Source organism: Rhinolophus hipposideros (assembly GCF_964194185.1).
Source record: "Rhinolophus hipposideros genome assembly, chromosome: 12".
In the NCBI taxonomy this organism is placed as follows: domain Eukaryota; kingdom Metazoa; phylum Chordata; class Mammalia; order Chiroptera; family Rhinolophidae; genus Rhinolophus; species Rhinolophus hipposideros.
Genome location: NC_138058.1, coordinates 25,009,682 through 26,064,783, shown reverse-complemented (window position 1 = coordinate 26,064,783; position 1,055,102 = coordinate 25,009,682). Strand labels below are relative to the sequence as shown.

Sequence of the window (1,055,102 nt, the reverse complement as noted above, 5' to 3'; positions counted from 1 at the left end):
TTCATGAGTGGTGGTACCATTCATGAAATCAGTTTTGGACAAGAAGTTTCAGACACGTTTAGGGCACAGTAAAAATACCCTTTCTACTCTCCATTTCTCCCTGCAGTTATGACCTGTCCCTTCCCAAAGTTCTAGAGAGCATTGTCTACACCTGCTGTCTCCATGTCTCCTCACCTCACAACCCTCCACCCACTGTGGTCTGACTTTATTCCTGTGGCAGACTCTGTGGGTCTCCTTCTCCAACAGCCATCCCCTCTCTGTTCCTCTTTGCTAAAAGAACCCTGATACTCTTCAGCTCTCTCTGTTGCGATTTTCTGAGAAGGGAGTCCAACCTCAGTCCTAGAGAGACGTGTCTTGTTAGATCAAACCAATCGCAGTGAAGTCATTACCCTTGCCAGTGATTGGTTTAGGAAGAGGCATGTGACTCATTGATGATCAATGAGATGTGAGGGGAAGGTGGTGGTGGTTATGGGGGCTGAGGGCCAGCTGGGAAAGTTTTCTTCAAAGGTTTTTATTAAAAATGTAGCTAACATACAATATTATATTAGTTTCAGGGATGCACCACAGTTATTCAATATTTATGTACCTAAAGATGTGATCATCGTAAGTTCAGCAACCCCCTGACACTAACCATGCTATCACAATATTCTTGACTATGTTCCCCATGCTGTACATTACATCCCCATGACTTATTTATTTTATACCTGGAAATTTGGACCTCTTATTCACCTTCATCTTTTCCCCCCTTTATAAATTTATCAATTACAGTTGACATTCAATATTATTTTATATTAATTTCAGGTGTACAGCATAGTGGTTAGACATATAATTTAAGAAATGATCCCCCTGAGTAGTCTAAGACCCACCCGACACTATACATAGTTATTACCATATCATTCACTATATTCCCTATGCTTTACATGCCCATGACTGTTTTATAACTACCAATTTGTACTGTTCAATCCCTTCACCTTATTCACCCTGCCCCCAACCCACTCCCATCTATCACCCTCAACAAATCTAGTACCCATCTGACACCATAGTTATTACAATATTATTGACTATATCCCTTATGCTATGCCCTATATCCCTATAACTGCTTTGCAACAATCAATCTGTATTTATTAATCCCTTCCCCTTCCTTTACCCATACCCCTAAAGCCCCTCCCATCTGGCAATCATTAAAATGCTTTCTGTATCTATGAGTTTGTTTCTGTTTTGTGTGTTACTTTTATTCTTAGATTCCACATATAAGCAAAATGACATTGCATCTGTCTTTGTCTGATATTATACTCCACTCAGCACAATACCCTCCAGGTCCATCCATGCTGTCACAGATGGCAAGAACCCAATGCCCTGCATGTACGAGCAATATTCCACTGTATATATGTGCCACCTCTTCTTTACCCAGTCATCCATCGATGGACACCCAGGCAGCGTCCATATCTTGGCTATTGTAAACAATGCTGCAATGAACATATAGATGTACACGTTCCCTCAAAGCAGCATTTTGGGTTCTTCAGATAAATACCCTGAAGTGGGATTACTGGGTCCTTCTTTGTCTCTTGTTATAGCCTTTGTTTTAAAGTCTGGTTTGTCTGGTATAAGTATTGCTACCCCAGATTTTTTTTTCCATTTTAATTTTCATGAAATATCTTTTTCAAATCCCTTTTTCTGTTTGAGTGTGTCTTTCAATCTGAGGTGAATCTCTTGTAGGCAGCATATGTAAGGGTTTTGTTTTCTTATCCATTCAGCCCTGTTACGTCTTTTGATTGGAGCATTTAATTCGTTTTCATTGAAAGTAATTGTTGATAAATACGTAGCTATTACTATTTCATTATTCATAATTTTGATTTTTTTTGTCTTAAAGAAGTCTTTCTAACATTCCTTATAATACTGGTTTGGCGGTGTTGAACTCCTTTAGCTTTTTCTTGTCTTGGAAGCTCTTTATCTGTCCTTCGATTTTAAATTATAACCTTGCTGAGTAGAGTAGTCTGGGTTGTAGGTCCTTGCTTTTCATCATGTTTAATATTTTGTGCCAATCCCTTCTGGCCTGCAAAGTTTCTGTTGAGAAATTAGCTGACAATCTTATGAGAGCTCCCTGATAATTTACTAGTTGCCTATCTCTTGCTGCTTTTAGGATTCTCTCTTTATCTTTAACCTTTGCCATTTTAATTATCATGTGTCTAGGTGTGGGCCTGTTTGGGTTCATCCTGTTTGGGACTCTCTGCACTTCCTGGACTTTTATGTCTATTTCCTTCACCAGGTTATGAAAGTTTTCTGTCATTATTTTTTCAAATAGGTTCTCAATCCTTTGCTTTCTCTCTTGTCCTTCTGGTACCACTGTGATGCAAATGTTGTTATGCTTGATGTTGCCCCCAGAGGTCTCTTAAACTATCCTCATTTTTTTGGATTCTTTTTTCTTTTTGCTCTTCTGATGGGGTGTTTTCTGCTACCTTGTTTTCCAAATCACTGACTTGATCCTCTTCCTTCTTCTAGTCTGCTGGTGATTCCTTTTAGTGTATTCTTTCTTTCAGTTATTTTATTCTTCACTTCTGACTGGTTCTTTTTTCAATTGTTTCTATGTCCTTTTTTATGTTTGTAATCTTTTTGTTGAAATTCTCACTAAGTTCCTTATAGCAATTGTTTTGAACTCTGTCTCTGGTTGGTTGCTTGCCTCCATTTCATTTAGTTCTTTTTCTGGATCTTTCTCCTGTTCTTTCATTTGGGAGGCATTTCTTTGTTTCCTCATTTTGGCTGCCTCTCTGTGTTTGTATCTGTGTATTAGGTAGATCTGCTATGTTTCTCAGTGTTGCCAAGTAGCCTAATGTAATAGGTGTCCTGTGGCGCCCAGTGGCACAGTCCTCCTGGTCACCTGTGCTGGGCGCTCCCGGAGTGTCCCTTGTATAGGTTGTGTGTGCTCTCCTGTTATAGTTGAGCCTTGATTGCTATTGGCGTGTTAGTGGGTGGGATTGACCCTTAGACTGACTGGATGTGGGGTTTGGCCACATCCACACTTTTTGGGCTGCTGTGCAGGAGGCTTACCCCACTGAATGGGATTCTCAGTTGAGAATCCTGTTGAGACCACCCTTTGTGTGTGCCACTTGTGGGGCTAATTGGGCAGTGCTCTGCTGTGGTCTGAAGCTAACCTCCAAGTGTGTTGGTTCTGGGGCCTCTTGGGAAGGGCTGTGGTAGAAGCCCAGGTTAGCCACTGCCTGTGACTGGCTGGGGGCTACCTGGTAGGAGCTACAAAGTGATCTGCAGTTGTTTGCTGCCTATGCTAAACCTGGAGGCATGTGGGAGAGTCCACGCTGTGAACTGAGGATGGCTGCCACTAGTACTGGGCCTGGGGTAACTTTGCAAAAAGCCAGGACACCTGGAGGCCTGCTGCTACCTGCCATCTCCCTTAAGGTTCAGCCACTGATAAAGCTTCATGAGGTATGAGAGTTGGTGAGGCAGGATCTCAGGGAGTCACTAGAGTGGGAAGAGTTGTGGTCACCAGGTAAATGTAATTTCTGGCTTGATGCCAGTGCTGAGCCTGGAGCTACTCAGCAAAAGCCTCAGAGCACACTGAGGCCAGTTGCCACCTGCTGGGGGCCTGCCAGAATGCAATAGTTTTGCAAGAAAGAGTGCAGGGTGGGTGGGGCTGGCTGCTTGCCGAGAAAGTGCCTTTGGCGGTAAGTGAGTTGGGTTGGGCGGGGTCCCAGTGAGTTAGCAGAATGGAACAGCAGAACTCACCAGACCAATCAGATTCAGATTTGGCCTGTGGGGGCGGGCTCAACACAGGAAAGATGGCGCCCACCTGCTCGTTGCACAGGAGAAGGACCCCTCACAGGGAAAATGCTGACTATCCTCCAGTCCTCCTTCTGAAGCCACACACCTCAGTCTGCCCCTGTATGTCTCCGAGGCCCTCTGAGTCACCATCCCTTAGCTGGAGCTCAAGGTGAGTGCCTGCAATAGAATAAGTCTGTGCGCGAGTCGTTTAAGTGGATGTCTGGGTTTCCCGCAGCCTTCCATCACACCCGAATGGTTGGAATCCCCACTGTTTTTCACAGCCAGATGTTGTGGGGACTCCTCTTCCTGGCACCAGTACTCTGGGCTGGGGAGCCTGGTGTGGGAGCTTGGGGTCCCTTGCTCCTCCAGGGGCAACGTTCACAGCCAAGATATCCATCCTGATTCTGAACTGCCACAGGGAAGTTTGGGGCCCGTTTAGAGTCTCTGGCCCTCCTACCAGTCTTGACATGACTTTTCTTTTTTACATTTTTCATTACAGAACTTCTGTTTGGCTAGACTTCAGTTGGTTCTCCAGATTGATTGTTCTATAATTTAGTTGTAATTTTAATGTGTTCATGGAAGGACATAGGCACAATGTTTATGTACTTTGCCATCTTGGATCTCTCCTGTAAAGCTTCTCAGCAAGTTTTATCCCTAGTGACAAAGGACACACAAGGGAACACATCTTCATCTTTGCCTTTTAATCTTGTTGTGGAAAAATGTAATGACTGGAGCCATGGCTGCCATCTTGTGATCCTGAGGGGTCAAGCCTGAGGGAAAATGCAAACACCCAGAGGATGCCAAAGACCTGGTTTTCTGGGAAGCTATTGGGAAAGCACCAACTCTGGAACTGCACTACCTCCAGATGTTTCGTTATGGAGGACCATAAATTCCTTATTGTTTAAGCCATCTTTGGTTGGGTAGTGTGCTACCCACAACTCAAAGCATCTTTTCTGGTAAAGTTTGTTCTGCTCCCCTGAAGGTTGATTTTACTGCAGTCACCAATAACCAGGGCTGCCGTATACAGGCACCACATCTAAGACATCATGCATTTATTATTTATTATAACAATTTTCCCACAGATGGCAGTAAAGTATTTTGTTCTAATAAAATCAGCGTGTTACAGTAGTTTCTGATAGAAGTAAACTAACTTGAGGAGAGAACACCTTTTTCTAATTCACACCAGGGCCCCATCTAGCCCTCTGGTTGTTAAATCTATGGACGCTTACCCCTCCTGACTCTTGCAGCAGCTGGCAGTGCTGAACGGTCTTTGCTTCTTGATACACTTTCAGTCACAAAAAAGTCACCCAATTTTCCACTTTTTCCCCTGGTGGCATCCTTCTCTATTCTCTTTCCCCTGCCCTCTGTTCTTCAGACACTGCTTACCTCCTCAGCAGCCTAACCCACTCCTATGGTTTCCATTCCTCTCCAGAGGCTACTGACCCCAGAATACCTACCTCTAGCCCCGTTTCTGCTCTGTGCTACATCCCTGTGATCCAACTACTTCCCTAGTGGGTATCTTCCCCAGGGTGACTAATGGGTACCACAAACTCAAGACCTCCCACTCAACCTCTCCACCCTCCAGCCCATGAAAACAGTTTCTGCTCTGTTGTTCCCTCTATACACCTAGTCACTGAAGCTGGGCATGGGGGAGGCATCTTTGAGTCCTACCTCCTCCTAACCCCATATCCAAAACATCACTAGATCCCATAGATTCTGGCTCTCGAATCTCTCTGGGTCAAGTTACTTCTCTTCCTATTACCATCACTTTTACTTACAATCAGGCCCCCAGCAGGCCAGCATAATTGAAACCCAAGTGTCACTTCTTCAGCCTTCTTCTTCTCTTCTCCCCTATTCATTGTTCACAAACAGTCAAATCTGGACCTGTCCCTGGTTCCCCATTATCCTCAGGAGGGAGGTGAACCATACCGGCACATGGCCCTTCCAGAAGCCACTGCTTGCTTACCTTTCTTACTTCATCTGTTGCCTTTCCTTCTGCTCTGCAGAGGTGAACCATTTGCAGGCCTGACATTTGCTTCTCGCTCAGGTCTCTGCTTGGCCCCTTCCTCTGGGGTGTTTCCTCTGACCCGCCCTGGTGCCCATCCACCATTGAAACCCGGCAGGCTTGACTATCCCCTCCTTTTCCAGCCCTTAGTCTGCGCCTCTGAGGCTTGAATCACATCCCTATCCTTAATGAGATGTCTGCTTTCTTCACTGAAGGGACTTTACTAAGTGTTTCATTGCAAGTTCTCTTTACATATCCAGGTCCTCAGAGCCATTTCAAATAGGATTTTTATATTCCGAAATTCAGTTAGTTCTCAACATTTGAGATTCATTCTTGCGGCAACATGGAAATCACTCTCATCTGTTAAAAAATAGTTCAGTAAAACTTGATAAGACTTTTATATCCAGAAGATTCAATCCCCTGCCTTTATTTTCTCTACTGGGGTTTTGGAGAAAGATATTCTTTGCTCTCACACACATAATACCCCATTTTATTTTCCTTTTCCAGAGATATGTGGACAGCCCAGGATGGGGTGACAGGAGGTTGACAGACAGAAAGAGCTATAAGCACAGCCCTGGCCTGCCCCTGGGCCCACCCCTCCTCCCTGTTTCACTTCCATCCCCAGGGAACACAAATTTGCCTCAATCCTCTCTCCATGTGTTTCATAAATGTAGGATTATGGGATTTCCAGAGGAGCCAGGTGGGCATCCCCTGATTGAGACATGGGAACAGCTTTGGAAACGTTTCCTTCTTGTGGAAAAGAACAGGGTAAGCATTGAGCCTGACACACTCACGGTCTTTAAATGGCGGCTGAGATACTGACATGACAAGTGGGAACTTTTCTCTCCCTCCTCTCCCCATTTGCTATTGTTCCTTCTTCTGGGACAACTAGCTGCAGCTCCTTTTCCAGGTAGGTTGGCTTCATGTGGGTTTCGTACTGTTTCTCTGCCTTTGTTTTGGTCTCAGTTTTTCACGGTGTATTTAAAATACCTGCTGGTGTATTTTATTTCTTTGTACGTAGTCTATTTTCCCCTCTACTTTTCCTGGAGCACTTTTACCATCCAGGCTTACCACCAGGAGAGGAGGAGGATAGCGAAAGGATTAGGAAGACAGAAGGATAATACTGTCTGAGGCCCCAGGAAAGCACCCCTCTGGGATCTCCCTGGAAGTGGAAATGCAGAGAGTTTAGCTCTGTGAACACTCTTATTTGGAGTCCCAAACCCACCAGAACACAGTATGGGAGCAGACCTTCGAGCCCCAATGGCTCCTTCAATCTATAAAAGGGTTCCCAGCTGGGCAGACTCCTGGTCAACAGAAAGATTTTACTAGAGTGCAGCTTTTAGAATCAGATACACAGTGGCTGAAGCCCTGCCTTTGCCCCTTAGCTGTGTGACCTTGTGTGACCTTGTGGGCAAGTCACTTTCCTTATCTGAAACACGGGATGATGGTGGTCTTTTCCTCACAGGGTGTTGTGGGGGCTACACGAGATCGTGCTCGTGCCTGACACAGCGCGAGTGCTTGATTTATTTTGAAAAGGAGCTCTTTGCTGGCCTGGGTACTAGGGAGTAGGGAGAATGCTAAAAAGAAGACAGGGCAGGTGGGAAGTGGACCCCCTTTCTGGTGGGCTCCTCCAGTGTGGGGGAAGACTGCCCAGGAAGGACTGGGCTTGCTGCTCTCTGCATGTGGAAACGGAGTGAAAGGAACCGTGCAGCCGCCCTGACACCCTGGCAGGGCCCGCCACACCACCCTGTCTCGGCCACCACGTCCAGTCTTTCCTTTCCTAGCAAGCAGCATGACCTCAGTTATTCCACATTTCACTTTCAGGTGGGCTGGGTGAGAGTTGCCTGCAAATGTGCATGCTAGAGACTCCCTCCCTCGCCCCCACATACAGACCACGCAGATTGTCACATCCCATCATGCTCAGACGCATCCAGGAAACACCGTGCTCTCTCCGACACAGTCACAAATGCAGGCACAGGCACACGTGCACTCCCAGTGTACACTCAGGACACACATACTTTCTCTCTCTCTCTCTCTCTCTCTCTCTCTCGCTCTCGCTCTCGCTCTCGCTCTCGCTCTCTTTTTCACAATGTCGGCCAGAATATGCTCTGGAAACCTAAGCAGAAAGGAGCGTGTGAATGTGGGCATCATCAGGGACAAATTAATCCCAGACATGTAAAAGCTTTTCTTTTTTCATTCTCAGCCCTACTGCAAATTCAATTATGACTCTCTGCCAGCTACTGAAATGAGGGGACAAGTCAGTACGTGGCTGAGCCTGGAAAAAGGGGCAGGGCAGAGGACCCTTCTTGATCCACACCCTCTTTCCCCTTTCCTGCTGTCCAGTGTCCAGGAAAGAGTTGCCGTCATTCCTGGATTCCCCATAACCATTGAACCTTGGTGCAGCAGCAAGGTGCCATCCAAGAACGTGAAACTGGCGGAAATAGAGCTGCCCTCTGAGAGCTGAACTAGGAAATGACCACATGTGGATCAGAGAGTAGGCTGGCAAAGGCTCCCCTGAGGCAACTGGGCTCAGGGACTGACAAGGCTTAATGGTGCACGCGTCCACCCATGTCTGGAGAGAAGCATGAGTCTCGACACCCACCTTGACCATGCCCAGGGAAGAGAGGCATGGCTAGTGGACCCTTTGGCGAGTCTTTCTATGCCCCACGACTCTTGGGGCCTGTGGCCGTGAAATGTTGTCTTTATCCTTCTTGCTTCACACTCACGGGCAACCTTCTGATAGTGTTTTGGCTTCTGGCACAGGTCTGCCTACCGTGAGTGTGTGTGTAAGTTGTGCTGATACAAGCTATGCTCCCCCGGACACACACTGGCGTTTTGGTTGACAGGCCTCTCTCTGAGGTCTGCTCAGGAGGGTCTGCCCATTGCAGCTGGACCCACTTCCGTCAGTCAGGGGCCTTAGCCTGGAGCATGCCTGGATGGGCGAACTCTCTGGGTCAAGAATGCTCCTGGAGAAGCCTGCTGGGAGAAACGTGGCCAGCCTTGCCTTGGTCAGACCCTTTCCTTGGGCCTTCCTGTCTGCCCCTGGGTGGGAATGAAGACCATCCCCTCCGACTGAGCCATGGGCCTCCGTGACAGCTGCCTTCTCCTCTGCTTCTTCCAGATGAAAGCAGCAGGGAGGGGATTCCATTGCTTTAAGGGGACAGCAGAGATGGAGGGAATTGGGCATGATTGATTCCATAAGAATTCCGAAGATCAGGTGAGGCTGGGTTTGAAAGAGGACGGATGAATGGGTGGAGATTAGATTTTGAGTGGGGGCGATGTGAGTAGGCAGGACGTATGAGGCTGGAAGGGGTAGGAATGGCCCTGGTGACTGGGAACAGAGAGACTTGGAGGGGGCAGCTGAGAGGCTCCAGGCAGGAAGAGGCCTCAGGCTGGAGGTAGGGGTTCTGTCTGCCCTTCCCCCAGGGCTCTGGGGCCTCTTACATAACCTAGGCCTGGCCAGGGAGAGCTGGGTTTTCACAGTCAGGCTCAGGCTGCCAGAAGAATGAGAAAAATGGGCCTGAGGGAAACCTTCACCACGGAGACTAGCAGGGAGGAGGCCAGAGAGGGAGGGATGGTGTGTGCATGTGTGTGTGTGTGTGTGTGTGTGTGTGTGTGTGTGTGTGTGAGAGAGAGAGAGAGAGAGAGATAGAGAGAGAGAGAGAGAGAGAGAGAGAGAGAGACAGAGAGAGAGAGAAGGAGAGAGTGTGCCTCTGGCCAGCCAGTGCCAGCCCTGGAGAAGCCCCAGTGCCCACCTTCACCAAGGGCCTTGGGGGGTGGGGAGGCCCCATTCCACATTCAGTCAGGCTGTCTCAGACGCCTGAGACTCATGTCCCACCAGCCCAGCTTCTTGGGTGAGCACCCAGGATGAACCCATCCCCACCCAAAGCTCTCCTCTCCTGTTCCCAGTGAGGGAGGGAATCTCTGGGAGAGGGTAAGGCGAGCCCCAGGCCTTCCTCAGCCTCCAGAGTTGGCTCAGGTCAGGGGTGAGGATGAAGTTTGAGGTTGGTCCAGCCTCCAGGCTAGTCAGAAAAGGAGTTCTTGTCTCCTGAGTGCCAGTGCTGTGTCAGACATCGTGCTAGGCACATTGTAACCTTTATTCCTCTGTGGGGAGATGTTGTTATTTTGAGCCCCATTTTAGAGATGAGAAAACTGAGACTTAGGGGAAGCCACTCAGCTATCAATGAAAGGTAAACCCAGCTGTATTGACTCAGAGTGCTTGCTTTTCCTACAACTCCCCCAATCAGCCCCACAGACCCAGGCACCCCCTGTCTCTCCCCTAGTTTCACAATTGGTGACTTCCAGGCTGGAACCAGAACCCTTGCCTGGTAGGTGTGGGAGTCAGCAGGCGGGACAAGGGGGATTGTGGGTAGAGGTAATATTGGAACTGTGAAGTTTTCGATTTGTTCCTTCACTCAACAAATATTTATTGAGCACCTTTCACGCCCAGGCTCTGTTTTAAGCACAGAAGCTTGCTCTTGTAAAAGCTCCAAGTCGAGAAGCCAGACAATCAACAATTTTAGGTAGTAATACGTGAGTTCAAAGAGAAAAAATAAAGTGGGGCAGGGGAGATAAAATGACTGTGAGTGGGGAACAGCTTTATTCCATAGGGTTTGGAGAGAAGCCCTCTGAAATGATGCCATAGAGCAAACCTGAATTGAACCACGCAAAACCTGGGGGAGAGTATTCCAGGCTGAGGGCACAGCCAGCGTAAAGGCCCTGAGGCAGGAATGAGCTCGGCTTGCTGCTCTGGTCACACTGGTCACTGCCTGGGAGTTGGCCATCATCCCCTATGTGGCTCATCTTAAACTCCTTCTAGGCAGGGAAGGCATCTCAGCAAGTGTCATCACAGTTCATTCCTATTGCTCTTTGCGTTGCCCTTGCCAGGACTGAGGGGGGCGCTCTCACCCACTCTAGGCTAGGCTAGGCCTGGCACAGAGAACCCCAGCTGTCTTCTTTTCCATGATTGCCCTTTGGGGAAATGCTTTCAGTGTTCACACTCCTCACTGCCCACTGTAACCCTTGGCATGATTCAGTACACATGCCATTTCCAGATGGGCAAGGGTGACTATTTTATCTTTTAAAATAGCTTTATTGGCTTTGTCTTATTATGAAAGTAATATATGTTCATTATAGAAATTTGAGAAAATGGCTTGCAAAAGGAAGCACATAAAAGAGCCACTAATCCAATTACCCAGAAAGAACCACTGTTGGCCCTTGGGTATCTCCAGAATTTTCCATGTGAGTATGAAATATACATTAGTATTTTTAAAGAATATGATCTCACTGTACACAGTGGTTTGCAACCAACATACTGTGACTATCCATCCGCATCACTGAATGTCTGAATGAGGGTTTTATGGCTCCATAATAGTTTGTCATTTGGCTAAGCCATGGTTTATGATGGACTTTTAGGTAGTTTCTATCTCGCTCTTTCTCTCCCTCCCTTGCTCCCTCCCTAAATTCTTCCTTCCTTCCTTCCTTCCTCCCTTCCTCTTTGAGCATCTCGTCCAGGGCTTTTCCCCAGTCGCTCTGGGAGGCTGTTTTGAAGTGTCTAGGCAGTCCTTGAAATATTGGGGCAGGGTGGTATTGGTGGTGAGGGAGGTATCAGGTGAGGACTCCCAGAAAAGCATAGGTGCGGTATGGATGAGAGAGGCTGTCTGACTGAGTATCACCGATTGTGAAAAAGCTCCGTTGCCTCCGTCATGCAGCCACCTCTGATTTCTCCACCAGGGCAGGCTCAGAGCGCTGACTTTTATGGTTTCTCTCTCCCTTGGAGCCCTCACCACCCCACAGCTAATTATCACAGCAGTTATTTGGGTCAGTCTGAACTTGACTCCCAGCTCTCAGGCCTTTCTCCCCACCGTCAGTGAGGCCTGGCGCAACTCTGCCCCACCCACTCCCCCATCAAATGTGACATCATCATATTTCCTCTAGAGAGTTGCTGTGAGGTCCAGAGGTCAGGAATGTAGAATGTGGCACATGGTACATGCTCAGTTTTAAAAATATTTCTTTTGTATTTTCTTCTCCCATCTTAGGTTAAATTTTTGAGGGATATAAAATTTCTTCTCCATCTCTCTCTTTTCCAGATACCTCCTGAGGTGCACTACACTTCCCTGGGGTATGGGAAGAAAATACAAAATCAAAACTCTTATTCTTCCCTGATAGGTAATATTTGGATTGATCCTGGACTCCCCTTACTCCATGGGACAGATTTGCATGGGTTTATGCCATGTAAATAGGTGTCCTGAGGGAAGGAGTATTAGTAGCACCACGCTGGTTCACCAGCTTTTGGTTTATTAGCTTTTGGTGTAAGCCTGGTTAAAAGGCTTTACAGAGTACATTTTCTGGATTTAATAAGGTACCCGTCACAAAAATGAACACGTAGCTTAGAAAGATTCCTGCCACGAAACACTCTGATTGAGGAGAAGTTAACAATGCAAACAGAAGAGAATAGCAGATAGAAGAGAAATTGACAAGGCAGAGGAGAAATACTGGGCAAAGATGACATACACATCTCCTTCCCCAGCAAGGGCTCAACTAACAAGTTGCATTAGGAAGCAAAAAACAAAAACAAACAACAACAAGGATTTAATCAGATCTGACAAGAAGTCAGTGACACAAACTGAAATGTGAAGAACACTAGTTGAAATTTGGACTTACATCCATTACCTGCAGCAGTGAACCTTGTCTTAAACATAGAGTGTGCCTTGAGATATTAAGTCACGGCAATCATACATAGATATAATTTATGGAGAGATAAGTAGACATATGTTGGGAGTGCATGCTCAGACTTTCCACTGATGGGGGTTTGCTCTCCAAGGGTTTGGAGACCGCTGCCTCCAGCATCAGGCCTGGCACTCAGCGGGGCTCAGGAAGCTTGTGTGGGGCTGACCTGTTCTTTGTGTGAGTGTGTGTTTGTAAGAGGTTTTTATGACTGCATAAGTGTTCCGCTCACCTCCCTCATTTGGAGCACTCTCCCCTCCTCCTCCTCCTGCCCTCCCTTCCTCTCATTTATCCCCTCCTGCCAGTGGGTGCCCCTGCCTGACCCTCATTAACTCAAAGTGTAAAACCCATTTGTCTACAGCCCCCGTGCCCCCCTCCTTCCCCAGCTGGGGGCTGGGGCCAGGCCCTTCTTTCCTCCCATCGGCTGTCTACGCTCAGAGCTCTGTGGTTTATGAGCTAGATCTGAATCTACGAGGCCCCATAGAACAAGCAGGATTTGCCAGGGGATGGCCTCGGGGCTGCTCAGAAGACCTACGGAGAGTGAGCAGTGCCCCTCGGGGAGCCCTGCTCTGACCCTCTTTCCTCAGAAGCTGGCAGGGCTGCGTAAGAAGGCTGTACATGTGCGCTGCACACTTGTAAGGGTCCTGTCCCTTACAGGGTAACGATGTACATGGCACTTCCTTGCCATGCAGCATGCAAGCAGGGCAGCCATGTGTGAACATGCTCTTCAGCTCTCTCTTCTTCACCCCTGTCCCAGCCTCCAGGGCACCTTCTGCCCCAAGGACCTCTGCTCCCAACCTTCCCACCTGCGAGGGGTGACAGGGAGGAAGGAGGGGAAATTGGGTTTGGGATTAAACCAGTTAATAAATGTCAAGTGCTTAGAACTTTATGGAAGTGTTTGCTGTGATGCCAAGGAGGTGATGGATCAGGAAAGGCAGCTGAGATTTAGGGCCGGTAGTGTTTGGGAGGCAGCAGTGAAGGTCCAGAGGTTTGGGGACTCAAGTTAAAAGAAGACGGAGGCAGCCCAGTGGGGAGTGTGTGGTTCCTGGGGGCTATGCATGGCCTCCCCAAACCCCGTTGGGGTCATCCTTGGGCAGAGGACCTGAATCCTCTGCTGGCTCAGTCTCCCCAGGGCAGCCCAGCAGGGCAGGCAGAGGTGAGCCGGGCGGGGGTGTCCCCTCTCCACCTCCATGCTGGCAGTGGCCCAGAGGAATCCAGGAGTCAGAAGTGGATCCAGGGTTTGTGGCCGGAAGCCCAGCCTGGCCCTGCGTAAGAAGGCGTTTGAGTTTTCATTACTCAGGGGGAGCCACAAATTGTCCTGACGAGCGTGGTTGGGTTTATGTAATGTAAACACCTCAGCACATGGCCTCCACCTTGCGGGTAGGACAGGTGGGGGCCTCATATGCTGGCTGCTGGAGGCAAGCGGTGGGACTAGCCAGCCTCACCCAGGAGCTGGGTAGGCGCCACCCAAGCAGTATGCCAGGCTGGTGCATAGTCTGAAATCAGTGCTTCACTCACTGGCTTCGGCAACCACCTCTCTTGGCTCCTTATTTAAAGGCCCACCCACCTCCATTCTCAAACGGGGATAACTGAGCAGTTCTCCCCATTCAGACAAGTTAGCAGAGACCCTTCCTTTCTCCTTCAATCCTCTCCAACTTTGGTGGCCCAGAGCATCCTCAAGGACCTGCGGGGAGGCAGATGGTGGTCCTTAATTAGGAGTGGGTAAGGGGGTGGGGACTGGGCTCTGTTCTAGGTTGACCTTGTCCCACAGCAAGCACTGGAGTGAATGTCCGAGCGCAGAACCGGGGATAGACATGGTGCCCTCCCGGGCCTCTTGCAGGGAGGCTCTCTTGCTGCTGGGCCCTGGGCAGGCCTGACCTGGCAGTGCTTGGTGGGCTGCCTGGGTGGCCCTCTGCTGCCTGGCGCTGCCCCCCTGTCCTCTGCTTCCTCATGGCTGTCCCAGCTCAGGCCCTCACTGGCCCCTGTGGTGGCTGCTCTGGGACTCACTCAAAGCCACCGCTGATCTGCCTCCTGCCCGCCGGGGTAAAAATAGATGTTTCCACCGCGGCCACCTCCGCAGCCTCAACTTTCTCCCACTTGAGTCCCTGCCAGTGCTTGCTCAGTGAGTGAAGCACGAAACACAGGGCTGAGCCTCATGTCGGGGCCCCGCTGAGGAGTCTGGCTGCTCGTGAATGTCCCATTGTTCCCAGAGGTGACCCTGTGTGTCCCTCCACCAGGTCCGGACCCCACCCTGCTCACCTCCAGGCCTCTCCCCATTCCTTTTGGCTTTGTGTGCACCTGGCCTCTCAGCATCTTGCCCCCCATCTTGTCAGATGAGGAAGAACAACAGTCCCTCCCCCAGCTCTGTGGTCATGTGACCTGTGCGCAGGGCCCTGCACTGAGAAGAGACCTTGAGCTTGGTTCAGTGTTCTGCTGTCACTGCCTTGAAATTCTTAAAAACTTTTGATCAAGGGGCCCTGCCTTTTAATTTGGTACTGGGCCCAGGAAATTACATAGCTGAGCCTGCTCCATTAAGAACGACTAATCTGATGGGGGAGATGCAGGTCTGATGGGAGAGGCCCATCTTTTCCCTTAGGGAGCCCATAGATTGGAGGAAGAGTCATGGCAGCTTCTAGAACACAAACTGTCCAAGTGGCAGACATGGTCTTTGCGCCTTGTGATCCCCCAGGCCGATGTGGGTGACAATCCTTGCTCTCAGGGAGGCTCTGGTCTCCAGTGTCTGAGCCTCGAGAGCTCAAAGATGAATGGAGAAGGCACAGCCACTGCCCTTACTGAGAACATATTCTGATGGGAGACAGGGAGCCTGCTCTCAGAGACCCTTAGAACTGATGGCAAAGACCAGAAACCACATGGGTAGCAGGGTTGGTCCCATCCGAGACTCAAAAGCATTCAGCTGGGCATGGAGGAGTCTGACCAAGAGCAGGAAATGGGACAACTGGGAAGGCACTGATTACTATGGGAGCTGCCGAGGGGGAAGAGCTTGGGCCTGGCTGGGTCCTGGCAGGAGAAGAGGGGAGATGAAGGCAGCGCTGCTGATCTCATGGGAGAATAGGCTGGCTTGTGAGGGACTTGAAAGGACTCTTCTGAGGACTGCAGGGAGCACGGCAGAGTTCGGATGTTCCTTAGGGTGGCAGCTGTAGAACAGCATGCACACTGGGGTTCTCCCTGCAGAGCGGCCCGGGGCCCGGGGCCCTGCATGCCAGGAGCTGAGTGCAGAGCACAGTGGAGGCCAGGAGCATGGCAAGCCCCAGAGAGCTAGAACCTCTGTTTGATCCCCTGGAACCCACTGAACTTCCTGGGGGTGAATGGGAGTGAGGGGTGCTCACCGGCGCCTTGTGGGAAGAGGATTAGACTAAGTGCCCTGGGAGTGAGCGGTGCTGCTGTCTCCCCAGCAGTATAGGATCTGAGGGCCTATGGACGAAAGACACAGGCAGGAACTGCTTTACCAGGGCATAGAGGGCAAACACAGCTGTGGGGGCCACAGAAGTTGGGGGGTTTCTGGGAGGGGGGTTAAGGTGAGCCCTGTAGGTGGCAACCTGGGTAGTTGGAGAAGGGAAAGGGCTACTCCTGCCCCCAAAGAGGCTGGCACTTGATGCACCCAGCTACAGATGTTGACCGAGGAGTTAGTCCTCGGCCTGGAATTTTAGGAGGGAGAAACTCCCCAGGTGCCTGGCTTATTGGAGCAGGAAGTTTCAGCGCCTGAGATTATCCAGAAGTTCTGTTTGGTATCTGATGGCATTCCCTCCTCCTGCCTGACGTGCCATGGGTGCAAATTCAAAGGGTCAGACAAGGACAGAGCGTGGGAACACTCCCCTGCTGCTCTTCTCTGTTCTCCTCCTGCTTCCTAACAGCCCCTACCCACTCCCACCACCCAGCCAGCGTGGCCATGTAGAGACTCGTGAGAACGAGGCATTTTGGCGCTTACTCTGATATAACTGAAAATATATGTCGGTCTCTGCCCTGGCTCCTAGCACAGAGCTCCCGAAACCCTTGTAAATTCCTAATTGATAAGAGCACTAGGAGCATCTTTTGTTCTATGGAGGTGACTCTGCGTGCGCTCCTGGTTGACTCCTGGGTGGGGGCCGGTCACCAGAAAGACCAAGCCATGATTAGAAGCTTGGACTTTTCAGCCTCATCCCCCATCTTCCAGAGGGGCTAGAAATGGAGTTAATAATTGATCATACCTATCTGTGTGAGGAAGGCTCCCTAAAATTTCCCATGTATTGGGAGGGTGACACAGCCCCAACTGCACACGACCCTCCCAGACCCTGCTTTATGTATCTCTTCATCTGGCTGTTCATCTGTATTCTTTATTATCTTTTAATCAACTGGTAAATATAAGGGTTTCCCCGAGTTCTGCAAGCCACTCTAGCAAATGAGTTGAACCTGAGGAGGGGGCGTTGGGAACCTCTGATTTGTAGCCAAATTGGATGAAACTTGTGGGTAACCTGGATAGCTACTGCTTGCCATAGACAACAAGAAAGCTGCCTCAGCCCGCACAGCCAAGTAGGGAGAGCAGAACACAGAGCTCCAGGCTGTCTTCTAGGTGGCTGGTTTGTAGTGTCATCATTCGTTTATTCAGTCAACAAGAATGGACTGAGTGTGTGCTGAGCACAGGAGCCTGTAGAAGGAGGGCAGACAGGTGAGACTGCTGCGGCTCTTGGGAAAGCCGACGGATAGATCTGGACAAGCAAGTGTCCCTGTGCCCTGCAGGGCTGTCTCTTGGTGGGGGGTAGCGGGGTGGGGCAGTTCTACTGGAGGGTGGGGGCTCCCTCGGAGGCTTCTGGGGGAGAGACTCCTGTCCGAGGGCACGTGGGACAGGGAAGATGGGGTGAGGCAGGAATTGAGACTGAGGGCTGAAGAGGCTTGGGTTGGTGGTTGGGGGGACCACAGCATCCAGCTCTCTCCTAGGACTACCCCACCAAGGACTGTGGGCCTGGCCTCTGTTTGACCTCCCCTCTCACCTCTACACTGTGGCCTCTCAGCCACCTCATTCACTTCCCCAGGAAATGTCTCTCTCTCTTCACCAGGCTCCCACCTTCTCCTCGCCTCCCTGTCACCTCCACTCCAGAAAGAGCCTTCACTTTCCCCACCTGCCTCTCTCCTCTCAGCCCCCAGCATCTGTTGGGGAAATTGGGCCATTTGAAGAATAAAGGAGAAGGCAGGAGGGAGGAAACTCCCGTCTCAGGGCCCAGTGCACAGCTGGGGTGAAAACCTGTTCCTCGTTAACACCCTGAGTCAGGGAGCAGAATGGGGGGTGTCGTGCCTCCTCAGTTCTCCCGCAGGGACTAGGAGTGAAATGCATGCTGGGAGATGTTAGCTGGAGTTATTGGGAGCAGATGGGAAGGGATGGTGGGAGGGGCAGGGATGTGGGGGAGGAAGAGGGTCAGCCTAGAGGTGGAAGAGTGGTCAGATTATGTGTGGGAGGGGACTAGACAGACCCTCACCCAGATCACTGGGGTCCTGAGCCCATTACCTGGAAATATCACTTTCAGGGGAAGTCCCCTGGTCCAGACTACAGGGAAATCCAGATTTGGGGCACACAGAGGCCTTCAGGAAGGGCAGAGCCAAGAGTTAAGACAGGTGTGTGTCTTGATAGGTGTGTGTCCTATCAAAAGTCCCAGTGTGTAGACACTGGGGATTCACACCATCCTGTCCCTCTTTTGAACCCCTCTGAGGTCTGAGGTTCCCTGTCCAACGCATTAACAGGAGCGGGGTGAGGGGTGGGAGAATGTGTTAAGTCTGGACTGTGTACCAGGAAGCTGGGGTCTGCAAGACTGGAAATGGGCCCCAGAGGAAGGAATGAAGCAGGTATTCAAGAGAGGAGGAGTTCTCCCGGGCACTGTGGGCCAGCGACCAGCATTCAGCAAGTTCTTGGTGATGGTGACGCTGGAGATGCCGGTGGTGGTGACGGTGCTGGCAGTGAGTGTTAGGGCAGTGATGGGGCAATAGTAGTGGAGACTGATGTCCTCAGCTTGCCTCTACTCTGATGCCCAATTTTATGAGGTATCAGGTTGACAAGGCTTTGTCTTCAGCAGGATCGCACCTCCTCATCTGCAGGCCTTGGAAACACCTTGGACTTAGCTGGGCCGGGTCCTGGTCTTTGTCCCTAACCAGTCCTTGGTCCTCAGCCCTCAGCCCAGAGCTGAATCTCCCTGCAAAGAGCAGTGGAATGGTGTTGAAGCCCCCAGCCACTTTAGAATCCAAGTGACTTGGGTCCCTGAGGAAGAGGCAGGGCTGGGAAGGGTGGGGTCAGGGCTCTAGCTGTGGACTCCCCTGGTCCCTGCTCCTCAGGCGATCGTCCCTCTTAACCTAGGCCCAGACAGGCCCCTGGCCCGCACTTCCTGCTCCACATGGCTTGGGCCCAGATTCCTCCTCCAATGTTTTAATTAGATCCCGAGCTCATTAGCTGCCCAAATGCCTTCCAGACACCCTGCAGCTGCTCTGGCCCTCCCCACACCTGCCTGTCCAGCTGGGCCTCCCCCACACCTGGAAGACATCAAGGCCTCCAGCCAGGGCCCCGAACTCCAGCCCCTCCCTGTGGCCTTGAACAGAACAGCCAGCCCAACAGCCGGGACCAAGAGAGGAGAAGCAGACCCTTCAGCTGGGGAAGGCTGAGAGACCACAGGAGGGTCCCTGCAGGGAAGGCTGGGACATGAATTGTGGCCACAGCAGAGGAAAGGGGTCTGATGGCCCTGTCTGCCATGGCCAGCAGAACCGTGTTTCTGATTCTGCCACCTCTCCATGCCAAAGCCATAGTCCCAGGGCCCCCTTGAGCGAACTGCTCAGGGCTCCGTATTTGCCTTTTATATGTGCAGAGTAGCCTAGAAGGGTATGAGAGGGAGACAGATACTCAGAAAGGGGGCTGCAGGAAGTGGAGCTTTGTTCTCAGCAGGCTTTCCTGCAGATTTTGCCAACCCAAATCATTCAGTGAGCGGCAGAAAGAGGTCCAAGGTCATAGAAAATGGACCAGGCCTGAATGCAGATTTGCCCCTAGCAGCAATCCTCCTTCCTGGTTCGCTGATTTGCACCAAACTCCAGGGGGCACTAGCCACATAGAATCAAATGCATTTATTTAATATTCACTTATATACACTTATGAAGAGATAGGCACTGTTTTGAGAGCTTTGCAAATATTAACTCATTTAATCTCACAGTAACCTTACGAAATAGCTACCATTATTTATCCCCATTTAACAGAGCAGTTCAACAGCTTGCTCAAGTTTACACAGATTTTAAGAGGCTGGTGGTGACAGGATTCTAGTCTCTGTGGTCTGTGCTCTCAGTCCTCATGCCCTGATGCCTCTCTAGAATAAACCCCACACAAGTGGTGAGCCCTGGAGTGGCTCAGTGGTGTCCTTATTTAAATCTTCCTCCCAGGAACCAAATGGTGCTAGAATTGCTGCCACTCCAGGGGAGATGGGAGATTCTTGTTGTGTGGCGAGGGACAAGCAAGTTAGTTCATGTCTCCCTGACTCATTTTGCATAGGATAAAATGGGAAAACCATCCTTAGCTCGTAGAACCGCCTTGAACATTAAATAGAGAATGGTAGAGCTCCCCATGCTTCCCCCTCCCAATTCTGATCCCTGCCTGGAGGGACAAGAACATCAGCTGCTGCTCAGCACCTCTGTTCCTGAACCCCCACGTCAACTCTTAGGATGATGGTTTTTTAAAACGTAGATCCCCTTCAATAAATGAATGGATGAGGACCCCAAGTTAATAAAGCAGGTGAAAGCAGAGCTGAGCTGGTTAAAGTTGGATTTGGATGGGCGTGATTGTGAGAAGGCTTGGGCTGTTTACCCAGTCCCCAGGCACGCCACCATCCCCTAAGGCATCTTGAAGAAACTTAGGACTCCCCAGACCTTGGAGTCGTTGTCCTGAAGGGGCCAGATGACAATGTTTTGGGGGGTCAGTTGGTGCCCTGGTTGATGTCTCTGCTAGTCTCTCTGAAGCCTGACTTAGGGCTCTCTACCTCCCCTCATGTAATGACAATTCTGGGCTGAATGAGTTGGTCTGGGAGGATACGTGCAAGTGAGAGCATTGAGCTAGGATTCATTTATATGTGGAGAGTGAAGAAGGGAAGCAGAGAGAGCCACCGTGTCCAATGGTCATCCGAGTTGTGTGTGTGTATGTGTGTGAGTGTAGATGTGTGTCTGTGTGTGTGTATTAGTACCGTAAACAGTTTTTCCATCCATCCTCCACCCCTGGTTGTCAGTTTCCCCAACAGGAGTCTGGGAGGGGCTGGCGGCCAGGACCAGCGCTAAAGGTCAAGGCCTGGAAAATCCGACCAGCCCCCAAACCCCTATATCCCCACCCCAGGCAGCAAGACAGTGGAAGCATGCATGGGGGCAGAATGACAAAGTTAGCTCTCACCTTACCCTTTCCACGTTCCACCTCTGAAGAATCATCCTGCTGTTGGCCTAGACCGCAGGCCTCCCGGGTCCAGGCTCCTCCCCTAGCCACCCCACACACCTAGATCATTCAGATCGTGTCATGCCTCGAGTGCTCAAAAACTCTATTGCCCAACTGGGTCAGTATTGGTCCTAAGGCCACTGCTTAAGTCCCTGCCATCAACTGATCTCTCCAGTTTCATCCCTGGTTACTTCCAACATGACCAATTTGTGCCTTCTTCTAGACTCAATCTTCTCTGGGAAACCTTCTTGGATCAATGTCAATTTTTCTCACTACATAGTCTGGTGTGTAGGGAGAGAGCCTCCTATTCATCATGAGTGAGAATATCACACCAGGCACAATAGACTTCAGCCTCTGGGTAGTAAGACCTGGTCTTCTGATTCAATTAGAGCTGAGTTTCAATTCCGTGTGCCCAGTTCTTCCCAGCTGTGCCATCTCGGGCCACTCACTTTATGCTCCAGACTTTAGTTTCCTAACCTCTAAAGTGGGAATCACAATCCCTTTTCTATCTATATGAAAATTATATGTCTCTTAGAAGATCAAGGGTACGAAAAGCACAACTCTAATCCTGCATTCTTAAAGCAAGTTCCATGGGGAAGTATAGATAGAGATATTAGTCTGCTTGGGCTGCTATATAGAATACCAGACTGGGTGGCTTAAAAAACTGAAATTTATTTTCTCACAGTTCTGGAGGCTAGAAGTCCAATATCAAGGTGCTGTCAAGGTGGGCTTCTGGTGAGGCCTCTCTTCCTGGCTTGTAGACCGCCACCTTCTCACTGTGTCCTTACACGGCCTTTCCTCTGTACAAACACTTGGAGAGAAAGATAGAGCTCTGATGTCTCCTCCTCTTCCTAAGACAATGTCCACCCTTTTGGAATAGGGCCCCACCCTTTTGACCTCATTTGACCTTAGTTGTCTGCTTAAGGTCCTGTCTCCAAATACAGCAACACTGAGGAGTAGAGCTTCAGCATATGAATTTTAGAGGGACACAATGTAGTCCATCACCGCAGGTTAAAGAAAAACTTCCATGGTTGAATGAGTTTGGGAAAAAAATGAGTTAAAACAAGCTGTTTCATTAAAAAAAAAATTGAAAGGGTCTGGATTGTAGGTCTTCTCCTAGCCTTTCACTGTAAACAAGGGTGATCCAAGGTGTGACTGGAGGAGATAACATGCTGTGTTTCCCAAACACATTTGACCTTGGAATCATTTTTGGTTGACCTTGCTGAGCTAGTGCTTTCTGGTGCTCTACATGGGAGCTACTGCCCTAATCCATTGCTGCATAGTTTTTTCTAACTCGAGTACCTATGGGCAAGGTCAGCACTACTGTTCCACCCGGAGAATGGAACAGTAACCAGGCAGCTATTTCTGGTTAATGCTACATCTCCAATGAGTAATCCTAGTTTGTGACATTGTCCACCTTGCCTGTTAGAATGCTGAGTGGGGTCCCCAAACCTACAAGTTTCTTTTTCTTTCTTTTTTTCCTGCGAGGCCCAGCTAATGCTGACTGGCAGATGTACCCTCGCTTGGCTTCCAGATCACAGCAGTTCAGCCTGGGGCTTTGTCATCATGCCTTTGCTACATTTCAGTTGCAGCCTTGTCTGGAGGCTGAGTAATGGACAACTCTCAGTGGGATAACCCTTCATCTTCTTCCTTTACTTGGCATGCATGATCCCCAAGCCCCGTTGCTGAAATTGGTGCTGCTGTGGAAGTTGTGGTCTGGAACCTTGAACTCCAAGATCTGAAGACCAGCAGCATTGCATCCCCTGGGAGCTTGTTAGAAATGCAGAGTCTCGGGTCCCATTGCAGACCTATTGGACTAGAATTTGCAGTTAGCAAGTTCCCAGGTGATTTATAGGCAGGCTCATTAAGGTTTTAAAAGTACTAGTCTGGAGCAGTGAGTTTTCAGAACCACAGGTTATAACCCATAGTGGATTATAAAACAATGCTATGTGTTGCAATCTACGTTTAAAAAAAAAAAGAGTAGTATTTAAAATATAGGACACACTGACTTAATAAGGGAAAGTTTTTTTTGTTGGAAACTGTGTGTGTTCTGGGTTGTGGCTTAAAATGTGTCACTATCAAAAAAAGTTTCAAGACACCAGTAGGGGCATGGCACTGAAAGGATGGTGAGACCAGGGACTGGCTGTGGTGGCCTCTGCCTGGCGCCACCTGCCCCCTCCAAACTTGGCCTCCCCCCAGCTGCTTTGGATGCCTAAGGGTTTCCCGTCAATGACCACGCACACCTTGTCACCACACCCTGTGGCCCAGTGCCTGGGTTTTGGGGTGTGGTAGGGGAGAGCTGGAACCAAAAAGAGTGACTTTTAAAATAGGTTCTTTTCCAGGTTTATTTTTCCCCAGTTTCTTCTCCCTCTTCCTTTTCCAGCTCCTTGTCCTGGTTCCTCCTCCCTCTCCTGTTCCAAGCAAAACCAAATCCAGCTCATCAGAGAGAGAATCTTTCTCCCTCCACACTGTATATTTCTCCTTCCCTAGGCCCCTCACCCCATGCTGAGGAGTCAAACTAACCCAGTTGACCCCGTGGCCTGCAGGGCCTATCCCACCTCTGGCAGTCAGCCACCAGCCTCATATCTGCCAGAAAATTTATCTGATCTTTGAACCTAGCACTTGCCTGGAGATAAACCTGGGTGGCTGCTCAAGGCATCAGAGCCGCTGTGGAGTCAGTCGGGCATGTGGAGGTGAGCAGTGTGGGGAGAGGGCAGGAGGCCCTGGGGCAGAGGAACTGGGAGGCTGAGGGATGGTCTGCACTGCTTTTCTCTCTCCTTTCACCCCCAGACCCTGGCCCAAGACCAAATGAGATGCCTGAAGAGCTACCAGAGGCTCTTCCCTTTGGAAGTCCATCATCATCACCATCATCATCATCACCATCACTATTGTAGATTATATGGGGCGATCACACATCCCTATTTGCCTGGAATGTTGGGGTTCATCCCTGTCGTCTGGGTATAATTATTAATAAGGCCCTGTTTTATTCTTAAGAGTGTTCCAATTTGGATTTTAAATTATCTTATAATCCTATATAAGAAAACTGAACTAAAGAAAACTTTGCCAAAGGTCATAAAGCTAATAAGCAGTTCAGTTGGGACTTGACCCAAATTATACACTCCTCCCAGGATGCCTCATGCCATTGCCAGGATGCCTTATTTTCTGCTCTCCCTCTGCCTGGTGTGAAGGGTAATGTGCATTGGTGTGTGAGCCTGTGTACTGGGGTCCTACACTCCTTACAGGCCTTGAGAACCAGTTAGAAGGACTTAGTTCACCATCTAACAATCTCTCCCTGCTGCAGGGTACAGCACAACCCGAAGAAGTTTCTGAAGCCTCAAATTTCACTTCATGGGCGGGCAGGGCTGAGATGAAAGTTGAAGTGTTACTCAGAGGTGCGAGATCTTTTCTTAGAGACTTATTTGGTTTCCTCCTCAGGCTTGCTTAGAATCCTGGTTGTGGCCAAAATGAACTTCCTGAGAGTAGAAGACACACAGGCTTCCTCTTCCTGTTCTCTGAAACGGTGTGTGTGGAGGGTGGAGTGGGGCAGGTGGAGCTGAGAATTAGGGTGGGGTGGGGAGGCAGGGGCTAGTGCTTTGCATGCTGAGGGGCCTAGGACCTGGGGGCAGGATTTGGGGTAGAAGGATGGCATTAGTTGCAGATGGTATGTGCTGACACTAGCCACAAAACTGACCCGGTGCAAAGATTAATCGTGACTCTGGCTACAAAACCAATCCTGCCCGTGACCACAGATGGACTTGAACTTGACTGCTCCATGAACTTGGACTTGGTGTTGGGGTAACAACTTAGAGGCAGAAGGCCACCCCAAAGGCTCCTGGTATCCTTCTTCCTCCAGGTCACCCATGGGCACTAAACTGCTGACAGGTTTCTGGCTCTGTCTAGGCTGCTGGCCACAGACTCAGGAGACCTGGGATCTTGTCCCACTGGGTCCAAGCCCTAAAGCTTTGTTGGGAATCTGCCACATTCAGTCCAAGGACTATGCAGAAAACACACGTGAGGGGGCCCCACAGGGTGCCTCCCCCAAAGGTCACACTGCTGGTCGGGATGGAAGGCAATATATTCTCACAAACATACACACATTCGAAAGCACACATGTAGACACACCCAATTTGTAACACATTCACAATAACCGCATAACCCATGCACACCCACACCCATACCAAATATATACACACTCACTCCTAGATACCTCACACTCACGCATCCATATTTACGTACATGTGCACACATACATGTGGACACGCACACATATATGTGTGTACACATATATATATAGCCACACATTCATACACATATGCAGGTATATCCACACGAGTATGCACTACACACCCTGAACAGCAGGTCCTGACATATGCAGTATCCCCTGGCCAGCCATGCAGGAAGAGGGACTGGCCCCTTGCCAGGACAGAGGGGAGGTCCAGAGCTCTGAGAATAGGGGCTGTGTATATGGAGAGCAACCTGGTTCTGAGGGACTCGAGGCTCAAGAATACTGGAGAGGGAAGAGTGGGTGGTACTTGGAACACAGGTGCAGCCGATGGGGTGGGGAGATAGCATAACCAAGGTACCTAAAACCAGGCCCCCACTCCATTGTCCACACTGTGTCCCAGGGAGTGAACTTCTCCTTGCCTCTTCTGCCCAATTCCCCTCTCGTCTTGACTCATTGGAAGAGAAAGAACAGATTACCCACAAAAAGAAACCCAAATCTGATCAATCCTAGACTTCTCCCCAGCAACGATGTATGTATGAAGACAGCAAACTCTTATTTAAACAATTCCAGACTGCTCTCCACTGAATTTTGTTGGGGGAAGTCAGGGACAGATCCTGTGTCTACTCTTGGATTGGAAGGTTAGGGAGAGAAGCTCCCCAGAGACTCTCTTAGAGGATAGTTCCTGAGAGGATCACGTGGGTCAAAGATCTTTGAAAACCTACGTGGAGCAGTTGGACAGGCCTCTGTGGGAAGGTGGGACTTGGACATGGCAGGTTTAGAGTAAGCAGAAGTAAGAGGAAGGCCTGCCTGGTGAGAAACTCCAGGGCAATGGTCCTGTGGGGACAGAGTCCTAGCGAGCAGTTTCCAGGCTCTCGACCTCACGTGGAAAGGTGCTGGCTTGGGTAGTAGATGGCCGTCAGCTGTGACTGGTTGGCCATCAGTTGTTACCGGTTAGCCATTAGCCACTAATATAACTGCTGCGACTCCTCTGGCAAGGGTTGTTGTGGGTTGGTTGGCAGAGAAGCGGACAGCAGATTGAGGTTAGCAGGCGGATTGTGGATTGTGGATCGTGTAGATCCTACTTCCTGTGTCTCCAACCCAGCTGCCAGTGAGATTATAGTGGTATGAACCCCATATCCATGGCTCCATGGGTGTTCTTTTCAGCCTCACCATATTCTGTGTCCACTTGCCGAGAATGGGACCAGAGACCCTGCATTACAGGTCCAGAGGCCAAGCAAGCTGGTGTGCTTGGCAACTGCTTGGTTCTTTCAGGTGTTCTGGAACGTGCTTCTGAGCTGTCTTGCCTGGGAGCAGTCACTCAGGACCTGCTTGCTGCAGGAGGCCCTCGGTTTGCCCAGGACAGACCCTCGTCCTCTTGGCACACATGGTGTCAGTCAAAGTGTAGCTCGACTGGAGTACCTGTGGTCTCCTGAGGCTGTGCTATGGTTTGGTGCCTTCCACGAAGCTGTCCAGAAGCTGGAGGTCCGTCTGTGGCCAGGGGCAGGATCGGGTTTGTAGCCAGAGTCAGGGTGAATCTTTGCACAGGGTCAGTTTTGTGGCCAGTGTCAGAGGTTGGTCTTGGCCAGGGTTGGAATCAGTCTGAGTCAGTGTCAGGGTCAGTCTGTGGCCATGGTTGTGGTCAGTCTGAGGTCACATTGATGTGACCAGAATTAGGGCTGAATGGGACTGGGAAGCGGTTTATCCTCAGGGTAACTGATGTGGGCTTGCAGTGAGGTCTGTGACCTCAGGAAGCCTCAGCTGATGAGAGGTTGCTTGGCCCCTCCTCTAATGGAGAAACATGCAATGTCTCCACATTGGTAGATCTTAGTTCCCAACTCCTGGGGGAGGCCTGGGGTGGGTGGCAGATCGGCCAGTCCATGTGCTCCACAACTGGCAGGCCCAGCTCCCCACTGAGGGGACTCCTGCACGTGGCTGCAGCCTGCAGGTTCTTATGGGGACCACGGCAGATGGCAGCCCTGACTCTGGAGCTTGGCATCTGGGAGCCAGGCTTTGACATGGAATGTGGCCCATGGCCAGGGATCTGCAGATGGGACACGGCTGGTCATGGGCTGTGTGTGGGCCTTCAGCAAGGTTGGGTGACAACCTTCATCTCATCCAGACTCATTCTTCATCCCTAAAACAACCTGTGACTCCACTCAGTGCTGCTCCCCTGCCCAAGGAAAGGGGTAACCAAACAGTTAACTTGCCCTGAGCTCATGCTTCTTTCAATATTTTGTCCTGGAAACTGCCCATTGCAGAAGGAGAGGCAGGGAAAAGAAGGGACTGCAAAGGCTGGCAAAAGGCCAGCCACCTCTGCTCTGGATCAGCCCAGTGTCAGAACAAGATTGCAGGGAAAGGGGTGGCCCGACTGCAGGGCTGGAATCCTGAGATGCTCAGAGGCAGGTCACCCCATTGGTCTCCCTGGAGACCCGATACGCTCTAGGCCCTGGCTTGGGCTGTGCAGGAAATTGAGAGGTGAACCAGATTCTCGTCCTCAAGTCTGTACACAGAGAGCTAGAGAAATGGATCCATCTACTGGATATGGGCTGACAGCAAATGCTATAATTGCCCTCATGCTCAATGGTTCTCAACCCAGGCTGCACATGAGAATCACCTGAGGAGCTTCTGAAAAATAGGAGTGTCTGCACTCTACTTCAGATCAGTTGTCATGCGAATCTCTGTGAGTCAATACCTAGGGAGGAGACAAGATGTCTCTTTGGCCTCCATGAGCAAAGACTTCCTTAAAGCGTAATCAGAAATGGTGGTGATGCTGATGTTGATTAGCAGTAATAATATCAGCTACTTATTGAGTCCCTGCTATGTGCCCCCAAATCTCACAACAACTGTGGTGGGTTTAAAACGTGGCCATTAAATTCTTTGACACTCTTTTCAATGAGAGGTGGGGTCTATGTATACTCGCCTTGAATCCGGACTATGTGACAGCTTGACCAACAGAATATGGTAGAAGTGACCCTCTGCCAGTTTCTGGGACCAGTTCTTTAGAACCTGACAACTTTTACTTTCTGTCTTTTGGGACTTTTGCTTTTAGGATGCAGCCACCATGCTGTGAGGAAGCCTAGTAGTTGCACCGAGAGGTCACTCGTAGGTGATCTGACCAACAGTTCCCGCTGAAGTCCCATGCGACAGCCCCTACCAGCTGCCTAACAGGTGAGTGAGCAGGACTTCTGACAGTTCCTACTGCCAGCCTCAAGCCACTCCACATGATACTGGGAGGACAGAGATACCCTGTCCCCACTGAGTGCTGCTCAAATTGCAGATTGGTGAGCAAAGTAATTAACAATTGATGTTTTAAACCACGGGTTGGCAAACTTCTCTGTAAAGAACATGATAGTAAATATTTTACACTCTGTGGGCCATTAGGTTCCTTGCAACTATGCTACTGTATGCTGCAAAAACAGCCACAGGCAATGCATAAATGAATGGGTGTGGCTGTGTTCCAACAAAACTCCATGTATACTAATATTTGAATTTCATATAATTTTCACCTGCTATGACATAGTGTTATTCTTTTGATATCTTTCCAACTTGTTAAAAACATAAGAAACCACTCTAAGCTTGTGGGCTGTACAAAACATGAAGTGGGCCAGTGCACTGACCTCTGTTTTAAGCCATTAGGATTGAGGGGGTCTGCTATGCAGCAATAGATAAATGGAACAACCCAGCTATATGGATAATTTTGTGAAATTTATGTGAAATTGAGGTATGGGGGCATTCAATTCCTTTGAGTTCATAGCTACAGAAACTGAGCTTACCTCATTGATGTGTAGTTCATTTACAAGACGGCAGATGGGTTGGAATGGTGAGATTAGAATTAAAAAGATCAGAGAAACAAGAGCTGTTTGTTGCTTTCTAGCTTTTTTCCTGGAAGTGAGGTTCAGGAAATGGGGGAGGAGTCTCCCTTGTAAAGTGAAATATTTTATGAGGCTTCCCCAGAGCAAAGAAGAATTTCTCTCCAAACCATTCCACACCTATTTTCTAGTTCCACATCCACTAAGCAATCTTCTGAGTAAGAATTTGTCTTCTTAGGTAGTAGCAGTTGTTATTGTTAACATTTATTGGGTGCTTGGTGTATTCCAGTCACTGTTCTAAGATCTTTATGTGTAATAACTCACTTCATCTTTACAATAATCTGTTATTACCCCAAATTTGTAAATGAGGAAACTGAAACTCAGGGAGCTTAAGTTAAAAGGTAGCGCTAAGATCTGAACCCAGGCAGCCTAGCTCCTGATCCCCTGTACCTAACTCTGCTATTCTTTTCCCCACCATCTCCTGGGAAAAGGTGCCTTGGAGTAGAAGGTGCATTCTAGGCCTGAGGAAGGGAGAGTCCTTGCTACAGAAGACCAAACTGGCATCTGATTTATCCTCTGGCTTTTGTGAACTGAGATAATGCAAGTCTGTGTCCGAGACACACAGAGACTCTGCGGCCCTTGAGCTAGGACTCGAAAGGCAAAAAGGCCTCTACCTGGAAAGTCGGAGGCCCTGAAGCCTCGCCTGGCACTGGGAGGATATCTGGCAGGGAGGGCAGACGGTTAGATGGTTGGCATCATGGTTAGTGCCCCCAGGGGTCATTTTACTTCTCACTTTACCTGACCTCTCAGTAGCAGACAACTTTATTCACATAAAAGTTTTTTTCATACCATTCTCTTATCTTCTACATCTTTATAGCATCTGCAGAGATGGCGACTTCCTAGTCCTGATATTGATTTTTCATGTCTTCTCTCATTCCTTCTCTCTGTTTTCCTTGATCATTCCTACTAGTGGTTTGTTAATTTTATTAGTCCTTTCAAAGACTCAATTTTTGGCTTTGTTGAACCCCTATGTTATATGTATGTTTTCTACATATTTCTACATTTTCTAATAGCAGAAAATGTTCTGCTATTAGTTTTAGTATTTCCTTTTATTATCTTTGGGTTTATTTTGGTGTTCTTCTAACATTGAAATTGATGATTAGCTCATTATTTTTCAGCCTCTTTCCCTTTGTAGTACACCGAGCAGTAAATTTCCCTCTTTCTGCTTTGGTTGCATCACAAATTTTCATATATAATATTTTTATTATTGTACTATTAAAAATACTTTCTAGTTTCCATGTGATTTATTCTTGGACACTTAGATTATTTATAAGTGTGTTTCTTTTCTTCCAAGCATGAGGGGATCTTTCTGTTATCTTTTTCATTACAAATTTCTTATTTAATTGCTTTGGGGTTAGAGAGCACATTCTTTATGATTTCATTCTTTTTAAAAAAGATTTGTATTAAAAATATAGCTAACATACAATATTATATTAGTTTCAGGAGTACACCATAGTTATTCAACATTTATATACCTACTATCTGACAGCATACCACGCTATCATAATAGTATGGACTATATTCCCCATGCGGTACATTACATCTCCATGACTTATTTCTTTTATACCTGGAAATTTAGACCTCTTATTCCCCTTACTCTTTCTCCCCCTTTTTAAATTTATCAATTACACTTGCCATTCAGTATTATTTTATATGAATTTCAGGTGTACAGCATAGTGGTTAGACACTTATGTAATTTAAGAAGCGATCCCCCTGACTAGTCTAGTACTCACCTGGCATTATGCATAGTTATTACCATATTATTGACTCTATTCCTTATGCTTTACTTTACATCCCCATGACTATTTTGTAACTACCAGTTTGTACTTTTATATCCCTTCACCTCTTTCACCCTGTCCTCCAACCCCCTCCCATCTATCACCCCGACAAATCTGACACCATCCTTAGTTATTACAATATTGTTGACAACATTCCTTATGCTATACCCTACATCCCCATAACCTCTTTGAAACAACCATTTGTACTTGTTAATTCCTTCCCCTTCTTTCACTCACACCCCCAAACCCCTTCCATCTGGCAACTGGCAAAATATCCCCTGTATCTACAAGGTTTTGTTTGTTTATTTATTTTGTTCTTTAGATTCCACATATAAGCGAAATGACATTACATCTTTCTTTTGCTGTCTGACATTCTCCATTCAGCACAATTCCCTCCAGGTCCATCCATGCCTCTGCAGATGGCAAGAACCCATTCCCTTCCATGGCTGAGCAATATTCCATTGTATATATGTACCACCTCCTCTTTATCCATTCATTCATCCATTGATGAACACCCAGGCTGCCTCCACATCTTGGCCATTATAAACAACGCTTCAATGAACATATGGATGCCCATGTCCCCTGAAGTAGCATTTTGGACTTCTATGGATAAATACCCTGAAATTGTATTACTGGGTCCGTCATTTTCTCTTGTGATAGCCTTTGTTTTAAAGTCAATTTGTTTTTTCTGGTATAAGTTTAGCTACCCCAGTTTTTTTTGTTTGTTTATTTGTTTGTTTTCACTTTCATAAAATACATTTTCCTATATCTTTACTTTCCGTCTATGTATGTCTTTCAATCTGAAGTGAGTCTCTTGTAGGCAGCATATGTAAGGGTTTTGTTTTCTTATCCATTCAGCCCTCCTACGTCTTTTGATTGGAGCATTTAATCCATTTTCATTGAAAGCAATTGTTGATAGATATGTAGCTATTGCCAATTTATTATTCATAATTTTGATTTTTTTTTCCTGTCTTAATGAAGTCCCTTAATGAAGTCCCTTCCTTGTAATACTGGTTTGGTGGTGATGAACTCCTTTAGCTTTTTCTTGTCTGGAAAACTCTTTATCTGTCCTTCAATTTTAAATGATAGCTGCTGGGTAGAGTAGTCTTGGTTGTAGGTCCTCATTTTTCACCACATTGAGTATTTTGTGCCAATCCCTTCTGGCCTGCCAAGTTTCTGTTGAGAAATCAGCTGACATTCTTATGGGGGCTCCCTTATAAGTTACTACTTGCCTTTCTCTTGCTGGGATTCTCTGTTTGTCTTTAACTTTTGCCATTTTAATTATAATGTGTCTAGGTGTGGACCTGTTTTGGTTCATCCTGTTTGGGACTCTCATTGCTTCCTGGGCTTATACGTCTATTTCCTGCACAAGGTTAGGAAAGTTTTCAGTCATTGTTTTTTCAAACAGGTTCTCAATCCTTTGCTTTCTCTCTTGTCCTTCCGGTACCCCTATGATGCAAATGTTGTTATGCTTGATGTTGCCCCCAGAGGTCTCTTAAACTATCCTCATTTTTTTGGATTCTTTTTTCTTTTTGCTCTTCTGATGGGGTGTTTTCTGCTACTTTGTCTTCCGAATCACTGATTTGATCCTCTGCTTTATCTAGTCTGCTGGTGATTCCTTCTAGTGCATTTTTTATTTCAATTATTGTATTCTTCACTTCTGACTGGTTCTTTTTTATGGTTTCTATGTCTTTTTTTTTTTATGCTTGAAATCTCTGTAGAAGCTCTCACTAAGTTTCTTGAGCATCCTTATAACCATTGTTTTGAACTCTGTCTCTGATAGGTTGTATGCCCCCATTTCATTTTGTTCTTTTTCTGGATTTTTCTCCTGTTCTTTCATTTGGGATAGATTTCTTTGTTTCCTCATTGTGGCTGCCTCTCTGTGTTTGTTTCTATGTATTAGGTAGATCTGCTATGTCTCCCAGTCTTGGCTGGGTGGTCTTAAGTAATTGGTGCCTGTGGGGCTCAGTTGCACAGCCTCCCTGGTCACCTCCTTCTGGTGCTCCAGGAGTGTCCTTGTGGGGGTGGTGTGTGTCCTCTTGTTGTAGTTGAGCCTTGATTGTTATTGGTATATCAATGGGTAGGATTGACCCTGAGGCTTACTGGTTGTGGGCTTTGGCCACGTCCATGGCTTCTAGGCTGCAGTGCAGGTCCTTACCCCACTGAGTGGTACTTGCTCCAGGGGCTCTGATGCCTGTTGAGACCACCCTTTTTGTGTGTCACTTGTGGGGCCATTCTGCTGTGGTCTGAAGCTAACCTCCAAATATGTTTGTTCAGAGGCAACCTGGGAGGGGCTCCAGTGCAGACCCAGGTCACCCCCTGCCTATATCTCTTCAGGGATTACCTGGTAGGAGCTACAAAGTGATCTGCTTTGTTTGTTGCCTGTGTCAAACCTGGAGGCACATGGGAGAGGCCACACTCTCTGAGCAAACTGAGGATGGCTGCCACAAGTACGGGGCCTGGGGTAGCTCCGCAAAAAGCCAGGACACCTTGATCCCTGCTGCCACATGTCAGCTCCCTTCAAGTTCAGCCACTGATAGAGCCTCATGTGGTATGCAAGTTGAGTGAGGCAGGATCTCGGAGAGTCACTAGAATGGGAAAGGTGTGGTCACCAGGTAAATGTAAATCCTGGTTTGATGCCAGTGCTGAGCCTGGAGCAACTCAGCAAAAGTTTCAGAGCACACCGAGGCCAGTTGCCGCCCACTGGGCGCCTGCCAGACTTCAATAGTTTTCCGAGAAAGAGTGAAATGCGGGCAGAGCTGGCTGCTCTCGGAGAAAATGCCTCCTGTGTTCGGGGAGTTATTGGGGCAGGGTCCCAGTGAGTCATCAGGTGGAGCAGTGGAACTCACCAGGCCAATCTGATTCAGATTTGGCCTGTGGCGGTGGGCTCAACAGAGGAAAGATGGTGCCCTCCTGGCAGCTGCACAAGAATAGAACCTCACATAGGGAAATTGCTGACTCTCCCACAGTCCTCCCCATGAAGCCACAAACCTCTGTCTGCCCTTCCATATATCTCTGACATCTCCCAAGTCACCATCTCTCTACTGGAGCCCAAGGTGAGTGCCAGTGAGCAAGTGAGTCTGTGTTCGGCCTTTGAAGAGAAAGTCTGGGTTTCCCACAGCCTTCTGTCCTTCCCAGATGGTCGGAATCCCCACTGTGTTTTACAGCCAGATGTTATGGGGGCTCCTCTTCTTGGCACCAGTACTCCAGGCTGGGGAGCCTTGTGTAGGGCTGGGGTCCCTCGCTCCTCCAGGGGCAATCTTCACAGCCAAGATATCCCTCCTGATTCTCAACCACGGCAGGGAGGTTTGGGGTCCCTTACATGTCTCTGCCCCTCCTAGCAGTCTTGACGTGGCTTCTTCTTTATATTTGCAGTCATAGGACTTCTGTACGGCTAGACTCCAGATTGGTTGTTCTATAATTTAGTTCTAATTTTAATGTGTTCATGGAAGGATGAAGGCACAGTGTTTATCTGTTCTGCCATCTTGGATTTCTCTGATTTCATTCTTTTACATTTGTTGAGATTTGCTTTGGAATCCAGCATATGGTCAATTTATATAAATTTTCCAAGTGTGTTTGAAGAAAAGCAATGTATCTTCTGTTGGAGTTGAGTGCTGTTTTCTATGTGTATCCATTAGGTAAAGTTTGTTAATCCTATTTTCAAAAAGTTCTCTACTAATTTTTTTTTTCTTTTTGCTGTATCAATTATTAACATGTGTTCAAATCTCCCACTGTGATTGTGGATTTGTCATTTTTTTGAAGTTCTGATAATTTTTACTTTATCTACTTTTGAGGCTAAGTTATTATGAGCATATAGTTTAAGTTTGTATACTTTTCTGATGAGCCAAATCTTTTATGATTATGAATGGATTGCCTTATTTTAGTAATGCCTTTTCCTTAAAGTCTATTTTGTCTAAAATTAACACAGCTACTTCAGCTTTTCTTTGTATTTGGTTAGTATATACATGACATATATCCTTAGGTTTTTTGATATCTTATGTAAACAATAAGACTAAAAATGTTATCTTTTAAATCATATAATAGTGAATAAAACTGACTAAAAGTATGATTCCGATTACATTAAATTTCACAGCTTGAGATTCCTTGAACTCCTCCAGAGATACAAACTTGGTCAGTGATTCCAGTGGAGACCTGTATTTGTTTCATAAACTCTCAGTGATGGGTTTTCTTGTCCTCTCTTTCTTCTCTCATCTTACTTCTCTCCCTCCTTCTTCTCTTCCTTTTTCTTCTCCCCAGATCTGTTCTGCATCAAGCCATTCTCTGCATAATCCTAGGGGGCACGTGTGCATGCAAGCATTTGTGCACACATGCCCACATGCCCATCGGAGGGCATGGGGGAGAAAAGGTGAGTGGCCATTTTACTTTCAGTGCACCCATACTCTGAAGAAGGTGCAGTTCTTCAGAATCCCAGCTTAGTGTGTGAGTGGTCTGTCAGAACTTGGGAAAACCTTGGGTTTTCTCTTCTGTTCCGCTCTTCATGAGAGGTGTGAAAAATCACAGCTTGGCTTTGAAGATGTTTTTCTACAGATTAGCAAATTCCTTCAGGGTTGGGGTGCTCCCTTACCTTTCTGAGCAATCTCCTTCTAGATTTGGCCTGGTAATTCCCTTTTTCTTGTGAGCTCTTCTATGTTCTTAAGGTTATGTTTTTAAAAGTAATCCCTCGTCAATTTCAATTGTCCTCAGTAGGAGGATTAATCCAAATAACTTAGTTCACCTGTATCACAAGTAGAAGTCAATTGGCTCCTTTTTGAAACTCTGCCATACCCTGGCTTACAAGGCATCACTTTCCCTATTTTCCACCTGTCTCTCCTGGCCCTTCTCAGTCTACTTTGAAGTGCCCTTGGCCCAGGCCTTAAAAATCAGTGTTCCTTAGGGCACAGCTCCTATGTGTTGGTTTTCTTTTCTCTCTACTTGTTTCCCAATGACCAATGACCTCACCTATTTTCTTGTGTTTAATTGCTATTTAGGATGCTCATGACTCCCAAATCAACATCCTCAGCCCCAACTCCTCTCCCGTACTCTACAACATATGTCCTGTTGCCTACTGGCTATTCCTCTTGAATGGTCTGCAGACATCTCAAAATCATCATATTCAAAGCTGAACTCATCATGTTCTCCCACACTGGATCCTCCTCGGTATTACTACCTCAGTAAAGACCATCATCACCCCCTAGTTCCTCGACGGTGTAACTACCTAAGATCTCTAGTACCAAGTTATGCTTACCAATCATAGGAGTGAAAGCAATCGTAATGGTTTGGATTATGTCCCCCTCTGATATTATATGTCGTAGTCCTAGCCTCAGTACCTCAGAATGTGACCTTATTTGGAAGTAGGGTCCTTGCAGATGTAACTAATTAGGTTAAGATGAGGTCATTATGTTGGACCCTAAACTAATATGACTGGTGTCCTTATAAAAAGGGGAAATTTGGACAAGGACACACACACACACACACACACACACACACACAATGCCGTGTGAATATGAAGGCAGAGAATGGGGTGATGCTTCTGTAAGCCGAGGAAAGCCAAAGATTTTCAGCAACCTCCAGAATCTAGGGGAGAGGCATGGAACAGATTCTTCCTCACAGCCCTCAGCAGGAACCTATCTGCTGACACTTGCATCTTGGACTTCTAGCCAATATAATTGTGAGTCAATACATTTCTGTTCTTTGAGCCTCTTAGTTTGTGGTACTCAGCCCTAGCAAACGAATATAGCCATGGTCCCTTTTTCATAAAGCAGCTAAAAATCTTTTAAAAAGCATAAATCAGATCATGTCGCTCCCCTGCTTAAAAGCCCTCTAGTGACTCCCCATTTCATTTAAAACAACATTGAAATGACTCACTGTGGCCTATAAAATCTGGCTGCAGCCTAAACCTCCAACCTCACGTTCCCCAAGCGTCTTCTCACTCACTACACCCCAGTTACACTGGTCTTCCTTGTGTTCTTTAAGACTGCTAGTTCTTCCCCCTCTGAACCTTTCCATTTTGATTCTCTCCTCTGGAAATGGCTTCCAAGAGCACCCTATCTAAGGTAGGCCCTTTCCCTAAACGTCTCTATTATTTACCTATTTTATTACCTTCATAGCATTTATCACCACCTAAAATGTTCTTGTATTTGTTTCTGTCTTTATGTTACACCTCCCCTATGCCACTAGTAGAATGTAACCCCCGAGAGCAGGCCTCGTTGTCTTGCTCACTACTGTACCCCCAGTGCGTGGCAAAGAGCTTCTCGTGTGTTAGACATTCATTGTATAGCTGATAAATGAATGTATGAATGAACGAATGAGTGAATGTTTTACTTCTTTCTGTCTCTCCTTCCAACATCCAAGTATTTACCTTGTCTTATGGATTCTGTTTCCTAACTATGTCTCAGGACTGCCCACCTCTCTCTACCCCCTCCTTCCAACACCAGAGTTCAGGTTACCACCATTGCTCAGCTGGACATCAGCAAGTGCCTCCTAACTGGTCTGCCCACAGCCCATCTGGGCCCCCTCCCCTCCATTCTCCATAATGTGGCTGAAGGACCCTTCTGTCATATAAGTATATCAGGTTGCTCTGATTAATACCCTTCAGTAATTCCCTATTGGCCTCAGTAGGAGTCGCCTTAAGCAGGATCTGGTCTTTAGTCACTCCCTCCTCTAACCTCACCCTGCATCTCCTGTTTGACTCCCCTCTCATTCGGAGCACCAGTCACACTGCTCTTCTTCCACATCCTCTAACAGCTTCCTTTCCTCTTCCTATGAGCCTTTTACACACAGGGTCTGGAATCCCTCAGCCCCTCTGCCTCCCTGGCCTCCAGAGGCCTTCCTGATCCTTATCCCCCATTGGCGGGGCTTCCCGCTGGCCTCCATCGTCACTCTCAGCACACCTGATTGTGAGCAGCTGCTGGAGCAGCTCCTGGGTCTCCTTCCTTCTGGTACTCACAGTAATAGCATGCAGTGTGGCGGAGGGGGGGCTCTTGGACATCTTTGTGAAATGAAGGGCCCAGAGTTGGCTGTGCCAGTTCTGCACGGCCCACCCCGCCTCCCACACGGTTGCAGAACGCCTGACAACTGCAGCCTGGGGAGGCTGAGGAGTTCCTCTTGGCATGCCCCTTGCTGAGTTACAGAGTATTTGGCCTTGGCTGTCAGGGACAGTGAGGGGAGGATTTGGCACTCTCACCTTCTGAAGTGGGGAGTGGATATTGCTTATTGCAAGACCACACCCAAGGGGGAGTCCCCTCAATTGGAAGGATGCTGAAGGGAGGGCAAGCAGTGTGCTGAGTGCGGATCATACCCTTGATAGAGAAAAGCTGCTGGACTTTGTGGGATTTGGGGCTCAGGTGGTGATGCTTCAGGACCCAAAGAGCAGTGATGGGGACAGGGATGTTCTCATTTCCCCATGGGACCCTGCTGACTCAAGCCCAGGTAGGACTGGAAGGAGTGTAGTATAGTTCAGTGTTCTGCAGTCTTGGTGACCTTGGGAGCCTGGGGACACCTGGGACGGGAGGAGGTTCTCAGGGGGCAGTGGCAGCAGGGGCTCTCTTATGGTTAGGTGCAGCCATTAAGACTAAGTTCTGGCCAAAGGGGTTATGAGTGGAAGTGATGTAGGTCATTCCTAGCTGTGTTCTTAGTGGGAAATGGGTGTGTGGGGACAGAGCCAGGAGTGCAGTTTCCAGGCTCTCAAACTCATGTGGAAAGGTCCTGGCTCAGGTAGTAGATGGCCATCAACTGTAACCAGTGAGCCATTAGCCACTGATATAACTGCCGTGGCTATGCTAGGGGGTTGGTTGGTTGGCAGAGAAGTGGACGGTGGGTTGCAGATGACACAGTTAGCAAGCATGGTTAGCAAGTACAGATTGCGGTTAGCAACTGCAGTTAGCAAGCCCGGATTTGAGGATTGCGGATCGTGTGGATCCCACTTCCTGTGTTTCGCCCAGCCGCCAATGAGAATATAGTGGTATGTCTTTGGGTCTGTTGGTTCTCGTTTTTGGCCTCATCATATCCTGCATTCCTTGCAGGGAATGGGAGCGGAGATCCTGCATGACAGTGTGTGCATGACAGATGCTTTTTCTCTGCCCTTTCTGACTGATTGGTATACAAGACTCCTTCAGGTGGTTTACAGTGAGTGAGCAGACTGGAGAGGAAGCTCTTCCCCAGCTATGAATGGGACCCTGTCTGGGACCTCCTGGAAATGTAGGAGATGCTTCCACTGAGGCAGGAGGGCCTGAGACCCTGTTTACTATTGTCTAGAAACTCCTGAAGGGGAGGGGCACACTGACTCTCCCAAATCCAGAGCTTAGAACCAAGCTTCTGCCCATTGGGGCATCTCAAGGGTCCTCAGAGGGAACCATTCAGAGGGAACCATTCAGAGCGAAGTTTGCCAAGAGTGTCAGCCCCAGCTGCACCTTGGCCTCATTCTGGGGCTTGCTGGGTCAGGATCCTGCTCTAGGGGGCCCCTGAAGGAAGGAGGGGCCATGGCTGCTTTCTCTGAGGCCCCCACCTGGGCTTGCCACCCCCTTGCTTCAGAGATCCCTTAGGACTCTGCACTCTAGAACTGTCCATGTCTCTCACTTCCATTTCTGCCCTGGCCTGAGCTTTCTTGGAGAAGAGGTCTCAGTGTCAGTCCTGCTGGGGTCTTGACCAGCTGGTTTGGGGAATGAGGTACCCTCTGTCATCTGCCTCAAGGCATGGCCACGCACCCCTCATCAGACTGCCACTTCCAGAAGATGCCAGCAGTGCCTCTGTTTTTGGTCCTCAGTTTGTTTGCAGACTTCTCCAGAGCCTCAGGCTCCATCGTCATCAAGGTCCCTTTAGCACCTCCCCTTCAAGCCTCTGGCTCTCACTTCCTTTGGGAAAAAGAGATCCAAGCTGATTTGGGAAATGCTTTCTGCAGAGGAAGCTGGCACCACGTTCAGGTTGGCAAGGTTATATTTAACTGGCTATATTTGCAGTTTCACTCACTTGTCCCGAGCCCGGCCCCGCCTGCCATCCCTCTCCCCCGTCAGCAGCCTGTCCTGCATCATTGGGCCTGTGTCGCCCCTGCTCACCCTGCTCCAGCTGTGCAATTGTGGTCTGGGCCACAGGCTATTTTTTGCTTGGTGCCAAAGATTATTCAGTTATCAGGAATGTGTGTTTAAGTGGCTGTCTCCGGAACAAAGATTATAAATAGGAGCTTGGGGTCAAGGCCGGGGCCCCAGTGTCTTCCTCCTCTTTGTCCCAGTTCCTGTCCCAGCTCCTGGGTTTTACTTGGGGTGAACACCAGGAGGCCATGGCAAGGTTGTCTGGGGGACAGGACCCCAGGCTGGGAGGCCAAAGGTCCAGGAATGAGTACATCCTGACGGGCAAGTCACCAAACGTCTCTGGGACTTGCTTTGTCCAGCAGGGAAATGGGGAGACTCAGACCTGTTCATCAAGTGGCAAACACATGGTGGATCTCTGTCGGTCTATGGAGGAAAATCCAATTTAGACAGATGGGTATGTGGGAGGAGAACGTAGCAACCATTGAATGCCAGCTTTTTGGGGGGTGGCATGGGGAGGAGACAGCAGGGTAATAAAAAGAAAAGAAAAAGCAAGAAACTGTCTTTGGAGTAAACATGTAAAAGTGGAAGGGAGAGAGATCTAGAATTTGCCTTTAGGGAGCTCGCAATCTGATGGAGCAGGCTGGGCCCAGGTTTGATTCCAGCATGCAGTGGCCTAAGCAGAAGGGAGTGGGCAGGTTTGGGTGCAGGTCAAGGGGCCATGGCTGCTTTCTCTGAGGCTAATCTTTCTCTGAGGCTAATCTTTCTCTGAGGCTAATCTTTCTCTGATGGTGAGGGCTGGTTCCCAAGCTGCCAGTTCTCTTGGACCACAGATCCATGTCAGAGGCTCTGGCCTAGGAAGTTTGGCTGGTGACTGGATGAGGGCACCCAGCCAAGGGGGTCGGGCTACTTCCTGGTGACTAGTGTCCCCTCCTCCTGTCCTGTTGAGAGCCATCTTCTATGACCTGGCTAGGTCAGCACTGGCTTCCTTTTACCCCACTCAGGGGATAAGGAGCAAGGATAGGGCCGCACCAAAATGCAGGCTGGGAGCATCTCCTGGAGGGCCATGTTACTTCCCCCCACTCCTCCTCAGGCTCCTACTATGAGAAGGGTGTCAACAAGGAAAAAGACACAAATGTCATCACTTCACTTCAGCTTTTCCATGTGTAAAAGGGCAGAAATTATGCACAACCTGCCTCCCTGGAGTTATGAGTTATGAGACTGAGCAAAAGGATATTGTTACAATAAATGAAAATGATATTCTGGTCAGAAAGGCATTGGTTGACCCTGGTGTCACCACACTGGGCCAAGGCCCACTCGTCCCTGTGGCCATAATTCCCATACTTTGAGCCTCAGTCTTCCCCTCAAGTGTAGTTTATTCATTTGTCCCGCTTTCTTAGTGATCTTTACCACCCTTACCCCCATTTTGGCAAATGTCAGGTCTGATGACATCTGGGACAAATTATGAGACCCCTTCTCCCCTCATTTCAGATCTCTGGATCAGCAAACCCTTAACTTTTTCTCCTCTTCAGATGGGGTCAGTACCTGTCCCACATTTTATCACCAGGATGGGACTGCATTGCCAGGTATGGTATTGCACCTGTCGCTTCGGCCCTAAGTCTGGGGTCATCGATGCACATGAGTCTCTTCTTTTAGATAATGTTGGTATAGTAAATGTGTACCATCATTAAATGGAATTGATTTTTTATGTGTTGGTATGATTTTTCATTTAAATTTGAAAGCAAGGAAAAAAAATCCTTGTACAGACCGCATTTTGGTTTAAAGAATGTAGCCATGGATGGAAACGTGACGTGCTCCCAAAGGGAGGTGAACGGTTGGGCAGGGGGCTGCCTCCCAGGCTGATTCACAGGGCTCTGCAGTGTGAGGATAGTGGGCAATGGCCAAGCTAGCCATCTGGCAGGATAGAATTCTAGGGACGGCAATGTCCTAGTGTGTCTTCGCGAAGGGCTCTTGGGGGTTCCTTGCTGGGTCATTGCCAATGGCTTCCTTTGCCTTTGCCTCTGGGAGTTCTAGCTTGGTTGGACTCTGCTGAGGGTGATAAGGAATCTCAGTCAATTGCCACAGGCAAGAGCAGGTACCATCAGGGAAATTTTCCAAGAGCCCCCTAAGTGTAGTATTGGGGGTAGATAATCAGGAGAGAAAGAGGGAGTCAGAGAGAGAGAGGCCACGTTTAGCTTATTCAAGTCCTAATCCCCACTCCCCATCTGGCCCCCAGACCCTGGCTGCTCCCCAGCCAGCTCACGGGGCAGCTGCGGGAAGAAGAGTGTGGACTTGTACTAGGTAGCTACCCAGATTCAGTTACACACAGGACTGAATCAACAGGGAGGCTTGGATATTTTTCTCGGAAGGCTCAGCTGCCGCCTCCTTTTCCTTCAAGAAGGCCAGGATAACTCTCAGCACTGTGGTGACTGAGACTGTGGTGAGCCCCACCTGTGAACCCCAGAGGGGAGAATCCGTTTTCTTGCCTTATCCAGAATGAATGCCGTCCTCATTCTTAGGCTCATGGCTGTATCACTCCAATATTTGCTTTCATTGTCGTACTGCCTTCTCTTATTTCATCCTCTTTGTCTCCTTCAGTCCAAGCTGGTAGTGTTTTTTGCTGGTATAACATCCTTAAGAATCTCAGGTGGGTAACACGGCCTGGGCCTTCATCCCCCTTCACTCAGGCCTGCAGCTTGAACCCTGCTGGCCTTGGCTACCTTTGCTTTTTTTGAGAAGAGGGCCTTTACTTTGACCGTTTACCCTTCCCCACAGGTCCTGGTCTGGTGACCTCTCTTAAGAAAAACAGAGCTCTGGCCCCAGGACTGGCACTGGGGACAAAGAAGAGTAGTATTGGCCAGCTAAACCTTACCCTGGACACTCTGGAATTCAGGGCCAAGGTTGCAGACCATGGGTGAGGCCATCCACTGTAGGTAGAGGCAGGACTAGAACCAGGAACTGGGCTGTGACTTTTCACAACAGCTCTCGTTGGTTTATGGATGAGCCTGAGGCCCAGAGAACAACAGAGGGCAGTTGGAGGTCACATCGCCAGTAAAAGAGCCAGGACTAAGACACCCCAGTTAGTTGCTGCCTGATCCTTCGCACCCCACTATGGAGGTTTGAGGTGCCTTGCTGAGAGGTCACTGCCTCCAGTCTTAGTACCATCATTAGACCTGGACAAGCCTTACAGTTCTTTCTGTGAAAAATGCTGTGTCCCTTTCTGTGGCTAGGACTGACCAGGGCTGACAGTGTCATCTGGGTGGGACACACTGAGCTTGGACTGGGACCTGTGTGAGCTCCAGTCCCTCTGTCTTCTAAGTAACTTTCAACCCTTTACCTGATGTGTGGGCTTCACCAGATGCCCCAACAGCAGCGAGATCCATGCCTATGCAGTCACCCTGGGGCCACATAGCCACGCTCAGTTCCAGGTAGGCAGTCTGGCGAGTTGATTGCTCCCTTGGCTGGTAATGTATTTTTTATATGGGGTCACTTGAGAACTGGGCTTTCAGAAAGCTGCTGACATGCGGATTTTAAATGACTCGAATCGTTTATATAGACAGAAGCCTGGCAAAAAAAATGTTTTCCTGGGGGTCCCACACACCCCAGGGATCGCTCTGCCATTTTTCTGCCATCAACCCATCTTGTTCTATTGTTGCTTCTTGTATTAATTGATTTTTCCCTTTGTTGTCTCTTGAAAAAGTCCTACACCAAGGGAGATTTCCCAAATTCCCTTTATTACCCCCTTCCCCACCATGTTTCACAATCCCAAGATTTTAAAATTGGATCCAGCTCTGACTTCCAGGCCCTAGTTCTTCAGCTCAAACAATCTCCCTTTGTCACGGTCTCTGTGGACAGTGCTCAGCCCCACCCGACCCTTAACCTTGCAAAAAGCTGGAGGCCCGTTCACACCCTGGGATTTCCAAAGATGTAATAAAACCCGCCAGAGATCATATGGTTGTCCGGGAGATATGGGATTGTCACAACTTATACTTCTACCCTGAAATGGGGCACTCTGGGTTTTCATTAGAGGCCATAGCCAAAGGGACCCCATGAGTCAGTCATCCTTTGTGCTTGGCACCTACTTCTCTCTCCTCCCTTTTTAGCCTGCTCGCCCAGCTCCTGACCCCCTAGGTCTCCTTCTAATGCATGCTCTGGGCTGCACACCCCAGTGAAGTTGGGATGAGAGCTTGAAATGGAATAGCGATTGTCCTTTGGCAGATAGAGGTGAATGGACCATCCCTCACCCCAGAGGTCAATGCTATGAAACACATTTCCTTCCCAGCAGCATCTGCCCCTGGGCCTCTCTCTGAGCCTCTTTGTCTCTCTCTTCTCAGTGGGGCTGTCAAAAGCTGAGCCTCACAGGTTGTGACTAATCACTAGCAGATTTTTTTTCCATCTAAGAAGAAGAAAAAGCTGAAGGAGATGAAGAAAAACCCCAACAGTGAATAACTCAGAAGAGTTTCCAACATGTGGGTGTTTTTCTGGGACCAAAGATCAGGAAGACTCCAAATGTAAACAATCCCAAAATAACTCAGCTCTCCCAACCCCAGGCATTCCCAGGACTGAACGTCCACACTCCCTCCCTCTCCCTCTGGGAACCCAAGGTCAGGGAGAGGTGGCAGGGCTTGGGCACTGTGAAGAGTTGCTTGAGTGAGGCCTTCAGACAGACCATAGGCTCTGTGAGCCTGGGACTAAAACTTCTTCATCACATAATAGTCTTTTGGGGAGAGGGGCTTCTTCCTGCCCCATCAGATCAGATCTCCCTGGGTTCAGGGACAATGACTATGGCTTTCTTTGCTCAGAATCATAACCCATTGTGCTTAAACCAAGCTTCTGAGATTTCTTGCCAGCATAGTGTAATGGAAAGAATATGGACTTTGAAGTCACACAGGGTTGGAATCTTGGCTCCACCACTTATTAATTGTGTGGCCTTGAGTATGTTATTTAGCATCTGGGAATCTCAGTTTCCTCCTTATAAAACTGGGGCAATGATTCTCACCAGAGAAAATACTCTAACTAATGTGCCTAGTATAATGCCTATTACCTAGAAAGTGCTCAATGAATGTCCCTTTTCCCCTTCTCTCTTCCCATGAATGTGATTGAGCTGGAGAAACCAGTAAGTTCTTTTCTACTTCTCTCTTTTCAAAAAGAAGAATGCTGTGTGTTCAAAAATAGACATCACTCCTTCTCCATGTTACTTAAAATCACTATGGCAATTCATATAGAAGAGGAATATATTCAATATTTAGGTAAAACAAACTTTCCGGAGGTGATAATGCTGGAGGAGATGGTGGAAGGCTTGGTGAAAATTATGGAAGTGGTGTTGATGGTATTCGTGATGAAATGATGATGGAGGAAAGATGGTGATGTCAGAAATGATAATGGAGATAGACACTATGGAGTAGATAATGGAGAAGGTGGTTAAGGTGATGGTTGGGACAGTGATGGATATGGTAATAGAGGCTACCATGAAGTTAGGGTACGGGTAGTAGTGGTGATAATAGAGACTATATTAGAGTTAATGATGTTTGTGTTGTTGGAATTATTGTGTTACACTTGATTTGGGATCATGGTGAGATATGCTGATTTGTGATCAGGACTACCTCCAACTAGTTATCCACTTCAGGAGATAAAGGCACAGAAGACACAGGCAAAGCAAAGTGGAAGAATGCTTTATAACTGTTACTTTGGCCCTAAATTCCAATAGAGAACATTAGACTTCTTAATCATAGCTGATTAAACATACATGTTTATCTTGGCTACTTCCAGAAGACCCACTAAAATGTCATTAATGGAATTCTTAAAAAGGCATAAACCCACGAAGAAAAAGAGAATTGGAGAGAAAAAACAGGAGACAAGAAAAGTCAAAAATTTGTAAATTAGAAAGTGGATGGATGAGTGGTACCTGACTTAGCAGACCACAGAAAATTGAAAACAAAGCCTGCAAGGTTATGTGGTAGATGGCAGGAACCAATAGGTAGCCAAATATTTCTAGCCATGGAATCCCAGAAAAGCCTGGAAATCAGAGGTACCAGTTACTTCTGAAGGCAGGGGATCCAAAGAAGGGTGAAAACTGGGATGACTGGTTACAAGTTCATTAAAAAAAGCAGTAAGAACCTCCCTATCCTGATTTATTCCTCTACTCTGCATCCAGGTAATCACCCCCTCCCATGCTGGCAGAAGACAAAAGGTTTATGCTCTGAGATGTGGAACCTGCAAGGTTCTGGACATAGAATCATCAGGTATAACTGGGGGAGGGGTAAGGAACTAATCAGAAAATGGGAGATTAAAAATAAGCCTGTTTCCTGACAGATGAGGCTCTCAGCAGTCTTCCTCATCAATCTCCAAAGTACCACACAGAAAATAAATTGGAGAAGACTTTCCTGGGGAAACTCACTTTCCTAAGAGAAAAGATCTACAAGTTTTAATATTTTGTCTCCCAGTGAAACTGTGAGTCCCACTCAATTACCCTACTGTGAAGCCCAGGTGTCCACAACTTTCTCTCTTCTCCTTCCACCACTTTCAGTCAGAATTTTAGTACCTTGCACTTCAATATAAATGGACAGCTAAGAATTACTTGATATTTCAGGAGGTCCTTCAACGTGAAAGGCAGAGATAAAAAAAAAAAAAGAAACAAACTAAGAGGAAAAAGAAATATAAAGGAAGCAATGAAGAACAAATTAGGATTAAAATTTTCAGAATGATGAAAGAAGGTGATGCCTCCCTTTACATGAAAACTGGAGGTGATTTTTAAAAAACTGAGCACAAAAAAGAAAATTCTTGGAAATGCAAATGTAACATACATATTTAATTAATACTCAAAAGAAGGATTGGAAGATAAAGTCAGAACAAATTTCCCAGAAGTAGAAGAAAAATACCAAAGAAATAGAAATGAACAGAAAAAGTTAGATGATCAGTCTAGGAGAAGCATCTAAAAATAGAAGTCCTAGAGAGAAATAAAATAAAGGAAGAAGATGAAATTACTAAAGAAACAATACAAAAAAATTTCCTAGAACTGCAGAGCATGAATTTACAGATTCAAATTTTTTCCTATGTGTACATGACAAACTGAATTTAAAAAGAAGAAAATCAACTCACTCCAAGGCACATTGCAGTGAAATCCCAAAATACTGAAAATGCAAACCTTAAAAGTTTCTAAAATGGGGGGAATGTTCATTTATAAATTATTGGGAATCTGAATTGTATTAAATATCTCAACATCTACCATATAAAGTAGAAGAAAATGAACAATGTTTCTACATTATGAGAGAAATAATTTCCACACTAGAGTTCTATACCCAGCCAAACTAGCAATTGAGTATTACAATAAAAATAAAGATATTTTTGGACATAAATGGTCTTTAGAAATTACTTCTCAAGCACTGTTTTTCCAGGAAGATATTGGGGAATGTTATCCACCTTAATTAGGAAGTCAACCAAGGAAGAGAAAGAAGACAAAGGAACTGGCATTCAGCATAGAGACAAAGGGAAACCTGAGAATAATGGTGAAGGAGTGTTAGGATGACAGTCATACAAAACATGTATAAAATAGTTAGTCCATATTGGCCATAAGGATGGAGGATTCCAGGAAGGAGTTCTCCAAGAAGAATATGAAACCTACAGTAATGTATATTCAAAGGAAATTTTCAGTTCCATTGGAAAGTTTGGGATAAATTAGTAAATGATACTTGGAAAATTAAGCAAATGGCAAAATAAGGTAATTGTTAATTCCAAGAGAACCAAAAAGTTGTACAATAAAGGAAATATGGCTCAACTGTGAATGATAGTAATAGTAATTCAAAGCCTGAATATGGCTATGATTAATATCGTGTGTGTGTGTGTGTGTGTGTGTGTGTGTGTGTGTGTGTGTGTAAGGGGGGGGGGAGAAAGGGGTGTAAGAGAGCTGAGTTCTCATCTTCTATAGTAGAAGGTCAATAGATAAAACCTAAATCTGAAAAAATGCCAGAAATATTAGTATTATAATGTCATTTAGAAGTATGGACATAACTAGAAGAAAGAGTTAAAATAATTCAAAGTGCCTGCCTCTGGAAAGGAGGACTCAGAAGTGAGCAGGATTGGGGTAGAAGTCTTATGGTTTTCATTATAAACCTTGTAGAACATTTTATTTAAAAAAATATGTACATGTATTACTTTGATAAAAAAATAAAGATTTAAATAGAATATAAAAATGAGAACTCTAGTGAGCTGTGCTAGATTATGTGGAGAACTTCTTGACCAAATAAGTCAGTCCAAATGGCTCAGAACCAAAATCAGCTGAAAGACCTGCTCCATCTACCGCCTCTAGGTCCAAACCCAAGTTTTGGATGTGTCCACACTCACCAGAAAGCCACAAAAGGGAGCTCAAGAAACACAGAAACATTTTGCATTTGCTCCATTGCTCATTCCTTTCCAGGACCATGTGGCTGCCACATGGGAAAGAGAAGAGTGGGGAGAAGAGGTTCAAGCCAAAAAGAAGGGGAGATGACTGGGCCTTCTCCCTGGGGGAGAAGACCCTAGAGCTCCTACTTCACCCATGTAGGCTAGACATTCAGTCTGGCACACTATCTCCTTAATGAGCACAACGCACCATAAACTATTCTTAGACTTGAGTAACACTCCTCCTTGAGGATAGACCAAGGAGGCAGGAGAGTGCTGTAAGTAATTCCTATAATTCAAGTGGTGGTGACCGTGCAGCTGGAGGTGACAGTGTGACGATGGAGCTGATAGAGGTAGAGAAGAGCAATGACAGTAAGAGTTTAATAATGAGCATAACAGAGAAAGTGAAGGAATAAGTGATAGAGGCAGTGAGGGTGGTAGTACTTAATAGAGAAAGTGATAGTGATGATGATATTAGAAGTCATGGTGAAAAGAACCATCTTGGGATGATGACAGTGATTGCATTAATGATGATAGAGGTGACAGTAGCAGTGAAGTTGGAGATGTTAAAGGAAGGGATATTAGCAAAGATAGTGGAGGAGATGTGGTGGTGATGGTGGTATGGTGAGAGACATGGTACTAGTGGAATTGGTGGCAGTGATGGGAGTGATACAAGGGGAGGGGATAGGCACGTGGATGCCATTGAGAATCATGGTAGAGAAGGTGTAAGTGATAGTGGTGATAGCAGTGGAGTGAAAGTGACATTGAGGTTGAAGGTGGTCGTGGTAGGAATTTTGACAGTGATGATGGATTTCATAATGGTGGCGATGTTGGAGTGATTATGGCCAACTGGCAGATTTCATAATGGTGAAGATTGTGGGGTTGGTAATGGAGAAAATGATGCTAGACGTAGCAATGACAGATACAATGTTATCAATATGGATATATTAATCACGATCATAAGACAGATACATATACAGGGCATCTAAAGACGACAGTCTGGATAGACTGGGTTATGCTGTGGCAACAAACAGCCTTCACATCTTAGGGAGTTTACGTAGCAAAGATTAATTCTAATACCATATGTTAGAAGGTGGTTCTGCTCTCATAGTCACCCAAGGACTGTGCTGATGGAGTATCCAATTATTTGCACAGTAAGAAAAGAATGTAATGTATACATTGTTTCTGTACTGGTCAGCTAAAGCTAGGTAATGGGGTGGTAATGAAAGACTCCAAAATTTCTATGGCTTTCAACAACAAAATTTCTCACTCACATCATTTTCGCTCTGGGATCCAGGTTGATGGAGCAGCCTTGAGGCATCTGTAACTTTGCCAGTTCTTGTGGCAGAGGGAAAACAGAATATGCTTGTGGCAGAGGGAAAACAGAATATGGTGAAGCATATTCTGGGTTTCAAGCTTCCGCTCAGAGGTGACACATATGTTCTTGCCTACATTTTATTGGCTAAAGCAAGACTAATTTCAAAAAAGGCAGAGAAGTGCAATCTTCTCAGGTGCCTAGAAAGAGGAGAACTGAAATATTTGAGAACTCTTTAATGATTGTGATAGGCACTGTTTGCTCATAGAGTACAGGAGGTAGTAAGGGCAGTGGAGATATCGTGGAAGGCTGGTGTGGTCATGGAGGAAGGACTTGTCAAAGTGGAGGGGCTCAGGGATGAGGGGAAAACAATTTAGAGGGAGAAAACACCAGGAGCGAGAGGCAGGGAGCATCATGGCAAAGTCCCCAAACCTGCTTGCCATTGCTCCTTAGTTTTCCTGGTATTTCTGGCTTCCCAGAAATCCAACAGATGCTGGGAAAGTTTGTTCGGAGTGCAAGATTCATAGAGAAGAGCAGCAGAAGATAAGGATGGAAAGGTTGGCTAGAGCAAGAGCATGGCGGGCTTTGAATGCCATGCTGAGATATTTTGCAAAATAACCACAGATAAAATGCTACATAGCTAAATAAGCTTGGGGAATGCTACCTGCTCTATCACCCTCTTGTATGTTAACTCTCTTCATATCAGGAAACCCACTCATGAAAACTCTGCCATCGTCAACACATGGCTTCCGGTCATCTGGGTGTCAACATCCTGGTCAGAAGGATGGGCACGTACAAGGAGAAGGGCATGGGGGGCTTTTATGAGCCAGGCCAGGAAGTAGTGTACATCGCTTCTGCTCAAGTGTCATTGGACATGACTTAGTCATGTGATTGCACATAATTGCAAAGAGGCTGGGAAGTGTAGTTTAGATGTTTTCCCAAATCAGGAGAGATGCAGTTTTAGAGGACAGCTAATGTTCTCTTCATGACAGTTCTCCTCAAATCTTTAAAAGACTTGACTGTAAATGAAGGCCAAAACTTTACTGCTGCTTCAGAGGAAGGAAGAGATAGGGAGGCAGATGCTGGCTCAAGAATTGAAGGATTGTTTGACTTTTTTAACAGATTCATGGACTATCAGGATTGGGAGGGACCTGGGGTTCCAACCTCCTTTGAGGCTTGAATCCCACTTCTAAGAAGTCTGTTAAAAAACCTCTAAGGATGAATGGAGCACTCTCCATGTAGGAGGCAGTCTGCTGCTCCATTTCTGGAGTTCTGGTTGGCTAGAAGTATTAACCACTGAACTCACACACAACTGTGACTAGGACAGTCGCAAAAGTATGTATTTTTATCCCTTGTGTTAATCCCTATCTCCATACCTTTCTCAACGACTTGTTGGTCTTTAGGTTTATTTGATGGATACTTCAGTCTCACAAATTCTTTCATATCCCTAAGGACCAGGGCAATATATGTGGCAGCTTTTACTTGTGCTCTGGGGATAATGATTTAGAGGTTGGATCCCTGCAACTGCTGCCCAGGTGGTAGCTTAAAGAGTGATCTCTAGAACTTACCTATTATCGTTATGAAAAGTCTATCCATTGCCTGTGCTGCTCATTCTCGTTGGTTGTATTTTTCTGCACGCCTAGCACTGCGACCATACTGTCCAGCTCCAACCCTCTCCCCAATTCCCAGGCCCCTTTACCTGCATCCTTGTGTTCTTTTCTGAACCTGCAAATTTTTGTTTTCCTGTGTTGAGCAAATTATTTCCCTTTGCCTCTTATCTCTCTTCCCTGATACCTGCTTTGCAAACCACATGGCTCTTCAAGGTACTTTGTTTCACACTAAGGTATCTACTTAGAAGAGGCATTATATCACTCCCTTAGGAGGTAGAAATCACCGTAGTTAGTCAGCGTGTTAGATAATTTTGTTTCCCCCCATTGTCCGTCCATCCATCCATCCATCCATCCATCCATCCATCCATCCATCCCCTTATTTATTGAGTGCCTACTATATGTTGGACACATAGCAGGTAAAATGCCTAGCACAGATCAAAAACTCAACTGGTAGCTCGTTTCCTCCCTCCTTTCTCATGGCCAATTCTCCCTGTAGGTGAAATGACGCTGACCGCCATAAGGCCTCTAGTTCTGGATGTTGGGAAGAGCTGTCCAGCCGCAGGACTGGCTGCCCCTGAGCATAGGATCCCCTATTCCTCAGGCTCCCAGAGTGGAGATAATTACCTGGAGAGGGTTAAGGACTGAGTATTCAACCTCCAAGGCCATTTCTGGCCTATGGCATCTGTGACTGATAATGGCCATAACCCTAGCAGCTGATGTCCTTGGTGCAGATAGGAAATCCAGCAGAGTGCTTTAGGAATGTCTGATCCAGTCTCCCAGGTGCCACCTGGCCGAGGTGTCCCTGTCTCTTTGGCAGTCTTATGAACTGTCTCATTAAATGCAGTCTATCTGTTCTTGCCCTCCTACAGAACCACCCAATTCTCAGGTGACCAGAGCAGCCCCATTTCCCCATGAAGGTAAACTTCTGGACAACCATTTTCCCAGCCATAGGGTTGGGTCTGCAGGGTGAAGGAGAACACTTCTGGCCCCCCACATTTTACCTTGGGTCTGTCTCCCAGTTCCATCTTGTCCTCTGCTCTTGTATGTCACATGCTCCTGACATCCAGAAATCTGAGATGCCTGGAAAAGAGAGGAAGAGTCAGTAAGCGGCTATGAGCTCATCCTTGCCGGCGGCGCCGGACGCCCCTACGGGACCCTTTTTCCATGGCGGGGTCCAGGCTCCTCGGGTGGCAATGACTTCAGGGCTGGAGATTCCCCACTGGCTGCCCCAGGGGATGGACGCTGGCTTATGGTGCATTCCAGCTATGCCCCCCCCCCAGCCCTGGCGACGTGAGAACCGGAGCCTGTGACCTTCTGTCTCCCAGCTACTCTCCAGGGGAGCCTCAGGCCCAGCGTGTCCCCAGCATCTACTGGGCACCTCCTCCTGACCTAAACCTTTCCAGTCCCTGCTCTTCCTGTCCCAGTGATGGAAAGCCCGACATCGAGAGACGGGTCCCTCCTTCTTTTTTCTCTTGGCCTGTCTTCCCCTTCTGCCTTCCTCCCTTCTCCATTCAGCTCCTGATCTGCCCCAGAGCCCTTGGTCCTGTTTGCCCAGCAAACATTACCTCAGACAGGGCTAGTGTCCCTAACACTGGGCACTGATGGCTCCATGAAAGTGTTGACTTGCGAAAAGCAGCATGGGTGACCTCAGATCAGCCCATGTGTGCTGATGATGGCACACTGTGGGGACTTTGTCTGCCCTCCTCCTTCCCAAACCTGTCATGAAATGCTCTACTCCAGCCCTCATCCACATGTCCTTCCAGTCTAGCCCAAGGAGCCACTGATTCTGCCACTCCACCTTGCCTTGACAGTTCTGTCCTTTCTCCTGATCTCCTTCATGATTTTAGGGTGTTCTGGGGGGCCCTAAGGACTGGGGTGTTCCCAGCCATTGACAACTCCTCTCACATGCCTCCCTGCCTCCATACCCAGCTCCCATGCTCTCACCTAGGACTCATGTATTCTCAAGATCATTCCCCTGGCTGTGGGTCTTCCTTACACCCCTTCCCTCACTGAACCTCATCGACTAACACTGCATCCCCTCCCCTTGCCTCCACACTGCTGTAATCTGGCCACAGCCCATCTCCTGGCTCGCCCCTCAGCCTGCCTTCGTGACGTTGTCTGCACTCATGTCTCTCCTCAGATTGCTGTTCACAACTCAACCCACTTCACTTAGACTCAGGCCCTCCACCCCATTGAGTCTGTGCTCACTGTGGTCACCAGTGGCCTCCTTGCCAAGTCCCTCCCTGACTTCTCTCCTTTGAACTCCATGGTAGCTGATTACACTGACCACTGTCTTCCTTGGCCACTCTGCTACCCTCTGAGGAAAAAGATGTCAAAATGCAATGGCTTAAGCAAGAGGAAACCTTATTTCTCTCTCAAGGAAAAGGCTGAGTGTATGGTGGGTGTGGTGGTTTGATGCTCCTTCTATTTGTTCTGCCATCTTCTATGTGCCACTTTCGTTTCTTGGTCCTGGATGGCTACTCTGGATCCTGTCGTGAATGGGAAAGGGGAGCTGAGGACAGGAAAGCTGTGCAGCTGCCCCTTAGAGACAGGACTCAGAAGCTGCAACGTCATTCAGCTCACGTCCTACTGGCCAGAACCTCGCACATGGCCGCACCTAGCTGGGGACCGTGATCTCTAGCCAGGCAGAAATTCAGCTGCCATGTGAGGAGGGGAGAACAGACTTTGGGAGACAACTTTCTCTAATGAGTCTTTGTGTTTTGCACAGGCAGTTTTCCTCAGTGTGCCCCTTAAATGTTGTGTTCCCTTTTCAGTACTACTCTCTTCTCTCTCTGTCTTCTCCCCAGGGACTTAAAGCACCCTGTGGGTTTCAACCCCACCTGCCTGAACTAAGGGCTCCCGATCTATATTGTCAGCACAGAAGTACCTCCTGACTCTACTTACACCCCCATTTCCAACTTGCAACTGGGTAATTCTGTTTGGAGTTCCCCTAGCATCTCGAAATCAATCTGCTCCCCAACCTAACTCATTATTTTCTTCCCAAACCTCCTTTTCCTTACAGGGCCTCTGCTCCTGCATATGGCACCACTCTTCCTCCCCCAGGTTCTCTCCATCGGCCTCCGTGTAATCATCTCTCAAGCTCCCTCAAAGCTCTCCCTTCCTCTCCACGCCCCTGCTTCAGACCAGGCCTCTTCACTTCTCTCTGGTCCTTACCACCCCGGGCTAGCTGTCCCCCAGGTCTGCAGTGCAGCCAGACTCTTTCTAAAATGTGCACGCCCTGCTTATATAACTCCCATGGCTCCCCAGTGCCTGTAGTGAACACCCCAGGTGCCTGCTGCTTCTCCTGGCCATGCTCTGCTCCTTCCCACCCCTGCTTTGTCATCCCAAACGGCTTAGTGAGCTCTGAAAACTATGCAGCCTGTTCCTCAGCCTGGGCGTGCCACCCATCCCATTCTCTCCATTTCCCCAACCTCGTGGCAGGCACCTGATCTCAGCCCCCAGGACTTGGCCTAAGTGTCCACCCCTCTGGGAAGACTCTTCTCACTTCTTCCCATGCTTTTTGTGGAATTGTGTCTGAGACATAACTCTAGCTTTTGGCCTCTGTGGCATCGCCTCTATCTGTCCCAGAACCAAAACTGTAACAATCCTTTTATGTGTCTCTCACTTGCCCAGGAGCTCTCTGAGGGCAGGAACATGCACTTGCCTTCTCCTTGTCCTCAGCACTGGGCACAAAGCCTGGGAAATAACACGCATCTAGGAAGTGTTTGTTGAATGAGTGAATGACCATGTCGCCCTGGCTCAGGAAACGTCAGTGGCTCCTCATTGACTATATAATACAGTCCAAACCCTTTTCCAAGACATTCAAGGCCCTGCATGGTGGGATGACCAGGTTTCTCAGGCTCGTCTCCTGCTCTATCACCCAGGCATCACACATCTTCTCATGCTCACATGCTCTTATGTTCCTGTATCTTTTGTCATTTGCTTCTGTCAGCCTGGAGTGCCCTTTCCCTTTCTTTACCTGCTGAATACCTAGTTATCCTTTAAAACACACTTTCATGCCACCTTCGTTGATCCTCCTAACTCAGTCATGTGTTTTTTGCTCTGCACCCCTGCTCTCATGCTGCCACTATAATTCTTATTGTTACTGTTAGCAGAGTGCAATGTCCAGCTGTGATATTACCAACCAGTGTTCTTCCTTCCATCTGGAGTCCTTTCCCTTCTCTGCTATCCTCACCACCCACATGGCTGGACAGATGGGACTGCCCTGGCAGTCACAGCTCCTTATTCTTCTGGTTCTAGTTCATTGGTTCAAGATCAACTACCTTACTCAACCCAGGCCACTCAGAGTCATTCCCTCGTATGTTTTTTTAAAACAGAAACTGAGAACGAGGATGATGTAGAGGTGGTTTGATGTAAAACTTGAAAGCTGTTGGAGGCTATGTTTCCTTTGTGTGAAGGAAGCCACTGTTCAGTAAGAGAATCCTTGCTCTTGCCATGACTTGGTTTGATCCATCTTTTTTCCTAATGTGGTTCAAGTTGCAACCAAGAGTCCAGACGAATCCATATGCCTTTTGGTTCTGCATAGTGCTGTAGTGATCTGAGTGCAAATTTGAGCCCTCCCCCATCTGTCTCAGAGTCTATAGAGGGTGTAGCACCCAGTGAGTCTCCACCCAGGCTCCCAACCCTACCTTTGCTAATTCAATGACTAAGTGCTCCCACACAGGGCCATTGGTCTCCTGCCTAACCATGGCTTTCTTCCCATTTTAGGCTCTGTATACCCATCAACAATTAGCAGATTAAGAGTCTGTGTGTCAAGGTCACTTGTGGTTTGTTTATTGCAGCCGCTGTCCCCCTGGGCTGAGAAGTCCTTTCCACAGGTGTTTCTTCAGCCTGGGCCTGATTTAATCTCGTTCCCCTCCCTTCCTCGCCAAGGCTAATTATTGCTTTTGTTTATAACTGACTTAAGTAAACTGACCTCCGTCTTCCACAGCAGAAGCCTCCATGCCTACACGGTTCATTAATGCCGTCGTGGTGTGGCTGGACATCAGCCAGGCTGGGGGACACCAAATATCTGGATGCTGAGGAGACTTCAAGGGCTGCTGCTGGAGGGCAAGTGTCAGGGCTTGGGGACAGGGACTTGACAGCAGGCTCTCATTGCCAGTGACCCAAAACTGCCTGGCGCTCAAACCAAATTGTTCCTGAAGCAGAGTGGTGAGGTCAGGCTGGGTTTCCTTTCTGAGCCACGGGCCAGGCCTGGGGGGGGAGTAAGATGTCTCGCTGGGAGGGGACCATGGAGCAGATCCATAGAAAGGGAGGGCCAAGTGGCTGTGGGCTGAACAGAGGGGGCTTTGATGGGGGAGAGGGAGGCTTCATTCTCTGCTCAGCTGGAAGCCACTGGGATGGGCCGGCACTGGGGGCCTTTCTGGTAGAGCTGCCTGCACTGGAATGGAGCTACAGGGATTGAGTCCAACACTCTCCAAGGGCCCCCTCCAACCAGGGACCCATAAATACTGGGCTGTTTTTGCTGTACAAAGACCAGTCCCAGGCCCATCAGCAGGGTGTTCTCAGCAGGAAGGAATAAGCACTCTCACTCTGGCGCCCGTGTGGCCCAGCACGTCTGGGTGGGGGCTACTACTAACCAGAGCTTGGCTGGCCCCCAGCCCCTTGCCCTATGCCCTGACGTCACTGGCCCAGACATCTGGCTGTCAGGTCTGATTGAGCTCATGCTTGGAGGGAGCTGGCAGGCCAGGAAGCCTAACTCCACACATATCCATGCCTACCCAGCCAGTATCACTCACAGACACTGCCTCCCTCCTGGAGGCAGAGCGCTAACCCCACTGTGCCTTGATGTCCACATACGTTAAATGGGGACAATAATAGCACCTCCCTCAAGGGCTGTCAGGAGGATTGACAAAGATCATGAGCTAAATGTGCTCAGTGTATAGGTCCTGGCAGACTGTAAACATCCAACTAGAGGTATCTATTACTGGTATTATAGCCCAAGATGCTCCTCTTACTCTCTCTGACACGAATGTGCTTCGTGACCTTGGACAAGCCACTTTCTCTGACCTACAGTTTCTTCATCTGTAAAATGAGAGTATTTCTGTTGTTTCCTTTTCTAAGCCAAAGTTTCATTATCTGTAAAATGAGGACAATATTATTTTCTTAATTATCTTATGGAAGGAGGAAAAGGATGAAGCTCAAATGACATATAATCAACATGATAAAGCTTGAAAAGCATAAAAAGCGGTTCTAATTCAAAAGGTAATAATGATAAGTGTTGATTAATGCTAGTGTTACTGGAGTACAAGGGTTGTTGAGTCATTGCAGGAAGCCATTCCAGGACGTACAAATAAGCCACGTGAACAAAGCCAAGCAAGCAGTGGATTTATTAAAAGAAAGGAAGTAATACTGTACACTCTCAAGATGGCGTGAGAGTGGGCAGGCCCAGAAAAAGAGCAACTGCCTGGAACAACAAAGAAACTTAGGATTATATTCAAATGAGGGCACAAAATATTTAGGGGTGGCATCACAGGCATTCCGAGGGCAGGTCTTTGCTGACCACTTTTTCCCGTCAGGGAGGAGGGATTCTGTGCCCTTATTTGGCCCTTGTTGGAACTGTCATGGCGACATAGGAGGGGTGGATATTTTTCTTGGCTGCCATGCTAACAATATTATAATCTATTATAATTAGCTAAAGTTCACCTTGAGGGGCAAGATGGTGTCCTGGATCTGCTCTTGGCCACTGGAATCCAGTTCTGGCCAGTCTGGTAGCTGCACCTTTTCCTAAGGATGACTTCGTTCCATTGTCATCTCACCCCCTCCTTCCTTTCCTCCCCACTCTCTCCCCACAGCCCTGTTCTTTCTGCCTATGGTAACACTGGGAGTTGCCTAATATGCTTCCATGTGCTTGTTAAAGTGTGAGAGGGGAGAATTTCTAGTGTATGTGCCGAGGAAGAAGCCTGGCGGAGTGGTACGAGGCAGAATGTAAATTATGCAGGAATGTAGCTGAACTGGAGACATCCAGCCCGCTCTTGGGATGTCTCCAAATCATTAGGTGTGTGGTTTGGACAAGCTCCCCAAGTAGTTCTGATGCTCTCGGCTACCACTCCATTCCCTCGCTTTAGCTCAAGGCTTTGAGGTTTGTTGCAGTCAGTGTCCCAGGGATCACATTCATAGCTATTCCCAGATATTCATGCCTGTGTGTGATTGAGATTCCTTTAAGGAAAGAGTCTGGGCTAAGAAGGAGTAGACCTGGAGTTGGATCATAAGGAGAGGGCACCACAGAAGGGAAGACTGTCGACGAATGCCCCCTGGCAGTGGTCCTCCTGTGTCTCCTTTTTGTGTTGGCCAAGAGAGTCTCAGTTGCTATGCTCTCAGGAGACAGCACAGGGTCTAAATTAGGGCCTCTTGTCCTCTTTAACATAAATTTCCCCTTCCTTGCCTCCATTGACCTGCCGTCTCTTGGAAGGAATCAGTGCTATCTTTTGCATATCTCTAGGAGTCAAGCTGAGTGTTGTAAGCTTTACACTCTATGCCTTGTATTGTGAAGACAACACGTTTCATTTTTCAGACATAGGGTATTACAATGTTAATTAAGTGTCTTAGGGTAGGATCCTAGCAGTGGTCCTGAGGCAAAAATTTGAGTGCAAGTTAGGAAGTGATCCCAGAAATTATTGGGGGAGTGCTGAAATGAGAAAGGGAGGCAGGAAGCCAATAAAACAGAGTGCTATGAAGTAGCTATCAGTGTGGGCAACTGGGGCTCAATCTCATGGGGAAGTTGGGAGACACAGGTGACCCAAGCAAGGGGAAGGAAGCTGGGTTATCTAGCCACCATCTCCCCATCTTTCTTTGTCTGAGGACTGCCTCCAGAGCACTGAGCCTCTGGCACATTTGGCCTGTCTTTTGTACAGGCAGGGTGTCCAGAGCAGGCAGGCTTCAGTTTGTAGAGGTGACTGCTGAGGACTATGGCAGGGCACCGAGACAACCTGTGAAATATGCTTTAATCAATGAGGTACACCCTCTATTCTTGCTCTCAACCAAGACTCTGATATGCAATTCAGAGTTTGGGATTCTGGGCTAGTGCACTATGACAGGGTTTTGGATGATGTCAGTTAGTCATTATGAGATGAATAAATAAAAAAAAAAACACACGATTGAGCTCTCTGTTGGAACACAATACTCCCTGGGTTTCTCGTGTTTCTGCATACCTTCCCAACTCAGATACAGGCTCCCTTTGTTCCTAACTACCTTTTTAAGGTTAAGAGTCTAGGAAGACAGAGAAGGTGTCTCCATCTGGAGTAGAGGGCAGCTTTGTACTGCCTAGTACAATAGGAGAATGTCTTCCTCAGGGTCAAAGTTTAGGCATGCTTACTGCCTATTATAAAAGATCAGGCTCCCTAAACTCACAGATCCTCTCCTGTAATACAACCAATGGTGTGTGCAGGCATCAATGGGCCCTCTTTGCCTTATCCTACATAAATTAGGGTTCCTGGAACTGAAGAAAGTGCTGATGCTCGGATACTGCTTTGCCATGAGTAGTCAGAGTTTGTCTCTGACAAAGGAGTCTCCTGTCTCCAGCCGGTATTCATGAAATAGTGGCAGGCTCACTTGCTAGCTTGTAAGTAAGGTAAAAATCTTAGCTCCTTCTACAGCCATTGACACCTCTCCCACCTGCCTCTCAAATCAAATCAAATGTCTGATCATCACGTAAGTGATGAAAAGTGACATGAGACCTCTTGCTCAGGAGCTCAAAATTTATTTGAATAAAGAAAACAAATGAGTAGGAAGTAAGAAATAATCCACAACACTGTCTGGTCACTGATCACATAGTGCACGGGTAAGTGGCTCTGATGGTGGTGGTGGTGGGGGTGGGGTGGGTTGCAGGGAAGGAGAAGAGCTGGAGCAAAGCAGGGAGGCTGGGAGTGAAGGCAGGGTGTCCACGGCAGTGCTGAGATAAGTGAGGGTCAGTCCCAGCAGAATCAGAAGTGCCCAGCTGAGGACTGTAGACTGGGCTCTGGGGTCATGGAGTGACCCAGAAGCTGCTACATCCTGTTGTCCATTTCTTCCATGTTTCACCTTTATCTTCTCTGGATTCACTGCCCTGACCCCTCATCTCCTTCAGCTCACTGTGCCCCAATGTACTTTGGAGAAATCTCCACAGCATTCTGTGCAGTTTAGTGGGGTACGTAGTTGTTTGTATGCGCTGGGGGCTGGGGTGGGGACTGACTCCAGAGTCTATAAGAAGCCCCACACCCACTCTCCCCAGCAGTAACCAGAGACCACCAGGAACGTGCAACAGGGAGATTTATGGCCGAGCCAGGAAGAGCATCACTGTGAAGATACCTACACAGTTGTTTCAACAGGAAAATTTACAAGCGTCCTCCTTCGCTTGCTACTGAGTGGAAAAATACACTGGGCCCAGAGCCTCAAGCTCCTTGCCAAGGCCTGTGACTCATCCCCGAGTCATAAATAACGGGTCCCTCATGACAAAGCAGAGAAGGGAGCCGGGCCCAGGGCCACGTATTCATTAGAAAAGAGAGTGAAACCATTAGTTGGGGGGCTTGGTTTCCAGAAAGCTCAAACCACATCACGTTAGAGAAGGTCAGGAGGCACTTACATAGGAATTCAGACCTGACATTTTTTCTCATATTTTCGGCCTTTCATCTGAAGTGCATCTACCAGAGACATTCCGTTGCCACCCAGTTCCATGGACCAAGATGAGGCCTTGCTGAAACCTAGGCCCTGCTTGCTCCCCGCCCCCCAACCCCATGCTTCTGATGGCCAAGAGAGGAGGCAGGGCAGCATGCCTTAGTGGCTACCTTGCTGTGAGCACCAGGAAACATTTAATACCTGGAAGTGTGACCTCTAGCGAGTTGCAAACCCTCCTGGGTCTCCATTTTGCAAACCTTCTAGGGCTGCTGTCAGCATGCATTGGGAAAGTGGAGGCAGGTGCTGTGCAGGCAGCCGGAACCGGCTCACGCTGGTGACAGGCATGGTCCATGAACAACCAGATGAAGAAAGATCCACTTCTCCCTGGTCACTTTCTCTTGGTCTCTGGGATTGTCAATGAGATCTTTTGCTTGAAGAAAATAGCCGTGCAAGATTCAGGGAAAGCAGAACTTGTCATCTTCCCCTAAACCCACTGCTGTGTGTTTAATACCACCTCTCTAGTTGCTCAGACCAGAAAACTGAGAGTCTAGGATGATACCCCTTTTGTCTTCCTCCCTACATCAGTGATCAAAGCCTGTGCACGTCCCCTCTAACATCTCTTTCCTCCTCCCTACACCTGCTAATGGCACCGCCGCAGTCCCTCACCTGACGGCACGGGCCTGAGCAAGTTGCATTTCCAACCCTATCATGTCCTCCCACTGTCTTCTGGCTAAAGTAGCTCCCAGGCCCCTGGGATGCAGGCCTGGTGGTGCTGTACCACCGTGGCTTCCTGATTTTTCTCTTATTCACCTGCCCAACACCTGCTCACTCAGCAAGGCCCAGGGCCAACTCCTCCTTCTGCACGCGCTTCGTCTGAGCCACCTTGGCTGGCCAGACACCAACTTCGCCCTGCTAAAGCCTTGGTGGCCTTTAACTGCTGCTACCCATTCATGTCCCCAGCCTGGCTATGCACTTCTCTGGGCAGGGACTGTCTTACTCACCTAGTACTTCCTAGCAGCACAGACCCTGGCGTACAACCACAGCCAGGGAGAGCTCAAGGAGTGAATGATGAATGGCTGAAAGGATGAATGGAGTGATGAATCAATCCTGCCTTTATGACAGCCCTTGGCACACACAGGAATGCGTGCTGAGTCTGCTTCCCCACTCTGAACTGTGCCCTATTTTAACTGCCTTCTGGTCTGCAAAGCAGATGGCCTGAACTAGCAACTGGCCTTGAGCACAGATGACTAACAGAAGCTCCACGCGTGGGTTGGCTATGTGATCTTTGCTACCTTAGCTATTAGGGACTTAGAGACTTCACTCTTCTTCCCTGAGCTCTACTGGGCATTTCAGACACTTCATAAGGGTCCTGAGTATTTATTGATATGGGCTCTCAGGGCTCTGGATTTGAGGTGCTGAGGTGAGAAATGCATTCTCCTGTTGTGTTGCCCTGTGCATAGCAATCACAGAGCATGAGTATTAAAACAAAGCAGAATTCCAGCGGTCAGACCTGGGAAGACCTGCAGGAATGTTGTGGACCAGCTAATGCCTTCACCATGCAGCAAAGGAGGCCCTGGGAGACAAGGGCAGGTTCCACAGTCCCCAGTGCTGATGCGAGAGGCAGCCCCGGAAGCCCAGGGCTCACTGGTGAGCCCTCTGCTCTGAGCACCTGCCTCAGCACTCACCTCTTGCCATTGTCCTCTTCCTTGTGTCCAGAGATCCCTGGGCCAGTCCAGCTTCCTCTGCCCCAGCCGATGCCTTCGCGCAGTTTCCAGTTCTGTCTCCTTCTCTTCTGCCTCCCATTAAGCACTTGGCGCTTAGGGTCTATTGGGGGGACAATGAAGCCTCAGCTTTGTGGATAAACAGATTTGGGTCTCAGAACCCCAGGACTTAGAATTCTTGGGATTGATTCAAGGTGCTTCCCTGATTCTGTCCCCATTTCTGGCAGGAACAGAAAGGGCTGAGAAGAGCCTGGCATGGAGATACTATATAGGCCCATCCATCTCAGCAGGGCCAATAGAGAGTATGCAGGGTACACCCAGCCACAGGCTACTAATGAGAAACCAATGTGACTAAACACAAGGCAACCCTGGGCTTGAGTCTGGGGACCTCACCATGTAAGTGTTCTCAGAATGGGGTTAGGGGTGCTTCGGGAGGGCTCTCTGGAGGGAGATAAATTCTGGGAAGGTTCAGGGCAGAGATGGCCTTGGGAGATAAGAAGGGACAGAGGCTGGAGGGTGCTCTCTCCTTTAGGGACCCCAATTAGCACTGGGCTGGAGTAGTACCATGCTGGCCTCAGGGAGTAGAGCACCTCCCCTGGAACTATTAGGTGGTAGGAGAGGGAGGGGAAGTTAGATTCGGCCTAGAGGGGCCATTCGGGCTGGCGGCCTGGGTTGGAGCCCTTAGCCTCTCCTGCCTTAGGTTCTGGAGAGACATTACCTCCCTACAAGCAGGCTTTCAGCCATGGCTTTCATGAGCCAGCTCTCATTCCAAGCTGCTGCCTCCACCCATCAAACCTGTTCTTTAGAGAGGGACACAGTCTCCTGCAGAGCAGACAGAACTGTGTTGCCATCTTCCCTACCCCAGTCAGGATGAACTGCATTGGTGGGGAAATTGGAGTCTGAGAGATGCTGTTCTAATGGTGGCGTTAAAGGCAGCAGGGATGAGGCTGAGCGTTATTTGTAAGAATAAAGTGATAAAGATGAACTGGAACTTTAAGCAAACATAATCAGCTGGGGGGTGTGTCTATGGGAGGAACTAGGGCTTATGGAAGTTCTTGCTCTCTACGTAATAGCGAGAACCCTATATGTGAGAACCCTACAATAAGAATTTTATGTTTCTAATAAAGCTCTGTGGTTCCAGCTTTCCCTTCCATTAACTTTCTTTTCCCTTCTATAAATACCCCCTCCAGCCTGGCATGCAGGCCAGAGTGTGTAAACGTAGCCTGCCACGTCTGTATGCCCTGGGTTGCAACCCTTTCTTATTCTTTAATAAATCTTTTTTGGTGATTGACACCTAGTTGATATTATTTCTCAGTTGACAAAAGGCAGTGTGGTCACACTGCTTGGGCCAAGGGAACCTCTTGGGGAGCTCTCTGATGTGGACAGAAGTCAGCACTGCTGATAGCTTTAGCCTTGGCCCACCCCTGCCCTGCGTTCCACAGCTCTAGAATCACCTGCATATTCCAGATTCTTGCCCAAGCTGTTTTTTCTTGTCAGTGCATCTTTCCTACTAATTTCCTAACCCCACCTCAGCTGTCATCTCCTGGATAACTCCTATTCAATCTTCCATGGCCCACTCACATCAGGGGCATGTGACAAGTGTTTGCTGAACAAAACACCACGCCCTGACCGAGGACTATAGGGTCTCAGAGATCTAAACTCAGGGTCAGTTCTCTGCAGAAAATCTTCTGCATTGAATTTGCTTGTGATCTTGGCCAACTCTTTCTCCATCTCTGGCCTCAACTTCTCTATCTGTCAATGAGGCGGCTGAGCTGGCTGAACTGAGAGCCTTCCAGCTCTGACACACACCCTGGGTGGCAGTGAGGCCAAGGTCCCAGCCCTGTGCTCTCCCCACTGGCTTGCTTCACCCTCCCCAGCCGGGAGGAACATCCTGAACAGCGTGAAGAATAATAAACATGGGCTGATAAACATCAATAGGCTCTCCCGGTGCCAAAAGGAAAAGAGGGAAGACTGTGTTTTACTGGCTGGAGCCTCCCTGGACCATGGAGCTGCTGCCAGCTCCTTAATCATCTGGAGACAGCCGGCCGGCTCCCCTGGCCCCGCCCTGGGTCCCGGGCAGGCAGAGGCCAAGCCAGGCCCTAGGGGGAACCGGCCACTAGGTCCTCAACCACAGACTGGCCACAGATGGTCCCCCACCCCCTGTGCCAGGCCCTCTAGCTGGATGGAGTGTTTTGTCACCATCCTGCTGGAAACCTTCAGGTGGCTCCCCACTGCCCACAAGACAGAACCCACATGCCCCAGCATGGCATGGAAGTCCCCTCAGACTCTGGCCTCAGGCTGCCTCTCCAACCTCATGCTCACCTGTTTGTAGACTACAGCCACGGAATGTGTCTTGCCATTTTCCGGAAATGCCAACTTCTTATTACTCTGAGATTTTTTACAGATTGCTCCTTTTTGGGGAAGGCCCTGCTTTCCTGGCAAAATCCTACTTTGACACCCAATTCTGGCACCAAGGCCCTGTAGAGTTAGCATTTTTAGCTCAGGGGGCTCAGTTGTCTAAATTTTTTGGTTCCTTGGCAGCTCTCTCAAAGACTGAGCTCTTGAGAGAGGAGACCTGTTAGTGGAAGAATAAGTTAGGCTGCTACCCAGAGCCAGACCTCTAGAATCAGGTGGTCTGGGTTTAAAACCTGTTCTCTCACTTTGCTATGTGGCCTTGGGCAAATTACTTAACTTCTCTGTGACTCAGTTTCCAGTAAAATAAGGATGATATGAGAGGCTGATGTCAGGCTTCCATAGCTGACACATATGAAGTACCTGGAACACAGCAATGTTCTTCAAGTGGTATCTCTTATTAGTTACCTTTGCATACCATGCACTACCAGTGCCTGGCACATAGTAGGTGTCAACTGTGTGTGTTGAATGACTACATAACTATTTGACTTGTAGCTAGGGAAAGAACCACAGGCCTGGCTCCTCTATAGAGTCCTAGTCTACTGTGGTTATACAATGAATATCTGTTGAGTGCCTGGCTGTGGTGGCCAACAGTGTGGCCAAAGAACAGGGGCTGCATTTTCTTCACCGAGACAGGGGCATTGTTTCACATGAAACCTATGGGTGTTGGTGAACTTGGGGACTTCTTGTTGCCTAGGCCTCTCCAGGGGTGCCGATGAAGTCAGTGTTGGTGGCTCTGAGTGCTGAGTCATGTAATGCTTGGAGTCATGGTGGCTGGGGGACAGAGAGTGACCAAGGCAGGAAGTGGGCTGCTGTGGCCAGCACAGTCTGCCCCTACGACCTACAGGGCCTCAGGGGCTCTTCCCAGAGCAGGCAACCTGGCTCATTCATTAAACCACAAGTCTAAGGGCACCACCATTCCCAGGGAGGCTCCGCTCTCCGACTTCCAGCCTTCCTGCCTCCCCGGGGAAGTTGTGTCTCCCTGCTTCAGTCCAATTTTCCATGTGGGATTTCTGGAGACACCAGATGGGTCATGTGATAGGAGACACGGTTTGGGAACTTCATACATTTCTAAAATTCCTAACCCTATTTTCAGATGCCTGCTCCCTTGTGCATACCCTTCCCCAAACATATTCTTTTATTACGAGCAATATTCTCTTTTCCAGTGGAGAAGAATCATTAGTAGATTCATGAATCATCCTTGATTTGAGAAGTTCTTCCTACTAGATCATGGTTTAGGCTTGTGTAAGGGGTCCTGATAGGAAATGTACTGTGTTTGGAATGCAAATAAACGGGAGGACACTCTAACATTCTGCTGGTTACTCAGCAAAGGACTGCTCTGACCTGTCCATCAGGGGACATTGAAATGACCCTGCCTCAGGGAAAGTCACATGGCAGTTCTGTGCATCTATAGACTGCAGCAATGCATAGGCATGTGTCGGCTATGGGCTCCCCATTTCTAAAGCGTAGAGATGGGGAATGTTGGGCAGATAGCTCCTGGAAATGGTGGGGCAGGACCTCAGCCTATGGGAAAACAGCTGGGGAGACTGGGGTTCTTGGAGAAGGCAGGACCAGTATTGTGAACTAGGGATCGTGCAGCTAGGAGGGAAGTGAGAGCCCAGGTGTATGCCTAGCACCAAAGCTGTGAGCAAAGCTACTTTTGAACAAATCAGGAAATGGTGCCAGAGCACAGTCCTGAGCTGTGTCAATGGCTGGGCTGGATTTCATCCCCATGCATGCCCGTCCTGCTGGGGCCTTTGTGTAGTGTAATGCACTAGCTCTCACTGTGGACTGAGACTCGGAAGCAGAAGTGCCTGTGCATGTGGACATGCTGGAGCTTCTTGGATCAAGGACTGTGTCTCCTCTCTCCTCTATGTCCTTCTGTGCTCCTTTCTGGTCTTTCCTCTACAGGGGCCATGATGTGGGGGCTGTGAGGCTAGCAGGGGGGAGTCAGCTGCTGTACCCTGGGCCTTATTAATGGGGTACCGAATGTGGCTAGGGTGCCCTGCTTTCCTCTGCTGAGGTGCCCTGGGGACAGCTGATTAAGCAGCCTGGCACAGTGTCTGCAATGATTTACAGGCTACCCAGCATCTTCTGCCTGGAGAGCTGGGCTCCTGCATTATTCATGGTGGTGAGCTGTAAATCTGCTTTTAGAGCTGGCTTCAGCTCTGCCTGGAGGATGAGGACGGAGGGGGGCGGGTTGTGGGGGAAGAGGGGCAAGGTGCTCAGACATGGGGGCAGTTCGGAACAGGAATCTGGCCCCTGTTCACTTGTTCGTTAGGTCTGGCATGTAATGACCCCCTGAAGTCACCTTGTCCACTCCCTTGCATTTCAGAGATGTTATTCTTTGTCTTCCTTTGGTTACTCTGGTCCTGCAACCTTCTTCTTGTCTAACCTGGATACATTGTACTGTAGCTGAAGCTCAGGGTTCCTACCTGAGGTGATTCTTAACAGGAATGTAAATATCAGATCACATTTCATTAGAACAAATTATCTGCCTAAAGTCCTGCCATCAGGCATGGGGGTGGGGGGCTCCACACCTACTGCCACCTGTCGGCTCCCTTAAGGTTCAGCCACTGATAGAACCTTGTGCTGTATGCAAGTTGGGTGAGGCAGGGTCTCAGGGAGCCACTAGAGTGGGAAGAGTTGTGGTCACCAGGTGAATGTAGATTATGGTCACCTAGAGCAACTCAGCAAAAGCCTCAAGGCACACTGAGGCCAGTCGTTACCTTCTGAGAGCGTCCAGACTGCAATAGTTTTCCAGGAAACAATTCCATTCAGGTGGGGCTGGCTGCCCTTGAGAAAGTGCCTCAGGCTGTGCACAAGTTGGGTGGGGTGGGGTCCCAGTGAGTCAGCAGGGCAGAGCTGCAAAGCTCACCAGGCCAATCAGATACAGATTTGGCCGAACTGTAGGGGGCGGGCTCAACACAGGAAAGATGGCGCCTGCCTGCTGGCTGCATGGGAGGAGGACGCTACACAGGAAAAAAGATGATTGTCCGCCAGTCTTTCCCACAAAGCCATACACCTCAGTCTGGCCCTCCTCCCCTGTATGTCTCCGAGGCTCCCCAAGTCACCATCCCTTCGCTGGAGCCCAAGGTAAGTGCCTGCGAACAAGTGACTCTGTCTGTGCCATTTAGGAGGCCATCTGCATTTCCCACAGCCTTCCATCCCATCCTGTTGATTGAATCTCCACTGGTTTTCACAGCAGGGTGTTGTGGGGGCTTCTCTTCATGACCCAAATACTCTGGGCTGGGGAACCTGGTGTGAGGGGCTGGGGTCCTTCGCTGCTCCTGGGGAAACCTCTGCAGTCGAGATATCCCTGCTGATTCTCATCTGCCACATGCAGGTGTGGGGCCCATTCTGCATCTCTGCCCCTCCTACTAGTCTCAGTGGCTTCTTCCTTATATCCTTAGTTGTAAAACTTCTGTTCAGCCAGACTTCAGATGGTTCTCCAAGTTGATTGTTCTGTAATTTAGTTGTAATTTTAATGTGTTCATGGAAGGAAGCAGGCACAATGTTTATCCATCATCTTGGATCTCTGACCCTAAGAATTTTCATTTCTAACAAGTTCCCAGGTGATGCTGATGCTGCTGGCCTAGGGATCACACCTTGGGAAGCACTACCTTATTGTAATTTAACCCAGCTTTGCTGTGTTCCCATCATCGAATGAGAGCAGGAACCATCAGTAAAATATGCAATTATTGGATTCATTCACTCATTCAATAAACACTTACTGACCCCTACTAAAAACACAGATATAAAGAGCCAGTCACTGGCCTCTGCACTAGCTCATGGTTCAGCTGGGAACAGAAGGACACATGAGCAGACTCCAAGCATTTTCTGAGAGTTGAATCAAGCAATTCAACTGATTCATCCCCTGGCAGGGGCCTATAAATATCTTCACTGCTCAGTGCTATGATCTAAATAAATGGTCAAGGCATAGTCGCATTGTGCTTTCTCTTCTAAAGTTGACTGTCTAGAAAAATACCCAGAGACTTGGGCTGGGAATTAGTCAAGTCTGAAGTTACTGTTCTCCTGAAAAGGAGAGGGCCCTTCAGGTTAGGAGGGTAGCAGGATTTCATGGAGGAGTAAGACTTGAAGGATGGATTTGAGAAGGAGGGAGAACTGGTAAACATGACCATCCATGCTAGATGAACAGTCTTTTCAAAACTTAAAAAAAAAAATGTGAACTGTCCACTTGCTTTCTGAACTTTAGGCTGAAAAACCTTTCCCCTGACCTAACTGGTCCCATATCTTTAGTTTTTTAAAATAGTTTCTCATTTGTATTTTCTTCTGGGTCTTGCAGACAACAAACATGCTTGTTTCAAAGACTTAATACCAAGTGCAAACACAGTAAAGAATAAGATTGCCTGGGCAGTGTTTGACCCTTTGAGGGTGGGGAAGGGGAGGATTAGTATGGAAGAGGATTTGTGACAGAGTGGAAATGGGTTGTAAGAAGCTATAACCCATTTTCACTCTGTACAGGTTAGCGGGTATGGGGGGAGGAGCAGGTTATTTGGATTCTATAGTAGGAAGTCCTTTTGAGTCAAGACGGCACCTGTCAATACCTTCCCATCCGACTTTCCAGAAAGGAAAGTTTTTAATGTTGCTTTTGGTATTTATATCCGTATTTCCAACTAAAATGAATACATTGCTTTCTCTTTATCCATTAACTTCAGGTATTATTAACTTTCTATTTATTTAAATTAAAGTTTATTGAGGTGACAATTGTTAATAAAGTTACATTGGTTTCAGGTGTACAATTCTATAATACATCATCTGTATATTACATTGTGTATTCGCCACCCAGAGTCAGTTCTCTTTCCATCACCATATATATGTTTACCCTATTCTAGAGCCCCTCTCCCCTTTACCCTCTGGTAACCCCTAAACAATTGTCTATGTATATGCGTTTTTGTTCCTTCATTTGTTTGTCTTGTTCTTTTGTTGTTTTCAGTTTTATATACCACATATCAGTGAAATCATAGGGTTCTCTGCTTTTTCTGTCTGACTTATTTTGCTTAGCGTTATACTCTCAAGATCCATCCATGTTGTCACAAATGGTCCTATTTCATCTTTTCTAACTGCCGAATAGTATTCCATTGTGTATATATACCACAACTTCTTTATCCATTCATCTATTGAAGGACATTTTGGTTGTTTCCATGTCTTGGCCACCATAAACAAAGCTGCAATGAACATTGGAGCACATGTGTCTTTATGTATAAATGTTTTTAGATTTTTTGGGTAGATACCCAGGAAAGGGATTGCTGGGTCATATGGTAATTCTATTCGTAATTTTTTGAGGAACCTCCACACTGCCTTCCATAGCGGCTGCACCAGTCTGCATTCCCACCAACAGTGTATGAGGGTTCCTTTTTCTCCACAGCCTCTCCAACACTTGTTACTATTTGTCTTGTTGATGACGACAGCCATTCTGACTGGGGTGAGGTGATATCTCATTGGGGTTTTTATTTGCATTTCTCTGATGATTAGTGATGTTGAGCATTTTTTTCATTAAGTCTATTTGTCATTTGTATGTCCTCTTTGGAGAAATGTCTCTTCAGGTCGTCTGCCCATTTTTCAATCGGGTTGTTTTTTTGTTGTTGAGTTGTATGAGTTCCTTGTATATTTTGGTATTAGCCCCTTATCGGAGGCACTGTTTGCAAAAATCTTCTCCCATTCAGTTGGTTGCCTCTTTATTTTGTCGATGGTTTCTTTTGCTGTGCAGAAGTTTTAAGTTTGATATAGTCCCATTCATTTATTTTAGCTTTTACTTCCCTCGCCTTTGGAGTCAAATTCATAAAATGCCCTTTGAACCCAAGGTCCATAAGTTTAGTACCTATGTTTTCTTCTATGCAGTTTATTGTTTCAGGTGTTATGTTTAGGTCTTTGATCCATTTTGAATTAATTTTGGTACATGGTGACAGATAGCCGTCCAGTTTCATTCTTTTGCACATGGCTTTTCAATTCTCCCAGCACCATTTATTGAAGAGGATGTTTTTTCTCCATTGTATGTTTTATGCTTCTTTGTAAAAAATTATTTGTCCATATTGATGTGGTTTTATTTCTGGGTTTTCAATTCTATTTCATTGGTCTGTGTGTCTGTTTTTCTGCCAATACCATGTTGTTTTGATTACTGTAGCCCTGTAGTACAAGCTAAAGTCAGGGAGTGTGATACCTCCAGCATTGTTCTTTTTTCTTAAGATTGCTTTGGCAATTCAGGGTCTTTTGTGGTTTCATACAAATCTATTGATTTTTTTATTCTATTTCTTTAAAAAATGCCATTGGGATTTTGATGGGGATTGCATTAAATCTGTATATTGCTTTGGGTAATATGGCCATTTTAACTATGTTGATTCTTCCAATTCATGAGCACGGACTGTCTTTCCATTTCTTTGTGTCTTCTTCAATTTCTTTTAAAAATGTCTTATAGTTCTCAGCATATAGATCTTTCACATCCTTGGTTAAGTTTATTCCTGGGTATGTTATTCTTTTTATTGCAGTTTCAAAAGGCATTGTTTTTTTAATTTCTTTTTCTGAGATTTCATTGTTAGTATATAGGAATGCAATGGACTTTTGTACGTTGATTTTGTAGCCGGCCACTTTACTGTACTTGTTTATTGTTTCTAACAGCTTTTTGGTGGAGTCTTTAGGGTTTTCTATATATAGCATCATGTCATCTGCAAAGAGTGATAATTTAACTTCTTCATTCCCAATTTGGATGCCTTTTATTTCTTTCTCTTGCCTGATGCTCTGGCAAGGACTTCCAACACTATGTTGAAAAGCAGAGGTGATAGGGGACAGCCCTGTCGTGTTCCTGAACGTAGAGCAAAGGGCTTCAGTTTTTCACCATTAATTTTGAGATTAGTTGAGGGCGTGTCATAGATGGCCTTTATTATGTTAAGGTATTTTCCTTCTATACCTATTTTATTAAGTGTTTTAATCATACATGGATGTTGTATCTTGTCAAATGCTTTTTCTGTATCAATTGATATAATCGTATGATTTTTGTCCTTTATTTTGTTTATGTGATGTATCACATTGATGGATTTGCGGATGTTGAACCATCCTTGTGCCCCGGGGATGAACCCTATTTGGTTGTGATGAAGAATCTTTTTAATCCGTTGTTGCATTCTATTTGCTAGAATTTTGTTTTGGATTTTTGCATCAGTATTCATCAGAGATATTGGTCTGTAGTTTTCTTTTTTTGTGTTATCCTTACCAGGTTTTGATATCAGGGTAATGTTGACCTCATAAAATGAGTTAGGGAGTATTGTCTCTTCTTCAGTTTTTTGGAAGAGTTTGAGCAGGATTGGTATTAGCTCCTCTGTGAAGGTTTGGTAGAATTCACTAGTGAAACCATCTGGTCCTGGACTTCTGCTTTTGGGAAGGTTTTGGATGACTGATTCAATTTTGTTACTGGTGATCGGTCTGTTTAGATTTTACAGTTATTCATGGTTCAGCCTTGGAAGGTTATATGTTTCTAAGAACTTGTCCATTTCTTCTAGGTTATTGAATTTGGTGGCATATCGTCCTTCATAGTATTCTTGGATGATCCTTTGTATTTCTGTGGTGTCCGAGATAACTTCCCTTCTTTCATTTCTGATTTTGTTTATTAGTGTCTTTTGTCTGTTTATTTTAGTGAGTCTAGCCAAGGGTTTGTCAATTTTATTAATATTTTCAAAGAACCAGCTCTTTGTCACATTATTTTTTTCTATTGTCTTTTTGTTCTCTATTTCATTTAGTTCTGCTCTGATTTTTATTATTTCCTTTCTTCTGCTGACCTTGGGTTTCATTTGTTCTTCTTTTTCTATTTCTTTAAGGTGTAATATGAGGTTGTTTATCTGGAATTTTTCTTGTTTCTTGAGATAGGCCTGTAATGATATAAATCTCCCTCTTAAAACTGCTTTCGCTGCTTCCCAAAAATTTTGGTAAGATGTATTTTCATTGTCATTTGTTTCTATGTATCTTTTGATCTCTCCTCTTATTTCTTCTTTGATCCAGTCATTCTTTAAAAGTATGCTGTTTAATCTCCATGTATTTGTGTGTGTGTGTGTGTTTTTTTTTCCTGCTTTCTTTTTGCAGTTGATATCCAATTTCAAAGCTTTGTGATCAGAGAATATGCTTGGTATGATTTCAATCTTCTTAAAATTGCTGAGGCTGATTTTATGTCCCAATATATGGTCTATCCTTGAGAATGTTCCATGTACACTAGAAAAAAATGTATAGTCTGATGTTCTAGGATGAAGTGCTCTATAAATGTCAATTATATCCTTTTCGTCTAACGTGCCATTTAGGCTGCTATTTCTTTATTTTCTGTTTGGGTGACCTATCCATAGCTGTCAATGATGTATTTAAGTCCCCTAGTATAATTGTGTTTTGGTCAATTTCTCCCTTTAGTTCTGTTAGTAGTTGTTTGGTATATTTCGGTGCTCCCTGATTGGGGGCATAAATATTGATGACTGTTATGTCTTCTTGTTGTACAGTCCCCTTTACCATTATGAAATGTCCATCTTTGTCTCTTGTTACCTTTTTTATCCTGAAATCTGTTTCATCTGATATCAGTTTGAATACACCTGATTTTCTCTGGATACCAGTTACTTGGAGTGTCAATTTCCACCCTTTCACTTTGAGTTTATGTTTGTCCTTGTAGCTGAGATATATCTCTTGGAGGCAGCATATGGCTGGGTTTACTTTTTTGATCCAATCTGCTACTCTATGTCTTTTTATTGGTGAGTTCAGTCCATTTACATTTAGGGTGATTATTGATATGTGAGGATTTCCTGTCATTCTATCTTTGGTTTTCTGGTAAGACTGTGTCTCCATTGTTTCTTTGCCTTTTTATTGTTGTCTATTATTTTTGTGTGGTGGTATTCTATGCTTTATCCCTCTGTTTCTTCTTTTATTATGCTATATATTTCAGTTCTGGAGTTTTTTTGAGCAGTTACCATTAAGTTTCTGTAAAAGAAAATTTCATATTTAGAGTATTCCATTTTCTTCAGCATGTTTACTTTATCCATTCCCATATTCCAGTTGTGTCCTTTACTCCCCCTCCCCCCCCCCGCTTTTTATGTTTTGGTTGTTACAAATTATCCCTATTTATGCTGGTCGAAAAGCCTCCTTCAGTGTTTCTTATAGGGCAGGTTGTGTGTTAGAATACACCGTCAGCTTCTGTATGTGTGGAAAAGTCTTTATTCCTCCTTCATATCTAAAAGATATCTTTGCTGGGTATATTATTCTTGGCTCATAATTTCTGTCTTTCGATCATTTGAATATTTGATTCCACTCCCTCCTGGCTTGTAGAGTTTCTGCTGAAAAATCTGACAATAATCTAATGGGCTTTCCTTTGTAGGTTACTGTTTTCTTTTCCCTGGTTGCCTTGAGGATTCTTTCTTTGTCGTTAATTTTTGACAGCTTCAATGTGCCTTGGAGAAGGCCTGTTGGGGTTGAGGTAATTAGGTGTTCTGTTTACTTCTTGGATTCGAGGATCCAGTTCTTTCCTCAAGTTTGGGAAGTTCTCATCAACTATTTGTTTGAATATGCTTTTTGTTCCCTTCTCTCTTTTTTCTCTTTCTGGTATGCCCATTATTCTTAGATTGCTCTTTCTGATGGAATTAGAAAGTTCTTGTAGAGTTCTTTCATTTCTTTTAAGTCTCAAGTCTCTTTCTTCTTCCATCCAGGTCATTTCCAGATTTCTGTCTTCGATGTCACTGATCCTTTCCTCCATCTGGTCAACTCTACTACCTAAGCTGACTATTTCATTCTTCATTTATTTTATTGAGTTCTTAATCTCCAGATATTCTATTTGGTTCTTTTTAAAAATTTCAATCTTTTTGGTAAAATGTTCATTTTGTTTTTGATTGTGTTTCTGAGTTCATTAAACTGCCTGTCTGTGTTTTCTTGCATCTCATTGAGTTTTTAAAGAACTGCAATCTTGAATTCTCTGTCATTTAACTCACATATTTCCATGTATTTAAGTTCATTTTCTGGAGATTTTTCCTTTCCTTCTGAGCTGTCTTGTTACCTTGGTTATTCATGGCAATTAATGATTTATTATTTCTCTTCCTAGACATCTACAGGAGTGGTTTCTGCAACAGGTTGATAGGAAGAGGTCTTTCTTTTGTTTTCCAGTATGTTTTGGTAGAATGTTTTATTTTCTCTCCATCTGCAGCATTTTATTCAATGTCACACTGTAGTGTTACTTTTTCTCTGCATTACTCTGGCTTCTCCCACAATGGGGGGATTCCCTGGAAGGCAGGATTTTCCTGTGAACAGTTCGCCTGGGTCATAGGGTGCTGCCTCCGTGGGGGGATGTGGAGAGCTTCTGAATTTCCAAAGCTCTTCCTGCACCATATTCAGAGCCCATGTATTTCAGCAGCTCTGTTTACTCCTTCAGGTATCCACCCAGATAGGTGGTGACATGGGAGGGGTGGGTTGTGAGAGGTGGCCCAGAGCAATGGTGGTGACCACCACCACAGCCAGTCCAGCTTCCTTGACTCCCTCTCCTTTGCCGGAACTAGTTGGACTGTGAGTCCATATCTGCAGACCACAGTTTTCAGAACTGCAAATATTTTGTTCTTTTGATCTGACACTGCTACTCTTCTGCTTCTAGCACTAGGCAGGTGGGGGTGGGGCGAGCTCTGGGAGGGTAGGGAGGGGGCGGCTAGTCTCAGTGCCTAAGGCTTCCGTTCTCCGCTCGACAGTGACAGCTTAAACCACCGTTTTCAGCCTTCTTCCCTCAGTCTTTGCTCCGAGGTCTCTGCTGTGAGCATTGGTTCAGCCGTGTTATATGCTGCCCCCTCAGCCCTGTGGGCCATAAGCGGAGCCCTAGTAGTCCTAGTTCTTCTCTCTCCAGCAGCTGTGGTAGTTCCAGGATGCAGTGAGCTTGGAGCACTGAACTAGGTCTGTGTCCTGCGCCCGCGCGGCCCCATCTCCGCACTTCTTCCTTCTTTCCTCCCCCAGCTCGCTCAATTTGCCCACCTTTAGATGATTTCAGTAGTGGGCCTCTTTGTCTTGCCTGTCTGCTGTGCAGGGAGTCCTTTGTGGAGTTATAGTTGTTCAAGTTGTTGTAAATTCTAGGGGAGATTTGAAGAGGTTCACCTCATGCTGCCATTTTTATGACGTCAAAATTTTCTATTATGATTGGTGAAAATATACTCACACACTCTTTTACATCCTTTATTCCCCAATATCATTATATCTCAATTCTTAGTTAAAATCATTTTTAAAGTTTTCATTATTATGGTTATAAATTTTAATCACTGTTGACACAGTTGGTGTAGTCTGATTACCTCTCCATTCTTTCACAACTTTTAGTTTTTCCTGGACTTAATAATTGCCTCAGTTTTTATTTCCTTTGAACATCTTAGTAAATTTGCACCCTCCCATAGCTCTGTAAAATATCTCTCAATACAATTTTCTGATCGGTCAAGCCTACTAGATAATTTATCACTTTCTTTTTTTCCCCTCTGGAGTCATGTCTTCTTGAACTCTGAGATCTACTGTTCCATCTGGACTCACTTCTCTCTATGGCTGCTGCACAACCACATCCTGCTCCTTCCCCTCACTAACATCCTGGCATTCCCTTTGCACCTTGCTTGTTTATTTGATGTTGCTTTGATCCCATGCCATGTCTTTCTCTTTCTTGCTTAACTTCCTTGGTTTGATGGTTATTTTCCGTCTCTTTAAATCTGGGTTGGCTTTGTGATTGCTTTAACCAATAGAATATGGTAGAAGTGATGCTGTGGCAATTCTGTGACTAAGCCTCAACAACACTTGGAAGCTTCTACTTTTGTACTTTTAGAAGCCTTGGACACCATGTAAGAATTCTAGCTACCTTGCTGGAGAGGTCATGCAGAGACTACATGGAAAGACCAAGTAGAAAGGTCAAGTATAGAGGAGGCAGCCTTGAGACTGTATGGAGAGAGAGATGAGACACTGTTTGGGAAATTCATATATTTCTTCCTACATGCCCAGGACCCCTGCTGAGCCCAGGCTTCCAATGTGACCAACCAAGTCATCAGACGTGAGAGTTGGCAATCTTGAATGTTCCAGCCCAGTTGAACACTCAGATGACTATAGCACCCAACCAACATCTTAAAGTGTGGAAGAACTATCTAGCAGTGTTCAGCAGCCTACAGAATTTTAAGCAATAAGATGTTTATTGCCTTAAGCACCAAATTGCTTCAATCTGTAGATTTTTACTCAGTGCCCTATGTTAGCTGGCTCCTTATCTCTGCTCTCTCTGCATTTAGGTATAGTTTAGAAATTTATTGGTACAAGTTTAACTATTCATATTTACCTCAACATTCCAATTATAGCATTTAAGATCTCTACCCTGATATAGTTCAAGCTTAAAATTTGGCACTATTAAGATACATTAATTTCTTGATCCGATATCCTGACTGCAGCTGAAAACCCTCTTTAATCAAGCCCACTCCTTTCCCTAACCAAGGACATTGTCCTTCCAATTCTTTTCTCCATAGCCCACCTGCATCTTTTGAGAAAAATGGAATTTAAAGTACCTCCACAAAATGTCTTCCTAAAATTATTCCCACTCGTGTAATTCCTCCAGCAGATGTGGTACAGACCTCTATCAGACACTCACTGTTGACTGCTAATAATTTTAGGAGTCAGGATTTGCAGTCCCTGATGTGGCCTCTATGACTTTCCCTGTAAAAATCCATGAGGACTTAGACAATGAAAATATGTAACATCGTGGAAAAACAAGGCCGACAAACAACATACCAGATTATAAGAAGAATTCTTACTAAATGCAATACTGATAAAGCTGGATCACAAAACCAGAAATAAGTGGCACATTTATATTCTGCTAATATAAAGCAGAATAGTTACTTCTTTTCTCCTCCTCTGGTTGCCCTAAGATACTCTGTGACCAAACTAATTAAAAAACTAGGAAGCTGTTCCATTACTGTGTGGGGGCTGCTTGTGAGTATTCTGCCTTCCTCCTAATGTTTCTACATTCACTTGGAGTCTGAAACTGCTGCAAAACAACGGGGAAATAGAGGGTGACCTCAATGGTGGCATTTTGCATTCAAGGACATGTACTACTTCCATGTGTAGTCCCATATCTTTGGGTGCCACAGAGACTTATCAGATCTGGTAGAAAGACATACTGGGAATCAGAGGTTCCAAGTTCCAGGAAGCCACATGATAGGGGTGGAATAAAACTGCACCATAGCTCAGCAGCACCATATTAAAAGAAAGCCAGACCATGGGAGTTGGGCTGAGATCTCCATAGTACATAGAACCCTCAAAAGCCCTGTTGCAATAGGTATGAGAAAGGGATTCAAATGGTTCCAAATGAATGGTGGGGGAACCAAGGGAATATTTTGTTTATTGCTAAGACAGAATCTTGATATATCTCTTTTAGTTTGAAAATGAACAAAAATGGAAAACACTCAACTTGATCTATTAAAAAAAGGTGAACTGCAGAACGTGAGAAAGGAAACTTCATCTTGATGACTCAGAAGTGCAAACAGTAACTAGAATGAAATTTTAGCAAATAGTTGGGACCCTCACTAAGCTGCAAAAAAGTGTGGCCTCTATGACCAGCTAAAGAAAATCACAGGGGAGAGAAGACCAAGATGAAATAAGATGAGATGAAAAGATGACCCAGTGAGGATAGGAAACTGGGTAAGATGTGGGAGCATGTAAAGTTAGTTACCTATTGCTACAAAATGAACTACCCTAAAAGTGAATGGCTTCAATCACATATTTTATTTGCTCACAATTCTATGGGAAGGAATTAGGGCAGGGTCAGTTGGGCAATTCTTCTGCTCCACGTGGTGTGAGGTCTGCTCCATGAGGTAGTGACATTCAGCTGGGAAGTGGCTGCAGTTGGAATATTCAAGATGGCTTTACTTCGCACACCTGGTACCTGGTGGCTAGAGAATTGTGCAATTCCTCCCTGTCTCTCACGTGAGTTTCTTTATATAGTAGCTGGATCCCCAAAGTGAGAAGTTGAAGCTTCCAACCCTCTTAAGACTGAGGATGGGAAGTTCTATCATATCACTTCTGCTGCAGTCTATTGGTTAAATCAAGTCACAAGACCAGCCTAGATTGAAGGGCAAGGAAATAGTCTCCACTTCTTGATGAGAGGAGATGAATGTGCGTACAGGTTCAGAAGGAATTGTTGACAGCCATCTTTCTAGTCAACCTACCCAGGAACTGTAGCTTCAAAGAAAGAATGGAAAAGAAACTTCAAAGAGATTAATATCCATATCAAAGAAGGTGAGGAGCAGAATTGACAGTATGGAAAATTGGAATAGTGTCGTGGAACACAAACTTGAGTAGTTCTCCCAGAAAGTATGAATAGATGTAAAGATGAAAATAATGAGTGAGAAGACAGAGAACAGAGAAACAAGGTCCTAGTGGAACTCCCTTTCTATGCTTGTGGAAGTCCCCATGTTAGGTGTCTTAGTGGCAGAACTGCCTCACACATAGGGAATTCTGAAAAGGCAGAATCCCATTTTCTCAGACTGATTGCTAGGGAACCAGCATGTGACATGCCAGCCAGTCAAGCACACGCATCTGGGATTTTGAAAGGAAGTTTGTAGCACGAAGATGAAGGGACTGAGGAGAAATCATTTTGAGGGTGGCATCACTGGGTCCAGGAGAACAGAAGCCGCAGTACAAGCTTCAGTGTCCAGGGTCTTGTGCTAGAGCAGTAATGCTGTAAGCAGCCCCAGGGTTCAGTCACAGCATCGTGGAGTCCTCACTGGATGTGTTCTCTTGTGTAACTTCATTGTTATTCTGGCTGCTGCTGAGGCTCCGTCAGTGCTGCCCATTTTTGAGCCTGGGTCTTGGTCTTCTTGATATTTTTAAAAGATTCCCAACATCCACTTAATGCATTCTTTCTCTACTAAAGCATCCAGAGTTAATTTGGGTTGCTTGGAATTAAGATCCCTGATTTGTAAAAGGACATGAACAAAGACTAATAGGTATTGCTGTGGGAGGAAAACCAGGATAACTGGAAGAGGCAATGATCAGCCAAAACAAAAAAAAAATTTTTGGCTTCTTAGAAGCCAAACAGAAACTCAAATATGTGTCCAGAAGTGTTTTACTATATTTTAGGTAAGATAATAAAAAGATCTCATCTAGACATATCATGGAAATAATTATATAAGAAATAAATTATCTGCAAGTTAGGATGACTTCAAACTTCCCATCTGCAACACTAGCTGCCAAAAGAAAGCCTAGCAGTGATTCCATTTTTCAGTTTTGTGGGTCAGAGTCTGTGATTCACATTCTTTCTTTAAAAAGAATTACTTGAAGATGTTTAACCCAAAACTGAGTGTGTGATTCTCACGCTTCACTCTTCTTTCTCAAACGATTTTAACTATTCTAGGACTTGTGCCTTCCACACAAATTTTAGAATAAGCTTGTCTATGTCTACAAAACTTTTGCTGGGATTTTGATAGGAATTGCATTAAATCTATAAATCAATTTGAATAGAACTGACATCTTTATTATGTTGAGTCATCTAATTCAGTAACACAGTGTGTCTTTACATTTATTTAGATTTTCTTTCATCAGCATTAGGATTTCTTCCATCAGCATTTTGTAATTTTTAGCATACAGACCTTGTACATGTTTTGATAAATGTATACCTAAGTATTTCATTTTCTTTGGAGTGATTGTAAATGGTATAATGTTTTTAATTTCAGTTTGCATGTTGTTTCCTGTTAGTATACAGACATGCAATTGATTTCTGTGCATTGAATTTGTATCCTGTAATCTTACTAAACTCACATATTATAGTTCTTCACAGCAATACCTATTAGTCTTTGTTCATGTCCTTTTACAAGTCAGGGATCTTAATTCCAAGCAACCCAAATTAACTCTGGATGCCTTAGTAGAGAAAGAATGCATTAAGTGGATATAGATTCCACGTGATTTTCCATATACAATCATATCATCTGCAGATAAAAATAGTTTTATTTCTAAACTATATGTTTTATTTCCTTTTTCTTGTCTTATTGCGGGGTCTGACTTTTAGTACTACACTGAACAGAAGTAGTGAGCCCAGATGTCCTTGCTTTGCTCCTGATCCTAGGAAAGAGCATTTAGTTTTTCATTAAGTATGATATTAACTGTAGGATTTTTTTATATGAGTAGATACTCTGTATTACTCCTCTATTCCTAATCTGCTGAGGGTTTTCATCACGAGTGGGTGTTAGATTTTTGTCAAATGCTATATGTAATGACTTAAATGTAAAACAAAATTATAAAACTTTTTGGAAAAAAAATAGAAGAAAATCTTGGGATCTGGAGCTAGGCAAAAAATAGATAAATTGGACCTCAGCAAGTGTTTTTTTTTTTTTTTCTTTTTTCTGAGGGCCCATATGAAGGGGATAAGCCAAATCACAGACTTGGAGAAAATATTTGCAAATCACATATTTGATAATGAATAGTATCTAGAAACTAGTCATTGTCAAATATGTAAATAATTCTCAAAACTCAACAGTAAAAAAATGTCTGGAAAAATGGGGAAAATTCATGATTGGACATTTCACATATAGAGAGTACACAGATGGCAAATAGTCACATGAAAAGATGTTCAATATTATTAGCTTCTTTATTTATAATAGGCCCAAACTGGAAAAAACTCAGATGTGCTTCAATGGGTGAATAGTTAAACCAACTGTGGTATATCCTTGCTATGAAATACTACTCAGCAATAAAGAGGAACCGCTATTGATACACAACAACTTGGATATATTGCTAGAGAATCGTGGTGGAATTAAAGTGAAAAAAGCAAATCTTAAAAGGTTATATATCATATGATTCCCTTTATTTAAGTTTATTGAAACAACGAAATTATAGGAATGCAGAACAGATGAGTTGCCAGAGGTCAGGGATGGGTATGAAGGTTAGGGTTGGGAGGCAGGTATGGCTACAAAAAACTAACACAAGGGATCTTTGTGATGGTGGAACAGTCCTGTATCTTTAATATGGTAGCAAGTGCAAGAACTTACACGAATGATAAAATTCCACAGTATTGAAAAAAACACATCCACATATACATAAATATAAGTAGAATTGGGAAAATCTGCATATGATGGGTAAATTGGATCAATGTTAGTATTCTGGTTGTGACTGTAGTTTTGCTAGATATAACTTTGTGGGAAACTGGGTAAAGGATACATGAGGTCTCTTTGTGACTTATAACTGCACGTGAATCTACAATTAGCTCAAAATAAAAAGTGTACTTAAAAATGAAATATTAGAGACATTTACATTAAAGTCAGAAGTAGGACAAAGACGCCCACCATAACCATTATTAGTTGATGTTGTTCTAGAAGTTTTAGCTAATTTAATTATTTAAGAAACTGAAAGAGGAAACTAAGAAATAAGAAATGAATAATTTGTATTTAATAAATTTTTCTGCTTTGGAAATCCTAGGGAAACTGTAGAAGAGACTTTATAAGGTAACCAGTTACAAAATAAATTTAGTTAGCAAAGGTCAAGCACTTTCTTATAAAATAGCAATAGCTAATTAAGACCAAAAAAAAAAAAAACTTCTCTGGCATGAACTATTGGAAACTGCAGGACCTAGATTTGGGGTTTTGATCCAAATTGAGTTGATTTTTGCATATAGTGTGTGATAAGGGTTCAACGTCATTGTTTTGCATGTGGATGTCTGGACTTTCCAGCACCATTTGTTGAAAGACCTATTCTTTTCCCATTGAATCATGTTGACACTCTTAAAAAAAAAAAAAAAAAAGAAAAAGAAAACTGCAGGACCCATAGGAATGAAACATAATTGAAAGACATAAAGGAGGACTTGAATAAATGGGGGGACATGCTTCTTGATGTGAATATTCAATATGTAAAAATGTCATTTCACCACAAATTAATTTATACCTTTAATAAAATGCTGATAAACATCCCCATAAAAGTTTTTCAGAATTTAAAGAGACTACAAAGTTCATTTGGAAAAATAAGTGTTCAAGAAGTGCCTCATTGTTAAATTTAAAAATTAAGCACGCAAGTCAAGAAACTTAAAAAAGAACAAAATACACCAAAGAAAACAAAGAGGAAAAAGTAATAGAGAAAACAATGAATTACAAAAAGAAAAATAGTAGAACTGATACATTCAATAACTTTTTCTTTGAAAAAAGTAACAAGATAAACAAATTCTCCTTACACTGTTTGTCATGATAAATTATCGAAGAAATAAAGTGTAAGAAAAAAATAAATCTGTAATCCTATTCTTAGGAACAAGATGAGTATACATACTTTTTCTATTTGTTTGACTACCAGGTGTTTTAATTTCTCTAGTTTTGTAATGTATTTAATTAGCATAGCAGTTAAAGCTCTGAAATAATGAGTCCAGGGTTCAGACACAGACTTCGGATATTTAGTATTTCTGTAACAATGGCAATTTGTTTTTAACATCTCTAAGGTACAGGTAATTCTACTTCAATGAATTTTCAGGAGAAGTAAATAGAATTCATAAGACATGTGAAACATTTAACTTAATGCTAAGTATAGTGTAAGCACTCAATGGAGGTTGTTTTTTAGTATCTAGGAGACATCTCAAACTTTTCCTTGCTTCCATTATGTCTTTCATCTCAATTTTAGAATTGTATTGTCAAATTTGGAAAACTATTTCATTGGGATTGCACTGAATTTATAGATTTATCTAAGGCAGATGGACATTTTTACAATATGCATCTTCATATCCAGGAACAGTGCCTGCCTCTCCTCTTACTCATCTCCTTTTTATGTTCTCGTGTAAAAATACTCTACATTTCTTCAATAGATACCCATCAGTAGCATTAATCCTCTAGGTACTTGTAGACTTTTGTTGATATTAAAAACAGAATTTTTCCCCACTGTTTTTTCAAGCTAATTATTATTGATTTATGGGAAAGTTACTGACTTTAGAGTATTTATTCTCAATGGGCAGATGTAAAAAACAGTTTTGCTTTTTTCCTTCCAACTCTTATTCTGTTTTTTTTTTTTTTTAGTTCTGGTTTATTGACTTCCATGAGATAGCCCTATATGCATTATCTTGACTTGGATTCTGTTACTTGTAGCCAAAAGAGTCCTAAACTTATATGTTTGGAAAAGTCTGAATTTTAAAAAATCCACTGATGTCAACTGCTGTCTCCATATCTCCTTTTATCTATTAATTTAAAGTGAAGAGATGTCCTAACATTAACCCACTCCTGCATTCCTGAAATTAAATCTACTTGGCCATGCATTACACTTGAAATGTATTGCTAAACTCAGTTTGTTATTATTTATGTGAAGTATTGGTTTTGTAGTCCGGTTTTGATATCAGAGTTATGCTGGATTCTTCAAATGATTTGACTTATTACTTAGTTTTCTTTCTGGTCCTGGAACGGTGTATATAGTGCAGGAACGATCTATTCCTTGAGAGTCTGAAATACTTCTGGCCCTAATACCTTTTGGTGGGTAAGTCTCTAATGGTTTCTCAATCTCTCTTGAGCTTATTTCTCTATTCTTTTTCTATATTATAAAATCAATTTTGATATTCTCTATTGCCTTCTTCCAAGCCTCCTTACCTCTTTTTCTTCCTGCTTTCTTGAATATTTCTTCCAGAAGCCTTTGGGTGAGACTGGACAAGGCAGGGGTCCACATAGGATAGGTGGTGTCCATGGCTCTAAACTGGGGTGTCAGGGTCAGAGCAGGGTGTAGAGGAAGCCTGCACGGGGTGATGGTGGCAGTGAGAGGAAATTGGTTATAAATGGGGGGTGGGGAGACTGACCCCATAAGTAAGTATATTAAGAATAATGAGTCAGGTGCTTGCTGTTTGAGGAGGGGTTACAATTATAGAAAGGAAAAAAAAATAGAATTAATCCTGTGGACTTGAACTGGAATTGGAGGTATGTGTGTGAACTTGTGGTTTGCAATATAGAATAGGTATAGAAATAAATGTATGCACTGTGTGTGTCTTTGTATTGTGTGTATTTAGTTTTTTATTGTCATGCAATAATTTATTTTAAACCTTAGTGGCTTAAAACAATAGAATATATTTATCAAATGGTTACGGTTATCAGGAATCCAGGAGTGACTTAGATGAGTGCCTCTGCCTCAAGGTCTCACAAGGCTGCCATCAAATTGTCAGCCAAGATTATAGTCTCATCTCAAGGCTCTATTAGAGGAAGACCTGCACAATCTCACTCATGTGATTGTTGACAGTATTAACTTCCTCCTGCTTTTTGGCACCATCAGTCCCTGGCGGTGTGGGTCTCTCCATTGGGTAGTTCACTGCATGGCAGCTGGCTTCCCTCGGAGTGAGTGAGTGAGAGAGCAAGGCAGAATTCTCCAAATGGAAGACACGGTCTTTTTGTAACTTGCACTTGAATGGGACATTCCATCACTTTTCCCATATCCTTTTTGTTAGGAGTGAGTCACTAGGTCCAATCCACACTCTAAGGGAGGGATTACATAAAGATTTGAAGACCAAGAGGTGGGGATCATTGGGGGCCATCCTGGGGCTGCCTACCATAGACAGACAGACAGACAGACAGACAGACAGACAGAGATGGATTTCTCAACTCTATGCCCTGATACACTCTAATAGAAATGAACACACCTAGTACCCAGGTCTTTGTTTTAAAGTATCTTTCTCCCCTAAAAGAAACGAGGATGGTGGATTCTAGGACTGAGGCAGAAGTGCAAGATGAACCTGGAACATCCTGTTGTGCCAGAAAGTAAAGTAGTACTCAAAGAACAACGGGTACGGGTCAGAAGTACATAGAAGCCAGATTGAAGGAACTGCCACTAGCCAAATCTGGGATAATTTGACCAAAATACAAGAGAATAGTAACAGATTTTATCATTGAATAAAACAGGAATCCAGGAGTCCACACTGATATACATAAATAAATGACTGAACATATAAATGGAGAAGAGGGAAAAATCTTAAGAGTAGAATGTCACTGACGTAGAAGGGATGATGGAATTAGAAAATCACCATTTGACAACCATCATAGTAATAAGAGATTCAGCCAAGAAATGCCAGTGGTGTTATGGTGGGTGACAAATAGGATAGTTACATAGTCTCAAAGTACTTTCCCACAAAGTACTTATTGACTCAAAAGGGAAGAAGAGTCACTTGCCAGTGGAACATACTCCCTTAATTCAGTGATCAAGGTCAAATTGGAATCATGTGACCTCTGATAGGATGCGAGGAGTAGCCACAGCATGTGATGTTTTTGTTCAAAATACGGAACTTGTATCTAATCACGAGAAAACACCAGACAAACTCAACTGTAGAACATTCAACAAAATAGCTGGCCTGTAACTTCAAAAGTGTCAAGGTCAAGAGAGCCAAGGAAAGACTGAGGAATTGTTCCAGAATGAAGGAGACTAAAGCAAAATTACAACTAAAGGCAGCACGTGATCCTGGATTGGGTCCTCTTGCTTATGGATATTATGAAGGCAGTTGGCAAAACTTGAATGGGGTCTGTGGATTGAATGGTAGTAATGTAATGGTATTGTTTTTCTGATTCTGGTGCTTGTATTGTTATTATTTGGGGGGATGTCCTTATTTTAAGGAAATGCAAACTCAACTATTCGGGGGTAAGGGAGCATCCTATTGGCAAATTATTCTCAAATGGTTTAGGAGAAACAATTCTTTGTACTGTTCTTGCAAACTTTCTTTAAGTTTGAAATTATTTCTATATAAAAAGAGAAAAAGAAAGGATACCAACTGGATGAAGTGTCTGATCACAAATATGTGAAATTAAACAAACTTGTCAATAATAATAATGAAAAAAAGAGTAAAGAGAAAAAACAGTTGTCCTAGTCATCATGTAGTATGTAGTATTTGCTCCCAATTTTTAATTCCTCTCTATAGGTGTTGCATGCCTTTCTCCTCCACTGTGTTGTGTGTCTGTGACCATTTCTTCTCTCCTTGATTTGCCCTAGTAGAGGCAGCTGTATAAATGACTAAGAGCATGGGTTTTGGAGATGAACAGACCTGGGACAAAAGTCTTAACTCCCAGCATCTCAGGTTTCCTGTCTGTGAAATGGGGGTATTTTTACTTTCCTACCTCATGGGGTAATTGTGAAATGAATGTGCAGATATTAAAATGTTTATCATGGTACTTGATTGTAAGCTGAATGTCCAATAAATGGTCACTATTATTATACTAATTACAGTCCTTTCAAAGATCCAGCTCTTGAATTTCTCAGATCTATAGATCTTATTATTTTTGATTTATCGTCTTCTAATATTATCTTCAAATTCTTCCTCTCGCTTTTCATAGATTCACTTCTTTTTGCTCTTTTGCCTTTAGAGTTGAATACTTGGTCCATTTAATTTCTTTCTTCTGTTTAATGAGAAAAACATAAAACTATATGTATTCTGTTCTTTAGAGCTTTGTGTTTTCTCTCTGCTGTAGCTCCCCATTGTTTTCTAAACAATCATTAATTGTAGTTTTGATTTCCCCTTTGACTCTAAGGCTATTAAGACAAGTTTTCCCCCTCTCCAGAGTGGCTTCATTTTATTTGTTTCTTTGTTTTTCCTTTTGCTATTAACTTCTAGTTTTGTTGTATTGTGATTTAAGTTTGTGTATTTATTATTTCTGCTTTTGAGATTTTAATGAGATTTTCCTTGTGGCCTAAGATACGATCAAATTTGTAACTATTCCTTGGCCACTTGACGTGAATATGTATTTTCTGTTTCTAGGGAACACAGTTTGATATAGATTTAATAAGTCAAATTTTTAATAATAATTTTTAACGGTTCTATATTCTTATTAAATTTCTGTCTACTTGATCTCTCAGAAATGGTGAGGCATATTAAAACTTTTATTATGACTGTGTTTTTGTTAAATGTCTCCCTAATTTCTAATCTTTCTGGCCTTGTATATTCGATGTTGTCTTCACTGCATGCAGATTCATGGTTCTTATATTCTCATTTAGTTTTTAAAATTTACCAATATAGGATAATACTCCCTCCCCCAAGCCTTTAGTGCTTTTTTTTGCTATGAATTCTACATTCTCTGCTATGAATATTGCTTTTTTTGTTTGTTTGTCCCTGGGTAGTGGGCACCTAGTAGATAGACTGTCAATCCTTTTCCAGGAAGGTCGTTCACTTTACAAGGAGTTCTATAAGATCCTGCCCTTGGGCACACTTGTTTGCTCCAGAGGAGGGCATCTGATGCACTCTGGGCCAGTCAGAACCCTCTGTCATGTTGGGAACGAGGACTAAGGATTTTCACTCAGCTTTGTGACTCTTTGGATCTAAGGGGATACACCCTGGGTTGCTACCTGTGCCATAGCCATCTTCCTACAGATAGACTGGGAAACAGAGGGCGTGGATTACTGCAAATGGGGAACATAAAATAGACCCAGCGGTGAGAGTCAGGGAGAGTCCCTAGCATGGAGTTTCCAGTGTCATTTTAGTTTGGGGGCTCTGGAGTCAAGATATTTAATCATTTATCTCACATGACAATAATGCTTTCTGCTCTTCATATTTCATCTCCCTTTTTCATTTTCCCATTTGCTCAAGTTTGCTTTGCAAGTTTCTTTATATTTAGAAATGAGGAAGTCACACTTTTCATTTTTAGTCTACTCCTGGTTCCTTTAATTACACACACACACACACACACACACACACACACACACACTACATATATATATATACTATTTCTTTACCAACCTCAAAAAGAACATAGTATGCATTTATTTCCCTTGTGTAAGATTTCATGTTGTTAAAATTTCCTCCCTACTTCTACCTACCATTTTTCTTGATGTAATAACATTTTAGATTGATTTTTTTTATGAATTTCTTACATTTATTTATATTCCTTCTCTTTCAGTAATTATTTTGGACACTTCTATTACGTTTTTCAGTCATGTTAATAACAATTCTAAAAATAAATTAACCCTGAGTTTTACTAATTTTCTTATTTGTTTCTTGCTCAGCTGGAGCATTACTTTCAACAGCTTTTTCTGTATGATTGAATGTGTGGTATACATATGAATGCTTAAGTACTTGAAAAATGTCTTTTAATTGACCTCACAAATGACTCATAGCTCTCTTGTCTTGAATGCAGTCTTTTACCCTGGGAATTTTGTAGATATTATTATATTTATCATATTTCTTTTTGTATTTAGGTTTGTAGAGGAGACGTTTTATTCTGATTCAATTCTTTTCACCCTGACATGCAAGTTTTTTCCCTTCAAATACTTAAAGGATTTTAAGCTTTATCCCTGACATCCTAACATTTCACCAGAAGATATTTAAATATGCTATGGTTCCTCTTTCATTAATAATGGTATGTCCTTTATGAGACCTTTTGTTTCTAAGACTAAAGATATTGTTCATCTCTCACATTTCTCACTTGATCCATTTTCTCTTTTCTCCTTCTGAAATAGTGATAAGGAAGTTGTTTTAACATGTAGGTTTTATTTTATTCAGGTATGGTGAGGCCAACAGAGCAGACGATGATTGTCCTTGAATGGTCAGTTTGTTACTCACAATTCCCAAGAGGAGGGGACATGCCTTACAATGCAGGGCCACACAGGGTAGCACCAGAGTCAGTTAGGAGGCAGAGGGGCGAGAGGAAAGCATGGGCAAGAGCATTTATTTGGTTTCTGTAGGAAGGAATGTGCAAGGCAGGGTAAACAGCCTTAGTATTGGCAAGTGAATAATTTCAGTGGGCTCTGGAGCATGAGAGCTGTCCCTAGATATCTGGTACCCAGATCTGGGGTGATTAGGGTGAGTGGGTAAAGGAGGTGATTGGGGTATGAATGTGATCGAGATTGGTTGGTTTGCATATGAAAGGTGCTTACAGGTAAATCCTTTACTACCTCTTTGGAATTGGCTTGCCCTGGAAGGAGCAGTCTCTCCAGGTCAGCAAAGACCCCGATACCACAGCATCAGGAAATATAGACAAGAGAAAGGCATGATTAATACAGAAGTAGCTTCCAGAAGCCCCCAAAATAACTCTACTGTTTTGCTGGATTATTTATTCAGTTGGTGCAAAAGCAATCGCTGTTTTTGCAATTATTTTTAACCTTTCAAACTGCAATTACTTTTGCACCAACCTAATACAATAATAATACTGTAGTCATTATAACATAATATTTTTACCAACCCTACTAGAGTTATTTTTTTGTTGTTTTTTTAAACAACCACATTTTATTTCATTATTCCTTTCTATTTTTGATATTTATTTTTATTGTATTATTTATGGCTTTCATTTTTATTCCCTTTTTTTCTACTTTCTTTCCTTTCGATTTGCTGCATTATCCTGTTTTCAACTTCTTGAAGTGAATTCTCAGTTTGTTTATTTTAAATCTTTCTCGATTTCTTTCTTTTTCTCTTTTTAATTAAAGTTCATTGGGGTGACAATAGTTAGTAAAGTTACATAGGTTTTTATTGTACAATTCTGTAATACATCATCTATATAGCACATTGTGTGTTCACCACCCAGAGTCAGTTCTTCTATCACCATATATTTGATCCCATTTACCCTCATCTACCATCCCCCTCCCCTCTTACCCTCTGGTAACCACTAAATTATTGTCTATGTCTATGAAATTAGAAATCTTTCTTGATTTCTAATAAATGGATTTAGATTTATATGTTTCTTTTTAGGGCTAGCCTCACAATTTTTGAGATGCCATGCTCTCACTAATGTTCAGGCCTAAAATGTTTATAACTTTTTTATTATGATTTCCTCTTTAACCGTAAATTATTTGGCAGTGCGATTGTTTTGCTTGTTTATTTCCAAGCATATGGGATTTTGGTGTGCTCTCTTTTAATGGTTTATTTTGAGTTTTATTGTGAGGCAGTCAGAACATGCGGTCTGCATCATATTGAGTCTGGAATTTGATGTGACTTTCTTTGACATGTAACTCAGATCAAATATCACAAATGACCCATGTGTACTTGAAAGATATGTATATTTTTTATTTATTGGGTGCAAAGTACCAGATAGCTCTATTGTATCAAATCGTCTATAATTTTGTTATTCAAATAGCTTTATTCAAATCCTTGATAATCTTATCAATTTTTGACTGCATGATCTATTCATTTCTGAGAGACTGACGTGTTCTAACTGGATTTGTCAATTTCCCCTTTCAGTACTGTCAATAACATATTTTGAGTCTGTGTTGTATACAAGGCATTATTGTTATATCATCTTAATGACTGATTCTTTTTAAGACCAGGAAATGTTCTTTCTCATTTCCATACAGTCAATATTTTCTTCTGTTAATTAACATGTCACCCTTTTGGATAGCATTTTACTGGTGTGTGTGTGTGTGTGTGTGTGTGTGTGTGTGTGAGAGAGAGAGAGAGAGAAAGAGGGGGGGATTTGCATATCTATATCTTCTATCTCAGTTTTAGAGGTTTCTTTCATAAGTAACATACATGCATGAATTAAATAGAGAAGCATTCTGAATTTTTTGTCTTTTTGAAAGGTTTAGCTCATTTAGATTCATTTATTATATTAATATATTTGAAATTACATCTGTAATACGATTTTTTATTCTACTGACCATGCTTTGTCTTTGCTTCTTTATTTCCCCTCCATTCCTATTTTCTATTGAATTTACTTCTTGTTCACTTTTTTCTCTATGTGTTTGGAAGTTATACAGCCCGCCTCTATTTTTGGTGGAAGTCCTGCTTGAGAGTCCATCTTTCATGGGAGGGTTTTCCCAGATGCCCTCCCCTACAGGGCGGTTTTGTGATTACCTTATCCCCAGCTCTGTGGGGCCCAGAGTTGTGAATGAGGTATTACGTGAACAACTTTGTCTAGAGGTCCTCTCCATGTGGATGGAGGAGTTCTGAACTTCATACCATCATAGGAAACAGGGTGGGGACTCAGTGTCTTTCTTGTCTTTCTGCATCTGTGTTTCCTGTGTTGGATAAACAGCGTGATTCCAGACACCTGGCCTGGGGGTGAGCAGAGTTAATCCGGCCTCCCCTGGTGGGTGGGCTGTCTGTTCACCGCTCCTGGCTTCATGTGGGAGCCCAGTGCTGGTGTAGCAACCCTATCCCCAATGATTGTCTCTGTCCTTAGCTGCCCTTCAGCTCCTGCTTAGCACGTTGGTTTCCTTCTCCATTATTCACCTGTGAAGACCTTCCTTACTTTATCCTCTTTAACACAGTTATATACATATATTCTAAGAAACATGTCATTCCTGTACATTGAGATGGAAGGGGGAGGCTTAACACCTCAACCTGAAAGCCCCATATTAATTATTCACATATAAATTAGACTGGTGCTAAACGACTGACACATGTTGGAACACTTTAGGCTAAACTTCCCCTCTGGCAGCTATCTTCCAGAAAGAAGGGGCCCTGTCCTCTTCAAGCAGCCCCAAAGGCCACATCTTCTTGGTTTGTCCTGCGCCTTCCCTGGTCTCTCTGGGCTCTTGATTGGGACCTGGCCATTCTTACTGTTTCTACTCCCATCCTCACTGGCCTGGAGAGGGAAGCTTGACAATTTCTCCCCAAATACCCACAAGCAACTTGAAGGTCAGAAGACGCAACATGACAATGCGACAGCTCAAACAAAAGGGTGATGACAGAGATGGATGGGGATAAAGCTAAGGAAGCGCCTTTTCCCAGGGCTGTTTTCTGAATTGTTCTGGACACTGAACAAATGTGCTCAGACGTTCGCCCGAGGTAGTGTTGGGCTGGCTCCAAGAGCTGCTGGCTGGGAGGACGCCAGCCCAGAGCCTCCTCCCTGTCTGTGAGTTCTGGCATCAGGGTGCGCAGTACTTGGGTGCTGCAGCTCACCAGGCTTCCAGGGTACTGCCTAGGCCCCTTGTACAGTTCCCCAGCCCTCTTCCTGCCTTTTTGAGTCAAGCAAATTCACGGCCTGTTTGTTCAGGCTCACAGGAGCCTCTCTGCTTCTCACCCATTCAGTATAACACTCTAACACACTAAATATCATTTATTAAGCACTTGCATGTGCCTCGTGTCAGACAGACCCTGTGCTAAGGGCTATGTCTTCTTTCACCTTTTTGTACTTGTACATGAGTGCTATCATCGTGTAAAGACTAACATTATCATCATTTTACACATGAGGAAACTGAGGCTTACAAAACGTAAGCTCGCTGTCCAAGTTCACACAGCTGGCACATAGCAGAGTTGGGAATGAAACCTAGGTTCATCTAATCTCAAAGGCTGTGCTGTTCCTCCTACATTCTTCTGCTGACAGATACAATGGGAATAAGATGTTATGTCAATGTTTGCTTCCAAGGTAACTTCCAAGGCAGCTTCCAAATTGCCAGTCTTGGCTGGGGGAAAGGGCTAGAGGGGATCCACAACTCACTGCTTCTCCAGGAAACGGCACAGCCCTTCCAGGATTTTCTGGAAGGGACTCCATGCATTGCATATGAAGGATGGTGAGATATTTCATTCAGCTTTGGGGGTGTAGTAGTTCTGGGGAACTGAGAGGACGAGAGATGTCAGGTGCAGAGAAAGTAAAGGCTAGCCCTGACTGGAAGGAAAGGGGAAAGTGGTGGGAAAATGTTTGGGGTTCACTTATGCCTTGAGGCATTCCTCCGCTCACATCAATCAGGCAGCTTGTCACTTATGAAAAACTCTTCCCCCACCCCCGTCTGGCCCCCTTCTACAGGAACCCCTATGAGCACCAGGTTCCAGGATCTCTCCCAGTTCAACTCCACCTTGAGCACCACCTTATTCCAGAAGGGGCTGGTTTATAGTTTAACCGCTTACCCTCTCGCTGCCTTTCAGAAGTGTGGGTTGGGGGAACCCTTTTCATGCTGGAGAAGATAATCCAGGAGAAGGGCCAATGCCCATACTCTTGCACAGGGCTCCCACCCACTTCCAGGAGACTTCTAGCAGTGAGCTCTAGCCCTGTCACTGCTACTGAAGTGGGGTTCCAGGGCTCCTGGCCACTAAGGACCCTGATCCCTGTCCACAGGGTCTGCCTTAGGAGGGGAGTCTGCATTCAGGTGACTGGGGCACCAGTGCCCGGGGCCTGTCTGCCAAGTGCCCATCGGCACCGATGCACATCTGTGCTTTAAGGCCCTGCTTATGCTTGGCCTGGAGGAGGGGGTGTGATCTCGTCCCTCCCAAGGCCAAGTTCTGACTCCTCTTGCATGGGGTCTGGACAACTCCAAGCTTCAGCCTGGATGTGGGCTGTGTGAAATGAGACTTCCCTGACCCAGCCCTCCTGGCTTCGATGGGCCAGATGACCCTCCTGCAGTCTGACAGCTCTCGGGCTCATGGCTCTTGTAATCCTTGTCTTCCCTCAGGCCCATTTCTCCCTACCCTACTTGGCTTCTCTGAAACATGACAGTGAGGAAAATGGGCTCCTTGTCCTTTCCCTTTGCTGAACACGACTGCGTACATCTAGAAGAATTCACCTGCTTCTTCCTGCCAGAAAGGGCAGCGTATTAGTCAGGATGGGATAAGCGATACCCACAGTAACAAACCTCAAATCTCAGTGGTTTTGGTTTAAAACAATGAAGATTTATTTCTCACTCATGCTTCATTGTCCGTGTCGTCCTGATACAGGATCCAGGCGGATGGAGCAGACTCTTTGGAACAGCATTGGTTTGGAACAGTTGGTTTTGGAAAAGCAATGGAGGGAGGGCTTCATACTGACAGTGAAATGCTCCAGCCTGGAAGTGACACATATCATATGGTCCACCAACCACAAGGGGACTGGGAAATGTGTTCAGAAAGTAGAAGGGTGGAAATATAAACCACAAAATTTGCAGTGTGGCTAAGCAAGGACACATTTCTGGAAGGGTGAGGAGGTGGGATATCAGGTGGGTAGTCAGAAGTCAACAGGTACCTGGGGAGATGTATTTCTTCAATCGCTGCTTCATTCAACACTATTGTCTTTGGAACTAGACTGTCCTAGTTTTAGTTTGAAAGCTGCCACGAGCTGACGTGTGATTTTGGGCAAATTGCTTAGTGACTCCAAGCCTTTGTTTCCTCATCTATAGAATGAGGGCAACGCCGTTCAAGATGCCACAGCCAGTAAGTGTTAGGGCCGAGGTTCCCAGCCATCTGGGTCTGGCTCCACAGCCAATTCTTCTTTCAAAATTTCACGTCTTCACTGGTAGAAACAAGAACAAAAAAACAAAACAAAACACCCCAGGCAGCTTAATAATACCCACGTGGCACAAGATGACAGCATAACCTCTCCCTTTTTCTACTTGCCCGTTATTCTTCCCCTCCTATCGCAGGCCCCCAAATTCTCCCCAATAGTTCTAGGTGCTCTGGAGCCTCCTTTCAACCCCAGTTTCAGATTGACTGCAGGGTAGAGCTTCTTCTCGGGTCCTCTACAGTCATTTGCTAAGGACTTGCCGCTGATCCGCTTCAGATCCATTCAGCCCAAGTTCCCACCCATCCCTGCCTCTCACTGCACATGGGGTGACCCTGGCACACACTGGAGGTCCTGAATCCCACATTTCCTTAGCCCCAGGCTGCACTTGGGAAGGTTCTGGGGAGTCCCCTCTGCAGAAAGGAGGAAAGGATTACAGAGTCACTCTAAATAAGACAAAACAAAGCCATTTATCTTGGGGCATTAGTCACTGAGCTGCTGACGCAGGAAAACATGCTGTACTCTTGGCAATCACCATTTACATTAAAACAGGATGATTTGTGGAGTTGGAGGCCCGAGACCCTTCCAGACTTCCCCACCCACCTCAGTCTGTTCCTGCCAAGTGCCAGAGCCTGGGGCAGTAGCTTTTCCTTGTGGAGAAGAGCTGGCCTTGGCCTGGGCATAACAGGTGCCCAGAGTTCCAGCTCCATTCCCTCCCAGGTTCCAAATCCACTGGCTCCAGCACTGCAGGCAGCGCCTCAGTCTCCCAGAGCTGTGCTCACTGGCTTCAGTGTCAGAATTACATTTTACGTGTGGTCTTTTTTTCTTGGCTATGACTGTTTAGTGTTTGGAAGGAAGCTCATTCAATCCCCAGATTTCCCTCTACTGTATTCCGAATTGGGATGACACCACCAATGAAGACTGTTACATGCAGTTCCTCTCTCTCTCTCACACACACACAACACACGACTCCATATAGGGATAAACGTTGCACAGTTGAGAGCTAATGCACTTTCTCTCCAGCTTACATAATATTAACTAAACCAAGAGAAAAGAAACTTGGGAGAAGTTGGGGACCCCCCTTTTCACCCCCACGCCAGTCTTCCTGTTCAAGGTGACTTGTTATTTGGGTTGAAGCCAATCCCAGGTAACCCTCTCACCCACATTCATGTACAGGACAGGTGTCTTCTTCATCCCTGGCCCCAGGTGCACCCTGCTCCATGTGTAGGAGAGGTACTCCTGATTCGTGTCCTTCATGCCCATTTTCCACCTATGTGCTCGAGGGTGGAGCACATGACCTAGCCTGTACCAATGAGAGGCTCGTATTCTCCTGGTCTCAGTGATTGGTTCAGAGGGGCGTATTTCACCCAGTCACAGCCCATGAGCTTCAAGGAAACTTTTGTTGTGTTAATGAGACAGTGCAGCTCCAGTAAGAAAAGGAGGGGACATGAAGGTGGGCTTGCTAGTGTCAGTATGTTTTCTTTTCCTGGGCAGTGTGGTGTCCGGATGTCTGGCACTGCTGCCTGGAGAGCAGAGCTGGAAGGTGCTGGGGGGATGCCTTGTGAAGCTGAGGATAAAGAAAAGACATAAAGAGAAACTGAGTCTCTGGAGACGTCCTTTAAGCAACTTGGTTAATCTCTGTTTCAACCTGACAAGTTTGGGTTGAAATAACACTTTCCCTTTGTTGTTTAAGTCAGTCTGAAATGGACTTTGTGTCACATACAGTCACATAAGCCTTGACCAGTACAATGAGTAAGTGTGACCAGGGCACAGAGACCTTGAAATCGGGCCTCTGAGTCTTTGCATTGGCTATCCCACTACGGACAACACCATTGTTGCTTAGAACTCTATTCCTCTTCCTGTACCCAGTTAATGTACCACTTCCCCCCTTAGAAGTATTCTCTGACTCTGGGACCCAGGCTTCACCTTGGGCATGCTCTGGGCTAGAGGACAACTCTGCTGCACTAACTGGGTCACATTCATCTTCTCCACCAACGACAAATCTGCTCTTGCCTCCAGTTCCCATGGCCCCAGACAGAGTAGGTGGACATCCAATAAATGTTCTCCTGAGCAGCTGCTCTGGTGGGGAGGGAGGACTGGGGCGTGGAGAGAGGCAGGCAGACCTCAGAGGAGGGCTGTAAGAGTCCAGAACCGAAGTTGTGAAGGCCTGAACTGGGCAGAGGAGAATAGGGATAAGGAGAGAAACTGCCTCTAAAAACAAGTGGTTTTTAGAAAATCCTATAAAAATCTTACAAGCTGATGCTAAGAAGGGTCTATCTTTCATATGAGAGGTGTGACGAGGACATGGAAATCCTACAACAGAAGAACAGAGAATAGCTTCAAGTTATCGTGGGGGTGGGGGAGCAGGGCAATCTCCCAGCCACACAAGGAGTCCTGCTCCTCTGAGCTTTCTTACCCCTGCCCACACTCCGTGCTGATCGGTCCCCAAAGCCATGGGTGGTAAAAGGAAACAATCCCTCTTGACGTTGGAATGCATTTTTATCCTTCAAGCGACAGAGGGATGCCTGCAGTCCTGAAAGGAGCTCCAAATGGATAATGAACTGTCGGTTATGAGTGGGAATCAGCGTGTCTTCCCACTTCCCCACTGAGCTCATTTTGGGGGCTAGTGCCATTTGGAGGATGCATGCAACTAGCCCAGTGGCACTGTCTTTTCTCTTTGGCCTATGAATGGCCTGGCTTTCCACCTAGCCTGCTGCCAAGGGGGGATAAAAAGCAGCCAGGGTGGAGTCCTGGAAGTGAAGGCAGGGGCTGGAGTAGCAATCTGGAGCAGAGGCTTGAGGATTCCATCCCAGCAGGGAGTGAAAATGAATGAAGTAGGGAACCAGAGGCGTGGGCAGAAGGCAGTGGGGTGAGGAGAGGGCCACCTCCAGAGGTTCTTGAGGGTACTTCATCTCTGCCCACCTCCAGCTGCCAGACCAGGACCTGCAGACTCTGGTCGCCAGTAGGGGAAGGGGCTCCCAGTGCCACCCTAGGCCAGTCTTCTGGTCTGAGGCTCACAGGCTACTACATCTGCCCATGACCCACGCAGAGGCAGAAGTTGGGGTGGTGGGGTGTGATGTAGCTGGAAGGGAGTCAGGTCCTAGCAGTGGTTCCCTAGAACTTTTTTTTTATTAAAGTTTATTGGGATGAGAAGCATTTTTTATGAGTCAATCGGAAACACATGAAGCCCACACTGTAGGGGTGAGGCACAGGAGAGAGGGCACAGAGGAGAGGGCAGACAGGCAGAACCAGAGGCAATTTCCCCGGACCCCAGCACCCTGACCTGGTCTCCAGACAGCCCGGGGCCCAGCTGGGGGCACTGAGTCCCATCCATGGGGCTTCTTCTTGGAAGAATAGGGCATAGGATCAAGGGAAGCAAAACTCGCTGGCCCTGCCATGGCCCTGTTACATAGGCTTCAGGTGTATAATTCTGTAATACATCATCTATATATCATACTACCCTGAAGGTGCCAGGTCTCATCTCACCTCTTACTTTCAATTGTATTTATTCAGTGTGCTTTTTGTTGAGAATTTGAGGACCAAATAGGATGATTGTAAACAGTTGTGCAGTGTGTGTGCTGCCCAAGCCTTAGAAGTCTAGGGAGTTTCTAGACAAGAAGTCTAGGAAACAATGGCATCAAGATGCAGCTCCCAGAACCCTGGCCCAGGGCTGTATCACCCCAGAAAAATGGGCACCTTTACCAATTCACACAAAGACACCGTGTAGACTCACAGTAGCACTGATGCCAAACATAGGAAATTATGTTTATAGTCATTACCTCATTTCATCGCAACAGAAAATCGATGTGATGTCCCCATTTCACAGGCAAGAAAATGCAACCATGGCAAGGTCAGGTACCTGCCCAAGGTCACATGGCTGATAACCAGTGGAGGTGAGAGTCAAACAACATGGTGCATTCCCAAACCCAATCTCTTTCTTCTTGGTGTACTTTCTACCTGTACCCTCAACTCCAACTCTGTCCCTTTGCTCTTATTGTTATGACCCACATGACCTCAGCCTTAAGCTAAGAAGATTAACAATACCAAGTGCTGGCAAGTATGTGGAACAACTGCGCTGTTTCCCTGAAAATAAGACCTAAGCGGACCATCAGCTCTAATGCGTCTTTTGGAGCAAAAATTCATATAAGAGCCAGCATTATCCTATCCTATTCTATTCTGTTCTGTTCTGTTCTGTTCTGTTCGGTTCTGTTCTGTTCTGTTCTATTCTATTCGATTGTTAATTATAAATATTATAGTAAAATAAGACCAGGTCCCATATTATTTTTTGCACCAAAAGACACTTTAGAGCTAATGGTCCGGCTAGATCTTATTTTCGGGGAGACACGGTGGTCCTCTCTCACCGCTGGAGGGATGTGTCATGGAACAACTACTTTGGAAACTATCTGTGAATTTGTTCCACAGTTAAACACATACCTACTATATGATTCAGCCATTCAACTCCTAGATGTACAAGCAAGAGGAATGAAATAATACATCCACATATAGAGTTGTGCGTGAATGTGGCTGGGCAGAGAGGAAGGGAGGGGTGAACACTGGCAGGAGGGGACTGGGGAGATGGGCCCCCCCTGGGCTGTCTCACTTCAATCCATTCCTCCTGGATCCAAGTCAGAAGTTCTTGGGGTCTCCAGTTCAAAACTGTGGGAGCCAACCTAGGGGAAAAGGGAGCCTCTAGGGGTCTGGCCAGTGCTCAGAGGGCCTGCTGGTGACTGTGCCCCAACTCTGGCCTTTTCACTGGGTGCAAAATAGGGTTCCTGCTGGTGAGAAAGGCTAGGCTGAAGTGGGGGGTAAGAATGGGGAAGAGGGAGGAGGGGTCCAGGCCCAGTTGAGGAGTAGCAGAGCCAAAAGTTGGGCAGACATGGAACACAGGCCAGCTGAGAACAGAGGTTAGGAGCCCACAAAGTGGGTATAGCCAGAAAGTTGCAGCATGGCAGCTCTGAGGGTGCCCAAAGGTTCAGTGCTGCACCTAAGATGCTTATTGAGGGCTCCAGGTGGACAGTGATATCACCTGGGTAGTGATATCAAGTTTCTAGGTTGAAAGTTTTAGGAAACCACTGCTAGGGCCTGACTCCCTTCCAGCTACATCACACCCCACCACCCCAACTTCTGCCTCTGCGTGGGTCATGGGCAGATGTAGTAGCCTGTGAGCCTCAGACCAGGAGACTGGCCTAAGGTGGCACTGGGAGCCCCTTCCCCTACTGGCGACCAGAGTCTGTAGGTCCTGGTCTGGCAGCTGGAGGTGGGCAGAGATGAAGTACCCTCAAGAACCTCTGGAGGTGGCCCTCTCCTCACCCCACTGCCTTCTGCCCACGCCTCTGGTTCCCTACTTCATTTTCACTCCCTGCTGGGATGGAATCCTCAAGCCTCTGCTCCAGATTGCTACTCCAGCCCCTGCCTTCACTTCCAGGACTCAGTTTGGCTATGGTAAGGACTGGCCAGGCTCCAGGAAGAATCCACCTCGATCTTGTCAGAACTGCGGGTCTCAGAAGGAGCAGCAGGTTTCACCCAAAGCCTGCTGCCCCTGCCCAGACTGTTGCAACACAGGCCTCGGATGAGGTGAATGTTTTTGCTAGTAGGGTCCTGCGTATGTTCCCCTCTGCCCTGCAGTCATCTCACTTGCTCTGGTGACTTTCCAACCCCCAACCACTTGCTCCCCCGAGTCTCTGAGGCCTTGTGCACCAATCTGTAGGTCAAATCCCACCAGGGGAAAGGTCTGTGGAATTTGGTATCTGTATTCTTGGAAATAATTCAGTATCACAGACATGTGCTTGAGACAGCCACATTTATGGCAACAGGCTTCGGTCTTTGTTTGGGAGGAGACAGAGGCGCAAAGCATTTGGGGGCCCCAGGAAATACAGCCTGAGATAATGTTTGCTGCAGGGAGATGCAGAGGAACCAGGGACAAAATCGTAGGAGTCTTTTTCACTTTTAAAACGTGGTAGGTTTCTGAGGTGAGGCCTTTGGTCAGGAAAGCATCTCTTCAGAAGGCAGAAGTCCCTACCACTCTCTCTGGCCCAAACATACAGAAGGCTGGGACACATTTCCCTAAAATGGACTCAAGGAAGGCAACTTCAGCTCCAAACGCACAGCTCCGTAGATGAACAACTCAACTGAACCAGGTCTTTTGATTTGTGTGTTTACATCCTCAAAAGGAGCCTTTCTTTACCTGAGGGACTTTGGGCTTGACTCCTTTAATTATGAGAAGAGGACATGTAAACTTTGTTTATGGAGAAGCTGGGGTGGATGAGGAGGTAGGGGCCTTCAGAGCTGGGGCTTGGGCAGCCCTGATAACTACCCAGTGGAGAATTTTGCCTCTGAGCATTCTGTCCTCCATGCCTCAGTCCAAGAACGCGGCAGGGCTCCCTGGTTGAGTGACACATGAGTCATTTCTGAGACACTCCAGTGAGTTACTGGGGAAGCAGTGTTACCTTTCCAAAATTGAATTTATTAGTGACCTCAGGAATTCAGCAGTGTGTGGAGGGAGGGGTACCCCTCACCTCAGGGTATTCACCTGCTGGACTGGTAGGGGGGTTGGAAAGGAGAGGACACAGCAAGCAACTTTCAGCCAGGTAACGATGAGGAAAATCAACTTTTTTTTTTTTTTTTTTTTGCCACCAACAATACATCAAAATATGCTACTCTTTCTCTGTCTAGCATAAGAGTGAGCTTGGACTTCAGGAAAGAGCTGATCAGTGAAGGAGACTTGGTAAAACCCACTTCCCTCCAGTCTTTCAGGGTTGAACCTTGCCAGGCCCAGAAGAGTTAGCCAGACACAGCAAGGGCTCCACGGGAGAAGGTGACAGCCCAGGGCAGGAGGATGTAGTGAAGGGGGCAGCGTTAGTACAGAAAAGCCTCCTGGAAGAGACCACTGTGGCGAAGGGCTACATAAGGGTCAGGCTGGGACACCCCTTGCACCTGCCCTCTTCTCCCATCCTGGGTAGAAACGCAGACGGCTCTGTCAGCGTGGTGTTGTCTCTGAAGGTGAAAGTCACCTTCCACGGTTCTCCCCGCTCTCCCGCTCTCCTGCCCGCTGCTGGGGTGGGGAAGCAGGCGACATAAATCCTTCCTTGTCCCTGTCCCGTGGTGCTTGCCTGCGCGGCCGCGGGGAAGAAGCTCCTGAGGCTGTAAATCACCTTCCTCTCCCGCTGGCCGCCTGCCCTTCATCACAGTGCTTTACGGGCGCTGACACCGGCCAGGATTTAGTGGGCCCAGCCTGGCTAAAGCCGCCTCATTGAAATGCCCCCTCTATCGGTCCCACTTCCTCCCCTTGGAATTAAGGCCACCCATAAATCCCAGAGATGCCCATTTGCATATCTATCTGCATACATTTGCCCCTCAAATTGCCTGCGTTGGAACTCACAACCATCCAGCCAGCTGGAACTAGGAGTTTCTGCTGTCTAAACTCTTGTTAGAGAATGGGAAACTGAGGCCCTGGTGGGACATTAGAAGGCAGCGGTAGAGCGGAGGTTCAGCTCAGGAAGGATTTATCTAGGAATAGGCTGAGGAGTCGGAAGTTGAATGAGGGACAGTGAGCAGATTTGTTTCTGGCTCTGGCTGGGCTGAGAGGCCAGGAGCACAGCAAGAGAGAGGATAGTGGGAGAGTGCTCGGGAGGCGCTGGCACCAGGAGGCCCGAGGACACCTCTCCGGAAGGTTCCACAGACATGGGAGCAGCAGAGAGAGCAAAAGGTGGCCCTTGAGGAAAGAGCCAACTGGTGTGGGCTCATGGGGAGGCCTCTGTAGAGAAGAGAGGAGGCTGAGGGAGCAGGTGCTGCCTGGAGCCATGGCCCAGGGGAGCCCCACAAAGCAGTTGGAAGGCAGAGGCTGAGAACACATGAATCCAGGCCCTAGTTGTCTCCTTCTCCCTCAAGCTGGTATCAGCTATGACTAGACCCCTACCTGGACATGAATAACCTGCTGGGGGACCAAGGCCTGTTGGAGGCTTATGGTGCAGTCAGAGTCTCCCACTCCGCATGAGGCCCCTGCCCCACACCAATTCAGCCACTACTGTGCCCGAAAGTAACACTCATTGATTCAGGGATGGCTTCTCTGGGCTCCTTTTGATGGGCCCTCTCCAAGAGTGAGTGCTCACTGCGCGTCTCCCTCATGCTCTCTTCCACTCATGGAAGGTCTGTAGAGCCAGGGCTGAGATAGTTCTGGGCGGTCAGAGACAGACAGGGCCGTGGCAGGGCCAGCAAGGTTTGCTTCCCTTGATCCTATGCCCTATTCTTCCAAGAAGCCCCATGGATGGGACTCAGTGCCCCCAACTGGGCCCCGGGCTGTCTGGAGACCAGGTCAGGGTGCTAGGGTCCAGGGAAATTGCCTCTGGTTCTGCCTGCCTGCCCTCTCCTCTGTGCCCTCTCCCCTGTGCCTCACTCTTACCATGTGGGCTTCATGTGTTTCTGATTGACTCATAAAAAATGCTTCTCATCCGAGGCCTGTGTTGCAACAGTCTGGGCAGGGGCAGCAGGCTTTGGGTGAAACCTGCTGCTCCTTCTGAGACCCGCGGTTCTGACAAGAGCGAGGTGGGTTCCTCCTGGAGCCTGGCCAGCCCTTACCGCAGCCAGGCCTGGAGGCTCCCTTCCCCCTTCCCCCAGGCTGGGATCTAGCCGGTGAGGTATGCTTGGCCCCAGGTGTGGAGCCCTTCTCTCAAAGCCTCCTTTCCCTGCCCTAGTCCTCCTCTCCAGCCCACTCTGAAGACCGCCAGAAGGCTGATGAACAAATCGCAAGCAGCACAGAGATGGGGAGGGACTCCTGTGGCTGCTGAGCACTGGCATTGATGTTTCTGTCCCAAGCCTTCTCTGCTCCCGCCATGACTGTCCTGGGCAGCCCGGGGTGGGGCTATACATCCACAATACCCCAGATTAGAAAGTGGGTGCTGGTCAGGATGGACCAGGACCAAAGATTGGAGCTGGATGGTCAGAGGGGAAAGAGGCAGGAAGGGGGCATGTCCCTGAGTCTAGGGAGTCGCCTTCCCTGAGAAAGAACCCCCAGGAACGAGAGGAGGAGAGTGGGAGCCACCCACAGCAAGCCCTGGCTGTGCGCAGGGATTCAGCCAACCTGAATCCTCCTTCCTTTCTGAAATTCCTCTCCTAGTCCCTGCCCCTGCCCCCTGTCCACAGAGGTCCCAGCTTGTTCTGTTTTCTCTTCTCTCTTGAACTTCCAGTGGCCTCCCCTGGTTTGGGGAGAGGCAGGTTTTTCCCTTCAACCTCTTCTTTCGGGGCAAACCAGCCCAGATGAAGTAGATAGAGGGGATGCTGGGACAGCAAGCCACTGAAAGCATCTCAGGGGAAGGAAGAGGGCGACTACGGAGATGAGACAAAGCTCTGTATCGGCAACCTTTGAATAAGAAAGAGTAACAGTCAAGGATGAGATATGGTCTCCTATTAGCTCCAGGATAGTGAGGATCATAGAGGCAGGGGAATGGCTCAGAAAACCTCCCCAGAGCCACCCTGGCAAACATTTGCTGGGATTCTTAGAAAGTGCTGCGCAGACTTTGTGGCGGCACGGCAGCAGGCCTGGGCAGAAGGGCCCCCCATCTGGAAGCCTTTAAGGTCTCCCTCCCCCTCTTCTCCAAATAGCTTGTTCCCAGAAAACAGGAGGAGAAGTTACCCAACAACAAGCTGGGGCTTCCTGTGGGGCTGGAGGCCCCCTCCCCTGCTTCTGTCGTAGCACACCAGGCCCTCACCCACTCCCCAGGCTCTCTGCAGTTGAGCCCCTGCCAGTGACACATTGCAGAGTTGGTTCCTGTTACCTCCTCCAATATCTGGGTGCACTGCTCACCTCCCCCAGGAAGCCCTCCAGAGCCCCTCTCTGCATTCTCATGGCTACTTCACCTCCTTTGTGAACACAAAGGCCTAGCCTTTGTGGGTTGCCTCAATTCTGTCCCAGGTCTGTTGGTCATTTGCAGTTCTCTCTTTTCATCCAGTCTGGGCTGGAAGAGTATTTCAGAGTTGGTGTGCCCCTCTTCTATTTTACATAAAGGAAAATTGAGGCGGAGAGAGGCCAAGCGACTTGCCCTAATGCAGAGCTAGGCGTAGACCCCAGCACTCCTTCTCCAGTCTAGGACTGTGTCACCCTCCCACCATATCCATCTGGTTGTGCCCATCTCCCCAGACGGACATCACAGGCCCAAAGAGAGCCCCAAGTTCTGGTTTGCTGACTTGATGTGGGGTTTGACACAACTGAGGTGTTTGGCTGGGTGCAGATGCAGGCCGAAACCGAGGGGCAGAGACCCCGGGGGCGAGGACAGGACTGGCCACTGCAGGGAAGATGTGGTCTGCAGAGAACAGAGTGGAGGCCCACTGATGCGAACCCCTCCTCAGGGTTCGGGGTCCAGGGAAATGCCGCGGCTGCCTTTCCTGCGCAAAGACCCGCTGAGCTGGCTCCTGCTGTCTCACCTGGTATCTGATTTGGGGCACCTTGGAATGAAAAATCTCTAACAACGAGAGGTTTTGGACTTTTAGATGACCAGAGAGTTCCATTTTAGATGGCACTCTAGTCCCTGTGAAATCCCACAAACACAGTGACTGCTGGGTCTCAACTTCCTCATCTTTAAAATGGGGATAAAAGCACCTAGGCTTCATGAGGAAGATCGAAAGGGCTTTGAAGGATGGGAAGGAAGAGAAGGAGAGCTTTTCAGAGCAAAGCATTAGCAAAGACTCAGAGGGGCGAATGGATACAGACTGTTGGCGAGTACAGAGAAGGCCAGGTTCTGCCCCTCTTACCAGCCGTGTGACCTGAGACAAGTTCCTCACCAGCATAAAGAGGATCATAATAGCACCTACCAAGATAGGTGAGGCCATATTTGTAAAAGTGAGGTAATATTTGTCAAATTCTTACAATAGTGCCTGACATATAGTAAGTGCCCCATGAGAGGCTCATTTATTTATTCATATATTTAACAACACATTTATTTTTATTTTTATTTTTTTGGGTACTATCCATTTTAATTCCTATAAGAAACACAAGATGGCGTTTATTCAAGCATATGACTCTGGGATACGAGCCCTGGGACTTGTACACACGGGCCTCCTCATACAAGATGCTGGTGGTGTCTGGAAGGCTTTCCCTGACACTCTGAATTCTTCCCCACGCCGTGGAGGAGTTCTTCTGTGCCTCTCGGGCCAAGAGGGGCATGGGGCGGGGTGGGAGTGGGGGTTCGGCTTGGAGTGTTGGTGGCGGCATTGGGGGGGGTGTGGCGGTAAGTCTGGAGGTTTCAGAGTTCAGCCTGGGTCTCAGCTTCCAGCTCCACTATGTCCACGACTACAACGTGGTCATTCAGGGGTCTGAAGAGGTGGCCACTTTCTCAGGCCACATCAACCTGCACTAGAGACCAGAGACCCCACAAGTCCCTGTCTCTGAGGGCAGCCTGAGTAGAAGGAGGAGTATGGGGAGGGGGCCTGTGTGACCAAGGATTGCAGCTCTAAGTGAGAAATAAGCAGGAGCAGATGGAGCCCAGAGCACAAAGTTCCTGTTTTCACGCAAATGTCTGGGACAATAAAAGTCAGGGGGGCAGCTGGGTGGGGGGTAGGGGTGGGGTTGGAGGAGAACATAGACAGAAACAGGGTGGCAGTGCAAAAGGAAGATGCCGTGTCAGCAGAATTAGCTCATAGTCTAAGTGTTGCCGTTGAACTGGTTGGGGTTCGGGGTGGCCTTTGCAGGCCCCTGCCTGGGGCTCTTGGCCAACCTGCCAGGGCCAGGCTAGTCCTTAGAGAGCAGGGAGGGTTCTGGGTCTGTGCCTGCAGGGGACATCCAGACAGCAAGTGCTCCTTAGAGCTGATTCCATTTCCTGGCCTTTGATGCCCGAGATCAAAGCAGGGCCAGGCCCTCCCAGCCTCCTGGCAGATACTGTCTTCCCACAGGGTCCAGGCTGTGTGGTCGCGGTGACTGGAAAGGGCAGCTCATCCTGGCATCCAAGGAAGGCCCCCAGTGAACTAGAGGGGCTGAGATGTGGACTCTGTCCTACTCTGGAGCTGCCAGGAGATACAACTGTGGGTATGGGCCACGTGTGCTGCCCGTGCTTGTCATGCTGCCTCCGTGTCCTCGGACACCCAGGGGTTGGACCAGGGGGTCACTATCATCAGGCTCACACGGTCCAGATCAATTGCAAGGGCCAAGGCTCAGAGCCCAGAGGCTGTGGACATGGCAGAGGGTCTGTCTTGCTATAGCAAGAAAGAGCTATCACATTGGCTGTACAAAAGGATCTTTCATGGAATTTCAGCTAGGAAGGATTCAGAGTTGGTTTAGAGGAGGGTCCTACTACATAGGCCTTCCTCTGAAGGACCCCCTGTCTTCCTAACTGATCACCAGGGCTGCGTCCTGGGGGATCCTCACTGCTCTGCACTTGCTTCCACCTGACTTGAGCCTCTTCAGGGGACTAGGTCAGGGGTTACTCACTGATAAGAGGGGGACCAACGGGGGTCCTGCTCTGAATATTCAGGGATGTGGGTGAGCCCTTCTTGATGTGCTACTCAGATCTATGAGGGTCCCACGATCCCCCTGGAAGCATCGCCTATAATGCCCTTGGGAGGTTTCAAGTTCAGGTGGCTGCCTCCGCTCAGGACAAACCAATTCTTGTTTGGCTCCTTCCACCCAAGTGTCTATCAGCAGACACAGCCATAGTTTCCCTTTGGCAGAAGTATGTCAGAGATGCCAGGAAGAGAGCAGGCTGAGGGTAGGGGGTGGGCAGTAAGGAAGGCAGGGGAGGCAGCAGCTTCTGCAGTCACATACCTGCAGATCCCCGGGGAGGGAGCCCTGCTCAGAGTCATGGCCATGCTCCTGCCGCCTGCGTGCCTGCAGTAGAGCCCTGGCTCTTCGTGGTGCCCGCCCATGTGGAGAGGATTAGGGTCCGGAAAGACATGTTTTTCCCCTTTCTTCTTGGAAGGAGGATCAATGGGACCTGGTGACAGCCCAGAGATTCTGGCTGGGCGTGTGGACAGCCCCACTTCCCTTCCTGTCCATCTCCCAGGCAGTCTGGGAGATGCACACCATCTGCTGGCAGCCCCAAGCCTCCTCAAGCCCCCAGCCAGCCTGGAAAAGCAGCCGCTGGCGGGGCTTGCCTTTCTATTCCTGGAGCCCCTGCATGAGAGGGCGACCAGGGTGAGCATTGGAGCTTCAGGGAAATCAGGCAGCAGGTATTACGCAAAGTGGTTATTGGGCTTAATGAACCTCAGGAAAACTGATCAGGAGCCACAAAGAGGTAGGGACCCCTCCCACTGTGATTTCCCTGTGCTCCATTAGATCCAGGAGCCAACACTGGCTCAGAGGAAGGAGTTACAAGACTTGCTGGACCTAGAAGTTGGGGTTGGGATTGAGGCTGGAACTGAGGGTGGCCCTGGGATCCTACTTTTGTCTGTATTTGTGTGAGTAGGGTGTGTGTGGGGGTAATTCCTAAATCCAGAGGCATGCACACACATACACACACTTCTATGAAGAGAGTATCTAGCAGATAAATGCTTGCATGTAGTAGGTACTCAATAAATATTTGACAAATGGATGGCTGAATTAGTGAATGAACATGCCCCGTAGTTTCAGTCCTCAGGGCTTTTCTTCTTCTGTACTCAGAGCCTTATTTTTAGGCTCTTCCATTCCTAGTTCCCAGCTGGTGGTAGATACTGGGTTATCTGGGGGTGGTTTCTTCTCACTCACTGGTTGTTCGCTAAGTCTTAGCATGGAATTAAATTGTGGCTTCCCTGGGGTAGGAGCTCTGATCTCACCTGCATAAAGTTCCTATATCCTGGGCTTGGCCTTCAGCCAGTTTCTGCCACTGGTTTCTTGGCACATCTGTTGGGCCTTGCAGAGTTTGGGGTTGGGCACAGAGATGCAATTACTGTTCTAGTCTGAGCCATGTCCCTGAGCAGTGAGGTGGTTCGGGAAAGGTCTGGGGCTCAGGCACCAAGCAGAATGACTGGAAGACGATTTCTAACCTGGGAATATGTGTGAGGCCAGGCAACCCCCAGCCCCTAAGACCTTGCTCTCCTCTGCTCCATGTGATATGTGTGTGAGTATGCTCAGGAGCATGACATTCAAGAATGAAATAAAAATATGTAACTTGGATTCCCACAGGGATAGAGCAGTTAGAATGAACACCAGGCGGACGCAGTTGCAGGTCAGCCCTGTCGTGCCCTTTTGCCCCTGCCCTCCCACGCCCTCCCCTGTCTTCCCCTCCCTTCTCCTCCCTCTCGGGTACTGCAGATAGTGGTGCTAGTGCTCTATTGTAGTTGCCTTTCTACTGCCCTGCCTATCACTGCGGGGCTAGAAACTTCCAGGCTGGCCCTGTTCGAACTTGTGGGATGGGCTGTGTCTCCTCCCTCTCCTCTGAGGCCTCAGCAAAGGTGAACATGGCAGGACTGGGCACGTGTACGAGGAGGGGATGAAGCCCGTGGCCACTGGCCAACGGTGGCTTTCAGAGGGCTCGGAACTTGGTTTTCATGCTGTTTCTCCAATAGGAACCCCCCTGGAAGTGACTCGGTGTGACCAAAGCCACTCTGCCACACACCAACAGGCTTCTGAAGGATCCCTATTCCCCAGCCCCGTGCCCCGGGGTGGCTGAGCAGCAGGATGGGCAGGGAAGTGGCTGGGACCTGAACATGACAGGGTCTTGTGCCCGGTACCTTCGGCTGAGCCTCGCTGACACTGTGTACCTGAGTGTGTACACACGTGTGTGTTTTCCCGTATGCACACAAGTCAGCCTGCGTGGGCAAGCGTACGTATGTCCATACGCGTGCCCATGAGTGCTTATGGGGATAAAGCAGTGCATGTGCAGCTGTGCATGTGTACATGTATGTACGTGAGTCTGTGCAGGGATTACATGCCTGGGTATGCGTGCTCACGGAGACGTGGCTGGGAAACCCAAATCTCCCCCTCCCAGGCCTCAACCCCGGCTCCCTGGGGAGCTGATGGAGGAGAACAGAGAGTCCCCAAATCTGAGATCTGGGACGGCGGCTTCTGTCAGAGTTCTGCCCCCCCTTCTTTCTTGACACAAATAGCCTGTGGAACAAAGGGAGCTGGGAACTTGGATTATTTATATAGTCAACATTAAGCAACTTGTGGTCTATTTAAATTCTTCTTTATTAGGCCGGGAAATTCCATGGCAAACACTCAGGCAGTAAGGAAACCTCCAACACAGCAGCTCCCAGCTCCTACCACTGCATTGTGGTTCCTCATCTCCTTTCCGCTCTGACCCTCTGACCTCTGCTTCCTCCATGTGATCTCCCTGAGGCCCTGCGCAGTCAATCCCTCTTCCTCAGGCATGCCTTCCGGATTCTCCCTCCATCCCTCTCTTTCCTTCTACCTCCATTTCTCAGACCTCTACCCCACACCCCTGCCTCACTCCTTCTATGCATTCTTTGACTTGGGAAGGGTGGTGGACACCGAGTCTTATACTTCAGAGTCTGCAGGCATAGCATGAGGCCACCAGGAAGGAAAACAGGGGGTGAAAGACTGGGGAGGACCAAGTTGTGGCCAGCCTGGTATATTTTACCAATGTGCCAAGGGGGCCAAGGACTTCTGCTCCCTGAGGGTGCCTCTCTTAGACAGTAGAGAAAGAAAAGGTTCTACCAACACAAGGAGCCACTAGAAAACTCAACTCAGTGACACCCTGAGACAAGCTGAAGGACCTGGTGCTTATCCTGAAGATGGGGGACTCGGCTGTCACCTGGTGACACTCCGAGGACACTTGAGGGACCCATGACCTGGGTCTGCAGCAGAGGATTTGTCTGGCTTAGAATGAGGGAGCTGTGAAGTATTAGGTCAAGGGCAGTGAGGAGCCCTGGGGATCAGGGGTAGGAACGAGGGGCAGGCAGCGTAGGGGAGGTCCCTGAGGCAGCAGGCTGGGAGATGGGCAAGCCTCCTGGGAAGGTGTCTGTGGGGAGCCTCGTCCCCAGGTAGTTGGAGTCACATTAACTGTGCTCTTCAAGAGTTTTTCTATGGGGCTCCTGAGGGGAGAACTGGAACCCAAGGCTGGAAGAATCAAGGAAGAGGATTCTAGCCATGCAAGGCAGGAAAGCTCTTTTGCTCCATCAGAGCTGTCAAAAGTAGCTTCTGGATGCCTTTAGCAGTGGGTGTTTACACCCCCTAGAAGTGCTCCACCGGGAGCTGGTAATGCCCAGAGGGGTTCCTGGCAAATCGTTCTCATCCTCTGGCTTTGGTGATTGTATATGGAGCCAGGCAGGAACTGAGGAAGAGAAGAGGTGGGAGGGGGAGGTGGGGGCGCTCAGGGACAGCAAGGTCCCTTTGGAGGCACAGCAAGGTCCCTTTGGAGGTGACAGCCTCTGGGCTAAGGGTTTGCAGGGTGTGGCCTCTTCTGCCCTGCAGTGGGCTCTCCGTCCTCCATCTCTGTAGTCCGAAGGGTTCAACCACAGGCAGACGTAGCTGAAGGCAGAAGGAAAGCTTGGAAAAGAGGAGGGGAAGGCAGGCCATGAGAACAAGTAGACCGCCCTGGGCAGCTCCTGCTTCCCATTCCCAGTGCGCACCCCTTCCCTAGCCCTCCGCTCCCTGAGACTCGCCTGTTACTGCACTTACCTCTATTTAAATCCCCTCTTTCCTTGTTTCTCTCTCCAACTAGACTGTGAGCCTCCTGAGGACAGAGAGTGCTAACGTTCACCTTGTAACCCGGTGCTGGGCATGCAGATAACAGTAGGAGCTTAATGAATGCTTGATGAGCTCAGTGTCATGGTCCTTGCAGGGGTTCTAGCCCAGACCAATCCCTTATCTTTCTCCGTATAGTCTCAGCTCCAAATCCTTTCCCTTTCATGCTTTTTCCAGGGGACAGAGGCAGTGCCAGGTGGAGTGGGAACCCACTGAGGACTGAAAGGCTCTTGGCAGAACCTCTCCTGAGGGCAGGCTGTGCTGGGGGAAAGGAGCTGTCACCTGGGAAGGCCATCATCTGAAGACTGGGCCAAGTCTTCAGCTATTGTTTAATCTGATGTTGGTGTGACGGATGAGCAGTGCATCCCCCTCCAGGCAGGCAGGGCAGAGGCGGAGAAGCTGTCCCTTCCAGATTGCAGTGTGACAACCTCGGCCTCCAAACAGCAGCCGGAGAGGGTGGGGAGACAGACCTAGACCTTGCTGCCAATTATCACCTCTCTGTCTGCCCTGCCCTCTGGGCCTGTCCCTGCTGCCACCTCTGGGCCTGTGTTTCTGATTAGCAGGCCCCAGCTGTGTAGCATTAGTTGCATTTTTCCAGGATGAATCTTGGTTGGGACTTCCTGCCACAGGTCTGAACCAGCTGCCTGCCTTTGCCACGTGCTTCTTATTCCAGTCCCCTGGCCTGTCCCAAATGCCCTCACTCCCAGGGTCTCCGTCTCAAGGGGACAGTAAGCCCACCCCAGTCTCAGAGGTTTGTCTCCTGGAGTGGGGGATGTCCCTCAGCCTGCCTGGGACAGCTCAGGGCACAGCCATTGCTCACCAAGCAGAATCCATTCAGCTTCTCAGATGTGTGCCCTTTGGAGTGGGTGATAATAGGGCCCCAAACCTTAGTATCCATGCAGATGCCACTGGGCAAGACCAGAGCAGGTCAAAGGCAGGGAAGAGTTTGGGCAGGGCTGAGGGAGTTGCTCAGGGAAGGCTCCATAGACAGAGAGGCTTACTGGGGTCTGTCCTCTGCCCAGTCACGGTACTGATTTTGGAGCCACAGTCTCCAACTGAAGCCTTGAGTTGTATCAGCCTCCTTCCCCTCCGCCCTCCCCTCTCCCCCCCCCCCCCCAGTTTTCCAGTGCACTTCTGGTGAGCTTGTCAGTGAAAATTCCAACTCAATAGACTCATCATCTACCTGAGAGGTAGTGAGATCCCTGTCCTGCAGGTATGTAAGTGTGAGCTAGAGAATACAATCTTTTACATTCATAATGGCCTTCAGAGAGAATGTGATCCTCACCATATTCATGTAAGAGGGCAGGGCCAGAGTGATCCTTACAGTTTTCAGAGGAGGAAACGGAGGCAGGGGAGTGAGTGATGGCGTCTGGCCTAAAACCCATATGTGAAGCCCACTTAGTTCAGTGTGAGTTTGATCAGTATGCCTGCTCTCTGAACCTAACCAGACTCTGAGAGACTCTGAGTCCAGAGCCCAGGCTTGCAGCTGATGCTTCCTCTTTCCTCTCTTTCTGCCACCCAGCTTCCTGGCCAGCACCCCCAAGCAGTCTGATCCCCCGCCCCCATCCCAAACAGGCTGATTCTGACTGTCCCTCCTTGCCCCAACTGCCTGCCCTCAGCTGTGGCCTTTGGTGTCTAATAGAGTCCATGACCTGGAACAGGTCTCTGGAAAATAGAGCCCTCAGAAAACTCACGAGGCTGTAAGCATCCTGAATAGAAAGTCCGGGGAAGGCAGTTCGCTTCCACCTCCGCAGTGCCTAGGGTGGGCCTGGCACACAGAGCAACTCAGGCTGGAGAGTGACCCGAGCAGCTGGAAGAAATCCAACAGAGAGTGGCATGAGTTGGCTTTTGGGTCCCCAGAGAATCAGAGGCATTTATTTGCTCTGGGAAGGAGGCAGAGGCTAGAGATGGATGGTTGGAGCTCTCCCTAGGGAGAGGAGGCCTATGTCCCGGGAACATCTGGCTCTTCAAAATGTTGCCAGGAGAAGTGCTGGCGGCATTGCTGGGGTCCAGACACGCAGGGTGAGATAATGTTGGGTTGTGGCTCTGGGGTCAGGGCTGCTGAGAGGGGACCAGATGCTTCTGAGGGCTGGAGGCTGCCATGGGCTGCCTTTTTCCTGGGCCACTGCAGGGGTGCAGTGTCTCCAACCCATAACCCATTCCAGGAGCCCCAGCCAGCAGCTGGGCTCCTGAGAGATGAACACATCAGCTCTTTCAAATACCTTCAGAGGGTTTCTTGGCCCAATGCAGAGGGTAGGATCAGGCAGGGGACAGAGACCCCCACCCTGGGGAAGCCTCTGTCCCAACCAGCGCGATGCTGCTTCTGCTCTTAGGTCCCTTTTCTGTTTATGGCGCATGGACAAGTCATAACCCCCAGGTCTCCTTTCCCCTGGAGCTAATGGTTTTCCTTCAATTCCTTAGTTATTTTAGGCAAATGTGTGAGCTGTCTCTTTAATTATCGGCAAGGAACTGCCAACCGTTTGTCTAGATTGAGATTATGAATGAAACTTGTGTTCGTCTCTCACTGTCTTGGTTGATTTTAGACTTCAACCCCTGGCTGGCTGGTGGCTGAGTGCTGTGTGAGGATCAGCTAATGGGGACACGGTGTTGGTGGCCTGGGCCGTGTCAATAGGATCTGGGGGCGGGTGGACCCATGTTAACCTTTCACTCGTCCTGCCTTTATCACATACCTGAGGAGACAGGGAGCTCACTATCTGCCAGTTGACTTTAGGTTCTGTCATCTGCTCTAGGTCTATAGGCTAGGCCAGGGGTCACTGAAGGCTCTCCTCCAGAGACAGCTCCTACAGGGCCCCCGGAGCCCCCTGGTGGTCACTGTGAAGGTGTGCTGCTCTCCCCAGGTGTTCTCTCGCAGCCCTCATGTGGACAAAGGGAACTTCTTCCCTTGGCAGGGGCTGCCTGTGACTGGCAAAGGCCCTTGAATGAGATTCCTTTGCCACCCACCAGGCATAAGGCCGAGGCTACGTCCCATCACCCCCTCTCTGCAGCAAACCACCTTGGGCAACTCTTCTTGAGCATCTTCATGCCTCCCTGCCAAGTCTTGCCTCACACAGAACCAGCCTGCATAGAGCCCAGGGCAGACCTGAGAGTCCCTGCACTGAAAGGCTACACCTTCCAACAGAAGCCCAGCCTTCACTGCAGGGAAGGAGAAGGGACCATAGACAGGAGAAAGACAGAGGAAAGGCGGGAAGCAAGGCAAAGTCATTTGCCCCTGCCATCAGGCTCGGGCCCTTTCCACCATCTTACCAGGTAGGTCAGCCTAGAAGCAAACTTGCTCTGGGCTGAAGTGTCCCAGTCATTGTCGGTCTAAAGGAGAGGAGGCCTTTATCACACCTGAGAGACCAGGGGAAGGAGTATAACTCCCCTAGTGTCTTGGCGTGGAACATGGCCGCCTACCTGCAGCCCCAGTAATGGGGGACCTTCCATCTTCCCCATTCCCAGCATGGCTACATCTACCATCCTTACAACTGAAGCCTTTTAAAGTCATGTCTTGGTAGGAGGAGCAGGAGGCAGCTCTACCACACAGTGGAGTCTATGCTATGATTTTAAATTAGAATCATGGAATAGTTAGGGATAATGGAAAGGAAGTGAGGGGCCGGTGTGTCTCTAGTCAGCCATTGGGCCAATTCCAGGAGACCTGGAGCTGTCCCCCACTCTCAGGCCTGGGAGTACAAGAATGGCCTTGAGACCTTTTTCACATCCTATGTTCTGTCGCACCGTAGACAGGCAAGCAGTGTGGGCTTGTCTCGTGGACTTTGCATGGAATAACTCCACGTCGATTCATTTTGGGCTTTCCACCCTTTAATGGCACAACTGTAGGGAGTCTGAGGGCCTGTCCAGTTACTTTATACAGCCTCCCCCAGCCTGCACTGAAACCCTGCCTACAAATCTTTCCTGTAGCCCTTGGGGTTTCCTCTTCAGCCTTCCAGCAAAAAAAAAGTTCCAACAAAAACCTCCATAGCTACCCGAAGAACTTGCCGTACGTAATTTATAGGCAGCCCAAATCCATGCAGAGAAAAGTAACATTCCTCCCCAAGAAGCAACTCAGCCAGCTGAGACAGAGGGAGAGACATTGACTCTGCTAAAAGATACACCTATTTTCAAAATGAGCTGGGGAAAGACAATGGGAAAAGCAGGAAGTGAGCCAATGTCATCCTCACTGTTATTCAGTCTAAGGCTGACCAGTTGTCTCCAAGGACAGAGGCTGTCTTAGGACAAAGAATGACTACTAGTTTTCATTTGCCCAAATGCTGGTTTTCCCAGAACAAAGGGACACTTTTTTCTCAAAGGTAAATTCAAGCCACTTCCTTTAGAGAAGCCCCCCCAAATTTGCAACTTTCCAGTGAGTTTTCCCAGCATTTATGCTATTGTAAAATTTAACTTTTACAATAAACCAGGAGATTAGATGTTATCATTCCCATTTTATGAATGAAGAAACTAAGGTTTGGGAAGGTTACGAGTGGCTTCTACCCTAATGAGGTGACAAAAGCACTCAGAGGTACAGCTAAGTCGGCAGCCTTTAGAGCCTACACTGGTGGGTGGGAGGGAGGAAGAAGGTGACCCCAAAACTTAGAGGACACCAAGTCAAGAGAAAATGCCAAGTAGAACTGTATCGGGATGGGAGGGGTTAAATGCCATACTGTGAAGGCAGTCATTTCATTACCACCCCACCCCCTTTTTTCTCTTCCTTTTCCACTGAGTTGACCTTTAAATTATGGCATCAGCTGCCGTGCCAGACACGCTGAGATTTCCCCTTACTCCATCTGCCTAGCCTTCCTACTGGCGCAGTTTCTCCACTTGCTCCTTTCCCTCCCTCCTTCCTGCTCACTCCATCTCTCTCCTCTGCCTCCCTCGGGGTCCCATTCACAAAAATCCCAGCCTCGCAGGAGGCCTTCCTGCAGGTGGGCATTGTTGGCAACCTGTGGCCTGTCCCTGGCGCTGGGATTGTGCAGTCAGGAAAATCACCTCTGCCCAGTCCTGCTCCAGCCTCCCCTGCTCTAGCTGTAAAGCTTCACACCAGCCCCTCCCATGCTGCCCCATCCAGCAGCTTTCTGCTCCCCCATCTGCCCCAGCCTCACCCCTCCCAAAAGCCTCATGCAGGGATGTACCCTCTGCTTAACGTTCATTTGCATTTGGCCCAATGCCTAAAGGATATTTTTTGCCACGACTGTAGAATATAGCAGACATTAAATCTTATCGGTTTAATATTCTTCCAGATAATAGTACAGCCTTTGATTTTTTTTTTTTAACTATGGAAAAAGTGTCAAAGAAAAGTGGAACATTAATCAAGGGACTTTGATGAAAGGAATGAAAGTGTTTTCCTAAGAGCCCAACATGTGGTGCAGCTGCTGGTGGATATTTAAATGACATTTTTCATATGTTGCTGTAAAAAAAAAAATCTCTTTGAGTCGATTCTGGAAATATATTCCAATTTGCTACAATGCCAGTGGTTTTAAAATTATTTAGAAATAAAATGTGTTTATGATTTCTGCTCTACTTTGTATATTTGTCTGCTGCAGGCCCCTTTCCTTTGAGGAGGGCCTACCCTGTCTCTCCCAGAAGCTGCGGGGCTTTTTAGGACAGAAACATTCAGATCGGGGTCGAAGGGGGTAGGGGGGCCCTCAAAAATGGGAACCATGTTTTCTTCCTCTGTGGCCTTTGGTCCAGCACATCACTCTGTCCCTGACGTTTAAACTATAACTGGAGGGATTTAGGCGAGGAAGGAAAAGGTGATGGGGGACCATCTTTGTGATTAGAAAGGTGTGGGGAAACCTTTATAAAAGACATCACTTGTCCTGGAAATGAGAAAGGAATGAATTCATTCAATTCCTAGGGTCCCTCACCAGCTTGGATACCTGAGTGAGGCAAATCCAAAGGCCAGAAAAATGTGGCCTCCAGTGAGCAGCTCCTGTGTGGGGCTCCTCAGAGCAGTGAAGGGAGCCCCGTCCCGCTGGGGCTGGGGGAGACCCGAGTGTTAGCCTCATTTTTGGAACCAGCTGGACTGAGAAATCCTCTGGATGATGCTCCCCTCCCATCCTGCTGGGATTCCTTTTCCAGAAGATGCTTTAGCTCTTTCCAAGTGCCTGCCTTCTAAAGGACCAACTTCTTCCCTCTTAACCCTGCCATTCTTGGGAACTTTGCCAATCCTAATGTCAGGGGAGGGAGGGAGGGAGGGAGAGAGGGAGCCTTCTGAGAGGCCTTTTGAGTGTGTACACGGAGGAGGCCGTTCTGTCCAAGCTCTCTGACCACAGGGGCAAGGCCCGGGGCCGCGGCACTGGGAGCACAGGGTGGATTAGATTCCAGAGAGGGAGAAGCCCCGCAGACCCTCACCAGGGCTGGGATAGCAAATGGCCTGGAGGTTTGACATTCTGTCCTAAAGTCAGAAGCCCCTACAGGAAGGGGTGGGGGAGCTGAACTAAGGTCAGAAGGCCTCTCCCATCTGGCCCTGGGCCCTGCACCTGCACTTGGTCCTGTCCTCACTGACCAGTGGGGGGCACACTCTCCCTAGTTTTCCTTTCTCCGCCACAGTGGTCCTTTGGACCTGAGGGAATATGTAAGAGGGCTGGTGCTTCTCCCCAGCTCCGGGCTTCCTGGGGTGGGGGGCGACTGTGGGGGATGAGTGGAAGATCTCTCTTTCACAGTCCAGGATCCTCTGCAGACTCCCAGCTGCTCACTTCGCTTGTACTGGCCTTTGGCTTTTCTTCTTGTCCTCAGAGGATCTTACCCACAAAAAACCTATGGGGTACCTGTGTTTTGGGGGGAGGTAAAAACACCTGCCCAGACACAGGGCTGAGATGAATGCTGCTGAATTTCTTTGAGTATGAGCTCAACTGCCAACTCAAACCCTTTCCTTGTTTTCAGATCTTCCTCCCCTTCTCCTTGTATTCTCATGTCCCCTTCTTCCTACCCCATCCTGCTCAGTTCTCCACTACCCCCCACATGTCCAGCCCAGTCCTGCTCCTACATCTTGGCCCCCCGGGAAATGCCTTCTTATAAGCCCAGCTGAGGCCCCACCTTCTCCCTAGGTCCTTCCTTCACTGTCCAACTCGAGAACTTACCCACTGAAGCCGGGGAAGGAACACGTCAGGACTTTGCACAGCAGGTTACCCATCTATGTTGTTTTTGTCTTACATCCTTGTTAGACCATGAGCTCCTGAGGCAAGATGGTTGGGACCCTTCCTTTGGTTGCTTTCCCATAACACTGCTCAGGGCAGGGTGGGGCTTGGAGAAGATGCTCCTGGTGTTTTCGGAGGAGCCTCTTGGAGAAGGCCTGCAGTGCTCATGAGCCTGAATCTTCGCTGCTTGCTCTAACTTAGCTAATCATCATAATCCCACTCTCTTGCCTGTGACGGATGTAGGAATGCGATATGAGGGATATCTGTTGGAGGCTTCTAGGAAAAGATTCCTCACTCTTAAGACAGAGACACAGGAAAACATGTCTTTTGCTGTCCTCCGGGCATATTCATACCTAGAGGGGAAGCCAAGAATTCCCACAGCATGGTGGGGTGTCTGTGAAGCTGAGACACAGAGGAGGAAAGAACAAGAGCATCTTAGAAACATGGAGGAGACCTCCATGATGAACCTGTTAGAATGAGAGAGAATTAATTCCTCTCATTGTTTAGTCTGCTTGGAGATGAGATGTCATGTTATTTACAGCTATAAAGCAATCTACGAGGCAGGGTGAGATTTGTGGTGATACCCAGAGAAACCCCCACTGCTGCTACTGAACAGGACTGCCTAACACCAGAGACTGGCTGTCCCTCCCTCCTCCTTTCCAGGAGAGAAGAGATCTGAGATTTGTCTAAGAACACCTCTGAGACTAACTGGGATGTTAGGCCTGCCTCATTAGGCCCTTCTGAGTCCTCTCTAGGATAACACACATACTAAAGGCTCATTGGATGGTCCTTCCCTCCCGTCTCCACTTCCATCCATGTCTTCTTTGATTCGTGCTGAAGGTAGCCATTAGCCTGGAAAGGGAACTGAGGCCTTCAGTGGAAGAATCAAGGTGTCTGCCTTCAATCCCAAACCAATCAGATCCAAGGGCCTTTCAACAGGGAAGGAGAGGTGCAGAGCCTCACTGTGACCTGAGCACTGTATTTTATGATTTAATATCCTTGGGAGATGGACTGCACCCCACAATAGACCCAAGAACATGAGGGTTGCTCCTCTAGAGGTGCTACACGATCTTAGCGATGGTCTAGCAGTCCATGCCATGGACTGCTAGCAATGGGGCTCAGTGCCCATGCCACACCCCAGCAGTTGCCCTTGAGAATACTGGTGAGAACATGGCAAGCATGATAAGTGCAGGACCCAGCCTCACTTGTCCACCATTAGGTAGGACTCAATATTAGCCAGAACTCCAAAGAGTCAGCTAAACCCTGTGCTCCTGCAAAACCAGAACCAATGAGGCATCAGGACTCCAAGTTTCACTACAAATTGGCAGGTAGAAACAGGCTTCAATTACAGCCAGCAGGGTTTGGATGAGCTGCAAGGAGATTTCCTAAAAAGTACTTGGGCCACTGTTAGAAACGGGCAACCAGTAACATTTTCTAGGCTTCTGTTTTAGACTCAGGTGCCTCTAAAGGCAGGATAGCTGCTCAGGAGACAGGTTTGGAATTGATGCTGTCCTGAGTTAGAGCCCAGGGGTAGGTGACCGCCTGCCCCTCTCCAGGCCTGGAGAGGACTGTGTGTACTCAGTCTCAGTTCTGCAACAGGAGGACTGAAGACATGCATGGCCTATCTTTGTTTTGCTGGGTCTTTTGGGGAGCCCAAATGCAAAGTAATTGGAGAGAGGTGCTTTAAATTTCTCCAAATGAAAATACTTTCCCACTGTATAAATAAACAGCTTTGTGGGGTTATTTGTTAGCATTTTATTTTACCTCATAACCATGTTGAAAATTCAGCCATCTAGTTTCATGAACACACACAGAAGGATAAAAGGGGCTACAATTCCATGTACATGACTCAGTCTCTGACAGGGAAGGCTGAGGGCAAGATGGTGGTGAGCTCTTTGGTGAAAGCTGGACCCTGTGAAGAAGGAGTAAGGAGAGGGGAAGCCGGATAATATCTACCTCAGCCTCATGGCTGGGCTCTGTTCTCATGTCCAAACTGAATTATCTGGGCTGGCTTTTGTGGGGATCCACATGTTTTCTGCCCTCGGGAAACCCTAGCCTGATGAGGGAGTCAAAGTTCTGGTCACTGCAGATCTGCCAGGTGATGTCTGGACTTGAGAAGTTTAAATGGCCATTGGCTCAGATATAAAGCAGAGACACAGATGTCAGAAAATAGTTCTAATACTCAGCACAACTAAGAATCTCTGGACCTGCGTCTGAGCACGGGTGGCATGGCAAAGAAAAAAAAAAAAGAGGTGCTGTTCCCAGGGAGCTGGGTCATCAGGGACTTGAATCCCTGGACTCTCATCCTCAGGTTTTGGCCCCCTAGAAATGGGATGCTAGTTTTTTTGGGGGGGAGTGGGGAGTGGGGAGGGGAAGGGGTGTGGAAGGGATGTCCCACCACTCTTATTTTCAGTAGCACCACACACACACACACACACACACACAATCTCTGTCCATTGTAGAGCCTTTTTCTGCTAAAAGGCATAACCACTTAGCACCCTGTTGTCCTTGGCTTCTTCATGAGACATTCTGGCTGTGAACTCCTTTAAGATGATGTCTTGGTTTGGGTTCCCTAGGAAATAGAGCCTAAGGCATGGCTGAAGTGCTAATGCTTTATTTGGGAGCTGCAAATCCAGGGCAGCAAGAGTGAGTCAAAGTGGACATGAAATAGTAAAGGGAACAATGCAAGATGACGTGTTATCACACTGGCCATGGCTTCCTGACAAGCTGCTGAGAGAGACACAGCTGGCCAAGATGTCAGTGCATCCCCTCAGCCAGGCAGGACATCTCTGGACAGTCCGTACAGAAAAAGTGTGCATTAGAGCAGCCTATTAGAGGAGAGGAGAGAGAATTTTATTTCAAGTTCGCTTCCATCTCCTGTCTTTCAAAATCCATCTCCTAGGGAGCTGACGACCCTGAACTTCTTGATTGGATGACTCAGTTTCTTCAGCTGCTTAGCAAGGCCATACTCTACTATGGATGCTTCTTCCAAATCTGAAAGTGCAGGAGATGTAAGGCAAACCTCAGATGGCAGAACTGTGCAGGCATGTAAGGAGTCAGTTGAATGTGGTAGAAGCTGAGGGGGAGTAAGTGACTGACGTTCTGAGAGAATCGGAGAAGTTTCAGAAGCTGTGTTCAGTAGAAATGGATAGAGTCTCTGGAAGAGTATGGGGAGGAGTTCCTGCAGAGAGTCAGGGAAAGTCAGAGAGGACGCGAATCGGGGAGACAAAGACTGAAAGTGGCAAGTTGAGGATTTCAGGGAAGTTGAAGTTGGCAGAGTGGAAGGACAGTTATTCTGGGAAGGAAGTTAGTCCAATTCTGGAAGCTACTCCAAGGGCATTTTGCTAAATTAAAAAGTACATTATATTTGAGCTCTTAGCTAATTCATGCTCTTGGATGTAAAGAACAGGTCTTCTATTTTTTTCCATGGCCACCTGTGTGGTAAATTTTCAAGTGGCAATAAATTTGTGAAGTAACATTGTAGATTCTCCCACCTCTTGAATCTGTGCTGACCTTGTAACTTATTCTAGACAATGAGATAGATGTTAGTAAACATGTAGGTAAGGCTTGGAAAGCACCCTTGTGCCCTAGAGCTCGCCCTTTTGCTAAGCTTAGAACACTGAGGCTCCTGTGAAGGAGCCTGAGCTAGCCTGCTGGAGGACGACAGCCACATGAAGGAGAACTGAGGTGCCCTGCCAGACGTGAGTGAGGCCACCGTTGTTCACCCCGTTGCTACCTGATCTATTAGCCGACTATAGACACATGAGAAAGCCTAGTGGAGACCAGCGGAGCCAACCTAGACCAGAACTTCCCAGCTGACCCAAGAATCGTATGCTAAATAATTAAATATTTGTTGTTTTAAGCTACTAATTTTTTTTTTTTTTTGCAGCAAAAGCCAACTCATTCAACCGGAATAACCCACTGTGTGTTGAATTCACAGATTGTGTTTAGAATAGATTTTCAGAATAGAGCTGAATTTCATAGAAGCCATGACAGAGAAAGTCAACTGAATAAAGAGGGCAAATGATGGGGATAACGATGCTGGGTGGTGGTAATGGGATTTTACTAGTAATGGTATTGGTGGTTGTGAGGTTGTTGGTGACCGTAGTGGTGGTGGGGATGATGGTATAATGATGTGTGGAAGGGTGTTGGTGAGGAGATCCTAGTGATGCTTGATGACCGTAGTGGTGATGATATTCGTGAAGGAGACGGTGAGCATGTAATGTTAGGGTGTTGATGATAAAAATGGTGAGGGTGAGGACATAGGAGTTGATGATGTTCGTGAAAGCGATGTTGATGGTGGCGGTGATTGTGGTGGAAATGTTAATAATGGCAATAATGATAATAGGATGGTTGTGGTGATGCTAGTGGTGGCGGTGGGAGTGATTGGAGATGGTGGTGATGATAATCGTGGTGAAAACAATGGAGAAGGTGATAAAGATGGGGGTGATGACGAGAGTGACGGTGTTCATTAGATGGCAGCAATGGTGGTAATGGTTGCCTTGACCGTAGTGCTTATGGTAATAATTGTGGTGATGAAGATGATGGTTTTGATGGCAGTAAGTTCATGTTGCTAGCTACAAATGTACCCAGATCTTTATGATGAGCAAGCCTCTTAGCCTGGACTTCTCATTCCCTGTATAACCCAACACCAAATTTAGTTTCCAAGAGGAGGGGCTTTTGGAGCAAATTATTCTGTAAGCTGGCAATATTAGAACTCCTACTTTCTATTCCTTTTCTGAGAAGAATTGATGAACTAGAACCAGGATATATGTGGAAGAAGAATAAGGGGCCTCGGCTGTCAGCATCAGCTGCCTCTTTGAAGGCCGAATGAGAGATAAGTCTGAAGGGGCACACAAGAGACTGGCCAGCTGTGGGGGGAAGAGAGGCCAATCTCACACCGCCTCAAGCCAGAAGGTACAGATGTGGCTCTCCAGGAGTTCCAAGAGCGTATTCCCTCTGCCCTGGGGAGAGACCGGCAGCTAGGGAGAGAGACACTAGGGAGTGGACAGCAAGGATGTCCACAGCTATATGGCCAGACTTGGTCACTATGGCAATGTGTGGGGAAGGCCTCAAGGAGTCAAAGACACATCTTGATGGAGCTTGGCGTGCTTATCATCTGCCATCTGAGTTGGGAGGAGCCCACTGAGACTTTGCTGGGAGAATGAGCTGTGGAACGCACTGTGAGCCAGAGAATGGGGAGAGAGTGAAAGAAGATGCTGACGACAGGCTACTGGCTTGGGGGGCAGTGTGATCCATGAGGCCATGTGGAGGTCAGATGTGGGAAGGACAAGGCAGGTCAGCGCCGCCCAGCTGCAGTCCAGCTGCTCACTGGCCGGTCATCCAGGCCTTGCTGCGGACTAGGAAAGCTACAGTGGTTTTATCACTCAGCACAGGCCCTCCTGCTGGTCGATTGGATGCATTCCTGGCTTCTCTGTTGGGCCCCAAGACCCTGTTTTGGGAATACACACCTATGTTCCCCCTTGGCTGAATAGGACCCCCCTCACTACTGCTGTCACTAAGCACAGCAGCCTAGCTGGGAGCCCTAGCTGGGTAGGAATGGCTGGGGGTGCCTTGTCTACATGGGAAAGCCCCCTCCTCAAATATGATTCGCTGTAAGGCCCATGACAGGTGTCAGTAGAAGTGGGGAGAGAGTCCAGGAGGACAAATCATTGATTTGGAAAGAGCTAAGGAAGTGGGAAGCTGCCAGGGTTTTTGGAAGGCCCTGAGACGACTACAGAACCAGACTAGGAAATAAAACTCTGAGAAAGGTTTCAAAGGCCCTGAGGGGGAAGAGGAAATGTAACTTCTTGAGCCCCACTGGGCCTTGAGAAAGCTGCAGAGCTTCAGAATATGGGTTAGTGTCTTTAGCTAGTTGGAAAATTAGATCACTTCTGTACCTGGGTCTTAATCAAGGTCTGTCCTGTAAAAAGGCACCTGCCCAAAGTGTGAGCTGGAGCTGAAATGTAACCAGGCCAGACTCCATTCATCAAGGCCTGTGCTCTGCTATCAGGTTGCACCCTCCCAGAAGAAGGAACAGCTTTTCCTCATCTCACAAAGGTGCTGTACAGGCTAGTGGGAGCTCTGATCTAAATGTACTTGAAGTATTATCTCCACCCAGGTTGGTTTCATCCTGTTACTCTAATACTGCGTGCAGGCTTTAGCCAGTCAGTGAGAAAGGCGAATATGATAGTGTCCTTCGAGCTCTTTCCCACAGAAGCCTGGACTTACATGAGCCAGCCCAATATCTGTAGCCAACACAGACAGGACTTCTTTCCCATGGTGCTCAGAGGGAAAGAAACATGATTACATAAATGATGACTGAAGTATCATGACGTTAAGGGTAAGGACGAGAGCATACCACAGGACATTTACTTTACCTGAAGGTCAAGATGTTCCTTTCTGAAGTGATGTTTATATTGAAATGTCAATGATGTGCAAAAGTTGGCAAAAGGAAGAGTGTGGGGATGGGGAAGTGTTGTGGGCAAAGGGATAGTATGTGTGTAAGTTGTGAGGAGGGCACATGGAAGATGGCACCTGGCAGGTCCTGAAGAAAGCCAATGTGGCTGTAGTAAGTGAGAGGACACAAGACTGGAGACGAGACGGGACGGTGGTCAGGGGCCAGAGTGTGTGGAAATCTATATATCATGAAGGATGTTGAACTGACTTGTGTTCTGAAAAGTCTCCCTAGCTGCTGAGTGGAAGTGAGTTGGGGGTGAGGAGGTGGGAGCTGGTTAATGGTGGTGTCATTCGTGAGGCTGTGGCCGTGGACAGGCAAGTGGCTGCTAGAATTCCAACTTAAAGAGGGCTCTTGGAATTTCGTCTCCGTTCTGCACACCACGTTTCGTGCCTCATCCAGATATGACACGGACCAGATTTCTCCTTGCTCAGACATCATCTTAGGCTAGGATCCCTGATTCAACTTTATAACCATCTTTTAAAATGAGAAAAAGGAGAAGACAGAAAGCGCCCAGCACTTTGTGCTTTGCAGGATCTCCACCTATTTGTCAAATGAAGGAAAATAGAGAAATACGAGGTGGAGGTGGTGAAAACAGAAATAGCATCTCTATTCTAGTCATCTCTAGTCATCACCCATCTTTGTGCAGTTTAATAAAGTTCTGTCAAAGTCAAGGGAATAGAGATATAAGGTCAACATAAAGAAGGGAAAAAGAGAAAGAGAAGGAAAAAAAGTTAAGTAACAATTAGCCCTGGGCAAAGTTTTCACAAAGGCCATTGTCTTTGACCTGCCCCTACTGCCCTTTTGGGAGGGCTCCTTTTTGTGGGCCAGGAGCAGCTCATCCCCACTGCAGACTCCCAAAGGTTCCCTGCTTCTCTCCCTGCCATCCCTCCCAAACTCCCAAGTGCCCTCAAGGTCCTGGTCTCAACCAGGAATGCATGAGAGTGAGGCCTAGCCTTTGTAGGGGATGAGATAAGAATGGAGCAGTGCCTTTCACACATAAGACAGACTTGGAGTGCTGGTGGAGATCCAGGTGCAGATCAAGGGACAGACCCACAGAGACCTCAGGAGAGCCGAATGGTAGCAGCGTCCTACAAGAGGAGCACAGCTGTAGAAAGTCTAGTGTTTGAATAAACCCACTGGAAGGACACGGTGAATAATTGAGGACATGGTAAATACTACATCACCCTTTACAACTTTGGCACCAATGGGGCTGCCATGTTGGGCCTTGGAGCTGTCAATTAGAATGTACACAGATTTTAGTGAGGGAAGAAGTTGAACTGTCCCCAAGGGCATCTGCTACCACCAGCCTTGTCTATAAGCTTCATATAAGGCAAGGGTTAAGAGCAATGGGCCTGGGATAAGAGCAGGGTTCTAACAGCTCAGGACAAGAGAATCTTTTCTGATGGCAGAGGAGTTTCTATGAGGCAGTGAACTGTGAAAGTCTAGCCCCTTCCCACCCAATGTGGGCTCTGAGTGGGGTTTCCAGAAGCCTCAGAATCTGGTCTCTCAAGGGCCTCACATCCCACACTTGAGACTTGATTGAAGGGATTTGGGGTCATTGTGAGGAGACAGTTGAAGTCAAATGAGGACAAGGGTTAGGGATCAATCTGTGTCCAGGGCAGGGCCTTCTGAGGCTTAGGGGACGGCCTGATGGACAGTCAGTCTCTGACTAGGATGTGGTCTCTATACTGGTTTACAGGTCTGTCTGTGCTGGGATGAAGGGAATGATACAGACATGATATCCCTTACATGAAGACGGCCACGATTTTAGGGTTTCAACTTGATTAGAACTTTTCTAAAATCTCTGAGGCAGCAGGATACTTTTCAGGGCTAAGGAAAGGGAGTTATGGAAACATGAAAAACCTTCGGGTGAGTGGAGGTACTCGGGGCCCTGACCGGGAGGGAGAAGATGAGGTGGCCTTGGGAGGAGGTAGAAGAAGGGGTTGTGCAGACTTCGGGCCAAGGTTCCTACAGATAACTTAGAGCCAGAAAGCTTGAAAGGTGATGGGAGGTCAGAGTGGGGTGGGTGGGAAAGGAGCCAGGATGTTTCTGGGAGCCCAGACCACCTTGGTGGCCTTCCTGTGACTGCCCCTAGAGCTCTGTCTGGAATGCAGCATGGGAACACAAAGTGCTGGCCTTTCCTGGGGTCTGGAGTCCAGGGATAAGAGATAACAGCCTCCTATGCTCTTGGTGCTGGCAGCAGGAAATAGCCTTGGTCTGGACCCCCTGAGAAGCCAGCGGAAAGAGTCCTAAGGATGTGGAGAGAGATGCAAGGTAGTGAAACTGGGGATGCACTTATGAGGAAGGCTGGAGAAACCCACTCCCTGGCAACAGTCATTAGGTTTTAGGAGCTGCGTCCAAGCAGGCCGCCCCACTGCTGAAAACCTCCAGGTCAGGAGTGAACCCTGAGCACCCACATCCCAGGCTGGGAGGACGGACCCACCAGATAGAGCCTGGTGGGCTCCATATGGCTGGTGAGCCTGGAGCCTGAAGAATCGGGGGACCATCCCCAAGGCTGTGGTGACAGTGGGAATGTAGGAAGAGAGCAGGAGGCCTGAGGAGTCACCAGACAGTGGAGAGCTACAGGACTGAGACTGGTAGAGGAAGGTGGTCAGAAAGTGTGATGGATTGATTCATTTTGGAGAGGCAGCAAACTATGGCGAGGGGCAAGGGAGGTGAGACACAAGTGTCCACCACACAATGTCTTCTCTTGTTTATTTCCCATCAATTCACGAGCTCCATTTTCTCACCAATCATTTTATAGTGGGTTCAGGCATCTGTACATTCATTCAACAAACAATGGGTATCTCAAGCTGCTTGAGGGGCTTGTGGGGCTTGGAGATACATCAGTGAATAAGAGACACCCAGATCCCTGCCTGCACAGGCTCTAGTGAGAGCTCAGGTGGTTGGGAGGAACAGCAGGTGGGAGGTGTTGGGAGTCTGGGAGCAGGGAGGGGGCTTTGGTCTTTGGCTTGAAGACTTAAGAGGAACTGGGCCTCTACGAGGAGAAGCAAGAGCAAGGCTCAGGCCTGGGCTTCAAAATGGTGCTAAGAGGATCTCAAGGCAGAGCTTCAGACTCAGGGAATGGGTCTCAGGTACAATCTGAGAGGTACAAACCCATTTATCAGACTGTAGGCACAGTCAGGCTTGTCAGAGGATGGGACCAACTGCCCCAATGCTTCTTTTTCCTCTGGCCCACCTGAGGGGCGGGAACAGACAGGTGTGTCTGAGCTGCCTGGCTTTGCCCAGAGTGCAGACTGCCCTTTTATCCAGGTAGACCTCAGTTCTCCCACCCACATATGGAGAAGTTGGTCTGACAGCCTGATCACTGTCTGGAGACAGATTCACCATTTTTAGCAGACTATCCCTCAAAGAGGGGTCTTTTTCCTGGAACACTTCAGATGTTTTAGTTTGTTTCCTGGGTGCTCTGGCAACTATGATTTCATGTTAACCACCCACTGCAAGAGGTGGGAGAACTGCAAGTGAGGGGGAGGGGTGGTCAGGGTTTGTCTGTGTTTTGCAAATAGACATAATGAGTCCCTGACCATTCATGGTGAGCCCAGTGTTAGTTACAGTGAGAGCTGCTAGGATAATGGGGGTGGCTGCTTTCCTCACTCGCCTGGGACCCAGAGCAGGGGCCCAGAGGGGAGCATACCTTAGACCCTCTCAGACACAGAAGGGAAAGAAGAGTAGGTGGGGCCCAAGCCCTGTGGTCTCAAGGTCGTGGTAGTATTTGGGAGATCCTAAAAGCACAGTTTGGAGGAGGGAGGAGAAGGGGTAGAAAATCCCACATCTTGTCCTAGTCTCCTCTTCCCTGTTTCTAGGGGCTGCGATGGGTTGAGAGCCAAGTTTGGGCCCAGGGATGCCTGATGTCCCTCCACCATAGTAGAGATGTAAAGGTGGGACACTCCACGGTATTCCTCGTGAAGGTTGAAAGAGCAGTAATGTGGCACATGTGGCCAGCTCTGGCTCGTCAGAGGCCTCCTGGTGTGGCAGAGCGCTGGGCAAGCCCAGCGTAACATTGACTCTTCACTTGGTCTCTGTCGGCTCTGCTTCTCAGCCTGAGACTAGCTGCCCTCCCTCGCATTTGTCTCCTCCCTGTGACCCCTTTTGCTCTCTGTGTATCTATTCTGACCCTCTTTTTCTTCCTGATCAAGCTTTCCCTGCCAATCAGTGGCCAGATGTGATTACTGAAACACCTATGCCACAAAACTGGCCCCCAGAGCACATCGTCAGGATCCTGGATCAGACTCTAAGTGGCCCCACTAAGATGCACAGTGTTGAGGGGCCCTTCTAGCTTTGGGGTACAGCTCTCTCTAGTGGCTCTTTGCCCTTCCCCAGGGACGCAGAGGCAACGGACCTCCAGCTCTGGCCCCTTCCCTAGCTCTGTGCCTCTGATTCTCAGCCTGGGCTGCCCACATCCCTCCCTCTGCAGGCAGCCTCCTGGCTGACTTCACTCCCTGTCACATTCCTGGCTGTGAAAGGGACCTCTTCCAGGGCCCTAGGGAGATGACATGAGTTTGTTTGTTTTTCTCCTGTCTCCACTTCAAGGGCTCCACTGGCAAAAACAACACCCTGATGACTTCCAGCTCTTTTCTTCCTTTGCCCTGAACATGGGAAAGACGGCCTCCATTCTCAGATGTGTCAGCTGAGAAAAGAGGAGGACAGGGGTCACTTGCTCCCCACTGCTTTTTTGAGGAGCACACACAGAATCACCTGGCATCCACAAAGCTTCCCCCTGGATCCAGCCCCAGGAGCCCTGAATTCAGGGAAGGTAGGAACACCATTTGTCTAAAAAGAAGGGACTTGGGAGCGCAAGTCTCAACCCAAAGTAATGAATCGAATGGGGAAACATTGAGCCAGATTTGAGGATCAGAAAGCTTTCCTGACACCTCTCACACAAAACAATGCGTGAACAAGCCTCCTCATAGCAACAGGTGTGTTTCTATACAGATGAGCTGGGCTGAGCCTTCAAAATCATGACTATAGCAAACTTTCCTTTAGTGGAAGAGACATCACACAGAACCAGCGAGAAGGGACTGTGCATGAGGCACAGTGCACATCTACCCTCCAGGTTCCAAAGGCGAGCTGCTGAGGACCAGACTTTTTTCAAGGGAAAAAGAGAAAGCTGCAGTTCCCCTTAAGGGATAGTCCTTGGGCCAAAGAGACTGATGTGGAGAGTCCAGTGGAAGGACAAGGTAAATAAGACGTTCTAAATACTACATCACCCTGTACCACCTTCGCATCAGTGGGGCTGCCATGTTGAGAATGCCCTAGGTCCTAGTGGGGGAACAAGTTGAATTGTCTCCAAGGGCAGAGCAGAACCTTACTATCATTAGCCTTGTGCATAAATTCCAGACTCGGGGGGCCACACAGAAATGGGCCCACAGAGAGGTCAGGACTCTAAGATCAGAGCGCTTTCTGATGGCAGGAGTGGGTCTATGAAGCAGTGCATGCAGGGATACCTCTAGGGTCAATTAGGAGCCCTTAGAAAGCCAAGCCAGCGGACTGCTGTGTCCATCTCTCGTGGATTCTCAGAGAGCAATGGAAGCTGATGGGGCTCAAGGTGCTGAATTAGGAACTGATACAGGAAAACAGGAACAGGCAATGGAGGAGGGGAGATTCAGCTTCTTCAAATCGTCAAGGTTCATGCCTGTGCCTCTCACTTTACCCAGGGCCCAGATACTTGCCCTGAGCAAAAACGGTTGTATAAAATTCACTTGAAGTGGTAGAGGAGAAACAGCATCATCTTAAGCTCCCTCAAGCACCTGCTCTGTGTCTGCCATGGTGGACAAAACCCTGGATGAATTGTTCCCACAAGATCAGATCTCATGATTCTTCCCTTATAAGTCCTTTTCCTGACGAGAAAATAAGCTTTGGGGATCCCCTACCTATCCTGATTGGTAAAATACATTTCTTGCCCCTGGACAGCCCAGGTCTTCTGGAGCCCAGGTCTTATGGACCTCGGGGATCCACTGGTCAGCCCGAGGGAGAGAGCAGAGTCATGGACATGAAACGTATGCACTGGAACACAAAATAGACGGTGACCACAGCTGCTAAATGGAGTACCTCACAACTGTGCTGGGGGTGTGGTGTGGTAGGGGGATGCTGGGCAGAGTATGAAGAGTCTGACCTACTAGGGTTTGTCAGGAGAGCCTTCTCAGGGGTTCGCAATCAGGAGGCATAGATTGGCAGAGATGAAGAGGTATCATGGTGGAGAGGGTAGTATGAACGAGCAGTTCTGTGTGGCTACGCACCAACATAATGGTGTCATTGAAGGGCACCGGCCACCACATTCTAGTGTCTCAGGACACAGAAAGGTCACCTTGCCCACACTAAGTTGTCCTCTCTGTCTTTCCCCTACATTATATTTTCTCTTGGTCCCTGTCTTTGAAACACGCTTCTTACAGGCCATCTGTATTCCTCTTTGCATTTGGTGTCCAGAGCTTCTCTCATCCACTCATTCAATTCATATATATTTAGTATCTTCTATGTTCTAGATACTACATTGGGTGCCAGGGGTACAAAGGTGAATAACACCCAGTTAGGTCTTCAGGGAGCCCTTAGTTGAATGCAGCACTGTTTTGTACATCTTTCTGTGATGATGGAAATGCTCTACACCTGTGATGTCTAATATGGTCACACGTGACAGTTGAGCATCTAAAATGTGGCTAAGGCACCAAAGGCACTGAAGTTTCATTTTAGTGAACTTTAATTAATTTAAATTTCAATAGTCTCATGTGACTAGTGGGAACTGTATTAGACAGCAAAGATATAATGAAAGAGAGAGACAAGTAGCTGGGCCACTATAGCATCAGGACGGCACAATCAAGGCTGCCATTGTGGTCTGGTCAAGGAAATAGAGGAGAGGGAGGGACAGTATCTGCCTGAGGATTAGGAAGTCTTCCCAGATGTGGTGACCTTTGAATTAAGTCTGGCATAAGGAGCAGGACATGCATGATGATGGGGAAGGGGTGTGTGTAGGCAGAGGGCTCAAACCAGCGATTCCTGTGTTTTTGTGTATCTCCCAGCCGGGCTTCTTCATGGATTAACCGGCAGAACTGGGCTTACACAAGGAAATACAGATGTGTTCTGCCCGCTGGCTTGGCTCTCTGCCCCCCTCAGTTTCTAGGGAGGTGAGTGATGACAGATGGACTCATGACTCTCCCTAGATTGAGGGATCCAAAGGGCTGAACTGACCCTAGGAATGATGATTGCACCCAGGGGAGAGGGTGCGGGGTATCTGGAGACCATATGGGAAGCTGGGAAGCATTTAGGGGAAGAGAATTGACGCAGGGGGAGGAGGTTACTGGGAGCCAGTTTCCCAGTAGAGGCCAAGAGTCACTCCCAGGGTCAATCCCGTCCTCCTGTCCAGATGGAGAAATGGGGGAGAGATACGTGGCCCCATGTGGCTGTTGGAGGCAGTCATTGTGGGGATAAGGCAAAGAATGGGTGATAAGACCTTCCAGGGCCCTCCTGTGCTTGAGTCCTTGGTGTTGGCTGGTAGGACCCATTCCAGTCCCAGCAGACTGAATGGTGAAATGGGTCTCCCAGAGGAAAGGCCCAGTCAGTGTGTGGCCCTGAGAAAAGCGAGTTTGAAAAGCGGGTACTTCATTTCTACATTCCTGGAATAAAACTCTTGATTTCCTCTTTCAAGACTTACCCCTCCCAGGATTTCCCATCTCAACTTGGCATCACCACCCAACAAGTTGCTGCATCCAGAAAACTGGGAGAATTTATGGATTCTGCCTTCTTTCTTACTTCCCACATCATCTTCATCAGCCAGTCCTGTTCATTTTCTCTCCAACATACATCTCTAGTCCATTGACTTCATTTCTACTGCCATCATTCCGGCGCAAGCTTCTAGAATTCCTCAGCTGGGAATTTGCCTTTAACTAGTATCCCGATTTCCTATGCTGTCCTTTCCTCTCTATTTTACACGTAGACGTAGAACAATTTAAAAAGAAAGAAATGAGATTACTCTTTTCACCTGTCTAAACGTCTTCAATGGCTTCAAGTTTTACTCGGAATAAAATCTGTACCCTTTAACATGGCCAAAGAGGAGCTGCCTGAGATGGCTGTGATGTTTCTTCAATGTCATACCACGGACATGAATGTCCCCCAGTCCGTGACGCTCCTCCTACACAGGTCTTGCAGTTCCTTAAACAAGCGCAGGCCTTTTCGACGGCCAAGCCCTTGCCCATCTTGTGGCCTCCCTGGCTCTTAGCTGAGATGGCTTCTTCTCACCCTCGACACCTCCAGGTGTGTACCCCCTCTCCTCCTCTTTCACAATACACACTTCTTTTCCCCCATAGCAGAATTTGAAATTTGTTTGTTTGTTTGTTTTGCTGGCTTTTTTCTACATTAGACTCAAAGCTCTGTCAAATCAAGGGCTACTTTTACTTTGTTCACCACTGTATACTTGGCAGCTGACGGGCTGCCTTGCACATAGAAGAAACTAGACAAGTATTCATCAAAAACATGAATGAATGGTATTTCTCCTTATTCGGTCCTATGAAATCAACACTGTTCGCTGTCAGGAAGAGCTGACTAACCCCAAGGGCTTCCAACATTGTCTTCAGCTATTACTGAGGTTTGTCCTACATGTTCCCACTCTCCTGTCATCATATGGAAGACAAGTCAGAGTTTTCAGGGATTGCCAAAGCCCTATGGACTTCCAAGGAACCTTGATTCTGTTTATTTTAATGTCCATTCTAGTATTTCCGAACACAAGAGCTTTCAGTTGCAAGAATATTGTGATGCATACATATCGGAAACGAAGAGGCAAGAACTTCATTATTTTCAGATGATTTCGTTGTCTCCATATTGAATAACTATTGCCTCTCCAGGATGTATTGCCTCTTCTTCCTGAAATAGCTTCTAAAATTTACTTGAGGATTTACACCCTCATACACTCTTGGTCCCTGTGATCTGGTGGAGCTCCTCCCTCAGCAATAGGAGTCAAACATGTGACCCAGGTCTAGCCAATCAAAACACTCCATGCCACTGGGTTATTTGATGATGGTCATGTGACCAACCACAAGAAACCTGAGAATGAATTTTATACATCTAAAGGCCAAGGAGAGAGATGGGAAAAAACCAAGTCCTCCTGATGTCAGTTTATCCTGGACTTTACATTATCAGAGCAAATGTATTTCCTTTTCACTTAAAACAGATTAAAAACATAGCTTTATTGAGATATAATTCATATACCATACAATTCATTCATTTAAAGTATACAATTCAATGGCTTTTAATATATTACCAAAGTTAGACAATCATCATCACCACAACTCCTCTCCAGTCCTAGGCAACCACTAATCTACTTTGTCTCTATATACCTGCCTATTCTGGACATCTCATATAAATGGAATTATATAAAATGTGGTCTTTTGTGATTAGCTTCTTTCATGTAGCCTCATGTTTTTCAGGTTCATCCATATTGTAGCATATGTCAGGATTCCATTCCTTTCTATTGTCAAATAATATCTCATTGTATGGATATGCAATTCATTCATTCACAAGTTGATGGATATTTGGGTTTTCCCCCCCTTTTTTGATTATTAAGGATAATCTGTTATAAACATTTGTGTGTAAGTTTTGGCATGGACATTTGTTTTCATTTCTCCTGGATATTTCCTAGGCGTGGAATTACTGGATCATAGGGTCACTCTACATTTCATTGTTTGAGGAACTTCCAGACCGTTTTCCAAAGTGGCTGCACCATTTTGTATTGATACCAGCAGTACATTAGGGTTCCAATTTCCCCCCCATTTGTTATTATCTGTCATTTGTATTGTAGCCACTTTAGTGCATATGGTGTAGCGTCTCATTGTGGTTCTGATTGGCATTTCCCTGATGGTTAAGGACGTTGAGTGTCTTTTCATGTGTTTTTTGGCCATTTGCATATCTGCTCAGAGAAATACTTATTTAGATCCTTTTGAGTTATTATTCTTATTCTAATTGTAAGGTGGAGAAGACCTCCCTAGGCAATGTACAAAACTCAGAAATTTTAAGGAAAATATTGAAAGATATCCAACCACATGAAAATTTTAAACATCTGTGTTTTCAAAGGTAAACATGGCTACATGAAAATCATCTTTTTTCTACTTTAGGAGAAAATATTTGAAACACGTATAATAAGGGTTAATGTTAATACGATATAAAGAAATTCTACAAATCAATAAGAAAAAAATCAAATAACTCAAAAGCAAACTGAGCAAAAGGTAATGAGCACTCACAGAGGTGCCAATGGCAAATTAACATAGGAAGGGATGCCCAACCATTCTGCAGATCTGGGACTACAAATTTCATCAACAATGAAGTACTTTTATTTCACCATCAGTTTGGCAAACCTTTATAAGATCAATATTGAGCAGCATTAATAATAGTTCTCAGGAAATAGGAGTCTCAAACACCCAGTTGGCATGAACATCATTACAACCTTCTTGGAGGTCATGGCAGGATCTATCTGTGTTGACCTATTAGCAGGAGAAATCTTAGGGTAGTAAGATTGCAGATGCCTTTAGCTTTGTGCTTTTGTGTGCTTTCCAAGCATTCTGCATTAGGTCTGTGTTAGTTTTTTAGATGGGTAAGGGGGAATGTTATTTAAAAATAACAAAAGGCAATGTTGTACAGCAAAATCTCTAGAACTTATCCTGCATAACTGAAGTTTTATACCCACTGAACAGCAACGCCCCTCCCTGAAGCCTCTGGCAACTACTATTCTACTTTCTGTTTCTATGTAAGTGGAATCATGTAGTATTTGTCTTTCTGTGACTGGTTCATTTCACCTAAGATAATGTCCTCAAGGTTCATTCATGTTGTCAAATATGACAAGATTTCTGTCTTTTTAATAGGTAAATAATATTCCATTATATGTACACACCACATTTTCTTTCCTCATTTGTCACTCAATGGGATACTTAGGTTGTGTCCAAATCTTGGCTCTTTTGAATGATGCCGTGATAACACGGGAATGCGAATATTTCGTCAAGATCCCAATTTCCGTTTTTTTGGATCCAAGGTAGAACTGTTGGATCATGTGGTAGTTCTATTTTTAATTCTTTGAGGAACCTCTACACTATTTTTCACAGTGGTTGCACCATTTACATTTCCATCAACAGTGCACAAGGGTTCCAATTTCCCCACATCCTTATGAACACTCATTGACCATCCTAATAGGTATGAGGTGATATCTTGTGATATACTGTGATTTTGATTTACATTTCCCTGATGATTAGTGATATTAAGCATCTTTTCATATGTCTATTGGCCATTTGTATATCTTCTTTGGAGAAATGTCTATTCAAGGTTTTTTGTTCATTTGTTTTTTGTGTGAGTGAGTTCCTTTTATAGTTTGGATATTAACCTCTTATGAGATATATGATTTGAAAATATTTTCTCTCATTTTGTAGGGTGTCTTTTCACTCTGCTGATTCTTTCCCTTGCTGTGAAGAAACTTTTTAATTTGATGTAGTGTCGCTTGTCTATTTCAGTTACGCAAGATGAGAAAGTTCTAGAGCTCTTCTATACAACGTTGTCCTTATAGTTAACACTGTATACACTGTAGTGTATACTTAAAATTTTGTTAAGAAGGTAGATCTCAAATATTCTTACCACAATTTTATATAGACATGAAAAGTTAAGGAATACAAAGGATGGGAGTAGAAATGCTAATATCCAGATAATAGGAATCCCAGAAGAAGATAAAAATATGTAGGAAGAAGAGTATATTTGATGAATAACACAGATATATTTTACAGAATTCGAAAATAAATAATCTCAGATTGAAAGGATTGATAATGTGCAAAAAATGAGAAAGAAGGAAAACCTCACCCTTAGACACACTATGCCAAATTTTGAAGAATCTCAAAGACAAAGAGAACATTTTAAAAGCTTCCACAGAGAAAGAAGTGAATCACTACAAAGGAAAATGAGTCACTCTGACATATCAGACTTCTGAACATCAACAACAACAGAGGCAAAAAAAACAATGGGATAATATGTTTTAAATATTGAGGGAAAAGCTTAAAACTGAAAATTGTATATCTAACCAAATTATCATTTGAATGACAGTGCACAATTAAAATATTCTTAGTAATACATAGATGACCAGCCACAGAAGACCCACACTGAAGACCCTTTTTGAAATGTCTTTTAAGAAAAGAACTAAATTCAAGTGATAATACAAGATACATCAGATGTAAAGGTGATCAAAAATCTTGGCAAAGTTATTTGTTTGTTCTTCTTGATAGGATCAAAGGGAAAAATAGAAAGTACCACAACATGGATGAATCTTGGTAGCAAATTTAGAATGAAAAAAAAAAATCTCAGAAGGTTCTGGTGCTCAGCTACAATCCCCCAAGTTAGGAAACAAGCAAAATTAAAAAAAAAAAAAAATCCCCTCATATTTAAATGTGTACATATATCTGATAAAACTACATTTTTTAAAAAGTAAGAAAATGGTAAACATGATATTCAGCATAGTTATGCTGAGGGATTGGGGTCAGGGGACTGAGAGAGCGAGAAACATAAGTAGTTGAAAGTTACCTGTAATGCTGGGTGGTGGTTGGTAGGTGTTCAGTTTCTTAGAAATGAACAAATTGCTCATAAATAATAAATAAAAGAAGGTCACATGTGAACCAGTGATGATATATGCAGTGAGCTAAGATGGGTATTATTGTAAGATTGGTATTACTATAACTTTGTGCAGTTGAAGTCTATACGAAAAAGAAGTTCAAGAAATGCCTTAATTTGTCTCCTTGAACTTGAAAACTGTTTCATAGCCAGAGACAGGAGCCTCTGCAAAAAGTTGGCCTAGGCCAGAAATGGGCCCCAAGGTTTACGGGTGCCCCCTGGCTGCCGTCCCAGCTCCCAGCCCCACCTTAGATGCCTTGTATTACAAGGAAGAGTGTGGACACACGGCCAAAGAAAGGCAGGTAGAGAGTGATCAACAACCAGGTTTTAGGGTCAGAGAGCCTGATTTCAGCTCTCCCCCCTGCCACAGAGGAGCGACTGTGGGCAAATTATTCAACCCCTCTGAGCCTGATAAAATGCTATATGTACACATTGATTGAACCTGATAAAATGGTACACGATCATATTACAAAGCACTTGGTACGTGACATAAGTTGGACAGTTAAGTTTGAGAAATAATCCTAGAAAAAGTGCTACATACCTCACTGCTGAATATCACTATGGTCACCTGTGAAGTACTCCCCTTGGGAAGCTATGCACTGATGCCAGCACCTAGTCCACCCTTCAAAGCAATTTTGGAACTCTGTTTCTGGAATGGGCATCAGAGCTGTTGTCGTATTACTCTTGATGTCCTGAATGTCATCAAAATGTCTTCCTTTCAATATTTCCTTTATCTTTGGGTAAAGAAAGAAGTCATTGGGGGCCAGATCAGGTGAGTAGGGAGGGTGTTCCAATACAGTGATTTGTTTACTGGCTGAAAACTCCCTCACAGACAGTGCCCTGTGAGCTGGTCGTGATGTAAGAGCCATGAATTGTTGGCAAAAAGTTCAGGTTGTCTTTTTCATGCAGCCTTTTCAGCACTTCCAAATAGTAAACTTGGTTAACTGTTTGTCCAGTTGGTACAAATTTATAATAAATAATCCCTCTGGTATCAAAAAAGGTTAGCAACATTGTTGCAACACGTTCACGAACTTAATTGTCAGACCTCATACGCTCAAAAATATTAGTAGAAAATAATAGTGAGAATGGGGATTAGAATAATAAACTAAGAATAGGAAATAAGATCCACTTCTAAGTAAATAAAAAAATAAAAGGATCTTGGGGGATTTGGGTTGGGTTCTTTGATCTAAGATTGCTGATAAATTCTGGAATTCTGTAATAGTTCCTAACCTCCGTCACTTGCCTTCAGTTTTACTTTGTTTGTTTCTTAGTTTCCTAGTAAACAGTTTGCAAAAGTCCAACCTTATTTTGGCTGAGTGCAGAGGGAAAGGGACTTGGCTGGAAGAACAAGGAGGACGCTATTGCATTCCTGGTGAAGGCTGCTACCCAGGCCTGATTGGAATACAGGGTTGGGATGGGAGTAAGAAATGGACCTCGTATTTGTTGAACCTCTACTCAGAGATAGGCACCATGTTCAGTGTTCTCACAAAGGTCAGAACAAGGCTGGGTAAAGTTGCATTCAGTCCTAAAATGCCAAGATGCTATACACTAGGTGAGTAGCCAAGGTTTTCCAGGTCTGAGTGAGTGAAGGGCACTCAGAAAGCCTGATACTAGCAGTTAGCAAGTTTATTCTCTAAACTTGTTCAAAGAGAGTTTGAATGGTCTTCCCAAGTCACCCCAGCCGGAGTCCACCTGCCCAGCCTAGCTTCTGAATGCTTTCAGTTATCCGCCTTCTCCACGACCCCTGGAAGTCTGATCTGAACTCCCTGCCCCTGTCCCAATGCCTCCCCTTTAGTTGCCAGTAAGGACACAGAGGTGCAGAGATGTGTGCCATCAACTTCCCCAGCTTTTGGAAGCCAGCGGCTTCTGGGCCTTCGTGAGGTCATACGGGCCTCTGTAGATCAACCAGGCTCTCTCCGCGGTTTGTGCTGGGGTTTCTGGGAGTTTCCCGGATTGTCTCCTGTTTGCCTGTAATGCAGCCTCTTCCTCTCCACCCTGTTGCCCCTCCAGCTTTCTTCCGGCAAACCCTTGGGAAGGTGCCAGGGTTCCCTCTCCCAGCGTGCGAAAGCTCTGCTTGCTGAGGACCCTGGGTCCTGACTGGCAGCTGGCACTGGACCGTCCAAGGTGGGGTTGGTCATGGGGTCAGTGGCAGCCCCAAGAGGTAGCTGCTGATAGATGGCCGTCCTGGCCTTATGTTGACTCATTGGTGACATCTGTGTCTTCGTTGAGTTCGACGCTTCGCTTCATCTTTTGTCTTGTTGCTTTCCTGAAATAAGAAATGACAAACAATCCCAGAACCCGAGCCACATGTCCCCAAATGCGTGTGGCTCAGCATTGGTCATGTTTTTCCAATTATTCCTTGTTCTGAATGCCACAGTTAATACGCGCGTGCACACTCACACACATACTGAGGACAATTTTTAGCCAGACATTCAGTCTCCTCTTTTCCCAGAACCCCATGGCCCTTCAAGGCCATGCCCCACCCAGCCCCTCCATCCCTGTTCCACGCCCCCCGAAAGCCCCCTGGCCTCCAGGTTCACCCTTGCTCTGTGAAGGCCACTGTCTCAAGACAGGATGTACTTATTTTGGTGTTGCCTGGAACACCCCTCCTACCCGCCTCGGGATTTCTAAATCCCACCCATCCTTAAGACCCAGCACAAGGGGGTCCACCATGACAACTTCTCAAGGCCTGGTACTGTCTGAATTCATTTAGTAATAGAGGGTTCAAAGGAGGACCTCCCAGCCTTTTTGAACCTAAGAATATTGTAAAGTTTTGAAAAATAACATTTGGGTTGTTAACAAAAGGACAACATGTTCATTGGAAACATAGATAAACAAATATAAAATAAAAATTGCTTTATTCCTTCTACCGAAAGGTAACCATCATTCATCTCTTCATGAGGGTCTGAAAGGAAGGCCTTTTTCTAGACACACACACACTTACACTCACTTTTTTAAAGAAAAAAGATTGAAATCATACTTACGTATGGCTTCATAACTGCTTTTTTTTTCACTCAACAATGTATTGTGAACAGCTTTCCACAAAGAACTCCCTTTTTAATGTCAAAAGATTCCATGAATGACCACATAAGAGCATTTATACTTTTTAAAAAACGTTTTATTATGGAAAATTTCAAACATTCAAAAGTAGAGACAACAGTATAATAGCCCCCATGTACTCATCATCCAGCTTCAATAATTATTAACATTCTCTCCTTCTAGTTTCATCCACCCCCTGCCTTTTTTCCCTTGAGTATTTTAAAAAAGAGCCCAGATAACATTTGATTTCTCTGTAAACAGCAGTTGTCTTTATAAGGCCTGCTGTTTGAGAAAATGCACAGTAACCCAAAGGCAGTCTGCGTGCAGGATCACTTTTGAGAGAATCTGTGTTTCATTCGTGATAGCAGCATTGATGATTTGAAAAATAGTCACACATATACGTGCAAGTTGTATTATTTATTCAGCCTTCGGTCGATGCTTGTAGGGCATATGGATGTACAGCTCTCTTGCAAGAGTTCCAGCCCACAAGCCAGGCACTGCCGGTCTGATCCACTCACTCAGGCATTCAATCAAACTCTGCCCAGCGTTTGCCTGCAGTTGGCTCGCACATGTGAGTCCTCGCTTCTAACTCCTCCATTAAATTCCTTCAGCTTCTGTCCTGCACACAAGCTATAGACATCAAACCAAGGCAGTGGAGGAGAAAGGACTGCCTCGGGGGCAGAGCTGGGATGAAATCTCAAGTCTCCTAACTCCCAGCCTGTTCCTTACTCCTTGTCTCTTGGCCTTGTGCACAGAACTTTATGGAAGGGGCAGGACAGGGAAAGTGGGACCTTGAGAATGGCATCTTTAACATCTTTGGGAAGTTACTGCTGTCTGGCTCCTTGTTCGTGCTTCCAGGGAGGTTTCGGACCTGAATCCCACTGCTCACTTCCCTTCCTCCCAGCTTTCCTGCCAAGGGATTGATTCTTGAACATAAGGATAAAATCCAAAAGGGAAACAAAGTAGTAGCTTCCGAATCTCTGGAGGAGTGCCAGCATCTCCCCAAAGTGGAGCTGCTCTGATAAGCTGGGCTAGTCAGGAGGCTCTGCCTGAAAGCCTAAGGGAAGCTTCCTACTCCCAAGTGTCTCCTGTCTCGGCAGGCCCGTCCTGTCCCCTCTATAGGTGCTGGGAACACCTCGTGCACCCAGACACAGGTGAGGTGTGAAGGACGCGGCTGCCTTGGCCTCTGGGAGCTAGATTACAGTGCAGGAAATGAGAGCAGGCAGGAGGCTGGCTGGGATGCCCTGGGAAGGCTGAGTCCCTGGAAGTGAAAGAGAGAAGAAGGTGGCACCTGAATAAGTTCACCCACTGTAAAGCCCGGGCAGGGGAGTGCCCAGTTCTGACCAGGTCGGCAACTCATCTAGCGAGGGGCAAACAGGAAGGAGATGAGGAGAAGGTCCAAGACGGTTCCCCCTGACCTTCCCTAGATTGGCGAGAAGCTGGGGTGGGTGTCCACCCTTTGTGAATCAAGCTGAATTATGGGGTACAGAATCTCATGCACTTCCCCACTGTATCAAAAGGTTTATTTTGACTGTTTTGACTATAATCCGTAGTCACTTTGTTAAAACTGAGATCAGCCAATATCTTTGTGAGCCACTGTGCTGATTGTGTTACACCAAATTGTGCTACAGAAAGTTGACATATTTTATTCCTTACTTTTTCCTTTACTGCCCTTGTGCCTGGAGTTTGAGATCTGGAAACTAGATTTCTTTTCCCATCCTTTCTCCTCGTCTCCCTTTCTTTCTTTCATCCACCAGTAACTTTGGGGTACCTACTGGCGATCAGATTTCATGCTAGACTCAGGGCTTCTACAGTTCAGATTAGGAGTGAAGCAGTTGAACAAAGGCAGCAGGAGGGAGAGGGTCCTGGGAGAAGAGCAAAGGTACAGGCGTAAACAAATGGTCACCCATTATATACACCCTCGACGCCAAGGGTCCCTGTCCCCACCAATGAAGAACAGAAATCAGTCACCATAGCAGCACCCAAACCAAAGTCTCTGCTGTGGAGTCTCCCTAGCTGAGCTCCCTGATCTCCAGCCAAAGTGAGTAGGCTCAGGGTGAGACCCAGGCATTTGTGGCACAAAGGATGGGGACGCTGGCTCCTCCTTGTGTCCAAGGCCATCTTGAGAACCCCAGAAATTACTCAGGAATCCCAAACGTTCTAGCTCTTTCTTTTGGTTTAATAGAGTCTCCCAGGCACCTCATACACAAGGGCATGCACGCACGCACACACACGGTGGGATAAGGCTCTGCTGCTCCCCTATTATACGACATAGTTTCCTTGTTCCCGCTCCACCCTGTCACTAAGAGGCTGAGTATATTCAAATGACCAAAGCGATTCTATTTATTCAACTGATCACAAATATTTATGAAGTACCCACTATGTACCTAATTTTAGACTGGGTGCTTTTGAGATAAAAAAAAAAAGGAAAAAAATACAGGAGTCCTCCTCCTTACCCCCAATAAGAAGATTCTATTATGGCTATAAGAGATCAGCCTAATTTTCAGACATTAAGGGAAATACAGGCCATTGGATGGTCAGTTGTGTGATTCAGGTTTGTGGTCCAGGGGAATGAGTAGTGAGATTAGTCCCAGCATTGGTGTCTTGGGAGGTTCCCAGGAGGAGGTTTGAGGGGATCTGTGAGATGAGTCCTGGACAAGTTGGGGATAAGCCAGGGGGGGGAGAGAGGTACATTAGGTGAAGAAGAGAACGTAGGCAAAGGCAGGAGGAAGGAATGAGACCAGCCTGCCCTGGGGATGGAGAGGAGCCAGGCCTGGGTGGAGGGCAGGTAAGCGAGCCAGGATGGAGCGTGATGAAAAGGCTGGTGAGGGAACAGTCGATTGCAAGGGCCTGCGTCAAACACATTTGTAGGACACTCTGCCTGGAACTTTTCTGGAGAGGTAGGGAATTTGGGTCTGCATGTATTTTTAGCCTCGTCTTTTCCGCCCTCTTCTGAGCAACGATTCTAAGAGCTTTCAGCCTGAGGTCATCTGTTTTCCTACTCCCTGTTCCAGGGAAGCAGATGCCAGCACCACCACCTCACACAGAGGCTGCTGCCGCCCCAGCGCTGACCCCAGGAGAGCGACGTGTCCACTGGACCACAGGAGCAGCCTGTGGGAGGCCGCCCCTGTGGCAGGCTCTGCAGTCCTGAGCTCTGCCAGAATGTCACCCCTCTGTTCTGGCAGGACCCTAGAGGAGGGTTTCTCTGAGGTTTTGAGAAACCCCCAGATGCCTGTCTCTACTCTGCTCAGGGCCAACAAGGGCATGCCCCAGGCTGGAAGGCTGAGGAGGGATATGGGCTATCAGAGCCAGTCTTCAGGACACCCCTGGTTACAAGGACTCTGTCCTTCTTATCTTCCTTCTTCCCTGCTCACTCCCTCTCTATCACCAGCTCCGCTCCATCGTTCCATGCTACCACTGTGGGTATTTCCCAGGATCTCTTTTCTCCACTGCAGCGTCTGTAGCAGCACACTCTTGGAGAAGAGCTTATTTCCTCTTGTGCCTTTGAAGACCACATCCTGGTTCAAAGCCTCTTTTCTGAGATCTAGGCCACATTTTCAAGGCCCTGGTGGACATGACTACTTGAAAAACCATGACCAAAAACAATTCATAATTTTTCCTCCTGAACATCACTCCCTTAAACCATCTTGTTTCTATCAGTTGTACCACCAGTCTACTCTCCAGACTGGAACCCCCCTGAGGCCCGTCAATTCCTATTTAATGCTCACGTCCAGTGAGATGCCAAGATGGAGTGCTCTTTCTCAACCTGTTTTTTGTGTTGATGCCTCATCCACCACAAGATGTCACTGATGCTTGGTTGGGTGATCCCAGGAGCCTCAGACGATCTCCTCCCTTGCAAGCCCTCTTCACCCTGCCACTCTATAATGCCACTTCCCACCCAATCAACAGTCTTCTGAGTCACCTCTTTTCTTTCGCCATCAAATCTTAGGTCCTCTCCTGGGCTTCTCAGTCCTTACCTTGTCCCCTCCTTCTGTTCAGCTTTCGCTTGTCCTCTCCATTCAAGTCATTTGGGGTTGCTTTCCATTCCTTGAACATATCAAGCTTATTCCTGTCTCAAGGTCTTTGCCCTCTGGTCCCTTAGGCTTCCTTTCTTTCCTCTACTCTAGCAAAGATTTAATCCTCCAAAGGCAAACGTTACTTCATTTCTCAAAGCATACAGCATACAGCATACATTCCAGCGTGGAATTGTCCTCAGATATAGTTTGTAAATCAGAATAACATGTGACTCATTTATAAAGTGTTTTATCTATTATTTGTATTTACACCACAATGGTATTACCCAGCTTGATCACTCAAGTTTATCAATTTGGGTCTTCTTAAAGTACCGAATAAGACATGAGTAGATGTGAAGATTTACTGGGGGAAATGCCTGTGAAGAATAAAGGGGAGGGAGCTAGAGAAAGCAAGGAGAGCCTTCAGATCGCAGTGCAGATGTGTCCCCTGTGAAGGACAGAGGGAAGGAAGGAGTACTGGAGAGGAAGAGTCTGAGACTGCAGTGCAGTTCCAAGAAAGTCTCAACCACGAAGAGAAGTCTGACGAGGAATTCTTGAGCCAAAGTCTCCTGGCTGAAGAGTCCCGCATCTCCAGAAATGGGCAAGCATTAGTACCCCTGCCGTGCTCCATCATTGGCTAGAGTATCTCCTGGGAAGCATGGCCTCAGCGCAAATGCTGTAGTGGATGTAGAAGGGCGGCAGCTGAAGCCATCTTTCTATATGCTCATCAAAGCAGAGGTTCTGAACAGTGAATATTCACGGTTGCCTCACAAGGCTTAATTTCTGCCGCTGAAGGAAGATTCGAGTAAGGATTCAAATGCTGAATCCAAAGTTGAATCCATTCCAAAGTTGAAGATTAGAGCTGAAATTATTGAAATGAGCCATGTATTCCTAAAGAGACTTTCTTAAGATAAGGGGGATTTGTCTTCATTATCACATCAAGGCATTATCACCGTCATTACCAGAATTCCCACCATCATCAACATCATCACTACTGTAATCGCCTTAACCGTCATCATCACCATCTTCATCATCATGACTTCACCTTTACTGCCATCATCACCACCTTAACCGCATTATCACCGCCATCACTGCCCTCGTGACTGTCATCACTGCAACCACCATCATGCCCATCACCATCACCACCATCACCATCATGCCCACCACCATCTCTACCACCTTCATCACCATCATTCTCGCCTTCTCAATTACGAAATCAGAGAGTATAGTGTGGGGGAGAGGAATCTGCTTCCAAGGCCCAACACCTGGGCTTTAATGCTGCGTCTGCATTGGTTTGCTGTATGACTTCAGGCAACTCTTTTTGTCTCTGTGAATCTTCATTCCATTCTCCCATTTGACAGATAACTACAGTGTATCTGCTCTGAGCCACGACGTCCTTTATGAAGCAGAAAGTAGGCTGAGATTATTGTAAGTCTGATGTACTGCCAATTCTGAAGCCAAAGGCTCAATGACATTGCCTAATGACTGACCACATCCAAGGCTTCATGAAAACAATGGTCATGGTAGCTGCAGAAGGAGATGTGACCTTGCCCTGGTTAGAATGCCCAAGAGCAATTAAAGAGGTTTTACATTTTATCCAGTTCCTGTGGGGAGCCAATAATAAATGAATCACTAAACTTGAGGGCCTCAGGAAGGAGGGGGAAATTCTGTAGAGAACTAAGAGCTCAAGCTTTAGCACATATCTACTGAAATTCAGAGAGGGTAAGGCCTCCCCCACTGGTGGCACAGCGTAGTATGGCTGAGCTGGGTCTGTGATTCTAAATTTCCAAGTGTTCTCTGGAGAAGGATGGTGGCTGGGGTGGGGCCTGTCTGGGATGGGGACAGGAATGTTGCTAGAATACAGCTCTAGGGTGAAATGAAGGCCATAGGCCCTGGGTGATGACAGAGGCAGCTGCCGCAAGCCAGAGTCCCAGCCACATCTGGGCTGCTGATTGCACAATCCAGCTGTCGGCTGGGCCTTCTGACTCCCCAGTGGGATGGGCTGGCTGGGGGACTGGAGGAGGGTGGGCTGGAGGCCTTGGGAAAACTCAGCACCTGCAGATGGGTCTGGTGAGTCTCTCCTCCTTTTAAAAGATGCCCTGGCTGAACATGAAAGTGGAGGTCAGAAAACCAAGGGGTCCTTCTCAATTTTCAGTATTCCCTTTGTTTCCATCACCCCTGTCCTCTAGGTCACCCCCTTGTTCCTGAAAAGGGAATTTCCACAGTTCCCTTCCCACCCATCTGGGGGACTGGGCAGGGGTGGAGGGTGAACTAAGGGGCAAAGAGGAGATGGAAATTCCCTTAATGTTGGCGATAGTGGAGGATGCCATGTGCAGGACTGAAACTACTAATCTGTGGCTTCAAATCCATTCCTGGAAGGATGTGTTCTCTGCTCCACCCCCTACCCTTCATCCCCGCCTGGAACCCCGCTGTACCCAAGGGCCCTTTGTTCCCTGGAACCTGAAATAGGTCCTGATCCTGCTTGGCCCGTCCACCCTTCCATCACTCAGTACCCCTCATCTGACCTCTCCCCATGCAGATGTCAAGGCTGGGACCCAGCAAGAGGAAGGCAGAGCCCTGAACCATCCCTGAGGTCAAGAGCTGTGTCTCACTTTGGGAAAGGAGTACCCCCATGCCTCCCCCACAGGACTGGGGTTCCTGAGGGAATGGGTGCAGAGTACTCCAGGGAGGGAGGAGCTGGGAAGTGGCTTCCTTCCTCTTTGTCATCAGGAAGAACTAGGCTCTATGATGAATCACTGTTGCTCATTTTGGCGCTCCATTTTATTTTTTTTTTGAGAACTGGCACAAGAGCTCAGAAAATACTACATTTCCTCAATTTTAAGACTTCATTGATTGTATGAAGCGCTATTCATGTAACTGCAGGTCTTTGTTTTGTTGTGGTGTTGTTTTTTGGTGAAGGGGAGCCTTGAGGCAGAAGTGGGAGATGAATTGCTGGCATGGACTCAAGGTCCTCTCCTTTATTAGCAGAATCTTGGGTTTTTCCAAGTTGGAGGCAGAATTCTAACTGTCCAGGTTTCTTTTTGCAGTTGTGGCTTGCATGGAGGTGAGAAGCCTGGGTGAGAAAGTAGAGTCATCCCTCTTCTTTCCATGACCCCATACTTAACTCACTTCCCATTTAAAGAAAATCTCTGAGAGCCAGAAAAGACCTTACAACACATGTCCAGGCTATGTTCAGATACGTCTAGGGGCAGGAACCCCAGAATACTCCCAAAGAAATTTGTTCTATCTCAGGGTAAAAGATTTCCTTTTTGTGTAAAATTGAAATAGATCCCCTTGGAGCCCTGTAGGTTGAGTTCTACCTTTAGGGACCACGAAGAATAAGTCCCATCTTTTAAGGAAATGGCCTATCTTCTTAGATCTTCTCTTCTTTTGATGAAAATTTTATACTCAGTTCCTTCCTTTGTAAACATGCTTCCTGTGCCTCCCCATCCAGGTGTCCCTTTGTGAGGTATTGAACCCACAGCAGAACACTGTGCATCAGCGAGGGTATGGAGCCTGCAGGACCCTTTTCAGTGATGACATGGCTTTTCTATTTCTCTCGTCCAAGCCCACACATTGTGTGTGTGTGTGTGTGTGTGTATGTGTGCGCACGCGCGCGCGCTTCTCTGTTCATTTCCTACTGAGCTTGTAGTCAATTACAATTCTTAGGCCTTTTACACATTAAAAGTTATCTCCTATATCCTAACAATCTGGATTTCGTTGTTTTCTTTGACATCAATGTAGGATTTTGCATTAAATCTATATTTTTTAAATACTTTATTTTGTTAGACCATCTTATCATTTCAGCCAATATATTAGTTTCCTATTGCTTCTGTAACAAATTGTCACAAGTTTGGTGGCTTCAAATAACACAAGTTTATTGTCTTATGGTCCTGGAGGCCAGAAGTCCAAAAAGGGTTTCACTGGGCTAAAGTCAAGGTGTGGCCAGGGCCAGATACCTCTGGAGGCTCTAGGAGAAAATCTGTTTTCTTGCTTATTCATTTCTACACATTTCTCACATTCCTTGGCTCAGGGTTTCATCCTACATCTTTAAAGCCAGCAGCATATTATCTTTAAACCTCTCTCTGACTCTGCTTCCATCATCACATCTCCTTTTCTGACTCTTCAAGGGATTCTTATGCTTATATTGTATGCACACAGGTAATACAGGATAATTTCCCCTTCTCAAGGTGCTTAATGAAATCACATCAAATCACAAAAAGTCCCTTTTGCCATCTAAGATAACATATTAACAAGTTACAAGGAATAGATCCTGGAACATTGTTTTAGAGGGTAAGGCTTCATTCTTCCTACCATAACCAGTCAAGATTTTTTTTGGTCCTAATTCTATCACCTAATATATTAGTTATTTCTGTTAATAGTTACAGCATCTGTCCAATTGATTAACATTTGGTCATTATTCTCATCCAAATTCAAAAAAATATTAAGGAAGACAGGGATCAGTATAGATTAAATATAAAGTTCTTCAGGCTGACACTAATTCATTAATGAACATTTTTTGATTATGATGATTCCCATAGTTAACAGCATATAGATAAACTTTCTTTTCCTCTTCCGTTCTTTCTTCCTTCCTTTCCTTCTACCTTCAGTTCTTTCTTTACATGAATAGTTTGTACAAGCACTACATCAAGTTCCAAAATATAGGAGAGGACAAGATAGAATTTGTCCCTTCCAAACCTCATTTTATGGTATATTGATGGAGAAATATTATTAAATAATTAAATCAGTTAACATTAGATTTGGCAGTGACTACTAGAGATACAACTCCAATGCCTTAAACAAAAAAGCGTTTACTTTCCTCCATGAAAGAAACCTAAAGGTAGACATATCAGGGTTTGTACACACACATTTATTTCCATTTTTATGAGACTTCTTTTTGCATTACTATGTAACAAAGTTCAAAGTTATTCAACCCATCTACTCTCTTACTAAACAATGCAAGGATCAAGCAATTCAAGGACCAAGCACTCTCTAACTTTTATTAACATGTTATTTTTCATTCCTACTTATGTAATGCCCCAAAGTTAATCATCACAATAATTTTTCTTTTTATATAATCAATATTTGTTTAGGTTTACCTACATGTTAATCAATTTCTTTGCTCATTATAATTTCACACATCCCATTACTACCTTCTGGATTCAGTTTCTTTCCTACAGAAAAGCATCTTTCTGTATTTTTTTTTAGTGAGAGCCTGTGGGTAGTATACACCCTTTGTCTTTATGAAAATATTATTTCATTCTCACTTTTGAATTATATGTTAGCTAGGTATGGAATCATAACTGACAATTACCCTTTTGGCTTTGATGATGGTCCAATTGTCAACTGACCTCTGCTGTTGCTGATGAAAAACCTGCTGTCAGTTTAAGTGTTATTTCTTTGTGAGTAATCTGTCTTTTTCCTCTGGCTACTTTTAACATCTCCTCATTAGCTTTTGGGTTTTACAATTTCACTATGATGTGTCTATGTATGGACTTAGTGTTCCATATCCTGTTTGAGGTTGTTATTTCTTGAATATGAGTCATGTCTTTCATCAAGAACATGGAAAGTTCTTAGCTATTATCTTCAACTATTGCCTCTCTCCCATTCTCTGTTCTCTCATTTAAAAACCTCTGTTAGAAACATGTTATATTTTCTCCTCCACCCTCCACATTTATTAAACTCTCATTTATATTTTCCATTTGTGTTTCTTTCTGTCCTGCAATTTAAGTAATTTTCTGAAAACTGTCTTCCAGTTAACCTAATCTCTCTTCAGTTCTGTTTAACATGACCATCCATTGAGTTTTTAATTTTCATGATTCTATTTTATATTTCCAAAAGTTCTACTTGGTTATTTTTCAAATTCATCTGACCTTTTTAAAAGAACACTTTTATTTTGTTTGCATATATTTATTTTTTGTCTTTGACAATTAAAATATTTATTTTACAGTATCTATCTGACCGTTCTACTATCTGAATTATTAGACGTCTAATCCAACTACTTGTTTTGTTTGATAATTCTTATTCATGACTGAATTTTTTCCTTCTGAGATTCATCTTCAGAGGATCTATATTTATGGGAATACAGTGCTGTCTGGGTTAAGTATTTGTTCTTCAAGGATTTTGTGTTTGTTTCTGCCACGCATCCTAGGAATATCACTTGGATGAAACTGTTTTTTAATGAGGATACCTTAAAAGGTGTAAACATGAAACCCAAATTTGCATGAGGGAAAGTTAATGGTTAAACATTCTCAGAGGTTAATTTTATTCCACTTCTAGATCATAGAGAAGATAGGTAATTGAATATTATTTTATTCCACTCTTGGCATTATGAAGAATGATATATTCCAATTCCCTAGCCTTCATGGGCCCATATCTACTCTCCTGTTTCCATGTGAGTAGTAAAACTCAAGCTTCCTAACTTCTGAATTTTAGAAACTCATATATATTATGAATCGTTCACAACATAACCTCTTACTTTGGTGAAAACCCAATGAACCCCTTTCACATGATAGAAAAATAGACAAATAGAAAAAAAATTGTTACTTTAAGATAACTTAGGCTCTCTGCTGAATACTGCACAGGCATTATCCCATTTAATTCTGAGATCAACCCTAAAGACAAATATTATTATCCTCATTTTTACAGATGAGGAAACAAAACTCAGAGAGGTTCAGTAATTTTCTCAAAGTCACACAGCTAAGTGTGTAAGTTTCAGAGACAGGGTTTAATCCTAAATTTGATAGATGCCACAGCTCAGGTATGAATATATAAAAATGTACATATTTTCTAAGAAAGGAAAACTGTATAAAAATTGTAGTACTCAATATATACTGATAACAAAAGATGAACACAAGTCATGTTTAACATTTGCAATTACAAGAGGTGCTCAAAGTGGTTACCATCAGCATCCAGACATTTCTGATTATGGCAAACTACTGCTTGAGCAATGCTGGCCAAAGTGTTCACTTGTATACATTTTTGGCACCCCCTGTATGTGTATGTATATATATACATATATACGTATATATATGTATATATATACATATATACATATATATACATATATGTGTGTATATATGTGTGTATATATATATATATATATATATATATATATATCTCCCCTCCTTCCATTAAAAAAATGCCTTCCATCGTCTTTTCCTCAGTTGATAGCCTATTTCTCAACTTAATCACAAAATAGAGGTTCTTGAAAGATTGATAGACCATGACTCCTATTCAGGCTTCTTTACTATCAGACTTCCCCTCCTACTGTATCTCAAGACCATTTCTGCTTTGGTCTCCAATGAACCTCCTACTGTTATTAGGTTGGTGCAAAAGTAATTGTGGTTTTTGCCACAATTGCCATTATTTTTAACCTTTTAAACCACAATTACTTTTGCACCAACCTAATACATCTATGGCCCTTCCCCAACTTGACTTTGTCAAAATTTTGTATTGCTCCTCAACTCCTTGTTAGAACATCCTTTGGCTTCTTGAGTTCTGCTGGTTCTTTATCTGTTTATTTGCTTTACACCTCTTGCCCTCTTTCATTTCCTACTTTCATATTCTTCTTGCGTCTTCTTTTACTCCCTTCACTTCCTGATGGTCTCACTAATCTCAAGTCCTTGACCTCCACCTCTAAGCTGGTGACTCACAAATTTCCATGTCCAGCTCAGGCCTTTGACCCCAGCTTCAGACCCTGTGTGCAATCAATAACCAGACATCTCCACCTGGATGACCCCCAGAGACCTCAAATTCAAAGTGCTCACATCTCTGCTCATTGTCTTCCTCCTAAAACCTGACTCATCATTTGGACCATCATTTCCCGTTCATGCATAGAGCTCTAGTCTTCCCATATCTTCCATGGCTCGTACATCACCTAACAAAATTTCTCAGCCCATGACTCATTCTAAGATTCCACTGTTCCTGTGGTCTTGTTCCCATGACTTTGCTCTTGCTGCTCTCCTATCCTTGAGTGCCTCACTTCTTGTTTCTGGTTTTCAATATCTTACCAAACCTTCAAATTTAACTCCTATAGAGCTATTCTTCTCTCTGTTTTCTTTAAATAAACTCCTTAGTACATTGTAACAGACGTTGTCAGGGCCCATATGCTCTTGCCCTTTCCATGTTAGTGTACTCTGACTTAACTTCCAACCAACAGCACTCACACTTATTTTCCCGCAGGGTTCCTCTGGTTACCAGTAGCTTTGTCCTCTGTGTAGCAGGCTAGAGGTACGGGGGTACTAACACTTTCTGAAAACAGCTCTCAACGAGTAAATATCCAGCTCCCTCACTCTTGTGTAAAATAACCAAGTAAGTATCTTGTGTTGGCCTTCAGAGAATCCACAGTAGAATTAAACTCTAGTTGACCACAGTGGTAGCTGAACTGGTAGGGCACCTGTTGACTGCCCTCCATTCCCTGTCTCATGTACCATCCAGTGGTGTTTCCTGAAAACATCTCTCAAATAAAGCACTTCACTCAAATCCTTGTGTCAGGGTCTACTTCTGGGAGACCCTAATGGGGATGCATGTGGTCTGTACCTCTTCCAACACACTCAATTCCTGTGGGGCAGGGCAGGGCTGGGCTTTATTTCAGTCTCCCACCCTAGTTAAGCCCCTGCTCTCTGAGGATGAGGAATGATAGTTTAATGAAGAGGGTCTGGAGACTACAGAGAAGTGAGCTAGAACCTGCTTGTGGTGAGTCCTCTATGTCAGAAGGATGGTGCTGGACTCTTATCACAGGCTTGGGGGAGAGGGAGTGCTATTAAAGCCTATAAGGAGGAGAACTCCCAGAAGAGAGGCAGGACGAAGTGGTGTCCTAGTTGGTATGGAGGCCAGCCTGGGGAGATGCTCGTGGAAGTTAGTGCCAAGAAAATGGTTCCAGAAAACCAAACTACGACAGGTGAAGCTGAGCGTTAAGGGTGGAGAGGAAGGGGGAAGATTTACCCTTAAAAAAGCAAACAATGACCCTTGGAGATTACTGCTACAACCTGAGCACATCAATTCCACCTTTTGTCCCAGGTAGGCCCCACTTTACTACTGCAGCTTCACAAGGTTTTTCCAGACCAGTAGCATCCAGAAACTCATGCCCTGGGCACCTGCCTGCCCATTGGCACCTATTCTTAGTGAACTATTACCTCTCCTGGGAGCCTAGGGTCCCCCCAGGGCCCACACAAGAGAGCCCAGCCTCCTTAGTGTCCCGATCCCTACATCGGGCACTTCCTAATTGCTCTGCTGTTACCCTAGTCTTCAACTCTGAGTTGTCCCTGACTCACTGTGGTCCTTTCCTCTTTGTCCCTCAAGGATAGGCCTGGGAGCCCAGTAAGGCTGGGAACCATTCTGAGTGGAGAGAATGTTTCAGGTCCTCAACACTGCCCTCCATCCTCTTGCAGACTGGGATTACATGAGCAGCACACTCCTTCCAACAATTACCCCAAACTCACCCGCATGCATCTAGAGCAGAACTGGGATCTGTCAGAATTTAACAAGTGGATGACAGCATGGGAAGAAGGACCTGGTAAGCAGGGCCTTGAAACCAGCATTTGGTTGGGGTACCTTCCTATCTGCCTTAGAGACCAGGACCTCAGGAAGCTCTTGCCTCACCTTTCTGGGAGAGGATGTGGGAATTCTGCAGAAAGGATGAAGTTCCGTAGTGATAAGCAGTGTTAGAAGGAAGCAGACCAGGAGCAGTGTGGAAGAAAGAAGGCTGTCAGGCTTTCAAAGAATTTTTCCTGGCAACTTTGCTCCCTTTTTAAACTGGCTGGTTGCTGCATGGGTTCAAACTAGGCACCAAGAAAGGACATTATTGAAAAATCAATGAAAGAGGCACTATTGACCACCTGCTCTAGGTTCCTTGTGACAGAAACAAGAGAAGAAAACATCCTTACCCACAGGAAGGAGACATGTTTACTGTCTTCTCCCATCCCCTTGGAACTTCCCCCACTAGAGCCCTCCCCCCATTCTCGCATCCATGGGGTCAGAGGTAGAGGATACCCTTCTCCTGGAAAAGGTTCATTTCTCCTTCTAATTCCCTCACCCAAGCTACTGTGGTTCCCTACTATGTCCGTAGACTCTGCTTGGGTTCCACCTCTTCACTGGAGCCCTAGGTCTATATAACGTCCTCCACAACACCACTATGTCCCCTTGTCACCCCCAGAAATGATATTATTTATTTACTTGTTTCCCCACTGGAATTTAATTTCCATAACGGTAAAGATATTGTCTTGTTCCCTGCGATATCCCAAGCATCCAGACAGTGCCAGGAACACAGCCGGCATCACCCCAGGAGACACCAGGGGCCAGCCCTCATCCTTGGAAATGCATAGTCCCTAGGGGAGGGAGAGATCTACATCGTGAAGGGCCCAGAGAACAGTTTAGCCCTGGAGAGTGTTCTGGACCTTGGCAGCTGAAGAAGGCTTCTGGGAGAGGGAGAGCCTTGCACCAAATCTGGGATAATAGAAAAGGTTGGGGTTATGAAGAGGGAGCAGCATTCCAAGTAGGGAACCCTTCCGACAAAGTCCCATTGGTCATGGTGGGGGTGGATGTGAGGTGTAGGAAGGAGCCTAGAAAGGCTGGGGCAGAAAGGAAGCCATGGTGGCTTTGTAGGGTGGCAGACTTCTCTCTGTGGCCTCTTCCCCACCAATGCCTTCATCATCCTAGGAAACCAGTCCCTTCCTGGTGTTGACAGCAGTGGTGGGAAAAATGATATGGTGGTAGTATTGTGGGGAGAGTATAGCAGACGTTGGGAGAACTGAGTTCTAGTCTCAGCATTGTCATTCACACACTATTCGGGTCATCTGGCCAATCTGATCCTCATTTTGTCCATCTGTATTGCCAATGATTCATTTATTTACTCACCAAATATTTATTGGGCACTTACCATGTTCCAAGCAACGTCCAAGGCCCTGGGTTTACAGTTATGACTTAACTGGACATGGTCTCTTCCTGTTGGAGTTTGCAATATAGTGGAAAAGCCAAGCAGTAAATCACCAACACATTTATCATTTCATATTTTAGGAATGTTATGAAGGAAAGGTGCCAGGTGTATGTGTGATAATAGTAATAGGTCTCAATTTAGATTGAGAATCAGAGAAAGCCTTTTGAGGAAGTGACATTTCATCTGAAATCTGAAGAATGAGTAGACATTAACCAGGGGACAAATGGAGGAAAAAGCATTCTAGACAAGAGAATAGACTTTAGATAAGAAAGATCTTGTCATGTTCAAAAACATGAAGGTTGGCTGACATGGCTGGAGTGAGACTGAAGAGGAGGGTAGGTGGGCCAGACTATGCAAAGCCTTGAGGTCCATGTTCAGGAGGTTGAACTTTATCCTGAGCACAGATGGAAACCTACTGAAAATTTCAAAGCAAGGTGGTAGCATAACCAAAACTATACCTTAAAAATATCATCCTGGCTGCTCTGTGGAGAGTGGGTTAGGATTGCTGAACAGGCAAGAGGTGATGGAGGCTTAGACTAGGGCAGTGGAGATGGAGACAAGCGCAATGCATTCTGGATACTTTTGGGAGGTAGAATCAGTAGGACTTGGCGATGGAGTGGATGTAGCAGGTGAGGGTGGGGGGAACCAAGGATGACTTGCAGGTTTTGGGTATGAAGTGGACGTGCCTGTGACAGGGATGGGGAACATTTAAGGGAGGGGCAGATGTAAGTGCAAGACCAAGAACTCAGTTTTTTTGATGGTGAGATAGAAGTATCTGTGGTACACCCAAGTAGAGACAGCTAGAAGACTGGAGCACAGGAGTGAACGTGAGTGCACACTTGAGGGTCTGAACTTATGGTGTGCAAAGCCAAGAGGTAAAACTTCCATTCCTGGCACCCCAGTACAAGTAAAGAGATCATGGATTTATGGGTCACAGAGGAGCTTCACCAGACTCCATGTCATTGGCGAGAGTGACGATGAAGGGCTGTAGCAGCTGGTTTGAGAAGTGGGATCTCCAATCTCCCTGTTTTATCTGAGGTATTATGCTCATGGATGCAAAGTGAGTTTGTCCTTGGGAGTGGGGGGTCTTAGTGCCTGAGGAGTGGCTGGCAGGAGCCCACTGGGGACCCTAAGAGAAAGACTAGGGGCAGCAGAGAAGTTTGAGCTGGGAGTACTGATGAAGATGGAATCAAGGGACTGCTGGATCAAAGAATCAGGCAGGTAATCCTTAAGGGACGCTGGAGCGAATGCCATATGCAGAGTTTAAGCCACCTTGCCCTAATCAGAAAGCTGTAGCCCTCTGTCCTCATCCCTTCCTCCTTTTCTTCCCCTCCCCCTTCTTCTTCTTCAACCACAGACCACACCTGCTTTCCCTGGCTTTGCCTGCACCCCAGGAACTCAGACCATAAGGTCTGGCCAAGAAAGCCACGGGAGAAGGAGCACCAATAGGTGAAGGATGGTAGGCATGGTGGTGAAGACAGAGAGAAGGCAGAGGCTTGGAAGGGCTGCAACAAGGGTGGAGCTGTGGTAGGTAACCTGTCCTAGCAAACCATCTCCTTCCAGGCCCTCTTCCTGGAGCATCCCCTTAGCAGGTTTGGATAAGAGGTCCCAGGGGAAGAAGCGCAGGCTCCAGGTCCCAGGCCCCAGTCCCACAGACCTGGATTGAAAACCACTGGCCTGAGAAGTTTGACAAAGTTTTCCCTGGTTCTTACTGTGAAGCTGCGATTACTCAGGGCTCCTGGCAGAGTTCCTGGCAGAAATCGTAGGAAATGACTGGTATGGTAATTAGAGTGACTGAGAAGTCCAAGTCCCAGTTCAGACCTCGGGTGGGGCTATTCACATTGTTCTGTTTCTCATCTCCTCTCCACAGCCACAGACTGAACCTCTAACACCCTCAGCAGACCAGGGTTTGACCCTAGTTCTGGTGTAGCAAGGATCATTACTGTTCCCCAATATCTGATCTCCTCTCCTCCTAGGTACGTGAGAAATTGTAGTTCCCCACCCGTGGAAATTAAGAGTGGTCTTATGACTTGCTTTGGCCAATGAAATGTGAGCAGAAGGGAGGTGCACCCCCTTCTGGTGGAAAAATTTAATTGGCCCTGCTCAACTCTCCACCCTTCTCCCTTCTCTTGTTCAGGCAGCTGTGGAAGCCCCCGTTGACATGGGGGTATAACATTAGGACGTTACATGGAAGGAAGACCCTGCCCTGGAGAGTCACCCAGACCTTTGCTATTTAAGTCACTGATATTTGAGGGCTATTTGTAATTGTATCATGACCTAGCCTATCCTGACTTGTACCAAGTTAAGCCCAGTGTGCCTTCTGTGTGTGAGTGTGTGTGTGGGGGGTGGATGTAAAGTGGAGAGAGGATAGAAAAGTCATCTTCTAGAAGGTCAATAAAGCAACTGATGGAAATAGAATACTCCTTTGGACTTAATTCTGATCAACAAGAAGAAGTTATTATAATTAGAAAAGTGAAAATGAGAGGAATCCTGATGAATATTAACCATTATGTAGCCAAAAGCTCTAAGAAAAAAATGTTAATTCATTAATTCAGGAATTCAGCCAGACCTTCAATTTATTCATCACCAGTTATGTATTGAATGCCAGGTATGATGTTACAAGGTCTGACAGTTAAATTTGTGAACTTGTTGCAATGACGTTGCTAACCTTTTTTTGATATCAGAGGGATTATTCACTATGAATTTGCGCCAACTGGACAGTTAACCAAGTTTACTATTTGGAAATACTGAAAAGTCTGCATGAAAAAGTTAGACGACCTGAACTTTTCATCAACAATTCATGGCTCTCGCATCACGACAATGCACCAGCTCACACGGCACTCTCTTTGAAGGAGTTTTTAGCCAGTAAACAAATAACTGTATTAGAACACCCTCCCTACTCACCTGATCTGGCCCCCAATACCTTCTTTCTTTACCTGAAGATAAATGAAATATTGAAAGAAAAACATTTTGATGACATTCAGGACATCAAGGGTAATACGGCAATAGCTCTGATGGCCATTCCAGAGAAAGAATTCCAAAATTGTGTTGAAGGGTGAACTAGGTGCTGGCGTTGGTGCATAGATTCCCAAGGGGAGTACTTCGAAGGTGACCGTAGTGATATTCAGCAATGAGGTATGTAGCACTTTTTCTAGGGTGAGTTTGTGAACTTAATTGTCAAACCTTTCATTTGACGGGGGACACCAAAATAAAAATATAAGGCCACTGTCCTTGTGAAGCTCACAGAGAGCAGAAGCTCTTATAACCCAGAATCCTAAGAGGAATGCTGCCAGGGAAATCTTGAATGATCATGACGAGGAAAGGAAAGAGAAAGAACTTAAGCTTAGATACGAGAGGCACAGATGGACGTAAAAGGTAGAATGAGGATCACAGCCCAGGTTGAAAAAGCTCAGTTATACCACAGTCACCAATTTCACAGACAGGTACCTACTATGTGCCAGGCATTGTTCTAAATGTTAGGGTGTTGCGAACTTAAACAGGCCAGGAGAGAATCAATATGCAATATTAGTTTAAACAGTAATGCAGTACTGGACATCGACGTGATAAGTGTATAATACGAATCATGAAGAAGGCGTTAATAGGAGTGAGGTTCTCTGCCTAGGCATTTAGGAAAGGCCTTGGTGCATGAAGACTAAATAGTCTTCATGAATCAGTCATTCATTTGTACGTTCATTCAACTTCTCTTTGGGGCTCTGGTAAACCTGGAAGGGGGCTGTCTGGGAGGGGCAGTGCCCAGATACAAGAGCCTAGAGTCAGGCTGAATCAGGGTAGGTGTGTCCCCAGGGCAGGGTCAGCACTGTGACCACGGGAATCATGCATCCTGGTTACAGGGAGAAGCTACCAGCCCAAGCTGAGCCACAGATTGAGGGGGTGAGATGAGGGCTTTGGAAGGAGAAAAGTCACAATATCCAAAACCTGAAAAGACTCGGGTCAGGTCAGAATGAGGAGCAAAGGGAGCTTGGGAAGGCTCTCAGAGAGAAGCTGAACCATATCCAGAGCCTTGATGTAGCTGGTGCTGGCTGCATAAAGCGGTGGGGGAGTTGCTGACCACAATGTGCTGGACTGATTGGAAAATGAAAATTTTGTCAAATTTTTAAAATCACAAAAATAGACCTGTTATTACGAAAAAAAAAAAAAAAAAAAGGAAGATCTACCTGAGAGAAAGTCCAGCTACTTCTCCAGAATGGGCTTTGTTTAGTATCAGGGAGCATCAACCCTCATCACCCTGACAATGGGGAGTGGGAGGCTGTGTCCCAAGGAGGGAGTTCTGGGTCCCAACCACTGGGTCTGGATGTTTACTGAGTTTGAGCTGCCCTAAGGGGAGCCAGCAGCCTGCCCGGCTTATGCCTTAGGAAGGGCTGAGAGCCCCCAGGACCGCTGAAACTGCTGCAGACAAGGTCGGCCTCACTGGCCCAGCTTATGGGGGCCCCGGAACCCTGTGCCCAGACATCACTGCTCTTAGGCTAGGACTCTAGGGCCGTCACGGCACTTTTCACATGTGTGTGTGATTTCTTGGTTTATGTTGGTCTTTTTCTGTCTTTAATTAAATTCCTTTTTGGAAAAGATCCATCTCCACAGAACCAAGGGATTAAAAGTTTTCAGTTTTGCTTTTGATTTTCGTTTTCACCCCATCTGTGCCATAGCTTGGGGCCTTTAGTGACTGATTTTCACATTGGGGATAGCAGGCACCTGATTGAACTGTGTGGGAGGGTGTTGAGTGAAGTGACGATGGGAGGCCAGACAGGTGGCAAAGCAAAAAAAAATGTCTTCCTCTTAAGTTCCCATGCACCTACCCTAAATGCCCACCCTCAGGGAGCTTCCCAAAGGACCAGAGCCCCTCTAGCTTGGCTTCCTCCCTCCTAGGCCCTCTCCTCTCCTCCTGTGTGGCCAAGTCCCAGCCTGGACACTCCATCATCAAAGGGAGAAGACAAAGCCTGCTTGTTGTTCCATATTTGTCTTGGGAGCCCTTATTCCTAGGAGAGCCTCCTGGCCTCTCAGGCCAGGAATAGCACTGAGCCTACACGGCCAGCCTGCGTGCCCCGCCAGACCTTCTGAATTGCTTGTTTTTATTAAAATTCTTCTGCACGCGCAATCCCGGATGGTGTGTGGATCTTGGATGAGGCGGTGTGGGGGACCTGGGGTGAGGAAGGCCTCAGTCTTATTCAGCCTGGTGTTTATTTGGCCTGTCTCTCCAGGGTAGTAGAGAATGGAAGTCCATAGAAGTGACCCGAGATTGATGCCCCAGAGCATGGCGGGCGTGACACAAGGTCCACGGCAGGCCTTGGCCTGGCGTTGGGCTGCCAGCCTCCAGACGGCATAGGAAACACTCTGGAGAATCATAGGAGTGGAAAAAAGACAGGGCCCAGCCCTGTGAGCAAAGTGTATAAGAACTGTTCTCTCTCACCTCTTACCTGCAGGCCTACAGGGTGACTGTCAGCTTGGCTGTGTTCTCCTAGCCACGAGCAGGATTCTGAAGCAGGCAGGGGCCTCCTGCGACAACTTCAGCAATATAAACCTTCCTGGAGCAAGGTTGGGCTCCTGGCTTCCAGTTTTTCCCAAGTTTTTCCTGTGGCCTGGTCACAGGTTCTGAATGTGATTCTCTGCAAGGCTATGTGTGTCACCTTCCTGGACCCAGATATCCTTTGGCATTCCTCCAGCTGGTCTCGGAGGGTAGCACTCACCCCAAACTTCAGAGGAAATCTATTCTGTGTAGTTGGAGTTGCACATAGAAATTCTGTTCCCATCACTCAATCTCATTTACCTGGAGACTGATTTCCTTCTCGTCCCACTGATCCCTACCCTATTCTCCTGGGCCATTAAGCCAGTCATTCTCTCGGGAGACTGTTGGTGAGACAGGCAGATGATTGCAGACAGTGGCATGGGAGCGTCCAGCCAAAGAGTGCACTTTTCAATGTCACGGTTGAAGACCTAGGCTTGTGGTCCCAACCGGCTGGGCTCTAAGCCTCCCTGCTGAGCTGACCACCCCACAAGACCTGTGGGACGTGGTGGAGGGTGTAGGGTGGGGGAGCAGTCTTTAAGTCAGGAAATTGCAAAAGTTCCAGTGTCTGCAGCCAAAGGCTCAGTGTGGAAAATTTCAGGCTCCAAGCAAGGTTCCAGAGGAGGGGGAAAGGGGCTCTGGGGCCAAGATGCTTGTCCTGGGCTTCCCAGACCTGGGCCCTCCCTCCGTAGACGGGAAGTGTGGTGAGGGTACAAGGCAGTGTTCTCTGGTGGTAGAAAATCAGGGTCTAGGGCTCACACACCTTCCCTGCCCATGAGGGGTTTACACTAATCAGAGGGAATAAATACAAAGGGTCCTAGTTCTCAGGGGAGTGCAGTAGAGGAACTCCAGTTCTCAGTGTTCAGAGCAAAACTGAGGCACAATGAGAAGGGATTTGCTCTAGATAAGACCAGAATTTCAGTGTAGGGATTGTCTCCCCCATATAAGGGCCGTGCATCCTAGTGGGACTTAGGAAGGAGGTGCAATCATAGGGAAGAGTTAGGGTGGGAGTTGATGGTCTGGGCTTGGGGGGTACCTTCCCTTCTTCTTGGAGTCATTGTAGGGGCTGCCTCTAGGAAGTGCTGAGGTTCAGCATAGCCAGAACGATGAAGGGATGGAATAAAATGGGTTGGGGGTGCCAGGCATAGCGGCCAAGAGTGGCTGCACCCCTGGCCAAACTGCCAGCCAAGACTTCCTCCCTGCCTGGTCCAGCCACTGCTGCAGTGTTCCCTGCAAGGGTCCCCGCTCTGCTCAGCAACCAGGCTCCAAGTGGCAGGGCTCCCACCTGTCATCAGGAATAACCAGGGCCCCACAGGCACCCCGCTGACCCCGCATCCGGGACCATTTGACCGGGCCTGGGGGGAGCCGACAGTCTCTGCCACCAGCATCTCCGCCGCCTGCCTGCTCTGGCCTCCTCAGGGCTCCTGGAGCTGGGCCGAGAGCGTGCAGCCTGCCGGCTTGCGGCTGGGGATTTCACTCGGAGCCGCTACATTTGGAACCCATTATTTAATCATTAATTTCCTCCTCTCGTCGACCCCTTCCACCCCGCCTCAGCTCGGCGCCCCCGCCCCAGATTAGATCTCCACGTGGTGCTTTTCAGTGATCCCTGACGGGGCTTCTGTGCTGGGGATGGGGAGGGGAGCGAGGAGGGGCTGGGGCTGTCCCAGGCCCGCTCAGTCTTTGGCTTCAGAGGAAAGATGTGTCCGCCTAGGAAACTGGATTTGGGAGCATGGAGGGTGCAAAGTGTCCAGAACCTCACCTCAGCAACTCAGGGTACAAGCTGTGCTTGCCTGGGGGAGTCAGAGCAAAGGGACTTTGCCAGAATATCATGGCCAGAGGGGGATGTCGTCCTGCCAGCCCAGCACTGGCACTTATAGGGGACAGGGGCTCCTGAAGCTCCTCTAAGCCTCTTCAGTGGGATGAAACAAAGTGCGTCCTGTCCTAACCCCTTCTCTCTTGGGGGTTCATGAAAGGGGAGAAGAGGCAGTGGAGAGTGACACCCAGGCTTGATAAGGCTGTGGTCAGTGCCCTCCACGGTCCTGAGAATCATCTCCACCTCTAGCTCTGGGCCCAGCCAGGCCACAGGCATGGCCTCCCATGTGGGAACTCTCAGACTGTGTGAGGAACAGACTCAGCAGGAGGGGTGAGGCCTCAGTGGGCATACAGAGCACTGACCCAGTCCCAAGGGAGGCCTGTGAGCTGCATGTGGGAAGAGGAGCCTCTCTTGGGCTTTGCAGGATGGAAGGGCAGGGAAAGCCAGGGCATGTATCCTTCCTCTGCCCTCTGCCCTCCCCGCATACCCTTAATTACATCAGAAACCTGAAGGGTGCTTATGACCACAGCAAATCCCATTCCCAGGGAGGGGCAGCCTTGAGGACACTGTACACGTACGGAGGTAGAGAGGGCGCTGAAATCAGGAAAAGAGGGAAGAACAAGCACTACTGAGTGCCTGCTATGGACTTTGTCAGCTTGTTAGTGTTTTTATTGCCTCCTCCTCCTCCTTCCCAGCATGGCTGACCTTCAGAGAGGGCTTTCGTGTGTTGACAATGTTCTCAGTACTTTACATCTGGTATCACACTGCAATCCTCTCAGGGAGCCTCTGAGGGACGCACTGCTATTACGCTTACTTTAAAGACGGGGACATTGAGGCTCAGAGATGTGAAGTAACGTGCTCTAAGAGAGAAGAGACAGGATCTGAAGTCCATGCTCTTTCCAGCAGGTAGAGACAGGGCTTCCATCTATGAATTTCATCGAAGCTGGGCTCGGGCCTGAACAGGCCACCACTATTCTCCTTTGCTCCCTGACCCCGGAGAAAGCTGGCTGGTCCAGGGATCACTGGCATGTCTCAGTGGGAGACGGGGGAAGGGACAAGGAACTCCTCTTGTCTAGGCCCCACTCCCAGAAAAATGCCTTCCCTCATCTCCCCATCCTGAAACACCCTCCTCCTTCCAAGCCCCAGCTCAGTGCCAAGCCCTCCCTGACATTCCCAATCCCTTCTCCAGCATCTTAATAGCACTAACAGGCTGCGACATGCCTTGTGCTGTTGTCCAGAAGTTCCCTGTGGGCGAGACTTTTCTCTCCCCAGCCTGGAAGCCCTGGAGAGCAGAAAGAACAGCAGTCTCCTAATGAGTACCCCTCCCCCCGGAACAGGGGTGAGGACCGGAGGTCAGGATGCTCTGTGCCTCTCTGTCTCTCTACCACGCAACCCCCCAGAAGTGTATGAACTGGGCTGGAAACCCAGGGGCCAGGCCTCCCTTTCCTTCTCACACTCACTGACCACACTAGCTGCTGATTGCTGGCTGAGTCTATGGAGGGACATTTATCTTTATTTTTTAATTTCTTGGCTTCCTAGTCTCTGAACCCCCTTCCTGTGCTTGGAGGACTTGCTAACTGAATGAGTCCTAGTGTAAGACAGATCTCATCTACAGATGCTGAAGCCAGTTACATTCTGTGCGGTTGGGACACGAGCAGCTGACCTGGGCTGGGCAATTGGACTTTAAACCCAGGACAGGGAAGAATTATTCTGGTGGTGGCTGCAGCAGCAATCTCCAGTTTGGAGGGACAGCAGCAGCAGTGGCAATTGTGGTGCCCAGCATGCAGGGCCAACAGGTGGCAGGATCCCTTCTGTAGCATTCTTTCGGCTGTACTTCCACCTGTCTTTTGAGCCTGACTTTCTACTTCCTGGGCAATTCTGGGAAACTATGAATAGCCTTTCTCTGCTTAAATCAGCCAGACTCAGTTTTTGTTGCTTGTAACTGACACTGTCTGGATTCTTAGAGCATTCCTTTGCCCACCTTTTCCCCATACCTTGGAGCCTACTTGGCCTGCAGTCAGATATGCAGTGACAAAATGCCAAGCTGACATTCTTTCCAGTGCTGGTTTTCCAAGTCAGATACCTGTGCTTTCCCAGAAGACGCCAGGAAAAAAGTAAGGACACATGGGTGAGGATAAGTTTTGGAGCGGCCAGAACCTGGTTTGAGACCCTGCCCTCCTCTTTGACAAGGGATACAATACTTAACCTTTCTGAGCAATAGCTTTCTTTTTTGAATCTGCAAAGTATGTGTAAATGTAATAAAACCTGTTTCATATCAGTTGTTGAAAAGGTTAAATGAGATGATTAATGAACACAAAGCTCTACGATGTTGCCTGACATACAATGAGCACTTAACATTTATGTATTCAGCAGGTATTTTCTAATTATTGGCTCCAGATCTTCACCACTCTCTAGCTCTATGCCCTTTGCCTGGTGAATTTGTTGTTTCTCCCATGAGAGGCAGAGTATACTTTGTGACCCCTCAACTGTGGGCTCATCTACATGACTTGCTTTGGCTAATGGGATGTTGGCAGATGTGACATAAACAGAGGCTTGAAATGTGCCTGCACATTTGAGCTTGTGCTGTTGTGATTTTGCTGTCATTATGGGAAGAACATGCTTCTGAGTAGATGCTGGTACTAGGAGGATGAGAAAAAAAAAAGAAAAAAAAGAAATGCATGGAGCTGACACAACCTGCATCTTAGAGATGAGACCAGCTGATCCTCAGAAGCTTAAGTGAGAATAAATGATTGTTGTTTTAAACCACTGACTTTTGGGATGATTTGTTATGTGGCACTGTTGAGGTAGTTGCTAACTGACACACTCACTACCGACAAGTCCATAGACAGGCAATCCAGGGATGGCAGAGGCTGGCCTTTGCCATGCTAATGGAGACCCATGCTTTCTCTATCATTCTGCTTTGCTAGCCTAACATATGAATTTGTCATCATCACTGCAAGCTAGGTCCTGCACCTCTGACCATCATGCCCACATTGTTCCAGGCAGGAAGAGAGAAGAAAGGTGAAGGATGAAGGATAAAGGACAAAAGCAGAAAGAAACATACCAGTTGAGTCAGCCTCTTTAACAAGCTTTCCCAGAAGCCCTACCCACCATATAGTTTACATTTTTATTTTATTGTTCCACTTATGTTTCATTATCCAGAACAGTCTTAATGCTACTCTAGCTGCAAGGGATTCTAGGAAGCTGAATGCTTTTAAGGAACCACAGTGTTCCCCTGAACAACTTTGAAGTTCAGTTAGTAAGGGAGGGAGAGACTATCTGCCTCAGATTTATTGAGACTATACAATGTGCCAGGTGTATGCTAAGAGCTGGGGATGCAGCTGGCCCAAGGATCTTGGCCTAGTGTGGAAGAGAGATGAAGATAACAGCACTATGCATTGTTAGCTGCTGTCCTACATGGAGGAACATTTTCAGCGGGCTCTTTTCTGTCAAGTATGAAATGGGTATGGGAAGCTTTTCCTTCCCCAGCATCCTATCCTCACCTTCGCCTTGAAAGCTCCACATCCCTGAGATATAGCAGTGTCGGTGGCAGGGAGCGGGTGGGGGTGGGGGGGAGTCTGCCCTAGATGAGTTGGATGGGAATTGAGTGGACACAAAGCTCAGAAAGAGGCTTCCCTTTTCCTGGATGGTCAACATGCAGCATTCTGGCTGCTGCCCCGTAGCAGGCGCTATCCAGATATCGGAGGAAATCCTAGGGGGTTCACTCAAGGGGAGATCAGGGAGTTCAGGGATGTACCAATTTCAGTCCCACATGATTGCCTGTTGTTGGTAATGAGTGATGCCTACCAAAGAGGGGCCAGGTATTTCTGGATGCTGATTACTCCCCTGAATACATGGTTTCCTCTGGGAGTAGTGCCTTCCTTCCTGTCCAGGCCCCACTCCTCTCCTCACATCTCCCTTTTTCTCCCATTGCCTTAACCTGGGGCATTCTATCTAGTCTCATCGTTTATTCCATCCTCTCAGGGTCTATGCTTTGAACTCTCCAGAATCTATTTCTGCCTTTCTACTGCAATAGCTCTTCCTGGGGTCATGGATGCCTAACAGTCTAGCTTGAATAGGAGAAAGCCATGGGATGAAAATCAATCCTGGGATGAAAAAATACATCAGCGATGATGCTAAAAATCCTATCATCTTCATACGTGGTCAGGCTATTTCAACATAATATGATAAAATCTAGGGAAGCCTAATTTGGCTAGAAGTGCATCACCCAGCCCAAGGGAAGACTCATTCGTTTATCATTATTTGTTGGCACCTGCTCTGTGCCAGGCGCTGTCCTTGGTGCTGGGATAAAAGGCGCTAACCAGGTGCATGGCAGAGGGTACTGTCCTGGCAGAGGGGGCAGCCAGGGTGCGGGCAAGGAGAGTGCAAAACACTCAGAGAAATACTAGTGGTGAGAAGTGTGTGCAAGAACTTGGGAAGGTGGGGTGTCAGTAGTTTCACGGTGTCAGAGCAGTAAGAGCGGCCCGGTCATGCAGGACACACTGGGGAAATTGGACTTGATCCTGAGAGCTGCGGCAAAACAGGTTTTAATGTTGGGCAGGGGTTAGTGTCTCAAGGAAGGAAGATGACTGTGGCTGCAATGTAGGGAATGAGGCTGAGGGAGTCTGGAGTACATACAACAGGACTGGTCAGGAGGTTTTGCCCTTGTGGATTCCAGGGCTCCCACCCAAGCCAGAAGCAGCAGGCATGAGAGAAGGGGGCTGATCAGGAAAATGGCTAAAGGCTGAGAAGCTGTGGGTGTGTGTCTTGTGTCTTCTTCTCCTTTTCATAAAAAGTCGATAGGGCAGAGTCACCGCTCCTTCCCTCCACCCTGCCACCATATTTTCCTTCTTGAGACCCAGGCCTAATGTTCCTCAGGGGAAGACTTGTTTAATCATGAGGAGATGGGAATGAGGGGAAGTAAAAGAAAGTAAAAGAAAGGAGCTGTGGGCCAAAGTGTGCTGTAGGTGAGAATGAGCAGGGACTCCAGACTGAGGAGCGGGTTCAAGCTCTTAGTGACTCCTCCTCCCACTGAGCCAGCGCACCTCCTTCTCCCTCTTGCCCTCCACCAAATGGAGAAACCTCCCTGCTCTCTGGGGCCCCTCGAGAGCCTTCAGAATCTCTATCCAGGAAGGGTTACCCATGTTCTGGCTGCCTGTGTTCTGGTTCTAACCTACTCCCAGTAGCCCGCTGTGGGGAGACCTACCCCCAAGTGCCTTCCCCCCTCTGCTCTGAGGCCAGACAGACCCCTTCCTTGTCCCCCCGTCCAGGGCCTCCTGCAGATCCCTGCCCATGGCTTCCATCTGGCCTCCAAGGCATCACTTCATTTTCTTTGGCTGTTGCTTTTTCCTCTTTCCACGTACCTGGTTGGCTTCCAGGATCAGCCGAGGCGCAGACTTGGCTACATGGAAGTAGAGATAGACACAGTCCCTCTATTATTTAATTTAGTGAAAGAAAGGAAAAAAAAGAAGAATTCTTGGCTAGGGTGGCACCTTCCAAGCCAGGAGACCCCACTAAAGACCCTGGGAGCTTGGACAGGAAGTGGCCAGCAAGGATCTCTCTTCCAAACTCAAATGGCCTCCCCACCCCCACCTCAGGTCATCTCCGCTGGCAGGCTCCAGGCCTCCTGACTACCCTCTGCCTCCCACCTTCCAGGCCTCCCTTGCTCCCAACCCCCCAGGGCTGCAACCCCTGCCAAGCCCTGGCAGTGACTCTTTGCTCAGCCCCTGCCTGAGGCTCTCCCAGCTCCAGCGACCTCTGGATGCCCCCCCAGGCCCACCACATACTATGGACTGTTCCAGCCGAAATTCCCTTGCTCTGTGGAAAGAGGAAATGAGAGCAGGGGTGGGGGGAAGGGATAGCAGAAAAAAAGTAAAATGAGATGGAACCAGGTCCTGGGAGGAGAGAGAGAACTGAAGGAAGAAGAGGGTGAGAATTAGCTGGTTTGGCTGGGGACGACTCTGGGGCTATGGCAATGGGTCTTGTCAGGTCATACTCAAAGGGGATGGCCCACACCTCCCTTGTGACAATGTGCAGAGGCAGATCTTGTCTTGGCCTGGGTTTGAGTGAACTCTTCTCCAGCCTTCTCTTGAGTAGGCATTGCTGTCCATCAGAGCTGGCCGTAGTACCGGAGTCACTGAGGCCCCCGACGAAGCAAGGGAATGGCTGGCCCCACAGGAGGAGCTCTGAGACCGCAGCCCCACCACAATGTCCCTGTGGGTTTGGTTTCCCCATCAGTCTTCCTGGCCCCTCTTCCTCACTCTCTGACGCCTGACTCCCAGCACCCCATTCTGGAGGACTTTCACACACTCCACTGCCCCCTCCCCATCCTGAAAGAGCATTCCACCCCCTAAATTTCATAGCACCCTGTCATTCTGCACCTTCATTAACCCACTGAATGCTTTCCAAAATGCATTGTGGTGATTGTGTAACTACTGTTCTGTCTCTACAAAACTTCGGCTCTTTGGGAATGGACTCTGGAGACCTATCCTTGTTCCAAATGTGGGATTGTGGAGTGGGGCTGCCTCAGGGAACAGAGCAGGACCTGAGTCAAGACAGAACCACTGGAGCACGACCAGGGGACATCACGCTCTCATCAGCCTTGCCCGTTGTAGAAATAGTACTAAATAATTGCTTAATGAATTAAATGAATTTATAAAAGCAATGCATTAAATTAATCCACACTAAGGTATCCTCATATATGACTAAGAACGTCATTACTCTCCCTGACCAAAATGCTCCCATTTGTGATAAAAAGCTCGATAAAAAGGGAAGAGAGGGAAACTTCCCCAACTTGAGAAACTTTATGGGATGATGGGGATCTTCTAAAACTGGGTTGTGGTGAGGATTGCACAACTCTATGTATTTATTAAAATCATTGGTGACATTGCATTACAAGTGAATTTTTTGGCATGTGAATTATACCTCAATAAAACTATAAAAAAACAAAACACCCAAAAAAATTATGTGTGTAAATCTGACTGTGTCCTCCCCGGAGGAGTTTCTTCCAGCATTGTTGAGACATGGGGAGCCGATGAGGGGCACTGAGATGAGAGCACGATGTCTCCTGGGCCCTCAACCAGGGTCAGGTCACTGCAGGTAAGAGGTAGAACATCCTACTCTATTCCTGATCCAGTCACACCTAGGAATGCTGCGCTGGGAATTATTGGAACTCTGGCCCTGTGCTTTGATCCCCATTGACTCAAAATTGATTAGAAATGGAGGGTATATACATGCGTATGAGTGTATAAGTGTGTGTATTTGCATGTAAGCATGTTTGTATGTGAGTGTGTATGAGGGTATATAGCTGTGTGTGCATGAATGAGGGTGTGTGGACAAGTGTGTGAATACGTGAGTGTGTGTTCATGTTTGTGATCTGCACTCACGCCTCCGACCGTGTCTATCCACCCTGGCTGGTTGGGGCGATAGCAGATGAAACAAGTGAGTGGGGGACTGAATGGCAAGGCAGGATGATTAAGGGTTGACAGCAGCCTGAAGACTGCGTGGGGAAAAGGATGGCCTGAGGTTCTCCTCATGCCTCCATAAGCCTTGCTATCTGTGTACACACACACACACACACACACACACACACACACACATGAGCACACACACAGTTCTGCATAGGGAGACCACAGTTATCAAGAGGGCACACTCACTTCTGGATCAAGATGTTAAGAAGTGGATCGTTGGCCTTCCTGCTGCCATCAAACCCTCTTAAAAAGGACAAAGAGGAAAGAATAACAAGCATGTGATCCTCAAACCTTTTGGCTCTGCCGCAGAATACACCTTTCAACTAGCATGAAGTAGAGAAAAAGGGGCAGACACACCATCCTAAGTGGGTCTTAGTCAGACACTCTTGCTCCCACCCCCATCCCATTGGAGCATAAATAGCAAGATCCAGACCCCTTTTTAGCCCTCTATCTGTCCACCTCTCCATCCATCTACCCACCCACTCATTTGCTCAGTGAACATTTAGCAGGTACCGTGCCAGGTCCTGAGAACACAGTGACGGGGAAGCCCAGCTTGCCGTCCTCAAGGATGTCATGGTCGGCTGAGGAAGACAGAAGCTAGACCTACGTAGTCACAGAGGCTGCGTGTGTCTGGTGTGTGTGTGAGTGTGTGTGTAGTGAGAGGGGCGGGTAGTGTAGTAGGCGTTCACAGGACAGAGTCCCCAAACTGAGCCTCAGAGAAAGGAGGCTGGTCAAGAGAAGATTCTCACCAGAGATAACGCCACAGAATAGGAGTTTGCCCAACAGACAAGGGGAAAGGATATGTCAGGCAGAGGGAACAGCTTGTGCACACCCTGCAGGTGAGGCAAACCTTGACTGACCCTGGGTGCTACAGGCAGAGACTCCTTGACATGCTGGAAGAGGAGACCATCTTTGGGCTCAGCAGTGAGGCAACAATGCCACACAAGTGCCCCAGCCCCATGGGAGTCCCACTCAGAAGCCCTGCTATGTCTGCTCAGACATGCTTCAGTTGATAAGGTTTAGGAGGGAAGAAGTGCGGGGGAGGAAAAATTGTGCAGACCAGTAAAAATCTGACCTGGCCTGGTGCCTGTCCGTGGACTGGTGGTTGGGAAACACTCGGCTAGAGAATCACTAACATTCCATGAAGCTAATGTTCCAGCCTTCCTGGTCGGCGAGCTGCAATGCAAAGTCCTTTTCTCCAAAATGTCAGGAGCAGTCGGTAAAACCATGTCAAAGAGTGTAGGAGAATACAGACCACATGCCTCCTCAGGTGCCCTAGATGCTGGGCTCATAGTCCTTGCGCTTTGGGCTCCACCATCTGATGGGGAAATCAGAGGCCTCTCTTAGTCTCTCAAAAGCAGCCAAGAAGATAGGAAGGGCGGGGGAGATTCCACCTCTGAGGTTCAGGCTGCACAGTGACCCTACTGAGCTGGACTCTGGGCCAAAGGCACCTACACAGCTCCACCCTCAGCAACCCACACAGTCTGAAGATGTTTCAAATCTTTTAATCCCAGCAAGTGTGTCACCAAACTTTTTTCCTCAAAGGTGTGCCTGGAACACTAACAATATCTGCAGCACTCTGTGATGTGAAGGGTGGTGAAGGCGCACCTGAGAGAAGAGGAGAATGTGGGGATGTTAGAGACACCCCATTTTTCGCAGGTGTCTTTGAGAAGGTGAGCAAGAGGTGAGCTGAGATCTCTGTGATGGTGAGAGCATGACCTTACCCCGAAACAAGACAATCCAGACATCTGACCTTCCCGGTGCGGTGAAAACCCAACCAACCTCAACTCTACTCAGGATTATAACGTCAGTGTCGTGTTCATTTCAGTTCTCAAGACTTGGTCCATGTCACTTGACTAGCTGGCACACTTCCCCTTCTCTGTACCCATCCACCCTTCAAAAGCCACCTTTTGTCCTCTTTCCTCCAGCCCTCAGAGACTCCACATGGCTCTGGCCACAGTGTGTCTTGCATTTTACTAAATTACTGGGAAGCTCTGCCAGTTTCTGTCTAAGAGCTCTCAGAGGGCAGATGGCCACTTGCTTTCTATATTCCTGACATCCACCTGTCACATGTCCAGTGCCAGTACATGAAATTTGTGCCCAATAAATGTTTGTCTTATAGGATTAGCTGGAGGCTTTCATACCCAGCCCATGTGATTCATGTGCCCCTCCACGTGCACCAGTTGCTGCAGTCTCGCAGGTTGCACACCTTATCGTACCCACTGGAATGGAAGACAACTGAGGACTAGCTTGCTTACTGTCTTGTTTCTTAGAGTGCCAGAAGAGCTGAGCTGAAAGGGCCCCCAGAAACCATCTATGGCCTCTCAATTTTACTTGGAGAAAAGTAGGCCCCGGTGCAGGGAAGTGTGGTAAAGGGAAGAGTACTTAGTGTGCCGTGTCAGACCTAGTCTTAACCCTTCATTAAGTATGTGATGTTTCCCAAAGAATTACACACTCCAGCCTCATTTTTCTCATCTGTGAAAGGGGGCATTAATTCTTATCTCCCAGGTGTTGAGAATATAAAATGAGGAAATAGTGTATTGTCCCCAGCTCCCAACAGGCATTCAGTTTTACCCTGAAATAAACATGGTTCATACTTTGATGCATTTTATTTCCATTCTTAGCCATGGTATTTTTCAACATAATGGTGCTATGTATGCTATATATGAAGTTGGATATATTGACTTTCTCATTGTCATTATTTCCCTAAAAACCTGTAATTACAGAATTGATTTTCTCTTTATCCCAAAAGTTATTCAAAAGGCTGAATGTAAATTCCTAAGTAGTTGCAATTTTTTGTTTCAACTTTTGTTATTAATACCTAGTGTTATTGCGCTGTGGTTAGAGAATATGGTCTGTACAGTTTCTGCTTTGAGGAGTCACATACTTTGGGGCATTCTTTGTGGCCTAAGATATAATCATTTTTAATGTATTATGAATACTTGAAAGCGAGGTGTATTCCATTTGTAGGAGGTAAGTCTTATAAGTACATTAATCCTACTTTATTAACTGTATCCTCCAGACACTCTATACTCTTGCTTTGTGGTTATTTCATTAGTTAAATGGGGACATGGCATGCTAAATCTCCCATAATGCCACACTCCTATCAATCTCTCCTTGCATGTTCAGCAGATTTTGCTCTTTAAAGTTCAACAAGTTTGTAAATCGGTGCAAAAATTTGTGAGTACTGAAGCAGATGTGTGACCCTTATCGAGAGACCCTTTGTCCATTTGAATTGTTTTGTTTGATATTCTTGTGACTTCTGTTATCTTTTCTTTTCTCCTCATTTGTTTGGCATATTTTTACTCATCCTTTTAATTCTAAATTTCTGTGCCACGTGGGTATAAGTGTCTTTCACGATTGGCATATAATTATATTTATTATATTTTTCTCATGCTTCATGTTGTTTTTGGTTCCATTTGGGGCTCTGTTTCACATTCCTTATAGTTTTCATTTGTTATATGTGCTATATTTTCTTGCTTCCACCCCCCCCACCACCACAGTTGGCTTCAAGTTGGTGTGGAAAGAGAAAAGAGGCTACCTGGGGAAGACAGCTCATTTCTGGGGCACACTGTGGAGGTTTGCCAGATATTTTAACACTCAGGGCAGTACCCAGACATGGAACAAATTAAATAATCATCCAGGAGTGTGTCCTTAGTACAAAAGCCAAACTCTCAGACACTTGGTACATGGAGGAGGGACCAGCCCATGTGAACTGCTGGGGCCCTAGAATCCACCTCAAAGTTGGAGGGAAGCCGGGAGCCTCTCTGAGTTTGATTTACAACCTGTGGGGGTGGCTCTCTCTGATACTGAATGCCTCAGACGAGAAACAAGGTCATGCAGGGTTATGTCAACTCAGTAAAGTTAAATCTAACAGGTTCCCTGGTGAAAACAGCAGGCCTCAATAGATAAACAATTTTTTTAAAAGTTAGAGTCTTTCCTGGAGGGGGAGGGAGGTACCTGACAGATTTCCTTTAGCTTCCACTACCCCGAATCACCTGCCGACATGCTTCCCTGACCCTGGAGCTATGGTGGAGGGAGTGTGCTCCCAGAAATCTAGCACCCTATTGTGAGTTCCATGAACCTTAGGCACTGTTGTCTTCATGGGCCTCTTCATGCATAAAAACTATATACCTGGCATGCTAAACAAATGTGTACAAGTGGACACTTTGGTCAATGTTGTTCAAGCAGTAGTTCACCGTAATCAGAAGTGTCTGGACACTGATGGTAACTTCTTTGAGCACCTCTTGTAATTGCAGAAGTCAAACGTGACTTGTATTCATCTTTTGTTACCAGTATATATTGAGTACTACAATTTTAAAAGTATTTTCCTTTCTTAAAATGTGTATACATTTTTTTTGGCACTTCCTGTGTGTATATATATATATATATATGTATATGTATATGTATATATATATATATATATATATATATATATATATCCTTATATATATATATATATATATATATATATATATATATATATATATCTTTACAACTGTGTTGGTGCAAAGATTAATTCAATTATTATATGTCATCATTATTAGTATATTCTTTTCTTCTTCTGATTTTAAAAGTTGGTGAAATTAAAACATTTTGTGAGCCCCTACAATTATTTCAAGCTCTTGGCACTGTCTCTCCTAATGGGTAAATAAGCCCTGCCGAAACCAGGGCCATGTGTGGGGATTGGCTGACTGGGAGGGATGAGGGGAAAGACTTCGGGTTGTGGTTTTCACTTTGGGGTGCTTGCTTCAGAGCCAGAGAGCTGAGACTGAGAGGAAGTGTGATAGGTCAGTCAGACAGTGGGATCGTACATGGTCCCAAAGCCACAAACGCCTCTCCATCTGCGGCAGGAACAAGGCCTGCCAGCCCTCGAATGGGCATGTGGTGATGTGGGAAGGTGCTGGAATGCCCTTAAGGTTTCTGACCACAACCAACAAGAAAGAGAAAAGGCCTCCACACATATGTTGGGACATGAGAGATTTTGTTTGGCGCCACACAGTCAGGTGCTGAGGGGGAGAGAGCGCACAATGAGACCCACCTGGAACAAGTTGCTGCCAGAGGGAGTCAAGGGGAAGCCTTGGTGCTGGTTCTCATTGGAAGTGACCATGCTGAGTTAGGCGTAATTCTGGCTCTTTTAAACCAGTCTCTTAACCTCAACATTACTGACATCTGGGCTGGATAATTCCCAGGTTGGGAGGTAAGGGGGGCTGTCCTAATGTCGGACATCTAGCAGAATCCCCTGCCTCTACTCACTAGATGCTAGTAGCAACACCTCTCCCTCGTTGTGAGGAAAAAAAAAATGTCTCCGGAACTTGCCAATGTTCTCTGAAGACAAAATTGTCCCCAGGTGAGAACCACTATTTTAATGAAAGAAATAAGGAGGAAATTTCAGGACTCTAAGAGCCTCGGTGGCCCCAAATATTTCTTACTACTTCATTATTACCACAGCCACCTGCTGGCAAGCTTTCCTTCCTCCCTTCCTTCCCCACTTCCCCTCTTTCAAACAAAGTCTCAGTAGATCTTTCCAATGCTGCCGCTTTTGTGGGACCAGATCCACGCATCTGATTTGGCACACAACTAACCGTTTGCTTCAAAGTGGGGAGGTGCTCTGACCCTTTTCCAAACTTCTCTTGGGGCTCAAATGACTGGTCATGGTGATTGTTAATTATAACTCTACTATTTCCTTAGAGAGTAATGGTCGAATCTCCCTGTGTTCTGTAATAGCGACACCTCACAGACTAGCACCATTTGGGGCTGAGTAATTCTTGGAAAAATTTTGTCAGTCTTATGGCGTTTTATTTGTTACAATTTGTGACATTCCCCTTTAGGGGAAAACTCACAGAAATTCTAGTGTCACTGACCTCTTTAGAGCTGAAAGCCGTTAAAACTTGCCAATCTCACTTATTCCTTGAGAAAACTTAATTAATTAATTCTATGATAAGAATAATGGGGCTTTAGACCTGTCAAGGGAAATGAACACTATAAAATCCTACAACTCATGAGAATAACAGTGGCCTCAAATTCTTGTAGTTAATATCATTGATTCAGAGAGAGAAAGAAAAAGTGGAGACACTGGCTGCCCTTAAGGGACAGACAAACAATAAGGTGGGGACAGGTGGCATCAAGGCAGACCTGGGGAACAGGGGACTACATTCCCATTCTTGGTCAGCAGGCTTCTCAAACAAGCCCAGGGGTCCTGGGTAAACTATACCCATTCATTTGCTTCCTACGTTAAGGTGCTTGGTCACAAACAGGACAGGGTAACCAACTATAGGCCCTACCTGCCACAGACCCCATACACCCCATCAGTGTATGTGGGGTTGATTTAAGAAAGACACAGAATTTCTGAGCAGTTAAGAAGGTGATGGCCATCCACTTATTTCTGGCCACTTGTAGCAAGAAATTTTATGCCAAACTTATGGAGAACCTAATGGCAAACTTCCCTTGTGCAGAGAAATCAACCATATTATTCCAGAAATTAAGTTTGGGAGTAAAGAATGTGCCAGTGTTGACAAACTCTGCCAACCAGGCAAGGGACTAGCCCAGTAGCAGTTGACTCCCATGTTAGATGGAGGCAGAGCCTGTGGGGTAAGGGGTTAAGGCAGGCAGGACAGCCAAGGCTCACCAATAATTTTGGGCCGGTTGTGTATTGCACAAGTGCATCATAGTTAAGGGATATTATTTAATAATAGTCGTCAAAGGCATGCATATTTATTATTATAATTTTTTAAAAGATGGAAGTAAAGGATCTTGAGAAAGGGGACGCCATTTTCTAACTCCCACAGAGATGTCATGTGGACAGCTAAAGGGCACCCATTTATGGTATTTCTTCCATTGCAGTTGGAGTTCCCATGCTTTTGACATAAGCAGATTTTTGTTTTGTCTTTCCATTTTGTTTATTTATTTTTAATGGAGGTATAATTAATATGCAGTAATATACACAAGTACTAAGTATACAACTGAATGAATTTTTACATATGGATATACCTATGTAAACACCACTTACATCAAGGTAGTACATTAGTAGTTTAGGGACTTCTTTACAGTCAAAGAATTAATGAATTTAGAATAGAAACTGTACATAGAAATGGCCATCTAGGCCCCAGATATTGCCTCTCCAATTTTAGACACAGGCAGTCATTTCTCTTTAACCCATATTAACCACAATTAGTTAGATTCAAGTCCATATTTAACAGCACTTACTGTCAGTCTGACACTACACTTTTCCTTTTCTTGAATTCTTTATTGGCTGAATTATGTCTTCAAGTGGATTATATTTTATATGTACTTGAAATAAGTATATTTCTTCTAGGAAGGGTACATAGATGCAATATTCTGAACTCTTTCACATCTGACAATGGCCTTCACTTATAGATGGTGACTTGGCTCGTTTGTGTTTCCAATCATAGACTTTCTTTCTCGAAGTTCCTGAGACCTCACTCCCTTATTTTTTGCATTAAACAGGAAAGAAGTCCAAAGTTGACGTTTTTTTCTTTTGTAAGTAACCTATTTTCTTTTTCATCATTATGTTCTTCATTTTTGAATTTTGGAAATTTCATTGGGGGTATATCTGATGTGTTTATTCCTTTTCAGGTCTTTCTTCAACTCAGAGAAGTTTTATTTCTATTGTTGTGGGATGGGTTTCCTTGGTCCTGATTTCTTCCTCAGGAATATCAATTATCGGAACATTGAATCCCTGTTCTTCCATGATACCATGTTCTCTTCTTTCTCTCCCTTTTAAATAGACTTTCTTTTACAGAGCACTTTTAGGTTCACAGAAAAATCGAGCAGAAAGTACAGAGTTCCCACATACTTGCTACCCCCAGTCGCCCCCAATATTAACATCCACACCAAAGCGCTACATTTGTGACGATAGTTGAACATACCTTGACAGCTCATTATCACCCAAGATCTATATCTTACATTACATTACACTTCTTGGTGTTGCACATTCTATGGGTTTTGACTATGTATAATGACACGTATTCACCGCTATATAATAGTATAGTATTATACTATTATATAGTGTCATAGAACAATTTCATGCCCTACAAATCCTCTGTGCTCTGCCCACTCAGCCCTTCCTGTAGCGTAAGCTCAGCAACCACTCATCTTTCTACTGTCGCCATGGTTTTGCCTTTTCCAAAATGTCACATCGTTGGAATGATATAATCGACAGCCTTTCCAGATGGACTTCTTTTACTTAGTAATATACACCTAAGGTTCCTTCATGTCTTTTCATGGCTTGAGAGCTTAATTCTTTTTAGCACTGTATAATATTTCATTTTCAGCGTGTACCACAGTTTGCTCATCCATTCACCTACTGAAGGACATCTTGGTGGCTTCCAAGGTGTGGCAATTATGAATGAAGCTTCTCTGAACATTTAAATGCAGGTGTTTGTGTGGACATGTTTTCAGCTCATTTGGGTAAATACCAAGGATTGCAATTGCTGGGTCGTACGGTGAGACGAATGTTGATTTTTGTAAAAAACTGCTAAGCTGTCTTCCAAAGTGGCTGTACCATTTTGCATTCTGACCAGCAATAAATTAGAGTTCCTGTTGCTCCACATCGTTGGCAGCATTGGGGGTAGTCAGTATTCTGAATTTTGGCCATTCTATTAGATGTATACTGGTATCTCATTGTTGTTTTAATTGGCATTTCCCGATGACATATGATGTGCACCATCTTTTTATATGCTTATTTGTCATCTGTATATGTTCTTGGTTGAGGTGTCTGTTCAGGTCTTTTGCCCACTTTTAAATCAAGTTGTTCATTTTATTATTTTTGAGTTTTGAGATTCTCTGTATACTTTGGATAGCAGTCCTTTATCAAACATGACTTTTGCAAATATTTGCTCCAAGTCTGTGGCTTGTCTTTTCATTCTCTTCACAGTGTCTGTCACAGAGAAGAAGTTTTTAACTTAACTGAAGTCCAGCCTATCAATTATAGTTTTCATGGATCATGCCTTTGGTGTGTAGCTAAAAAGTCATCCCCAAACTCGTCATCTAGGTTTTCTCCTATGTTATCTTCCAGGAGTTTTATAGTTTTGCATTTTACATGTAGGTCTATGATCCATTTTGAGTTCACATTTGTGAAAGTTGAAGATCAGTGTCTAGATTAATTTTTTTTGGCATATGTATGCCCAATAGTTCAATATCATTTGTTAAAAACACTATCTTTACTACATTGTATTGTCTGCCTCTTTGTCTAAGAACAGTTGACTATATTGATGGGTTTCTACTTCTGAGGCAGTATTAGTCTTCCAACTTTATTCTTCTCCTTCAATATGGTGTTTGTTATTCTGGGTCTTTTGCCTCTCCAGATAAATTTTAGAATCAGTTTGTCAATATCCACAAACAACTTGTTGGGACTTTGATTGGGACTGCACTGACTCTTTAGATTTTGTTGGAAAGAACTGACATCTTGACAATATTGAGTCTTCCTATCCACAAAGATTCTTTTTTTTTTTAAACCATTCTATCTTCTTCTTGTTTTCCTCAGCATTCTGAGAAAACTTCTCAAATATCCTTCACATCATCACTTCTATTTTCTTCAGTGTCAAATCTCCCTTTCCATTTTTAATGAAGATTTTAATTCTGCTATGGCATTTCTAATTTCCTTACGCTCTTTCCCCTTCATCCAACTCCTGTTTTCTCTTAAACTCTTTCTTATCCCTTTTCACCTCAGTCTAATATTTCAACATCTCATCTGTTATCTCTTTTTTCACAGAGTCCACATTTTCTTAAATTATTTGAGAACACAAAGCAACTATTTCGTAACATTTCCTGTACTGAATACTTGACAAAAGCATATTTATAATCTGCATCTTGATTGTGGTGCTTTATTTTGCAGAATCTCTTCGGTCCATGCTAAGTTCTTTAGCTTCCTCCTGAGGACAAATGAAAAAGAACAGCCAGTACAACCAATGAGTGAATTGTTCTTAGCTCCTATCGCATTTTTTTGGTTGCTGCACAATTCCTGCTGCCAGATCTTAAGCTGTAGAGGTGGCTGATAATAATTTACACAATCCATTCATTCAGCGTGAGAAGGGAGGCAGAGCTGTGAGCAGTCTTAGCAGAGGACTGTGTGTCTGGGACTCTGGCTCCGTGTTTGGGAAAGCTATTTTCTACTTCCGTTTTCCTGTTAGGTCTGGCCTTCATAACAGGTATAAACCACAACTGAACCCAGCCTCCTTCCATGGATTATTGCCCGTTTTACCAGGGCAAATTCTACTTCCCTCAGGCTTTCTGTGGGAGGTTGCTGTCACTCAAAACCTGGAGGCTTCCGGTGCCTGTTGCACAGGCTGCTGCTCTGCAGCACGAAGGGAGTACACACGGTGTGTTCGTCGTCTGCTCTCAGTCCGCCCTTTCCGCTAGCCCTCATCCCTCAAATTAGGGAGAGTGGTAGTGTCTGTAGGCTCTCTTCTCCTCACTTCCTTGGTAGAGTGCTGCTCCTTAGGCAGAGCCACTGCACATTGGCTTTGCTGCTGTCCATCAATCTGCACTCATACAAGGGTCCCTTGATTTTCTGGAGGTGACGGGTACTCTTCCATATTATCAGTGATGCTGCACACTTCCTATTTTCACATTTCTAATAGTTTAGTCATTTCTATGAGAATCTCAAGAAATGTGAATGGGTGGTGAGGCATACACACATCATTGTTTTACTCAGAACTTCGTCCGTCCATCCATCCATCCATTCGTCCATCCAGTTAATTGTTTAACAGGGTCAAATGTTGTAAATTAGGACCAAGTCTCATCATCCTGCTATTTTGTTCTGACTCAACTCCCTTGGTCTCATCCTCCTTTTTTCCACATTGGGAAGCTGACCCCGCAGTTATAGGTATGTTTCCATGTGTCTTAGGATTATCTGTATTATATTCCTATATCATTGGCCAGATCAGAGGAACTAAGTCAAATTCAGATGAAACCAATGGGTATGGATGGACCAGAGACATTTCTTAGAGAGGAAAAGGCTCAGTCTTGATGGGAATAAAGTACTGGTCAAGCTTGTAGCTCCATTATTAATAGGCTGAGCTTCCAGGGACATATCCTTCCTTTTATGGGGTCTCAACTTTCCCCCTTTGTTAAATGAGAGCATTGAATTTCCAAGGCCTCCCTCACTCCGGTATTTTTGGATTTTGCAGTGAGCCAAACTCTGCTCTGAAAGAAACAAGAGAAAGTGCAGCTCAGATTTGTGGTTAAAGAGGCAAGACTTATACTTGCTTCAGCTTGTGAAGCCCTATAATGTCAGGTGAAGGTAAACTGCAAACAAATATTGGATACTTAGTATTTTGTTGAGAAAAGAAAAAGGAAGGGATAAAGAGTGACACAGAGAAATTGGATGAGAATGATAGATGATGTGAAAAAAGTAGAGAAAGGCTGAAAATAAGAGAGAGAAGAAGAATGAGAGGGAGAGAGACCGAGTGTGTGAGATGTGGAATGAGAGGGAAGCAGGAGAAGTACCAAGGATAGGACAGATAGCTGCGGAAATGAGGGGCTGGACTGGTGGGGGTGGGGGAGATGAAATGAGGAGTTTCATTCCTTTTGGTCACTGTCTGAGATGACAAACAGAAGCTCTGAAGTTCTAAGAGGTCCTAGTGGTTGCCTCCCACTCACATTATCTGTCAAATTCCCAGCTCATCCCTGAGTGGGGAGGAGGGAAGAAGCAGCTGATGCAGTGACATCCGGGCCCCACTAGGCGGCCGCGGGCCTTCTTTGAACTCCAGGCTTAGCAGAGAATTCTTCCCCATGAAACCTGAGATCCATTTCCTACTTTCTCTGTTCCCTGGAGAAGATGGGTGGAATTGTGATGAAAGGAGATTCTAAATAGAGTAAAGGACATACACACACACACACACACACACACACATACACACACACACACACGTACTTCTTCATTGAAGCAGTTGTGTGTGAAAAACTATAACCACTGCAGAAGGCTGAGGCTGGCTGCCATAATTTCTTACCTAGTTTTCCTTAGCAACCAATGGCTTTTTTTCTGAAAGCCAGAAGATAGAGTTGCAAGTTGAATTTCCAGGATTAAGGTCTACCTTTGGTTAGGGTTAGATTCAGTTCATAGTCAATGTTTGGGTCAATATAAGGTTAAGATCAAGGCTCTGACTGAGCTCAGAGTGGGAGTTATTTTGTAGCTGGGAAACAGAATGACTATACGCTCACATAAGATATAAACCCACAACATTTTCAGCTCTGTTCTCTAAGGGAAAAAACCAGGGATGATTTCCTATAGGGAATAAGCTTCCAGTGAGACTTTGAAGAAGAAACCTGTTAAGGCAAAATGAAACCTTGAGGGACTAGAAAGAATGGTTGGACATAACTGAATGTAATGGTAACGAAAGTCCTCGAATGATGGTGTCTTCTGATCAGGGTCTTGCTCATCAGCAGGCATATGAACTTCCAAGTCACCTTCCCTTGTCCTGTGTGGGAAGAGGACTCTTGCTGGCTTTGGCCTGGGGCACTTCTCCACGCATTTCTAGCCCTGAGTGTCACTGGGTCCTGAGTCTACACTTGGGGCTGCCTGGGCAGGGGCTGGCGCCAGGCTGGGTGGAGACAACCTGGAAACAGGGAGTGGCTGTGGAAACAATGCAAGTCTGGCACAAACCCTCCAGCCACTCCCAGGCTGGAGATGGGTTGGGTCATCACCGGAGAAGCCAGAGCCTTGGGATAGGGAGCTGCAAGGGGCTCACTCAGCCCAGAGGCCTTCTACAACAGGCCTTACCATTGTGCCCCCCCACCCCAAATCTAGCAGCTGCGTGAGGCCCGAGGTCTATTCCATTGTGTTACCTGACACTTTTAAGTATGGTTTTGGTATGTGTCTTAGCTCTGTTTTCTCAAATGGTAGCCTCAGTAAAGCATCTCCCTTCTCTCCTCTCTCTCTTCCTCAGCGTACTCCTGCACCTGTCAGCAGTCTCCAACTTCTATGAGGGGATGGCCTTCACCAGTTAGTCAAAAGCTTCTCTAAAGGGAGTCTACTTTAGTTTGAATATGGCTCCTTGAAGAGTCTCTCCCATCAATTTGGGAAGGGGACTTCCAAAGGAAATGCCTCCCCCAGAAATCTGGGAATCCCTGAGGAAATTCTTCCACATCAATCTGGAAACCCCTTTCCCATTAGTCTAGAGGTTCCCTACGAGGCTATCTCCCTCAGGGGTCTCCATCACTGTGGTTAATCAGTGAAGGATTTTTCTCTAGTATGGCGTCCTTGAGAGTGTGTCTCTCCCAGTAGTCCGGGGCCTCAGAGTTCCTGGACCAGAGCAGCATAGCAAGGTGGCGGCATCACCCAAGAATCCAAGTCAGGCTCAAGTGGAGGTCAGGATGGAATGTTAGTCCATGCCCATGCAGATTTTATAAAGGAAACAATGGCAGGCATAATACTGCTTATGGTGTTGGTAATTAATGGAGCAGTGATACCTGGGGGTGGTAGTAGTGATCATGTGAAGGGGGTGAGGGCACTGATAACCTTGGTGGTGGTGGTCCTGGTGATGGCAGTGCTGATGTTAGCAGTAGTAGTGTTGGTGCCCAAATCACCGTGATGGTGGAAACGATGATGATGCTGATGAAAACAAGGGAGATAGCATGGATGACGGTTGTGGCAGCAAGGATGACCACAGTGATGGGCGGGTTGGGGAGGTATTAGTTATGGAGATGGTAGAAAATGCAAACTTATCACCACTGTCCTAAGAGGGAAGGGTCCTGAGGCAAGGGGAGTAGAGGGTTGGAGGATATTGACTTCGAATAGCTGGAAGGAGAATCTTAACCATAATTAAAAAGGATAACAAAAACTGTGCTCAAGAGTGGTTCGAGTGAGACCTGAAACAGGAACACCAATTACAGAGTCTGAAAACTAAGGGTTTTATAAACATTTTGAGATGGGACTGAGAAACAAACAGAGGCAAAGCCCGCAGTCCAAGACTGTGAAGCTGAGAGGGGAGAATGCCCGCTGTGATGGAGACCCTTGCCAAGGTGGGTCTGATGCCCCTGAAGTGAGGAACGTAAAATCCAGATGTCTCCATGCCTCTGGATGGTCCAGAGAAGACTGGAGTGTTTAGAGCTGCTCCTGGGCTGACTGGATGGGGAAAGACTGATGACCAGATCTGGGAGCCTCTGTTGTCCCTCAACTTCTTTGTTTTCAACTCAGGGAGAAGGCGGGGCTGTGGGAAGAACGTCAAAATCAGCTGGTAAATGTTAAAAATATAAACATGCCTCCTCACATCATGTCCTGGATGTTCTGACTTAGTTTCCAGGGTGGGGCCAGGCATACATATTTTTAAGAAGCTTCCAAGGTGATAGTGGGATATACACACAGGTCAAAATCCAGGACCAGATACTATATTCAGCAACCCTCACCTCTGCCATGAATTTGGGGGTAATTATAACCAGAGGCAATGATTTTTCCATAGCGTCACATCTTCACCTGCCCTGCCCAGAAAGTCTTGGAAGCTGCAGGTGATTGGATGATATGGAGGTCATGAGGCCTGGTGCAGGACTGCTGCAGGGCCACGGGATGGTCATTTCCCAATAAAGATCTTCCACTGGCCTCAAAGAGGAAAAGGGAAGTGTCGGTGCCCACACATGAGTCCATACGGACCCCCTAGATTTCCTAGAGAAGCGACCTGGGTTGGGGCTGTTGGAGGTTGGGGAAACTGTGGGAAGCCCTCAGAGTATCAAAGCTGAAGGAAGAGAGAAGGCAGACGCCCAGGTGATGTGAGAGAGAGCTAGACAGGGTGGGCTCAGGCCCAGCCTGCCATCCCTTTGAGGGAGCTCTGCTGTTTGCAGTGCCCTCCATACCATCCTGCCGGCTCTTCTAGACAAACTCCCACTGAGCCTCATCCATGAAGCCCTCCCAGGCCCCTAGAGACTGCAGGGCCCTCTTCTTTTGTTTGGGCTGTCAGAACTGCGTGTCTGGAATTAGACACCCAGTTCTTATATTTTACCTATTCTGCCAGTTGTTGTTTTTTTGTGGTGCCTGCACAACTGGCTTTCCCTCCACCCCCACCTCCAATTGATTTTTCTTTCTCTGGCCCTCAGCCACCAATGCCCCATGGTAAGCACAGGAGAGCATTTATTAAAATGTGCAGACTTGATTTGAGGGTGAGATGGGCACCGAAGGGGATGTCAGGGCCCTTGGGTTCCACTCCCAACTCTGCCCCTTTCTTGGTTTCCAGAGACCCACTCTGATGGGAAAGACACAGAATAACTTATTCCGGCATCTTCTCTCTCTTCAGCAAGCCCTGGTGATTTTGTGTCTTGTGTTCTAAGGGAACAGAACTATAGCAACAGAACTATGCTGGGTCCCAAGTGACTTCCTCCAGTTCAGACTGCCAGCATAGAGGGGAAACTGAGGCAGCCTCTGAGATCCTGACAATCTTGGTTTGCTCTCCTTGAGGCTCTTTAAGGGGGTCACCTTAGGTCACAGCCCTTGTGAAAAGGGTATAAGGTTGGCGAATCAGATTAGGGAGTAACTTGAGCTGATCAAAGGAAACTTCTTGAAGGAGGAGAAAGTGAGAAAGGCCTTGGGAGTGGGGCCCAAGGACAAAAATGGCTCATTTCAAAGATGGAGAGGCCCTGAGGTGAAGGAATGGGGTAACCTGTGGCAAGGTGAGCTAAGGGGACAAAGGAGTTTGAAGGCTGACTTATCCGCGAGGTGACCCCAAATGGGGGGGGATGCAGGAGGGCCCGTGTGGGAGGTTTAGGGACTAAAGGATGGCTGGGCCTGAGGTCCAGAGAAAGGGGATGGGGCTGCGGGATTGAAAGCAGCTCAGATAGCCATGGAGTTTTTCCCAAATCCTCAATATCTGAGCTGCCTCTTCAGTGACCTCACAGCCACCTAAAGTCAGGCCAGAGCAGCTCCAACGTGAGGGCATCAGATCTCAGGGCAACTCCACCCTCCCTGCCAGGAAGCCTAACTGTGGAGTCCGAGGGATTTCTCACCTCCTAGCCCTCTGCTTCCCCATGAGCTAGAGGTTTCTCTCTGTCTCTCTCTCTGTCTCTGTCTCTCTCTCTGTCTCTCTCTCTCTCTTTCTCTCTCTCTCTCTGTCTCTCTCTCTCTCTCTCTCTCTCTCTCTCTCTCTCTCTCTCTCTCTCCACTTAGTGTCAATGTGTGGAGGGAAGGAGATTTCCTACTCTCTGCCCCAGTAGGAATAGAATGTTCCGGTGGATACTTCATTCTAAACAGGGCATGAATGAAGATGTATATAATCAGCTATGTGGCAACAGAGAGCCTGGTACCAGCCAGTCAGGAGTCTCTAAATGAGATGTGTGGGTTGTATAAAGCTGGCATCTTCCTGGCAGCTGGACCACTCCTCTCCCTTCCCCAGGGGCCTGTGACAAGGCCTTAGCTAGTCAGGCTTATGTTCCCTCCTCCTCGTTCCTCTCCTCCATCCCTCTCAGGATGTCCTCCTAAACAGACACCCACCCCCACACAAGAGGAGCTCGTGCATGAAGGTGATGACAAGAAAAATGACAGCATCCGTCCACACAAAGGCTTGCGCAAAGCCTCGCACACAGATGTTGGACAGCTTTATCTGGAGTAGCCCCAAACTGGAAACAACTCAAATCCCCCTCAACAGGTGCCTGGATAAACAAACCCTGGTACATCCATCCGATGGAACACTAGTCAGCAATAAAAAGGAATGAGCTACAAATTCATGCAACAACTTGGACAATTCTCAAGGTAATTTTGTTGAGTGAAAGAAGCCAGGCCAAAAAAAGAGAATGTGCTGTATGATTCCATTTATATAAAACTCTAGAAAATGCAAACTAATCTATAGTGACAGAAAGCAAAGCAGGGGTTGCCTGGGGACAGGGAATGAGCTGGGAGGGACAGGAGGAGGGGTTGCAAGGGTCAGGAAAAAACTTTTGGAGAATGTGGAAATGTTCATTATCTTGGTTGTGGTGATGATTTCACAAGTCAGAAATGAACCAACTGCATACCTCAAATAGGTCTGTTTATTATACATCAGTTATACCTCAAGAAAGCTTTCTTTCTTTCTTTTTTTTAAAGTGATGGTCATCATGATAGTGATAAAGCTGGAGCAAAAGTTGCTGAAAGTCACCCTCAAGTGTGAATGAGGCCTGTGTTCTGTCAATGGTTTGGATACTTGCCTCCCCTACAAACTGTGGGGACTAATCGTATGGTGCCTTCTTCATCGCTCTTCCCAGCACCCTGCATAGGATTTATGCAACAAATAGTCAGTTTGTTCATTTGGTGATAGTAACCCAGCACGATAAATGCTACAATTGAGAAACTGTGGGAGTACAAGGGACTGTTGCCATCACACAGTCCATGAGGGCTTCCTGGAAGAAGTCATGTCTGAGCCGAGACTGGATGGGCAAGTATGGGCTTGCCAGGCAAACAGGGCTTGGGTAGTGGAGGAGTGTCCCAAGTGTAGGAAACAGCTTGTGTCAAGGTCTAGAAGCTTCACAGAACAGAAGGTATATGAAGGAAGTTCAGGATGGTGGGAGCCAGAGTAGGAAGAGGGAGACAGACACATAATGTCAGATGAATTTATTAATGGATGGATGGATGGATGGATGCGTTCGTCGTGTCTTCAAAGCCATAGGAAGCCCCTATCATGGAGTGGCTGTAGAGATCGGCATTATAACGTGACAGTGATGTCCCAGAGGTTTCCTTCAGAGGTGAGAGGCCTCTGCCATCTCAGTCGTCCCTCTGGTCCCATGCGTCCACCTGGCACTAGGCCATCAAAAGAGGAGACAGGATGGATGGGTTTGTAGAAACCACCCCCCAACCCTCACCTGCTGTCCCCCTCACTGGAGGAGAAAGAGTCTGTGACTCTGGGAGGAAGGTTGGGGGCAGGGCTATGAGGCCCCCCTCCAACCTCTCGCAGGCATTCTGCCATATTCAGGTCTGGAGTGCAGGCGGGGGTATAAACAAGGCTGGCGGGTGAGGGAGGGGCCCTCATTTGCTGAGCGCTGGAATGATATGGGCTGGCCCCCCTGGTCCCTGGGGGTAACAAAAATGAAGTGAGAAGGATGCCGATTGTGCTGGGCTCTTCCAGGCAGGCCAGCTGTGTTCCCCACACTCCGGGTGGCCTTGAGCGGCACAGCCAGACATGTTCTGCGGGCCTGGGGTGACCCAGAGAGGCAACCTCTGCCCTGGCTCGAGCCCACCCTGTGTGTGGCTGCAGCTTCTCCAGCACATGGCCTGCTGTGCACCTCAGCTCAGTCTGGCTTTTGTAGGGTGCAACCACCCACTAGGCTGCACCCTGACACCCATTCTGAGGATCAGTGTTCTCAGCACTTAGTGACTGGGGCTACAGAGACCATCTGTCCGTGCGCGAGATCCCAGTGGAGTGAATGTGTCCTGACACACTGCAGTGCTTTGCCTTTCCTTCTGGATGCAGCGTTCCCATATCATCCTTCCACACGACACCCTTGACACTCCCTACCCCCATGGAGTGACATAATTCCTTGTCATCTCCAAGCTCAAGCCCAAGCAGTGGCCACTATACGACTGAGACCTGGACACAACTGGAGCATCTCTTCACATCCTTTGTTGATTTTGATAACTGTCATCTGCTGTGCCAGTTAGGATTGCAGCATTCTAAGGGGGTGCTTCCTACTTTTGCTCCAGTGCTCGTTGTTTTGTTTAAGTAACCGTTGGGCTATAGTGCAGGCTGTCCCAGGGACTCTGCAGATGCAGAGACAGCCCTCAGCTCTCGTGGGCCTTTCTTGCTCTAGCTTTGTCCAGTGCCGGGCAAGGGGCAGGGGCAGGGACTCATCCTCCCTGCCCAGGGTACCTCGAGTCTCCCCTCGTTCCCTGGCCTCACTGGAGGCACTGTTTTCAAAAGGCCTGCTCCTCCTGGCCCTGGGGACTTCTCTAGTCCTGGCAGGGGGTGTCATTCCTTTTGCATGGTGGCTCCACCAAGGCCCACAAGGGGTGTATTCCAAGCTCGAGTCCTTCCAATTATTACATTCACAATTTCCAGCTCCACGGGGCCACATCTCCACCATGTTCTTTAAAAAGAAGAGGAAAGAAGGAAAAGGGAATGTCATGCTTACCACCACATCCCCTATTCGAGGAACTCTGAAGCCTTTGGGGAAAGAGCCAACCTGAATCAAAGTCAGTGGGCAGCAGGGGGCAGGCAAGGGATCAGCTCTGATGGTTGCTGGCAGAAATCACAGGGCTTCATGGGGAAATCAGCTTCTCCCTTCCTCCTGCTTCTTATCTCCTGCCCTCTGGAGAGGTCAGTGTTGACGGGGGATGTCAGTGGCCTTTGCTGCTCCTTCACAGATGCCTCTAGGATAAAAATCGGGAAGGTAGATTAGGAATAGGATAAATATCTCTTTCAGATCCAAGCCAAGGTTGTGTTTACAAAGAGCAAGTGGGATCCAGAAGGCAATGCATTTGAAAAGTAACAGGCTCTGGAAAAGCTGGAAGGCAGGTTGAGATAGTAACAGGACAATCGGGTCCAAACGCCCATCTTACAGATGGGGACAATGAGTTCTGCCAGCTCTAATCTAGGATTTCTGAAGGCAGGGCCCTGGGATCACTATAGGATATGCAGGCCTGCAGTTTGTTCACCTTCTCCGTGCTCCCTCTACACATACATGTGCGTGCACACCCAAATGTGCTCATCTGCATGTATACACACACACAAACATACACACACACACACACACTGTCGTGTGGGTAACCCTGCTCGCTGCGCCATTTGTTGTGCGGGGCGTCCGGCGGGGTGGCCTGCGGGTTCTCTGCTCCGGCTCCCCACATAAGAACGCAGGACACAGTAAGGCCAAAAAGGAACACCCACGAAGCCATAGATAGAGGAGTCAAACCAATATATTCTCGCTGGCGGCTGGGCTGGAGACACAGGAAGCAGGATCTACATAATCTGCCTAACAGCAGTCCGAGCTTACCAGCCACCATCTTCTTGCTAGCCCCCATTTCTTTTGCTAGCGTAGCCACAGCCGTTATATTAGTGGCCAATGGCTTACGGGTTACAGCTGATGGCCAACTAGCCACAGCTGATGGCCATCCAATCACAGTTGATGGCCATTTACTACCCGAGCCAGCACCTTTCTATGTGAGGCCAAAAGCCTAGAAACTGTTTTTTTGGGCTTTGTCCCCCCGCCCCCCCCCCCACACACACGGCTAATTCATGTGGTACGACACCTCTGTGGCTTTAAGACTGTGACAGTGACATGAAATATATCCCTTACACTTACACTGAAGCCATCACAGCTCAAAAAGATCAGTGAGCTGGCTGCAGCAGGGGTTCCCCCCCCACCCCCGTGAAGCAGAGAAGTTAGGCCTTAAGCCCTTTCATTGGGGAGACCTGGGAGGATGGATAAAATGAGAGAATGATAGGGAGCATCAGAGTGGGTCCCAGAGAAGGGAATCCCCAAACCCCAACCATCTTCTGAGGTCACTGTTGGTAGCCCAGGCTCTGAGCCTAAGAAACGGGAAGGCACTGTCCCCATTCTACCAAGCCCAATGGGTTAGAAACAGAGGGAGGAAGCTGGCAGCCAGGGAAAGGCCTTGGACCACTTTTTTTTTTTTTCCACTGGTGAATCAGAGGAGAGCAGTAATGAGAGCCAGGCTGACCTGACCCTGGTCATCTCTGAGTCATAGCTGAGGTCCCTGTGCTAATCTTAACCCCTCGGAGAGGACTTGTTGGGACTTGCCACCAAATCTTGACCACCAAAATACTCTTGGAGCTGATGTCACCCTGGGAAGGCCCAGCAGGGTCAGAGAATTGTGCCAGGATGCAGAGGGGCTGGTGTGGGTGTCAGGTTTGCTCCCAGCTCACTTGTGACCTTGAGCAATTTAGAGTGATGAGTGCAGCAAGATGAGCTCCCAATTCCTCCTAGCTCAGACTTCTCCCACAGGGCTGAGCTGGGGTCCATGAGGGAAGGGACCAAGGCCAAGGCCAGCAGGAAACCACCAGGCCAGGCCTGGCCTGCTCTCGTAACACCTCCTGTTCACCAAGGACCTGACCCCTAAGGATGGACAGCAAGTGGTGGCAACCTGTGTTCTGGGGCCAGTTCTACCGCAGAAATTTTGTGTAAATTTGGACAAATTGCTTCCCAAATCCCTTTTCTGCACTGGGGGCAGTATAGCTAGTGGTTTAAAGTATTGGACGTTGAAGTCAGATTGACTTGGGTTGGAATCTTTGTTCTAACATTTAGTAGCTGGGTATTCTGAGGCAAGTCATTTAACCTCAACAAGTCTGTTTTCTGGTTTATAAAATGGGAATGATGATCATCCTTTTCTTAGGGGATTGTTATGAGGATTGAACATATGAAATGCTCAGCTCAAGATCTGTCACATAGAAAATATTCAGAAAATCCTAGCTGCTGCCATTACCAGCTACTTCCTCTGGGCTTCAATTGTATCCCTTTATAAAAAAGAGAGAAAGGCAAAAATGATTTCTAAGTCCTTTTCTCTGATCAGCTCCTCAGCCCTGAGCAATCAATCCAGGTACTGGGACTTGTGGGGAGTGAGAAAACAGTGAGTTGTGGAAAGATCTCTGGGGCTCTAGAGAAGGGATTTGAGAGACAACAAAGGGATTGCAGCTAATCAAAGGTGAGCTGTGGAAAGGCATGAGGTGGGGCAGAAGCCCAGCCTCATTCTGAACCTCAGGGGCAGGGAGCCCAGGTGTGGGCCCCTGATGTCTGCGAGGAAGCCTTCTCCTTCATGCTCAGGCTGACACTCCGAGCTCAGGTTGCCACTGAATTCCAGCAAAAGGATCTTTCTTTTTCACACTGTTTCTGCAGGTGGTCTTTTCATCATGATCTTAGCCGCGTTGTGTCACATGTATGTTGAAAATGCTTCTGTTGGAGGAGGTGGGGTGTGACACTTTTCCTCCTTTTCTCCTAGGCATGCTGGTGTGTGTGTGTGTGTGTGTGTGTGTGTGTGTGTGTGTGTGTGTGTGTGAGAGAGAGAGAGAGAGAGAGAGAGAGAGAGAGAGAGAGAGAGAGAACAAGAGAGGTTGTATCTGTGATGAGAACAGACAGACAGGTATGGGCATCTTTGCTGTCCATCAGGAAAGCTGGGCAGTCATGGAGCTGTGGCCTAATGGTAAGGTGAGGATGTGGAGATCCAGAAGGGCGGGACCAAAATCTACAAACTACTACCAAGGCCAGAAAGAGTCTCTGTTTCTTTCCTACCCAACACCAGGACCTGCTCCCCAGGAGCCCTGGAGGTCAGGAAAGAACAGAAGTCCCCTTCTCCCCGGGGAACAATGGTGGGGACCTTGGATGGGGGCAGGGCCAGGGCCAGGGCAGGAAAAATGGAGGTTACCCCCCTTGGAAGATAAAACTATGTGGAGACCCTGAAAAGGAATATGGTGCCTGGAAGGGGTGAGGTGCTGAGTCTAGAGCACCTCCTATGGGTGGGCTTATTAGATTGTCTTCTAGTCAGGAGGATTCTGGAGCACATGGAGGCTGGGCGCCTGGTGGGGTAGATGAAACTAGGAAGCAGGGTGCCGGGGGCACAGTGAAGACCCATGAGCATCTGTTACATTGTTGCCAAATACTGAGGTGCACAGAGGCTGCTAAGGAGCTGGGCTGAGAGAGGAAACTGCAATAAAAAGGCAGCCCTGGGACACACTCAGTTCCTGCTCTGATAGGAAGGGAGAAGGCCTAATATGGAGGGGTGGGAGGGCCAGGGGCAATCCCTTGACACAGAGAGCTTTGACTCAGGGGTCAAGGGAACAGCTGTGAAAGCCACGAGCACATCTGGCCAGGGCTGGGTTGGAGGAGGGTGGGCCTGTGGTCGGCAGGGAGCCAGGGACGTGGTGGAGACAGATAGGGTCCATGTTTACTGCCCAGCTGAGGTGTTGCAACAGGAAGGCGGCTGGGGGAGGAGAAGGCAGCGCAGGCGGAAACAATTTATCTGGAGCACGAGAAACAGCTGGGGAGGGAGGCCAACTCTGCCACTTTCCAAGGCCAAGTGGGATGTGAGGAAGGGATGCCCAGTGCCAAAGCGGCCAGCAGTCCCTGTCTCCTGCCTCCCACCTCGGAATTCAGTCCCACCGTCCTTGCCCAGAGCAGAACCGGTTGGCCAGCCATTCCCACGGCTAGTCCTCTGCTTGGGGCCATCCTTCCCAGTGGGAAGCCCCACCTAATTGTAAGATTATCTACTGCTGAGTATATGGTGACCACCCACCATGTGCCAGGGATTGCACAGTCCCTTCATCTGATGGCCATGTGAGACAGGGGTGTTCTCCATTTTTCAGAGGTGAAAACAGAGCAGCCATAAGTGACTTGTTCAGGGCCACACAAAAAGTCAGGGTTGTGGAGGGAACTGGAGCCCATGTCTGTCTTAATTCCAGAATCACTCAGATGCCCCTGGGCACGGGGAGGCAGGCTGTTGTCCTGCCCTTGGCCCTGTGGGGCAGCTTCTCCCTCCTCAGCCTCGCCCCAGGACCCCTTACCTCCACCCAGCTCACGGCCCACCTGAGAGGTCAACAGGCCCCACAAGTACCCTCTCCTGCCAGGGTCTGATCAGGCAGTCTTGCCTGTTACCTGCCTCTCCTAAGTCTCTGCACCCACAACTGCACACAGAGCAGCTCTGCAGCAAAGATTTCCAGAGCATAGTCAGGGAAGAGGAACCAGGGCTGGCAGAGTTCTCCTGGACCTATCCCTCATCTCTCAGAACTGGCTCCCTCCCTGAGGGAGACCTGGAGAGATGGGAGAGCAAAGGAGCACAGTGGACACCACTTAGGAAGACCTCTTGAGTTACACCTATTTCTGAGATGGGGAAGGAGAGACTTGGAGAGCCCTGCCAAAGCCGGAAGGGCAGACCTTAACATAGCTCCACTTTTAAAATCCGCCAGCCAAAAGACTAGAATGGAGCCTCCAGCCCCAGGATGAGCTGATTTTCAGAGAATGTCATTTCCCTCCTGGAGGGCTGTCATATATCCTGTCTCACTTTGTGCCCTGAATAGAGACTAGGACCTCCTCCAGGGTAGGGTCTTTGCCTCCTATCTGTGTCTCACTGATGGAAGAGGATGTGTGAAATGAACTAGATTTGTATATGTCCCATAATAAGCCAAGCATTGTCACATTCACTCCTTGCAACAATCCTACAAAACAAGGGTAAACTTCCCCATTTTTCAGATGAAGAAACTGAGGCCCTGAGAGGAAGAGACTGGCCTAAGGCCATATAACCAGAGAGTAGCTACAATTTAAATGGATGGGTATTGAGCAAATACTGTGTTTTGGAAAAAAATAAGTTAAGCTACTGTAACAAACAGCCCCCAAATATTTTTTAAAAAATTTAAATTTATTTTTCAGTTATAGTTGACATACGATATTATATTAGTTTCGGGTATACAACATAGTGATTAGACATTTACTTGTGAAGTGATTCCCCCAATAAGTGTAGTGCCCATTTGCCACCATGCAGAGTTATTACAATATTATTGACTGAATTCCCCCCAAATGTTAATATAACAAAGGCTTATTTTTCTCTTACACAAAGTCTGCAGAGCAACTATCTTCCTCTTTTTTTTTAGGGTGCTTTGATTTGGAGCTCTATCATCTCACCAGATGACTTGTCTTTCACGGGGCAGGTGCTGAAACAATTCACTAATGCCTTGGTCAAAATTAGCCTTATAGTTCTGCTTTCCTCAAAGGCAAGTAGTTGCAGGGCAGGTGGAATGTTGGTGAGCACCACGTCTCTCCACAGTCACACATAACGCTGGACTCAGGTCCACGAGTCAGGGCTGAACCTTACACAATATACGGAGCCCCCTGGGCAATGTTCTCGCCATGAACGCCCTCCAAAGTCCTTAGGCCCGACCCTGGCTGAGCTCCTTCCCCTGGCAAGAACTTATGGCTCAGCCTCAGGTGAACTTGGAAGAAGAACCCCATGATATAATTCCAACTTGTCCAACTCAATTTTAAAGTGCTACTTTCTTAGAGGCTGTTTCTCCAGGTAGCATTCCATGGGCACCATCCACAGCACATGGTGAAAGATCTTCCTCTTTACTGTGTCCTCTCGTCCCTTCCCTACAACAGCCTGGGAAGCAGTTTCCTTGTCATGAGCAACTGCAGTGCAGAGATACCTCAGAGAAATGAGATATCCAGCCCCCTGCCTCTACTCAGCCTGTCCGCAGGCACAAGGGGAGCTCCGCTCCGACTCCCCTGGTTCAACCTTTGCTTTCTCCCTTGGTCCAGCACCATAGCTATTTCTCTGACTCTCAGATCCCTGAGGAAGCATAGTTCTGTGCATCTGGGCTCCAGGTCTCCCCACGTGTCTAAGGCGGAGCTGTTCCCTCGAGCACCCCACTTGGACTCAAAGGCTTCTCTTTTTCTGCCTCCAGAATTTCACGAAATCAGACTCTGCTTTCCCATATGAACATAGGCACAAACAGGCTATTCATACTCACCCATCCAGAGAAGGCGGGGGAAAGCCCTGCAGGAGCACTGGGCGCCTCCGGGGGCTTTTCTATCCACTCCACACAGGAACAAAACCAAACCATGTGGTTTCAAAGAGCCTCCAATTGCCTGGATTCAAGTCCTCCTCAGGAATTAGGAAGTTTAATGAATAATTATATAAAGTGCCTTGCATCGCATTCAACAAATATTAGAAAAACATATTTAGCAACATTGCCCATAAAAATCTCTGGCCTGGAATGTTCTCCTGAGCGTCAGACCTGCATATGTGACCACTTGGCATCTCTACCTGAGTGCTCCACAGGTAGACTTGGTTAAAGCCTCCTCAACAGCCAATCTTCCCTCACTGCCCTTTTCTCTCCGTCAAAGAGCACCTCCTATACATGGGCTGTAAAGGCCACATGGTTGTTTTCCCAGTGTCCCCTGCAGCTAGGACACGGGCATATAACCTTGTCCTACTCAATGGACGTAGGGGCTTCTGGGAAAGTTTTCTTCTGTATTAAACTAGGCTCATGAATGGATACTTGGCTTTTCTTTGGCCAGAAGTTAGTATCTAAAGGTGGTGCCTAGACCTCCAGCAGCCATTTTGTGACCCTGCGGGGACAAACCCAATGTGTTGAGTTTAGCAGACCAAAATTATGGATGAATTTGGCTTCACTGGTTATGTGATTGGACCAGTGAACTAACCTAGGGCCTTTGGACTTATTGCTACGTAAGGTAACACATGTCTTTATTCTAAGCCACTTGCAGGTGGGTATTCTGTTACCTGTAGCTGAAATCACTCTAATGGATATACAATCAACAAATCCGTAAACAAACTCATCTATTGTTTCCCAAATCACTCTTCCTCCAGAGTTCCTCATCTCAGCAAAGACAGTTTCTTTTGCCAGAAATTCTACAGTTGTCTCTGCTTTCTTCTCCCTCACGTCTCTTGTACAAACTGTTACCAAACACCTTGACTCTGCTTCCAAAGTCTCTTCTGTCATTTGTCCCTGCCAGGATGATGGTGACCACCTTCTGCTGGTTTTCCCTGACTCTAATTTCTTCTCCTTTCTGCCATTTTCTGCAGTACACTGAGCATCTCTCTCTCTCTCCCCTGGGCACGCCAGGCTCGTCACACCTCCATGGCTTTGCATTTGCTGCTCTCTCCACTGCAATGTTCTCCTCACTCTTTTCACAGAACTCCTGTTCAGCCTACGAGACCACGTGAGGTGTTATTTTATCTATGGGAACCCAATCAGAGCTAGTTGAACTTGCATTTTTGTTCCTCCCGTAGCTCTGGTTTTAGCAATCATAGTGACCTCATGACCCATATAGCTCCCCTACAAGAAAGACTGCAAGCCATGTGAGGTAATGGATCGTGTCCCTTAGTCACCTTTGTACTTCCCGGACCCAACAATGCCAGACACCAGCTACTTAGAAATTCTTTTTTATTTTTTTTATTTTATTAGTTTCAGGTGCACAAGACAAGGTACTACTTAGACGTTCATCATTTATATCCCTCACACTGTGAACCCCCTCCCCCCATCAGAAATTCTTAACCCAGGGAATGAAAAGCTCTGTAGAATAAACCGACTTCCTCTTAAACGTGGGCACCTATCCTAGCTATCTAATTGCTATGTAACAAAACTTAGTGACTTAAACAAAAATGATATTTCTTTTGCTCAAAATTTGAAATTTTGCAAGGACTCAGTGGGGAGAGGTCATATCTGTTCTACCTGGCATTAGTTGGGTTGGGTCAAAGGCTGGAGGCTGGAATCATCCCAAGGCTGATTTATTCGCATATCTGATGGTTGATGCTGGCTGTTGGCTGGGACCTCATCTGAGGCTGTCAGCTAGATAACTTACATGTGGCCTCTCCATGTGCTGGGCTTCCCCACAAGATGGTGGCTAGATTCTAAGGATGAGCATATTGAGAGAGCCAGACAGAAGCTGTATCAACTTTTATGACCTAGCCTCATTACGGCTTCCTTGTCAGCCTGAGTCCCCAAGTGGGAGAAATGGATCAGTACCCCCAGCCACCCAGGAGATGTGGGGATTCTTTGTTACTGGGCATAGTGTAGGCCATCTGACTGGTATCATTGGACACTGGAACATTGCTGGCCTTGACTATGCTTGCCCAAAACAAGAGCTGCTGTGTGGACAGTCCCAGAGAGCAGTTTCCAGGCTCTCGACCTGGAAAGGTGCTGGCTCGGGTAGTAGATGGCCATCAGCTGTAACGAATTAGCCAATTAGCCACTGATATAACTGCTGTGGCTAAGCTAGTAAGTGTGGATTGCAGTTAGCAAGGGGTTGGTTTGTTGGTCGACAAAGAAGCGAACGGCAGGTTGAGCATTGTGTGGCTCCTGCTTCCTGTGTCTCCAACCCAGCCGCCAGCGAGATTATAGTGGTGTGACTCCCCTATCCATGGGGGAGTCTGTTGGTGTTCCTTTTTGGCCTCACCGTATCCTGCATTCTTGTGCAGGGAGGAGGAGCTGAGACCCTGTATTACAGCTGCAGTAGTGGAAAAATGGTCCTTGCTGTAATTCCACCTGCCAAATCCCACATCCAGTTAGAAAAACCTAATTTGTATCTAGCATCATAGCTTTAGAAGAATCTAAGAAATGTAGTTTTTGCTTTTCCAGCCTCTACAATGCAGGAAGGCATTCTCAAAAACAGTGTTTCTGAGGGTCAATTTAGCACACCCACTATAACAAACAGATACTGAAATTCTAAGGGTGCTTCAGCTCAAAGCTAGGGTGAGAATAATCTATAACCTGATAGTTGGGTCAAACAAGACTAGATGAAGGGGACCGAAGTAAAAAAAAAAAGTCACATGAGATGGGCTTGGGAGAGCAGGCAGAGGAGAGGGAGTCTGTACTAACTTACCACCGCAAATGTGAGCCATTATTATATATAGTGTGTGTGATATCTATGGGATTTTGAAGACCATTTAAAGGATCCTAAGCAAATTGACAGAATATATTTTTGTTTTATAAGTATTTCTTATAATTTATTAAACGTTCTGTGGAATACTGGACACCACTGGATATCACTAGACTGTGAGCTCTGTATGTGCAGGGAACACGTCTCATTTATCTGTGAATTCTTTGCATCTAGCAGTGTTGGGCATGTAGTAGGTGTTCAGTGAATGCTTCATGAAGAAACGAATTTGTCAATGTTCCACTGAGAAACTGACTGAGAGAATTTGACTCGGTGTTCCCAGTGTGGTCTGATTAGTCAGAGCCTGGTGGGAACGCCCCCTCCCCTGGTCTTAATATTATACTTCTCTTAACATGGCCCAAGATTATATTAGTCTCCTTGGAGCCACACCACACAGATGATTCATATTGAGCTTGAGGTCAGCTGTAGTCTCTGGGTCTGTTTCACATGAACGGCTATTAAGTAAGGCAGGGCTTCTCCATCCTGTCCATATGTAGTTGATTTTTTGAACTGAATGCCTTATGTAACATTTCATTCTGCTGAGTTATAATCCATCTTTCTAAATTCTCAAGATCTGTGCACATCTTAAGTCTTTTAACTCAATGCATTCTTATTCATCCCTCTGAGAGTTGTTTCATCCACAATTGTGACACAAAGGCAAGCTGCATCTTTATGCATGTTCACAACAAAAGTGCTAAACAAGACAGGCCACCCAAGACCTCCCTGAATGTGGATATCAACTTTTCAATCCTTGTAGCTGTGGGATAATAATTTAGCCATCTCTGATCCCCTCTGTATTCTCACCCATTGTGTCCACCAAATGTAACCAGAGACGGTTGCAAGCTGAAACAACGAAGTATACAGAATTCTCCTGCTCTCTGGTACCCATGCCAGAGGGAGAATGAGGTCAGCCAGGTATTGCTTGTTCTTTTCAAAGTGATCCTAGGCATCTTCACATTCTCTTCTAGGCTGTCAAAGACATTTCTTTATTTCATCAATATGTATCAAGAACCATGAAGATGGTCAAATTCTTAGATCATGTGAACTGCTGCGATCTAGGAATCCAGATGAAGGTAAATGGCAAAGTCGATGTGCTACATCCTCTCCATGGAGCAGCATGGGCACCATTGGAACAATCATTATTTTTAAAAATACATATATGGTAACACAGGGGGAAGAAAACTTAGATATAATGTGAACTCAAGAAAGCAAGCTACAAAAAATTGCATGCTCTCAGTAAGGATATACATGTAAAATACCATGCATGCCTGAGGGCATCCAAATATTGTAGACGTTGGATTAGGGAGACAGGACTATGAGTGCTTTGTCCTCTCTATTTTCAAGCTTCCAATAATGCTGCAGAAAGCAGCTTCTGAGACAAAGAGTACGTGAATATGCCCAAGGAGCTGGAGGCAAGGACAGGGAATGAAATGGGGAGGGATGGAGGGACGGAGCTGGCCTCTACTGCAGGTGGTCGCTGGATTCCATGAGGCTCCCCAAGAAACCATATGAAATCACCTTCAGGGCTGCCTATGTGCGGGGGGGGGGGGGGGCGGGAAGTGGGAACTCTTATCAGTGCCAGCTCCACCCCATGGGGTGTTAACTCTTCTGCACTTCTGGTTCTACATGTGAGAGTGCCTAGAAAGTTCATGGGGAGCCCCTGCTGCCACCTACACAGAGCAGTTCTGCGGGCAATGGGAGGACATGGAAACAGCGGTCAGGTGGTACCCACATGAGCATGGCTGCTGGTGCAGCACTCATCCAGCAGCAGCGCCTGGCAGGGGAGCCAGGTGGGGCTGAGGGAATCCGATGGACTGCATGGGATGAGTCTGATCCAGCTGTAATGGTTTATAATTACAAAAACCTGCTCCCTTCTATTGCTGGAGATTGGCTTCACTGTCTCTAACTTCCAAAATTCCATCCTGAAGATCAGGAGAATCTTTATTCATCTGTGGTTTCCATCTTTCCTTCTTTCATCCAGGGTTTGTCATTGGCAACTTCTCCCAGAGTTTGAAACCCAACTCACCTCACCTGTTAGAGACACCTGTGCCCTCCTGACCTCTCCAAATCTCCCAGGAGTCAGGTTGTTACCCACCCCCCAACACACACACACTTGAAGATAGTTCCCAGTTCTCACCCTCCAAGGAAAATGGAAGTGTTTTTAGGAGACCAGGCTTCAGCCATCTCTTTCATCAAAGGTTCTTTTAAGCTTTGACACATTCTGGCTAGGGTAGCCCTGACACATTTTGTACCATCTGATCTGAGAAATATATTTTTTTTGGTGGGGTGTGGCGGGATTGGTTTTATTCTTGGCTATATGCTAACTCCCACACCTCGCATCACCTTATTCCTTGTTTCTTGTTGGTGGTGATAGTTTTCTTTTTTTTTGTTTTGAGTTTTTCATGGGGCCACATTGATCTTTTGAATCATCTTGTCAGGGCCACTATATTTTCTCTATTTGAAAACTATCTACTTTCTCAAGGTCCACCCTACACAACTGGTTGTGCCCACCACTCCCTTCCTGTGATATTATGAATGCCCAGATGATAAAGGCCTTTTCTTCCCAGGTCCCTATCACCTTCATTTTACTACCGCACGCCTCTTAGTTGATTAGAATTTGCTGTCTCCTGCCAGTTCCGCTTGTTGCTTTTTCAGAGATTAAATTATCAGCCCAGCAAGAATGTAGCAGGAATCCTAGCCTCAGCAGATGTCCTTGTAACTGGAGTCCCATCACTCCAGCCAGGACCTGGCTTCTGCCAATTTGGGAGCTCTGATCTCAGACTGAGAGAGGTACTTCCCCTTCACCCTCCACGGAGGACCAAGGAGGGCTGTGGGAGAGGAAAGTTGGTAAACATGGCTGGTCTCCTAGAGCAAGTCTTGTAATCTGCTGAAAGTGGACAGGAGGGGAATGCCAGGCTTCACACCTCAGCTCCACGACTCATTGGGTGTGTGATTTTGGGAAAATTAATAAACCTCTCTGGGTATTAGTTTCCAAATCTATAGATGCTGGAACTCTCTTGATCTTTCCAGAAAGTGTCAGAGCAAGGTTTTCTTCACACAGTCACCATGCCTCCTGCTTAACCGATAGTGATTGAAAGATGCCATTTCAGAGAGTCTAAAGGGTGAAAAAAAATGTGCATCTTGGAACCAATGAAATAGAATATATCTACACATGAGGTTGTTAGAATTACACAATTTAAAATAGGCAGAGCACCGAGAGCAATGACGAGAACATAGCATGTGTGCGTGTACCCAGCTATCTGGGTAATGAGGTGGAAGGAAGATGGCAACGATGAAGACGTCTGAGGAGTGCAGGGTGAGATGGCTCATTCTCCACTGTCGCTCTCTGTAGAACAGAGACCTTTTTCTTCTAGGAATCAACTACCCCATGAGGTACTGTCCCCACTCGCCCCCTTTCATCCAGGTGTACTATGTGCCATGTGACCAATTCTAACCAATGGTATGTGGGAATGGTCACTTCTCAGCTAAGGGGTTTCTGAAGAGGATGTGCCTTCTCCACACACTGGTCATGTACTGGGCATGTGGAGAGGCCTTGAGACCCTGTGGGATAACAGAGCCACAAGATGGAAGAAGCCAGGGTCCCTGAATCACTGCCTGGAGAAAAGTCATAGGTGAACTAGAAACACCCACACAGGCCTGCCACCTAAGTGAGCACAAACCACAGTTGCGTGAAGCCACTGAAACTGAGGGGTTAATTTTTGATGACCTAGGATTATCTAGACTAAATATATAGTCCGCGCTAGAGGCGTGAGGAGGATGGGCACCTGCGGAGGGAGCTTGGAGAAATGGAAGAACGTTTCAGAGAAATTCAAAAGACTGCAACCTCAGGGCATCACTCATCTTATTCTAGTGCTTCAGAAAACAGTTGAGAACATCCAGCCTTCTGCTCACCTCCCCCCCACAGTGCTGACTTTTATCAAAGTTTTCATCAACGGACCATTCATTCAACGTGTAATGCTTCTCTACCCTGTGTTAGCACAAGGTCCCTGCATGACGGGGCCTGCTGGGTGTGGTCCCGACATGGCCCCCCATCCTGTGGTCAGGCCCACTCCCGCAGCCCATTCATCATCCTGACGTCCAGAAGAGACCCCATCAATCACAACACCTCATTTGCTAATGTGACTTCCCTGTGCCGCACTCCACCAAGGAGGGAGCCCCAGCTGTCCTGCGGTGGGTGGGTGGATGTCAAGGACAGCAGCCTGCACCTCACAAACCCACAGCAAGTCTTCAGGCCCCAGGGATAGGACCCCGAGTGCTTCTGTCTGTGGAGGGGTCACTGCAGCTGAGCTGCAAGGTTTCAGTCAGGAAGCCGTCGGGGTCAGGGAGCAGGCCAACTCCTCCTGAAGGCTGCAAAATCCCAGGGCCATTACCTGTAGTGAGCTCTGAGTTTTATTTCTTTTTTGTTTAAAAAAATAAAAAACCCAAACCCAAATGGATTGTCTGCATTTCCATTCAGTATGTTAGTATCAAGCTTAAATAGTCTGTGGCTGCTCCCCAGTTCACCTCTCAGATCATAAAACCTCTGTAGTGACTGAAAGCAGGAGTCTATCAAGTGGCTTTCTGTTCCCCTCCCCTGTCCCCCCAGGGCTAGTTACAAGGAATCCAAGTTACAAAGTGCAGGCGCCCCACGGCCTGACCCCTAGTGGCCCCCAAAATCCTCTTGCCTGGGATGAGGTTCTCATAACCCCAGGCCCAAAATTGGGTGTGACAGGTTGACCCGGGTTGACCTAGGTTTTTGAAGGGTCGGTCCTCTCCCATACTCCAGGGCAGGGGTCCCTTCCCCCAGCCCTGGCCCTTGCTGGGTCCAGTGGGTGGGCTCTGGCCTAACAGGCAGGGCAGCTGGAAAAAGGGCTGTCCAAAACAGCGTGTCCCAGACTACAGGTGAGACAAACTTCCTGCATGGGAGCTCAGTGTCCTCTCACCCCTCCTAGGACTGTTTTACTGTAAACCTTTCACAGGAAAGTGAACCCTACAGAGTAAAGTATTTGGGACTCATGAGTTCTACCCGTTAAACCATTGCAACCTGGAGAAAATACAAAATACAAAACAGCAAAATTGGAAATAATAAATTTTTAATGGATTCATTCAAACATCATTAATTGTTCAATTTGGTACTCATGAAAATTGCCTTCCATTCGAAAACAATTTGTACCTTCACCTTTCTTGCCTTGTACAGATTCCTGAGTGTACGTGATGATGGCTGGGAATCAGAGTCAATGGTAAACTAAATGAGTAAACTTCAGCCAAATAATTTCAAAAGCAAAATTATAAAAATTCTTTCCAAGTATTTTATAGCAAAATAATTCTATTTAATGTGGGATGTGGGTGCATTTTAATTTTTTATATATTGTATTGTGGGACCTACAATAGTAAGACTGTCTAGTACCCAGGAAGGTCCTGCATCTCTCCCCTCCCTCTCCTTCCTTTTCCCTCCCTCTCCTTTCCTCCTTTTCTCTCTTCTTCTCAAACTCCTCCTCTGAAGTTTCAAGGATGTGTCAACAGATCTCCTGCCAAAACTACTAATTTTTATAAAGATACTGATTCTTAAAGTTTCTGAGGCCTCTCCTGGAAGGCGGTAAAGGCTGCTACTCAAAGGGATTGCTATTTTTGTCTTTCTCTAGTCCCTTAGCTATTCCTAAGGAAAACATACTCTGCTGAAATAGATGCTTTCTTACAGCAAACTAACTGAAAAACACTTCCCCTGGCTGCTCCACGCATGATGGGTCCTCTCGCTCCAGCTGGCTGAGTGATAGGCTGCCATTGGGATCCATGGATTCTGTGATGAGCCTGAAGTTCCAGCCAGCCAGAAATAGATGCTGCAACCTGTGGTTTAGCTGAAATGTCCTTTTTCAAACAGACACAGGAGAGTCACCCAGAAGCCTGGCAACTTCTTGTCAAAATGCTCAGCACCCTCAGGATTCACAGGTAGCCTTCCTGTCTCCTGGGAAAAACACCTGAGCACCTGAGTGACTCAGGCCGTGGAGGTGAGGTCCACAGCACGGATGGCCATTTGCAGAACTTAGCGGGCTGCTGAGGTAGCTCCTAGGCCAGGAGAGAGGCTCTAAGGACACCGCGTGAAGCCCACCTGGGACCCTCTCAGACAACACTGGGGAGGGCCAATTGTCCCAGCCTTGGAGAGTATGTTACTGAATGTCCTCCAGGGCCCTCCTAGTAGCTGAGCCACACCGAGCTCTGCAGCTTCCCTCCTCCACTCCCCCCACACCCTGCTCTCCAAATGGCAACTCTAGAGTAGCCCCTGCTCTGCTGCCCCAGCCAAGTCTCTGTCCATGCAGCCCCCTGCTGCATTGCCCATGGCCCTGGACCCGCTGCTGGCTAACTCCCCTATCACCTTCAAAACTGAGCTGCGGTACCCCCTCTCCCAGGAAGCTTTGCCCAACCAACTCTTCCTTCCCAGATGCTCTGCTGTGTTTGCTGTGTCGGATGATAGCTACCTAGCTAGCTATACACATACGTATATGATAGATACATAGGTAAGTAGGTACATTTGTATACATGTACAGATACATAGGTACATAGATGATAGAGATATAGATAGATGATAGATGATAGATAGATAGATAGATAGATAGATAGATAGATAGATAGATAGATAGATAGATTCACTTAATTGTTGTCCCACTGTGAGGGCACAAACAGAGCCTCATCAATCACTGTGCCTCTACTATTCCTAGCAAAGAGCCGGGCACATAGCAATGCTTAATAAATGAATGGATGGGCAAGAGCAAGGCTTGGGTGAGCAGGAAATTGGGACAGATATCTATGGGTCTAGAATGAACCATCAACAGCTGTTGTCTCCGATGCTCCCAGGACAGTGTGTCCAGTTTCACCCTGCCCCTTGTCTGTCATCTCTTGGACAACACGTGTGGGTGTGCTATCCTCTAGCCACCTGTCAGGCCAGCAGGAGGACTGCCTTTCCCTACCTCCCCAGTGCCAGGGTCAGGCCCACCAATGCGGATGAGCATCAGCCTCTGGTGCTAGACCCGAACACATGCCCCAGCTCTGCGGCCTGCTCACTGTGGAATCGACGCAAATTTTTCCATCTCACAATGCCTCCACGACAGCAGTGCTTGCTTTGCTGAGTTGTGTGGATATAAATAAATGAATCCATAGAAAATGCTTAGACTAGCACCCAGCCTGTCGAAAGGGATGTGTAAGTACTTGATACTTACTACATCAAGCCCGCTGCTCCCCACCCCTACCCCCACCAACCATCCCGAAGTCAGGGTCAGGGGTCAATCTGAGGTCTGTTAGGGTCAGTCTGAACTCAGGGTGAGGATGTGGCTTGTGGGTCCACTTCATGGAGTTCTGGGACTCCTGCGAAAGCACAGCACATTCACATTAAGCCACTAACACCCCCACAATTCTCCTCAGGAGGAAGGAAGTCATGCTGAGGGAAGCCTGACCTGGCACTGCTCTCAGGGAGGGCAGGGGAGAGGCGTGGTCTCTCACCTCATCCCCGGGCCTCCTCCATCCTGCTCCATTACAGAGTCACCCTCACATCCAGCTCCCTGCAGCCAGGAACACGGCATTGTCAAGCGCAGGCCAGGCCTGGCATACAGTGCTTGAGAAACACTGTGCCTATTGTCATGCTCCCTGCCTGGGCACAGAGGCCAAAACCAACAGAGTACCACCCCAAGTACAGTGCCTGCTGCCCTCCTGCCAGGAGGAAGCCTTGCACAGGGTGAACGGGGAGGAAGAGAATCACGTCTGCTCTGGAAACGTCAGCTTCCTTCCTGTCCCCTGGGCTCTGCACGGCGCAGCGGCTTCTCTAGAGACCTAGCAGCCCTGTCCCCAGACACCCGTCTCCACAGTCCTAAAAACAAGTCCAAGGCCTGATCAGAACCACAGCCTCCTCTGACTTCCTTTCCATTCAACCATAGCTAGGACTTCTGAGGAACTAGGACACATTTACACAATGAGGGGTGACTTTTACGTCTTGCTTTTTAGGAATTGGAAAAGAAATGAGAGGTTCCATCCGTACATCAAATCTGGCTAGTACTTCAAGGCCCAGTTCGGTGCCCTCCTCCAGAAAGCCTTCCCTGACTGCACCAGCCCACAGCCACTTCTTTTTCTGTTCTTTCTACAGCTATTCTACACTGCCCTCATACACATGCATGCTTGACGAGGCTGGTGGCCAGGCTGAGGATGGGCCTGGGGCTGCTGTCTGATGGTTCCAGGGCTATCTCTGGGCCTCCCCTTCATCTATTATCTTGCCCATAATGTGATCCGGGGAAGGACTAAAAGTAGCTGGCTGCCCAGCACTGCTGGGGTGACACGTCTACAACCACTTGTTAGCATCAAAGTCTCCCCAAACACAGAACTCAGGCTTGTGCCAAGGGCCTTCTGGGCCTCAGATGATCTGCAAGCACTCCAGAGTCTGCAGCTGGTCTTGTTTTGCTTACACGGACAGGAACCTAGAGCCCTGTGCTTGGAGGGGCTTGGCGAGTTCCCTCCTTTGCTCCCTGGCTCCTGAGAGCAAAACTCTAATCCGTGAAGGACCAGTGGGAGTTGGCCCATCTCTTCTGGAAGCTGCCCAAGTGTTCATCCATTACGTGCTTTATATTCAGAAATGTTCTCTTATGTGGGGTTCATTTCCGCGGGTCCCGTTCTCCAGGGAGGTGGAGAACTATGTCTCCCTTATCCCTGATTCAGTCTCCTTTTGTTCACTCCCATCCTGAACTGCCTCTCCCAGGTCTACCTTCCCCCTTGTCTGTAGCCACCCCTGGTCAGCCAGGGGCCACCCAAAGAACTCCATCGGCACCTGAAAACCTTCCCGCCTCTGTGGGCAGAAGTGAGGGGCTGCTCATATAGGGGGAGGCAGCCTTACTCCCCTCTTTGCTGGGCTTCAGCAACCTCTCAGGGCGTCCTTGTTCCCTCTGGAGACCCTGCGGGCCCCTGGTCTTGGGCATGCTTCGGAGGGGCCCATGACCTTCTTCACCCCCTTTCTCTCTTTGCTCCTTTCACGGCTCTGCCCACTCCTTCCTCCTCGCCCCACCAGTCACTCCAAGAAATAAGGGTTCCGTCAAATTGTCTGACTCATGTCATTCATGAGGTGAAGAATGGGGTACACTGTGACCCCATTCTGGGAGGGCTTGTTGTTGTAGCAGATTCCCTGGCACCCTGGGAAGAAAGAATGGACTCCAAGAAAGGTTGGAACTAAATGTTTCAAATATCGCGATAAGCTCTCGATTCTGAGTTCTAATGCCATTTCTCTTTCTTAGTCCTTAGTCAGGGTTAGAGTACAGATGACGGCAGGTCTGGGAAGAGGAGAGTGGCCAGGTTTGGACCTGGGCCCCGGCAGGCTGTCCCACAGCCCCCGGCCACACTTACCTTGGCACTGAGACCAAATGTGAGACTTTCCTGGCCAGGACAGCTGATCACCGACCATATAAGTATCTTGCAGACCTGCACTCAGGGTTTAAGTCTCTCAGCTGCCCATCTCCCTGCCCCGGCACCTGGCTCAGGGCCTGGCCTTGGCCCCCTACCCCCTCCCTCCGCATTTCATGCTCACTGTGGTTATGCCTTTGGCTGTGTCAAGAATCTGCTCCCCTACACATGCTCAGTGAGTAGTGATGGAAGCCAGTGTTGCATGTGGGGGGTGGGGTGGGGTGGAAGAACGGAGGGAGAGACAATGAGGATTTACCCAAGACCCCCAGGAGAGGGAGCTCTGGTCTGAGAGACCCAAGGCCTTGACTCTGCTTGTGGCTCTGTTGTGTGGTCTTGGGCTGGCCATTTTCCTCTGTGGGCCTCAGATTTTTTTTGTTTTTTCCCCTGTAAAATGAAGGGGTTGAAATAGCTCGTCCTGCTCCAGAACGCTGTCTGGGGGAAGCCTTACAAAGAGAACATTAAAGAGATATTAAAGCAAGACCAGACATTGTGAGGTCAGCAGCATTTTGGGGACTGGCTTGTACTAGACACAGAAGGAAAGAGTTTTGTTTCTGAAATTGAGGCCATAGCCCAGAGAGTCTTGAAGAGAGGAGAGACTGATAATGTTTACTGAAAACTTGGTGAGGGCCTAGGAACAGGTATTGTGCAGCAAGCTTTGACTAATAATGCATTGTCATAGCTCAGAACAGTTTGGGGGTATAGGCGTTAACTTCAATGTAAGGAAACAAACTTGGGGAGTGTGATTCACATGCCCAAGGTCAAAACAGCTATTAAGTGACAGAAGTGTGATTCACCCCAGGTTGGTCCAGGCAGGATGGAATAACCAACTCAGGATGTTTGGAGACCACTGGAAGAACTGCATTGTGTGGATCTTCCTTGAAACCTTTGCTCTCCTCGGGGGCAAAGCTGGCTCAGAGCCCACCCCTCTCTAGGAGCTCCACCGAGAGCTGCCTCTGGACCTAACCCTGCTCTAGGGGAGCCAGCCTCCTCACCCCACATTCCCAGCCATGGAGCAGGTCGTGTGGATTTGGAAGGGGAGCTGAACTCCATAAACAGAGGCTCCACCAATAACCCAGGCCAAACAAGTCACTGACTAAACCACAGCTGGGGTGTTTCAGATTAAATTGGCCTCTTCTTTGAGAAAAGGGAATGACAGGAGGGAAGCCTGGATGGCTAAACATGGTTCAGCTTCTCAACTGACATCTGAGCTATGGAAAAGAACCAGTGGGGACAGGATTGATGCTTTGTGTTTTTCAGACATAGCTTTTAGTGATGTTGAGAATATTTTCATATGTCTTTTGGCCATCTGTATGTCCAAAAATATCTTTTAAATGAGTGAAGCGTAAAATGGGTTTCAAATATTAATTAACATTTTTGGATATTTAGTATCTGCCAGGAACTGTTTTAAATGCTTTATAGGAATTAGCCCATTGAATCCTCATGATAGTTCGATGAGATAAGTATTACGATTATCAGCCTACTTTACCAATGTAGAAACTGAGGCACAGAAAGGAAAGTGACTTGTCTAAGACCACACAGCTGGTAAGTGGCAGGAAAAATATTCAAGCAGAGGAGGCAATACTCACCTGACTGGGACCTCGTAGGGCAGGTATGGGCTTGGCCCCCTGACAGCTCTTAGTGTCATATCCTCTGTGGGTTTCTGTAGACCCACTCTGGTCCCTAAGGGGGGGATAAGGCTCTATGGCCTTTCATTGGGGAGAAGGGGCAGCTGGGGTTTCCCATAGCACACTCAGAAGTTCTGTCCCTCATTTCAAGGACTTCCTCCTTCCAAATGGTCTTCAACATGGACCCTTGACAGCTCTCAGCTCAAAACACAGAAAGGCTGGCTCATCATTCGTTCCTCGTGAAGACTTCTCTAACACTTGAAAGTTTTTCTTGAATTCCTCCTACTTGCTGCTGCTTTATTCTCAAAGAACATACGTGCCATTTGTATATTTTTCTTTTGTAAATTGCCTGTTTGTACTTTTTGCTTATTTTTTCTATTGAAGTATTTCATCTTTTCTTATTGATTGGTTAACGTACGCTCACATCTGCATATTTGGTCTCTCTTTCATTGTTGTTGCCTTTTTCTGCAAGATTCTCATTCTTGCAGCTCAGATATAATTCCCAGCAGTAAACATACTTAGGGGATTATATTGTACAGTGATTAAGAGAATGTACTCTGCAGCTACCCTGCTTGGGTTTAAATTCTGCCTCCAGCGTTCCTTAGTGGTGTAACCTTGGATGAGTTATTTTACCTCTCTGTGCCTCGGTTTCCTCATACATAAAATGGGGATAATAGTAATACTTCTTTCATAGGGTTGTTGAAAGGCTTAAACGACAAAATCTATGTAAAGTGTTTAGAATCATGTCTGGCATATAGTAAATGTTTAAGTGAGAGCTATTATTTTAATATTAAAGATATTGGCCCTTTGGCTGCCATGTGTTGCAAATGTAATAGAAATCAACTGTGACCTAAGATGGCAGGCTCTCAGTTTCACTGAGCTTCTAAAAGGATTGGGATATGTTTGTTTATGGGCTAAGATAGAGCACAAAAGAGCTGAACTTTTCTGAATGACAGAGGGCAAAGGATTTGGAGTTGGAGAGATTTGGATATGAAGGGAGATGGGAATGAGGGAAGACGAGGTATGGGTAAAAGAAAAATGTGGTGTGTTCCAGAATATGACCCCTTCTCATGACCCTGAAGCCTGCAGTGAAGTCCAGAGGGGCAGTGCTAGATGTGAATGTGGTTCCTTTGATCTCAACCCTGGTGGATATGAAATGACTATCTCAGGCCATGAAGTCTGAGGACATCAGAGCCAGTCACCCCCTTGATCCCTGAACAGGCAAACCCAAACCATCACGACGCCCAGGAGCACCAGGAGTTGATATGTGGATTACACAGATCTTTTTAAACCCAGGCAACCATTGGGCGGTGTGTTTTCTGTATGGTTGGAGTGGGTACTGAGATGGACCCACCAGGTCTCCCTGTACCTGTACCAGGGCTTAATCTTCCACTTGCAGAGAACATTGCCGGCAAAAGCCATGAGCTGTCAGCCCTCAAAAGCTACCTTGCCCCAAATCACAGGTATAATAGTTATCCAACGTTATATAATAAATTACTTTAAAACATGAGGACTTGAAACATTTATTATCTTGCAAATTCGGTGGGTTCGGAACTTAGAAGCCATTTATTGGAGTGGTTCTGGCTTAGGGTTTCTGTTGAGGTTGCAGTCAAGATGTTGCCCGGGCTGCGGCCCACTGAAGTCCTGACTACTGGCTAGGGGAACAGCTTTTAAAGGTGATGCCTTAAAACCGCTGTGGCCAGAAGGCCTTGGTTTCTCACCACGTGGGCCTCTTCATAGGGCTGCCTGGGTGTCCTCACAACATGGCAGCCTTTCTTCCTTCAAGAGAGAAGCGCAAGAAGAGGACCCGATGCCTGTTACGACCTAGTCTTGCCATCACTTCTGCCATATTCATTTTGTAGAAGGGACTCACTAAGTCCAGCCCTCATTCAGGGAGGGGAAGTAGCCTTTTGAAGGGACAGATGTTAAATAATTTATGGACATATTTTGAAAGCACCATAGTGCTCCATTCCTGGAGGAGCCCGTATCTAATTTATGGTTGCCCAAGGATGTCAAGGCTAGGCACCTCCCCCCAACTTGAGACAACACTGAAGGGCCACCCCAGCTTCAGGGCTCCCTTTGGGGTTAGCCCAGCCTTCACTGAGATGAAACACAGCTCAGCCTCTCACTGCTTGCACGTGTGGTATTCCCAAGAACACCTCCAATACACCTCCTATGGGCTTCATCTCAGAGTCAGCTTCTCAGGGAACCCACCTGTGAAAACGGTGTTTTCTGTTAATGTGCTATGTGTTAAATCTCTCTAATTCTTTCTTTGTGCATTCTGCTCTTGTGAGCATTTTTAGAAAGGCCTTCTAATCCTGAGATGAGATAAATATCTAGATTTTGTTCTAGGTTGTCTATGGTTTCGAATTCTACTCTTAATTATTTAATATAATTGGAGTTTATTTTAATATACCTTGTGAGATAGGGATCCAACTTCACTTTTCTCCAAAGTCTCATCAATTATCCTAACACCAGTTTAAAAAACAAATCATTTTTCTACTGATTTGAAATGGCACTTTTACATATGTATTAAATTCTAACATTTACCAGAGGGTAAGGGGGAAGGAGGGTGGTAGGTGAGGGTAGGGGGAATCAAATACATGGTGATGGAAGGAGAACTGACTCTGGGTGGTGAACACACAATGGGATTTATAGATGATGTAATACAGAATTGTACATCTGAAATCTATGTGATTTTACTAACAATTGTCACCCCAATAAATTAAAAAAAAAATTCTAACATTTAATCGGGTTGGTTTCTGAGCTTTCTATTCTGTTCTGGATTCCAGCCACATTATTTTGATTATTATATTTCTGAACTAGATTCTAATACCTGAGAGTACAAGTCACTTGTCCTTTTCTGCCTTTTCTATACTGTCATGAGTTTATTCCTTTAGAATAATTTTACAGTAAATTTGATAATTGCTCCACCTCCCATAATCACACTGAGTTTTGATAGGAATGTGTTAAATGTATTGCCGTCAGTTCTTTCAAAGTATATATTTATTAAAATCTCATTTTAAGTTCTTTCTGGATGTTAGCTATGTGTGTAGAGAGCATATGTGGGGAAGTGTGTGTATATGTATGATGGGGGTGTGTGTGTGTGTTCACTAGGTCCCACTGTTCCTGTTAAGATTATTCCTAGATATATTATGGCTTTTGTTGCTATTGGTGATATATTTTTCTCCACTATGTTTCCTAGTTGTTTATTTTTGGTATCTAGCAAAACTATTGGGATCAGTATATCTAGTTTTTGACACTGTTCACTCTTACTACTTCTAATACTTTCCTAATTGGATTGCTTTGGTTTTCTTAGTCAAAACAATGATAATTTGTTCCTCTCCAATATTTAGACCGACAAGGAGAAGGATATGACCCTCCAGATTCAGAGAAAGAGCACATTCTTGCCTTATACTAGTTTTGTTTCCTTTTTTACACAAGTAATATATAAGCATAGTACAAATGTTAGAAATTTTTTTTAATTGAACACCTGAAATGCAAGCACCTATTTAACACTTCAATGTATTTTCTTTTTGGACTGTTTTCTATGGAAATATATGTGTCTGTGCATGTATGTGTACATATATAAATATGTGTATGTGTATAGTTTTATGTGTGTATAAAACTATATGTGAACTTAAAGATATAAAATAGACACTATTTGTGATGTGAATTTTTTAAAGTTATTTATTTGTTTTCAGTTACAGTTGACATTCAGTATTATTTTATATTAGTTTCAGGTGTACAGCATAGTGGTTAGACAGTTGTATAATTTATGCAGTGGTCCCCTGATTAGTCTAATACCCATCTTGCCCTATACAAAGTTGTTGCAACATTACTGACTATATTCCTTATGCTGTACTTTACATCCCTGTGACGTTTTGTGACTACCAATTGTATTTCTTAATCTCTTTACCTTTTTCACACAGCTTCTCAACTCCACTCCCTTCTGGCAACCATCAGTTTGCTCTCTGTATCTATCAATCTGTTTCTGTTTTGTTTGTTTTATTCTTTAGAGTCCACATATAAGTGAGATCCTACTGTATTTGTCTTTCTCTGTCTGACTTACTCCACTCAGCATAATACCCTCTAGTCCATTCCTGTTGTTGCAAATGGTAAGATTTCATTCTTTTTATGGCAGAGTAATACTCCAGTGTATGTACGAGTATGTACGACTTCTTTATCCAACCTTCCATTGATATGGGCACTTTGGTTGCTTCCATAACTTGGCTATTGTAAATAGTGCTGCAATGAACATAGGGGTGCATATATCTTTTTGAATTAGTATTTTGGATTCCTTTAGATAAATACCCAGAAGTAGAATTTCTGGGTCATAAGGTAGTTCTATTTTTAATTTTTTGAGGAACGCTCAAACTGCCTTCCATAACGGCTGCACCAGTTGCAATCCCACCAACAATGTACAAGGGTTCCCTTTTCTCTGCATCCTCATCAACACTTGTTACTATCTGTCTTGTTGATGATAGCCATTCTGACTGGGGTGAGGTTATATCTTATTGTGGTTTTTATTCGAATTTCTCTGATGATTAGTAACATTGAGGATCTTTTCATATGTTACTGGCCATGTGTATGTCCTCTTTGGAGAAATGTCTATTCATTTTTTAATATGATTTTTTTTTTGGTGTTGAGTTATATCAGTTTTTGTGTTTTGGATATTAACCTGTTATCAGATGTATGATTGGCAAATATCCTCCCATTCAGTAGGCTGTCCTTTTGTTTGGTTGATAGTTTCCTTTGCTGTGAAAATTTTTTTAGTTTGATGTAGTCCAATTTGTCTATTTTTTCAGTTTACCTTATTCAAGGAGATAGATCGGAAAAAATGCTACTTAGAGCAATGTCAGAGAATTTATATTCTACCTATATTTTCTTCTAGGAGTTTTTTGATTTGGGGTCTTACAAATCTTACTTTAGTCTTTAATCCATTTTGAGTTTATTCTTGTATGTAGTGTAAAAAGGTAGTCCAGTTTCATTTTTTTCCTGTATCTATTCAGTTTTCCCAACATTATTTATTGAATAGACTATCTTTACCTCACTGTGTATTTTTGCCTCCTTTGTTATAGGTTTAATGAACTTATAGACATGGGTTTATTTCTGGGCTCTCTATTTTTTTCCATTGATCTATGTGTCTGTTGTGATGCCAGTACCATGCTATTTTGATTACTATAGACTTGTAGTATAGTTTGTTATCAGGTAGAGTGATACTTCCAAGTTTGTTCTTCTTTCTCAAGATTGCTATGGCTATTTGGGAATCCCTTCCCCAAATCCCCCACCCTTGTAGTCTCAGACCTTGTTTTCATCCTTGATGTTGCTGAGTAGTCCAAGAATCATTGAACAGATTCTTGGCCAAATTCCTTTGCCAATCTATAGAGAGGGAGGGGTCTATGACACATTCACTTTGGTGTCCTGAGCCAAGAAGAGTTCCATTCTAATATTTTGTTACATGATCACAAATAATGGTGCAATTAATATTCTTGTCCAAGGAATTTATTTGTGTACATGGAGCAGTATATCTACACGAATTGCCAGATGAATTAACAGAGGAGAAATTGTGGGGCCAAAGTATATGACTATCTTTTTATTTTAATAAATATTGCCAAATTGTCCTCCAAAGAGTTATACAAATTACTCTTCACCAAAAATATATGGGAGTGCTGGTTTCCCATCCCCTTGGTAAGCTTCATATTTTACATTTAAGCCTTTAATCTACCTGGATTTATTCTGACATAAATTATGTTTTAACTCCTCACATATCCCCTGCCCCCAAATATATTAGACAGTAAATTCAAATTTGTTTATTGAATAAATTCATCCATTTCCCACTGATTTAAAATGTCACTTTTATCTTGCAATGCATTGTTGAATATTCTTGGACTTTCTCTGGTTTTGTGTTTTGTTCCACTGATCTATTTTGACTATTCCTACACTAGTTCCATCCAATGTGATTATTGTAATTTTATAATACATTTTAATATCTGATAAGAAAAACTTTCATTTTATTACTCTCCTTTCTCAAAAATTCCCTGGATATCCTCAAACTTTATTCATTCAGTAATTTTTAGAATCATTTTGCCTAGTCCTAAAAAAGTCCCACATGGAATTTAATAAAGATTACAAATAATTTATACTTTAATTTGTGGCAAATGGACAACTTTCCAGTATTAAATGTTCCCAAAGCAGAACAAAATATTCTCACTAGTTCTTTTTAAAAATTTAAGTGAGCTTTGTAATTTTCTTCATACAATTTATTTCTGTGTATTTCCATAAACCTAATTACATGTATATGTAGACTGCATTTCCCCAGCTGGAGTTGTACCACATATATATGTAAGATTGCTTACTATCTGTTGCTATTGTAATCAAGATCCTTTCCTCATTATATTTTCTAATTAGTTAATATTGGCATATAAAATCTTCTTTCTGAAAAATATTACTATCTCCAGTCAGCTTTAGTTTATTTTCTTTCAGTTCCTAAATTGGTCGTCATATTATTTGTAAATAAGAACTTTACTAATTCCATTTCAAGATTTATACTACTCATTTTTATTTTGTTTATTTGTTTAATTACCAAGGCTTCACCACCCACTACAAAGTTAAAGCTACAAACCCATATCTATGAGTGTCAGCAACTATAGACAAAATTGTGAGGATACGTGACAAAATATTAATCATGGTTATCTTATTTGTTATAAATTCTGTATTTTGGTAATATTTGAAGTAAACAGGAAAATCACAACAGCTAATTTCTGCATAATATTTAAGTCTATAATTATCCAAGTCAAGAAGAAAAAGAGTACCTATTTTACATACTTCCAGTGATGATAAATTAACAGGAACAGGGTTACCTCCCACCGTAAACAACTAGAAACTAGAAAATTATATGAAACAACTGCTATCAGGTATTGGACAACAGGCAGCTAAAAACTGTTGTCCCAAAGGGGGAAAAATGAGGAGATCGCTACGAATACATTGGCTTCTGCCTAGAGAAACATTCTGAACCACACAAAAGGGAGGGGAATTCCAAGCTATAAATGGCACTATCACTGGAGAGAGAATTCAGGGAGTCTGTTGCAGCTGAATGTTTTGGCAAAGAATTTGCAAATGGAGTAAGATATTTAGAAAAAATCTTGAGAAATCTGCATAGGGGTCCTCTTGAGTCTTTTATGAAAATCAAGATGGTTACGGATAGAGCGAACTCCATGAGAGTGGGAAAGAATAATCAGGAAGTCATAAGCTGAACAATTCTACGCTATCAAACAGGGTTGGAAGAATCCCTGTTGAACATGTACAGCATTCAGTAGAGATCCAAAGAAGAATCACACATTAATAGGTGGACTAAACCCTAGATTAAAAGCCCTCCATACAAAATGCTTTAAAAACAAGCCTTGACAGGATGAACTAAACCACTAGTAACTTTGTTGCCTACTACAACAAAGCCCAATGCTTTATAAAGAAAGACAACCGAATCCCAACTCTCAAGAATGTGTTATTGACAATGTCCAGCTGCCAATCTAAAATTTCCAAAGATGACAAGAAGCAGAAAAATTTGACCCCTAACAAGGAAAAAAAATCACTCAGTAGAAAGAGACTCAGATGGTACGACGATGACTGCTTAAACAGCTATTATGAATTTAATAATTTAAAGGAAATGGGAGCTATATTTATATAACTCAAGTGAAACATCTGAAATGAAAAATTTACTAAATGGGATTAATGGTGTCAACCTGAGACAGAAAATACCTGTTAATAAGGGCTCCTGGTGGCTGATTAGGCTCAAATTTATAAACAGAGCTTAGCAGCCCTTGCTACAGAGGAACCTCTCACTCAAGCCTGCACTAAACTGCCTGCCACCTACACTGACCTACTGTTTGCCTGCACTGTGTTCCTGCCATCTGAGCCAACCCTTAAGGAGTTCCTGGAATTGAATTTCAGCTAATAGGACTGAAACTTTCCCCGTCTACTCTGTAAAGCTGTAAAGCTATATCTGCATTATCATCTTCACTGGCCAATCATAGCAGCGCCGTTCCAACCAGTCAGGACAGTGCTTTTTGGATCAATCAAACTATGAGAATTTGGAGTCCTCATTTGCATAAGAATGGACCAATCAGGGTGAGGACTTTTCTCTATATAAGTCAGCTCCCCTCTGGCTTGGAGAGCACACTTCGGGATTGCACCAAAGATGTCCTTGCTGGAGCTGTACCACTTAAGCTGTCTTGTGGGACCAGACCAGAATTGAGAGGAACTGTCTCACCAGAGAGGGGCCAAGCTACAACCCCAGGGTCATCTCACCCCAGGGCCACCTTGCCCTAGAGCTACTGCATAGCCATGCTGTTCCATAGCCATACTCTATCATAACTGAGCTGTCTCATTCACCTATTTCATCTCATCATGTAAACATTTTATCATTTCACATCATCACAAGAAGGTCTAAGTATAGTACAATAAGATATTTTGAGAGAGAGAGACCACATTCACATAACATTTATTATAGTATATTGTTATAATTGTTCTATTTTATTATTGTTGTTGTTAACCTTTTACTATACCTAATTTATAGACTTCATCATAGGTAAGTATGTATAGAGAAGAACATAGTATATTTAGGGTTTGGTACTATTCTCAGTTTCAGGTATCGTCTAGGGGTCTTGGAACATATTCCCCATGGGTAAGAGGGAATACAGTAAATTGCAAAGACAACCTACAAAACGGAAGAAATATTTGCAAACCATATATCTGATAAAGGGTTAATATCTAAGATAAAGAACTCAATAGCAAAAATGTAAATAATCCAATTTAAAAATAAATAAAAGTCCTGAACAGACATTTTCCAAGAAGACACACAAATGACCAATAGGTATACCTAAAGGTGCTCAACATTCACTAATCATGAGGGAAAGGCAAATCAAAACCATAATGAGATATCACCTTACACCTGTTAGGATGACTATTATTAAAAGACAAGAAATAACAAATGTTGAAAATGTAAAGAAAAGGAGACACTTAGAAACGGTTGATAGGAATGCACATTGGTATAGCCATTATGAAAAACAGTATGGAAGTTCCTCAAAATATTAAAAGTTTAACTACCACATAATCTAGAAATCCCACTCTTAGGTATGTATATCCAAAGGAATTGAAATCAGTATCTTGAAGAGGTATCTGCACACTCATATTCACCACAGAATGATTCACAATAGCAAAGACATGGAAACAATCTAAATATCCTTCAACAGATGAATAGGTAAATAAAATGTGAAAGAGAGAGAGAGAGAGAGAGAGAGAGAGAGAGAGAGAGGGAGAGAGAGAGAGATTTTCAAAAAAATGTATACACATTTTAAGAAATGTTAACACTTTGGTCAGCTTGCTCAAGCAGTAGTTCGCCATAATCAGAAATGTTTGGATGCTGATGGTAACCACTCTGAGCACCTCTTGTAATTGTAGAAGTCAATCTTGGCTTATATTCATCTTTTGTTATCAGTATATATTACAGTTTTTTCCTTTCTTGAAATGTGTATACATTTGTTTTGGCACCGTGTGTGTGTGTGTGTGTGTGTGTGTGTGTGTGTGTGTGTGTACGATAGAATATTATTCAACCACATAAAGAAGGAAATCCTGCCATTTGTGACAACATGGAGGGTATTATTTTAAGTGAAATTAGTCAGACAGAGAAAGATAAATATAGCCATTTTATAAAAACAGAATAGAAGAGTGGTTGCTAGGGGCTGGGAGGAGGGGGAAATCATCATATTGTATACTTTAAATATAGATAATTATACTTCTCAATTATTTTTAATTATCCCATGAAAAAGAAAGAACAACTATTCAGAAAACCAGAAGTATAGAGAGAAATTGAATGACATTATCAAGCAACATGATCTAATTGAAATTTATAATAGCAACATACACACTCATAGCAGAATAAACATTCTTTTCAAGATCATATGGAACAATCACCAAGACAGACCACATTCTGGGCCATAGGACACAACATATTTAAAAGAATAGAAATCACACCACACTGGAATTAAACTAGAAATCAATCAATTCCTTGACAGACAAAATTTGCCAAAACTCACACAAGGAGAAATAGACAATCTCAATAGTCCTTTATATACCAAAGACATTGAATTAATAATGAATACTCATAAACTTCTAAAACAGAAAGCACCTGGTCTAGATGGATTCACTGGTGACTTCTACAAAACATTTAAGGAAGAACTTATACTGATTCTTTACAATTTCTTTCAGAGGATAGAAGCAGAAGAAATACTTTGGAACTCATTTTATGAGACCAGCATTACCCTAATACTAAAACCAGACAAAGACATTACAAAAAAAAACTACAGGCCAGTATAAACACAGATGCAAAAATTCTCAACAAAATCTTAGCAAACAAACAAACAACAACAACAAAAAAAATATATATATATATACATATATATAAAAAGTATATATGTATATACTTTGATTACATATATATAATGATTAAGTGGGATTTATCCCAGGTATGCAAGACTGGTTCAACATTCAAAAATCAATGAATGTAATACATCATATCAACAGACTAAAACAGAAAAATCACATGATCATATCAATAGATGCAGAAAAAGCATTTGACAAAATTCAACACCCATTTGTGATAAAAACTCTCATTAAACCAGGAATAGAAACATCCTCAACCTAATAAAGAATGGCTACAAAAAATCTGCAGCCAACGTCATACTTACTGGGGAGAAACTAGCATCTTTCCCATTAAGCTCAGAAACAAGACAAAGATGCCCGGTCACCACTCCTTTACAGCATCATACTAGAAGTACTAGCTAATGCACTAAGACAAAAAAGGTGGGGGTGGTGGGAAGCATACAGATTGAGAAGAAACAAAACTCTCTTTGTTCATAGACAACATGTTATTTTATGTAGAAAATACAAAGGAATCAACAACAACAAAAACTCCTGAAACTAATAAGCAATTATAGCTAGCTTGTAGGATACGAGGTTAACATACAAGTCTATCACTGTCCTATGTGCCGGCATTGAATAAGTGGAATTGGAAATTAAAACTGCAATACCATTTATATTAGCAGTCCAAAAAATTAAATGCTTAGGTATAAATCTAACAAAATATGTAAAAGATCTACGAGTATGTGAGGAAAATTACAAAAGCCAATGAAAGAAATCAAAGAACTAAATAAATAGAGAAGTATTTCATATTCATAGATAGAAAGACTCAATATTGTCAAGATGTCAGTTCTTTTCAATTTGATCTAAGATTTAATGCAATCCCAATAAAAATTCCAGCAACTTATTTTGTGGATATTAACAAACTGAGGAGAGGTAAAAGACCCAGAATAGCCAACAAAATATTGAAGGGGAAGAACAAAGCTGAAGGATGGACGCTGCCCACATCAAGACTTACTACAAAGCTAAAGAAATCAAAGCTTGTGGTATTGATAAAACTATAGACAAATATAGAAATGTACACTTGAAACCTATATAATTTTACTGACCATTATTAGTCCCATAAATTTAATTCAAAAAATATTCAGTGTTTAAAAAGTATAGACACATGGATCACTGGAACAGAATAGAGAGCCAAGAAATAGACCCTCATCAATATAGTCAACTGATATTTGACAAAAAAGAACAAGCAATACAATGGAGCAAAGATTGTCTTCTCAACAAATGGTGCTGAAACAACTGGACATCTACGTAAAGAAAATGAATCTAGACACAGACCTTATACCCTTCACGAAAATTGACTCAAAATGGATCACAGACCTAAATCTAAAACGAAAACAAAACTCTTAGAAGGTAACACAGGAGAAAACCTGCATGACCTTGGATAAGGTGATGACTTTTTACATACAACACCAAAGACATGATCCATGAAATAAATAATTGATAAGCTGGATTTTATTAAAATTAAAAACATATTCTCTGCAAAAGACACTGGCAAGAAAATGAAAAGACAGGCCACAACTTGGAGAAAATATTTGTAAAAGACACATTTGATAAAGGCTATCATCCAAAATATACAAAGAACTCTTCAAACTCAAAAATAAGAAATGAACAATCAGTTAAAAAATGGGCAGAAGACCTGAACAGACACCTCACCAAAAAGATATAGAGATAACAGATATATGAAATATGCTCTACATCATATGTATATGCTCTATGAAATATATGAAGTATATGAAATATATATGAAGTATATGAAATATGTTCTACATCTTATGTCATCAGGGAAATGTAAATACAAACAACAAGACATTGTCAGTGCAAATGCTGATGAGGACGTGGAGCAACAAGAAATCTCATTTACTGCTGGTTGGAATGCAAAATGGTACAGGCACTTGGGAAGACAGTTTAGTAGTTTCTTTACAAAACTAAACATATTCTTACCATACAACCCAGTAATAGCACTCCTTGGTATTTACCCAAATGAGCTGACAACTTATGTCCACACAAAAACCTGCTCATAAACATTCAGAGAAACTATTCATAATTGCCACAACTTAGAAGCCACCAAGATGTCCTTTAAGTGAATGGACAAACTGTGGTACATCCAGACAATGGAATATTATACAGTGATAAAAAGACATGAGCTATGAAGCCACGAAAAGACATGGAAGAGCCTTAAACGAGTATTAGTAAGTGAAGGAAGCCATCTAAAAAGAGTACATAGTGTATGACTGCAACTATATGACATTCTAGAAAAGGCAAAAAAAAGACTATGGAGACAGTAAAAAAATTAGTGGTTGCCAGAGGTTGGCGTGAGGAATGAATGAATAAGCAGAGCACAGAGGATTTTTTAGGGCAGTGAAAATATTCTGTATGATAGTGTAATGATGGATATATGTTCTTACACATTTGTCCAAACCTAAAAATGTATACCACCAAGAGTGAACCCTAGTGTAAACTATGGATTTTGGGTAATTATGAGGTGTCAACAATATAGGTTTACAATTGTAACGACACCCCACTCTGGTGGGGATGTTGATAATGTGTAGGCAGTTGGAGGTATATTACTTTCCTCTTAAGTTTGCTGTGAACCTAAAACTGCTTTAGAAAATAAAGTCTTTATTTTAGAACTTAAAGGGAAAAAAACTATACCTTACATAATTCTTAATAATAACAAAACAAAATTTTCCCTCTAAAGTGGGAAACAAAGTATTCACTCTTACCTCTTCTATTCAACATTTTACTGGAGATCCTAGCAAGTACCATAAGGCAAGAAAAACAAACAAAAGGAATACAGTTTTGATAAGTATTAATACAACTCTCTTTATTTACAGATTAGGTGACTAAGTCCATAAAATATTATAAGGAATCAATCTACAAAAAAAAACAACAAAAAAAAAACTCCCACCCTGCTAGAATGAATAAATGAATTTAGAAAGTTACAGAATAAAATGTCAATAAATAAATATACATTGTATTTTTATTCACTAGCATTGAACAACTAAAAATTAAGCTTTTAAAAAATATCATTTACAATGCCATAAAAATATGGAACATTTAGGGATAAAAATAAAATAGATAAAACACTGCTGAGGAAAATTTAAGTGAATGGAGAGAGAGAGGTCATATTCATGTATTGGAAGACTCACAACTATTAAGATGCATATTCTACCCAAATCAATTTATAGATTCAATGGGAAACTCAATCAAAATGCCAGTAAGTTTTTAATAGAAGTTGACAAGGTGATTCTTAAATTTATATGAAAATCAAAGGCACTAGGACAGCCAAAATGATTTTGAAAAGGTGACCAAAATTGAAAGGCATACTTGATTTCAAGGCTTACTATATTATATTGAAGAAAAGAGGCCAAGCACAAATAGTACTTACTATGTGATTCCAGTTATAATAAACTCTAGGAAAACTAATCTAGAGAGATCAAAAGTTAATGGTTTCCTGAGATCTGGGTGGGGGGCACAGGGAAAAGATTAACTGGGAAGGGCCACAAGTGAACCTTCTAAAGCAATTAAAATGCTCTATATATTTTTTCTGTGGTGGTAGTTGCACTGTGGTGTATGTTTGTCAAAGCTCATTGATTTATACACCAAAAATGTGTGCATTTTTATCATGGGAAATTGTACCCCAATAAAATGTATCTTTTAAAAGAATATCTATTAAGATATCCCTATGAAAGATTTAAAAAAACCTAGTACGTGTTTACTGCATACTTACGCTAAATTCCTCCTTCTAATTTTCATCAAAATGATTTGATATTTTTACCTCAGTTTTATAATAGTAAAATCATTATTGATTTTAAATTTTTTTTAGTTAAAAATACAACTAAGAAAGCAGTCTGCTTCAAACCAATAATGACAATAATTTAGACTCAGTTCTGTATCCATATTACTTCAACAATCACCATAGTTTCTTTTATACCAGGACCTCCCAGTTGTGAACTGTTTTGTTTTATCTCCTTGTTAGCTGGATTATAGGTTTAAATAAGATTTTTTTTTCCAGAAAAATGTGTGTGATATTTTTTCTGAATATGTACATAACTAATCATGTCCTTCTCTTGCCTTAAAACACAAATGGCACCTTACCTTGCCTATAGATTTCTTGAATCTCAACTTTCCCTTTCAATCTTCTGGATAGATTTGTAGTTTCTTCAGCTTTCTAACAAGGCAAAGAAATATGAGCCTAGCTTGATTACTTTCAATCTTGAAAAATCTCTCTTCCTTTGTTTCCAGGCTCTTATGGGCTCCTGATTCTCTGTTTCTTGGGGTACTTCTTCTCACACTCCTTTGTAATACTTCCTCCTCTGCGCTTGAGTATTGGTGCTCCTAGATGCTCTATTTAGGCTCTCTTTCCTTCTCATGCTAAGCCAAGATTTACAAACTCAGTCAAGTTTATTCTTTTGAGCACTCAATAAGACAAATTACTTTCTTGGGAAACACAAATTGACATAGGAATTCCAGAAATATAAAGCCTTAAAAGATCAATAATTAAGTAACAAATTAAGAAGGTTGATACAGAATTCCCCCCCCCAATTCTGCAATGACCTGAGTATTTTATCACTCTAATGTTCATGGAATTGAGGACTTTCATGTTACATAAACTTACACAGAGAATAGAAAAAGATATAAAAGATCACAGTTGATTGTATAATCCTAGATTATACATGATATAAAAACATGAGAACTATAGTAACAAAACAAAACTACTTACTAATCTAGAAAATTCCAATCCAGCACTATAGTAAAAGAATAATATAACATGAGACAATGGGCATTATTAAAATAATGTAAATATAGTTTAAGAGGAAATCCATTAATACAATTCACTGCATCTTTAGGTCATAGGAGAAAAACCTAAAATCATCTAGATAGGTGTGAAAAGGCAAGAAAAATCTACCTTCTCTTAGAATATAGAAAAATCACAGGGGATGTTTCTTCCTTCTATAAAAATGGTTTTTAAAAAATCTCGATAATCTACAAAGTTATGAGTTTACCTGAAACTATCAGAGAGCTGATGTCGCAAGGTTACCAGATGAACTGGATTTCAAAGAGTGAAAAGCCCATTTGAAGAGAGATGGAACACACAATTTCCCTTTGGCAGAGCACAGAAAAAAGGGTTGGAATTTGCAAGATGTGATATTGTTAAGATAAAAATAGCAACAATAATATTCAAACCTGTTTCAAATATTGACTTGTTTATTTCAATGACCCCTCCCCTCTTTTATTACACACACACACACACACACACACACACACACACACACACACATTTATGGTCTCACAGAAAGAGTCATGCCCTCTCAGGGCAAAAGTACCATGTATCTCAGTCTCTGCTATTTTTTCTGTATGCCTTGTCCAACATTCAACAAAAAAGTACAAGATACCCCAAAAAAGCAATTAAAAATTGTCAAGAGATAAGGTGGTCAACAGAACCAGACCCAGAGATGACCCAAATGTTAGAATGATCAAACAGGAACCTTAAAACAACTATGATTAAGACGTTTAAAAAATATAGTGGAAAAAGTGGACAACATGCTTTAACAGACAGGGAAGTTTATATAGAAAGGAAAACTATTAAAAAAGTCAAATAGAAATACTAAAGAGGAGAGAAACATGATATCAGAGATAGTGAAGAATTCCTTTGACAGGTTAATCAGCAGACTAGATGCAGAAGAGAAAAGAATTATTTAACTTAAAGTTAGGTCAATTGACATTTTCCAAACAGAAGCACAAAGAGAAAAAAAGATTAAAAATGAAGAAGCCCCAAAAGCTGTAGGACAATATCATATTGGAAAAGCAAAGGAATTAAAATAGCCAAAATAATTTTGAAAAAGAAAGTTGAAAGACTCCTACTATCTGATTTTAAGATTTACTATAGAGTTAGAATAATCAAGATGGTTGTATTGGAAAAATGAAAGACACTTAGATCAATGGAACAGAATAGAGTTAATGGAACAGAAATAGACCCTCAGATACATGGATAATTGATTTTTGACAAAAGATCAAAGATAGTTATACGATAGTCCTGTCAACAAATGGCACTGAAATAATTAGATACCCACATGCAGAAAGAGATTCATTTTTAATACATGCCTCACTCCATATAAAAGTTAACTCAAAATGTATCATAGACCTATATGTAAATTCTAGAACCATAAAACTTCTAGGAAAAACATTTTGGAGGAAATCTTTGTGACTTTGGATTGGGAAAAGTTTCTTTTTTAGCTATGACCTAAAAAACACAATCCATAAAGGAAAAAAAATTGATAAATTAGACTTCCTCAAATTTTTAAAATCTGCTCTTCAAAAGATACAATTAAGAAAATGAGAAGACAAGACACAGATTGAAAGAGTATATTTACAAAACACATATACAATAAAGAATTTGTATCCAGAATATATAAGGAATTCTTACAACTTAATAATAGGAAGACAACCCAATTTAAAAATGTACAACTGATTTAAACACTTAACCAAAAAGAATACATGGATAGCAAATAAGTACATGAAAAGAGGCTCAACATCATTAACAATTAGAAAAATGTAAATGAAAAGCACAGTGTGACACCACTACACTCCATTAGGATGGCTAAAAATTTTAAAACTGTAATACCAATTAGTGCTGAGGGATGTGATTAATCCAAACTCTCAAACATTGCTGGTGGAAATGCAAAATAGGACAGCCTCTTAGGAGAACAGTTTGGCACGTTCTTATAAAGTTAAACATATACTACTATATACACATGACTCAGTAATTCTATTCCTAGGAATTTACCCAAGAAAAATGAAAACACATGTCCACCAAAGACTGGTATGCAAATTTTTAGGAGCCTTATTGGAATATAGGCCCAAATTGGAAATAATCCAAAAGTTTATCAACTAGTAATGGATAAGAAAATTATGTTATGTCCATATAATGGAATACTGCACAGCAATAAAAAGGAATGCAGTACTGATACATGCAATGTGAATGAATCTCAAAAGCATTATGCAAAGGGAAGGAAGCCAGACGCAAAACACTACATACTATATGACTCCATTTATTTGATATTCTGGAAAAGCCAGAACTATAAGGATAGCAATCCCCTATTTCTCCCCAAGCTTATAAGCATAAATATTCTCCAAATTAATTCTCTTCACACAAATCAACTTATGCGAAAAGAAACTTACATCCTCAGACACAAGCTTTTGCCCTCTTAGAACTCAGAAGGATGTTCGCCACTATGTTGTTGATAATAGGCATTTAAAAGAAATTGCTGGATGAATAACCTATGACAAAAATTCAATCATATTAGAGAATATTAATGACATGGGAGGTGATGTCATATATATAAGAGAAAAAGACAGGAGACAAAATAGAAACACTAATAGCTAACAGCTTTTCAGTGGCTACTATGCACTGGCACTTTTCTAAGTGCTGCTATGTGTTATCTCATTCAACCCTGGCAAATACATCATTGCTGCTGTTATTGTTATAAAGTTGAGATGTGAAACCTGAAGTTTAGGAAAACTGATGTAATGTGGAGCTGGGATTTGAACCCCGGTAGTCTACTTTACTCTAGACTCAAAATTGTAACCACTATACTTTACTGTCTCTATCCTGCATGACTCTGTAGCTTAATACACACACACACACACACACACACACACACACACACACACACACACACACACCATGAGTCTGGAAGCAGTTGTACCAAAATGTTAATAAAGCCACCTCTGGATTGGGGTTATAGGTAGCTTTTTATTTCCTTATTTTTCTTTTCTGTGATTTTAAGATTTGTACCCCAAAAAGTGTGATCATAATAAAGTAAAATAATGCATGTGATTAGAATAGATGAAGACACAGTCTTATCTGAAAAGTTGCCTCCTCAATGAAACATGACATTCTACTCCCTGTAAGTCGAAATGTGCCACACTGATGAAGGCCCTGCATACCTCCTGGTTCTGCCATTCATCCTAGGACACCTCACCTCAAAAGTCTAGGATGAGCAGCAAGGCACTGTCTCCAGAGAAAGCCTTCCAATTGCTTCTGCCAGGCATCCTGGATGACAGCCGGAGGGAGGCTGGGAGCGTCCAGCTTCCCCTAAGTCTGACGCCGGCAGAGCTGGCCCTGGGTCTTCAGCAAGGTACAGGCAGCAAAGACCCAGGTAGGTCTTCCACCCCTGGTTGAGAAGGGGAGATGGTAGAGACAGGGAGCCTTGAGGCAGTGGTGACAAAAGTTAACAGAAATAAGAAATGACCTGTTGGATTAAGCCATGTCTCTTCCTCAGAGCCCCCGCCCCCCCACCTCCAATTACCACCCGTCCTCCCTAAGCTGTATTCAAACCCCATTGAATTTGGAGGGATTTCCAACCCATGTGTTTCTGATTCATTTACACTTAACTCATCAAAACCCTGTTTTGAAAGAGGCCACTGGATGGTCTACAAAGTCTGAACAAAGCTCCCCACTGCTGCAGGCTGATAGTGGACTCACCAAATACCCCCTCTAATCCACCAGCTCTGTGGGCAGGCTCTGCACCATGGTGAAGGCTGTCTGAATGTCTGAACATCTGCTCCCTGGCCTCGACCCCCTGGGAGCCCGTCCCCACTGCCTTCTGCCTCTTTGGGAGCTCTCAGGCTGCTTGCAAGGGTCTGTGAATCTCACACAGCCTAAGGGAGAGGCACAAAATGTGCTGCCCTTCCAGGGGGAAGGCTGGGTTTGAGATGAGCCTGTAGAGGAGAACCAAAAGGACGCAAACTTAGAGTGAGGTCTCCAACATAAGGAGTACATTTTAGGGCAAAGTGGCCTGCACAAGTCCTCCAACCCAGGGGAGATAGATGATGAGAGGAACAAGCAGAGTGCCTTGTTGCCCAGACCTATCTCTCTAACCCAAGGTCTGAACCTGCATTATTTCTCAACCTCAGACCTTCTTGGGTTGGATTTGAATGGAGAGTTGGCCCTCCATAAAGAGATGAAGAACCTAGTTACCATCTTCAGGGCCCACCAGGTTTTCTTATGTCAGTGTGGGGTGGTGCTCAGGGTCAAATACTGGTGCAAAGGCGAGTTCTCCCAAGCACACATTTGGAAGTCATTAAGTCAGAAAAGGTTGACTCACACAAAACACGCCAGCGCTAGAAAAGACCTTAGAGAACTTTGTGGTCCAGCTCCCACATTAACACATCAATCTCCTTGAGATCTCCTCCAGGAGGATTTGGATAAGCCAAGCTCCTCCAGCTTGCTGTTTTGGGGGGATAAGGGGTGTGTACAACAGACACAAGAAAGGCTGGGTTCCCTCCAAGCAAGGCTACAATGAAAAACATGGGGAGCAAGAATAGAACCAAGAGTGTGGGGACCTGGGCACTTGTGTGTGACCATTACAATGGACTTTAACCCTTGGATAACTCCCTTCCTTGGATTCGAGTTGATGCCTTTCCCTGTGGTTACCAGCAGGGAAATTCTTTAGATCCTGCTACATGCAGTTGGGAACCAAAAGGCAAGCCGTTACCTAATAAAGCTGAAGGGACATCAGGAGCTGAATGAGACAAGGAGGCAGAAGATGAAAAATGACAGTAGTGACTGTTTATTGGGCGGGGGGGGGGGGTCCTTCAATCATGAAGCTCAGAAAGGTTCAGTAATTTCCTCCATGTCAGCAACACTAAGTGTTGACAGCAGGGTCTAAATCCGTATCTGCCTGGTTCTAAAATCCACGCAACCAAAGAAATAGAAAATGGGAAGACAGAAATGCTCTATGCTCCCTGGTGTGCAGGGTTGATAATCAAAGAAGCTCCCAGAAGGAGGTGCTGTTGTGTAGAGTCTAGAAAGAGGGGAGGAGCATGGCTTATTGTAAAGAGGAAGAGGATATTCCAAATGAAGGATTGAAGGAGGGTGTCAGTTGGGGTGCTCAGCCGCTCTGGGCACCAATGGTATGTGGTAGCTGCAACTGGAATCTACCAGCAGGTGGCAGTATTTCAGAACAAGAAGGTGACTCACGTAGGTGAGGACTGATAAAAAGGAGTTACAGAGCTCTTACTACACGCCAGGCATTGTCATAAACGTTTTACATAGAGCATCTCATTGAACCTTCACAACAACTCAATGAGTTAAGTACTATTATTACTCTCATTTTATACATGAGAAGGGTTTAGTAACTTGTTCAAGGTCACAGAGCCAGGAAGCCCCAGAGATGAGATTCTTACTCAAACAATCTACCTTCAATCCAGACCTAAACTCTGTGCAGACATAGTATCACACCTCCATTCACAAGCATATACGGAATTTCCAGCATGCATTAAGCATCGTGCTGGGTGCTAGAAACTCTAAAGTGATCTGGATACCATCCCCGCTCCGGAAGCTCCACCAGCTAATGGTTCTAAAGGAGATAGGTTTGCACAAGCAGCAGGTAAGGGCCAAGGGGTTGGGTATTGACCAGGTCCTCAGAGCGGGGTCGAGTCTGGCTCTTCTACTCACTACTGGATCACAGAGCCTCAGTTTTTCTCATCCATCTGTAATTTGGTATAATAGCTACCTCATAAGGATTAAATGGGAGAGGGACTCAGGACTGGAGTAGATCGTGCGCTTTGCTGAAATAACAAAAGGCGTCAGGAGTCCAGAGGAGGGCCACTGAAATGAGTTTCCAAAGCTGAGCCCTTGGCTGACCGGAGGGTGAGGATTCCAGTCCAGGAGAGCAATGTTGAGAAGGCATGGAGACTTGACAGCCTGAGATGCTTGAGAAAGCATGAGGGAGAAGGGGGAGGAAAGGGACTCAATGAGTGCCCCTCCATTCCCTGGAACCAGAGTGCTGGATATGTTAGAGGACTGGGAAATACCATCTTCGGAGAGTTTCAAAATAAGCTAGACTTAAACATGGAAGCAGAGGACGTGGAGCACGCAAATCATCATGCTGTCATCCAAGAAGCATCTCCAGGGCTCACGAAAGGCCAAGCACCAGCCTTAAGTTGGCTCGGCCTGGGCCTCTCTGCCTGTGGATGGGCTCCTGGAGCGGCTCACAGCACTGGCTTGCCCACGATTGGATCAAGCCCACTCAAGACCCACCCCAGGCTCACCGCCCAGCTCTGCCCAATACATCTGTGAGCAATTTGAGTCTGTCAGAAGTTCCCTACATGCTCTGCATAATCCACTCCACCCATGAACCCACCAGTCACACCCCCAGCAGAAAAAGGGGGCACCCCTCCAGGAAAAGAGACAGCAAGAGAGTATCCACTCTTTGGAGTGGTTGAATCATTCAGAGGATGCATCCCCTGGGCATTGTGGGAAATGAAGGAGAGATACATAGTTAAGCCCCATAGACCTGCAAGCTCAGTGCCACCTGAGGGCACTTAGGGAACTTAGGTGAAAGAAGTGAGATGTGCTCAGGCAGCAGGGCCCACCACCCTTCTCTCCGCCTCCATTTCTGACTTTCAAATCTTCAGAAGCAGCTGTGAGATCATCCTCCCTGCTCCGCTCCAATAACACCATGTCTCCTCCCCACCTTCACCCCCATGCTTCTAGACTTCCTTCTTAAGATATGGCAGGAACAAAGGCTAGTGGCTCTTCAGGGTGGGCGGGGATGATGGGAGTGTGTGTCTGGTGGCTCTGGCGTTATCTGCACACAGGAGCATTCCTTCTCTGGACTGCCCCCCACCCAGAAACATCATCATTCATTCCATCACACACACAGCTGGGGCTGGGGGAGGCAATGACAGGTGGCCCAGGCCGGGAGGTGGGGATGGGGCACTGCGGTCTTCTCCCCATCCCCCAAACAAGACAGATATGTCCCCTCTGAACATGCTGGGGGAGATTATTTTAACAAGCACTTTTGTACCAGGAAATCAGTGTGTTTAACCTAACAAGCAAAGAACAGCCCAGTGGGGCCCATAAATCTCGTTCCCACCTATTAATTTTACGGCCTACATAAAGCAGTGTTGAAGTCCAAAGTATATGTGACCTAAAAAGGCATTGCTCATTCTGACACATATACGACGTGGCCAGGACTCGAACCCTGACCCTGACCCTCACTCCAGGAAGCCAGCTCCCAAGCTTCACAGGGTGCAGGGGCTCATACTGCAGAAACCTACCCAGCCTCCTCTCGGAGGAACAGGATGTCTGGAGGAGACGACTGAGAAGGGGGCTGAAGGATGCTGGGTCAGTGGGGACCCACTGCTCAGAGACCCCAACCAAACCCAGGGCTGCTCTGGGGAGTCGTGCAGGTGGGTCATTGCCCAAAGGCACCCAGACGACAGGACAGGTGAAGGATGAAATCCAGCCTGCACTCTGGAGGTTCGCCATGCCTGTCTCCTGGGGCAGGGCTGCATTTGCCCAGAGTGGGGCACTTTTTGAATACACACAAAGGTGCTATATGGATTGGCAGCAGTGCTCACGTCCCCTTTGGGATGTGATCCCTACTCTGACTACTTCAAAAAGTGACCCCCAAATTTAATGACTCACTGTACCCCAAAACCAATTACACCGCCCTCCCACCAGGGAAATCCATGGCAATTGTCGACTTCTAACATCAGTTCCAAGCTGATCCCCCCCAATCCTCAGCATGCTTTAATTGTTCACTCACCACATAAGGACCAAAACCTGGCCACTCTGGCCACTCGATAGCAACTGCATATTGATGTCCACAAAGTCATCAGGACACAGACCACCCAATGCAACTGAACCCTAAGCCAAGCCACCTCAATCCCCCACTGACTCTACAATAGAATAGAAGAAACAGCTCGAGGAACCCAAGTCACAACAGCACACTTGCTGTACCCTGGCCACATGTCGAGGCCCCAAACTCAAGTGCACAGCTGTGCTCAGTAGTTTCCATTTGCCACCCCCCACCAGAGTCACACTCCAACCTCTGTGCCATTTGTGCCTAGAAGGCTGACCCTTAGGACTGCATCCTGCCTCCCTTGCCCTCTTGTTTCCAGCCAGTTTCCCGAATTAGACCCTTATTAGTGACGTAAGGGAGGTGACCCCCACTCCCAAAGGCACGCACTCTCTATCATGGTTTTTGCTTTATCTTGAAAAGTCATGTGGAATTCGTGCTCCATAATATATCTTTGTTAGCTTTATTATAAAAATGTTTCTCTTAGGTCGGGTTCCACAGAAGCAAACTGAGACCGGGATGTGAGGGTAAGTCGTTTACTTGGGCCGTGATCCCAGGAAGCACCATAGGGGAGTGGGGACCTGAGCCAGGAAGGGAAGGAAGCCCACACAGGGTGTATTGAAGTGAGGGACTACTGTAGGAATGGGACTTGGTCCGGCTGTGGCCCCGAAGCCCGAGCACTTACCAATTTCCGCCCATCATGCGTGTTAGGCTCTCACTGAGGTCAGTAACTCCAGACCTTTCTGACTTGCCTGGTGAAGACAGAACCTGCTCCTACAGCCAGACAACATCCCCAAGCAGAGGAGCGAATGGGGCAGCAATAAGCTACCGGCATACTCGTATAAGGAACAGTGAGTACCAGGGAGAACCGGCAGGACAACAGTAAGAACTGCTAGTGTTTTTGCCCAAATAGTCAAGTCAATTTGACCCCTAAATCTCCCTTGGTTTCTATGTTCTCTAAGAAGCTCAGATTGAGAAGTCCACACCCAGACTCTCCACCCCAAACAAGGCACTGACTCCCCATATTACCTCTTGCCACCAACTCTTTCTCACCCTCATCATCGCACACCGACCTGCTGACCTTTAACCCCACCACATGTGGAACCCATGACCCAATGCACCAGCCGATTCCAGCTCAGCCTTCAAGTCTCTGCTTGTATAGCTTCCTTCCTCTGGGAGTCTTCTCCAGGAGACCACTCATTCATCCCCATACCCAACTTCATTCACAACCTAACCCCTCTAGCTCCACCTCGAGATAATCAGCGGATCCCCAAGCACCCAATGACTACCCAAACCTGCCTGCACCTTGACCCTCCAACCTAATAACATGACTTGTAAAGACCCACACACGGCAAGTCCAACCATATTTTGGTTGGATAATTCAGCCATGAATAATTCCAAATCACATTGACCCCACCCTAATGCCAACCACACACAGACGCCTCAGTCCCATCCATAGCCACACACTGCCCCACAGACTCAACCACACTGCAATCAGTAGCCCAGCCACACACTTACCTCTGATCTCAGTCACACATACTGATGCCCAACCCCTAATACACACCAAGCTCCTCAGAACCCAACAGCACAGCACACACATTAACCCTCCCAAGTCAACCAGATACCAATATACCAAAGCCTGAAGGGTGCTGGCTGTCAGTTTCCCAACCACATGCTGACCCCGCCCCCCATCCCAGTCACTGTCTGTCATTTCCATCACCAGCCTCACCTGGATGCCCACCACCCAATGAGAGCCACTGGCATAGACACACTAAGCTGAACACTCACTGACCTCATGAACTCAACTAAACAAGGACCTCAGTCCCAGCTACCCCTTGGACCCCCAAACAAAGCCACACCCTAAATCCAGAACTTCACCTGAGCTTCAACAAAATTGGTCCACCAAACTTAACCTGACAGTGACCTGTCTCAAGTATACACTGACCCTCAAACAGGCCAAGACTACCCAACAGATATGTTGACCCCAAAGCCAAACAGCACACAACCCACACATCCCGCCTACAAGCTGAACACCCTGTGCCAAACCTCACTGTCCCTGGCGTAGAGAGAGGGCACTCTGACGGCAGCCCCAAGCCCACCCACTGTTCACTGCTCCCCTCGCCACAGTGAACCCTGGCTACACTGGGGCCTTCAAATCCTGTACACCCACCAAGCCACACAACACATTTCCAACCCAGGCTCCCTCTGTCCCCTTCAGCCTCACCCACACCTGAAGGAGCCTATAATTCCATCCTCACAGAGACCACCCAAGTTCAACTGCTCCATTATTCTCTAACACAACCTGACTCCACAGATGCTGTGACCCGATACAAGCCAGCACAAACAGGGATGGTATTCAAAGAGGGACATCCCCAGAGTCCTGTGGGCAGCAGCACCTAGACCAGGTCCTTGATGCTCTCCTTTATGTCCTGTCTCCACAACTCAGGGAAGGTACCAGAAGCTCTTGCCCAGCAACATTGGGATGACCAGCTATATTTTTTCTTTTTCTTTGTATGTCTAACTTGACTAAGTCTCAAGTTCCTCTCCAACTCTGAGCATACTCACCTCTTCCCTGGGGTAGAATTCCCTTGGGCCAATTTCAGGTCTCCAGGGAACCACCTCAGTCAGCTACACTGAGTTGGATCACACCTGTCTATGCAGTCTGCTGGGCAGAGGGGTTAGGAGCCTTGACAATTGTCCTGCTTACCTGCCCATAGGATGCATGATCTCTGGGGGACTCATTTGATCCTATATATCAGGGGTCAGCAAACCACTAAGGATGGATTGAATCCCACCATGACCACTCCTTTTTGTACTGTCTATAGCTGCCTTCACGCAACAATGGTGGAGGTGAGCAGTTGCGACAGAAACTGTAGGGGGCTCAGAGAGGAAAATATTTACCATCTGACCCTTCCAGAAAAAGTTTGCCACCTCTTCTGTGCATGCTCTTTCTCCCAGAGGGCCTAATCTCCCTGGGAGATTCTCTGTGTGAAGGTTTGAATACAGGATACCTCCCCTCCTGCTTTGGGCTTCTCCAGAAAGATGTTCCCTACTGATACGTGGATTGTTCATGATGGTGATAATAAAACTGTGATTGCCTGCCCCCCAACCTGTGGAGGAGGGGCATAACAAAGATCACAGGGACAGAGAAAAGGCCTTGGGGCTTGGGTAGCCATGTTGGGATGCCCCAGTCCCTCTGTTTATTGTGGAGGTTCTTCCAACATTATTGCTTTTGTTTATTGAAACCCAAACCCCCTGGCGCTCATCACCCTTGGCAGTGGGCCCAGACCTGCCCAGGCCCCAGCCTGCCAGTCCTGGCCAAGAGGACTGGGAGTAGAGGGAGCACTGACCGGCCCCATTCCAGGAGCCCTGCTTGCTTACAGCCTAAGGCACTAACCCCCACTTCTTTACGTCTTGCTTACAAGACAGCATTTGGAGACAATTTCTCATCAGACCTTCTTATAAACATCCTCCTGGATAAAGCAAGCCTGAAGGAGCTCTTATTAGAAACACCTGCACCAGACGGCAGGCCTGGTGAATGACAGCTTGCAGAGCAGGCCCCTGCCAATCCTGGGGCTGGTAAAATGGATGGGATGGGAAATGGAGTGAGGGTTTGGTTGGGTGCAGTCTCTTGCCTCCCTCTCCCCTCATCCATAAGCCCCCAAAGGGCCAGCATTGCTGAGGCAGCACCCTTCTCATTGCAGTGTGGGAGACTCAGGGGGGTTAGGAAGGCTCAGTGAAGGGGACTCTCTCATCAGCTGGTTCTTGTGGTGCCCAGAACTCCCCCCCCCCCATTAGTTACCTCTCTGCATTAATCATTGTCCTTTTCAGGTTGTCTAAATAAGATGGCGGCCACACTTCTTTGGCATACGTACATCTCAGGAACGTCAGCATACTGAGCTTCTCGCCACTTGAAATGAATGAGGATATTCAAGACTTCCATCAGTTTTCAATTTCAAGGGGAGATCCCTGAGGAGAGTCAGATAGAAGTCTCCCTAAATGGAATCCCCAGGCAGGGAGTAACCCTGACATGCCTGCAAAGGTACAAAAAAGCAAAGTCACAGAGTCCAGTGGCTACAACTTCCACTACAAGGTAGCGTCAAGCCTGCTCCAACTGAACATTTTAGTGAATCCCCATTTTGCTAAGAGAAAGCAGTAGGAAAAGGGAAGGAAGAAGAGGGACTATGAGCCCAGAACTCGTAAGAAATCAATTCTCGTGCCGTGAGCATTTTGCCACGGGTCTTTAATGGGACATGCGAACATACCCTGCACCCGCCTCACCCCACCTCCCCTGGGACTTCTGGCCAAGTACACCTGCACCTCTTCCTGCAGTCCTGTTCACAGAATCTCTCTGCCACTTACTTGCAGACCCATCCTGGGACCAGACCCTGCTCTGGGTCATCCTTTGGCCCTCCTGGTGGCCTGGAAAGGGACCTTCTTCTGCTTCTGGGGCTGGACATCCAGTTCCTAAGGGTGACTGGACAGTTCTAGAGGGAGCAGAGACATGAGGGTCTCTCAGGGTCCAAGGAGACAGCCTGTACTCCAGCCCACCCCTCACCTACACCTCCCAGCAGGCCACGGAGCCCTGAAAGGGACAGAGGTAGGGGAGGCTCAAGAAGGGTCACTGGAAGGGAACTTGTCTTTAATGAGTTGGACAGAAAGAGGAAGCACGAGGCTCCATGAAATAAATTAGTGAAATCTCAATTTCGATAAATCCAGTTCCTTAAAAAAATGAGGGGGAAAAAAAACCAACAACAACAACCAGCAACTGGTAGGAAAAGAAAATGTAATTTATGCCCATTGAAAGGAGGCCAGGTTTAAATTGATGAAGTCTCCTGTTTATGTAATAAATCCATTCCCATTCGTGTCACCAATATGTTTATCCACACATCCTGGTCCAAGTCAAATCTTCATTATTTTATTATTCAACGGGGGCAGAGGGGAGGGCAGGGGAACAGAGTTCTGTGTCGAATTAATAAAGTCTCACTCTCTCCCCCAGATCCCTCCTTGCACAGGGACAATTTATTCATTCCTAAGGAGGAGGCAGAAGAACTGGATGCAATTTATGTGCTTTGAAAGAGACCCAAACGTAATTAGGCAAAGTCTCAAGTTCACCGAGAAATAAATCCCAGAGAAAGTAGCCGGGGGTAAAATTTACGTTCCCTGAAAGTCTGAAAGCCTCTCTCCCACCGGCCTCCTGCCCCTCCCCCAGGCCACCATGCTTGGTTCAGAAGTCTGCCAGGCCCCAGGGGTTCTATTCAGCGCCCCCACTTCCCAGGTGCCCCCCATGTTTCTATATGGCACTCCCCTCAGCCTGCAGGTTCCCCAGGGGACACTCATTCTGCCTCTCCATCACTCCCTTTGACACACACCCTCCCCTCAGGCCACTGTCCCTTTACTCTGTGGGGACTAGTCATGGCAGTTGGCCCTCCTCGGGCCAAATGGGGGACTTCTAATTTTGTAGGGGCATCTGCCACAGAGAAATGAAGAACTACAGGGAATGCCTCTGCCTCCATACCATGTCAGAGGGTTTTGTCTGAGCAAGGCAGTTTTCCTGAGATAAACTACCATGGGCAGCCGGCTCAGGTCCAGGAGAATCTCACTTCACTCCTGAGCCTCCCCTCCCTGCCTCTCCTCATTCAAGAGTGAAGGAACAGCAAAAGGTGTGCCCTTTTCCCAGGAAGTTGGACATTTGGTAGTTGGATGCAGGTGGTTCAAGATTTGTATAACCATCAGTTTGCAGAATCCAGGGTGGCTGGGTCAGGGACACGATCGTGAGGGGATTATGCTCCTGAAGGGGAAACCTGTGAATAAGGTGGGCAGAGCACAGCTTTCCACCCCATGGGCTGCTTGGAGCTCGGTGTAGGGAGTGCACACCCATATGAGGTTTACAGTTGGGAAACCTCCATTCCGCTCCTCCTTCCACCTGACATGCATGTCCCTAAGAGTGTAGCTTTGTGTGGCGATGGCAGCAAAGATGCCCACAGAACTATGTCTGCTTAGATGGGGAGCTTCTGGACGCACAGCCAACAAGTGAAGGCCCATTGCTCCAGACAGACTGTGGGGCCTTCACCTAGGTCCAGCCTTACTCCAGGTCCCCCGGCGAGAAGTTGGGCTTGTGGCAGTCAGGGGCAAAGCCCCCTCTGGGAGGAGCTGGAAGGTGAGGGTGGTCTGAAGGGATCCCAGGTTCTGGCCACAGGGAGGACACATGTGACAAGGAAGGTATAGAAAAAATCCACAGGACTCAGTGCAGGGTGAAGGCTTGAAAGGGGAAGGAGTGGGGCCAGCTCCCAGGTTTCTGGTGTGAACACCTTTCTGACCAGTGATGCCGTGTGCTGTGATGGGGAGTGCCGGGCAGAAGGAGCCAGGGGGGCTAAAAGATGATGTGTTTATCTGACAAGGAGCCGGTTTTGGGGGGAAAACAGGGATGAGGTGGTTCATTTTGGTGTAAGTGAGTTGGCCAAGATTGCCACATTCCTGGGGAGATGTCCAGTAGGGACATAATCGGGTGTTCAGGAGGAATCATAGAGATGGTCACTAATGCCCGCCACAGCCCAGCTGTGCTTGTCTGGGGAGAGTGGGGGAAGTGAGGAGAGAGGGGCTAAGGCCAAGGGCGGAGGAAGAGGGGCCTGCAAAGCACTACGGAAGGCTCAGCCAGAGGGAGTGGGGGACATGGAAGGCAATGTCAGGAAGGGGTAGATGTCCCACAGCATCCAAAGCCATGAGAGTACAACGCACTAAAGACTGAGATGTCTCCATTGCTGGCGGCAGAGAAGGACTCTGATGGCCTTGGTGAGAGCCCTTTCGGTGGAGTGAGGCCAGACCTCAGCAAGTAGAGATGGGGGCACGGGACTGTATGTTGCAGGGAGGATGGGATTAACCCCGCAGGCTGAACACTGACTAACACGGATCACAAAACCAAGTGCTGGGACAGGGTCTTGGAGAGAGAAGGTACCAGGCAGCTGTTTCTCAGAGGCTGCCACTGCAGCCTGCACAGCATGCGGGGCACTTTTTCCTCTGAGATGAGAGGGAAGGTGGCTCTGGACATGAGATGGAGGGCTGTGCCCAGCTGGGGGAAGGGCAGGGGAGGAGCAGTGCTGGAATGTGGTGAGAGTTGCATGGATAGCCCTGGGCCTGACTCCTGGCCAAGCTGATGCTCTTTGTAAGAACCTTGGATTTTTGGTTTCTGCTGGCCACTGCCTAAGAAGGTGACCTGCAGGAGGCTACCCACCCTGCCCCTGATGGAACCCGACAGGACCAGTTTCAGTATCTACTATCCTTTGTTTCAGCCCAGGGGAGGCTCCTCGGGTTCAGGGTCCCAGCTTCCCCACCCAGCACACCTCATTTGCCATTCTAATTGGAAGTGACCTGGCTGCTGGGAATGCTCTGCCTTTCTCAAAAAGGCCCGGGCTGGCCCCATCTGTGGGCGAGCTGCCTTAGAAGATTGTTCCCCCAAGGGCCGCACCTCTGGGAAAGTTGTCATGACTGAAGGGGGCCATTTGATTCAACTGACGCATTATTGCTCAACAGCAGCTCATGGCATACATTGATGGGAAATGGGCTCACAGTTCAGCCAAAGGGCTGGTGTCTTTGATGATGCAGCAATTACTGTATCTGTGACATGAACCTTCTCAGGGTTCATGGAGCCCTCTCACCTTCAAGTCCCCTCTGCCCATAGGCAGCCTCAGGTCAATTCTAGGTCACCTGGGCAGGTCTAGGCAGGTGGTTGTGAAGACATTGGAGGAGGTTGGGATCATCCTAAGGCCTGGATGAGGGGTGGAGGTAGACAAATTGTCACTTCTGCACCTCTCCGCTGGTGATTTTCCTGTGGCCACACACCACCGACGGGGACAACTTGACCTCAGTCTGACTTCCTCGATCCGGCCTGCAGGGACTCTGGCTACAAAATTCTTGTTTTACGAGGCTCTCTGGGAACTCCCCTGGCAAGCCTACCAGGACAGCGTCAGAGGAGCACAGAGAGGAAGCCCTAATGCCAGATGCATGGCAGTCCCTCTATGAGCAACTCATTTCTGAAGAGCCCAAACACCTAGCCAGTTGTCAACAGAGCTCGGAGGAGGTCCCTAGCTTCCTCACAAAGGGCTGACAATGAATGAAGACCCCAGGATCCTGCTGCCCTTGACCCAAGCATAGTGAGAGGAATGGGGTGTGGGGAGGAAAGTCAGTGCAAGCCCAAGTCTCCTGCTCCGTTCTGAATCAGTCCCCAGAAATCCCCCTTAGTGGACCTGCTACCTCCTCTTAGAAGTAGATCCTGAGAAGGGGATTCATGTGCAAGCAATTTATCAAGAAAATGCTCCCAGGAGAAACCAGTGAGGGGAGTGGGACAAGCAGGACAGGGACAGAGAGAAGCTAAGTAATGGTGTGGTTTCAGGTGTAGTCCCAGCCTGTCTGATCCTGCAGGGAGCCCTGGAGTATAAATTATACCACAGGGTTTATCTCCTGGCCCTAGCCCCCCATCCCCAAGACATGGAAACTGAGCTGCCATACGCCTCCACCAATCAGGCAGTAGCTTCAGTCTGCCCCAGGGGGACAGAAGTTCTCAGCATTTCCAGATCTCTGGGAGTCTGGGTGAAGTGGATCCAGTGACCCAAGTCATAGGTGCAAAATCTTAATGGAGAAGCTACAAGAGCTGGGGGATGGGCATGCAGGACTGGCAATGGGCATTCGGGCACAGCCCAACAGTATTCTTTTCACCTGGTGATGTCATTGATTAGAGATTGCCTCCTAGAGCTCAAGAAAGGCACTGAAGGTCTTTTTTGCTCCCAGAGCTCTTAAACTTTTGCCTTAAGCACTAGGTCCAAGTTCCTGCAAATTGTCTGTTCTGTTTCTTGGCTGGGTACCCATTGGCTGGACCCGAAGCAAAGTCTCTGGTCCCCCCTAAAGGGGCAACTTCTCTGCTCCAAGTATCAGACCTACCAGGCTGTTGCTTTCAAATTTAACAAGAGGTAGTGCTTTCTCTTTTGTAAGGTTCAAATTTGGGATGGCGATGATCCCAGCCCACCCCATTGATCTCTGTCATACCATTCCAAGCAACAGAGACAGTTGAAAACCATCTACCCTCTTCCCAATATGGGTCCCACTCTGCTGGCCTTTGACTCCCAGGCAGGAACCACTTTGGGACTCATTGTGTGGATTTAGTATGGCTCATGTGTGTCCTGAGAACCTTAATTACCATATCACCACACTGGGAGTAACCATCTGACAGAGTCCTTTTTTGAAATGGGATAAAGGAGGACCAATTTCTAGGCCCCTCCTTACTCTCTGGGACTGGAAGCATTGAGTTCAGCTGGGCAGCTCTGGCCATGACAACCAGAAAGACTGGTCTGAGACGTGGCAAGTACTCCCTCCTCTAGGGACTCCAAGCTTTACTTACAAAGCCCCAGAGCTGTGCACTTGGGCCATGACCTGGACCTTTCAGAACTACAGTCCATAAGCTCCCACAGAGAAACAATATGAGTGAGAGCACCATGGGGTGATCGTCTATTTTCCTTTTGACTGCAAGGAAGCTCCTATCAAAATTTTGTTTTTAAGAACCAACGGTAGCTTGCGTTTATGTGTATGTCTTGATATAATTTTCCCTTATTTTCCTAGACTCCCTCCACACACCTCTGGATTAGGGAGGCGTCTATCTAGACACTGCTCCTGGTGAGAATTTCTTCACTCATAAAATGATAGCAATCTTCTTGCCTCTGTCATCAGCAAAGTTCATGGCCATGCCTTAAATCAACAACAGAGGATGTTTTTACTCTGGTAGCTTGCCTGAGATTGTAACCTGAACTCTCTGCTACGCTGCCTATTCAAAAGCTTGGTTTGGAGAAATAGTTATCATGGCGGTTACGGGGAGGGTTCCTGGTGATATTAAAAATCTCATTCCTGAATCAAGCCAGGCGATCCTAAGTCACTGGAGAGCACATACTTGGACCACATGGCTTTGAACTCTCCTATAATTGCTGTTACTAAATTGCCTTTTGCTCTTCAGCTTGGATTTCATCTCTATAATCAATAGTAAGTTTCACATAACTGTATATGTGCTTTGAAACTTAGTAAGTTGTATGTAATTTACTATTTATTATGGGGATGTTGCCTAAGACCTTGTCTAGTAAAATACACATTGCTCCCAGGAGCAATCCACAGGAGAAAAATTTCTCTGACCTCACAGCCAAAAAGCCAGAGCCACTGGTCTCTTTATTATTATTATTATTATTATTATTATTATTATTATTATTATTGTTATTATATAGGCATTGTGAATTGTAAATAGTACTCTGCTTCTCTTTGCTTTGGTTGCTAGGAAGCTCAGATCCAAATCAACATCCTATCTCTCTCAGTCGTGCATAAGTGTGAGAGGTTCTGTAGAATAGCTGTGTGGAGGGAAAGCTCATCTTCAGCTTTACTAGATATTATCAAATTATTGTCCAAAGCGGTAGTAGCTATTTACACTCCCATCAAGTGACCCACAGAGCTCCTGTTTCTCCCTCTCCCCATCCACATAGGGTTTCATCACACACTATGCTTAGTTTTTGCCCCGCCAACGACTTTGAAGTGGTGCATTTATGCAGTGGTGTCTCATTGTTTCTTCAATTTGTATTTCCCTAATTACTCGGGGGCATCTTTTTCATATACATATTGGCCTTGGGTTAACTCCCTTGCAAGTTGCCTGTTCAGAGCCTTTGTCCCTTTTTTTATCTATTGAAATATCAGGATTTTTTTCTTATTGACTTTTGTAAGATTTGCAAGACCTGTCAACTTCCTTTTATGCCTGACTTCATCTTACCTTCTTCATCTGTTTTGCCTCCAACTTGATTTCTTTAGCTATTTATTTTTATATTCTTGCTATATACAGTTGACCCTTGAACAACACACGGGTTTGTACTGTGTGGGTCCACTTATACGTGGATTTTTTACAATAAATACCTGGACTGTTTTTGATTCCTGGCTGGGAGTCCCCAGAGGTGGAGGGCCAGCTGTATGCATTGATCTACGCCATTTTATATAGGGGACTTAAGCATCTGCAGGTTTGGGTATTTGCCAGGGGCCCTGGAACCAATCCCCCACAGATACTAAGGGACAACTTAAGTTTTGGGAGAGTCAAACGTTATGTGTGGATTTTCAATTGCATGAGGTTCAACTTCCCTCACCCCCTTGTTTTCAAGGGTCAACTGTGTATCTTTGTAAGCTGCATAAATACTCGGCGGTACATTAATCAGAGCAGGGTAACTGGTAATAAACAACCCCCAATTTAAAATGGCTTAGAAATGACTCTCCACCATATCAATCCAATGCAAGCATTGCTGATGGGTGACTCTCCTCCTGGCATGGTTCCGGGAATCTGGAATCTGCCCCCTCCCTGAGTTCCAGAGTTCTCTGCTGGGCTCTCCACAATCAGCCAGGATAGAAGATTATGGGGGAGGTTCTCAGGGCCAGGCCTGGAGTGCCCTCCATCACTTCTGCTCTAACCCATTGGCCAGAACTTAGTCCCTGCAAGAGAGGCAGGAAATACCTTGCCCAGGAGGCAGAGGAAGTGAAGTTTGGAGAACACACCACCATCTCTGCCATTCTATGGATATAAACACACATTGACTTTGTTTTTCACTCCATGCTGATGGCTCAGTATGATGGTGTTTGCTTTCGTGCCATCTCAAATCTGTATTTGGAAGCAGCAAAGTGGAAGTACATGCAAACCTGGTGGAAGAACAGCCACGTGGTAGGCCCACACAGGGGTATCTTTCTCAGAACTGCCTTGAGTTGGAATCACCTTGAAGTGTTAGGAATATCTAACTTTGCTAGGAAGGATAGAGAAAGAGCATGGCCAGAAAAAGAAAAAGGCCCGGGAAAATGGCGACACAAAGAGAGAAATTCATTTCTAGAAAAAGGGAGTGATTCGCATGATCAAGTGGAGAGAGAGAGAGTCAACAAAATAAAGAGTAGCAATCGGGGTCACAGGTGGCCTATCTGATACGCAAAGAAGCAGGCCATGGGACCGGGGAGAGATGAGGCCTTGAGGAAGTGCAGCTTTGAGAGTAGAGGCCTTTCCTTTGAGAAGAGGAGGAAGCCAGATGGGCATGGCCAGAGGGCATGTGTCTGGGGACATTGAGAGCTGTCCCAACAACTGTCCCCTCCTGAGCCAGGGAGGAACAAATAAACGAGGTGAGCACGGTCCTTGCTCTCATAGGCTCACTGGAAGGACAGGCATATCCTCAACTGATTAGAGCCAGACCACAATAAATCATGCAATAAAACTGTTACCAAGCTCCAGCAGGACAGAGATCAGGGAAATGGCTTCTGCCAAGAGGGATGACAAGGCATTTACACTGGGCTTTAAAAGATGAGTGGAATGTACAACAGGTGGACAAGGGGAAATGGGGAGAAAGGACTCTGCAGATCCTGCTCCCTGGAATGAAGCAGTCCACTTATGATATGCACTGAGCAAATATTTTTTCATTTACTCTCTCACGACTACACTGTTATTAGCCCCACATTGCTGATTAGGAAATGGAGAAGTGAAAATATGCAAAGAGACTTGCCCAGAGCCTCAGCCAGAAAAATGGCAGAACTGGCAGAAAAACAAGAGTTTGAGGAAGGCCGTGAAGAGCAGAAAGCAAGGGCTGTTTAGGGCAGAGTGATATCCGGCCTTCCTCCATCACCCAGATGTTGAAACTCAGGAGTGGTGTTCCACCAGGACCAGATCTGCCTCCTCCTCTGATAACGCCCAGCTTCTAGGGCTGGAGTCCGGAACCAGACCTTCTGCCCAGCACGTGCCCACACCCTCCCTGAGAGCTTGATCCCCATGCCATCCCTGGGCCTGGAGATGGGGGGCCATTTCAGGCATCGGGGATGATGGAAAGAGCAGAGGCTCTGAAGTCAGACAGGCGGGTGTCCAAAACCTGCCTCAGACCCTGCCCAGCAGGTGACAGCCAGTTTCATTGCTAGTTCTTCTCGTCTTGGCTTCCTCACTCAGGCGGTGAGGATACTAACAGCAATGTTGAATCTCTGAGGATTCAATAAGAAACTCGAGGTAGATGTGTTGTGTAGTCCCCTAAACCCTATAGGAACTCTGGCTGGGATTGTTTAATCTCAATTACCTGGGATATTTCTGGGCAGAGAGATCTCTCCAGGGCCCCTCTTGTTGCACCCAGCTAGCAATTCTAAACTTTAGAGGGATTTCCAGCTCTGGTCTCCTACCCTTCCTTGCAGTCCTTTGGGGGCTGAAGCACTAATGTCAGCCTTCCCAGGTCTCCCCCAAGAGACGTTGCCAGCTCCAGCCCATCTCATTTGATTGGCTGCAGACTAGGGCACAGGACCTTAATCACAGCCCCCCCTTACTCATAGCCTTCAATGACTCCCTCTTACCAGTTAAGACTGAGCCCCTCTCCCTGGAATTGAAAGCCTTCACAGTCTGTCCCTCTACCATATCTCCAAACTGCCACTACTCCCCTCTCTCGAGCAGGGACCTGGGCTCATGCATTTGCCTGCACCTGGAAAGCTCATCAGATGCCAAATCGACTTACCCTTTAAGACCAAATCCCTCAGCAAGTCTCATCTACTGCCTGTGACCTTCCCAAAGGTAGCCCCTCCCCTCACATTCCTGGGTGCCCAACTCCCCCTCTCTACCATCCCTGCTTTGCTTTACCTCACTAGTGACATTCTTCCTGGTTGTGCACACAGCTAAGGGCCATCTGGAAGCTCCTGCAGCCCCAATCTTCTGTGGGACAGGGAGTGCTCAGCTCAGGGTGGGCAGGACACACGAGTAGACTCCATGTCCCTTGCTGAGAGAGCACCCTTGAGAGAATAAGCAAGCCGGCAGGCTCCTCTCTAGGTGTCCTCCTCAGGCCATACCCATTATTCAGCATTCAGGAATTGTCCTCTCAGTTGGGGGCAGGGCTATAGGAAGGTCCCATGCCTTCCTTTTCCAAGAGATGTTGGACATTGAGACCTAACCCCCAGGGAACATCTTAATGTCTTCCAGGGTACGCAAGGTGCCAGGCTCCGTCCACCCTTGTAACTAACAGACCATGCTACTGCCCTGGATTGGGGCCTGGACAAATTTGGACAGGATGCCAGCTAAGCCTCGAGGGGGGGAAGGACGAATGGAAGCAGAGCAGAGAGGAGGCGGTAAGAAAAATGAGGAGTGGGAGGAGAAGGGGGCTACACAGGGAGCCATGGATGGGGAAGCCATCTAAGCCCGGGCCCCTAGAGAGTTCCGCAGTTGTTCACTGTATGCAGGTGTCCTGCTGAGAGGTAAGAACTGAAATTTACCCATTCGCCTTCACCAAGGCACATTTCCTGCCCAGGATACGGCCCCAGATGAAGGGGTATCCAGAGGAAGAGCCAACCCTTCCTTCAGGACCACCTCAGGATTCTATGCCTTTGCACTTTCTCTACACCCTGTTGCCCTAACTCAGGATGGGGAGAAGGTATGCTTCCTGGAAAGAGGAACCCAGAGGCCACTCTCCCAGAAGGGTGAGGTGGCCTAGTCTTGCCTTCTGCAGAGTCCATAGCTTGCTCCTGAGGGCCCCGTCTGTGGAAACTGGATGACCTCTCTGCCCACTTAGTCTCTGCCCCCTCTTTTCTCCTATTGGCAAGGCCCAACTGGACACCCCTTGTGGCTGAGGCCAGCCCCAAGGATCTGAGGCCAGGAGGGGTAGACAGAACAATCTGGGCCAACTCTGCCTCCAGCCTTTGGAACCCCCATCTCCTCTCAGCCAGTGCACCGGTCAGGAGGAGGCAGCGGCCCGCAGAGGGGCCATCCTGGTGTTACACTGCTACAGGCCTGAGGTAGTCCTCAGCCAAGAACCAGGAGAGCCCAACATGGCAGCCACTTACCTTGAGGTTCATTTGGCTCAACCCCCTCAATTTTGGGAGGCAACTGTGGCCCAGGAAGGGCCAGCGGCTGCTCAGGGTGCCCCACAGCCAGCAGCTCTCTGCCAGGCCCTAGGGCTCACCCTGACTGTTGTTGAGGGAGCACATGTCCCCTCCTCCCGCGGCGATGAGGTCGAGTTGGTTGCATGCTCTTTGTCACCAAGTCTGTGAAAGACGGTGAATGGATCTGAGTTGTTTGGGAGGAGTCAGCAATGGTCTAGTCTTAACAAAATACAATTTTATGTTCCTTAAATACATGAAGTCACCCTTAACAGCCATTAACAAAGTATGGTCAAGGCAAGGTGCTGGCTGCTTCTGAGATGAGGTCAGAGTTTGCTTGTGATTGGCCCACGAACTGCTCCCATAAAACTGGGTGTTGCCAAAGGGTACAGCACTCCCTCTGCCATCTGGAACACAACCCATGCTCAGAGGAGCTCCTGTTATTATTATCTTGTTCCCACTAGGAGTTTGTTCAGCACATGTTCCCATCAGCAGGGTCCAATTCTTCTCTGGCCTTGTGAAAGCATCACAAATTCTAAATTAGAGGTGTCTGAGCTAACAAGGGCCTCTCTCTACTCTTCTTAAGTTTCTTCCATTGTGTTTTTCTCATCTCTACCACCATCCCCCAGCTCGACCTTCAATTCCATGGAGACAGGGACCATGTCTTCTATTTCATCCATTCAATGAGTATTGATTGACCACCTGTCCTGGTTTGTACCAGGTGCTTTGGGGAATACGAAACATGGGGAAGCTGCAGTCTCTGCCTTCTAGGAAGAGGCCTTATTGTGACTGCATTGCCTTGCTTTATGGAGCTGTCAATATTTTCAAGACTAATTTTCAGCTACCAGCTCATTTGGATCTCCACAATGGTCCTGGGGGAGAGGGAGAGCTAGCATTATTCCCATTGTTCAGACAAGTAAACTGAGACTCAAAGAGACTAACTGACTCCTTTGGAGCCACACCGTCTGTTGGTAATGGAACTTGGGCCAGAAACCCCTGTTCTCTGTTCTTGCCAACAGTGGGCAGTGAGACCTGCACATGCTCACACACACAGTCCTCTGCCCGCACATCTTAGAGGGTTGGATTTTGGCCCCTCCTCTCTGGCCTTGCCCAGTATAGCAGCAAACACTCCACCGCAATCTAGCATGTACACTTTAAGCAAACACAGTTTCACAACTCATTGAGACTAAAGCAAAAAAAATGATAAAAAGCAATGAAAAAATTGATGTGAAAAAATTTCATATTTGGCCAAATGCTCACAAGAGAGGAGGGGGCCTACCTGGCAGGAAGCAAACAACTCCCTACTCTACTCGGTGCCACCCACAGCGCTCTGCCAAGTGCCCCAGGAAGAAGCAGGAGCTCCGTGAAGGAGTATCTGTTTAGTGGATAGTCCTTGCTTGTTGTGTGAAAGGAAGCAAGGGCCCTGGGTTCGATATAACATTGTCATCTGAGCTCCCGGGGGGACAAAGAAGCTCTCCAATCGCAGGAGTCAGCCAGCTGACAACTGATTTTGTCTGCAGTGCACACCAGCCTTTCATCTGTAACCTAAAGGAGCCAAGTGTAAAGCTGACAGCGTGGCACTGCTCCTCCCCACTGCTAGGGACAGGGTTCTGGGGCAGAGAGGGAAGCCAGGGGAACTGAACTGGAATGTGGCGCTGGGGTCCCACCCTTACCTCATCACAAGCCAACTCATTTATTCCACTGCCTGGAGTGTTCTCCATGGATGACGCTCGCTTCTCTGCGAGGGTGCAAAGATGTGGCAGGCCTGGCTGGGGGCAGGGAGGGAGGATGAGAAGGCAGCAGACGCAGCCACCTGGCCCTCACTCCCACAGTCCCGTGTGCGGTGGGAGTGGGCAATAAATTTGAAGAGCTAAAGAGTCCATATGGGAGGAAACAACTTCTGAGGAGGAGGCAGGGTTAGGCTCTGGAGGGGCCGCTGGAGCCTCCTCTCAGGGAAAGCAACAGAAGAGAAGTGTCTCTCTTTTCTGGGGCGGTTTTGTTTCAGGACAGCTGACGTTCTCAAACTGGAGTGTGCCTCTGAGTCCCCTGGGGGCTCATGAAAACCCAGATTCGGAGGCCCCCGCTGCAGAGTTCCTGAGTCAGCAGGTCCGGGGTGGGGCCTGAGAATGAGCATTCTATCCGTTCCTGGGTGATGGTAATGCTGCTATTCTGGAGGCCACACCTGGAGAACCACCCAAGCTTTCTAGAGGATAAGGTGACCTGCTCTGCGGGGAAGTTCGGAACAGAGGGTTAGCAAACGGCTGTTTTCATAGACATGTTTGCTGGCTCTCTGGTCACAGTCTGGGAGGGGAAGGCAGGGGGTGGACAAATGATGTCTCAGTCTTCCTCCTTCTTTCCATCTCATCAAGGAAGACGAGACATAAAGGCTGAGGGTAGAGTTCAGGAGTGGCCTCCTGGAAGTATGCGTGTGTGTGTGTGTGTGTGTGTGTGTGTGTGTGTGTGTGTGTGTTAGGGAGATGGAGCTGGCTTTTTCCAGCTTCAGGAGTTCATCAGAACTGCTGACTCTGTGTCTAGTTCCCACTGTTTGACCTCAAACAAGTGTCCACAGCTTTCTAGGACTTTCTCAGCCATGAAAGTCATTCATGGGAATTGCCCTCCCAGTCACTTCACCATCCAGCTCATACCCCTCCTTCATGCCAAGTCAAACCCACCTCCTCGAGGAACGCTTCCTGGCTGCTCTGGCCATGCTCTGCCTGTGTCTCTGGCTCTCTCCACACCTCGAAGGATCCTTCTCCTGTTTAGCCCACAGTGGCCTTCACGTGACTGGGCCACAGCAGGTTCTCAGTAAATAATACTGAGCTGAATTTGATTTAGAGCACAGTTAAGAGAACCAGGAGTGGGAGGCAAGGAATGGCAAGGCCATGGGCTCCCAACTGCTGAGCTAAAAGTGGAAAGTACAATCACAGCCCTGGAGGCTTGGCCTTCTTCCTTCTCTTACCATCTGCTTTGCAAGGAAGGGAGCAGAGAGAGGCCACAGCACATGTTACTCACTTACTGAAGTCATGGGTTGAGACAGTCAGGGATGAGGGTTAGGGAAGGAAGCCAACCTTTCTGTCTCAGTGAACAGCCCCTCCAGCTACCTTGCTTATTCAGGCCCCAAACTTAGGACACTCCCCTTCTCTCACCCCATATCCAATCCGGCAGGAAGTCCAGGCGAGTCTTCCTCTAACACATACTCCAATTCATCCATTTCTCTCCATCTAAGAGACTGCCCTTGTCCAGGCCACCTCCTTCACTCACCTGGACCCCTGAAATTGTCTCTTCTCTTAATGCTCTGTTCCACTTCTGTTCCCTCTAATCCACTCCAGCACGAGTGGGATTTCAAAAGTGTCAATTAGTCATATCATTTCCCTGCTTAAAGCCTTTCAAAGGTGTCCCCACCACTCTTCAAATGATGTCCAGACTCCTGGCCATGGCCTTCCAGATCCTTCCTGAGCTCGTTCCTGCTCCAACCTCACGTCTCCCAATTCTCCTGCTGCCCTCCGCCTCACTCCTGTACCATGGCCATGTCACGCACTCCAGCCCTTTCCCACTCCTGCTTTTCTGCACTGGTTCTTCCTCTGTCTGGATGCCATCCCTGTGACTCTACACATAGCAGCTCATTCAGCGACAGTTCAAGCGCACACTGCAAGGTGTTGGCCACCATTGGTTGGATGGTAGAGTCACTGGTTGTTAGCGACAATAATAAACCTAGGAGGGATAGAAAGGAAGGATTTCCAGTCCCGTGGAAACCCAAAGGGGACAGATGTCAAAGAAAGTGGATGCCCAATTTTTAACCCCCTCCTAGTAGGAGAAACAGATATATCTGCGGCCCAGAGGAGCAGGGATCCCTCCATGTGCCCTGGGGCCCCACCTCCTGCCGGAGTCGGCATACGAAAAACCCAGAAGGGGAGGCCCAGGCTGTCATTTACACCACAGTCCCTGTGAATGGTGCCCTCAGAGCTGTTTAGGTTACCAGGCCACAGGCCACGCCCCCCGGAAGTGACCACTAGAATCTTTTTCTCAAGGGAACTGGTAAAGACACTAGTAGTGATGTCTTTTTTTTTCTGGGAGGAGAGGTCAGTGAGAAAATGGGAAGCACTTCCATACTCACAGTTTCACACAGCAGTTTCCACAGTGCTGGTGATGAGCCCTGCTGGGAAAAGTGGGGGCCTCTTGGATTTCAAGATCTCAAGAGATCTCCCTGACCCCCTAAAGACCATCTTTAGCTCACGCTTTTGTTGCCACAGGGGTCTCTGGCTGGGATACTAAATCCTAAGTGGTCAGTAAGAAGCAAAATGACAGCTAGTCATCCCCATCTCCCCAGCTTCACCTCTGATCCTACATCCCATCCTATGGGATACTGAACTGGTATCCTGACACCTCCCTTGTGGGCATTGGGACAATTCCATAAGCAAACAGCCATAAAGCACCTAGTACAGTGCCCACTGCAGGTACGGCAGTGTGTTCTCCTGATGGGCTGGGGGCCGGGACAGGAATTTCGGAACAAGGAGGACTTCCTGGCATCTTTAAAAATATACTGCAAAGAGAAAAATTAGAAGAAAGAAAGAACAGAAAAGTGGGGGAAGGACGGTGCTGCTTCTCGATATGCTTCTAATTTGGAAATTCTGGCAACGGGCTGGGAGACAACGTGGCAGGGTGAGAGGATCACTGACCCGGAGCCAGGAGCCTGGGGTCTTAGAAGCTGGCTCTGTCACAGCCTCAGAGCCTGCCACTCCCCACCCCCACCCCCATGTCCCCTCTGCATACGGAGGGGCCAAGGGGAGAGCACCCCCAGCCCAGCTCCCGCCCAGCGCTGCAAGTCTGGGATTCCATTTAAGAGCACACAGCCCATCTGGTTCCCATTGAGGAGGCTGCGTTTTCTCAAGTGCCGCACCCCCCCCCCACTGCAATCCAGATTCCCACCATGTGACCCCATCTTCTCCCAATGGTGTTCCGTTTTATGGCTTGTTGTTCTGTGTGCGTGATTTGAGTTTGGGGACTTTTTTTTATCCCCCACACACAGATTTCCCTCCCTCTTCCAGAAAACGTGGAGCCTGAACTTTTGACTGCCTATAACCCTCAGGGGGACGCGATGAGGACAGAGGGCAGGAGGAGATGGATGTCTCCGCCCGTCTCCTACTGCTGATTTCTCTGTTTCTTCATTTGTTTCTTCTCTGTTTGAAGCGCTGCTCCTGATGGCTCCTCAAATGAATCAGTCGAGAGCTGAGGCCAGAGAGGAGGCCGGAGAGAAGGAATGGGTTCAGTTCAACAGTTCAACCAACGTTTATTGAGCTACCCAGGCCTGTGCGTGCTGGGGCTGCAGAGGAAAGAGGACAGGCTCCGGGCTAGAGGAGGCCACAGGCTGGTGAGAGAGGCAGGAGGCATGCAAAGAACCCAGTTCATGGCCGAGTGCCTCCCAGGAGCTGTTCACAGGGCCGGGGAGAGAACAGGGGAAGATGTGAACTCCACGTGGCAGGGAGAGGCCCAGAGAGGTCTTTCTGGGAGATGTGATACCCAGTCATTGGCGCGTTCAGTCTTTCCACAGTTATTTATTAATCCCCTGGTAGGTGCCAGGCCCTGCGCTGTATATACTGCGTATAGAGGGTGAATAAAACATAGTTCCTGTACTCATGGGAGTTTCCAATCTCCAGGAAGAGAAAAACATCAAACAGATAATAGCAAACATATATATATATATTTATACAGAGTGAAAATGCTAACAGCAGTTATAGGGGTCTCATTTAAATCAGCTGATCCTTAAGGAAGTGACACTTCAGCAAGACTGAATGAAAGAGTAGGAATTAGTAGAGAAAGCGTGCTCCTAGCAGGGCGCAAGTGTCCCTGAAGAATCTCACACCCAAAAGAGCTTTATGTCTTCAAGCAACTGGAAGAAGGGCAGTGTGGTGGGAAGATGAGGCTGGGTTGGGGGAGAGTGAAAAATGATCTAAGAGAGGTAAGCCAGACCATCCCAGACACAGTGAGGCCAGGACTCAGCCCGAGGTCAGGGTCAGGGGTCATTCTGAGGTCAACTTTAGGGGTCAGTCTGAAGCTAGGGCCAGGGTTGGACCTTTGATGCCAGAATCAGGGGTTAGTCTGTGGCCAGGGTTAGAGTCAGTCTGAAACCAGGGCCAGAGTCATCCTGAAGTCAAGTTTAAGGGTCAATCTGAGGACAGCGTAGGATCAGTCATTCATTAAATATTCACTGAGCATCTTCCTGGCCTGACTCCCTAGGAGTATAGTGATGGGCCTGACAGCACCCCTGGCCTTCCTGGAACTTACAGTTGAATGGGAAGGACAGTCATTAAAGAGGGAATTGCCTCAATAGTTCATTAATTACCACTGTGACGAGTGCTGTGGAGGAGAATGCTAGGTGCTATGAGCCCTCAGAGGAGGGTATTGTTCCAGTTACTACGGCCGTGACCCCACAACTTCACAGCTTAAAACAACCATTTGTCATACGCACAGAAATTGTGGGTCAGGAATTGAAAAGTGCATGGTAGGGATGGCTTGTCTCTCTCCTCGACGCTGTTTGGGGCTTCAGGGGGTAGACCTAGAGGCTGGGAGTGGCTGCATAGCCAGGGACTAGAATCATCTGAAGCCTCCTCATGCACATGTCTGGCACCTGGGCCAAGACTGACGCCCAGAGACCTGTGTTTGTCCTTTCCATGTGGCTTGGGTTCCTCACAGCAAGGCAACTTCAAGGTGTTTGGACTTCTTACATAAGCACAGCTGGTATAGGAGACAGGCAGAAGCTGTGTCACTTTCTATGACCCAACCTCCGAAGTCACACAGTGTCACTTCCTCCATGCTCTATTGTTCAAGTAATCAATGCCCACCACGAAACAAGGGAAGTGGAACTGGACTCTATCCCCCAACTGGGGAGTGGCGTGATCACACCATAGAATGCATGGATCGGAGCTATTTGGAAGTCTCTGGAAGATGCCATCTACCACAGATACCAGCAGAGGGCAGGTCAGCTTGGGCTGTGGTAACGGGTCTATCCCTAAGCAGCCTTAGAAAGAGGATAAGAGAGTTTGCTTCTGGAAGGCACACTGGCCTCCAGCACAGAGGGAGCTAATGACTTAGGCAGCCCCAAGCCCGCAGGACACACTGGGGTATGTGGGCAGATTCAGGATTGAAGAAGCTCTGCAAACACTTCCTCCCCTGCTCAGGAGAGAGGGCTGACGGTTTCCCAATTCTTGGCTCCAGTTCCTTATTGCAGCCTCAGTTGTCCCTTTATAAAATGGGAAATTCTCCCAGCCTGGGCAGATTGGAAGCTGGCATAGTCCATATTGATTCTGAAGCAGGGCCCAGTTGGGACCTCGATAATGGAGGCCTTGCAATGTCCCCAGCCTCACCTTTCCTTGATGTGTATACCTTAAGGATAGATCACCCCCCTGCAGCTTGAGCTCGAAATATCCCCTCTTCTACCCAGTTCCCTGTTTTAGAAAATTACCCTGAAACTTATGATTAATACCCTTAGGCTTATTGATCACAATCTCTATGGTCTAGCATTCCTTCCAGGCTACTCCCATCATTTTTCCTGGGTTGCTGATGCCACCAGAGAATCACATGGCCAGAGGGATGTTTCCATGCAGACCCCTGGAACCGTCACCATCATGTAGCCTCTAGAGGGATGCCTAGATTTTCCCTTAAATGTCCCAAGCTGGTCTGAGAATGTGAAGGCAGTCTTTGGAGGTGTTAACCCGCTGCCTTCTCAGACCACTGGTTCTCTGATAATAAACGCTTATTCTATGACCCAACTCCTGTGTCAGTCTATTGGCTGAGCGGCGCAGGCAGCATGAGCCCAGACTCAGTTGGCCTCCACTTTCAATTCTGGGGTCCCTGAAACTTGAGGAACCTACAGGAACCTAACTCGGACTGGATGCCATATTTTAAAAACCTTTGATGCCTTATAGGTGGCAATTGTTAATAACATTTTGCTCATGAAATTATTAATAAAAGTTTTGTGAATCAAATCCTATATGAAATACACCTTACCTTAATGGAATCCTATAGTAAAGTCCTCTCTAAAATGAAGAGTAGTTTCTAAAATTAGGAATTTCTCCCACTCTAGTATTTTGGAAAATACAGATTTATGTCAACCTGGTTGGAGGAAGCAGGGGCTCCCTTCCCAGGATACAGAGTCAGAGAAAACATTTCCTTTACTCACATTGGTCTTTCTCTGCCATCTGGAGAGCTGTTGTCTGTTCTGAGGAAAGAGAGGAAAAGAAATGGATCCAGCAGAAGCAGGATTTAAATCAGAGGTGGACAGAACTGAAGTTCTGTGGGTCTCTAGGAAAAATAGAAACATCTGGAGCAGGCACTAACCTGGAGACTAACCTGGATGAAATTGGGGCAAAGCTGTCTTGGGCAATCCTTCAAGTAGGAGAGCAAAGGGCCTTGTGCATGAGCCCTAGGTGCTGGTCATGGTTCAGCTGCTAACTCTGAATGGTCTTGGGGCCTCTCTCTGGATCTCAGTTTCCTCCTCTGGTTGAGTGACTTCTGAGTCCATTCCACAGCTCTTGGGCCCAGACCCCAATAGCACCCATTCCCCCATGTCCCCCCAAGCCACCCCCTTCGCAGTGGCTGGAGCTCTGCAACAGTCAGGGCATGACCCCCTTCCTCACTGGCCTTGGGAAATTCCCTGAACTTAGCCCCAGGGCTGGGGTCAAGCCAGAAGTATGGCTCAGTGGCCTCATGCTGGGTTCCTGCCCTACCATTTATCCCTCCATGACTCACCTCAGGGTGGGAGAGTCAAGTCCATTTGAAAATCAAAAGCACTGTGGGGCCCTTCCTTTCCCAGGGCTCTGAGAACAGGCCTTTGGTAGGTCTTAGTTCGTCCCATCTCAGGGACCCACGATGAAAGGCTAGATGTGTCCCAGCCAGGGTTGTTGTTCCCCCAGAGCAGGTAGAGCATCCCACCTTCCCACTTCTCTTGTCTCTGAATCAGAACCTCAGGACTCTAGGCCCAACCTGGCTGTGTAATAGTGATTGCACTACTTGCCTTCTCTGGGCCTGTGTCTGCATCTCTAAACTACAATCCCTCTGCTCTAGTTCAGTCCATCCTTGCTTTTCTTCTCCACACTAACTCAATCTGCCCGCCTTCTCCCAAATCCCATCTTAGCCTCAGGAAGCTTTGTACTTAGAAGAGTTCTGTGGCAAAGCTGTGTCTTGCTCTCTGAATATTCATGGGCTCCCCCACATTCTCCAGCCACCTTGCAGTTAGCTGGGGCCTGGTGACCATCTCAACGAATGGTTACTACTTGGCTGAGCATGGAAAAGCAGGAGAGATTCTCCACACACACTGTCTTCTCCTGCCACCTGGGAGATGAACACAGAGACCTCACATTACATATCTGTACTGCCAAACATAGCAGCAAACTAGCTATGTGCGGCAATTTGTGTTGAAAAAGGAACCCTCATACACTGCTGGCGGGAATGTAAATTGGTGCAGCCACCATGGAAAACAGTATGGCGGTTCCTCAAAAAATTAAGAATAGAATTATCATATAAACCAGCAATCTCTCTTCTAGGTATCTACCCAAAACACTGAAAACATTTATCTGTAAAGATATATTAGGTTGGTGCAAAAGTAATTGCAGTTTTTGCAATTATTTTTAACCTTTTAAGCTGCAATTACCTTTGCACCAACCTAATATGTCCCACTATGTTCACTGCAGCATTATTCACCAAGACATGGAAACAACCAAAGTGTCCTTCGATAGACGGAGAAAGATGCAATGGAGTATATACAATGGAGTATTACTCGGTCATAAGAAAAGATGAAATATTGCCATTTGTGACATGGATGGATCTTGAGATTACTATGCTAAGCGAAATAAGTCAGACAGAAAAAGTCAAGAACTATGCCTTCACTCAGAAGTGGCATATACAACTGAAAGCAACAAAGGAACAAGACAAACAAAAACTCATAGACGCAGACAACAGTTCAGCGGTTACCAGAGGGCACCCTCATTGCTGCCTGTGCCCCTTACTCGCATCGGATTCTTCCTGTCCCGTGAAGCTCTTTCTTCTTGATGATTCTCTTGTCCTGGCATCTCACCTCTCTCTTACTGCCACTGTGGAGAGGTTCAGAGGGGCACACATTCCATCTGAGGGCTAGAGCCTGCTTCTCCACTCATTGGTTGTATGATCTTAGGCAAGTCACTTAACCTCACTGAACCTCATCACCAGAGTGAAGATAGTCCATGCTTCACAGAATACCTAATGTCTGGGAAATCATTTTGTGAACCTTAAAGTATACTCAGATGGGAGGGATCGCATTACACTTCTGAGCCTCTTTTCATGCACACATCTTGCCCACTTCTTTTCCTTCCTGTAGTATCTAGTTCACAGTGAAGGCTCGCCAAAAGTGGCAGGTGGGAGGCATTGTAGGCCTTGGGGTAAAGCATTTCTGGCATCTAGAATGTCATGTGGGAGCTACGAAGTTCACTCCTCCATCCCACCTTAGTCTGCACATCCCTAAAATAAGGGGGTTCTCTGAGGAGTCCTTTGAGGGCCCTTCCACATGCTGTTTTCTCGGCCTCAACTCCTGCACAACCTTGGCTAATGCCCGCCTATGATTCAGGTCCCAGTTCCAAGGTGGCTTCTCCAGAGCCAACCACTGCACCCCTCCATGTTTCAGGCTCCCTGTTAGATGCTCTCATGTCTCACAGTCCTTTCTCTCCATAGCTCTTTCACAGTTTGTAATTATATGTTGACATACGTATTTGTTTAATGTCTGTCTCCCCTATCAGAATGTCAACTTCATAGGGCTGGGAGCAGGCCTATTTCACTCACTATTTAATCCCCAGCAATAAGCCTGGCGTCTATTAGGTCCTCAATAAAGATTTGAGGAGTGAATGAATGAGTGAATGGATGACAGAATGAGAAAGATAAGACAGTTTTTCAATCATGCACTGCATGGCCAAACGCCCTCTGGGCCCATCTCCTCATAAGCACCTCTACACTCCTGCCCTCAGCCCTCATTACCCTCTGCCCACACCCTGCTCATCCTAACTGGACTCAAGGGAAGAGGCCTCTCCACATGGCTTCCACTGGTCTGGATCTCACACTGAGCCTGGCTGGGCCTGGGCTTGGGCAGAATAAACAGTTCTAATCCAGACGGGCCTCGCTTTGCCCAGGAACTGGGCTTAGATGTGTAGAATTCTGTGAATCTGATTTCCCCAGCCCCCAGGCCCCTCCCCGAGCAACAGCCTCTGCTCCCCTGGTGGGGCCTCTGGACTGGAGCCAGGACTCTGCCACCCTCGGGTCTTTCACCTCCCACAGCTCTTGGGCCCCCCAGCTCATAATCTCTCCTCCAAGATGTAAAAATATGTTTCAAGGCACTAACTAGGGAGGTCATTACTTCAAAGACCCTCTTGGCAAATTCTTTTATTGGCCCCAGTTTGAAAAGCCAGAGTCTTCTTATAATGGGGTTCCTTCGAACAGAGCCCACCTGTGAAAATACTGCCCTCTTCAGGGATTGAGCCGGGCAGGGAAGGGCAGGCGCCAGGCCCCTCAGCTGCTCCCAGAGGAAGGGTGGGGAGTAGGTTCAGAAGAGCTCAAGAAATGGGCTTTTCCTAAAGGGAGGGAAACTCCTCTTGGCCAAAGACTCCAGATGGGAATTAACGCTTTCAGGGCCTAGTCGAGGCGACCAGCAGAGTTCTGGCCTCAGGCAGTGCTCTCCTGAGTAGAAATTCCATGAACTAAAGGGACTGACATTGGTCAAGTCACATATCCCTCCACTCTCCAGCCCTCTGAGCGGGCGGTCTTGTTCCTGCCTCCCCTTTAGTGGGATAGAGGTCGCTGGATCTCCTGTCCCGACATACAGGGATTTCTGACATTAGTCCATCCCTCTGAGTAACATGGGAGAGCCATCCGTCTGCTCCAAGCTCTCACCACCCTGTGCGCTCCATCCCTAGTGAGAATCAGACTTCTCCTTCCTTCTCAGGGACAGCCCTCTTGCTATTTGCACTCCTGCCCTCCCCCCATTCCCATGACTTCATCTCTTACTCTCTGTTTGCCCCTCCCATCAGCATTTATGATGCTCAATTGTCTGCCATGTTAAACCTGCACAGCTCCAGCTGCTGCCCTCGCTCCCTTCTCTCATTCACAGCCAACTTCTGGGGAGTACCCACACTTGCTGTCTTTCCTTCCTCACCCTTACTTTCTCCTCAATCCACAGGAGTGTGGCTTCTCACCACTTTCCTGAAACTGCTCTAAGTACCCTAAAGTTCTTGTTGCTAAATCCAAATTCAGCAGCATATGGCCCTGTCTCTCCATCTTGAAAGTTCTTTTTGCTTGCCTTTCTCAGCATAATACACCTGAGTTGGCTCTTACCCTCAGGCTACAGCTTCTCATTCTCCATCGTGGACCCTCTTCGGAATTCTGGTTGGACTCTCCTCCTTTTTAATTCTCACTCCACACTCTCCGCAGGTGATCTCGTCTACTTCCATGGTTTCAGTGATTAAAGTCTTTACCTGCAGCCCAGATCTCTCTCCTGAGCTTTGGACCTACATTTTCCTTCCTTCCTTCCTTCCTTCCTTCCTTCCTTCCTTCCTTCCTTCCTTCCTTCCTTCCTTCCTTCCTTCCTTCCTTCTTTCCTTCCTTCCTTCCTTCATTCATGTACTCACACACTCAACAGATTGAGCACCTACTATGTGCCAAACACCGTTTTCAGGAACAAAATAGATCAAGCCCCTGTTCTTGGGGGGCTTAACAATGTAGTAGAGACAAACACTCTCGAAGAAAACAGGTCATTCCCTGCAGGATAAGTGCAAACACAGTAAAGGGCCAGTGTGACTGGGGGCCGAGGGGGGGGGTGCTGCATCTGTTCGGGTTACGTCAGGAAGCAGAGACACGGTGAGTATTAAGAAATGGGGGATATGTTATAGGAATAAGACATTACAAAACTGTGGAGAAAGTCAGGGGAGCAGAAGTACTAAAGGGGGAGATGGACTATTGAAAGCAAGCCACGAACCAGGCCCCTGGAGCCTGGCTTGTCCCGCCAAGAGTGAGAAGAGTCAGTGGAGAAGTCTGTGGAGGCTGTTTCCTCTACACTTGGTGGTGAGCAGGGCTGGGAGTAGAGAAGAATATTCAGGAATCCATCAGCTCTCACCTGGATTACTGCCGAGTTTCCTAATCATTCTCCCTGACACCACTCTTATCTCATTCCAATGTGTCCTTTACAGTACAGCTTGCACAGTCTTTCTGACGCACAGCCCTAACCTGTCAGGTTCTTTCTTAAAACGCTTCCTGCTCCGCATTACCTTCCAGACAGCGTTTTAGACTCCTGGGCAGGCTGCCACAGCCCATCACGATCCTGCCTACCACACCGGCCTCCCTGTCTTGCGTCTCCCTCTTATAGAGCCTGCCCCCATCCCAGGCTCACCCCAGCTCTCCAGATCCCCACCAGACAAAACTTCCTTCAGTTCTCCATGCTCTCACTGTCTTCTAGATCTCAGGACATTCCCGCACATCCTTTTCCTGGCTAATTCTTACTCACCCTGCAGGACTCAGTGTCGATACCTCTTCCTCCAGGAAGTTTCTCTGACAGCCAGCCCACAGACATCTGGGCCCTACCGACGTATCCCCCCAACTCCTACATCAGATCCTCTCTCGGCCCCTGTGTCACACTCAGGCACCTGAAGGCTTGCCTCGCCCTGTGCCTCACTTGCTTGTGAATGCCATGAGGCAAGAGGCCTTGCCATGGTCAGCCTGAGCCTGGGCGTTGCAGGTGTCTGATAAGGATATGTTGAATTGACAAAGGTTTATAAGAGCTGTGCAATAAAACAGAAATATGATTATTTTGTAATGTTCTTATAAAAACAGAACACAAGCTTTTGTGTTGATTAAGATTGCAATTTGTAAAATAAATAGAATAAAAATGTATGCACAGTTAAAATAAAAGGGGAATGGAAGGAATGAGATATAATTGTTAATAAAGGTTTATCTCTGTCTGGTGGGCCTATGAGTGACTTTTATTCTACATTTTAGTCTCAAACTGTTCTTTAAAGTTTAAAAAATTGCCATTAAATATTTTTCAAGAGCAATAAATTGCTCTCTTACCACCTACTTCTATTTTTATATTCACATTCCTCCCTAACCACATTTGTTCTATACTTCCAAGAATGGAGATCTCTGTCTCGGACAGAGAAAGCCAAATCTTTTCTTTCAGTAGGAGTTGACTGACCTGTCTTCTCTCTGTCATCTGTTCCCAAATACCATCTGCCAGAAAACATGTTCCCATCCCTTCCTTATTCTTCCTGCTTTGTATGACAAAAAGTAATCATGGAGGTTTTGAGCTACATCAGAACAGCACACAGATGGATATTTATAGAGACATAAATGGCCCAGGTGTGGCTCCCAGATCTGGCTTTCAACAATAAGCTTCCCTCAGAATCCCAGAAAGAGAATATATGCACAAAAGACAAAATAAGGCAAAGGAGCCCTTTGTTCCCAATGAGGACTTTACCCCAAGCCCCAGTGGAGAGCAGAGCCAGGTCTCCACTGGCCATGCTGGGTGACCTTCTCCTCTCCCGGTGAGCTCAACTTCATATCCTGCAGCTCTCACTGTGTGAGGAAGGGCAATCCTAATCAGGAAAGAAGAGGAGGGTGCAATCCGCAATGAAGAGCATGTTGGCCCTAGGACGCAGAGCAGCAGGGATCTAGGAAGCCCACCCAAGCTTAACCAACCTGCCAGCACAGTAAAAGTAAGTAAACACTGAATCCAGGAGAGAAAGCCGACACTGTGGCACTGTGGACTGATCTCTGACCCTAAGTGTCCTCATTGTAGGAAGGAGAAAGGAGGAGGAAGGCAGATAGGGGCCAATACTAAGTTGCCCCAGTATGGACCAATCCTCAAGTTGACTTTTTCGCATTGTTTCTAGCCTGAGTTTATTCTGAAATCTGGCCTTTAAATGCACCACTCTCTAAGATATGTTTATGTCTTATTTTAGCTGCGTTCATGAGAGAATTCCCTTGGGAGCTTTATATGAAACCATTTGCAATAATTTTCCCTTAGGACACCTTTTTTTATTATTATTATTTTTGTCATTTCAGACCTCTGGATTTGATCTGGTAGGAAAAGGATGAGCCTTGAAAGTTGTGAAGCAGTGGATGGACTCGGTAGTTTTAATGGCCTGATAGGCTCTGTCGCATCAGTGTGAAGCATGGGTAGGGTGGGCAGAGAATTGGGACCGGGGTGTTGTTAAGAGACCACTGCAGTAGTTCAGTGAGAGATAACAGAAGCCTGAACGACGGCAATTTGAGGAGCTGGGAACAAGGGAGTAGGGGAAGGCTTGAGAGACATACTGGGGTACAGCTGATGGAATTAGAAGAGGAGGTAAGGTTATGTCCAAGGTTATAGCTTGAGAAATCAAGTGCCTAGTGACAACACTACTGAAGACATGTAACACAGAAGATCTCGACATTTGAGGACAGGATAATGAGTTTGAGATGCCTGAGAGATACCTTGGTAAAATTTTTCACTGTGTATTGGAAGATAGGGGTCTGGAACTTGGGATAGAAATTAAGGCGATAGATACGGGTCTAGATAAAGATGTAGCTGTAGCTACAAGTACAGATACAGATATAACGTAGATATATGTGAGAGATACAGAGACTGAGATGAATGTAGACATAGATTAACAAATGGCAATAAAAATCCAAACCTGGGTGACTTCAAGAATTTTTCAATGAAGAACTAAGGGTAGTGACCACTTAAGCATATGTGACAAAAGTATGTAAGCAGTTAAAAGCGATTCCCAACATCACTTGGAATCTTGGTATCTGGAAGAACAGTGGTCCCATTGGTGGAAACAAAGAAGACCAGCCTCTGGGGAGAAATGACAACTGGGATCAGAGTTGTTGAATGTGAGGTGATGGTAGGACGAGCAACTGGAAATGCTAAGCAAGCAGATTTAGGACCAGAGCTCTGGCAGCGTCAACCTGGAGATACAGAACTTGGAACCATAAAAATTTATAAACTAATAGAGTCTAGAAGCTAGACTCCATCTAATCCATTACCTCCCTTATAGAGATGAGGAAATAGAGACCCCGATGTTTTAAAGGTTATCCTCAAGCCCACGCAGCTTTAGATAGCAGAACCTGAAGTAGAACCCTAGGCTCTCTCATCCCATCCGCAGCTTCTGTCACCTGCAGGGAGATATGTGTTGACAGTATGACAATGGGTAAAACACCTTCCATGGGAAGAGTGGAAAGGGCTATTGCAGTGTGAAATCGTGGTGACTCTGAAAGGTTTGAAATGATTGCATTAGACCACTTGGAAGTGACAGAAATTCATTTCAAACTAACTCACAGCATTACAGGGGAAATGCATGTAGCCATGGTGAAATAGGAACGGAACTGGCCTTCAGTGACAATTTGATCAAGGGACCAAATATCATCTGGACTGTTTCTTTCATACATCTCTCTTCTCTGTACATGAGATTTATTCTCTCAGTCTGGCTTTCACGTATGATGAAGGACATGGTCACAGGGTATTCCAGACTCTTCTTGTAACTTTGGCCTGAGAGGAAAAAGGGCTTGCCCAAGGAGGGGCTTTGATTGGCCAGCCGGCATCACATCCCCATACCTGACCAAAACGTTGTAGCCCAAAAGATATCACATGACTATGCCCAGGAAATTGTTTCTTATTGGAAGAGTGGGTGGGGTGGGGGCGGATGAAGAATGTTAGAAAGAAAGAATCAACAGCCCCTCAACAAGTTTGGAACACAGACCAGAAACCTGAGCATCAAGGGACAAGCAACATGAGAGAGATGAACAAGGGAAGGCTCAGGGCACAAATTAGATGATTTGTAAGTTGAGAGTCTGGGAACCAAAGGAGAGATCTGTCTGCAAGGGATGATATACAAGGAAAGGAAAATAGTTTTATATCCTGCTATGATACATTAATATTATTTTGAAAATATTGTCCTATTTCATTTACTTTTTGAAATCCCTGTTTAATGTCCATGTATTTTTCCATAGATATACCATAATCTAACCATCAACTATTGTCAATTATCTAGACTATTCCCATTTTGCTCTTATAAATAATGTGTGCTATGCGTCCTTAAATACATCTGTAATATATTTTTTTATCTCTTTATAATAAATTCCTAGAAGTGGAATTACTGGTTGAAAGAATATAAATCTTTATAAGGCTCTTGATGATTCCAAATACTTGAGTCTTGGTGTCTGGAAAGAACAAATTTCTTTCCAGAAAATTTTTTACCAGTTCATGCTCCCACCAGCTGTGAATTAACAGTGTCATCTCACACGCTTGCAAGAAGTATATTTTTCAGTCTTTGTTAATTTGAGAGTCTAAAAAAGACATCTTATTTCAATTTGCATATTTTGATGATCAGCCATGTTTAAAATTTTTTAATGCGTTTATTAACCTTTCATAACTTTGTTTCAAAGCTCTTTGTATTTTAAGAACAGTATCTTTTGCCATATTGATATTGGAGATACTGTTTGATGTCCAAAATTGTCCATGGGCATTGTACATAGTACGCTATTCTTTTAATCTAGGATGCAAATTTTACCTTATTGCTTAAACTATTTAGATGGGCAATGGTTGGTTAAAAGCAGTTCAAGAAAGTTTGCTTTTATAAATCTTTTTCTACAATTCTAATAGGAGTTCCTTTGTGTCTTTTGATGCTATAGTGTTTGAAGCATTAAGCATTGATAGGGTTCTGAAAAGAAACAGATTGCCCACTTTAGGTGCGGTTCCGGGATAGTGAAACCACAGTGGTCATACAGCACCCTAGGGCTAGAAACAGCAGGGGACCATCATTTTCCTTAGGCTGTAAGGGGCAAGGGTGAGAGTAGATATGGAACCTGTAAACAGGGAGGGCCTCAGGGGAGGGACAGAGCCAATCTGTGGGACCCTTGCAGAAGGCTGCTAAGGAACGAAGCACCCAAGCCTCACTCTGCAACTTGCCCTCAATCCCCTGCTGGTGCTCTCCACTTGCCAAACCCAAGTGCAAGCAGAAGGAAAAGAAACTGTCAATGTGGCCCTTCCAGGTCAGCCTGCTGGGGCCGAGAGCAGTGAGGAGATGAAGGAAGAGTGGGTCTGGAGGAGAACAGAGACGGTGTCCAGAACAGAGATTCCTTACTGTTGAAATTCCCTATGCATTTGAATGCTAATGAATAGAAACGAACTTGTGTGATCCTCTTTCTGATTTCTCCTTTTTCTGATTTTTTGTTTATATGTTTCTCCATATAATTTAGTCTACACATTTTCTAGTGGTATAAGATTAATTTGATTTTATTTATTATCTACATAGCTTGCACTGATGCTTGAAAATTTCAACTGTGAGCTAAGAGTAAAAGGGAAAATACATGGATACTGGACAGGAACTGCAAGCTGTCCCCTAGTATTCATTTCCCTCTCTGTAGTAATAGAACCCTCATTTCTCACTTAGGCACATGGCTGTCCAAAATAAAGATTACATTCACCAACCTTTCTTATAGCTGGGATGGCCATGGGATTGAGATCTGGCCAACAGGATGGGCAGGAATGTGATGTAGTCAATATGATGTGGTCATTTCCCTGAAGGAAGGAGCATGCGCCTTCTTTCCCATTCCCCAGCCCTGCTACGTGGGCATGGATGTGGGAGAGAATCACGTGCACCACAGAAATGCTGGGACAATGGACCACCCTGGACCACCTAGATTGTTTATTCCAGACACTAGATAAGAAAGATATAAACTTCTTTTAAACTTTAATCGCTGTTGTTTTGGGTGTTACACCCAGCCTAATTCCTAGCTATGTAGTACAGATATCAAGGAGCAGAATTTCAGTCATCCATTCAAAGAGGAAAAGAGAATAGAGATTAACATTTTCTGAGCACCTACTGTATGTTTTCACCCATATTATTGTATTTAATCCTCCTAATAATCCTGAAAAATGAGTGCTATTATCCCCATTGTTACTCATGAGGAGAATGAGGCTGAGTTCGCTTAAGACACTTGGCTTACAGTCACACAGCTAAAACCCTGACGAGATTGAGATTTGAACCAGGGCGTATTTATCTGGCTCCAAAGTCAAGGTTCCCTGTATGTCAGTCTCCTGAAGATGAGTGAACACAAAAGAGACTCCAAACAGGGTCAAGAGCAAACTTATGTACAGGCATTAATCGTCTCGTATCTTCTAGAACCAGTGTGCTTTTGGGAAACAAATAGATGAACCCTAACACCTTGTCATCATAGCAACTGCTGTTTACAACTGGGATTCATTCTTTAGCTCTGAGGAATGGCCAGCAGCCCTCAGCTCTGGGGATTTGTGAGTAACAGGAAATGCGAGAACTCAGCCCTTGCTGTCAAAGACAGAGGTATTGGAAGACTAAGACACACTATGCACAAAGTCAGACATTCATGAGTCTCACGCTGTTATCAGCACCATCTTAACAACTGTCTTGATTCAGAGACAATGACATTTCCCATTTCTCTTCTTTGCATACCAATGACAGGCAATAGGAGAAAAGAATTATAGAAGCTTTTGATCAATTTTAAACTTCTCAAGGAGAGTAAGAAAATGAATTGGGTTAGGGAATGTGTCCAGTTCCTGGATATCATTGGCTTGTCATTATTGAGCTCTACAGTGGTACTTTCTTGGGCTTTCTCTCAGATGGCTACTTTGGGGGACACTGTGAAGTGAACCCATGTTGAGAAATAGTCAAGTTGTCACTGCTATTGTCTAGCACGAGTCCCCATTATCTATGTAAAGGTCCATATTCTGGGTGCTGCTGAAGGATCCAGTCCTTTGGGGTAACAAAGCTTTGTAGGTTCTATGTAAAAAAAAAAGAAAGAGAATGACCCCTTCTCTATCGACTTGTTATTTGACCCCAAAACAACTCCGGAGACTGGTGTTCTCTCCAAGTTTCTCTTTAAACTAAGTTATGAATTTCTCTCTTCTAAGGTACAGGTATAAGGTGTAAGTCAAGGTTCATTTCTTGGCTATGAATGCACAATTGTTACAAGACCATTAGTTGAAAAGATTATCCTTTCTTCATTGCACTTTTGTCAAAAATCAATTTACCAACTTCACACCATATACAAAAATTAACTCAAAATGGACAAAAGACCTAAACTTAAATATAAGATCTAAAACTATAGAAGTCTTAGAAGATGGGTATAAGTCTCCATGACCTTGGTTTTGTAGATATAACAACAAAAATATGAACAATAAGAAAAATAGATAAATTGGACCATAATAAAATTCAAAATTTTGTGCATGCAAGGACACTCTCAAGAAAGTGAAAAGACACACATAGAATGGGAAAAGAAATTGCAAATCATATACCTGATAAGTGTATAGAACCTAGAATGCATAAACAGAAAAAACTTTCACAGCTCAATAATAAAAATAAAACCCAACTTAAGAGTGGGCAAAGGAGCTGAATAGACATTCTTCTAAGAAAGATATACAAATGGTCCAAACACATGAAAAGATGCTCAACATCACTTGTCATTTGGAAAAAGCAAATCAAAACCACAATAAGATACTACTTCAAACCCACTAGGATGCCTATAATAAAACAAAACAAAAATGGAAAATAAAAAGTGTTAGTGAGGATGGAGAGAAGTTAAACCCTCATACATTGCTAGTAGAAATGTAAAATGGTATAGCAGCTATATAAAACAGTTTGGCTGGTCCTCAATAAGTTAAACAGTGACCACGTGACACAGCAATTCCATTTCTAGGTATATATCCAAAAGACTTGAAAACAAATGTTTAAACAAAAACTTGTACACAATGGTTCATGACAGCAATACTCACAATTGCCCAAAGGTGGAAACAACCCAAATGTCCATAACTGAATGAATACACAAAATGTGGCATGTCCATACAATGCTATACTATTAAGGCATAAAATGGAATGAAGTACTGATATTTGCTCCAACATAGATAAACCTTGGAAATATTATGCTAAGTAAAACAAACCAGACACAAAAAGCTATGTATTGTATGATTCCATTTATGGGAAATATTCAGAATAGGCAAATCCTTAGAGACAGAAATCAGATTAGAGATGGCCAGGGGCTGGGGACCGACGGGAATGGGTAGAGGACTGCTTCATAGGGATAGTGATTCCTTTTGAGGTGATAAAATTTTTCCAGAGCTAGATAGTGGCAATATTTATCCATGTTTATCCATGTTTATCCATGGTTGCACAGCATGGTGAATATATAAAACATCAGTGAATTGTACCCTTTAAAATGATTAAAATGATCATGTTATGTGTATTTTACCAAACCCCAAAAAATAGCAACTGGCCACATTTGTGTGAGTCTCTTTGTGGACTCTTACGTAACATTGATTTATGTGTCCATCCCTTCATATATATCACACTTTTGATTACTGTAGCTTTATAGTAAAGTTTTAAACTAGGTAGTGTGATTCCTCTAATTTTATTCTTCTTTTTCAAATTATTTTGGCTATTCTAGTTCCTCTGCTTTTCATACAAGTTTTTAACAGCTTTACTGAAATATAATTCCCTTATCACTTACATTCACCAATGTAAAGTACACAATTCAATGGGCTTTAGTATTTTCACATATACGTGCAACCATTACCACGGTCAATTTCAGAACATTTTTATAACCTCAGAAAGAAATCCCTTAGTTTTAGCTATCATCTCCATACTCCCAGCGCTGCGCAACCACTTATCTACTTTCTGTCTCTATAGACTTCCTTGTTCTGACCTTTCCTATGAATGGAATCATATAATATGTTGTCTTTTGTGACTGACTGTTTTCACTTAGCATTCATGTTCCATCCTGTTGGAGCACCCATCAGAACTTCATTCTTTTTGATGGCTGAATAATATACCATTGTGTACATATACCACATGTTTATCCATTCATCTGTTGATAACCATTTAGGTTGTTTCCACTTTTTTGGCTATTATAAATAATAATTTATAAACATTTTCCTACAAGTTTCTGTGGACATTTGTTTTCATTTCTCTTGGGTATATTCATAGGAGCGGAATTATGGGATCACATGGTAGCTCTATGTTTAACTTATTGAGTAACTGTCAAATTGTTTTCCAAAGTGGCTGTCAATGATTTGATTGATTTTCAAATATTGAACCAATCAGCATTCCTTGGGACAAACCCAATCTAGTCATGGTATATTATTCTTTTTATATATTTCTGGTTTCAATTTCTAATACTTTGTTAAAATTTTTGCTTCTACGTTCATGAGCAATATTAATCTATATATTAATCTATAGTTTACTTTTTTTTTTGGTACTTTGGTTTTTGTATCATGGCAATGCCAATCTACAAAATAAGTTAGAAAGTGTTCCCTCCTCTTCTATTTTCTGTAACTGATTGTTTAAAATTGCTATTATTTCTTCTTTAAATTGTTAGTAGAGTTTACTAGTAAAATTATTTGGGTCTGGAGATTTCCTTTTCAGAAGGCATTTAGCTAAAATGCAATTTATTTAATAGTTATAGAACTCTTTAGATTATTTAATCTTGATTGAATTCTGATAGTTTTGGGTTTTCAAGGATTTTATTTCATTAAAGTTGGATGTATGTGTTTAGAGTTGTTCATTTCCTTATTATTCTCTTAATGACTGCAAGTTCTGTACCCTTTTTATCACTGATATCAGTAATTTGTGTCATCTCTTTTTCTTCATCAGTCTTGCTGATAGTTATATTAATTTTATCAATTTTATTGATCTTTTAAAAAACCAGTTTTTGGTTTGATTGATTTTATCAGTTCTAAATTTCATTGATATCTTCTCTTTTCTTTATTATGTCTTTATTTCTGCTTTCATATGCTTATTTTGCTGTATTTTTTCTAGTTTCTCAAATGTGTAAGATTAGGTTATTGATTTGAGAACTTTTTCTTTCATAATACAAACATATAATGCAATGAATTTATCCCTAAACACTGGCTTTAGCTGCATTCTACAAATTCTTAGGGTATGTTTTCATTTCAAAATATTTTCTAATATCCTTTAAGACATTTTTGGCCCATGTATTACTTAGAAGTATAATGTTTAATTCTCATGTATTTAGAGATTTTCCTGTTATCTTTCTATTATTGATTTCTAGTAAATTCCATTTTTGCCAGTCAACATACTTTGTGTAATCTCAATTCTTTTAAATTTTAAAAGTCTCATTACATGATCCATGAATGTTTGATAAGCACTTGAAAAAACTGTGAACTTTGCTGTTACTGGGTGAAGTGTTCTACAAATTTTAGTTAAATAGATTTGATGGTGTTCAGTTCTATGCTGATTTTCTGCCTCCCTGTTCTATTGGTTACTCAGAGTGTTGAAGTCTCTAGCTATAATTTTGAATTTGTCTATGTCTCCTTTTAGCTCCATTAGGTTTTTTCCCCATTAGTTTTTTCTTTTTCTTTTCTTCTGTATTTTGCAGCTTTGTTATTAAGTACAAATGTATTTAGGATTGGCATGACTTTTTTGATGAAATGATCCTTTTATCATTATATAATGTTGCTCCTTATCTCTGGTAATTTTTTGGTTCTGAAACTTACTTATTATTATTTTCTTTTGATTGGTATTTTCATGGATTATCTTTTCCATCCTTTTACTTTTAGCCTACATTATTACACTTTTTAGTTATTCATTATTTATCATATACATATATTTATATATTACGTTTTAATTTATCATTATACTATATTATTTACTCTTTTATATTATTATATTTGAAGTGAATAATTTGTACACAGCACTTGTTTTTTAATCAATTTTTATCATTTCTGTTTTAATTAGTGTATTTAAGCCATTTACACTTCATGTAATTATTGATATGTTGGGATTTAACATTTATATTTCATTTTCTGTTTATTCCCTCACTTTTCCTTCTTCTTTGTCCTTTCCTGACTTGTTTTGAATTATTTGAACATTTTTCCTTACTCTATTTTAATGCACTTACCATGTTTCCCTGAAAATAAGACCTAGCTGGACCATCAGCTCTAATGTGTCTTTTAGAGCAAAAATTAATATAAGATCCATTCTTATATAACGTAATATAAGACTGGGTATAATATAATATAATAAATATAATATAATACAATATAATACCGGGTCTTATATTAATTTTTGCTCCAAAAGACGCATTAGAGCTGATGGTCCAGCTAGGTCTTACTTTTGGGAAAACAAAGTATTGTGCTTTGAATATATTTTTTGTGCTGTTTTTTAGTTCCTATAAGGTTACAAAAAGGATACTTCATTTTTCACAGTTTTCTTAGAATCAGTATTTTACTATTTCCAATGAAATATAGAAACATGACCATGAGATAGGTCCCTTTATCTTTCCCCCTTTAAGTTTTAACTTATCTTATTATTGTATCTACATACCTTAAAACCCTGCTCAAAATGGAAAAACATAATAACCAAAATTAAATTCAATAGATATGTTTACAAGTAGGTTGAGCCAAGCTGAAGAGAGGATTAACACACTGAAAGATATATGAGTACAAAAGTCTGAATTAAATCATGGAGAAGAAGACAGTATAGAAAATGCTGAAAAGAGGATAAGGGACATACAGAACCTAGTGAAAAGATAGAATACGCTAGTAATTAGAGACCCAGACGGAGAAGAGAAAGAGAATGGAGCAGAAGCACTATTTGAAAAAAACTGATGAAAAAAATCAAGTATCAATATGAACTCCAAGAATGATAACTACAAAGAAAAAAGCACACCTATACACATCATAGTAAAATTGATAAGAATAAAAATCAAAGAAAAAAATCTTTAAAGTTTCCAAGAACAGACACATTACCTTCAAAGGAATAAATATGTGGATTAATCTAAATAAAATTTGACTCTACAGAGCAGTAATGATAAAGTCTCCTGGGGTTTCAAACATAGGTAGAATTAAAACACAATAGAGCAATAAGACAAAAGTCTGAAGTGGATGTCTATAGGATTTTTACATTGCCTAAGATAGATCAATAATATATATAGTAATCTCTAGAGGTGGTATATGTGGTAATCTTCTATATCCTTGCTGATTTCATATCTGCTAAAAAAAATTAAAGAATGCATATCCATAAGCTAATAAAGAGAAAATAGAATTTTTAAAATCTTGCTTAATGCAAAAGAAGACAATAAAGTTGTATAAACAAGAGCAGAACAGTGGGTATGACGATAAAACATATAATAACATGGTAGACATATACTCCAATATATCAGTACTTAGATTAAATGCAAATGAACTAAAAACTCTAATCAACAGTCAAAGATTATAAGACCAAATTAAAACAACAGCAGCAGCAATGACAACAACATGTTTTTTTGTTTGTTTGTTTTTTATAAGAAACAGAACTTAAGTGTAAGGGCAAAGGAATACTGAAATTACATTTTCTATGATATAACTTGTATGGGATAGCACAGAAAATGAAAGTTGGTATAGCTATATGAATAACAACAACAAAATAAATGGTAAGGCCAAAACCACTACCAGATAAACATTTCATAATGATGAAAGCATCAATAGGGCAGCAAGATACAACAATTCTAAATTTGTAAACAATCAATTATGAGCCTCAGAATATACAAGGCAGAAATTGATAAATCAGAATGAGAAATAAACAATGCTAACCATGAGTTGGAAATTTTAACACATTTCTTTCAGTAACTGATGAAATAAGCAGATAAAATTTAATACAAATTTATAAAATTTGAATAACATGATTAACTAACATGACTTAATCGACGTATGGAGTTTACTATACCAATGAATTTCAGAATTTACGTTTTCTAAAGATAATATGGAATATTTTCTTAAGATGCCGGGCCATAAAGCAGTCCTCAACAAATTTCAAAAAAAAAAAAAAAAAAAGGAATGAACTGAGTATGTTCTTGACAATACTGGAGTTAAGTTAAAAATCAATAACAAAAAGATAAGTAGAAAACCCTCTAAATGTTAGGAAATTCAGTAATATGCATGTTAATATCTCATAGATCAATAAAGAAGTAGCAATGAAAATTAGAAAAAAAATTAACTATAATGAAGATATAACACATTTGTGAGACGCAGGTAAGATTATGCTTCAATGGAAATTGATAGTTTTAATGCATATGTTATAAAAGAAGAAAGGCTGAAAATTAACTGGCCAAGTATCCATCTCAAGCATTTAGATAAAGAAAAAATAAAAAAATACAAAAAGTAAAAGAAAATAAATATAAAGATGACAGAAGAAATCAATGAAAGAGAAAGCAAACATACAATAGTTCATGCTTTGAAAAGTCTAATAAAAATTGATAAATCCTTAGCAAAACTTATTTATAAAAAAGTGAGGAACACAAATTACTAATTCCATAACTAAAATGGTATTTTATTACAGCTTCTATAGGCGTTAAAAAAACCTGAAGTATACGGACAAAGGCATTATGAACAACTTCATGAAAAAAAATTAATTTCAATTAAGCAAACAACTTGCTAGAAAAAATTAACTTCCCAAAATGGACAAAAAAAAGAACATCTGAAAAATACTACCTATATTTTAAACATTGAATCTGTAATTTGAAACCTTCCCACAAAGAAATCTCTAGTCCAGAAGTTTTCATCAAACATTTAAGGAAGAAATAACCCCAATGTTAAACAAACTGTTCCAAAGAATGAAAAAAGAATAAGCACTTCCCCATTTGTTTTATGAAGATAGATGCAAAAATAAACAAATTATGATCAAAGTGAAACCAGTTATGTATATAAGAAAACCAATTGGGTTTATTCCAAGAATGCAAGGTGAAAGGTTAGTTTAACATTCAAAAACTCAATCAACAAAATTCACTGCATTAATTACAATCAAGAAGAAAAATCAAACAATTATCTCAATAGAGGCAGAAAAATTTTTATAAAACATAATATATATTCATGAGAAAATAAAAAAAAAACTGTCAGCAACTAGAAGGGAACTTCCTTAAATAATAAATAGTATCTACAAAAAAACCCAGCAAACATCATACTTAATGGTGAAAGGTTAAAAACTTATTCCTGAGATCAGGAAATAAGACAAAGTTATCAGCTATTACTTCTAGTCAATGTTTATTAAAGATTTCCATCAATGTGTTAAGGCAAGAAGATAAAAATAAAATCTATGAAAATTAGAAAAGAAGAAATAAAATGTCATTATTCACAGGTGACATGATTGTGTTCATAGGACATCTAGAACAAAATGCAGGTTAATTATTACAATTAATAATAGATTTAACAAAGTCACTGGAAACACAACAAAGTCACAATATACATTATTATAATGGAAGGAGGGGAGAGGACCAGGTTAAAGAGAAGCCAAACAAAGAAATGGAAACAAAAGCAACACATTCATGCCTTTATGTAAAATTACCCATGTAGGTGCATAAAGAAATTCAATAACTTTAAAAGACAAAAACCAAATCATAACTTTGTAGTCATTTCCTGAAACGTTCACTAAATTATTTATTTTGCATCTTTCTAGTCATTTCAGACATTTAAAATTTTAATCCAGTGTTATGAACCCTATTATTTGCTTCTAAAATATAATTGAGCTGTTTTTCTTCCTTTAGTATTTTCATTTAATATTCACAACATTTTTCCTTAAAATTTTTTGCCTTAAAAATACCTTTCAAATGCTCAGTTCCATAATTATGGCTTATGTTACCTTTCCTTGCCTTATTTTCTTCATAACACACGTTGCCAACTGAGAGCATGCCATCTGCTCATTTACCTCCTCTCCTCCCCACTGGAATGTGCATGTGCTGAGGTGGGGCCTGGTTCTATTGTTTGTCACTCTCTGGTGCAGGGAGAGGTGTCTAGCAGGCAGTAGGTTCTCAATGAATGAATTTGTGAATGAATACCTTTTCTATTGTGACTTCTCTATTCTTGAGTCCATTGCACTTACTCATGAATTTCTTTAGCACACAGTGAAAGAATGCTTACTATGCTAGAAATAGGAATATACACTGAGTTAGAAATAGGAACTAACAAAAGAAGACAACATGGCCATTCCCCCCAAAACAGCATACGTTCCAGGGGGAGAAAAGACTGGGAAGTCAGTGATTATACAGAACACTATGAAAGAGGTAAGCATGATATACTAATAGAGTTGAGGACAGCCATTTCACTTATAACTTAGCCTATTTGGGGGTGCAGGTATGGGGAAGCTTCCAGAAAGCAGTAACCCCAAGAAGATAGACCCCGAGGCTGGGGAAGGAATAGCTCTTGGGGCAGTGAGAAGGTCCCATGGCAGCAGCCAGGGTGCCCAAGGGAATACCACAGGAAGCCTTGCTGGAAGGAGCTGGAGGGGCAGGCAAGAAACATCTGGAAGGGCTTCCAGGTAACATGAGGTTTGCTATCAAGTTGCCCCAGTACAGGCATGACTGTCTACTGAGGAATCCAAATAGAATTATCATAAAATTTTTGTCCTGTTGCTTCTGCCAAAATCCAGCTTGAGGAGAATGGGTAGAAGCAGATTGGCACTAAGTCCTCAAGGTCCATTTCTAGAGGAGTTTGCTGAGTTAGCACTCTCCTATGAAACATCTCTAGGTTTCTGCAAGTGGATTTCTGCCAACGTGAGTCTGCTTAGGGAAGATGAGATTCAAGGCCTTGAGACGCTGGTGCTGGACCCAGGTCTGTGGATTTGCAGAAGAAGAGGCAGCCTGAGAGCTTCCAGGGGCCCTTTGGTACATCAGATTCCCAGGTCAGGATTGTTTCTCATCTCTAAGTCAGTAAGGAGCTAACAACTCCTCTTCTTTATGCAACCGTTGTATTTATGCTCCTTGTGTGAATTCTCCTGGTCATTAGTTGTAATGGTTTTCTGTTTACTGCATTTATTCCTCTTTCCCAGCACTCCTGAGGTTAATAATGATGATATCAACAGGTAGTGTGAATTGGATTATTGCCATGGCTCATTTAATCTTCACAAGAATCCTATGAGGTAATCACTATTATTATCATCCCTATTTCCCAGATGGGGAAACTGAGACTTGGAAGAATAAATAACTTGCACAAAGCCACGCAGCCAGAAGGTGACATAGTTACATACCCTGACATCCCAAGTTTTACCAATTTAGGAAGCCACAATTCCCCGCTTTGTCCCTGATTCATAGAAATCTGAGCTCCTATCCCTTCCCAGCTCTATCTGGACTTCCTGAGGAATATTGGTGTGTTCACCAAATGCCTCCTGTGTTCTTTCCACCTCAGGGCATCATCTGGCTCTGGAACATTGCTTGCTTTTCGGAATGTTGCCTTCATAGGCTCAAGGTCAGCTTCCCTTGAGACGTTCCTGCTCTCCTTAAATCAACTCTTCCCCAAGTATGGAAATAGCATCGGCCTGCCACTTGTCCCCTGATGTAGAACTTCACACATACTGGTTATGAAAGGAAAGATTAGCACACAAAGTGTTTGCACTGAATATTATCAGTGACTGCCTTTAGGCTACAGGCCCAGCCCCCTTCACAGAGACCCACTACTGCTGTCCTCTTTCTCTTGATTCTGGCCCCCTCACTGGATTAGAGGCTGGCCTGCCTCCCTGCCTGTGCTACCTGTTACAAGGTCTACACCCCAAGTAAGTGTCCTTGAGCATGACAGCCCAACTCAAGACCCAGTTGAGTCATATCCCAAGATTTACAGACAGTAGGCAGTTTTTCCTCACTAAATTCTAGGGCCTACCTTCAAGTTCTTATTTTCCAGTCCTGTGAATAACCTTTTGCAAGCATAAGAGACAATGAGAAATTAGCTCCCTTAAAGAAAACAACCCCACCCACAGGAATACAAGCATGTCCTTCGGTCCTTAAAATATATCCGAACCCAAAGTTACAAATCAAAAGAATTCCCAGACTCTAGCTTATTTGGTCTCAAAAATACCATCTGTGAGATATCAATAGTCCAAGCCAAGCCCAAACCATTCCTTTTTCCTCTTTCCTCCAACAACAGTGTTGACCAGACCTACACAGGCTTCCTGTCATCTTCAGGAGCTCCTCCAAGATCTGTGGCCAAATGCTCGAAGAGTAAGTAACATAGAAACACGTCTGAGAACAAGCAATATCATACCAAGAAAGACAGCCTAATCCAGTAGTTGTGAAAGAGGCATTTCTTTAAAGGAAGGAAGTGTTTCTGCAGAGGTGAGACTCTGTCCACCCCTCCCCATCTTCATAACTCTCATTCAAGATAACCTGTTAACATTGTTATGCAGAGACACTTAGCTCTTTGGAAATCCATTGCCTTTGCTTTGCTTACTCAGAAGGGCCATTGCCCAAGCATGAATCTGAGAACCCACCTTGAGTAAAAAAGAAAATCACTTGAACTTTTTGCTTTAGCTTCAACCCTCCTTAGAGGCACTCTGTAAACCCAGGACCAATTCTTGGTTTGAGGATCAAGCTCAGTGTGTCTTGGCCTTCTCTTCTCAATAGTCTCTGCAAGGAGGACGTTTCCAAAGTGGATGGTGTCAAGGTGATAGTAGCTCACATCTCTGTGCGCTGTGTGCCAGGTACCACGCCAAGCACACTCTCTCATTTTCCAAGAAGGAGAATGAAACTCAAGGAGGTTAAGTGGTTTGCCCAAGGTTCCATAGCTGACAACTGGGAGACCCATTCTTTGAACACAGTCTGGCTCCAGCCCTCTTAACTGTGACCTACAGGTGGAAAATGAGAGCCCAGCCCAGAGAGGAAAGCCCCTGCAGAGCCGTTATTCCTCCACAGCAGGCGCTGGGGACCACGGTTGACTGAAAAGTCAGTGTCATTCCATGCTGCACATGTCCAGTTCTGTGATGCGACCTCCCTTTCCTCATGGTCAAGGAGAACCACTGTGTGTGGTCCCTTTGGTCCTCTTCTTGACATTGTTATTCCTGCTGGGGCTTGCTCACCCCCCAGAGCTGGCGTCTGCTGCAATGCTCATTCCTGACAACGAAGTGGGCCCTGTGGTCACTGTGGTTCCCGATCAACAAGGTCTCTCTGACTGGAGGCTGCAGGAGCAAGTTGAGGGAAGGCACTGATCAGGGGAAGGGAGAAAGGAACTGAATGCAACTCAGTAGAAGTTGACAGCATAACTCATTTCTCTCTATTTTCCTTTCTCAGCAGAGTCCCTCATATCCATGGGACTCTTCATGGGTTCTCTTTCCCCCTTAGTTTACCAAACATCCTAGCTATTTGTTTTGGATGCAGAGGTGGAGTCTGACAATGCTTCAGGGTGTTTCTTCATCAGGCCCATCAGCACTTTGTTTAGTAGACACTCCTTTGATCTGTGGTATTTAGTTGAGTAAGTGTACAGGCTCCTTCATTTAATGTCTTTGACACAAGAGGTAACTTTAAATGAATTCATGTTTTGGATGAATTAAGTCTCAGAGCACCGAATATCATTGCCAATGTGATTACTGAATCACTGTCCGTAATGTTTGAGAGTTCATGGAGAACTAGAGATGGAACACAAAATAGGAGCCTGACAGGTGTTGAATATTTTTCATGTAGACAAGATGGATGGCATGTGGGAATTGCAGACTGATAAGTGTGACACCTCTTACCAGCAAAACACTTGAATGGACAAATAAGCAGTTTCTGCACCCTAAATCACTGTTCATAAACATGGGTTCTCAAGGAATGAGTAGCTCACACTCAATAACCTACTCTACTTCCATTTGGTTATTTGACTTATGAGTCAGGGACCACTCTGGGTATAGCTCTTCTGACTACAGTGAGCCACTTGACAAAACTCTGGAAAGCTTAGTAAATGAGATAAAGAAACGTGAGTCGGCGGCTATATTTGTAACTGGCTAAACAAATATACTTAAAGGATTTGATAAAATATTTTTAATCAGCAGCTCGGACAAGAGTTCTTATGATATGCTTATCAGATCTGCAAACAATGCCAATCTGGGAGGGATAACTAATAAATTGGATGACAAAATTGGGATTCCAAAGTGTCTTGATAGACAGGAACTTGGGCCAACGCTAGCAATAACAAAGTGAATGAAGGTAGTAAAAAGTTTTTCATTTAGGTACCCAAAAAAGCAATAATATAAGCACAGAAAGAGCAGACGTGAGTTAGCAGTAGTTCTTTGTATTCGATGGGGATGCTTTGGGCTGCAAGTAAAAAAAATAGCTGATTCAAGATGGATAAGGAAGTTTATCATCTCCTGTAACAAATAAATAGAGGAAATAAAATAAATAGCTGCAGGTGTGAAAGCTTTGCTTCTCTGAGACACTCTGGCTAGTGGTTCTCAACCGTGGTGCTGTAATGTGCCCCCAGGGGATATTTGGCAATGTCTGGAGGCATTTTTTTGTTGTCACACTTGGGAAAGGGGATGTACTACTGGCATTTAGTGGGTAAAGAGAGGCCAGAGAGCTGTTAAACATCTTACAAAGTACAGGGCAGCCTCCACAACGAAGAATTGTCTGGCCCAAATGTCAATAATACTAAGAAACCCTGATTGAGAGTAATTCAGATCTAATCTAGGGGGTTAAAAGATTACCTTCCCCAACGTCACATGGGGGAGGTATGGATATTTGAACAAAACTGGGATTTGTTACAAAGGAAGAAGGGAAGAGATGAATGTTGGAGAATCCGCCATAAAAACAGTATACTCATCTTAAAAGTATCTATTGCTTTGGTTGACTATAGCCAAGGTCATTGCTAGCCTATAGAAGGTCTTTGTCTGAATTAGAAAAGGCATCCTCTTCCTCAGACACTTTACTGCCACCTGCTGGAAAATTATTATAAGAAATACGTAAATCTACAATATGTTGTAAACAGAGCCCCCTAGAGTTGTGCAGTATGTAACCTCACAATAGTTTAGAGCGTCCCTTCGGTGAGTCTAATATGATCCAGCTAATGGAAAGTGGCAACCAAAGAAGTAGCTTAGGGCTGTACCAACGGGAATTGTATGTCCCAAGTACGGAAAGTAAAAAATCTCATTATGTTCTTTGTTAGTCAGACAATACATAATATTGAAATTCTTGGTTAAATTCTTAGTTCCATAGTTTAAGATAAAAAAAAATCGATCACAGGAAGTTGGACAGGAGAAGGAAGAGTCAAGAAGACATAATATAACCATGTGAGTGGTTAAAAAAAAGAGGAACTAGAGATATGGAGCATGAAGAAGAAAACACTAGAAGTAAACGAGAGAATTCTCTACAAATATCTGAAGGCTCTTAAGGGGTGAGAGATCAGGCTAATCTGTGTTCTCCAAAGGACAAAATTAGAGTCCAATGAGTGAAACCATAGAATCACAAGATCTCAAGGAAGGACGTGACCTTGATCGTCAATTAATCAACTCTCACAAATAACATCTACTTTCTCTCTACAGCGCTTCTCAGCAATCATTCTGCCAGGGCCCCTTTAGTCAATCCTAAAGGTTTTTTTCATTATACTGAACCCTGTCTCCTTTGACTCCCATCCATCATTCCCAGTTTCCTCAGCTGCTGTCTAATGACAAGTAGGTTTCAGACAGTCAGATTTGCTTTATAAGGAAGGTTTTACCAGGGTTTCTACTCAAGGGCTTCAAATAGAAGATGGGCAAACATTTGTCAGGAATTCTCATCTCTGAAAAGAAAGAGTTAAGTCTAGATCTCCAAATTCTTGCTTAGTATCCAAGAGAGGCCTCTGGGCTACGGAAGTAGGAGTGTGATGTCCAAACAGAACCAACTATATGGTGTGCCAGGTTTTTCCTTCCAATTCCTCACTCTCTTTGTTCACATTTTACAATTTGGTGCTGAAATTTACCATAATTAATTTAATCAGTCCTCAACTGATGAACCTTCAGGTTGTTTCCAATTTTCCGTTATTATAAAGCATACAGCAATAAACACCCTTATATATAATTTGGGGGCACTTATGTAAATATTTTTATAAGTTAAGTTACGAGAAATGGTATTGCTGAGTAAAGAGACGGACACTGCAAACTTACTCCCCTGAACAATTTGCATCAATTTATATTTGTACCCACACCAATGCTAGTTGCACTCTTAATTATTTCTATCAAACTGATAAACTTGCATTTCAATTTGAATTTACTTGATTTTCTAGTAAAGTTGAAAATCTTTTCTTATGTTTATTGATTTCTATGAATTGTTCTTTATAATCCTTGGCCATTTTTCTGAGTTATCAACATCTTGTAAAAGTTCTTTGTATACTGTGGATATTAATAATTTTTAATATATATGTACATTAAAATATGATTTCCAGTTTTGCATTTGTCTTCTTAAGTCTATTTAAGTCTTTTGCTAGACAGAAATTATTAATAAAATCAGGCTTGACAAAATCTGACATTGTTTTATTTTAGTATAACTTTTAGATTTTAAGTTATGCTTAGAAAGATGTTTCAAATGGAAAGATTATAAGATGTTTTACATTTCATTACTTAATTAGTCTGAAATTTATTTCTGTATTTGGTGTCAAGGAACTATAGACAATTTTTTTTTCAAATGGATATCCACCTATTCTAATCCCATTTATTTAAAAAAAATCATTCCTCTGTTAAATACGATTGCACACTTTTTGCATACTTTACATACTTAGTTCTTTTTTATATTTGTAAACATTCATCTATTTTTGTACTCTTTATTCTCTTTTATTAATCATTTTTTCCTGTATTCCATTATACAATTTTCTTACTGTATCTTTATAGTACTTTTTGATAGCTCATAAAACAAATTCTTTTTATTATTCTCCTTTTACAAAATTATAATTGATTTGTCATGTTCAAAAGTTAAAATCTCATTGAATTCCAAAGCATACCCTTAACCACAACCCCACAATAATGCTGCTGGGAAAATTGGAAAGTCACGTGCAAAAGAATGAAACTAGGCTGCTATCTGTCACCATGTACCAAAATTAACTCAAAATGGATCAAAGACCTAAACATACGCCCTGAAACAATAAATTGCAAAGAAGAAAGCATAGGTACTAAACTTATGGACCTTGGGTTCAGAGAGGGTTTTATGAATTTGACTCCAAAGGCAAGGGAAGTAAAAGCAAAAATAAATGAATGGGACTATATCAAACTAAAAAGCTTCTGCACAGCAAAAGAAACCATCAACAAAACAAAGAGGCAACAAACCAAGTGGGAGAAGATATTTGCAAACAACACCTCTGATAAGAGGCTAATATCTAAAATGCATAAAGAACTCATAGAACTCAAAAAAAATCCAATTAAAAAATGGGCAGAAGACCTGAACAGAAACTTCTCCTAAGAAGATGTACAACCAACAGATAATATGAAAAAATGCTCAAGTTTAGTAGCTATTAGGGAAATGCAAATCAAAACCACAAGGAGATATCACCTCACACCAGTTATAAGGACTATCATCAAGAAGACAAGTAATAACAAGTATTGGAGAGGCTGTGGAGAAAAAGGAACCCTCATACTTCGCTGGTGGGAATGTAAATTAGTACAGCCACTATGGAAAACAGTGTGGAAGTTCCTAAAAAAAAAAAAAAAAAAAAAAAATTCTTGCCAATCTTGAAAGAGGTTTGTCTATCTTTTAAAATCCTTTCAAAGAAACTCCACAAGGACAGCAATGACATTGGCTGTGATGTCAGGATCCCCAGTGTTTTTGTGTAGCACCTGGCATAGATTCACCATTGTAATAAACATTTCCTGACAGGGTAAATCAATAGAGGTTTGTTTTGACTTCTTGTATCAATTTTTTTCCCTTATTATGCATATATTTCTTTCTCCTGCTTTCTTTTGATATTTTGTTTATTTTCTAGATTCTGAAACAAAACTCTCAGCCAGCCCTTTCAATCTTTTATTTTTAGTAAAATAATTAAAACAATGAACTCTACTCTTAAAGCAACTTTGGCGTTACCTCCTAAATTTTGATATATCCTGTTTTCTTTATTATTAATTTTTAAATCGAAAAAAAATTTTTAATTGTTTCTAACTGATTCCATTTTTAGAAAACTTTTTAAAGAAATTATTCCTAGTTTTATTGCACTGTAGGCAGCTTAGGGAATTTATTGAAAATTTGTTTATGTATGTGTACACGGTCAATTTTTGTAAATGAGTCACAGGTATCTGAAAAGATGTTTTTGTATGTATTAGGTATAAAGTTCTATTGCATAGATTACAACAAACTTAGTAATCGTGTTACCTAAATCCTTTTGAGTGTCTGCCCGATTCTGACAGAGGTATGCTAGAACCTCTCGTGTGATGGTGGTTTCATTAAGACCTTACACTTCTAGCAGTTTCAACCTTTCTAAACTTACCTTTCCATGCATAAACTTTTATTAATATTGTGTATTTTCATTGATTTTAGCTTTTATAAATATAAATTATTCCATTTTTTTCAATCTAATCTTTCGCCTTAAATTCTCCTTACTCTGATATTGATATTTCCATCCTTGCTTCTATTACTTTCCCTAATAATTTCTCTCTCTTGTGCATATGCATTTCACAATGTATTTTTGTTTATATCAGTATTTTCTACATTTTGTATCAGTTTGGTTTACATGTTTCTCTTAAAGATAGCACAACGCTGGATTTGGCTTTTATAACCACTCTGAGATGTTTTTTTTTCCTTTAAATAGAGAATTTAACTTAGTCACACTTGTTGTCACTTTTATGTTTGATTTCATCCCGGACATTTTATCTTCTGATTTGTATTTATTAATATTTCCTATTTTCCTTTCCTAAGTTTTACTGGATAAATTTTTGGTTCTTCTTATTCTCCAGTAGTTTCGAAGTCTTATATCTTATTTCTGTCCTACTATTGGTTATCTCTAAATTTTAACCGATCTGAATAAAATGTGCACATCAATAAACACTATCCCAAAAAACAAAATGAAAGTTTTAATTTGTTTTTTTGATTGTTTTCTTCCTGTGTCTATTTCCCAGATTTTTACATTTGTTTTTCTTCTTTTTATAATCCTTCCACAATACTTGCATTAAATTTCCAAATCCCATTACTAGCACATTTATTTGGATTCAACTGTTTCTTGGATCCTGTATCTTCTATCCCTTTATCTGGATTTATTTTTCTCTGATTCATTTTCTGTTTTGTTTCATTTTCTGTTTGTTTCACCCTTTCAGAAATTTTGACTTCTGTGTTCTAGAAATGCCTTTCTCTGTCTCTCACATATGAACATCCATTGGGCAGGTGTAGATTTCCAGGTCACCATCATTTCCGCGAGAAAAGGTAGGTGAGTGACGTCTGCCAGGCTCCGGGGGTGGGGTCTGCCTGGGGTGGGGACTGAGTTGGAACACACTGATGGGGGCTTTTTTTCAGGGTGGATGGACTGAGAACAGAGCAGCAGCACAGAGTTCTCAGCAAAAGTCTTCTGGCTGTAAGGACTCCTGGCCTCATCCTCCAGTGGTGTGCAGCCTGGTCCTAGTGGCAGCCCGAGGGCTGGAGAGCATCTTGGACAGAAGCTGGGGTGAGGAGCTCCAAGCAAGCCCCGGAGGAACATTAGACGGCTCCTTGCTGATGGCTCCCTGCCCTCTTACTTGGAGACCTTTGGTGCACGTATGTCTCCAGCAAAGCCATTGATGTCAAAACAACCATGTCAACAGAAAGAAGGAAAGGAGTCACCACTGTGGGTGTCGAGGGCCCTGAAGGGACTTCACCACCCTTCAGATTTCTTTCAATCCTCCATATTTTTGTTACTGGTCAGAGTTAGCTGGGCCCTGCCACATCCCACTTCATTTTTCAGTCCCCACTGAGACTTAAGGAGCTCACACAAAGTGAACCCACCACTCTCACCGCGGGGAAATGACCCAGTTTCCAGTTTATATCTTTTCAATTTGCCAACCGAAACTGTCCCACCACCCATCCCTGTGCGCTGTCACTGTTTCTACAAGCTTTGAGTCCCTTGAAGTTTTGCAGGCAAGGCGCCGGCCCTCGCTTTCAGGGGCGCCCTCTGCACCCACAATGTGTGCTCACTCGTGTCTTCATCAGCTGTCCTTCCAACCTGACCCTCTCTGCTTCATTTCTTCCAGAAATTCCTACAAATGCCTTCTCTTCTCAGGGCAACCTCCTCTGTTTGTCAGTGCTGCTATGGACTTTTTCTAACTCTTGTGCTCATTGGTTATTCCCTCGTATCTTTGGGAGGTAGAAGACTCAACTCTCTAGCCTGCATCACGGATGTCCAGAAGGAGCGTAGTTATCACGGGGAGCTAGGGAGTGGGCACCAGGCTGGGAGAAGAGGATACGCAGAGGTAAGCAGCAGGAAGGTGCAGGGCCTGTCAGGGGAGGCAAGGACAGTTGGCCATGGGCATCATTGGCAGGTTGGAGGGGTGTGGCCTGGGTCAGGGTCAGGAGACGCCGGTAGGCAGGACCCAGTTCATGGAGAGCTGGCATACAATGCCACAGAGTGTGAACTTTGTTCTGCAGACTCTGGGAGTTGTAGACATGGGATTAGGTAATTGGATTTTGAGGTAATTGGATTTTGTGTTTTAGAAACATCTCTATGGTGACAGAGTAAAGGAGGGTGGATGTGTTCTAAGAAACAAGAGGCGGGAGAAGGAGACAACTGCACCAGAGGACGCAGGAGCTGTTGAGCATGTAGACTACGGCCGTGGCCCAAGACCCTGAGAGGAGGAGATGGATCCCACAGATAATAGGGAACTATAATCACTTGCACCTGAAGACCTATTGAACATGGGGGGTAAGGCAGAGGGTAGAGTCAGGGATGACTCAGAGGTTTCTGGTTTGGGCAACTCAGAGGATTAAGTCGCTATTCATCAAGATAGAGAATACAGGAGGAGGAGCAGGTTTGGGGGGAAGATAATGAGTTCAGCCTTGAACTTATTGCTTTTAAGTTGCCTATAAAATGATAAAGTATGGATGTCGATAGGTTGGGCCAACAGTTGGGTCTGGGGCTCAAGAAAGAAGATGCATCTGGGAGTCATTAGAGTGGGTGGTAGTTCGTGCCAGCGTGGATGACATTGTCCTGGGAATATGCACGGGGAGCAAGGCTGGCTTCATGGATGCAGGGCCACACAGGGCCCTGTGCTCAGAAAAGCCCCATGCTAGGCTGAAGGCTCTCCTGTCTCCATCTTCAATTTCTTAATTGTTTTTAGAAAAGGTGCCCCACATTTTCATTTTGCACTGGGCTCTGCAAATTATGTAACAGTTGTTGAGGGCAAAAAGGACAAAGACAAAATGCTCTGAAGCACCAAGCTGAAAGGAGAGGTGGTGCAAGAGAACTCTAGTAAGGCTGTGATGGAGCCCTGGGCCAGGTGCGAGGAGATGCAGGAGAGGTGGGTCATGGAGGTGAAAGAAGCAAGAGTCCCAGGAGCTCCATGTCATTCAGAGGAGTTTTTGACAATCTGTGATGGGATGGCAGTAGCAGCCAGGTTGTACTGTTTGAGGCATGAAAAGGACAGGGATGAGTGGACAACAAAAGTAGACAAAACAGACTTCTATTTTGGTGATACTGTATAGAGAAAGACCCAGAATCTTCCCCACTCTTAGCTCTCCTATTACAGTTCAACCCCCATCATCTCTCATCTGAATAGCTGTAATATCCTCCTAACTCATCTCCCTGCTTCCTCCTTCCCATGATGGTCACAGTTATTATGCTGAAACTTAAGTCAGATCATGCCATGCCTCTGCCCAGACCCATCAAAGTCTTCTTCTCATCTCAGAAGAGCATCAATTCTTTTCTGTGGCGTACGAGGCCCTGCAGAAACAAGTCCCTGGTCCCCGTCTCCTACCACTCTCCTCCAGCTGCACTGCTCCACTTGAGTTCCTCTAGCATTCTCAGCTTGCTCCGAATCTTTGTGCCAACCAATCCCCCTACCTGGAATGCTCTTAACATTGAAGCCCTGACTCCGTCCTTCTTTTCCGTGGGCTCTGCTCAAATGTCCCCTCTCACTAAGACTGGCCCTGGCCAGGCTGTCTCTGCCTTATTCCCCCTACCCTGCTTTATCTTCTTCATAGCCTTAACACCACCTGAAGTTTTGTGTAGTTATTTATTTGCTTCTGTTGCCTCTCTACTCCTTAGAGAGTAGATGCTTAGCTTTGTTCACAGTCTATCTGCTTGGTGGGTCTTGTAGATAAATGGCGGCCCCTTTTTTTGAGCTACACAGACCTCATTTCCAGTGCCCAAAATTATGCTATGTTGTCTAGTGATGAGACAGAATATGCATTTGTTTACTTGTGTGTTTGGGTATACACCTATTTGTTTCACCATAGGATTTAAGGCATCTTACAAGATGCATAAAATTCAGCAAAATGACATAAATTAGAAGCAGGTGAGAAAGAAAAAAATGTAAAAGCAAGGGTAAAGCCATAAAATGGAGCCAAGGATGGGACTAATACAAAATAAACATACTATAAACTTTGATCCATTTGCGAGGGGTGGGCCACAAATTTGGCTCTAAAACGTCTAACAGGCAGTGCCAAGATGAAACATGATCAGCTGCACAGTTCCCAGGATCCTCCAGATGAAAGCAAACCACTTGCCTAAGAGAAACACCAGCATTCCTGATGTCCCAGAGAACAGAAAAAATGTCTCCTCGCCCCTCCCCTAGAGGACAAGACAATGAGCAAAGCACTCTGAGGTATCTTTGCAGCAGGACCAGCCATGACTTTGCTCCTCACATTCAACAGACTGTCTAATGTGACATGCAGTTAGTTGGGGGGCTCGAGGTATGAGGCTCAGTGCAGCTACCTGAATACCTGAGGATCTGACTTTGTCCAGGGGTAGATGCTAGAGCAAATGGTGAAGGGTGTCATCTGCAGATCCTTCAAGTGATGCTTTGGAAAGAGTGTCCATAGGCCACGTTCACGCAGACGGTAGGGGACTGTAGAATCTAGTGAATGGCGCCTTGAGGGACGCTCTTCTTGGTTCTAAAGGTTTGCATGAGACCCAATGAGCTACCAGATGTCAAGCTGGGGAAAAGTTGGACATCCTTTTTGAAAATCAAAGAAGCCTAACACGGACCAAGATTCTTCCCAGGAAGTAATGATGGACCCACTGAAATATACTGCCAATGATTTGAGCCTGGGAACACTTTAAAACAGAGCCAGCTAAACATCAACTCACTTTTTTTTTTTTTTAAGTGTCAGTAAAGTCTCGTGGGATGCCTAACTTTGAGCAGTCTCCTTCCTGCTGTACCTTCCAAGATAAACCACTTGTGAAATGAAACCCAAGGTAGCTGCGCGGAGACCTGTGCGATGATTCACTGCCGTTAAAAGCCGAGGGACAGCTACCAAAAATAATGACTTTGCTGACAAGAGTATTTGATCTGAAGTCTTTCTTTCTGGCAATAATTAGATAGCAGGGCCAACTGTCTCCTGGGCCCAAATGCTAAAATCAAGCTGCCCCAGAAAATCGAGACGAGGGGCTGACAGGCTGATGGGAGGCAGAGCAGAGATGGGGTGGCCCCTCCCCAGCCCCATGCCGCACCCCTGATAAGGATCCCAGTCCCCTCCCTGCTTCCCCTGGGTGTTGAAAGGCTCTGAGATAACAAAGTGCCCCTCCTCTGCATTCCTGGGAAGGAAGGCGCTAGGCAAATAAGAACCAAGGCCTGGGCGAAGGGCACCGGGAATACCTGAATTGCAACACAGGCTCCAGGCCTGCCAGACCCTCCACACCCCGCAGAGCCCCAGCTCCTGAAAACTAGGCTCTCTGATCTGTGACCAGGTCAAAGAAGTGTGTTGGTGGTCCTGGGTATCTTCTCTAAATTTTTCTTGACACAGATGAAAACATCCTGTCAAATTCACAGTCAACGATTGAAGTCTAGTACATGTAGAGCCCTAAGAAGTCCCTGGCCTCACTCATGGTCACCAGCTTCCTGGCTGTGCCAGAGCTGCCTCCTAACCTCCAAGCCTCCTCCCCAGCTCCTCTGCCTGTTTCTTCTCCAGGCTGGCTCTATAGAATCAGCTCTTTTGGAGACTCAGTCCTGTTCCCTCTCACTACACGCTCCAGCCTCCTCCAGCCTCTAGGCTTTGACCAGGCTGCAATCTTTGCACCCTTCTCACCTTCTTGCTAGCTCTTTTGGGCTAGTCCTATTAACCCCTCACATTAGCAGGGCAGGAGATTTCCTTAGATCTGTCCCACAACCACAAGGAGGTGGGGGGTTGGAAGCTAATTATGATCTCAGTTTTATAAATAATCTGGCTCAGAATCACCGCATGGTTTTCCCACGGGCAGAGCACAGTGAATGTCCAGGTGGGGAGAAGCACAACTCCAGAATCCCTGACTGGACTCTCACCACACCCACCCCATCTCCAAAACCAGCCACCTATCAGGACAGGTCAACCTCCCTGAAGGGACAGCCCGAGCACACAGGTGTTTGTGTGAGGAAGATACGTGTGATGGAGGTGAGAGGCCAGGGGTAGGGGCTTCCCTGAAATACTGTTACCGCTACATCTCCTGATTCACTTCTTAACACCAGGGAATGACTCAGCCACAGGCAACGCAAGAGTTTCCCCATTGCAATCCTTCACTTCACAGATGGGGAAACTGAGGCTCAGAGAGGGAAGAGACAAGTTTAGAGTTCCTGTGAAGGGAGCTCACTCCATGATCAGAGCTGGGCAAACTGCAGGACTCAGTCAGGGTTAGGGATGGTTGAGCACCCTTTGGCAAGAGCTGAGGGGTCAGATTCTCACGTACCCACCCACACACGTGTGCAGGTCTCTTAGACATCACCTGTATGTCTAAGCCACGCTCTACGAGTCCTGGCCACTAAGTCCTCCAGAAAGAGCAGGAGCTGGGCAGGAGCAGCGCCTCCGTGTAGCCCCAGTTGACAGCTGACCATCTGGGTGACCTTGGGCCTGTTCTTTAACAGTTGAGAGCCTGTTCTCAGCTTACACCATAAAGGAGTTGACCTGAATGAGTCCTGGGTCTTTCTGGTCTCAGAGCTCATTCTAGGATTCCAGGACTTCCTTCAAGAAAGTAAGGGAGACACACGTCCTTGGAGAGAGGAGATGTGGCTAAATGAGACGGGACACCATAGAGCATCAGAACAGACAGGGCTAAGTGTTGGGTGTGGTGGGAGTTGAGGGCAGGATGCTGCCTTGAAAAAGGCAGGAGGAGGCCACGCACTGAGAAGGAAAACCAGCAGAAACCCAGGGCCCAGGAGAAGATGGGGAGCAGAGCAAAGCCCACTTGGGACTCCGTGAGGCTGCAGCCCAGCCCAAGGCCCTAGAGTCCTAGACTGTCCAGTCCCTTTTCCCTCCAGATACAAAAGCTGAGGCCCACGTTTAAAATGAATAAAGCTGGAATGGCTCTTACTGGACGTTTTCACATACAAGGTCTCATCGCCGCTTCACAATCTCCTGTGCAATTGGGGTTGAGATCTCCAAAGTGCAGACAAGAAAACTGAGGCCAGACAAGTGAGGCCAGGGCCGAATTTTGATGGAATCAAGGCCCGGTGCTCTCCCCACTGTGTGGCCGTGGGCCCCACCACACCCACTTCATGACCAGATCCCCACATCCTGTCTACACTGAGGAATACAAACGCTTCGCTCAGAAAGAGCGGCTCGGAATCCGAGACCCCTTCCAGTCAGAAAATCAGGAGTGTCCTGCCCCGAACATTAATTCTTTGTGTTCAATACTAAACTCTCCCATACACCAATCTTTGTGTTCATTTCACTCATCAGTCATTTGTAGAGTCCCTATTGTGTGCCAGGCACTGTGCTACACTATAGTTTTACAGTTTGTTTAGGGCACAGGCTTTAACACGATCTTGCATGTTCCTATTATGGTGCACTTGAGCACCACTGGAATGTCTGGGGGGAGTGCTCCGCCCGCACCCCAAAGCCCTGCGGAAAAGCTGCGCCCTCAGTCGTCTCTGTCAGGGTGAGGAGTGGAGACTGTGGGAGCCGAGGAGGAGGAGGAAGAGAGAAAGAGCCTGAGAGAGCTGTAAAAGTAAGGAGGTAATCGCTGGAGAAGTTCCTCTCCATCATTAAAGAGGATCTTAATTAAGGTCCCCGAAATAGATACTGAGAACAAGCAGCAGCTGTGGGAACCAGATCTGGCGGGATAGCGAGGAGGCCGCCCAGAGGTGCTGGGTGTTAGCTGGCCTGCTCCTCACCTGTCATTAGGGAGTGGGAAATCGCCCCACATCAAAGCCAGCTAGGAAAGAATGTGACAAATGCCATTCAGCCTAAAAACACTGATGAAAATAAATGCCCACGTCTGCCAACCATTGTGTGCGAAAACTCCTCAGGCAGAAGGACAATCCCCAGAGAGAGGTAAGGTGTGTCCAGCCAAGAAACAAAGAAGGGATGCCTGGATCTGGGAACAAGTCGTCCCTCAGCTGGGGCAGTCCTATCCTGCCCACACCCCTCCTAACCTTTGACCTTCAGGTTAGAGGGGGCTGAGGCCCCAGAAGATGCTGAGAAAGAGAAAAGCAGTTGAGTCGCCCCTTTCTGCCCACTATCCCACCACCCTGTCCGATTACCTAATTTGGTTCCTTCACTCCCAGCAGCTGCCTGCCCACTCAGCCTTGGTGGGAGAAGCAGGGGTCAGAGCATACCCTGGCTGGGCTCAGCCACCCCCAGGGCTGAGGCTGGGGCACAGTCACTTCCTGTCTTGGACCCCCTGATTTCCCTCTTCTGGGAGGCGGTTATTTTCTATCTTTTTAATTTATGATTAGGTAATCCCAGACAAAAAAATAAATAAATAACCTGTGCGCCAAGGTGCCTTCATTGTAGCATACGAGTGCTCCAGAATGTGGGGGGAGGGTGGCAAGTTGGCATGTCAAGGTCAGGCTATGGCTGACAATGGTAGGACCTTGCCAGTGCCAGCCTGGAAAACAGATACCTGGGAGTCAGCTGGCCAATCGCTTGCCCTGGCGGTGTGCTGATGCAGTATTAGGATCTGGTGGCACGGAGGTGGCAGAACACTCCTTGTGCCAAGGCTGGGTCTACACACGCATCTGGTTGATGTGGGAGAATTGTCCATCCACGTACCTTTGTGAGCCTGTCTTAAGTGGAAAGCAGAGAAAAAGTGGCACAGAGATCAAGAGACAGGAGCAGGGCAAAGAGAGATCCAAAGAGAACTGCGGAGATAGGGTGGGCATATTATCAGCCGCAGAGCAGTTTTTACTGAGAGACTGGTGTTTCTCAAACAGCTTTCTCTTCACACTTAACCGCCAAAAGCAATGCTAAGAGAGGTCTGCCTGTCCTCTCCCGTCCCGGCCTTTAACTGAGTCCTGTAAGCATCCCATGGCAAGTTCAAAGCGCGGTCCAGTGCCTCTTCCCATCCCTCCAGAAGCAGGTGTGGCCAGACCGCCATCACAGCCCCATGCAGGGGAGGCTCCAGCTCCCAAAAGGCAGAAAAGCAGGTCTGTACCTCAGCTTCTAAAATGACTTCATCACGCTCTGGCACCTTACCTTGGCCACAAATTTTAGCTGTCCTGGAGAAATAGGATGGGAGGGTGGGATAGACCCTAATAAACCTTTGGCCTACTTCATATTAATGCCAAGGGCCAGAGGAATTCAGAGAGGGAGAGTGTGGAGTGGGCCGAAGGCTTCCTGGGGGAGGTGACGTGTGAGCTGAACCAGGAAAGATGGATAGGAGTCAGCACAGGTCAAAGAGGACACCCTTGGCAGTGGCGCCTGCATGTGCGGTAAATTAACAGTTGGGAGAATATATACTCCTTGAGCCACAGGTGAGAGGATGAAAGCCATGGCAGAGGAACATCAGCATGGCCCTTGCAGTGAGAGGCTGCTCTGGGATGGGGTGGATATGGGGAGAATTTGTAAGCCTTGATGGCCATTCCATTTGGCTGGGCCCAAGGAACCAGAAGCACAGGTATCAGGCTGTGCATGCCCAGGACGACGCTGGCACCCTCCCATGTTCTGGGCTCTGGTCCCTGTGATGTCTGATAGCCTGGGAAACCAGGCCATCCCCTTTCTCTGCACTGAGCACAGGGGGAGAAACAGAGATGTGATTTGGCTGTAGCATGCAGACTAGAAGTCTGACCTTAGGGGCAACTTCCTGACAGAGATAGTTTGAAGCTCCTGTCTTAGAACGCTTTGTCCTGAAGGGTTTTGACAAGATCCTGTCTGCTAGCTGCCAATAGCCCACTCCACTCCACACCTGTGATTGATGGCTCCCAGGTTCTGGGGAACAGGACTTGGAAAGGTGAGTTTAGCCCCTCCTCTACTTTCACAATAATAAAAATAATAATTATTGCTACAGCAGCTGGCATTCAATGTTGCAGGCACTGTTGTAAATGTTCTTTATGCATTAACACATTTCATCTTTGCATAATCCTATGGGTACATTGTTAACACATTCTTCAGTTGAAGAAACTAAGCAGCAGAGGCAAATAACTTGCCCCCAAATGCATGCAACAGTTTGGAACTTGAAACCATATTCCTAAGCTCTCTACAAACCTGCCCATCTTCAAATATCTTCCACTTGGGTCTCAGCAGCATTTCCTAGGAGCCCATTCTGTGCCAAGGTCTGTGCAGTAAGAAAACAAAACTTAATGTGAAAAAATCAAATCTGCGTGCATGAAAAAGTTTGACATGGAGTAAAATCAAGGGATCTTTTTTTCAAATTTTAAAGGTGGACCAAACTTGGACAAAGGCTTGAATATTGAACCAAGATTTATAGTAAACCAGGGGTGTGTGGTTTCCACTAGGCTCAGAAGAAGGGCCATGGCTGCTCAGCAAGGCTAGTGACGCTGGGACTGAAGACCCCAAAGGGCCTTAGTGGAGGGCTGAGGAGGGGGCTCGGCCAGACCCTTGGGTTGGGAAGATACTACTAGGTGTAGGGCTGGAAGCTTTGAACCAGGGCAGAGGCAAGAGCAAAAGAAAGAGGAATATCATTAGCTTTCAAATCAGGTGACCCTGAACATGGCCACCTCCTCTGCAGGAGAATGAGCGGGACAAATAGGGGAGAGGGAACCACGGTACCAGGGTCTTGGTTGGCACACAGTTTCTGGGATTTTGCCATCTCAGACCAATGTAAAAGAAAGCAGATAAGCAAAGAACAAAGAGCCTTAAGTAAATGCATAATCTAAATGATACTCACAAGGTCTGTTATGGGTGCTCTGACTGCCAGCCGCCCTGAAGAGATGCCCTGAACCCGACAAAGAGATAAGTCAGAGTTGTGTTAACTCTTCCATCCTCAGGACACCACTGTCAACTTTTCAAGTGTTAAGAGACTTGAGAAGAGGGACGTAAATCACTCATGGATCTTTAGTCACTCATACAGCAAACAAAGCGTTAACTACATTACATACTACACGTGTGTGTGTGAGACAGTGAGAGGAAACTAGGCCAATATAATGGAACAGTCTTCCTGGCAGAGGACTCGAGAACCTACTTGACAAGTGGAATTTCCATTCCCATCCTGGGAGAATGGCGCACACAGGACTGATTAGCTCACCTTGTTTGAACAATCCTGAAGTTTCTCCAGCTCAGAAATAACAGCTGGGCCAATCCCCAGCTGGGTGAGTGGGGGCGAGAGGGTGTTTGCGGTGGGTGGAGGCCCTGTCCTTTCTCCGGTGGAGAAAGCCATTTATGACCTCACAGGATGAAAGGAACCAACCCAGGCCCGCTGAGCTGTTATTATAACAATTATCAAGACCTATCACCTCCCTTTGGGAAATGTTCCCTTTCAAGTTGCAGTGCCCTCCTGTACCCTGGCTCACAGCCGCTTACAATCATTACCGGGTGCCCAGGGCAGCTTATTAATAATGCTTTCTTTCCTTTTTTCTGACGTAGATGGACGTGATCTGTTTAAAGGTCCATAGTTTTGCAAGGGGCTCATTAAAGCCACTGCAAGCTGGTGGGGAGGGAGCATGTGTGTGTGCTTTCATTGTTATGTCCCACAACAGCACCCCCCCACCCCCCGAGCTTGCCCAGGTGACTAAACATGCCAACATCTCATCTCGGGAAGTGTATATGGCTTTGATCTTGCTCATGAGCACCAGGACAGGGAAAGGAGGAGAACAGGGGGATGTTTTCCCAATATTTTTCCTCACTGGGTGACTCACCACTACCTCACCCCAGTGCAGAAGCCTCCAAATATTTGGGTTTGGGCTCCAGGGCATGTACAGACCCTATTTCCTTCTAGAAGTTGACTCAAGACCAAAGTTCTCCTAGTGGTGTTTCTCTTCCCTGGACCCAGGCTCTCTGGAGAAGGAGGCCTTCTCCCCACCACCCAGCTCCCACTCTACTGTCCCCACTGCCATGGGCCAGCAACAGAAAACAATGAGACTGGATTCTTGAAAAAATAATGTCAAACCTGCAGGAACTTTAGAAATATCAGTTATAGCCTCCTCATCTCACGGATGGGACCACCAGCAGGCCAGTGGCAGAGACAAAGCAGGATCCAGTGTTTGCATTCTAGGATGCCAAAGGATGGTTGGATTCCTATGTAATTAATTGGCTGTTTGTGCTTCACTTAAAAATATTTTTGAAATGGGACACTTTTTTAGAAATGCCCTTTTTTAAAAATCAAGTTGTATTGCGCTCTTTGGGATTCAGCCAGGAAGCCTCACACAAACACTAAAATTGGAACGAACATTATTCCCATTTTAAAGATGAGAAAGCCAAGTCCCAGATAGTCACATGTTCAAGGTTACACAGCTAGAAAGTGGGGGAGCTAGAACTCAAACCCTGCACTTTGCACTGTGCCTCTCAGTTCTTCACGTCCCAGGGGTAAACGTCACTTTCAAGAAGATTTTCCACATCTCAATCGTCCTTCCGTCTGGTGGAAATTGAATATTTTCCCTCATGTCCAGAAGCACTTTGGAGGTTCACTGAACACGAGCTCTGGAGGACAAGCAGGGCTGGCTGTGGCTCTGACTGTCCCAGAGCCTGGAAAGGCCTTTTGTATGTGCGGAGGCTCATGGAGCAGAACTGAACTGACAAGGGACACAAAAGTATAGGTCTCTTTGAAAGGTCTGTTCTCAGAAAGGGGCAGATTTCCCTTAGGAACACATGCCAAAGAAAATACCACATGCTCCCATGGGTTTCGGAGCAACGTGTGTCTCCTCTGCTGGGCTCACCTGGCTCCTCTGACAAGCACCTACTAACTAATCCATCTGCTTCCTCCCATGTGAAGTCCAGAAGCTTCTGGCGCCTGTCTCATGCCTAGAGGTGGAGACGCAGTGGGGGTCCAGGACAAGGCGAAGGGCCAGGGGAGGAAGGGAAGGGAGGTGGCAGAAGATAGGATTGTGAGATGGGGGAGCGCGCAGATGGGGGTGGGTGGTGTGCACAAGCAGAAGAAGAAAGGAAGGGAAGGCAGAGGCAGAGAGACAAGGGAAGAACAGTGGATGGAGAGGGCCGTAGGATCCCAGCAAAGGGGCAGGGGTAGGACTGGTTTCCTGGACCCTTCCGCTGCCAGGGCTGTCCTTGGGAACAGCACCCATGGCAGGGCTGCCCCTGAGTGAGGCCTGGGAAACGCAGGTTAGAGAGTGGGTGAGGTGCGACCAAGGTGGGGAGACAGCCCCCACAGGGAGCCATGACATAGGAGAAGAAGGAAGAGGAGGGAAGAAGGGACCAGCAGAGGAGGCTCAGGAAAGGTGGGCTCTTTCTTTCTCCAGGCTCAGGCTTTCCCCGTGGCCAGCATGGGAGACCCTGGCAGAACAGCTCCTCCTTACATCACAGTCCAAAAGGAAGAGAGGGTGTTTCCACAGTACCAAGAAATGTGAGTGCAAAGCCCTTTGTGGCAGCACCTCTCCCTAATCCCACCAGGCACACTTCTCCAACACAGATTCTTCTACCCATTCTATAGATAAGGAGACTGAGAGTCAAAGAGGCACATCTTCCTGCCTGTCAGTGGCAAAGTGCTTGAAACAGGGCCTGGGCACACAGTCGAGGCTCAATCAATGTCACCTACAGTTGTTGCTATTAAAAAGCCTGGATTTCTCTGCCTTGTTTGGAGACTTCCCAGGGTGTTCTATCTCTAGAGTTCCCTGCCCTAGGGGACCAGGCCCAGCCCTGGCTCTTGTTCCAGGGGGATGGGTATCCAGGAAAACCTACCTGGGCACCGGCCGGAGAGGTAGGAGGGCAGATGGTGGGCTCCCACTGCCCTAAGCATAGCCTGCCTGAGGTCTCAGCCCAGGCTTCAGGGTGTCTGGGAATCTAGGTCCCAGGAGAGGAGGAAGGGTGGATGCTCTTTTGACCAGATCCCAAAAGGCACATATCAAGAGACTCTTTGGAATTCACGTGCCTCCTGGGGCCAGGCCAGGACCTAGGAAATCACAGGGGAAAATCACAGGGTGGTGGAGGAAGGCTGAGACCCACCTTCATCAAGGTTACAATGTACTTAAGTCCCATTCCTCCCCGATGGGGGCAAGTGAAACCTGCAGGTGGAGCCCAGCGAGGCAGCACTAGGAAGTGCCTGGCTCAGGGCCCTGTTTCCCCATCTCCTGTCAGAAGTGGCACAGGCTCGTGGTCCAGACCCTGTACGGACCCTCTTCCTGGCCCTGTGAACTTGGGTAAGTCGCTTAACTTCTCTGAATCTCAGTTTTATCATCTGTAAAATGGAGATGCTGATATGTTCCTGGAGGAATTAAAGAAGGAACCACAGTGCCAGCACCTGGCAGCTGTGGGTACTCAACAAACACTAGTTCCTTCCTTTCCCTGAAGGGGAACCCTGGGAGCCTCCCTCTTCCCAGGTAATGGTGGGTGTGTAAATCAGTGACGCCCTTGAGAGGCTGTGCTGAGGGCCGTCCCATGTGAAGACTCTCAGTTAGGCAACCGGGCACCAGAGGTACTTGAGACGGGCTGTGCGGCTGGCCTTGGCCGTGCCCACAGTCAGCCACCAAGACAGGGACCATCCAGGACACCAGAGGCAGCAAAGCGAGGGCCGTAGGCAAAGGACGACCAGGTCTGTCTTGCTCCCCACTGTCCCTCAACACCCAGCAAGGAACCCAGGCCGAGGAGGTCAGAGAAGAGAGATACCTGTGAGCTGGGTGGACGAGCCTGAGGTTGAGCACAGGCCTCCCTGGAAATGCAAGTTGTGAAATGCTAACATAATTATGAAAATGCAAACACAGGAACATTTGACTATGGGAACTAATGGTTTTTAATGAAGGTAATCAGCTTAGTTAAATCAAATCAAATTATCAGCTTTGACAATAGATGTGTAAACAGGAACTTAATGAATTTGTTGCTTGCTCTTGCCTGCTAAAAAGACATTACAGTAGTCAAGGTCTAGCTTGGACCCACACATCTGGGCTCCTCTCCCCTGCTTGGGCAGCTCCCCACCACACACACACACACACACACTCACACACACACACACCCCAGTATCAGCCAAGCAGGTGTCTCTCACAGTGCTGGGGGCAGGGGTGCTGGTCTTACGGTTCTATGAATAATGCGATGAGCTCAGGCAGGGGCTGGGGTGGGGGCCAGCAGGGGGCTGAGGCAAACAGGCAGACACTCCCAAGAGACAGCTCACCCAAACCACCTTCCAAGATACCATCAGGCAGCTACACCACAAACACAGCCGCTCATTGGGGCAGCCGCAGGAGACGCTGCAGTCTCTCACCTGGGCTTGCAAATGGGAACATTAGTCAGACAGACGGAGGGAGGGAGAGTGTGCTGAAACCACCTCAGGCCCTGGCCATGTTCTCCCCATAAAAAGGCCGGTCTGCAAGGCAATGCGGGCTCGATCCTGTTCTGGAGCTGGGGAGAGACAGAGGGCAAGGCCACAGGCCTGGTCCTAAGCTGATGGAGCAGACACAACCCCTGGTATCTGACCTCAGGCCAGTGGCAAAGACAGCCCCGTCATGCAGCAGGCTTGCGGAACCCAGTTTTATTTAGGGAATCACATTTTTCCTGTACTTGGACACTTTGAGCCTGCAGTCAGTCAGAGGCAACATAGTCCCCACAACCCCAAATTGGGGATGACAGTACCCATGTTCTTGACCCTCCAGTGGGTGCAGGTAACCTAGTCACACTGTGTCCACATCTCCCCGAGGGAGTCTTCATGAGGAAGAGAGACTATCTCCAGAGAACTTGGCTGTGATCTTAAGGTGCCTACCCAGGCGTGGTGGAGCAATTTGGTAACTCCAGAACTCCTTCCCAGAAGGAACAGATCTCTTCTGAAGTTGAACCCAGTGATTTAGAACCAGGAAACTGAAGAATTAGCCTGTCACTAGACCCAGGCCTAGGACAGGGGTTGGCACCGGGGCGGAAGAGTCAGACCCAAGGAAAGAAGGAGAAGCCTCTTTTCTAGCCTCTGGCCCCTGTCGTATATGGCTCCACCCTCTCCAGAACTCTGTTCACATATTGTACATTCCTCTAGTAGCACAGTGTGTAGTCATTAAGTGTGTACCTCCTTCACGAGACAATGAGCTGCTTGAGTGCAGGGACAGTGTGCCTGAGTCAGAGCGGCTGCCCAGTATTTATTATGGTGAAAGATGAATGAATAGACAAACAAGCACATGGAGGGAGGGTGGGTGGGTGAGTGGATGCTTAGATGAATACTACACCGTGTCCACCAGCACCCCTAGTGGCCACTATATGGTTTGCCTTATTCTTGGGTTGAAATTGTATCAGCCCTTCTCCATTCTAGCTCCAAGTCGCTGATCCAAATGTCCACACAGGTGTCCTCACTCTGCAAACTGCCCTTCTCAGAAATGAGTTAGACCCCAAGGCCTATCCCCCGACCCTTCTAACACCCCACCCAGAATTGTGGTTGTATCAGAACTTCCAGAGCCCTGTTGGCACGTGGGCAAGGAAAGAGAAGGGTCGGAGTCAGAACTGGTTAAGGAATGGGAAGGCTTCTAAAGAAAAGTGAGACAGAACCACATGCCCTCATTCAATCCTGACCTGGTCTCCAGAGGGGAAACAAGGGAAGGCCATCCCAAGGGAAGTGTGATCCCAGCACTCCCACCCCCAAACTTCTCTGACCAGGAGGTGCAACCTCCAGTAATGGGTGGAATCATGAACTAGAGTCATCTGCACGCTGCACCTAACATAGCCCCAACCCCCAGTCTAACCCCAAAAGCAATGAATAGCAACCACGGACATACCTAGCAATCCCCATGTGCCAGGCACCAGTCCAAGAGCTTTACATGTACAGGGGTGCCAAAAAAATGTATATGCATGACTTATAGTCATCTTTTGTTATCAGTGTATAGTGAGCATTACAATTCTAATACAGTTTTTTCCTTTCTTAAAATGTGTATACATTTTTTTGGCACCCTCTGTATTAACTGATTAAAACCCCAGAACAACCTTATGAGGCAAGAATTCTTATTATCCTCATTTTAGAAATGAGGAAACTAAGACACAAAAAGGTTATATGACTTGTTCAAGGTCAACAGGTGATAAGCGATAGAACCATAATATGAACCCAGAAATCCTGGACCCTGAGTCTTTGCTCTTAACCACCAGCTCATCCTACCAAATGCAGCTCTGCCCTGATTTCAAACTCCAACCCAACCTAACCCTAATGTCACCCTTAGATGTAGGGTTGCCCAAAAATGCAGGTGATAAAGAAACAAAGTAAATGATATCAGAAGGAGGCAAACAGACAAAATCCAGAATGTGGGACATTTCACAAGGCAACCGACCTAGTTTCTACAATAAGTCAATGGTATCAAAAAAAAATAAATAAATAAAAGGAGTGGGAGAAATGCTCTAGATTTAGAAACTGAATAAAGTTTATCTAACACAGGTATTTTCTCTGTAAGGCCCATCACAAGCTTTTTGAACAGAGGAACACTTCAGCACTACCAGCATTATCTTTGGAGGCCATGTTAAACAGAAAAATCTCCAATAACAAGCACAAAAACGTGGGGGGGCGGGAAACGTGGCACTAGGTAGACAGCGAAAAGGATTCTTGTGATGGTAGGAGCACTGAAACAAAAAGGCAGAACAAAATTGTTAAAAGAGTAGATCTTAAACGTTCTCCCCACACAAAAGAAATGGTAACTATGTGGTACATGATGGAGTTGTTAGCTGATGTTACACTGGTAATTATTTTGCAATATATAAGTGTGTCAAATTACCATGTTGTCCACCTTAAACTTACACAATGGCACATGTCAATTACATCTCAATAAAGTTGGAAAAAACAAAAAGGCAGAACATTGACTTGTTTGACCTCAGCTGAGAACCTGCTTATCCAGCGACTCAAATTTTTCACTGCTCTATGCATGGCCCTCAGTGTCCACAAAAGCACCACACGTGTTGTCTTGGGCATACAAATGTATTTCAGCAGTAGGCGAATTCGCAAATACAGAACCCGTGAATAATGAAGATCAACTAACTGCTTTAAGAGTGAAGGGGCATGATGTCTAGGAGTTGTTTTACATCGCTTCGGTGGCAGGGGGAGTGGAGGGAAGGATGAGGGAAGGACAGATGAAGCAAATGTGGGCAGATATTGATGACGGTTGCCTGGAAGATGGGTGTATGGGATGTGGAGTTTGTTAGTCCAGGTTCTCCAAGAAGCAGACCTCAACATGGGATTCAAGGTTGTTTTTTTTTATTGGAGGAAATGCCTATGAGAGAGGAAATAGAGTGGGAGCCAGAAAGGCTGGGAGAACATCGTTCTATTATAAATGCAAGTCCAACCCTCAGTGAAAGAGGGACCCAGGGAGGGCTGGGCAGGCACATCTGAGACCGCAGTGCTGTCTTGAAGTCTAAGGACGTAGTCCTTGAGTGAAAATCACCAGGCAGTCTTGCCTTAATACCGCTGCCACGCCGGCAAGGTCCAGCCCTGGGGAGCTGCAGCCCTCAGCACAGTCAGAGCCGGGCAGCTGGGCCCCGGGTCCATTACGTTCGCTGCAGTCGGAGGTCTGCAAAGCATGCTCTCTTGGCTGCCACGTTAACAGTTCATTAAACTATTCTCTACTTTTGAGAGTGTTTGAAATTGTTCTCAATGACTGTTCAAAGCAAAAAAAGACTGGAGAGAGCAGAAAGTGCTAGAGAAAAGCCTAACCAAATTACCGTATGCAGTAGCGTTTGGAATGCTGTCCTTGCAAACAAGCCTTCTCATTTTAATACTACAGGCTTGTATCAGAGTGCTGTACAGTTTCCAAATCACTTCCACTCCTCCCCATTGAACCTTCGCACCTACTTTAAGAAATGGCAAGGGTATTATTATACGTGGATGAGTAAATCTCGCTGAGTACCCAAACCTCACTTTGATTAAGACAGTTGCCCAGGGTCATCCAGCTGAGTGGGAGCCAGAGGGGAAAGAAAGGTCCAAGTGGCCTTCATGGCCCTTCTGTGGCTCACTCTCCAGGGACTTAGACTCAGGCTGTGATCTCGGTCCCTCTGGACCCACCTGGAGCTGCCCAGGGACACTCCTGGGACACTGCTATGCCCAGTCTCCCTTGGAAAGAAAAATGCTTAATTTGTAAGATAATGGGTAGGAATCCAAGATCAGCTTGTGGGAAGGAGGCTTAAAGCTCTGTCTAAGCCCAAGGCTAGAACAGGGTCACTCTGAGTTCAGCTTCAAGGGACTGGCTTGCAAGTAGGGCTGACACTCCCTTAGCCTAGTGCTGGCTGCTGTGCCCCTATCTGGCCGGCCACAGCCTTCTAACTCCGGACCTGTGGACGGGGGCTGACTACACCCACAACACAGATGCACTGCGTTTGTCCCTCAGACCCATTTGCATCTGGCACACCTTGGGCTCACCCAGGACGATTTCTCAGGAGCGTTTCGTAAGCCTCCTGCCTGCATTTAAGCCCATTGACAGCAAGAACAGCTTTGAGACAAGACCTGTCCGATTCCCCCGCCCATTGCTACAGACTTAATTACAGAGCCCCACAAGTGGCTCTGCAAGTGGCCACCTCCCGCCCCCACATGGGGCAGAGGAGGGGACAGGTTTCTTTTCCACTACGAGATATCAGGGAGAGCAATCAAGGAGCCTTACTCAATAAAGTGATCAGCCTCCATTGAAACTGGCCACAGTGGTGACATTTTCTCAGTCTGCCTCCATCCCTATCTGTGTTCCTTCCCAAATTTCAGCAAGATTCTTCCCATTCCCCATGTAGGCTCTCCCTTCATTCCTCCTGAAAGGGAAGGTTTGGATGTCCTGCCACCCTGTGAAAGAACAACCTGAAGAGGCAGCGCTTAAGCCCAAGAGAGGACATCTGCTGGTGGGATCGCTGGCCCTGAGGCCAGCAAATGTGGACACAATTTCTGGCCACAGGGTCTTCCTGGTGTTTGGTAGAAGCAAGACCCCACCAAACTACGGCAGGAACAACGTCCTTTCCTTCTTTAGTGATTTGTCCCCTAGCCAAGTCTTCTGTAGGCTCCCCGTGAGCTGCCTGAGAGACGGCAGGAGCTCAGGGCGCTGCTGACTCGGTGGACAGAACCATGCTTCTGTGTGCCAGCTCATGCTGTGTGGGAGGCCCGCTCCTTCTCCCTACACCTGATCATCAGCCTGGGAGCCCACCTCAGAAGTCTAGCAAATCCCTGCCTCTACCTCCATCCTGCCCTGGCCTGAGATGGCCTCATCTCTCCCTGGATTTGGACGGCAGTTTTCTAACACTTTCCCAGTCAGCGCACAGCTCCTCACAGGCACCATTCCTCAAGGCAGCTCTGTTCAGCAGCAACAGGTCTACACCGGGGTGGGCAGACACTGTGGCCGCAGGCCACCACCAACCCCCCCAGGCCTGCGCACCTGAGGCCCCACAGAGGAGAGTAGTTTTCACAGGTGAACATCCATCCTCAGGCACATGATAGGGACCACTAACTGTAAACCCCAACTAAGCAAAATGTTATATCCTTCCAAAAAATTCTCTTCCTCATATTAGTAAACTTATACTATATATATATGTATACATATATATAAAATATTATATTATGTTAGTAGACATATACTAAAAATATATATTATATTAGTAGACCTATACTATATATAATATATATATTATATTAGACCTATATTATATATAATAAATATATTATATTAGTAGACCTATACTATTAATATATATATATTCTCTTATTATTATTACATTTTAAATTTCATCATTAAAAATTTGTGGAAAATTATTTTCTCTCTGGTTATATTAGTAACTATGAAATCTTCCATTTTCCTTCCTGGCCTGTGAAGTCTAAACTATTTATTCTTTAGCACTTTACATGAAGAAAAATTTGCCAACTGCTGGTCTAAATTCCTCCTTTGAACATTCAAGTTTCCTAGCCATCAATACCCCTATTTCCCACCAACCCAGCCAGACTTCTTGAGTTCAAATCTTGGCCTTTGCATGTACCATCCTGGGTAAGTTATTTATAGTATTTGGGTGTCAGTTTCCTAATCTGTAAAATGGGAATAGTAATTCAGGAAGTTATTATGAAGATTGAATCAGTTAATATTTATAAACCACTAAAGTAATGAGCCTTTGTACATGTTTGAGAAGTAAATAAAGCCTCTCCCAGCCCCCTGCAACCTTGAGCAGCAGAAAGTCCCACCTCCTCCATGCGGCTTCCTTCTCCTTTCATTGAGCCCCTATCTGCATGTTTTATCTCTAGCACAATGAGAGTCATCACAACACAGGTACTGTACTCTCTGCTCTGTTCCCTGTAAGTTCCTTGAGGGCAGGGATAATGTCTTTTCTTTCTTATTTTGCAGATGACTACAGAGCTGACTGAAAATGAAGCCACACACACACACACACACACACACACACACACAAAGAAAAAGAAAGAAAAAGAAAAAAATCAGAAATAATACTTAACATCTAGAATAGGAAAGAGTATTCTTAACCTAAAAGTAAATGAGGAAAAAAGTGAATGGAGCAGTTTAGAGGAAAACATTTTAAACCTGATTGCTTAAAATGTAAGCCTCTCTCATAAGCAAAATATAAAATCAAGTGGGAAGCATGGAAGCAATATTTAAAACCAATACAATCAGTAAAGGGAGAGTTAATGTCTTTAATATACACAGAGTTCTTTCAAATCAATATTTTTAAAAAGCTAGAACCCAAATAGATAAGTGGTAAAGGATTTAATAGACAAAGAAGTGGAAATGTAGATGGCTAACAATCATGTAAAAATGTTTGCAATCACTACTAATCCACAAATGCAAACTAAAAGAATGACAAAAATTTTTGCACATGAAATGAATAGTTTTTAAAGTAAGAGTATCTAGGCTTGGCAAGGGAACTGCTGGTGAGCATGTAAATTAATCATCTCAGTAAATTTGGCAATATGTATCAAAGGCCTTTAAAAAAGTCTTACCCTTTTATATGTCAATTGTATCTCAATATAAATGGGGGGTGGGGAGTCTTACCTTTTGACAGTATTGTGACTTCTGGGAATTCAGCCCAAGGAAATCCTCTGCTAGGTGGATAAAGATTTATGCATAGTTTTGTGAAAAACTGAAAAAAACTTACATGCTCAATAATAGGGGATTGGTTTAATAAATTAGGGTCCACCCATATGACAGTAGATTATGCAATGATTTAAAATGATGTTTACAAAAGGTATTTCATGACATGAGATACAAAATTGTACAAACAGCTCAACTGCAAATATGTTTTTCAGGTGCATAGGAGACAGAATGGAAGGAAATCTATACGACTACCAACCTTCCCAGGCAGGACTGGGGCGCTGAGCCTGCACATGGAGAATACTCCGTGTCTGAAGTGTGTGCAACTACCTTTGCTTGGAAGTCTCTGTACATCGGAGTCTAGGAGCCCAGTGTCTGCGATCATGCTAGAGAAAGTCTTCATTTGTGGACATGGGTGGGAAAGCATATGCCAGGGTGCTCTGAGTACGTGCACGTGTGTCTTATGTACAAGTCCTTACGTTTAAGCAAATCAATTCGCAAATGATATGGACATTCCTCCGCCTGCACACCCTTATCATCAAGGGCCAGTAGCCACAGCCCCCATAAAAGAGTATCCAAAGCTCTCAGCCCCAAGCTGGCCCAGGCCAAGGACACTGTCCTAGCCAAGTTGGGGGCTTAGCAGTCTTCAGGGGACCATGACTGGAGCTGGTCCAGGCCCGCCAGGTCTGATTAGAGGTGGTATTAGAGATCCCATGGGCCTAGAAAAAGGCTGCCATTGCTTTCCAAGACCCTGGAAGGCCACGATCTATGCAGCCCAGGACTGACCTTCAGCTCACTCAGACCCAGTCTAAGCACTGCCCACGAGCAGGGCCTGCGGAGAGGATGCCCACCTGCCACCCGGTTGAGGGTTGCCTAGGTACCTTCCACAGACCCAGACACTTGGTGGCAGCCCTCTGGCCCCATGTCTCCCAGGCTGTTTCTGTTCCCTTTCCCAGGAAGGGGCAGTGTGATGAGTGATTTTCCATTGAGGAATGTCTGCGTGATTGCCATCTCCCCAGAGCCAGGCCAGCTCCTCCCACTGGCCTGGTTGGCGATAAATGGGCCCCACCTGCGGCCCCCGCCCCAGAAGCAGGTGGGGGCAGGCTGCTGGGGGTGTGCCAGGATCCTATCTGGAGCACCCAACCCAGATCACGGGGTGTGGAACTCCCTGGACTCCCTAGCACCTACTCCTGAACCTGGGCCCCACCACCTAACCCAAAATTGAACCCTGACCTTGGGTACCTGGCCTGTCTGTTCCCTTCTCTAAGGGCCCACCCTCCTCCAACGAGGCCATCCTGTCCACTCCCTGCCTCCAAACTTGGATGACACTCAACTTAGCACACATTGTTGAACACCTACTCAGTCTCCGGGGAGTTCCCTCTGCACTAAGCCCAGCCACAGCAGGTGTCAGTCACAGGCAGCCCTCCTGCAAACCTTAGCTGGTGAGTGGGGAAAGGTCCACTAAAGTCCATCTGAGGGTGTGCAGATTCTCAAGAGGCCAGGGGAGATGAGGAGAGGGGACACAGGCTCTTCCTGAGAGAACTCTCACATTCCGTTAAGAGCAACTGCTGAACTCCGACTGTGCCAGGCGCATGCGAGGTACTGGGCACTGGTACCATCTGTGCTTCCTCAGAACTTATAGTCTAAGTCAGAAGAGCAAAGGAAAGTACAATTGCCTCCACGTTAGGGACGTTGTCACAAAAGCTCATAGGACCAGGAGAGCCTGCCCAGGCAGAGCCCGCACAGGAGGACAGTCTGCTTTGGCCATACGGCGCAGGCCGACGGGGTCCCAGCACTGCATTGGCTCCTAACATCAGCACAAACCTCCAGCCAGAGCTCTCCCAGGGCGGCTCAGGCCTCCCACGGGGCAGGATGCTCACGGTGCCCCCCTTTGTCTCGTGAAGGCCCTCCACCTATCCCCAGTGTGAGAGGTGAAATGCACGTTATAATAAACGGGCACTGAGCGGAGCAACGAGTGTGGAACAAGGGCACTGCGGAGAGCAGGAAAGGTTCCTGGAGAAAGTCATGTCTGAGTGACAGCTGAGGGCTTCACTGGTACTGAGCTGAGAAAGAAGCGCCCCAGGCAGAGGGAACAACTCCTGCCAAGGCTGGGCGGAGGGGCACATGGCACGAGCCGGGAAGTGAAAGGTGGCCAGGGAGGGTACAGAGGAGCCAGTGGGAGGTAACATTGCTAGTGCTGGGGAGGGCGGGGGGGACAGTGGGGCCAAACCTGGGGGATGGGGGGGGGGCCTGCCTCTTGTTCTTATTCTAAGTGTACTCAGAAGCCCTGAAGGACTTTAAGGAGAAGGTGACATAAGGAACTTTGTCTCTTTCCTGGCTGCCCTGTGGAGAACCTGAGGAGAGGCCAACAGAGAGAGGCAGGGAGCCAGCCAGGAGGCTCTGGCAGCAGGCCAGTCCTGAGGCCCCGACTCAGAGGGGGGGGGGGCATGAGTAGTAGCCACCGGGGGGAAGTGTGGGGAGGCAGGACATAGGTGTAGACAAGGTACTAGCACTGAGGACCCTGGCAGTTTAAACCCGTGTTGTTCAAGGGGCAACAATATTTTCGATCCAGAGTTAGGAATGTACAGGGGTGGAGGGCCAGCTATAGATATATGATGATTTTTGACGGTAACAAGGGTCAGCACCCTGTAACCCCATGTTGTTAAAGGGTCACCTGTTCACAAAAGTACCTGTGACTCAGTCACCAATAGAAATCAGATATTTTCACCTCACATTACAATTGGGAAGATACCCTGAAATACCAGAAACGCTCATCACTATACTGGAACCATAATACATATTAGATCTGCTGTTAGAGCTTGTTAAAGCACCAATAAGAAGCACATCTATTATATCACAAATCTGGAGCTGCATCATTCCCAGCTGGTGGCTTTCCAGTTTCCCATAGGCGGCCTCTATGCCCCCAGCCATTCTCATCAGGAAGAACAAAACACCCACTCAGTCCAAGAAAGCTAATAATTTAGTGTCCCAGTAAACTATTAAAAATTTTTGTGTGTTCAGCTTTTATTTAGTGGAAATGGAGAAACAGATTTTCCATTAATATGTTATATCCATTTTTCTTTATGTTCAAATTAAGAAATCGACTGCTTGTAGTAAACGTAGTATATTTTAATTTACTTGGAATTGTCTTGATTTCACAATCTTCCCATTATTATAACGGCCGCTATTAGCCACCCCATATATATAGCCTTACGATATATTTAAAGGGTTTTTTTTCATTCTGGCTCATGTTCAACTGGCCACTTTCCTCAAGTTCTCAGTCTTCCTTTTCCTAAAATGGACTTGTTTTTGAGGGTCATGTCAAACACTTTAAGCCTTATATAATAAAAACCAACTCTTCCTCCCCAGTAAATCATGCTGTATGAACCACACATTATTTAGTTGCAGGATTTCGGTTGATTACAGCCTTGACTGGGTCCCAGGTGAGGGGCGTGGCATGTAACTGTGTCACGAACCAGGTACATGCTTATTGCAGAAATACAAAGTCAAGATAGGTTGGTAATATGTTTTCTTGATTCTACTCAAGAGCACTATTTCCAGTGGGAGTGAAGCTAATTTGCACTTGGTCAGTTATGGACAGGGTCACAGGTGGAAACCCAAGTTATTAGATGGCACTATTTTCCAGCTGGATCTTTGGTACAGACTATTCACCTGACAGGTGCACAGGCTTGCGTTCCCTCAGTTAGTTTCTTCCTGCTAAGGGGAGCTGGGTCCCAGGCCCCCCTTCACAATTCCCCTAGATGAGCTCCTCCACCCCCTCTACAAGGAAGCCCAAGACCCGCCAGGAGTCTTACAGAAAGGGCATTGGTGAATCGTGGGGCTGGATCACTGTGACGCCTTAGACACACAGCACAGGTGTAAAGTGGTCCAAGGTGCCCCTGCTACCAGCCCCCCTTTGGGGTTCTCAGGCCTCCCTGCTCCTCCCTGCTTCCCCATCTCACCCCCCACCTACCCAGGGAGGAAAGTGTCAGATTATGGCATTGATAGTGATGATACCCTTCCCAAGGAAATCTGCTTATAATAAGGGGATGTGCCTTAGTCCAAATGGGTGAATCTCTCCCGCTCAAATTCCAGGCACTATAACAGTTGGTTGAGATACTTGGAGAGAAAACTTCTGGAAACACCTTGAGTAAAATACAGTTCGCCTGTCTATCGGGTCAGCCTTTCTGCTGAACTTTGATCTTTCTTGGGAAAGTCTCTGGGCTTCCTGACATCGCATAGTTTCTATCAGTAGCGTAGGTACCCTGTGCCTTATCCCTGGGAGAGAGGGCATGACCCAGGAAGTCTCGTGCCTTCCTTCTGAAATACAGGCTATACCAGGGAAGGAAGCAGAGCCGGCTAGGGCTGAGGAACCAGCAGAGTTAGCACTGGAAGGCTTCCTGGGAGAAGAGGCACCTCGGCCCCTCACCAGTACTACCCAGAACATTCCACAGGCATTTAGAAACTTTTGCAATCTAACCCTCCTCCACCTTATATCCACACCCTCTGATCTGGCCCCTGAATATAAGTTCATCCCTTTCCTCTGGCTATTTCTCTGCCCGGAATGCCTTCTACCCTGCTTGCTTCTTCTCTGCTATTCTGATTGCTTCCATGGAGTTGTTGCTAAGCACCCACCCACTGAGACTTCTCCCACAGCTACTGTCCAGCCCCTGTTGCAGAGTCATCCATGAGAAGGCTCACCATTAGCCCACGTCTCCTCCTTCTCCCATCACCCAAAGTACAAGGCTAATCAACAGATTTCCCAAAAGTCACAGCTTGCTTCCCTAGAGCAGAGAGTCACAGCCAAGAGTTGGAAAATGACAGCCAGGCTTGGGGACAGCAGAGATTGTATATGGAAGAGCTCTTGGAGTCAGACAGGATAGGTCTGTACCCTAGCTCTCGTATTTACTAGCTGGGCACTCCCATTTATTTCTGAACCAGCCTTTTCCATTTGTTTTCTGAGTCTCAGTGTTCTCACCTGCAAAATAGGACTATTTGAAAGTGGTTTGTAAATGACACAATACTGAGCACATGAATGGAGATGGTTAGTCAGAAATTGCTGGCAAGCTGGATAGATAGACAAGTGAGTAAATTCCAAGCCAAGGTAGGGATCTGGGGCAGGTGTGGGTGGTTGCCTGCCTCACCTATGCAGAGGACCAACCCTGGGCTCAAGTTCCCATTCCTTCCTCCAGAATCCAGGGATTTACCAAGCAGGCAGCTCTCGCCTGGAAAGAAAGTGACTCAGGTCTCCAGGAGAGCTAAAATGAATCAGGGAGGCAGGGACTGAGTATGGGGCCCCCACCCACAGGCCTGGGCCTCTCCCAGCAGGAAGAGCATGAGCTGGTCCCCAGAGCTCACTGGGTGAGAGGGCAATCCTGCCAAAATATGCCCCTAGCCAGCCAATGCGGCCCAATAACAACCATCACCACACTCACTCCCACATTCCAGACCTGTCGGGGCACTTCCACGAGTGCTATCTTGTCATGCACAAATCTCTGAACCCCACTTTGGGGGGCCTGGGTTCTAGCTCTGTCGCTTATGCTCACTGGCCCAGGCAAGTCACATGGGCCTCAGTTCTCTTCTCTGTTAGATATGCTGGACCCCACCAGCCTCATCTCCTTCCTGTCCTGGCTGTCCCTGGGAGGTAGAGGACACAGGAGCTTCTCTCCTGAGAAAAAGCAGGAGATGTGAGTCCCAGCCTTGCCGCTTACCTACTACAAGGCCTTTTCCTTTCAGCTGCTTCTTTTTCTCACCCACCTCTAAGGGTGCATTGCACTGTGACACAGGGAAACCCAGAGCCGAGACCTCAGACTGCACTTTCCGTGCACTGCAGACCCGCAGGTCCAGCTGCTAGCTTGACTGCTCTGCCTAGGATGCACAAGAAGCAGCTCAAACTTAACACGCCCAAGACTGAGCTCTGATCATCCCCCAAATGCCAAAAAAGAGCCTTCTCCACCCTGTATCTCAGTAAATGGTAACTCATCCTTCCGGTTGTTCAGGCCACAAATTTTGACTCCTCTCATTCTCTCCTACCTAACATCTAATCCAGCAGCAAATCCTTTGATTCCACCTTCAAAATCGATCCTGAACCCCAGTCTTTCTCACCATACCTCTCCTCCCCCTATCCAGGCCCCCTGGTCTCCCCTGGACCATTGTGGGAGCCCCACCCTTGGCCCCCTACCGTCAGCTCTCCCCACTTCAGTCGGAGGATCCTTTGTAAACATCAAGTCAGATCAAGCCCCCCCCCCCCCCAGTGCTGAGGACTCTGCAAAAATTGACAACTGTGCTCAAAGTAGAAGCCAAAGCCTTGATGATGTAGCCACCCTCCTTTTCATACAATGAAACCAACTCCGTGTTGTGGCGGGAAGGCCATACAATGGCCTCCAGGGCCCCACCTGCTCTGTGCCCTCTTCCCGCTCCATCGTCTTCATGCCTTGAGCCGCCCTCCAGCCACACTTACCCCCTTGCTGTCTTTATATGTGTCAGGTGAGCTCACCTGTGGGGCCCATGTGTGTCTTTCTTCCAGGTAGCTGCATGGCCCCTCCCTTGTCTCTTTCAAGTCCTTCTCAGAAAGGCGGCCTTCTTTGGCCATCCTACTTACACTGCAGCCTTCTCCTCTCCAGCATGCCCAGTCCACTGTACGCCCCTTTATTTCCCCGCCATACCACTTACTATCTTCTGGCATACTGTATGATTTACTTGTCTCCTGTGTGTACTGTTTATGGTCTTTCTTCTCCCTCTGGAATGTCAGTTCCAGGTGGGCAGAACTTTCAGTGTGTTTCATTCACTAATGGATCCTTAACACTTGGCATGCGGTACCCACTCGATAAACACTTCTGGAATGGACGAATGAATGAGAGTCCATAGATTGTAATGGCTAAGAGAACTTTGCTAATCCACCATTTCCTAACTGTGCGACGCAACCCGTTTGTGCCTCAGTTCCCCTGTTGGTAAAAGCAAGCTAGTAATGGTCCCTGACTCATGAGGTTGTTGTGCGGATTACGTAAGGTGTTCAGTTCAGTGGGTGGCACATGACATATGCTCAGTAAGTATTGCCTGTGCCCATGATGCCATCTTCACCGCATCACGGGGAGACAGGTGTGTCAGGGCCCACTGAGCCCATTTCCAGGTCAGGAGACACTCCTGGAAGCTCCCTGTGGCTCGCTCAGTAGGCTCTTCTTGCCCACGGCCTAGGGAGGGCTCCCCCATATTGACAAGCAGGCTCCTGTTCCAAGGGAGTCAGGTCAGCTCTCATACATGTACTCGACATGTATGACAGTGCTACATGGAGGGACCTGGGCCAGCGGGAGAGGCAGTGCCAGAAGCCACGGGCCCTCAGGTCAGGAGTAGTTCTCTCTGGGCCAAGGAGCAGCCATTCTTATAACACATGAATTCCTCTTCTAGGAGCTGGGTGTAGGGGGCCTTCCCAGGCCTGGAGTCTGAGAAAACCCACCCAGTTTCTTCTTTGAGCAACAAGAGCAGTGTGCAATTCAGCCCTGACTATTAAAACCTACCCATTGGCTCAGGGGAGCCTCAGGGGGCCCCCAGGAAAGCCAAGATCAGGCCCCTCATTGTACCCATTTAACTCCCAGATAAACAAAGTCCTAGTGGGGCAAGAGGATCTGCTCAGGGTCCCACTGTAAAAAAGAGGTGGAGCTGGGGCCAAAAGTCAGGGCTTGTGGCCCTAAACCCAGGCCACTTGCCCACCACAGAGCCAAAGCCCTGCTTCTCCTTCTCACCCCATCAGAGGCTGCAGCTGTAATTTGTTTCTGGGTCTTCAGGCTCCCCAAATTTCACTTTTTCTACCCCCTATTCAATGAAGAGGGTAAGATGTGGGATACTCCTGCAAGTCCCCCTAAATGATCTGTGAGCTCCTCTGGACCCTATTATTCGATTTTTTAAGTGAGTATACTCTACTCACTTCCAGAGAACACATGAGGTAGCTTACAATAAAATACACGCATGTAATGCTGCCACTAACAAAAAAATAATAATAATTCAAGAAGAGGAAGATACAAATATGCCAAACATAGAGAGTAACATTGACCATTGTGATTAAGGATTAAATTCATCTCTGAGCTCCCCAACAACCAAGGTAAAAAGGGAGTCTCCAGAAGTCATGAATTCATCTCTTCATCCGCCCCAAAACCTGGCATCTAGGAGAACCCTGAAGAAAGCTGGTAGCTGGTTGAAAAAAATTCCCCAGTCTCCTGGGCAGCCTACGTTCACAACTTGCTTTGTCCAAAAGACTCCACGGGGCAACATAGCCTGATTCTCTAGGTCTGTCCCCTGGAGGTCAGTTCTAGGGCATGTATGTGGGTGGCTGTCTTGCTCTTCTCTCTCTCCTAATACCGTGTTTCCCGGAAAATAAGACCAGGTCTTATATTAATTAGGGGATTAATTATATTACATTAGGGGAGGCGTCTTATGTTCAGGAGATGTCATCCTGAAAAATCATGCTAGGGTTTATTTTCCAGTTAGGTCTTATTTTTGGGGAAACATGGTTGTCTGTGGACAGGACCCGTAGCCCACCCACAGGAAGTGTGTCCCTGGCTCATGAAATCATGGCTGACCTTGGCACCTGTCCTGTTTTCTTAATGAATCAGACCTCACTAAGGAGAAAGCTCCAAGTGGCCAACTAGAGTGATTAGAAATGACTTAATTCATCTGTTTAAGTGAAAAGAGATAAAGAAATCAGACCCTGCAGTTTGGGTACCTGTTTGGGTCACAAGTGCTGTGGAGATTCCCTAGTACAGTGGCTCTGGTTCAGAGGACGTACCCCACGCCTACCCCAGTCCCATCCTAGGGTCCACGGTGGGAAAGGCAGGCTGGGTCCCATGGGCTCACTGTATCTGGAAAACCAGGCAGCCAGGGATCACAACAAGGCCATCAACTGTGGAGGATCACACCTGGCTTTTGTGACTTAGCCTTAGAGAGCCAGGTCCTGGCAGACATCAATCCAGGAGGATTCGTGGAAGGGGTTGGCTAGGTCAGGCAACTCAGGAAGGATGGGCCTATGTAGGGAGGTGAGGCCTTCTTAGGGTGAAGGGCAGAGAGGAGCTCTGTGGAGAGGCTGGACCAAGCCCTGCAGGCCCAGAGTCTCCGAGAAGCTACAAGGAGTGAGGGGAACAGGGGAGTCATCTGAGACACCACCATCTGATCCATCTCCAGTGAGAAAAACCTGGTTGGGGTGGGGGCAAAGATCTCAGCCTCACTGAGTCTCCCTGCCCCTGTGGAACCCCTAACGTGATGATGGTACCCCTAACATAGGTGATATCTATGACCTCTGACGTCTGCCGAGCACTTGCAAGTGGCAGGGGCTACGCCCAGTTTCCTGAAGCTCCTCCCATTTAATCCTCACAACTCTATGAGCTAAGTAATGTTATTGACCCCATTTGGCAGGTGAGGAGACTGAACTTAGAGAGGTTAAGAGGCCAAACAGCTAATACATGATAAAGCCGGTATTTGAAGCCACATTTACAACTGTAGTGCCCAAGCTGCTCTTATCCCCTCCTTGGGAACTCCCCCTTGAGTGATTGAGACAAAATTCCCCCTCTCCGGGATCTTCCAGTCTGATGGAAGAGATGTGGTTCTATCTTTAAGAAACGTGGTCCAATTGGGGAGCTCTGTCACTGCTCTTAGGGAGCCCCTGGGCTAAAGGGGAAGGGTTGGTCCCTTCTGTCTGGGAGCTGCAGTCAGAAGGGGAAGGAGGAAAGGTGTTCCCCAATGGGCATCACTCAGACGTCGACTGAAGGGACAAAGTCAGTGACTTCTCCAGAAAAGACAGGAGGTAGCTTACAATAAAATACATGCACATAACGCTGCTCTTAACAAAAAAATAATAATAATAATTGAAGAGCAAGACACAAATATGCCAAACATAGAGGATGACATAGGTCATGGTGGTTAAGGATTACATTCCTATCTGAACTCAAGCTGAAGCCCCCTCTCCGGGTGACCACTCTCAGCAAGGGGGGCCAAGCAGGCACACCCCACTTTCAGGGAGCCAGACTGCAAGGTAGATTCCCTCTGGACCCGCCTGATTCCCTCTGGAATTCCACATCAGCCCAGACCCTGGGGATCAGAAGGAAGGGACAAGTGGTGCAGAGAGCGCCTTCATCCCAGAAACCCCCTGAGTGTCTTCCATGTCTGGGAGATGGGCCAGTCTGCAGCCAGGGACAGAGCTCAGCCAGAGACCAGAACTGGAGCCCTATGTGAGCCCAGGAGTCAGTCTGTGGCCAGGGTCAGAGGTCAGTCAAAGGACAGGGTCACACGTCAGTCACAGGCCAGCTTGAGGTCTCAGCTAGAGGCCAGGGTCAGTGGTGTATGTGGTGTATATGAGGCTGGGGTTGCAGAAGGAGGGACTGGGGGAGTCCCATGCACTAGTTCTGGATCAAGAGGCGACAGTGAGTCACCGGGGTCACCCTTGAATCCTACTGCTTGTGGGTCAGCTGCGAGGGAGCAGATACAAGGTGGGGCAGGGAGGGCCCCAGGGGTAGGCAGGAGCCTACACCCTGCCTGTAGACTCCGCGCCCCTCATTCCTCCTGGTTGAGGTCATTCCATAGGCCCAGCCACCCCAGGCCTGGGAGGGAAAGCAGAGGTTCTGAGGCGGATCCCCCAGAATACCTGTGAGTCATGATCCCTAGGACAACAGCTATTGGGCCCAGCAAAGGATGGGGGTACCCCAGCAGCGTGCAGCTTCCAACCCCGGAACCTCATGCGTCAGCAACGAAGAGTCAGTTGTGGTTAAATCATATTGTGCCAGGCACAATTCTAAAGCTTTCTATACGTTGTTTCTTTTAATCCCGTGATGTACTATTATCCATTTACAGATGAGGAAACTGAGGAACAGAGTGATAATATGTGGCTCTGGCACTTAAAACCAAGCACTGGTTTTAAACCCAGGGGATCGACCTTGCTCTTAACCACTCTGTGATTTAAGAGCACAATCAAGACTAACACCACCCCTACCCCACTCAATCAAGATGTGGCATTGCCAGAACTCTCCTCCCTCCCCCACCACCCCACTTCCTCCTGGAAGGCGCTTAAGCCAGAGTCTTAATCTCTAGGAGTGGAATTCCAGAGGGAATCAGGCAGGTCTTTGGAGTTAGGCAGAATTTGCATTATTTCTACTTTTCTTGATATCTGGAAATCTACCATGTTCATTTTTTTTCTTTTCTATTGAACGCAGGGCCTACCAGCAGGCAACTTATCCTGGAGGAGCCACGCAATAAGATGTGCTGGCCTCCTGGGAAAGTGGGCTAAGAAGTACCATGCTTTGGTGCAGTTGCACTAACTGCATTTCTATTCGATGTTAATGGCATTAATGATTCTGGAGCTAAAATACAGGGTTGTGAGGACATGGGTTTTTGAGGGCACGAACAAGGATCAATGAGGATGGCTCAAAAAGGTATGCAGGACCCCAGGGGCACAGCGGTGCCCTGCGCATTGCATTTGGTCAGCAACTGACCCCTCTCCGGGTACTTTCATAGATCCCTGCCTTACAGTGTCACAAGGGGTGAAGTGGCCAGAGATGAAACTGTCCACCTATTTCAGAGATGAGCAACTTGAGGGCCCCATAGGATAAGTGTAGCGGGTGTGTTGGTGGCTTCCCAACTGACATTCTACTGCAGCCCTTTCTCATTGCTGGGAGCTCCCAATGTTGTCCTGAAGTCCAGCATCCTAGGTGATCAAGGAGAATGCCCCCTCACAGCCCCGGGGACGAACTCTATTAGTATAAGCCAGTGGCTCACCGCCCTCTCAAACTCAATGCCCTCTTTTGATAGCAAACATTTTGAGCGACCCTGTCCTGAAGTGAAATCTATAGATGATAGAGTTTTAAAGGAAAAAAAAAAAATCAGCAGAATGCCATAACTAACATAAAAAAAGGAATGCGAGAAAAGCAATTTCTGATAAGATAATTGTGTTCCGATCTGCACATGGTCAAGCAAGACCACCCAGAGGACGCAATGTGACAGCAGCAAACGCAGAGTGACCTGAGGCAATGTGGTCCCTTGGGCCCGGTGAAGCTGCACCACCCAGGCTTGGGGACCTTCAGAAGTGGTGGGTGGCTCTAAACCACAGAGAATTTTCCCTCAATTTACCAGGTAAGCCTTGGGCAAGAACACGTCTATAAAATGGAGTTAGGTCGTAGGCTTGGATAATAAAAAGCAGGTTTTTCACCTCCGCGAATGGCTGGCATGACGTTCAAAAGTCATGGAAGGTGCAAACCATGTCAAGCATTGCAGGACCTCCAGCCCCCACCTCCGAATGCCACAGGTCCCCCATTGCCAGGACAATCACAACGTGCCCGTGGTTTTCTTTTGAGAGCCGGCAATGAAAGCCGATGACAGGGCCTCACAAGCCTGTTGTGTGCATGTCGCCCAGTCTCAGCCACTGGGACCTGCGAGGCCTAAGGGAACGTTTCCTCACTAGTCAAAGGCGAGGGGCCTTCCATGCTTGTTCACCAGATGGCATGTCGCCATTTACCACCCCGCCGTGGTAGGTAGAGGTGGGATGACAGGTCCCCAGGTCCTAGAGGGTCAGAGGCAGCCTGAATCACCCTCCATCGGGACTCTCTGCTACGTGAGAAGACAAACCCTCTCGTCAAGCTGCTTTGGGCCTCCAGTTATTAATACTCGTCATTGTGGGCGCTCAGACGTAAGACGTGAACTTTCCAGAACTCACAGACGTTTTGGAAATTGGACCCAGGTCTCTCGCCCCTCCACTCGGTCCTCTCTCCACCTTGTCCTGGGGGACAGAAGCAACAGGAATGGGGCACTGCTCAAAGGGTGCTTCTTGGAAACGGGGTCCCCTGGGGCACACCCGGAAGGGGCAGAGGATGTGAGGGAGACCAGTCAGGAGCTTCTTGGGGCTGTCTCCCCCCCATCCACCCCCAGCTCCTTCTCTGACTCAAGACACACTGGGATTAGCAGCTGCATACCTCACTGGTGTCGTCCTTTATGCTTTCAAGTGCTTTACAGGCGCCAATTAGCAGCCAAGTGCCCCACCCGAGGGTGCCTACCGAGAAGCCAGGGCTCCCTGAGTGTGACACATGGGGAGGACCAAACCTCATCTGCAGTGGGCAACCCAGGCAATCCTGGGCAAGCCTCCGGGTGTGGCCCCCAGAGGTAGGAAGGAGTAGGCTGAGTGTGTGGGGTGACAAAGGGCACTGAGAAGACCCTGCCGTAGGGAGACACAAGTTCCAGGTCGTGCAGGGCCTGCAGACCTCAGCACAGCATCTAAGCTTTATCCCAGGCACATGAGAAGCCATGGTGGGGTTTAAGCACAGGGTGACACAGCCATCACAAGTCTTTTCCTTGACCCGCCTGGGCACAGGCCCAGGGGTCCTCATCCCTGCAGGCCTCCCACTATAGACAGAAGCTGTGGCCTTGACTTTGCTCCTCAGTGGGGGCCAGGATCTGCACAGCCAGCTGTCTTTGTGGACATGGGCAATGTCCCTGGTCCAAGCCCTCTGGTGCTTGGGTGTTGAGGGAGGAATCAGGATGCTCGCTGCAGCCTGCCATTGTTTCCTAATGCACTGCTCGCAGCCCATCATCCCCATGTTCGAGAAACTGCCTTATCTCCCTACTGGCCAATGGGTCAAGGCCAAGGCCACTCTCTGGGCTCAAGTGACTTCTCACCCTTTACCCATTTGTTCACAAACACCAACACTGAGTTCCCAGCAAGCTCACCTCCAAGGACCCTGGCTCTGTGCACGTTCCCATCTCTGCACTATTACTCTCATTTCTCCAGTCTGGAGTGGCCGCCTTGTTCCCCACACGCACTCATAAATCCCACCCAGCTTTTAGCAACTGAGTCTCCTCTCACTAACCCCATAAGGATTTGCACAGCTCCCTCAGCCCACAATGACTCCTTAGCCCTTAAAGCAGTTGGGGAGATTTGGCTGCATGTTCCATTAAAGCCTCCAATTATTGCCTTAAACAGTTACTTTCATCTTATATTGTTATTCTTCCTTTCAGCATTTGTGTTCTTATCCCCACCACCACTTCCACTCTATTGTAGACTCTTAAAGGATGGAGACCTTACACATTCTTATACATCCCACCCCCCAGCACAGGTTGGGTACCTGCTTGGTAGGAACTCAGAAAATGTTCTGTGTCTTTGAAGTGACTCGGTGATGAAGGTTCCTATGCAGGAGTCATTGGGTGGAGGGAGGTTGAGGGGAGGGTCCCTCACTTAAACTATCATCATCAACAAGTGTTTGTTGTATGTCTCTGTTCTCACCTAACTGGGGATGAGACTTGCCCCTCCAATCTATGATGATGGAGCAAGAAATATGCAAGCAAGAGGTGCAGAGAGAAAAAGGAAGAAGCAGCAGACGTGGGCAGGGATGAAGGCAGAGATATGGAACCGGAGAGAGACAACGTCGGGACAGAGAGAAACAGGGTCAAGGAAAGAAGAGCGGGGAATAAGAGGCAGGAAGATGCCAGGGGCTGGGTGGGGCCACGACCCAGAGAGAGCAAACAAAAAAGGCAGAGAGGGAGAAGGAGGCCAAAAAAGCTGAGAGACGTAGAAGGGCAGCAGAAGAACAGGCTCCTCCCTCCTTGGCTGCCTCAGTGCCAGGCTGGGCTCTGCATCCCCAAAGCCGCTCCTGAAACTCCTGCATGTTATGGCACGAAGGCCAGGAGGAAGGCAGCCAAGCTGGAAGGCAGCCGAGGACCAGATGCTGGGGAGGCATGCACCCAGGAGAGTGGCAATGGGACGAGGAGACATTGCCCTGTCTCATGGCCCCCATCATCACACACCCCACCCTGACCTAGCCAAGGGATGGCTGCCACACCCAACCAGGCTAAGCCGGGCTGGAAGGGGTGTCCCTCTCCAAGGCTTGACTCAGGTATCTGCTGGGGACAGAGAAAAGGAGTGGCTCAATTGAGACCATGGTGGTTGGGGGTGGGGGTGGGTGGGTGTCAGGAATGAAAAGGAAAGCTGGGATTAAAGTTTCAGTAACCTGTCTCAAAAGTACCCAGGCATGGTGCGGGCCAGAATCCTGGACACTGAATAAGGCAGCCATCTAGCATGGATGAGGGGAGAAGAGGCATCGGCCTCTGGTTGGGGTGAGGTGGGCAGGGGGACAGAGAGCCCAGCTGCCCCTTCCAGGAGCCAGAGCCCTCCGCCCACCTCCTTCCACATGCGGTTCCTTCCTACAGTACAGGTCAGGCAGTACAGTACCGCCTGAGGGCTCAGACCCCAGCTAAGGAGAATTAGCTGGTGGGTTGAGACTGAAGGAAGCCTGGGCCTGGGGAGGTCTGGGAAAGATGCCCGTATGTGTGGTATGTTAAGAGGGAGAGAGAAAGCCAAGAGACAAGGGACCAAAAGAGGCAGAAGCTCAAGGGCTTTGAGAAGAATAGCTGGCTAATATTTGCAATTCATCCATGCATTTAAGCAACATTTATTGACATAGAAAAAAAAAGGATCCAATCAGAAACCAGAATCCACAGACAAACCTTAACCCTGATCGCAGACTGAACCCTAACATGGCCTCAGACCGAACTTTAACCCTGGCCACAGCCTCTCCACTAAACCTGTCCTCAGATTTACCCCAATCCTAACTTCTCCAGCTTCACTGAGTCTAACCTTGGCTGCTGGCCACCACAAAACTGTGTGTTTCGATCACAAAGGTACAGGAAAAGAGCATGTAGATGTTTCTGGAAAAACACCACAAAGCACACAGCTGTAGGGCTTGGCAGGAATGACATTAGGCTGCATGTTATAAATGACTACACTGGCCATTCAAAGCCCTGTTCTACAGCAGAGCCCTAACCTCCTCCACAACCAGATCTCCTCCTGCCCACTGTCCTCTCTTCCTGCCTGCCAGGCAGTGTGTCCACTCTCCCCTGACCTTGAGCTCCTGCCCCACTTGGGGCCCTTCTGAACCCCATGCCCCAGCTTCAGAGGCCTTGAGCCCCATTTTACCAGTCAAGCACAGCCTTCATCTTCTTCCCAAACTAGTAATCCCAGCCAGAAGTCCCTCTCCCTGCTCTGAACTCCTGCAGCAATGTGACTTAATAATCCTTCTGGCCACTCATCACAAACATTCCTTCTTTTGTCTTCTTAAACTGTTCTTTTCCTTGGCAGAATGATCGTGTGTAACATGTACACTCAGATTACTTCCCCAAGTAGATGGTAATTGTCCCACTATCATAAACAATGCTGAAATGAACATCCTTACAATACATCTTTATGCGCTTGTATACTTTTTAAACATCTCTTCAGCCAGAGGAAAACCTTGAACATAATTTTAAAAGTCAAAAAAGTTCATGATGAAAACGAGTAATGCCCTGTCTCACGCCTCCCTCTGTCCCCTGAGACACTCACAATTCCTTTAGTGATTTTTCAGGCACTTAATTACATACATCTAAATAATTTGTTTATATTCTGCTTTCTTGATTAACCAGATTTAAACATCATCTATTTACTTCCTACTATGGAAAATGGAAAGAGAGTGCTCTTATACAGCCACTCACAAGCATTTCTCCTCTCCCTGGTCTTCTAATAAAGTTAAATTACATTTCCAAATCTGAGCCATGTAGTATACTATGCTTTCATGTCCTTTTCTGTAAAATTTTCAGTTCTTCCTGGAGTTAAAAACTGCCTCGTTTTTTATTTACTTCAATTTCCTCATACTTAATGCCCTTCTTTTAAAACTTTCTGATAGACCCATAAAACATCTCTAAATAAGGTCAACACCTCATGTCACCTTCCTTTTTTTTTTTTTTTTCTTAAATGTCCTCATGTAGCTCTCTACCCTGCTGTTCCCATCTGGTCTGGCTCTCTACCACTCCGCACAACTGCTCTTCTAGTACATCTGTCATCATCATCTTCAGAATCCACTTTGCTTCTCTCCTGTTTTGGCGTCCTTGTTCCTGGCTCCCCTGTTTTCATTTTGTTAGTTTATTTCTTTATTTTGGTGGAACACAGTTTCTTGAGAAAGTGTGGCAGATACAATTTTTGAGAAATTAGGTGTCCTTATTTCTCTTTGATTACTGTAGTAAGTTTTTAAACCAGAAAATATGATATTGCCAACTTTATTATTTTTCAAGATTGTTTGAATGCTTGGAGTCCCTTAAAATTCCATATGAATTTTAGAATGGATCTTTCTAGTTCTACAAAAAAAAAAAATCATTGGAATTTTGGTAGGGATTAGATTCAATCTGTAGATCTTTTTTGATAGTATGACATCTTAACAATATTAAGTCTTCCAATCCAGGCAGACATTTTTTTTTTCATAATTCATATTAAATAGACTAGGGAAGAAGAAAAGAGCCCATGTTTTTTAACTTGTCTTTGAATTTATGTCTTCCAAGCCATTCACCTGAAAACCTCAAAGCATCTTTATTAGTTGCTTCACAAGCTAATCAATGGGAACTATAATCACTTTTCCTTATATTATTTATTAACAAAGAATCTACACTTCCTCCAGATTGGTGGCTTCTCATTGGAATTATACATCAGAGTCAGCTGAGAGATTTTGTTTTGTCTTGTATTAATACAGAATTCTATTCTCTCCATCCCTAAAACATACTGAATTATAATTTCAGGTATTTAAAAATAAAACAAATTCTACCACAAAATTAAAAAAAAAAATCCAAGAGCAAGCAAAAAGAAACATCCCCCCCCAAAAAAGGGAGTAGACAAGAAAATGAAAAAGAAACTGGGAGAGGTAGAAATGTGCAAGAAGGAATGACACTGAGGGCAAATGCCAATGTTAGCGCTATAATAGAAAAACAAGCAAATCAACTGCAAAGCTTAGCTAAAAAGAAGAAGGAAAAAAGAGGGGGAAAATCGTAGGGAAAACAGAAAGCACAAAGTTTAAAATTTTCAGTAATCACCATAGAGTTAAATAGACTAAAATCACCAGTTAAAAGATGGATATAGTCAGATTAGACTTTTTAAAAGATTATGTAAGTGCTTTTAAAAATCACAGACATCAAACATGAAGACAGAGAGGTTGAAAGCAAAAGAATAAAAAAAGTATTATAGGCAAATACAAAGAAAAAATAGGTAGGCAGCCATATCGTAAAAGACAAAAGTTAAAATGAGAAACATTATCAAGGATAAAAAGTCACTACAGAATGAGAAAAAGTTTAATGTACTAGAAAGATGTAATAATTACAAACTTGTTTATACTTATAATAAGTGATTGATCCAAGTAGAGTAAACCAAGTCATCATTATAATGAGCAATTTCAGCACAATTCATTCATTTACTTATCCTTCAGCCATAAAGGTATATAGGATTTGAACAACACACTGAAAAATCTTGATTTAATGGATATTTCTAGAAGTCATCATCCCACAATCAAAAAATACACATACTTCTTAAGCACACATGAATAATTGACAATAATTGACAAAAAAATTGTCGATTTTTTTGTCAATTATTTGATATTATTTCAAACTACAATCTCTCAGCACAATCCAATAAAATATAATTAAATAACAAAAATATATTTATTTTAGAAACAGATTTCCAAATAATGGTTCCAAAAACAAATCTTAATAGAAAATTTAAGATGGTCAGAACAGTGGCGTTCAGCCAACATGGAATAATAATGAAAAGATTTACTCTCTCATCTTACAGAACAGGAAACCAGACAAATATATACAAAAATGATTCTCACACATTGGACAATAAGTAACACAGTTTAATAACTGAGAGAAGAGAAACAAACAAAATTAACCCTATGATTTCATCAGCTTACTGCCTTCTTGTCAGAATTATGCAAGACAGATAACAAAGAAGAGATATCATTAAAAAACTGAAACCTCAAAAATCTATCAAGTTACAATTTTTACCCAGGAAAATATTTTTTCATTTTTATGTTATTTTTTGTCTGTTTTATTTTTTTAAATTAAATTTATCGGGTTGACTTTGATTAGTAAAATCATATAGGTTTCAAGTACACAAATCTATAATACATCATCTGTGTATTGTATTGTGTGTTCACCACCCAGAATCAGTTCTCCTTCTGTCACCATATATTTGACCCCCTTTACCCTCTGGTAAGCACTAAACTGTTGTATGTGTCCATGAGTTTTTGTTTGTTTGCCTTGTTTGTTGTTGCTTACAATCTTATATCCCACATATGAGTGAAATCATATAATTCTCAACTTTTTTTCAAAATTGAAAAGAAAATAAAGAATTTTTTTCAGACAAAGACTGAGAGAGTTCATTGCCATCAGACCTGCACTGTAATAAAAGTTAAAGGAAGATCATAAGGCAGAAGAAAAATTATACCAGACAGAAAAATGGATTCACAAAAAGAGTAAAAATAGAAATAGTAAAATTCATATCTGAATCTCTTTTGAAGATAATAGACTTCTTAAAATAAAAGTAATAAGAATATATAGTGTAGTTTATGCATATATATAAGGTAAAGTATAAAAAATAGCACAAAGGATGAAGAGGGAAGTGGACGTATACTATTTTAAGGTTCTTACAACTACATATGAGGTTATATATTATTTTAAATTAGACTACAAGCTAAAGATGTTTATAGTAAAGCATAAAGCAACAACTAATAAAATAAAATAAAGACGTATAACTAACAAAACAATAATAGAGATAAAATGAAAACTTTTAAAATTAATTCCAAAGAAGGAAAGAAATAGGAAAAAATGGAACAAAAATCAGATAGAAAGAAAAGAAAACAAATAACAATATGATATAATAGATATAAACTGGAAAATACTGAAATGCACATTAAATATAAACAGTCTAAGTATACAATTTAAAAGGCAGAGACTGTGAGATTAGATTTTTTTTTAAGGCAAGACCTAACTACAATTCTCTACAAGAAACTCACTTTAAATATAAAGACATAGATTGGTTAAAAAGCAAAATAATGAAAAAATATAGCTTGCAAACAATATTCAGAAGAAAGCCGAAGAGGCTATCTTACTATCACATACAGTAGACTTCTGAAAAGAGACTATTACCAGGGATAAAGACAAAATAAAATGATACATTCATCAAGAGGACATAACAATCCTACATGTGTATTTACCTAATAGTAGAAATTCAAAATAGATGAAATAAATACAGAACTGAAAAAGAAATATATTTATTAGTATAGTTTTTCCAACACTTCTCTTCTAGTAATTGATATAACAAGTAAACAGAAAATCAGTAAGAATACAGAAGACTTGAAAAACACTCCACCAACTCAATTTAATTTACATTTATAAATCACACCATTCAAGTACAGCAAAATATAAATTCTTTTTAAGTGCATGTGGAACATTTGCCAAGATATACTATATTCTGGGCCATATAACAAAGTCTCAATAAAATTAAGAGTATTGAAATCATGCAAAGAAAATTTCTCCTACTACTCAGAACTAAACTAAAAATTGATGACAGAAAATTGTTAGAAAAATCTCTAAATACTTGAAAATTAAAAATCTCCAAATACTTTCAAATAACCTATGCTTCAAATTTATTTCAAATTGAAATAAAAAATATTTTGAATTAAATGAAAGTGAAAACACAATCAATCAAAATGAATGAATTACAAAGCAGTGCTTTGAGAAAAACTTGTAGAATTAATTCTTATATATTGGGCATGAGGGTGGGTCTACAAACTAATGGTTTTAAGCTTCCAGGTAAAGAAACTGGAAAAAAAAAAAGAAGAAGAAGGAATGGAGCAAATTAAACCCAAAGTGAGAAAGGGAAGGAAATAATAACAGAAAATAGTTTCTAAAAAGGAAAAAGAAAAATAAAGAAACCTCAATGAAACCATAAACTGTTCTTCAAAATACGTGATGTAAAAACTGACATCACAACCATGGTATCTAACAGAATATGAAAAGTTTAAGACCAATGTCATTCATGACATTTAACCTACAAAAACATCTTTTAAAACTTGTAGTAAATTGAATCCAGCAATGTATTTTCAAAAAGGGCAATATGGCACAACCAAATAGGATTTATCCCAGAAATGTAAGGTTGGTTTAGCATTCTAAAATCAGTCATTTCATTTAGCATATTTGGCAAGCTGAAAAATGGTCCCACAAAAGATATTCACATCTTATTTACTGGAACATATAAATGTTACCTTATTTGAAAAACAGTCCCTGTACATGAGAGTAAATCAAGGATTTTGAGAATAGGTGATAATCTTCACCTCAACTAGATTATTCCAGTGAGTCCTAAATGCCATCATAAGTGTCTTATAAGGGAGACCCAGAGGGAGATTGACACAGAGGAGGAAGCAATGTGACCACAGAGGCAGAGATTGGCACGATATGGCCCCAAGTCAAGGAATGCCAACAACCCTCTCCAGAGAATAAACCTCTAGTCATCTGCTGGGGTAGGGGAGAGGCAGGCACTCATTGACAGAGTTGAAGAGGGGGCCTAGGGATCCAATTACCCCTTAAGCAGCTTTTCAAACAATCCTCCCTAGTTAGCCACACACATTCCTTCCCCCATTCCCTTCCAGAGGTAACTGGGGCCTACAATTCTCGGATCTTTTCAAGATTCTGTGGTATATATGTAAACCAGGTGAGTTCTCAGCTTTCTCAGGTTCACCAAGTAAATTATGACTCATCCATAGACTTTCTCACTTACAAAATTGTGTTCCTCCTTTCTCCTCTCCCACTCTCTCCACCCTTGTAGGTTCAAGCCTTTTTAAGCAATTCCTTTGCTGTAGCTTCAGTGGGATTTTGGAAGAGAGCAAAATTAAATGCATGTGTTCAATTTGCCATTCTCTGCTCATCCATTCATTTTCAACTTCCAAAGCTATGTTGACAACTCTATTCCACTGTCATCTCCTTGTTATTTTACGCTTTTTTTTTTAACTTGGTGTCAGTCTAGTGGGGTTCAGGAGAGTGCAGAAATAAACCCATACATTCAATCCACCATGTTTTACTTGAAGCTCTCCAATTATTAGCTTTGGATAAATTCCTTCCTGGAAGTGGAATTACTGTGTCAAATGGCTTGCTTGCATTTTAAGGTTTTTGGTAGAGATGGTCAAATTTCCCTCTAGGAAAGTACTAATTTATACTTGAACCAATGGTGTATGAAAGTGCCAGTTTCTCTATAGTCTGAAAAGGAGCAGTACTGCTCCTTTTAATCTTTGCCAATCTGTTAAGGGGAAAAAAGATATCGCATTTTGCATTTATTTTCACTACTTCATATCAATGTTTTTTCATATATTTATTGGTTTTTACTTTTGTGAATTATCTGCTTGTATAATTTGTCAATTTTTACAATTAGGCTATTGTCTTGCTGATTTTAAGAGTTTTCATAAAGTAAAAATATTACTGAATTTTATTTGCAAAATAAAATACATAAGTGTCCTTATAAAGAAGAGGCAGAGGAAGATTGCGACAGAAGAGGAGAAGGGTTATTTTGATTTTTATTACATTTTTATTGCAAAAAAAATTTCCCACTTTGACAGTTTTATATTTTCACTTTTTCATAAAGGAGATTATCTTAATGTGGTCTTCTGTATCCCTAATTCATGCCCCCAGGTAGATCCAGTCTGCTACTTATCCATTATTCTCTTCTTTATTTTAACTACTATATTTTTCCTACTTAATATTTCTGCTTGATCTTTGTTATGTTTTCTTGTTCTAAGATGTTAGATATTGCTAATATCTTCCCTTATCACTTTTAATTTATTACTCTAATTTTAAATCATTGATCTGTCTGTTCTATTAGTTCTCCTTCTGAAGGATTCTGTACTCCAGTTGTGTTTTATTTTTTGTTTGAAATAGCTATGATTCTAAACTGTCTTCTTTTGGCCTGAGCTCATTTCTGCTGGGGAGAAATGTTAGTCAGTGCAACTGAGAGAAGGCCAGACCCCTAGAATCCAAGGAGCTGAGGGGTTGAGAGTGGAAGAGTCCCAGGGTAAAGAGACAAGGCACTGGAAATCTCAATCACTACTCACCTCACAAAACAAGTCTTTGGGACTGGGTTTCATTCACCCTTTGCAACCCAGAAAGAAACAGCACTGTGGGGAGACCAACACCCCCGCCCCCACTGCCCCCAAATAACTCACCTGCTCTGGAGACTTGGAGAGGGAGGAGTGGAGAAGCAAAAGTCCAAAGTTAATTAATTTCTACCTGGTTTTTTTTTTAGTTCCTCAAACTTACCCTGCATTTCTGGAATGAGCCCTATTTTAGCAGAGTGTGTTTATTCTTTTCACGTAGGAATGTGCTTGATTTGCTAATATTTTATTGATGTTTTATTCATGGGCATATTATTCAGTAGATTTCTGTTTTGTGCTATTCTATAAAGTTTTTGTATTAGAGTTAAATAAATTTTCGTTAAATAAATTGAAAAGTTTTTCTTCTTTATCTATTCACTAGAGCAATTTAAGTTGCATAGAAATTCTGTTTTAAAATAAAGCACCTACAAGCAGATTTACATTCTGTGTCTGTGGTACAGTTTGGAGGAGAGGGAAGAGGACAGAATTCTTCACAGACTTCTTGATTTATTCCTGTTTACTGCGCTAGTCAGACTTTCCTTTTCTTGACTCTATTTTAGTTATATTTCCTGAAAACTCAACCAATTAATCTAGATTTTCAAATTTCTCAGCTTTACAGTCTTTTCCTTCTTAAGATAAGCTATACTGGAGTCTACGTTACATTCAAAATTCCCTCATTTTATGTGAACAGTTCTAAAGGTTTTAACAAATTAATGCATTCTTGTAACTTCCACCAAAAATATAAAGTTTTTCTGTCATGCCAGAAATTTCCCTGATGCCCATTTATGGTCAATACCCAGTTCCCACCCCTGCCCCAGGCAACCACTGGGCTGCTTTCACCATAACTGATTTTCCTAGCATTTCATAGGAATGGAATCAGGCAGAATTTGTGTTTTATATCTGACTTCTTTTGCTCAGCATAGTGTTTTTGAGATTTACCCATGCATGTATCCATAGTTTGTCTTTTTTTATGATTGAATAGGATTCTATTGTACAGATATACCAGAATTTATTTATTCATTCATCAGTTGATGAAAATTTGGATTATGTCCAGTTGGGGCTATGGTAGGCGGACAAAAAAAATGCTCCCCGAAAGATATTATCATACTAATCCCCAGAACCTGTAAATGTTACTTTATAAGCAAAAAGCATCTTTGTAGATGTGATTTAATTAATGGTTTTGAGATGAGCAGATTATCATGGATTAGCAGGGTGGGCCTTGAATGCAATCCCACATATAAGAGGGAGGTGGAGGGAGAGTTGACACACACAGTGGACAAGATATGAAGAATGAGCAGAGAGAAATTTGAAGATGCTGGAGTAATGCAGCCATACGCCAAAGAATTCCAAGACGCTGGAAGAGGCAAGAAATAGGTTCTCCCCTAGAGCCTCCAGACGGAGAATGGCCCTGCCTCCACTTTGATTTCATACCAGTGAAACTGTTTGGACATCTGGCCTCCAGAACTGTGAGAGAATAAATTTATGGTTTTTCAAGCCACTAAGTTTGTAATAATTTGTTACAGCAGCCTCAGGAAATGAATTCAGGGGCCATTACAAATAAAGCTGCCATATAAACCTCTGTGTACAAGTCTATGAGTAGACACACTGTTCATTTCTCTTGGATAAATAGAAGTGATATATGTTTCAATTTATAAGAAATTGGCTGTTTCCAAAGTGGCAGTACCATTTTGCATTCCCATCAGTAATGTATGAGAGTTCTTATTGTTCCCACATCCTTGCCAGCACTTGGTATGACCAGTCTTTTTAACTTTAGCCATTCTAGTATGAGCCATAGTGACAGCTCATTGTGGTTTTAATTTATCTATCCCTGATGACTCGTGATGCTGAGCACCTTTTCAAATATTTTTTGGCTATTCATATATCTTCTTTGATAAAGTGTTTATTCAAATCTTTTATCCACTTCTTACTCAGGGTTTGCCTTCCTATGAAGGCATAAGAATTTTTTATGGTATGTTTGCAAATATTTTTCCCCCAATCTGTAGCACATATTTTCAATTTCTTGTCTTTCAAATAGCAATTTTTTTTATGTTAATGAAGTTCAATTTAATTATTTTTCTTTTATACTTTGTGCTTCTTGTGTCCTAAGAAATCTGCCTAACCTAACATCACAAGGATTTTCTTCTCTGTTTTCTTTTAGAAGCTTTAGCATTTTAGCTTTTATATCTAGGTCTATGATCTATTTGATGTTAATTTTTTGTGTGTGGTGTGAGGTAAGGATCAGGTTTACATTTTTACACGTAAATATGCAATTGTTTCAGTTCCATGTGTTGAAAAAAGTATTGAATTACCTTGGCATCCTTATTGAAAATCAATGAACCATATGTGTTTCGTTGATCTGTGCGTCTATCCTCACACCAATACCACACTGTCTTGATTACTATAGCTTTATACTCATGAAACCAAATAGTCTAAGTCCTATAACTTTGTTCTATCTACAAATTGTCGGGGGTAGTTTAGATCTTTTGCATTTCCATATAAATTTTATAGCCAGCTTGTCAATTTCTATCCCTCCATTCCCCCCTTACCCTCTAACCCCCCCCCCCAAAAAAAAGAATGCTGGCTTGTTTTGAATCTATAGATAATTTGGAGGACAATTGAAATCTTAATAGTAAGTCCTCCACTTCATGAACATTGTATATCTTATTATTTCAGTTCTATTTAATTTCTCAGCAAGGTTTTGTAAATTTTCAGTGTACATGTCTTGCACATAATTTGCGATACTTACCCTTATTTTAAGGTTTTAATGCTCTTGCAATTGGTATTTTTAATTTTGATTTTGATTTCCAATTGTTTATTGCTATCTTTTTTTTTTTTAGAAATCATTCTTTCTAGGGTTTTGTGCTGTCTCTCATTTACAACATTTGGTGAACTCTTTCCTGTTTAATTTGCACTGCTAAAGATTTTCTTATTTTATTTGCCTTTACACAAATAAACACTTTAGTTTTTCAATAAGACTATTGAGTCTGCATTTCCTAATTCATTGTTTTGCTTTTGTCTTTATTAATTTTTTCCTTTCGCTTTCATTAGATTTGTCTTATTATTCTTCTCTAATTTTTTTTAGTTAAGTGTTAAAGGCATTTGCTTTCATTCTCTCTTATTTTATTATTGTTATAGCTTTGTGCTGTGACCACTTAGCTAAGCTGGAAGAACTACATTTCAGAGAATTCCCTTCCTTATGTGGTTGTGGGTTAGAGAGAAATTTACATGCTATTTAGGAGGCAGGAGTAAAGGAGCAGTAATTTTTATTGTTTTTTAATCAAAGGTCAGTGTAAGGCCAAGTACTATTGCGGTTTACAAATGTGCTGGCTGATGTTGGTGTGACAGCAGCCAGGCCCTCTGTTCTACTAGTTCTCCTCCTGTTTCTGAGAATTCTGGTCCTGCTGTACAGTTGGTGCTGCTTACTGAAGTAGTGGGAAACAGACACGTTTCCTGTTTGTCGTGGTAGGTTCTGGTTTGCTCTTACTCTTTCCTACTTCACATCTTGATTTAACCTAACCTGAGGATTTTCATTGGAATCACCAGAGGTTTGGGGTCTAGGTTAATACTATAAATTTCTTTTCACTCTGGTTAGTGCTCTAAAGAGTGTTTTTCTCATTTTATTAAATTTCTAACTACGTCACTAGCAATCATTTATACATTAATTCTAAGTTTTACAGTTTTATTGCTTGCCACCATTTTTGTATAGCATACTTTCCAGGCTGGAGATATTTTGATCCATTTTTCAGTTATATTTCTTCTAGCAATTTTTTAGAAGGAGCAATGGAGGATATCCTTTCTGAATCCTGGCATATCTAATAACGTCTCTGTGTTGCCCTCCACCTGAATAACAATTATGGTGGGTAACTGAACAGCTGTTTTTCCTGGCCCAGTACATGTCTCTTTCTTTTAGCAATCACATCTACCTCATTCTCTATTCATATAGTCTACATGGAGAAGACTCCATCCCCGGATCCAAGGGGTAAACACATATATGACAATGAAACTATGGCAATCCCTTGGCCATATGATTGATACAGTAATGGACATTGACCAATGTCAGGCCAATGAAACTGAACTTTAACCAGACCTATTATTAAAGCTAAGTCTTGGACCTACCAAGGGCCAATTGGGCCACCATGTAGATGAGAAAGAAGCCAACCCAAAGTAACTGCAGAGGTGAGGGATGACAGGAAATGAATTCTTGAATACCTGTATCCTGCCAGAAAATGAAAGGAATTGATTGACCACTAAAAATCCAAAAGATAGATTCAATTCCTTCTGGATTCTGGTTTCAGCTTTCTCCTTCCTTTAGTTGGGAATATAAATGTAGAATATTTCTTTTTTTTTAAATCATGTTAATGGAGTAAATTTGTTGCATAGGGGGTATACATTTTGTTATTTTCACAGGGGGAGTGGATCCCTTGTTTAGAGCTTTTGAATTGTTTGCATGTGTCTGGTGACTTTTGTTTGCTCACACAGAGGGTGTATACATGCTGTCCCAGGACTAGGATTTATGAGAGAGTCTGTCAGCAGTTGTTGACATGTTCAGTCATAGATAAAATAGCTCTTTTCTGTGATCTTATTCTGTTAGATTTAGTTTGAGGGTGGCTTCCAGTTGCCCAGGAAGATGGGGTAGGTGAGGGCCAAGTGAACCATGCGAGAGAATTTGGTTCTTATGGTTTTTGTGGCACCTTAAGGTTGGCTGGGTCATTGCATCCCTCATCTCCCTGTGATAATGACATCAAAGATGTCCCTACCAAGTGCCAGCTGGAACCTCAGGTCTTCACCTGTTTCTCCCTACACTGGTTCATGCTTCACCATCCGAAATCATTCATGGGGTTGAAATTCCTGCCTCCTCTCCATCTTCCACCATGCTGCTCTTCAGTCACCCCAATGTTTCATAGTTAGCCCGCAACTCTGTGTCAGTCTGCTCTAATCTTGGGCTTTCTAGAGGTAACTTGTAGGTAACCTGTCCTATAGCTGAAATCAGAAGCTGCAATCAGAAATCTTCTCCTAGGTAACCTGTCCACTTACTTCCCATGCAAGATGTAAACTTGTATACTTCCTTCAAACCCTATGGTTCTCAAACCCCAAGAAGCAACTAAGCAACAATAATGAGTAATATTAAACCCAGAGAAAACAAAAAGTTGCACAAGAAAGGAAATGTGATCATAGTATATACTACATGGCTCAGTGACGAAGAATGGATTTATAAGGTCACAACGTCAAGTCTAAATATTAACCAACCAAAAAGATATTTAAAAAGATATAATTCTGTTAGAAGGCTGGAAAAAGAGCAAGTATATCTGTATATTGGGGAGGGAGTTGTAGCTAAAATCTCATTTTCCATAGTATGAAACCAATAGATAGTATCTAAATCTACAACAAATAAAAAGCTGTATAAGTATGATATTTTAAAATATGGAGATCAAAGTCACTGAAAGAGTTAAAAGTGGCTACCTCTGGGAAGTGGGACCAGAGCAAGGGAGAAGTAAAACTACTAAAGTTTTTAAACTGTGTACCTATGTAACTTTATCAAAATAAGACACCTATTTAAACAGGTGAAGTATATGAAGGTGTTCTGTCCATTAGCTCGTACTGCAGCCACATAAATTGTCATCATTTATTTTCTATTTCTGTGTTTTAATTAAGGTGTTTCTCTCTGTAATTATTAGTTTTCCTGAAGTTTTTCTTTTTCCTCTTCTTTCCCTCTCCTCCTACTTGGGGCCTAATGATTGAGGACAATCCTGACAGTAATGACAGCTGTTTACCTTCATTATCTTATTAAATCATTGCAACAGCACAATGAGATAGGTGCTACTTCCTGTTATACCTTAAAGAAAAGGAACCTGAGGTTCAGGGAGGTGCAGCAATTTCGTCCAAGTTGCATAACAGCAAGTGGTGGACCAGGGGCTTGAACACAGCTGTGGTGACCCCAGAGCCTACGCACTGACACTTACTGTCCTACCACACCCTATTGCTGAAGAAGGTAGAAATCACAAATTTTAGGCTGACTTCAGTCTGCCAACTTCAAACCTGTGGCAGCCAAATGCCATCATCAAGCCCCAGGTGAGGACCCTGCCCACTTATACCAGGTTGCTGTTGCCTCATCTGCCTGGGGTCCCCCATCACTGTTCCCTAAAACAAGGGCTTTGAGATGGGATTTCATAGTTCTAGGCTTGTGCCTGGTGCTCAGAGAACAACTCATGATCATCAGCAGGAGTTTTGACCTACATGACTCCCACTCCAGCCTCTGGGGGCCCTCCCTGCTGTCTTTGTTAAACACCTGCTGGGTACAGCCTCTGCCTGCAGGCCTGGCCAAGACCTCTCTTACCTCCCTCCCCAGGAGAATGCAAAGCCTTACTGGGAAAGCCAAGGTTATCAAAGACCTAGAAAGGAGTTACAAAGTAACAGCTCATCTGCAAGGACAAAGTGAGGGGCTTCAGCTCAAGGCCTTGAAAGATGGTGTGGAAGAACGAAAGACGGCTTGCAAGTCTTTGCTTGGCGGTCCATTGGGAATAGAGTCTAATTCCCTCCTCCTAAATGTGGGCTGGCTCAGCTGGGGCTGTCAACCAGAATGCCTCCTCGTGAGGCTGTCACACTGGAGAGGTCACCTATAAAATCTGTGGTGGGAAGCCCCAGCTGAGCTTGGCCTAGCAGCTTCTCTCCAGGGCTCTGGGAACACTCTGGGGAAGGTCCACTGGGAGGTAGCAGATGTATGGGTGAAGCATCTTAGACCCTTCAGACCAGCCCTTTCACCAGCTGAGGACCACTGAGTGGCTTTAATCAACATGAGGAGCAGCAGGACGGTCCAGCTGAACCCTGTCCAAATTCCTGACCCACAACATTGTGAGATCTTATAAATAATATCGTTGTTTTAAACCTCTAAATTTGGGGCATAGTTTGTTACACAGCAATAGATAACTGGGGCAGACCCCTTAGGGCCAAGGTAAGTGCAAAAAGATTTCATTGATGAGAGAGAATGGAGATATGGTCTGTGAGATATATCGATGGCATGGAGAATTTGCATGACAGGAGGCAGAGAAAATGTTTCTGATCTTGAGGGGAAGAAAGTTGGGTAAGGAAGGAATGCTGAGGTGGAGAAAATGAGCCCTGAAATTGATGAAAAAGAGATGAGGAGGGCCGGCCCGGTGGCTCAGGCGGTTGCAGCTCCATGCTCCTAACTCCGAAGGCTGCCGGTTCGATTCCCACATGGGCCAGTGGGCTCTCAACCACAAGGTTCCCAGTTCAACTCCTCGAGTCCCGCAAGGGATGTTGGGCAGTGCCTCCTGCAACTAAGATTGAACACGGCACCTCGAGCTGAGCTGCCGCTGAGCTCCCAGATGGTTCAGTTGGTTGGAGCACGTCCTCTCAACCACAAGGTTGCCGGTTCGACTCCTGCAAGGGATGGTGGGCTGCACCCCCTGCAACTAGCAACGGCAACTGAACCTGGAGCTGAGCTGTGCCCTCCACAACTAAGATTGAAAGGACAGCAACTTGACTTGGGGAGAAAAAAAAAGTCCTGGAAGTACACACTGTTCCCCAATAAAGTCCTCTTCCCCTTCTCCAATCAAAAAAAAAGAGAGAGAGATGAGGAGGAAGCAGTTGGTGGAAGAGTCTGGAAGGTGTAGCAGTAAATCAAACATCCTTGAATGAGGGGATGAAGGGGCAGGGCCTCAGGGGAGGAGAGCAAGAAGGGGGCTCTTGCCTCTTGAGTTCTCATGGGGTCCTGGGCACCCAGCCTGCTGTGCCCCTGCCTGAGTCAGTAAGGGAGGAGAGGTGCCATCTTCATTTGCCAAGAAACCCTCCTCTGGCCACCAGCCACACCAGTGGCGCCTTCTGAGCCCTTCTGCCTTCTGAGGTCTTGGAGGAGGAAAGGAAGGGCAGGCAAGACTCCCGCTTCCAGGAAAACCAAAACCCAGAGTGAACAAGAAACTGCCCAAGGTCATACAACCAGTACAAGGGTGGAGCTGGATGCCAGGGCTCATGGATTCCCACCCCCATTTTCTCCCCCAGACTGCACCTGAATACCACCACCTCAGAGGAAGTAAGGGGAGGAAAGGTGAGAGGAGGTGAGCTGGTTCACGTCCCTGCTCAAAGCTAATTTCCAGGCAGGACCATGGTTATTCACAGTCCAGGGAGGGAGTTTAATGTGCCAGAGTACACACACACACACACAAGTTTCAGGGGAAACTTGGGGTCTGAAGAACCTTCCAGAAATGTGAGCCCCAAGACACAGGCAGTCGGACTCCACACCCAGCCCTCTGCCCACCCTTCATGATGAACACTGATGCCTGAGAGCCCAGGAAGGACAGGCCTGGATGGATTTCTGGCAGTGATGACCACCCCCCCCACAGTGTGTGCCCTCACCCCTGGAGTGGAGCAGTTGTGGGTCCCTCTGTGGATGTGGGGAGGGTGAGCCAGGGGCCATGGAGCCATTCTTCACCCCTCACTCCAGCCACTGTGTGGGTGAACCACAGGCACACTGGCTCTCACTCGCCAGCTCACGAGCCCACTGTCTCTCTGAGATTTGTGGAACTTTTCACTTGCCTGAGAACCCAAGTGACTCAGAGCCTTGGCGTTTCCAGATCGCCCTCTCTAACTCAAATGCATAGCTGAGTAATCAGAGGGGTTGCAGGGTCAGAGCCACCAGATTCCCTACCCTCAAGCTACTCTCTGGAGGGCAGCAGAGACCCCTGTATAAGAATTATCTTTCATCAGAGCCCTGAGGCCTGACCCAGTCATCATTCCCATCCAAGCCCCTAGAGAAAGCGCCTCAGTGCTACCTCTCACACTGCCCCCCTACCCCTTCTAGGTCTCCATCTTGGCAAGATGGCCTGCCCCCACCCATAACAATTCTGGGAAAGACACAGAGAGGAATGGAACAATAGCCTAAAATTAGAACCCACAACAGGATCGTGGAACCCTGAGTCATGCATTGTTCTTTTTCTGCCACTCAGTGCTGCCGGTAACCACGGTGGTTCTGGCCCTGATGCCGTGCTGCCAACAGGGTTAGAGGGAGCCAGGCCTGAGGGGAGAGGGGTCGCGGGGAGTGGTGGCCCCATGGGGCATGGGCTACTGGATGTCAGAGGACAGAAGGTCAGCGTTGCCCTCATGTAGGCCCTGATGTGAGCAGAGATGGGAGGCATATACCAAGCAACTTTCTACTCGCCTGGGCCGGAGCCGATTGGTCCAGCCTCCTTTCTTCTTTGTGCCGTGTGCAATGTGGATGTGCAATTTCACCTCCTCACACGAAATGATGGTTGGCTCAGAGGATGAATCAGCCATGATTATGATCACCCCCGGAATCCCTGTGTGGCTGGTCCCTCCCTCCTGAGGCCACACTCTCTCACCTTCTCAGGAAAAGCTGATTCATAGATGTGTTCTCCAGTTTGTACCCCAGGACGGAGGCTGTGCCCTTTACCCATGACGCTGGGGACCTCACAAGGGTGGGGTACCCAGCAGGGAGCCTCGCCCCAGAGACCTCTTGTCCATCTTCTCGCCTTCCTTTAATGAAGGAGATTGGTGTTTTGAGGTTCCCTCCCATGTGTGGCGTCATTGTCACTGTTGAAGTGAGTGTCCCCACTTGTAGGCAGGCCTACCGTGTGGCAGGTCGGTCCTCGTATGGAACATGGTTTTCCTCCAGGTGTTTGCACTTGGTTTTATGGGAGAGGTAAAGACAAAAGAGACAGCCTCCCACCATTGTTTAGTGACCCCCAGTGACCCACAAGCTCCTCAAAAGTTAGTAAGAGCCAGAACCACCCCTAGGACAGCCGGCTTAGGAGCTGCCTCCCATTCCCTGAGGGTCTGAGGCTCTGAGACTAGGCGAGCCTCACAGTCTGCCTTCCTCCCAACTCTCTCAGGAGAACCCATGGCCAGTGGTGAGAGACCACACTTTGAGAAATGTGAGCTGAGGTCTGGGCATACGTGACTAGAGTCTGAAGCACAAATGCACAGTCCTACTGCCTGTCACCTACTGTCCCTCAGGGGTGCTAGGGGAACTTGAAGGTTGGAACTGGGAAGGTGGGTAGCATGTGGGGAGGCAGGAATTAGAAGTTAAAATTAGAAAGATTGTAAAGAGCCTTAAATGCCTGCCAAGGACCGTGATTTTCACTTTTTGGAAAAGAGGAGCAGGGTGGGGACAGGCTGTCAGTCAGCTGTTTGGGGAAGGGGCTAGCAGAATGGGGAAAGATCCTGGGAGGGAGGCAAGGAGAAGGGACCTTGACTTTCCTGGGGACCATGCCTGGCCCTTAGCGGCAGCCCATAAATTATGTGGGTCCAGTGAAGGCTCCTGCAAGCGTGTGATGCAAGAGGACAGGCCCATGAACAAGGAAGGGCAGGGCACAAGTGGCACAGGTTGTGAAGGTGGGAGACAGGCCAGCCTTGGAAGGCTTGGAGTGGGCAGGGGTGGAGCTGGGGGATGGGCAGAGATAACTTGTGTGCTGTGAGGAGGGTGGGAGGAAAGTGGAGCAAGACAGACAGAGAGAATTCAGGAGCCTGCACTGAGTAAGCAGAAGCAAGTGATAACACTGTTCTTCAAAGATGACCTGTGCCTCCAAGATGGTGTAGTCAAGGGGAAGGTAGGCCATGGGAACCTTCATCTTCACTGTAAAGCTTCACACACGTCCCGGGTTGTGGGCTGGGGCACCTGACCGCTAACCTCAGTCCCTGCCATGGGGCAAGGACCACATTATCTCCCCAAAGCGAGTTGGCACTGTAAGAGAAGACGCTGGCAGCTGAGGGAATTTCCCACAGCTGGAGAATCCCGGCACGTGGCGGGGCTGCTGGAGAGGGAGGTGCAGGCAGCCACCCGAATCCAGGCCTGGAGGAAATGGAGGAAAGTCAGGTCTTGCAGAAGAGAATGAGGGTGGGGGTGGGGGGGTAGAGTTTCTGTTTAGATGGAAAATTGTCAGAAAACCCAGAGCTCCCATTCCAGTTCAGACTGCCTTATTGGTTTGTTCTCTTTTTAAGACGCTGTCTTTGTTTATAAAGAGCATTTGTATTTGTTTCCATTTGGTATTCGGCAGATGAGTGGAGCAAATTCCAGGGTCTGCTTCACGGATCAGTTCCACTTGAATACACGCACATTCCACCCTCAGATTGTGCTGTCTCCTGTCTGTCTGCTCCCCGGCAGCCCCAGGATGGAGGGTGCACTGAGCAGGCAGGAGACAGGGGTTGCCCCCACAGGAACATCACGGCATAAAATACCACAGCCCACCATTATGGCAACTTCCAACGCAGCCAGCTCATGGATCACTATTTAAATCCTACCATAATACCATGCTATAGGTACAATTATTTGCCCTGTTTTACCAATGCAAACAGAAGCTCAGAGAGGTGAAAAACGTGCCCACAGTTGCTCTGCTGGCACATGCGGAGCAAGGATTCGAACACAGGAACCCCAGCAGTTTGGCTGCAGGGCTTATCCCAGACCATCAGGTAATATTCTTTCTGCACAAAGCCCTGCTGCCTGCAGAGAGATGTGGCCCCAAGGGTCTTGATCCCCCTTAAAAGTGGATGTGGACTGAGGGGCAGGAGGTGCCAGCACCCACAGAGCTAGGGGACCTGCTATGCACTGCTCAGAAGGGGGCTTGTGTAGGGCTGCCCCCCAATGAAGACTTCTCCCAGGCAGGTGCCTGAGAGGCTAGAGCAGCCAGGCCCTGGGGAAGGCATCTTCTCCTTGCATCCCCTAAGCCAGGATGGCTACAAGGGCATGGAGTTAGCCTGACCCCAGGCTGCAGAGGCAAAGGGTGCGACTCAGGACCCCCGCAGCCCTGGGAGGGCATCTCACCTGCCTACAGTCCCCTCTCAACACCTCCTCATGAGGACTCTGCTCTGGAGCTCCAGAAAACCCCTGGGGACTTCCCAGTCTGTTGTTCCCCAAGCCCACCCCCCACCCAGTGTATGCCCTGGGGAAGAAGGAGGACCCAGCCTGGAGGAAGGATGTCATGGTCACAGACACTTGCCTGCTCCAGAAATGCCAAGGTCAGAGCAAATATCAATAAAGTGATGGCGTGAAGCAGCCAGGCCAAGTACTGAGAAATGAGGCTATTCAACAAGCGGTAATCTGTGCTGGAACACACCAGCTCCCTGCCAACCCAGGAAAGCTGCCTGGAAGAAGCCGCCTACTGAGTGCTGCTGATCATTCCAGCAGCTCTGGGATCTATTCCAAGACACCTCCAGCTCCCAATATATGGTGGGCTGTCTGGCTTCCTCAAACCCCTGCAGCCCACACTGGGACAGGGACAGGAAGAGGAAAAGAGATGAGAAGGTACTCAGCTGGGGAGAAAATGAGAAGAGGGGTCAACCCCAGGAACTGCGCCTCCTCTAAACCTTCAATTCTGCAGTCCCCTCCCTGATCACAACCTCACTCCTACCCTACTCTTCACCCAGCAGCTGACCCTGCCTAAGGCAAAGAGAAATGAGGCGTAGGGCCAGACACCCGGCTCCCTGCCTCCCTGGGGACAGCAGCACATATGGCCTCCACCTGTGCTTCGGGCCACCTGTCACAGCTTGGCTTCCCCCGTTAGCCTTTTCTCTTCCTTCTACCTAGCTTCTCGCTCCTACCTCACCACCTGTAAACATACTCAAAGCTCCTTCTGGAAGATTTTCCCTCCTCCCAAGCCCCTTCCTTCTACCCTAAATCCCTCTGGTTCCTTTCAAACATTTTGAAAGAAAGATCCACATTAAGGACCAGCTGGCCCTTGCCGCCCAGCTACCCCTCTGCCCTCAGACCTCAGCTCTCTCATTCTCTCATCTCTGCCCCACCCTCACTGGGAAAGCAACCATGGCCTCATAGTTACCTGTGCCTGTCTGTCCTGACGCCTTTCCCTCCATCAGAGCTTTCCCTTCTGGCCCTCTGCCCTGATTCTTGGCCCCTCCTCAGTTCTCTGTTCCTCTTGAATTTTGCCTGTTCCCCAGAGTCCCCTTGTCGGTCCCCTTTTCTCCTCCTCACCAGGCCCTGGGGCACCTCATCGAATTGCACAGCGTTAGCTCCCTGTCCCTGTCAACAGTTCCCAGCCCTGGAGCTCCCTTCTTTCTCCCACACATGAGTTTCCAAGGGAGGGCCTGCTAGAACCCCAGATCCACTTGACAACTCCAAAGGGGCACCCACTCAACTGTCCCAACCAGACTCGCCTTTGTCCTGAGATCTGCCGCTTCCCGATTGCCCCCACAGCTCCACCACACACTCAGCAGTTGTCCTTTACTCCTTCCTCTCCGTCACCTCTCGCCTCCAACAGGGCACCAAGGCTGACTGAGTCTACCTCCGAAAGGTCTCTCTAATCCAGGGGTGTCCAAACTGCAGCCCATGGGCCAACTGCGGCCCATGATCCATTTTTTTACTGGCCTGCAGCAAATTCCAAAAATATATTTAGTTTACTTAAATAAAGCAGGTGAGGTAATACGTACTTCACCTCAAGTGAGTGGCCCAGCTATTTGTGTATTTTACCACATATGGCCCTTGATGAAAACCGTCGAAAAAGTTTGGACTCCCCTGCTCTAATCCATCTCCTCTTCCCATTCCAGGGCCAATCATCAGGGCGAATCATCTTTTTCCTAGGCCCTAAGAGTAGCCCCTTCCATTAGTCAACATTCTCCCAGCCGGTAGTTACAGCATGCCCAATAGGGGCTTCACCAAGGAAGATGTTGAATACTGGTTCTTTTATCTACTAGGTATGTGGACAGTCTCTGCCCAATTCACTTCAACGCTTTGTGCACCCATTTCCTCATCAGCAAAGTATAGATAATAACCTACATGTATTACGTGGATAGATAATAATATAGATATTCTTTCCTTTCTTTATAAGATTATGAGAAATTTAAGAATCTGTACACGTAAACTTGTAGGGACAGCACTCAGCAAATGTGAGCTATCTGCAGTAGGCAGCCTCAGGATCAGGGTCAGCCCCACCCTGATTCTTGTGCCTTGCTCCTAAAGCATGTAAGACAGTTGCCATGGATCCCAACATCACAAGGCAAGTCTAAAAGCAAATAAGAAAACATTTTCCTCCTCAACTTCCTCTTTTTATCAGGGAGGATTTTCCTCCCTTGGAAACCACTTTCCCCAGGGGGATTCCCTTGGGTTCCATTGGCCAATTCAGGTCACATGGCCATATCTAGCTGCAAAAGAGGCTGGAAAAGCCAGTGTCTGACATTTTTAGCCTTTTACCCAGAGGGAGGTTTCTGTCAGCAAGGAGACAGAAAATTACTATTCTAGTTAACTGGATTACCTGCCCTTGACCTTTCTCCTCTCCAGTCCATGCTCTATCTTCATATGAGAGTGATCTATCTAACCTGAGATTTGGTTGGTTCCTGCTTAAGAACTTTTAATAATCTGCCTCAGGAGAAAGGCCACAGTCCTTTGTATGACATATAAAGCCTTCCACTGTGTGAGCACAGCTTCTCTTTCAGCCAAACCCCAATCTCCAGGCAGTTCAAACTTCTCACCATCCTCTCAAACTGAGATGTCCTTCCTCCTACTCTTTCGCCTCCTAAATCTGCCAGACAAAACTAAACTACCCATTCCTCTCAAGACACAAGCTTCTCTGTGAAACCTCTTTGGCCTCCTTGTTAGGTTAGGCCAAATGCCTACCATAGTGTTCAGACCAGAGGTGTTCAATCAGGAAGGAAGGAAGGAAGGAAGGAAGGAAGGAAGGAAGGAAGGAAGGAAGGAAGGAAGGAAGGAAGGATTAGAATGATGCCACATGCATCATGAGCCCCTTTACCCCTCCCATGGAAATCTTCATCTACTACTAAAGTAGCCCCATGGGCTGCCTGGGCATGGCATTTTGTCCCAGGCCATTGGTGGAGACTAAATTAGAGACCACACCTTTATTATTATAGGGTTCAAGCATTTTGGAGTTTTCCCTTTGGGGCAACCCCCTCACCCTGTGGGCTGTTTTCCTGTAGCCAACGAGGCATGCCAAGTATTTTTCAGAAAAGCTGTAGAGCTGCCACCTGGGTGGAGGGAGCATTTCCCATTTGTCCTTTGAGTATCATCACATTGGATTTGACCTCTCTCCAGTCAGACACCCACTCACTCACTATTCCTCTCAGTCCTGGTCACACCCTCATGTGATAAGCATGTCGTCTATGCCTTCATCTCCTTAGTTACCAAGACATTCTGCTGAAACTTCCCTTCGTCTGACCTCAATCTTTTCCTCAATCAACATGCTTTGGTTGTGACTGTTCACCCCTGGAGAGACTGAGTAGGAACAAAATCTGGCTCAAGGTAACCTTGGAGAAATGGGGGAAGTGAGAAAAACCTGTCCCAACAAAGGTTCAGCCAGGCCTGGGGAAGGGGAGGGGAACCAGACTGATATTCAATACCCTGAAAGGCTTAACCTGGCTACAGAGTTATGTCTTCCCATCATCTCAGAAGCAGACATCCCTTCTTTCACTTCTTTTGCCTTTGTTTCTCATTTTCACAGCCTGACTTCTATGGATTATCTCACTTTTGACATTCGCTAGAGAATATCTTATTGGGCCAGCTAGTCACTGTCCAATATGGAACACTCTTGTGGGCAAAATCTTACCACTAGTGTGACTCCTGGGCAGCTCATCTCCCCTGTGTCTAGCCAATAGATGACTTCCTTGGATCAGTCCTGATTCTGGGACCAACCTGTTGTGACCAGAGAGGAGCAGGGTTCTACACCATACACCCAGCATTCACTTGCAAGGAGCTGCCCAAGGCCATTTTCCACAGAAGAGGAAATAGAGATAGCAGGAACTTGGAGTTCCATAGACTAGCGTGTCTGGCCCCAACCTGTGAGAACAGGAAATCAAGGCTTGTAGGCTGTGGGGGAGCTGGAATATGGGACTAGATGTGACCAGAGTAGCCATTTGCTAGGGACATACCAGCCATCATCTGGGGCAGGAAGTGTAATTGAGCCAGTAGAAAGAGAGTAGTTTGGCTGAGAACACTGCTGTTGATGTAAGACACGTCCAAACCTATAGAGAATTTTTATGAGTTTTTTGAGCCAAAACTGACAACAATGCCAGGAAGCAAGATCTTAAATTCTTCTGAGAATGAGTTTTGCAGTTTCTTTTATACATTTGGAATTAAGGAGGGAACTTAAGGAAGATTGCATGAATGTGGGAAAGAGCAAGGTGGGATCAGATGACAGGATAGTTAACAAGATCATTTGCTGTTTTGAGGGTGGTTAAGCTTCAGAGGGGTCTGATAAAAGAGGCATTTCAAAGGTGTGTTAACCTAGATGCACAGAAACAATGGACAGGGCTTGCTTACGGCAAATATAAAAATTTTACTAAAGAAGTTGTATACCTGGGGTATGACGACACACCATGACCTGCTCAGTTAAGAATTTGTAATCAGATCACCCCATGAGGTTACAGTGCCCCTTTTCTTCCACAGTGCCCAGGCAGGGTCAGCCTTCAAGGGGCCAGAGGGGAGAATAAGCAGGGACATCTGTGGGTGTCTTGGCAGGCCAGGCTGTGCAGCATGGGCTTCACTGGGAAGGAGGTGGTCAGCCAACTGGTAAGGACAAGAAACAGACCCGACACTTGGATGGACTGGAGTTCCCGATGACCTGGCCCTTCTCTGACTCTGCCTTCTTCCTCCCCGTACAGCTGAGACCAGGGGTAAGTACAGCTACCTGGGATGTTGATTCAGGAATAAATCCCAAACAGGGTTGGACTGGAGGATGGACTGGAGGCCCTATATTAGACTGAATTCAAGGCAAGCCCTAGTCTCTGGATCTGGTGCTTTAGGTCAGAGCAAGGATGAAAACAAGAGATGACAGTGCTGCCTTATCCAATTCCAGACCGAGCTCCGTTTTCGAAAACCCTGTTTGGGATTTATTCCTGAATCAACATCCCAGGTAGTTGTACATACCCCTGGTCTCAGCTGTACGGGGAGGAAGAAGGCAGAGTCAGAGAAGGGCCAGGTCATCCTAGCCCCCAGGTCTCCATCTGACGCCACTGCAGTGACTTAAGAGACTTTGGGTGAAACCGACACACCTGCCCCTGCCCCTCCTAATTCATTACCCATTAAAAATGAACATGAAAGAACTTCACAGGTCTTTTGAGTAGAGCCAGGGTGGTTCCTGCTGGTGACCACTTTCTTTTCTACAGATTCACGAGCCACATTTTCACCCAGTCAGAAACCTACTTGGGCATGGTACCTTCTTCCATGATCCATCTCTTCTCCAGTTTTCCAGTTTAAATCACATTTGCCCAGATTTCCTGATCCTCTCCCAGCTCCCACGATGACTTGCAATTGTGCAATTTTTGCACAGTTGTCTCCAGGCCTGCCAGCCATGACCCACAACTTACCAACAGGACATCAGCACTTCCATTGATTCCCCTGGGGCAATGGCTGGGTATTGTCTGAGTAACTAGATTCGAAAGGGCAGGGATGGAATTGAACATGGAATTAGTTCTGCATCATTCTCCTAAGGGAAGGGGAAATGCAGGCCAGAAGCAACAGGAGGAGGCCTGCTTACACCTGGGGGGTGGTTTGCATAGGAGTCAATTTCTCACTCATTTATCAAGTCCAAACTTCTCTCAGCCGCATATGAGGAAATGACTGTGCTACAGGCCATGGTTTTCCAATGTATTGCTACTTCACGTTTTGAAACATGAATGTAAAACAGTGGTGATAAGATTCCAGAAAAAATGGTTTCACTTGAAAGGTGAGAGGGAGGTCTTGGAAATGAGGGAAGGCTGGTGACTCCAGCTGGCAAGGGCTTGCTCATACTTTGGCCTTACTCAACTCTTCCTAAAAATGTGTAGGAAATTAGAGAGGTCCCTAGGCTGAAAGCAGGAGACTTCAAGTTCCTAACAGAACCATGAACTTGGAACAAGGCATCTCATTCTCTCCTGGTCAAGCTTCTCCCCTCCAGTAACACCCTCAGCATAAAACAGTTCCAACTGTCTTAATAAACAAAACAAAAATAATTTCACCAATGGAGAAATAGTTAAATTATAAAACGATTTAATGTATATTAAATGTATATGTATTTAGTATATCCATAAATTATATTCAATGTAAAATGTCATTTCATTCTGCTATTAAAATTAAAATTAGAGTTTTAAGTAACATGTTACTTTTAGAATAAAAAAAGTATCAGATTACTAAATCAAAACTAAAAATATTGGTTTAAAAGCATTGAGGGTTTTTTTAAGTCTATATTAAGATTCACTTTTTTTCACTCAGTGGAAGTCCTTTATTAATGTAATTGCCTAGCTCACTGTTTGTTAACTTTTGAGATTATTTGGTTTTTAAATGTAATAGAAGCTTTCAGAGTTTTCTGAATCTGCTATCTGCCTGATTTTCCCTTCCTCCTGCAACCATCTCCTTTTGCTCCCTTTCCAGTCAAGTTTCTCCATAGAAGGGTCTGATCTCACTGTCTCCATCTCCTCACCTCCCATCCTCTCCCCAGTGCTTTACAATCTGACTTCCGACCTCTATCTCTGCAGGAAAACTGTGCCCCAAGGTCACCAGCAGCCTCCAGAGCTAAATACAATAGACACTTTCAGGCCTTATCACACGCAATTTCTCAGTAGTGTCTGATAACTGGCAACTCCCTGCTCCTCCCAAGTTTCTCCCTTTCTGCATTTCCTCTTAGCCCTCCTTCAGGCTCTCTTCCTAGCCTGTCCTTAGATGTTGGCACTCCCCAACTTTCTCTTCTGAGTGCCTTTCTTTTCACTTTACAAACATGTAGATCCTTTCCCACCAATTTTGTTCTATTGATCAGATGATGACCCTCCTGAACTCAAGCTACAAATCCCACAAGCCCCTCAAACCCAACAGATTCAAAACCCACCCTATTATCTTCTCCCCCAACACTACCACCCACTCCCCTGTGGTCCATCTCTGTTGGTGGTTGCACCATCCAGTCAGTAGTTGGGGTCAGAAATGTGAAAAATATTCTTGACTCCTCCCTTTCCATTACCTCCCTCACTCAACCCATCTTCAAATCCTGTAACTGCCTCCTCCTTAGTAGCTCTCAAACCTACTTCCTTCTCTCTACCTCCTTCTTAGTTCTAGGTGTCATCTCACCTCACCCAGGACACTGCTGTAGTCTCCTAACTGGTCTTCTTGCTGAGTATCCCACCCCCTGCCTAACTTCCTCTCCACCCTTCACTTCAATTGACCCTCCACATAAGGAGTGATTTTATAAAATACAATCTGATGATGTCATTCCCCTTTCTGACACCTCTCAAGGGATCTTTATCACCTTTGGGAAGAGATGACCATCCATAGCCCAAACAGCAGCTCTCACGTTCTGAAGCTGCTCACCTCTAAGCTCCTGCCCTGCATCAGATCTCATCCCTAGTCCATCCTCCCCAACTCAAGCAGATAAAGGTACCCAAGCAACCGGATCTTATTCCAAAATCCTACAATTGTATACGCTGGGTTGGCCAAAGCCTCACTAGCCTCTGGGAACAAATAAAGTCACCCTACTGATAATAACCCCAATTTCTGTGGCCCATGTCATGCAAGAATATTTCATCTAACAATCTCCACTCCAAGTATTTCTAGGAGTCTCCAAGAGAGTCTCACCTATGTCAACACAAGTCCTGTTGCCACCTAGTTGTCTGCTGGGCATTTGTGGACGGTTTCATGTTGCCTTCTCAGTACCCATTTCTCCTTTCCTACGTGTATAGCAGCCAAGCAGTTTGAATGGTCCTGACCTCATCTCAACTCAAGGGGATCCTGATTGGTCCAAGTCAGGATTTCTCAACCTCAGAACTACTCACAGTTTGGACGGGATAATACTATGTTGGGAGTGGGGGAGGGGCTGTCCTGGGCATTGTGGGATGTTTAACAGCAACTCTAGCCTTTAGCCACTAAATGCCAGTCACTCATTCACACTCACTCACACACACACACACACACGTACACACACCCCTCTTATGACAAAATGTCTTCAGGCGTTGCCAAATGTCCCCTGGGAAGCAAGGTTGTCCCTGGTTGAGAACTGCTGGTTTAAGCTAATGACATAATGTCATGCCCTTCCACAGTTATTGATTTGGGTATATGACCTAAATTGGTCCAATCAAAATGAAATTCAAGAATTGGGTTCGGTGGTTATGTTTTCTCTCACCTGCTTGATGTCAATCTAGGAATTGTGGGCAGCCATCTTGCCATTACAAGGGGAGCCAGCTATAAAATGAAGTTGATCTCTTGGAAATGAGGTAGAAAGATGAAAAGAAATTAAATTCTGAGCAACATCCTTGGACCTCTACATCAAAATGCCTGAAGCTCACTGCATTGCTGGACATTTCCATATACTAAGCCTACAAATTCCCTTTATTGTTTACATGGTTTATAATTCTGTCACTTGCAACAGAAACCATCACTGCTAGCTTACCTGTTCAGGCCAAATCCACAGTCTAACACAGGACTCTGCACAGTCACTGGTTACTACTGCCATTCCCCACTGGGCTCCAGTTTCCACCCCAAGCATGGCTCCTGGAGGCAGCTCTTCCCAATGTCTTGAAGCCCTCGAGATAGAAAGCCATTAGAACGTCCAGGGCAAAGAGAGATAGAATACTTCTCTCCCCTTCATGTTACACTTTAGGAGAGGATCTCAAAGCTCATTTCTCTGCACACAATATTGTTCAGAGCTTTAGTGAAATGGATATTTTGATTGTACTGGCATTGGAGCTATCTTACTTGTCTTCCAAGGACAAGGTATGAGTTCATGTGACATGGCAAGGGCATATTTAAGTAATGGACACTGCCTTATATTAAACACCCTTAGCCTTTCCAAGGCCAACCAGGATCTTTCTAATCTTAGAACACATTCTTTCCAAGAAGGTCCTCTCCATCCATCTCAGATAGATTCTCATTTATTAGACTAATATTGGTGTATCAATTAGCTGGTGCTAGTTTAGCTTTCAGGAACAAGCAATCCCAAAATCTCAGTGTTTTGCAACAAGAGTTTTAACAGTTTTAATATTATATTAATGGTTCTGTATATAAATGTATGCAAGATTCACCGCCAGTCCTTTAAAATAAGGTTACTCCATTCCAGAGTTCTTTATTAAGATTCATCTCTTGATTAACTGGATTCCATCACCAGGTAGTTTCTCAAGAAACACTTACTATGAGTGCAACAGTCCTTGCATATTTTCATGTTTGTGAGTGACTATTGCCTTTAGACTTGAGTGACAATTTGGCTGAGTGAAAACTTGTTGGCTCATATTTCTCTCAAAACTCTGTAGCCAATACTCCACTACTTTTTGCTACTGCATGTTACTGAGGATAAGCCTCAGGCCAATTGATACTGTTTTTCACCTTGGGAGTGACTTGCTTTGTCTGCCTGGCTGCCCATATGATTATTTCTTTAGCTTTAATACTTAATTACTTCACTAGGATATGTCTTTGTGTTTTTTTTCTGGAACATAACGTGCCCTTTCAAACTGTACATTCAGGTCTTCCTTCATAAGAGTTTATTTTTTATTTTTTTCTCCTCCATTTATTCTGTCTACTTCTACTGGAACAACAACTGCATATTTTTTCTATCTGTTCTCCATTTTGTTTTACGAGATTTTTCTTATCCTTATCTATTGTGCATCTTAATCTGCTTTCAAAAATCTGCTCCATTCTTGTGACTGTCAACAAGGTTTATAGCTTTCTAAAACATTTATTATATTACTTTTTAAAAAAAATCTTCATGAGCTCACTTTTTAATCTCTCTCCATTGTCATAATGGTACTTCTTCAATCTTTTAGCTTTTCTCTGAGCTCTTCCATTTCCCTGTTAAGAGTTCAGCTTCTCATTAATTTCCTTGGGCTCATGGACAGAGTCTTCTTCTGAAATATTCCTGTTTCCTGGAGTAATTCTTTTTCTGATATGCATTCTTCATCAGCTTTTCACTTGTTATGCATCTTTTCTTCTTTATCTGTTGTAACAGTTTTCTTGATGATTATTTTCTGCTCATTAATCATCTTTAAATGGGGAAATTTCTGTCTAGGCCAGCCTTTTTCTTAAATTTATGGTTGGGAAGTAAGGGGCAGTGGGCCAGGGCAGGTGACAGCTTCAATTCAGGCCTTAATTTTAGACCACTTCCTTACCAAAAGCACTGTGTTCTCTGTCTAAGGACGCAATATCCCTCAGGTTCTGGTGATTCTCTCCTACCTTGAAGATGAGTCAGAAATCGTTTTGCAGTTCCCTCTTCTTTGAATGTCCTTATTATTATTTTTCTACTTTTATCTGTCATTTCAAAAATCAGCTTTATTGGGGTATAATTTATACACATTGACATTCATTTTAAGAGTACAGCTTTATGAGTTTGGGAAATTGTAAACAGCCATATACCCGCTATCACAATCATGATATAAAGGATTTTCATCTCCCTAAAAAGCTTCCCTGTGTCTCGTATCAATCCCCTTCTCTAGCCCCACAGGCCAAGGCAGCCACTGATCTACTTTCTGTCACTATATGAGTAATTTTGCCTTTTCTAGAACTTCATGTAAATGGAATCACATAATCATGTAATATGTAGTCTTTTATGCTTTGATTCTTTCCCTTAGCATAATGCTTTTGACATGATTTGTGTTGTTTTCTGTATCAATATTTTGTTCTTTTTCTTGCTAAATAGTATTACATGGAAATTCTACAATCCGTTTACCCATTTACCAGTTGATGAAGATTGGGCCATTTCTGAACAAAGCTGCAATGAACCTCTACCTACAAGTATGTCAGTGGACATATGTTTTCTTTTTCTTGGTTAACTATCCAGGACTGCAATTGCTGCGTTGCATGATAAGCGTGAACCATATTGCTTTCCAAACTGGGTGTACCATCTTACATTCCCAAGTAGTATATCAGGTTTCTAGCTGAGTGTCCTCAACGATGCTTTGTCTTGTTGATCTTTTTTAATGTAATTCTGGTGGGCACATCGCGGTATCTCATTGTGGGTTCAATTTGCATTTCGCTGAAGACTAGTGATGTCAAGCATCTTTCTGTGTGCGTATTGGCCATTCACTTGTCTTTTTTGGTGAAGTTGCCTGGGTGGTGGGCATAATTTGTGTTGGTGGCTGTCCACTGCAACATTTTTGGAAGGAGGAGTGTCCATCTGGAGGAGTAGGGGGTGGCAGCAGGAGGTGCAGCTGCAAGGGTCCGTCTCACTCTCTGCCCCAGTGACAACCATAACCCATAACTTTGCTCTTCCAGGAGAGCCTGGCCATCTCAACTAGAGAAGCTGGTTGGGGAGGAGGCCACTTGCTGTGTCACTATCTCCTGAACCAAAGTTAAGAAACCAATGGTCTTGGGTGGTTATGAGGACTAGAGCTGCTTCTCCAAAAGGTATGGAAGCTGTAGGGATCAGATTTCAGAATAATGTGAAGGAATAATGTCATCTGGTGAACTGGCATCTCTGTTGAGAATAGTTTATAATGGGTCCAGAGCAGAAGCAGGGAGTGCAGTTAGGAGGCTGGACAAGGATCCAACTGAGATGGCCTAGAGTGGTTGACAATGGACTTGATAAAAAGTGATCAAATTCTGGATATATTTTGAATGTAAAGCTGACAGAATTCGCTATGGATTAATTGTGGAAAGTTAGAAAAAGAACATGTTCAAGAGTGACCACAAAATTATTGGCCTGAGCAACTGGAAGGATGGAGTTGCCATGAATTGATATGGAGAAGACAGGAAAGAGTCAGCTGGGAAGGGAGAGAGACATTTGGGAGGCATAGTGGACATCTAAGTGGAGATGTTGAATGACCAGTTGAGTAGACAAGTTTGGGGTCAGAATAGAAGTCCGGGAGATATAAATTTGCTAATGATCAGAACATAGATAGTCCTAATAGCCATAATATTGAATGAGATCACCAAGAGAGGGGGTGTAGATAAAGAAGAGAAGAAATGCAAGCAATGAGCCTTGGGACCTCTCAACATTTTGTTTCTGATTATTTCCTAGAGGTGTTCCTAAATTTGTATGTTTTTAAATCTATGGGTTTTGCCTTTAATATTATATTAAAAAATTCTGTCTCATCCAAAGAGTACATAACTATTCATCTATGGTTCTTTCATGATTTAACTTTTTACATTTAATTATGCCCAAATCTTTATTTCTTAATGCCATTTCCCAATCAAAGGAACCAGAGTTCCTTAGAGAAATGGATGATTCCAAGTCTGGGACAGAGAAAGTACAAAATGAGCCTGGAACATCTTGTTGTGCCAGAAAGTAAAGAAGTGCTCAAAAATATTATGGGAACATGTCAAAAAGACACAAGACCCACTGGCCAAATCTAGGATAATTTGAGCATCACAATGAATAATGACAGTAATGGCTGATGATGGCCCATTGAATAACATAGGAATCCATGAGTCCATACTGACAGGAAAGAAAAAGAGAGAGGAAGGAAAAGGGAAGAGAGAAGAAAGGGAGGAAGGAAAGGAGGGAGAGAAAGCTCTTCCTTACAATAAAATGCCAGCTAATAAATACAGAAGGAATGATAGAGCTAGAAATCACCACCTTCCAACAATTCTAGTAACAACTCATTTAGGTAAAAATGAGTAACAGATATTTACACAGCTTCAAAGTTTCCCCCCACAGATTTTAGTATTAATCACAAAAGAAAATAGAGTAACTTCACAGTGGAGAAATCCATTAAACACTACTTAGCCAAGTGATGAATCAAAGTTGACATCACCAATAACAGAACAAATCTACATCATGTACCTCCTAAAGCAATGCGCTGAGAAGGACACAGCATGTCTTAGGCAGTAGTCCTACAAAAATGCATAACCTGATTCTAATTATGAAGAAATATGAGATACAAATGGAGGGAGGTTCTTCAAAACTACTGTTCTGTATATTTCAAAAAATATCAGTTACATGAAAGACAAAGAAAAGCTGAGGAATTACTCCAGATTAAAAGGAGCTAAAGAATGACAACTAAATGCAATAAGTAATCCTAGATTGGATCCTAGATGGAGGAGGGGGAATACTATAAAGGATAATTATTGGAATACTTGGCAAAATTTGAATATGAACTAACCATTAGATTAGTAACAGCATTGTATCAATGTTAAATATTTTGAATTTGATCATTGTATTGTGCCTGCATAAGAGACTGCCATTGTTCTATGAAGACTCTCACTGAGGTATTTGAAGACAAATACTTCATTCATATACGTATGTATATATATGACAAACCAATTGTAAAATGTTACCAATTGGTGAATCTTTGCAAAGGATATGATGGAATTTATTATACTATTCTTACATCTATTATGAACATTTTAAATCTTTTCAACACAGAAGCTCAAAAATAAAACTATACATAATTAAAAGCTGAGATTTGTTTTTATGTGCATTTTGAGGAAGGAATCTAACTTAGCGATTGTTTACTGAGTGAGTGGTCATTTCCCCACTCTATGAAATACCTTCATAATCAATAATAAGTTCTCATACACACTCCTGCCTCCCTAGTCTGTCCCATGAATCCATCTGTCTGTTTTTATGCACCAGTGAATGTTTTAATTGTTGGATCCTTTAATTATACTTAATATCTGGTTGGGCAAGTCCATCCACCTTACTCTTCTTCAACATTTTCCTCTAGACACTTCTAGTCTTCCAGAGAAATTTACAGTAACTTTGTTAAGATTTGCTTAAGAAAAAATTCTCATTGAGATTTTGATTAGAATTTGTTCACTTATAGATTAATTGGAACAACTGAAAACCTACATTGTTTATTTTTCTCGCAAAAGAATATCTCCCTGTGTTTTCAAGTCTCATTTTGAGTTTTTCTGTAAAGTCTTTTTGTTTTCTTTACATAAATCTAGCCCATTTCTCGTTAAGTTAATTCCCATGGATTTTGTTGCTGCTATAAATGCCATATATTTCCATGATGTGTTCTAATGGCTTATTCATTACAATAGGAAAGGTATTGGTTTTCATATCTATATTTCTATATTTTGGGACTGCTACCCTCCGTTAGCTCCCTGACTTCTTCAATTGATTTTTCTAAGTTGTTCAAATTACAAAAAACCATGTCCCCTGAAAATGACAATGATACTATTTCTTCCTTGGGAATATTTATAATTCTTATTTTATCTTCTTGTTTAATTCCATCTTGAGATTATCATGCTAAGTGAAATAAGTCAGACAGAAAAAGTCGAGAACCATATGAGTTCACTGATATGTGGGATATCAAACTGAAAGCCACAAAGGAACAAGACAAACAAACAAGCAAAAACTCATAGACACAGACAACAGTTTAGTGGTTACCAGAGGGTAAGGGGTGAGGGGTGGTGGAAGAGGATAAAGGGGGTCGAATATATGGTGACGGAAGGAGATTCGACTTTGCGTGGTGAACATACAATGCAATATATAGAAGATGCATTATAGAATTGTGCACTTGAAACCTATATAATTGTACTAATCAATGTAACCCCAATAAATTCAAGAAAATAAAAAACAAACCACATTCCCTGAAAATGACAATGATACTATTTCCTCCTTGGGACTATATATATATTTTCTATTTTATCTTATTTAATTCCATTGCTAGAACTCTAAGAACATTAGTAAGTTGTAGTGAAGAGGCAGAGGCATGCTTATCTTATTCCTGAACTTAACTGGGGTGTCGCTAATGTTTTCACAGTTAATTATGATGCTGATTTGGTTAGAGAGAGTTTATGTTTGCAATATTTAATTCTTGTTTTATTTACAAAAATATCACCAGGAATGGAGAGCAACGTCTTGGGATTTCTAAAAAAACTATTATTTACTGAACTCTGATTACATGCTCAGCTCTATGCCAAGAGTTTTATATTCATTATTTCATTTAATGTGCACATGACCCTGACTTTAGACAGATTTTCCAAATTTGAAGATAAGGAAACTATCCAGGAGTCCATAGTTAGGAAGTGAAAAAGGGCAGAATTTGTACTCAGGTCTTTCTGACTTCAAAACCTGAGCTCTTAAGACGGTGATAATGTGGGTCTTCACCTTGATCTATTAACATAATTGGTTGCATATGGCTGCATTCAATTTTCTAAATTTTGTCTGTATTTGCCCATCTAGCCGGTTGATTTTTGTGTCAAGGCAATGTTAGCTTAGTAAAAGGATTTGGGAAACTGCCCATCTTTTTCTGCGTGCTAACCTTATGTAAACAGCACAGATGATCTGTTAGAAGGTTTGAAAGAATTCCCCTCTGAAACAGTCTGAGTTTAATAGTTCCTTTTGACAACTTTTTCAGCTTCGTCTAGGATTGTTAATCTATTCAGGTTTTCTACTACTTCGTCAGTCAAATTTGGTCATTTATATTTTCCTAGAAAACTATCCACTTCATTGAGATTTTCAAGTTTATTAGCATAAAGTTATAAAACCAATTCTTCAATATTTTTCATTTATTCCATATCATTTCTCATTTCTGCACTCTCATATTTTCTCTTTCTTGATTAATTAGGCTTGCCAATGGTTTCTCTAAGTCAATGGTCTTTTTAAAGAGACAGACTCTGGATTTATTCATCAATTTACGTTTCCCATTTTCTAATCCATTAATTTCTAGGGGTTTTCGTTATTAGCTTCTCCTTTTTGTTTCCTTGGGTTGTGGTGGTGGTGGTGATTGTTTGCTTTTCTCTTTTTTCTGGCATCTGGAAATAATCGTTTGGCTCATTTATTTTTCTCTGTTGTCATTATTATCATTATGTTCTATACAGCTTGTTACTGACATTTGTATTCCGTTTTAGACCAGAGAATTACTTAGAAAAGTAATTTTTTAAATTTCCCAAGTGAGTCAGTGTTTTAGTTTTTTGCTCATCCTTTGGATTTTAATTTCTAGTTTTCTTGAATTCTGGTCAGAGAACGTGACCTACACAATTTGTACAGATTAGAGGTTATTGATAATGTCTTCGTGACCTGGTTTAAGAATAATTTTAGAAAATGTTCTCAACAATGATTGAAGAGAATGTGTATCCTCTGTTGGTAGAGTTCTCTCAGATGGCCCTTGAGCAAGCTGGAAGGATGGAAGATAATGTGACTTAAACCATCCCTGTGGATCAAACTCAGAGAGAGGAAAAGAGGTGGGGTGAAGGGTGAGGCAAAGGCACAAGAAGAAATGGCAAGACTACCCTATCCCATCCTTCTGCCCAGCTTGAGGCAGGACCTGAGGGTGGCTTAGAAGCTGTCCCTCAGGACACTTGTGGCAGGCACTGGGTTGGGGTCCAGGGACCCCTCTAGGAGCATTTTTTGACTGCTTGGTATCCCAATATTGTCTGCTTATTGAACAGTAAAAGGCAAAGAGGCCAAGTGGAGCCTCAGAGTGTCATCTGAACCAGCCAGACTCGCTAAGAACAGGCTTCTCCTCACTGGTGCTTCTCTCCTGTGTGACATTAGAATGGGGCAGGGCTGGGGTGGGGGTGGGGGAAAGAGTCATTTAATCCTGACACAAACTCAGAGAAAAGGGAACCTAATGATCCTTGGCTTGACTGTTTTGTCTTGCTTAGAAAAAGACAAAGTGCAGTAACACAGTTCTAGAAATCAAACTGTGCATATGTATGATCCATACAGAATTCTTTCATTAATTTCAGAGCAGCACATCCCAGCCTATTCCAAACCATGGCTCCCTTGCTGCCACAGGCCCCCTAGTCCAGATGCCCTGGGACCTTCTTTTGCCTTACACTCTGAGTCCCTTCTCTCCATTCTCTCTCTTTCTCTGCCCGTCATCCCAGACACCCCTCCTCTCTCTTCTTCAGTATTCAATTACGATTACATGGAAGTATATAGCTCTCTTAGATGAAGCACCCACTGCCCCTTTCCAGACTGAGCCCTGAGCCTTTCTTCCGTAGCCCATGCATTGAGCCTGGCTCATGGGATGGCATCGGAAGGCTCCTTTACTTCTGTCTCCCACAATCATCACTTTAAACTTCATTCAGTGAGAGACATTCTTTAGTCCCCAACCTTGCAGTTGCAAATTGAAACATTGCTTTTTTTCTCTCTCTCACTTTCAGAGAATAAAAATTGCTTAAAGTCCCAAATACTAACTCAATTCAATGATTGAAAGTGTTTACCCCCGCGACCCTCATATGATAATTAAATCCTCAAACCTTGATATTCTCCCCTACCTCAGCAAGGCTGCCAACTTACATGGTGTGGGGAGCGGGTAGGTCTGTAGGGCGCAACTGGGTGGCATGGCAGTATTCAGCATAAGTCTTTTTCTCTTTTTTACTGCCTGACATTTCTCTACCCCTCTCAGCTCAATAATTGTGGCATCTGCCCCCTCCAGAGCTGGGGGTCTTATGAGGAAGAGAGAGAGAAGAAATAATGGGATAGGCAAGTTCCCACCTGACAAGTACTGTTATAAGATGGCTCTATGCTCTGTGATTTAAAGATGACTTTCTTAGGGTGCATTTTCATGGAAACTTCAAAGGCCACACAGGAAACATCTGGCTGCACTTGATTTGAAGATGGAGACACATTTTCTCCCATGGCCCCTTCCCATTTTCACTGTTGCTGGCAGAGTCCCATGGCTTTTTCAGGAAGTCCTCTCTGGCAAGATTTTTAACAACTCTAGGCCAGTTGAGCCTCATTCCACCAGGCTCACTCTTGCCCATGAGAAACGGTGCCCCAAGGCCAGCCCTCAGTGAAAATGACTCAGCTCCCATGCAGCCTGTCTCCCTCTGTCCTGCCATCTCAGCCTGAAAACCTCAGCCTCTTCTTGGGCAGGTGTTGGACCCCAGTTTTCTGTGTCCCCAAATCCATGCCACACAAACCAAGCTTTCCTTGAGCTTGCTCAGTGGCCGTGAGGTGGAGACCGAGGCCCACTCACGCTTACTCTCCAAAGACCCCCTCCCTTGCAAGCCCTCTCTAATCCTAGTAACAACCTGGCTCAATCACAGTGATTTATGCCCTGGATGTGAGTAAAGGACCCAAAATTCACAAAACCAGGTTCTCTAGTAACCCTTTTGTAACTTCCACATATGGTCTCAAACAGTGATTCACATCTTAGGTGCCCCTTGAAATCACCTGAAATGATTTTAAAAATACTAATTTCTGGGTTCAGCCCCCAGATTCTCATTTAATTGACCTGGGGTGTGGCCTGAACATTAGGATTTAAAAAAAAAACCCTCCAGGTGATTCTAGTGAGCAGCCAAGAATGAGAATCTGTGTCCTAGCCCAGTGCTTTTCAAACTTAAATGTGTTTATGAAGCATCCAGGATGTTATTAAAGGGCAGATTCTAGTTCAACAGGTCTGGCATGGGGTCAAGAGTTGGCATTTCTAACAAGCTCCCAGGTACATCTGATGTTGGCACATGTGATCCAAGGACCAGACTTGGAGCATCAAAGAGCTAGAATATCTATGTGCCTTGGTAAGTCTCCTTTTTTAAAAATAAATAGGCTTTATTTTTTTAAGAGCAGTTTTAGGTTTCATAGCAAAATTGAGGGGAAGGTACAGAGATTTCCAATGTATATGTCCCCCTGCCCAACACATGAACAGCCTGCCCCATCATCAGTATCCACACAATCAGGGAACCTACACTGAGGCATTATTGTCACCCGCAGTCCGTGGTTTACATTAGGGTTCACTGTTAGTGTTGCACATTCTATGGGTTTGGACAAATGTATAACGACATGTGTCCACTACTATAGTATCATACAGAATAGTTTCACTGCCCTAAATATTCTTTGTGCTCAACCCATTCATCCCTCCCTACCCCTAACCTCTCACGACCACTTAAAACTTTGATTTTAACACCTTATTATATATTTATACTTTTTTAAATCCTAAGAAGTTCTCTTCCTAAGCAAAGAAAGCAGTAGTAGGTCTACAGCAGAGCTTCCCCGCCTTGGCACTATTATTCAGGGCCAGCTAATCCTTTGTTGAGGGGGCTTTCCTGTGCATTGTAAGATGTTTAGTGGCATCCCTAGTTTCTACCACTAGCTGCCGGTAACTATCCCTCCACCACGTTGTGACAACCAAAAAATCTATCCAGAGATTACCAAATGTTCCCAGGAGGAAAAAACCACCTCAAGTCTAGAACCACTGATTTATCCTGAGATCCAGGATGGTGGAGTAGATAAACACTATGCCTGAATCCTTCCATGAACACATTAAAATTACAACTAAATTATAGATCAACCTGGAGAACCATCTGAAGTCTACCGGAACAGAAGTCCTATAACTAAAACTACAAAGAAGCCACGTCGAGACTGGTATGAAGGGTGGAGACGTGGAACCGGCCCCAAACTTCCCTGTGGCAACTTAGAATCTGGAGTGATAGCCACAGAGGTTCCGCTCTGTGAGGGGTTCCTCACAGATAGCCAGAGGAGTGAGGAACCCCCACACAAGGCTCCCAGCCCTGAGTATTTTTGCCGCAAGGAAGAGCCCCCCACAACATCTGACTGTGAAAAACAGAGGGGATTCTGACCATTCAGGTCGGATAGGAGGCTTCAGGAAACCCAAATGTCCACTCAAATGGCCCACGCACAGACTCACTTGGTTGCAGACACTCACCTTGGGCTCCAGAGAAGGCACGGTGACTGGGGGGGGGGGGGAGGTTCAAAGACATACGGGGGACAGAATGAGGTGTGTGGCTTCAGGGGAAGGAATGGAAGACAGTCAGCATTTTCCCGGTGAGGAGTCCTCTTCCTGTGCAGCCTGCAGGTGGGCTCCGTCTTTCCTCCATGGCAAAATCCTCCCCTCCATGGCAAAATCTGAATCTGATTGGCCTGGTGAGCTCTGCTGTTCTACCCTGCTGACTCAACTAGGACCCCACCCCACACAACTCACGCACCTCCAGATGCACTTTCTTCATGAGCAGTCAGCTCCACCCACTCTTTCTTTCTTGGAAAACAATCTGAGTCCACAGGCTCCAGGTAGGTGGTGACTGGCCTTGGTATGCTCTGAGACTTTTGCTGAGTCGCTCCAGGCTCAGCACTGTCACCAAACCACCGTCTACCTTAACTTGGTGACCACAACTCTTCCCACTCTAGTGACTCCCTGAGACCCTGTCTCACCCAATTCACATATTGCAGAAGCTTTATCAGTGGCTGAACTTTAAGGAGCCGGTAGGTGGCAGCAGGCCTCCAGGTGTCCTGGCTTTTCGCAGAGTTACCACAAGTCTGGTATTGGTGCCAGCAGTCCTCAGTTCCCAGCATAATCTCTACTACATGCCTCCAGGTTCACCACAGGCAGAAAACAACTGCAGATTGCTCTGTAGCTCCTACAAGGTAGCCCCGAGCCAGTCATAAGCTGTAGCAGATCTGGGCCTGCACTAGGGCCCCTCCCAAGAGGCCTCGGAACCAACAAACTTGGAGTTTGGCTTCGGACCATAGCAGAGCACCACCCAATTAGCCCCACAAGTGGCACACACAAAGGGTGGTCTCAATAGGCACCAGAGCCAGCTGGGGCAAATCCCATTCAGTGAGGTAAGCTTTCCACACAGCAGCCCATAAGCTGTGGATGTGGCCAAACCCCACAGCCAGTCAGCCTGAGGGTCAATACCAACCACTGACATGCAAATAACAATCAAAGCTCAACTATAACAGGAGAGCACACACAGCCCACACAAGGGACACTCCTGGAGCACTGGGCTCAGGTGACCAGGGAGACTGTGCCAGGGCCCCACAGGACACCTACTACATAAGGCCACCCAGAAAGATACATCTACCTAACACATAGAAACAGAGAGGCAGACAAAACGAAGAAACAAAGAAATATGTCCCAAATGAAAGAATAGGAGAAAACTCCAGAAAAGTAACAAAACAAAATGGAGGCAAGCAACCTACCAGATAGAGAGTTCAAAACAATGGTTATAAGGATGCTCAAGGAACTTAGTAAGAAGTTCAACAAAGAGATTGCAAGCGTAAAAAAGGACATAGAAACCATAAAAAAGAACCAGAGTAAAGAATACAATAACTGAAATGAAAAATGCACTAGAAGGAGTAACCAGCAGACTAGATAAAGCAGCAGATTGAATCAGCAATTTGGAAGACAAGGTAGCAGAAAACACCCAATTGGAACAGCAAAAAGGAAAAAGAATTCCCCCAAAATGAGGACAGTTGAAGAGACCTCTGGGACAACATCAAGTGTAACAACATTCGCATCATAGTGGTACCAGAAGAAGAAGAGAAAAAGCAAGGGATTGAGAACCTATTTGAAGAAACAATAACTGAAAACTTTCCTAACCTGGCAAAGGAAATAGACGTACAAGTCCAGGAAGTGCAGAGAGTCCCAAACAAGAGGAACCCAAACAGGCCCACACCTAGACACATTATAATTACAATGGCAAAGTTTCAAGACAAAGAGAGAATCCTAAAAGCAGCAAGAGAGAGGCAACTAGTAACTTATAGGAAAGCTCCCATAAGACTGTTAGATGGCCTGGTTCCTCAACAGAAACTTTGCAGGCCAGAAGGGATTGGCACAAAATATTCAACATGATTAAAAGCAAGGATCTACAACCAAGACTACTCTACCCAGCAAGGCTATCATTTAAAATCGAAGGACAGATAAAGAGCTTCCCAGACCAAAAACAAACAAACAAACATAAAAAGCTAAAGGAGTTCATCACCACCAAACCAGTACTACAAGAAATGTTAGAAGGACTTCTTTAAGACCGGAAAAAAAATTAATAATAAAAATGTCCATAGCTACATATCTATCAAAAATTACTTTGAATGTAAATGGATTAAAAGCTCCAATCAAAAAACATAGGAGGGCTGAATGGATAAGAAAACAAAACCCTTACGTATGCTGCCAACAAGAGACTCACTTCAGATTGAAAGACACACACAAATAGAAAGTAAAGGGATGGAATAAGATATTTCATGAAAATGGAAAAGAAAAAAAAAGGAAAAAAAGCTGGGGTAGCAATACTTACACCAGACAAAATAGACTTTCAAATAAAAGCTATCAGAAGAGACAATGAAGAACCCAGTAATCCCACTTCTGGGTATTTATCCAAAGAGAAACAAAATGCTACTTCGAGGGGACATGGGCATCATATGTTCATTGCAGCATTGTTTACAATGCCCAAGGTGTGGAGGCAGCCTGGGTGTCCATCGATGTATGAATGGATAAAGAGGAGGCATTCATGTCTTCTCTTCGTTTTCCCAGTGAGGTAGGAAAAGTATCCATGTGAGGGCCTGTGGCTTAGAGAAAGGTGGTTTGAAGGCCAAGGTTGCATGAAATTGTGGTGGGGCTATTACAGAGGACTAGATGCTAGGTAAACCCCTACACCAGTGTATATCCAACCATGTCCTGTTTCCAGCAATATTCCATGAAAGAAATAGGTGCTATTATTTACAATAGCCAAGTTATGGAAGCAACCTAAGTGCCCATCAATAGACAAATGGATGAAGAAGATCTGGGACATATATACAATGAAATATTACTCACCTATAAAAAAAGAATGAAAGCTTGCCATCTGCAACAACATGGATGGACTAGAGGCTATTATTCTAAGTGAAATAAGTCAGACAGAGAAAGACAAATACTATATGATTTCACTTACTTGTGCAATGTAAAAAGTAAAATAAACTAATAAAACAAACAAACTCACAGACACAGAGAACAAACTAAAGGTTGTCAGATAGGAGGGGGGTTAAAAAGTTTAAGAGATTAAGAAGTACAACTGGCAGTTGAAAAATAATAATGGGGATGGAAAGTACATCATAGAAAATATTGTCAATAATATTGTAATAATTATATATGGTGTCAGATGAGTACTAGACTTATTGAAGGGATCACTTCATAATCAGGTATATAAAGGCCTAATCACTATGTTGTATGCCTAAAACTTACAACATTATATGTCAACTGTAGTTGAAAAATTTTTTAAAATTTTAAAAATAAAAAATAAAAAAGTGATTCCTACAAAAAAAACCACTGATTTATAACAACACAAAGAACTTGCAGACGTTTACACATTTTTATATTTAAAATTTCATTCATTTGTGAATTATGCTATTGAGCCAATACTATTTTGTGCCAAACAGAGTTTTAGTACTGGAGATAAAAAGGTAAACAAACAAAAATGTTTATATAACATCAAGTACTGATTAATTATGTGCAAATAAACAAATAAACAAAGCAGGATAAGGAAATAGTGATGGCCTGGAGCAGGGCCAAGCCAACAGAGAATATCCCATTATGAATAAGCAAGGAAGGCCTCTTTGAGGAGGTGACTTTTGAGCTTCAAGGAAAATGAAATGAGGATGAGTCAGGTAAACATAGGTGAGGGCAGAGGCCAGGTTGTTCAAAACTAAGGGAAAGCTGGTGCAAAGGCCCTGAGGTGAGAGTGTAATTTAATCCCAGAATGAAATCTCAGGCTGGGCTGAGGATGAAATGTTTACATTTCTTTCTCCCCCAAGACTATGAGCAACGCAGCCTCCATAGCAAGATAGAAGATTATTCAAACGAATAACCTGTTCAAACGAAACCTCAAGGATCTCCACTTTTCCCCTTTATTGTTAAATCCATGTTATTCAATTTCTCTACAGCTTTTCAAAATTTCCTCAATTTGTCAAATACAGGAATTAGTGTTTTTAAATCCCCACTAATATGTAAATTTGTAAATTTCTTCTTTTGTTTATAATAGTTTTTGCTTTCTGTTTTTCTAATGGGCTGCTATTTTGTTCATAAAAGTTTATAATCCATTTTATTGTGGATTTACATTTGATCAATATAAAATAACACTCTCTTATTTGCATTTTCCCTTGAATTCCACTTTATATACTTCTGATATCCCTACTTCTGTTTTCTTTTTGTTTGCATTTTCTCAGAATAATATTTTCCCATTTGCTTATTTTTCACTTTTCCATAACATTGTATGTTTCTGATACACAGAATGCTTTGACTTCTTTTTACATGATCTAAAGGTTTTCACCTATTAAGTAGAAGTTCATACATTTATATTTGAATGGAACTATGTTTGGCATTGTTTTTGTAATATTATTTTGTCCATACTACCTAAGGCAATATATAAATTCAACACAATCCCTATCAAATTACCAATGACATTTTTCACATAACTAGAACAAATAATCCTAAAATTTATATGGAACCATGAAAAACCCCGAATAGCCACAACAATCTTGAGAAATAAGAACAAAGTTGGAGGTATCACACTACCTGACATCAAATCATACTACAAGTTTATAGTAATCAAAACAGTATGGTATTGGCATAAAAACCGACACGTAGATCAATGGAACAGAATAGAGAACCCAGACATAAATCTATGCCTATATCGTCATTTAATATATGACAATGGAAGCAAGAATTTACATTGGGGTAAAGACAGTCTATTTAATAAATGACGCTGGGAAAACTGGACAGATATGTGCAAGAAAATGAAACTGGACCACCTTCTTACACCATATACAAGAATAAATTAAACATGGATTAAAGACTTAAACGTAAGACCCAAAACCATAAAACCCCTAGAAGAAAATATAGGAAGTAAATTTGCAGACACTATCCTTAGTAATATTTTTACTGATATATCCCATTGGGAAAGGGAAGCAAAAGAAAAAAATAAACATGTGGGACTAGATCAAACTAAAATGTTTTTTTCACAACAAAAGAAACCATCAATAAAACAAAAAGGCATCCTACTAAGTGGGAGAAGATATTCAACAATGATAAGGGGTTAATATCCAAAATTTATTTAAAAAACTCATACAACTCAATATGAAAAAAAAAAAACCCAATTTAAAAATGGGCAGAGGATATGAAGAGACATTTCTCTGAAGAGGACATACAGATGGCCAACAGACATATTAAAAAATGCTCGATGTCACTAATCATTAGAGAAATGTAAATAAAACCACAATGAGGTACAACTTCACTCCTGCCAGAATGGCCATCATCAATAAATCAACAAACAACAAATGATGGCGAGGGTGTGGAGAAAAGGGAACCCTTGTGCACTGTTGGTAGGATTGTAAGTTGGTGCAGCTACTATAGAAAACAGTGTGGAAGTACTTCAAAAAAATTGAAAATGGAACTACCTCATGAGTCAGCAATTCCACTCCTGAGTATCTTTCCAAAGAAATCCAAAACACTAATTTGAAAAAATATATGCACCCCTATGTTTATTGCAGCACTATTCACAATAGCCAAGATATGGAAACAATCAAAGTGCCCATAAATAGACTACTGAATAAAGAAACTGTGGTACATATACACAATGGAGTATAACTTGGCCATAAAAAAGAATGAAATCTTACCATTTGCAACAACATGGATGGACCTTGAGAATATTATGCTAAGTGAAATAAGTCAGACTGAGAAAGACAAATACTATATGATCTCACTTATATGTAGAATCTAAAAAAAATGCAGAATAAATGAGCAAACAAAACAGAAATAGACTCAGAGATATGGGGAAAAAAAAACTGTTGGTTGCTAGATGGGAGGGGTGAGGGGATGGGGAGAAAGTGAAGGGATTAGAAAGAGCAAATTAATAGTCACAATATAGTCATGGGGATATGAAATGCAGTGTGGGGAATATAATCAACACTGTTGTCAAGATCATGTAAGGTGTCAGATGGGCACTGGACTTCTCAAGGGGATCACTTCACAGACGGTGTCGATGCCTGACCACTGTGCTGTACACCTGAAGCTGAAGTAGAATAATACTGAATGTGGGTGGGGGTGGAGGGAGGGAGAGGAAGAGAGAGAGAGAGAGAGAGAGAGAAATGTTTTTCCCCTTGTGATGAGAACTTTTAAAATCTACTGTCTTTATAACTTTCAAGTACACATTACATCCCCAGGACTTATTTATCTTATGGCAGGAAGATTGTACCTTGCGACGGCCTTCATCCAATTCCCCCACTCCTCCCCCCCACCTCTGATAACCACAAATCTGATCTCTTTTCTATAAGTTTTATTTTAGATTCCACATAAAAGTGTGATCATACAGTATTTATTTTTCTCTGTCTTAACTAGAAACTTTAAATGAGTATATAAAATCTCCATTAGCGGTTGGCTTATAGTAGGCTTAATAAATATATGTAGAATGAGTAACAAACGAATGAATGAACCTTTTTTTCTCCTTCTTTGTTCTCTTCAACTTCCTGTTATACAAATGTTGTATCACCTGGATTCTCTAAGTCTGTTATGTTTTCCCTCATCTCTTAAGTCTTTTACTCTGATATCTAATAGAAAATTTCAAGCTAGTTTTCTAATATAATTTGGTTTTATGCTATTTACGGCTTATACTTTCTAAATGTCTCAATAGTGATTTTTTCATATAAAAGGAATTTTTATCGTCAAAATTATTCTTTTCTCATAGGTGCAATAAAAACTATAGAAACTACAAAGGGAGATATAATATGTTGTTTAATTTCTTTTTCTTTTCTTTCTCTTATTTCCTGCAGTAACTCTTTTCCATGACGGAACATTCAGTTTCCTTGGGCACTGGACTTCTCAGTAGCCAACCTCGTAACTGTCCCCCAAAGAGCCCCACCTCCTGCTATTCTTGCCCCTCTGTGTTCCCCTCCCTCAGTGAACCAGGGCTGACCTGTGAGACCAATGGAGTCATGCCACTACAAAGACATGATGGTGTATGTGTGTGACTTTTGAGGCTAGGTCATTGTGGTATGGGATATCTCCCTCGGGGGAAACCCATTGTCATGTTCTAAGGACTCTCAAGCAACTCTGTGGACAGGTCCATTTAGGGAGGAAATAAGAGGCCATGCCAACAATCAGTGCCAACTTTCCATTCGTGTGACTGAGCCAACTTGGAAGTGGATTGTCCCAACCCATTTCACCCTCAGATGACACAGCCAGACAAACATATTGGAAGACCACCTGCCTGAGAGTTCCCAGACCAGAATCACCCTTCCATGCCTCTCCCAAATTCCTGACCCACAGAAATTGTGACAGATCAGAAGTATTTATTATTCTTTTAGGACACTAGGTTTGGGGGTAATTTGTTAGGCAACAATAGACAACTGATACAGTCTCCTTCTTTTAACTACTTGGTCATTTTAATAAATATTACTTTCTCCCTGTTTACCTAGTATTGGGATTTGAGATAGGTTCTGCCAGAGAGCATGTGGGTCTCTGTTCAAGTCTTTCATTCTTGGGGAGTGAAAAGAGAAAGGCTGAGCTGTGCTGTAGCTGTACTTTTCCTGTCCAAGGTCCTATTTGTTCATGATGAGAACAGAGGTTCCGATGCTTAGTAAGCCTGGTGCCATGTGTTTCCTTGCTGTGCGGGAGCATTTTCTATTGGGGTATATTTGAGTGCTAGGTGTAGCCTCTCCGTGCACCCTACCATTAGTGTCTGCAAAGTCCCCATTTCTCCATTTCTGCCAGCCCTGGGGCCAGTGTTGGTCTTTCTTGATTGCGTAGGTCGCTCTGCCACCTACATCAAGTCTCCCAGGGACTGCTGCAGGCCCCAACAAATTCACACTGCAGGGCATTCAGGAGCTAAATGTCCCCTTTCCTGTCATGAAACACACAAATTTCCATCAAATTAACTCTCCAGACCACAGAGTGTAGACTATTTTCTCGAATGAAGCATTAGGACAGTATCAGGAGTGATAACCACACAGGAAGAACAAACTTTGGGAAAACAGTCTGGCATCATCTTGTAAAGTTGAATATTCACACTGAACATGGTGTACAACCTACTTCTGAAGAAACTCTGGAGTGTATTCATTGGGACACAAAAGTATTCATAGCAGCACTGCTCACAGTGGAAAAAAATCTAAAAACGATCAAATGTTCATCCACTGTATAATAAATTAATATATAAGGGGCTATTATATGGTAGTGAAAAATGAACCACAACTCTGCACAACACAATTTTGTAGCATCTCAAAATTCATAATGAGCAAAAGAAGCAAGTGAAAAAATGGTTCCATTTACAAAATGGCAGGCAATACAAAACATTATTTTGCTTAGGGCTACATTCCAAGGTGGGAAACAGAATAATAAATTCAGAATTGAAAAGGATGGGGAGAAAGGAAGGTGCAATTGAGGTGAGTTTGACTGGGTTGGTGCCAGGCCTGCAGAGTTCATTTTCTTATCCTGAGTGCTAGTTCCACAGTATTTGCTTTATTGTTAAACTTTAACCTGTACACACACACTTACATGCTCTTCAATATGTAAGAAATACTTCACATTGTAACAAATTGAAAAGAAAATTGTTCTCTAACAGCTCCATGACTCAGGTCTTTACAATGGGTTTCTCCTTTTAAACTGGGCATTCACTCCCCTCCTCCCACCTCTTACCTCTTACAGTCTCGCAGGCAATACCCACTCTCTGTGCTGGAAACCCCACCTTCTCCCCAGGATCCTCAATCTAAAGATACCCCTCTGTATGTCCCTATTGGCATCAGATTGCCACCCCTTGGGCCTGTGGTCAGCTCCTCCCTAGACTGCCTTGAACATTAGGCAATAAATTCCTTCTTGTGGGTAAGCTAGTCTGAGTGCGGATTCCATCACTTGCAATTAAAACAGTTCTGAACAATAATATATAAAGTTTTGCTTATTGAACATTTCTCAAAAGGTGCAGGGCCCATTATGACATATGTGAAAAGGTTTGAGAATGTTTTTCTAGATCCTTTGAGTAGCTGGTTTCAGAGCAGGGACTCCTTCCCTGACTCAGTACTCAGGACAGCCTGGGCAGGTGGGCAGACGCTGGCTTGAGAGCCAAGCCAGGTCTCAAAAATAATTCTGACCTTAACAATGTGGCTAGTTCTAGGCAAATCACGGTTCCTCCCTGGGCCTTAGTTGCTTCACCTGTTAAGTGGAAAGTATGGAGCAAATGAAGCTCACACTCACTTTCATGGGATGGTCCTTACTTGTTAAGCATGAAAAGAATGAGAGGATCACTGATCAGGACACTTTAGTGACAAGGTAACTTTAGTGATGAGGGTCCTAAAGAGGCTTTGTTCTCCTTGAGAAAACAGGACAGTACGCAACACACAGAGAGAAGAACCAGAGGAGGCTGATTCCAGGGCCAAATTCTCCAGCACAGACACACACAGACAGGCACTGAGAGAAACTGTCCAAGGAGTGGGTGGGAGCAAGGAGTGTGCCCTGGAGCCAGGTGTCCCATGAGTTCAGAGAGAGCTGAGAAGGTTCTCCCTGCTCGTCCTAGAAGGCTCGGCTAGAACCGAGGTCAGCTGGGAGAGAGGTGAGATGAACGAGTTCAGATCTGGAAGACCATGGCAGGCTGAGTGTAGAATCAATCCAGTGGGGTAGGGGAAATATGTGGAGCTATGGGGTGGAGGAGTTTGTGAAGCCTGCCAGCTTTCTGAAGGAGGTACTGTGTCCATTCCTTGGGCATGAGGCCCTCTTGCTGGATGCAGGAGTAAGTGCCACCATCAGATACTCCCCAATGCTGAATATTTGGTCTGTAGAAAAACTTAGCACTGCCCTTACAATAGGTCTCCAGCAGCTATGCTGGGTTTGACCCCAGCTGGTGGCCGATAGAGCCCAGGGTAGGAAACACAGTTGGCTCTGCGCCACCTGCCCCACTCCATCTGACAACAGGAGGGTGTTTGGAAGATGGTCGTGCAGGATCTGGTAGTTTGTCGCTGGGCCAAGGAAGGGAGATGAGAGATAGAGTTAACTTGTTCAAAACAAAGTCCCTGCAGCCTGGCCTCCCAGAGAGGAAGCTGGCCTCCTACAGCCCTCTCCCCCAGCCAAAACTAGCCTTAGCCCAACACACAGGGCAACCAGTCTCATAGAAGGTGGAGGGGGCTGCATCATCTGGTGGGGATGAGTGGGTGCTATCCTGACCATGCAGCCTAGGAGCCCCCGAACTTTGGTCCTTCTCCCAAATGTCACGTCTGGTCCTGCTGGATTCCTAAGTGCTGCCTCCAAATGTGATGGATAACTAGGACCTGAACACCTCACCTGGCCCCGTGGCTGGAAATTATGCACAATCAACTGTCCCAAGAGGCCCAGCAAGTGTGTGCAGCCTGGTCACCCGTCTGTTTGCTGAGCATAAGGGGGAAAGAAGTTGCCCTGCAGGAGGTTGCCTGGATTGGACTGAAATCCTCTTTTTATTGAGACACAAGTTCTGCTACAGTCATCCACCTAAATCCCCTCGGTCTGTTATCTCCCTGAAGTGTTAGCCTCAGAGCGGGTCAGGACTCACTCAGTCACACATCTAGAAAGGATCAGAGCTGCAAATGCTCACATGTACAGCAGGCTAAGCATCCAGAAGGGGGCTGAGAAGCATGTTTTCCCACCGTCCTCCTAGTCATTTGGGGAGCTCCTTTCTCAGCCCAGGTACTCGTGGTGGGGCTGACATCACAGGTCTCCACCATCACCCCATGGGAGCAGGCACTGCCCGTTGGCCAACCAATTCCCTGCCTGCAACCAATCAGAGCCTGCCCTGGGATTGTGTGAACAATGGGAGAGAGTTCCCTTTCCAGTGGGGCTGCATGAAGTGGGAGAAGCCATAGCCAATCTGCCTCCTACTCACTTAGAATGAAGCCAGACACAACCAAGGACCAGGAGATAAAGCCAGAGAGAGCACCCAGGAGGATCCCATTTGACCCCCAAGAACCAGCAGGGCCTGAACCAGTGGCCCTGACAGACTTGGCAGCTCTGCAAACCAGTGGGTCCTGTTTCATGTTGTTTATGCACAAAAGAGTCTTTCCTGACCCGAGCCTTACACACATAATGCCGTGTGCCGCCTGGATATTCATTCCTCACGGCTGTCTCCGCAGCCTGCCAGCCCCTCGCCCTTACCCGCCTCCGTCCGCCACCAGCACCCGTGGCCCTGCAGCTCAAACTTCATCATCGTGACCTTGGTCCTAGACTGGCCACTCTGTAGCACCTGTCACCCAAGGTGCTGGGGTGGCATTTGAGTTTGGCTGCCTGGCCTCAGCCCATAGCCCTATGTCTCCATCTCAGGAATACAGACTTCTCTGAAGAGTTGCTCCAGAGCACATAGACTCACCCTCTGCCCAAACCCTTCATTTGATGACATTATCAAGCTCCGTTCTCGTCACTCAGCATTTTGTCTCCTTAGCTTGAAAGTCTGTGAGTTATTTCTCATTCAAATAAAATGTGAAATCAGAGCTAATGCTTTAGTGGGACAAAATGGGGTGTTAGGCAAATGCTTCTGTGAACTGCACCACAAAAATTAGCATGGCATTGCCAATCTTGTGGAATTGAGGGAGCTGGGGGTCTGCGTGGTCCTGCCAGGGGTTGGGCGGGCCACAGTGTCATTTTCAGCCAGCAGTGAGGAAGGAATTACTCATTCATTCACCACTGTATACTCAGCACATACATGATTCGTGTCTGGCTCCTGAGCGAGGAGAAGCCCACATGGGCAGGCCTTGATGGCAATTTGGAGCCCCAGTAGCAAGGGGTCATCCTGTCCAGGACAGAAGCCCAGGTGCCCCTTGCTGTGAGAGTAGCTTCTCAAGAGAGAGATGCCCAGGTGTGTCCCCAACCCTCACTCCCTCGGCGTGTTGTGACAGGGAGGGACAGAGGCTGGGAAACCAGTCAGCCATTCTCAATGAGTCAGGCCTTTGGCAGGCAGCCCCCAGCCCCAGGCATCTCTGACTCAGCCTGCTGACTGACAGACAGAGGACCGACAGACAGGAGGCAGTGAAAGTGCCGGGAAAGGGCAGCACTGAGGGCAGACTATTCTCAGCTTCCCCAGAAACCTGTATTAGGCACCTTCCAAGACCCAGCCTTGGGGGTGGGGGGCTCTTCTGGGTCCTCCCTCACCTCATTCCCTCTCCTCACGTCCCTCCTCAGTCTGAGGCTGAAGGTCTGGGGGAGTCCAGAGAGACAGAGAGGAGCACCCCTTCCCAGACAGAGGCAAGTGAGCGGCCCAATGATTCCCCCAAACTCCGGGGCAGACATCAGTCTACCCTCCAGAGGTCATGTCACTTTTGTTAAGGGTGGAGTTGATTCTGAGGGCTGAGGAAAGATCACTTCCTGGCTCTCAACCATTTTACATCCTGTCCTGAGCCCCACCCTACAGCCAGCTCTTTCTAAGTACTGCTCACTGCTGGCTTGGGGGTCAGCCCTGACCCCCAGGCTGTTTTCTTAACCGTGCCCCTCATTGGCTGCCCCCACCCTATATTAATGCTGTCGGTTTGGCCCCCCAGGACACACCTTATGCTCATTTCTCCAGTTTGAGCCCACACATGCCCTGACGCTTCTCTATGATCACGTCACTCTTCTCAGCTTCCCAGGCACAGAGCCCAGCCTGCCACTGCTGAGGAGCCCTCAGGGTCACCCCCAGCCCCGGGACCACTTACACGCCAGAAAAGGGGCTGCGTGGAGTCGTTCTTCCTCCGGCTACCTCAGAGCCCTAGGACGGGCCTACTTGTCCTTTTGGTCAGCCCCTGTTCTGCCACCCTACCCAAGAGAAGGGAGGAAGCCACACCTGACAGCTCTGCACCAGCACTCCAGGCCCATCCAGCGGCCATCCCTCCACCCCACACTCTGCTGTCTGTGCGCTGAGCCATGAGAGGCCCAGACATTCCTGCGAGCTGCACACTGGGGCCCTCTCTGCTCCTCCCCTTGCCAGGAGAAAACCCCAAGAAAAAGCTCTCGTTTGAGAACTCCAACTTTCAAGCCGTGGGAACCTGGACAAGTTACTTAGCACTCTGAGCCCATTTCCTCATTAGTTAAAAGAGATAATGGGGCCTGGGGCATAGAAGAAGATGAATAGAGATGATCTCTTCTTGTTTTACTGTTATTGACTTAAATGGAGAGAACCAATTCTTAACCTTTCTATAGATCCCTATACTCTTTGAAAAGCTCTGGAAGCTATGAACTCTCACCTCCAGGAAGGACATCATACAAACATTGTAAATACAGTACTAAAGGTGGAAAGAGCAGACATGCATGGACCCCAGGTTAGAAATCTGCTCCACAAATGCAGTCTGGGCTCAGGCTCAGGGCTGTCTGAGCCCAGTATTCGTGGTCACTCTGGATGTGCAACAAAGTGCTTTTTCTGCTCTACTGTTTGCCCATCCAGGAGCAGCACTCTCAGGTATGTGCAGGGCTGAAAAGAGTTCCCTGCGGCTTTGGTCTCCATTCCAACCAGGGTTGAAGATGGTAGCACCTTCCCTGGCAAGAGGCTGTGAGGTATGCAGCTTCCCATCATCCCCACCCACCTACAGGCTGGAGTCTCCCACAGGCTGCCTGCACCCCACAGTATCTTGGCCCAGGCACCCCCAGGTGTGTGAGTGTCCTCAGAGGGACTTGGTCCCAAGCAATGCTCTTTGCTTCCCTTGCATTTCTTGCCTGGGACAAATCTCATGGCTTTTTTTCTTAAGTTTTGTGTGTGTGAAATAAAACAGACCTATGGAAACGGTACATAGAAATATAGACATGCATAGTACAGAAAACACACATAAATCAAACACTAGTATAACTACCACCCACACCCTCAAGCACACAGCACAGCAAAAGGCTAGGGGAGGTCACCCCAGAACACACGCCCGGTTCTCTCACTGTGCAGTGTCTGCAGTTCAGACCTTAGGGCACGGCCCCGACAGGTAAGTTAGACTTGGCTTTTAGCCCTGGTTCCTGGATGGTGAGAGGGCCCTGTGCAGCTGCCCAGATCAGGGACAGCAGGGGTTGCACAGGGAGCTAGCGAAGAAGCAACCTGGATGATGAGTCCAGGTTTGACCACCAGGGGACTTTGGCCTCGGATTCTCCATAGGCAAAGGGGACAGGAGGGAGCACATGTGTCATGCAGGGTCTCAGCTGCAGCTCCCCACACAAGAATGCAGGATATAGAGAGGCCAAAAAGGAACACCAACGGAGCCATGGATGGGGTTTTCATACCACTATACTCTCACTGGCAGCTGGTCGAGACACAGGAAGTAAGATCCACACTATCCTCAATCCGCCGTCTTCACTTGCTAACCTCACTTGCTAGCCGCAATCAGCCATCCACTTCTCTGCCAACCAACCCCCTAGCGTAGCCACAGCAGTTATATTAGTGCCTAATGGCTAACCAGTAACAGCTGATGACCACCCAGCCACAGAGGATGGCCATCTGATTACAGCTGATGTTCATCTAATAACCGAGCCAGCACCTTTCCACGTGAGGCCGAGAGCCTAGAAACTGCTCTCCGGGACTCTGTCCCCACTGGTGTATGAGGAACCCTTGACATTTTCTGCATGAGGACATCAGAGAGCCTCTCCTCAGCAGCAGTTGGGTTTTAACCATCCTCCCACCTGGATGACCTCGGCACATCCCAGCACTGAAGTTCTGGGGGTGGAGAGCCTGGGAGGTGGAAACAGGAACAGCTGTGAGGCTGTGGAAGACGGCACCTGGCCTCACGTGTCCTCTGACAGGTGGGCAGGATATGCCTGCCTCAGCAAGTGATGGGAAGTTGGGTTACAATGGGTACAGACTGGGTGTGGATTCCTCAGACAAGTGTCCCAGGTGGGGCTGCTCTGATCCCTGCCTTAGAAGGTGGCTGATTGGGAGGCATTCTCCATCACACTTGATACCTCTCCATCCTCCTGGGATCCTCTAAGCTGGCTTCAGCAACCTGTGCACACCCCGCAAGTGGGTTATAACTGACTTTCATGGCCACTCACAGAAATCTGGTGATGAACTGTCCCCATTTGCCTGGGATTGAGCGGTTTCCTGGGACACAGAACTATCAAAGCTAAACCCAGGAATGTTCTGGTCAAACGGGTGATTTGTCACCCTACACAGCAGCCAGGAGGACTGGGGAGTGGAGGTCCTGCCAGAGAGCTGGGCCTTCTCAGCATGCCTAGGCAGCTTTGCTACACCTCCTTAGTCCAAGGATAGCAGGAGCAACCCCTCTTGTGGCACTGATTCCTTTTGGAATGCAGAGGAGGGGGTGTCCTGGTGTCAGATGCTCTAGGAAGCCAGGAAGTATCATGCAGGCTGGTCACTGTCACTGAGTGCCCTATCTTCAGGGTTCCCCTGACTGATTATCTCTGCTTCTGGGTCTTTCTGTGCTGGGCAAAGTTTGGTTTGGAATTCTCCCCAGCTTGCCCTGATTCTCCCAGGATTGCTGGCTTAGAATCAGAGTGCCTAGGGTACCCTCAGGTAGGGCCACGCTCCTGCAGATCCCCCCACTTCTCACAGGCGCACCTGCTCTGGACCTGCCCTGAGGGTTGGCAAGGGGTGGGAGAAAGCAAGGAAGGGGCTCTGGGGAGTGTTGTCGGGACCCTTCTCTTCCCTGAGCCAGCACCGTTCCCACCTGCAGACCCTGGAGTCATCCTGGCTGGCCACAGAGTACATATTTGCACTGAAAAATTAATAGTGTTTTTCTAGCAATAAAAAGGAATGAAATCTTGCCATTTTTGACAACATAGGTGTACCTAGAGGGTACTATGCTAAGTGAAATAAGTCAGACAGAGAGACAAATACTGTATGATCTCACTTACAAGTGGAATTTAAAAACAAAATAACAAAACAAAATAAATGAATAAACAAAACAAAGACACAGATATAGATAATAAACTTATGGTTGCCAAAGGGGATGAGGTACGGAATGGGAATGAAAAGAAAAAAAAAAGAAAATATTGGGATTTAAAAAAATCAGTTATGGGTGGGATTTAGGGCAGAAATTGATGGTTTCCACTTTTCCGATATATAATAAATAAATAAATAGTAAAGACTTCCTTGGGCAAAGAGCATTAACAAAAAGAAAGTCATTTGTCATGCTTTTTATAACCAATCCCTGCCCTAACTGGAGTGTTAAGTTATTCACAGGTAGGGAACTTCAGACTTGAATTATGAAATTAATAAAGAAGAAGCATTTTGCTCACAACAGAAGAACGTGTGTGGATTGTGTCTTGAGTCCACATAGCGAATTCAGAGTTCAGCGTCTATTGGTGTGAACGACACCTTAGGAGGTGTCATCAGGTGACAGCCCTCACCGAGGGGGGCTGATGCATCTTCCAACCCTCTAGCAAGGTGGCAACAACATTGACAGATTAGAACTTGAGGATGACTTTTCAGTCTTGCTACCAGCTCCAGAAGAGATCCCAGTTTCTTTATGAAACTGGAATTTGGCTTCGTGGAGCTGTGCTTGCGATGCTGGTGCCTTTGGGCAGGATCTAGTGGCCTGGAAGTTTAGCTGGGAATGGTGGTAGTGACGGGATACAGCTGGTTTAAGAGCTCCCTCTTAGTTCTCTAATCTCATCCACTCAAAGGCATGGAAAACCAGTTCTAAATCCTGGAGTGGAGAATGAAGCAGTGAGTGTGGTAATGAGAAAATATCTGTGGAGGTGACTTGTAAGGTAAACTTCCCTGTAGGAAGGGTTGACATTACCTCCCTGAGAAGGGGTGAGCAGACCAGGGCTTCTGCACAATCCATACCCATCCATGGGTCTTTTCTGTCCCTAATAGAAGTCACTCTGCCACATCTGACTTAATTTCTCCCTCTTTTCCCCCCACCCACTCTTCAGTCTGGTAGCGGACTATTGGGGGAATTTCCAACTCTAATTGTTTTTACAGCAGAATGGGAGCAAACCAGTGAGGTCAGCTAGGTTGCTCTGCCCTTGGTGAGCTAGGTGAAAAAGAGTCAACATCTCCTATTCCCACTGCTTGTACAAGTGACAAGCCCTGAGGTCCCCAGGGCTTCTGCCTATCCTTTGACCCTGGCACCTGACCCCTGGTCCTTGGACTCCTGTTTCTATGCACTTTAACACCTCTGTATTCAGGGACCCCAACGTGAAACTCAGCCCTGCTTTGATTTTTTTTAAAACACACACACACACACCATCACACAAAGCCCTGGCACATAGTAGACTTAATTTTAATGGAGAGTATTTGGCATCATAATAATTTAAACAACTTCACATGACCATCAGCAGCTTCACCTTAGAACTTCTCTACTCTTTAAATGTCATTTCTCACCACCCCCAGCCCACTCACAGCCTTGCTAGCTCCTTCCCCTTCCCCTGGGACAACATTAGTTTCCATCTGTGCCCTCCCCATTCCTCCCCATCTCAACCTTGGGCTGCCAAGATGTCAATTATCTCCAAATTGATACACAAATATACTGTAATTTCTATCAAAATCTCAGGAAGAGTTTTTGTAGATATAGACAATATTATTCTAAAATTTATATCAAATGGCAAAAGAACTAGAATAGCTAAAACAATGTTGGAAAAGAATAATGTGGAAGGAATAATTCTACCCAATTTTAAGACTTATATAGCTATAATAATCAAGACAAGCACCCAGGTTGGGAAATACCCTCCTCCTGTAGGCCTGATACTCCCCACCACCACCCACAGAGACACCAGGAATCCAAATGGCACCAGCTAGGGTGATCTTGCCACAGCTGGCACCCAGCCTGGGAAATGCTCTCCTTTGCTCAAGGCAGGGACTATCCTGCCACAACAAGTGCCCAGCCCGACAATTGCTTTTTATCCCTGCAGGCCAGAGACTTCCTTCTCCCACCTAGAAGCAGCAGGCAACCCTGGCTAGGGAAGCTCCTTCTACCCTCTCAAGCAGCACCAGAAGGCCCAGTGGAAGCCTCAGTTGCTAAATAAACTACGTAGACCAACATAACATTGAAAGCACTCTGAAAATTAAATTTTCACTGGAACTACAGCTCATAAAAATTAAGCCAGGACCTTTGTGCTAAACCTAAACAAGATGACTGACTACTGAAATGAAAAACTTATGTAGGACCTAGAGTGTCCTAACATAATAGCCAAAACATACGAGATACAATAAAGAAATCACTCATAATACCAAGAATCAGGAAAATTACAGATTGAATGAGAAAAGACAATCAGCTGATGCCCACACAAGATGAAAGTACCTGGCAAAGATTTTAAAGTATTCATTATAAAAATGCTTCAACAAACAATTCTAAATTCTCCTGAATTTAGAATGAATGAAACAAAACTGAAATTTACAGCAAAGAAATAAGGAATAAAAGGAGGCTACAAAACGGCGAGTGATCCAAGATGGCAGAGTAGATACATGCTGTACTTGCCTCATCCCGTAAACACATCAAAATTACAACTAAATTATAGAACAATCAAGCTGGAGAACCATTTGAAGTCAGGCTGAACAGTTTTATAACTAAGGATATAAAGAAGCAGTCTCATTGAGACTACCGGCAGGAGCGGCGAAGATGCCAAACGGGACGGCCGCAAACCTCTGGGTGGCAGATAAAAAATTGGGAGGGATGTCTCAGCCATGGAGGTTCCCCACAGAGAAGCAAGGGACCCCAGCCTCACGCCGGGCTTCACATCCAAGAGTACTGGTGCTGGGGAAAGGAATCCCACAACATCTGGCTGTGAAAAACAGTGGGCATTCCTACCATCCTAGTGGGTTGGAAACCCAGGCATCTTCTTAAAAGGGCCGGTACACAGACTCGCTCACGGGCACTCACCTTGGGTTCCAGCAGAAGGACTGTGACTCAGGGAGCGTCAGAGGCATACAGAGGGGCAGACTGAGGTGTGTGGCTTCGAAGGGCACCCTGGAGGACGGTTGGCCATTTCCCAGTTTGGTTCCTCCTCTTGCGCAGCCTGTAGCAGGCGCCATCTTTCCTGTGTTGAGCCCACCCCCTACGCTTCTGGCCAAATCTGAATCTGATTGGCCTGGTGAGCTCCGCATCTCCCTGCTGAATCACTGAGACCTTGCTGCACTGAACTCCTTACCACAGGAGGCTTTATCTGCAGCTGAACCTTGTCAGAGCCGGCAATCAGCCGCAGGCAGCAGCAGGCCTCTGTGTGTCCTGACTTTTTGTGAAGCTGCCCCAGACTTGATACTGGTGGCAGCCATGCTCAGTTCGAAGTGTGGCCTCTCCCACACACCTCCTGATACAGAACAGGCAGCGACCAACCGTGGAACACTTTGTAGCTCCTACCAGGTATTCCCCAACTGGTCACAAGCAATGGCTGACCTGGGCCGCAGCAGAGCCCCTCCCAAGAGGCCCCAGAACTAACATACTTAGAGGTTGGCTTCAGATGACAGCAGAGCACCGCTCAATTAGCCCACAGGTAGCATACCCAAAGGGCGGTCTCAACAGGCACCAGAGCCCACTGGGGTGAATCCTGCCTCATGTGGTAAGCCCCCCAGCGTGGCGTCTTATAAGCAGGGGATGTGGCCAAACCCCACAGCCAGTCAGCCTGAGGGTCAATATCAACCACTGACATGCAAATAACAATCAAAGCTCAACTATAACAGGAGAGCACACACAGCCCACACAAGGGACACTCCTGGAGCACTGGGCTCAGGTGACCAGGGAGACTGTGCCAGGGCCCCACAGGACACGTACTACACAAGACCACCCGGAAAGAGACATCTACCTAACACATAGAAACAGAGAGGCAGACAAAATGAAGAAACAAAGCAATATGTCCCAAATGAAAGAATAGGAGAAAACTCCAGAAAAATAACTAAACAAAATGGAGGCAAGCAACCTACCAGATAGAGAGTTCAAAACAATGGTTATAAGGATGCTCAAAGAACTTAACGAGAACTTCAACAAAGAGATAGCAAGCATTAAAAACAAACAAACAAAACACATAGAAACCATTAAAAAGAACCAGTGGACCCAGTAATCCCATTTCTGAAGAAACCCAAAATACTACTTTGAGGGGACGTGCACATCCATATGTTCATTGCAACATTATTTACAATGGCCAAGATGTGGAGACAGCCTGGGTGTCTGTCAATGGAAGAATGGATAAAGAGGAGGCGGTCCATGTATATAATGGAATATAGCTCAGCCATGGCTTGGAATGGATTCCTGCCATCTGTGGCAGCATGAATGGACCTGGAGGGTATTGTGCTGAGTGGAGTACATATGTGTCAGACAGACAAATTGTGATTTCACTTATATGTGATGTGAAATCTAAAGAACAAAATAAACAAACAAACAAAACAGAAACACACTCATAGATACAAAGAACATTTTGAGGGTTGCCAAACGAGAGGGGATTTGAGGGAGTGGGTGAGAAATGGGAAAGGATTAAGAAGTACAAATTGGTTGTTACAAAGTAGTCATGGGGATGTAGGGTACAGCAGAAGAAATATAATCAATAATAAAGAAATGTAATCAGAAATATAGCAGAAGAAATATAATCAACTATGGTGTCAGACGGTTACTAGATTTATCAGGGTGATAGATGGGAGGGGCGTTGTGTCACAGGGTGAACAAGGTGAAGGGATTAAGAAGTACAAATTTGTCGTTACAAAATAGTTATAGGGATGCAATGTAAAGCATAGAGAATACAGTCATAATATGGTAATAGCTATGTATATTGCCAGGTAGGTACTAGATTAATGATACTAATTTAATTCTTAAATTATACAAATGTCTAACCACTATGCTATACACCTGAAATTAACATAAAATAATATTGAGTGTTAACTGTAATTGAAAAATTAAAAAAGGGGGGGAAGTGAAGGGGAATAAGAGGTCCAAATTTCTATATATAAAACAAATAAATCACGGGCATGTAATGTACAGCATGGGGACTATAGTCAAGAATATTGTGATAGCATGGTACAGTGTCGGGTGGTTGCTGGATTTATGGTGATCACCTCTTTAGGTATATAAATGTTGAACAACTATGGTGCACACCTGCAACTGATATAATATTGTTACGTTAGCTCTATTTTTTAATTAAAATCTTAAAAAGTGGGGGTATTACCAAGTAGCCCCCAACTGGAAACAACCCAAATGTCCTTCAATGAATTTATAGTTAAACAAACTGTGGCACATGCATACCACAGAATACTACTCAGCAACAAAAACAAACCAATAACAAAATAATGTAGGTGGCTCTTCAGGACATTATGCTATGTGGGAAAAAAAAAGCCTATCTCAAAAGATCACATGCTGAATGATTCCATTTATACAATCTTCTTGAAATGACAAAATTGTAGAGATGGAGAACAGATTAGTGGTTGCCAGAGGTTGGAGGAGTGGAGGGGTGGGGAAAGTTGGTGAGTGACTATAAAGAGGGAGTGAGATCTTTGTGGTGATGGGATAATTTTGTATCTTGATTGCAGTGGTGATTACACAAATGCGGGGGTATGATAGAACGGCATCAAACTATAGATATACTTTGTACCTATGTCAATTTCTTGGTTTTGATGTTAGAAGTCATTAGGGGAAACTGGGTGAAGGGTACACAGGACCCTCCTACAGTTGACCCTTAAACAACCTGGGGGTTAGGGGCACTTACCCCTGTGCAGTTGAAATTTTGTGTATTAACTTTTGACTCCCCCAAAATTTAATTGCAGTGGTCCCTTGGTATTCATGGGGGATTGGGTCTAGGATCCCCTTGAATACCAAAATCCTTAGATGCTCAAGTCCCTTGTGTAAAATGGTGGAGAACCATGCATACAGTCGGCCCTCCTCATCTGCAGATTTCCAACTGTGGATTAAAAATACAGTTTTTAACCTGCAGTGGGTTGTCCCTCCAGATACAAACCTGAGGATAGAGGTCTGACTAAATATTTATTGAAGAAAAGTCCACATATAAGTGTACATTACGCAGTTCAAATCCGTATTGTTCAAGGGTCAACTGTACTACTATCATTGCAACTTCCTATGAATTTTATACTTATTTCAAAATAAAACACACACAGAGTCACACAAGGCCCTTGGGAGCATAGGAGACTGTTTTGATGGAGGAGGAGTTGACATAATAATAATGTGAAAAAACCTCATGTGAAGCAGCCAAGGCTTCCACTTAAGAGCTTCTCCACTCTTGAAATGTCATTCATCACCCGCCCTCCTTTCACACTCCTGGCACGTCACTTCAGCCACCTTGGTCTTCCCCCACCTTGCTAGCTCCTTCCCCTCCCTCCTGGCTGTGTTCTGGTTAACTTTCACTTCCATCTGTCCCCTCCCACACTTCCTTCCCACCTCTACCTTGGGCTGCCAATCAAATGCCACTTTTCTGCCCCACCCCAGGGCGGCTAATCAGAAGCAGCCAGGAAGGAGTTCCTAGGAAATGGGCATGTGACTCAAATTGTGCCAGTCGGAGACTTGCAGAGAGTTGTTGTGTGACCACTGCAATTATGGGTGCAAGTGGGGCTACATGCTGCACACCTCCAGGGGGCACCACTCATAATGTGTTCTATATAACTTTGGGCTCAGAGGGGCTCTAAACTGGAGTGCCAGAGGAAGAAACTATGAGACAGAAGGACTTGCCAAAATCTCAAATCTATACCAGGCAAAGCAAGAAGGGCTTCTGTAGGAGTAGACGTGCTAGGAAGGAGCGGGCCATAGCCAAGCAAGTGGGCACTGCCCCAGCACACCTGCCTCCCAGACCACCCACATTCCCTCCCAGGGAGGCTGTTACCCTCAGGTGTGCTACTGACAGCCAATGTGTCTGTTACCCTCAGGTGTGCTACTGACAGCCTATGTGCCTCAGATAGCCAGTAGGGCAGGCCCAGGTCCTTCCATGAGTAGCATCACAGCACCACACTTCTGTGGAAGTCTTTGTGGGCTCACCTGTTGCTCACCTGTCACTCACCTGTGGTGCAGAGTGGGTGATCAGTTGGAGGAGACGAGTCCTAGAGCACAGGGCTTGCAGAGTAGAGAGGAGGGGTTCTCATTACAGAGAGTATGCCAAGTATGGAATAAGTGTCTCCTGGGAGGCCAGAATCCCTGGTGGTGGATGAGGCCAGCAGACGCCGAAACTTGGGCCTGACCAGTCTTTTCTGGTGAAAGGGAAGTCAGGTGAGAGATGAGGCGCTGATTGCAAGCCCCAGCCCGCTGTCTCACCGTCAGCCCCCCTATGCCATGCTCAGCACTCCAGAGCTTCTGTGAGGAATGGAGGCTGACTGGCTCAGCCTGAAAACCCAGGCAAGTCAAGTTTGTTTTTCCTTTAGCCCCCAACACAGACGCACAGTCATTCTCCCTCTCCCTTTCCCCTCCAAAGCACGTCAAAGCTGAACGGGCTGGCTCTGGCGAGTGCTGCTCTGCCCTCACCTGGTCACCTCTTCCTGCTGGCCCCAAGGCCCTGCTTCCCCCTGCCCTGTTCCTGGCTCCCAGCCCCCAGCCATCCCTGGCAGCCAGGCCCAGCCAAGGCCAGGCTGTTTTGGAAAAGTGCTGGGAGGTGGCAGAATGTGCGGTCTGCAAGTTCCCACCAAACTGGCGCCCCAATCCCTGGACAAACAGCAGCCGTGTTTGCCTGTCCACAACAGCCTGTGTTCTCCTTCCAGGCCAGGAGATCCCGGGGGCTGTGAGCTGTGTGGGGGGCGGGCAGGCGGGCAGGCAGACGTCACCGACTCTTGGGCCCACAGGAGAGAAGCACGGACAGACTGGGTGATGACAGGCCTGCCACCCTCCCAGCTGGGTCGTCCCACCCCGTGGCAGGGCGGTCAGACTGAGGGCAGCCCAAGGACCATGCTTCCTTCACCTCTGCTGCCACACAGGACATTCCACCAGGAGAGATGGAATTCACATTCTGAATAACTACTACCTCCTGCTGGCACATTTCCTCCGTAGAAGCTGGGGGTGTTCACTGCTGCCTCTTACCAACCCTGGAGGCCTCTGTCTGAGGGAACTGCTCAGAGTGGGCATGTGCTGGGTGGGGTAGGTGGTCTGGTTCTGGCAGAGGGACTAACTACCCTTTGATTCTGTGAGGCTGTGGGAAAGTCCCTGTCACTCTGAGACTCTGCTTTATGTTATGGAAAACAGGGGACCTGATGCTTGCTGTCCTCCCCACCCTGGGGAGGGCTGAGGTTAGGGTTAAGACTCCGGGGAGCAGGCCTGGGCATGGTGGGGAGGAGGCAGATGAGGCAGAAAGATGGCACGGGGCAAAAGACGGGGATGGCCAGGGCATGCTGCTTGTCCTGCCCTGGTGGCGTTGTTTGGAAGATGTTGGTGTTTCTCTTCTGGGTGGCCAGGCTCTGTGACCCATGTAGGGAGAGGCACAAGGCATGTCTGCACCCTGGAATTCTGAGCCAAGATTGGGTCTGACTGACTGAATAGAAAAGAAATGCTGCAGCCACAAAAAGGCCTTTCTCAGACCTGCTCAGGGGAGGCTTTCCCTCCCTGGGCTGTGGGGAGAGGACCAGGCATGGCAGAGGCTCCGAGCAGCCTGGGCACTGTGAGGCCTTTCTCTGCTTGATTCCTGTATAGCTCTGGGGACCACGACTCTGTCTCTCATTGCCTTCCCTCCCTACCCACAGCCCCTCGGTCCTGGGAGCAGCCCTTGGCATTCTCTCAGCACTGGAGGTCAGGCCCTTTGCTGGCCTTACCTCCGACCTCTGCGACAGTCAGGGTACAGAGCAGCTTTTCACAATTGATAACTGGCAAAGAGCACACTGTTTGTCATCAAATGGGCTTGGGGAGCTCTGCAACCCGTGTCCACTCTACCCCATATTGCCCTTCAGTGTGTTCATCCTCAGGCACAAAGTCCTGAGAAGTCCTGCAGTGAAGGAATTTGCCTTCCTCGGATTAACCCCTTCCCCAAACTTATTTGATTAGAGAATTGATTTGCTCCTGCAACACCCATGAAACAGCCTTTGAGAAGTGCCGCATGGGGCATGAAGCTGGGAGTCAAAAGAATTGAATTCTTGCTTCTCAATTCGCCATGTAGCCGTGGACATCAGTGTACACAAGACGGGCTCTAAGGACAGGTCCTGAGCACTGAGACACCTCGCCCAACCAGTCACGGCCATACTGGGCCAAGAGAGCTGGCTCCCAGCTGCCCCATCCTCCAGGTGTAGTCCAGTTACACCCTTTCCTCCCTTGTTCCTCGAAAGACACTGCCACGGACTTCTCTGTGTTTATGCACAAGGAATGGCAGGCTGGCCTCATAGGACAAGTGTTTCCGGGAAGAACTTCCTGCCTAGCAGGTGGGACTGAGCATTGCTGAAGGGAACATGGGTGTGTATGGTGTGTGTGGGGGCGGGGGGGGACCCTTTCAGTGAGGCTGAGAAGGCAGAGACCAGAGAGCCAAACAAGCGTGAGTCCCCACGGTTTATTATGGAAGCCTATAAAAGAGCCACAATGAGTACTTTCAAAATCACAAAATGCACAACATTCATTTTTTAATATGCAACATGGAATATTATATACAGATTAAGACCACATGACAGCAAAAACGCTCACACGGCAAAGTTTCACATCACAACAAAACACACAAGTGCTTTTTCAATATTAAAACAACTGTGATAAAAACATATTAATATTTTGAACCATGTTTACAATAGAGAAAAATTCATATTTTACTAAATAACAAATATTTAACAGCAAAAACTTTATACTAAATATCTATTTTGAATTATAACAAAAATAGTACTTATAATAGTTTATAAAGACAGACACAAAATTATAACATTTATGAAAAAAAAAGTTTTGTGTATAAAATATTATAGCCATCTGGGCAGGGTCAGGATGGTGCCCAGAATACAAACGCCAGCGCCCAACATCGAAAGTGCTTCAATCTGCAAGCCCGTGGCAGGAAGAGTTTTGTGGGGTTTTGTCTTTTTAATGTCAAGTTACAATAGTTAGGAATGGTTAAGTGAGAAAACATCACCCATCTAATGCTATAAAACCTACACACACACACACACACACACACACGCACACGCACACGCACACACACACACACACACACACACACGGATGGACAGAGGAGAGACAGATGAATTTTGACATTGGAACCCTCCTGTCAGCCAGTCAAGAGCTTTCTTCAGTTCTCCACTTGTTGCCTTTGAGACCCAGCGGGACAAATGATCCTTCTTTCCTGCCTCACAGGTATCCCCCTCAGCCTTGTCTCTGCCTCTCCCAGGCTGTCACTCCAACAGAAGGCCACTGAAGCTTTCCAGAGCCTTCCAGTCCTCTGCCCCTCTCCAGGGTCAGGCCCGGTGGGCTTCCTGTCTGAAGCTGCACTTACTGCATTCCTAGATACTCAGTCAAGACCCGCTGGTTTGGGGCAAGCTGGATCACCTTGAAGGCACATGAACCTTCCAGACATTGGGATTTTTTGTGGGTGACCAATTCTGGTGCACCATGCAGCTATTTTACAAGCTTTGATGAGTCTTTACTCAGTTTTGCCTGTTTTTCAGAATGTGGAGAAATGGAGAGATGTTACTACGTTTTTCAAAATGTCTCTTTTTGCCAATAATGTTAGGAATACAGTTTTTTTAACAGTGAAAAAGTAGGAACCAAATGAAACACTTGAGAACAGGGGTTTATAGGACAGTCGGGGGGCTAGAGTTGGGGGTGTTTGAGCCCTTTCCTGTAAAGTCTCGCACCAGGTCGGTGTGAGTGGGGGCGAGAGTTGGGTGGGGGCGCCATCTGATCCACCCATTCAACACCATCAGAGGAGGCCACTGAGCAGTAACAGTGGTCACTGCTTGGAGAGGCAATTAGGGGGATTAACATCCTACATCTTCTTCTGTGTTTCTGATTTTCTTATAAAGAGGATTCACTGCTCTTATAACATCAAAAGCCAACACAGAAACACTAGAAAGTGAAGAAAAATCCGAAAACAGACACAATCACTGAAGACTCACCAAAGGTCCCAAACCAGCCCTGGGAGGCATTCTAAATTGCCAACACTCAAAATGCCAGTGGCAGAAACTACTCCTCTTTCCCCTGACCAGCCAGTTTTCAAGCAAATCTCTTCTGACAAATCACACATACCCTGCAGCCTCCCCCGCAGCTGCCTCGAGACCAGGGCAGAGGCCTGAATCAGCTTGGAGGAAGCGCTGCCTTCCAGACTCACCTCCCCTTGCTTTCATCTCGTCCCCACACCCCTTAGCTGGGCTAAGCAGACAGTGGCATAGAGGTGGGAAGGGACTTCAAGGACATCTTTCCAAGGACAAAGGGTGAGGGTTAAGGAAGGGACAATAGAGGCCCTTGCTCCCCATCAGAAGAAAGAACCCGTATCCTTCCCCATACTCACTAGCTGAGTGGGGGGCAGCGGGAGAACAGTGACTAGGCAGGAGATGGTGGCAGCCTCCAATCCTCACGTTTTTGCCAGAGCAGGGAAGGAGGCGTTGGGTCATCTCCCCATCTCCACCAGGGCAGAGGCAGAGGCGCTGGATTTTACCCCAGGAGTGCAGCTCTGAAGTTGAACCCACAGAAAATCTAGAGCCCGGGGGAGCTACTCAACCCTCAGCCAGGGAGGGCTGGGTCACTCACAGAAGTCCTTCCCCAGGATGGCTGGGATGGAGGCTAGGGGACAGAGGAGATGCTACTCCAGTCCCCAGTAACACCAAGATTCGGTTTTATCAGTGAATAAATATAAGCCAAGGACCGTGGGTGTGTGGAACAGGGGAGCAGGGTGGGCTCAAGGCTGCCTGGTGGGAAGGTGTGGATGTCAGTGCTGTGTGCATGCCCAGGGCCACCAGGGAGGTGCTGGCAGGACAGAGCCTGGGGCTCCTTTGCCCCAAGGTCAGAGGAGAGAAAAAGTAGCAGCAATAGGTAATTTCAAATGTCCAAACTGGCAAAGGGGTGGGATCCCTCCAGGCTGGCGGTAGCCCCTGCCCCCGCCAAGAGTGACTATGTTCTATACCATGACGCTGTTCCTTGGCGCACACCCAGGGGGGCACGTGCCCCAGTCTGAGTAGAAGCAAGAGGGAGAGCGGGGTGCTGAAGAGGACACCTCTTTTCCTCCCCCACCCCATGTCAACCACTTGACCTCAAACTAAAAGGGTCCAAATGAGATGGGAGGGGAGGGATCAGTTGGGAACATCACAGGCAAACACTGCAGTGTGAGCTGACTGACGTGTAACACTGTAGTGGGCATGCAGAGCCCCCAGCCATGCCCTGTCCCAGGAACTCAGCTGGTGGGAACTGGAGAGAGACTGGGAAAAGCAGGGGCCAGGAGGAGAGCCCCATCCCCCAGAAGAATGAGGCCCTTTTGGCTTTGGGTAGGGTTTGCCCGGGTTAGGGGACAGAGGAGGGCAAGGTATGAGGGCTGCTCCCCCTTCCCCGGGTTCCAGCTCCCTCCCACACACAGGTTTCTACCCTTCCATCTCCTCCCACCCCCTGGCCTGGCTGGGCTGAGGTGGGGGCATGGGCCAGGTCTTGTTAGACTGTGGCACTCAGCATGGCCTCCGTCTCTGGCAGGATCTTGTTCTGGTTGGAGTCCAGGCCAAAGAACTTGACACTGAGGCCATCCACGGGGTGCAGAACAGGGACCAAGGTGATGCGGGGGAAGGTCCGGGAAGCCAGCTCAAAGCGGCTCGTGCTGGCCAGCTCCACCGCCAGCACCTTCAGGAACAGCTTGGCCAGGTGCTTGCCCAGGCAGGTCCGGACCCCACCACCGAAAGGGAGGTAATGGAAGCGGCCGTCCTTGTCTTCACTCCGAGCCTGGCCGAAGCGGTCGGGGTCAAATACGTTCACGTCTTTGAACACGGGTGCCGTGTCATGGGTATCCCGGATGCTGTACATGACACTCCATCCTTTGGGGATCTGGAAACCCTGGAGGCAAGATGGGGTGGGATGGTGTGATGAGAGTCAAGGCAGGTCTGAGAGGGCCCAGGACTTCTGGCCTGCCAGTCTCCCACCCAGGTTTTCCTAGACACACCCCCATTGTGCCCCCCCACCTGGCCAGCACCCCTCAGCATACTAGTCCAGTCTCTTATCTACAGAGTGTCCACATGCAACTTCACATATGACACCCAGGCTGGCTTCATTGACCAGCCTTTGGGGTGGGGTCTCTTCCATCAGACTGAGGTACTCTGAGGGGAAGTCTGGTCTTTCCCATCGGCCAGCCCCCACCCCAACCCCAAGGCAGTGCTCCCACGGGCCCCTGAGGCCCAGTCCCGAGGGCCCAGCCTCACGTCAAGCTCGAAGGTCTGCAGCACGGTGCGGTAGCCACCAGAAATGGGCGTGAAAAGGCGCATGACCTCCTTGATGACGCAGTCCAGGTAATGCAGCCCGCTGAGCGTGTCAAGGCGCAGTGTGCCCTCGCAGGGGCAGCCGCCACTGTGCAGGATGCCCTGGGCCCGCAGCTCCTCCCGCAGCTTCTCCAACACAGCTGGGTGCTTCAGCAGCTGCATGATGAGCGACGTGCTGGCACTGGCCGTGGTGGCATAGGCCGCGAAGATCAACTCCAGGGTCCCGTCCTGCAACGCAGAGAACAGGCACCATTAGCCATCTGGATTCAGCTGTGCAGGCCCAGCCTAGGGGCAGCCCCACTCTGCCAGCGGCCCCTGTGCCCCAGAGTCATCTAGCTGGATCCTGCCCACTTCCTCTGAGCCTTATGTTGCTGGGCATCTGGGCCATGACGGACACAAGTCAGAGGGCCAGTCCCCTGACTCGGCTGGAGATACAAATGCTGTAACTCAGGGCACAGGTGCTAGCCTGGAAGTCCCATGGGGTAGGGCCACTTCGAACTCACTGCTGGAATCTGGGGCAGTGAACCCCAGCAGCCTAATCAGTGTGGTGAGCTCACAGAAAAAAGGGAAAACTCCCAAGGAGCTAGGCACTGTGTGGGTGAGAGGGCGCGGGGTGCAAGGTCAAACGCCAAGCTTCCAACTTGCAGCCCCAATTCCTTCCTCTAGTCCTAGGAGGACAACGGGGTGTGGGAGGCAGTCAGGGGCCACCCTCAGAGGCCCTGGGACAAGACTACAGTGAGAAGGCTCAGGGGAGGTGGCCCACAGAGGACTTAAAAGACTCCTCCAGGGTTCCCTGGGGAGCAAGGAACCTGGGCCGTGTGTGCCCCATGGAAAGGCTCCAGCAAGTGATCTCATTCCTAACCCTACATTTCGCAGATGTGGACACCGGGCCCAGAGAGGGGAATGAAGGACCTGGGTTCCTTACTTGCCATGGCACCACCTACAAGAAAAACTTCTTGTGAAATAGTGAAGTCATTCAGACTCACCAGGAAGAAAGCTCAAGCTAAAGAGGGGGAAGCAAAGACAGGACAGATAGAGAAGTCTGCGGGAAGTCTCCGCAGGCACCTAGCAAGCTGTGGGTGGCCACGTCTAAACAAGGATGAACTAATGGGTCCCTTCTCAGGCGGAACATCCACCCTACAAAAGTGGGGGAAGGAAGCCCTTCTCGGAGCCCAGTGTAGACAGTCTTGGTGCTGGCAGCCTAACTGGGCTTCACCAGTGCCAGGCAGGGTGGGAGTGTGTCCAATGCCACCAACTCGAAAAGGCTGATGAGAAGGGAAGAGACCCAAGTTAGGTCCAAACCTCCCCAGCTCTTCCCCAATGGCTGGGCTGCCCTCAAGCAGGTGGCTTCCCCTTCTGGACCTGAGTTTCCCTAGGTGACCTCCCAGGGCTACTGAGACCATGAATATGCAAAGAAATAGCGAAGACTGGAGGGAGGGGGAGAGGGGTCAACAAACACCACTGACACCACTGACATTGAGTCCCTTCAGAGGTTTCTAAGGGCCAATTTCTCACATCTTTTCCATCTTTTCCAAAATGGCAGGTAGAACGGTGAGCAGAATAGAGAGAGTGGGGCTCAGTGTCACAGAGACCCTCTCACCACGAGGACTGGGTGCACAGCAAGTTGTGGGGAGCGCAGGGGCAGCCCCACCCATTGTGCACACTGCAGGCAGGGATATGGTCCCTCTTCTGGTTTAGCCCCCAGACTCATGCAGTGACGGCCACCACAGCTGCTCAGAAACAGTCCCTGTGGAACGGGACTAGAAAAGGTAGAAGTGGCCAGTGCCGTCCCACCCTGGGGCGCTCGCTCGTGCTGCCTGGTGGGGAGGGCCCCCACCTTCAGCTCCTGCATGGTCATCTCCTTCCCGTGCTCCTTGCTGCTCTCAATGAGGATGTCCAATGCATCTGCGTAGTCCTTGCCCTGCGTGCACTGCAGCTTCTCCCGGATGGCCTTTTCCAAGCCCTTCTGCAGGGTCTGCCGTGCCTGAATGCCCTGAGGGGAGAAGGGGGCCATCCTGTCACCCAAGGGGAAGTGCAGGGCCACCGTGGGCCTCCTCCCAAAGTGGGGCGGGGTAGGGGACGCCTATGAGAACTTCCCTCTCCTTCACAGAGACCACCCCGCCCTCCCACTGACACTCCCCTGTCTCTGTGACCAGTTACTATGTTAGCACCTAGTCCCTCAAGGTGGGCTCATGGATGCCCATCTCCTCTCCTCCCTGGCCCTGGGTGTGCTCACCCGCCGGTAGCCACTGAAGGGCAAGTCGACAGGCAGGGAGAAGACGTTCTCCACAAATTGCTGATAGACCTCGAAGAGATGGCCAAGGTCCTCTTCAGGAATGCTGAAGCCCAGGAGCACGCGGATGGCCATGCGGAAGGTGAGCTTCTGTGCCTCCTGGTACACATTGATGGCCTCGGGGCGGCTGCTCCAGGCACGCAGCGTGTCCTGGATCACCAGCTGGATCTTGGGCAGGTAGCTCTCCAGGGCCTCGTGGCTGAAGATCTTGGAGAAGACCTAGAGGGCAGAGAGGCGGGCAAGCTAGTCAGATAGGCTCCCGCTGCCCATGAAGCTCCTGGAAGCTGGCGGAAGCACAGGTCCCACGGCTTTGATTGGGGAAAACAAGGTCCTCACCCAACCAAGCTCCCCCCTCAGCCTCCCACACCGTCCCCTTACTGGGACCCGTTCTGAACCCCTCGTACTGCCTGTGTCTTGGTGGGGGGTGGCAGGGGAAGGGCAGGATTAAAACATAGTTCTATGTATTTTTATTCAAAGTCAAGATGTTCCTCATCACTCACAGGATGACCTGAGCCATCGTCTCCTGTTTTGACCCTCAGAAAAGCCCGTACTCCAAACAATGGCAAAGCCCTGGGGACTGGGCAATCCACTTGCTAATAGGTCTATGGGTGACATGGCTGTACTAGCCATGGGGGCAACACAGAGGGGGGCTGGGCAGGACTGGAGGGAAAGCTGCCTTCCATTGCAGGGTCCCATTCTTAAATTCCCAGGCCACAGGACAGAAATACCCAGGAGGACTGTAACACAGGTGAGCAGAGGTGGAAAGCAATAGGCTCTTCTATTCCACTGACAGGAGAGCAAGGGAGTCTGGGGCTAGACTGCCAGAAGGGCTTCCCGAGAGCCAAATGTGCTCGCTCTCTCTGGAAACACCTACTGGGTAGAGATCCTAGGGAGTTTGCTAACAGCTGTGCCGTCAAAATGTCTTCAGTGTGGGCAAGCCTGCAGGCAGGAAGATGGGGGCAAGGCTGTCTACCCCAAAAGATCACAAAGGCAAACAGAAGCCCTTTTAATTCCTAGCGTCTTCCTGGTCCATTTCAAGTAGCCAATGAGTGTCTGTTGTTACCTCCCCTGCTCTCAGTCCTTCTGATTCCTCAGCAACCCTCTCCTTCCCCCTCCTCACCGAGATGCCCCTGCACGCGTCTGTCATTCTGCTGTCTGTCATGCTGTTATAGTGTATGGGAGAGGGGAGAATGTTAGTTTATTTACAGATGGCCTGTGGGTCTCACTTGTAACCAACCTCCATTCCCCCACCCCGTCACGTTCCCTCTGAGTCCAGAGTCCAAAGCAGAAGGCAGTGCCCCCCCCCACACCAGCACCAAGGGGAAGGTCATGGGAGGGGGAGGGGCAGTGCAGGGGAAGGAGACAAATGTTCCTCCAGCCCCCTTACCCTGCTCCAAGCAAACCACACACACGCGCCCACCCTCCCCTTCTGCCCCCCAAACACAACCACCGCACAAACTGTAAATGTGAGAATTTCCCCTGCAGTCAGCTCGAGGAGGAAAAGGTAACATTTTCCTGGCCTCAGCCCTGCATGGCTAATGGGAGGGCTGGTTTGCAGAAATAACAGTGCTGGCCCTTCAGTGGCCCAGCCAGGCATTCACAATAGCACTTTCATTCCGAAATTCCCCTTGGGCAGAGGGAGGGGGGAGGGAAGGAGGCCGCCAGTGAGGGGCAGAGAAGCCAGCACTGTTTGAGGCTGCTCCTGCTACTAAGGGACAGCTGAAAGGTAGAAGGAGGATGGGAGATGGCCAAGGGCAGCCCAGGCCTGTATGGGTCACTCACACCTTGCTCAGTGCAGGGTCCTGGGAATTTGCAGGGGGGACTTCAGCTTCCACCCCCCTTCACAGGGTTATGGATAAAGGCAGTGCTGTCTGCCTCAGACCCCTGCCCTGGTGTCCTTAGGATTCCAGGTTCAGCTCTTGGTCAAAGAGTCTTATGGGGTGAGAGTGGAGGCCTTGTCCCCAGAGCCCAACACCAGCTAACTAAGGGCCCTTACAGAACAGCAAAGAGCCCACAGGGTGAGCAGAAAGTGGCATGTGGGAGCCGAGCAGGCTTATCAAGGAAGCAGAAAGGTAACTGTGGCTACCAGGCCTCAGTGGGAAGGCTTGAGGTGGGGGCAAGCAGGGACAGGGAGGCCATACCTGGTCCACAGCCAGCCAGCCCAGGGCAGACTGAGAAGTACTGTCATGGAGGGGACAGGGGCAGGGTCTGGCCAGGACCCCCAACACAAGGAAGATCTGGGTTCAAAGGTTGGGTTGAGGGGGCCATACGGCAGAGGCCACACTGACCCAAACCAGCCAAGACCAAAGCCAGCGAGGCTCTAAGATGCAGTGGGGTGGTGGCTAAAGGAAGGCTGGGTGCTCAGAAACCTGAGTTCTAACGCCGATCATCCACCAGCTTACTGTGTGATCAGGGCCAAGTTCTTCCCTAGCCTCAGCTTCCTCATCTGTAAAATAATGAGATGGAGCCTGGGTGACCTCTTTTTCCTTCAAATGTACAGCGCATATAAATGCCAGTATCCACGTGTCCCTAAGTAGAGGCTATCCCCTCAAAGCAGCCCGGAACCTGGCACTGCATGATTCACCTGGTAAGTGCCTGCCAGGCCCCCACTCATACACCCTCCATGGGAGACAGTGGCCTAGGAGGGGCCATCCCAGGGTTACCAAAAGGCCCCCAGTACCTCCCCAAGTGACCAGATGGAACCCACTGACAAACTCTGCCCTGCCCCAAAGGTTACATTCCCTGCGCCCTCTAGTGATGGCCACCTGAATAGGTCCTTCTCAAGCTTTGGGGCCAAGGAGGACAGGGGGGGACCAGAGGGGACCTGGGACTGAGCAGAGGGACTCCAAGGGCAGGCAGTCCTGACCTCACCTCTAGGTGGGAAGGGGTCCTGAGCAAGGTCAGGAGCTGGAATGAGGCCAGGAAGCCCACCTACACTCTGTACCTGCAGGCTCCCCAGGCTGGGGCTTCTGAAAAGACAATTGCGGCCAGGAGCAAGGCTCTTATCTTGACCTATCAAGAAGTCTAAGTGGATGTTCTGGGGTCCCTTCTTACCTGGCTGTCCCATGATTCTCCTCAGAGCCTCCCTGAGGTGGAGAAACTACCCAAATGAGTGGCCAAGCAAAGGCAGATTGCAGGCACACTGGGACCAAAGGGCTTCACTCCGAGGTCACCAAGTCTGCACCCTTGCCTCTAGCCCAGCTATTCCACAGGCACCGGGCCTCCCAGGCGCCGGGAAAACTCCAGGGCCTCATCCCTGGGTCTGTGCCCAGGGTTCACAACGTGGGCACTTCCCAAAGTCAGGGCAGCCCAGAAACCACCGCCCACCACAAAGGCCAAGAGGAGGCGGAGGTGCTGGCCAGGGCAGAAAGGCTGACGAGCGGGTGGGGTCAGGACTCGGGCAGATGGGAAGTTGCCCGGTAGAGCCACTCAGTGTGAAGAGGGGAAGGGTTCCCAGCCCCCGGAGCTGCCTGCCCTGACCACAGTAGTAACAGGAGCCAGGGCTGCTTTGTCTCCCTCTGGGGCTTCCCTCGGAATTCCCAAAAGTGAGCCAAGAATGTTGGACAAAGGTCATCGGAAACCAGCCCTGGCCCAGGCAAAAACCCTGCATAGGGAGCAGCAGGTACGGACTTTCCACCAGGGTTAGTTCTGGGGAGAGCGAGGGCAGAGGGTCAGGGAGACGTGGGAACTCCCAGGCATAGACCCGGGCAGGGTGTGCTCCTGCCTTGCAGCATGTACTTGGAAGCCTTCCCCCCACCCATGTTGGTTTCCCCAATGACACCACTGGCTTGGTTCTCCCTCTCCCCTGAATGGGAGTCGATTCCACAATGAGGTGGGGTGGCGGGACCACCAAGGAGCTTGTCAAGGCTCCAATTCCTTATAATTGTTTCTACAAATCCTTCTACCTCCTCTCTCCTGACTCCCTGGAAGGGGAGTCACTTATTGAACCCCAACGGCCCTGGCCCTGCATGCTGACCTGCCCAGCCAGATAATCTCCCCCTTCTCTGTTGGCGGCTATGGATGGTCAGACCAATGGACAGGCAGCCTTGGGAGTGGGAAGAGCCCAAGAGGGAACCCACTCCCTGGGCCAGTGACTCAGACGGGGTGGAATGGAAGCGGCTGCCCGAGAGGGTGGGAGTCTGGGTAGGTCACCCCGCCAAGCCACCAGAGCCGTGGCCTGCCGAGTGGAAAGAATAACAGAGGGCAGGCAGGCAGCTGCCGCGGCAGCTGTCCGCACAGCACAGGGGTGACGCCAAGGTGTGTACTTTATACTCAAGAGGGAGGACAAGAGAGGACGTCATCTTCCCAGATGCCTGGCATTTCCATTGGGCCTCGACTTCACCCTGGCTGCCTCCTGAGCCAGTCCCTACCCTGCTCCTCTGGCTTGGAAGGGCTGGCCCAGACACCCCCCTCTAGCCCCATCCACCCCACAAGCCTGTGCCTGCCCCTCTGGGCTCCCAGCATCTGTAGAAACAGAGTATCTGTCCCCCATTTGCCTCCAGCTCTAATCGACTCCCCTAATCGTTCCACACACAACGAAGGCATTCGGTAAGGGTGGGAGGGAAGCATTTGGAAGATACTTGCTGAGCCACAGAATGTGAAAAGGTTTGCCCACTCATTCTTCTTCCAGCCATAGTAAAACCCCCTCGAAAAGCTGAAGTCCAAGGGGAAAGGGGCCTCCCAAGGTCACAGTCTGGGGCACGACTGGCCACATCACCAACATCCCTGAACCCCTTGGCTCTCCCATCACTCCTAGTCCCATCAATCTGCCCTCTACCATCCTGGGGGCTCTGAATTTATCTAAGAGCCCCAACAGGGAACCTTCTATCTGGCCCAAGTTTATTCTAAGGGCAAGGCCAGCTGTTTTGGCTACTGGTTTGCTCTCAGCATTTCTCAGCCCCGGCCCTTCTGCCTGCGAACCTAGAATGGACACAATGGTGGCATAGGAGCGTCAGGGCCACAGCACACCCCGGTCAGGCCCCCTCACCCACTCCTAACCAAGACCACAACTGTCTCCCAAGGCTAGAAGCTTGAGCAAACATATCAGCATCATAGTCTTGGAGCCCTCCCTGCCCTGGGAGGACACAGAAAGGAGGGAAAAGAGAGGGGGTGACCCCCACTCCCACCGGACCTACCCTCCCACTGCCTGGTACAAGGGCATGCCGAGGGAGGCACCCTCTCCCAGATGCCCTGGTGGCTGTCTGTGGGCTCCCTCCCCCACTGACCTTCAGAGAGATCTGCTCCTGCCACCCGCCCCCTCAACAGCTCCTGTGCCCACCAGCTGGTGCTGCAGTAACAGCGGAAGGACTTCAGCCCGCAGAAAAAAGGCCTGTGATAGGGGGTCCTTCCAGTAGTAGGGCTGCCTGGCCCATGCCACCGGCCTTCCCATTCAATGCAGGTGGGAACTTCTGCCCTGAGCTTGGTGGACAGGATTCTGAGGTCAGAGGCAGTGCGCTGGTCCAAAGGCCACCTAGAGCTAGACCAGGCTGGCTTCCCCCAGGCCCCTGCAACCATTGGTCCTCCTAGCTCTGCCTGCCTAGAGGCACCTCCTGGCCTCACCATCCCAACACTAACCCCAGGATGCAGCAACCCTGAGCCTGAGCTCCACCCCTAACCAGGAGAGGGCCCAAAGGCCAGGTCAGCGAGGAGCAGTGGGTGGGCATCCTAATCCCTGCCTCCAAACGCTGGGGAGTCTTGCCCCACCTCAGCCTCTGGCAGAGAAAGCTTTGTAGGAAGGGGTCTGGTTAGCAGGGGCAAGAAGACCACTCCTGGGTCTCCACAATCCAGGGCTCCAAGGCCAAGGTTTGTCCCCTCGGATGCTCTCCAAGTTCTGGGAAGGCCACTGTCTCAGGTGCCCTAAAGTTGCTGGCTCCTTGGTGCAGAGGCCCACCCTGTCTCTAAAGGAAGAGGAAATGCCTGATCATGGTGTTCAGGGCTGGGCACTGGAGGCTTTCAGAACTGTCCCTGACTCCTTATCTGAGTCAATGTCTGACAACCCCCCAATCATCCCTACCAGACTCCATGCTCCCTTCCAGAACAATACTCCAGCCTCTCTGCACAGAAAAACAAAAGGGAAGGGGGCCCTCTCCCATCAATTAGAGATACCCCAGGCCCGAGGGTGAGGGAGGGGTAACAAAGGAGGAGGGACAGAGTTTGGTGGTGGCTATAGGGACACAGGCCTGGCTTCCGAAGAGGACTGTTAAACTGGGCAAAACTTTCTGGACTTTCTCCCTGGCAAACCCACCCCTCTTGAAACTAGACGACCAGGATTACCCAGAGCCAACACCTGGAGTGCAGCGATGGCTGTGAGGAGCCCCTTCTCAGCACATCTGGTCAGACCTCCCAGAACAGGGGTGGGCTACCAGCCCCAATGGAAACAGTGACGCTCCTCCTTCCCTGCCAGCCGGGCTCCTGCGCACCTGGGCCCCACTTCCTGCGAGTGCATCCTAACCAGGCCTAGCTCTGGCCCAGCAGACTGCTCTCCAGCCAGCACCCTGACTGCAGCATGGGCTGGATAAGGTAGTGTGAGTGGCATCCAGCAGCCCCCACCCTGGCCAGAGTGGGTTCACTGGGCATTGGGTCCAGCAGGCTGGCCATTCTCTCTAGGACCAACACGTGCCTCTGAGTATTCTCCTCTCGTGCCCCTGGCTAGACTCCACTGCTTGAGGGAAAGGACCAAGTTTCCTGCTTTTATGTTTATACCTAACCCAAAGCCTTCTATTTAGTTCAGTAAACTTAAGTTCATAGAACACCAATTAGAGATTTGAGGGAAGGACCTTTCTGTGTACCCACTTACCGTAAGAATACGTCACACAGCAAGTACCACAAACTAGTACACACAAAGGGAGGGCCCCTGTATTACTTCCCAAGCCTGTGTCAGAATGAACTGCATTCTGGCTGCTCCCCATACCCAAGGAGCTAGAGGGCCAGTGTGCCCCATCTATGCCTCACTGGGGTCCTTAGTTTCTGCCCCCACTCCTGCCCTACCCCTTCCTTCCCTGTGTATTTCTCTGATATTGGTCATCTATGCCATCTCCTTCCTCCTCCCCTCTTCCCTTCTCTCCAAATGGACAACGTAGGCTTTGGGGCTTTCCAGGTAGGCCCTCCCCATATGGAGGCCCATAGTCTAGTCAGGCAGGGGGTGGGTGGAACCACTAGGCAATAGCCTTGCCCAGAAGCCCTCTGCACCCCAGGGTCTCACACTCAGGTCCTGACCAAGCCTTCTCCTTCCCCCCAGCACTCCATCCCCGTTTCTGGCAGCCCCTGGTGGGCAGGACTAAGTAGGACTGCTTGGCGGCCAGTCCAGTAACACCTCCTCCCATCAACATGGTGTTGTCGGCCCCACCTGCCTTTGCTTTGCCTTTCTCAACCTGAGTCTCAGTGTCCCCTTCTGTGAGAAGGGACAATAACTGCTTTCTTGTCAAAGCCTCTATAATGATAAAATGAAAAGAAAATCACGTTCTTTGGAGCTAGGTTTGTGAGTCTCAGGCTCTTTCCTCAACCTTTGGAATGAGCTTCTGGTAGAGTTTCAAAGACTAAGAAAAAAAAAGTGTCCAACACATTTTAAAAGTCCCCATTCCTGAGCCTACAGCTCCCTCCCAGCGACTCCCCAGAACCGCTCCCCCCTCCCCCCATTTGACCCTGGGCAGTGTTAGCTGCTTCCTGCTTTAGTGAGGCAGATGGAGGAGACGACTGTAGAAGCCCCTTTCCAGTCCCTGAAATACAAGTTTTATGGGGGGAGGGGCGTTGCTGGTACCGCACACCAGTCCCCTCCATGTGATTTTTCCTCCTTTTGTCTGCTACGGAGAACTACTCTTCACCGGCAGTTCCGAAGCCATCAAACACTGTTAAGATGAATTCCTACGTTCCCGAGACCACCTCACATGCAGACTTCCGGCGGAGGGGGTTACCCCCAGTTGCCCCCTCCCCTCTCCTGGGTTCTTCCACTCCTCCCAGAGATTAGAAACTGCCTCTCCCTTTCCTTTAGGTTTCAAACCTGGGTGAGTCCTCTGACCCAACGGAAAAAAATGGAAGGAGGAGAGGTCGTGCAGTCTCCCCCACCCCCTTCTGGCCGCTTTAAGCCCGCAGGCCGGCGCCCCGCCTGCTGGCGGCTCAGCTTTCGGGTTACTGCAGTTCAAACAGCACGTGCCGCCCGCGCTCTCAGCCGCGGCAGCCGAGGCGGCTGCAGCAGCCGCGGCTGCAGCAGCTCAGCACTGGGAGGGGGTGGGGAGGCTCGCTCCTTGAGCGCTGGCTTGCCTCCTCCGCTCCTCTTCAAGGCGCTCGGGAAATCCACAGGATAAACACCCACTTTCTCTTCCTCTTATGCGAGGGGGTAGGTGCGCTTTGATTCCCCCGCCGCGCCTCGGCTGCTCTCATACCTCTCCACCCTCCCCCCACAGTCTAGTCTGATACACATAGTGGTCCAAATTTCACCTGGCCCATCCCAGACTCCCAGACGCGGCCCTGCAACCACTGCCCACAAGGTGGCCGTAGCCCCACCTCCCACCCCCTCCCCTTAAAGCAACCTGTGGCAGGAAAGTTAGGTTTGATTTTAGAATGATACGTTGGAATTCCAAGAGGAAACATGGAGCTCGAGCAAACGACTTGCCCTCTTGGTTTTCCAGTTTTGGGGAGCACGGTGAGAACAGATGATATGACTCCTCAATCCCCCGCACGTTCAAGCTCTGTCCAAACCACTCCCCAAACAGCCACCCATTGGGCCTGGTATCGTGCCAGGCGCAGTGGGCCAGCTCGAAGGGCTCACCTGGAGGAGGCCCGTGCAAGCCCTTGATCTGGGATCGCAGCTGTCTACGCAGGGAACCTACAGCATGGTTTGCAAATGGGAGTTCAGATTCGGGTGGAGACGTTCCCAGTGCTTCCAGACCTCCATAACCCAAGGTGGGTGCACGGAAAAAGAGGGTCAAAGCACGTCTGGCGGGGCTTGGCCCAGAGCCCTTACCTTGCGCTTGTTGCGGTGGATGTCGCCGATGGAGTTAGCCACCGTGTTGGGGCCCAGGAGCATGCGTGTGCTGCGCGGCCACTCGGTGCTGACCAGGTGGTGCTCGCCCATGAGGATCTTGCGCACGTTCTCCGCTCCGGTCACGCGGATCAGCGGCCGCCCCAGCAAGTGCGTCTTGAACACGTTGCCGTACTTCTCCCTCCGCGAGGACTGGAAGCCGGAGCCCTGCGGGAGCCACACAAGAGACCTTTCTCAGAGTGCACATCACCAGATGGGAGGTCCCGGAGGCCCAGCCTCAAGGCCCAGTGGGGGAGGGTCAGAGACACCACCCGGGGCACCAGTCCCCTGCAGCCCCCGCCCCCACAAACATGCACATACGTTTTATTTTTCATAGCATGCCCAAGAACTGGGAAGTAGGGCCTAGAGGATAGTAAATAATACAAGGAGGCGGGAGGCCCAGGAGCACCCCGCGGGAAGCTAGTTTTTAGTATCGACTTGCGGGAAGGAAAAGGTATCCAGGACTGCGGGATCCGAAGCTAGAGCCTCTGCCCCCCAGGCCCCCCCAAACACATATACACACACACTCCCACTCCTACCCCCACCTCCGCCTCGCACTCCGGAGCCTCTCGAAATAAATATTTCCAGGCTCTCGGCCATGGGCTGGCGAGACCCCGCGGGGTGGCCGCAGGCCAAAGATTATTTATAGCGGTGAGCGGTCGGTGCCCGGAGTCAGTCACTACAGATGGAGGTGGGGGTTTCCTACGTTCTCGGGTGTGGGCCGCGAAGGGACGGGTGGCTCTCTGAGGGCTCTGCAGGGTCGGGTCACGAGCCGAGAGCCGCGATTTTCCTAATGCATTTTGCCCTGGAAATAACTGAAAAAGACTTTCGTCGCCGCCCTGGAGTTTGGAACAGGAGCGCGGAGGATGGCGCTTCCCACAGGGCGGGGCAGGGATGGGCGGCATGGCCGTCACAGGTAACTGGATCCCCGGCGGTGGCAGCACGGGCGCTAGCCGAGAAAGGCTAGGCCCCGGCTCTGGCCCGGCGCTCCGAGGAGCTGGCTGGGCTGGTCCCGCGTGTACCGGAAACCGAGGGGACCTCCGACAGGTGGGGGCAGGGGCATCCCGCTCACCTTTGACGTAGGCGCTTGCCACCCGACCCCATATTAACCCTCTCCTTCCGGGACAGCACCAGGTGAGAAGGGGAGGGGCGCCACCTGTCCGGTTGTCCTGCCTGCCAGCCAACAAAAGTACGGATTCGGGCTCCAGACCCCAGGGGTTTTGCACCCCCGAAGGGACTGCTCGGCTTCTCTGTTCCGGGGTTGCTTCCCCTTTCTCACTTTCCTTTCTTCCACGGAAAAGTATTCTCCAGCTAGATGTGTACACACCCTAGCACTGCCGAAAAGTGACTCTGCAGAACCCCGAGTACTAATCACTTTTCCACATGCGCCTCCGGTCAGGAGCGCTACAGGGCGCGAGCCGGGAGCGCCCGCGCCTCCAGGAGGGGGGCTGGGCTGCGGGGAAACTGCCGCCCCATTCCCAGGTTGGCGGGTCCGAGAGAACAACCCCCACCCTGCAGCCGAGCTAGACGGCGTCTACCCCTTTAAGAGAAATCTAGCAGAGGGTGGAGGTGCGACAAAGAGGGGGTGAGGAGCGGGGTTCCCTCCCTCCGTCTGCTATACCCGTCTCCCTCGCTCCGTCTAACTCTCCGTCTCTCCTCTCCCTCTTTTCCTCTGTTTTTCTTTTCTTTCGACACAAAAGTTGAGCTGTGAATTTTCCGAGGTCGCCGCCGCCTCTCTCCCGCCCCCCCCCCCCGCCTCTGATCTGCCTAACTATAATTAAAGTGCGTTTTTTGTGGCATTAATAAAGAGTTATTTGTCCGCCGTTTCCACGGTCTTCACAAAGAGGACTTTCATAGGGGCGGCCGCTTGGGCCGTGAGTCCAATTTATACAAAAATGTTGTATTTTTAGCCCTGGGCTCTGTTTAGATGGCGCACGGTGGAAACGGAGAGCCCTTGGAGGTCCCCCCGTAAAATCTGATAAATGACTCCGAAAAAATAAAGCTGGGATTCAGAAGGCTCCCATTAACCCCTTCTGCGCTCCTCTACACGCATCCCCCCATTTCCCTCCCACCGCGGAGTCTAGGGCCCCAGGGGTAGATTGATGGGGAGGCGTAGGCCTGCTTCCTCCTCCCCATCTTCTGCTCTGGTTGGACGCTGAGCCCCAGGGGCCCTTGTGGGATTTGGAGAAAAGGTCAGGGGGACATTAGGGGGAGCAGAGAAAGGTCAGGAAAAGGGGGGGCGGTGACAGACCGCGGATTCCGCAGATTGGCTCTAACGAGGCAGAAGCCGATGCCCATGTGAGTTATTTTATTTCCTAAAATCTCGGCCAAAAGCCTAGACCACCGCTGCAGTTAACCCTTTAAGTGTGGTGGCACAGGATAGGCTCTGGGGAATTCTTCATTGGGGGGCTAGTACTACTGGATAAAGGGAACCCCACCCTGTTGCACGGACAACCCCAAAAAGAGATGGGCTGATTCCCGGACTTGGGATGACCACAGTGCAGAGGAACCTTGCGTCCCCCTCCCCGCCCTCACTCTGCTGTCACTTGACGCGGGGCGGGGTCCCTGTGTGTGCGAGCGGATTGCACGCGTCTGTTAATTTCAAGCCAAGCTTTCGCACTTCTACACCCACAGGTCTCTGCGTTCACTTCCCGCCTCACCTCTCTTGTGCCGGCGTTGTCCGTTTCAGTATGTCCATCCTTCCAATTCTCATCAGCTTCCACCTGACAAACACTCGTGCACACGCACACACAACACACCTCCCGCGGTTAACCCAGAGGCGACTCCCCCCCAAGAAAAATACCTGGTGTGTATCAAATTGCAAAAGCGATTGTCTAACACTTGACGAGTTTAATTCTGGGTTAATGTCCCCATTACATACCTGGGTCCTGTTGCGGACGTGCCCACCCCGATTATCACCAGCTGTATGGGGTTGTGCAGTGTCCAACAAACACACACATACTCTATGGATCTCACACACACCTCTCCCAAGTTTCTCTCCCTTGCTACACTGTCCCCACCCAATAAGTAAATAGACCCTTTTCCCCGAAAGCAGACAACCCTCAGGTCTCAGGCTTCTCATTTTCCTTGGGTTACCTCCTTCCTACACACCACAAAACACACACAATTTCTCTGACCGTGGCACAGGGCAGTTGTACCTGGCGCAGCCGGCGATGCGGCAGGAACACAGCCCCGGTCTCAAATAGGCAGTTTTGGCTGCCACTGGTCCCCTCCTCCTCTCCCCTACTCAGTTTTCGGGTCTCAGTGACACCAACAAAGCTCAGGAAGCCAACGGCTACCGGGGCCTGGAGGGCGAAGGGGAGGCTAAAGCTGACGCCCCACACACCCCTGCTGAGTCGTCTGTGATTGCAGAAAGTCTGTCTTGGGATCCCTCTCAGGACCGGGGGTCTCTCTTATCAGCCCGCTGAACCTGCGCACCCGGCGCCAGTGGGCTCAGAACTACGCCGCAGGCGGGCAGGGGAAGCCCGGGAGGCGCAGGCAAAGAGGAGGGAAGGGGCGGGGCGGGGACCAGTGCCTTCAGGTTCCCGGCGCCCCCTGGCCGGCCCGCGGCTCCACCGGCCCTGCGCTCGCCGCTAGCGGACCCTGGAGAGCAGCGGAGCGAGTGCGCCCTTACCTGTAGCAGCCAGTGGCCGGTCTCTCCGATGAGCGGGAAGCCCATGGAGCCCTTGGGGATGGGCAGCTTGCAGCTCTTGTCGCGGGTGGCAGCCCAGCGTAGCTGCCACAGCTGCTGCGACACAGCCAGCAGCAGCGTCACCGACACCAGGCACGCGGCGAGGGTGGCCAGAGCCGACACCAGCTCCAAGCCCTCAAAGAGCATGTTGGAGGCCGCTGGGGGGATTGGCTGTGCGGGCAGCGGCGGGGGAGGGGAGGGCCGGACGAGAAGGTACGGGAGCGGCGGGGGAGGGGAGGCTGTGGCCGGGGGTCCTGGCACCTCCAGCCGAAACAGAGAAGGAGGAAGGGGCCAAGGGAAGGGGAGTGGAGGCTGCGAGGGGAGCGGAGAAAGGGAGAAAAAAAAATTGCCTAGAAGAAGAGAGAGGAGACACGAGGCAACTCGGAGTGTAACTTTGTTTGTTTGTTTGTTTGTTTGTTCCCTTATAGCGGACTTAGGGGCTGCTCGAGGGGCGGTGAGATGAAGCCGTGAGTCAAGCTGGTGGATTAGCTCTCCCCGCAACCATCACACTCGGAAAACTTTGGAAAACTTTGTCCAGCGGGAGCCTCTCTCGTAAGCCCCTTCCCCTGCTCGAAAAAAAAAAAGAAGGGAGACAGAGAGGTAGCACAGAGAAAGTGCGATCGATTGGTCAATAGGTCCCCCCTCAAATTCCTAGCTAGAAAAAAAAAAGGAAAAAATTCTGAATCCAAAAATTCCAACGAACCCAGTAACTTTGGGGGCGAGGGGAAAGGCTCCCCAGCGGAGGCGAGTGGAGAGGCCCAAGCCCAGCGTCCCTGGGCTGCCCCGGGTGGCGCGCCCGAGCCCCAGAGCCGCCGCTGCACCCCCTAGGCAGGCGCGGCAGGCGAGGCGGCGCGGTGGCTGGAGCGCGGGTGCGGAGCCGGCGGACCGAGGCCGGGACGGGAAGCAGCCGGCGACAGAGCCCAGGGCGGGCGCTGGGGCGGCGGCGGCGGGCGGGAGGGGTGAGGCGGGGTGGGGTTGGGGGAGGAGGTGAAAACCAGAGCTGGGCTATTGTATCAATTAAGAAAAGGCAGTCCGTCCCGGGACGCAGGCTTTCAGCTCAGGAGTTGCTGCTGGGGGAAGAAAAGGGGGAAAAAGAAAAGGAAGGCAAAAGGAATGAAAGGAGGAAAAGCAGGAGGCAAGATTTCAGGGCTGGTGGTTTTAAAAGCTTCTCTCAATGTGAATTTGAGTCCAAAGCCAGGCGATGCGTGTGTTTATATAGAGGCGGGAGGCTGCGCCGTGGGCGCTCCGCCAGCCCCCCCTCCCGCGCGCTCACAAAGCCGGAGGCGTGGTGAGAGGCCGGCGGCCTGAGCGTGTGAGCGCCCGCCGCCGCCCGCCCCGCCCCGGCCGCCCGCCGCCCGCGCCCGCCGCCCGGGACCCACTTGTAGCCGCCGCAGGATCAAACTCAGTTCACCTCTTGCCTCCTCTTCCTTCTCTCCGGCGTCTCACTGAGCCGGGCACCTACAGACGGACGAGATGACACACACACACACATACACACACACACACACACACACACGGTGCGCACTCGCACGATGCCCGCTTGGCTGCTAGGCTACTTCCCTTCCTCTTTTCCTCGCTCCCAGTTCCCCGGCCCCCTCCTCCCTCCACGGGCAGTCCCGCGTGGGCTGTCGCCCCAGCGGCTGAAGGCTTGGCGGGACCGTGGCTTGACTAAGGGGCACCAAAACCCCTGAACCTGTGCTCAGGGTCCCCAACTTCTATCCCGCGGAACCCTACTGGCTCCTATCTCCAGGGACCCCTCCTTCCTCATATTTACCACTCCCAGTCTCTCCATCCAGGGTCCGTATACCCACAAACCTCCGATGCCAAGGTCTCCCCCCACCCCCATATGTCTCTTACCCTACAAGACCCCGATGTTGCCCTCTCCCCGTCCGCTTCCCAGGCCGCCAACGCTGCAGTCCCTCCTCTCAGACACCTCGAGACCCCCTAACTTTGTAGCCCACCTCTGCCCCCCCGCAGCGCTGGAGGAACCCCGATGCAGGTCTGGTTGCATGTCCCACGACAGGGACAAATGCAGCGGCCCCAGCCTCTGGAGGCGGGAGGAATCGGGTACAAACGTTCATTGATACAAATGAGTAAATAAACATGCCGGGTGAGCTCGGCCACCTTCTCCCAGTCAGCCGCAGAGGGCCCGGCGCGCGTGCCTGTGCAAGATGTGCGTGTGGCCCGGGGCCGCACCTGTGTGTGCGCGCGTGTGTCCCTGGGTTGGCCCGACGTCTGGGGAGCTGTGTGGTGTGTCTGAGGATTTCCGTGTTCTCTGCTGTGTGTCTGTTCATCCGTCTGTCATCTGGCCTCTCATCTGGAGTGTCTGTGCTACATGGAGCTGTGCGTGCCAAACTCGCTGTAGTCTGGCTTAGTCCCCGGCTTGCCCTCTCCGGTGTGTCCTGTTTCCCCAGCCCCCAAGTCTCTGTCGTTCACTCTCGCAATCCAAGAGCGGACGATTTGCTAGTCCACGTTCAGTTTAGGATGGTATGTGTGTAAACGAAACTAGACCTTCCTCTGAACACTCCCCTGTCTCCAGTATGAATTCTATTTTAGAGTTCACTAGAAGAGAACGTGTGTGAGTCTCTAAGGTGCGAGCATATGTGCTGTCCCTCCCTGTGTGAGCGCTTCCGAGGCTGATGTGGTGAGCGGAGATTCGAAAGCTGGTCTCTGGCTTCTAGCACTGGGTCATCTCGACTCTCACTCTCTGCCCTGGAACCCCACCTGGTGGACAGTTGTAGTACTACAGATTCCAGGGGAAGCCATGCCTGCTACCCCTTCCCTCAATCTCCTTTCCTGGTGGGGATCCCCCCTAGAGAACTTGCTTGTAAGGGCTTCGACTTCCACCCCAGGAGGCTTGGGGCTCAGACACTCATAAAGGCCCTGTCAGGCCACTGTGGACCCAGAAACACAGAGCTGGGGCACACTCTCACAATGGGAAGTTTCACTGGGGGGACAGTCAATCAACTCTGGACTGGGCACCCAAGAGTGGTGAGGCCAACACCACTCATCTCCCCATCTATGGATGAAGCTGGGCAAGGATGGGGCTTGGAGAGATTGTTGAGGCCCTACTGTTTAGGAGAGCCCCAAGAATCCAGCCTCTCCCCCTGTCCCCCATTGCCCCTGCCCTAGACACTGGCCCTGGCCCTGAGGTGGTAAAACGGACAAGATGACCCTGGGGAACCCCCCCATGGAGACATCCATCTCTGAAAGGATGGACACACAGCCTTATAGAGATGCAAATAAGTGCACAGGCAAATACTGAGCACACACACACATACACAGGGAGGCACATACACTTAGAGAATCATTGTCAACAAGTTCAAGTAACACCTGCCTCCCAGCCACAACTTCCAGAGTCCACAAGAGGTATGTGCTATGTGGGATCACAGTCCCAGAAGTCTCCGTAAACCCACTGTCTCCCCTTCCCCCACCCCTACGTCTGGGGGATGGCTTTTGTACACTTTCATACTCTCCTCCTGTTCAGGTGTAGAGTGGGGTTTGGGAGGGGGCATGAAGAAGTCATTCTGAGTCCTTATTGCCCAGCCACCAAGTGGGCTCCTGGGGAATGTCCATGGACAGCATGGCCCCACAGCAACAGCTGCTGGATTTCCTAATTGGAACCATCTCTCTGCTCAAGTCCCAAAGAGTACTTAGGAAAAAAAGAGAGGGAAAGCCATGGTATTCTAACTCTTTCAGACTTGCCAGAGATGCTGGGAAGAGGAGAAGCAGGCATGTTAGGAGGGGGCTAGTACAGAGAAGGGTCAGCAACCATCTTTGCCAGTCAGTCTATCAGAGGACATTCTTTCATCCTACGCATAAGATGGACTTCTGACCCTGGCCCCAGATTGGGCCTTTATCTAGTTCTCAGTCTCACTCGTAACCATGACTCCTAAGCCTACTCCCAGACTGACCCTTAATCCTGGTCACATATTGACCCTAACCCTAACTCCTGACAGACCCCTAGTCCCATGAAGCATCCTTTGGTCAAAAGAGTGAGGCTTGCCCCTTGTAGACTGGTGCAAAGGTGGCTCTGGGAGTAGGAGTGGGCTGCAGTTCAGAATATTTTTCTCACTCTGGCCTGAGAATCATCTGCCCGTTTCCCCATGAGCATCCCTCTTCCCCCCAGGCTGGCTGTAACTAATATCCCAGGAGCTCCTGGATACCCTCTGCCTACAACCCTCTTCCAGAGGGGCCCAGGGCACACCCCAGGGCTTCAACTCTTTCCTACAGCACTCTGAAGCCTTGGCTCACAGCTTGCCTTCCATGTCCCTATAGCCCTTCAGTTACCAGAAATCAGACAGAACAGACTGGGGATTAGTCGTGGGCATGCTGGTTCAAAGGGAGCTCTGCATGGATGAACTTTGCAAAGCTTGGTGGAAGTGGCTGGGAGAATATGGAGGACAGGCCTCAGGCACTCTAGGAATATGCAGACAATGAGTAAGGCACAAGCTCTGCAAACTCTTCCTGGGCTCAGAAAACACCCATCCACATGGCCAAATCTGCTTAAAGTCCTGCTCCTCACTCAGGCACAAAGCTCTCCAGGAGTATCCTGGACTTTCTATGCCCAAAGGCATGAAGACATTGCACATTCCAAATTCCTTGCATGTGTGCAGTCCTATGGAGCCAACAAATCTCTTCTACAGCGACTATTTTATTTCATCTCCACAACAGCCCCAACTACACAATAGTGTGAGGTTAACACTATTTTTAGATTCCAGATTTGCATACTACTTTTTGTACTGATGAGAAAACTGAGACCCAGAGTCCCCGCTCTCCCCACGGTATTGTCCTAGTCCAGCTCCCCCAAAGCAAGCCCGTGTGAGACATGAGACCCTGTCTGACATGGCAGCTGCCCCTTTGTTCAATGTCCATGCTTTTGACTGTTCAAGTTGACAACAGAGGGAATTGTTAATTTTACACTCAATTTTGCATAGTTTGGGCCCTGAATTTTAAAAATTGATGCTGATTTACTTTCTTTTCCCTAAAATTACCTCTGCTTCCTCCAGCCAGAGCCCAATGCAAAAGGGAAAAAGGCCCAGGATAACAGTGGGATGGCCCCTTGATTCTACTGGCCAATGACCAGAGAGCAGAGACCAGGAGGCAGTGGGCAAGAAGCAGGGCTGGTATTCGGGGTTTTACAGAGTTTGTGCAGGGTCTTCCCAACCTCCTGTCTGGATCTATGGACCTGGTAGTCCAGGCTGAAAGACAAAATTCAGAATTCCACCTCAGGGCATCTTCTCTGCCCTTAGCCCTGTCTTGCCTTGCTGGCACCAAGGACACCCTGGAAATCAGCTTTCAGCTCCTCATCCTCCCCAGGACCTCAGGATGGCCTCATTTCATTCTAAGGACTCTCAGTACAGTGACAGGACCTCTTGCCTAAGAAATTCCAAGTCCAATGGGGAAGTGACAGTCTGTTTCCTTCTGAGGAGGTATGGAGGAGGGGGCCCAGCCTGGGACACCAGCTCCTGTTCAGACATGTCCCCCTACCTCTGCTGCAGAACTGCCATTCCAGCAGCCTAGCAGCAGCCCCTAAGCCCTGGATCCCAGCCTGTGGCCCCAGATAGCCATCCCGAGGCCTGTTTGCCTACCTTCTCGCACTTTTGCCCTCCCTCCAGAGCGAGCACCATTCTGGCCGGCAGGACCGCTCTGGCACCCAATCGTCAAGGACAGCTTAGAGGACACTCCCTGACTGTGTCCAGGCAATTGTGAGAGAGGAAGAAACCCCTGCTGTCCAGTCTAGTTGGGGGTGGGGATTTAACCCAGCTTGGTTTGGAAATCGCCACAGTGCCACAGAGGCTGCCTTTCTAGAGCCCCCAGGGGCTAAACTCTCCTTCAGCTCTCCCCCTCCTTGCAGCTTCAAGGGCTCTGAGACTGTTGGTTAGAACATTTACTGATCCCTTCAAAACCACGGCCTGCCAGAATCCCACCCGGCCCACCAACCTCTTTGGAGCCACCATCCTGCTCTTTGTGATGCTGCCGAAGCAAAGCTGAATTCCAGATTCTAGTTATTTATTTCATAAAGGTTTCCTTCTTCTTTGTCTCTGAATGTGACTTGCTCCCACCCCACTCCCAGATATCCTCTTGTTACTGGCTCTTTAGATTTTTTTTTTTTAACTTTTGTTTTACAGATGACAATCCTTGTCCAAGTGTCTCTACCTGGCAGCACCAGATGCAGGCACAGCCTGACTTGTCACTTCCAGTCACTAGGATGGCTAGGATAGAGCCCCTCACCCACCTTTCTGCAGCCCTGGGAAGGGGATGGCCCTCGGAAGAGAACTTCGCTGCTTTCTCCTTTGCCTGAACATGGAACAAGCCTTACCCCATACCTCATATCAGAAATATCAGTTTAAGAGACTTACCCAAGAAAGAATTTCTTGAAAGTAATGGAAATAGCCCCATCCTCCTCGTCCAAGCCCCCACATCTAGTCCTTTTCCTCCCACCCCACACCCAACCCAGACGAAATCAACCCAAAAAGGGACTTGCCAATGGAGCGAACAGGGTAGGTACGAGGAACGCAGCTGACAGCTGTGTCCAAATCGGCACTGCCTGGAAAAGAGTAGTCTGCTCGGTGGCGATGGGATACCAGCAGTGCCCCAAGCTGACTGTGGCTGGCAGGGACACTGCCGCAGCGATGGCGTTCCCTCAGACCCGGGGAGCCAACAGCCCTTTATAGCCTGAAACCTGCCCTGGCACCGCCCACTGGGCGGTTGTAACAGGCCTGCAACTAGGGGAGTCGCTAGGAGCTGGGAGGGCATCCGCCCGGGGACCCCAGGGACAGGCCCCCACACACCAGAATCTGGGATTCAACCTCCTCCCATCCAGGCAACTCAATGTCCTGGTATGTGTATGAGACTGTGTGTGTGTGTGTGTGTGTGTGTGTGCGTGTGTGTGTGTGTGTGTGTGTGTGCGCTCGTGCTTAAACGTCCATTTAAAGACCTCAGATCTCTTTCCCTCATCCTCTTTCTCTGGCAGTAACAGTTTTTGAAAGGATGGGGAGAGCAGTGTGTTTCTGCTCAGTTTATCAAATTACACTCAGTGACAAAGGACTGAAGTGCATTTTCTTGAAGGCCTGACAATTGGGATCCAGGCAGAAAAAAGAAAGGCATGACAGAGAACCCAGAGCTTTTGTCAAAGGTAAAACACCGATATGAAAGGCGGGGATGTGGTTGGGTGGCTCTAAGTGAATTTGCCTTCATGTTGTTGGTTGTTAAAAACTGCTTCCCCCACTTTCAACTTTAGCTGCAAAAATCCCACCAATCCCAGAAATTGCAAGAGTGTTGATTTTTAAAAGGAGCACTGTTCATTTTCACATGGCTGAGTTACACAAGCTGGGGCACAGCTTCCTCTCTCTCTAGGGCTCCCTTCCCCAGCCCTCCATGCCAGGGAAGCTTTCTCAGAGAGGTGCTCACAGAGGTCCAGTGCCCTCTGTACCCCTACCCCCATCTTGGGCTGTGCAGCCAGCTTCTTAGGGGTCTGGTTGGGATAGGGATGGGTGGGCTTTTTTCTGCCAATCAAAGTTCCCTCTGCACCTGTACTCTGAGGATTGTTAGATGGAGAAGGATGGACCATCAGGGCACCTTGGGGCCCAAGGCAGAGGACATGAGGGCACTGGACTGCTTGTCCCAAAGTTTTCCCCTCTTTGGGGAGGGAGGAGAGGGCAGCAACCCAAGTCACCAGCTTCAAATACCTGGGAAGAAAAATATCCCCTTATCCAGAACTTGAAGCCAGTGCCTGAAACAAGCCCACCCCTTGACCTGCCTTCCCATTCCCAGCTGGTTTTATTCAGATGCCATCAGCAGGCAGATTAGCTCACTGACCAGCAGCCTTGCCCAGAGAGCTCAGAGAGCAGAGCTAACATGAGAACCTGGTTAGCACGACTCCCCGCCTGAGTCCAAATCACTTGCTTTTGCATGAGGTCATGGCTTCTGCTCACTCCCTCAAAAGAAGGAGGTGAGACAGAGCAGGGAGGCTGTGTTGTCTCCCACCTGACTGTCCACCCACTTCCTTTCCACACCTATACCACCGCCGCCCCACCCCAGCTCCAAGCTAACCTGGGTCCCAGATGCTACAGCTTTAATTAGTTTCCTCCCTAGACAGTGACTTGGTGGCCAAACATATGAGGAACAATTCCCAGTCAGACACCCCCTGGTTAGGACGGTTCTGATGGCCAAGGCTATTCTAGCACACCAGTGCCTCCAGGATGTCACTTTGGTCCCCACTGCCAGGGCTTGACTACTCTGGCGGCACCAAGAGGTTCTTGAGAGAACTTTAGCCCCTCTGACATATTTTGCCCATCGGCATCCTCACCAAAACTCTACACTTCCTCTTCAAATCAAGCTTCAATACAAGCCCGTAGTCTCCTACTCCTTGCAAGTAAATTGCCACCCATTGGAAAATCTGGAGTGCCTCTGATTCTCTTTTCTTTTTCTCTTCATTGGTTTTATCCATTTCTCATTGTCCTGCTGTTCCAAATCCATTCATTCTTCACTCTTGCAAATGGACAGAGTGGCTTAATAGCTAAGAACAAGGGCCGTGGAGTCCGTTAGACTGAGGCTCCAAGCTGTTCTGTCACTTCCAAACTTGAGCACCAAATTCCCCGTCCAAGCCTCAGGGGCTTTCCTAGTGTGGCCAGTGGATTCGAAGGGAATGAGAGTTGAGGCAGGCAGACTTATTAGGAGACTGGTGTTAACTCAGGTAATAATAATAATAATGATAATAATAATAATAGTGGCAACAATAGTGATAACAAACACAACAATAATAGCTAACGCTCATTTAGCACTTCCTATGTACCAGGTACACTTTAAAGCACTTCACATGTGTTGTTTCATTTAGTTCTCACAGAGACCCCAGGAGGTAGATACTATTACCTCACGTTATAAAAGGAAGAATCTAGAGGTACCAAGTGGTCTGACAACTTGTTCAAGTGAATCCTGCTGCACTTTTATTTAATCTCTTCTAGAATTCAAACCCAGGGAATCTAGATGAGAGTCTGAGTGTTAGCCAGCATACTCAGGACTACACTTAGCGGATAGCAGTGAGGATGGAGAAAAGTGGACAGATTTTAGAAGTCTTTAGAGTTCTAATTTAAAAAATGAACAGATTGGGCACTGACAAGGTGTGGAGGGATAAGGGAGATGGGGGTCAGGATTTCAGTTTGGGTTCCTGGATGCGTGGTGGTTTTATCAACTGAGCTGGGGGTTCAGGAGAAGAGTGAGGCGTGGGGGACAAGATGATGAGTTTGGTTTTGCTCTGGAAGGTTCCAGGCAATTAAGGGATATTCATGTGCAGCTGTTGGATATAGAAGTCTGGAGCACAAAAGAAAGATCTGGGCTGGAAAGAGATTTGAACATCAGAAGCATCGAGATGCTGAGGGAAGCCATGGCAGCAGAGAGCCTACATGGAAGGAGACGTGCGCCTAGGGTGGAGCCCCAGGGAATGCCGACATTTAAGGTACAAGTGGAGGAAAAGGAGTCTGGGAAAGAGGAACCTCTTTTCTTTGCCCAAAACACATATCCTAGTTAACCCTACTTGAGATTGATTATGCTATTTGTTTGTTTCCCCTCGGCACTTAGAATCTCAGGGTTGTCAAGGAACTCAGGTTAGCAATGTCACCCTATCGAACCCAGGGACACACACACCTTCCTGGCCTATGGACTATAAACAGTAGGATTCTTCATCCAGCAGCCTTTTTAGGAGTCAATTTTGGCATCTTATAATTATATATAAAACGATCTATTTCACTAAGGCATCTCACCACATCAATACAGTGGCATAAACACTTTTAGGGCCACCTCCTACGAGGTATGGGTCTGCCTGCCCCCCAGACTGAGACTCTGTCCAGGCTGCATGCCTTTCATTGGATAGAGTACCCCCATTGCACTATGTCCCCCATCAGACTGTGGGATCCTGGATAACACAACCTGGGTCGTAGCCCTTTGCTCAGGGCTGAAACAGGAAGGAGACCTCTGTAGGAGGTGGCATTGTGAGGATTCAGTGAGGTCAGCAGAAGGACCAAAACCTAACAGATGGAGTGGTCACACATAAACCTCGTGTGGGAATGGGGAATGGACAAAGCATGGGAAGAAAATCAGGCAAAGAATAGTGAGGGGTGGAATCCCTTCCCATATACTCTCTTGACCCACTGTGGGAGAGCCCATGTGCTGGAAGAACAAGCAGGGGGCAGAGCTGGCCTGGAGGGGCCTGGAGGAAGGCAGGAAAGAGGGGTGAGAGATAGGGAAGGAAGGGAGGAGGACGGAGGTGCTCAGGGAAGGTTCTGTACATGAATTTGATAGTTATTAATGCACGAGTTGGTTCAGAGGCTGTTTCATGGTCTTGGAGCCTCTTGCCTGGCAAAAGGGCCACCCATCATTCTTAGCACCTGAGCACCCAGGTGAGCAGTGATCGGCTTGGCCTGCAGTGTGAGGCACACCTCACAAAAGCCTGGTGGAATGAGGAAGGCCAGCTGAGGATGAGGATGGAGGTCGGGGTGGAACAGGCCTCTCAGAGAGAAGCCTACACTAACATTAAAAGGACCCTGCACTGCCCTGTGCCTGGTCCCCAGACATGGGCTTCTAGTTCTGCCCAGCCCCTGAGCTCCCTCCACCAGGACCCAGCTCAGATGGGGCCCTGGTCAGTCTGGGGGACCCACGATTAACTATTGTGCAGGAGAAGCCCAAGCTCAGAGCCCCCACCCCTGATCCCTCAGGGCTCTATGTTACCAGGATTTCTTCTACCTTCCTGTCCCTGTGACTCTGCCTTGTCCTCCCAGGGCAGCTGCAACTCTTGGGTATAAAACAACTGCAGAGAGGGGGGACACTCTGTCCACAGTTTGAGGGTTGTCTGGAAAGGAGACATTTGGGCCGGAGGCCCCTCCCAGCCCACCACATAACCAGCCAACTCCACTGAGGCCCAGGGGCGTCGCAATGGGCACAAGCCAGGGGGTCAGTTCTGCCATTCACCAGCTGCGTAGCCTTCCTCAGGTCACTTCACCTCACTGAGGCTCAATTTTCTTATAAAAGTGGGGAAAATAAGTCTTGCCTTACCAGGCAATTGGCAGTTGTGAGGATTCTTAAAAAAGGTAATCCATATAAAACACTTGACACAATGGCGGGTTCATAGCAGGGACAGATTCAAGGTGAAGCTGAGGAAGATGGAGCTTGGGCGTCTCTCACAGGTACAGACTCTTTCCCCAGCCCTGGGGGTGGCCCCTTTTAGTGCATTATTTTCTTTTTTAAAAGTTGTTTCATACTATCCTCTTTGGCGGTGTGTGTGTGTGTGGGGGGGGGGTTCCATTTTCACCCCTCAATAGATTTTATGTCTTTCTCATATACTTCTTCATTCATTAGTTCATCTGTTTCTGAAGGGTTACTCAGTGTCATTTTGACTAGCCAACCGTCTTTATGACTAAATTTATTGACACGTCCTGGATTTTCTGCAAGAGCTTCCTTAATTTCAGGTACATCTCCTGCGCCAAGCTGCTGATTCCCGCTGTTCCAATGTCATTTTCTGTTGTTGTCCATTTATGTTTCTCTGTGCGTTTAACGCGCACCGAGAGCAGATTAGGGCCAATGCACACAGCGTCGGGAGGGCGCCTGCTCTCAGGCCTCAGGGCAGCAGCCGGAGCGTGCAGGCCGCCGCCAAAAGCCTGTGGCTAAAGAGGGTCCCCCAAACCATACAAGCTTCAGGTCTCACATGTCCTGGGACCTGGAAGGCAGTTTTCTCCTTCTCATCTCACCTCATTCTCAACGCTCTCTCTCAGTCTCTTCCATGCACAGAAGAAGAATTATCCAGTTCAGCCCTGCAAAGCTATAATGAGCCTGGGCAAGGCCTCATCCCAGATGGAAGGCCTCAGTGAAATCCCCTTCCCTGAGAAGATTGCCCTAGCACTGGTCTCGTCCCTGAACTGGGCTTGGTGCCTGCTCCTGCCTATCCTGTGCTCACAGCAGTAGGCCCAACCCAGAGACCCCGTTAAATAAATTCTCTGGATTCTCAGAAGTTGTGGCTGGGCCCCGTGTCCCAGTCCTGCCAGAGGCTTTGCTCCAAAAATTATGAACTCTCAGAGAAGCCAGTTACAGGGCTGTGCTAGGCAACGCAGGGGCTCAGGAATGGGCCTTCAGGAAAACAAAAGCAACTTGGCTGGCTTCTCCATTAGCACCCGTTTCCCTAAGGAGCCTGAGAGGGAGTGGGGACACAGGGTTCCCTCCTCAGTGTCTGGGAGATGGATGGGGCTGATTTTTTCCACGATTCCTCCCCATAAATCTGATTTGGCCCCTCATCTGTCTAGGACAGTCTCCATGGAGGTGTGTGGTCGTGATGAATGGGCTGCCTGGCTAATATGACTGGGGTGGCAGGGACTTAGGGAGGGGCTCCGCTCTGATGGATGGTCCTCATGAGGGCATATTGCATTAGACACCCATAATGGAATCAGAGGGGCCATTATGATACCAATTTGTTGCCCCTCCTCACCAGGGTGGGGCAGTGGAGCCAGAAGATTAAGGAGGATGTCAGGACTTTGGAGACACCTGGGGGGATTTCAGGAGGGGGCAAGATTTCCCTGTTGGGGGCTATTATGGGAAATACTATGGAACCAAAGAAAGTGCAAACTGGAGAGGGAAGAGAGAGGTAGTAAGGCCCAGAGAGAAGGTGTGACCCATCCAAGGTCACTTCGGGAACCAGAGAGAAGAGCTGGAATTAGCACTTGAGTCTCCTGCCATCTGTGCCAGGGTAACCAGGGATGGAGGAAGGAGTGGGATCAGGAGAGGAAAGACAGCATCACTCTGGCCTCTATGCTGCTGGATGGAAGCCTTCACTTCTAGAAACCTACTGAAATGGGTGAAGTCAATGGCTGCTTGTATTAAAAAAGTAGGTGGTTCACTGGGGGTCCTACCATGGCCCTGGCGGGCACCCACTCCAGACCACCCACAGTTTTGCTCTCCCTCCCAGCCACATTCATTCTGTTCTCTGTGTCTTCCTCGTGTAATTTTAAAGTAGTCTCCTAAACACTACACTGTCTCTAGTCTTTCCTTATCCTCTAGATCACCAGAAGGGATTTTTTAAAAAAACAAAATGTTCTTTTCTGCTTAAAAGCTGTCAGCAGTTCCCTGGTGCCCTCAGGATGGGGGCCCAGGCTGACACTCTGACTCCAGCCTCTCTGCCAGCCACAGCTCTGGGGCTCCCTCCAACTCACCCAGCCTCTTCTGCCATGAAAGCTTACCACACATTTTTATACCGCCAGGTCCGTTATGTGGATGGCAGGGGCAGGAAGCTGGTCATGGTATGCTCCAGTTCCTGGAGAGTCCATCAGTGCAGGCTTCACTCTTATTTCCTTTCCCATTTTGATCCCCTCTCCATCCCCCACTACGACCCCTGGCTCACACTCCATTGTGCTACCCCAGGTGATGAATATAGCTTTGAAAATAGTGCTATCTTATGTATGTATGTATTTTTAATTTACGTAAATGATCTTGCACCATAGATCTTGTTTGTTGTGGATTTTTTTTAAAAGGTAACATTGTGCTTGAGATCTATTCATGTTGCTTTGTGTACTTCTAGTTAGTTACTTCGGACTGCTGCAAAATATTCTAAAATATGTACTGTATTTACCACATTGTACCCTAGTAACAGACACCTAGGTTTCCTCCAACTCCCTATTGTTACAAATGTTGTGCAGTGAATGTCCTTTTCTCTGGGTGTTGAGCCAGAAGGTGCCTACAGGGTCTGAGAGGATGTGACTACTTGTAAGTTCTATGGGACTCGAGAGAGGCTACATCAGTCCACACTCAGCATCAGGGCACAAAGGTGCCTGGTTCCCCTCATTGTCGTCAACAACACTTGAATTATTCCACTTTCTAAGTTTGCCAGTCTGACAGGTGCAAAGTGATCTAAGCCTTTATACAGTTTACCACTACTTTGAATATCCTTCCTTTTTATATTCCCTTTACTATCTTTCTGCTTTAAATATCCTCCTTTCATTCATTGGCTGGTAAACTCCTACTTATCTTTCAAAACCTAATTCACATATCATATTTTTTATGGAGTTTTCTAGTTTGTCACCCATTCTTTGGTGCTCCAGAACATTCTGTACATTCCATCCTAGCACTTCCATACCACTCTAACCCTTTCTCTCTTTCTCATTCACTCACCACCCACTACCTTGGTGATTAAGGCAGATATGGTTCCTGCCTTTGGGAACCATTGGAGACAGAGAGGAAGGAGAAGAATGGAGTGAGGTGGGAACTGGGGAATCAGGCAATCCGTTCTATGCTCTTTTCTCTTGATGAATTAAATTATATCAAGTCCAGAAATTGCATTCTTCCTCTTCCAAGTCCCACTGTCCACGCTCTCAATAAGTGGTTTTCTGAATAAATCCTCACTTATGTACGCCAGGATCTCACTCACTCACTTCTATCCCAAGCAATTTTATTCTAGCCATTTCTAAATGTTTCTTATCATCTGCCTATAACCAAGCCAATATCTCTGTTAGCCTGAAGACTTCCCTGAATGCCAATGAACTCTGGGCTGACACTTCATAAAGGATGCAATGGGAAGAGCATAAGTGTTAGAATTAAAAGACCTTGGAGATCGCAACCTTTCTGGGCTTCCGGTTTACTGATCTATGCATTGGAGATAGGTTAGTTGTGAGGATTACATTCACCATTTGACCACACTCTGGGCCCAATATTTTTCCTTTACCAAGCTTGTAAAAGATAACTTTTACACACATCCAAAACTGAATTCCTCATCTTCTTTCAAACCAACCCTGCTCCTGAATCTAGCAATTCAGTTTCTAGCAGCCTGTCATTTTACCAGTAAACCAAGGGGACATTAGCTTGACATCTCCCTCCTCTCTGGAGGTTTAGTTAACCAAAAGTCAATCGATTCTCTTTCCATGTTGATTCTGAATCTATCCCTCATCTCCATCCCATTTCCACTGTCCTCAGAATAGAGGAAATTTCAGGTTGGGTAAGAGATTGTTTAGAGACAATATATACAATTAAGTCAGCCCCTATAACCTATTCCCTCATGCTGCTTCTTACCTTAAGTGTTTTTGCCCCATCTGCACTCATCTGAGGGTTTATAAGAATCACAAGCCATCAATAATCAGCACTCTAACTACCTCCTCTGCCCCAGATGAAGTTACTTTTACAAGTTATGTCAAGGAACAGATAACCCTTGATACACCAAAGTAAAGAGAAGAAAGATAAGATTTCTAAAAAAAAAAAATTTCCCTGTATACCAAAACAAAATCTTATGAAGGCAGCCCAAAGTGTTAGTATAGACAAGTCTTTTTGATGAATATTTATGCAAAAATCCTAAATCAAATGCTATTATACTAAATAAAGCACAAAAGTCCACCAAAATAATAAGACATTATAACCAAGTGGTATTGAACCCATAAATCAACCAAAAGGCTTTATTAATAGGTAAAAGAAAAAAATGATCATTCTAATTTATGCTGAAAAAAAGCATTCGATAATATTCAACAGCAATTTTTTATAAAAGCTTAAAATAAGCTAGGAATAGAAGAAAACTCCCTTAACTTCATAATTAACTAAATTCATAATTAACAACTAAATAATGTAAGCACTTCTATTAAAGCAAGAAAAGAGACAAATTCTTACAATTACCACTATTATTCAATACTGTCTAGTGGTCTTAGCTAATTAAATAAGAAAAAAATCAGAAATGCAAAGAAAAAATCAAAAGTATAACATACAAATATTAGAGATAGCTCTTCGACAAGTTTCTTAATTTTAGTTTATCTTATGATTGTTGATCTTTTGGGGCTTTCTCTTCCTTCCTGTGTCAATTTTGGAAATACATATTTTTCTAGAAGTATTAGCCATCTTTCTTTAGGTTTATGGTTTTACTTCCACAAAATTGCATAAAGGATTGTCAATATTACTTCTTTAAATTATTACTTTTCCTCAAGTATGTGGTTATTTCCATTTTCTGATTCTTAATTTTGTCGAGGAATCAGGAAAGTATCTGTACTTTTTTACATTGTTTTTCCTTGATTAGATTTGCTAGTGATTTGTCTATTCATCCCCCCTCCAACACCACCAATAAACAGCTCTTTGATTTAGAAAAGAATAAGAAGTTTTCATTATCTACAGATATAGGACTGCCTACAATAGAATATCCCAAGGAATGAGCTGAAAAAATACCAGATCTGATAAAGCCATACAGCAACTTGATCAAATACATGACAAACATATAATCAACAGCTTTCTTGTATGTTAGCATTAATAAATCTAAAAATGTAATTTAAAATGTATAATGAATAATGTGAATATTCATGTGAATTTATGTGAGTAATGTGAATAATGTGAATTCATGAATAATGCAAGACTTATGGGAAGAAAACATAAAACTTTATGAAAGACATAAAAGAAGACCTAAATAGATTTAGCATGCTGAGATGTGACTTCCTCCAAAACTGAATAAATTTAATGTAATCCCAATCAAAATCCCCATGGGATTTTAAAAATAAAACTTCAAAAATTAATTCTAAAGCTCATCTGAGAGAATAAACACACAAGAGCCATGAAATTTTTGAAAAAGATCAATAAGAGACTTTCCCTACTAGATATCAAAACATATATTTTTAAATCTATTTTTTTTAGTTTCAGGTATACAAAACAATGCAATAGTTAGACATTCACCCCTCACAAAGTGGTAATCCCCCCAATCTATTGCCCCTCTGACATTGTATATATCTATTACAATCCCATTGACTCTATTCCCTATTCCATATCCCATGACTATATATATATATATATATATATATATATAATTATAGTTGACGTACAATATTATTCAGCTTCAGCTTTTAAGGTAACAAAAGTTAAAATAGTGTCATATTGGCATAGAAATAGACAAATAGACCAGTATAATACCAAGTCTAGAAACAGACCCATACATTGCAAATCAGTGAGGAAAGGATTAACTAATAATAATAGTTCTTTAGGACCTTCAGATACCCATTTGCAGAAGAATTAAAAGTTTAGAGCTGCATCTTATATAACTCCCTAATAAAATCCAGATATGTTGAATATCTAAATGTAAAACAAAACTAAAATATGTTTATAATCTGGGGGTGGGTGGTGAGTGGAAAAGTTTTTGAACCACGATATGAAACTCAGGAACTTGAAGGAAAACATTGACAATTAAACTACAGTAAATTTCAAAATTCTGTGTGATAAAAGTTAGTATAAACAACAATTAAAAAATAGGTGAAAGTGAGAGCATGGGTTAACAATTCTGAAACTGTATACTAGGCTGGAATAAATAAGTAAATCGCTGGTGGATGATGGGAGCCAGGTAGGTTTTCATCATTGGAGAGAGGTAAGAAATAAGGAAAGGCTAGAATTATCCCTCCTGTGGTGCTGGATTAGAGTTTGAGACATCTGTATGAATTTATATATGACTCATACCACACATACACACACAGATGTATGAATACAGAAACAATTACAGATATGTGTGTATACATGTCTTATCACGCATAATAGAGAATCTAGCTCTGTCTGCTGAGAGCTCCCCAAAATGACACTCCAGTAGCAATGAGCACACCAAGCACCCAGATCTTGGTTTCTAAATATCATTCTCCCATAAAAAGAATCAGCTATGGCTGGAGCAGCTTGTAGTCCCATAAATCAAGGAAATGTTTTTGAGCTCCAAATTGTCAAACCTGAATAATCTGAGCAATAAAATATATAACATGGCATTGGATTATTACCCAAAGTATAAAATAAATACATACATTCAAGGAGTAGATGTATAGATCAATGGAATAGAACTGAGAGTCCATAAATAAACCCATACATCTATAGTCAATTGATTTCTACAAGGTGGCAAGATCCTTCAACGGAGAAAAAAATAATAGTCTTTCTAACAAGTGGTGTTGGGACAACTGGATCTCCACAGATAAAAGAATGAATTTGAACCCCTAACTTATACCACATACAAAACTCAACTCAAAATGCATCAAAGACCTAAATGTAAGAGCTAAAACTATAATTATCTCAGAAGGAAATAACAGTACAGATCCTCATGACTTTGGATTAAGTAACAGTTTCTTAGACCCTTGGCTATCACACCAAAAACACAAGCAACAACAGCAAAAAGATATATTTGGACTTCATCAAAATTTTAAACCTTTGTGCATCAAAGGGCACTGGCAAAAAATGAAATGATTCATAGAATGGGAGAAAATATTTGCAAATCATATATCTGATAAGGGTCTATCTAATATCCAGAATATATAAAGAACTCTCACAACTCAACAATAAAAAGCCAATCCAATTTTCAAAAGAGCAAAGGATTTGGGTTGCTATTTCTCCAAAGATGACACACAAATAACCAATAAGTAAATGGAAAGATTCTCAGTATGATTAATTAGGGAAATGCACATCAAAACTGTAATATCACTGCACACCCTCTAGGATGTTAATTATTAAAACAAAACAAAACAAAAAAACCAAACCCCAAACAAGAAAATAGCAAGTGTTGGCAATGATGTGACATACTCTCATACATTGCTGATGGGAATGTAAAATGATGTAGACACTTTAGAATGCAATTCAGTAGTTCCTCAAAAAGTTAAACACAGAATTACCATGTGACCTAGAAATTCCACTTCTAGGTAGGTACCTAAGAGAATTGAAAACACATGTTCAAACAAAAGTCGCACACAAATATTCATAGCAACATTATTCATAATAACTAAAAAGTGGAAGCAACACAAAGGTTCATCAACAGCTGAATGGATAAACAAAATGTGGTATATCCATACAAGGGAATATTATTCAGCCATAAAAGGAATGAAGTACTGATACATGTTACAACATGGATAAACCTTGAAAACATTATACTAAGTGAAAAAAGCCAGACACAAAATAACGCATATTATATGACCCCATTCATATGAAATGACCAGGGTGTGCAAATTAAGAGAGACAAAAAGTAGATTTGGGGGATTGAGGAAGAGGGGAATTGGGAGTGATTGTTAATAAGTACAAAGTTTCTTTTACGGTGATGGAAATATTTTGAAATTAGATAGTGATGGTTGTACAACATTGTGAATATACAAAATCCACTGAATCATACACTTTGAAAAGATGGATTTTATGGTGTCTGAGTTATATTGCAATAAAAAATTATAAAAAAAGAAAATAGCCTAAAATAGGTGCAAAAACATACACATGAGTTTATACTGATGTAAACAAATGATTTAAATGATAGATGATAAAGAGACAAAACTTCCTTGTAGAAGAATTTCAAATAATTTATTTAGGTACCCTTTCTAGGAGGTAAAGCTAAACTCCCCACCTCTCCCTGTCACCAACTTAAGTGTAGGCTGCGATTAGTGACTTGCTTCTAATAAATAAAATATGGGAAAGAATAAACAGGAGAAACCTGGCAGACACTGCCATATGAAGGTTCACATCACTAGTGATGTCGTGTGAACATAATGTAACCTCTGATAAATAATGAGGACAACATGTCACCTCTATGGCATTCTTTCAAAAAAAGAAAACCCATAACCCCAGTCTAATAAGAGAAAACATCAGACAAATACAAATTGAAGTCCATTCTATAAAATACCTGACCAGGACTCCTCAAAACTGGATGTAAAAAACAAAGAAATACTGAGAAATTGTCACAGACCAGAGAAGACTAAGGAGCAAACAACTAAAGGCAAAGAGGGATCATAGATTGGATCCTGGAACCGAAATAGAACATCAATGGAAAAGCTGGTGAAATCCTAATGAAGTCTGAGTTTAATTAATATTATTGTGCAGATGTTGGTTTTTAAATTTTCATAAATGTACATGGTAAGATATTAAAAGTAGAGGAAACTGTGTGAGGGGTATACAAGAACTCTGTACCACTTTGCAACTTTTCTGTAAACCTAAAATTCTTCCAAAATAAGAAATTTATTGAAAGTAAGGGAGAGAGGAGATCCAAGATGGTGGAGTAGATAAACATTGGGCCTGCTCCCTTCCATGGAGAAATTAAAATTACAACTAAATTATAGAACAACCAACCTGGAGAACCATCTCAAGTCTGGCTGAACAGAAGTTTTATAACTAAGGAAGAAAAAAGAAGCCACGTCGAGACTGGTAGGAGGGGTGGAGACTCGAAACTGGCTAACACCAAACCTCTGTGTGGCAGTTGAGAAACAGGAGGGATATCTCAGCTGGGGAGGTTTCCCCCAGAGGAGCAAGAAAACCCAGCCCACGCCAGCCTCCCCAGCCCAGAGTACTGGTGCCAGGAAGAGGAGCCCCCACATTTGTCTCTGAAAAACTGGGGATTCTGACTATCCAGATGGAAGGTGGCAGGAAACCCAGATGTCCTCTCAATGGGCCTGTGCACAGACTCACTCGCTCACAGGCACTCACCTTGGGCTCCAGCAGAGGGACAGTGACTCAGGGGGTGTTGGAGACATACCGGGGTAGACTGAGTTATGTTGCTTCAGGTTGAAGGCTGGAGGACAGTCACTAGTTCCCTGTGAGGAGGTCCTCCTCCCGTGCAACCGGCGGGCAGGCGCCATCTTTCCTGTGTTGAGCCTGCCCCCACACAGCCAAATCTGAATCTGATTGCTCTGGTGAGCTCCACAGCTGACTCACTGGGATCCTGCTCCACCCAACCTCCCAAACCTGTAGGCACTTTCTCCAAGAGCAACCAGCCCTGCTTACATTGCACTCTTTCTTGGAAAACTATCAGAGTCCCACAGACCCCAGGTGGGCAGTGACTGGCCTCAGTGTGCTCTGAGACTTTTGCTGAGTAGCTTCAGGCTCAGCACTGGCACCAAACCAGAGTCTACATTAATTTGATGATCACAACTCTTCCCACTCTAGTGACTTCCTGAGACCCTGCCTCACCCAACTTGTGTACCACACGAGGCTTTATTTCTGTATTATTATTATTTTTAATTTTTATTGGGGAATGTTGGGGAACAGTGTGTTTTTCCAGGGCCCATGAGCTCCAAGTCAAGTTGTTGTCCTTCAGTGTAGTTGTGGAGGTCACAGCTCCAAGTCCAGTCACCTTTTTCAATCTTTAGTTGCAGGGTCATAGCCCACTATCTCATGCAGGAATTGAACTGGCGACTTTGTTGTTAAGAGCTTGTGCTCTAACTAACTGAGCCATCCGGCCATCCCACACGAGGCTTTATTAATGACTGAACATTAAGGGAGCTGGCAGGTGGCAGCAGGCCTGAGGGTTTCCTGACTTTTTGAGGAGCTACCCCAGGCCTGGTACTTGTGGCAGACATCCTGGTTCACAGCATGGCCTCTCCCATGCACCTCCAGGGTTAGCATAGGCAGCGGACAACCATGGATTGCTTTGTAGCTCTTACCAGGTAGTCCCCAGCCAGACACAGGCAATGAGTGACCTGGGCCTGCCCCAGAGTCCTTTGCAAGAGGCCCCAGAACAAACATGCTTAGAGGTTGGCTTCAAACCACAGCAGAGGACCACCCAATTAGCCCCACAAGCAGCACACCCTAAAATCAGTCTCAATAGGCACCAGAGCTCACTGGGGCAAATACCAGTAAGCCCCCCGCACAGCAGCCTGTAAGATGTGGATGTAGCCAAATCCCGCAGGCACTCAGCCTGAGGGACAATCCCACCCACTGACATGCCAATAGCAACCAAGACTCAACTATAACAGGAGAGCACACACAACCACACAAGGGACACTCCTGGAGCACCCAGGGTAGGTGACCAGTGAGACTGTGCCACTGGACCCCACAGGACACCTACTGCATAAGGTCACCCGGCCAAGACTGGGGGATGTAGCAGATCTGCCTAATAGATAGAAACAAACGGAGAGGCTGCCAAAATGAGGAAACGAAGGAATACATCTGAAATGAAAGAACAGGAGAAAACGCCATAAAAATAACTAAACGCAAGCAACCTGCCAGAGACAGAACCCAAAATAATTATTATAAGGATGCTCAAGGGACTTAGTGAGAACTTCAACAAAGAGATAGCAAGCATAAAAAGGGACATAGAAACCATAAAAAGAAAAGACAGACAGAAGTGAAAAATACAATAACTGAAATGAAGAAGGAATCACTAGCAGCAGAATAGATAAAGCAGACGATTGAACCAGTGATTTGGAAGACAAGGTAGCAGAGAATACCCAAGTAGAACAGCAAAAAGAGAAAAAGAATCCAAAAAAATCAGGATAGTTTAAGAGCCCTCTGGGACAACATTAAGTGTAACAATATTTGCACCATAGGGGTACCAGAAGAAGACGAGAAAGCAAGGGATTGAGAACCTATTTAAAGAAATAATGACTGAAAACTTTCCTAACCTGGCAAAGGAAATAGACATACAAGCCCAGGAAGTACAGAGAGTCCCAAACAAGATGAACCCAAAGAGGCCCACACCAAGACACATTATAATTAAAATGGCAAAGGTTAAAGACAAAGGGAGAATCCTAAAAGCAGCAAGAGAAAGGCAAGTAGTAACTTCTAAGGGCGCTCTCATAAGATTGTTAGCTGATTTCTCAACAGAAACTTTGCAGGCCAGAAGGGATTGGCATAAAACATTCAATGTGATGAAAAGCAAAGATCTACAACCAAGACTAATTTACCCAGCAAAGCTATCATTTAGAATCAAAGGACAGATAAAGAGCTTCCCAGACAAGAAAAAGCTAAAGGAATTCATCATCACTAAACCAGTATTACAAGGAATGTTAGAGGGACTTCTTTAAGATGAAATAAAAAAAGATCAAAATTGTGAATGGCAATAGTTACATATCTATCAACAATTACTTTCAATGTAAATGGATTAAATGCTCCACTCAAAAGATATAGGAGGACTGAATGGCTAAGAAAACAAGATCATTACATATGCTGCCTACGAGAGACTTACTTCAGACTGAAAGACACACACAGACAGAAAGTAAAGGGATAGAAAAAGACATTTTATGAAAATGGAAATGAAAAACAAAACAAAAAAAGCTGGGGCAGCAATATTTATGCCAAACAAAATAGACTTTAAAACAAAGGCTATAACAAGAGACAAAGAAGGACCCAATAATCCCACTTTAGGGTATTTATCTGAAGAAACCCAAATGCTACTTCAAGGGGACATGGGCAGCCATATGTTCAACATAACATTACTTACAATGGCCAAGCCTGGGTGTCTGTCGATGGAAGAATGGATAAAGAGGAGGTGGTACATATATACAATGGAATATTGCTTGGCCATAGAAGGGAATGTGTTCTTGCCATCTGCCATGGCATGGGTGGACCTGGAGGGTATTGTGCGGTGGAGTGTAAGACAGAAAAAGACATGCAATGTGATTTCACTTATATGTGGAATCTAAAGAACAAAATAAACAAACAAAACAGAAACAAACTCATAGATACAGAAAACATATTGATAGTTGCCAGATGGGAGAGGGATTGGAGGTGAGTAAAAAGGGAAAGGGATTAAGAAGTACAAATTGGTTGTTACTTAGTAGTCATGGGTATGTAGGGCATAGCATACAAAATATAGTCAATAATATTATAATATTACAATAATATTGTAATGTATGGTGTCAGTTGGGCACTAGATTTGTTGGGGTGATAGATGGGAAGGGATTGGGAGGCAGGGTGATAAAGGTGAAGGGATTGAGAAATACAAACTGATAGTGACAAAATAGTCATGAGGATGTAAAGTAAAGCACAGGGAATGTAGTCAATAATATGGCAATAACTACGTACAGTGCCAGGTGAGTAGTAGACTAGTCAGCGGGATCACTTCTTAAAAACGTCTAACCACTATGCTGTTCACCTGAAATTAATATAATATTGAATGTCAGCTGTAATTGAAAAATTTTAAAAGGCCAGAAAAAGTGAAGGGGAATAAGTGGTCCAAATTTCCAGATATAAAACAAACAAATCATGGGATGTAATGTACAGCATGGGGAACATAGTCAATAATATTGTGATAATGTGGCACAGTGTCGGGTGGTTGCTGGACTTCTAGTGACCACTTCATTAACTATATAAATGATGACTAACTATGGTGTACACCTGAAACTAATAGAGTATTGTATGTTAGCTATATTTTAATTTAAAAAATCTAAAAAAAAATAAATTTTAAAAATGGAAAAAATAAAGAGTAAGGGAAAGATTAGGATAAAATATTTGCTCATATATAATGAACACATATGTATTTAGCATCGGTTGGATCAATGAGTCAAGGATATTGTGACAGACCATTCTTGACAATATTCATTTTCCCTGACTTCCCTGCTAACAGGCCTCAGGTTGGCTCAAACGGTGGTGTAGACCCCTTGATCACCTGCCGCTATCCCAGCTCCATTTATTTTTTCTTTCATACATGCAGTCAGTTCATTCAACAAAATTTATTGAGCATATTTTTTGTGGCAGAAACTCTTCTAGGCACTGAAGATAAAGATGTAAACAAAACACTCTGCTTTCATGGAGCTTACAGGGAATGAACCATAATTGGTGTAAACCAGACATGATAATCTTCCTTCTTGGCCTCTATTTGTTTGGAAGTAGCCATGCGATTCAGTTCTGGCCAATAATATGTAAGAGGACGTAATATAAAGAAATAATTTTATATAGTAATTTATACAACTTTGAGACTATTTCACATAATTTTAGGGAAATAAATCTGTAAACATAAAGAAAGATGGAAATCATGAGCTTCTAAGAAAGGGTCAGATTTGGCCTGCACAGGCCTTTATCTCTTTGCCTTTCCCTCTTCCTCCTGCCTGGAAGGTGGATGTGATGTCTGGAGGTGAAGCAGCTGTTCTATGCCTATGAAATGACAAGCATGCCAAGGAAGACAGAACGGAAAGAGAGCAAGTGCCTGGGTCTCTGCTGCTCACCTGCTCTAGTCCTGTATTTCTGATGCGTAAGCCTCCAGAATTCTTATGTCCGAATACCCCCAAAAAACCAAATCAAAAATACCCCCCAAAACCCTACTCTATTCTTTACTGTACTTATAGTCCATTTTCAATTACTTGCAGTTGAACATACTTCTAACTGATGAATATATCACAATGGCTAATGAGATAGGAAACGATGATTCAGCCTAACAGAAACTGGCAATTGCAAATTAATATATCATTTCTCCCCATTCCAGTTTGACAGTCTCACTGAGGGTGTGGGGAAATATTGTTGGTATGGATATAAACGAACACAGCCTTTTTGCATTATCTAGAAAATGTAGACTATATACTCTTAGTAATTCTGCTTCTAAGAATTACTAGAAATCTTATAGAAATATTTGTACATGCACAAAAATATCAAAGATGATTGCTTCAGTAGTTTTTCTAAAAATTAGCAAGTGAAAACAAGTTAAAGAATGAAGAAATGGCTAAATTAAGGTAAAATCACCCTATGCAATACTAAGTAGCCATTACAAAGATTGAGAACACTATGTAGAATACAAATCTATTTGTAAAAACATTTCTCCCATTCTCCATATTCATTTTAGATTTTTAAAAAAGAAGTTAGACTTTATAAAGTAAAAAATCAACTGTGTGCCACAAGGGACTTCTTTTTTGTTCTCCCTCTGCAGTGACACCTAGTACTATCCTAAATTTGGTGTTTATCCTTCTCATGCGTGTTTTCAAGTTTTCAATTGTGCTGTCATAATTCTGCAACTGCTTCTTTTATGCAACAACTTTCTGAAGATTTATTCGTGTTGACACAAGTAGATACAGTTTATTTTTACTGCTGTATAGTATTCTATTGGATGAGTAGATCACAATTTATCTACTATTTTCCCACTGGTGGGCATTTAGGTTGTTTCTAACTTTTTATAATTATAAACAGTGCTAGAATGAACAACCTTATGCATGCCTCTTTGTGCACGTGTGGATAGATTTCTCTAGGGAATATTCTTAGATGTAGAGTGCTGAGTCTTAGGATACACACATCTTTAGCTTTACCAGATACAGGCCCACAATATGTTGTCCAAAACCCTTGGGGCCAGATGTGTTTCAGAATAAGTATATTTGGATTTTAGAAAGGCAGAGCAGTGTGTTCACCATATATAACACCCTCAGCAGGGTTTGGGGAGTATTCCAGAATCAAATTATTACTTTTTTGTGTGTTGAAAAGTATAAATATTCCTGTTAAGTGAGATAAAGAAAAACAACAAATAGCTTCCCATCAGGTCAGGTTTTGCCACCAAAGGTGTTAAGAAAGAATTTTTGGTTCTCAGAGCTTTTTGGATTTCTGAATTGCAGATAAGGGATTTGGATCTCCACCACCAAACTGCTTTCTAAAGTAGTTGTATTAATTTATCTTCTTACCACCATTTCTCCATATCCTCACCAACATTTGGTAATATAGACTTCAGGATTTTTGCCAATCTGTTTGGTTTTTACACATTACTTCTGTAATTAAAACAAAAAGAAAATATAGAACATGGAAGGAGAGATCTCATTTATAACAGTAATGAAAACATAAAACATTCATGATTGTACTGAATAAAAAATGTGAAAATTCAAATGCAGAAAATGTTAAAACTATCAGAGGAATACAAATGTGATAAAAGGACATTTTTCATGATTGCCTAAACACGTTGTGTTACAAAGGTATCATTTATCTGTAAGTTATTTTTGTAAATTCAGTGCAATTCCAATCAAAATCAAGAGAACTTTTAAAACTTAAAAGAAAATAATAATAAAATTACCCTGGAAGAATAAATATCCAAATATTCAGGAATATTCTGAAAAAAGGTATGATGTAGGAAGGGACTACTAGATATCAAAACAGGTTACAAAGATATGGTACTTAAAACAATATGGTAATGCCTCAGAAATAGAATGATCATGGAACAGTAAAGAAAATCCAGAAATAGACCCAAGGATCTATGTGAATTTAATTTATGATGAAGATGACATTAAAAATGAATCATTGATGTTGTAGGACGACGGGTTAGCCATTTGGAAAAGGAAAAAACTGGGTACTTGCCATATTCTTTACCTCAAAGTAAATTTAAAATTGATAAATGATTAATATATTAAACATGAAATAGTGGGAAAAAATATGGGTCAACATTTTTATAATTTTGAAGAGGGGAAAATCTATGTATGACTTGAAATCTAAACATCATGAAGGAAAAGTCTGATAAATTGACATTTCAAAATTGAAAACCCTTCTATATGACAAAAGCACCATGTAGTCAGTTTTATGGTTGGTCTCTTCCATATCCCTTTCACCATTTCCCCATTATGCAGCTGCCACGTAGTTTGTTTGGGGGTAAGTATTAAGACCTCTTTACTCCAAATTCCAGGGGTGAGAACTGATTGTTTTAACCTACCAGGGTAATCCTGTTACCTTTGCCACAGTATTTGGTTCAGGTAACCCTGGTCTAAGTAGTAAAGTCATGGCATGGTCCCAATCAAACAGAATGTGATCTAATTTAGGCCTCTAAATATTGGAGGCTTATCGGACAGAAGAGTCCTCAGTCTTCTAAGAAGGCCACTGAAAGTCAGTTTCTGCACAGTGTAGTGTGGAGATGTGAAGCCTGGAAAAACGAGAGCTGGTTAGCTACCAGGAGGGAAGTGACATTTAGGATAGCCTTGCTACTATAAAAGGCAGAGCAGAGAGAACCAAAGAAATAGGACCTTGATACTTTTTAGTCAATTGAATCAAACCAACCCTGAACTACCTTTGGACTTTCAGTGGAAAAGTCACTTTTTCTGAGTTGGGTTTTTTGTTACCTGTAAAATAGAGTTCTAAATGATACGAACCACGAACAAACTTAAAAGACAAATGGAACATATTTGCAAAGCAAAAGACAAATAATTAAAACTGCTCACATACAGATAAATATGAAAAAGGAAACAACCTATTTTTTTTAACAAGCAAAAATAACCAAATATAATTACATACATATGTATGGGAACCCCACACACAAGAGAGTCAGAGACCGCACATACATGAGATGTTCAGTGACATAAAGGGAAAATGAGGTATGTATGACATTCTGAGCTAACGGTGAGGATGAGGCACCTCGGAGCTTCAAAGGGGTGGAAAGTCATTGCAGGATGACAAGAAGAGCAGATGTTCAGTAATTAGTAGTTTGCCCTGCCATATAGATGGGTCAAAAAGGTTATCGCTGTTAATTTCTTCTTATGGGCAAATCCCCTAATTTAAATTTTTATAGGGAGTTAATGGGGGCAGAAGTTTCTCTTGAGTTTACAGGGTCTTGGTTGCCTTTAGCTCAAAATAATCCACATACTACAGAGGCCCATCTTGGGGTAAAGTGTTCTGAACCCCTACATAACTAAAATGTCCAAATTATGGCAATTGCTGAATAAATTATGAGATATTTATTCAGAACAATAACTTGCAGCTATTAAAAATAATGTTTGAAGAATATTAATATGGAAAATATAAGGCTATAAAATAATATTACAGTAGCATATATTTATAAAAATAAAATGATTGAACTATATACATTGCAAAACAACTGAAAGGATTATATCAAAATGTTGATCCTGGAGTGGTGGAATTATGATGTTTCTCTAAAAAAAGCTTTTTTGGCTCACCTGTATTTTCTATATTTTCTCCATAAACATGTAATGTTTTGTGAGAAGGAAAAACCCAGTTTGTTTTTAAAAACACAAAACAAAAGAACTCCAATATCAGAGGGAGTTAGAGCTTGGTGGAGTCAAGAAACATATAGTTAACTTTTTAGCATTTCCATGAAAGAAAAAAAATCTTATAAAAGATCCTGTCTGATTTTTCATTTTGTTTACACTTGTTTTTAAAAGGATCTAAAAAGGAATGCATTTATATCAATGTTTTTATGTGGGTTACATTTTCCCTATCAGTGAAGACATGATTGGTGGCAGTGAACACATGAAGTACACACTGACGATCCAAAAAACATAGAGTAGAGTAGCAGGAGGTTGGCATATGTTTGAGGGAGAGCAGATTTCCAATCATTGAAGAAGCAACTTCCCAGTTGTTTCTGTCAGCTGGGCTACCACCCTGGATGCCTCAAGGCAGCCATCTCCGCCATTCTGGACTTGGGGATGTGAACAACTATCATCGCCCCATTGGCTATTTGGGTTGAGGGAGCAAGTGTCCTTTGGAGGTAGAGAGAGTTCAGTCTCTCATTTAACCAGCAAAGGTTTTGTTCAGACTCTCAGTAAGCAACCCAATTAAAAAGCCAAAATTAAAAGCAGCAACCCATTTTGTTTTTCCTTTCACTGGATTATTTCAACTCTTGTCCACCTTGAGGATTTTCTAAGAACAGCTCAAATAAAGTCATGACCTGCTACTTAATCCAAGGAGACCCAGATTTCCAAAAGAAACTCATCCCAGTTCACCCGATGAGAAGCGGGGAGCCGGTGGGACACAATGGGCCATCATGTGTACCTAGCACCGGTCCAGGTCCTCAGGGTGGTCCTGGATGAGCTTCTCTGGAATCCTGCCAACTTTGCCAAGTAAATGTTGATGTAAGAATGTCCAAACCTATAGAGAATTTTTATAGGAGTTTATTTGGGCCCAACTGATGACATATGCCAGGGAGTAAGATTTCAAATGCTTCCCTTAATTTTTTTAAAAGGCAGAATATATGGGTAGCTACATCATACAAAAGAAAATACAAATGACCAACAAATAATAGAAATAGATGCTTACTTAACTATAAAAGAAATGTAAATAAAACAAAGGGAAATCATTTTTTACTTATAAGATTGGCAAGAATAAAAAATATTGATATTCCTTAGGGTTGAGGACATACAGAGAAACAAACTCATATACTATTGTAGGGAGTGTAAGTTGGTGATTTTCAAAATAGTAATACAAAATTTCTATGAACATTTATAATATTTATAGCTTTTCATCAATCATTCCACTCTTGAAATTTCATGCTATAGAAATATCTAAGCAAGAAAGCAAAGATGCATATAAATGTCTTTCAATATTGTTTATAATTGTGAAATACTGGAAACATCCCAAATATTTATCAATTCAGAATTAATTAAATAAACTCATGAAAATTAATACTAATGGGCTTCATAAAGGATGAAGAAATCCTATATAATGCCATGAAAGATGTTTAGGATGTATTAAGTGGGGGAAAAAATCTGTAATATAATATACTAAAGTTATATATTTTGTCAAAGAAGTCAGTGTATACATATTAAATGATCTGAAAGAACATCATCGTACTGTTACCAGTGATTACATGTGGGAAATGGGATTAGGGCTTAGTGGGGGAAGCCCCCCATTCTGTCACATACCCCTCCACACACACGCTCATACACACATTCACCACCATCACTATGTCTTGCCCATCACAAACTAAACTGCTACTTTCATTTCTCACCTGACTCAATCTGTTTTCAACCTGTTCCTTACTCCATGGCATACCAAGAGTGGGGTGGTACATATTTGCAGAGAATTTTAAAACCATAATAAAACGGACTTAAAGTTGGTGTGCTTTGTATGGTCACCATATGCTTTCTAAATGATGTCAGTGACAAAGGACTTCCCCCATCAGGGAGGGTTGCTCACACAGCCCCCTCCCTTGGTGGTGAGTGTGCCTACTACAAATGTGATTCATTTGGTGTGAATGCCCATGTACCACTTGCTGGATGAGGAGCTGCAGTGGATTCAGACAGGCTATGATGTCATCCCTGCCTTTCAAGAGCTCATTATGGAGCAGAAGCATCCAACGAGTACACAGATACCAGAAATCGTCAGTCTCTTTGGGGCTCAACTTATGGCCTGCACCCGCCTCCCCAAAGCTGCCTCTTCACCAGCTGCACTGGTTGGGCCCCATCCCAAGCCCTCTTACCTCGACGCCCTCCTGCTGTCCTGCACCTGAGGACTTAGGGTTTTCTCACCTTGCAGGGGGAGAAAAGCTCTTGGATCCTCTTGTCTTTCTCCCATGCTCATCTTTGCCTTCCTTTGTCTCCGGTATCCAAATCACCACTTAACCCTCCACTTTGCTCTTGAGTGTCTGTCACCTGAAAACGCCTTCCCTGGCATCTTCCCTAAATCCTTGGAAACATACCCATGAAAAAGTGAAATGGTGGTTCGGAACTGGCTCTCTGAAAGCCTTCAGTTGGGCAATCCGAGGCCCCTTTTTTGTGCCCACAGATGTGGTGTTTCCCCAGCAGGCTTCTCTGGAGAAGGGGTTCACTGGGGAGGGCAGGGCCTTACTCCATCAGCTTTAAAAATAAGCACTCCATGGAACAGAAAGAAAGAAAAGCCATCCACCCAGCTGAACTTGAGCCTTGTAACAGAGAGGAGAGTGTGTGGGGAGAACAAGAGGGAGATCCAATTAATTACCCTTAGAAGCAAAGGTAAAAGTTGAAGATTACGAGACCTATTTACAGGAGGAAATAGACCCATCATTGAGCCTAGAGAATGGAAGGATTGTTTAGGGCCAGAAAAAAGTCTCAATGTTCAGATTCCATTGCTTTTCTGGAGCTTTGGAGAGAGGAAGGTCATAGCTTGGGCTTGGAAGGTACTTAGCAGTGGTTTCAGACTGGGAGGGGGCTGTTTGTTGTCTTGGGTCCAGTTCTGGGCCCACATCCTGCCCCCACCCTGAGGGAACAGAAGCTCCACTTCTCTCTGGGAACTGATGTGGGCTGGCCAGTGAAGGGTGCCCCCTGTGAGAGAGGGCCCTCCATTACCATTACAACAGCTAATGTCACAGACCCCACAAAGCAACTGGGGCCCCAAATGCAGGGTAACCCTAACCCCACCAGTGATTGAAACAGATAGAGGGGTAGCTCTCCCACACAATGCGCAGTCCTCACTTCTCTCCTCCTCCTCCTTCCACTTCCTCAAGAGCCTTTGTCTTCTGGTCCCTTGGGCTTGGAGCCTCTCTCATTCCCGGCAAACACTGCCCATTAAATTCAAAACTGAGGCCTCTGGGGAAAGGGTCTGGCGCTTTCGTTCCCTCCCTCCTCTTACGTTCCACAAGCTATCCCGCATCCTCATCTGCCTGGGGAGCAGATAAGAAGCCCAGCTTTGAGAAAAGGGGCAAGCTGGTGACTGCTTCACATCCGTCCCTGGTTTTGTTTTGTCCACCCCCGCCCCTGGCATCCCACAAGTCCCTCTCTGGATAAGGCCTTGGGTGAGACATTGCACCAGGCAGTATTCAGAAGCTTTGGGAAATGTCCTGAGGTGAGCAGGGTTTAGCTTGGTTTTGACAGCTCAAGCCTCTGTCCTGGGCCTTCTTAGTTGCAATCTCAGTAACAGCTGGAAATGCCTGTGTGCTCAGAAGTGCAGGGTCCCATGCCCCCCTCAGTACCCTAACTTGTCTTGGGGAAAGAAAGCTAGGAAGGATCTTTTGGGTTCCTGTAGGAGCTCCTGAAAAAGGTGGGTGGCAGAGCTCCAGGTCTTGAAAAATTTCCTGCCACAACTAGATGAGGCAGGGAGAGGAAGTAACTACTCAAAACTTCTGTTTTTCCCTCACTGGGAGATTTACATTTCCAGAGATTCGATTAGTGTTCAGTACTTCAGTCTTGAATCTTTCTTAGACATTGATAAAAGCCATGCATCTTCTATGCAGAAAAGTGGGTGGATGTAAACCTGAGCATACACTCACATTCTAAGGGTTCGGGACCCCTGGTTAAGAATTGCTGAATTCTAGATGGAGGTATAAGTTTTGGAACCAAAATGATAGCAGAGAAGTTTCCACTTAGAGTGGAGGAACAGATTCCACCTGAAGGATTGGCTCTGAGCCCGGCAGTCGGCTGGCTGACTTGAAGGGCCTGTACCTCCGTTTCAGGTACAGGAGCCCCCCCCCCACCCCCACCCCATTAACCCTGTGCTGGGTTTGGGAGGGAAAGCCGGGAGGCAGAGAAGTTCTGACACTTCTGCCCAACATTCGGCCATGAGGTATGTTATGGAATGGAGGTGAGGAAGGGAAAGGCCTGAACGCATGTGCTCTGTCTAGGTACTGGCTAAGCATTCTGACCACCCACAGCTCATTTCCACATCACGACAACTGTGCTGTAAATGAGGGGTTACTACTCTGCTTTCATTGATGAGGATGGTGAGATTTAGGGAGTTAACTGTTCAAGGTCATCCAGCTAGTCAGTGGGGGATTGAAGCCCGGGTCTTTAGCATCAAAGCCCAGCTGCAGTAGTCAGTTTTGTTACTGCAGAAATTCTTTCCATCCTATTCCCATGGCTTCTGTAGCAGCCCAGGGGCAAGCAAGCTGGGTGCTGTTACTTTCTGGCCTCACTCACCATGGTGCCAGATGTGCATACCAGGTTCTACATTGTCCTCCCAGCACGTACCAGACTCATGCCAACTTTTCACTCTAATGTGGTCTGTGCCTCAACTACTCCCATAGCTTAACAGAGTTTGAATTTAATTTCTTTAAGGCCCAGCGAACTAACATCCTGCTTTCTCTTTGCTATTTTCCCCGACCAGATCCACTCCTATCCCTCTCCCCTACTGAGCTCTGAAATAGGCTCTTTCCCCCTTCCCTCAGCCTGGCTCTGTTCTAGACATTTCTACATCATGCTGTCTTGACTGGGAACCTTTCCATGGCAGGGCCGGTGTTCTAAATACACTGGGTCCCAAGTTGCCTAGCCTGGTAGTGCACATATATCAGGCATTTCAAAAGTTCTTCCTCTCGATGACTCCAGTGTTAATTGTGTAGACAGGAAAACCTAACCCAGTAGTTCGAGATGTTTCCAAGGGCTCCCTCCCTGCCTTGTCTGGCAGGCAGGTGTTCTCCTCCCTGGCAGGCTTTGCCTGCTGCAGTCCTCAGTCCAGTTGAGGGGGGTGCAATGTCTGTCATCCAGTTCACCAACCATAGCCACACTGTGCAAAAGAGGCGGGAGAACAAAAGACCATGAGACAACACCGTGGCTTTTGAAACAGGTACATAGGTTCTCGTTTAATAGCAGTTAAAAGAGGAAAATGTACAGGAGGAATAAACATGCTCTTTCCACACAGGAGGGTTTCCACTTACCATGAGGCCCGTCTGCATCAGTAGCTTTACTAGTGAGTTTTAAAGAAAAAAATTCCCTTTAGAGTTAAAAATGGACTCTCCTAAATTTCCTCCATAAATGTGCAAAATAAAAAGGCCATTTCCAATACATTAGTGAAAAGTAATTGCAAACACAGGCAAATAAAAAAAAAGATACAAAGACAAAAATAAAAAAAGAGGCAATTGAAGCAGCCAGGAGCAGAGCCCTGGAGGAAGGGAGCCTAAGGTAGGGGGATTTCTGCAGCAGGCCCCAGGAAGTGTGCTCAGGGGCCTTATGAGGAAGGTCACGGCCAATGCCAATCTTGGGGATAAAAGGCCCTGGGTCTGGGACTTGTTGAGCAAGCACGTCAAGTGTGCAGGGAAGCTAGGCTGGCTTTGAGGCCTGGGAGGCTGTTAGGCCCGGCATGCAACGCAAACACCGGGGGCTGCTCCACGGAAGCTTTATATTCCCTTTGCCAGGGGACTCTGCTGGTTCCAGTTTCTAGGTCCTGTTCTTTCCCACCAACCAACAGCTTCATTTACAGTCCCCTCAAAGAGACTTTCCTGTGACTGTTGAAAGTATGCAAGCTGACTAGATTACTACCTAAACGCACTAGGGTCCCAGAGCAGACTGTCACTTCAGGAACACAGACCCGGTTTCCCCAAAACCTTGGCCAAGACGGGAAGCTTCTACATCTCTGGGTATTTGAGGCCAGATCTTAGGAGTCTGAGGGGCAGGGCACACAAGCAATGCACAGGTCTTCTCAAGGGCTGGCCCAGCTACAGGTCTACAAACAAAACTGAAAAGTCCTACTTCACCGATTCAAACAGCTTGGACATTGCTGGTCCCTGTTTTTGACCTTTTCCTGCCCACCAAGAGTGTCTGTACAGACAGCTCGGTAGCAGCATGTTGGTTTTGCTGGGGAAGACGGCAGGCAGACTGAGAGGGAAGGAGAGAACTACCACAAGCCCTATCCTTATGAGTCTTGAGCTTGAATAGGCTTTTTCTTTAGAGGGACTTGTGTGAGCAAGGTGCAGAGTGACTTTCATTCCTCTGCCCTCTTCACTTTTTCGTCTCTAGCACAGTTTTCTTCCAGGGTACAAATGCAAGACCAGACCAGCAATGATGACAAAAAGATAACAATTGTGACATACTTAAGGTTCACTCCAGCCCCACTTCAAAGTCTCAGCGCTCAAAGCTGAAGGGATCTTGCTGCAAACTGGGGACTAGTGAGGGAGTGTGTTTGGGGCCCCCTTTAAGCAGTAGGACTTCAGATTAGTGTAATCATTTCTTTCTCCTTTTCAATAAAATCCAGGGCTTGGGAGACAGCATTGGGGTCTTATTCCCATCGGCCCTTGCCTTCTCTTGGTTTTTGAAGTTCTGGGTAGCAGCATTTATCTCTGACCCTCATCTTAAGACCCTGGGCCAACCACGGAGCCCCCAGTATGAGACTCAGAAGGCGTGTACAGAGCTCACAGGCAGCCCAGTCTTCAGCTCTGAGGAAGGCTGTATATCTCAGTGCATATTCTCTTTCCTGTGGTTTCCAAGTTGTGATGGGATAAGGGGGGTAAGGGGTGGGGAATGGAAAAGGAAGCACTGCCCTCCCCAGAAGCAACTCAGTAGCTGACAAAGGCAGTGAAGAATTCTGTTTGACGACTGTCTCCGCCCACTAATCCAAGCTGGAAATGCTTGTGTGGCTTATTTGTCATTGTTGGGTGACGCACAATTATACTCTTGCCAGTAGTCATCACAGCATCTTCCTGAAGTGTCTTCAAGTGCAGATTCCTCTGACTGACCTCACAGCAAAGTCCTTGCAATAAGTCTCTGGGACAGGGACGCAGTCCCCCAGCTACACCAACTCCAGAGTTGGGGGAATAGGATCATAGACAGTTTTTCTCAGGCAGGGCCAATTGATGGCTGTGGGGATCTCAGGAGAGGAGAGAAGCCTTGGGCTTGTGCAAGAGCTTCACATCCAGGCTATGACTCCGTGAGGGGCGGCTGGGCCCGAGGCAACACGCCACCAGCCCTGGCTGGCCTGTCTACTTCAGGGTGACAGTGGCTCTACCGCTCCAGGCATCCAGTCCAATTGTGGCTGCCCCCACAGTGCAGAATTGGTGACATTTCCTTTAAAGATGAAGATGGTAGCCAGAAAGCTGGTTTTAAAACGCAAAGGAATAATCTCAAGTAATCTTCAGGTTTTACCTCAGGGTAAAGGAAGGGCCATTTTTAGGTTTCTGGAATCTGACTTATGCCAATGACGCTGCTCGAGGGGGCCAAGTCTGAGGCTGTCTGTGAGGACCCATGGAATTAACTGTTGACCTATGACTTGAACCAACTGCCCTGACACTGAAAGAATGAAACGAGCTGAATGGGGAGGAGCTGAGGCTCCGAGTGCATCCACACGGGCCTTCTGCTGTGGGGCCACCTCCGTTAGTCATGGGGCCCAATTCTTACCACTGCATACTCAGCTCTGTCCCGCTCCAGGAAAACTAGCAGTAAAAGCATTGGGTGAGATCGAAGCTAAAGAAACTGCCATCCCTGGGGTACTGGAGTGAAGCTGTCATCTTGCCGCATGCCTGTTCACCAGCTACTGAGAGTCAGTGGACTGAGGAGATGGCGCGCCAGAACTATGTACAGGTCTTTCGCGCAGGAAGTAGTAGTGTTTTGCAGGCCCTTTCCTTGTGTCAGGAAGAATCAGCCTCACCTGTGTGGTGAATGGGGCACCCAGGAGAGGATGGCATATACCGTGTGGCCCTTCTGCCTGCTCACCTTACCTCCCAGTGCCAAGTACCCATGTTGGCCCTGTAGTTCCTGAGCCCCAGACCGCAGCTCTAGAGCCATGGATGAAAGGTGGTCCATCGCACTGGGACTCGTGACACCACCATTTCCAGGATAACACAGAGAGTATAGTAATAACTTGCCCTGAGTCCCAGCCTAGCAATATCTCATATGCTTGCTGATTCTTGTGCCTCTTTTACTATCAGGAAAGGTTATGCGAATACTGTACAGAGGTTATTAAAAAAATACATTTTCTCTCTTTGCAGAAGAATGCACAAGTGCAGGGCCAGCCCGGGCGGGTGCGGCCCGCGGGCCTTCATGAGTGGTGAGTGCTGATGAGCGCCCGGAGCTGCTTGGCCACAGTGTCGATCAGTTTCTGCTTGTCTCGCTCATTTTTCCGAAATTGTGCAAACATGTTGTTCTTGCGGCTGGTGTCCTTCATCCTGAACAGAGAGAGAAGGAAAGAGAGCCAAGTGTGTGGAAGGGGAAGGAGGGAGGATGGCATGGTGCACCTTAGCTGCCCCCCAGGGCCGAGAATGCAGAATCCGCCCATTGTCCTGCCAGCCCCCACTGCCCTCTCACATTCAGTCACTGGAAACAGTCGAGAGCCAGCTATGGAGGGGCCAACCCCTTTATCGCACATACCCACCCTACCTACCTCACTCCCTTCTATCTCCAGGTATGCACCTGTTACAGGTATCTGGGACATGCTATGGCAATGATGGTCAACGGGCTCTTACAGAATGTCTAGGATCTACTTACCACCTCCTAAGCCTGCTTAACCCTGCTGGGACCCTAGACCTGGTAATTGAAAAGTAAAGCAGAAAAAGCCTCTTAACCAGCAATCCCAAGGGGACATGAATACCAAAGCCCCTGTATAATTCTAAACCTCATTGTAAGTGGCTATGATATCCCATCCCTAATAAAACTGAGTGCTTGACTGATCTCTTTACTTTTGTCTCAGAGTAAGGACCCAGAGGCAGTGAGGGAGCAGAGGGCATGGTGTCGAGGAAAGCAGAGGACAAAGGTTGGGCCATCCGCTCACTTCATAAACCAGGGCTTTTGACAAGAGAAACCCCTGACTTCTCCAAGGCTTCTACATCCTCAGACCTTTGCAAAACGTTCTATTACTAAGTCACTCTAAAGTCCCAGAGATGGCATATTCCTAGAGCACAAACCATGGGCAGTTCTGCCAGATGGAGAGACAACTGGGAGCATGGATCAAGAAAGTTAAGGCCAGGCTGAGACTGTCACAGAAACCCGGGTCTGACTAAGCCGTGGAGACAGAACCCAGGAATCTTACTCCCTGCAGAGGGCCCATGAGCCCTGACATCTGCTGGTAACTGTTAACTTTGGCACCAGCCTCTGTGCACCAGACCTCCAGCCCACAGCTAGTTCTAGTGTTAGAGAACTGAGAACACTGCCCAGACCAATGTCTCCCTGCGGTAGGGATAGGCTGCTTGTCACCATCATTCGCCAGAAGCTGGCCATCTCTCTGACCTCACAACTCCCTGGGCTGCACAGAGACCACCTAGAAGAGTGGAGGGAAGGAACCTGCCCCTGAGGAGTAAACCACTCCCAGGCAGACTTCCCGGGGCCTCCCGCCAATCCTGGCCGTTGTTTTCTGTGGGGTGGCCCTGTGCAGAGGGGCAGATTAGAGGCCAATAGGTCACAAGGCCAGAGACCCCACAAGGGCATTTCTATCCATGTAGGAAGAAGGCTCTGATGAGTACCGGAGCTGCATGGCTCTGGCTGACAGTGACAGCCACAAACGAACTGAGGCTTCTCTCTCTGAGCTAAGCTTAAGGACCTTCAGGCTGGAATTACTACACATAAGGTACAACCGCCCACAGGAGGAGGCCTGTGCTGGGAGGGGAGGATGAAGGAGAGGAACTGAGGTTTCGAGGTTTAAGTTGAAAAGAAAGCACAAGGGTCCTCAAGGCTGTGATGATTATGGCGTTTGGTCATTTCCACATGAATCACATAGTTGTGCTTGTGGGACTCGCCTGGGTTTAGATTATTGACCCTAGAGAAGGACTCTCTTTCTTTCCTTAGATATGCTATAAATCTAAACAAAAACAATGCAAAATGAAACAAAAAGACAGACAGAAGAAAGCCACTTCCTACATTTATAGAACACTTAATTTAATGCCCTGTGTGATCATTAGTTTCGGGATCCCTCACATCAGCCCAGAGACAGGCAGCTTGAGCTGGCTTTCAGCTCCCATAGGGAAGCTGCTCCAGGAAGGTAGGGTAAAGGGCAGAGGGTAGTCTCTGAGTCTCAGAGGCTAGAGTATCTTAGCCATTAAGCCTAGAGTTGGGATTATTTGAAAGATAAACTCAAGTGTCCCGAGGGCTGACCATCGCATGCTGGTTTGTGCTCTAGAATGCTCTCCAAACAAAGGAGAACCCTCCCCACCTCCCATCCCATTCTGTAAGCCCAGGATCCTCATCTGCTTTGGCTATGGCACCTCTCAATGACCCAAGGGCCTCTTCTCTTTCCTGAATGTCCTCATCAGGTCTCTGGGTCTTTCCATGACTGACTCTGTTAAGGAATGCCAGGCTGTAAAGGAGAGAGTGCCAGGCTGTGGGGAAAGCAGGAATGGGGCAGGAATGATTCCTATGAGGCTGGGAAATACAGATTTTAGTGATCTGGGTGGCCTTTGGCTCAACTATGTTTGGAATGCAGCTTTTAAACCCTGCTGATTGCTAAGGGTAAGGACATGGCTTTGTTACTGGCTCCGTCTCCAGCGTGCTTCAGAGACGCTGATTATTTTACCCTGTTGTTGATCCACAGGAAGTCAATAAGCCAGTACTTCTCGGATCTAGAGATTCTCAGCAACCGATGAGTAAGGGACTGTTGAGAGAAGTAACTGGCTGAAAGGGAATCCCAGAGCCCATTTGGACACATAATGAATATGATATCTAAGCACCAACTCAAAAGCCAAAATGTTCCCCATTTCAGCTGGGTATTGAGAACTCTGGGATTAGGTCTTGCCTGTAATAATAAAAAGGTTTTCACGGGAGACATAGGTTCCAGAACTTAAAGCCATGGGCCTCACTGCCAGGAGGTAGGGGAGACTAATGAGGAGCTGCCTTCTGTCAGGGCTGAATTTCAGGCCCTGCACTAGCGAGACTTCTGCCTGTGTGAGGAAGCTGAGTGAGAAACCCTTTACCTGGCACTGCTGGGGGAAAATCGCTGCCACCACTCCCAGCCCCAAAGGAATTGGTGAGCCAAGGGTCACTCCAAGGACCAAGGACAGAGGGAGGCAGCCAGCCACTTGGCACCAGGCTGGTTTAGTAGATTAGTATGTCAGGGTGGGGACAACTCACGTGGTAGGGATTTTAGTGTAATCATTAGTGTCAATGAGGAAACCAGAAGGACTTGCCTCAAAGTATGGAAAAGGCCCAACTGGATAAAATACTTACTCTCTAGATATCCTAGGGAGGAAGGTCATTGAAAGAGAGAACCATGGGAAACAAAGTTAAAATGGAAACGTCAGTCTCTGTCCTGTTTTGGATAAAGTTGCACTCTGGGATCTTATTTTCTTGGCTCCAAACACATACCTCTGCATTCTGCTCTTGCCCATTTTCCATCCCTTCCTCTTCTATCCCTCTACCATATGCATAGTAGGAGGGGTACACCTTAGCCTCTCCTTCTGCTTCAGGCTCCATTCTGACCTAGACTCTGATCTTTGCCTTCCTAGGATTTGAGGCCTGCTTGACTGGCCATAGGTAGACTTGCTACATTACCTAGATGCAGGATACTCATCTAAGAGGCTTCTAAGAAACTGGGAATGAACTAGTTTGAAGACAAGAAAAAGCTTCCCTTCCTGGGTTCTGGCCTGCCAGCTCTCCACTAGGTTAGCAAAAGCCAGAGCCACTCTGTAGTACACAGCAAATGGCAGCATGTAGGTGACGTACTGGTAAGCTGCGAGATTGTGGAGCTGGCTAACCCAATCTCAGTGGTGGCAGCTTTTGCCAAGTAGTGACAACCTATGGCAAGAATCAGACATCTTCTCCAACATAGCTTTCTTGGGCCAGTCAGCACAATAAAGCTCAATCTGGCGGGGCGGGGGGGTGACGGGGGTGGGGGGCGGCTGGGGACGGTTTCAGGAAGTCCGGGAACTTCTCTGCTAGGAACGGAGACGCCATCTGTTCTGGGAGGCTGTTCTATCCATCATCACACCCCAGATGGTCGGGGCCAGACTCACTTTGCTCACCAGGCTGGCCTGAGCCCCCAACTAAGACATCTTCTTTCCTTGTCATCTCTCGTTAAAGATATGTTGCCCATTCAGCTCCAAAGTAACGTCAGAGTCCAACTGACCCGTACTTGGCCTAGCTCGTGGGTTCATGACGTAAGAGGCTACCAGAAGACTGGACTGCTGAATGTATGATGGAGACTGCTGATAGTACCCATGGCAACCTCGAGAGCAGGGCCTCTCTGCTGTCTTTTGGAGGTGCTGGCACAGATACAACTACCCTCCATATCCCACCCCCATCGCCAATCCCATTTCTCCACTTCGTGACACAGACCATGGGACTGGGTACTCACTTCTCAAGCAGGGTCAGAGCTGTTACTGGGTTTACGCGGAGGTACTTGCAGTTGGGCTGGCCATAGTCGGCAAGGTAGGTTGACCAATCCCACTGGATGAAGAGATCCAAGAGCTGTAAAATATTCAAATCCACACCCCAGGGATTAGCAGACAGACAAGGCAAACCCCTCAGAAACCTCTAGCATCCTTCATTATCAGCTAAGAGTAGTGCTGAAAAATAGAAACACAAATGTAATAAGAGCAAGAATGGTTACAGACTGTAATGCAACTAAGAAAATACACGAGTCATCATTAGAGGTCAGCCATCTCTGCCATAAGCCCTGTGTGTCGCTAAGACTACAAGCTAGCAGTTAGCTCTGAGGTCTGAAAAGAAACTAACACGGGACTGAAGCATAACACAAGACTATCATAATAATCACTCATTTAATAAATACTTATTGAATGCCTGCCATGTGTCAAGTACCATTCTAGCAGCTCAGAATTCAACAATGAACACATAAAGGTGGACGTGGTCCTGTGCCACATACGCAATCGTATGAGCTCTGAGGTCAAAAGGTCAAGTACCTTTTTCAAGTACTATGTCCATAACTTGCTGCATGAACTTTGCCCAAGCTACCCAGCTGACACGTACACATATCCAGCCCACACACCAACACCACACAGACAACACAAAAACACTGAACCAAGGCACACATGGGTCATGGAGTACGAGCATGAGGAAAGGCGTGCTGGACACTGGCTGAGCAGATGGAAACCAGGGCCGTGGAGGGCAGGACTGAAAAATGGCCCATGACTAAGGACGCGGAGTCTGGAACTGGGGTTATGAGTGCTAGAGAGGAGTGCCAAAAACTAGATGTGTATTTATAAGAAGATAAGGAGAGTTTTCTGAGGGTCAACTGAGTTCTCAGACTGGGGGAAATTTTGACTTAGAGAAACTAAATGTTGTCAAAGGCTTTCCTTCCCAGCCAGTTTTAGCCTCAGGTATCACTCTAACAAATATTTTTAAAATTTTAGCTAAAAAAGTAAATAAATAAATAAAGTCAGTGCATTTCAAAGGTCAGGGTGATGAAATGGAAACTGTTCGCTCCCCTGCATAAGCTTCTAGAAGGGCCACCGTCCCAGACTCACGTCACTGCATAGAAGGAGGGACCCTCTAAAAAATCTCCAGTAATGAGACATATACACGTTTTTGGACTCCAGACATTTCCCTACTTCTCCTTTTCTAAGAGATAAGGACATAAGTAGATGGCTGTCTCTCTGTGCAGAACAAAGGCACAGAAGCCTGGATTCCAATCCAGTGCCAGAGCCTGGGCTCCAGGCACGTCTTCCCCCGTCTGTCTTCACTGTGCAGCTGGGCAAACAGGCAGTGTGGGCCCTGCCCTGCTTGGCCAAGCCCCCACTTCCATCCATTCTCTTAGAATAGCTGTTATGAACTTCCTCAGGCAGGATGGGAATTGGCTGCAGTCCCAAGCCTAAAACTGAGAAAAGCCCCTACACCCTCAGCCAAGGAAGGGATGCTGAAGATGAGAGGCGAGGGGAGCGAGGCAAACAGACACGTCGGTTGGTCTGGACCAGCATGGCCCCAAAGGGCCCTCTCAGGCCTCTTGAAGTCTTGCCTGTTTGAGTTGGCAAGTAAAAGGGCTTCTACCGCTTCCTTCTGCTGCCCCGAGGCCTCACAGAGCTCTCCTTCAGAGGAGAATTTCCTGACTTCCTCTTCTCACCTTGGGATCTCTGTCCATCGTGTCCAAAGACCACTGGAGCTAGTGCCTCTTTACTCACTCCTAGGGAGTGCCGTCGGCACTCAGAGTGTTCCTTGTTCAGAAGTTCTTCTAGTCCTGAGCTTTACACATAAGGTTATGCTCCCCATCCCCCTTCTCCCCCACCCCCCACCCCCACATAAATCCCAGGGCAAAATTATGGAAAAGGAGATAGCATTTTCTTAATGGAAGTTCTTTCTCAGAAAATGTTGGAGAACCTTGGGGAGCCTTTTACTGTTTGCACCCTAAGGAACTAACAGAAGAAAACTGAATGAATAACAAATAAGTTTAATTAGAAAAATTTGAAAACCTGACTTCTTAAAACGATGTTAGGCACCACTTTTCAGATGTGGACATATACATGGCATTGAATGAAACTACCTTCTCTATTAATGAATTCCTAATTTTTGTGACGGAATGAATAGTGTCAGTATTTCCTGAGTTATTGCAAAGAACACCACGTCTTCCTGGCTGATGCAACGTGGGCAAATCACCAATGGGGTGCGGAAGACAATTCATGACTTAGCTCGAAGGTTTTCTGTTTTTATCTTGCTGCCAAAGTCTCTTAATGCCAGTACTGAGCCTAAGAGCTCTGGGGTGACAAGCTACCTAATTTATCCCACTTGGAGGCATGGAAGCTACACACCTCCATTAAGCTCAACCAGTATGAGCCTGGCGATCACACTGGGTCTGTATTCTTTCCACACTGGCCGATACCTAGATCTCGGGGTCTCCTCTGAGACAGATGGAAATAGACTGGAGTCTGGGGGGGATCTAACTAAGTTAGCTGCCTGGGGGCACAGTTCTTTTGGATTCCACAGAACAGTGTTAGAATAAAGAGGCCAAGTCAACCAGTAGAACTATTTACCAGCACAGCACTTTGATTTCTGGACTATGAATTCCACAGGGGAATCATGCCCCGCCCCTCCATCCCCCACCCCCCAGCCTGGTTCTCCACTGACAATGGCCTTGTCAGGTCTTAATAAAATGTCTCCCGGGATGCAGAGCCTCTGTCATCACTAACAGTCGCATGCTTTTTCATTAAACATTTTTTTCCATTTGGAAATAATTTCAAGCTTATCAGAAAGTTGAAAGAATAAGCATTGTGTAGAGAATACTATATACCCTCCACCTAAATCCGTTGTCCACATTTTACTCACACACTCCATCATTTGTATTCTCTCTTTCTCTCTTTTCACATACATGCACACGTGATATTTCTTTTTTGAGTTTTCTTGAGAGTAAAGTGCACATATTATGGCCCTTTATCCCCAAATACTTAAGTGTTCCTAAGAATTAGGGACGTTCTCTTACATAACCACAGTATAGTTTTCAACTTTAGTAAATTTAATATTAATAACTGTCTATATTCTAATTTTATGAATTGACCCAATACTGTCCTATATAGTCTTTTTTTGGGGGGGAATCTACTATAACATATAGTTTAGGATTAGGTATTTCATTTAGTCTCCTTTAATCTAGACTATTTCCACAGATTTCTCTTTCTTATACGATATTGACATTTTTGAAGAATATAGTTTGCTGCCTCTTTTTTTTTTCACCCTACTTTTGTTTTTTTCCACGCTTTTTCATAACAACATTTAAGACATGCTTTTCTGGACAGAATACCACATAAGTGAGTCTGTGTCCTTAGGGTATCACATTGGGAGGTATACAATATTCATTTGTCTCATTGGTGATACTAATTTTGGTCACCCAGTCAAGATGTTGTCTGATTTTTCCACGTCTAGGTGGTATGTTTTCCTTTGCAACTAGTAAACAACTGAGGAGAGAACTTAAGACCATGCACACATAATTCTCCCAATTAAAATTTCCCCTTAGATTTAGCATCCGTCGAGGACTCTTGTCTGATTCAGTCTTTACTACAATGGCTGAAAACTGATTATATTCCAACTTCCTCCTTCTCTCCACGTTTATCAGTTGTGACTTAGCATTCCACCACAGGCAAGTGCTCTCCCTTCTTCCCCATTCATTTATCTACTTATTATTGGTATGGACTCATGGTTTTCCGTTTTTTCAATACCTTATATTCATTACTATACCTAATTATTTGGATATTCAAATTGTCCCAGATTTGGCAAATGGGAGCCCCTTCAAACTGGATCCCATTACCTTGTAACATGCCCCCATCATTTTTTTGAGCACTTCCTTACTTTCTGGAATAATGAGGTGTTGCAGGCTCATCTTGCATATACTGTGCCCCAGCCTTGCAACCAGCGATCTCTCTGATGAGCTCTGGTTTCTTTCAGTGGAAATGTTACTAGAGATCAAGATTTGGGTGCTAGATGTGCTCATTGCTACTGGAGAGTCTTTTTAAATTGCTACTGGGGGGCAATCTGTAGGGAATTAAGCCCCTTCGGCAGAAAGAGCTAGGAAATGTACGAGTTATGACAATTAAGTTGGTGAACTTGCCACCATGCACTTATATTGGCAGAACTGTACAAACAGCTCGGTAAGATTTCATAACCTTGCTATATTAGTGTCTCACAGTCACACATGTCGACATGTGGCAGTATCTTGCTGAGTGGCATTCATTATTGCTGTTGCGTGTTTCTGTGTGCCGTCACAAGAATGTCTGAGCTTGAATTAGAGCAACGAACAAACATTAAATTTCTTGTTAAACTTGGCAAGAGTGGAAGTGAAATCAGGGACATGTTAGTCCAAGTTTACGGGGATAATGCCATGAAGATGTTGGCAGTGTACAAACAGATTAAACGTTTTTCTGAGGGGAGAGAATGCGTCACTGATGAAGAGAGGCCAGGGCAGCCAGTAATGAGCAGAACTGACAAAAACATTGCAAAAATTCATCGAATTGTGCGTCAAAATCATCGGCTGACTGTGAGAAGCATAGCAGACCAAGTAAACATCAATAGAGAAACGGTTATGAAAATCTTAACTGACAATCTTGGCAGAGAAAGGTGTGTGCAAAAATGGTCTCGAAGGAGCTCACTGATGAAAAGCAAGGAGAGTCGAAGTTTGCCAAGACCTTTTGGAGAGGCAAGGCGATGTTTTGGGCCATGTTATCACTGGTGATGAAACATGGGTGTACCAATACGATCCTGAAACAAAGTGTCAAAGTGTACAATGGAAGTCAGCCAATTCTCCACAACCAAAAAAGTTCCGTCAGTCCAAATCAAGAGTCAAAACGATGTTGCTAACCTTTTTTGATATCAGAGGGATTATTCAATATGAATTTGTACCAACTGGACAAACAATTAACCAAATTTACTATTTGGAAGTGCTGAGAAGGCTGCATTGAAAAGTTAGATGACAATGACCTGAACTGTTTGCCAACAATTAATTCATGGCTCTTGCATCACGACAATGCACCAGCTCACAAGGCACTGTCTGTGAGGGAGTTTTCAGCCAGTAAACAAATAACTGTATTGGAGGACCTTCTCTACTCACCTGATCTGGCCCCCAATGACTTCTCTCTTTACCCAAAGATAAAAGAAATATTGACAGGAAGACATTTTGATGACATCCAGGACATCAAGGGTAATACGATGACAGCTCTGATGGCAATTCCAGAAAATTAGTTCCAAAATTGCTTTGAAGGGTGGACTAGATGCTAGTGTTGGTGCACAGCTTCCCAACGGGAGTACTTTGAAGGAGACCATAGTGATATTCAGTAATGAGGTATGTAGCAATTTTTCTAGGATGAGTTCGCGAACTTAATTGTCCGACCTCGTATTTACTTAACATTTTTCTTTGTATTGATTCATGTTTTGATCCTAAGAAAAATGTAAAAGAACATTTTACATCACTATTATAAATGGGAAACTACTCTTGCTTGCCATAAATAGAAGATAAATACTAGCTCCATAATGAGATGTTCTCTTTGTCATCACAAAGACTAAAAAGAACTAGCTTTTTTATAATCTGATTTAGTGTTTAATGGTGCACCTGGGTACTACCCACACCCTTACCTTGATTAGCACTTTCTACAGTCTTCTGTACCTCTAGTATTCCATCTACCCTATGTGTTGGCATTAGTTTGCGACTGCAGCCAAGTGCTGAGTGATGACTGTGTGCCTGGAATAGAGTTAAATGGTCTATGTGTACAAAGAAGCACTTGTAATAGAAGTTTCAGCTGAGCATTAGTCTCATTATGAGAGAAGATCAGTGTGCACATGGGCTGGGTAGGAGGGTCCACAGCCAACGGCTTGGTCTGGCTGGTGAGGCCTGGATGGGCTGGACAACCTGCTAACACAACCACAAGGAGAGATCATTGTTTCCCATGACCAGGTATCCTTATTAGTTGTGGGTTTCCTTGTTGTTGGCTCTTGATGAGGACTTTCTTCTGCATCAGCACATTGTTAAAATTCTTGATTCTGCATGTGATCACTTCTGATAGAATTGACAGAACCACACTTTGTGCCTGTATTATGTTCACTGTATTTGTTTCTTAAGAATTGCATACAATTATAACCTTTGTAAGTTTAAAAAGTTCAAGTAAAGTAACCTCTTCTAATATTTACTCACAGAATTTGAAATATGAATAATGAAACATATTTGCTTGTCTCAGGTTTTCGTAGTGTAGATATAAACCCACTGAATTAAGCAAATGTTTTTAAAGTATCTAATTATACAAGGAACAGGGCTGGCCCTTTCAAGTGATATTAAAAGAAATGGTTTCCCCTCATATAGAATAAAAGAAAAACATGAATAACTGTAATCCAAGCCAAATGAGTTAAATGCTATTAAATGACCAACTGACTGCTCCTCCTTTTGAACTATCAACTGAATATTTTTCAAAGTTTTCCACTTATAAGAAAATTTAAGTAGCAAATATAAATTGTGGTATAAACTACACACACACACACACACGTATGCACAGTGTACTCTAAGTTTATTCTGGTTATTAGAGGATGACTTAAAGATGATGGGAATAATCTCAGAAATATCAAATGCCAGTTATGCTTATATCTATGTCATAGAGTTCAATATGGAAATCTGCCTGCATTTTATTAACAGCAGTGGCAGATTTAAAATTTTAATTTGAAGTAATTTTAGATTTACATAAACGTTGTAAAAATAGTTTACAGTCCTCTATACCCTTCACCCAGCTTTTCTAATATTCACATATTACATTATCATAGTACAATGATCATAACCAAGAAACTAACATTGGTATAATACTATTAACTAAATTATGACTTTATTCCAATTTTACCATATTTTCCACTAATGTCCTTTTTCTGATCCAATCCAGACTCCCACATTGCAATTTAGCATGTTCCTTAGTCTCTTCCAATCTGTTGCAGTTCCTCATTTTTATCTTTCAAGACCTTGATACTTATGAATAGTCTACTTTTGATCATTTATTTTGTAGAATGTCCCTCAACTTTGGTCTGCTCAATATTTTCCCATGGTTAGATGGAGGCAGTAACTCTGAACCAGCGGAGATCTTGCCTCCCAGGGGACATTTGGCAATGTCCGGAGACATTTTTGGCTGTAACAAGGCTGGGGGTAGTTGTGGTGGTGATTCTATGGGCATCTCGTGGGTAGAAACCAAGGATGTGTTAAACACCCTACAATACTCGGGACAGTCCCCCACAATTACCTGACCCAAAATGTCCATAGTGTCGAGGTTAAGAAACTCTGAATTGAAGGTATGTATTTTTTTGTAAAAATACTACCAAAGTGATATTGTGTCCTTCTTAGCGCAACCTATCAGGTGTACATTATGTCCATATATCTCATTATGGGTAATATTAACCTAGATCACTCAGTTAAGGTGGGGGCTGATGAGTTTCTCCACTGCAAAGTTACTATTTTACCTTTGTAGTTAATATATTTCTTTGGGGAGCTATACTTGGAGACTATGTAAATATGCTGTTTCTCCTTAAACTTTCTCCCCTAACTTTTAACACCTATCAGTGGACCATGCCTGAAAGAATATTTACTGTGGTGTTTGACTATTTCCCTCATTCTTTCTGTAGTTATTAATTGGAATCCTTCTGTAAGGAAAAGGGCTGTCCCTTCTCTTCCATTTATTTATTTGTCCAATTATTTATATCAGTATGATCTCATGGATATTTATTTTATTTCATGGGTTATAATCTAATACAATCATTATTCATTTTGTTGTTCAAAGTGTTCCAGCTTGGTCATTAGGGACTCCTTCAGATTGGCTCTTTTGTGTATTTTCAGGACCTCCCCCTTATCCTTTTTAGAATACTCCCTTACTTTCTGGCACTAGAAGATGTTCCAAGCTCATCTTGTAGCTTTCCTGACCCTGCTCTGGAATCAGTCACTTCTCCAAGTTCTTTTAAGTGGAGAATGGTTTTTAGAAACCGAGCATGTTCAATGTTCATTTCTGCTGAGGCATAATTGCTTCTAGGCCCTCTCAGTCGACAGAGCTAAGAAATATATGTATGTTCACTGACTTGCACATACAAACACATCTATATTTACTTCTGTATCTATTTTTATGTATATATTAAAGCCATGAGTTCACATTTGATGTCTCCATTTCCAGTCCAACACCACAGGTTCTTAGCCTTCCCTCTTTCCTAATTTATCACTTCTTTCTCTGACAGTGAGAAACCTGGCTCTCATTATCTATAATATATTTTACCTACAGTTGACCTTGAACAACATGGGTTTGAACTGCATGGGTCAACTTACACACAGATTTTTTCCCCATAAATACCTGTACTGTTTTCTATCTGCAGTTGGGAGTGCGTGGATGTGGAGAGCTGACTGTATGCATTGATCTATGGCATTTTATATATGGCACTTGAGCCTCGTGGATTCTGGTATCCACAGGGGTCCTGGAACCAATCCCCTGCAGATACCAAGGGACAACTAAGTTTTTGGGTAATCAAAAGTTAAATGTGGATTTTTGATTGAGTGGAGGGTCGGCCCCCCTCACCCCCACGTTGTTCAAGGGTCAATTGTATTTGTTCAATCCTAGTATAAAGCAGTTTCAGAATTGTTAATCTATACCCCTGTGAGAAACAAATTCAGTAACTAGAGTATAGTATTTGTATGTTTTGTCTTTAGGCTTTCCAGTCAAAATACTGGTTTTTAAATTATTTGGGTTAGTTCTTTTCTTACTCATTCCTTTCAGTGTGGTTATATTTTTCTTTCATAATTCAGTTAGATTTGTTTTTTTCAGTGGTCGTGTTGCATTTTGGATCCCCCCGTACATTCTAGTTGATTTTAATTATTAATTTATTTTAGGGAATGCATCAGAGCTATGTCAAAAGTATCGCTCCCTCCCCATCCCAACTAACCTGTGCTCTTCTCCCCTCTTCTTTCCACATCTTTCCTATTCACCTCTTGCAGGTAACTAATCTAGTTTCTGGTTTATCCTTCTTTTATTTCTTTTGTACAATGGGAAGATACATGTGCGTTTTCTTATGTACTCTTCTTTCTCACATGAAGGGGAACATACTATAAATACACTTGCATTTTGCCTAACAGCATATCCTAGAACTCACTCCCTAGATGCGAACTGCTTATTAATGATCATATTCTTGATCTATTCATACACATGATCTTTTTGTAAACTAGATAATCATTTTCAAGAGACAGACAAGACATTACGTTTGGGGGCATTTTATTGTTAAACTGGTAGAACAGGAGAGTGTTAGATATTTATAGAATAGGGTACACTGATAAATGTTAGGGTGACATCAATTAAAAGAAAACTCAACCAGTCATTAATGATGCTTTGATCTCAAACACAGAGCTATTTGTTTATGGTATTCATCACACTAGAAGAACTAAACTAATGTGGTAGTTGACACGACCGCTTACAAGCTACATAGGTTAACAAACATAGTAAATTTTGTGATTATTGGTTATTACACAGAAATTTGGACAAGTAGGAAAGGATAGGACTCAAATTATAATTCTGATTCCATGGGGGTGGGGGAGTATGGAGGACCAAGACCCAGACAGGAAAAGCAACTTGCTGAAAAGCACAAGGTAGACAAGAGGTAGAGGTGGTTTGATGGCTGGCACTTTCCAGGATGCCATGGCTGTTTATTTTGGAAAATCCTCATTGATTTGGTCTCTGGGTTAGGTATTTGCCTGAGGCTAGGTCAAATTTCTGACTAGTCTTTCTTTATTGCAATGGTAGCTGAGAAAGACTAGAAAAATCCAAATGGGTCAAAGTGAAAACTAGTCCAAGGCCACAGAGTGAGTTAATTGGACAGAGTACAGATAACATTATAATAGCAGAATGAATGCAGACTTTCAGGAAAGGCCTTCAGACTGAGAGTTATTAAGATAAAGTAGGACTCTGTTTACCCTTGTTAATGCATACCAACATACCCACTTCTCTAGCAGCAAACATAGAAGTAATTCAAGTGGATGAGTTGTTCATGGGAAGGGAATCTTCAAGTAAGAATTATAAGCTAACATTCAATCAAATGATCCTGAGGTGGCCATTATATTCTTTAGGCAGAAAGGATTACCCCCAAACTCTCAAAGACAGTAAAAATGAAGAGCCTGGTGAAGAATGAATGCCCCACTTGTTCCCTGTACGGGAGTAGTGTCATTAGCAAACCAATTCATATCATGCCTATTCTTGGTGAGATTTGTTTTATATATTCTTGCCTTTCTCACTAATTCCTGTGACATGAGCCTCATCTCCCATGTAGATGGGGGGCTCCCCAAGGATGGGGATCATGTTTTCTCCTCTGACTACTCCACAGCGTGGGCTAGCATAAGCTAGATTTCCAGCAGTTAGTCAGCAAAGACATGTTACATGGAATTAAAATAGGTGAACTGACTTTTATAGGAATGATATTGGCTAGATGGTGGGACCGACTTATAATTTGTTTCTCACAACAAACTTGCTGAATGGACCAGACCTAGGGTCCTCCTGACAAGTACTAGAAGGAAGGTTGTGTGAGAAAGAAGAAAACTTCAAACAGGAGAGATAATACCCAAGATACGTGAGTGGAAACCCAGCCCTGAATATTCCGATTCCAAGGTTCCAGGGGACGATACCTACGACTAGTGAAGGGGAATTCAGCAACCACTTGGCTTCAAGGTGACCTCTCGGCTAGCTCCTGGTGTGCAGCATGGGGCCTACCTCATGTTGGGAAGACTTCCTCTTCCCCAAATGCCTACAAAGATTCCATGGGGAGCAAAGGATTGTGGGAGCTAAGATAACACACAAAGACACACTGACAACAGTTTCCCCTTTCTCCCCTAGAGGTGATTTTCTGACATGATTTTTTTTCTTGAACAGGCACACTGAGTCCTGTAGAGAACTGCACCCCCAGAGCTGGTGTGTCCTTTTGTTACACTTGATGTAACAAAAACCTGAATTTGGATTCTGTATACATCCCAGAAAAATTTTCATGTTGAAGAGGATAGACTACAATATGATTTTAAATAACATGCTCCTCTGGTACACTTAACATAGAATCTAACTGCCCAAATGCTAACTATGCTACCTCTTCAGCACACGGCTACTATATAAAGCACAGTATCCTTACTCAAGAGAACAATAATATACAGAACACGAAACCAGGAGAAGTTTCTTTTGTCTACTCCCTGCCTTTGACAGAATGAACCCAATCGCATCTTTATAAACTATTTTTCATAAAAACTGATGTGCAGGTGCCTTTCAGGAGACACAGCGAAAAGAGCCTCAGGCTGGTGGTCTCCGGACTGCCAGTGTGACGCCAGATAAGCCACCAAATCTATTTTTCTTCCTCAGGTATGGAATCATAATAGCTCCTATCAACAGCTGAGGGCAGATCAAATGATTGCGAAAAGTCCACTAAAAACATATAATTGACTGATGACTCATTTGTGTTTATTGCCCAAGATCTCCCCCAACTCTTTGTCCCTGGGGGTGCTGGGCCACACATTCCAAAGAGAGATCAGCCTGCCTCCCACATATCCCAGGAGCACTTGCTGACACAGAAACCTGGGCAAACGCAGGAAATAGAGAACAGGAACTATTTTAACACACTGAAATTGAGAACCGACAATGTATGAGGCATTCTTCTAGGCACACGAAAGGATGGATAAGACATCTCTAGTCTTGAAGAACTCAGTCTGGTAAATAACAGACACAGAATGAAGTGAGCACTCTAAAAGGTACACTAGTGGGGTGCAAAGAAAGTTCAAAAGAAGGACATTTACGCCTGAGCCAGGTAGGTGGGGACTGCTCTAGGAATAAGCAAGACAAATGAGGCAAGTAATAAATGGCCATATATACTAAGCTAAGGAGACTGCATTTTAGCCTGGAGCCTTCTCCACTTGTTTTCCTCAAGGTGGCTATCTGCTTTCTTTGTGATTATGGGATGGAAAATTACAGTCACCACTTGTTTTTGTAAATAAAGTTTTATTGGAACACAGCCATGCTCACTGGTTAACTGATGATTTATGATTGCTTATGTGTTATAACAGCTGAGTTAAGAAGTGACGAAGACCATATGGCTTGAAAAACATAAAATATTCACTATCCAGTTCATTACAGAAAAAGTTTGCCTCTAGATCCAGGCCAGAGAGGAAGGACAGTGTGCTCTGAAATTCTCTCAGATGTAAGATGTCTAATATCTTCTAAATTAAAAGAAGGAAAGAAAATGGCTTCAGGGAGACCCTTCTAATTGTAATGAGGTGGCAAAACGTCATTATCTTAACATCTGGCATCAGAATTCTTTTAGGGCAGAGAAATGTGTTTGGGGAAAATCTTGCTTTGTAAAATCCCCAGGGTGACAAAACATATAGTAGAAAAGGGAGAGGAATATGTTACTCTAGTTCTTGAGAGGCAGAGAGCTAATCTAAAGAGAGGAGACTTAACTAGTATGTGTGAGAGGACTAAGGAGGAAAGTCCCATCAGTATTGTGGCTCTAAACCTCTTTGGAGACCTGCGATGTCTGTTGAGTGACCTTTTCAAAGCTATTTGCCGTGTAGTAGGTGATTTCCCCTAAAAAGACACCCCCTCAATCACAATTTTTAGACACATCTATTCGGCTCTCAATTAGCTGTGTGAACGATTATTATGTTTTTATTTAATTAATGAATTTATTTTTGTGAACTCAAAGAGGCTGAGTTTCACACTAGCCAGCTACAAACCTGCATGTGGGAATGGGAGCCCAGGAAACAAGAAGGTTGGCCGTATCTAGGGATTCACAGAAATCTGAAGGCGGCCTTTGGATTTGCTACAGGCTATGGAACTCGAGTGGGGAGAAGTTCCAAGTTTCTCTGGATTTCTGTAAGTTAAAGGAAGCTGGCTTTTACATGAGTTTTGCAACCATGGCCTGTCAATAAGCTAGCTCCTGGGCCTCCCAGAAAGGTCTAACCTCCTCTTCTATTTTCCCCCTGTTGAGAGAGGGCAGGGCAAGGGGCGGGTAGTGGCTGTACTTTCCCTCCAGCCCAGCTGCCAGGTGGGTGGAAGCTTCATGGAGCTCTTTATCAGAGACCAACTGCACATCAGCAATTCCCTGAAAGGGGACATCACTCTGAGAACTCTTTATTTGCCTCATAAATGTGGTTTATAGGTTCTGCTATCTAAACTCTTCACTGCTGAAGACTACCTTGGTAAAGAGAAAGAAAGGGAGGCTTAAGGCTCTCCTATTGTCATCAGCTGGTGCCTGAGGGGAAACTGCCAAATAAAAATGCCAACACCAAGCAGTCCTTTGTGTCAGAGACTTCTATAAGGCCATTTCACCTGGATGACAGCATCTAGCCTGGTGCAGGAGGCAGAAGGAAAACCTATTATCACACTGGGTAGTAATAACCGTACTGTACACACCTGCTCAAGGGGAGGATGGGAGGCCTGTGCTACGGGCGGACCGAGCTGGGATGGGGGAGGGCAGGCAGATGTGGCTTCTGGATGGAGGTGCTGCCACAGACATGGTCAAAGGAGGCAGGAGCCGTGGGCCATTGTTCATTTTCTTCAGCACACGGTGATTTGGTAAAGGTTCCTAGGTAAGTGGATTAGGGACTGTGTTGTTGAATTTTTAACTAATCTACCCTCCCGCTCCTGCCAAAATGAATAAGTGGTCTACAAACACCTCTGCAAAGATAACTATGGATTGATGATAATATTAACAACATAAGTATAAGCAAATATCAAGAAAATGGCAGAGCTTACATGTCTCTGTACCCATGTGCAAGCTTTTTATCACCCACATTACAAAGTAAAAACAATGATGAATTAATCAATATGATAAAGCCATCTTCCAAATTGGAAATTATCAATGTCTATTTAAAATATCTTGTATCCACTATTGTGAATAATGAACCTTACTTCGCCTGCGTACATATTGTGCTGTGAAATATTAATGACAGCAATATGCGTGTGTATACTCCTATGGGCGTACACACAAGCAGACATTCAAAGATAACGAGAATGTTGTGTCTCTTAAAATGCAGTGAGGAAGAGGGGGTGTGTGGGATTATCCTTCGGGAGTTACTCAGTATCTAATCCTGATCTGTTATAAATTGTTAAACATACAAGTACATTAGGAGTGAGTTCTCTAGATTTTTTTGGCCAATGATGGTTCATCAAAACAGTTTGGAGACGCTGGTTAGATAACCTGCAGGAAAAACTTATCACACATTCATAATGAAAATGATTTGGGGTCTCTTGTCCGTGTGGATAAATTAAGAAACATCAGTTGTAGAAAGTTACTTCTTGCCTTATATGAGTCATTACAAATGACAATCCAGGATCTTTATGATAGATGTAAGAAAAATATCTAACAAAGGATAGTGAAGCAGGGAATGTCCTTATATTACGTATAAGTTTAAAATAAGCTAGAATCTCTGTGGCCTGGGAAATATGCTTGGGTCTGGACAAAAGGCTTAGTATGAGACAGCTAACTTCTTAAGACCCTTAGCCCAGTCAGATATATATTTGAAATCTATTTTGTTCTCAGAGGGGCTGGAGAAGGAATAAAATTGCAACTGAGATTCCAATGCCAAATTTTGGAGCCAATCATAGATCAATTAAAGAGGTATTTGATGATAAGTGTTGTCAACCACCAAAGGATCCTTTTTGTTTTCCCTCCATGAACTCCAAATTTCAAAAAGTATTCTGCCTCCCAAAGATTTGTGTTAAGTAAATGCTAGAGCCTCGGAAGGCCTATGGGGTTGGGGTATTTGCTATTTCCCTTTTCATTAATTTTTTTTTCCTTCCTTTCAATTCTGTTTTCCTAATATTCTATGTGTCACTTTAATGAGCCACCTCAAGGCCATTTTGGAAATAGGTGGCATTAAATACATGTGATAAAAAAAAGTGCTAATGAGCATGACCCCTGCCCTGGAGAGCCAAATGAAGGGCCCAGCCAGTGAGCATGACATGCATTAAGAACAAGGAAAGATGGGAGAGGCCCCGAAGATTTAAAGTTCTAGGCTTTCAAGAAGATGGGCACAATTTGGATTAAACAGAGAAGAGAATGGAGGGAATTTCAAACAGAGAGTAGGGGAAGCCAAGGAGCTTCCCCATAGGAGTCGCTGAGATATGTTCAAGGGAAGAAGAAATTGTACATTTCTTGAACACCTACCATGAGACAGATACTGAGCTAGGTATCTTTCTCATCAATTTCATTTAATCCCCAGGAAAATCAATAGCCTAAGAGGTAAGAATCTCCACTTTGGAGATGAAGACGTGAAGGCTCAAAAAGGTGAAAAGAATGGACCAAAAGGAACATAAATTTAAGTGCTAGAGTCAGGGCTTAGACCGAGGACAGTCTGACTCCCAAGACTGGGCGCTCCACTCAGTGCCCTTTCGGGCCTCTCTCAAGGGCCAATGTGGTGTACAACTTGGATGGGCAGTGGTGGCATTAAATGAACAGTAGTGGGGAGACTGAAGAGGTGGTAGTTGAGTTAGACTGTGAAGAGCCTGACTGCCGGTCTAAGGGTTCCCAAAAGGTATATGCCATGGAGAATGGTAACATTTCAATAGTGACTCATTAGGAAGATAGATTTTACAGTGGCACAAAGATGGACTTGAGGAGAAAATTTTCAGGCAGGACGATCTGAGGTAATGAGGACCTGGACTAGAATGGCAGCAACAGGATGAGAGAGGAAAGAAAGGGTGGCCACTGTCTCAGGTCGAAATGAAGGACTGCGGGCTGACTCAGTGCTGGACGGGGGACAAGGCAGAGTTTTAAAAAATCAGTTTCTTCCAGGGACCAGGCAAGTAGTACAAATGGATGAATCAGGCAGGTGCTTCCCATAACCGTTCTGAAAAGCAGATGAATCAGTACATCTCCGAGTTCTCACACCTGCCTTTTGCTTAAGCTACGCAGGAGCTTAAGCTACGTCTTGCTTTATTCTTCGACGTTACTCACTGAGTTTCCCAGGCAGAGGGTAAAGCGGGCCAGGGGCTGGTGGCAGGTTTCAATGCGGCCTGAGTCAGTTAAGGCTCAAAGAAACAGCAACGTCTTAGAAATTAAATGAATCCTCAGAGCCTCTTCTCCACCTGTGTTTCTACCCCCCCCTCCCATCACCACGAATACCTTTTTGCCCATCAGATTCTCCTTCTAAAATGATCCTCATGTCAGAAACTGTCACAGTATTATTTCTCAGAATTCTCTTTGGAGGAAGGAACAATTTTTGCTTGAATTTTGCCTGGTATTTCATAAACACTCTGGATCCCAAACCTTTTCAGTTTGTTCCATGTTATCTGGCTCTTGGTGAGCAAACTCATCTTTAGTTGTCCTGCTTTCCTTTGTTAGCTTCAGATATATTCCTTTGGCTTTTGAAGGGTTTTCAGGTTCCCAGAATAGGAGACAGAAGCCCAGTACTGTAGCCCTGGGTGTGGCACTAGCCTTCAGTGCTCTGCTAAGTAGGGCTCCTCCAAAAATCACTGTCACGGATGGCCAATGACATCCATGTCCCTTCCAGCTCTAAGATTTTAAATCTAGACTATTCCTCTTTAGCAAATAAACAGCTATGGCACAGAGAGAGTGGTTCTCATAGCTTCGCAGAAATGAGGCTGATAAAATGTCAGACCATGAGGGATCGCAGAGAACAGCACCATTCCTTTATCTTACAGAGGAGGAAACTGAGGTCCAGGAAGACTGATCATGGTCATTTGCAAAGCTACCATGCACGGGGCTGGGGATCAAAATAAGCCCCTGACTTCTGGTGCATTTTCCTTTCTACTACGTGGTACAGCTGGTGGAGAACTGACATCTATGAGGACCGAACACAGGTCTGATGCCTAAACAAGTGATGAAGGAAACGGTAGTTTTTATTTTTACTTTTTTAATTAAAAAATAAAAAAAACATAAAATCTACCTTACCCCTAGGGAACAAATGTTAACGATTTGTCTAATTTACTTTTTAAAAGATCCTCCCTTTGTTTTAGAGGAATAAAACATAAATAAAGGTATCCCCTCCCTTCCTCCGTCCCTTTTGCCTTCCTGGAGGAAACTATCATGATTTTGTTACGTGTCCCCTACATGTTTTTGTGCATTTAATACAGAAACAATCTATGGCAATATTTTATGCTTTAGTTTACATATATAATATCGTATAGAATGGAAACTTGCTTTTTCCATTCAATATTATGTTAACCATGTGAGCTCAGTCCCTTGATTTTAACTGCTAAATAATGTTCCCCTACTGTATAAGCATACTTAAATATACTACAATGCATGTACCAATTAATTCAACAATGGGAATTTATCCAGTTGTGTTTCTGGCTGAAAGGGGAATCTCCGGGATGCTGGCCTATACCCACCCAGGGAGTAGGCAGCATGGTAGGTAGGTATGGTGACAAAGGAGTATCAGTCAATCTTTACCACCATATATATCAGAAGTGATGTAAAAATGTCGGTCACCTAGTTGGCCAACTTAAACGCCTCCTGAATTTGATACCACAGCAGGTGACACAGAGAAAACTCAGATGGCCAGTCCAGGTCAAGACTCTTACCGAGATAGCTGAAAGGAAATCCATCTCTTCTTGGGAAAGAACATCCACAGGAATAAAGAAAAAAAAAGCATAGTAATGCTGAGGTCATGAAGGACACTCTGACCAGAAAGAACTAAGATAAACACAAAAATATTTCTTCTCTGAATGTAACGTCAAGAAGTTACATCCCCATTGCTGAGCCTCTGGGAATGGATCGAGAAGTTTCTACAGAATTTTCAAAGGTATCTGAGGTTGACCTGGGATGGTAGAGAAAGGCAAGCTGTGCTTCCATAGCTATTATCCTCTATTTCTTTGAATTTGAGTAGATTGTCTGAGATTTCCAAGAAGCATCTAAGTACCCATGAGCTAGTGTTTGAGTTGGGTGGGAAGGAGAAATTAGGAGAAGCCTCCTTGCGAGAGAGTTTGGTATCGTTCTCAGAGATCCTAGGATGGAAAGATTTCTTCTCTTATTTTGCACACGAGCTCAATGTTCTAATTTCTTGTATGGCCAGAGCAATAGGGTCTTTGATGGCATGGGGACTTTTATTCGACACTAAGTCTTTGTGTTTCTGAGCTCTGGGTCATAGCATGGCTTGTGGTGAGGTCTCAGAGAAATCATTAGTTTTCTGACTCAGTTTCTCAATCAATTATGTGAATTTATTAAAAATCTGCTCCAATTTATTGCATAAGGGTATGAAAAGAGATATAGTCAGTGAAAGCACTGGAAAACTTCACATCGTCACTATAGTTAATAACACTATTATCACAGGGTATCATTATTATTCAAAGATATTTTTAAAAAGCAACTAAACATGACCCTTGGTGAACTTTAAAGCAACAAAAATTGTTTGACTTTTCTTTCAACGTAATGTAGACCGGAGCCCTTGGCTCTCATCCAAGCTACAACTCCCTTCTCCCGACCCCAGAGCCATCATGTCCATATCCTCTGTAAGCCAGGGGCAGATGGACATTCTCCAGATTAGATTTATCCACGTGGCTTGTTCCCTGGGAGGAGTTCCTTCAAGGACCTTAACGAGGGCCAGATCCTAAGCCTTGGTGGTAGTGTTTAGAGGGGACCACCCACAGTTTGAATATTATGAGCAAGCTGTGGGAAAAACAACCTATTCTTTTCTATTCTTTTACCTGAGATCTCTCCCATGTCTGAAAGAAAATCACCCAAAAGTAGATACCACGGAGCATTGGCAAATCACCATCATCTTGTTTTATCCAGTTCCTTTGACTAGTTCTCGTCTGGTGACATTCCTGAATTGAAGGTGTCCTCTTTAGCAGCTAAATCTTCCCAACACCTTCCCCTGTCCCCTTTATGGATCTCAAAACAAACATTTTACAACACTGGGCTGGGGGCAGAGGGTGGGGAGCTTAGGAGATCCGTAATTTAGGAGAGTCACAAAGAGGCAAATCCAAGTCATGCTGCTTAGGAGTCGTCGTCTGTTTAGATTTTCATTGTTTCTTACTTATGTGCCCCTGGACAAGATACTAACTTCTCCTTAAAGTGGACAAAATAATGCCTCACTTGGTAAAGCACTCAGCATAATGCCTGGCACATAGTAAATACTCAGCAAATATTAGTGGTGATGATGTTGAGAATAAAGAAGAAAATGACAATGGAGCTGACCAACTCATTTCTGCCTTCACTTCACTCGTGCTGTTCTCTGATTTGGAAAACCTCCCCCTTTCTCTTTCACTTATCCAGTCCTTCCCCTTCTAAAGACCCTAAAGAAACCTTCAATCAGCTCCAGGCTCAATATCTCATTTGGTAGTACCATAGCTTATCTTACCCTAATTATTTCTTTTATCTTGCCTCCCCCAGGGAGATGATACGCTCCTTGAGGGCAGAATTTTTCTCTGTTTCTACCTGGCATAGGCCCATGTTAGCTATGCAATACTTAGTATCGAGCATAGTCAAGGAGGTTTCTATTTCCTGGTCACGGAACGTACCAAGCACAGCACAAAGGGAATGTCACAGTTGAAGGTGCATCATATTGGCTGCTCAATAGCTCTGGACTTTCTTTACCACTTCATGCTACTCAAATGGTCCTGTGTTGGCCAGAGGGGTAAAAATGAGTAAGGGGTTCTAGAAACTGGTTTGAGATTTAACATTCGCCCAACAGGGCCCCTGGGATGAAGCAGAGCTATGTTCCCAGAGCCGTGGCCCCGAGGCTCTGGACTGCCATGGAACTGGGTGGCAAGCAAGAGCTGGTCAAATATCCAGGGGCCACTGCCCCTCTGTAAGCTGCTGATGCTCAGGCTATGGGCTGCCCTTCTGCCCGTACCTACTGGCCCTATAAGCTTCTGGAATTCTCTGGCCTGCAGGCATCCCCACAACGGGGCTAGGAACCATAGCACAGGCCTACAAAGGAGGGGGAACTTCAACCAGGTTCCATCCAGAAGCTGCCTTTGGCTTTCTCCGGACACCAGCACAGTCCTCCTTCCTCCTCCTCCCTCCAGGGCCTGATTATAGGTGCTCTGGCCTTTCAGCCCATCAGCACCTGAAGGGCCTGGCCCTGCTTGTCTTCTTCCTGTTTCTGTCCAGCGCAGTCACGGATGTTTCTGTTGCCTGGGGCAGAAAGGGAGCTCAATAAATGCCAGCTGACTGAGAAAGAATTGCAGCTGTCCGGGTCCTGGAAGGCCCTGAACATATCGGAGCAAACACCTCTGTCTCAGGTCTTCGCTGGGGCCTCCCCAAGGGCTCCGTGCTAATCTAGGGGGCACCAGGGCCTAGCTCCCAAGGTGCTAGTCTCTGCTTTCTGCTGGTGTTTCTTCATGCTCTCCAAAAGGCGGAGAATGGGTGGAAAGGCTCAGCCACAGGATATTGGACTGTTTACAGTTGGCCAGGCCAAGATTAGCGTGAGCACAACATATGCCAAGTTCATTGGAAGTTACATTTTCCCTTTGTTTACACATTAAAGGGGAGAAGACCAGAAGAAAAAAAAAGCAGGTGACCTTCTGTTAACCTCACCCGTCTGCAAGAGGCTGCTGCCCTCACCTCTGAATGAACTTGCAGATTATCTCAGACAAGATTCACCTTGCGTTGAACTTGTACGCCTGCTCTGAAGCCCCCAGTCACGTAGCTGTGATTAAACATTACAGAGTGGCCATAAATTTACAGAAGTATTATTGTGGCTTGCTTTCCTCTTTCTTCTTTGGGAGAGGAAGAGAGCAATGGGTTCAGGGTGGGGGGAGTTGAAAAAAGGGAAACTCAGAGTCAAACAAACAGTTCCTTTTCACAGTTCTGAACAAAAGAGAAAACATTGCATAGGTGTCCCAGAAAGAAACGGGAAGAAATTGGGCCATGGGAGAGAAATGGAAGCTCTAGAAGACTTCAGAAGCCCCACACTCAACAGAAGAGCCGAGATACCTCTGGTACCACGTCCATGCCATCTGCAAGTTCACAGGTGAAACACAAACCTGCTCTGCTGTGCTCCTGGCCAGTCCTGAAGGGCATCCCTGAAGTAATAGTTCTGCCCGAGAGAGTAATAGTTCTGCCCTTGGGTTTGCTACACCGTAGGGGGCTCACTGACAGGGCAGCAGGCAGAGGAAAGGAGGCTGCAAGAAAACAATTCATGTGATCCTTTTGAGCTGTTCTGAAAGATGAGGACGCCCTCACATCTGGGACATTTAACAGGAGACTGGACAAAGACTAGACCATATTCTAAAGGAAACACCCTGAAGCTGTACCCAGGAGACTGACCAGATGACCTAAGAACATTTATTTCGATGATTCACCGTTTTATGCTTAAAGTAGGAAAAAAATGGATATTCCACTGAAGTCAAGTTTGCTAAACCCTCTAGGATTCCAAAGCCAAGAGACGCTTGCAAAAGGCCTGTGCTGACCATTAAACAATGAGACCTCTATAACCAGAAAAGGCCACGGAGTGCTCTACTTGATCCAAAAGAATTGTAAAAAGTGGTCAGGAAGCCCAGACTGAGGTGATAGGCTCTGGCCAGCAAAGTCACCTTTGGAAAGGAGTCATTCTGTCTCTGGTTACCCTATGGCAGTGACGGGGGTGCTAAAGAGGCTCATTGTTTCTGCAGTTGGCAAGGCCTCATCCATAAAAGCAGCAAAGCCCAGGGCCCATCACACAAGGAAAGCAGCCGATGGCTTAGCTCAGGCCCTGCTCTCGGCAAGATCTCTCGCTGCGTGTAAGAATCTGCCAGGAGTCAGAAGCAGGCCTTTGGAAGTGCTCAGGCATTGCCTCTGACACACAGAGCTGAGCAGGGGAGTGCAATGGCCCTGGAGCCAGAACTGTATTGGGGAGATTTAAGATTGGCATGGGAATTCTGAAGTCACCCTCTGGTTCCAGGGGGCAACTTGTGTTCAAAGCTCTAGTGTGGACTTGGAGAAGAAAGAGAATGGGTTCCTGACTCTCCCGGCCAGTTCTGTGTTTGGTGGTGAGTTCAGGAGTCTGAATATATGGAGGCTGGGATATGAGCATCATGGGAAAGCTGAGAGAGCAAGCAAGGGACTGCACTGAAGCTGACAGTCAATCAGGCAAACGGTCACACAACACATAGGTACCAGCTAAGGACAATGAGACATACTCGACAGGGCAGCGAGGAACCAGGAAGACATACGCAAGAGGAAGAAAGACAAATATGTACCGAGAGCTAGAAAATATGAGATTAGACTACTGGGTGGAAACTCAGGGGCTGGGGAAAGCATAATGAAAGTTACAATTATTGAGAGCTGAAAGTGGGCCAGGCACTATATTAAATGCTTTATAGGCATTGTCTCATTTGATGTTATTCTAAGAGGAAGATATTATTACCATGCCCATTTTAAAGACAAGAAAATTGAGGCACCAAACAACCAAGCAACTGCTCAAAACCACACTGCTAATAAGCAAGGAAGTCAGAATTTGAACCCAGGCCTATCAGATTCAGTGCATTTTTAAATATGAGAGTACAATCTTAAAACTATAGGATTAAGGAAATCTATAAAAGTTCATGCTGGCCAGATTGAATAAAATGTCCTCTTCCTTTTCCTACCACCCTTCAAACCCTGCTCTAGGAAACCTTGAATACGACTATCAGCTTCTTAGATTTATCTCTTCTCTGAACTGCATTTGTACTTATTGTTTATGCTGCACAGGAAGCACTGTATCACATATTTTTCTATTCTTCCAACTGTTTGTCCCTCATAACTGAACAATTGATTAGGTCAGTAAACCAGATGTTGATACAGAAAAAAAACCCAAGTGTTTTATATGTGTTATCTCCCAGAATAAAAAGTCAATTCTTTGAGCTCTGAGAGCCACAATACCTAATACAGTAAGTGGTACACAGTGGGACCTCAATACACTTGTGAGAAACCAACAAAAAGCTCTTGACGTATACACTGAGGAAACATTTTATAATGAAGAGACCTGTCCATTAGCAGAATGTTCAGGAGTGGAGGGTGTAAGTAATATGTATGAGAGAATACTTCTTCTGTGTATAATTTTCCCCCCAATGATGCAGCTTCATTACATTACTTCTTTATAAAAACAACATATGCTCTTTGCAAAACAAAAATTTCCAAAACGGACAAACAAACAAAGCCCCCCCCAAAACTTCTTTAACTCAAAAAAGCATAATGGGAAAACTATCGTCCATAACCTCATCTCCTACGGATAATAACGGTCAATGATTTGGTATCCAGCCTTCATGACCTTTTTCTCACCAAAATTAGAGCAAATTACTTTCAAAAGCTGATTTGTTTTTCACTAATACAGCACAGAATCTTTTACACATAAATAAAAACATATAGATGAACGTAATTATTTTTAAAGATGCCATAGTATCTATTTTTAATAGCTATATACCATACTAAGTTGAACAGATCCCTTACTGCTGGTTTTTTCCCCCTCCAATCCTTTGCTATATTACTCAATGTCTTGATGAAATACTTAAATATACATCTTCGTGCGTTTCTTCAATTGTTTCCTTAGTAAACAAGACAAGTTACAATATAGTACAGTGGTTAGAAATATTGACTCTGGGTCTAGACAGCCTAAGTTAGATTCCTGGCTCTTGCACTTACCACCTCTGTGACCTTGGGCAAATTATCTAACTTCTCTACAACCCAGTTTCATCATCTATATAATGGGGATAATAATCGTAGCTATATAACAAAGTTGCTGTGCGGATTGAATGAGTTAATGCGTGCCAAGCAATTAGAAGAGTTCCTTTCACACAGTACATGCATGATGACAAATGTTAGCTATGATGATGGTGATGACTGATAAATTCCTGGAAGCAGAACTCTTAGTCACAGCTTTTGATATCCATTGATAAACTGCCCTCCAGAATGGTGTATACATTTACTCTCCCATTAGAAATTATCAGAGTGTTTTTGAATGGAACAGAGGCTACATGGGTGTCTTTCAGAAGTATTAGCAGGGCTGTCTCACTAAGCCAAAAACTTTAGGGATCTTCATGGTCTCTTCCGACCATAAAATACCATACTTCCTTGCTCTATTCCTAAATCATATAGATGTAACGGAAACCAGGAGAACATGTTGAAAAACTTGGAACATTTTGGAAGGAGAGTCTAACTTACATTTGGATAGAGCTTTGCAATTTGCAAAATGTTTTCAAATATATTCTCATTCTTGTGGCGCAGACACATCTAATTTATTGGTTATGAAACTCAGACTTCCCAACTGGGACAATTAAGGGATGATTAGTTTACAAAATAATGAAAGGGGTGCCAGGTCTCATCTTAACCCTTTCAGGTCCTAAGACCTAGCCTTGCACCTTGTAATGAAATAGACCCAGGGTGCCTGCACCTTTCACCTCACCAGCCCCAGATTAAAAGCTCTCTAAGGTCCTCTTCCACTGTCACTCTCAAGCATTCAGAAGCTTCTTGTCTTTGCATTTTAACTTGCAACCACAACTATTTCTCTACTCTCTAGTAACTCTTGTATCAAATGAACACACAGGAAAGGAATTAAAGATACAATCTTGTTACCTGAACTAGCTTGAAATAGTTTCATTTACTTAGTCGTCTCTCATTTCATCAATGGTGAGCATTTACTCCAATTTAACAAGTGAAAGTTCCTTAGCTGTTTCTATCTTGCTGCTCCCTTCTCCAAAAAGCCCTGAAAAACCTTCCTTTCTTAAATTTTTAGGTTTCTAAAGAAGCAAAGTTCGGACTGGTATCTTCATGACCTCCCTAAGATACTCCATCTTAGCACCCTCTCCTGCTAATAGGAAGTTTGAGTATTTCACTCTACTGGAAGCTTGTATGTGTTTCAGTCAAAGACCCAATGCAGAGACATGCTCATAGCAGAAAAGAACAAATGGCTCATTTAAAAACTGTGCTCTAGTTACATTTCTGATCATTATAGCATCTGCTGAACTAAAGGCTTACTTACGTATGTCTACATCGGAGAATGAATGTTCTAACCTGTGTCCCAAGTGTAAAGTCGAGACAAGTGCACTGAAAATACAATTTGAATACACTGTAACTTATCAAGGACCATAATCAAGGCAGGCACTCTTCCTTAAAATATATGGTATATACCATGTTTTATATTGTTACTTTTTACATTCAAATACGCTAACACCTAATAAACCTGCTATGCACAGATTATACAGGCATACATTTTTTAAAACTAGTCAATGAATAGTAAGGCTTCCTTTCGGTGGGTATCTGTAGCTCCTACCTCCAGGTATATTGTTCTTTTGGGTCCTAAACCTTTACTTGCCACCAGCCTCCTCCCTAGTTCTCTCTGGTTTGTTTCAAGATACTATTGTGTGTTTTTTAGGCATGACATCAATCACCCTTTTTTGAGTATTTTCTCTATGTGTACCATATGAAATGCTAGGATGACTACAAAGGAAGAAGACACTGCTTCTGCTCTCAAGAAGTCAACAATTTAGTTGGAATCCAGACCAACACGTTTGAGTCCATAAAAGTATTATTTTTATGGATGACATTTTGTTAACTTTGCATTCGTGCTAAACAAAATGAGCTTATTGGTGTGCAGCATGGTATGGGTCACCACAGGTTTTGAAGAAAGAGCAGTGGACAATGATACTATTTTGTTCATACTGGATACCCATTTCCTAGAATAGTGCCTAACACATAATAGACACCCAATAAATATTTATAGAATGAATTCCTCCTTCTCCCGACCTGCCATCTATGTCAAAGCTAAGGGACCAGGTGTTTTCCAGGCCATTTCCTTCCCCCAAGGGCCCCCAAGTCATTACAATTTCCATAAGGTTGTGCAGTTTTCTGGCAGCCATCCCAGAGGGGCCTACGCCTCATCTAACAAGTCAGTATATGCTACTTCTCTGGGGACAGTGCCTGTGGGAGCTTGGTTTGCGCTTCTAATGAGGCTGGGTTTTTTGGTGGGTGGTGGGAAGCAGCAGTGGTGCTACAGGTCTGCAGTGGGGCACTTGTTTCCTCAGCAAAGCATGCGTATGTCCCCGATGGACCGCATGCCCACTCTCCCCGCTCTCCCTGCTCTCAGCAGTCTGCGGCCCAGCAAAGGCATTCGTCATGAAATCTTTGCCATTATGCCTGACTTACTAGAGAGCGAGACTCGTTTACAAAGGCCTTTCCTCAAAATGTTTTCACTTAGCACTTATTGGAGGGTGCAGATTAGGAAAGAGTCACAGGCTGGGTCAAATGGTATCTGTGGAAGGCGAAAATACCACCTGTGTGCCCTCTCCAGGCAGCCACAGCTTCCTTTGCCAGAGGTGAACCAGGAAAAGTGTGAGCAGTTGTACTCCCCTCCCTCTCTGCCTCAAATGTGTCCTGTCTGCGCCAATTGCCGGGGCACCTGCAAACCCTAAGACTCATTCCTCAATGGACCAGTTTACAGGCCTGCCTTGCGGAGATTCAGTTACAGATATACTGACAAGTGATGCTGGAAAAACCCATAATAGTCCTGGACTCAATTTCCCCATCTATAAAATGAAAATTTGGGGCTAATTGATTTCTTAGGGCCCTTTTCTAGCTCCGAAACTTAGTCTTTAAATGTGCTGTGTTCTCCAATGAGAGGCTGAGGTGGGAAAATGAGCCTTCCTCTTCTGCTAGAGCTGTACTGTCAGGGAAAGAGAAGCTTTTGAAGTCCTCCAAGGTCAGGACTAGGGTTGGCACAGTTATTTCTGCATATGCATTCATTTTCTCACCTATTGGTAATGAAGACCCATCCTAAATATCCACCATGGACCCGAAGAGTGCAAAGCCATTAACAGAAACAAAAACTTTGTCCCTGCTTAAGATGGAACATTCTCTCGCACTCACCACAGGCCACATTTTATGGAGATTTTAATGAGGTATGGTGAGACAACCAGAGGTGATGTGCAGACTTATGAGTGATTTTTAATCACACAACTCCCCCCCCCTCAATGTAAATTTAGTATGTGGTCAGGCAGCATAATCTGGGGTTACTATGCAACCAGTGTGATTTTGGATAAAAGTTATGTTTTGTTTTGTTAACCTCAGAGGCTGTCTGAGGGATTTAGGAGACTGGACATCAGTGTGGTTTATCTGTTCCTTTGGTTTGCCTTTCTCTGATAACTGGTGATACTTCACACTGTGTAAAGTTATATCCCAGTGATTCTCAATGGTGGCCTTTTCCCAAACCAGAGCCCTTCACCGCCCTAATGAGTGTCTGCACTGATGGGAAGGTATAGAATCCCTTAGGTGTGTTGAGGTGGAAGAAAAAAAAGGCTCAAGGCTCCATGCGTTGGAGTATACTGAGGGCATGCCTCTCCTTGGCACAAGAATGCCAAAATGAGTGCTGTCTCAAAGGTGGTTGTCTGGCCTTGGTGGGTGCCAATCTTTGTGGAAAGGTGGCATGTTTGCTTTGACCTCGGGGGAATGGAAGCATATCTAGATGTAGGGACCAAAAACAGTGTTTCAAAGGGTGTAATGGTGGCTATCAGCTACCAATACAGCTTTTTATCTTTGTCTGATTCAGCTTTTAGTCCTCTCCAGAGTTCTAGTTTCTTAGGGTAGAGCAGGCTTTTTACGTGTTGTAGAGATTTGCTTTAATTACTAACATATCATAGAGATAAACCCACGTTTCTAACACACACAGGAATAGAGTAGCCCTAGAAAATAATAACCCTATAAAAGAGGACTTGGAGTTGCTGGTACTGAGAAGGGATAAAAGAATAGAGTAATAAAAAAAAATTAAATGTCAGTATCAAGCATATTAACTGAACTGAAAATCCCTGTGTGGATAATAAAACACCTTCAACTTAATAATAATAAAAATGCATTTGACTTAAGATAGTAATAGGGGAAATGAACCAAGAATTTGCATCTTGTTTCCTTACAGGTTTTTCTTTACTTCAATCTTACTTAAGAGAAGCAGAGTTCAAACTTATTGGATAATTAGCCTTTTAGGGAATGTATGGAGGGTGATGATTCCCACAGTCTCCATTTGCACTTCAGGTGAACAAAAAGACATGAATGCCAATTGTAGTACAAAATGCTTGGGTTAAATACAACACAGCTGTGTTCTCACCAGAACACAAGCGAGCCTTAGGTGGTGTAGTAGATTGTGTTTCCAAAGATGGCTACAACCATGGCTCCTGTCCCATGAGCTCTCTTGCAAAGTAAACTTCCCACTCGCCCATAAAGAAGTGGAGTCTATTTCCCCCTCCTTTGAATCTGGAGTAGCCCCAGGACTTGTTTTCATCCAAAGAATCTTATGAGTGATGTTCTATACCTTCTGAGGCCAGGCCTTAAGGGGTCATAGCTTCTGATGTGCCACTTGGATTATTCATTCTTGAAATCCAGTTGCCATGTAAAGAAGGCCAAGCTAGCCATGTACAGAGGTAGAGAGAGGTCCCAGCCTACTAGCCAACCCTGCCGAGGTGCCATATCTGTGAGTGATGCCGTCCTGGTACTCCAACCGCAGCCACCATCTGACTGTACCTTCATGAAAGATGCCATGTAAAGTAGAATGGTCCAGCTGAGCCCTGGCCAAATGCTAACCCTCAGAATTCTGAACAAATAAAATGGTTGTGGATTAAAGTCACTAAGTTTTGGGGTAGCTTTTTAATGTAGCAAAAGATAATCAAAACAGGTAAAAACCTCCTTTCTAGATAAACTCTAGGAACAGGTTGGATAGTAATTTGTTTCGGGAACTCAGGCAGAGAGAGTTTGAGACCTCAAACCCACCTTTTTGGGTTTCACAATCCATGAACATGGATAAAGAGGAGGAAAGAATTCTCTCAGAGTCTTGTGGTGAATCTTGTTAGGACTTCTGTATGGGACTTCCTGATAGGAGGCTTTCAAGGGGAAACTGGTTTTTTTCTGTAGGCTGGTAGCTCTTGAATGAATGAATAAAGAGAAACTCTTTATTGTCACTCAAGAAGGGGCTCCAATGATGCTCTTTTGCCCACTACTCTCTAGAGCTTCTTCCTACATTAGAAAACTAAAGTCAAGAATCTGCCATTTCCATTTATATTGTCATTTGATATTATTGAGAATTATTGGTGCCTGGGGCACCAATCACACACCACTGTGGTAGCCTAAGCCCCTTTTTAGTGTCTGCTTCTGGCTAGCATTCCCTAGCCAATCAATCCCGCTTCCATGAAATCTTCTCCTTCTCCTCTTCCTTTTCTTTCTTCCTCTTCTTTTCTTTACTTCTCCTTCTCCTTCTTCTTCTTTTTTTAAACAAATTAAGGATTTTATTTTGAGACTCTACTACTGCGATATTATCTTAAGACCAATCATTTGGTTACCATTGTAAATCTTGATGTATTTGAACATATGCATGTGGAAAGCCATCTACTTATGTAATACTGAATTCGATGGGAAACTGAAGCATTCTGTGCAGTGGCAGGTGTTAGAGGGAGGCAGCAAATGAAAAAAACCAGTAAGCCTCATGGGAACTAACGCAGTACTTAAGTCCCTCTCACCATACTTCCATGGAATCTTCTATTTCCTTTGTGCTAGCCACACTTTCTACTCATCAGCTGATGTGCAGTTAGAATGCAGCTGGCATGTGGGGATGGGGCCACTTGAAGGATTCTTCCTGTAAGACCATATCAATGCCACCTACCATACAGGATTTATTTGATTTAATGAACAGAAGCACAGGCTGAGGACTCCAGGAGAAGCTTTCCCAAAAGGTTTTGTTGATGCTATGCTTTTATATGTGAAAATTTTGTTTTGGGGTTGTGAACTCTTTAAAACAAACAGTTGAGGTCATTGTTGATGGGAGACAGGATGACTAGCATAGCTTCTGTCAAGACTGACTGCTTTTAGGGAGGAAATGCAGCAAACAGGGTTGGGCCTTTTCACAATGATCCATCTTTCAAAAGCACGAGTGAATGCCCTATCTCATTAATCATAAGAGTCTAGCTTACATTGAAAATGGGGAACAAGAGCTACTCATTAGGCAGTCACATCTCTCCTTTTGCTGAACAGTGAGAGAGGGCCAAATAATCTCATCTTCCTACTTGCCTATTAAACAACACCTCTCTGGGCAAGCTGGGTAGGGAAAGAAGGGATGGACATTCAAATTAGTAAGTGCTATTGTTTCATGTCTCTCCTCTGAGGTAAGATATTAGGGAGGAGAAATCTTGTTTCATTCTTGGATTTCCCTGGGCTAGGCACAATTTCTATCACGTCCCTTCGATTTGCCATCCTACCATCACCCAGTAACCAAGCAGGTCAAAGCAAATGCTTCTTTTGCCTGACATTACCTCTCCAACAATGTCTCACTCCCCTACCTAACGCAGTGCTTATTACCTAAACTTAATTTCCAAGAAAGACACTAATATATTACACAAAAGTGACCAAGGATATAAGAGCAGAGTAAAAACTTCTCAGGAAGGAACAGCTCTTGAACCTATCAGATAACTGGGGTTGCAGAACAAACCAGCCTGAAACTTAAAGAAAGACAGGAAACTTCAAGCAGACATGGGATATGACCGCTTGATTGCCAGGGGCAGATGCTGAGTGCCAGGCGAGCTGGTAAGAAGTCAGCTAAAATTGTTAACAAATTCCTAAAGGCTGAGCGTGGACTAGCACAAGAGCATTGAACGTCTGGGAACTGCATACACAAGAGGAATCAGCCCCTATTAGGAGACTCTTCCTTGTAAATCTACTACTCAAGAGAGATTAGGAGTAGAACAGAGACGAGAGAAGGTTTCCTTCATGGTGGAGGCCTGTGGAAAATGTACAGGAACCACTTCAGAAAAGGAACAAAGCCCTGTCCTAGATGCTTCTACCATTTCTCCACTACAAAACAAAAGCCTTAAGCTGCTTAGGAAAGAAAGGGCAGTGTTCCTGCCACAGGGGAAGATCTCGTACAGTTGAGGAAAGGGAACAGAAAAAAAACCAACAACCCTGTATCCATGCGGGAGAGACACAAAAAGCAGTGGGTCCAGATCATAGAGATCCCTTACTGCTTAGAGAGGACGAGGATCACTGAGAATAGAAAATGTCAACACTTTCACCCCTCATCACCAAGCTAGCAAGCAATGAATAACCAATGTTGGCAATAAACTGCTAGAGGAGAGATACTCTGAGATAAAGCACAAAAGAAAGACCTGAAACAAGAATGTCCACTCTTCCACCCATTTTCTTCAACTTAGTGGAGTTTTCAGGCAATGCAATAAGGCCATAAAAATAAATAAATACATGAATAAATATACACATAAATAAATGGCTCACATATTGGAAAGGGAGAAATAGCACTGTTCACATATACAATTGTCTCCATAGAAAACCCCCCAAAAATCTACAAAAAAAATCTACTAGTACTAATAGGTAAGTTTAGAAACATCACAGGATACAGGGTCACTATACAAAAAATCCATCCTAGTGCTGTCTACTGGCAATAAACAATTGGAAATTGAAGTAGTGTTTTAAAAAGCACCATCTATAATAGTATTAAAACCCACAAAATACTTAGGTGCCAGATCTGTATGCTGAAAACTACAACATGATGAAAGAAATCAAAGACTTAAACAATAGAGAGATATACTATGTTCATGGATTGCAGGACTCAAGGTTGGTGTGATGTCAGATTTCCCAAAATGATGTACAGATTAAACACAATTCCAATTAAAGTTCCAGCAGGATGTTTTTCGTAGAAATTGACAAGCTGATTCTAAAATTTATATAGATAAGCAAAGAAACTAGAAAAGCCAAACAATTTGAAAAAAAACAAGTTGGAAGATTTACACTACCTATTTTCAAAACTTACCATAAAGCTTCAATAATCATGACAAAGAGTATTAGTAAAATTACAGACATATAGATAGATCAATGGAGCAGAACTGAAAGTCCAGAAATACATCCAACACATATATGTGGTCATTAATTTTTGAAAAATGTGCAAAGGCAATTCAATAGCAAAAGGAGAGCTTTCTCAACAGATGGTCCTAGAATAATTCAATAGTCATCGTATTAGTTTCCTATGACTACTGTAACAAATTATCACAAACTGGGTGGCTTAGAACAACAGATAGAAATTCCCTCTCAGTTCTGTAGACCCGAAGTTCAAAATCAAGGTGTTGGCAGGGCTGCATTCCCTCTGAAGGTTCTGGAGAGAATCTGTTCCTTGCCTCTTCCAGCTCTAAGCATTCATTGGCTTGTGGGTACATCACTCCAATCTCTGCTGCTGTGGTCACATTGCCTCCTCCTCTTCTGTGTGTTTCAAAATTCCCTCTGCCTCTATCTTACAAGGATACATGTGATTGCACATAGGGACCATCAGGATAACGCAGGATAAATGCTTCCTCTCAAGATTCTTAATGTAATCGTGTGTATGTATATATATATTGCCTCATAAAGTAATATTCACAGGTTCTGAGGATTAGAACATGGACATATTTTTTGGGGCCACTACTCAGCCCACCACAGCTACATACAGAAAAACAAACAAACAAACAAACAAACAACAATCTATGCATTATACCATTTACAAAAATTAACTCAAAATGAATCATATACCTAAATGTAAAGTCTATAACTATAAAACTTCTAGAAGAAAACATAAGAATACAAGAAAATCTCTGTGACCTTGGCTTAGGCAAAGATTCCTTAGATATAACACAAAGTACATAATTCATAAGATTAAAAAATTGATAGAATTAGATTCCATCAAAATTAAGAACCCCTGCTCTTTAAAAGAGAATGAAAAACTGCCACCGACTGGGAGAAAAATATTTTCAAATCACTCATCTGATAAAGGACTGATATCCAGAATATAAAATTAATGTCCAAAGCTCAATAAGAAAAACAACCCAATTTTAAAACATGGGGAACAGTTTAGATAGACATTTCACCGAAGAAGATATATAGATGACAAATAAGCACGTGAAAAGATGCTCAGCATCATTAGTTATAAGGGAACTGCAAATGAAAGTCACAATAAGATCACTACACACCTGTTAGAATTGTTCATATCAAAAGTGAAATTGAAAATCCAGGTTGAAAACAAAATGGATTGGCAGTTTCTCAGCCAGGCTTAACTCAGCAATCTCTCTCCTAATTATTTATAAAAGTTAAATGAAAACAGATGTTCATAGCAAAACCTGTATACAAATGCTTAAAATGGCTTTATTCATAATTGCAAAAAACTGGAAACGCAGATGCCCTTTAACTGGTAAATGAATAAACAAACAGGGGTGCAGCCATACAATGGAATATTACCCAGCAATAAAAAGGCATAAACTACAGATGCATGCTATAATATGGATAAATCTCAAATGCATATGCAAAGTGAAAGAACCAGACTGAGAAAGCTCCATACTGTATGGTTTCATTTACATAACATTCTGGAAAAGGCACAAATATATGGACAGAAAACAGATCAGTGATTTTCAGAAGCTAGAGTAGGGGGGAGAGGAGGAAAGGATTGACTACAAAGGGGATGAAGGAATGCTTTAATGTGATAGAACTGGTCTATCTCTTGATTATGATGGTGGCTACATAATTGTAGGCCAGGATTGTACTTGCCCGGACTGTACAGTATAAAGAATCAATTTTGATGTATGTAAATTATACTCAGTAGTAATAAACAACAACAACAGAAAAACAGAAACAGAAAAAGTTGTGCCAATTTACATTCCAAGAAATAGTGAATGTGAAAGCCAGTTTCTGTACCTTTTCTGGTATTGCAAATTATTTGTCTTTAAAAAAAGTTTGTTAACTTTATAGAGAGGAATGTTACCTTATTACTGCTTTTATTTTTATTTTCTTGATTATGAGAGACCTCATATATTTATTGGCTTTTTATATTTCTTATTTTGTGAATTTCCTGTTCACGTCTGTTGCCTACATTTTTGAGGGCTTTTTCCTATTGATTAGTGAGAACTCTTCATATATTCCGAATATTAATTTTCTGTCAATTACAGATAGTAACATATTTTCTTCTAGTCTGTTACTTGTATTTTAACTCTGCTTAATAAACTCTAATCTAATTTCAATTTGTTTTCAATTTATTCTTATGTTTTCTTTGCATTTATTTATAACCAGTGACAATTTTTTTCTTTTCCTTGCCTCTTATTTCTGCTTGCTTTATTCATTAACCAGAATATATAGTCCCATACTACCAGTGACAGTGGGCATTCTCATTTAGTGAGTTTTCTATTTCCATCTACTGATAATGTAAAATATCCTTGCATTTCTCACATAAATCTTACTTGGTCAAAATAGATTATTCTTTTAATATACTTTGAATTCATTTACTGGTATTTTATTTGAGATTTAAAAATCCATATTCTAATTCAAAATGATCTATAGTTTGCTTTTTTGTGATTTTGGAAATGCAACTTTTAGAATTATGCTAATTTCATTAAGTGAACTGGAAATTTTTCCATTTTTTCTTAAGTTGTGATACAACTGAAATAGCACTGTATTGGAACAAATTAAATAGGATTGTTGATTAAATATATGGGGGGAAACAGAAGTTCATCAGAGTTCTGTTCAGCTCTCAAGCCTCTTTTACTTATTTTAAATTTTAAATTAGTTCTCTCTTTTAGTAAAAATCTTTGTTCCTAATAACATTAATATATTTAGTTGTTTACTTTACCTGTAATATACATAAAATTGATTTAAAAGTTTAACACCAATACTACCAACTATAATAAACCTATGAGTAAAATTTAAAAAAAATTCAGTTATTTTGTGGAGAGAACAGAACTGTTTTCAAAGGGAAGTTGAAATTATTATTTGTTCTGTATGATCATGTTGTCAATTCAATATACTTGTATAATTCAGTGAATTTATTACTGTTTTCATGCAATTTTTGTGTCTGCTACATTTTTTTCCCTATTTAAGTAAAAATTTTAAATTTTGGAATAATCAGAAACTTACAGAAAAGTTGGAAATACAATACAAAGAGTTGGGAAAAAAATTTTCCTGAACCATTTGAGAGTAAATTGCCAATCCAATTCTCTATCTCTAGCAAATACTTCAGTGTATATTTCCCATAAACAAGGGCAGTATTCTACATAAGCATAATACAACTATCAAAGTCAGAAAATTAACTTGATGATATATTACTACCATCTAATCCTCAAATCCCACCCAAATTTCACCAACTGTCTCACTGTCTTTTAGAACAAAAGGACCCAGCTGAGAACTGTGAGTTGCATTTAGTTGTCATTTCCTAGGCTCCTTGAATCTGGAACAGTTCCTTGACTTTCCTGGACTTTCATGACCTTGATACTTTGAAGACTACAGATCAGTTATTTTATAATATGTCTCTCAATTTGGATTTAGCTGATGTTCTCCTATGATTAAATTCAGGTGGCTCATTTTTGACATGAACGTGGAAGTGACACTGCTATTTATCCTCACTGTATCCTATCAAGTGGCACATGATTTCACACTGCTCTGTTACTGATGACGTTCACTTTGATCACCTGGTTAAGGTGGTATCTGTCAGGCTTCTCCACTGTACAGGTATTCTTCTTATGAAGCATTTTGTAGGGAGCTACTTTGAAACGATACCAACATCCCATTCCTCATCAAACTTTTAATGTATTCAACTATTTATATCTGTATGGACTTGTGATTTCTTGCTTTTTCAATATCATTTGTTACTATAATAATTTACTTTGGTGCTTGAATTATCCCCAATTTAGCCAGTGGTGGTGTGTGTGGGGGTTCTCTTTAAGCTAGCTTCTGTATCCTTTGACACACCCCTATCATTCTTGGTTTCTGGTATAAAAAGAGGTTCCATGCTCATCTTGTATTCTCCCTGGAAACAGTCATTTGTCCAAAGTACCCTGGTTCCTTTCGGGGGAAAATTTATATCGAGAAGCCAAGATATAGCAGTAGACATGCGTGCTCATTGCCACTGGGGTGTTATACCGCTTCCAAATAAATTTAGAAAATGAACATAACATATATGTTCCTATGAATGTGTAGATGACACATACATATTAACATACACATGTTTACCTTTACATCTATTTCTATTTTTATGTGTAATAAAAACCATGAGTTCACACCATAGGGTTCATTTGACTTCTCTCCCTTTCCATAGCTGTGTACCCCATCTCTGACAGTTAGAACCTGGCTTCCATTCCCCTTAATCTATTCACTTATCCTCCTTTATATAATGAGTCTCCTATCTCTGTTGCTACTTTTCCCTCCTTGTCCTGTGTGGTGGCTCTGCCTCCCCTTTCTGGACAGCTGTCCCGTGTGTAAGCCCTCCTCATGCTACCCCCGGGGCTTTGATTCCCCTGCCAGACTGCCGCTCTGAGTATGCACGCTCCTGGACCTCCATGGGCTCTGACGCCTGGCGTGGGACTGCCCATGCATGCCTTCCCCTGTGTGGGCTCTGACAGCCTATGCCAGGCTGCCGCTCTGTGGGGACGCCTTCCTCACCCTGCTAGGCTCTGGGTCCTCACGCCAGGCCACATCCTCCTCTCACAGACACCTACCTCATCCTGCTCAGACTCGGACATCTCATGCCAGAGACACCTCCTCACCCTTAATTTTATTTTTAAATATATAAATGCTTAAGGACTACTGGAAAATAAGCAGAATGATGGAAGCTTAGTGTTGACCAAATGCTGTCTCATTTTTCATAAAAGAAAATGGATCCTGAAAACTCAATTAAAAGACACATCTCATAAACTGTCACTAATATTCTTTGACATGGTAATTTTATTCCTGATAATTTATATGGAATCATGTGACATGCTGAAAGACAGCCTTATATACCAAAGTGATCACAACAGATTTATTTGTAATTTAAAATTGGCAACATCCAACAATAGGGGAATGCTAATGTAATTTATGTGCAGCCATGACAATTTTAATGTCTGCAAAAATACAGGAGAAATGTTCTTAAACCTACATATAAAATCAGCATATAAAATTGAATATATGGTATAAGCCCAATTATAAAATAAATACGTATTAGTGAGGAAAGGACATACCAAGATACTTACAGTCATTGTCTCTGGGTTGTATGACAATGGGTAATTTTTTCTTTAGGAATTAATACTTTTTATATTTTCTAAACTCATTTAATACGCATGTATTAGTTTTGAAATGGGAAAAGTAAACTTTAAGATGTTAATTAGCATGTATTTCCATAGTACTGTAAAGAATACAAAGTTAAGTAAGGATAGATCCTGCTTTTAATGAGCCAGTACTGTAGCAGCTATTCATATCCACGACCAAAGAATGACTCTCTTCTTATGGGAAGGTCGTCACCTCAGAAGCAAGCATAAAATCTTAGGATCCATGAGAAAGGGCATTGTCATGTGACTAACAATAGTGGTGGTAGCAGCAGCAGCTAACATTTACCGAGTACTAACTATATGCCAAGCATTGTTTATGCATCTCCTTATTTAATCCTCAGGAGTTCTATGAGAGCCTATTATTTTCTTCTTTTTACAAATCAGGACACTGAGGCACCGAAAGGTTAACTTACTCACCATCAGACAGCTAGTATGTCGCAGAGGCAGGATTTGAATACAAGCAATATAAGCAAGTGATTCCATAGACCAGTATGGACCGGGCACCTCATAAAAGAATGAACCCTGATAATCAAAGCGGGAAACGTACTGCAGCACAGTGACCTCACAGCCTTCGAATCTGGCAAAGACAGAGTATGCACATACAGTTCTATATCCAAGGTAGAAGCAGTAACTGTCATAAAAGAGAGGTATGGTTACGGGATTTTCAGAAGGAAGAGATGACTTCCATCTGACACAACATGCAGGGTAATTCATCAGACAATAAGACACGCAGCGGAGAGAACAATTTAAAAAGTTGTAGTGATTGAGATAAGAGAAGGTGGCCAGAGCTAAGGTGTCTCTGTCTTCTCGTATAGAACTAACTTCGTGAATTAAAGATTTACATTGGGTGCTTCTCAGAGAACCCCACTATTATGCCTTATTTTCCCATTCCAGACCCACCCTGGATAATACCAGTATTTGCAGGTGATGAGAAGTTGAGGACTAAAAAACGTTATGCAATTCTGGCACCTAAGCCTCACAAGCCCTCCCTCTTGGCTACTTTCCCTCCCTTTACTCAAATGAGGATAAGGAACAAACACACAGCAAACATGGAGGAGCATCGAGGAGCAGGATTTCCTGGGTTGGTACAGCATGGATACCCAACTTGGGCTCTAAGCTTGGTGGCACAGAACGAATGAGGCTCTGACCACTTCTGCTATGTATGTTCCCTGAGCTACAAAAAGGAGCTGATGTAAAAGGAAAGGGTGCATTCAGAGAACTCACTGTGTGCAAGACTCACTATGCACCAAGTGCCGCCAGCAAAGGAAGGAAAGGCCCCCCGACGGGAAAGATTCTAGTCCAGTGGCCAAGACACAGTCTTCCGCCACAGGGGCATTCCTTGTTCAAGGGGGAGAGGGAACTTGCATTCACGGGGCCAGAGAGAAGTGCACGTCAGAGAACCAGACATTAGATAATCAAGGTGTGCCTATGGATGCCTCAGAGCTTGGCATATGTGGGTCTCCTTCGGGGACGCATACCTGGCCTTTTTAGCTAGGAACTTCCAGAAACTCACGAGAGGATGAGCACCTTGAAAGCCCCTTGATTATGCTTCCTTTTCTTGGTGCATCAACTGCCTTAACAGGACCTAATACATAACAAGTATTCAATAAGTACTAAGTGCTAATATGGTTACTATGTGCGAGACACGGTGCTTAGCGTTTTTATATGTCACTTTAATTATCCTCAAAACAACCTTATGAGGCAGAGTTTATTAATAAGCCCACTTTACAGATGAAGAGAATGAGACCAGAGAGGCCAGTGACTTGTTCCAAATCACTGAAGGACTTGGAAAAAGGAGCATGCCTGCTATTAGGAGCAATGATGGGAAAACATTTTTGTCCAGTTTACAAGTCGCACTCAGAGGAAAAACACGACCTACCTTTTGTCAACCAAGAGAATACCTCATAAATGTGCACAGTAAGGCCTGTAAAGTGGCTACTTAGTGCTCAGGGGAGTTTTTCAAGTTGCTTCCTGCCCTAGTAGCTAGCTAGAAAGCTTTAATCCTAGGCATAAAGACATGTTATAGTTCAGCATTTATGGATAGCATGAATTCTTTGATCCTGCCTTAATTTCTAGGGACTCAACCTAGCATCAGGTGGCCACCCAACAAGGGTCTCAGAGCACAGTGAGTGTGTATGTGTGTGTGTGTGTGTATGTGTGTGTGTATGAGTGCACACATGTGCACATATATATGTATGTATTCATGTAAATGTTTATATCTATTAACAGTTAATCACCACATTAATTAACCAAATTAACATGATTAATAATGAGTTTACTTGTCCACTGTCCTCCAGCACTGTTCCTCTCTTTGCTGAGTTTTTACTCGTTCCCAGTACCTCTTCTTTGGCATTTATCCCACACTACTTATTCCAGTTTTGATATTTCCTTAAACCTTCAATTCTACTCTTATAGGCTCAAATTAAAAAACAAACAAATGAAAAAACAGGAATGAATTAAAAAAAAAAAACACTGGAGAAAATGCATGGAAGGCCCAGTGTTTTGGCAACTTGATTGCAGCTGCAGTCGCCGTATCTGGATGCCTTGCTTTCTAGAGGCAACAAGAGGCACTGGCCTTCAGCAGTGACAATCCTACCAGAAAGGACTGTTCTGGAGTTCCTGAGGCTAGAGAAGAGAAAGCTGACGGGAACGTCAGCTGCAGTCGTCAGGTGGTCAGCCAGCGTGTGGATCCTGACAACTAAGTTACTGTCTCATCTTCTCAAGTGTGGCTTAGGCAGTGGCAGGAGGCAGCAAGACAGGGAGGGAAAGAGCACAGGACTAGATGATCCTGAAAAGTCATTACCAGATCCGGGACGCAGAGCAGTGGTTTGGAAAGCAGAATCCAGCTACCAAAGCATCCTCTGCTCTCAAATTGTAAGCTTCTCCCTCCACGCTGCAGTACTGCTTGAGTTCAGACAATGATTTTTATGCCAAGATTAGCAGTTTATAGCACTGTTATATTTTACTGAAGACTCACAATTTTACCTCTTTCATTTTTCTCCTACTAGTTACTCACTCTTTTAATCTTTAGCTTACTGCTCTTTGTTTTCCTTCTCTTCTCTACTCGAAGCTGAGTCAAATGAGGGAGAGAACTTAGTTTTGTCAGAGGGTCAGCCACTGGTTGTCTCTCTGTTCATTTTATTTCTGCTCTGGCCCCAAACAAGAAGCACTCCCTAAATACTAAATAATGAGGTTGCTGATTCCTTCTGCCTTAATCCATGACCTAATTATAACTAGCATTATAGCACTTTGCTTGCCTCATTTTATTTTCACAATCACTCTTTGGAATAGGTAGGGCAGCGATCATTAGTATCTCATACATATAGGGAAAAACAGGCTCAGAGAGGTTACGTGATTTGTACTGGTGGAGCCACAGTTCAGTGCTGGTTCATGTACTGTGGAGTTACTGGGGACCTGACTCATGGTGCAGCCTCAGGTAAGTCACTTAACATATTTGTGTCTAATCTCTAAAAATGGGGATGAAAGTACCAACTCACTTCTTAGGGAAGCTGCAGGGATTAATCAGTCAATAAACAAATGTAAAGGGATCTGGACATTCCAATTGTTACATAAATGTTTTAATAACGTTTTAATGTTAAGGCTCCATTGGGGACTCATGGGTGGAAATGAGATGCATTTATCTGTGTTTGTATTTTCCAGGGTTTGCAACGTACCTAAACTGGATTAGGCTGGTTTTGGGGACAGGCCTGGCATTTTCCAGACTGCTCCTGGGTACTGGCCTTGTTACTTGCACGTCCTGTCTCTGTTGCCCCCCCTCCACTGGAACCTCACCCAATTTCCTCACTCCTCCATCCTAAACTGTCAGCTCCACAAAGTCAGGAATCTTGCTCTGTTTTCCTCATTGATGCTGGGTAGTTGCTTGGCACACAGCAGAGGCGCAGCAAATGTTTACTGAATAGATGAATGAATGAACCTCTAAAAGAACAATTTATTTTTACATTACTTGAGGGCAGGGGCTAACTTCTTTTGAGTTGTCACTATACTCAACTCGGGCTTTGGGCCCAGAAGACATTTAGAAACACATCCTATTTGACTGATATATCTGAACGGTATCTGAAAACCATTACTACTCTGTGATTTCCTTCTCCTTGGTTTTGGAAAGCCCTGACAAATTAGCCAGCCAGGTAAGAGGGTCAAGCTAAGGGGGGTGGGGGCAGGTAAAGGCAAGGGACACAGAGGGAAAGGTAAGGGATGACTGAGCAGATATCCAGCATCCCTGAGAAACAGCCAGTGCACTCACAACGATAAGACGAGTCATTAAGAGCTTCACTAATGGATCAGCCACAGAAGATGGAAATGGAACTCTCTTAAACATTTACAACTTCGGTCCCTTTGTTGGCTAGACCCCACTACCTGGTGCATTCTAAGCACTTAAGGAACGAGTCCTATAAGATATATGGAATACTATCATTGTCGCTGAAAAACAGAATCAAATCTCAGAAAAGAGGCAAGTGCTACACCAAGCTGATGAACACCTACTCACTGCCGTAAGCAAACACTATGTGTGAGAGAAGTTCACAGGCCATTGTTGTGCCCAGCATGTATCAGAGAAACCTTTCTACAGGAAAGGTAGGTTTTAAAGTGTGAAAGGAAACATTTTTGTGTAGACATAAGGACAAGCACGTAATAATTATATTTTTATAGGCAGAGCTGAAGGCATAGGATGATTCATTCAAGAAGCTGCTTAATCATTTTTTTCCTTAATCATTTTTTAATATAAAAACTTTATTGTATATTTGAGTGTCACGATACCTAGTTATGGAAACTCAAAAATAAATAAACAAGCAAACAACAAACAGTCCTGGGCTAAAAGCTAAGCCGATGATCAGTTAGGGGGAGCACACAGCCTTTATTTTGGGGATACAGTGTTTCACACCTGGGTCCTTACGGGGGCACTGGTACCTTTCTCAGGAAATATCTGGTACTGTCCCATGTTGGCGACAGGTCATACGGCTGGCTGGGCTACGCGAGTAATTCGGGAAAATGCTATTGTTGCACAGTGAGCTGTGCATATCACTTTAACATATCCCCAATACTTCAAATAACTCATCACAAGCTACTCTCAACTCTAACTGGGCAGAGGGAACTTTCACGCTAGGAGTCCCCTCTTGTATTTATCATTCCTCAGTAGCTGAACCCATAACGTGAGGCCGATGGCTAAGACACACGGAGAAGAGGAGACACTTTCATGTGAGGGCTTGCAGCACACTCACCCGCTGTTCTGAGTCTAGCTGCTTTAGATGTGAGTCACCAGCACTTAAAATGTGGCGGCAACACCATCTGTGTTCAGTATGTCCGAACACATCCCCTCCGTTCTGCAGCCCTTCCCCACGAATCTCACCCAAAGAACACTGCTGTCTCTTCCTCGGTCACCATACTCTACTCTCATTTGGTTAAAAGGTAGAAAGAGCCCCAAAGGCAGATAAAATTATGACAGTTAACTGATTTCAACAGCTACTAGTCATTGCAAGACCACCGTTCAGAAAATGCAATGGGGAGAAAACCCATAAAGATTCCTCCAACTTGTTTTAAAAAAATTGGATGAAACTCATTTAAACTTTTGGAAAGTGAGTAAAGCACCAAGTTATGAGTGCAGTTTATAAAAGATAAAGATCTGAGTCATCCCTTTGTGGTTACAGATTATGAAACCATTTCAGGCTTTCTCTAGACAGTATTCTCTGTGAAAGTTAGGTTGCAAACAGAGCGAGCAGAAGGGATAGCATCTCTGATTACAACCCGTTAAGGTTTTCTCCTAAGTATCCGTGTAGTTTACAATTTAATTTTTTTTTGCCTTTGTAATCTTTAGCCCTGTGTATATATCATCTAATGAAAAGGCCTTTTTTGAATTAACATGGAATTTGCAAAAAGAACATGTGTTTCTGTTTTATTATTAAATACATTTATAAAGAGAGAAAATGTTCTCAGACCTAGTCGATGCCTGGATTTTTTTTTTTTTTTTTAAAGCAAGAATTCTGCAACACTTCAGGAAAACAGAACCTTTAACATAAACACTTCGATGGTGTGGGCCATGATAAATTTTTGGGTAGAGAGTAACTGTGGAGCTTAGGAATTCAGATTTGCCTCATCTGACCACCTTGGGGGTAAACACACTGTTCTGCCTTTCCCCAGCTATTTGGTGAACTTGGCATCTATTAGGCAGGACATTCTGGGATACAGACCATTCCAATTACCACAATGATCTTGTGTTTCAAGACTGCTTGTTTATAAACACAGCCACTTTCCAGTTTAATTTCTCTCCTTTTTCAGTTTGTTTAAGCTCTAAATCTTTTCAGAGTGCAAAAGCCTAAATAAGGATTTTTTGATTAATGCCTGGCAATATGCAATAAACTAAGAAAAGATACCAGAAATGTTATGTTACATGAATATTTAGTTTACATTCACTAGTAATCAAGGAAATGGACATTAAAGCAATGAGAAGTTGCCATCTTACACCTAAGAATTAAGAAACGTATTAAAAATATTAACTTTTGATGTTTGTAAGGTTTTGGTAAAAGTATTACACTCATGCATTACAAATAGCACTATAATATGGCAAACCGTTTAGGAAGAAATACTACCTTATGTTTTGAGAATCACAAAAATATTTCTACCATTTGACACAATAATTTCACTCCTAGAAATTTACTTGAAGGAAATAGTTTACTAGATTAAAAATGTTCTTTGTATAAATGTGCATGTTACAGAATTCTCAGGGGGAAAAAAAACTACATAAAATTGGAAACATGTTAAATCAATGGATCTCAACTAGGGTGCAAGCATCTTTTATGGGGGATGGAAATATATCAGAATTTTCCCTGGGAAAAAGAGGAAAAATATATGTGTAGCTTGAAAAGTATACTGAGAATTATCATTGCTTTTATTTTCTTTTAGATATAAAATTGCTTTCTTTTCTAATTTTAAATAATACCAAAAGGATATGATATTTTCATGTTTATTAAAAAGAGGTACGAGTAAAGAAAGCTGGATAAATTGAAAGATGGGCAGAGGACCTGAAGAGACATTTCTCCAAAGAGGACATACAAATGGCAATTAGACATAAGAAAAAATGCTCAACATCACTAATCATCAGAGAAATGCAAATAAAAACCACAATGAGATATCACCTCACCCCAGTTAGAATGGCTATCGTCAACAAGACAAATAGTAACAAGTGTTGGAGAGGCTGTGGAGAAAAAGGAACCCTCACACACTGTTAGGAATGCAGATTGGTGCAGCCGCTATGGAAGGCAGTGTGGAGGTTCCTCAAAAATTACGTATTCCTCAAAAATTATGAATAGAATTACCGTATGACCCAGCAATCCCTCTCCTGGGTATCTACCCAAAAAATCTGAAAACATTTATCCATCAAGACACGAATGCTCCAATGTTCACTGCAGCTTTATTTACGGTGGCCAAGACATGGAAACAACCAAAATGCCCTTCAATAGATGAATGGATAAAGAAGTTGTGGTATATATACAATGGAATACTATTCGGCGGTAAGAAAAGATGAAATAGGACCATTTGTGACAATATGGATGGATCTTGAGATTATAATGCTAAGCGAAATAAGTCAGACAGAAAAAGCAGAGAACTATATGATGTCACTGATATATGGTATATAAACCAAAAACAACAAAAGAAGAAGACAAACAAATGAGAAACAAAAACTCATAGACACAAACAAAAGTTTAGTGGTCACCAGAGGGTAAGAGGGGAGAGAGATGGTAGATGAGGGTAAATGGGATCCAATATATGGTGATGGAAGGAGAACTGACTCTGGGTGGTGAACACACAATGGAATTTATAGATGATGTAATACAGAATTGTACACCTGAAATCTATGTAACTTTACTAATAACTGTCACCCCAATAAACTTTAATTTTAAAAAAGTGCTATAATAAACATAGGGGTGCATTAAAAAAAAGTAAGCTGGATAAATAGACATCTACATATCAATAACAAGTCTAACAACAAATTAGAAAAGCAACTCAACAACAATAACAACAGTTAAGGCTTATTGAGTATTTTATGTGCCAGGTATGAGCTAAGTTCTTTGCACGCATTATTCTTTATTTAATTTTCATACCCCTAGGTAGTAGAGCAGTTGAAACATTTTACATTTATGTAAAAGAATCATTATTGGAACCAGGTAGTACAAGAAAAATTCATTTGGACACCTCGGAAGGTGTCTGAGCTTGGGTTTTCAAGCCCACATGGGGTCTGGGGATGATGACTTGGACCTGTCTATGCAGCTGGGTTGGAATTGAAATTGCTACGTAAGGGCAAGATTGTTCCAGGGCTGAACCTTTAGTGATAGGCCAGATATGAAAACAAATCTACCCTTTGGCACAGCAGGAATAAGGAAAAGTGTTTATCATAGCATTTTAAATACACTGTTCCTAATTTTGCTTCCCCTCATCCCCATTGAACAAGTATTGGGCATCACTTCATATCAGTGTATAAAACTCCTTCATTAGTATCCTATGAAACAATTATAAATAATGATTCGGTGAATAACCTAGTACATGTGTACAAGTATACAAACCTGTAGGACTGAGTCTTTGGAAGGGGAACTGCTGGATCAAAAGATAGGCACATTATACTCCCTCCTTACAAGTTGTAGCAATTTACACTACGCCACAGCAACGAATGTGATAATATTTCCATATCCTAGGAAACAGTGAATTGACAACTTCTAAAAGAATAGAAATAGCATGTAAAACCACCAAACCAAAGGGAGAAAGGGGACAGGAGATAAAAAGAATCAATGAAATACAAGGCAAAGAGACCAAGGAGATACAATGCCTAAATGCAACATCATATCCTGGATTGTATCCCAGATTAGCAAAAAGACATTAGTGGAAAAATTGGTGAAATATGAATAAAGTCTATAGCTTAGTTAATATTAATGTACTGATATTAATTTCTTAGTTGTGACAAATATTCCATGGTGATATCAAAGATGTCGACATTAGGGGAAATGGAGTGACGGGCATATAGGAACTTTCTGTATTATCTTTGCAACTTTTCTGTAAATCTAAAATTATACCATCCTCCCCCAATTTTATTTTTAAAAAAGGAGAAAGGAAAGACCATCCCAGCAGGGAAGAAAGGTAGTATAAGCAAATATGGAGGGGGAAAATGGTACCATCCATACAAGGAATTGCAGACAGTTTGGTGCTGCATCTCTGAACGTGAGTTGCTTAATTATTCCCTTTTTTCCAACACCCCTTTAAAAAATCTTGATCTAGGTTTACTTGGGTTGTCATGTTTTAAACAGTATGAATTTAGGGTTTACCTTGACTTTGATTAGATCATAATAACATCACGAAAGCACTGTCATTCATCCTGGTAGTAACTACGAAAACAACTTGGTGGGGCAAAAAACTAAGGCAGTGATACTTACTTTTTAGCACTACATAACTAACGTTGCTCACTAATGCTATTCATCAGGCCAAGAAGAAGAGTATTGCTGGTGGAGGAATAGTGTTTGCAAAGGTAAAAAGATAGGAAAGAGCAAGGAATTCAGGGGAGAAGTATAGTTAGAGCATAGGATCAGAAGGAAAAAGTAGAAAAGAGACTGTTAAGGTAGATTGGAGTCAGCAAGATTGGATTTCATCCAGGAGAAGTTTGAATTTTATCATTTAGGCAAAGGCGAGTGTTCAAAGATGCCCAAGTGTGGAGTTGATGAATTTGATCATTTCACGCCACTGTGGAGGATGGACTACACTGAAGAAACAATGGAGGGAGTGATAAATTGAAAGAGCTTCAATTGGGATAGAAGCAGGGGAGACAGAGAGTAACAAAGTGGTTTAAGATGGAGTAAGGTCATGGAGTTGACACCACTTGATAATTTACCCTATATCCAGGGAAATGAGTAAATGGCAGGAAAAGGGGAATCAAAGATAAATCTAAGATTTCTTAGTGAGAGTGACTGATTGGGAGATGAGGCCACTAATGGGGAAAGAAATTGATAAAAAAAGGAAAAACAGGGAAGAGAGGAGAAAAACAATAAAGCACTGAATTCAGGACATATTGCATTTGAAGTATTGATGGGACATTCTTAAGATCTAACTCTGACAGTGATGGGAGAGTTTAGAGAAAGCATTAAGAAGCAAAGGGGAAATGGGTGAAGATGAGCGGCAAGAAAGATTCCAGTTGGCAGAAATTGAGCAACCAGTATGAGTCCGCCATTTGCTATAAAACCACGATCTTTATGGCAACAGAACAACTTTAGACCAATAATTTATGGTCTATAACAATAAGCAAGACATCTCTCAAACAGTATTTACCAGAGGGAGACAAGGCAGGGAGTTCCCGAATGGTGGCTGCATAGCATCCCACAAAAGGAAGAAATTAGGAGGAAAGATACAAAGCACAAATTCAAATATCTGTTCCACTCTCACTCTTCTCTAATTAACACTGCCTGAAAATGTGTATTATAGAGTCATCTGCAATTGCAAAAACGAGAAACCATCTAAATTCCCAACAAAGATTCGAATAAGTCAATTATGACACAGTAACTCAAAATATTTCTTTTAGAAAAGCTGCCTGTGTTCAGAAAAACAGATACTACATGCCATCTAATAACATTTCTTAAAATCTACACTGTTGGTGAAGCTTTGGCTATTTTCGTAGTACTGGATGTAATTACATCAAGACAAGGAATTCTGATAGGAATCCCCATTTCAAAGCTACCTTACTGTACAATGGAAGGATCATCTTACTGCACAACGTACCTTAGACAGAAAACCAAAAAAGAATATAAGACACAGGAAAGAAAAGGGGTGAGTGAAGAATAGAATAGCACTATTTCCCAAAGTGTGTTCAAAGATTGTCTGTATGAAAAAAAGAAAGAGTTCTGCAGGCAATAAATTTGATTCACTTATGCTACGTGGGTCCCACATGAACGGTTCTGAGCAGTTCTGTTAAGAAATCCACTGAAGGCTGTTTAAGCATGTCCCAAATTTACTTATTATGGAACTCTTTCACTGAAAGACACTTATCAGCATGGTATGATTCCTTGGTTCTGTTGAACATACTATAAGAAATCTGAGCTAGATTTAAGAAAGTTTATTTGTGAACAAAGTAGCTTTGGAAAGGGAAGAACTATTAAAAGCAGAGAGACAAAAAGACTGAATTTGGGAAGTCTGACTTGAGTGATATCGTTAAGTAATTGAAAACAAATCATTTTATCTTTTGCATTACAATTTATTCTTGTGTCAAATGGGGATAAGAATTTATTTCCCCTATATCTTACAGAGTCCCTGATATTAGCTGCATGAGATTCTGGCAGAGAGAGTGGTAAATACTTAATAATGGATTCTGTGCATTCTAACATTTTAACGAATGAGATTTAAAAAAAAATTCTTAGTGCTAGATAATAAGAAAGGGATGAAATAGTTTCTTTAAAAAGCTTACAATATTTGGTAAAATAAGATTTACACATGGGATAAAATGAATTTAAGTGCTCAATTGTTATGATTATCAGTGCTACTAGAATTCCGAAGACCAAAAAAAGCTAGCTGGAAGAATTAGGATTTGATCTGGGTATTGAAGTACTACTGGGAGATGGCTAGAAAGAGGGCATTTTAGGCAAAAACCAGTGTAAATGAAAGCAAGAACAGAAATGGCACATTCCTAAAAGTGGAAAAACAGGCCTAATAGGTATATGTTGGAAAATAGTGGTTAAATAAAAAAGAGTCAATAAAGAAATAGTAGTTAAAACGCTTCCTTATTCATGAGAACAGCTGGAGATAAAGAATAGTTAACATTGATTGGATAAAATCAAATTTACTGAGAATGTTTGATTTAAAAGTTCCCATTGAAAACAGAATCTAGTTCTGGTTTAATATGGTGGAAGATTTTCCCAACTTCCTATTTCCCATAAAAGACCTCCCCCCCCAGAACAGCACTGTAAAATTCAAAGACATGATTGCCAAATCTGGGAAAATTGATTAATCAACAATAGTGCTGGAAAGATTACCTGCATGAGACAAAAATAAATTAACTCTTCATTTCAGACTATTCTCCAAAATAAATTCTAGATGCACTTGCAATCTAAAAATTTCTAAATGGAGTAATAAAGAAGAAATGAAGGTATTATTCTTATTTCTGATTATGGAAGGACTTTTGAAGAATAACAGCAATAAGAGAAATTACAAAGGAAAGTTAGAGACTTGACTATATGCGAATGTAAAGCTTCAGTATATTAAAACAACACAAAAACACAAAAATAAAGGGGAAATAAACCAGGAAAAATGTCTTCAGTAAACATGACAAAGGAGTAATTACTATATGAAAAGCTCCAACTGATAAGAATGAAATGCTCCTATGAAACATGGGCAAAGACAACAGACATTATTAGATACTTCCCATAAATGGCTAATGAGCAGTAAAGAATGTTTCGCTTCAAAAACAAAGAAATGCTAATTAAAATAATGAGATACATTTTGCTTATGAAATTAGCAAAAACTTTTTAAACCTGAGAATATTTAATACTGGTCATAGGAGATTAAAATGGACCCTCGCATGTAATACACATGGGAGTACATTGGTAAAACTATTCTAGAAATCAATTTGTTAATCCACATTAAGAGCCATAAATATTTACAACATTTAACCTAGTAACTCTGCTTCTGGAAATGAATCCTAAGGAACTAATCAGAAAATCTAGACAAAGATATATGTACAGGATATTCATCACAGTGTTATTTATACTGGGCAAAAAACTAGAAACAATTTAAGTGTCTAACCACATAAAAGTAGTTAAAAATTATATCCCCTAAGGTGGAATATAAAATATGGTGTTTATGTAGTTTTTAATAATATGAGAACATGCTTGTAAGATAACATTAAGTGAAAGAAATGCAAGACACAAACCTATATAAATATCTCAATATTATTTTAAATTTATAATTTTCCATATTTTTCAAAATTTCTATAATGAACATGTACTACTTTTACAACCAAGGAAAGAGGCCCTACTAAATATGACACCCTTCAAAAAGCTATCACGGGACCAAGAATCTAAACAGATCACATGACTGTAGAATCATATTTTCCTTATTACACAAAAGGGAGTAGGAAATTCAGGCAGAATTGGTAAATACTACAGCTTCTAAAGGGTGTTGTCTAGAAACTGAATGAAACCTAAGAATGATCCCACTTCACAGGCGTAGGGACTTGTGGTTTATAACTGTCTTCCTGTCGCCTCTTCCCTGGCCCAGCTCTCTGGACAGGCCGCTCTCCTTCTGAGGTGAAGCCCTTGTCTTCCTGCATGCTGCGTGGTGAAGGACCTTCTCTCTACAGGTTTGACCATCACCGCTTCTTACCACTGCTTATTTGGCATTAGCATACACCACTGTGTATCGTGGCTTATCTTTTTATAGCTATATTCTGCCTCTCCTTCAAGAGGGCTGTAAACCCTTCCAGGCTAACAGAGCTGTACCAAAATGCTTAACGGATGTCAGTTGATGGCGGAGCTTAAAGCATCGAACAAATGCTATATTAATCATTCTGACTATTTTTGAGAAGAAAGGATTCCTACTCATTTTATAGAAATGAAAAATGACGTCTAGAAGAGTTAATTTACTTCCCTTAGATTCTCGAGCTGAACGAAAATGGACTGAGAATGCTCCTCTCCTGACAAGAGCAGGCAGCCTCTTGGCAAATGAGTACATAATCCCTTCAGTAACACTGGTGGCTGACGGGTATTGCTGGTACTGATTTATGCTTGCAGACTCACCGCACTTGGAAATCAGGGCTGTAAAACAGGCCACTGCCTACACAAGAGGAGATTAAATGGTTTGAAACATTTGGAATCCTAGTTTTCTCTGAGCTTGGAAAATAACCTGGATGCACTATTGTGAGGGCAAAGGCAAGGAAAACACACCCTTGTACTGGCTTGTCAGTATCGTCTTGAAGTCAGACTTTCCAAATCACTAAACATTTCATTTCCAAATACAATGTACCTTTCAACACACATGCCTGTAAGATAGCTACCAATAAATTCAAGTATTCTTAGATTCTGCACACCCCCCCTGGAGACTTCGTAGAGCACTATCCCTGTCTCCGCATTGTTTTGACATGTTTGGCCCATGATGACTCATTCCATGAGCAGTGCTATTCCACAGGCAAAGTGGCTGGGATTCTGTGACTCAGCAGAAGAGTCTTGAAAGAAGTGGTTATTTTCTTGGCAACTTTTGACCTAACTGTCATTTGGCCAGATCTCTTGCAAATAGATAAATAGTAGAACCGCAAGCAAAGAGGGACATCAAAATTCTGGGACCACAGGCAGTCTCGGTTTCTCGTGCACAATTTCAAGAGCTCTATGGCCAAGTTCATGTTGCCTCTGATCACTATCAACAGCAGAGTACTACTCCCATATTTAAACACAGCGCAGTCGCAGTCATATTTTTCTAGAAAGATTTCCTACTTGCTGGGTAGAAAGATGACATAGTTAGAGAGTCAATACTTCCTGAGACTTCAGGGTAGAAAGAAAGGCTTGGGAAAAAAAAGGCACCGTGGCCCATGGTGAACAGAAGACAGGAGAAGCTCCCATGTTAGGTAGAGGATATCCAGATAGTTCATTCATTGATTCATTCATTCATGGAGCACCTATGAAGGGGCAGGCATTACATCAGGCAGTGGGAAAGCAAAATGATAAACTCTTAGAGGTCAATATATCTTAGTTCAACTGAGATGGTTGTTTTTCCAAGCTACAAAAGTATGTGTGCTGTGTGACAGGTATCCGGTAACCAGAACACCATCTCCTTTACCTTCTGATCAATGATTTTTATCAATTGGCCAAATACTGTGACAGATTAATAAATCCACAATTGTGTGATTCTCCTGCTGAAAAACTGTATCTACATGATCAGTGACTATTCTTTGCTACTTTGAGTCTATTCTCATCAAGTGAGCTTCACAGCCTTGTCATCTTTGGGTTATGTACAAAAAGGAAACTGCAGGGCTAATCAACGTCTCCTTTCAAATAAAGCTTTTTAAATTTGTAAAAAATAAAAAGAGTATACTCATATACTGTTTGAGTATATGTTCAGGAAGTTGAAAACGTACATGTGCAAATTTCAAATAAAATATGTTGAAGAAATAAAGAGGGCAAACACTATAGTGGAAGAGTCAATAGTTATGCATAATAAAAATATGGCCAGAACCCAATACATCGATTATGAACAAAACACATAGAAAACTGGAAAACTGGCTATAAAGGAAGTAAAGCCTGTAACTGACAACATAAAGCAAGCTACATGGCAAAAAGAATTTAAACATGTTCCAGAGTCAACTTTGTCCTTCTCCTTACCCTCGCCCCCTGTCTGACCTCTGAATCTCTGTGTAATTGCCAGTTTCTGTCGGACTTCACATACTATGACTTTTTGATTTCTGCTCTGTATAACATATTTCGACAGAGTTTTACATTGTGGCAGCAGAGGCTGTAAACTGAGTGCTCCTTGGAGGCTACTGACTTGAAGTGTGGGTGGAGAAGAGGCAGGAGAGAGCCAAGGCCAAAGAAAGAAGGAAACAAAAACTTCTCTCACTTTTGGACACAGGGAAGCATTCGTTTGTTTTTTTTTAAAAAAACAGATTAGCTAAGATACAATTCACATGTCATATAATTCACCTATTTAAATTATACAACTCAGTAGTCTTTAGGATATTCACAGAATTGTGCAACCAGTGCCACAACCACATTTAGGACATTTTCATCACTCCAAAAGGAAATCCATACCTATTTTCAGTAGTCATTTTGAAATATGCCCAAAGCATTATGTTCTTAGCAAGGCTTGTTCTCAACAAAAACTACTTTACAAAAACCTAAATGGGTTTTCCTAGAGCCTAACAAACCTGAGCAATGGTAATGCTCTGCCTCAGCCTGCTCCAATCCTCCATGCTGGAAAAGGCAACTATTGCCTTCTCTAGCTTTCCCGTCTTGTCAATGTGGGTGAGGAGAGCTGAGCTGCACTTGTGAAGGTCATATCCCAGGGAGAAAGGTTCACTAAAAGACTGAGACCAAGTAATAGGACTACACTGGGGGTGCCAAAAAACCGTATACAAGTGGATACTTTGATCAAGGTTGCTCAAGCAGTAGTTCGTCGTAATCAGAAGTGTCTGGACGCTGATGGTAACTACTTTGAGCACCTCTTTTAATTACAGGAGTCAAACGTCACCTGTATTCATCTTTTGTTATTGGTATATATTCAGTATTACAATTTTAATAGTTTTCCTTTCTTCAAAGGTGTATACATTTTTTTGGCACCCTCTCCAAGAGAGTAGAACACTTTCCCTCTCCCCACACTTTGCGACCACATCAATAGAGCTCCTGCATAATAAAGGGGGAATAAAAGAGAAAGAACAACACACCTCAGATATTATTTAAAAAAATAAAAAGTGTCTAGGGAAATCCAGAGACAAGAGGGAGTAAAAAACAAGGACAACAGAGGAATTTTTAGCCTCTGACACACCTACAGCAAACAGTAGATCCTATCTAGATAATCATAAAACCTCACACTAAAGGCATATTTACCTCAGTTTTTTAACCCAGTACATCATGTCTGGCTTTCAACACAAAATTACAAGGCACACTGGAAGTCAAAACACACAGTTTGAAGAGACAGAACAAGCATCAGAACTGGATTCATTCGTGACAGAGATGTTGTAATTATCAGACTGGGAATTTTAAATTACTATGATTAGTATGCTAAGAGCTCTAATGGAAAAAATGGACATGCAATACCAGATGGGTAGTGTAAGAAGAGATGAAGACTGTAAGAAAGAATAAAAAAGAAATGCTAGAAATCAAAAATACACTATAACAGGAATGAATAATGCTTTTGATGGGCTCATTAATAGGCTGGACATGGCTGAGGAAAAAAACATCAGTGAGCTTGAAGAAATGTCAGTAGAAACTTCCAAAATGGAAATGCAAAGAGAAAAAAAAATTAAAAAGAACACTAGGAGAAGAAAAGAACAGAAGAAATATTTGAAGTAATGTTGACTGAGAAATTCCAAAATTAAAGACAAACATCAAACCACAGATCCAGGAAGCTCAGAGAACACCTACAGAATAAATACCAAAAAATCTACACCTAAATGTATTATATTCAAACAGCAGAAAATCAAAGACAAAAAGAAAATCTTGAAAGAAACCAGAGGGAAAAAACAACTTAACTATAAAAGAGCATGGATAAGAACTACACTAAATTTCTCTTTAAAAACCATGCAAACAATAAGAAAGTACAATGAAATATTTAAGCACTAAAAGAAAAAAACACCAGTATACCCAGTGAAAGTGTCCTTCAAAAGTGAAGGAGAAATAAAGACTTTCTCAGAAAGATAAAAATTAAAAGAACTTGTTGCTAGTAGAGCTGCCTTGCAAGAAATTCTAAAAGACATTCTTCAGAAAGAAAGAAAATAATATACATCAGAAAAGTAGATCTAAATAAAGAGCATTAGCAAAGGAATAAATGAAAGCAGTATGAAATCAATTTTCTGATTCTTAATTTATCTAACAGGTAACAGTTTTTTCAAAACAATAATAGCAACAATGTAGTTGGCAATAATATATAGATTATGGATAAGTGAAATGAATTGATAATAATGTTATAAAGAACAGGAGGGATGAACTGACAATATTCTGTTATGATGTTCTTGCACTACTCATGAAGTGGTATAGTGTTATTTGAAAATGGACTAGAATTTTTTGTAAACTTATATTGCAAATTCTAGGGCAACCACTAAAAAAATCATTGGTAAGTAGCATTGATATGCTAAAAGAAGAGAAAAAATGGAATCTTTAACATGTTCAATTAAAACCATAAAAGTCAGAAATGGAAGACCACACAAACAAACAACACAAAACAAGAGAAATGAGTAGAAAACACTAACAAATAGATATTAATCTAACTATGTCAATACTCACTTCAAATGTAAATTGTCTGACTACCAGTTAAAAGATAGAGACTATTAGAGTGGACAAATTTAAAAAGGCCAATTGTACATTTTTTACAGGAAACCCACGTTAATTATAATGACACGGATAGACTAAAAGTAAAGGGATAGACAAAAATATAATATGCTAACACTAATCAAAAGAAAGCCAGAGTAGATATACTAATTTGAGACTAAGTAGACTTCAGAGCAAGGAAAATTATCAGGGATAAAGAGGAACATTACATAATGATAAAGGGGTCAATTCTCCAATCCTTAATATGTATGTGTCTAATAATAATAATAATATGTTTGGCAAAAACTGATAAAATTACAAGGAGAAATTGATGAATCTATATTATAGTTGGAGACTTCAACATACCTCTATCAATAACTGACAGATCCAGAGGCCAGAAAATCAATAAAGAAATATTTGAACTAAACAGCACCATAGTCCCTTGCAGGACACTTAGTCCTGTCTAAAACGTCCATAGAGACATTTGATCTATGCCAAAAGGTCCTTGATTGTTGGTCCTGTCCAAAATGTCAATCCTTAAGAAAATGTCTCTGGGTTCAAATAGCCCATACATTTATTTGTACTTTTGGCTTACAGATAAAATACATTAAAATACTATAAAGTTTTATTGGTTCAATAATTGTGTTGTGGCTGCATAATAACCCTACCGCCTTGGTAGCCTAGCTAGTCATGACACATGGGGTTAGGTAGATGGGTTGACGTGGACCCAATATCTCCATGGACATTTTGATACAGGACCAAATATCAAGGATTTTTTGGTGTGGACCAAATGTCTCCACGGATGTTTTGGACAGGACCAAATATCCACTAATTCCATCAATTGTGTGGATCTAGTTGATATTTACAGAACAAGTTATCCAACAAGAGAGGAATACCCATCTTCCCAATATCATACAGAATATTCACTAATATTGACCACACTCTGGTCAATAAAACATATCTTAACAAAGTTAAAAGAATAGAAATCATACAAAGTGTGCTCTAAGACTATACTAGATATCAAAAGCTAAATACCAAAACCAGAAAGATGATTGAAAAATCCCAAAATACCTGGAGATTAAAAACACACTTCTAAATAACACACGAGTCAAAGAAAAACTCTCAAGAGGAATTAAATAATATTTTAAATTAAAGAAAAATACAACTGATAAAAATTTGTAGGATGCAGCAAAAGCAGTTCTCAGAGGGAAATTTATAGCGCTGAATAAACATATTACAAAAGAAGAAAGATCTAAAATCAATAATCAAAACTTTCACCAAAGGAAACTGTAGAAACCAAGAATAAATTCAATATACAGTGAGCAGAGAAAAAGAAATAATAAAAATTAGGAAATAAACCAATGACATTGAAAACAGAAAATCAATAAAGAAAATCAACTTGGTTCTTTGAAAAGGTCAGTAAAGTTGATAAACCTCTAGCCAGTATAATAATAAAACAATTGAAGACATAAATCACTAATATCAGAAACAAAAGAGAGGATATCATTTTTGATACCATTGATATTAAAAGAATAATAAAAGGTAAGAAAAATGGCAGAACAAGTGGTCCCTGACTTCAGTTCTTACAGAAAAGACCAACTGGCAACTATCCATAGACAAGACATCTTTGTGAACATCCCAGAAGGTGAAGGTGAGGCTGAAGGCACCCCCTTGGATACATAGACCAAAAAGGACCATATTAGAAGGGTAAAAAGGGTGGTTTCACTTTGACTGCATCATCCCTCCCCCAGGCCAGAGCAGCATTACACCAAGAGGGCCTGTCTGGAACTTTGGATTCTTCTGTGAGAAAAAGAGAGCCCAAAGTAGACATCCAGCTTCCCCAGCATTGATGGACGATTCCCAGGAGGCCAACTTGGGTCTTGCCTCATGGGGATCACTTGGGGAATCAGTGGGGTCGGACCATGGGAGATCAGATAGAAATGAAGAAAGGGGTAGGGCTTATAGCAGCCAATGGATAGATCTTGGCAGATTATGTTCCTGATGGCAGTGGCAGCACTCAAGAGAGATCCCAACCAGTGGCTATGCCCATTTGTATATCTGTACTAGTGGCGCCATTGGTCCAGGAAGCTTGATTGGCAATTCTGCCTGGTTTCAGTTACCAGTAAATGGGCCACACTGGCTATGCTCAGACAGGGAAGCAAGATAACAACCTCAACTAGCTTCTAAGCATAGCCTCAGCCCTGTCTGACCAAAAAGCTTGGACAGAGACCCAGTCAGTCGCAGAACAAATCCTATAGCCCTCCTTAGACAAAAAGCCAACCCAGCAACCCCACCCAACTGCAGAACAAAATCTCTGGTCCCACTTTACCAGGGAGCCTGAACCAGAGATCTTGGGAGGCCCTGGAGCACAGCCTATGGCCCCACCCAATTACTGAGCACAGCCTATAATCTGTGACCTTACTTAGACAGGGAGACCAGCCAATCACAGCTAGCCTGAAGCCCAGCCCCACCTGATCAGGGAGCCTGGAGAGAGACATTGCCTGATCGTGGAGCACAGCCCCCATCCATACTCAACAGCATAGTACAGCTGGAGACCTTGCCTGACGAGAAGGTATAATCTGCAAACTTGTCCAATAGTGGAGCACACCTAGTGGTCTCTCCAATGGTGAAACCCAGTCTGTGGACCTGCCCAATTTCAGGGCACAGCCTGCAGCCCCACCTCATTACAAACTATAGCCTGAAGCATTACCCTATGGTGAGGACCTGTCTGCAGCCCTGCCTAAACATGGAGTCCAACCAGTGGCAACATCTGTATGGAGCACAGCCTGAGGTGCTGCCTGATCAGGAGTGATCGCAGAGCATAGCCTGCAGCTCCATCCATATCGTGGAGTTCAGCTAGTGGTGCTGCCCAGCCAGGGAACACAGCCTGTTCAACTACAGGTAATTGCAGAGTCCTGCTACAGGCCCTGCCTGACCACAAAGCACACCTCCACCTAACCAGATAGGATAGCTGGTGGCTCTGATTGAACATGGAGAACAGGTAGCAGGCCCACTCAGTGAAAGAGCCCAGACAGTGCCCACCACCACAAATCTGAAATCAGAGAGCATGGACAGCAGCCTTACCCAACTAGAGACTCCAACATCAAGCTCAGGCTGCTTACAGATGCTATCAAATGACCTGCCTAGAACACCAAGCTCAGCTGACTGGTAAAAGTCTTTCCACGCAAAAGCAAACCTATAAAGTCTGGAAGAGGACACCACTTCCTCCAATACAGAGATACCAACACCAGGATATACGAATCACCAAGAATCAGGTAAATATGACATGACTAAAATAATAATAATAATAATAATAATAATAATACTCCAATAACTGACTCTAAAGATACGGAGATCTATGAACTGTCTAACAAAGAATTCTGAATAATCGTCTTCAAGTTCAGGGAACTACAGGAACACACAGATAAGACAACTAAACAAAATTAGGAAAACAATGCATGAACAAAGTGAGAAGTTCACCAAATAAGTAGAAACCATAAAACAACAACAAGAACAACAAAACCACCTAGAGATCCTAGAACTGAAAAATACTATGACTGAACTGAAGAGTTCAGTAGAGCTTCACTAGCACACTAGCACACTCAACCAAGCAGAAGATAAAAATCAATGAATTCAAAGCCAGAACATTTGAAAGTGGGACTCCAGAGAGTGAGGGGGTGGAGTGGGTGTGGGAGGGGGAGAGGGAGAAGGAGGGAGAGAGAGAGAGAGAGAGAGAGAGAGAGAATTTAAATAAATAATGGCTGACAACTTTCCAAACTTGGGGAGAGAAATGGACATCTAGATTCATGAGGCCCAAAGATACCCAGATAAGTCGAACCCAAAAGGCTACATACAATAAGATACATAATTAAATTGTCGAAGGTCAAGACAAAGAATATTAAAAGCAGCAAGAGAAAAGTGACTTGACACAACAAGGGAGTCCCCATAAGACTATAAGTGGATTTCTAAGTGGACCTGGCAGGCCAGGAGAGAGTGAAATAATATATTCAAAATATTGAAAGAAAAAACTGTCAAGCAACAACACTATCCCCAACAAAACTGTACTTCAGAAATGAAGAAGAGATAAAGACTTTTCCAACAACAAAAGCAGAGAGAGTTCATTACCATTAGACTAGTCTTAGAAAAATCCTACGGGAAATCCTCAAGCAGAAATGAAAAAAGTGCTAATTAACACCACCAGGAAATACACATACTTAAAACTCACCAGTAAAGGTAAATGTATAGTCAAAGTCAGATTCTCTAATTTTGTAATGGTGGTGCATAAATTACTTTCAATTATAGTTTAAAAGTTAAAATAAAGTTACTAATATAATTATTACTATAATAATTTGTTATGGGATAAACAATAAATAAATTAGGTAAATTGTTACTTTAATAACCTGAAATATAATGGGTGGAGAAAGTATAGTTTCTGAATGCTATCAAAGATAAGTTGTTACCAGCTTAAAATGGGACATTATAACTATAAGATAAGATTATATAAGATAAGATAAGATAATCTTATAAGATTATATAAGCTTAATGTTGTAACCAAAGAACAAACCTATAGTAGATACACAAAAAAATTAAGATAAACGAATCAAAGAATAACATCACAAAAAGTCATCAAATCACAAAAGAAGAACCTTTGTGTACCGTTAGTAAAAATGTAAATTGGTACAGCCACTATGGAAAACAGCATGGGGATTCCTCAAAAAGTTACAAAGAGAACGACCATATGATCTATCCCACTCTGGGTATATATCTGAATGAAATGAAATCACTATCTCAAAGAGATATCTGCACCCCAATGTTCATTGCAGCATTATTCACTATAGCCAAGACATGGAAATAACGTGTCTGTTGATGGATGAACGAATAAAGAAAATGTGGCAAATATAAACACAATGGAATAATATTCAGCCATAAAAACGAAGGAAATCTTGTCATTTGTTACAACATGGATGGACCTTGAGGTCATTATGCTAAGTGAAGTAAGTTAGGCAGAGAGAGACAAGTAAAGTATAATCTCACTTATATGTGGAATCTAAAAGTCAAACTCATAGAAACAGAGTAGAATGGTGGTTACCAGGGTTGGGGGTGGGGGGAAAGTGGAGATGCTGGTCAATGAGCACAAACTTCCAGTTATAACATGATTGAGTTTCGGGATCTAATGTACAGCATGTTGACTATAGTTAACAATACTGAGAGTTACTCATAGATCTTAAATGTTTTCAAACCACACACAGACACACACACACACACACTATTCGAGGTGGGTGATGTATAAACTAACATTATTTTGATAATCATTTCACAATATATACAAATATACAATCACCATGCTGCACACCTTAAACTTGCATAATGTCAGGTATATATCAATAAAACTGGGGGGAGGGGAAGCCGTAATAAAGAAATATCATAGGAACTAGTAAGCTATTATAGCAAGGTTACAGAACGCTGAATTAATATACAAAAAGCCCATTTCTTTCCTACATACCAGAAATGAAGACCTAGAATTTGAAATTGAAAATACAATACCATTTACATCGGCACTCCAAAAAGGAAATACAAACATAACAAAACATGTACAGTTTACATAACGAAAACAATAAAACTCTGATGAAAGAAACTAAAGATGTAGAGAAATGAAGAGATAGTCTATATTCATAGATAGGAAGACTCACTATTGCCAAGACATCACGTCTTTCCAACTTGATCCATAGATTTAATGCAATTCAAGTTATTTTGTGGATGTCAAAAAATGGATTCGAAAGTGTATATGGAGTAGTGAAAGACCCACAACAGCCAACATAATAGTAAACTACCCAACTTTAAAACTTACTGTAACAGTAAACAGTACAGTGTCGTACCAGTAAAAGAATACCTAAATACATCAATGGAACAAAATAGAGAACCCAGAAATAACCCCACACAAGTGCAGTCATCTGATCTTTGAGAAAGAGCAAAGGCAATTTAACAAAAAAAGGACAGTCTTTTTAAACAAATGTAGCTAGAATAAGTAGATATCCACATGCAAAAAGTTAATGTAGACACAGACCTTACACAAAAATTACCTCAAATAGATTATAGACCTAAACGTAAAATGCAAAACAATAAAACTCCTAGAATATAACATAGGAGAAAATCTAGGTGACGTGGGGTTTGGCAATGGCTTTTTAGATACAACACCAAAAGCATGATTGACAAGTTGCACTTCATTAAAATTAAAAGCTTCTGCTCTGCAAAAGACACTGTTGAGACAATGAAAATAAACCAGAGTGGAAGAAAATATTTGCAAAACACATATCTGATAAATGACTTGTATCTAAACTATACGGAGAACTCTGAAAACACAACAGAAAGAAAAAAGCCTATCTGATTTAAAAATAGACAAAAGATATGAATAGTCACCTGACTAAAAAGATATGGAAAATCTTTATGGCAAATATGTGAAATCATAATGGCAAATTATGTGAAAAGATGTTGTACATCATATATCATCAGAGAACTGCAAATTAAAACAATAATGAGATACCAATATACACCCATTACAACGGCTGAAATCCAAAACTCTGACATCAAATGCTTGTAAGAATGCGAAGCAACAAGAACTCTCACTCATGGCTGGTGGGAATGCAAACTCGTACAGCCACTTTAGAAGACTTTGTCAGTTTCTTACAAAACTAAACATACCGTTGGCATACAATCCAGCAATTGCACTCCTTGGTGGTTACTCAAATGAGTTAAAAACTTATGTCCACAGAAAAACATGCACATGAGTGTTTATAGCAGCTTTACTCATAATTGCCAAAATTTGGAAGCAACCAAGATGTCCTTCAGTAGGTGAATGGATAAACAAATGGTGGAACATCCACACAGTGGAAAATTATTCAGTGATAAAAATAAATGAGCTATCAAGCTACCAAAAAACATGAATCAACCTTAAAAGCATATTGCTAAGGAAAGAAAGCCAATCTGAAAAGTCTACATGCTGTAAGATTCCAACTGTATGACATTTTGGAAAAGGCAAAATTATGGAGACAGTAAATATATCAGTGGTTCCAGGGTTCAGGTGGAAGTCGGAAGGGAAAATAGGTGGTGCACAGGGGATTTTTCAGGTCAGTGAAACTATTCTGTATGATACACAATGATGCATGCATGTCAGTATACATTTGTCAAAACGCATAGAATGTAGAATAGAGAGAACTCGCATGTAAACTATGGACTTTAGTTAACAGTGATCTACCAATATTTGTTCAATTTTAACAAATGTACCACATAAATACAAGACGTAAATAACAGGGGAAGCTATGGCAAGGGAAGGAGGGAAGGGGGTATCTCAGAACTATCTGTATTTACTGATCCATTTTTGTATAAACCTAAAACTTATTTGTTAATGTCTGTTATTTTTTTTTTAGAACCTGTAGTACTTCTGCTGTCTATCTACCATAGCTCTCTTTAACAATTAGACGCGAATAATCAAGGAACTGAACTCAGATTCCCCTTAAATATTTTTCTCTTTTTTTGTGTTCCGTATCTAAATAAATAGCATCATTTGCAATCCAATTGCTCAAGCTAGAAATCTGGATGTATGATAATGTGTCCATTTATTCATTCAAAAATTATTTACTTCATACGTGCTATATACTAAGGATACAACAAAAACTAAATATACCTTAAAACAGAGCCTTCTCAGAACTCATGGCGTACATACTATATATCATTCTTGTATCAAACACATATTTCTAGAAGAGGATAACATACCCTGCTACCTAGACATGCAGAAGGTAGGACTCTCTGTTGTAAGGCAAACATCAAGAAGATTCTATCAAGAAGATGAAGAAAATTTTTCGGATAAATGTTTTTTTATGTAATGAATCATAGAGTCTCTCTGTGAGGTAGTTATTTGGGCAAGCTTATCCTTGTCTCGAGTATGAAGAGGTAGAAAGGGAAGACACAGGCAAGGCTAGGAGTCGTACTGCTGATACCACAATGTGTACAAAATAAGGAATTAGAAGCCTCTTGTGAGGAGCCAGGTACAGCAGTAGGATGTCTGAAGTAGCCGGGGGAAAAATTTCAACAAAGACTACTGCCTGAGAGAAAAAGGACCCTGTGGCTGCTGACATGATCACACAGATGCTATTGTTAGCTTAGTGCCTTTTACAAGTTTCTAATCTTCCTTGAGCTCTTCTTTCAGGGTTTCCCAAGGATGTGCTGTGCTGACCTGATGGTGTGCCTCTGGCCTTTCCAGCTCCATCCAGATGTCAAAAGTCCTCCCTCTCAGATTTGCTATGAAATTAAGACACTTTTTGGCAGGCTGAAGTTTGTGACTGTAACTACTCATGTAAACTCCCAGCTCCTTTCTACAGCTGCCTTGGAAGGCAAACATGGGAAATTTGCAAATTTATCAGAACAGGATGACTGGCTCATAGATGAGATTCTTTTTGGGGGGAGAGGGAAAGGATGGTCGGTTGTTTTTTCAAAATTGAAACTTTTGGTCTTTTAATGATTTGTTTTGATTCATCTTATGATAACATTTAGAAGGCATATAAAGAAGCTCTGAATCTGAACTTGGATCTCTTTCTTAAGAATCTTGGGGAGTTAGAAAGTCGGTCATCTATCTTTTCACGGTATAGGTGGAGGACGCCTGGAGAATGGGAGATAGACTAGCTGTCCCCGAAGTGCCTTTCAACAAAGGTTCTATAATAACAGACGACCAAATCTCAGTGATTCTTTCTGTTGGTGGCTGTGCTTGCCAGTGGCCCTGGGATACTGGCCTGTTCTCCAGTCCTCTTGGAAACATTCCTCCACATTATCCTACTCCCTTGGCCAGAACCTGAACTACTTGGATAACACAAAAACAGTGGTAACAACAACAACTAAAAATGTGTTAGAACTTTCTCATTATTACAATTCCATGCCCCATGGCAGGTATAAGTATATACTTTAGTTCCTTCACTCTTAGATTTCTGTTCTTACTTACCAAGCAGATTGATAGTCTTTGGAGGTAGGATCTAGGTTTGATAAATCATCATTTTATTATAAACAGAAGTTAGAGACACTTAAGAAATAATAATTACATCTGGATTTGTTGAACTTTTAACTCTTTGTAGGCAGAGGCATCTTAGCTTAAATTGGGCCCAATTTTCACCATACACTCTATGCAGTGCAGGTTCATTCAAAGAGTGTTACCTGAAGGTGACTCAGCTTCCTAAATGTCCGGAGTCTTCCACCAAAACATCCAGCTCTAATTATTCATTTCTTTGGGAACACCAAACGACTGTCTTCACCTGTAATTTCCTTCTACAGACCTGTCTATCTTGTTCATTGCTGCCTCTCATATGCCCAGAACAGTAGAAGTGTTGTGTTCTAACAGTTAATTATTATTCATACCCTACATACTACTAAAAAGGACAACGGATGCCTGCAATATTAAAACATATACACAATAAGATAAACAGAAAAAAGTTACATTAAAAACCCAATAGAAAATAAAAAAAGATAGAAATAAGAAAATAAGAAATACATAACAGAAATAATACAAATACATACTATAAACATATAAATGTATTATAAATAATAAAATGGAATAAAAGAAATAATAAAATTTAAAAAGAGACATAAGATAAACAGAAAAAAGTTAGATTAAAAGAACAAACAAAAAAATAGGAAGGAAAGAAAAAAAGATGAACGGGAAATCTAGGCAAATTCATCACTGTAATGGAGCATTAAACAGTTTTACTGTCTTCCTGGCTGCCAAACAAAAAGAGAAACACACTAAATTTCTAGTTTCAATACAGTTCATCTGAAGAGGCAAACATTTTCCTGGCACTGAATTCTAGGAGAGAAATTTTTTTTGCAAGGATCCTTTAATGATGGATGGTAGATTAAAAAAAAGTCCACAGGGTTTTCATCTTTAATTTTATAAAAGATATGTAAAATTTCTTGCAAATGGATATTTCTTATATCAGCATCTACAAAAGTCAAATGTATATAGTTTATTTTCCCCATAAAACTTCTTACTACCTGATAATTTATTTGTTTATATGGTCATTTGTTAATTGTCTGCCTCCATCAGCTTGTAAACAAACTGAGGACCTTGTCTGCCTTGTTTGAATTGTACCCCCAACTCAGAAAAGAATGTCTGGCACATAGGAGGTGTTTAATAAACGCTTGCTGAATAAACGAGTACATTTCAGAGAGCGAACTATTACCCACCAAGGCTTTACATGCTTCTTATAGTCATTGCTGGTTTACAGAAATAAAGCTATTTAAATAAATAAAGCTTAAATCATTTTAAATAAATAAAGTTTAATTCAATAAAGTTATGTCATTGGCACGGAAGAAACACTTATCTTCCTAGTGTGGTAGGTAAGTGCTGAAATCTAATTCATAGCTGGTTGAACTGCATGAAATTGCTGTGTTTTGGTTAAATATTGGTAGTTTTATATGATTTAACCTCATAGAATAGCTTTATTAAGTTATGTAAGTTAAACACCAAGAGTGAGAAAGACTAATCTTGATTGATATTATTTACAGTAGAACTGTCCATGAAAATGTAAGCTTTCTAAAAGTAGATTTGGCGTTGCTTGCTCACTGCCGAATGCTTGGTGCCTGGCACACAGCAGGTGGTCAATAGAGCCTTGTTGAATTAATGGATATTCTACTCCTTGAGTTATTTCAAGGAAATCTTTCATCCAGAAAGTAACATAAAGCTTGAATGACATAGTAGAGGGATCCATGAACAAGTTTCAATCATTTTTATCATTTTGGGGGTGAAATTCTTGTGTAAAACATGGCAATCAAATGTGTTGCCTCTCTACAGTCTCTATCACGTTGGACCAAAATGATCCATACATTTACGATCCTGACAACCCTGTCTAGATATGAGCATACTTTGCAAAAGTCAGATTTTTCTAAACTAATACATTTATTTGGTTTGAAATCTATTATGATATTTTGGAAAAATGTATGGTTCTTTTTCCTCCCATCGCTCATTAAAAACTCAATTTCAGTTTATTTCCTGAAGATGAATGAGACATAGGTCTTCATTATTTCACTTGCTTACTTTCTGTCTGATATGGACGGTGTCTCCATAGTTGTTCCCCCTACCCCCTGTACTTTACCCCTTAGCATGCTTGTTCCCGATCTTATTTTTTGATGAACTTTTCCTACTTGGATTGCAAGACTTTCATCATAAACCAACCTCTTAGAATAGGTTTTCTAGGCACATAGACTGGTTGAAAGTGTACATAGGAATTTCTGTTTAAGTAACACAATTCATTTTTCATCAGAATCTAATAATCTAAAGAAGTAATTAATTTAAATGCCTTATCTGAAAGGAATGGGTATGATGATGACACACCTGCTGTCAAATGTCGACTAGGTTATTTCTCCAGTGGTAGGAATAGATACGAACCAAATCCATCCTCACTGTTATTCATTTGAAACTAAAGGTATGCATTTGCAAGCTGGTTAGAAGCACTAAGAGGATAATGAGATACACGTGTGAATTTGAGGATGGCACTTTTATCTTTCTAAGTAGGGCAAATGACATGGATGAGGTTTGAAACCATCACTTTAATAGCACTTGAGACAACTGGGTCCCAGGTAAGTATACATTTACCCATACCGTGATACTTCCCACAGGGAAAAACAGAAAGGTAGTATTTTCTCATAAATGTGGCTTATCCATTTAGCATAATCATAAATAGCATAGCCATAAATGAAATAAAAGTTAAGAGGCATTTCATTTATATTTAGAAAATGTAAAGCTTAAATAACTTCACACATGATTGATATCAGCATTAGATAACATTGCTGTTTACACAATTTTATCACCACCAAATCTATTAGCAACCTAGCTTCTGTACCCGTATCTTCTGCTTCTTCTGTTACAATAAATGAAATATTCCTCCTCCTTTTGTGAACTAATCCCACTCTTTTTTGTCTACTCAAGGGCTTTGTTCCTGCAATTATCCCTTCTTTCTCTCTAGAATAAACTTTTCACTCTTTATCGATGCCATCATCACATGAACATTTTGCATTATCTTCCAACCTGATAATTCCTGAGTAATATAAGGATAGGGAAGGGAAGAGGGTACTGGAGCCACAGAAGGGGTTATACCTATTTTTGGAAGTTATACAATTTTACTTAATTGCATTTATACAAACAAGGGTGAAATGTGTACCACTATTGTCTTATGTAGACATTCTTGCTTCTTGCTCAATGGTGTGTGTGTGTGCACGTGTGCGCGCTGATTGGGGGTCTGGTGGAATATACATCCCTACAGTTATTGTAGGAGTGATATACTGCTCTTTATAAACTAAAGTCTTGGGGAAAAAAAAGACAGAATGAAACAACCCTCCCCCCCCCAAAAAAAGAAACAACACTGGGAAGCAATATAACACAAAGTGTAAAACCTTCAGTTTATCATCTGACTGATTTGGGTTCAAATCCAGGTTGTGCCATATACTTTGTGATCCTGACCAAGTCACTTCACACTTCTGAGCCTCATTTTCTCAACTGTACAATAGAAAGAATAATACCTCTTTACAAATTGTTTTGAGGATTGAATGAATAATACACATAAAGCATATTAGCACAGAATTAATAACGCTATAAATAGTGTCATTAATGAAAAGATTTAAAGTCACAGATCACAGTTTTAGAAGGAAGCTTTAGAAATAATGTGTTTCTCTTATATCTGGCAACTGTAGAGGCTGAATGCTGACCCTCATAGAAAGGGTCCTATCCTTCGGTACCTATGAAGGTGACCTGATTTGGAAAAAGGGTCTTTGTAGATGCTACTAAGTCAAGGATCTCAAGATGAGATATTATCTAGGATTAATTAGCGAAACCCTAAACCCAAAAATCCAATGACAAATAATGTTGTAAGAGACAGACGAGGAGAAGACACAGGAAAAGCGGAGGTATAGCCTGGAATTAGGTAAGCCCACAAGCCAAGGATGTTTGGAGCTACCAGAAGCTGGAAGAGGCAAGGAAGAATTTTCCCGTAGAACCTTCTGAGGGAGCACAGCAAGGCTAACACCCTGATTTCAGATTTCTAGCCTCCAGAACTGTGAGAGAATAAATTTCTGTTGCTTTAAGCCACCAAGTTTATAATTTTGTTACAATAGCTCTAGGAAACTAGTCAAGGTTTTTGTACATGGAAGTGGAGAGGTGTTGTAACAACTATCTAAAAATGTAGAAATGGCTGTAGAATTGGGTAATGGGTAGGGGTGGAAACATTTTGAGGCAAATGATACAAAAAGTCTAGATTGCCTTGAAGAGACTGTTGGTAGAAATATTAACATTAAAGACAATTCTGGTGAGAGCTGAGAAAGAAGTGAGGAGCATGGTAGAGAAAGCTAATTCCTTAGAGAGTGCATGCATCATCACAAACAGAATGGGTGGGAGAAACAAAAACACTAAAGGGGCTTCTGGGGAGGTCTCAGAAGGAAATGAGGAACATGGTATTGGAAACTGGAGGCAAGGTGATCCTTGTTACATACAGTGGCAGAAGACTTGGCCAAATTGTGTTCTATAGTTGGGTGCGAAGTAGAATCTGCAAGTGACGAATCTGGATATTTAGTTGAGCAGATTTACAGAGTGTTGAAGATGCAGCCTGATTTCTCCTTGCAGCTTATTGTAAAATGTAAGAGAAAAAAAGATAAAGAAAAACTGAAAATTAGAAAGAGAAAGAAACTATTAAGTAGAAAGGAACGAGTACTTGATGATTTGGGAGGTTCTTGGCCTATTCAGATTGCAAAGGATGCCAAAATCAGGAAATTTACTGTTAGGAAAGTGTGCTCTGGTGAAAAAGCCAAGGGTGTGCCTGGACAACCTTTTGCTGAAGAGAGACTGTGTATGACTCATTGATCCACTCAACCATCTCAGCAGACGCCAGAAATAGACATGGGTTATTCAGGAAAGATCTATGGAGGGCCCTCTTACCTAATGACATGGACCTCTGTGACATACACAGGAGACCCACGAAGTTTTTAGGGATGCTGTATCAGCAGAAACACCGCCAGCTTTCAGGGGAGGGGAAAAGCACAGGATGAAGTGAAGGAAGGCTTTTGGAGTTCTGCAATCCTACAAGCAGGGACTGCACTGATGGAGCTACTCAGCTGCACAGGTACTACCACTTAAGAAAAGGAAAGATAGACTTGTGCGACACAGACTCGGGTGCAGAAGCAGAGGATGATAGAGACGCCATAGGTCTGGAGGGCAGAGCCACAGGCCCAAAGGGCAGAGCTGAGAGCCACAGAGGATTGGTTTTGGGCCTTGAAACCTAACCAAATGTGCCTTGCTGGATTTCAAAGTTGCTTGAAATTGGCGACCCTTTTATTCCCTCAACTTACTCTTTTTGGAACCGAAATGTCTATCCTGTGACTGAATTTTGAAACAGATAACGTATGTTCTAGATTCGCAGATCCACAGATACAAAGGAATTTTATCCCCAAATGAATAATACCCAGAGTCTCATCCACATCTGACCTAGATGATTTGGATGATGAGATTTGGGGCTTTGGAGCTGATGACATTTAGGTAAGACTTTAGACTTACAGTAAATACTATAATGGTTGAACTTTTGGTGGTGTTGAGATAGGGTGAATGTGTTTTGCATGTGAGATGGATGTGACTTTTTGAGGGCCAGGAGGTGAAGCATAGTGGGTGGAATGATGACCTTCAAAAAGATATGTCCAGGTCCTAACCTCCAGCACCTGTGAATGTCACCTTACTTGGAAAAAAGGAACTTTGCAGTAACTTAGTTAAGGATCTTAAGATGCGATCATTCCTGGATTAAACAGGTAAGCCTTAAACCCAGTGGCAATTATGCTGATAAAAGACAGAAGAGGAGAAGCCATAGGGAGAAGAGGAGAAGGCCATGTTAATATAGAGACAAAGATTGCAACTGTGCAGTCAGGGGCCCAGTAATCTATGGAGCTATCAGAAGCAGGAAGAAGCAGGGAAGGATTCTCCCCTCTGAGCGGACTCTCAAAGGGCTTTGGAGGGAGCATGGCCCTGCTGACATTTTGATTTTGGAATTCTGGCCTCCAGAAATGTTACAAAATAAATTTCTGTTGTTTTAAGTCACCAAATTTGTGGTAATTTGCTACAGCAGCCACAGAAAACTAATACAGCAACTAAGATACTATCAAATCATTTTGCAGAAAAGGTAACTAAAGTTTAAAGAACTTAAGCAATTTCAATTCAGAGAAAAAGCATGAAACAGATGGTCTTTGCATCTGTTGCTTCAAGGCAGATTGAAAAGGCACTGGAACGAAAATGAGGAGACCAGAGTTCTAGCTCTGGCTTTCGCTGTGTGACTGGGCAAGTCACAACTTTTCTGGGCATTAGTTCCTTATTTGTAAAACCGAGAGTGAGTATAATTCAAAATACCGGTGAGTATAATTCAAAAATGGCTGATCAACTGAATCACATGGGAAGCTTACCTAAAACTATAGACTCCCAGGCCTGATGACACCTCACTCTGTCCAACTTGCTAACTCAGAATCACTGCAGCCCTGAAATCTATCTATTTTTTTTAAAAAACTCTCAGGTAAATCAAGGTCAACTGAGTTTGGGAATCACAGGGATAGAGGCTCATCGAATTCCTTCTACTGCTAAATTTTATATTGGGTTAGAGAACAATCCCCATCGTTTTCAGTATTTAAGTATTTGCATGGCCTGGACTGTGTCTATCCGTGAATATGAAGAGGCTGAATGTAAAAGCAAGTATCTGGAACCTATTTATTCCAGGTTCCAGGAGCACGGAATCTGGGCCTAAAGTACCTTAAATATCCTTTGTTCTGCATAACCAGTCCCTGTCCCTAGGCTGACTCCCACCTGTGTCACCTCATCATGTTCTGGGAACAAAATGACTGTGCAAAGTGTTTTCTCGCCACAAAGGGAAGGCATATATGTGAAACGACACAGGCCAAGTGAAACAGGGATTGTTCAAAGTGTCTGCATATAAGCTAGTTCTGCCAACATGGATTTGTCACATCTGAGAATAATATTCACAAAATCTTTACCATCTTTCAGAAGTCACACAGCTTTAAAAAAACAAAATAAAACACATCTTCCTTTTTAGAAAAGGCCCAGTTTGACTAAATAAGGTATTTTTGTTTGTTTTTAAACCCAGGCTTGGCTTATCTTGGCTCTCCAGTTTAACTTTTTTTTTTTTCTCCTGAATTTAATCTCTAACTGCAATATCAGAGTTGGAAAAATCACATTTGTATTACAGCCTAAATTTGGTCATTAAAATTCACTGATCCTGAGTAAACCCAATCTTAGCAGAATGACAAATCACTATCAATCTCTGGTCATTAAATCAATACTGAAGGGGATATAGTATTCTGTTTATTATTAGCTGAATACAGTGTGTTAACAAGGCCTGTTAACACACAGAGCCTGAATTACATGTCTGTCAGCCACCAGGAGATCCTTGGGGAGACAGGATTTGTGAATTCTGCAGAATTAGGAAGACCTAGAAAGGTCAACGAAACACTGATGCCTCCTTATCGTGAGGAAGATCAAAGCAGGAGTTATTTTTTCTGTTCACTCCAAAGCACCCCGTTTCCCAGGGCTGAGCTCGTCACCACAACCTCCACAAGCAGAGGACAGCAGCAGGCTGATGGGGAGGGATCGCGTGGTCCCAGGCAGCACTCTGTTTCCTCCAACTCCAGACTCTTTGAAGAGTTGAAGTTAAGTGGGCATAGAAATGTCTTAATTGGGCAGTTGGGACTCTTCCCACGGTTCTGCGTTGTCTTACAAAATGGACACCTCTGGGAACCTCCATCCTGAGACTTTGAGGAGGCAGCTGGCACACTCACTCGATCTCACATTTAGAGTCTTTAAGTAGTTTAAAGCTAAAAGCGTACGTGTGACTGGATTCTTATGCATCCTTTAAGCCTAAAGAGTCTAACATTCTTTCAAACATTTCTTTTCAAAATTCTCAGACTACTGTGACCAGGACAGCAACGAAACGAAACAGAGCTTTTCGTCTTTCTTTATGCAAAGTCAAGTATGAACAGCGTGGAAGCACCTCTTACTTCCCCGATTAGACTGTGAGCTCCTTAAAGGCAGGGTTTATGTTTCTCTTATCCTGGTGTTCCCAGCACTTAAGACCATGGCTGATGCAGTGTATGTACTCTGGGAGTGCCTGTTGAATTAATGAATGCGTGAATGATGATGATGATGGTGATAGAAAGCCCGAACATATACAGACTGAGATAGTAATTATTCCACTGAAAATTTTAAGCTTGGCTTTTCTTGTCATTGTGGATATAACTGCTTCTCAACCACCCCCAACCAACATTTTTTATGAAAATTTTCAAACATACAGAAAAGTTGAAACAACATTGAACACCCATATACAGCCCCCTAAATTGTACAATTTACATTTTATTGTATTTGTTTGATCAGACACAAATATGTATCAACTATTCTTTTTTTGATGCATTTCAAAATAAATTGTAGATAATTTATCATGCATGTCATTAAACAAAGTTCAATACTTGTTTATAGTTCTACTCTTTCTTGTGAGGTAAAATTTACATATAACGAAATGTACAAATCTTAAGTGTACAGTTTAGATGAGTTCTGACAAAAGCATCTCCCTGTGTAACCCAAACCCCTATTAAGAAGGAATATTTCTATCACTCAGTCCCCACCCCTCAGAGGCTACCATGGTTTTGATTTTTTTCCACTTTAGATTAGTTTTGCTTGATTTATGAATATTGCAAAGTAAATAGTCACCTCTTCTAAAATTTCACATAAATAACAGCATACAATATGTTCTATTTTGCATAAGATTTCTTTCAGGCAATATAATGTTTTGGAGACACATCTATCTATGTTGTTGTATGTATCAGCAGGTGTGCCTTTTTATTGAAGAAGAATATTCCATCGTATGACTACACAACAGTTTATCCATTCTCCTATTGGTGGACCCTGGGATGTTTCAGCTTTTTTACAGTTATGGATACAGTTGTTATGAACATTCTTTTCAAAGTCCTTCTGTGGACATATGCTTTCATCTTGGACAAATATCGAGGATTAGAATTGCTGGGTTGTAAGGCAAATACATGTTTACTTTCATAAGAACTCCCCAAACCATTTTCCAAACCATTTTACACTTCCATCAACAATGTATGAGAGTTCCAGTTGTTCTAATCAGCGCATTTGTGACTGAACAGTTTAGCTCCAGCTAGCGTCGCCCCAAGCATGCCATTCTGGATTTCTTTGCCATGGAAGAGTAGCAGTGGTTGAGCTCCCCACTCAAGTTCATAGATATTAAAGTTTGTATATAATAATAAAGCAGTATCTTTAGAGATGTAGACAAATGAAGGAAAATCAAACTGTGTGTTCGTATCTAACGGGAAGGCTGTGGCCTGTGGAGACTGGTGGGCTTTCATCTACCTCATGGGGTGAGGTGAGGCTGATAGGGCATTAGGAGAAAACGGCATTCTACTTTTAAAAATTCACGCTTTGGAGCTAGCCTGTGGGATAACAGAAGTCATATCCAGTTTTGATTATGTGAGGCAACAATTATGAACTGACAGTCACTAGCACAATCTCTGTCAAGTTTGGAAGAGAATGTTTTAAAATATGTTGTCACACAGGTGAAGTTCAAAGATTCCCTTTCCTTGCCCCATGGCCAATAATCTAGACAGGGTTTCAAACACCCTGAAAGTGTAGTGGAAAAGAATCTCATATAAAACGTGGGCCCCGGCAGATTTCAGAAAGGGGAGTGGGGGAAGTAAAAAAAAAAAAAAAAAAAAAACCCCAGCCATCCAGATAATTTGATAAGAGAACAGAGAAGATCTTGGCAATTTCCTTGTAATAGCTGCAATTCTCGGTAACTTAATCCTTGGGGGGATGGTGAGGTGAAGATATTCCCACATGCAAGAGCATATTCCAAAGAATTTCCTATTAGCGACACTATCCACCAAAACTGAGGTCTGATTTTTTATCTGGTGATAATCTACAGAATTTTTTTCCCTAAACCATTGACTTAGAAATAGAAATGGCTGAAGTTTATTCAGTTTAGAGACTACTACAATTCTGCTTGAGTCTGTACGTGTCTGCTGCATGACATCTGTGATATCATGAACCTCTTCTGTCTGTTCTTCAGAGAGATGGGGAGATGAAGAAGGAGTTTATGTTGACAAGGACTATAAACTAAGCAGCTCCAAACACACTCCCCCAGGCTCCCAGAATACAAAGAAAAACGTAATCACTCCAAATGACCTCCAACTATTTAGAATTTCATACCATCCAGTCAGATGAACCAAAATTGCTACCACCTGTAAAGATTCAAAGAAATAAAAAAAATCACTGCGAAGAGGAAGAAAAAAAGTGGCAGATGTGTTTAGAGGGAGGGAGAACATGCCTGGAGCACCCCCTCCAGGGAACTTGTGATCATATCAGAGACTGAGGAGTTCTGCCAGGTCGGAAAGTAAGAAAACAACATGCTTTATCGATTCTTCTCATACTTGGGATTTTAAGAAAAGTTTGTTAACACTTGTAGATCTTTTAGGGTCATAGAGCTGAAGGTGGGAAGGAGTCTGAGTTTGTCTGCTCATAAAAATCATAGACTTTTCGCTTTGGAAGGGACCTTGAGAATCATTTAGCATAATGTGCTACCCAATGTAAAACATCCCTTATAAAATGTGAATCTGTTTTCTGCTTGCATGCTTCATGTTATAGGAAATGTAGTCTGCTCCAATTTTCGAGCTCTCTAGCTGTTGACAAGTTTTTCCCCCCCCCTCTAATATGGAGGCAATCTGCTTTCCTTTAACTTCCAACCATAGGCCAAAGTTAGCAGAACAGAAGTAAGTCCACTCACAGTTCTCTACAAGTTAGGTCTTCAATGTATTTAAAACTGGATCTCCCAAGTCTTCTCTTTTCCAGGCTGAAAGACTCACAGTTCTTTAAACAGGGTTTTCAGATTTCTTGATAGCCTCGTCAACTTTTTTTCTAAATGCACTCCTTCAGGGTCCTGCTTAAAATGTGGTGCTCCAAATCAAAAGCAATGCTTTAGGTACGGGCTTATTATCATAGCTAACCACCTCTAATTACAGATGACAGAAAAGGTTAAATTACGTGTTTACATTTATTCAAGCAGGTAGTAGCAGAGATAGAAATAGGAAATAGATCTCCTGCTTCTCAGGTCAGTATACTTTCCCTACATAACACTGAAAATAACCCGTTGGATAGAAAAAAATATGTTTCTTTAATATGGATAACAGCTTTTGTGATGGTAAAAGGAATGAATGAAAAACAATGAGTCTTAGTATCAAGACCTTCCTTCTCCTAGGCCAACTTAATTCCCTTACTTGGGTCTTCGCTCTTGTCCACAAAAGAAAACAAGATGTGCTCTTAGGTAACTTCTCTGGGTAAAGGTCTTATAGAATCTAGTAGCAGAGGATCAAAGCATCTGAGTAACTTCTGGTCTTTGTTTAAGAGGTCCAATGCAGTCCAGGCTGTTTCCCCGTATCTCCCAACTGAAATCCCAACACTTACTTGGTCATGCAATAGTATCCTTGATATTAAAGGCAGCCTACTAATCACAAAGAAGCTCAAAACAACTAAATATTGGCCTGGTGATGGTGGTGGTAGTGTGGTGGGCGAAGACTTGGCATATAAGCTATACCCAGGATTTTGAATATAAAATATATATAGCAAAGGGGCAGAATAAAGTGATATATATTACCTCTGGAGCAGTAGTTAAAATTAAGTTTGAGAACACTGGGCAAAATAGCATTCTGGTACATGCAGGTTGGTACTTGGCTTACGTGCTCTCTTTGTATCATTCCCAACCTCCTACAAGTCCTGAATTCATCCTTCAAAATACATATGGAATTAATTCAATATATACTTACTGCAAATCAACAAGACAAAAGCATTGAGGATAGAAATTTCCTCCAATAAAGAATAAGGTCTGCCTTAAAGAATTCAGCAACTAATGTTGAAAAGAAAACATGCAGACAATAAACAAGCTACACTGATATGAAAAAAAATAGATGCACAAAACATAAGAATACCAAGACTGAAGCTTTTCTTCTGAAAGCAAGACCCAAAGTTGGGGGAAAATTTGGAACTGAGACTAATTTTCATTTGACATCAGATTGAAAATTCCACGAAAATCTCACAACACAAAAGACTCAGGAACTCCTCTCCTTCTTCCGTCAATGGAATAAACTTGTCCTATGAAATTAACTGGCCCCCAGGAGGAGGAGATCTGTAGAACAGGCTGCCAGAGCAGGTTAACAGGAGGACAGCAGCCAGTGCCAGTCCTGGCCTGCACAGTATGTTCAGCTGCGTAACTCTTTTGACTCTGATATACCTGAACTTTCCATGACGGAAGATGGGCTGCTGGGAAGAGACTATGCTCCAGGATCAAAAGAGATACTCAATCCTTGCTTGTTTGGGAGTGGGGTACTGCTATGTTTGGACTAGAATATGAAAAGAACAGCTATCAAATATATGGTGATGGAAGGAGAACTGACTCTGGGTGGTGAACACGCAATGGGATTTATAGACGATGTAATACAGAATTGTACACCTGAAATCAATGTAAATTTACTAACAATTGTCACCCCAATAAAATTAATTAAAAAAAAAAAAAAAAAGAAAGAAAAGAACAGCTGAGACAGGGCTGGGGCAAGACACGTTGTCTTCTCCCTCCCGTTACTGGGTAGACTAGTAAGCAAAAAACTATTATGTTGGATGCAAGCCATTCTTATCCCCAAAGCAATGGATTGTACAAGCCAAATAACAAATAGAAACCAAATCTAGGAATGCTGAATTCACTGAGAAATCCAAAAGAAAAATATCAATTGTCAATTCTTTCCCAAAGGGGTTAGAAGGAGAGGCTGAATAAAGCAATTCAATAAAATGCAATCCAAAAGGCCTCATTGTTTACTGCATGGTAAATCATAATGGCAGGAGTGGTCTTATCCTGTTACACTGGAAAATGAGCTACAAGAAGATAAAGTCACAGCCATGGCCACTAAATAAAGTAAATAAATACTTTATACATATAGCAGAATGCCCAGACAATGCAGAGTCTCCCTGTTCTCAGCCACTCCTACAAAGGGAAATTCCCTCGTGCAGGTTCTGCTGCAGGCACCACAATAAACATTCTGACAGAGTCAAAATGTTGTGATGATCCTGAAAACAGTTGCTCAGGACACCACAGAACTGGCTGATGTCTGAATTCTGAGCATAAGACATTTTATTTCCTTTTTCTGAATTAAGGAATGGGCCTACCCGAGTGTGTGTGTGTGTGTGTGTGTGTGTGTGTGTGTGTATTATACATGTAACACACACACGCACACACGTACTGTACCTATAAAGAGCAGATGCCACATATAACCAACTAAATCATGCTGAGCTCTCCTGTCTGTGGAGCTGAAGACGGACAATCTGTCTGTTGAGTGGCAGCAAGGTTACAGACTGTCATGGGACCCAGGATTCTCATTTGTAGCCTCTATGTTGGCACTATCCCCACCCTTCTTCTCTTACTGTAAACATACACCTATAGTTTTACTTGAGGTCATCTTACCAAATAAACATCTCATGTGCATCAAGACAAGATGAGTCAATGAGCCAGTCATTCTAATTCTAGGTATACGTTCAGGTAAAAACTCAAGAAACACGTACATTTGCACAATAAAACAAGCATAAGAATGCTCCATGAAATGCTATTTGGAACGACACCAACAAAAACAGAAACAACTTTAGTATTCATCGATAGGAGAAAGGATAATAAAATGTAGCATATTAATATAATGGACTATGACACAACAGATAAAATGAAAAATTAGATCTCATTATTGGCATGGAGGAATTTTGAAAATACTATTGAATGAAACAAATGTTACTGAATTTATGGCAGAATGGGCCTGTCCAGGCGTAGGGATCAAACAGGATGTTATCTCTGCTACAATGTTTTGCTTCTTTTATATGTTCATTTAACTATTTTGCCTTCCCTTTATGTTTCGTCTGATTGATTGCATAGATTTTTAAATAAAAATAAAAATGAAATCAACAAAAATGTTAATTTTCAAGTCTGGGTAGTAGGAATGCAGTATTTATTATATTTAAATTTCTGAAAAAATTAGATCTCAAAAGGGCCATTCAGTTGACTCTATTTACTTTGAGGTATAGAAAAATGCATCTATTGGATGATAGGGATTCTAAACACAACTGAAGACTTAGCACTGTTTGTTTCCTCTAAAACTTAAAAGCAGAGTTCATGGTTTTTTGAATGAACAGTTGCTACCCTTCAGCCATACTGATTCTAGGCAAGGTCATTGGAGAGAAGAGGCAGAGGGCATAATAATTCGGTAGCTGTGGCATCAGACAAATCTGGGTTCAACTCCTGGTTCAGCCACTTAGTGTGACTGTGGCTAAGCAGCTTAACCCCTTTGAGCTTCAGTTTCCTCACCTATAAAATGGAAATTCTTATCTCACACAGTCTTTGGAAAGTTATCTGAGATAATGTATGAATACACTGCTTAGTTTTTGCATAGCACATAGGAAATACTCAAAGAATGGTTGGGGAAAATTAAAGGGATGAGAAAGCATTTATTGTTGTATATGGGCTTTTAAAAGTTAACCATTTTTTAATCAATTCTACATACACGATGAATATGGGGTATCTCCATCATAATAGTGAGGGAGACAAAGGGGTAAACAGGTACCAGATATGAGGTGGTAGAGGTCTTCTAGATGTGCCCCAACCCTCCCCCGCCATGCCTTCCCATCATCACTGAGAATTACTATTCGATTCTAGTAGAAACCACGTCCTGGGAATTTTAGGTTCCTAGAACTGCACAGGTGTAGCTGGTGGCAACTTTGGGTCACTGTTCCCTCTCGAAACCTGGGATCACAGAGATCATAGATATGGGAGACTTCCTGTTGGCTGCAACTGAAACCCCTGGGCGGAGAAAATTCTGGAGCACTGGGAGGTGATGGTGGCGGGTCCTCAGTCTAAGCAGCCCAGAAGGAGTATGAGTGGTCTCCGGGGACTCCACTCTGAAACAAAGGGCAGGAATCCCAAATGAAGGCCAAGAAGTTGTCTTAAGATATCTGTCTACTTCAAGTCTCAAAGTGCTAAGTATGTCTCTTTCCTCTGAATATCACTAAGGGTTCAGAATAAAAGCCTAAAAATTTTGACATATTAAATCACAAACTTTGAAGAAACCTCAAGGTGAGTCGTCTGCCCATCCATCCTCCTCTTCCCACCTTCCCAGACACCCTGTCCAGAACATAAGTTGCTGTTAGAAACCATCATAAAATTCTTTTCTTAGCTGTTTGTTTCTCAACATTTTCTGTCAACCAGTCCCACTCTACCCAAAAAGTATCAGTAGCAGACACCTATTTTCCTGTGGTTATTTTTTCCTCTAGTTTTTAATCTTCAAAAATCACAATAATCGGAAAATGAATAAAACTGATTTTCCTTTGTATGAAGCCTCACCTAAATGGTTCCCACCCTAGACAAGTAGGTGGCAGGGCGTTTCTAGGCTAATCTCAGTGTGTCTTGCTGAAATTGAAACCTCTGCTCTCTTCATTTTCTTTGTGTGTGCAGAATGGTTTGGGAGGAAGAAATCAGCACCCCAAGTAATGCTTTGTAGCAGTTCTCAAGTACAAAATTGCTCCACCAATACTCCCCAGATTTTCCTCTCAGGCTAGAGACAGTGCCTATCATTTTAGCAGCCAGGTGCTTTGACATGTTTCCTATTACGTTTGGAAAATGAGGAAACAGATGGTGGGAGGGATTAAATGACATGATTGAGGCCAAGAGTAAGGGTTTTAAAGCTCTCCCCCTTTCATTTGGTGGGATACGTTCTTTCTGCATACTGGTCTGCATTCTATCAAGAGTTTACATTAAGTAGACAAAGATCATGGTGAATGCTCTGGCTACATGGGAGTAGCAGTCAAAATCCCAGCCTCTTGAATATCTTGCCTGTCACTGAATTCTTGAGTGAGTCTGCCTATATCAACCAGTATCTGCTGAGGAGGTGTCACGCAGGGAACCCTGCTCGCTGCGCCATTTGTCGTGCAGGGTCTCAGCTCCCACTCCCCGCCCAAGAACGCAGGACACGGTAAGGCCAAAAAGGAACACCCACGGAGCCATAGATAGGGGAGTCAAACCAATATATTCTCGCTGGCGGCTGGGCTGGAGACACAGGAAGCAGGATCTACATAATCTGCCTAACAGCAGTCTGCACTTGCCAGCCACCATCTTCTTGCTAGCCCCCATTCCCCTCTCTGCTAGCATAGCCACAGCTGTTATATTAGTGGTCAATGGCTTACGGGTTACAGCTGATGGCCAACTAGCCACAGCTGCTGGCATCTGATCACAGTTGATGGCCATTTACTACCCGAGCCAGCACCTTTCTATGTGAGGCCGAGAGCCTGGAAACTGTTTTTTGGGGTTTTGTCCCCACACTCCACCCCTACAGGGTCTCGCCTCACAATCTACGCGACAAGCGTCTTCTGCGAGGGGCCCTATGCAAGGGGCCTGGAGGTGAATGCAATATCCTGAACACAGCCAGGCTCTCTGGGCACAGCCAGGGTTTCTCAGGGCACCACCAGTACTTCTGGGCACAGCCAGACTTCCTGGGCTTCTTAGGGTACCACCGGTCTCCCCGGGCACAGCCAGGGTTTCTCAGGGCACCACCACAGTACTTCTGGGCACAGCCAGACATCCTGGGCTTCTTAGGGTACCACCTGTTTCCCCGGGCACAGCCAGCTTTTCTCAGGGCACCACCACAGTACTTCTGGTCACAGCCAGACTTCCTGGGCTTCTTAGGGTACCACCTGTCTCCCCGGGCACAGCCAGAGTTTCTCAGGGCACTGCCACTCTCTCTGGACACAGCCAGACTTCCTGGACTCAGCCAGGGCCTCTCAGGGCATTGCCACTCTCTCTGGGCACAGCCAGACTTCCTGGACACAGCCAGGGCCTCAGGGCACTGCCACTCTCTCTGGGCCTCTCGGGGTGCTGGAACAACAGCGGCTCACATCAAGGTGCTTACATATTATCAATGGCGGCCAGTCAAGACACAAAAGCAAACATCTGCCAGTCCCACTACATGGTGGTATGTTCCCAAACAGTCAAGCTGTCCATTAAATTAGGGATGGAAGGCAATTCCCCATAGTCCATAGTCATTCGCCAGGGCTGTCCTGGGGGTGAGGGATAACCTTGACCTCACCCTCATCTCCCACGGAGGACTCAGCAAGCGTTTCCTCCTGGGACTAAAAGTCCTGCATCCGGGCTGCCTCAGCAAGCAGTTCCCAGCCCACAGGGCGGCAACAACCTTCGCTTTCTCCGCTTTCTCCGGCCTCTGCTGGTTGGGGAACCATCCACATCTTTCCACCCCTCCACGGGAATCGAGCTCTCCGGCAGCTGCTCCTCCTGGTCTTCCTCAGACTGAGCTTTCATACGCACAAACTGCTCCACTGCCCTTCGGAAAGCTTTGGCCGGCACCATATCCTGCCGACTACGCCAAGTGTCACGCAGCGGGGGACCCTGCTCACTGCGCCATTTGTCGTGCAGGGTCTCAGCTCCCACTCCCCGCCCAAGAACGCAGGACACGGTAAGGCCAAAAAGGAACACCCACGGAGCCATAGATAGGGGAGTCAAACCAATATATTCTCGCTGGCGGCTGGGCTGGAGACACAGGAAGCAGGATCTACATAATCTGCCTAACAGCAGTCTGCACTTGCCAGCCACCATCTTCTTGCTAGCCCCCATTCCCCTCTCTGCTAGCATAGCCACAGCTGTTATATTAGTGGTCAATGGCTTACGGGTTACAGCTGATGGCCAACTAGCCACAGCTGCTGGCATCTGATCACAGTTGATGGCCATTTACTACCCGAGCCAGCACCTTTCTATGTGAGGCCGAGAGCCTGGAAACTGTTTTTTGGGGTTTTGTCCCCACAGGAGGGTTCCTTAAAGAGTCAGAGGTAGTTTGTCAAATGAGCTTTTTCACAGCAGAGAAGTACGGTCTATGGAAGCAAGGGGTAGACAAAGGAGGGAGTGAGAAAAGGAGAGAAAGAGAGAGGTTGAGAGAGAGGTTGAGAGAGAGGTTATGGGAGAAACAGGGTAAGTGGAAGGAGGGAGAGAACTCCACTCTCTCCTTCCATTTTTTGAGGAAAAAAACTTACAATGTTGGTGCTAGTATGACGTAAAGTGGTCTATGTACCTATGAGAAGCTTCATTTTCATCTTGATAAATATTTCTGGGTTTGCATATATACAAAAGATTATAGTTCAAGACCCAAACTGCACCTGCAGTTCACAATGACCTATTTTTTGCCCCAGTCCCTTAAAGTTGCTCTGTAGCAAAGCCAAGTCAAAACAATGCTTAAAAAAAAAAAAAAAAAGGGTTGCAAGTTCCTGGCAATTTCCCTTCTACTCCACATGCTGCCAAGGTCACCTAGAGGTGAAGCCGAACTCTCCATTTGGCCTTTTTTGCTTTTCCCTCCCCTTTCCCTGTCCCTCCACTTACGTACATACTGATATGGTTTATAGCCTTTACCTCAATAGCATTATCACCCTGGATTTTTATCAGACCTCAGTCAGCGGAAGCAGGAAAGGAGATTGGATGTGAGTCTGGGTGGGGCAAGGTCCTGTTGCCCTTATCAGGGAGGTAAGAAAGTGAATCCACCTGGTATGCTTCTGGCTGTGAAGTGCAGTGAGGTGAGCCAAGGTGCCAGGGGGTCAGTAGAAGTTCACTTTGGGTCAGTGCCCAGTGTTTGCAGGACTTAGCTCATCAACTTTTCTAATTTGCAAAGATGTATTTCCTGTTGGATTTCTTCCTCCCTGTCATCTAGGCAAAAGAATCCAGTATGCAGCCTGTTTGGTGTGTACAGGAAACATCCCCTTCCTGAATTCAATCCAATTATGGTAATTCATTCAGAAAATCCTTGGGATCACTGGCACAAGTTAAACTGCCCAGGGTGGAGAAGTTGGGTGTTTGGCCAGGGGACTATCTTTCAAGGATACCTGGGTGCTTTCCTCCCTGCTGCACTGACCTGTACCTGAACCTACCCAACCAACATCATCTCACAAACGACCTAACCTTGGCGTGCCTTGCTGTGCTCTCCTATATAATGGCAGTCCTCACTGTTTATTCCTGAACTGCTTATATTAACCTGCTTAGTGAGCTCTGGAGAGTAGAACAACTAAGCCTCCGCAACAGAAAAAGAAACACAAGATCAAATTGCAAGGGTTTGTGCTTCTGGAATTTGGGGCTCAGGGCTGGCTGACAGGGAAGCCCTGTGGCTGGCCTTGAATATGATGTTAGTGACATTGTTCTTTAATGGTAAATTTTGGATAGAACTGGCCATTGCTTGGATCCTACTAGAGAATAATTACATAGCAGGTGGGAATACTAATTCCCTCCTATTAAGGTCCTGGCTGAAAATACTGCAAAACACTAAGGAAAAGTGTTTGTTTTCTGAAACACACTTTGCATTGAAGAGCAGGGAAAAGATGTGACTGAAGTCGCTACCTTTCTAGTTACAGTCAAATTGTCCTCACACCTCTCTGACCTACTGGGAATCTAGCTGTGATCCACACCAACGGCAATAATCATGTCTACTCAAACTAGAAGACTTTCACAGATCAAAACATCCACGGTCAGGACACATTTCAAGGGACTGTATTCTCTGCCGAAATACTCAGAGGATGTGAACCCAGGGCCCTTAGCAAGCAGCTCATATTTACATCTAGAGACGTAAAATACTCTATCTAATTGCTAGGCATCTGTCTCGTTGGAAATTATTTCGCTTTCTTTTAATTTCATTAAAAAAAGATGTTCATATGTTCCTTCGTTCATTCATTCATGCATTTATTCATGCATTCAACATTTATTGAACAACTGCTGTGTGCCAGGAACTAAGATAAGGATATAAGAGTAAGACGACAGTCTCTGTCTTCAATAGTTCATCGCTAGTACAGGGGACACACAGGAAAGGAAACGCAGTACAGGCTGATCTGCTGTCGCAGAGCTTTGTGGAAGGTGTGAGGGAGGTGCAGAGGGAGGGCCGGTCTCTGCCTGAGAGAGTCAGGGAAAGTTTCCCAGGGGAGGAAACATCTGACCTGAGTCTTAAAGCTGAGTAAATGTTTGCCAGGGGAATAAATGCTTAGCTAAAGGGAAGAAACTGCTATGTCACGTTTGGGGAACAGCAGCAAATTCTGTGTGGGTGCACCAAGGGAATGGTAGGGGCTGGCCTGAGAAGGCACTGTTACATGTGAAGGCTTTTTTCCTTCTTCCCTGACGGTGACGGGCAGATACTGAAGAGTTTTAAGCAGAAGAACCATCAATCAAATTTGTATCTTAGAAAAGTCACTTTGGCAGCACGAGGATGGGGGAGGGGGATTCTACCACACAAATGCAAAAGGGACATTTTGAGACAATACGTAAAAAACTATGATAAAGTTTATGATAAATGCTGACATCAATGGAGATACTTGTGTAAGTTTTGTCATTTATCTCCCACTATTATGAGTACTATAGACAATCAATATCGTACAAGTTCAGAGATTGGAATGGAATGATAAGGGAAGTCTTCTGGAGGAGGAAAGTAGGAAGTGAGAAATCACTGAAATAGGGTAGGATGAGCGCCATCCCGGATTGCAGAAATAGCACAAATAACGTGTGATGCTCCTGGCTGTAGGGTAGAAACATCACATGTCTATGAACTGGAGAACACCTATCAGACTGATGGACAAAGCAAAAGAAATAAAATGGTCTGAGGCCCGACACATTTAGGCAGGTATTCCGAGTTACACAGAAGGCCACCAAAATCTAAATGTCGCCCCAAAGTGGGATTAGGCAGTCAATGTGGACACTGAGCTGACATGGTCATGCCTGTGACTGCTGTCGAGGGTTTAGCTGTCTACATTTGTGCATTTGATTGGTCAAGTATGCTGGGCACATAGAACACGTTTTCTTTCCATGATCTCCAAGGGAAATGACATTGTCCTGAGATGAGCCTCGCTTATTGGCTAGTACTTTGCGAAGTTACCTTCTTCACTGAAAAATAGTTTTACAAGGAATACAAGAGTATATAATACAGACTGCTACTGAAAGAGGAGTTGGGTAGGCCAAGAGTATTTGTACCTGTGGCCTCACTGAAACTTCTTTTGAAACAGGACAACCTCAGTGTTACTTATACATTTCATCCTTAAAGGAGGCTGAGCTGTGAACCATTAGACCATTCCAAACCTATGCATGGAGTAATTCCACCCAGTAATAAAACCCATTCTGGATTCTTGTTCTTTGTTTATTAAACCAACACAACAGCATTCACTCTAGCCACCCTGTCAAAAGCGCAAAGTGAACTAAAGAATTTGTTGAGTCTAATGCTAGATGTTCTCAGCCAAAATGAGGATCCCCAAATTTTGCCTTTATGAAATGTGACTTTACCATGGAATGATATTACATAATTAGAGGGAAGGGATGTGAAGTTGGAGGCAACAGAATCATGTAGTTCTTTTTTATTTGAGGTGTCAGGGATGAAATGGATTTCTTCCCAGTTGAAAGCATAGGGTGTGACAAGGTGTAGTTCATGACTGACTCTGGCAATAAATCCATTATTTCTGGTATTCCCTTAACCTAGTACACACTTGATAACGGCAGCACCATTTTTCAGTTTTGTTGGTTATATAAGGCAGTAAGCCACACATTTACTTTAAAATATTATTTCACAGACAGGAGAGAGTTAAAGTTTATCTGGGACCCATTCATTCTACACCATAAATGACCTCACTACCCCTGCTTGTCATTGACAATGCTAAGTTATTGCTGTATGATTTTTACCTACCTCATTTTGAATAGTTCCATAAAGTTGTCCAACCCATGTGTCAACAGACCTCTTGGAGTTCAAGCAACACTTCATAGCTCTCAGATGGTAATTACAATGTTTTCCTAAACATGGAGATGATATATGGTTTCCAAACTGCAATAATCTGCCTAGGCCACTATCAGGCCTGGCAACCCCTCAGCACTTCAGGAATCAATTCACAAAGTGGGCAAGTAAAGTCATTCTCCTCAGCAGTTTTAACAAATTTTATGCTTCACAAAGACGTGGATGGTCAAAACTCATTTTTATTTTCTGATTAGTGCTGCTCAATTAATCCTCAACTCTCTTACAATAGGCACTAAAAGAGACATAATCTTCTTTCTAAAAGTACAATTGGCCCTGGACATATCCTGATTTCACCTGTTCAGGTCTCTGGGTATTCAATAAAGCAAGTTCAGCCGCTGTGCCAAGAGGCCACACAGAGTTCAAGGTAACACCTCACAGCCATCAGCAGGTTAATTATAATTTCATTTTCAAACACACCGACTGCATGCTTGTTTCAACTCCAAATGACCTTACCTGCTTAATTTTTTTTTTTTGGGGGGGTCGACATGGAGTAAATTTCTGTCAGCAGAGCTGAAAGGCCACTCAGAGTTCATGGTAACAATTCATATTTTTAAAAGGTTGCCCAGACCTAAATCCTCACCTTCAAACATTCCAGAGAGAGCACTTAGTAGCTATGAAGGAAGTAGGAAGTGGGGGATGGGGAAGGGAGAGGTGGGAAAGGGAAGAGGAGCTATGGAGGTTTGAGAGGTTCATGGCCAACGGCCATCTTAGTGAGCTGATTCTGGCTCAGGAGGGAAGGCCCTGCACTTTTAGGGTGGAGCCTTACAGGAGTTTCTAGATACTTACTGATGACTGCATCACTGCCAGAAGCAAAACTGGCTCAAAAGCAGCCTTGTGTTACTTTCTGAAGTGATCACAATAGTGGAAGCTTGAGTCTGCATTGAAGGCAACTGGGACAAACGCTGATTTCCTTCTGCTTTCTCAGTGAATAGGAACAGAAAAGGAAGTTCTCAGAGAGGTGAATGTTTTCTGCAAACAAGGGCTCTTTCTCTAATCAATTAGGCTGAAAGAGCCCAGGTAACATCAATGAGAGGAGTCATTTCAGATGGGATTTTTCTCATCCTCTGCTGCCTACATAGTATCACATGTTAGAATGACAAGTCTGTGGGAATGTTCTGTAGGACCACCTAAAGCATTTTCCTACTTAAAAACCAAACCCAAAAGAGTGGCCCCAAAGCTTTTGCTCAGGAATGCTGTCTGCATAACTTACCACTCATCCTGTATGGAAATCCCATTTTCCAATTCACAGAGCCTAGTTGTTTGTTTTGTTTTAATTCTTTAATTTCCGCCTCAAAGTACCTCAATGCTCATGATATGGTTCACTGTTGTGAGCTGAATTGAAGAAGATCAAACATAAGTATAGACCCCATGAGCACACTTCACTCTTGGCCATTTATTCCCCTTGAAACAATGATCAGTTACCTGGGCCTTTGCCTAAAGAGACGTCTTTCCTGGCACTCAGATCACTGTCTGGCTTGGGCTGCATCTGCTTTCTTCCAGCCTGATCTGCCTTGTCAGTCCTCTTTGACAAAATGAAAAGACAATTTCTATAATGTTCACTCATTTCCTCTTCAGAGATTCCTTTTTTTGGCAAACAAGTGGGTGGTGTAACAAGCTTTTTCACTCTCAAAACTTAACCACAGATTATCTCAACACAGCCTTTCAAATGAGGGAGGTAATTTCTGGTTGCTGCAGGACCACAAAGCATTTAGTTGAGTGCCCCACCACAAAGCCTGAATGTTTGTTATTGTTGCATAATCCAGTGATTTACATTTTTTAGTTGCAGAGCCTGTTTTCCTCCTCCAAATAAATCCTATGAAGAAGCCCAATATATAACATATAATACCAAAGCTGCTTAGGCAAATTTAGGATAAACCACCCAGGGACCTATCAGCTCTGCCATTCTGCCTCCCCCATTCCCCCAACTTCTATTGCCACAACACAGAATCACACTTGAGGGAGCACAACAGAACCACTAGCTGCCATGCAACATAGCTTAAAAGCCACAAAGCTATGGATGTTGGTAGTCATTAGAAAGTAGGTATTTGTAAGTGGCAAATCATTTCCCCTAACTTAATTAACTCAGAACTATATGATCATGTTAAAACATTTTCCCCCCATTTACTTACTGTCTCTTGAAGGCAGAATCTTTGGCTTGTTTATATTATACTCCCTACAATACCTAGTTCATAAATGTTATATGACACTACCTTGCTCAATAAATGTTCAATAAATGTTATATTATACTACCTTGTCTCATTTGGAAAAAATTGCTTTCTGTGCAGAGCATGTCATTTTAAGGGGGTAGGAATGATACATCCCTCCTCCCTCACTCCACCTTCACCCAGAAATCCCTCATCATCACGGGAATCATAAGAGACTAGTCATCACCTGAGACTCTATTCATCACAGAAACACTCCATTTGACCTTCAAACAAGGTGACAACCACCATGCATCTCAACTTTCCTTAATGAGAAATGTAGAATGACAATTGAAAGTTGAGGCCTTCAGTAAAGCTTGTTTGGTCTCAACTTTCCCCCTTATAAACTGATAAGTTCCCTCATCTGGCATTCAAAAGGATAGTGAGGAAAGACCATCCAGCCTAAGAACAAGTCTTAAAAGAGTTTATTTGAGCCAAACATGACAATCGTCGGGGAAGCAAAATCTCAATGGACGGAGAAAATGCTCCAGAGAATGGCAGTTTTGCAGCTTATTTTATCCATTAGAATCAAAGGAGGAGACACAAGGAGGGTTACATGAAAGCCACTGGGGGTAGGTTTTGGGAAGCGGGAGAAAGCAAAGTGGGGAAATCTCTGAGATTTCATAAAAAGTAAAACGGAGAGAGGCGTACTCCTTTTACATCGGTGGGTACAGGAGAGTTAATATTTACAGCACATAGACATGGTACATGGGCAACAAGATAACACGGTAGTCTCATGCTCTGGTCCTGAGGGTTGTACCTTCTAGGGGTCTGGAAAAAATTACTCTGACATTTCAGAGGTGTGTTATCTTAGATGCACAAGGACAAGAGACAATTTCAAAGTTCAAGACCGACCTTTGTCAAGGAAGCTATAGGTCTAAAACGTGACTACCCACCATGACCTGCTTTTAGTTAGGAATTTTTACTTCAGACCTCCCTGTGTGGTTACTCTGGCCACCGGGTTTGTAAGGCGGGGCCTCTCCTGAGCTTGTCAGGTTTAGTACATGGCCACTTTTTCATCTACAAGGAGGTGGTGACTGTTAAACCAAGGCAAGAAGTCGTTTGAAGTCTGCCTTTCATTTTAGGGGGAATTTTCCTTCTCAGTCAATAATCATCCAAGCATTTATTGACATCCTTTGGCATATTAAAAAAAAGGCATTGAACTTGAAACCTAAATTTAGTATTGTTACTTCATAGCACTATGAGATTGCTCAAGAACACCTAAGTGACTGTTTCCTGTTTCACCAAAAGTGGAAAAATAATCACTACCTCACAAGAGAATTTTGAAGATAAAAAAGGATATTTATGAAAATATCTAGCACTGTACCTGGTACATATTTGATTCAGAATCCCGTGTGGGATCCCAAGTATGCAACAGATCAAAGGAGAGACACAAAAGAAATGTATTATGACTTCGTAAACCAACTGCCATGAGGTAAATACGCAGATACGTTGTATTTTAATGCCCTCAGGGCTCAAGCTTTGCTCTAGGGGATTCAGGTTGTGAGATGGGAGTGGGAGGGTCCCAGGGCTCTTCCTACTGGGTTTGTAACAAAGTAAGCCTCAGGATATACCAAATTGAACTGGATTCAGAACACGACTAAAGGCAGACCAGGGCCACATTGAATTTTTAAGGCAATCATACTGATAGTTGCTCCGTGATACAAAAAAGACTTCCATTTCAATCACCACATCTTTCCCATCACCGTCTTTTCCTTGTCACTCCTCTTTCTCTCTCCCCTCTTATATTCCTGAATCAGGCCTTAACCTGAGCCAGAACAGAAATTAGATAGTCTCAGAAGTGAAGAATCCTATGGTCGTAGGCCTATTGACTAGTGTTAAGATCTGTTCCTTTAGGTAATTATTCTTCTGCCAAGCTTTCTGGAGTTATAAAGTCACATGTTAGATTGCCCTCAGGGATAATCTGACCCAGTCCTTCAGATTAGAATCAAAATGACTATGGTAAGGGACCAGGTGACTTAGAAAATTTGGACCTTGGTCCACACAAAAATTGTATAAGGGTCCAAATGCTAAAGAATCGTTTTTCATACACGATAAAATATAATTGAGCAGGAGGCCATTTTTCATTCCTCTCAAAGTTAACACGACAAAGGAACTTTTGATAAACCCACCTTTCCCTTTTGGATTAACATTAGTGAACGAGCAGAATAAGTATAGAAAATTTTCTAAAGGTACTGAGTCATTTAGAAACAGATGGCTGAGGCACAACATCATTGTCAGTAACAAAGACAACAACAAAAACCTGCTTTTCTGAACCAAGTAATGCTTCCTAAGAATACAGTTTTTATTTGTCTCACAGCAAACATGTTATTGAGTACTCAATCTGTGGAGGGTCTTAGTCATTACAACTTCTGGTCTTCATTAATCTCTTCCTATCATTCTAGTCCTATTTTGCCATTTTCTCCTGTCTGTATTTTTTTTTTAAATGTCATTATAACAAAGCATTTTATTTATGAAGTAGATTCAAATAACATGTCCTGACATCTCTTCGGTCTTTTGTTTCCCTGTTTTATTCTCATATTCTGTTTTGGGAGTCTCTCTATTGCCTGCATTGCCTATGACTGCTTCACAAATTAACTCAGGTATGTTTCAACCATGGTAACTTACTATTTTTTCTCCTTTTCACGTTTCTTGTGCTCATAAACCTTTCTCTAGTAAAGTACTGTGAGATAAAATAGACATTAGAATTAGGCAAAAAGAATGACCATTTCTCATGCACCAATTATATTAAAAGTCCATGATATTAACCTGAAAGAATCAGTGGGAATTTAAATTAAACATACCTTCAGATATCATTTAGTTTAGGGACATGGTTGAGAACCCCGAGGCTTCAAACCATTAATGGTTGTAATGGCATCAGTAAGTACTTCTATTTGAAATCAAGAAACAGGTTTTTGGGTATGAAAGAGTAACTTGTAGCAGACCAACACTTTTGCCAAGAAAAATTAGAAAAGACAGAAACAAAATTTTTTTAAAAAATAAAAGGCTGCTTGAAAGCATCAGAGAGCTGCAGGGGAATCCAGGACATAAGAAGATAGGCTATGTAAAAAAAAGAGAAGTTCTTTGAGATGAATGAAAAATTCTGCATATCAGAGTCTTGGTGTTAGGAGAGAAGAAGAGAAACCAGGAGAACTTTTGGCAAACTAACAGGGCTGGAGAGATAAAAATTGGAGTTTGGTATAACCAAGGAAGAAAACATTTAAGTAATGAAGATCGCAGAGAGAAGAGAGGGACAGAAACGTGAGTCTAGTGGCCTGTGCTGATACTAAGCTATGGAAGGCAGGGGACTGAAAAGCCACACAGGAAATAGCCGAACAGTAGAGCAGAGTTTTCTGCAGACTCTTGGTGCCGAGGAAACAAAAATTAGAGTTCAGATCCCACCTAGGAGGGTCTTACTAAAATGATCTAGTCTATTGGGACACATGGAGGGTGACCTATAACAGTGAATATAAACAAAGTGTAGACTGAACCTTCAAAAAACTGCATCCCAGCCACAAGCCTACAAAGTTCCTAACTGGATTGCAGTGATATCCCTCTTACTCCAGATAACTGCCAAAAGACAAGGTGAATCTCTGGAGGAGAATATCATCCAGGGCCACTAAAATTGTTCATACACAATGGCTGGAACTCAATAAAAATACAGACTTGCCAAGAACAAGAGTAAGACAGAAACAGACAATAGAAACAGTCCTACAGGTGAACAAGATCAGAAATGGACTTTAAAATAATAACTGTAATTAACATGTACAATAGAGGACAAAACACAGAGTTTCACCAAATAACTGATATTTGAAAAAACAAGAAATTTAGCACTGAAAAATATAATAGCAGGGCTGGCCCAGTGGCTCAGGTGGTTGGAACGCCATGCTCCTAGTGCCAGGTTGCCGGTGAGATTCCCACGTGGGCCAGTGAGCTGCACCCTCTACACCTAAGATTGTGAACAACGGCTCTCCCTGGAGGTGGGCTGCTGTGAGCAGCTGGAGGTTGGCATGAGCTGTCATGGGCTGCTGTGTGCTGCTGTGGGATACCACGTGCTGCCATGAGCGGCCGGTGGCCAGCGTGAGCTGCCATGAGTGGATGACTGACGACCGGCGACCGACTGCCTCAGCCCATGGGGGGGTAGGGGAGGTAGCACAAGGCTCATGTCGTGCAGGGCAGCCTGTGGGGTCTCTGCTCCCGCTCCCCACATAAGAACTCAGGATATGTGAGGCCAAAAAGGAACACCCACGGAGCCATAGGTAGGGGAGCCATACCACTATACTCTTGCTGACGGCTTGGTTGGAGACACAGGAAGCAGGAGCCACACTGTCCGCAACCCGCTGTCCACTTGTCTCTGGCAACCAACCTCACTTGCTAGCTGCAATCCGCTCTTGCTAGCTCAGCCACCATATTCTTGCTAGCCCCCATTTTCTGCTAGCGTAGCCACGGCAGTTATATTAGTGGCCAATGGCTCACTGGTTACAGCTGACAGCCAACTAGCCACAACTGATGGCCATCCAATCACAGTTGATGGCCATTTACTACCTGAGCCAGCACCTTTCTATGTGAGGTCGAGAGCCTGGAAACTGCTCTCGGGGGCTCTGTCCCCACAGCTCATAATACCAGCATGGGCCAGAGAGTTGTGTCCTACACAACTAGACTGAGAAACAGCAGCTTGAACCAGAGTGGCGGGGGGGGAGTGAAAGAAAGGGAAGAAAATATAATAGCTAAAGTTAAGAATATAGTGGGTTTAAGAACAGCTGAAAAGAGAGGATTATTAAATAGGAATATTGGTGAGTACAAAACATCTAGACTGAAGCAAATAACTAGATTAAAGTAAAAAGATAAAACATATGGGACATAGAGAAAAGAGCCAAAATATGTGTATTCGGAGTCCACAAATGGGGGAAGGAAAACAATGGAAGAGACAGCAGCTGCAAATTCTGTAAACTGATGAAAGATATCAAGTCACAGATTCAAAAGAAATTTTAAACTTCATAGAGGGAAAACACAAAGAAAAGCACACCAAGATACACTAGAGTAAAATTGCCAAAAGCAAAGACAATCCTTCAAAGGAGCAGGAAGACTGACACCTGACTTCATCAAGAAAAATTATGGAAATCAGAAAACAATGTAACTACACATTGACATGCTAAAAGAAAATAACTGGCAACTTAGAATTCAATACTCGGTGAAAATATCCTTTAGTAATAAAGGGGGGAAAAAAGACATTTCAAGACAAAAGCTGAGGTAATCAGGAGACCTACACTAAAAGAAATATTAAAAAGAATGTGGAAACAAAAGGGTAAATATGTAGACACATATAAACATATTATCAGTAATAATACTAGTATTACTTTGGATTTAAAATATTTTTGAAGTTAAAATATATGTTAGCAATAATAAAAAAGGTAGGAATGGAGTAAACTGAATTAAAGTAGTCTAAAGTTTTAACATTTTGTAGGACTTGTTAAGTTATATTAAACTCTAATAAGTTAAGCATGCTTGTTGTAGTGTTAGGGAAATCATTAAAAGACTGAATAACAAATAAGCTACTAGAGAAAAAAGGGAGAATAATAAAATACAATTAATTTTTAAAGGGCAAGGAAGATGGAAAAAGTGCAAAAAAAAAAGCAAGGGCAAGCAGAATTTTTTAGAACAAAGAAACACTTTACATGCCACTTATAAAAGCATACCGTAAATATAACAATCTTGAAAAGTTGAAAATAATATACCATGCAAATATTAATACTAGCCAAAAAAAAAGCTGATGTGTCTGTACTAATATCAGACAAAGTAGACTTTAAGGCAAAAAGCCTTATTAGAGACACAGGGAGTCATATCAGAAAGCTAAAGAATCAATCTACCAAGAAGATGCAACAATTCTAAATTTATATGCACCTAGAAGTATACACTGGAATATATATATATGGAAAAAATGGACAAGACTAAAAGGAGAAATGAGCAAATCCACAATCATAATTGGAGTGTTTCACTCCTATCTCCATAACTGACAGAACAATTAGAACAACCAAAAAATCAGTAGACATACAGATTTACAAACTTGATCTAACTGATGTCTACAGAACACCACAGCCCGTAACTGCAGAAAACACACATTTTTAAAGGGCATATAGAATATTTACCAAAATTGACCACATGCTGAGCCATCTGACAAGTCTCAACAAGTTTCAAAGGACTAGATATCATTCTATTATATTGTCTGACCACAGTGGAATCAAGCTAGAAATCAATAATAAAAAGATAGCTAAGGCTTTCCGGACATGGTGGAGCAGGAAGCACCATCATGGGAGATGATGTCCGTCACAACAAAGACTGAAAGTTTCCACGCAAGGAGCCCAAGAGACGGGACATCTACCTACAGCTGTTGGTCAAGCTATACTGGTTTCTGGCCAGACGAGCCAACTTCACCTTCAGCCAGGTGGTGCTGAAGAGACTGTTCATGAGTTGTACCAACTGGCCTTTTCCCGGATGATTGAGATGAAGCTTCCTGGCCAGGAGGGCAAAGCTGCTGTGGTTGTAGGGATTGTAACCAATGATGTGCGTGTACAGAAGATCTCCAAACTGAAGATGCATACACTTGAGCAGCCGTGCCTGGAGCCGCAACCTCAAAACCAGGGGCAAGATCCTCACCTTCAACCAGTGGGCCCTGGACTCCCCTAAGGGCTGTGGCCCTGTCCTGCTCTCTGGTCCTTGCAAGGGCCAAGAGGTATCCAGGATTTCGGCAAGGCCCCTGGAACCCTGCACAGCCACACCAAATCCTACGTGCGCTCCACAGGCCAGAAGTTTGAGTGTGCCAGAGGCCGAAGGGCTAGCAGTGGCTACAAATACTAATCCCAGATCCGACCTTGTTATTAAAAAGCTTTTGGATGCTGACCAAAAAAAAAAATCTAAGAAATACAAAAATGGAAATTAATGCCCTACCAAATAACTCATTTGTCAAAAAAGAAATAAAAATGAAAATTAAAAAATATTTTGAGCTGAATGTTAATAAAAATATGATATATAAAGAACGCTGGGATGAAGGTGTAACTGCCTCAAAGGACCTTTATTGCCCTACATACATTAAATGCATACATTAAAATGAAGAAAGACTGAAGAAGAAAGATGGATCTAGGTATTCATCTCAAGAAGTTAAAGAATAGCAAACTGCTATTGCTGCTGCTTCTGCTGCTATCGCTCCTAGCAGGATCAGAGAAGTAGAATACAAATGTAAAGTGAACTCAAAGTTAAAAATGGTTCTTGGAAAAGGCTAGTAAAAATGATAAACTTCTATCAACAATGATTGAGCAAAAAAAAGAAGGCAGCATAAATTACCAATATTAGGAATGGAAAAGGGCGCATAACTACAGATCCTACACATAATTAAGAATATGAGAATATTATAAATAACTTTATGTCAACAGATTGGAAAATTTAGATGCAACTGACAAATTTCTAGAAAAACACAATTTACCCAGACCGACACAAGAATAAATAGAAGATCTGACCAGTTACTTGTATATTAAAGAAACTCAGTCTATATTAAACTTCCCAGAAATAATTTCACTGGTGAAATCTTCTGAATATTGAAGTAAGAAATAACACTATTCATTCACAAATTCTTCCTGAGAAAGAAAATGAGGGAATAGTTCCCAATTGATTTTATTACACTGGCATAACCTTGATACCAAAAACCAAAAAGGCCATTATAAAAAAGGAAATCCAATAGAAAATTGGGCAAAATGCCTGAACTAGCACTTCACCAAATAAGATATCATAGTGGCCAATTAACAAATGAGGTTACTCAATATTATTAGTATTAGGGAAATAAAATCAATTACAGACATCCCTCATTTTAATGCACTTCACTTTATTGCACTTCATAGATGTGTTTTTTTACAAGTTGAAGGCAAGATCCTCCACCAGAAAAAAGATAACTTGCTTTATTGTGATACTTGCTTTATTGAAGTGGTCTGAAACCAAACCCACAGTTACTCTGAGGTATGCCTATATTAATTATTATATTGTACAATATATTATTATTATTATACAAAATAAACTCACAATGAGATACCTGTACACACCAATCGGAATGGCTAAAATAAAAAAAAATACAATACCATGTGTTGTTGAGGATGTGGGAGCAAGCTGAATTATCACCATTCTTGATATAACCTGATTTCAATCACTTTGAAAAACTGGTAGTAACTGCTAAAGTTGACATACAAATATTCTATCCTATGACCCTATGTATATATCCATTCCAACCCTATGTATTCCAACCCTATGTATATATCGAATAGAAAGGGGTACATCAAAAAACATATCTAAGGCTGTTCAAGGCAGCACTATTTGTAAAAACCCCAACCAAAAAAAATGTCCCAAATGTCCATCAAACAGTCAAACAGAAATTAATACATCGTGGCATATTCATATTATGGAATACTTGACAGCAATGAGAAAGAACAAACTTACTGCTTCATGCAACAATTTAAATGAATCCAATACATATAATATTTAATGAAAGAAGCTAGACATAAAGGAGTACATACTATATGATCCCATTCATATAAAGTTCAAAACAGGCCAAACTAATCAATACTGATAGAAAAAAGCATGCTAATTACTATTTGGTGGAAGGCATCCGGGTTCTCGTAGCAGGTATAAGGGGAACTTTGGGGATTCTTGGAAATATTTATTTTTTATCTGGTTTTTCTGGGTCCATTCATTTTTTGAAAACACATCAAGCTCCATAACTGTTACACGCACACACACATGCACATAGAGGGTGCCAAAAAAATGTATACATTTTAAGAAAGGAAAAAAACTATATAAAAATTATGCTGATGGTAACCACTTTGAGCACCGCTTGTAATTGTAGAAGTCAAAGGTGACTTGTATTCATCTTTTGTTATTGGTATATATTGAGTATTACAATTCTAACACAGTTTCTTTGCTTTCTTAAAATGTGTGCACATTTTTTGGCATCTGTGTATGTTTGTGTGTGTACTTATCTACATATTCATGTACACACACATCTTATCAGTTCTGTTTCTCTGGAGAACTCTGACTAATACACTCTTGTATTCCTTAATTTTTAGCCCATAATAGATTGTTAATGGACACAAACATAAGGAACACTGAAAAAATAAAAATAAACAAAGACCATAAAAATGATTATAATTTTACAAATAAATCTCAGAGATGATCTTAAACAAACTTGTAATTAAATTCATTGATCAGACTCCTTACAATGTACATAAAAATATCCTTGGGCTTTTTAAAGCAGATATTTAAAAGGAGGAAGTATATTTATATTCAATTTGACTTTTTATTCATTAGAATTTAAGATTAGTCATATTGACACTTACTTTTAAAGAAATACTTGTACTTACTACCGTATTTCCCGGAAAATAAGACCTAGTCAGACAATCAGCTTTAATGCGTCTTTTGGAGCAAAAAAAAATATAAGACCCAGTCTTACTTTACTATAATATAAGACCAGGTATAATAATATAATATAATATAATATAATATAATATAGCATAGCATAGTTTAATATAATAAATATAATACCGGTATTATATTGTTTTTTGCTCCAAAAGACGCATTAGAGTTGATTGTCCAGCTAGGTCTTATTTTGGGAGAAACAGGATAGCATAAAACACCTTTTCTTATTTTATTTAGAAACACAACTTGAAAATTATAAAAACAAACTATTTTTAGTATTCAAAATTTAAAAATTCAATAGGTTGTATAATTAGATTTGGCTCTTTGGATCTGTATTTTAATAACTGGAACTTCATATATTTGATCACCAAGATGAAAAAATATTACAATTAAATTACTCAATAAATTATGCTTTCTCTTATTAATTAGTTTGAAATAACTAAATATTCTGCATAATTTTAATATGGGAAAAGGTGACATGTATTTAATTGTTATAAATATTACATTGAAATTAATTTTAGAATCTTTGGTAATATGCAAAATCTGAATTTTTAATTTGCTTCTTTATCATATGTTATAAAAAAACATTATTTTTTTATTTTTTTTTTAAATTTTTTATTAGTTTCAGGTAAAAAACATTATTTTTAAATTCTGAAGGGGAGTAATCATGAGATTATGTTTACTGTAAATTCCACAAGTCATAAATGTGTGAAACCGTTAGTCTAATGTCTACTCCCTGACATTCCTGATCTAATTTTACAGATCAGGAAACTGAGACACAGAGCAAGTAAGCAATTTGACCAAGGATACATTTTCGGTTAGTGGCAGAGTCAGGGTAGACACTCAAATTCAACTTGCTTATTGGCCCAGAGTTCTTTGTGCCACAGCATAAAATACCTGTCCCTTCTAGCACTATGGTCATATTAACTCCTCAATTCATTTTTCATCAGCACAAAAAGAATCTGGCCAACTCTAGCTTTTAAAAGATTGCCATGTCTGACTGAGAAATTCACAAATCTAATGGCTCTTTACATTTGCCTACACCTTCAATAAATTTGTCTTTCACCAGCTAATGTCTGAAAACATCTTTGGATAATTTTCAGCAGAGAAACAATAAATCAGGGATGTCAGTGGCTGAGAGGGGAGAGCTTTTCCAATTTTCATAAACAAAAACTTCAGTGACAGCAGCTTTCAGGTTTTGGATGTAATTTTCCTAACTGATGTCTTCACTGTGGTGTCCCTTGGCTGTCTTCCACTCACTAGCCAATCTTGGGGGAAACGTGATTTATGTTGACGCCACATCAATGTGAAAATCTGATCAAGCAAAGTAGAACTCTGCAGGCTGGCTGGGGAAAGCTGGAAGCAAGTCACCATTCATATGTGGAAAAGGCCAAGACGAGGTCCATCTAGAAAAGTATGACTGCCCTGCTTCTGGTTTAAACTGGCAACTGATTATTAGCTAAGGACACAGCCTCCAGAAATTTCCCACTGAAATAGCTATAAAAACTCTGAATAAAGTAAAAAACAAAAACTCTTAACAATGTAAAATCTAAAACAAATGGTTAACTTATTGTCAGAATTCAGAAGGATTTTCACTGTAATGAGATGGGAGCAGAACTGAAAAATCACCATACGGAGTGCATACAGAACAGACCCACTGGTCTTCTCCACTCCTACCCCAGGCTCAGAAACCAGGCTCTGTAGATGTGTTTCCCAATCTCCGGCAGTTTTCTGCAAATATAGACTCCTTGGCTCTATTTCCAGAGATCATGATTCAGTAGGTCTGGCGTGTGTCTGTGTGGGGTAGGGGATGTCCAGAGGGAATATTTTTTTTATAAAGCTCTTTAAGTGAATCTGATGATCTCCCAGGTTTCTAAACTACTGGTCTATACCAATCAAAAATATTGGGTGGCCATTCCTCTGCTGCATAGTTGCTTTCAAAAAAAACAACATACGTGTATATACAGAGGGTGCCAAAAAATGTATTTTAAGACAGGAAAAATTGTATTAAAATTGTAATAATATATACCGATAACAAAAGATGAATACAAGTCATGTGTATACATTTTTTTGGCACCCCGGTATATATATTTTTTACTTTGAAACAGACTCATGAGAAGTTGCAAAAATACTACAGTTTCCATAAACCCTTCAACCAGCTGTCCCCAATGATAATATATTATATAACCAGAGTACATTGTCAAAACCAGGAAACTGACGTTGTTACAATACTGATTTCAGGTGTTGACCTTATTTGGATTTCACTGGGTTTTACTCACATTCATGTGTATGTATGTTTTATATGCACTTTTGTGTGTGTGTATACAGTTGTATAAAATTTTATCTCGTGTAGATTTGTGTAACTATCACTACAATCAGAATGCAGAACTGTTCCATTACCATAAAGAAACTCCTTTGTTTTACTTCCTACTAGTCACACCTTCCCCTGTCTCCACTGATAACCACTGATTTGTTCTCCATCACTATAATTTTGTCACTTAGAGAATGTTATATATATATAGGATCATACAGTATTTGAGGTCTGACAGTTAAGTTTGTGAACTTGCAATGATGTTGCTAACCTTTTTTTGGTATCAGAGAGATTATTCATTATGAATTGGTACCAACTGGACAAACAGTTAACCAAGCTTACTATTTGGAAGTGCTGAAAAGACCGTGTGAAAAAATTAGATGACTTGAACTTTTTGCCAATTCATGGCTCTTGCATCACGACAATGCACCAGCTCACATGGCACTGTCTATGAGGGGAGTTTTTAGTCAGTAAACAAATAACTGTATTGCAACACCCTCCCTACTCACCTGATCTGGCTCCCAATGACTTCTTTCTTTACCCGAAGATAAAGCAAATATTGAAAGGAAGACCTTTTGATGATACTCTGATGGCCATTCCAGAAAAAGAGCTCTAAAATTGCTTTGAAGGGTGGACTAGGCACTGGCTTGGGTGCATAGCTTCCCAAGGGGAACACTTCGAAGGTGACCATACTGATATTCAGCAATGAGGTATGTAGCACTTTTTCTAGGATGGGTTCATGAACTTAATTGTATGACCTCATATAACCCTTTGAGTTTAGCTTTTATTTTTCATTCAGCATAATCTCCTTGAGAGACATCCATATTTTGTATATATCAATAGCTCAATCCTTTTTACTCGTAGATATACCAGAGATGTTTATCCATTAATCCTTTTACATGTAGTACGTGTAGATGGTACATTGGAAATACATTTCCAGTTTTTGGTTATTACAAATAAAGATGTTACGAACATTCTTGTACATGTTTTGTGTAAACATGTTTTCATTTCTCTAGGATAAATGCCCAGGAGCATGAAAGCTGGTCTATATGGTAAGTATACATTTAATTTTATAAGAAACTGCTAAATTGTTTTCCCACCAGTAATGTATTTCCCACCAGTAATGTATTCCCACCAGTAATGTAATTGTTTTCCCACCAGTAATGAGAGATCCAATTGTTCTGCATTTTCACTAGCAGTTGCTTTATCAGTTGCTGCTTTCTGAGGTGCACAAAGCTGGACATTTTTTTTTCTCAGCTCCTACTTAGTACTTATGCTTTCATAATATGGCAGAAGACAAGAAGACTTGAAGTGATTCAAAGCATTATGAAGTCACAATGTGTGCACAGATTAGAGGATCCCAAGAAGAAGACATGTTGGGGCAACAGTGTTTCCATTCATCCTACTGGTCAATGTCAGAGAAGAAGACAATCGGGATAGGCCAATGATAAACAGTAAGTCCTTAATGTTGCATTAGATGAATAATTGCCAAAGGTGGGATACTTGGATAGGAACTATGCATACCAATGTGCTCTCTAGCTGAGGATCTGAGATGAAGTTAACCACACTCTAGAATGGGATTAACAGACGTGTACTTTTTAAAGCTGAAAATCTGGTATTTGAGCTATTGGCATAGAAAGAAATACACACTGTAATGTGGCTTATAAGCCAACATTCTTATAATACATAGTACTGTGCTGCCTCCTAACTTGGATATAAGAGCAGGAACTTTCTTTTCTGATACTTCTGGGGACACTAAATGGTAAACAAACCCGAGTAAATAAACCACAGTGAACCACATATCCTACCTGTTGAAATACGCAATGCATCTACATATTTTTTCTAAGATTAGAAATCAGAAAAAAAAACCCACAACTATGGAAAACTACTTTAGGATCATTGCAAAGGATTAGCATCCTTAAAGTTTAAGAAGAAAAACATATTTCTGAAAAAGATTTAATATGGAACCCAAAAGAAAATTTAAAAATAAAAATTGATTTGCATTCCCAATTCTGCAAGGAAGCAGAAGTCCACAATGAAAGAGATCATAATAAGGGAGATGGTGGAAACGATGCAAAACAATACCAGCGCAGAATTTCCATAAATACTAAAGGTAGTAATGATCATGACTTCAGCAACTTGAACAACAGATATAAATGACAAGTCTAAATAAATTTCGTCAGAGTGCTAAGATAAAAAAAAAAACAACAACAAAAAACACCCCAGATAAATAAAAAGAGAAGATGATTTGTATGGGGAGACAAGAACAAACTTGTTAGAATGGCTGTTATCCACAAGACAAGTGATAACAAATGTTGGTGAGGTTGTAGAAAAAAAAAGGAACCTGCATACACTGCTGGTGGGAATGTAAATTGGTACAGCCACTATGGAAAACTGTATGGAGTTTCCCCAAAAAATTAAGAAGAAGAAAAAAACGAATAGAATTACCATATGACCCAGCAATTCCTCTTCGGGGTATCTACCCCAAAAATCTGAAAAAAATTTATCCATGAAGATATATGTACCCCTATGTTTATTGCAGCATCATTCACGGTGGCCAAGACATGGAAACAACAAAAGTGTCCTTTGATAGATGATTGGATAAAGAAGATGTGGTACATATATACAGTGGAATATTACTCAGCCATTAGAAAAGATGAAATACTGCCATTTGAAACAACATGGATGGATCTTGAGATTATCATGCTTAGCGAGATAAGTCAGACAGGAACAGTTGAGAACCATATGATTTCACTCATATGTGGGATATAAGACTGAAGGCAACAAATGAACAAGACAAACAAACAAGCAAAAACTCATAGATACAGACAACAATTTAGTGATTACCAGAGGGTAAGTGGGGAAGGAGGTGGTAGAAGAGGGTAAATGGGATAAAATATATGGTGACAGAAGGAGATTTGACTCTGGATGGTGAACCTACAATAATATATGCAGATGATGTATCAGAGAAATGTACATTTGAAACCTATGTAATTTTATTAACCAACGTCACCCCAATAAACCTAATAAAAAAAGAAAAAATAGAATTAAATCAACAATTATTCATTGTTCACTCTCCAAAAGCATTCTTTTCCTGTTCTCAATTTGACTCTTCACAACAGGAACAGACCACAGAGAACCGGATTCAATTGCTTAGCTCTAGAATTGTGACCAATGTGGCTCTACTTTCAAGGCCTTCAGAATCAGGAAGGCACACGTTGAAGACAGGCAACAATCACCTTTATCTGTCTTTTTTCTTCAGAAACTTGGATATATTCTGCTGCTCTTAACCAGATTTTCTTCTTCTTTAACACATATATGCACTAATCCAAAGGCTAAGAAGACTATAACCTCCACAGAGGTTACACGTGTTCTGTAATGATAGGCCTGAACGACTGCTCCATCACTAACTCAACAGCATAATGTTCAATGAAATTAAATGCAGTTGCATCTCAACTTCTTCAACTAACAATCAATATATTAACTGCTAACCATGCTCGCCAATTTTAACACTACAGCCTCTACTTCCCTTTAGATTGTATTTGCTTAAATTTTTCTGCCTTTTATTTAACATCTCAGAGTCACTTTTTATTGTCCGGACTTTTTTTTTTTTTTTTTTAAGCCAATCTGAGCCTTTTAGTAGGGACACTTAACCTATTTACATTTATTAGCATAATGAGTATGGTTGGTCTTGTATTATCTGGTTTTATGCTTTCTGCTTTGTTTTCCTCTTTGTTGTTTCCTTTGCTACACAGAAATTTTCTCTGATTTAGTTTTTGCTAATGATTTAGAATGTATACATTCTTGATTCAATTTTCTAAACATGAACTTATATAATTACCAGTGTCAAGAATAAAAGAACATCTATTTACACTTCTCGTGTTTCAATATCACTGACATTAGGACCCCACTTCCTTATTTTTAAGTTTTTAAAAAGTATATATAAAAATATCTTGACTATTAAAAATGTCTCTCATAAATTATTCAGACTTCAACATGTTTAAAAAATTTTTAGTGTTCCTTACCAGTCCTTTTATACAATCACATGCTTTTATTTAAAAAACAAGCAAACCATATTTCTATTGATTAAAAACATGAACAACTGGTTATATTAAAGAGACCTTTAAAAGTTTGTAAATGTTTTTACTTTCTTGCATTTAATACTGCACAGTAGGGGGTGGCAAACTTTAAAAATAAATTTATAAAGAGCCAGATAGTAAATGTTTTAGGCTTTGTGGGCCATATATTTATTCTTTGTATCAAGTACTCAACTCTGCTATTGTAGTACGAAAACAGCCATAGTCAATAAGCAAATGAGTGGGCATGGCTGTGTACCCATAAAACTTTATTTATAAAAACAGGCAGTGGGCCATAGTTTGCTAACTCTTGCTGTAGAGAAAAGGTCTATGGCTAACATAATTTTGTTACATCCTTCTCCAATAATACTATATGAAATGAGAGGCACAGTTCTATGTTCTCTAACTCTCATATTCCTCTTATAAGAGACTGACTGGACCATAAATTGAACAGATATTCAGCCATTATTTACTATGATTTAAGAAAAAATAAAACTAGAGCTTCAATGAGCATTTTAAAACCAGAATGACACAAATATGCTCTCTTTAAAGAGCACAATCTCTGAGTCTGCTTAATTTATTTTTTTCAATTAAAAAAATTTTTCAGTTACAGTTGACATTCAATATTATATCAGTTTCAGGTGTACAGACATTTATATACCTCAATAAATCAATAAATACCTCAAAAAATGAGGTATTTATATACCTCATGAAGTGATCCCCTCAATAAATCTAGTACCACATGACACATAGTTATTACAATATTATTGTCTATATTTCCTATGCTGTACTTTACATTCCCATGACTATTTTGTAACTAGTGCCTTCAGTTTGTACTTAGTCCCTTTACCTTTTCACCCAGCCACCTAACCTCCTTCCCATCTGGCAACCATCAGTTTGTTCTTTGCGTCTATGAGTTTGTTTCCATTTTGTCATTTATTTTGTTTTTTAGATTCCACATATAAGTGAGATCATGTGGTATTTGTCTTTCTTTGTCTGGCTTATAGCACTTAGCATAATACCCTCTAGGTTCATCCATGCTGTCGCAAATGATAAGATTTCATTTCTTTGTATGGCCAAGTATTCCAATGTATATATGTACCACATCTTCTTTATCTAATCTTCTATCAATTGACACTTAGTTTGCTTCTATATCTTGTCTATTGTAAATAATGCTACAATAAACATACAGATGCATATATCTTTTTGAATTAGTGTTTTGGATTTCTTCGGATAAATACCCAGAAGTGAGATTTGCTGGGTCATATGGTAGTTCTATTTTTAATTGTTTGAGGAACAACCATATTGTTTTCCATAGGGGCTGCAACAATTTACAATCCCACCAACAGTGCACAAGAATTCTCTTTTCTCCACATTCTCCCACCTCTAGTTGTTTGTTGATTTATTGATCATAGGTATTCAGACAGGTGTGAGGTAGTATTTCATTGTGGTTTTAATTTGCATTTCTCTGATGATTAGTGATGTGAAGCATCTTTTTATAAGTCTATTGGCCATCTGTATGTCCTCTTTGGAGAAATATCTATTCAGACATTTTCTATATTTGATTGATGTTAATTGTACGGTTCTTTACATATTTTGGATATTAACCCCTTATTGCATATATCATCAGCAAATCTCTTCTTCCATTCTGTAGGCCGTCTTTTAATTTTGTTGATGGTTTCCTCTGCTATGTAAAAACTTTTTAGTTTGATGTAGTGCCTTATGTTTATTTTTTCATTTGTTTCCCTTGTCTGAGGAAATATATTCAAAATAAATATTACTGGGAGCAATGTTAAGTAGTTTACTGCCTATGTTTTCTTCTAGAAGTTTTGTGGTTTTAGGTCTTACTTTTAAGTCTTTAATCCATTTTGAGTTTATTCTTGTATTTGGTGTAAGACAGTGGTCTATTTTAAATTATTTTGCATGTGTCTGTCCAGTTTTCCCAGCATCATTTGTTGAAGCAACTGTCTTAACCCTATTGTATATTTTTGTCTCCTTTGTCATAGATTAATTGACCATATCGGTATGGGTTTATTTCTGGGCTCTCTATTCTGTTCCATTGATCTATATGTCTGTTTTATGCCAGTACCATACTGTTTTGATTACTATAGCCTTATAATATAGTTTGATATCAGGTAGCATGATACCTCCAACTTTGTTCTTCTTTCTCTCTCAAGACTGCTTTGGTTCCATTTAAATTTTAGGATTATTTGTCCTAGTTCTATGAAAAATGCCATTGGTATTTTGATAGGGAGTGCATTGAATCTATAGATTGCTTTGGGTAGTATGAACATTTTAATGATGTTAATTCTTTCTATTCAAGAGCACAGTATATACTTCCATTTATTTGTATCTTCTTCAATTTCTTTCTTCAGTGTCTTACAATTTTCTGAGTACAGGTCTTTTACCTCAGTTAAATTTATTCCTGCACACTCTATTTAGTTTTTTTGATAAACTTGTAAATGTGACTATTTTCTTAATTCTGTGTCTGAGAGTTCATTATTAGTGTGTAAAAGTGCAACTGATTTCTGAATATTAATTTTGTATCCTCTACTTTATTATGAGTTCTAATGTTTTTTTGATAGAATCTTTAGGGTTCTCTCTATCATGTCACCGTTACTTAATTTCTTTTGACATGCTTAGTATATCAAGTAGGAAACTTGGTTTTTGTGTAATATAAAAGCAAGCCTAGGAGTTTGTCCCATGTTACACAGGGCTCTGATGAATGTAGCAACTACAGAGCCTTCCTTTAGGGTGAATCCTAAAGGGTCTGTGGGCATCTTATATAGTATAACGCAGGGGTGTCCAAACTGTGGGCTGCGGGCCAACTGCAGCCCGCAATCCATTTTTTATTGGCCCGCAGCAAATTCCAAAAATATATTTAGTTTACTTAAGTAAACCAGGTGAGGCAATACGTACTTCACCTTGAGTGAGTGGCCCGGCTGTTTGTGTATTTTACCGCATATGGCCCTTGGTGAAAAACGTTGAAAAAAGTTTGGACACCCCTGGTATAATGGTATGAATGAAGCCTTCAAAAATTCTGATGGGCAGGGCTCTCATTTTCACCAAATTGTAATTGGAAGAGAAGATATGTGTGTCTCTTCCCCAAGTGGGAGGAGTAGAAAAGGGGAGAGAAAGAGAGTCAGTTACCAGAAAAATAGAGCTATGGTAGTCCTAATAAATCCAGACAAAGACGCAGCACAGTCTAGAGCAGGGGTGTCCAAACGTTTTTCAATGGTTTTCACCAAGGGCCATATGCAGTAAAATACACAACCAGCCGGGCCACTCACTCGAGGTGAAGTACGTATTGCCTCACCTGGTTTATTTAACCAGGGCCAATTAACAATAAATTGCAGGCCGCAGTTCACCCGTGGGCCGCAGTTTGGACACCCCTGGGCTAGTGGGACCAATGTTCCCTGTAACTCTAGATACAGCCGGGACCAATCCATGTAATTCTGAGCTTCAAGTTACATTTTAAAAATAGGAACAAGTAAATTTTCTCAGTTTTCAGAGCATACATCCTTGGTTTGCCTCTTTTTAAATCTCTCCTTAATTTACTGCAGATTTACCAGAATAAACACCCTTATTAGTTATTCATGGCCTTTTTCTTTCATTTTAATCATAAGGAACTAAAAAAAAGATATTTGCTAGACAGCGGTAGTTAGATTTCTTGAGGAAATATATATATATATGTACATATATATTTAATGTATGTATTTTACATTAATATATTTTACGTAAATTATTGTATATATTTTAAATTGTATATATTTTACATAAATTAAAATATATTTTTTAATTTATATATATTTAATGTGTATATATATATATATATATATATATATATTAGGGGATCTCTAGGACCTATTTATAAAAACATAATCTTCTAATCCCTACTCGTGAAAAAAATAAAAGAAAGAAAAGAAAATCTCAAAGAGAAAATTAGAGTGAGGGACTAGATAAAAAGGCTTGCAAACAAATACCTGAACTCACTTTTACATGAAATATCTATAAAAATACCTGAAATTACGGCTATCAGAACCACGGGAATAGGAAAAATCCACCAAAACTTCAAAGAATGCCGTAAGCCACAGGTTTAAGAGATGAAACACAGGTTCTAGAAGAGGCTATTAAAATTGGGGTGATGAACCTTGAGAAGAAGAAAATTCCCTGAGTGTATGTGCCTGTTTATGTATATACAGTAGCATGTGTGTTGATTTCCAATTTTGATAGAAAATTAATGCACTAATAGTTGTGAATGGCTTGTGAGCTCAATCAAGGCCAGAATAATAAGAAACAAGTTTCAAGTGAAGGGTTGAAACACTGGAATGAAGTTATTAGGAGATTGAAGAACCTCTCTTATTAAAGACAGAGAAGACCACTTCTCCCCTAGTAAATTGGCACCCTAATTTCCTAAGATGGGTAAGCTTTAGGATCACCTAGAGAGAAAGTGATTTCCTTGCTTTTTTACCTCAAGAAGGCCCTTTCTTACCCAAACTAATTGCTGCTTTGTTTCCTATGTACATCTTCCAATGGTCATGGTGTTCCAAGGGTAACTGCCTGATTAATCATTACAGGTGATAACTTCTGAAGGAGAGAAATAAGCCTAGTTTTAAACATGTAATAATCTAGTCTCCATGAAGACGTTACATCATCTGTGTAAGCCAGAACTTCTCAGACATGTGTACCGCAAGTTACGGTTTATTCCAACCTTTTGGGCATCCAGAGGAAAGAGGAAGATGAAGAATATTTGGATTCAAGATTTTTGTTAGGTGACTTGCTGAATCAATCCATAGTTTGAATCCTGGGCCTACGTATGAATCTAGCTGACTACAAATTGGCATAGATCTTAAATCTCTACAGTTACCTATAAGTGACATTTTTTATTTTGATAAGAAACAACTGGATATTTGCTACCATGTGCCTGGACATGTCTGTCTAGTACTCCTTTAAACCAGACTAGAAGGAAAGATTAGAATACAGTGCAAGTGATGAGATGTCTTCGTCTCACGTCTGTGATTAGAACACAGTCTTCTGTCTTACATTCTGTTACCCGCTCCCTTGCTAGCTCTGAAGAGGGAAGTTGCCATGTTGTGAGATGCCCTCTGGAGAGGCACTTGTGGCAAGGAACCAAAGGAGGTCTGTGGCTGACAGCTCTTGAAGAACTGAGGCCTCAATCCAACAACCTGTAAGGAACTTCATCCTCCAACAATAGCTGAGCAAGGAAGGAATTGAATCCTTCCCAACAGAGCTTTGAAATGATTGCCGTTTGTGGGAGACCCTGAGCCAGAGAACCCAGCTGAGACACACTCACTCTTGATCCTCATAAGATAATAAATATCTTATGCCACCAAGTTTTGGAGCAATCTGTTATGCAGCCGCAGATAACTAATACACATAATTAACGGGTAAGTTTAAATTGTCCATTACGTCTAAGGATTGTTCATAGGAGTAGATACTGAGCTCTTCACTATGGTTAAGAAGCACCAGTTAGTATTTATTAAGACAGTATGAACTGGAGCAAGGCTTAAAGAACTACTTCCTGAATATCAGGGGTCTCATGCTGAATGACTGAAGAAGAAGATGTGATGTTTGCATTTTCCTAGGTTTTTCAGGCAGAGTGGAGATGATTCTGTCCTGAGTTCTTGAAGCATCTGCTTGCCTAAGGATGATTATTAGACCAGATGACATTTTGAAGTCCCTTCTAATGTATGAGTATTTATTTTAAACAGATTAGATGATTGTACATTAAATATTAAGAAGAGAAAAGTAGACTTTTAGTATGTACTTTTTTCCAAATATACTGAAAGAGATTGTACAAAAGAGGTGGAAGTTAAATACAAGGAGCCTTTCCAATAAGAATTATATTTCATAATTTCTCTGTAAAATAAATACAAAGACATCTCCTTAAAGATTAAGAAGTAAAGGATAAGAGTGGTTATTTGTCCAAGGGTATACATAAAGAGAATTATAACAGAAACCTGAATATGTATGTTGCATTTTTAAATGATACTAAATAATAATATATTAAAAACAATAGATTTGCTTCCGAATAAATTATATACGTCATCCTGAATTACTAAACATAAGATTATATTTATTCCAGTATTTTCTATTATAAAACAGGAGGTTTCTCATGTAACATAACTTGAGCTGTCTGAAATGATACCTTGATAGGCTGGGGAGAAGAAACCTGGGTTTTTCAGATTCTTCTAGTGGAAAGCTTTCTGAGTTGCCCCAAACCAGGGTCAGATTTCCTTGGCCTTTCTAAAGACAATGCCACTGTTCTCTTGAGCCTATATGCACAGGGAAGAAGAGGAGTTCTAATGTATCCCCTAAATATTTAGATAAAGATAATTCATTCAGTATTTATTGGTGGCCTCTTATATGTATAGCATAATTTAAATGACAGACGAGAGCAGAGCAGATAGATGAAAATATCATGATTTATTATGATTATTTTCTTATTTGGCCTGCTCCCCAAAAGTTTTTAGGTGTCTCATGATAAAAGATATGTGTAAATAATGTTTTTAAGATGGAAATGGGAAAGACACAATGATGATTCTTCAGATTTTTAAAGAACGTGACTATCAATGAAGAGGGAAGAATGAAACATCTCAAGAGACTTTAACTAAGCTTGGGCAAAGGAAAACGAGTGATAAACAATGTTTTCCTGATTTTTCCTAAGTTTCTACCTGTGACCTAAATTCCCCAAGGAATTTAGTTTGCAGTCATGCGAAAAACTGTTCTTTTTGTACTATTTCACATATTTGCAGTCATGCGAAAAACTGTTCTTTTTGTACTATTCTACAGAAGATAAACCTGCAGAAAGTAGAAAGAGATGAACAAAATTATCTAACAGGGACTTTCTACCTCTAAATTTATTCTCTATAATTAACTGTATTTTGAAAAACTAGGTAAGACATGAACACACTTTCAAAAATTTAAAGATGGTAATTAAATAGAAGCTGAAATTCTCCCTTTCGCCTAGTATAAATCCCTTTTCTTCCTCAAGATTTAAGGATAATTTAATTGTTAACAAACATAAATACGCACAATATGGACAGATTCTTAGGTGATGATGGGATTTTACTTTAAGTATTGTTTGGTGACCCATCTTTTAAAAACTTAGTATGTCTTTGGAGATCTTTTCATGCCAGTATGTCTGACTGCCCCAACCTTTTTAAGGGATGTATAATATTCCAAGTATGAATGGTCCACACTTTTAGCCATTCTTCTACTAATAGATATTTAGATTTGTTCTGATTGCTCACTCTTATACATAAATACTATAATGAATATTTTATACTTACATTCTTGTACACATGTGAGAGATAAAATTACTAGAGATCAAATGGAAGATATAATTTAAAATATTCATAGTTAATGCCAAAACTATCCTCAAATATGCTGTTGCAATTTATAATCTAATTAATAGCTTCATATATTATCAGTCTCTTAACTCCTTTTCCCAACACTAGATACAGTAAATTAAATATTTTTTACTAACCTAGTAGTTGAAAAATGATACCTCATTATTATTTTAATTTCCATTAATAATGAAGGTATTTTTTCATTTTGGAGGGTCACACTTTCAGTTTTTATTTTATGAACTGCCTGTTGATATCCTTTGAGAATTTTTCTACTGGATTAACTTTTCACTTATTGAGTCCTTAGTCTCTTTTTTTTAATCTATATGTCTGGATATTAATCATTGTTCCATTATAGATACTGCCATTATTCTCTCAGACTATGATTTAACTTTGTTTATGCTGTCCTTTATTATATTAAAGCCCTAAATCTTGTCAATCTTTATTTTATGGCTTCAGATTTTGCCTTTGAGTTAGAAAGTCTTTTCCCACCCTGAGAGTATAAAAATATTCTGTTTTTCTTTTAACACTTTTTAGGTCTTTAATATATTTGGAATTTATTTATGGTCATGGTATGAAGCAAGGATATAATTTAAATTTATCCTCAAAGAGACAGTGAATTGTCTCAGCACCATTTACTAACATTTTACTGACTGATTTGAAATTGCCCATTTATCATAAATAAACTAAATTCCCATACATTTACTTTTTTTGTATTGTGTTAGTTTATTCTTGTGCCCAAATCAGAATTTTTAATCTATAGCTTTAGATGATGTTTTGATACAAAGTAGAAAATATTCCCTCACTATATGGACAATAGTGTAATTATTCAGAATAGGGGATGGAATCAGACTATGTTAGAATCCCAGCTCTCTCGTTTACTAGTTGGGTGACCTTGGGCAAGTTAACCTCTCTGTACTTTCCTAGTAGACATGATCTGAAAAAAGGTGATACTAACAGTTCCTACATTTTATTACTAGCAGGATTAAATGAGTACATACATGTAATCTACTTAAACCAGTACTCAATACATATAGTAAGAATTCAAATATGGTAAATATTGTTCAAAATTTTCTGGCCTATTCTCACACATCATAACTTCCAGATAAATTTGAGAATCAGCCTATCAACTTGCATTTTAAAAAATTCCACAGGGTCTTTGATTGATATTCCACTGAATGCACTGATTAGATTTAAGGAGAAGAAAATACTGACAAAAGTATTGATAAAATTCCTAGATCATCCAATCCAGGAACATGGTGTGTCTCTAGGTTTATTCTTTTCTTATGTCCTTCAACTAAAATTTTATACTTTTTTCCCCTCTATAGATACTGTACATTTCTAATTAGCTTTGTTCCTCAGGAGTTTTATTGATTCTGTTCTTATTATAATTGGGATATTTTTTTCTCTATTGGTATTTGCTGTTACATAGAAAAGTTATTTGTTTTAATATTTGAATTTATGTCTGACCATCTTTCTGACCATCTTTTACTAGTACGTTGTTTTCCAGTCAATTTACTTAAAATGTTTAGGCTGACAATGATATAATCGATTATGAGGACAGCTTTTTATTCTCCTTTGCAATAGTTTTTGATATTTAGTCAAAAACACTGAGGAAAAAAAGATCATTCTCTGTCTTTTTTTTGAGTGACAGTAGTTATAGGATGATAGATACTTCACTAGAACTTTTGCTCCATTTAAACACTGCATTGCTCAAACAAAAACACAAAAATAACAATAAGAAACATATATAGTACTTACTATATGTTAGATATTCTTCTAAGTGCTTTACACATATTAACTCATGTAGTCCTTTCAAAAACCCCATTAGGGATAACTAGAATTATTCTCCCCAAATAGTATTTTCGTAGAAAAGAGATTCTGACAGTTTCCCCTTTAAATAACTTTGTAATCTGTTAGTTATATCTAAACACCCCCACCTACGGTAAATTAAGCAAATTGCCACTTGTTCTTTAACCCCAAAACTTCTTAATTTCCAAGGAAGCAGTCCTAATCAGTTTGAGCTCTAGAATATCACTTGTACACAAGCAGAATAAAAACAAGGCCCATAACAAGCTACTTGGATTTTCACAGCCACTTGGACCACCAAGAGGAGCTGCGGGCAAATCCTTGAAAATCCTCATCATTAAATAAATCTCTCAAGGTCATAAAAACCCAATTTTGACTTATTGCCAGGGAAGTCAGCTGTTAGAAAATCAGTTTGCATTTCTGGCTCTGTACACTTAAAAAAACTTTAATTTGAAGAAGATTTGTAATATATCCTTCCAGAACTTTTTTGGTGATATCATAATGAGTTATGAACTATTTACTGTCTTAATAATTTATTGCATCCAATTTTAATGTAAAAAAGTATAGATTTGGATTATCCTTTTGAACAAGTGCATCATATTCTGTGGTTTGAATATGCCATTGAAAGAAAGCATAGTGATATAAAATTAAAAAATTAAAAATAAATCATTAAAAAGCACAGTGATGACTATGTACTAGGCACTGTTCTAAACTGTTCTAAATATCAACTTACTTAATCCTTATTATATCTGAGGTATATACCATACACCATATCATAACACACGATACCATACAGTATGCATGTACCATAATTTACTTACTTAAAAATTAAAATTAAAAAATCAGTTTTTATTAAATAATTTAATCCAAATTTTGATTAAATAAATCCAATTTTAGTTTAACTTAATTAAAACTTTAATCAAATTGCTCCAAATTTTTGTTATTATGAACAATGCTATGACAAACTTCTTGGTATGTACAGCTTTGTATAGTTATATGATTATTTCATTCATCTACATTAAACAGATGCCTTTTTAGTAGACTGAGATTAGTGGCAAAGAGAGCAGAGAGAGTAGAGACATAAAACAAGGCAAGCATAAAGCGTGCCTGGGACACCATAACTGGGGAAAAAGGCAGAAAACAAACAGTTAATGAGCATTTGTTATTTACCAGACACTATGCTAGATGCTTTGACATACATTGACATGTTCAATTCGCACAAGAATTAACTGCAGTAAGGTATAATAATGTCCTGTTTATCAATGCAGAAACTGGAACACAAATTGTTTAGTTACTTGGAAGTTTACACAACCAGTAAGTAATTGAGGTTCTGCAATTATCAGCTGAATTATGTTAAACAAGTTACTTACTCTCTTTGGTCAAGTGCAAAATGTGAATCAAAAGACTAAATTCATGGGGATATAAATTAAGGTACTGTGTGTACATCATAAATGAAATACCAAGAAAGATTTAACATTTTAAATTATTTTAAAAAGACTGAGACCAATCTTTCTAAGAAAGTCACAATAGTAGAGTAAACCTGTATTTACAGCTAAACACTCTGCAAGATGTATGCTTTTATAAACCTTCACTTGATTCCATGGTAGGGAGAAATATATAAACTAGACCACATACAACAAAAGTTCCACTGAGTCATAATATGTTTGGGTATGAGGCTACCTCAAAGTCATCCATGTAATCTTCCATTCTATGAGGAATTCTTCATATAGTTCTCAAAAATGGCCATCTGACTCCTGCAATTTTACAGTCAGGAATTCCCCAGTAATAATGGGACAGTGAACAATGCCCAATTTGCTCTTCCCCACTTTCCCATTACAATTCTCATGAAAATATGGTAATTAATGACAAGTTTCAACCTTACTGGAAACTAAGAAACTTATCTGTCAGAATTCAGGAAGAATTCACAGTATTAAAAGCATGGATAAGAAGATTTCAGTACTATGATTCCCAATAAAGAGGATCAAAATATGCCACCGTAAAAATACGCCACTTTGCCATTAAGCCTGTTTTGAGCTAAAGATACACAAGAAACAGCAGACACAGGAAGAGCTCTCTCCTCTCTCCCTTTCTGCCTTAGAGCAAGGCATAAATTTCCTTTGTAAAGGTGATACAAATACAGGCATACCTCAGAAATATTCAGGTTCAGATCCAGACCACCACATGAAGAGAAGATTGCAATAAAGCAAGTCACATGAATTTTTTGGTTTCCCAGCGCCTGTAAAAGTTATGTTTACACTATACAGTACTCTATTAAGTGTACAATAATAGCATTGTGTTTAATCTTAATTAAAACATACTTTATTGCTAAAAAATGCTAACCATTATCTGAGCCTTTAATGTGTCGTAACCTTTTTTGCTGGTGGAGGGTCTTGCCTTGATGTTGACGGCTGCTGACTGATCAGGGTTGTGGTTGCCCAAGGCTGGAGTGGCTGTGGCAACTTCTTTATATATATATATGTAGATATATAAATTTTATTGGGGAATATTGGGGAACACTGTATTTCTCCAGGGCCCATCAGCTCCAAGTTGTCGTTCTTCAATCTAGTTGTGGAGAGCGCAACTCAGCTCCAAGTCCAGTTGCCGTTTTCAATCTTTAGTTGCAGAGGGCACAGCCCACCATCCCATGTGGAATTAAACCTGCAACCTTGCTGTTAAGAACTCGTGCTCTAACCAACTGAGCCATCCGGTCACCCCTCTGGAAGCTCAGCGGCAGCTTGTTGTCTTCCATCTAGTCATGGAGGGTGCAGCTCACAGGCCCATGTGGGAATCAAACTGGCAACCCTGTTTTTCAGAGCTCGCGCTCTAACCAACTGAGCCATCTGGCCGCCCCGGTAACTTTTTAAAATAAGACAATAATGAAGTTTTCTGCATCGACTGACTCTTCCTTTCACAAGCAATTTCTCTGTAGCATGTGATGATGCTCGATAGCATTTTACACACAGTAGAACTTCTTTCAAAATTGGAGTCACTACTCTCAAATCCTGCTCCTGCTTTATCAACTGAGTTTATATAATATTCTAAATCCTTTGTTGTCATTTCAACGATCTTCACAGCATCATCACCAGGAGTAGATTCCATCTCAGGAAATCACTATTTTTGCTCAACCATAAGAAACAACTTCTCATCCATTAAAGTTTTATCATGAGATTGAGGCAATTCAGCCACGTCTTCAGGTTCACTTCTAATTCTGGTTCTCTTGCTATTTCCACCACATCTGTAGTTACTTCCTTGACTAAAGTTTTGAACCCCTCAAACTCATCCATGAAGTTGGAATCAATTTCCTCCAAATTCCTGTTAATGTTGCTATTTTGACCTCTTCCCACGAATCATAAATGCTCTTCTTTTTTTTCCTCATAAATGTTCTTAAAGGTATCTAGAATGGTGACTCCTTTCCAGAAGTTCATTGTCTTACATGGGTGCTCTTCATGGCTCTCCAAAACAATTACAATCGTAATATTAAAGATTACTGATCACATATCACCATAACACATATAATAATAAAAAGGTTGAAATATTGCAAGAATTATCAAAATGTGACATAGAGACATGAAGTGAGCAGATACTGTTGGAAAAACTGGTACCGACAGACTTGCTTGATGCAGGTCTTCAATTTATAAAAAACGCAATATCTGTGGAGTGTATAAAATGAAGTGCAATAAAATGAGGTATGCCTGTATCCATTTGCAAAGACGTTCCTTTCTACCATACTTTGAAGACCTGAGATGGCACCAGATGAGACTACATAACAAACCTTACCAATTAACCCTTACCTACCATACATTTCTCACTCACCTTCCCACAGTTTACAACCCCTAAGCCCAAATCCTCTTCTCTTTATCTAGTCATTTCACAATTTATCGCCCGTTGTTAAAATAATACCTAAGCTCTGGAGTCCAACTGCTTTTTTTAATTTTCTCTTTTTTTGTGTGAAGTTCGTACATGTAAAAATATTAAAAATGTATATGCATTTTAATCTATCTCTCCTGTTAATCTATCGTTTGCCAGACAAGTTTCCAGGCCCAAAGAATAGAATCTAACGGTAGAAGGAAAATTTTTCCTCACCTACACCAGAAATAAAATATGGCTTGAGGTTAAAATAGTGAACAGGTGGGATTGACCTCTCAGACTGAAAACCTGTCAATAGGAAGATGATGAGCCTGGAAAATCCATGGGAGTTTTGTACTCTGTGGGTTATTGATTTCCCCTCCTTGCCCATTTTTTATGGCAAAAAAAGAACTGCACATTGGTTCCTTATAGAAAGATAATCAAGTCGTTAGTCACATTGGTCTAGGAGATGCTTCCTTAGATAGCAAGACTAAATACTACAAATTGGGGAACAGCTTTTATCAATCATCCCTCAAATTTTAAACTGCAATAAGTTTTCTATCAGCATTAATGTAGATTAGTGCTTTTTAAACTTTAATGTGTTTTTCAATCACCTGAGTATCTTGTTAAAGTGCAGATTCTGATTCATTAACCAAAGAGGGTCATGAGATTTTTGTATTCCTGGATGAGAAGTGTGGAGACCATACTTTGATTGGCAATAATGTGACAACCTATTCAAAGATAAATAATAGGTCCGAGTAGACCTTCATTTTCAGGACTAGGTCCAGTTTTAAAGAACAAAAAAGAAAAGAAACCTGGAAGGCATGGAAAAATTTTAAAAATATGTGATTTAAAAAAATATGTACATAGAGTTTATAATAAAAATAGTAAACTATAGAAAAAAAACTACAGAACAGAGGAAATGTTAATGTTTTCAATAAATTTCAAGGAATAATAATAGACTGTCTAGGAAAAACGGTGAAAAATAAAAATAGGAAACAGTGTTTAGTTGCATAGAATTTAAAATGAGATAGACGATACAAGAGATGGTAAAGAAGTAAAAATATAAAACAAAAAATTTAAATGGCCCTATAAAGAATCAATATGGAAAAAGAACTCCTAAAACTCAACAGACCTAGCCATTTGGTTTGACATACTTCCTCTGAAAGTAGAGCAAAGAAAGGAAGAACATAACAGTGAATATAAAATTGCTATGACATAAAGATTATTCAAATGTGTGAAGAAGAAAAGAGCAAAGAAAAGGAATAAATAAAATAGAAAATAATTTTAAGCAATGGAAAGAATTAAGTATACAGATTGGAAAGATTCACCATATAACCAGCAAACTTAATTGAAAAAGAATAATTTCTGGGGAATTGGATATGTATCTCAGTGAACTTCAATGATAAAGAAGTAAGCTTACAAATATGTAGGCAGCAAAAGAAGTAAATTACCAAGGAACTAAAATCAGGATGGTCACAAAGCAAAGTCTAAGAGGAAAAATAGATATTACCCAAGAATTTCATAATTTTCAGGTTGTCATTTCCATGTGACACTAAAAGAAAGACATTTTCAGGTATATAAAGATTTACAAAATTTACTTCAAAGTACTCCTGGAAATATTACTAAAATATTTATGAGTAAGGCAGCCCTACCAGTCGATCAAGATTTCATGAATGAAAACATCATGTCGTCAAAGACTGATAATAAACACAGAAATCAAACATACTAAATATAAAAATTGTTATAAATATGATTACAAAACAGGACACAAGTGACAAAACTATTTCCTGAGAAGATGACCACCCCAAATTCAGGTTCGGTATTCTTATGTATCCTGTAATTTCCTTTTATAGCATTTATCATACTGTATTGTCATTGCTCATTTAACTTTTTAGTCCTCCATCTAAGCTGCTGGCACTTCCCCTTCTCTCCTCTAGGTTTCTGTGCATATATAGATATTACTATAGTGTATACACAAGAATCAATACTGAAAAAAAGGTAAGCTTGAGGGGAAAGATGAAAAGGAAATAAAACACCCATGCAATCATGCCTATTTTCTCATACATAGATGGGAGAGGAATGAGGATTAACAGATAACGTTTCATACATGAAAGAAAAAAATGAAATTTAAGTATAATACTTAAACACTAGTAGAAATAAATATATAGCATACATCTTCTGTTTACTAGAGAAAATCAAAAACAAAACATAGTAGGCCAAATAGCAAAAGAGAGAGGTGCTTCACAGGACAGCTGCTACAATAATCTCAGGGAGAACTTAAACTAAGGGCTAGGAAACATAAAAATGGAGATAGAAAACATAAAAAAGAACCAGTCAGAAATAAAGACTAAAATAACTGAAATGAAGAATACATTAGAGGGAATCAACAGATTAGGTGAAGCAGAGGATTGAATCAGTGATTTAGAAGATAAGGCAGCAGTAAAACACCCAATCAGAGCAGTAAAAAGAAGAAAGAATCCAGAAAAAAAAATGAAGATAATTTAAGGAGACTCTGGGACAACATCAAGCATACCAACATCTTAGGAAATGAAAACCTATTTGAAGAAATAATGACGAAAACCTCCCAAACCTGGTGAAAGAAATAGACATACAAGCCCAGGAAGCTCAGAGAATCCCAGGCAGTATGAACCCAAAGAGGCCCACACGAAGACACATCATAATTAAAATGCCAAAAGTTAATGACAAAGAGAGAATCTTAAAAGCAGCAAGAGAAAAGCAGTTAGTTACTTACAAGGGAGCTCCCGTAAGATTTTCATCTGATTTCTCAACAGAAACTTTGAAAGCCAGAAGAGATTGGCAGGAAATTTCAAAGTGATGAAAAGCAAGGACCTACAACCAAGATTGCTGTACCCAGCAAAGCTATCATTTAGAATGGTAGAGAGATAAAGAGCTTCCCAGAGAAGAAAAAGCTAAAGGAGTTCATCACCACCAAACTAGTATTACAAGGAATGTTAGAGGGACTTCTTTAAGATGGAAAAAAAAAGATTAAAAATATGAATAATAAAATGCCAATAACTTCATTATCTATCAACAATTACTTTTAATGTAAATGAATTGAATAATCTAATCAAAAGACATAGGGTGGTTGAATGGATGAGAAAACAAGACCCAAATATATGCTGCCTCCAAGAGACTCACTTCAGATTGAAAGACACACACAGACGAAAGGGACAGAAAAAAAAATTCATGAAAAAAATACAAAAGCTAGGGTAGCAATACTTATACCAGACAAAATAGATTTTAAAACAAAAGCTTTATAAAACAAGAGACAAAGTAGGACCTAGTAATCCCACTTCTGGGTATTTATCCGAAGAAACCCAAAATGCTACTTCGAGGGGATGTGGGCATCCATACATTCATTGCAGCCTTACCTACAATAGCCAAGATATGAAGACGGCCTGGGTGTCCATCAATGGATGAATGGATAAAGAAGAGGTGGCACATATATACAATGGAATATTACTCAGTCATTAAAAAAAGAATGAAATCTTACCCTCTGAAACAACATGGAAGGACATAGAGGGTATTGTGCTGAGTGTAGTCAGTCAGACAGAGAAAGACAAATGTCACATGATTTCACTTATAGTAGAATCTAAAGAACAAAATAGACAAACAAATGAAACAAACTAATAGATACAGAGAACATTTTGATGGTTGCAAGATGGGAGTGGGGGTTGAGAGTGGGTGAGAAAGGGGAAGGGATTAAGAAGTACAAATTGGTTGTTACACAGTAGTTTTGGGGATATAGAGTACAGCATAAGAAATATAGTCAATAATATTATAATAACTATGCGTGGTGTCAGATGAGTACTAGATTTATCAGGGTGATAGATGGGAGAGGGGTTGGGGGACATGGTGAAAAGGTAAAGTGATTAAGAAATAAAAACTGGTAGATACAAATAGTCATGGGGATAGAAAGTAAAGCATAGAGAATATAGTCAATGATACGGTAATAACTATGTATAGTGCCAGGTGGGTATTAGACTAGTCAGGGGATCACTTCTTAAATTATATAAGTGTCTAGCTACTATGCTGTACAGCTGAAATTAATATAAAATAATATTGAATGTAAAAAAAAAAAGCACTAAGAATTTTGTAACCAAAAAAAAAAGTCGTGCTACACTAAATTGACTTTGGAGTAAATAGAGTGAACTTTACACAGCACAAAGTCAACTTGAAGCTCAACCCTCTCATATATAATAGCCTTTATGATATGAAAAGGTTCGTCAGACCAAAGGTTTTTGGTCATATCGATTCTATTATTAATCTTCTTTACCAAAAATGGGAAACTGCTGCTTGAAAACTTGACAGCTTTGAAGTTGCAAAGGCCCCTGGACAATAAGGAATAAATTCAGTTAGACTGCGGTTAGGTAATTTGGGTCAATGTTGGAGACTGAGACAAGGTTTCTTGAGAAACCTAAAAGTCCAAAGGCAGGGGGTAGAGGGATTGAGAGCAGATGCATCATACATTTTTGTTCAATACATTTGAAGTGAGCATATATCTGAAAGATGAAAGAGTTTCTGAGAGGTACAGTAAATCAGAACAACTACAAGCCATAAACATGTATTGGAAGCTTATCATATGACAAGTAGTATACTAGGCACTCGGCATGGATTAGCTTAATCATGTCAACAAGCATATGAGGTAGCTACTATAATTATCTGTATTTTATAAGTGAAGAAATTGAGGCACAGAAAGGTTATGACCTTGTTCAGGGTTATACTGCTAAGTTTATGTAGGTAAATGCTTTGGCTCTGAGGCTAGTAAGAAAACGATTTCATGGGAATGCCTAAGACAACTAGGTTGAAAAATATACAAGTATAGTGTAAGAATGAGACTCTGTGTGTGTGTGTGTGTGTGTGTGTGTGTGTGTGTGTGTGTGTGACAGAGAGAGAGAGAGAGAGAGAGAGAGAGAGAGAGACAGAGAGACAGAGAGACAGAGAGACAGAGAGAGACACAGAGAGAGACAGACAGAGACAGAGAGATGTTTTTTGTTCCTGTCCAACGTTTGATCAAGTATATGCTTATTCAGTTGTCCCTTCTGAACCCTGTGAAAGAAGGTAAGAAGGTTAGGGCTTTTGCTTCATGGAAAGTTAACAGGTACATGTGAATACTAAAATTATACAGTTAAATTACCTACCTCAGACTGCATCGTAGATTATAATGACAAAATATATACTGTGTTCAACATAAAGGATGTATAAGAAGACACTTCCAGCATATAGGTACACAAAGTTTCCCTCTAGTGTATTCCACCAAATTCGTGTCTGCTCTAAAAAGCAGCAAATTTCAATGAATTATTAAGCTCCAAGATTTTAAGAACCTAATCTCTACTAATATTCAGATTAATTTATGTTAAAACTTTGAACACTAGCTGATTAGATTCAAGATATCCCAAGAGGCCAGTGAAATAAAAGCACTGTAATTCTAAGTCTCAGAAATTCTGTTCTTGTTTATACGACACATGACTGGGGCCTCCTCTCTTGTTCTCCTATTCCAAAAGGGGGAGCAAGCAGCATGGTCAGAGTCCCCAAAATCCTGAACACATTTTTCCCTCTTGGGAAGAGCAGGCCTGGTTGAAGGAAAGGAGGAGTGCTTCCTACCCTGAATAGGCTGACACAGATTAAGGTATCTCTCAAAATATATTCATATATATTGCCCATTTAAACATATTTACAAAAAAGGGGTAAATAATTCATAGATCAGAACTGAACACAAAAATGTATACATTTATAATCCAATATCCTCATTTCACAGTTGATAAAACTGAGTCCAAGCGACGTAAGTGACTTAAATAACTCTCCAAACTCTACAAGTGTCTCCCATCCTTACCATTACAAAAATAGAGTTTGATATAATTGTGTCATTATGTGTATGGCATTTTCTCATCTTCTAAAAAAATATTACTTTGTTGTACATTTTGTACACATTGTGCTCCTTATTTACATTAATCTGATCCACAAATTTGTGATTTTAATTACAATATTCAATTAGGATTAACACACAACAGTTTAACTCTCCTCAACGGTTAGATATTTGTATTGTTTCTCATTTTTCTTTATAAAAAATAGTGACAGTGCAGGCTTAAATATGTTATGTAGTATTTCTCCTTGGGTACTTTTATAAAGATAAAGTGTATTTTGAGGTCAAAAATAGAGGTCAGGTTTATGAGCTTCATTGTATGTTGCTAAACTCTTTTCCAAAAAGACTCTGGCTATTGACTCGATTAAGTCTGAGCTCACTGTAATAAACATTTCAGGATCAGGGCCATCTTTAACTTATTTCACAGAATAAACTACGGAATCTCCTAGTTTGTTTTCCGTAGTCTGTCATAGCCATCCCTCAATACCTCCAGTGTACAATCAAAATAACCTTTTAAAAACTCAAGTCTCATCATATCCCTTTCTTAATCTTCAAGATTAAGAATGGCTTTCTATTCCTTTTAAAACATAGTTCAACGTCCTAGGTTGGTCTATGAGGCTCTGGAACATCTGGAACGTGCCTCACCCTCTCTTGCCTTGGGGTCTTCAAATGCACTCACCACAAGACTTCCACCCACTCTCCCAGCTAAATTTTACTGAGCTACTCTTAAATGTCACTGACACCTACCACTAGGTTAAAGCTCCCTCAATACCCAGCTCTCCTTATTCAAAATTACTTATTCGATGTCTGATCTCTCTGGTAAACTGCAGAAAACTCTGTGAAAGAGCAGACCCTATTTTCACACCAGTTGTAAGTAGGCATTCTTGACATTGGGAATTTAAGGACTTGATATTCTGTATATTGTCTTCCTACAACAGTATAAACCAAGGATAAGTACCAGTTCTACTGCACCCAAAGGTTAGCACAGTGCCTTGCACTCAATTAAAAGTTCAAAGGATTTATATCACTAGGTACTCTAGAGTAATACAAGGAGCAAACTTAATTAAGTCTGTGTCTGGCAGATACTCCTTAATGCTTTAACATAAAACATTATGTAAAATATTATAAATATGTTTACAAAAAATATATAAAATCAAAGAGACAATCAGCCATTACAAAGACATAGCCGTACTCATTTCCAGAGTCCACTGTTGAAGTCATTAGAAGTGCTGAGTTAAAACAGTTGACTCATATGAAAGCCTTAAACAATGGAATGGGTAATGTCTTTTAAATCTCTGCAGAGACCTTGAAGAAAAACTCAGCAAAGACCACAGCACCTAAATATGTTCTGCTTTTTCTATTACTTTGTTAAGTGGAAATGATCCTAAAATCTATCAGAAATGCCCATGTGTCCACTGCATATGCCCAACCAGCACTATCAACCTCCTTTTCCACAAGAGTGAATCATCTCTGTAGACACTTCAGCCCTAGATTCTTACATTTTATGGCATTATTAACTTTCACAATTAAGTCTCATTTAATGTAGCTATATTGAAAGCCTAAACTAAGAGACCTAAGAAAAGTGAAAGATGAACATCTATGGAACAAATAAATAACGGAATGGCTATGGAATGGATAAGTAGGAAGGAACACTTTAAATTAAAATAAAACAACCTTTCTAACTGATTGACTTCTGCTACTGAGAGAACGTCTGTAAAATGAGAATAACAGTAGTATCTACTTCACAGACATGTTATAAGGATTAAATGAGTTAATGCATACTATTATCATTTCTTTTTCTTATTTCCCATTAGGCAGCTGGAGCTTAAGGCATTAAGTAAATAAAAACAATGGGCCATAATTCTGGGCCAAGAAGAGACTTATTCATGACTGATGACACTGTCTCCATACATGTACATTTCTAGGAAAGTTCCTGATATCCCAACATTACAACTTTTCCCATTGTAATAGACTTGCAATTCTTCATAATATCTAAAACTATTTTAGCTAAATTTTTTATCTATTTCTTTTATTTTTTATTAGTAGGAAAAGAATGATGTTTTCTATAATTTATGAGAAATCAAAGGATAACTTTACATTAATCATTGAACATTTGTATCTGTCCCTCCCCCACTCTCTCAAATTCATATATTGAAAACCTAATCCCCAATGTGATGATATTTGGAAATGGCCCCTTTGGGAAGTGATTAGGCCGTGAGGATGGGATTAATGCCCGTAGAAAGGAGACCAGAGAGCTCTCTCACCTCTACTGCCATGTGAAAACTGCCAGTGAGAAGACAACTGTCTATGAACCATAATTGGCTTTCACCAGACACCAAATCTGCTGGTCCCTTGTTCTTGGACTTTTCAGCATCCAGAATCCTGAGAAATAAATGTTTGTTGTTTAAGCTATCCAGCTCTAATAGACTAAGACTCCCTCTGACCAACGGGTGTTGGTCAGCAACACAAGACTGCCCTGAAGTTTTCCTGTTTCATTTTTCTTTGTGTCTCTGATTGATCCTAAATGGCTACCTAATGATTTTCATAGGAGGAAAGACAGAAGAAATAAGTAGATGGGATATAGAACTTGGAAGGAGGAGAGAATGATTTGGTTATATGGGGGATTCATTTGGCTCCCAGTATTTGGAGCCAACTTAATGATAAATACTTCTAATCTCTTCTGAAACTTTGCCTTCAAGTGAATCTCTGGTTATATACTCCTCACTAATTTGTGGGGTTATTGAAAATTAGTCTGAATATACATCCGTACATTTTGGTCCCTGCCTAGTTTACTCCCTAAATCAGACCTTCTAAATAAAACAACTGGACACTATGTCATAATAGTATCCAAGTTAATTTCCATCCCTGGAGTATTTCCCTACATGGTGAAAAGTCTATACCCACCTTTATTCCAATCTCTTTGACAAGTTCACCTATTTGAAGACTCACAATTCTTCCACTCGTTGTCCTAGTTCTGTTACACTCATGTGCATGCATGCAAGCATATGTATACACACACACACACACACACACACACACAAACTCATACACACAAATGAGTTGACCACTCCCTAACACTTCTGGATTATCAAAAGTGAAGCTTCATTTACTATTTAAACTATTTATAAGTATACAATTAAGTGGTATCAAGTACATTCACAGTGTTGCACAACCACTGCTACTATCTAGTTCTAGAACTTTTCATCACCTCATAGGAAAACTGATTAAGTAGTCACTCCTCATTCCCCTGTATCTGACAACCACTAATATGCTTCCTGTCTCTCTGAATTTGCCTATTTAGGATATTTCATATAAAAGGCATCATACGCTATGTGGCCTATTGTGTCTGACTTCTTTCACTTAGCATAAGATTTTCCAAGTCCATCCATTGTTGTACTACCATGTTTCCCTGAAAGTAAGACCTAGCTGGACCATCAGCTTTAATGAATCTTTTTGAACAACAATCAATATAAGACCCGGTATTGTATTTTATTACATTACATTACATTACATTATATTATATATTATATTATACCCAGTCTTATATAAGACTGGGTCTTATATTAATTTTTGCTCCAAAAGACACACTAGAGCTCATGGTCCACCTAGATCTTATTTTCGGGGAAACATGGTTGATATCAGTACTTCATTCTTTTCTATGGTTGAATAATATCCCATTGTATGCATATACCACATTTTGTTTATCTATTCATCAGTTGGTGGGCATTTGAGTTGTTTCCCCTTTTAGCTAATGTGAATATTGCTACTATGAATATTCAAGTACAATTTTTTGTTTGAACACCTGTTTTCAGTTATTTGGGATATGTACCTAGGAAGAGAATTTCTGGGTCATATGGTAATTCTGTTTAACTTCTTGAGGAACCACAAAACTGTTTTCCATAGAGGCTACACCAATTTTAATTCCACCAGCAATGTACTAGGGTTCTATTTCTCTCCATCCTCGCCAGGATTTGCAATTTTCCATTTTATTGATAACAGCCATCCTATTGAATATAGAGTGGTATGTCATTGTGGTTTTAATTTGCATTTCCCTAATGACTAATGATACTGAGCATCTTATTTTGTGCTTATTGGCAATTTGTATTATATATCTTCTTTGGGAAAATGTCTATTTAAATCCTTTGCCCATTTTTAAATTGGGTTATTTGTCTTTTTATTGTTGAGTCATAAATTATTCTGTATATTCTGTATATTCTGGATACTAGTCCCTTATCAGATATGTGATTTGCAAATATTATCTCCCACTGTATGGGTTGCCTTTCACTTTCTTGATAGTATCTTTTGAAATAAAAAAGTTTTAATTTTGGTGAAGTCCAATTTATGTATTTATTTTGTTGTTTTTTTGATGTATTTAAGTATGGTGCTACTTTTGAAGGTAAAATATGCCAATGTTGGTTTTAATTTTTATTATATTAATCACTATCATTTATTGAAACACATTACCATATGTCAGATAATTTACATGAGCTATTTCATTTCTCTTGCATTTCCCCTTCCTCCCTTCCTTCTTTCCTCTCTCGTAGTATTATAACCATTTTCTAAAGTAAAAAGGTTATTTTTTCAGTTACTCAGTAGGATCTGATAGAGACACAGTTCAAATCCAGCTTTGTCTAATTGTCTAAAAAAGATCACACTCTTTTTTCTTTACTGCATTGCATTTCATTATTGAATAGCATAATGTAAAGTGACTTTGGCAACAAAAGAGGAATTCATGTTGTATTACTTTTCTATTGCTTCCATAACAGATTACCACAAATTTAGTGGTTTAAGCAATATACATTTATTATCTTAAATTTCTGTAGGTCAGAAGTATAACATGGCTCTCCCCCCAGCTAAAATCAAGGTGTCGTCAGGAGGCTCTAGGGCAGGATTTGTTTTCTCGCTCATTCAGGCTGTTGACAGAATTCAGTTCCTTGTGGAAATAGGACTGAGCACCTCATTTCCATGTTGGCTGTCAGAGGGCCCTTCCAAGCCTCTAGAGGCCACCTGTACTCTTTGGCTTATGGCCTTTTTCTCCATCTTCAAAACCAGCAAGGTGGGTCAAATTCCTTTCACATTTTGAATCTCGCTTTCGTTCTTCTATCTTATCTCTCCCACTCACTCATCTGACTCCCTCTTCTGCTTTTAAGGATTCACGGGATTAGACCAGATCCACCCAGATAATCCAGGGTAATCTCCCATCTCAAAGTCCTTGAAGTCTCTTTTGTCCTAAAGGTAGCATAGTCACAGGTCCTAGGGATTAAGATGTGGACATCTTTGAGGGAGTGGGGCATTATTCTGACAGACAGAGAGGCAGACACACACACACACACACTTTCACACACACAATGTTTTTTCTCAGCTAGATAGAATATAGAGGGTAAGAAGAACAGAGGACTGACAGAACAGACAAAACTGATAGAACAGAGGACTGATAGAACCCTTAAGTACGATACTAAGGGATGGGCAGAGGGAAAGAAGCCTCCTAAAGGAGCCCAAGAAGGAGCAATCAAAGAGGTAGATGGAAAGGGACATTGGCCTTAAAGATTCTTGTGCGAAGTTTGGCCTGTTCATGACTTACTGATTTCCTCATTTAACTTGAAAATAATTCTCTCAAAGCTCTTTTGCCCAGTCTTTTACCTCTGAATCCTGTCATTTTTAATGGTGCTGATTCTTGGGCAGTGACTACACGAATTTCAATCTTGCACATAATATCCTGAAATATCTCAGAACACTCAGCCAATGAACTGCTAAATTGGCTGAACATTCAGAGACCTCTTTTCCAGGAACATTTTGCTCCAGGCCATAAAATAATAGATCACTGCTAGAACTCCCTAAAGCAAGGTAGCTTTGGAAAGCTGTAATACCTAGATGGCAGGTTCCACCGCTGGCAAGCAAGAGCCTTACCTCAAGTTTTCAAAAGCAGAAACCCAGCAGGGAATCTCCTGGTGTCAATAATACTCTTTTTCCAACTGACCCGAGTAAGTTCTGAGACATAGACGTGTGGATTGATAAGTATTAACTTGACGAAAGGATTCGGTTGGATCCTGTGTTAAAAGCTGAGGATCATCAGTGATAGGAAAGTTAAAATGCTTCCTAGGAAATAAGTACTATGTTCTAAAACTGAAATATAGGAATTCTAAGCAAGTACATATAAGAAGTTAAGGAAGAAGCCAGCTTGGAAGAGGCCAAGTCTTAAGCTAGTAAGGATGACCCAGAAACAGAGAACATAGCGGATCAAAGGGAACACAGAGATTATCTAACCTAATCTTTTCATTTTATATTGAGGAAAACTAAATAAAATACAAGGGACTTCCCCAATGTAACCTAGCTGATGACAACGCCACAGGTGTCCTGACTTCCCCTGCAATGTTCTATGAATACATCCTGGGGTGGTCCACAGGAATAGCTCTACTATTAGTTGCTAAATGGATTCTAACATCTCAGCTACTTTATTCTATAGCCTCGATGCAGAGGACAAAACTGTGAATGAAACAATGCCAGTCTTTACCTCTGTAAGCAGTTCCAGCCTCAGCCTACTAGAAACTCAGTACTACGATCTCTGAACCTAAAGAACATCTTTTCAAAAGTAATAGGGAATAGTTTATGAAAAGCCATGAGCCGTAGTTCTCTCCCAGGGGGTAGCATGCCTTGAAGACCATAAGAAAGTACACAATTCAAGACTCAATAGCTACATAAGAGATTTTGGAGAAGTATGCGTGTACATAAAATTACCACTGGATTCTGGGGAAAGAAAATGGGAAAGCGAAAGTAGGAAAAAAGGTTAATGGTTTTACCTCTGCCACATCTGACTTTTTGCCAAGATTTCTTTTCCTTTTTCTTTTTCTTTTTTTTAGTTCTATTACCTCATAAAAAGCAGGAGCCACAATAAAGAAATCTCTAAAACCTATGCTCCCAAACACATTACAGGATACAACTCACACAAAACCACAGCTATTTTATTCTGTTCCAGACTGGTAAATTAAAAAAAAAAAAAAATCCACATTTCAAGGAGTCAGTTAGCCTATCTAGGCCACCCAACCCTAGAATCTATGCAATTAGCCTTAGCCAGTCACAGACATAGCAATTAAATCCTATGATCCCTGTCCAGGCAATTTGCTACTTAAGGAGAGTGAGCTGTTGCCAGTTTCCCTCTGCAAAAGCAGTGGAGGCTTTTAGCCGGCTAAAGCATCCATAGATCATCCTCCATTCTCGGGTTTCTGTGGGCCTAAAGTCCTCCAGAACGCTGACAACCATATCAAGAAAGGGGATGAAGAAAAGAAATCAATAGAAGGTGCCTAATTAGTCCTGGATATCTTATTTCAGATTTTTCTGCCACTCCTCAGGATGATGAATTTGTAGATTTTAACTTTAGGTTTCACAGTTTCCATATATATATTTTTTAATTTTCCACATATATGGGGAATATATATATATTATCCAAAATACTGTACTTGGACTATCACAGTTGCAGGGCAAACTTGTCCTGCCTCTCCTTCTTTGGTATATTGACACTCATTATCCCTGGTTGTCACATTTACCTGGTATGGTATGATTTCCCAAACTCTCCATATCTCATCATACTCTACTGTACTCTGCTGGAAAAGAGGTTAGTCTGTCCCTACACATTAAAAGTCCTCTATAAAAGTAGCAACACACATTTCCAATCAGAAGTCCATTTTCCATTTACAAAAACATGACTCCCCAATTACTTTGACCATTTTCGAAGGACTTCTGCATGTCCTGATAAGCTGGGTTGCCTTAAGTCTCACTGCCAACTTGTGATCAAAGACTTTGGCACCTGGCTCAGTTTTTTCTCTCCACACTTAATGTCATTATCATCATCATCATCATCATCCCGGGTGATATGTTATTAGGGAGGAACATTTATCAGCAGGTACCTATCAATTTATATTGTGAAGCAAAGACATCCACAACCAAGAACATTTTTAGGAAATATCCTTTCTCTATGACATTGAAAGGTACAGAGTTTATATCCAATATGTACAGCACACTTTAAAACCACTAATCAAAAACTTTGTGAAATCCCTACTTTTAATAGTGGATCAGATTGCTTTGTAGAAAAAAAATCATGTTTAAAAGGCTATTAATCTCTCTATACTTAAAACTAAGGCAAACACGCAGAGATTACACTTTTTCCTTCAACAAATACTTACTGAAGGCCTACCTTGTGCTAGGAATTATTCTAGGCATTAAGAATAAAGTTGTTCATAACATGGGCAAAATCTCTACCTTCTTCTCTTATAGATCATTTTCTAGTGGGGGGAAACAATTAAGACATGTAAAATATATAATATACTAGAAGATGATAAATTCTTCAAAAAAATAAAGCAGAAAAGAGGATGGAGAGTTTCACTTTAGTTTTGGTTTGGTGGTGGTGTGGTAGCCATAGTGAGAGAGGAAATTTACAGTCAAATAGGGAAGGCCTCAATGAGAAGGTGGACTATAAATGACTTGAATAAAGACCTGAGGAAAATAAAAGAGCAAGCAATAGAGGTATATCTGGAAAAGAGCCTTCTAGGAAGAGTCAATGTCAAGTGCAAAGGTCTTGAGATGAAAGTATACCTGGCATGTCTGAGAAACAACAAGAAGTTTCTCAGTGAGAACAGGATGAGGAGAAAAGCAGTAGGAGATGAGGTCAGAAAGTTAAGGGGTATATGTGTGCGTGAAGATTCTATAAGTCATTAAAAGGACTTGGGCTTTTACTTAGAGTAAAATGGGAAGCCATTGTAAGGTTATAGACATAGGAGTGTTTCACACTGGCTTCCAGGTTGAGAATGGACCGCAGAGGGCCAAAGTCACCATCATGAAGACACTTAAGAAGCTACTGCAAGAATACAGTGAGAAATAATTATTGCTTGAATCAGGAGAAGCAAAATGATAGTTATAGTTATAAGTGGCTGGTTTCTGAATATATTTTGAAGGGAGAGAAAACAGGACTTACTGACAGACTGGATGTGGGATGTGAGAGAAAGGAGTCAAGGATGACGGCAAGGTTTCTATTCCTAGAAGGTAGATCAGGATTGCCATTAACTGAGATGAGTATGACTGTAAAAGGAACAGATTTTTATGGGGAAAATGGGGAAATCAGAAACTTAGTTTTAGAATATCGAAAACTATAATAGAACACATTATTGTCATATGTGATGAAGATAGGTATACTTCTGGCATAGAGAATAAGGCCATGTTACATTTTCAATACATTAATCACTTTCATTAAAAATTCCTCATTGCCTCAGCAGGAATTATTTGTAAATTATGTTCGAAGTCATTCTTAGAAAGATTTCAATATCTTGAATTGGTTTCAGAGTTTGGATTGATATTCTGGCCTAATTTTGGAGTTCAGTTAGTTGGCTCCATACATCAAAGAGGGATATAACAAGGATGAAATTCTGGATGAACTCCAAGGGTGCATTTGCATTAAGAAAAATGCCCCCCATTTGGGGACAGAAATAGAAAAGCATTGCCTGACACGTGAATCCAGATGCTCACCTAGGTTGGAAGACTATCACCAAGTGTTTCATCTGAGAAGTCATCTCCTGTTGAAGCAGTAAGAGTACTTTATCAGGTGAGGAGCTATTTTCTTTTCCAGTATGAACCATCTGGTTGCACGGCGCTCTTCCTAGGTACCATCCCTCAAGAAGAACAAGTCCTCATATGCTAGGTCCCAGGGACTACTAGCTAGGTTCCCTTTCCCCATTTTTGGCACTGCCTTCCCCAGGGCTCTGACCTCTGCACTTCATTTAACAAGAAGAAAATGAAAATGAAGAACATGGAGTGGAAGAAAAATGAGGAATATGATTTATTTAAGGGAGTATGAGTACAAATATTATTCAGAAATTCAATCTAATTCCACTTATTTCTGAAATGCCTCAAAACAGTATTAAGTCAAAGCATTCTGCAAACAATTATGAAAGCATAAGATTTAACAGAAACTATGTTACTCATTGGGGTAGGAGGAATTCGAGGACAAATAAAACAGGGTTCTTGCCCTTAGTGAACTCAGAATCTAATGGAGAAGACAGATGATTAAACAAGTAATTACAAGAGAATTAGTAATGAAGGGACAACAAAATGTCAGAGACCCAAATGGGGAACAATTAAATCTGCCTGAGGAGGTTGGGAAGGATTAATAAAGGAGATGACATTTGAGCCAAGCTGTGAAGGAAAAGGGGAGGAGTTTGTCACTCTATGGAAAGGGCACTCTATGATTGGCAGCGGGTGCCTGAAGCTTACCCAGTTTTGGGATCAGAAGATGGGACCACTCTTTGAGATGTGAAGAGTGTTCCTGGGTAGAGGTTACAGGGGGGAAGAGTGACAGAAAAAGGAGACTAGAAAGACAGGCTAGGACTAGACTTGCTTTGCTAGGAGTTTGTCCTTTGTTCTCTGGGCAACAGAGAGCTCTAAGGCTTTGCAAACAGGCAAATATGTGATTATAAGTGTGTGTTTTTTTTAAAAAAATAGTATAATTGTGTTTTTTAAAAAGTAGCAGAATGGAAGAAAAGAAATATAAGATCCTCAAATGGCAGCAGCATAAAACAGTTCAACAGAAGAAGAATAGAGCTTCATACTTAGCAGAAAGAACCACGAACATACCCACTTCCATTCTCCTTCCCCATCTCCAATACCTTCCATTACCTCCCACCAAATGAAATTAACAGTCTCCTTTCACTATCATATCATCAAGCAGGCAGTGAAAGAAAAGATGTCTGCACAGAGAGATAGATGGAGAAAGTTGGTATCTCAGAGAAAACACATGGAAAACCACCTTTTCCCTTTTAATGATTTCCATCAGAGGTTATAAGGAAAAATTAAGAGCATCACGTGGATCTCTAACCACATTTGGATTTAGAACGGAGAAGCATATGTAAACACCCTTCCCCCATACATAAAAGCTGTATTGACAAATGATAGGTGGTATACACTCTAAAATAATACTTATTTCTCCTCTTACCTCATAACATACATTCACTTTGCCAATTTACTATTGTCTAAGATAATTCCTCTTAATATAGCCTTGGTGTATCAGTAGCTTCAGGGAACCTCTTTCTCATTGTCTCCCAAGTCTCTTGTGGTTCCAAGTCACTGAATACTAGAGACAATACCAGTAATCACTTTTAAGTAGACCATAACATCAGGCTCAAAGTATCAGAGCTCTGGGAAGAATTTGGGAGGCCTCTCTCTGATCAATGTGTGACTTAGATGAACATTTCAATCTTCAGGTAAGTCTTTAGAACGTATTTTTAAGTACAGTCTAGAAAATAGAGAAGCTATACCTTAACTTTGCTAGCCAATTTACTCTTTTCTGTAGTAACAATGGAGCCAAGCAATGGTTTGAACATTTTTTAATTACTAGCATGAAATTACATTTCCCCAAAGGACCACAATTTTCAGAGACACCGTGCATAATGACTCTCAAATGTTTTGGTCACAGATGCTTTTATAATACTAAATAACCAAAATAAAACTAAGACACAAAATTAGCTCTTATTGACCAATTAAACAAAAAGGCAAGAATCATCACTTCAAATGGCACAGCACCATCTCTGCCCCTCAAACTCTTACAAAGCTATGTGTGCTACTTAATTTGGCTTTAATCATATGCTGCTTTTTATTAGCAGTTACTTTTTTAGAAGTATTAGTCTTGCCTTCCTTATTAGATTTTAATAAGCTAAAGTTTAATGAGAGATACATCAAATCAGATTGCAAAAAACCTATGACAGGACAAGGCAGTGAGAATTGAAAATTGGACATTGGTAAATTCACATCTTTACTGAGGTTCATGGGCCACTCAATTGTTCACATGTAGTAAAAAATGTGGAACAAAAAAATAAGGGTACCCTCTTATGTCTGTCAAGTCAACCAAAATCTTAAAATTTATAATGTATAGACTCAATGTTTGTTGAGGGTGCTGTGAAGAAGCATGAAGAGCATGAATATACTGCTAGGTGTGCTTTAAGTTGGTATGACCCTTTGACATAAGAACTACCGATACATTTAGAAACCACAAAAATGGTTTTATAATTCTTGTATAAAGAAATTACCTTGAGAAGAAATTCAGATTTTAAAAAGACTTTAAATATGAATACACATATTATAATTTAAATATGAAAATAAAATATTAGAAATAACTTATAGTTTCAAAAATAACAGCTAATTAAATGACAAGATATAAAACTGAGGCACCATTCATATAGGAACTCTAAGTAAATTAGGAATTAAGAGAAAATTCCTCAATGATGAAGGAAATAACAAACTTACACCTATCATGATATTTAATGGTGAAAAATTGAATAGTATCCCAACAAGAACAGAAACAAGGCAAGGACATTTGCTCTCAGCACTTCCATTTAACTTTGTACTAGAGATCCTGGTGGAACAAGGCAAGAAACAAAAGGCATCTAGATTGGAAAGCAAGAAGTAAAACTGTCTTTATTCGTAGCTGCCATAATTGTGCATCTAGATAATCCCGAAGACTGTATAAAATACTACTAGATCTAATAAGTGAGTTTAGAAAGTTTGAGATTCAAGGTCAACATACAAAACCCAATTGTGTTTCTATACACTAGCAATGAACAAGTAAAAATTGACATTAAAAGAACAATGCCATTTACAATGAACATGAATTACTTTGAAATGCACCTAACAAAATATGTGCAAGTTGCTAAAAACTACAAAACACTGATGAGACAAACGAAAGACATAAATAAATGGAGAGACAGACTGTGTACGTGAATTAGAAGACTCAATATTGTCAGAATGTCAATTTTGCTCAGATGGACCTACGAATTTGCCAAAATCTTAGTCAAAATTCCAGCAAACTATTTTTGTAGGAATTGACAAGCTGATTCAAAAATATATATGTAAAGGACCTAGAATAAATAAAACAATTTTGAAAACAAACAAACAAAAAACAGAGGACTCACAGCATACTATCTGATTTCAATACTTAATATAAAAGTAAGATCAAGACATAGAAAAAGGATAGACACACAGACCAATGGAACAGAATGTAGAGTCCAGAAATAGAAGTATACATGTAGGTCAACTGATTTTTGATAAAGGTGTCAAAGCAAATCAACGGAGAAAGCATAGTCTTTTTAACAGATGGTGCTGAAACAACTGTACATTCTATATAAAAATATGAACCTTGATCATATCTTACATCATATTGAAAAAGTAACTCAAAACGTGTCACCAGAAACCTAAATGTAAAACCTAACACTATAAAACTTCTATAAGAAAACATAGGAAATAATCTTTTCGACTTTGAGTTAGGCAAGAACTTCTTAAGAGAGCATGAGCTATAAAAGAAAAAAAAAATGATGTCATGAAATATATGTTATTGAAATAAAAACTCTCAAGCTTTTTGAAAGAGACCATTAAGAGAATTAAAAGCCACAAACTAAGAAAAGAAAATTGCTGGCCACCTATCTCATAATGGACTGTTAACTAGAATAAATAAAAATCTATTACAACTCAATAATAAGAATTATTGTAAAAACTGGACAGAAGGTTTGAACAAACACTTCACAAAAGAAGACATATGGATGCCAAAAAAGCACACAAAATAATGTTCAGCAACAAGAGTCACTACAGGAATGCAAATTAAAACCACCAGAAGATACTACTACATCCTTAGTAAAATGGTGCAAATTTTTAAAAATTGACAATATCAAATATTAACAAGGGTGCAGAGCAAATGCAACTTTCATATCTTGGTGGTGGAAATGCAAAATGGTAAAGCCACTTTGGAAAACCACTTTGATAGTTTCTTATACAGTTAAATGTACACTTAATATATGATTCAGTAATCCCACTCCTAAGTATGTATTCTAGAGAAATGAAAACACATGTCCACATAAAAACCTTTACACAAATGTTTATTGTGGCTTTATTCTTGATATCCCCAAACTGGGAGCAATTCAAATATTCATCAACTGGAAATATTCATTCCTATAAATGAATACCATTCTGCAATAACAATGAACAGACTACTAATATATGCAACACTATGGATGAGTCTCAAAGGTATCTTGCTAAGTAAAAGAACCTAAAATTAAAAGTATGGTTCCATTTACATGACAAAACTGTAGCATCATCGATCAGAGCAGTCATTGCCAGGAGCTGGGAGTGGGAAGAGACAACTCAATGCAAGGAGGAATAAAGAAATTTTTGAGTAATAGAAATATTCTGTATCTTGATTTTAGTGGCAGTTAAAGAACTGAGTAACTTTATAAAAATTTACAGAGCTGTGTATCTAAGAAGGATGAATTTTATTATACGTAAATTATGCCTCAATAAACTAACAAATACAAAACTGTCGTATCAAGTGTTGAAGAGGATATGGAACAAATGGAACTCTCATTCACTTCGGGTGGGTATGAGAATAGAACCACTTTCGAAAATAGTTTAACATTTAAAAAAATAAAATTCAATATACATTTACCATAGATCCAACCATTCCACTCCTAGAGAAATAAAAACATATGTCCACACAAGCACTTGTATACGAATGTTAATGGCAGTCTTATTCATAATAGTGCAAAACTGGAAATAACAAAAATGTTCATAAACATAGCAGGTGAATGACTAAATAAATTATGATATATCCATAGAAAGAAATATCACTCATTAATAAAAAGGAATGAACTACTGATACACTCAACTACATAGATGAATATTAAAACATTATATTGAATGAAAGAAACCAGATATAAAGGGTATAAAAAGAATACAAATTCTAGAATTTTATATGACATTCTAGAATTATATATATATATAAAATTTTATATGCATTTTTTAGACTACTTCTTTTGAAATAATTTTTGTTCCTATATAATTTTATGTACAATAAAATGAACTTATTTTACATGTAGAATTTCATGAGTTTTGTCAAATACAGATATTTGACAAATATCTAACCATAACCACCACCAAGAACATTTCTATCATTTCGAGAAACTCCTTTGTGCTTTTTTGTAGTCATGTCCCACTGCCGCACGTAACCACTGATCTCTCTGTCAGTATTGACTAGTTTGCATTTTCTAGAATTTTACAGAAATTCTAGAGTTGGGCATATCAACAGTTTATTCCTTTTTATTGAGGAGAGATATTTCTTTATATGGGTATATCATAATTCAGTCATGCATCTGTTTATATTTATGAACTAACCTGTTCGAAAAAGATCCTAAGATATAAAAATGAAAATTTTATAGTAACTTATATAGTGGATAATGCTAAGTAAGCATTAAATAAGATAATGTAATTATGTTACTTAATATTTGGTAAGCATATGATCAAAGATAGTAGGAAAGTAATCTTAGAGAGGTCAATAATTTGGAAAATGTCACAGGTAGTAACTCAGGTCTACCCAATTCTGAACTTCTTAACCACCATGCTGTTCTAACACCCAATACAGGACTCCTGGAATTTGCAGGTACAGGAGTCCCATTTTCCTGATGGTTATAGTGTTGAGAAAAACAAAGAACATACTAGAAGTTTAATAGGTCAAGAAAGAGTTTTATATCTCCAGATTGAAGGGGTTTGGAAAACTGCTAAGAGCTCAGCATTTAGAAAAAACTTCAAACAGTTCTCTGCAAACCTAGTGGGAACAGATCCTAAGTCCTTGGATTGACTGAGATCTTGCTTATATAACTAGTCACCAGAGCCAGTTTTTCTTTTCCACTGGATATTCTTAGCAAATGTTACAGTATAAAATACAAAAAGAGAACATCAGAAGCTATTCTAGGAAGTGAGATGTCCTTTCACACGGATGCTATCCAGAAGGACTTCATGCCCAAGTTCAATTTCATTTCATGTATAAGAATCCCTTAGTCGCATCATCTCTCTCCACATTCTCAACAAGTTATTTTGCTCTTGAAATCAAGAAAGACCAAGGAAGAAATGATCCTGGCTAACCAAGGAGAAGGCACTTTAGGGACAAGAATACCCTAGATATGGCTGTGTGGTTGTGTCTGAAATTCGTCCCTTTGCAATTCCCTGCTTGCTGATATGCACCCTACAAAAAGCTCCTTCCTGGGTTTGGGTATGGGTGCCGCAGAGAATCAGTCTTTCCTGATTGTACCTTTGCTCCTCAACTTACTCCCTCTGGCTTGCCTCTGATTGTAGCTTTTTCTCTCGTTTGGTTCCTGTTCCGTCTTTGCTGCAACCCTTGGGACTGGACACTTCAGAATGCCCTTTTCGTTCCCTCCCTGTCCTTATGCTGTCTACTTCCCTTTTCACATTCAGTGCTACTTCAATTCTTTACCCATTCCTGGTTCCTGGACTTGCCTAGATGGAGGGTTTTAACCTTCAGATGAGGGTTCTGGATGCTCCTTTTGGTCCTTGTTCCTCAGGGGACTATGCTTGCAACTGTGGCTCCCAGGTAGCTAATTCCCTTGCAGCTAAGGGGGCTTCTATCTTGGCAAACTGAAATATGCCCCAATTCCCTAAATCTAGTCCTTTGTTGTCACTCTCTGCTGCCCTCCAGCGGCTATCAGGAGGATGCACCAGTGAGAAATTAGCTCCCAGGCCTGACTTTGCTGCCCTTTCCTTGGCCTGTGAGTGTCCTCTAGTAGAACACTAGATAGTTAACAGATATGAGATTTGTGTTCATAACCTATTAGGCTTTAATTCAGCCAGCATTACCAAAACGATCTCTAACATCACTGCTACTCTCAGGAAAACTCCCTGGTGATGACTTTCCTGTTCATTTTCCTAAAGACGTGACTGTCTCAGAAATTCAGGTTCCAGGCTTGTGGGTAGGCATATTCACGCTGCGTGTTGGAGGTAAGGGAGAAACCTCCTGAAGCTTGGCTCTTTAGGAGAAGCTGCGAGTGGTCCAGTGCCTCAGGCTAGCCCAGCAGCGAGCCTCACAGATTCCCTAGGTCTATGAGCTCAAGTAGAAACTGATAGGTGGCTTACTATGCTACGCTTATTAGCTCTTCACACAAGAGCTTTTGAACTGACACGTCACTATGAGACTATCTAAAGTGATGCTGGCACCACAATCAAAGATACAGCTAGTAGGAGGGTTGTTACAGACTAGACTCACACTTCCGGAAAAGTCCTTTTAGCGTCTACTGGACAGTCTGTTCTATTCTCTGGTGGAAACTCTAAGTGGCAGACTTCTGGCCCCTGTTAGAGAAGGAAGTGCTAGACAACTCTGTTAACCAAGCTTTAGGTTACGCTTCCTTCTAACCTAAGACTGTGCCAAATGGGCTGACAGTAACAAGGGCTGATGTTAGCCTGCGAGGCCCATGAGTCAAAGGCCAAACCCAGTGTACTCTTCATGGGAGAACATCAAAAGCTTGGTGTTTTGTCTCTTGCTACCCCCAAAATGTCCACAACTGCTCCTAACTGAAGGGTCCTTCATCCACAGCCCACAGTGCCTGACAGTCCTGAGCCAGCATTTTGAGACACACAACTGTTTAAAGGGGAAGACGCTAAAGTGCCTCGGAAGCTACCTCTCTGTCAAACAAGCAGAACTGTGTAAGGAACCAAGTGTCTGTCGCCTATATTCCTACTAAGGGGCGTGCTTCCTCTCTGAGGAAGAGTGACGCCCCAAGAAAACACACAGTGGCGTTCATCAGACCTTCCACCTTCCCTTCAAGGAACCCAACTGTTCTCCATTTTAAAAACATCATTGAGAAGTCTGCCTCTGGTAAGATGACCACAGTTTCAGGGTGGTTGGCATCTATTACTAATACTTGTTCACTGTCTTCTCATCCCCAACCTCCTGAAACAACTCCATGACACTTGAAATTAGACCTTTGAGTTGCCAAAATGATTTCCATAGTGAGGAGATAATGAATAAAAAATGGCCTTCCTAACCTACAGTGATGCCATTTGGCTCATTAAATATTTGGATCTTTTCCTAACATTTAAATGACACCTTACTTGGCTTCTATACCAAAGAGTTGTACTCTGCTTGGATATTATTTCAGGGGATCCTGGTGTGGAAAAAAATAGATTCTGTGTTAAATTTTAAAAAAGCCCTGAGCAGAATTTTTGAGCTTACCTCCTTCCTGGTTAAGAGGCTGGTATGAGGTGAGACAAAGTCTCAGCAGTCCTAGAACAGACTGTCCTCCAATCAGCCAAGGACATTCAGTAAATCCCAGTTACTTATTACTGGCAAAATTCCTTCTATAAAATGTCCATGGTGGCTCTGGATACTAATGTCCCAAGCAAGGTAAGGAGATGTATCTGGTTTGCAGAAGCTGCAGCCGTCTCAGTAGCTGAAGACCTGCACCTGGGCCCTGCACCTGGGCCCATCCCAGTGTTTGCTTATATGAGGTCAAAGGTCTAGCTCAGCAGAGTCTATTCTCAAAAATGTTCCTATTTATAGTTTTAGCAGAACTAGACCCAAAGGTGTTAGCTCCTGCTTGGGAATAGGAATTATTTGCTGTTGGAGCTTCCTTTGAGGTTAGAGGTATCACTCTGAAGGTTATGGGTGTCTGTCAAAACAACCTGAGCAAAACAATTTTTTCAATACAACCAGAAAACACTGCTTTCAAAAACCAAAGGACTTTTTGAAGTATTTCAAATTGACCATATCATTTTAGCAGAACTAGACCTGCTATGGTTTAGCAGGCTGCCAAACCATTGCTGAAAGTTGTTCTTTCATGAAAGGCTGTGTTTCAGTGTACAGCACGCTTGTCCTTGTCCTGGGGATCTTTCCAGAAAACTCTGCATCTGTCCCTAAAAACTGGCCAATACAATAGCATCAATCCAAAAAATCAAAATCTAGACAAAGGGGCATTCCCTCAAAGCACCAGGGCCACCTGAAGAGGGATTTTCAGAAGAGTAGAATGATCAAAAGGCCTGTTTGGTTTTTTTTCACAAGCATGGGCAAACTTCACAAAAATGTACACGGTCGGACAATCAAATTCACAAAAAGTGCTACCTACCTCATTGCTCAATATCACTATGGTCACCTTCTAAGTACTTCCCTTGGGAAGCTATGCACTGACGCCAGCACCTAGTCCACCCTTCAAAGCAATTTTAGAATTCTTTTTCTGGAACGGCCATCAGAGCTGTCGTCGTATTATACTTGATGCCCTGATGTCATCAAAATATCTTCCTTTCAATATTTCCTTTAGCTTTGGGTAAAGAAAGAAGTCATTGGGGGCCAGATCAGTGAGTAGGGAGGGTGTTCCAATACAGTTATTTGTTTACTGGCTAGAAACTCCCTCACAGACAATGTCATGTGAGCTGGTGCATTGTCGTGATGCAAGAGCCATGATTTGTTGGCAAAAAGTTCAGTTCGCCTAACTTTTTCGCACACTTCCAAATAGTAAACTTGGTTAACTGTCCAGTTGGTACAAATTCATAATGAATAGACCCTCTGACATCAAAAAAGGCTAGCAACATTGTTGAAACAAGTTCACGAATTTAATTATCAGACTTCATAAGCTTCTCGAGGGCAGGGAACATGTTTTATTTACTGCAGTATGACCATTATACCACTAAACCCATTATAACAGTGCTAGGGAGAGTGTTGAATGAATGAATGAATGAATGAATAAATGAATGAACAAATGAGTGAATATTTTCTGATCAGATGTCTATATCTATATTCAGATGCTTGCTGTGCCTATGTCAAGACATGGACTGTGGTCTGCAGGAACTTTTGGTGGCTCCGCATCAGCAAAGAGATGTGTGCAGGTGGTCTGATATATTAATTACTGCGTTCTCTTCTAATCACCAATTGCCGTTGGGACATCATGACTGGATTTCATTTCTGAAATGACATCTACCCACACAGATATGCTGCCATGGTGGTGTAGATAATCTTTTCCAAGATAATGTGCTTTGTGCCTGAAACCATTCCCTCCAACTCCACATCCGTATCAGTCAGAGGAATGACATCATCCAATTTCATGAGTTATCCAATTATTTGATGTCTGATTCTGGTGCAGATGACTCCCAGTTTTACAGGCTGTTATTCAAGGTCATACACAATCTGAAGGTCAACAAAATATTCCAGTGGAGCACTTGGAGAGTATTTTTTACTGATAGCATTACTGATCCATACACTTCACTACTAGACGGTTTGCATACCACTCTACCTTCCTCCACCAAGAATATCGTTTCATAAAAACTTTTCCATATTACCTTCCCCCACAACTTGTCTTCTCCATGTCTCAATTGATAACTGTTCAGTAACTACTGGGGAAAACTACAGGCCGCACGAAGCCCACCCCCACCCCCAGCCCCCCAAAAAAACACACGAAAAACCACACACGCACACAAACAGGCAAGTTACATTCCAGCAGATTAAGGACCAGTATTAGGAAGTATAGGTAGAAGATGGCTTTCTTCCTGCGAAATACAGCTTAGCGGTTGTGAGAAAGACTGACACCTGACGCCTTTTAAGATGTGGGCCTGCCCTACTCCGATCTCGGCCTCCTAGTTAGGGGTTGTTTAGATTGCTCAGGATGAAACATGAAAAAAGAAATTCTATTGACTACATGTCATTTCGGTATATGGTGTATCAGACAAAATCAGTTTTTGATATAAATGGGTGTTCCACTGAGGCTAAATTATAAGTGATTATTAAGCAAAGTTAAGATTTTTCCACAAGAGCCAACAGCAGTCAAGCAAAGAGGGAATTTCCTCTCAATAAACTTAGGACAGAGCAAAAGAGAAGGGCAGGCAATTTGTTTCAAAAACCAAAATTGTATTGAATAGGATCAAGATATAATGGGAAATAGGAGGGGTGGTTCTATATAGTTAGTTCTTTTTTTATTTTCCCTTGAGTTATTCTCAGGTTTCCCTACCTGATGTTGACTAACCAAAGGTATTGATTTTACATCACAATTTGTTGAATATCTCCAAAAAAACATACAATTATTTCTCTTAGGCCCTAAAGTTGTTTTTAAGGCAGGTTAAGTTTCTGCAATGGAAATGCACTGTGTTTACTTTAGACTGAAGGTTTAGAAATTGGGGAATAACTGGCCTAGAGGGAATGTAACCAGCTCAATCTAAAAAAAAGCTGTAGATATCTTGGGATGGCTTTGCTACATAAGAGTCGTTGCCAACAAGCTCCATTCAAGAGATCTGATGCAATGTCACAACCTGGTTCATTCAGCTTTATAGAAACTTAAGAATATCGGAAGTGAATCACAGCTGTGGCCAAGGAACAGAAAATAATGGGACGTTACTAAAGAAAAGAACACACTCCAATCTTTTCCTGTTGGTCAAACACGTAAGGTGAATAGCCATAAATTAAATAAATAATATCAATAATTATCTGGGGAAGTTGAGAGTCCCTCACAATGAATGTCAATAACAGAAATGTGACATGTTTCAGGGTAGCCCACAAAGAGCAGCATTTGATGAAAAGTGTAGGACATAAAAAAAAAATGACTGTGAGGTAACTGAACAGTAAAATTAAGGAATCAAGAAGAAAATTAAGAAATGGAGGTTTTAAAAAATTAGCCTGATACTTAAAAAAGGAAAGACAGTCTAGATCCTAATTCTATCAATACACACACACACACACACACACTTACTTTTAAACAAAACTTTTTTTAAAACATTTTTATTAAAAAATATAAGTAACATACAACATTATATGAGTTTCAGGGGTACACTACAGTTATTCAACATTTACATACCTAACGAAGTGATCACCATGATAAGTCCAGCAACCATCTGACACCGTACTGTGCTATCACAATATTATTGACTCTGTTCCCTATGCTGTACATTACATCCTCATGACTTATCGGTTTTATACCTGGAAATGTGGACCTTTTATTCCCCTTAACCTCCCTCTCCCTTTTAAATTTTTCAATTACAGTTGACATTCAGTATTATTTTATATTAATTTCAGGTGTACAGCATAATAGTTAGGCATTTATATAATTTAAGAAGTGATCCCCCTGACTAGTCTAGTACCCACCTGACACTATACATAGTTATGACCATATTATTGACTATATTCCCTATACTGTACTTTACATCCCTGTGACTATTTTGTAACTACCAACTTGTACTTCTTAATCCCTTTACCTTTTTCACCTGTCTCCCAACTCCTCTCCTATCAATCACCCAGATAAATTTAGTACTCATCTGACACCACGCATAGTAACTATGTGTTATAACACATAATAACTATGTGTTATTACAATATTATATTACAATATTATTGATTATATTCCTTCTGCTATAACCTATATCCCTATGACTACTTTGTATCAACAAATTTGTACTTTTTAATCCCTTCACCTTTTTTCACTCAATGCCCCCCTCAATCTGGCAACTATCAAAATATTCTCAGTATCTATGAGCTTGTTTCTGTTTTGATCGTTTATTTATTGTGTTCTTTAGATTCCACATATAAGCGAAATTACATTGCATCTGTCTTTCTCTGTCTGATATTATACTCCACTCAGCACAAAACCCTCCAGGTCCCTCCATGCTGTCATAGATATTAAGAACCCATTCCCTTCCCTGGCCGAGCAATATTCCATTGTATATATGTACTGCCTCTTCTTTATCCATTCATCCACCCACGGACACCCAGGCTGCCTCCACATCTTGGCCACTGTAAACAATGCTGCAATGAACATACGGTTCCACATGTCTCCTTGAAGTAGCGTTTGGATTTCTTCAGATAAACATGCAGAAGTGGGATTACTGGGTCCTTCTTTGTCTCTTGTTATAGCCTTTGTTTTAAAGTCTATATTGTCTGGCATAAGTATTGTTACTCCAGCTTTTTTTCTTTTTCTTTCATGTCCATTTTCATGAAATATCTTTTTCCATCCCTTCATTTTTAGTCTTTGTGTGCCTTTTGATCTGCAGTGAGTCTCCTGTAGGCAGCATATGTGAGGGTCTTGTTTTCTTATCCATTCAGCCATCCTATCTTTTGATTGGAGCATTTAATCCATTTACATTTAAAATAAACGTTGATAGGTATTTAGTTATTACCATTTTATTCATATTATTTATTTATTTATTTATTTATTTATTTATTTATTTATTTATTTATTTATTTGTCTTAAAGAAGTCCCTCTAAGATTCTTTGTAATTCTGGTTTGGCGGTGATGAACTCCTTTAGCTTTTGCTTGTCTGGGAAGCTCTTTATCTGTCCTTCAATTCTAAATGATAACCTAGGTGGGTACAGTATTCTTGGTTGTAGGTCCTTGCTTTTCTTCACTTTGACTATTTTGTGCCAACACCTTCTGGCTTGCAAAGTTTATGTTGAGAAACCAGCTGACAGACTTATGGAAGCTCCCTTGTAGGTAACTAACTGCTTTTTTCTTGCTGCTTTCAAAATTCTCTTTGCCTTCAACCATTGGCATTTTAATTATGATGTGTCTTGGTGTTGGCCTCTTTGGGTTTATCTTGTTTGGAACTCTGCGCTTTCTGGGCTTGTATATGTATTTCCTTCACTAGGTTATGGAAGTTTTCCATCATTATTTCTTCAAATAGGTTCTCAATCCCTTGCTTTCTCCTTCTGGTCATGCAGATGTTAGGATGCTTGATGTTATACGAGAGGTCTCTTACACTACATCTCTTTCTCTCTCTCTCTCTCTCTCTCTCTCTCTCTCTCTCTCTCTGTCTCTCTCTCTATATATATAGAGAGAGATCTATATATAAATATATATAAATCTATATCTATATAGATAGATAGATAGATAGATAGATAGATAGATAGATAGATAGATATCTTTTTGCTCTTCTGATTGGGTGTTTTCTGCTACCTTGTCTTCCAAATCAATGATTCAATATTGTGCTTCATCTAGTCTGCTCATGATTCCTTCTAGTGCATTCTTCATTTCAAATACTATATTCCTCATTTCTGACTGGTTCTTTTTTTATGCTTGCTATCTCTTTGTTCAAGTTCTCACTAAGTTCCTTGACTATCCTTATAAGCACTGTTTTTGTTTTTGTTTTACTTGGGGAATATTGGGGAACAGTACATTTCTCCAGGGCCCATCAGCTCCAATTCACTGTCCCTTCAATCTAGTTGTGGAGGGCACAGCTCAGCTCCAAGTCCAGTCACCATATTCAATCTTTATTTGCAGGGGGCGCAGCCCACCATCCCATGAGGGAATTGAACCAACAACCTTGTTCTTGAGAGCTTGCGCTCTAACCAACTGAGCCATTTGGCTGCCCCCAAACCACTGTTTTGAACTCTGCCTCTGGTAGATTACTTGCCTTAATTTCGTTTAGGTCTTTTTCTGGAGTTTTCTCCTGTTCTTTCATCTGGGAGGGTTGTTTCCTCATTTTGGCTACCTCTCTGTGTTTATTTCCATGTATTAGGTACATCTGCTACGTCTCCCAGTCTTGCCATGTGCCCTTATATAGTAGGTGCCCTATGAGACCTAGTGGCGCAGTCTCCCTGGTCACCTGAGACAGGGGTTCTAGGAGTGTCCCTTGTGTGAGTTGTGTGTGCCCTCCTCTTGGTAGTTGAGCCTTGATTGCGGTTGGCATGTCAGTGGGTGGGATTGACCCTCAGGCTGACGGTGTGGGGTTTGGCCACACATCCACAGCTTATGGGCTGCAGTGCAGGAGTGCTTACCGCATGGAGCGGGATTTGCCCCTGCAGGCTTTGGTGCCTGTTGTGACACCCTTTATGTGTGTCACTTGTGGAGCTAATCGGGTAGTACTCTGCTGTGATCTGCAGCAAACCTCCAAGTATGTTGGTTCTGGGGTCTCTTGGGAGGGGCTCCAGTGCAGGCCCAGGTCACCCACTGCTTGTGACAGGCCAGGGATTACCTGGCAGGAGCTACAAAGCAATCTACAGTTGGTCGCTGCCTCTGTTGGTCCTGGAGGCACATGGGAGAGGACACTCTACAAACCTAGGATGGCTGCCACCAGTACCAGGTCTGGGGTAGCCCCGCAAAAAGCCAGGACCAGATCCTCTAAAGTTCAGTTACTGATAAAGCCTCCTGTGGTAGGGAGTTGGGTATGGCAGGGTCTCAGTGAGTCACCAGGGTGGAACAAATGGAGCTCACCAAGCCAATCAGATTCAGATTTGGCCATGGGTGTGGGGGAGGGCTTCGACACAGAAAAGATGGTACCCACCTGCCAGCTGCATGGGAAAAAGACCCCACACAGGGAAAATGGCAACTGTCTCTCCAGTTTTCACTTAGAAGCCACACAACTCATTCTTTCCCTGTATGTCTCTGATGTCCCCAGAGTCACTGTCCCTCTACCAGAGCCCAGGGTGAGTGTTTGGGAGCAAGTGAGTCTGAGCGGGCCCTTTAAGAGGATGTCTGGGTTTCCCTCAGCCTTCTCTCCCACCAGGACGGTCAGAATCCTCAGTTTTTCACAGCTAGATGTTGTAGGGGCTCCTTTTCCCAGCACCAGTACTCCAGGATGGGGAGATTCTCTGAGAGGAACCTCTGTGGCCAAGGTATTCCTCTTGATTCTCAACCACCACATGGAGGTTTGGGGACACTGTGTTCCATATCTCCACCCCTCCTACCAGTTTTGATGTGGCTTCTTCTTTATATCCTTAGTTATAAAATTTCTGTTCAGCTAGACTTCAGATGGTTCTCCATGTTGATTGTTCTATATTGTAGTTGTGATTTTAATGTGCTCATGGGATGAGGCAAGCACTACGTCGATCTACTCCACCATCTTGGATCTCCCTCTAAGCAAAACTTAAAACTAGCTATCTTCCATGCCTGAAATACCTTCTGCCCATCAACACCTAACTTTCTTTCAGTTTAACTCTCCACCTTTTCCATGAAATACTTTATAACTATTCAGGTCTACAAAGACCTTTCCATGTCACGGATTCTTTTTGTACTTATAGATATAATTTTGCTCCTGACTTGAATTGTTAATTTTGCATCATTAATATAAAAGTCTTATATCCCAACTAGAGTGTAAATTTGAATTTATTTCCCCATTCCTTGACTTTTGGCTAGCCTTGTGACTAGCTCTAGCCATTAGAATAGGTTTGCTAGTTCCAAGTGTAGGCCTGAAGGTGTTGCAGATTTCCTCTTGCTCTCTTGGAACCCTGCCAAGATACCATGTGACTAAGCCTGGGTTAGGCTGCTCATGGATGAGAGATCACATGGAGTGGAGAAGAGTCAGCCTAGCTAAAGCATATCTGACCAGGCAGTCCTCAGCCAATCTAGCAAACCAACCTCAAAGCCTGAGAGAGCTCACTTGAATCTATTGAAAAATTGCCAATCTGTAGAAACTTGAGATAAATAAATGGTTCTTGGTTTAAGCCAATACATTTTGGAGTGCTGTTATATAGCAAAAGCTGCAGAAATAATTGAAATATACACTATGGTTTCCTCATACTAATGTAATACTAATCAGTGTGCCTTATGTTAGAATCGAGTATTTGCTGATCACCTCTTTGCTTCTGGAGGGAAGAGACTGTGTTATATTCATTTGTGTATTCTCGTAGCACCTAAGTTGTGCTCTGTTCATAGTAGGCGCGCAGAGTTTGATAAACTGAAACAAAAATCAACTAAAGTTCAAATTCTGGTTGGTGTTCATCAGCCTTATCTACTGAATGTTTAACAACACAAGAAAAATACAAACCATAGTACTGTTAAAGAATCAAATAACTACTGAAAATCTACTGCTGGCCTTGTAATACAATTCCCAATTGTGAACGCTTTTAGGCCAGCAAGTATTAGTAGTTGGAGTGTACGTGTCACTTCAAGACAGTTAATAATTGGGCCCTGAAGTTGTACTTCTCAAGATTTAGCATTAACCCAAATTAGGATTTTGATAGAAATATGCACAGACATGTAACATGTGATTGTGAAGTTGTACTCCAATTCTACTTTTATGAACTTGGAAATATAGAACGTATGAAGTGGCAAAGAAGGAGATTTTGATTTGTACTGTCTAATTCACATTATTATCAACAGCAAGTTTTCTAAACCCAGAAATCTGACAAATGAGATATGTATGTAAATTTACTGTAACTTTGAAGTGCTATACAAATGTAAATAAAAAGCTTGTATATTCAAAATGTCATTTTACTTTTTTCCTTAAGAAGCAGGAAAATTAAAATAGACAGGACAGGTGAGAAAAGATGAACAGTTTTGCTATCCACATCTAATTTGCTTCTTAATAAAATTTTATAGCTTTTAAATGACACTCTGCTATTACACTCTACAGAGAAATGATTTCATCATATATTCCATGTTTTGAATATTTTTAATATTATCATCCAGTTGATAGTGTCTGAAACACTCTAAAGCAAATGAACATGAAAGCATGATCAGAATGAATGTATTCAAACCAATGAGGCAAATATACTCCATGACAGTAAAAGAGTATCATTGCTTCACTGAACTGGGGACAAATCCTCTTCCTGCATAGGCTGTCTATAACCTGCCTTAACTTTAACTCCTTCCTTCAACTTCTGCCATTCCTTTTTATTGTTAGCTTTCACTTACAAAGGGCATAATGGTTAAATCAGTAAATAAGGTAAACAACTGAATCAGAACCTAAGAGGTTTCATTCAGGTAGACTAACTAAATAAGAATAATAAAAATCTGTGTTGTTAATAATATGCCTAAAAGAAAAGCACAGACCAAAGGGAGTACAGTCTCCAATTTTGGTCCATAAAATCAACCATATAAGAACTAGATGAGGAATGGTTCACAATGCTACATTTGAAAAAGACTCAATTACTAGCAGATAGGAAGGCAATAAATCAGATAAAAAAAAGTCTGTCCCCCAAATTGGGGTTTGTTAATAAAAACATAAAGAGTCAAATGGTCAAAGTTAAGTGAGAGATTTTAGCCAACCTAAGAAATATCTTTGTCGTAATCAGCTTGTGCTAAGGTGGACCTCGCTGCTTTGGACCAGAGAGATCTCTTCAACGAGGATGTTGGCACAATCTGGGGTGCTGTACAGGGATTCAAGGATCAAGCCAAAGGTTATATGACATGATTTTTAAGATTAGCCCCAAGCACCAAAATTCCTTAACTCTATTTGAGGATTCTGAAGAGTACATGCAAAGGACACATATTCAAGGACATTGAATCATGCCTCATTTAAGGTCAAGATACCTCCTTTGCATGCATACTCCCAGACTTTTTATTTATAGTTTGAACATCTCTATAGTTCAGAAGTTTCCTTTTAAAAAGACGCTCGCTTTAAATAAGTTATGAGAATGACTAAGATGAACTGCAAAGAGATGCATATTTTCAGCACGGGGTGTGGAACGATAATTTTTCTCACAATAATTCAACTTACCCGACACCTATTAATAATGAGCTACAGCCTGAGAGCTAGGAAAGTATTTCAAATGACCTAAGTTTAAAAAATTTAAGCTACTTTAATAGAGACAGACATAAATAGAAATTAGGTGATAGATTCAATAGGAAAAGCCATACTCTTTCATTATTAGTAGAATTTTCAAGGTCTGGGTTCTGCTGCTAAAACATCACAAAAGGATCTGGAGAACAGATATGCAATAGAAAATAGGAATTTAAGCATAAACAACAGTGCTCGCTGACAACTCACAAGTACTTGAGCATTCATCCCGGCTCAGAGTCATCTTACTTTGGCTGTGCTTTCTAACTTATTCCCTTCGTTAACATTTTCTGTGAACACTACCATGTTTCCCCGAAAATAAGACCTAACCAGAAAAGAAGCCCCAACATAATTTTTCAGAATGACATGCCCTGAACATAAGCCCTAATGCGTCTTTTGGAGCAAAAATTAATATAAGACCTGGTCTTATTGTCAGAGAAACATGGTAGTTACTTTCCATAGGGACCAAAAGCACCAACTAGAGAGCATGATCACACTTCCTTCTCATGAATACTAAGAAGGAAACATTTTTTCCTTGGATGTGTACTTCCAATGAAATTCAATTTCTGCTTTCCAAGAAAAGCCAATTGGCTCAGAAGTTTCTGAGAAGAAACAGGGGAGAATGTCCAACAGATCCACTCCACAAAACCCTAAAACAAAATCCCAGTCTTTCAGCCTTACATCAGCAAAGGAGTTAAAACCTGAATGTCTCAGTTGAGTTGCTGAATCCACAGGTAGAAGGGCTTAAGTGTAGAAAGAGATACTCAGCTCCATTTCTGAACATGCTGGGAAAGCCTGTATGTGTAAGAGAACCCCCACCTCGGCCCCCAAATATTAAGTTGACACACGTTTCTGGGACGCGGCCTGAATCCTCAAACTTCGGCGGATCTATAGAGACACAATTTTCTGTTTTCTGCTTAACAGGGCTTTCCAGAATTGTCATCAGATGACAGATTACACCACCCATCCACAAGGATTCAGGGGTAGCTCAGGCCATCCATTATGGGTTAAAAGCTGTTCCAGCATGAATCGAGTCACAGTGGTAAGGAGACTACCGATACAAGGGGTCCTACAGCTTTAAGAAATACCCTGGGCATCTAAAAGTTTTCAGAATGCAAACTATGTCAGCTCTGAAAACAAGAGGCACTGCATCATTATGGCAGGAGAAACAAAGCCAGCCCCCTTTTTAAAACAGACCAAAAAAAAGATTGTTTTAATAGGAGAGAAGCATCAGTCATTGATTCTTACTTCATTCACACTTTCTATCCAACCCCATCCATCTTCAGAGTGAAGAGATGACAGAGCCCAGTTAACTTTCTCCCTCTTTAGGCCCCCGCCCATCCTGCTCCTCTATACCCAAACCACCAAGGCCTACCAACCCACCATTTCAGTCTGCCGGCAAGAGCCCCACAGAACGACTCTTTCTATCTGATGGGCCTGCAAAGTTCAGCTATACCTCGGGACAGGCTTTCGCCATATTACTTTAATAGGGTTGCCTATCAGGTTAGCATGACTGGTCCAGGCCTTTGCTCATCATCTTCAAAAATGACCACTCAGTCACTCATGGCTGACCGCATTCTACAAAGGAGGGGATGGGAAGACTTAAGGTAACAGAGAAAACTCAACAAGCCAAACCAACAACCCAGGATGTGAAATATTTCATTTTTCTTAAAAGCTGCTGCCCTCATTATCGGCAAACAAAAGTTCTCCAGGCAGGCAGTCTCTGCATCAGTGCACCTGCTTAGCATTGGTTTGCTCAGTTATCTTTTTTGCTGTGTCTGCAGAAGGCAACTATAGTACAATGGGTCACATCACTTGAGGGTCACTTGAGTCCCTCTACGATCTGGGTCCCTCCTCCCACCTCCTGCCTTCCCTTCTACCCACAAAACCTTTAATGCCACCATAGCTAAGGATCCCAGATAGCTAAATAAAAGAGGTGGCCTCAAACACAGAGAAAAACCCTTAGGTCTCCAGTGTGAATCGCCAACGCCAATCCCCCTCCCCTCCCCTTTTCCTTAAGACCTGATGGTCTTCAGTCACACATCTTAAAAGAAAAACAAAAAACAAAAACACAAAGACTTACTTGTCTCAAGTCGATGAAGGCCAACTGCAGCGTGTCCTCCTGGAACCCAGGCACCGGGCCGGATCTGGCAAACTCTGTGGGAAAGAAAAGAGGATAAAAAGCGCCTTTAACTAACCATGGACAGGGAGATTGGCAGACGGATGACAGGGAAGACAAGAGAGGCTGGGGGAGAGGAGGACCAAGCTTCTAAGGAGTCATGTCTCTCTCCCTTCAGCTTCTTTGTCTGCCCTTCAAAATTCGTGTCATCAAAACACCATTAATTCCAGCATCCTGACAGCAAGGAAACTGTACTAATTCGACCTGAAATTTATTCCCATGAGCCGCGCTGGGCTTCAGAGTATTTGTTTTGTGAATGGACAAACAACTTGCAAAGGAGGAGGGAGTGGGGGAGAGAAAAAAGTTTTTCCTCTCAACACAATAAAATCTTCAGCTGTGAAACTCTTTTCAGTTCCAAAGCTATTTATATTTTAGATCGCTGAAGGAATTTTCTAATTTCACGCCTGTCACCTCATTCCGCAAGCATTTATCAAAAAATATTCCCTGCCACATCATTAATTATTCCCTCACTGATTATTTGTATTATCTCATGAGTGCATTATTGCCAACGCGCGAGCACGCACACACACGCACAAACCAGCACCAGCAGCAGAGGCTGCCCCAATGCAGTGCTTGGCTCTTGAGCAAAGGAGTATTTGCAAATATGAAAAGGCCTATCTACATAAATCTGTCTACAGAAACGTAGGAACATTTGCCTGTCTCTCCTCCTAGTGTATTCTTTCTTCTTAACTTCTGCTTCTGTTCCACTTTTGAAAATTCTTCTTCTCTTCCCTCTACCCCAATTTAGTCTTCTGTCAAAGAGGCCATAGGAATGCTAATTACCATTCACAGTAGCACCTTGGGTATATGCTCAGTTTATGACTCTGGCTTCTACATCATTAACAAGATGATAACTGCACAGGGCTACAGGGACAAATACTAGTAACAGTTAAGAATGTCAAGTTTTATTGTCCCTAAGTCCTGCTTATTATGAAATCAAAATGTCTTGTGTAAGCCCCCCTACACACACACACACACACACACACACACACACACACACACACTCAGCAAATTCAAAAGTTGGACCGTTACTATGTCTTGAATTCTGTGAAGCCAAAGTGTGATGGACACGTACCGCCAATTCACTATTTACCTCAAAAACAACTCGAGTAACTGCTCAAAGCAAATATGAAAAGGAATGTTTTCTTTCAAATATATTTTCTCGTAGGAATGAATTTAAGAAATTATAGAGTTGGTATCATAAATTTCTTTTGAAATTACATAAAAGCCATTAATATAGTTGCATATTTGTCTAGAAATTATTTCAAACAACTGGTAGCTGAATAGATTCAAATGATGATTTGTGAACAATGATAGGAATTTCTTTTTCAAAAAAATATTTTCCACCTAGGGGCTTCTTACACATAATAAGTTTTCATAAAAACCTGACCCCACTTTTAAAAACGGTAACAAGTTAAGTGCAGGATTGTGGAAACTGTGTGTGAAATGCAATTTAAACCAATTTGTTAAACTAACTAAAATATAGCATAAATGTACCATACAACTGTACACTAAAGATTCTTATCTTAGACATTTCAAATCAAAATGACTCATAAATGAAGGACATAAACTATATGGCACGATGAGCATCGCTAAGCTTCTATTTGCTTTGAAAAGAAAATTCAACTGCCATTTATAAATTAATTCTATCGTATGGACAGCCCAAGTGATTAAAGTTTTAAAAGAGTAAAATCCTAAAACTGTGCAAATACTTGAGGAGGGCCTGTTAACAGGAAGCCTGACGTAATCCATCCTTCATATTCTACAACAGCCATTATCTCTTATAACCTTGTACTATACAGTGGCTGTTTAAGCCAGATGCACAACTTTCCCATACTATGCTCTGTAGAAAGCAGTTCTTTGACTCATTGCCACAGCCTCTCTCTGCCAGCCGTGACTGTCAGGTGGGCAGCTTAAATCAGCTTCCCAGGCCCCATGGTTTCATCCCAGGTTGGTAGATGATCGCGACTTCTCCTGCATGACCTAAGGCTATGCTGACCCATGTGAAATACTGCAGTCCTGCCTGTAGGAAGCCTACGTGCATCACAGTGCCTCAACTAGCCAGGTGTTCTGCAGCCTACACACATCCAACTCAACAGAATTGCCCTGCAATACATGGCTTGAGATCTGGCTATGCATTCTTGAATCTCCTCATTGGGCATGCTCCCTGGGGCTGACAGAGGATGGTGATGAAACCACTTAGGAATCTGGATATGATACATATTTGGGTCTCAGTCTCACTTTATAGACCTCATTCTTATGACACACTGAATCTTCTAGGTTCCCAGAGGACGTTGGTGGCCTTTTAGACTTGATTTTCCTTTTATAAATCAGAGAATCAAAGAATGACAACTGCATCAAGGGATGACAAAGTGAAGAGATTCATTTTGATGTATAGCTTACGGAAATGTGTAATTATGATATATTCAGCTTCATATTTGTATTTTTTCTCATTGTTTTATGTAGGTAATTCTTGTCTTCCCATGTAGATAGTAAACTCCTTAAGGATAAGGACCCTATCACAGATCCTTCCAAGTATTCAAAATAGTAAATGTTCAGCAAATAAGTACATATTAAGTAAACAAGTTACAAAAATAGCAAGATTCATGAATCACACACACTCCTCACTGGCAATGAAAATCTCTGGATTGCACTAGGTAAGGTGTCCTCAACAAGAATACCAATAAGCAGGCTTTAGAAATTTATAAGCTGCCTAAAATTAGGAGCAGAATGAGCGAGGGGATAGGCTTCAAGAGCATAAAAATCAGAGTTTGAGCCCCAGTTACTCGATCTATAGGCATGGGTAATTAATTACTTAATTGCCTTAAAGCTTCAATGCCTTTATCTCAAAAATGGGGAAAACAATGTAATCCTTACAGTGCTGCTATGAGGATTATATGAAATAACACATATAAAGCAGTTGGCAGAGTGCCTAGCATGTCATAATCGGTTATCATTACAATTAGTTTTTGCTGTGAAAATGATTTCTCTGGAAAGAAGGCTGATAGCTTTCACTGAACTTTCAGAGGGTTGATGACCAAACAAAGGTGAAGAAACAGTTTTACATCGGGACAAAACATCAGAAAAAGTTCAGCTACCACTTAGCGATGTTGGTATTGCAAATTTATTTATAAGTAAATATTTAAGTGTTTCACTTAAAGGAAGTTGATATGACTAATTACTAGTGTATTGGCCACCGCACAGCAATTTTCATTGGTAGCATTTTAAAAATTCAATAAATGTATAAAATAGACATGTAATTTGTGACTCTGTATACCTTTAAAAACACACTTGTTCTCCTAGAGTCAATTTTTCAGGTATGTGAAACATATGAATAGCATAAGAAAGTGAGTATTTTAAAAAATAAAATGAAAATTTGTATAGAGCCTGAAACCAACTACATAAAATATAATATGCATAGAAAACACAACAGTAAGCACTCATTTCATAATGTTAACTGAGCCTGTTACTGAGAGAAAGATTACAAGAGGGCTTTGGTCTCTTTTATATTTTACAAACATTTAAAATGAGTACAGATGACTTTTATAATCAGATAATCAGAGAAAAGGAAAAAGAACATACACACACACACACACACACACACACACACACCCCCCCCAAATTATTTAGTGGTGCTGATTTAGTAGTACTTTCTATAGTGACAAGAGATATAACCTGTTCAAGATTTAGCATTATAGGCATCTGGGACTGATTTACACACCCAAATTTCCAGATGCTACTTGATAGAAAGGAGGTAAACAACACATGGGAGGGGGGTAAGAAGCCCCCAGTCTGCTGTAATGCATTTATGCATACACAAATTGATTATATGTACGTACAAGAAGCCTCTCTTCTGAATCACGAATGTAAACTTTCCTTCTTTTGACATCACAGAAAGGGGAACATGTATGCAAGTGTGATCAATGGAACCAGTGGATATCTAGTGCTTGTCTCTGGATTCCGAGATCTGTAGGAGGTTTTTAGTCTCTTAGTGGCCTAAGCCAACAACATGTTTCCATAGCCTGGAGTTCTTCAGAGTGACCTCAGCACTGCAAGAATATCAGGGTGCTTGCTCTACTTAACACAGTAACAAACCTTATCTTTGACCATCTCGTGTTACTTGGGGACTGAACCAGGGTTCCAGTGAGGCTGGCAAGAAAGCTTTCTCTTAAAAAACGTGTTCAGGTTAGTAAACCCCTCACCAGCACCGAACCATCCTACAGAGCTTGGCTCTCCCCAGCAGCTTTTCCTTGCCCTTGTCCAATCATGCCACGGACTCTTAGAGTCGAAGCTGGTATCAGGGCCTGACTCCAAGATCCAAATTGCAAATGTGAAAAACCGTTTAATGAGGAAACTGCCAACTCATTGAAGTTAATGAAGGAAATAATTTCATTTAAAAAGAGGTGTGAAAGTTACAGAAAAGAGGGCATCCTGTTAAGTGAAGATATAAGTGAGGAAAGAAAATCACACACAAAATATTTTACTCACCAAATATCCAACATTCCCTCACATTCTCATATACACTTAAATCTATGAGGTGTGACAATCATTTTTTTTAAAAAAACCATGTTAATTTCTCAAAAATACCCTGTAGGTTTACATTTCTAACTATTTTCACATTATAATAAAACGAAACTACCAAAGGAAAAAAAGGAGAGATTCCACTAATTTTTAAAAATGCTTTCTAGACTTCTTGAAGGTTGATCTTAAAATTACTAACTCTGTCACTTAGAGGGGGAAGGAAAAAAATTTTAAATAAATTTTAAAATTATCTGGCAAATTCTCATTTGACTGGAGAAAACAAAAGATACATTTTACAAAGAGCATAGAACCCTAATTAGAATAAAATGATTAAGGCAGAGTAAGAAGGGGCTTTGAGAAGCCAAAATGGCTGCTTTACTCTGTAGTCCTCAGTCTAAGGACATTTGGGAGTTTATCAAAATCAGGTTGCGAAAAACAAAATATAAAACTAATTCTTCTGAATCTTTGCAAGTTGCCCATAGAACAAGAATAATGTTCAAAGGAAGATGAGCAACAAGGTAAAATTTCTTTGAGGAAAGCAAAACTAGTACAATACCTGGCAAATAGGTAAAATGAAATTGTTGGAAGAAAACATAATTTGGTCAAATAGGAGGAAGTTGAAAAGACAGTAGACAAAATTTTAACCAGAGGTCCCTGTATATCATATGTGATTTCTCCCAGTGAACTTCTAGGTCAGACAATGGACAAGAAAGCATCACCAGCCCTCATTGAATGGATTAGGGTTTGCTTCTGGCCAAAATGCCAGGTGAGAATGCCGGGAACAAACTGAGAAAACTCAGTACCTGGGAGCCCAAAGTATGTTGGGTACTTGTTTATATCTTAAGATCATGTCAGGTCACATGTGGGTTTTGTGGGACTGAAAAAATAAGAGCTGCTGTTGCTGTATTAACATAATGGTTTCCTGGTATCTGGCTCCCTGGAGCAACGGATAAGGAGTGTGCTAGACAAAGAAGTGTGGCTCTAGGGAAGCTAAAGCCTTCTTGCATCACTTCACAGAGGCTCCACTAAGCTAATTACAGAGAGGAGTTGATGGATTCCACAGGGAATCCACTCGAGGCCCTGCTGGTCAGAGAAAGGTCGGTCAGAACATAAGGAAGTAAGAATTAAGGGGAGAGATATCAAAGAAACAGAAAAGGGATGGGGTAGGGGGGCAGGAGGAAAAGCTCCTTGGGGATTCAACTGACTATATTTGTATAAGTGTGCTTTTATGGACATGCGATCATGAAAAAATAGCTACCTTTAATTAACTGGGCTATGACTCTGTGATGTAAATTATTCTTTGCTTTTACGTATTTTAAATATGTAACTCTCTAGATCTCCCACCTCAAGAAGACCAGAGGAAAGTACAGGCTAACTTGAACTTATTCTCCACGTTTCTGTGAGAGAAATCTGATTTAAACTGATAATAATAAAGTCTGATAGCAAATACCAAACCAGCACCCCAGATTTATAAATAATTTTTAAAGTTTAATTCTCCAAGCTCCTTTTTCTCTGAAAGGCAATTGAAAATTAGCACAGAAAGACATGACTTTTTAATTAATAAGGAATTAATAATCTATATGTTAGGAAATGACCACAGGCATGAAGGAACTTTCCTGCTGCTGCTAAGTAAACAGGCCAATCAATTGCCATCTGCGTGTACCTCTAGAGGTACCACTGAGAGGAAATGAGGGTTCAGGCACTTGCAGTGACTGGTGTCAATGACAGCACACATTCACCTAGAGACAGAATCTAGCTGATGAGGAATAAACCTAGAAAATGAGAGAAGCTGATTTCTATGCTTTGCCTAAATATAAGAAGAATCGGCAAACAGTTCAATGAGATTAGTAGGATGAATCTAGTAAAGGAAACTAGAAAACAATTCTGTTCAAGATCAAAAGAAGGAGATGATACAAGTTCCCACCATTTCATGATGTCTGGGAGGCATTGGAAGCCTTTATAGAAATAAAGTGCTGCTATTTGCCTAAAGAAATAATATTCGAAATGATGAAAAAGAATATTTTCACAGTGTTCACTAAATTAAACAGAGTGACTTTAGCCTTGTGTGATTCCTTGCAGAGGAAGAAGAGTTAAAGAAAGTCAAGACCATAACAAGTGGTAGTGCAATGACATGCCACAAGGCATTGGACGTGCCCTTAATATTCCACAGAAAAATAATAGTCAAAAAAAGAAAAACAACAAGCAAAGTATGCCCTTGGACTTGAGTCTACAACCTTGAATCCTAAAGCTGAAAGGAGTATTTGTAATTACTAAACTTTTACAGATGAAAAAATTAAGGTGGAAAAGTCTGTCAAACAGTTAGAATCTAATCCCTCCTAATAGGCATCCCCCGCCTAGAATATCTAAAAACAAATATTCGCTTTACGTGTTATTTTATATACATGTTAAATATTCTTTTCCATTTAGTTAGGGAACAATAAAATCATAACAATAGATAGATCTGTGTAAAGTCATCAGTTTCCTCTGAAGTTCCCAAATGCTGTACAATTTTGCAAAATAAGGGCCAATTTCATAATAGGTCTTTTAAGACGATGGTGAAAAGAAGCCTCTCCAATTAGCAATCAGCAGGGCTTCTGTGCACCATCTCTAGGAAAGCTGCGGATCTGCCATGAAAGGGGTGGGCTTCCTGAGAGATGAGAAAGACTAGTGCTCTGAAGGAGTAACTTTATATCCTTGATATTTTTACTATGCTTTTAAGGACTTAATTTTATCCATGTGTTTGTTCAGCAGTGATTATTCTGTTGTATGAATATATACACAAAACTATGGCTATCTGAAATTTTACATCGAGAAAGGATTCTGCAGGGCATTTACCATAACAGTGAAAATCAATTCTCTCAGAAAAGCACTGTCAAAATAGAAATGTGAACCACGTGTAATTTTAGAATTTCTAGTAGACATATTAAAAAAAGACACAAGAAAAATTAATTTTAAAATTAATATCGTATTTAACCCAATATATCTAAAATATTTTACTTTCAACATGAATTAATATTTTTAAAAGCACTCATGAGGTTTCTTTTTTCCCCCAAAATCCAATATGTATTTTACACTTACAATACATCTCATTTCTGACTAGCTGCATTTCAAATGCTCATAGCCACTTGTGACTGGTAGCTATAGATTTGGACAGCATAGCTTTAGATGATGTTGATTGTAATGAAAATAAACCAAAATGAAATGTGCAAAGAATGACTTCAGATTTTGAAAGGACAAAGAAAGAGCACTCCCAAAATTCATAACAATCTGAATTCTGTTTACTTTGGTTATGAAATTTGGATTAAAGCTCATGTCCATGATACTATGCAATGGCTCTATTCAGCTCATATTGTAAAAATATGGCATCCTCTGAGAGACCTATATGCTTTGTATATTCTTCACTATGTTTGTCAGTAAATTTTTATATCACCTCTCTATTAAACCTTATGCTAGTATTCTTACCTTTCTTCTCTTCATCCCATTTTCTCTTTCTTATATCTAGTTTATTAATTTTTCAATTTATCCTGTTGACAGTGGTCTCAGATCATTTTTGGAAAGCAGTAGAGTACAATTTTTTTATTTTTTTAAATGATGATAGTTGATCAGCATTTAAGTTTCTGGACACAGCTCTTTGCTTCAGTTTCCCCAGCCACTAATGACAGTAATAATCTTGACCTCTAACTACAAAATGTTTTGTAAGTGTACAATACAAAGTAAATGCTGAACCATTAAAAGGAAAAGTTATCAAGACACTATCAGGACTCTTGAACAAAGTAGAGGTATGTCATACTATACTATGAAAAAAGCTGAAAGTCAGAGAAATAATTAAGGTAGGTTCCACAGGGTACCTTTCCCAAGTTAAAAGAGCTAGATTTTTTTAAAAAGTCAATACAACTCTTTCCAAACTGACAGTAGATAATGTTTCTTTGGTATACATTTCATGACTAGTCTCAGAATTTGCTAGAAAAACTGAGTCTCATAGTCTAAGCTTATGTCCACAGAAAATGGTAACTGGGATTGCAGTCCCTTCTGGAATTTACTTATGTGATTTTTGGGTCAATCATATAAGCTCTTAGTACCAGATGTCTCTGCTGTAAAATGAAGGTAATAATATTTCACTTGCTTAAAGCTATGGACCTGAATCAAATATACTCTTGAGGTTTGTGATATAATAAAGAATATACATCTGGTCATTGTCCCCAGCTCCTGGCATAGAGTTTCAAATATCCTTGGAAGTTTCTAAGCAATAAGAGTGTCTTTTGTTATTTATAATGAGCTCCTTTGGACCATATAAGTTTATGCTAACATGGTGGCTGGAGGGAGACACTTAGACAGCATTTTTTGTTTTTTTATTTTTTTCACTTAGTTTTAAAGGAGGAGCTCCACAAGTGAGAAAGACCAAGCCCTTGATTAGGGAGTTGAAATATTCAACCCCATCCCCAATCTCCAGGGAGGGAAGAAGGGCTGGAGATTGACTGCAATCATGTGGTCAATTATTTATCCAATCATACCTAGGTATGTAGTGAAATCCCACATAAAAACTCTGGACACTGAAGCTCAGTGGCTCCAGGAAGAGCCACTGATTGGTGAACACACTGACACGCTGGGAGGGTGACACACCCAGATTCCATGAGGAGAGGCCATGGAAACTGTGCTGCCCACCTCCTCCTCAGGACCCAGCTCTATGCATTTCTTCCATTTGGCTGTTCCGAGTTATATCTTTTATAATAAAACTAATCTTTTAGTGGTTTAGCACTTTTAGTGGTTTCTGTGAGTTTTCCTAGTCAATTATTGAACCTAAAGAGGGTGTGGGGAGCCCTGAGTCTATAGTCAGGTAGGAAGAAGTACCAGTGGCTTAAGGACACCTGAGATTCGTGGCTAATATCTGATGAGGGGCAGTCTTGTGAGACTGACTGGCCCTTACCTTGTGGAGTCTGCACAAACTCTGGGTAGTTAGTGTTAGAATTGGATTGAATTGTAGGACCGCCAATTGGTGTCTGAAAACTGCTTTTAGAACGCAAGGTCCAATTCAGATGAAGTGCAACATAATTTGACATTGGGTCCATTTTAATATCTACGCTATAGCCATACATGTCCGAGCATAAGTAATGTGAAAACTGGAATTGGATACATTAAAATAATAGTATGCATTTTCCCCTATATGACCACTTCTTCAATGAATAAAAAATGTAAAGATACTAAATTAAAACAAGTCTTTGTTATTAGAGATCATTTTTGACATGGCCAAGTACAAAATTCTGCTTATCTTGCCTGGAGAAAGCTAACATGTTCTAGCTTTGCTTCTTGTCTTCATGGAATTGTTCTAGTATTAGCTGGGAATCCCCACCTCCCAAATGAAATTTTAATATAAAGTATTAAAACAATGATCCAACATCCAATGTTAAATGATTGCATTAGATCAATATCAACATAAATACTGGTCTGCCATTCTGGTTACACAGGCTAATGAATTTATTTTCAGAGGTCAAGATCTAAACTTTGGATCCATCTTATTAGAAAACACAAACGTTGCCACTAAGAGCTCAGTTTGAGGTGTGTTTCCTCTTTTCTCTCCAACTCACCCCACCCCACCCCAAAACAGACAAACAAAACCAAAAGGAGAAGAGAATCCCTGTCAGTGAAACCTGAGACCTTAAGCCGGTAGTTAATAGGTAAGGGGTCAAGGAATGGGCTTTAGACACACAGGAGCTCTGGAGGAAGTCTTCTGCATTTTAACTCATTCGCACTGCTAAGAGGAGGAGATTAGTGTTTAAGGAGAATTTAGGTTCCCTGGAAAAGAAGGAAATGAAAATAATTGTTTCTTAAGGTATATAAGCATCTTTCCATGTTAAACTAGTGCTTTTAAAGGAATATCTTAAGTGTGAGGGAGGAGGTATAGGGGATAAACGAGCATCTCAAGCATTAAAAGCACTTCTGTCTTTAAAACGGTCCTGGTTGAAAAGCCCTCAAAAATGCTTTTCTAAGGGAGAGGAGAGAATCTCACTCTTTTCCTTGGTTAATTGCTGGGGCAGGGACTTAAGCTACCCCTTGTTTCCATCTATTGACAGGCAGGCAGCTGACAGAGATTCCAGTAAGTCAGAAGGGAAGGGCAGGCCTCAAGCACTGGATTTGGTGAAAAACTGAGGAGACTTAAATTTCTCCAGGAAGGCACATCATTCAGAAAGAAAGGGCAGAGACAGACAGAAAGAAGAGAAACATTACTGGGCAAATTTTAATGATGCCTACAAAGAAAATAGTGTAAGAATTATTTTTCTTTTATTCTTAGTTACACTATATAAAATGTTTGGTGTTATTTGCAATTAAACAGTCCCAAATCATGAGGCTTAACAATGGCAACATAAAGAAAAATAACCACTGACATTCTCAGAGACAATGAAATAAACAACCTTTCTTCCCTTTTTTCCAAAGTCAGTTTCTGAAAGAGTTGTTTATAAGTACAGATTCAATTTCATTTTCTTCCATTCATTCCTCATCCCTCTGCAATTTGGTTTCCACCACCCTCCTTCCACTAAAAGTACTGTCTTCAAAATCTGCTTTGGCTTCCTTCTTACTAAAGCAACACTTTCTGGTCCTCATTTTACCTGACATTTGCCTGTACCATCCAGTATATGGGACATGTTTATACTAGAGAATTATTCATTTGTCTGAAATTCATTTTTTCCCCTTGAAATTCAAATTTAACTGGACATCTTATTTTTTATCTGGCAACCCTACTCCTAACTAGTTCTAACTAGTTTCTATATCTAGTCTCACCTCTCCCTATGCATTTTTCACTTTTGTCACAGTGATTTTTCTAAAGCAGAAAACGATCATGTCACTGTCATGCTTAAAACATATAAACAGCTCCCTGTGTACTTAGAATAAAGTACAGTTGATCCTTGTACAACACAGGGGTTAGGGGCACTGACCTACAGTTGAAAACCTGCATGTAACTTTTGACTCCCCAAAAACTCAGTTGGCCCTCGGTATCCATGGGGATTTAGTTCCAGGACCCCCACAGACACCGAAATCAAGTCCCCTATATAAAATAGCCTAGATCCATATATATGGTCGGCCCTCCACATCTGTGGACTCCCAACTGTGGCTCAAACACAGTACAGGTATTTATTGAAAAACATTTGCATATAAGTGCACCTGTGCAGTCCAAACTTTTGTTGTTCAAGGGCTAATCATACATACTTCTTAATAAGTATTGCGTCATTTCCTTTTGGTCAACCCCACTTCACTTCACCCTATTCTCCAATTACACTGAACTAGTTTTAGTTCCCTAATATGCCACGCTCTTTATTTCCTCCTAGAATTTATACAATACCTGCCTTTGTCAGAACATCTTTCACAACCTACGTCATCCCACTTGAATGCCTAACTCCTAGCCACGTAGTCCAATTGGATATCCCAGTCCAATCCACTCATATACAACAAATGAGTAAAAAGATTTTGAAAGACGAAATGTGTTGTCCAAATTCACAGCTACTTAATGATTAAACAAAGACAACGACACAAGCCTTAATATACCCACCCAAGTATACATTATCCCACCAGTGACCCTACTGTACCAACTTCTCCCAGGAAAACAGTGGAAAATAGAAGTAAAATATAGAAAGAACATTATAGGCGAGACTTTCAAAATTCTATACATTGATTCACTAGTGTCTGGAAACCAGCTTTTCTAAATGGAAGTGCTGGCAATGATATTTTCCAAATTTGAATCTTAGAAATAAGAAATTAGGAATACTAAGGTAACTTTTGGGTCTCTCTCTCTCTCTCTCTCTCTCTCTCTCTCTCTCTCTCTCACACACACACACATAAAATGGAGGAAAAGAAAAAGAAGATATATGTTTAAAATGTGTAATACTACACATTTAGATAGGTAATTTAACTAAAACGGCAGAACTCAAATCAGAATCTGTTAAATGCTGAAATGCTAGAGCAGGTTATGATGGACAGGCATTAATTTTTTTTAACGTCTTATACAAATTAGGACTTTCATCAATTTTTTTGAGATGTATAAAGTACTGTTCCACCTAAAGGCAGTAGATGGATTAGAAAGCTATGGGAACTTCCTATAGACCTGAGAAATCTGCAAACTTTCAACAATTAAAATAATTTTAAAATAAACATGGTATTTAATATGATTTCCTGGTTTACACCCTATAAAATGGCCCAATTAAAATAAATAGTTTACTGGCCACAGCCTCAAAGACATGAAATGAGGGCCAAAGAAAATATGAAATGTGTATAATGCCCCAGTGTAAACACTGGGAGACCAGCAAGAGCAGTGAATGCGTCCGATATTGTTAGGAGACCGGGGTTTATTGCAAACATTCGGCTTTTGAATTCACTCCTACGGGAGTGAAAGGGAGTTGCAGACGGCCTGATGGAACGCTTCAGCAGTGCTAAAGCAATACGTAATTATCAGTTGAGGTGATGGTTGTGGCTAGGGGATATGGCAGAAAGAGATGGCCGCACATTGCTCCGGAGCTAATGCTGAGGTCTCTGGTTTACAATGACAAGATGAACTATTGTTTCCACTGGCTCATTTCTCCAGGAAAATGCTTCTGGGTGTTTTCAAGCAAATCATGAGATTTAAAGAAAATTTTTAAATAATTGTTTTTTAAAGTTTCCTATAAAGAAACAGTAAAATCACTTTGGAGATTAAAAAATTGCTATGATACGCTCCTTGAACTGTACAAAAATCTGTAACCAGAATCAAGTGACAGGCAAAGACTGATAACCCCAATATATTTTCGATTTTTTTCTTCTTTGAAATGGCATTTCTTAATCTTTCTGGTCCCTGAAACTTCCAAAGTGTATAAAATTGAGGAAAAAAACAAGGAATGAAACCTGAAACAGTCAAAATGGAAAATGTAGAGAAAGAAGGAAGGAGCACCAAGTCTGGAATATCACTTAAAAACCATAGCTGGTCCTCTTCCTTTCAAAACCAGGCAGCAATAAATGGCCTTTTGGAAACTACCAGCTGTTTAAGTTAAATCTGCTGCCGCCACCCTCACCTCCCCAAAGTATCCCTTGGAATAAAACCAGGAAGAAAAATCTAAACAATTTCAAAGAGGAATCAGTCGCTATCCTTATTCAGAGATGGCCTAAGTACAACATAAGTACCAAATAGCCAGACAGAATTTAGGGGATTGGAAGAGTTTGCCACAGAAAAAGAAGCTTAATTGGGAATTATGATCCTTCACGTAGGCGGTCCTTTGTACTCCTTCATCACTAATACGCCCCATAAACAATCCAAGGTAACATTTGCTACCAGAAAAAGTACTTTGTCTGTGTTGGCCAGTCTCTGGAAGCCAATAGCAGGGCTTGACAGTGATGTATAACAAGGTTAGGGCAGCACGATCCATCTCCATTTGCTTGACAAGGATGGCATCTTAGGCCATGGTGAGGAGGAGCAGGTTGCCTGCCCTCACTGCTCAGGTTGGCAGCATCCCCTATCAAATGACCGGGTGTCTGGCAACGGGCTCAGAGAGACAATGATGCCTTATCTTCTGGAATTCAAGGAACTTCAGCCTATGAACTCAAATAACTGCTAAGTGGGCACTGACCCATGTCTGAGAAAAGCCCTTCCAGAGGGTACAGGGTCCATCATCAATAGTCAAAGAGACGTGACATGGCCATTTTAATGGCAGGGAAGCTTTCTATCCGGGTTCTTCATAGCTAAGAAAGACACATCATAATAGCATAGCACCTAGCATAAAAAACCTTGTAGGCATGGGAAGACAACAGCAAACAAAGTAGGGCTTTTGTACTGCCTATTTTTTGATTAAAGGAAGACATTTGCAGTTTGCGCTTTTCCCACACCATTTAAGATCCAAGTTCAATCGTGCTTTTAAAAGGAACTGGTAAAGGCCTGGGAAGTCGGGGAGAGAGAAAGCCATACAATCCATAAGTTTCCAAAGAAGCTTTTGCATAGGTCAATTGAGAGCTATATGCCTGAGAAAATGATACCAGACTAATTTTCATCCTACGAATTCCCACTGCACCTGAGTTTTAAATCTCATTTCTTGTACAGAATATCTACAGTATTCCAGGTCTTACAGAGAAAACAAGAACGCAGAGAATGAATGAACTGTTGATAACCGTGTGTGTGTATATAGATACAATCACCAACTTAATGATTTTCCCTTGCAAATCCGTAATTTTCACTGCAATATTGAAACAAAATGAGTATCACAAAGAAGAATACAGAACAAAACTGAGAAATGGGGAAAACAAATGATAAAAATGAATAAAGAAGGATGTGCTCTAATAAAGACTCGCTACCCAAGTCCCTACACATTCCCTGTAGAGAATGAAAGCATTATTGTAAAGAAGAGACATAAAATAATTTTCTGATTCCATTAAGTAGTCAATCAACCCAAAGACAAAATTCATTAGCCATGGAGCACGTCTCATGGAACAAGTTGTCTTTATCATATTAAAGCAATAACAACTAGTTATCCTTAGATTTTCACACGTGCAGAACATTGCAAATTATAGGATACAAGTTTATTTTTCTGCATACAAGCTTGAAGTCTATCATCAATCTTCTCACTTTAATGTTTCTCAGATGGAAGAGGGCAGAAAGGGAAAGCTTGTTTTAAAATTATAATTCAGAAAGATGAGGCTGAGGACAGGAGCTAAGAGATCTGAAATTAATGATACTGAAACACACAAAATGTCCTTCAGTAGTCTACCCATTTTTAAGCAACATATATATATATATATATATATATATATATATATATATATATATATATATATATATATATTCTCTAACAAAAGAGACACCTGTTATTTTCATATAACCTATCGGGTTTAAAATTTTACTAAGTTCAAACTTCCTCCATTTGTCTCTCTTCAAATCTTACATTCTTAAGGTGACTCTCTTTTTAAGACTTGAAGAGGTACCGAATGCTTATGATACAATTTGAAAAGTGTCCTTTGGATAAAGAACAAAAAATATACTTTAATTGGAAAGGAAGTAAATACCAAAGTTTTCACAAGAATCCTTTAACATGAAATGGTGCCATTTGCTACAATGATTTAACATTTCTGAGATTTATTTAATTTTACAAGAGAGCCAACTTCTCCTCTTGAAATCTACTTCTACCAGTATTCATGTCCTGATACCTAAGTTTCCAAAAAAAATATATTCATACTCTTTATTCTCCTCTGAAATTCAGGACTGCTTAGCAAGTAGACTTCATCAAGGCAACTCTGATTTCATCCCCAACCACACTGACATCTCTACAGGAAACGAGAGTGTTTCCGGTCTTGACTAGACAGCCTGACTTTCTTCCTAAATCAGTGTTATTCAAAAGTAAAACGTATAAAGCAGATGCTGAGACAATCCTACCTGAAAGATTATAGAGAAAGTTAATTTAAGAAGAAAATGATTGGCCTTTATGAAAATTAATAAACAGAAACCTCATTTAAAATGGATTTGGGAGGCTAGAAGAGAGAACTCTCATGCACATGTCATTCAATGCACACTACTGACCCCAAGAGGAAGAGACTATCTTGCATTTCCCAACGTAAGTGATACCACTTTCTTACCTCAGCAGGAGAGGGAAAAGATTCCTCTTTGCCCAGTAACAGATCACACAATGGGAGGGAGACTGCCATGACTTAGCCAATAAAAAGCACTACACTTTGAACTTTTAGTTTCCTCCAGTGGACCCTTTGATTACAACAGCCTTTCCCAAGTCCTTAAAAGAGCATTCCTCGCCTTTGTTTTCCTGGATTTGTATGTGGTTCACCATTAGACTGCATGTCCTGAATTGCAATTCTTTGTTGTTCCTGATTAACCCATTTTGCTGGAGAACTATCTGGCCATCTATTTGTTTAAGGTCAATACCTTATTCCAACTGTCAATGAATTTACAAGAGCCCCTGATAGCTATCACTCACAGCCTGCTTTCTGCTTCCATATACTCTAAGTCCCCTGAGAATATGGCATCATACATAACTACAATAAAAACAACGATAAACATGTAATATTTACTAATTCTTACAAATATTTATGTATGTACTAGGGTCTATAAAGCATTTCATACGCATTATCCCATTTAATTCTTATAACAACTCCCCCAAAACATAAAAATGTCCACACAATCTTCCATCTTAAAACAAATCTTAGTATCTTGGAACTAAATAAAAATTCAGAAATAATCTAGCCAAATGTTCTCATTGAAGAAATGAGGAGCCCAACGCACAAATAGGTTTAATGAATTCCTAAGACCATACAGCCAGTTGGTGGAAAACTGAGGTTATAATACAAGTTTCCTGACTTCCAGCCCAACACTCTTGCTGATTATGATGACAATGACAGGACAGTGCAGACGGCAGCTAATCGTTATTGAGTACTTACTACCGTATTTCCCCGAAAAATAAGACTGGGTCTTATATTAATGTTTGCTCCAAAAGACGCATTAGAGCTTATTTTCAGGGGATGTCTTATTTTTTCATGTACAACAATCTACATTTTTTCACATACAAAAATCTACATGTATTCAAATACAGTCATATCATCTTCTGGAACATCATCATAACTCTCCAAACCCTGAATTCCAGCTCAAATTTCTTGCGACTCCATTTCCTGTAGAACCATTGGCCCCTATCTCTCATGTCCAGCAATAGAGCTCTCCTTAAATGAGCACTTCTTGTCCATGTAGCCTGCTCATAGGGCATTGGCAACACAGCTGTCAGTGATTTTATCCCATGAATTCTTTACCCAAGTCACGACCTCTTGCAGGCGAGGCTTCACAAAGTTTCCACGCTGATTTCTCTCCATTCTATTTTCAATGTAGTCATCGATTTCCATGCACAAATGGTCCTCAAATGGCTTGTTTGTTGTAATATCAAGAGTCTGGAGATAGGCAGTCATTCCTGCGGGAATCATTATTTGATATATTCTTCTCTCTGCAAGGAACTTCTTCATGTGATTAGCACTGTGAGTGCTGGCGGAATCCCAGACTAGCAGACCTCTTTGGCTACCTCGCAAAACAAGTGGTAGCATTAAATCGACCCATTTCCTTATAACTGCTTGTGTGCACCAGACTTTTTTGGTTTCAAGAACATAAATGCCTGAAACACATTCAACCTTATCTTTCTTGCCCTTAGTAATGATTAGAGGTGGGGCTTTCTTTCCATCCAGATGAATTGCCAAAATATAGGTAACATGTGCACTTTCATAACTAGTGGAGGGAATGTAGATTGACGAGGCACCCCTCTGATCAATTGTCGTTTGAGATCCTTGGCCCATAAACACTGTGGTTTCATCCATAGCAATCATGTTGGAGAGTAGGTAGTTAGAAAAGTCGATGCTATCAACAAAGGATTTGAATGCAAGTGCTCATTTAATAGTTTCAGTATCTTCCAGCTTGAACGGTGTTGTCAATCTTACAGATAGGTCATATGGTTGAAGGAAGCCATCTAGCCAGTGTTGTGATGCTTTGAATTCTTCTGGGGATATTTCTAACTGTGATGCCATTGTAAGGGCAAATGCTTGAATATTGGCCCTGTGCACAACCAAAACTTTTGCTCTCCTGTCAGCAATCCATTGACAGATGATGTCTTCCAGCTCAGGAAATAAAGGTTGCCAACCTGATCCACACTTGCGCTTCTTAGCATTTCCCTCGTCCATCTGTTGACTGAGGTTATCGAACTCTGCTCATCATTTTCAGACCATTCGGAGATCCAACTTCTCTTTGCAGAAAGCCGTGAGATTCTTACCCTGGGAGTCCTCCACAATTCCTTTCTTGTAACCAATGAAATAGCTCTTTCTTTTTGCACTCATCTGTCTGGGGGTCAGTCAAAATATTATTCCCTTTAAATCTACCATTAAATCAAGTGTTAATTGAAGACTTATGAGACAGAGTGGCAACAAAAATGATGACAGTTAAGAATGATGGTCCACACAAAAGCAGTGAAAAATTGCAGGCACCACAATTCAGGAAATGTTTCTTTATTTCACACGAGTACATTAAATACGTCCATTACAACACACGATGTATTGTATTCTGAAGATTCATATTAGACACAACCATATCCGTTCGTTATCAAGTGTGCACGTTATTCATATGTTGTGTCTGTACTCAATTGGTCATTTGGCAATAAGCCTCGAGTTCATCTGTTTACATAGGCATTGACCTCTCATCCAAAGGTGCCTTCTGGGTATTTGCAAATAATTATAATTTATATTATCGTTTATTTTAAGTATTAAAATAATATTATTTATTTATATTTAATTATATATTAATATTATTATTTTATAGTTCAATACATCCATCATGAGTTGCAATGGATGTACTAAATGTGTCTGTCTGGCTGACGGTCTTAACTGGGGCTTATTTTGGGGGTAGGGCTTATATTACAAGCATCCTGAAAAATCAAGCTAGGGCTTCTTTTCCAGTTAGGTCTTATTTTCGGGGAAATATGGTATATGTAATTACTCACTTAGTCACAAGTGAGTAAGAGAGGTACAACTGTAACTTCACTTAATAAAGAAACCTAGTTTTAGAGGAGGAGTTGCGTCTGCACAAATTATTAAAATGAAGATGCAGGTTTCAAGGGCCGATCTATCTGTTTCTATCACCCACGATATTAATGATGTACTATACAGCTGATATATTGAGAATTGACAGTTGAGAGCAAAGATGGCCTTCTAATCCATAGAAGAGAATCTATGAACTAACGTTGTCAATCTGGCTTGCTAATTGTACATCCTCTTAAGGGAATAATCCTTAGGATTCCAACTACATCCCAGGTTGTCTTTCTATTCATATCACATGACATCCATGCCAAGCTACTTACTTCTATTGCATCTCATCCTCAGAGCTGACAGAAGAGACCCAGAAACCAAGGTAATTGCGAACTGAGTAATTTTTATTCATTTAATAAATATTTATTAATAAATCAGGTACTGTGCTAGGTGCTAAGGAGACAGGAATTGAGCAGAACAGATATAACTGATCTAATTAGTCTCCTTAATCTATTGTTTGCCCTTTTCTTGGATTCTATGAAATCCAGGTATTTAAAATAAGCCCTCCTTTATCTTTGGACTGGTTTGAATAGATTTCTGTTCCTTGTAAGTAAACATTCTCTAATTAAGAGAAGATTATTAGGGATCAAGCTGGCAAACAAAACACTTAAAAGTAGAATGTTTGGAATTGGTTAGCAGGTGATGGCAGGGAAAAGGGCATTGAGACTTCCCAGGATGAGAAGTCAACAGTCTGTGGAATGTGGTAGCCAAGTTCATAATTAAAGAATTATCTTAAGTAACCTGGGAACAAGTTCGCACTGAGGGTGAAGCTTTGGAGGACTAAGTTCTGCTGCCATTGATCAATTTTTAAAAATGGAAGACTATGAGTCATGTGAAAGCTTTTAACAACACTGGGCAACTTATTATGAAGATGGGGCAAACTCTGGTCCTTGCCAGAATGTGCTGCTCAAGAAACCAAGAAAATAGAACCAGTGTGAGGCTCTATGGCAGGAATCCCCCTCTGTCTATAGCTGGATAGCTGAGTGAACTACAAATCAAGTTCATAAAATGATCTTTCAAATTGTGAACTGATACATCAGCTATCTTCATGATCTCACCATAGTCCTTGATAAATTCAAGGGTACTGAGAGAAACTGTGGGGCTTTGATCCCTCAGCCTTCTGCAGAACGCTCCTCCCCGTGCCCCCACCAGAGAAGAGCAGCACTCTGCTGTGCTATCTTCTGTCCCTATTGAATCCTGTCCTGTGACTAGGATCTAAACAACATGGGCTCAAGGGTGATATAACAAATAAGAGTAGAGAAGAAAAGAATTATATCCAGAAGGAAATGTAAGACTTTTCTAGAGAATCTCAGCAAAAACAGGGGAAATTGTGTGGATATGCATTTTGCACTTCTTATTTAAGGACGACTAAACATAATCTTGATTGACAAATTAATTACTACAGGGTATCTCGCTGGAGAGGCTTGATTTAATGTACTAGCTGGTAGTCACTTTAGCAGTTTGCTTGGTTGGCTGATGCAGACTTGGGGTTAGTGTTGGCTTAGCTGTTATTTAAGAACCAGAACCCCCTTTGCATAATATAAACTTCAAAGGCTGCAAGGGAAGAATGATAGTATGGATCTGTCACATATGCTTTCCGTATGTTTCTCACCAGGGTCCTGAGGACTCTCTTCTCTCCCTCACATCAGGAAGAGATTGATGAAGGAATGCCTAAAGGCCTAAGAGAGACTCTCGTGGGGAGTAACCAAAGGTGGATTATTAGCTATATGAAATTGGAGAGTCAAGGAGAGCTGAGCTCAAGTAATGTAGACAATCGAAATAAGTGAGTACAGTTACCCCAATTGGCAGTTGCTTGGGCCTGGTACTTCAGGGTCAGAGAGATCACTTTGTAAAGATCCAGTGGCAAAATCATAAGTAAACCTATGAAAGTTTGCCTGATTAACATTCACTAAAACACCTCACACCTGAGTCAAAAGGAGCCTGCTATATGAACAAGGGGATTTGCAGCCATTTATTTTAGTGATTACAAAGAGATGGAAATGCTCAAACTTTTCAGGAACTACTGGGTCCTGACTTTGAGCTAAAACTAATTCTTCAGGGATGCAAAACCTATCGCATCTTTAGAGTGGGGACTTACGGAGGTTAAGTAATAATGGTGTTCTGCCACTATCTGATATCACAGTGGGCTCAGTGAGATCACACATTTACTCTGAAGTTCTTTCCCTAAATCCTGAGCTTAGGCAGATTCTCCACATTGGTTTCCTGACCTATACTGTCGGAGCTGTTATGCTGAGAATGGTGAAATGCAGAGCTCTGGAGCCCTTTTTCCTTTCCAAAATAGTAAACGTAGAGCAGATTAACTGGACCATCAAAAAACTGAGAGAATTTGGCAAGATGCATTCTATTGTCTTCGTGTTCAAGGACCCAGTTTATTCTGCACAAAAGACTAATGGGTCCTGGGAAAGGATGGATTACATTAAATATAAAAAGATACAATTGCTGTTGCATTTCCTTGCAACCACATGAGCCCTGGATTTGGCTTGATTATGTCATATTTGTAATATACCAATCTTTTGAATAATTTAGAGATTTGAGCCGATATCTAAAAACTGTAAACATTTAACATTAGGTAACAGTGGAAGTGGGAAAGAAAATAAGAAAACACATAATAGCATTTGAATAAAGAAATGATAATTGTAATAAATAAAATTTCCATGGCTGTTTACAAATGAATATGTACTACGGTGTTATCAGCAAATATGGTGAATGTATAAATTTTTAAAAATGTATTACAGTAAAAGGCACATTGCCATTAATCCGCCTCAAAATACTTCCTTTCGCTTTGAACACACTTATCCCACTGTTCTTGCCACTTTCTGAAGCAGTTCTGGAAATCCTCTTTCATAAGTGTCTTTAGTTGCACTATCCTGGCTACCTCGATGTCCTGAATCGATTCAAAACGTTTACCTTTCATGGTCATTTTGACCTTGGGGAAGAGCGAGAAGTTGCACGGTACCAGATCCAGTGAAAAAGGTGAATGAGGACACACCGTAATGTTTTTATTTGACAGAAATTGCAGTACTAGAAGTGATGTGTGACATGGAGCCTTTCCAATGTAATCAACAAATACAGTGAATGCTGCTGCCAAGTGCCATCCAACGGAAAGGCAGGGATCTTCAACATGGATGGAAGTGGCACGTCCAACCTTAGTAACTGTGTGACAAGTTTCAACTTGTTTAGTGCACTCAGTCGGGTGTGAGCTACAGTAAGAGAAATTGTGTTTTAAAGTGTGCTGTAAATCATCCTCCATCATGGCAATGCTCTGTATCACACATCCCTTCTGGTATATGGCAATTTCTGTCAAATAAAAACATTATGGTGTGTCCTCATCCACCTTATTCACCTGACTTGGCGCTGTGCGACTTCTAGTTCTTCCCCAAAGTCAAAATGGTTCAGGACATCGAGGCAGCCATGACAGCACAACTAAAGACACTCATGAAAGAAGACTTCCAGACTGCTTCAGAAAGTGGCAAGAACGATGGGATACGTGTGTTTGAAGCAAGGGGGAGTAAGTATGTTAAGGGGGTTTAACGTCAATGTGTTTTTTATGGTAACAAATTTTTTTATTTAAACATTCACCATATTCTTTGGTCACACCTTGTATATACAGAAGGTGCCAAAAAAATGTATACACATTTTAAGAAAGGAAAAAAACTGTATTAAAATTGGAATATTCAATATATAATGGTAACAAAAGATGAATACTCGTACAAGTCACATTTGACTTCTGCAATTACAAGAGGTGCTCAAAATGGTTAACATCACTGTATTTTTAATACGGTTTTTTCCTTTCTTAAAATGTGTATACATTTTTGGCACCTTCTGTATATTATGTACATATATACATCTCTATACATCTATATGTAAATATACGATTGCATTCATAACAATCGTGAGAGACAAATATAGCAGGGATTAGTATTTCTAATTTATTGATGGATGAAATGAATTGAGTCATCCACTCCCATGGCTTAAATTATCATGCAGAAATACGCTGAAGCTCCCAAATCTTCCCTACCATGGATTACTGCAATAGCCTTGTAACTGGTCTCTGAGGCTCCTGATAAATAGCAGAGTTCCTTCTAAAACCACAAATCTAATCAAGTCACTCTCCTATTTAAAATTCATGGTTTCCTATTTTATCTCCAGCCTCCAGCATGGTACTTTGTACAGAGTGGGGCCTCCACACATATTTGTTGAATAAATAAACAGATTACTGAATTAATGCTGTGAACAAGAAGTTGAGCTGGAATATGAACCTAGACCCTCTTAATTAGAAAATACAGAGAGAAAGCTTGGGAGATGACAAATCCAGACACAGACGGAACATCTTGCTGCATGAATGAAGAGTAGTCCAAGTGAGACCAAGGAGATAAGTGTTAGGCTATCTAGGCCTGCTAGTATTTAAAATACAGTTTCTCTGCTAGGATCCAGGGCTCCACTATCCCAAACCAAATATAAGACATACAAACAAATGGAGATATGAGAAGAAATCCATGTAAAGCAGAAATAACCAGAGGTCATTGTCAATTCTTAAGGGAAAGAAATATTTTCTCAATCTCCTAAATTCCTGATAACCTCCACCTTAAAGCTTTGGTAGCCTGTCCCTAAGAATTTCCCAACCATGCTCCTGTTAGATAATGGTACCCTAAATAGTCGTTACCATCTCTAGAGTAAACAGTGGCACTAACTGATTGATTTCTTCCAAATGCATCGAGCTAAGAAGTAGAAAAATCATCAGTTCTGTGTCATACCTTTCAGAGCAACCACAGAGGTTTGACAGACAACTATCAAGAAGCAAATTTAATTTCTTATACCAAATAAAAGGGCACCTCCAAAATCTAAGTGACTCACAAGCTATAGACAAAGGTTTGTGGCCTGCAAAAGACCTTCAGAGAATTGCTAAATATTTATAATTGTTGTTGGTGGTGCCGCTGCTGCTAACAGGAGGAGAAGCTACCACTTATTGCATATTCAATGTTTTGTCAAGTCGTGAAATAAACCCTTTGATGTATTATCTCATTTAATTCTGATGCTATCCCTGTAATATTAAGTACTATTATTTACTATTCCTGTTTCATAAATGGAGTCGGCTGTGAGAAGTTAAGTAACATACATATGGTCACACTAAAAGTAATGGTGATTTGAATCTATCTGGTCGAGCTGACTCTAAAATATATGTTCTTAGCAACTACACTATATTAGCTGAATATCTCAGGCTCATGGCAAAGCATATAATTCCTCTATGTATTTGGGCTCTAAGCAAGTGACAGCCCAGGACTCAGACACTGAAGGTACATTGACATTCTATCTTGTCCAGAGTTTGATTTCTTTCAGGACCTATACAGTTCTCCCAAGGACTCACAGACAATAGGGAAAATACCTCATGCACACACCACTGGGTAGAAAGATGGAAGTGTTAATTATCTTGTCATTTGGGCTGCTTTTATACGCCTCTGTATAGTCACTTGAGTCTTATGTATCATTTCTTTAAGATTTTTTATAGACCACTGAGCATCTAAAGGGGGAAAAAAAATGAGGGGGATGGTATAGCAAAAGACAGAAAAGAATTCTTTCTTTTAAAGTACAATAAATGTCCATGTAAAGATTCTTGACAGACAAATTACTGCCAATCAGAAATGAAACATTGTATTCTAAATCAATGAAACTTAGTGGCTCCACAATATATTAGAAAAAATTTCAGTGGTAATATGTTTATTGGAGGTGTTACAAACGTTAGCTTCAAGCTGATCTAAGTCTGAAAGGCTATTACAAATATTGAATGGCTTTTCAGATAAGATACTGGCTCTCTGGAACCCCTTTTTGCAAGGTTAACAAATGTTTCTACCTTTTCATTAAATGATCTCTCCACCCTACTCTTAACTGAAAGTTGGCTCTCTGCTAAAGATACGAATTCACTTCTCTCAAGTAAAAACTACTCATCCTTCTACATAAAATGTACTTCAAAATCAGGCCATAAGATGGGCATTTTCCTTACTCATCAGTGATTCTCCCAGACCGTCACTCAAGGATCATATATTTAGCTTTATTACCCTCCATTTCTCTTTATCGTTTAGCTCTATCAAAAGTGCAATCATAGAGTCATTCCCAAACATTCATCAGACTTTGTTGTTTAACCAATGGTATTTGTTGGTTGCCTACTCCAAAGTTCTTTACTTCCTTTTCTTTATATCAGAATGAAGTTCTACTCTTTCATCAAAACTCAGAAAAGAATGGCTTTAAAATCAACATCAACATTGGTCTAGCCAATCATTATGTTTTCATTCTTCTGGTAAATAACTGGTTAAGACAGAAGCATGTAAAACAATTTTGGCGAACTAGAAGCAAGGAATCTGGCAGATGACTTCTTGAAACAACTTTGTGGCTGCTGTATATTATCATGTCTGGGTATAATCCCTGGAATTGTACTTATTTCTGAATGATGACGTTATGGTGATTTTTATCTCCTTTTTGTCCTTTTTTTCCCCTCCAAAAAAAATTCCACAAAGAGCAGATATATAAAATAAATAAATAAATAAACCTTGAAAAGATATTCACTTTATTCTGTTACTGGTCATGATGGAGTAAGGGAGGAAGGACTCATTTTCTCACCATAAAAAACAAACAAACAAATTAACTGGAAAACTGACAAAGCATCTGAAAGAATGGTTTTTGATATTAGACAACAGTCAATGCAGGATGGTGATCCTTGAAAGAAGGGAAACAAACCAGGTGAGCATGCCTAGAAGCAGTTGCCAGGTTGTGATGCAAAAGGGGCAAAGGGAAGGAACCCAAACAAAACACACTTTGGGTTGAAAAGTCAGAGACTGCAGTCCAGAATGCCAAGGCATCTAGTATTTGAAGGGCCAAGTACCAGAGAGGATGAGGCTACAAAAGAGAGCACTCAGGGAAACTATAGAAGGGTGCTACTGAATATTTGGCAGAGTACTACTCTGTGCATGTATGGGAAGAAACTACCCATGGCTGTGGAAAGAACCACCAGAAATGAATAGGTAGAATAACTTGTGGAGCCTTTATACAGCTGGCATACTTTGTGTTCTCACCAGGCAGTGTTGAAAGATCTCCAGATACTTGGGCATGGGGGTAGAGAATCTTTCAAAGTGCATTGCTTTAAATTTTGGTTTCAGTAAGACCTAGACAAAAGGCTGCTCTGGACCCACTATAAACTTAAAAGCAAGTCTCAAAAGGATTCAACCAATTCCAAGTAATGTAAATGGAGGTCAGAACAAAATCTAACACTATTTTAAAGAATACAAAAAAATACAGCACCAACAACATAAACTTTAAAATGTCAGGCATCAAGACTTCTCTGTGTGGTTTCTCCACATGAGCAGCTAAGGAGATGGAGGCTGCATTGTCTTTTATGACCTAGCAGCAGAAGTCACAAAGGCCACTTCTGCCACATTCTGTTGGTTGCAAGCAAGTCACAACCTTGCCCAGATTCAAAGGAAGGGAATTAGATGTCACTTTTTAATAAGGTAGTGTCAAGGTTCTAGAAAAGACGTGGGAAAGGGGCTGCTGCTGTAGACAGCTTTGAACAATGTAGTCACACTGAGATCTGAGCTGACCTCTAGTACCATTTCTCTTCATTTTGAAAAACTACCTTTTATATTTGTTGTAGTGACAAATTTTCTAATCTTCTGTTTATTTACAAATGTCTTTACCTTTAGTTTTGAAGGATATTTTTCACAAGATACAGAGTTTTAGATTGATAGGCCTTTTTTTTCCAGTTAGTTTAAATATATTCTACTGGTTTCTGGATGGCACTGTTTTTGATTAAGAAGTTAGCAGTAATTCTTATCATTGTTCTCCATTATGTAATGTCTTTTCTTTATTGGCTGCTTAAAAGTTTTTCTTGTTTATCATTGTTTAGTTTTACCAATCTGACCATAATGTGCCAGGGTGTGACTTTGTGTTTTTCCCGCTAAAGATGTGTTGAGCTTTTTGAGTCAGTAGATCAATACTTTTTAATCAAACTTAGAAAAAAATTTCAGCTCCAGTCATGCATTATGGCCATCTTTTCTTTTAAATTATTGAGGATATGTACTTGTATATTTAGATTCCTAAAGGACCTGTCTGCTATTTTCAACATTGCTGTTATCAGTGGGTCTATTTTCTATTACCTGTTTTTTCTTTTGTGATGGATCACATTTTCCTGCTTCTTTTCATGTCAAATTATAGCTTTTTGCTATGAAATTGTGGGTACCATGTGGTTGAGAGCCTGAAATTTTTTTTAATTTATTGGGGTGACAATTGTTAGTAAAATTACATAGATTTCAGGTGTACAATTCTGTATTACATGATCTATAAATCCCATTGTGTGTTCACCACCCAGAGTCAGTTCTCCGTCCATCACCATATACCCTCCCTTACCCTCATCCCCCTTACCTTCATCTCCCACTCAGAGCCTGAAATTTTTGTATATGTGTTCCTCTTCAAAGACTGTTGAGTTTTGTTTTGGTAGGCAGTTATTTTACTGGCTGATTACCTCTCTCTTGTTAAGTCTTGTTATTAGGTTTCGTTAGGGTGGATCAAGATTAGCTCTTACTCTAGAGCTCGAGTAGCACTGTTAAGGCCAAATATTTTGGGCTCTTAATGAATGCACAAGATATTTAGCTGGTCTCTCCACTGTGGTTGGTCAGAATTCCAACGTCTCCTAGCACTCTGTAATCTCTGTCATTCCTATTAAGCTCACAGATCCCCAGTGGCTGTTCTCTGCCAAAGTTTCACCCTGCACATTGCAACCTAGTTTTTGACCAGACTCAAGGGCTTTCCAATGCAGATTTCTAGATCTATTTCTCTAAACAACTCCCTGTTCTCTAGTATCTTGCCCCACAAATCTCAGCTGCCTCACCAGCCCTATATACCAATCTCTGTCTTTCTGTGTGAAAGACACTTTTTTACTTGGGATCTGCTTTACTGCTATTTGGCTAGTGCCCCCAGACAGAAAATGAGAGTGACTGCCTTACCTGGTACCTCTCCTCTCTAAAGGATCACATCCCTGCACTGTCTGTTGTCCAATAGACAAAAGAGTTGCTTCATCCAGTTAACCCAGTTTTAGCATTGTTAATGGAAGAAGGGTAACTTTGATACCTGTTATTCTGTAATGGCTGGAACTGGAAGGCTTCATTCATTCATTCATTCATTCATTCATTCATTCATTCATTCAAAACAGCATAGCCAATAAAACCCCAATTTCTAGCCATCCAAAGTCAACCAAAGGAAACCAATAAGTAGTAAAAATAGAAAGGTGGGGCAGAAGTGTTAGCAGACTCTCAGAAATTTCCACTATTTTAATTTTCTTAGAATCAGAAAAAAAATCCCACAGTCATATCATTTTGGTTCATTTTCATTTTTCACTGACAGCACAATGAACATACATTACACTCTTCATTCCTTCTTTTCTCATTCCTAACTGACGCTTAATTTTGTGTTCAACTCCAAATGAATGATTCACGATGAATCAACTCTGCCAATAATCATACCCCTCTGTCACTTTGCCAGATAATCTCCCAGCCTCCCTTCGAGTTGGAGGTGACCACACAACAGTTTCTGACCAATGAGACATACAGGAAAACTTTGTTAGGGGTCTCCTGAAAGATTTTTATTTTCTTAATCAAAAGAGTAGGTGAAGCTGGCCCCTTTTCCCTGTCTTGAATGTGAGTCTCTTCTGACTACAAAACAGAGAGGAGGAAAAGTTCACACTCCAAGTATGGCGGAAAAGAGGGAACAAAACGCGTCTGGGTCCTTGATGACATCACTGAGCAACCAAACCAATCCAGTAATCCACTGCCTCTGAGGAGAAGAAAACCTATGTGTTTAAACTACTGTCTAAGGTTTTCTGTTTCTACCTGTAATAGAAAATATATCCAACTGATAAATGCTTTCTGAGAACACACCATTTGTCCTTTAGAGTAAGAAGCATTTGCAAATAAGATGTACAAGGAGTTTTAAAATGTAACATAAAAAAGCAATGCATTCTTTCGAAGTCTTTGGACTAATCAGGTTTTCTTTGGGATCTATTAAATGTATGTCTGCCTTAATTTCCCTCTAGATTGCCAACTTCCTGTGGCCAGGGATCTTCTCTGTTCTACATATGGGCCTAGGCACTTTTGCATGTTCAAATTAGCTTGCTGATAGATTCTACTTCTAGATGTCCTATCATCTACTATCATCTACTTCTAGATGTCCTCTAGGTATTTGAATTCATCAAGAACAAAGACCCCACAGACTTAAAACTTTTTTTTCCCACAGAAGTGAGTATGCAGGTAAAACAAACAAAGGGATAGTTCACTGTCTTACGTTCACATTCTCTGACATCCAAGTTGAACTGCTGTAATGCTCCCAAGGTGAGCTGCCTTACTTCAGCTTCCAGCAAAAGTTGCATCAAGGATGTGGCTAAATGCTTGCAAGCTGACATACACGCTGTTTGAGCCACCTTTCCCTGAAATACATGAGTGTACATCATAACATTAATGGATTAAAATGAAATTCCAAAAATTAAAATCATTTCTTTTTCAATTAGGAGTGTCTGTAAGATTTTCTTCATCATAATACTGTTAATATTATTTCCTCCAAATAATAATTGGAATTAATAGCATTCAAATAATATTGGAATTAATAGCACTGATGGCAATCATCCTAAATATTAGCTTCATCGCGATCAGTCATGTAGCTGTAACATGAAGATAAAACTCATACAGCCCAGATATTTATTTAAGAAGCACTTTTTTAAATCAACAACAGATAAACAATATTCAAAATCCTAAACCAAGAAGAAATTTTTCCACAGAGAACTAATTTCAAACAGTCCTTTCTAAAACAATCACAAAATTAAAAAAAAAAAACAAATGTAAACAATAATCCCTAACTTATCTAGAAACCAGTCTTCACTGCTTTATGCTTTAATATATAGAAAATGAAAAGAATGCAAAAGTTTTCCTGAAAAAATAATTACAAGGATGAATTGTTTTCTTACAAAATGAATAATGAATTTTATTAACATAAATTCTAAGCTAATTTTTATTGATATTAAAATTAATACCTTACTGCCTTCTCTAAAGTATTCAAACACTTTATATTGAGTGAATCGCATCTTAGGCTCAGGTCAAAGTCATATTTAATACAAGATATATTCACATTTTTCCAGCTACACATCCATTTTATTTCTGTTATTCATCATCACTATTCTGAAAAACAGGGTGACGTGTCTTAAGAAGTCTGAGTTCTCGAATTAGACAGTGGATCCTTCTTTTTTGAAATTGTGAAATATTTCAACCATACAGAAAGATATATAGAATTACACAATAAACACTTAAGTATTGACTAAGCATTACAAATATAGTTTAAGCCCCTGGCTGACCTCATTAATCATTTTCCTACCTCTCCCCACAGGTGACCATTATTGGTGTTACTTATACCATTTGTATTTGTTTTAAATTTGTTTTAACTATTATGATATTTGTCTCTCTCTGTCTGCCTTATTTAACTTAGCATAATACCCTCTAGATCCATCCATGTTGTTGCAGATGGTAAGGTGTCACTCTTTTCTGTGGCTGAGTAATAGTGTATTGTGTATGTGTACCACATCTTCTTTATCCAATATGATCGCACTTATATGTGGAATCTAAGGAACAAAATAAACAAACAAACAAAACAGACTCACAGATGCAGAGAACAAAGCAATGGTTGCCAGATGGGAGATGATATTGGGGGGCTGGATGAAAAAGGTCAAGGGATGAAGAAGTACAATTGGTAGTTACAAAATAGTCACAGGGATGTAAAGTACAGCATAGGAAATATAGTAACTAATATTGTAATAACTATGCATGGTGCCAGGTGGGTACTAGACATATTGGGAAGATAACTTTGTAAATTATGTAAATGTCTAAGCACTATGCTGTATACCTGAAACTAATATAAAGTATATTGAATGTCAACTGAAATTTTTAAAAAATTGTTATAAAACTTAAAAAATACTACTATGATAAGAATATATATGACAAGAAATATATTACTTTATGTATGTTGAAACTTTTACAATATCATATGGTATGTTGTTTTGCAACTTGCTTTTTTGGTTCAATATTATGTGAAGCTTTTTTAATGTAATGCATGTGGAGGTAGTTTATTCCTTTAATTATTCTATAGTATTCCATTTTAGTATACCACAATTTATTTGTCCATTCTTCTGTTGTTGGAGATGTAGGTTGCTCCTATTTTTTATTTTTATTTTTGGACTATTATAAGTAAAGTAGACCATAGAATAATGTAGGTCTAGTAAGAATTCATGAAAATTCCAGATTCTTACTACAGTGTCCTTTTGTATCTTCCCCCACCCCTCCGATATGTTTCACCAGGCCAGCGAGTATCTGTTCCTCTTCTACAAAAAAGGAGATAGTATCATCCATTGCTTCTTATACAAAGATACAATTAAACACAATTAAGACAAATGTGTAGAAATCTTACAAACTCCTTGAAAGAAACATGTTCTGTAAAGAATGCTGTCCTTTCACACCAACTTTCTCTTTTGCTTTTGGCTGCCTGAGTAACAATACTTCCTGGCTTAGGTTTTGGTGTGTCAAATTTTACGTCTCTAACTAAAGTTATTTCATGAGTTATTTCACTTTGAAATAGAGAAAGTTCAGACACAGAAACTGATCTAGCAAGGCAAGTAATTGCAAAACTGCCCAGAGAGAACAGAAAGCCACCCTATAAGTTGCTCCCTCTCTCAGTGTTCCTGGGCCTCTGCTGCCTGACCTCTAGCCTGACCTCTACTGTAGGCATCTCCTTTATTATAGATCTTGTACTTCTGCCTGTTCTCTGGAACTTGAGTTTTTGGATTGATGAAAACTATAAATCCACATTTCCAAGAAGCTCAATGAACACAAAGTAGGACACCACACACACATCAATGAACATTATAATCAAATTGCTAAAAAAATCAATTGCCAGAGAAAGGCCTAGGTGGAGTATATTACATAAATGTACCTGTTATTGATTTCAAATTTATTTCTGTTGTAGATGGCAAACATAGTTGATGTAATTTTACTTCTTCTGAATTTATTGAGAGTTGTTTTATGGCCCAGAACATGCTCTAGCTTAATGAATGCTCCATGTTCATTGGGAAAATAATGCAGCTGTTGGTGGTGGAATATCCTAGAAATGTCAATTAAGTTGTTTGCCATTGTTCTATATCCTTACTAATATTCCATCTACTAGTTTTATCAGTTACTGAAAGGAATGTTAAAATAACCAACTATAATTGTAAATTTGTCTATTTATTCTTTCAGCTCTGTCAACTTTATTCATGCATTTTGAAGATATGTTATGGAGTGCAGACACATTTAGACTGAAATGTCTTGATGAATTGGCCCTTTTATCATTATGAAACGTCAGTCTTTATCCTGAGAATATTCCTTCTTCTCAGGTCTACTTTACCTGATATTAATATAGAAACTCAACTTTCTTATGATTAGCGTTTGTATTATATATCTTAGTCCTTCCTATTACTTTTAGCCTCTCTGTGTCTTTATAAAGTGAGTTTCTTATAGGCAGAATATAGTTGGATAATTCTATTTTATCCAGAATAATAAATCTGTCATTTATTCAGAGTGCTTATATCATGTAATTATATTTAATATAATTAACAATATGGTTGGATTTAAATCTATGACCTGGATCTTCGTCTTTGTCCAATCTGCTCTATATTTTTCCTGCCTTCTCTTGAATTAAATTAATATTTTTATGATTCTATTTTATCTCCACTTTTGCTACATTAGCTATATATTACTAGCTATATCTCCTTGTTTTACACATTCAGTGGTTGCTCTAGGCTTTACAATATGTGTTAACCTATCAGTCCACCTTCAAATAATACTGTACGATTTCATATATGAGAAGAATATCCTTCCATTCACTCATTCCATGTGACTTTTTTCATATATTTTACTTCTTAACTTTATATGTCAACTTGACTGGGTCATGGGATGACCAGATACCTGATTAAACATTATTTCTGGGTATCACTGTGAGGTGTTTTCGAAAAGAGACTGGCATTTGAATTGCTGGACTGAGTAAAGCAGATGGCCCTTCCCAATGAGGGTGGACATCATCAAATCCATTAGGGCCATGAATAGGACAAAAGGCAGTCCTAGAAGGTTGAATTCACCCTCTGACTGACTGCTTGAGCTGGGACATCAATCTTCTCCTGCTATGGGTGCTCCTGGTTCTCAAGCTTTCAGACTCAGACTGAAAAGACCATACCATCAGCTCTCTGGCTCTCATGCCTTCAAACTGTACCACTGGCTTTCCTGGGTTTCCAGCTAGCAGATGGCAGATTGAGGGACTTCCCAGCCTTCATAATTGAGTGAGCCAGTACCTTATCAGTAAGTCAATCAATATCTATCTATCTATCTATCTATCTATCTATCTATCTATCTATCTATCTATCTATCTATCATCTATCATCTGTCTTCTAGTAGTTCTGTTTCTCTGGAGCACCCTAATAGAGACTAATTAGCTATATCTCCTTGTTTTATACATTTAGTGATTGCTCTAGGCTTTACAATATGCATCTTTAACTTATTACAGTCTACCCCTCAAATAATATTATACTATTTCATACATTTGAATAGTATCTTTCCATTCACCCCTTCTATGTGATTGTTTTCATATATTTTATTTCTTTATAAGTAATGAATATCAATAGCATCATTATATCATTATTTTTGGTATCAAATTTCCATTATCTAATATATTTTAAAATGAGAAAAAATTCTTTCATATTTCCCACATTTTTAATTTTTGGAGTCTTTATTCCTCTATGTACATCTAAATTTCCATTTCTGCCTGTAAAATTTGTTTTAACACTTCTTGAAAATTAGGTCTTCTAGCAACAAATTCTCTCAGCTTTTGATTATCTGAGAAAGTATTTCATCTTTATTGCTTGCTAGGTATAAGACTCCATTGTGACAGTTGTTTGCTATTCTTGTATCATATTTAAAAAGTTGTTTCTTCTGGCCTGAACGTTTTCTGGTAAAAAAGAAGTATGCAGTCATTTCATCACTGTTTCTCTGTATGTAATGTGTCTTTTGGTCCCTCTGGTTGCTTCTAACATTTTTTCTTTATTATTGTTTTTCAGCAATTTGATTATGATGTACATTGGGGTGTGTGTGTGTGTGTGTGTGTGTGTGTGTGTGTCTTGCCCTGCTTGGTGTTCATTGAGCTTCTTGGAAATGTGGGTTTAAAGTTTTTATCAAATTTAAAATATTTGCAGTCATTATTTCTTCAAACACTTTTCCTCTTCTTTTTTCTCCTCTCTTAGGAAGCCAATTAGACATATGTGACACTTCTTGATATTGCCCCAGATATAACTGATGTTCTCTAAAATTTTCCCCCATTTGGATAGTTTCCATTGCTCAGTCTTTTAAATCTTCTAATCTTATCTTCTAAAGTTGCTAATTTTTGCTACTAATCCAATTCAGTATATTTATCATTTCTGATATATTTTTATCTTTAGACTTTCCATTTGATTCATTTTTATAACATCTATTTCTCTCTTTATATTTACATTTATCTATAAATCTTGAACTCATTGAACATGTGTGTGGGGGGGCAGTTTTAAAGCATTTATCTGCTAATTCTGCCACCTCTGCCATTTCTGCAACTTTTTCTATGGACTAATTATTTTCCTTGCTATGGATCACATTGTTCTGTTTCTTGTGACATCTAGTAAATTTTTATTGAACACTAGATATTATGAATGTTAGGTTGTTGAGTGTCTCTATTTTGTTGAATTTCTTTAAAGAGTGTTGACTTTTGTTATGGCAAGTGGTTCAGTTTCTTTTGAAAATTTGTGGTTTTTTAGTATGTGCTTTTATCTAGGGATGAAAATCATCTTTTCTCTATGGTTACTTTAGGCCTAGTACTAACGTAACTTTAGACCCACTACTAAACCATTCTTTTGGTGGCTTTACTGAATGAATGCTTCAAGAATTGAGTGGAGTCTTTCCCTTCTTACAGGCTGAAATTTTAACATCTCCCTTCCTTGTGTGAGTTCTGGCAATTGTACTCAGCTTCTGTACCCTGGCGTTGTTTTTACTCTGACCTCACAGATTTTTCCTACACATGAACAGCTTAGTATTCAGCCAAACCTTCAAAGGGATCCCAGTGCAGATTTCTGGTGCTATTCTTCAAACTACCTTCACATCTCAAAACTGCTTCCTTATAAGTGTCGGCAACCTCCTCTCCAAGTTCCAATCTTTGTCTTCTTAACAATACTACCATGCTGTGCTTGGGTTACCTTGGGTACCCTACCTCTACCACAATTTGCAAAGCACTTGTAGAGGCAGATTGCTAGGGCTAAATTTCATTTGTTTTCCTTCTTTCAGAGACCTCAGCCCTGCACTGCCTGCTGTCCAATATCTGAACACAGTTGTATCATTTACTTTGTCTGGTATTCCAAATGTTTGTGATTGAGAGTAAATCTGGTACCAATTATTTCAACATAGCCAGCAGTAAGCATCTTACCTAGACTTTTGGAAGACATGTTTTGCTGGGTACTGAATTGTATATTGACAGTTTTCTTTTACTTTTGGAATTTTAGAAGTTTCATTCTATTGGCTTCCATTGTTAGTCTGAGAAGTCATCCATCATTTTTATTATTTTTCTCTTGAACATGTTTTAGCTCCGTAGCTGTTTTAAGCTTTTTCTTTATATTTTAATATTTATATGCATATGTATACTCATAGTTTTCTTTGCATTTCTCCTGCATGGGCTTGCTAAGCTTCCAGAATCTGTGAATTGATGCCTTTCCTCAGATATTGAAAATTCTCAAGCAATATTTCTTTAAGTAGTGTTTCTATACCATTCTTAATCACTCTTCTTCTGGGACTCCAGGTACATATATGGTTACTACTTCCAATTGTGTTCCATCTTTCTTTTGTGCTCCATTCCATCTTTTAAATTGAAAATAAAATTTTTATTGTTTTTGTCTTGATATGTGTTTAAATTAGGTGTTTTCTATAGACCTGTCTTTGAGTTCACTAATCTTGACTTCTGCTTAAAATTTCACCTAATGAGCTTTTCATTACAGATTTTGCATTTTGCTTTTCTAGACTACACATTTCATTCTTAATGTCTATTCAAATAATTCATCTTTGCTTTTGTATTTTGTCCATTCTTTCCTGTTTTCTTTAACACATTAATCACAGTTATTTTGAAATCTTTGTTTGCTGGCATAAATACCTGGATTACCTGATGATCTAGTTCTATGATTATTTTAACTTTTGATTATAGGTCAGTTTTTTCTGCTTATTAGCATGTTAAGAAACTGTTTTATATGTTTTTCATTGCAGATAAGATGCTATGGAGGCTCTCGATTATCTTATCTTCCTCAATAGAGTTTGAGTTTTATTCAGGCAGGCCATTAAATTATTAGTGGAGCACGTTGATTTTGTCGCGCTTGTTTTTAAAGTTACAGTGGGTCCATTTTAGTTTTGTCATACTCTTAGGAACTTGTCCTTAATCCCTGAAAATGGCTTTACTGATATTTAAACTGAAAGGCCATGGTATTCATCAGGGCTCTCTATGGGTCCAATTCTGAAATGTCTCTGACTATGCAACTTCTAGAGTATTTGCTCATATTCCAGCAGCTGTTGTCTTCTAAAGCCCCAAAGTGTGCCCTATTCATTTGTAGCCTAGAAATCAGCCAAGGACTGAAGAAGAATTTTATAAACACAGTTTTTTGGGTTCTTTCTCTGTCTTTCTTTCTACGTATTTTGGTATCCTATTCCTCTAAAATCTATTCTTATTGATACTCAAGCATTGATCTCTTCGTTTTTTTATTTTTTTTCTATTTTTGGATAATACACTCATTTTATATTTTCTCTAGTTTTTACAGTTTATACTAGAGGATAAGTCTGATAGAATGCCATCACAACTAGAACCCTAAAAGAATCTGTTGAATTCACTAATTTATATTATACCAGAAAGAAAACTATAATAACCATTTAAATAATTTCTCCCTGGTCAATAATCTTATATGCCCTAGTCTTGATTTCCATTATTAGCTTTGCAAACATTTTTGCATTATAAAGAAAATGCAGACGTATATGTGTCTTTTGAACTCAAATTTACAATAAAGAATAAAGGGTATAGCCAATTAATCAGTACTTTAAAAACAACAATAACACCACTAGCAAATACTTAACTTGCATGTTTTACTGCCATAGACCAAAACAGTGTCAGAAAAACAAATGAAAAAAATATAAAAGTAAACAGAGAAATCACGTATGTGGTCTAATAAAAACCGACATACATACCAAGTACCATTCCCTAGACACTGACTTTAATCTTTGTCTTGGTTTCATCATCTGCAAAATAGATTATTATTATTATGGTTAAATAAAAATAATTCCTATGTAGCATTGACCGCAGTACCTGGCTTATATTAAATAGTCAGTAAATGTCTTATTTGTATATTTTTTATTCCTATGACCCTAATATGGAAAACAGTTAAAAATCACTGGATTTAGTCACTTAAAATGTAAGTATTTTATGAGTACATAATATTTTACTAACCATTTGTCCCTTTTATAGAGTCATGCAATTTTCTTCTTTTAAACCGAAAAATTCTGTCATGCAAAAAAGTGGAAAGTGTACTTCCTGTTCTGAAGCAAATCAAGTATAACATGCAATTAAGTGCTAAATTGAGCAGAATAAACTCTAGGTGGAATATGATTTTAGAAGAAAAGGTTATGAGGCCAAAATAGTCAGGGAAGGCTTCACAAAAATGGTAGGACTTGATGCGTAACCTTCATTACATCCCAAAAACAACACCATAAAAATAATTGCAAGTGCCTTACAATTCGAAATAAGGTAATATAAAGCACTCTACAAACAACAACAATCACAACTACAGAAACCTACATAGAATGAGTCCTCATAATGAGAAATAAAAACTCTTCCTTTCCCTTTCCTCAGCTCCCGTTCAGGTTAAAGGTCAACTTCATCAAGTCATCTCATTAACACAGAAATGTCTTTGAAGGTATGCCGTCTTTGCCATGCTTGACATTTCACCAGAGTACAACCAAGATGCCAAAGAATCAGATTCAAATATTAATGAGCAAAAGGTCATGATGAGGTAATCTCCAAAGTTCTATTAGTTCCTGTGTTTTTGACCCTATCCAATTCCCTCTCCCTTTCTCCAGTCCTCTCTTACTGCATAAGTTTACAGTCACTGGCTTAGTTTCAAGATATACCCTCTAGACTGTAATTCCACTTGAAGTACAATTTAAGTGGAGGTCTCCTGGATGCCAGATCCCCCATCCACCGGTGATCTGTAGAGGTATAAAGTTCAAATAAAAAGAAGAGAAAGAATCAGCTAAAAACCACAACTAATATTGATTTCTAATTCTTACAACAAATAAAAGGAAAAAAGAAAAATAGGAAAAATAAAAAAGAAACCATCTCTCTCTTTCAAACTTTCCAATAAGCTATTTAATAATGTGACAAAGCAGAGCATATTAAAATATTAACCAAAGCTTCCAGGAAAACCTCTATAATCTCAATTGTTTATTCAAGACCTTCACAAACCTCATAAAAAATTAAGTGGGCTTGGAAAAAACACACCACAGCCATAGGAGAGAGTTTACAAAACACAATGGTACAGACGCCTGACTGTCTGCCAGCCAGTCGCTTTTAACTTCCACATACAACATATTACTCAGTTCCTAACTGGTCAATACCCTAAATAAGAGCATTTCTCCTCCCAAACACCTCATTAGCCTGAGTTTCTTTTTTACTTTTTTGAGCTAACATATCCTGTAGGTGTTTCGGTTCATTATTTTCTGCCAATAACTAATGCTTCATTTCAGAATATCTAAAACCTTAGGTTCTCTGAGACAAATCATTTAAGATCTTCTTTACAATAAATTAATTAGCTCTCCAATGAGTCTCACTATGGGAGAACAGTGCATGGGAAGTAGTAGTGAAAACAAGATACAACTAGAGTGGAAGTGAAACAGAGACAAGAGCAAGGACTTTAGTTCACATTAACTTAGGTTCAAATTCTGGCCCTATCACTTATGTGACCTTTAGGTCCCTTGGGTATTCTTGGTTAGACTCAGCTTCCTTATCAGTAAAATGAAGATGTCAGCAACCTTGCAGAAATTGTATGCAATAAATGAGATAACATAAGAAAGAGCCCTGTACAGTGTCTGGCACATAGTAGGGGCCCAATGAGGGGTAGGTACTTTATTATAAAATGTTCCTGTCATTTTGAGGAGCACTGCCTATAGCTTAAGAATATTTTTAATGAAAATTTATTGTGTCCCAGGCAGAATCAAATATTCCACATTTCTTAAAAAGTGGCTAGAGAGAAATTCAACATACAAATTTTAATGTGAGCTGAACTCAGTCAACTTTCACAAACCTAGAAATCTACTCTGAGTTAATCACATTGTAGGAAATTGAACATAAAATATGGTTAGACAAATGCTCTTAAACCATCTAGATCCCAAGGAAACATGCTGCATACTCTCCCCATCCCCATCTTTTCCTCTTTTGAATGTCCTACAGGAGCTGTAAAAGAGGAAACTTTTCATCATAGTATCTGTGTGAAAGCACCAAAATATGTTAACAATTAGAGAAGAGGAAACCTGAAAGACGGCCTTGTTAATTAAGGAACTTGCTATCAAAGAACTCATTAAAAGGTAATGAAACCAAATGGCTATTAAAATAAATACCCAATGAATAAAGGTTGTCTGGCTAACGGCCCCTCAATACAGCTTTTTACAAACACTCCTAATAGTAAAAACCCAGAAAAAGATGAAAAGCCACAACAATGCTAAAACCAAGATTGATGAAACCAGAAATGAAATTATCCTAAATAGAAGGCAGAAGCTGGATTAAGAAAAACCTTCCTAGAATTCAGAATATGGGACATCAAACATTCTTGAAAAGTCCTCTACCATATACCCGCTGTTCTCAGACCCTGGGAATTGCGTACCATAGAGGAAAGCGGTGGTTCCTTTCTATACTTTGCTACTCCTAACCATTCGGTTAGAATACAGTTCTCCCTTTTTCCTAGCAAATCTCTCACCTATTCTCTGCCACCTGGCTTCTTTCTTACCTAAATAGAACCTGCAAATATTACAGAGATGGCATAAAGTTATGGTTGAAAGGAAACTGATGGAACATATTGGAATCTCAGAGGTATAGTCCCTGGAGAAAAGGAAGAAAAAAATCTGAAGGATCTCTGTAACAGGCCATGCTAGAAATTGACCATTTACATTGTACTACGCCAAGTTCAGAACATTTTCAGAACACCAGACTGTTAATAGGAGGAAGATACCACATACACTGAAATATATATTTGCAGAATATATTAGTTGTCTACTCATTACCCAGGCTCCCTTCTACCTTAACAAAACAATCCTTGGCAATATAAACAGAATATTTACATTCCTCAACCGCTTGTCATATACGGAAGGCAAATTATCTGAAAGTAGAAATGTCTGCAGAAGCCCTTTTGCCTGGTCTTTCCTTCTTTCTGCTGCCAAAATACGTATGTGATGGCTAGAATTCTAGCAGCTACCTTGGAATCGTGAGGAAAAGGTCAAGACAATGACAGAGACGTCAGCCCTGACTTTCTTGAGCCTCTGAGCTAGTATCGTTTCGAGAGTTGTTATTACATGAGAAAATACACCCTTCCATAGGGATGGAAGCTACTGAAGCTGGTTACCTGTTATTGTTGACAAGAGATAAGCACATGAAAGCCAACAGACTCAGGAAGTCAGCAGAGAGATGTACACATCATTAGGCACAGATAGTCTGGGTAAATGATACGACTGCCATAAAATGGGGCAGAGAAAAGGATGCAAGACTGGCTACCGACCTTGTTTTTGACAAGTATGCAGTCTGTATACATCCTCTATGTCTGCAGTCAAGTAAGGGGGGAGTAAAATACCAGCACATGACCTGAGTAAAAATACTGCCGAACAGAGGAAAAAGCACAGCATCTGTGATAATTCATTTTATGTGTCAATTTGACTGGGTCATGGGGTGCTCAGATATTCAGTCAAACATTATACAGAGTATGTCTGTGAGAGAAGTTTTCGATGAATCAGTAAACTGAGCAAAGAGATTCTCCTCCCTAATGTAGGTGGGCCCCATACAATCAGTTGAAGGCAGGACTGGAACAAAAACGTCGACCCTCCTGTAAGTAAGAAGGAATTCTTCCTCACCTGAAACTAATATAAAATAATACTGAATGTCAACTGTAATTGAAAAAATAAAATAATTATTTATTAGTTTAAATAAAATACTTATAGTAAGTACACCTCAAAATGTTTGTGCTTTCTAAAAGCTTTCTTCTTTTTAAAAAGAAGAAAGAACTCTTACTGCTTAACTGCCTTGAGCCAGACATCAGTCTTTTCCAGCCTTCAGACTTAAACTGAAATATGGCTCTTACTTAGTCTTGAGCTTTCACACTCGAACTTAACACCAACTTCCTTGGTGTCCAGCTTGCTGACTCCTTGAGACTCCTAGGTCTATTAATGTATATTATAAAGGGCTCACGCAATTATACACACATGTAATTATACACACACACACACACACACACACACCACTTATTGATTCTGTTTCTCTGGAGAATCCTGACTAATAATAGCATTCAAAAAACTCAAAAGATTATCAAGCCTCAGAAAATTGTGTATTAATGGATTAAAAGAAAATTGTGTATTAATGGATTAAAAGGAAATTTTAAAGTAACTTTGTTTTTTTAATTAGTTTCAGGTATACAAAACAACGTAATAGACATTTACACCCCTCACAAAGTGATAACCCCCTCCCCCAATCTAATACCCCCCTGACATCGTATATAGCTGTTACAGGTCCACTGACTCTATTCCCTATACTGTACTCCACATCCTGTGACTATATATATATTAAATTATATAATAGTTGACATACAGTATTATTCAGTTTCAGTTTCTTTGGTGTCACCATCTAAAGTATAAAATAAACTATTCTCAGTGAAGGAGAGGCATAAAACAACAAGGAGAAAATAATGAAGTGAAATGATAGCATGATAAATAACAAAACTCAACAGGAATGGAAATGGAATGGATGCGATAAAAAGGGTTGTAAGAAAACCAAGAGTATAGTAACTAAATTAAAATCCATGTGAGAGGGAATTGCAGTTAAACTACAGAAAATTACCCAAGTTATGTGGATAATAAACATGAGACATTCTCCCAGAACTTAGAACACTAGTATGAAGCTGAAAATTGTAACAGAGAAAGTGATCAGTTTGAATACAGAAGATCAAGTTAACATCAGGTCAACTGATGTTTGCAAAGAAGAGCCAAGAAAAAAAGTAAACAATATATTAGAAGAAAAATTTCCAAAAAGGTACAAGAATTCAGGCAAAAGAATTAGTTCAGTAACCAAACAACAAAATCAGACTTCTCTGCCACAACACTAAAAACCAGACGACAATGGAACAACATGTACAGAGTACATTACAGATTGGGGGAAAATGTGCAAAGCTTTTAAAATCAAGCTAAAATGTAAGAAGAAAACATTCAATATTTAACATATAAGGAAGGCCTGTTAAAATATGTAACCAATCTTTACTTGAAGATACACTGTGAAAGCCATGCTCTAAAGCATGAAAACTAATTGAAAGTGACATAAGCTTCATATTGTCTTAAACTAAATGTAGATGATCAGTATTTACTATTGAAAAAAGACATATAACGTAGAAAATAATGCTGTAACAATACTCTTAATCTAAAACACAGGAATATATCTAAAAATATAGGAGATGAACAGGGAGAATAAAAATGTATGGTGACAAAATAGTGATATTAAGTACATCTCAAAATGTTTGTGCTTTCTAAAAGCTTAGAGAATTATACATTGAAGAACATTTTTTTTTAAATGAAAGGACTTATGTTCAAAACTCTGAAGATGTGTAAACTGAAAAAAAAGGACGTGCCAAAACAAAGGAAACAGAAGAAATTTAAAAAGAGAAATAATGAAACAAAATAACACAGTTATAACCAGTCAACAACACAATTGGTATATTGTTTAAATTATTGTATTAAAAGACAAAGACAAGACTAAAAGTTTATGAGACTGACAAAATAATAGGTAACATCATGCAAGGAAAAACAAATGTAAAGGAAGAGGTAATAACGTTAATTAGCAGATAAGTTCAAATTCAAGGAAAAAATTATTTAAAAAGAGTCATTTCCCATTAGCATTCTAAAATACACAAGCCCTAATACAACATATCAAAATACATAATGAAAAAATTACAGAAATGGGAAAATACCAAACAACACAGACAACAAAATGATAGTAAGAGATCTTAACAGAATACACTGAGACTTTGACAAATCAAGCACAAAAATTATAAGTGAAATCTAAATAATAATGCAATAATATGAATTTTTAAAATATATATATGTATATAGAACTTTCTACATCATGGTCAGGAAATACATCTTCTTATCAGTAAATGGGCAATATCCAATGAAATCCTAAAGGATTTCTCAACATTAGTGCTTGAACATAGAGCGAAACATAAACCTCAACTGTTTTGTCACTATTATGCAAAAGAAAATGTCTAATAAAACCCCAAAATGTTAGTTATAAATGTAGCAAAAAACATAGAAGAATAATTTCTAGATCTTGGAGTAGATGATTTCTTAATTAGGACACAGTGAAAAGGCAAGGACTCACCAGATATATACCTGAAATAAAACCAGTATCCAGAATATATTAAGCAATATAAAACTTAATAATTAGAAAATTAACCCAATTGAAAATATGGGGGAAAGATTTGAATAGGTACTTGACAAAAGAAGATATATAAACAGCCAATGAGCACGTGCAAAGTGCAAAGTGCTCAGCATCATTAAGTATCGAAGAAATGATGAACAAAACCCACAAGGAAATGCCAGTACATACTCATTAGAGTAACGAAACTTAAAAAAATGACAATGCTAAATGTTGACAAGAATTTTGAGTAACTGCAACTCTCATACATTGGTTTTAGGAATATGAAATGGGAAAACTACTTTCAAAAAGCACTTGTGAATTTCTCAAAAAGTTAAAAACATACATTTACCATTTGACACAAATGCAAATTAAGATAAAATTGAATCCATGATTTAATTTTTACATCGCAAAAAATGGTAAACCAAACATTATGAGCCTCCCAATTCACTGCAATTAGAAATACATACAAATATCTATGAAGCATATTTGTCAAAATTACATCTGCTAACCACCTGTTTAAAGGAAATACAGAGCACAAAGGAACACGTTAAGTAAACATCACAGGGATGTACCATGGGAAATCCTATAAAGCAAATAACTGAGTTTCTTTAACTAATAGTGGGGAGAGCATTATAAAAAAAATAAGTAGAGTACCTACAAATGAAAAGAGACTTAAAGAGTCTTCTACTTCTGCCAATGACGATGTAGCTTATATAAAACAAATCCTCCCACCAAGACCTTCTATAAAACTGGATAAAATAACAGAAACAAAACAAAACAAAAACAGCTGTTTGAAGGCATCAAACGACAATCAAGGACAGAAGGATTTAAAGGAAAAAAGAGAGAAGTTAAACATTGAAGTGACCTGGAATATCTCCAATGTTTCTTCCCTTTGGAGAATTGCTTATTCCCAACACAGGGCATGGATGCTGAGATGAAAACAGGAGCCTCTCAATCATGTGAAGTCCAAGAATAATGGAGTTTGGCACTCTCATTCCCAACACTGTCAGCCCCGTACCAAAAACAAGCAGTCGAATTAGGACATCAGATGATGCTGGAGTAAAATATTTTGTAGAAAAGTGAGACTGACATTCTTTATATTGTTTGCCTTTACTGAATCCTAAACTGTGTAGGGGGGCATGAAACAGAAACAGCAATCAGGAACAACCTGCTAGGAGGTGAGAAAGCTAAGCAGAGTTTAAGCAGTCTCACAGAGTAGGGCAGAAAATTAGAGATTAGGATTCATTAAGGAGGAGGATCCTGGTAAAAAGTCCACAATTCAAACTGAAATATATACCTTTGATTAAGTGTAAACCAGAAATAGATCTATCCTTACAAAGCCTTAAGGATAGCCAACTTGGCAGAGAGATCACATGACCCAGAACTTAAAATTATCTGTTTATCTATCTATCTATCTATCTATCTATCTATCTATCTATCTATCTATCTATCTATCTGTCTGTGGATAGATAGATATATAGAGATGTATAGACAACGTTTGCATTCAATTGAAAAATTATCAGAAGTGACAGGTGACAGAAATATGTACATCATGGGGAGTGAGGCAAAACAAGATGAAAAAGTATAAAACAAAACCCCCAAGAAGTCCTTAGGTGATTCAGATACTGCAATTATACAAAATAATTTAATATGCTTAGAAAAAGATAACAAAATACAGAATTTCACTAGAGATTGGAGATCTATAAATAGAAAATCAATAAAATTTCTGGAACTGAAAAACACAATTTCTGAAAAAAGGAACCAAAAGGTGTTTTAAGGCTATATTAGACATAACAGAAGAAAGAATTAGTACACTGGAAAATAGGTCCAAAGAAAATATTCAGACTCAAGCAAAGAAAAAAAACAGAGGTAAATGACAGAAAATATTACCAGAAACATATGAAGTACAGTAAAGTATCTAATATTTAACCCCCAATGATATATTTCCTCCTTTTGTCACCTCTGATAATTTTTCTATTGAATATGATGCTTATCTAATATTATCTGTAAATTTATTTAAAAGTTCTAGATCATGTAATCTCCCTGCCAAATTGGCTACCCTTAAGGCTTTGTAAGGATTGATCTATTTTTGGTTTACACTTAATCAAAGGTATAATTCTGTTGGTATTTCAACATGAATTGTTTAAACTAGGGTCCTAGAAGGAAACTAAAGGGAGAGAGAAAATGGGGCAGAAATAGTTGATGAGATAATGGCTGGGAATTCTCCAAAGCTAATGAAGGACATCAAATCTCCAACCCAAGAAGCTCTATTAATGCCAAATAAAATAAATAAGAAGAATCCCACATCTAGAAACATTTTAGTACAAGTACAGAAAATTAAAGCTTAAAAGAAAAATATAAAAGTAAAAAGAGGAAAAATTATAACAACAATAATATTGACAGCTGACTTTTGAATAGAAATGATAGATGCAAGAAGATAAATAGATTACAACTTTAAATTGCTGGGGTGAGGGTGGGATACTTGGCAATCTAAACTCAAAAAAAAATCCTTCAAAAATAAAGAAATAATGAAAATGTTTCTAGACATAGAATTAAAAGAATTTGCTACCAGTAAACCTAAACACTATATAGAGATGATAGATTAGATAGATAGATAGATAGATAGATAGATAGATAGATAGATAGATAGATAGATATGTATATAGATAGATACATAAATAGATAAAGAAATTCCCTAGGCAGAATAAAAATAATACTTAGACAGCAGCAAGGTAATGCAAAAAGAAATGAAAAATGAATGTGTTGCACAGATTGTAAACAATAGTAATAATAAAGTTTAAAAGGTTTGAAATAAATGTAAAATGAATATATGTGACAGCAGTAGCACAATAGGCAGAAGGAAAGTAATAGAGTTACAGTATTACAAAATGTTTGCACTATTAAGGTACAAGTGAAATTACTCATTTGTAGTATATGTAAACAATTTTAAAATGCATGCTCTGATCTCTTGAGGAACAACTAAAAATGATACACTAATGAGACAAGTTAATATAGGAGGACAATGAAATATGAAGTAATTGAATCAAAAGAAGGCAAAAAAGAGAATATAGAAACAAAATATAGAACAAAAACAAAAACAAAAAACAGAAGGTAAAAAGTAAGATGGTAGATTTAAACAGAAATGTTACAGTAATTTCATTACATGTGAGTAGAATGAATAGTATAGTTGAAGAGAAAATTTTCAAACCAGTTTTAAAAAATACATAATTATACGCTATTATGGTAAAGAGATGCACCTTCAAAGAAAGACTGAAAGATGGAAAAAGACAAACTATTTAATAGTCAAAAGGAAGTTTGTGTGTATCTTAGCAAACATCAAAAAAGATTTTAAGGAAAAATATGTCTTAGCAGTACAAGGATTAATACAATGGAAAGATATAATAAATCTAAGTTTGCATATACAACAAGTTTCAAAAATATTAAACAAAAATAACACAACTAAAAGAAGAAATAAACTCATCCAAATAAATCAGAATATCAAATATTTACTAAATGTCACAATGAAAAAACTTAACCTAATTGATATAGGTAAAATAATAAAGCACCTAACAACTGCAGAACATAGATGTTTTAAAAGTGCTCATATAATTAATGGGTCATAGGGTAAGTCCCTACAAACTTGATAGTATTAAAATTCAATGCAGATTTTGGTCTTTGGCCATAGTGGAATTAAGCTAGTAATGAATTTTGAAAAAAGACACCAGAAAACTCCCCCAAAACAAAAAAAAAAAAGAGTTTCAAAATGAAACAATGTACTTCTAAATAATCTATTGGCCAAGAAATAAGTCATGATGTAGATTTTATAAATAGGAAATAATGTCACCATGTACCAAAATTAACTCAAAATGAATCAAAGACCTAAGTATAAGACCTGAAACAATAAACTGCATAGAAGAAAATATAGGTACGAAACTTAGAGATCGTGGGTTCAAAGAGCATTTTATGAATTTGACCTCAAAGGCAATGGAAGTAAAAGCTAAAATAAATGACTGCGACTATATCAAACTAAAAAGCTTCTGCACAGCAAAAGAAACCATTGACAAAATAAAGAGGCAACCAACCAAATGGGGAAGATTTTTGCAAACAACACTTCCAATAAGGGGCTAATATCCAAAATATATAGGGAACTCATACAGCTCAACAATAAAAAAACAAACAATTCAATTAAAAAATGGGCAGAGGACCTGAAGATACATTTCTCCAAAGAGGACATACAAATGGCCAATAGACATATGAAAAAAATGTTCAACATCCCTAATTATCAGACAAATGCAAATAAAAACCACAATGAGATATCACCTCACACCAGTTAGAATGGCTATCATCAACAAGACAAATAGTAACAAGTGTTGGAGAGGCTGTGGAGAAAAAGGAACCCTCATACACTGTTGGTGGGAATGCAGACTGGTGCAGCTGCTATGGAAGGCAGTGTGGAGGTTCCTCAAAAAATTACGAATAGAATTACCATATGACCCAGCAATCCCTCTCTTGGGTATCTACAAAAAAAATCTGAAAACATTTATCCATAAAGATAGATGTGCTCCAATGTTCACTGCAGCTTTATTTATGGTGGCCAAGACATGGAAACAACCAAAGTGTCCTTCGATAGATGAATGAATAAAGAAGTTGTGGCATACATACACAATGGAATACTATTCTGCCATATGGAAATATGAAATTGTACCATTTGCAACAACGTGGATGGATCTTGAGATCATTATGCTGAGTGGAATAAGTCAGACAGAAAAAGTAGAGAACCATATGATTTCACTGGTATGTGGTACATAAAACTGAAAACAACAAAAAAAAACCAAGACAAACAAATGAAGAAACAAAACTTCATAGACACAGACAACAGTTGGTCACCAGAGGGTAAGGGGGTTGGAGGGATAGATGAGGATAAATATATGGTGATTGAAAGAGAACTGACTGGGTGGTGAATACACAATGTGATATATAGATGATGTATTACAGAATTGTACATGTGAAATCTATGTAACTTTACTAATATTTGTCACCCTGATAAACTTCAATTAACACAAATAAATAAAATTAAAAGAGTAAATAATGAAAACAAGAGCAAAATTCAATGAAATGGAAAAAATATACAAGAAAACTGATAAAACCACAAGTTGGTTTTTGAAAGCATAAAGTTATAAACAACTAATAAATAATTTTAAAAATTTTTTAGAGGAGGAAATGTATAAACAATATCAGGAGGATTGAAAATCAAGACATCATTATAATCACTATTGCTATTAAAAAGAAAAGAGTGTATTATTAACAAATATATACTAATAAAATTAACAAAGTAGATTAAATGGACAAAAAACTCAACTTAGCAAAAGTGACACAAGAAGAAACAGAAAAATCTGAACATCCCTAAAGTATAAAATACAATGATGCTGCAATTAAAAACATCCCCCAAATCAACTTTCCCCAAAAGCAAAGCAAAGGCCCAGATGGCTTCACTGAATCATTTAAGTGAATCAACATTTAAGATACACATAAGAGCCATCTTACATAAATGCTCCCCAAAGTAAAACATTTCCCAATTTATTATATAAGGTAGAGTAAATCTAATACCAAAATCTGGTAATGACATTACAAGAAGGAAACACAGATCAGCCCCTCACATAAAAATATAAACAAAATTCTATACAAAATATTAGCAAATGGAATCCAATTTTATATAAAAATGCATCACAATCAGGTTTATTCCAGTAATGCAAGAGTCATTCATTGTAATTCAACATATTAACAGAACAAAGGGGGTGAAATCATATATGTATTTATATATTTTTCAATAAATGTAAGAATGTGAGGAATTCAGACAATAGTTTAGTGGTTACCAGAGGGCAAGGGGGTGGAGGGTGGGAAATGAGGGTAAGGGGGATCAAATATATGGTGATGGAAAGAGGACTGATTCTGGGTGTTGAACACACAATGGGATTTATAGATGATGTAATACAGAATTGTACACCTGAAATCTATGTAATTTCACTAACAATTGTCACGCCAATAAATTAAAAAAATAAAGAATGTGAAGAATTCAATAAAAACTCAGGATAAAACTATTCATTATCTAAGAATCCTGGGGCAATTTCTTAATTTGATAAGGGTATCTACCAAAACCAACTAATCAACAACAGCAAAATCATAAGAAATATCATCCTAAGTGTGAAGTATTTAAAAACACTATTATAAATGAAATAGTTTTCTTTCCATTTTGGATTGTTCATTGTGGGCATATAGAAACAAAACTGGATTTTGTGAGTTCCCTGAAATTTTGCTGAATTTTTTTATTAGGTATAGTAGCTTTCTTGTGAATTCTTTGGGATTTTCTATATACAGGATCATGTCATCTGCTAATAAAATACTTTAACTTCTTCCTCTGCAATTTGGATGCCTTCTGTTCCTTTTTCTTGTCTAGCTGATCTGGCTAGAACTTCCAATACAATGTTGAACAGCAATAGTGAAAGTAGGGATCCTTTTCTTGAATCTGATTTTAGGGAAAAAGCTTTCAGTCATTCACTGTTGAGTGTGATGTTAACTGTGGAATTTTCATAAATGCCTTTTATCATATTGAGGATATTCCCTTTTATTCCTAGTTTTCTGAGTGTTGGATTTTGTCAAATCCCTTTCCTGCAGAAATTGAGATGATCATGTGGTATTTTCTTATTTAATTAACATAGTGTATTACATTGATTGATTCACTTATATTGAACCACTATCCTAGGTAAGATCCCAGTTGGTCAGGGTGCTTGTTAGATTGCTGTTGCTAGCATTTTTTTTTTCTGAAGGATTATGCTTTTATATTCATGTGGAATATGGGTTTTAGTTTTCTCTTTTTGTAATCTATTTATCTGGCTTTGGTATCAGGGTAATGCTAGGTTCATAGAATGAGTTAGGAAATGTTCCCTACTTTTCTATTTTTTGAAAGTGTTTAAGAAGAATTGGTAGTAATTCTTTTTAAATATTTGGAAGAATTCACTAGTAAAACCTTCTGGTCTTTGGCTTTGGTTGGGATGTTTTTGATTACTGATTAAGTCTCTTTATTTATTAGAAGTCTGTTATGATTTTCTATTTCTTCCTGAGTAAGTTTAGGTAATATGTGTTTCTAGACCTTTGTCCATTTCACCTAGGTTACCTTTATGTTGTTGTCATAAATTACATTTTTTATACATTGTATGCCCAATAATATAATTTTTATGCATATGTCTTTTAAATCAAGTAGGAATACAAAATAGAGGTACAAGCAAAAATATGATAGTCCTAGTTTTTATATTTGCACTTGTATTTATCTTTACCAGAGATCTTTATTTCCTCATACAGTTTCAAGGTACTGTCTAGTGTCCTTTCATTTCAATTTAAAGGAATCCCTTTCACATTTCTTGTACAGATGGTTTAATGGTAATGGACTCCTTCAGCATTTGTTTTATCTAGATATGTCTTAATTTCTATCTCATTTTTAAAGGACAGTTTTGTCAACTATAGAATTCTTGGTTGACAGTTTTTCTTTCTTTCAAGCACTTCAAATATATCGCTCTACTACTTTCTGTTCTCCAAGGTTTCTGATGAGAAAACTGGAATAATTTTATTGAGGATCCCTTGTATATGACAAGTTGTTCCTCACTTGTGGCTTTCGAGATTCCCTCGTTCTCTGCATATCAGTAGTTTCATTATAATGTGTCTCAGTGTGGGTTTCTCAGTTTATCATACTTGGAGTTCATTGAACTTCTTGGATTTGTAGATACATGTATTTCATCAAATTTGGCAAATTTTCAGCCACAATGTCTTCAAATATTCTTTCTGCACCTTTCTCTCTTCTACATCTGGAACACAATAATGCATATGTTGGTCTACCTGATGATGACTCACAAGCCTTTCAGGCTCTTTTCACTTTTCTTCATTCACTTCTTTTTTCTGCTCTTAAGATCCAGTAATTTCATTTGTTCTATCTTCAAGTCTCTGCTTCTTTTATCTGCCTTATCAAATCTGTTGTTCAATCCCTCTAGTGAATGTTTCATTTCAGATACTGTAATTTTCAGTTCCAGAATTTCTGTTTGGTTCCTTTTTATAATTTCTATCTCATTATTGACATTCTCATTTTGTTCATATATTCTTTTCCTGATGTCATTTAGTTATTTGTCCATATTTTCCTTTAGCTTTCTGAACATATTTAAGACAGTTGTTTTAAAGTTTTTGTCTGGACTGTCTCAGAGATGGTTTCTGTCAATGTATTTTTGTCCCTTTGAATAGGCCATACTTTCCAGTTTCCTTGTATGGATTGTGATTTTTGTTTTTGTTGTTACTGAAAACAAGATATTTGAATACTATAATGTCAAGATTCTGGAAATCAGATTCTGCCCCATCCACAGGATCTGCTATTTTTTATTGTTGCATCTTATAGTAGTCTATTTTTTTAGTGACTTTTCAAAATCATTTTTTTGCAAAGCCTGTATTCCTTGTCATGTGTGGTCATGAACTCTGTTCCTTGACCTGATGTTGAGCTAAACTTTGGACAGAGATATCCTTGAATGTTGGGGCAAAACCCAAATCTAACCAAAACAACAAACACACCCCTGCCCCAAGAAAAAGTATAACAAAAACAAAAATGACCAAACATTTCTCCCAGGTTTTACATATTGGCTCTTGCAGGATCACTTCAACACTGATCCAGGCTTGCAGTGAGCCTAAGTATCTGTACAAAGTGAAAACTTAGGGTCTCCTTAAGTCTTTTCTGAGTATATTTCCCTGGGTACACACATGGATTTCTACAACCTCCTCCCACCCCCATTTAAACAGGTGCTTTTAAGTGTCCTAATTTCCCAAAGAGTCTCCCCTAGCTTTTCCTCTTGGGCCTCAGGTGATCTATTATTTTTTAATCTAGTTACCTGTTTATTGTTACTTTATCTTACATTATTTTTTTAAAATGTGCACCACTTTTCTAGCCTGAGTTTTACATTTGACAAAACAAAGATGAGTACCTGGCATGAGGTAGCCATAAGACAGGTTAGAAGACACATACACAATAATTTTTTGTATGAAATATTCTCTGATTCCTCTGGAATCAGTGAACAGGTTACCATACTGGGAACACAAGCTACTACTGGTTCAAGCCTTCCAATTTGCTAGGGGTGGAGTGGAGCAAGGTAAGTAAAAACACCACACAGATTTCCTACATTTTTAGATTGCCTTTTTCTTGATTCAGCATTCATTTGATCCATATTTTTGTGGGAGGGTGAGAATCTGGAGCTATCTACTCCATCATTCTGCTGCCATCACTCTCAGAGACTCCTTTTCTTAATTCAAGCAGCCATGTCACAAACATATGTCACAGATCAGGATTTCCTAAATTGATTTCCATATACAGGTTTCATTGTTCTTGATGGGACATTTTTTTGAAATTGTGTTTTCCATTTTGTGATTGTCTAAAACATAAATTAAGTGTGGTCTATTTAATCTGAATGCTTACTTTTATAACTGAAAATCACTATGTGATTTTAGTGTTTGCAATTGCATTTGTGTTTACAATATTAGGTTGGTATCAAGTAAGGGGACATTTTTCCATGAGAAAAAGGCTAGATGTAAACTTTTATGCATTTGTATCAAGTGAACGTCAAAATAATTTATCACACAGTTTCACAATAGGTTAACCAGACAAAAGTGGTAGAAAATTTGCAAAATTATCATACACTACATATGAACTTTGAAAATTCTTCATTGGTAGTTAGTACGATGAATGTTGGATGTAGCAATTAACTTTAGCAAAATAACAACACTGATCTTATTAAGTTGTTAATTTCATTCATTGTAAATTTTTATATTAAGTTATAAATGTATTTTAGAATTTTTATAGAATAAAAATACTATAAAAATAGTATAAATGTAGTTTAGAATTTTTATATATATAATTTATGTTTACACACTTATAGGAAATACTACCAAAAAAATAGGGGAAATTTAAGAGACCAAGGAATTTTAGCTCTGGCAATATGGCAGACTGAGCTAACATAACCACAGAAATTATAGACTGAAATATCACAGTATTTTTTAGTTACAATTCTGAGCTTGAAAGAAAAGGAAAGACCTAGGTACTAGAAATGAAAAAGAAACTAAAAGCCAAAGGTGTATGCTCCTGAGCTGATTTTGCTCAGATCTCAAAACGACATGAGGCCAGAATCATCTAACGGCTACATATTGGATTTTAATATTAACACAGGGATAGGTCTCGGGTTTTGCAAAATGAGTGAGGATATAAACTAGACTCCTGCTGTATTAGTCAGCGCAGGCTGTTACAACAAAGTACCACAGAATGGGTGGCTTATAAACATCAGAAATTTATGCCAGTATGATTGCGTTCTGTTGAGAGCCATCTTTCAGGTTGCAGACTCTCAACTTCTTCCTGTATCTTCATATGGTGGGAAGACAGAAAGCTAACCCTGTGGTCTGTTCTTATAAGGGCACCAATCCCATTCATGACGGCTCCACCTTCATGGCCAACATACCTCTCAAAGGCCCCACCTCCACATACCATCACATTGGAGATTAGATTTCAATGTATGAATTTTAAGGGGTCACAAATATTCATTCATAGCACCTGTATACTTCTGAGACCTCGGAAGGTTTGGTGAAAAGGGATCAGATTGAAGTGAAAAGGGATCAGATTAAAGTGATATGGAAGCTTTGTTTTATTAGTGCACTTAGTGTTGGGGGGAAAAAATAGTCTTCCATGAGAAATCAAAGTCCCAGTGTTGATGTCCTGTCAGAATTTGCAATATCCATGTAGTACAGGAATCCCTAAGCTAAAATATGAATGGAAAAGTGGTCCTGGATCAGTGAAATCTGAGACAACTAGGAAAAAACAAATGCAAAAAAGTTCAAGAGGGACACTTTTATAATCTAAGAAACAGGATTGCCCATGGAATAAACAATTTTTGTTGAAAATAATCTCACAGTCCAAAATTTGAAACTACAGAAAGAACTGGTTTTTCATGAGGTAGAGTCTAAAGATCAATAAAAAGCATAGACAGATCTGAGATAAAAAAAAAAAAAACTTTTTGAAAATTCAAATAAATGTTTAAAATGATAAACAAGATAAGGAATTTAAATCATTACAAAATAACAGAACATCATGAAACAGACAAATATGAAAAAGATCCAAATAGGGCTTTTAGAAAAATCCTGTCACTGAAATTTAAAATTCAATAGATTATATAAACAATAGATGGACTAGAAGACAGATTTGAGGAATTACCCAGAATATAAATCAGAGATATAAAAAGATAAAAATCTTATAAGAAAAAAGAAAAGACAAATTGTTTACAAAGGAACAATAAATAAGATTGACAGTAACAAGAAGAAGCTAGAAGACAATGTAATAATATCTTCAACAAGGAGAAGGAAGATAAGGTTTAATTCAAATGCTAACTAACCCTAACTAGAGATTGAACAGAGGTGAAATAATACCATTTTCAGGTAAGACGGGTTCATACATCATTTAAATCTGAGAATATCACTCTAGAAGCTCCCTGAGAGTATGGTGACTTAGGGCAAGTCATAGATATTCACTCTCCAAGTCTAGAACAGATCTTAGTTACTGGCCATCTGATTCAGCCCTCTACATGAATGACGAACGAAGCCCTTAAGACAGTGACTAGAACTTACACAAATGCCTCCATAGAGGCAAAGCTCACTAAATCACAGAGACAACATGTAACACGTTTGCCAGATTTTTTTCTGCTTGGTCCTATCTACTGGAGGTAAGGTAACTCTTTCGCTAACAAAGTCAACAATCATATGCTTTAAGATACCTTTTTGCTAGGCTGAATAAACCAAATTTCTTTAAAATATCCCAACAGGATTTAGTTTCTTTCTATACCATAGCATTTTCTATTAGAAGCATCCTAGCTGCTCGGTATCTTTTCTAGATTACAAAAGTAAAACAAAATAATTAATTGATCCAGACATGTTCTGATGAGCATCAATTAGAAGACGAATTTCTTCTAGATAAGTAGTTCTTAAAATTTACCATTCATCAGAATACCCTGGAGAATTTATTAAAACACAGATTGCTCAGCCAAAAGCTGAGTTTCTGATTCAGTGCATCTGGTATAGGGCCTGGGATTTTACATTATGAACAAGTTCTGTGGTGATATTGCTGTTGCAGGAACCACACTTTGAAAAGTATTAGATAATATTTTGTAAACTCAGATCAATTTAGCTTTTTAGTAGACCTATTATCTTGCTTACTTAACCTGAACTTGTAGTCAACTCAAATTGTCAAATTTGTTTTACAGACACAATTGATTTGAGTAACTTACTTAACATTCCCATTCCTTTTGTTTCTCTCTATTGAGAAAAATAAACAAAAAGCATGTTACATGGAATACTATTCAGTGATAAGAAAAGATGAAATAGTACCATTTGTGAGAACATGGATGGATCTTGAGATTATAATGCTAAGTAAAATAAGTCAGACAGAAAAAGTAAACAACCCTATGATTTCACTGATATGTGGTATATAAACTGAAAACAATAAAAGAACAAGACAAGCAAATGAGAAACTAAAACTCATAGACACAGACAATAGTTTAGTGGTTACCAGAGGGTAAGGGGTAAGGGCAGTGGTAGATGAGGGTAAAAGGGATCAAATATATGGTGATGGAAGGAGAACTGTGTCTGGGTGGTGAACACACAATGTGATTTATAGAGGATGTAATACAGAAGTGTATACCTGAAATTTATGTAACTTTACTAACAATTGTCACCCCAATAAACTTTAATTAAAAAAAATAAACCCTAAAACAAAAATTTTAATGGTGACGTGCAGCAGGTGGCTACTATATTGGATTGCACAGTTCCAGAGTTCTGTGCATATGAAAGTATTTCATTTTTTTTAATAAAAGTTTACTCCTTCAAAAAAAAGCATGTTACAGATGGTAGACCATTAATGACATATTCATATATGAAAGAGTATATTATTCTTTATATTTTAGCTTTAGTTCATCAAGCTAAAAGGAGTCCCAGACCTCTGTCATCTCTAATTTGCAAGCAAGCCAGTTTTAGAGATCTCTTGGTATTCTTTCTCTGACATTAAGAGAACTCAAAGACTCTGCACTGAGTAATCTATAAATTATTTTTCTAAAATCCCATAACAACAATTGCTAAGGATGTCAAAAAAAAAACACAATGAATCAACTACACAATGCTTTCCAAAAACGCTTAAAGACTAACTGTTGGCTCCTTCTTAACTATATGAATAGTTTATCTAACTGTCCAATTACTAGTTGTCCAAAAAAAGTTTCATAAATACTTATCCAAAACTGAAAAAAAAAGTTACTTTCAAGTTTGCTTGACTCCAGTTAGCTAATGTGACAAGCAGACAAAGAACCCTGCCATTTCCACATAGCATGGACAGAGGCCCTCTGTGCAAGGATATTAATATGCCAGGAGAACAGCCTTTCAAGGAACAGATGCGTTCAGTGTCAATCAGTTAAACTTTAGAAATTAATGACCTTCACTAGCCTGGTTTAGTTATTTTTTGTGCCAACTTCTTGAGCACCAAAGTTCAATTCAAGTCAGTTTGACAGACTTAAGATAAATCCCAAAAATACAATCTTGAAGTCTTATAAAAATTTACCAGCTCAGTGAAACTGCCCAGCTCTGCTCGTACTTACCTCAATTCAAGATGCTTTGGTTAGCAGAGAATCAATAGACAATTACTGGATTACGATATAACTTTTACGATAATCCTTATTTTCCATGCCTATTTTAAGACTCTATGTCCACAGCTTTGGCTGAATTAACCTGATAATAAGTACTCTCCTGTCACTGAATTGGTGAAAATGTTTTTGTACAGGATATGAATGTGCTGTTGTTTTTATATCTTCCTTTTATGAAACATAATCAATTACTATGGTAACCCAGACGGATCCTTAAGACTCAGGTACTCATTCGCATTTTCAACTCTGAAAAGATAATGAACTAAATTAAAGAAACCAAATTTCCTGATTGACGTTTTTGCCCCCATCTCCCAAAGTTAACCTTGGAGTTCTGAAGCCTCACAAATGAAAGAACAAACTTAATAAAGGAAAATATGATGGGCCTGAGATCCTCCAAAGAATACATTGATGAAAGGCCAAATCATTGTGGTTGTTGCAAAAAAGCAGCGGGGGGAAGAGGCAAGTTCTTCTCACATTAAAATAAAAACCTATATTTGAAAAGCATCCTGAAAACTCTTACAAATGTACTGACACTGTAACTTGAAATGTATGGAAGTCTTTACATATGTTTTTTGATGGTATTCAATCACAGACAGACGCTACAACTCACTGTCTCTGAGTGTCCAAAGTGTGATAAACAAAATTTAGACCACAGCTTCTAGAATTACCATGCCAATGAAAAATCCATTTGAATAAAACTGCTTCATGCCACGAATGAGGACTACGTAACGTAAAGTGAAATTTCTGGCTATTGGCTCTGACTTTATGAGACAGCAGTTAAGATCTTGGCACTGTGCTAAATAACAAAAGTATTTATGGCATTTATAGAATAGGGCCAAATAGTAACAATAGTTTTTACTCTGTACCTTTCATCAGTAAAGTTCAGAGAAACAGTACTTTCTGGGAGATTTTGTAGGCTTACTATCTTCAGGATTCTAAAGGTGAACACAAAAACTCTGACCAACATCGATTTGTCAATCAATTTACATTGGTTATGCTGCAATGACAAATAATTCTCAGATCTTCATGGCCTACAACTAAAAAGATTTATTTCTTACTCATGTTACATATCAGATAGGAGTTATGCTGAAGAAGCAGCGCCTTTCTGGAACACGCTACATTCATGGAAGCGGGAAGGCAGCCATGGCAGAACAATGTAATGTTTCTTAAGGATTCTGCTTGGAGGTGACATCCATCCCTTCTGTTCACGTTTCATTGGTAATGGTAAGTCATACGGACAAGCTTGATGTCATTGGTAGAGAATTATAATTTTCTCACAGGGAGAATCAGGAAATAATTGGGGAAAATGGTTATACCACAATCTGCCAACTGGTCATAAATATTTGCCTTTTCCTTCTGTACACAAAATATACATACCCTACTCCCCAGGATGGGTAACCGCCACATCCTATCCAATCATGACAATAGACTCACAAAGTCCAGAATCTTGTGATAGACTCTAATTAAAATGCAAAACATATTAAAGAACTCATACAACTCAACAACAACAAAAAACAAATAATCCAATTAAAAAGTGGACAAAGGACCTGAACAGACACTTCTCCCAAGAAGATATACAAACAGCCAATAGATATATGAAAAGATGCTCAACTTAGCTAGCTATTAGGGAAATGCAAATCAAAAACACAATGAGATAATACTTCACACCTGTTAGAATGGCTATCATAAACAAGACAAATACTAACAAGTGTTGGAGAGGCTGTGGAGAAAAAAGAAACAGTTTTCATACACTGCTGGTGGGAATGTAAATTGGTACAGCCACTATGGAAAACAGCATGGAGGTTCCTCAAAAAATTAAGAATAGAATTAACATACGACGCAGCAATCTCTCTTCTGGGTATCTACATTTATCTATAAAGATATATGTACCTCTATGTTCACTGCAGCATTATTCACAGTGGCCAAGACATGGGAACAACTGAAGTATCCTTCAATAGATGATTGGATAAAGAAGATGTGGTCCGTATATACAATGGAATATTACTCAGCCATTAGAAAGGATGAAATACTGCCGTTTGCAACAACATAAATGGATCTTGAGACTATCATGCTTAGCAAAATAAGTCAGACAGAAAAAGTTGAGAACCATATGATTTCACTCCTAAGTGGGATACAAAATTGAAAGCAACAAATGAACAAGATAAACAAACGAGCAAAAACTCATTGACACAGACAACAGTTTAGTGGTTACCAGAGGGTAAGGGAAGAGAGGAGGAGGCAAAAGAGGGTAAAGGGAGTCAAATATATGGTGACAGAAGGGGATTTGACTTTGGATGGTAAACACACAATGCAAGATACAGATGATAAATTATAGAATTGTACACTTGAAACCTATATAATTTTATTAACCAATGTCACCCCCATAAATTTAATTTTAAAGAATACATTAAATGTAAAAAAAATAAAATTCAGATGTGGCACCTTTTACTCTGGAGCCCAATGAATTATAAAGACAAGTTAGCTGCCCCTCAAACATCCAACATATAACTGTAGAATGGGATTAATGCAACTGGAATAAATCTCCAATTTGAAAAGGGGAAGAATGGAGAACACTCATTATCCATGTGAATTTTGAAAAGGGGAAGAATGAAGAACACTCATTGTCCATGTGAATTTTGAAACTTGGCTGGACAGAAGTTGTAAGGGCCACTGCCCTGGGAGGGGGGAATATTCCTTAATTGGGTCCTGGTTCTGCTCTCTTGGTGTAGCTTCCCAGTTCACTGTTCTGAGTCTGCTGGTGCCAGTCATTCATTTTCCTTGATCTTCCTTGGATCTATAAGTAAGTTATTGAAGAATATGCCCCACTACCACCACCTTGGTGGTTGAGCAGTTTTTCAGTCTGCTTCCTGTTCATAGAAGGCAGGAAGCACACAAGTCATGAAAAATCGCAGTCTCTTTGAATTGAACCTACTAGCTCATTGGTTAATATAACTCTCTCAAAAATGACACCTGAAACTAATAAATTAAAAAAAATAATAAAAAAATTAAAAAAGTAAAAAAAAGTAAAAAAAAAAAGAAAGTCAATTATGTTACGAGGGTAGAGAGTTTCACAATGATTATTTGGGTTTTAAGCTTTTGTGAGGAAACCAAAAGATGCCTCTTGATTTTAATTTTTATAATCAGCCTTCCCAAATTTGTTATGAAAAATCATTTTAAGCATTTGTATATCCCACCACTTCTCTACATGATCTATAAAATAAAATGACTTCAGGTGACAAAAAAAAAATGTAGTTGTCTTTTTATTTAACTACAGTCATCTTGTTATGCCAATATCTGTAACCACAAATCTTTCTGAGATATGCCCCTTACAAGTTCCTTGAGGTGAACAAGTTTTTGTTGGAATGGCACATTCTTAATCTTTGTTTCCCCCTCCTGAGCCATTTCATCCAAATAGAGGGACTTACTGGGTACCCACTTTAATTGGTACACTGGACCCGAGCAATTTCCTATTTAGCCTTTAGAAGATGGTTTACTCCAGTGTTCTTTCCCCAAATAATCATATACTTATATATTTCTTTTTCATATTTCAAAAATTCCTTAATATCTAGTATGCCAATTACATTCTTACTTGTTTCCTTTCACTGCTGTTAATTCATTTCCATTTAAAAAATATATCTGCTCTATTATTTTATGGGATTGGAAAGTTAAAGAATATTTGGACATGTGTGCCTAGCTTATTTTGATATTGTATGCTTTTTGTTGGTAATAACTTAAACATACATAAGAGCATCTTGTTTACTAAGAAATTAGCCCTGTCTTACCCTTAGACTTTTGATTGTTTATAGTGATTTTGATGGAGAAGTATTAAGAGATTTCATAATCAAATTTAAAAGATTTCTCTTTTATAACCACTGAGTTTTGTACCATGCTGAGAAAATCTCCACGCCATTTTCTTCCAATACTATTGTGACTTTTTAAAAACATATATTTCAATCTTTGGTGTAAGGGCAGTAAAAAGAATTCACTTTTCTCCAACTTAACTCTGTTGTTACAACAGTTATTTCACAATCCATCCTTGTTACCAGTTATTAGAAATACCTTTACCATAAATTAAATTCCCAAGTACACTTTGCTATATTCCTGGATTACCTACTCTCCTCCATGGAATTGTATATTTATATCCTTGCAAGTACCAATTGTTTACACAACTCTAACTTCCAAATTAAGTTTAAAAAGTATATTCTCTCTAATTTTCTTTCTTAGAATTTTATGAATCATTCCTTTTCTCACATTCTTTCTTAGATAAATTTTACATAAGTTCCAATGCAAATCCCACTGGAATTTTTATTGACCTGCATTGGATTAAGGGACAATTGACATTTTTACAATTTCTCACCACATATGAAGAGATTATTTTGCTACACTCAACACTTTTTAAAATTGCTTAATATAGTATTCACATATTTCATGTTTATTCCTAAATGTTCTAACCTTTCAGTTGCTATTATGAATACAATCTTTACATCCAAAACACTATGTCGGTTTTGGTTTATGTATAGGAAAACTAAAAATTAATGTATTTATTTAATTACATAATTTTTTTTCTTTTAAATCAATTGTTCTTTAATTAAGTCTCATGGTACTCCAGATATTGCACCATGTAATAAAAACAAAAGTAGTAACAATTCTAACTCTTCTTTTCCCAATATTTATAATTTGTTTCTCTTTCATAATTGCTTTAGCTAGAACCTCCAGAAGAAAAACATTAAATAACGGTGCCACAAAACCATATTTGGATATAATGGAGATGACGTCATAAAAATGGCAGCATGAGGTGAGCCTCTCGAAATCTCCCCTGGAATTTACAACAAATTGAACAACTATAACTCCACAAAGGACTCCCTGTGCAGCAGACTGGCAAAACTAAGAGACGCACTACTGAAATCATCTCAAGGTGGGCAAATTGCGCAACTGGGGAAAAAGTGAAGGGAGAAGTGAGACAAGGCCGCACAGCATAGGACACATACCTAGCTCAGTGCTCCGAGTTCACTGCATTCAGGAACTACCCCAGCTGCGGGAGAGGAAAAAAATTGGACTGCTAGGGCTCCGCTTATAACCCACAGGGCTGAGGGACAGCATATAACATGTCTGAACTCAATGCTCATGGCAGAGGCCTCGGAGGAAAGACTGAGGGAAGAAGGCTGAAAACAGTGGTTTAAGCCCTCACTGCTCAGCAGAGAACAGAAGCCTTAGGCACTGAGACTAGCTGCCCCCTCCTTACCCTCCCAGAGCTCACCGCATCCTCACCTGCCCCCTCCTTACCCTCCCAGAGCTCACCGCATCCCCACCTGCCCAATGCTAGAAGCGGAACAGTAGCAGTAAGACAAAAGAACAAAATATTTGCAGTTCTGTGAACCATAGTCCACAGACACAGACTCGCAGCCAAATTAGTTCCAGCAAAGGGGAGGGAGCTGTGGAAACATCACTGGCTGTGGTGGTGGTCATCACCATTGCTCTGGGCCACCTCTCACAACTCACCCCAGCCCTGTCCCCACATCTGGCAGATCCCTGCAGTAGTAAACAGAGTTGCTGAAACACACGGGCTCTGAATCTGGGTGCAGGAAGAGCTTCAAAACTTCAGAAGCTCTCCGCATCCTCCCACAGAGGCGGTGCCCCAAGCAAACTGTCTACAGAGGAGAAACCTGCCTTCCAGGGAATCCCCGCATTCTGTGAAAAGCCGGATAACGCAGACAAAATATAACACTACAGTGTGAGAGAGAATAAGAGGCTACAGTCAGAGAAAAGAAAAAATTCCACCAACACCTACTGCAAAACAAAAGTCCTCTTTCTATCAACCTGTTGCTGAACCTATTCCTGTAGATGTCTAGGAAGAGAAATAATAAATCATTAATTGCCATGAATAACTAAAGTAACAAGACAGCTTAGGAAGACAATGAAAAGTCACCAGAAAACGAACTTAAAGACATGGAAATATGTGACTTAAATGACAGAATTCAAGATTGCAGTTCTGAAAAAATTCAATGAGATGCAACAAAACAGACAAGCAGTTTAATGAACTTAGAAACATAATAAAATAACAAAATGAACATTTTACCAAAGAGATTGAAATTTTTAAAAAGAACCAAATAGAATTTCTGCAGATTAAGAACTCAATAAAAGAAATGAAGAATGATATAGCCAGCTTAAGAAGTAGAGTTGACCAGATGGAGGAAAGAATCAGTGACATCGAAGATAGAAATCTGGAAATTACACAGATGGAAGAGGAAAGAGACCTGAGACTTAAAAGAAATGAAAGAACTCTACAAGAACTTTCTGACTCTATCAGAAAGAGCAATATAAGAATAGTGGGCATACCAGAAGGAGAAGAAAGAGAGAAGGGAACAGAGAATATTTTCAAACAAATTGTTGATGAGAAATTCCCAAACTTGTGGACAGAACTGGATCCTCGAATCCAAGAAGCAAATAGAACACCTAATTACCTCAATCCCAACAGGCCTTCTCCAAGGCACATTGTATTGAAGCTGTCTAAAATCAACGACAACGAAAGAATTCTCAAGGCAGCCAGGGAAAAGAAGACGGTAACCTACAAAGGAAAGCCCATTAGATTATCATCAGATTTTTCAGCAGAAACTCAACAAGTCAGGAGGGAGTGGAACCAAATATTCAAACTATTGAAATAGAGAAATTATGAGCCAAGAATAATATATCCAGCAAAGATCTCCTTTAGATATGAAGAAGGAATAAAGACCTTTCCAGACATACAGAAGCTGAGAGAATTTTCTAACATACGACCTGCACTACAAGAGCACTAAAGGAGGCTCTTTGACCAGCATAAATAGGGATAATTTGTGACAAACAAACATTAAAGGGGGGAAAGTAAAGGCTACCACTGTAGTATGGGAATGGAGATAGTAAGCATGCTGAAGAAAATGGAATACTCTAATGGTAACTTAATGGTAACCACTCAAAAAAAAAAAAAAAACAATCCAGAACTGAAATACATACTGTAATAAAAAAACAGAGGGAAAAAATCATAGAATCCCACCACACAGAAATAACAGACAACAACAAAAAGGCAAAGAAACAATGGAGACACAGTCTTACCAGAAAACCAAAGATAGAATGATAGGAAATCCTCACATATCAATAATCACCCTTAATGTAAATGGACTGAACTCACCAATAAAGAGACACAGAGTAGCAGATTGGATCAAAAAATTAAACCCAACCAGATGCTGCCTCCAAGAGACACATCTCAGCTACAAGGACAAACATAGACTCAAAGTGAAAGGACAAAAATTGACACTCCAAGCAAATGGTACCCAGAGAAAATCAAGTGTATCCATACTGATATCAGATGAAACAGACTTCAAGATAAAAAAGGTAACAAGAGACAAAGATGGACATTTCATGATGATGAAGGGGACTCTACAACAAGAAGACATAACAGTCATCAATATTTATGGCAAAAGAATGAAACTGGACTGCTATCTGTCACCATGTACCAAAATTAATTCAAAATGAATCAAAGACTTAAGCATAAGACCTGAAACAATAAACTGCATAGAAGAAAACATAGGTACTAAACTTATGGGCCTTGGGTTCAAAGAGCGTTTTATGAATTTGACTCCAAATGCAAGGGAAGTACAAACTAAAATAAATGAATGGGACTATATTAAATTTAAATGCTTCTGCACAGCAAAAGAAACCATCGACAAAATAAAGAGGCAACCAACTGAATGGGAGAAGATTTTTGCAAACAGTGCCTCTGATAAGGGGCTAATATCCAAACTATACAAGGAACTCATGCAACTCAATAACAAAAAAAAACAGCCTAATTGAAAAATGGGCAGAGGACCTGAAGAGACGTTTCTCCAAAGAGGACATACAAATAGCAAATGGACATATGAAAAAATGCTCAACATCACTAATCGTCAGAGAAATGCCAATAAAACTACAATGAGATATCACCTCACCCCAGTCAGAATGACTATCATCAACAAGACAAATAGTAACAAGTGTTGGAGAGGCTGTGGAGAAAAAGGAACCCTCATACACTGTTGGTGGGAATGCAGACTGGTGCAGCCGCTATGGAAGGCAGTGTGGAGGTTCCTCAAAAAATTACGGAAAGAATTACCAGATGACCCAGCAATCCCTCTCCTGGGTATCTACCCAAAAATCTGAAAACATTTATGCATAGACATATGTGCTCCAATGTTCATTGCAGCTTTGTTTACGGTGGCCAAGACATGGAAACAACCAAAATGTCTTTCGATAGATGAATGGATAAAGAAGTTGTGGTATATATACACAATGGAATACTATTCAACAGTAAAAGAAAAGAAGAAATAGTACCATTTGTGACAACATGGATGGATCTTGAGATTATAATGCTAAGCGAAATAAGTCAGAGAGAAAAAGTAGAGAACCATATGAGTTCACTGATATGTGGTATATATGTCTGAAAACAACAAAAGAATAAGACAAACAAATGAAGGAACAAAAACTCATAGACATACACAATAGTTTAGGGGTAACCAGAGGGTAAGAGAGGATGGGGACTCTAGAAGAGGGTAAATGGGGTGTAATATATGGTGATGGAAAGAGAACTGACTCTCGGTCGTGAACACACAATGTGAGATATAGATAATGTATTACAGAATTGTACATCTGAAATCTATGTAACTTTACAAACAATTGTCACCCCAATAAACTTTAATTTAAAAAAAACACCCACCTTTGTCTTGTTTTACACACACACACACACACACACACACACACACACATATACACTCACACACACACACACATTTATTTTAAGAAATTGTTTACCCACTCATGGTTATCTAAGGATTTTATACAGGAATGGCTATTCAATTATATCAAATGTTTTACTCAATTATATTCAATTACATGAATTTTTTTTAAGTATCCAACAATTTAATCATGTTTTATAATATAATCTGAAAATTTTATTAAACTAACCTTGCATTCCTAGAATGAATCTCATCTGACCCTGACACATATTCTTTTCATACACTGCTATACTGCATTTGCTAAGTTTTTAAAGATGATTTTCATTAATATTGTGCAAGACTGACTTGCCGATTATTTTTTTACTATTCAATGTCATGCTCTGTATCAATATTATGAATGTAATTGTCAATTAGCCCTTCTATCTCTATGATCAGGGACAGTTTTAATAGCTTTAATATTACCTGTTCTTTGATAGTGAAACCTAGAGTCCTTATGACTTTGATTAAATTTAGCTTTGAATCCTAGCTCTAGAAATCCTATTCCTCTCCCTCTCCCTCTTTTCTGCATGCCCCAAGAGCCTTATCCCTTCACTTCCGAATTAGTAACCCTTGAGGATGCAGAAGAAAACAGCCTGGAGCTGACTAATGGTCACAAGCTCTGTACCTCTGGCAGGCTAAAAACACCTTGACCTAAGTTATGATTTAGCTCCTAAGCCCTAAGATGGAACCACCCCTGGCAACTTTGCCATGAAACCAGACAGTTGGACACCCGAGCACACCTCACAGCCTGAAAACCTGAAAGACCTGAAAAAATGATTTATTACCCTTCTGACATGAATCCGAGCCTCTACCCTATGGTAGATTGCCCAAACAATCAGCTTCTAACATGAATCCGAACCCCTACCGTATGGTGTCTTGTAATTTTGCCCTATATAATTTGTAACCTACAAGACCATCAGAGATTCAGGTCTTTTAGATTATGAGCTGGCCCAAACTCCAGATTGGCCTTTTGTATAACCTACTTTCTTTCTACACTGCAAACCCCTACTAGTGCATTTCTTTCAGTCTGTGTGCGCAAGTAGACAGACTCTAATATTGGGGTTTAGTAACAACAGGTAAGCAGAATACACCCACGAAGCCACCTAGAAGGCATTTTAATTAAAAGATAGGGATAGAAAAGCTCTTTGACAGTTTTATTCCTTCCAGTATGTTTTTTCTTTCAGTTTAGATTTTCTATCACTTTTGCAATCTGCTTAAAATTTCCTAGAAAATCAACTTTTTCATCCAAATTTTCAAATTTGTAGCATAGATTTGTACAAAGTTGCAGCATTGAATTTTCTTTGTATCTTAAGTCATCTCCCAATTTTTATCCTTAATTTCGTATTTTTGACTTTCATTTCCCCAAATTTAGACAAATGACTCTTACATTTTCAAAGAAAAAGCTCATAAGCTTATCAATTCAATTGATGTTTAATTGATTAATGGTTTTATCATTAATTAGTTCCTATTGTTTTCCTTTTGTTGCTGATTTCTAAAACGTATTGGTTTTTCATTATTGCTAGATTAACATTAGAATCATTCAGGTTATGAATTTCCTGCAAGTATGATTGTAATTGTAGCTCACAGACTATAAGAGATGTTTTTGCTATTGTTATCATTATTTTAAAAATATTCTGAAGCTAACAGTTTTGACTTGTATTATCAAAACACTGTTTAAGAAAAAATTTTCTAATTGTCTTTGTTATTGTTACACAGATAATTTGACTGAATATCTCTACATTTTCTGACATTGCAATTTTAAACCCAAGTCAGTATGCCTCCAAAGTTTGAGCTCTGAACTATTATCATCTTCTATTGCCTCTTTTCTTAGCATTTTTAAAATTTTCATTCTTTTGCTTTATGGTCTGTGTTTTATGAATTTTTTTTCATTCTTCCCTTCAATCATTAATTTAAAAAATATATAAGATTGACAGTTTTAGTTCTAGTAGTGATGACTTTATATGTTTAAAATCCATATTTAATGCACTCTAAAATGTCATTAACTATAAGATGCATTGTTATTTTTAAATGATAATGAAAGAAAATATGGTGTCAATTATAACTACATTACTATTGATTAGCAAACATATTCCAATTTCAGAGATGTTAAAATGTGAAAATGTTCTTTACAACTGATGAAATGCACTAGCATGCTGAAGCCACATTTTTCCATTTATACTTCAAAACTAAACTCCCCTAGGAAAAATGAAGCAATTAGCATATTAATATGACCTTCTCTCCAAACCCAACCCCCGCAAAAGACTCCATTTCGCTGGCTCTTTCTGAACATTTTATTCCAGTTAACTATCATCAAATTATGATTTCTAAATTATATATCTTCTATCAAAGAATTTGAACATTACATTCCTTTTTTTCTATTCTGCTTGATTCTGTGTTTAATAAGTCCATCACCAATCGTTCTGTAGGGTAATTTTACCACTTATGGATTTCTTCTTTTGATTCATCTTCTAAGTAAGTTTGTAAGAAGGGTTCATAAAGGCTATAATTTCTTACTTTTGAAATTAAGTCACCTTTTTTTTTCCTTCAACATTCTATAGACATTATTACAGTGTCATTTAGGATTTCAGAAAATTATGAGGCCAACTTTGTTTTTTAAAACTTTGTAGTGACTTTTTCCTTAGTCTAGTAATACTTAGGAAATTTTTTAAATCTCAAAAGTCACCAGGAGTGGTCTATATCTTTATTAGGTTTTCCTGGTATTTAGTAAACCTTTAAATCTGTAGATTGAGCTTTTTTTATTTCAGGGATGGTTTTTTTCCCCTTCTGTATCAATAAATTTCCACTGGTAGATTTTAATCTCTCTTTCTCACTGCATTCTGTGTGATTTTTTCTTTAACATTTTCTCTTAAGTCAGGAAGTCCATCTGCGGCATCATTCACTCTGTGTCTTCCTGTATCTAATGTGGTTTTAATTATTTTGATAGTTTTACTCATCGTTCTCTGCCAGATCTTACTTTGGTGTCCTTTTATCTATATCTTCATCTCTTGAATATCTTCTTTGATCTTTTATCATAAAGTCTATGGTCACTTTTATCTCCTTGAGAGTGTTGAGAATTATTTTTTCTTAAAGTGGTCTTCAGTTTCCTAGAGTAATTCTTCTTACAATATATGTTCCTCATTTGGCTTTTATGTTCCCATTTATTTTGGTAGCACTCATTATACAGGTTCTAAGTTGTACTTGTCATTTAGCTAAGAGGAGGGGCAATTTGGGTCGGCTATTTACTATGATTCATGTGGTTGGATTCTTCTGCTTCTCAGTCACTTTTTAAAACATACTTTATAATCTGAGCTGGAAATCTAGAACTTGATTGGATATAACATCTGTTTATTCCTTCTGATGCTTTGGAAAAGGGGGAGAAGTAAGTAGACAACAGTGAATCCAGCTGAGATGACCTAAACTCAAATAGACAGGATGCCCAAAAAACATATACGTACTTTAAGAAAGGAAGAAAACTGTGTTAAATTTGTAATACTCAATATATACCATAACAAAAGATGATGTATCTTTTGTATCTTTTCTCATGTGTATCCATTTTTTTGGCACCCCTGATATATTGTCTCCAAACAATTTCCCATTGAATTGGATGGCTCTTTTGTCCCGAGTCATTGCCAAGTTCCATGAGGGGAGTTCTCATATAGATTTTAGCCATTATTTATTTCAGGGTCAGAAGAACAAATGGAAGGTTTTTCCACGATAGGAAATCAGGTTGAGAAAAATATAGCAAGCATAACATGACCCTCTATAAGCTTCACCTCCACTGTCATTCTGTATTGTGAAGTATGAAAATTAGCCTCAATGTGGTATTTGCCATTCTTATTCTTAGTGCTCTGATCACCAGGTTATTGATAGTTCTTTCTGAACTTTCTCACTTTCTTTGCAAAACCTAGAACCTGCTTGAAATTGAGTGTATATATGTATCAGCTTTTGATATCCAATTTTGATTTTATACAAATTTTATTAATATCTAGAAAATAGTCTTTGCAATAAATGGAATGGGACTAAGGTCACTCCTACAATTTGATTTATGGCTGAAGCTTACATCTCTATTTTTGCTTCTTTGTGTTCATTTCAGAGCGTTTCATGTAGAACAATCAGCCATCTTGCTTAGAACTCTACAATTTCAATTTTCACATAAATTTCAGATGATTTCACATTAAAGTTGATGAAACCAAATTTAAGGATATCAAATAATGTTTGTAATTAGTAGTAATTATATTTAATTTTATTTGAACTTAAGAGTGTTCTATGATAATTACATTAATTTCGTCCCTTTGAGAGACAAGCTGAAAAAAAAAAAGAGTTACATTTATCTTTATTTGGTTCCAGTGACACTATCCATATTCGAATAACTTTCTGAAAATCATTATAGGAGGCACATATCCTGATGTTTGCATTTGATGCTTAGAAATACTGTGGTACTTTGTGTCAACTGAGCACCCCAATTGTTTTCAATGGACTATTGCTGATGTTACCCAAAATGGAAAAGGCAGATAAAAAGATGAAAATATTAGAAGATAACTGAACATTGTTAAGTTGAAAATTATTTTAGATGATTTAACAACTCTGACGAAAATCAAACAGGCCATGTGAGGAGAAATTTAAAAAGCACCAAAGACAAGTAATGATATATGATATAAGCATAAAGAGGTTTAATATTTTAATAAACATTTCAGACCTTAGATAACCAAAGGAGGTTACGCAATAATGCTAATCATTTTCTGAATATTCTTGAAACTCCTCTTTAAAAATAGCTTTTATGGCCAGTATTTTTATTATCTTCAGTGGTAGCAACTATTCACTGTCTGATTTTTATTTTTTTAATTTTTAATTCAGACATTACAGCAGTGAGTCTCAACTGGGAATGATTTTGCTCTCCAGGGGACATTTGGCAATGTCTAGAAATACTTTTGGTTGTCACAATTTTAGCAGGGGGGAGGGATCTGGGAGAGGACTATTGGCATCAAATGGGTAGGGGCCAGGGATGCTTTTAAACGTCCTACAGTGTACAGACCCCACAACAAAGAATTATCCATCCCAAAATGTCAACAGTGCCATGAGCCAAGACTAAGGAAAAAGATGGGAGATTGCTTAAGCTTGGTTTCTTTTGCATTCTATAGGCATTTAACCAATATTTCTTGAATGAAGACATAATTAAATTGAAACACACTCTTTGGGATAATAAATAATAACTGCAGAATAACATGATCCACAAGATGGCTCTAAATATATTTTTTTGGAAAAATTGTATAGCTTCCCAAGAAGACTATTTTGAAAGATAAAATTTATTTGGAAGTATGTTATGATATGATTGCTTTTTAAAAAACCACACAAACATACACAGACACACGCACGTAAAAACACATAATTGAGGTTACATTTCTTCGTCTTATTACCCATCTTGTTATATAGTTTTATAAGAAAGCAAAAATAAGCTGTTGATGTAACCAACATCTTCTGCGCATCTATCAAGTTGGTCTTTGATTCCAAGTATAAGGATATAATTGATGCTTCTCCCTATAAGTCTTGAAGACTCTTTATGATCAAGTCTGAGAAAAAAAGATGTAAATAGAAAATAAAACCTAAAAAAAAACCCTTTGTATCCTAAAAAAATCACACCATAGAGAAAATTTAACTTTATAACTCATTTAAGATATCGTTTCACTAGCGAAAAAGGTCCACGGAAAAAAATTAATAACCTTAATGAAAGGGAAATAAAAAGGCAGAAGAAATACTGAATTTCTCTCTTTTGGTTGCACTATTCAAAGAAATTGATCTCTCCACACTGCCAATCCTGCCAGCGGCAAATAAAACACATCGTGCATTAAAGAGAACGAACTTTAGAGCCAGAGATTTGAGACTGATTTGTGGGCCAACCAATTCATGGCTATGGAAACACAGACAAGCTACTTAAGGCTCCTAAGTTCCCCGCCTCTGAAATGAGGACATGAAAGTCTATCTTCTCTGGTGTTATGTGCTATTATTATCAGCATAAATTGCAATAGAGACTAAAAGATCATCTAGTTCAGTCTGCCTGATGAAATTTCTGAGAGCACTGAAAAGACCACAGCATTACTTTAACGATATTACAGTCTGCTTCTTACCTAGGACATAACCTCTCGCTTTGTGCATACTTTTCCAGAATTGATGTCTTGACATCAAATAAGATTCACCAAAAACTTCATAATGAATTTTATGCAATTATTTCGATCACTAGCTTATTTATTTAACTTTTGCTGCGTATTACCCCAGCTAATATTGTGCACTGAATTAAAGATTTTCTCTTTGCTGATGTGGTTATAAGATCAGAAATGGGATCGCATTGTGCTCTTCCTTAGATCTTTAGTAAGGGAAAGAATTAAACCTGGAGTAAATTTCTTTATTTACTGATAGCGGCTTATTCTCGTGATGAATTATCCATAGAGGGCATCTTTAGGCCAGCTGGATTCCAAATGCATCCCGTGTACTTTAATCAGAAATACTCCTTCCTAATCGTTACACTAGATTGTTCCTCAGAAAGGAGATTTCATTTTTATAATCTTACCAAGCACCATAGCATATCACTGAGTACATATTAGGTGTTCAAGAAACATTTGCTGAACTAAATTGAAAGCAGCGAACCTCAAATTCTAGGGGCTCATGTTATTCTAAAGTTATGCACACAATAATAAAACAGACTAAACAATGCAAAGGAAACATTATAGAATTAGAACTGCATTATTACCAATTTATCTAAGGCATTAGACTATAAAGATATATTAAAACTTGATCGGAAAAACATCGGAGAGAAAACTATGGTTATTCTGAAATCAGTCTTTGTAAAGAAACACTCTTAACAGACCAATCTATATGGTTTTCTTACTCTTTTAGAAATCACCTTTGAATCAAATGTAATGCATTCTCTTTTCATTAACATTTCAGACCCTAGTATAGAGTCTTGCTACATGAAAGTCTGAAGCAAAATACACAAATATTGAGGCAATGGGCCAGAATTTTCTTTTGAAATGTTTTCTAAAGCCTAATTTTATTTAACTTCCACTATGTTGTCTAGAGAAACACTGGCTATTAACAAACACTAGGCTGATTCTATAAAAGGTTAATGGTGCCTTTACTCAGGAAGCAGAGGCAACAAAATTCTACCTCTGCCACTTACTAGCTGTGTGCCCTTGGGCAACTTATTAAGTTCTCTGTGCTTGAGTATCATCAGCTATACGAGGTCTGACAATTAAGTTCACGAACTCATCCTAGAAAAAGTACTACATACCTTCTTGCTGAATATCACTATGGTCACCTTCGAAGTACGCCCCTTGGGAAGCTATGCACCGATGCCAGTGCCTAGTCCACCCTTCAAAGCAATTATGGAACTTTTTCTGGAATGGCCATCAGAGCTGTCATATTACCCTTGATGTCCTGAATGTCATCAAAATATCTTCCTTTCAATATTTCCTTTATCTTTGGTAAAGAAAGAAGTCATTGGGGGCCAGATCAGATGAGTAGGGAGGGTGTTCCAATATAGATTTTTTTTACTGGCTAAAAACTCCCTCACAGACAGTGCCGTGTGAGCTGGTATATTGTCATGATGCAAGAACCATGAATTGTTGGAGAAAAGTTCAGGCTGTCTAACTTTTTCACTCAGCCTTTTCAGCACTTCCAAATAGTAAACTTGGTTAACTGTTTGTCTAGCTGGTACAAATTCATAATGAATAATCCCTCTGATATCAAAAAATTAGCAACATTGTTTTGACTCTTGATTTGGACTGATGGAACTTTTTGGTGGTGGAGAGTTGGCTGACTTCCATTGTGTACTTTGACGCTTTGTTTCAGGGTCGTATTGGTACACCCATGTTTCATCACCAGTGGTAACATGGCCAAAAACATCGTCTTGCCTCTCCAAAAGGTCTTGGCAAACTTCGACTCTCCTTTGCTTTTGTTCACTGGTGAGATCCTTTGGGACCATTTTTGTACACACCTTTCTCATGCCAAGATTTTCAGTTAAGATTTTCCTAACTGTTTCTCTGTCGATGTTTACTTGGTTCTATGCTTCTCACAGTCAGCCGATGATTTTGAGGCACAATTCAATTAATTTTTGCAATGTTTTCATCAGTTCTGCTTGTTACTATCTTCCCTGACCTTCCTTCATCAGCGACGTGTTCTCTCCCCTCAGAAAAACGTTTAATCCTCTTGTACACTGCCCTTTTCTTCATGATGTTATCCCCATAAACTTGGACTAACATGTCCCTGATTTCACTTCCACTCTTGCAAAGTTTAACAAGAAATTTAATGTTTGTTGCTCTAATTCAAGTCAGACATTCTCACGAGGGCACACAAAAACACACAACAGCAATAATGAACACCACTCAGCAACACACTACAACATGTCAACACGAACACAGCTGTGAGACACTGATATACCTTAGCGAGCTTTTTGTACAGTGCTGCCAATGTAAGCGCACGGTGGCAAGTTTGCGAATTTAACTGTCAGACCTCGTAAAACACTACCAATCTCACAGGGTTCTTAAGCAATATTTGTAAAGTAAGTTAGAACAGTTGCTTTTTATACAGTATACAGTAGTATATACTGTATATAACTGTATACAGTTGTTGGTGTATACATTTTTGCTAAATAAATGAGAGTTATTTTGGGAGAAACAAACTGAAAAGGCTTATTTACCAGATGGATAAATATGAAGATTATTATAAACCTATAACTTAAGATATTTTAACTTAACACTTCCTGATTTTACATTTGGCTGCATAGAAGACATTTGTTTTTCTAATATAAAAATGAGAGCCATAAGTGCTATTCTGATCTGAGATCCAATTCTGTCTCTTGTAGTGGAAAAAAAAAATACCCAGAATCACAATAACAAAAGTAGCATTTCTTGCTACTATGAACGATACATAAAATACAGAAGCTATGCGCATCCCACAGTTAACAAATTTGAGTAATTTCAATATCAGAAATATGCTGTTGTTAAGCACAGAGCAACAACCTCTCCAGTAACTTTTCTGTAAAAGGACAAAGTTGAAAGATACAGAATCATATCAGTAAAAGGAACCATTTACGTCCATCTATTACAAAAATTTACACAATGTCATAGGCATAGCACTCCAAAAATTTATACAATGTCATAAGTACATATTAAATGACCTCACAGTTATGTCCAAATGTAAATTCATCACCTCTTCCTAAAAATACTCTTCTTTATAGGCTATCTATTTTATTGATACTCTTCATCCATCCTGACTCAAAGCTTCTGGTCATCTATAACTCTCCCTTTGCTCTACACATCCACTCATGGTCCACTTATATTGATTCTGCTTCCATAATATCTCTTTGACTAATTCTTTTTTCATTTCTATTCTACCAATTCAAACATTCTTTAATCCAAACTAGATGTACTAGTAGGAATTTCTGCAACTAACTCCTAGTTTTCCTATCCATAATTTGTTCCATCTCCAATCCAATTTCCTGCTGTCAAATTAATTTTCCAGAAACAAAGCTACAATTTTAACACTTTCTTGAACAAAACCAATCAATGATTTTCTGTTTTCCCTTCACTTGCTACGTAGTTGAGGTCTTCCACATCTGACCCCAAACATTGCCTTTTCCGATTTATTTTTCCTGGATGTTTTTCTTTATATATTCTCAGCTCAGGAAATATCAAACTACTCATTCTTGCCTATACCCACCCCAAACTTCCAGCCTTTACAGCGTTCTTTACGGGGTTACTTTTGTCTTAAAAGACTTTTCCAAAATGTTCTTCAAATCCCACACTACACACAGTGTTTTCTTTATAAAATCATTTCCAATCTTCTCTCTCAGTATGCCCCCTTGGACATCTACTGTGCTTTATTTATATCACTCTCAGTGCACTAATTACACCTTTACATTGTCCCACTGTTAGTAAAATACCTGTCTAGTGCCTTTCACGGAGTAGGGGTTCAAAAACTCATTTGAATGATTGTTGAATATAACAACTATTTTTCTATGAGGAAATGGAGGTAAAAGGCTTTTGAAGTTACCACTCCAAGATCACACTGAGCGTTGACTTGCAAGTGAATCACCATACCAGTTATTCTCCTTTCACTTAGATTGTATCTATACACCTATATGTATATATACAAATACACACATACATACACACATATAAATACATATTATATACATACACACATATGTGTGGTACACATACATATTACAACTGAAAGGAATCGTAAAAGCAATATGGTATCTAAAAAGAATATTGGACTGGGAATCAGGAGATCTGGGTTTTATTTGATTTCATTTTTTGTTTTGCCATTAAGTAATTGTAATAGGCTTGGATAAGTCACTTCAGGTCTTTGAAATTCATTTTCCTAATCTGTGTGGAATGAAATCTGTTAGGCATTAGGCTAGATATGACAGTAATATAAAATCACAGAGGCTGCTCCTTGGCCAAGGCTCGTACTGTTTTGCTGTCTTCTCAAGGCCTCGCATTTAGTTAAGGTTGTCTTTTCCTTTCTCTTCTACCAGATTACACAGTAGGTGAACCTGTTATATAACTTTCTGAATCCTCATCTTTTTGGAAAAACATAGTTTACGTTTGTCTATTTTTTGCTACAGAAGAACAGACCCCATTCTCTATTAATTTAAGTAACCGGGATTCAAATTACGTGATTAGGCAATTGTTCACAAAATCAACTGAATGTGATGTAACTTAACAGCTTACACTGAGGCAAATAATATATTTGGAATAAGGGTTCATTTCATGCACTCTCCTTTGAGGTACACGTAAAACAATAACCTGAGAAAGAAAAGTTAAGCTATCTTTTACCGTTGCCTCACAATCGACAAAAGGATTTTATTGCGGGAACAGAAAATAAATGAACTAAATGTTAAACCAAAGATACCATCTCGACAACTAAAATAATGGGCTATATTTAACATGAAAGTAGAATATAAAAATTAGCAAAAATGACTAAATGATGTGCTATAAGAACAATATTCTTGGTTTGAAGCATCTGGTTAAATCAGTAATATGTTCAAACCTAAATTGCTTAAATTTCAGTCTTTTATAAATACTGGCTGCAGTACTCTCTTCGAACATCTGGACAGAATGCTAACCATGGATCAGTTCACTTCAGATTAAACTTCCCAGTTTTGGACAGGACAGTAATTGTCACAGTTGCATCTGGGAAGATAGCTAAGGGTTTTGGGGAGAGATGGAGTGTGATCAGCATTCTTTTATATATTCATAACTTAAAAAGAGTCATCTGAGATTCTGTGGTGCCAGACAGTGAAATAGCAAATAATTCTAAGTCTATTGTTTCACTTATACTTAAGCCCATAAGGAAAATATACCTCAGCTCATATTATAGACATTTTAGAAGTATTACACCAGAGCAGTAAACTATAAATGATATTCTAAATCCGCTACCTTTGGTATTTATGTTCCCCATTTCACTTTCCAATTTATCTTAGAGCATTATCTTTTCATTTTCAGTTGCAGTTATTAGAGGATATTGTTATAATATCCTCTAATATAACTATATATATATATATAATATCCTCTATTAATATCCTCTAATATAACAGTCTTAGAAGTAATTCCTCCCAATGAGGTTCTATAACTGTATTGGACCAAACATAAGTATTTAATAACCGAATAACAGTAATACAAAAGACATAAGGTGAAAATTACTCCACATTCAGGCCTTGATCTAAAATTATCTTCACTATTAATTTAATTTCAAATATGCTTTTACAGTTACTGGGTTGGATGACCTTTGAACATCATACAGACGTGGTGTCAGATTATACACCAAGTTATTCCTCATATGTGCTTCCAGCCCATGGAGGTGGAAGCATGGGAATCTCAGGGTTGTTGAGACTCAGAGCCCTAGTCTAACACTGTAATATGCAAGGATTGCTTTTATAACATCTCATAAAAAAAAATCACCCATCCTCTGTTCCAATGCTGCTCATGAATTAACTCGTTCATGCTCTATTTAATTTTCTCTAACTTCGACTTGTAAAGTCCATTCAAGACAACCATCGTCCAGACAACCACTTTTTCCAGCTTTTGGCTTTCCTATTTCTAGAAGAGTAAACAGAGGGTCATTGGGTATTCCAATTTTAGTCTAAATAAAAGGCAGCAAATTAATAGTAAGAGTCAGAAACAATAATTTACAGCAGCTAGCTATAAATTGTTTTGTTTCCATAACAATTTGAAAGTCTATCCTTTGGAAAAAATAATAAATAGACAAAATCAGCACACCAGAAAATTGTGGCAGACTCCACAGTATTCGGATATCCTGTTAATGTAGAGAGAGTAAAATGGACTGCAAAGAGATCTGAAGGAAAGAAGAAAAAGAAGCTAAACTCTAGTATTTAGACAAAATCACTTTCTCACAGTGTTTCCTAGGCTTCTGGACTACCAGCACTTAAGCCAAATATCTGCTCAGCATCCATGAAATCAGAGCCAGCCTAGCAAGTTTACCAGAGGGCATGAAAGGCAGAGGTCTTACTGTAGAGGATACGGACACACTGAAAATTAATCATATGACTGAAAAATAAAGGAATTAACAGTGAGAGAAGTTACTTGTTAACTCAGGGCAAAACAGAATCAAGGTGAGTCATAAGACAAATACATATTTGTGAGCTCCCCGTAATGACATTGTGGTTTGGTAGTTTGGAGTAGTGGTGGTTTTTAATCAAAAGCAGATCAAATGCTATATAACTTAGAGGGATTCACTGAATCATACAGAAGGTCACTAGACGTTCCTCGTGACTTTTTACAGTTAGCATCAGTGATACAATTGTGCCAGGTCTAGCAGTCTTCCCTCAAGAGCACAGAATAGGACGATTAGGGCTAATCATGGCCGTATTGTTTGCAGTAGACTGACATCGAACTAACATCAGAGCTGAACAAGGACTGGAGTTGTAAGTATTACTGTTGAAACTTTGACATGTCATAAAGCTTATGCTCATTAGACTCAGTCCTTTCCCTGCCCTTGGGAACCAGTTTCCACCAGGAAGGTAAAGAGATAAACAAAAAACACTGGAAGGATCCCCATGGGCCACTGTAAAAGGAAAGGGAAACCTTAAAGAAAGATCACAATTAAATGTCCCCTCAGGAACTGACTTATTTCCTTTACCACTTAAAGGCAGAATATCAACACTATTCCTTTAATAATCTCAAAATAACCAATGTCTCTCACATATATTTCAGAAGGATGTTTTTAAGTTTTAAATAATATCTATTATATCTATTAAATAAGATTTAATGTTTTCTATTACAAACATTATAGCTAATATTTACTAAACACTTGCTATACGTGATAGGCAGTGTTATTTTTTACTACATATAAAGTTTTCATGGTTTTAGGATAATCTTGAATACTCCTTTCCTGAAATAGAACTCTTCTAGGCCTACAATGGTTCATGAAAACATATCTGTGATCTAGAAGAATCTAACTTCATGTAAATATCTGAGATTTACTTTTATAATCTTTTCCTTACCCTCTCCTACCTACCAGTCAATATCAGGAATGCTTCAAGTTACCTGCAATGTTTGAACCAAAAACAAAGCATACTGACTATATATAACTAAAGAATGCAGGAGTGTAAGAAGGAGAGGTTATACATACTAACATTATAAAATGGACATCTCCATTTACTGGCGGAAAACAGAGGGATGGAGGGACAGACACGGAAAGCTTTGGCCCAGAGAAGTAGAATAGGAAAATGATAATGTGACTAATTTGCTGTGACCAATATTTCAATTCCTTAGGGAGAAAACAAGAAAATTTAATTTTGAAAATTATATTTGAAAATAAATTTATATTTTTCAAAGGATAATATATATAATCAAAAGACACCATTAAGAGAATGAAAAGGTAAGCTGCAAACTGAAATAAAATATTTGCAATAAATACATATATCCTATAAAGGACTCATAGCTCTAATAGTAATTCTCAAAAGTATAGTCTGCAGATGCCTGAGGGTCCTTCATGCCCTCTCAAGGGGTCCAAGAGGACAGTTTTCATAATAACACTGAGATGTTATTTGCCTTTTTCACTGTGCTGACATTTGCACTAATGACATTTCACTTGTGCTGGAATTTGCAAAAGGAATGATAAGCAAAACCACTGGTGCCACAGCTTGACTTAAGCCTATGGCACCAAACTATACTGGTAATCCTTGTATACTTGACTGCCCGCACTCACAACAAAACAAATGCCAATTTCTTATAAGAACTTCCTTGATAAAGCAGTAAAAAACTATTAATTTTATTAAATGTCTCCTCAGGAACTAACATATCATGTTTCCTTTACCACCTACAAGGTAGCATATAAACACAATTCCTTTAATACTCTCAAATTAACTAATAAATATTGAGTATATCCTTGAGTATGTTTTTTTTTCTATTCTGTGTGACATATAGGGTATAAAGCATTTCTGTTGCATGCTGAAGTATGGTAATTGTCTCAGAAAAGTATTTGTGCGATTGTTTGAGTTACAAACTGAACCAGAACCTTTTTTTCAGGGAATACCCTTTTTAAATGAAAAAATATCTGGTACATTGTGTTCTTCAAACTTGAGTTTTTGATGGGCATTTTCTTAAACATGATAGAAATAGGACTGCATCTTTAAAGAAAACAACTGACATTGTTAGTTACCAGTGACACAACTCAAGCTTACAAGCAAAATTTTGAATTTTAAAAAATTCGTATCTGCAACCATCATGTAGTTTCTCTATACTTAAAAACTTTTTAAAGAGACTGGTGGTAATGTTACGGAGGGTGCCTTTTTTTAAAATAATTTTTTGTAAAAAAATATATATTTTTTATTATATAATAAAATATGTCAACATTTAGATCTGCCTAACTCAGTGAAGCGATATTTTGTTTATTTTTATTTTATTTATTTTTAATTTTTAAAAAATATTTTCTAAATGATTGATGCACGATGCTACAAAATCATGCATGGGTAAAGATCTATTCAAAGTACAAAACGGATCAATGAACTTTAAGGTAACAGCATATGAAAAATTCATTGATAAGATTTCAAATTCCACATTGCAACTAATCTTTAAGAAACTATCATGTGTTGAATTTTCAAATATCAAAGAATATCAACAATTATCTGAAAAGGCTATTAAAGTATTCCTCCTTTATCAAGTGTATCCATGAGACCAGCTTTTCTCATATACTTCAACCAGAATAACATACGACAACAGACTGGTGCAGAAGCAGATTTGAGATATGTAACTGTCTTATATTCGGCCAGACATTAAAGTTATTTACAAAAGAATAAAACAATACCATTCTCCTCACTAAATGTTTTTCGTTTTGTAAAATACAGTTATTTTTCTTGAAAAATGTATTTCATGTTAGCAAATAAGGGGTGTATTATTTTAAAATAAATACCTAAATATTTTACAAATCTTTTGGTATTAATTTCAAATATGATCAATGCTGGTGGATATGAGCAGCAGTAACAAAAGCTCTTTGGAGTCCTCAAGACCTTTTAATCGTGTAAAGGAGTCTCAACACCAAAACGTTTGAGAACAGTTGTATTAGCCTCCTATTGCTCCTGTAGCAAATTACCACCAATTTAGTGGCTTAAAACAATACAAATTTATTATCTTACAGTTCTGGAGTCCAAAATAGGTTTTATGGGGCTAAAATTAAAGGCAACATTCCTTCTAGAAGCTAGGGGAAAATCTGTTCCTTGCTTTTTTCCACTTTTAGAAGCTGCCCACATTCCTCGGCTTCTGGCTGTATCACTCTGACCTTTGCTTCTATCATTACATCTCCCTTTCCGATTCTCACACTCCTACCTCCCTCTTATAAGGACCTTTGAGATTATATTGGGTCCACCAGATAATACAAAATAATCTCCCTATCTCAAGACCCTTAACTTAATCATATCTGCAAAGTTCCTTATGCTACCATGTTTCCCCAAAAATAAGACCTAACCGGAAAATAAGCCCTAGCATGATTTTTCAGGATGCCATCCCCTGAACATAAACCCTAATACATCTTTTGGAGCAAAAATTAATATAAGACCCCGTGTTATTTTCAGGGAAACACGGTATTTACATGCTCATAGGTTTTGGGGATTAAGATGTGGACATCTTTGGGATACCATTTTTCTGTCTACCATAACTGCTGAACTAAATATATACAACTGTTTAAAATCATCAAGAAAAAGGGCAGATAACTTACAAAATGGGCGACAGACTTCGAAAGATCTTCACAACAAGAGTATATACAAAAGGCCAATAAGCATGTGAAATGCTGCTCAATTTCATTAGTCCTCAGAAAATGGCAATTGGAACATCAATGTAACATATATATTATCCAATAAATATATATATATCCAATAAATATATATATATATATCCAATAAATATATATATATATCCAATAATATATATATATATATCATTGGATATATATATATATATATATATATCCAAAAATATATATCCAATAAAAGGATTAAAAATGATAAAGACAGATAAACCCAAATTTTGGCAAAGATGTGAATTAACCAGAACTCTTTTATACTACTGGTAAAAAATATAGATTGGTATAATCTTTTGGAAAATTATTTGGGAGGATATTGACCATTTTTATGCCCTGTGACACAGCTACTCCATCACTAAGATGTACTCAAAAGAGACATGTTCACCAAAATACATACAGAAATTTCAAAAGAACAGTATTTCTAATAACCAAGAACTGGAAACAAATATCCAACCACTTTACGTAGAATAGATAAGAAATTGTTATATATTCATGTAATCGAGTATTATATAGAAATAAGAACAAACAAACTACTTCTACATGCAATGATGAATTTCACAGATGTAATGGTGTGCCTAAGAAATGACACAAAGAAAGAGTACATATTGTGCCATTCCACAAACAGGCAAAACCAAGCTACAGTATTAGAAGTACAGATAATGATTAACCTCAGGAAGAAAGGTAAAGATTTGATGGGGGAACAGGTAGAAGGGTCTTCTGGGAAACTGGTAATATTCTTTCTTGATCTTGCTGCTGATCCCATGGGTATGTCCACTTTGTGAAAATTCATCAAACTATATAGTATTTATAATTTATTCACTTTTCTACATGTATGCTATTCTTTAATTTAAAAATACAGGAAATGAAGTTATTTCTTTTTCTAAAGAATGGACTGTTTAAAAAATATTTTTTCAGGGGCTTTATGAAAACAACGAGCTACAGGGGTCACTGTGTCTGTTTTACAACAGGAGAAATATAGATATGGTCAACATGGCACCAAAAATACCATTCTAGACCACTGTGAAAAATGCTGCAATGAACTTAGGAGTACATCTATCTTTATGAATAAATGTTTTCAAATTTTTCAGGTAGAGACCCAAAAGAGGGACTGCTGGGTCTCACAGTAACACTATTCTTAATTTTTTAAGGAACATCCACACAGTTTTCCACAGAGGCTGTACCAACTTACATTCCCACCACCGGTGTAGGAGGGTTCCTTTTTCTCCACAGCCTCTCCAACACTTGTTATTACTTGTTTTGTTGATGATAGCCATTCTACCAGGTGTGAGGTGGTACCTCATTGTGGTTTTGACTTGCATTTCCCCAGTAGCTAGTGAGGTTGCGCATCTTTTCATGTATCTTTTGGCCAAGACATGGAAACAACCAAAGTGTCCTTCAATAGATGACTGGATAAAGAAAATGCAGTACATGTATACAGTGGAATATTACTCGGCCATAAGAAAATATGAAATACTGCCATTTGGGACAACATGGATGGATCTTGAGGATATCATGCTAAGTGAAATAAATCAGATGGAAAAAGTCAGGAACCATATGATTTCACTCATATGTGGTATATAAAACTGAAAGCAACAAACAAAACAAAACAAAAAAGACTCACAGACACAGAAAACAGTTTAGTGGTTACCAGGGGATGAGAAGGGAGGGGGGTGGTAGAAGAGGGTAAAGGGAGTTAAATATATGGTGACGGAAGGAGAACTGACTGTGGGTGGTGAACATGCAATGTAATATACAGATGATGTGTTACAGAACTGCACACATAAAACCTATATAATTTTATTAACTAATGTCACCCCAATAAATTTAATAAAATTAAAAAAGAATGTGATAGCAGTTATTTAAGAATAAAACCAAAAAAAATCATTCTAGAGAACAATACTTATATTTTACACAGTTCCCATTGTAATCTATGTTCACGTGTAGGAAAAATAGACACAGCAGAATACTACCTTTACAAAGGTTCGTGTTAGACTTCTTGAGACTGCAGCTAGGGCCTATTTGTCTACTGAAAAACAGCTTCTCATTTATTTACAGGTCCCTGTCATCTCTTGATCCTAAGACTATCTTCCAAAGGAGTTACCAAGATACACAATGATTAAAAGAAACTTAAAAACAAACAAAGAAACAGCAATCCACCAACACAGAACAAAACATATATGCCAGCACACAACATAAAACTTCCTCACTTTGTTAGTTTGACAGTCACTGCTCAGCGTTAACAAAAGTCTCCATCTTGGAACAGTAAAGGTAGTAAATCATTCATTTGCAGGAATAATGTAAAGGCAATCAAACTATCTGACATGAAATAAAAATAACAAATAGATGTTCTTAACAAAAATCCTTTTAAAAGTATAACATACAGCATTTCAGGGTAGAAAATCCATTTTTTTGGCTCTGTACACGTGTGTTACTCTAATAATTTTTTAAGATGCTAGTTTTTCCTTAAGAAGAGCCCGGACCTCATCCACAGCCAGGGAGTTAAAGAGCAACAAGACCTCAGTTGCTAATTCAAAGTAGGAGGAGTCCCCAGGGGCAAGTATGCACTGTGTCTGATTTCCAATAATGTGTGTTATTTGTTTGGAGAAGTTCAGGCACTTACTAAGCCATATTAACACTGTGGCTATAAACCACCATGAAAGTATCACAGAACAGTGGCATGTACCAGATCCCTGTTCATTTAACTGTGAACTCCTCACCCCACAACATGCGCGTTAGATGTGCTGGAGTATCTTGGCACCATGTGGCAGGCTCAAATTTGCCATCTTGTCAAGAAGGAAAAATGCAGTTTAGAATGACCTAACTGAAGTGTTCCCAAGCAGCAGTATTTTCCTCCTTGGGAACTTGGAAAAATACCTTTTCAGCTATAAAGATCTAATTGTTTTTAATAAAGCAAATGCTTAAATATCTTAAAATGCCAGTAACAAAAAACTATAAAATACCGACAATTTTGAAAAAGAATAGAAAAATCACACCACCAAAACAATTATTTACATTTAACATATTTCCTGCTGAACTTTTTCCCTACTAACATGTTTTTAGAATTTTTACAGACTTATAACCATGTTTATAAAATTTTCATTCTGCTTCTATCATTTAACATTATATTATAAATACTTTGCAATGTTATTATTTAATATTCATAAAATTAGTTTTAACAAATGCATAATAGTTCATTGAATTATGTTATAGTTTATATAACCATTTACCTGTTATTACACCGTTAAACTTTTTTATAATTATTTGCTCTCATAAGCAATGTTGAAGTAATAATTTTGTCCTCAGAAAATACTTCAGCTTCCTACCTCACCAGCACCAATGAGAGAGAATCAGAGCAGTCTCCTGTCCATTTTATAAATGGATCTGAAATATTAAGTTGACCAGACATAGCAGTACCCAAAATATTCTCACTGGAATCTCTGACTCATAAACAGCATATCCAATATGGAGTTTGAGTTGAAGGATTTCACAGTCCTTTAAGCTCCAGATTTTCCTTCTTTTCTACCTTATCTCATCACCAAAAAACAGGATTAGAATGGCTCTTAGTATTTGGAATCAAACAGTCTTAACCTTTTACTTAATAATTAGAAGAAGCAGGCGATAATCCAAAGATCAGTATCATTAAAGAGGCAAGGGAATACTGACTCAGTACTACCAGAACTGCTAACAGTAAAAACTGGTAACAGTTTTATGGGGGGAAAGTGCTAACTAATAGCTCAACACACAAAGATATCTCTGAAAAAAATATAAAACTAAAGGATTTAAGTGATAAACTACACTCACATCCCAATACCACACTAATAATGCTGATTTCTTTATGTAGCTACATTTTTTTATGTATTACTTTATGTAGTACTTTATGTAGCTCAAATAACCAAAATCTTAAAAGCATGTAAATAGGACACATAATAAATTTCTCAGTAGACAGAGAAATAATCAGCAAATCTCTAATTTCTGCTCTGTCAGAGGAGAAAAAGAAAAAAGAAAAAAATCATTGATACAGGCTTTGTCTATATAATTAATTTGAAGACAAATTTAGTTGATATCCTGAAGGCTCTGATGCCTCTGGTCCCTTGAGGACACCTGAAATTTCCTTAATTTGTTCCAGAGAAAACCGTAGGGATTGGGCTGACTTACAGAATCGTTATTACAGTAGATGAGAGAATTTCCACATGAGGTGTCAGCTAAGGGAACTAAGTTAGGTTATTAACAGGCAACTCACTTACTGGTATCCTTCCCATTTCCAAATCGAGGCTCCACTTTCTGGGCACATTACCACCGTTTACCTCTCCTACTAGGAATTGTATTGGTCACAATGACTAAACTTTATACACTAACATAAAATACTGAGTAAGAATCTCATCGAGGAAGTGGCATTTAAATGATGGCACCATGAAATAAATCCTAGTGCTCCTCATGCATAGCTTAGTGGTAACATAACTTAGTGGGAAGAGAACACGGGCTTTGGGGGCAGTTCACACCCCACATCCACTACCACCAGATGATTAATTTTAACACTTTAGCAAACCTCTCTATGCTTTAGTTTCCTTATCTGTAAAATGGGATAATAACACTTGTTTGCAAATTTGTTACAAGGAATAAATGAGAATATGTATATATATGTATATGAGAATATATGCACACACATAGATATACCTATATACAGATTATCATTGGTTTCTTCCAAAAAATCCATATATATACACAAATTTACAGACACACACATATATATACACATATATGTATGTAGATGTATATACGTATATATGGAGAGAGGCAGAGAGAGAGAGTGAGAGAGAGAATATGCATATGCTTAACATAGTACTTTCTACATGATATGTACTCAAAAGATAGTAGCTACTATTAAATATAGAAAGACAGTTTTATATAGTGGAGAAAGCATGATCCAGTGTAAAAAAGACTCAGAATCTACCCACAGTCTTGATTCATTTTCTAAGCTTGGGCAAGACCTTTTTAGGTTCACTGTTGACATCTGTCAAATAAGGAAAATAATAACTATGCATATATCATAGAGGTTATTCTACAAACCAAATGAGATCATGAGAAGAGATAAGAGAAGTCCGAATATGATAAAGTGACACACAAATGTAAGGCATATTTATCATTACAATTCTGTCACTTGGAAGTGTTCTTTTTTATTCAGGTAAACTTGAGAGAATATGACAGGAGAAAGACTAATTTAGAATTTTAACCCAAACACATTTTGGGGCCTAGTCTCAGAATAAGACTAGTTTGTGACTTTTCAACAATTAAATGGTTACTTTTAATGATATATATGATCCCAAAATGGTTTTCAATGCCCAGGTAGGAATTCAAAACAAGTAAACTCCAAAAAACTTATTGTGCACTGTTTCAGTCAAGGTGCCCCACTGGATTACAGAGAGAGACAACTAAAACGAGGTCTCCATCCAGAGACACCATCCTACAGCGGGCGATCAAATTGGTGGGCATGATGGTCTAATGGAACAGTCTGAAAGTCAAAGAAATCTCTTTAAATCCTGACCCTGCTACCTATTTGCTGTATCTCCTGCAAAGTACATAACTTCCCTGTGTTCATGTTCTCATTACTAAAATGTAATAATAATTCTTACCTGATTGAGGTAGTTTTAGACTTTATTAATTAGGATGACATGTAACTCATGTAAAATATCTGGAACACAGTACGTACGTCTTAATTAGCACGCTCCCCTTTCCTGAAGTGAGCACACAAATGAATGACACATCCCACCCAATGTAGGATAGTGCCATAAAAGAAGGGTCCCAAAAAAGAATGATGTCACATCTGGTCAGAACAACTGGAGAAGGTTTCACACAAAGTGTATGCTTTGAAATGAGCCTTGAAAAAATGGGTAAGATTTCAATACATGTAGTTAAAGGGCAGAGGCAATTAAAGAAGATATAAAAGCACAACTGAACATCAAGGGTAGAAAACAGCTGGGTGTACTTGACAAAGAGTCAGTTTTGGGAGGGCAAAGAGAAAACTGAGAGAGAGAGAAAGACAAAAAGTGTGGGGATCACAACATGGAAAGACTAGATGGTCACAGAGAAAGTTTCATAGTTAACGAGAGGTGCTGTCCGTTTCTAAATAGCAGAATCGTTTGGTGAGTGCTGAGATGGCAGCAGTTCAGAAAATTAACTCAAGTGCTAAGAGCAATGTCCATTTTAGGAGGGTTTGTCTAAAACCTGTCTAAGGAAGAATTTGAGGAACTTCTATGTAGAAAATAACTTACCCTTAAAGATGGCCCATCAATTAACTGCCCAGGAAGGAAGGCCAAAGAGAGGTATCACTGCATTTTTAGACAAACTAAGTTAAGGCAAACCAAGGTGGTTTAAGAGAGATCTTGCCCTGGGTCATGTAAATTAACATCAACAGCAGACAGAAAACACATTCAGGATTCCCTCCTTTGCTTCTGTTACTTGAGACAGCATTTCCTTTCTCTCAAGCATTTCTGAAAGATAATGACCAGGATAAAAAGGATAAAAAAACTATGCTCTTATGCTGAGCATGCAAAATGGGTATTGTGCATGCAATTGTAAATCATACAACTGGAGCCTGAAAACATGCTTGTGAACTTACTTCATCTGTTAACTCAAAGTACACAGCAAAGTTTTAGAACTCTAACTGGAAAATCTTATTATGACAATGATTTCTGGTTGCCTCATGAAAATAGGTAGGCCACCTTAGTCACCAAACTTCAAGGGACCATCCACTATCAAATGCAGCATAATCTAGAACACACACGCGCACACAAACACACACACACACACACACACACACACACACACACACACTGACCTATCCCTTTTGCTATGTTGCTACTGTGGTAACAAAACATCCCTGAGAACTACAGAAAACTGAGGATTTCAAAATGTAAAAAAACAAGGGTCTTTGCCATTTTCTTTGCAGTTCTTTCCATGTTATATAAATATTTCCTATCATTCAATATCCCTCTCCTTCCCCTCTCATCTTTCACTAATAATGCACAAGAGCAAATCTTAGACACAGCTCTGTTTGGCTAATACGTGTTCTTTAAGTTAGACAAACATGAGTTTGATCCATGTTACTATTTCTAAATGGCCTGGACGTTAAAGTAAGTATGGTGTTGACATAATAGCTATTGTATATATAGGACCCACTGTATTATATGACATATATAAACAGTGACACTTATTAGGGACTCGTTTTTATTTTGTAAGAAAAGAAAAATAAAAAATAAAAATTAAACAAGGAAGGTGGATGTAGGGAAAACTTATCCAGGTGGCTTTGACTTGGAACAATTGCATTTTTTCTTATGATACTTCAAAATCTTACTCAAATAATTGTACAATGCTAGGGGAGACATTATGGCCAAAATACTATTGGCCATCTTCCTTCTGAAAAATGAAACAAATTTTAAAACACTCTTTCTTCAATAAAAGTGTTTTTCAATATAAATTAATTATTGAAGACAGAATAATCTTGAGATAGAGAATAATGATTCCAAATATCACCTTCCCCTACCCCTAGGATTATAAAAGCAGCAAATGTTGCAGGACAGAAACACATTTTTTTAAACAAATAAACGAAAAGGAAAATTTAAAAGCTACACAGAGATAAGTACAGGTAACCAGTGAAATCATATTGTATATACTATTTTGCAATCTGCTTTTCCAAGTAAGATATAATTAACATTTTAAATGAATATCAATCTACATTAATTTAATGAACGATTGATATTACATTATGTGAATATTGAATAATTTAGCTAACACATTTGTTGCAGAACGTTGGGAATAAATTAAATGGTCTGCAACAGATGTGTTAGCTACTGTGATGAACATACTTATATCTGAATTTTATAATACACCCATGATTATTTCATTAAGTTAGATTTCTAAAAGTGAGATTGCAGTGTAAAAGGTAAACAAATTTTAAGAGATTTCTAAATCATATTGAAAACCTGACCACCAAGAAGACTTTTGGCAAATTCATAGGCAATAATATCACACAATGTTAATATGTCGTATTATTAGAGTTATACATTTTGTTCATATTATTATTAGTCTATTATTTTTCTTCTTTTCTGACTGCCTAAATGTAATTTTTGCAAAATTTTCCATCAAGTTCTGTGTCTTCTTATTAAATCTGAAACAATGTGTTATGTTATATACTACAGATATTGACCTTTGGGAATATTTATTGTAATTATTTTTCTGAATAAGCTTACATTCTATTTTCTATATTAATTCTTTTTAGGTACTTTAAAAACATTCTATGCAGTCAAATTATTAACATTGTCCTTAATGACTTCAATTTTTGGTATCATCATTATGATGATGACTCACTTTCAGATTATAGAAACATTTGCTAATATTTTTATTGGTTTCCCCATAATTTAATTCTTTTTAAAAGTTTAAACATGTATTTCATCTAGAATTCATTTTGATATGTGAGATAGTGGCTTAACATTCTTTTTATCCATTAAGAATAAAGTAGTGGCAATAGCAGCTGCCGAATGCCACCTTTACTACATACTAAATTCTTACATATACTTCGAACGACTTATAGATTTTATACTCTATCCCTTTAATCTATTAGTTTATTACAGTGTGAGAATGATATTAATTAAACTATTTTTGGTTTATAATAGTATTTCTATATTTGACAAGAAAAGACCACACTCATTATTTTTGTTTTTCATATTTGGGAAATATTGTCCATTTTTGTCTCGCAAAGCTACCCCATCACCACCAAATTCACTTGATATTCATTGTAATTAGATTAATTTTAGAAAAACTCTCTACAATATGAAATATTCCCATCCTAGAACACTGTATGTACTTGTACATAATGAAGTCTGTTTTAAATGACTCTGTGACATATTCTTCACATTGATTTTACATATTACTTGTTAATTGTTCTCATAGAAATCTTATGTCTTATGCCCCCAAAATGAATAGGCATTTTTTTGCAATGTATTTTCTATGACAATATTACTAATATAAGAGAAGCTGATTTGTTTTCTTTGTGGATCATCTAACCACCTAACCAACTAAGGTCTCACTGGTCTTAATTATTTTTCAGTTGATTCTCTTGGATTATCCAATTATACAGTAATAACTTATGAATAATGATAATATTGTGGCTCATTACAATATTTATAAATTATTTCTTTTTTACCTTATTTATTTGATAGAACTTGCAAAGTAGTTGTGAGAAGCATCTTTACTTCTGATGTTAATGCAAACAAATATTTTTAGTGTTCCACTGTTACATCTATAGTAGTTGCTGAATTTTGTATAGATGCTCTTTATCATGTTATTGAAATGTTATATTGCTAATATTTTAGTAAGTTTTTAAAAAAAATATCAGGAATGCAGACTGGAAGTTATACAACACCTTTCAAGAATATATAAAGATCATATACTTTATTTCCTTCACCTATTCATGTGATAAATTATATTAACAGATTTTTAAATATCAAACCATCCTTGCATTTCTAGAATAAATCCTGCATCGTAGTGCTAAATTACCTTCTTAAAACACTGGAATGACTTGCTGAAACTTTATTTATTTATTTATCCATAACTGTGAGATTAGCTTGTTGTTTGCTCTTTTGTGCTACTTTGGTCTGACTTTGGCACCAAGATAAAGCAGGATGAAATGACCTAATTTCCTGCAGGCTAATGCTCCCAGGAAGCACTAGGAAAGGCAGTAAAGAAAAACTTACAGAAAACACATTTAAAGATACCAGAAGATGTGACACAATGAGGACTAAAGGGAATGAAACTACAAAGAAGGCAGACCTTTTCAAGGTGAGCTGAGGAACTGCAGCTCTCCCTGGCAGCATTTGCCAAAGCTAGGCATTGGAACAGACTGCAAATCTGTTAAGATCTGGGAGGGGAAAAAAACAATCACTGAATTTTTGTTGCTTCCATACAGCCGAAGTGCCAAAACTGGAGATTGGAGGGCCAGTTTTCTCCACAAGACCCTTTCTGAAATCTAAGGCTACACAGCTGAGAAAACTAAGGGTCTAAGACCAAACCTTTGAAAAGCAAAGTACGATTTCCCACAGTCTTACAGTGTTTCAGAGAGACAGACTCACTCTTGGGTGGATTCATGAAAATCACAAGTAGGAGCTGAAAGCTCTTGAGAGAGTAGTAAATTGACATTTACAGTCTCCAACCACGCTTTTTTTTCCTGTTGGCAACTGTTGATCAGGGTAAGACTCCTTCTCATGACATTTGCCAAATTCTAAAATTGAAAAAGGCAGGAGGAGGCTTAAATGATATGATTTCTCTGAGAAGTGGCAATTTCTATAGTCCTTTTGGTGCTGAAGAGACAATGACGTGCCGGGTTCTCACTAAAAGCTCTGAAGAACTGCATCCCACCCTGTTTCCCTGAAAATAAGACCTAGATGGACAATCAGCTCTAATGCGTCTTTTGGAGCAAAAATTAATATAATATCCAGTATTATATTATATTATATTATATCATATTATATTAATCTGGTCTTATAGTAAAATAAGACCTGGTATTATTATGTTATGTTCTGTTATGTTACATTATGTTATGTTATCCCCAGTCTTACATTATAGTAAAATAAGACCGGGTCTTATATTAATTTTGCTCCAAAAGACGCATCACAACTGATTGTCCAACTAGGTCTTATTTTTGAGGAAACACAGTAACAGGGGCAAACCAAAGGTACACTACAACTGCAACCCAAGCTTGACCCAGATCAGTCCATCGATTTTATTAAGGGGATGAGGCTCAAACCACAACCTATCCACCCATTCTACCTACTTAGTAAGGGAAAGAGTGAACCAATTCTGGTTTCCACAGTATCACCTGAACCTCTGTACATATTTTAAACACAATGTCTATTTGGTTGGTGCAAAAGTAATTGAGATTTAAAAGGATAAAAATAATTGCAAAAACCACAATTACTTTTGCACCAACCTAATATCAACCAAAAAAACAGTAAGAAGAGATAGGACCACATTAGTTGACAACCAAGAAAAAAGAAATCAGAAACAAATCCAGCAATATGTAGGTGAACTACACATTAGCATTAGTAAGCAATGACCTTAAAATGACTGTAATTAATATGCTCAAGAAAATAGAGAAAAGATAGAGAAAATAGAAAAAAAAAATTTAGATGAAAAGATGGAGAATTTTACCAGAGAATTTGAGGTTATAAAAAAAATGAAATGGACATTCTAGAACTAAAAGATACATGTCTGAAATTCTAACTCCTAAGTTTCTCTTCTATTTCTACCATGGTATTCAATAGGTGTTTGCACAAATTATTCCGAAGTTAGAAGGGATATAAGTACATATACTATTAGGAGCCATTTTCAAAATAAACACAATGCAAAAGTCAATGAAAAAGTAAGAGAAGATGTCTCCAAATCTTTGTTAAGGGAGAATAATTAGAGTGTGAACTTTTATATCCTGGAAAGCTTCCTGGCTGAAGCAGAAACAAACAACTTTCACCAATTTAAGAGAACTCTTTTCTGTATGATGGGCAAAGTGAAAGCAATTGTCACTTACAGGAAGATGTGTGAAGACAGCAAAGGTGCTACGTAGAAAGGCAATGAGGTCTACTAGGTAGTCACTGGCTTTGTTACCCAACTCTCCTGTCATCCAGTCGTAGTCAGCCAGCTGGAGAAACTGGTCAATCTTCTGATTTAAGTTGGTATAAATCTCTTCTTCAGCGGCATGTCTGGCATCCTGTAAAATAATGAAATTTTTAAAATCATTCAGACTTCCAACATAAGCAAAACAGAAATTTCTGCTTGGAGACATCTCACACATATCAACTAAGTAACAGAATTGGGAACATTAAGAAATATCGTCTCCAGGAATTTTCCTTTTTTCAAAAGCACAGTAGAGTCTTTTTTATTTTGTGTCTGCAAGACAAGCTATTATTTTGCTTCACAAAATAGAGAAACTGGCACTGTCCTCAGCTTTCTGCATCCTTTTTGACTTTCTTATCTCTGTTCAAAACTATACTCACTCTCAGGATTCTATGCCCTTTCATCTCTTCTGGGACTCCAAGAAACTCCCTTCCTGTAGTACCACCCTCTCTATATCCCCTAGTCTCTTCACTTCGATTACTGTAAGTATCCTGATGATCCAACTTAAGGCTTATTTCCACAGTTACCATCCTACCTCTCTAGTTTCTTTGTCATTAAGCTTTTTCAAAGATTGTTAGGTACATCCCTAATATGTGCTCTAAGTAACATCAGTCCTGAAAAATGCTAAAACAACAGCAAAAGAGTTCCGAGATCAAAGAAGTCTGAGAAACTCCATTTAAGAGACTCTGGAAGTACACTAGCATATAAAAGACTCTAAGAAGTGCTATGTGACTAATGTTCTAAGAAAAATATTTTCAGAACAAAAGAATCTACACTGCACCAGGACAATCAGGATTCCAGTGCTAACAATCCATCAACATGGATTGGTCCACGGTAACCCAGGACCTCCATGCTACCACATCCAATACTCATTTTTCAGTCTGAGCTTACTTGATCTCTGTTAAACATCCTCTGCTAGAACTGTGTTCTCCTTCAGCTTTCATGACATGGTTTTCTTCGGGTTTTAATTTCCTGGCTTCTAATTCTCTCACTTTTGCTGGGTCATTTCAACTCTTATGGCTCCCACTATGTCTGTCCAAACTCACTCTTGTTGAAAACTATCTTGTTGAAGAATATCTGATTGCTTCCTGGGCATTATGACCCACAGAAACTTTGAACACAGTTAGGTCCAGAATTAGATTGATCATAATCCCCACTCTTCACCTGCTCAGTTCAGTCCCAGGCTGAGATCTAAGGAACATATTGGATTCCATTCATTCTTTCCATCACTGTGTCCTGTAAATCCTAAGTCCTAAATTTCTCTCTAATTCCTACCCTTCTCTCCATTTTCACCTTTTTAATGGCTACAAATTTTGTAATGTGCTTACAAACAATAATGTAGGCATTGGCTATGTTTACTTATATGAATAAGGTTTCAATGGACACTTCTGTGCGTAGATCTTTAAATATTTGTATAATACGCTATCTACAAATATGGTAATCGACTTGTATGACAATCAACTCTCCTTGAACTCCCGTTTTACTAAGAGTTTTCTTTTAAGTATTAAACATTGTATTTTAGAAATTTAGGCTTAATGAAAAATTGAGCAGAAAATACGGACCATTTGCATATACTGGCCACCATTCTCCTCCCACTGTTTTCCCTATTAAAATATCTTGCACTAGTGCAGCACATTTATTACAATTGATGAACTAATATTGATAATTTATTATTAACTACAGTCCATAGTTTGATTAGGGTTTACTCTGTATTGTACAGTTCTATAGGTACCCAAAAAAAAGTGTAATGTCATGTATTCACCATGTAGTATCATACGGAATCGCTTCCCTGCCCTAAAACTCCACTTTGCTCTATCTCGTCATCCCTCCCTCATTCATCCCCCCAATCTTTTTATTTTCTGCATAACTTCGCGTTTAACAGTGTCATATGTTGGAGTCATACAGTATATAGCTCTTCAGAATGGCTTCTTTTACTTAGTAATATACATTAAAGCTTCCTCTGTCGTTCCTTGGCTTGATAGTTCATTCCTTCTCATCACTGAATAATATGCCATTGTCTGGATGTATCACAGTTGACCCATTCACCTATTGAAGAATATCTTCATAGCTTCCAAGTTTGGGAAATCATAAATAAAGCTACCCTAAACTTTTATGTGTAAGTTGTTGTGCGGCATAAGTTTTTAACGCATTTGGGTAATACCAAAGAGCATAACTGGTGGATTGCATGGTAACACTGTTTTGCCTTGTAAGACACTGACAAACTGCTTTTCCAAATAGCACTACCATTTTGCATTAGCACGAGCAATGAATGAGTTGCAATTGCTATAGCATTTGGTGTTGTCAATTGCTGCAATAGTTGTGGTGATATCTCGTTATTTCAATTTAAAATTCCCTCTCCACTCTATGATGAGGTGTCGATTCAGATCTGCCCATTTTTAAGTTGAGTCGTTTACATGCTTTTGAGTTTTAATAGTTCTTTGTATATTTTAGATATGTTCTTTATTAGATATGCATTTTTACAAATATTTTCTCCCAATCTGTGGTTTATCTTTTCATTCTCTTAACAGGTCTCTTCCAGAGCAGAAGTTTTTCATTTTAATGAAATCCAACTTTATATTGTCTTTGATGGATCATGTTTTTGGTGTTTTAACTAAAACATCATAGCCAAATGAAAGGTCCCTAAGAGTCTCCCTTATGCTACTTAGGAGTTTATAGTTTGGGGTTTACATGTAAGTCAATGGCATATTTTGGGTTAATTTTTGTGAAAAGTGTAAGATCTGTGTCTAGATCTATTTTTTTTTTCTTTTGCATGTGGATGTCCAGTTGTTCCAAAGTAATTCACTTTACTCCTTGTCAACAATCAGTTTACCATATTTGTGTGGGTCTATTTCAGGGAGCTCTATTCTGTTCCCTTGATCTATTCATCTATTCTTTGGTCAATACCGTACTCTCTTGATTACATAAGCTTTCGAGTAAGTCTTAAAGTCAGGTAAATCCTCCAGTATTCTTTTCCTTCAATACTGCACTGGCTATTCTGGCTGTTTTTCCTCTCCATGCAAACTTTAGACTCAATTTGTCAATAGATGCAAAATGACTTGCTGAGATTTGGATTGAGATTATGTTAAATCTATAGAACAAATTGGGAAGAACTGATATCTTGATAAAATATTGAGTGTTCCTATCCATAAATATGGACTATATCTCCATTTATTTAGATCTTTCTTCTTTGCCTTCTGTTCATCAGTTTTATATGTTCCCTCACGCAGACATCTTTTATGTTGTTAGTTATATCTATTTCTCTCTTTTTATGTTAATGTAAATGATATTGCATTTTTCATTGCAAATTCCAGTTGTTCATTATTGGTATAATAAGAAAGCAAATGACTCATACCAATCTTGTGTCCCAAACCTTGCTACATTTACTTATTACTTCTCGTAGGTTTTTGTTTGTTTTGTTGTTAATACTTTCATATTTTCTACTTAGGCAATCATGTCATCTGCAAACAAAATCAGTTTTATTTCTACCTTTACAATCTGTAAGTCTTTTATTCCCTGTCTTATTAGATGTTGGCTAGAAGTAGTAGATGGGATATGTTTTCCTTTTTTCTTGATTTTAGCAGGAAAGCTTCTAGTTTCTCACCATCGAGTGACATTAGTTGTAAAACTTTTGTAGATGTTCTTTATCAAGTTTAGGAAGTTCCCTCTCTATTCTAGTTTGCTGAGAGGTTTTACCATGAATAGGTATTGGACTCTTGTCAAATGCTTTTCTGCATCTATTGGTATAATTGTACGATTTTCCTTCTTTAGCCCATTGATGTGATGGATTGATTATGTTAACAGATTTTTGAATACTGAGTGAGCTTTGCAGACCTGGAATAAATCCCATTTGGTCACGGTATACAATTGACACTTGAACTGCGCGGGTCCACTTATATCCACATTTTTTTTTGATAAATACTAGAAATATATTTTCTCTTATGATTGTAATAATATTTTCTATTTTCTAGCTTACTTTATTGTAAGACCACAGTATATAATACATATAACATGCAAAATATGTGTTAATTGTCTGTTTATGTTTTCAGTAAGATTTCTGGTCAACTGCAGGCTGTTAAAAGTTATACATGGATTTTCAACCATGCAGGATCTCAACACCCATAATCCCCTAAATTGTTCAAGGATCAACTGCACAATCTTCTGATACATGTTGGATTCGATTTGCTAATATTTTGTTGAGAATGTTTGCATCTATGTTCATGAGAGAACATGAAGAAATTCCTAAAAATGTCCCTTACTCTCTCCTCATCCTTTATCCATCTGGACATCTCCTGCTGGTCCCAAGACCCATTTCAACTTGTGCCTTTTCTGGGAAGTCCTCCTGGAAGGTCTCAAAGCTGAGATAAGTACTACTGATTCTCTGTGGAATTCCCCTCTTCTTCTGGACCTGTCAGTGTTGATTTCCCTTGGAGCTCAATCCTCATACCTTTTCTCTATCTATATTCAATTCTCCCAAAAAATCTAGCCCATAGCATTAAATACAAACTTGATACTGATGAATTCTAAATTTTAATCTCCAGCTAGAACTTTGTCCTGTCTATTTAATATCTCTATGCAGATAACTATTACATACCTCAAGCTTAATATGTCAGAAATGGAACTCTTGATTCTATGGCCACTCCCCAAATGTGTATTCACTCACTGTTCCTCATCTTAGTAAATAGCACCACTATTCATCCAGTTTGCTTAGTTCAAAATCTTGGAATCATCTTTGACTCTACTCTTTCTCTTATAACCCCATACCAAATCCAGAGGTAAAACTTGCCATCTCTTCCTTCAGAAATATTTCGTATCACTTCCACCCGTACCACTGTAGCCCGAGCAATCATTATCTCTTACCTACACTACTGCAATAACTTCCAAATTGGACTCTCTTCTTCCACTCTTACTGACTTATAATCCATTTATTTTCCACATGGCAACCAGTGTTACCCATTAATATATAAATCAGTTTATCACCATTACTCCCAATCTTCTAATGGCCTCACATTTCATTTCAGAATAAAATCCAAAGTATTTAAAGGCCAGAAATTATCTGACTCCTATCTCGTCTCTTACCACTCCTACCACCACTGACAGATACATCACTGCCAGACTGACTCCCTTGTTATTCCTTGAACACACCAATACTTACTATTGTAATGTTCCCTGTGACCAAAATGCTTATCCATCAGAAATGCAAATGATTCCACTTGTCATTTCATTCAGGTCATTTATATTTCTTCCTAATTCTTAGCACTACCTGACATTAAATTACATTTTTGTTTGTTTCTCATCGATCAGTAGCACTAGACTATAAGCTCCGTAAGGTCAGGAGACTTGTGTTTTCAGTTCATACCTATAAATTGCCTGGCATGTAGCAGATGCTTTATAAAAACGTAGAATCAATGAGGGATTTAATATATGTATTGTATTATTCTAGTACTTTTCACATAGCTCTTTATAGAACTTACAGTGTCTGTCATTCCTGTAGATTCTAAACTGTAAATCCAAAGACCAAGTATTTTTTCTCTCTCTAAACAAGAATACCATATTGTTGCATAGTAGGTACACAAACATTAGTAAATATTTACTAAATATTTACTAATAACATTTAATAATAATACTTAGAAAATTAGTAAATACCTTCATGCTATTTTGTAAGAATGAAGAAATTCCTATGAACCAAGAAAGCAAAGAATGCCTGCTGGATTATGACACACATGGCAACAGAAGGAACTCTGTAAGAAAAATACCTTGAAGACCTTCTGATTCTTTTTGCCCCTTTTTCAGCATAAAGGTTTCCATCTGTGAGGGAAAGTTTTCTGGAAACAGTAGCTTAGGAAAATACACAACTTGTAGCTATTATAATTGCCATGTTTATACTGAGTTCCGCGTTAGCTGGTCTGAAACAGTCCTGGTAAAAATAAACTCTCAATGTGTTTTAAGTAATCAGTGTTTCCAATAAGCACTGTGGACATGACCTTTAGTGGTCTCCAGAACTTCTCCTCTACTAAGTATTTAACTGGCTGCTCAACCCCTTTGGCTTCCTGTCTGCCTTTAATTTTCCCTCAGCAACTTTAAAGCTAAAGCAACAACAAAATACACAAGCCATCCTCTGGGAGGATATCTGACCATAATTTGAAAAGCCCTTGAAATAAGAAAATTGAGATGAGGTAGGGAAAGAGTAGCAGAACATGTTACATATTCTCCATGTGATACACAACTATAAATGAATTTCGAGTTCTAACTTCTTAAATCCTTATTCTCTGCTGAACACTCAACTATAGTCCCACCCACATTTTCTTTCCTGGAGAAATTCTGGCTTCCACAGTAAATCAAGTGGAAATATTTTTTTGACAGAAATATTACCCAGGCTCCATAATAATGCTAATATATAAGAGTAATTAAAATTCTAATAAAACTGCCTCAGGTCATCCTGAAGTTCTTAAAGCTCTTGTTATATTTACATACTCATTCTTGGGGCCGCTTTATTAAATAAGTCTCTTCCTCACTAAAACAGTATCAATAGTAATATAGTAAGACATTATTCAAAAGTTTATAAGTAATGATACACGTATAATATGATGGATAATAAATTTGAAGTAATTTTATAGGTAATTTGAAACAAATAATTCATGGTCACACCTTGAACGTGTAACTCATCCAGCAGCTGACCTAACCATATAAATACATAAAGAATCTTTTGTGGCTGATCATTTAATGCTTTTCAGCTTTAATGAGGTAATACTGAAAATAAAATGATAAATTTTTAAAAAGGTACACTGTGGCAATTTGACATACGTATGTATTATGAAAAAATTCCCACCATCTAATTATTAAACACATCTATCACCTCACATATTTATCTTATTTTTTTAAGTGCAACATTTACGTCCTATTCTCTTAGCAAATTTCAATTATACAATACAGTATTATTAACTATAGTCACCTTGTTTTACATTAGATACCCAGACTTTATTCATCTTATAGTTGAAAGTTTGTGCCTTTACCAACATCTATTTATCTCACGCCCCACCACTGGCAACAGCTTTTCTACTCTCTGTTTCTACGAGTTTGACTTTTATTAAAGATTCCACATATAAGTGCTAATATGCAATGTTTGTCATTCTCTGTCTGCCTTATTTTACTTAGCATAATGCCCTCAGGGTTCATCTATGTTGTCACAAATGGCAGTATGTCCTTATTTTTCATGGCTAAATAATATTCCATTTTATATATATGTGTGTGTGTGTTTGTGTGTGTATATTACATTTTCTTTATCCATTCATCTGTTGATGGATACTTAGGTTATTTCCATACCTTGGATCTTGTAAATAATGCTGCAGTGAACCTGTCAGCACATAGATATCGCTCCAAGATAATTTTATTCCAATTGGGTATACATCCACATGTGAAATTGTGGAATCATATGGTAGTTCTAGTTTTAATTTCTTGAAGAATTGCCATACTGTTTTCCGCAGTGGCTGTACCTGTTTACATTCCGACCAACAGTATGCAAAAGTTTTCTTCACATCTTTGCCAGCGCTTCTCTTGTCTTTTTGATCATGGCCATTCTAACAGGTATGAGGTGATAACTCATTGTGGTTTTCATTTGCATTTTGATAATTAGTGATGTTGAACATCTTCTTTATTTACCTGTTAGCCATTTCTATGACTTCTTTGGGAAAATATATATTCAGTTCCTCTGCCCATTTTTCAATCAGATTACTTGGTTTTTATGCTATTAAGTTTCAGGAGTTCTTTATTTTGGATATTACAAATCAGATCTACGATTTGTAAATATTTTATCCCATTCCATCAGTTGCTTTTTCATTTTGTTAACGGTTTCCTTTGCTGTGCAGAAGCTTTTTAGCATGATAAAATCCCACTTGTTTATTTTTCCTATTGTTGCTTTTGCGTTCAGTGTCAAATCCAAAATACCACTGTCAAGGCCAATGTCAAGGAGCTTACTCCCTATGTGTTCTTCTAGGAGTTTAATGTTTCAGTCTTACATTCAAGTCTTGAACCCATTTTGAGTTGATTTTCGTGTGTGTTATTAGATAGGGGTCCAGTTTTATTGTTTTGCACGTAGCTGTTTTGTTTTCCCAACACCTTTTATTAAAAAAAAAACTATCCCTTCCCCAATTTATATTCTTGGCTCCTTTTTTGTAACTTAACTGACCAATTATGCATGGGTTTATTTCTGGGCTCTCTATTTTGTTCCACTGATCTACGTGTCTGTTTTTATGTCAGTACCATAATGTTTAGATTACTATAGCTTTATAATGTATTTGAAATCAGGAAGCAGGATGCCTCCAGCTTTGTTCTTCTTTTCAAGATTGCTTCGGCTATTCAGGGTCTTTCTCATTCTTTTTCTTATAACAGAAAAAGAGCAGATAATTCGAACAATTTTTCTCTCTCATAAAATGTAATAAGCAACATGAATCAAATTTGATTTCCTCTCTTAAATCTACTCTCAAGAGGAGGTACCAATAATAGAGAAATGGGATAAAAGGATAGGAAAAAGTAGACACCAGTGGACATAAATCATGATTTCAACTCTACAACTTTATACCTAATTAATGTAAACAAGTGAATTTCAAAAAGGCGACATAGACTTGTTTCAAGACTAAAATAATCAAATAATAACAACAGTAACAAAAACCCAAAGCATATGTGTTTGGCTTTATGTCAGAATGTACCATTTCAGTGTTTAAGAAGTTGCCCTGTTACTTTTTTGGCTATCACTTTGTGAGGGATATAAATGATAAATGTCTAACTGTTACATTGCTTTGTGCAGCTGAAACTAATTTTAAAAAATGTTAAAAAAGAAAAAAAGACTTATTGAAGGCTCATATGGCAAAATAAAGGAGTTTCTTAAGGCTCTTTGAAATTAAGGCATTTACTCTCCAAAAACTCATCTACCATCGAGCCTTCTTGTGATCCACAATGGTGTCATTTTTCCCATTTGATTCAACCATGGGTCAAAACTAATGCTGTGGCCTTGTGAAATAATTATAAAGTTGCTAACTACAATAGCAAGGGGCAGAAATTTCTCACTTAAAAGTGAGGTGAAACAAAAAAAAGTTCGACACAGGACACAGAAAAGAGAGAACAGCGAACTTAAAACATTTCATTCATGATTTCTGTTATAACCATTATCATCCAGACCATACTTAAGAACTCTTAACTCTGATGGGGGCCAACTGAGGAAATAGCCATTTTCACGTACAAAATACAAAGAAGATTGAATGGACACGGTGGTAGACTTTTTTTAAACTCCCCAAAATTAGCATTAGTATTTGTTTTTCTAAGGAGTTCATAAACACCTATTCTCAAGAGCATTTATGAATCGTACTGCTATGCGACCTGGAGGAAAGAACGCCATGTTAGGTAGAACACCCCAGACTATGGATACCAGAGCAGTTCTGCAATCCTGTAGGGTCTTCTCACCTTAAAAGTTGTGGTGCCATAGAGCTTGGTGGTATGGACTGTCTCTGGAAGCACATTAGTGATATTGGTGATGAATTCTTCCAAGTACTTACAGGATTTCTCCAAGTGTGTTGTATTGATAATAATCTGGACAAGCTGGAAAATGGCAAACACATGTAAAAGTCATTTGCCTATTTACCCCAGGACAAATAGCTCAATATGAATCTGTTGGTATAAGACAAACAAAAGGCATGATGGCAGAGATCATCTGTGTATTTGAAAGCATGGGCTGAGGTATTACTTCATCTAAGAAGCCTTCCCGGACTTCCCCAAACATCTTGTATTTCCCCCCATTATAGGAGCTCTTATCATCCTATTTTCAACATGTTTTTTTCTGTTTAAAAAAGACGAGACTAAGAACAAAAACTGCTAGTGTTTAGCATAGTGCCTGGCATTAAATCATTGCCAAATAAATTAAATAAATAAACTGACACTAAAAGAATAATAATAATTGAAATGGCAAGAAGTTTAAAACTAGGCATAATGAACGGAGAGATATTGGAAAAGACTGCAGTATATTAACAAACTGCATTAGTCTATGAAATAAAAAATATGGGCAATGAAGTCAGAGAAACCAGTGGATTAACTATTTACAAATTATTGATCCTGAGAACATTTCTTAACTTCTCTAAGCCTGTTTATTTATCTGTAAAATGTTAATGATGTCTAACTCACGGAGTTATTGTGAGGATTAAATATTCTTTTGTTAATACTATTTCTCTTTTCTTACAGAAAAAATCCTTAAAGAAGATAGTGCTGGTAAGATAAAAGTCATCTATAAATTACTTTGAGGGGAGAATGAGGAATAATAAACCATTCTTATCTGTATAGAATTAAAGTTTGTAAAGCATTTCACAATTTATTTTCTTACAATGTCTTCCCAGCACCCTGGAGAAGTCAATTAAGTGGGAATAATTGTTACTTCCATTTACTATAACAGAAACAAAAATAAAATGATTTTCTCTAGATCACATAACCTAAATGGGACTAGGACTCAAATCCAGGTATCTACTGTCAATTATGAACTCATTTAAATGGCTTCTCTCCGTGTCTTTTATCATAGCAAAAGATGGTAGCCCTGGAGAGCTACATGTTTAAGTACAGTAGGCTGAAACAGATTCTGGGTTTGCCATCTAATAGACCCCGTCCAAGCTTTGATTCTACTCTATGCGAAAAACAAAATTAAAAAACAAGTGGTACCTACTACTTATTTCAACTACGAAAACTATTCATATTCCCCAGAATCTAAAAGAAATACAAAGAGTACATGGAATGAAACCTGTTTTTGTCTCTCTTCTCTACATCTTTAACTTTTCATTTTCACAAGAATATGTTCTGGTGGTAGGGTTGTGGCAGGTGGTGTATAAGGAAGGCTATGGATGATATAGGGTCTTCTTTTAGTTTAGTGAAATAGCGAGCCAGGGGAGAGTGGAGAGATGACACAAAGGGGAAATTGGAACTAAAGATGAAGGGAGGTTTTATACATTTTTACAGTCAAATAATATTTCAAAACAATGCTTAAAAGTTGGAATTATACTTCAATAAAAGTCAAGTATTATACTGTGGAATATTACACAAAAATATTAACAGGACGACAATCAGAAAGTTCATTCTTGCTTCCTCAACAGCACCCAGCACAGGGCTAAAGCACACAATTCTTTCTCAAAATACAAGTAGACATGTCAATTCATAATGACAGTGCTTTAGTAATAGAGAGGACTAAAGGAAGAGGTAACTTTTACTCCCCTAAGGATCAGTCAGAACATCTGAGGAAAACAGCTAATTTTGAAACATGATGACAAACAACAAAGATGAAAAGTCGGGGTAACATTGGGACTAGATCTCTGTATTATTCCCCACAAGTCATCAGACAATTTCATATTCATCATCAGGCCCTTTCCACCTTCAGTGTGAATCTGGAGACCTTGACTTTTGGACACAGATACCATCTCCTATAAAATTACCCCAAACATCAGCCTTTTCGCTTTAGCGTGCTCTAGGAAAAAACACCCACCGAAAACAAGCAATTCATCACACACTTCCTTTCGACATGTTTCTCCCTCAGAGGACGAATAAAATCATTAAAATAATTTTTAATTGGCTAAATTAAATTACTCTTCTTCCTGAGCAGGATGGTAGCTATTGGCAAGGTTGTCTTGATGTGGAAGTCAGAAAAGTAAGAGAGTTAATTTGGAGAACTGAAGAATTTCTATTTTAAAACCAGCATTACCTATAGGGAACACATTCCATCTATCAAAAGAAATCCTAATAATAAGGAGGAATCGTGTCATGCTATCGAAATAAAAAAACAGTGGCAGTCAAAGAGAAAATTGTCCTGTTTTGCAGGATATTGGCAGTTAAAAAAAAAAAGGAGGCGGCTTCACTGGGTACAGTAGTAATTTCCCATGACTTTTTAAAGATCTGTCAACACAAAAGATCACGATGAATTACATCAATTGGCTGTCAGTCACTTTTGAAATGTTTCATTGCTGAGCATAGAATAGACTATTAAAACACTCTAGGATTACAGTAGATACCATGTCATTTTCAAAGGGAATATTGTCTGTTAATGAGGTCTAAGTGATCTCTACTTCTGAATGACAGCTAACCAACAGCCTTATAAGCACATTTACAAATGTGAAGCCAGATGCTTTGGGGGTAATTTTGAAGCAAGGATGAAATGAAGCAATTTTAGATATCAACTTCCATCTGAGTTTGAGCTCCTTTGATATTTTTAACCCCTACTTCCCACTCTCTTATAAAAATATATCATTGCAGCAACCTAAACTGTCCTTAACATTGTTTCAAAAACATGGAACTAACAACAGATTAGATATTGGTTGTCTTATATACAGTTCTTTGAGAATTGGGCCAAAAAAAAAAAGAAACTACTATAAGGCAAACAATCAACTCTCAAAACTAAATGACAGAAGTCACTTAGCTTAAAAACCAGGAAGAAGCAGAATATTTTTCTGTCTCTCCGTCCTAGTATCACGGAGAATCTAATGAGTAGTAAGGCAGAGTAGACTGCGGAAGTCATTCCTCTAACCTGCTGAAACACCCCAGCGGAGCCTGAACCATGATGACAGACAAATGTTCACATTCTTGACAAACTCCAGAAAAGAAAAATGTCTTCATCATCTTTAATAGTTCAAAATTAAGCCCTAAATTCCAAGAAGAAGATTCCATTCCCAACTATAAACTATTTCTGGGGTACACATATTTACTTACATTAGAATTGATATTATCCTGCTTCCCAAAGCTGAGAGTTTAGAACACTGAATCTCCAAAGAACTAACCCAAAGCCAGTAAATGACAAGTCACATTCCTCCCCACACCACCAATGTGCTTCTCAACTGCTAGATTTGCAAGAAGATAAAGAACTAAATAGCAGCAGTGGTTCTTATTTACAAAAATAAGGTATCCCTAGGATTTCAAGGAATTTTTAATCTGTATTTCGCCCCAGCAAGGATACAAAAAGGTGCGTCAACTATTGATTTTATACTATCTCCAAGGCCAATACCTAAAATACTTGGAACTACAGGTTACAAATTCAAAGGTCTAGTACAGAGCTTATATCTGACAAAACTTAAGTATAAAATGTTTTAACATAGTATTAGCAATATCATTGCTGTCGACAACTGCTGATAGATACAAATGGTATGTGGGAGATAAATAACACAGGATATAACCCTATGGTGATCAATCTAATATATTAAAAACAAAGGGTAAATGCAAAGCATTGGTAATTTATTCAGGTCTCCGGGGACACTGCTATAATCATAAAAATATAAATATTCAATATGATATCACTAATAGGAACTCTGAACTTCTCTAACTTTACCTTAAAGAACCTACTTACCTACTTTCTTTTTTTTTCTTCTCTCTTTCATCAATTAAGAAGTCCTACATGCCAAGGAATTGGGATACGGCTATACAAATTATACATAAAACAAAGTCCCTAACCTCATGAACATTAACATAAACATGTACACATATAAACACACAGTATAATGTCAGGTGGTAATAAGCACTGGGAATAGGAGTGAGAGTAAGGAGTGACATAGTAATGAGCTATTTCGAGATGGTCAAGGAACGCTTCCTTAAGGAAATGACATTTGAATAGTAACTTAAATAAAGTGAAGGTATAATATGTCTATCATTTGTAATAAATAAGTTCTTTTAATCCAATTTATATCTTAAAACTTTCTATCAATACATTTTTCACAAATAAGTAGGGTGCCCTTTGATTCATCTTAAAACTTTCTTTCAAACTTAAATAATTCTCTAAGATTAATAAACTAGTAGTTTACTTCCTTTCTCTCCATGATATTGGTGTTTTAAAAATTAGTGTGGTGAAAAAGCAAAGGCTCAGAACAAAAGAAATAATATTTTAAAACTTATTTCAAATCTGATTTTTAAAAGAAAATGTATTTCAAAACTTATCTCAAATCTTATTTCCAAACTACTTACTGGTTGTGTGGGCTTAGGCAAAGATATTATCTTTCATCATCTTAAAATTGAGATAATAACATCAATGTCATACCAAAGAAATAATAAATCTATTATAATTAAATGTAGATAGCAATATAAATAATAAAGTATCAGGAATAATATATACCAAATTCTTGAGAGCTATTAGTGATATGGACTTAGTCATTATAGCTCCAACTAAATGTGGTTTAAGAAAATATACAACTATGCTGGCCAGTCTCACTTTAATTCACATCCACTAGCCAAAGTGGACACTCAATGCTGCAAAATCATCACAAAATCAGGCACAAACCAAGTCTCTTTTCCATACACCCAGAAGTTCCTTCTCTCTCCTTCAATGCCAACATTTGCTCTTGATCTCTACATCCAGCTGAAGACCTTTCTTTCACTGGGAAAACTAAGCATTTGGATCCTGCCACCAACACATTTACCCAACACATTTACCCACATTTACCCAGCTGCATCCCTATACTGATTTTCATCTGTTACCGGAGGTGACTTCACACTACCTAAAGCCAATCCCTTTAATTGTGCACTAGATTCTACTTAGGCACATTACTCTAGAGGATTCCCCATTTCTCAACATCATCAACTTTTTGCTTTCTGTTGCATCATTCTCATCAGAAACAGCATTCTGTTACTTCTCCTATTAAAAAATAAAACATAGCATTTGCTTAACCCACTTCCCCTGCTGGCTACCACCTCATTCCTTGCTTACCTCTTTACCACAATTCTCTGAAAGAGTCGTCTTATACTTGCTGTCTCCAATTCCTTTCTTCCATTCTTTAAATATTTTAATTTAAATAAATACTTCATTTTAGGATAGTTTTATATTCACAAAATAGTTGCAAAGAGTTCCCAAATACTCCACACCCAGTTCCCCCTGTTGTTACATCTTACATTACTGTGGTACATTTGCCACAACTAAGGAACCAACATTGGTACATTGCAATTAACTGAACAACACACTTGATTCAGCTTTCACTCATTTTTCCCTAATGCTCTTTACCTTTTTCAGGATCCCATCTAAGAACCCACATTATAAGTAGTTGTCATGTCACCTTAGCTCCTCTGGTCTGTAACAGTTTCTCAGACTTTCCTGTTTTTGATGACCCTGACAGTCTTGAGTGCTGGTCAGGTATTTTGTAGAATGTCCTTCAGTTTAGGGTTTAAAGTTTTTCTCATGGTTAGAATGAGTTCATGGGTTTTGGAAGGAAGACCACAGAGGTGAAGTGCTTTCTCATCACATCATTGCATCACACTATCAACACAACTTATCACTGACAATGTTAACCTTGATCACCTGGCTGAGGAGGTAGTGTTTATCATGTTTTTTCATTGTAAAGTAACTCTCCCCCTCCTTCCATACTCTACTTTTAGGAAGCAAGTAACTAGGCACAGCCTACACACAAGGGGTGGAAAGCCAAGCACCACCTCCTTGAGGGGGTAATATCTACATAAATGATTTGAAATTTTTCTATACAGGACCCATTCTCTTTTACAAACTCCATCGGAGTTTCCTTACCATAATTCTATTAAAAATGCTTTTATCGAAGTTTACTTATTCCAAGTTGCCAAGTCCAATGGTAATTCTTAACCTTCATCCTACCTGATCTATCAGTAGTATTTGTCCTAGTTGACCCCCGCACTCCTTCTTGCTATACTTTCTTCACTTGGCTTCCAGGACACCATATTCTCCTGTTTCTGTTTTTGTTTTGGTTTGGTTTTTTTCCTACTTTCCTACTGGCTCCTTCCCAATCTCTTTTGGGGGTTCCTCTCTTCTCCTGACTTCTTAATATTGGAGTGCCCAAAGGTTCAGCCCTTCATCCTCTTCTCTTATCCATCTTTACAAACTCCCTCAGTAATATTATCCAGTCATGTGGCTATAAATATTATATTTATGCTCCCAAATTTTTATCTCCAGTCCAAACCTCCTTCTTAAACTCCAAACTCATATATACAGCTGTTTCCTCAATATCTCAAACTGTAGTCTAATAAACAGTACAAATTTAATCTGCCCAAAACCAAATTCCTAATCTTCCCCCACCCCAAATTTAGCTCTACCTGAAGTTTTTGTCACCCTAGTTCATGGTATACGCAGGCTTCTAGTTGCTCAAATTAAAAAATATTTGGGAGTTATCTTCAACTCCTCACTTCTCACTTCCTTTACAACCAGTCATCAGGAAAGCAAGCTGTCTCCACTTTCCAAATCTGATAACTTGTCTTCATCTCCATGACTACAACAAAACCTTCCATCAAATCTCACTGGATTATTGTCATAGCCCTCCTAACTGGTCTAGTTTACACCCTACAGTTTATTTTCAATACCAAGTCAATTCAATCCTTTTGAATTGACCATCAAGATATTGCTCTTTTTAATAAGATCAATTTCAAATCCCCACAGACTCCTGATTTCCTTAAATCAGCTTCTTTCTCTTCCTCCCTAGTATTCACCATCTTTTATCATACTAGATGATTAATTGATTGATCGATTTTCTGGGTTTTTTTGCCAATAGAATGTCTGCAAGATCTCTTTTCTTGTTGTCCTTATTGTTGCCCAGTGATTTATCCTTAGGGATCAGTGCCTGTCACATAATAGATGCTGAATAAATATTTATCATGACAGGGTATCTTGTTCCAATCGCTGACTTCTCTTAGCTGAAAAACTACATCTCTGTACTAGACCTGACAATCATTACTTGCCCAGAATTCTTTCTTAAGAACAGGCAATATGCGTTGAGTATTTACTACATATCAGGCACAGTTTTAAGCACTTTATATATTAATTTAATTCTAACAACAGTCCTGTGAAATACATGCTATTATTGTCCATATTTTATACATTAAGCCAAGTAATTTGCTCCAGAACACATTTGTTAAGAGGAAAGCCAGAACTGGAACCCAGGCACTCTGTTTTAGAATACATACTCTTAACCACTGCTCAACTGCCCTTCTTCCCACAGACCCGGAAGAAGCAGCCCTAGGACAACAGCTGTACCTGCTAATTGCACTAAGGATAATTGCACTTGCTCTGAGAGAGCAAGGCATTCATGTTACAGTAAGTGCTAGAACTGAAAGGTAATTTTGAGTTGGTTCAACATGAGGAAGCAAAGAAACCATGAGAAAAGCAAGAAATACAGTGTGTACAGACAGAAAAAGATAAAAGGATAGAATATGTAGACAGAAAAAGGACAGATGAGATACCATAGAGCCTGAAAAAGGGAAAGACAGACAGACAGACATTAGCTTATTGGAACTTTTAAGTCTTAAAAGAATTGTCTGAGAACCTGAAATAGGATTCTTGAGTTTTGTGTACTTATAATACTTCTATTGTTTTAGTGGATGTCTGTTCCCTGTCACAAAACCAACTCTAATAATAATTTCCATGCTACTATGGACCTCCTGTAAAAAATCTCTATCTTAGGCATGGTGAAATAATTAAATCAATATGGAAGGCAATAACATATAGTGAAAGTGAATAAGTTTGGGGGAAAAAAAACAACCCGGACTTAGGTCTCATTTCTATAATTTTGCTAGCTCTATTTCATATGCAAAGATATTGATAATGAAAATATATTTGCCTAAAGAGATCCAGAGACTAAGGAATAACGTTTAGCAATCATTTAAACACTGCAAAGAATGATGACACACTTTGATAAGCTCCTACTGCTCCTTCCTATCATTACCTGATCTGTACAGTGCCCTTGAAAAGGACAGTGGAATCAGGATCAACCAAATAAATAAGAAGTCAGGTCTTTCTCATAAGATGTCACAGTAAATCAATGGTACAACTACAGCTAAACTCAAGAGTCTTCTGAGGCCAAAGCTGTTTTTCTATCATACCATGTTCTTGCCATGCTACTTATTTAAAATAGCTTTTTAAGAGACTGACTGCTAAATTCAATGGCATAGAAGTCTTATATCAAGAGTTACAATGCAGAGATAGTTTACAAAATAAATAACAAACTTCCTGTCCTACTTGCGATTCAAAAAAGTAGAACAGTACAATCTAATAAAAGCAAGACTTCCTAATATTCACTCCAACTTTCCTTTTTTGTAGCCTCCCTGATTATGAAGTTAACCTATTCTCAGACACACAAAAGCAACACTTAATATTTCTACATATGACAATAAAAAGGAAGATCTGCAAAATGAAGAAACTGTGCTAACAATAGCCAAGATATGGAAACAACCAAAATGCCCATCGGTAGATGACTGGATTAAGAAACTGGTACATTTACACAATGGAGTATTACGCAGCCATAAAGAAGAAAGAAATCTTATCATTTGCAGCAACATGGATGGATCTAGAGAACATTATGTTAAGTGAAATAAGTCAGAAAGAGAAAGACAAGTACCATATGATCTCACTTATATATGGAATCTAAAGAAAAGACTATGTGAATGAACTAATCAGAAACAGTTTTGGGGACACAAAGAAAAAACCGAGAGTTGTTAGATGGGTGTGGGGGGGGGGGGTTGGGGATAAGGGGAAAGGTGAAGGGATTTGGAAGCAGCTGGTAACCACAAGATGGCCTCAGGGTTTTTTTTGAAAATTAATTTGGGGAAGGTATTCAATAATGTTGTAAAGATTTTGTTGGGTATCCGATGGACATGCGTCCTATTTGGGAGACCACCTCAGGGATACTGTGGATACCTGATCATGGCATTGTACACCAGAAGCTAAACATTAATGAATGCCAACTATAATTTTATATATAATGTGATGGTTCAGTGTGAGGTCGGAGGGATAGTGGTTGGGGGGAGGGGGGTTCACAGTGTGAGGGATATAAATGATGAACGTCTAAGTATTACCTTGTCTTGTACACCTGAAACTAATAAATAAATAAATAAATAAATAAATAAATAAATAAAATTACAAGTAGGAAAAAAAAAGAATATTAGCAGAAAGAATAGCCTTAAAATCCTTATTTTATCCTTTAAACTTACTTATCTTTGATATATTTTCCTTTTAATAAAAGTAGTTATTCTAACATATCTTTGTATATAAAATAGTTTGAAAGAGATAAAGTCCTTGACAATGTTACCAAGTTGAATATATTTTAAAGTTGATTTACACTGTTACCAGAACTCTGAAGGATGTTCAAGATTTTAAAATAAGTCACATTAATATCCCACTTGGAACTCATTTCCAGAATGAAGTGAGGTGTTCTGGATAATCAGCAGTATAACTGGGACTGTCAAGATGATGCTAACACAGACTCCAAGTGAAATTATTTCTTTATGTTTTGTTTCCCTCGTTATCAAATAAACAACAGATGTGGATCCTTTAATTTTTAAGCAATTGATAGAAAAAATACCTTAGGACATTGTTATGATCCGAATGTTTGTGCCATGCCCCCCAAATTCATATACGGAAATCCTAACCCCTAAAGATAATGTTATTAGGAGGTAGGGCCTTTGGAAGGTGCTTCAATAATGAGGATGGAACCCTCATGATGTAGATTAGTGCCTTATAAAAGAAGCTCCAGAGAAACACTCCAGTCCCTTCCACTCTGTGAAGACACAGCAAGAAGGTACAAGCTAAGTACCAAGAAGAGAGCTTTCACCAGAATGTGACAATGTTAGCAGTTTTATCTTGGGCTTCTTAGCCTCCAGAATCACAAAAATATAAAGTTCTCTGGTTTGCAAGGGGCACCGTTGAAGATATTTTGTCACAGCAGACCAAATGAGCTAAGACAGATGTTAATTAATGGCAGGCAAATAAAATTGTTTACTTTCAAAAAAAAAAAAAAAGAAAGAAACTGTGCTAAATAATGTCAAATGTGACATTCAATTGTAAAAAACAAAAAAATTGTTTTAAGTAGAATTCAGTCACTGCCAATGTCCATGCTATAATATTTTTAAATATTAACACAGAGGAAAAAGCAATCTTTCCAGAATCAGAAGTAAATGTTCACCTGGCCTCCAGCTGTCTGTACCTCTGGGTCACTATCGTTAACCATTTCCTGACTTTCACTATAATACTTGACAGTGTATATCTGAAAACGTCAATTTTTCCTAGAGCAACTGCCTTTCAAACAACTCTGCCTCCACAGGTAAAACAGATGGCCAACAGCCTTTCACTTTTCCTGTGAAAAAAAACTCCTCCAAGCTCTCACTTTTGGCACTGTAATTTCCATAAAATGGCAGGTTGGGGCTCCCATGAAATCCTGGGTTCCAAGAGAAAGGAAACTTCACATCTTTTGAAATGTTAGGACTCCATGCCAATGCGCCAAATCTTCATTTTGCCAAGATACTGTTCTCAAAATCTTCATTTTGCCAAGATACTGTTCTTAATATGTACAAGATCCCTCCTCCCTTTGTGAGACAGCATAAGCTGCCACAGAAATGTGACAACTGCCTTTCTCTCACGTTTCCTCAATCCCAAAACCCCAGACTGACATGCTGATAAAGAGTAATTTTCCATTCCTACACATGAGGTATCTCAAAAACAAAAATCTAAATCTAACATTAACCAAGGACTCTGAGGGCCAATATCCGTGGCATCAGTGAGTTTTGCCGGCAAAATATGATCTCATATTGCACGCTGTATTTGAACTGCCACTCATTTGGATAGGAACCTGATGTTGAATACATTCTCCAACCAACCATTTTTTAAATATAATCAATGGAAAATAATACAAATTTAACCCAATATCTTCAGAAAGGAAAACCGGTTAAGCTAGTGAAAACAATGGGAGAGGGGGGGAAAAGTGACTTTCAAAAAATAATAATGGATTTCTCCAAGGTGGCCAAAGAAAATCACAAGGCATTTATTTTTCACTTTCACCATTAGAAAGAACATGAAGGAAGAACATGATGAACCATACAGAAAGTTGTAATTAATTCACAAGCAACCCCCAGAGCTGCCTCCATCGAGAGCAGCTTTACCTCAGTAAGGCCAATGTTCTTCCTTTTAATGACATTCTGCAGAGAGTTGCTCAGAGTCCTGGTTAGCACCAAGTTTGTCGATTTACGAATCATGTCATCAACTTCAGTTGAACTGAAAGAGAAATGTCAAGAGTCAGTCTTACCAGATAGCAGAATTATTTTGCCAACAAACAAGATGCCAGTGGTACTGGAAATAGCAGTAGTAATAGTAGTAGTAGTACCACCGTGTTTCCCCAAAAGTAAGACCTAACTGGACAATCAGCTCTAGTGCATCTTTTAGACCAAAAATTAATATAAGACCCAGTCTTATGTTACCATAATATAAGACTGGGTCTTACATAACATCATATCATATCATATATCATATAATACTGGGTCTTATATTAATTTTGCTCCAAAAGACGCATTAGAGCTGATTGTCCAGGTAGGTCTTATTTTGGGGGGAAAAGGGTAGTAATAGTAGTAGTAGTAGTAGTAGTAGTAGTAGTAGTAGTAGTAGTAATAACAACAACAACAACAACAACGGCAGCAGCAAATAACATTTATTGTTTACCAGAAATTATTCTAAGTACTTTAATGAATTAAAATTCATTGAACCTTCACAATAACCATATGAAGTAGTTTTATTATTATCTCAATAGATGAGGAAATGAAGGCACAGAGAAATTAAGTAATTTGCTCAAGGTCACACAGTGAGTAGAATACAGCAAAAAAAAAAAAAAAAAAAGATTTTCACACAAGCAGTCTAGCTCTAAAACCCACAGTATTTAAACACTATGTTGTCCTGTCTCATGGTAGATAAAGAGTTCCCCTGCATGATTCCTCATTAAAACCACTGCTTCTCCCATACTTCCACATTCCTTAATAGATTAATATTTAAAATTTCCCAACCTGGTCTCTCTGTAGACTTCCTACACAATTAGTTGATAAAGATCCCAAAAAAAGGGTATCTCTGGTCCTATATTATTATCTTTCATATAATGCTATTTAGCTCTCATTCCAAGATAAATGTTTCAAGCCAGTAGTTTAATTCTGAATGCATGTTTTACAATCCCACTTACTACCCCAAAGTGATCAATAAAGACATTTTCTTTTTATCAAAGGAAACTAAACATAAAGCTATTTTTCCAAAGCTATTTTTATCCCAAAACTATTTTTATATGCAAAGTTTTTAAAAAGAAAACAATCTTGCAACCAAAAGACTAAATTTGAGACCTTCGTGAGCACCCGAAAACATCACCCAAGATGGCTTTCTGTAAAAAATATCCTCATGAGACAAAGATTCCTTCAATTATAAGGTTATTATTGTAATGATATTTGTTTATACATATCCAGAAAAAACTTAAAGATTGTGTGAGCAGTTCTTTGTCAATAATTTATTGCTTGTGGACAACGGTCATAAATTTTATCTCACTGACTTCTTTTTCTACAGAAGAAAATCAGAGGCTTAGTACAATCAAATTAAAAATCTTAAAATTCTAAACATATAAGCAAGCTACATTATCATGCTTTGTGGAAAATAGAAAATATTAGAAATAAATAAGACTACAAAATGTAAAGCCACAATCAGCTAGGAGGAAAAAATACACAAAAATATTTTTACAAGGTCCACATAAGGATATATTTAATTGATGGATATCTTCTGGCCCACTGTCACCCTTTCCAAAATTATTATTGAATTGAAATACTTCATTCCATAAATATTTGTTAGTAGAATAATGAGATCACAATGTTGTACAAAATAGTCTTGGTTCCTGCCTCCATGTATTAAACTCATAATTACATCGTATCAGTTATAATATGAGCTATGAATACGTAGAGGTTGCTATAATAATGATTAGCACAGGTGTCCAAAATAATCTGGTAACCCTCATGTTATTCACTGTCATGGCATCCTGTGCTTATTACATAGCTCTATTATGCTTTAAGAAGACCTAGCAGAAGTTCCACTTTTAGATACTATGCAAAAGATCAAAAAAGACTGCTATTAGGTTGAGGCAAAAATAATTGTGGTTTAAAAGGTTAAAAACAATTGCAAAAACCTCAATTACTTTTGCACCAACCTAATATTACCTTCATAACAATAAGAAAGCTAGGTCTCAGCTAAAAGTTGTATTTTCCTTAAACATCATTGAAGTGTAATGTGTAATTGAACTACACTGCACACTGGAACAAGCCCTTGAGAGGTGAGCAAAGAGTACCAGGCACTTTCATATCTGAGGACAACTGCCTGATCTGGATACACATGGATGAGAGAATAAAAGAATCATAGGCTGAGAGGCTTTAGTGGGATGAGGAGAAATCAGCCAAACCTTTAACAGTGTGGGCTGATATTACAAATTGGATCTTGGAAGAGTTCACAAACAAAAATAAATACAGTGACCCAACAATGCCCCTGATAAAAATTCTGCTCAATAAGAAATAGTGGGGGCAGTGCTAGAAATCAAAGAAATCTTGCAAATTTTGAAAGAGGTTTAGGTTCCAGGGCTCTACTGAAATTCAATCCGAAGAAGAACAAAACTAACTAAAGCTGAAACCCAGCTCAGCTCAAATCTTGTTAGAAGTATAGATAAGCTCCTAGTCAGAAGTTTTGGAATTTCAGAGTTGGTCTTGCAAACAAAAAGACTTCTGCAGTAGCATTTGAAATCAGAAGTAATTTAAAACTAATTAAAACTGAGACTCATCTTCAGTTCATTCAAGTAATGATGTAATCTGAATGATCTACCAAACAGCTAGGAGTCACAGAAGAAGAAGGAAAACTGAGAAAGGAGACATACCAGCAAAATCATCTTCAAATCTGATAAATGATTTCAGCCTACAGATCAAATAAGTTCAGCACACACCAAGCAGAAGTCATGCAAATAAAAAAACACATAGGAACATCACAGTCAAACTGGAAATTGCAAAGATAAAGAGAAAATCTTAAAGGCAACCAGAGACAAAAGACCATACATTCAGAGAAACAACAATCAGAATGATAACTTATTTTCTTCAGAATCAATGGAAGCAGATAATGGAATGACATCTTTAAAACTTTAAAGTATGGGAAAAAGGAAGACTGTCAACCTAGAATTCTACATCTTGAAAAATATAGTTTTGAAAACAAAGGTGAAAAAAATATTTTTAGACAAACAAAAGCTAAGGAAAATCTTACACAAGCAGATATACTCATACATTAAAAGAAATGCTACGAGAAATTCTTCACACTGCAGGAAAGTAACATCAAAGGGTAACTTAGATTGACAGAAAAGAACAAGAAAGCCTGAAAATGGCAAATATCTGGGTAAATATAAAGAACTACATTTTTCTTTGAATTTTAAAATACTATTAAATGTTCAAAGCACAAACAATAATATGTTTTAGGGTTGAAAAACAGGTGTATACGTGAAGCACATGCCAACAATATCAAAAAAGGGAGAAGAGACATTACAATATACTGTTGTAAGATTCTTAAATTATATGTAAAGTGACATATTATTCAAGTTAAATAAGTTAAGGATGCACATTGTTATCCCCATAGAAATCACACAAATAGACAATAAATAAATAAAACAGAATTTCAGAATTTTTTATGTAACATAAAAGAGAAAATCCTTGCAGGAAAATAATGAAAGCTTTATTTAAAAGATTAATTATCCTTAAAGGGTCACAAAAATTTCAATACAGCTGTTTTCCTTGTTTTGAAAGCCTTACGTTTACGAGAACTAATTTTCTTATACACATTAGGTCTCACATCCCATATTGTTACTTCCCCACCATGACAGCTGTAATTGTCAAAGTGGTCTCTGTCACTCCAGGTTGTAAGGTAAATGTAGTTCAGGAAATAAGGTAAAAGGAAACCAAAGAGAAAATGGCAGAAAAGCCCCCCAAATTGAATACATATTTTAAATTGTCAATGTTAAAGATATCAAAGGGAGTTTTCAGGCAAAGAAGTAATATATTCAAGAAAGAAAAAGACTTCTGAACAATTTACTCACATTATCCCTTTACCTTATTATCTTTCCTCCAAAAGATGATAGAAAAAGTCATTCTGCAATGTACTTGTAATAATTTATATACAGTAACATACCTAACAGTACCCAGAGACCATTCTCTGATATTAGGTCATTTGAGGGAGAAGGGGGATTGTCCTGGGAAGTATAAACTAAAAAAAGTTTTAGTTTATAACATCCAAAGATAATCTCACTCCAGGAGAATATTTCTATAAGATCAATCTCATTTTTAGAGAGAAAAAACGAATTAATTGTAAAAACCCATATTTCACCTTTTATTTAGTAAGAATAGCTACCAAACAAGTTACTCAAACTATTTTCCAATTGTGTTTATTTTCAGTTGCCTGGCTTACCATACATTCCATTCACTCATTCATTATTTTCTTTTCTTTTTTTTTTTAAATTTACTGAACTAAGTGCAGAATATATGGTATTGAGCAAAACATAAAATGTTTCTACCCTTCAAGAAACCTTTTCTACCATCCTCCATTTGTCTCAGAGTTGGTTCCTGAGATGTTCCTATATATCTCCATCACTTTGCACCAATTGTTCAGCTCCTCAATGAGATTAGGTACTCCTTGAAGACAGGGACCAGATTTTTAGTATCTTAATGTCCTTGCTACCAAGCATTATCTGACAAACAATCGATTACTCATATAATGTATGGTGAATAAGCCAATAAACAAAGGAGCCTACAATCTGGCACACAGAAACAGAGATGCAAGTAAAGCAATACGATTTAAGATAAGCTGTGATAATAGTATTCATAGGAGTCATTAGATCAATTCCAAAAGGAATGGAAGTAGTCAAAAAGGCTTCATTCAGCACGTGACGTTTAAACAGTATCTTGATGGATGGTTAGAAGCTAGTCAAGAGCACTAATAGCAAAAAGTGATTTGAAATAGAGAGAAAGCCATGAGCAAAGTCAGAGGTATAAAAGAGCATGTCATGATCAGAAAACAGCAAGTAGGTTGGTCTGACTGAAGCGTGGGGTGACAGGGATAACACCCTGGGATATAAATCTAGAACGGGTATGTGAGGGAATAGGTCAAGGGGTGGGAGAAGGGGCAGATGGATAAATATGGCAATCTAGGGGAAACTGTATCCTGTGAGTCATGAGGAATCCCTGAAAAGGGGAGAAGAATAAAGTTAAATGATAAGATTTGCTTTTAGGAAAATTATTGTAGGGGACACAGAACAAAAGGAGGAGAAAGAAATGATATATGGCTGGGAAAGTAAAGTTAGAGCTAGAAGAAAAACTAGGGGACTATTTAAATAGTCCAATTCAAATATGTCTACAGGAATCAAAGCCGTCACACTGGGAAGAGAGAACTTCAAAGAATCCATATAATTTGGCCATCAATTAGATTTAGGGAAGCTCATTTACAAATAAGCACTGCCCTCATTTGTTAGTGCTTCTTTCAGAGAAATTATTATGACAACTACCTGAGATAATGCAGGTAAAATACTCATACAAGGACTGCCAAAGAGTAACCATTCTCAACATGGCAGTGACTGTTTCATTCATGCTGGTGCTGATCAGATTTGAATACAGCTCAAACACTCCCTCTGTGACTGTGACAAAGTTACTTAACTCTCTTCCCCACTTCCTCCTCAGTAAAAATGGACTATGCATTGTAGTACCCCACAGATAAGTACTTCTTTGAGTTTTACAGATGTAATAACATATTTGTGAAGAGTTTACAAGAATTTAGACCAATGCCTGAAACTTTGTTTTTAAGAAAAAGTTATTAATAGAAAATAGGAGTTGAGAATGATTCTCGGGTTTCTGATTAGGATGAATGGCAGTATCATTCACTGAGAGGAGGATCCTTTAGAAAGCCAATCATCATGACTGTTCTCCCTCAAATTCTTTAGGATGAACGAAGTGTTGGTTCTAGGAGTTTTGAAAGTACACTAGCCATATTACAATACCCACCCTGCTATATTTTAACTGTCTATTTTCATGTTTATTAGCCTGAGAAGATACTGACAATATCTAAGGGCAAAGAACTGGGTCTTTTTATTTTGGCATTCCTGAAAAGTAAGATGTGTGTCGTATATAAACATGCTCAATTTATGTTAGTTAAATAATTAAACATAAATTAAAGGAGACACAGATACCTTAAACAAATCCAGAAAATATTTAAAGGGAATATTTCCAAAGGATTTTACCTGTTACTCCCCTACTGGCCTTAAAATTTCATCAAGTGGAATGTAAAAACTAGTATGTTATACTGCTCTTTTCCTGTGAATTCTCACTAATAGAAAGTGTTCGATTGCAAATCTATAAAGCGAATAGAGAATAAACTAAGTAATATAAACAAAAACAAATTATCCGAAAGTCTCCAACTTTCCATTTCACCATGACTCTATAAATATAGCAGTGCCATGCTGTGAAGAGCTAATACTGACTTTCAAACTCAGAGCTGAAAGGAATATCAATCGTTTTTCAGAATATTTATGAGTACAGTCACAATCTCAGTATTTGCTGCATTGCCACTGTTTCTTACGATACCTGAGGTGAAGATCTTCTGAAAACTTCAGACAGGCGTAGATAAATTCTTTAATTTGGTTGTAAACTTTTGGCACAAATTCAGAGAAGGGAAACTTTTTTGGAAATGGTTGCTGTAAATGCAAGAATTAATGAAAGCAAGTCACAAAGAAATATACACTGAAGATACTTGTAAATTAGCTAAAATGCAAAAAGAATTTTCTTCCACATTGTGAACTGTCAGCTTAATAACCTCAATTTATGAAAGTATTTCCGTGAGTTTCCTGATACCAAAAACAATTAGACACTAATTTAAATAAATAATTCAAATGTTCTCCAAAACATGAAGGGATGAATAAACCGTGGTACATATTTAGCAGTGAAAAAGGAATGAACTATTGATAACATGCAACAATCTGGATGATTCTCAAAAGCATTACAATGCTGAGTGAAAGAAGTCAATCTCAAAAAAGTTACATACTGTATGATTGCATTTATGTGGCATGCTAGAAAAGGCAAAGGTAGATGGACAGCAACCAGATTGGTGGTTGCCAAAGGTTGGGGCCAAGGGGAGGGATTGGTTAAATGGGAGAGCATGAAGGAACTTTTGGGGATGATGAACTATTCTGGGGTATTACTGTGGTAGTACATACATGACATACATGAATCAATGCATTTTTTCAAAACCAATGGAATTACAGCACATAGGGAAATATTTACTATATATTTTGGGGAGAAAAATGTCCTAAATATATAATAAAAGCAAGTAAACCAAATTGGAACACTCCCAGCAATCCCCCAAATACTTCACCAGTGACAGGACCCCAAAGCCATCTACTGATTCCTAAAACAGGAACTTGCATTCTTCAAAGCCCGAAAAGCATCCTGAAGGTGTTCGAGATTTCTAACCCACTGAGTTAAAGGGAATGCCTTGAATGAGACTGATAAAATGAAAGCTTGTAGAAGATGCCAAACCAGAGAAGTTTATGTTAAAGTATTCCTTACCTTTTCCAGCTCTGTATCTTGGAAGGGGAATTGTCCTACCACCTTTTTATACATCTCTTCACTTGTTACTGGTATAGGACTATAGTTGTCAGAATCAAGTATGTTTCTATAAAGAAAATAAAGAAGGGAGAGAGGGTGAATCATTAATGATCAAGAGTAATTTTTAGTTGAACTCCAATGGTTATACATATATCACAACCCAAAATAACTGTTTTCCAGTTCCTAGTCTATTCCTTTTACAAAATAGATATTTGGCTTCAGGTAAGGATGGCTTTAAAAGAAGACAGAAACAAAGCTACATTCCGAAACAAATGGAACACAATTATAAACATGATCTCACAGTATTTGATGATACAGAAAATTTTAAGGCAACATGTTGAAGCCCTAAGGCAAGTAAGAAGTGAATTATAAAAGAATGTGTGCTTTGGAAAAGGCAGAGGTTATATTTGTCTGTTTGTTTTTAAATAAGATATATTTATGTTCTTTAACCTCATACTAGATCTTCTAGTTTAACTTTCAAAATAGGCAGATGAGGAAAAGCAACTTCTATTATATAATGAATCCAAACATGTTTACTTCATATACGGCTCTATATTAGGGATGAAATTTTTTTCATCCATCAATTCTGACTCAACCAGGCTGGGGGTTCTATAATAGCAGAGACTATACTACCAAAATCAAAACAGAAATGTACTGAAGATACCAAGTCAGATGCTCTTAAGACCATGAATAGATCATGTTATTAATTTTTAAGGTTCTTATATGGAGATACTACTCCATTAAATACAATTGCACCATTAGATAAATGTGGTTTTTAGAAATACAGATGTTTATATTAATTTACAAATGAGTTTCACTATGTGATTATCAGAGATATCTTCATAAACTATGAAGTGTAAGATTTAAGGGGCAATGTAATATCTTAAAGCTGTGAGAATTTGAAAACAGGGTGAGCGGACCTGGGGAAGGGGTCTCGCAGTGAGCAGGAAGATCACTTTAAGTAAAGGAGTAAAGGTTCAATGGAGAAGAAACTTAAGTGAATTGACATGGGGTATATGCCAGGAAAACAGCTTAAGGAGGAGTAACAGGATAACTTTCTTATTGTTGTATGCATGTTACAATAAATATTTAAATAATATACTTCAAATATTGGATTGCAATAGGCCTCTTTGTGTGTGGAGAAGGAAGAAGATGAGGAATCACATGAGTGAGTCTTTCAAAACGTTCCAAAGAAGTTAAATAATTCAAAAGGGCTCAAAAGACATAAACTAGACATGGTCCTCAAAGAGAAAACAAAATATTGAATAAGAATACACAAGATGACACGGATGATGTGAACCAAGGTATTTGACAGTAATTCAAAGAAACAGAAAAGTCGCAATGGATTTGGGGACTGCCTACATGGTAGACACTAACGCACTGAGACTGGAATTTTATTTCGGATATGACTGCAATTTACCCGAATTATCAATCATAACCTAGATCATAGCTAGAAAATATGAGCCAAAGATACTTGTTGCTCATTACACCTGAAAAACCATATGCGTAAACACATGTTGAACAAATACATACACACACACACACACACACACACACACACACACACACACGACTATAGATAATTTCTCACCTGAAAATACCTGCCCACTTCTTTAGCAGAGTTTCACTATACTGATCTCTGATTTCCAATAGCATATCAAAAAGCTGATTTACAGGAAAGCCATAAACCTGATACAAAATAAGAAAATAGCTTTGTATTAAAAGGTGATTATTTTTTTAAAGCAACATCACAGAGATTAGGCACTGAAAGATTTTTGTTCTTTAGCCAACAATTTAAATGAAACCATGATAGGCAAATCTCTCATTCCCACCTAATATCGAATGTTTATCTCTCAGGAGTAAAAAAGATACATGCCAAAATATGTAAGCCAGTCAGAAAAAAAATAAAAAGATGAAAATTAAAATTAATATATACAGGGTATACTGTCACTAAGCTCTTCCAGAACTCCGCCTTAACGCTTAGCAACCATCAGCAGTAGGGAGAGAAATTGAAAATGCTACCCATCCCACCCACTGTTCTAATGTTATTCTACTGATATAATATGTGGTTTGAATCAATAATTACTCAAGATGGGAGTTAAGAAACTCTAAAGTCACTCAGGCACTATATCTGAATTAAGGACATTTTGAAAAACTAAAGTAGTAACTGGTTCAACCAACTGATTTACTCTAAGGAGAAAAAGGGGGCATGGGAACTATTTATGAGAATAGTCAAGGTGATGATCAGGAAATGCTATAAAGAGATAAAAAGATCTAGCTCTAGGAAATGAAAAAACACAACTAAAAATCAAAAGGTACTGATTCAAGCTTAGGCAGACAAGGAAAAGATCTGGAGCAGATGAAATACTCATCTGGATCCGTATATGTAAACAGAAGTCACAAACCTGCAGTGTATCAGCAAAAAGCACGATGAGGTTCTTCAAATCTAACACGAGGTTTGGATCGGAGCAGTAAGACTAAAGGAAATGAAAAGCAATTAGGAAAACATCTTAATTATTAGAAACAAAACTAAATGTTGATTTATTTAACTGTTTAATGCTTCACCAGGTGGAGGCTCTCTAGAAAAGGTCCAACCCTTTCTTGGTTTAAGGTAAGGCCAGATTCCACCAGGAAAGAGCTGAGTAGAGACTGCAGGAATTCATGATCTATATTTTGAACACTTAAAAATTTAAAAACACACTTCGAAATAACTCTTCGGTTAAAGAACAAATCAAACTGATATTGCAGATTATTTTCAAATGAACAAAAATGAAATATTCCAGATTAAAACCTACAAAATGTGGCTAACTCCATTTTCAAAGTAAATTTATTTCTTTACATGCAAACATTAGAAAACACAAAAGATTGAAAATAAACTAAGCACTCAACTCACATCAGTAAGCCAAAAAAAGCCAAAATAAATCATAAGTAAGAGTACAAAATCGATCAAATTAAAAGCAGAAATTAATGAAAGAGAAGACATGAAAGATTCAATCAATGAAACCAAAAGCTCAAGTTAAAAATAAAATTAATAAAATAGACAAATCTTAAGTAAGTCTGATTAAACAACAAAGAGAAAACAAAACCAACTAATACAAAGACTACAAAAGAGAAACTAAATACAGAAGAAAATTAAAATTAGAAATGAAGTCCACATACACTTTCTTATCAACAAATTTGAAAATTGAAATGACATGGAAGATATCTTCTGTGGGCAGGATTCAAGGATGTATATGTCACATTTTAAAAGTTCAGTGATTTTGATATTCAAATTCTCTTAATTATAGGTTGGTTGCTTACTCTCTACTTGATATCTCAGTTCCTGAAGAGATCTGTTAAATTCTCCTACAATGGTATTGTTCATCAATTTCTCTCCTTATTACTAACAGTTTCTGTTTTGATGTGCATTGATGTATAAGTCTGCTATAAATGGGCTATTGTCTTTTTGGTGGGTTAAAACTAGTATCAATACAGAATGTTCCTCTCTTACCCCATTTAACTGTCTTCAACTTCAATTCTACTTGCATTGTTGAATATTGCTGTTTTGGCTCCTCTTTCCTGTCAATCTTTTCAGGTAATCTTAATGTATGAATACCTCTTAGTAGTCAAGCTATAAAACTTCCTAAGTGCGGTATATTTGTAATCTTAATGTATGAATACCTCTTAGTAGTCAAGCTATAAAACTTCCTAATTGACATTTCCCATGATTACAGACATACTTGGACCTATTACAGCCATTTGAAGTGTTCTAGTTACGATTCTTTTATTTGTTTCATGTTTTTCATAGGAGCAATACTTTTAAATTATCTTATAGTGGTTATTTATAAGTTTTATACTTTCTGTCTATTATTTACTTGAAGTAATCTGTAGTTTACATTTTAAAACCTTTTTAAACATTAAGCCTCACCTTTTATAGATATTCTTAATAGCATTAATCTTTACACATAATCAGTTATGTAGATTTATCTGAGTTTTTACTCTCTTCTTTTAATACATTTTACTTCATCCTATCCCATCTTGTACTTTGGATTTCTTTTTCACTTTTTGTAGAATACCAATAAGATAGGACAGATGAAGCATAAACTGTGAATCTTGATATGTGTGAAAATGCCTCCCTTTTGCCCACAAACTAAAATAAAAAAATTTTAGACGTGAGAAAATTGTTGGTTGTCATTCACTTTGCTTGACACAAAATGCATCCTTTCAATTTTAATAATCTAGGCTTTCTTCACCACAAGGAAATTTCCTTCTTTTATTTGTTTATTAAAGTTCCCACCTTTGTGACTTTCTAAGTCTCTATTATATACAATCAAAACTCTCCATCATTAGTCATGTTTCTTAACTTCCCTTTAATATTTTCAATCTCTTTTTGCCTTTGCTCTTTATTTTGGGACATATATTTGACTTTATCTTCTTGATAACAGAATGATATGCAGTTTTATCTATTTAATCTTTGAATTAAATTTCTCCATTATGGAATCAAATTTCTATAAGATAAATGTTTATCTTTGATTTCTACCCATCTTTGGCTTGTTTCCTTCCTTTCCCTCCTTCCTACATTTTTTACATTGTGAATACAGTATATAAACAGGAAAAAAGAAATAAAACCTGTATGTAAAATTTTACCAGGCAAACAAAACTGAACAGCACCAGCGTGCCAGAGACGCCCGACTGAAATAATCACAGCTGTTTTTCTCCCCACTCATGGAAACAATATCAGGACTTTTATTTTCATCAGTACCATGTCTTTCCTTAGTTTTTGTTTCTTTGTATTTTTTAACTTAACAGATTTTTTTTAGAGCAGTCTTGCATTTACAGATAAATTGAGCAGAAAGTGCAGAGAGTTTCCATGTGTTCTTTCACAAATACATTCAAGCATACTTTTCCCTACTACAATGTTTTATATTAGTAGTGCGGTATATTTGTTATAATTGAGGCACCAACGGTGACACATTGTTATTAACTAAATCCCATACTTTACATTAGGGTTCACTCTTTGTGTTTTATAGTCTATGGATTTCAACATATATAATGTATATGTATATAGAGAATTGATTTTGTATAGTAATTTTGTGTCACGAAACTTGCTAAGCTTTTCTATTAGAGTAATTTTCTGTAAATTCCTCTTTATTTTCAATGTATTTTCAATGTAAAGAGGAATGTAAATTCCTCTTTATTTTCAATGTATTTTCAATGTATTTTCAATGTTTCTTTAAAACATCATCTGCAAAAACGACAATTTGCTTCTTCCTTTCAAAGGTTTATTTTATTTATCTTTCTGCCTTTACAACACCAGATACAACTTCAAGTACAATACAAAATAGGAGCAATGTCTTTTAATCTCTTAATGAATTAAATTATATTAATAAACTTTGTAATGTTGAAATAAGCTTGCATTTGCTACTATCAACTCAATATATTAATGTTGTTTGTAAATTGTTGGGTTCAGTTTTCTAGCATTTTTTTTCAGGATTTCTAATCTATATGTATAAATGAGCCTGATCTATATTTATGAGTTTATAAGTTTTTGTACCATCCTCATCTGGTTTCATTATCAAGACGACACATACTACATAAAATGAGTTGGTTAGTGTTTCCTCTTTTCTATTCTCTGAGAGTTTATGTAAGATAGGAATTGAGGATAAAACTCCCTAGAGCTGGAGATTTTTTTTGAGGGAAGAATTTTGACTGCTTTTTTTTTTTTGTAACTTCTGGTTCAACCCTTAACCTGAAAGGAATAATCCTTTCCAGCTTAATGTGGGGAGGGCACCATATTAGACTCTCCATTTTGGGTAGCCCCAATAGGCTGTCAAGATCTAAGTTCAAATTGTCTGAACTAACAACTGACCTCAAGACAAAGGCAGCTTAAGTGTTTAGCCTATCTCTTTGGATTCTCAATTTTCCCTGGATTTGGTCTGGAAATTCCTTAATAACCTTACTAAGCGTTTTGAGACTTAAAGATTATCTCACATTTTATTACATATATATATAATAATAGTTGACATTCATTATTGTTCAGCTTCAGCTTCACGTGTACAGTGTAGTGGTCAGACATCTACACAGCCCATGAAGTGGTCTCCCTGATAACACATGTGTCCATCGGATACCTTACAAAATCTTTACAACATTATTAATTATATTCCCCAAACTGCCTTTCAGTTTGTGGCTACTTTTTGACTACAATATTGCCACGAGGATGCTGTTATCTTCTATTTGATGTAATTGGTTTTCCTCAAATATTTTATGACTCTTGGCTGCCTGTTCATGTTTTAGAATGAATGCTTAGTATGGATAACCGGTATGGGTTTCATCCTCTGCAGTTGTAAATCTGTTTCCCAAGAAACTGACTACAGGCTCTTTGTATGTGGGTGGGACAGATGAATTACTTTGTTCAAAAACCAGCACTAGAGAACTTCGCTTATCATGCTATTGTCTCTCCTGTGTAGATGGTAAGATTGGCCAAAGGAATTGGCCAAGCAGCAGGTTGGCCAAGGATTTTGGAAAGCAGACCTTGAAATAATTTGCCTTATGATTTCTCCTAGGCCCATTCCTGCTCGCTGTATTTGTTGACTCTAAATTTTGATTGTTCCTATATTCCACTTGGAAGAATGTCTCCTACTTTGACAAGAACCACCGCTAACATATTTAATGTAATTTTTTCTTTGGTGCAGTCATTATTCAGATTCCATCTGTTTTCTAAGTTCAGAAAATTTTTCAAAACTTCAAGCCTACAGCCTGGTACTTTGTAGAGTTTCTCATTTTAGTTTGTTTGTCTTCCCATGTTATTTCAACGAGAATTTTATTAGATCTGGAAGACACACATGCTTAGTATACCCTCTGGCTCCAAATAACTTGAAAATATGTATGTGAAGGGGCATGAGTTTGTATGTGGGTATGGGTGTGTATAAAACTACTATCACAGTACACGCTCTTATCTACCTAATTCGAAAAAATGTGCAATATTTAATATCTACCCTATTTCCCCGAAAATAAGACCTAGCCGGAAAATCAGCTCTAATGTGCAAAAATTAGTAAGACTCGGTATCATATCATATCATACCATATCATATCATATCATATCATATCATATCATATCATATCAGACCGGGTCTTATATTATAGTAAAATAAGACTGGGTCTTACGTTAATTTTTGCTCCAAAAGACACATTAGAGCTAATTGTATGGCTAGGTCTTATTTTCGGGGAAACACAGTATAAAACATAAGTTATTGTGGTCACACGGGATTGCATTATTCCATAATTCTGAATCTTAAAACACCTTTTCAGTATTATCTGATGATACTGCAATTATATTAGCAGATCTAATATTGAACCAATCCAGATATAAATTCTCCTTTGTATTAGCATATTATTCTTTTACTATATTGCTAAGTTTGAATTCTAAGTGAGATGGATTATGTAAGATCTTTATTGTGTTTTGAAATCGGCATGAGGCTATTACACACATTAGTACCTGAAATAGTGTATATTTCAAAATGTTTTCAATTTATGCAATGACTAGTAATTCAATCAGAAAATAAAGAGTAGTTTTAGTCATATAGAAAGTTAGAAAAATATATAGATTGTGATAAACAAAAACATAATCACTCAGATATAGAGTTTGTGTTTGAAATTTGTTTTGATGTTTGGGTTGTTCTTATTTTGCTTTCCTTGCTGGGTAATATAACACAATGAACAGTGTCATGAAATGGAATTAATATCTATGGCATCAAGTACTCTGTCTCATAATGGATAAAATGGTTCACTGAGTAAATGTGGGTGATGCGAAGTTATGTTTTAATAGCTTTCTTGAGATACAATTCCCATACCATACAAGTCACCCATTTAAAGCACATAATTTATTGGTTTTTAGTTTTTTTGTATATTTGCAGATATGTGCAAACATAACCAAGTCAATTTTAGAATATTTTCTTCACCTCGAAAAGAAACCCCATGCCTTTTAACCCATCATCTCCTTACTCCTCCTCCCCACTCCCAGCCCTACTTTCTCCCTCTGTATACTGATGCTGAACTATTGGGGATGGGGATGGGGGCTGGGGCGACAGGGAAGCCAGGGTGGAGAAGGCATTTGTCAGTCAATTTTCAATTCAAAAGAATACACAATCAATCTATAAGAAAAACTCCATTAAGATTAATTTTCTCCATACATATACACTTTAATCAGCACACTTGGAAAGTGTCCTGCTCTTAATGACATCAAATGCAATTGCATGATGAAGAAAGTATATTTTCCTGCTGAGAGAATCCTACAGATTTGTCACATTCTCAAATGTATCAGTCATATACAAAAAGTTAAGAACCACTGCTTTACATAGAAAAAATTGCTTGGAAGAAATCTAAGTTTTCTAGAAGAAAAACAGCTTCTCCCAGGGGAAAAAAAATTGTTAACACAGTGAAATGGCCAGATATAAAATAAACAAACAAAATCAAGGACTTCTACAGAATAACAGCAATACTAGTTCATAAATATGATTGGGGTAAAAAAAAAACCTTCCTCAAAATATTCCCTGAAAAAAAACATAAAACACCAAAAACAGGACTTAGATGGGGAACATATAAAATATTTTACCAAAATTCATGAAAGCAAATAAATGAGAAAAATACATTTCTGGTGAAAAATACCAGTGAAAAAAATACTTCCAGTGCAAATTACCAGATATTGTAATATGTCAATTACCTCCAATTAAATCTACAGATTTACTGCATAGTTTAGACTGTAGTTCAATTTTCATCTCTATGGAGGGATAAGAGATGAAAGGGACGTGACAAAGTGATTCTCAAATTAACCTGGGAGAATAGTACGAAGATAAATAGTCAGCATATTTTTAAGAGAAGATTTTAGAGAATATACATGTCCTATAAGAAATTAAACCATACTATGTCAGATGTAATAATCAAAGCAATGTTGTATTGATTCAAGACATGCAGACAGAAGAAGGGCGGGCGGTGGGGGGGGAAGGTGGGGATCATAGAGCATAGAAATAGACCTTAGTCTGTTTACGCATATATAACACATATTATTTATATAGCATATTATTATATGATAAAGGAAGCCTTTCAAACATGTTGGGGAAGGACAGATGTTATGGACTGAATATTGTATCCCCCAAAATCCATGTTGAAGCCCTAACCCCCAGTGTGGCCATAATTGGAGATGGGGCCTTAGACAGATAGCTAAGAGCAAATAAGGTCAAAAGGGTAGAGCCCTAGTCCAAGGAGACTAGTGTCCTTACAAAAGGATGAGGACATAGAATAACCCTGAGGAACAACCGCGGAGGGACGTGATAAGAATGCAGCCATCTGCAAACCAGGAGAGAGTACTCACCAGAAACCCACCATGCTGGCGCCCTGATCTCAGACTACCAACCTCCAGAACAGTTGAGAAAATAAATTTCTGTTGTTTAAACTACTCAGTCTATGGTATTTTGTGATGGCAACCCAAAATGAATAAAACAATAAATTATCACAATAATGTTACTACTGCAAGTGATGAGTTACTGTAAAAATAATTAAAAGATAGAGTCCAAACTCATACCCCGTACTAAAATAAACTTTCTATGTCTATAATTTATATGTAAAAAAAGAAACTATAGAAATTCTAAAATCAAATATAAAAAATTAATTACATATTCTTTAGAATACAGAATATATAAATTATAAAGTTAAACATCAATAAATTTAATTACACAAAAAAGTTTTAAACTTCTGTAAAACCATGAAAAAGAAAAACAAGGTTAGAGACACATGAAACTAAGAAAAAATATTTACAACCTATAAATCAGACTAGGGATTAACATTTAATTAAAGACTAACATTCACTAATAAATAATGAAATATAAAAAACATATTAAAATATAAAATAAAGGAAATGCATATGAATAGAAAATTCTAAGAAGATATACAAATAACTAAAAACCATGAGGAAATTTTCAATGTCAGTACCAATCAAAGAAACACATTAAAATAAGATATAATTTCTGACATTAGACTGGGAATGATTTTTTCTTTTCAAACATGACCCTGTAGTAAAAGGAATGGGGAAATGGGCATTCTAACAGATGATACTTAGAGGGATATTGCAAATTAGCAATATGCATGCAGCACCTAAGAAATATACAGATCCTTTAACTCACTAATTTTACCTCTAAGAATTTACCCTAAGTGTAAGCACTTGTGCACAGACGTTTTTATATAAATATTCACTGCAAATTTTATAACAGCTAAAAGACAAAAACTTTTTTTAAAAGCTTATCAAATACATTATTTTTTTCTTATTTTTTTATTAGATTCAGGTGCACAAGACAAAGTAATACTTAGATGTTTATCATTTATATCCCTCACACTGTGTGAACTCCCCTCCCCTCATCCACTATCCCTCTACATTATTTTTTTTAATGGTACATTCCTACAATTGACCCTACCCCCACCCCAAAACCATAAACAAAAATAAAAGGAGAAAAATATTTGCAACACATTTAATAATGACATATTCTCTTTGGTTTCAAAATTACATATTAACAAATCTCACATATATATATAAACAAATCTCATATATGAATAAATCATCCTTGCTATGTGGATGGAACAAAGGCAACTCCTGACCTCCCTACTACAATGCATCAAAACCAACACTATCAATCATTCAAGGAAGGAAAGCATAAACTAGACATTACCGTGATACTACTTCTTTTACCCTCACTTCTTATGTCTAATCCATCAGAAAGTACAACTAATCGTATTTTGTAAAAAATCTCTCTAATTCATCCACATCTCTCCGCAACTACTATCACCCCTGGGTCCAGCTATCATCTCCTGCATGGAATACTAGACTAGCCTACTAATTGTTCTGCCCACATCCATTCTCACCACTCATCCATTACTGACCCAGAATAATCTTTTCAAAACAGAAATCTGATAAAATATATCAGTAGATCACAGGAACTCATAATGAGGTAACTCACTGATCTGTTGTAAACATTCTGTACAATAAGAACAAAATTGTGAACTCCAAATAATTATTGCTAGGCATTATAAAAGGTGGTATGCAGCAGTGGCTGCAAACATGGTCTCTGGAGTCACAAGATCTGGGTTTGAATCCAAGCTCCACCACTTATTGGGTGACATTAGGCACGTTACTTAACCTCTCTGAGGTTCAGTTCCCCGGACTATAAGGTAAATATACTAATAACACATACTTCATAGGGATGCAGTGAAGAGGAAATATATATATGAAATACACATAACAGCGTTTGAGACCATAGCAAGCAATCAATAAATGTTAGCTGCTGTTTTCCTTTGCAAAGGACACCCACAAAAGTAAGCTGTTAGAGAACATGACAATCTGAAGTAGCCACTTCCACATGTCTTTAAAAGAGATAGCTCCAAACGGATGATTTCAAATGATATCCATGTGATTATTTTAAAGCAGTGAAACACTGAATAGTAGAAAGATAATAAGCTGGAAGTAAGAACTTCTCTTGGGCATCTTACTTACCGAATGGGTTCGGAGTGCAGCGATGGTTTTTGAAAGTGCCATTTCCCAAAGTTCATCAATGTAGGCTCTATTTACTAGGCCCTGGGTTGTATGTAAAATATGATCTTCAACCACAAAAAAGCTAAGATTGAGGAAAAAAGTAAGCACAGTTGTCAGAAATTACAGTTTGAATACTATCTCCAAGGTTTGACAAACATTAAGAGCTGCCATCAAATTCTAAGTTAACAGTCATTTTTTTCTTAAAGAAAGCTGTTTGGTATCACAAATGAAATCAGATTTCTTAGACTTAGAATTATGCTCTCGATCATCAATGTACTCTTAACCACTTTTACAGAAATTAGAGTTACATTTCTGTTAAATGTTAATCGTGTTATCCAGCAATTTAAAAGGGAGGAAAGTGTTTATAGGTAAAGGAGTCTAATTTCACTATATTAAAAAATCAGGCCATTAACAAATTTTTAAAAAATCAATAGATTTTCAAGAGGCAATGAAAGCTAAAATATATATTTTTAAGACCCCAACACAAAAAATATCAAAATAATCTCCCTTATTCTTACATGGACTTTCTTATCAAAGTATTGAAAAGGTTATCTTATAAAGGTATTAAAAAAATGCACATTTATTTTTTTAACATTTTGCTGTGGCTTTTTTATTTTTATTCATTTAAAATATATCTTCAGCAATCTTGCCTAAATCTTCATACTAAATAAACAATTCTTTGAATATGGAATATTTATGTCATATTATTCTGAATCTGTAGAAAAGAAATATCATAAAGCAATCCAATTTATTTCCCTTTAACTGCAGTCATTATTTTGCAATTAAAATAAGATGGTTTTATAAATATTGTTTCATTGGAACAGAGCCATGCTCACTCATTTGTACTGTCTATAGCTGCTCTCACACTGCAACAACAGAGCTGGATAGTAGTGACAAAAACCTTATGACCCGCTAAGCCTAAAATACTTTATTATCTGGCCTTTTAGAAAAACTTTGCTGATTATTTGGTTCTCTTTCACCAAGAATGGAGAAATAGAACATCAAATGTAATAAGATTACAACTCAATGTTTTTCTCCCTTTATCCACAAAAAGTACTCTTCAACAATATAATATTGAAACCAATAGAACATTCCTTCAAAATCATCAGAAAGTCAAAACTAAAGAAAAAAACAAAAAAAGGAATTTCCCAATGAAAACTTGATTTATTTTCTCAAGTCTCACAAATCTATATATTGAAAATATATAAATTTAAATACACACACACACACCCACACACACACGTACCTACCCTACAATTTGATTAAAATACTTCCTGTAGCCATCTAAAGTTTCATGCTGCAACAAAACAAATAAGAAGAAAGTTATTGCTTTTCTTCTGATACATTAATACAGAGTTAATATCAGTTATTTAATTTCTTAAGACTCAGTTCCCAGGTCTATAAGGTACATATAATAATAGTACCAACCTCATAAGGTTACACTGAGGACGAAATGAGATAATACCTGCCTAGTATTTAGAACAATTTCTGACACATAGCAAATGAATAGATGTTGGAGTTGCTATTTTCTTACTCCAAGTCACATTCATCAAAAGTGGTCTCAGACTGACCACACAAAAAAATTTTTTAAGCACATATGCAAAATAAATAAAAAATACCAGAGAAGAAACGTGAAAAAAGTGAAGGTGGTGATCCTACCATATTAGATGGAGGCTGGAGCACCAAACGGGCCTGTTTTCGCCTCTGTTTTCGGTAGTAATTCTCAAATGTTTCCCGGGCACCCTGTAAAATAAATGAAAGAAAAAGTTCTAACCCAAATGGACCAATTATTCTAACATTTTACGGGAAAAGAGAAGCACCCGGGTCTGGAACTGAGGCAGCCCCACATTTCTCAAAATCTGCTATTGTAACAATGATAGTCATAGAAAAAATAAAAATAACTATTACCATTTATTGACCCTTACTTAGAAATCCCGAAGGGATGGATACAAAAGATTCTCAAGAGGAAACTACCAGAACTCAACCTCCAACACACCAAAGCTCTGAATCAACTATCACAAATTCACAAGAATGAAGACAAACCAACGTTCTCATAGGTTATAACAACAGAAGAGAAAATGATCCTTAAAAAACCTCACAGATCATTCCAGAAGAAAAAATGTCCAGAATGAAAATGAATCATGAACAAAGGGCAAAATGAAGCAAAAAAGAAGGTAGGAACTAAAAACAATAAATCAGTCTTTCCAGATAGAATATAATTAGTACAGGATTAACACCAAAAGAATAACCAAAGCCCTGGAAATTCTCAGTGCACAGCTTCCACTTTTCACTTTGGGTTTCTGGGCTTAAATTGAAGGGTTTAAACTCTAGGGAATAAGAGCTGCCTCATGAGCTCTGTAGCCAGGTCTAATAGTGTCTTTTCAAAATTTACCTCCTTCCCGTGATCTCTCACTGTGACCTTATTTAGAAATTGGGTCATTGAAGATGTAATTAGTTAAATTAAGATGCAGTCATACTAGAGTAGGGTGGCCCTCAATCCAATATAACTGGTGTCCTCAAAAGAAGAGGAGAAGATACAAACAACACCTTGTGGTGACACAAGCAGAGATTAGAGGCATGCAGCTGCAAGCCCAGGAACACCAAGGAGTAACGGCACCATCAGAAGCTGGAAAGACACAAGGAAGAATTCTTGAGGGAGGATGGCCAGAGTCTGAGAGGGAGGATGGCCTTCTAACACCTTGATTTTGGATTTCTAGCCTCCAAAATTGTGACAGAACAAATTTATGTTGTTTTCAGCTACCCAGTTTGTGGTACTTCACGTAACAGCCCAAGAAAACTAATATAAGCTCAAACAAAGCTTTTAAAACATGATTCTCCCTTATTACTAAATTCTACTCTTAATCCAAGACTTCTGTAAATAAATAAGAGTGGGAAGGGAGAGACAGCACTGCACAGTGGTTACGAGCACTGATTTTGGAACCAGATGATCTCATTCAAATCGTGCCACTGCTTCTTACTAGCCCTATAATTCATATGACTAGCTAAATAACTTCCCTTTCTCAAATTTAACTTCTACTACTTAACTTTTTAACTTTCACTAGTAGGTACGCTGTGGTTCTCTCATTTGTAGAGATGCCAACCACACAAACTTGTTATGAAAATTTCTAAATCAAAGCTTTACAAGCAGAGTTATGACAAAGCTTTTAGAACCGTGTATGATAATAATCACCATGCAAGTGCTTATTTAAAAACTGAATAAGATAAAATCCTTGTGAGAAAGTATAAACCCCTGCAAAACCTAGTTTAGTTTCCTTCACCTTCCCAAAAGTCTGAAGAATTTTAGCCAATGTGATTTCTTTGAACTGGGAGAGTTGATTTAGGTACTAAATCAGGCAAACTCAGTACTGTAGCTCAGAGGTTGCCAACGGTTTTCTGTAAAGGGGGGGATAGTAAATGCTCTTAGGCTTGGTTAGCCATACAGTCTTTGCTGCAACTACTTAACTCTGCCCTCCTCGTGCAAATGCAGCCATACTCGTAGACAATTTATAAAAGGGGGTGGCTGGCTCCCGTAGACCCTATTTGTGGAAACTGAAATTAGAATTGCATATAAATTTCACCTGTCATGAAATATTATTCTTCTTTTGTTTTTCTACCATTTAAAAATATAAACTGTTTTTAATTCACAGGTCAGACAGAAACAGGCAGCAGGCTGGATCTAGCCCATGGGTCATGGTTTGTTGACCCCTGGTGTAACTTAAAAACAAAGGTTTTAAAATGCTGAAGTGATTATAATTGTATACACCTGATATTATCTGCCTATAAAATGAAATCAAACATTAAGACAGCTCTTTCAAGGCTTTCTTCGTCCATAAGTTAATGAGGTAGCAAATGATTCTATTTGAAAAAATAAGATGTGGAAACTGCCTGTTGGTTTGTTAAAGTTATTCCCCACTTGTCACCATTTCACGGCCTAGTGTTGTTATTAAATGTCAATTACATTCCATACACACTGAAGGGCTTTTCATTTTAAGGTTAACAGTCCTAAAGGTCTTTTATTATTCTGGTGTGACATTACATGTTCAACATGCTTTGGAGCCAAGGTATACTTAGCTGAGAATTTAGGGAAAGTCTTCTCTCTAATTAGACCATGGTATACTAATTTAATTATTTGCTATAAATGAGAGAAAATATATAAGATGAAATTCTATATAAATACCAAATCATGAACCTCAACTTAATTCTAAACTACATACAGTTTTGCATTTCAAATATTCATTCAATAAATGAAAACATAAGACAAGACCAATTTATCTAATAGGTCTGGCTTCCCCATTTACAAAAATGAGTTAGATTTTTCCCTGCAGGCTGCTAAATAAATTCACCTCTGATTATTCTGTTTCCTCTGCCAATTTTGTCAACTCAGTGCTTACAGGTGGAATTTGAGAAGCAGATGTCTGACCAGTCGGGCTGAGTCATTGATTAAGTGCCTGCCTATTCACAAATAGGTCAATAGATGAACTATAGAGGTTTGCCACTTCCGCTTTAAACTCCTTTAATCACTAATATTAAAGAAAAACAAAAACCCACAAACACTATGGAAGGTATAAGCAAATAGATATAAAACAATATGCAGGCAAATGAAACATTTTGGGGTTTTTTGCATTTTATGTCTTAGTATTACAGTGCTCCAAACTTTGTAATAATTAATATACACAATATCACAGAAAAGCAAGTCACTTAATATACAGAGGGTGCCAAAAAATGTATACACATTTTAAGAAAGTAAAAACTGTATTAAAATTGTAATAATATATACCGATAGCAAAAGATGAATACAAGTCACGTGTATACTTTTTTTGGCACCCCGGTATGTAAAGTGTGTATGAGCTAGACACTGAGAATGGACCCTGTCCTCACTGAATTTACAGTTAGAGTCTATGGTGGAATATAAGCAATTATATTAACATAAACTACTAAATTTCATGGATTGGAGTGTGTGTGTGTGTGTGTGTGTGTGTGTGTGTAGTAGTAGTAGTAGTAGATGGGAGATATGGCAGAGAAAGCTTCCTAGTTAAAAAATGGCCTTTATAATCATAAGTGAAGAATGAGTCAGAATAAGAAGTCAGGTAAAGAGATAGGGAAAAAACGTTCCTTGTAGAGACCAGAGGTTCAAAGAAAAAAGGCATCACACCTCCCGTGAATTGAAAGAAGCTTTTCATGGCTGGAACTTTGGAGTGTAAGGGAGAGGAATGACAAGAGATACAGCTGGAGGGCTTGGTAAATTATGTTAAGATACTTGGACTTCAATTCTAAAGACAGTAAGAGTTTCAGACACTTGGAAATTGTAATGTAGTGAGTAGAATGAAAAAAGGGAAAATTAGATACAAAAAGATTAGTCAGAATCTGACATATATTTAGGAGATGTCAGTGGATGACTGAGTGGATATGATGTGAGGTTTCTAACCTAGGTAACTTGCTTTGATGGTGGTGTCATTTAATGAGAGAGGAAACATAAGAGAAGAAATATACAATCCAACATTATGCATGGATTCTGCATTTGCAAATTTGTCCACTTGCTAAAATTTACTTGTAACCTGAAAATCAACACCCATGGCTCTTTCATGGTCATTTACAGACGTGTACAAAGTGGTGAAAATTTTGAGTTGCCTCATGCACATCCTTCTGGATGAGGTTGAACAAGGTTGAACTCTACTTTCTTATTTCAGTTCACTATAAACAATTATCCTTTTCACAGTCTATCTAGTGCCACATTTTTTTGTATTTTTCTGCTTTTTTAAAAAATTGAGACATAATTGACATATAACATTATATTAGTTTCAAGTACACAACATAATTATTCAATATTTGTATATATTGTAAAATGATCACAATCCATCACCACACAGTCACAAATATTTTTTTCTGTGATGAGAACTTTTAAGATCTACTTCTTTAGTGACTTTCAAATATACATACAGTATTATTAATTATAGTCACCATGCTGTACATTACATTCACAAGGGCTGATTTTTCATAATTGGAAGTTTGTATCTTTTGACCATCTTCATCCAACTTCCCTACACCCAACTCTGTTTCTGGCAACCACCAATCTGTTCTTTTATCTATGAGTTTGGTTTTGTTTGTTTGTGTTTTTTAGATTCCACATGTAAGTGGGATCATACAATATTTGTCTTTCTCTGTCTGAGTCATTCATTTCAGTTAACATAATGCTCTCAAGGTCCATCCATGTTGCTGCAAATGCCAAGGTTTCCTTCTTTTATTCCATTGTGTATGTATACCAAATTTTCTTCATCCATTCATCCATCAATGGATTCTTAGGTTGTTTCCCTATTTGGGCTATTGTAAATAATGCTACAATAAACATGAGGTGCATTTATCTTTTCAAGTTAGTGTTTTCATTTTCTTCGGTAAATACCCAGAAGTGGAATTGGATCATATGGTAGTTCTATTTTTAATCTCTTGAGGAAGCTCCACTCTGTTTTCCACAGTGGCTCCACCAATTTCCATTACCAACTGTGCATGAGGGTTCCCTTTTCTTCACATCCTCGCCAACACATGTTGTTTCTTGTCTTTTGGATAATGGCTATTCTAACAGGTGTCAGGAGATACCTCATTGTGGCTTTGATTTACCTTTCCCTGATGATTAGTGACATTGAGAACCTTTTCAAGTACCTGATGGCCACCTGTATGTCTTGCATTTTTGTGCTTCTTGTTGGTTATTTTACTATTTATAATGGCCCCAAACACAGTACTGAAGCGCTGTCTAGTTTTCCTAAGTTCAAGAAGGCAAGATGTTATGGAGAAAACATGTTTTAGATAAGCTTCGTTCAGGCAGGAATTATACTGCTGGTGGCCATGAATGCAATATTAATGAATAAACAATATATATATTAAATAATGTGTCTTTAAAGAAAAACACACTTAAAACAAGGTTAGGAATTAATTTATTGACGAAAATGTTGTGATCAGAAGCTCACAGGAACATAACCTGTATTTCCCCTAGGAGCAATGGCTCAGTTTTCATTAACTCTGTGTTTATAGTGACTTTATAGAACACCACTATCATAAAAAACAAGAATTTACTGTATCTGGGGAGATTGATGATAATGGACCCCTGTATTAGACATGTTTAGTTTGTGAGTTGCAAGGGCTAAGTGTTCGGAGCAGCCATATTTGGGTCTACAGCTCAGGAGAAAAGGCCAGCCTAATGATAATAGATTTCAGAACCATCACCAGATAGATGGTAATTGAAGCCTAGGAGAAAATGAGATAATCTAAGGAGTATCTATAGAATCAAAGCAAAGTACAAAAGGATCTAACACAAAAAACCCAAGTGACACCAACAATCAGGAAATGCCTGCCTCTTTCTTGTAATTAAAATATAACTAAATTGTCAACTATTTAGAGAAGATTTTTCTACGACTCAATTTAAAATGGAAAGTACCACCTAATACATTCTCTTTTAATTCTCTGCATAACACATATCTCCATCTGATATTATGTTGGTTTTTCATTTATCTGTCGTCTCCTTTCATTTGGATGCAAGCTCCATGAGAACAAGTTTCTTGTTTGACTTGTTTATGGTTGTGTCCCCAGTCCCTAGAACAATGCCTGGCACATAAATGGCATTCGATATACATTTGTTTGAATAAATGATTAAAAGTGTGAATAAAATATTAATCAATATTTTCTTCTAAAACTTCATTTTTACTCTATCTGCTATTGAAATAATTTCTTTGTCATTATTCCTATTCATCTCATCTTACGGTTTTTCTATCTCCATTTATTCTTTTAAAGAATTTTGTTCCTGTTTCACAGAGATTATGCTTTCTTCATGCCAAACAATTTTCTAAAATTTCCTTTTGGTTCTTGTAGCAAATTCTTTTTAGAATTAAGTTTCCTCTGAATTTTTAGAATGATGTTCCTTGTCCCATTTTATTCAATGTGTTTTTTCAAATCTCACATTTTGTTTTTTATTGTTTCATTTTCCCAATTGTTCTATTTTGAACAACAAGAGCTCTTTGTGGACCAGTACTTTTTTCCACGCTTGGTTTGTGGTTTGCCTTTGGCCCATTCACCATTCATCTGGCTATAGATCTAATATCCTTATGGAAAAAGCAATTCATAGTAGGTTGATGTGCCCAGGTCCAAAACTGTCTCAAAGATAATCCACAAACTGATCCCAGTGTCTAGCAAACAACAGGCCTACGAGAGTCACATGAAATACAGCCAAACATTCTCCAACCACACAGTCCTCAGTGTTTAACACTCCGAATTTCTTAAAAAGAATGAAAACCATAATAATATGGGATTTTCCTATCTGTGCTCCTGTATAGCACTATTGAGTATTCTCCAGCACAGGATGAATTATTCTGCCACCAAAAGTCCTTTTTTCCCCCTTACCCCCACTCTGGCAGCTAAAAAGGAGAATCTATGCGGTACAGGGTTGGACAAACCAAAGTACGCATCGATTCAGGGTTGTATTCTTTTTTTTTTAATTAAAGTTTATTGAGGTGACAATTGTTAGTAAAGTTACATAGATTTCAGTTGTACAATTCTGTGTTACATCATCTATAAATCCCATTGTGTGTTCACTACCCAGAGTCAGTTCCCCTTCCATCACCATATATTTGATCCCCTTACCCTCATTTCCCACCCCCCACCCCCTCACCCTCTGGTAACCACTAAACTATTGTCTGTGTCTATGAGTTTTTGTTTCTCATTTGTTTGTTCTTTGGTTGTTTTTGGTTTATATACCACATATCAGTGAAATCATATGGTTCTCTGCTTTTTCTATCAGACTTATTTCGCTTAGCATTATAATCTCAAGATCCATCCATGTTGTCACAAATGGTCCTATTTCATCTTTTCTTACCACCGAATAGTATTCTTTATCCATTTATCTATCGAAGGACATTTTGGTTGTTTCCATGTCTTGGCCACCGTAAATAAAGCTGCAATGAACATTGGAGCACATGTGTCTCTATGGACGTTTTCAGATTTTTTAGGTAGATACCCACGAGAGGGATTGCTGGGTTCAGGGCTGTATTTTCAAGCCGGAAGGCGTACAGTGGAAAATGGATAAAGTGTCTCCTGACTTAAGATTTGCTCTGTTTAGGGTAGCAAAATACACATCACTCAACGATGGGGCTTCTCAATCCAATCAATCAGCTTTAACGTTAGAGAAAATTTTATTCTAATGCCGACAACATAATGTTAATCATCCTCTTTATTTAGGGATGGCTGGTTAGCTCAGTTGGTTAGAGCGTGGTGCTGATAACACCAAGGTTGCCGGTTCAATCCCCACATGGGCCACTGTGAGCTGCGCCCTCTTAAAAAAATTAAATAAATAAATAGTAAATAAATAAATAATAATAATTGTTTCTATCAATGCTGTTGTAAGTTTTCAGACTTTTATGCATCTAAAGTATTTTAATAAAAGTTAAGAAAGATTTAGAAGACAAGCAAGGATTTCTTTAATATTTTCTATGTTAAGTGTATATATCCCATCTGAAATTTAACCTTAATACTACAGTTTATATTATAAAGAAATGTCCAACAAATTTTTTATCACTCATTTATAGAACAACTACATAAGAAAAGTTAAATGATCACAGGATATATTCTATTTTTACTTAATGCAAAAACAAGAGAAAGAAATAGTCTCCAGGCTCTGTTAACCTCATCTTCAATTTACTGGGCACTTTATTTTCTAAATTCATATTTAATTTAAATATTATATATGTTGTATGATAAACCTGGAGAAGGGTGCTAATGGTCAAATGCTCTGAAAGCCATTGCCAGTTCCCTAAGTCTAATCATCAATCCTAGCGCTAGATTTTACCAGGAAATAACCCACTTACCCTCAGGCTATGCCAGAAATTGTTTGGTTGTTTTTTTAATCTTTTGCTTTTAGCTGTGTTTTCTGTTTTGCCTATCACTTTTTAAATCATTACTATTTACAAAATTAAAATATGTGACTTAGAAAAACCAGACAATAAAGATCAGGCAGAGAGACAATAAAAGTTATTTATAATCCCATCACCTGGAAATAACTACTGTTTGCTTTTTGGTATACTCCCTTAGAGACGTTTTTCCATCCTTAATAGATATTTCACACGCACACATATGTACAGTATATAAACATACATATAAATAGGATCATATTGTAATCTTTTCACTGACCTTTCCATGCAAAAATCTTTTCTCAAACAAAGTAATTTAGTATGATCCACCTTTACTGCACAACACTGTTCCAGCTCCCTCCTTTAAATATCCTATAAACTGCTAGGACAACCATTTGAATAAGTGTTTAAAAATAAAAATAAAAACACAGTGACAACTTTAATTCCCCATGTGTCTAGACACTTGTCTGGATATAAACATAGGAAAAACACACAGTACTGCTACTCAGTGTGGTCAAATGAGTGAGGCTTTTGGGGTTTTTTTTTCTGTAAAAGTAGTAAAATTTATTGCTAACAAACCTCAAAAGTCAAATTTTAGCTATTGCAGGTTACAAATGTACACCAGTAATCAAATAAATCACGATCCTGTGATCTTTGCTTTTGGTTGGGGAGGGGAGAGAAGGCCAGGTGGAAGACATTTCCATAGATATGTCTTCATAAAAGGTAACAATATATAAGGTAACAATATGCACAGGGACACCCTACACATTTCATCAGTTACTGAGCCCCATACCTGCAAATATTGGTGGTATCTACATGCCTAGTTTTGTAGCAGGAAAACCATGTGTGCTGGGAACAATACTACTTCATACGGGCCCTGTGTCTACACATCAGGCCAAGAGGCACAGAGTGATCCTCTTCATTAAATATTTACTGTGCCATTATTTGGCTAAACAGCACTCCATCTTGTGGGTTTTCCTGGTAGAGATGGACATGAGGTCTGCTGGACAGTGGGCTGAGAGCTTCTTATCCATCACAATAACAGAAAATTAACCCTTGGTCTGAGAAGCAGCCAAAGACAAGTACACAAAGAACAAGGGAGGGAAATGGAAGGAGGGAGGGAGGCCCACACCACTGTTCTTCCGCCTTCTCAACAGGAAGCAGTATTTCCATTTGGTCTTGGGCAAAGCCTGTAATTTCACCACCCTGACTGCAGCTGGAGAACTCCCTTTCAACTGTCCGGGCTTCCAAGTGAAGACAGGTTTATTCAGAGTTTTTTTAAAAAGAAAAAAAAAAACTGAAAGGGCCATTTTAATTTGCTTCCATGTGAAAGGGGAGCACTTTTCATAGGATCCCATAATGACATTCAGCGGGATATTACACTTCACCATATGGCTAATTTGCACAGCAGGCCCAAAGCAGGATTTTCTTTCATTAGAACTGCCCTAAAGATCAGACTACAGAAACATGTGTAAAGAACAAACCCAAGATGCCCCCTATTGCTTAAACCTAGAAACATTCGATTCCCAGATGTAAAAGTCCATTCAGAGAGTTCCCACAGCAAGGTCATTCACTAGTTGTGACGGTGGTATGTGTGACAGCTTCAGCTACCTATATTCAGGCTTTGAAAAATGTCTAAAATTCAAGAACCACAACACTGTCAAAACACCTCAAACATAAAAAAAAAAAAATTGGTATGGGGAAAGAATAATAGCTCTGGTAGATAATTTATTATTTAAAAAAATTGCTTTCCAAATGGCCCAATTCTTGATATCACTCAATTAACCTACAAAATAAATCTACATAAACTTCTGACCCTTTTTGAAGACAGCAACGCAGTCTGATGTTCTAACAGAGTCCTGTTTATTTTTAAGATGGCCCTTATAACTTATGTTTGTCTTGGCATTTCCTCCTTCCGCCATATCCCAAGCCTGAGCCATAGAAAAGAACATCCCCTCCGGGAATGACAGAGTCTGCAGGGATTAAAAAAAGAAAAAGAAAGAAATCTGATGTCTAATGATTATGGAGTAGTAGAGTCTGTGCTTTTGAAGAAAGTAAACATTATGATTAACAATCTTGGCCTTTGTAATTAGCTTCCCCCTTCCAAGAGAGAGTGTTAATTTATTAAATATTTTAACAAAGAGTCTTTTATTATCAGATTCAGTATGGCTGGCTCCTTTCATAGCATTACCAATTACAACCAATAAAGCTTTAATTGATGACTACTTTTTATAACCTTTGACCCAAGATGACAAACAGTTGTACCTTAGAAGCGAAAGGGTAAACCTCAAAGGGAATGATGTCTTAATCATGCTTAGTAAACCCAACTGCTTAAAATTACAACCTACCTACCTGGCTAGAACAAAAACACAGACTTCCTCTATGATTAAGGTAATTGATCAGATAAAAATTTGGATTTCACTTTTAAGATAAGTGTCCCTTTTGTTAGGGAAACCCTACCTTGAATAATCTGCATATAACTGTGAGCTTAATGTGCCAATTGTATATCATCATATGATTTAATCAATTTGTGGACAATTAGCAAGAGAAGTTTTTCTTTCACGTTTTTGCCATTTTTTATGGAGGAATAATTGTCATTTATCTCTGTATAAGCTTAAGGAGTACAGACAGCATGATGGTTTTATTTACATATATTATGACATGATTACCACTAATAGGTTCAGCTAACATCCATCTTCACAAGAGAATTTTAATATGTGATACAGCGTTTACTATAAAACGACTGAAAGCCATGTTATTTCACTAGTAAGGAAAAAGGCACTGTGGTTTAGGGACGTCCCCCCCAAGTCTACCATTGTATTGAGTGGTCCATTACAACACCAGGAACTCTTAAGAATATGTGAGCAAACAAGTACATCCAAAGAATAGCCCAACAAGGGGACAACAAACATTCTTAGGGAATTGTGTGTCTATGGATGACAAGCAAGGAAAGTCATTCCTTTAATTAGAGTGAAGTAATGAGGTTTTCGGCATTTTCTCCAAAGAATTACTCCCAAAGTTGGTAGTCTTCCAAAGTTACTCTTCAACTGCCCAGTTTCACACTTGCCAATTTTTAAGGAAAGTCTCTTCTAACTCATACCTGTCAATCTTTTAAAGTGCTAAAGCATTTCACAATTTGGAAGTTTAACATTTCCCAAATCTCTTCCTCTGTTTCATGCTGCCACAATGAATAGGGCCTCTGAACAGTTACTAAAGAGCTAGCAGGAAAATGTGGCATCTAAAAATGTAAATAAAAATAATACCAGCATGTCATAGTTGTTACACACAATCACTTCATGGAGATGAAGGCGGTGAGACATGATTAGTAGTCTTCACAATGGGAATTCCTGCCTAACAGAAGGTACAGTATAAGATTTTACATGAAAAGAAGGAGGCATATATTTTTTAAGTGACTTCCCATGTATAGAGGGGAAGCCAAGCCAAAGGCACAAAATCTAAGGCTCAGTCAAACTACTTTATAAACTGAAAGAGTTATACATGTTATTTTTATGATATATAAATGTATGTAATGGCTGTTTTATTAAAGACACATGACTGCTCCTGTATTTCAAAATCAAATTTGCCACACACACCCCAAAAAATAGCCTTTTATATAGTTAAGTGAGGATTGGGCAAATTTTATATAAATAAATCTACGCTCTACCCGTCCCCTGTTAACAGATGCTTTACAGAAACAGACAAATTTAGAATCTAAAAATAAAGAAATCTATATACTGAACTTCAGGTGTTCAGTGAAATAGGCAGAATAGCTAAAAACAGACAAAGTGGACAAATATTAGACCAACAGTTGGTTAAAAATATTAATAATCCAGGTTAAGAGAGGAAAACACTGAAAGAATAAAATTTGCTTCAATGCCAACTTTTTTAAATTAAACTTTTTATTATGAGAGAATTGCAGATTGACATGTAGTTATAAGAAATAACAGAGACAGCTCCCATGTGCCTTCAGCCAGGTTTTCCAATAGTAAACACCTCAGAAGAGAGTACAGTTCAGTGTCACAACTGGAATAATGACATGAAGATAGTCAAGGGGCACATTTCCAAAACTGTAAGAATCCCTCAAGTTCCCTTTGCATAGCCATACCCACTCCCCCCATTCCCTAACCCCTACTTAACTATTGGCAAGCACTAATCTGTTCTCCATTACTATAATTTTGTCATTTTCAAAATGTTACATAAATGGAATTTTACAGTATGCAACTTTTTGAGATTGGCTTATTTCACTCAGCATAAACCTCCAAGGATCCGTGCAGGTTGTTGCATATTATCAATAGTGCTTTCCTTTATACTGCTGAACAATATTTCATGGTATGGTATAAATGTACCACAGTCTGTTCAGCCATTCACCTGCCAAACAACATCAGGGTTGTTTCCAGTTTGCGGCTATTATGAATAAAACCACTATCAATATTCGTATATAGAAAATATCTGAACTAAATTTTCATTTCTCTGGAATAAATGCCCAGGAGTGTAATTGCTGGGTCACGTAGTAGGTGCATGGTTAGTTTTCTAAGAAACTGCCAAACTGTTTTCCAGAGTGACTGCAGCCTTTCCATGGCCACCAGCATCCTCCCTGGCTTTTGGTGTTGTCACTATTCTGATAGGAGTGTAGTGATAGCTCACTGTGGCTTTAATTTGAATTCCTGTGGTAACTAATGATGCTGAGCAAAAGATGTTTCCATGTGCTTATTTGCCATCTAGCTATCTGCCTCAGTGAATTGTTTCTTCCTGTCTTTTGCCCATATCCTAACTGAATAGATTGGGTTCTGTTTTTTTGTTTGTTTGTTTGTATTTTAATTTTGAAAAGCCTTTATATGTTCTAGATACTATTCCTTTGTTGGGTATATGGTTTGCAGATATTTTCTTCCACTCTGTAGCTTGTCTTTTCATCTTCTTAACAGGGTCTTTTGCAGAGCAAAAGTGTTTAATTTTGATGAGTTCCAATTTATCAATTTTTTTCTTTTATGGTGAATGTTTTGGGGTAAAGTCTAAGAACTCTTTACCTATCCCTAGAACCTGATGATGTTTTTCCTACAAGATCTATATTTTTAAAATTTACATTAAAGTCATGATCCGTTTTGAGATAATTTTATTCTATGGATGTCCAATTATTCCAGGACCATTTGTTGAATTGCTTTTGCAATTCTGTCAAATATTTTTATGGGTCTTTATCTGGGTTCCCTACTCTTTCCCACCTATCCCTCAGCCAGTGCCACACGGTCTTGATTATCGTAGCTATAAAGTCTTGAAATTGGGTACATTGATTCTTCCACTTTAGTCTTCTTTTTCAAAATTGTTTTAGTTATTCTAGTTCCTTTGCCTTTCAAGACAAATTTTAGAATTATCCTGTCCACAACTACAAAAATTTGCTTTGGATTCTGATAGAAATTTCATTAAATCTGTATATCAGCTTGGAAAAAACTGGTATCTTTACTGTGTTGATTCATGAACACAGCATGACTTTCCAAGTACTCGTACATATTTGTTGATTTCATCCATCAGCATTTTGTAATTTTCAGCATACCAATTCTGTACTTTTTTTTAGATTTATATACATGCATATCTTTTTTAAGTGATCATACATAGTACTGTATTTTTAATTTTGGTATCTATACGTTCATTGCGAGTTTATAGGAATACAACTGATTTCTGGATATCTTGTATCCTGCCACCTTGCTATATTAACTTACTATTAATATTATCAGGCAGTTTTATCTTGATCCTTTGGAATTTTCTACATAAACAACCATGTTATTTACAAATAGGGACAGTCACATTTCCTCCTTTCTAATCTATATGCCTTTTATCTCCTTTCCTTATCTTACTGCACTGGCTAGACCTTTCAGCACTACGTTGAATAAGAGTGGTGAAAACAGATATTCTTGATTTGTTTCTGATCTTAGAGGGAAAACATTCAATCTTTCACCTTTAAGTATATAGTTAGCTGTAGATTTTTACATATGCTCTTTATCCTTCTGAGGAAGGTTTTGTTTTTGTTTTGTTTTTAAATCAAGAACGGGTTTGCATTTTGTCAAGTGCATTTTTTCTGCATCAATTGATATGATTACATGATTTTTCTTCTTTAGCCTGTTAATGTGATAGATTACATTAATTGATTTTTAAGTATTAAACAGCCTTACATCCCTGAAATAAACTTTCCTTAGCCATATATTCTCTTTATTTATTACTAAATTATGCTCAATACTATCTTGTTAAATTCTACATCTATATTCATGAGGGACATTGGTCTATAGTGTTCTATTTTGTAATCTGTCTGCTTTGGGTATCAGGATATTATTAGCTTCACAAAATAAACTGGAAGGGACTCCCTCTGCTTCTATATTATGGAAGAGACTAGGATCGTGTTAATTCCTCTATAAATGTTTGGTAGAATTCTCCAATGAAACCACCTGGGTCTAAAGATTTATGAAAGGAGTTTTTAGATTATGAACACAATTTTCTTCATCATCACAGGCCTATTCAAATTATCAGTTTCATATTAGGTAAACTATGGCAGGTAGCATTTTTGAAGGAATTGGTCAATATTTTATAAGTTGTCAAATTTATGTGTGCAGAGCTGTTCATAGCATTCCCTTATTATCCTTTTGTTATCTGTAGTGTCTGTGGTGATATCCCAGATATCTTGTTTTATTCCTTATATTGATAATTTGTTTCTTTTCTTTCTTTTATCAGTCTTGCTAGAATTTTGTGTATTTTATCAATCTTTTTAAAAGCAACCTCTTTCATTGATTTTCTCTGTTGTTTTCCTGTTTTGGGTTTCATTGATTTCTGCTCTCATTTCCTTTGTTCTACTTGCTTTGGGTTTATTTTGCCTTTCTTTTTCTAGGTTTTTAAGGTAAAAGCTTACATTAGTAATTTAAGACTTTTCTTCTTTTCTAATGTATGCAATTTAGTGCTATAAAATTCCCTCTCAACACTGCTTTAGCTGTGTCCCACAAGTTTTCATTTTCATTCATATTTTTATTTCCTTTGAGATCTCCTTTGAGACCTAGGCATTATAGAGAAGTTATTTAATTTCAAAGTGTTTGCAGGTTTTTCTTGTTATATTTCTCATCTGATTTCATTGAGGTCTGTGTGTGATTTCAAATTTTATTGAGGCCTATTTTATGGCCCAGGATATGGTCTAACTTGGTGTATATTTTGTGGATGTTTGAAAAAAATGTGTACGTTGCCACTCTTGTGTACAATGTTCTATAAATGTTTATTTATCATCTTTGTTGGTTGACGATGTTATTGACTTCTTCTGTATCCTTGATGATTTCCTGTCTATTCTATCAATAATTGAGAAAGAGGTTTTGAAATCTCTAACTTTAATTGTGTATTTGTCTGTTTCTCCTTTCAGTTCTACTAGTTTTTGCTTCACAGTTTAGCAGCGCTGTTGTTTGGGGTATATTCATCTAGGATTATTTGTCTTTCAGATGGATTGATCCTTTTATCATTATATACTGTACTGATGTTTCTGGTAATTCTCTTCATTCTGATGTCTACCTCACTGATATTAATATTGCTAATTCCACTTTTCTTTGATCAATGTTTGCATGATGTCCTTTTTTTGCTCATTCTTTTTACTTTCAACCTACCTGTATTATATTATATTTGAAGTGATTTTCTTGTAGACAGTATATAGGTGGGTCATGTTTCTTAATCCACTCTGCCAATATCTGCCTTTTTATTGGTATAGTTAGGTCATTTAGATTCAATGCAATTATTTATATGTTAGGGTTTATGTCTGCCATTTTATTTTTTTGTTTTATGTTTCTTCCCCTTGTTTTCAGTTTTCTTTTTCTCTTGTTCTTGCCTTCCTATGGGTTACCTGAATGTTATTTAGAATTCTATCTTTATTTCTCTATAGTGTTTTGTAGTGCATCTCTTTGTAGAATATTTTTAGTAGTTACTCTAGGTATATAGTAGATAGATAGATAGATAGATAGATAGATAGATAGATAGATAGATAGATATTATATATACCTATGATATAACTTATCATAGGATACTGGGACTGTCATTTTACAGTTTCAGGGAAGTACAGAAACCTTATTTCCCTTTTTGTCTTTACCCTCTCCATTTATAATATAATTATCTCATGTATTTTCTCAACATACTGTTGGAACCAAAGCAGAAAATATTGGCAAATCAAACTGTCATATGTAGACACTCTATCTAACCATTGCAAGATACACATTCAAGTTCATGTTAAACATTTATCAAACTATACTATATGCTAGACCAGAAAGAAAATCTCCATAAATTTCAAAGTGTTTAAATATACAGGGTGTAAGAAATGACTCCAGTGGAAATCTAGAAATCAATAACAAAAAGATAACTAGAATATTCTGGTCCTAGACATTTTCTCAAGAGAAAAGAACATCTAGGTCCATTAAGATACCTGTATAAGAATGTCATGGCAACTTGAATTCATCGTAAGCCCCAAACTAAAAACAACCCAAATGTCCATCGATATTGATAAAATGAAAAACTATCCCACAACAAAAAGAAACAAATTATCAATATATGCAACAACATGAATCTCAAAAATATTATGTTGAGAGAAAGAAGGTAAACACAAGAGAGCACATACTATATGATTACAAACAGACAAGTCTATGGTGATAGAAATCAGAAAAGTTTACATTGTCTGGGGAGAAGAAGACTAATAACGACTAGAAAGGGACAAAAGGCAACTTCCTTAGGAGATGGAAATGTTCTATATCCTGATCTGGGTGGTACTTAGATAAGTATACACATATGTTAAAACTCATGAAGTTATATACACTTAAAATCTCCACATTTTAATATTTGCAAATTATATTTTTAAAAACACAGGGGAAAGTGACAGATAGGTTTACAAAGATTTTTAAATTTCTACAAATCAAAATAAAAGAAATAAAATTAAAAATCAAATAAGTAAGAAAATATCATAAATATACGTATCAGACAAAAAAGTATTTATCAGAATAAATAAAATATAAACATTCCATGTAAACACAAAAAGGAAATCTGTGGCCACTAAACATTAGAAACAGGCCACAATCAATAGTGACTTTAAAAATGCCAATGAAATTTACAATGTACCTTTTTTTTGCTTACCAAATTAACAAAAGGAAAAAGACAACACCCAATGCTGCTGAAAATGCAGTAAAACTCCACTCCTAAATTCCTTTGCTAAGGAATGCAAATTATTAAGACTTCTCTGAGAGGTTAGGTATCAGGAAGCTTAAAATATGTATGCCGTTTAATTCATTTTAATAACTTTACCTAAAGTGATCATCAGATCAGTGCGGGGAAGAAAAAATGTTTGAAACATGCACAACTGAAAGAACGTCGGTGCAGATTCTAACAATATAGGTTAGAACCCTGGTTTACCCCCTAACTTTGTGATCTTACACAATTCATTTAATCCCTCTAACTTTCAATTGCCTTACCTGCAAAATAAGAATATATATATATATATATATATATATATATATATATATATATATATTATATATACTATATATAATATATATATATATATATATTTGTCAGGGTTTCTATGAGGATTAACCTAGACAATGTATTCAAGTCATATAATATGATGTCTAATAGATAGTAAGTACTCAATAAATGGTAGCCAACACTACCACCACCATCATCATCATGATTAATTCCAACATTAGATTAAGTAAACTTATACAGTGTATACAAAAATAATAATGTTGGGTCTACATTTATTGGCACGAACATGATATTTGTGATATGGTATATGTTAAGGGGGAAAAGCAAATTATAACAAAAGCATGTAATTTTTGTAAAAATAGTATATCAAATGTGTCCAGAGAATAATGTCTGTAAGAAAGCAGACCAAAATTGTGGTTAAACTGTGAGTAATTTGGTTTCTTCAAATTTTTCTATTTTTTTTAAACAATGAACAATGACATTTAGAAAAATATAAATAAAGCGATTTCCTTAGTTCCCTTTTATCAAAGGCATCACTGACTGATATCACTGTGTCCACGGACTGATCTCACCAGGTCAGAGCAGAAAGAGTCTAGAGCAGACAATGGTGGAATGATTAGTATAGAAACCACCAGAGGCCAAGATAAAGAACCCAGGAGAGGAAAAAAGCACTTTCTCCAAAACTGATAGGTGAGAATAAGAGCAGTTCCTGTGCTATGCCTAAAGTTAGGCCGGGTTAGAGTTAGCAGTGCTGGCATCCAGAAAGGAACTCACCATCCTGGTTGCAATAACGTGTATGAACATAAAACCAGTCCTTTGTGGTCCCTGCCATGTACCATTTCTGACTCCAGACAAGATGGCTGCTATTTGATGACTCTTCCCTGTGAACATCACGTATGAAACTCTACAGCAAATGTATAAGATGATTTCAGGCAACAGAAAACACCCTGCACAGTAGAAACTTTTAATAAAAGGTCTTTTGAAATAGCCAAGTGTCTGAAAGTCTGCCTTAAGAGAGTAATAAAGCTATGCCTGGATAGGAGGGGAAATTTTTGCTCTTTTCTGAATGGGAGGGCCCAAATGAAGCCTGATCCTGGAACAAACTGCACAATAACCTGGCATTATGAAGAGCTATTTGGCAACTCAAGGAAGGTTGTTCTACCCTCAGCCTAATCCAGAATGAGCTTGGCTCTGCCTAAGTGAGGGCTGGCAGGGATCCTTTAAAAACAGCAGTATTAGCACCTGCCCCTCCCCTCCTGATTTTCCCAAGCCAGGTCTAGATTGAAGAGCGGTGAGAGAGCACAGGGTAATTTCTAATTAAAAATAAACTCTTAGGATGAACTGTAGAGAACTATCCTAGTAAGGCTGAAATTTTACATAGCTTTGCAGAACCCTGACAGGCCCAAAGAGAGCTTATATGACGACACTAACACATTATTAGAGTTTCTTGTAAGGCAGCACTCCCAATCTAAGGAGCAAACTATTAAACATATTTTGTCCTTCTTTCTCTACTCCAGTCAGTCATTTTTCTAAGCCAACACCAAGGTGGTTTATGTGACCGTCTTTCTCCAGGTCCTTCTATCTAATTTCCAGGTCTTTGCCGATATTAGAAGGTAGGACATGACTGTTATTTTCAACATAACTTTTCCCAGAAACTACCAAGAGCATTGCTTTGTAAATTAAAAACTTTATAAACAATTCTTTCTCCTCTAACTACGAAGACCAGATATTACTGCAAAGCAATGCCACAAATTACTGCAAAACTATTTTGTAGTAATACCTTCAGAATGTAATGGAAAAAGTCTTTTTTACTTACTGCACAGCATTTGCCCCTAAAACAGAAAAACTGATATAGGAAAGTAAGAATAGGTTTCAAATAGGATTCATAAAACCTGGTTTGCCTTGGCTCCTACTTTTACCAATCACTAGCTCTGTGATCCATTGGGCAGATCAGTTAATCTCGCTGAGCTTCAATTCCCTCCACCACCAAGTCAATATAAGATGCTCACGATAAACCCTGCTTGTGTCAGACTGGCATCACAAGGCTCAAATGAGAAAAGGTGTGTGTGAAACTGCAGTAGAAAAAAACACGAAGCTCCTAAACTTCCTTGAAAAAATTCAGCGACAAAAACTATCCTTCCTTCTAATGAGGATCATAGTCTGATACTTTTCTATTTTCATACATTCAAGAACTACTTGAGGAGGAGATAGATACAGCAGTAAAAATTAAACTAGATTCTCTGAGCTTGCCATCTTCACAAAGGGTATTTCAGAGACACCACAAGAAAACAAATATTTTTAATTATCCAGGAAAAAGAGAATGGAAAACTGAAATAATCTATGCTTCAGGTTTTAAAAAGCATATAGTAAAAATTTATCTTAAAGATGGCATATTTCAACTATAGTTGACCCTTGAACAACATGAGGGTTAGGGGCACCAACCCCCAATACAGTCTAAAATCTGCATATAATGTTCGATTCCCCCAAAATTTCACTACTAATAACCTACTGTTGACTGAAAGCTTTCTCAATAACATAAACAGTTGATTAACACATATTTTGTATGTTTTATGTGTTATACACTGTATTCTCATAGTAAAGTAAGCTAGAGAAAAGAAAATGTTATTAAGAAAATCATAAGGAAGAGAAAGTACATTTACAGTACTGTACATATTTATTGAAAAATATCAGCTTGTAAATGGATCTGCCTAATTCATACCCATGTTGGGCAAGCGTTAACTGCATATAATTCATAAAATAAACTTCACCTAAGAGTCTTAACGAGGTGGGGTTGGATTTAAGGTTTAATGGAGTAGAAGAGGCAAGCTTACACATGCCTTAAGAAGAAATATTACAAAGAATTAATATATATGGAGCAATCACTACACCTACTACGTGCTTTATAAACAATCTTGTCGTCTCAATTATTCTCAACAACTCTTTAAAGTATACTTTCCTATCCCTGTAAGGAAACTGAAAGTCAAAGTGACAAAGTTCTCTGATAGCAAGACAAATTTGTCTGATACGAGATCGTGTTGTTTCTAACACACCATCCTTTCCTATGCAGGTTTTTCTGTCTAGTTCCATAGACTCTACCTTCCAGCAACCTGACATGAGTAGCTTGGTTTTTCTTCTTCAATAATGGATGAAGTTTTGTTTTTTTTTCTGAAACTCTCCCCTTCCTCATATCAAACTTTTAAGATTAAGTCACACTAATAACTGTGTGTAAAAACTGAAGTGAATATGATGAAAACTGTAATTAAAAACATTCTAAGTATCTTTTTAAGCTTTATCTAAGCTCTGGAAAATAGATATTGTCTAAAGCATCAAGTAATTAGAGTTAGCCTAAGTTAATTTAAATTCAACAATTAAAATACTTTACATAAAAAAAAAAGACAAAATCACACTGAACTTCAGTGGAGGTAGACAGGCTTAGTGTGATTTTGGAAACTTTCATCAAAATTGTTTTAATGAAGGAATGTGTTTCACATTGATTAGAGATGAAAAGCTTAAAATGAAAAGGGAAAACCTGTTAATCGTATCATTTACATCTCTTTCCCTGTTTAAGAACAAGGACCTTCTCAATGCCATTCATGCTTACAAAGGTACTGAAACTTTCATCAAGGAACTACTGTTTTTCGAGCAAGGAACCCCTGATGCATCTCTTCAAAGATTCAAGTGCTAATTGATTTGAAACCACTCATATAAAATAAATCTATGAAAAATATCTGTTGAATTAATAAAGTATAGTTGAATTAAGTATTTGTTGGGTGCAGTTGTTTTCCGTTGAAAGAGCGACCTTTAAAGAATGTATGGTGACTGAAATTCACGTTAGGGATACTAGATGTGTACATACTCTTTCCTATAAGCATCAGTCTTTTCTATTTTGGTTCTCTTTATTTGGCCTGACACCTACCAGTACATCAACGACCTTAAAAAGAACTACTGGGTTTTCAAGTTACACAGAAGAAATATATATCTTCCTCCCATGGTTTGTGGCAATTCTGTTAAGATTTTGAGGGTAAAGGTAGTGCTTATAGGAATTCCCAGTAGCCTTTTGACAAATGCTAATGGGATTTCTCTGATAACGTGACATTCAACTAGAAACAGTTTAGAGCATTTTATTGGAACATCACTTACAAAGAATTGATTTTATAATACTACCTCAGTTCTAGACATAGTGTCGAAGTATATAGTATTATGCATTTTCATTTTTTCTCTTTTATACCTAATTCCTAATCCCATTCCCCCTATCAACACAGGCACCCACTCTAGTATATATGACGTCATTCATCTTTCAGATGACACTTTTATGTTTATTTACATAAAAATGTGTCTTTGCAAAAAGTATATTTAGTGTTATTTTATGGGTTTGTTTTATATAAATGATATTGAGCTATCAATCGTATTGTTTCTTTGCACCGTATTTCTGAAATCTTTATATATTGTTATATATATTGTTTATAATTTATAATTGCTTGGTATATGTTTCATATTACATTCAATCATAGGTAAATGCCAGTTTTGCTCATACAGTCCCCCAGCAATGAACACTTAGATTGCCTCCATTGTTTGCTACCAGAAACAATGCCAAAATAAATACTGTCATAAATGTATGCTTGTGGAAATAAAGGAGAGCGTCTTCTGGGGCATGGACCAACACAATGTAGCCTCAAGTCTTGACAGCAAGCCACTAGCCTGTACAGCACAGCAGCTTTGAAGGAATTAGAAAAGGGGCTGCGAAGTTACCTATTGAAACTTCCTATTGAAATTATAATTTGAATTTCATTGCTTTTACAAATTAAATTATAGAGAAACTGACATATTTACAATGTCCAAATATCCTATCTATTAAAAGACTATTTATTCAGTACTTCTTGTATATCCTTTAATAGAATTTTGAAACTTTCACCATAAAGGCCTTGAATATTTTAGGTTAATTTCTATATCACCGACTGAAAGTCTTTTGTTTTGTTTTTAATTTTCAATTGTACTATCATGATACATACAATTGACTTAGAGAAATGCTATTATGTATGTTGTACAATTTTTAACTGTATCAATATTCTTTCTTTCTTAATTTTTTTTTCTGGGCCTAAGACCTTGGGAATAATGAACATGATGAATGGTAGTGGACATCTTTGTCCTAGCATTTGTCTGTGCCTTTTTCCTGATTTTATCTGGAATCCTTCTAAAGTTTAGTCATTAAGCATTATCTTTGTTGTGGATATTTCATAAATGCCCTTTACCAAATTAAGAAATTTCCATATATATTGGTAGTCCTCTCATGTCTTATCTAAATCAATTTTTTTAATGTAAGAATATGTCTCATACTTGTCTCTCCTTAATGTATACGACACAGTAAAAACAATATTCCCAGATTAACTGGTGTTTTTTCCAACAAGCATTGCAAAAATGTGTCAACACTAGGTTTAAAAAGAGAGAGAATGAAAGAGAACACGGATGATATTTCCCATTCTGGCTTCCTCTGATGGAGCCAGTCTTGTTCAGATGTATATGATTCTTCTTGGCCACACACCATACTTTTATCTCCTGGTTACGCAATTCTACAGCAGGAGTCTAATTCTCTCCCTCCCTTAAGGTTGCCCACAACTTCATTCCTCATCAGGACTTCTCCCTGCTGGGGTCTCAAGCCACAGAATGCCCTACAGCCCTGAAAAGTACCTATACGAGGGTTGGGACTTAGTGAGATTAAAAACATCCCCAAATTCATACATGCCATGAATACCAAATGTGACCTACCTAATTAAAGACAAACTAAATCTAAATCATGGGACTATGATAACAAAAGATGTTAAGACTGCCATAATCATTGGCAGAGATCCAACACTAGAGTGTGTGTGTGTATGTGTGTGTGTGTGTGTGTGTGTGTGTGTGAGTGTGTGTGCGTACACATTATAGTGTATACAATGAAGATTTAACTTCAAGCTTCTAAAAGATAAGCCATGTGTAGGGCACTGCAATACTTACATCTTGGCAGCCTTCCTACAGACATGAAAGAACGAATACTTCCAAAAGACACAGCCAGGCAGACATCAAACTTTTTCCCAGATATTCTCCTCATGGCAGAATATACTGTAGATTTCAGCAACAAAAGGTAATCTTTACAAATAAATATTAAACACATATTGCATCCTTTTGTATTTATTTATAATTTTATAAATGACTAAATCCTCAAGATTAGACATGAGTTCTTCTTTCGTTCATATTTTACAACCCATTAGAGTATGCAACTACTGTGACCTCATTTCCCTATGCCTAAAATAGTTTAAAAAACAATGACAACTTTCCTTAAGGTTTTAGTAGTTTATATAAAATTTTAGCAGAATTCATGAGAACTACCATCTAGATTTCTGGGTAATATTCATCGTTTTTACAAATATCAGCTTGTTATTAATGAATCTGATTGCCCAGAGACATTCACCAAGGTTCTAAATTTATTCAGAAATGGTAAACCAATTTGATAAGAATTACTGGTATTTTTGAGATGTACTGACCATCATCAAAATTGAAAAAAAAAAGAAGGTGTAATAATTGTGGCTTCTATCCTTTTATAGAAAAATATTAAAACATACTAATACTAATATGACGAGGATCTCTTCCTGATAGGGGGAGGAGGTATACTCAGGTTCATATATATTAATTTATATTTCATGAACAGCAATGTCCAACAGAAATACAATGCAAACCCCAAAAGTTAGCTTCATGTACAATTTAAAAGTTTTCTAGAAGTCACAGTAATAAAGTAAAATACAGGTGATATAAAATGAAATAATGTATTTTATTCAACCCAATACATCCAAAATATTTTCACTTCAATACACAATCAATATACAAATTAGTAATGAAATATTTTACATTCTTTTTTTTTTGGAATCAAGCCTTTGAAACGTATATTACACTTACTACATCTTGAGTCCAACTTTCCATGTTTCAAGTGCTCAAAAGCCACATGTGCCTGGTGGCTACTATATTCGACAGCACAAGTCTAACAAATCATCCAGCACAGAAATCTTACCCAAATGTAGGAGGATAGACCATGTGCTCTGAGGACAATAAGTATGCAATAAATATTTATTGACTGGATGAGTGAACAAAGTGAGTAAAGTGAGAAAAATCCTGAAGCAACCAAAAAAGTATAACACAAGCATATAAATGGAAAGATAAAGCATCAAAGAAGACTTCACTCTGGTGCAGACTTCTTCTCTGCATCAAGCATCTGTGGCCCGCTATGTGCCGTTACTATGGTTCTTAAGTTACAGGAACAGAGCTCTGTGGATGAGCCTGTTGAGCTAGGAGTAGACACTGGATGAAATAATGACTCAGGCCATACACAGAGGAGCCGGTGAAATATAACAATGTCTCACTAAACCTCAAGTACCATTTTTCTATTAATGGGATAAACTCAAAGCATCTAATTCACCACAACACACCACTATCCACAAAACCGAAGTACAAAAGCTCTCCCCAAAGCCCAGAGTAGTGCAAGACCTCCAGCTGACAAAACAGCCTGCGGAGAACGGCTTGATTTTCTAGTAGAGCAAAGAACAGGGGAAAAAAGAAGAAGACGGGGGTGGGGAGTATCTAACATACTTCTGCTGCCCTGTTATTTCTACTCCCCACGATGACAAGACCTTTGTGAGCAGGCAAGGGAGTTGAGAAGAGAGAACTCAATCTCTGCAATCCAGGCTGCTTCACATTTTTCAGAAATTACTGCATGTTCAAACAATGGAATATTTGTCAAAGTACAACTTGATCACCAGAATTCATCTGTTTTTCATAACCACATTTGACCTAAACTGTGCTGACTAAACAAGGTGCCCTGTGTTTCCCAGTCTGGAAAATGTGGCTCCCACCATGGTTTTCAGACCGCACTAAAACCTCTGGCCCCTAGACTACAGGCGTTTGGTAACTAAGTGAATTCAGATTAGGCCAAGGATGATGTCTGCTGGCTTCCTTCGTTACATCAATCACAGATATTCATTTTCAATTCATGTTTTGGTTAATTTCTCTTTTTAATTGGTATCTGTCAAGAGAGTGCACAGAAGCTACCAATTTTTTTATATTTTTCTCTCCCTATGGGCTTTGTGCATACATACAAATTTACATATATAAATGCACATACTCTTTTTAACTTTTTATTTGGAAATAATTTCAGTTTACAGAAAAGTTATAAGAATAGCACGAAAAAATACCCAGGTATTCTTAACCCAGATTCACCTGCCCTTAATATTTTGCCCAATATCCTTTATCAGTTGCTCTCTTTATATATATTTTTTTTCTCATCCATTTTAATGTTACATATATCAGATCCTTTTACTCCTAAATACTTCATTGTGCACTTCCTGAGAATAAGAACAATTCCTTATGTAACAATTATCAATTTCAGAAAATTTAACATTTTCTTAATCTACTGCCCATATTCCAATTTTGTCAATGGAACCATAAAATGTCTTTTATAGCACATTGTTCCCTCAACTACAAGATTCAACCTAGGACAGGAGTCAGAAAACCATGGCCCATGAGTCAAATCCATACCATTACTTGCTATGTAAATAAAGTTTTATTGGAATACAACCACACTCATTCATTTACATAATGTGTCTGGCTGCTTTTGTGTTATAACAGTAAGCTAGAGTGGTGTGACATAGATCTAATGGCCCACAAAGTCTAAATTACTTAACTATCAGGCCTTTAGAGAAAATGTTTGCCAATCCCTGGTCTAGGAAAATGCATTACATTAGTTGTCATTCCTCTTTTCTTATTTTTATTTTTAAAGTTTATTGGGGTGACAATCGTTAGCAAAGTTACATAGATTTCAGGTGTACAATTCTGTATTACATCATCTATATATCACATTGTGTGCTCACCACCCAGAGTCAGTTCTCCTTCCATCACCATAAATTGGATCCCCTTTTACCCTCATCTACCACCCTACTCCCCCCTTACCCTCTGGTAACCACTAAACTATTGTCTGTGTCTATGAGTTTTGTTTCTTCATTTGTTTTTCTTGTTCTTCTGTGGGGTTTTTTTCAGTTTTTATATACCACATACCGGTATCAGTGAAATCATATGGTTCTCCACTTTTTCTCTCTGACTTATTTCGCTCAGCATTATTCCTCTTTAGCTTCCTTTAATATGAAATAACTGCTCAACTTTTCTTTATCTTTTATGACCGACATTTGTTCAAAACTTTCTCTTTCTCTCTCTCTCTCTCTTTTCCCTTCCTCTTTCTTTCTCTCCCTCCCTCCCTTCTGTCGTAACAGAAGGCTCCTCATGTTTGGTTTCTATGATGTTTTCTCATAAATTAGAGTCAGTTTATGCACTCAAGGTCAGAATAGTACAAAAGTAATGCTGTGTCCCTCTCAGGGCATCTCATTCGGTGGCACACAATGTCCACTGGATCCTCAATTGTGAATTTAATTTTGATCACCTAGTAAAGATGGTGTCCAATTACAATTTCTGCCTTGTAGAAACTTCAATTCCAAACAAATATACTACTCTTTACTAAAATTTCCCCACGAGATTTAGTATCTAATTATGATTCCTACCTGAATAAATCTTTATTATAATGACCACAAAATGAAGAATCATGAAGAGTCTGAGCTTTATAACCATTTGCAAGCCAACAAATTAGTTTCATGGATGTTTGCAGAAGACACAAACTTCCGGATCAGAAACAAAGGACTTCCTTACTAATGTCAATGGTAGTACCAGAATATCAGCATTTATACTTGCACCAGTTTCCAGAGTTCCAGTTTCCACAGGGCAATGTGAAGAGGTCCAGGTGGCACCTGCACACACAGCAGCTTAGTTTACAAAAGAGGAACTTTGAGCAAAGGGAATCCAAAACTCTTTGTTTCACAGTAAAATCTATCTTCATCTCCCAAAGCTGGAAGTACACCTGCTTTTTTCTCTGGTGGGAGACATCCCTATGTTACAAAGTTGTTGGCCACCTTATATAGTTCATGTATAACATCTTGAAAAGATGGTCTGGTGCAAATACAGTCAGTGCCTCTGCTCACAAGATGCACAGAGATGCAGAAGCCCCAACAGTCTACACTCAACGTTCTACTACAAGTAAGACCATAGCCCTCCCCCCAATCTATGTATTACGTATTCATTCACTCATATTTGTCCTTAGCATAGACTCGTGGTTTTCTACTTTCCAAAATAAAAACACCCATACTCACAAACTCTACTTTTGTATTTCCCATTAAGAAATTATGCTTCGGAATTTCTGAATAATGTCAGAAAATCTGTAAAGACAATAGGCCAAATGCAACTAACACTTAAGAAAAGTGTCCTCAGGTCCCTCCTAAAAACCTGAATAACAGCTTTAAAAAAAACTCACAAGTAGCCCTGTTGATTGCTTAAGCCCACAACCAGCTTTAGCTAAGTGTGGTCTGGTAGGGACTATTCACTCTCTTCTTCTAGATACTGGTTTCAATGGCATGTTTTTATGTTACAAGGAAAAAAAACAAGAACTAGTAGGCAGACAGACCACTTTCATAAAAAGAAAGTAACTGATAGTACTGCTTAAGAAAGGAAAATCCTGTTCTTTTCCCCACAACAACTATGGTCATCAGGCCTCCCCAAAAGATGGTTCTTGAAACCAGAGCAAAACTTTTGACAAACAGAATTTCATAAAAACTGAGAGTACAGAATTGTTAAAGTATGCACCAAAGGCAACTCTGAAGGGGAAAAGCCTTTTTGAAAAGGTAGACAAAAAAATGTAGAAGATCCTCCCATCTCCTCCCATCTCCCTTCCTATTTCTAATCATTATTGACAGGAAACCAGGTCCAGTCCCTTACCAGTAGCGGAAAAAGAAAAACCATGAATTAATTGGGTTTATATATTTCATGTATCTATTATATATCATATTCGGAATAGAATATACTGAGTAACAATACCTATAAGATTTTAGAATAGGACTTCACAAATAGCATGATAAATTTAGCCACTTTAATGAGGATGACAGTTGATGGAGTTAAAAATACAAGACAGAATTTATAGCTAGGTTTTAGTTCTAATGCCACTATTTACCACTTATGTAACTTTATGTGAGTAATTTAATGGCCCTATGCCAATGTGTCCCCTTCTGTGAAAAAAGAAAGGGTATACAAAAGCCCTTTTCCACCTAATATTTCATAGTTCTTAATCTCTAAATTAGAATTTTTATAAACATAAAATTAAATGGAGATGGGTTGTAGGAGGAAATACACAAGTTTTCTTGTATTATTTTTATATCTGTATGTTTGCCTACACATGCATTAATGTGGTTCCTAGTCCCTTATTCCTTCACCACTGCATTCTTTAAAAGTCCTTTTTATAATATAAAATTTTGTTGATTTGTGGGGTGCAGGTGGGAGTAAGCAGAATACATACAAGTTGAAAGAAAAAATATTTCGTTAAGATTTAGTATATTCCAGGTATTATACTATGCCAGGTGTTTTACATATATTCTTTCATTTCATTCTCACAGAAACACTGTAAAATAAAAACTATTATTTGCATTTTTTACATGGGGAAATTGAAGCTATGAAAATTTAAGTAATGTATCTAGGTCCTGATTTAGACTGACGTTTATCTGATTTTTTCCCAATTTTTTAAAAACACCCTGTTGACTAGAAATCAACTCGTTTCTAATTTTAATTGTTTTTTAAATTACAAAAGAATTTTTACAAAACCTCTTATTCTTTGACAGAAGCTACTGTTTTCAGACTAACAGAAATAGACTCATATGGAATACTGCTTTTACACGTTGGCCTTCCCAACCTCTTTCTTTCTGAAATATGAAAAGGCTGCCTAAAGATGTAGCATCTACTTTGCAAGAATAAGACAAAAACTACATGCTAAAAATGAAGGACTGGAACATCTAAAATAACCTAAGTATTTGATGATAGTGTGGAGCTACCTACATCCACACTGAACTGCCTACATCTGGACTTCCTGTCATATTATTAAAAAGCAAACTCTGTATTTGTTTAAACCATTATAGTTGGGTTTTAGTTTCATGCAGTCGAACACAATCTTAAGTGCTACAAATATCATCATTAAACATCATAAATGACCTCATTCTTCATGTCTAAAAAAATATGTTAACACATCTTACACTTTAGGCAAGCAGAAATCCCAAACCTTAATTAATAACACTCCGTATACTAGAGCAGTAAACCACATTAACTTCAACCAAAACAACTAAATCTTCTTAGACGATGGCATACTTGATAGTCCTTTTACAGGAACTCTATTAATTTTTACATAGCTGATAGTCCTTTTACAGGAACTCTATTAATTTTTACATAGGACTTTCTTGAGGTACTTTGAATATTGACTCATTCACCCACACTTATTTGTTGAGCTCCTTCCGTATCTCAGGATTCTGAGATTTCCCAAAGCTCCAGTGAAAGACACTGAGGTATGAAAGTAAGACGGTTTCTGCCTATGCTCCCTGAGAAAATCTGGGGCAGGAACAGGCAAGAAGTCTGAGTTTCTACTCCAGTGTTAAGGTCCGAAACTCCTTCACCTCTAGATTGTGGTTTGAGTACAGGTACGAGTCTGAAAAAGTGAGAACTCCCTTACAGTCCCAAACTCAGCTTTTCCAATTCCTCACAAATTAAAAATAAATCAGTGCCAGTCAGAGGTTAAAAACAAACTTTTCATCACACCTGCTACAACCAACCACAGATAAACATGAGCTCCTGGTTAGATCATTTTGGTCGATGCAACTTACGTAACTGGCTAAATGACCAAATTTCCCCTATAAAACAAAAGGAAATTCCTCCCCTACATGTCTTCTTGTTTAGATTAAGACGCTCTGGCTACAGGTATTTATGGCCCTCTTCATAATATCCAAAACTATTGGGACAATGTATTCCACTAACTATTCAGTACAGAACAATTTTAGGTAAGGAGGAAAAACCTAAAAATTTTAAATTTAAAAACTGAAAACAAACAAACAAAAACTGGTGGTCAAAACCAAAATAAAAAGGGAAAGAAAGAACAAGATGTGAGAGATCTGATTGGCTATATGAAATGAGGGAGAGATTATAAATGCCAAATCCAGAGCTCTCCATAACAGGAGAGATTTAGCATAATTAAATAGGAAGAAATACAAAAAGGAAGAAAGAAAATCTGAAGTATGTTTCAGGAAAGAGAACTGCCTTTCCAAGGCATCATTATGAGAGAACATAATAGGTCCTGGTAGGTCTGTGTATCTGCAGCACAGAATATGAGCAGGCAGGAGGAAAAGAGCAATGAGAAAAGAGGTAAGAGAATTAAGCCAAGGATAGAATACGGAAGACTGTGTAGACCAACTTAAGTTTACTTTATTCTGAGAACAATGAGAAACTAAAGTATCTAAAGCACAGTTTTGATATGATTTAGATTGTGTTTAGAAGGATTACTGAGTTTCATATGGAAATAATTATGTTCAGAGCTTAAAAAATAGTTACATTATTGTGGTGTCCAAAGCTGTTTAAGTGAGATATTATTGTTTAAAAAAATTAAAAAATAAAAACAAGCAAGCACACTTGAGAAGTTTAATCTTCTCTAAGTAAGCATTCTGAAAAACAAATGCAAGCATGTCTGAGGGAAAAAAAAATTTAATCACTTTTCTTTTTGCCTCTTGTTTTGTTCAGAGCCAATTGATACATATGCCCATGGGTAATAAGGTCACCGGGTTAAAAGAGCAATATGACAATCATAAAAAGTTAGATTACAGCTACCACAAACCAGGGCCCATTAGCCCATACTACAGGAAAGTTATCACTATAAATGGCTTTTCCTGTGTCCTTATCAATGCAGCGCACAAAGTATCTCACCCTCAGCTTTTCTCTATGATCTATGTAGTGTTTACGCCTATCTAACCTCACCAGGCACTGGTGGGTCAGTGAAACTAGGAGGCAGTGAGATATGGCAGGAGAGTGATGGGACAATCTGTTAAGTGTCAGAGATGGACTAGCAGTCACCAAATATTTCAGGGCAAAACTTTCCACATTAAAAAAATATCTCTAAAGAAAATACTTAACATACGTTCTTATTGCTCAGAAGTACTCAAGGTCGCCATGGAAACAAACCAGAAAGCTTCCAGCTCTGCTCTCATAGTATAAGCTGGCTCCTCAACAGTGCAACCTGCACTTGTCTTAGTGGGGGAAAGCAGATGAACACTCTGAGAGGGAAAATAAAGTCCATTTAAAATAAAAAATTTTAAAAAGTTACAAAAAGGATCAAGAGGAAGAGTGTCTCAATACCAGCTCCTGAAATGTTAGTCACATAAAGTTCTTAAAACATAAATTTCAAGTATATAAACATCAGAAGTCCTTTCTCACATCAATGCTATTACAAAGAATTTGAAAATGGCACATACTCGTTTCAAATTACTATTCTCAGAAAAGCTTTTCTATTAAAAGTTCAATGTTGTCTTCTTATTTCCCAAAGAAAATGTATATATTTCAAATAAACATGATGGATTTTTTTTTAAAAATCAGGCCTCTTCAAAGTCTCTTACAAAGCAACTTTTCTCTAGATCCATTAAATTATAAACTTTTTGAAAGCAGAAAGTGTCCTGATCATCTTTCACTGCATGAGGAAATGTTGGCTTACATAAAATTTAACATGTTTATGTTTTGCAGATCTTCTCAGAATATCCTTGAATATACCAATGCGAACTGTAAAAAACCCGGGAAGCAATGTAGTACAGTTTCAATGACATTTGAAACAAACGACCCCTCCTTTATTTTTTTAACAGATCAACTGATGAGACTCGTTGGAGTTCCCCAGAAACACTGCTCCAAAAACAACTTGAAGGAGATCTAGACCATTAAGCTATATGCCTCTGGCAATGCTGAATCTGTATCCCCAAATTCCAATCTCATGTGACTGGCAAAATAAAGTGATGTTTCCCTCTGTGTAATACCAGCTTTAGAAAAGTCAAATAAGAAAAAAAAAAAAAAAAAAAAACCAAAACCTATTCACAAACTCTCAGCACCTACAATTTTGCATATAGGCCTCATTTTCGTTTGTCTTAATTTCTACCATAGGAGTAGTAAATTACCCCACTTGTGTTTACACCCAAACCAAATATTTAAATGTTCACTCAAGTGTCTTTGCAAAATATTGAAAGAGTTTAAATAATGGATTTTTACTACAGTTATATAAAATAAATACAAGTCAATAGTCTCAATGTTTATAATAAAACCAGAATAGTTATTTTAAAACAACCTAGACTATGGTAAAGTACCATCAGTTTTAATGAAAACTAAAAAACTAGTCAGAGCTCTATTTACTTACCAGCACTCACTGCCACATCAATGGTCAGTGAGAGGCACTGGCAAAAACTATGTGAAGTTGAGGTATGAATTTTTTTCTTTCATTTGCCAATCATCTTAATATCAAGATTTAGCAGAAAAAATGTGCTCGCTTCGGCAGCACATATACTAAGATTTAGCAGAAATGTTTTGCTATTTTTATTAAAGGGGTCTCATTTTTTAAATCAGTAACAAAAAATCTGACCATCAAAAATACACCCAATCCTTTAGATTTGCTTTAAGTCTATGTTCCAATTCTTAGTGCTAAATTTACTCGGTTATGAAATAGCAACAGTGCCTTTTCATAAAAGTTCAGGAATAAGAACCCTAAAAATCTTACCTTTGATGCCAACAAAACTATTTCATAGCATGGTTCAGAGTGAGACCAGTCTCTACTAAGTGAGGTGTTTTCTTCATATTTAACATATAAGTCACTTATTTAATGTAGTCAAATTTGTGAAGTATTATAAGACTGCTGAACGAAGTGTTCTATAAAATTCCAAGATAATACTATTATAAATATGTAAACAACCCTTCAACTACCACTATTCAACAGGATGTTTAAGTCTAACCTTGAGAATGCCAAAACTATTCATTTTCCTTCGACTGAAAACTCCAACAGTGCCTTAGACTATTCGAGTATTTATTTCCCAAGTGCTTTACCATCATAGCCAATTGTTACCAAAGTTCTTTAATTTCATTAAGTAATTCCCCTAACATCTCAGAAAACATGTCACTTAGAACTCTTATATTTGCTCCTTCTCCCACTCTCCAAATCCCTTCCTTGCTACTATTATCTGCAGTTGCATGACCATGAACTTTATAGTTTCCCCCAGCTGCCAGTGCAGACCATGCCACTAGAAACCCTCAGATTAGAAAGAGAGAAACATGTTCCAGGAAGTTTCCTGCCCATGCTACCTCATCCCATCTCCTGGTCCAGCAACATAAAGAGGATTTTAAAGAGATTGTGGGTAAATTCTAGATCTGCTGTGGATTCACCTCTCCTAATTACAGACAAATACTTAGAAAGAGATATTATTAAAAGTAAAAGGTAAAATGTTCTGAAATTTAACAAAATTACTTATGTTCAGGGAGATTCATTACTAATTACAGTTCTCATAATTATTTCTAAATCTCTTCTAAGTAGAAGACTTCAGGGAACAAATCTATCAGTCCAGGTGCTGAGGCTAATTTATTCTTAACAGAAAAACAGGTTACCAGCTTTCCATGGATAATGCTGCTCAGGGAATAAGGATTTATGACACAGAAATAAAGTCACTTTGAACCATGCTTTTAAATTTAGATTTTGGCAAGGCTTCCAAATCTAGGAAAAAGACAAGGTGAAAGGGAATCCTTAGGAGATTTACAAAAGGGGACACTCAAGTGGAACTGGTATAGGCTGTCCTGAGACATACATAGGCCTATAGTCAGTGGACACCTGAAACTTAACTCAGCCCTGTAGTTCACTTTAGATGAGGGAGTCTTTCTAGGTCTATGGATAAGATTCAGGAGTTGGGGAAGCCTCTGAAATACTAAGCAAAACATTACATGCATGTACATATGTTCATTTTGTCTGGGAAAGGGTTCACATCTATCATCAAATTCTCAGGGGCTCCTTAAGTTTAAAAGAATACCATACTTGCTAGAGCCTCTGCAATAATGAATTCATTGCACAATGCCATTCTGCATCTCTTACATCTTTGGCTGGTTTACGGTCAGTGTCCGTTAGTGACCGAAGAGGAATTAACTACAACTGAGGTTCTTACAATTCGTAGAATACTGAGGGGTTGTTGCTTACTAAAAAAAAGAAAAAAAATCATACATTGCTATCATTGTTATCCCTGCACATGAGATGGCAAAAATCTTTAAAGTAAACTTTTTATTATAGTGTAACACACATGCAGAAAAACACATAAATCAAAGGTGTATATTTATCAACATTATTTAATCTGGAATATTTTAAATTGTTAATGAGCAGATGATGTAGATACTACAAGAAGATCATAAATGAGACCCACACACTAGGGGTATGGTTGTATTTACAGGTTTGTTCTCCCAGCCTTAATGACACTCAAGCTCCTTATTATGGGCCATACGTACACCTTTTCAGTGACAGAAGGGTGAGTGACTAGCAAATTTGAAAAGAGATGTTGCAGTGTATAGAAGAGTTTAACAGTACATACAAATCTTTGTCCAAATTGAGCTGGGTTCACGGATTGGAACACATAAATATGTCAGACATCACTGGGTTGACAGAGTTGTTTCTGTCTTCATTCAAAAATCTGCCAAACAGACTTGTTTCTGTCTTCATTAGACTGATAGTCCACCCATGTTTTTTAACTACTTTTACACTGTGTCCAAGATTCTGAGATTATTCGTCATCATTTCCCTTCCAGAAAAACGTTTAGCTTATTATTTTCTCCTTTTTTAAAAAAAATGATCTTTAATGACTGTAAAATGTTTTACATCCTGCCCCTTACCTGCCCATCTCTAAACTGTATATGAAGATTTAAACAGTATAAGTTGTTTAAAACGATTCTATAAAATACACCTACTTTTGCCCTGTACACTTCCATTGTATTACTGTACTAAGGACCAAGTCTCAATTAACCACTATCTGACCCTTGTTCACTTTCTTGCCTCCCCTCCTCCTGCCAAAGTTTGCCCTTCCTGCCAAAGTTCAGCACTTCCTAGAAAAGTCTCACTGCCTGTTTGATATTGTACTTCACTTTAGTCACCAAAGGAAGAATTTACAGGTGCTTGGCCCCATCTATAAGACCATGACCGAAATCTGACCTCCTGTTACAATACGTGAACTCCTGCCCTACTGATAAGGCTGGCAGATATAAGTAGGATTTTTCAAATAATCCTTTGGGAATTTATAAGCAGCACAGCCATAAAAGGGGGGTGAATGGAAGGTCGGTTTCACTAAAAATAATAAATATTGCCATGTTTATTCAAAGTCTGTCTTGTTATCCTCCAGGCCAAAAGTTCAGATAAACACTATTGTAAATGACAAAATATTAGAACTTTTTGTTACTTCTGTTATGATCCTTCCGTTGGACACCAATAGAACTGTTTTCCCCTGTGTAAGTCCCAGCCCTGATATTGTATAACACTGCCTGAGACTAGAATACTGGATTCATTTGCAGGTCAAAGGAGGGTAGTAGCTATCTTTCAAAATCAAAAACAAACATTTATTAAGTATTATATACTATTAAGTGCTAAGTACAAGGGCTAAAAAGACGAATAAAACATGGTACCTGCCCTAAAAGAGCTTACAGTCTATTGAAGAAAAAGAATATATATTTAGACTACTACGATATAATATAGTAAGCACTAATAAAAACATGTACTGGGTCCTACAACAGTGCAAAGGGGATGGGGGGTCCACTGAGGTCAACCCGAAACATCAGGAAACATTGCTAGAGGACACAAGTAAGTAATAACTATGAATCAGTAAAATAAAAAGAAATGGGAATTCTGGCAGAAGAACACATTAGCATAGTGCACTCAGAGAACTAGAAGCATTTCATTATTATTAAAGCAAGGCGGTAAGCAGCAGGAAATACGGCAGACAGGACATGGCAAACCTTCCATACTGCTATATGCTAAATTTTCTTCTTTACTTCTGTATTTTACTCCACAGACAACCAATTAGAGAATTTTAAGCAGATCGCACACATGTCAGATTTGTATGATAAATAGATTACTATCATAACAGTGAGAAGTGAGTTAGCAGCTTATGATGATATAAGTCAAAGAGAACAGTTAGGAGAGTATTTCAATAATCTCACTGAGAATCCGAACTAGGGTGACCATTTTCAAATGGGGAGGATAATATGTATGAAAACATTTTGAGATGAAGGTAACATTTGCAAGACTTAAAGATCGGAATATGATATTAAGAAAAAAGGAAGAGTTTAGGTTTCTGCCTCGTAACTAGAGAGATGATGCTATTATTACGTCAGCTCACTGGACATGCAGACAAAGTAGATGTTTACGGAGCTGGATGGAGGTAACAAGTTCATTTTGAAACATACACAGTTTGTGCTGCCTGTGGAATACCCAAAGGGTCAGTTTCAGTATACTATTATGTTAAAAATTGTAAAGCTCAAGGAAAGCTGAGAAGTAGAGATACAGGTTTCAAAGTCATTAGCACTTCAAACCATTCAAGAAAGGTAGGAGAGATGGAAGAGAAGGGGAATCTAAGAGACACAAAGAAGTAGAGCTCACAAAGACCAAATCAGGTAATAACTCTCAAAAAGGTTGGTAGAGGAGAAGGAAACATATTAGAAAGGAAGACAAAGAGATTGAGAGTTCTAAGGAGCAAATTATCAACAAAGTCAAAAGCAGCTGAAAGGTCCAGTAAGATACAGATTCAGGGTAGTGGGATGGACTGAAGATAAATATACTGGGTTGAAGAGAGAATGAAGAGGGAAGAAGAAGAGACGAGTATTAGAATGGAAAGGAATGAGAGAAATAAGATTTATTTTCTCCGCAGTGTTCATTTCTCATTTTTTTTCTTAAAGTCTACTGCTAATATTAAGTATATTAGGAAATAAGAAAATATTTATGTGACAAATCTTTATATTAAGTAATCCAATTTTAAATATCTTCATCTCTAATATTATGAGGACCTATCCTTCACGATACACTAATACAAATTAGTGATTTGAGAACAAGGAAACAAATATAAAGAAGTGACAAATTACAGCCCCCAAAAAGCTTTAAGAAGAGTCAACCATGTAAATTATACATGCACTGGCTCTTCCTTTAGCAGAGCAGATATTTGAGTTATTACTTAAAGTCCCTGTAGGTCTTGAACAGCAATGTCTCAAATATAACTATGTATTTCAAAAAAGAAAAAGAAAGAAAGAAGAAATAGAGCTGAGTTCTTACCACTAGTTATACCCTTTCAAATCTAGAAAACTTATGAATCGGGGGAGAAGGCCTGTTTCTGCCATGTAAACAATGCCTAACTAAATTGTTACAAAAATTTAAGAATAGCAAATATTTTAAAATTACAGAATACCACTGTGTAGAATTTATTTTTAAAAGGCAACTCAAGGTCCTCCTGTTTAGTCTTCACAATTTAGGACAACATACTCTTTGTATATTTAAGAATATATAAATTTTAAATAACTGATAAACTTTGTATGTTGATGGCAGAGACTAGAACCTCTAGCTACAAATCTATACTTTATGTCATATACTTTTTAAAATACTAATAATCAACATTGACAAATATAACTTTTGCTAGATTAACTGCCATTTATTAAATGCTAATCATGTGCCAGAGATTGAGGTAGGCACCATTCATACAATATCTATAACTGCACTAAGCAGGTAATTATTCTCACATTTCATGTATGAGAAAACTAAGCTTTAGGTGACTTGCGTAACACCACCCAGCGAGGAAGTGTGCAAACAAATTACTTCAATATTCTTACGAATAACTATTAGGGTTCTCACTTAAGGAAAATCTGTTACAATTTCTCTATCGTAAAAGCTTACAAAAACTAGCACACATACAGTGATGAGATATAGTGCTGTCATGTTATAGTCATTCAAAGATTGTAACTTCTCCCCTGGTAGATTGTAACTTTTTAAAAGCATATGTTCTTGACTTATAAAGCATTGCTTCTCCAAACCCATTTCATGCAGAACAGAAAGTCAGTAAGTGTTTACTGAATAAGTAAATGAATAATAAGGTTAGAGCTAGCTTAAGTTAAAACAAATGTACTGCATTCTTTACCTACTGGTTATTTACTTATTCATTAAACTAATATTTATTGAGTGTCTACTGCATGCCAAGCATGATTATTGGTACTGAGTATGTAACATTAAAGAAACAAACTACCTGTTTTCATAGACTTTACATAAGAGGAAAAATTCACTTTATTTTGCAATTATGAGGCTTACAATAAACCTTGAAACTTGATATGAGTCAACATGGTTCTTTTTCTATAGACATTTGGCTTAAATACAACAACTGAAAACTCCCATAACCATACATACTAATGCAAAGACTAAACAAAATCATGGAGCATTGAAGAAAGATAAGGGGGAAAGGAGAAAGTGAATGGCAAAGGAAAAGTGCATGTTACTATATATGTGATTTCTACTCAACTTTCAAGAAACAGGTAACTCCGATCTTATGTAAATCATTTCAAAAAATAGAAAAAAGGGAGGAATGTTCAACCATTTTAATAAGGCTAATATATCACTAACTTACAAACTACATAAGGATAATACCAAAAAAAGAAGAAAAAAGAAAATTATAGGCCTGTCTTACTTACGACCATACATAAATACAAAAATTAATACTGAATGAATGAATGTGTAAGATTTAAATCCCACAAGATGCTAAAAAAAAAAAGCAGTAATACATCCTCATCAAATTGGATTTGTCTAAAGAATGCAAAGATGGTTTAATATCAGAAATATTGAAGACATCATGAAAATGGAGGCATGAGGTGAGCCTCTGTAAAGCTCCCCTGGAATTTACAACTAATCGAACAACAATAACTCCACAAAGGACACCCTGCACAGCACACAGGCAAGACAAAGAGGCCCAGTACTGAATTCACCTAAAGGTGGGCAAATCGCATGAGCGGGGGAGGGAGGAAGGGAGAAGTGCGAAGACGGAGCCCCGCAGGCATAGGACGCAGACCTAGCTCAGTGCTCCCAGATCACTGTATCCCGTAACTACCGCAGCTGCGGGAGAGGGAAGCACTCAGACTGCTAGGGCTCTATTTATGGCCCACAGTGGTGAGGGGACAGCATATAACACGGCGGAACCCAACGCTCACAGCAGAGACCTCAGAAAAAAGACTGAGGAAAAAAGGCTGAAAAGGTGATTTAAGCACTCACTGCTGAGCAGAGAACAGAAGCCTTAGGCACTGAGACTAGCCACCCCCTTCCTACCCTCCCAGAGCTCTCCCGGCCCCTACCTGCCCGGTGCTAGAAGTGGAAAAGTAGCAGTGTCAGATCAAAAGAACAGAATATTTGCTGTTCTGAGAACTGTGGACCGCAGAAACAGATTCACAGCCCAACTAGTTCCAGCAAAGGGGAGGGAGCCGTGGAAGCAGGACCGGCTGTGGTGGTGGTAGCCGCCATTGCTCTGGGCCACCTCTCACAACTCACCCCGCTCCTGGCCCCACCTATCTGGGTATTTCCCGGCAGGAGTAAACAGAACTGCTGAAACATAGGGGATCTGAATCTGGTGCAGAAAGAGCTTTAGAACTTCAAAAGCTCTCTGCATACCCACACGGACACTGCACCCTGTGATCCAGGTGAACTATTAACAGAGCAGAAGTCCATCTCCCAGGGAATCCCCCATTGTGTGAGAAGCTGGAATAGTGCAGAGAAAACACAGCACTACCATGTCAGATAGAAAAAAAAAAAGGCTGCAGTCAGAGAGAAAATAAAACATTCTACCAACAAGTACTGGAAAACAAAAGAAAGATCTCTTCCTATCAACCTCTTGCAGAAGCCACTCCTATAGATGTATAGGAAGAGAAATAATAAATCAGCAATTGCTATGAATAACCAAGGCAACAAGACAGCTCAGAAAGAAAGTGAAAAGTCTCCAGAAAAGGAACTTAAAGATATGGAAATATGTGACTTAAATGACAGAGAATTCAAGATTGCAGTTCTGAAAAAACTCAACGAGATGCAAGAAAATACAGAAAGGCAGTTTAATGAACACAGAAACACAATCAAAGAACAAAAGGAGCACTTTACGAAACAGATTGAAATTTTCAAAAAGAACCCTATAGAATTTCTGGAGATTAAGAACTCAATGGAAGAAATGAAAAATGAAATAACCGCCTTCGTAGTAGAGTTGACCAGATGGAGGAAAGAATCAGTGACATCGAAGATAGAAATCTGGAAATTACACGGATGGAAGAAGAGACTTGAGACTTAAAAGAAATGAAAGAACTCTACAAGAACTTTCTGACTCTATCAGAAAGAGCAATATAAGAATAATGGGCATACCAGAAGGAGAAGAAAGAGAGAAGGGAACAGAGAATATTTTCAAAGAAATTGTCGATGAGAACTTCCCAAACTTGTGGACAGAACTGGATCCTCGAATCCAAGAAGCAAATAGAACACCTAATTACCTCAATCCCAACAGGCCTTCACCAAGGCACACTGTATTGAAGCTGTCTAAAATCAATGACAAAGAAAGACTCCTCAAGGCAGCCAGGGAAAGGAAGATGGTAACCTACAAAGGAAAGCCCATTAGATTATCATCAGATTTTTCAGCAGAAACTCTACAAGCCAGGAGGGAGTGGAACCAAATATTCAAACTATTGAAAGAGAGAAATTATGAGCCAAGAATAATATATCCAGCAAAGATATCCTTTAGATGTGAAGGAGGAATAAAGACCTTTCCAGACATACAGAAGCTGAGGGAATTTTCTAATACACAACCTGCACTACAAGAAATACTAAAGGAGGCTATTCGACCACTATCAACAGAGACAATTTCTGGCAACGTAAAAAGGGGGAGAGTAAAGGCCTGAACCAGAATATGGGAATGGAGAAAGTAAGCGTGCTGAAGAAAATGGAATACTCTAAATATCAAACTTTAATTTATATAAACTTAAGGGTAACCACTCAAAAAAAACCCAGAACTGAAATATATACTGTACTAAAAGAAGAAACAGAGGGAAACATCATAGAATACCACCACAGAGAAATGATCGACGACAAAAAGGCAAAGAAACAATGGAGACACAGCCTAACCAGAAAACTAAAGATAGAATGACAGGAAATCCTCACATATCAATAATCATCCTAAGTGTAAATGGACTGAACTCACCAATAAAGAGACACAGAGTAGCACATTGGATCAAAAAACTAAACCCAACCATATGCTGTCTACAAGAGACACATCTCAGCTACAAGGACAAGCATAGACTCAAAGTGAAAGGGTGGAAATTGACACTCCAAGCAAATGGTACCCAGAGAAAATCAGGTGTAGCCATAATGATATCAGATGAAACAGACTTCAGGGTGAAAAAGATAACAAGAGACAAAGATGGACATTTCATCATGGTAAAGGGGACTATACAACAAGAAGACATAACAGTCATCAATATTTATGCCCCCAATCAGGGAGCACCAAAATATACCAAGCAACTACTAACAGAACTAAAGGGAGAAATTGACCACAACACAATTATATTAGGGGACTTAAATACATCATTGACAGCTATGGATACATCATCCAAACAGAAAATAACAAAATAGCAGCTCTAAATGACACATTAGATGAAATGGACATAATTGACATATATAGAGCACTTCATCCTAAAACATCAGACTATACATTCTTTTCTAGTGTGCATGGAACATTCTCAAGGATAGACAATATATTGGGACATAAAATCAGCCTCAGCAAATTTAAAAAGATTGAAATCATACCAAGCATATTCTCTGATCACAAGGCTTTGAAATTGGATATCAACTGCCAAAAGAAAGCAGGAAAAAACACAAATACATGGAGATTAAACAACATACTTTTAAAGAACGACTGGGTCAAAGAAGAAGTTAGAGGAGAGCTCAAAAGATACATAGAAACAAATGACAATGAAAATACATCCTACCAAAATTTTTGGGATGCCGCGAAAGCAGTTTTAAGAGGGAAATTTATATCATTACAGGCCTTATCTCAAGAAACAAGAAAAATCCCAAATAAATAACCTCATGTTACACCTTAAAGAACTAGAAAAAGAAGAACAAGTGAAACCCAAGGTCAGCAGAAGAAAAGAAATAACAAAAATCAGAGCAGAACTAAATGAAATAGAAAACAAAAAGACAATAGAAAAAATTAATGTGACAAAGAGCTGGTTCTTTGAAAAGATTAACAAAATTGACAAACCCTTGGCTAGGCTCACTAAGATAAAAAGAGAGAAGACACTAATTAGCAAAATGAGAAATGAAAAAGGGGAAGTTATCACGGACACCACAGAAATACAAAGGATCATCCAAGAATACTATGAAAGACTATATACCACCAAATTCAATAACCTAGAAGAAATGGACAAGTTCTTAGAAACATATAGACTTCCAAGGCTGAACCATGAAGAACTGGAAAATCTAAACAGACCGATCACAGGTAACGAAATTGAATCAGTCATCCTAAACCTTCCCAAAAGCAAAAGTCTGGGACAAGATGGCTTCACTAGTGAATTCTACCAAACCTTCAAACAGGATCTAATACCAATCCTGCTCAAACTCTTCCAAAAAACTGAGGAAGAGACAGTACTCCCTAACTCATTTTATGAGGCCAACATTACCCTGATACCAAAACTTGGTAAGGACAACACACACACAAAAAAACTACAGACCAATATCTCTGATGAATACAGATACAAAAATCCTAAACAAAATACTAGCAAATCGAACACAACAATGCATTAAAAAGATTATTCATCACGACCAAGTGGGGTTTATCCCCGGGGCACAAGGATGGTTCAACATCTGCAAATCCATCAATGTGATAAACCACATAAACAGAATAAAGGACAAAAAATATATGATTATATCAATTGATTATATCAAATGCAGAAAAAGCATTTGACAAGATACAACATCCATTTATGATTAAAACACTTAATAAAATAGGTATAGAAGGAAAGTACCTTAACATAATAAAGGCCATATATGACAAGCCCTCAGCTAATCTCATAATTAATGGTGAAAAACTGAAGCCCTTTGCTCTACATACAGGAACACGACAGGGCTATCCCCTATCACTTCTGCTTTTCAACACAGTGTTGGAAGTCCTTGCCAGAGCAATCAGGCAAGAGAAAGAAATAAAAGGCATCCAAATTGGGAATGAAGAAGTTAAACTGTCACTCTTTGCAGATGACATGATGCTACATATAGAAAACCCTAAAGACTCCACCAAAAAGCTATTACGAACAATCGACGAATACAATAAACTTGCTGGCTACAAAATCAACAGACAAAAGTCCATTGCATTTCTATATAATAACAATGAAATCTCAGAAAAAGAAATACAAAAAAGAATTCCTTTTGCAATTGCAGCAAAAAGAATAAAATACCTAGGAATAAACTTAACAAAGGATGTGAAGGACCTATATTCTGAAAACTATAAGACATTTTTGAAAGAAATTGGAGAAGACACAAAGAAATGGAAAGACATTCCGTGCTCATGGATTGAAAGAATCAACATAGTTAAAATGGCCATATTATCCAAAGCAATATACAGATTTAATGCAATCCCCATCAAAAGTTCAATGGCATTTTTTAAAGAAATAGAACAAAAAATCATCAGATTTGTTTGGAACCACAAAAGACCCTGAATAGCCAAAGCAATCTTAAGAAAAAAAAACAATGCTGGAGGTATCACACTCCCTGACTTTAGCTTGTACTACAGGGCTACAATAATCAAAACAGCATGGTATTGGCAGAAAAACAGACACATAGATCAATGGAATAGAATTGAGAACCCAGAGATAAAACCACATAAATATGGACAGATAATTTTTGACAAAGAAGCTAAAAACAACATACAATGGAGGAAAGATAGCCTCTTCAATAAATGGTGCTGGGAGAATTGGAAAGCCAAGTGTAAAACAATGAAACTGGACTGCTATCTGTCACCATGTAACAAAATTAATTCAAAATGGATCAAAGACTTAAGCATAAGACCTGACACAATAAACTACATAGAAGAAAACATAGGTACTAAACTTATGGGCCTTGGGTTCAAAGAGCATTTTATGAATTCGAGTCCAAAGGCAATGGAAGTAAAAGCTAAAATAAACGAATGGGACTATATGAAACTTAAAAACTTCTGCACAGCAAAAGAAACCATTGACAAAATAAAGAGGCAACCAACTGAATGGGAGAAGATTTTTGCAAACAGTGCCTCCGATAAGGGGCTAATATCCAAAATATACAAGGAACTCATGAAACTCAACAAAAAAACAAACCCAATTAATTGAAAAATGGGCAGACGACCTGAAGAGACATTTTTCCAAAGAGGACATACAGATGGCAAATAGACATATGAAAGAATGCTCAACATCACTAATCATCAGAGAAATGCAAATAAAAACCACATGAGATATTACCTCACCCCAGTCAGAATGGTTATCATCAAGACAAATAGTAACAAGTGTTGGAGAGGCTGCGGAGAAAAAGGAACCCTCATACACTGTTGGTGGGAATGCAGACTGGTGCAGCCGTTATGGAAGGCAGTGTGGAGGTTCCTCAAAAAATTACGAATAGAATTACCAGATGACCCAGCAATCCCTCTCCTGGGTATCTACCCAAAATATCTGAAAACATTTATACATAAAGACACGTGTGCTCCAATGTTCATTGCAGCTTTGTTTACGGTGGCCAAGACATGGAAACAACCAAAATGTCCTTCGATAGATGAATGGATAAAGAAGTTGTGGTATATATACACAATGGAATACTATTCAGTGGTAAGAAAAGATGACATAGAAACATTTGTGACAACATGGATGGATCTTGAGAGTATAATGCTAAGCGAAATAAGTCAGACAGAAAAAGCAGAGAACCATATGATTTCACTGATATGTGGTATATAAACCAAAAACAACAAAAGAACAAGACAAGCAAATGAGAAACAAAAACTCATAGACACAGACAATAGTTTAGTGGTTACCAGAGGATAAGGGGGGTGGGGGGAGGGAGATGAGGGCAAGGGGGATCAAATATATGGTGATGGACGGAGAACTGACTCTGTGTGGTGAACACACAATGGGATTTATAGATGATGTAATACAGAATTGTACACCTGAAATCTATGTAATTTTACTAACAATTGTCACCCCAATAAATTAAAAAAAAGAAAGAAATATTTACCAATAAAATTCACAACATTCATGAGCTAAAAGATAAAAACCACAGAATTATATCAATATATTTGGAAAACAAATTCAATAAAATTCAACACATATTTATGTTTTCATTAAAAAATTATCAGAAGTCTGGGAATAACTAGATGATTATTTACCAAAAACCTATTGCAAACATCAGTTAAGGGAGAAAATAGAGATACATTCTCTTTGAGATTAGAAATCAAACAAGGATGTCCACTATCATCTTACTAAACGACAAAGTAATGGTGATCCTGGTAAATACAATAAGACAAGAAGAACAATGAGATATATGGACAGAAAGAAAAGAAACAAAAGTCAATATCTACAGACGTGATCAATTTTACAGAAAACATACCATAAACTAAAAAACAAACTGTAATAAAAGAGTTAAGCAAGCTTGCCAGATTTAAGGTTAAATTACAAAAATCAACAATGTTCCTCAATATTAGCAATACCTAATTCAAAAATAAAGTAGAAAGTAACTAAAACTATAAGTATTTTGTTATTAAACTAACAAAGAATGCCCAACACTATTAATATGGGGGGGAAAACTCAATTAAGTAATTTAAAAGTCAATCTTATTCTTTCATGAATAAGATGATTTAGCATTATAAAATTGTCAATTCTTCCCAAAATTTATCTATAAATTCAATCAATTTAAATTAAAAGTCTACAAGGATTTTTTTTTAATGAACTCAAACTGATTCTAAAATATATATTGAAACATAAAGGTCTATAAATAGTGAAAGCAATTTAAAAGGGGAGAAATGAGAAGGGACTTCTTTTATCATGTATAGATATATTACAAAACCAAATAAAACAAACTAGTGAAAAAAAAAATTTGTGTAAATTTAGTGTATGTCAGAGGTACTACCAGGAATCACTAGTGATATACAAATTATGCAATAGACAGCATTGGTAAAACTGAATTCATCATACAGAAAACAATTAAGTGGGATCTCTACATCATACTATATACAATGCTGAACCCAAGGTAGATCAAAATCAAAATGTGAATGATAAAATGTTAAAGGAAATATAAGGGGAATGCTCTATGACCTAGGAATAGAGAGAGGTGGATTTTTTAAAAACACAAGATGAAAAAATACAAACTATGTACAAGGTTAAAATTGATGGACTTGAATACATCAAAACCAAGGATTTCTATTTCATGAAAAATAACACCGACATAGTTTGGAGTCGGGAAGCAAACTGGAAAAAAAGACATCCTAAACTGTCAATATCTATAATATATAAGAAATATCTGAAATTTCTCTTCCAGCAAAAAGGAAAACAAACAAGAAATCCAATACAAAATTGAACAAAGGTTAAAGATAGGTAGTTTAGAGAAGATAAATTTTAAATGATTATATTAGCAAGTCTATAAAGAGAAGCACAATGAGCTGGGAAAACTGGACACATACACACACAAAAATAAAATTGAAATTGGACCACCTTATTACTCCATATACAAGAATATGCTCAAAATGGATTACAAAGTTAAGTGTACGACCCGAAACCATAAAATTCCTAGAAGAAAACATAGGCAGTAAACTCTCCAGTATTGCTCCTAGTAATATTTTTTTCTGATATATCTCCTCAGGCAAGGGAAACTAAAGACAAAATGAACAAATGGGACTATATCAAACTGAAAAGTTTTTGCACAACAAAGGAAACCATCAATAAAACAAAGACATCCTATTGAATGGGAGAAGATATTTGCCAATGATACATCTGATAAGGGCTGAATATCAAAAATTTATAAAGAACACATACAACTCAACACCCTCCCCCCCAAAAAACAACAACAATCTAATTTAAAAATGGGAAAAAGTCCTGAATCCATCCACATTTCTCCAAAGAGAACATACAGATGGTCAATAGACATATAAAAAGATGCTCAATCTCACTAATCATCAGAGAAATGCAAATTAAAACCACAATGAGATACCACCTCACACTTCTCAGAATGGCCATCATCAATAAATCAACAAACAGCAAGTGTTGGCGAGAATGTGGAGAAAAGGGAACCCTCACATACTGTTGGTGGGCTTGTAAAATGGTACAGCCACTATGGAAAACAATTTAGAGGTTCCTCAAAATATTAAAAATAGAACTACCTTATGACCCAGTGATTCCACTTCTGGGTATTTATCTGAAGAAATTCAAAACACTGATTTGAAAAGATATGTGGACCCCTATGTTCACTGCAGTGCTATTTACAATAGCCAAGATATGGAAGGAACCAAAATGCCCATCAATAGATGACTAGATAAAGAAGATGTGGTACATACATACAATGGAATATTACTCAGCCATAAAAAGAAATGAAATCTTACCATTTGTGACAACATGGATGGACCTAGAGGGTATTATGCTAAGTGATATAAGTCAGACAGAGAAAGACAAATACCACATGATCTCACTTATAAAAAACCAAAATAAGCAAACGAACAAAAAACAGAAACAAACTCATAGATACAGAGAACATAATGATGGTTACCAGAAGGGAAGGGGGTTGTGGGCTGGGTGAAAAAGGTGAAGGGATTAACAAGTACACATTGGTAGTTACAAAATAGTCATGGAGATATAAAGTACAGTATAGGGAATATAGTCAATAACATTGTAATAACTATATATAGTGCCAGGTAGGTCGTACACTTATGGGGGTAAGTGGGGTTACTTCATAAATCATATAAATGAATAACCACTATGCTGTACACCTGAAACTAATATAAAATAATATCGAATGTCAACTATAATTGAAAAACTTTTTAAATAAATTTTTAAAAAGAGAAGCACAATGTTACCAGTAACCAGAGAAATGTAAATTGTAACAAAGACCTACCATTTAATATCCATCCGGTTAGCAGAAATTTAAAAATCAGTGAAATTAAGTAACATATACCTATGACCCCAAAATTCCACCCTCGGTATAGAAATCATAGACACAGACACAAAGTCTATAGAGAGTATTATTTGTTACAGAAGGATGTTAGAGGCAATTTAAGTGTTGATCACCAACGTAACAGATAATTAAAAACAGCAAATACAAACCATCAATTAACTATCATGCAGAAGTGAGAGGCAATGAGCTAGATATACAGACGCTAACAAGGACAGACGTTACAAATAGTGCTAAATAAAAACTGTAGGAACAGAACTAGATCCATAAGACAACATCATTTGAGTAAATTAAAAACACCTACGTATACAAAATCACTATATACTTTTCAAGATCATAAATACAACCATGACCATATATTAAACATATTAGAGTTAGCTGCGGATGAAAGACAAGTGGGCCTATCGATAGGAGATGAATGGAGAAAACATGATAATATAAAATATAAAAGGGGACCTTGTATGAAATGATGACAATAGTGTGTCACAAGAGAAGATATATATGATTTATTTAATTTTCTATACATTAGATTGAAAATATTGTTTACTTATTTTAGATGTCTTGATACAACTCTATATCCTGCTTCACCTTGATATAACAAGGAATGACAGATAGAGAAAAGGAATGGAGAGGGAGAAAAGACGGAGTGGGGAAGAGAGGGAATTGGTGAGCAAGGAGAAAAGGAAACAGAGGAGATGAAGCTACCAGGTCTTTTCTCAAACTAATGGAGATCACTACAAAATACTGCAGGCCATAAAGCCACAGACCAGCCCCAAACTGTCTGGAGTAATGACTAAATGACACCAAGTTAAATAGATGAAGAAAGAAAATGGGTAACAGACTGGGCAACAACATATACTCACACATATTTAAAAACAACCTAGAAACTTCACGGAACTTTTCTATAAAAAAATATCAATAATGGACTTCTCTCATCAATTTATCTTTGATGATACTTCAGCTTCATAGTTTCATTTTTTCTATGGATTTTGTGTGTGTCTCCATGTACGTGTACTACCACGATGGAGATAGAGCCATTTCTTAGAATATCAACAACACCCGTAAAAAGTTCCCCCCAGAGAGGTTCCTCTTTCCATATGCTTTGTATGACAAAAGGAATAGCTATCATCAGGAATAAAAAATATTTTTACAAATGTTATTTTAATATGTAAAGAGACTATTATAATTTAAATAACTATATTATTAAATTAAGAACAGAAATCCGACTGTGCATGTGAATATTTTTAGGTATAATCTAATAATGTGTTGGTGACTGACAGAAATTAATGTTACTAGTTATAGCATATTACATCGCAAACATAAATAAGAGATTCAAGAAGAAAGGATTATTTTTTATAATACTCCTTAAATAATAGATTATCTTTACTTACTCTTAATAATACACAGAAAAACTAGCAAAAATGAGAAAGCACAGTTTGAATTCAATATACACCTTTATAAGGCAGAGCCAGATAAAAACTCACCAGGACAGAATATATATGTAGACATCGATAAACAGGAGAGAAATCCACCAAATCTTGGGCCCCAGGTACCTGCAAAACAATCAAGATTGTCACAAAATATTCAAACAAAGCTATTAACAATAATAATTGCATTCATTTTTACTACTCGAGTGTTAAAAAAAACCAAACAAACAAACCAGCTCTGGCTTCTAAGAGAGAAACAAACGAAACAAACCATGTTCCCAGAAACCCAGTTTTGGTATTTTAGCTATGGGGTTAATAAGCTGACAATATCACCAAATCTGGGACACAGAACAGAAGGATGAATAGCACAGAGAGGTAACAGGTGTCACTATTCCTGCATCTGCTTTTAGAGATACATTTTGGGCCGTGGGCCTACAAAGGGAAAAGAAGAAGGTGGGAATGTGACTTTGAAAACTTGACATGACCTTCTTAGATACATGGTAGCCTACATAAAAAATTATATTTCAATGGTCAAAACAGAAATTGCCAGAGGCTGAACTGAATGGCCTGCCAGCCAACTTCTGAAGAACATAAGAATTAGTGAACGTTTAAGTCAGAATGCAATCAAACTGCAGAAATATGATAGGAAGAGGGGAGGAGAGCATGGAAAAGATAAGATAATGAATGGAAAAGCCAAACCTATAGGTAATACCAGTAAATTGTAATATGAACAATGCGTATCAGACATCAAAAAAGATAATAAAACAAAAACCATCAGGTAAGAACTGGAGTATATATAGTCACAGGACAAACAGATTTGTTATGTGGCCTGACAATGAGTAAATCACAATTTACTTTAGCCTCAATTTCCTCAACTAAAAAAGGAAACTATCGGGGCAGCCAATTGGCTCAGTTGGTTAGAGCACGGTGCTCATAGCACCAAGGTCAGTTCGATTCCCACATGGGTCAGTGAGCTGCGCCCTCCACAACTTGATTGCAAAAAAACAACTTGACTTGGAGCTGATGGGTCCTGGAAAAACACTGTTCCCCAGCATTCCCCAATAAAAAATTAAAAAAAAAAAAAAAGGAAATTGTCAGTTGATCTATAGAAATTTAATAAAAATAAAAGGTGACACTGAAACTAAACATTGAATAAAACAAAATAAAGCAAAACATAAAAGACAATTACATAAAGATTTTTTTTTAAAAAAAAAGACCTAGCTAAAGTTGTTACCGTAACACTGGTAATTGTAAAGTTCATCAGACTCTAAGCAGCAGGCACATTAAATTGGGTTGGGCTGATTTGTGACAAGGTCAGTTTCTTTCATTTCATAAAGTCTCATTTCTTCTTTTGAGACATAGCTTCTGCACCGAGATGCTTTTCCTAATGAAATCTACTCATTCTACAATTCAACAGCACAATACTTCCTTCCTTTTCCCTCCAAACCATCACATCTCTATATTTATCGGTTCAAAGTTAGTGACGATCTTGTTCTTTTGCTTTGTATCCATGAAGGCAGAGATTAAATCTTATGTTTAAAAACCTCATGGTGCTGTATATATTCTATAAGCGCTTGGAACAAAATTTATGTGAATCCAAAGATTGATAATAAGGTACTCAAGATCCTATACCATGGCCCAAGCATAGTTTTAGGGGGGGAAAGGCCTCCAGACATGTTAGTAGGCGTTGCAAAATTAGAGAAAACGGTTTAGGGCAGAAGCACATGTAGTTCATGAAAAAGCAAGATTAAAAAGCACATAAAAATGTTAACTTTAAGAATACAAACAGTCACTCATTTTCATGTTATGAACATAAAAAGAGGCAACAAGTGATCATTTTAGGCACACGTATTTGAGATGACCACAATATTAAAGCATCTTTACTGCCTCCCTTCTTTGACTGCAAATGGAGATGTGAAGGAAATTTACTTTCTCTTGCCATAAAACCAGAACAGTGAAAACTACAGCTAAGCGAAACAGTCTCAAAAGAAAAATAGAAAATTTTCATACAATTGTAATAGTATTTAAACTACATAAAAATTAAACCTACATATAAAAAAAGACAAGAAACATGCAAGAAAAACTGATCTGTATAGGGTATGAAACTTTTTACTTTCATTTAGAATTAATGATTATAAAGGTATTTATTATAAATATACATTTACAAAAATGTTAAGGAAATTCTCTTACGTAATTTTGAATAACAAATTCAATTACAACTTTGTTTATGTTCTTCGTTGTGCACTTTATTTATTTTGTTTTGCTTTGACTCAGAGCCATAGTGTCATTCAAAAGGAAACCACTTCTAGCCATGCGTCAGACAGAGCCTCGGCCCTTTCACAGGTCAGACCCAACCTTGTAGAATGAGCATGCACATTAGGGGACAGTTTCCCTACAAACCTGTGATGAACAAGCTAATGGGGCCCCTCACTAATGGGCTAATAAGACTAGTTTATCTGGGCCAACTAAAAAACATATGTTTAGACAGGAGGCAAAGGCCTTTCCCGTCATCCGCACCAAAATATTTACAACCAAACCTATTGTCTGCGAGGCTGTCTTGCCATCATCATACGCGGTTTCAAACTGTTTCAAGTGTCCTAAACTAGAAGTATTGGCTTTGCTATTTCTTAGCCTCTGAAACCATAAGTCCTCCTAAGCACATGACTGGCGGCTCTGATAGCAATACACAGAAATCCAGAGGAGGAAAGATGGAGCAAAACGCGGCTTCAGTTCCCAAACTGTCTCTCCGCCCCCAAAATAGCCTGCTATTTAGAAGTCCTGTTTCCTCCCGCGCTCCCCTCTGTGGGAACAGCAGGAGCTTTCTGAGGAGCCCAGAAGAGTGCTGTGAGGGGAAAGGTATGAGAAGCATGCACTGACTCATGTTGCTTTGGGCGAGATGTGTTTTCTCTGCTTCCACTAATGAAAAAGAATCACATCTAGGGAAAGGCGAAAGGAGAGCAACCTACACTGTACGTGAAGGAATGCTACACGTTTGGAAGGATAAGCAATGAACTTTCAAAAATCTAAATAAATGGGAATGGGGAGGGGGAAACAAAAGGCAGTTTTTTCAGACACACAGAAATAGGTCTGTTTTAAGGTCCACCTTTTGCTCCCCGTTCAAAATGCTAAATCTCTGTCAAATCTGTCTTCATTCTTCTTCCCCTCCTTTGCCCCTGCCTCCCCTCAAGTGGCAAGAAGGATTGAAGCAGGTTTAGGTTTCAGCCAGAGCAGAGGGAGGGGTCCAGGGACACTTTCCTAAGCTAACAATGACTGTCTCTAATGGTTTCTGTCTCCTAACAAAAGCCATGACTCCGTTGTTATCAGCTTCATCTAATTTTTCCTTTCCAAAGTAAATAACACAGCCCTTGCATTTTACACATGTCCAAGTTTGACAAATCATTATCGACTGAGACTATAACTGATAAGAGATAACTTTGTGGTAGGACGTTGTCATTTCCTCTCATAAGGGCTTTCTTTCTGAGATACAGAAACATGATTAAAATAGTTAAACATTTCCTCTGCCTGGCAGTCAGGAACTCAAGACATTAAGATACTGGAGTCTGCATTTTTCTAGTTCAAATAGATCTATGAAGATACCAATAGTAGCCACAAACAGTATATTCAAGATTATTCTGCTTTTTTAACTAGTTGTTTTCCTTATGAATTCACATGAAATAATTTCATCACCAAGGACAGCAGCTGCCTAATTTCCTATATAGTTTCTGAATGGAGAGCATTAAGGCCTTCTGTCAGTTCAAACCTCTATTTATTTTCAGAGAGGAGCAAATAGGTGGTAAGATTTTAGACTCTATAACTAAGAAATCTATGCCTCAGAGCATGTTATAATATTATACGTATTAAAGTATTAAAATAACAGATAAATAATATTCTAGAAAAAGAATTTAGGGATAACTGGATTATAACATTCAGAGGTAGAAATCAGGAGGGCAACTACTATATTCTATAATCACACAACCACAGCCATTAGAGAATATGTATCACCAGATACCAATATATATGGCTAATCTGTTTCAATATGACTCTTACATTTGTATGATAAATATTAACAGCTCCATCAAAGCAATACTTCTTAATTATTCTCTGTAGAATATGTGTTGTTAAATAGCATTATAGCCTATTAATACACCAGCTTTCAGGTGCTGCCACTATATAGATGACTACAAAATGTCTGGAGACAGAGGAAGCTATAAAGTAAGAAAAGTAAATTTATAAATAGATTAGTGAAAGGTACCCTGAAAAAAACAGTCTTATAAGCCACTGCAGACAATATATGTTGGGAAAGATGCAAAAATTCAAAGTAGAAATGGGAATATTAGACAGTCAGAGAGAAAAGAAGCATTAACATTTCTGATTATAAAAATTCTTGCAAAACACAGGATTTGACTTTCACGATGTTTTTCGTCTTCTCTAATACATCTTAGTTCAGGTCAAAGGAAGTCTCTACAAATGGAAAGGTTAATGGTTAAGTTCCTCTCATAGAGAATAAGGAAAATGACAGGGATATAAAGTGCAGCATAGAGAAGATAGTCACTAATACTGTAATAACCATGCATGGTGCCAGGTGAATACTAAACATCACTGGGATCGCTTCATAAGTTATATAAATATCCAATCACTATGCTGCACATCTGAAACTAATATAATATTGACTGTCAACTGTAAAAATTGAAAAATAAATAAATACATATGCTTCTTAATTTTACTTGCCACACAAAATGCTAGCAAAGATTAATAACTGATCTCTATTAAAAATAAACATTCTATAAACAAAAGATAAAGAAAATGCCATTATTTATTTTAAAATCTTAATCTCCTTTTTAAAATTAAATAATTTTAAATAAATAATGGCATTCAAGTGTTAACAGATAGAATCATTTAATATTTTTATAACACCTCCTACATTGGGAATTAGTAGCTATTTCTACTATACTAAAAGACTCACTAGAGAAGGGAGGCAGGAAAAAAAACCGTATCTGCAGGTAACAGCCTGATACATCTATCTTCTTCACTACTGGGTAAGCCTATCATTAGGAAAGGAGGAATAGGAGTACTCGCCTCCCTCCACTCAAGAAAAGTAGCAAATGTACTGAGAAATTTACCTGCACTGCTGATAAAGATAGTACGTGAAAACAGAAAATGCATTAGTTTGCTCTAGCCCTATTGTTCACACAGCTGTCCCAGGAGACACACACGCGCGCGTTACTAATTTTTCTGTTATGAAATCTTCCAAAGTAGGTGGATCATCCAAAAAGAGTATGCCAGAAGTTTGTAAGGAATGTAGATATTTTTCTCACTAATTATTTGAGTCATTCTCCTTCTTGAAAATACTTTTGATTACCATTTTACATAAAACAGTTTCTCGGTATTGGTAAATGAATGCAGGGACTTGGTGCCCATTTCTGAGCATTAGTTGGATCTCAAGTCATTAAAATGTACCAGGCATCTTTCTGAAGGGAGAAAACAACAAATGAGTAGCTAAAGGAGCATTGCCTCTGCATTCAGAGGACTGATTTCAACTGGCCATATTATGTCTGGGAGCCAGGAAATACCTGGCAAACATTTTTCATCAGTGTACTTTTCTGTCCTACTTTGCTTCCAAAATGTCAGACAAAAGAAGGGTTCAATTCATGCAGACATGAGCTTTCACAAGGCTGGACTGAACATCACCAACCAACACACCAACACACTAGAAGGCCTAGGATTCTAAGGGACTAGAATTAGCAAAACTATAAAAAATTTTCTAAGCCTTTGAACATATAAGAATACCCTGACCAGAGCCGCATCCTAAAAAGTACAAGATTTTGCTATTGAGCTTCTCACAAATTATGAGGATGCTTCCTGGGAATACCGAAATCGATTACCACTGAATTTACTCAAGTGTTTGCACTAAGCAGAAGAAAATAAGGAAAATTACCATTTCTCTTCACTGAGATACTGCAAAAAATCTTGTGGCCAAAATCAAAAGACAGTCCCTCAAGAATTCTCTGCTAGAAGCTGAACACTAAGGAAATAAAAATTCAACTGGTCTTTACTTAACAGTGGTCCACTATATGCTAAGAAACTCTAAACTGTTAGGGGAAAAAAGGCAATTTAGAACTAAATGTGGTGTTAAGTATAAAATTTTTGAGAGGAGGAATAATTAAGGTAATCGAAATCATAGAAAATGTTATACTATAGGTAAAGAATTAATATCCCCTAATATATAAATAACTCATTAAAATTGAAGGAAAAATACCTAAAATCCTTAGAAAAATGGGCAAAAGATACGAACAGAAAGTTTACTGAAAAAAGATAATACAAATAGTCCTCAAACTTATACTACATTTCACCCACGGTAATAGGAATGCACATGAAAAGTGTATAGAGATACCATTTCTCATCTATGCAACTGGCAAAAATTTAAAAGCTTAAAACTCTCTTAAGGAAGGTGTCAGGAAATAGGCACCTCATACCTGCCTGCTGGAGGGGGAAGACATAGAAAACGATACAACCTGTATGAAGCAGAATTTGACATTGTCTAACAAAACGACACATGCATTTACGTCCTTGCACCAACAATACTGCCTCTAGGAACCTATGCAGAGCATATGCCTTTGACTATATGGAAAACAATTCTCAGGTTTTGGAGGTTTATTTTGAAACTGTTTTTTTTATAGTTTTAAGGTGTTTTACATATAGTCAAATGCACCCTTTCTAGTGAACAATTCAATGAGTTCTGATAAATCCATATAGCCCTGTGTACATCACCACAATCTAGATTTTAAAAGTTCCAACACCCCCAAAAATTCCCTCATGCCCCTTTGTAGTCAAATTGTTCCCTGATGCCCAGCCTTTAGCTAACAGTGATCCATTTTATATCCCTGGAGTTTTGCCTTTTCAGGAGTCTCATATAAATAGACTCATATGGTTTGTAGCCTTTGAATCTGGCTTCTTTCATTCAGCATACTGCATTTGAGGCTCATCTGTGTTGTTTCGTGTGTTTATAGTTCATTTCTTTTTATTGCAGTGTGATACTCCAGTTATGAATATACCACAGTTCATTTATTCCTTCACCCACTGAAGGACAGTTGGGTTGTTTCTACTTTCTAGCCATGCATGAATGAAGTTGCTGTAAGTATTCAGGTATGGGTTTTTGTGTAAACAAAATGGGTAAATATCTAGGAGTGAGACTGGTGGATCATACTATATATGGTAAGTGTATGTTCAACTTTATAATACACTACCAAACTTTTTTCCAGAGTCTGTACCATTAGGCATTTTCACTGCAATATATAAGAATTCCAGTTGCTTTGCAATCTGCCAGTACCTGCTATTGTGTTCTTTTTATAGCTAATTCTAATAGTTGTGTAGTTGAAACACTATATTTTAACAGGAAAATACTGAAAATCGTTAACTATCTACACATAGGAGATTGGCAGAATAAACTATGGTACACTCAATTAACGGAGTACTATCCAGCAATAAAAGTAGAATCAGAAAGATTTCTATGAACTGAAATGGAATAATTTCCAGGATATAGTTTCAGAATAAAATAAAATACAAAAAATATATATGTATTATGCTATTAACGGTGATGTTGTGTAAGGTATGAGGAAGGGGACATACACACACAAAGGACACTGATTACTTACAAAGAATGGGTAGGAGCAGAGTGGGAGGGATAAAGATAAGAATGGGATTTCACTGAATATGTCTTCTTATATAATTTTGCCTTTTGAACCATGTTCATATTTTACATAGTCCAAAAAAATGACAAAGTCATAGTTTAAAAAAAAATACAAAAAGAACCAAATGAACCTAATTATATACCAATGTGATAATAATCACACAAAAGGAGAAACAAGCCAACAAATATTTGAACACAATACTCTGAGCTATACAGCCCCAGTGGGATTTATCGTAGGATAAAAAGAAGTGAAAAGAAATCTTGAACTTAGTTAAGTCTACTGCTCTTAGTGATATGTGCAAAGCAATTCTGTCACTATTTTGTCTGTGATATATGATCAGGCAAATGAATACATATATTGATACTCTGGGACCCAGAATTCTTAGAGATACCAATGTGGAATAGGAGAAGAGGACGACTTGTGATATCAGGTTGAAATGAGAAGCATCAGTTTTAACTCATGATTTGAAAAAAGGTCTATGTGTTGGTGTAGCATGTGCGTCTTGGCTCTGTCCACAAAGTTTCTCACATCTCAGTTTCTAAATATCGTCCACCAGTGAAGAAATAGCTGATTCTGGGGCTGGGGCAGAACCTGGCGTGAACCAAGAGAATCTTGTGCCAGGAAGAAAAAAAAACACAGAAGTAGTCAAAAATTGATGGAGACATGTCAAAGGATAATGGATAAGACACACACTGGCCAAATTTGGAACAATTAGAGAAGCAAAATGAAAGACAAAATGGAATATAATCCATTGTATATAAAATAAGAATCCATATGCCAATAATAACACTAAAAAAAGAGAGGAAAGGAAAGTTCTTCAAAGAAGAATGCCAACTAATCAATGTCAAAGAAGTGATAAAAATGGAAAAATCACTACTTCGCAATCATCACAGTAACACATGATTCAGAAGAGAAATCATCAGTGAATTCTAAACAACGGGTGAAAAACTGTTAGGGAACAGGATAGTTACATGGTCTAAAAGTATCACTCCACAGATCACTTATAAATTACAATGAGGGAAAGGTACCTTTACAGTGGAGAAATCTGATAGATACGACCTTAACCAATCGTGTACCTCCTGATGCAATGCACCGAAAAGAACATAATAATACTCCTATAGTATTCCTGCCAAAAGTGATTAAACTTAACCTGATCATGAGGATATACCAGATGTACCTACAAAGAGGAATATTAAAGGACAAAAAACAGGCATAAAAATTAAATGCAATCTGTGATACCTGTCTGGATATGGCTTCAGGAAAAATAAAAGAAAACATCTTCTATAAAAGACATTATTGGGACAACTGGGGAAATTCGTACATGGGTTGTATATTAAGTGGCAATATTGTATCAATGTTAAATTGCCTGAGTGTGATCACTGTATTGTGATTGTGAAAGAGAATGTCATTCTCAGGACTGTACAGGTTGCTGTATAGTGAGCTCAAATACGATGAATGAAGTATGATGCTTTCTTTCAAAAGCTCAGCTTTGTGGGGGTGAGGTGGATACATATATTCTTTGATTCTTTCAAAATTAAATTTTTAAGAGACAGAGATCATGTGAAATTTTAATAAGTGGAGTATTTAAGGAAAGACATTCATTTTACTGTTCTTGTAACTTTTCATTTTACTGTTCTTGTAACTTTTCTGAAGATTTAAAATTCTTCAAGAAAAAAATATATGTTTTTAAAAGAGGGTAATACAGAAGAGGTGAGAATAAACTAGTCCTTAGGGCAAAGTAGAATTAGATATTTTAGACAAGGCGTGGGGGAAGAAATACAGTCCCTATTTGGGTAACTAGCAACTTAGCACAGAGTGAAGCAGGTAGTTAAATAAGCAATGAGTATATAAAGGAGAAATTCTAGAAGATCTGAAAAGGCAGGTAGATGTTTTGAATTGAGGCAAGTAACTTCAAAATGACAAGACCTTTATAATATCACAACAATGAAAAAATTTAAAAGATCTTAAATCAATGTTAACCATAATATATCTTTGCCAATAATAAATAGACCTGAAAGATCAAAGAATGGGAATAAGAAACCCATAACAGAAAGTCTAAGGCATGCCATAATGTTTTCGTTCAACTTTCTAATTTGTCTTTACTGCCATTTGATTATATGTATGGGTATCTACTTTTCATTTGACTGTACGCATATTTTTCAGCTTTAATAGATCAGCTTTCATTAAGAATAGAAGTAAAAAAACTCAAAGCCTACAGAGGTCAGTAAACATTAGGAATCAGTGAAGTAGGTCAGCATTTTAAACTGTATTCTCTGAATATATATACTATTACTCATTTTTTCAAAAAGACTACATTCTCATCATTTTTTTCATACATGTGGCCCTGTCAGTCTACCTTCCATTTTGGCATTTTTTATTAGAGACGCAATGTAACTAATAACATATTTCTCTCAGTGACAGATAGATGTGATAATAAATGCAAGTGCCAATGTGTAGACACACCAGGAATTGTGGTTTAGTGGAAAAACCATATCCCTGTGGCAACATCACTATTCAGGGTGAGTCTATTACTACCATCCTTACAAACAGCCTAAGTTGGAAATACAGATTTTTATGTGAATTCAATTGACTTTTAAAAGTTGGCAACTAATTTTTAAAATTTGTAAGCGCTGTGCAAGCCAACAAGCATCTTGCAAGCTGTTTGTGGTCCATGGGCTGCCAATCTGCAACCTCTGATTGAAACTCTAAAGTTCTAAGGGCATCCTTGATTTCATGTTAGTTTACTGAGAAATGATCTGTTTTCTGTTACCTTCCTGTTAACAGGAAGTTTTGCAAAAAACAATTTGAAATTTGGGTCAAATATCCTAACAAGAATTCTTCACAAACAATCTGACATAAATTAATTATTGCCACTTTTATAGGTGAAGAAAAGAGATGCTTAGAGAAATGACATGATTTGTTCCAATAGCATAAAACTGACAAAACTTACACCTTCTAAATACAAATCTTGTATTCTTTCTAATTGCCTTGTGTTATAGACTGAATTGTGTCACCCCCAAAATTCATATGTTGAAGCCCTAACACCCAATGTGATTGTTTTGGAGACAGGGCCTTTAAGGAGGTAATTAAGATTAAACGAAGTCATGAGAGGGGGCCTAAATACAATAGGACTGGTGTCCTTATAAGAACAGGAAGACACACCAGGGGCAAGCACAGAGAAATAGCCATGCGAGGACACAGCAAGAAGGCAGCCATTTGCAAGCCCAGGAGAGAGGCCTAAGGAGAAACAAACCCTGTGGCACCTTGATCTTGAGACTTCCAGCCTCCAGAACTGTGAGAAAATAAATGTCTGTTGTGTAGTAAGCCTCACAATCTGTGGTATTTTGTTATGGCAGCCCTAGCAAACAAATACATAGTGTTACCTCACAATTAGTACAACAATCATTAAGACATCTCATAAAGCTTTGTACTACATGACATTTATATTTAAATTAGCAATGCGATCCTGTAATTCCATATTTCAAAAGAGGCACCAAAATCTTGACAGCTAAACCTGAGGTGTATCATTTAATCACAAACATTGATCTTTTCTGACCTAAGCTCTATGAAGATCTGTATGAACATGGTGACTACCGCTCTCTAACAGTGTGTAAGCAAAGAAAGATACCGAGTAGAGTAGGAGATGCGCCATAAGTGTGTCGTTACAATGAAGTGTTCTAGTGAGGCAGAAGCTCTGCGGTAACCTAGAAACAAAGATATCAAGGCTCTACTTTCAAAAACTATTTCTTACTCAATACTGCTTTATTTCAGAAGTTTGTTTTGTTTTCAGTAGAGGGTGTTTATCATCCATGCAAATATACATCCTCAAAAACTACATCAACTGTTTTCTAACCGTTATTCCAAAAAAAAAAAAAAACACGCCGCCATAATGGCTTAATTATAACTAATGCATAATGATAGCATTGTGTTTCCCGAGTACTGTGAAAACAGCGTTCTATACATTATTTCAGTCAATCCTCACAACAACCCCACCCCCAGTAGGTACTATTGTGCTCGCAAATAATATCTCACTTTACAGGGTTCTTTGTATTTTACCTTCAAATATCTCAGAACATTAGTAAGCACTCAAAATGTAAATAAAAAACTTTAACTGGCCTTTCTTGAGACTGACAGGGTTCTTTGTATTTTACCTTCAAATGTCTCTAAAATTATATTCTTAATGACTCTAGATCCATAAATACAGTCTCTATCTAAAATGTTCACTATTTCTAAAAATATTTTCTTAAGTCCTATCTAGACATTTACAGAAGAGCAGTTATATCCGTACATAGCACAAGATGATATAGAAATTCAAACCAAATTCCTGAAATCATAAATATTTCCATTAAAGATCAATTAAGTTGTAATCAAACATGGCCAAATATCAGCAGTTTATATATGGTTCGACTTTAATATATGACACGTAAAGGAAAAACCTCACCTTAAATAAGGTGAGCCTTTCCTTACCTTAGACAAATATGAAATACAGATAGAGTTTTATGGGGGAATACTTTTCAACAATCAAGAGACTAACTCTTGCACTTGGTTCAACATGTGAATTGATTTTTCGTCCAACATGACAATTTACTACTGTGACTTCATCTGTAGTTCCAAGATTTTCCCTTCTCTGACATGACTTTTATTTCAGTTTAAGAACCTATTAATTATCTATTTACCATGTGCAAAGCTATGGTCTAGATATTTGGGATTTCCTACCCATCTCATTCTATGGTCTCTTATAAAGTGTCATCAAACTGAAGACACGGTAAATAGCTTACAAATATCATTCGACTCAAAAGTCGAATACTTCCATTAAAAGCATTTTTTAAAAACTGTAAAAAGGTTTTCCTCTAGAAAATAAAAAATACCTAAACTTAAGTGTGTTAAATCAGAATCAAAATTTTATCAACAACAACGCTGGTAATCTATAGTAATCAACAGATTTTAGAAAGCAAAACATAACTTTCTCTTTGAGGGCTACATTCATTGTTGGAAAATTTGAAGACATACTAATGAAAAACCAATAGAAGCCCCACACATCCATGATTTGTTCTCTTTATGCACTAAAAATGCTTCCTGGTGGTCCCCACCTGTACCCTTGCAACTCAAAGGGTGCTCTGAGACCAGAAGCACCATCCTCACCTGGGAGCCTGCTAACAGTGCAGGTTCTCAGATGCACCTCCAACTTGCCGAATCAGAATCGGCCTTTCCCACGACACGCAGGGATCCTATGCACATGAAGGCCAAGAAGCACTGCCCTACTACATGGTTCTTAACTTGGGTCCTAGGGACATCGTGAGTTTCATGAACCCCTTGACATTTCATGCAGAACTTTTTGTGAGGGAATATATGCACATTTTACTGGGGGAAAAAACTCCATATATTTTTTTAATAAACTCTCCAAGTAATATATGACCCCAAATAGATTAAGAACCACTGTCCTAAAGGATTTTATGCCACGGTTTAAAAGTCAAAATATTTCAAAAACTATTTACGCTGCTCTCAATGAGGTCTATTGAAGAATGAGAAGAATGAAGGTCAGAACGTCACAGTGGGTCACGAAAGACCTTATCTGAAGAATTTATTCACACCATGCAAGAACTATGCCAAGAAACCAGTTTGGAGACATCTAAATAAATAATTCTCTACATGAGGTTTGAGATTAAGAATGTGCACTTGAAGAAGATTCAAACTGAGAAGTAAATAAATATAAGGTAGAATTTTTTTATGATAGGATGCCATTAGATGACAGTGAGGTGCTGAATTCTTGTTGTAAGAGCTCAATCAGCAAATCTCTAATGTGAATTCTGTTTGATTTGGGAAATGGGAGCATTTTTAAATGTGAACTACCAAGTGCATTCTTAAAATACTTCCTTTATGAGGAACTTCCCAACACACTTCACTAGTCCCACTTTCTTCATCTTCTCTGGACTTCAAAAGATAAAACAGAATAAATATGGCACAAAAATTAGAAGGGATGCATTCCAGGATCTTCAGTGAGTTAATGATAAAGAATGGCTCCTATCCAGAAGGTTCTCAACGATACATGAGAACTATGTATATATTTCATTCTTTTATCTTATCATCTAATCATGTCTTTGGGGTATGTATTACCCAGGCGCATAGACTATGTCTAACTTCTGTTTCCTTAAGCCACAGTACCTGATACAATTTAGCTTCCTTAACAAGCACCCAAAATGTAAATAAAAAGCATTAACTGGCCTTTCTTGATACTGACTCTTTGCTGTGTTACTACTGTAACTTGTCATCGGTGATGAGCCTAATACCTGACAGTCTGGTCTCCAGGGTAGATCAAGTCATTCCAGGCAAGAAGAGAGAAAACCAGGAAATATTCCGGGGGATCAAGTTCTCTGCCCCTTTCTATTTCCACAGGTATCAGGCAAATATTTGGTTCTTTTGTTGGCTCTGTTCTTAGAGCTATTAACTCTTGCTATCCAAAATATGATAGGGGTTATGATAAGACTTTCACACATTATTAACTATTGATGTACCTCATTTACATAACAAACATATCCTGATAAAGTATAAATTATAAATTATATTCACTTATATTGTAGAACTGTGTCCCCGCAGTAATGATAACCGTATAAAAGAATATGAAGTTCTTTATACATATGATAGTCTCTCAGACATTCAATCAAACGTAAATGCTAATGTTTTAGACACATAATTAACGTGGTTATTTGCTTTTCAGCTCAAAAAGTTTAAACAGTGCCGCGTCAATTTTTGACGTGAAAGAGGAATAATAATAAGGACAGGCATACTGACAGTCGTGATTCATAACAGCAGTCAGCAAGAAGGAGGAGGGAAACCAGGACAGAAACTAACATTTGCCTGAACTACCTGTTATGGTACAGGCACTTGTGCAACCCCATGGCTGCAGAGACCGTCTTTCCCTGACGCATGAAGACACTGAAGTTCCAACAGACCAAACAATTACCTAGGATTACAAAGTTAGACAGTGACAGGTTTTGGGGGGAAAGGAGAGTAAGGAGAGTAGTAAGGGTGTGACAAAGGACAAGGATGAGGAAGCAACAGTGAACCCGGTTTTATCTGGAGAAATGAAACACGGGAAAGGAGACAAGCACTGAAAGGCAAATGGGTCGCTGAGTATAGAAGTAACTGGTTCCTCATACAAGTCATTGAATGTTTTAAAAGGAAATGATATGATTATAAATGATAATGTTTTTAATAAAATAAAATAAAAGGATTCGAATGCAGTCTATCTGATTCCAATGGTCATATCAAGAAGAATATTGAAATATGTACTAGTTAAGCCTCTGAATCTTATTCTTTACCTGCAAGTGACACAGAACTAATCTAAGAGGTTACAGACATGTCACAAAATTCCCAGATTCCCTATAATCATTCATGTACTTATTTCCTCCAGAAATCTATTCTCAACCTTCTGGAAACTTTTTATATTTTCAAACTGAACCATATCTCAAGGCTAAGAAATCCCTTTATTTATTCCCCACTGTTCAAAGTAACATCTTTTGTCTCAAGTAACTTTGTTCCAGTTTCAGTGGAGGTCACCAAGATCTCTTTCTCTAGGTCAAGTACCTACCCAGTATCTACCTAGTCAGTATACAATCAAAAAAACTTATTTAAAAAATGGACAGCTTTTTAAAATCTAAAGAATTAGTATCGAAGAGCTCTTTGTGCATCTTCAGTACCCTTAAACCAGGGCCCATTCCCATTTAGAATAATAATCTAATTCCAGAATATCACACAAGCTGTATTAAACAGATAAACTCTTTATCACATTTCAAACATATGTATTTCAGCCTAACAGTCTCACATCTCTAGTTCAAATGATAGTTACCTCTTCATCATCTTCCTCATCTTCAACATCCAGAATTCCTGAATCCTGTTCAGACTTGGGGCTAGTGCTTTCTATCTCTGTATCAAAAATTGTATATGCGTCTTTCTTAGATTTTCTCTTGCTACCTATTCTGGGTTGTTGCAAGACGATGTTGTCCAGGTTTCTTTGCTGTTGGGCCTAGGATTGAAAGAGACACACACATTTAAAAAAAAGAAAAAAGAAAGAGAACAATTAAGCATTCAAAGAACTAATTTTGAACAAATTGGTATCTTAAAGAAAGTACTACAACAAAATGCCTTAGTACATAAAGTTTTAGTTCCAGAAATAAAACCAAGCATATTATGTATACATTTTCAACCCTGAGATTACCCCCACTTGATTCATTCTTCCCAGTTTCCACGGGGGAAAAAAGGGATAATCAATCAATATTATCATAAGACTTTCCAAAGACACCTACGAAATTATCACAAAAATGAAATCTACTCATTTTCCTTTAAGTAGCCAAGAGATAAGTGCACATGACCAAATTTTTATGTCTTACAAGATAAATGCCATACTGGAATCATTGTGATTGCAGAAGGAGGAACAGAACCCTTTAAGCTTAGGGGACTCTTAAAAACAGTTGTGTGTATGTGAGAGATCAACACAATTCTCCTGATTAAGAAAACGAAATGTCTTAATAGAGTGATTTGAACTAACTAATCCAACAGGATTTCATGACCTTAAGCTGTGGAAAACAGCGTTTTAAAGGATTTCTTCCTCTGCATTTTTAGAGAAAGGAAGAGTAATCCTCTCCACTTTAAGAAAAAAAAAAGATTCAAATGATGGTGCTGTTTCAATAGATACAAAGGGTGGAAAGCGTCAGTTTCCAAGGTCAACAACAGAAGTGTTAAACCAGAGAATATTAGAGCTGGAAGTGACCTTAGTTACCACTCAGGAAACTGAGGCTAGAAGACAATGGATTTGTATGGGGTCACAGAGCGAGTTTCTGGTAAATCCAAATCTCAAAGTATGATCTTCTAAATTCCAGATCAGTGATCTTCTCACTACACAACAGTCCCTGAAAGCATGGTAAAAAGTTTCCCCCAAAAAGGAGTTCTGTGATCAAATAAGTGGGAAACACTGCATATCATGTAGCCTTCTTATATATAGATATAGAATGCTAATTAACAGAAAAAAAACTGGGAGAAGTCCTATTTTAAGAAACTTCTTTACTTTGATTTAGTCCAGCACATTCCAAAAGTATTTCACAACGGAACTTTCCTTTTTTAAAAAAATAATACTTAGTATCATCCTAAAATACAAAGCTTGAGCAATGTGGCTTCTCAGAATATACATTCCTTAATCAATATGTGATCTTTCTCTGCAGTGACAAATAGATATTAGTTCAGGAGAAAATCAGTTTCCAAATATTCTGAATGAGGTTAAGGAATTCAAGACAAATATTAAGTATAAGATGTTAGTCCAGGCACTGGTTAAATGAAACAATTATAATAGGACAGAGAAAAACTTGAACTATGTGAGCTAGCTTCTGCCAAGAAAATGAAAAGAATCTACATTCCAGAGATTTGAATCAATGGACAAACTTGTTTCTCTACATAGTCGTTCGATATTTTGCTTTGACTTACATAAAATACGTGGCTTCGGTAACAAACTGAGATAGAGAAGGCATCCCAGAACATTTAATTTAGGTTTGAATATACTATATATCCTTCAAGCGTTAGAGACCCCTAATTAGATAAAATATTTTCTTTTCCTCTCAAAACTAAGAAGTTCTTCCCCAGTTCCTTCCAAGGCAAACCACACAAAAAGGAATTAAGGACTCTGGGGAAGCACTAAGGGAGGGAGAGCTTCCTAAAGCTTTTATATTTACAAAAGCAAGCCCTCAACTAGAGAGTCATCACTTGCCCCTTAACTCCATCCTCTCTTGCAGGACAGCAATACCAAAAGCTTTCATAAGGTGCTCTTACTTTACTGAATCCCAAGTTAATTATATTCCTTTCACAGTCAACAAAAACTGCCAGTGTAGCAAAAGCAATCAAGAGAAGGCACACTTAAGTAGTGTCTCTTAAACTTGAAATGATACAAATCTCCAAATATCCTGTGGAAGTAATTTTAGATCTCCTATGACTTGCTCTTTTTAGGTGGTACGTATCTGGTTTTCCCATCAATTTGGAAGAGCGCAAAGTAGTTTGGGCCAAATCAGCAAATTAAGATAGCAAACCCAATGTTAGAAATCAAAGCATTTTAAGTTGTATTCCAAATCTCTATCAGAACGTGGAGTCTCTGGTAGAATTGTCAAGTCTTCTCCAGTCTGTAAATGAGCAGTCAGGGAAGATCTGCCAAGCAGGAATTGGTCAAGTTAGAAACCCTAAATTTTAGGTAAGACAATGAAATAAATACTCAGGTGTTACCCATTATGGATGAAAATGAAAATTACCATCTATTCAGAATCTACATTATGGGACTGGCAGAAAGTGGAGAAGAGTAAAAATAGAAAAAATATATGAATACACATAATATGTATTAAAATTAAAAGCCCATGGGAAAAAAACCTGGTAAAAGCCCTTCAGAGCTCTCTTCTAAGCTACCTATGCTAAGCTACCTCACCAGGACTATTTATTCCGTCCCTCCAGAGACAGCCTTTACAATCATGAGCCAAAGAAACAGCTGCCTGATTTCTGTAGCCTGGGTTGGAAAGGCGTAGGACTATATGAAGCATACAAGTAGAAGTTAGGCCTTACAAAACATTTAGGTGTTTTCTTTTTCTTAGTTGTTCCTTCTCTTTGTGAATAATTTTTTACACATTTAACCACCTCTTACTCAAGATTCCCTCACAGCACTCTTCCCACCCGCCCAAGATCCAACAGCACATCTTCAGTTTCCTATTACTACTTGCCTCTCCCATCACCTCACTTCCAACATCCCTAAAACGGAACTCATCACCTTCTCATTGTAATTCCCCTGCATACTACGGCCAGGCTCTTCTTAAACCACATCATTCATCAGATCAGTTAGGCACGAGGGAAACTGGGGGGTGGGGGGGGGATTTAAACAAGTACAAATCCAAACTCGATAATCCATCACAAACTCCACCATAATGGAAGCTGAACCTAATTTTCCGATGTACTTACCCAGTACTCTCCAACATGAATCTTCCACTTGAATCAAACTCTACTTCTTAATATACTGGGTATGTTTCCACTTCTGTATCTCTAAGGAATGACTTCTTTCTGCCTGTCTCTAACCTTTCCTCCAAAACTCAACTAAAATTCTTCTGCCTTTAGAAAGCCTCCTCTCGCTGCCCTAATTCATGATGCTTTCTTCTGTATTCCTCTTTTCAGTCAAACATACATTGAACATCTGCTTGGTACCAGGCACTGTGCTACATGCTAGGAATACAAAGCAAAAAATGGAGTCTCTGACTCATGAACCTCACATCAAATTATTTTATGAAAAGCAGATAGGCAAAGAAGCGAATGAAATTCTGTGCAATATGTATAATAATAGAAATAAATACAGAGGACAATGGTTGAACAAAGGAGAGAGTAATAAGATCTGCTTGGAGAAGATTCGGGAAAGGCTTCGACAAGGAACAGGTAGAAAACTATGCTCCTCAAAGATAAATATGATTTTTCCAAAGGGAGGTAAGTAGAAAGAGTAACCATTACAGAAGAAGGAAAAGGCATGGGAAACAATCATGTGTGAAATAACATTATCCACCCAAGGAATGAGTGATTTTGTATAAGAGCATAGTTTATAAAGGACTAACAACAGATAAGGTTCAAGATGTCATAGAAAGCACTTTCAATGTTAGTAGGCAATGGAGAAACAATGAAAGAGTAAGCAAGAGGATAACAGGATCAGCTTTAGAATTCAGGCAAATCCTCTAGGAGCAGAGGGGTGGTCAACTGGGAGAAGATAAAGACCAAAAAAAGAAAACCAATACAGATCACAGTAACAGTCCAAATAATGATGATGAGAACTTGAGTTAAGGTAGTAGCAGATATGCAAGTGCAGAAGCACCAGAATTTACTAATTTGAGTGTAGTACATGGAAGATGGGAAGGAAATAAAAATAACTCTTAAGTATTCTGGCCTTGATGACTAGATGGTGGGGCATTCCAAACAGTAGGAACCATGGCAATAGTAAGTTAAGAACAGGATGAAGTAGGTGAGTTCGGTAAACTTGTCAGATATCCAGGTAAACAAAGAACAATACAACACTTCGGTAGGTAACTCTTCTTTCTTTGAGGACAGGAAACATGCTTTACCATTAGAATCCCCAAGCCCAGACACAGTGACACATACACAGTAAATTTTAAAAATTGATTACGATATAAAGGCAATAGGTAACAAAAGTAATCTATGTGAGAATGAGATTTTGCCCAATAAAAGGGAGCGGTATCTGCAAAAAAGATAATTTGGATGTTCTCCTGCCTATTAGAAGAGGGAGAAAACACATAAGAATTACCTAATATTAACCTAAAAATGTTGCTGTTAACACTTTACAACTGTCAAATAGTGTCTATGAGGCATTACATATATATAAATATATACGCTATAAAGTAAAGTTTTACTGTGAAATGCAACTTCCAAGGGTGCCTTACCAAGAAGACTCAGTTAATGTGAATCAAAAACTGAAGGCTCCTGTCTTTATCAGCCCAACACTGACCTCTAGTGGACTAAAGGAACACATACAAACGACCCTTAGAATGAGAAACTGAGAAGGGTATAGGCTGGAGGCCTGACATATTTGCATGGACTTCCATTACAGGTTGCTATAGCAAAAACCAAGCAAACTAAGATCTTCTTGGAGTAAAACAGGTCTTTAAATCTAAACTCTGCAATTTATTCATTCTATAACCTTGGGCAGTCTCTTCACTTCACGGGGCACATCCCCATCTCCAAAAAACAAAGTTAATAAAATGCACCTTAATACTGCCACAGGGATTAAATGAGATAATACAGGTTTAGTATCTGGAATTAAAAGATAATTAAAACAACCAAAAAAAAACACCCCAAATTTGCAAGTTCTACCTGTCCTCCTTCTAAAAATGAGACAGGAATTGTGTTTCATTGTCCACTATGGAAGCATCGAGATCCAGCAAGTATTTGGATACATCATCATTACTGGCATCTAACACTGCTACACATCGCCATTCAGTTTCGCATTTGTACCACATTTCAAGTATTCGATATCGGTATGAGGCACGTCGCGTGCTATGCTTCAGATCCTCTCAGCCTCAGCTCTTATTCCAGTGAGAGCATCAGTAACCGGTCTGGGCAGCCTTGGAAGCGGCACATCACGTAACCTGAAACCAGCTCTAACACTTTCTCCACACCTCTAGATTCCTTCCCTGCGGCTTTCCTATAATACCACAGTGTAGAATCCCACAAGAACTACTTAGCATTCATGAGTCTCAACCCAGAGGAGAGGTAACCATTGACCAAGGAATGAACAAATACATACTTCCCCTCTGAGTGCCTCCCCTAGTCAGTTCCATATGGCTTCTCGGAAGGTCCCAGGAATTAAGAAACCAAATTACCTACCATTGTACCACGGTACTCACTCTACAAACTTTTCTTTTCACTCCTCCTGACCCTTAAATTCCTGTTCCATGGGTCACATGCTTGAATAAACCACTTACAACTCAACCTCTCAGGTTCCCTCAGGGCAACCAAGATTAAAATAACATTCTATACAACAAAACAGTGAAGGAGGATGATGACCCCCCATTTTATGTCTGAAGCCCACAGGATAACTCTGAAAAGAAATGATGATTCTGAAGTTGCCTCTTCAAGTCTCACCAATCCAAAGAACTGCAGAAGAGCTGCAATTTCCAAACAGGACATCTTCACATTTATCAGCACTAGTCTGGCAACTAGCATTCTTTGGCAAATAGCTTCAATATCAGATTCAAACCAACAAAATGAAAACAAAACAAGGAGAGTGATTCAAAATGAAGGGGAAAGAACATATCAAGATCATGTAAAAAAAGTTATTTGCATATTAGTGTACATAGGCATGTGTATGATATTTTAAAGGAGGGATAAAAAGACGATTTATCATACATATCCTTTAGTCAGGTGTCAATGACCTAAATGCAGCAGTAGGATGAGAAATCTAGAATTATGATACTCTTGAGATGTTTTGTATTAATTGAGGAAGGTGGACACTATATCATCTTGAAAATTGTAATTGAGATCCTTAGTCCTCTGAAAGTCTCCAGTTCATATTTAAACCTATATTTCATTGGGGAGAAAGTCTTTGCACTAACAAAATTCACAGCCTTTCCGTCTGGCCTCAGCCATCAGGGTAAGCCAAGATGGGCGCTTACAAGTCCATCCAGGACCTATGGAGGAAGCAGCAGTCCGACGTAATGCGCTTTCTTCTCAGGGTGCGCTGCTGCAGTACCGCCAGCTCTCTGCGCTCCACAGGGCCCCCAGCCCCACCCGGCCGGATAAAGCGCTCAGGCTGGGATACAAAGCTAAGCAAGGGTATGTCATATATCAGATTCGTGTGCGCCGTGGTGGCCGCAAACGCCCAGTTCCTAAGGGTGCCACCTATGGCAAGCCTGTCCATCACGGTGTTAACTAGCGAAAGTTTGCTGGAAGCCTTCAGTCTGTTGCCAAGGAGCGAGCTGGACGCCACTGTGGGGCTCTGAGAGTCTCTTACTGGGTTGGTGACGATTCCACATAAATATTCTTCGAGGTTATCCTCCTTGATCCATTCCATAAGGCTATCAGACGGAATCCTAACACCCAGAGACTCATCAGACCAGTCCACAAGCACAGGGAGATGCGCGGGCTGACATCTGCAGGCCGCAAGAGCCGTGGCCTTGGGAAGGGCCACGAGTTCCACCATACTATTGGTGGTTCGGGCCGTGCAGCTTGGAGAAGCGCAATCCTCTCTAGCTCCACCGTTACCGCTAATATGAGTAATGTTTGTAAAATTCTTACCTAATAAATATATAAAGATTTCTCGTTTCGCTTCTCTATATTTTCTATTTATCTGCAATTAGTATTTCTATTGGTATACCAGAAAAGAATCATACTGGATAAAAACTTTTTAATCTGGATAAATCTTTTTGCTCAAAAATATTTCACAAATATCTTTCTCTACAAATAAAAACACTTATAACATTTATATTTTATTGTATTTCAAAGAAGAAATGTTTATTTAAACATAGTCTAGCATTGGACATTTATATTGCTTCCAATGGTTTGCTGTTTAATAATGCTGAAAAGACTACCTTCAGAGCTAAAATTATGTGTATATCCTTAATTTTTTTATTAGGGGAATTTGTAGAAAACCTAGATAAATGTTGCGAAATAAATAAACACTGACAAACTGCCCTCCAGAAAAGCTATGCCACTTCATAGTAGCACATACAAGTATATGAATGCTTATTTCCTAGCCCCTACAGCATCAGAAGGCACAATTTCTCTTTACTATTCTAAACATGACAGCAGAGGAAGAAATGACAACATGTAATTAGATTTGGCTAGGTAAAAAATGAAAACTATCCCATTCTACAATTACATCCCATTCTACAATAAATAAATATAAATATTTATTTATTTTCCTCTAGTACTTCTATACCTTAATTTAGTCTACATTAATATTTTTAATCCTTCTACAATTTACCATGAGTGTTATACAAGGCAGAAAACTACTTACTCAAATGTTTATTTATCCCAATTCAAGTTTTTAGAACAATTCGTCTTTTCCCAACTGTTTTATTTTAAATGTCTGCCAAATGAATATCAGGTCATGGTTCTAAAATTCTAACAATACTGAAATTATATTAATGAAAAAGACAGTAGACAGTAGACTTCTTAGGCCTTTTCCCACCCTCAATCCTGCTCTGTAGAGCTAATATTTTTACAACCACATTTCTAAATAACATCCTTACTTCATGGTAAAAATTTAGCTCACTTAAAAATCTACACCCCTTACCTACTACTTCTTCAATTATCCTCCCAACATAGTATTTTCAGTTAAAGCAATAATTGGTGTCATGTAAGCATACTGTCTCACTACAAAGCCAAGGACATATATAATGATTACATGTATTTGATTACAGTTCCTTTCTAGTAGTTTTTTAGTTCTCTTGGAGTTTCAAATTGCCTACATTTTCTAAAACTTCTCTTAATGTTATAACTACAATTAATTTTGATCTTTAAAAAAAAAAAGCTCATCATAATACATGCTGAATTCAAGCCCTATTATTCCTAAAGGTATAACCTGGGCTGATTGTCCACCACAACTGTTATTCTAGAGGAAACTTACTTTTATCTCTCACTAGAATTAGAACCATAGTTTCATAAATTCCATATCTATCTTTCACTTAATTTAGTCCCTTGTTTTGTTGGAGCATATCCTCACGTAATTCTTAAAAATGAAACATGGCAGTTAAATTTCTTGAGTTCTTGCATTCCAAAATGACTTTAATCTTTCTTCACATTAAACTGATAAGTATTAAACTGAGTATAGAATTCAAGGTAGAATATAATTTTCCCTAAGATTACTGAAGGCATTGCTCCATTGTCTTCTAGCATCTATTATTGCTCGTGAGAAAGGCAATGTCATTTTGGGCTTCATTCCTTTCTATATTTCATAACTTTTTCTCTCTGGAAGCTTTTCAAACCTTTTACCTATTATGTTCTAAATTTCACAATGATGTACCTTGGTGTAGTTCTTTAATTTGTTCATTATGATGGGTAATATATCCATGAATCTGGAAGTTTAAGTGCTTCAGATAAGGGGAATTTTCTTGTATTACTGCTCAGATAATTTTCTCCCTTTGTCAAGAATTCCTAATTGGTACTGAATTCTCCTATAGTTCTTCCTGATGATCTCTGTAACATTTTTATACAAAGAACCAAATTTTTAATTTTTGAGGATACCAATTAATATTTTCCACATATTCTGTTTTCTGCATTATCTGTTCCCTCTAGGTACTTTTTTATTGTTGATACTTATTTTCTCACAGTGGCAGATTTTGGTCTCTCTCTTTCCAGTTGGACATTTTCCTCAAATGTCTGTTCATCCTTGGCCAATCATTCATATTTATACTAAATCACTTAAAAGCTTACAGAAAAGTCTGTGGGCACAGAGAGACTTGTCAACTAGCAAGCTTCACTTTAGGAAGTCTAGAAGGGAAATCACCTCTCTGCTGGGGAAATCCAAATAGTGATTTGTGGCAATATTTTATCAATTTCTCTAGAAAAGAATCTTCTAATCTCCCACTGAAGAATATAAGTGCAAATATTCCATGCATGAAACAAGAGAAGTGGAGGAATTAAATGTTTTATATACTAACTTCCAACAAATCACACCTTTAAGCCCCTCGTCTTACCCCCATCATCTATCATAACTCACACCTCCAAAATTTCAGACAATGGAGTTCTCTGTACTAAACTGATTTCTCCATTCCCTGTGTACCTGTTTAAACTTGCAGTTGTGCCTTCATACATCCTGCTATCTTAGCTACCACTCTTCCCTCAGCCTTTATTTCTTCCAGCTTTATTGAGATGTTATTGATATGTCACATATGTAAGTTTAAGATGGACAACATGCTAATGTGATACACATATATGCTACAAAATGATTACCACAATAGTTTACTTAACATCTCCATTCTATCACATATGAGGTCTGACAATTACATTCAAGAACTTGCTACCATGCGCTTACATTGGCAGCACATACAAACAGCTCAGTGAGGTTTCATAACCTTGGTATATGAGTGTCTCAGAGCTGCGTTCATGCCAACGTGTGGCGGTGTCTTGCTGAGTGGCGTTCATTATTGTTGTGTGTTTTTGTGCACCATCGCAAGAATGTCTGAGCTTGAATTAGAGCAATGAACAAATATTAAATTTCTTCTTCAACTTGGCAAGAGTGGAAGTGAAATCAGGGACATGTTGATACAAGTATATGGGGATAAGGCCATGAAGAAAAAGGCAGTGTACAAATGGATTAAACGTTTTTCTGAGGGGAGAGAACACATCACTATTGAAGAGAGGTCAGGATGGCCAATAACGAGTAGAACTGATAAAAACATTGCAAAAATTTGTCGAATTGTGAGTCAAAATGATCGGCTGACTGTGAGAAGCATAGCAGAACAAGTGAACATCGACAGAGAAACAGTTAGGAAAATCTTAACTGAAAATCTTGCATGAGAAAGGTGTGTGCAAAAATGGTCCTGAAGGAGCTCACTGATGAACAAAAGCAAAGGAGAGTCGAAGTTTGTCAAGGCCTTTCGGAGAGGCAACATGATGTTGTAGGCCATCTTATCACTAGTGATAAAACATGAGTGTATCAATATGACCCTGAAACAAAGTGTCAAAGTTCACAATGGAAGTCAGCCAATTCTCCATGACCAAAAAAGTTCCATCAGTCCAAATCAAGAGTCAAAACTATGTTGCTAACTTTTTTGATATCATAGGGGTTATTCATTATGAATTTGTATCAACTGGACAAACAGTTAACCAAATTTACTATTTGGAAGTGCTGAAAATGCTGCATGAAAAAGACAAAAATGACCTGAATTTTCACCAACAATTCATGGCTCTTGCATCACGACAATGCACCAGCTCACATGGCATTGTCTGTAAGGGAGTTCTGACCCAGTAAACAAATAACTGTATGGGAACACTCTCCCTACTCACCTGATCTGGCCCCCAATGACTTCTTTCTTTACCCAAAAATAAAAGAAATATTGAAAGGAAGACATTTTGATGACATTCAGGACATCAAGGGTAATACAATGGCAGCTCTGATGACCATTCCAGAAAAAGAGTTTCAAAATTGCTTTGAAGGGTGGACTATGTGCTGGTGTCAGTGCATAGCTTCCCAAGGGGAGTACTTCGAAGATGACCATAGTGATATTCAGCAATGAGGTACGTAGCACTCTTTCTAGGATGAGTTCACGAACTTAATTGTCAGACTTCGCAATTATCATTTTTGTGTGCAATGACCTTTATGGCCTACTCTCTTAACAACTCTGCAGTACATAATATTGTTAATTATAATGACCATGCTGTATATTAGATCCCCAGAACTTATTCATCTTAAAGCTGAGGTTTGTACCCTTTGATCAACATCTCCCCATTTCCATTGTCTCCCAGGCCCTGCCAACCCCCTTTCTACTCTTTATTCCTAAGAGTTTGGCTTTTTAAAATTCCACATATAAGTGATACCATATAGTTTTTGTCTTTCTCTGACTAATTTCACTTAACATAATAGCCTCAAGGTCCATCCGTGTTGTCACAAAAGGCAGGCTTTCCTTCTTTTTACGACTAAATAGTATTCCATTGTACTTATATAGCACATTTTCTTTATCTGTCCATCTGTCAAGGAAGAGTTAAGTTGTTTCTATGTCTTGGCTATTGTGACTACTGCCTCCAGTTTTGTTATTCTTTCTCATAATTGCTTTGGCTAGGTCTTTGATAGTTCCACACTAATTTTAGAATTTTTTCTTCTACTTCTGAAAAAAATACCATTGGAACTGTGATAGGCATGGCACTGAATCTGTAGATTGCTTTGGATATTATGGATCTTTAAACAACATTAATTTTTCTGATCCACAAACATGGGATATCTTTCCATTTATTTGTGTCTTCAATTTTTTTCATCAATGTCTTGTAATTCTCAGTGTACAGATCTTTCACTTCTTTGGTTACATTTATTCCTAAGCATTTTATTATGTTTGGTATTGTAAATGAGATTATTCTCTTTATTTCCTTTACAGATAGTTCATTATCATGTATAGAAATGCAACATATCTTTGGTGGAGTAGTTAGGATTTTCTATATGTAAAATCGTTTCATCTGTAAATAAAAAAAATTTTACTTCCTACTTTCTGATTTGGCTGCCTTTTATTTCTTTTTCTTCACTAATTTCTCTGGCTAGGGCTTCCAGGACTATGTTGAATAGGAGTGATGAGACTGGGCACCCCTGTCTTCTTACTGATCTTAATGAGAAAGCTTTCAGACTTCCACCATTGCGTATGATGTTAGTTATTGGTTTTTTCTTATACAGCCTTTATTATGTCAAGGTATTTTTTTTATATATACCCAATTTGTTGAAAGTTTTTATCATGACAGAATGTTAAATTTTTTCTAGTGACTTTTCCGCATCTACTGAGATGATCATATAATTTTTATCTTTCATTCTATTAATGTGGTATATCACACTTACTGTTTTGTGTATGTTGAACCTCCTTGCATCCCAGGAATGAAATCCCACTCGATCATGGTGTACGACTCTTTTACTGTTGAATTCTGTTTGCTACTATTTTGTTGACAGTTCTTGCATCTACATTTATCAGGGATCTTAGCCTATAGTCTTCTTTTGTTGTAGTGTCCTTATCAGGCTTTAGTATTAGTCCTAAATATTGTAACTGGCCTCTCAAAAAGAGTTTGGGAGTGTTCTTTCCTCTTCAATTTTTTGGAAGAGTTTGAAAAGGACTGATGTTAATTCTTCTTTAAATGTTTTATAGAATTCACTAGTGGAACCACCTGAGCCTGGGCTTCTCTTTGTTGGGAGGTTTATGACTACTGTTTCAATCTCCTTACTTGTTAATGGTCTGTTTGAATGAATGAATGAATGAATGAATGAATGAATGAAGAGTATCAGAAATGAAAAAATTGTTGAGCAAATATAAAAGAAGAAAAGAGAGGGTGCTTTTTAATACAGAGTGATCAAGGAGTGTCTCTCTCATAAAGTAGCATTTGTGTTTCAGAACTTAGTGCCTATGTATTTAATTGGTAGGGGCTTAAGAAAAAAAGAGACAAATACATGTGGTCAATCCTTTAATCCTGAGTTCTCACACATTTTTTAAAGTATTATAAACATTATAATATATTCTAATACCTGAAAGGACAACGTCCACCCTGTTAGTCATATTTAAAAAATTTCTAAGTTATTTTCAAATAGAACATTTTTTTTAGAATGCTAGCTACTGGAAGATAGGATGGTAGTAGGTTTTGCTTAATGTCTAGCACATTAATTCGTCAATTAAAATCATTTATGCATGACTCTAAGATAGGCTGGTTCTTGAGTAAACTAAATTTCAAGATAATTCTTAACTCTCTTCCCCACAAATTTCTGCCACATATCAGGTTGAGTTTTACATCCTTTATCATTGTCAATTTTTATGTGGTCATGAAAATAATCCCAAAATATAGGTAAAGTTCGGAGGAAAAGTAATCAAGAATAGGTAGTACTCTTAGGGCAAGACTCCATTAGGTGTCTAGTATTCTATGTTTTAACCTAGTCTCCCAGAAAAGATAAGACCTATTATATAAGCCAGGTTTTCCCCAAAGACTACCCCATCCCACCTGATAAGGGCCAGAAAAAGTTAGAATTTTAACTATTGGTTCATGCCAATGTTTCAACCGAACTAATAGTTTCAACTATAACTATAGTATCAACAAGATGCTAACTTTAAATCCTACTTGTAGACTTTCATTGTAGCAAAGGATAAAATTATACAAAAACATAAGACTTTTATGTAGCCCTTTGTCTCCCTCCAGAAGACAACTGCAAAAATTGGGAGGAAAGAGAGTGGGCATATACATCAACTAAGAACTCACATAACCTTTAAATCACTCTTCTCAGTCAATTCAACCTAAATTACATCTGAAAAGTAAATACCTAATAAATGTGTCACTAGGTAACATAGTCATAGTATATCCCCAAACTACATAATAAGCTATCATTCTCCACGTCCCTTCCATTTCTGCCATATAAAACAAGCTGAAGGAGAAATGTCCCCTTTTTTTCTATGCCATTTACAAGACTTACAATCAAAACCCAAGTGAGAAAAACAAACACAAGAATACAATGAAGAAATGTAGTGGTAGAAAGTAAAATTAATAGCATCCTGGGATCTATCCTGAAAAGCAAGCATTATTCCATAATTACCTATTCTATTGATTCACCCTTTCAACAAATTAAAATTCTAATAAATCAATCTTTAATTATCCACTTTCTTCCTTCTAGGAAACTAGGTGAGTCTTGCCTTCACCCATACCTTTAAATTCTGGAATGCATTCCTAAAAATAGCCAGAGTTTCAAGAGCTCTCAGAAGCAGAGGAAATGCCCATCTTTCCAAAGTGTTTCAAGTACAAGTCAGTTCACCGAAGGCAAGTATTCTTACCATATTTCTTCAACCACTTCCAAACTCTGATAATTATATTTGTTTGAATGAAGATGAGGAAAGGCGGAGAGTAGAGAGTGGTAGGGAGAAGAAGGAAGAAAAACAATGTTAGGTAAATGTTAAAAAAAAAAAAATCAAAATCACTACCAATAGACTCCAAAGGGCAAATGCTTCCAATTTTAACATTATATTGATTATTCCAATCCACTATAAACTTTCTTTCAAATGTACTTTTAGATTTTCTCTGTGCAGTAACTTATCATAAGAAAAGAAATACAATTAGGCCCCAGTTTGCAATTGTCTGTCATAAAGATTTTTTTTCCTGACATATTTCTTCACAAGAAAATTAAAATTAAAGGAATTGCTGTGATAAAACTAAGCAGTGTGACTAAGAAAATAAAATACTGGCCATAACTTATAGCTCTAAATGCTACTGATTAGTTATATGTCCTTGTATGATTTCAGTTTGTTCAGTGAAAATAAATGAAGATTTTGAGTCTCTAAAGATAATTCTAGCTTTAAAATTGTATATATGTATTAGTTCAACAATTGAAACATTAATTCAGTAAAAAAAATACATGTATAGAATAAATCATTATCAGACTTTGAAAACGAAAAAAATAATAAAGTGATCACTTTTGTTAAGTACCATAATTTTTTCTGACAATACACATGATACAAAGTTAAAACTCAGGAGTCCACACAATCTGAATTAAAACAGTAAGTAAACAGCAAATGGTTCTAAGTAAACAGCAAATTTCTCTTTTCCATCTACTTCAACAAAGTGTTACAAAGTGCCCTCAGTTTCCTAAATGTTATCAAAATGGAAAATATTCAATAGAGTATATTAAATATTTAAAACACTTAAGCACATGGTCCAGAAAATAGACTATTCTTTAGTTAAAAAAATAAGTTTTAAATTTTGGAAAGAAGCATGACATTAAGCTGTTCTAGAATTTCTCTGTACCTAAGTGATCCACTGAGACATACTGTCTGCTTAAAAATTAGTTTTACCCAGCAAAATTAAGAGGAGTCTAAAACCAAGTTACTGTAAGTATGTGCCCTGAGACACTAGAACTACCTACTTCCCTATGTCTACCTACTGACTCCCTTCTCATGTTTTTGCACCAAGAAAATGATATAACAGATTCAACATAATTTACTTGACATGGTATTGCATGAAAAAAAATGATGTGTTAGAAAGCCACATTGGATTTAAACATTCTGTTTCAAATAAAGGCTTCTATAAGAAGTCCAATGAAGAGAAGAAATTTAAAAACCACATCAAAGTGAAGGCAATACTCCAAACTGCCCTCTAAAGAGAGGAGAATAATGAAGGAAGCCAATTTTCAGCAGAGGAAACCCATACCTTTAGTGTGGTTTACTAGGAAAGCCAAGGTATGCTTCTATCCTGTAAATTACCTTGACTTTGGGACATAAGTCACTGGCTATGTAGCATGCTAATGAGACCAAGGATGTGGGATTCAAATGTATATAAGACAACTTCTCATGGAGAAAAACTCCATACAAGGAAAAACTTGGTAATAGTCCTAGTAAAATTCATACATTGTATAAACTACTGGTAACAAAGCAAATCTGGAAAAATAATATGGATAACATTGCAGTTTATAAATATAAATAGAAAAGTTATGAAAACACTAAACTTATGTCCACATTCTAATATAAAGAATGTCTAAAGAAAAGCTACCAAGAGAACAAATTTATAAGGAATATGAATATTTACAAGAAAAACATGTAAGTAATTACGCTGTGCTTGATTCACATCCCCTGGAAACAGCAAAAATCACAAAGAAAAAAAATTGCAAAAATTAAGGTTTCCACAGCTGAGCTTCAACTGGCTTGAGAAGTTTTCATTAAAGTGTCGAAGTTCTAAACAAACCAGTCTCTACATTTTATGTGAGTTCCAAGCACTATAACTGGCACACAGCAAACATTTGAAAAATGAGTTTCTTTCTTCCTTCCATAATCTAATATTTCTTTGCTTTATCAATAGCTTCCTATTGGCACAGAAGATATGTTCTCCATGAACCATATTAGTTGGGTAAGAAGATTATCAGAACAGAGAGAACCTAACGCTATTACCCACTCCTTTAAGACGTGCCGTAGGAAAAGGAACCGCACAGTTGCAATTTAGTCAACGTATGAAAAACTAAACATAGCAAATTATATAGTTTATAGAAATAAATTAAAAAGCTGAACCAGATTTCCCACAAAATTAAGTTTTGATGAGCCACAGTAGACAGGAACAGTGTTATGGAATAGAGAGAACATATCTCTATCAACTACTCCTAAAAAGTGCCGTAGGAAAAAGAAGAGCAATAATTATAATTTAGCCAATCTCTAAAGACCTAACAGAGCAAATATGATCTAGTTTATGAAAAGAACTAAAAAGGTTGATACAAATGTCACACAAAAACTGAGTACAAAGCTGTAAGATTTAATCTCAATGATGTTATTAAAATTGCCAGTTTAAATGCCCTTCTACAAATGTGATTTTAAATCCCTCACTCTTATCCACAAAAGAAGATAGTGATGTTTGTTCAACAAAAAATTAATTTGCTGTTTTGATGATCACTGCAAGCTGATTTACTATGAAACAGAGCTAAAAGAGAGTTATGGTTGACTCTGTGGTTCTGACTAGTTGCGGCATATTTTGCGTTATGATGTTTTATGAGTCTTTTTAATGGACTGAGACACACAATTTTAAGACACCATTTTACAAGATCCTTTTGAATGAAATCATATTTTTTAACAATATTACAAAAAGCAGGCTTTCTGTAAGAAGAAAAAGAGAACAAAGTTAATAAAAAATGACAGCAAGAATGGCTCAGGGCCAAAGTCCCATTTGAAACTTATAAAATCTTCCTAAGATCAGATGGACATGTGTTCTCTTATTGCTAGGTGTAAAACTATACACTCACACAAGCTTCTGTTTCCAGTTTTAACTTAAAAGCCAGGTGTTTCTCGAGATATTAAAGGTTCCTATGAGTCCTGCTAATAAAATTCAATTTTGTTATCACAGTAGGTACCTAGTCCAGTAAAGATGACCAAGTTTACATTCATAAAATGTGTAAACAGGATCTGTAAATAATTTTGAATCTACAAATATTATATAGCAAATAAGAAGAGGGAATGTAAATATCTACTAATAGGGAATTAAGTCAGAAAAAAAAAGAATGGGAAATTACACAACATAAATGTAAAGAAATATTATTCAGTAAATTTTTAAAACCATGTCTTTAAAGAACATTTAATTAGATGGAGAAATATTGTTAATATTATGTCAACTTAAAAAATCAAGATATATTTATATACAATATAATCAAATTTTTAAAAAATAAATGTGGCTATAAATAACTAAATATAACCACTTCTGGCAATGGTAAACTAGATAATTTAGATAAGAAAAGCTGAACAAAATATAAAAGCCATCTGCTTTAAGCTTCAGGGAGCTAACAAGATGGTGAAAACTTGTTAGGCTAGGATCCAGAAAAGGGAAGTGGCATGGGGAAGAAACACCAACATTTGTAGCCATTCTTCCTTTGAGGGCATTTACCGATACTGAAAGGATAACAGACTGGCTGCATGGCACATTTTACAATGCCAAGTGATTAGAAAACAGGAATAAAATTCAAGTTCCATCAGGGAGGAATGGCCTTGGTATACCCTTCCTTATGGGTTAGAACCTTGAACAGTTGCACTCTGATAAGGTTAAAGCAGGACTAGATAGGCCCTCATAGGGACTCATACTAAGCATTAAATTGGATTTAAGTGATCCCAAAGTATTACTGTCCCCAAGCATCCTATAATAATACTGTCTACTGGTATCTGATAAAAGCAAATAGAACTCATCATCCTAAGACTTTACCTTCTTTCTACAAACAGTTTTGAAATTACAATGCCCAGCACATAATCAAAAGTAACCAAGCACATAAGTAGATAAGACAACAGGAACAAAACCAACAGGAAAAAAAAAGATAGATAAAAAGAATATATCAGAGGTCCAAAATTTGTAATTATTAGATACACACTTTAAAGATTCAAAAATAGGATATCACTACAGATCCAACAGACATTTAAAAGATTAGGCAATATTATGAACAACTTTATGATTATATATTCAACAACTCTGATGCAACAAATTCCTTGAAATACATAAACTACTAAAGCTCACTCAAGAAGAAATAGATAACCTGAATAGCCCTGTATGTATTTTAAAACTGTAATTTGTAGATAAAAATCTTCCAAGAATAAAATAAAACTGCAGGCACAGATGGTTCACTAGCAAATTCAATCAAACATTTAAAGAATAAATATATATACATATATATCAATTCCACACAATGCGTCAGAAAATAAAAGTGAACAGAACATCTCCAACTCATTTTAAGAGGCTAGTATTACCCTGATACAAAAATCAGACAAAAACTGTACAAGAAAACTACAACTATCCCTTGTGAAAATAGACATGAAAACATGTAACACTGTTAGCAAATTGAAACTGTAGAAGTGTGTGTGTGTGTGTGTGTGTGTGTGTGTGTGTGTGTGTTGCTAATACTTCATAATCAGATGGGGCTTATTTTAGGAATGAAATTTTTGGTTAACATCTGTTTTTACTCACAACAGGTCTTACACCAAATGTGTGGGAGGTTTTCCACACACCAGTCAATTCTCCAAATCCGTGGACACCAACTGGGTGCCCTACAATTCAATTCTTACATTAACTTAACCAGAGTTAGCATTAGACTCCACGGGTTTATGGTCTCAGTCTAACAAGACTGTCATCCTTTCAGACACCAGCCACAAGTATTGGGTGCCCAGGGTACCCACACTTCTGTCTAATTTGGCTACAAATCGGAAGTTCCTACAACTTCCTCACTGGGTTCAAAAATTTGCTAGAATGCTCATAGAAATCAGGAAAGCACTTACTATTATCACTCATTTATTATAAAAGATACAACTCAGGAACAGTCAAATGGAAGAAATGTATAAGGCAAGGTAAAGAGGCATCAGGATCATATCCAGAGCTTTCATGCCCTCTCCTAGTACACCACCTTCCTAGTAGCACCTTGATGTGTTCACCAACCTGGAAGTTCTCCAAGACCCATGGTTTAAGGATTTTTATGGAAGTTCCATTAATGTGGCCATCATTGATTAAAATCATTGGCCCTTGATGATTAGTGCTATCTCTAGTCACTCTCCTCTCTCTCTTTCCTCCCCAGAGGTCAAGGAGTGGGGCTGAAAGTTCCAGTTCCCTAATCAAAAGGTTGGTTCCCACTAGCAACCAGCTCTCATCCTGAAGCTATCTAGGGAGGCACCAAGAGTCACCTCGTTAACATAAACTCAGCTATAGCTGAAAGAAACTTGTCATGAATAACAAAAGATGCTATTCTCACTCCTATAATTCAGGAAATTCCAAGAGTTTTAGGAACTCTGCGCCAGAAACAAGAAATAAAGATCAAACATATATTTTTATTATATCAACATGATATAGGTTCACATTTAAAAATTAACCATGCAATGCATTATATTAAGAGACTACAAATGAAAAACCAAATGATCACTTTAATAAATGCACAAAAGAGCAACTAACAAAATTCAACACCCTTTCAAAATAACTTTCAGCAAACTACAAATATAAGGGAACTTACTCAAACTAAAGGGCTTCTACTTAGACTAGTGTATACATCATACTTAATGGTAAACAACTAAATACTTGTCATCTTCCATAGGAAACAAGGTGGACAGTTGCTCTCACCACTTCTATTCAGCACTGTACTGAAAGTCCCAGACAAAATAAAAAGGTAAAAATAAGAAATAAAAGGCATACCGACTGGGGTTGGAGAGAATGAAACTGTCTTTGTTTGCAGATAACGTGATCATCTGTAGAAAATAATACAGAATCTGAAAAAATACTACTAGGACTGATAAGAAAATTTAGCAAAATCACAGGATACAAGGTCAATACACAAAAATCAATTGTGTTTCTACAATCTGCCTGGAAATAAACAATTTAGAAAAAACAATACTATTCATAATAGTATCAAAAATATGAAGTACTTAGAGATTATCTAACAAATGATGTGTAATACTTAAACATGTACAATGAAAAATGCCAAGTATTGCTGAGAGAAATCAACGAAGACCAAAATAAATGAAGAGGTACATGGTTCACATGGACAAGATGTATTAACAATTCAAACAGTACGTTCTGTGTTTCCCCAAAAATAAGACCGGGTCTTATATTAATTTTTGTTCCAAAAGATGTATTAGGGCTTACGTTCAGGGGCCGTCATCCTGAAAAATCATGCTAAGGCTTATTTTCCGGTTAGATCTTATTTTCGGGGAAACACAGTAGTTAAAGCAAGAAAAAAGTTACAGGTCTAGCAATAAACAAAGAGAGTAAGTGGAGAGAAACCAGAATTTTAAAAAAGAAAAAAAAGAAAAGATATATAAAACAAAAGACAGGCTAAATTTTTTTAAATTGGGAAAAAATAATTTGATATAATAACAGAAACAAAATCAAAGAAATTAATAAAGCACGAGTACTACAAAACAAGTGAACAAAGGAGAGAAATAACATACCAAAACAAAGTAATATTTTTAAGAGCGATGAGAGTTAGTGGAAGAAATTGAATAAAAAATTAAAAGTATTTTAAACAAAGTACATTGGAAGCTGGAAACAATACCAAGTTAGGGATAAGAAGCAGAGAGCTCACAGAAAAAATATACATATACATAATAAGAAAACACATAAAGATATGAAAAAAATAGAGAGATGATGGTAAATATGGAAGACTGACAATGGAAAGCTAACATACGGATTAAGAATTTTTTTCAACCCTCCCAAGTCCTGGTCCTAGGAAACCATTGATCTGCTTTCTGACACTATAGATTAGGTTCATATACTCTTAAATTTCATACAGGTTAAATCATATGGTATATACATATTTGTGCCTGGAAGGAAGAGGATATTGGTGGTATCCTTATGGTAGATTAAACAAAGGAAATTAGATGTATTATTTTTAATGTGGTCCTATTTGTATGCACAGGCTAGACAGCTTTAATATACATAGAATATAAATAAAATTTTCCTAATTTAAAACAAAGAATTGTTTCAGATTAAGAGAAAACAACCAGTAGAATATAAAAATATTGAAAAATACAAAATTTTTAAAGTTTTAAATGTATACATCAAAAAACGACTATCATGTTCCTCACCCCAAAAATAATAATCAATACCAAGATATAGCCTGGTAAGATTCCAAAAGTTTAAATCTGAAGAACTTAAGTCAAAAGAAGTACACCACATCCTAAAGGGGGAAGGAGGGAGAAAAAAAGGAAAAGGAAAACTCAAGTAGATGTCAGCCTTCTCAATAATAATAGACGTCAAAAGACAAGAGGGTGCGGGAAAATCTCAGAAAGGACCTGCTACAAAAAATAATATAAAAGGTCAAAATGGAATAAGACTTCTGGTTGCAGCTCTGACGTGTGAAGAGTTTAGAAGCTGTCACTCCTTTCCTCACAGCAACAAAAAAAATCTAAAACACCTGAAAACAAACCAACTCTTCTTAGATCCATTAGAGAACTGAAGTTACAAGGCAAACTGCTATCCCCAAAATTAGAGAGACAGGTGAACACAGAGAATCACAGCTTGCAAGATGCAGAAGTCCCTGAAGCCTATCCAGCACTGGTAGGAAAACTTAAATACATAATATATTGCTGGAGACTAAATTTGTACTACCGTGTTTCCCCGAAAATAAGACCTAGCCAGACAATCAGCTCTAAAGCATCTTTTGGAGCAAAAATTAATATAAGACCCGGCCTTATTTTTCTATAATATAAGACCGGGTCTTACCTAACATAATATAAGACCAGGTCTTATATTAATTTTTGCTCCAAAAGATGCATTAGAGCTGATTGTCCCGCTAAGTCTTATTTTCAAGGAAAAACAGTAGCTTGAGAGTTGAAACTCCTGGATGTCCAGTCTTAGGAGGATCCCTACATTTCCATGATTTTTTTTTTATTTCCAGGAGCCTTCTAAGTTTCTCATGGAAAAACTCCAAGAAAAATCCCCTCATACTTCCAGCAGGGGAAAAGGAAAAGTAGCCATTTTGAAATATGCCCCCACTAGCCTTTATCACATAAGGGGAGAAAAAAAAAAAGGAAGGTTAAGAAACACTGAAGGTCATAGCTCAGACACTTTTGTACAATTTAAAACAAAACAAAACACAAAATATAGACTTAATCATAAGACTACAGAATGCTTCCCTTCCCCAATACCTTAACACCACATCAATAGGGCTCCAGTGTAATAACAGTGAATTACAACTCAGAGAACTACAAGATAAAAGGAGTAACTAAGGAAGAGTAGGAAGACAACCCAAATAGGGCAAATAAAGACACTCAAGCAAACGAAGCCTATGACAAACTATAGTTACAGCAAACATTAAATACAGCCTAACGCCTATCCAGGTAAGTGTAAATACTCACATTAAAATCCTATTTCCCTCGGTTTCTATTATCTGATGCACCATGTCTGCTAGACAGAGGGCTCGGGGAATAAATAGGTACAGGGTTTCTTTCTGGGATGATGAAAATGTTTTAAAAGTAGATAGAGGAGATGGTTGTACAACATTGTGAATGTACTAAATGCCACTAAATTGTTCACTTGAAAATGGTTCGTTTTAAGCTATCTGAATTTCACCTCAATAAAAAAGATGCTTAAAAATTTAATATTAACTAAGTGTGTTGGGTTATTACAGTTTATGGATAAGAGAAACGCGTAACAGCAATAACATAAGGGACCAGAAGAAAGAACTGGGAATATTTTGTGATATCTGCCTACCTGTGAATTGTTATAGTGTTATTTGAAAATACACTTAGGTTAATTATAAATATATATTGCAATTGCTAAAGCAATCAGTGGGGGAAAATTTTTAAGTATAATTATGTGCTGAGAGAAGAGAGAAAATGAAATGATAAAATACTCCAAACCAAAGAAGGCAGAAAAGAGAAGACAAAAAAAGAAACAAGTAACAAAAGCAATGAATATAAAAATTACAAATATGGTAGATAATAGTCCAACTATATCAATAATCATTTTAAATGTAAATTGTCTAAATATATCAATTAAAAGAGACTAAAAGAATAGATAAAAAAAACAAAACCCAACCATATGTTGCCTATAAGAAGCAAACTTTAAATATAAAGTCACAGATAGATTAAAGTAGTAACGGATAGAGAAAGATAGTATACCATGCTAATACTAATCCAAAGAAGGAGTAACTGTTATTTTCAGAGAAAGCAGACTTCAAAACAAAAAAAATTATCAGGGATAAGGAGGATACTACATAATTACATATTTCCCAAACTTGATGAAGAACATCTATAAAAAATCTATAGCCCATCACACTTAATGATGAGAGACTAGATGCTTTCCTTTTGCGATCAGGAAGAAGGCAAGCATGTTCTCTCCCAACATTCCCATTCAACATCATATTTGAAGTCCTGGCTAATGCAACATGGCAAGAAAATGAAATAAAATGTATACCAACTGGGGAAAGAAAAAATAAAACTGTCTTTGTTTGAGGATGACACAACTGTCTATATAGAAATTTCCAAAAGAATCAACAACAAAAAGAACAAAAAACTCCAAGAACTAGTAAATGAATACAGCACAATTTCAGGATAAAGGTGAATATCCAGAAGTCAACTGCTTTCCTAAATTCCTGCAGTGAACAATTGGAAGTAGAAATTTAAAATTCAACACTACTTACATTAGCACCCAAAAGAAATACTTAGGTATCTAAGTATATGTACAAAACCTATAGGAGGAAAACTATAAAATTCTTATAAAAGAAATCAAAGAAGATCTAAATAAATGGATATATTCCATGTTCATTGGTAGAAAGACTCACTATCGTTAAGATGTCAGTTCTTCCCAACTTAATCTACAGATTCAATGCAGTACCAATAAAATTCCAGCAAGTTATTTTGTGGTTGTTGACAAACTGATTCTAAAATTTATATGGAAAGGCAAAAAGAAGAAAAAATTTGCAGAATAGTCAACATAATATTGAAGATGAGGAACATCAGAGAACTGATAAAGCTCAACTTTGAGACTTAGTATAAAGCTATAATAATCAAGACAGTGTGGTACTGGCAAAAGGATAAACAAACAGATCAATTATTATCTTAATGTTTTAGAAAAATTGAAAAGAAATCGGATCCAAAAAAACTTGTAGCTATTAGCCTCATTAAGGAAGCCAAGCACTTCTTTCTCTAAAATAGGAAAAAGAAGGCAATGACCCGGAGAAAATTTGCAATAGAAAAAAAGAAATTTGAGAAAGTTATCCTAAATAACCTAGACTCCTTTAAAACTTTACTTAATGATCTCCTGTTTCTAAGTAAAAGATTATCTGCAGACAGGTAGGACAGAAGTAAAACCTGTGGGATGCAGCGACATGAGAAAAGTTTAGAATTGTCACCCCTTAGAAAGTCATCGGGATTTATGAGATAATTATAAGAATTTGTAAGTAGCCATGAATGTCTAGGTGAGTTTAGATAGCATAATTATAGTGGATAAAATCTGGATAATTATATTACTTCCTCCAGGAATAAATTCTCAGTAGTAGTAATGTTTTTCTTGTTATGGATTTTACTGTCTATATCTCTGGCTTGTTCAGTAAAGCCATCGTGCTTCTTGTGAGAAACACAGAGCAACAATGAACATCGTGGTTAATAGTTACTAGAACATTCTCTCACCAACATGAGAACAAACCAACCATGATGACATCTCCATATTCCCGGGCTATCAATTAATTGGAATCTTATCAAATACCTGGTTGTTACTTCAGAATCCATTTGCTGTAACAGACTGTTTATATAGTACAGCAATGTAGTATCAACTTAAATTCCCACTAACAGTAAATTCATGCCAAATATGTTTTTGATTATAAATACTGCACACAATTCCTATTATATGGAACATCATTTTATCATACAGATTGTTGACTTCTGCTAACATATCCAAGACATACACACAGGAATGAGCCCCAAATTCAAAAGGAGCTGTCTGCTGAGACTGAAGCAGCAGCCTTGATCAAACTTAAGCATTCTTCCTCCCCACTCAGTATCTTTCGATCCGGATTAATCAGAGCTATCAATGTATAAAAATGACAGCTTCTAGGAGATGGTGGCACACAAATTTTCTGAGGCCAAGGATCTGCCTTTAACCTGAGTCTTTGATCAAAACAAAAAAAAAGAGAAGACGGAGGAGGAGGAGGAGACAGAGGAGGAAGAGAAAGAAAAATAGTCAGGGTTAACTTGTGTATGGACAGATGGATTTTTTTTTTTTTAAAGCACTTTCTTTTCCACCAGGGAATATCAATAGCCTTTTAAGCAGTCTCACATTTAAACGTGTGTTCTGACAGTCATGTCAGAGCCTGGGTAAAAGCCTTTTCATGGAAATCATTAAAACGAAAAGAACCAGACAAGAGGCCTGTTTTTTTCCAGGGAGAGAGGGTGGAACAGAATAATGTCAGTTTTAAAAGATGGAAGTACCTTAAACATCGATGGGATAGATGAAACACCTCCTTCCCCTCCTATCCCTCCCCTGGCCCCCAAGCACCTGAAAATTTTTACCTGCTGCTGTCTAGAATACTCTATTACAAACAGTCAAGGAACCTTGGGGGAAGGGCTAGGAGTGAGGAGAAAAGAAAAAAAAGTCCCCAACCGCACAACAGCCTGGGATTCAAAGCAGAAGAGAACAGAGGAATCCCAGAAGTATTCCAAGCGAGCTGACCCTCCTGGGGCAGGTACTCCCCATGTGGAACTCACAGTGTCTCACAGCTCTCAACTTTAAACTGCTGAATCATTTCAGCAAGTGATGTGTACCTATCTGCTGGTGAGAAATAACAGTCATTCCTTGCTTCAACCATCATTTCCTTGCTTCCCACTGCTAAGTGATCTGCTGCCCACTGTGAAGCGCGGAAGCCATGCTGACTCTCCCTAGGAAAACTTGGGGTTGAGCCAGCCAGCCATGAAGGTCACTTTATATCTTGGCTCCAACCCTACGCCCTCTGCAAAAGATGTTTTTTGTTCCTGAAAGACCACAGAGATACTGGTATTTCCCTTATCCAAGTTAACAACTTTTCAAGGACTTCCCCCACTCACCACAGTTTCCTCTTATGGTCCTGAACTTTTTTTCTTAATATCAAGACTGGAATCTTGATCGGTAAGGATTTTTGTTTCATTGATATGCCCCATCAAGATAGTTTCTGAATAATTATTAACTGTACCACACAAAAAACTCATATTTATTAATCCCTGGTCACTTGACGCTGATGGAAGTTTCTGTCACACTGAGCTTCTAGATTCCCCAAATGATTTAGTGGCTCTGACCACCTTAGGGAGAAGTATAATACAAAACCCAAAGTCAGTGTTATTAAAATAAATCTCATGGATGCCTGGGGATTTCCCCCTGAGAATTACTGTTATTCATGGTCTTAAACCCACCAGAAAAAATCCCGTGACTAAACTCTGGTTTCAGGTCCTTCAAAAATACTTTTAAATTTTCACTTTACCCTTCAAATAAGGAAAATCCTATAAATTGTTGACTCTTAAAAAGAAATATCATTAAAACGTTCTTAGTAAAAAAAAAAATTCTAGTCAAAAAAGGATTCTATAAAGACCAGATTTTATACAAATTGTTTCTTCAGAATCACTAATTCATTTACTCAGTATCTCCACCACTCACAACTAAACACTATAAAAAATAGCGATATGTCTATGTATTTAATTATTGAATGAAATGTGTATAAAAATACAAGCATCTCTTCTGCACTTAGAATCTCTTAAATTCTGAAAGCAAAACACTACCTATAAAGGTTACAATTAAGAATATCCATTTACAGAGGAAACACTAAAACCCCAGGATGAGAAGGCATGTCACTTAATCAGTTTACACTGTGAAGACAAACCGGGGAGGTCTTCATAGCTTCCAGTCTCATCTAACAGTCTCTTCCCATTATTATCTTGATTATATAATTGTCCTCTTAACCCAAAGGAAAGCATTTTATAAGTTTTTACTATATCATATTAACTTATCTCAAAGATAAAAAGCACTAAACTGTTTTGTTTGCATTTTAAGTTCATAAAATGCCTGCAATAAGAAAAAACCTTCACTCTTTTTAATTGTTATTCAGTGGGAAGGATCACTCCTGTGGAATTTCAGGGAAGATTAGACTATCACACATATGTTAAAGCCTGATTCATTAACTACTGCATTCTAGGCAAACAAGTCTTAGGAAGCTTTATTTATATGTTCTTTCTTCATTTAGTTCTCAGAGAAGATAAAAACCACAGTCAGAGAAATTACTGTAACAAAAAATTCATTGTAATTGAATTAAATTTACAGTTTCATAACTATCTTCCACATCAATCCAATATCACTAAAGATAATAATCTTGACACTTATGACATATCATAGAATACGTTACTATAACTCAGAAACTATTCACCTTATATAATGACTTTAGATGAAACTGAATATATGCAATATTTACTAGACACGTAATGCCCTCTACAGGCCATCAGTGGAATGAATCAGAAAGAGAAAACTAAAGAAACGATTTATCAGATTCAGTTATTATGCATTAATATAATTTTATTTTCTAGATGGACCAATAGTACTTGCTCTCATTTTCAACCTACACAAATGTCAAACAAAATATTCTAAATGCTTTCAACTTTTCAAACAAAGTCTTTCAAGGGCCCAATTAGGTCATTTACCAAGATTATTTAAATTCAATGTCATGTTATAATAAAAGGATTCTACCTTTTATATTTACTACCACTATATATATATATGTATGTATATATATATATATACATATACCACTATATATGTATATACATATAGTGGTAGTAAATATAAATATATACGTATATATATACACATATATATATGCCATAAATAAACACACACACACTATTGGACAGGCCAATGGAGTAAACATTAAAAATCTATTCCATATGGGTAAAACCTTCCACCCATCCGCTTTCCACCAAAAATAAAAGATATTAGTGATGATTCTAAAATATAAAGTTTAGAAGATAATCACTTCCCAGAATATAATATATTCACATTCTCTTAACCTAATGTTATCAGTATTTAATCTAACAAATATTCCAAGTGTTTAACAAAATCACCCTCATGGTTAATGCATATAATACAACAAAACAAGAAATTTATTTCAGTGAAAATCATTTTTTCATGGCATTTAAAACATATTGCCATTCTCAAACCAGCATTAAGAAAAGACAGTGAACACAGATTGTAATATAAAGAACCTATCTCCCAAATAGGGTTAGACATGAACTTAATCTAATTCTAAATCTCAAGTTATTTCCCCCAAATAATTAGAACAGTCTTGTGTCTCATAACTTATTGAGGATACAACTATACCCACCCAATTTTTAAAAATCGTCTAAGTTTTAGAAACGCTCTCAAGAAATAACATTTTTACAAATACCATGTAATGCTCAATCCAACTCTTTAAGTGAATGTGTGAAAAATATATGTTATACCCTAGAGTCCAGACATCCAGTCATTCCCTGGTCTACAGAAAAATCAGGCCTCCTTTTTAATAAGGTTTTATAATTAGACAATAACATGGTAAATTCTTCTAAGGTAAGAAAAATTTAATATAAATAACTCTTCTAAGATTCTGTGAAACATACTGATTCAATTAAATGCCCATGTGTTGGTATCACTTATATGTGGAACCTAAAAAAAAAAAAAAAATTAAAACTCATAGAAACAGAGAGTAGAAAAGTGGCAGCCAAGGGCTGGAGGGTAGGGAATGGGGGAAATATGGAGAGGTTGTTGAAAGGGTACAAACTTTCAGTTATAAGATGAATAATGTCTGAGGCTCTAATGTATAACATGGTGATATAGTTGATAACACCATACTGTACAATCGAAATTTGGTAAGAGAGTAAAACTTAAATGTTCTCACCCCGCCACCACCAAATAAGGTAAATATGTATGAGAATGGATGTGTTCATTAACTCGATGGGGGAAATCCTTTACAACCATATGTATATGAAATCACACTGTACACATTAACTATTTTACAATTTTACTTATCAATTGTACCTCAATATAGCAGAAAAAATGTCTACGTGTGAAGACAAAGATATATATGTTGTTGTTGTTGTTTTTAAAAAAAAGAGCAAACACATGATGGCCCAAATATTTGACTGTATTCAATGTGCCAATCTAAGAAAACATGGGTACAACGCTGTTTTTCAGACAGCTGGCCTACTAGCTGACAGGTCACACTCAACTCTTACTCAAATTTCAAAGACACCAGATAGAACTACAGTAAGACTTTCTAGTGGGTGGTCAGAGGCCTAGAACTGAAATTTTCTTAACTGTTTGGAGGATGGAATGATAATAAGAATGACAGTGCTGGTAAATTAAAGCCAAAGATTCTAATTAAAGTGAACAGAAGACATTAAGGAAATAATCTGAAAAGAGCCAAAACAAATGGGATATTATAGAAAGGCAGGATAGTTTTATATAAGTTCAGCAAATATGAAAGAAGGTCATCATCGAAAATAAGTTTAAATGAACTAAACAATGCTATATAGACTTGAATGCACAGTACTAAATAAATGAAAAAAGAAAACAATATATAAGTCTATCAGTTCTCTTCCTAAACTCTTTGAACTTTACAGATCTCAGAATAGAGCATTAATATTAAGTACACAGAGGCCCAAAGCTTTAAGAAACTTTAGGACGTCTTAAGAATTTAATAAGGCACTCAATACCATCACAAAGATGGTATTAAAGGGATACAGGTGTAAAAAGCAGAGAATAAAGAGCAAACAATAAAATTAATCAAGATTTCCATATGCTAAAGATAGTAAAATTCCAGAATGTCCTGCTTGAAAGGGGTGAAAAAAATCATTAATCTTAGAAATCACTGAGTAGTTTATAAACTAAAAAACCCTTTGTATTCCTTAATTTTAATGGTCATCAGTAGCCTAATTCTCCTGCTAAACGCAACCTCATCCCTCCTCTCCAAGAGTCATATATTCAGATGCACACAGCATTATTGAACCAGAGATTCTTTTTAATTTCTTTCTTTTATTGTGTGTACACACACTCACACACACACACAGTAGACATGAGATTTGGGGCTACTTCCCCTCTATGTTAATGTTTCAAAAATGAATGTCAAAGCTGAAAGAAATTTTTTAAACTAAATTCAAACAAGAAAAAGGAGTTTCAATTCTAGTTATTCTGTAGAAAGCCACAAAAGACCATTCTTCTCACCATCCCAGTAACAATGAAAATACATACAAAAAAGTAAATTTTTCCCTTTAAAAACATACAAGAGATGTGGATGGAAAAAAAATCTAAATGAACAAAGTACCAGAAAGAAACAAGCCCTTCTGAAGGTTAGCAGAGAATGGTATCCACTATCCTCACGAGGCACAGATAGAAGAATATTGTTGAACAGGAGAAAGCAGTCAAATTTTTAACACTGACACTTAGGTTGCTGTGGGGCAATGGAATCTTGAGATGTCCCATAACAAACCGAGTTATCCCCACCTTCCATTTAGCACCTCACTCTCCACCTCTGCTCATAGATCCATAACTAAGTCAGCAAAATGTGGAAAGATAAGGATTGTACTGGAAAACACAGGGAGATTTGGAGCCTCACAGTGCTTTGATCCCAAATCCCTGATGGAAAACAAAGAATTGAAAATTAGGAGACATGGAAGATAAGCAGAACAATGTGACTCATAATCAGGACAATAAACAGCAATACAAGCAGATTCACAACTTACTTAGATGTTCCAATTAGCAAAGAAAAATTATAAAATAATTACTATAAATATGTAAACAATTTAAAACACTGGAATAAATGAGAAAAATGGTAAACAAATTCAGCAGAGAAATGAACCTCTAAAAAGAATCAAATAGAAAGTCTAATATTGAAAAATACAATATCAGAAATGAGAAATTTATTGGATATTCTTAAAAGCAGACTGAACAAACCAGAAAAAAGCATCAAGGAAATCAAACAAACTATCAAAGTGCAGAAAAAGGATCAGAAACCAATGAATCAATATCTAACAGTATGACAGATGTATAACGGGATTCCCAAAAGGAAGAGAGACAAGAGATGGGACAGAAAAAATACCTGAAGAGATACTGGTCAAGAATTTCCTAAAATTAATAAAATATTTCACAGCCAAGATCCAAGAAGTTGAGTAAATCCCAAGAAGGATAAACACACACACACACACACACACACACACACACACACACACACTCACCTAATCACACTGCACAAACTCAACAATAAAGGAAAAAATATTAAGAGCAGCTAGAAAAATGAGACATTACATTCAAGGGAAGAACAATCAGAATACGACTTATTTCTCATCAGACACAATGGAAGTAGAAGACAAAAATGACAGTTTAAAGCACTGAACAATAAATTAATCTGAAATTTTATATCTAGTAAAAATATCCCTTATAAATGAAGGCAGAATAACCACATGCCCAGACAAGTAGAAATTGTAGCCAGTAGACCTGCACTATAACAAATATTAAAGTGTGTCAGGCTTCAGGGCAATGGTCCCAGACAGAAGCCTACTTATGAAAGAAGAATAAAAAGAGTACCAAACAGTGTAAACAGATAGGTAAATATAACAGATTTTCTTTAAAATTTATTTTAAAAATTACTGACTAAAATAAATATACTAATAATATAAAATATGTAGGAAAACACAATATAATAATAGCACAAAGGATAGGAGTAGAGGTGAATGGAATTATACTGCTGTAAACTGCACAAATTGTTAACTGGTATTACATTAATTAAGGAAGGGCTGTGATCAGTGAAGTATACACATTTAGATTTCTACAGTTACCAATAAAAATTGATATATAGCTAAAAATTGAGATACAGATAAATCCAGTGAGAAGACAAATGGAATTCTAGAAAATGCTCAACGAATCCCAAGAAAGGGCAAGAAAAGAGATACAAATGAATGAAAAATAGGTACAACATATAAAATATAAGAAAAAATATGAAAGATTTAAATACAAGCATATAAGGATTTACAATAAATGTAAATGAACTAAAAACACTATTTAAAAGACAGATATTGTTGAAATGAATTTACAAAAGCAAAAAAGAAAGACTAAATCTATGCTATTTACCAGAAACACACTTTCAATAAGAGAACACAGGGAGGCTAAAGTAAAAAGATGGAAAAAGTATACCATGTAAACAGTAATCATAAAAAATAACTGGTGTGGCTATCTTAACATCAGACAAATGGACCTCAAGACATACCGTATTACCAGAGATCAAGTGGTACATTTCGTAATAATAAAGTGGCCAAACCATTAAAAAGACAAAATAAAACTCAATGTATCTGCCCTTACATGGGTTAGTAATCCATACACATATCACCTACTTCTTTCTGCAGAGGGACTAGGAGCAATTATACCCCAGTAGCAATGTGCACTCCTAGTAACCAGAACTTGGTTTCTAAATACCACTCTTCAATAAAAATGAACCAGGGCTACCTGGAGAAATGGATGATTCTAGGGCTCAGTCAGGGGAAAATAGAAGACGAGATTGGAGCAGCTTGTAGTAGCAAAAAGTAAACTGCTTAAAAAATAAAAAGATAGGGATTTATCAAAGGGATATAGAAATCAATCTGAAAGAACTCCCAATGACCTAAACTAGAACGATTTGAGCAACAAAATAAATAACATAGTATTGGATTAAAACCCAAAGCATAAAATACACATGAGTCCATACTGATAAAAAGGATTGAATCAATAAATTGAAGAGAGAAGAGACGAATCTTCCTTACAGAAGAATTCCAAACAATTTATACAGATATTCCTTCCAGTAGGTGAAGCCTAATCCACTCCTCCCCGCCATGCCCCACACCACCGCCTTAAGTGTGAACACCACTTAGTGACTCATTTCCAAAGAATAGAGGAAAAAAAGGGAAAAATAGTAATTCTTCAGTAAAGAAACCTGGCAAACACCATGTTACCCAAGTGATGAAGGTTCATATCACCAATGAGGTCATGTGGATATCACATATTTCCCGATATATGAGATGAAAGTGGCAGTTTACTTCAGTGGTATTCTTTCCACAAACCCACAATCCTGTCTAATTATGAGAAAAATATCATACAAACCCGAATTGAGGGACCTTCTACAGGATACCTGGTCAATACCTCTCAACACTGCCAAGGTCAAAAAAAACAAGGAAAGAGCAGAGGAAAATGGGGAGACATGACATCTAAACAATGTGCAACCCTGCATTGCATCCTGGAGCAGAAAGAGAATATTAATGGAAAAACTGGTGAACTACAAATAAAGTCTGTGGCTTATTTCATAGTAATGTGTCAATGCTGGTTATTTAGTCTTCACAAATGTAAATGAAAGATGTTCACGAGGGTGAGGGGTATATAAGAACTCTCCACGTTATCTTTGAAACTCTTCTGTAAATCTAAAATTATTTCCCCCAATTATAACTATACAAATAAATTAACTAAGTAAGTGTTTAACAGTAGGAGAATTGGTAAACAAATTCTGGTACATCTACATCTTGGAATACTATGTGAAGCCTTCAAAAATATTTAAAAGGAACTTTAATGATATGGTAAAAGCTTATTAAGTAACATTTGAAGTGTGAAAATCAAGATTAAAAACTATATAAATAAGTATGATTGTGAACCTTGTAAAGTTCACACACAACTACACTGGCAATAATGCATAGAAAAAAGAACATAAAGTAAATAAACTATATGTTTTGCACATAATAGTTTTAAAAATTCTCACCTTGGTGCACCAAGTATGATGAGGACTACTGTGCCTTGATGAGGCAAACGTTTCAATTCTGTGACTCTCCTTTGAGGTTTCCACAAAGATAGCTCCTAAAAGAAGCAGATGCTGACACTGGCTTATCAGTTACCAGTTCTCTCCTTCCATACTAACAGAATTGCAATTGTGTGAGAAGTGGCAGTGTGTTTAGGTAAAAAACTACATTTTGAGGGGTATACAAAAGTCATTAGGTGAAGCTTCTGGGAATGCTGCTTAAAAGAGGGAAGACTCAGCTCAATTTGCATTCCCCTCTGCCTTTTGGCCTTCCTTTTCTCCTTAACGCTGGGGGGTAGAACAGCCATCTTGAAATTGTGAGAAGAAAAAGCACAAGGGTAAAAGGCACAAGCTACGGATTTCTGAGCAGAAAGACAGAAGATGCCTCCTGTGCCCCAATTAGAATCATGCTCCTGCAAAATTAGCCCTGAACTGCCTACCTCCATGCTTCATGTTATCAGAGAAAAATGAAAACCTCATATTTGTTTAAGCACCACTGTCCCAAGTTTTTAATTCTGTTTTTCATATTTCATTATATATTACTTAGTATGAAATGCTTACATAAATACAATTCTGCCTACATAAATATATCCTGAAATCTTCGCACTGTAAAACACCTGAAATGCTGGATAAAACAGAAAACTACTTTTAATTCCATATTAAAATGAATATTAAGCTTTCCTAAGCTTGAACTGAAGTGAGAAAAATCCTAAAAGGGCCAGGAATGAAAGCCGCAGGGAAGAAGGATACCTTAATGGTGTATAGCAGGGGCTGGAAAACTATGGTCTACAGGCCAAATTCAGCCTAGAGTCATTAACTATGAAAGGTTTGTAAGTTTTTAAATGTTGAAAATAAAAAAGCAGAAATCTTAGTCAATGAAAATTATATGAAACTCAAATTTTGGTGTCTATAAATTAAGTTTTTTACAACACAACCACGCTCAGTCATTTGAGTACTGTCTACAGCTCTTTTCATATCACAAAAGCAGTCAAGTAGTTGCAACAGAAACTGTATGACCTGCAACGTCTGAAATATTTTCTATCTGGCCCCTTGCAGAAAAAGTTTACCAGTCTTTGGCCTAGAGCTTCATTCTTAATGACGACACAAGGGTGACAGGAAATAAAGCCTCTGGCTCATGTAAGGTGAGGAATCGAATTAGAGATGCGGTAAAAAGGCAAGTAACACCAAACGGCTAGACACTCAATCAGAGGTGAATTAGAGAAATACACATCCACAAAATCGTACCGCGTGGACACATACCTGCTTCCACAATGACTCTTCATGGAGCAGGAAGCAGGATAGGGAACCAGGGATAAGAAGAGGCGTTTCCCCTGAGCATTTGTGGCCACTAAACACCCTGTATATGGATCTGAGGCTCAAAAAATACTCAGTTGAAAACCAATGGTTGCCAGAGGGGAGGAGAGTGGGGTGACGGGCAGAAAAGGGGAAGGGGATTAAGAAGTACAAAATTCCAGTTGTAAAATAACTCACAGGGATATAATGTACAACACAGGAAATACAGTCACTACGATCATAATAACTGGGCAGTGACACATTACTAGACTTATTGTGACGATCACTTTGGAAGGTATATAAATGTTGAATCACTATGTTATATACCTACAACTAATATAATATGTCAACTATAAGTTTTTTAAAAACCCAGTTGATAATTTAAATTGGACTCAAGCAATTAGTGTCCCATACCCTGTAAGAAGTTAATACAAATTTTCTTAGGACTATAGCATCCATAAATAAAGTTCCAAAGACACTAAAAACAACAACAAATCACAACAGAAATTCTATTTCTCCTAATGAAGAGCTTGGTTACTCAAACCAACGTTTCTGCTTGAAACTAAAAATGTTAGCTAAAATGTTAAAAAAAAAAAAAATCAAGTTAAAACATTGGAGAGCTAATAAGCTACTGTGAAACCACCAGGACAAATTCCGGAATAACACTTATACCCAGTGAAGTATGGAGAACACTAGAACACCAAAAGCTAATTTTGAACTGAGGGCATATGACAATTACAATTCCAGAAACTTGGAATTTAGGAAGCCTGCAAGGGCAAAGAGAGCAGAAGTTAAAGCTCAAGTCCATACAAGATGAGGAGTGTCATAGGTGGTTCTTTCCCACATAAAACTTCAAAGGACTACATCCTAGAGATAAGGCTACATCATAACTAAATCCTTCCCAATCAGTGGGGAGTCCGAGGAAGGATGCCTTGGTACAGAGCAGAACACAATATTTCAAATAAAGGTGGGGTGTTAGGGGACAGCAGACAAAACAAAATGCTGAAGAAGTGGTGATCACAGCCAAGGCCACACAGGGATTTGGAGCCTAGGCCTAGATGGACCACATGAGTTTGGTTTAAGAAATTCCCTTATTGGCAGTGCTAGTAGGTACCGAACAAGCAAACAAAATTCATCTCTGGAGGAAGGTACTTTCATCCTAGGCTTCAAGGAACACACACACACACACTTTTTTCTAAGAGTAATAGCCAGGACATAGTCAAAGAAAAACAAGCAAAAAAGAAAATCAAGATCCATGAGTGTGAACAAGCAGAAAAAAACCCATAAAGATTCCAGGTTTGGGAAACAATAGATATTAGATATCAGATAGATATTATAACATAACTATTCTCAATCTGTTTTAAGAAATAAAATTGTTGAAAATATCTTCTAGAAATAGAAAACTGTTGAGAGGAAGGGAGGGAGGGAGAGAAAGATAGAGACAGAGACGGGGGGGGGAAGAGAGAGAGAGAGAGAGAGAGAGAGAGAGAGAGATTTATTACAGATTTGGGGAATTCATAGAAATTCTAGAAATGAAAAAAAAACAACCACTGAAAGTCAAATTTCAGTACATATTGTTGATAGATGGAACACAGCAGAAGAAAAAATTAGCTAACTAGAAACAGATCAAAAGAAATTACACAGAATAAAGCCAGAGAGCAATGATGAAAATATAGACCAGGAAATAACAAACATGCAGTTTAGAGTGAAATTAATCTAATGTGCATTTAATTAAAGTTCCAGAAAAAGAGAGACTGAGACAAAGACAATATTTAAAGAAAAACAATCTGAGAATTTTCCAGAACTGATGAAAGATATCAATCCATACATTTAAGACACAACAAATCCCAAATAGCATGAATAAAAAGGAATCAACTCACAACCATATCACAGTGAAGCTACTGAAAAGCAAAACATGGAGAAAATTTTAAAGCAGACAGAAAAGATGATACATTCAAAGTGGTAGTCAGACTGACAGCTGACATAAAACTGTGTGAAAAACAGAAGTTAGAGACATAATGTACTAATGGAAAATAACTGCAAACCCTGAATTACCCACTTTTAAGAATTAGGATGAAATATAGGATTTCAAGCCAAACAGAGGGGGGGGAAATGGAAAATGTTAGTTGCAGACAGACTTTCATCGATGGAAATTGTAAAGGACATACTTTAGGTAGAAGGTGAGTGATCTCAAATGGAAAGTCTGAGATAAAGGGAAAGAAGATATTAAGAGCTAAAATGCAACTGACTATAAACTAGCACTGACTGTATGAAACAATAATAATACCTACTAGAATTAAAAACAAAATTAAAATATAGAACACTGATACCACAAATGAGGTAGAGCATAGAGGGAACTGAAGTGTTCTCAAGTCCTTATTCGGGAGGAAACTAAAAGTTTGGATCAACTTTATTCTTTCATAAGTTAAGGGTATATGTCGTAATGTCTAGGGTAACCACTAAGAAATAGAAAATGTGTATAACCTTCAAAATAGGGAGGGGGACTGAGAGATATGGGATGGAACGATTTTTTTAAAGTCAATCCAAAAGGAGGCAAGAAAAGGTGAGAAACAAAAAGCCATAAAATAGAAAACTCAAATTAAGAAAATAGATAAAAATTAGAATATATCAGTAGTAGACTAAATATAAAGGGACTGAATGCCCCTGTTAATAAACCCTGGTAATTAATCACACTGGAATGTTTTTAAAGTCCAGCCATATGTTATTTACAAAAGACAGATCTAAAACCTTACTTTCAAAGAAACTGAAAGTATTGGATCGTGAAAATACTATATAAATAAATAAATAAAAGCTGGCACTGTTCCTTTAATGTTACACAAAATATCAGGCAAAAGCCTTCCTGGCAATAAAAATAATCTTACTAAGACTCAAACACCTAATAATATAGTTTTTATATAAATAAAACAAAAGTGATAGTAAACACAATAATATATACATACATAATCATTATATGTTTATAATTTTATATAACAAATCATACTGTACTACTTTCAGGTCCTCAAACTTGCCATCTTCAAATGTCCATCTTCAGTTGAAGATGCTGAAGTACATAGTTCTATTTTTCTACAGGGATGAAATTAAATGAGCTGCAAAGACATGGATGATTTGTAGCTACATGTATGTACAATGCAAGCCTGAGACATGTTACCTTTTTACAAGGATCAAAAACAAGGAAAACAAAATAATATATAATATATGGCAACACACATAACTAAAAGAAACAGAAGTAAATGATGAACGCAAAATGCAGCTTACTGGTTATCTCTCGTAAAGGAAGAAGTAGGGGTGTAATGAAGCTGAGCCCCGCAGAGGGCTTCAAAGTCATTGATAACATGCTTCTTAAGCTAGGCAGTAGTACAAAAATGTTTAGCTTATTTTTATGCTTTACTATATGTATGTATGTATATATGTATATATATGTATATTTTAATGCATTCATTATTTCATGACAAATGAAAAGTATAAATACTAAAGTATATTATAATCCATTATAAATATAATGTCAATGTTTTTAATAAATATATATGCTTATATTTCTTTTAAAAAATAAAATCTATTAAAATGTTCACAATCTGTTTCTGGATGATACATCATTAATGATGTATATTTCTTCATTACACCTCTTAGCATTTTCCAAGTTCTCTAGAATGAATATACATTACTTTTCAAATCAGAAAAAAGGTTTCCATGAAATTAAAAATGGAAAGTACAGCTCAAGGCAAATGTTTGGAACAATTTCTGTCTTAGTGTTTACTAGAATTACAACTGATTTTAATAAATATATATATATGTGTATATATATATATATATATATATATATATATATGCCTGCAATTTTAAAAATAACAACAACACTTTTATGTTTTACATAAGGGAAAGTCCCAATAATTTAGCCTTTGGGGCACTTTAGAGAAATAGTGGAACACTGAAATGGTCACAGTATTCTCAGGCCAAGCGCCCCATCAGAAATCAAAAGATGTGGGTAACAAACTATTCCAAATATCCACAACTGAAATTGGATATAGAAAACTATGCTCTCAACTTTTACTTCTGTTTACGATAAAACCAAAAACATATGACCCCAAAAAGCATATTGTGTGAATTGATAATTAACTGTCTACAGATGTTACACAGCACTGATCATTTCCATGCAGGACCCACAAAGGTCAACAAACAGGTAAGCAACTTAGTCAGCTAAAGTATTCTCAAGAGATAAAAGGTGAAACTGAGGTTGATATCCTGTCTTCCTTCCCTGGAGTATTTTATACTCTCAAATTATGGAAGGGAACGAAATCACAAAGCAAACATGTTGGTGTCTAGTATTACAAGACAAAGAAGAGTAGGGCTGAAAAAATACAAGCAAAGAAAAAGCAGGTAAGTGTAAATAAAAAGAAGGCAAAAATTACAAACAGAATACAGTCAACTGTGGGTGAAGACCAAGCCTAACGGTTTATACTGGAATCTATTTTTAAATAATATAAAAGGTAAGTTAATTCCTCATACTGTCAAAGCATTTAGCATGCATTCCCAGAATTGCTGGTTCTGCTGGCATTTCTCATAATTTCAATCTATTCTAGGAGGTAACCATTGCAGGTAGTGCAGTATATTCAAGAAGTTTAAATGATTTCCCTAAAGTCGTAAGACAAGCCTAGGGCAAAACTAGAACCTAGTACACCCACAATATTCTTCTTCACATGGTGGTGCTAGAACAAGCTGACTAGGATCTACCCAGGATTTCTATTATATATTGACTCACATGTATTCTAGTATGAACAGTAAACAAAAATACTTTAACATGGTAAAAATTTCACTCTTAGATAATGTCACTCTCAAAAACGGCAGAGTAAACACAGATTGAAAAGCTAAGCATATGTTTTTTCTTCTTACTGACCAATTTTGTGACTATGAGGTAAATCCTCTCATTTTTTCATCCTATCCGATATAAATCATAAAGATGTGACAGGGATTAAACCGTCAATGCAAAGCACTTTGAACACTAAGAGAATAGACTTGTGTGACAAATGTGTAGGGTTTCTTTTTTTCAGGTTTTTACTTACCAAGTGTCCAAAACTACAGGGAGGCAACAACAAAGCACATATTCTTTGACTAGATTCAAATAGTTGAAAAGCACAATTTGGCAAGATGGAGTGGGGATGCTGGTAGACTATAGGAATGAGAAGCCCTGACATCACGGATGACAAAGGGAGAAAATTGACCAAAATAGCAAATAAACAAACAAAACCAATACAAGGGCAAGGACAACAATTAGCCTATTTAGAATATAGAAAGAACCACCAGAAAACATAGGCTGAGTGATTCCCAAGAGACCTTAAAGAAACCCAGTGATATGAGCGAGTCACCAGAAGAAAAAGCAGAGTTTCAAAAAATACACAAAGAATGGGTCAGCCCACAAAGAGAGGAGATGGGAAGAAAGGATTCAAGAAAGACTACCAGGAATTGAACCATGTAAGTTTGTTCAGTAAAAAGAGAAAAATATACCAAGCAGAAGGGAAAATAAGGCAAAAAGTATAATGGCAAGAAAATAGAAAGAGAAGGTTCTGAGGCTAAGTGGGATACCAGAAGTGGAAGACAGAAAGGAAGGAACCCATGAAGGAATTAGAAAAAGAATGCTCACACAAACAAGTTTCTGGTCTAAATAACTTCAGAAACCATCAAATGTACAGTTGCTAGAATGAAAAGAGAGACAGGAGGTAGCAGGACAAGAGCAGGAAGTAGACAGGAATCAGGTAATGGACAGCCTTGGATGCAGGGATAAGAAGCCTAGACATTATTTGCAAGTATTAGCGAGTTACTGCTATTTGAAAGGGGGGAGTTGATGTTTAGTGCTATCCTCCTTCTAACTATGTAGAGAGTGGACTTGGGGGAAAACAATGGAAGGCTGGCTGCAAGACTGGTTAACCTATACCCACAATAATGAGAGTCTGAACTGGGGCATTAGTAGAGACAGACATGAAGTGAAAGATTCAAAAATATCTTCAAGATAAAATTACCAAGACTTGGTAAGAGCAGAGGTTGTAGTGAGTGCCAGACTGCCAAAACTTGTCAAGCTCCTCCTCTTTCTAACTATGTGATCTTGAGCAATTTAACATCTTATTGTCTCAAATTCTTCCTTTGTAAAGCAGAGATAACAACAGTACCTATCCTCCAAGGTGTGCTGTAAGAATGAAATGAATTAACAGAGCTCAGCAACAGTGCCTGCCAAAGCATGATTACTGAAAAATGCTTTGGCAGCAGTTCCAGTAGTAATGGTGGTGCAGGCTGCAATAATGAGATGGATGTGAAAATAGGGAGGGAGAAAGATGGATGTCTAGATCCCGACTCTGAAAGATCAGTCAGTCAAGCTACCAACTGAGAAAGAAAAGAGAAGAGAAAGTTTTGTTCAGGTTTACAGTGTGAATGAATATGAGTTTAATTTCAGATATTTTGAGTGTCGGGTGTCATTATGAGTTTTATCAAGGTGAAATTGCCTTATAAATAGAAAACAGGAGTGGCATTCAGGTGAGAGTTCAGAGCAGACAAAGATATTTGGGGATCAAAGATACATATATGGTAGATGAAGTCCTAAGAATTTTCATGTTACCTTAGGCAGAAAACTTACAGTAAAAACAAAAAATGGCCAAGGATAAAACTTGGACATTATTACAAGTGGATCAGAGCAGATTGTATAGTTCTTTAGTAGAGGAAGGGATAAACATGCTATATATATTTAAAACTATATATTAAATAAATTAAACCACTAATAAATAATGGAGAAGATAATAGAAAGATGGGAAAGGCATGAAAGGGGGAAATAGAAAACATGGAAGAGAGAGGAAGGGTGGGAGGGAGGGAGAGAGAGAGAAAAAGAGAGAGAGAGAGAGAGAGAGAGAGAGAGAGAGAAACTACAAAACTCTAAATAGTATTTAGCACAAGAGTATTAAGAACAATATATCATGCCAATCTTGAGGAATGCTAAGAAGGTGTTGTACCCTGTCCCAGCCAAAGAGGTACCAGCGAAGGCCTAAGTGGGAAACCTGAAATCCCACCTCCACCCAGTAATAATAAGGCAACCTCCTCTTAGGGTGTCAAAGGAGGCTAAGTATGGAACCTGGACTTCTACTACCACTGACAGTAAAAGGTAACCTTTTTTCCTGCTTAAGCAGTATCCAAAACGTTTGCTAAAATTGAAAATTTAAATAAAATATAGTCTCATAACACATAAAAAGCACACAAGTCAAAAATCATATATAGGGTGGCTGGTTAGCTCAGTTGATTAGAGAGTGGTGCTGATAACACCAAAGTTGCTAGTTCGATCCCCGTATGAGCCACTGTGAGCTGTGCCCTCCTTATTGAAAAAAAATATATCATATATAATATCAAGAGCTAGGAAAATTCAACCTGAACTTAAATAAATAAATATATACATACATAACAATCAACTGACACCAAAAGCAAGGTGACAGACACTGGAATTTATAAGAAGGATTTTGAAGCTGCCATTATAAAAATGCTTTAACAAACAATTACAAACATTCTTGAAACAAATGGACTATTGACTGTAAAGGACTACACAAAAAGCTAACTAATGAAAAGGATACACTTCTTCCTATTCCTCCCACTACGGAGAGCTAAAAATATTTTTAGAACTAAAAAATACCATAACCAAAAATTTTAGAAATCCTCAGTGGATAGGCTCAGTAGAAAAGAGAAGACAGAAAAAAATCAGTTAACTTGAGAACAGAACAACAGAAATTACTCAACCTAGATAACAAGAAGAAAACAGACTTAAAACCAATCAAAACAAAAAAACAGATACATGTAGAACTATAACAAAAGATCTATTATTCTTATCATTGGAATCACAGAAGGAAGGGAGAAAAGGACGAAGCTGAAAAAGTATCATAAGAAATAATGACTAAAAATTTCACAAATTTACAGATTCAAAAGAAGCTAAGTCAATTTCAAACATCATAATTAAACTTCTGAAAACTAAAGACCAAAAAAGCGTTTTCAAAACAGGCTGAGTAAAATGATACCTTACCTATAGGGAAAACACAACTCAAACAATAGTAGGTATCTCATCAGAAACTATGGAGGACAAAGGAAATGATACAGCATCTTCCAAATGCTAAACAAAAGAAGAGTCAATGCCAAATTTTTTATCCTGTAAAATTATCCTTTAGGAATAAAGGGGAAATCCAGATTTATCTTAGATGTTCATCAGAATGTCTCAAGACATTCAAGATGAAGGAAAACTTAGAAAATTTGTCACACACAGACCTACCCTAAAGAATGGCTGATGGATGTTTTTTAAACAAAAAGGAAATGAATGAATCTTGGAATGTCAGAAAGGAAAGAAAAATAACAGTAAGTAAATACGATAGCCTTTCCTACTTCTTGTGAGTTTTCTAAATTAAATTTGATGATCAAAGCAAAAGTATAATATTTCCTGGTAGAGATTTCAATATACATAGAGAAAAGTTTTAAGACAATTATATTTTCAACAAGAGAGTAAAGACACATCAGAGAGGTAAGATTTCTACACTTTACACTAATTGGTAAAATACTGATACCAGTAGATCATTGTGGGGATGGACTAGTTCTATATCTTGATTGTGACAGTGGTAACAGAAATCTACACAAATGACAAAATGGTACGTACACATACACATTACATTGTACCAATGTCAATTTCCTGGTTTTAATATTACATTATAATTATGCAAGATATGGCCACTGGGGGAAACCAGATGAAGGGTACAAAGGGCTTCTTCGAACTATCTTTGTAACTTTTGTAATTCTATCATTACTTCAAAACAAAAAAGTTTTTAAAGAAAGTTAACTGAAGATTTCCTTATTATGGCTTTCCCTTAAAATTGCTAATAAATAGTCATTTAATTGGGTTAAAAGAGATTATTTTCTAGTTAAGAAAAAAGTTACTTTAAAAATTCATTTCATCATTATATCTTTTTAACTTCTACTTTGTGTGCATGTTTTATAATGTTAATAGTATAATGATATAGTAGTACTCATGTAATTTCTAAATTAATAAAATTATATTATTTTACTATCAAGTATAAACTATCAAAAAATTTAAAAACCACTGACTTAAGTCCTGTCCCAGAACTTACTAAATAGAAGTCCTTCTAAGAAGGGTAAAGTAGAAAGAATGGTAACAAAGAATCATAGGATTCCAACTCCAGTCCAAATGCTGTCATCTCAAAATTCTAAGCTTGTTATCCAACTATTCAAAACATCCAAATATAAGTCATTCTAGTATATGCACCAAACCAGCTTCCCCTCTTTAACTGTCTGTGGGTTATATGTCTGTAACTCAGAAAGGCACTCACTTCTCATTGTGTGACTGCATAGTATTTTCCTACCCCAGATTCTATTGCAAAATTAGATTATAAAATCTCTTAAAGGAGCTCTAATCTGATTGACTCAGAGATAAATAAGCCCTTATACCGCTAGAATATTCCTTCAATTCCAAGAAATTAAGGAAATTAAATTTCTAATATTTTCAATGTGAAAAAAGATGTATTCTTATAAAAACTCAAAAATATTTTAAGAATTCAAGTTCACATAATTTAGGTAAATCTTTGGTGAATAAGACTAATTTAATATTTTTGGCTTATTTAAAACAGCTGTGTCTTCTTTAATACATTAAGTATAATACAAGCATTGATTTTTTTTTTTTTATTCTACTTGGGTATGTTCTTCCTAAGTATATACTTTACTGATCAAATAAACTGGTGCTGCTTCTACTTAATGTTTCAGATTGTGAAAAAAGGTAAATTTGTGTTTCTCCAAATTGAATGATTTTCTGACAAAATTTATCTCAACAGTAATTATGTCAGCTTCAAGATATCAAATCAGTAATTATGTTAATTTCCAAGATATTTAGGAATGTGGGAATCACGCACAGGAGCAGGGACACTGCCATGGCAATCTGGACACACATTTGCTGCAGAGACTCTGCATCAACTGCAAGAAACATTTCACAGACAAGCTAAATGGGCATTCAAGAGCAAAGCTCCTAACTTCACGTTCAAGTGGCAGAGAAGGAAGATCCTGAGCTCCCCTCCTCTCATTGACACCAAAACTACAACTACATATAGAATAGCTACCTCTGAGAACCACTTGAAGACCAGCAGAACAGATTTTCTACAACTAAGGATATAAAGAAAACCACAATGAGACACATAGCAGGGGTAGAGACTTAATATAGTCAGGACTCACCCTACCTCCCACTCCCCGTGGGTGACCCACAAGTGGGAGGGATATCACAACCTCAGAGGTCCCCCATTGAAGAATGGCAGGTCCAAGTCCCAGCCTGTGGGACCTGCACTGCAAAGAGGAGCCCCATACGTCTGTCTTTGAACACCAGCAGGGCTTACATCTGGGAGAGCCAAAGGGCTACAGGAAACCAAGGTGGTACTCTTTCTGATTCCCAGCCCCAAGGAAGCAGTTTGAAAAGAACCAGGGTTATATGTGAAGGTGATACATTGACTAATTTTACGGTGTGTGCTGGAGAGGCAGAGATCTGTGCTAACTTCCTCCAGGGACAGAAGTGCTGGTGGGTGCCATTTTTTACACCCTCTCTTTACTTTCCTTCCATCTATCTGGTCTGACACTGTCAGGCACCATTTCTGCTGCTCTTTATTAACCTAGCTAACACTGTTTACCCCATGGTGGCATTTCCCTGAGAACCCACCCCAGCTGGCACCCCTCCAAAGTGCCTCCTGCCCTGTCACATAAAGTGGGGGGCCATCACTGGTATCCCCCCAAAGTGGCACCTACCTCTCTACACCTCATGGGCAGCCTCAGTCAACTGTCTGCAACCATTGAGGTTGGGTCTCGCAACCAGCCACACCAGTGACTCATCTTGCACACCAGCACTCCAGCAGCAGTTGCAGTCAAACCCACCAGCCAGCTACACCAGGAGTGGGAGGGAGGGCTGCCCTGCATACCAGAATACCTACAACAACTGTGTCCAGGCCTCACAGCCAGCGGGCCCAGGTACCAGCCTCTCCTGCCAGTGCACCCATAGCAATTGTGGCCCAGCAACAACAGGAGGCCACACAAGTCCACACAGGGAATACCTCTGGAGCACCTAGTTCTGGTGACTAGAGGGGACTGTACCACTGGGCCCCACAGGACACCTTCTACATAAAGCCACATTTTCCAGACCAGGAGACGTAGCTGACCTACTAATATATAGAAGCAAACAGGCAAAATAGGAGACAAAAAATATATTCCAAAGAGAAAAACAAGACAAAACCCCAGAAAAAGAACTAAATGAACTGGAAGTAAGCTGTCTACTAGAGAAAGAGTTCAAAATAATAGTCATGAAGATGCTCATCAAACTCAGCACAACAGTGAGTCAACTCAATGAGAACTTCAACAGAGATAAATAATGTAAAAAAGAACCAATCAAAACTGAAGAATATAACCGAAATGAAAAAAAATTATGCTAGAGGGAATCCACAGCAGATCAGAAGACACAGAAGAACGTATCAGTGATCAGGAAGACAGGTTAGTGGAAATCACCTATTGGAAAAGCAAAATGAAAAAAGAATTTAAAAGAATGAGGATAACATAAGGAACTCTGGGAAAACATCAAGCATATTAACATTCACATCACAGGAGTAGCAAAAGAAGGAAAAGAGAGAAAACCTATTTGAAGAAATAATGTCTGAAAACTTCCCTAATTTTGTGAAGAAAACAGACATCCAAGTCCAGGAAGCAAGGAAAGTCCCAAACAAGATGAACCCAAGAAGATCTACACCAAGTCACATAATAATTAAAATAGCAAAAGTTAAAGATAAAAAGAGACTCATAAGAGCAGCAAGAGAAAAATAACTAGTTACATACAAGGGAACCCCCATAAAGCTACCAGCAGATTTTTCAAGAGAAATTTTGCAGGCCAGAAGGGAGTGGTATGATACATTCAATGTGATGAAGGGAAAAAACATACAACCAAAAAACAAACATACAACAACATCTACCTGGCAAGGTCATCATTCAGAATTGAAGGAGAGATAGAGTCTCCCAGACATGCAAAAGCTAAGAGTTCATCACCACTAAACAAGCATTACAAGAAATGTTAGAGGGAATTCTTTAAGCAGAAAAGGCCAAAACTAGAAATAAGAAAATATATGAAAAACAAAAATCTCACTGGAAAAAGCAAACATATATAGTAAAGGTAGTAGACCAACCACTTGTAAACCCAGCATGAAAACAAAATGACAATAAGTACATATGTATTAATAATTACTTTAAATGTAAATGGATTAAGCACTCCATTCAAAAGACACAGAGTAGCTGCATGGATTAAAAACCAAGACCCACACATATGCTGCCTACAAAAGACTAATTTCAGATCTAAAGACACACAGACTGAAAGTGAAGGGATGGATAAGGATATTCCATGCAAATGAAAGTGAAAAGAAAGCTGGGGCAGCAATCCTTAGAAAAAATAGACTTTAAAACGAAGACTGTAACAAGAGACAAGGGTATGACATAATAATAAAAGGATCAACCCAACAAGAGGATATAACACTTGTAAACATCTATGCACCCAACATAGAAGCACCTAAATACGTACAGCAATGGAGAGACATAAATGGAGAGATTGACAGTAATACGATAACAGTAGGGAACTTAAATACCCCACTTACAACAATGGTTATCCAGACAAATCAATAAGGAAACATTGGCCTTACGTGACACCCTAGATGGACTTAATAGATATATAGAGAACATTCCATGCAAAAACGGTAGAATACACATTCTTTTCAAGTGTACATGACCATTCTCCAGAATGCATCACATATACGCCACAAAACAAGTCTCAATAAACTTAAGGAGACTGAAATCATATCGAGCATCTTTTCCAACCATAGTATGAAACTAGACATCAATTATAAGAGGAACACTGGAAAAAACATGTGAGAGGCTAAACAACATGCTATTAAGCAACCATCTTCAGTGAAGAAATCAAAAAATACCTTGAGACGAATGAAAATGGGAACGTTAAAATTTATGGGACACGGCAAAAGGCTTTCCAAAGGTGAAGTTTATAGCAATAGAGGCTTACCTCAAGAAACAAGAAAAATCTCAAATAATCTAAACTTACACCTAAAGGAACTAGAAAAAGTGGAACAAACAAAGCCCAAAGTTAGTAGAAGGAAGGAAATAATAAAGACCCGAGCAGAAATCAATGAAGACCTCACTCTCCCTGGTTTCAAACTATACTACAAGTCTATAGTAATCATGCCATCATGGCACTGGCACAAAAACACACATACATCAATGGGACAGAATGGAGAACCCAGAAATAAACCCACGTTTATGTACTCAATTAAATTTACGACAAAGGAGGCAAGACTATACAATGGGAAAAAGTCTTCAATAAATAGTACTGGAAAAACTGGACCACTTTCTTACACCATATACAAATATAACTCAAAACGGATGAAAGACTTAGATGTAAACTATAAAACTCCTAGAAGAAAACACAGGCAGTCAACTCTTTGATATCAGTCTTAGAAATATATTTTTGAATGTGTTTCCTCAGGCAAGGGCAACAAAATTAAAAATAAACAAATGGGACTGCATTAGACCAAAAGGTTTTTGCACAGCGAAGGAAACCATCAAAATAACGAAAAGGCTATCTACCGAATGGGGGAAGATGTTTGCAAGTTATATAGCTGATAAGGAATTAACATCCAAAATATATAAAGAACTTACACAACTCAACACCAAAAAATCAAATAACCCAATTAAAAAAATGAGCAGAAGATCTGAATACACATTTCTCCAAAGAAGACATGAAGATGGTGAACAAACACGTGAAAAAGGTGCTCAACTTCACTAATCATCAGGGAAATGCAGGTAAAAAACCACAACGATATCACTTCACACCTGTCAGAACGGCTATCATCAAAAAGAAACACCAAGTGTTGGCGAGGATGTGGAGAAAAGGGAACCCTTGTGCACTGTTGGTGGGATTGTAAATTGGTGCAGCCACTATGGAAAATAGTATGTATGGAGGTTCCTCAAAAATACAAAAATACAACTACTGTACAATTCAGCAGTTCTGGGCATTTATCCTAAGAAACAAATAATTTGAAAAGATATATGCATCTTTGTGTTCACTGCAGGATTATTCACAATAGCCATTATATGGAAGCAACCTATGTGTCCACCAATGGATGAATGGATAAAGATGTGGTGTATGTGTGTGTATTGTGTGCGTTGTGGCGTGTGTGTGGTGTGTGTTGTGTGTGTTACGGTTGTGATTGTTTTTACAACAACATGGATGGATCAAGAGGGTATTACGCCAAGTGAAATAAGTCAGAGAAAGACAAATACTATATCATTTCACTTATATGTGGAATCTAAACTAAACAAATGAACAAAAAAACAAAAACAAATGAACAAACAAAACAGACTCATAGATACAGAGGACAAACTGAAAGGACTGGGCAGTGGGTGGAATGGACAAAAAAAAGTGAAGGGGATTAAGAGGTGTAAACGTATAGTTATAACATAAATACGTCATGGGGATGTAATATACAGCATAGGAAATACAGTCAATAATATCGCAATAACTTTGTACAGTGACATATGGTTACTAGACGTCTCTCATGGTGATCACTTCATAAGGTATATAAATGTCAAATCACTATATTTTATACCTGAAACTAATATAATATTGTATGTCAACTATAATTAAAAAGAGCTTCAAAAGTTTTTCCAAGATATTTAGGTAACTTAAGGTCTTGGACTGATACTAAAGGTAATTAACGGGCATTCATTACATACCTGGATCATTTCTAAGCATGACTGAACACTGAAATGCTGATTACTAAATATAATTTAAGTTTGTATAGTGTTGCTTCTTATTTTTATGTGCTACAGAGAGTTATTTATATTTTGATCTGTTAATGAACAAGTTCATTATTGCCACTTTGAGATGTGAGTGGATAGAGAGATCTATAGGAAGTTTGGAAAGGAATTTTTATTTGTCACGGTCAAAGCTGACTGAGGTTTGATGAGTTTATTCCTGAGATTTTCATAAAGAACTTCAATATCAGATAATAGACTATGCAAAACTAGAATTTGGTTATCTCTGTTAAAATAAAAGTATTTTCTTAATTATTGGTCTGCTCTCAAGAAGAAGTTGTAAATCTTTTCCTTCCTGTAATCTATCCATATAGCAAGTACTGTGTTTCTTAACCAAAAAAACCTTCTATGGTTTATATTCACTTTATTATGTCCTTGATTATATAAGAAAACATACATTTCTCACTTAGGACAGAGGTTCTTGACAATCATGTTACTTCCTATGTTTGCTTTTAAAATCTTTATTGTCACTCTAATTAAATAGATAATCAAGTATTACGTCCCAGTAACCCATAAGCTTATCTGAACCATGTATTCAATACTCATAACAACTTTTCATATTTTGCCTTCCTAAGATTGAATCCTAAATACATTTTGCACGTAAATTATCTTTGAGATTTCCCAGAGAGACCCTGGAAAATCATAAAGGACTTATTCTTTCATCTTGTAAAAAGGCAAGTCCTAGAAACACTTAGGTTCATTTAATAGGTTGCTATTGATGAGTTAGCAAATCAGAAGAGATGCTTAACGTTCCCTAGATTAAGTTTGTAAAATGTGGTAAATGTTTCAAAAATTGCATGCTGTACGAAAAGCTCCTAGAGAACTGTCAGTGGCCTCACTGTCCATAATGTTTCCATTTATCAGAATCTTGGTGCTGCTTTGCCTGATATTAGTCAAAGTACAGTATTACAATCATGATTTCTGTCGTTTTTAAAGTGTTAACTTGGCCACAACTTTATTTCTTTAACTTGAATCCAGCATCTTCCAGACCAGTAGTTTGCAACTGGGGATTCACATTACTTATCTATTAAGTTTTATTAATACCATATGCAAAAAATGTTTAGGACCTACTCCAGACTTAGATAATCTCTTAAACAATGTCAAGATTATTATATAATATCTGAAGATTTTATCTGCAAAGGCTATGTTCGTCCATTTTTATAAATTAGATGTGATACACACTCTTCTTTGAAAACAGGGTCAATCCATATGTTTTTAGACATATTTGTAAATTTTTTTGGATTGACTTTTATCTCATTTTCCAAGCCACAGAAACAACCAAATTTCAATTATTCTTGTTAGTTACATTATTCTTATAATAAACTCTCATCAGATCTTCCACTTTATAAATTACCAGTAATAAGTGAAACACAGCCAATTTCAATCTTTTGTCCCCTACAGATACTTTTCTGATGTTTCCCTGAAAACACTTGCCATCAGCTAAGGACACAGTGCTTCATCTTCAACAAGAAGTCTTAGAGTCCTGAGGAAAAGGACTACAGCAGGTCCTTTTGGTACAGGATTCTGGTACGTCGCTTAAGCAACTCTTGAGACCATACTAGTGGCCTAAGGAAGGATTTCCAGAACACTAGCTGAAAAGCAAATGGGTTCATGAGTATGATAACCCAAGATGAAGTGGAACAAGAATAATTACATAGGACTAAACAAAATGATGAATGCCTATAGATTTGATTGGAATATTACTCATGTTTTAATGTTATATTTCTGAATATATAAGGAACTCCTTTCCAGTTACACTTCTATAGTAGAAAACCAAAACTAAATGCTAATAGAGAACCTTAATCCATATGCTGTTTTCAGTCCTGAGTAGAAATGAAGATGTAAAAAGGAACAATATTTTCTCCCTTTTACATCAAAATCTGAGAATCTTATTTTATTGTATTTTATTTTTTAAAGCATTTATATAGTACCAACCATTTGCCAGGCACCATTCTAAATACTTTACACACATTACCTTATTTAATTTCGAGATCAACCCTATGAAGAAAGAAAAAGACACCAAAAAACACACCAAAAAAGACACTTAAACAAGAAGTTAAGTAGCTTCCCTAAGGTCAAACATGTTGTAAGTGACAGTTAGGATTTGAAACAGATCTGTGACTGCAGAGACCACACAGTATTAACCAGTATACCCTTCTACCTCCTAATTAATGGTAACAGCCTGGTGGCCTGTCTTTCTATATCTTTTTCCATGCTCAAGAATATAGAGAGCTTTTTTATATATATATAAAAAAGAGACCTAGAAAAGACTTTCAGTGAGAAAAGATGAAATAGGACCATTTGTGACAACATGGATGGATCTTGAGATTATAATGCTAAGTGAAATAAGTCAGGCAGAAAAAGCAGAGAACCATATGATTTCACTGATATGCGGTATATAAACCGAAAACAACGAAAGAACAAGACAAACATATGAGAAACAAAAACTCATAGACACAGACAATAGTTTAGTGGTTACCAGAGGGTAAGGGGGGAGGAGGGTGGTAGATGAGGGTAAAGGGGATCAAATATATGGTGATGGAAGGAGAACTGACTCTGGGTGGTGAACACACAATGGGATTTGTAAATGATGTAATACAGAATTGTACACCTGAAATCTATGTAACTTTACTAACAATTGTCACCCCAATCAACTTTAATTTAAAAAAAAAAAAAGACTTTCAATACTGTTTAACATTTGTCCCCTTAGGAAATTCCAAAAGGAACTGGAAGTGTTTCATGTTTGTCTGTGACTACATAGTCAAATACATACCCAGAACCCCGAAGACAGCTCCCCTAGGTTCGCTGCTTTCAGTTCTCTCTCATGCAAAAGTGACTGCCAGGCTCTGACAAGGAACTGACCCCATCTCCTGTCCAAACGGAGGGCAAGGAAACGCCAGTTTCTTGTTTCTATTGTCCTTATTCCAGTAACTCATGAGAAACTTTCCCATGTAACACACCTGGAAAGAACATTTTTTGCCCAAATTTTGCTAGCCTATGACAAGAAAGGCTCCAGCCATACCAATCACCTCCAAATTCCTGCACTCTTATTCAAGCTCCCAAATGTCATACATTCTTTTGAGTTCGCTGGTCTTTTATTGAATTGTATAAATATCAGTGTCTATTCCTATTCTCCACCCATTGCTACAAAACCACGACAGCTGATCCATTAATAACCTAACTTCAGGAATACCCTCATCTCCAATTCGCATTCAATCATCATTTATACTGAACAATGTTTTTCAATTGAATTTACTGTGGTTTTTATAAAACTATAACTTCTCCATGGTGTCAAAGAAACTAAACCTACATTCTGGCTATCCTTCAAAGTTTCTACTAATCTATCCTTCCCTTCTGAATTCACCCTCACTCAAAATTTAACAGTAGCCCTTCATTTCCTCGATCAGGACTACTGTATAGACATAAAGCAACTAATTTAAAGCTATGCTTTTACCCACCTCCTAGAACACTTCAACAAACCTAGAAAAAATAATAAAAATTTCAAGACACTTTTTTTCACTTAAAAAAATAAGAAATAAGGCATCACAATACCTGATTATCAAACTCTGTCATAATCAAAACATCATACTAGTGGCATAAAAACAGATACATAGATCAATGGAACAGAATAGAGAGCCCAAAAATAAATCCACACCCATATAGTTATTTAATCTATGACAAAGGAGGCAAGAATATACAATGGAGTGAAGATAGTCTATTCAGTAAATGGTGCTGGGAAAACAGGACAGATACATGCAGAAGAACGAAACTGAACCATCTTCTTACACCATATACAAGAACAAACTCAAAATGGATTGAAGACTTAGATGTAAGACCTGAAACCATAAAATTCCTAGAAGAAAACACAAGCAGTAAATACTCTGACATTCCTGTTAGCAATATTTTTTCTGATATGTCACCTCGGGCAAGGAAAACAAAAATAAATAAATAAACAAATGGGACTACATCAAACTAAAAAGGTTTTGCACAACAAAGGACACCATCAACAAAACAAAAAGACGAACCACTGAATGGGAAAAGTTATTAGGTTGGTGCGAAAGTAGTTGCGGTTTAAAAGGTTAAAAATAATTGCAAAAAGACACAATGACTTTTGCACCAACTTAATATTTGTTAAAGATACATCTGACCAGGGGTTAATATCCAAAATACGAGCATATATAAGAAATTCAAGCAATTTAACACCAAAAAACTAACACCCAATTAAAAAATGGGCAACAGACCTGAATAGATATTTCTCCAAAGAGGACATACACGTGGTCAATAGACATGAAAAGATGCTCAACATCACTAATCACCAGAGAAATGCAAATTAAAACCACAATGAGCTATCACCTCACACCTGTCAGAATGGCTATCATCAATAAATCAACAAACATGTGTTGCCGAGGATGCGGAGAAAAGGGAACTCTAGTGCACTGTTGGTGGGACTTCAAATTGGTGCAGCCACATGGAAAACAGTGTGGAGGCTCCTCAAAAACTTAAAAGTAGAACTACCTTATTACCCAGCAATTCCACTTCTGGGTATTTATCTGAAGAAACCCAAAACACTACTTTGAAAAGTGATTCGCAATCCCTGCAGCACTGTTTACAACAGCCAAGACATGGAAGCAATCTAGGTGCCCATCAGTAGATGACTGGATAAAGAAATTGTGGTACATATATACAATGGAACATTACTGGGCTGCAAAAAAGAATGAAATATTACCATTTGCAACACCATGGATGGATCTGGAAGGTATTATGCTAAGTGAAATAGTCAGACAGAGAAAGATAAATACCATATGATCTCACTTATATGTGGAATCTAAAGAACAAAATAAACAGATAGACAAAACAGAAACAGACTCATAGATGCAGGGAACAAGATGATGGTTGCCAGATGGGAGGGGGTTTGGGGGTGGTATGAAAAAAGTGAAGGGATTAAGTGCAAATGGATAGTTATGAAATAGTCATGGGGTTGTAAAATAAAGCATAGGGAATATAGTCAATGATATGGCAATAACTATGTACAGTGCCAGGTGGGTACTAGACTAGTCAGGGGGATCACTTCTTAAATTACGTAAATGTCTAACTATAATACTATGCTATACACCTGAAATTAATATAAAATAATACTAAATGTCAACAGTAATTGAAAAAATTTTCAAAGGGGGGGAAAAGGTGAAAGGGAATAAGAGATTCAAATTTCCCAGTATAAAACAAATAAGTCATGGGGATGTAATGTACAGCATGGGGAATATAGTCAATAACATTATGATAGCATGGTATGGTGTCACATGGTTGCTGGACTTACCATGGTGATCACTTCTTTAGGTATATAAATGTTGAATAACTACGGTGTACACCTGAAACTAATATAATATTGTACGTTAGCTATATTTTAATAAAAATCTTTAAAGAATAAGAAATGATCAAATGTAAAACTATCATAAATTCATTCTTGTAAATGAATTCACATTCAGCAATAGAAATAAATGGCTTTCAGCATTCATCTGATTGGATCTATCAAGAACAGAATAAACACTAAATGGTTATCAAGCAGAGAATACCCAGGACTCCTAACAGTATTTAGAGTTCACATGAAAATAACAAATAGCTGGTATAACAGCTCCCAAATTTAAATTGAGCAATAATTTATGATTTAGCCCCACCCAAAGACGTAAGTTTCTAATTTTTAGAGGTATCTGATTATAGACTAGTCAATCCTTAAATGGGTTATTGAAAAAGATGATTTTTTGGTCCCTTAAAACTGTGAGATTCTGTAAATTCTGTTTTTTTATCTTTCCTTGACCATTTTACCAACAGTGATCACTTCCTGCTCCAACAATCTTTCCTACACATTGCCTACAATTGTTATTTATATACTACCATTTTAGTTCCTCTCTGTGTGTTATAGTTTGTCTTCTCATGTTGACTGTAATAATATTAAAGACATCATCATGACCTTTTAATAATTTTTGGCATCTAACTGGTACAATAATTTACACATATTAATAAATATTGCTAACTTTGAGAAGGAGGAGCTTTTTTCCTCCCATAATCTACTTATGTAAATGGGAGAAGACCTCTTTTCGCTTTTATATTATTTTTAAATATATTTATTAGCCATCTAAGGTATACTAATCTCATGCTGTGGGCTAAAGTTTGATCCCTACTGGTCCATGATCTTAATTAAGATGATTCTGATCTGTGCTTTATTGGACATAGAATTCAGAAGCAATTTTCATTTCTATTTAATGAGGCTGACTGAGTGTTCTGTTGCAGAGGGTTGAAGATTTAAGAAAGAGAGCAGTATCAGAGGAATAGCGTATGTTTTGTAGTTGAGTAAGGCGAGACTTCCCTCTGAGCTATTATAAAAATAGGGGATGAGGACAGAATTCATGCACAAGCTTTTAGTAAGCAAAATGGAAAACCAGTGTCTTATTGTTTTTCTTCAGCTGTTCTCAATGCTGTTGTGCATGCAAAACTGTTCCTTTTTTCATCTCTGCATCTCCGGTTACCAAAAGTCAGGGCAAACTACAAACCAAATTCCTTTTCTAATTGAGTCTTAAGACCCTGCAAACGTACATATTAAAAACACTCTCCATTGCAGCCGCGCTCCCTTTACTGGTGCCACATCAGAGATCTCTGCCCAATTGTATAATAACTTATCACTCATAGAGAATAAGCTTTGTAATTTAACAAACTATGCTGTACACTGTTACGCAACCTGTATTCCATCCACATAAATCACTCCTGAGATGGAAAGGCTTTTTCGGAGGTAGTTAGCTTCAAGTAAAAAATATTATTTTTTTATATTCAAAGAAAAAAGTCAATAAAATTACTAACAAAAGCTCTTAGAAGGGTTGTTAATGAAAAGTGTTGGTTGTTAATCAATTACCCTGCATAATTTTGTCATCCTAGAAGCGTGTGCTCTGTGGGGACCTGGCAGAAGCCTATCTTTTCCTTGCGATCCCCCTTTTTTTTTTTTTTTTTTTTGAGAAGAAATCACATAGTATGTCCCTGGTGCTTTGTATTCAGAAAATGCCAGAATTGGAGAATCCACTCAAAAGAAATACAAAAATGTAGGTTGTATCTCATTTTTAGTTGTGGTATCTTTGTTATATATGAATTCTTATAGATGCATTTGTTGTTTAGCTAGTTTTGTAAAAGCAGGATGTGCAAGCCATCTGAAGTAGAAGATCGGTTTTTAAATACAGTTTTAAGCAAACATGGAATTAGCAAACTTTCAAAAATATTTTGTAACATAAAAAATTAATGTTTTATAGAAAATTAGTTTTTAAATAATACTTGATGTGGTGAGTATTGTAAGGGTTATATTACTTGATACGTACCAAGTTACATGTATAGTATGGAACGTTACTTCCCATCCCTTTGCTTTCTTCCTGCATCCTCATCTTTCTCCAACCCCAAGCTTCTATCCATCTGCTATAATGCTACTCTCTTGGTGCCAAAAAACTAGAATTCAAATCAATTTTCCATGTTTAACCCTTTTAAAATATAAAGGTATATCAACGGCCATGATCTGTTTTCTAGATTAAAAAATATCTTTTATTCCTTCCTTCAACTACTCACCATATGCAATAGTGTTTTGTTGGATAGCTCCTCTATTTCCCTTCCTCTGAAGACGTTCTGCATCACTTACAGTCTATTAAACTGGTACCGAAAGTGGACTATAACATTCCAGGTGAATTCCAAATAGAACAAGATGGGACTGTCATCTCCCTCAACCCATACTAACCTATTCACGCAGCCTTCGCACTGCTTCCACACACATATTGCTTATAAACTTTCCCCATCCTACGCTTAAAATTGGTTATTTTTTATTTAAGAGCAGTGCAATGTATTCAAGATAAAATATTAACTCAAGATGAAATTTAATTCTAATGGATGAAGCTGGATTCACCACCCTGTAAAGACATTTCAGAATCTTTATTCTGATATTAGTACTGATAAGTACTAATCAGTAATATAATAAGCATACTCTTAACATCTTTATTCTGATAAGAGAGCCAATACTCAACACGAAGGATCCTACGACAATAGCAGAAATAGCAACAATCGTCTCATCTCAGGGATTTACTTATCATTGTACTTTATATTCAACCCGTTATCTGTTCATTGGTCTTTGTACTCAATTTGTAGTTCTTTACCTTGGATGAACAGGAACAAAGGAACCAATGATATAAAACAATGTTAAAAATGAGGCATAGTTAACAAGAAGTGAATTACTTTACATCTGCTAAATGCACCATCTTCCCTAGCCTTCAGGCCTGTGTAAATTTTGTTCTCTGCCCACTCACCATCCCATCTTCATCAAGCTCCTTTCTCTCAGCTGATACACCACTTTTTATGGGAGGCCTTCCCTGATCATCCAAATCTGAGTCAGATAGCCCTCTTCTGAGATTCAGAAATGCCCTGTACTTCCTCTATTATTACACTCACTGTCCTTTATTATCATTTCTTCTTTACTTGTCTTTAATACTCACCAGGTTGCAAGCCTTTGGAAGCAATATTAGCCACGGATAGCATTACATCAGGCCAAACCTCAAAGAGCCAACAGATGCAGAAAGAAATATTCAGGACCAGACCAAGAGATCTGGTTACCCACCATCATTTCATAGGTACTAATTCTATCATGCCTCGCATCCATTTACCTTAGTGATTGAAGTCTAACTCTCTTTAATCATCTATCATCCTCCAGACTGTTATCCCCATTTGCTCTTTAGATCTCCTAAGCGAGATATCACAAATGTGTGACCTGCCACTTTTTAGAAATTAGGAGAATTCACACAAAAATCCAGGTTGTTAATATGTCTTGGGGGGAGGGGAGTTTTAAGATCTGGTAACATTGAGCCTATATTGTCCCACAGAAATAATCACCTAGAGCTGAATAGTAGCTAGCCCCCTTAGACCAGCACAGTCCGCACTATGCTCATTTACATACCTGCTTGGTTCTTGCAGTTAACTGAATATGCAACATTTGTCCCAGTATGACCTAGTCCTATGCATGTCGTGACCTCCTCCCCCAACCCTTCCATTGTGACCTCTGGAATATCACTCTGAGATCATCAAACTCCTATATCCTCTTCTGTGTTGTACAATAAATATGTATATATTTTTTAAACAAAATAAAACTTTTTACATTTTTTAAAGCAATGCTGCTGCCAGAAGACATTAGGAAATACAGGATTACTTCTCAAGCGAAATATGAGAGAAAAGAACTCCCAAGCTGTCTAATTAAATAATTACAATAGGAGACATGGCACTCCTAAAGCATATTAACTGTATTTTTACCTTGAAAAAATGTCTAATGCTCAAGTGCAAATCTCAGGAGGAAGCAGCAATCTGCGTAATAACGCTACAGTAGTCAACCCTACAGGAGAAACACTGGCACTGTATCAAATCAGCAAACCCAACTAAATAATCCCAAGTGATGGCCCAACATAGCAAACTATGTAATACATTCAGCATGACTTTGCATTACCACAGCTAATCAGAGCAGTCTACAAAAACTAACTTCTATTTGTTAGGGAAAGTATATCATCACCTCTACAAGCAACATGGCATACTTAATACGCCTTGATAGTTCTAAAGCATAGAATTATGTATGTGTGTGTATACTTATAGATGTATGTACTTATATGTATTTCTGTGTAAAACAATGTAACTTAAATGAATCAAAGATAAATTATCCATAATCCCATGTTACTATTACATAGGACTCCTACCGCTCCACTCCATCCAGAGACAATGTTTAAGTCTGATGTCAAACCTGTGAAAGATAATGCACAAACACACAGGCATGTGCAGGACTCTCATTTATAACAGAATGCAAGAATTATCCAATAAATGGTGATGCCAACCTGAGAAGCAATTTAGATTTTTATATCACACTATACAAACTCCCCCCAAAAAAATTCCACAAAAATTATGGGGGGAAAACACTCAAACTATTAAAAAAATAAAAAACACACAGGATCAAATATAAATGTCCAAACAAAACAACAAGAAATCACACCCAAAAAAAAGAAAAGAAAAAATAAAAGAAAAAGATTGGGAGTAGATATAAATTGATGATTTAAAAAAAAATTTAATTAGGTAGTAGTTTCCAATAGAACAGAAGAATGAACAAGAAAAATGAACAGACGGATCATAAAAGACAAGTATATCTAGTGGGAAAACACAGTTAAAATGTTTAGTGTTACTAGTGATTACAAAAAAGCAGAGTAAAACAATGCCTATTAAATTTTAAAAGACTGAAGAAAATAATATACATGCTATGGGCAAGAGTACAATGAAACAGAAACTCTCTGAAAGTATCAGTAAAATGTGAAAATCCAATTTGGAAAACAACTTTTTAATGTGTGCTAACAGCCTTCAAGATATTTATATTCTTAAAAAAAGATACTTATATTCTTGAATGCAATAATTCCATTTCTTAGACTCCATCTCAAAGAAATTGTTTTAATACGGGAAAAGCTATGGGCACATAGTTAATATTTTGATATTTTAAAAAGCTGGAAATAATCTAAACATCCATCATTTAGTAGAAATAATTAGCATATAGCATAATGACTCTCTAAATGAATACAAAACATTTGTTAAAAGTGATATTCCCATGGGATATATAGCAACATGAAAATACATATTAGTATATGTGTAAAATAAGACACACAATTGCATATACAGTACAAGAATGTATCTTTAACAGTACAGCCATGGAGACAAAAATTCTAGAGGAAAATAAGGAAAAATTTAATAATGGTAGTCTCTTATGTTCCACTTAGCTTACCTTCTAACTTCTTAGTATCTAATGTTACACTCAGTAAGAGAGTACACTAATTGTCCTCCAAGAAATAAGTCTTAGACACCAGCTTCTTAATTTACAGCCTGCCTTCCCAATGAAGGGCTTGGTTTGTGAACAAACTTCTTTAAACTGTTCAGCTGGATTAAACTGTATCCTCCTCAGTATATCCACTTGTATATCCTTTTTAAATTTTATATTATAGCATTTATTTAACTCTGCCTCATTAGTTTATTAGCTCAACAGCAATTACAAAATACAAAATATGTACTGACCAAATATATTAAGCCCTTTAACACAAAGTACTCTGTCTGCCAGCAGGTGGAGGTGCAGGAATTCTAAACATAGGAGCACATTCCTGGTGGCCAGGTTTTCCAGCCTCTGAACTGGGAAAGGAACTAGGAAGGATCATATCGTGTTTATTTTTGTTGTTGTTGTTGTTCTTTTATTATCACTTCCCCATCTGCTATCACTATCAAGATTCTGAAGCCTCAAGGAGAACTGCTAATAAAACAAAATAAATTTGGATTCAGGCTACCACCTGACTCTAGTCCTTTCTAACTCTCTAACCTTAAACAAATTACTTTAGCTCTTACATCTTCAGCATCCTCACCTATACAAAGGAATAACAATATTTGCCTTACAGAATTCTATGAATACTAAATTAGCAAACATAGGTAAAAAACGTAGAACAATATTTTAGGGCTGAATCCAATGGAAGTTTCAACTTCCTCTTAATAAAACTGACATGTCAACTATTGTGTTGAGTGTTGAAATAATTGTTCTAGAGCCGTGTAAGCTGTTGACTAAAACAGACAGGGTCTGTTCCATTAAAGAACTTACAATTTTGTAAAATAAAAACAAATGTTAAATTTCGAATAAGATTTTGTCATAAGTATTATAAAAAAAAAGTGGACAGTGTTATGAAGTAGTATGGGGGATCTAACTTAGATTGCTAAGGGTCAAGAAAGGTCCATTTGAAATTACGATATTTAAGCTGAAATCTGAAGGATGAATAGGAGACACACAGAGACAATGGATATAAGAATGAACCAGATGAAAGAAAGAGCATTTGTGAAGTTCCAAGAGAAGAAAAAGTTAACAGGTTTAAAAAAAAAAAAAAAAGCCAGTGGCTGCAGTATCTGGGGCAACCAAAAGAAAGACTTAAGATGACATTAAAAACATATAGGCAACTATCACATTGATAAACCACAGCCTGTGAACCAGAGCCACTCCATTACTGGCTCATACATAATCTTTTTGTATACCATGTTTCCCCAAAAATAAGACCTAACCAGACCATCAGCTCTAATGCGTCTTTTGGAGCAAAAATTAATATAAGACCTGGTATAATGTAATATAATATAATATAATACTGGGCATAATATAATATAATATTACTGGCTCGCATATTAATTTTTGCTCCAAAAGACGCATTACAGCTGCCAGTACAGATAGGTCTTATTTTCGGGGAAACACAGTAGTCCTTGAGCTAAGAATGGATTTCCAACATTTTTAAGGATTGTAAAAAAAACAAGATACCACTACACACTTATTAGAATGGCCAAAATCCTGAATACTGACACCAAATATGATGAGAATGTGGGACAACGGGAACTTTCATTCATTACTGATGGGAATATAAGATGGCATGGCAGTCTGGCAGTTTCTTATAAAACTAAACATACTCTTATTACCATACAATTCAGCAACTATGCTCCTTGGTGTCTACTCAGAGGAATTGAAGACTTATGTTCACACAAAAACTGCATCCTGAACACAAATGCTTAGAATAGCCTTATTCATTATTTCCAAAACTTGAAAGAAACCTTCAGTGGGTGAATGGATAAATAAATAAACTGTGGTACATCCAGGCAATGGAATATTACTCAGCACTTAAAAAAAAAAACTGAGCTATCAAGCCATGAAAAAACATGGTGGAATCTTAAATGCATACTACTAAGTGAAAGAAGTCAATCTAAAAAGACTACACACTTTACGATCACAATTACATGACATTCAGGAAAGGCAAAACTATGGAGATAGTAAAAATATCAGTGGTTGCCAAGGGTTGAGCCGGGGTGGTGAACAGGCGAAGCTAGAGGAGTTCCAGGGTAGTGAAAATACTATGTGTAATACCATAATGGTAGTTACATGTCATTATACATTTGTCCAAACCCAAAGAATGTACAAAACCAAGAGTAAACCATGACGTAAACTATGGGTATCGAATGAGTTAAACATAATGTAAACTATGGACTTTGGGCGATTATGGCATGTTAATCTATGTTCATCAACTGCAACAAATACACCACTTTGATGGGTGATGCTGATAATGGGAATAGCTATGCATGTGTAGGGGTGGGGACTATATGGGAAATCTCTGTAACTTCCTCTCGATTTTTCTATGAACCTAAAACTGCTCTAAAAAAATAAAAGTCTTGGGGGGAAAAAATCTATTGAAAACAAAACAGATTTCCACTTCTAGAAAGACAGAACAGATGTACTTTTTTTTTTTATTCTTCCTGCTAACTACAGATAAAAACTTTAAACATTACATAAAGAGTCTGAGAGGAGGTGAGATGGTGGCAGACCATCTACGGACCTCAGGACCCAAAAAACAACATGGCAGTGAGTTTTCTGGATTTTATTTTGACTCATGTATAGCAGACTAGATACTAGGGAAGTCAGCAACCTGGAAAAGCCAATAAAATCAGACAAAAAAAGATCCAAAAATTTCTGTCGCTAGCCAAAAAAACAGGAATGGGACCATCTACCAAGACAAAAAACTTTTACACAGTAACAACTCCAGCCAAATACCACAGAAAAACTCCAACCCCACCCACCACCACCTCCTCAAAGGCCTATGAGAAGCTGAGACTCCCACCACCTCCAGACTATAATGAGGTGCACTAACTCCCCCCACCCTTTTTGGATGCTGTCAGAAAAGGTGGATTAGGGACCCAGGACTTTAATCCCTGCCAGGAAGTAACAAAGAACCCCTGCAAGGTGTCAGTGGAGACCATCTGATAGAATGGAAAGGAGAAATAGACAAATTTAATTATAGCTGTAGATTCAACACCCCTATCTCAACAACTGATAGGGCAAGTAGACAACAAAATCAACAAGATGCAGAACTCAATACCATCAACCAACAAGATTTAATTGACATTAATAGAACACTCCACACAATAACAACAGAACACCCATTTGTTTTTTGAAGTATCCACAAACATATATCAAGATAGACCATATTCTGGGCCATAAAATATACGTCAACAAACTTGAAAGAACTGAAATCATAGGAGTATGATCTGTGAAAATAATGAATCTCCCATACACTTGGAAACTAAGCAAAACACTTCTAAGCAAATACATGGGTCGTGAGAAAGTCTCAAAGGAAATTTTAAAATAGATTGAACTAAATGAAAATCTAAATAAAGCACATCAATATTTGTAGGACACATTTAAACCAGTGGGGATATTCAAAGCACTAATTATATACATTAGAAAAGAGGAAAAATTTCAGATCAATGTTGTAAGCTCCAACCTCAAGAAAGTAGAAAAAGAAGAGCAAAACAAACCCAAAACAAGCAGAGGAAGGAAACAGTAAAGATAAAAGCACAAATCAATTAAATTGAAAACAGGAAAATAGTCAAATCAATTAAATAAAAAGTGGTTCTTTGAAAATATCAATAAAATTGACAAACTTCTAACATGACTGACAATGAGAATAAAGACATAATAAATAAGGAACAAACCGGGGGATATCACCACAGATTGTACAGACATGAAAAGAATAATAAGGAAAAATTAGAAACAACACTGCACACATAAATTTGACAGCTTAGATGAAATGGACGAATTCCTCATAAACTACACACAATAAACAAACTGTGGCACATTCATAAGATGAAACAACATATCTCAAAAACAAGTGAAAAAAGCCAATCACAAAAAATAATATACTGCATGATTCTATTCACATAATATTGTCGAAATGACAAAAATAGAAACAGATTAGTAGTTTCCAAAAGTTATAAGAGATGTTGACATAAGGAGGTGGGTATCACTATAAAGAAATAGCACAAGAGAGTGTCTTGTGTTTGATGGAATAGCTCTGTATCTTGATTACAGACTGAGATGGTAGTTACAAGAATTTACACACACACACATTTTACCAACATCAATTTCCTGATTTTACTATTGTACTATAATTATGTAAGATATAACCATTGGGGAAAGTGTATAAAGTGCGTAGGAGACCTCTCTGCATTATCTTTGCAATTTGCTGTGAATCTATAATTGTTTCAAAATTAAAAAGCTAAGGGGGGAAAAAAGAAAATGTGACAGATACTGTATGTGGTCCCAAAGCCTAAAATATTTATTATCTGTATTTACTCTCTGGTCCTTTATACAAAATATTTCTCAACACCTGATGCAGAATATTTGGAGAATGAATAGAAGAGTGAAAAGGACGGAAACAACAAATTAGTTTAGAAGACTATTTCATCTCTCCTGAAAATCTTATACATATGCTAAGTAGCAAAATCCTAAATCTTAAGTTTCATAATTAAGTTTATCTAAAAACTAGTTTTACCCAAGTATTCACTGAAAAAGTGAATGAATAAAACCAATGATAAAGTAAATGAATAATAAGAGTGTTACTATGTACCAGGAATTATAAACTAAACCTATTTATGTTTTATCCACTTTAAATCTTTAAGTACCCTTTGAGTCTGTTACTTAAACTGTAGATTACAGAAGTTAAATTCCTTGCCCAGAGCATCACAGTTAGGAAGTAATAGAGCCAGGACGTAAAATTCAGGTAGTCTGACCACAAAGCCTACAGTTCCAATCCATGATTCAATACTGCCTCCACTATATTATCCTCCACCTTTACCTGTGAGTGAACAATCAAATAAGATGTAGGAAATTAAGTTTAAGACTGAGGTGAAGTAGTTGGATCTGAATTGATATAAATTTAGTTGACCTTTGAAAAGGCACTTGAAAACCTCTGAAGACACAATTGTCCTAAGTATAACTAATTGGTTAGAAAATGATACAATACTTTCTTATTCAGTGAGCATTATATAGTTTAAAGATCTATGTTCCCATTCTACTTGAAGACAAAATATAATTATGACACAATTATCTACAGATCGTGTTGTAATTTGGGCTGCCTTCGGCAGGGGTATAAATTAAACACCTTCTGAAAGTCTCTTCTAAGTAATCCACAATCTCTAGTTTGGAATTTATTAATTTTATAAATGAGAACATTTATTACTTTTCCAAATTTCTATTTAAAAAACAACACATTGCCAGGTATGAGACTTTTGATACATAACACATTAAGTTTCAATATTCATCCCAAAAATAAGAAAGCAAAACTTAATGGTTACACCTAATGAACACAGTAGTAGGAAAGTCAATCTTTAAAAGAAAAAGGGGAGAGGGTAAAAAAAAAAAAAGTGTAACCATCTGGCAACCATACAATATTTGAGAAAATGTTAGTGTTCTAATTGAGATCTAATTGAGTTTGATTTACTTGTCAAGATAATTGCTTCAGTATTAATTAAATATGTCTCCTACAGCTGCAGAGAAAGCTAAACCTTACATTCTACTGATTATACAGGATACACATCACTCATTTAAGTCAACATTGCTAGGCTCGTGTTACCACAAACTAGCTCTCTGTATATTGATTATTAACATCTCAGATTTTGACATTAGTATTTTCTCCAAAGATTAAGGCTAAAATTTCTTAAATCTTGAGAGGAAATTACTGAGGCTACCTAAAAATTAGAAAAACTATTCTCCATTAACAATATTCAAATATGAACAGCTCTTTGGAGGAGAAATTTTTGTTTAGTTTTTTTTTCCTTATTTTTCAGTGACAGTTGACATTCAAAGTTGTATTAATTTCAGGTACACAGCACAGTGGTTAGACATTTATATAACTTATGACTCCCCTGATACATCTAGTACCCATCTGACACCAAACATACTCGTAGTTATTACAATATTACTGACTATATTCTCTATGCTGTACTCTACATCCCCATGACTATTTTGTAACTACCAATTTGTACTTCTTACTCCCTTCACCTTTTTCACCCAGTCCCACAACCCTCCTCTCATCTGGTAACCATCAGTTTGTTCTCAGTATCTATGAGTTTGTTTCTGTTTTGTTTGTTCATTTATTTGGTTTTTAGATTCCAAATATAAGAGAAATCATACAGTATTTGTCTTTTGCTGTCTGACTTACTTCATTTAGCATAATACCCTTTGGTCCATCCATGTCGCAAATGGTTAAGATTTCATTCTTTTTTATGGCCAACCAATATTCCATTGTATCTATGTACTATATCTTTATCCAATTGTCTATCTATGGACACTTATGTTGCTTCCATATCTTGGCAATTGTAAATAATGAACATAGAGATGCATATATCTTTGTGAATTAGTGTTTTGTATTTCTTCACGTAAATACCTAGAAGTCGTATTGCTGGGTGAGAAACTTTAGTTTTAAATCCCCATAGTATCCGAGGCACTACAATTATCTGCATTTTACTGATTGACAAAGTAAACATCAAAATCGCCTTTATTTTCTTTATAATATTTCTCTACTTACAAGGCTTTTACAAATTAAAACAAAACAAAAATTAGCATTTCCCATTGTCTCAGTAAATAATTCCAGGACTTATTGGCAGTCGTTAAATTTTTTTCCCCATCTTTGAATTTTTGAATTTAGGTTCTGCTATAGAATGAAATCAAATTCTTTCCTCATGAAATGGTGGACAACAGCTTATCAATACTCTTAGAAAATGAACTGTGCATGCATATCTTTAAAGATAGTTATTAGATCATCATGCTAACTTTCAGGGTACTCAACCCTCTCGATTCCCTGAATTTTGCCTCATTGGGTATACTTTCTAGCTCTTTAGTCATCAGGATAATTGTCTATCAAATCCTTTCCAAGTTTAGCTTCTGGTAGAAAAGGGACGTAAAGAGAATTCTAGTCTAACCAGAGCAGGCTACAAGGCCCATACATCAGTGCATCAGTCTCTACCTCTCGTCTTCATGTTTCGTTTTCCATCTGTTTATTCACTCAATCAATTATGTCTGAAGCTCCCGCTCTATAGCAGGCACTGATCCCTACCCTGTGAGTGTTTAAAATTAAATGACAAATATAGAAAAGTAAAGAGGCAACCAAAATGTGGAAGGTCTTACGTTAAGAGAAGTCAAGAATGCTATGGAAGTACAAAGAAAGAGTTCTTAACGTAGAATTAGGAAACGGTATACGGAAGAAGTACCTTAGAAAAAGCTCCCCAGCTCTTCCCATAAGCAGCCTGAGGTGACCTCTGAAAATGGTTTGCTATTCACTTGACCCAGAGAACTCCACAAAATCACGTAAATCAAGAGGTTCAAATCTTCGTGTTCACTCTAAAGGCACTCATGAAACTGCCCAGGCCGTCAAGGGTATGCCTGTCTGAAAAGCCACCAAGTATCTAAAGCATATCACAGAAGCAATGTGTGCTTTCAAAGTTGAATGTGCTCCAGAATTCCTAGGACCTCATCTTCAGAATCACAAAAATTTCCATTATATAATCATTGTAAACATTTTGCCACATATTATTATACAGATTATAAACACTGATTTATAATCTGCATTCTTTCCCTAAATATTTCTCTTAAAAAGTGGTTCACAAAACATGGTCCCTGGACCAGCAACCTCAACATCATAGATGCTGATCACGTGCAAATTCACGGCCCCTTGCCCCAGACCAAATCAGAATTTCTGAAGATGAGGTCATAGTAATTCTGAAGCACATTCAAGTTTGAAGACTACTGCTCTAGAACCCATTTCAGCACATTTTCCCACTGTATTCACATACGATAATTTATATAATCATTCTTCTAATGATGGACGTCTAGGTGGTTTCCAATTTTTTACTGCCGTCATGCAGGGCATTTCCTTATAACTAGATCTTTGCACACGCGCTTGATAATTTTAACGGGCTAATCCTCCAACCATGAAATTCTAGGTCAAAACTTTAAATCTTTGATATGTGTTCTCAAATTTTATTTCACTCACCAAAACTTCCTCCAATCAGAAGTATGTGAGAATGGCTGTTTCTCTACATTCTTGGTCACAACATATTATCATCTTCTCTTAAATCTCTGCCAATGTCATAGGTGGCAAATGACATATTAGAGCTTTAAAGCACAATTCTGTTATTTCTACTGAACTTGTCTTCTTTTGTAAACAGTCTGTTCTCTGCTCATTTTTATAAGGCTCTTTCTTAGTCTTTAGAGATCTCTAAATTCAAGATATTAACTATGGGCAGCCAGATGGCTCAGTTGGTTAGAGCGTGAGCTTTTAACAACAAGGTTGCTGGTTCAATCCCCACATGTGCCAGTGAAGTGTGCCCTCCACAACCAGATTGAAAACAACGGCTTGAGCTGAGCCGCCAGTAGGCAACCGGTTGGCTCAGGTTAGAGTACAGTACTCATAACACCAAGGTCACCCGTTCGATTCCCACATGGACCAGCGAGCTGTGCCCTCCACAACTAGATTGAAAAACTACTTGACATCCTGGAAAAACACACTGTTCCCCAATATTCCACAATAAAAAAATGTTTTAAAGATATTAACTATTTACTTTCCAAAATACCAATGTTTTCCAGTTATTTGCCTGCCTTTTCTTTTTAAAGAATGACTTTTTTTTAAGAACATTTTTGCATAGGTATGGCAAATTTGTTACAACTGATGAATCAATAATGATAAATTAATAACTCAAGTCCGTAGGTTACATTAAGGTTCATTCTTTATTGTACAGTTCTGTGGGTTTTGAAATGCATAATGTCATGTATCCACCATTATAGAATCATACAGAATAGTTTCATTATCGTAAAAATGCCCTATGCTCCACCTATTCATTCTCTTCTCCGTCCCCTAACCCTGATCTTTTCACTGTCTCCATAGTTTTGCCTTTACCAGAATGTCACATAGTTGGAATCATACTGTAATGTAGCCTTTCCAGATTGGCTTCATTCCCATGCATTTAAGGTTCCTCCATGTCTTTATATGGCTTCACAGTTCATTTCTTTTCAGTGTTAAATAGTATTTTATTGTCTGGATGTACCATAGTTTATTTATTCACCTGCTAAATTTGGTTGCTTACAAATTTTGGCAACGATGCATAAGGCTGCTATAAATATTTGTATGCAGGTTTCCACGTGGGAACTCAATTTTTTGACTCATGTGGTAAATATATAGGAGCCTGATGGCTGGATCTTATCGTAAGAGTATGTTTAGCTTTATGAGAAACTGCCAAGCTGTCTTCCAAAGTGACTGTGCCATTTTGCATTCCCACCCACAATGAATGAAAGTTCCTGTTGCTTCATATCCTCAACAGCATTTGGTGTTGTCAGTGTTTTGGGTTTTAGCCATCTTAATAGGTACACAGTGGTATCGCATTGTTGTCTTAATTTGCAATTCCCTAATGATATAAGATATACAGCATCTTTTCATGTGTTAATTTTCATGTTAATATCTTCCTCTGGTGAGGTGTCTGTTCAGACCTCTTGCCCACTTTTCAACTGGGTTGTTGAGTTTTAAGAGGTCTTTGTATATTTTGGAACAAGTCCTTTATCGGATATGAAATATTTTCTCCCAGTCTGTGATTTGCCTTTCAACTTTTCATTTTGATAAATAAGACACAGGTTTTTGATTTTATAATGAAATTTACCAAACTTTTCCCAGACATTGTTATGCTTCTTCTGGTAGCATGTTTAGAAATCCAAGATTAATAGTCAAACACAGTGTCTAATACTTCGATGGTTTTTTACATTTATGTCTTTAACCCACTTGTAGTGTTTGTGTGCCGCAGTGAACCCCTTAGTCTTCTAAGAGTGATTTAAAATGCCGCCTCTATCATGTATCAACTTCTTGTATGTACTAGGGTTTCTTTAGGTTCTTTCTCTTCTAGTATGTTGCTCTGTCATTACTGTATATTATAGCTTTATATTTTTTCATATGTGAGCACCAAATCACAAATACACACCACAAAAGCCACACATCATTATTCATAGTAATATGGTTGTAGTTACTCCATCAAGTGAATTCTGGAATCACTTTCAATTTTATCCAAAAGAATATCATTTCATTGTCAACTTCATTATAACTATGTTGAATTATGATTTACAATCCATCAACATGGTTTCTTCATTTATTAAAGTCTTATTTTATGTCCCTTAATAATGTTTTTTTCTCTTCTTCACACTGATCTTGCATCTTCTTTGTTAGTTTGTTAATTTAACTTAATTGTTTAATTATGTTTTACTTATTCCTAGAAAATATACATATGTTAGAGAACATGTAGTTGTTTTCAGTGCTTTTATATATAGGATCTTTTTTCCCATTTTATCTATTTGTTATTTCTTGCATATGGTTAATAATTGAGTTTTATATATTTGTATATAGTCACTAAATCTTATTAGTTAAAATCATTTTCCAATTGATGTTCTTGGGCTTATTCAATAAATGACATGACATTGCAACTAAAAATAATTCTGCTCCTCTATTTTTTGCACAACTCATTTCACATTCTTCTTTTATTGCACTAATTTTCATTAAATGTTAAATGGTGATAATGATAAAGAGTACATTGTGTTATTTTGTAATATTAAGGATTTGTATTCCATAAAAAATCCTTTTTAGTTACAATGAAATTGTCTTTTAATAAGCCATTGAATTTGTATCTTCCTTATAGTTTATACCTACTCAGTATTAAGTTTGCATCTACACGTCTTTCTAATTTGCGTGACTTTATACTAAACCCAAATCCTATTATCCAGTGAGACAGCTCCCAGCATCTTAAATGTGATATCATATTTACACTTATTCAGGTCAGTAACAAAACTAACCAATAACTGTAGTACCATTGCCAACTCCTTGGTAGCCTTATTCCACAAAATACTAAAGTTAAAAAACTAAGGGAAATTAAATGTGTTAACTAGTTTATGGATAGGTAAAGCTGATTAACTTTTGTGCTGAAACTCACACATCCTACCTTTTCAATACATTTTATTGCCACAGTGCAAACCACATCAAAAACAATTTGTCATAGTAGCTTCAACAATAACTCAAATCACTCACCAAAATGTTACTTCTTCTAGCTATTAACACCACATAACAGTTTCTAAATAAAAAGTATTCTTCCTATCATTTTCCCTGATTAATCAAGTGAAACTTGGCAATTATCAACAATGACCTAATGACAGAAATTTTCTTTTTGTTGCTATAAAACAATCTAATTAGTCTATTGCTTAGCTGTCTGAGCAAAAAAATTCCATAAAAATAAGCCATATACACACACACACACACATCACATACACACATACATATGGCTTATTTATATATACTCATATATTATGTATATATAATTTATATTTATAATTTAATAATTATGTAATGTAATAATTTATCATTATAAAACATTTAATATATAATTCCACTTAAAAAAGGAAAAATATTCTTTTATAGTCATTTTGCCATTTTCTAGAGAGCAGTATGTTAGAGCAATGTCTTTCAACAGAAACTGAATTGAAAGAAACTTAAAAATCATCTAGTTTCACCCCAAATCCTGAATATGTAAAGAAGGAAATATTAATTGGCTGAGAAAAGTTATTAATTTGGTACCTAACATTTGAGCCAAACATTTAGCAGAGGCTTTATCAAATATAAATAGATAGATATTTCTATATATATAGATATTTCTATATAGAGAGAGATATTTCTAGAGAGAGAGAGATTTCTATGGGATGTACCAAGCTTCCCTAAGCAATGACTATAGCATTGCTAGAAATGGATCTAAATTAAACTTAAGAATTAATAGCATCCAAAATGTGAAAGCACACTGGTTTAAATTTTTGAAAAGAATTACGTTGTACTTCTTTGATAGTATATCACTGCACAATATCCTGCATTTAATTTAAATTAAAAACACACTTTTAGACGTTAGATTTTCTTCCAGGTTTGAATCTACATAGAAATCTTTAACAACTGTCTCAAGCAAGTCTTATCTTATTCACAAAAAGCATATATAGAGATATATATCTATATATCTATATATATCTATAAATATAGCTATAGATATAGATATCTCAAATCCTGAGGTAATTTTCCTAATTTTTCTCAGATTTATGATTAAGTGGGTTAACCAAGAAAAACCCAAAAGAAATTTATATTACTTGGGAAGAGGGAGAGACTAGATTTTAAAACTGACATATAAAGTTTAAGTCTGGTTTTGTCTTGATATTTTGGACTTCTCCAGAGATGTAAATTAAACAGCCAAGTGTCTTTTGATCCTTTCTGAATACATGAAATGTTTACATACTAAACATAGAGGGTGGATAATCCCTCTCTCTCTCTCTCTCTCTCTCTCTCTCTCTCTCTCTCTCTCTCTCTCTCTCTCTCTCTCTCTCTCTCTCTTCTCTCTCTCTCTCTCTCTCCCCTTCCCCTCCATCCTCCCCCCTTTTTTTACCCTTTCTTGACCACACAACTTTATGCTAGGATTACGTTAAATTCAAAGTCCCCAAATTTAATGCCCAACAGCTGTTATTACCTACACATCAAGATTACCACAAATGTTCCAGCCAACAAAATCTCTCAACAAGTTAGCAGGCTGTATTTTATAGTTTAATTAAGCAGAGAACAAGCTGAACTTGTTTTCTTGAGTTTTATTCTACATGAATTATCTTAAATACTTTGCAAGAAAAAGACAGGACTATTGATTGAAAATAAACACCATATACACAGTAATGAAGAATTAATTCATTCTTCTTACTTACAAATATATTTATCTTTTGAACATTGGTAGCCTGTGTAAAACCAAGTCTAAATCTAAATCCTACTTCTACAAGTCTGTCACAAATTAACCATACTTCAGCTAATCATTTTCCTTAGGAGAACAAATCTGGTTTTCATATTCACATGGGATACATACTGTGTCCAGAATTACTAGATCAATGATTCAAATAATTAAGTAAATAGGTTTTAGTAAGAATTCTATACAAAGCACTGCTAGGATCAGTGACATTTACCAGAAATAATTGGCACTATGATCACTTAGCTCATTAACTAGGGAATATAAAGGTCAACAAAAAAAATACCAGCACATATTATTAATAACTGTATTCTAACTTATTCAAAACTATCAAGGGTTTTTTTAATTCTTTCACTTTATAGATTTTTTTTACAGGCAAGCTAAAAGGAAAAATCAAGCAGGTATCAGACTCCTACCATAAATGCAAGAAGATAATAGAGGAAAATACATACATTCTGAGGGGGGTTAAAACATGTGACATAAGAATTCTCTATTCAAGAACATTGTTATTTGTTAGAGAAGAAAAATTGGAAAAAAATTCTTCAGATATACAAGAGGTCCAAAAGATTTTCATCCATGTATATTCTATTCCATGTAAACTTACTTAAAAAGCATTCAAAGACACACTCCAATCAAACACAAAACTAATCAAAATAAAAACCCAAACATGGAGAAACTCCAGTATCCAAAGCCTAGGAATGAGCCCTGAAATACATAACAGATTCAAAATAATTGTTGAAAGCATGATGGCCAAAATTACAAATTTCATTTTTATGTATTAAGTGCTTTTCTAATTTAGTAATATTGAATTAGTTAACCATGCCTGAGATGAGATATTTTGCAAAGGCTCCCAGTTTAAACTTTTCTATTTTCTGATCATGCTTTGGTCTATAAAACTTAACAGACATAAAAAAGACCATAATAAATGAAGATACATATCATGTTCCTGCATGTCATTCCTTTATTGTAAACATGTCAATTCATCCACAAATTAAATTAGGAAATATAATGTAATTATTTTCAAAATTTTAACAAAGTTCTTATGCAACATGACATTTTTCTAAAGAAATTTTGGAAATGAAGTAATAAATAGATAAAAGGTCCAAAAATCATTTGAATTGAAGAACAAGAGAGAAACTGAAATATCAGATATTAAAATATACTATCAAGTGATGACAGTTAAAACAGTGTGCAACAGACAGAAGGAAAAAAATGAATAGAATAGAAAGTCTAAAAACAGCCTGAGTTTATAAAGGTAGCATTTCAAATCAGTAAGAAAAAGATTAACTAATGGGATAAATGAATAATCTTTGGTGAAAATATACAATATCAGGTTTCTATCTTATACTAAAAGAACCATACTGTAAGAAAATAAAAAAGACTAACTACCGCGTTTCCCCGAAGAAAAGACCTAGCCAGACAATCAGCTCTAATGCGTCTTTTTGAGCAAAAATGAATATAACACCCGGTCTTATTTTACTAACATTGTAATATAATATATAATATAATGTAATATAATATAATATAATACCAGGTCTTATATTCATTTTTGCTCCAAAAGAAGCATTAGAGCTAATGGTCCAGCTAGGTCTTATTTTCAGGGAAACACAGTAGTACTGGAATGGAGATTTCATAACAGAAAACAAAACAAAAGCCTAATCAGATAAGATTACATAAAACTAAAACTCCTACACATCAATGCAAGTGACAAAAGGGGGCATTTTACAAAAGAAGACTAAAATGGTAAAAACATTGCAAATCAAAACAATAAGATATCAATTTTTCCTTTTTATATCAGAAAAAGTTTATTTAAAAAAACAAGGCTGCCAACAGTATGGATAAAAAGACACACTTGTCCACTACTGGTAAAAGTAAAACATTTTCATTCAAAGATGTGCATCACACAACTATTTTTTTTTAATTTGAATCCATAAAACTGCCATCCAGAGATGACTACTACTATAATTTTCATGTATGTCCTTCCAGACATTTTTAGTGTGTATGCACACAAACATAACTGTATACATACAGATATAAATATATATACATTTTATTTTATAACCTGTTATATATTTTTTAAATAACAAGACATCATCAATTATCTATTTTATTAACTACTTAACCATATTACCAGGACTATTCAACATTAGGCCTTTTCTTTTTTATTTTTTTTTTTAACAATTCTCCTCCTGCCTGGAATATGGCAAGGGCAAATGGAACTCAGATAATCATGTTGGACCTTGAAGTGAGAGCAATGACAGGTGGGTCTCTGATGATTTTGTGAAATACAGTCATTGTATTATTCTTGGAGAGCCCACCAAAATAATTTTACACAAGAGAGAAATAAAACCCTAAATAAATACTAGCTTGTATTATTATTGAAGAATATGTTCTTACATTTTAAAATGTTCACAATATATTTATATTACTAGATTTTAAAAGCTGGATATGTAAAAAACAAATCATACGAACACTTACCAAACTTATTACCGGTGATCACCCGTAAATACTAATTATATGCCATTCTTAGTTAATTTATTTCCCAAATGTCCTGTATTAAACAAGTATTTTGTCATTTGAAAAATATGTCTTACTTAAATAAGACAACAGGTAGTGAAAAATAAAGTCCAAAGAACGGGTTAACTATCCAATCCAGCTCTTAATTCTAAGTTTCTCTATAAAAATATACTGAAGGTCACACAAAAACTTCTTCAAGGAACCAACGTAGATCCCCATTTATCCTTGACCTTTAAAGGATCAGTATAACCTGAGATGACTGGAGGGAAGGAGCAGGAGAGGGAAGAAATCAAAGATAATTACATATCATAGTAAAAGCAAAACTAGTTTTAATAAAAGTATAAAATCAACTTAAAATTTTTAAAAGTTCAGTAATTTAGGAGGAACAAAACAACTATTTATTGATGGCAAAGTGCACCAAATATTTCTGTCTGTTTGAACAATTTGTAATGGTTGTCAGTTCATGGCTGAGCTCTTTTTTTCCACCCCCCAAATATTATAATGGGTTCAAGGAGGAGCAAAGACTCAGTCCAGCTGCAATGTCCGCCATCCTCTAATTCCTCTACCTTCATAGCCATGAAATGGTGGTCCTGAAGCCTAAGCACCTTCTGCTTTCCTTTCCTATGTGACTGGCCATTTGATGGTTACAATTCTTGTTAGCAAGTGAGAGAGATTAAGAAATGTAAAACTACTTTCTAATAAGTGTGGGGTTTTTTTTAATTGAGAGTTATTTTCATTTTTTCACTAGTATAATTTCATTACTTTTTACCATAGTTATTGTGTAAACCTCCCCTCTCCATAATTAAGAGTTATCTTGGGTGGGGGTGGTGATGGCGGGTGGGGATAGCTTTGCATTCATACAACCCATCCTGTCTTTTTTAACTTTGGCTGATAGAAAATTCAAATATTATATCCAGGAATACAGTCACATTCTATAGATTGGTTTCCTGGTACAATTATTCCCTCTTCCTTTTAGTTATGCCTCCCATCCACCATCATTTTCATGACTATATTACAGTTCATTTAATCCGAGTATTTGTAGGTTTATGTCTCTTCCCAGAAGAAACTCAAATTACTTTTGGAAGTAAGAAGAAACATACAATAAATCAATAAACAAATCAATATACAATATGAAAATAATGCGGTCTTTTGACTATAGCCTGAATTCCAAAGAACAATCGAAAACGGAATATTATCCTCCCATCTGAAGAAGACAAAGTCACAACAAAAGCAATACCCCTCGATGGAATCTTCATCCTTCAATCAAGTGATTCCTAACCTCTGACTCACTGCCTAACAAGCAAAATCCTTTCTACCTAAACATCATTCCATTTTCACTGAATTCCTATAATTTTTCTATTCCAATTCCTAATTATTTTACCATAAGAGAAAAGGTGAAAGAATTGTGTGCATAACTATATTTTATTTCTCCAAGCCTACACTGGGTTCTTTAGATTGTTATTCACATGCAAACAGACTTCTGTGAGGTTTTTCTTGCTTCCAAAATTTCACGATTGCAGTGACCACAGTGCTGGCAAATGCCTCCTGAGCTGGAAGCAGAACAAGATTTCAAATAATTTATAAATAATCATTTCAAGAACACATCTTTTCTTCTTTTATCCCACAAAAGACAGTATTTTGTTCAGGACCCAAAAGCTGTCAACTTCTCAACATACCCAAAATCCCATTTAGCTGTCTACTGTAAACAGTGCAGATGTTGCCACCACGTCAATAAATAAAATTCTTGAAAGAATCATTTTTGTGTTTGATTCACATTTGTTCTACATATTCCAATGAACCTAAGGTATTTGTAATGTTAAACCCTTAAAAGCCTTAGCTTACAAAATTACAAAAGGGCCGCGCAATCCGAAAACAGCGAAAGATCTATCCCATTTAGATCAGTCTGGATAAAATCCAAAATAAGGAATTACAGCATAAACTGGTACAACAGTCCCTGTTACTACTTTATCTCACTCTCTCCTTTTAGTAAACTTTTTTTAGACTAAGAGTGAAGGATTGACTATCAAAACTCAGTCTGAAGTTAGGAAGTGCTATCCTAATTCTTAAAAATTCTGACTTACCTAATCAAGAAGCTGAAAGAAATAAAGCCTGTAATTGTCTAATTATCCTGAATATAGTTGACAATAAACATACTATTGCAAGTATTTCCAGTGACATTTGTAGACTGGTATTCAAAAAACACTCTCCTTTCTCAGCCTTAGGAAAACCAGCCTTTTTCTATTCTCTTTCACTAATTTAAAAAAATTATAGAAATGGAGCTCTTTCTATTGGCACAGATAAAGAAGAATTATCTATGGTATCCATGATTTTCCCTTCAGGAGCAGTGTACAAATGTTATCCTGATTCAATGCCTCCCAACAACTTTGTCTCCATCGATACATTTGCATATTAATTGCTCTATCACAGAATATTTTCAATTATAATTATGGCAAAATCATGAGCTCATTCATTCTTGATTACTTAGTATACACAGAACAGAGATGGCTTATTTTCAATCTCCGTAAAATTCCATTAGTGGATTCCAGTTCCAGGTAAAATGCAGCAAGCATACTTAAACCTATCTCTGCCACTGAATATAGCCATAAAATCTGGACAGACGGCATGGAGTAGCTATTTGAAAACTTTGAAACATAAATAGCAGGCTGACTGGGAGCAAAGACCGGAATTTGAAATGCCACAAAACTGACAGTAAATGTACTTTTTTTGTTACTGTTGTTCTTCTGGTATGTCCTAGCCTGAACTCCAAGTACCAAAAACCTGGACATGGGCAATGAAGCTCCAGGAACAGTCCTTTGGTTTTGGCTCAAGGAACAGGAAAGGGACAACCTAATGTTCAAAGAATACAGAAGTACCTCACCCTTTTTCTCTTCCTTTTCTCCATCCCACCACAGCCTATAAAGCAATCTCCAAGCAACAGTGGCATGTTCACTAATGGGAGCCCCTAAGAGCTAAAAAGGGAGAGGAAACTTTCCCTCTGAACAGTGAAGCCATGGTTCTGAAAGGATAGGGCCAAATCCCAGTGCTTTTTCCTTTCTCTTTGTCTTCCCACTGTTTGGCTCAGGATGAAGAGGCAGCTGGAGAAATCCACAGCAAAGCTGAGTAAAAACCCCAGCTTTCTAGCTGAATGATTTAAAAAAAAAAAAAAAAAAAAGCCCCACAGAACTGAAAAATACCTAGTCAATACAATCAGACAAGAATGAAAAGTTAAAGGCATACAGACCAGAGAGAAAATATTAAAACTGATGCTATTCACTGATGACACAATTACCTACTTAGAAAAATATCAAAGAATCTTTAAAAAAAAAAAAAGTCCTCTATAACAAATAAGTGAGTTTGGCAAGCTTGCAGGACATAAGGTCAACACATAAATATCAACTGTACTTTTATAAATATCAGTAAACAATTGGAAACCAAGAAGATTAATATCATTTACAACAGCTTAAAAGAAATAGGAAATAATTGTTATACATCTAACAAAACATCAGGATCTATATGCTAAAAACTACAAAATGCTGATGAACAAAAATCAAAGGAGATCTAAATAAATGGAGAGACCACCATATTCATGGATTAGAAGAACCAAAAAAGATGTCATTTCTCCCCAGATTGAACCATAGATTCAATGAATTAAAAATTAAAATCCCAGCAAGATTTTTTGTAGATGTAGACAAGCTGATTCTAAAACTATATAAAAAGGCAAAGGAACTAGAATATTTTTTTTTAATTTTGAAAATAGAAGAATAAAGTGGGAGGAATTATACTAACAGATTTTAAGACTTACTTTAAAGCTACAGTTTATTATTGGTGAAGGGAAAGACATATACATCAATGAAAGAGAAATGATATAAACAGGCTCACACAGTATGGCCATTTGATTTTTGACAAAGGTGTAAAAACAATTCAATGGAGAAAAGATGGCTTTTTTATCAACTAGTATTGGAACAACTGGACATCCATATACAAAAACAACAACAATAAAAGACTTTCAACTTAACCTTATAACTTACACAAAAATTAAATAAAAATAGATCACAATACTAATTATAAAACATAAAGCCATCAAATGTTTTACAGAAGAAAATCTTCATGGTCTAGGATTAGGCAAAGAGTTCTTAGACATGATACTGAAATCATGACCCATTTTTTAAAGCTGATAAACTGAATATCAATATTAAAAACTTTTGCTGTATAAAAGATACTATTAAAAAAACTTTAAAACAAGCTACATACTGGGAGAAGAAGTCTGCAAATTCCAGGTTTGACAAAGGTCTTGTATCTAGAATATATAAAGATCTCCCAAAATTCAAAATAAATAAACAAACAATTCAATTGAAAAATACGCAAAATATTTGACCAGACACTTCACCAAAAAGAATACCTGGATGGCATGAAAAAATGCTCAAGATCATTAGCCAGTATGAACAGGTGAATTAAAACCATGATAACATATGACTACACATTTCAGACTTACAGGGAAAAAAGCTGACAATTCCAAGTGCTTGGAGGATGGAGAGCAATTGAACTCTCAGACATTGCTGGTGGGGCATTCTGAAAACAGTTTGGCCATTTCTTAACAAGTTAAATATATACCGACGCTATAATCCAGCAATTGCACAACAAGGTATTTATCCTAGATAAATGAAAACTTCTACCTATCACACAAAATTCTGTACACAACTGTTTACATCAGCTCTATTAAAAAACTGAATACAACTCAAATCCCTTCTACAGCTGGTTGGATCAACAAGTTGTGATACATCCATACAATGGAATGATACTCAGCAATAAACATGTGACAATTTGGATGACTATCAAAGGCATTATGCTAAATGCAATAAGCCAGTCTCAAAAGTATACACATGTGTACCTTTTATATGACATTCTAATGAGACAAAACTACACAGATGAAGAACAGACTGGTGGTTGTCAGGAGTTGGGGTGGGGAGAGGATTATAAAAGAAGTGTGCGAGGGAGTTTTAGACATCAACAGAAAGATAGCTGGAAAATCCAAAAATAATCGAAGATTAAAAAACACACTTCTAAATAACAAATGGGTCCAAAGAGAAAGTCTCATGAGAAACTGAAAAATATTTCATACTAAATAAAAACAAAACTACTACTTACCAAAATTTGTGTGATGCGGAAAAAGCAATACTTACAGGAAAATTTATAGCTTATGATTCCAAGTATATAACATTATAGAAAAGGCAAAACTATGGAGGCTGTAAAAATATCAATGCCAGAGGTTAAACAAGGGAGTGGAAGAGGAGTGAGTAGGTAGAACACAAGGCATTGTATGGCAGTGTAACTATTCTCTATGGTCCACTTAATGGTGGATACATACCATTATATGTTTGTTATTGTATATATTTGTTACTTATATTGTTATCAAATCCATAGAATATATTACATAAAGAGTGGTCCTAATGTAAACTGTGGACTTTGGTTAATAATAATGTATCAATTCTGGCTCATCCATTATAAAAAATGTACCACATTAATGAAAGTCCTGAAGGGGTATATAAGAACTCTCTGTACTTTCTGCTCAAATTTTCAGTAAACCTAAAACTGCTCTAAAAAATAAAGATTGTTAATATTTTAAAAGGAGAAAAAAAGCCACCATTATGCAAATACGGGAAAATAGTTATAAATCCTGGAAACAATAGTCACAAAGAACAATGCAGCAACCAAAATTTCCAAGTACTATAAGTGGCCAAGAAATTCTCACAATGCTCAAGCAACATGTGGAAGGTTCATTGCCAAGCCTCCCTTACCCAAATGTAACTGTAATCTAAGCTAATAAAGGCCATTCAATTTTTTATAAAAGAAGAGAGAGAAACAAAGTCAAAGAAATGATTCTGATTTATAAAGGGAGTGGGTACCATTTTCATCTATTTGTTTTTATATAATTCAGAGCTCCAAAAAAGATGAGGAATAAACACTAAAATAAATATGTCAGTACCACTGGGATCACAAACTATTTAAATGTACATCTATACAATTATAGAAACACAAAACCAAACAGTATCATTTCATGATGATTCATAAAAAGTTCCAACATGACACTATAATCCACAATAGGTTTCTCCTCAAAGTTCTTTAAAATGAGAAGCACCAGAAACAAAGCTATCAGGCATGCTATTATGCCTTAAACTAGGGATCTCGTGTGTGTGTGTATGTGTGCGTGCGTGTGCGTGTGTGTGTGTGTGTGTGTGTGTGTGTGTGTCTCGGGCAGGGGAGACATTTAAGAAATCTGGGGAGGAGTTTTGGTTATCACAATATTTGGTAGGTAGCCAGGCACTACTGAAGTTATTAGGCAGGGCTGGGATGCCAGACATCCTGAAATGTGTGGGGTAGTCCTGCAAAAGGAAGAAATATCCCACATCATTCTCAACTGTCTGGTGCCCCAATGCACATTTGTGTAAGCCAAATAACTGTCTGTAATTAGTTATGTGAACCCATAACTTAAGGCTTCTGCACAGCTTTAATATACACTGAACTTTCAGAAATGTAATGACCATGTAAATTGAGAGAAAACTATGTTCTGAACTATGAACAACTTTACAAAGAGTTGTTCACTAATCCAGAAGGTAAGCACTGCTTATGGTATTTAAAATGCAAATACAGAGTGTTGGTAGGAGTCTGCATTATATGGAAGAGTAACAGCGATCTGACTATTTCACTACATTTTCAATATATTCCATTATGTCTTCAAGCATTTTGGGATAGAAATACATAATATTTTTATCTATGGAATTTTTCTGTTTTATTCTTTCAATACCTATAAACGCATATCTGATACAAATCTTGAGCAATTCTTTTACATATATGTCCAGAATTTGTAATATTTTACTAAAACAAAATACAACCAAAAGCTACCTAAGAAGGCAGGTAGCTTCAGATTGTGGGGATAAAACAAGACCCCTGTCCCTGAAGCAAAGGTCCCCTCCCAGAGGGAAGACCTGAGTCCACCACAGTAGTACCTCCTACCCCGTTTTATAAACACTGGGTTTCCAATCACTAATTATTCCCTTAGGGGTGGAGTATCAGAAGAGACCAAATGGGGAAATGTCTAGTAAGAGCCCCAGTGGGGTAAGCTACTTAATAAACATTTTTTAAAAGACAATGGCTCAGGTCTATTTTCTGGACCCACTTGTTTTTGTTTTTGTTTTTGTTTTAGGAATTATATTATACAGCACCAGTCTTAAATGGTGCCTGCTTCAGATTCATTCATGCATATCAGAATGGGTTATAATGACAATACTTTCCAAGTCAATAAATTGTATCATAATACAACTTTTATGTTACAATAATATTTTATTGTAAGTCATTTTTCATTTATTTCTCCTTTCTACTACAGTTAGGATAGTATATTAGTTTTTGAATTATATATATAGGTAGGTTATATTATCTATGAATTTTATTTCAGCATTGTAAAGTGGCATTACAAATATTCTTTATAAAAAGGCAGCATTGGGTCTGACGCAGTTGCACTAGTACATTAAACTAATCATCTCTCTCGTGAGATTTTATACTAGTCTCTCAGTTAGATCCCTTTTTGTTGAATCTGGCTATCACACTACTTACCAGGAAGACTGCCTAAAACACAAACTCATCATGTTCCACTTCTGTTCCCACACATCTGATAGTGCTGACAGGAAAAAGCCCCAATTCCTCAAAATGGCATTCAAAACCCTTTGTAATATGGTATTATTATTTGCCCAAAGATCTTTCTTTGCAGGAACTTGCTCTTCTCCTCATGCTGAAAACCTTCATATAGAAGAACCTGAAACACCTCTCTCTCTGGCTCTCCTATTTCTTTATTCAATGCTATGCTTAATCTGTTTTGCTGGCTACACCTCCTTTCCTCAGCCTCTAAATGCTGGAGAAGTTCCTGTGCTTACTCCTTGGACCTCTTCTTTGATTACACGCCACTCTTTAGGCGACTCCATCCAGTTCTATGATGAGTGTCAACATTATATGACCAGCTTAAGGCCTTTCCCCAAACCCCAGACTCATAAATGCCATCACTCTCGCCAACATCTCTATGGGGTGTCTTATAGGCATCTCAAACATAACATATCCCTAATCACACGCTTGACTCCCTCTCCCCGCCCCTTTTCCCCCATCAAAACCTACTCCACACTCATTCTTCTTGGTAAAGAGCAATTCCATTCTTTACACCACTCAAACCAAAGCCTTGGAGTCATTCTTGATCTCTCTTTATCCTACAACCCACTTAATCCACGTAGTGATTCTATACTCAAAATATACTAAATCCAGAGTATCATCCTTTTCAACATCTCCACCACTGTAGCCCGGTCTAAGCTACAGTCCTCTCGTGCCTGTATTGTTAAACTGGCCTCCTACCTGGTCTTCTTATGCCACTTTCACCCTCTGTCTATATTCTACGCAGCAGTGAGAGTGAGGTATCCAAAGGGTCAAAAAAAGTGATCTAGTCTTAGATGCCGGAAGGGATCTAAAATCCTGCAATAGATTCTTTTTAACTGAAATGTAAGTCCTTGCACTAACTCTCAAGATCTACAGTTGTATCCACTGCATTAACAGTACAGTGTCTGATGCACAGCAGATACTCAATACTCAGTTATTGACCGAATAAAAGAGTTTGTTAACATTCCCTTCAATTAGAAGTAATACTGCAGGACTTTTGCATTGGCAGAAATGTTAGATTATATGACTTTAAAAGTTTCTTTCACCTCTTTCATTTTATGAATCTGTGATTTCTTTATTTCAGTGAATTTCACTAGGAAGTCCCACTTCTCCCACGACCCTATCTCCCAGTTTGGTCCTTCATACCTCTGCCAATCAAGCATATTCCCAATCTCCCTTCAAATGACACCATTCTTCTGAGATTTCTCTCAGGTCTTGCTCTATAGTTAAGGTAGTTCTGTTTTTTACAGATGATCAAGCTCCCCACCTTCAATATTCTTTCAAATCCAGAGTCCCATGTCTTGTACAAAGTATTTTGTTAATTAATGAAGTTGGACCAAGTGCTATCTGAACTTTCAAGATTCTTAACTTTTCACATTCATACATACATTAATACAAGGTGCATCTATACAAATGCCCATTTATTTCAACCATTTATATTTCTCCAATAGTAACGATTCATATCTCTGAAAAAGTTGCGCAACTGACTGAAAAACAATATTAAACCAACAGTGTTTACCAGTTTTAGCTTCCAAAGGCCTAGAAGGTAGACAGTGCCAATTTAACTAAATTGTCCAATGCACAATAATGTGTTTAGTAATGATGTTTGAATGCTTCCTAAATATGTTCCTTTCATATTTTTTAGGTTAACATCAACTTCAGTTGTAGATCCCTTCTATCCCTTCCACAAAATCAGATTGACATGTTTCTTTACACGCCACTCAAAACAAGCACAACTAAAATACCTTGCTTCACCATAATTGATATAAGTATTTATCCAACATGGTACAATCCTGAGGAGAATTACTGATAAATGCTATGTGATCAGAGCGTATCGCTAACTGGCTCTTTGAACTTTGTCCTGACTTTCATGTCTGGAGCACGTGTAAAGCAAAATTTCCATAGCTGATGAAAAATACATTTTTAAAAATGAACAAGATCTCTCCCAGTTTAAAGACAGCAGTTGAACAATTATTAGTCTGATGTTTTAAATAGAATCTCCGTTAAAAATCTACCAGTAAAAGCTGGGGCTCTCTATAAGTAAATGACTGCAAACTGGGTCAATTACTTGAATATTTATGTTACGGAATCTTTCTGGCTCATAAGATCTCCAAAAGCAGCTAAGTGCCTTGACATGGCGTGTCAAATACCAGAATTGGGGAAAAAACAATGTATAAAACACAATTTTTCTATGTATACTCTATCTTTGGTTCAACAGAGATACTTATGTGGTGTTTTCCTCTGTTCTATTAATATGTCCCTGGTACCTGAATCAAGATATACCTTTCTCTGTAGAATGTAAACACACACACACACACACACATCTCTCCTCAATGGCTATTTCCAAAGACATTTTCATTGACTAGAAGGTAGACTTTGGAAAACAGCCCTTATGAAAAGGCTAATATGACAAGACAAACCTCTGAACCAGTATGTATACAATTTATTCTAGTTAAAAAAGAAGTAGGTTAAACAGACTCAGAGATATAGGGGGGAAAAACTGATGGTTGCTAGAGGGGATGGGGGTGAGGATGGGGAAGAAGGTGAAGGGATTGGAAAGTCACAAAATAGTCACGGGGATGTGAAACACAGTATGGGGAATATAATCAATAATGTTACAAAGATGACGTAGGGTGCCAGATGGGCACTGGACTTATCAGGGGGATCACTTCATAGACTGTGTAGATGTCTGACCACTGTGCTGTACATCTGAAGGTGAAGTAGAATAATATTGTATATCAACTATAATTATATATATACATATACATATATATAGTCACATATATATGTATATATGTGGAGTACAGCATAGGGAATGGAGTTAATGGTATTTCAGCAGCTATATATGATGGCAGAGGGGCAGTAGACTGGCGGGGTTATCACTTCGTGAGAGGTGCAAATGTCTAACTTTTATGTTGCTTTGTACACCTGAAACTAATAAAAAAAAAAGTAGGTTTTTAATGTTTGAAGGGAAAAAATCAGTTTTGCTTATGATAAGTCATTGTTAGTCTTTAGAGAATGCCCTGGCCATTTTCTTTCTCTCAACTCAACCTCTCAAACAATTTTTTTTAAAGGTTCAAACACTACAAAGCATCTGATTTAGTGAAAAGCACTTTAAATACCTCTCCAAGTACTCCCCACTGGATCAAAATGTCACAGAAATGTTGTAAACACTATCAGTCATGTTCCAGGGAACAATTTAAACAAACATTGTTCTGCTCTTTTGTCTGGAAAAGTAATTTCTGAAGTGAAGAGTTCAAAACTTTTAGTCCTACATACTATGCAGTAAGAAAAAAAAATACATCTTTTAAGCATCAGAAGCAGAGTACACAATAGGCTTTGTCTTGTTAAACAAAAGAACATGCTTTTCCTTTCGATCATTTCCAGCTGTATGATCTGGCCTTCATGGAATCAGAAATTAACAGCACATGGCATCTGGCTACCGACACAGACGGTATATAAAATCTGAAGTCTTCAATAAGATTAACAGGTCTAGAGGTTTAAAGTAGAGGGGGAACCACCAAATACTACTTCTAAAACAGAGGCAACAGCCCTAACTAAAAGAAGGCAAGAAAAACCATCCCTATCTAATCAGATGTCAACTGTATTCTTGAGAAATGACTCAGATCACAAGATTTCCCTGCCTCCTAGGCAGCTGAAGAAGATACCACCACTGTCTTGATTCCCAACCAAGGAAGGAACTGATACAAAAAAAGAAGAAGAAATTCTAGGTTAACCCACCTTATGACACATCAGAGTGATGCCTTGGAAACAAAATGAACCAGCAACCTGAAAAACTCAAATGTCTTATCGTTTTTATCATAAGCCCCACATAGTCTTAGTACTAGAATGTCAAAATACATAGAATCTTGGACTAAAAGGTCTTCAAGGTTTTGCAAATTAAAGCCATTCCAGACAAAACATTAACTTGCCTTTCTATTAAGATCAGTAGACCAAAAATCTGCTAACTCTTGGAATACATTTATGTTTCAGAATCCATCCAGCCCTAATCTCTTAACCTGATTCTCAGCTGGCAGAATAGTTCAACAGGTTGTGGGAATGCGTGCAACGCAGTAAAAAGATAACTAAGTACCTTCAAACTGATAAGAAATAGTTGCTCCAACACTAAAGACGGATCCTTTCCAGCTCCTCAATTCTTTCTTCTACAGCTTCAGGCACTCAACACCTTCCAAGTCTACTCTTCACACTTTTAATCCTATTTAATACTTTTATTTGGACCCTCTCCAAAGCATTATACATTGAGTTTCAGTGGGCCTGAAAGTCAAACAATAGTATATTCCTTGACAGTTTACTTCATAACTCCTAAAGGAGAGAAAAAATATAATTTACTAATAAATATTATGAGATGTGGGCTTAAAGTAATTTCATAAAGTTTAATTCTGCCCTCAAGCATTTGGATCTCATAAAAGAATTCCTCAACAGTGGCTTAAGTGAAGACAGGAGAAAACCCAAACACATTCAAAGGCAGAATTAAAATTTCATAAAGGCATACATTTCAGAACAGACAAAATAAAGAAGATGGGCTATCCACGAGAGAATTACGTTATATTTTTAAGGCATACATGGTCTAAGGACAATCAACCTCTAGAATTCCTATGTCAAAAACTCCTTCATTGACTATGGGAATTGCTAGATTCTAGCAGGGCTATCTAGGTTTAAAAAACAGAAGAACAAAAACTTAAAAGAATAACAAGTTTATTTGTTAGATTCTCCCTCTCCCCACAGTTCTCCCTAGGACCCTGACAGCCTGACAACAGCAATGTATTATTACACACCCTGAGGCAGTAGGTCAACTGCAGGAATCTATCTATCACAGCTGCTAATGTTTTATCTTCACTTGAAATTTCAGAAATGCAAATGTAATGCACCAACAGCTGTTCACACTTTCAGGGGTTTTGGGGTTTTTTGTTTTGTTTTTTGTTTTTTTTTTTTTTGCAAAGCTGGTCATGAAATGTGGTTTGCTAAACATTTGTAACAGGATTATCCATTTCTGTTTCAATGCCTATAAATGCTGCTGCCACTAGTGAACAATCTGATTTCACTGCCCAGTAGTGAAACACTATGGCTGGATCGGCACTGGTTCCTGGAAGAGGCCCTAGCAAATTTTAGTCACGTGCAGTTATTGAATATTCACCCTGCACACCTATTTGATGTGTGCACATGCACATTAGTGTATCGATAAATGCATGTAATATTGCACATAATTTCAGATGCTGATGGACATCCTGGGCTTATATAGTCTATGGGCCCCAGATTAAAAACTCCAGTTCTAAAACAAAAAATTTTTTAAGTAAACAAAGAAATGTTGGTCTCTTGGTTGTAATCTGTCAAGATTATGTTTTAGGAAGCGTATTTTCAGTGACAGAGAAAGAAATTTTGGCAGAAAGGAAACCATTTCTAACATGAAAATGGTAATTCCATAGGATTTCACTGATGGAATAAAAGTTATAAAATGAATTGGGAAGAAGTGACAGAAAAGTGAAGTATGCATTTATAATTGGAGAAAAATTTTGAAAAAGAGAAAAGGAACTTCAACATTAGTAAGTCTTTGAAGCTTATAGAAATAACAACAGATTTCAAAAGAAAAATGGAATATAATCAATGTTTAGCTGGAAACAATGATTCTGGTAGTAGTAGCGATGGTGACCAACCTTGTACAATAAAGAAATTAAGATCACAAACTCTGAACAGGATTGGACCCTGGACCAAAACAATTTTTGTTTTCTTTTATAAAATTTGAATAAGATTTGTAGATTGAATAACAAATTTCCTGATTTTGATAATGTGATTATATAAGAGAATGCATTTTTTAAAGGGGGCATTATGTCTGCAACTAGCTCTAAAAGCATTTGGAAAAAAATAATAATAGGTATAATTATATGTTTAGAAAAAAAGGTAAAGCAAATATGATAAAATGTTAATATTTGGGCAATCTGGATAAAGTGTATATGGACTTGTTTGGACTATTTTTGTAATTTTTCTTTAGGTCTGAAATTATTTCAAAATAAAAATAAAATTCATGTATTCTGCAGCATGGCTACCTGGTTCAAATCCTGGCTCTGCCACTCATTGGTGTCATGCAGGGTAGCATGCGGGGTCTCAGCTCCCACTGCCCACACAAGAACGCAGGACACGGTGAGGCCGAAAAGGAACACCCACGGAGCCATAGATAGGGGAGTCATACCACTATATTCTCCCTGGCAGCTGAGATGGAGACACAGGAAGCAGGAGCCACACGATCCGCAACCTGCCGTCCACTTCTCTGCCAACCAACCTCACTTGCTAACTGCAATCCGCTCTTGCTAGCTCAGCTACCATCTTCTTGCTAGCCCCCATTTGCTGCTAGCGTAGCCATGGCAGTTACATTAGTGGCCAATGGCTCACTGGTTACAGCTGACAGCCAACTAGCCACAGCTGATGGCTATCCAATCACAGTTAATGGCCATTTACTACCCAAGTGAGCACCTTTCCACGTGAGTGTGAGAGCCTGGAAACTTCACTCCTGGTTCTGTCCACACAATTGGCTATGTGACCTTGGGCAAGTAAGTTTTTTTAACCTCTTTGCCGCCACTTCTTCATTTGTAAAATAGGGGTAATATAGCATTACCTTAAGTTGTTGTAAAGAATAAAATGACAATGAGGTAATTCGTGTAAAGTGTTTATTAGAGCAGTGTCTGACGAATTAAGGAACACTCAAATTTATTATTCCATTCCAAATATTATCCTTATTCCCTCCCCCTTTCATCCCATCAGTCTCTGTCTTAGACCCGGCCAATTTTAGAAAGAAAAAAAAAACAAAAAGACAGAAACAACTTTAGCTTCAAGTTAACTTTAGCTTCAAAATCTCAGTGTGGGCTCCCTGACTCCAGGGTGGTCATCCATTAACCCACTGTCTGATTGCTGTCACACACACGACTCTATACACACAACTCTGGTAGGCCGATGCCTTTCTTAAAACCTTCAATGTTAGCTTTAAGAATAAAATTCTAATTCCTTTCATTTATTATATAAATCCCATCATGATTTAGTTACAGCATACCTCTTTGTTCTCACCTCTCAACACACTTCCACAAGTATACCCTTCACTCAGGCCTCAATAAATTAGTTGTACTTCTTTGAATACAAACTTTCAACCCCTGAAACAGAATATTCTCTCTACCTAGAATAGGCGTTCACCCTTATTTATTTACCCAACTCATATTCACCCTTAAAACTTATCTCAGTGGGACGCAGACACTCTGAGCACACCTCCACCACACCGTCATCCTATTGCCACTGATTATTTCATCACGCTCAGTAGGTTCTCAGCTTCTTAAAGGCACGAGCTTGTCATATCCGTCTTTGACTTGCAAGCACAAAACCTAACATAATATAGGCTTTCAATTAGTGTTGAGTGAATGAATCTCTTGACAAGATATTCTAATACGTGTGTACACAGAGGATAATCTATTGAGTAGCAAATGAAAGCATTTGTCAAAGGCAGAGGACTAACTAGTGCTTAAGTCAAATCTATACTTTTAACTAAGTACATAAAATGTTAGCCATGTAAGTTTTGATCATAAAACACTAGGTCTGTACTCAGAAAAAGTAGATGGCAGTGTACTTTGGGAAGAAACGGTATTCCTCTCAACACCTGTTCATGGAGTTCCTAAAAAATACCAGTTGCAACAAGGCTGTGGTCTTCATTTGTTAAAAACAAAACTAATAACTACAAATGCTTTTGCTGCCAGGGGTATACACCATATAAAATGACAACTGTTCTAAGTCCCTTCTCTCCACTCCCCTTGAAATATTTCAGTTCCTCATTTTAGTTCCTAAAGTTATTTCTAACCAGAGTGCCTGAATTTAAAACAAAAACAAAACAAAAAAAAACAACCTAATACGATCTGTCTGAGAAGGCTTTTAAGCTTGCGAGTCACAATGCCTGGTTAATTCCTATAATCAAAGTCTTGACCAGAGTTCCCTTTCGCACCATGAGTTGGGCAAAACACATGGCCAAATAAAAAAGGTGCTGGAAACGGGCCCTTGAGCAGTATTAAACACAATGGAAATAACATTTGAAAACAGTATCCTTCCCAGCTGGGTAAGAAAGTAATGGCTCCAACCATCTGCTCTTTCTTCCTAAGATTCCTTTTTCACAAATGGAAAGACTGACTTAATATTTATTCCACTCAAGAAACAAGAGCCCCAGAGTTGAAATCATAATTTAAATTAGATAAAATTCAGACAGTAGTAAGATAAAAAAGTACACGAACTCCTAGACATATTTTATTGCTTTTCTTAATATTATATTCTACACCTCCTTTTTCTCTTTTTACCTTTTTAATTGCTATCCCTCTGTAAGAAAAACCAGTAAGAAGCTTCTTGGAAGAAAACATATTTTAGAATAATTTTGAAAGGAGAGATGATTGGCTTGCATACAAACAACAGGGTGACCATAAGAGATAAGGAGAAAGCACATGAGAAAAACCAACTATTCACTCATTCGGAAATTTTAAAAGATTTAAGACTTCTAAGTGACAAAATTACCAAGTAGTAATATTTGAACTGATTTGGTTCTGACTTTATAAACATAACTAAGATGAAATCCATCTTGATTCCATATACAGTTGAAGTCAAAAGGTTAGGAAGTTATTCCATACTACCGCTTGGTAACCTGGATCTTCAAATTCTATTGTGGGATTACATGTCAACCCTGCAAGGGACATACTGGGCTGTTATAACTTGTTTGTATAGCCCTGCCAGCTCTTATTCCTCATTTCCTATACTAAACCGAAAATACATGTTGACCATAATGACGAAACACTACATACCCACCAGAGTGACTAAAATTAAAAGGAGTGACAACAACAAAATTTCACAAGGAAACAGAACCAGTGGAACTTTCATATACTAACAGCAAAAGTGTAAAATGCTACAGTCCTTTGCAAAAAGGTTTGCAAACATTTCGTAAAATTCTGGCCCAGAAGTCCACTCCCAGGTACATTTACCCAAGAGAAATGAAACCTACATCCACGAAAAGATAGATTGTACAGGGATGTTCGTGTAGCTTTAGCCTTAATAGCCCAAAACTGAAACATGTCAAGTCTTCACCAATAGGAGAATCGATAAACAGGTTAAATTCGTACAAGAGAATGAAATTCGGCAATGCAAAGGAATGAGCTACTGAAAGATGTAACAATATAAATGCACCTCAAAATCTCTATGCTGAGTGAAGGAAGCCTCATGTAAAACAGTACATACTGCATGATTCCGTTTCTACGAAGTTCTACAACAGACAAAACCAATGAATGGTGGAATAAATGGTCGCCTCTGGGGAGGGAAGAGTAGAGGACAGAGGAGAAAGGAGCTTGGGAGAAGTGTCTGGGATGATGCTAAGTTCTCTATCTTGACAGGGGTTTAAGTTAAATAGATGTATACATTTGTCAAAAACTCACTTCAGATTTGTGCATATCATGGCATTTCAAATTTTCCTCAAAAGAAAAAAATAAACAAATATGGAACTCTAGCTAATATTATGCATGCGGAAGTGGAGATAAAGTGTAGTGATGTCTCAAACTTACTTTGAAATGATGGGTTGCTGGATGATAGATGGATAGATAAATGATAAAGCAAGTATTGCAGAATGTGAATTGTAAAATCTAGGTGCTGGGTAAATATGGGTGTTAGCTGTACAAGTCTCCCAACTTTTCTGTATGTTTGGAAGTTTTCAAAATAAAACGTTAAGTGGAAAGAAGTAAACTTTTTTAAAATCTGCAGTTCAAACTTTTTACTCAGTCTCCAGATAGACAGTCTCATTCTATGGCAAGCAAAGTCCAATTTCCCTCTGCCGAGACCACTCGGCAGACACACTCAATGTGCTACTTACGAAGCACTGGAGTTGGAAGTGGTAAATTAGCAAGCTTGCCTGGAGGGAAGACTGGTCCCAAAGGATGAACCAACCAGGAAACTTACTGGTGCAAAGCAATCAAAGAGCAATTACACTACTACTAACTGTAAGGGCACCTTTGGTGACTAGTTTCTTGAGTTAAAAAACCAACAGCACTTTCAACCAGTGCAAATCCCCTTTAGGGGACTCTGCCACCACCACCCAAATATTCACTAACATTCTGAGGCAGCCTTTTCTTCCCTAAGTACAACCAGAAGTACCTTCTAACAAAAGCACACACTGCTTTGAATTGTAGCATGGGACAGATTTATGGAATATGGAAGACATTAAAGTATTCGCTTTCTCTCTGAAAATAAAGAGCGCAGACTCATAAACAATGCCTGAAAGGCATTTCAGCAGCTTAATCCACACAGGACATGTTTTGCTTTTTGAGACAATCAGAAACTATTGGGTACAGGAAGCCATAAACAACAAGAATTTGGCCTAAGAAGGAGAACAGAATAAATGTTTTTTATGGAAATCACTTAACATTTTTGAAGGGGTTTATTTATATGTGCAAAGTCTGCAAGACACAACTTGTACATAAGCAGCAGCTCTTACAATATATCTAATATTGATTGACTTCTCACCACAGTGGGACCACGCAGGACCCGTCTGTCAGCATTTCCATCAACAACTACATTTGCTGGGCTTAATAATTCCTTGTCCAATTTTCTCCAGGCAGAGAAAACCACTTAGCTGATTCTCAACCTTCAAGCTCAGCCAAGAGTTTTTCTTTTTAAGCTCCATCACACAGAGACTGGAGTTTTGAAAAGTGGATTTCCTTAGGAAGGTTCATTCTTTCAAGAGGCAAAAGAGTCATGATAGAAAAACCACCCACAGAATTCTGTAACTTAGCTAATGAGCCATATACAAAGTTCACTGAGTTAATAAAGTTTAAGAGAATAAAACAGACAGCACCACTGAACATATTATTTTCAATAGGTATCTTAGAATGCACAATTTTGATCTGACATTACTACTGAAGTAAAATCATTTATGAATAGGCACAAAATTTTTGCCGAGGAGTAGTATCTGAAAAAGTCAGTTTCAGAAATGAGGGATTACTGTTTTGTTTTGAGGATTCTCTGCAACCATAAGCAAGATTCTGAACTCTTTATTTACCCCATCAATAAAATTAACCAAACTTTCTAAATTATTTATGTTCAAAGACTTTGAACTTCTCATATGAGCAATAGTAAGTGTTGTTACTATAGTCTTACTTCTTCCCACTATAAGCGGCCGTGTACAATACATATGAATAGTACTTACACCCCAAACGATGATACTCAACACAAATATACTACACAAATACAGAATGCATATCCCATGCATAAGATCTAAAATCGTAAGATCTTACTTTCTTTCCCAACTTTCACTCTATGTTTTTCTTACTCAATAGTATTTTATGAATAGTCTAGAAAGAAATAATTGCTTGGAATGGTTTTCCTCGGATGCATAGAAATATATAAATTGTTAACTATTGGGCACTACATGAAACCTACCATTTTATACAATACTGCTCACTGTACGGCCTTGTTTATTATGTTTTCGTTTGTAAAAACTAACTTCTCTGACCTCAAGTCAAAGATGGCAGATTGAGCATGTGGGCTGATTTGAACTCCTCCCTCAAAACTCTACTAAAATAAAACTAAACAGCCTTTTTTTAAAAGGCATAAACCCATAAAAATCAAAGAGTACATAAGAACCAACAGCAACAAAATGTTGGAAGCTGGAAGGTAAAGGGCCCGTTCGGTAACCAGACAAGGCAAGTGGTGGGGAAAGCCAAGTGGCAGCATGACTTGCATCTCATTGGTAGCATAAGGTATCTCTGGAAGGGAAACTAGAAAATGAAGTTTGAGTGGGCTTAGTTGAAAGTCTAAGTAAGGAGCAATAAAACCCTCAGGTTCGCCTTTTTGACGTCATCTGGCCAAGTACCTATCCTTCCCACACCACAGCAAAAGGCTAGGGATTTATTCTCGAGAGAAGAAAAAATAGAAGGTCTCTGGACTAGGGAACAGCTGTCACAATTGAAGAGATGAGTTATCATTCTAAACAGGGGGATTAAGCATGAGAGTTTATTTACTGAATGTTGAGATCGCCAATCTTTTTATCCCACTTAGACTCCTTAAAATGTTGGCAGGCAAGAAGGATTCTAGAAGCTCCAACTTGGGGTAATTTGACCAGCCAATCCCCCCCCAAAAAAATCACCTACTGACAAAGGAAGTTTCTCCCCCAAGAAAGTTGTCCATCCAGATTACCCTACAGGTGGAGGAAGGATTGGGAGCATATCTTCGATGGAAGGATTAGCGGCTATGTAGGTATGCTTTGTCTTGGATCTACTAGAAACCCCCATTTATTGCTATATATAGAAATAGGGTACAGACGTTTCATTGCTATTGACTACTATCTTATTTTAAACTCTCTCGAAAGGAAAAACTGAGACAAGGATTTGAGTTCAAGGCATTTACTTGGAAGAGGACCCTAGGAAGGACTAGCAGGGAAAACAGGAAGTCGGACAACAAAAAGAAAGAAGTCAATAAAGGGTATGTTATCAAACAAATAGGTCAACTGAAACTTAATTCCATGAAGAAGCCAGAAGAAGTATAGACTACTTACCTGATGGGCAAGGAAGCTCAGGTATTTACATAGCAGCTTCCATCAGTTATTGATTGAGGGCTACTGGGATGGGGGTGGGGGAAAAGTGGCATTAATTCGCCATTTCTGGCATCTGAAAAAGCCCTTAGGCAAAGCGGTGCAGGTGCTGGCAATTGGATATTTGGTCACCACGCACTGAAAGGGTCAGAGCTAAAGGGATAAAAACAGGGCACCAACAGCATCTGCCACATAAATCATGATAATTGAGCTAATTTGTGTCACTATCATATCCAATGTAAAAAAAACCATCTCTTGTGGGTTCACTCTTGAATTCGTTCCTTCCCTATTAGAAAGCTAATACTCTAGCAGTAAATGATACGGGACCCAACATTATCAAGCACTTTTACAAAGTTATATTACTATAGCAAGAACTGCACACCATTCTGGTTAATGGTACTAACCTTATCACTCTGTATTGTAGATCAACATTACCCACCGCTATTTTACCCATGAGAAGATGAATCCAAAGCAATAAAGTGATGCCTTAGGTCCAAAAGTTAAACTGAGATAAAATTAAAAGCTGACCTCATGACTCCCATTTTAAACTTTCACAATGTGCTACCTGCTAACTTGGACATTTATATTAATTATGCCAATTCCCAGCTCTAAGAATTGTAGCCAGCTCAGAGCAGCTGGCCAAAAAGGTGTGTTACTCTGTTTCACAATTAGACAACCAAAACTGAAAATCATGCCAGGCTACTAAATCTCTGAAAGGTAAATGCAACCTGAATGTCCCCTAGGCACATTAAGCTGAATATCCTATTGGGCTACTCTTATAATATTATGTCTCTAAGCCCAATTGGCTCCAAAACTTCATTTATCAAAGTACTGGACCTCATTTTCCACTCACCATATTCTCACTCACAGCCTGAATTGTCAGTCTCTCTCTTTTTTACGAAATGCCTTTCTTCTTAATATCTAATTTGTTTAAAGATGGGTACCCCATAGTAGAAGGATTGGGATTCTTCTTTTATTTTTTTTATTTTATTACCCTTTGAATGGCATATATTTTTCTAACTTTTCACTTTCATTCTATTTGTTTCTTTGAATCTAAAATGTTTCTCTTGTAGATAGTATATAGTTGGATCCTCCCTGCATTTTGCTAATATAGTGCTTTCCTCCCCCCGTTTTGTTAATTTCTGCCTTTTGAATGGAGCATTTAACCAATTTGCATTTAATGTAATCATGGATAAAGTAGGATTTCTATCTGCCATTTTACTATTTGTTTTCTATGTCTTCTGTATTTTTTGTTCCTCTATTTCTCCACCATTACATTCTTTTTAAAAGATATTTTTAGTGCACCATTTAAATGTTCTTGTTATATCTTTTACAAGATTTAAAAAATTATTTTCTTACTGGTTTCCCTAGGGATTAAAGCTAATATCTTAACTGTAAACAATCTAACCTTACCAATTCTAACTGAATTTCAGTGGTATAAAAAGTTTGTTCTAGGGCCGGCCCGGTGGCTCAGGCAGTTAGAGCTCCGTGCTCCTAACTCCGAAGGCTGCCGGTTCGATTCCCACATGGGCCAGTGGGCTCTCAACCACAAGGTTGCCAGTTCAATTCCTCAAGTCCCGCAAGGGATGGTGGGCTCTGCCCTCTGCAACTAAGATTGAACACAGCACCTTGAGCTGAGCTGCCACTGATTTCCCGGATGGCTCAGTTGGTTGGAATGCGTCCTCTCAACCACAAGGTTGCTGGTTCGACTCCCACAAGGGATGGTAGGCTGCATGCCCTGCAACTAGAAAACGGCAACTGGACCTGGAGCTGAGCTGTGCCCTCCATAACCAAGATTGAAAGGACAACAACTTGACTTGGAAAAAAGGCCTGGAAGTACACACTGTTCCTCAATAAAGTCCTGTTCACCTTCCCCAATAAAATCTTTTAAAAAAATTTTTTTTGATTAGAAAAATAGTTTGTTCTAGTATACCTCCATTCCCTGCTTCATTCTTTATGCTATTGTCATAGAAACTATGTCCATAAACAGTTTTATCATTATTGTTTTATGCAGTTTTCTTTTAAATCTCATAAGAGAGGAAAGAGTTACCAACAAATGCACATTTACACTGTCTGTATTAGTTTCCTATTGCTGCTGTAACAAAGTACCACAAACTTAGTGGCTTAAAACAACAGAAATGTATGCTCTTAATTGCTGGAGGTCATAAATTTAAAATAATTTCCCAGGATTTAATCAAGGTATTAGCAATACTATCTGGTCTGTGGAGGCTTTAGAGGACAAGCCATTTCCCTGCCTTTTCCACCTTCTGATGCTACATTCCTTGGCTTAGGTCTCCTTCTTTCTCCATCTCCAGAGCCAGCAGAATAGCATCTTCAAGTATCTCTCTACTTTCATCATCACAAATTGCTTTCTTCTGCTGCTGTGTGGATTGGAATTCTTAATGATATAATCTTAAAGCTTCATAGCCTAAGATTCACAATCGTTTGGCTCGAGAGTGAAGTAGGGAAGAAGACTAGGTCAGAATGGTCTGATCAATGCTCTTTTCTAATAGTTGAGTCCAGTTGCAAAATATGGCTCACTGTGCCGGGATCCTTACACACATGCTTGCTTCTCCCAGGGGCTCCACTGTCTTTCCTTGCAATCCAATCACCTTCTCCCAGTTTAGGTATGCACAACTGTGCACATGATTTACCTTTTTCCCCACGTAGTCCATAATGTACCAGACGAATAGGCAACATAGCTACTAGGTACATGCTTAAGTGTCCCTGAGAGTTCGGAGACAGTTAAGGAAACTGTCTGCCCAAAACATGTATAACATATCCTGTGGAAGATTGCTTAACTTCTCCTTCCAGCTCTGACTGCCAAGACAACCTGTTATACGAGTCATAAGTCTTCACAACAGGCGGGCAGGGGTGGTTTATGAAAGCCCACGAATTAAACCTTCAGTGTTTCTATAGCCAGTCTGCCCAGAGGAGTTGCTTTTTCTCAGTGCACTTACTTTTCTAGCCTATAAGACAGAAAGGAAATAACACCTACTTCACAAAAAACGTCAACAATAACTAAAACCTATAAAGAAATGGTTCATATTATCAATAATCTTTTCGTCATTTAAGCACCATCTGGGTATATGATAACCAAGGACAGCGACATTATAATGAACAAAGGACAGAGGGCCTTCTTCATATCCTCGTGGCCCTAAGCATATTCTAATCATTTCATTTCCATGGAACAAGAGGTAAAGAAAGAGGAATACATTATTTTCTAAACTAAACTAATATAATCATTCCTTTCATTCCCAGGTTGCCTCGATATTCTTATAATATCAGTTGATCATGTGTCAATTCACTTTCCTGAAAAAGTTCTTAGGGGATTCTTTCTTCTTAATCCTTTGACAGTATCTATGTAAGTCCTTGTACTTAATGATCACATGAAGAAAACTGTCACTAATAAACCACTATTGACTTGTTGACTGCAGCTAGGCACAAGCTGTTGATAAACACTAGTAACAAATCATGAATGTCTTTCTAATCAATTTGACAACTTTGTGTATACCGTCTTAGTCTTTGAATACAGAGCCTATTATACCTACTTAGCTTTACTTAGTTTTTCATAAAGTACAGACTTTCTTATGCTAAAGATTTCTGAGGTGTTTAGAGCGCATTTTAACATTTTCCTTGTGGCATGAACACACAGAGTAAGCTGCTAAGAAGGGCTTGTCAGTCACTCAAATTATATTTTACTGTCGTCAGTTAAATTGTGTCTCCCAAAATGAAATACTGAGGTCCTAACCCCCAGAACCTGAAGATGTGGCCTCATTTGAAAACTGTTTCTTTACAGGTTCAATCAAGGTAAGATGAAAACGTCGGGGTGGGCTTTAATCTAATATGACTGGTATCCTCAGAAGAAAAGAAGGGCCACAGACACGCAAGGAAAACACCATGTGATGAAGGAGGCAGAAATTGGGAGCTATGCTGCCACAAACTGAGAAACACCAAGGATTGTTGGAAACGACCAGAAACAAGGAGAGAAACCTGGGACAGATTCTCTCTCTGAGACCCCAAGAAGGAATCAACCCTGCCTACAGCTTGATTTCAGACTTCTAGCCTATCTAGAACTGTGAGAGAATGAATTTCTGTTGTATTTTTATGCCAGCTTATTTGTGATACTTTGTTATAACAGCCCTAAGAAACTAATACATCTACCTTAAGAAATGAAACTATAAAGTCAGGGACCAAATTTAAAAGAAAAAAGAAATTAACACACAATATAGTTTAGCTATAGAACTTACAGGAAAAATTATAATAAATATGAAGTTGAATTTATAGAGCTCTAAAAAGAAAGTTAATAGATATTTTACAGAAAACTTTTATTCTATTTCTGATTAATATTTCAAAAAACTTGAACTATATGGGTAAAGAAAAACAGAATTTTAACAGGAAGGCTTGCGAAAAGAAAATATAAACTAGCAAAGCTTCGAACAGATAAATATAATGGTCTAGGATTTCTGATGAGTGTTTCTAGAAATGAGACTTCCAGGATCTAAAGAATCTCTTCGTCTCTGCAGAATAAGGGTCAGTAAACTTGCTCTTAAAGGGTCAGATAGTAAATAGGTATTATAGGCTTTGTTGGTGATACAGTGACTATTACAAACTACTCAGTTTTGCCTCATCAGCACAAAAGTAGACAATAAGTTAACAAATTAGCATGGCTATGCTCTAAACTTTACAAAACAGGTGGCCCACCCACAGGCTGTAGTTCCAACCCCTGCTATAGAGTAATAGTTCTTAACTGTCCTGGCATCATGGACACAGTTGTAATGTGTCAATTTCGCTACACTGAATTACATTTCCGATAATTCCTCCTCCCTATTTTTCTGTTTAGTATGAGGCACAAGAGATATGGCTATGCAAGATTTAGAGAGTAGAAATGAAGCAGCAGAAAAAAAAAAAAAGAAAGAAATGAAGCAGCAGACATTTTGTAGCTCACACGTTGCACTTATCTACTAGCTAAGTATGTTGACATGAGGCAGCAGTCAGATGTGCTTTCCCCTGGATCTTCCTTCAGCTTCTCATAGGCCAGGTGTGTGTTTAGTTCCAAGATGAAGGAATACCCACATCATCAAGATCAGAGGCAGCAAGAACTAACATGGATTTCAGTCGTTTCTCCTCGGTTCCAGCTCACGTTTGTAGCTTCCGGATTGTCCTTGCTCTCCCTTATTTTATATCTCCCTTATTTTATATCTGTTCCTGACTACCTTCCCGATGGACTTCAAACTCCAGGATCAGACACAAAGATAACCGCCCTGCTTAGGAATTGATCTTTTACAATTGTGGAACTGGGCAGGCACTCTCCTGGTAGTTCTATTCCTCGGACTAAACCTACACTGACACAGACTGCACTGAGGGCCCATGAATGTTATGAACCAACATAATGCACGTACACATAAAAGGACAAAATCTGAAAACACATCAGAGCTCAACAAATCCATCTCAAAAACCCATTATGGAGTAAATTAGTAAAAATTTCAAGTATCAACCAAAAGGCTAAGTGGTTTGAAACTTTCCTGCCCTGAAATAAAATAGAACACAAATGTGCTACCAACATGGCTAAATAGCTTATCAACTGCAACAAACATAGGAAAAGTATTCAAATCCTCTTTTGACTTAATATATAAATTTATAATACATAAAAACTTCTTTAATCTTGAAGTTTCAAGTACTTTTTTTTTAAATTCGATACTACATTTTTATTATTTGTTTCAGGTGTACAAAATAACATAGTGATTAGAGATTTACACACCTCACAAAATGATAACCCCAACAAGTCTACTCCATCTGATACCGTACCGTACATAGCTATTACAATACTATTGACAATACTCCCTATGCTGTACTTTATATCCCATAACTATACATTTATACATCTTTTTAATTATAGTTGACATTCAATATTATTTTATATTAGTTTCAGGTGTACAGTGCAGTGGTTAGACATTTATATAATTTATGACGTGATCCCCCAATAAGTCTAGTACCCATCTGACACTACACAGTTTTACCATATTATTAACTATGTTCTCCATACCGTATTTCACATCCCCCTGACTATTTTGTAACTACCAATTTGTACTTCCTAATCCCTTCACCTTTCTCATCCATCCCCCATCCATCTAGCAATGATCAGTTTGTTCTCTGTATCTATGAGTCGATTTCTGTTTTGCTTGTTCATTTATTCTGTTCTTTAGATTCCACATATAAGTGAGACCATATGGTATTTGTCTTTCTCAGTCTGACTTCTTTCACTTAACATAATACCCTCTAGGTCCATCCATGTTGCAGCAAATGGTAAGATTTCATTCTTTTTATAGCCGATTAATATGCCATTGTATGTATGTACCAAATTTCTTTATCTAATCGTCCATTGATGGGCATTTCGGTTGTTTCCATAGCTTAGCTATTGTGAATAGTGCTGCAGAGAACATAGGGGTGCACATGTGTTTTTGATATCTCTGCATAAATACCCAGGAGAATTGCTGGGTCATAAGGTAGTTCTATTTTGAATTTTTTGAGGAACCACAATACTGTTTTCTATGGTGGCTGCACCAATTTGCAATCCCACCAACAGTGCACAAGGGTTCACTTTGCTCCACATCCTCACTAACGCTTGTTGTTTGTTGATTTATCGATGATGGCCATTCTGACAGGTGTGAGGTGATATCTCATTGTGGTTTTTATTTGCATTTCTCTGATGATTAATGATGTTGAGCATCTTTTCATAAGTCTATTGGCCATCTTTATGTCCTCTTTGGAGAAATGTCTATTCAGGTCCTCAGTCCATTTTTTAATTAGATTGTTTGTTTGTTTGTTGTTGAATTGTAGGAGTTTTTAATATATTTTGAATATTAATCCCTTATCAGATGTATCACTGGCAAATATCTTTTCCCATTCAGTAGGATGTCTTTTTGTTTTGTTGATGGTTTCCTTTGCTGTGCAAAACTTTTGAGTTTGACGTACTCCCATTTGTTTTTCTTTTGTTTCCCTTGCCCAAGGGGATATATCAGTAAAAATATTACTAAGGATAATATCTGAGTTTACTTCCTCTATTTTCTTCTAGGACTTTTATGGTTTCAGGTCTTACATTTAAGTCTTTAATCCATTTTGAGTTTATTATTGTATATGGCATAAGAAGGTGGTCTAATTTCATTTTTCTGCATGTATCTGTCCAGTTTTCCCAGAACCATTTATTGAATAGACTGTCTCTATCTGAAGTGATTTCTTGCTTCCTCAGTCATATATTAAATGACCACATAGGCATGGATTTATTTCTGGGTTCTCTATTCTTTTCCATTAATCTATGTCTCTGTTTTTATGCCAATACCATGCTGTTTTGATTATAGCCTTGTAGTATAATTTGATATCAGGTAGCATGATACCTCCGGCTTTGTTCTTCTTTCTCAGGATTGCCGTGGCTATTTGGGGTATTCTGTGTCTCCATATAAATTTTAGGATTATTTCTTCTAGTTCTGTGAAAAATGTCATTGGTATTTTCATAGGGATTGAGTTGACTCTATATATTACTTTGGGCAGTATGGACATTTTAACTATATTAATTCTTCCTATCCATCAGCATGTTATGTTTCCATTTATTTGTATCTTCTTTAAGTTCTCTCTTCAATGACTTACAATTTCCTGAGTACAAGTCTTTTACTTCTTTGGTTAAATTTATTTCTAGGTATTTTGTTTTTTTGTATGCAATTGTAAATGGGCTTGTTTTCTTAATTTCTCTGATAGTTCATTATTGGTGTATATAAATGCAACTGATTTCTGAATGTTAATTTTGTATCCTGCTACTTTACCAAATTCATTTATCAGTTCTAATAGTTTTTCGGTGGAATCTTTGGGTTTTTCTATATATAATATCATGTCATCTGCAAATAATGACAGTTTTACTTCTTCCTTTCCAATTTAGATGCCTTTTATTTCTTCTTGTTGTCTGATTGCTGTGGCTAGAACTTCCAGTGCTGTGTTGAATAAAAGAGGTGGAAGTGGGCAACCTTGTCTTGTGCCTGACCTTAAGGACAATACTTTGAGCTTTTCCCCACTGAGTATGATGTTAGCTGTGGGTTTGTCATATATGGCCTTGATTATGTTGAGATATGTTCGCGCTATTCCCACTTTGCCGAGTTTTTATCCTAAATGTATGCTGGATTTCATCAAACACTTTTTCTGTATCTATTGATATGATCATATGAATTTTAGTGTTCATTTTGTTTATGTGGTGTATCTTGTTAATTGATTTGCAGAGATTGAAACAACCTTGCATCCCAGGGATGAATCCCACTTGACCATGGCGGCAGATCTTTATAATGTATTGCTGAATTCAGTTTGCTAACATTTTGTTGAGGATTGAACTGGATACTATTATTTAGTGATGTTTTGCACTAGCCGAACATACTATGAAAAACAAGGACAAATACAAAATGTTACGCCCATTTATTTAATAAATAGCTGTTTATAGTCAGAATCTGGGCTACTGAAAAAGCAGAAGCATTAAGTGCTGCCACCCAAAAACAGCCGAAACTCTAACAAAACTCTAATCGGTTTCAGCTGATGTGAAGAGTCAATGAATCTTGAAACTATCTAATTTTGAAGTGTCTAATTATAGAACACTAAAGATGTCTATAGAATACTGAAGGACTGAACGCTTTATCCAACCTGAAATCAACAGCTAATCCTTCCCCCCTCCCCTGCTTGATTTCCCTCCATAGCAAGTATCACCATCTGATGTATGGCATACTGACTTGTTTTTAATACAAACTCAATAGGTATTTGTTGATTGAAATAAGTATTAAACATCAAGATATTAATTTTGACATTTAAAAAAAACTGTAATCAAAAAAATAAAAAATAAAGATCAAATTCTGGGATATTACTAAACAAGGATAATCTTTCAGATATGAAATAAATTCATGAGGTTAAAGTGTTACACGGAGAATACTATGTGATTCCTGACAAGTTCCAAATTCCTTTTCTACTATTCCTCCTACTCTTGTACAACTTTCACTACAGATACACACACACGTATAAAATCTTCCTTATTCATAGTATTCTTTGTCAACTAAGATTGTTTTTTAACTAAGGTGAAGCTTCCATTTAGTAACTGACCTATTTGAAACTCTAAGATAATCCTTGGAAAGAAGTCACATTCACTAAAGCTTTAGTGACTGACTACATACCAGTTGCGTTTTTCTCTCCATGCAAAATATCCTACAAAAGCCCAGGAGAGGAAACTAAGTGGAATCTTAGGTTTCAAACTTCTTTTACATGAAGTCAATACTAATATCCTTAGGGCAAATTCTATTTGACCCAACCAAGATTCTAGGAAAGAAAACAACAGATTATCAACCCTCCACCCCCAAACCACTCTTAACAAAAGTTCAGGCAAAAATATTATTTAGAAATAAGTGTCTTCATGACTGAAACACTGAGCTTTAATACCAGAGGAAAAGAAATTGCATGAAATTCAATAATGGTAGGTAAGCAGCCAGCATTTTTTTCTTTCCATTCCCTGCACATTCTCTACCCTTGTTTCAAAAGAGTGAAGACGAAAGAGTCGGAGGAAGAAAAAAGGAAGAAATCTGATTTAACAAAGAAATATGATATGTCCTAGAAAATTTTGAAAAGCAAAAGAGATCTGATGATCTCACCTGGAAAACCTGAATATATCTACATGTATAAGACTTGCTTTTCTTTTAACGTAGGATTTATAAAATCAAATTCTTAAGAATAAAATGTATTTGTTTACCTAATTCAGGATCTGCTATACATAGTGCTTTACTTTGCCATGAAATTTTTCAATTTATGCCTCCCCACCTCAAGTATAACCTAGATGATAAAAATGTCCCATAGTGAGTCCCCAAAGCCATCTTTTGAGCCATTCTGAAAAACAAAAGGATACTGCAAAGGATCAAACAAGGGGCGACCAGATGGCTCAGTAGGTTAGAGCGTGAGCTCTGAAAAACGGGGTTGCTGGTTCGATTCCCACATGGGCCAACCAACGAGCTGCCGCTGAGCTTCCGGAGGGGCGGCCGGATGGCTCAGTTGGTTAAAGTCCAAGCTCTTAACAAGGTTGCTGGTTCAATTGCCACATGGGATGGTGGGCTGTGTCCCCTGCGACTAAAGATTGAAAATGGTAACTGGACTTGGAGCTGAGCTGCGCCCTCCACAACTAGATTGAAGGACAATGACTTGGAGCTGATGGGCCCTGGAGAAACGCATTGTTTCCCCAATAAGATTAAAAATAATAATGATAATAATGCTTTCATCTTGGGGAAACAAAAGGATCAAACAATTCTTCAGTCTCTGGAGCAGGGGATGAATGTGATGAAATACATCAATGTTTGGTGGAGTCATTTAAATCCATAAATCAATATAACTCTGGCTGCTTTTCATTGGTATTTCATAGCCACTCCACATTTTGTAATCCCTAATCTTATATCTGTCCCCTCTGGTTCGCCCATGAATTAGAAGCCTGGCTGACCTCTCTGCTCACCCTCCTCTTTCCACCAATTTCTTCAACCTGTTTCTTTTCTTTTTTTTTTCCCACATGTGTGCCACTCATCCTTCTCACTCCTCTAAATTCCTTACCTTTTCCTAACAAAATGTCTAACTTCCTTTAAAGAACTGATGTTCTCTCTATCCTAACCTTGTCATAAAAGTGGGACGAGATGTCTAAGGAAATGTGACCTGAGATATTAACGTTGAGTCTGTTGCCTTTTAGGCAGTGATGATCTAGGCATATAACATAAATACACAGCTCTTTTTAGAACGAAATCCGAGGAGACTTTGAACCTGAAAAGCTCTGCATATAAACATATCTGCTTTATCAGAGCTCGCTTCCTTCAAAAATGACCTTCATAGATCTCATCCCAATGACCGATAAATCTAGCTTCAGAAGGTAGATAATTCTTCCACTTCCATGCCTTTGGTCCAAGTCACATTTTTCATAAATGTTCAGCAGGACATGGTAATGCAAAATATTATTTCCATATGGGTTTTGCTGCTGCTGCTGCTGCTGCTGTTGTTGTTGCTGTTGTTGTTTAAAAAAGAAGGAAAAAGAAAAGGTTTTCTTCCCTGCTACAGTGCCATAGGAGCAAAGGAATTGCTAAAGAATCCCGGATACTCCACAGGCTGTGTATGTCCACATGCCCAGAGTCACCTTTCCTTCTGCAGGCTTGCACATTGCTAGGATAGACAGAATTCAGTCCTTCCACTTGTAGCAAGACATTGCTCTGTATGTCATTTGGCAGACGCAGTTGTGGGGCTCTGCCAATTCACCCTGGAGCCCTCCATTTTAATCAGTATCACATAAAGTTTAACACATGCTTTGAAATGTGTACCAGATCCAAAGCTTTGCCTGGGGACTGGGCTGGGGGTGCTTGCTGCAAAAACACATACCATCCCAGCCGCTACTCCACAAGCAATTATCTTTCACCTTTGGCTGAACCAGGAGAACTGTCAACACCAGCACACTGCCAACCAAAGGAGAGGTTATGGGGTCGAAGCAGAAAAGAAGACTGAATGCTTTGGGGTTCAGCTGGCCTATTTGTTAATCCTGCTGGCTGCATGGAAGAAGCATTCTTTGTAGTGACCAGAACAAGAAAAGCACAGCTATAAGAGAAGTAGCTACAGCTGCACTAGAGTTTTAACCAGGCTTTTCAAGTTAGTAAGCTCCTTAGTAAAAGCTCACAAGTCCAGCAGTACAATAGGACAACCATGTATCAAATGCCAAAGAACTTATATCAGCAAACTCCCATATGTCAGGAAACTGCAACTGTAAATGGAGTTTTGTAAAGAGGATTAAAACAAACCTCATACATTGGAAATAAATCTTGTTTTATCTCCCATCCAAATGCAAGTTAAAAATATATGAAAATATTCTTAAAAGTTTTTCTTTACTTACAGAAACCAAAGGAGAGTTATGACTGATGATTTAAAAAAAAAAAAAAAAAAAAGGTATGCTACTAAAGCAGAGATGGAAGGCCATAATCTCCCCAATTACACACACACACACCTGATGAGATCTTTCCTAAAATGCCAACTATAAATATGAACTCTCTATCTCTTCCACAAGTAATATTAATCTCTTATAACCAGAGTAATAAACACATTGTATCTCCTGTGCCATCCATGGTCTATTTGTGAAGGCCAGCCTAAGTCATGACATTGAGAAGGACTTTAAGGCTTAGTCTAGTGCAGTAGAATTCCACACTAAATCACTGACTTCTGTCTGTCAGGGTTGACGCTGATGGGCACATAATTATTCCATATCAGTGGCACATAATTATTCCATATCAGTTTGACCAATGATTTCCAAAGTGGCTGTGTCCACACTCAAGATTAAGTAAAAACAATCCATTAGTATTTACATTTATTTTCACCTTCAAATAATAAACTAAGCTTTACAAACATTTGATTTAAAAAACTGACACCCTCATTCTCTCTATGTCAGAGAGTCACGTACCACATATAGAATTTAAGATGTACTATACTGAGGAAAGATAGTGCACAGTGGTTGATATAATACCCTCATTTGTTTATTTGCTTTCAGCTTATTGTGATATATTGTAGATTACATGTGCTCAGCTAAATAAAATTAGGTTATATTATCTAGTTTTAAACTTGTAGAAAATAAACAAACGGTTTTAACATACTCCTAAAAACACTAAAAATAACACTAATAATGTTAGCACATGCAAACAACAAGAAAATGGCAGGATTAATAGTTGCCCTCATCCCGGTGTTACAAGACCATTATATTGGTCCCCAGTGAATCGTGCTTCCCTGTGCACACAACCCTTAGCAATGTGACAATGCTGCTTCTCCTGCCAAGAGGTGGAGACCATTTCTTCACCCCCTTGAACCTGGACTGGCTTTGGGACTTGCTCGCCTAACTGCATGTTCCAGACATTGTCAAATTCTAGAGTCTAGACCCTAAGAGGCCTAGCAGCTTCAGCGTGCTCTCCCTCCCTCCCTGCACACCTCCCTCCCTCCTTCCCTCCCTCTCTGAACCCTAAAACCACCAGGCTATGAGGAAACACAGTTTACCCTACTGGGCAATGAGAGGCCATGCAGAGAACCAACTGGCCACATGAGTGATTCCAGGTGAGGCCAGCAGACAAACTCTAGCTATGCCCAGCCTGAAGTGCTGATCCCCAGACTCATAAGAAATAAATAATCAGTATTACTTTAAGCCATTAAGTTATGGGGTAGTTTGTTAAACAGCAATGAATAACTGATACACGTGGTAAGAGCCCCTTACAAAACACACCATGTGGTAAATATAAAGACGATCCAAGCAGATTTGATAGAAAATAATCCCCCAAATTTGAAATGATCAAGAAGACTATTTGAAAAGGGGATTTAAATGCATATTGACAATGGCTTTCTCCTCTAAATGTATGTCCTAAGATAGTAAGTAATTGAGAGTAGTACATATGTATATAATCTATAAATAAATAATACATACATATACGGGGTATATGTACACAGGAATGTTTTACTGACGGTACCTGACAATCGAAAAAGTTTAAAACCAGTGAGTTAATGAGAGTAATACACATATATAGTTTATAAATACAAATACTCAGATATTGAGCATAAATGTTCAATTTCTCTTGAAGATAAGAGTGTCAAATTTTTTTGAAAATGCCTAGTGAGCTGCCAAGCTCAAGTACATGTAGTAAAGTTGAAAAAAAAGCCTCATCAGACTATTTAGCCCGCCTCTACTTCCAGACATTACAAATTTCAAACTATCCCAAGAAGTAAGAATCTCCATAGTTCTTATATTCTGCTTTTACTAATACAGTGCATTTTCACTGTACAATAGTATGAATACTCCCCCCAGCCCACAATATTTTACTTACTATACTACTGATACGCTCTGATCACTACACAACTACCAAATCTCGCAGCATGGCAGATTTCTATCTTGGATAAACAGTGATATCACTGATGAGACAGGAAACACGAAAGAAAAGCACTGGTTGGTTTGGTGAAAGGAAGAGAGATTCCAGTGATACGGCCAACAAAAGAGAGACCTGAGCATGTCAACTGCAAAGTGGAACAAGTTATTGAAAAGGAAAGGTTGAAGAAAAACAAGAGAATGGGGGAATAATTGAGAGAACAAAGAAATGAGACTGAGCGCAAGTGGAAGAAATGGTCTTAAACAGGAGGAATAGCCTCTTCCTCTGAGACAGGAGATACAGCAATAAAGAATGACGGAGACAGATGGTTTAGGAACAAGATAGTTTAGGAACAGCTTTCAGCCAAGAGTTTCTGCCTAACAGTCCTCAGTTTCTCTATGACATTGGTTAAGAAGTAAGTTCACCCATAAAGAAAAAGGAGCATTTTATCTGTGAAAAAAGAGGTCAAAGTCTTCACCAAAGTAAAATGATTTTTTATGTCATATTGGATATTTAAATGGATACCAATTTTAAGCTTACTCATCCTATACTATTTCTAGCTATTTCAAGTCAAAATTAGAATATTTTTTCATTATTTTGCCCTACACTATTTTTTCTGTAATACCCGTACAACAGAAATAAGGAGAAAAAAAAATAAATGACAAAAGTGCATGATAAGTCAGAGCCAAAATATTCAAAGTGATTACAAGCAAGAATCTACAACCAAGACTACTCTACCTAGCAAGGCTATCAATTAAAATTGAAGGACAGATAAAGAGCTTCCCAGAAAGAAAAAAGCTAAAGGATCATCACCACCATCATCATCACCAACCTGGTATTACAAGGAATGTTAGAGGGACTTATTTAAAATGGGGGGAAAAATCAAAACTATGAATAATCAAATGGCAATAGCTACATATCTATCAACAATTACTTTAAATGTAAATAGACATAGGAGGGCTGAATGGATAAGAAAACAAGTCCCTTACATATGCTGCCTATAAGAGAGTCACTTCAGATTGAAAAACACACACAGGGGCTGTCTTTTGGCTCAGTTGGTTAGAGCACAGCGCTCATAACACGTTTTGCCGGTTCAATTCCCCCATGGGCCAATGAGCTGCGCCCTCCACGACTAGATTGAAAACGACGACTTAACTTGGAGCTAATGGGTCCTGGGAAAAACACACTGTTCCCCAATAAAAAAACTTATAAAGAAAAAAAAAGAAAGACACAGACAGAAAGCAAAGGGATCAAAAAGATATTTCATGAAAATAGAAACAAAAAAAGACAAAAAACGCTGGGCTATAGACCAGACAAAACAGACTTTAAAACAAAGAAGATAACAAGAGACAAAAAAGGACCCAATAATCCCACTTCTGAGTGTCCGAAGAAACCTAAAACTCTACCTCGAGGGGTCATGTGTATCTATATGCTCATTGCAGGATTGTTTACAATGGCCAAGATGTGGAGGCAGCCTGGGTGTCTGCCGATGGAAGAATAGATAAAGAGGAGATGGCACATATATTCAATGAAATATTGCTCGGCAATGGAAGGAAATGGGTTCTTCCCATCTGGGGAGGCATGTATGGATCTCAAGGGTATTGTGCTGAGTGGAGTATAAGACTGAGAAAGACAGATGCAATGTGATTTCACTTATATGTGGAATCTTAAAAACAAAATAAACAAACAAACAAATCAGAAACAAACTCATAGATACAGAGAACATTTTTGATGATTGCCAGATGGGAGGAGGGATGAGGGTGGGTAAAAAAAGGGTAAGGGATTAAAAAGCACAAACTGGCTGCTACAAAGTAATTATGGGGATGTAGGGTATAGCCTAAGTCAATAATATTCTAATAACTATGTATGGTGTCAGATGGGCACTAGATTTGTTGGGGTGATAAATGGGAGGGAAGTTGGGGGGTAGGGTGAAAAAGGTGAAGGGATTAAAAAGTACAAATTGGTAGTTAGAAAATAGTAATGGGGATGTAAAGTAAAGAACAGGGAATATAGTCAATGATATGGTAATAACTATGGATATAGTGCCAGATGGGTACCAGACTAGTCAGGGAAAACACTTTTTAAATTATATTTAACCACTAGGCTGTACACTTTAAATTGAATGTCAACTATAAATGATAAATGTTAAAAGGGGGGGAAGGGGACCCAAAATCTATGGGATGCGGCGAAAGCAGTCCTAAGAGGGAAGTTCATAGCACTGCAGGCCTACCTAAAGAAACAAGAAACATCACTAATTGACAGTTTATCTTCACACTTAAGGGATCTGGAAAAAGCACAGCAAAATAAGCCCAAAGGGAGTACAAGGAAGGAGATAATAAAGATCAGAGCAGAAATAAATGAAATAGAAACCAGAAAAACAACACAAAAGATCAATGAATCCAAGAGTTGGTTCTCAGAGAAGATAAACAAAATCGGCAAACCTTTAGCCAGACTCATTAAAAAAAAAGAGAGGACCCAAATTAATAAAATCAGAAATGAAAGAGAAGTGACACCAGACACCACAGAAATACAAAAAATTTTAAGAAATTACTATGAGCAACGATATGCCAACAAATTTGACAATCTGGAAGAAATGGACAATTTTTTAGAGGCATACAACCTTCCAAGGCTAACTCAAGAAGAAACAGAAAACATGAATAGACTGATTACCACCAGGGAAATTGAATCAGTAATCAACAATCTCCCAACAAACAAAAGCCCTGGACCAGATGGCTTTACAGGTCAATTTTACAAAACATTCAGAAAAGAAGTATCACCTATTCTCCTCAAGCTCTTCCAAAAAAATCCAGAAGGAGGGAAGCCTCCCAAACATTTTTTACGAAGCCACTATCACCCTGATCCCAAAATCAGACAAAGAAACCACACAAAAAAGAAAACTACAGGCCGATATCTCTAATGAACATAGATGCAAAAATCCTCAAAACAATATTAGCAAACAGAATTCAGCAATACATTAAAAAGATCATACACCATGATCAAGTGGGATTCATTCCTGGTATGCAAGGGTGGTTCAACATCCGCAAATCAATTAATGTGATACACCACATTAACAAAATGAAAAATAAAAATCACATGATCATATCGATAGAGGCAGAAAAAGCATTTGATAAAATCCAGCAGCCATTTATGATAAAAACCCTTAAGAAAGTGGGAATAGAGGCATTATATCTCAACATAATAAAGGCCATATATGATAAACCCACAGCTAACATCATACTCAATGGGAAAAAGCTAAAACCATTTCCCCTAAGATCAGGAACAAGGCAAAGTTGCCCACTTTCTCCACTTCTATTCAACATAGTGCTGGAAGTTCTAGCCACAGCAATCAAACAAGAAAAAGAACTAAAAGGCATCCAAATCGGTAAGGAGGAAGTAAAATTGTCATTATATGCAGATGACATGATACTATATAGAGAGAACCCTAAAGACTCCACCAAGAAACTATTAGAGCTGATAGACGAATTTAGTAAAGTAGCAGGATACAAAATTAATATTCAGAAATCAGTTGTATTTATATATACCAATAATAAAACATCAGAAGGAGAAATTAAAAAAACAATCCCATTTACAATTGCTTCAAAGACTATAAAATACCTGGGAATAAATTTAACCAAAGAAGTAAATGATCTGTACTCAGAAAATTATAAGACACTGAAGAAAGAAATGAAAGAAGATATAAATAGATGGAAACACATACCATATTCATGGATAGGAAGAATTAATATAGTTAAAATGTCCATACTGCCTAAGACAATATACATACTCAACGCAATTCCTATCAAACTACCAACGACATTTTTCACAGAAATAGAACATATAATCCTAAAATTTATATGGGCCCATAAAAGACCCCAGATAGCCTCAGCAATCTTGAGAAATAAGAACAAAGTGGGAAGTATAACAATACCTGACATCAAATTATACACAAGGCTACAGTAATCAAAACAGCATGGTACTGGTATAAAAACAGAGACATAGATCAATGGAACAGAATAGAGAGTCCAGAAATAAATCCATGCCTATGTGGCCATTTAATCTATGACAATGGAAGCAAGAATGTAAGGTGGGGTAAAGACAGTCTATTCAATAAATGGTGCTAGGAGACCTGGACAGACACATGTAAAAAAATGAAGCTGGACCACCTCCTTACACCATATACAAAAATAAATTCAAAATGGCTTAAAGACTTAAATGTAAGATCTGAAACCATAAAATTCCTAGAAGAAAATATAGGAAGAAACTTCACAGACATTACCCAGAGTAAAATTTTTACTGATATGCATATGAAAAAATGCTCAAACTCACTAATCATTAAAGAAATGCAAATAAAAACCACAATGAGATACCACCTCACCCCAGTCAAAATGGCTATCATCAATAAATCAACAAACAAGTGTTGGCGGGGATGTGGAGAAAAGGGAACCCTTGTGCACTGTTGGTGGGGTTGCAGATTGGTGCAGCCACTATGCAAACAGTATGAAGGTATCTCAAAAATCTGAAAATGGAACTACCTTATGATCCAGCAATTCCACTCCTAGGTATCTATCCGGAGAAATCCAAAACTCTAATTCAAAAAACTTTATGCACTCCTATGTTTATTGCAGCACTATACACAATAGCCAAGACAAGGAAACAACCGAAATGCCCATCAGTAGATGACTGGATTAAGAAACTGTGTTACATTTATACAATGGAGTATTACTCAGTCATAAAGAAGAAAGAAATCTTACCATTTACAACAACATGGATGGACCTAGAGAACGTTATGTTAAGTGAAATAAGTCAAACAGAGAAAGACAAATACCATATGATCTCACTTATATGTGGACTCTAAAGAAAAAAAATAAGTGAATGAACTAATCAGAAACAGTTTTGGAGACACAGAGGAAAAACTGAGGGTTGCTAGATGGGAGAGAGGTGGGGATAAGGGGGAAGGTGAGGGGATTAGAAAACAGTCAGTAACCACAAGATGGCCATGTAGTTCTGAAAATTAATTTGGGGAATGTAATCAGTAATGTTGTAAAGATTTTGTAGGGTATCCGATGGACACTTGTCTCATTAGGGAGACCACCTCAGGGAAGATGTAGATGCCTGATCACTGCACTGTACACCTGACGCTGAAGCTGAACAATAATGAATGCCAACTACAAGTTTGTATGTATATGTTGTATGTATATATATATATGTATATATGTGTATATGTATGTACTTAGAAGAAGTGGAGTACAGCATTAGGAATAGAGACAGTGGAAATGTAATGGCTCTGTGCGATGTCAGAGGTTAGTGGATGGGGGGAGAGGATCACACAATGTGAGGGATACAAAAGATAAACATCTAAGTATTACTTTGTCTTGTGCACCTGAAACTAATAAAACAAAAAAAAAGATATCCCTAAAAAATAAATAAATAAATAAATAAATAAATAAATAAATAAATAAATAAATTCATTGGTTATAAGGTGTCAGTCTTGGCAGATGAAAAATGTTCTAGAAATGGATGGTGGTGATGGGTTGCATAACAATTTCAATGTGCTTAATGCCATTAAACTGTACATTTACAAAAGATTAAAAAGGTAAATTTTATGTTACATATATTTTAGTACAATAAAAAAAAGTCACTGGCATATAGAAGTGAGAAAGGTTCACTGGAGAAAAGTCAAGATAAAATTATACCTAAGTGAAAAAATTCCATGTGGACCTTCAAAGATAAATTGCATCCTGAGGTATCAAAATTGAGTGTAACAGTGATCGGTTTCATCAGCAAATTAATAGCCCAAGAAGAGCAGGAAAATATTAAAACTCTTACAATATCCATAGAGATTCCTGTTCTTAAATGCTAAAGTATTCTGCCAAAGAGAAAAAAGCATATGTATGTATAACACAACGACGATTTGATGAATGCCTAGTTTATACAAAGCAGTGTGCTAGGTTCTGTGGAAACAAAAAGATAAAACCAATTTAGACACACGCTCTCGAGAAAATCCCAGTAAATGATTATCATCTTAGTTCCACTTCCTAGACTCTCTCCTAGCCACAGGTTTCCCTCTTCCAAAAACCTGACCCAGATCCCTTTTATTACCGAGTGTTCTGCAAATGAGTCGCCTGTGATTGAAAGTCTCCTTTCTTCATGGTGGTGTGCCACAGGACAGAACACATCTTACACATTGGCACAGTAGGACTGTTTCTAAAAATAAGGGCTCTGCAGTTCCCTACTTCCCTGCCAATCTCATTAACATCTCACTGGTGTAGACTGTAACCATCTCCCCAACAGGCCACTCTCATTTCTAAAACAATATTTTCTCAATTTTCAAAAATTTCCAAATACTTAAAAATTTATATAAAGATCCATTATCACTGTTCTAATGATTAACCACACTCAGAGGCCTCAACGGTTGGTTGACTTGTTGTTTAAGCAAACACACAAACACACACACACACACACGTACAAGTAGGCACAACCTGACAAAGCCTTTATTTCCCCCAAACAATTGCCCTAATTTGCAGAGAAGTTTCTCCTCCACATGCACACATACAAACAATAACTGAAAGCTGTTCTAAATTTGCTATAAATGAGCAATTAGAAAAGTATGTCAGGAAGGTAAAGTAGCCTGAAGTTGTCAACAAAACAACCTTTTCTTGCAAGCTTTCAAAACAAATAAAAGTCAGTTGAAAACTTTCAGCTCACAGTATAAACTCTTGCCATTGCTCTGCTCATTAGCCTCTCACAAAGAACAAAGAAGAAAAAAGTCTATGAGTGAAAAATTCAATTCAAATGATCCAAGTGTTTCGCATACTTTCTAGTCCAAAGTGTTTTATTCCCTCGCCATCTCAGCAGTCATTTATCCATTCACCTAATGGAAACAGAAAGCATCTATTCCGTGAGTCAGGTTCAAAGGTGATAAGGCCTCTAAACCTTAGAATCACATAGACCTAGAAAAAGCAACAGTTTAGTAGGAGTTATAACGTCTGTCATTACTCAGTTGCAACATTTTAACCTCTCTGTGTTTTTGGCTTGGGGTTCATTTCTCTGTTGAGATACTAGAGAGAATAAGAGATATGCCACATTCCCAATCAGTGAGTAGCCTAGCAATAATTAATTAACTAAAGTTTCTGGTAGTCTTCATTATCTGTTGGATGTCCTTCCTTCCCATCTTATATTTTTGATACACTTCACAACCAATGGCCAGGGGGTATGGGTAGAGAGAAGGTTTGACAAAGGGACAGCACAAGGGAATTTGGGGAAGTAATGGAATTGTTCTGTATCCTTTTTGTGGGGTGGTTACATGAATCTATGCATGTTTTAAAAACTCGTGCATGCATACCAAAAAAAATAGATTTTATTGTATGGAAATTTGTTTTTAATTTTTAACTACTTTAGGGTTACCTGCTAAAACTTTCATGTCAGGGAGATCCAGAAAGATGTGAGAAATTTATAACTAAGCTAGGTTTCTCTAGTTCTAGATCATCCTCAAGTCTCTTTCTCTGGCACTCCTGAACATGTCTGAATATTTCTTTTTCTCCCTTTCTTTTTATTTCCTCACGTATCAGTTTCCTTAGCATTATTTTAATGGAGTTTTTGTGCTCAGTAAAGAAAACAGTTGACAGAGGAGGAGGATAAACCACTTGCTGAGAGCACAACAATCCTAGGAATTCTCAACTGGTTTATCCAAAACTGGTAAGAGCCATTCCCCAGGTCAAAGGGTACACCCTGGAGAATTAGGGAGGGCTCTAGATCTAAACCTCAAACTTGGCTCCACTATACTCTGAAAAATCCATGTAAGTCTCATTCATTTCTATTGTCTAAACTGCTTATTTAAACAGATCTAGGGTTTGGTTTCTCATTGACATTAAAGCCATTTTTGCAAATATAGTAAAAAAAAAAAAAAAAAGCCTTCATTTCTTAATACTGAATTCTGAAAATAATAAGAGGAAGAAAGAAAAAAAACGCGTCCCTTCCAAAACTAGTGGCTCAAACTTTCCGAAATCAGTTTGTTTTAAAATACTCATGGAAAAATATAGTTGTAATCACTTTAAAAAAAGATGGAGAGGCAGAAAGACACTTGGTATCAGACTATCAATAATCAACCCATCCCAAATGATTTTAATTGCCTGATAAAATCACATTGATCTCAAAACAAAAAACATACAAAAGTGTCATATTTATTGTCTGCTGTGTGTTGGACACAGTGCTAAGTACTTTATATATATATATGATCTTATTTGACTCTTATTAATAAAAGGAAACTAAGGCTTAGATTAAGTGTTTTGCCCAGTCACATTATAAGTGCCAGGCTTCAACTCAGCTTTCTTGATTCCAAACCTATGTTCTTTAATACTGAACATGCTATAAAAGTTTTTCTACAACAAAGACTTGATGAAAAATGGATATAGGCTTACTTTCTCTTAACATCATTGCAAAGAGAATTGATGGATGCCCTGTACTCTGTATTATCACTATAACTGCATAACAAAGATGTGGTAAGGCATTACCTCTCCTAGCTTTCAATTCATATACGTCAAGTTCATAATAAGTCAATGCCTATAATCCTCAAGGAGAGTCAGTCATGGAACCAGTCTCCCAACGCTAAGTATATTAGAGGGTCTACATTCTTAGAACACCATCTCAAAGTGTTCTTAGAACCAATATAATCAAATTCAATCTTTTTCTTTAAAAAGTAGCTTTGGTTGGTGCTAATTCCTCTTTGATTATATTTTATAACTCATAATTTTATTTATAAAATATTACAGTAACTTCTATAGTGAATTACTTGAGACCTATTTTCTTGGGTATTAATGATCCCAGCTCCCCTAATAAAAGCATTTTTAAAAAGATAACTGAGATGACCAAACATAATCAATCATGCTCTATGAGATCTATTTTATAGAATTATATTAAATAGATCTAAATGTAGGGTAGAGAAGAACCAAAAGTGATACAGCACTCAAAACAGAAAATTTTTAATTTAAGATGGAATTCAAACAGTAGACTAAATTACTATCTACAAGCAGGGTCCAAGGATTAATCACATTTAAGTAAAAAATGAACAAGACTTACAACCTTTTTAAAACATGTCCTTGGTGTCTTTGTTTGCTTTGCACACTTTTCACTGTGTTGATATTAGAGCAGATAGAATCCATCGAATCTAATTAGAATCAATACTGAGGTTATATCAGAATATCAAGAAATTCTGGGATCGGGGAAGAGCCAGAACTGATTAGCTCTTATCCCTGAATTGAAACGCTCCAAAAATGTCATACTTGGAATTGTTCTTTACACCAAAGAACCATTATTGACACAGCTAAACATACACATTATAGAGACCAAATACCATGGATTTCAAACTTGACTTGAACTTTATTATGGTTTTAAATCTTCTATCATGGTTGATTTTTTAAAAATAAAGATTTCCACTTGCAGTGGTCAGCATGTATGTCTGCTCAGAAAGAAGTTGAGTCCTCAGGTTTTGCAAGCCATATTTCTACTACTAGGAAAGAGGGAAAGGGAGGAAGAGAAAGAGAGAGAAAAGAGAAGAGGGGGGAAAAGAAGATAAAAGAAGGGGGGGAAGGAATCTAGCATGTAGAGATGGGAAGTAAAAGAAGCAAGTCTTTGTTTTAAAATATTTATTCTATATTTCAATCATGCAGTTGTTATAGCTGACTTGCAAAAACCCCATCTATATACAAGCAAAGTAAGATAGTAACTTTATAAATAAATACAACACAAGAATACTAGCTCATTCAGACCTGTAATGAGAGACCACTACCTATTAAAAATAAGCTTTAATAGTTCATTCCAATGATGAGATGAAAAATACACCTTGCTTCCATTCATCTTTTAGAAAGGCAGACAAAGGCTATGCCTGATCAACCTAAATTTTATCAGATAATAAAAATAATAAAGTGGTTGTTCTTGGCCCCCCTGTGCAGTAATGTTTAACAGCACTTAGGCTGTATATTTACAGATTATATTTAAGGCATCATTTTAAATAACTTCACACATATCCTTGCATATTTCAGAGATTACATTAAATAATAAAAATATACCCAGATAGCATCTTACTTATGTTAATAGGATCAATTCATTTCCACTTCATAACTTAGAGATAAACTTTTAGCCTCAAGTTCAACTCAAAAGTGAGTTCAGTGAACTGAACCTCATTTACACACTAGTGTGGTGCATTTATTAATGACCCTTGAGGGCAGTAGGAAATCCCAGGAGTACTGTATTGGAACTAAGTTAAGTTATTGTAAAAACCACCCAAGAATAACTTCATAGTGTGGGTCATGTTCCTTTATTTTAAATTTAACAGAAAGATAAGTTTCCCAGTGTAATAATAATGAGGCTACTGGCTCTCTCCCACAAGACTCTGAAGCCAAGCCAATTATATGAAGGCAGCCTATCAGCACTACTTTCCTTCACTGCTCTCTAATTCCCTCTTTTCCAGCAGCACAGGGACCACAAGTGTGTGGGCCTGCAGTTGTAACAGGGGTGGGGTAGTTTGACATTTGTTTGCAACTAAAAGAGAGTTGAAGAATTCATATTCTCTTCTGAACACAGGTAAAGATTTATCTTAGGAATTCAAGACAAAGGAAACAGATCATTCTGATTATCACAAATTTTCAACTTTTATCATTACTTTGAAGATTTTTACATTAGGGCTTCTGGTCAAGATGGCAGAGTAGGCAAATGCTGCGCTCGTCTCCTCTCATGACCAGATCAAAACTACAACTAAACTTCAGAACAACCGTCACTGAGAATCACCAGAAGTCTAGCTGAACAGAAGTCCTATAACTAAGGACATACAGAAGAAATCACCTTGAGAATGGTATGAGGGGTGGAGATGCAGAACAGGTTGGTCCCACACCCATGTGTGACAGTTAAAAATCAGGAGCGACATCTCAGCTAAGGAAGTCCACCCCAAGGAGCAAGGGATCTCAACCCCAAACCAGACTCCCAGCCCAGAGTTCCAGTGCCAGGAAGAGAAGACCCATAACCTCTGGCTGTGAAAACCAGTGGGGACTGTGGCTGAGACAGAGGCCTCCTCTGGCTGTGAAAACCAGTGGGAATTGTGGCTGAGACAGAGGCCTGCTGGAGTCCCAGGTGTTCCTCTTAAAGGGCCCATGGACAGACTTACTAAAGGACTCATTCACTTTGAGCTCTAGCACTGGGGCAGCGGCTTGAAAGGCACCAGTGACATATAGGGAGGAACTGAATTGTCTGGTTTTGGAGTGAGGATTAGAGGAATAACTTTCTCCCAGACAGAAGTGGTGGCAGAGCCATTGTTCCTTTGTTGAGCCCTCTCCCCACCCAGTGTGCACACACAGGCAGGCATCATATTTGAATTTCCATCAACCCAGCTAACACCTTTCACCCCAACCTGGTAATTCCCTGAGACCCCACCCCACACAATGTGGGGGCCCACCCAAGTCGCTTCCTGTGGCTTTGCCATACAAACAATCTATTTTGGCTCAAGCTGAGGACTTTCCTAAAATCTTTCAAAGGTTTACAAACCCCAAAAAAGCAGCATCTGGCCTTGGCATGCCCCATACCTCTTGCTAACAGCCCCAAGCCCAGCACTAACGGCAGCCAGCCTCATTTTACAGCTTAGCCTTCCCAGGCACCTCCATGCCCAGCACAAGTGGCAGCCATATGCAGATCATGGTGTAGCTGTTATCAAGTGGCCCCAGACAGGACACAGGCAGCAGCTGACCTTGGCCTGCAAAAGAGCCCCTCCCAAGAGGCCCAGAACCAACACACTTGGCAGCCACTTCAGACCACACCAAAGCACCACCCAATCACCTCCACAAATGACACACCCAAAAGCCAGACTAAGCATGTACCAGAACCCTGCTAAAGGGAATCCTGCTCCATAGGTCAGCCCCTGCACAACAGCATCTCCAATGTAGTCACTGATAGTCCTCACAACCAATCAGCACAAAGGTCAATCCCTCTCATTGATGTGCCAACAACAATCCAGGCTTCACTACAACAGGAGGGCACACACAACCCACACAAGAGACACGTCTGCAGCACCTGGATCAACTGACCAGGGAGATTGTGCAACTGGGCCCCACAGCACACCTACTACATAAGGACACTCTAAAGACTGGGAGACAAAGCAGTTCTACCTAATACATAGAAACAAACAAAGGGAGGCAGCCAAAATGGGGCGACAAAGAAACATGTCCCAAATGAAATAACAAAACAATGCTCCAGAGAAAGAACTAAACAAAATGAAGACAAACAATCTCCCAGATGCAGAGTCCAAAACACTGGTTATGAGGATGCTCAATGATCTCAGTGAGAACTTCAACAAAGAGATAGGAAACATAAAAATGGAGATAGAAAATATAAAAAAGAATAAGTGAGAAATGAAGAATACGGTAACCAAAATGAAGAACACATTAGAGGGAACCAACAGTAGATGAGATGAAGCAGAGAATCAAATCAGTGATTTAGAAGTTAAGATAGTAAAAAACACCCAATTAGGACAGCAAAAAAAAAAAGGAATCCCAAAAAAATGAGGATAGTTTAAGGGGCTTCTGGGACATCAAGCATACCAACATTTGCATCATAGTGGTACCAGAAAAAGAAGAGAGACAGCAAGGAATTGAAAACCTATTTGAAGAAATAATGACAAAAAAGCTTCCCTAACGTTGTAAAGGAAATAGACATACAAGCCCACCCAGGAAGCACAGAAAGTCCCAAACAAAAAGAACCCAAAGAGGCCCACACCAAGACACATCATGATTAAAATGCCAAAGCTTAAAGACAAAAAGAGAATCCTAAAGGCAGCAAGAGAAAGGCAAGTAGTAACTTATCAGGGAGCCCCCATAAGACTGTCAGCTGATTTCTCAATAGGAACTTTGCAGGCCAGAAGGAATTGGCACGAAATATTCAAATATTCAAGGACCTACAACCAAGATTACTTTACCCAGCAAAGCTATCATTTAGAATCAAAGGACAGAGAAAGAGCTTCCCAGACAAGAAAAAGCTAAAAATAGTTCATCACCACCAAACCAGGATTACAAGAAATGTTAAAGGGACTTCCTTAAGAAAAAACAAAATCAAAAATATGAATAAAATAGCAATAACTACATATCTATCAACAATTACTTTCAATGTAAATGGATTAAAAGCTCCAATCAAAAATATAGGGTGGCTGAATGGATAAGAAAACAAAACCCTCACATATGCTGCTTACACAAGACTCACTTTAGATCGAAAGACACACAGAGACTGAAAGGGATGGAAAAGATATTTCATGAAAATGAAAACAAACAAAAGAAAGCAGGGGTAGCGATACTTACATCAGAAAAAACAGACTTTAAAACAAAGGCGGTAACAAGAGACAAAGAAGGACCCAGTACCCATTTCTGGGTATTTATCTGAAGAAACCCAAACACTACTTCAAAGGGACCTGTAAATCCATATGCTCATGGCAGCATTGTTTACAGTGGCCAAGATACGGAGGCAGCCTGGGGTTCTGTTGATGGATGAATGGATATAGAGGAGGTGATACATATATCTATATCTATCTATATATCTATATCTATATCTCTGTATGTATACATATGGAAATGTATACATACAGAGATATAGAGATATAGATATAGAGAGATCTATCTATATCTCTGTATGTATATATACATACTCTGTATGTACGTATGTATACATTTCCATATGTATACATACAGAGATATAGATATAGATATATAGACAGATATAGATATAGACATATATATAGAGAGAGAGATATAGATATATAACTGAATATCACTCAAGCCATTAAAAAAAGAATGAAATCTTGTCATCTGCAACAACATGAATGGATCTAGAAGATACTATAGATATACAGATAGAGGATACTGTGCTAAGTGGGGTATAAGTTAGACAGAGCAAGACAAACGCCATATGATTTCACTTACATATGGAATCTAAAGAACAAAATAAATAAACAAAACAGAAAGAAATTCATAGATACAGAGAACATTTTGAGGGTTCCCAGATGTGAGAGAGGTTGGGAGGATGGGTGAAAGGGGAAGGAACTAAGTACAAATTGGTAGTTACAAAATAGTCATGCGGATGTATAGCATAGAGGATATGGTCAATTATATTGTAATAACTATGTATGCTCTCAGATTGGTACTAGATTTCTCAGGGTGATCACTCCGTAAGTTCTATAAATGTCTAAACACTATGTTGTACACCTAAAACAAATATAATAGTGTATGTCAAGTGCAATTGAAAAATTTTTTTAATTTTTTAAAATCAGGGGAAAGTAAGATTTTTATGTTATAAAAAACATTTGCTTTGTTGCCTATTCTACTAAATTTATCTGTTCTCTTCTTTAATAAGGCACATACTATAACAGAGAACTCAATGGACCTTCATTTAATTTACATCTAACACATAATTCCAATCCCATCTTGTTACATCTATGAATCTGAGGAATGGAAACTGCTCAACTAGCCCATATAAAGCAGAAAAGAAACTGAATAATGCCCTAGATAGGTACAAATAGTCCCTAAAATAAGGGTAACTGTTCCTTTATACCCTGAGAGAATCTTTACTACCTCATATCCAGTCCACTAACAAATCCTGTCCACTATACATATATTCCAAATCTGACAACTTATATTTCTTTTCATTTTTTTGTTCAATATATTTTATCCAAGTTTTCATGCAAAGCTATACATAATTAAGCACAGTCAAATCATTCTACAGTTTATCATAAGAAACAACAGTTTCCTCCTCTTCTCTTTCTCCCCAAATCCTGTTCCCCAAAGACAATCACTCTTTTTTATCTCTCCATAGAATGCTATGTGTGCTACTGTGTTTTTTAAATTGTGATAAAATGTACATAACATGAAATTTCCTTTGTATGTATTTTTAAGTGTACAGTTCTGTGGCACCAGGTACATTCACATTGTTGTACCAACCATCATCACCATCCATCTTCAGAACTTCATCTTCCCCAGCTGAAACTCTGTATTCATTAAACACTAACTTATCATCCTCTCCATCCCCAGTCCCTGGAAATCATCATTCTACTTTCTGTCTTTAGGAATTTTACTACTTCAGGAGCCTCATATATTCTTAGGACTATCTCTTTTCTCTAAAATGCTCCAGGCTATGCTCGTTGCACTTTTTGCCCCACTACTCTACTGTCAGCCAACTATCTCCCTTAACCATCATCTTAGAAAGTCTATTTGCCTCTCTTCTTTATTGGATTATCTACGTCCTGAATATCTCAGTCTTTTGTTGTTGTTCATAGGAAGTAAACTTTTGAGGTCTTTCATTACTGAAAACATCTTTATTTATTCTACCCTCACACTTGCTTAGTATTATGGCTACATATGGAAATACAGACGTGTAATCATTTTCCCTTAGAACTTCAATAGTACTGCTCCATTTCAGTCTAGCTTCCAATATTGCTGTAATGAAGTCCAAAATAATTTTGACACCAAGTCTTTTATATGTGACGTCTTTTTTCTCTCTCAAGGCATTTAGTATTTTCTTTGGCCTCTGGCTCCTGAGATTTCATACCATGCCTTAATGTAAGTTTATTTTCATCCCTTTTGTTGGGCACTTAGTGCCCAACTTAATCGTATTAATTCATGTCTTAGCATTTTGGGAAATTTTCTTATGTTACTTCCATGATTGAATTCCTTCATTTTCTTTGCTTTCTTTTGCTAGAATGTCTAGTATTCAAATGCTGGATCTCCTGGACTGACCCATTAATGGGCCTTAAATATTTTTCTATTTCCCAGGGTCTATTTTTCTTCTTACTCTTCTTTCTGGAAGATTTTTTTCAATCTTATTTTTCATACCCTCCTTTAAGTGATTTCTGCTTTATATTTTCAACTTCTAAACATTCTTTTTGTTTTCCAAATTTCTCCATTTATGTAGTATTCTGATCTTGCTTCTTGCATGTATAATAATTTTCTCTTACCTTTCTAATGCTATTATTGATGATCGTTTGTTTTGTTTTGACTTTTTGGTTTTCCACTTTTTGTATAATCTCTATGTGTTTGCTCTGACTTCTAACATTCAAGTCAGAAGCTTTTCTCAAATGTCTGGTGATCCTTAGCTATCTGTTCATATTTAAATTGGGACACTAAAAACTTGATGGAAAGCAACTGTGGACTTCAAAGCTATCTGACTTGTGCATTTTGTTGGGGACTACCCAGTGGATAGATCTTTAGGATATTTCTCTTGGGCTAATCATATAATTCAGAATATCTTCCAATCTCACATCTGAAAGGTATAAGCCTGGCTATTAAAGTTCTGGAAACCAAATCAGAAAAGAGGGCTGTGAGATTCAGGAGAAATCTCAATATTTAGTATATAAACTTTCACTGTGTTCAGTTTGGTAACCCAGCCCTCACTTTGTGTGTATTCTCCTCTGCTCTTTAGTATTCTGCTAAAGTTGGGAGAGGGCAGTTGACTGCTGGGGAATAGCTGGGGAAGAAATCAGGTTGTCTAACTGCTTTTGAAACATACATGCTACCAGTCCTTCTGTGTGGGCATTGACTTTACCCCCTTTTCCCAGACAGACCTGATGTTGCCAATTTCTAAGATGTGGGGGTTCTGCAAAACACTAAAAATTGGGTTGTTCTCAGCTCTTTCTACTACTGGGTTAGAACTAGTTTTCTTGGATATGCTATGATAATTATCACACTTCTTTCTACTTTACATCTCCAAAAAAATGTTGCTATCATCTGCTCTCCTGCATTCTTTATGTTTGGGAGCTCATACTTTTTTAAAAATTCCCTTAGCTGTTGTTTTTATGAGTTTGGAGAGATAGAAGATATAAATGTATACATTTAATCCACCATCTTAAACAAGACGTCAATTTGGTAACTTCTTAGCCATGTTCTGTGGAGATCCACAGGACATTTAGATACGGTCAAAAATCCATTCAAAGAGCAATTTCAGATATTTTCATATACTTTAAACAATGTAACTGATAACAAAGAGTATATACCTTAGAACATTTTTTTTAAAAAGATGTTTTTTTCCTGAAAAATGTCTGGGTGTAGGTACATTAAATTTAATTAGATATGCAAAGAATATAGCCATTAATTGATTTATTAGCTATCGACAGTCACCAAGTACTATGCTAGTAAGATGCTGAAGATATAAAGGTAAGGACTCTGTCCTTACAGAGAACACAGATTGGTTGGGAAGACAGATAAGTAAAGCAACAATCACATTAATGGAGTTCCCCACTGCTAGAGATGTCCCCTAGTGGCTCTCTACCTTCCCTAGTCTCATGGCTTAGCAATGAGCTGGTTCAGTAAGACTGAGTTATTAGTTCATCAGAAGAATACTAGGTTTCTTTAGCTGATATCACTGGCACCGAGAGAACTGTCCTAGCCAAGTCATTTCTCTGAGCAGCAAGGATCCATGTTCTACATGATTACATGTTCTCAGCCCTCTTCCTAACTTCCCTATAAATGATACAACCAGGGTCCCTTCTCCTGACGCATGTCCTGCTGTTTGTACAATGAAGCTGAACCCATTAGAATCCTCCACAGAGTGAAAGGAGGAAGGTGCCCCAAGCACTGTGCTGACCTTTCTGCCTACAGGTTTACTGAGGGAAGACTTACGTTATACTGTATGGTGTGATGCTAATTTGTGTGTGTGTGTGTGTGCCTCTTGCTTAACACCACCTTTACCATTTATTAAATTCTTAGATATATTTGGGTCAAATTCTACACTTGTATTCTGTTCTACTCATCAGTTTATTATTGTGATAGTATATTGTTTTAAATTAAGTATTACTGCTCTTTAGCACAAGCCAAGGCTCAGTAAAAGGAATATTCTCAAAAGAATTTCATCATAAAATAACTGAAACATATATATCTCACACACACACACACACACACACACATATACATATACTGTGTTTCCCCAAAAATAAGACCTAGCCGGACAATCAGCTCTAATGCATCTTTTGGAGTAAAAATTAATACAAGACCCAGTCTTATTTTACTGTACTACAAGACCAGGTATAATATAATATAAAACATAAATACCCAGTCTTATTTTACTATATTATATTTTACTATGTTATCATATTATATAAGACCCGGTCTTATATTATATAAGACCGGGTTATATATTAATTTTTGCTCCAAAAGACGCATTAGTGCTGATTGTCCAGCAAGGTCTTATTTTCGGAGAAACACGGTATATATATATATATATATTTATAAGAAATATGTTTGTAAGAAATGGTGTAAGTATTGTAATAATTGCTCTTCCTATAGATTTTCTAAGCAATGATCTATTTTAGGATGAGCCTACTACAAAGCCATGTTCACAAACTATATTGAAAGTCCATATGACAATTTTCTCTTGAAGTTGAATAAAAGGAAAATTTCTCCTAATAAGCCAATATGCTTTACTTAATCAAAACAAACAAATGTGTTTAGTATACACACACATACATACATACACTATATAGCTTTCTGTTTACCCTGAAGAACACAAAGCCTCAAAATCAAACTGCAAGACTGTCCTCAAAACAAATTTAGGGAATAAATTATCTTTCTTCTCTCCCCAGTAAAAGGATATTTATCTTTTAAACTTAGTGGTCACCTAATATATATGTGCCTTTTAACTAAAATCAGATTCAAAATATTTTGGAAGTATATATAATATAAATAATTTTTTTAAGGCAAGGAGAAAAATGTTTAAAAATTAGATCTAATTCACGGCTGCAAACGCCACAAAAAATTGAATTCTAGGAATAAATAAAGCATGAAATAAATACCAACATCAAAAAGAAAAGAGACTATAAAGTAAATTCAGGAACACTAAACCAACCAAACAGCAGCTTCTTAGACGCCAAAGGTCATATGCGGTGGAAGTTTTGCATAGCGTCCAGCATGAAAGCAGTTTCAACAGCAATACTGCTTTTACCTGGCAGTCATTACGAGGCCTGTGTGAGCTCAGTTGCCAGTTCGAAGTCAAAAGATGGTCTATACAATAAATAAAAGAACACATTTTGCTCTACTCAACACTTAACCAAATAAAGTCAAGGGTGGAAAAGACCATGGTGACAACTAATCTCACCCAAGGGTCAGTTTCTTTAAAACCAGTTACTAAAAGAAGAATGCCTGGAAGCCTTCAATTTCTTTTATGGGCAACCAGTTCCTTTCCTAAGCATCAGTTATATAACCCATACAATTTGGCAAAGCCAAGTCAGAATTTTAAAAGTAAATAAATCCTTCCCTTCATTAAAGGATCTCACACAGAAATCAACCTGGCTAAGAATGTTTACATTACAAATGTTATTTAGCCCCACAAAGCCTAAGGCAAACTAATCAAAATAAGAAATACAGAACTTCCCTCCTGCACAAATCAATTCCATAAGTGACTTACAGAAATCAATTTCAAAAGAAACTCGAAAATGGTAGACAACTAACAAAGAACTTCTTTAGACATTTTTTTATAAAATCACTTCAAGCTAAAATGATAATTACAAAATCAGATATGCCCAGTCTTTTGGAAACAGACTGAAAGAAGATCAACGCAGAAAATGAGACAGGATAAAAGGGTTTTTCTACCTGCTTTGAAGATGGCTCTAGGGCGCCCAGATGGCTCAGCTGGATAGAGCGCGAGCTCTGAACAATAGGTTTGCCGGTTCGATTCCACATGGACCAGTGAGTTGCCCCCCCTGCAACTAAGACTGAAAACAGTGACTGGACTTGGAGCTGAGCTGCGCCCTCCACAACTAGATTGAAGGACAAGGACTTGGAGCTGATGGGCCCTGGAGAAACACACTGTTCTCCAACATTCCCCCATAAAAAAAAATTTAAAAAGATGGCTCTGTTTCCCATAGCAGAATCCACAAGTGGGTCCACTAAAAGCTTTTAATCCAATACCCTGTTTAAAAAAAAAACCAAAAATTATAAATTTTGTATAATTTATATATATAAATTTTCTATAATTTTTGTGTATATATACATATATATCGTGTGTGTATATATATTAATATGAAAGATTTTTTAAATAAAAACATGACTGCTAATTTAAAATTCAATATGATAATAAGCAATACAATGAGCAATTTTTAAATTCCTTCTAAGATTTTGCTAAATGATTGAATTTTTATCCTATTTTCCATAATTGTACATTTTCTTACTTTTCTTCAGCTTCCCAGGTATATTGGAAGACAGATGGAAGACTCAGAGACTTCCAGCTGGACACCATTTTAAACCAGACTATGCCACTGTTTCCTAGATCCAAGGGCAAAATAAAAATGTACAGTTCACTAAAAAGTAATTCTAGTCGAGGCCAATATAATAGTGTATATTAGTTTTCTAGTGCCATATAACAAACTACTACAAACTCGGAGACTTAAAACCATACGTAGTTATTATCGGAGTTTCCATATTGGGGTCTTCTGCTCAAGGTCTCAACCAGGCTAAAATCACGGTGTCAGCCAGGCCTGTGGTCTCATCTGGAGCTCAAGGTCCTCTTCCAAATTAGTTCATGTTCTTGGCAGAATTCAGTTCCCTATGGTTGTAAGACTGAGGTCCCCATTTTCTTGCTTGCTGGAAGCCAGGGATAGCTCCCAGCAACTCTAGGTTGCCTCCAAAATTTAGCAGTCTGTTTCTTCAAGACAAATAGTAGAGTAAAAGCTGCCACTTCGAATCTCTCTAATTTCTGTATCTGACCTGCCTACCCTCTTTTAAAGGAACTCGCCTGATTAGCTCAGGCCCACACACTCCAGGGGAGAGGGTTTAGGATGTACACACCAGTGGGGAGGAATCCTGGGGGCCTTCTTAGAATTCTGCCTACCACATGCAATCAAAGCAAGTGCTTCCTACTAAAAAGCTTTACCCACAGACAATATTATACCTTAAATATAGAGGAATAAACTACACACCCTTCAGATCATGCTCCAATAGTATTTTTTGCATTGTATCTTTTGATAAAATTGGACAACAAACAGTTTGAAATTATAATCTCAGATAAAAATTTGAATCATTTGCTCACTAAAGCTTAGTTACTGTGGAGCCCTTCTCGTAGTTTCTTTTGGCTGGTGTATCGCAAAGAAAAGCCAATTTCCAACTGCGTCCATCATTTCACTGTACTAAGGACAAAGCCCACCCATGGGTCACTGTAGCAAATCAGGATACGGTGGGTGGAAGAAGGAAAACGGAGACATCAACCAAGAAAAGGCATATTCACCTGCAGAATTTCTAGAAGAGCCCAGACCAACTGTCAACAGAAATAAGACTCCTCAATCTGTTTTCTCATATGATTCTAAAGAAGGGTACTTAGACTGTTTTTTTAAGGACAAGAACAAATTCTTTAAAACAAAAACTTTGGCTGCTAAAAGAAGAAGAATGATAAGGACAAAGTTCTAATGGCAGCATTCACAATGCTAAAAATTGAATTAATAAATCAGAAGGCAAACATACGGGGAGAATGTCAAAGATATGAAATTGTGAAGAAAATAGACATGGAAGATACGTACGTATTTTTCCAGGTTATGTAATAGGAGGCTGCAGCACAGACTAGCTAGCTATTCCTAAACCTATTTTCCTCTTCCTCCTGGTCAAACAGACTATTATTTCCAGGCCTCATTTGCAGCGTGTGAGCTATGGCCAAGGTCATGTTGGCAGAAGAGATATGTACCACCTAGCAGCCTGGTCCATAACAAACCTCCAGGCATTCATTATTTACTGTCTTTTCTCTATGCTGGAACCTTGGAAACCACAAGCTGGAAGATGATCCCGTGGGAAAGAGCCACCCCACCAGAACATCCATTTTGGATTTTATCTGACTAAAAATAAAACTTCGATGGTGCGATTTTTGAGCTTTGCTATTACAACAGGCAGCATTATTTAAGGAAAACAGAAACCACTGTTGGAAGAATGGTACTGCCATAACAAAAAAAACCTTAAATGGCATTGGTTTAGAGATCAAGCAGTAGGCAGCAAGAATATATATTTCACAAGTCAAAAGCCTGGAGAGTCCTGTAACACTGTGGCAAAACAACTGGTAAAACTGAAACCTGTAATAAATGAAAAGGCACACCACATGCCTAATGGGCCTATCACCCTAGAAGTGAATGGAGAGTCACCATCACGTGTACCTTGGCATTTACCCTCTGTTTTTAGCAAAGTGTTATATAAAAGAGATGAGCACAGAAAAGAATTGGCAGATGTGCCAACTGAACTCATAGGAAACAGAAGTCCAGGCCTCAGAGTGTTAGAAAGCTGAACACATATATTAATAGATCCCAAACAGTAACAGAAAAGGATTGAGGAGGAAAGTCCCAAGAGGACTTCCAGTTGAAAAAAGTGACTCAATCCTGAGGCAAAGATTAGATTCAGGTAAAGTCTTTCCAACCATTGTTTCATACAGCCTCAAAACTGCCATTAACGTAAGACAGTGACATGAGGCAAGGGCTATGCTCCAACTCCAATACCTCCCCAAACAAGGAAGAAGGGGAAAAAAATTCCTGAAAATTGTAGTTAGAAAAGAACATTGGGCATGGTGTCCCTATAGAACCTGTTAGAAAGAAACAGATCAAAGTTTTAAGGTGATTATAATACCAAAAACCCACAAATCTGGACTAAAACCTTTGATGGTTCAGAGCCTTAAAAAAACTTTCAGGACCCTGAACTTACAGGAGCAGAAAGCAGGCAGTGAAAAGATACATAGAGATAAAAATGTGGTTGTAGATATAAATGTAGATGTGCAGAGAGAGTGAAAGAGAGAGAGAAATCTTCGAAGGAAGGTATATTTCCCAGCATCTACTTCAGAAGTGTATGGAGAAAAAAAATAGACAAAGAAAAACCAGGGCGCAGACAGGAGACCTGGAGAACAATGGACAAGGAGTCAATGTCTAAGCAAGAAGTTACCCAACAGCCAAGGCAGAAAGATTTCCCAATACTGGCCCGAAAGGATTACATGATTTGCTCTATGAAGCAGGGCATACTGCATGTCTCCCATTCTCCCCTTCTAAAGGGAAGTTTTTCTTGTAGTTATTCTATTCTCACTTCTTCCTTTTATATTGGGAGTGGGAGGAACACAGGTCCAGATAACTTGTCATCCAAGTTCGTGGTCACCAGCCCCTGAAGACGCACACCTGGTGGAGAGTGCTAAGCATCTCTGGGAGATACTAGACTTTGAGATTTATATAGTGACTGGATGGGATACTGGGTTGCCTCCCTTAGGGAAGGGAAAGTACATTCTCTGGATGAGAGGAAGAGTAAAGAGATATTTGATGACCAGAACAGTAGATTGTGCCAGAGATTAGCTACTATTCACCAAACCTGTGTCCTTCTTGTCTTAGAAACAGAGATTACATTTCCCAACCTCCTTGCAGGTCTGCATGGCCCTGTAATTAGGTTCCAGCCAATGAAACGTGAATAGACATGATAATGTGCTACATCCATGCCTAGCCCTGAAAATCTCTTCCAAATGCAATATGCTTTGGTCTTTCCCCTTCTGCAGAAATCTTCAAAGCCAGATTAAAGATGGAACAGTCACATAATGGAAAGAGTCCCTTCATGAGCACTGTGAAGAAAAACATCAGAAACACCATTTGGGGCTTGACATAAGTTAGAAATAAACCATTTCTTCTCCTTTTCCAAAATCCATGAATTCAAACAAGAATTTATTTAATACTATCGACAAAGTACATGGTAGTTTCTCTCCCTCTGACTCTCTTTACTTTTTAGGTACTTATTTTCATGTTTCCCTGAAAATAACACCTACCCAGACAATCAGCTCTAATGCATCTTTTGGAGCAAAAATTAATATAAGACCCGGTCTTATTTTACTATAAGACTGGTATAATATTATGTAATAAATAATATAACATAACATAACATAACACTGGGTCATATTAATTTTTGCTCCAAAAGACACATTAGAGCTGACTGTCCAGCTAGGTCTTATTTTCAGGGAAACAGGGTACAGAAGATTTTTCATTTGTGTAAGTATCTTTATTCAAGGATCTTATATATACTATAGCATAGGATAATAATATATGCAATAAGACCTATACTAATATGAAATTTTTATTGGAGGAACGGTTATCAGTTAATTAAGAGTCTTGAATTCATAAAAGGTTTCTTCACCATTTCTTTATATGACAAAAATATAGCTAACAGCTAATAGTTTATACAGATAGAGTGCCACAGTAGACAAATTCACCTCAACCTAACCTGACTTCTACTATAGGATCTGACCTTGAAAAGCTTTCCAAACTTGAGTAAGTTACTTCTCTGCCCTGGGCCTTCATTTCAAGAGATGAATACGGGATAAGACCAAATAATCTCACATTAAATGAAATAGTCTTCATGGAATCCTCTCCCTCACCAAAAAGGAGAAATAAAGTTAATTTCTCAAGCAGATGCCTAGAAAAAGGAACTTTAAAAAAAAAAGTTTCCAGGCCGCCCGGTGGCTCAAGCGGTTAGAGCTCCATGCTCCTAACTCCGAAGGCTGCCGGTTCGATTCCCACATGGGCCAGTGGGCTCTCAACCACAAGGTTGCCGGTTCAACTCCTCGAGTCCCGCAAGGGATGGTGGGCAGCGCCCCGTGCAACTAAGATTGAACACGGCACTTTGAGCTGAGCTGCCACTGAGCTCCCAGATGGCTCAGTTGGTTGGAACGCGTCCTCTCAACCACAAGGTTGCCGGTTCGACTCCCACAAGGGATGGCGGGCTGCGCGCCCTGCAACTAGAAAACCGCAACTGGACCTGGAGCTGAGCTGTGCCCTCCACAACTAAGACTGAAAGGACAACAACTTGAAGCTGAACTGCACCCTCACAACTAAGATTGAAAGGACAACAACCTGACTTGGAAAAAAGGCCTGGAAGTACACACTGTTCCCCAATAAAGTCCTGTTCCCCTTCCCCAATAAAATCTAAAAAAAAAAGGTTTCCACAGACGCTTTACATATACTCTCCTATATTTGACAGTTTAGGAAAAAATAGTCAACCACAATAAAGACTTATTTTATAAGATACCTTCATTCCTATACTCAAAACATCACCCAGCAATGTAAAGGTATATTTTCAATGATAAATTTTGTTTCATCACTAAAAAAAAAAAAAAAAAAAGCCATGATACCATTATTTTTATCAGATTTATCGTCAATTAGTTTTAAGCTTTCCACTTTGTAAAGTATAACATTGACAAAATTTTTTTCAACTTAGGAAAGGCAGTCTCAATAGGCAAAACTCTTTTGCAGAATCAAACAGACATCTGAAAGAAGATTACCAAGGCTAGCTGACACTGAAAATAGGACCCAGAAATGACCTATCCTCTCCTTCCTCACAGAATAAGAAATACAAATGAGTAAATCAAGAATACAGTTGCTTACAGAACAAAAAAACACTTTCCATAAACAACTGAATTTTCTATTTATTGTTGTAGGCTACATCATAAAGTATACTGAGAGATTTTAATAAAATCAATGTGACTTAAATTTCAGAAGAAAAAGTAGCACCGCAAATCATGCTGCTCTCTTATTCAAAAAAAAAAACAATGCAGACATTCCTGTGGCTTTGGTGACTTAAAGATGAAAATATTAAAAGAAAAAAATCTAAATATGTCTAACACATTTGTTAACTTATAAGTTGTAAATAAATCCCTTTCTATGATCATAATTTCCCAACAGGCCTTTTTGCATTGACACCCAATGATATCAGAAATAGCTATTACAGAAATATTTATATTCATAACATGACATCTCACACAGTAAACAATCAACCAAAGGTAACTGCAGTACAATTAAGCTCATGAACTAGAAAAAGAACTTCTTAAAACTTTTGGGCTTCAAATCATATCCAAAGCCAAGGATAGTATTAAAAAAACAACAACAGAAAAACCTCTTCAAAGCCCCACCATAAACCATCACAATACATCAGTATTTTTACTGAATATGCACACGGCAAAAAAAAAAAAAAAGAAGAAAAAAAAAACACTAGTAAATAATTGGTTCCTCTGTTAAGAAAATAAAACATAATTGTTAATCATGGTTCCCATAAAGGACTTCCTTAAAATGACAAGAAACTATTAATACATTTGGAAAAAGAAAGCTGTGTTTAACAGAATACTTGCAAAGTCATTGGCCAACCTATCATAAACACAAGACCTACTTGCTTCATGGCAGTCTCTCCAATTTTGTCTGAATGTTTGCGGATACTCTCCAGAAAGTCTTTGAGATCAGACATAGAAACATCCTTAATTTCTTCTCGAAGCTTGGGAATGTTGTCCACCATCACCTTGCAGAATCGATAATGGCTTACTTGAGGCAGATAGGTATGCTCTAGATGTTCCAGAGTTTTCAGTGCAGGATAATGCCTATAAAAGGAATTGTATCACCTTTAACTCAACTCACTCTTCTTTAGGGACACAGATATATTCTTCAGGCAAAATTTCTAGCCTGAATTAATTTTCACTTCACATTAAGACAAATCCAGTATTAAAATTTAATAAAAATATAAATTGAAAATCTCAAATTATTAACCATTAATATATGCATTGAAAGACTGGTAAGTTATAATCAAAAAAGACTTTTCTCTTTTCTTCTTTTAATTTCATTAAAATATAAGATCTTTTTTGAAAGTGATTATAACACTGTATTGTTGGAATTATAAAATATATAGACATAATATATATGACAAAATAGTACAAAAGAGAAGGAAAGAAATGGAGCTAAGTTAAAGCAAAACTACTACTATACGTATATAAAAATTACATCAGCAATGACCTAAAGTAGACTGTGATAAATTAAGGTACAGATTATAATCCATAGAGTAACCTCTAAGAAAATAACTCAAAAATTAATTATTAAAAAAATTAATGGGACAACATGGATGGATCTTGAGAGTATAATGCTAAGTGAAATAAATCAGAAGAAGTACAGAACCATATGTTTTCACTGATACGTATGGCATATAAAACTGAAAACAACAAAAGAACAAGACAAACAAATGAAGAAACAAAAACTCATAGACACAGACAATAGTTTAGTGGTTACCAGAGGGTAGGGCCGGAGGGCCTGATAGATGAGGGTAAAGGGGAGCAAATATATGGTGATGGAAAGAGAACTGACTCTGGGTGGTGAACACACAATATGACATATAGATGATGTAATGCAGAATTGTACACCTGAAATCTATGTAACTTTACTAACAACTGTCACCCCAATAAACTTTAATTTTAAAAAAATTAACAGAGCCATTTTAAAATAGTACACTACAAAATAACATAAAAAAGGGAGAAAGTAGAATTAAGAAAAAAGACATAGAAAACAAAGAGCCAAATTCAACCATATCAATAATTACATTAAATGCAAATGGACTAATAAGCAGTTCAATCAAAAGGCAAACATTGTCAGACAGGATTTAAAAAGCATAATCCAACTATATATTGTCTACAAGAAACACACTTTATATTCAAAGATACAAAATGGAATAAGATATAGCATGCAAAAAAAACCATACAAGTGATGGAATAGCTAAATTAATATCAGATAAAACAGATAATAATATTGTTAATAATAATATCAGATAAAACAGATAATAATATTGTTTTAAGACAATAAATATTGCTGATGATGCAGATAATGTTTCATAACAATAAAAGGGACAATATTTATCTGATAGGTAAGAAAGCATTAGAGAATTAATAAAACTAAGGAATAAAGGTGACTAGTTAAAAACAAAATAAGCTATGCATAAAAAGGACATAACAAGAATAAAAAGGAAACGACAATCTGATCAAGATCATTTGCAACATATAAACTTGAGAGTTTTTCTTAAAAAGCAATGAACAAAGAAAAGTCACAGAAGAATGAAAAAAGGCCAACATGTGAATAATGAAGTTGAACTGATATGTGAAAAAATGCAAGTCAAAAACATAATTTGTCACTCAAACTACCAAAGTTTTCTTAAAAGATAATAGGTATTGTCAGGGGTTTCAATAAATGATAATTCACAGCCTGCTGGTAAACAAATCTGGATTACTGATATAAGTTTCCAGTGAAGAACTTCACCAAAACAAGTATTCTAAACAATTGTATTTCAAAAAAAAACAATTAGATGCACAAAAAAATGCATATAATTCTTGAATTAAAGTTATATTTATTATAATAGCAAATAAAAAATACTCTAAATGTCTAATAAGGATTTGGTTAAACACATCATGATATATCCATGCAGCAAAAGATTAATAAAATAGTAAAATGTTTACAATGTTATTGAATGAAAATTATTTCAAAAAATAGAAATTACAATTATAATCATAACATTTTTCTAAATTATAAATATGTATACATGCATAAATTATGAATATGTACACATGCATGATAAATATCAATACACACACACATAAGTACACAAAAAAATGACTAGAAAAATATATACAAAAATTTTAACCATGATTTTTTTCCTTTACAACATTATGGTTGATAATTTTCTTCTTCATGTTTTTAATTCCCTAATTCCCAGTGATATAGTTAGTGCAGGAAAAATTCAGTTCCAATTCTATAAATGAAAGACTTATAGCTCTATTTTAGATTTTAAGAATGAATTTCACAGTAGATACTTAATCTCTTCCAAAGCTCTAACATCAAAGACTAGAGATTGATTTACTTGTTTTATTTTTGCTGTTGTTGTTGTTCCCTTATATGTTCTAAAAATCAAAATCATAGTCCAAATAAATGAAGGGAAGAAAGGTTTATTTCTCATATATTTAGAAATAAAAGTACAGATATAACCCAAAATGGTTGCTTTTATTAAAAAAAAAAAAATTATACTCAAAAACAGTGCAATTCACATGGTTTAGTGTAAATAGAATGGTGTTTATACTACAATTAGGTACAAAGACCTATGTGCAATAAAATGCAATTCCTCTAGAGAGAAACTTTAGAATGGATAGAGAGCCAGAAATTAAGCCAAAAAGATAAACACACTTTGGGGTTTAGTTATATTTTGCAACACTGTTTATAGAATGAGAAAAATCTAACAATGTTGCCTGCGGACACAAGGCACAATCCCTGATGAGACACATGGCTGCGTGCCGAAAACATCTGGTCTGTCAAATAACTCCACATTTTTCAAGGCTAATTAGTACAAAACTCAGTGATTCCTGGCAACAAAGAATGTCACCTTATTTCCCCATTGTCTTTTCTCTACCATATTCATGTTCTGACTTTAACAGATCAATAAGATTATTCAAATATCTGGTGTATTTCAAATATCAGTGACAGGTTAATGAATGACAGTCAATTAAACACCTGTATAGCAGACACCAAAGGGAAAAAAATTCTACTTCCAATGGCCATGGAAATCTAAAACAAGATTTTGACATTACTTTTGACAACCTCTAAACATTATTAAAACTGAATCAAAAGCCAAATTCCAAAGTTTCCTTTGTGTATATGCTAGCTCTTCCTGTCCCCCTTCATAAAGACTCCCTAATAGAGATGTGAGCAGAAAGAAAGCACATGAAATAAAAGCAGGGAGTAAAAAGAAAGGCAGCAGGAAAAGAGGTCTAAATAATCCTATAAATTGGATAACTAAGGTCAGAATAATTTAGTCACGGTTGAATGCTATCGTGAGAAGAGAAATGCTGATTCTAGGTAAATCAAATTTTGGTACTTTCTTGCCATGGTACTTTCTTACCATGGTATGAAACTCTTTCACAATGATGGTTTTAAATTTTTAATAGGTGATCTTTTAAAGCAGATAACAACTACCCACAAGAAATTTTTTTAATTCAGAGTATGATAAGAATACGAAATAAAAACTTGCACCACAGGAAATATTAGTGCCTTTCCTAATCAAAAAACATCAATTAACAAATATTTAATCTATGTGCTAAAGATAGAAATATGGTTAGATATCTTTCCTTAGGGAACATAAAACCTAGTAGTATAAGCAGTATTTTCAGCTTTAAAAAATATAACTAGGCTTCCAGCCATGAGGGAGTAACAAGGAACAGACTCCCACTTTTTGAAAGTAGAATACTGGTAAATACTATATAAAACAACTGTTTTCATATAGTGGATACCAGGTAACACAGAACTGTAATGTGTGAAAACAGGGAAACAAACAAGGTGAGTTTCATAATTACCTGAGTTATCTACCTGAAGGTGAAATCTAGATCATGGACAGAGTCAGAGAAAATACAAACAGAACCTAGCAGCTTATAGCCTTAGAGTCAGAGATAGAAAGGAGTTCAGGAAGCCGACACACCTTGAGGTTGTGCAGCAGAATTCAAAGAAAAGGGAGCAATGCAGAAAAGAACTGCAGAAATCTACACAGGGGTTCCTGTGAGTCTTTGCTGAGTACGAGGCCAGGTATTTGAAAAGTGAAATTCCACATGGACAGGCAAAAAGAGGGGAAGGGAGAAAGGGAGGGAGAGACCGACATACACGAGGGAAATGTAAGATAAACACTTCTAGGAGCTCAGACAAGGCAGAGACATATTCAGACTCTGAACAGCCAAAGTGAAGAGTTCTTGGGGATTCCTGAGTTATTCAGCAAAGAGGAATACTACTCTGAAATACCCCTGAAATGAAGGTGAGTCTAGCAAAACTTAAAAATGAGGTTCGAACAGATCTACAAACTAAACTGTTTGCCAAAATAAAATAGAGAAAAACAAACCCCCCCCAAAATACAGACACGCATCAAAAAATATAATGTCCATTATCCAATCAAAAATTACTAGACATGGGCCGGGCTGGTGGCTCAGGCAGTTGGAGCTCCGTGCTCCTAACTCCGAATGCTGCCGGTTCGATTCCCACATGGGCCAGTGGGCTCTCAATCACAAGGTTGCCAGTTCAACTCCTCAAGTCCCACAAGGCATGGTGGGCTGCGCCCCCTGCAACTAGCAATGGCAACTGGACCTGAAGCTGAGCTGTGTCCTCCACAACTAAGACTGAAAGGACAACAACTTGACTTGGAAAAAAAGTTCTGGAAGTACACACTGTTCCCCAATAAAAGTCCTGTTCCCCTTCCCCAATAAAATCTTTTTTAAAAAAATTACTAGACATGATAAGAAGTAAAAAACTGACCTATAATGAGGGAAAACAAAACCAGTCTGCAGAAAGAAATCCAAAATACCAAAAGCGACTGAACTAGCAAAAAGTACATGAAAACAGATAGTCAAGCTACATACCCTGTTTCCCCGAAAACAAGACCTAGCCGGACCATCAGCTCTAATGCGTCTTTTTGAGCAAAAATTAATATAAGACCCAGTCTTATATTATATTATAATATATTATATTGTATTTTATATTATATTAGACCCAGTCTTATAGTAAAATAAGACCAGGTCTTATATTAATTTTTGCTCCAAAAGACACATTAGAACTGATGGTCTGGCTAGGTCTTATTTTCAGGGAAACACAGTACATGTATTTAAAGAAAGACACACAAAAGGAAAGACACAAAAATAACAAGAGAAACAAAACATTAAAAAAAAATGGAACTCCTAAATATGAAAAATATATTGTCTGAAATGAAAATTTCACTGGATGGGATTTTAAAAAGATTAGACAACGCAAAAGAGAGAGACAGTGCACTTGAACACAGCAATAAAATCAGTACCATATAAAGCACAGAGGGGAAAAAAGACTGGGGTAAAAAAATAGATCCTTAAGTCACCTGTGGGTTTACATAGTTATCCAACACAGACATACTTTAAGTCTCTGAATGAGGATAAAAAAAGACAGAAAAAAAATGTTTGGAAAAATACTATCCAAACATTTTCCAGATTTTACAAAAATTAGAAGCCCACAAATCCAAGAAGCTAAACCACAAGCAGAATACATACACACATGCAAATATGCACAATGTATTAACACCAAAGTGCATCAAAATCGAATTGCTGAGAACAAATGAAAAAGACAAAAGTTTTAACACAGCTGGAGAAATGACACCTTAAGTACACAGAGACAACAAAGGTAAGACTGTTTACATACCTCTCCTCAGAAACTACATAAGCCAAAAGACAAAGAATAACATTTTAAGAGCTAATAAATCTATAAACCTAGATTTCTATACACATCAAAAATATTTTTTCAAAAATGAAGATGAACAATGAGATACCATTTCACACCCACCAAAATGGTCATAATCATAAAAAAGACAATAAGTATAGACTAGGATGTGCAGAAGTTGAAAATCCTCACATGCTGCTGGTGAGAACATAAAAATATAGCTGCTTTGGAAAATAGTCTAGCAGTTCCTCAAATGGTTAAACATAGTGCTACCACATGATCCAGTAATTCCATTCCTAGGTATATAACCAAGACAAATGAAAACATATCTCAACACAACACCTTGTAAACAAAAAGTTATAGCAGCATGATTCATAAAAGCCAAAAAGTGAAAACAACCCAAAAGTTGATAAACTGATAAATGGATAAATAGCATGTGATATATCCCTATAATGGAATATCATTCAGCAATAAAAAGAAATTAAAGACTGGTATACAGTACAGCATGAATGAACCTTAAAAACTTTATGTTAAAAGAAAGAAGCCAATCACAAAGAACCACATATTGCATGATTCACTTATATGAAATTCTAGAATAGGCAATCTATAGAGACAGTAAATCAGTGGTTCCCAGTAGCTGTCAAGGGAGGGCAGGGACCAGGAGAGGATTGGATAGTGATGGCTAAGAAACTCAAGAGTGTCTTTGGAGAAGAATAAAAACATTCTAAATTGATCGTAGTGATGGTTGCACAATGCTGTGAATACACTAAAAGCCACTGAATTGTAATTTTAAATGGATGGATTAAATAGTATCTGAATTATATCTTAATAAAGCTGTTAAAAATACTTCACATGAAAAAATTTTTTTAAAGAGACTGTAAAGATTAAACAAAATGAAAGCAACAGTGGCTATATTAATACCAAATACATATTTCAGAAAAAGGAATATTACCAGGGATAAAGAAGATCCTTCCATAGCAATAAATGGGTTATTTCATCAAGAAGATATGACAATGCTAAATGCGTATGCACCCAAGAAGAGAGCTTCCAAATACACTTACCGTGTTTCCCCGAAAAGAAGACCTAGCCGGACAATCAGCTCTAATGCGTCTTTTGGAGCAAAAATTAACATAAGATCCGGTCTCATTTTTCTATAAGACTGGGTCTTTAATATGATATGATATAATATAACATAACATAACATAATATAATATAATATAATATAATACCGGGTCTTTATAATATAACATAACATAACATATCATAATATCAGGTTTTATACGAATTTTTGCTCCAAAAGATGCATTAGAGCTGATTGTCCAGCTAGGTCTTATTTTCAGGGAAACATGGTAACAAAAGTGCAAAGAACAGAAAGAAGACAACATAATAGGTAATTTCAACACTCCTCTGCTAGCAAATGACAGACAAATACAAAATTAGGATGTAGAAAACCTGAACACTATCAACCAAGTGAGCCTAAACGGCAGTTAAAGAATGTGCCACTCAATAAGTGAACATATATTAATTTGAAGTGTACATGGAATTTTCACCAAAAGAGACCATATGCTGGCCATAAAACAAGTCTCAACAATCATAAAAGGTTGAAATCCTACATTTTACATTCGTGAACACAATGACAAATACATTTTGAAAAATTACAAATAAATTGTGAAAAATATGAAAATCCCCTAATATTTGGAAATTAATCAATTCGTTTCTAAATAATCAGTGAATTAAATTTTTTAAATTACCCCCCAAAAATTAGAAAATATTTGAAAAAAAATCATAAAATATGTAAGATTCAGTTAAAGCACTGCTTAGAGAGAAATGTACACAATAGCTACAATAGAGAAGAACCAAAAATCAATGCTCTAGGACTCTACCTTATAAAGCTAAAAAAAGAGCAAATTAAACCCCAAATAGGCAGGAGAAAGGCAATACTAGAGATAATAGCAGATATCAGTGAAACAAACAACAGAAAAACAACAGGGATAAACTCAATAAAACCTAAAGATGCTTTTTAAAATAAATTAGTGAAATATTTGCAGGATATAACAGGAAAAGGTATCCAAGTGAAATAAGTCACACTGAGAAACACTAATGCCATATAATCTCACTTATATGTGGAATCTAAAGAACAAAATAAACAAAACAGAAACAGACTCATAGATACGGAGAACAAACTGACGATTGACAGATAGGAGGGGGATTTGGGGCCTGGGTGAAAAGGTGAAGGGAAGTACAAATTGGTAGTTACAAAATAGTCACAGTAACGTAAAGTACAGCATAGGACATATACTCTATAATACTGGAGTAACTATGTATGGTGTTAGGTGGTATTAGACTCATTGGGGATACCTCAGTAAGTTATGTAATGTGTAAGCACTATGCTATATACCTGAAACGAATATAATATTGAATGTCAACTATAACTGAAAAATAAAGTTTAAAAAAATAAAAGAAAAAGAAAAATCGGAACAATTGTCTATCATTTCACAATCATCGACTTCCAAAAACCAAGAAGTTTGACAAAAGATACAGATGATGCTACCAAAAGGTGGAATAACAGGACTTCCAATAAAATGATGGTGAAATTGGTAAATAACTTTGGAAAGCAACATGTAGTTAATTAAGATCAAAGATATTCATACCCTTTCTTTGATCTCCTTTTAGGTATAAACCTAGACCAGCAGAACTGAAATTACCTCAAAGCTTGGTAGAAATGCGGAATCTCAAGAATGACTCCAGACCTACTGAATCAGAATCTACATTTAACAAATCCCCACGTAATTTGTGAACACAACAACATTTGAAGAGCACTGTTCTCAAGAAACCTTGAATGTGTGCCCAAAGAGGCATGAACAAGGATATTTATTGTACCATTATCTACAGAGCAAATAACCCTGTTACCCGGAAATAAGACCTAGCCAGACAATCAGCTCTAATGGGTCTTCTGGAGCAAAAATTAATATAAGACCCAGTCTTAATTTATTATAAAACCGGGTCTAATATAATACAATATAATATAATATAATGTAATATAATATAACATAATATAATACCAAGTATAATATAATACCAGGTATAATATAATATAATACCGGGCCTTATATTAATTTTTGCTCCAAAAGACACATTAGAGCTGATTGTCTGTCTAGGTCTTATTTTCAGGGAAACAGGGAATTAGAAACATACCAAATGTACTTCATAGAATCAGTCAGGAAAGTTATCCTATAGGAACAACAATCCCAAAATTCTCAGTAGCTTTAAAAAAAAGATTTATAGCTTACTCATGTTATACATCCATAACAGGTTGACAGGGAAGCTCTGCTCATTACAAAATACTCTGGAATTCAAACACCATCTTGAAAGTTACTATTTGTCATGTCCAAGGGAAAACAGAACTCTGGAGGGACTTGCACTGGAAATTAACTGCTAAGCCCAAAAGTAACACTCTTCGCTTCTGCTCACATCTGATCAGCCAGAAATAGTCACATAGCCCAAGGGAGCCCAGGAAATATAATCCTACTGTGTGCCAAAAGAAGGGTCAATTAGAAATATTGGTGAACAGCACTTCTGAAAACCACTAGAACTGTGAGAGGAAATGTGAATTATTCATATAATGGACTATAGAGTAATTAAACTAAGGGAACTAGATCTATATATGTAAAGAAAATAAGTCCTCTAGTAGTATGTAAGCCCCTAAGAGCAGATATTTTTATTTGATTTGTTCAGAGCTGTATCCCACCAAGAGCAATACCAGCATACATTAGGTACTCAATTCATTTTTGTTAAATGAATGAATAAATGAATCTTTAAAAAAATGAGAACTGAGAACCACTCATGTAAATGTTTTTAAAAATACAAAATAATACAACATATGATTTATAGATATTAAAAACATGGACCAAAAGGACACTCATCGGGCCGGCCCAGTGGCTCAGGTGGTGGGAGCTCCGTGCTCCTAACTCCGAAGGCTGCCGGTTCGATTCCCACATGGGCCAGTGGGCTCTCAACCACAAGGTTGCCAGTTCGATTCCTCGATCCGCAAGGGATGGTGGGCTGTGCCCCCTGCAACTAAGATTGAACACAGCACCTTGAGCTGTGCTGCCACTGAGCTCCCGGATGGCTCAGTTGGTTGGAGTGCGTCCTCTCAACCACAAGGTTGCCGGTTCGACTCCCACAAGGGATGGTGGGCTGCACCCGCTGCAACTAGCAACAGCAACTGGACCTGGAGCTGAGATGCGCCCTCCACAACTAAGATTGAAAGGACAACAACTTGACTTGGAAAAAAACTCTGGAAGTACACACTGTTCCCCAATAAAGTCCTGTTTCCCTTCCCCAATAAAAAGGAAAAAGGAAAAAACAGGACACTCATCAAATTTATGATACTGGTTGCCTGAGGGGAGTATGGAAAAGAATAGGACTGAGGAAAGGGACCTAAGTTTTATCTGTAGTTTTAAAAAATGTGTATGTTTACCTCTCTCTCCACATGTTTATATACGTGCTATGAGTAGATATATTTATATATACATGAATCAAAACAGGAAAACTGTTTTTAATTAATATCTGTTAATTCAGAGAAGTTGGCCTACAAGGTTTTTTTATTTTCTGTAATTTTAGAATGTTACAAAAAAAAAGTTGTCAGAAAAATCATACTACTGACATATTTCATTGAATATCTCATTCTATTGTTCTACCTATGTTCTTTGGTGTATACAGGTTTATGGACATGTCTTCCGGGGCGAAGGGTATCTAGGAAACAATCCTAAGAAATTCAAAAAATTTTGATGTCTTATGCTTTCTTTAGCTTTAAAATTCTTGTGAATATGGAATTTTTATTTATAATATTTCTATTCTTATTTCAATAATAAATACATTCACATTCTATACTTTTTCCCTCAAAACCTAGGTAAAATAAACATTCCAGGAAGATGTGTCCCATTTATCCTGCAGCTTCTATCCTGCTGCAAGGTACACCAGGTCAGAGAGGGTGGAGGTGCTTACTCTAGTTTGGGAAGAGCCAAAGAGTCACTGTAGAGTTTCTTCTGGAACAAACAGAAGAAAACAACACACAGGAAAGGAAACCTCTGAATTTAACCTTGACCTTGTCCCTTGTAACGGTTAATTTTGTGTGTCAACTTGGCTAGGCCACAGTAACCAGGTATTTGGTCAAATATTATTCTAGGTATTTCTGTGAAGGTATTTTTTTAGATGAAATTATTAACACTGAAATCAACAGACTCTGAGTAAAGAACAATACTCTCTATAATGAAGTGGGCTTCACTCAATCAGTTGAAGGCCTTAATAGAAAAATGACTGACTACCCCCAGGGAAGAGGGCATTCTACCAGCAGACTGCCTTCAGACTCAGGCTACAATATTTACTCTTCCGTGGCATTCTAGTCTACCAGCCTACTCTGCAAATTTTGGACTTTCCAGGCTCCATAATCACAGGAACCAATTCCTTGAAGTAAATCAATCTCTCTCTATGTCTACACACACATACACACACACACACACACTCACACACGCACTACTGGTTCTATTCCAATGGCGAACCCTGACTAAAACAGGTATATGCTTTTCCCCTGAAAGACTGGGTCTTCTAAAACTCCAACTATGAGTAATGTGTTTTATTAAACATAATACATGACAAAATACATCAGCATACCACTAGTATATATAAATAAGTCTCAGGATAAATCAATAGACATCCACAAGGCTAGACAAGATGTTACATGAACTTAATTATTTTTTAAAGTTATATTAAATATATACCTTAAAAATACACTAAATGATAAATTTTAGATAATAAAACGTATTCAATTAAAAAAATCTTACCTTTTAGTTTTCATCTGGTCCCTCAGTTTGCTATACATCTCCAGGACTTGAAAGAGAAAGGAAAAAAGAGCACACCAGCATTATTTAAAGAAAGTGAAAAACTAATTAAAGCTAAAAGAATTGGATCAAGAGTTTTACTCCATTTCCAGTTCCTCACCTGGAAGACACAGCATTAATTTATCAACAGTAGCAGAAATATTTCTCTGTTGTAGTCGACACTGCTTCAGCTCTTCCATTGCTATTACCAGCTTGGCAAAAGGAGGGGGAAAAAAAAAGAATTATGCCAATAGCTGTAAATAAAAACCTTTCAGTCACATTTTTCCACCCTGTGTTCAATTCATCAGAAAATCCCAGACAGTTTCATAGTAAGACGTGCCAAGTGGACTAAGGAACTGCCTTTCTGAACAAGTAAAACATTCCTGCATGGTTTCCTCCTTTCTCCCCAAGATACATACTATACGAGGAAAGGATACGTAAAATGAAATCCTAAAATTCAGAGGCTATCCAAGAGAGAAAAAATTTGCAGATTTTCTCCAGACGCTATTCAGACTCTTCATGATTTATGGTTTCATCACTCTCCTGAGAAGATCCCATATTTCTTACATCAGTGCTAGAGTCCTAGAGGAAAATAGTCCTTCCTATACAGCTTCGAATGAGTCTTGAAAGTAATCTTCAACTAAATCTCGATTTCAACAAACAAGCCACACACTTAGAAGTTGTGACTTTTCCAAGAGTTCCAGTTTAGTGAAGAGTAACTCACTTTTCTTCTCAAAGCTATTTTGAAAGGCTTCCGTCTAAAGTCATACCACAATATAACTAGAAGAAACTACAATCTCTGCATAATTTAAAATATGAGACAAACTTTTAAAAAGCAATAATCTACCTACATAGTCTCCTATAGCACTCATCCCATATTCATATCTAAAAGTGTTACCTGTCTAGATACCAAGCAAAAGAGAACAAAAGAGAATGGCCCTGATTAAGTCAATGATAAAACAACCAAGAGCTAAATCTTAAAGATTTTAAAATTAAACAATAAATAAATATTAGGCAATAAGGAAGGTGCACAGTACAGAGAACAGAAATGGACACATTATAGTCAGAAAACTTGAGTTTTCAGACTTGGCAATTACTAGGTACCCATTAGCAAATCACATGTTTTAGTTTCCTCATCAAGAAAATAGTGACAATACCTGTCTTGATTTTGTCATAGGTCTGCCATGAGGATCAAGTGAGAAAAATGCATGTAAAGTAATCTTGCAAACTGTGATGATTTAAATGGTGAGTATATCAATTAATGGCATCAATGATTCATTTTTTAAACAAATATTTATGGAGCACCCACTTTGTGCCCATTACTGTCTAGACAGGTAGAGGGGATATGGCAATAAATAAAACAAATAAAAATTCCTGACCTCATGGAGCTTAATTTCTAATGGAAAGAAACAGAAAAAAAAATGTATAAAAAATGTGAAAAGAAATGTAAAAGAAAAAAATGTAGAAACATATAGCAGAGCAGGATAGGTGCAATTAAGAAAAATAAAGCAGAAAAGATAAAAAGAATACAGCGGGTTGACAGAAATTGCAGTTTCAGACTGCAATTTCAAATAAGGTGGTTAGAAAAGGCAGCATTAAGAAGCTAACAAAACAGCAAGGTCTAAAGTAGGTAAATATTGGGGAAAAAGCATTCCAGGCAGAGGGAACAGCAGTGGCCGTATTATGACTACTCAAGTGATTTAAAAACAAAGCTCAAGGAGGCTACATCCTCTCTCGCTAAGCTTTCAAGTGGCTACAGTCACTTCATTCAGATAAACATTAGGAGAAGCAACAATAACGTCCAAGCTCCTCCAATATACTGCTTATGGTCTTATAAGCCACTACATCAGGAAGACAGTCATCAAAAGACAAGGACAGAAACAGAAAAGATTTTTTCAAAAGGTAAACTGGCCTTACTTCCTTCCCCTCATGTTGTAGTTTTCTATTAGTATCCGTCACTTGATTCTGTGGAGAGAAGACAATTTAAACTCATGAAAAACAAACATTTAAACAACAGTTTGGATAAAATCAAAATTTACAATGAAAAGACTAAGGGTAGGGATTTAGATAGTTTCAGGATTCCACCACATTTTGGTTTACTGGCATCCTCTTGTGTTTAAATTATAGGAGCTTTTCTACTACATGTTGCACAGCCTTTACAACAGTGGAAAGAAAACTTTACTGAGAGATATGTTCAGTGTGGAGTATTCCAAACTAAGATACCATAATGACTAAAGACCGTACTTTAATTCTGAAAAGAAAAGAAAAATTAAAATAGAAAAAATAACCCACACGAAGAAACTTCCCATCTCTACTACGTGTAGAAAAAAAGAAATGTTATCATAGACATTCCTCTCTTCCCCAATACACTCCTGGAGAACTTGAATATAAATTGAACTTTTTAACTCAGGTCAAATTTTCCCCATTTATTATCCTAATATTAAAAAAAATGTTTTATCTTAATTCTTTTAGGATCATTAATTCTTAACTTGTAACACCTCCATTCCCATTTTTCTAAATTAATCCCTCCATCAGATGGTCAAAACTTATGTGAACAAGCCTTAACATTACCTAGAGTTCATAATTTAAAGGGATTGGTACCACGTTTTTTGGTTTCCACTTTTGAAGACTCAATTGACATAAAAAAATTTAAGTGCGTAGAATAGTAATTTCCTCACCACTGACATTATCAAAATGAGCAATTTGAACTTCTCAAACTTTCTTTAACACAGGCGTTCTAAACTTCCACCAATAACTGTCACTCCTTATACTTTCAAGGCATTCCCTTACTTCAGCATTTCCTATTATGTCCCTTAGAACATTAAGGAATGTTAGTTAATAGGTATTCTGCACACGCACAGAGGTGCACATATGCGCGTACACATACACACACACACACACACACACAAACACAGGTACGTATGGGAAATACCACAGGATAGCTTATTCAGGATTTCTTAAAGCTTTTAATATTCTACATGCACTATGAATACCCAAGATGAGGATATCATATGGCGTGTTTTCCAAACTTATTTAATATAAGTTTCAACATTTAACAAAACACCCTTTTATTGAGAATAAATCATATCAAGAAACTAGCTTTTCAGGAGCATACCTTTGAAAACTCTACCCTAAACTATAAACTATATCTGGACTATCATTTTCAGAGGAGATTATCACACGTACCCCCATTCAAAGACAAAATGAAATCTGACCTCCAAAAAGTCTTTATAAAGTATCAGAAAAAGAAGCAAGTAACCCTCAAATTCCCTCTTTATTTATTTATTTAATATCACTACAGGTGAAACAGTTGTTTTTATTGGACTGTGAGCCCAACATGAATTCAGAGTATGATGTAGCCATCCAAAATGCTGATCAGAGACAATGGTAATAGAAGCATTATCTAAAACAGGAGTCTGCAAACTGTTTTTGAAAATGGACAGGTAGATAGTCTCTGATGCAACTACTCAACTCTGCCATTGGAGCAGTAGTGCAGCCCATAAACATAACGTATATGAATGGGCATTACTGTGTCCCGATAAAATTTTATTAACAAAAATAGAAGGCAAGCTGGATTTGGCCTGCAAAACACAGTTTGCTGATCCTTGTCTAAAATAAGTGAGATTGTAAGGCTTTAAGATCACACTATGAGAATTACATTCAGACGCCATGATTTAGGAAGGCCATTGACAAACTGAAGCATGATCAGATGTGACTACATTTGGAGAGAGAGTCAAAGCTACAACACATAGAAAACAGGTAAAAGAATTTAGAAAGGTACGGCTTAAAAATAGTGCTTGTTATTCAAACAAAGAAATGGATGTTACTAGAAAATAAGGTTAATATCAGCTCAATACAAGAAAAAGGTTTCAAGCAATGTGAATAAAAATGGGGTGGGCTGCACTTAGAGTAGTGTTCTCTATCCCTTTCACAGCAGTTATTCAAGAATAATTAGATATTTTTTATCCTGAAGTAGAAATCTCATAAAATTAAACCTTCCATAAACACTACTAAATTCAGCATCATTGTCTCTGTGAGAATACGATTTTTCCTATATAAAGACACCGTCTCTGATACATTTTTTACATCAACCTCACTATAAGAAATACATTGTAAACTGCATCCCAGTAGGCAAGTATAGGGAATACACACACACACACACACACACACACACACACAAAACCTTGAAACAAAACTTTCAAGAAATAATTGTTTCAAGAAACAAATATCCTTACTACATGTAATATACTTTATTATTTTATATTCTATTCCATTTCATTTCAATATTAGTTAAAAATACAGATTATGGCCCACTAAATTGATTTCATACAAACCAAGGTCCTAATACAATAGGAGCCTAACAATGCTTCTGATAAGAAAGATAATTACCATTTCAAAAATACTTTAACATAACAATGAGAAGAAACTATACTGCCTCTCTAGGATGCCACTTCTCTTGATTCAGTGATATAGAGATAACTATATAGATATAGATAGATGATAGATAAAGCTGTAAGTCAAAAGAAAAAAAGTGGGTATCCTAGAGAATGTAGTTTCTTTTCATTGCTGTGTTAAAAAATATTGACAGAAGTCAATGCTTAACCTTTTCCATTTTCTAAACTCTCTTCTAGAGTTCAAGAACCTCTACATTTCATAGGTTCTTAATCCAGGTTGAATCCCCCTAGAGCAGAGCCTCCCAGGTGTGCCCAGGGGTGCGGTTGGACTTTAATCCCCTCGATTCTCAGAATGAGTGAGTAGGGCCAGAAGCAGCCAACCAAAAACCCTGAACTGGCAGCCCCCAGTTCTCATTTTCCCCTAAGGGGCATCCTGAGTAATTTGAAGGAACTTGCAACTTGAAACAACGTGAAGAAAGGAAAAGAAGAGAAGTACCAACCAGCACGTGATATCAGCAATGGGTGAGCATTATGGGTAACATTCCATGCTACCTGCCAAGGAAGTACTCCATCACATGACTATATCAGTAACCAGAGACAGAGTATCCTGGCACCCATCACTGACAAGGGGCACAGGAAGCAGAGGGAGAAGTTTGGAGCACAGGTGTCCAAGGATTATAGACAAAAAGCAGCCCAAAGTGAGGGTGAGAAGATGGGATGGCTGAGTAAGGACCAACAGCGCACACAGCTCCTGGCAGGAGCGCCATCTTTGTTCTCACACATTTCAAATACTTTTGTCCATCTGAGGCTGTTCAGCCAAAAAAAATTCAGCATAGTTTTTTATTTTAAACAGGAGCAAATTGTTCATACTTTTTAATGTCCTTTATACATTAAGCAAACATTTCTAATACTTTCCCGTCAGATATCATTCTACAATATATTATAGTTTATTCTTCTTTTAAATGAATGCACCATGATTTATTTTACTAATCCTTTACTAAATGACTTTTAGAGACATTTTAAAGTTTTACCTATTACAAAAAATTCAAAAGAACATTCTTGTACGTGCACCTTAGGATAAATCTTAAAACTATGTGGAGTTTTAAGTACTGATAAATAAAATTGCTCTTCTCAAAGGTCATAACAATCTACACTCCAACGAGGCATTCCCTCATTGATTGGTGTCATCTCCAATCTTAAGTATTATTTTTTTCATCTTTGTCATTTTACTAGATGGCACATTATTGTCCAAATTTGCATTCCTTTATTTCTAAATTGTAGAGTTCCCTGCATTTCTTGTGTACACTGTATATTAATGTGCATTTCTCAGTTTTCTATTAGTGTTCACATTTTGCTATTAATTTACAAAGACTTTTTATATGTTAAGGATATCAATTACTTGTATATATTTGCAAATATTTTTTACATTATTTACCTTTTAATTTTTAACCTGTATGTAGAAAAGTTTCTTTCATTTTAATGTTCTCGTATCTATCAATTTTTTCTTTCTGGCTTACAAATTGTCTTTAGAAATGTATTCCTTGCTCTCAAAATCACATAAACATTCATCTATATTTTCTACTGGTTACTTTATGGTTTTATTTTTTACACTTAACTCTTTCATTAATCTGAAATTAATTTTGGTATGTTGAATGAGAAAGGGATCTAATTTAATTTCAGTTACATTAGTTAAGCATTAAAGGATATTAACAACAAATCAGAAGAGGAGAGGGTGGAGGAAACAACTCAGAAGGGTACAAAAAAAGAGCTTTAATTGTGTTGGCAATATTATATTTCCTAAGATGGTTGGAGAGTTGTTCTATAGGTCCATAAACTCTCATTTGAAACCTTGGGACCCACTGTATTCTGGACTTCAGAATTTTGAGATTTTATAAAGATAATATGGTACATATTGTATATTATATAACTAGTGGGTACTAAGATAGTATCTCATAATCAAATACATTAACATTTCTGAAGCAAAATACAAAAATTTACGTTAAATAAAATATATTAAGAAGTTTGATAGCTTCATGCCTGTTCAGGTCGATTCTGCAGTCAAATTAGCTTTTAAATCACTATACCTTTAAAACATAATTTAACATCTAATAGCCCACTTCTCCCTCAATAAAATTGTTTCTTTCCTTTTCTTACCAATGTATTCTTTTATATGAATTTTACACTCCCTATCAAGTTCACCCCATGCCCCAGAAAAATTCTTTTGGGGTTTTCATTCAAATTCTAAAAAGACCAAAATAAAAAAACAAAGAGGGGAAAGAGAAAAAAAAAAGAAAGAAATTAGAAGTATAAAGACTGGAAAGAAAGAAATAAAGCTGTTATTATTTGCAGATGGTACAAGTGTTTATACAGAAAAAAATCTAAGTACAAATTATTAGAAATAATAGAAGAGTTTAGTGACGTGGTTAGATTTAAGACCAATAAGTAAAGTCAGTTATCCAAGACAAGTTCATGTGCTATGCTAGGGACCAGCGTGACATGACCAACCCTCCCTGAACCTGAATCTGTCATATCAAGAAAGAACCTTCCTGCTATGGTAGAACACACCCCACAACTACCAGAGACCTTTTTCCTTTGGCTTCGGCTGCCATCCTGCAGTGACTTCTACACCCATGCCCTGGAAAAGCATCACCTTACAGGGATGGCTTGTATCGAGCAAAGAAGTAGATGGATGACATGAAGAGTCAACTGAGCTTCTGTTTGAAAGAAACTATTATTGATTCGGTTTCTGGTTCTCGCCTACATGTAGTTATCGCAAATAAATTTTACTAAAAAGAGTATTCTTTTTAGCTAAAAGCCATAATCCCGATGATCTATGTTTCAGTACAAATTCCTTTCTTACTATACAAAAATCTTTACTACAAACATATAACCTGCAATGTACTCTCTATTCCTTTAATGCTGATCGAAATCCGGGTACGGTACAGAGACACAAGTCTCTCTCAGAGTCTCCTTACTTTGAGTTTCTGGGCTTCTCCTCTCACTTTTAGCAATTCAGTTATAGAGTCCACAAAGCCCTGGTAGTGAAAGTTGCACATTTTTTCAATTTCTCGGTCATGGTTGCGGATGCGAGTTTCAAGCTTCTCCATGAATCGTCCATGTTCCTCACCATCATAGACAGACCTTAAAAAAAAAAAAAGGCATAAAAGATTACACCAGCTTTACTTCTAAGGAATAGAAAAAAATTACAAACCCAAAAAGAACTTATTTGGAAATCAGATAATAAAATACATAAAGCACAGAGCAATCCGACGATATTAATACCACCCCAATGCTAGATGACTATCTTTTAGGAAAACCCAAAATCTTGCTTCCTTATTCATTCAAATATATTTAAGCGTGTGACAGTATTCATCACAGACTTCTCATCATAAAAGGACTAAATTACAAGTCCTTTGTACCTTTCTTTCTCAATTAAATTAACCCAGAAAAACTCAATTTTGGATAAAAACAACTCGCATTACTCCATGACTATACCCAAGAAGCTGACACTACTGGAGAAAATCAAAAGCCCTATACAGTTAGACTCAGTTCAGCTATGTAACTACAAATTTAAAGTGGGCACAATGACTACTGCTAGATAACTCTACTAAGTCTATCTCCCACCACCACCACCACCACCAAAAAACCACTTTGTATTCTCCAAAATAACTATGCATAAAAGCCTTACCTTCTCTTCTCAAACACCCATTCCCTCACTCTCAGCTATTGACCACAGAATAAAACAGGTAACTATTTCATCTTCTCTCAGTAAAATCAACCAACCTACTTACATCTGTAACTCCTACCCTGTCCACCCTTCTATAACAATGAAAAAAGTATTTCAAGTTCTTATCTACAGTCAATCCTTGTTGTCTCAAGAACTTTACTCCTGCAAGGGAACTCCTGTTCCCTTTCATCTCTCCCCTGCATCATATATTTCTCCCACTCTAATAAAGCATCCTCGTGGGTATATAAACATGGCTTTAAGAAACATGTCCAAATTAATAATTTTAAAAAAAGGAAAGAAAACATGTCCTGATCTACACATTTCCCTCCAGGTACCACCTTTCAAAGGAAAGGTCAAGAAAGGTTTCCATGGCAATACCCCAACATTCCCTGCCATTTGGAGGAGAGGAATGACCACGGAAAACTCATCAACATGAGTGGCAGAAGCAGATACTACTCAATATTAGGTAACTCTTGGTTTCCAATTCAGTTGTGTCTTGAACCAGTGACATTTCTAAATAGCAATCTACTTCCTCCTGCTATGCAAAACTTTTCATTTTCTTCCCCTCCAAAGATCTACATTAACATTACAAAAGACAACCTCAGGAAGAAAATTCCCAAGTTAAGAAATGTGTTACTTGTGTTAATAATGACCCCCCAGGGACGCCTGGTGCTTCCCTCACAAGTCGCCACCGAGCCTCTCTCAATATTCCATACAGGGAAAAGCAGGTCATGGTGAACCCAGGCGGCAGCCGCCCCGGGTGACCATCAGCTCCCTCACCCGGAAGCGGTGCCCGGACTGCGGGGGCAAGACTGGGGACAGATTTCTGCTCGGTGCCACGGCCAGCTACTGCCACAGACGCTGCCTCAAGCGCTCCTGCTGCCAGGCGTCTGGGCAACATGGATGTCCTGTTACACCAAGAGCGGCATGATCCTTTGGAGAAATGACCACGTGGCATTATTTGGGAATAGCGGTGCCTGCAGCCCGTGGGGACAGTCATTCCTGAGAGCGAACTCGTCGTGAAGGCTCGAGGCAACGTGTATCATCGTAAGGGATTCACATGCTCTCCCTGCCAGAATCGCCTGCTCCCAGAAGACTGGCAGTTTCACCACAGCAGTGGCAGTTTATTTTGTTAACAGGATAGACCTACAGCGCTCATCAATGGCCATTTGAATTCACTTCAGAACAATCCACGACTGCCAGACCAGAAGGTCTGCTGACAGGCCAGAGTAACGCAGAATGCGTGCCTTCATCTCAGATTTTGTTCCTCACCAGGTGGATCCCATGTGTCTTCTTCAGCAGACAAGTCACCTTTGTAGCTAGCGCCAGTGCCAGCTCCAAGCCACTGCATCTTTAGTCTTGACTGCCCTTCCTGCATTTATTGGTGTAAAGGTCTAAATATGAACATTAAGGACTCTGTGAACTTGGGCTAATGAAAGACCGCAGAGAAAATGAAAAGACCCACCGGAGGACATGGGGGGGCACAGCTTGGGAGGAGGGAAATGACTGATGAAGCTAATGGAAAGAAGCAGTCAAATCTGCTTTCTACCGTCGTCACCAATTAGCAGAGCACTGGCCAGAGTTTGCGCCCTGTGCTTTACTTAACATTCTACTCGCTCTTTATGTGTTTATGTGTCATAAGGAAATGTGTTTCAATCAAAACTGAACATGAGATAAAAGAAAAAGATGTGGCTTTTGTGATACTCTAGCAAACACTTTTATTGTGTCTTTGTAAAATACAATGTATGCATGCATGTTAGTGTTTTCATCCTAATGTTGCTACTCCCATGATGAAGGAAAAAACATTTTCTTTTTTTAAATCCGGCTCATAGCAACTACTGTGTAGAAATTTCCCCCTATTTCTAATTAGCTGAATAAAGAAAACAAAATTTTCCCTTGTGATAGTTTATTTGTGATATTTCCAGAGACATTTGCTGTAGCATGGCATATTTAAATAACAAAAACTTAAAGGGAAAAAAAAAAGAATGACTCCCTAGCTCCCTGAACTTCCCATAAAAAAACATAAATCAAAGAAAGGAAACATGGATTTTAGGTGCCTGACTGTGTGGCCTTGGTTTTAGCAATTAGCTCTGAGTGTTTGGTCAACTCAGTTCATCTCTCTGACCCGCAGATTTCTCATTCAGCAAATAGGAAGCAATCAATTACCTATTCTCTCAAGTATCAACCCAGGTCTAAATCCCTACAATTCACTTCCACTTTCAAGTTCAGTCAATAATAATGTAAAGATCATACATTTTCAGAATAGTGTCAACAGGTAGTTCAAAACAAGTTAATGAACTTTCTATACCTTGTCACTCGCCCCTGCCTGTTTCTCCTATGTTATGTAAGCCTTTATGATTCTAGTAATATCGTCTTTCATTATAATAGTGTTGAATAATATGAAAGGTTTATAGTGCATCCCCTATCTTGAGAATTTTTAAAGTTAGGATAAAATGTAAAACTCACATATTTAAAACAGGAGTTTGGGACTATATTTAATAAATTTGTGTCCCGTGGGAATGCATCAGGAAATCCACGATTTCCAGACTTTATGTGCATTTTGTGTGCATAGGGAGCAGCACATATATGTAATTTTAAGGGAAATTGATCCATGATTGCCATCTGGTTGTCTAAGAGGTTAAAAACCACTGATTTAAAGGTTTTGTTTCTAGTTGCCTACCATAGGAAAAGGCAATTATAGATCACTCCCGACCAGTTCACCTTGAATCAGCATTTCAAGTATACACTCAGTGCAAACTAAAACATCTATCATATGTAAAACGCGAAAAACAAAAATAAACAAGTCTGAAATTCTAGAAAGGTCACAGACATACTGAAGTTTAATCTAATATTGCTAGTCAACATTGTACTTGCACAGAGTATCTTGCCCATGACTTAAAGTAGAGAAAGACTGCCATCTAGTGATGGCTCATTTCTAATATTCTTCGAAATTTAAACTTGATATGGCAGAGAAATAGAGACTGCTTAAAAATCTAAAAACTATATTCTGTAGTACCGGCTGGCTAAACACTTATAATTAGTTATTAAATTATATTTTATGTTAAGTACTCTAATGTTTAAATTTCCATTTCTAATAGAAAGCAGGATCTGAAGAACGAAGTCCTATGCTTTTGACATGTCCAGGTGTGTCACAGTCAAACAAGACTATGACATAAACTGCACCACTAGTTTAATTATTTGTGCTAATCCAAAGAAAACCCTAGTACCTAGTAAAAGGTAAACAAGAACAAATGCTTGGAAATTAACAATTTTCTTATAGCCTATATTTTGACTCAATGACATAAGTGCTGCTATGTGAAGTCTCATTTTCAAACACTATCAAACAAACTACAGGTTTTTGCAAACTGTAAAATGTTTTATCCTAGTGTCTATGTCTGGTACATACTTCTGAACATCCTCCCTAGATTTCATGTGCACATTAAGAGATTTTAACTTATAAAATGGCACCTCAGGAATTCTATGCAACAAACATTTATCATTCATCTGTACTAAACCATTACAGTATTATATCACTTACTAGAGCCTACCTCAGCTCAAATCTGTTTGTCAGAAGAGAAAAATAAATATTATGAGCATATGTTATCTCATTTAAATCCTATGTAACTTATAAATTAGCCATTATCCCCATTTTATAAATAAGTAACCTGGAACCCAAGAAGATGAAGTAATCTAACAAATTCACACAGCTAGAAAGTGCTCTCTGCACTACATCAGTCCATGTCCTCTTAGAGCAAGGAAAGCAAGAAAGTCCCTTGGACCCTTAAAACGTTAGAGTAGAAAGAGGTCTCAAAGATGGAATATAAAGCTCTTATTGTACCATGGAGGAAACTGAGGCCAAGAAAAGTTAAATGCCTTAATCAAAATTACATTGCTTATTGCTGATACATCTGGGCCTAACTCCCAAAAAAAACACAATTAGGAAAAGCTAATGTAATATGAAGCCCGACATAAAGTTAAGTGGTCGAGAGAGAGAGACTTCTACTTCAGGATGAGTCAGTTGCCTATTAGTTACACCTACACAAAAGCTATTCCATTCTTCTTCCTGCTGGAAGAGACCCAATTTGCTCTGGTATTTCACCTTCCCATCTAGCACTGGGGTAAATACTATCTGTAAACCAGTCATGGTAATTCCATTCCCTTTGTCAGTGACCAGTTGTGTCACCAGTCAGTGACACAACTCTCACAGACTAAGAAGTAAAGGGAAGTCTGGCGAGGATCCAAGAAACGGTTTTCTTTCCTGGAGGATACAGAAAAAGAAGCTGCTTTTCCTACTTTGGACATCGTCCTTGTCCTATATGATGCTTGGGGAAGCAGCAACCACACTAATATGAGAGAAGACATTTCCAAAAATCTGAGGATGGCCAAAGGAAAAGATGGAAAACATCTGGGTCCTTGAAGATGAAGGTCCATAACGTTATATGAGCGTTAATGAATTTCCTATTTTAAGAGAAATTTCCTATTTCTACTTTCCGTTGATATTCTGCTACTGGCAAAGGGAAGTATTCTAAATGCACACATTGTTCAGTCTTCAAAGAAACAACCAACAGCAAGTCAAAGTCTACACAATGCTAAGGAGCACTGTTCCCAGGACGTACACTGCTCTTCAGCATTTTTTTCCCGTTAAGAGTTATCTCCCATTCACTCTTCAAGTCTCAGCTTGCACCTTACTTTTCTCTAATCACATAGAATTTGTTATGTGCTCCTCCTTTGGTATCAATGCCACCACAGAATGTATTAAACTATATTTTGATTGTCCATTCACTTGACAAGTTCCCCATACTAGAACATTAATCGCCTTGTGAGTAGAGCCTGTGTCTCTCCCATTTTATTTCCAGCATTTAGCACAGGGCTTGGCATGAGGGAGATCTTCCATGGATGCTGAAGATGGAGAAAGAGAAGGGTTGGAGACTAAATAATGTGGGTTTGTGATTTTTTCAGGGATGGAAGCAAAAGAGTATTACATCAAACAAAGTTTGTCTATTGAGATGTTTTCAGAACCAAGGAGAACTTCAAGATGCAAAAGACTGAACAATTTGCTTTTTGTTTTTGATTCATCCAAGAAAAAATTCCAGAGTTTACTGTAGTCTTTTCTTTTTCATATATATGTTTTTTCACTTGTGTCACGGTTTTAGTCCTGAAACATTTTCTTCTCATTAAGCTCCATAAAAACATCATCAGTATTTTTGTTTATTCCAAAAGTTAAAAATAAAGTAGAAAAACAGACTTGAGCATGATGTTGAAAGAGAAACTGCAGGAGGTCAACAGAAGTTTAAAGTCCCTTCCCTTCCTTACTTTGGATTGTCTATCAATGTAATTCAGACTTACTATGCTAATTTGGATTCTCTGAGGGCATAAAAGTGAAAGAAGATCATTGTATATCATTATCAGTGATATGGGAAGCATATGCTAGTTAATAACATCTAAGCTGTAGGCGATACCCAAATGTGTTTGTACTTTCCACAGGAGATCAAATACATTCAAATCCTTTTTTCACCCGTGCAGATACCAAGGTATCCAAATGACTTCACCAAGATAGCTCATGCAACCAAAATAATGCTGTGAGACCTCCCTCAACGCAGAAAGGGAACCCCACACTTCCATGAGGGCTATTATTAGAGGGATTAAAAACAGGATGAAGTTTCAACTAGCACCTAGCCAGAGAGCCTACTAAAAGCCTGGTATTGGTTAAACAGCACAGGAGAGTGGCGAAGGGGAACTTGTCACAAAATGTCACTCAAATCAGTAACAGACTATTAGGAAATAAACTAACGAAAGCAAGGAAACTCCATATTAAGGGTATAGAGATTACCGTAACTACTACCATGATAATGTCACTGTTAGAACAATTAATCATTATAAGTAACTGAAAATACAAAGGCACTGCAGGATATGTTAGTGGCCTCTGTACCAATTTGTAGTAAGTGCAAAAAAATGTATCCCATTTTCAGCGGTGGTCGTGAAATATGGCAGCTGAAAATTGGATTACAGATGTGGCTGTCAAAAAAAAACAATCCATCTACAGCCTGACGATTCCACTAAATCTAACCTGGGAAACTGCTGAGAGCAGAGCAGTAATATAGTTGGTATATACAAGGTTATAATTAACATTGGTAGATTAGCTCCAGTTTCATTGCATGGAATTCAAAGTGTCAACTTTAACACTTAAATATGCAAAGGTGGAGCTAAATAAAACTACTGATTCACTTCACATTCCACCATCAGAATGAGCTGAATGTAGGGTATGTTGGTAAAAGCTTCAAGATCCTTTGCAAAACACATTAAGTACTTAACTAAATAAATACACTCTGAAGAGCTATGTAAGGATTTAGAAAGACAGCATACTAATTGAAGAAATGTTTCAGAGTCTCCACATTTAAAATTATTATTATGGTTCCAATGACAGAGATCATAATACAGAAAAACAAACCAGTGGGGGCGGGTACTGGAAACACTTAAGAGAACAGTCCTGGTCTCCTTATATGTGTAGATTTAACGTGGGCTTACCAAAATTAGTCCAATCAAGTCTCCCAGAATCACTAAACCCAACTATAATAAATTTAAGTGAAGTCATTTATAGATGTGTATGTTATATATTATATATTATATATATATATATGTACATACTTATGGATACATTATATATGTATATATGTGTTATATAGTGTATATGCTATATATCTATATATATATGTGATATACACACATATGCACAACCACACACACACACACACACACACACACACACACACACACACACACTTTTCTGATTTTCTGAGAAAGAACCAGACTTGCCAACGTCATATTCAATTCCTGGTCCAATTTCATCCATAAATGGTTGTTTACTGACACTTCCTGGCCAAAAGTAACCACAGTTTAAAACTTCTTAAGTCTATCTGTGTGGTGGGAGATACCTCAAATCCCAGTCTGGTTGTTAGTGCCCCTACAAAACTGACTTAAACAAAAGCCACTCCTCTCTAAAGGAATACATCTTAACCCATACTTCCGAAGTCCTCACAAATAACACAACTATCAAGAACCATAAAACACACAAGGAAACAAAGCATATTAAACAAGAATCAAAAGAAACACAAATAAAATCAGATGTGCAAAGGCTTAGAAATACATATGTGTAAATTAAAAATAAATGTCTAATATGTTTAAAGAAGTATGAGGAAATTACAAAAAAAATGAAAAATAAATAGACAAACTGAGGAAGACATACAGAACTTTTAGAATAAAAACTATAATAGTCAATACTTAACATTTAATAAATGGGAAGGGGCAATACCTAACTGGAAGGTATATATAAAACTCATACAAAATGCAGTACAGAGACAAAAGATGGAAAATGTCTTGGTCTGCTCAGGCTGCAGTAACAAAATACCCCTAACTGGGTGGCTTAAAAACAACAGAAATGTATTTCTCACAGTTCTGGAAGCTAGCAGTCCGAGATCAGGATGCCAGCACCGGCAGGTAAGGGTCCTCTTCTGGGCAGCCGACTTGTACCCTCACAAGACAGAGGTGCAAGCAAGCTCTCCTTATAGGGGCTCTAATGCTGTACATGAAGGCTCCGCCCTCGTGACCTCATCACCTCCAAAAGGTCCCACCTAACGCCATCATCTTGGAGGTTAGCATTTCAACATATGAATTTTGAGGGGACACAGATATTCAATCTGTAGCAGAAAACATGAAGAAAAGTTAAGAACATGGAGAACACAATGAGTGTGATGGGAGCTCTATTGAAATAATAAACAGTTAATATTCAAAGAAATAAACGAGAATTGCCCAGAATTGATAAAAGATACAGGAAGTTGTTATCCTTGAAATCAAAAGACAGCCCTAAAAGCCAAAACCCAAAAGTAGTCTCCCAACATAGGAACAGCACTGTTCAGTTATATGTATCAGCATTTAGAGGTGGCTGCCTATTTGTCCTTTCTCTTCATGGCTCTACTTCAGTAGCGTACAGAACCTTACTCTGATAGAGCTAATTATACCAGCACAGGAACCCTTAGAGCCACCTGAACATTTGGTGTATCTTTTATCAACTCCTTCTTCCACTCCCTAGAGTATCTATTCCACACTGCTGCCATTGTCTTTAAGATCCCAGCCTCAATCCTGTAACTTTTTTTCACAACAGATGACTCTGCCATCTATTTTATAAAGAAAATTCAGGCTTATTAGGCATGAACCTTCTAAATTTCCTGCATTCCAATACACAAGTCTATGTCTCTGTGTACCTTTACACGTGTGCCTTGCTACCTCAATGAAATAGATAGCCCACCTCAATATAAGACTAATCCTATGTTGTAAAAATGTCATTTCTCTTCTACCAAGGAATGTTACTCCATCAATACTTTTTTAATTTCTGTACTTTCAAATGTTTCATTTCAATTGACTTCTTCCTCCTATAAAACATGTCCCCATCTTTAAAGGGGGAGGGGGCTTTTATTTTCTTTTTTTTTAAAGATGCTATTAAATTAAAATCTCTTTTCTAATAATTTTCCTTCTTGTATCCTTTTTGCTCTCTTCTTTCCTTTCACAGTTAAAAATCTTCAAAATGCACTACACTCACTGTCTCTATTTCCTCAAATTGGACTTGCTTTTCAACCCACTATAACCTGTTTCTTACCCACATCACAGCAAAGAACCTATTTTTGCTAAGGTCAATAAAAGCCTAATAACTGTCAAATCAAATATTCATTCTTCAGTCGTTTACTTGACTCGCCTTTCTGCCATTGCTAACCATTCCCTCTTTCTCAGAGCTTCCATTACATTCCCCTCTCAATTTCCAATAACTCTTCCTGGCAAATTCCTACACATCCTTCAATACTCCCCTCAAAACTCCTTCTTTAAAACCTCCCTCCTTAGTACAACTACTATAAACTGGTATAGAAGCTCTCCTCCTTACCAATAAGGTAGGACCTAAGAAACTGTTCACCAAACCACAGAGAGTCTAAGCTTGCACTCTCTGGAGGCATTTGTAGCAAACAGGACTGTGAGTCCATTCTTTGAATATTCATATTGAAGGTTACTTTTCTCCTAGTTACTGACAGGCTGATATTAGGCATCTTTTCCCAGAAGAGACCAACTTCATCTATAATAAAAATCTGTTGCAGTATATAATAGTCTAATTATTTAAGAAGTATATTTAAAAATCTATTTTTAAAAATCAAGAAACAAAACCTGTTGAAGCACCTAGCCCTATCCTTGATAGGAAGGGCTACTGGGACGGCCATTGCATCCTCATTTACCACCTGGCCCTCATTTTGACACTGTGCAAATTTCAACCGGCCTTGAACCTATGAAACCATGTGTGGTTTGAAGTAAATGTCACCAGAAATACTATCATCCTGTTTTGCCATAAAGTTCGTGAACAAATGCCTAGTATTATCCTAGAAATGAATGGGCACCACCACTAATAACATGTATTGGTGGAAAGCTGCGTTGATCTTCTTTTGTTCTGAAACGTTTATTTGTATATTTTTTAAAGGGTACTACACTGAGCATGCTACACTGTAAAGGCTTATTTACACGTCTATCTCCCCTACAGGACCCACAGGACCACGAGTTCCTTGAGGGTTTACTCCTGGAACCACGCCTGTATCCCACAGAGAAGGCATTACAGAGTGACAAAGGGCTGAAAGCAGCGCCCAAAAGTGTTTCAACATTTAAACTTTCTCCAAAGACAAACACTAGCGTTAATAATAAACATTCTTACTTAAAAAGCAAATTCAAGTTCTAGCAGTGCAAATAATCTGTGTTTTAGCTAAAATGCTAAATAAAAAAAGAAAGAATCCGAGGACGAAAAGGAGGAACTTTGAAGGTTCAAGGAAATCTTCTGTTGGAGAAGAGAAGGGTCTGGGAATAATTTATTTCCCTAGCTCTCCTCTAACCTCCTCTGGAAGCTAGGAGAAAGATGATGATTAAACTGCAACAAGACCTGCCTCTGAAGAGAACTGGTGTTTCTGGCCCTTGTTGCCAATAGAAGGGGGAGGGTGACAACAGTCCCTAAGGGCTTTTAGAAAAAATTGCTTCCAGGTGGAAATTTTTTATGGTACTGTGCAACCTGGAGCCATTTTTTGCTTTCCTTCTTAACTACTGATGATTAAACCATGGGCAATCAGGCCGCAATAATGGAAACAGATAGCTCCCAAACATCGTGGTTATATGCTCCAAATTACCAAGCTAACTCTCAAAGGAGAGAAAAAATTTGTTGGCAAAGTCTTTTTTTTTTTAAGGGGGAGGGTGGGGTAGAGTCTGTTAAACATTTGTGTTTGGTAGAACATAAAAGTAGTCAAGAACTCTGTATCATAATGATAAACATCAGTCTCATACTAAGATTAGACACTGAAATATCCAGTCAGACAGATCTGAACAAGGGCAATGTTAAATGTCCTGTTATTGAGAAATTTTTCATTATTGTGACCTGGATTAAGTGCTCCATTAAACGCTTATCACAGGGATATGCAGAGAAATTCCACCACACATCATGTGGGGCACAATTTATAACTGATCATTGTTCTGAAAAAAGTTTGGGGTGTATGTCTGAGTTTGTAACGATGGCTCAAGAACATGGGGGGGAAAGTTACAGAGTATCAATTCATGACAAAAGCGTAGAAAACTAGACACCAATCATTCAACTTCAACTACCCAGCAATTTAATCTAGGAAATCTTACTCTACCCCTATCACCTAGAACATTAAAGGATAAATCCAGCTCAAAATTGTAAAATAATACTAAGAATAATAAACAGTTTTAAACTATGTAACAAGTCCTCTGTTGAACATTGTATATACATTAACTCACTTAGTGCTCAAAAATAATCCTACTGGAGTAGTAGCACTATCATTTCACCCATGAAGCAATCTTTCCGATATTGCCAGTACACAGAAACATTTTCCTTCCATGGGTTGCTATAATTCTATCAAGGGTAAGATGAAAGAAAAAGGATGGAGGGAGGGCAGAGAGGAAGAAACAACAGAGAAAAATGAGGACAAGTGGGAGGGAGAGGAGAAAAACAGCAAAGTAACACAAATGGTAATGTTTGGGTAATGTATTGTGACTTTTTTCTTTCTACTTTTCTACAACTGTAGCTTTTATTTAAACGTGTGCTTTCATAATTGAAAAGAGAAATGTCCTTAAAAGAGTCTAGAATAGTACCTGGTTCATAGTAGATGTTCTATAAAATATTAATTGAAATAAAAACCAAACAAGAATATACACTTCAGGATAACTGGGGTATAATTTTTAATAATTATCAAAAAAATCAAATAAATGTAAAAAAAAAGAATGAGAATTTCTTCTTATAAACTATCCCCTACAAAACCATGAAGTGATTGCCAGTAGTCAGAATATTTACAACTCAGTATCTTTTCGATAGTCTAAACTTCTCGTTATTAATCATAATCTCAAAATGAATTTAAAACATACTTATATTTGATACCCTGAAATTCTTAATTTGAAAATTGATGTAGCAGCTTCCTAGAGCCCTTCCATTACAACCATGAAGCCCCCCAGTTAATGTTCTTTCATTATCCTTCAAACGGGAGAGGGAGAGGGGAGCCCCAATGGTTATTATGATGGGACTTCTGATCTCTTACTAATGACTGAATCTGTGAACTGGAAAAGGCAGCCATTTTTCCGTTGTTTCCTATTTCAGTAACATGACGTGCAAAAAATTCCCTACCAATGCTATAAAGCTATTTACCAAAAAAAGTTCATGTTTTAGACAAACATAAATCAGGACACACCCCTTCTCTCACACCATTAAGTGCCATGTTTCCATTAGGAAATCAATAGTGTGTCTTTTTTCATAGAAGCACTTATTTACAGAAGCACTGTGTACAGACTAGATCGCTTGAAAGGTCCCCCTTTAATATAGAAATATACAGAAAAAAAGGAACCTTAGAGATAATCTTGCCCAAATCCATTGACACAAAGCTCAATTTTTTTCTCAGTATCTCCATCACATACTTACTCAGCTTCTGCTGAAACATCTCCAGTATGAGGAAGTTCATTACAAGGCAACAAATCCCATTTCAACAACTGTTGCAAAGTTCTTATACAGAAATAAAATCTGCCTTCCTATAATCACCATTTATCTTATGTTTGCCCTCAAAGGATCGCTGAGAACAAGATCTTGATCCCTCCCTTCCCTTCTCCAGACTAAACAATCTCAACTTCTTCAACTATTCCATATAAACAGCCTTTCAATTCAGGCCTTTACCCTCTGGACACATTCCAGTAGCCAACATTCTCCTCGAAGCGAACCAAACAGGCAGTATACACAGTGGTCAAGAGCACAGGCTTCAGAGCCCAACTTCCTGGATTCAAGTCTGCGTTCTGCTACTTATTAATTGTGTGACTGTGGACAAGTTAGAAAACTTCTCCATACTTCAGTTTCCACATCTGTAAATGCAGATAATAATAGCAAACACTTCATGCGCTCGTTGTACGAACATTAAATGACATACTTACTATACGTAAAGCATTCAAAACAGTGCCTGGCAAACAGAAAGTAGGCTATAAGTATTAGCGATTTTACAATCAAGGATGGTCAAACGAGGAAAATAAGACACACCTCCCTTAACTTTTTGTTACTCAGCTTCCATTAAAACAGCCTAACAATAATGCTTTAGTGATTCTGGCAGACATATCATGCTGTATATTGAGCTTAAAGTCACATAAAATCTTTCAATTTGTTTTTATACATTGCTATACCCATTCAGTTATTATTCTGAATGTACAACTTATTGCTTATTACAATTAGCCCATTTTTCCAGTCTTCTGAGATCTTTTGAAACAATGATTTCGGCATTCAACCTTCCACTTCCGTGTTTTGTTAGGTACAAGAATATTTTCCCAAAAGAAAACTCACTATGGGGAAGGGCAGAACCCCAAGCACCGTTCCAGGATCTAACAAAACACCCTCATATAAAACTGTGATATTTTCTAGTTCCATTTTAAGGGGGAAGAAGGGACCATTAATCACATGAAGTCAAGTAGAGAGCTTGAAAAAGTTAATGTTCAGTCTTTAAAAAGTCCTGGACATAGAAGTCACCCACCCTACTTGCCTCAGCCAACATTCAGCCCCCCAACTGCGTCCAACTTGGAAAGAACTTGCCATGAGCCAAAGCTTTTGAAGGCACAGTGGAAACAATTCCCAAAACAAAGCAGTTGCGTCAGCAAGCTCTCTGCTCTTTCAAATTGGAAGGACAGTTGATTCACACCATGTGTCAGAGAGAAACACCAGTTAGAACCAAGTGAGATAAATTCCAGTCCTCCTGAGCTGTTTAATATTAAACTGTAATAAGTCATCTTTACAGCCAATTATAAAGACAATATTTTGTTTACCTTCCTTCCGACATGCGCCTTCCCTTGAAAAGACATTCTAACACAATTCATAATTCCAAGGTCACATGTGCTCCACCAAGACATCATTTTCAAATGTTAGCATCCAGATGACCTGGATGCTACTCTCAGAACAACATCCGCCACATCACAATCAGTCCTTGCTCTACGGTCCTTCGTGTCCTGACGCAGGTTTTCTTTAGTAATGTCCATGGTCTTTGATTCAATTAAGGCCTCACTCTGTCATTCAGTGTCTCTACATGGCGTCACCTTAGGGTCTACTCCAGTCAATAATTTCACTTTATAACTAGACCAAGAAATCCAATGTATGTTCAACTACATACATGATTCTAAGCGATTTTATTTTTAATGCTATAAAAGGTAAAAATGAAATCTGAAACCACCTTGATCTACATGAACTTATTTGGAAAAATGGTCCTAAAACAAAATAAAATTTAACAAAATAAAGGATACCAAAACTCAACCCGCAGAATTAAAATGGGGAAGACTAGCTTAACACGGTAAGAGACATCTTTCTGAAAAGAGAGGTCACTAAAATTGCATGATTGGTTCAATGTACAGAATTAAGAAATTCCAATGGGTAGGTAACTGTGGAGAAAGTAAATTGCCTTCCTTTCAGAAACGACTGTATGATTAAGATTTGTTAGATATCTATCTATACCAGTGTATAGTTTCAGGTAGCTTTGAAACTATGGAGGAAATCCACCTGAGGGAAGGGGCCCCAGTCAGCACTCGAGGCTCTTTGGAATACATGGGGGACGGCACCAGAAAGCAGTACTGAACCACAGGCAACCACAGCCCCGCCAAAGCTGAGCCTCGTGTGGCCAGCTCTGTCCAGGATTGGACTGAGCTGCTCTCTATCTGCCTTAGAAAAAAAGCAAGGGAGGCAGGGAGGGGATAAACCTTCTCTCGGGAAGATAAGTTTATCTAAAACCTCCGTAATTTTTTTTATCACCATTCAGTCCAATATCAGCAGGCATGCCACGGGAGAGAATCATATGATTGAAAATCAAGCTCCACAGATGATCCAGATATTGAAGTTGCCAGAAAAGAACTTTAAAATGGCTGTGATTAATATGACAAGAAATAAAGACATCAGAGTCAAGAAATAAAAGGGAAAAGATCAACAATCTAGATGAAAAGATGGAGGATTTCACCAACGCCTTGAAATTTGGTATTTAAAAATTGAAAAACAATTCAGAAGTAAAAAATGCAATTATTAAAATTAAGAACTCCATAGACAGGTTATCATCAAGAGAGGATTAAGAACATAAAAAAAAATACCCAGATTAAACCATAAAGAGGAAAATAAAAGGATATAAAACACAGAAGAATTAAGGAATATAAAAAAATGAAACATAGTCGAAAGGCCTACCAGCAGTTCTCAAACTTTTTGGTCTAGGAATATTTTCATACTCTTAAAAAACAGTGAGGCCCAGGCGGCCGGTTGGCTCAGTTGGTTAGAGCGCAGTGCTCCTAACACCAAGGTTGCCAGTTCGATTCCCACAAGGGCCAGTGAGCTGCGCCCTCTGCAACTAGATCAAAGGACAACAACTTGGAGCTGATGGGCCCTGGAGAAACACACTGCTCCCCAATTGAAAAAAAATAGTGAAACCCCCAAGAACAACTGTATTTGTGGTTACATGTATTGAGATTTATCATATTAGAAATTAAAACTGAAAAAACTAAATATTAGAACCACAAGTATATATTACATTAGCCATTAAAATAATGATGTCTTCATATGGCATATAACCCCCGTAATACTACACTATATTCTGCAAGAATGTGAGTAAAAATAGCAAATAACATCTTAGTAATATTATGAAAATAGTTTTGAATTTGTGACTCCACTGAAAAGGGTCTAGTCTTTCTGTAACGGGGCAGAAGCAATATTTAAAGACATCAGAGTCAGCTATTTCTCAAAACTAATAAAAGACATCAATCCACAGTTTCAAGCCTTACAAACACCAAGTAGGATAAATACAAAGAAAACTGTATCTAACTACATCATAGTAAAACTGTGCAAAACCAAAAACAAAGGAGAAAATATTAAAGGAACAACATTAAGAGTAAGAGCTGACTTTGTAACAGAAAAGATAGGTCAACAATTACCTTGAAGTTCTAAAAAAATAATAAACTGCCAGCCTAGAATCCTAAAACTAGTAAAAAAATAAAAATAAAATTCCTTTTACAAATAAAGGCAAGCCATTGTAAAATGGTGCATCAGTATGGAAAAGTGTGGTAGTTTATCAAAAAATAAAATTAAAAATAAAATTACCATATGACCCAGCAATTACACTTCTGGGTATAAACTCAAAAAAAAATTTGACATTGGGGACTCAAAAAAGTACTTACACATATATGTCCATAGCAGCATTATTCACAAGAGCCAAAAGAAGGAAGCAATCTAAGTGTCTATCAACAGATGGATAAACAAAATGTGGTACACATACAATGGAATATTATTTATTCTTAAAAAGAAAGGAAATTCTGACACATGCTACAACCTTGATGAACCTTGAAAACATTATGTTAAATGAAATAAGCCAGTCGCAAAAGTACAAATACTATATGATTCCATTCACACTTATATAAAGTGACTAGAGTAGTCAGATTCATACATACAGAAAGTAGACTGGCAGCTGCCAGGGGCAGGGGAATGGGAGAATGGGGAGTTATCACTTAATGGATACAGAGTTTTAGTACATGAGGAACATTCTGGAGATGGATGACGGTGATGGTTGTACAATAATGTGAATGTACTTAATGCCACTAGGCTGTACACTTAAAAATGATTAAAATGGTCAATTTTTTGTTACATAAAATTTATTGTACCACAATTTCAAAAGAATTAAGGCATTTTCATACAAAGAAAAAGACAAAAGAATGTTATCAATAGTAGGCTTGCACTGACAGTAATGCTAAAGAGAGTTCATCATGCAAAAAAGAAAGTAATCTCAGAATGAAGCACAGAAATGTAGGAGGAAAAGAAAATCAACCTAAAAAAGATAAACATAAATGAATGCTGACTCTACAAAATAATAAGGACAATATCTTGTGGGCACTAAATGACACATAAAATTAAAATTCATGACAGCAGCAGCTTAAGAGGTGGGAGAAGGTAAATAAAAATAAAGTAGTACATGATCCTAACAATGTCAAGGAAGTGATAAAAGTATTAACCTGTATTACACTGTGATCAGTCAAGGATACATGTGTAATCCTTAGGAAACTCCTAAAGATTAGAAAAAGAAGAGGAACCAATGGACATCCAAAAAATATACCAGGAAAAGAAAATCCAGCAGAAATAGGACAAGCAATCATAAAATTTATATGGAAGCACAAAAGACTGCAAACAGCCAATACAATCTTAAGAGAGAAAAAAACAAAGCTGGAGGCATCATGCTTTATTTTAAACTATACTTCAAAGCTAGAGTAATCAAAACAGTAAGGTATTGGCATAAAAACAGACTGATAGATCAGTGGAACAGAATAGAGAGCCCAGAAATAAACCCATGCTTACATAGATGGTGAATTAATTTACAACCAAGGAGCCAAGACTATACAATGGGGAAAAGACAGTCTCCTTTGTATACAATGCTGATAAAACTGAACCACAACATGTAAAATCATGAAACAAGACCACTATCTTACATCATGCACAAAAACTAACTTAGAATAAAGACTTGAATGTTAAAACCTGAAACCATAAAACTCCTTGAAGAAAACAGAAGTGGTGAGCTCCTTGACATCAGTCTTGGTGATGATTTTTTTTTTATTTGACACCAAAAACAAAGGCAACAAAAACAATAACTAAGTGGGACTACATCAAACTCAGACGTTTCTACACAGCAAAGAAAACCATGAACAAAATGAACAGGCAACCTATAAAATGGGAGAAAATATTTGAAAAATCAAAAATCTGCTAGGGTGTCAATGTCCAAAATATATAAAGAACTCATACAATTCAATACAAAAAGAAATCTGATTTCAAAATGGACGGAGGAACTGAACAGACGTTTTTCCAAAGAGGACATACCGATGGCCAACAGGTACATGAAAAGGTGCTCAACATCATTAATCATCAGGAAAATGCAAATGAAAACCACAATGAGACATCACCTCACACCTGTTAGAAGGGCTCTTATCCAAAGGACAATAAATGACAAGTATTTGCAAGGATGTGGAGAAAACAGAACCCTTGTACACCATTGGTGGGAATGCAAATTGGTGCAACAACTATGGAAAACAGTATGGAGGCTCCTCAAAAAATTAAAATAGAATTACCATATGATCCAGCAATTCCACTTCCAGGTATTTATCCAAAGAAAACAAAAGCACTAACTCAAACGGACATATGTGCCTCCATGCTCATTGCAGCATTATTTACAATAGCCAAGATATGGAAACCATCTAAGTGTCCACTGCTGAAAAGAATGGATAAAGAAAATGTGCACGCATGTGCGTACACACACACACAAAAAAAATGGAATATTAGCCTTAAAAAGAAAGAAACCTTGCCATTTGCAACAACGTGGATTCACCTTGAGGGCATTATGCTAAGTGACAGAGGAAGACAAATACCACATGATCTCAATCATATGTGGAATCTTTAAAAGAAAGAAGAAAACAAGCGTATAGATAGAGAACAGACTGATTGTTGCCAGGGATAGGGGTGAAGAGTGGGGGTGGGTGAAATGAATGAAGGGGGTCAAAAGGTACAAACTTTCAGTTAAAAAAGAAGTCATGAGGATGTAATGTTGAGCCATGGTGACGATAGTTGACATCCTGTATTGCATGTTTGAAAGTTGCTAAGAGAGTAGATCTTAAAGGTCTCATAAGAAAAAGAAATTATAACTATATGTGGTGACAGATGTTAACTAGACTTATTTTGGTGATCATTGAACAATATATACAAATACTGAATCATTATGTTGTACATCTGAAACTAATATAATATTATTAGTCAATTAAACTCCAATTTAAAAAAAACTCCAGCAGGATACCCACAATATCATCAAACACCAGAAGACAAGACACTCAAGGATATATGAGCCAAGAATTTTAAGTTCCACCAAGCTATGCTTTGAATATAAAGTCTACAGAGAAGCCATTCTACATATACAATAACTCAAAAATGATTGTTCATGTAAGTCCTTCTCAAGACAACTGCTAGAGAAGGAACTCCAACCGAACTACATGACGAGAGAAATCTACAAAAAAGATCAGCAGTAACAAGTGAACATATTTAACTGCAACTCAAAACAAAAACAAGACCAGATTAAAAATGACAAAATATGGTATATAAAATTAGCATGTGAAAATTATACAACTAATATTAATAAAAATAAGAGAGAAAAGATGTAAAGTAGAATGAGCTGGTAGAATGCCTCATACCTAATAACGGGAAGTCAAACCTGAACAAATCAAGTACAAGTCTGCAATCCCTAATCTAAAATTCCTGGAGCAGAAATGTTTCATAACTCAGAATTATGTAATTTAAATACATATATATATAATATATAATCATACATTATATGTAAGGTCTTCAGAAGCATTCTATAATCAATCACATTAGTGTTTCTGCAACAAAATGTAGGAATATTCACACAAGTGGTAAGTATAAAGACTATCATTATCCCATGTCAACTCATGTTAGATTTTGTTTCCGAATTAATTTAGGCAGGTTTTGACCACAAATGGTCTCAGAGCCTTTGAGATTTTCAAATTGCAAATCAGAGATAAGGGGGGTAGCAGAATTCTAAGCATATTAAGATTATAAAGTAAAACACTAAGATAATATTATTGACTGATATTTAGTAGTAAAAGAAAAGTGAAAGGGGAAGAGTATAAATAAGTTTTACTGTTGATGTCAGATGAGGAACCAATAAATACTACCTTTAAAAAAGAGAGAGAAAGGGGAATAAGAGGGGATTGAGGATACAATACAAAGGACAAGGATAAAATACAATTTCTTTAAATTCAAAGACTAAAAGAGATGGCGAGATATGGCTTCACAGTAGTATCGTCCTCCATCCTCAAAACAAGGTTCTTTTGCCTGAAACTAAGTTATGTTTAAATGATGACTGCTACCCTGCTCTAAATTCTCAGGTTATTGTACTTGCAGAATAAATTGCTGATAAGAATAAAAGTCACTAGGGGGCAGCAGAGCATAAAGAGTGGAGCACAATTAAACACACCAATTAATATGTAAAATCTGCGTCTAAGGGATTCATTATATTACTTCATAATTTTTTAAACTTTTATTTGGAAATAATTTCACATTGCACAAATAAACAGAGAACTCCTATGTAGTCTTTATGAAGGATTTGACAATGTGTAACATTTTTGCCATGCGTTTTATCATTCTCTTTCTATACATGTACATGTATATTTTTCTAAACCATTTGAGAATATGTTGTATACATTATAGCCTTAAAACTTTAGTGTGCATTTACTTCCTCCCTTACCTAACTACAGTATACTCATCAAAATCAAAAAATTTACATTGATACAATTATAATCTAATCCACAGTCCATATTCCAATTTTATCAACCATGCAGATAATGTTCTTTAGAGAATTTTCATTTCCTGGATAGTATCCAGTATGGCACCACGTATTACAATCAGTAACCATGTTTCTTCAGCTTCCAGTCATCTAATCTAGTAGTTCTCAAACTTTTTAGATACAGAACTCCTTTATATGATTAAAAATTATCGGGGACCCTAAAGAACTTTTGTTTGTTATGGATTATATATGTCAATATTTACTGTACTAAAAGTTAAAACTGAGAAATTAGAAATATCAATTGATTCATTTAAAATTAACAAGTATTACGTGTCAATGAATATATTTTATGAAAAATAATTGCATACTCCACAACAAAAAAAAAAACAAGAGGAGTATTTTTGCTTTTTTACATTTGTGCAAATCTCTTTAATGTCTGGCTTAACAGAAGACATCTGAATGCTGTAACCGATTCTGCATTCAATCTACTGCAATGTGTGGTTTGGGCTGCAGTATAAGAAAACCCAGCCTCACACATATGTAGTTGGAAAAAGTACAGTGTTTTTAAAGCCTCTCCAGATAATTTCATATATATACATATATACATATGTACACACACACATATATTACATATATACTATATATGAATTTTTAATACAACCTCGAGATTCCATGAGTTTTCTATTAAAATCCATTGGTCTATCTTACACCTCAAATGAATCTTTTACCCACGTATGATTTTATAATACCAGGCACTGGTCATTTGAAAAATACTGGTTCAGTGGGTTATGCAGGTCTTTCAAATGTTAACATATAACATTATACAATAACAACTTACACTCGTTAATATTACCACCCAGTCTACTAGACTTACCGAGGTGATCACTTCATAAGGTATATAAATGTTTAATCACTATGTTGTACACCTGAAACTATTTCATATATATATCTCACACCCCATCCCATGAAAAAAGTTTATAAGTATTGGCAATCTTTAAGAAGGGAACAGGCCCCATCTGCAAAAATATAAACAAGCAGCAACAGTAAATCCCACCTAAGTAGTGTAAGTAATAAATTAGTCATTCTGTAGAACACAATAATAAAGATGTACTTGAAATCTAATCATAATAAACTATATTATAATATCACTATACATCGGAATGGCTAAAGTAAAAACTAGTGACATCACCAAATGCTGGCGAGGAAGCAGAAAAACTAGATCTCTCATATATTACTGGTGAGAATTTAAAACGGTACAGCCACTCAGGAAAATATTTTGACATTTTTGTTTAAAAACTAAACACGCACTTATCATACAATCCAGCAACTGAACTCCTGGGCACTTATTCCAGAGAAATGACCAGTTATGTTGACCATAAAAAACACAAAAACCTGTGCATGAATGTTCATAGCAGCTTTACCGATAAACAGCCAACGAAAGGTTCTTTCTCTGCTTAACACCAAATACTTGGTGTTTTTACCAACACCAATTCATTCTCTGATTCTCTGACACCAAGGGGGTCTCCTACAATTCAATTTAATTCTGATACTACTATGAGACCCGGTCTTCTTTGGGGGGAAACACGGTAATTACTGGACTTAGTGTCAGACCCCACAAGTTAAGGGCTCAGTCCCACAAGACTGCCCCCACTTCAGACACCAGCCATAAATGGGGTATCCAGGCCACCCACATTTCTCTGCCTGGGCAACTACAAATTCACAGGATGCCATGCCCACCTCACTTCCCCAAGTCAGGTTCATATATTAACACAATATAAATATGCACAGTGTATATGTACATAAATAGTAATACACGTTACAGTATTTATAATAACTAATATTTATTCCATATTTTCTACTTATAAACAACTGTTCTAAATACTTTTTTATATTATCTTGCTTAACCTCAAAACTACCCCATGATATAGGGTTATAGTATTACCTTCATTTTACATACAGAGAAATTGTATGTCACAGATAAGACAAATTATTTGTCACAGATAAGACAAATTATTTCCCAAGACACAGAGCCAAATGATTAAGACTGACAAAGAATCCCACTCGTGCATTTCTCTATCTGCCTATTAAAAAATGTATATGCACTATACATAACAGAAATATACATACTATAAATTGCTACCCCTACATTACGTAACATTATAAAAATACACATTATATACTCATATACACAAAACTTTCTATATGCACATCTGTGTATATGTGTATATTTTTCAACTACATAGAAACTTGTTAAGAATGTAAACATATTGCCTACAGGTCAACATGAGCGTTCCATGCAGCTTCACCCTATGTCTTCAGATGCTTGCTCATGGTAAGCTAAAACATTTAACTGTTTTCCTTAAGTTAATTCATGTTGAGTTTCTGTCACTTGCAACAAGAGTCCCAAGAAATATAAACATGTTTTATTTTCATCATCAGGAAAAGCAAAAAAAATGTTCCTATCCTGTTTATTTCTTTTTTCAATTGTGTATATGTAGCACGTTGTATTATTAAAATATAAATTCCTAGAGAAAACAATTAACAGCTTCATCGACAATAAAAACATGCCTGCAATACAATGAGTCTTCCAAATTTCCAAATACCCCTGTGCCAAGAAAATCAAGTAAAAAAATTATTTCTTGGGGCAGCCGGTTAGCTCAGTTGTTTAGTGCGTGGTGCTAATAACCGAGGTTGCCAGTTCGATCCCCGCATGGGCCACTGTGAGCTGTGCCCTCCATTAAAAAAAAAAAAAAAAAAAAAAAATTTAAAAAAAAATTATTTCTTTCACTAGAGCAAAACAGTATTAGAAGAACACGTTCTTCCATCACTTTACAAAATAACCTGATTATACAGGTTATTAATAACCTGATTATACAAAAAACCTGATTATACAAAAAATCCTGACAGGGATTTTTTTTACAGCATTTTTTGTTATTGTTATTGTTCTCTTTTTCCCTTTCCACATCTTCAGAACAGCATATGTAGGATGAAACTGCTTTAGGAGATCCAAAGGACTCAGTTTCCTAAAATATTATATCTTAACCTTGAGGAGCTACTATATATTATTATTAGACGCACTCATGTAACTTGGCCAGCTGACCAGTGTCCTTCAGCAGATAGATAACAAATCAAGTAACAGGAGAAAGAATTCTAAAGTGACTGGTTTTCACTTTAAAATACTACCTTAGGCTATCTGATACCAAATTTTATTGATTTGATGTTTTTGCTTTATCTAAAAAATAAAAATAAAAAAGAGGAAATCAAAGAAAGAAAGAAGTAAAAACTGGCCCTCAGCATCCCTTTACAATGCTGTCTCCCTACCTGCGTAACAGCTCAAATTACAGAACATCTAAGGTTGCCATTAAGCATTAAACAGAACAAGGAACTAAGTGATTACTACTTGTTAAATTAAAAAGAAAAACTCCATTTAAATCACTGTCAGTCAGGTTTTGGGGGATTTTTTTGCTTTGTTTTACAGAGGTCAAATCCTTGACTCAATGACTGCTCCCAGCATTTCTATAACTACTGGCAGACTAATCTTCTTGTGGTTAATAGTATGGCTCCCACCATACCAGTCTTCTGTCCCTTGAAAAAACTGCCAAATCTTGATTCCACATCAAATCTAAACACGTGAGCCTAGTACTTCCACAATATTACCCTAACATTCCTATCCATCTTTTCTTCACACTACTCCTCTAAGTAAGTTTTGCTCCTCTCCAAACTGAATTCTTTTTTATCCTATAAACAGCCTGACTGTCAGGATGGGCTAGATTATGTTACTGTAACAAAGAACCTCAAAATACCATTGGCTTAAAAACAACAAAGAGGGGCCGTGGCTCAGGCGGTTAGAGCACCATGCTCCTAACTCCAAAGACTGCCGGTTCGATTCCCGCAAGGGCCAGTGAGCTCTCAACCACAAGGTTGCCAGTTCAATTCCTCGAGTCCAGCAAGGGATGGTGGGCAGCGCACCCTGCAACTAAGATTGAACACAGCACCTTGAGCTGAGCTGCCGCTGAGCAACCAGATGACTCAGTTGGTTGGAGCGCGTCCTCTCAACCACAAGGTTGCCGGTTGGACTCCCACAAGGGATGGTGGGCTGCGCCCCCTGCAACTAACAACTGGCAACTGGACCTGGAGCTGAGCTGTGCCCTCCACAACTAAGACTGAAAGGACAACAACTTGACTTGGAAATAAGTCCTGGAAGTACAAACTGTTCCCCAATAAAGTCCTGTTCCCCTTCCACAATAAAATCTTAAAAAAAAAAAAAACAACAACAACAACAAAGATTTATTTCTTGCTGATGGTCTATGCCCATTGTCGGTCAGCAGGAGGCTGTGTCCTACAATGCCCTACGTCTAAGCAGCAGCCAACATCTAGAGCAGTTGTCAATAAGACTTTTGTATAAAAGGCCAGATAGTAAATATTTTCAGCTTTGTGGGGCATATGGTCTCTGTCACAACTATTCATCTGTGCTGTTGTAGTGCAAAAGCAGCCATAGACAATACATAAACAAATGAGCACAGCTACGTTTCAATAAAACTTTATTTACAACTACAGGCAGCCGACCACATGTGGTCCACATGCTCATCAGAGCAATGCGGATCACTGTGGCAAAGTAAAAAGAGAGCATATGAGCTCTTAGAACTTCCACTTGGAAGTGACTCATATCACTTCAGCTCAAAACAACTCACATGGCAACACCTAACTTCCAAGCAGCAAGGATATAACGTGCCTGGGAGGAGAACGAGAAATATTGGGGAGATAATCCTAATAAATACAAGTATATTTTCTTGGTCACTTGTTTCCACCTTTTGGAATGCCCATCTCTCCTTTCTCTACAATACAAATCTTCGCCATCTCTCAGGATTCAGTTCAAATGTCACCTTCTCCAGAAGCACTCCCTGAGTCTCCAACACCTCTGCCCCTCATTCTCTCCCAAAGCTCTCGTCTCACCTTTTTTATTTATTTATTTATTTATTTATTTATTTATTTATGAATAATCAATGCTTTATTTTTTATGACATGCTTTTCCTCATACCGCCATTTTGATGATGTCTCGTCTCACCTTTTTAGATCAGGAGTTTTCTACATTAATAAATTCAATCTTCTTAAGAAAGACATTATGTATTATTGGTCTTTGTATATTCCACAGGACTTACGTAGTACTATGCCTTAAGAAGATTTCACTAAACACTTGTAGGATGAATGAAATTATCATTGGTTTCTCTGGTTTTTGTTTGTTAGATATTTCTTTAATAAAGTAAGATATTCTGTAAAACAAGGGACCAATAAATGCTTTTCTAAACAAAAGGGCTAGCATGTAGAAGATATTGAAAGAACAATAACAATCAGAAAATATTTATTTAAGGATATATTATGTCCTCTGCACCAGCTTGGATGTCAGAAGGAATACAAAGAAATTATAAGACATCTTTAACCGAGCAGTTGGAGAAACAAGACATACAAAATGAAACGATATAAGTACTAAGATGATGTCATAATGCAAATATGTATGGATCACTTACATTCCAGAAATTATATTCGACACTGATGCTAAAACAATAATGAATAAAATACTATCCCTGTTTTCAAGAAATTCACAAAGTATCAGAGGAGACTGACACAAACAAATATAATGAATACTCTGATAAAGATGTTTTTAAAGTGCTAGGGGACCCAGGATAAGAAAATAATTGTTTCTGCTACTAAGGACAGTTCAAGGACAATTTCATTGGAGAAGTCATTTGAACTGTTGAGGTATACTACCACTTGACTATGAAGGGCTTACAGTAAGCCAAAGAGAACCAGTAGAGATGTGATCTGGATTTCAGAAGACGTTTGTGGCAATGCTATGGAAAATGGACTGGACCAGTAGACTATATACACATTCAGGGCAAGGCCATATCCGTCTTGTTTATTGTGGATACACTCAGTGCTGAGCACAGCATGTCACACATAGCAGACCTTAGTAAGCATATATTTGTTGAAAAAATTGAAAAGAATGAAGCAGAGACACCAGCAAGGAAACTGTCATCAAAGCAAACACAGGGCCTGAATTGGGCCATTGACAGGGGAAAGTGTGGATGACGACATCCACTCTGTCTTTTTAATATATATATATATTTTTTTTTTAACATTTTTGTATTAGTTTCAGGTGCACAAAACAATGTACTAGGTAGACATTTACCGTTTACACCCCTCACACAGTGACAACCCCCCCCATCCACTACCCCCCTGACGTCACACACAGCACTCTAAGTCGTTATTTAAATGCTACATTTTATGACTTATGAGCTGTAGGAACTCAAAGAAAACAGCTAGACATTAGAAATCTGATTCCAAAGAAACCTCACAAAGAACTCTAAGTCAGAACAACTACCTGACAAGCTTTTAATTATTACATATTATTAGAAAGTGATTCTCTCAAACTAGTACTATGAAGTCATCTCAGAAGATCTTTAAAAAGCCAATACACCTCAATCCCCAGGGGCTTGTTTTTTTTCTTCTTATTTTCCATAAGAGATAGTTTCAAGGAAAATTTAAGATTATAAACTTAGCTGTCATTATAACGCAAGCTTCAAGAAGGTTCTAGTTAAGATCCGAAAGATTTTTCTGAGACAGCACCATAAATTCTAAATTCTAAACGGAAGACCCATTAAGCCATCTGAACTAGGTAAGAGAGCCACGACAAAAAGAGTTTTTAATACTTGATTATTCATAGTTTTCCTTGTCCAGCATGACCTTAAAGGAAATATTTTATGAAAGGATGAGATAATACTTACCTTGTAGTGCTCTTCTAATATAGCACCATGGTTTTAATATAGCATAGAAGTCAAGAGCAAAGTCACTACATGCACACTCCTAAGTTCAAGTTCCAGTCCCTTTGCCTAGCCCTGACCTCAGCATTATTCAACCTCTCTGAGCTGCTTTCCTCATCTACCTCACAGGATTGCTGCATTAAATGAGTTAACATGTATTAAACTGCTTAGAATGGGGACTAGCACAAAGTACTCAATAAATGTTAACTGCTGTTGTGCTTAAAAAACATCTAGTACAAAATAGGTGATACAGTGAATGTGATACCGAGTTGTTTAGCCTATTCAGGAGCCTAGCAAAACTACCTAGCAGCATTTCAATTAGCAACGTTCTAGAACTGGACATTCCTAACAACATCTGTCCTTCAGGAATATCAAGACTCTCCCATATTCCTAGAGCTAGGACTGGCAGAACCCTGAGCAAATTACGAACCCAGTCTTTGCTTCTCTTTACTCCTTAGATTTTCATGTCAGCTTTTTCTCCAGGATCCTGAGACGAGTCACAATCTCTCCATTGAGTTCCTGACTTAGCCTCTCTTGTAGGCTGCGCCTGGCAGATTCTGGGTGTGGTGCCATGCCTGGCACCATCTCTTCTGAGAATGCTGATGCAGCAGAATTCAGCTGTCTTTAGGCTGATTTACCTTGTAATTTTCCACTGTTACTTTATTAGAATGAGCAAAAGCACAAAACATGACTACAAGTCCTATACTTAGCACTACCAAGCTCCCTAAAATCCCAAAGGAACTAAGACCTTTGTCAACTAGCTTCTAAGAAGCAGTATTGACAAGTCCCATCCAGACTGCCAATCATACGAGACTTCAATAATATAACCAAATTTAAATGTTGAAAGCACCATTTTTCACCTGTGAGCCCTAATTCAAAAGCACCTGACGTACTGTGATCACAGTGACCTAAAAATAACATAGCCTTTTTTATTTTATTTTTTTTTTTTTGAAATTATTAGCAAATGTCATTTATTCATTAAGTAATAGTACTAAAACTAGGAAGAGTATTAGAATGGCAGGCTTAAATTTCTTTTAAATTCTTGAGCTATCTGTTCCACAACATCTTTTATTTTTTCAAATAATTAGCACTTGATAATGCATTACTGGTAGTCAGGATCTAGATAGCTATTTGTCTTCCAGATGCTAATAGGACTGTAATGAAGCAGTCTTGTAGTTCTTCATATTTAGTGACCTTTTGATGTTCAAAGTCATTATACTTTCAATTGGTCTGCTTTTTGGTCCACCTGGTGGGTGGAAAATCTTAACATCTTTACTGGAAGTTCGACTTGTCAATTTAGCCACATAAGGGTCAGCAGAATGTGAAGGGTAAGGTTCAAATGTTCCTGCCTTCATTCCACCAGCCTTTTTACCAGGAGAAGAGGGCTTAAAGGGGCTTGCGAGTATGTCTTTCTTCTCTGCTTTTTTAATTGGTGGTAAAGTTTTCTCAAACAGATAAGGATTGGTATCAAAATATGCCCTTGGGTAAAGATTTAACTTGAAAGGTGCCCCTTTAAGTAATCTTTGGTGTTTTTCATTCTCTTTCTTGGGCTCCAGCGAAGGGACGGTAACTCGAGGGGGTGTTGGAGTCATAGCGGGGGCAGACTGAGCTATGTGGTTTTAGAGATAGGGTTGGAGGTCAGTCGCCATTTTCCCAGTCGCCTTTTTTATTTTTAATTCAAATATACTCCTCCTCTACTCACTACTAGAATGTGATTTGGGACAAAATGTTTAACTTATCTGAACCTCGGTCTCCTCAGCTATAAAATGAGAATACTAGCATCTATAATAGCATTGTTATTATTATTAAGTGAACTAACATACATAATGCATTAAGCTCAAAGCAATACATGCTTTCCTTCTACCCTTCCTTTCCCTAGTTCACCCCCACCTCCTGGGAATATAGCTTTTGATGACAGAGTTTGGGCACGAGTCTAGGATAGGTGTGTGTGGTAAGCTTGCTGGGCACAGCTTGGACACTGGGTTCTTGACAACAACTCAACACCTTCTGAAGTGAATGTGAATTAATGCGATACCTCCCAAGTTCCTAAAAGGTGGGTGTGATTCCATGCTTTATGCATGTATCATGATGAACATTACCAGAAAGAAAACTGCTTCATTCATAACTCAGAAGTCAAAATGTTCTACCTTTCAGGCAATTTGTGAAAATAAGAACTAAGTCACTGATGGCACCAAACTTAATTTTCTCCCAACTATACAAGAAAAAGCCAATTTGATGCCCAAAGAGGAAAATGTGTATAAAGTAAGTCTCATGCAGGGACTCAGCTCCTGCTCCCCACACAAGAACGCAGGATATGGTGAGGCCAAAAAGGAACACCCACGGAGCCATAGGTAGGGGGTTCATACCACTATATTCTCGATGGCAGCTGGTCAAGACACAAAAGCAAACATCCGCCAGTACCCCAACGAGGGGTCTTCCTGCACCCCAGTCTCGCTGGAGGCAGGGCGAGACACAGGAAGTAGGATCAACACGATCCACAATCTGCCATCCGCTTCTCTGCCTGCCAACCAACCAATCAACCAACCAACCAACCAACCAACACACCCACCCACTAGCTAGCTGCAATCCGCGCTTGCTAGCTTAGGCACGGCAGTTATATTAGTGGCTAATGGCTAACTGGTTACAGCTGATGGCCATCTACTACCCGAGCGAGCACCTTTCCATGTGAGGTCGAGAGCCTGGAAACTGTTCTCCTGGCTGTGTCCCCACAGTAAGTATGGCAAATATTAATAATTAATTATAGAATCTAGATGGTTGTTCTTTCCATTTTTCCTTAAATTAGGAGTTTTTCTTAATAAAATGTTGGTGCAGCAGAAGGCAGGGAGGCATAACTTGACACACTCATATATTCATACTCCCACAGTTCAGGGGGGAAATATTACTGTTTACACCACCTAATTAATAGAAAGGAGAGTCTCTCTGACTTTTTCCTCTCTTTATAAACTTCATCAAATCTTATACCAACTTACCTAGATGCTCACAGACGCCCTTAACTGATGCCAAACTGAGAGGAAAGGCACAGGGCTAATTAGGAAAAGGAGTTCCCCTCTGGCAGCCATAAATCCCCTTGCTTTCTCTAATATAGTTGAAATGGACCAGTGTGTTAAGTGTATTTTCAGCCCCCACCACACAAATAACACCTCTACTTTAAGGGAACATCAGAAACCTTCACAGAGATCATTTAAAAAATTTTTAATTCCAAGAAGGAAAATACTGAGTACAATCAAATAAACCTCCTAAGAAAAAACAAAACAGTGAGGTAGTAGCAGTAAGTAGCAAGTTTCTACAAACTGAGTTGGGTTTTTTCACCTAAATAAAAGTAAGAATGGAATTCTGCATTTGGTAGCCCGTTAATACTTCAAACGCAGGAAGGACCTGATCCACAATATGCTCTTTAATAGGGAACAACCTTCATGTAAAAATGGGGACTTTTTTAAAAGCTCAATAATTAGCTTATTAAAATGGTCTCTCCAACACTTTCTGGGACCTAAAGCATCCCACAAAAAGCCATGCTTTCAGCTTATTCTAGCCTCCTAATTTAAAGCTAAATATTTTGAATAAATTCAAAAAATAATTCAAATATAAATTCAAATTATAAAATCAAATATAAATTCGAAATAAATTCAAAATAATAATATAAAAATAAATTCAAAATTCAAAAATATTTTGAATAAATATTTCCTTCCTTAATGTGGGAGACAAGACATAAGCAGTCCATTTGAATCCTAAACTACTCAGCAGGAAACAAGAGCCTAGAAAATTAGACCAGAGGATTACTAGAGGATTACTATTATTAGAACTAACAAGCAACCTGGAGCTGGAAATACGAGTACACATCCAGGTATGACTACAACCTCTCCGGGTGGATTTTTAAAGCCACTTAACTTTACCTGTGTGCTTAAATGGAGAGCAATGCTAACCATACTTTCTGAACTGAAAATAGGCCTATTAAAAATGAATTTAAAACCCAGGGTTATGTAAATGCTTATTAGCAAATGATAATGAGAGAACAAATCCAGCTGGGAAGGACTCAATACTCCAAGGATATAGACCTACAATACCTCATGGATAAGCAATCCTTGGTGAAGTCATCTCTTTAATCCTTGGAGTAACTGTAAATCTAATTGCAAACTATCAAACCTGGCTTCACTATAGTAAACATCAAAGACCATGAACACACAACGAATCAACATGAGATGTACTTCAGCAGCCAATCGTGAAAATTTTGCCTGTAATCTTGAATTCACTGAAATTTAGATTCCACTTCTCAAGGTGTATCTCAAACACTTCTGAGAGCATTTACATGTACACTGAAGGCAGCAGACTAACAGCTATTTTCTGGCAACTTTCAAATCAAATTTAATCATTTAATAACAGCACACACACAAAAAAAAATCTTGATTCAAATCCCACCTGTATCACTTATTAGCTGTAGAACCCTGGGAAAGTTACCCAACCAGTCTGATGTAAAACGGCGATAAATAATGACATGTAAGTCACAAAACATGGATTAACTCGGGGTGTTATAACTGAATCTGCCGCAGGGTTATTTTGAAGATTAAATAATATTCCCAGACAGCAAGGTATATGAGACAAAGTAGTGATAGCTCTCAAATGTACGAATAGTTTCTTTGTCCTTATCATTATTTCAGATTTTCTTATTTCAATTTCATCCTCTTGTTTTAAACTTTATCCTCCCTACCAAAAGCCTGTAACATCTGCTATTAGTAATGGTGAGAAACATAATATAAGGAAAATATTACCATTTATTTAGTATTTACTATTAGCTTCATACCAAACTAAATGGTTTAAATAGTTTACCTCACTTAATCCTTACAACTTTCATAAGGTGGTTATATTATTGCAGTTTATAGTCAAAGAAATTGAGGCTAAGAGGTTATATAATTTGCCCAAAGTCAGCTGGTTACTAGAATCACAGTTACTTTTGCTCTACTAACTCCCTCTCCCCAGTTGCTATCTTCCCCAAAGGTAACCATTACCATGAGTCTGTGATAACCATTTCCTTGTTCGTCTCTATATTTGAGCACATATGTATGCATCTGTAAATAATATTGGTTACTTTTACCTATTCTTGAATATTATACAATGGGAATATAGGATTATATTCTTTTGTGCCCTTTTTCAATATTATATAAATGAGATGACTCCATGTTATTCTATCTGACCTACGGTTCATCCATTTTCATTATTGTATAATATCCTACCATATGACCATATAGTAACAATCCTATTGTTTTTGGACATCTAAATTGTTTCCATGTTTTAGTATTACGTACATTGGTGCTGTGACCATTTCCTTTACATGTAACCTGATGTAAATGCACAGGAATTTCTTTAGGGCAGTGACCTTTAAACAGACAGAGACCTACACAAAGGGTACACAGACTTTCCAAATGGGAAGTGGGCAGACAGTTTCTCAAGAATCCAATTTAAGACCCACAATTTCCAATATATACTCCTTCCTAAAGTTGATCTTCCTAAGAAGAGTTGCATTTATAATACAGTAACTTTAGAAAATAATATTGATTAGTTTTGCCTATTTGCCTACTCCTTGCCTGCCCCAAATATTACTATGATGCATTAGTTTTGAATATAAAACTCACAGAAGGGTAAAATGCTTAGTCTTGAGGGCAAGGAAGAATTAACAAGCTAAGTCTATAATACTGTGATAAATTCTGTAACAGAGTTATGGACAATGTTCTTTAGAAGCAAAGAAAATGAACTACGTAACTACCTGGAGAAGTTAGGAAAAAAGAGATGACATACATTTGAAGTGGGCCTGCAAGAGTAGGTATAGTTGTCAGGTGAAAAATGATTGAAAGGACAATCCTTGCAAACAGGTCAGTGAGATATAAGTGGAAGTCATTAAGCAGAGTCTCGGGGAAGAAAAACTATTTAGAGGGATAATTCAACTGGGAGATGAGCCCCTTTTGCCACTGGGAAGGTAAAGATTTGAAGTAGAAAGAAGACAGTATATAAGAAAAGAAAATGCCGGAATAATTCGTACCTATAATAACAAAGAGACACAGGCAATAAGTTGGTAGACATTATGTAAGACATATTGATAAAATGGAAGAGAAGGGAATGCTGAGGAAACTAAAACCCTGCCTCAATCTCTCCACTGGAGCCAAGGTGTGCCAACGGTGAGGTGTCCTAAATCTCATTCCAAAAGGGAGGTGTCCACTGGCCAAAGACTGTTCCTTGGTATTAGGGTTGGAGATAAATACAAATTTATGAACAACTAATTGCCCTCCCACTAACCACTGCCATGTTGCTCAGTACACTCATTAACCATCATATAAATAGAGAAATCCTGTCACATGCTATGTAGAGTTGCCCTTGTTAGAAGCAAATCAATTTTGATCAAACACAGATAACCTACCATTTGACTTCTGAGGTGAAGCTTATACTTGAAACCACTGTTTCTCTGTCTATGGCATCTTAAATATGTACGGCACAACTCACCACACTGGCAGTCAGATGGGCCTCTTAACCTACCTCAGTATCAGTTGCTCTGGAATGATAACTGCCTGGCTTTGAAGGGACGCTCCCTCCAAGCTCCCCAGACTGAATGTCAAACAACCCTAAATGTAATTTTGAAATTTAGTGAATATCCCCCACATGTTTTGGTGAGATGTGGAGAAACAAACAGAAAAAGAAAGTTAATTCATATAAAGTCCACTAATAATCAAAAATACTTTAATCAATTCCTACAACTTGATAAATTTCTATTTCCTTTGTTCACTCCCTAGAGAAGGTACTGACAGATTGTGACCTAAGCATAAGCAGATGAATGAGCTCAATGATTGTTATTTGATAAATGATCAAAATAAACACCAAGTACCTACCATGACTCCTTTACTATAGCAGAGCTGTGAGAAACAGGAATTCCTAACCTGTTCAGGAAACAAATGTCAACAACATAATGACCTAATTGCTGTAACAGAAATACAAAAAGTATGAAATGTAAGTAGAAAAGAAATAACAGAGAAGTTCTAATAGGTGTGGAGTCAGGAAAACATCACAGAAGAGATGCCATCTCACCTGGACCTTGAAAAAAAAAAAAACACTAGGAATTTATCCAGTGGAGGTAAAAAGAGGAAGGGAGAAAGATGAAATTCTCTAGGAATGACAGTTAGCCCAGTGTGGCTACATCAGTGGTTCTCAACCCTGGCTGGAAAGGGGAGAAATCCTGGACACCTAATTTTATACCATTTCACAGATGTTTCTGAGAAGCCCTGGGCTAGAAAAACAGATTACTGGGGCTGGGAGACAGGGTGGGGGGAGGAGGAGAGCTAGAGGTTAGCTTAAGGCAAAGGGCTTAAAGCCTAGACCTCTAAGAGGCCCTCCCACAACTATTACAAAATTTCTGTGTTATCATTATTTTGGTGAAAGGAATCATATGCTTCATCATATTTGGATTCCGGTTTCCCTCCAAAAAAATAAGAATCTCTTTTGTAAGCAATAAATTCACCAAGTTTTTAAACAGGATAATGACATAAAAACTATTCTTTCCTGTGGTAGGCAGAATAATGCCCCCCAAAGATGCCCATGTCCTAATCTCCGGAATCTGTGAATATATTAGGTTTTGTGGCAAAAGGAAATTAAGGTTGCACATGAAATTAAAGTTGCTAATCAGCTGTGAGATAGGGTGACTGGCCTGGATTATCCAGGTAGACCCAAGGTAATCACAAAGCTTTTGAAAAGTGGAAGAGGGAGAAAGAGGAAGAGACTCAGAAAGAGATGTGAGGATGGAAGCAGGGTCAGAGAGATTCTCTGTTGCTGGCTTTAAATGTGGAGAAAGGGGGCCACAAGCCAAGAAATGCAGACGGCCCCAAAAGCTGGGAAAAGTAAGGAAGCTGATTGCCCCCAGAGGCTCCAGAAAAGAACCCAGCTCTGCTGACAACTTGATTTTAGCTCAGTGAGACCATGTTAGACTTGTGAGTTATAGAACTACAAGATTAACAAATTTGTGTTGTTTTAAGCTAGTTAATTTGTTACAGCAGCCATAGAAAATTAATATACTTCCTTATTTAAAAATAATTTTGAATTCACTATCTCAGGTGAAGCTCAAAAAGTACCTCTACTTCAAAGAATTACTATTTTATCTTTCCCCCCTTATAAATGCATACACTTATCATATTATACCATAATTAGATGTATATACGCGTAACTCCTCTTCCCCACTAGAAAACGTATATACTACTGAGCTCTTCAAGAACAGGGGCCCCATTTTGTTCATCTTTCCATCCTGAACAATACTTGGCACTAAATAATTATTTTCTTTACAAATGAATCTCTCTCTTCACCCTCACTTTCATGGATGTCTCTGTATTCCCCAACCTTCCCACCCCCAGCACCTGCTAAGCGTCCTAATTCAAAAAATAAAAAATAAATCTTCTATCCAATAAATCTTGGTATTACCTGTATACATAAGCTCTCTACTTAGCACAACCCATGTGCCTCTCTATACAGTGAAGATGTGGAGAACTCTCCCAGGCATCCTCACTGGTCTCTATGCCACAAGAGACAATGAGCTCAACCTATGGCCAGAGGCGATTTCACTTAGACCACAGGAGGAGAGCACCGTAAAGAGAAGGTAATTTAGCAAGACGGCCTAAGGTTATATTACAAAGTAAACTTCCTAAAAGAGCCTAACTAATGCTGTACAAATATTACCTCAAGCTACAGCACTTCTCAGGAGGGAAGGCACCCTAGATAAACTAAGCTTCCGGGAAGACTTATAATTGAGAAAAGGGACTTCAGATACAAGGAATGGGAGCAGTGACATGAAAGTCAAAGAAATAGCTGCCCCGGAAATCCCAAAACTGGCATCATCATGCCTGAGGTAAATGGTACCACTGACCACTCCATGATTTCTTTGGTTATTCTTCCTTTCCTGTACTAAGCATGCAACATTAGCTGGTCTTTTCCTCATCAAAGATGGTTTTCTGGCGAAACACGGGAAGAGTTGTTTACAAAATATGTCTCAGTTTCTTGCTACACCTCTGACTGGTCCTGACAAAAATATTCCTGTTTTTGTCAGATCCGCTCAGAAGATAGTCTAGCTAGACATAAAGAACTTCCCATTATTTTTTAGTTCAGTGTGGGTAAAAAGGTAATGAAAAGCTAAGAGAAGAACTCTATATAGAAGAATACAAAAGCAGGGTAAGGCTAAAATGGTCTAGAATTTGGATTTTTTTTTTAAGAGGAGAAGGGACTAAGTTGAAGATGGATTAGAGGAAAAAGACTAAGTAAGAAAACACAATTTGGGGACTCATTGAAGAAATAACTGCAATATAGCATCACTAGGAAAAATTCTCATATACTCACAGCCATACAAAGAATAGTCAAAAGAATATACTTTGCCAACAGCCAAAGTTAAAGAGAAAAGGCACCAAATTTGGGTTACAGAATCTAGCTGAAATCCAAATTCTCCAACTAACTAATCTTTGCAATCTCAAGCAATTTACTTGACCTCCCTGGGACTCAATTTACTCTCAGATGTGAAATGCAGAATCTGAAAGGAGCTTCAAGGATACTACAGTCCACTCTGCCTTTATTAAGTTTAAAAATGTCTCTGGAAAGTGCTCTTAGAACTATAATCTCACCTCCTATCTATGGATAAGGCCATCAGGGTGATAGCCTACACTGCCTCCCTGAACATTTCTACAGTCCGCAAAATTAAGCCAGATCTCCTTCATCCTCCCTTTATTAGCTAAATAGATGGTAAGTATACAGGGAAGGGATTTATTATACTAGTCTCTCTACTTTTGTGCATGTATGAAATTTTCCATGATGGAAAATGTACCACCTAGAAAACATGAGAAGGTCTTAATATATATCGTATATTGAAAAGAAAAAGAAAAACATGCTTAATTATAAGACATATTATTTCTATGTTGGTTTTTTATTATCTATTTTACCATCTCAATATTTAGTTAATCTAAAACTAAATACGAATTTTACTGAAACACAAATTCAATCAAATGCTAAATCACAAAGAATAAATTTACCATAAATTCGACCTATATTTTTTCTAGAAATACTAAACTGAATCAAAATATCTGCTGAACAATATACAGGTTTAATGCAATCCCCATCAAAATCCCAATGGCATTTTTTTAAAGAAATAGAACAAAAAATCATCAGATTTGTTTGGAACCACAAAATACCCTGAATAGCCAAAGCAATCTGAAGAAAAAAGAACAATGCTGGAGGTATCACACTGCCTGACTTTAGCTTGTACTACAGGGCTACAATAATCAAAACAACATGGTATTGGCAGAAAAACAGACACACAGACCAATGAAATAGAATTGAAAACCCAGAAATAAAACCACATAAATATGGACAAACAATTTTTGACAAAGAAGCAAAAAACATACAATGGAGGAAAGACAGCCTCTTTAATAAATGGTGGTGGCAGAATTGGATAGCCACATGCAGAAGAATGAAACTGGACTGCTATCTGTCACCATGTACCAAAATTCATTCAAAATGGATCAAAGATTTAAGCATAAGACCTGACACAATAAACTGCATAGAAGAAAACATAGGTACTAAATTTATGGACCTTGGGTTCAAAGAGCATTTTATGAATTTGACTCCAAAGGCAAGGGAAGTAAAAGCTAAAATAAACGCATGGGACTATATCAAACTTAAAAGCTTCTGCACAGCAAAAGAAACCATCGACAAAATAAAGAGGCAACCAACTGAAGGGGAGAAAAATTTTGCAAACAGTGCCTCCAATAAGGGGCTAATATCCAAAATGTACAAGGAACTCATGCAACTCAACAACAAAAAATAAACAACCCAATTGAAAAATGGGCAGAGGACCTGAAGAGACATTTCTCCAAAGACAACATACAAATGGCCAATAACATATGAAGAAATGCTCAACATCACTAATCATCAGAGAAATGCAAATAAAAACCACAATGAGATATCACCTCACCCCAGTCAGAATGGCTATCATCAACAAGACAAATAATAACAAGTGTTGAAGAGGCTGTGGAGAAAAAGGAACCCTCATACACTGTTGGTGGGAATGCAGACTGGTGCAGCCGCTATGGAAGGCAGTGTGGAGGTTCCTCAAAAAATTACGAATACGGGGCCAGCCTGGTGGCTCAGGCAGTTAGAGCACCATGCTCCTAACTCCGAAGGCTGCTGGTTTGATTCCCACATGGACCAGTGGCTCTCAACCACAAGGTTGCCAGTTCAATTCCTCGAATCTCGCAAGGGATGGTGGGCAGCACCCCCTGCAACTAAGATTGAACACAGCACGTTGAGTTGAGCTGCCTCCCAGATGTCTCAGTTGGTTAGAGCGCATCCTCTCAACCACAAGGTTGCCAATTCAGCACCCTCCACAACTAAGATTGAAAGGACAACAACTTGACTTGGAAAAAAGTCCTGGAAGTACATACTGTTTTCCAATAAAGTCCTGTACCCCTTCCCCAATTTAAAAAAAAAAAAGTAGAATTTATAAAAAAAAAAAAAGTTATGAATAGAATTACCATATGACCCAGCAATCCCTCTCCTGGGTATCTACCCAAAAAATCTGAAAACATTTATACATAAAGACACATGTGCTCCAATGTTCATTGCAGCTTTGTTTACGGTGGCAAAGACATGGAAACAACCAAAATGTCCTTCGATAGATGAATGGATAAAGAAGTTGTGGTATATATACACAATGGAATACTATTCAGCGGTAAGAAAAGATGATATAGGAACATTTGTGACAACATGGATGGATCTTGAGAGTATAATGCTAAGTGAAATAAGTCAGACATATAAATAAACCTTGATGTTTAAAAGCTCAAAAAAAAAAAAGAAAGAAGTCAGACAGAAAAAGCAGAGAACCATATGATTTCACTCATACACTCATATGTGGTATATAAACCAAAAACAACAAAAGAACAAGACAAGCAAATGAAAAACAAAAACTCATAGACACAGACAATAGTTTAGTGGTTACGAGGGTAAGGGGGGAGGGGGTGGTAGACAAGGGTAAGGGGGATCAAATATATGGTCATGGAAGGAGAACTAACTCTGGGTGGTGAACACACAATGGAATTTATAGATGATGTAATACAGAATTCTACACCTGAAATCTATGTAATTTTACTAACAATTGTCACCCCAATAAATAAATTAAAAAGTTAAGCCAAAAAAATAAAAATAACTAATTTTTTAAAAAATCTGCTGAAACAATATTTCATTTGATTCAAGTTCTAGATCAACTGAATCTCCTACCATATACCTATCATCCAGCTTCAATTATCAGCATGTGGAGAATTTTGTTTCATCCCTACCCCTACTCCCAACAGATAAAAACTAACCATTCACAAAAAAGGATGATACAATTAATTTCACTTCCCATATTCCTAATATTTTGTGAATAGTTATTTTCCTTGAAAAGTATATGAAATTATGAAAATATTACTCAAACATGATTTTACAATCTGAGTACACTGCCAAAGAAATTCCCAATAAACCATGTTCTTCTAATTTTACCTTTCTATCCCTTGGGACTAATACAGTAATTGACATTCGTAGATATTTAAGAAATGTTTATAAAAAAAAAAATGAAAGAGAAAACTTATACAGACAGTAAATTCAGCCATTTCCATCCCCAAAATTTACCTTTCAGAAAAGACAACATAAAAGTTGAAAATCCATTTTGTGTAACTCTGTAGAGCAAAGAAAAATAATGATCTGATGTTTATAATTCTTAAGCTTTGTTTATCACAAATTCATATTCACCTTACCCAAATTCAAATTGAAAAAAGTATGTAAAAATTGAAGACATTTTTTAAAAAAGTTAAACTCATATCTATAACACATTGACTTAAAATAGCAACATGCTAGATATTTTAATCACTAATCAAAATCACTAGAGAGCCAAATTGCTAAATACCACACATTTATGAGACACCAAAGCAGGTTCTAACACTCAAGAAAAAAAAGCAGTATATGTTCTCACTTGCCATTTTCACAGATTTGTCATGGGTTCCCATAAACCATAATAAATTCCAACATTTCAGTCAGAAGTAACTAAATATTTCATATAATATGTATTTTTGTTCTAAGTTTTAAAGGCTGAGCTACAAAAGATAAGGAAACCAGGCCAAATCAATACCGTGATATTCATGAAAACATGTAGATGATGGTCTGTATCACACACATATACAGTAGTTACAAAGTTTACTAACAGTCCAGTAACATAAAAGCCTATGCAACTAGGTAACAAGAAAAAGTTAAGAGTAATATGAAATAATGATGATTTTATTTCCAAGCATTACTTTACATGGTCATTTGACCTAAAGTTCAATATCATTTGAAATATATACTAAGTTAAAGTTTAAAATTGTTATTTCAATGTCAAAATGTTATGTAAAAGAAGCTGTATTTTATTTTTCAATATGATATTAGTTTCAGGTATACAACATAGCAATTAGACATTTATATAACTTATGAGGTGATCACCCCGATAAATCTAGTACTCATCTGACACTATACATAGGTATTACACTATTACTGACTATTCCTTATGCTGTACTTTACATCCCCATGACTGTTTTGTAACTACCATTTTGCACTTCTTAATCCCTTCCCATTTCAACCCATCCCCCCATCCCTCCAATTCCCCACCCCATCTGACAACCCTCAAAGTGTTCTCTGTATCTCTGAATTTGTTTCTGTTTTGTTTGTTCATTTACTTTGTTTTTTAGATTCCATATATAAATAAAATCATATACTATTTGTCTTTGTCTGAAAGAAGCTATATTTTTGAAATGCTTACAAAAAGACTAACCCTTTCTTTTTGAAGAAATGAAACAAGCAAAACAATACACCTTATTTCTAACACAGAAGTGAGATAATTATTGTTTAGGGTTTATAGTACCTCAAAATAATAGGATACTATATATATATTAAAATTATAAGTATTTTAAAATTATAAATATAACCAAACAAAAACAAATAAGATAAGAATCTGATTTTAAAAATTAAAATTTATAAATGCATTTGAGTATCTGTAAAGAATAAAACATACAGAATTTTTACTGACCACTCATTATACTCAAGCATTCTTCTAAACTCTATACATGCAACAATTCATTTAATTTTAACAACAATTTTATGATAGGCACTATTATCATCACTCATTTAAATGATGAGTAACCAGAGACCCGCACAAGTTGATCTGACCAAGGTGACAGACACTAAGTACCAGAGCCAGGTTTCAAACCCAGACAGTAGGACCCCAGAACGATACACCGTTTTGCCTGTCATAAAATATCAAAATATCTGCTGGTAGATTTATAAGAGAATTTTTTAATTTTTTTGTTTAATTTAAGTTTTCCTTTTTATACTGCTTTGAAGTTAATTTAGTAATAATGAATGAATTCTAGGAACAACAGCCGACATTTAGTAAAAGCACAAGATACACATCATCTCTCACAACAGCCTCATAAGATGGATGCTCTTATTAGCCCCTGTTTTCAGAGGGGGAAAGTAAGGCACAGGAAGATACAGGAACTCCCCCAAGATCACACAGTGAATAGGTAACAGTGCCATAAACTGAATCCAAGAAGTTTAACTTCAGACTCTGGGGTTGGGCTCTTAACTACTATTCTACACTAAAGTTTACATAATAAAAAGAATGAGACAAGATGATTTCTCTGAAACACCTTTTATAAACTCTATGGCTCTAAATGGACCTAAAATCAAAGTAATATACACCCTATCAATGATAGATAAATAGAATTTAATAATGGAATTAAATAATAGAATTTCTCCATCTACCTAAAGGAACAACTAATGCCCTCTTCCTTCTCATTCTCCACTATGGTGATTACCAGTAACCAATTTTTCAGAAATGACTAAAGAAACATAAAATGCATTATAGGATTCAGGAACACATTATCAAAATAGTATTTGGGCTTGGTAGGACTGTAACAGGTAGAAAAGTTCAGTTCATGAGCATATCTACTATCAATATCTTAATCTCATCCTTTTAAACTTTTAGTTTTCTATGTATGTTTTATAATATATACATTTTTAGTACTTGCTTATAATTTATAAATAAATACACTTAAAGAGGGTGAGTGTGCTCATCGTCTACTGATAGGAATACATGGTCAAAAAACAGACAACAAAGAAAAAAAAATCACTGAGAAGATTGTTTGACTTTTGCACCTTAAAATTTCAGGATATTTTTAGTTACTTAACTGGTTACCAGATGACTCCTAAAGCACCACGTTGACTGTCTACCCTGCAATAGAGGCCCTTTTCAGAAACTTTCAACAAAACTTGAATGAAGAACAAATAATGCAGCTGTCACCTGAGAAGTTCCTTTCTGTATCATGAATATAAGGACGTCTGGGAGAGTGCTTTGAGGCTCACCAAAATTAAATAATCTATGATGAAATTTAAAGAGGTAGAGCTATGGGCTCTCTATTGACCCCAGAACTATTAGAATTTTTATTTGCTCCAAGGAGAGTCAAGTCCGTCTCTAGAGAAAACATTTTCTACCATAAGACTGGAGTAAAGGAAGTTGCTATCTTTAAAGCATTTCAGTTTACAGACAACGCTCAGGCACTCTCAGTGGAAGTGTTAATTCATACTACCTTTCTGGAGAGCAATTTGGCAATTTGTGTCAAAATTTAAATGTACATCTCCTCTGACCTAGGAATACCATTTCTTCTAATTCATAATAAAATGATTAAACATATGTTCAAAAATGTCGTATAATAATTTGTATAGCTGCTAGAAAATTGGAAATCTAAATGTTTATCACTATCATTAAAAAAATTGTGCAATCTATATAATGGAACACTAATTTGATATATATGTGTCTACTATATATTGTTTAATTTTAGAAGTAGGTTACAAAATATCAGCTACAAATGGAAACATGTTAGATTATAAATTTATATAAATGCATAGAAAAACATCTAAATGAAGCTTACCAAAATTAGTTTATTTTATTAATAATGGGATTTTAAGCAATTTTTATCTTTAAGCTTTTCTTTATGGTTTAACTTTTTACTGTATATACATTATTTTCAAAATCAGAAAGAAAAAAATCCCTTTCCATCTTGGAAAAAAAGAATTCTTAGATTCTGATTGTTTTCTCAAAGACCTAAACCTACTTCCTTTCATGCCAGATTGTTAAATACTATAAATTTAGGGAAGAATAAGATAATTTTACGTTAGAGCGATGATTCTCAAAGTGTAATCCAAACCAGCAGAATCAGGATCGCCTAAAACTAGTTAAAAATGAAAATTATCAGGTTCCACTCCCAATCTACTGAATAAGAAACTTTGGGGGTGGAGCTCACAATCTGTATTAACAAATCATCCTGGTGATTCTGACCCACGCTCCCGTCTGAGAACCACTGTTTAAGATGAACTCAAAATCTGATGACCTAAAAGGCCAAGTTCAGCTCTTCTTCGTATTGTTAGTGCCACATAAATCCAAACAAATGGAGGTGATATGGCCACCTGATAAACTTTGGGGGGGAAAAAAACTCAAAAATATTCAAAATAACCAGAAATAAAGCAGCAACCCCACCAGAACTGTGACTAATCTTGATGCTAAAAGAACACAGAACAAAACTTCCAAACCCAACTTTAGGAATAACAGCTCTAGATGGTGAATACTGTCAAAAGCCTAATGCTACCCAGGGCAACCTTCCGGAAACTCTGAGCAATAACAAATGAACTTGGAATCCCAGCTGACCACATACTGAAAGAATGACAACTGAGCAGTACCCAAATCTCTGGCAAAGATGTGAGATTTATTCAACACACAATGGAGCTATTAACAGGATCCAAGCATTAAGTCATCTCAACGTTGCAAGAACATCCATATTAAGGCCTCAGAGTTGCTAAACTGTGAACAAACTAAACACACCAAAGAAAAAAGTCCAAAACACCCGCCTAGCAAATTCACTTAAGAGCTCATTTCTTCAGGAAAAGAAAAATTAATGCTGTCAGTATTAAAATAGGGAAAATGTAGGAGAAATAATAAATATGGGAAAGAGAGGGTAAATACATGAACAGCAGACTTAAAATGATTGCATCTATAAATACAACGTAAAAGAGTTCTTATGTACATTTTTGTAAGAAATGTTTTAATACTTAAAAATAGGGTCTACACCCACCCGTATGGTATCTTTCCTCTCTTCAAGATACGTGTCTGTCAACTGCTGGAAAACTGTCCTAATGAATACACAAATCTACATCAGCTACACTATAAATAGCCCAGCTATGTACTGTATAACCTGCACAACTGTACAAGCAACCACACTTAGGAATTAATCTAATATGCGTACAAACCATTCCTGAAACTCCTGTGAACTAGAAATCTTTAAGATATCTAACTATAAGGTTCACAGAAGTTAGGCTGACAGCAGCCTCCCAGCTGCGTACATAACCTGTAACCTCATCTTTGCAAGTAACTAATGATAAAGCTGGGGTCCCGGCTTCAAGCAGATAAAGAACAGCAGGTTGTCTTTGACCCTTGGCTTTCCATCAGACAGGATGGTGCTGCTTTGACCATGGGTTCTAGCACAGAGGAAAGCAAAACTAACTAGAGACATTTGCTGCAGAAGCATTCTCTTCATTTACTTCTGAGTCAATTTCATTTTATTTACTTGTTTTTTCATAGGTCTGGTTGCCTATTTTGTCTGTTATCTCTCAGAACAAGAACACTATGATAGGTAAGGGTCTGATGCAGCCCATCCTATAGCCACGGACGAATGAGTGGTCTGATTACTAGCAAATTACTTTAGCGACACATACGGACTTGCATGAACTAGTCTTTAAAATTTTTATTTAATAGAACAGAACCTAACAGTGCAAAATGGTAGCACCAGAAATAAATCTGCTCAGGTATCCAGCAACCTGGATTTTGCAGCCCTTCTTCACTTCTGGACCACACAGATGATCATTTTTCCTCCATTTAACCCTCACAAAAGCTATTGCAGAGGCCATTCCCATGCATAATTGGCCTTAGCAGACGTGCAAACTGAATAAAACAAGGAGGATCAAGGGAATTTCAAGTAACTTGCTTTAATGAAATGAAACCATTACATCTCTTCCTCAAAGAGAAATTTCTCTGATTCGCTAACCATCAAACCGTTGTAATTTAAAAGTGATTCTAAGCGACATGAGACTTGTCCTCTTCGTTTGTCAAACACCGCCAAGGTAGCAAAAAATAAAACTGACCAAGTTTGTGTGTGACGTAGGGAAAAAAACATCAAAAAGCACACCTGAATTTTTTAAATTAATTTATTATACACTTCTGACTTTTTTAATAAGTCAGGTTAACAGGGACAAATTCTGGGTCATGCTGTCTAAATCTGAACATTGAGACAATGACAGTTTAAATTCAGTATACCTTTGGGAGGCTGTTTTCCCAGCTTTATAAACTGCCAGAACTCTGCATATTGAAAAGAGGCCACTTTCAAAGTACTGGTGACAGACCCCCATACTGTACAACTGATTTAAAATTTCAAACTAAATAAAGCCCTTAGAAAGATTTGCTTCCTCCAGAATTAGTCAAGAATCACTCTGCTAATTTACCTACTCCACACGAATGGTCTTTTCTGACCAGAGAGTAAAGCCTGAGTTGTCATTTTAAACGAAAACATTTTGCGCTGTTTGCTGCATCTACTGCGAGGATGAAGACCATTCTCAGCAATCAAACTGTGGACAGCCCAGAAAATGTGGACGTCACTCTGAAGGGACCACAGATATTGGGAAGGGCCCCAGAGGCACCCTGCGGAAGGACTGCAATCACATCCATGTAGAACTCAGTCTCCTTGAAAGAAAAGAAGAGGCTCCAGGTCAACAAATGGTGGGGAAATAGGAAGCAGCTGGCTCTTGTCCGCACTATCTGTAGTCACGGACAGAACAGGATCAAGGGTATTACCTTGGGCTTCCATTACAAGAGGCGGTCTGTGTATGGGGTAGGACAATTAAGTTTGCAGACTCATCCTAGAAAAAGTGCTACATACCTCATTGCTGAATATCACTATGGTCAACTTCAAAGTACTCCCCTTGGGAAGCTATGCACCAACGCCAGCACCTAGTCCACCCTTCAAAGCAATTTTGGAACTCTTTTTCTGGAACAGCCATCAGAGCTGTCATTGTATTACCCTTGATGTCCTGAATGTCATCAAAATGTCTTCCTTTCAATATTTCCTTTATCTTCGGGTAAAGAAAAGAAGTCATTGGGGGCCAGATCAGGTGAGTCGGGAGGGTGTTCCAATAGTTATTTCTTTACTGGCTAAAAACTCCCTCATAGACAGTGTCGTGTGAGCTGGTGCATTGTCGTGATGCAAGAGCCATGAACTGTTGGCAAAAAGTTCAGGTCATTTTTGTCTAACTTTTTCACACAGCCTTTTCAACACTTCCAAACAGTAAACGTGGTTAACTGTCCAGTTGGTAAAAATTCATAATGAATAACCCCTCTGATATCAAAAAAAGGTTAGCAACATTGTTGCAACAAGTTAGCAAACTTAATTGTCAGAGATTGTATTATCACTTCCCCATCAATGTCATTATTCAGGAGAATAGTTCTCTTACTGAAATCCGAAAGTTCTTGGGTGAAAAATACATCTGCAAGATTCGGATGAGGTCAGGTGTTGCTTGTTCAGTAGCTCAAGCCCAGAAAGATGACTTAATTCTTGAAGGAAATGATATTGAACTTGTATCAAATTCAGCTGCTTTGATTCAACAAGCCACAACAGTTAAAAACAAGGATATCAGAAAATTTGGGGATGGCATCATGTTTCTGAAACAGGAACAGTTCAGCAAGCTGATGAATAAGATCTAAGCTGTCCAGCTACAGAATCGCCAAGATGTCAAGCGATTCCTCAGTCTTATTTGTGATATTTTAAAGATGCAATAAAAGGCATGTATTAAAAAAAACAACAGGAAAACATTTTGCTCGTCCTCAATAAAAAATGTTGTACCTTATTAAGTAATCCATTACAATTATAGGCCAACATCCTCAGTAAATGCGTTCTTGGGCTTCTCCAGTCAGCATTATACAAGGAGCTGGCAAACTTGAGGCACAGCTATTCTACTATTGATCATCAGAAATAATAAGAAAGAATATTGATTGTATGACTGTAGGATTATTGATGCTTACTCAGCTTAGGACTGAGTACAAATTTTATGAGCTCCAACAAAAATATCCCTTTCTGATACTTAGGGTCTATTCCTTAAATGTGGCACAGGACATGGGAACTGCAGGTAAAGTCTTCTGAAATGTCAGCGAGACAGACCAGGATTTTTGTTGTTTAGGCTCCGATAACTATTTGAGTTGAGCTGAATGTACGCCTTTCTTCTCCTCTGTCCCTCCTCACCACTACCCCCACAGGGAATAAAAAGAAAAGCTGTATCTTATATGCTGCTTATATGGTTTTAGGTGTGATCTTAGAAAACTGGCCTGGCTGTCTATTACCAAAAAGAATAATTTCAGACCAACTACAGGGAGTCCTTGATTTACTCAATAAATAAGTTCCTGCGAGCCTATGTACTAAAGCAAATATTTGTAAATCAATGCTAAATTTCCCAAAAGTAATACAGGTGACGCTCCAGTGTTTAAGAATGAAATGATATGATGTTTAGCATTTACTTCAAAAATCAGCCAAGGTCGGCATGGGGGGATGGGGTAGGTAGTGAGCGAATTGGACAAAACAAGACTTACTGGGTGTTTAACTGTTAAGGCTGTGGGAAGAATACACAGAGATTTATTATATTATTTTCTTGATTTCTGTATGTTTTAAATTTTCTTCAGTAAACTAATTTGGAAAGAAAAAAGAATGGGGTGGGAATTGGCAGTATAAAACAAGGGAAGGGGAGAAAAAGACAGAGAAAATTCAACACTGTTTTGAGAACAGAAAAATCACTAATTTTCCTTTTCTTCCAGGGTGGGAAATCAATACTGCCTAAAATTGAATGCGAGGGGTTTGTTTTGTTTTTAAGATTTTAATAATATTGGTAAGCAGCCAAATTACAAAATGCCCCAGAATATGAAGTATAAAACCTCAGAAAAATATGGAACGCTTCACGAATTTGTGTGTCATCCTTGCGTAGGGGCCATGCTAATCTCTGTATTGTTCCAATTGCAGTATTTGTGCTGCCAAAGCAAGCAAAAATGGGAGGTGGTTTTTCTTTTTAATTACAAATATAGAAAATGACTTTTTACCTTTTTAAGTTTAAGCGATCTTTAAAAACTGAGCATCATTTGTGATGAAAAAACATTTACCTGAAATTCGGTAATTCCATGTTTCATTTCAGTTTCCTCTTTAAGTAAAATTAAATGTAATACTTTTTAATGGAAATGCAATTATAATCTATAATGACAATGCCATTATAGTATATCCAATATTTAATTTCACTTTCCTCTTATGTTTGCTAGTTCAATGCCAAGATCTCGATTATACACCTCTTCTGTACAAACGTCAAGCAAACCTCATTAAAAACAAACTGCTTGGCTAGCTCCCTATTTGTTTCCTTTTCTTTTTTAATGTACTACACAAACGTGTATTTCCCAAAATAAAACTCTATACCAAAAATGTTTCATAACATATCGTCAGTCAAGCTCAATGTCTGCTGTTTTTATTCATTGATATTGCTTGATAAGATGACATTTCATATCAATACCTTTAGAATTGTATTGTTTATTGGCACCAGAGCTTCCCCAGCAAATGGAAGTTAGTTGCACTGTGATGATTCTTGCTTGCTTAGATGTTTCACTGGATAATGAGTGTTTTAAAATTCTAAGTTACAGGAAGTAGAAGGGAGATACAAAAAGCACTCACAAATATGAGGAAAGAGACAAAGGCACAATTTGCAAAAGAGAAAAACATAAAGAATAAAATTTCAAAAATAAGAGCTGTTGAGAATGAAGGAGCAAAGACACTTGGCTTAGACATGCAACAAGCTGTCAGTGCTCCAGTATACAATATTGTAGGGTCAAACCATATGCTTTCGTCACAGAGCTTGTCACATTCCAGGTACATAAAAACAGGATTAAAACTGAAAGCCTGTGTTACCTCACAGCATTTTAATCTAAACAAATACAGCAAAAGAGCTTATATTTTCATCAAAATCATCATTTTTGGCAAATGGCCTTCATCATTTATCTAACATATAATAGAACATTTATCTAGCATTCAAAAAACACCGTAAGTATCTAAACTCAAAACAATGATAGAATTGCTCTAAAAGGGAAAAAAAAAGGTTGTTATTGTCATTGTTTTGCTTTTGCTTTTACCAATCTGATTATCAAACCACAGTAGTAACTGAAGGTAAATTCACTACAATGCAATGTACATGTTAAGGTGATAACATCAAGACCAAATAGCAAACAGTTCCAATCCATACGAGTCTGTGTCACCACAAATCACTTTAAGGTAATCTAGTTGGTTAGACTGATAGTTCTTGCTCATTTGCTCACTTAGATGTCTCACTGGGTAAAGTGTGTTTTAAACTTCTACTTTACAGTTATGCAAACATGTATTACATACTTAAACTTCTTTGATTAATCACTGTGCTCTTGAGCGTTACATATCTCAATTTTTTATTATAAATCTACAACAGAGTAGCTTCCAGATATTCCAAGTAAATAACCCCTTAATAAGACATATATTTTCCAGCCACTATATTCTAAATTATGTAGCTTAAGGCAAAAAAAAAAAAAAAATCTATGGTTAATTTGTTGGCAATACTTTTTTTAAACTTATTTAAGTGTGTTTTTCCAGGACCCATCAGCTCCTAGTCAAGTTGTTGTTTCAATCCAGTTGTGGAGGGCGCAGCACACAGTGGCCCATGAGGGGATCGAACCCGCAGTCCTGGTGTTAGGAGCATTGCGCTCTAACCAACTGCCCCTGTCGGCAATATTTTAAATAGCCAAGGTAGAATGGTTGTTTGTTTTTTTTATGTTAAATTTATGACTGTTCCTAATGAAGTAATTGTGGCTTTAATGGCATTTGTTTAATTGCTAGAACACACCCAAAATTACTTCTAGGTAAGAATCTTCGTGCAATCTTTGGGTACTCTCCCTCACTGCACTTCTTCTGGTTTATTCAGGTTCTTCGACTTTCATAAAAAGATGGTAACCCTATTCACAGTTTACTTTTTTTTTTTGACGGTTTACTTTTAAAGCATGTATAGCTCTGTACTTAACTAATTACACGAGCAAGTGATACATTCAGGGGGGAAAAGGCAGAAAAATATAACCTTGAACTCACTCATACTCATTACTTATCAAAAACCTTGACTGATAGCACTTCCACTACTGGTCTAGGGGACCCCAGGAGCGCAAGTGGCCGGGGCTCGGGTTCACGGGGTCAGAGAAGCTTCAGGCAGTGGCCCAAAGCATGACTCCTTCTATGACCAACCTTGGAGGAGAAATTCTAGTTTCCTTCCCTGAGGGTTAGGTTCTAGAGTTAAATCTCGGGTACCTGGAGAGTGGGGTTGGGAGCGGGATCTATGCCAAATATACTGGGCTAGGGGCAAGGATTAGGGTGGGGGCAGGGATAGGAGTGGGGCCTCACTAGCAGTTGGGACCTCAGTGTTAAACCTTCCTCCCTTTTCCAAGTCCTCCACCTTTCTCCTCTGACTTAATCCAATCCCTTACAAAACAATATCCTAGGTAAGATTTACTTTTCAGTCTTAGTAATTTCTTTTAAAAATTGGATTGCATACAGCCATGCACAGCATAAGGACGTATAAATCAAGGAAAGACATCATATACCACAGTGGTCCCATAAGATTATAATGGAGCTGCAAAACTCCTGTCTCGTGCTGTGGTAGCTATCCTAACGTGATATTACTCAAATACTTACTAGTGTGTTACAACTGCCTGAAGTATTCATTACAGCAACACACTGTACAGCTTTGCAGCCTAGGAGCAATCTGCTGTACCACAGAGCCCTGGGCGTGCAGTGGGCTATACCAGCCAGGTTTGTGTAAGCGCACGCGATGGTGTTGCCTAACGGCGCATTTCTCAGAACGGACCCCCATCGCTAAGCAGCACATGACTGTATCTTATTTCTTCTACAGCTTGCCTTTCACACTAAATATAAGATGTGAAAATCTGTTCAAGACAATTGATAGGAAACCTGACTCTTCTTTCTTAAAATTATGTATTTATGTAGTATACATCATACATACACATAGGAAAAGTTCAAATGGGGGGGTCTCACTCCATCACTGAGTTTTTCACCCCGGAAATAACCACTGTAACCAGTTCCCTGATATTGTTTATGTGTCAAACATATGTATATTATTTCTTCAAATAAATATAGAGCATAAAAAAACTTGACTACTAAAAGTAGTACTTATGAAGAAATAACATACATGCAATGCACACACATTTTCAGGTTAGAAATCATGGTGACTGGACACATATGCATTGTAGTACAATGCATATGGAAGGTGTCTATAGAGTTCATACAATTTTGAAAGTGATCAATGATCCAAAAAAGGGAGGGAGAGATAATGCACATCCAACTTCCACTGGAGATATTATCAAATCCATGCCTTGATTAAGCCAAGACCGGTAGAGAACTGCATTCCTTTGGCTCCCTGCAGAACTGCTTTCACTAAATTGTGCCTTGGTTATGCCATATGCTTTCACTAAAGGACAATACAGGAAACAGCCTGTCACATATTGCTGCATTTACTATGTGGATATTAAAGTTACACTACGCAGGGCCTTCTTTGTGAGGACATATGGGTGAAACAGTTCTCTGGTCTTTCTCAGAACCAAGAATAGCTGCGCTTCTCCAAAGTAACTACTTTTTCATTTTACAACACCATAACTCAACTGAACGTCTCTTTTTTGGTACTAGTTGCTAGAAAGCATAGAGCTAAACTGATGTCCTACCTTTAAAAACTGTATAGGCCTTCAAATACGAATTTTTTCATGCACTTAGGTTTCCTCTATGTCTTTTCCTTTTGGAATTCAGTAAGTTAGGGCTTCCCCACTAAGAGGTTACACTTTGACTCAATACCTTTTCGTGTATCAAAAAGATATTCTTCTGGAACATCCTAAATGTTCTAAAATATATGCTCTTTACAAACTGCTCTCACTCTTGATTTCATATTTCATGTTTTCCCTTCGCCCCAATTTCCTCACCACCTGTGCTGTATCTATTATGTATATTTTTTTAAATCATGTATATTTTTGGAAATGCTCTAATTCTTATCTAGAACAAGGCAAGGAGAAAATTAGAGAATAAGAGTGAGAAAGACAGTCAATTGTCAATTAACCAGAATAAGAGGGCAAGAAGATTGAGAATAACCCAAAGACAGAGTTAAGGCAAAAATTAATCTCTTCTCAAAAAAATAGTCAAAATGTGGTGTAAAATAAGAATGTTAAGTTACAGGCAACTTAAAGGAAAACATTTACCATTCTGCAGACATCTAGAAATATAAAATATACATATAATTTACAGATATACATCACAAATTGCTTTTTTTAAATAGCCAAAATATTAAAATAATATTCCATTATTGTCTATTTCTCAGCTGAACTCTCCTTAATTCCACTATTAGAACACAATCCATGCAACATCAGTTGGTCTTTGAGCAACTGTCTTCCTTGTCTTCTAAATACTCCAGCAGATACTATTATTATTATAGAACTAATCTACTACTAATATTATATTATACATTACAGAAATGGCTTTACTCTTCTTTCCCACAGCAATAGCAAACGTCTCTAAGAAATGACCTATTAGTCACCTTAGGTCTCAAGCGTTTAAGCTCAGGTCTGTGTGTCACTCAATTTTTACTAACTCCTCCCCTTCATTATGTTTGCTTTTTCTCCCCAAGCAAATTTAAAATGTCATCATTGCTCAGCTTCTCAAACCAAATTCATATATTTCATAGGTAAGTCACACACTAATTTTATTTCTTCAAGTTGTTTTCAGCTGAAAGCTTGATTTTGGTACATGATTAAACCAATTATTACATTATTAGCAAATACTACAAACTATCAACTTCAATGGTATAAAGAACCAAAATATCTTTATTTTCATCAATGACTAATTAATAATCATGTACCGGGCATGACAGAAAAATGTATACACATTTTAAGACATGTTATCTATGTCTTACTTTTCGAAGTTGAATTGAATTACGTAGCAATGTGTAGTATGACGTTTGCTCAAAAGATGTTAATCAAATGAATGCTAGCATCATTCATTATATAACAATTTTAATATAGTTTTTTTCCTTTCTTAAAATGTATATACTTTTTTTAGCACCCTCTGAATATCATACGCTAAACTAAAACTGTATCATAAATGTCATCTAAAACTCTAAATTGCTTCCAAAACCATACTAAATAATTGTCTTTATCAATTGTTTGCAACTAATGCATATTCTAATTGTGTTAGTGCTGGAAATGACGTAAACATGAGAATACATGACATAACATTTTAAAGTAGAAAATTATTTAAATGTTGACATTCTCTGATTTGCTAAGAATTTTATTTGTATACGAAACAGACTTATCTAACAATATCACTGCATTTCCCCCAAAAAAAACTTCTGATTTCAAATTATCACAGGCTCCTCGTATAAGATTTTTTTTAATTCTTTTTAAATGTCTCTGTTTATTCATGTCTCTTTATGACTAAGATAATTAAAAGGCAGGTTTGAAATTTTCATTCCTTAAAAATAATGGTTTCTTTGTTTTCGTAATCACAACTCATTTCAGTTTGTATACACCCATGATGTATTTAAGCAAAGCCTAACTATCAAAGGTTCTGTACTGGTGCTCCCTCCCAAATCAAAAAGAAAAATACCAATCTTACAGAAAACTCAGCAAAGAACACGCAAACAGTACACACACACACACACACACATTCACACAGAGATACAAAAGGCCTTTACACATAGAAAGAGACGTTCAGCTGTACTCATAATAATACCACAAATGAAAGCTACACTGAAATCCCATTTATCATTTATCATATTGGCAAAAACTCAAAAGTCTCATACATATTCTGTTGAAAAAGCTATAGAGAAATGAGCAATTTCATGGACTGCTCAAGGGAGAGCAAAATGGCACAACCTCTATAGAGAGTAGTAATACCTACCAAATTACAGATACATTCATCATTTACTCAGCAATCCCACTTCTGGGAATCTATCCTGCAGATACAGTATGAAATGTACAATAAGAAATGACAAATATTCACTGTTATTCATTGCTGCATTATTCTGTCCAGCGAAAGACTAGAAATAACCCAAGTGTGCAGAAATAGGGTGATGGGTGAATAAACCATGGTATATTCACATAATGGAATACTCTGCAGCTGTTGAAAAAAAAAAAAGAATAAGTACAATCTCTGCATACTAATATGGGCAGATCTCCAAAATATACTGATGAATAAAAAACTAAGCTGCAGAACTATATTACAGTATACTACTAATTTTGTAAAAATGGGAAGAAAATAAAATTATGTATGTTTATATTTGCATAAAAACTGCAATGGAAGAATAAACAACCAACTGATAAAATGGAAAAGTAGAGGAAATGGAAGAAAAAAATTTTAGATCTATGGTTCACATCCTTTTCTTTCCATTTTTTTAAATAAAATATTTGAAACCCAGACAAATCAAGACAATTTACCTATTAATTTTTTACTTTCAAAACTATAGTACGTAAAATTTTAGATCAGTTTCGCAAGAATTATATTATACTGGGGTGCCAAAAAAATGTATACACATGACTTGTATTCATCTTTTGTTATCAGTATATTTTGATACAATTTTAATACAGTTTTTTCCTTTCTTAAAATGTGTATACATTTTTTTGCACCCTCTGTATATTTGACCTGATGATATCAAACTCTTAAAATTCAACACAAGAATAATTGCCAAATGCCACACTCCCATTTATTTTCTCTCTGAGACTACTAATTTTTCTGTGGGTTGAATCTAATTAATCAGATAACACATCAGAATAACCTTCCAATAGCTTCAAAGAAAACTTTTGTTTATTTAGCTCAATAAAATCAGACACAGAGCCCACTGCTGATTGAACCTAATCAGCAGTGTCTTATCATCTACGAGAGCTTTTTCACAGTTTTTCATATTTTCCAATTTGCTTGACAACTCAATAAGGTTATTAAAATAAAACCTAACTCCTCTCTATCAAACACACAAAAAAATCCATTTTCCTAGTTCATATAGTAATGATACATTTAACACTACCCACCTCCTTTTTCCAATTTTAACTTTTTATCACATTCTAAGCTTTACTTACACAACATGCACTTACATTATAGCATTTTAATCACTAGAGTTATCATACTTAAATTTGCAAACTTTTGAAAACACTGCACAAAATACTGAAGAATGATAGGTTTTAGGGGCCATAGATTTGGGTTGATGAAGAGAAAGAGGAACTACAAAATTATATGTAATTCCAAAAAATAAACACTTCTGATATGTTGAAGTTTTCAAGATTTTCAGTAGTTTTATTTTTTCTCAAAAGCCTAGTCATATTTTTTAAGATAGTTAATTTGCAAAGCAGTTAATTAACCCCCAGATAAGTAACAGTTCATAATACAACTATTTTATTCTTCTGTTCATTCAACAAATATTTATTGAACACCAACTGTGTACGCCAGGCACTCTTTTATAATAGGTCCCCCGAATACAGCAGCAAACAAAAGACAGAAAATCCCTGCCCTCCTGGAATACACATTCTAGTGATGAGGACTATCAAAAATTACATATATCAGGCAGTAGTATGCCCTATGAAGAAAAACAAAGTTTCGTCCCCTTTATTTCCTGTACCAATGAGTGGCACTACCATTCACCCAGTCAATACTTAGGCCAAGAGCCTTGGAATCATCCTTGATTCCCTTCTTTCTTTAACCCTCATAAATAATCCATCATTTTGGCTTTTCTTTCAAAATATCTAATCCAACTACTTCTCATCATCTCCCCAGCACCTTATTGCCACAACCATCTTCTTACCTTTTATTACTGCAAATATCTCTTGGCTGATTTCCCTGTTTCTTCTCTTATTCTGTCTCCACACAGTAGCTGTAATGTTCCTTATTTAACATAACTTAGAGCATGTCACTTTCCTGCTCAAAATTGTCCTGTACCTTCCCGTAACACTTGGAATAAAATTGGTCTCTTTCTAGCCCACATGATCTGGACCCTGCCTACTCTCGCACCATCGCCTCTCACCTTTATGTTTCTACTGAGGGACTGGACATTTACTGTGCCCTCTGTCTAGAAGGGGCTTCCCTCAGAAAGCCAGCCATTTGGCTTGCTTCTTCACTCTCTTCAAACTTTTGCCACAATTTTTTCTAACAACCTTATCAAAAACAATACCCCAATGACTCAATAGCATTACTTTATGTATGTTTGTTTATTCTGTGAGTAAGCCACTAGAAGACAAGTTGCATAAGGGCAGAATTTGTCTATTTTGTTCCCTGCTGTATCCCAGAGACTGGAAGAGTATCTAGCTCATAGAAGTTGCTCAGTAGGTATTTGTTGAATGAATGAGTTCTTCATTCATTCGTGAGTGAAGCCACTAAAATGATATAGTTATACAATATGTAACAAAGTATAAAACTGTATATAACACATTAACTGGAAAAGCAACACAACATGATAATACTCTGCTAATACCTAACGTAATAAAATACATACAGAAAAAGTTAAAAAGAAATATACAAATCTATGAGTTGTGACAAGGTGGTAGAATTAAGTTTTTGTTGTCTGTTTCTTCAATCTATTTTTTTCTTCCATCTTTTTAAAAGTCATTATATTACATTTATAATTAAAATATAAAAATCTTATTTTTAAAAGGGAACTACAAACTGAAAAATGAGCAATCAGCAATGATAGATCATTTCTTTCCTCTCAGTGATTATCAAGGAGGGAGGATATCAGAATCACCTGAGGGTCTTCATAAATTTGTTTCTTATCTCCTCCTCTGTTCTCCACTCTATCCCAAAATAAGCACTCCCAAGGCCTGATTATCGATGAATATTATGTGAGTGCAGACATGTAAAAGTAGCCAAAAAAGAAAAAAAAAGCCAAGAACCACTAAACCAACATAACTCCAAAAACAGAAATATCTACATCCACATATCAAACTCAAGGATAAAAGGCAAAAGAGGACTCTCATTAACTGAGTAACCACTACCTAAAAGAATGCTTTACCTCCTTTGTTTTTTAAATATTATACCTACACCATAGGAGGTATCATTCCCATTTTATAGATAAGAAAATTTTTCCTACTCGGGTAGTAAGTTGCTTATAAAAATAATTAATTGATTAAAGAGGTCCATGCATGGACCAATAATGAGAAAGTATCATAAACCAAGGATTCTGATTAACTGATTTCTGTACAATTTGGGTAATGGGGAAGGGTGGAGGATGGAAAACTAAGCCTTGTGGCCAAAGGCAGAGAGTAGTAAGTGGGGAAGCTAGGTCCCGACATTTAATTACCAAATGATATTGAGAAAAGCACCTTTTGAAAATATCCCCCCAATCTGTTTTCTGTAAGAGCCAGCTTTACAAACAAACAACTTCAACTTTAAAAAAACAAGATAGAAATTGTTCCACACACTGAGAGTACAGCTCTGTAACAACAAAATATATGAGGTAAAGGTCTAGAAGGAAATGCATCAAAACAACCGTAGTTGTGTTATAGGATTGTAAGTAATTTTTTTTTTAAGATTTTATTGGGGAAGGGAAAGGACTTTATTGGGGGAACAGTGTGTACTTCCAGGATTTTTTCCAAGTCAAGCTGTTGTCCTTTCAATCGTAGTTGTGGAGGGTGCAGCTCAGCTCCAGGTCCAGTTGCCGTTGCTAGTTGCAGGGGGAGCAGCCCACCATCCCTTGCGGGAGTCCCACCAGCAACTTTGTGGTTGAGAGGATGCGCTCCAACCAACTGAGCCACCTGGGAGCTCAGCAGTAGCTCAACTCAAAGTGCTGTGTTCAATCTTAGTTGCAGGGGGCGGAGCCCACCATCCCTTATGGGAGTCTAGGAGTCGAACTGGCAACCTTGTGGTTGAGAGCCCACTGGCCCATGTGGGAATTGAACCGGCAGCCTTCGGAGTTAGGAGCATGGAGCTCCAACCGGGTAAGTAATTTTTAAGGTAGCTTCCAAAATTTTATGTTGATACAATGTTTTAACAGTGTATTTAAAACATTGTAACTAACAGTGTAATTAAACAGATAAGATTCTATCATTAAGATACTTTGTTAATCTTAAGACTGGGTAATATGTTACAAAGCAATGTTACAAAGCAATCCATAAGGTAAGATAAGAATCAGTCCTTAAAATAATGTGCTTCACTAAGATCAAATATAGCAATCACATCATTCTTATAACACAGGACCTCAGAAACAGAAGGCAGCAATCGAGCTAAAAAGAGAAAACCATTATTATCTGACATTAGAATAGATTTCTTCCTCGGTGAGAACACTCAACACGGGGTGAATAGCAAAGTCAAATAAACACAATGACAGGGTGTTGAATATTACACTTTTACCACAAATAAGATAAATTTCATGGTAAAAAGATCATGCTAAATCAACCAGGATTACATGTGGGTAAGAAATGATGGTGCTGGGATAACTGGATAGCAACATCTAAAAGAATGAAACTGAACACAAAACTTAACTCAAAATGGATCACAGACCTTAATGTAAGAGATCAGATTATAAAGCTCTTAGAAAAAAACAAAGGAGCAAATTTTTTGTGAGCTTGGGTTAAGCGAAGACTTCCCAGATACTCCAAAAGCACAAGCAAAAAAACTAAAAATAGATTAAATGAATTATATCAAAATTAAAAACTTTTGTGCAGAAGATGATACCATCAAGAAAGAAAAAAAGACAACTCACACGATGGAAGAAAGTATTTATAAATCACATATCTGATAAAGACTTATATCCAGAACATATAAAGAACACTTATAACTCAACAATAAAAAGACAAATAACCCAATAAAAAACAGAGCAAAGGATCCATAGACATTTCTCCAAAGATAAATCACCAATAAGCACATGAGATTAGCCATTAGGGAAATGCAAATCAAAGCAACAGTGAGATGCAACTTCACACCTAGAATGGCTTAAATAAAAAAGATAATGACAAATGCTGACAAGTATATGGAGAAACTGGAACCCTCAGACATTGCTGGTTGGAATGTAAAATGGTACAGACATTTTGGAAAACAGTTTGGCAGTTTTTCAAAATGTTAAATACAGAGTTACCATATGACCTAGAAATTCTACTCCTAGTAATACGCACAAGACAAATGAAAACATACGCCCACAAAAAAACTAGTACACAAATATTCATAGAAGCATTGTTCATAACAGCCCCAAAAAGGAAACTACCCAGATATCCATCAACTAACGAGCAAATAAAATGTGGTGTATCAACACAACGGAATACTATTAAGCAATAAAAAGAAACGAAATACTGATACAAGCTACCACATGGATGAACCTTGAAAACATTATGCTTAGTCACAAAGAAACACATATTGTATAATTCCATTTACATGAAATATCCATAATATGCAAACCCATACAGAAAGTAATGATTGCCCAGCGAAGGGGGGGACAGAATAAAGAGTGACTGCTAATGGGTAAAGGGTTTATCTTTGGAGTGATGGAAATGTTCTGAAATTAGATTGTGGTGATTGCTGCACAACTCTGTGAGTATACTAAAAACCACTGAATTGTACACTTTAAATGGGTGAAGTATATGGTATATGAACTATGTCTCCATAAAGCTATTTTTTAAAGGTAATGCATTTTACTGTTAAATTAAAAGGTTTATATGGTAATGGAAGGAAACTAGACTTTGAGTGGTGAGCACACAATAGAGTATACAGATATCTAATTATGTTGTACATACGAAATTTATATAATGTTATTAACCAATGTTACCTCAATAAATTTAATTATTTTTTAAGTTTTAAAACAAAATCTGAAATGGCAATTAAGAATGAATGTTAAATTACTAGTATCCAGAGAGCAAATTGAAGAAATGACCTACCGAATAAGTGATATGAAAGAAAACTAGATATATAGAGATGGGATTTGAAAAATAAAAATATGGAGCTATTGTGCATGAGTGATTTGCAATCAATACTTTAGCATTAGTAGTACAAAGCTGGGATCAATACTATTTTAAAAACAAGAGAGGCCATAGCATCTTATGGGCCTATTTCCTCATCTGCAAAATCAGGACTTGCAGCTAACAAAAAAATTTTTAAGTTGAAGACAGAGAAGAAAGAGATGGCTGCATTCCCAAAAGAATTTGCTAGGCAACAACTTCTATATGTGTGATATGCTTGAGCCTCTCAGAATTATAATGAAAAAGGAGAGGCACTCCCCTATGATATATGGGAATCGACTAACATTGTATGTGCTATTGAAGATTGAAATAAGGATAGTTATATAAAGAGAAAGTCAAGCCACTGTGGCTCCTCAAACAAAAAGGAGTAAGACTGGAAGAATTACTTTGGTATATCCAGGAAGGCGAGTAATGAATGATTCACAAGTCCTAATAAAAGTTGGCAAAGGGAAGAATCTGGTTAGGCAATGTTGCTAGAGCAAGAATTTTAGGGATGGGTATACTAATCTTCTATCTGCTAGCAATTTACGGTTATTCACTGTTCTTTCATTTCTCTTCAGTTACTCAGGAACACCTAAGAATCCGGTGCCTTAAAAATGCTACCTCAAGGGGCCGGCCCAGTGGCTCAGGCAGTTAGAGCTCCATGCTCCTAACTCCGAAGGCTGCTGGTTCGAGTCCCACATGGGCCAGTGGGCTCTCAACCACAAGGTTGCCAGTTCAATTCCTCGAGTCACTGGTGGGCAGCGCCCCCTGCAACTAGCAATGACAACTGGACCTGGAGCTGAGCTGCGCCCTCCACAACTAAGACTGAAAGGACAACAACTTGATTTGGAAAAAAGTCCTGGAAGTACACACTGTTCCCCAATAAAGTCCTGTTCCCCTTCCCCAATAAAAAAATAAAAAATTAAAAATAAATGCTACCTCAAAAGACGGAAGAAATAGGAAAGACTATGAAAAGGGGTAGAGGTGTTGACAGTTGAGGGTAAAGTTAGGGAACAGCCTACTGCCTTAATCAAACCTGGTTAATGACTGTGCTGTGGTGGAAAAACGGGATATAAGGATGACGGAGGCGCGGGAAAGCATGGATCTAAAACATCAAGTCTGTGCATGCTGCTACCTCTGAACGGGATAAGGAAAAAAGCTGAGATCATCCCCTATGACTATGGGCAGAGACAAGCTAGACTGAAAACAAAGACGGGGGTAATAAATACTTGTATCATAGGACGGTCAAGTGATTGAGTCTTGGGTCTGATAGTAAGATTTAGGTTTATCTGCCAAAGACAGGATGAGGCCAAAAATGAAGAGCCCCTAATAATGCTACAGGGAGTAAGAAAAAGCAGCTAAAACGGATAGGATAGTGCAGAGGTCTCGAACCCATTTTTCTCTTTACCAGATGCACTTAGGGCAAAAGATCCCTTAATCCATCTACCCCCACAAAACCCCACTTTCCTGTGGGAAAAGAACTCAGTGGTAACAATGAAGCAAATTTTAGGGAGAAGGGGTAACTTATATTTGAGCCATAATACAACATTCTTAGGTCAAGAAATTAGAAAATCACAGGCCAAAATTCAGATGATACAAATAGGCATTACTATTCAGCGGAGAGTTAACATAATAAATCACAATAAACTAAACGGATAACACTAAACTAAAGTCATTATCATATAAACCAAGAACTACAGCAATTGAAAACCATAACCAGTTCAAGACGACGTCGATGGTATTCTGAGAAAGAATCCTTCCTAAAACCTCTGGTAATCCCATCTGCTCCAGTGGGAGCTTTGCTTGGCTGCCAAATGCAGCTCATCAGCCAAATTTCTTAGGAGAATACTGAAGCAGCATCTTCAGTTAACTTTAGTAACACTTTGTTTTATGAAAACCAAATAGTAATCCCCACTAATAATGCCCTTATAAGACTAGTAAGTAACCCTTAGTTTCTATAAAAGATAATGAAATGAGGATCGATCGTTCACCCTGAAGAGCTCGAGAAAATGGATAGAGAAGAGAATGATGGTCGTGAGCATCATGCAATAAGGGACAAAAGGCAAACTACTACGAATGGTCACGTTCAGGGATGGCACTGGGAGAACTGTGCTAACAAGGAGAAGGAAGCTGTGCAGGGGGAGATAAGGGTAAAGTCTCCAGCCTGCCCCTCCTTTAAACACTCTCTCATGAGGCAACTCGCCCCATGAGAAAACAAGCAGTGAGTAATGACTCTCTTTAGAAGGGAGGAGCAGTGACCTAAGACTGTGCAAGGTGGTTAAGCCAGTGACCTATTGGCTACACGGAGATCAGAAGGTACCACGGGCAGGAGGAAGATGAGTTAGCTCTAGGGCTCTAGGAAACTGAGGGGAAAGGAAAAGCTAGTTTGAAACTGGGCTAGGTGAGTAATTAACCGCAAGTACAGTAGATGGTCATCCCCAGTGGAGGCAAAACGACAGGGGTTACGACTTCAGAGTCGGGGTGCAGACTGCCTGAGTAGGACTCCCAACGCCCCCACTTTCTTTCCTCAGTGACCTTGGGCAAGTCACTTAACCTCTCCGGGCCTCATCTGTACAATGAAGGTAACAATAGTACCTGCCTACCGGGAATGTTTCGCAGCTTGAATCAGTTACAGTTGTAAATTGCTGAATACAATGTCGCGCTGCACACAGGAAGGGGCACCGACGGGTTATGAAGTAGATTGAAGTAGGTGGGGCTTTGTTGTGACATCTCCAGATAAAACAGTGGCGTGTGGGCCACGTCCTGGTCACAGGGACCGGAGGGGGTGACTTTTTCTGGGCGCCGAGGCCGCCGCAAGGCAGCCCCTCGCGGAGCCGTCGTCCCCCCGCCGGGGCCCGGGGAGCAGCGGCTCCCAGCGGAGCGGCGCGGCGGGGAGGAAACTTCCTTCCTTCCCGGCCTAGGATTTTCAGGAACTCGCTTCCGAGCAGGGGCTGTGATTTCACGACGGCAAGCGTTTGGTTTCCGCGCACCGTGCCGGGGTGCACTTCGGGTTTGTCTGCGAAGCCGGGCGCCGGCCTCGCACAGGACGGGGTTGCAGCGGGGAGAAGGGTGATGTCCTCGGGGGAAGGTCTGCGGGCTCAGCCACCATCTGCCCCGCGCGCAGGGGCCCGGAGCCAGGCTGGCCTCGAAGGCAGGGCGAGGGCCGCCCCGGCCCCAGGGAGGCGAGAGGAGCCGTCGCAGGAACTGGGCGGTGAGCCGCCCCCGGGGAGGGACCCCACGTCGGGGCGCCGCCGCGACACCCGCCTCGCCGAGGGTGGAGGTCGCTCGCCCGGCTCGCCGAAGGGAGGGGCCGGCGCGGGCGCGGCGGGCACAAGGCCAGACGCACGGTCCCGCAGGAGCCTGCCCCCCGCCCGCCCCGCCCCGCCCGCGCCCGCCGGTCCACGGCCCGGGCACCCCGGGTACCTGAGCGTGGGCCCGATGCAGGCCGTGTCGGTGCTCTCGATCTCCCGCAGGATCCGCTCGTGCTCCGCAGCCGTCTCCAGGCTCTCCGCCTCCGCCATCTTACCCCGATCCATAGAATGGGGGCGCCCGGCAGCGTGTCCCCTTCTTCAGATCAGCTCACCTTTCGCTCCCACTCTCACCCCGAGCTCCAGAGCCTCCCCAGCCTCTGGCTCCCCGCAGGACGACCCCGCCCTCAAGCTCGGCACGCCCCCTCCGTCACTGCGTCCGCCGACATTCCACGCAATGCCTTCTGGGATTTGTAGTTTTCTGGGTGACGTCGGGTAGGGTTGCGTTCATTTATTCATGAAATCCGTAAATACGAGTGGGAAGCAGCCCTAGAAGCCGGGAACAGTAAACGACAGCATGCAGCGGTGGTCAAGTCAAGCAATGGCACTAATGCCACACATTTTTGTGTAAGACCCTTGCCACAAATCTCAAAAGGCTCTATAGGCGCAAATAATAAGAAAGGACTAACTGGGTTTCTGCAGACAGGTATCTTAACAGCTGGGGGGTTAGGGGGTGCGGAGGAGAAAGCTGGAGAAATCCAAACTAAGAGGTAAGGCAGAACGTGGCTGTCAGCCAGTTCAGAGAATGGAGCCCGAGATCACCTCTGGATGCGAAGGATTCATAGACTGGGCCTAGAAGTTTAAGCAGTGACTGGAAGGTGTGAGTTGTTCTCAGACAACCAGCAACAACTTCATTTGCGCTTATGTAGAAGAAGTAATAGTAAGCGATGGGGCTGGAAAAGTAGAAAGAAATACTGGGCTGAGAAATCTGTGCTTTATTCTAATGGCTTCACTGGTCCAACAACCAACTGTATCAGAAACACCTAGAAACCTTTTTTTTAAATACAGACTAAAGGTTCTACATCTGGACGTTCTGATCGTGCATTTCATAAAGTCCCCAGATTAGAATTTAGAAATCATATTTATTGATCACTGTTGGAATTGTTACATAACACAATGAATGAGAATTCACTGAGGGTTTTTAAGCAGAGTGACACAATCAGAACTGTGGCATTAGGAAACGATCAAGATCAAGCGTTAAAGGGGGGCAGAAATAGAACATTTGCAGACAGGGAAACACTATAGAAAAAAACTAAGGTCTAAACCATGGAAGTAGCATGAGAATGAGAAAGAATAGACAAATAGGAAACACATTTCAAACCAAAATTGGCATGATTTACTAGATATTGGGAAGGGGAACCTTGGGTATTACTCCAAGGTTTGGAGAACAGTGATTGGGAAAATGGTGTTGCCATCAACAAATGAGGCATGCATGTAAGAAGAACCAAACTGGAAGATGAGGCTAAGTAATTGGTGTTACAGCCATGCCACGGATTATCATGCAATGATTGAAGAGAAAGAGAAAAGACTCTATATTCAATAGGAAACTGTCTTCACATTGTAGTGCTGAGTGGAAAAAAACAAGGCATGAAACAGAATATATAGTATGTTTTCTTCTTTTATTAAAAGAACCTTTACATGCTTAATACATAAAATATTATCCATAGACTATTTCTGAAAGGATACCTAAGAAAATGTTAACAGTACTGGCAGCCAGGAGAGGGATTGGAAGGAAGTAGGACGAAGGTAAATTTTAATTATATATGTACTTTGGCATGAATTACTTTTTCAATAAAAATAGTCTTTATTAACTAAAAACACATTTTAAAAATAAATAGTGAGAAGAATGGGTTACAAGTCCTGGGTTTGCCAGGAATTGAGCAAGTTGCTAAACCAGTCTGTGCCTAGATAATCTCTGGCTGTCCTCGTTTTATTTCATTGGTCACGTTTAAACACTTACAGGTGGATGTAGGAGGGGTACAGAGTGTATGAAGTTTTTCATATATTTCTAAACATCTCTTGAAATACATGACAGAGGGTCCCTTCAGGCCCCCATTTTAGCATCTCACTCAGCAAAAAACTTTTTTGTCCATCTCAGGAAGCAGACTGGTTATGTACACCAGATATGTATCGTAATGGTCAAATAAGCTTCTGCTACTCTCAGTAGTTTTCTTGAGCCCCCACAGAGGGCAGGGATCTCACATGTTACCAACAAGGGTGTGTGAGTCTGGAGTGATTGGTCTAGAAAAGTTCCAGTGGAGAAGGCCTGCCCTCTAAATAGAAAGAAGGTCTGGTCAGTGTGGAATGGCCAAAAAGCACCACACTAAGAGTTGGGGTGTGGGGGGGAAGCTTTGATTCACTTCCAGCGCTACTAGTTAAAATGCATTGAGCACTTTCTGTGTGCAGGCACTATGCACAAAGCAAGCACTTCACATGCATCATTAAATCCTTGCAACAATCCTTCTCAGTAGATATTATGTATCCCATTTTACAGACGAGAACATTGAGAGAATTAGTCATGCCTCAAGTCTCACAGCTAGTAAATACGGAAGCTGGTATTCAAACCCAGGTCCATGTGATCCCAAGACCCATTTTCTGATCATCGGGCCATACTATCCCACCCACACCCTCCACTGCCACAAGCTTATTGTGTGAAGTTAAGCAAATCATTCTGCCTCCAGGCATCTGCTTCCACATTAGTATAATGAATTATATCCTTTCTCAGCCCCCTTCCAAATCACTTTGAAGACCTCTTCACAGAACCTCTTCTTTCTACTTACTCACTTTATTTGTTTCAATAATTTTTTTCAATTACAGTTGACATACAATATACACAGATTAGTTTCAGGTATACAACATAGTGATTAGACATTTATATCACTTACGAGGTGATCACCCCAATAAATCTAATACCCATCTAAGACCATACAAAATTATTACAATATTATTGACTGTATTCCTTATCCTGTATTTTACATCCCCATGACTATTTTGTAACTACCAATTTGTACTCCTTAATCCCTTCTTCTTTTGCACATACCCCCAAACCCCTTCCCATTTGGCAACCCTCGAAATGTTCTCTGTATGTATGAGCTTGTTTCTCTTTTGTTTGTTCGTTTATCTTGTTCTTTAGATACCACATCCGAGTATAAGAGAAAGCACATGGCATTTGTCTTTCTCTGTCTGACTTACTCCACTCGGCATAATACCCTCTAGGTCCATCCATGTTGTTGCAGATGGCAAGATTTCATTCTTTTTTATGGCTGAGTAATATTCCGTGGTACATATATTCCACTTCTTTATCCATTCATCCATTGATAGACACCCAAGCTGCCTCCACATCTTGGCCATTGTAAACAATGCTGCAATGAACATATGGATGTACATGTCCGTTTGAAGTCGTATTTTGTGTTTTCTCAGAGAAGTACTCAGAAGTGTGATTACTGGGTCCTTCTTTGTCTCTTGTTGTAGCCTTTGTTTTAGAATCTATTTTGTCTGGTAGAAGTATTGCTACCACAGCTTGTTTATTGTTTGAGTTTCCATTTTCATGACATATCTTTTCAATCCCTTTCCTTTCAATCTGAGTGTGTCTTTCAATCTGAAGTGCGTCTCTTATAGGCAGCATATGTATGGGTCTTGCTTCTTATGCAGTCATCCTATATTTTGATTGGAGCATTTAATCTATTTACATTTAAAGTAATTGCTAATAGATATGTCGTTATTACCATTTTATTATTCGTATTTTTTATCTTTTTCTTCTTCTTCTTAAAGAAATCCCTTTAACATTTCTTATAATACTAGTTTGGTGGTGATGAACTCCTTTACCTTTTTGTTGTCTGGGAAGCTCTTTATCTGTCCTTCAATTCTGAATGATAGTTTTGCTGGGCAGAGTAATCTTGGTTCTATGTCCTTGCTTTTCATCACTTTGAATATTTTGTGCCATTCCCTTCTGGCCTGTAAATTTTCTGTAGAGAAATCAGCTGACAGTCTTATGGGAGCTCCCTTTTAGGTAACTAACTGCTTTTCTTTTGCTGCTTTTAATATTTTCTTTAAAATATTTTTAAATCGTCTTTAACCTTTGTCATTTTAATTATGATGTGTCTTGGTATAGACTTCTTTGGGTTCATCTTGTGTGGGACTCTGAGCTTCCTGGGCTTCTATGTCTATTTCCTTCACCAGGTTAGGGAAGTTTTCTGTCACTATTTCTTCAAATAGGTTTTCAATTCTTGCTCTCTTCTCCTTCTGATAACCCCATGATGCAAATATTGGTACACGTGATATTGTCCCAGAGGCCCCTTAAACTATCCTCAGTTTTTTGGATTCTTTTTTCTTTTTGCTGTTTTGATTGGGTGTTTTCTGCTATCTTATCTTCTAAATTGCTGATTCAACCCTCTGCTTAATCTAATCCACTGTTGATTCCTTCTAATGTATTATTTATTTCAATTATTGTATTCTTCATTTCTGCCTGGTTGTTTTTTATTTTATATCTCCATTTTTATGTTTCCTATCTCTTTGTTGATGTTCTCCCTGAGATCACTGAGCATCCTTATAACCAGTGTTTTGAACTCTGCATCTGGTAGATTGCTTGTCTCCATTTTGTTAAGTTTTTTTCTGGAGCTTTGGTCTGTTCTTTCATTTGGGACATGTTTCTTTGTCTCCCCATTTTGGCTACCTCCCTGTATTTGTTTCTATGTATTAGGAAGAGTTGTTATGTCTCCTAGTCTTAGTTGAGTGGCCTTATACAGTAGGTGTCTGGTGGGGCCCAGTCTCCCTGGTCACCTGAGCTGGGTGCTTTAGGTGTGTCCCTTGTGTGAGTTGTGTGTGTCCTCCTGTTCTGGTTGAGCCTCAGTTGCTGTCAGCTTGTCTATGGGAGGGATTGACCCTCGGGCTGATTGGTAGTGAGGATTGGCAGTGACTACAGTAGAGGAGCTATTTTGTAGGGGTTGACACTACAGAAGAAGATTTGCTTTAGCAGGACTCTGGTGCCTGCCCAATGTGCCTTTTGTGTGTGTCATCCACAGAGGCTGCTGGATGGTGCTATGGCTCAGTTGAAAGCCACCGGATGTTCCTGCCCAAGGACCTCCTGCGAGGGGCCCCACCATAGGCCAAGTTTAGCAGTAGCCTGTGCCCTGCCTGGGGCCACCTAGAATGAGCCACAAAGCAATCCACAGATGGCTGCCACCCCCACTGGACTTGGAGATGCCCGGGAGAGGGTAAGCTGCGAGCTGAGGCCAACTGCCACTGGTGCTGGTCTTGAGCTGCTTAGCAACAGATATAGGGCGTACTGAACCCAGATGCTGCCTGTTTTGGGCTTGTGAACCTTTAAGAGATTTTAGGAAAGTCCACAGCATGAGCCAAGACAGGTCATTTGTATGAAAAAACCACTGGAAGTGGTCTGGATGGACCTGAACAATGGGTGGGGCAGTCTCAGAGAATCACCAAGGTGGGGTGAAGGAATAGTGTCAGCCAGGTTGATGGAGACTCAGACATGGTGGTTGCCTGCGTCTGTACACTGGGATGGGGAGGGCTCAGCAAAAGAATAATGCCTTCTGTCAGCATGTCGTCTGGAAGAAAGCTGCCCCTCTTGCCCTCACCCTAAAGCCAGACAATTTAGTTCCTTCCCCTATGTCCCTGACTTCTCTTGAGCTGCTTCCCCAGTGCTGGAGCTCAGAGCAAGTGAGTCCATCAGCGAGTAAGTCCCTGCATGGGCCGTTTAAGAGGAATACCTGAGTTTCCAGCCACTCTCATCTCACTCCGCCACAATCCCCACTGGTTTTCACAACCAGAAATTGTGAAGACTTCTCTTCCCAGCACTGGAACCCTGGGCTGGGAAGCCTGGTGTGAAGCTGGGAGCCCTTGCTCTTCAGGGGGACCTCCACAACCAAGATATCCCTCCCAATTTTTAACTGCTGTACACAGGTGAGGAACCAGCCCATTTGGTGTCTCCACCCCTCCTACCAGTCTCGACTTGGCTTCTGTGTATCATTAGTTGTAAGACTTCTGCTCAGCTAGACTTCAGGCAATTCTCAATGATGATCGTTGTGTCATTTAGTTGTAATTTTCATGTGGTTGTGAGAGAATGAAAGCAGAGCATTTACCGACTCTGCCATCTTGACCTCCACTTACTCACTTTAAATGAATTGGTTGTCTCTTCTCCTGCATCCATAGGCTTACAGCATCAACATTCTCACTACTCCCCACTGCACTTCTAAACTATTGTTCCAACACCCTAATACTTCAACTCCCCTTTGAAATCTAGGGTATCAGGTTGTGCTATGGTCATCCACTAATGCTCATATTCCTCAGAAATCTCATCACTTGGCTCAGAGTTTTGCTCTCCAACTCATTCTCACCATCATCCTGAGGCACTTCAACATGAACATGGATAATCCACCCAACATTCTGACCTCATGGATCCCAACTATCCAGCCATGTTCTTCATGCCACACAGGCAATATCTTCATGGCCTCACTTTTTCCCTAACTTTCTTTAAACACTGCTCTACCCCCAAGACTACAAACTTTGAAATTCCTCTCTACATCTCTTTTCCATCCACTTCTACCTCTGCCTAATTTCTATGGGACCCACACATTACTGTAATGTCAATCTTCATCTCTAATTTCTATGTAATCTACTGGCATCTGTTCCCTTTTATCCTGGATTTTTTTTCTATCCAAGCTTCCAATTCAGAGAGATCTGAGTTAGATTCCTGGCTTCCCTCTTAATCGGCAGGTGAATATGGGTGTTATGAGGCTTCCTTAAGCTGCAGTTTTCTTATATATAAAATAGATTTTATAATATATACCTTAGGCAGTTCTAAGAATTAGACATAATTAATGTAAGAGGTGTAGCACAGAGCTTGGCAGAATAAATGTTATCAGCTACCCACTGCATGCACTCTCATGAGCCACTAATTTGACTAAAACGTCTCTAATGCTTTAGCTTCCTTTTACATCTTGATTATCACCATACTCACATGGCCAATTCTCCACTTCTATTGTAATAGAAAAAAAAGACTGTGACCATGGCAACTAGCACCATTATGCATTTGTGTTGCTCAATATCATTTGGGTCCTGAGGGCTCCTGACCCATCCTTTGATTTTTATTCCTGCTTACAGCATCCATTTTTAATCCTTTTCTCTCCACTTAAGGTCCTAGCCCTGCTCTCATCCTTCTCACTCTTAAAAGATACCTTTGCATCCTACTTCATGGGAAGGACCACCATCTGTTATTAAAACGTCATCTTTCTACCCCTTCACCATCTTTTCATCCAACTCCTCTTCATCTCCTATGTAAGAGGAATGGGGATCCCTATCACTTTCTAAAGTCAACTTCTCTTCTGGGAAAAGTTCTCACAATTATCTCTCTTCCCTCTTATAGCTTCAGTAGTTCCTTCTTTGCTTTACCTCAGTCAGAAAACACATGTTTGAGTCTTTCCAGTTAAAGATCTGTCCCATCGAACTAAATAACCACATACAGAACAATGAAATTGGAACTCTATCTTACATCACACACAAAAAAATTAACTCAAAATGGATTAGGGACTTAAAGGTAAGACCTAAAACTGTAAAACTACTAAATAAAAACAGGGGGAAAGCTCTTTGACATTGGTCTTGGCAATGATTTTTTTGGCTATGACACCAAAAGCATAAGCAACACCAGCAAAAACAAAGTGGGACTACAGCAAACTAAAAACAATTCTGCCCAGCAAAAGAAACAATCAACAAAATCAAAAGACATCCTACAAAATGAGAAAAAATACACTTACAAATCATAAATCCTATAAGGGGTTAATATCCAAAATATATAAAGAACTCATACAACTCAATATCAAAGGAAAAAATCCAATTGAAAAATGGGCAGAGGAACTGAACAGACATTGTTCCAAAGAAGACATCAAATGACCAACATGAAAAAGATCTTAAATATCACTAATCATCAAGGAAATGCAAATCAAGACCACAATGAAATATGACTTCATACCTGTTAGAATAGCTATCATCAAAAAGACATACGCTGCATTTTGTCAAAGATAAAAGAGTTGGCAAGGATATGGAGGAAAGGGAACTTTTGTGCACTGTTGGTGGGAACGGAAATTGGTGAAGCCACTATAGAAAATAGTGTAGAGGTTCCTCAAAAAATTGAAAACAGAACTGACATCTAATCCAACAATTCCACTTCTGGGTAGTTACCCAAAGGAAATGAAACAGGATCTCAAAAATATTATCTGCAATCCCATGTCCATTGTAGCATTATTCTCAATAGCCAAGACATGGAAACAACCTAAATGTCCAGCAACAGATGAATGGATAAAGAAGATGTGAGAAAAAAAGAAAGGAAGGAAGGAAGGAAGGAAGGAAGGAAGGAAGGAAGGAAGGAAGGAAGGAAGGAAGGAAGGAAGGAAGGAAGGAAAGGGAAAAAGGTGATAGGTAGGTAGGTAGGTAGGTAGGTAGATAGATAGATAGATAGATAGATAGATAGATAGATAGATAGATAGATAGATAGATAAATAGATAGATATTCAGTCAGGAGAAAGAGAGAGAGAGGCAGAGAAAGAAGGAAAGAAAGAAAGAAAGAAAGAGAAAAAAAGAAAGAAAGAAAGAAAGAAAGAAAGAAAGAAAGAAAGAAAGAAAGAAAGAAAGAAAGAAAGAAAGAAAGAAAGAAAGAAAAAGGAAGGAAGGAAGGAAGGAAAGAAGGAAGGAAGGAAGGAAGGGAAGGAGGGAGGAAAAGAGGGAAGGAGGGAGGGAGGCAAGGATGGAGGGAGGGAGGGAGGTAAGGAGGAAGAAAGAAAGAAAGAGAGAGAAAGAAAGAAAAAGAAAATATACTGGCATTTGCAATAACATGGATGAAACTTGAGGGCATTATGCTAAGTGAAATAAGTCAGGCTGAGAAAGACAAATACTCTATGATACCACTTATATGTGGAGTCTAAAATAGTCAAACTCATAGAAACAGAGTTGAATGGTGGTTACCAGGGGATTGGAGGATGGGAGACATGGGGAGATGTTGGTCAAAAGGTACAAACTTCCAGTTATAAGATGAGTAAGTTCTGGGGATGTACAGCACGGTGATTTTAATTAATAATATTGTATTATATACTTGGAAGTTACTAAAAGAGTAGATCTTAAATGTTCTCACCATAATAAAAAGAAATGGTAACTATGTGACATGATGGAGTCGTCAGTTACAGCTACGGTGGTAATCGTTTTGCAATATATGAGTATATCAAATCATCACTTTGTATACCTGAAACTTACACAATGTTGTATGTCAATTTAATTATTGAAAAATTAAAATTAAAAACAAAATCTCTCCCCTCAATGTTGCTTCCTTGAGTTATTCCAGTTCCTCCATTTCCTTCATTACTTGGAAATGTATTTTACACTCACTCTTTCTCTTCACCTCCCACTTGTTCCTGTATGTCCTAGGAAGCAACTTTTCGCAGGTGATCCTAACTTTTCAATTGCCAAATCCAACAATATATTCCAGCCATCATCTACCTGATTTCTATCCATTATTTGACAGTGTAGACCCAACGGAGCCAGGAAATAGAAATAGAAAGGGAACAGACCTCCTTTCATACCCTTATCCCAAGTCTTCACAAAGCGTTAGGGATCAGACCTCGTTGACTACCTGTATGTAGGTCATTCCATTATTCTTCTCAATTCTTCACAATGCCATGTGACTTTGCAGTTCCTCCCACTACGAGTGGAGTGTGCTTCCCTGACCATGTGACTTAGGGCTCAGCTATGTGATTTTGTTGGCTAATAGGCTAGACAAGAGTTCAGCAGAGGCAGGAAATGTACTTACATGGTTGGGCTCACTCTCTTTCCTCTCTGTCATCATCATGAGAAAAACATGCCTAACAAAGCCGACTGGTTCAGTAAGAATGAAAGACAGAGCTACCCAGCCAATCTACAAACTGCAGCCTGAAACAGATCCCGCCACCAGCTGACCACAAACGCATAAGTATAAAATAAATACTTCTTGTTGTATGCCACTGCCTTTTGGTTATTTGGTTACACGGCTTTATTGTAACAATAGCTCTCATGCACTCTACATTCCTTCCTAAAAGTTTCTCGTCCCTTATCATCTGGGCATGTAACAATCCTGGCTCACTCCTCCTGTGCTTACATCTTCTTACCTTTCTTCACCATTTTTTTTTTTACTCTGTCTACCTACTTGGTTCTCTTCTCAACCTACTTTTCCAGCCATTTCACAGTCTGTCCCTAAGTGATCTCATTTAATCCCAGAGGGTCAAATATGATCTCCACTGTTGATCCCTAATGCTCTCCTGTAAACCTCAGATCCAGATTTCTAGTGGCCATCTGGACATCACTGTTTAATATCCCACTACCACTCCACTACCACTTCAAACTCAATATTTTAAGCAAATTTCTAAATTTCTTGACAAAAATCAGCTCTTACACCTTCCCATCTTCCCTCTGGCAGATTACACCACCACCTATTATTTATTCAATAGCCATAAATTTGTATAGGTTCTGCACAAAGCCAAAAAAAAACCTGGGATGAATAACCACACCGGAGCTGCCCCACAGACTGGTTGCCTACTGCCAGTGTGACCGGGGCAGAAAGCATCCTCTGGAAGTTTGCCCTCTGAGTTTCATTCGGAAGGTCGAACCAGGAAATTTTCTTCTTTGCTTTCAATCCTAATCACTTTTGACTACTATGCACATAGCAAACCCCTCAGACTGTCTCACTCCCTTACTGCTCTATGATTCCTCCGCACAAGTGACCTCTACTTTAAGACAGGCTCCTTTAACATTTTCCCAGAATACTCCTGCCATCTCCTTCCTTTAATGACCCTTCCTGCGGCAAGGCTGATAGTTCTATTCTTCCATCATCACCCTCAATGCCAGGCCCTTGTCCTCCCACTGCACTGTCTTACAAACCCCAGCTGTGAATCCATCATCCTTCCCCATTCCTACACCCGAAGTGCCAAGGGAAACTAGAGAAAAGAGCACAAACATGTAAACTGCCACCAACCAAAAGTACCAGTCCTCGCAAAGGTCTGTGTGCTGCCCACCCACCACCCCACAACTGCCTTGTATCCCTCTTTAGTCGATTCTCACGCCCATTTTCCTTGTCCACTATTTGACACCTCAATAATCTGCTCAACTCCTAGAATTCTATTACACACACACACACACACACACACACACACACACACACACACACAAAGATTGCCTCAACTCCTTTTCTAAAAAAGTAAAAGACATCATTAGTAATGAGAACTCTCTTGTTCCAGTGACTACTATCATGCTACAAATCATCCCAAACTTACCATTTTATTATTCTCAGATTCCAGGATTTAGTGATTTGGGGTATATCCAAAACATCATGCAACAATTAAGTTTTAGAACATTTTATCACCCCAGAGAGAAACCCTAAATTCATTAGAAACAATCCCTATTTCACCCAAAAGCTCCCCAGCCCTAGGCAACCACTAATCGACTTGCTGTCTTTACAGATTTGCCTATTTGGGACATTTCATATAAATGGAATCACTCAGTACATGGTCTTTTGTAACTGGCTTTTTTCACTTAGCGTGATGTTTTCAAAGGTTCATCTATACTATCGCATATATCAGCAGTCGATTCCTTTTTATGACCAAATAGTATTCCATTATATTGATATCCCACTTTTGTTTATCCATTCATCAGTTGATGACATTTAGATGTTTTCCATTTTTTATCTGCTATGAATAATGGTGCTATGACCATTCATGTATAAGTTTTTGTGTGAACATATGTTTTCAATTCTCCTTGGTATATACACCAAAGAGTAGGATTGTTGGGTCATATGGTAACTCTGTTTAACATTCTCAAAACTGCCAGAATATATTTCAAACTGTCTGCACCGTTCTACATTCCCACCAACAATATGTGAGTACTTTCCTTTTCATATCCCTGTCAACATTTGTTTTTGTATGTCTTTTTCACTGTAGCCATTCTAGTGGATGTGAAGCGGCATCTCATTAGGGTTTGGATTTGCATTTCCCTAATGGCAAATGATGCCAAACATCTTTTCATGGGTTCCTTGGGCACCAGTATTTATTTTCGTTGGAGAAGTGCCTATTCATACAGTTTGCCCACATTTCCATTGGTTTATTTTGATTTTTGTTGTTATTGAGTTGAAAGAGTTCTTTATACATTCTAGATATAAGTTCCTTATCAGATACATGTTTGCAAATATTTTCTCCCATTCTGTGAGTTTTCTTCTCATTCTCATGATAGTGTTCTTTGAAGGACAAAAGTTTTTAATTTGAATTATGTCTAATTTATCTATTTATCCTTTTGTTGTTTATGCTTTCGATATTGTATCTAGTAAACCATTTCTTAGCCCAAGGTAACGAATATTTATCTTATGTTTTCATCTAAGAGTTTTATAGTATTAACTCTCTAAGAGTTTTATAGTATTAACTCTTTAGGTCTGGGTCCATTTCTGGTTAATTTTTGTGAATGGAGTGAGATAGGACTCCAAACTCAAATTTTTGCCAGTGGATGTCCAGTTCTCTCAGACCATTTATAGAAAAGACTATTCTTTCCCTATTTCTTAAAAATCAATTAACCATAAATATAAGGGTTTATTTCTAGACTCTCAATTATATTTCATTGATCCATATGTCTAGCCTTATGACAGACATCACAACTGTCTTGATTACTGTGTCTTTGTATTAGTAAGTTTTGATATTAGGAGAGGAGAGTCCTCCAACTTTGTTCTTTTTCAGGGTTGTTTAGATATGCTGGGTCCCTACATTTCCAACTGAATTTTAGGATAACCTTGTCAACTTCTGTAGAAAAAAAAAGCCAGCTAGGCTTTTTATTGCAATTTTGTGAATCTATTACCGTGTTTCCCAGAAAATAAGATCTAGCTGAACCATCAGCTCTAATGCGTCTTTTGGAGCAAACATTAGCATAAGACCCGGTCTTCAGTACAGTACAGTATAGTATAGTATAGTATAGTATAGTATAGTATAGTATAGTATACAAGACCGGGTCTTATGTTAATGTTTGCTCCAAAAGACGCATTAGAGCTGATGGTCCTGCTAGGTCTTATTTTCGGGGAAACACAGTAACATATTTTAGTTTGGAGAATATTGCCATCTTAACAGTATTAACTTTTTTGACTCATGAACACAGGATATCTTTCTACTTATTTTTAGGTCTTTCTAAATTTCTTTCAACAACATTTTGTAGTTTTCAGTGACAAGTCTTGGACTTCTTTTATTAAATTTATTCCTAAGTATTTTATTCTTTTTTGGGGGGTCTTCTCTTTGTTTTGTTTTGTTTTTGTCAGTCTAGCTAAAAGATTTTCAATTTTGTTGCTCTTTTCAAAGAACCAACTTTTGTTTATTGGTGATCTCAATTGTTGTCTCAATTTATTTTTTCTCTAATCTTTATTATTTCTTCCCTTCTGCTTGCTCTAGGTTTAATTTGCTCATCTTTTTCTAGTCTCTTCAGATGGAAAGTTAGGTAATTGATTTGAGAACTTTCTTCAATTTTAATATAGACATTTATAGCTATAAATTTTCCTCTTAGTGTTACTTGTGCTGCCTCCCATAAGCTTTGGTAAGTTGTTTTCATTTGCAGTCACTTTGAAGTATTTTCTAATTTCACTTATGATATTTTGACCCACTGGTTATTACGAATACATTGTCTAATTTTCACCATATTTGTGAATTTCCCAATTTCCTTCTGTTATTGATTTCTAATTTAATTCCATCATGGTGCAGAAAACATACTTTATTTTATTTCCGTCCTTTTACATTTACTGATATGGTCTATCAGAGAGTGTTCCACGTGCACTTGAGAAGAATGTGTGTTCTGCTGTTGTGCACGTCTTCTATTCCCTTGTTCCTAGATGTTCTACCCATTATTGAAAGTAAGGTAACGAAGTCTCCAACTATTTTGTTGACTGGATATCTGCTCTTAAATATCTTCCAGGTGCTTTCAAATCAGTATGTTCAAAATTGATTTTATACTCTCTCCCTTCTCAAATCCACCCCGGTTAATGGCACTGGGGGCTCACACCAGAAACTCAGGAGTCATTCTAGATTCCTTCTCTCCCATCAGATCCCACTTCTAATAGACCACCATGCCCTGCTAATTTTACTCATCTGTTCACTCCTCTTTATCTCCGCCCTACCTACTTCAGGTCTTTGCACCTCATATCAGGACTGTTATAACCAATGTCCCTGCCTCCATTCGTGCAGATGTTGTTCATTCCACCTGGAGCAACACACTCATGCCTTAAGACGTAACTCCAGAGTCACCCTTTCCTATGGGAAGCCTTTCCTATATGATCTCATTCCTCCATTTGGGCTCTTGGGCTCCTGTGTATACATACATCTGTCCCAAGAGTTACCACATGATTTTACCAGTGTCTTCCACTCAAGACAGCTCAGTCTCTTATAGCAGAGTAATTAAGGTACCCTAGAATCAGACAGTATAGATTAAAATCCTGACTCTACCAGATTCTGGCTGTGGGATTGGCAAATTATTCATCTCTCTATGCCTGTTTCTTCATCCATAATGTGGCGATAATAATAGTACTGCCTTATAGGGTTAAATTGAATTAATACATACAAAGTAGTTACAATAAGAGCCAATATTTATACTATTATTCACCTCTGAGTTCCCAGAATAGAAAGCTTTTAGTTCATGTAGCTTGAGCTGAAACGAACTGAACCTAACTGCTTGTCCCTTGTCTCAGTCTTCTGCCATTTTGTTCCTTCTGTATGAAATACTCTTTCCCCTGCTGACTTCTTGCTTCCTTGGGGAAATCATTCTTCAAGATTCAGCTTGTCTGACCTTCCTCTGTAAAGAGAAGCCTTCCCTTTCTAACACAGGCTGTCGATCAACGGATCCTCTGTCAACATCTCTATCTTCTATCATTACATAACTCTACATTGTCCTTACCACACTGTGTGACCTCAAGTAGTGGCAATAATAACAGCGACCATTTATTAAATATCTGCTGAGTTCCAGGAACATAATATGATTTCTGTCATTTAATCTTCACAATCATAGTGCTGTGAGACAAAAATTGTTGTCTCCATTTTATTGATGAAAAAACTGAGGCCCAATATGGTTAAACAACTTGCCCAAGGTCGGATGGCTAATAACTAAGTGACAGATTGAGGTTAGTAGCCAGGCCTAACCTCAAAGCTCATATGCTTTCTTTTATTGCTTTGGTTAGTTTTCAAGTCTATCTCTCCAGCTATACCATGAACGCCCTGGGGGCAGGGGCCTGTCCCAGCAGCTGGCTGTCTTAGGGGAAGAAACATGTCTCCGCAGAAAGCTTCAAGTGTCCTGGGTTCAGCGCATCTGTGCTGTCTCTCCCTACAGTGCTGAGGTAGGATTCTGTGCTGGCAGAAGAGTGAAGAACAACAATAATTGAACAATAGACAAAAGCAGCTCAGCCCCCAGGGCTCTCTTGGTCATGTTTGCTGCTCCAGCATCTGTGGGGGACGTGAAGGGACCTCCCAGGAGTCTGAGCTCACTGGGTCCCCTGAGCGATGATGTCAGCCTCCTGCTCTGCCAGGCTCCTGAGAGCACAGGTACGCTGATATCACCCAGGTTTCCATGGGGCTTAGTAAGAAACTCAGCCCTCATCCACATGGCCCTGCCTGAGGCAAGTTCTGTATTCATGATTTTGGGGTTCTTTCCTTTGCCCAGAGGTCTCTTTCCAGGTGGGCAGCTTTCCTTCCTGTCTGTCACCCTAACTTACGGGTCCCCTCAAATTGTAAGCCTCACTCAGTACTTCCCTCTACATATATACTGCCTGAAATCTCTGACACACCAATATAAATCAGGAAACACAGGGAATTACCTTAATAAACAAACAAACAAATAAATAAATGCTCCCCAGCGATTCTGTCAGACTGGAAAAGGGAGAAGCTGAACAAGAAGAAATAGGAAAACTTGGCAACATTTCCAGGGTCTGACTGTCACAAGGCTGTTCCACTTTAAAGTGGTTGAAAACATGAGTCGGCTTCAACCCTGAACTTCCAGATTTTTAACCCCCAGTCTCTGTTAGCCATAAGGAAGCCATCTCCACAGAGGGGTCCTCTCCTTCCGTCCACCAACTCCTAGTTTAATTCAATTTGGCAAGTGATCATCAAACAACTGAACAGATAGTCATTTACCTGAATACCTGACACTATGGGATACGGTTTAAAACAAAATTAGACAGGCACTCTTCAGCTTATAATGCTAGCATGGCTCCCACTGCACTTAGAACAAAATCCAAACTTAAACCACGGCCTTGTGCAATTTCCCCCGACCACCCCCAGCTTCATCTTGCACTGCTCTTCCTGTGTTCACCCCCTCCACCTGCATTGGCCATCTTTCAGTCCCTCAAACACAACAAAACCTTGACTACTTTGGGCTTTGCAATTGACGTTTATGTTGAGACCTGCAGGATGAGTCGGAGTTAGCAGGTCTCGGGTTTGCTGCCTCCTCAGAGACAGTAACAAACAGTGTGACTGGCCACTCGAGCAGGGTGTTTGAAGTATTAAAAGTCCCAATTGGAAAGATCTAGCACGTCTGGCCATTATGGAAAGCAGCGTCAGGCCTGAGACTCGGGGTTTGGTCAAGGTGCTGCCACAGTATAGGAGCTGGGGCATGGACTACATCAGAGCAACGAGTTCTTCTCCCTGGGGCAGCACTGGCTGTGGGGCCAGCTCCTACATTAGATACGCTGATGCTAAGAGGAAGACCCCTTTCTTTTCCTTCATAGCACTCATCCCAATTTATAATTATATATACTTAGTTGTTTGTTTCTTTATTTTCTTTCTCCCTCACTAAGCTATAAATCCAAGGGGGCAGGCACCATGTCTGATTTGTCTAATGTATACCCAGTGCCTAGATCAGTGCCTGGCATACAGTAGGTGCTCAACAAATCTTTGCTGACCAAATGAACGATAAAAAGTGATCTCTGCATTTAGAGTGTCTCATCTATTTGGGGAAGCCAACCAATACACATAAAGCAGGTATAAATTTTTCTTTACAAACTGGGTATGCTCATTATTTTAATTCCCTTCAATCAAGTTGAATCTGCCTTCAAACCCTCAACTTTTCTTAGCAGAAATTCAGTCTCAATCCAGGCTTGAGCAAAGGCCTGGGGGGTTTTCCCAGAACAGAACATTCAGGGCGGTCCCCCAACTGAGATGCTCATTGTCCCAGCCCTGGGGGTCCTGTGGAGTAGCTCTACAGCCTTCAGACCGCCCTTCCTCGTAGGAAGCACTGTGGGGTTGGTAACCCTGGTGTCTGAGGTGCACTGGGGTCCATTCCTTTCTACTGTCTCCCCACCTCCACAGGGTGCCCCAAGGGAACAGGCCAGCGTCCTCACATGCTTGGGAACCCTTAAGTCATCCCCCAAATTTTGCAGAACTCTTCTCTGCCCTCTCCACTTCAGCCTTAACCCTTCAGGTACCAGCACCTTCCTTCTCTCCATAGCCTAGTACCAACCCAGCAAGCAAGGAACTTAGACCTGCCTCTGACTACTTTCATTTCTGTCTTGCATGCAAATGGCTCTGAGGCAATGGTAACTAAAGCCAGACTGCCTCTTTAGAATAGGAGAAGGCGACCAGGAGAATGAAAGACAAGTAGAAGCTCAATACATTATCTGCTCCACACAAACAGGAAACTTCACAAAGACAATACAATAACATTCTAAGTTGAAAATAACCATGTATCAAAATACATGGTGTGATCGGTGTTAGTGTATTTTAGTGTTTCCTTCACCTCCTTAAATCTGTCTTTAAGCCCTCTGTCACAAAGTATGTGCCCATCCTAGGCAATTGAATTCTCTTGTACATTAGAGACACATTCTTAGATACACGTTTATACCATGAAATCTTGTCAATGATTCTACTTCTCCAGTGGCTTGGAATGCCCCCCATCTCGCCCTACTGCTACTACCAGAAGTCAAGGTTTAACATCTTCTGCCAGGACTTTTTACAATAATCTACCAACTCATTTTCCTAAAATCCTCCTTCCCTTTCATTCATTAATTTGCTCTTCTATTCAAAAAAAAATATTTTTCAAGCAACTACAGAGACACTGCCTGTTTGACCTTGGGCAAATTGCTTAATTCCCTGTGCCTCAATTCTGCCATCTGTAAAATCAGGATAATAATAATACCTCTCCTATAAGATTGTGATATTGTTATAAAGCAGAGCCTGGCACAAAATAAGTGCTGGATCCGTGTTGGATATTGGATTTATTGTAGCTGTTGTCATTATTTTTGCTGAAATTACTTGTCAGGCACTCTTAGGTACTGGAGATACAGTGGTAAACGAGGGACCAAATCCCTCTTCTATGGAACTTACAACATAGTTAAGGGAGAGAAAAAAATGTGTGTGTGTGTGTGTGTGTGTGTGTGAGATCTGCTTGTGTGGGGGAGGAACAAACTTTCCTCTACCCTCAAGGTTCTTCTGGCACGCCTAATAATGAAACAGACATCAGACAGATTAGCAAGGGAAAATAACCAAATTTCACTAGCCCAAGAAACCAGTTTCACAAATATTTTCTCTTGCGAATTTCTAAATTTAAAAGAGAGAAAAACATTCTCCTCACTTTTGCCTCCTCCGGATCCTGTAGACAGAGATCTGGGGGGGGTGCTGACATGGTAAGAATCCTTACCTTCTGCCAGACTGTCTCAGACACCCCAGGGTCTCCTCATCTGCAGCAGCCTCGTGGGAGAAGTGTGGGGTTCCAGCTGGTGAGTTTATCCTGCTCACAGCACCAAAACCATGGGGAAGGGAAAATTCCACTTTACCTCCTCTGGTTCTTTTGACTGGCTGAATAATTAAATCAACAGGAGGCAGACTGACAAGAGAAAATCAGATTTAACATCATGTACAGAGGGACCCCACATACAGGAGTCAAAGACCCCACACGCATGAGTGGTTCAGAGACAGAAAGGGGGATTGAGGCAAATAAGACCTCCTGTGCTAGGGATGAGGTACGGTGCCTTGGGGGCTTCAAAGGGTCTTTCCAGGATGATAAGAGCAGACACTCAGTAATTAGTAGTTTGCCCTGCCCTATAGAAGGGTCAAAAGAGGTTGTTTCTAGTACTCTCTTATGGTCAAGGCCTTTAATTCAAATTCTTCTAGGTAGTTAAGCGGGGTCGGGGCAGTGGGGAACAGAAGTTTCCCTTGAGCCTGAATCTAAAATTGTCTTTAGCTCACGTTAATCTGCATACCACTGAGGCACATCTTGGGGTGGCTCATTCTAGACCCCACACTAGTTACAAGCACAATTTAGATAAATAAAATAGACTGATATGCCACTTCACACCCAATAAGATGGCTATTATAAAAAAAGAAAGGAGGGAGGGACGGAGGGAGGGAGGGAAGAAGGAGGGAGAGAGAGAGAGAAAGAGAGAGAGAGAGAGAGAGAGAGAGAGAGAGAGAGAGAGAGAGAAGGAAAGAAAACAACAAGAGTTGGTGCCTGCGGATGTGGAGACATTGGAACCGCTATGACTGTTGGTGGGAATGTAAAATGATGCAGTCACTGTGGAAACCAGCATGGTGGCATCTCAAAAATTAAGCCTAGAACTACCATTTGATCCAGCAATTCCACCCAGAAAAATTGAAACTGGGGACTCAAACAGATATTTGCACACCAACGTTCATAGCAGCATTATTCACAATAGCCAATATATGGAAATTACTCCATTGTCCATCAACACACGGACATTTTGTTTAATCCATTCATCTGTTTTTATATATACAGTATATATATATATATACGAATATTATTCAGTGTTAAAAATAAATGGAATTCCAACACATGCTACAACATGATTAAAACTTGAAGATATTGTGCCAACTGAAACAAGCTAGACACGAAAGGACAAATACTGTGTGATTCCATTTATATGAGGTACCTAGAAGGTATTCTGGGAGGTACCTAGAATAGGCAAGTTCATAGAGACAGAAGTTAAATAGTGGTTGCAGGGGCTGGGGTATGAGAGGAATGATGAATTGTTGTTTAATGCATGCAAAGTTTAAGTTTGGGAAGATGAAAAGTTCTGGAGATGGATGATGGTGATGGTTGTACAACAATGTGAATGTACTTTAATGCCACAGAACTAATGCCACTGGTTAAAATGGTAAACTCTGTGTTACATATATTTTGCCACAATTAAAACAACTAAATATTTTTATGTGGAATGACATAATAGATCCTGCACAGGTAATTTCTAGATTGATGGTTAGAGGGGTCTCTGAGGAAGCGACATTTAAGCTGAGCTTTGAATGACAAGAAGAAGCCAGCCACGTAAAGATGGTGAGTGAGGGAGAAGCATTACAGGCAAAAGGTTCAGATAGTGCAAAGCCCTAAAGCAAGAACACATTTGGAGGATTCCAGAGACCTAAAGAAGGTCAATATGGTTGGAGCATAGAGGGCAAGTCGGGAGAGTGGCTGGACTGGCAGGTGACGAGGTAAACGTCGTAACCATGAACAACTCTTTCAAGAAGTTTTTCTATAACGGGAAACAGAAATGGAGCAGATATCAAAGGGTTCTGTGAGGAGATTTTGTTTTTCCCAAGATGGGAATGGTCCAGTAGAGTGGGAGAACTGACAATACTAAAGAGAGAGGCCAAGTTGTAGGGCTAAAGACCTTGAGTAACAGGAAGGAATGAGACGCAGTCGACTGGTGGAGTTTTTGGTGAGCGTTGATGCCAACATAATTCCCTGTTCTTATAGTTCACAATACTGGGACTGGACATACTTTCCTGTCCTGTGTTAAACAATACTGAGACCAAGGAAAAATTACCTAGCTGATTGCTCCAGGAAATACCTGTTCTTGGGAAGTAAGACTGAACCAACTAGAAGTGGCCAGTTAGCTCAGTTGGTCAGAGTACAGTGCTAATAACACCACGGTTGCCAGTTCGATCACCACATGGGCCACTGTAAGCTGTGCCCTCCTTAAAAAAATAATAATAATAAAATAAAATAAGTGAGTAAATAAATAAATACATTAAAAAAAAAAAGACTGAACCAACTAAAATGACTTGTTCATCAAGACTCCTTCACGACTTTCCCTTCACTAAAGACTTCACCTCGTGCCCCTCATCCCAAAGATGTCATACACTCTGTTCAATCCTCACCAGTTCTTCTCCTTGCAAGACACACCTTAAGATCACCCAGCCCAGGCCCTAAAACTCTATAACTATCCTGTCCTCATTTTCCTTTTTTGAGACTTTACGAAGATTCAGAAAGTAGTGTTCTCCCTTATTGCAGTTAGTCTAACAACTAAGCTTAACTTGAGAAACAGTTTTTTCTGTTGGTCTTTTGGGGAGTCAACAAATTAACACTGGCTTTTGACGGGGACGAGGATATTCATCCATTGTAACAGGGAGTAGGGTATAGACACAACTGTTTTGAGGTTTGGGTTGTGGAGAGGTGATAGAGCCGTGTTCCCAAAATATAAAAATTATACCACAACTACCATGCATTAGTTTCCTATTGCTGTTGTAACAAATTGCCACCAACTCAATGGCCTGAAACAACACAGTCTATTATCTTACAGTTCTCTAGGTCCAACGTCTGCAATGGGTCTCACTGGGCTAACATCAAAGTGTTAGCAGGGCCGCTTTCCTTCTGGAGGACCTAGGGGAAATCCATTTCCTTGCCTTTCCAGCCTCTGCAGGTTGACTGCATTCCATGCCCTGTGGCCCCCTTCCATCTTCAAAGCCAGCAATCCAGTCACTCTGACCTCTGCTCTCGTCATGACCTCTCCTCTGACTGCCACTTTTCTCCATTCCTCTTCCGCTTCTAAGGACCCTCTTATAAGTCACCTCACCTTGGTCCCACCTAGAACATCTTGGATAATCTGTCATATCAAGATCCCCGCTCACATCTGCAAAGTGCCTTCTGTCACAGAAGGTAACATCCTCATAGAATCTAGGGGTTAGGACGTGGACATCCTTGGGCACCACTATTTTGCCTGCCACATACTATTAGAAACCTGTGATATTGTGCTTTAGAATAAAGATGTATTCTGGTCTTTGGCAGGAAGACCTTCTGGTCTGAAGCAGGAAGTTCCTGCTTCACAGCTCCCAAAACCCTTGGAATTTCTTAAGGGATTAGAGCAATGGGATCACCTTTTGTTATAATGTTCAGACTTTTGTCCTCCATTCCTGAGCCATAAGGTAAAATGAGGGTCCTGTTATCATAACAAGCACCTGAGTTTATATTTTAATAAGGTGACTTTTGGAAAGTCCCTAGGCAACCTAAGAATGAGGGCTGGCTATCAGGGGAACCAACTATGTGATTAGTTGGATTAGAGGGTTGCAACTTTCAGCCCCACCCTCCAACATTCAGGGAGGGGAGAAGTGCTGGAAATTGAGTTCAATCATCAATGTCCAATGATTTAATCAATCATACCTACTAATGAAGCCTCCATAAAAATCCCTGAACTACGGGGTTTGAAGAGCTAAACCAAAATGCTTCCAGGTGCCAGGAGGGTGGTGTACCCCAAACTCTACTGGGATGGAAGCTCCTGTGTTCAGAACACTTCTAGACCAACCCCATTGCATCTCTTCATCTGGCTGTTCATTTCTATCCTTCGTATCCTTTGTAATAAACTGGTAATCTAATAAACTGGTTTCCTGAGTTCTGTGAGCTGCTCTAGGAATTTAATCAAACCTCAGGAGGGGGACATGCGAACCTCCCCTCTATGGATGATTTGATTATAACTAATGTTAGGAGGGTGGGTAAGGAGGCATTTCCTACATTGCTTTTGAAAGTATAAATTAAAAGAAGCAACCCATTCTTTTTTCCTTTCCCTGGGTTATCTCAACCCTTATCCACTTTAAAGATTTTCTAAGAACAGCTCAAATACAGTCATGGCCTGCTACTGAAATCAAGGAGGCCCAGAATTCTGAGAGAAAACTCACCCAAGTTCACCTGATGCAAAGCAGGGAGCCAGTGGGTCACAATGGCCTTTGTGTGTAACTAGCACCGGTCCAGGTCCACAGGGTGGTCCTTGGTGGGCTTCTTCGGAATCCTGCAGACTACCTCAAGTAAACACTGATGGAAAAACGTCTAAACCTGCAGAGAATTTTAATAAGAGTTTATCTGAGCCAAACTAAGGACATATGTTGGGGAGCAAGATCTCAAATGCTCCACAGAATAACAGTTTTGCAGTTTCTTTATGCATTTGAAATTAAGGAGTGGACATAAAGAATATTACATCAAGGTGGGAGAAAGCAAGTCAGGGATTGGATTACAGGATAGTTCAGATTATTTGCTCTCTTGAGAGTGGTTACGTCTTGGAAGGAGGAGTCTGAAAAGAGGCATTTCAAAAGTGTGCTAACCCAGATGCACAGAAAAAAATGGACAGGGTTTGTTTAAGACAAAGATAAGCCTTTCAAGTAAAGAAGTTGTATGCCTAGGGCGTGACTGCCCACTCTGATCTGCCCAGTTAGGAATTTATGATGGGATAATCCTGTGAGGTTACTTTCTACAACACCCTTTTTTTTCTGTCCACAAATCTTTAAGACAGGCAATTTGGCAGTGCTGATCAAGATGACAATCGCCAATATATTTTAATCTGACAATTGCACTTCTAGGAATTTATTCTACAAATGTTCTCACACGTGTCGATGACATATGATTCATGTGCAACTGTTTGTAATAGCAAAAATAGATAGGAAACAACCTAAATGTCCATCAGTAGAAACATAGTTAAATAAATTACAGTATAAAAACAAAGGCGCAAGCTCTCTATGTACTGAGTCAATAACCTCCTAGATACACATTAACTTTTAACTTTAAAATAATTTTAGATTTAGAGCAAAATTGTGAAAATAACACACAGACTTCCTGTATACTCCTCACCCCATTTCATTTTCCCATTATCATCTTACATGGCGTGTTGTCAAAACTAAGACACCAATATTGGGACAATTCTGCTAACTAAACTCCAGACTTATTCAGACTCCATTAGATCTTTCCATTAATGTCCTCTGTCTACTTCGGGATCAATCTAGGATAGCACACTGCATGTCTCTTAGTCTCCTTTCATCTGTAACAGTTTTCCAGGCTCTCCTTGTTTTCACAACCTTGGTGATTTTGAAGAACAATACTTGTCAGGTATCTCATAAGCTATACCTCAGTTTGAGTTTGGCTGTTTGTCTGTCTCATGACTACACTGGAGTTAGGACTTTCTGGAAAGAATACCACAGAGGTGAAGTGTATTCTTATTGCATCACAGTAGGGGGCACCTACATCCACATGACAACCCTGGTGACATTTACCTTGATCACATGGTATGGCAGTGTTTGCCAGGTGTCTCCACTGTAATGTTACTGTTTTTCCCTTTCCAAACTCTTTGGAATCCAGACAGTAAGTCAAGTCCACTTTCATGTGTGGAAGAGGACCAAGCTCTGCTTCCTAGGGGAGGAAATAGGCACAGATGTTCAGTGAAATTCTTGGAAAGGAAGATTTCTCTTCCCCACCCCCTTGTTTACTTATTTATTCAAACATACATTTTATCACATGGACACATGTACATTTACTTCATGTTTTGGGTACTAATCTAGGAATACATTATTTGTTTTATTGCTCAAGTTGTTCCAGCTTTGACCACTGGGAGCTCCTTCAGGTTGGTTCCTGTGTCCTTTCTAGATGTTCCCATCCTGTTGTTTTTTTTGAGAACTTCCTTATTTTTGATTCTGTTGCCTGGAGGCCAGCCACTAACCTTCCTCTCCCTCTTCAGTGGCCTCCAGAATTCCCTCCCCTTTAGCCTGTAGGCCCCCTATCCCTTCCCTTGGGCTGGGCTGGGCTAGACTGGCGCCTTATGGAGGGCTGAAGTCAGAAAACTCTGCATCTCAGCCGTATAGGTCCCCAGGACGATTAAGAAGCCCCGCAGGAAAGCCCAGGGGTCTTGTTCCCAAACCTCCTTCCAACTGTGGTGCACTGGGTCCTCGGGGCTTGGAGGTAGGGGCCTATGTGTCACATGACCACTGTTGCCATGGTACTCTGGTTCAGCTTCTCCAGGGGCCAGGACCCAGGGAGGCTGGTCTACAGGGGAGCAGCTGGCTAGCTTTTCTCCAGAGTTCTCAGAGAGAGCCTGGCTAGATGAAATCACAGATTTGTTGAGCTAGGGTGACCCACACCTTGGGATCTCACTCTTCTTATCTCATCTATTGTACAGTACCACCCCTTTATCCACGTGGCATACATTCCAAGATCCCCACTAAAATGCCTGAAACCACAGATAGTACCAAACCCTATATATACTATGTTTTTTCCTATACGTACATACCTATGATAAAATTTAACTTATAAATTAGTCATAGTAAGAGATTAACAGTGACTAATAAGAAGAGAATTATAATATAATAAAAGGTATGTGAATGTGGTTTCTCTCTCTCTCTCAAAACATATATTGTACTGTGAGAAGGAAGAAATTTTCCTCTGCCCTTCTAGGCTCTTTTGGCTGGTCTAATACTCAAATAGACAGAAGACAGATCAACATGAGAGAATACGACAAAATTTAATTCATATGTATGTATGGGAATCCCACACATATCAGAGAGACAGAGACCCCACATACATGAGAGGTTCAAGGACAGAAAAGGGAAAATGAGGTGTATATGACATTCTGAGCTAAGGTTGCGGTAAGGCACCTTGGGGCTTCAGAGGGGAAGAAGGTCATTGCAGGATGATAAGAGCAAATGTTCAGTAATTAGAAGTTTGCCCTGCCCTATAGATAAGCCATAAAAAGTTATTTCTTGATAACTCTTATGATAGCCTGGGCCCCTAATTTAAAGTCATTAAGGGAGAGGTAAAAGTTTCTCATGAGCTCCCAGGGTCTCGACTGCATTCAGCTCAAACTAATTTACATGTAAAAGTGGCACATCTTGGGGAGATGTTCTGAACCCCTACAGTACTGTATGTACAGTGTGGATACGCTGGACAAAGGGGTGATTCACATTCCAGGAAGGATAAAGTGGGACAGCAAGAGATTTCATCATGCTACTCAGAAGAGTATACAATTTAAGACTTAGGCATTGTTTATTTCTGGAATTTTCCACAATATTTTTGGACCACAGTTGACCATGGGTAATGAAAACACAGAAAGCAAAACCGCAAATAAGGAGAGACCACTGTATGTTTATGTCCTTACCCAAAGCTCCCTGGTCCCTGAGTTCTCCCTCTGAGATGACTGACAGAGGAAACTTTTCCTCCAAGGACAGACAGAGGAAGAATAGCAGGGATGTGGGCACCTGTTGGTATCCATCATCTATGCAAGTAGCAGAGCAGCAAGTGAATGAGGAAGGTGGAGCAAGAGTATAAACGTGGGTGTGAGTATGTATGGACGGGTGAGCATGTTCACAGGAAAATTACCTTTTCCTTGTATTGTAAATGCATCTTGCATTCCTCTCCCCCAGATTCTAACTAGGTCTTTTCTCCATCTCCATCACCACCATCATCTCTCACTTAGGCCTTAGCTATAGCCTCCTAATATGCTATCCCATGCCAAGTCATTTTACAGACAGGTTATCTTTTAAGACACAAATCAGACTACATCACTAATCGGTTCTAACGCCCAGAAAGGCTTTCCATTGCTGTGATGATAGAGACCAAAACTTTGAACCCCACAGCCCCCTTACATTACCTTGTACCACTCCCCCTTCACTGTCCAAGTTCCAGCTACCTCAGCTGTCCTTTGCACTGGCCCCCCTTCCACTGCAACCCCCAACTCTTCACTCCCATTCTCCTTCATCGTTCAGAACTACTAAGGGGGCTGTTCAATGAATGTAACACTTTGGGGTCATTTCCTTGACTGCCAAATACAGAGGTGGGGGGAACCTTAGAAGCTTGTGAGGGGCTGGGACGGCTGGCTGTGGGAAAACGGTGGTGGGAGGAGGGGCTGAAACAGTGGTGGCCCCCAACCTTCGGAGTGGAGTCTCCCGGTGCTGAGGCAGGTCCGCCCTCTCTGCCCAGCCCACACTGCAAGGGAAGAAGTTGCCAAATGTTTGTCTGAGACCTCTTAAGTGGGCAGCTGCACTGAAGTGACAACATGGACCTTCGTGTGACGGGAACGTCACCCAGCTCGGAAAGAGCTTTGTGGTCAGAAGCATAGACGCAAAGGGGCCTTGGGTGGGCAGCAGCTGCATCACAGATGAGAAGGAGCCACAAGGAGACTCACCTTCTGCCATGACTAAACATAGGAGAAGCAGCAGCGTATTTTTTGAACCAGTCTAGTTAGTCCTTTCAGCTTTTTTGCCTCCTGAGGTTTCACTTCTAAGAATTTTTTCCAGAGCCCCAGACACCTGTAGCCAGACCTCACTTGCCTTCTCGAAGACAGTGAGAAGTGAGCATTGTGGGGGTGGGAGGACAGAAGGAGAGGGGAGAATCCCACTGACCCCCGTGCCAACTCCAGGAACCTTCACTTTCAGTATCTGGCTATGACACAGGACTGTCAAAGGTTCAGTCCAACTGTGTTTTGGAAGAATGTCCTGACAAGCAGTCCCCAACACAGCTGCTTTCGCCGTCCCAGTAAAGTGCCCGTGAAACACAGAACAAAAAGAAAAAGCACAAACAACTACCAATTCGTGCCCAATCTCGGGGGGAACCAATGATACCTACGGGCAAATAGAGCCAGGCCTACCGACCTTCAGTGACGCCAAGGCAGCTTCAGAAAGTTTGGTCTTCCCACCTGTAGATGCTCACCCGACCCCCAGATTTAGCCTGTTCTAGGGAATCCATGGCTTGTGCTTAAGACTAGACGTCAACATGTGGGGGAAAGTGATGAACTGGTGAATTAGGAAAACCTTAGGATTTAGCAAATCCAGCTTGTGAAACAAAACAACTAAATGTCTACAATATGCAGTGTAAGGGTAGGTGTTTTATGTAAGCTACATCTTGAATACGACACAAGTACAGAAAACTCCCCGGGTATCAGCAACAGTCCTTTTTTAGTGCAAGCCAGTGCCATGGCTGCTCAGCTGTGAGAAGCAGCGCAAGGAATGATGGAAAGCAGACCGAAACCTGACTAGAGATCAAATGATCATGAGAACAGGAAGGGCTCCTCTACCTGGGCAGATTCTTGCAGGGCAAGAAGCAGTCTGGACTTAGGTCAGCAAAGAAGCCTCCGATTCTGCTGCCACCTTATGGCGGTCATACCACAACAGGGTGTCCCACGCTCTGGCTAAGCGGAGGTTCCTGATTCAGGTCCAACCTAGGGCCAAAAAGAACGAGGCAGGCATACATATTATTTTTTTATATACATATAATAATGGGTAAATTTAGTACTTTGATTATAAAAATAGTTATAATACTTTTTATAGCATAATGATAAGACCGGGAGCCATACAAACCTCGCTTGGCTCAGCATTGGGCTAGCTGTGTGATGCAGGACAAGTCATTTTAACCCCTATCTGTCAAATGGGAATAATAATAGCATGATGAGAGGTTAACTGAGATAATGATTGTTTGGCGATGAGGCCCTGGTATATATATATGGTGCTCAGTCACCACAGATGATTGACAAAGGTGGACAAGGAAATCAGGGTAGTTCTTTTCTAGGAGACATTTCTTTTTTTTTAATTTTGGGTGCACAGTTTGAATTAACCAAAAGTCCTTGGTTTAGAATGCATGTTCAACACTGGTCATGTGACACATAAAAATGTACATCTCTGTTTGGACTGGTTGCTTAGAATCTATCTGGATTCAACTGTTTAGAATAATTGTAGGATTGAAAGAACACAACACCCACCCACGTGTAAGGATGTGCACACTCACACGTGTAAGCACTTTACACCTAGTCATGATAACTCATATTGCCCTGCTGTCATCCTCAAGGAGAACTGTTCCCCATCTCCTCGGGGCTATGTAGGTGTAGCAACTTCAGGATTTTTAAAGGTTATTTTAGATCTTATGGCAGTCAGCTCTAATCTACAAAGAAGGGTGTCTTGTGACTTTTCTAAGAGGGGCGTAGTGGGCAAATTAGAGGGAGAGAAGAGCCCTCTGCTGGGACAGACGGTTAAGCACTTTCTGAAGGATGAAGTATTTTGCATTGTCTCTCAGTGTAATTTGTCTATTCGTTTGTTAAAAACACAACTCTGCTCTTTTTCTAATTATTTCCATAGTTATTTCTTTACTCCTTTTCAAAGGACTTTTTGTTTTTCTAAAATTCTAAGTAAAATATCCAGCTAATCAATTCTTTCAGCTAACAAAAGTATTTAAAGCTATGATTTTATATGTGAAAACACAGCATTGTCCATATATCTTAGACTTGGTATGTTGGGTTTTTTTACTTCTTCTTTAAAGAATCTGATATTGTAATCTTGATTTCTCTATGATTCTAGTTCTATTTAGGATAATTTTCCTTCCTTGTTTGATTTCCAACTGGCTGTGTTTTCTTGTTTGTTTTGATATATTATTGGCTACAACGTGGCTATCGAATGTAGTCTATACAATGTCTGCTTTTGGAGTTTATTAAAGTTTATTATATGCAATCAATTTTCATAAATATTTGTAGCTGATATGCACTTCACAGGCCACAGTTCCAGGTTTGGTAAAACAAAACATAACTTTATTTTTCTGTTACAAATTTTTTCCTCTATTTTGAGTATCCCCTAATGGCTATTAGAAAACTAAAACCCATCAACCACATACAAACATTAGTCACTGCCAGGTGAACTCAGCTTTGCTGTTCTTTGGGGATTTTTCCCTGTCAATCATGGTTCCCCTTACCTTCTCACAGGGGGTTGCATCTAAGCCAGGAGGAAATTTGTAGCCTTAAAGAGGGTCATCTGAATGTTCTGTGGTCACTTGCCCCTTTGGCAGCCCTTGAGATGTCCATCATCTTCCCCGCCCAGGCCTGTCACCTGCCACACTAACATTAGCTTAGTGGCCTTTTCCCCACTCTTCCCAGTTTGGGGACATGCACTACTGGCCCAGACCTCAAGGCCACTTCCACTCTCCCAGCCCTCCCCCGCCACCTTTGTGACACCTTTGCATACTCAGGTCGTCCAGTCCTTTCACAATCTTGCTACTCACCGGGCTGCTCTGGGCTGACACCTCAAGGCTTGCTGCCCCCCTGTTCTCCCCAGACAACCTCCACTTTGGGATTTCACATCCCTATGTAGGGAGTGGGGGTGGGTGAGGGGTCCATACCCCCCTCGGGGGAGTTTCCACCCTGGGAATGGAAGGCAGAGGGCAGGATCCCTTCTCAAAAGACCCACGCAGAGTCTGACACTGGTGCGTTCCCCACAACTCTAGGCTGAGACACCTTGTTTCGGCTGCTCTTTGGCGCCACCTGGTGGTAATTTGACAGCCCAGGGGTAAACACGACTCGGGATGGTGATGCTACGCAACTGGACCTCCACCTGGCTGGGATACCCAGGAAAGCTACAGTCTTCCCAGGATCCTCCCGGTTAAATGGCGCACGCTTTGTTGGGTGACCTGGGGACACTGGGCAGCGAGAATACCAAGGACAACACCTTCCCGGTTTCCAAACATAAGGTGGCCTGCGTCTTCAGCACCCGGCCTTCCACCTACCCTACCACTAAAGCTAACGTCAGTCCCCACCTCAGACCTGAGAGAACAGAACACAAATCACCACAGTACGCTACACGTACCAGAATTCACACAGTGGTGTGGACGTGTGACTGTTGGCGTCTATTCATTATCCCGCCACATGTGCTATGAGCACTGGAAAAGCGGGTAATAGCCCCTCTTTTAAATATCTGATTTCCCGTTCCCAGATGGGGATCCAGAATGCGGAGTGCTGGGGTCAGACAGAGCAGAAACCCAGGTGGCAGCAGCAAGACGGAGCGAGATCCAACTTCCAAGCAGTCCACCCAGCCAACCCCAACGCCGAAGGTAAGTGCACGTGGGAGGGAGAGACACAGACAGACACCTGAAGGTCAGACCAGACAAGAGCCCAGGCGTTCAAAGCAGCGAACAGGAGACAGAGAGGTCGGGGGTTCCCGAGTCACAGAGGCCAGTAATCTCAGGAATGGCCTATGAGAATATACGCACACTTGATTGTTTTGCTTAAATTTTACTTTGTCTGGCATTAAATTTGCTAGCCTTCTTTATATCCACATTTTAAAACAATATACTTTATTGTGGAAAAATACGGAGATTTGGGGGAAAATGTATTTTATATATTTTCTCTATCCATCTATAAGACAGATTACTAGTGTGTGTGTGTGTGTGTGTGTGTGTGTGTGTTTTCTAGGGCTGCTGAAACAAATTACCACAAACTGGGTGGCTTCAAAGAACAGAAATTTATTCTCTCACAGTTATGGTGGTTAAAAGTCTAAAATAAAGATGTCAGCAGGGCTGCACTCCCTTCAAAGGCTCTAGGAGAGAACAGTTTCTTGCCACTTCAGCTTCTGCTGGCTCCAGGCATTCCTTGGCTTGAGGTTGCATTGCTCTAGTTTCCATATTCACGTAACCATGGCCTTCTCTGTATCTGTATCTTCTCTTCTATCTCTTGTAAGGACACGGGTCATTGGATTTAGAGCCCATGAGGATAATCCAGGATTATCTCATCTCAAGATCATTAATTTAATTATATTTACATCTACAAAGACCTTTTTTCCAAATAAGGTCATATTCACAGGTCGAGGAGCTAGGATGTGAATACACACACACACACACACACAGGGAGGGACAGAGAAAGGGAGGGAGGGAGGGAGGGAGGGAGAGAGAGAGAGAGAGAGAGAGAGAGAGAGAGAGGATATCTCACACACTCATAACTTTTTAGTACTGTATTAAATGCTATAGCGAACATCCTCCCAAAAAAATCTAGCTTCTAAAGGTGTGTAATGGACAATTTGTTGTTTTTGCCACTCCACATCCATTGCCCTTCCTTCTGATAAAACTACCCCAACTATTCTTGGGGAACTAACTTTCCCCTATTGGATACTGTTTGGTGAAACCATCAATGAAGATGCACTGAATGTTTCTAGATGAAAAAATGGACATGACACTTGACCTAGGCTAATTTTATGCTCGCTCCATGGCAACTAAATTTTAAGCAAAAGGATAAGACTGGAAACAGCTGTAGCTGATTCATCTAGTAGCTGATTCACCCTGTATCTGATTCACTGCTTTCTGTTACCTGGTTCAGAAGTCAACCCCAGAACCACCTGGGGTTCCTGACCTTTTTGGATCTGGTTTTTCAGCTTTCTCTTTCAGTGCTGTGAGCTGAACCAAAAATGTATTGTTTTGTTTTGCCTGAGTCGATGTCTGTTTTCTGCAAACAAAGATCCTTATACAAAGCGAATACTTGATTCATTTCTTTTTTGCTTTCTAATAAAAAATATTTGGTAATAAAAATTTTCCTCTGTGAAGAGTTTGTCGGTATGCAAAGTAGTGTTCTCACTGTGAGTGTTTTCTGAAAAGATTTTTATTTCTTCTTTGCACTGAGTTATCTGGAAAGGTGGGTTTTTAGAATTTCAAGTGATTTTTTTGAAAATTATTCTATTGCTACTTTGTCATTTTGTAACATTGTGTTAAGAGAATTTGAGGGAGTTATAGAGATCTTTATGTACATGATGAATTTTTGTAAATGTTCTTTGGATAATTACAAAATTAGATATTCTGTATTTGTGAATTGAAAATTTCTCTTTCTGTCTATACACGCATGCACACACACTATGTATCTTTTAAATCAAACTTGAAACTGTTGTTTAAATCTCCTTTACTATTATCCTGATACCAAAGGCAGACAAAGACACTACAAGAAAACTACAGACCAATATCCCTTATGAATATAGATAAAAATCCTCAACAACATCCTAACCATCTGAATTCAGCAGCGCACTAAAAGGATTATATAACTATTACCAAGTGGAATTTATCCCAGGAATGAAAGGTTGGTTCAACGCATGAAAATTAATCAATGTATACACCATTATTGTATACACAAAACTAATCGAATGAATGGGGGAAACCCATGTGATCATCTCAATTGATGCAGAAAAATTATTTGACAAAATCCAACATTATTTCATGATCAAAACACTCAACAAAATCAGAACAGAAGGGGACTTCTTCAACATGATAAAAGCCATATACGAAAACCCACAGCTAACATCACACTCAATAGTAAAAGACTGAAAACTTTTTCCCTAATGTCAGGAAAAAGACAAGGATGCCTGTTATCACCACTTCTCTTTAACACTGCACTGGAAGTTCTAACTAGAGCAATTAGGCAAGAAAATGAAGTAAAAGGCAAAAACCATCCAAATTGAAAAGGGAAACGTAAATTTATCGCTATACACAGATGACATGACCTTATCTGTGGAAAACTTAAAGAACACGTGCACACACAAATGTCAGAGCTAATAAATGAATTTGGCAAAGTTGCAGGATACAAAATCAACACATAAAAACCAGTTACATTTCTATATACTAGCAATGAACAGTCCAAAAAGGAAATTAAGAAAACAATTCCACTTAAAATAACATCAAAAAGAAAATGCTCAGAAATAAAGTTAACTGAGGAGGCACAAGACATATACTGAAAACTATAAAACACTGCTAAAAGAAAGACCTAAAAAAATGGGAAAATATCCCATGTTCCTGGGATGGAAACTGATATACAGATTCAAAGCAATCCCTATTAAAATCCCAATGGCACTTTTTTGTCTTTTTTTTTTTTCGAAAATGAAAAAGCTCATCCTAAAATTCATACAGATTTTCAAAGGACTCTGAATAGATAAAACCATCTTGAAAAAGAAGAATAAAGTTGAAAGACTCACAAAAGTTA

The 1,055,102-nt window shown here is 40.5% G+C and overlaps 2 protein-coding genes, 1 long non-coding RNA gene and 3 pseudogenes across 9 annotated transcripts in view; 3 read left to right on the top strand and 3 right to left on the bottom strand.

Moving 5' to 3' along the window:
• Positions 1-385,779: 385,779 nt before the first annotated feature.
• On the bottom strand, positions 385,780-406,097 carry CYP26B1 (cytochrome P450 family 26 subfamily B member 1). Of its 2 annotated transcripts, XM_081068256.1 has the most exons (7): positions 406,085-406,097; positions 404,617-405,239; positions 400,926-401,150; positions 391,910-392,185; positions 391,511-391,666; positions 389,617-389,901; positions 385,780-389,254 (listed from the first exon to the last, which is right to left on the bottom strand). In XM_081068256.1, exons 2-7 carry the CDS (start codon positions 404,818-404,820, stop codon positions 388,862-388,864), a joined length of 1,539 nt encoding a protein of 512 aa, XP_080924382.1. In that variant the 5' UTR covers positions 404,821-405,239; positions 406,085-406,097; the 3' UTR covers positions 385,780-388,861. The 2 variants fall into 2 exon arrangements, with proteins under 2 accessions (XP_080924382.1, XP_080924381.1); XM_081068255.1 differs by lacking the exon at positions 406,085-406,097 and having other exon boundaries at positions 404,617-405,836.
• Positions 406,098-438,523: 32,426 nt separating this feature from the next.
• EXOC6B (exocyst complex component 6B) lies at positions 438,524-1,021,676 on the bottom strand. Of its 2 annotated transcripts, XM_081069629.1 has the most exons (22): positions 1,021,437-1,021,676; positions 957,347-957,512; positions 951,895-951,942; positions 950,099-950,189; positions 949,942-949,987; positions 938,247-938,451; positions 801,274-801,450; positions 785,797-785,865; positions 735,471-735,554; positions 735,062-735,108; positions 733,773-733,893; positions 724,663-724,734; positions 723,849-723,946; positions 722,219-722,324; positions 721,238-721,347; positions 714,728-714,839; positions 703,301-703,435; positions 693,762-693,941; positions 628,852-628,993; positions 599,329-599,402; positions 445,960-446,072; positions 438,524-441,847 (listed from the first exon to the last, which is right to left on the bottom strand). In XM_081069629.1, the coding sequence occupies exons 1-22, from the start codon at positions 1,021,547-1,021,549 to the stop codon at positions 441,721-441,723; spliced, it is 2,436 nt and encodes an 811-aa protein (XP_080925755.1). In that variant the 5' UTR covers positions 1,021,550-1,021,676; the 3' UTR covers positions 438,524-441,720. The 2 variants fall into 2 exon arrangements, with proteins under 2 accessions (XP_080925755.1, XP_080925756.1); XM_081069630.1 differs by lacking the exons at positions 438,524-441,847; positions 445,960-446,072; positions 599,329-599,402; positions 628,852-628,993 and adding an exon at positions 688,573-688,674.
• On the top strand, positions 540,523-541,070 carry LOC308505721 (large ribosomal subunit protein eL18-like; annotated as a pseudogene). The gene has a single exon. The product of its transcript is annotated as a large ribosomal subunit protein eL18-like (transcript).
• On the top strand, positions 807,602-808,239 carry LOC308505720 (large ribosomal subunit protein eL15-like; annotated as a pseudogene). Its single transcript has one exon. The product of its transcript is annotated as a large ribosomal subunit protein eL15-like (transcript).
• LOC308506312 (large ribosomal subunit protein uL6-like) lies at positions 1,003,537-1,004,707 on the top strand (annotated as a pseudogene). Its single transcript has 2 exons — positions 1,003,537-1,003,845; positions 1,004,421-1,004,707. The product of its transcript is annotated as a large ribosomal subunit protein uL6-like (transcript).
• A 30,916-nt stretch (positions 1,021,677-1,052,592) lies between the features above and the next one.
• LOC308506310 overlaps positions 1,052,593-1,055,102 on the bottom strand; it is a 15,205-nt gene continuing 12,695 nt past the window's right edge. For both annotated transcript variants that reach the window (XR_013994682.1, XR_013994683.1), the window contains one exon: positions 1,052,593-1,055,102. This exon is cut by the window's right edge and continues 1,979 nt beyond it. This is a non-coding gene — a long non-coding RNA (uncharacterized lncRNA).

Excerpts from the sequence above, each read along its gene's own strand:
- EXOC6B (XM_081069629.1), bottom strand. The coding sequence starts at position 1,021,549 with ATGGATCGGGGTAAGATGGCGGAGGCGGAGAGCCTGGAGACGGCTGCG. Across the intron at positions 957,513-1,021,436 it reads TGCATCGGGCCCACGCTCAG|GTCTGTCTATGATGGTGAGG; the intron begins GTACCCGGGGTG and ends TTTTTTTTTAAG. Across the intron at positions 951,943-957,346 it reads GAGAAGCCCAGAAACTCAAA|AATCAAGTGACGGATACTAA; the intron begins GTAAGGAGACTC and ends TTCTCTCCACAG.
- CYP26B1 (XM_081068256.1), bottom strand. The coding sequence starts at position 404,820 with ATGCTCTTTGAGGGCTTGGAGCTGGTGTCGGCTCTGGCCACCCTCGCC. Across the intron at positions 401,151-404,616 it reads CCGGCCACTGGCTGCTACAG|GGCTCCGGCTTCCAGTCCTC; the intron begins GTAAGGGCGCAC and ends TGGCTCCCGCAG. Across the intron at positions 389,902-391,510 it reads TGACCATGCAGGAGCTGAAG|GACGGGACCCTGGAGTTGAT; the intron begins GTGGGGGCCCTC and ends TCTGCGTTGCAG.